General features: G+C 44.2%; 19 protein-coding genes, 10 long non-coding RNA genes, 23 other non-coding genes and 11 pseudogenes across 91 annotated transcripts; 31 read left to right on the forward strand and 32 right to left on the reverse strand.

Moving 5' to 3' along the window:
- The first annotated feature begins 10,498 nt into the window (after positions 1–10,498).
- Positions 10,499–86,865, forward strand: fgfr3 (fibroblast growth factor receptor 3). Of its 4 annotated transcripts, none has more exons than XM_015344380.2 (18): positions 10,499–11,101; positions 18,773–19,053; positions 37,238–37,501; positions 42,764–42,814; positions 53,352–53,524; positions 62,642–62,765; positions 63,487–63,677; positions 66,599–66,749; positions 71,782–71,960; positions 73,161–73,309; positions 74,508–74,629; positions 75,283–75,393; positions 75,955–76,145; positions 77,009–77,131; positions 78,285–78,355; positions 80,610–80,747; positions 81,965–82,070; positions 82,794–86,865. In XM_015344380.2, exons 2-18 carry the CDS (start codon positions 18,885–18,887, stop codon positions 82,956–82,958), a joined length of 2,478 nt encoding a protein of 825 aa, XP_015199866.1. In that variant the 5' UTR covers positions 10,499–11,101; positions 18,773–18,884; the 3' UTR covers positions 82,959–86,865. The 4 variants fall into 4 exon arrangements, with proteins under 4 accessions (XP_015199866.1, XP_015199868.1, XP_015199869.1 ...); XM_015344382.2 differs by having other exon boundaries at positions 73,164–73,309; XM_015344383.2 differs by lacking the exon at positions 66,599–66,749 and adding an exon at positions 68,300–68,444.
- Positions 21,199–27,073, reverse strand: LOC107077042 (uncharacterized). Its single transcript, XR_011189625.1, has 3 exons — positions 27,007–27,073; positions 26,538–26,603; positions 21,199–21,603 (listed from the first exon to the last, which is right to left on the reverse strand). It is a non-coding gene; the product is annotated as an uncharacterized lncRNA (long non-coding RNA).
- A 73,612-nt stretch (positions 86,866–160,477) lies between the features above and the next one.
- Positions 160,478–193,941, reverse strand: letm1 (leucine zipper-EF-hand containing transmembrane protein 1). Of its 5 annotated transcripts, none has more exons than XM_015344386.2 (15): positions 193,631–193,941; positions 186,268–186,325; positions 185,105–185,555; positions 175,413–175,556; positions 174,030–174,167; positions 172,749–172,952; positions 172,510–172,629; positions 172,077–172,208; positions 171,291–171,458; positions 170,787–170,939; positions 169,708–169,740; positions 167,435–167,569; positions 166,501–166,694; positions 164,970–165,126; positions 160,478–164,220 (listed from the first exon to the last, which is right to left on the reverse strand). In XM_015344386.2, exons 1-15 carry the CDS (start codon positions 193,707–193,709, stop codon positions 164,068–164,070), a joined length of 2,319 nt encoding a protein of 772 aa, XP_015199872.2. In that variant the 5' UTR covers positions 193,710–193,941; the 3' UTR covers positions 160,478–164,067. The 5 variants fall into 5 exon arrangements, with proteins under 5 accessions (XP_015199872.2, XP_015199873.2, XP_015199871.2 ...); XM_015344387.2 differs by having other exon boundaries at positions 164,970–165,108; positions 170,787–170,942; positions 193,631–193,940; XM_015344385.2 differs by having other exon boundaries at positions 170,787–170,942; positions 193,631–193,940.
- A 209-nt stretch (positions 193,942–194,150) lies between these two features.
- On the forward strand, positions 194,151–238,825 carry nsd2 (nuclear receptor binding SET domain protein 2). 9 transcript variants are annotated; one of them, XM_015344398.2, is made up of 23 exons: positions 194,151–194,223; positions 208,153–208,838; positions 216,370–216,526; positions 217,196–217,365; positions 217,705–218,115; positions 219,472–219,649; positions 221,885–221,950; positions 222,412–222,533; positions 223,186–223,264; positions 223,872–223,987; positions 224,391–224,513; positions 225,299–225,425; positions 225,942–226,142; positions 227,242–227,421; positions 229,423–229,579; positions 230,498–230,700; positions 231,369–231,472; positions 232,433–232,702; positions 233,648–233,764; positions 235,271–235,412; positions 236,333–236,439; positions 236,902–237,103; positions 237,767–238,825. In XM_015344398.2, the coding sequence occupies exons 2-23, from the start codon at positions 208,182–208,184 to the stop codon at positions 238,018–238,020; spliced, it is 4,143 nt and encodes a 1,380-aa protein (XP_015199884.2). In that variant the 5' UTR covers positions 194,151–194,223; positions 208,153–208,181; the 3' UTR covers positions 238,021–238,825. The 9 variants fall into 9 exon arrangements, with proteins under 9 accessions (XP_015199884.2, XP_015199886.2, XP_015199878.2 ...); XM_015344400.2 differs by lacking the exon at positions 194,151–194,223 and adding an exon at positions 199,373–199,563 and having other exon boundaries at positions 208,153–208,793; XM_015344392.2 differs by lacking the exon at positions 194,151–194,223 and adding an exon at positions 199,374–199,563.
- A 4,109-nt stretch (positions 238,826–242,934) lies between these two features.
- LOC107077044 (furin-like protease 2) lies at positions 242,935–262,744 on the reverse strand. Its single transcript, XM_015344402.2, has 9 exons — positions 262,028–262,744; positions 252,680–252,847; positions 251,934–252,072; positions 250,807–250,895; positions 249,111–249,174; positions 245,735–245,823; positions 245,070–245,182; positions 244,385–244,541; positions 242,935–243,409 (listed from the first exon to the last, which is right to left on the reverse strand). Exons 1-9 carry the CDS (start codon positions 262,140–262,142, stop codon positions 243,252–243,254), a joined length of 1,092 nt encoding a protein of 363 aa, XP_015199888.2. The 5' UTR covers positions 262,143–262,744; the 3' UTR covers positions 242,935–243,251.
- A 1,255-nt stretch (positions 262,745–263,999) lies between these two features.
- On the forward strand, positions 264,000–264,118 carry LOC138241755 (5S ribosomal RNA). Its single transcript, XR_011191024.1, has one exon. It is a non-coding gene; the product is annotated as a 5S ribosomal RNA (ribosomal RNA).
- A 1,345-nt stretch (positions 264,119–265,463) lies between these two features.
- Positions 265,464–279,791, reverse strand: rnf4 (ring finger protein 4). 2 transcript variants are annotated; one of them, XM_015344390.2, is made up of 8 exons: positions 279,555–279,791; positions 276,393–276,544; positions 271,604–271,727; positions 270,928–271,004; positions 270,290–270,302; positions 269,495–269,624; positions 268,549–268,600; positions 265,464–268,464 (listed from the first exon to the last, which is right to left on the reverse strand). In XM_015344390.2, the coding sequence occupies exons 2-8, from the start codon at positions 276,447–276,449 to the stop codon at positions 268,315–268,317; spliced, it is 603 nt and encodes a 200-aa protein (XP_015199876.1). In that variant the 5' UTR covers positions 276,450–276,544; positions 279,555–279,791; the 3' UTR covers positions 265,464–268,314. The 2 variants fall into 2 exon arrangements, with proteins under 2 accessions (XP_015199876.1, XP_015199877.1); XM_015344391.2 differs by lacking the exon at positions 276,393–276,544 and having other exon boundaries at positions 279,555–279,790.
- A 4,226-nt stretch (positions 279,792–284,017) lies between these two features.
- Positions 284,018–346,206, reverse strand: cfap99 (cilia and flagella associated protein 99). Of its 5 annotated transcripts, none has more exons than XM_069190552.1 (17): positions 346,125–346,206; positions 343,781–343,906; positions 340,984–341,128; positions 332,016–332,110; positions 328,952–329,064; positions 327,187–327,364; positions 306,381–306,461; positions 303,687–303,755; positions 302,945–303,031; positions 302,602–302,673; positions 296,088–296,176; positions 295,003–295,207; positions 292,579–292,720; positions 290,774–290,925; positions 289,784–289,989; positions 288,904–289,087; positions 284,018–284,246 (listed from the first exon to the last, which is right to left on the reverse strand). In XM_069190552.1, the coding sequence occupies exons 1-17, from the start codon at positions 346,131–346,133 to the stop codon at positions 284,127–284,129; spliced, it is 2,073 nt and encodes a 690-aa protein (XP_069046653.1). In that variant the 5' UTR covers positions 346,134–346,206; the 3' UTR covers positions 284,018–284,126. The 5 variants fall into 5 exon arrangements, with proteins under 5 accessions (XP_069046653.1, XP_069046705.1, XP_069046692.1 ...); XM_069190604.1 differs by lacking the exon at positions 346,125–346,206 and adding an exon at positions 345,430–345,709; XM_069190591.1 differs by lacking the exon at positions 346,125–346,206 and adding an exon at positions 345,425–345,709.
- Positions 346,207–346,272: 66 nt separating this feature from the next.
- zfyve28 (zinc finger, FYVE domain containing 28) lies at positions 346,273–504,512 on the forward strand. 3 transcript variants are annotated; one of them, XM_015344371.2, is made up of 14 exons: positions 346,273–346,358; positions 450,091–450,231; positions 464,749–464,886; positions 468,549–468,751; positions 472,344–472,433; positions 472,804–472,893; positions 473,580–473,681; positions 476,865–478,286; positions 482,810–482,902; positions 493,809–493,972; positions 496,731–496,847; positions 497,193–497,297; positions 500,284–500,387; positions 501,571–504,512. In XM_015344371.2, the coding sequence occupies exons 1-14, from the start codon at positions 346,320–346,322 to the stop codon at positions 501,700–501,702; spliced, it is 2,940 nt and encodes a 979-aa protein (XP_015199857.1). In that variant the 5' UTR covers positions 346,273–346,319; the 3' UTR covers positions 501,703–504,512. The 3 variants fall into 3 exon arrangements, with proteins under 3 accessions (XP_015199857.1, XP_015199858.1, XP_015199859.1); XM_015344372.2 differs by having other exon boundaries at positions 497,196–497,297; XM_015344373.2 differs by lacking the exon at positions 482,810–482,902.
- A 4,256-nt stretch (positions 504,513–508,768) lies between these two features.
- LOC138241416 (U1 spliceosomal RNA) lies at positions 508,769–508,915 on the reverse strand (annotated as a pseudogene).
- A 7,660-nt stretch (positions 508,916–516,575) lies between these two features.
- On the forward strand, positions 516,576–516,745 carry LOC138241430 (U1 spliceosomal RNA). Its single transcript, XR_011190652.1, has one exon. It is a non-coding gene; the product is annotated as a U1 spliceosomal RNA (small nuclear RNA).
- A 1,390-nt stretch (positions 516,746–518,135) lies between these two features.
- LOC138241756 (5S ribosomal RNA) lies at positions 518,136–518,254 on the reverse strand. The gene has a single exon (XR_011191026.1). It is a non-coding gene; the product is annotated as a 5S ribosomal RNA (ribosomal RNA).
- A 1,481-nt stretch (positions 518,255–519,735) lies between these two features.
- Positions 519,736–519,882, reverse strand: LOC138241417 (U1 spliceosomal RNA; annotated as a pseudogene).
- A 5,852-nt stretch (positions 519,883–525,734) lies between these two features.
- On the forward strand, positions 525,735–525,896 carry LOC138241448 (U1 spliceosomal RNA). The gene has a single exon (XR_011190678.1). It is a non-coding gene; the product is annotated as a U1 spliceosomal RNA (small nuclear RNA).
- A 1,390-nt stretch (positions 525,897–527,286) lies between these two features.
- On the reverse strand, positions 527,287–527,405 carry LOC138241759 (5S ribosomal RNA). Its single transcript, XR_011191029.1, has one exon. It is a non-coding gene; the product is annotated as a 5S ribosomal RNA (ribosomal RNA).
- A 1,481-nt stretch (positions 527,406–528,886) lies between these two features.
- Positions 528,887–529,033, reverse strand: LOC138241419 (U1 spliceosomal RNA; annotated as a pseudogene).
- A 2,130-nt stretch (positions 529,034–531,163) lies between these two features.
- Positions 531,164–535,319, forward strand: LOC138239251 (uncharacterized). 2 transcript variants are annotated; one of them, XR_011189738.1, is made up of 3 exons: positions 531,164–531,811; positions 534,257–534,460; positions 534,958–535,319. It is a non-coding gene; the product is annotated as an uncharacterized lncRNA (long non-coding RNA). The 2 variants fall into 2 exon arrangements; XR_011189739.1 differs by lacking the exon at positions 534,958–535,319 and having other exon boundaries at positions 534,257–534,696.
- On the forward strand, positions 532,177–532,340 carry LOC138241380 (U1 spliceosomal RNA). The gene has a single exon (XR_011190605.1). It is a non-coding gene; the product is annotated as a U1 spliceosomal RNA (small nuclear RNA).
- Positions 533,731–533,849, reverse strand: LOC138241760 (5S ribosomal RNA). The gene has a single exon (XR_011191030.1). It is a non-coding gene; the product is annotated as a 5S ribosomal RNA (ribosomal RNA).
- An 11-nt stretch (positions 535,320–535,330) lies between the features above and the next one.
- On the reverse strand, positions 535,331–535,477 carry LOC138241421 (U1 spliceosomal RNA; annotated as a pseudogene).
- Positions 535,478–538,175: 2,698 nt separating this feature from the next.
- Positions 538,176–541,763, forward strand: LOC138239289 (uncharacterized). Of its 2 annotated transcripts, XR_011189797.1 has the most exons (3): positions 538,176–538,255; positions 540,701–540,904; positions 541,402–541,763. It is a non-coding gene; the product is annotated as an uncharacterized lncRNA (long non-coding RNA). The 2 variants fall into 2 exon arrangements; XR_011189808.1 differs by lacking the exon at positions 541,402–541,763 and having other exon boundaries at positions 540,701–541,140.
- LOC138241404 (U1 spliceosomal RNA) lies at positions 538,621–538,784 on the forward strand. The gene has a single exon (XR_011190633.1). It is a non-coding gene; the product is annotated as a U1 spliceosomal RNA (small nuclear RNA).
- On the reverse strand, positions 540,175–540,293 carry LOC138241761 (5S ribosomal RNA). Its single transcript, XR_011191037.1, has one exon. It is a non-coding gene; the product is annotated as a 5S ribosomal RNA (ribosomal RNA).
- An 11-nt stretch (positions 541,764–541,774) lies between the features above and the next one.
- On the reverse strand, positions 541,775–541,921 carry LOC138241422 (U1 spliceosomal RNA; annotated as a pseudogene).
- A 2,698-nt stretch (positions 541,922–544,619) lies between these two features.
- LOC138239369 (uncharacterized) lies at positions 544,620–548,205 on the forward strand. 2 transcript variants are annotated; one of them, XR_011189833.1, is made up of 3 exons: positions 544,620–544,699; positions 547,143–547,346; positions 547,844–548,205. It is a non-coding gene; the product is annotated as an uncharacterized lncRNA (long non-coding RNA). The 2 variants fall into 2 exon arrangements; XR_011189837.1 differs by lacking the exon at positions 547,844–548,205 and having other exon boundaries at positions 547,143–547,582.
- LOC138241405 (U1 spliceosomal RNA) lies at positions 545,065–545,228 on the forward strand. The gene has a single exon (XR_011190634.1). It is a non-coding gene; the product is annotated as a U1 spliceosomal RNA (small nuclear RNA).
- On the reverse strand, positions 546,617–546,735 carry LOC138241762 (5S ribosomal RNA). Its single transcript, XR_011191038.1, has one exon. It is a non-coding gene; the product is annotated as a 5S ribosomal RNA (ribosomal RNA).
- An 11-nt stretch (positions 548,206–548,216) lies between the features above and the next one.
- Positions 548,217–548,363, reverse strand: LOC138241423 (U1 spliceosomal RNA; annotated as a pseudogene).
- An 8,276-nt stretch (positions 548,364–556,639) lies between these two features.
- LOC138241449 (U1 spliceosomal RNA) lies at positions 556,640–556,801 on the forward strand. The gene has a single exon (XR_011190679.1). It is a non-coding gene; the product is annotated as a U1 spliceosomal RNA (small nuclear RNA).
- Positions 556,802–558,191: 1,390 nt separating this feature from the next.
- Positions 558,192–558,310, reverse strand: LOC138241764 (5S ribosomal RNA). The gene has a single exon (XR_011191041.1). It is a non-coding gene; the product is annotated as a 5S ribosomal RNA (ribosomal RNA).
- Positions 558,311–559,791: 1,481 nt separating this feature from the next.
- On the reverse strand, positions 559,792–559,938 carry LOC138241424 (U1 spliceosomal RNA; annotated as a pseudogene).
- Positions 559,939–562,640: 2,702 nt separating this feature from the next.
- LOC138239392 (uncharacterized) lies at positions 562,641–566,227 on the forward strand. The gene is made up of 3 exons (XR_011189850.1): positions 562,641–562,719; positions 565,165–565,368; positions 565,866–566,227. It is a non-coding gene; the product is annotated as an uncharacterized lncRNA (long non-coding RNA).
- LOC138241406 (U1 spliceosomal RNA) lies at positions 563,085–563,248 on the forward strand. Its single transcript, XR_011190635.1, has one exon. It is a non-coding gene; the product is annotated as a U1 spliceosomal RNA (small nuclear RNA).
- LOC138241766 (5S ribosomal RNA) lies at positions 564,639–564,757 on the reverse strand. Its single transcript, XR_011191042.1, has one exon. It is a non-coding gene; the product is annotated as a 5S ribosomal RNA (ribosomal RNA).
- An 11-nt stretch (positions 566,228–566,238) lies between the features above and the next one.
- LOC138241425 (U1 spliceosomal RNA) lies at positions 566,239–566,385 on the reverse strand (annotated as a pseudogene).
- Positions 566,386–569,083: 2,698 nt separating this feature from the next.
- Positions 569,084–572,669, forward strand: LOC138239390 (uncharacterized). 2 transcript variants are annotated; one of them, XR_011189849.1, is made up of 3 exons: positions 569,084–569,163; positions 571,607–571,810; positions 572,308–572,669. It is a non-coding gene; the product is annotated as an uncharacterized lncRNA (long non-coding RNA). The 2 variants fall into 2 exon arrangements; XR_011189844.1 differs by lacking the exon at positions 572,308–572,669 and having other exon boundaries at positions 571,607–572,046.
- On the forward strand, positions 569,529–569,692 carry LOC138241407 (U1 spliceosomal RNA). The gene has a single exon (XR_011190636.1). It is a non-coding gene; the product is annotated as a U1 spliceosomal RNA (small nuclear RNA).
- Positions 571,081–571,199, reverse strand: LOC138241767 (5S ribosomal RNA). Its single transcript, XR_011191046.1, has one exon. It is a non-coding gene; the product is annotated as a 5S ribosomal RNA (ribosomal RNA).
- Positions 572,670–572,680: 11 nt separating the features above from the next.
- LOC138241426 (U1 spliceosomal RNA) lies at positions 572,681–572,827 on the reverse strand (annotated as a pseudogene).
- A 2,501-nt stretch (positions 572,828–575,328) lies between these two features.
- LOC138239394 (uncharacterized) lies at positions 575,329–578,981 on the forward strand. Of its 2 annotated transcripts, XR_011189854.1 has the most exons (3): positions 575,329–575,473; positions 577,919–578,122; positions 578,620–578,981. It is a non-coding gene; the product is annotated as an uncharacterized lncRNA (long non-coding RNA). The 2 variants fall into 2 exon arrangements; XR_011189852.1 differs by lacking the exon at positions 578,620–578,981 and having other exon boundaries at positions 577,919–578,358.
- LOC138241408 (U1 spliceosomal RNA) lies at positions 575,839–576,002 on the forward strand. The gene has a single exon (XR_011190637.1). It is a non-coding gene; the product is annotated as a U1 spliceosomal RNA (small nuclear RNA).
- LOC138241770 (5S ribosomal RNA) lies at positions 577,393–577,511 on the reverse strand. Its single transcript, XR_011191048.1, has one exon. It is a non-coding gene; the product is annotated as a 5S ribosomal RNA (ribosomal RNA).
- An 11-nt stretch (positions 578,982–578,992) lies between the features above and the next one.
- Positions 578,993–579,139, reverse strand: LOC138241428 (U1 spliceosomal RNA; annotated as a pseudogene).
- Positions 579,140–581,118: 1,979 nt separating this feature from the next.
- On the forward strand, positions 581,119–585,426 carry LOC138239397 (uncharacterized). 2 transcript variants are annotated; one of them, XR_011189861.1, is made up of 3 exons: positions 581,119–581,920; positions 584,364–584,567; positions 585,065–585,426. It is a non-coding gene; the product is annotated as an uncharacterized lncRNA (long non-coding RNA). The 2 variants fall into 2 exon arrangements; XR_011189859.1 differs by lacking the exon at positions 585,065–585,426 and having other exon boundaries at positions 584,364–584,803.
- On the forward strand, positions 582,286–582,449 carry LOC138241410 (U1 spliceosomal RNA). Its single transcript, XR_011190639.1, has one exon. It is a non-coding gene; the product is annotated as a U1 spliceosomal RNA (small nuclear RNA).
- LOC138241772 (5S ribosomal RNA) lies at positions 583,838–583,956 on the reverse strand. Its single transcript, XR_011191049.1, has one exon. It is a non-coding gene; the product is annotated as a 5S ribosomal RNA (ribosomal RNA).
- An 11-nt stretch (positions 585,427–585,437) lies between the features above and the next one.
- On the reverse strand, positions 585,438–585,584 carry LOC138241429 (U1 spliceosomal RNA; annotated as a pseudogene).
- Positions 585,585–593,918: 8,334 nt separating this feature from the next.
- On the forward strand, positions 593,919–594,082 carry LOC138241414 (U1 spliceosomal RNA). The gene has a single exon (XR_011190642.1). It is a non-coding gene; the product is annotated as a U1 spliceosomal RNA (small nuclear RNA).
- Positions 594,083–596,312: 2,230 nt separating this feature from the next.
- LOC138241777 (5S ribosomal RNA) lies at positions 596,313–596,431 on the reverse strand. Its single transcript, XR_011191056.1, has one exon. It is a non-coding gene; the product is annotated as a 5S ribosomal RNA (ribosomal RNA).
- A 4,808-nt stretch (positions 596,432–601,239) lies between these two features.
- On the reverse strand, positions 601,240–619,973 carry nelfa (negative elongation factor complex member A). The gene is made up of 11 exons (XM_006629145.3): positions 619,692–619,973; positions 615,831–616,002; positions 615,007–615,168; positions 613,064–613,153; positions 612,072–612,199; positions 611,126–611,195; positions 609,550–609,638; positions 607,925–608,033; positions 607,064–607,362; positions 606,446–606,545; positions 601,240–604,446 (listed from the first exon to the last, which is right to left on the reverse strand). The coding sequence occupies exons 1-11, from the start codon at positions 619,899–619,901 to the stop codon at positions 604,262–604,264; spliced, it is 1,614 nt and encodes a 537-aa protein (XP_006629208.1). The 5' UTR covers positions 619,902–619,973; the 3' UTR covers positions 601,240–604,261.
- Positions 619,974–622,540: 2,567 nt separating this feature from the next.
- Positions 622,541–630,229, forward strand: nicol1 (NELL2 interacting cell ontogeny regulator 1). Its single transcript, XM_015343891.2, has 4 exons — positions 622,541–622,648; positions 623,059–623,201; positions 626,510–626,598; positions 629,069–630,229. Exons 1-4 carry the CDS (start codon positions 622,635–622,637, stop codon positions 629,138–629,140), a joined length of 318 nt encoding a protein of 105 aa, XP_015199377.1. The 5' UTR covers positions 622,541–622,634; the 3' UTR covers positions 629,141–630,229.
- Positions 630,230–631,362: 1,133 nt separating this feature from the next.
- LOC107076996 (uncharacterized) lies at positions 631,363–634,253 on the forward strand. Its single transcript, XR_001478114.2, has 3 exons — positions 631,363–631,625; positions 632,101–632,199; positions 632,955–634,253. It is a non-coding gene; the product is annotated as an uncharacterized lncRNA (long non-coding RNA).
- A 17,368-nt stretch (positions 634,254–651,621) lies between these two features.
- On the forward strand, positions 651,622–670,165 carry nat8l (N-acetyltransferase 8-like). Its single transcript, XM_006629147.3, has 3 exons — positions 651,622–652,221; positions 653,699–653,863; positions 661,807–670,165. The coding sequence occupies exons 1-3, from the start codon at positions 651,912–651,914 to the stop codon at positions 662,172–662,174; spliced, it is 843 nt and encodes a 280-aa protein (XP_006629210.1). The 5' UTR covers positions 651,622–651,911; the 3' UTR covers positions 662,175–670,165.
- A 2,381-nt stretch (positions 670,166–672,546) lies between these two features.
- On the reverse strand, positions 672,547–819,492 carry poln (polymerase (DNA directed) nu). Its single transcript, XM_069194065.1, has 26 exons — positions 817,483–819,492; positions 816,346–816,454; positions 813,735–813,895; positions 805,768–805,904; positions 801,487–802,026; positions 799,517–799,701; positions 798,422–798,534; positions 797,064–797,203; positions 796,036–796,179; positions 795,731–795,791; positions 793,938–794,002; positions 790,032–790,115; positions 788,871–788,966; positions 787,362–787,418; positions 785,820–785,873; positions 783,415–783,480; positions 732,780–732,837; positions 730,563–730,640; positions 721,535–721,652; positions 708,336–708,418; positions 701,057–701,188; positions 693,486–693,596; positions 691,558–691,636; positions 677,922–677,989; positions 675,640–675,701; positions 672,547–673,814 (listed from the first exon to the last, which is right to left on the reverse strand). The coding sequence occupies exons 1-26, from the start codon at positions 817,595–817,597 to the stop codon at positions 673,725–673,727; spliced, it is 3,006 nt and encodes a 1,001-aa protein (XP_069050166.1). The 5' UTR covers positions 817,598–819,492; the 3' UTR covers positions 672,547–673,724.
- A 95-nt stretch (positions 819,493–819,587) lies between these two features.
- Positions 819,588–829,885, reverse strand: haus3 (HAUS augmin-like complex, subunit 3). Of its 6 annotated transcripts, none has more exons than XM_015343962.2 (5): positions 829,180–829,885; positions 826,649–827,706; positions 825,920–826,362; positions 825,448–825,715; positions 819,588–820,608 (listed from the first exon to the last, which is right to left on the reverse strand). In XM_015343962.2, exons 2-5 carry the CDS (start codon positions 827,579–827,581, stop codon positions 820,375–820,377), a joined length of 1,878 nt encoding a protein of 625 aa, XP_015199448.2. In that variant the 5' UTR covers positions 827,582–827,706; positions 829,180–829,885; the 3' UTR covers positions 819,588–820,374. The 6 variants fall into 6 exon arrangements, with proteins under 6 accessions (XP_015199448.2, XP_015199444.2, XP_015199441.2 ...); XM_015343958.2 differs by lacking the exon at positions 829,180–829,885 and adding an exon at positions 828,956–829,173; XM_015343955.2 differs by lacking the exon at positions 829,180–829,885 and adding an exon at positions 828,956–829,173 and having other exon boundaries at positions 826,649–827,742.
- An 865-nt stretch (positions 829,886–830,750) lies between these two features.
- LOC102695971 (PRELI domain-containing protein 1, mitochondrial-like) lies at positions 830,751–861,832 on the forward strand. The gene is made up of 6 exons (XM_015343964.2): positions 830,751–830,889; positions 836,073–836,187; positions 843,243–843,468; positions 849,811–849,924; positions 850,741–850,819; positions 860,305–861,832. The coding sequence occupies exons 2-6, from the start codon at positions 836,096–836,098 to the stop codon at positions 860,442–860,444; spliced, it is 651 nt and encodes a 216-aa protein (XP_015199450.1). The 5' UTR covers positions 830,751–830,889; positions 836,073–836,095; the 3' UTR covers positions 860,445–861,832.
- Positions 861,833–863,801: 1,969 nt separating this feature from the next.
- mxd4 (MAX dimerization protein 4) lies at positions 863,802–902,153 on the reverse strand. 2 transcript variants are annotated; one of them, XM_006629148.3, is made up of 6 exons: positions 901,926–902,146; positions 901,273–901,372; positions 896,279–896,308; positions 875,910–876,024; positions 872,004–872,163; positions 863,802–870,220 (listed from the first exon to the last, which is right to left on the reverse strand). In XM_006629148.3, exons 1-6 carry the CDS (start codon positions 901,987–901,989, stop codon positions 870,072–870,074), a joined length of 618 nt encoding a protein of 205 aa, XP_006629211.1. In that variant the 5' UTR covers positions 901,990–902,146; the 3' UTR covers positions 863,802–870,071. The 2 variants fall into 2 exon arrangements, with proteins under 2 accessions (XP_006629211.1, XP_069047618.1); XM_069191517.1 differs by lacking the exon at positions 863,802–870,220 and adding an exon at positions 870,231–870,691 and having other exon boundaries at positions 901,926–902,153.
- LOC138239450 (uncharacterized) lies at positions 900,959–920,826 on the forward strand. 2 transcript variants are annotated; one of them, XR_011189940.1, is made up of 4 exons: positions 900,959–901,046; positions 908,637–908,769; positions 914,785–915,069; positions 920,547–920,826. It is a non-coding gene; the product is annotated as an uncharacterized lncRNA (long non-coding RNA). The 2 variants fall into 2 exon arrangements; XR_011189937.1 differs by having other exon boundaries at positions 914,785–914,893.
- A 30,625-nt stretch (positions 920,827–951,451) lies between these two features.
- Positions 951,452–985,716, forward strand: LOC107076989 (WW domain-binding protein 1). 2 transcript variants are annotated; one of them, XM_069191655.1, is made up of 6 exons: positions 951,755–951,800; positions 961,525–961,569; positions 963,479–963,557; positions 967,370–967,517; positions 969,245–969,406; positions 972,854–985,716. In XM_069191655.1, exons 3-6 carry the CDS (start codon positions 963,504–963,506, stop codon positions 973,609–973,611), a joined length of 1,122 nt encoding a protein of 373 aa, XP_069047756.1. In that variant the 5' UTR covers positions 951,755–951,800; positions 961,525–961,569; positions 963,479–963,503; the 3' UTR covers positions 973,612–985,716. The 2 variants fall into 2 exon arrangements, with proteins under 2 accessions (XP_069047730.1, XP_069047756.1); XM_069191629.1 differs by lacking the exon at positions 963,479–963,557 and having other exon boundaries at positions 951,452–951,800.
- A 2,721-nt stretch (positions 985,717–988,437) lies between these two features.
- On the reverse strand, positions 988,438–1,001,020 carry cyp17a2 (cytochrome P450, family 17, subfamily A, polypeptide 2). Its single transcript, XM_006629184.3, has 8 exons — positions 1,000,621–1,001,020; positions 996,502–996,640; positions 995,093–995,322; positions 994,269–994,355; positions 993,416–993,607; positions 992,685–992,854; positions 991,357–991,460; positions 988,438–988,906 (listed from the first exon to the last, which is right to left on the reverse strand). Exons 1-8 carry the CDS (start codon positions 1,001,011–1,001,013, stop codon positions 988,650–988,652), a joined length of 1,572 nt encoding a protein of 523 aa, XP_006629247.2. The 5' UTR covers positions 1,001,014–1,001,020; the 3' UTR covers positions 988,438–988,649.
- A 15,668-nt stretch (positions 1,001,021–1,016,688) lies between these two features.
- pdcd4a (programmed cell death 4a) lies at positions 1,016,689–1,057,472 on the forward strand. 2 transcript variants are annotated; one of them, XM_069191690.1, is made up of 12 exons: positions 1,016,689–1,016,924; positions 1,017,069–1,017,166; positions 1,032,655–1,032,954; positions 1,034,486–1,034,583; positions 1,039,042–1,039,155; positions 1,040,875–1,041,096; positions 1,043,987–1,044,084; positions 1,045,854–1,045,968; positions 1,049,565–1,049,672; positions 1,051,475–1,051,585; positions 1,052,489–1,052,628; positions 1,053,331–1,057,472. In XM_069191690.1, exons 2-12 carry the CDS (start codon positions 1,017,121–1,017,123, stop codon positions 1,053,380–1,053,382), a joined length of 1,404 nt encoding a protein of 467 aa, XP_069047791.1. In that variant the 5' UTR covers positions 1,016,689–1,016,924; positions 1,017,069–1,017,120; the 3' UTR covers positions 1,053,383–1,057,472. The 2 variants fall into 2 exon arrangements, with proteins under 2 accessions (XP_069047791.1, XP_069047794.1); XM_069191693.1 differs by lacking the exons at positions 1,016,689–1,016,924; positions 1,017,069–1,017,166 and adding an exon at positions 1,018,705–1,018,801.
- Positions 1,057,473–1,064,668: 7,196 nt separating this feature from the next.
- On the forward strand, positions 1,064,669–1,076,454 carry mogs (mannosyl-oligosaccharide glucosidase). 3 transcript variants are annotated; one of them, XM_015343989.2, is made up of 5 exons: positions 1,064,669–1,064,838; positions 1,066,751–1,067,150; positions 1,068,266–1,068,489; positions 1,071,420–1,071,613; positions 1,072,240–1,076,454. In XM_015343989.2, the coding sequence occupies exons 2-5, from the start codon at positions 1,066,766–1,066,768 to the stop codon at positions 1,074,020–1,074,022; spliced, it is 2,586 nt and encodes an 861-aa protein (XP_015199475.2). In that variant the 5' UTR covers positions 1,064,669–1,064,838; positions 1,066,751–1,066,765; the 3' UTR covers positions 1,074,023–1,076,454. The 3 variants fall into 3 exon arrangements, with proteins under 3 accessions (XP_015199475.2, XP_015199476.2, XP_006629249.2); XM_015343990.2 differs by having other exon boundaries at positions 1,064,669–1,064,785; XM_006629186.3 differs by having other exon boundaries at positions 1,064,670–1,064,790.
- Positions 1,076,455–1,115,621: 39,167 nt separating this feature from the next.
- Positions 1,115,622–1,119,491, forward strand: LOC102696958 (early growth response protein 4). The gene is made up of 2 exons (XM_006629187.3): positions 1,115,622–1,115,965; positions 1,116,255–1,119,491. The coding sequence occupies exons 1-2, from the start codon at positions 1,115,809–1,115,811 to the stop codon at positions 1,117,592–1,117,594; spliced, it is 1,497 nt and encodes a 498-aa protein (XP_006629250.2). The 5' UTR covers positions 1,115,622–1,115,808; the 3' UTR covers positions 1,117,595–1,119,491.
- Positions 1,119,492–1,153,433: the final 33,942 nt, after the last annotated feature.

Raw genomic sequence — 1,153,433 nt, forward strand, 5'->3', positions numbered from 1 at the left:
TTCTTGCTTACAGCAATGCCTGGAACAAACTGAACAATAGCGATGAGTCTGCCCTTTGCTTCTCAAAGGCTAATAACCATTTGTACTCGACCGCGTTCAGCAAGAGCCCTAACTTTAAAACCTCACCCTGTTTCACCCTGAACAGATGAGTTTGATGTTTCTTCATATCAGTGTGCTTTGTCAGTGTCACCTTATTTAACCTATTGCTTGAAGTGCTGAAAAAAAAAGCAGGGAGCTGATATTTTTTTTCATTTGCAGCTTTGGTTTAGGAGCTTGTTTAGGAGCTTGGAAAATATTCATTTCCAGAGCAAACAGCACATTTCAGCTTCATTTTTATGTTTCCATCGGTGTGACTGGTACACTAACACTGCTTCATAAACGTGTCATAAATGGGCAATTCATCACAGTGATCTCCTTTGTGCTCTACACTGTCGCTGAACAGGTACTCCAGCCCCTCACTTCAAAGTTGGTTTAGTGTGACGAAAAAATTAGAATTCGGTCAGCAGCAAGGACCTTCATTCGGGCAAGACACATGCAGTATCATCTGTAAGCATCCCACCGGACTGCTGCAAACTTCCCGATCAGCATATCAGCGTGAAACGGAGGACTTTCCAGAGTTTTGTGCCATCTCGGCAGCGGTCGATTTCAGAGGCACTTCAAAGTGATCCGCGGGAATTATTGGCCTGCGGCCTTTGTTGTTGTTTTTTCTCAGCTGAGACAATGGCTGCCTGCCTCAGACATCTCGCTCCTCCATTGTTCTGATCTGCTGGCTCGGTTTACCTGCTCCCGGCAGAGTACGACTGAGAAGAAACATGAGGCTTCAGCCCATCTCTTGACATGCAGAATTATCAGTGCAAGTATGCATTCCCCGATAATCAAATTAAAAGAAACAGTCTGGCAGAATGTTTTTGTCTGCTTGTAAATCAGTAGCCAACAAAGCACTGATAAGAAGAGCCATCTGCTTGTAGCTCTGGTTGGGTAATGTAATTGAACCAATTAAATCCTGAGATATGGTGCCACTAAAAGACTTCAAAGGTTGCTAACAGCATGGATCTTTGATACTGCAATGATCCTGCTTAATAAAGGCTCTACCTGGCTTGGTGTTTTTTGGCTCACTCATGTACTCCATCTGAGTACACTGAGGTCAAACTCACAGAGATCTTGCCTTTGTTTATTTCAGCAACACAAGAACAAAGACTAGTTTTTTTATCTCAAGTCCAACATTCCGGACTAAGTCAGGATGTGCAGATCGATATTCTTGAGTTCATGACTGTGTTTATTCAGAGATGAAGGCTGCCCTGGGAGAGGATTTGACAGCCCAATTCCTTTTAAATAACCGATGGTCATTGTTTATAAAAGGAACTCGGTAGAGGGAAGAGGTGAACGAACACTGGTCAAAGTGACTACGTTCAGTTGTACGGGGGACACTCACCATAAATAAAGAGCACAGCCTTGAATGGCATTTCACAGAGAGGGCTGTCAAGGAAAGTGTCATTCTTAATTTGTTTGGGCAGATTTTCATATCCAACAAAACGGCACAACAGCAGATTGCTTCCTGAAGGTTAAGGGTTGTCTTTCGACAGCTTTTCCTCTGAAACTTCAAAAGGAAGGGGGTGTTTGAGTGTGGGCCACCATCCTCTCTAACTCGCCTTAGCGGACGCTAATAACCTCTTTGATTTTTTTCTGTCTGCTTTGACAGCATTACATCACTTCTGCTAGATCTTGTCCGATGAACTTCCATTGACAAGCACGCAGTTTAAGCGAAGCCTTTTTGTTTTTGTCAATGCTGAACAGAGAAGAGGAGAGGTGGGGTGGTTTTCTTATTTTAGTGCATGCATGTGTAAGACTCCCTAATAAAATCCTTAGGATTTATTTTTGTCCACAGATTTTTATCATTATTTTTTTATCGGGATTTTTATTTGTGTTTTGAATCTTATTTATAATTAAGTGCCGTGTTTTGGATTTACATTTGATTTATAATCTCACCTCCATGCCGGTATCCACCCATTTTCCAATCACTTCATCCACTACAGAGCCACAGGGGAGCCGAGCCGGAGCCTATCCCAGCAAGCAACAGTGGCAAGGCAGGACACACCCTGGGCATGATGGCAGGCCCTGGCTGGGCAGCGCCCCCCACATTTCTTCATGTCTGCAAAATGAAAACTTAGAAATCATCACCAATCAGATAACAGTTACACTTAAATACTTCTCAAGACGTGATTATGACTTCTTCTCCAATAGTGTGCCCTGTAAAAGGCTTGGACATATTTTAAACTCATTTCACATGCCCTCGTTGTTATTAATAATAGCAGTAGTAATGTCTTGTAGCTAATGGAATCTCTCAAGTTGTCTTTTGAAAATAGCCAGGGTTTCGTTTTGGATATGGTGTGGTAGCATGTTACAGACTCCCACAACCCTTTGTGTAAAGACATCCCCCCCACCCCCATTTTAAACTCCATCTTAGTCTCCTTTTATACCCTTGCTGTTTAGGGTTTCACTTTTTCGTCAATTGATTCTATAGAAATCCATTGCAGATTTCTGATGAAGCCAATTCATAGATGGGGGTTATTAGGAGGCCATGATTGGTAAAGGCCAGCTGGAAATTTGACCAGGACACCGGGAATAAGACTAGAGCAATTTAATGGATCGCTTACAGTTGTTTGAAATATAATAATAATAATAATAATAATAATAATAATAATAATAATAATAATAGCTTACACTTATATAGCGCTTTTCTGGACACTCCACTCAAAGCACTTTACAGGTAATGGGGACTCCCCTCCACCACCAATGTGCAGCCCCACCTGGATGATGCGACGGCAGCCATAGTGCGCCAGAACGCTCCCCACACACCAGCTATCAGTGGGGAGGAGAGCAGAGTGATGAAGCCAATTCATAGAGGAGGATTAATATGATGGATGAGACGCAGAAACTGGTTAAGCACACAATATTTTTATGTGGCCTGTGTGTCACAGGTTTTTAATAAATGATTTGGTCCTGGCCAAATCCATTGACTTGTTCCTGCTGTCATTATTAATGTCAGTGATGTCAGATGTTTCCTTTAATTTTTCCTTCACCATTTGTCCACCATTTCAGTTTCTATATGACTATATTCTAATTTGTGTTCTCCCTGTGTCACTTAATGGGTTAACATAATCCATCCATCCATTTTCTAACTACTTCACCCAACTCAGGGTGGCGGGGGAGTTGGCGGCTATCCCAGCAAGCGATGGGTGCAAAGCAGGGTGCACCCTGGGTAGGACGCCAGCCCATCACAGGGAACAGCCACACACACAAAAGGGCCAGCTTTCCAAAAAACACACTGGAATCTCCTTGGCCTGTGGGGAGAAACTGGAGCACACAGAGGAAACCCACATGGGCAGCACCCCAGGGTCCAAGACTACAAGGCAGTAATGCTTACCACTGTGCCATCTTGCTGCCGGGGTTAATATAACATCACTTTATTAACCCTTTACAATTTCTTGCATTAGGAATTATCTTTTCGCATACCCCAGCTTGCTCTCCAGGAGACAGACAGGGAGAGAGAAGCTTGGGGTCAGAGCGCAGGGTCTGCCACTGTACAACACCCCTGGGGCAGTTGGGGTGAAGGGCCTTGCTCAGGGGCCCAACACAGTAGTATTCCTCTGCCAGCTGCAGGATTTGAACCGGCAACCTTCCAGCCACAGGCGCAGATCCTGAGCCACAGTGCCACCACTCCGCAAACATCATCCCTAGTCTAATTAAAGACAAAATACTGGTTCCATTTGAATAGGTGGCTCAATTTATACCAAACATTCAAAATAATGATGTTTCTAACAGAACACTGTGAAATCCGAGCACACGTCCAATCCAAGAATATTCCATTTCTATGTGTGCAATATAGCACTGCCAATTCAATGTTTATCCTATGCTATGTCTTTTTATAACAACAATTACAGAACGAGACGGTGAAACCGCCTGGGAGATAAATGGTTTCTGAAATTCTTGTAGTTAAAGATTTAGACAAAGTGGATGTTGTAACAGAAAGAACTTCGCGCAGACAGGCGAATGTGGGGCGCCAGTGGGCATACAGCCTCGACTTCTGACTTAGCAGATGATTAAAACCAACTTGCTCGGACTTTATGGTGCCATAAAACTGCTCTGTCGAAACAAGCTGGAGAAATGACACTCATCGACGCTCTTTACGGCTTATTTTCACTAAATTAGTGGCACGGTCCCACAGTGTTACAACGCTAATTGGTTTGTAAGCTAAATTAGGACATGATAGGTTTTACACAAACAAGTAATTATTAGCCTAAACGAGCTCACCTCTGCCTTCGTTGACCTCAAGATTAACAAAACTAAATCGCCGTTAAAGAATACACATTCAAATTTCCATTCCTCGAATTTCCATTACCTTTATTTTAAAATGTACATTTTATTTTATGTATTAATCGCCAGAATATCGAGCCACATTATCACACTCATTGCAAACGTTTCCCCGGTTCTTGCTTTGAATTGTAATTTACCATTTGTAAACCATACATTATTTCTGTACGCATTGAGCGTTGACGTAAATAGACGTATTTAATGTATTGTGAATGAGATATTTCGAAAGATGAAAGCTAAATGCTTGTATGTTCATATAAACTCCTGCGATATTGATTTCCCGGCTTACACATAACTATTTCATCTGGTCGAGTTAAAAGAGCTTTATTGCCATGACTTATGACTCATTACAGTGTTTAATCTTTAGCTTTATCTTATTTATTTTAAAATGTTGGTAAAATGCGGCCCTTCACGCACAGCCATGTGGCGTCTTAAACTGATTCTTCACTACTACAAAATAATTCCATTGCCATCTGCCCGTGATAAAAAAAAAGATGTTTATCAAAGTAACCTAAAATGATTTTCGAGGTGAACCCTTAGCAGTTCGTCTTTGTGTGCGCCAACTATCTAAAAAGGTGTTTGATGTTTTATCACAACACAATGGGCTGGGATTATGACATTCCCGGGCGTATTCGCTTTGCAAAGCAGTTTTCTTCGGAGTGGGTCAGAAAGGTGTGTCCCGGAGACTTGAATGGCTACTGTTGTCGATGCCCGGGCTCTTTCTGTCCGATGAAAGTTGATATAAAGAAGAGGAGAGGGGGAGGAGGGTAGTGGGAGCTAGTGATCGGTGAAGCGGCAGGAGGTCAGTCGGGTCCCAGGCATGCTAAATGAGCCTCATCAGGGCAGGCATTCTGGCCATTGTACGGCCGGCTGTAAAACTGTCTTTGCTCGGCACTGCGGAGATTGCTTCCCAAGGCCCCGTCCAAGGGTGTCTTTTGCAAAATCCCCCCCTTCCCTCCAATACCGGTATGGGACATTTGTCTCCACCCGGGGGTGGCGGCCTCTTAAAAAAATGCCAAGGTATGAAGAGTTCAGCTGCGCTGTCGGTACATAATTCTCCAAATGTTTTCAATACACAGACGCGCACCGCCGCCTAACACGGTTCCGCAGATGCGGGAGTGCAACCTCTGTGGGTGATATTTAATTCCTAAAGCTGTGGGTATATGTTTATAAATCGATCCCTTTGTCTGTTGGCGAGATTCATTGAAAGGAAATGCGATGTCGGTGCGGTATTATTCGCATCTCTCGCTAGCTCCCCGCGTGCACTCACTGTACACCGCGCGGCTGACAGCTTGCAGTTTGCATTAAAACTTCGCAAAAGTCACCGACCCTTACCTCCCTCCCCCGAGCACTCGTCGAGCTAGGGTTAGTGTCGTGAATCTACTGTATGACGTCAATGGCGAAGCGAGCGCTCGGATCAGACAGCTCGGCTCGCTCGCTGGGGCAGTGGTAAGCGGTGAAGCAGTGTCCAAACTGTTACACCGTAGATTAGAGCAGCAGAGAGCAATACATCTCAATAAAGTCCACACGCAGCCGCTGAGGGTCATACATTGCCTGTACAGAGTACAGCCTGTATGGACAAATCTTAAAGGTATTGGCACAAGAAGAAATTACTCACTGGGTAGTACAGAAACGTTTTTAGAGTGCTTTATTGTTTGACGAACTTAAGCATGCTTTCTGTAATATTTTTTTATCATTAATAATTTCTTAATCATTAATATCTCTAAGAAGATAGCGACACATCAACACAAAACGGCTATTTTACTATACTGAAATGACTTTTTTATTACTTATTACTTAACATAGGTTTAACAAATACACCATCTACAATGCAGTGTGTAGAGCTTGTTACTTCTCTAATCTTCTATATAACATACTGTAAATGTTAACAGCAACATTAAATAATTCTGATGGAGGTAGAGATATAAAATTGAACAGAAAACATGTTTGAACGAGCAATTTGAAATTCCTGAGCCTATATTTTCCCTTAAAGCGTCAATTTATTTAATCTACTTACAGTCAACCTATTTTAATGCTGATCAACTTATGTGCACCTCAAGCTTCTTATTCTTTCTGGGTTTTGATTTATTCAGAATCCACTGAAACATGCTGCTTTCTGAGGACCTGTTGTCCAAGAGCAGAAATGTCCACATCTTGATCGTTTATTCTAATTGGTTTCTACAACCCAAGCCAAATAAGAATATGTCTGGAGGTGTTGTTCTTCTGCAGTCTGATGATATTTCATCAATTGTACTGATGTTATTCATCAACCATCAACAAATCTCTTCCAGTAGTCTCTCATTTGGCCAATGCTGTTTCTAAAGCACCTATTTATACAGCTGGGTATTTTACTGAAACACTTTAGGTGATGTGCCTTACTCAAGGGTACAAGAGCAGTGTCTTACCTGGGATTCGAACACTCAGCCTTCAAGTTCATTCACTTCAAGTAAACCTTCAAGTCCACTGAACTGTGCGTTGAATGGAAAATTGCTTCTGGAGTGCCCATCCAAAATAGGTTGACAAAGCCAAACAAAATAATTATAAACTAACACATGTTGTCTCTATAACGTGTAAGGTTATGGCAATGATAATCCCATGCAATTCAAGCTTCATTGTCACCTGGGGGAAATAACAATAATGTTCAAATTGGGGTGATATCATAAATGGAGTACCACTGGGATCTGTTTAGGGACCACTGCACTTCCTGATTTAAACCAATGATCTAGACTCGGGTATCATTCCAATGCTACTCCAGCTTGACAGATGATACCAAATGATCAAAGAATGTCACTCGCTGTGGAAGCTGCAAATTAAAGAGGGACAGCAGTCCCAATTTCTCAGACCGGTGATTAATCTTGGTATCAAAATGAATGAATTTACGGTGTAGCAAAAATGTACACATCCCAAATTAAGCACAAAATTGTGAACTTTGTGAAAGTCCTGTACTCTGCTATGTTTTTGCAAACCCTTGGTCTTGCCACGGGCGAGAGCAAGGGTCTGCGGAAATTGTGCTTTAAAACGACCCTTCCTGCTCACTAGTCACTGTAATGACTGATGTATTGCGATGTACGGGTGAATAAGTACAGGTTGTGCAGAAGATGTTTCACCGCACAAATGTCCAACTGCATGCAGAGCTAACAAGTAAGTTGTATTTGTTGGCAAAACCATCACAAAGCCGAGAGCAACATTTCTGTTGGATCAAAAGAGATGTGTTCACAAGCCTGCTTCTTCACAATCTTATAGGGCCGTTTCATGTTACTGGACGTTTTGTTAAATCATTCGAAATCTCAGTATATGGTGCTGCACATACCTGGAAATGTAGTCGATTTTGTGATGTAAATTGGATGTTTTACACATTACTTTCATTGTGGTTTGAAATGTACTCATCAAAGCTGATTCATTCTAACCCCAAAATATAAAAACAGCGTTGCGGTTCCTCTTTAGATCCAAAGAGCTTTTCAATACAATTCAGGACATATGACATTTAATGTAGACAAGAACATACTGTACAGTAAGTAGCAAAAATAAGAACGACAAACACAAAATGAAACAGTGATCTTACACAGCTCCTTGTGAAGAAGACATAGGAGTTTATGGGAAGTAAATTAAACACAGAGAGAAACAATATGTAGTTTAAAATACTGAAGTGAAATCAAGGGATGTTATGTTCAATTTGCACAGTGCACTGATGAGGCCTAATTTAGAAGACTGTGGAAAATTTGGGTTTAAAAAGGATATTGCAGCCCTAGAACACCCTACACTGCCAGGCTAAAAGACCTAATCTTGAACAGAGAAGACTAGGAGGGGAACTGACTCACGTATTCAAAAAAGTCAATCATATCCTGGCCTTTCTTCAGAATCAGCAGTTAATAAAGTAGGATTTTAGATTAAGATTTGGTCATACACAGACACACAAAGGGAGAGAGGAACAGGTCATTGCAAAAGAAATACTGCAACCATTAAGCAGCGGAAACGGGTGCCACAGTGACGCAGTGGTCAGCTTTGCAGCCTTGCAGTCCCCAAGGGCTGGGTGTTATTCCTGGGTTACTTTCTGTGTGGAGTTTGCATGTTCTCCACAGGTTTGTGTTGGTTTATTTTTGGTGCTGTGGTTCCCTGCCACAGTCCAAAGACATGCTGCTAGGTTAGTTTGATCAGGAACAACTGGCCCCGGTGTGGCTGTGTGTTCCCTGCGACCTCATGAGTTCAGTGCTTCCTGGAATAGGCTCGGGGCCACCGTGACCCTGAACTGGATAAGAGATTATTGGAAGTGCGCTGGAGATGTGAAATAGGCTGAATTATTGTTGTCGACTGTACATCTCAACCAGCCAGCACACGGCGTTCGCGCTGTTTTAGTCTAATGTCGGTTAATTTAATGAAATTCATTTCTGGATGAAGTCTTTCATCCGGAAAAAAAAAAAACTATTCGGCTGTTGTTATGTTGCTACGGAGCTGTGATTCCCAGAATATAAAGGCAGTAAAATAGAAGAACACAATGATGTAGTTTTCTTTGCCTGGTGACGTTGTGTGTTAGCGGTGGTCGTGCAGTGTTATTTACCAAGAGGAGAATAGGGGCTGATTTGTTTGAAAGGGGCCCGGTTGTGTGAATGTGTATTCTCCGAGTTGCGGGAGCAAACACGATCGGCCAGGGTGCTGCGTGTTTGCCGAGTAGAGACCATCTGCCCCGGGTCTCTGGAAGGGAGGGCTCTCGTTTACAAAATATGCTAATAGGGAAAATCACTGGCTTATTTCTTTGTGTTCAGACTCTGCCCCACTGTGGATTAATTCACATTCCCGATTATTACACATTTCATTACGCCTATTAAAAAAGAATTTAAGCTTAAAAGCCTGAAAAGTTGACGTATTGGTTGGCATGCTAAATAGAAAGGAGTGAAAAAAAGACAATAATTTGTGTTTAAATTGGATGAAATGACAGAAGAGCCACAACCACAATTTTTATAAATCCTGAAGACGTGTAACGGGTATTTCAGTTTCAATTATTCATATTCACGACGCATATCAAATACAGGGGACAGTTTTTAGGACATCTGAGATTTAAAACTGTGTTACGGAGCGCTAAAATGCTACACGACTTAAATCCGTCTTCATTGAACTAAATGATACAACCTAAAAAGGTATACTTAATAGGTTTTCCGCGATCAATTAGAGGCAAAACAGAAAAAAATGTTTGGTCAACAGAAGTCTATGATTGGAATCATATTACGTGATCATAAAAATCCAATTGTATTTCATGTTATTTTAAATAAATTACACAAACCGTTGTATGTTCAACAACGTCGTTTTATTTGACTTGTTTTCTGAGTGCCCGGGCTTTTGAGGTTGAATGAAGTAATGGAGTTTCTGTTTTAGTTCATCGTGCAACAACAAAAGAAAAGTTCATCCACAAATTTGATACAATTAATGTTTTAGCTTAGTGTACGCGTTTTTCTTTTGTGTCAAGAAGTAGCTAGTATAAAAACTTTTAGTTGGAGGGTTAGTAAAGAATACTTCATCTGTGTTTTTTTAAACATTAACCATGAATTAACTGTTAGCAAATGTAACAGAATGCTTAGTATAATTTAAGGACGACTCCTGATATGAATATTAATTCATTTAATTGAGTTATAACCGAGTGTTTTCTATGAGGCAGTTGTCAGCTTCAAAGTAAGCCTATTGACCTGGGATATTGATCGCTGGATAAATTTAGACACCTTCAGCCGTTTCTTTTTTTTAACATATTACTGATAGACCACAGAAAAAGGAACGCTTAACGAATTCGCACGTACAGTGTTTTAAATGTCGGGGGTAGAAAAAGCTCACGGTGAATTGCTTGTGGAGAAATGTCACTAGATATATAATTTATTTCAAAATAAACAACCCTAAATATTGCCAGTATAACTCATAACAAGAGACAATGGTCTGTAAACTATTTAAGCTCTGAAGTTCTAAAGAGAGTTAAGGAACGAGGCACACGGGAGCGAGTTAAATTGTCAAAGCCTAAACATTTATTTAAGGGGTGACTGAATGTTGGAAACGGGGACAGTGGGAGGAACCGCTGCCGTAGCCTCCGCCCCGTTTCTCCCCGAATTTTATCGCGCCTGCTGCCTTTAACTCTCAAGGGGGCTGGGACAAGCACAGCACTCGCAGAGGGTCTAGAGGCTGAAATCTGATCCTTGCTAATTTTTTTTTTTTCTGGTGCCTTCAGCCCCGGGCTGCCAGTGCAGGTCTGCGAGCCAAGCTTTCACACACACTCGTGTCCGCGCCAGTAACAGCGCTCACACTTTTTCAAGCGGAGCAAAGCAGGCGGGCAATGAACAGCCTCCTGTCCGGAGCGCTCTGCCGGTGGAAGCTATCTCCCGTCTCACAGTCGGCGCACGGCTCAGCGGCGCCCCAGACACTAGCCATTCGTTTACAGGAGAAAGAGAAAACGTGGGCATAGAGACAGCGGCGAACGAACTACGTGGTTTTAAGGGATTGTTGAATTTGGAACCTTCTTTGCCACCGCCAGAAGAAGAAACTCTTTCTGGATATTGTGTGTGTGTTTTTTTTTCCCGCTGCTTGTGATTCTCCAGTGGGGGTTTGTGCGAAAGGATTTTTACAGCTACTATTACTATTACTGTATAAGAGCACGTTTGTGACTGACACCGATTTCTTGGTCAGAGTCAGTACAGTTTGACAAGAATTGTGACCATTGGAAACTCATCCAGCGAAGACTTCTGTCAGTCTCCTGCGGGTTAGTAGTACTTTCATTATTATTAAGAATCGTTTTATCTTACCCATACAGACTAGGAATGCCGTGTCGTTTAGGTTGAGACAATTAAAATAATTGCATATTTTCCACTGTAATTTCTCGATTTTCTCACGATTCTTCCGTGTTTCTACTATTCCTCAATTTGAGCTGCTGTTTCTCGTCCAGTCGCACGGTTTGGTATTGTACAGTAAAATGAACGAAACGGGAGGCCACTTTCAGTTGTTAGTCACTTAAAAGGATTGTGTTTTGCTGTACACGGTAGCCGGTTTCTATAGCCGATGTTTGGCACAGATCTCGGTAAACTTTGGCATCTGTCGAAAGGGTCATTACTCGAGATTTTGCGTTTACTACCTTCAGGACAGTAGAAACCTAGTATGAGTTAAATTCATACTGAAGTCTTTTCATGGTATAATTGCGGACCTTTGAAAATGTTCTCCCATTCCAATAAAAGCCCAGACGGTATTTTTATGTGTTCTGTCAGTTAAAGACGCGAACGAGGCACAGAGTAAACTGAGGTCTGTCCTATTGACACTGCCACCACAACTCGGTAGCTACTGGTTCATTGCTCTTGAAATCACAGGAAGAACACAGGTTGTAGCCTCGGGTTTTTATTGATTTTACTGTCTTTGGGTTTGTGTGGTTCATGAACGCAGTGTTTAAACGCAGTCTGCCTTTGCAGGATGACATGGAAAACTGTCGCAGCTCCCAAAGACCGACTGAAAACGACCTATCTCTTCCTTTGCATTCAAATGTAACACTTTAGCAAACTTGTATTACTTCATTGTATTGGTCCCTATGGAAAATGTGCTTTTCAGGCAGGTGAAAGACACACCACGATACGCACTACATTCAACACAACACGAGCCCAGTAGCAATTGCGAGACATGTTTCTATATTCTCACCAACACGCGTGGAAGGTGAGCAGGTCTGGCGATGTTCATTTCGAGTGCTCTCGCTGGGACCCTAGTGTGCGCGCCCTTTCTGCTCGGTCTTGTTTTTATTCCGTGTAGCATAAAAAGCCAAGCTTTATGCAAAACGGCAGGTCTTGGCCGCGCTACAGTAAACTCGGGCAGGGGAAGGGTCAGTACTTACAAGTGGGCGCACAGCTTGTCCTCTTCAACACGCATTACACAGGTCTACTAGGAGTAGAGACCCGACGGGGTTTTTTTTTTTCTGAGCGGATTTCAGAACATATATTTTCACCGCATAAAGGATGTTGGTGAGATGAAGTTATGAAGCCAGGTATTTTAAGAATGCGTATCTCCTAACGTCAGCCATTAAAACAGCAAACCAGCGTTCTCACGGTAGAAAAGAAGAAATAAATGAGAGAAGCAGGCGGCAAGAAATTCTAGGTGGACGCCGCAGGGCCCGAGAGAAGATTTGTAAGGAGTGTCACGAAACAATAGCGCAACTAGAGCGTTGGTTTCGTTCAGTCTTAGAAGTCTGAAGCGCATGAAAGCCTGTGTGTGATACTTTTTGTTTCAAGGCGCAATGATATATTTCTCTCTCTATAGCCTGTATTGTATTTTTCCCTGTGCGCACATATAAGCATATGAATTTAATATACCCGTATTTGAAACGTCGTTATAAAACGTAGTAAAACAGAACACTAATAAAATACATTTTTCTCACACAGCTTTAACAGACTACTCACCTCGTTTTGCAAGTAAACTAAGGTGTCATGACAGATTAGTCATTAAAATTCAAGTTAGTTTGTAATTAAACCTCAGGTATTTACTTCACTAAACGACACTTCTTGCACAACATCCCAGAATTAAGCCTATTTTGAGGATACATTAGACCACAAGTCCTTCTACACGTGTAACGAATTCATGCTCCGCGTTTTGGTCTTTTGAGTGTGGCGTATTTGGCTTTGGGACTGACAAGGTTATTCTAATGCGTGGAGTGGCAGTACCTCTAAAGTCATAGGCGAGCAATTGGTTTCTTCATAGGCAAGTTTACTCTACCATTGAAGGACGTTGGGGGTAGTAGTCAAGGGAAACGCGTTAGCGATAATATATGTACTATATATATATATCAGATCGGCACAAGTCAGATTGAAAAAATGCGGACTGAGAAGACGTCTTCATCAAAAACGCGCTAAGAATCCATTGCCTTTAACATCACAGCAGACGAACTTGGCTTGTAATTTATCATGTAGACTTCGGGAAACCAGATACAGGCAATAGCCTAAGTACTAAGGGTGGTGAGGCGCTGGGCAAGTATTTGGCAAAGAGAAAACGTAAGATAAACAGAACCTAACACTGAAACTGATGTAGGTCGTCTTCTGAAGCTGCCTGCTGTTCTCCCACCCCAATTACAGATGAAGATGGGTTGAAGCATTAGTATGCTCTTACAGATTTGCTCTGCCCACATGATTTTTGCATTTTCAGGTCAGGATTTGTTAACATACTATTTTTTAAAAGGTGCATTTGGATCTAAGAATAGAGAAGTTACTGTGTTGTGGTACATTTAAACATTACCGTTATTTGGGCACTCAGTGAAACTCTGTATCAGCTCACCGCTGTGATTGATGCTTTATGAGAACACCCAGGTTAAATATCTTGTGAGTCATTTATTTTTGGGGATCGCTTTAATTTTTATCTCACCCTCGCCTTTTTGTGCGAAATGGCGAAGATTTATTTTAAATATATCCGAAAATTATCATCTTTAAAAAAATCTGGTATTTTTTGCCTATTAATATGAATCATGTAATGTATATCGTTTTACTTTTCCTATGTTTATATATTAATGGATGTATTATATATTGCAAACATTTCTGGCATACCTATGTGCCAGCAGTAATTAATTGCATTTCAGGTTTGCAACGCATTTCTACATTTTTTAAAAGGTAAATAAGTTCATTTTAATTAAATCCCAGTGGTGGAACAGCCACTTTGTTTTTTAATCCTTCTGAAAAGGTCTTAGTGTGGGTACAATTGAAATAATGATTATTGTGTTGTATTGTTTGTTTAAGCCCTTCAGAATAGTGTGTATCAGAGATGAAAGAAAGTGGAAATGAGAAAAAAAAATCTGTTTCTTCAGCACGGCACTCCAGATACAGTGTTACAAGTCGAAACGGAGGTACATTTAAACTGGCTGTTTTCAATTAAAGTTTCTCTCAGCAGCAGCTACCACGACACAACAGAGTTCCTCCAGAAGAACACAGACTGCTAAAGCTTAACTGGTTTTAATGGGCAGCTTGGCGTTAGTGTTTCAGATCAGAATAACCACCACCAGTTCAGAGCCCTTCAGCTGCCACCCATTAAAATAAACAGGGGCAACACACATTTTCCAGATTGGAATGAAATTGAATAGACGGCAGGGCTAATGTTTAAGCTGTGAACATCTTGAACTCATGAACTGGGAGACGAGACACTTTCATATGTTTAATGATAGCCTGTCTTAGACCACCCTTTATGTGCTTCTCAGAATTTTGTTGCATTTGAGAAATGTTTTTAAAATTATACCGCAAAGCTCAAAGATGAGATCATGGATCTTCGTACTTTATTGATGGCTACTGTGATCTGGCCAACATGCCATCGATCCCTCAAGAGCTGGTTTGTAGTGTCCTGAACTGGAAAATCCTTTTCTAATTCAATTTTGGGTTTTCCCTATCAGATCAAATCTGGTTGGAAGATGATATAAATAAACCAGAGGGATAAGAGCTAAGCAGAAGAAAGTCTGTATTGGCACAAGATATACATCATGCCGTCATTATTGAACTTATTGGAAACATCACCCTACTTGGTAACACTCAAATGTATTACCACTGCCCGTTCTGGCCAAATGCACAGATAAAAAGTTATGAACGAATTGATCAATAAAAATCTGAGGACTGATTTTCTGCAGAATGCTGAATCCATCTCAGAAAGGATCTCTTGTTGTACTCTGCAAGTAAAAACTAATTATCCAGGATGGAATACCTCAGAGCTGTCCAGTCACACTCCCTGTGCTTTCTTTGTGTCTCTGTAGAAATGCAGAGCACATCAGCCAAGTCCAAATGCCTCACTAAAGTGCACTGGAGTTGTGTCTGTATGAATGTCATTCACAAGCATTGTCTTGTTGCCAGTTTTAACACGCAGGTTTACTCAGTTTGCTGGCAGTCAGTAAATGCAGAAATTGGGGAATCGGGGGAATGCACATTTAGCCCATTCTAATCTAAATATTGCCTTTAAAGACATAGACAATAACATGCGCACCTCCTCTTCTGTGTAGGCATTCATTTTCATGACACTGGCCTTAATTGAGACTGAGGTGTACTCCATGTGTTTTTACAAGTCTCTTATCATTATCCTCTTTGTTTTTTACAGAGTAATAATCAAGTCATTTCTAAAAGTGCTTCCTGTTGGAGTCCCAGTTTTACAAGACTTTCCCAGGTGTTGCTTAGTAGTCTTTTTCTGTTTCCCCCCATTTTTATTTCAAAGTACAGGAAGGACTAATAAAAACCCAATATGATCTGGGCTCTCATTCAGTCTTCCTATTGCAAAATGGCAGGTGTTGTAATACACCAGACATCCCTCTTTGAAATTAGTTATTGTAGGGACAAGGCAAAGTGAAAAAATCTATATTTGTTTTAATATAAGGGGAAATGAACACTTTGGAGTCCACATACAGAAGCCTTGTAAGGTAAGGGAGGAACCGAGGCTGTTGTGCCAGTGTTTTACTGTGCTTTTCAAGTCGCTCTGGTGGAAACAAAGCTCTGGGCAGAGAGTCCAGCGCTTGGCAGTGTGTTCTCTCCCTGTGTTGCAGCCTCCTCTGTGAGCTGCTCCCTGAACTCCGGTTAATCTGTAGGGATCTCGCGTTCTCTCTGAAGTGCATCCCTGCAAACAAAAGCCCCTGCAGGTTCTTGACCTGACTGGCTGGAGGCGACCCCACTAGGGGGCTGATGGGAGGACAAAGATCGTCCTCAGTGCCACAGCGCATGGCTCCAGGAAAGACAGATGGTTCTTATCGAGCCCTTCCAGGGAAGACAAATGGTCCTACTGGCTGTGTTTGACACTGGGACTTGGGGTTTCTGTGATTCAAAGCTTGTTACCCATTTTGCAGTATGTGTGGCTAATCTTTGTCCTGTTTTTGTTTTGGAAGGGGGTGGTGATACTGCTAGCAGGACTAGTTGTAATAGGAGGGCCTTTTGAGGTCAGTTACTGAGTGTATATGCAGTGCTTGGGAAAACTTCTTTTACATTGGTGAAAGAAGTAGGTGAACTGCTGAAAAACAAAACAATAAGCATTGCATGTTAAAAACAATATTCAAAGGCCCTTTTAAAATAAGTGCTATGTGATTCTTCCACACTAGTGCTTTAGGAACTCTGTACAGTCAGTGCATTTTCTTTAAAAAAATATGCGAGTTAGTTCTAGACTGGGGATATCTGGCTCTTGGAGAACTGTGTGAGCCATTAAAACAAGCTGAAACATTTACTATAACAAATATGCTGCAAGAAATTAAACGATCATGGAGGACTTCAGAACACAAATATCGAATTGCAGAGTGGAATGAAGAATGATTGATTTTCTTTCCGTAATTTAATTGCTCGTTCTGGTTTGAAATGCCCATTTATTGGCATAAACTGGCCGTCATTTGTTTTGTTTTTATCTTGTGCATCTTGCTCTGTTCACATTAAGATGTTATATCCTAGACATGTTGTAATTTAGAGAGTGGTTTACGACATACCAAGATATGGCTTAGCGGATTCAGACAGATATCTAAACGTGTGTGCTTGGAGAAGAGCGTTATCTTTGTCCTGAGCTTTTGCTTGTTAAAATAAATGTGTTGTCTGTCGAAGAACATTGTCTGTAATTACACTCAGATCAACTAAAGATTATCAGGCAAGTAAAATACTACCCAGATATAACAGGCTGATATCCACATCCATCTACTTTTTTATCCCATTGATCAAATCCGGGGTCGCAGGGCAGCGGGAGCTTTTCCCAGCCAGCCCCGGGTGCAAGGCAGGATAGACCCTGGAGGGGCACACAGGCACACACTCACACCAGGGCCAGTTTTCCAAGAAACTGGCCCTTAAGGCCTGCCCACCTGTCTTTAGCCTATGGAGTGCTGTCTGTGTGGAGTCTGCATGTTCTCCTTTAGCCTTTGAGAATACACCTTTAAAGGCGCTATACAAAATAAAGTTTCTTATTATTTATTATGGGAGGAAACAGGAGCACACAGGGGAAACCCACACAGGCTAGGGGAGAACATGCAGACTCCGCACAGACAGCACCCCAGCAACTGAACCCAAGGCCCCAGTGTGGCGCGAAAGCAATGCTCAGCCCTGCGTCACTGTGCCAGGCTTGCATTGCCACAGCCAGCTGTGAGGGGCAGCAATGCTTGATATACGCATGCTTTATTAAAACTTGATTGTCCTTCTAGTTTTCAAAGAGCCTTTCACCACTTAATCAAAGGTTTCAGCTATTGTCTTCAGCAGTTAAGAGAGCCAACATACAGCGTAAGCAAGTTTTTATAATACAAGAGGACATTATTCCAGAGCAGAATTAGACTCTGTTTCTGTAGTCTGTCTGATATAGCCTTGAGAGAGAATTTCTGGAGTTTTATCTGTTTCAGTGCAGTAGAGCATTTCCAATGCTGATGCCAGCGTTATCAGAAGGTTAGGTGCTCTAAACATGGGCCTTCTTTGAGATTAGATAAGACTGGCCTAAAAAAACGGTATCATCTCGCCAGTTTGAATTAAATTGATTTGCGAGCCCCGGAGAAAAGATTTGCTCAAGGTTTCTCTATCAAATTCACAGACCCTTGAGCTCTTATGCAGTTGAATAAATAAACCTTGTTTTAGAATCTGGGCTTCTTTTCACCCAAAGCAGGAGGCTATGAACCAGCTTTTGTTCTAGTGGCGTTAAAGAACTTTTGTCAACATGATATTAAGGTACCAACCTTAATTTTTTTCTACAGTAATGAAATGAGAAGCACACAGAAGCACATTTAAGAACACAAATTCCTGAGCTTAAAGAAGAGAGAATCTTTGTACCTTTCTTCATGTGTTGATGAAGCTGAAGTTTTTTTCAGGAGCAACGAGGGAACAAATATACCAGAACACTCATGACAGGCATTTTGTCCATGTGTATGTGGAATTGGCTCATTTCATTTGACACCAAAGCTACCCTGAGGCCACACTTTCCCAAATCTGTCTGCTTCAGGGCCACAGAGCTTGGCTTGTTGATTTTACCCATCAGGCCGCGTTCGCTTAGGGTAGATCATACTGTGGAATGTTAAGATGGGTCTGATACTCCTGCACCTCAAGTTGTCATTCTTGTTTTCCAAAAGAATTTGTCCATGTTCAATCCCAGGATGTTGTGCATCTCAATCCTGACGTCCAATCAGCTGCCACTGTTCTGAGTTTTACGTAAGAGGAAACTGGTGCCATGCTATTTTTGCTAGGTTAATTCTGGGATGAATGCTAATCAAGATATTTGGTGCAACACCAATGAAAACATTACATAATATTATTAACCGAGAACGCGATCAAAGCAAAGCCAATGCGTGCCCCCAGGACATGATTTACACACACATTCTTTGCTCATCTCTCAATCTCTCTATACGTACTATTAAGATTCACATTAGCAAGCTGACCCAGGATGTGTTTCGGCCCCAGTGTGCGGAACCATGATCGCTCTTTTCGCCCCCTCTCTTCTCCAGCTCCCTGGCGCTGCCGGCGCCCCATCCCCCCTCCTGCGCCACCGCCGAGCGAGGCCGCCCGGGCACAGGGGCGGGAGGGTGCTGGGCTCCGCGAGGAGCATGCACCCGCGGGATGCGTGAAGTCGGGTGGGGCCGCAGCAGTCGACGTCTCTACGCCCCTTCCAGAGGAATGATTGCCCTGTGGTGCGCCCTCTGCTCCTGCTTCGTCATCGTCCACGGCGTGCCCGCTGCCCGGCTGCCCACCGCCCAGCCTGTGGAGAAGGCGACGGTCAAGCCCACCGGTAAGAGAAAACGACACCCGTGGGGGGGAGCCATGAAAATATCAGAACATGCATCCACGGCACATTAAATGAGCGCAGGGTCAGCCATTGTAAGGCGCCCCAGGAGCAGTTGGGGTTAAGGGCCTTGCTCGGGGGCCCAACGGAGTGGGATTCCTCTGCCTGCTGCAGGATTTGAACCAGCAACCTTCCAGCCACAGGCGGAGATCCTGAGCCACTGAGCCACAGAGCCACCGCTCTGCCCAACTGTGCCCATTTAACGCACAGTATTAGCATGATGGCCTAATAGGACCACTTCCACATTGCAAGCAGGGCTTAAAACAGTTCTGAGGGCATTTTACAGTTTCAGTGTTTGTTTTACTGCAGAGCTGAGGCGCAGCTGTAAAATTATCTTGGGTTTTGCCTCCTAAGCCTTGATGCAGTCGGGTTCTTTTATGACAGGCCCCGGTGAGCAATTGCACCACTGCATCAGCTCAGATTAAAGGGTGGGGAGAGGCTCCCTGTTATCAGATCTTCCCACAAGTTCACACTGCCAGAGCTCTCCAGCAGCTTGTTTAGAAATGACTGAAACACAATACTCGAGGCTCTTGATTAAAAATCAGAAACTGGCTCGATCCTAGCCTGCCTTTCCTCTTGTCCAAAAACCCTTGGTTCATTAGTTGTTCTTTCTGTGTTTGAAACTTCAGTGTAGGCAGTTTTTACAAAAAAATGTTTTGGGCAGTTTTGTAGACTGTTCACTAACAGATATCATTTTAAGCCAGCCAGTCTGTTGGCGGGCTTAGCTTTGCTTTCGTAAGACAGAGCTGTCATCCAATCCATGCTTGGCTCTGCCCCAGAGTTAAACTTTCTGTTTTAAAAACAAGCTTACCTTGTGCGACCACGGCGTTTGAAAAGAATAAAAATGACAATTAACAGAAAAGGCTTTGGAACGATGTCACATATTGTGCCTTTCTCTACTGGGAGATGCTGTGCTGAAAGCAGTGCGAGATTGCTTTAGTGTTTTTCTCTGATCGTTATCTCATGAGATAAGTCAAGCACTGCCAGTTTGGAGGTGTCACTGTAACTCCTTTTATAAGCTATCAACAGAGTATGCAGTACACTGTAGGTGATCTGCATTACCCATAAGCCAGCTCTCTCTTTCCTTAATGTTTCCAATGGGCATCTGATGCACACAGATGGAATATCAGTGGGAATAAAATGCCAATCGTTTATCTGCAGATGGCAAATTTCGTTCCTCTTTCCAGCATCAGGAATTTATCAACGGCCGCATGCAGCTCCCAGCAAATATGCAACATTTTATTCAATTTAAGATTTCAAACTTATTTCAGATGTCTACACTGAAGCAAAGTGTGGGTGAAACAACTTAGGCAATCCACATTTTCCCAAAAGACCCCATTATTCCTTACGTGTGACCGGAAGAGTGTGATGGATAGACCCGAGCCTGCCTTCTCCCCAGAGTGCAGCTGGTTTCTGAAGTTTTCGGTTTTGGCTGTCTTGAGAAAAGCAATATTTGACTTGCTGTTGCTGAAGCAGAACTGTTCTTTCAAAACTCATATCATTTAGTCCACAGTGGTGCTGGGCGCTGTGCACTCCCTGGAAGAACTAACAGTCAAGTGCACAAACTTGACAAACACCAGCTTCCAGTTGTTCCTCTCTGTCTCTCGTGTTGTTTGCCGAGTGGGTGAGAAATATTTCCAAAAACCAATTCTTGCCATATCTAAACAAGCAGACACACACTGTGATCGGATTTGCTCTCTTTTGCAAGCTACTCCAGGAAATGGACAAAATAAAAAAAAAGGGATGATCCTTAATGTATACTGTATTTTGCGAAATTTTACAAAAATAACTCTCTCATTGTACAGCTCGGTGACCGCTTTTAAAACTTTGCTAGGTGACTTCAGAAGAAAGCATGAAATGAGCAAGGCATATATTTTTAATAAAGCCTAGTTTGTATATACTGAGTGGTTAAATTGCACGAAACCCATAGCATATGTTGCATTTTTAATGCTTCTTTGTATATATACATACATTAAGCACAAACACACTTATGTTTTATGTAATGTAATGTTTTATTATGAAAAAATAATTCCCATAATTAAAATGCAAGTCTTTTAAAGTACTGTATTTAATTTGAGTATATCAGTTGCAACAAATGTACCTTCTAAAGCTCTAGGGCTAAACACCCTTAGAGGGTGTGTGTGAGTGTGTGAGTTTGTGTGTGGTTCAAAAGCTAAAGGAATCCCCTTTAACCTGCTTCTTCAATTAACACCATAAATCACACCAGGGGTTGTTTTTGTCATTAAAAGAACGGTAATAAAACACCCTATTCTGAATGTAATTCACTAGGGCTCATTTTTCACAGCTTAAATGAGCTGATTTATGGGCGACACCTCAGCACATCTCACGCCGCCGCCGCTAAAGAGTTTGTGCCGAATTGAAAAGGTGGGCGGGGCTCTGGCTCCTCCGCCCCCTTCCTGCGCCAGCTTCCAGACGCGTCCTACCCGCGCGCAGGACAAGGCACATTTCTGAGCGTCCTCGACTCACAGCCGGTACCTGTATGAAGCAAACAAATCAAAAAGGGAATCATGAAGTGAAAGGCATGTATTGCAATTTTGACTCTGTATTAAAAAGCATTGGTCAGTTAGCTGAAAGTTTGAGGGGTTCAAATTCATCTGTGACAGGCGGGGTTTCATCTAGTCACATTGTTAAGAAATCCAAAGTTATATATAAAGTGCATTTCTTAAGCAGGATAAGCGTTTTTTTTAATATATATTTCACAGACTAAAGTCCATTTCCATGACTGCAGAGGTGAAATTAATTTAATAAAATCAATAACTTCGCCTTATATGTTGGGTCAGTGCCAACATGAAAAATCATTAGGACATATTCGTTGGATACATGCAAAACAGGACAATTAAAAAAAAAATGTATTAATTGCTGTTGTTTTACATTTTCTCCGCTTCTTCTAACTCCTCTCATCCAGTTTTCCAAAAGAGCATTTCAGGAAAAAAACATTGCTTCCGTGTTTTCTGTAGTGAATTGTTTCTTTGTTACATAAAGCACTACTCTATCTTTAAACTTTTACAATTATTTTCAGAAAAATACGGGAGGTGATTAGGATAAAGAACCTTTGAAAATCACCTCGTCAATGTCTGTTTAGCAGTAGACGCACCTTTGATGATTACTGTCAAAGACAGAAGTTAAAGGGATATTTGTATTTGTAAGGAGTGGGGGTCTCATCAATCCCTATCAAGTTCAACTCTTGCATTTTTAACACTTCATCTGACATAACTTTATTAATTATCCAAACCAGCAACCTGCTATTTCTTTTACTCGGATACCAGTATGAGTAAAAGCGTTTGAGTCTCACAATAAAAATAAAACTGTGAACAGTGGAATCAGTAATAGCTGCTGGAAAAACTGTTTGGGTGTCAAATTTTAAAAATAAAATTAATTTAGTAATACAAACCGATGGTATAAATTGACCAAACACTGCTAACTATATCAACTTTTTCTTTAGTAAAAGTAAAAGAACCTTCCAGTTGACATAGTTTGGGGTTTATTGCCCCAAAGCACCTGAAACAAGATATCCTCTAAACTGATAAACCCATTGGAGATTTGTACAGGGCAACTGGCAAATAGGCTCCATAAATATTGTTCCTGTATAATTCCATAGGGAAAGCCGCAGAATGTCTAATTTCCCTGTCTCTCACCAGAACCAGTCTTCAATTACTCTAGCACCGATTATGAAAATTAGGAAGACTGCATAACAATATTATCTACCTCTTGTCATTTGTTTTTTAGAAAACTTGAAATATGTATTTTTTTACATAAACCAATTGAGTGACATCATTTATATAAGAATGTTTCTTTTCGCCTAAAATTGAACGGCTGTATCAGTCGAGATACTGCCTTGTTGTTTGGAATATCTCGTTTCATCTCTCGATTCTGTCAAGCTGAAGCGCACAGAGGATCTGACCATGTATGATGACATATACGCATATCATATATTACTGGACAATGACTGCCGGTAGGGTAGAACCAGGCAAGACTGTGGTCAGTGCCCTGTACTCTTCCACTCTCTAATCAAAGCTCCCATGAAGGAGAAGGCCTGTTGGTGCAGCAGCGTGTGTGGGGACTGCCAGCACGGTCTCCCAGGAGGAGTCTGAGAGCTCTGCAGCTCTCACACAGCCCCACTGGGAGCTGCTCCGCCCCTGGCAGGGTGCAGGCAGATGGCAGCTTGTGAGCTGCAAGCAGTCCAAACAGAAAACAAGGGAGGCATCATCTGTACCAACCCCCACCCCCCCCTCGATCCCCTCCCCCTTCCCTGCGTTTTACTCTGGTCATTTTCAAGCCCTGCTACCAGCAGAACAGTGTAGAGAACTCAAAAGTGAATGACCTCCACGCTGAAATCTTCGCCAGCTGACTGGAGCGGATTGTTCCTGCTGGTGTTGTTGTTTGATGGGTTTCTCCATCCTGTGGTTAGTCCGTTTGGTTCCAGCTGCCCGAGAGCTTGACCCCACCTCCCTAGCGTCCCACTCTTAATTGCTGCTAGTAATGAGCTCAGTCTGTCGGAGTAGGGAGACATGCTATACGCTCTATATACACACTCACCACTGCGTTAGTTATGTTGTCCTCAAAACCACAAACAGCCCGTTATTATTTGGCTGTACAAGGGCAGGATGGTGGCACGGCGGTTAGCACAGTGCTGGGGCCCTGGGTTCAATTTCAGACCTGGGGGTGCTGTCTGTGTGGAGTCTGCATGTCCTCTCCATGTTCATGTGGGTTTCCTCCCACAGTCCAAAGACATACTGGTAGGTGAACTGACGTCTCAGAAAACTGGGCCTGGTGTGAGGGCATGCATGTTTGGTTCACTGTGTACCCCACCTTGTCAGGATGGGCTCCAGCTCCCCTCCCGCCCCAGCTGTTATGAAGCAGACAGAGAATGGATGGGTGTGGGGATACAGATATGCTGCCTTGCACTGGTTTAAAATGGAGAGATTTACATTATCTTTTTTTGGGGGGGTAACTTAATTTTGTTAGATACCATCCTGCACCGCTGGGCCCACTCCCCCCGCTGCCCGGCTATGGGGATCTGTGAACGGGCACCAGGTGGGCCAGGGCCAGGCTGTCTGCAGGAGGAGACTCGGCTCCCCCAGTACCACCGTGAAGGCGACTTTATAAAAGACGCCATTCAGTGTGGAAACGGCGTGGCAGTGCAGAAATGTGTCGACTGCACGGGCTCACGGAGTTGCAAACCTAAATTGACCTGTTCCTGCTGCACTGCTCACTTGTCTGTTCCGTATGCTGTAACATACGTCTGTCACCGAAGTAATGTGAAAACAATCCCGTTTCTGGTATTGGCTTCTAGTGCGGGATGGTGTCAGAGGCCATTGACTGCCAAGGTAGAGTATCTACCTTAAAATGTAGAAAGATTTTCTACTTTTTAACAGCTGACGAAGGCTCCACAGACATATTTTGCTTTCTTTCTTACCACTTTCCACCTAAATACAACACCAGTGTCTTGATGTGGCTACAGTGTTATGTCTCAATGTCTGACATTACTAAACTGCACCCTTTCTGGAGTGCTGTAAAAGCTTTGGTCCAGCATTTTGTCTGGCAGGAGGTACTCGCACGCAGGGTTGCAGCAACATTTAGAGATGTTGCTGCAACATTTTGTGTCAGCTGGTGATTACAGGACAAGGATGCTACAGCCGAATCATGTCTGTTGTGCCCACAGCGAGTCAAGTCTGGAAGACTCCCCCAGTCCATTAGCTAACACCAGAGCTCAAACACACACTCTGGCAGATCTGGCCCTGCTTGAACTCAAGAACACCCATGTATTTAGTTAAGTTACTCTTTAATTTTTCACAATTTTGTTCTTTGTTTTGCAATCAAAGAGTTGTGAAGTATGCTTGCATTCTGGCTTTTTTTTTTTTATAACCCATATGATGGATTTAGACCCAGCATGTGTCTCCTTTCATACAACAGAAAAGGCAAACATGTACAGAAGCTTTAATTCTTTAAATGCCTGCCTTGCAGATTTTTAACTCCAGATCCTGCTGCCCAGCACAGAAGATTAGTAAGAATTAAATTTTGAATTGTTAACCTTCAGTAACCAAACCTCCATATCTGAATGTTTATTTAATTGGAAATTTTCTCCTGCCAAAATAAATCTTCATCACTTTTCACATCAAGTTATTAATTTATACACAGCTCACAGTAAGCATTAAGAGGTAATCCTCACCAATCAATACCCCCCTAGTGACTTACAAGTCTTACACATCTTTGCTTCTTTAGGGTGGTCTTTTACACAGTACAGTATTTATGTTTCACTCCAAGGACTATCTGCTAGCATTTGGATGGGATTATTCCTCTTCAGTTTTCCATTCTGAACTACTGCAAGACGCGTCCATTTTTACTGGCGCGGAAAAGTGTTTTCAGATTAACAAGGAAACAAATGGCAAAGCCTTGTAAGGTGTAGCCCGAAGCATCACTCCCATAACAATGAGACGCAGGTTTCCTGTGCTCCGCAAGACAAAAAAAAAGGAATAGATTTGGCTGCACATGTCATCCAGCTGACAAATCATGTATTACGTTAGTGTAGTAGTATTGGCGCTACCTGATGTTCCTCATTAGTGTTAAGGGGAACAATACGGACCAGGATCAGGAGGGAAAAACAAAAGGGACAGACAGGGAGAGAGTGGGTCCGCAGCACAGAAGACTGGTATCTGAAGGATTTACACAGCCATAGCCAACTGGCACTGGGCAGAACAACATGGAAAAAGTGTGATCAAGCAAGAGACTGGCACCAAAGGAAAGCATGCCCACACACACTGATGACGATGATGAACTGAGCTTTAAAAAAATCATTGCTTTTTTCTGCTGCGTGGGGTCTGCATCTGGGAGTGAACGATGAGGGACTCAAAACAATAATAAAGATTTAAGAGTCACAACGAATTCTAAACAGGGACGGTTTCTGAAACTGCACAGGGAAGCAATGACGCCTGGGCCAACTGTACACAGTTGTTCCTTTACACAGAAGAACCCCTCTCCTGTCCCTGTTGTTTCTGGGCTTAGTTTGTTGGGGTCAAGAGGCTGCGAGGATTTATACATCTTCCTGCTGTTAATTCTTCCGTTAATATATGAAAATACGGTACGTCTCCGGTTGATGTTTCTGTGAAACGCATAGAAGATTGAAGCAGTTTATTACGGAAAAAAAAACTGGACAGTTTTCCCACAGCTGATTAATGGTTATCGGCGTCTTAACTAGAATTGTAGGTTTAATGAATAAGGTTCAGCGGGTAACTCGAGTCGAGCTAGGCTTAGCCAGAACCCCACTGGAGCAATGAACCCAGTGCATGTGAGCTGGCGGTTATTAAAAACACCTGGGAAATAAACTCCCAAAAGCGTAACAAAACGCGATAAATGGTGTGTGTGTGAGGGAAGGTTTGGTCTGGCAGCATAATAAACAATGTTTTACATACCTTTCGGAGAACTTCAGCGCCGCCGCTAGCGTTAGCCATCTTAGAAGACACGCCTCCCTCCTCATGCTAAGAATGGTAAAGAGACAAAAAAAAAATAAGCATCGATCTCACACAGGAAGACATGCAAAATAACCTCCTTAAAGATTGCTTCCCAGCGAAAGTTCCTAAGGTAGTTTGAATTATTCCATTAAATTTAATTAGGAAATATTCGGGGTTTGATATATTCTGGGACTCTAATTAGCAGGTTCTAATTGGTACCTACTGGTGAAAATGTAACACTGAAGAAAAGGGTAATCACTTTCCTGAAATCCCACCAGCGGAAAAAAAGCAGTTTCTATTTCGCCAACGACCCCCTTCAGACCTGTACAGACTGAGTGCGCCGTGCAGCATTCTCGAATTTATCGTGCTTTTCTTTCCTTTCATAGTAGACAAGCTTAATTGCGGCATTCGTGTAAACTTTCAGATTTACCACATTTAACTCGTGCAGTTCTCCAGCTCTTGTTGGACGCACGGCGTTGAGAAAAAACAGTTTTTTCGCTTTTTCAAAAAGTCTCTTTATAAAATGTGTCACTTTTATCTACAGTAAAGTAGTTCGTTGGTTTGATGTACACCAGACCCCGACTCATAATAGGTCAGGGGAATGAGAGACAATTCCTGAAGGATAAGTCTTCTTCAGCTTTTTATTCAATCATGTGATGACAATTAAACAATTTACAATATTTTCTTAGACACATACAGGATGTTTCTTAAGGCCTTCTTCAAATGATAGCTCAAACCACTCGCTTCATTAAAGGCACAGTTACCTATGACTCACCTTGGAGCCAGGTTTGAAAACGTACAATTATGCAGCTAATTAAATAATTACATTAATTAATCATTCAGATTATTTAAGCAGGTAATTAAATAATAAGGTTACTGGGAGTTCAACTGAACTGAAACCAGAGGACACCAGTCACCCTTACTGCAGCTCCAATCTGCACTTGATTTGGGATCAGATGCTTTAAGGTAGAGCTGTAAAATGAGTTGTAGTACCACTGCTGTAGTACTGCAGTGTCACGCAGGTAACCTGCGGGGCCCAGGTTAAAGACAGGTCACGACTGGGCACTGCCTGGGAGGGTTGAGGGCATGATGGGAGGATCTGACATGGAGCTGGTGAAGAGACATGAACCCATATGATGAGGCAGGGCTGCATTCCAGAGTCTCTGGGGCCGTTTATGTCTTCTCCTGTGGTTGTCAAGGCAGACTGAAAGCAAACACAAGCCTACAGATTTTGCATTTGTAGTCTGGGGCTCGGGGAGTAGTGATGTGTGTAGGGGGATTATCACCACAGTTTCAGTACAGCTTCTATCGGAGACACTGTTTCACACTGTGTCACCACTTTCTCTGTTTATCGCGAGCAGACAGGCCTTCCCTCAAGCAAGCGAGCAGCATCTCCAGATCCTTACCGGAGTGTTTAATAAAACCACATTCAGCGGTGTTTCCTTGGAATGAAATGTGTCCTGCGCCAACGTTAGAAAAAAAAAAAAATTCGGTAAATCTAAAGTTTCAAAAGCTGCATTCTTCTGCGCCATTAAGCAAATCAAAACTTTAGCTTGACGTGAAAACAACGCTCACTGAAAAGAGCCTAACTTGGTATCCCAGAGTTCAAAAGATGACGCCAGATGTCAAAACATTTAACGCCAGCAGTGATTCATCACAGGCCCCTTAGGAGGGAAAGTCAATTTTCTTTCTGCGAGCTGATGCACCAAAATGGCGGCGCGTTGTTTGCTTTGTGAATACAGAAACAACCTTGTTTGTAAAAGACTTTGCAAATGTTTTATGATCTAACACATGCATGTTAGAGGAGGCAGCGAGGAGAGTTGACTTTCACTGCTGCAACATAAGGATATCAGTGACTGGAGTGTGTGTGGATCGTATGCTTTTGATATCTCTGTTAGGGAGGCTCAGCAGGGTCCCCTGGCCTCCTGACCTCTGCTGTTCTGTTAAACTGTTCTGGAGTGGCTAGGTCCTGCTCAGGCGGCCTGCGCAGAGCACAGCAGGGTTGAGACCTCTTTAGCCGATTCAGGCAGCTCCACACAGGCTTGAGAAGCACACAGCAGGGATCGCTCCGCGGTCACGAAGGTCACAGGGTCTTTTATTCCTTGGGAGTTCTTTCGGTCAGATTGAGTTCGAGTAGGCCCTTGCTGCCCCACAGCTGAACTGTGGCCTCCTCCTTTCATTGCATGGTCAGAGGTGCTCTTTTGGATGGAAGAGGTACTTTTATTTTTACGAGCATGACAGTCATCTACTCATTTTGCATTATAGCTCTCTGATTTAGGCGTATTGTCCATGCGTTCAGCAGTCTTATTTTGTTTAAATGTCATGCTGCCGCATTATGGATCTGTATCAACTGGTGGCCACTGCAGGCCTGACTCTTTTATCAGACAGTATTTGACTGTCTCCCACTCGCTGACTCACAAACGCACTTGTGGGCTACAATTCAAAGACGCCCCCTGGCACATCCAGCTCACCTTTTTGATTGCTACGCATGTTTCACCCAAACATTCACTCCTGCTCCTAAAATACTGCTCATAAAATTGACGAGCTTGTTCATTTAAGAGGCGTTACTCTACATCAAGGCTCGTACAGGGATGGTTACCCATGAATTCCCAGACAGAACTCCCAGTGTTTCACATTTCAGCAGATTAATGGGGGTGAATCTCTGTCAATGAAACCAAAAAAGGCTGTGAGGAGATTTTGTCCAGATGTCAAGAAAGGACATAGATGGTTAATCTTGATCACTACTTTGGTCCCTGCGCAGAGACTAAGACCACAAGTTACACCCCAGCCAGATCTGGACCGAGAAGATTGGAAACATATTGAAAATCGAACAAAGTAAACACTCCACCTTTCTGATACTGGCTTACACAGTACAGCTTGATAAGACAATTGATAATTGATAAGAGTATTTGAATCACTTAGTGACTATTGGCCCTATAACCACGATTGATCAAATGGCCTCCTAGTGCTCACTGCTCATGTTGCTCTGACTCAGGGGCATCTTTTAAGAACATCCGGCGTGAGGTTCATCCTGCAGGCTACTCTCAACTGTATTAATTGAAAGCAGAACAGCCTCCTCTTCTTCATAATTTGTATATTATATTCTGCTCTTAAGCTAGAGAGACTGGCCTGTCATCCAAGACAAGCTCGTACATACGGTGCGTTTCTTCCATTGAAACTAGGCCAGTCGTCCTTGGAATGACAATTACGGCTGCCTAAATACAGTCCCAGTTGGAGGCCAGGCTGGGGAGGGGCCGGGGGGGGTTGAAAAGACTGAAGACTCTTTGGCTTTAACAAGGCACTTTGGATGTACAGTAGCTTCCGATGTTAATTAGCAGTTCAGAGCAAGGAGGGGGGAAAGGGATGTTTTGAAGCCGCAGTTATCTTTACTTTTGGGCTTTGATAACACGCGGTGCGACACACAAGAGTAAAGAAACAGCCGCAAAGCCCCCTTTCTTGATCTCTCTCACATACACCCCTCTTGCTCCTGCGCCTCCTGGGCAGTGTGAGGTTGTCAGGCTGCCCGAGATTAAAGACATTGTTCTGAGGTATTTACATCCGGCCAAGGCGCATGAAGCAAGAGATTAGGGCGCTCGCCTTAAAAGTGAGTCCAGCCCGAATGGGGATGGTATTTAGAATCTGCATAGCTGTGAAACCGAGAGAAAGAAATTTGCACTTTGTGGCGGACTGCGTTTGGGGGTCACGTGACGGCCGACCCTGCGTCCTGAGTTGGCAGCTCGGCGATGTTTCAAGTGACAGAAGAAAGTGTTTCAGAGAGCAGGGCTGCCACTGGAGCAGCCTGGCATCTGTGAGAGCCTGGCCCGGGACTCTGCTTCCTCGTCTACAGAGAACCTCATGGAGAATCCCAATCACATTTGCTGCCCCAAAGCACTTTTAAGATCTAGGTTGGATTTTGGTCCGAACCTCCCTCTGTGTGGAGTCTGCATGTTCACCTCACGTTTGCAAATGTGGCGAATGTCTATGCCTGTGTCTGCATCAGCTTTTCTACGTGCATGTCGGGAGATAGATGCATTACTCAGACCGGGCTGAAAGAATGACTTAGTACTGTTTTGTCCTTTTTCCTTCCACATACTCAAACAATCTTTATGCGCAGTGATTTTTTTAATAGTTTGGGCTGTTCAAAGAAACTTCAGTTTCGAAAACAGATGGGATGATAGACTAATTACCTGAAACAGCAGCAAAACTATTAGCAGACAAATTGTTTGTAGCTGATTATTTTTACAGAAAGATACCTTTGTGTGCAGATGTTCATATTCTGAATGGAGATTAGCGCACTGTAGCAGAAACTGGCTTGATGAATGTCTGCGTGGGTCCATCTGGAACATTTCACATTTGTAAGTGTTTTACATATAAAGTAGTCGTAAAAGGTGAGTTTATTTAGTGCTTTTTGGAGTGGTATTGGGGAGAAAGCATGAGAAAATGGGGACATCACTCACATGACATAACAGGCAATTATTGTGTGTATGAAATGGTTTTTCTAATTTAATGTGAAGCATGGTAAAGGAAAAGTATTCATAATTTTGACTATCATTTTGGAAATTTATTAACTCCCCAGAATGGGCTATCTTTTTCTGTAAGTTTGTTTCGGTCCAGCCTGGTGCCTCAAAGCTCTGTCAGATCTAAGTTTGATTTTAGCATGTAAATCCCTCTGTGTGGCGTTTGCATGCTCTCCTCATGTCCATGTGGGTTTTGGTCAGGTGCTCTAGATGTGTGGTCAAGGTTGAGCTCCAGATACGTGAGCTTGGTGAATTATTGTCTCTGAAGTCTCCTGTGTGCTCCATGTGTTGAACTTTGGGAATGGCAATGGACTGCTGTATATCTGTCTGATAATGAATGGATGGGTTGCCAGTCCTATAATAATTGAGCACACTTAGATTAATGGATGGGATATTTGCTTTTCTGAGTTCTTCCTTTATGCAAGTGCTCACCATTCCTTATATATTTTATTGCATTTGTGTATATTACTGAGTATGTTTAATAGTATATCTAAAAATATATATTATAGTGTATGTATAATAGAGTTTTGTGTTATCTAATTACATTGTCTAGGTGCAAGCTGCTTTGTGTTGCTTATTGGAATAATTTTGCATGTGGGTTTCTACTGAAATTGGAGAACAGCATGTGAAGAAATGGATTAAGGCTGCATTCTAAAAAAGCAAGACAAAGATGAAACGTACATGGAACTTGTGAGTTAAATACATGCCGTCACTGTCAAGGTATTAGCCCTTGTGCAGGGCCTGAAATGTACGTTCTCTTTTGTGTGGGAAGGTGCTGTCCAGGGCCTGCCCTATTCACACTCTCATGCCAATAAAAGAGGGTATCGTGAATTAATCGTGGGTGACTTTTTAAACTCGCTAAGGGCTGAATGATTAAAAATTCCTTGGATTCGGAATCTTATCCTGAAAGGTGTAATTGCACCCTCCGGTACTTGTGCTGTATCATTGGAGCAGAATCCAGGGTTCCAACAGTGCAGCGTTTATAATGTTGTTTACCCAGACCTGGTTACACCTTCACTTCAGCAACATCACAGTCTCTCCACAAACATTACCCTACTGTAAGGCGTCTCAGGATCCAAGGGCAGGACACTAACCCACTACCCTTTGAACTGGAGTCAGATCTGTTTGCTCAGGATGGAGAAGAATGAAAACAATCCTTTGAAGGTTCCTGAACCTCATCGTCCGCCCCTCATAAATTGGATTTATTTTCAATTAAGTCCTTATTTGGAAAAGCCATACCCAGGATTATTGGGAGCATTAGAACAGAAATGTAAAACATATGGAGCCTTTTGCTTTTTTCATTAAGAGGGGATTGGCCGGCTACTTCTCTTGCTTCCGACAGCAAGCGCCTACAGAGGTCTTCAGCGCCCCTTCAGCAGCGCACTTGAAGAGTGGAGCAGTCAGGCCCTCACATAGAATAGCTTCTTTCATAGAGGAGAGGACATTATGCTCTTATGAAGCTCCCAGCCTGCACCAGAAGGAGTCCCCGCACCGAATAAATGTGCCTCTCTGTAGTCTGCAACCTGGGCATCACACAATCGCTGGAGTCAAGGCATTTCCTGACTTCTTTTCCATTTTCCCTACAGCATACCTTAGTGAAGGGGGGGCAAATCTTTCAAGCTGGGGCGGGGGGGGGGGGTATTTATTATTTCTGAAATGAAGAAGAGATTGCAGGAAGGTACCACCGTGTCTGCGTACAGTGCTCGAAAACGCAATACCTCTCGGCTTCTGAGGATCCCAGACACCTCGCCCTGCAGGTGGGCACATTCGGCAGTGCCATTGAAGTTATAACAGAAATTAGGGGCGGAGGATAGATCGTAATATTGCAGAGTTCTGTTCTGTATATAAGATTCGCACCCGGGTCTTCCCCTCTCGAACCTTCCCTTGCAGCAACCCCCCAGGTTAGTCCACACTGTAGAGAGAGGGAACTTGGGCAGCCTGTCCAGCCGACAGGGAGGAGAAGGGTGCTTTAGGGTTTGACCTGACAACAAGAAACTACAATTTCATTGGAAATGTTGTATTTTTCCCAACGGGTCATAAAATAACAGAGTATGATACGAATATATGAAGCACATTAGAACAGTTACAAACGCAAGAAAGGAAATCAGAAAATCTGTCTTGTTTGCTAGTAAGTAGTTAATTGATGTGAGGGTCTCCTTTTGGAAGAACCCAGGGTATCGGCTTCAGCAACATGGCTGAGTAGCTTGTTCCATGCTCCCACAACTCTCTGGGTTAAAAAAAGTGTCTCCAGTTCTCGGCTTTAAATGCACTTTCATATCGTTTCCACTCCTGTCTTCTTGTTCATGCTTCACTGTTCATTCTGAAGAAGTCCAGTGGGTTGTCAGTACTTTGGAGGATTTTAAATATTTTTCTCAGGTCCCCACTACGTTTTCTCTGTCCAAGACTAAAAAGGCTCAGCTCCTTCAGCCTGTCAGTTTAGGATACTCCCTTGAGCCCAACCACTCTTCCTAGAACTTATGAAGAGCTGGGCTTTCCATTTTCAGCAGGATTTGTACTCGGCAAGAGAAAGACACAGATATGGGATGAATGGTTTAGGCAAGATGGGCAGAACTAGAAATTAGCTGTCTGTGCCCCTGGGGGCTGTAGGCAACCATTAACAATTTTCATAATGAATTTCTGTCAAACCTGATCGATTGTGTGTCTTGTTTCACAGAGAGTATTGAGTATTGGTCCAGGGGTCATGCTCAGCTGCTTTGCTGGTGTTAAGTAGCTGTGTACCTGCATCATTCCCTACACGTTAGAGAGCTTAAGAGAGCTTTCAGTCCTGGAAGATGTAGGGCTCTGCAGGCTTGTTTCTTAGTTTGTCACTTTGACATGGCGTCCGAACAAAGGGGTGAATAGGGATGGGATAAGGATTTTCACAGCATTCATTCATTCATTCCAGAAAGAATGAAGAGACAATGTTATGGGATGGCTGAAGCACGCACCAGGGGATTTGCAGAGAAAGGCTTGTGGGAGTCTGGAACAACCACTGTTGAACAGGATATCCTGGTGTCTTTTTAAGGAATGGCTCAATGAGACCCTCAGATCACTTACCGGCTAACGACCCATTGGGCTCAATGGGCAGAACATGCTCCACCTGTGGAAAAATGAAAGAATGTGAGAATATATGGAAAAAATAAACCAGGCTGGTCGAACGACTGCCTCTCTGTTATTAGTACTTCTTATGCTTTCATTTTCAAAACCAGGCATTTTCCAACTGCTTCATCCAATTCAAGGTTGCGGGGGAGACAGGGCAGGGTACACACACTCACACTCACACTCACACTCACACCAGGACCAGTTCTCCGCCAAGCCAATCAACCTACCGGTCTGTTTTTATTTCGACTGGGAGAAAACCAGAGCTCCTAGAGAAAACCCACACGAGCACAGAGACAACATGCAAACTCCACACAGATCGTGCCCCAGGTCAGGAATCCAACCCAGGGCTCCAGGGCTGTGAGGCAGCAATGTCACATTTCTCAAGCCTGTTTATATAAAAATAACATATCTAACGTGCACTAAATTTCCATGGCAATTTGTCATATTCGAGATATCCCAGCCAATATTTATTTTCAGGTTGTATACTGTAGTTCTATAGCCATTCATTTAAAATATACTTGGCAGCTGCCTATGGAATATATGCAATGTGTATGTGTTCGCGTTTTGTATGTTTTTGCTTGCTCTCCCATTATCACTTACTGTACAGCTACTGTAAGCATTCCTGTACAAAAAAGAGTGCTGTCTCAGAGCCAGACACAGGGTATGAAACAAGAGTTCGTTCTCTGTAGAAAAAAAAAACATTGCCGGTATGTGACACAGTGATTTCTTTCTTCTGCTTTCTTTTTGTGTTTGTTCAGAACTGGCAGAGCTCGTTCTCAAAAGTTTCTTTTAATTTGAAAAGCAAGTAAACACATTTTGCTTTCCACCACAGGCCACCTTGAGCAAACTGAAGTGAGTGCCTGTGTGTGGAAGAGATTGGGGGTTGGTCGAATGTTTGATTGAGTTTTGGCTTACCTATAGACAAACAGGGCATCATTATGGGAGTTCACAGGTAATCTGTGTGGTACGTGACAAACTTCTTAAATTCTCTTTCCTCTTTTTTTCCTTCAGCCCACTGGAATCCCAGTTTTTATAGCTTAATATAAAGTGAGTGCTTAAACACACTTTTCAGGAAAGATTTAAATTTGCAATGACAGTAATGTACTTTTTTGTGCTTCATTCACCCTTGGAATCTCCTCAAATGAGATTTAACTTAATTTTCTTACTGCATTTGTATCAAGAATTAAGGCAGGTTTCCAACATCTTTTTTTTGCTAGAAATCCACATATAAACATTATTTTTTGGTAGTAAGAATGTTTGATTTTCTTTTTCTGATTCTGAAATTGGTACACCTTGGAAAGAGTTACTATCAAATTGCTAGCAATGCATTTCCCAGATATTTGAAGTAAAATATGATACCTCCTATAAATAAACTTCATTTCAGACTGTACAAGTTAAGATTCTACTGCTATTTTATGGATCTTATAACTAAAGTTGTATGAATGGACACACATCGAGAGAAAAGATTTTAATGAGAATTTTACAGAATCTGCTGGTGTCATTGACATTAGATCTCTCATATTCAGACTTCCAGAAAGCCTCTGTTCCTTGTCTATCAAAGCAAGTCTCTCAGTGAAGTTGTTAAACAGTGCTGTAACCTTGATCACTCACCAACACGTATGCTTTTCCCTGCTTTCCCTCACCATTACTTCACAAGAACACCTATTTTGAGGTAATTGAACCTGGGTTACAACAGGAAAAAGTCTAACCTGGATCACTACAGGGAAAAAAGAGAGGGAGAGATGGACATTGAGGCAGAATGTACTCCCCCTTTTCTTTTTTTAATCAGTAAAGCTGACTATATGGTTTTACAGCAGGAGAAGCACTACTCACTATGTTAGGATAGTGAAGGACCACTTCTATAGCTTTTTTCTATAGCTTCTTTGTTTTGTTTTGCCTGAAATTGTAAGTTCCACAAGAACTCAACATTGACCTCTTTGAAGCTGTCAGAGATGAATGACGACAGGAAAAAAAATGCACAGAGTTGGGATTTGAAACCTTATGATACAGCTGCTGCCCAGACAATACTGGCAGCAAATGTGTTCTCCATTACAGTAAACACAAATGTCTTTTTAATGACTGTGGGGGTGCCTTTAAGGACTGTTTCTCTTTTCTTAAGAAAACGTATACTGATACCTTGGTGCTACAGGCCAGTAGCTTTTAGTGCGGAAACAGTGTCTTGTTTGTACACTTTTATCTGGTTCAGGTTCTTTGTCACTTCCAGATCACGACAGCTTTGTAACTTATCTTCATTTAGAGTGTTTTTATGTTAAATGCAGGCATCTCTGATCTTCCACTGTGACTTTTCTGATACATTGCACCAGCTGTCACTTAGTTTGTGAAGCAGGGCATGGAGGGGTGTACACAGACTCACAAAAAGCTTGCTCACAGTCATTCATATGAACAGGTCTAGCGATCCCAGAAACAAAAGTCCCTTTCCGAACAGCTGCTTTGCACACAGATTACTCTGATCATGTAGTCTTGAGTCCTTGCTAGGATGTACAAGGCTTTACAAACTTAAGTATGTTCATTTTGTGGTCACAAGGAAACTTAAAACACATTGTTGCACTGTCTAATTTACACATTCTATAATCGTTTTAGGTAATTATACATGCTATAAAACAATGTTCAATTCACTAGTGCTTCTTTATTACTGTTTCTTAAGTCACTGAAAATCCTGCATAGATCTTGCCCTATTCTGGTGTTTGAAATTGATTTGAGATGAAAGTCATTATAGATTAAAGCTATCCTACATGATATTGGTTATACATGCTCTTTCTTCTCACATGCACTGCTACCAGGAGCTGAATGAAATACAAGGGATAAAGGAATTCAAATACAAGAGATGAGATTGCAAGCGATCCCTAAAAGTTATTTACTCCTTTGCCACATAAAAGATCTGGCTTTGAGGTAAACAATGGCAGAAAGTTCAAGAATATGAGTGTGAAATGTTCCTACTGTATGTTTACAGTCTGAATTTACAACATTACAAAAGATGCTCCTGGGCTGAATCTAATCCTGCTTCCTTGTTGTTTTCCCCAGACTCGTTATCGAGTGAGGCGGCCTTCCTGGAGGATTTCATTCTGGGGATCGGAGACACCCTGGACCTGTCCTGTGGGCCGCAGGGGGTCTCTCAGCAGGTGGCCTGGTTCAAAGATGGCGCGGCGGTGTTGCCGAGCAACAGGACCCGCATCGGGCAGAAGGTGCTGCGCATCATCAACGTGTCGTACGAGGACTCGGGGGTGTACTTGTGCAGGCTGGCTCATGGCGGGGCCCTGGTCAGCAACTACACTGTGAAAGTAGCAGGTAAGCCAGCTGGCCCTCTGGCCACTCACTCGGCGGGCAGCCCGGCTGTCCACACAGCCCCTGTCCAGCTCTTGAAGACACGAGTCTTCCCTCATGCCCATGCAGATGGAAGAAGGGGTCAGGCTGTAGATTAAGGGCTGCAAATTCCACATGCCAGCTCTTTGTGACTTAATCGCTCAGCAGAGTGTGAGAGACCTCGTGTTAGTGACTGCACTATTGATGGTTAATAATGTCTGTGAACAAACCAAATTTGGATTAACTGACAATTAAGTGATGCAATAACACGTTATAATTCTCTGCATTTATATAGTGCTTTTCATCCCACAAGATCTCAATGCGCTTCATGTCTAGGAAGAGGCCCACTTCATCCAGCACCATCCAGCACTGAATCCCAGCTCCCGCATGGGTGACGTGAGGGAGCCATCATGCACATTATTGAGAGGGAACTTTAGGAAGGCCTGACTGAGCAAACCCTGAGTGGAATTTAGCCAGGACACCCCGGTTAATATCCCTTTTCCAAACAGTGCTGTGGGATTTTGAATGACAAAGTAGTCAGGCCCTAACCTACGGCACAGTGTTTCCTGTCGCCAAGATATTAGAGAATTAGTTTGCAAATTCAGGTTCAGAGAGTTTAGCGCCACCACCTTTTTGGTCCACCAACACCCCTTGCAGCAGGAACCTGGTTTTCCTTGGAGGTCTCCCTTCTGACTGGGTTCATGCACTGAGCCAGTCACTGAAGCAACATCACAGCCCCCTGAAATCTAGACAATGTAGAGCTCTGCCTTTGGGGCAGGACCTGGCCTTTCGGGGTGGCAGAGTTATCCCTTGTCTAGGGAGTGGTGTAGTTTGTGCTCAGACCCCATGAGCAACCAGGATCGAACCCTGGTGCGGGCGGCGGACAGCCAGACTTGTCATATCCTGTCCCAGTACTGACCAGGCCCAGCCTCGCTTAGTTTCTGAGAATGTGCTGTGACCTGTAGGCTTTTATACAGGGTCATCTGCAACCTCTAAACTAAAGTGTTACTGCGGACTGAGTGGTTTTCTCTGACTTGCTCTCTGTTTTATGTGAGAGTGTAGCCTTTGGCTATGCCTGTTTATTTTCCACTTCACCCTGCAGTTAGCACGGAGGTGGCCAGGCGCAGACAGTGGGTCAGCCTTCAGACCCACGAGGGGCAGGCTGGGGGCTCATGTCCTCACGCAGGCACTGCTGTTGTGCCCTCGATGAGGTGCTTCACCCTGGTGGCTCCGCTCCAGCCAGCTTTAGAACTGGAAACCAGCATTGCTGTGGGGTCACTCCTGTGGTGGACCAGCATCCCATCCAGGTGGTGGTGGTGGTGGTGGAGGGGGGGGGCACCTGCTTTCTTTTTTTGCAGCATGACCTTGACTTGTATGTAAACCTAAGCCGGTCTGCTGTGGTGCCACTAATAGAAAAGGTGATACTTGAAGAGTATCGCATGGGCTCTTTTGGTTTTCGAATGCTACTATCGTTTAGATTAAAATAGCAAGGTGTGTTGTAGGAATTCGGTTAGGAATTTTGTAAATCATCTTTACGTGATCTAAAGTCAGTGAAATAGAACAGAGAGAGCTATGAGCAATATAGGCTCAGCCTCCAATAACGTCAGCAGCTGTCTATCTGAAATGAACTGAAATATTAAATTCTTATTAGTAATATTAATAATTTAAGAAAGCTCTAGCATGTCCAGCACACGTTCCTGAGTTGTGACGTGCAGTGTTAGTGAACTGCAGGTTTTCTCCTCCCTGCAGTATAGCATTGATTGGGAGTCTGAATCTAGCTGTAGGCATGTAGAGGTTATCTTAAACAGATTAGGACACAGCTGCCTGGAATAGGGGGCTTTCTGGGTTAAATAAGGTTAACACTGGCTAACAAGGGAAATGGATTTTGAAAACCCCTAGTACATGTGGCCAAGCCTCTGGGGAAGTATTAAAATCCAGTGAGACAGAAGATAAGTGATAGAATGTCTCTCTTTTCAGAGCATTAACATCAGCACTGCATAGTAACTCACAAATGCTTCGCATGAACGATAGAAACTATGATTTGTAGTAAAATACAAAGCACTGGAGCATATCTGTTGCAATGATATACAGGACTGCGCCTGCACTGGAATCAAGAGTTCCAGGTGCAAAACAGCATGACCCAGGTTAACAGCAGAGGTTGGCACTGGACAGGATTGACCAAAAAGTATTTTATTTTAGTTTGGAAATGGTTGGTGTTTTGTGCGGATCAGAATTTTTGTTTGTTTCCGTTCTTATACTTTTTTTGCGATTTACCAAATTGAAAGAACGGCCCAGATGAAATCACAGCCAGGTGTGAATAAGAAGAGCGCGACTTGATGTTGAAGAAACTTCCATCAGGTCATGGGCTGTATACTAAACAGAACATATTAAATTGAACAGTAACGGTGGAACATACCCATTTTCACTCTGCTCGCTGGCTAGACTGTGGTGCAAAAGAGCTGAGAGTAGCATTGTGGTCTGAAGTTGTTATTTATATGAACAAAACGTTTCATTCTCACCTTGCTGGAATGCATCTAGAGTAGCCCATAGACAGCTTAGCTGGAGCCTTCTACTGTAAATGTCTTGGAGTTTGCAAATCAAACTTACAATAAATAAATCATAGTAGTGTGGGTGGTGGAAGCCAATGTAATGACTGAGAAGTGATTAAATGCGCAGCTACACGTTTCACCACTGGCCTACACAACGCCTTTTTTGAGTTTGGGTTCTTGGCACTATTGCAGTCTTTCAGTCGTTTCCTGGTATTTTTTTTATTTTAAAATCTCCTGTCAGCACTCCAGGCTGAGGATGTACAGTAGGAACCCTGTCTCTCGTTTTTAACCCCCTGTGTCCATGCAAAGGGTTGACTGTTTTAAGGAATAAGACCAGAACACAGGTAACAAGCAACTAATAGAGCTGCTGCCAAGTCACACTCAGAGATTCTGCTCCGGCTGGGACCTCCCAAGTGTAACAGTTCAGCTTGAGAAATATCGGAGCCTTCCGTCTTTCTGATTTTCACCCACACATTTGACCAAAAAGTGAATAGAATAAAATAAAAAATACACCAGAGTTTTTTTAAGACCATCCATGGCAGTCTTTGCTTATAGAAAACTAAGAGGAGGATAAATGCTCGTTTAATTTGGCTCTCATTTGTCTGCAAATTCAAGGTACCAGCTGAGCCTGTTATTGACAACTAATTACAAAGCAATTAGCCTGAAATGCTTCATTATCGAAAGCAGATGGGTTGGCGAGGAATTTGAAACTTTGCTTTCGCTCGCATGTCGGGAATTTTGCCAGCTTAACTTTTTAAATTAGAGTTTACCGCTATTGATCAAAGACAAGCCGAAATTACTTGGCTTGGATCGAGATGCTGTCAATTTAATTTTTTAAAATATAATTTTACCAACAATATTGCTTTTACCTGTGTTTAAAAGTATACTCTTTTCAAAACATATATAAAATAATTTGTTCTTTTGTAAATAACTTAACATAGGTGTCAGATTATTTGAAAGAGATTTTTCTGGCAAAGGGTCGTATTTGATGGCACAGTTCCTTGGTAGTTTATGGTGAAAATACCAGTTCTGCAAAGTTTTATGATTCTTCAGGATGCCATGTCTTTCATTGTGAAGCTGTTTTTGTTCCGTATATGCATTGACATTTCATTTAGAATAATCCATTTATATTTACAAAATTTATCATCGCTTTTTTAATAATGCTGAGAGATTATATAAATGAATCAACCTGCGTCTTGGTGGAAATCTCCATGTGGCAACATACAGTATACTGGAGCTGTGATAACAGCTGGCTTTCATTAACCTTCATGTGCAATTGCACTAGAAACCTCAAGGTCAGGTAAATAAAATGATTATGGAGTTTCATGGGCCCTTGAAAATTTTTATATTCTCTGCATGTTGGCATTGATAATAAGGAGAAACCTGAGTGTCAAGAGAGACCTGGATTTGAAATATTTCTGAGTAATAAAATCATTAAATGTCTGTTCTGAGGGTAGAGTACATGATTTTGCAGTGTGGAGCAGTGGTTAGGGAGCTGGACTTCTAGCTGGAAGGTTGAGAGTATAAACGCCTGGCTGAGACACTGTTGTTACGCCGCCGAGCACGGTCCTTCAACGGGATCGTTCCTGTAAAATACCACCCGTGTAGCAGGCTGCAAACGCATGTTGCTTTGGATAGAGGTATCAGCCAAATGAATTTGATTAAAATAGTGTAAATATATTTTAAAATGAACATATTTCAATAAATAAATTAAGGATTTAGGGTAATTTAGGATTGGGTAACTATACTTCTATTCTAGCTGATCTAAATAATTTTTATCTAAACAATTCTATACTACAAACAGAGTTAAGTCATTCCATTTGTGTTACCATGCTCTACCTTGGTGTAAGTGTACGAAAGCATATTTATGCTCATGTTACAGGCAAACACAATATAATGCTGCATACTATGGCTTTCAATGGGCTCCTGAATTGATTTTGAAATCTTACGCATGCTACAGTGCGTTGTCCGGTTATAATCCCAACCCCAGTCTTCAGTCCTTTCATGCATGTGTCTTGTGTCTGGGCACATAGACTGTGGAACTCGCTTTCAAATACTATCAGAGGACCTGACTCAAGAGTGGTTTTACGTCTCGCCTCGAAACCCAGCAGGCATTGATTAATACTTTATTTTCCTCTCCAGCTGTGTTTTTTGTCCCCGGTTTGTATGTACGGTGCTTTGGAATGTCGCAATTTAAAATAACATAGAGGTAATTATTATAATGATGACCATGAATATTAATTTTAAGCATTGCTTACGGCATGTATGAGTTCTTTTTACAGAGAAACAACTTCTCATGCAAATTAGTGAGATATAAATATTTAATCTGTAACCAGTAATATTTTTTGCTGGCAATGGGAATAACTACAAACTCTTTGTACAGTAGCTTTCCACTATTTGTTAGATCCCAGTATATTTGTCACAAATTACTCATACAAGAGTTACTCAAAGTTGGCAGCTCATACTATCTGAAAAGTAAGCGATAAGATCAAATTATCTAAGATATTAAATAGCAGGAGTGCCACACACCCTCAGGACTAGCAGGACTATGGCCTTGTAATATCATTTAGCTTTAATCCAGGAAATCTATTCTAAATCTGCATGTTTAGCAACAGGATTGCAGTGCATAAAAAAGTAATTCAGCATTCGGTAATTTATAATAGCTCTCAGCAATGTAACGCTCTTTTTCTGTTTATAGATTCCCTGTCATCCGGTGATGATGAAGATGATGAAGAGTCGGACGATGCAGGTAATGCAGTGTTCTGCTGTCCATCCTCTTCTCTCTGAAATACACAGTGATTTTAATGCTTTGAGGGCACTGGCTCAATGACTCGCCAGTGTGTATTTGCTTCCATTTGGTTTGTGTGGGTGTTTAGATAGAGCAGAGAAGAATCTTCACATGTTTCTTTTTGTGGTGTCATCAGACTTCTTAAATTCACATGTCGCAACAGCTCTAGAGTAGATTTTAGTCATTTGTCTTTTGCAAACTCAGACAGGTATATGCATACATCATTTTGTATGCTGGCTCTACAGGTTGAGTGGAAACATTTTTTCAAGCTAAAGGTGGAGCCTGTGCAGTTGTTGTTTTTTTTAATCCCACATTGTGTTTTCCTCACTCTCAGCTCCACTGCTCCCTAGATAAGATATTGATCTGTTGAAAATGAGGTGCTATAACAACACGTACCTCATTCCTGTCAGGATCTGAGGGTTCCAGTCAGACCTGATCGGTTTAGATCTAAGACTCTATAGCTCTCAAAGCCCTGAGCATAAGTCCTTTGAGTCCAACGGTCTTCCACATTGGTAAGACTCCTTAAGGAATATCACAAGACATAGTAAGGTCCTTGGTCATATTTACCCTATTGGACTGGGAATTTTGAATCCCTGTTTTTTTTTACACGGATATCCAGTCACTTTCACGCTGTGGATCAGTGCAAAGATGGAAAGCAAATAATACTTTTTTTAACAGGAGCACACTCGGGCTAGAACTGTAGCCACTGGTTTAGAAAACAAGAACATAAGAAAGGTTACAGACAAGCTCATTTAACCTCTTTGGTAGTTAGTAGCTAAATGATCCAAGGATCTGTTCCAGCTGCTTCTTGAAAGAACAGAGGGTGTCACTTTCAACAGCATGGCTGGGTGTCTTGTTACACACTCCCACCACCCTCTGGGTAAAGAGATGCCTCCTGGTGTTAGTTTTAAATGCACCTCCACATCCGGTTGTGCATTCTGGTTTGTTAAATGACCACGGTGCTTATTGAACTCAGTGAGGGGTGACGAAGGAACGAAACCGGTCGTTGAGGTGTCCTTTGTTTATTCAGCGTTCACCTTCCACCTCAGTGGTTTTAATTCAGATATCTGGAGTGTTTATGGCCAGAGATACTCTGAGAGAAGGCAGTTCATGTTCTTAAGCCCTTGAATAACAGGCTTGCGTTAGACTGCGCACTTTGGACACTGAATAAATGGGGACTTCAGATAACTGAGCTCTGGTTGAGTCACTTTTACAGGTATTCCCAGTTACTCCCATGCAAATGGTTACCACTGTTTCATTATACATCTAATCCTTAACTCTCCCTCCCCTCAGAATGGCATAGGCCATGTCATCTGTATTTTTACTTTCAGTAGATGTAATTTATTTCAAACCAAAACAAAATCGTGTTTAGTTTTCGGGGATTTTTCTCTGTCTCTCGGAACAGATGTTTTGGGAATAGGGAATGAGAAGCTGAAGTGCTGGGAGGCGGGGGGGCGTATTGCGCTGAGAGTGGGGCGACAATCCCACTGAAAGCATGTGTGTGGGAAGCAGGCCGAAGGCGCTCCGGCTCGCGGGATGCGTAAGAGCAGGGGAGCGCTCAGCTCAGCGCTGACTGAGGCACGGCTTCTGGAGCTCCGGAGGCCCATGTTAAAGCAGTTGGCAGACATCATGCATGGGGGGTAGACAGATATAGAAACTGAGACGGCGTTTCGTGTTTCCAGTGTCCTGTCCTTTGCTCAAGACAGACTACATCGCAGTGTCCCCGTGTGCATTTAGACTGATCTGTGAACACTCCCTACACAGAAAGGCAGCTCGCCGCTCTGACACTGGTCCTGCACGTTTTGCGAAAGACGGTATTAAGGGATGGTCCTCTTACTGTTTCTGTCCCCGCGGATGCCAGACATCAAAACCTACTGATACTGATCTTTACATCTGAAACTGTCGTCAGGGTAGGTCAGATTAAAAGACTGAGAGCTTACAGAGGACTAAGCCATTGGATGGGCCTCATCGCAACAAATTAAATACCACTCACTGATCAATCGCATACTCTCCATATCCAGTGGTGTTTTCCTTCACATTTTGCCATTTCATTGTTGTTATGTTTCTTTTGTCTGAAACAGTACCTTTTAGCCTAGTACAGAGATATAATCCTAAATACAAGCTTGCCTCGTGACATTCATTTGCCCCTGTGTCACAGGGCAGTAGCATTTTAAAGAAGGGATTAGGAAAAACTTAAAACCTTTTGTGTGTAACGTCCACTAATCCACTCCTAATTAGTTTGGAGAAAAAAGGTCCTTTTCTAAGTAGGTTATGGGACATGTGACATTGAAGCCACAAAAAATGTGAGTAAAGTGCCTCCATTTCTCAAACTCTCAAAGGCTTCAGATGCCGTTAAAACGTTCCAATATCAGACAGCTGTTAGAAACCTCCTGTAAATCTGGTCACCTTTTTGATTTTGCTAATTGTAAATCTGTTGCTTTCAGCGAAGGGCAGATTTTAGAATGATAGCAAATCACGTTAGATAACTTGTCTACATTGAAAACTTAAGTTTAAAACTTTTGTCCGTTGCTTTGTGACACATAAGAAGTCATTTTTATTTTACACCTGCAGGGCATATAAATGTACTACTAAGATAAGATCACTTAAATGTTTCTTTGTAGCTGCTTCATGAAAATAAGCAGAGTGTCCATTCTTCTTTCAAAAAATTAAATTCTTTTTCACAATTTCTATCCCCCAAAAATTACAGTAGTTCACATACTTCAAAGTCCCTGATTCGTTTCCATCCTCAAAATATCTGGAATGCTAACGAGTTCTAATCTGTACCGCTCTGTACCTCCGTCGTGCACAGTTCTGTTTTTCCTGGCCGGGCTGCAAAACCCGAACGCAGCAGGTTCATTGACTGCACTGTTTGTACTGCGTCCCTGCAGACTGGACTGCGCTCCTTCAAAGAGCCCATGTAATCTCTAATTAAATCTGGCTGTGTACTCACAGGCGTCTGCTAGGCAAATTACACAATTACTTCTGATCCTGTCTGCTGCAAATCTTCATGGCAAGACCTAATCCCGAGCCAGTGTCCCAGTCCTGTTAATTATTCCTAATAAGAAATGGCTACAATTCCTTAACTGCAGCAGGCCATCTATGGGATGCAAATACCTCGGAATTATACGAAAACCTTCCGATTACAGAAACGCATTTGTTATCTTTCTGAATAACATGCAGTTGTAAGATAAATATATAATGTTCGTTTCGCTTTTCAACCAAATTGGGATTTTACTTGCAATACAGGCTCTTAGCTGACACATAGAAGGCAAGACCTCGTCTGGCCAGAGGGAAGTTTGTTCCCACACGAAGGGGCCAGTCTTTTCCGAGATCTCCTGAGAAAAGCCCCACACCGTGTTTATCCATTTAATCCTTGGCTGAAGACGGCAAGACGGAAAAACATTTTCAAAGCTGCGAAGCCGCCATCATATAAAAATTCCCAAATGCGAGTTAAGTGGCTGGTGACATGTTTCTGAATCTGGTTTCACAGCCTCTTTGGAGTCAACAGGAACCAAAGCAATCCCTTAGCACATGAACCTCCAAATGCTTAGAGTGGACCCTAAAAGCCTGGGGCTGTCTTGTCTCCCTGAGAAACATGGCCAGGAAAGGGTTTTGTGTGAAGACCACCGTAGGAGATCTTTGCGCCAACACGTGCAGTAAATCGTCTCTACCCGTTCTAGCTCTGCTGACATGACTTCAGTGCATGAGGGCGAAGAGGGAGGGCTGTTATTGCAGGAAGTTGTGAAATACCTTCTAGGTTTCGGCGGCAAGTGCGTTAAGCTGTCTGCCTCCGTTCGTTGTCTCTGTTTTCACACTTGGCGCGTTCTTGTTTTCACAGTGTAGTCTTCTAGACAAGAAGCCGATCCATCACGTTTACCTTACATGATGTACTGTAACGGCTTCAGGGTCTGCTGCTCGTCACCAGTCCAGGCACTTCAGGCTGACCGCTGTTTTATTCGAGCGGTGATGCACTGCGAGCAAAACCCCTGAGGTTCACGATTTCCAAAAGTTTCCTTTTACATCCATCCTTTCTGTCTTATTGAGGAAAGCAGACAAACATTATGGTAAAGGGTAAATTATAAGTACCACCACTTAAGGGCAATAAAAGAACTAGCAAGAGGCCATTCACCCATTCTGCTCGACAGAATAACGTTAGTGTTCGAGTGTAGTTAAATGATCCAAGGATCCCATCTTGTTTCAACAACAGGGCTTGCAGTGCAGCTTGTTCCAGACACCCACTATCCTTTGCGTAAAGGAGTGTCTGTCTTAATTGCACTCTTAATTTCCCCTTGTGTCCTCATTGTGAAGTGCGAAGTAGTCCATTGACTTAGTCAGTGCCTTTTGGGATTTTGAATACTTACATCAAGTCTTCTCATAATCTCTTGTGTTCCAGACTTCACAGCAGTGGTGTCTGTTGAAAAAACACTGCAGTGCGAGAAACTGAATAGTATGCAGAAGGCATTAGTGGAGAACAGCTATGGGCAGAGACATGTGTGCACCCAGATGACAATGGAAGTATTTTCTAAGGGAAGGCGCAGTAAACATGAGCAAGACATAATCAACCAGCACATTGCTTTGCTTTATTGCCTTCCATAAAGTTCCAGAAAGAAATGTCTTTCCCAACGAAGAAGGAATTTATGCATCATCCTGGCCTCTTGCTACAGGAGAGAATTGGGGTCAGCAGAGCCAAAGACATGCTCAGGGATGTTGCCTGTACAGTACCATGCCATTCATTACTCTGTGGCAGCTCCAATGAGAAAACACATACCTTGCAAACATACCATATTATTGTGACATGTTCTTCCATCTTTTAATCTCCCTCCTGGAACCCTGATAGGTTTAAACCAAATAGGTTTAAATGTAAGTTGGATTTCAAAGGGGCATTTTGCCCTCCCGATGAAGAGATCGAGAAGGCAAGAGTCAAAGTTATGTTTCCTCGATCCCTTTCACTCTCAGTCCCATCTTCACGTCACATGCAGACAGAAGAAATGGCTGGTGGCTGATTTTCCTTTTATGGTGACGGGCATGTAAATACCCAGCTCAGCCGTTTTCTACTGCCCTGCTGTGGAGTCCCCAGCGCTTTGAAGGCATTAAAGCACACTTCAGCAATTAACTCTGCAGACTGCAATTCTGCATTGCTGTCGTGTGTCTCAAGGAAAACAAATGATTCAAGACCCATAAAGCCCAACTCCCTGCCCCCGGCTTAATTTTCTTAATTATGCATGCAGAGCTAAAAGCCCCCTATATCACAGTACAACATAATAATAATAATAATAATAATAATAATAATAATAATAATAATAATAATAATAATAATAATAGCTTACACTTATATAGCACCTTTCTGGACTCTCCACTCAAAGCACTTTACAGGTAATGGGGACTCCCCTCCACCACCACCAACGTGCAGCATCCACCTGGATCACCTGGATAAGTTTAAACACATTTTGAATTATCCAAATAATCTTAAATGTAGGCAACAGAAGCCTGCTGAAATAGCACTGGTGCAGTTTCTAACACTGACATATATGAAACAATAGTTAGTCCTCACTCATTTCTCAGTCATGTCTGTCCAGTCAAGTTCAGCAAGGATGACATATGGTTCAGTCAGTGCTCATGATGATTGGGCAACCTTTAAACTTTAACCTTTAAGCCATATTCCTAGAGGAATGGAAGACGATCATGAAATAAAAGATAAAAAGAACTGAAAAGTGACAGACAGCGAGAATTGATACTTTATTGATCAATAATTTACTAACTTAATGTTATTTGACAGAAAAGACTACAAGGGGACCTGAAGCAAGTATTCTAAATCCTTAAAGGCACTGACAATGTCGAGCCAATGTACTTCATCCGCGTGCGTAGCAAAACACGGATCACAGGACACTGAGGGAAACTGTATGTATACGTGTGAGAAAAACAATAAATATTGTACAGTTGTACAGTTGAGTGAATGAAACGCAAAAAGAATCAGAATGAAAAAGTGTATGAGGGACACGCCAATCATCACACAACTAGTGTGAATAGATTTAACAGTTGGTAAGAAGCATGTCCAGGCACAGACTCAAATAAATCAGTAGTCCCATCCTAACAGTGAAGGATGAGTGAAGGCTGTCCAGGACTCAGCCGATTCTCTACCAACAGAAAAAGCTAACATTCAATAGTCTTTGCTATAAAAGCTTTAAAAATAAAAGCACACGTGCAATGAATTCCACATTAATTGATAAAAAATATATATTTAAGATGAAAGGTCTAAAATAAACAAATACATGTAAATAATCAATTACAAGTTTTTTAAAAAGCTGAAAAAACCCTGTGCTCTAATAAAAGTTAAACACAAAGGCAAAGAAGCCAAAAGTAAACTTTGGTTCAAAGAAACATGAAATCACATGGTTAACATTTAGAGTGTGTACTTCATACACACAACCGATTGAACACCAGTGGCAAAAAATGCCTGGTTGGTCACAGAAATTAACCCATAGCTGGCTCTCTATCGCTGGCTACAAGTATATAGAAATAAATGATCACCATCACCTCAGGTGAGTCAGGTTTCAGAAAAGCAAGCAGTCAAATGTTAAACCACGTCTGAAATGTTAAGTTAAAAAGCCCACTTGCACTCAGCAAGTAATTATGTGTGTTATGTAACCGATGTACTGTCTTAACAGCAGGAATGTAAATCAAAGTTTTTTCCTCAGGAACTGGAGCATGCTCTGATACCCTCTGTCTGTGCCCTTTCCTGTTCGTCGAGGATACAGAGCAATTAGCAGCTAATGAAATTAACGTCAGGTCCTACCTGTTACCCATGCTAGGTTATTGTAATTTGAGCAGTTACACACAGCTAGATTTTTTTTCCAAGTCCGGTGAGCAGGAAAATGTAACTTAATTAATCTATTTAGTTCCAACTTTCTTAAATAGAAGTTTCTTTTAATTCCGCTGGGCCAGGCTGGTTGCAGTTTGTATTATTATGTTAAATCCATCTTATTCCTCAGAGAAAGACTGGGGTGAGCTAAACAGCTAAACAGGGCCTTAAGCCATAAAGAGGCTGATTTTGACTGGCTCCTGTGTTCTGTGTTTTTCTTTTTTCAAACAAATCACTATTCAGGGCTGAAATCCGGCTTTCGGCCCATGACCACTGAGTCCTAGAGAGTCTTTCCATAAACAATCAACTCTCCCTCCTACCCTTGTATCACTCCCAGAGGGTTTTGCAAACAGCACGCATCAACTGAATGAGAGGCTCAGGGAACCTTTCAGGACACGTTTCTGACTCGAAGAAGGCCGGCATTCTCCGATGCTCGGCATCACGGTGACCTGTTGCAGGTCTGTTTCCTTCTGGCGCTGCCTCGGGGGCTGTGAAAATGAATTAGTTTTACACTTCTGCCCACATGCTGGGTGAGAAAGACATCACATGACAGGCGTGCTATTTATCAAGCCTGGCCACACTGTGTGAGTTCTCCTGTCCAGCTCCGCCCAGAAATAACACAAGACAACTTTATATGGGCTGCTGGTGCCGGCGGCCTGGGGGTGTTAGAAGATGCAGCACTTCACTGAAAGGAGGTTGGACAGAAGGCTTAGGGGAAGAATTCATTAACATAAAATTAAAACAAGGCCCCAGGGGGGACCTGCGTCTGATTGCGCTGACTGTAAAGCAACAAGTGAAGGTTAATTCCAGGCAGAAAAGTAGAAGAAGAAACACAATGCTAGTGGCACACACCTGAAGAAGTCTCAGCAGCCGAAATGTTGGATTTCTTCTGTCTACATCCCAGCGTGGACGTTTTCTATGATGGCGACTTTGCGGCCTTTAAATTTATCTGTAAATCTTTCCATCCCCTTTCTGCCTGCTTTACCCAATTCAGGGTCATGGGGGCGCCAAGGCCTATCCCAGCAAGCACCGGGGCGGAGGCAGGGTACGCCCTGGACGGGATGCCAGTCCATAGCAGGGCACACAAGACACAACACTCACACTCACACCACAGCCATTCTTCCCAGAAGCTATCAGGGGGAAAAAGCCTACCAGTATGGCTTTGGACTCTGAGGAAACCAGAGCACCCCGAGGAAACTCACACGAACATGGAGAAAACCTACAAACTCCACACAGAGAGCACCCCCAGGAATCAAATCCAGGTCTCCAAAGCCGAGAGCTAGTGCTGTCCTGCCTGTAAATTTAAAACAGTACGGCTTCCCGATTTGTGTTTTTGTTCTTCATCCTTTCTTTAGCGACCTGTATTATGTTCAAACAGACTCTGTTTCACCTGGAAGGAAGTCCGTACATATGGATACAGCACAGACACACAGGGTGCCAGCAGCAGAGTAAAAAAAAACATACTAAACCTACACAAACTTCCTGAAGAAACACAAAGCGCAATCCCTCACTTTTCTTGTCCGAAGGCTTGGTGCTCCGTGTTCTGATTGCCGCGGAAACGGGGCTCACGCAGGAGTTGCTAGGGAAATGCAGGATTGGGAAAGGAAGGGATGGGGCTGTCGGTAATCAAGAGAACAGGAAGGTGGGTAGGAATCTACAGCATTGAGTATAAAGGAATTCAGTTCAGGTGCGTGACCAATTTTTCACCAAGCAAGAGCTATCTGCACTGCGCCATTCACTGTGACTGTTTCTGTTTGTGCAGGCTTTGAAAAAGCTCCTCTATTTTTCTGAAGGGATTAATGTTTTTTTTTTGTCCTTTTAAATCCTTTGTTTTTCAGCCAGACTCGGTGTCAGAGCTCGCACGCCGCGTGAAGCCTTTAGCTAAGACGTGAAGTGACTCGGTGTGCTGGAAAGCGCTTGTTCACACAGACTTCTGGGCTTTTTTTTTTTGACCCACCTCTGCTCAGTGAGGTCCAGTGCGCGTTCCGTCCGCAGGCGGCACAGCTGTGGTGTTTCGGTGTTTCATCATGTTTGAAGCAGAAGTTTCCACAGCATCGTCTGGGCCTTTAATTTGTTGATTTCCACCCTTTATTTAACAGTATAAATAAGGGCTTGCCTGTTCCCCCTGAAAATTCATCCCATCCAAACATCAAGCAGAATTAAAAAAAAAACATTTTGCTGGAAGACCTCGGACTTCAGACAAGCCAGTTGTGTTTACCATACCTCTGAATAACAGACTAAACTGACTTATGTCAGTTCAGTGCGTTGTTCTACCAAGTTCCTGCATTTATACTGACTACATTACAAAACACTGAAACGTTGAATGTGCTCCGCCATTTCGCTTATTTGTTGCTTTTTTTCCTCTCAAATGTTGGGGTGTTTTGGATGTCGTCGATAGTTTTGAATGGAGCAGTGGTTAGCACTGCTGCCTCACAGTACTGGGACTGTGGGCTTGATTCTGGACTTGGGGTGTTGTCTGTGTGGTCTCCCCCGTTCATGTGGGTTTCATCCTATAGTCCAAAGTTATGCTAGTAGGCTAATTGGCTTCTGGGAAAATGATCCTGTGTTCCTTTGAATAATTAGGATAATTGAAAATAAGATGAAACTTGCATGGGATACTGGCTCATCACCACTTAAGACCTACAAACATTGCAACCTCCTTTCAAATTGACTTAACTTATTGCTGGTTGAAGTTTTATCGGTTTTGTAATTGCTTTTTTTTACGTGCTGTCAGTAGGGGAAAAAAGTGAAGAATAACATTTTGTCTTGCTTGTTGGAGCCAATCAATCTTCAGTCCATCAGTGAGAGCTCGCTGAAAACTTTTAATCTAACTAATATCCAGCCTCTGCGGACCAGTGAAACGAGCTCGTTCTTTTTTTATATAATTCTGTCTTCGTGTTTTATCTGGGGTCTTTTTTTAGATTTGTCTCAGCTCAACAGAAATTGCTTGCAAACTGCAGTTATCTGATTTGAATCCGATTTGCTGGTTTATTTTTCATAGTAGTTAAAACAAACATGCAGTTTCTGTGTTGGAGAATTCGGGGTACACTACAGTAGAGGAAGTCCACAGCCCAGGAGAAAAACAGACAGTTTTTTTACAGGGGAGGAGACACAGGCACTCAATTAGGTGATCAAATCACTGTTTCCAGCTTTTTTAGGCCTACTGCCATTGCTTAAATGCTGTAAATGCCCCTTTGTAAGCCACACACATTATTTTAAGTAAAGGTACATTAATATTTCATTCAAAATTCAGCAAAGTTGGCTCTCTTACTACTTGAAACCAATTTTAAATAAATAACAAATGATTGTCCTTAAAAGACAGGGACTCAGACCTTCTCTGTTTCGTGTTATGTCTGCATTGATCCAATTTCACCCATCTTCAAAACTGCACACGCAGACGATCGGGTCTCTTTATTTTTTTGTATGTTGTCCCACATTGCCAAATGGATTTCACGGCTCTTGGTGGTTCTTTTTGTCAAAGGCCCTAGGAGGCGGAGTCCTGTGGAAAACTTTGTTCAAATCCAGGTCAGAACCAGAAGCCCCGCGATATGGGGGTCCCCCTCGATGGTCAACATTCCATCTAAAAATCGCCCTCTCCTGCCCTCTGCGGTTTAACCCACCCCTGCTCTCGCTCCCCAGGGGAGGCCCCCTACTGGACGCGGCCCGACCGGATGGAGAAGAAGCTGCTGGCGGTCCCGGCGGCAAATACGGTGAAATTCCGCTGCGCCGCCGCCGGGAACCCCACCCCCACCATCCACTGGCTGAAGAACGGCAAGGAGTTCAGGGGCGAGCAGAGGATGGGGGGCATCAAGGTGAGAGGGCGTCTGCTGTCACTCACCCTGCTCCGTCACCACGGCTGTTTGGTTGTTAACATTTCATTCTCATTCAAAAGACATTCTTCCTCCATAGACTGGTTCCAATTCCATGTACTGCTTCCAGTTCCAGATTCTAGTTGCAGTTCTATATTCTGATTCTAGTTGCATTTGTTCTAGTTCCATGTTCTAGTTTTAGTTCTGCGACCCACACTTAAGTTTCATATGCTGGTTCTAGTTCCATATTCTAGTTGTAGTTCTAGGTTTTAGTTCCATATATGGTATTGGTGCTAGTTCCATATTCTAGTTTTAGATCTATATTCTAGTTTTAGGTCTGTATACTGGTTCTAGCTCCATATGCTGTACTATATGGTAGTTCCAGGCATTGGAGGGAACTGCTTCCTTCAAGAGCTAGTTCTTCCTCTATATTCTGCTGCTTGGTATCAGTCTGATCTCCTGTTTCAGACTGTGAACGATGACCGGGGTTAAACCGGAACTGGTGATTGCTGAAAAGAGGGGCTGAAAGATTAACTGGCAGACCGAGACTAGGAGAGAGGGCCTCCCAACAAATTCAGACCCACAGCACAGCTCCATCTCTCTTTGTACCGACAACACCAGACCATCATAACTCAGGAAAATAAACCTTGTGTAGTTGAGCCAGATTTATTGAGATCACCGACATACCTTAATGCAGCGTGAATGTGGGTGTTTGCCATCAACAGCCTGAAGTCACAGGTCTTCTAAATAGAAGAAACCTCCCAGTTTGAATCACAGCATGTCTTAGTGCAGACTGACAATTTCAAATCCCACATTGACAGCTTTAGAATATCCTTCTATATGAAAATGCAGTTGCCTGTCTTGGTAATATCATCTTGGTAATGTCCCTAAAGACACAATGAAACTCTAGATTGATTTTAGTGCTATTTTATTGTCCTCATACTTCTTTAAAAACATGCAGAAGCTAGGTTGAAAATGTCTTATAACATTGAATAGGAGTCAAAAAGCACACTTTTCAAAACGTGTTTTTCAGCCAAAATAAACGCGTTTTTTCAAACTTTGGAATCTGAATGTAACTGCTGGGCTCAGAAGAGCACACTGAGTCAGCTCTTAACCCCAGTGTGCTTCTTTTTAAAAAAAGGAGTTGTCGATTTCTATTATGTGTGTCACATAACGCTATGCAGTAAAATGTTCAACAGCACTATTGTTGTAACTGTTCACCGCAGTTTCTCTGACATGAATGACTTTTCTAGTGGTTGTATTTTGTGCTTTGGGAAAGCTTGCAGTGGTCAGTCACAGCTTAGCTTTGCTTTCTAGGCTTATTGATGTTTGTTTTTTTCAAACATTTGATAGAAAGATGTTAAAAAATTCTGTCTGTAAGTCTGTAATGTTTTGTCTATTGTTGTGCCTATGCTTGCAGTATATTTCAAAGGACAAGGAACACAAATGAAACCTTAAGGTTTCCTGTGAGTGGTGGAAAGTTAATTGCATGTTTACATGCCCCCCACACAGGCACTGTTTGAAGCCATTAGCATTCCCCGCTTGCCCGATGTTGACCTTGAGAAAGCGATGGCTGACCTTTGCCCCCGTGGCAGTCACGATGACAGACGAGCTAATGTGATTGGTGGACAAGGTCTGTGTCACTTCCAAAGGATTAGGGTCAATGCACAGACTGACAGGCTTGACTATCTTTGGACAAAACCTGTCATTACACACAATCTGCATAGCAGAGCTGAATGCCTGTCAGGGTGATAAGTTTATTTCAGCCTATGGATGGGCCGATGACAAATTCTGATGGCTGGACAATGCCTTTGCAAACTGCTCTCCTATAAAAATAGGCCTTTTAGAAGATACATTTTTCTATTTTAATGCATACAAAGATCTGTCACGGAACAATGTGATAATTACTCTGGTATCCTATATTGTAGTCATGCAACATTTTACAGTACCCTGGTTTTGGACAAGCAGTTGAAGCAAATTTGCGCCTCAAAACATTTCAGTTTTTATGAAGCCCCATTAAATGTTTACCTCATTAAATCCTTTGCACCATTAGATTCTGTATGGTTTATGCGGTTTCTTTAGATGTGGAAGGAAGTTAAAAGGAAGATTTAGGAGTTTTTTTAATAACGAACTAGTCTGAAATTTCAGGGTACTGGAAGTCAAACACAGATTTGCAAACTGTTCCTAACAGGCAGGGCTGGAGATTTTGCAGTGAGCTGTGAGCTGGAAAGTTTTGCTGAATGCTTTCTTGTTTTTAATAACTCATCAATAATTTCCAGGCAGTAATGGTGTCTAATACTTGCAGTAATTTTACTGCCTTTCAGCAGCTTACTGTTGTCTTCAGTATGGATTTCTGAACAGTGATGGGATGTGTCCCATTGCTATGAGGTGTTAGAGTATGTGTACAGTACCTCACTTATTAAGTAATGTTTCTTTTTTCTAATAAAGCAAAGCCAGCAAGGGTCTAATAAGATCTTCTTGTAAACACACTAGAGGCTAAGCTAAGAAGATCAAATTTTCCTTGCTCTTGCTTGGATGCAGAACATGTAGTTATGCGTCACTTGAATGTAGCTAAAAAACACATCTCCTTCGACAATGCTGCTCACCATGACTAGACAACAGGTGTGGAAGGAGCAGAGAGCATGCTCGGGGTTGGATTAAAGGGTGGACAAAAGTAATGCAGTTGCTTTATTGATATCCACGCAGCTGCAAAGCTAATGTTGCATTTAATTCCAGAAAATTCAATACAAGTAGAAATACATTTTTGGAACTATTTTAACAGCTACCATCTTTTTCCTTTTCACTCCCTGAAACTAGGTAGAGTGAATTTTCCAGGATCTTGGTGTGTCTGAAAAACAAATCTCTTGAGTCGTTTCATTTACTTGTTCCAAGTGAGTTTTGGACATTTCCAAAACATTCTTGAAGAATCTTTTTTTAGCTGAAAAATCTATTAATTGGCTCCCAATTAGTTTTAAAAAATACAGCCTGAACTAATGGAAGCTTTAAGATCATATCGATAAGCACCTGCAATGAGTGATATTGACTAAATTCCTTCTGAGAAATATCAAATAGGATGTTTGGATGGTGACACTTGATGTACACCTTTTGTAACTGGCTTTCAGATCCCATTGGCCTGAAACTCTGACTCCTTACAGAGGAGAAGGTTATTCACTGGCCAGACAGATGGAGGAATAGGGGAGTCCCATATGAGAATGGGGACAGGGGCAGGTGATGTGACTGAGCAAGATCAAACCCATCTTTTATAGTCCTCATATTTAGGAAGTCAGATGTCTCCATTTCCCCCCAGACCAAAGCAGCACTAGATGTCTTGCAGATAGGTGCAAGAGCCCTAGAATTCAACATAAGAGAAGTTGAAAGAGAGAAAGAGAGAAAGAGAAAAGAAAAGCTCAGAGTAAAAGATCTGGGCAGTGCAATGCGAGAAGACACTGTCTCCCAGTGTAGACAGCCTGGTTTTCAGCTGAGTGAGAAAGCTTGAATCAGGAGTCCTCAAATTAAGATTTGGACTACAGTTAGACAGTCAATCTTTAAAATGGTGTCTTGTTCTTGAGAAGGAGAACTTGCCACTCAAAACGTGAAGAGTCTGCTCAAAAGTTTCCCAGGGGCCAGTGGAGATTTGTGAGATTAATAAATGGGTCCCAGGTCTGGAACCTAGATTTTGCTAGATAGGAGTTCCTGATGAAACAGGTGAATCTATGCCATTCGCAGCATTCATACTGTCTGATTCATACTAGCAGTCAGTGTATTAACTGTTAAATCCAAATGGATTAAGCATCTTTAAACAGTCTTATGAAAGGGTACAATATACAGGGTGAAAATATTTCCTTCTTGTCTGATTCACTTGTAGTAGTGTGACTGGCAGATCCACAAGCACGGTAAAGAAAAGATACCCTTTTATAGGCAACGTCACTGGATTTCAGCCGAGAACTGGCACACAACCACCTTTTCACAGATTTCTTCATAACACAGATTTGTTTTTTAAGGTTTGTACCAGTCTCTTCTGAAGGAGTTGTATAACGTGTTTTGTTTTTTTAGTTTTTGCCCTGGTGCCTGTCCTGGAGTATATACTTAAATAAAACACACATCCAACCAAAGCATTTCGTGCTCTTTAATTTCTAGGTCTCTTTCACGACAAAATGTCTGTTTTTAATGAAAGAATATCCTGTGTGGTTAATTCAGTGGTAGACAGACCTGGACCCAGCAACAGGAAAACAGGCTTTTCAAAGGATCCACTTTTTGCACAGCAGTTTTAATGACCAAGTTTGACAAACCAAGACCTGATCAATTCCTTCTACTTCCTCTCCGTGAGTGAACTGAAACCTCTTTATTGCACAGGCTGCACACAGATTAATGAAGGGATAAATGGCAGTAGTGGCCCCAGCAATTTTAATAAGTCTGTGTTGTTAAATTAAGATAAAAAACTTGTTCTTTAACCAGCTCACCCTCTCCTTTTTTCCTCAAACCCCCAAAAGACATCTGTTCTCATGCTACTTGTCCCTAAAACCCCAGACTTGATTTTCAATCTGTATGACTTTATACAATAAGCTCATTAATGTTTTAATCCTGTTTGGAATCTGTAATATCGTGTGAAGCCTGTTTACACGTTAGGTAAACCCCGGGTAATTCAGCAAGTGGAATTATCCTTTTCAGATCTTAATACCCAGTGAAGCACGAGGACCTGCTCAACAGTCAGGTCTGGGGAGGGGCTGCAAGAAAAAATGGCAAAAAGGTTTTTGTGGGCCAATGCGCTGTTGCGTTTGGAAAGGACTGATAGAAGCTGAGCTGCAGTGTGAAATTCGCCTGGGTCCTGATCCGTGCGCCTTCTTCTAAGTGAATTGGCTGACATTGAAAGAAATAAAATAATTAATATCTGAGTAAATTCAAGCTTTGCAATATCTTCAGATAACCGAGCTGATGGCTGCATGTGTACTATCACATGTCAAGTGTGTGGAAACTTCACCTGCAGTGTCTTGCTTTGTAGGAATTCAGCTTTATTGCAGTGCATAAACCAGGCATTTTTGTGCAAAGTTTCTCATGTTGTTGAAATGCACAAAGGCACCCAAAAAGGTGCTGATGAGGGACTTTTCACTCACTGAGAGCGAAAGCTGTTATGCCAATAGAGCTTGCATCACATCGACATATATTGTCAAATATGGAGCTCGTGCCTCGCATCGCACCACAATTAGACAAATCTTTATCCCCTTCCAAAATAATTGTAATTAGCTCCATAATTTAGTAGGTTGTTACTGTACTGTGCACTACATTGACTCATTTTCTCATGCATGGTTTAGACCTGCATACTGTAACCATGCAACTGCTAGCAACACAAGACATAATATTTACACAGAGGTATTTCATTTTTCCATTTAGAAAAACTAAAAGGAAGGTGCACTGTGTCTTTCATATCATTGTATGTTCTTATGTCAAGCTATTAATGACTTGTGAATTATTGAACATAGAGTTAAACATTTTGCAACATTGGCAACACATTTAATGCACTGGCCTGTATTTTCATGTTCTGAACCATGTACATCTTTGTATGTTGTTTTCTGTAAGCTAAGAAGCTGAATCGGCTTTATAGTATGCAGTCACATTAGCACATTCATTGTGGCATGTTCATACTTAACTAAACATGCAGTTCATAAGGAGCTGTGCAAAACAGTCTGTACAGGCTTATTGTTTATAGGAAATGGCCATTCAAAACTGGACACCCTACTTTGTCTGCATAGCAGCTACAGTACAATTGCCCAGCGCAGTCCTGCTGCATTTAAGTTTCCCTGTCTTTTTGCTTGTTCTTGATTTGTTTGGCACTGCCAGGTTGACTGACTGTTATCCCAGCGGCCTCTGAGTCTCAGAGTTTGGTTCACTTGCATCTGTTTGTGCGGAGATTGCATGTCGTGTCTGCGTGGGCTTCCACCAGGTGGTCTGGTTTCCTCCCCCAAAGCAAGCTGTCTAGGTGTGATGAAGTGCTACTTTTCTCCTTGGTCCTGTCCTGTCTAGGAGGGAGAGTAGCCATGTGATCTCAGAAAAAGTGTTTTTGCCTCAGTCTACATTGTGGTGTGGCGTGAAAGCAATCACATTGTGTGACACTCTAGGTATCAGCTTCTCCAGGGCATCTTTCAAATATGAATCATTTACCACATAACTGTATCACAGGAGTTGTGCTTATTTGATGGCTGCAAGAGTTATTCAGTTTTTCAGCTCAGTTATTCAGGGTTGTAACCAGCGTTAAATTCTTCGAAAGCCCTCCATAAATGCAAACCATTTGATTATTTTCAAAGCAGCCTGTTGTTTTTCAGCAGTGGCTGAAGACTTTTGAAAGATTAAGAGATCACCCGAAGGAGTTGTTTCAGTGTAAATCAGAAATACAAAACTGAAACCGCCCAGCATTGTCCTATGTGTGCTCTGAGGGAAGCAGTGAAATTTCAGTACTGTGAGCTTTCAAATGTTTATTTTTTGATTCCGGATAGATATCAAAAAGGAAACGCAAATATTTCCTCTATTAAAAAGTCTGCTTGAGTTTCTGATTAAATATAACATCATATTCAAGCCAACCATGCATTATATTTAATTTCTTAGAATAAATTATCTACAGCTTTTAGATAAGATAAGATCACCTTATTAGCCCTACACAATTTCTTGGACTAGGAATTTGTCTTTTTGCATAACCCAGCTTGCTCTCCATGAGAAACACAGACAGGGAGAGAGAAGCTTGGGGTCAGAGCGCAGGGTCAGCCGTTAATACAGCACCCCTGGAGCAGTTGGGATTAAGGGCCTTGCTCAGGGGCCCAAAGAAGTAGGATATCTCTGCTGGCCACAGGATTTGAACCAGCAACCTTCCAGCCACAGCACCCGTCCTGAGCCACAAGGCCACTACACCACCCATGACCAAGAAGACAACCTTGTGCCTGTTGCTTGACAGGATAGGCACAGGCTTCCCAGCAAACCTGTATTAGAGATAGCGGTTAGGAAATGGATGGATTTTCCATAAGTACCACAAAAAAGTTTTCAGCATCTCAATACTCCCATCTATAGCTTTTCATTATCTTGAACCATGGGTGTTTCAGATTGGTAGACACATACCCATTGTAGAAAGTTTGAAAACATGTGGAAAGCTATCGGAATGTAGTGTAGTGTAACTTATCTTTCTTTTTCCTGACGGATGCAGACAAATAAGACGACACAAGTCAAAGTGTTTCCAGTCTCCAGTTTGTTGTTGTTTCTATGTCCCTCCAAAAATCTGCTTTGTCTGAAACAAAACAGCTTAGTTTGTAGTTATCTTATCACACACTGGGAACAGGTCTTATTGAAGAAGGGTTTACATATAGGATCAAGTCCTGGAAAAAATGCTTTCTGCTTTTCACAATTAATAAATGATCAAATAAGTTGTTTTTTTGTGCTGTGGACACACTAAATTGCAGCTGTGTTCATTTGAAAACCATATTTAAAATACCTTTTAATTGTAAATTGACTGAGCAATCAATTGATAGCTTTTTTGTGGCTATAATATATGTACAGAAATTGGACAGACAGTTACCCATACTTGTGTCTGAGATAACCTAGGCTGTCAGCTACCTGTGATCTAGTACAAAATCTCAACAGTTTATCCAAGTAGAACCTGTTCTGTGACCCCGTTCAAAGTGTCTCTCAGAGTGAATGAATTCCTCATGTAAATCCGGGCAAATAAACCCTTCCTCAGACTCCACAGTTTCGATTTGCACAAATCTGCCGTCATGTTTCAGGCAAGCCCTCCTGCAACCGTGAGTTAGCCAGAGCTTATTGGAAAATCTGTGCCAGTCTCATGAGCCATGAGGCCCCACACTGTCCTGCCACAGCCCCACAGAGAGTGGAGAAAGTCGAATGAATAGCCAGGCCTGTGAAGGACCTGTTTTCAGTCATCACACATCTGGTGCCTTGCTGCAAATAGCTTGTTTGCTGCCTTATTTGAAATTCTGTGACACATTCCAGGGAGCTTTAAACGAATCATTGGTAACTTAACATGATTTCATTTGCTGAGACAGACCGAAATCTAAAAGGCTGCGGGAAACCTGTGTGTACAGAACAATTGCTGTATAGTTCAGCTGAATGTTGGTGGAATGGAAACTCCAACCCAAGGAGTAATGAATAAAGTTCTCTCTCATGATTATATTCAAAGTCTGATACACCAGAGTCTTTTCAGCATAGTCTCTTGCTTCTATTAGTATAGACAAACTCTGTCATCTTAATTATTCAAGGTATATTCCCAATGGAAAGATGCTAAATGGGCGACATTTTTTCAAATTAAATTAGTACCCAGATACAACATGTTCAGCACAGCAACATCAGAGAGGGTTTTTTGTCCTGGTTGAAATAAATTCAGAAGGGTGAAGTTTATGATTCCTTACAGAGGGACTGTTACCTCCTCTCGCACTTTGTGTTCCTAGTGCTTGGGGGTTTCTATAGCTGAAAACAGTATTGCCAGGCCTTTTGATTGTCAGGATCTGACCCTGCTGAATTTGTCCCCCCATATGTCAGAGCCAGCGGCTCTTTCTGTTTTGAAGTCGTTTATTTCCTTGGTTTGGGGTTCTGATCCTGTTGGAGTGTCTTGAAGTCAGTTCTTGGTGCTTGGCGGACCATCATTCCATCTGGACTTGAACCATTGGTCTTCATCACCTGGATATATCACACCTTCATCGAAGAGTTTAACGGTGCCGCTACAACCTGGTCAGCTGCAGCTTTTCAGATCAAGCAGTTAATATCTGTCACCTAGGCCTCTGTTATCACTGCTTAGATACAAGGTTAGATAAATAGAAAATTGCTAATCCCATTTGAATCCCATTTCCTGCACTAAAGACGCTCTGTACAAGGCATTATTTAGCCCCTACTTAGCTTATTCAAAGGAAAAAGCATTTGCTTGATCTTGCTTTGCACGTGTTGTTTTTCTTTTCTTTGGAAAGCCACTAGGGTTGTATCTGTGAACCTGTTTTTTGTGCCGAGCTGGGAAGATGGAAAAACGGATCCCCAGCCACTTCGTGTCTGCGCCACCAGCAGAAAGCACCGCCGCCCCCACGGCGCTAAGGTGTTTTATTCTGACGTCCTGTTTTCTGTCCCAATCCCTGGCAGCTGAGGCATCAGCAGTGGAGTCTGGTGATGGAGAGCGCGGTGCCGTCCGACCGAGGGAACTACACCTGCGTGGTGGAAAACAAGTACGGCACCATCACCCACACTTACCAGCTGGACGTCCTAGGTGAGGCGGCGCCACTTGGTGCTGTTTGTCCTGCGTCGGTGCGGTCAGACACTGAGAGGGCCCCGGCAGAGAGCGCAGCAGCACAGCTGCTCGCGGGCTCTGATGCTCTTGCCCTGTCAGGAGTGTGTCAGCCTCCACGCCGAGCCAGGCGGTGTGCCGAGGCGGAACGACTGCTGCACCCCAGTCGCCGTGCTGGTTACTTAAGCACCTCGGTTGCCGGAGTGACTGGCTGGGGGCCACACTACCTAGGAGACTAATCCCGTCGGCCCTCAGAAGCTTGGCAGAGCTTAACCACAGCAGTGCCCGAGATCAAGAAGCCTCTGGCTTGGATAATTCACCCCTGATTGATTCTCTAAAAGCTGAGTCTATACGCTGTCTCCTGTTGTCCATGTCCACTTCATCAAGGCAATGAAGGATTTGTAACGAGTCAGTCTCGTCTGAACCACAGCAGCTGCCCAGCATCCCTATAGCCTCAGCTCTTTGAGAAATACATGCCTTCTTGACACTCCTGCCGAAGCCTCCCAAACGAAATTGGACCGGTAACAAACACTGACAAACCTGCTTATTTCAGCGCTGCAAAGATGATTCAGGTGATCAGCTCATTTCACACTGGCAGCTGTTGGCTCAGGCTGCCTGGGATTGCAATGTGGGCGAACGGGGGATAAACTGACATCGTGCTTTTTCTCTCCCGCTCCCTCTCTCCTGTCGCGCCCACACGCAGAGCGCTCGCCCCACCGGCCGATCCTGCAGGCCGGCTTGCCCGCCAACCAGACTGTCGTGGTGGGCAGCGATGTGGAGTTCCATTGCAAAGTCTACAGTGACGCGCAGCCTCACATTCAGTGGCTCAAACACATTGAGGTCAATGGCAGCAGATACGGCCCTGATGGGGTGCCGTATGTCAGCATACTCAAGGTAAGCGAGAACCGTGGACTGAGTGCCAGGGCAGTGGGGTGGGGCAGTCCGGAGCAATGTGAGGGGGGTTTTAGCTATGGCCACCAGGAACCAAATGACAGAAACTGCCTTGCAGTCGCTGTCCTGATTGTTCCTGAACCTTTTACATTCTCAGAGCCTCTCTCTTTGATCGTGTCTGATCCTGTGGGCTCCTCTGGTCAGAGGAGGCCCACACCTCCTGAGTGCAAAACATGAACAGAAACACTACTCCCCAGGGAGGAGAACCTGATCCCAGCGCAACACTGAATTTGTTGCTTTGTTTGCAGATAACTGTTACTCCAGTTATGTGTACAGGATGTTTGGAGAAAATTAATGTAACTACAGAACTGCCATGGAAGGGGAAATGTTGGACAGGATCAGCTGGTTTGGCAGCCAAAAGGCTCTAATAATCAGAAACACCTGGGTCAATGTTAACGTGTGTCTTGATTTTGTTAAGAAACGGAGCAGGGCTCAAAAACTGTCTCAATTATATTGGAAGTCCATGCGAGAACTCTTGTATAAGGAGCACTTATACAAGGATTGTAAGAGAATGGAACAAGCTACCCAGCCATGTTGTTGATGCCAATACTGTTCTTTAAGAAAAGGGGCTGGATCAGATCCTTGGATCAGTTAGCTACTTTTAAATTATCTTAATGGGCCAAATGTCCGCCTCTTGATTGTAACTTGTCCCTATGTTCTTATATTATTATCCAAGTAAGGCTGCCCAGCGTTTCAATGAATTCTTACTTTCATTCACCATGTCCTCTTATTTTAAAATAGTAAGGCCATGCTAGTTTCTTTTAGTGACCTACCAAAGGTACTAAAAAGGCCTGAGCAAAGCACCAAAAGGCCTGTATGTTCCCAAAGTTTATGCTTGGAAACTAACTTTGAAAATTAATTAAATCCCATGTTTGGACACTCAGCCAAAGAGGACTAAATCAATGCCTGCGGCTGTGGAGATCTGAAAAGCAAATCCAAAGATTTCCCCTTTAAGCTGATAAGGGCAGGCTTTTAACACGGAATCTCAGAAGACAATGGAGATCAGGCGCTAAGGATGTCGACAGGATCCACAGAGGAATGCGCTCGGTGTGCCAGAGGAGGATTTTCCAGAAGCAGGGCTCATTCCAGTGCAAACAGTGATGTCACTGGATTCTAACACTGCCTTCAGAGCAAACCCCCTGCTGAAAACAGAGGAGTGATCCTGCTGTTGCATCATTCCTATTCAGAATGCCAGGATTTCTTTCATTCTTGCTAAATCATTAATTACCATTGCATTGTTACAAACGTACATAATGCCTGTCTACAATTTGTGTGTATTTGCAGTTGTTTATAACAGTGACATGCTACTATTAACGTCTATGTACCCGTGATTGCTTAATCCAAACTCTCATCTGCTTTCACCATGACCCTGCAAATCTTTTATACACACAATCAGAAAGTAACATCCGGAGACTTTAAGTATACAGCTCCTAAAATGTTAATTTATATATTTTCAAACATTAAAACGAGGTAATTTAACTATTCGTATTTTGTACTGCAGGATCCGTACCTTTCATAATAAACTTGTTGCCCGCCGTTTGGGACTGCTCATTTCAGTTGAGTTGGAAAAGGCCGTTGGGAGAAATCACAAGACTTTTCACCATTTACAAACCAGGACAACTGCAGTTAAATTCTTTCGCGTGGGATGGACTTCAACTAAAAATCAGAGATTTCTCTTCTTTTCTCACAGAAAAGCATAAAAAATTGAAGAGAGACGTGCTGTCCCCTCCCCCCCCCTTTACTGTTTGAAGAAACCGGGAGGATTCCTTTTGAACAAAGTCAAGCGGGCCTGTTTTTTTTTTTCCAATAACTAAACGAAAACACTAACATCTGGTTTGAAATATCAGACACGCCTCAGTGGTGGCTTTCAGAAACCCCCATTAGCAGTCTGAAATTCATTTGATTCAGATGCACTGCTTAATTTAGTGGAGGAGAGTCTCCTGAAAAGCCATGGAAAAAATTACAACCAGCCCAGGACGGGCAGAGTCAGCAGAGGAGACAGACCACTGACAGCTCCGATTTTGTCTCCACATTCTATTTTCGACTCCCGGATAATTGAAACAACATTTGCTCTGATTTTTAAAAAAAAAAACTTTTCGACAACTTACAGCATTTCATTTTATGGGAAGCAAACAAAAGGGCAAATGGGAACAAAGCGTGATATAAACATGGGGTTTGGGGATGGGTGGATGTCACCACACCAGAGTGTTAAAAGAAAACATGAATTAGTGGGCCTATTCTTTTCAAATTTAAAGCTTTCCCTTTGCGCCCAGCGGAGTCACAAATATATCCTTCCTCACACACATTTATGTTTTGGAAAGTGGTCCGAAACATTTCAGCTGCAGCAAAATTGTTATATTTTGGACCCAAAACAAAATTAATGCTGAGAAACCAAAAGAAGGAAAAAAAACCACGAGACAGTTCTTGAGTCTTGGGTGGGTCACTTGACTCTTTTCACATGTGTCTGGTTATTTAAGCAGAACCCCAAAAACATTGTTCACCCTGGTGGCCTTAGCTGAGTGTTAAAAACGCATGGAAATGGAGAGGTGTCCCATCTTTCACAAAAATGTGTTGTGTTGTTCCATTGTGTACAAGACAGACATCACTTTTACTGATAAGGGAAACACTTTAAAGTATATTTCTAAAAATAGCTAAGGAAAGCATTTCTGCATATTCTTGTGATGTTAACTTAACCTTTGTTTTTTTATTATTATTATTAATGTCCCAGTTAAAATTACTGAGGTATTGACTGTAGAATTTCCTGACCTTTAAAAAAAGTTAAAAAGGAAATCGTACTCGGTTCACATTGTTATGTGATTCCAGGTGCACAGTGTATTCACTAAAATATCTGTCTGTTTCTGCAGTCCTGGATAAGTAAAAACACAGAAGCCAATGATAAACTCACTCTGTACAATGTGACAAAGAAAGACGAGGGAAAATATTGGTGTCGAGCCTTTAATTTCGTAGGCATGTCCGAAAATCCCTTCTGGCTTTTTATTCACAACCCGAAACCAGGTAAACTCAGAACTCTGTCCCAGGACCTAATGCACACACAGCTTGTAAGCCTGGAAAATATGATGTGGTGTACTTACCTTTCATCATTCATCTTACAGCTTATGCACAATGTCCCTCTCTTTACTGAGCTTTGCAATGAATCTAACTGCATGCACATTAACGATGAAACCAGTTGCCAGAGCCACCCATCTCTACTAATGGTCCAACTCCAAGTACCAGCTCCCCTCTCTCATCTTGTATTGATTTCTCTCAAAAGGCAATCTACAGCAAAACAATGGGAATGCTTATTCAGTGCCCTTGCACTTTTCTGCATTTGACTTTACTGTACTTGAATTTAACACTGCTGCTGTCCAGGCTATGGAAGAACACATCGTCCGAAAGTCGTTGGTCAACTTTCTTTACACAGGGCATCTGAGTTAACTGGTTTAAAAGCAGGCTTCTGCTGGTAAACCTAACCAAGAGAGAGCTCTGCCCTACAATGACACCCCAAAACCCAGTCCTTGAGCACAACTGAGCACAATTTGAACCATGGCCTGTTAAATGGAAAAAGCTCAGCTCAGCTGACACATTCCTCTGCCAGCTTTCATCTATAATAACGATCTTCAAATAAAATGTTGCTCGGTCGTTTTCTCGGCATTTCCTTTTTGTTAATCTTCATTGCAGTAGAAATAAATATACAATATGCATTCACACCATTGGAAACACCAGTCTTTACTACCAAAAAATCTTACTTATAACTACAGTCAATAAAGAAAGATCCTTTTTATTCGTACTGTAAGTGTCTTCTAAGCATCAGCCTGCTTGTTAGCTGATCATCCACAGTTCCACAAAGAGTAATACATCAGACAGTACCAATACAGAGTTCTGGTCTTTGTGAGCCAGATTCTATAAAAAAAGAGACGGAGAGCAGCAAAAACGAAAATCAAATTTGACCTGGGAGCAGACTCTTCCAAGTTTCTCTTTTTCCCCATTTAGGACAATTAAGCATGAGCCTGTAACGCCTTACTACAGTACCTGTGTTTGGCTTAGCTAGTATTTGTTTTTTTTGTCCGAAATGAGTATGCAGCTTAATACAGGTTCATTGAACATAGATTTGTTTTGCTGTAGGTCTTCTAGCATTTCTAAAAAAATTAACCCTTCAGTCTTTTTTCTTAATAAAGGTCGCAGCCTTTTCTTATGCTTCTGTGCCTCACTTTTCAAAGTGCACGTTTGTACTGTGGACGTTTTCCTTTCATCAAAAGCTGTGGGTTTGCATGCTTTGTGACGGGACAGAGTGACGGTAGTATTAAAGCCTGGTGAAGGGGAACTTCTGCTTTGGCCACTAATGTCCAGGGGGCAAAGCTGGCAGGTGGGTCTGACCACTCCATCTTGGGCAAAGGGACCTCACAGGAGGCGATGAGCTGTTAACAAAGCTCTTTCGCCCCTACTTGCCTTTTCTCTTCGGGGGATCTGTGGAGTTGTCCATTTCTCATTCGGGATCCTAGGCGGACTCATTTTTTTCTGTCTCTCCTCTTCTCCCTCTCTCTCCCTGTCTCTTCCTCTATCCCCAGACGGCAGGTATTAACACAACGGATAAGGAGCTAGAAATTCTGTTCTTGGCCAATGTTTCTTTTGAAGATGCAGGGGCGTACACTTGCCTTGCTGGGAATTCTATTGGGTACGCTTACCACTCTGCTTGGTTGACGGTTCTCCCAGGTATTTTCTTTCTCCATTTGGGTCTTTCCTTTTAGAACACTTCTGTATTATGATTTTATTTTATACATGGTGACTGTTTCTATGGATTTGCCTTTTTGTTGCTATGGTAACGCCGCGTTCTCTCGCAGGGAATGTTAGCCAGAGACTTTATTAAGGCTCGGTTGTTATGAATGGAAATTAAAATGAATGTTTACAGCTACAAGAGTTTAATCCTATTCATTTTTAATGTCCTTAAAAGTCTCTGATATTAATTTTACACAGCGAGGCTGGGTTTTTCTTCAGACGCCTTCATTTGATTGACATTTTACTCTATAATGTTTTTCATTTTTACTAACGGTATGTTGTGACTGAAGGGATGGATGGAGGGATGAAGGGTTTGCAAGGAGACCAAATCAGCATCAAGCCTTCTTTATGTTCAGTATCATAACCTGGAATTAGTGTCTTTAGTCACAGGAAAGGAGACTGAAAAGTCCTTTACCGTATATTTGCGAAATATAAAATGCTAGTTTTTCTGGCAAAAGCTATTTGCTATTTTCAGGTAGCTCCCCGAGATTTGCTCTGGACTTCTAAGCTATAAAATGTTGCTGACGGTTGCACAACTAAGCAGTATTTTGGACAAGTGTGTGGATTAGTCCATATTAATGTAATTGTATTACTGTTAAAACACTAATTAAGGGTGTTGAATAACTCTGAATGGATGTGCCCTGCTGTTTGAGTACATCTTAATGAAACTGAAAAGTTCTCATTTCAAAACAGGTTTGACATTTTATTTTAAGGACATGATGACACATTTACCATTTAAATTATATTAATGTCCCCAGGGCTTGTGTTATTGGTCCCTGTGGTTTGTGAAAAAGAATTCCATTATTTCAGCATTTCCAGAGTCCTTTTGCATTTAATAGTAAAAATGTTCTCCCTGGTGCTCCCTGCCAAAACAGATTGTAATATCTGAGACCTAATACAGTTGCTGAGCAGAATGAAAGACTACTCTTAGTGTTTGCACCCTGATTTTTGACAATTTGCAAAGCACTTAATTGAGTCAGGGTCTGATCCTTCTTTGAATTGTACAGATGAGGTTTGTTTAATGAAACCCCCTGAGTTAACAGCAGTTACTCGGAAATTACACTTTGGTCCTGCTATCATTATTCCCTAAGAAAGCACACATTTATAATTACCTTTTCTCATTGGAGGGAGAAATGAAAAGCATAGAGTCTCAGCTTTGATTTGTTTCATTCAATAACAAATACAAACATTTTGAATACAGCAATCTCTTATGTGTTAGGTTGATAAGTTATCTTCACTAATTAAGAAACGGCAAGGCACAGAATCAGAAATTCACATGTGCTCAAAGTCTGTTACTGGGGCAGAGAATGAGGTACTACCTTCATCCCCCAACCCAAGTGATATGGCCTGACAACATTTTTCACCCAGCCTGGGTGTGTAACACAAGCTGTTGCTAGTCAATTGAAAATGCCACCCCATCCAGAAAGGTGTGTATCCCAAGAAATAATTACTCATTAAGGACAGTGTGCCACATGGAGTTCTACCCAGCTGTGAAGAACAAAAGCAGAACAATCCCATTATGTTCAGCTCCTTAATTACTGCTTCTCAGGCTAGCTGATTTGTTTTTTTATTTTTTAAGCATCCCACCAAATGGCATGTTAGCATCAAACTCTTGCAGATACTATGGAAGCAAGATGCTTATTAAGACAATGAATAGTTTAATTACTTCCCCAGAGAGGACTGGCAGGGGCTGCGCAGGAATTGCCTGTATAGTTGTGACCCACAGGAATACAGCAAAATTGGAGTCTCAGTGTTTATTTGTATTTTTCTCGATGTGCACAAATTATGTGTGATTAGCTTTTACGGACAAAGTAATGACAAGGCAGCTTTTCACGGTTTCATATTTTCCTATTAAATTTGTGATGTATATGAATTGACTTCAATAACACCTTTAAACTGAACCTTAAAGCAGGGCTATCCAGTCCAGGTCCCAGAGGGCCAGCGTATCTCTGTGTTTTCATTTCTGCTCAGGACTTAACAAGAAAGTTACCTCTAAATCGGCTGGTTGCAGGAACCAATTTGTCAGCTTGTCCCAGCTCTTCAGGCACTGCTGCTTTACAGAGACTTATTAAACCGGCACACTCCCTCTAGGACCAGGACAGCCATGTCTTAAAATGAATGCACATATTACTATAGAGTACTTTCATCCTATAGGATCTCAAAGCACCTTGCCTATAGTGCAGCCTCCAGCAGCCCCAATACACAGCTGTTCAAGTGGAGGACTGAGAAAGAGCTTCACCAATTGAGTTAAGGGGAAAGGCCAGACTATGCAAGATCAGAATAGAATTTAGCTAGGTCCCTATTCTTGCAAACACAGTCGTGGGATCTTTAACAACCAAGCTGTTGGGACCTCTGTTTACATGCCTCTAACAGACGGGAATTCCAGCATCTTAAGTACAGCATAAGTATTTAAACCTTTTGGAAATGTGGATCCACAAGTAATAGTGCCACCTAACAGTCCACTAATACCACTCACAGCAGCAACTTAATTTTTCTTGTCCTGTCCCAGTACTGAGTAGTACCAGCCCTGCTTCGCTCATGATATCTGAAAAGATTACACTAAGAGGTGCTAAGGTTTTCACTGATATACATTAAAATGTATGTGTACAAAAGCATTTCTGTTTCATACCAGTTATTACTGCTATGAAAATAGTCCGACTTATCAAAAAGTATGTTTTGCTCAAAAACAGTGTTAGTCAGCAGCCAGTCATTTGCAAAGGATTAAACACTTCTGATTTTGATGCCCTTCTTTGTTTGCAAGGGCCCCTTTAGTGTCGGTGTTTTTTTCTTTTGCTTCACTTTCAAAAGCCCATCCGAGGTATAAGTAAACTCATTTTCGTTAGTCATGCAGCTAGGTATAATCTATTTTGTCATATTTCAAAATCCAGCAAATGATATTATACCTTTCAATCCATAAATCATACAGCTCTCAGCTCTCACCAAGAAGCTTATGCTACTGAACAAAAAACAAGGCTGGTGCAACACTGATTAGTAGAGATTGCTTGATGGGGATGTTAAATGAATGATATGACTGTGCTTGGAAACAAAAACCTGCATGTTAAAGAAAAAGAAAAGATTCTATTACATTGAAAAGGCAAAGCCACATTTGACTAAAGTTGTTGTACTAGTAGGCAGAGTATTTGAGGTGTCTTTTGAAGGTACTCCTAGTTTGCTTTCAGTTCAGGAGGTTTGCTCCTAGTTTGCTTTCTAGTTCAGGAGGTCTAAAAGCACGTCAACTCATCCCCTGTTCACCTTTGACCTCTAACCCTCACAGCTATAGAAGAGATAGAGAAGGACGATGACTATGCTGATATCCTCATCTACGTCACTGGCTGCGTACTCTTCATCCTTACCGTGGTTATCATCATCTTGTGCCGCATGAGGATGACCACGAAGAAGACGCTCACCGCTCCTCCTGTTCAAAAGCTCTCTAAATTCCCCCTCAAGAGACAGGTAACAGAAAGTAGATACAAGATTCCTGCAAGCCTCCCTTTTCTTTCTCTCTGTCTCGTCCCCTGGCCCTCTGTCAGTCTTGTCTGTCTTTCTGAGTAAATTCTCTTTCGTTCCAACAGGCTCTTTGTTTCGCTAGCTGCCAGTAAAACTATCTGCCATGCCCCTCTGTCACTCTCCTTAAGGCAACACGCAAAAAAAAAGAACGGTAGTGGAATATTTCAAAAACTATCCAGCTTTGTCAAGTCTTGTTGAGAATTCTTTTATTTCTTCTCCTGGATTTTGCTGACTGAAACATTCCTCCCAAGGTCGTTACAATAGTTTAATATTCAGGGGCGGAAATGCTAGTTTGAGACAGTGTTTTGTTGTTTCTGGTAAAAATCTCCTTTAGGTCGCCCGCAGGCCCTTCGGCCAATTTAGTTTTGGTACTGGTCTGAATTCCCTCTGGCATAAAGAAGTTGAATGATTTGTACTCACAGCACAGGACTGGATGTGTGCAAATTGCTCCAAGAATAAGGATCTCTTATTTCGGGCATGTGGGAACAGCCATGTGTCTGATCTGTGCTGGATCTCAGTAGGGTCAGCTAGGGGTAGGGAGAATATGAATGGAGTTGGGTAGCAGGTGTGTCTCAGCTGGACGGTGGTAAAGTAGGAGGTGGTATGGTAAGTGGCTGCTTTTCATTTGGGAATCCCAAGGGGAATGAAACAGTGAAGCAAATTTGTAGCCTTTCCACCCTCGAGACAAAGTGTGGGTAACACAGAAGGAGCAAATGAACCCCTGGGCACTGAAAGCAAGAACTGTTTGAGTCAATTTCCTGGTCACTTAGAAAGCCTCTCCAAAACTACCACTTACGAGTTTTTTCTCCACATCCTGTCTGTGTGCGCAGACTTTATTACGCCTTTTGCATTTTCTGCATAGATATACTGTATATAACTCATGATTACCTAGCAATTCTGTAATGTACCTCATAACCAGCCTTACAGAATTAAAGGAAACACACAGAGCAGTCTGTTTCGTATCAACATTAGACTTGTAATGCTAGAAAAACTACAATGAAACGGCATTATGCAAACAAATCGGTTTGTATCGTTTTACTAGCAGGCCAGTTTGGAGGTAACAGGATTCTCTGTGGCTCGTTTGATGGAACAGGTAGTGTCACCTTTTTCAGAGTCTATAACAGGTTCTGTTTTTTGCATTTCAAGCAGGTGTCCTTGGAGTCCAACTCGTCCATGAATTCGAACACCCCGCTGGTCAGAATCGCCCGCTTGTCCTCCAGCGATGGGCCGGTGCTGGCCAACGTCTCAGAGCTGGAGCTGCCCGCGGACCCCAAATGGGAGTTTCCCCGGTCGAGGTGAGGGGGACTCCAGGGGAACAGACAGGAAAACGGGGGAGAGCTGGGTTATGTGCGCTGAAGTCCCAAGAGCATGGTTCACTGGCTCAGACTGGCCCAGCTAAGCCCTTTTTAAGGGGGATTCTAACTCAGAGTTTTAGTCATAATTACCCAGATTAAGATTCCTGGTTTCCTTTCCACCTGAGGTCATACTTCCCAAATTGTATCATTATTTGCTTAATCGGGCAGCTTGAAGGCTAGCCCTGTTCTGGAGAAGGTGGAGATTGAAAAAGGCTTATAAAACCTGCTGGTCAGTGGCCCTTGTTAGGCTCCCCTGACCGATAGCAACACTGCGGTTCATCTCGTGCTGAGTAGGTTTCCGACTGCAACACCATGTCACCGCAGAGTAGAACTACCTTTCTCACCGCAGTCGAAACCCAGCTCATGACCCGTGTTGGAGGGTGAAATGTTTATCCCCTGGCGAATTGTTCTTCACAGTGCACGTACCTTCGGCTGTGAGGGGTGACCACGGCTCCATCCACTAGTTTTCTACAAGCTAGGAAAGTGTAGGCTTGCCCTCCATTGCCAAAATGACTGCCTTAGTGAAAAGAAAATGTCTTTCAGTGAAAATCCCAGCGGCATCTATTGGCGACATTGATTGGGTTTATTTCTTAGAAGGAGGATCTAACTCATAGTAGTACAACAGATGGAGATGCATTGATCGATGGATCCCCAGTCACTTCCGTACTTCACAGCTGCAGTATTGAGATGTCATTTCAGTCGAGTCCTCTAAACAGCCATGGAGAAAGGTTAAAATGGAATATAATGCCTTGACTGTTTTTTTGGAGAGCAGTGCACAGTACAGCATTATTCCTCCTCACATACATCCATACTGCAGCCCTTGATCTCTGTGCCTGCTTTCTCCGCCATAGAGGTGAAAGCTTGGGTAAAGGATAACGTTCCTTTTAAGGAGATAAATAACCAGACTGTTGCTCAGTGTGAAAAGTTTCCTATGGACGTCTACAGAAGGCCTTTTGTCTGTCGGAGTAAAGGAGAAAGGGAAAGAGAAGAGCAGGGAGGAGAGTAGTCTACTGCCATATGTACACGTATCTGCTACTACATGTGTGATTTTATAAAATCAATCTAATCAATCTAATTTGCTAATGCAGAGGTACATTTCCATTCCTTCAGAGGTCACAGTCGAACCGTTCTGTTTCAGGTTGACGCTGGGAAAGCCGCTGGGAGAAGGTTGCTTCGGCCAGGTGGTCATGGCTGAGGCTATTGGGATAGACAAGGAAAAGCCGAACAAGCCCCTCACTGTAGCTGTCAAGATGCTGAAAGGTCAGTATAAGAAATAAATAAATAAACAGAAACAATCTAGGTTGAATTATAACCTAACACTGCTCAAAAACCTTTTTTTTTGCTAAAAAGGGACAAAGGCTTTTTAATGACCTCAAACTAGCAAGTTCGTCTTTAGCAGGGTTATTCTTCAGTTCCTGTTAGCTTAGCCTAGCCTACCATCGAGAGTGCACGCGCTGTACGGTAGGTATTGTACACATACAGATACTGTATAAAGTACCTTCAATGTAAACACACAGACAGTAAGGAGGGGGCTGAGGATGAGTTAAAAATGAATGTTTAATTTCTTAGGTTTTATAAATACATTGTAAGGGGTCTAACATGACACCATAAAACATTCTTTATTGTTTGAAATTTGAATTCCTGATTCCCATGATATAGGATGAGTATTGCGATATAAAATAAGGAATATACCCTATCACACTTAACGATTCACTGTCTTTACTTTGCCATAGATATGCTGAACGTAATTAGTGTGTTTTATACTAAAGGAAGAAGATTCTAGGACATGGATTTTCTGTCTCTCATCAGTTTCAACTGAATTGGAACATAAACTCAGATGTTTCTGTGATGCTGTGTAAGACTAGCGCAGCCCTTATCATACTACTCTTCTTGTTTGCCTTCTGTCTTTCCAGATGATGCCAGTGACAAAGATCTTTCTGATCTGGTGTCTGAGATGGAAATGATGAAGATGATCGGAAAACACAAGAACATCATCAACCTCCTGGGAGCTTGCACACAAGATGGTAAGTTTAAGGTCTTGCCACCTATTCACCAAGATGCTTCATGCTTGTTCTTTTCACACAGATCTAAGAATGAAACTGAAGTGAACACTCCGACTGTGCTTAACGGAGTAATTCTGACTGGTGCTAAACATCTTATTTCCCAAGACCATTTTGGAGCATTAATCCCTAAGTAGAATTAAATTCCATAATTGAACTAATTTGCTGGGATGGTATATGCAAATAGACACAGGTCCGTGGGAACACAATTTTCCAAATAACTAATATCAAATTGGCCGCTCATGCGGAATAAAATGTTTTAGGACTACCAAAGGCAAACATTTTGCAATTGACGGCACGTCTGCATTCTGAAGAGGCCGGAACACGTTTCCCAGGTCTTCACTGGCTGATGTTCTTCGCTGGCTGATGTTCTTTGTTGGCTGATGTTCTTCACTGGCTGATGTTCTTTGCTGTCTGATGTTCTTTGTTGGCTGATGTTCTTCGCTGTCTGATGTTCTTCACTGGCTGATGTTCTTTGCTGGCTGATGTTCTTCACTGGCTTACCTCCCGCTCTGCTGTTCCCAGGGCCCCTGTACGTGCTGGTGGAATACGCATCCAAAGGTAACTTGAGGGAGTACCTGAGGGCCCGGCGCCCCCCCGGGATGGACTACTCCTTCGACACTTGCAAGATACCCGACGAGCAGCTGACATTCAAAGACCTGGTGTCCTGCGCCTACCAGGTGGCACGAGGCATGGAGTACCTTGCATCCCAAAAGGTGATCAAGCCCCGAGCTGTCCTCACTCGATGGCACTGACACAGAGCTGAGTAACCCCCTAGTCCAGATGATACTGGCCCTATACTTATTTCTTGTATTAGGAATTTGTCTTTTTGCATACCCCAACTTGCTCTCCATGAGACACACAGACAGGGATAGAAGCTTGGGGTCAGAGCGCAGGGTCAGCCATTTATACGGCGCCTCTGGAGCAGCTAGGGTTAAAGGCCTTGCTCAGGGGCCCAACGGAGTAGGATTCGTCTGCCGGCCGCGGGATACAAACCGGCAACCTTCCAGCCACAGGCACAGATCCAAAGCCACAGAGCCACCCCACTGCCCCCTTCGGTGATGTTTAGAGATGCTTTCACTTAGATATGTGGCAGGGACTGCAGAAGGCAAGATGGACATTTGAAAGGATTTCTAAACGTAACCCTGTGCCTGTCCATTAGAAGGCAAAACTCACTTGCTATGCCTGGTAGAACTGAACCACATCATAAACCATTGTGACATCTTGCACAGATTTCATCAGTATAATTACACGGCTGTTTAGATAAATGCACATTCCGTTTTCAAGAGGTTAGTTAATGAAGGTCTTCGTAGAGCATTAAGGGGCTTTATTTTTATTGATTACAGGCTAAGGTCAGGGTATCCATTTCTTACTCCACATTTTCAGTGAGAAAGTCTGTAAACAATGTCATAATATATCAATCTTAAAGCAACTGACATATATATCTGCAATTTCCCTCGTGGGATTAATAAAGTATCTATCTAATATACACTAATTCAAATTTATACTTGTAAAATATAATTTGAATTCAGTTCAGATTTCTAAAACTGTTTTCATTTTTTAATTTTTCTCCTTCCAGTGTATTCATCGTGACCTGGCTGCCAGAAATGTGTTGGTAACCGAGGACAACGTGATGAAAATAGCAGATTTTGGCCTGGCCAGGGATGTACACAACATTGACTACTACAAAAAAACAACAAATGTGAGTACCGGGGAAAAAAAGTGGGTAGCCAATACAGTCTGACAAAAAATGACACAACATGAAATCTGTGCATTGTGGGTAAAAGAAACAAGACACTAGTTAACATCTACGTCCTGAATATTTATTGGTGATAATTTCCACATTAACCAGTTATTAATTAGGCATCACTGTCTTTCTCCATCACTTCTTACTTTCCCAACTGTTCTCTCATGCTTTTCACATTCTACAGTGGAAGCAAAATTAATGACTGTCCTGGATATGATCAATATTATCTGAAACAGGAGTTACTTATAATTTATAACTCTATGAATGGTAGTCTTGGTGAAATTATGGTTTTATAGTGTTTTGAAACCTAGATTCGGCCTTGCATTTGCTATGGTGTCTGATGAAATCAACATGCTTTTGCTTTCTACACTACACCCAAATACTCTCAGACTGCAATAATAAACATTTTCTAAAAAAGTGCTGTGTTATAGGTGTCAGGGCCTTCTGCAGTTCTGTGTGTTTTCAAAAGTGTTTAAACCGTTTTTAAACGGTCCTTGATTTATTTTTATTAGACCTCACGTTGCTTTGTGAGCTGACTTTGTTTTACTGTGTTTCATCTGGTCTTTTTTTTATTACAAAGCGGCGGCTCTGCGAAAAGGTGTTACATAAAATACACAAGATTATGATTGAAAACATCTGTTAAGGGATAACGCTACTCCCCGGCCACTGCAAAACGTAAATCCGAGTAAGAGAGAAGATACGGTGTCAAATTCACCTCGATAGATTTACTAAGGGTAGGATGCGTTTTGAAAAAGCTTTCTGGGCATGAATGTTAGCGTCCTTGTACACAAACAGCCGCTTTTTCTCACTTGGATGTGCTTGTCAGCGCGAGTCAGAAATCTGGCCGGAGCGCAGCGCGTCTCCTAAAGACGGTTTTTGTTCCGGGCTATTTGCGGACAAGCGCTCCTGCCCGGCCGGGAGTCCGGGGGCGGTATCGCGCTTCCGTGGACTTGAGCGAGGCGGCGGCCCGGCGCAGCTGCCGGAGGGACAGATGTGATCGTCGGGATGCGGTGCGGAAAGAGGATGAGAAAGGAGGGATTCGGCTGGAGCCGCAGAGGCGGACTGGATGAGCCGATAGATCACTTGTTTTGTTCTCTCCTCGTCACAGGGCCGGCTGCCCGTGAAATGGATGGCTCCGGAGGCATTGTTTGACCGGGTCTACACGCACCAGAGCGACGTGTGAGTTTTGATAACTTCCCCCAGCGATGCTTACTTTACCCCTGTTTTTTCATGCGCGCGGAGGAACGCATAAAACATTCATTTCAGTAAAAGGAAAGCATTATTCTTAGGGCACGTTTCTTTGTGGCGAGTTAATATAGTGTGCGTATGTGTTTTGTAAGCATGGGGGGATGACTTCCAGTTTATTCACAGCTGGCACTGCTTATGTTCCAGTGAGCCAGTTGTAGCCTTCTTAATCTGTCTCGAGAAATTGTTTTATTATTATTTTAAATTACACAATATATTTTAATAGCTTTGCTTTTATTAAGACAGTCCCCCGTCTTTTAACTAGATGTAACTGGGGCTTTCCAGTACCGTTTTTTAAAGTTTTTTTTTATTTTCTTTCCTTTGTCCTCCTTCTGAGTTTCAGAAATAAGGGTATCTTTCACTGCAGTCTTGTAATCACAGTCATGCATCAAGGACGGTTGCAGTGTTCAATAACATCAAATGCATGTATAGAAAGACGTATTCAATTTTATATAGGGGGTGGGATTGGGCAGTTGGGAATCAGATATGTGATTCTAGTATGGAGTTGTGAAACTGCGATGTTTACATGCTCTCCCTGTATTTGAATACAGGCTTCCTCCTGCTTTCAGAAATCGTCCTGGCTAGTTTTAATGGTGTGTGTAAACTGTCCTTGTTTGTACACCCAGTGATGGTCTGCTGTCTCTTCCTATGGGGCACAATTCTGGGAATAAGTGGTTTTTTTTCTGATAATGGATGGATTTATTCACTAGTTTGCTCTTAATAGCCCTGTCTAGAATTTGTTCCAATAGATTTGATTCTTTAACCTTCCAGTCTGCTTTTACAACTTGAGCAAGAAAAGTAATGGAGCAGGTAAAAGCCGACTGTCACTGGTCACTTTTTGTCACTGGTCAGCTAGGTGTCAACACTCGTAAACCCCTCCTCTTAAGGAAGCTCCAGACCTTTCTAGTTTTGTAGTCATCTCCAGCACCTGCCTCCAGTTCTTGCCCCCCCGTTCCTGCCAATCTGGCCTCAGCTTTGGAAAATGGACGCCCAGAAGCCTGCCTACCCGCGAGTCCAGGAGCGACTCGACGGCACAGGCTTCACAACGGCGTCCTGACCATCTGGGTCCGGGACTGGAGCGTCTGGTCCTGTTACCCCCTTTTATTCCCACAACCCACTGCCGGATCCCATTACAGCTTTTAATTCTGTTCGTCTTTGTCCTGGATGGACCACCTTTTGGACTGTTTGCCTTGGACACACCCCCCTGAACACCAGCGCACCTAGAACATGCCAACTGTTTTCCTTCCAGCCCTTTGCATGATTTTTCCCCTGTGTTTTCCTCATTCCTCTCCGGATTGTGCTGTCTGCACAGGGTCCTGAAACTAGGTTGTCCGTATCCAAACAAAACATTGAGCAAGTCAGCGCTTATGCTGTGTGCTATTTTAGAAAGCAGCAGAAAAGAACTATTGGATCCTTTACAGGGTTATTTAAGCAAAGCATTTTCAATAGGCTAGGGAAGAGGACCAAATTAGAGATTAAGATGGCTAGAGAGGTAGCTCTATTCTCCCATATATATTTATGTGCACTCAGATTACCTTTATTTCACATCATGCTTATATAAAACACTAAATTCATTTCAGACTTTTGTTTTCAATTTGGCTGACATGAAATATGTGGCTCGAAGTCCGATACATCAGTAGCTTCTTGGCATACCCTTGGAAGTGTCACAACCACCAAAGCAACCCCGACGATGCTCCCTTGTGCACCTCAGATCTTCGGCAGGACAGTGTGCAGGCCTGCACAATTAAGCATTAAGCAATACCAGGGATCACTTTACAGCAATTAGTGCTCCAACCAGCCTGTGGCTGCCGGTTTCTGCTCTGCTGGAGCTGTGCGTGGATAATTCGATTAGCTCCGCTCAGCGGTGCTTCCAGAGGGCGGTGGAGGAGGGGACCGTCTAACAATGGCCCCATGGTTAATAGATGGGCCTGTCACCTATCTGATTAAATGCTCATTTCGAGCTCTGACTTTGCCGTGCCGTTCTCTTGCTTTGACAGCAAAGGGCTCAGCCGGGCACTGTGGGGGAGGGCTTGATGTAGGAGTTAAAAATGACCCCCGAGCTGGACCTACTATGCTTTTACAACACGAGGTGGCACGATGGCAGATGCCTGTGGTCCTTGCTCGGGGGTGACTCCGGCTGCGAAGCAGGAGAACAGAGCTCGACTGTGTCCTCTCCTTGCCCCCTCAGCTGGTCGTACGGAGTGCTGCTGTGGGAAATCTTCACCCTGGGCGGGTCTCCCTACCCTGGGATCCCAGTGGAGGAGCTGTTCAAGCTGCTGAAGGAGGGCCACCGCATGGACAAGCCTGCAAACTGCACTCATGAGCTGTAAGTCCCACGGACTGATGCCCTTAGTGAGGTGTCTACCTCGCTGGGCTGGGGCCTCGGCATCACTTACTCCCCTTCATCACCTTCCGCCAGTCAAGCCCACTTGGTAATTCCGAGCTAACTGACCCATGAATCATCCTTGGACGATCCCAGGCCACCAGCTTCAACAGCTTGGCCTGGCAGCTTGTTTCTGACCCTCGCCACCCACATGATTTGGGTCCCCAGGGCTGCTCCCCGGCCTGAGCAGTCGCCCCGAGGTAGCACCCCTGTTGAGGTTGCCCATCTGTTTCTTTGAGTGGGCTCACAGAGTGCAGCTGGCATCAGGAGACGTCAGCTTTCAGAGACGAGCGTGTGATGAGGACGAGCCTCTGTGTCCTCATCTCATGGCTACTCATGAGGTCTCACAAAGGCTGAACACATGCCCACACACATTTATATACGTACTTAATACTGTTATTTAGACTGCATCTTTGTACTATGTTCTGCAATCACTTTATTTTATCCAGCAGCCTAGTAATTCCTAATTATTTATCGTCCACCATATTGTGTCCGTTTACAGACTCGGACTCTGCCTGGGCCCTTAGTGGGGGTCAGAAGCAGGGTTTAGTGTTTATATCCAAGTGCACACTCACAGAAGTCAGTCTCTATTACACTCGGGTATCTGCATCTCTTATGCTTTATGCTTGCTGGACAGGGTGAGGTATTTACTTAATAAACAATCTCAGTACCATTTTGGAAATTGTTCCTAAGTAAAAGCTTTTGACCTTCATGAGGCTTCTTAGAGTTGCCTCATGTTTTTCAGGGTGTGAGCTCACATGAGGCGCAGTTGCCCCTGTGGTCCCTGATAAAAGCATTAGGATTAGTTGTGTGATTAAGATTAACCTTTTGAGTAGTAGTAGAAGTTCTCACTGGTCAAGCTTCAAAGGTACTTCATTAAAATAGATACCCTCTCCAGAGCGACAAAAAAAATATTTTCTTCTTAAAAAGAAAGAAGACTGAACTGAAATCACTAAAGAAATCACCCAGGTTCCTGAATTTAGTTTCGATCAAGAAGATTAAACCTGTTCACCAGGAATTAATATGTGTGTGTGTTTATGAGAGGGGAGATTTTAGAAATTCTTTTACGTACACATTTGCGAAACCGAATCCGTTGAAAGCTGAAGGCTGTCACCAGCCTGGTAAAGCATTCTGGGCTGACCCCCGGCTTTGTCTTCCAGATACATGATCATGAGGGAATGCTGGCACGCCGTTCCCTCGCAGAGACCCACGTTCCGGCAGCTCGTGGAGGACCATGACCGAGTGCTGTCCATGACCTCCACTGACGTGAGTGCAATCAGCTCTCGCCGGACACAGAGTCGTCCCGTTCTGGGGCTCGCACCCTGCTCCCAGAGATCCCCCGTCCAGCTGTCGTTGCAGGCCACCCTAAACCCCGGTTCTTTAAAGATCAGGAACACGGGTTCGGAAGCATCTGTTGTAAAGAAGGGGACAATGGCGCTTGAGGGCTAAAGGATATTCTGATATATCCCAGTGATCTCAGTTTTACTTTATTGAGCGTACAGCCTGTTTGATCGATCACAGTTCAATTGTTTCAGGCATTTAGAAATTGATGGCCTACAACACCTGCTGGACTAAGGCTTTTCAGGACCCTGGACTGGAGACTCCTGTTCCAGTTGAGCAGTTCAGACTTAGGCAGCCTGTTTGCTAAGCTTTGTCAGGGAGCCTTTTTTCTATATGATTTAGAACAATCTGCTTGGAGGGCCTTTTGCGTGGACCGAACGGTAATTAAAACACACAGAGTGTGTACATGTTCCCACTTAGCGGCCTGGTCTCTCACAAAGACTTCTTCTTTATGCTCAATTCCCATGAGATATTTTCCTTAAAATACGCTTTTCCTTAAGATATTGCTTAAGCCTCCTTGGCTTGAATATCCCCCCACAGGGGTCCTTTGTAATTTACTCATGTCACCTCGTTCAAACGGGCAGGCTGGGAGTTACTAAATGAGCTGCATCCATCAATGTCTTGTGTGTTTTTTTTCCGCTTTGGCAGGAGTACCTGGACCTCTCTGTGCCTTTCGAGCAGTACTCCCCCACCTGCCAGGACTCGAACAGTACCTGCTCCTCGGGCGACGACTCTGTATTTGCTCACGAGCCCCTGCCAGATGAGCCCTGTCTTCCCAAACCACACCAGAGTAATGGTGTCATCAGGACATGAGCCGTCAGGCTGCCTCCTAGACGGTGCGCTAGAATATGGGCCTGGAGCCGCGGCTGAGACCGGAAGGAAACTCAATATTTAGGCTGTACTTAAAAACAAAAACCCGCCAACTCCTTCAGCCTTACATTAAATTCATTTGCTGTTCTTGCTGTTTTCCGAAATGCTGTATACAAAGTCAAAAGGCACTGTTTGACTTGAAGGAGCTGTTCTTCCTTTTTCCCTCTCACCAAGACCCGGACTAATGTATTTCCTATAGAAGCCCGCTTTTTTTTTTTGTTTCAAAGAAAATGATGTTCTTCCGGCGGCTCCACGAGAGCCTACTACACAAGAGCAAGTGTTCCAGGAAAAAAAACAGAAAAAACCATTCCGTGCCTACAAAGCTGACAGACAAAGGACAGAAAGGAAAGAGGGTTCTTACATCAAAACTTTGGCAGAAGATGCTTTTATCTGAGTTGGTGCAATTAACTGCTTCTCAAGAAATGCCGGTCCCCCGAACCCTCTATGAAACTGGAGTCTCTCTCGGTCAGTGTCCAAGTTTATTCTAAATATATCGAGTGGCATGAAGGAGTGTGTTGTGGGATATGCAAAAAACGCCCAGCATGCGCGATGAAGTGAAGTGACGTGTGTCTTCGTGGGGAGAGCCACAAGGATGGAGGCAGAAACTCTTGTCAGAAACTGCGCTTTTCAGAATCTTTTCATAAAGGCTGGAACTTAAGGCCTACCAGAGCCGTCGCGCTCAGAGCTATCGATCACGCCGTCGGTGGGGAGAAAACAAGGGAGAATTTGTAGGTATGAAACACAGCAAGTCACCCCTGTGTTGGCCTTTAGTAATTGGAAGGATTTAAAACAGGAGTGCATTGCGACTTTTGTTTTGTTTTTTTGTTTTTTTAACTTATATCTGAAAGGTTTATATTGTAAATATATAAATACAAATATGTATCATATTGTTAAGAGCGGCAATGTACCTAAAAGAAATATTCATTAAAAAATCTCCTTTTTTTTAATCATAAAAAACATTGCAATCTAGGATATACTGTTGTGGTCATATAAACATTTAATCTTTTGAAGCGTTATAAAAAAAGTTTATTTGAATAATTAACATGTATATTTGTAAAGTTATTTATAGACTTTTAACATATCTGTTCATAGTTTTAAATGATTAGGATAGACATTTTGGTACTGTAAACAACTTATTTTTTTCAGATTTTAATTTTTTTTAACTTATTAACAACAGAAAAGAGACAGGATATTTTCTCAGTTGTCAGCTCGTTTTTCTCCCATTGTATTCGAGTTTTATTTTGTTTACAGTTGAAAGAATGTATAAAATTGTAAAGATGCGTTTAACAGTGTTTCTTCAAAGGGATAAGCAATTTCTTTTACAAGGAGGCAAAAATGTTAGTATTATCCTGGATTGCAGTGAACATTGAAGTGTTAAATCAGGCACTGTAAGAGCAGTGATTAAGTCTCCTCGAGCTCCACCCTGCTTTTTAATTCTTCAGCAGTTAATCAGGTATTACGAGAAACGGCAGGGTGGACGTTTTGAGTAAACTCTACCAATAACGTAGCAGGAAACATCTTGAAATGCACATTCTTGGTTTTGAGATTTAACCACTGCCCTATAGTGTTCCTCTTTGAAATGAAGGCATGCATTGTGGTGTAAACATTCCACAATGCAAACAAAAGACTGACTCTGAGTTATGCTGTCATCTAATTTATGAGTATCTTTAGTTTTTGCAGAATTGCCACCATATCTAGTTATGAAATGCAGATAAAAAAGAGGAAGACAGCTTTTACCTTCCTTCTTCTGTGTGTTCAGTAGGGTGCAACTGTTATCTCTCTCTCTATGCTTATTTTAATCTCAGATATTACTACTGTATGGTCCAAAATATTGGTAGGTGGCAGGGAAACCACACCAGGTGCTTTTTGTAAAAACATATATGTTTAAAAGAACAGGTAAAGGTTTATTCCACACTGCAAGGAAAAGAAAAGAGACAGAAGGTTTCAAATGTGGAGCCTTCTTCGTGTGTTGAAATGCTCCCTTGAGAAAGATTCTTTTCTATTGAGAAAGATTTCAGTTCTATTGAAACACTGGGAATCTGCCTCTTCAGAGTGAACAGACCACCAAGTAAATATACATTGCAAAAGGGAAAGTGAAGATTTTCCATATGGCTTGTATGTTACGGAAAAAAAAATATCCAGTTGCTGCTAGAAACATAACTGCAGTTTTAATCTTGGCGCAGGTATTGCAAATGTACTAGCCCCCCCTCCAGACGCAATTTAACTGGCCCATTTTTTACTCTGCAAAGTGCCTGGGAGTCATTACCATAGGAATGAGGGTCGATGGGGATGGGCTGAGGGGGGCTTGTGCGAATTTAAATGTAATCCTATTTGAATGTAACGTTGGCCAACTGAGGAAGGGAAGGACCTGTCTTAGAAGCTTTGCATTGAAAGAAATGGAATACAGGGCCCTCCTCTGGTATTATTTCAGTCTCCCATACACATACATATATACTGGGAGGCATTAAATATGCAAAAAATGCTATTGGTTCCTATGCTCATTTGTTGCATTTTTAATGTCACTTAGTATATGTACATATTCTTTGAAAGTTGAGTAAAAGCTTTCCCTATGGTGAGAGTATTTTTTATTCCTTTTCTTATTTCTTCAAAGCAGCAGATGCCACCTTCTTCAGAATGAGCACTACAACCTTGTTCTGAGAATTCTCTAGTCTGTTTGAAACCGTCTCTGGAGGAGGTTGTGGTGGTGGTGGGGGCTGGAGGAGGAGGGGGGGGGATCTATTGTTAGTGCCAGAACCCTCTCATCCCTCCCCTGATACACAATCACTGCCGCCTCCCTGCTGCAGGAAGAGCTCTGCTCGGGTGGCAGGCCTCATTCAGGCCGGGGGGCAGGCGGTGGGGCTCAATCTCTTCAGATTGTCGAAAAAGTACCTCATTTCATGTTATACTTCCATATTAAACACTGCAGTACGTGTAAGTGATGACCCTGCCTGCCTATTAATTGAAAACTGTAGAACAATAATTAGAAGAATGTTCCTTTCAAAGAGAGTGTATAATGTCCCTCATAAAAGAGAGTAGTGAGGGCTGGCTTTTATTAAATAGAAGTCAAGGATAATGTCCTACAGGCCTTTCACCCTTCCAGGTATGTTTGCTTTATTGTGAAGGTATCCAAAGTCAAACCTCCTTGTGAAGTGCCAGCGGTCACAGTAATGCAGTGAGAGAATCTGTTCACCCTTGTATGTGTGTATATGTGTGTGTGTGCACTTACATTTGTGTTCTTTTTTTCCCATCTTCAAGTTTATATAATTAGCAATACTGGGATGTCAGACTTTCCTCCATTTAACTCTTTTGTTTTTTGAAAGTATTTTAATAGTGCCATGAAGCTCTTACTACATAGAAAAAAAATAATTTAGTTTGAAGTCACTTAAGTGATTGTTGTACATCGAGTAGATTTTATATAGCTGTGTGATTTGTTTTGTAAAATTATAGAAAAAAAGATTTACAGTATTTTCTTACAAAATCCATCTGAATATGTGCATTCCATGTACCTATTTCCAATGTTTAAAAAATGAAATACATATTGTGCAAATTTTTCAAAGAATTAAACTAGATATCTATATAATTTATTTTTTTGTTTTACTTTTTTTTTACAAAGTTGTTGTAGAACAGCAGACATAATGTTTCATATTCAGTGCTTTTGTAGTTTTCATACCTGTATTTTGCCACATATGAAACATTTGCATAAGGGTCTTTATAAATGCGATGTTTGGTCACATTCCACAGAAGTGAATGACTTCAGGTTGGCAAAAACCTCTATATTTTCATATCAGTCTATGTGCCTGAAAAACTTCTGATGTTGAAAGTTCTTGAATAAACACTAAATGAGTCATGATGTGATGGCCAGTGTTTTTATTTTAAAATTCAATTGCATATTGCTTTTGTTTTTGAAAATATTTAAAACCTCAAAATCTCTAGGACAGCTCTGAAGATCACAAAGTACTGACTCTTGCAACACCATGATATACAGTGTTTTGCAAAATTATTTTAGATGCTTTTTATGGTGTTCCATTATACGGGGTGGAGCGGTGGCTCTGTGGCTAAGGATCTGCACCTGTGACTGGAAGGTTGCTGGTTCAAATCCCATCGCCAACAGAGGAATCCTACTCCATTTGGCCCCTGAGCAAGGCCCTTAACCCCAACTGCTCCAGGTGGCGCCATATAATGGCTGACCCTGCACTCTGACCCCAAGCTTCTCTCCCTGTCTGTGTGTCTGTGCCTCATGGAGAAAAGCTGGGGTATGCAAAAAGATGATTTCCTAATGCAAGAAATTGTATAGGGCTAATAAAGAAACATTATCACATTATATGAAACTACAAAATGAGCCTTACACATTTTTTCAACTTCTACAAACTCAGATAGTAGCTAACTGACTCAAGGATTTCATCCAGCCATTTCTTGTAAGAAACCGGGGTATCAACTTCTACCACACGGATATTTTGCCTCCTATTTTCGGCTTTAAGCGTGTTGTCACGTGTAAACCTCTGTTGTTGCACACCGACAGGAGCCACTGAACTGATTTTGTGACTTGATCAGGTCATTGTGCGTACCGAAAGTAATTCAGGTTGTTAAAACAAAGGGTTTGAACACTTATGCAATCATGATGGTTTCATTTAATCTTTCTTTAATATTAGTTAAGTATTTACTTCATTCTGTTTTTTTTTTTTTGCTTTGAATGTGTGGAGCAGTTTGTGTACATAACAAATGTTAATCACTTCAAAGTGTCATGACTGCAAGCTCTGAGGCAACAAAATGTGAAAACCATGTAAGGGTGGGAGTGCTTTTGCAAAGCACAGTATAAACATATTGACATCTCGGCACACGTTGTAGCACCAGAATGTAGAGATAATCCCATTCCGCCCGGCTTACCTGCCTCCACTGAAGTAGCTCATTGATCCGAAATCCTTATCAAGGCTCCGTCCGCTTGTACCAGTGACAGTCGCGGCTTCATCAAGACCTGTCTTACTAAACACAAAACAAATTACAAGCAGTCATGGAAGGCAGCTCTGATGTGTCTGAAGTTCTTTTCTGATTCAATGCTGTTTGTTAGCAACGGCAATAGTAATACAATACTGTAATACAATCAACAGGGGCCATAGATAATATCCAACCTACAGTATATACACATGTGAACAGAAGTTTCTCCTGTTTTTTTTACCAACCTTTAAATTTGTTTTTATAAACTTATCGGACACTCTTGGGATCATTTCACTCCTGGATTAGATAAATATGAGTTTGCTGTGCATACAGGTGCAGTGCTGTTCTCACATTGTGGTAAAGGAGCAGAGGGCAGGACACCGGTGTGTAGTGAAAGAAAGGTGCCGTCTTCAGGCTGAAGTAATAACTCCTCTTGGGTTGATCAGTACACAGTATATATATTTGAATTATACTTTTCACTGGTTGACTGAGGTCAGCACAGTGGAACCGGGGTTAGCATTGCTGCCTCGCAGTGCTGGGGTTCTGGATTCAATTCCTGTGCTGCTATCTGTGTGGAGTTTGTATGTTCTTGTGAGATTTGGTTTTCTCTCACAGTCCAGAGGCATACTGGTTTATTTCTTTTCAAGGAGAGGTCATGCCCTGCGCAGGAATCGAACTCGGGCTTCCTGAATATGAGACAAAGCTGTTGTGCCAATATGCCACTCTACCAGTGGGTTAAATGGCTGGCTTCTAGGATGTCAGTGTTTGTGGCTGTGTGGGCCCTGTGAAGGATAGGCGTCCTGTCCAGGGTTTATCTGGGGTGTGCCCCTGGCTTTCTGGGATACGCTCCAACTCCCCTGTGTCCCTGCAGTGGATCAGGCTGACTGATTTGCCCCACATTCATTACTGCTATTCAGGGCATTTACCTCCCAGCAGCAGGAATGTGGAGAGAGGGTGCCTGAAAATGGCTCCTGTATTTCAGAAAGCTGGCCCTGTTCCTGTCTGAAGTGTGTCCTGACTTGAATATCCTGTCTCTTGGTGGAACTTCCTAGCTGAGCTGAAGTGGGCCATTCAGTGGGAAGTGTAAGACGGACTTGTTTTCTCATTAAATGAATGTTTTTGTGAGAAGTGTTTGCTTTCATGGTAAGTTTCCATCCCTCACTTTTTCCCCGTGCTCGGATTTGGGGAGCACTAGTGCCGGCTGTTTGATGTGTTCCTGAAGAATGCCTCCTAGCAACTGCTAGCTGCCTTATGTCTCCAGCAGCGTGAGTGTATTTGAATTAACATGTGTTTGAGAGCTTGGTTCATCCTTTCAAAAGATTTTCAACATCCCTCACCCTTGGTATAGGGGTGGAGTGCTTTGTTAGGTCTTATTGGGAACCAAGTATGTTGAAATCTCATTACTTTTAGCACTTGGCTTTTTTCCAGCCCTCTTTTATCTTCTCTTAACTTTACCAGCACAACGGTTAGATAATAAAAGTAGAAGAAACATATTAATATGTGTTTTCTGTCAGTACAGAAAGCAGGATATACTTCTTTTCATAAAGAGTTGCGGGAGTATGCAACAAGCTACCAGGCCCTGTGGATGACTCTTATACATCAGTTTTCTTCAAGAAACGTCTGGATTAGATCCTTCAATGAACCCAAAACTTCATTGTTAACTTTATTCTGTTCAGAAGTGGTCTCCGCAGAAAGGAAAAATAAATGTAAAACAGCTTCTTTTGTCTTGAGATTAATCACTAAACGGGACAATGTTTCAGGTTAAAAAACGAAATACTTCATACTCATACATACAAAGTACTTCATACTCAAATTCATACTTTGACTTCAGATTTGTCGTTTTCTTTTTGTATGCAAATGGCAAGACAGCGATGGTGAACAGCTGTCAGATAATCTGCGCAGTGGGCGAGTCTTGAGTAAATGAAGCCAGCCATTTTTAGGGAGAGCTTTATATAGCTCAGCAAGTCAACAAGCAAAAAACATTTCCTGACTGAAAAGGGCCGGCAGTGAGGAAGAGAGGAGCTGTCAGAAGGGGAAACTGGGAATGCATTTGAAGCTTTGCAAAGATCCCAACTCTGTGACTTCACTCTGGTGTTAAATGGTAATTTTAATAGCTGTGGCTATCACTCTCTTTATATAATGCCAAGCTGAATTTTAATTATTCCTGCTTAGCTCAAACCGCAAAGTCGTGTGGTTTTGTGTATTTACAAACTGTCTCCATATTAGTGTATTCAACAGAATTAATTCTTTCCATCTGTCTGAAAAAGGCGCGGTCTCAATCCTATCATCTAAATTTATTAATCTGAGAATATTTTGTACTTTATTACAAGAATGCACATGAAGACCAGAAACACTTGGCACAGGATCTTGGGGGTGACCAAACTTCGTGTTTACCAACAGTCTGTTGAAGAGAACAGGGATTTTGTGGGGAAGAAAGCCTCTGTGTCTTTTCCAGGAAAATTCAGGGAGATCACAGTCCTGGTTGAAGTTCAGACAGATTTCTTAGGCATACCCAAATTCAATTCAAATTCAGCTGTGAGGCCAGGACTATAGAAATTGAGTGCAACTAAATTCAGGGGCTCAGAACAGGAACCACATCTTTAAAACAACTGTTAGTGCAGGAACTATGAAACCATGTTATTCACAAATAGGCTTGGTGAGAGTTTAGAGTCATCAGCAGCCAGATCCTCAAGTGTCTTTGGATCCTTCTCATTAGCGAACTGTCCCCTTACAACACCATGGCAAAAGACTTCAGACAGCATCCAGGACTAGTGTGCATTTAGCACACATGAAAAAACATCATGTTAGTCAATGAATGGAGCAGGAAATTATAGAAGTGTTGACATGGAAAATATTAGTTTACATAGCACAGGCATAGAAGGAATTGGACATAAAAATGGTGGGTGCATTGCACTCCAGCAATATTGAATTCATTTTTCATCAGCTTTCCTTTTCTTTACTCATCTTCCCTAGACTGCAGGAGCTTACTTACTGTATACTTTCTTTAATGTTGGGAAGCAAACAAAATAGCTAAATGTCTTATGCTAAAGGCATCAATAATAATTAATTAAAGTCAGTATTATTCAAAGTAATACTGCATTCCAGTCATGCCAAAGTGTGAAGTAGTGATTAGGGTGTGAGACTTATATGACTGACTGTACACCTGGAAGGTGGGAGGGACACTGGTGTGTCGATCCATTCCATTTTCTCACAGCTTTATCCATTTCAGGTTTTTGGGGGAGCCAGAGCCTCTCCTGGCAGGCAATGGGCACAAGGCAGGATATGCCCTTGATGGAACGCCAGTCCATCGCCTTACAGACACAAACACAGCCCATCCTGCTCACTCCACACCTGTAGAGACACACCAAAAGCTGGGACTGTCAATCAACGTTATAGACGACAGATGACACTCACTCACACGAACTTTCATAAGAGCATCATTCTGCGCTTTAAGAGCCTGATGAGGTGAACATCTCCAGCCAGACCACGGACTGTGCACTCCTTTCAAGCCAGGAGATGTGTAACGTTTGCCTGCGTTTAAAGCTTATGAAAGTTGCTGTTTTGTGTGATATAACATGATCAGGAAAGCTGATGTCCCTTGAGTCTCTCAGTCCTGGTATACTTTTCTGACCAGTGTCTTAAATCAGCCTACTGATTCTCCCCAAGACTCAGAACTCAGAAGTTGGACCTTCCTTTCCTTTCCTGCTGTACTCATTTATACTTCATATACAAATATAAAAGACACATAATGTTATGTAAAGATTATACACATGCTATATAGAGAGATTTCGTAGGCAGTCAAGAATTCCACTCCCTAATCCATCCGGATGATTCAGACTCTTTGAGATAACCACTTTGACAACAGCTGAAGTAAAAGAGATGTTGCTCCAATTCAGAACATGAGGGAGTCGGAGCCTATCCCAGCAAACAAGCAACAGAAGCAAGGCGGGGTACATCCTGGACGGACAGGACACAAGTCCACAACAAGCCAGACACAGAGATGCAAACACACTCACAAACCAGTGTTGATTTTTCCCAGAAGCTAATTAATTTACCAGTATGTCTTTAGACTGTGGAGACTTTGGAGATCATGCAAACTCAGGGATAGCACCCCTTATTATTATAATTATTATTAACTACACTTTTCACCTTTCATCAGAAAAACATTTTCCTCGTGATGGTATTATTAGGTTGTTTGGAGTAATTCGGGACAGAAAGGCCCCTGATGTCGCCGATAGGTGTCCTGAACTAGTTGTTAGGTTGCAGTTCCTGCAGGTGATCTAGAAGGAAGTGTTTAGAGAATAATTATAACTGAAGCTGATTTCATCTAATTTAATTACACAACAACTGGCAGCCCACTGAAGCTCAGCAGGTGTGAGCCTGGTCAGTACCTGGATGGGAGACCTCTACCAGGGTTGTTGCTGGAAGTGGTGGTAGTTTGGCCAGTAGGGGGTGCTCACCCTGCAGTCTGTGTATAGTGACGGGGACACTATACTGTAAAAAGGCACCGTCCTTCAGACGAGCAGAAAAACCAAGCTTCTGACTCTCTGTGGTCAGTAAAAATCCCAGGATGTTTCTTGAAAAGAGTAGGGGTCTTACCCTGGTGTCCTGGCCAACTTTCCCATTGGCCCTTACCAATCATGGCCTCCTAATACCCTCCCTCTATGAACAGGCTTCATCACCCTGTTCTCCCCTCTGAGAGCTGGTGTGTGGTGAGTGTACTGTGAGCACAGTATTAGCTGCTGTCACATCATCCAGGTGGGGCTGCACATTGGTGGTGGTGGAGGGGAGTTCCCATGACCTGTAAAGCGCTTTGAGTGGAGTGTCCAGAAAAGTGCTATATAAGTGTAAGCAATTATTATTATTAATTTTTTTCTGCAGGATAAACCTCCTTCGGATCCTTTCATTCACATTCCAGAAATCTTTCCATCACCATTGGCTATAACAGCTGCACCTTGCATTGTTTTGCTTACTGCTCAAGTCATTAAATTATGCATCGTTTCTAAACTTTCCAGACCACGGTGGACTGTATGTTTTCTGTATTGCTCTAATTGTTTCAATCGCATGTCATTAAGGAGAGGAGCATCAATGACAATGATGACAGCTAGACGCTGGCAGGAACACCCTGTAGACCAGTTGGTCTGGACAGGTGTCGGAGCTGAAGAAGCCTGGGCCTGGCCAGTACAGAGATGGAAGATCTCCAGGGTCAGACCCGGGTGCTGCTGTACGTGTTGTTGGTGGACCAGTAGGTGGCGCTCCTCACTCTGGAGGAAAAAGGCGTCCCTGCAGGGTGACATGGGGCGCTAAAGAAGGTTCCATTCTTTGGATGAGAATTAGGATTAGGGGCATTTACCATGGTGTCCACATGACCTGTAGTGCAGTGGGGCTGCTGGTATATATTGACTTTCGGATAGTAATTTCCCTCCCGTACACGAAGCTGGTTGAGTTTCTTTCGGGTGAAAGGTGCTATACAAATGCAATTGTTTAGAAAATAACCTAAATAAATGCTATCTGCTGTTTAAATATTTTTTCAAAAGAGAATTTTCAGCTCGGGCCAACATGACAACTCAGCATGAACTAAGGTTAGCGTTGCTACCTCACCCTGCTGGGGCCCTGGGCTCAATTCCTCTGCGTGGAGTTTGCATGTTCTCCCCTTGTTCGCCTGGGTTTCCTCTAAGTTCTCCGGTTTCCATCCGCAGTTCCAAGACAGGCTGGCAGGTTAATTGGTTTCTGAGGAAAGTGGCCCTGGTGTGGGTGTGTGGGTGTGTGTGTCCTGCAATGGGCTGGTGTCCTGTCCAGGGTGTACCCTGCTTTGCATCCACTATATCCACTATATCCATGAATAGACTCCGGCTCCCCCACAACCCTGAACTAGATAAAGCAATGCATTACAATGGACTATCTATGGAATTCTGTCAGGGAATGTGTTTTTACAGCATGTGAAGGTTCTAGAGCTCTCCCTATTGCATTAATGCGGACTTTGAACTTTGGCAAAGCCCTCAAGAGAAAAGTCAGAGAGAAAACAACTTCAGAGTAGATGTTCAAATTTCATGTAATTAGAGAACTCAGTCTAAGATGCCTTTGAAGCAAATGGCCTAAAGTGAGGCCTGCTGCTTCACTCTGTTTTTTATTCATGCCACTAAAAACAAACTTTCCATTTCTCTTTTACTTGTTCCCTTGTTGGCTTTCATTTCAGGCAATTATTAACTCGAGGTATATCACTGCTGTATCTTAAGTTGTACCGAAAAACTTAGAACAACAAGACCATTAGTAATTCCTGTTTAAAAGTTACATGTAAAGTTTTTAAACCGAAAAAAAAGCAAAATATTCAAAAGAACAAAGCATGTCTTCTATCGTTTTGCGTGCACTTACAGGACATATTGAACACCATTACTGATTCTGTTGATTTTTCACAGCAGAAAGATTAGTTTGTAGATTAATTTGGGTAAATATCAAATTGCCTGAGTAGAAACACTTGATTTAATTACTATGAAGTCCATATGGATGGCTTAATTAGAGAAGCCCCAATGGACACAACTGCAATTATTCTTAAGAGGAAGACGTCAATTAAGACAGAATGAACCGAGACACAAGCTTTTGTTTGCTGCTTTTTTCATTCAAATATTGTTGCTACCATTTCTGAGCTTTTTATGACACTGTTCACCCAGGACGCCCTTGATGTCTCAGTCTGTGTGTGTCCGTCGGGACGTGGAGATTATTTTATTTATTCAAGAGATTCCTTTGGTTTCAGTTCAGGTACGTTATGATGGAAGCTATTTCCATTCATCTACTGTCTTCGATTCTGGTGTGTCTTCCTCTAAACTGTGTTATTCCTCTGTACGGAGCAGTTCTGTTCCTACTTCTGAATCTTTAACAAGGAGAGAAAGCCAGTGTCTTTGAGATATGTATAATATTTAAAGCCTTTCAGCTTTGGGGAGAGTCCAACCAATTAGGTTTGAAGTTGCTCTCAATTAACAGTGCAAATTAGGCCTATTGTGCAATTAAAAATGACATTCTGGACCCTGTAGTAACCTGACTTTCATTTTTGAAGATAGAGTGCCATAAAATGAAAAACACAAAACAAACTCACAGCTGATTATAAGAGGTATGTTAGATATTCAGAGTCTTTATAAAGTTTGGTTAATTAATAATTAATTGCATTCACATAGCTCATTTCATCCCAAAGTGCTTTACATATAGAGGGGGGCCCACATTACCCACAATAGGTAATAAGGTTTAGTCACAGATTGATTATTGCTACTTTCCTCTTTATTTTTCTTTATTAGCCTCCTCTCCTCTCCTTCACTAAGAGAATTGATAGGAGCAGTAAAAATAGTCACTGCTTTAGGCAGCAGCCTTTCCTCCTAACCTGATCTTGTCAGATCCCAGAAGCCAAGCAAGGTGGGCCCTGGTCAGTACTGGGATGCAAAACCTCCCAGGAAAACCAGGTTGCTGCTGTAAGTGGTGCTTGTGAACCAGTAGGTGGCGCTGTTTCCTCTGGACCTGAATCATCCAAACTAATGCCCCACAATGGTAACTGGTGGACACTACAATGTGGTAAGTGCTGTCCATTAGATGAGACATTAAACTGACATCTTCACTACTTAATCATTAAAGATCCTATGGCACTGTTTGTAAGAGCAGGTGAGTTAACACAAGAGTCCTGACTCAATTGCACTCTGACTTGTACAATCTGGCTTCACTATCATTTTCTCTTGTTACAATTGGTCAAAGCCAGCACCCGTATCACCCTGCAGCTCTCAGCTGGCTACCTTCTGAAGCTCAGCAGCGTTGAGCCTGGTCAGTACCTGGATGGGAGACCTCCTTGGAAGCTATGGTTGTTGCTGCAAGTGGTGATAGTGGGACCAGTGGAGGGCGCCCACCCTGCAGTCTGTGTGGGTCCTCATGCCCCAGTATAGTGGTTGGGACACTATAACGTAGTGGGTGCCGTCTTTCGGTTGAGACGTTAAACTGAGGTCCTGACTCTTGGTGGTCATTAAAGATCTGTAGGCATTCCTCGATAAGAGTCAGGAGTTACCCCTGTGTCCGGGCCAAATTTCCCCCTCAGCCTTTACCATGGCCTCCAAATTGTCCCCCTGTATGACTGGCTTGCACTTGCCCTGCGATGGACTGGCGCCCCCTCCAGGGTGAACCCTGCCTTGCGCTCGCTGCTTGCTGGGCAGGCCCCCGCTTCCCATGACACTGTGTGGCGTAAAGTGGTTTGGCAAAATGACATGACAATTAGTCAAACAATTTGTCACTTATTTACCAGATCTAATGCGTAATGGGGATGCTACACAACATTGAATGCTGCACAAGTCGGTCCCATACTATCTGTAAAGCACTTTGGTATCATTTGTAATGAAAAGAGCTCTGTGTAATTAGTCATTCTTATCCAATTGTGGTGGCTATTATGCCCCAGCTACTAAATATTTGTGCCTGAATCAACAAGGTTGAGACAAGAGATGGACTGGAGCTTTTTAAAAAGACAAAAAAAGCTTTGTAATGTTGTAACAAGTTTTACATTGATCATGAGAAATAAGAGAAAGTATAGCAGTTATAGAGTATGTTAGTAGTTTATATACTGCATACCAGCCAATGCAGAATATGTGTAACTACAGAAATATTCTTTACATGATATGTATGAGGTGAGAGGATAGAAACAGAAGATGTTAGAATGTAGTCTACACAGGAACAGGTCGAGGTTAATTCTATGCATTAAAGCAAAAATATACAGCATTTCAGCAGTTTAGCTTCTTCAAGTGCGAGTGTGAGAAGCATTTAAAATGCAAGTCCTGTTGGTTAAAACCTGATCAGTTGTATTTTTACTGTCTCAGTGTAAATAATGTCCATTATAAATAGATTCTTTTTATCTGGATCTCAGTATTACTAATCCATTATATTTTGATCATCAGGTAATTTATCTCTCGCATTCCCCCATTGAAAATCCACCAGTTTTACACTGGTTATATCACATTTTTAATAACATAAGAGTTTATAATAGTTTCTGATGATTTACTATAACCCCTATGTTGTACTGAACTGTGCATATTTTAGATTGACTTTTTCATGAGCCTGTTATTTTCTAATTTGAGAATCTAATTTCTTCAATACATTGCAGCATTGGGCTTGCACAATCAGATTATTCTTTATAATACAGGGTGTAATATAGCATTCCCCAATATTAAAGTGGATGTTACAGAAAGACTGTAATTATTACTCTGAGCACACAAATTACAACGCAATGAATTTTTACAAAGTGTGGGGGATGTGGGCAGAAAAGAAAATAATTAAAATAACACACATCTGAGCAGTAAGTCTAAACTGATGCACATGACGTCAAGCAGCAAACAAACTGGTTTCATAGTATGTAACAGTTGTGTTGTGTATCTCACTTACAGTTTCACATTAGACCATAAGAATGGTTACAGCCAGGAGGAGGTCATTTGGCCCGTCTAGCTTGTGTGGTAGCTATTTGAAACCTATGTCTTTGAAGACTGTGTTTGATCTTGCCTCAAAGTGAACTAACACATTCACTGTTTCATTCATTCATTGCTTATCCCTCAAACTCCGGATTGTCTTCCATGAACATGAAAGTGACTGATCTGAAAAGTCTGGTATCCTCACATTCCCCAGCTGGCGGAGCAGATGTTGTCTCAGGAGACACTGGGATGGGTGCTACACAATCCAGTCGAGGCAAGCCCACTTTCCTTCCTCACTTCCTCAATCTGCCGCCTCCCAAAGTGCTGGGCTCCTTCCCAGACATTCTTCATCCATCTTGTCCAGTCAAGGAGCTGAAAGTGATGTCACATTTCTTCGGCCATAGCTTTTACCTATGCAATGATTCTACTGGTCTCCTCCGGTGTGATTGCCTTGGCCTGGAGTCGTACATCCAGATGGCATGACCAACCCAGCAATGGCAGACGATCACATTTTGGTGCTCGCAGTACCTGCTTTTATTGTGCCACACAAGCTTCCGCATATCTTGACAATAGCACAATCTTGGGTCTGATGTGGACTCTCTGGAGCTGGAGGCTGAGAGGAGAATGGTGTCCAAATTATTATCCATCATGGACAATTTCTCCCACCCCCTCCATGACATGCTTGTCAGAATGAAGAGCACATTCAGCAACAGGCTGGTCCTACCACGGTGTGACAGAGAGCATTACAGAAGATCATTCATGCCTTCTGCCATAAGACTTTACAACCCCACTGCGTTATGTCTGGCCAGGGGCAGCACTGACCTGTTGTGACACCATGCCTGCACACCTGAAACCTGATTCCTCTGTAACACCTGCTACTTTTTTTTACTGGTGTTCTGTCTACATCTGGTTTATAGAAGTGTATATTAACGGCCTGTATGATGGTACAAAATAGCAGAAGGCTCCTGATCATCTTAAAACAAAAAACCTCCGATGTGGTTTTTTCCCAAGAATTACATTTTGAGAAGGGGGAAATCCAGTATTTAAAAATAATATGGGTCGCTGAAGCACATGCTGCAACCTATCACACCACTAGTTGAGGTGTGGGAATTCTTATTAATAAAGATGTATCATTTTATAAAACCCTCAACATACAAGTAAGGAGTATCCCAATATTTAATTTTGAATTGTTTGATTTTTAGGAAAAGATCAACTTATTGGATGGAAAGCAGACCAGTGTAGTAGTGATAGGAGGCAATTTTAATTATATATTTGATAAGTAGGAACAGTAAAACATTACACTTGTACATACAAATAATCTATAAAATGTTTGGAGATTATTGTATGGTACTGCTACTATTCCTGCTACTATTCTACATTTTGAGAAGGAATTAAATAACTTTTCATGGAAATGGTAAAGAGCATGTCGACAAAAACTAAAGAAATCAAAATCCAAATTACCAAACTCAATGTCCCAAACTGTAATATCTGTCATTCTTAAGCCAGTCGGGTCAGGGGAGTTACCATCACATTACAGACCCATAAGTATAATAAATTGTGATAATAAAATAATATCAAAATGAGTAAAATGATTTCAAAAGTACTTCCAGATTTGATTAATTGTAATCAACCTGTCTTCATAAGAAAACAGAGAAAATGTACAAACCTGCTTAAGTTTCATTTGTTATGCTAAAAAAACTATTTTGAACTTGCAGTTATGGCTACCGATGCAGAAAAAGAGTTCGATCATTTGGAATTGTCTTATTTATTTAGCACGATGGAGTCTTTTAATTTGCCCTGGGAAATAGTTAAAGTAATTTGAATCCCTTACAAATCTCCAACGTCAGGGGTGTTTACAAATTATACTCTTTCTGATAAATTCATGATTGAAAGCGGAACCAGACAAGTCCAATCTATTTGCTGATGAGCTCCTTCTATATCATTAAAATGTGGACAAATCTATCCAACATCTTCTATTAAGCTTTTTTCTATTAAGCTTCTATTAATCATCCAAGTGGGGCTGTACACTGGTGGTGGAGGGGAGTCCCCATGACCTGTAAAGCACTTTGAGTGGAGTGTCCACAAAAGCACTATATAAGTGTAAGCAATTATTATTATTATTTATGGAATACAGTGAATTCTCTGGTAAACAATATCAATCACATAGGATTAAATACCTGGGATGTCAGATAATCTCTTGTAAAAACTATTATATAATAACAATTCCGTTCCATTATTAAATAACATGAGGCAAGATTTTCAGAGATGGAATAGTCTATCTATAAATATCACATGAGACACAAATTAGTATAACAAAATGATTTAAGTTTTTGTTTGGGTTCTTTGAAATTTGGCTGTGGGATGAGTGTGTTTGTGTCTGTCCATCCTGTGAAGGACTGGTATCCTGTCCAGGATACCCCCTGTCTCACACCCATTGCTTGCTGGGATGGGCTCTGACTCCCCTGCAACCCTGAATTGGAAGAAACAGAAAAAGAATGGATGACACTGACATTTTCAAATACCTTTCAATTAGAAATCTTACATATCATAACATTGATTTAAATCATAATGGCACATTTAGACAAGTAGTTGACATACTTTTTGATTCCCAAACCAAGTGTAAACGTACAGGCAAGATGTATAAAGCTGGTAAAAATCTTATTCTAAAGGTTCTTCTTCCGGAAAAGATATGGATTGAATGGAATGAAGATTTGGGAAGACGATATGCATCAGTGCTTGAGTATGATGGATGATGAACATACTAATAGAAAATCACAGTTAATTCAATACAAAATCTAAATCACGACATGAGTGTATTATCCCAGAGATACATTCATCAATTTGATATTAAAAGACTGGATACATGTATTAAATGTAAATCATAAAATGATTCAGGGCTTTATTTTATTTTGGAACGCTGGAAAGTTTGTGCAGTGTGGGTACAATCAGAGAGCCGGCTGTTCTCCACTCATGCACATGCTAGATTGTTTCAACCCTAAAAGACATCACATGATTCTTGAGTTTGGTTGGATTGTGGGATACTCTTCTATAATAAAAATAATTTTAAAATGTTCTAATATAAATAAACCGTGACTGGTCTTAGCCCGTTCGAGGTAGCAGGCACAGCTCGAGAACTGATTGTTTAAGGCTGGTAACTTGCTCTTGAGCAGAAAAATGAACAAATCCAGTCTATAAATCCAGAAGAAATATATTTGTTTAGTCTACAGGGTTTGTAAAATCTCTAGGCCCAGTCTCCTAATAGTTCTTAGGATGCATTCATGCATTGGTGAAAATCCTTTTACTTTCAAGCTCCAATTACCTGGAACAAATTGCCTTGACTGATTCTGAGTGCACCCAGTCAGGCAATTTTTATAAGATTCAGGCTCCTGTAGCTCCTCACACGTTACATGGCTGTTTTCCCTTTAATTGTATATTTAACCCTTAGGAGTATGCGAAAGATGGTTTGAGAAAGATTACACTGCATCATGTATTGATTTATCCCGCTGTGCAACAGTGCCCAGCCGTTCCTTCCAGTTGTCTAAATGCAAAAGAGTTTCCACAGCCACTTTGGTAATCCAGAAGTCCCAAGTACTTAAACAAACATGGAGAAAAAACCTTTTTTGCTATGTCATTTTACAGTGGAAGTGCTTACCTACAGGCAGTATCTAGAGGAAATGTTTAAGTGTAAAATAGCAACAGAGTAATAACTCTCACATGTTTGACTGCCAGTGCAAGAGGAAAATTCCCTTAAATACACACTGACCTGCACTACTCTGTCCTCCAAAAGTATCGAGACAACAGAGTGAAAACTGTTAATTTTGCAGCCAAGCTGTTGTATTTGTATTTGTGATCATGATACTAATATGAAAAAGTACAAAATAAGATACATTTTATTTTTGTGCAATTTCCTCCACACATTTGAGGTCAAATATTCTAAATGAATTAAGCCTGAACTCAATGGGTTTACCCAGAGGGCTTCTTCATTGCCCAGTAGTGATACATAAGAAGAAGAAACCAGGTGTGTACAGACCGAGAGGCACTGCATTACATACGGGGTTGTGGGAGTATGGAACAGAAATAATTGGACTTGACTGAGATCCTTTGATCAATTAGCTGCTGAAAAAAAAGTGCCGGACATGACAACCAACCTCCTCTTGCTTGTAACCTTCTAAACCTCTTATAGAAAAACTCTTCTCTCTTCGCTCTTAAATTGTATGCCACATTGCACTGCATAGGAACAAGTAAAGGTTTATTCCCTGCTGAAGAGAGAAGAAAAGAAACAATATTTCGGCTGTGGAGCCTTCACATCAACACACATCCGAAGAAGGCTCCACAGCCAAAATGTTGTGTTTCTTTTCTTCTCTTTTCAGCAGGGAAAAAACCTTTACTTGTTCCTTTGGAGCCTCCGCATGCTGACGCAGCTACTTTACCTGCTTGAACGATTGCACTGCGTATGCCTGCAACACATATAAGACAACTGCAAACAAATTCAGTTACAAAGGGAATTCCATGAGGTCTATCATGACACAGTCTGCTCTATGTCTTGTTAAAAACATTTCTAAGACAGCTAATTTGCACTTTGATAGACATACAGAGGCTGTCCGATTAAGTGAACTAAAACAGACTGTAGTATGGGTGAGACTGATCAGCAGGAATAGCTTTACTTACATGTTGTTTCTGTGAACATGCAGACAGTGAAGTACTGTATCTCTGAGCTCTACGTCTACAAAAATGATTTTCACCAAAAGCGCCCTTCAGGAAGATGCCTGATCTTAATTAGATGTGGTTCTGACTGTTGTGTGTGTCCATATCCCCAAGGTCCATGGACTGTATTCTATCACTATTAGCTTAAAAAAGCTGTGATTTTTCTGCCTGCTTTAGGAGACCCACAGGATAGTATAACTCTCTTGCACAGATCCTGAATAAGTCTAAGCTGTTCCAGATGAACTTTAATTTATGGAATTGAAAACAGACCTTTACGTGCTTGTCTTAAAAAAAAATAAAGCATTAAAAAATTGCATACAAGTAGATGAGTGAATGAACTTCTTCCAATTAGAAGTTGCTGTTTTTTTCCTATTAGCAAGGTGCATTATTTTTTATGGTTTGTCTTGGCTGAGATGCAAGTGGAATATTTGTATGCACACTTACAGAATCCATGACACAGTCAACAATTCAGGGCTGGTCCATTGTTTGCCATGCAGGTCCAGGTACTGTACCATTGTCAACCCCCACTTCCAGCCTGTTATCAGTTCATTCTCATCTTCAGTTTGTTTTCATCATGGGGCAGCAGAACCAAGGCCTGGTAAAAGGTTAGCTGTTAAGCTCCATTCCTCATTCTTTGCCAAACTTGCTCTGAAAATGAGGAAGGACTTGGCAGTACCTGTGATGGAGTGATGGACTGGATCACAGCCTGCGGGTCGTTGATTGTAAACAGACAATGTCCAGTTGCACTACAAGGTTCCAAACCCCAGAAGTATAAGTCAAGACTCCCCTTTGTGTGCATTCGGCTGCTTTATCTGTCACATCATTGCTTAACTTGTAGCAGGTTTAACACACATTTCCCTTGTGAACAGAAATACCCAGGAGGGTCCCAGGGGAGAGACCAGGGAATGAATACACTCGACTCAGTCAGCTATCAGATAAAGCCACTGTAATCTGTTAGTATTTTTGCCATGACTTACTGTTCGGTAGACTGCACTACCTCTTTATTCTCCTGGTTCCCACACACACAGAAAAATAAAAAGAATAAATTAATATTTCTCTTCCAAAGTGCAGAAAAGACCTGGAAACTAGACAAATGAATGTTTCAGAGATATTCCCGGGCTCTCTCTCCTGGGTACTAGGGGCTGACCTAAACACCTGCTTTGTATCAGTGCCACAAGTTAGGTAACGTTCATGAGATCTGTTGTAGGATTTTGTGATAAAAAAGATACATTTTTTAGCGTCTTCTTTTGAAGATCTTGCCTCCAGCAAAGACAGAGGGAGAGCAATATGCTGCGGATTTTGTTGCAAATGAATAATTTCCCAGCCGTGACTCACAGTAATTGTCACTGAACAAGAAACTGTGAAACTCTGCTGATGATGCTCGGAGAAATGAAGGATAAGACATCAGAAGAAAGATATTTTATTTTGCCTTATCATACTGTGTTGGATTCCTCTTTAAATGAGGAATTGCACCTTGCAGACTAGACTATTCAATTGCTGGACAGGGGTTACAGAGAAATAACACATAAACACACAAAAAAATGTGTGATTAAAACAATAAAATATCAAATGGAAAAGACATTTGACCTGATTTTCCACTGAGGGCAAACTGCCCATCTGATTTGCTTACTATGAGGTAGGCACATTGCCAACTGTTTACCACACTGGAAAACAAGTAGCAATATCGTAGGCAATTGAAATATTCAAGGGTCAGAAGTCACAGATGGAGACTCCAGAGAGAGGCCTGTACAGCCCAGCTACAACTGTCAAGGTGGAAATCAGAGAGAATGCTCATTAAGAGAATACCTTCATTTCATTTACCTTAACGCGGTTGTTGTTTTGTGAAAGCCGCAAATTTAACTGGGAAATATGTCTTTGCTCCACTCCAGAAAGTGAGTGAGTTCCCAGTTGGTTTAGCTCCTTTTTGCCCATTGATACTGGACGGCACCTCAATCATGTTTATTGGTGTACCTTCTTTTAGGCTTTTACTGTGGTTTTGTAGAAATATAACCTTGTAATTCAACAGCACGAGACCCGTCCACTCACTTCTGGTGCAGACAGAACTGGAATTGACTCCCAGACATTAGACGTTGGCTGTGTGCGTTAGCTGTGACTCCTGCTGGCCTGGGCATCATAGGAAGGGCGCCAGGAAAAATCCTTATTTTTCCTGACATCAAAAAGAGATTGGGAAATGTCCTTCTGCCTGTTCCTGAGAGTAAACCCAAGTGGTTCTCTTGACCACAGTGCTGGAGTACTGCTCTGTGATAGCGCAGTCCAGAGACTGCCCCAGCACACAGAGAATTAGATGCGTTTGGGCTTGTTTGTTGAGACGTTAGTAATAACGGGCTTTGGGCTGGGGTCAGCTCCCTGGTTGCAGGATGAGACCCCCGTGCAGAGAGAGGAGCTGAGGGGTGTGGAAATGGGGTGTATGAGGGATGCAGAAGAACAGATACAGAGATGAGTGGGGCCTAAAGCTATTTATAGCTTTTCAGAAATTGACATTATGGAAGATTACAAATTAGAGTAGCACGGGTAATTAGACCTGAGCTACCATCTTCCCTCCTGAACTTTCATTAAAAAGCTCCATTTAAAGTGTACACGCTTTTGCAAAAGATTGTAATTACTGCCTGTGCAAAATTTCTGGTACAAGCAGAGTAATAGAATTATAAATATTATACATGTTATGCACAGCTCATGTGTAATTCACTGATATCACTTTAAAGTGTTGCAATAAACTATCTGGCTGTTTAATAACCTTCTTAAATACTACACTTTTACTTTCAATCACTTTTGTGGTCTGTTTGCTGTTTTTATTTATGTATTTGTTTTTCTTAGCAATGGTGTCTTTTTTATTGCTATGTGCTGTATGTTGCAATGTTGCTGCTTAAATTGCCTCCTGGTGATTAATTATTTCGAATTGAATTAAATAAGATCTTCATCTTCCTCGTAACTACATTTATTAATGATAACGTTCTCCTCCTACCAGGAGAGCATGGGTATAAACATACTGTACAAACTCCCACAGCTCCCTGACTATCTGTACGTTTTTTGCTTGTTGTGTAACTCTGAAAGGCCACTGTTTCACACTCTCCTGTGCCTCTGCAATAGAATCCTTTCAAATTTCCTGAAAAGGAACATTTGCTCTTTTTCATTTATAACTCATTGCTATGTACAGGTGGTTATGTCTCTGTTACTGTGAACCTTTCTGAGGTGTTTAAGACATCGTTCCCTAAATATTACAAAAACACGAACAATAAGAAAAAATAAGAACTTGAAGAAACCATTTCATACAGTTTGCTTTCTTAGCGTCTTTATTAACCTGAGGATCCTGTTAAGGTGTTTATTGAGCACCTTCGGTTCTTACCTGAATTTGGCTACATTTGTTTTTTCTTGGTGTCAATGTTAAATGTGGCCCAGAACAGACCAGCTGAAGTCATTTTCAGTAATCCTTCCAATTCCCAGTCTGGGCAGTGTCAATTGTTGCAGAAGCTCAGTGATTGTAACCTGTATGTCACCTTTATTTCACTCAAAGGTTTTCTGACTGACGTTTCCCAGGACATCCCAGCGCCCGTCCACGCTGTCTCCTGGGGCCTCTCTTTTTGTGTTCTGTGTGAGAATGACTAGGTCCTGACTAACTGTGCTGGTGACTGGCTGGACTCAGAGAGGAAAGGTGTTCAGTCTTCTGTACAGCATTGCCAGTAGGTAGCATTGAAATCTGTTCGAGGTTTGCTCATTTGCTAGATCCCTCCTGTGCTCACTGGTGCCACAGTCTCCTTTTATTCCAAGAAGAAACGTAGAGGGGGCGATGTCACAGGGTCTGTGCAGCTTTTCAAGGCTTTGAGGTTAAGACAAGTGAAAGAAGACAATCAAAAAACTCTTTGTTGCTAGTGTTTAATGTCTGTGATTAAAGAACACCAAAAACTCTGATTTCTGGACAAGAAGTAACAACAGAAAACTGGTTAATCTAACTTTGTTTTGAAAAAATAATAGTTGATAAACTGGAATAAAATTGATAACAGCATCAAGCTGTCATCTAAAGACCATTACCCTATTTATCTAATTTACCTGTTATGTGACACACGCTTCACCTATTTTTTTCCATGGTCTAAGGCTTAGCCTCTAAGCCACCCAGACCATAGTCCTCAAACTATAACCTATTGACTCTTAAATTATTTCAAAAGAATTTTGATAAAACACCTTAAAAGATAAAATATTCAAATGAATGGCTCAAGATGGTGCAGTTGAAATAAAGGGTTAAAGCATGAGGTTAGATGCTGAAAAAGTTCATTTTGTATGTTTGGCATATTTGTTGTCATCGGCCATCTACCATCGCCTTTACAGAGCTGCCCAGTAGCTGTTTCATTTAGAACAAGGAATGTGGGTAATTGCTCTCGGAGCTGAAAAAACAGAAACAAAATAAAATCACCTTAAACCAGATAAACGCTTCCATAGTTTTGCAATACCAGGAAAGATAAGAAACAGGCAGCCCTCGTTTGAACTTTTATGTGACAAAGAAATTAGTTGAAGGAATGTTACAGAGACCAATCTTAAATGGTGTGTAATTCAAAGACATCATTATTTACTTATTTGCTGTGAAATTATGCGTCATTAGAAGGAAAGTGGTTCCACATGCGTGTCTCATTGCCTTCTCGTCTTGTAAGGTAAACAAGGAGAAGAAGGAGTGTAATTCAGCCAGCCACTTACTGCCACATGCTCACTGCTGCAATTACTGAACAGTTTGCACTTGACACAACTCATAATATGCAAGTCAGAGAGAGTGACAAGAGCTTGCCCTTGTGTAGGTCTGGAAAGAGCGGGGCTTTGACCAACGCAGAGAGCGCTCTCCTGACAGCAGAGGTGTGGTGGCGAAGAGATAACATAACCCATATAAAGGGAGAGCGTCCTGGTCACCTGCAATGCTGGTCACTGTGCTCCACAAAGTTTTGGAAAAGACGGCAAATGAAACAAAATTACACAAGACAGGTTGAAATGTGCTGATGGCAGAGGAGAATGATGGAATAATGTTAACCCTTGCAACTACTTTCCTTTGATTTCCAAAAAGCACTAGCATAAGAAACCAAAAGGTAAGAGAACACAGATCAGTAACTTAAAGACACGCCCTGTGTCAGCTATAATATAACATTTAATTCCATAAAAGAGCTGGCTGATACGTTATACTGGTGAGGCCTGATAATGGTGTCAGCAGCCTGTGACTGCTAACTCCACGTTCTTGTGGAAGTCTGGAACAGTTCTACACAGCCATGCTGTCGAAAGCCGTTTGGTAGTTCGTACTCAACTGACGTGAGGACCTCAACCAGCTGCTTCGTGGAACAGGCCCTCAGTGCTCGTGCACGTGGAAGCTGTTGACTGTTGGCTTGGCATGACTCTATCTCATGGAGAGAACTGTGGATTCAGCTCCACTGAAGAGTGAGTGGAGACTCAAATTTGATCAACAGCAACTCCCTGATAACCTGATAGGAAAAAGCTTACTCTCTTTCCCATTTCGATTAATTACTTCCTGTCTTATCTCCATACTGGGACCTGTTTTAAAGAGTCTTTCCACATGGATCAGTCCATATTATGAATGTAAGATGGGAAACACTAAGCCTGAAGAAGGGGTTTATGAAACCCGGTGTTTCACACGAGTCTGTACCTTCTCACGCTCACCAATGTGGGAAAGCTATAAAAAGGCACATGGAATGTTAAGATATATAGTAAATAGCGTAGGTATAACACAAGGGATGTTAAATTCAATTTGTACAATACACTTGGATGATCTGATTTAGGATATTTTGTACAATCCTGGACATCTTATTACAAAAAAGATATTGTTGTTGTGGAATCCATCCAGTGAAAAGCAATCACGCACAGCACATTCCCAGAATTCTGTTCCGAGAGGCTAAAAGGACTTTTTAGTTTTCAACAGAAAAGAACGCTCCCCACTACAGGGGGACTTGATTGGCGCGTTCGAAATGCTCAAAGGCAATGACAAAGCTAACCCTGAAGATTTATTTTCATTCATGAAACATGGACTAGAGGAAATAAGTAGAATCTACAAGGAAGTGTTTTTAAAACCGCGAATAGGAGATGTGTTTTTATACCAAGGTTTGCGGGATTCTGGGAATAGCTGCCCATTCATGTTGTTGAAGATGCCACTCTGGCTTCTTCAAAAACCAGCTGGAGGAGATTCTTGGAGCCATTAACAACTAAAACCCAAAGGGGCCAGACCGATTATTAAGTCCTTATGAAGTTCTTGCATCTTTGTGCCTACAAAAGAAGCTGGAAGATTGCAAATTGACACTGATAAGCTCAGAAATCCACAGGAACATTACAGACATTATTTTGCTGTTTCAACATGCTGTATAAAAGTTTTTAATAGTGGTCACCTTTCAACAGTGACAGGTGTAAGGGTTATTGAAAGCTAATAAATTAATCTTCTTTAATTCTGTCTGCTGACAGGGTAATACTTAGCTGACATTGCCATCACAGACTTCACATTGCTATGCAGTTGAAAACAATAATAATTACAGGAAGCGATAATGGCACTGTTTTCACACACAGCAGGCTGAAGAGCAAACTAGCTTCCAGGAGTTCCTGAGGTATTGATTTAAAACTCATTGCTCGTTTCATCAGCTTCAAGGGGAAAAAAGTAAATAACACGTCTAAGTAAAACCAGAAAATCACTTATTCTGCATTTATATAATTTGTATTGAAGTAATGAATTACACGTTAGAGATCTCTGAGTCTAAAAATCTGCTCAACAAAGCAGTCAAGCATAAAGACCATTGTCATTACATGTGCTTTGGTATTGTATTTGACTGATTATTGATTACTTTTACACTTCAGGAAGAGCTTTGCTCTTCCAATTTACAATCATCTACTTCAATTTGCTAACCAAGACTTTAAAAGAATAAGAATCATGAGTAACGTGCAGCAGCCTCACTAGGCAGAAGTCATTTTTCTGTATTTGAGATCTGTATTTTACTCTTTACTTAAGTATTTGAATTTCAGGATACTTTGACTTTTACTCAGGTATGTTGGTTAAGAGAAGACGGTACTTTTACTCCACTGCATTTCCCAGAAGTGACTTAGTTCCTTGTTCCACTAGACAGCAGATCAATTAGGGAATTGAGAAATCGCTTTTGAAACAATTGAGGAGTCTAGGCAGGACCAGTTCTCCAAGGAATTTAGTCAGGACACCGGGACCAAACCTAACCCTACTCTTACGAACATGGTGCTTCATAAGGAAAAGTACTCAGGTCCTTATTTAACATCACAACCAAAGAACAGCTCCTCCTACAGCCCAAACACCACACTGAGGTACAGTATTAGAATGAAAACTCACCAGTTACAGCAGAACCCTGCTTTTCTCTTGGTGTCTACCTTCCCCAAAATCACTAAGCCTCTGAGATCTGTTAGAACTAAGCATAGTGTCAGTTCCCTCAGTGCAGTGTTTTTACTGAGCAGTGTCTACCAAGGCACATTAAAAATGGATGGTGCAACCTCTCCAAAGTGAACCGAAGCTTGCAAAGAGACCTGTGGTGAAACAATATGTAGTATATGTTTCAGTGGCTCAGATGAAATGAAACTGTGATACCAGTCAAGACTCACTTGTTTCGCTTGAATATTTCACTGGGAGCAATGAACTGTGAGCAAGACATATCATCTGGAAATAATAAATCTCCCTTGTCTGTATAATAAAAAAAACCCAAACACAACGATGAAAGAAGATTGTGCTGTCATGTTTGCATTTCATTGCAGAAAGAAGAGTTTGTATCAGTTTGTACCAATTGCTGACCGCTGACGGATTACAAAAATTGAAAAGGGGATTTTTAGTAGGTCACCCTGTTTAATTAAAGTGGAGTAGAAGCATACTACTGAATTTCAGACTAGAAGACCCTGAGGTTGAGATATATGATCCCCCCCTGGAAGAGAAATATTCAAAGTTCCCCAACTGGTGCCCAGTCTTGGGGCTCCTCTCACATGTACTGCACCGCAACTATATCAATACACCCCCAAACAGACCTGAGATAAAGGGAACTGCAGCAGGGCAGGAGCTTGGGGGATGTTTTCTCTAAGTGGGGGGTGTAACGAACAGTTCTTTCCGGACCCTATGCGGACGACACAGTCCGACGGACTTGGGAAACACTGGGGAAACGTCATGCAGGAAAACGGGGCTGAAGACAAGGGGGCGTGTCCAAGGTGCGCTGGTGCACGGGGGGAGGTGTGGCCGAGGCGAACAATCCGAGAGTAGTCCTTAGGGAATATCCAAAAACACAAAGGAAAGTCCAAAACCAGGAGATCCATCAAAACAGGGAATTAAAACACGAAGGCCGGGTCGGAACCGGCGGACCGTGACCGGGCACTTCCAGGTCCCCGACTCGCACGATACGGAAACCAGATGCAGAGCCCGGATGAGCGTCAGCGCCTGGCTTTTAAGGTGAGCTGGGAATAGGGAACAGGTGCAGAGGATAAAGTCTTAGTGAAAGGGCTGGAGCACCCTTAAGGAGGGGGGACTATAATCGTGACAGGGGGAGACTGCAAGGGTATCCTGCTGGCCATATAATATAATAATAATAATAATAATAATAATAATAATAATAATAATAATAATAATAATAATAAACTTTATTTTATATAGCGCCTTTAAAGGTGGCTTCTCAAAGCGCTTTACAGGATGACAATAACAATAAATAAGAAGACTACAACAATAAATAAGAAGATTTCACAAGGTAGGACACAATTATAATTACAACAATACAACAATAACAATAGAGGAGACCGTGGAAGGTGGTATTAAGAAGAGCAGAGGGGTGAAGAATGTAGCCAGTTAAGTAAAGGCTTTTCTGAAGAAGGTTTTGAGTCTGGATTTGAAGGAGTTTAGAGAAGGTGACGGGCTTGGGGGACAGTAAGGAGGGCAGAACTTGAAGAGCGGAGGTTGCGAGGTGGGGAGTAGGCCGATAAAAGTTCAGATAGGTACTGAGGTGCCAAGCCATGTAAAGCCTTGTAGGTGAGCATGAGGATTTTAAAGTCTACGCGGAAGCCAGTGCAAGGACTCCAGGATAGGAGTAATGTGAACACTTGCACTAGACCTGGTCAGGATTCTGGCTGCTGAATTTTGTTCCATTCAGGAACGGCTTCCTGAGATCAGGACCTGATGAGGCTCAAGGAGGTGTGGGGGGGGCTACCTCCTTCCTTCCCTTATCTCCCTGCCAGCGCTGTCAGTTCATTCCAAGGCCGTAGATTAAGTTAATGATAGCATAGGGCGTAGTCTTGCGATATTTCTAAGGTGAAAAAAAGATGTTTTGACAGTATGCTGTACACGTGGGTCGAATGTTAAGCCAGAATCGAATATAACCCCAAGGTTTTTCAATTTTGATTATAGGCTGTACCATATAGGCTGTAGCATTCAGTATGTGCTTGTATGCAGAGACGATGCCTGCAAAATTCCTGATGTGAAACTTTCTTATCAACAGAACCTTAAGGTGTCCTGAACTGCAAGTTAAAGACTGATGTATCAAGTTCCCAGCCTGAAAGTGAAATGCATCACATTCTCCAGTTCTAAGTGCCTCCACCACCAAGATAGACTCTGTGACTCTTTACTGACTTACACATCTTATAACCATATTTTAGAGATAAGTACATGACTTTAAGAGTGTGTGCCACTTGATGGCCTGTAATGTCTGTTTTCTTTTACTTTGAGCTGTGATCTCCTTGCCTCATCCTACTAATATTGGAAAGGCCATATGGGATGTACTTTGTCAGAATGAGCTGCAACAGTATATCTTCTTATAGATCACTGGGTTATTATGGATACCTGTTTGCATAATCGTTCACCACTTCATTCAGTACAGACAATGGCAAATTGTGATTTAGTGGTACAGAAGGCCACATACCTTGAAACTAAAGCCTGCTTTGAGTGAGAGGCGTGAAAAGGCACAGACCTGTGGGAAAGATTACCTAATACAGTAATGAAATCTAAGCTAAGATGTGAATGGTCAGTCTTGGAAACCAGCTCTGTGCCAGAAGTTCCACCATCATGTTTTTTACCTTGAGGTTTAGTAAGTAAACAACTGTTTTGTGCCCTTTAAACTGTTACCATTTTTTTCCTCTCATAATACTCTTTGCTAGAAACAAAGAAGCCCCCTTAGTACCTTTGATATTCCTGGACTATGGGAGTGTTTAATTATTAAACAGCTATAATCGTGCGAGGCAAGATGATGACGAAGCTTGGTTTAGTCATACACACATAATATACTTCCTCACACTCCCCAGTTTCCTTCTCCCAGTGACATGCTGGTTCAATAAGATCACTTTATTGGCCAAATAGAATTTCTTGCAGTAGGAATTTGTCTTTGCACATACCCCAGCTTGCTCTCCATGAGACACACAGACAGGGAGAGAGAAGCTTGGGGTCAGAGTGTAAAGGTCAGCCATTTATATGGCACCCCTGGAGCACTTGGGGTTAAGGGCCTTGCTCAGGGGCCCAACGCAGTAGGATTCCCCTGCTGGCCAAGAGATATGAACCAGCAACCTTTCAGCAACAGATCCTTAGCCACCACACCACCCTCATACTGCTCCTGTGTACCTGTGTGAGAGCCTTGTGATGTACTGTTTTCCCAGCCCTGTGCCTCTGAGACAAGCTCTGGGTTGGCGAGAGCATTGTCAGGAGAAAGCAGCTTCCCGATAAGGGACCAGTGCAGTCCTGGTGGAACAATGCTTAGAGGCAAGGCTCAGTCAGGAGTGGTGACAGGAAGAAGGGTTTTTTTAATGCAGGAACATGCATGAAGCACGCTCATATCAAGGGATAATCTTTGCAATTCTCTCTCAAATGTCAGCGTATGAACATTACTTTGGGCTACCAGACAAAGACATGAATGATAACGAGTAAACAAAGGAAATACAATCTGATTTACCTATACTTCAAAAACAATCCATTTCCAAAGAATATATAATGCTTAAAGAAATCACTACAAATGTTTCTTTCTCCTTTTTCGAAATTCCCAAACACGTTTGTTTTAGAGAATGTTAAAATAAACATGAACACATAAACAAATGGTGTGAGCTTTTGCATGAGCTATTTGGTTGTGTTGGTAAAGGCACCTCCTCAGCTGCCCTTCTGAGCCCCTGTGCCATTGTTTCCTGGTTTGGGTTTTATCAGCAAGAAAAAAGAAGTCGTTAGGCACCACTATATCTCGACTTCCAAGTCGTTCTGACTCTCAGAACACGAGTTTGAGGTTGAGCTCTTTCCTGTGTCTATATAGTCTTCATTAAAGAAGCACTTGGGCTCCTGACATTCACAGAAATGTGTGGGTCCAGAAGTCTGGAATTAACTGAAGGGAATTACCTAAATTGCACTCCGGAAGTTGTGCAGAAACTTTAAGTGGATACTCTTATTGGGTCACCATTGTGGGCTTGATTTCCAGACTTCGTTAGGAAACGATTTCACAGATCTCCACGTAACCACGTGACATGTGTTGTATTTTCGGTGGCACGGTACCTACAGATCGATTGCTGCGAGGGTCACAAGCTGTGAGCATAAGAACATTAGAAAAGGTTACAAAGAGAGCAGGCAATTCAGCCGGTTGCTGTGGAAGACATTCTCAAGTAGGTTCCTGTGCCCAGGAGATGTGTCTGGCCATCACACAGGGCAAGGAGAGCTGTTTTTTAGCGAGTGGTGGAAGGCTATGGCACTGAATTTGGTGTTGGTTTGCTTTTAGAGCTGTCTGTCTGCTGCAGTGCTGTGAGTGCCTTGTTCAGGCTTTGCTTACAAAGGAGAGTGTGTTCTCAACGTGCTCTGACCCCTTCTGTCATCAAACCAAAGCCTTGATTTTAAACAAACAAGCAAGAAAATAAACAAATGCAAAAAGCAACTGCCTTATCAACGGGCTGTCTCAACAGCACTGTGTAAGCCAGAAGTCCTTTCTTCTTAGCTGACACCAGGACTGAAAGCACACAAGGCTGAATCTCATGCATGTTTAGGCCTTCCTGAGACTTTACCAGGCTTTCCAAGAGCTTTGAAAGGCTCGTCCTGGCAGATTGCTGTTTGTGAGCTTCTTGTGTCTCTCTCCCGGACAACTGTTGCTGAGTTATAGTGATCCAGCAGGGCCCTGTCAATAGAATCCATTCAGGAACGGCTTCCTGAGATCAGGACCAACTGATGAGGCTCAAGGAGGTGTGGGGGGGGCTACCTCCTTCCTTCCCTTATCTCCCTGCCAGCGCTGTCAGTTCATTCCAAGGCCGTAGATTAAGTTAAACCCCTGTGCTCCCCCACCCACACCTTCCCCCAACTGTGAACAATTACTGCATCTGGCACTCTGCCCCCCCCCGCGGAAAACACACACACTCCAGCTCAGCCGTAGCCCCCTCCCCCTTCACAAACATCCGGCACCTGCTGAGGGGGGATAATCTGGACACTTGACCACATGACCTCATGGCAATGAACTCGCTGCCGCCGCCTCTGAGAACCTTCTGTCAGCCTTCGCCTCTTTCTCTCCCACTCCGCCAGGCTCCCCGGCAGTCTGGAGAAGGAGCTGCTCGCTGCCTTTCGCACCGATAGAGACCAAGCAGCTTGTGCTTGTCACAGGGATTCCCATCGAAACTGACCCAGAAGAAAAGCACGGCGTTTATTTCCTCGAATTACCAGAGGAGACTTTGGACAAGACGGTTTGTTACTTTTTTTTGCCTGGTCTTATAACCCTGAAACCTGTACGGCGTAAGCTCTACAAATAAACCCATTTTGCTTGTCAAAGTATAGCTATATCACGCTGACGAGCCTTAATAAAGGCAGAAGTGCTCTCTTTGGTCGCTTATGACAAACCTCTAAGACACAAACCTGAAACTGAAGTCTCTTCAGAAGGTTCTGTCTTCTAGGATTTCTGAAACAGCCAGGGATAATTAATATTCACAATACCCTTCATTCATTCATTATTAGAGACTTCTGCTTGCTCTTAAAGACATCATGGCCCAAAAAGCACTCTTTCTAAAATCCAGATAACAGTACAAAGCTCACTGTCCTGCATAGAGTGTAGCTGTCATGCTGATGTGTCCTAATAAGGGGGAAACAGCTGCCTGTGGTTGCTGCCCTGCCTGAATGTGTGCAAAGCAGAATTGAAAGTCTGTCTTCAGATGGCTCTGCGTTGGAAACTGTGAAACAGTCAGAGCTACAGTAATTCATATTCCTATATCTCATGCTAGAGTAAAAAAGCCAAGAAACCAAATTCTCTAAAAACCGCCTGACAAGCTTTAACAAAAGCTGAAGGCAAACTGGTTCTGTTGCTAGGTAGCATCTGTTCCTAATGTGTCTATCTTTAGTGCTGTGTGCACATACTTTCTTCTCCCTGCTGAACTAGACATTTTGCAGAGCAAAGGATTTTTCTCGCCTTTTAAGAACAATATATCATTTTTGCCGACAGGGAAAAATAAGAGCACCGTTTAATTAATTGCATTCCAGCCTGTGTACATCACGTTTATTTGTGCGTCTCATTGGCATTTTGTTCTCTCTTAGATAATGGAGAAATAGACATTAAAAGTCAGCAGATGATGATAAAAGACATCGCTGAAAAAAGAGGGACTTTTTCTGACCAATTCCTATTTGGTATTGAAATTTTGGTTGGTGCTCTCCAAGCATGTTGGAAACATTTATTAAAGTTAATGGTGCTGCTAATAGCTGTTCGGATGGACGGTATTTGCAACTCTACTTCTGCTTTCTCTGCAAAGGGCCACATCAGCTGAGATCACCGGCTTTCACACCTTAACCAATGATGTTTTTTTCTGAGCCGCTGGTGCAAAGGAATAAAACGTATTCAAACAAAGAGATGCTTGCCTTACTCTTCGTCTGCCCTTGAGTGCTCAGTAAGGTGCTGAAATGGCTTGCCTGCCGTCTGGCCAGTGTTTTAATCCCCTTCTGTCTGCCCTCTGCCCTCTGCTTCAGTAATTTTCCCAGACAGGTTTCACACCTGTACAAATCTCCATCAAAGGGCTTCCAGATTTTTATTATCCTTCTGATTCTGAACTAGTTCACTAAACTCCCTCCCCAGTGCTGTAACCAGGTTGCTGCGACACATGTCCTCACTCCATTCCCTACTCATTTTCAGCAGCTCCGCAGAGCTTCAGTACTTGAGTTTCAATCTAAACTGAAGAACCTGAAGCATCTGATCCAGGCTTGAGGTCTGACTCACATGTGCAACATTTTGTGAAAACATCATTCTTCCACCTCAGAAATATCACTAGACTATGTCCTGTTTTGTCCCTAACGGTTGCTGAAAAGCTGGTCAACACTTTAAGTTTCTCTCTAATTGATTAGCGTGATGCCCTTTTCACTGTGGTATCTAAAATCCACACTGAACAAGCTCCAGTATGTCCAGAATTCAGCAGCCTCAATGCTGTCCATTTCTTGTGCAAGTGATCACATTACTCCTATCCTGGAGTCCTTGCACTGGCTTCCTGGCAGGTTTCATGTCAACAAAATTCTCATGCTTACCTCTAAGGCTCTGCATGGCTTAACACCTCAGTACCTGTCTGCGTCGCAAAGCTCTGCAATTCTATCCCTAAGGATGTCAGGGAGCCTCCTTCCCTGATCTCTTTCAAATCAAGACTCAAAACCTTCTCCTTTAAAAGAGCTTCTTTTTAACTGATTCTGTGCCTGTGCCTTTGCAATCCTACTGTATTCCCTACGCTTACTGTAATCGTGTAATTCTGCTTTTATGTCTTACTGTAAAGCGCTTTGAGACACCACTTTTAAAGGCACTATATAATATAAAGATAATTAGCTTATTCAGTGAAAATTGTGTTCAGTTAAGCTGCAAACATGTCTGTCGTTAATTTATATAAATCCTCATATTTGCTTATTTCTTACACTTTAATGTGTGCTACGAGATCTTCTATTCTTGTTTCTAATGAAGCAATTAGACATGTTTGCTTAATTTGTCAGTAACAAAGGACCTTTTCAAAATGCCTCTCAATCTTAGTAGGAGGAGAAACCACGGATATGTGTACTAATGCTCCAGGTGTTGCTAGGCCACATCCCCAAGCACTTACTGTTCTCATTTACCTTTGAGATGTTCAGCCGCAGTTCCTCAGATAAAAATCCTAAATACCAGAACCTGCAGCTGCAACAACATATCATCAGCAGGCTAAAACTAACCTGTCTCGCTGTAGTCTAAGAAGTGTATTAGCTTGCTAAACTGAGCACATTTTGAAAGCACTTACTTATGTAAAACAACATGGTAGTCATCTATCACCATTCTTAATTAATGCTTCTTACTACAGGACGCGTGCATTTAAAACAACCAACTTAAGAGTCCATTACAGCACACTGTTTTCCTCTTCCTCTCTTCAGCCTTTTTCTTAAAATCCTAAGGTGATGATTTGTGCAAGAGGTTCTCTGTGACAGCTGTTTAACAAAGATCATAAGTTGGAAGGAAAATGAGAAATCATTTTAGAAGAGATACAAAAACATCAACAAGCATCAGTAAAAGCTTATATCTCTTCTTTTGTCTTTCACGTGATTTGTATTAGACTGTACGTTCCCCCGATATCTGAGGAGTCCCTGGCCCCATGTTTGAGTAACGTTTCCAGCAAAGAGCTTCTTGTAGCTCATGGGAAGACAAGTTTCTTCTTGCTCGGCCTCAGGGCTGCTTCAGCTCAGAACAAAGAGACCAGTGGGTTAGGGAGTGGGTGCTCTGGGCTATACCCCATTAGCTTACATTAACATCCGCAGGCAACGCTACAGATAAAGACTTTACAATCACCAAACAGTAAAAAGGTTTCTTCGAGCCTCTCTGTAGATAAATATCAGCTTTATTAATATAACATCTGCCCGGAGCGAATACGTGTCATGTCCTTCTGCAGAGGGCCTGTTTACATAATCGTGACAGAACAAAGTGAAATATTCATGTAGCCTGAAGTAAGTTGTCAGTCAGTATGTTTAATTAGATTCTAGAGAAAAGCTTCCAACAAAGCGTGAATGCTTTAATACTTACAGTATTTTATATATATGGTAGGTTGAAGCAAAACACCTAGCTCAGTCACCACGTTAGGCAAATAATTTAAATGCTGAAATCAGTTTAGTAAACTTTAGTAAAAGTTTTTACTTCACACAACTTAATATTGCGAGAGTATTATGCTCTATTTCTTCTCAAAATGTGAAAGTCCCAAAGTGTAAATTTAGCAAGAGAATATATAGGTAACGGAAAAGAAGAAACGTTTTAGCATTTTGTCAGAAGAATTTGACAATAAAAAAATTGAACATTTCATCCCAATTAATCCCAAAGCACTTCGCCTGCAGTTGGTGATGGGTGGCAGCTGATGTACATTTCAGCTACAGAAGTGAGAAACAAATTGAATTGAGAGACCAGAGTGGAATTTAGAACAGCAACCAGGTTTGCACCACCATGCATCTGCAATGATGAAGCAGTCATACTCCTCCTACATGACAACATCCACAGTCACCACGATGGGGACATTGGACTTTGCACTGTTTGGAGTTTGGATCTCTTTAGCTTCCCAAAAGCCAGGCTCTGAACATCCTGAGACCAGTACTTTTGTTCTTTTGCTCCAAAGCCCTGGAACTCCAGTGAGACTCCCGGTCTGTATTACCTCTCACAAGTCATTACATTTAAATTCTGCTACGTTGACTGTATTCATTTGTATATGCAAGGGGTCTCTGGTGTTTCGACCTTCACCTTCTCTAGGTGATACATCATTAAAGCCGATATAGAAAATAAACTTAATTATTATTTGCAAATCCTGGTCCAAATGGAAGAGGTCCAAATGTTTCTTGGGGGTCTTCCACCCCAGTCCTGATCAGACCCGGCTGATGGTCAGAATGAGGTGTTCTGAGGCACCAGCCAGCGGAGATGTTGCAATTACCCAGGAAATGGCTCTGCTTGGGACAAACCATGTCTAAAGAGCCTGACCACTAGTGACCAGAACTCTCATCTGCTGCATCTCTGGATCCATTCCTGAACCACAACAGTACAAGAATTCATAATCCTTGAAGATCAATCTAAAAGCTCAGTAATGCTTTGACAAGGTATCAACATAACATCCATTCCTGCAAACACTTTCCACTACCATAAGAGATGACTGCACGGTGCTTGGATCACCACAATTATTTTTTATGGCACAGACATCGTGTCCCATCGGAGTTCAATAGAACATTTATAAGGACAAATCATCAATATGTGAACCTTTGCCATCTTCCTCTCAAGTGGAGCTGTCAAGTGGACATGCAAAGTATGCTTCAGCAGCCAGCCTAGAGGCTCATTGGATTTTTGTATCAATGCTGTGAAGATTGTATGAATGCTTTTGGAGGCTGCAAACTTCCTACCCAACAGCTTGTTGTTTTTATTCCAATGGTTTGTCTTCATTTCTCATAGAAATGGCATGAAATCAGCTTTAAAGTTTTGAAGACATTTATCAAGATTCTTGAACTTGAACTTGAACTTTATTGCCATATGTAGCCGGTACATGTACTGGTACAATGGAATTCTTACTTACAGAAAGTCTCTCGATTGTTAAAACAAGTGCAAAAACACAAAGTGCAGACAGTGCATCAAGACAATATACCAACAAACAGTAGACAATGTACAAGTAAACAAGTAAACAGTTTGAATGTAAACAATGCAGACGTGTAAACAATGACTGGAGATGTGCCATAAATAAGAAATCATAATGTGTAATAATGTTTCTTTATTAGCCCTATACAATTTCTTGCATTAGGAATTTGTCTTCTCACATACCCCAGCTTTTCTCCATGGAGACACAGACACACAGACAGGGAGAGAAGCATGGGGTCAGAGCACAGGGTCTGCCATTGTACGGCGCCCCTGGAGCAGTTGGGGTTAAGGGCCTTGCTCAGGGGCCCAACAGAGTAGGATTCCTCTGCCAGCCGCAGGATTTGAACCGGTAACTTTCCAGTCACAGGCACAGATCCTTAGCCACAGAGCCACCTCTCCGCCCCAAATGGGGTAGATGGTGATGGTGTAGGTGTGGTCCGAGGGACATGGCTAAATGTGTTCACCTATCGCACTGCTGTGGATAGAAGCTATTGAGGAATCTAGTGGTAAGTGTCCGTATGCATTTGTAACTCTTGCCTGAGGGCAGTGGGGTGAAGAGCTCATGCCCGGGGTGGTGACTGTCCTCTGTGATGGCCAGAATTAAACTTTACGAGTAACCATTGTTTTTTCCAACATGAACATTCAAACAGTTATTTTGAATACACCTATTAAAATAAAAATTTTCGTTTTTTGTCAGGCATCACCATAATTGTAGCATATTTGACGTGAGGAAAAATGATTATATATCATATTTTACAATTAAGCAAATAATCTTTGAAGTTTAGTGCCAGTCAGGTCTCCCAAGCCTTTAAATTCAGTGAATTAAGTCCTAGTCTGTTACTCCCCACTTTAAGCTACTCAAGCATCAAAAGGCAGCAAGATGTAAGGGTTTTCCCTTTCTGCTGTTGTTCCTGTAGGACAGGACTTTTTGTGACTGGATGATGACAGTAATGTCACAGAGCTTCTCAGAAAACCATCCTTTGCTGTTCCTTTGCTGATCATGATAGAAAACAGTTAGATTTCAATCTGCTTTCTTAGAGAGATTAGATAGCGACAGTATACAGTATCTCAGGGTGCAGAGGTCTCCTAAGAATGTCCAAATCTCTGTTGCTAGGGAACTTGTATTTTTGTGAAGCGAGTTTTTCACTCGCTTGGGATTCGTGCACTGTGATTCGTGCCTGTTTCAGTGGTGTCAATCCATGTTGTTGTCCTTACACTCAATTTCCAGACCCTCAGCTACAGGACGTTACAGGGCACCAGTTGAACATTAAACTGTTGGTAGCATTCAATTTAAGTGAAGGAAGAAAAAACCTGATCATACATGGTCATACTGTATGAAGTAAGAATGAGTGGAGAAGTTCTGCCTGGTGATTCAGCAAATTCACCCGATCTTTCCTAAAACTGCATAACTCAGACGAGTTGCCATATTCTCACAGGGATGTTTTCGTACAGAAAACTAGAGCTGATTCTTACACACTGGAGAGTGTTGCACATACTGTAAACCTGGCTGTGAACAGTGGGAGCCCAGGGAACGAGACTGTTTAACTTCCAGAATCAACAAATTATTCCCCAGACTGCTTAAAGGTCATCCCCGGCAGCAGGGAAAATAAGCACATTGATTTTCCTTGACCATTCTGTGACACGAGAGAAAGCATGCACACTGAGGGAGCTTTCACAAACCTGTCAAAAACCTCATTATGGGCAGCCATCTCCGGCAGGGATCTACACCATTAAACACTTGAACTTATTCTGCCTCAAAGTGGGCAAGGGAGCTGAAAACAGTGCAGATCAAGAGAACAGGAAAGCAAACTGCCAACAACTACACCTACAATAATGATTCCTCACATCTACATGGGTGCTTTTCAATCCCAAAAGGTTTCGAAATGCTTTGCATACAGACGCGGACCCACCACACCCTCCAGTGATGTGAAACACCCACCTTATCTTACTTCCAGCAGCCCCACTCCACAACAGTAGGTAGGGAAGAGACGAAACAGGCTGCCAAGTGTTTGTCGGCATCAGAGAAAGCCACAATATCAATCAGAAATTAAAGCTGTAAGGGCAGGCGGTCTTGCTGCAGTGCTGTCTGAGCTCTGCTGGACCACAAAGATGTGACAAGGATCTAAAACAGACCAATCTGCCAAAATGCTGTTGCTCTGGGAGCACAATAAACCAAGGGGCTCAGATAGTGGTACTGTAGGTAGAATCTGACGGGCCTCCAGTACATCACCAGCACTCTCCTGTTTGTACTGCGGAGCTAACCGGGAAAAGACATCAGATAAGTGATCCTTGGTTATTCTTATTCGTAATGTTAATGTCACGATTATAGTCCCTCCTCCTTAAGGGTGCTCCAGCCCTTTCAGTGCAGACTTAATTCTGTGCACCTGACCCCTGTTCCCAGCCCACCTTAAAAGCCAGGCGCTGACGCTCATCCTGGCTCTGCATCTGGTTTCCGCACCGTGCGAGTCCGGGACCTGGAAGTGCCTGGTCCCGTTAAGGTTTTAGTCTCTGTTCTTGTTCCCTGTCCACCGGTTCCGACCCGGTTCCTGTTTTAATTCCTTGTTGGATGGATCATCTGACTATGGACTTATTCTTGCGTTTTTGGGTTGTTTTCCTCGGCCACACCTCCACCATGCACCAGCGCACTTTGGACACGCCCTCCTGTTTTCATCCCCATATTCCTGCATGACTTTTTCCTAGTGTTTCCCACTCGGATTGTGTCGTCCACATAGGGTCCAGAAAGAACTGTTCATTACAGTTAATCCTAGCCTATTTTTATTTTAATTTCTGAATACAACTCGTTTACTTTTTTCTTATCGCACACATGAAGAAATCGATGTGATTTTTCTCTACTGATTGTAGAGCAGACTGGACAGTTTTCAGTGTGGAATTCATCTCTACATTTGACTTTTGCCCGCCTTTCCTACCCTCATCACGTGTGAAGGGCTCTACGGCAACCTGTTGTGAAGAGCACTAAAATTGACCAGTTGACTGGCTGATTTCTCAGGACTCACATGCATGTCAAGAGGGAATCAAGACACTAGAAACAAGCATGATTACTAGCTGTGCTCACTACAGGGAGACAGGTTGGGTATATTGAGCCTCTCCCTCATAGGCTTTTAATATGAGTCCCATCAGGTGGCAGCCCTTGTCAGTCAAGCGATTTCCTACCCAGCTTTCCTGACACACCCTGACACAGCCGCTGAGCTCACAGAGCAGAACAAAGCAGATGTCTGGACACTGCCTGGTTGTTCATGTTTGCCGGAAGATGTTGTGCGTGTGAGAGGTGGGGTATCATGAGACAGTGTAACTAATATTAATCGTGCATCCCAAACCGGAGTGTAAACTTTGAAAAGCAGGATTGACTGAGTGGCAGGATAAGTCCTGGTAGCATTTCTAGTTTCTCTCTTGTCGTCACCTTGTCCACTTTCCTCTTTCAGTTTGAACCATTCTTGACCGTGTTTTGTTGCCTATTACATTTTTACCTGATAAAAATGATCCATTTTCTCATTTTTACCATTCCAGAAAACCTTGACGTGCACACACACTGACACCGGCACGCACATGCTTACTTTAACATGCTGAGCCCAGCTGAAGCAATCCCTCAGCTTCTCTCATATGGCTCCCCAGCATAATTTAAACACTGACATTGTACTCCATTCAGTTAGCTGAGCAGTGCCTTTGTATACTTTCTGAGGGGGTGAGGCCACTATCATTTGTAACACACATGGCCTGCTGCCAGTACATACATAATAAGTCAGGCAGTGTTTGCATGAGATTCAAATTGATTCTGCTGCATTATGGCTACAGTTGTTCTTGGCTGAGGGCTTTACTACTTACTGAGAGTATTGTAATGTAACTGACTGAAAGGGATTTAAAAAGCATTAATGTACCCCATTATTTTCATATTTTGTGCTGCCCATTCACTTAACGTGGCTGATAGCAGATGAGGCTTATGTCATGACACTTTTAGTGGCCCGGAACCAAACTCATTAACTTATTGTCATTGGCCAGAAATATGTCAAAGTGACACTGACAGAGTATTGCAAGCCAGTGCTCTATGCATCAGTATAGGCTGCTTTTTTCTTTCTCTTTCATACCCAAACACAAAGGCTTTTCCTGGCCTGCGGAAATGCTCCAAACTGGCATATGAAAATATGCAATGTAACTTCTGTATTTCTTTCCTCTCAGAGTGGCGAATATAATATTAATGTTATACAAGGGTCCTGTATAATATTAAGATCAATACACACAGATAGCACCCCAGAACTGAACCTGTGCCCCCCTACACTGGTGATCTGTTGATGGTTTATTAAAATGCTGCTATACAACATTAATTATTTGTTATTTGACCCATTTGAACGTCTAGTAATTCGTCAGAGTGATCAAAATAAAAGATTGCTGGCATCTGTACACAACTAACAAGTATTGTAACCAAACATCTTCCACAATAACTTATAATGATCAAATTCATTCTAGTTCACGATATGAATGCTATATTGCAATTAAAAGTGACAGAAGAAATAGATGTTATAATGGGATATTTTCATTTGTTATGCCTTTTAAGGACAGTAAAGTATAGGTCTGTCATTGCCTTTAAATCAAAGTAAAAGCAAAGAAAACCCTGACCAGGTAATCCAACCCTTCCATCAAACAGCTGTGCACCAATTCAGCAAACGACGTAACGCATATTTCAGACCTGTGACCCCAGAGCCATTTTCAAACCATTGCAGAATACCCTCGAAGAACACTCAGATGACAAATCTCACTTACGACATTTCAGGTTTTAGCAGCCTGGACAGTTTCAGTGCTTTGCTCTAATAATAAAGAAAAGCTCCCGGGGAAGGAAAACGGGATCTTTTTGAATTTCTCCCAGTTGGATATGTCAAGCACAACCACACCAGCACGTTTTTTGGGTTTCCCTAACCTTAACCATACCCTTTGAAGACTCTTGAGTTGTCAGTGACTACAGTTGACAGACTACGGTTGAAAGATTACTATAGATTTAAATTTCAAATGTTTCACCAATTACTGTTGCTACATTGCTCAAAAGCTCACGCAAGTTCCAATTCTTTACAAATTTAGGAGTTTCATAAGACCAATACAACCTGCTCGTATTGAACAGCCATGCAGTGTGTTTTTATTGGGTCTGTAACTATGTATTTGTGTGTATCATTTTGGGCACAAAGAGCAGATTTTGTTAATTTACAAATTAATCTAGAAAATACCCTCAAAAGCATTTATAATGTCTAACTATGAGAAGGGTACATGGGCAGTTTTCTATTATGCTGAGACATGAATGCAGGAGGTACAGTATTCATTGGTGCAGGACAATACTTCAGTTAGCTTATACTGCAAATATTATAGAAAGACATAAAAAAGGCTCTGAAGTCATGAAGATTCAAGATCTGTTGCCAGGCAACATGTTTGCACCGTGAAACAAGACGGATTTGCTGAGCTCTCAGTCGGGTCTTTAAATAAACCGAGCCCTTGGACTCACTGCCCCACAGCCACTCCACAAATTCACAGCTCTGCTTAATAAGCACAAATGAAACATTATCTGCCAAGCGAGAAATTAAAAAAGAACTGCTGCTAGATATCCCAGCAGGCACATTCATGATCGAGTGTCATTCAATTTGTGACACCTGGACTCCAACTCAGGTCGGGGCTGCAGCGAAAAATGTTTGGTGGTCTGAGTTTAGAATGCAGTGAGTGTTAGTCTGTATCGCATTACAACCAGGCAAGGAGGGAGATGTTAACAGCGGTGACGAGGCTCAAGACTGACTTCTTGTGAGGGCTGTACAGTACAGCGACAAGCACTGCGACTGTCAGGAAGGAGCACATCAACGAGAAGAGCCAAGTCTTGTGGGGGATGAGACAGAGCAGCTCCCCAAGTTTTCCAACAGCACAGAGATCCCCCACACTGACAAGCGGAGATTTCAGTACCGGCGGACTTTCCTGCCCATGTACCACGTAGCTCTTTTCCCAGAATAACCACAGCAAGTGACCGAGTCAAAGAATTTAATGCCGAATGTTTTTTATGAAGCAGGTGGAACACTGTTGTCTACCTTATTGTTTTATCTTCTGCTACCACTACATGATATATAAAGTTTATTTTCAGGAATTAATATTGTGAGTAGCATTCGAAAACCTTTTTATACTTCGGTTATTTTTATTTTCAGCTACCAAAACTTCCCTTTAGTTACATGATTCCATATTAATGTCCAGATTAAATGACGCGATCATTTGACTGGCATCTAACGCACTACAAGAGCCATCTCAAACTTCTTTGGGCAGTGAAGAGCTAAATTCGGTATGTCAAAACACACCGAAGTGTACCGCAGTTTGCTTGTCACTTACGAGAGTTTTGACGTGCATTCTAGATTGGCTGCCTCTGTACCAGCGGACTTTGTCGCCCATGTGCTGCGCAGCCCGGAGTTGTGGGAACTTGAGATATACAGAGCATGACCCAGCCAGAGTCACACATCCACACGCTACTTCTGTTTGTACTTTGGGTTCCTTCATTAAAGGAGAACTGCAGGCCCAATCTCTCAGACAGGTTTTTAAGTCTCGGTCACAAAATAAATTCAATGACGTTGATTGACAAAAAAAATACAAATTCCGGATGAAGCACAAAATCGTGAAGTCGCCATGATGCAAACTCGCATTTGAGTTCCCAAGAATTGCGATGTGAAGCAGTTCTTCCCCCTCACTAGGCCCTGTAAAGACTAATGGAACGTGATGTACCCTACTGGTGAATAAGTACAGGTCGTGCAGCAGACAATGTTCCAATGTGGTCGACACGCAGAGTTCACAAGGAAGTTGTTTCACAAGGAATGAAGAACACCCAAGATGAAAACGTCACGGAGCAAAATCGTGGCTTAACCCACTTGGCTGAGGGCTGGCCTCCCGGCCAGAGGACAAGGAGACCAGGACCCCCATGCAGGGTGACCAAGGGGCAGCTGCAGAGGAGGAGATGGGGAGGAGGTGGAATGCAAGAGACATGCAAGAGAGAGAGATAGGGATCTATCTACCAGAATGGATTGTCAGGAGCGATTGCCAATTACTGACGGCTGAGTCTGATTGAGCTTGGTTGTTGTCATCCCTCCTGAACTTTTGTTATAAACTTCATTACTTGTGACAGCAAAACCGTATCGAAGTCGAGAGCAATTTTTCTGCTGGATTAAAAGAGATTCTGCTTGTTTACAATTTAATAGGGCCCCTTCACCTCACTGGAAGCTGTGTTGCCTCATTCTGAATCACAGAACATGGCGCTGCATGTAGCTGGAAATTTCACCTATTTTGTGATGTCAGTTGGAGTTTTTACAAATTACTGTGTACGTTTTACTTTTATTGTGGTTTGAAATTCACTCATCAGTGCTGATTCTTCCTACCCCAAAATATGAAAATACCGCTGCAGCTGATGCACCAGGGGCTGTTCAAATCATTGTGTCCTGGTTCTTTTCTTGAATCGTTAGAAAACTGGGGAAAAAAAGAAACCAAATGAGCAAAAATTAGACATGTTTTTTAGTTTTAACACGGCTCTCATGACACCTGGCCTTCAGAAATTTCAGGCAACTAGAAGAAACTGTTTTTCTTTTGAGGTCTGTAATTTGCAGATTCCTACGTGCCAAGTGTCCTCGTTCATCAGGCTTAAACCATAAAGCACAGGACACCGCAGCGTGGCAGGGGGCTGTCTAGACTTCTAGTTTAAGACAAAAAAGACAAATAACTGAACACGTCTCTGGTTTCTCTCAAGGCATTGTCTTTGACTCGCCAACAAAGCCTTGCAGTGCCAAGCAGTGAACCACTGACATTCACATTCCAATTTTTAGTTTTTATTATCCTTTGTGTTACAAAAGAGCTTGGGGATCGCCAGCAGGGGGCAACAGGAGGAGCTCAGCCCAGATCCCTGTGGGTTGGGAATCCTGGGGCACACATCTCCACTCACAGCAGGTGATGAAAGCTTATGGGAAAAAAACAAGTACCTTATACGCAGATAGTATAAATTCAGGTGGGTACCTGCGTCAGCATGCGTAGGCTGCAAAGGAACAAGTAATAGGTTTATTCCATGCTGAAAAAAAGAAGAAAGAGAACACAACGTTTCGGCCATGGAAAAGGCTGAAAAGGGCTCCACAGCCGAAACATTGTGTTCTATTTCTTCTTTTTTTCAGCATGGAATAAACCCATTACTTGTTCCTTGGTACTATAAATGCTCACTGAATCTGAATAGTGGCTGAGAGGAGAATGGTGTCCAAACTAGAGGCCATCATGGACAACATCTCCCATCCCCTCTATGACAGGCTTGTAGAAATGAAGAGCACGTTCAGCAATGGACTGATTCACCCACGGTGCGACAGGGAGCGCTACAGGAGGTCATTCTTGCCGTCTGCCATAAGACTGTACAACGCCTCCACCTTGCATCTGGGCAGAGGCAACATTGACAGTGACCTGTTTCTGGACTGAACGCATCTACACATCTCCTGCTACATCTGTTCTCTTTCTTTTCTTTTCCCGTTTACAACCATTTTTTGTGCAATATATGCCAGGGACCCGTGCAATACATTTATATTTATATCTATATCTATACTTACATCTATATTTATTTTCATATGTGTGATACGATTGTTCTGCGTACTGTTTTGTTCTTTGTGTGTCCGGACTGTGAGTAACTCTTTTAGTGCACCCCTCACTGTACTGATTGTATTGTATGTATTGTACTATTATTATTATTGTATCATTCGTTACACTGTGGCTGTGTTGTGTGTGTTAAGCTGCTGTTGCACTGCAATTTCCCTCACAGGATCAATAAAGTATCTATCTATCTGAATCCAAATAGGGGGCAATTTACTTTTACAGGCTACTTATCATTTCAGCAATGCATTTACTTTAATTTGTACATTTTACTGCAACATAACCCGTCACCTAACGAATTCTAACACTTTTGTAGTGATGCAGAACGCACAGTGCTGTCCATAAAGATGAAACATTAGAATGTCTCGTTTGTTTGCTCTTAGCTTATTGATCACAATCTCATCCAGCTGTCACATGTAAAGTCTACGTTCCGACAGCGTGGCTGCACAGTTTTCTCTAAACCCCCACAGCTCTTTATATACTCTCGATGAAGAGGTGCTTCCTGATTTCAATCCTAAATGCATGGCCTCATAGCCCTCTAGGTTGGCACTGTCTTTTGGGATATCAAAAAAATGACAATGTCGGAATACAGCAACCTAGGAATTCACCACAGCAAAACCCTGGACAAACTGGATAGACCAAAGCTGTGTGACTTAGGAATCACATCCTAAAGGGCAAGAGGCGAACAGGAGAATGTATTAGATGAAAGGGGATTTAACAAGGATAAAATCCACAGATTCATAAAACATGTAGATCATGTAGATTCTTTTCAAATGTGAGAAGAGCTCTGAAAGCAATCATAGCTCTATATTGGGGTCTGATTTTAAAAGACACATTTTCTCTCCTCAAGAGACTCCACAAGTGTTAAAGTGACTTTGAGGTAAATAACTTCTAATGTCACAGGGTTCATGTCGGGAAGCGCGAGTTAAAACAACCAGCCCTTACAATGGCACTCTTTGAGTTGCGCCTCTGACATACAAATCCCACTCAGAGTATCAAACAAGCTGACTGCATCCTTAAAAAAGGTTTTTCTTGAACACCGACCAAGGTAAAAATATATTTTAGACATCGTTTACAAGGAGCACTCAGAAAGTCTTTGACTTTAAACATTCTTTTGAATTTAAACATAACTGTAAACACTTCCAAGTCCATCTGATATACTTGGAGCACTGGCATCAGGGAGGCAGTCAGCCTAACACATACCTCGTTCAGGCATATGGAAATACGTCAGATAAAATGTTAATGCAATGCAACAGGGAAACTGACTCATCAGACAGATGCTAGAAAACAAAAGTAATAGAAAAAAGAAGACCTCTATACAAATATACAATACATTCTTTCAAGAGGGAGTTCTTAAAGCACGAGTAGTGTCTCAAAGGGAGGGGATCTAACCTTATTGTACAGTATGTATCCAAACAATGGACGATCGATTGCTGTGACAAAGTGTGTCTGAGGATGGAGGTGAAATCTTGGATTCCTTGTACTTTTTAACAAGTGTGCCCTGAATATTATCCATCTATCCATTTTCTAATACAGGGTTGTGCGGGAGCCGGAGCCTATCCCAGCAAGCAACGGGCACAAGGCAGGGCATACCTTGGACACAGTGCCAGTCCATCGGAGGGCACACACAGTCACAAACACACACACACACACGCACACGCACAACAGGGACAATATCCCCAGAAGCCAGTTAACTAATCATCTTGTCTTTGAACTGTGGGAGGAAACCCACATGAAAGTGACTTATTTTATTCCATTTCGATAGCTACAGTATGTATTGTTACAATTATGTGTTGTATGCATTGGAACAATTTGGGTGAGGTGACTATGTCAAGGGTACAACAGCTTTTTCTCACCTAGGATTTCAACCCCCTACTTTCCAGTTCTGAGCCCTTACGACTGCTCCACACTGATTTCTCACACACTGCTGGAGGCAGACCTACGCCAGATGAGGCAAATTCTGGACCCTAACTCCCTATTGGACCTTTTTCTAAAGCTGTCAGGTTTTCATTTTCTTCTTAGGGCTATTCCACTTTGGGCTAATTTATCTTAGCTTTAGCTTTTACTTTTGCTTTTGTAACATATGGATTAAATGGTTTGGAAATGCACCTCATAAATTGAGTGGGGTTTTTTGTTTAGTTTACATCCTACTTTTGTGTACCTCATACTGTCCCTGAACTATTCCTCATATAAAATGGTGCATCCGTTTATTTGTGGATGGTATATTCACTGAACACTTGTCTTCTCTCACAGTGAAGACTGTGAAACAGGAAACAGTTTTGCTTTTTGGATTCTTTTCTAGAGCTCCCCCTGGAGTGTTCTTTTTTCTTTCCCCAGGAGAGAGCAGGCATGTGAGAGAGGTCCAGCTGTAGGCCCGCACTCCCTGTCCCTCTGGTCCGCTAAAGATCTCCTCACACAACACCCACTTGAGAAGCATTAGGGCCTGGAGAGAGATCCTGTGTGCACTCAGCAGAGCAGCGCGTCTCCAGACTTCCTGTGAACGCCAGATAGCCCGTTCTCGACAAAGGCACAGCTGTCTGAGCAGCTTTTTGAAGAGGGGGACTTTGCTTCTCTGTTGCCCATTATGTAATCTGATATGAACATATTGTAATCGCGATAATCCCAAGAATTCGCATTGATTCATTCACAGAAAATGACGGCTGTTATTCCAACTGGAGCAGCTGTTGTTTGTGATGCTCATTGACGACCGAGGATTTGCCGATGAGTGGAATCCGGACATTGTTGGGCTGCCAAAATGCTACCTCTTCCACAGAGGACTGCTATTTCATATTTTTTCCTTAAAAATGAATGAGACATTCAGGCCGCTCCATAGAAAAGTTCTTTCAAACCTCAGGAGAGAAAATATTTACACTTCCTTTCATTTATCACTCGTTTATAGCTTAAGGCAGGCCTCTGGGGAAGTGAATTTGTATCAGACGATTATTTTTTAAGCTGGTCCTCATATTTTGGTAAACCTACTCCAGTTGTGTGGTATAAATGGGGCTTTCATCTTCTCCGCACAAGACTGCAAGAGAAGTATTTAACGTTCGATTCGTATATTCCTTCAGTGTGCTCGCAAAGCCTTTGATACCTTGGATTCAGCTTTGCAAACGAAAGCTTTGCAATTTTGCAAACTAAAGCTTATAAGCCCACTGAAATATACAATACATTCTTCCAAGAGGGAGTTCTTAAAGCACAAGAAGTGTCTGGAAGGGGTGATTCAGATCTAACCTTATTGTACAGTTTGTATCCAAACAATGGACGATCGATTGCTGTGACAAAGTGTGTCTGCGGATGGAGGTAAAAACAGCTATTTTGGGTAACGCTGCATGGCAGTTGTGACCAACAGCAAAGAAAGGTAGGACTATTTCTAAAGAACTATCTCTGGGAAGTCGACGGCTTCACCCGTCGGCCTGACCTCCTGGGATTCTCACTGTCCAAGCGCAGCTGGTTTTCTGGGGATGGACAATTACACAAGAGTGAGACACGTCTGTTATCATCCACTGCCAGAAACACAATTATCAGCACTTATTGGACAGCTTTCAAATTCAATTGCCGCAGTGACAAAATGCACTCCTCGTTTGCTCTCTCTAAACAGTTTATTTGAAATCCCCAAACTAAATTCAAGCTAATTTTATTTTGGTTCTCCACAAAAGCCATATTGTCTTCAGCTTGATAGGCATCTTCATACTTTCGTAATGGCTTTCAGACAGCCTCGCTTTGGATCAAAAAGCTCTGCAAACTTCCCTATTGGAGTTTTTCTTGCCTGTGTAATAACACTAGCACGTCACAGTTTGTGCTATCATGGGACACAGGAAGCGGGTTCATTTGGGGCTGTAATAAAAAATGAAAAGCCCAGCATTATTTTTATAATTTTATAAAAATAGATTTTTTTAATAAGCTAGAAAATTGTGTGTTCCGTTTAACATGGTAGATACCGTAGAACAGAATGTGAATGTTTTTGACAAAACTGTACTCTCCAGTCACTCTTAAGCACAGAATGTTGCAATGAGATAGCCTTTTCAGGATAAAGGCCTTCTTCACTGCATTCTATATTTCTGTGGACCAGATGTAGGGTCAGACTGATATTAAAGTATTTGGAGCCACATATTAGGTAGTTTTGGCTTTCACAGTGCAACCATGTGAGGATAATTTTAGCATTTTTTTATTTTGAACTGTGAAAATTAAAGACGTGTGTTTTCAAAGGCTTCGCAGCTAGTGAAACACATACAGAGTAGAAAAGCATGCAGATGGACACATTGTCACCCTATGCTTGTGTTTCTTTGGATCTGACATCTCCAAAGAGGATCACCGGAGCATAATACAAGAAATAATTTTAACTGAAAAAAGGAACAATGATAAAAAATAAAATGTTATGGGCCTTAATATTGTAAAACATACAATCTGATACAATTTAAAGGAAAAGACAAGCTTGCAAACCCTGGTTGCCCCACCCAATGACCTTGCATCATCATCTGACCTTGCATCTCAGCTGGGAGGGCAGAGCAGGGCGCTCTGATGGCCAACACACCATGCCAGTTCACACAGAGGTCTAGGTGGGAAGCACTGAGGTTGTGCTGCAGTCCTTTGCAAAGGACAATGCTGCATTTTGTAGACCAAGCAGTATTTTAGACATGCTTATTAAACAGGATAAAGGCCTTCTTCTTAATATTTCATTAAAGAGGGAAAATAAGAAACAGGGGAGCAAAGGACCCAGGTTTTGAACAGACACACTCATAAACATCACATGCAAGAAAGCCTTTAGGAGGGGGGCAGGCAATACTTTCATAGCTTCTGTTCACATTGGGTCAAATGTCTTTCCACATACTCTACAAGCCAGTTACACCTACAGTAACACAGCTACCCAATCTCTCCCCATTTTTCATTTAACAATTATTCTCTTTAAATTCCACTCTTTATTTGAACTCAAGTAGCAGTTATAATAATAGCAATGAGGTTACTTTGTGATTTAAGAGACAGTCGCAATATTTTTCATTAGTTTTCTGTTTGCCCCACAATTCGGAGCCACCACTTGAATGGACTGGTGTGATCTTGGGTGCTGACTCTAGTTTCAGTCCTGGGAAGAATGAGACGTAGCGCGCCCTTGGGACACCCCGCCCTGCAGAGCCAGTTCACATTTCCCAAAGCCTGTCGGGAGAGTTATCTCTGATTGGAGAAGGCACACGCTAACGCCGAGATCCTGCAGGTGACCAGTAGGTCACCCGAGTCTCTGTTGCTCTGACAGCCCAAACTGGACAGTCACAGTCAGAGTCACAGTCACAGTCGGCTAGTGCTGTCATCCAGGCTAGTGTGTTAGCAACACCTGGATCCCAGAGCTCAGCCTGTGTTCCAAGCAAGTCCCTTCGGTTGAGCCACATGGGAGTCTTCTCACCGATCCTGCAGCTTCTTGAAACCGCCCTCCTCCTCCTCACACCCCAGTGGTCCCCATCTTTTTACATTCTGTTAAGGTGATTTATACCATTAGTAACTGAGAGGTGAACAGGGCACACTTTCGGGGGGTCTTTTTTTGCAACAGACGTAGAAAATTAAAATAAATATCTGGTAACAATATTAACAGCTTTAGCACACAAACGTGGGCAATACAACCATGGGAAAAAAAAAAACACTTGCAGGCACTGTAACACTGTATCTGTTCATCTGGATCCTGCATTGCTCCAATGAATTCTTCTGCTGTGTGCAGCACAGTGGGAAACACGGACAGCTGAAGACTGCTCATTTTAATATGGCAGGTCTCCATCTCCTGCAGACTGATCACCTGGTGTAAGGAGTGACTGTAAAGATCCTTCGAGATCATTAAGAACCAAAGCTGGATTACGAAGCCCTGAGGCAGAACCCTTGTCTACGCAGATACCACACTTCCAGTCTAATGAGTTAAGCAATAGACACCCAGAAATGTCCAGGTAGTTCCTTACAATGTGCTGGTGAGTTTGAAGAGATGGGATTTGCAAAGGCAGAGGGAGCACGCAGGCAGATTCCCTGGTGATCACCAAGCCCACAACTTTAAAACACATGATCATTTTCTCTAGGACTTTATCTCTTTTCATGTTGCCCTAATCCCTCAGATAGCGCACTCCAGCCTCCTAATCCGGGCTTTCATTCTCTAGGCACTTGGCTGGGCTCTCTGGTATGATCATGAAGTATGAACGCACCACTTCATCATTAAAAAGCTGAACTGGAGGTTTGAATTCAAAATCCCAATAGCAATAAATTCTGAATACGTAATAGTGTATCTAAATGTATGTGGTAATTACTCTGAAAACATGTTTTTTTATCATTTGAAAAATAAAAGCATATGCATAAAGGAAAAATGATGACAATTTGGAAGAGGAAATATTGCCATAACTGGGGAATTGTTGCTATACAGGATTCATCACAAACTGGGACAGAGACTGGGAGTGGCGGTACCTCCTGAATTCAGTTTCTCAGCCTTTTGCAATGCAAGAGAATCCAGGGAAATCAAACCTGTGGAACGACCCCACTGGCGTGACTCTAATGAGCATGTGTCTGAAGAGGCTGTTTTCCTCAGGCTGACCTAAAGGTAATTACCAAGGTGCTTCAGAGTCAGAAATATTTGATTTTCCCGAATGCTATTTTTTTCTCGGCACGACAACCTTCTGCATTACAGCAACCGGCACGGCAACCCAGAATGAGCGCACGCCTGAGGAAGAGGTCTTCGTGCAGACAGATACGTTCACATTGACACACACACGCAAAAGAGAGATATCAGGAGCACAGCAGGAGTGACTCAAGCAGATGTGTCTTTGCAGGACGCCATCTGCGTTTTTAGGAATGCTCTGCCGGTCTCTGACGCAGGTGGATTTCAGCTCAGTGTTTCATAACTCAGGCCTTCCAGCTCCTCTGGGGAGCCTCTCTCTTCCTCCTTAGAGCTCCCCAAGCCCCTCATAAAACCTGAAGAAGAGGAATGACACACAGTCTCCACTTCCTGCTGCACTGTTTCCTAATGAATCCCCAAAGAGCTCTGGTTCTGGCACCTCCTTAATTCCAGAGAAATATGCACTTGACCTGTTTTTCTTATTATTATTTCCTGTTGCCGAGATGCAGGAATCCAAGAGAGCATTGTCAATTTGTTCACATTTCTTTCATCAAACAAGCCCCCCCCCACCACCCCCTTCGTCAATGAACTGTATAGCTGACACTGGACCACTTGCCCTAGTCCTAGATAGAATATACTGTATGATTAGTAGTGTATGTTACTGGGTTTCATACACACAGTTTCCCACAATGTATCAAGCATTTAAGGGGGCCTAAGCACAAAATCTGTGACATGAATGATGGGCACAATAATTTTGTTATTCAAACTATTTCACAACAACTGCTTTTAATACAACACTGAATAAGAGCATATAAACTCATGAACAGGAAAAGTTATTCCGTCTAGCCCGTTTGGAAATGAGTGGTTCATTGATCCAGGGATCTCATCCAGCTGTTTCTTGAAAATGCCAGGGCAAATTTGTTCCACACTCCCACAACCCTTTGGGTAAAAAAATGCTGTCTGTTCCTGGTGTTGAAAGCAGTTTCCACGGGTGACCTGTGGTTTGTGATTTCCTGGTTTACCTGTAGTTCTCCTGTTAGAGAATTCATTTACGGGTGTGAGTGTAACTGTGTAGCAGTTTCTACAGGCAATGAACTGCAACCAATTTAAACCCTTTTAAATGTAAAAAAAGAAAACTCTGAACTCAGGGATAAATAATCGTACCTCCTGACCTAATCAAATAGAATGAGCTTAAATGAACATATCCTTTTCTATGGAGCACTAAATCTAAAGGAAATTTGGGAAAGTTGAAGAACGTCAATCTTTTACTGTAACGTGATGTTATCAGAACTCAAGAGCTAAGCAGGCCGTATTAGGCTCGGTATTAGATTAGTATTAAGATCTAAGACCTAAGAAAAGCCAGGTTGGTGCTATAAGTGGTGATGGTGAACCAGTAGGTGGTGCTCTTCCTTCTGGACCAGAGTTTCTAAACTTTTCAAATATCTACCCATCGGATGAGATATTAAGCTGAGGTGTGACTACTTGATCATTTAAGGCTGCATGGCATGGCTGAGTAGGAGTGTTGACCTGGTGTCCTGGCTAAAGTCCACTCTGGGTTTGTACAACCTGTTCTTCCTAAAGACCCTCTTAATTCAACTAAAGAAGAAAGTTTCTCACTTGCAGTAGTGTTGTTTGCTCCACGTCACACTGGGAAGAGCTGCACCTCTGCGGTGGATGAACTTGGTTCCTGTTACTACTGGTAAAAAAAATACTGACAATCGGCTCTCTACAGAGATTAGGGACACAGAATGCAACGTGACTCGGACTAGGACAGCGGGATTTATGGAATTATGCGGCAGTGCTCTAAATCTAATGCACTGGGCTCTTTCTATATGTGACTTAATAAAATACTCTCATTTATTAGGGCTTAACACTTCAGACATACTTACAGAAAATCATACTCACTCATTCTTGGTATGTTCTTCTCCCATTTCTTTCTTTTTGATTGCATAGCTTTGGTAAAATTAACAATGATTCAACACACACGAGAGAAAGTATCGCAGACACATTGTAGTCTTGGAAGGCTGTGCTGTTCTACAGCCACCAGGTAACACCCCATATATTCTCACCATCAGTCATATATGAGGTGTTGGCATCTATCACAGAGTACACGTATACCCTGTACTTGATATAAACTCCCCTTCATATGAGTAATGCCATTTACTTTGGTTTCTGTAGCACGTTTTCAGCAGACACAACAGCCTCAGCCTGTTAGATCTGATGAAAGTGTCAGACATTTTCAAGAGCAGCTTGCAATTTAGGGTGTGTTTGGTGATTACTCAACCAGCAAAGGCACTCTCCTGACTTTAGGTTCAGTGGTGTAATCAGGGGTTCGAGCCAGGGTTGTGTCACTAGTTGATTATGACTGGGATTCCCCAAACAGTCGTGCGTTCTTAGCTGAATGGTGGGATTAGTTGTCCACAGCTCCCGGAGAGACAGCAACCACTGAGACGGACACTCCTCTCCTCCAATCACCACTAAGCGGCTCAAAGGTGGGTGGGTCTCTCCCCATGTGCGGTCACAGGGTTCACAGTTCAGAGAGCAGAGAAGTGAAAAAAGCACAACTGGCTATTTCACACCAGATTGTTATGACATAAAAATAATTGGTGCTTCTAATTCATTCTAATTAAAAAAAACATTTAACTATAAACAAATAATTAGAAAGACTTCAAACTGCTGGATGACATGTTACTAACTACTGTTTTAAGAAGGTAATAAAGCCATTTTCTGAAGGATGCTCCAACAACAGAATATTCTTCTATGGACCTTCTGAAGTTTAGGTAGAAGGGATAATATGTTTAAATTCAACAGTAGAGGTTAAAACATTTTGGTAACATTATTAAAACAACCCTGTTTTTGGGGTCCATTTAAAACAAGATGCAGCAGTTGATTGCGTGAATTTAATTTAAACTCTCCGAATAGTCTTTACATTGTTCAGACCTTTTTGAAATATCAAAGTTGCTGAAGTAGATTTTAAAGCATTACCAGTGAGCATTAGGACTTGAAAGGGAAGGAGAGAAGAGCAGGCCATTTTTATTGGGGAGAAAGTTTTTCATCTTTCAAATGGATCTCTACCAACACCACCTCCTCTTAAGGGAGCTCCAGGGCTTTCATATTTCGGTTGATTACATTCACCTGCCCTCTGTTCTGTCTCCTTATTTAAGCCTGGTGCTCCTGCTGTTCCTGGCTCAGCATTGGGAGATGAATGTCCAGAAGCCCGCCTACCAGCGGGTCCAGGGGAAACCCGACGGTAAAAACTTCCTCTTGGTGTCCTGACCGTCTGAGTCCGGGGCTTGGAGCGCCTGGCCTCGTCATCCTGGTTTTATTCCCTGTTCCTGTTCTGGATCCCATTCCGGATTTTAACTGTGTTCATTTCGTGTTGGATAGATCCCCCGGTTTTGGACTCTGGACTGCACCCCGGATTCCCCCTTTTGGACTGTCTGGAACCTGTTTGCCAGCGCCACGCCCCTCGAGCGCCGGATCACCATTGTCACGCCTCCCTGTCTGTCTACCCGTCCTATCCTGCTGTACCTTCCCCGGATGTCCTTCTCCACTTACGTCCGGATTATACCGTCTGCATAGGGTCCTGAACTACGCTTTGCAGGAGCCTGGACAGGCTCCCAGTACACAGTATTAATAAAAAAAATATTTTTTGTAGGTCTCTTCTGACCTTGCAGATCGATAAAAGGTTTATCTTACAAAAAGCACCTTTCAAATGACAGAATTTAAGACCAAATCACTGTCAATTATGGGAATAATTCATTGTATTAGTAATTCATTCTTACCAGTAGTTTCCCAACTCTGAAAGCAGAACTAAAGAAGTCCAAATAGACTCATAGTCTTCTTATAATATTACACTCAAGAGATTCATGCTTGTGTAAGTAACGACAAGTCATCCAGGTCTGGAAGCAGCAAAACAGCCTCAGCCCACCAGACTCCCACCACAGTGTTTGGTGGTCGGGATAATGTTCTCTGTCCTGCTGGAAGGCAGTGTCTGGATTTCGCCACACAAAAAGAAGATTGTAGAAGCAATGTCAGGCCATCCATTTGTTGGCTAATGTGGAGCTGAAAGTGGGTCATGTAGCACGACAATGATCCCTAACTTACATGTAGACCTACAACAGAAGAAGGAGAAGGAATTTCACCTTCTGAATTGGCCAGATCCAAGTCCAGACCAGAACAACCCCATTGATATGCGATGGCAGGACCTAGTGAGCTGGCCATGCAGGAAACCCTCGGATGTCACCGACTTGAAGCAGTTGTGTAAAGAGGAATGGGCCCAAATCCCTAAAGCTGATGCAAGAGAAGGATAAACGATTACAGGACACGTCTAGTTAGTGGTGAGCGGACTGGCGCACTATGGCCGCTGTCACATCATCATCGTGTGGGGCCGCACATAGGTGGTGGTGGAGGGGAGTCCCCATGAGCTATAAAGCACTTTGAGTGGAGGAATTATTATTATTAGTAGTAGTAGTAGTAGTAGTAGTAGTAGTATTTGTTGTTGTCATTGCTGCAGTGACTGAATCTAAGAGTTCACATACAGTACTTCTCCACACAACAATATTCACTGCTAAATATTTACTAATAAATATAATAAAAAAAAATGTTCAAAGTTTATAAAAATTGTTCTTTGGTCTCATCTATAAATAAATGCAGACTAGACCCTGGAGTCCAGAAGCATTTTCTCAGCATCGAACTTATATTGAATTGAATTTAGCTTTCAATCACTACTTCCAAGGAAATAATATATTTTATTAATTAAATGCACTCCTTGAATCCTGAGAAGATGTCATTCCTCTCAGGGTTTCACAACGGAAAATGAGGAAATGAGGACAGAGGGAAGAGTGTCCTGTAAATCTGTCTCCCCTCAGGAACCTAGAGAGGGCCTTATCATGATAAAGCAACAGAAAAACATTCTTCTGCTTTTACAATAAAAAAAAAAAGTTCTTAATTTGTTTTAACTTCACTGAGGCGTCAAGTCACGCTCTCTGCTCCTCTCTGAGTGATATAAATGAGATGTCATGCCGGCTGCCACTAGACAATAGGATCTTTGACAGCGACGGGGACAGGAGCATTTATAAGATGCTTTGCAATTCTCCCTCCTGGAATGAAGAGGGGGGAGACTTTTGATGCTGAGGAGAAGAGGGCTGGAGGCTGGAAACTCACGCTGTCAGGCCACACCCCCCCACCGCCTTCCACACCGCGGGCGCATGTCAGCAGCTGTCAGTCACAGACTGGCAGACAGGGCCCCAGCAGAGCACAGGAACTGCCCCATGTCAGAAAGACTCCCGGGGTAGAAGATTGCGTGATTGGAGACTTCCTGCACTGCGCGTGCTTCGTTCACATGAATCATTTTTTCACGATACACGATTTAATCAGAGCGTGATTTACCCATTCTTCATTTACACGTTCTCGATGATTGATTCGGCTTCACTGTGCTTTCACCCCCGTTTTCTAAGGCACATATACAGCACTAAAGGGGGTCACTGACGAGTGTATTATTCCCAAGAAATTATCTCCTATCACGGAAAATGTGGTGTCCTGCTAATGAATATAAATGGCTGTGCAGTCTGGCCACTGAAGTGCACAACGCCAAGCAATTCATTCCAATTTGGAGCAAATCTGCCAAACGTCTGCCCAGCAACTGGACCACTTCCTCTTTCACAACACTCTGCCTCCCGCCCTGCCGCTGCAGTGCGCGGGTCTGCGGTGTGGGACGCCCCCGAGCTGTGGCACAGGAGGAGGCGTCCTGCCCAGGTACAGAGCCTGCAGCGGTGAGGATGAGCTTCTGGGCCAGTTCTCGTGGCTATCGAACCAAGACAGCACGGAGCGATACAGCTGAGCAGCAGGAAGAGGTTTACTAAGGGTGAGCACAGAGTCTTAAAAACCTTATCACCATATCATATCCGTGTCATAGCCCTATCACCCTGCAGCTCCCAGCTGGCAGCCTACTGAAGCCCAGCAGGTGTGAGCCTGGCCAGTATCTGGATGAGAGACCTCCTGGGAAAAACTAAGGTTGCTGCTGGAAGAGGTGTTAGTGGGGCCAGCAGGGGGTGCTCACCCTGCGATCCATGTGGGTCCTAATGCCCCAGTATAGTGCTGGGGACACTATACTGTAAAAAGCCGCCGTCCTTCAGATGAGACATAAAACCGAGGTCCTGACTCTCTGTGGTCATTAAAAATCCCAGGGCCTTTCTCAAAAAGAGTAGGGATGTAATCCCGGTGTCTTGGCCCTTACCAGTCATGGCCTCCTAATAATCCCCATCACTCTGCTCTCCTCCCCACTAATAGCTGCTGTGTGGTGAGTGTACTGTGAGCGCAGTATGGGCTGCTGTCACATCATCCAGGTGGGACTGCACACCGGTGGTGGAGGGAAGTCTCCATTACCTGTAAAGCACTTTGAGTGGAGTGTCCAGAAAAGAGCTATGTAAGTCTAAGCAATAATTTATATAATTATTATTAATGTCACACATCATCTTCAGGAGTTAGGATTTAGAAAGAAAGTGAGTTCTCAGTTGTATTTGTGGTAAATGTAAGTTGTGAGGATCAGTCTCCTGCAGTAGATCCTTGCTTCACTAACCTCTGCCAGCCGGTTGAGACAGCTCCGGACAGGCTCTGCACAACAGCAGTAGAGGATCTCCTCCTGGCTGTCTTTCGACATGAGCTGGAAAGCAAAGAGGTTGTATAGCCCACACTGAGAAAATCCTCTTCAGAACAGAGCCAGGCACTCCTCTCTCTCTCTCCTACAGTTCCTGGGCCGAACAAGACAGATCTTTTCTTAATTTGCTGCTAGTCGCCTTGGTCCAATGTGTCTTCAGTGCCATCCTTCTGTAGGACGTCACCCTGAGAACTGTTCTCCTGGCCCAAACACACGGAGGTGTTTCCCTAAATAGGCCACATACTTAAAGCAAATATGACTTTTGAAGCGCAAATGCCACGATGTACCTGTCAGTAGCGTTAGAGCCCGTGCTTCCTGAATATTTCCATCAGATCATGAGTGCATGGGACTGTGCTGACTGCGCTTGGCAAGATGAAGTAGATTAATTGTGTCCCACGGTGAGGAGCTGGCAGATGGCAGGGAAGATAAAAAGAAGCCAGGAGCTGACAAACCTAGGAGTACTACTTCCAGTGTCACGGCCCTTTGAGAGGAAATTATACCTGACTCCAGCTACATCGCTGTCATTCTGCAAAGTCAACATGAGAAGCTCATCTCTCCAGGTTTAACCAAATCCTATTAGCTCACATACAGTATCATACAAGGTAGGACTAGAAAATTGCTGTGAAGAAATAATGAACTAGCAAATGCAAGGAAATAGAAATTAAAAGGCACACCATACACATCCCAACTTGCTCTCCAAGAGACACACAGGCAGGGAGAGAAGCTTGGGGTCAGAGCGCAGGGTCTGCCATTTATACAGCGCCCCTGGAGCAGTTGGGGTGATGGGCTTTGCTCAGGGGCCCAATGGAGTAGGATTCCTCTGCCGGCCGCAGGATACAAACCAATCCGGTTATCAAATCAGACTCAAGGAGTCAATGGTGTCACCCAGTGCTGCACTGGAACAAAACCAGCAGGTGTATGTGGCCTTAGCGACCAGGACTGGGAGCCCCTCTCTGAATGAGTTATAAAAAGAAAGGAGTGAAATATATGGTCCGAATTAAGCTTCTTAAGCGGTATTTTCTTCTTTCATACAAATATTCGACCACTGTTGATAGACCTTGGCAGCAATGAGCAGCAATTTCAAAGAAAGTGAAAACCAGTCATTTTCCATGTAAAAAGGCAGAACTTCTCAAAAATAAATCCAAATTAAGGGTTAGACTTAGGGTTAGGGTAGTCATAATAGTAATAAAATGAAATTAAATGCTACTTGGTAACACTTCTGACATTCTGAGATGTTTTAAGGGGAGCCAAGAAACACAGAAGCTGCCCCTCTGTTCCAGGCGGAGGGTTGGTATGGCCTTGGCGCTGTACCCACAAGAGGTCTGTGTGCCCCCAGCAGCCCCAGATTCTGACAGATTTCCGTGGACAGGAAGTGGACCGCTCGGAAAGGCTGCCCTTCAGACGCCTGCCTGCAATAACTGAACGCGCTGCTTTGATTGGAACCAACAGGCGGCGAAGAAAGCCCTATAAACTATGCCAAGCCTCTCCAAAAATAACGCATGCCCCCTTCCGAAGGGGGCAGACCACCTTCTACCAAGGTGAGAGCACATCTCCTTGGCGGTGTTGGGGCGTTTGTTCGTTTGCCAAACACGCCAAGTCCCGTAAAATGCTGCCAGATAATATTTTATCCACTGCACTGCTCTCACTCCAGCAAGAGAGTAATTAAAACCTGTTTAGAACACTGCACAGTTTGGCATTTTTAAATGAGGGTGAATTCTCTTCTTTGGTAGAATTATTTAGACCGGATACAAAACTAAAATCCATCCTTTAAAAAAATTCTGTTTTTCAGCCTTTCCTGCCTAGAAATGAGGTGCAATGGACAAAGCCAGTGCTGAATAGCAGGTGCAAAATGCATGGAAAGAGAAATATATTTCACAATACAAGCCAAAAAGAAGATTAAAAGTTCTGTTGATGTGACTTTTTTCTATGCATATGTATTGTCACTGTATTACACTACAGTTTCTTCACTGGTGCATAGTGCAAAGCTGAATTTAATTTGTAAACATTCTGAACAGAAGTGTGTTGACACTTCTGAGAGCCTGACTTTCTTTGATTTTGCACGTTGACAGTTCCCAACAGTAGGAATCTCCACATCATCCCTCCAAAATGTTTTAATTATAGCAATGTCTCATCGGAAGGAGACCAAAAAGAAAGACGTCAAGCCATCATTCTCTTGATCTTTCGGTTTTCCCAAAAAGTGCCAACGAAGTTACATGGGAGAAGAGGGAGAAAGTTTTAAGTTCAAAAAACACATTTGGCATATTTTCCAGGTTGGACTTTCTTTGACATTTAAACTAGTTTGGCAAGGTTAAAGGACTTTACCAGAATATATTTATAGAAAGATATCTCTACTGTTTTTACTTTGCAACTGCACAAATCCCATCTAGAATCTAGAATTCAAGTTAGAATGGGGTAGGATAGTTGTGGAATCAGTGGAGAATGGATAGCAACAGTTTAAAGAGATTCTGCTTGAGGCACCAAACAAATTATTCCCAAGAAAAGTTAAGCAAAAGCTAAAGAAATATCCCACATGGTTTGACAAATCAATTAGGAGAAAACATAAGAGAAAAGAAAGTGCTTTATAAAATTTGCCTTCTGCAACACTCTTTCTCTGTGATATCTAAATCTACTCTGAGAAAACTTCACTTCTGTACAGTATGTCCAGAATTCAGAACCTGGAATCCCGAACGGTTTGTGTGCAAGTGATCACATTACTCCTGTCCTGGAGTCCTTGCACTGGCTTCCTGTAAGGTTTTTGTGTTGGCATGGCTTCGCACCTCCATACCCATCTTATTTATTTAAGAAGATTTATTAAAGAGCGAAGAAGGCTTCACGGCCGAAACATTGAGTTTCTTTTTTTCTCGTTTCAGCGCGGAATAAACCTGTACTTGTTCCTTTCCAGCCTACGCATGCTGACGCAGCTCCCTATCTTTCTACTCCCCACCTGACAACCTTAGTTCATCTCCTCTTTGTCCCCCAAGCTCATTCACAATCCGATGGTGTAGAATCTTGCGATGCCCTTCTCTTGCTGCTCCTCAACGCTCTGGAATTCTATCCCCAAGGAGATCAGAGTCATCTTCCTGGAGCTCTTTCAAATCCAGACTCAAGGTCTTCGTCAGAAAGGCTTTTATTTAAATGATGTCTGTGTCTGCTGCCCCTTTGCATCTGTTTTACTGTACATTTCTACTAATACAATCCCTTATGTTTCTTTGTTCTGTTTTTGTTATCTCCTGTCTGTGTTATTGTTTTTTGTTGTTTTAACTATTTTTTATATATACAGTACTGTAACATAATGTTTTTATATAGCTTGGTCATTAAAAACCCCAGGGCAGATTCAGGGTATTACCCCAGCCTGCTGACCAATCGTGGCCTCCTAATAACCCCATCTCTGAACTGGCTTCATCACTGTTTCCATCCCCACTGAGAGCTTCGGTGTGGTGAGTGTACTGTGAGCACAGTATGGGCTGCTGTCACATCATCCAAGTGGGGCTGCACACCGGTGGTGGTGGAGGGGATGCCCATGACCTGTAAAGTGCTTTGAGTGGAGTGTCCAGAAATGCATCCATTAAGGGTAAGTGTATTTATTATTATTATTATTATTATTATTATTATTATTGTGGTTGTTGTTGTTCTTTACAAAGAAGATCCAGTTAAAGAAAAGAAATAGAACACAATCAATTGAGACTAAAATATGTCATAAAAAGTTAGTTCAGTCCCACAACAGCACAGGAACCATTAAGAATAAATTAAAATGTATGCATGTGGGACGATACAGGGAAATCTCTGGACTATGGAAGGGAAATGGCTTCTGTACTAAATAATCACTAAGGAACAAATTAACAACAGGCCATTTTGGTTGTTGTTTTGAAGTTTTGCATGGCATCAATAGAGATGTTATCTGTGGTATAGAATCAAAAGGGCAATGATCAGGTGGCTCGGGGTATTTTTCAGCTCTTTCTGCCCTATTTAAAGGATACTGGCAGTAGGCATCGAAACCCATGAAAAACCCATGGCGAGGCATTGAACCCCAGCTTGAGATCACACACGAACAGAGGGAGTCAGTGATGCAAGGAAAGAAGCTCACTGAAGGGAGACGGGCTGTTCTTTAAGTAGGAAGTGCACATTGTGGGCTCATTTCACAGACATGGGTTCACAAATGAGCTCACGAGCTATTTTTTTAAACATTTATATGAATGATGTCGAGCTCCAAAAATCTTTCAGGGTTACCTTCAGCTGTTTTCAGCTCACCAGTGTTTTGGAGGTTTTTAAAGAATTATTATCATTAGTAGAATTATAAATAATTACTGATAGCCATCCACTTCAAGTGGGATCGTCAAACATGCACCACAGAGTGTGTCCATTCTGTGCAATACAAACGTGAAAACGATGATTCTGAGTCATGATAAAATTATTGATTTCATTCCATTTTCTAAACTGTGCGGATCAGTGTCCACGACTGGAACTTAAACCAGGCTTCTCTGGCTCCGCACAACTGACACCTCCCTCCTGCTGTTGTATGGTTGTGTGGAAGAAAGACTTTTGCCAGCATTTGTCCTCAAGGGCAGAGGGGTCACACAGACACACTGCGCGGTGCTCGCCGAAAACTCGCCATGACACAGAACAGATCCAATTGGGTGGCAGGATGGTAGAAAACATTGCAGCAGAGACAAAGTAAGGACACACTGTTCCCCATCTGCTCGAAGAAGCCTGTCTTCCGTGCTATCTCCAGCGAGATTTATGGACAGTGTGCTTAGCAGGAACCATGACCCCAATATGCCAGAGATGGATCATTATTTGCAACATATGGGCTGCTTGGGGAGCATGCAGGGAGGATGAGGAGGGTGGCATGAAAATAAAAGCATGAGCTTTGACTGCCACATAAAAGCCAGTGCTCTGAACACAGCTCTTTTGTTTTTACAATTAGCCTAAGCTGTGCCTGCAGTAGCTGCAAATACAAAGCAGAGCCTTTAAAATAAACAACAAACAGGATAAAATAACGTCTGCGCTCCTGCATGCAAAAACAGCGTGGATGGAAGGCAAGGTAGACAAGCTGACAGGTTGGAGCTGTGGACTGGGAGCCAGGAGACAGGGAGCTGGGCTTCCAGCTGGCCACCGTCGTTCTGGCTACAGGCCAGAGCCTCCCTGAATGCCCCCGTGAGCTGACCACAGAAAAAATTAGCAAAAGACAAGCACTAATTCAGATGCTTCCAGGACGTCTGGGCTTTAACAGCGGACAAGAAACAGGTTATGTTGATCCCGTTCAAGACACTTTTGATTAAATTGCCCCCCATGAAAATGTACTGCTCCTCTTTTCCGGGTTTTTTTTTGCTTGCCCTTTCAAATCGCGAAATCCGTGTGAGCTGAACAACACAGAGTGGTTCACGATGGCGTCTTACTTGTCCAATGTGTAACTTTAAATGCATCAAGACATCGCTGAGGCATATTCTCATTTTCCCCAAGACAGCGATCCCAAGATGTTCCCCGAGGGAATGCCAGGCACACTCTTCTGGATTGCTGGGGTCCCTGTGTTGGGGTCACAGGTGTAACCCAACTTGTTTTCTTCCATCGCTTCCCCTTCCTTCATGTTCGATGAACGCTGGCATGCCTGTGCAAGGCCAGCTCGGCTCACACCACCCTCGGGGGTCTTGATCTGGGGGACCCCACACTGCTGTTTCTGAGTTCACATTCAGCAAGTTCAAAGAGGATCTCCCCAGTCCTGAAATGCGGTGCTAATTCTCTCTGCGTAGCTGTGCAATGCCTGCAAATGGCATTTTCAAAATGTGATCAAGCATTCGTATCCCTACATGCTTTATTTTGCCATTCAGCACTTCCAACTTCAACACAATTAAAAATCTAATTAAATAAATCAAAAACACATCTAGAAACCATAACGCGTCAGAATACAGGTGAGTGTAATCGCTTTCATCATTCAGCAATTAGAGTTGACACGTGAGTTTTTCAAAGGTCAAAACACACACAGAAGCCACTCACCTATCATGTTGGAGAATTCTGGAAAATACAAACACATCAGTAACCAGAAACACATAATCCACAGTCTGGAGAGGCAGAATAGATGCCTTTCCTGTCATCACTCTAGCCTTAAAGCCTTCTAGCCTTATTTTGCTGTGCAAATGATCTTTTTCTGTGGATTTTAAATACATCTAATCATATGTATATAGAGTAGATCTGTATTGTATCAGTTCAGGATTGGTCAAACAGATGTGGAGAATGGTATAGTATGCAGGTTAAGAGCATAGTGTATTTCAAATACAAATACTGCATCTTTGGTGCAAAACTTCTCCATTTCTCCTTCTTACAAATAGACTTCAATTCATGGGAAAGTAGCTTATCACATTTTTTTGCCATTAGCGTAAACTAGTTTTTAGAATTTAATGGCTGACTTAACAAGCAGCAGATTATTTGACTTGCTTTTTTTAAATGGACATTAAACATTTGGAGTAATCTTCCAACAGTTTGTAAATGTGCCCCTTTGTATTCACATTCCTGAAGTTTGTGGGTTTGGACAATGAGCCTTTAAAAAGATTCCAATGGCATCTAAAAGGGTTTTTTCGGTGGCTGTTGAAATATGACTTCGACCATCTGTGTGGCCACTGTTTGAGTGCGCTGCTCTTTCGAAATCACTGGTTTCAGTCAGGGGTGAGTTGAACCTCGTCTCATTGAAGGATTCAAGGGAGTTTTTTAAAGTCTCTGCAGAGACAATTCTAAATTTCAAATTGTGTTTTGAATACACAGTAGATTATACAAATTAAAATGCCTCTTTGTATGACAATTTCACACAAATAAATTCAGTGCAAAACATACCAAGTGGATTTTCACATGGGCAGCCATCAAAACAGAGCACACAATTCTGTTTCTCTTTCCTCTACAGCCTGCTCTTGGAAACAGACCCAAGACACACTTCTATTTGTGTATTTATCACAAGTGTGAAACATGTGGTGAACGTCAATAATTCACCTTTAGTGTAACCTTGAATAACATCAGGGTTACTGCCTACCGCTGTGTATCAACACATTGCTCAAAGATCTTCTTGGCTTTTAAAGCAAGGGGAGTTTCTAAATAGTCTCTAGATATTTGCTCAGCGATAAAGCTATTTAAATCGAATCCGGTTCAGGCGAAACATATATCTGGAGTCGAGTGTAGGGATATAAAATGTATCTTTTATAAAACTTGCTGAACTAACCTATTTAATTGATTTAACAAGAGCGACCGCGCAACTGATTCTGGGAACTTCACAGATTGTGGTGTTCCAATATGGAATTTAGAGGATAAATATTAAAGGGAGAAAAACAGAGGAAGCACAAAAACGGAAATCGGTGGCAAACTTTAAAACTATGCCAAAACAAAAACATGCTTACGAGTGCTGCTTTCCGCTCTTAAAAAAGTGCAGTTTGGGACTGCACCCACACTGACTAAAAGTTTTAGTAAAACAGAAACGTTTTCCGGGCCGCATCCAATCAGTTGAGCAGAAAGCGCAGCGCTGGTCAGCAGCTTCACAGACAGACGCCGAAGTCAGAAAATCGGAGAGCAAGGGTATATAGACAGCCTAGCGGAGCTCTGAGGCTCTGATGATAAATTGCTTTATTTTTATTATTGTCTTGTCTGCTATGAATAATTCTGACTTTTTTTTATTTTGGCGCTGCTAGCGCCAGTTTATTTCATGTCAGAAGAGGGGGAGTCCAGCGATTGAGAAGAAACGCGAGTGGTTACTTTTACCAGAACTATTCCCAGCAGAAATAATAGAAGGGAATCCGGTAAACTGGATATAGAACATGAAATTGCTGTGTGCAAGTGCTGATGCTTTAAATGGCGTTTTCTTTTAAAAAAAACTACCTGGTTTTTGGGACACGCAGCAGGCCAGTCAACCATTAGTGTTCTATTTTTACACGAAGCTTGTAAAGGGAGTGTGTTTTTTTTTTAATTCAAATTGATGCCTAAACTGTCAAAGGTGAACTGCAGTGCTCTTTTTATATGTCGGGGTTAGAAAGGATCAGCATTGATAACTGCATTTCAAACTACGCTAAAGGTAAAATGGACATAGGAACTCGGAAAACCTCCAATTTACAGCACGAAATAGACAGCATTTCCAGGTGTGTGCAGCACCATGTTCTGCGATTCAGAACGAGGAAACAAATCATCCAGTGATGTGAAGTGGCCCTGTGACATTGTAAAGAAGCAGAGCTGTGAACACACCTCTTTTAATCCAACAGAAATATTCCTCTTGCCTTCGAGATGGTTTTGCCGACAAATACTATTTACTTGTTAACTCTGCATGCAGATCACGTGGGAACATTTCTGCAGCGAAATGTCTGCTGCACCACCCCTGCTGCATATTCCTTCAGTCATTGCAGTGACTAGTGAGCAGGAAGGGCCGTGTCATGTCACAATTCTCACAAACTCTCCTTCTCACCCGTGGCAAGACCAGGGATTTATAACAACATGGCGACTTGCAGGACTTTAACAAAGTTCGCGATTATGTGCTTTAATGCGAAATTTGTACATATTTTCTGTACGGTCAATGAATGTATTTTGTGACCGAGATTTAATAACCAGACTGAAAACCTGGGCCTGCGGTCCTCAATATGGGGACAGAATGGTGGAGGCGGTGAGCATGAATTTCTTTCAAGTTCAAGTTTATTGTCATTATACCGAAATGCTATTTAGCTAGCGGTAAGCAGTACAAAAAAAAACAACAACACAATTGTATAAGAAAAGAAAGACAGAGACAACAAGCAATGTGCAAAACAGCAACAGATGTGCAAAATCATACATCAACAGAATGAAATAAAGGATAGAAACTTATGGAGGGTGAGCTGCTTGAAATGCGAGGTACATTTCAATGTGTGTTTGGGTTTTGATAAAGAGAGAAGGCACTGTGAGGGTTCAGATCGTAGGTGAGAGAGGCTGGGAGTTTAATAGTTTGATAGTGCGGGGGTACAAACTGTCTGAGTCTGGTAGTCCGGGCCCGAATGCTCCAGTACTGTTTTCCAGGTGGGAGAGGGCGAAACAGTCTGTAGCTGGGGTGTGTGGGGTCTTTGATGATGCTTAATTAGAGAGCTCGCTGGGCGGCTGCCTCTGTGGGCGCCGCCTCATCTGACATCTTTCACCGAGCACACGCAGAGACAGAGATTTCCGCGGCAAAGTTTCGGGCTGCGTCAAAACAGAGCAGGTGAGTCCGGCGGCTCCTCACTGGAGCTAGGGTGATACCAGAATGTCACCACAGCCCAGCAGAAAGACCCGTAGGGCTGACTGTCCCGGTTTGATGCGGCTGGGCTCAGTGTTTTAGCGAGGCTCTGCCCATGCTCTGACACATTGTGTGGACGCTTCGTCAGCACGCTTAAGAATTGCCAGATCTCCCCCTAATGAAGAGTTAAATAGTTTTTGGCAGGGAGCTGCTGTGAATGAATAATTAATTAAACATCAGGGTTGCTGTTTAACTTACTAATCAACACATCAAAAGCTGGACTTTTTTGCCTTTCTAAACCAATTGAAGGTTGACACAAGAGAACTGATTTTCTTTGTTCAGAGTCAAACTTCAGAATTGTCCTATATAAAAAACTGTAAAAATATAAATGCAAACCAGCTGTCACAGATGATGAAATATGGCAGGCTTTTCATTGTTGAAGTGCTTGCTCAAGATTCGGTGAGAAAACGGATAGCTGATGTACAGTTCACAGGCCCCCATAGAAAGTAGCATCATGAATTATTTTATATTTGAATTGCAAGGGAAGAATCACTGTTGTTTGAAACCAGTAATGGTGAGACTTTTGACCCTTTGGTAGGTGAAATGTCATTGTCTGGGCTGGCAGTGCACAGAGGACCCTGGGTTTGGATTGCCTGGCCCAACTGAGAGAAGCCGAAATTTGAGAGACAATTTCTTAGCATTTAAATACTTTATAATAAGGGTAGAGACCTTAACCAAAATGTCTGTCTTTTTTGTTCACTTTTGCTAGACTCATCTGATCACCTTAGAGGTTCCTCGAGACCCTCCCTGCGGATCAGCTCTACAACGCGCACCACAACCTGGCAGAGAGGTCAGGAAAGCACAGTGCCATTCTGGCTTTGGTAAATCGCTAGTGTGGGGTTTCAAAGAGATCGCTCTCAAGAAAGCAGTGTTCTCTAAAAATATCTAGGGAGGCCACTGTAAGAGATGACTCATTGAAAATGTATACTCAGGATTTACAGCTGTTCTTCCTTGACTGCTACTGTGTGCCCACGGCGAGCGTTGTCTTAATGAGTCTCATCGGGATTTGCGGACGATGAAAAGTCCACTGGTAAGTCTGCAGCCTGCAGAAACCTCACCTGGATAATGCCCCACCGAGAACCTACCACCCAAACAGAATGGGGCAGATTGAACGACATTGTAAGAATTTTAATCAATTTGACTCTAAAAGATAGATCCAAGACAAAGATCTAAAGCAGAAGAAGGGAGGTGGTGAGCAGTAAGCATGTGCGCTGGTAAGATATTTCGAAGACACTGGAGGGCATTTGCCTCTAAATTGTCTTGGATTCAGTCCATTTCCCATCACAACCGTAACAGTCACTGCGACCAGTAAAGCAGGTTATTTAGGTGGAATGTGAAGTGCTGGGAAAAACGTCCTGGAAAACTCTACGTCAGCATAAGAGCAGGCCCTGAAGTGTGTTATTATATTCATGGTCTGGCCAAATAAAGCTTGAATAGTCGCAGTATGTTTGGCAAAGAGGGGACACCAGGAGTGGAGTGAAGCTGGTTCACCCACCCCACAGCAACATCTTCTAAATCCAAACCCACAAAGTAACTAGCCATTAAACAGTCAGGTTAAATATTTATTCTATACTTATAGACAATGAACGGACAGCCCAAATCTTCTTAGAATTTAGAATAGTGTGCATCCTGTTCTTAAAATGGCCAATTCTGTAATCCAACAATGTAATATATGTTCTGGGACCTTGTGCAAAATTAGTGGGCATTCGTTCCCACGTTTTCTATGACCAGGTCTCATTTTGTAGCTGGTGTACGGTATAAGGTTATGATGCTGAGGTAAACCGAACTACACAGAGCAGTTCTGTGAGAATTACTTTTCATTTGGGAGTGCCAGTAAATACCACAGAGCGTCGCTCGACTGCTTGCACAGCAGGAAAAAACTTCCCTCACCTCGTGTCTGAGGAGAAGGCTGGAATATTTAGCGTTTATTTTTCACTCCTTTGGCTTCTGTCTGCATCAGCCCCATGGTGATATCCGACCACAGTCTCTGCCGGAACCTATTCTACACTTCGGCAAAGTCACGTACACTAAGGCTGACAGTATGGCCCTAAAAGTATCACCAGACAACGGCAAAGTCAAAGAAGGAGCAGGCTGTGATATTCCCTCCTGCTCCTGGACAGGTAAGAGCAGTCCTGGAATCGACAGTAAAAAAAAAGGTTACTTAAGCAAGGAGCTAGCTCTGCACGTGAAAATGTCATGAAGAGTCCAGGGTGAAAGGAAATGCAGGAGCCACATGAACCCTCCAGGACCAGAGTGAATATCTCTGGTGCAGGATCTTGCCCGTGGGCTGGTGAGGAAGGCTTCAATGAGGCCTTTGTTTTGATAAAACATATCAAAAATAATTTAAGGAATAACACAGTTGTGTATTCTGAAACAAAGAACGTGCAGAAATATTGTGACATTTACAGTGGGTTCCTGATCCGGCACATAATTGGAGACATGCAGAGTAATAATAGTATACAGAGAACAACCACACTAACATCAACTTTTATTGGTGTACTCTTGGATTCTAGGATTTTTTATTCTTGGGCAGGGGGTTAAAATTCAGCAAAGATTCTTCCAACACCCCCGAGCCATTGACATTTCTTTCAGCTCAGCACAACCAAAAGCTGGCCATACGTGTCCGATAACATCTCTTCGCCGACCACTTGTGCTAGCAAGGCGAGCGTGAGGCCTGCGCTGCGGTCCTAATGAGGGCCCGCGCTGCCAGGGATCCTCCTAATTACAGACATGGAGAGGAGCCCCTGTGCCTAGCCATGGGAGCTGGACAGAAACCAGGAGCCAAGAAATGACGGGTTCGGATCTCAGCGTCTGTGTTTTCTCTGGACACCGCTTCTTGCAGCCTCTGTGCGCATCAGGGGCAAAACCTCCAGCAAATGGTGCGTCTCTCACCTTTCAAGTGCCTCTTGGAAACAGACGGCCGCTTGCGTCACCCATTTCCCCAGTATCCCAGCATGCAACGTGGGGGCGTTAGTTGAGTATCCGCTTTTCAAGGTGCACCAGGTTGGAAATGTCTGGCACTAAGAATATTCACGCTTGATGTAGTTAACCAGTGATGTATGGCATGGCAAATTAAGATGATATCAGTATGTTTCTCTAATCCAGTCTTTTCCCATACTTTTCTACAACCCATCATGTTATGTTCACATCTACCCTGTTATATGTTAAACTTTTAAACACCAGTATGGCCTCATTTATCTGTAAATGTATGATATATGCACTCTATTACTCCATTTATTTAACTCTGTAAAAGTTAACTATTAAAGAATGATATGAACTTGCACAAATTCATATTGTTTATAGTCCAATCATATTCTGTAAAATATTATTAATCCCAAATTATAAAGTAATCTGATGACATGGTCTTGGAAGCACAGTTAAGGCTGATCCGGGACAAAAGACCCAAGTAGGTGCAGTAATGTGACACTGGTGCACCAGTAGGTGGCGCTCTTTGGTCTAGACCAGATTTTCCAAACCCAGTGCCATCCTCCAGAGGAGCTGTTCTAATCAGGTCCCACCTACATGTTTTTATGAGAGTGGTGGTGTTAAGCCTAAAGTCGTGGCTAAATTCCCCTTCTGGCCTCCCTACACTTTTCCCTTGGAGGTGTTCTACCAGTGCCTTGCTTAGCTTTAGAGATCTGCTTAAATCAGGCCACTCTGCTGCCAAATTCCTCCACCGCCTGATCCATAACAGCTGTCATGCATCACCCAGGTGGGTACTGCACTGCAGTGGTGGATCAAGTGTGTGTCCTACTGTACATATGCAGTGTATTGGGTTTCTCTGAGATGATAAACACCATGCAAATTCAATGAATACTTTCAGATGCACTGTGAAGTAGAACAATGCCAGACACTAATATAGCACCTTGGTTCTGTGTCGTTTTAAAACATCAGTCACAGCTGAGGGACTGGCACAGTAGAAGCACGGCCCTCTTTTAAAAAAAAGCATGCAGGCAAACCTCACATTTCCGAAGGCAGTCACAGAATGTGGGAACCACTACAGTGCTACCCAAGAGCCATCTGAGACAAGACCCCCTACTGCAGTGACCAATATTTCTGCCACACTGATCGACGGGCCAGCGTCTTCACACATGGGATGCAGTGGTACACAGAGCTGGCAGGAGGCAGGGCTGAACCAACCTTGGACAGCACTGCATCTAATTTGCACTAAAGCATGTGCCTTTTTCTCTGTGCATTGCGAGATCATAAGTGTCCAGAGTGATACACCGCATTTGGCTACACTTCTCCGAGAAATCTTCCTCACAGCAGTGTCTGAGGTTATAAAAAAAGTCAGCAGCTTAATGAAGCTGGAAAAACTAATTGCATCTGGCATTTGATTCTTCTCTTGGATGCTATTAAAAGAAACAGCATATGGCTGGAAGTGTGCTGGGAGTATCCGAGTCAGCACCGAGGTTCAATCAACATGGTACCATGTGGACAGCTCTATCTCCTCCTTTGGGGTCCACAGATACCTTTTTAACACTGCCAGGGACGGACTGACCTCCAGGCTAATGAGCGGAGCACAGACTCCAAGTCTTCAGCTGTAGACTGATCCCATAGCTACAGCACTGCAGGACTCCATCTCCACGGGGATGCCCTCTCACTTATGCAGCTGGACACATTTAGCTGCCCTGCCCATTCCCCGGGCGTAAACTACTGCCGTTTAGAAGCTGCAGTATGTGCCGCCGAACAGATGACAGAGGATGACCAGGGACACTGGCCTGCACGGTCTGCAAATGCAGGAGATCAAGAAAGAAAAACTAAAGTTGCCAACTTGCTTAATTATACCTTGGAGACGGATCCAACCCCACAGGTCCCAAGATCTTGGAAAACCCTGGGGCTAAGGTGATTGGAAGAAATGCTCGTCTTTTCCCCATGTGATCTGCGTTTTAATTAGTGAACTATATTAAGACCACATCAAGAACCACAGTGGACTCGTTATCTCGGCAGAACCTAGTCTCTTCTTAAATATGCACGACCACACTTTGTAATACCTAAGAGTAAAGCAAAAAGTGTATACAAATTTAACAAGTGGTATTAGTTTTAGAAAATGCTCACTTTAGAAAGATTTTAAAATTTGTAGCTTCCTTTTGAGAAAATTCTACAAGCCCCTGTTGGGGTCGGTTTGGGGTTCCTTTTCATTTGCCAGGACTGCCCGCTAATATTTAGTCAGACTCCGCCATCTGCTGGGAGCTAGAGGAATTGGTTGAAGATTTCCAACTCTTCTGTGATGTCTCTTAAGGAGAACACTTCACTCTTTGCAAAATTTGAACTAAATAACAATGATTGGATACAGTTATACATTCAAGCCATAAGAAAGGTTCCAAACAAACACGTCTGGTAGTTAGTAGTTAACTGATACAAGAATCTTACCCAGTTGTTTCTTGAAAGAAGCCAGGGTATTGGCATCAACGATATGGCTGGAGAGCTTGTTCAAGACTCCCACAACCCTTTGGGTAAAGCAGTACATACTTGGTTTTCAATGCATTTCTACACCTGTCCCACTTCTGGCCTCTGGTTCAATGTTCACTGTTCTTTGGGAAGTAACCCAATGGGTTCATCCGGCCAATGTCATGGTCCAGCATTACAGGCTCTTCAGACTGGTGAGCACGCCACCAGAAAAGACATCTGGGGCCCGACGGGCTCTGTCTTCTGGAGGTGCTGCTTCTGCAATGTGCGAGATTAAATGTAGCTGAGCTTTTCAGTGGCGGACAAGTCAAAGATCTAAGATAGTCGTGAAAAGGGAATATCAGCACATAACCTGCAGAGAAACATCAGTTTTACACCTCTACAGGAAGCTGGACGGAGGATTGAAATCTTATGTTGAAGAGTCTGGTAGTGAAAAAGAAAATGGGACGCCAAATTAAATTCCATTTATTTCCTTTATTGCAGTTTCACACCTCAAAATCAATTAATGGATTAACAGCATTGGTTAAATGTGTCCCTACTTGTGTTTTTTAAGAGCAACACTTTTATTTCGATCGATTTTTTTTTTGCCTGTTTCAATTGCTATTACAAAGTGAGCAGTGTTATATTTTTTTACCACTGTTATTTCTTGAGGGGAAAAAACCTTCAAACTTCACCTCAAGCAGCAGAACAAACAGCAGTGCTAAATATCTGGGGCACCAGCAAGCTTGTCAAGGTCTTGTTTCAACAGACATGGTTTAAAAGTAAAAGACCGTTTGCACTAGTCCTGCCCATCTCAGATTTCAGGCTCTTTAGTAAGAATTAAACAAACTGTCATGTCATTACTGTGCTGTTCGGGAAAACTGGTTTGTTTTTGTTGCTGAAAATGTTTAAAGGCCATTTTAAAATCCTCCTTTTGCAGGAGTCAGTATACAGCCCCGGATGTACCGAAAGCCAAAGCAATAGAGCATAGAAGGAAGGTTAAGTCATCACTCGGTCATGTTAATCAAACTCCCTCATGGTTCTTAAAAAAAAGATTTTGCTATGTTCTCTTAGATTTAAGGTGCCAAATACAATATATTTCCCATTTTGTGCATTTCCAATAAGTAAGACTTATTATCTGATTACATCTAAGCATCATATCGGACCTTTTACAAAAGGGTTTTTCATGTTGTTTACACATTCGTAGTTTGATAAAAAATAAGATATCTCTACGGGGAGATGGAAATTCTGCTCCTTCCATGTCTTTTTTTTTATCATGAAAAACAGCAAAAACATTAAACATAAATGGTACACTTCCCATTTATGAACAAATATAGATAAGAAAACCTGATTATGCCTCCCATATAATGAACTGTAAAATATTTCAATCTCAATCAACTGTTTATAAAATTCTGTAAAATACACATCATTAAAAGCAATTCTTTAATGACTGTATCTCATGAAGATGCATAAGGTAGTATGTAAACCAATTCCGATTTGTTAAAAGAAAGTTGCTCACGTTTGTTTTAATATGTTTTTAAACCAATATTCTTATACTTTGGAATAATAATATTTCTATCCTTTGGACAAGCTCCTTCTTCATAATAATACAGGTATCCACAATATATTTTATACATAATTTAAAGATTAAAGGGTATTCTTCACACATTATTTCCCTCTTAGTCTGTGTAGAAATTCTGTATTCTTAATAGAGGTGTCACCTTGTCACCCTAACCAAATATAGCAGCTATATCACCCTGCAGCTCACAGCCCACTGGTGCTCAGCAGGTGTGGGCCTGGCCAGTACCTGGATGGGAGACTCCTGGGAAAAACTAAGGTTGCTGCTGGAAGAGGTGTTAGTGGGGCCAGCAGGGGGCGCTCACCCTGTGATCTGTGAGGGTCCCAATGCCATAGTTGAGTGAGAGGGACACTGCTGTAAAAAAAGAAGTAGCATCCTAATACCCCCCCCTCTATGAACTGGCTTCATCACCATGTTCTGCTCCCCACTGAGAGCTGCTGTGTGGTGAGTGTACTGTGAGGACAGTATGGGCTGCTTTCACATCGTACAGGTGGGGCTGCACACTGGTGGAGGGGAGTCCCCAGCTCCTGTAAAGCGCTTTGAGTGGAGTGTCCAGAAGAGCGCTATATATCTGTATTATTGTTATTTTAAAGTAAATGAGTATCTCTGAACACCCACAGCAGGCTCCCTCCTGTTAGAATAATCTGCTAATCTGAATAATCTTCAAATAACTGCTTAGATAAAAACCGTAACTACAGGGAATACATATAGTCCCGAGCTATGCAAAGTGCAGTAAGTTAATCAGCAAGACAAAAATTTGTTGGGGGGGTCACGACTTGCACAAAAAATCCCCACAAATTACACACACACAGACCAATGGCCCGCACTGTGAACAGTATGACGTTCTTGGCTGTTGTGCACAGCACCAGTGCTTGATTGCTGTCTGAGTAACAGCACGTCGATTAGTTCACTCACAATGACACATTTGAACAAGCAACACTGATAACAGGAAAGAGACGCCTTAAGTCTCCCTGTGATCAGGTATGTCCACTACCAGGCAAAGAAGCAGAAAATCACTGATATCCCTGCAAAGGACTGCAGTTTCTAGGAAAAAGAGCATTCAGTACCAGGCAGAGAGCATGTATAGTACAGAACTAGTAGAAAAAAAATCTCACAAAATTGAAAAGACATAAAATTATATTTAGAAAGTAAAAGATAACATTCCTTTATGGAAGTTCCTTCATGGAATATGGGCGGAGTGGTGGCACTGTGGCTCAGAACCTGTGCCTGTGGCTGGAAGGTTGCCGGTTCAAATCCCACAGCCGGCAGAGGAATCCTACTCTGTTGGGCCCCTGAGCAAGACCCTTAACCCCAACTGCTCCAGGGGCGCTGTACAATGGCAGACCCTGCGCTCTGACCCCAAGCTGCTCTCTCCCTGTCTGTGTGTCTCAAGGAGAGCAAGTTGGGATATGTGCAAAGACAAATTCCTAATACAGGAAATTGTATACGGCCAATAAAGTGATCTTATCTTTACTCACTGGGCAACAACGTACTTCACAGACATGACTTGTAAGGAATATCCATCCACCCATCCATGTTCTAACCACGGTATCCAGAACAGTACAGTGGGGGAGCTGGAGCCTGTCCCAGCAAGGCAGGGCACACCACATGGCACACAGAAACTCTCCCCAGTTAGCCAGAGAGCCTGTCAGCATGTCTTTGGACTGTGGGAGAAAACCGGAACACCCAGAGGAAAGCCATGTGAATCTGGGGAGAACATACAAACTCCACACAGACAGCACCACAGGTCTGGAACCGAACCCAGGGCCCCAGCACTATACTAACCCCAGCGCGGCCGTTTCATCCTCTTTAAAGGAACATGCAGAAAAAGTTATTTCTGAATTTCCAAGACATTGCCCACCAAGGCAGCAGTTCTTTAAAATGTTTACCTGTGCACTAGCATCTAGAAAAGTCTTTTCAACACTGAAGGGCCTATAACATGCACTATATACACACAGCCAGAAGTGTGTATATAGCCAGTGTGTATATAGTGTAAATGTGGCCCGAAGCCAAATTATCACAGAAAGTTTTCATCACTTTAGTCTCTGCCCAAGCACTGCTAATCGGACAGATCCCCAAAACAAATGCTGTATGCTAGAACCACCCCCGGTCTGAAGCAGTCCAAAACCGTTGCTACCAATGTGCAAGAGACAAGACCCTCATTCCGAGTAAGACACTTCCTATGAGCCTGAAGCTGTATTATGCTTTAAGAAGGCTTTTCATAGTGAAAAATAAATCTGGAGAGTTATGGAACTACGGCTTTTGAAACGTGTCTTGCAGAAAAAAACCTCTCGGAGACCACAGTACAGTGCACCTTCTCCACAATCTGTAGCAGGGTAAAGCTAAAGTATTTCCATTCTGATGCTGTAACTTACATTCTTCATCTTTAATGACTTAAAAAACATACCTACTCCCAGTCCTTGCTATTCCGTAGTGTTATCGGTTTGGACCGTCCAGGTTTAGCTTTACATTGGGCACAGATCACGCCAGGAGAAGGTGGGCATTTCTCCCACGATGCAAATCTTTTCTTTTAACTGTTAGCTCTTTATTTCTTCATTTGCAAATATTTATGATTCTTTGATCTATCACAACAACGATGCAAACCTGCCAGGGACTTCAGCTCCCACCAGCCCCTCCTGCAGCACTGCACAAGGTGGCTGAGAGCCGCCGCGAGCACAGACCGACAACTGCAGTTTCAGAGACGCAGCAAATGCCTGAGGGCCATTAAGTAAAAGCAATATACTCCAGGACAAGGCAAATGGTTTAATAAGTATATGTGGCCAAACATAAGGAACAAAACATGAAACATACGGAACAGATATGAGTTTAGTTATTAGAGAATACACCCGCTTTTTTTACTGGATGCATCTGAACCCTTTATATTGCTTGCTTTAAAACAAAACACTACTACTTTAAATTCAAATGCATTCACCTTTTAGAATTTGCAACCAGATTCAAACCTCAAGCATATTTATGGTCACTACTTATATTTCTCAAGCACTTTATACTAGTACACTTGGACTTACCCAGGGCCAAACGATGTCCAAATGTTCAATATAAACTGCTTTCCTATAACCCTTCCGCCATTTCTGAATTGCAGTGCCTACGGGTCTGCTCTCACCTACTGCAGAAGGATGCTGCTTTTGCCACCACACACAGAAATGCATCTGAAAGGCATCTAGTGTTGCCATCTTCTGAAGTATGCTGATACTTCAAGCAGACTTGAAAAAAAAAACATTTTCCACACACAGGAGCTGGTGAACACTGAGTGATTACATTAAAAGACAAGAAAAACACATTCCAGTTTGATGTTGCAAAACACATCCTTATATAGGTCAGTCTTAAAACCAACTTAACCTCTCAAGGCTTGCTATAACCTATAGCTTTTACATACTTGTGCCCCTTATTTCAGACATACAGTACAAAATTTCATCTTCAGCTTGCATACAGCCACGACATAGTGTTTTCCATTTCAATTCGCACACTGCTGTGTGCCCTCATGACAGCTGCCAACAATATTTCTACCTGAGTAACAAATCAAATCTTAAAAAGCTGAATATAATTTCATAGTGCAATTATGCATAGGCTTTTTAGTGTGTTTAGCTTATATCTAGTAGCACTGAAGATTTCGGCAACAGGGCTGCAAATATTTAAGAAAAGCAGTCAGAATAATCAGAAGAGATATGACACCACAATGCAAGATGTTGCACATAGTTCAGTTCAGACAGGAAGATCATCAGACAAATTTTCTTAGGCAATCGCCAAAGACCGAGAACAAAAACCCATAGAAACAAACCTCTTAAGCAAATCAAAAGCATCAGGTACGTACCACTAGAATGTACTACTCTACGGATTTTACGAATACAGAAGCTCCAAAAATTGACTGTACAGCAGGTGTGCAAATACTAGCTGAAACCACTGTGTATTTTGTAACCACATTTAGACACAAAAAGTGAGTCGGTTCCTTTTGGACTTCCGCAACTCCCAATACAACAGCTAAAAGTATGCATTTGCACACCTGTTACTACTATTACTTCTGAGGGGGTCAGTAGCATTTTTTCACACCTTATCTTTCACCGATTAAGAGTGATATTGTCTCTTATCAGCGAGTGCCTTTTCCCAACAACTGTTCTGTTAGCACTTATACTATTTCTCTCACACATGCAAAGAAAACCAGATCAGATAACACAGAAATGACCTGCAAATCAAGAAAATCAAACTGGACACTTCAGTCTCAAGTCAGCTGATTGTCTGAGATGCGCTGTATCTTCTGAACATTTAATTCAGGCCTTCATTTCCCCCACCCTACTCAAAATGCTGCTCATTTTCCCTTTAATTATTAGCTGGCCACAATCCGCATGCTTCCCTTTCTTGTCAATTCTGTACATGGAATTCTATTCATTCTTTCATAACTGTAAGAGGATAAACCAATTAACCAATAGCTTTTTTTTCTGCCACTACCCGTGCACTTGTGTAAAACAGTTGCATTCTGATATGGAATTGGGAAGTGAGAGTCATTCGCTGAATTCCCTGCTTCCTGTATGCAGTGCCAGTGGTCAGGCTGCAAAGATGGCTGCCCCTGCACAAGAGCAAGAGGGTCAGCAGACACTCGTTCAGCAGCGGTGTCAGGCACGCTCCCCGGCAAACAGGCAGGAAACCTCCGCCAGCAGTAGGAAGAAGGCAGTGATTTTTTTGTCACATGCATGGACCATTTGTTTCTCTGTGCCACCCCAGAAGTAACGGGGTATCTCTGCAATGGAAGCCCCCATCACCACCAGCAGCAGAAAAGCTGTTGTATTCTGGGATCAGGAAGGTGTTCTTATCACCTGGCACAAGAGCAACAGACTCAGCCAGTAACGCACACAGGGCACAGTAAGGCACTCTCCCACTGGGTCACTGGGGTCATCCTGCAACATGACAACGCACCCCCATCCATGGTGAGGCCAAGAGCGCAGCTTAGTTCAGAACCACACAGCAGCGACTCGGGAGCATCCAGGAACTGGCAACAGCGGAAGGGTGTGTGGACAGGCAAAGGGACTGTGCTGAAAGACAGAACGGATCTCCCCTCCCGCAAAGTCCACTTGATGAATAATTGCACTCTTCATACTGACCTACCTTTGTAGTTACACCCCCATGCAAAGGCACATACAGAAATTACATTACAGTATATGCTGAAACAAATGCTCTGTGCACAGCAACAACTGAGTTAAAAGCACTGCTAATGTGTGCCTGACCAGCTAACATGTGGCCTCTTTAAGGAATCTTCACAAAAGATCTTCATGAATTGTTTTGTCCTGGTTTGGGACATGCCATACATCCACAACTATCTCCTCAGTGATATGGGTCTTTTCATAATTCATGGGTTTAATAAGCCATCATCTAAAAAATAAACACTTTTCAACTGTAATAATGTAATAAGCATGAACCCCAAAGAAACAATTCAGATTTCATTGAATCATAATACAGACTAATGCTGTTAAATACACAAGGAAGGAGTTTGTACTCTCCGAGTACAGTATAGAGTGATCATACACAGGCAACAAGCACTATCAGTTTGTTTTGAATTTTTTAAACATTCAGTGCTAACAAGAAAAAACAAAAACATTGCAAATACTGCGTCCTATTATCAGTTTTGATCCCATTACATTTGTTTAATTTTAATTGAATTAATTTTTAAATATTAGCAAGTCTTAATCTTGGAGTACAAGGCAGTGCTATTCAGAAGACCTCCCACATCACAAGAAAACATTCAATATAATAATTTAATTGATTACAAAGCAAATACCTGCTTAATATTAAAAATAAAAATACATTTTGGGAAATAAATCACTACTCCCATGCCTCTGGAATGGTAGCAATGAGAACTATTTATGTGTGCACTGAGATGCACTTTTTATGGATTTCAAAGTGTTTTATAATGACATTTCTTCATTAAAATGAAAGGTAAATTGCATTAACTTAAATAATACTTTCAATTTCATTAATATCTTTTTTTCCTCTTTTTTTGTTCAGGTGTGCGATGAGTACACAGTTCGTCATCAACCATTGCTGCATTTGTTTTTTCAGAAAAGAAAAAAATATATTTCCAACCGTCAACAATCAATTTCAGACTGACCAGAACAGAATAAAATAGCTTTGTTTTACTACTTTTTTCATTTCTGAAAAACCGGGGGCTCTTTTTCTGAAAACTCAAGGAAGGCCTGCTCTCCCCTGTTGAGAATGAAGTCCCCAGCTCTCCTGAAAACACGAAAACATCGGTGGTCATAAAAATGTCGAGGGCGGGTGCTTTGCCAGCCGGCTTCGGCGCTGCGGTGGGCCGTGGGGGCCTGTGGGTCGGGTCAGTTTTGAACTTCAGCTGCCTGCTCCTTCTCGGCCTTCTCCTTGGCCTTCTCCTTCTCCACCAGCCTCTCCTCCTTCTGCAGCATCACCATGATCTCTGCCACCTGGTCGGTCGAGATATCGATGTCCTCCTTGTCAATCAGCTCCACCACCTGCGGCAGACACAGGTCAACAGGGGCTTGGGTAATAGGAAATCTGACAGAGGCAAACTTCGTCCTTCTGGGTAAAGAGTCTAAAATCTGAGGAAGGCCTGACCCTCACTGGGTTTCCACACAAGCAATGAGAAGAAAATCATACACATTTCTGGCAAAGCAGACAAAACGTAAAGGAATCATTTAAAAATGTTTGAAATAAGAGATCCTGTCTTGATTTGAAGAGCAAAGGTCACGCCTTTAATTAAAGGATATTCAAGACCGGTGACACTTTTCAAAGCAAGAAGTAGGTGCTTGGTTACAGGAGCAAAGCATTCAAGAATCAATCTCTAGAATTTTTTTTAAATACCAAAAAAACATTCTTAGATCAAACGCACTACCAATCAATGCGCACACTGAGCCAAAAGGCTCCCGTTCTCTTTTGTTACCATCCTAGAGACCGAGAGGCAAAAATACAGCAATGCTGCCTGAAGTTTGTCCATCCAGCTGCAATGTGGAGAGAACATTATAACACATATGGGTAGCTGTAAACCCAGTTTAAAGAAGTACTAGTATTATGTAAATAGCACATGCTAATATCAGAATAAATTCCCTCTTCAGGAGGGGAGCATTTCAGTGCTCTGTTCGGACGTTGTGAAGGAGCTTACGTTCCCCTCAGGGAAGACAGAGCACCACACCAGCGCTCCTCAGTCTGGGGGAGCCACAGGGGAGCCCCTTCTTTGGGCAAGGCGGCAGGGGGACGGTGTTACCTTGAGGACGTCGTCGATGTCGATCTTGCCGTCTTTGTTCTCGTCCAGCGCAACGGCGATGCTCTGCAGCTTGTGCTCGGGGATATTCTGGATCTGCCGCATCACGCCGATGAGCTCGTGGATGCTGATGAGGTTCTCCCTACAGGCGAAGTAAATGCTGCATACAGGAAACGGTTACTAGGCCTGACAGGAAGCAAGATGGTGGTGGACTGGCTCACAGCGAGGAGCGTGCAAAAGGCTACACGCCAGGGCTCCGTTTCATCCTGCATCCAAGTCTCAAATAACGCGGATTGCTCTATATATTTCAGCCTTGCAAGAACCTCCAGCTGATGAAGGGTTAAGTGTTAAATGATTTGGGGAAAAAAACCCAGAAATTATAAAGGGGAAGCAAAAAAACAACTCAACAAACTGTCTCCACAAAAAAAATTATGAAACTGATAGTACACAAACACCAAAGTCAAAATCAAAACCACGATAAGCATCAGCTGGTTTGAGATCTTAATTGTCGCAGAAATCATTTTATAAAAAAACATCACTGACTCAGCCTTGCACTTAACAGTGAATTTGCATGTAATTCTTCAAATGACAACTACAGATTCCAATTTCATGATAATGAATTGCATTTATATTGCACTTCCTATCACAAAGGATCCCAAAGCCCCTTACACAGAGGGGGGGACCCCCTTCATGCGCCTGTGACGTGCAGCACTGCCAGGATAACAGCGGGTCAGGTAGACGAGTGAGCTCATTCATTTGCCAATCGAGAGGAAGACAGCCGCAACACCAGGGTTAACACATCTACTCCTAGAAACAATGCCAGGAGATCTGCAATGACCAAGCAGGCAGATCTGGGTTGAACATGACATCACATGAATTACAGCACAGAGTCCCTAGTGACTGTTCGACTGTACTGGGGTATTGCATTTTTGTCAATTTTGATTTAGCGGGAAGAGAGGCACCTATTGGTCCATCTATATGACTTGCAGCACAGGGTTGCTAGTATGTGAGATTTGATGAGATCAGACTAGAAGGTGGCAAACCTGCCCTTTAAATATACAGTACTGTAAGTGCAGAGTGTAGGTGAGGTGTCTTCAGGTGTAGCAATAATATTTGAATTTAATGTTAAAAGGAGAATGATGAAGAATGATACACTGTTTTCTTTTTTTTGTCAAAATAAAAAAGGCACCAAACCAAGAGACTGGATGTTGGCAATGCAGAAATTGAAAGAGAACTTTAAAAAAAACAACATACTCTTTGCACTAATTAGATTTGTATTCTTGCTGTTAAGTGCTTCAGTGCATCTCTGAAAACCTAGAAATACTGTACAATTCTAAGCAAGTTTCAAATGTTGAAAGATTGGGAACCCCTATTATTTATAACCTCTGGATCAGCTGGATCAGTTGCTTCCACCACCATTTTACTGTAGACAGCAGAAACACAACACTGCAGGATATTTCACAGCAAGCACCATGGCGACTTAGGCAGAGATGGGCTGGGAGAAATCTGGCTTTGGCCAGAATGAGGCTCTTACCCAATAGGAGGAGTGGTCTCGTTATCCATCTGCCCATCCAGCTCTTTCACATCGGTCTCCAGCTCCGAGATGATTTTGTCGATACGCCCGATCATGCGGTTCACTCTCTTTGAGAGGCGCTTGCTGGCCTTGGACTCCTGTACAACCGTCTCCTGGCCAGTCTTGGACAGTTCCTTCTTAATCTCCTCCAGGTCCTACATGACAGTGGGAAAAGCTAACGGGTAAGAGAAAGTCTCACTCTGTTTACTCAAATCTCTGCCCAAGCACGGAAGACAGTGGTTTGGAATTTAACCTTTGCCTAATAAATGTAGAACAATCAATATTTTCTCTTATAACCAACCGATTAGAAATAGACAAGTGTGTGTTTTTCATGTCTTGGCTTGCGGCTATGAACCCTGTGACCGCACACGGGGGAGATGCCTTTTTAATATGATATGGTCATCTAAATCTCATACTTTGCAGTGGGCTCATTTTCACCACGTGTTAATGCATCTGTCAGTACACACTAGTCAGTATGCATGACTTCATGTCCATCACATATGTGACGGGTTTCACAGAACCAGAGAAATTCCAGTTCTGATATGTTGTCACACACTGGAAAGCCCAGCACTGAGGATATCCACTATTTAAATTCAATAAACTTTGAACTGTATCATGCCTACAAATGTCTCATTTGAACAACACATTTCTGAATAAAGCTGTATTATTAATTTTCTGCATAACACCTCTTAAGGATCATTCAGCTCAGTCAAGCCACTAGCACCACTATAAGCACTCTAACACATAGAAAGACCTGACTTTTCCTCAGTCCAGTCTTGGCCAGACCCGGCCTTGCACACTCTCACACATCTGGCCATCCAGGGTGGGGAACTCTGAACTAGTCTGAGATCAAAGACGGTTTGGGTTTTTTACACTGGCGCTGGTGTGCCATTACCTCATTGTACTCCTGGATATCATCCTTCAGCTCCTCCAGCTCCCCCTTCTCTTTGGTGAGCAGCTTCTTCTGTTCTTTCAGCTTGGTGCAAGCGTCGCTCAGCATGTCAATCTCCTCTTTGGTGATTTCCTCTCCCTGACCACAGAAAAAGCACAAACTGAGCAGTCAGGCACAATCCTCCATAATTACATACAGTACACACTGCTGCAGATAGTGTGCTCGTTCACACTGTACACATTTATATTGACGTGTTTCAAACATATGGGGACACTCTCGTGCTTATGTTACACTTATTAGGAATATTTGCAATATTTAAAATGGTACACTTCAGCAAATATAATTGTGCACCTACAGCTCAGTTTTACATTTGAGACGCACACAAATGTTCTGTTTAATGGAGAAAACCTGGGCAGGACCATGTCAAATCACCACAGGGCATACAGGCACACAACAATGGATATTTCTACAAGCCACATAAATACAGCAGAAGACTCTTTCATTTTTGAAAAACAAACATTGAAAAGCTGCTTCTGTTGCTTGAGTGTGCTGCTCTGACACAACTGGAAAGGCAAAAGCAAACCACTTTTAAGGATGTGCTGTGATTCTTAACAAAGCAGTCTGGTGGAATTTAAAAATGAACAATAGCTGGGAGATTGGGGGAGCTGGGAAAAATAAACCCATCTTCATTAGCTTTCTATTCTACATTCACCCAATCAATAGAGACAATGGTTCTTAAAAACACTTTCTCGAAAAAAAAAAATGTTTCAATTTCTAACCCAGACCATCTGAACAAGTGTGAAATTCATTAAATGGCTGGGTGATCAGGGGTTCCTGTCGGACTCAGAAGGCCACAGCAGAGGACAAGAGGCACTTTGTCATAGGTATCGTATCTTTCCAGGCTTAAGTTAATTGAGGGATTAATCTTCCACGGATTATTTATTCAAATTCAGCTTGCTCCATCAGTAGCCACATTTAATGCTGCTGAAGTACTTCTCAAAGAGCTGTTAATGTGCTTCACACAGAGCTCTACAACATTGGAGCCAGGAGTGAATTCGGCTTTATTATGCTAGCTTTTACTGCACATTAATGTCCTGCAATAGGAAGAACAGCCTCTTTACCGAACTGTTAACAAACAGTACATGTTTAAAGAAGAAACCAAAGTTTAGAAATGGCACGTCTGCAGACCCAAGCAGTGAATGCCACAGTTCTTCGGTCAAGGAAATGAGGACTGAGAAAAAGTTTGTCTTAAGCCCTGAATGTTTATCTTCGGTGCCAATGTATTTGCACATTCTGATAAACAGTAACAAATCTGAGTGACCAACATTAAAAATGTTTCTTTTTTAAACAGATCCTTAAATTTAAAAACACAACATCCTGCCTCAAATATTTTCCTTAGGACAGCAGTCAAAATGAGCTCTATAACAGGCAGGGCATTAACTGAAAGTAGCAGATGTTTGCTTGCATCTATTTTTAACAGGGCAAAATGAAAAAGGAGGAACAAAATTGAATTTAGATACTTGAAAACAGCAGACTGGTATATTTTTTATTGTAGCTATACTCATAAGCAAAAATAATGCAGAACGTAGCTGTCTGTATGTTTCGAGTCATAACAGGAATTGGATTAAAGGTCATACAAAGAGATGTTATCTTTTCGTGTCAGTTTTTTAAGGAGCACATTAAACTCAAAAACACTTTTAACAATAAAATATTACTGTTAACAGTTCTGCTTTGGTGCGCCGTCTATAAAGTCCAGATAACTTCAAAATGAGCAAGCCCACAAAATGAAGCACAGGGGAGAGGTGGGGTGAGAACTCTGTGTGCTGCTCATAGTTACTTTATCAGTTCAGGACATGAGCAACTGTGTTGACTTTACAGTGCGCATGAGGGTGGTAGACACTAGGGCACTGTTGACTCACTTCTCCCTTACACTTATCTCAGCATAAACAGTTGCCTTCAGCAAATACAAGAGACATTTTACAAGCTGGGAGTGACACATACTGCTGCTCTAAGGACTGCAAACACTACATCCAGCATGCCTGCAAAAACAGAAAAGGCAAGTCCGATTCATGATGCCTCAGGATAATGGTTCTTGGGGGACCAGGCTAGAGAGAGGCTGGGCAGGTGCCTGTCAGCCAAAACGCCTCTGGCAACATCCACATGGATTTCGAACCAAAAAGGTAAACGGTTCTCACACACACACGAGGGGTCCCCACGCCCCGGAACAACACACACCAGAAGACCGGGAGGGGTGGAAGGGAAAGCAAGCCTCTAACCTGGATGAGAAGAAACTTCTGCCATTGCTCAAACTGTGCAGCATGGGAAAACACACAGAAAACACACGCCTGGAATGACTGTCTTCGACAAACCGACGAGTGTGTCGCAGAAACAGAAACCCAAACCATCACTTTACTGTGATGAAAATGGGCCATGACACAAACCAAAGGCAAACATTTCAACTGGGATAACTGGAATTAGAGCTGGCTTCTGAGAGCTTTTTAAATAACGCCCACTTTAACCCAAGAAATTCACCTTTAACATTCTCAGAAGACTGTAAAGGCTGGGAACTTTCCATTTTGCAACTGATTACCATTACTACCTTTCTTGGTTACTCGGGAAATCAAGGGTGTCCTTTAAAATAAAATAAAAACAGGTGTGGCACCAACCAAGAGGCTTCAAAATGAAGCGGTTGGGAAAGGTAGCTGTGACGAGTGTTAAATGAGTCCATTCCTGTGGCTCCCTGTGCAAAGAAACTCACGTCCGGAAGGTTAACCAGAAAGAAAGGAAAACAGCCCCTGGTGTTATTCTGTCAGCACTGCTCCCAGATGAATTTAGGGAAAGCAAAGACGACGTCACAGCAGATACACTCACAACTTTCTTTTGGCTGAAATAGCAGAAAGTAACAGATTCAGACTACATTGCACCATACATCAGGACAGAAGACATGGCATCAGTGCTATTCTTTCAGCAGTCGTCTGCATTGTGGTGACTCCAGGTGGTCATTCCAAGGGACCTGGCAGATGTATGACCTAGAAGTAATGCCAGCTAGCTACACTGACAGGAGGCAGGAGGACACCCTTGGCACTCAGTCCTTCAGGACAATTCCGAGACAAAGTCAACTCTTAAAGCTGTTTAGGCCCTTCTTAAGAAAAACGATGTCTGATACAACACATGATTCTACTATAGCTTAGTGTGCTTGTAATGCGACAGCGAGAAGACACTTTCATAGCATGTTTGGCGTGCACAAGGGGAAGTTGAGAACTGATCTCGTCACAGAGAGATCGGCCATGTAAGGAAGTCTGCAGAGTGTAGAGGAAGAGGATGATGCTTTTGGCGCAGGACGTTCGGTTCCTACCTTAATCCCCTCTAGGACGGGGGCCGTGTCCTTCAGGGTCTCCGAGTGAATGGCCAGGTCGATGCTGGCGAGCTCCTGCTCCATGTCCACGCCTGTCTGCCCTTTTTTCACATCGACGGCAGCCGCCTCCATCTCCACCGCCGAGTCCACGTCCTTCTGAGGAGGGGACAGGGCGGCCTCCCGTCAGCACACAGCTCTACACCCCTCGGGGCGCACGGGGACACCCCATCCCTCACACGAGGAGGCGCCCCAGTATTTGACCAAGTGACGCTAGATCACAGGCCTACACATGAATGGAAAATGAAACCCCCTTTTTCCTCCTCACGCATTTTTAATTTACTAGATTGAGCCTCTAAAAGGTAAACAAAAGCATGTTTGAAAAAGGTCTGAGCTTCCCAGGACTCGTGCACAAGTCGGGGATTCATGTGAGAAGTGTGGGGACAGTGATGTCATACGAGCCCCCGCTCCTGCCCCCCCGCCAAGCCCCCCTACGCCCGCGCCCACCTGCAGCTCTTCCTTGGCCTTCTCTGCGGCATCCGCCAGCCGCTCCTGCTCGCGCTCCTGGTTCTCCTTCCTGATGGCGGCCTCTTCTTCCAGCGTGTTCTCCAGCTTGGTCTTGTTGTCCACCTCGTAGCACTCCACCTCTGCCACCTTCACCCGAGCCTCCTTGGCCTGAGAGAGCCGGCAAGAGACCTCCGGTCACCCACCCTCTACACCAGCAGCACTGCTCAACCACTACAATTCACTCTAGAGCTACCTGAGCTGTATCTGCTGTACACGCTGGAGGTGTACAACTGGAAACACAGCCTATAACTGCAGTCTGACATCCAGTGAGCTGTTTCTCATTGCACATGACTCATGTCAAACAGGTCTTGTCAAAGGTCGCAGAATATGCGAAAAATCACACTCAATAAAACGAGTCTAATACCATGACAAACACCTGCAAGGCCAAATCGGGGAGCCACTGTCTTCACAGGATTTACAGTTACATTCAGGACTGCCACGTTATTGCAAAAGAAAACGTTAATGAGATGAACGTCAAACACATACAGGACAGAAGGCACTTCTTTACACCAAGGGCTGTGTGAGAGGGGAACGAGCTACCTAGTCATGTTGTTGAAGTTGATACCCTGGCCTCCGTCAAGAAACAACCAGATGAGAAGCTCTGATCAATTCGCCACTATCACTATCACTATCTGTCTACCGCTGGCGCATACCTGATAACACCCACCACCGACAAACTCAGACAAAGCTCGGCCTTCCGCACGGCTCTGCGCTCAGGACACATACCACAATCTCGGGCAGGGCCTGCAGGGTGGTCTTGAGCTGATCCGCGGGCGACAGCGTGTCCGGCAGGTACATGGCCCTGGTCAGCAGGAGCAGGGAGGTAGGGATCTGCTGGTTCAGGTGCAGCTCCAGCCACTGCCAAGAGCAGAGATTCCCATCAGCATCCTCCGCAGAAAACTCAGGTCCGCCCCCCTGGCTTCACACTCCCACTTACCTGCAGGACAGGTGCTTTTCATTTTCCAGCCATTCCCTTTCAAACACTTACATTCCCCAGTCTGGACTTGAGGAGGGGTACGTGACATAATGCAGGATGGAAAAATCCCTGTGATAAACGCATGAGGACGTCCGGGCAGCCTAACACTGCGGCCCCCTCTGGAGCCTGCAGGAGCGCTGCAAGGTGGGAGAGCCGCGGCGTTCCGACCGGGAGAAGTCCCACCTGCTTGAGCTGCTCCTGGAGCCGCTCCTCCGTCACGCCCAGCGCCCTCATCCCCCGGGAGCGACAGGCCGACTGCAGCTCGGTCACGCTCAGGCTGTCGACCCCCTCCTCTGCGATCAGCTGCAAAGACGAGCACAGGGCGCCGTCAGCCTGGGCCGCGGGCGACTGATCTCCGAGATCTACAGCCCATCAGGCACAGAGGGCGCCAGCGAGAGCCCCGGGGGGGCAGCAGGACTGGCCTTGTCGTCGGCGCGGATGGATCGGAGCTTCATGATGATCTGGAAGCGCAGGAAGTTGTTGGTGCCGATGGACTGCAGCTCCAGCAGCTTGCACAGCGCCACCAGCTGGGGCCGCGTCAGATTGTCCAGGGTCAGCTCGTCCTCAAACAGCTTGGAGAAGCGAATGATCTCCTCGTTGCTGGGCCTCTCCCCAGAGTTTCTGATCTGGGGCAAAAACAAAAAAACAGGAACAGAACCTTCAGTCAGATCTTCTCATTCCAAAATATCAAAACACTGCGGGGGTGGGGGGTGGTAAGGACTTGTTTCACACACGTGGCATTTCCTTTCTCAAGAGGATGGAACAGGCTACCCAGCCACGTCACCCTGGCATCCTTCACAAAACAGCCAGATGACATCCTTGGATAAATGAAGTACATCAGCCAAATGGCCTCTTCTTGTTTGTAACCTTAATCCTGTTCTTATATGCATGGGGCACTCAACTAATTTCCTCATTGAACCCTGAAACCTGAGAGTAGCAGTCTATTGCTAAATTTAGCTTCATATAATTATGCTGCATGACATTTGCTGTTCACAGCTATACATGAGCTACATTTACAGAGAGGTTTGCCGCCCAGTTTGTCTTTTAAATAAAATAGAAAGTTATTTTCTTAAGCCTTAAAAATCTTATATGGTTCCCCTGTTTTTAAGTCTTTGTGTATGTCTGTCTAGACAGTATGAAGTATTACCTATTAAAAGGGGGTCTGGTGGAAGCCGGATGTGAGGCAGCTGAATTCAGACCACCAACTGCTCACGCTGAAAACAACCTCAGCTTTCGTGACAGCAGACTAAAATTCCTGTAAAGCTGCAATTCTCAGCGAGACCACAAGAGGGCACCTGCGGTCTCTTCTAGAGCGAATCTTCATAATGGCAAACGTGCGTTTAGATATAATACCAAAAGATGTTTTTTTTCCTAACTCTCTGACTCTTGACTTGAATTCCAAGCAGGGGCAGGTAAGAAAGGGAGATTTACAAAAGAACTGTCAGCTTTGCAGTTTACTGAGCAGTAGGGCTGAAACTAGCACAGGGTTCCATTTTGCACCGAGAGGTACGTAATGAGTCAAATGTCTCTGGAGCTGGAGTTTTCATCATTTATTAATACTCATAAACGAAATGAGTGAAGATTACTGTGCATTTAGTGTAGTAGATGAGTACTGAACTTTTAGACACACTGGTTACCATTTCTACCCTTTTATGCTGAAACGGAATATAAACGTTCTGAAAAGGGGGCCGTGGTTGCTGTACCTTCTGGAAGAAGGTGGAGAACTCCGCGGTGACGTTTCCTTTGGAGGCCTTGTTCCGCAAGGCGATCTCCTCGATGGTGTCCTGAAGAAACTTGGCCATCTCCAGCTTCAGTCTCAGCTCCTTCTTTAATCTTTCCTCCTGAGACAGGGCAGCAGGTAAAAATCGTTACACAGTCCCTCAGTCACTTACCTGAAGAGCTCCTCTGCCAGGCACACTGTGACTGAAACGTTTTCTTGAACGTCTGAAAATAAAACGATACTGCCCAATTCTTTTTCACATACCATGTTACTCATGCACTCTCATTTACTGGTGCTACCTTTTCAACAACTGAAGAACATTTGCCCTTGTAACAACACCCCCCCACACACACACACTGTCTTGCTTTAAAATCAAATTGGAAAGTCAAGCATGTGGCTGGAAAACCACGTATTAGAGACACTTTTACGAAAAATGTTTGCCGTCTGCTTGACATCCTCTTAAAGCTATTCCTTCGGTCCAGACCATTCCAGTATATAGCCACTGATGAGATCGTGAGAGTCCTTAGGTTTGAGAAAGTCGTATTGCAATTTCTTCATCGACACAGGATTTTTTTTCCCCATCTTTGATGAAAGATGTACACTGCTCACGTTATCTTTTTAAGAAACTCATTTATTTTCGAACATCTTCCACAACTTTAGCTTTGAAACGTACATATATGGTGTCTTCTAAAAGTATTGGGACAACAAAGTCGCATAAGAAATGGAACAAATTTGCAACAAATGCAGTCAATGGTGGGAAACAGCGAGCCAATGAAACAGGATTGTGAGGCTTACTGTGAGGGGCGGCACAGTGGCGGTGCAGCACGTGAGGTGGCCACACACCTCTGGGGTTGGCATCATTCAACTCTGGTATAATTCAACCTTTTGTGTGGGATCTGCATGTTCTCCCCTTAAAGGCACGTACGTCCAGGTTCAGCTGTCAGATTACAGAGGAGCTGTCTGTATCTGTGTCTCACGGTGAGCAAGCTGGGGTATGCGAAAAGACAAATTCCTAATGCAAGAAATCGAATATGGCTAATAAAGTGATCTTATCGTATCTTACTGACCTCCACCCCTACCACTGGCTCATCCTGATGTGTTTTTTTTCCTAAAACGTACGTTATTTAACTTGATGTTGTTCCTGCTGCTGTTCTGTGTTTATGTTTTTGGTGTTTCCTTAATGTCTTTGTATTCTTTGTTTTGGAGCATACATGCAAATAAGCATTTCATTGCACTTGTGCACATGACAATGAACTGGCCTGGCCTGGCCTGGCCTGGCCGTCTGGCTTTTCACACACTGGACAAACACGTGGTATTTAGGCTGACTGGCTCATCACTGGGCCTGGACGGCGCCTTGCTCCCCTACCTTCTTAGACTGCGTCTCAAACGTTGAAGGCAGCATGTTGGGGAAGAGCTTGAGAGCGATGGGCAGCAGGAACTCCATGAAGGGGACGATGATGAAGACCAGGAAAGGAACGAGCCGGAAGACATCGGCGCAGGTCCTGAGGAACTGAGCGGGAGACAGGGGAGTGTCAGGGAGGTGCTCAGCAAGAGAACATCCTCACCGCGCCTCACACCGGCTGCAGCTCAGACCAGAAGGAAACCAGCAAAAGCACTTTGGCTCACGATCAACCCTGTGGATTTTAATCACTGAAGCTCAACTAGGTTTTGCATTTCGAAAGCTGAACTGCCTGGACAAATAAATCACTTTAAGCAGTGGTTCTCAAACTGTGGTACGCCAAATGACCCTGGAAATGTGTTGTGTGCACTGAAAAATTGGGAATTAAAAATTGAATGATTCAAAATTATGCTCATTTTTTCATCTGTAATTTACTTAATCGGTTTCAGAAAGCTTGAGACGGGTTTTCATATTTTCTATTTTAATCGAATTAGTTTGTATGTCAAATACGCAGCCTACGTACTTTGCTACGTGGATACAGCGCACGCTAATGCTTGAGTGCTCGTACTCCATTTGAGCTTTCAGAGACACAGCATAGCACCACATTCGCCAAGAGAACAAGTGATTGAAAATGAATCCCTCGCAAAAATCATGTATTATGTCAGGGCTGAAATAAACAGAGTTTAACAACAGGAAATTGATTCCAGTTGTCAGATCACGTATACGCATACCTTAGCTTTGTGCAACAACCTGAAACCTTCAGGTACAATAAATAATATTATTGCTAAACATATGCCATTCTAATCTGCAAGCGACCAGAATATAGAATACGAATTTTTGTATAAAAATGCATTAAGTCCTGTTCTACACCTGCATGCTTTGGAAGCACTGGCCTACCTGTATACAAAATATACAAAATGCGCCAAGCTCCGATAGATCACGCACACCCGTTGAGAACGGGGAGGACTATACGTCGGCCACCGACACCAGCTCTGCTGAACAGACAGCACTGCTAGTGTAAGCAAGCGACAGAAAACGGCTACAAGGCGGTACGATCCAAATTATTTACTTACACCGGGACGGAGGGAGAGCCGAGAGCCGAGAGCCAAGAGCGTGTCGTGTGCCGTGAGATTCTCAGCAACGAGAGCATGAAGCCAGCACATCTGAGGCGGCACTTTACCAAGCTCTTGAAGGATAAGTGTGCTGATTTTTTCAAAGGAAACAAAGTTCTGAAGCAGCGCAAGTCCACCATAAGGACCAGTGTCACTCCAGTGCTATTGTTATGATATGTGTGTGTGGGTGTGTGTGCGCGTTCACTCATGCTGGCCATTGAGATTTTGCAGGTGGTACTTGGATGCTTTGGTTCGATCAGGGGTGGTACTTGGTCCAAGTGGTTCGAGAACCACTGACTTAAAGCAAAGGAGCTCTTGAGCTCCTGTGTGTTTTATACGGGTAGAATCAAAAATAGTTCTTCACAGAGCCCTAAAGGCACATAATAAATATTCAAAACGCTCATTAGAAGTTGTTGTAAGTGAGAGCAATTCTGTCAAAGCTCTGTATTGCACTAAGCAAACCCAAAGCTGAAGGAAAATGATTAGGATCAAGCAGTACTGTACTTCTCAGTTTCTGGAAGGAAAGCTTGACTTTCACCATGAAGCAAATATTTTATCACTGCTTTCATTGCCAAACCAAGGTGCAGCAGTGGTTAGGGAATTGGAATTGCATTCAGAGGGATGTAGGATCAAATCTCAGTATAGTCATTCCCTGAGGCAAAGGGCTCTTCACTTCAGTAAAATGTCTTAACGGTGTAAATGAGTAAAAATGCTAAGTCACAAAGTGTCTATCAAATACATTAATATCACAAAATAGATAGTCATAAATAGATAGACATAGTAATAATGTCATAACAGGAAACCACATTCTTCTAAAATGCTAAAAATGACTAAAATAAAGAGCAAAAAGGGTTTTAAGGCTTGAAGAATAAACTCTTAAGCATGGCTTACTCTGGAGTTTTATTCCATTAGCAAGAGAGGAAAACCATTGCAGAATGCATTTTCATACCACAACAACCCTTTCGTGACTCATTTTCTTTTCATTTTCAAGCAGCAGTGGTTCAGTGTATTCAGCAACTGAAACTGACCGTGCAGAAGAGAAAAAGGTATATATTACATCTACAACTCCACTGAACTTTCCATTTTAACAGCAGCTCATTATTCTCCCCGCCAGGGGGCAGCATATGCTACCAGAAAAGACCGTCGACGTCTCAGAGGCAACAGAGTAACAGAACAATAGGTTTATTCCATGTCACCCGAAGAAGGCTCCACAGCCGAAATGTTGTGTTTTCTTTCTTCTCTTTTCAGAAGAGAACCACTGCAATATAGTAATATACATGGGCTTGAGGCAATGTTTGTGTTCCAAACAGCTCTTTTACAGAGCTACAAGCTGCTACGTTCAGCTTTTTTTTTTCATGTTTCATCAGGGGCACATATTAAAGACGGGCACTTTAAAAATCTAGTTTGTCAGTTTTAAAATGCATAAAAATCAGGCTTCTGCCTCTGTTCCCATGTGTGAGCATATGCACTTTATCTCTGCAGAGCTCTCTCAAAGGCTGCCTGTAACAGAGCAAGCGCACAACTGGGTCAGCCCAGCCCAGCAAGTGGACTCTCCCTGTGGTGAAAGAACGCTACAGAGCTCAGATAATAACAGGCACAGGAAGGGGAACTTGGGAGGACTGCAAGGCAGAGCCAGGCCTACTGGTTACAGCTCAAGCAGTCAGTTCAGTGAGCTGTAGGCCGGCTCAGGACTTCTGAAGGACAACACGCCATTGTGGACCACACAGAGATAAAAATTTCACACCAGGGCACACATTTTTAAATAACGAGCCTTTTAAAGCATTGATATATTCGCTTCAAACAAAAAAACAAGACAAGTGTGGAAAACGAATTGGTTCTGCTTTCTGTGAAAACCGCCAGTCGCACCAAGATTGTTTCCCTTCGCAGGCCTGAGTGAATGAAAGCTGCCCCTGTAGTTTTTAATTTTAAACATGTCGTCCCTCTATTACATCCACGAATACAAAAAAAAAAGAAGCTATAGGAAGAAAACAAGAAGTTTAAATGCTTCTTGCTTCCATGTTAAAAGAAAATGAAACAGGGCAACTGGATAAGATTGAAATGAACACCAAGCAGGGAAAAACAAAACTTTTACCTATAAAGCAAAATCAAATGGGGTGGTTTACATTCGCCAAAAAAATATCTTCCAGGACAGAAGTGTTTTTGAAGAGCAGCAGTACTTTGTGAATTCACCCAGAGTTCCTCCTCCGTGGCCAGGCGCCCCAGGAGAAAGGAAGGGTGAGGGGAGGTTAAAGGAGATAACCGCGGGGATCCCTGCGCAAATCCCACAGCCGCAGGTGGTCCCTGACGCATCCTGAAAGGACTCAACCCCCCACCCTGGCGGACTGAGAACTCCGGGCCCCGTGACTTTCATTCACTTGCATATTAGCACTGGAAACGCCAGCTAAGGTGAAGGATTTTAACTACAGAACCTGAAAAGAGCATTATCTCCAAGGCATTGAGATGTATATGCTCCCTCGCACTCCTGCTTAAAGGAAAAAATGCGCCGTTTGTGTTTATATTTGAACCAGAGTAAGTACAGGCCTAAGTCCTGTATAGGCCTTCAGCCTGCCTGCTGGAGAGGTCGTGCCCCTTTGAAGCGAATGAAGTATGCCTAAAGAGATTGAAATGCTCCTAATTATAATGACACCAACCATTAAACATTACTGTTTATGCTACCCGTATCATTCTGTTGTGAGCAGAATGAATCCTGAAGTTTACACATCCATTCAGTCTGCTTAAGTTGAAGAAAATGCTCCAATATTTACTAGGTAGTGCTTCACCTCGCAGCAGGACAGTGACCCAAAACAAAAACGGCAGGCAACCAGGGAGCTCACCAGGAGGACAAGGTTAAACATGTTGGACTGGTCATGTCGGTCACCCCTGGGACAGGCGGGAGCTCAAAATGACTACACTGAGTCTGGTGAGCTCACTGGGTCACAAACCTCATGTAGTGACTGACTAAAAGATGGATTACTTACTGACCAAGATACCCTAGAGGATATAGAACCAAATACTGACTCTTTCACCCTGAAATGTATTTAGAACTGAATCTAAACCAACAGTGCTGGTCACTTGAGATCACCGGGTTGAAATTTGGTTGGGTTGTTTTTGCCCCAATATGATCAAATGTATGGAATTAGCCCGAAGATTATACTGTACTTCTCACTGAATTAATCTCATGGACACAGTCAAATGGCTTTACTGTGGAGTAAAAATAACAGTTTTGACTTTCCTTCCCAGTATGTCTGTAGGACACTGTGTATAAATGTCTTGAGTCGCACTGAGGCTGTTCATAAAATCATCTCCAAAGCATCACAGTGTAAATCAGCTCAGACAAACAAGGAGTATTACTCACTTTTAAGACCAGCACTCCAGTGGCACATTGATCTCATTTTTTAAAACACAAATTTTTATTTTAACACATAAATAGGAAAAAATTCTCGTGTACAAAGATGAGCTGGAAGATACACATTTAAACAGTCTAAGTGAACTGCCCTGTTCATAAGCACATCAGCAAAACTCCACCTGGGCCTCCTAATAACCCCCATCTCTGAACTGGCTTCATCACCATGTTCTGCTCCCCACTGATAGCTGGTGTGTGGTGAGCGTTCTGTGAGTGCACTATGGCTGTTGTCGCATCATCCAGGTGGGAATGCACACTGGTGGTGGTTGAGGGGTCCACATTACCTGTAAAGTGCTTTGAGTGGAATGTCCAGAAAAGTGCTGTTTAAGTGTAATAACATTATTATTGCTGCTGCTGCAACTACTACTGCTACTGCTACTACAAGCAGAGCCATCATGGGGATGCTGCTGGGCTCTCTCAGGCAGACGTGGCGAGAGTCCTGGAGCTTCAGCATCAAGATGATAACCCACACCTAACCTGTACCCTAGTTTCAATTTCTGTGTTGAATCTCAGGCCACAGAGCTGGAAGTTGTTTATCCGCGAATGGCTTCCTACAATTTCCTTCCGCAATTTTCCTGTGTGTGAGAATAGTCAGAATGCTCAGACTGAACACTTTTCTGGGTGAAAGAAGGTAAATGTCAGTAAAGACTGCAAAGACAAACTAAAATATGTTGGTTGGAACAGTATTACACCCCTTGAGTCACTGACCCTATAATCTCTATTGTTAATGTGTTTTTTTTCAGATCAGTGTTTGCAGTATTGAAAATAAGAGCACTACTTTCAATAGTCCTGGTCTCCCCCTCACCTCCTGAATCGACTAATCACACCTCCCTGATGGTATCCATTTCAAATCTCGAGCCAGTATGTGCTGTGTACACACCCATCTGCTGGAACAAGCAAAACAGTGCACAGTGTCTGCATTGATACGAACAAACAGCTCTCTTTCTAAATCAGGCTTCAGGGCTACACTTTCACAGACCTGTAATATGACTCACCACATTTCTAATTCAGAAGCAACTGGTTATGCACAGCTCTATAAAAGGTGAACGATTTTCGAGAAATGAATCTACCTTTGCTTTGTTGAAACATGTAAACCACTTTGGCGGGGTACAGCGCAGCAATAATCGTGTGCTTAATGAGGAACAAGGCCAGTCCTGGCTGTGACAGGGAGTCCTCCTACTCCACACTGCTGAAGCAGCTTGCTGCAGAGCCAAGTTCAGGAGCATTAGCACACCTCAGCTGTCCGAGGATAGGCTATCGGCAAACGCGAGTGTAGACGTCCAGACAGCAGAGCCAGTTAGGGAACCTGCGTTAAGACAACACCACCTGCTGCAAGACATAAGACTGCTAAACCTCTGGTGTGGTGACCCCAGGTAAACAGGAGCCCCAGGGACGAAGACAAAAAGTGAATTAAAACACAACAGAGGTGTCAGGGTCATTTAAGTATCCTGATTTTTCCTTGCTGCAAAATCATAACTACACAAAAAGGGGTCACTGAATATTTGGTGCTGTGCAGGATACTACTTCAACTGCATTTACTTCAGGATTTATTAGAACTAACTTTGTGTGACGCGATTAGTGAAAAGATTTCCGAAGAGCACCCGAGAACTCCCAGACCCAGCTGATGGCAGCAGTGGCGCACCCTTCCTTTCTGCAGGCCCACTGACCTCCACAGCCTTAGAATGAGTGAGACAGCAAGAACACCTTCAGCCCTGCAGTCGAGCTTTCTCCCCTCATGGTACTGTCCTTACTTGGAAAGGAACAAGAAAAGGTTTATCCCACGCAGAAAAGAGGAGAAAAGTTTCACCCCCGAAGAAGGCTCCACAGCCGAAACGTTGTTTCATTTTTTCCCTTTTCAGCAAGGGAATAGACCTTTACTGGTTCCTTTGCAGCCTGTGCATGCTGACGCAGATACCTGCTTGAATTACTGTCCTTCTTTGTATTTGAATTCTAGTATCTTCTAATACATCTTCAGCGCGAGCCTGTGTGCGGCCCTGAATAGCCGTGCTGTAGCTGTAAACGCAGGGGAGTCCCTGGCAGGCCTGAGGAGTTCATTTCCTGGAAACGCGGCCTCAGGGACACAACCTCCCGAGGCTCCAGACGGCATCACCACCTTGACTTATTTTTGTAATAAGGACATGGTTAAATGGTTTCCTCCTTTGAAGGGAAAATCAAGCAAAAAAATCAAAAGAATGACAAGAAGAATTTGAGACCCGGAAGTGCGGTTGTCACTGTCCAAGAAGAAAAGCTGAGAACTGTGAACGGGGCAGCTGACGCTCGCCCTGACTGCACATTCCCAGACTCAGCCTGCAGGCACGGTGAGCGTCACGGGGACAGAGGTGTGCTTCATGCTAATAAATGACAAAAACACTCCACACAAGGAGTGTCACAGCAGCTAGAAATGAAAAGCTCACGAAGACCTCATCTTTTCAATGCCCTTGAATGAGCTCTTCAAAAAACGGGGAAGCAGATTTTTTCTCAGGACAACTATTCCCTGTTTCCATACGTATAGAAAGCTCCTGTTTTTCCCTGTCACCTTGTGGACGGAATTTGACACAAACCCAGGGTAACAGAAGACACACCACACTGTTATACTCCCAGTCCCCATCAGGGCAGAGGAACCAGACAGGCGGGACTCCTCCGACAGCCAGCCCTGCCTAACAGCCACAAGACCCAGGACTCCTTCCTGTCGGAACCGGGTGGCACAATACAAAAATATTCATCCCCACCCTTCCCAGAGGATATGAAGCCTCTGTATATTATCTGTTTTCTTACATAAATATTTGTTTTCTCACGCAAATAAATATACAGATTAACTAACTTTGTATTGATGTAAAAAAAATCATTTTCATTCCTGAAATGGAGGAATCAATGCACTTATGATTGATTGATACATCAGAACGTGTGGCGTTTCTAAAAGACATAGACTTTTCCTAATTATGTTTAACCCGCCATGTTGTCCAAAAAGCAACATGTTTAACCAGCCAGTTTTCTTCATATAACTGCCAAATGTTCATCTATGCCAATTAACATTCTGGAGGAAGAAACACACACTTCTGACTGCTCTATTACAGCATGGGCTTGACAGTTGTGTTAATCATTACTCCAGAACACCCTTCACTTAGAACTTGCGACAAAAATATAGGCTGAGGCAGATAGGATGGGCCTGCAAAATATCAAATTCTACATGTAAAACACAGTAGATTATTGATAGAGTATTGTAATTTTTTGTATTCTAATGCTAAGGATTTTGATATTCTGGCAAAATACAAATACAGAATTCTTGATATCCATTAATAAGGACTTGCCAAGCAAACACATTTTAAACGAATAACCTTAAAAAAAAGTTTGTTCACATAGTAGTTAAATGACCATGCTGACACAAGTACTCTAAAACTCTTTGATCTACATTTTTTATTGCCTAAATTACCTTAACAGGCCTTGATGCACTAGCCAGTCCTAATGATAGCCACTGGGGAATAATCATATTGGGTATGAACCTTTGCTCCCCAGCAGGTGATAAGAGATATTGAAGCTGGTAATCCTCTTTCTACTGCTGAGGTTCTCTCATCAGGCAGCGTGAGGGAGAAAGGAAACAGGCCCACACCCATGTGTTACTAACTCACGCTTCAGGAAGTAATGTGTGGTTCTCAAATGAGTAATGAAGCTCAGAACATGACTTGTATAAACGATCTATATAAAGATCTCAGTTCTTCCATCCTCCATGACCTTGATGGGAGTGTTGACAACAGGTGCAAATCTTTCAGTTAAAGGCCAAGAAGCTTTACTTAATACGTCACTTCTACACAAACAAAAGTCAAATTTCTAAACAGTTATAAAGGCTAATCAGATCTATTGAAAAGTGAAAGGCCAGGTTTCGTGCCACATTTCCAAAAAGATCATGGAGTTGTATCGCGCCTGTCTAAGCCATTTCAGAAGCAACCCTCTTAGACAGCTATGATTCACAATGATCAACCAACCCGCACAGTTTTCATCTTTAAATAAAACAGCGGTGTTACAGAAATAATGTAGTATGCCCATTCATGCAAGGGGGAAGATCTAGCCCCTCACAAATTTAATGGTACTGTATGTTGAACCTGGGTCATTTTCCTTCACAGCAACGGGTCCAGTCACATGTAACATCAACTCTGACTAAGCCAAACCATTCTGCTCATGAACACACGAACAGTTGCAAACAAGACCAAATGAACTAGACATGAACTAGAAATGAACTAATCCAAAGAGCTCATCCAGCCAGTTCTTGAAAGAAGCCGCAGAACTAGGGTATCGACTTCAACACACAGGCCTTTGGGTAAAGTAGTGCCCCCTGCTCTCCTGATTCTCCTGATTTTATATTGCCCTTCCAGCCCAGTCACTCATTTCCTTTAAAGGGGAACTGCAGTCCCAGTTTCTCAGACTGGTTATTAGATCTCAGTGCTAAAATAAATTCATTGATGGTATAGGAAAAAAAACGTACAAATTTCAAATTAAGCAAAATATCTTGAACTTTGGAAGGTCCTGTTAACCGCCATGTTGTCACAAACCCCTGTGTCACAAGAGCGAATCTCGATGTGATGCAGCCCGTCCTGCTCTCTAGTCACTGTGAAAGACTAGTGAAATGTGATCTATGAGTGACGAAGTACAGGTGGTGCAGCAGACATCTCACAGAGGAAATGTTCCGACGTGAGCCGCGTGCAGAGTTAACAAGTAAGTAGTATTTGTCAAAACTGTCGAAGTTAAGAGCAATACGTCTACTGGACTGAAAGAGGTGTATTCACAAGCCTGCTTCTTTACAATGTCACAGGATCGCATCACTTCACCAGAAGCTGAGCTGCCTTGTTCTGAATCACAGTATACAGCGCTGCACATACCTGAAAATTGAGTCTACTTTGTGATGCAAATTGGAGGTTTTACACATTACTGTGGGCCTTTTGTGTTTTACTTTGGTTTGAAAAGCAGTCGTCGACGCCCATTTTAACCAGGCCGATACTCTTTCCTTTTTTTGCTTCAGACAACTTCACTGTGGATATAGAAAGCAGGGCAACGAGGCACTACATTCCGATCCTCCCCGGGCGAAGGCAGCGTCTGGCCTCTGAAGCGCCTCGGCGTGACTCTGTAACGCGGGGAGGGCGCAGCAGACAAACCTGTCTCCGCTCCCGGCGCGACAGCACGTGCCCGTTGAGAATCCTCCACAGCATGCGGCCGGCGATGGTGGTGTCAATCCAGAGCAGGCGGAAGCCGTGGTAGTAGTGCTTGACCTCGTCCACCACCTTCTGTCCCAGGGACTTCCTGGCGGGCTCCGTGTCCACGCTGGGGCTGTACACCGGCCCGCCCTCCTCCAGCTTCTTGTTTTTGTCCTTCAGAGACTTCAGGGATTTCTCCACCTTGGAGTCGTCGCGCAGCCGCCCGCTGCAGTGCCACCACCGGACCGGGGCGTGCGGAGGCCCCGCCGGCGTCACAGCGCCGCCCAGGGGCCGGGAGGGGAAGGCGCCCAGCACCCCGCAGTACAGTCTCCGCGAGCGGGCCGGGTCCCCTGGGCACGAGGGTGGGCTGAGCAAGGCGGGAGCGACGCCGCTGCCCCGGAGTGCGACATTCCTGAGGGACACAGGCGCAGTCAGGGGAGAGCGGACGAATCAGAATCTCTTTTCCTGCAAGTCAGCTTTATCAAAGAGGAGTCAGGGCTCTCCAAAATACAGTAAATACAACCCCCTACCCCCACTATCAACTTTAAATTAGCTTCCCATATTGTAAAAACAGACACAGGACGGATGAGCGAAGAAATTCACAGATGATCAGCATTATGATCATCAGAAAGGTTATAAATGGGAAAAGCCCTTCACCACATCTAGCCTGTTTGGTAGTTAGTAGGTAATTGAGCCTGGGATCGCATACAGCCTTTTCCTGAAAAGCTTCAACAATATGGCTGGGCAGCCTGTCCAACACTCCCACAACTCTCGGTGTAAAGAAGTGCCTCCCCCCGCTTGAAGGCAATGTGCTCCCACAGACCGTTCTTCGGCAAAGCCAGGCTGTACTGCGACTCGCTGCACAAATAAGTGTTCAGATTATTAAAGGGAGTGTCCAGATAAAGACCTTTTCGGAAACAGTCTCGCAGTGATCGAACTGGAAGACCTAGCAGTGCCAAACCCTGGGGTCAGATGATGGGATTTAGGGATGATGTCAATGCATGTATCATATGCCATGAAAGAACTGGCTGACAACCCTCACATGGCCATATTAAATAATAACAGACTGACCAGTCCTGTTGTCATTTCTGAACCGTTATTATTTGTCAGTTTTAACACATTACCTTTGGCTTTTCAGTCTCAGAGCTGTGCAGCTGAAACACATCATTTCCTGTAGTTTCCCTGCAAACAGAGAGAGAAATAAGCTGCACTGTAATCAAGGGTACATTACGTTATAATGCTCACTACTTAATATAAAGAAGGTCAGATTATACAACACATATGGGCACAATACTTTAGCAAAGTTTAAAGCCTTTTTTTATTGTACTGTATTTCGTGTTTAAGGGGAAAACTGTTCTCTGGCGCCGAGTTCCAGTCTATTAATATGTAAACAACAGGCCCACGAAGCGAGGAAATTTCAAACATTAGACAAGAGCACATTCAGCTAATTACCTGAACACCTGTTTCTCTGACGTGAGGGGCAGGAGAAAAAAGGGCCCTGTTAAAGGGCTTGAGTGAGGAGCTGCAGAGACTCAGGTGAACTGTACGTCACACACCGAGCTTGGAGCACCTGTCTGGGCACATTATGTGAAAGTATACATTTTCCCTGCGCCAATAGCCTAGCAACTTGATTTTACAGACCCCGTGTAATGCATCAGAGCTCTGTGGTAAACTGTTAAACTGATAATTAACAATTTATTTATACATACTTGCTTTCTTTAGTCATTTTATTGAGAACATGTAGTTATACTACAGTGGGACAGGTGTTTTGAGAGGGTTCTCTTCCATCAACAGGCTTCAAACAAAAAAACTGAGAGTGTTTTTGTGATCATCACACAGGAGATATTTCTTCTGCAAGCACACTAGGAATATTTCACATACAAAAGCGTCTGGACTATATTAATACAGGAACAAGTAAGAGGTTTATTCCATGCTGAAAAAAAAGAAAACAACGTTTCGGCCATGGAGCCTTCTTCAGGTGTGTGCTCCATTGCAGTCTAAGGATGCTGACGCAGCTACCCACCTGAACTATATTAATACAGGCTTTGCAAGGAGAGATTAAATACAAATGATCAGCAAAAACAATATAACATTCCTAAACATGCCTCATCACTTCACCAGAGACAATGACACTGCATATTACTTTTTTGTAACTACTAACTACTATACTAAGCTGTACTGAAAGGCCCACAGCTTCATTTCCTAGACAGAGAGACTAAGACAGACCTTAACCTGAGGCTGCCCTGCTGTGGCAGTTATTTACAAGCAGGCATGACCTAATACATGGGCTCTTAAACTCACTATCTAGCCTTGTGGGGCAGGGCTCCCCTCACTCTGGGGGTGACACACAGGCCGGGGGAGAAACTCCAGCAGGACACGTGGACGTGACCCGCCAGCGCGGAGCTCTTCAACCAGTCCGGGCCCGAGCACGGTGTGGGAGCCCACCACCCAGCACATCACTCACACTGACGACCGTCTCCCCCCAATGTACAAATTCAGCACTTCATGATCTCCTCCTCGTCCACAACTGCAGCACAATCACGATCTACTAGTTACAGCATTTTGAAGGGAATAACAGCCTGCAGGAAACAGCGACTGCCACGTGCACTTCAGAGCCGTCTGTATTGCGACTACACTACGTGTCCACAACACTGCTTTAATACTAGAATTAAAAGTGCAATATACTGTGCAATACATGTATTTTTCATTTTTCTTTCAAAAATAAAAGCATTGCCTATTTCCTATTCAGTAAAAGGCATTGCAAAAAATCCTTTGACTCGCTTTGAATAGGAAGATATGAATTCCTATTAAACTTCTGTTTTTTTGCAACAAAACATTTGAACACACAATGAGTTTTCAATGATTAGTTGGTGGTCAAAATCTTCTCTTAATTAAACGACTGCTGGATTGTTTTGTTTTGTTTTAAGTATCGAGTTACAGGTCACTAGCAGGGATAATAGAATTGGTAAGCAAGGAATACCTTCAATTTCAGACATTGCTTTCAAGATGAACATACACTTTAAATACAGGTCCAATCCAGGTGTGGACTGCTTCAAGGCGCATCTGGCGTGACCCAGCTGTGGGAAACATCTTCAGCTCACGTTTTGATATTCAGCTTTCTTAGCTGAAAACGGCAGAATTACATTTCCAGCAATGAACTGAGAACACCGCTCTGTGGCCTGCAAGATGCAGATGGCCAGCTAGCTGTCTGCCACTACTGGCTCATCCTCACCAGGCTCTGCAGCGTTGCCATTCCGCGATTACAGAAGTGGCCACTGCGGTGAGCCAGAGTACTTGTCAAGTCCGAACCCCACTCTGCCAGGTTCACTATCCCAACCTAAGTTGATACTTCTCTGCTTAGATTCAGTGGGTACCAACTACCTGCAAATTCTTACCATGGATATTTTTCTCTAAGACACTTAATTACTTAACCTTCGCCGTTAGTTATGCAATACCCAAAATGTCGCCCTATGGGGTGGCAAAGTGGTTGGCATTACTGCCCCGCAGTGCTGAGGCCCTGGGTCCAATTCCCAGTGGGGTGCTGTCTGCGCGGAGTCTGTACATTCTCCCTGGGTTTCTTCCAGGTGCTCTGATCTCCTCCCGGAGTCCAGAGCCATGCTGGTGTATTAACTGGCTTCTGGCTGCTGACCGTGGTGCGAGTGTGTCTGTGTGCCCTGTGATGGACTGGCGTCCCGCCCAGTGTGTATCCTGCCTTGCGCTCATCACTTGCTGGGTAAGGCTCCAGCTCCCTGTGCCCCTACACTGAGCAAAGCAGTTAGAAAATGGATGGATGTAGTGCTACGCGTCTAACTCCTCTTTCCATGTAAGACAGACTGTAGCATACTGCAGCAAGATGCATCTTATTATTTTTGATGCAATGCCAGCAAAGCTTAAATGTGTCAAACGTGAAAACACACAGGTTTGTTTGAAGTCTCTACTGATTTTAAGTATACTTCACCACTAAATACTTCTTCACAATTTCGTTTGATAAACCTGTAAACAGAAGGTGAAATGGATCTTGGAATGACCCACAAAACCTGAGCTCTTCTGCTGTGGAAAGTGTACTGGTCAGATGATGACCCCCTGACCCGTGGGAGAGGTTGGAGTGGAAGTTCCAAAATTGTTCTTTACCTTACTAGACACAAACCAAGAGAGCAACAGAATCAATAAAACTAAATGCTGGGTTGACTGACCTCTTATCATTTGTATTGGACTTTCTGAAATTGAGGCCTGGGCAATGTCATTAACCGAGTATGACTAGCAATCGTCAAGAGCAGCAAACAATACCAGCCCCAGTGACTTCAGTCTGCCTCATTTCTTAAGCTGCCTAAGGTGCTGATTTAATTACATACCACTTACCACATCATGACACTTAAGTTGAGCAAGCCAGGACTGAGACGTGATACAGTGTCTTCTTACAGGAAATCACAGACTTAGCCTGAGGGAACCTCCCCAGTTGCTTTCTCTCTATACTCCATTTTTACAGAGGATTTACATTTTATACAGTATAAAGAAAAACACAAATTGTACATCTCCTGCCTGTTTGTTGTTCAGTTTGATTTGACTTTTCTCCACTAAACCGGTTGTTCAGTTTAAATAAAGTGAGAATATTGTACGAATTGAACTTCAAACTAGCTTGACATTTCCGTTCTGTTCCACATTTCCACAACAGTTTATAAACAGGGCCACAGTCTCAATGGGTAACAGCATAACATTATACACAAACAATGATTGCAAGATAATTAATTAAAGGTATGTGGCTAATAAATACAAAACAAACCCCACATTTTAGCGTCATTCAGAAATTGAGCAGCATGCACTGGAAGTGGCTCTCTTCTGTCTAGACAGAACTTTCATATGAGACGTCAGACCGGGGTCCTGCCTACTTGGTCATAATGGATCTCGGTGGTCATTGAGGAGACATGTTCAACAATACTTAGTCCAAAACAGAGTCATGATGAACTGCCCGGGGCCTAACCGGGCACACAAGGGGAGCAGGACACTGGACACACCCTGGATGAAATGCCTGCCCTGTTTTTAGCACACACATATCAGGTACAAGTTGGAGACGCCAACGCAAAAGGACAGCATGTCTTCGGGAAACTGGAACAACAACAGAAAACCCATATGGTCAAGGCAGACCATGCAAACTCCACACATATGGCAGCAGCTTAACCTACTGCACCACTGGGCAGCCAGTTATGGTTTCTATTTTTATTGATATAATACAACTTATTGTTATCCCTTGCACACACAGTACGAATTTGGATTGAGGTATTCTTTAGGGGTGATGGAATGGAGTCAACTTCGAGACCTCTCCTCAGTACCAACTCAGGGGCTTCAAGAAAGAACACCCTGATGAGGAAGACGGGCTAAAAACCTTTTCCATCCAAAGACTGGCATTCACAATGTCTACTCGTAGACAACAGTGCGGATCACAACAGTCTGTCAGACCACTTTCATTCTCTCATGGTGCAAAAACAAATAAGACCTGGAGAGAATTTAAGTGGGCAAACATTTTTTGTTCTCTTTTTCAACTAGGGAAAAATGAGAAACAAAGTGTGCAACTGGTTTAGATAGCACAGCCCTTCTGTACCGCTAAGGGAGAGAAGCTGCTCTGTCACTCAGGGTAAGGCTAATGAGGATTTCAAATATCTGGCCATGGATTTATCAGAGCTGGCCCTGCCGTAAAGGCAATTAATCTGAACCAGTGCATCCGCCACAACACAAAGAGTTTAGTCTGCTCTTTCTGCAGGCCTTGAAACGCTGAAGAAGGAAGGTGGCTCTCCAAATAATTACACTGCATAGAAAATTACACCAGCAACACTGCAGGGGTCAAAAAAAACAGTCTGTGAGAAATAAATTCAAATATGTTAGTCGGTAATGTCTGTAATTTGTCCTGTTTAAGGGTCAAATAAAATTACAGACTGTGATCTCTGTAATTTGTCCTGTTTAGGGGTAAAAAAAAATATTGTGTGATAAATGAGGTCAAATAAATTATTCTGCAGTGTCTGTAATTTGGCCTGTTAATTATTTTATTGACAAAACATTTTTTCATGCAAAATTCACCTCCGACATCAAAAGTGCAGGACGGAACAGAGGTCAGGGGGCAAGTCTCCGACACAGACACCGCTGTGAGACAGTCCTACACAAACTGTCATGGCATCATTCTCGGTCTGCTTTATGCTATGAACACCAAGATTAAATTAGAACATAAGAACCATTACGAACAAGAAGACGCCATCTGGCCCATTTAACCCAAATTATAGTAAATAACTGATCTAAGGTATCTCGTCCAGTAGCTTCCTGAGATACTGGCTTCACCAGCATGGCTGGGCAGCTTGTTCCTGCCTCCTGCTGCACATCCCCTTGAACACAGAACTTGAGGCTGGTATAGCTATTTTGAGTGCACTGGCTTCCCTGCAGCATAACAGCACTACCACTGTGCTCAAAGGTCAGTAACCATTAAAACTGCATTCAGACTGTTTTTAGAGGAGGGTGCTGGAAAGAGAACGACAGTGATCCCTGTACTGTAACTACTGCACACTGACACCGCTGGCAAACTCAGGCACATTCTGTTGCACAGCACAGAACTACAAACTAGAATGTTCCGAAAACGGAAGTGTTATCTGTGGGATAAGTTCAGAATTCGGTATTTATTTATACTAATATTTATTTGTAGAATTCATTACTACCATTATAATTCCATTCATCGATTATCGGAGAGGGTGCTTACTGTCTGACTCATGGGGGGGTACGAAGACGACCCTTCGGACGGGACACCAGTCCATCACAGGGTACGCACACAAACACACCAAGACCCTCCCAAACAGTCCGGACAGACTTGCAGGCTGACCTACATCAGATGCTTTATTTTTTTTTGCAATAATTGTATGTAATTGATCATGTAAACAAGCAATTTGTCTAATTAAGGAAACTCTGCGCATGGAGGGCGGAAGGGGAGTTTTGAATTCTGTTCCAAATGATCTCTAAAATACTTGATTTGATAAATTACCCGTTTAGCTGATGACTGTAACATTCTTTCAGATCATCGGAAATCAAAGAGTTAATGGTGACCTGTAAAATCTGCAGTAGAGGAGCTTTGCTGAAACTATACTGAGATCCCCATTTTAATACACCAACTGACTTGGTGCCAGTATATTTTTGGAAATTGGTAGGAAAACCAGGGTGTACAGAGAAAACATGCAGGATACCCTACATTTTGTATATTTGCTCATAAGTAAATGCGCTCAAAGAGGGTAGCACCTAGAGTTGAAAAACGATTTGACTAATAGAATTTTTCCAATTAATAAACTATCCTACTTTATTAGGATACGTTAAAAAATAGCATAATTTGGCTTATAGGTTGCTTCAATACTTTTCAGATCCATTGAATCTAAAACGCAAACTTCAGAAGGCAGCTGCCCACAGCGGATCACGAGGAAACGTAGATTTAGCCCCAAAACGTAAACTTACAGTAAAACTGCTTACCAAGGTCAGATATTACAGCAGGCAGTATATACTGTGTAGATATTCTAGAAGGGCCGCGCTCTGTCAGGGAAACACGTGTCAGTCACCGTATTGTGCCTGAATAACCATGTGTCCTAAAGAGAACGAAACGCAGAGGCGGTGGTAGGGGTTACCAGACACTGTTTATAGATCTTTCCATGGCGACTGAATGCACCCGGTTCATCTGATGCGATTTCTCTTTACAAATCACAAGAAATTGATACCACGTAAGAATAAATCTAAACACTTCCTTAAGATATGCGGCTAGTGGCTGTACTGTTTGGTTGTTTTTTTTCCACTACTCCATAAAAAGTACTATTCACCATAAGAAAATAACCCATACTTGTGTACATATATACGTTTTTTACAGAAAAGTCCCAGTGCTGTATAGGTAAGTATTGGTTCCTATAGAGAACTGGGATATTTCCGTACAGAATCCTTCAGGTTATTTTCATTAAGGGGACTCAACAATGAAAGCAATGCGATCGGGAAGACTTTCACCTGTCACCTGTGCCCAATGTGTCTGGGAATAATTCGCACTTCATCACACAGAAAGCCAGCAGAATCAGCAGTTTTGATCTTCCCACACCGGCGAGGGTCTACAGTACAAGTGCTTTAGGGAAAATCAGTCGACACTGTCATCATACAGCATATAGTATAGTGATTTATCCCGCTTACAGCGCTCCGCTCGGTTTTCCAACTGACCGCCCAACACTGTGGTCGTAATGACTCAAAAAAACGAGCTTTTTGTTCGTTTAACCCCGGAGGTACTTATAATCACGATCTGTTGTTTCGGCGAAGCAGAGAAACATGATCCGGGAAGGTCAAGGTTTGACACTTTAACAGATCTAAGCCTACGGGCTCATATTCACTGTCAACACACCAAACAGCCACAATGGAATATGACACACACACACAAAAACAACAACAGTTAAGCATCATTTCATCAATGATGAAAATGTACATTTACTATCGTACCTTTTCTGAATTCCCTGCCCAGTGACCCAGAGATTTTCTTCAGTGGAGATCGGGATCTCGTAAACAGGATTAACGCCATTTTGTTTGATTAGGGACTTTAAAATAAATAAAAAATAATAAAAATAAACAAAAAGAGTATATTTATTTGCTGTGACTCAGTCTCTGTAGTTCTGGCCCCATGTCCTTTCTGCGCCTCGGCGATGTGTATGTCGCCTCCTGCTTTCGCTTCCGTCTTCCTCAGAAGACTGCAGTTTCAGCCAACTGGGTGCAACACAGACCGTTACATTTTGACGTGATGCAAAGCGTCGCCATTTTGGCGGCGCTTTCTATTTGCTGACAAAGGGGTGATTCAGAAGGCGATGTGTCGAGCTGCTCTGAGTCTGGCTAGAATGGATGTCAATCAAGTTACGTACCGGAAGAGAGGGCGGGTGCAAGTGCAAGTGCAACAGAGTCCATTGTGGCTCAACGGGTGGATGGGCGCTGTACAGGAAATATTAAGTTTTGAGGTGCCTAAATGGCGAACAAAGAATGTAGTTTCTTTACTTGAGCCTGCCCCATCGTTGAACCCTGGCCTGGACGTCGCACGGCGAGCTGTAAGTTCACGCAGTTCCATTTTGAAACGAAAGCTTAAGGAATGGGACTGTAGTATTTATTGTGGAAGAGAAGACAATGTTTTATAGAAGGGATCAGAAACAGTTCTCGCAGATTATAGAGCCTGGCCAAGGAAAATGAATGTTTGTTGATTTTTTTTAAATGCGTTATTTCCAGATTTGGCCGTTCAAACGTTTTGTCAAGGAAAGGACAGCTAGTTTGGGTACTTTGTAGTACAGTGACGCTACACGTGGATTGAATCTCGTGTGTGGTTTGGGTTGGCATTACCCTGTCGCATTTCACGATGCTGGATGTACAAACATCTCTCTAGTTGTTCACAATTTGTCTAACAGGGAGGGTGTTTTGAGGCTACCTCCACACTTAAGGTGACAGGGCATCTAATATTACTCGGCAGTTATAACTTTGGTTACTGTTCTGCACATGCAATTCCCGCGTCACAGTAGAAATCTGCTTTTCATGAATGGAGGTGTTTTGTCGGTGTCGGGAAATCGTTTGATACGCGAATACTTTGAGCACATGCATTAACTAATGGGCCATTTTGATTTCAGTCGAACACGGCAGTGTTTTAAACGTATTTCATGCTAAAATACTCGGAATTAGTTAACGAATTTATTCATTTGGATTTTTTTTAAATGGCGAGGCAGTTAAAAGTTAATCATCCTAAACTTTTAATTGCTTAACAATGCAGATTTATTATCTCGCAAAGACTGTTTCCTCGGATAATCTGATTAGGGTGTTCTACCAGTGTGGTGAAGAAGTCAGTTTCCACTCGTTAAAATCAGTAATAGTTCGAGTGCTTGTTTTAACACTTCTGTATCCCTTGTTTGTTTGACCATGGTCTACAGCCACAGCCCTTATCTATGGGCTTGGTAGACTGAGAATAATTTAAAAAAAAAGGTTGAATCTGAATTACAAGGTGAGATGTTTATTCTGGATCTCATTCTTAATACATAGAGAAAATGCTTTTATTTGTTTTGTCTGGTGCTTAAAGATTAACATGAGACATACTGATTCAAATAAGAGCTTTTCTCTGAAGTGTTTTGATTGTGGCATCTGATGAATTTAATGTTAATTTACAAAAATTCGGAGTAGCATTTGTACTACTCAGAAATCTTGTCCTGAGGTATCCTGTAATTCCTGCTTCAAAAGAAGATGTGGTGTGATCATTATTTGTGTTAGTTTTTTAATGGTTAAATTAATCTATGCTCCTGCTATTCTGTTATTTTAATGCTAATTCAATTCAACTTTATTGTCATTAAACTTACACAGGTGCATTGTATAATGAAAAGTGTTTCTCATTAGTCACTCAGGTGCAGTATATAAATAGGACAGAAGATAAGACAACAGACAGTTACACAATAGCAATAATAGTAACATGAAATAACATAACATAAATAACATGTAATCAAGTAATCAAAACTGTGCAAAATTCCGCAAACAGAGAAAATTTCACAGGACAAAAACAGTGCAAGGTAATTCTTGGAACAGTGCAAAAAATAAGTGTGGTTAAAAGTAGTATGGTTAATTAATATTTAATATTATTATGCCTGTTACAATTTTACTGGGCTATCGAGGGGACAGTCCAATTTTGGCTTACATGTGTGTGTGGTGTAGGAGTACAGTGGTTGTGGGTACAGGAGGGTGTTAGGAGAGATCATAATAAGGTGGAAGGGAGTGGGGGCATCACCAACTTGACAGCTCAAGTTGAATATAATTATATTCAACATCAAATTTTCATGTGTATTCACAAGCACCCTCCAAGTTATGAATACCAGACCTAGACCGGTTTGAATGGATATACTGCACATGTATATATATTATTTATTTGCTTTTTTCTATTTCATGATTTCTACAGCTGAGTATTCAGGTTTAGAAAATGTATGAAATAAAGGCATATTTACTGATCGTATGTAAATAAATTACATAACCACTCAAGAAAATTTAACAATTGAGCATGAAATTTATTATATTTTTTATCAGGTCATTTTTAGGCACTATGCAACCTAAAGTTGAAGATTGCAGCCCACTCTGGTTTTACTGTCTACTGTGAGGTCAGAAAGGATTCCTTTAGCTGTATCCCGAGCAGCATATAAAAACAGTCACTACATTCATTTCAATAGCACCCACAGGGGGAGAAGATGACCTGCAGTCTTTGGGTAGATGTTAAATGGTGATTTAACTAATTTACCCCTTTATTAGGTTTAACTGGGTCAGTTAGTGCCTTTAATGTTAAAAAAGCACGTGATACCCATTTGAATTGCGTGGTAGGTAATAAAAAAGTTTACTTTTACAAGGAACACCTCTTTATACAACAATGATGTCTGTGACTAGAGCCCATTTAGTTTTTCTCCTCTTGTAAAAAGCAAAAAAAGGTCTAGGAAGTATAGTCCATTTCTAAATGTATTTTTACAACAACAATAACAGTAATAATCTATTTTATATAACAGCTTTAAAGGTGGCTCCTCAAAGGGTTTTACAGAAAAAAAAAGAACAGAATCACACAATTCCCATAAGGGTTTGGAATACAGTAGGAAAGCAAAGGAGCAGAAACTCATGCAAGTTTGGTTACATGCGTGTGAAAATTCCCAGGAGAAAAGCTACAATGGCATTATTCAGCATGTTTTAGCTTGTGAAGATCCATTCATAGGGCTGGGATGTTTTGGGGTCTATCGTGAGTGTGTGTGGGGCGGTTCATTTGAAAATGCAGGATTGTTCGAGGCAGTTTTGTAGCTGTGAGGTATCAGGTCTGCTCCTTTACTTCAGCACTACCCTGTGGTGTGCTAGTGCACAATGACTTTCATGTCCATGTAAATATTAAGTTGTTCTTAATCCGAACGCATTCCTGTGTAATGCAGAGCTAATACAGTCTAATGCCAATGTATGTGGTTGACGCTTTTATCCAAAGCACCTTATATTTACACCCATTTATACAGCTCCTTTTATAGGAGCAATTTCAGTGAAGTACATTGCAGGTTAGACCCACATCCTTTCTGTTACAAGTAGAGAATTGTAAACACAGCACCATGCTGCTGCCCAGATATGATATTAATGTTGTGCATAAAAATGTATATATACATATGAGGATGTGTCAATAAATGAAGAAATGAAAATTTCCTTGGTTGTGCCTTTATTTGGACATAGCTGCTGCAGGTATAACCAGTTAGGTCATGCTGTACATCACTCTCCAGGTCTGTTGGGGCCTGTTTGTCCCAGCTGTAATCTGGAGTACGGTACGACAAACCTCTGCCACAGTTCTAAGCTCAAGACAACAATTAACTGCCTGCTGCACTTTGCTGTTGGTTGCACCTCCTCTGCTGTTGCGACAGGTGCTTTCGGGCACTGAAGAAATGCAAATTCTGGACTGGAAGGCAGTTCAGAGATGTAAGGTGGGTACGACCCTTAATGCAGTGAAGACTCATAGGTGTCTAAGCATCATCGTGCAACCAGATCACACCCAGATACAGCAACCCAGAGAAGAAGGGCTCCCTCTGAAGCACTTCAGCACGGGACAGTAGCACACAGTGTTACATTTGCACAAGGCCAGCCTTCTTTAAACCGTAACGGAGTGGGGGTGGTGCAGGGCCACGGGAGACTTTATTGTTTCCCCTGCAGCTCTGAGGTCCTGCGAAGTATTCTGGGCTAGGGTGCCTTCTGTGTGGAGTTTGCATGTTCTCCCTGGGTTCATGTCCCACCTTCCAGGGACATGTGGGCCGGTTCTGTTTGCCTGCCCCCCAGGCTGGTCTCCCTGGTCCCCGCTCTCCGACTGAGCGTGGAAAGAGACATCATCTCCATGACAGGTGTAGACATGGAGGACAATCCCAGATAGGTGCACACTCGCAGGGGCACGTAAGCTGCAGGGGGCAACTTCCCCCTGGGCCCCGAGAGCCCTCATTACCTGATTAAGGTACATACCCATGTGTGCAAGACCCAAAAGTGACCTGTACACTTACTGTGATCAGCAACAAGCACTACCTTGAATTCAACCCTGATTAACATTAATAAGGCCCTGAAAGACAGGAAACCAAACTATTAATTTAAATAAAGTTTACAACTGTGGGGAGGGTCGCTCAGCCCATCGCGATCTAGCATTAAATTCTGGAAAGAAGACCAGGAATAAAAATCCTGCTTTTCCAACATGTCTGAGTAGATTGTTCCATACACCTCCAAGCTTTTGTGTAAAGTAGTTCCTCATTTTTTCAGTTTCCTAAAAATGCCACACGTTCTATTGTTGTATATGATTGTCTATATAGGCTGTATAGGTTAGTATTTTACTTAAATCTAAGATTATGGAACAAGGTACCCAACTATAAAGTTGAAGCCAGCACATAGTGTACATACTAAACGTCAACATCCTGGCTTCCTGCAAGAAACAGCTGGATGAGACCCAGGAAGATAAACAGGCTGGATGGCTTCTGCTCATTTGTAACCTTCTTCAAATCCAACGTAATTACCAGTCCAGTTTTGTTTCAAACCGGTCCATCTTAAAACATTTTTCCTTTGTCACGCCTTAACTGAAAACGTTAGATAAAATCCCGAGTTTGACATCGGAAATCGGTGTCCATTATTTTTTTTTAAAAAAAAAGAGGACGTTCGCTTGTATGACATTCAAATTCATTCGACTCGAGTGAGTCATCTAATCCCAGCAGCCGAAATGTACGTTGGTATCATGCGGTCATCAGCCTGTGGCGGTGCGTGTTCACTCCAGTGCAATCGTTTAGTTAAGAAGCTCGTTTGGGAACGTGTTGTGAATATAGCGATAGTGGGCATATTCAGTCAGCACACACACACACAAAAACAATACGTTTAGGCATCGCAATTTGTGTCTGAGATATTGATGTTTCTCTAAAGAAGAAGAAAAAAAAAGCGTCCCCGCCACCCTCCAATATTTTTAACTCGTTCACCATGACAACGAATTACACATAACGATGGCAGGGGCTGCACGTGTAGAGAACCGGGGTTCCGGGAGTTTCGGCGTCCTGTTATCGCGGGTCCCCCCCCCCCCCCAACCCAACCCAACCCTACCCAACCCTACCCTACCCGGCTGCTCCGCTGTGCCTGTCGCCTCACCTCGCAGCCGGCCGCAGACAATGTCAGCCCGGGGCTCGGCCCGGCCCGGCCCGGCTCTCCCAGCTCCGCTCGGGCGAGCGCCTTTCCCCGGTGACGTCACGCGAGGAGGATGCCTGCCTCGCTGCTCATTTGCCGACGCGGCCGGTCCGAGGTGCTGCTCTCGGCTTGACCGCTCCCGCTCCCCATCGGCCGCGGGGAAGGAAACCTGTCGACAGGGACGTCGGAGCAGTAGCCAGGAGCCGGGATAGAGACAAGTAAGGCGATCCCGTTCCCGAGAAGCGCCCGGAATGCTTTATGGGGCCCGGTCGGAGCAGGTTTTTTTTTGAAAAGGCCGGTTAAACTCTGCTGCCGCTGCCAACCAATCCGAAGTGAGTATTTTTCGCGCTGACTGGGATTAGAGTTCCTGCAACTCGCATTGATTATCGCTGCAATACTCGGCGCTTGGAAGATGCTGCAAACAGGTTAATATCTCTCTCTTTTTGCCTTCTTTCACCATCGTGTGCACCACCGCGCTCAGCGCGTTTCGCCGTTAGGGTCGCGCCGTGCCGTGCCGCCTGGAAGCGCCTCGCTCGGGTGTTTTTTTTTCCTCCTTCTCTCTCTTTATATCCCTTTAAACTAAAGCGGAGGGGTTAGTGTGTTACTTGCACTGTGCCTGGGACGGGCGAGTGAATTGTATTTCAGCACAGGGAGGCGTGCATTTTTAAAAGCAAAAAAAAAAGAGAGAGAGATAGAATCGGCTGCGAAGTTGTTCGCCGGGTAGCGTTACCGTCCGAGATCAATGTGGTTGTTTCACGATTCTGACCCGGGGAGGGGGGGTAGCCAGCGTTTCTTCGGGCATTTTTTTAAAAAATTCATGCACGGAATGAAAATCGCTCTGTTTCTCGCGGGGCCTACCCGGGCAGCACGGCAATGCCTGCAGTCCCGGCCGGGGTGTTTGTCCGGCCCGGTAGCCGCGGGGCTCGGGGCTCGCTGGTGGCCGCCCGTGATGGCAAGGGGCTGGGGGGGGTTAGATCTGCACAGCCTCCACAGTGCGTCTCGACCCGCGTGTGTCGCCGTGTTATTTTCGCTGGACCCCGCAGAGAGCTGGCTGACCCGCTTGGGGGGCTGTTGATCGTCTGGGGGGGACGGGGGGACAAGCCACCGCTGTTGGTCCTGACGTTTGGTGCCTACCTGGGAGGAGAGATCACGGCAGGAAGGGACTTCGCTCGGGTATGTTTTTGTGGATTGATGCGTGTGGGTGAACGAGCATTTCCACCCGGGGCTCAACCCCCCCCCCCCCCCCCCTCTTCTATCCGCCGAGACCTTGCCCTTCGTGTTTCTCCCGCGACGCCGGCAGTGGGACTCCGCTGCCCGGTACAGGCCGGTCGCCAGGGGCAGCAGGCAGCCGGCTCGTCCCCGCAGGTCTCGCCCCGGTGCGCCGCCTGTGAGCTGCGCCTGCGGGCGAGTCCGTCGTTATAAAACGCGATCAACACTTTTCCTTTTCGGCGGAGCCCTGAAACGCTGTTTAATGCGGAGGTTTTTTTTTTAATTCATTTATTTTGAAGGAGAGGCGGCGGCGGGGGTGGTGGCAAAGCGGCCTCCTCGTTAAGAAAGCGCATTCGGATCCCGGCTCGTCCTGGTGGGGAAACGCTGGGTTTCTCCCAGTGATGGTGGTGGGGTGGGGAGACGGGGAATGCCGTGGCATACTGGAGGAGTTTCGTAGCTCTTTTTTTTTTTGAATGGGGAGGCCATGTTTGAGATGGGCAGTGCTCGCTGCGCTGCGGTTAGGACAGCCCAGCGCTGCCCGCACCGCTCCACGCGTGTCCAATCCGCGGCGCTCACACCGGCTCCGGCTTCGCGGGAGCACACGTTAGGAAAAAAACCTCGGCGACGCCTGGCGATCTCCAGAGCACTTGAGTTTTTTTTTTGTTTTGTTTTTTTTTTGCTTTTCTTTTTTTTGTCTTTCAGTTTGAACAGGTACTATTGAATCTTTCGCCCACTGATGCTCGTCTTGGGCGTCTCACCGGGCGGTTTGTCTTCCCCCCCCCCAAAAAAAAACCCTTGCTTCGTGATTAAATGTCCTCGAAATCTTAATTTTCACCCCCAGCGACCCCCCACCCCCCCGCAGCTCAGTAGCGAACCTCTATCAAAAAATCATATATATAAATGAATGAATACATGGAAAAAAAGAGGATGGGTTGTGCGATTTGAAACCCTGAGTGTTTGTCCGTGATAAAAATTCCGGGAGTTTGTAGCTGGTATAAATTAAAACTTATCTGTGTGCAGGAAAAAAAACCCGAAGAGCATTCCCACCTCCCCAGACTGGCCAATGCCAGCTTCATTTCGCGCTTAGACGATGTGAGTGGGACCGATCTGTGGGTCATCCCGATATTTGGTCTCGGTGATGGGTTCGTGGTTAAGGTTTCCTCTACCAGGCGGCAGTGGGTGGTCCACCCAGCGTGTTTTTTAAAAGGCCTTGAGTGCTATCTCCTCATTTGCAGGCACTGATCTCTTTATAATGGCACCGGGGTCGGTGCTGAGGAAAGTTTCATTGAACGTTTTCCTTACGTTGCAAGCCGTACTGCACTTTTTTTTCCTGTTAGTTTCGACAGTGTGGTTCTTTGTAGAAATTCAAACCTTTGTAATGTGATCTTTCCTAAGTTCGTAGTGAAGGCCGTTTCTGGTTTCTCCCAGCCCCACTACCTGATGTAGGAGGTTGAAAATGGTTGTTTAACAATGGTCAACCTTCCACCTTAAAAAGGTTTTAGTCATTTTTTTTTGTTAATGGGTCTCATTGCCTTGTAAGGTCACCCATCCACAGGGTAGGTTCTGTGTGAGGCCATGTGAAAATCTCACACTAAACTTGTGGAGTGGTGGTCAGTTTTCTGGATGCCTGACAGGAGGGAGGGCCAGGGGTTCAATTCCAGGAGAAGGGGGGGTACTGACACTGTACCCCCGAGTGGGACACCTCCCCCCGGATCTCTCCCAGCAGGCCCAGCTGTAGAAAGGGGCACCTGACATTGTAAAACGAAGCAGGCATCTAAAAAGTTCCAGTCGGGAGCTGCGTCAGCATGTGTAGGCTGCAAAGGGACAAGTAAAGGTTTATTCCGCGCTGAAAAGAGAAAAAAATAAACGTTTTGGCTGTGGAGCCTTCATCGGGTGTCAAAAAAGTTTATCCAAAATGACTGTTTTTTTGGGGGAAGCACAGGGGCGAGAATTCCCAGGCGTGACCTTTGCCCAAGAGAGCCCAGACTATTGCCCAGCGTCCCGGAGACATCCATCTGGGACGTCCTCGGCGATTCCTTTGGCTTTTCTTTTCTCATCCCCATCTGTTCGCTTGGCTTCACTGGGCTCTGTGCGCGCGGAATGGAGTCAGCTTGTTGGAAGTGGCGATGGCGTTCATGGGGAAGGGCCTGTCATTTTGAGCTTCAGGTGAATAGGCCCGAAATATTTTTCTTCTTCTTTTTGTCGTTTCCGATCTGTCACTGTCAGAAACGCGTGTCCCCTTGAATTGGGAGAAAAGAAGTGTCCTTTGGGTAGTTTTGCACCTGAGTTCCAGTTGACCTTGTTGTTTCTTTGTCACTTTTGTCCTGCGTTTGGTCTGTGGCAAAAAACAAACTCGAGCTTGTAGTGAAACTGTTCTGTCCAGTGCTGGTGTGGCCTGCTGTATCTTTGAGAATCTGTGCATTAGCTTAAATTGAAATGTTTTATGCTTATTTTCAGTTTGTGTATAAAAGTACAGTGACACATGGCATCACCTCATTGCCGGTTGCCGTGGAGACCACCGTGTAAAATGGCGCTTTGAAAGTTCACTGTGGCCTCCCCTGTCCGAGACGATTGGATACCCCAAACTGTTTTGTCTTGCCTTTAGAGGATCGTTCTGCAGTTTATTCATAGGGGTCACCGTTTGGGACAATTTATGACTGCTATTTAGGATTACCAATAACTTGGTAATTTTGGAGCCTTGGGTTTTGGGAGGAACTGAATAAATGTCACAAGCCTTAGGCTAATTCCCTGACGGGAGGGAGTCTGTGTTTCTGTCCTGGAAGAGCTTAGCAGAACCTGCTAAGGAAACAAGTGGACTTGTCTGGTCTTGGTTCTCTTACAGGTAAAGAGGGTTTGTGTGTACTGGGCGGTACACACAATGAACAAGTCAAGGTCTCTTCCATGCTGAAAAGAGAAGAAACGCCACATTTTGGCTATGGAGCCTTCTTCAGGCGTCGGGTATTTCTTGCCTTCAGATATAAGAAAATTATTTTCAATTCCTGCAGCTTTCAGTAGCTCCAGGACCTCAGCTCCTGTGTGAGGGGTTTGAAATGTGCACGGCTTGAAACCTCGTAAAAATTAGCTCTTCTGAAAGCGCACTTTTACAGGTTAATCTGCTGTCGAACAATGTGCCTTGGATACAAGAACGCCAATGATCTTATTCACTGTAACATCTGATTCGGATGTTCCGTGTAGCCTTGCTGGGTGTGAGCTTCACAAATGCAGCTTCTGAAAAGAATTGTCGCGTACGGGAGGGGACAAAACTGCGTTTCTGAGTCTCTGGCGAGACTGGAATAAACTAGAACAACCGTAACAACAGCGAACCTCATCCAAGGCACGCGGGCCAGGTCGTTGCATGGCTAGATTCGGAGCTCTCGATCTGTCAACACGGGACTGGAAATACATATTTTTGAAATATTCAGGGTTGGTTGAAGAAAAGCGTTGCCCTTCTGTTCTCAGCGTTGTGTTTTCTCCTCTGAGCCGGTGTGGTAAAGCCCATCAGATTTGTTGCCACTCCTTCTGGATTTGTGTAAATATGGCCTGCGCGAGTAGCGGATAAGATTACAAGTGTTTTCGCAGCCTGCCGCGGGCCTGCGGGCACGTGTGGTTTGGCGTGACGCTGTGTCCGGGGGACGGCCGGGTGTTGAGAAAGGGGGTGAACTGCTCTCTGTGGCATGCGGACACCCCGCTGCCAGTGCTCGTCAGGCCTCTGCCATCACATGCGTGTGCCTCAGACTGGGGCGCCGCTGTAGGGCTCTGCTTGGCACCTCCTGGAAGAGGGGAGCAGGTTCTGCTCCAGTAGAGCCGTGCGTGAATGAAGTATTTTGCTGATTATGCACCACAGTAGCCAGATGAGCATGTTCCCCCCCCCTCCCAGGGGGGGTGAGGTCGCAGCAGGACCTGGGCCCCTTGAGTCTCGGAGTCTCGGCGTTCACTTCTTCTTGGGGGGGGAGACAGCAAGGCCCTCCAAACGCACCGAAGGGCTGAGCCTGCAGTCCAGCGCCTGGCAGGGACGGCCTCCTGTTGAGTTGGCTTTTGAGAGCGAAAGGGGGTTGTGTTTTGGGAGGCCATTTTAGAAAGCGCTGGCTCAGGCTCCTCCAGGGGAAGACTGCTGCTCCTTTGTGGGGGCAGCTGGGAGCAGACACAGCTGAGAGAGCACCTCTCAACACGGGAATCCACTTTCATTGGCGGGGCCCAGCGCCCAGGCTCTCTTCCCCTTTGAATTCTGGGCCAGCTCTCGGCCCGTTCCAGGCGCGGGTTGAAAGGGATGGCGCGCGCAGCGGGAGCAGCCGGGGACAGATGTCTGTGGCGGTGGCGTTCTCCTCCCCGTGCTCCTGCTGGTTAATCTCATCACTGTGGCATTAAGAATGTTTTCACTTCCATCTGGGGAAGAGCGCGGAAACGCCGTGCAGACTGTTGTAGCATGGCTGAGCTTCAGTATGGGGTGGCTTTTGTTTTCAGGATACTGACGGGCTTCGCTGGGCTGTGGCCGGTCGCGGCCGTACTGCATTGTGTGGCAGCTGTGTTTGCTGTGCACGGACACCTTACCGCGGTAGCTCTTTCAGCGTGTTCTTGAGCCCTGACGTTTTTTGTTGCCATGGCGTTTATCCTAAATCTGGAAATTGGACGCACTTTTTTTTTTCTTTTGTATGCAAGTGTTTTTTTTTTTTGCAGGCTTTTGCTGCAGCCCTCTGCCTGTCTGTTTCTGTGCTGTGCTGTGGAGGTCAAGCTGAAAAAAACATTGAAGGGGCTGAGGGGCTTTCGGAGAAGAGATTTGTTGTAGCAGCAACATGTTGGGTCTCTGAGCAAAGGAGGAGGATCAGTGTGATTTTTGTTATATAGGCTAAAATCGCAATTGGGCTTTTCCATCCGAGTTGTTCCTACATAATTCGCATCTTGGAATTGAATCAAGTGTAGACTGGGTGAGTTTGGCCTGGCGGCTCATAGTGCTGTCCTTAACACCTGAAACGGAGTGGAGCACATTGTTTTGGAAGAGCTTTACAAAGAGCGGAGTAAAAAGTTGATCGAAATGTGGAGTTTCATTCTTGGATTCAAAAAGATCACATCACACCAGAAATGTGAGGCCTTGTTTAGAACAGGGTGTCCAGAGTTGGTCACCTCGGTTTATAAAATATTGCTGCTCTGGAATCGGTTGAGAGAAGAGAAACCAGACGCACTGCAGGGTTTAAAGGAGTGTCCTGCATTGACCGGCTGAAGGACTGAACCTTTTTTTGGGTTTGATCAGAAGATTACAAGGCCACCTGGTACAAGTATTGAGAATTCTTAAGGACATTGCCAAAGTCAACCCAGAGGGCGTCTTCTGCGCCCAGAGGGTTGTGGGAGGGGAACACTCTGGCCGGTTGAAGAAATGCCTGGTTCAGGTCCTTGGCCTCAGTGAACTTCTCGCTGCCAAAACAACGTGCTCCGTTTATCAGGGGAGCAATGCTTCTGTACCATCAGTGTCTCTCAATATCTTAAGTAGTTCATGTTGCCATCGCTGCCGGCCTCCCCTGACGTTTCTAGCATGCCTTGTTGCACAAGCCGGCTGTATGGCAGCGCGTGTCTGTGCCGCTGGGTGTGACCCTTGTGCTCAAGTACGGGTGCCGTCCAGGAGGCCCACTGAGCAGCCGAGGGGTGAGCTGGGACAGATGGGCGGGCGCGCGGGCGAGGACGGGGCCAGAGCCGGTGCCGAACAGCAGTCCACAGTGGGAACTTAAAACTTGACTTTCACAGCAGGCCCTGCCTGACCAATGTTAATCCGCGGAATGAATTTACACGTCACGTCCATTCAATAACGAGTAACTGCTACATTTAGAATGGTAATTGTTCTGATAACTTGGTGAATTTTTTAACGCTGTTTTTGATGTAACTGGGGGACCTTCAGTGTTGGATGGGTTGCGCGTAACGTGGAGAGGTTTATCTTATTTCTCTGTGTTCAGTCTAGTTATTTTAAAGTAGTTGTGAATTTCACTACTCAGAAAAAGATGGTGCACTCCAGGTACTCCCCAGAGCTCAGCCTTTACGAACCAACATGAACTTAACCTTTAACCTTTAGAGGTTGAGCTTGCAGTTTATATCACCTTCAGTATCAAATCATGTTGTTCCTGTAAGGCGTTTCCAAGATTGAACTCCACTAAGAGCTGAGGTTGAGACCCCCTGGTCTAAAAAATTGTTTTGATCGATTTCTGTTCTGTGGTGATTTCAGCCTGCAGCACAACTCTGCCCTTTTCCTCAAAGTAGCTGCTTGTGTATTTAAAATAACTTTCTGGAACATGAATCTGTATTTTCTTTATGTATAAAAACAGATTTTAATCCTAATGCCATTACCAGCTTGTGGCCAGATCGTGGAAGCTACGCAGTGCACTGGCTGTGAGAGCACATCGTGTTGCTGGTGTAAGTGGTGGAGCTGCTGTTTGCCTCTAGAACGGACGTCCCAGAGCTGTGCCCCAGTATGAAGACCAGGAGGGTACGCCGTCATGTAGGAGGTGCTTTCCGACGGGTTGTTCAGCCCAGGCCCTGTCCTGTTGCTTGTTTTAAGATCGCTTGTTCAAGAGCAATACTGTATTGCCATAACTACTTGTATGGAATTTGGATCAGTGAGCTCATACAGTACAAATATACAACATGGAGCCAATAACGGAATGTGTCCACCCAGCACATTCACAAACCATCCTAAAAACACACCAGTAATAACAAAGAGCACTGCAATAAGTAATAGTGGGGCCTGATTTTGTAACACTGAGCCGTGCAAAAGCTTTAAAGTGCCCACTTCTTGCAGCACGCAGCCTCTGGGAAGGTGCTGTTATGAAACCTGGTAGCTCTTGTCTTGACGGACCTAACCTGCCTATCAGAAAGGAGAGAGAGAGTTGGGGCAGGGTGGGAGAGGTGGGTGACCATCTTCAGAGATGTGCATTTCAGTTCCTTCTTAACTCAAATAGTCGAGTGAGTTCCCTCCCTGGTCTTGGAGCTCAGTGAGGCTGCTGGTGCAGAATGGCCGCTGCCCGTTCCTCAGGGTGTGAGTACCTCTGTGGCATGTGATGGGACACGTCACCCGGGCAAGACAACTTGGGATCCCTTGTGATAAAAAGCGTGGTACTTAAATACAAGGAATTAATATCCTTTCCTCATGAATCTGAAATCAAGTTTGTTTGTCATATGTACCTTGAAATACTCACTTGCGTGTTTCCTCACATGACAAATGATGTAACGGATGACATAATATTGAGATAGAACAGAACAAAACAAACGACATTGCAATTCTTGGAGACAGTAATGGGGTAGCAGCTATAAATTTAACAAGCATTTAGGTAGAAGCTGAAAAATGCAGAAGTGGCAATATTTTGAGTTCAGAGGGTTGTACGCGAGGGTGGGAGGTCTGGGCCTTGTACTCAGTCCTCTGCCAGGAGGAAGCGGAGAGAAAAGTGCATTCCCTGCGTGGTGGTGATTCTTGATCCTATCGTCCGCTGCTCTGAGGCAGCGCGTGGTGAGGACGGTCTGGATGGATGGGGGGTCTGTACTAGTGAGTGGGGGGGGGGCGTGCCGGCAATCGAAGCTCTATGGCTAAACCTGTCATCTCCCTGTTCTCCTTTCCGCTGCAGTTGAATGAGATTGGAAACAGCTGGACTGAATGGATTTGAATGCCAAGGGCAGCTCTCTGCCGTTGATGCCCGAGCACCTGAGCCCTGTCAGCATGAAGCAGGCCCCCGAGGCGCTGAGCAGCCGCAAGAGCCAGGCGGCCGGCGTGGAGATGAGCGCCGACCCGGCCATCCTCATGGACAAGGCCGCCGCCGCCCAGCTGGTCGCCACCCTGCAGGACACGGTCATCCAGATCAGCGGCGAGCGGCTGAAGGACCTGACCTCCCGCGTGCTGAACGGCGACCAGGACAAGCTGCCCAAGCTGTGCGCCGCGGAGCCGCCGCCCCTCCTGAAGGGCGGGGACCCCCCCACGCCGCACGCCAGCCCCCCGAAGAAGGGCGACTCCCCCGAGATCAAGCTCAAGATCACCAAGACGGTGGCCAACGGCAAGCCCCGGTTCGAGTCCTGCTTCTGCGAGGACGGGGAGGTGCCGGCCGCCGCCACCGCCCCTGCAGCCCAGAAGAGGAAGGAGAGGGAGAACAAGGGGAGGAAGAGGAGGAGAAGGCTCGTCAGGGCTGAGCCGAGGCGGCGCCCCCTCCTGGCGCCGGCGGCGTCATCACCGGCAAGTGTGGCTTCAGGCAGCGGCGCGGGGACAGCGTGCAAGGTTGGGCATTCGAGCTTCTCCACCCCCCCTCTCGCCTCGTCCTCGGTAGGTACTTCCTGACATCCCAGCAGCCCCCGGCAGCTCTTGGTGGTTTGTGTTGTCGTTGGCGTTTTTTAACATTACACTGGATTCCCTTTGCCTAAATCGGAGAAGGGGGTTGGCCAGAGGGCTCTCATAGATGGTAATTCAATCCGGTTTCTTCCTGCTAGCCTAGAATTCAATACGTGTGGCAAAGCGAAGTGGACGTTCTGCTAAGAGCTCCAAAACCTCCTCTGTAGAAGCCCTAAAAAATTGACGAGACATTGATTATGGCTTTTGTTTCTTGAACAGCTGTTGTATCGTGGTTATGGGTAGTGGGTTATTCCAGGGGAAAAGGGTATTATGTGGATAGTTGAGAAAGAAAGTAAAGAGCAGAAGGTTGTAGGGTGTGGGGGACCACCTTCAAACCTTACTGTATAGCTTGTGTGTTAGTTGAAGGGAAGATGTGGTGACGCAGTATTGATTGTGCTTCTGCTTTTTGCTGGGTATGCGTGACTCCATACTGCAGTGGTGTCCAGTCCTGCTCCTGGAGGTCTGTGTGTCTGCAGGCTTCCACAGTCCGCCGCATCTGAAAACCTGGCTTAACTGGATCAGCACGTTGAGCTTAGCTTGTGTACGGCCTGCGCTGGAGTGCAAACCTGCGGGAACACCAGCCTTTCTAGACCAGGATTGGACACGACATCTGCAGAAGAGCGGGACTGAGGTCAAACTTTGGCGACTGCTGCCAGCAGTGATTCGTTTTGGAATGGAATTGCCAGCAGTCTGTCTTCCAGATTTACAATACCGTGATGGATTTCGATTTTATTTGCTGATGTCTCCCAGTCCTGAGCTGGTTCTCGGCGGTACTGCGCAAATGTCTGTGCTGAAGGTGAGGCAGAGCCTTTGTCAGCCTGAAGCAGTGCTCTGTCTGAGGTTGAAAGCGGCCTTTGAGCACACTCTCCCTCCTAGTCCCAGCACCCAGAGTGCACTCCCAGGATGTGCGTCTCTTGGCACACTACACTGTGCGATACCGTTTCTTGTTAAAATGTGTAACCCCACTCGATTTAGAATCCCTAGTTATTTTGTACGCCTCCGTTCGAGGCTACACGCAAGCCATGTTCCCGAGGGGAGAGTGGGGTGGTGCCGGCAGACCTCTCCACCCCTGGAGCCACTGGCCTTGTACCATACCGCAGGCCGGTCAGTGCTGCTGGCAAGAAAGTGCCGTTCCGCGCCGACAGTGCCTCGAACCTGCGAGGACCCGTTTATTTGTCCCATTAGTCCTTGGATCTGAAAACGCCCTGCTTCCAGCATACTGTTTTGGGTGTCCTTGCTCACTTGCCTGAATGACTATTGCTAGGCGGTCGTTTCCTGATGAACCGACACGGAGAGGAATGAGTGTGTCAGAAAGAGATTTTCCATCCGCAGAGGTGCTGTTGCTTGCCTTTCAGCTCACCCGCCTTGCTCAGGGTTCTTCTGAAACCAAGACCTTTCTCGAGCTTGGTCCCAGCTTCGCGGCTGATTCAAAGCGATGGGCCTGTGATTAAGATCTCCACTGAAACAAAACCAGGAAGCTCAAGCTCATCTGGACACGTCTGGGGGAGAGCGGTTATAACAGGGCTCCTTGGCGCAGGTGGATGGGAGTCAGTGATTTTGTTTCTGCTCTGTTCCGTATGTCTGACACGGTTTGGATTTGTAGTATTGAAATATATCGTCTAGTGAGCGATTATCACATGGGTCCATCTGGTCAAAAAAAAACAGGTTTGAGGATTTCCGAGTTGAATTAAATTTGGTTGTACAGGTGGTTCAGAGTGGTTTACAGTGCATCTCTAGACATATAGACCCTCAGCTTTCTCTAGACATGTAGGCCCTCAGCTTTTATGGAACCCCCATGGAACCTTCTAACTTAACCCCAAGTGCCGTGACCCCCTCGCCTGAGCCACGTGTGCAGAGCACTGCAGCCGAGGCACAGATGAGACACCAGAGGTTTCCTGTTGCAGGAGCGCCGATGGGACCTCTGAGGGCTGACCAGCTGTTCCCCTCTCCTGTGGAGTATTTTAAAGTGAAGAATTAGACTGCTTTTTTTTCTCTTCTGCACCCTCAGTGCTTTGTAGCCGATGAGAATGGCGGTGTTCATGAGATTTTTGTATCTCGTGAGCTGCTGCCGGCTGATGGATAAGTTGGTATGGTTTGTCAGTTTGCTTCCAAATGCACAGCTACATATTAATGAGGAAAAGCGTTCAGCACACGGGTCTGGGGCCTGTGAGCAGTGCTGTAATTCACACGAGGCACTGCGGTTCTGGTTGGGTGCGTTTCCGAATCTCTCTTCCCTCCCATGTTCTGGGTCGATACCCGGTTCTGTGGGTGACCCGTGATTCTTGACTCCTCACAGCTCTGTGAACAGTTTTTGCCCTAAGGTCAGTGCCCACTCTACAGCATGCACTTGAGGGACTGTTGGTGTAGGCACTTATATGCCTTTGTTATTCGAAATCAGGGGGTAAAAAATGTATTGCCGGTTCTAAATTTAAAAACCGTTCCGTGGGCAGTCTGCGTGAAGGACAATAACTCTGTGATTCGTTATTAGAGTAACAGCTTCCGAAGAGAGAGTCTTATGGGATTGTAAGTTTTAGGAGCCTTTCAGCTGCGAGAGGTTTAATTTCTGACTCGCTTTTGTAGTGAAAATTTTGAAGTCTAAGTGGAAACGCCCACGTTTGTCCTCACACTTGACAGAATTTTAGAAGTGCTTTGCCTGTAGAAATGTGTTCTGAGTTCTCCTGCCAAAGAGACGAGTAATATATGAACATCCATTTTCTGTAAACGGACCACAGACGTTGAAAAGAAATCTTGTTCTTAAATATATTTTGGAGGCGCTCATCCTAGTCCTGGCCTTTTCTTTCTGGACGTCTGGGTTTTGGCCTTGTTTTATTTTTTAGTGAGTTGCCGTGTGGTGTTGCAGAGTGGAAACTCAACTGTCTTGTCAAACCCAGCTGTCAAACTTCCGTTTAAAGCGCGTCAGCCCGAGGCTTTTACCAGCAGTAACTCCTGTTAAGAAAAAAACTTGTTTTCTGGCCAGGTGATCATTCAGCCTCTTATCAACAGGGAGCAGCTGTGGTTGCTTTCTGCTGCTAGAAAATCAAACATTCACTGAGCCTGGGAGGGAAGAAATCTGTTTTCTCCTTTGCGTTTCTAACTTATTTCCATGTTGAAGTTTTTGCGTCTTATAAACTATGTCGGGGTGAATTGTCTTTTAGTAATATTTTTCCTGCCTGTAAAAACATCTGCATAAGAAGAAATGTCATTCTAGTTCTTGTGGAGTCCTCTGCCTTTCGCAACTGCTGAGCACAGTGGTATCCAGGAAGCTCAGTTACAGCCCTGCTGACTGTGAATTGCAATCGCTTGTGTCGTCTGTGTACGACTGCATGCAAGCTTCTGTCTGCCTCGGGCCTCGAGTATCGGGAGTAGAGGTGTGAAGGCTCAGGCGCTGGAGGGTAACCTGACTCTTCTCGACTGCTTGCCATTATTGGGAATAATTTGACTCCCATTATCACCTCCATTCTCACAGATGCTGGACAGCCCCTTACCGAGCAGCAGTGCGCTATTGGCACCAACTGAGAAACATTTCCACTTTGTCTGCAGTCTCAATGTTACGTTGACCTCCCGTTTAAGACTTCACTAATAGCACTGTTCCTCTGTTAGCTGTTCCCTGGCTGTCGAAGTTGGAGGGGTGGGGGTTGCTGTTTTTGAGCACGTGTGTTCTCCTGAGAGTCTCGCCCTGCCGTGACAGGGGGAGAGGAGCAATCCCGACAACAGCTGAGGCTCTTAAGTGCCCTGCGTTCCCGGGGGTCAGCGTTCTGCAGAAAGCCAGGGTCGCCCCCTGCCAGCTCTCACACGCCCAGCGGGTGATCACGGATCGGTGAGACTTTGTGGAAATCCGCCTGGCCGAGTGCAGCCTTACGGTCCGTCACTCGGAGACCCCACACTGTATCCAGGCCTCTATTCTCCCAAGTGCAAGGACCCACGAGGGCTGCGGAGTGCCGTGCGGCGCTCGGAGCTGACAGCTCCGTCGGACCGCCACCGGGGCTGCGCTTCCGAGGCCGGAAACGAGGAACTGTGAAGAATCTGGGAATCTGATCCCCACGTCTTGCAAGAGAGAACACGGCTGCCCTCGACCCTTTTGTCCTGACCAGCGGAGGACAGATTGGAAATGTGGATTTTTGCCGTTCGATCTCTTTTCTTTCAGCAGTCCAGGAAGGTGTGGCAGCTGTTGCGTACGTTCGGAGCTCTTGTACGTGTTTGCGCTTTTTTTGTGTCTGCGTGTGTGACGCTTGCCTTGCGCGGTTGTGGATGCAGTTGATCTGTTTTCGCCCAGGGCGTCGAACTGGGCGTGATGGCACTGTTCTGCTTCTAGACCTCCCTTGGCCTGGACACGGAGGGGCAGGTGGCACTTCAAGCTGTGTGGGTAATGAAGACATGATATTGAAAATCGTGTTTGTGCTTCAGATGGATGGTAGCCTTTGTTGGCAAAGTACAGCCAAACATGTTTGTAAATTTGACAGATTTCTCGGCCTAAGTGGTGTTTCTTTTATTAAATTTTTGTTTATCAAAACATCAGGAACTCTGCTCCTCTGTGAAAACCCATTTTACCTAGTGTGACGTTGCCACAAATCCACTTGATCTGCTCTTGTCTGCACTTTTACACGTGCAGGTCCTCTGCTGCTTCGTCTGGTGCAGAAATAGCTGCACGCTGTTGGGGTGATCCGAACGTTTTCTTCAGAATGTGCTGGAGTCGTTCGATCTAGGTCATTGAGGTGGCACGGCAGGTCCCTCTTGTTCTCCCTGGCCCAAGTGCAAGTCTTTTACAGTAGAAAACATTGCACTCGAGATGAAAGCCGAGGTGAAAATGCTCATTGATTTCCTGTGAAGCAGTGCTTCTTGCTGGGGAGCCCAGTGAGTTGCAGTCTGTATGGAAACCAGGCTCTGGTGCTCGTGTGGGAAGTGGACGATTGCTGCACCACACTGGCATTCAGGTTCTTAATGGCCCAGATGGCCGAGTCTTTGTCCTTTTCTTATCTGCTCATTAACATAACAAGTGAAGGTGGTAGGGGTTCGGTTGACCCTTGTCTTACAATGAGCACGTTGTATAGGGCACAGTAAATGGTGCATGCCGTACGGCACATTTCTTTATACCCCGAGTCTTTTCTTTTTTCTGTCTTAAGATCCTCTGACAGCAGCAGAGTAATTGTGGGTCTTTGCCCTGTTAAAGGTAGCCTAGTGTTTTGGAGCGAGTTGACGTCTTAGCAGTTAAAAACTTGGGGATCAAGGCTGACCTGTGACATTCCTGTATGTTGTGTGTACCTGCTGTAGATGCCAGACTTCTCAATGGGGAATGGGGAAATCATGTGCGTTTAGTTGTCCGAGCTGTGCTAGATGTAATCGAGCCATGGAGGTAACGGAGCTGTGTGGAGGAGCAGCCAGGCCTCTGGACACCGAGCTGTGGGGTTATGGGTTCAAATCCCAGCTTGGGATGCTGCTGATTTACCCATGAGCAAGGTACCTCACTTCAGTTGCACCAGTAAATGTCCAAGAGACACACAGACAGGGAGAGAAGCTTGGGGTCAGAGCGTAGGGTCGGCCATTTATACAGAGCAACTGGGGTGAAGGGCCTTGCTCAGGGGCCCAACGGAGTAGGATTCCTCTGCCGGCCGTGGGATTTGAGCCGGCAACCTTCCAGCCACAGGCGCAGGTCCTTAGCCTAAGTGCCACCGTTCCTCTGTAATCTGACAGCTTGTGGGAAGAAACAGTCTCCGAACCTGGACGTACGTGCCTTTAAGTGGAGAACATGCAGATCCCTCACAAAAGGTTGAATTATACCAGAGTTTAATGACGCCAACCCCAGAGGTGTGTGGCAACCTCACATGCTGCAGCGCCGCTGTGCCGCCCCTCACAGTAAGTCACCCTGCTGGGGCACTGGACCTTTGGACGTGCTGGCATGGTGGGAAGAGCCCCACCAAGGCTGACCCACATCCTCAGAAAGGGTAGCTGCTGGCAGTGAAGTCTTCTGTCCCCGTGTTGACATCTGAGGTCAGATGTGATAGCGAACTGTGTGGAAAATGAATATGTTGCATCGGGGCCATCTAAATGTTTGTATTTCATCTGAAGCCGAAAGCTTTTGCAGGTAAGAAAGATCGTAGCTGTGACTTCTTGCTACGTCTTATTAAAACCTGTCAGTTGTAGTTGTGCTGGATGGAAGAGGTGGGAATAAAATGATTTGTGCAAACCCATCTTTGGTAGCTGGATCTCATTCAGAACCTTTTGCTCTTAACGGGTCTCCACAGCTCTGGAGTTCGAGCGGGTTCGAGCCAGGCTGGTGCGATGCCAGTCTGGTAGATGGAACCTGGCCCCGTTTCCCATCTTCGGGTTCCTGTGCTCCAGTGACCTCATTCTTCCCTGCCTGTGGTGGAGGAAAACCACCAATCTTATCGTCAAGGAAAGGGTAACCACAGCAACACCCTTCAACCGCTGCCATGGGAGACAGCGGAACACACCGTTTCCCTCCTTGTTTATACTCTCCAGGCCTGGCCCTGATTTCCATTCGTGGTTTTCGTTTGATTTAAAACATGAGTTGCACATGAATTGACTTTAAAACCGTTTGTTTGAGAAGGCCTGATTGCTTGCACCGAAGTTAAAGGAAATGTCGCAGACCATCGAATGCAGTTCCTCGACTGCTGTAGTGGGAATCGTAAAGCGTTTTGTTTAATGACACTGTATATCGTAAATGTACGTGTCGGTGTAAGCTAGTCTGGGGAAAGTAGTTTAAGATGTGATTAATGTCAGCTGTTACAACGTCCGACAAGACACAGAATCAGTCTATTGCATTGCAGCGTATTGCCCATTATAGTTCTGATTCCAGTGAAATTCTTGAAAATGGACTTATATGACATCCCTGCTTTTTAAAAGGGCGTGGACCCAAGTCTTTGCCTGGACCATTGCCGTTTGTGTTTCGGCACAACGAAGTGCTCGAGTAACACGGGGGCGCCCGCTGTAGTCTCGATCTCGGCCGACTGGGGTCGCGTCTGCGGATCGTTCCCTGGCTTGCTTTGTGGTCGAGCTGTGTGCACAGGAGTCGGTAATGTGGTGATTTGGGGAGTCCTACCCCTGCTCCCACCTCTTCCCCGGTACGCTCTGCAGGTGCAGGAGGCCCCGGGGAAAAGGGGGTCTCAAACGGAGTAGTCCGTAACCCCCCGCCTCTTCCTTTGTGATCGGTGCAGCTGTACGCAGGCGCGGGAATTGCGAACAAGCTCCGCGCCCTCTTCCATGAGTGTGGTTCTCCCCGAGCCGTGTTCAGCAAAAAGTGCTTCAGTGTTTTCAGAGCAGAACCAGCGACGAGTTTTAAGCAATCGGTTTCGTTTGCCGGCGTTTGTCGTGTACAGGAGAGAAGCCTTCCAGTGCTGTGGTCCTGCTTCAGATACAGCTCAGGGGCTGGCACCTCTGTGGGCATCTCGCCCGAGGGCACCGGGCAGCCTGCGACAGTACGTGATGCCTGCGCCCCGTCTCTCGGCAGGTGTCTCCAGTGCAGGAGCCCCTGAAAGAGAGCGAGGGGGAGCTGCCGGGGAAGTTCTCCGTGGGCGACGTCGTCTGGACCAAGGTGTCGGGGTACCCCTGGTGGCCCTGCATGGTAACCAAAGACCAAGCTCTCAGCAGCCACATCAAACTGAAAGGTATGTGGGGCACAGCGCAAGGAGAGCAGTGCATGTAGACTGAAGATCCTGTGTTAATACACACCTGTGGCACGGAAGAATGACAGTTTCTCAGTCTTCTCTTTCACACAGTACACGTACATAAATCTGAAACATTTACAGCACTCCGCCCCATTCCCTAATGACACACACTTCAGTGGCCAGAACACATTATCAGGCTTCTAAACACTCATGTCGGTGTTAAATCCGTTTTGCCTTGCATCCTGACAGGAGCAGGTGACAATGAAACATTGTTTTTTCAATTCTGTCAAAGCGGAAAACTCGCGTACAGGCAGTCCCCACATCATGGCTTCCGTCTAGGGTGTATACACTGAACGCGCCGCACGACGCTTCGGTTAATCCGCAAAATGCATAAATATATCTAAACAATTCAGCTTGATTTAACTTTTAAAAATGTCCGTCTTGTGAGAATAATGTCCGAAGGCGTGCCTCTGTTCTGCAGCGCACCAGTGGAGAAATGGTGGTCTGAGCTGCAGAGAGACCTCATCAGGATCTCGTTTGTTCGAATGGTATCGGGGCTTTTTTTTAAGCGGGGGAGTGTTTTAATTCGTGCCTGGCCTGTGTCTTAAGCACGCTCCTGTTTAGGCAGCCTAGCCTTCCGGGCCGGTGACCGCCTCTCTCTCCCCCCAGCAGTGAACAGCCGGACGAGCGTGCAGTACCACGTGCAGTTCTTCGGGAATGCCCCCGAGCACGGCTACATCTTCGAGAAGAGCATCGTGCCCTTCGGCGGGGAGCAGCAGTACAGGGAGCTCTGCCAGGAGAGCGCCAGGCCGTGCGCGGCCCGCAGCGACAAGAAGAAGGTACCCCGCCCCGACTCGCCGCCCGCGGGGGTCCCCCTCTGATTGACCGCGCTGCTGGGGCTGCTTCAGGCAGCCCGGGCTGGGAACCGCCGGGGGATCGATGGCTTGGCATGTGCACAGCCTGTTCTCCAGGGCTCTCCGGTCCTGTTCCCCCTTGCGGGGTCGAGATCTGGAGCTGTTCCAGCGGGAATCGCGGAAGTGAGCCCCTGAGGAGGCTGGGTGTGGACATACGGTATATTAGTGTGGCAGAACAGCACCTCCCCCAGCCAGGAGGAGCGCCAGTAGGCGAGCGCGGTGCAGCGCCCGTCTTCTCAGCGATGTTCCTTTTCTCCTTCGCAGCTGCCCAAGTCGGTGCCGGCCAAGCTGCGGGCCCAGTGGGAAATTGGGATCACGCAGGCGAAGGAGGCGGCTGGCATGGAGACAAGAGAGCGCCTGGCCAAGTTCACCTTCGCCTACGTCAACGGCCGGCCGCAGCTCAGCCCCCGCGTGCTCGGCGAGCTGGGCCTGGAGGAGCGGGACCCCGCCGCGCTGCCCCGGGCCTGCCAGGAGTCCGCCGCCCTGCCCCCAGAGCCCCCTGGCCCCCCCGCCGCCCCGCACAGACGCAGCACCTCATGGACTAAGAGGACGCCCACGATAAAGGCTCCTGGCAGGATCAGGGCGGGCAAGGGGCGCCAGTGGCCGCTGAAGAAAAGGAAAGAGGTCTCGACGGTTTCCAAGCAGAAGGAAGACCAGGGGCAGCCGGACGACCAGGTCCGTGAAACTCCCCGTTTGTGCGCCGGGAGACCGTTGTCGCTGTGAAGTCTCGTTCCTTTCACGGCTCGGGACCAAATCTCTACTCCAGTGTCTATTAAAATGCGGCACTTCGTCTTCCTTTCTTGTAAAGTGGGGAGTACTGAAGATCCAGCAGATCTTCAGTAATCTAGTCTGTATCTTCCACTGGCTAAAGGAACCTTGCGCCTTTCTTTGTAGGGTTGAAGAGTTCAGTCTTGTCGCTATTAATTTTAAACTGATTTGACTTGAGTTGTATTGTCAAAACAGCATCAGATGTATGATGGATTTATCGATTTAAGTTTTTCAAAAACTTTTAATTAGGTTTGGTAGTGCTGGGTTTTGATCTTGGTTCTTCCGGTATTCGGTATGCATGGCTGCAGGAAGATCGTCCTTCCAGAGGTGGCCTGGCATCAGTGTAATTCTTCCTGCTCAAGAAAAACTCCTTCCTTGCTTCTTAAGCCTGGTCTCGAGCTTCAGTCTTGCATAGTGTGTCCTTGTGGGTTGAGACTTGATCGTGTCTCTGGCTCCTCCATTCTGACAAACTCATTACCACTCCAGAATTAAGGGCTCGTCACCATACTTTCCAGTTTCGATGTCTGGGAGGAATGCATGTCAAGTCTTTAAAGTCTCTTTGATTTCATTGCAGTAAAGGCCAGAAGCCAAGGCTTTGTTCTTGTGCAGGCGAGTAGATCCTGAATACAGTCAATTATCAGACAGATCAGCTTTGCGACTTAAACCTTCCAAGAAATATGAGATTTGAACAAAGAGAAAGAACATGCCCAGCATATAGCTATGTTCATCTTCAAGGATACCAAAGTGCTTGTAAGTGTAAGACAATATATTAGCACATAAATGGCTGTAATGAACATTGTGTAATGTGCAGGTAAATGATTTTCATTCTCTTCCCCCTCAACGACAGCCAGTTGGTAGGAAAGTTCAAATATTTTTTCAGTTAAATCTGGCTTCAGGTTAGCCTGTCCCATTGTAGAATGCTCTAGTGTTTGGGGTACATGAAGCATGCCTTTTGAAGAATCTCTAATTTTTTGCTGTGTGGAAAAAATCCCTGATACCAATATATATTTTACCTCTTGTATATGTCGAAATATTTGATGTACTAAAGTTTTGGGGATTTTCTAACCCTGAAAAGCATGAACACCCGAGCGCACAGATAGCGTTTAAAAACTCAAGACTGGGAGTGTCATAGTCAGAAGCACTGAAGAAGTGGTGACCTTAAGACCTTTTGGCTTCAAGAGTTTGCTTTTAAAGCTTTTTTCAGCTTTTCTCTGAAAGCTGAAAAGAGGAGAGCAATTTTCTTGTCTTTTTTTCCATTTCCAGGCTGTGGCAGAACCTCTGGACGTCTCGAAGGAGAATGGGAAAGATCCGCTTGCTCCCAAGCTGAAGGGGAGGAGAGGCCGAAGGAGGCTCCATCCTCGCCCGGCTGTGAAGAAGGCCCAGTTGGAGGACGCCTTTGTGGAGGTCTCCCTGAGCGAGTCCTCGGCTCCGCTGGGCCCAGGTGGGGGGATTTGGCTACCGCGCTGATAAACGACAGGAAAAATTTCCTTTAGAGTGAGGGCCTCTACCTAGGGAAAGAATCGCATTTGTATTGTATTTTGTCCCGGAGAAAATGATAGAGTTGGAGTTTGAAATTTACTGGAATGTGCCAGTAAATTGCATAGGTTTTTTCTCGGTTATTGGGAATCAGTCAACAGAACGAACACTCTGCACATGGACTTAAAATACACAGGAATCATTAAGGCATCGTGTAGATAAAAAATCAAACTAAATACATGAAAGCTTGTCTGGATACAAATGATAGATCATCTGCTTGTGGGCTACCAAGATATAATGGTTTCAAGATTAAGAAGAGATACAAACAAGTTCATGTTAAGTGTTAAGTTCGTTCTCATAAAAATACTCGTAAGTGAGTACGGTCTTTGTCACTGAATCCGTCTGTCAAACGGGATAGCGGTTGAATTCTCAGATCGGGAACGTTGAATGTGAAAGTCCAAGCGGGCTGCTCCAGTGACCCAGTGGGCACACGGTGGCAGCTCGCTGGTTGCGAGGTCTTGCCGCAGGTTAGAATTCCCTTCCGTACGGGCTCTTTTCAAACTTGGCGCTTCAGACCCGAGTTCAAGTCCACAAAGTGACCATCGTCTCTGGGGTGCTGCTGTCAGTCGGCCAGCTGGGCTCAGGGGAGAGAAGCAATTTAGGAAAGATGTGTGCCGCTTTTTAACGGGGGAGAATACGGAATGTGATTGGCCTAGAGGTGATCAGGTGGCATGGGTCTCCATTCCCCACAGGTCGCTGATTGGTTGGTCATCTTATGGATGGTTAACCCCGGCCTGTGACTTGAAGGCTATTGCCCAGGTGTGCCTATGGCTCTCTGCCAGACATCCGGCATGGGGAAGCAGAACTGTCCCGGGTTGTCACTGTCCTGAGAGGTGCTGTTCTCAGAGAAACTCACCTTTGCTGCCTTCCAGCACACAAGGATCAGCAGGCTGTTCTGTGGAACGAGCAACACTTACTTCGGCGGTTTATAAATGAGCTCTGCTGCCCCACGGGTGAGAGCAGGTTTTGGAATCGCGGCTGGAAGCGATGGTGCTGGTTAGAAAAGGCATGTGAAGGGTAGCCATTACAGAGATCGCAGAGGGATCATGCATATCCAGCTGGGAGAGGGGCTTTCTCCAAGGGCAGGCTGGGCTCTGTGATCACGGGTTCGAGCTCTGGTCATTTCACTCGCTGTCTGTGCACCTGATTGGTGGTGGTGGTGGGGGGGGGTGGCAGAGGATGGAAGAGTCGGCCTGGACACACTCAGCTGCCAGCCATTGGTGGCCCCTACAGCCCCCCACCCGCTGTGGCCAGACACCCAGGAGGATGTGAGGCAGGAGCCTGTCCTCCAGGGGGCGTCGTGTCCAGCGCCCTGAGGAGCAGGCGGTCCTCAGAGTCCTGCTCACTCTTCCCCCCGTGGGCTCAGAGCTGTGCTGACCGCAGTTCCACGTTGGGTTGCCGCGTACAGGTGCAGGATCTCGACTCCGGCTCTCCACAGTTTGGGTACAGCTGAATAATGCGACCCTAATCTGTCGGTGTTGTGTTTGTCTGTGGAAGTCACCTCAGACCGCAGATGCACCCCTGGGTTGTTGGAGGAAACTTGTCAAATTACAAGAGTTAAAAAACAATGATAAATTTTGCCAATAAATGTGGGGTAGGCATCTCAACTAGGCATACACAGCATCGAGAAGCACTAGTAACACATTTCAATATTTTTGCCGATACAGGTTTCTTATTCTGTTATTGCTTTTATTTAACGTTTTTATTTTTTAATTAATAGGTTTCCCATAGAATCCAGCCCTGATATTTTGTAATGTCTTGGACAGAAGACCTCTTGTCTTCTGTCTCAGATCTGGACTTGGGTCCTGTGTGCCTTTGGGGAAGTATGAATTATAATTTAGAGGGTTCACAGGAAATTCCCATCACTGCAGAACGGTCTGTACTGTGATGTCTAAAATCACTAGAGGCCCTGTGGATAATCCGTCTCAGAAATTAAAGAGTTGGTCTGCAATATATACGATTTCAGCATCTGTTTCAATGGGAAAATACACTTACATGCTGTTTTTATAGATATTTTGTTAAGTGCAATAATTATTTTAATTTTACAGTCGCTAGACCTAGTCTTTAAACGAGGGAACTGTAATTAATGTAATTGTTCTGGGTCTTTCTTGCGTACATTTTACCTTTTGGTTTTTTATAGGCAGAAGAGTACGGAAAACAAAGCCTTGTGCACATCGGGAATTGAGGAAGAAGTCGGATCTCATAGGTGAGCTTGAGATGGATTTGAGACCGGCCTGTTCGATGGAGATGGAGCAATCTTCGAGTCCCTGCTGTTCCAGAGGGATCCTGGATGTCATGAGTGTCTAAATGAACATTGTAACTGCAGCAGATTGCTAGAAATCATTGCACAGTCAAGTGCATAGATACCCATTAAAGAGCTGGTCTTCGAATTGGGGGGAAAAAAAACAATTATCAGCTTTTGTTTTGCTCAAGATGTTATCTAGTATTTCTCACATTTATAATATATTGTGCATCAAAAATGTTTTCTGTTTATTCATGGTTTTAGAAAAGTAGAATAATCTAGCATGATTTTGTGGGGGGGGGGGGGGCTTTATTTAGTCAGTTATGATAGTGATTCACTTGTTCTTGTGCATCTCAGGGTTGTGTATCCCTTCCGTTTCTGCTTCATTTCATTATTTGCGTATCTTGGTGTTTTTTTTTTTCAAGGAAGCCCAAAATCGACCCATCCAAAAAGGCTGGGAAAGAGACCACTGGACGACACTGAAGTGGACAAAGTGGAACAGCCCAGGAAGAGGGCCAGACTCAACAGCAGTACTCCACAGCGCAAGGTAGCAACTTAAAGAGGGGAAAACTCATGAAGAGGGGTTTTGTGACATGTTTCGGTATCCTCAGAGAAGCTTAGTCTGCCGATTTGGTGCATTTGAAGTCAGGTGCCATCATTGCTGTTGTGGCTGAAACGAACCAGGACTTGAACAATAACAATTAATGTTATTCATCACAAGTGAGTGTCATTTATGGCCTCGCGAGTTGGAAACATGATGGTTCACAGACTTCTTTACTCAACACTGCAGTAACAGATTTATTCTTGCTTGGACCTGGTGAAAAGTTAAACTCGTGGTCTTCAGCTATGGGTTGTGTCGACACATAGGGTGTTTCTGTAGCTCTTTCAACCGGCCCCTAGTGTTTTTTCTCACCCCTACCTGGAACCAGTGACAAAGAAGCGTGGATGTAATATGGAGGTGGTTTTGAGAAACCCCTCGTCTAAGAAGGAACTCTTCCAAGTGAAATTTGAGTTTTTTTATTTTATTTTGCTCCTCTGGGGGGAACTAGACGGAGTCCCGTTAGCTCAATGCTGTCAATTTAATCTGTTGTAATCTGTCATGTTAAAGGTGGCTTGTCGTGTTGGTTTTGTTATTTTGTTGCGCTGTTAACGGGGCTAATTCTTCTCTCTCTCCTTTCTCCCCTCCTGATTCCACAAAGACCCGCAAATCCAAATTGCTAGCGGAGACGACGGAACGGGCCGTGGAGAGCGCACCGGCTCCTCGGACAAGCCGCTGGGGTAGGGTTTGGCCACCCTGTCTGACGGCCTTCGAGAACCTTCTCTAGGTTTAGCTTTGCAGATCGCCTCCTCTCTTTCTCACGCCGGCGCAATCTTTCTGCTTTACTCGAAGACCTATCAGGACCCCACCTGTTAGTGCCGATGGTGGTAATGACCTTATCTTTAACCAGACGAGTCGGTTGTCAGCCGCTTCTTAACGGAAGAGTCCTGCGCCAGTGTTGCGCAGAAGACAAAGAAAAGAAGTTAAGAAAGTACTGGGATGCAGCTGTGTTGACAAGCGCCCAGAGGGAAAGATTCAATCCTCCAGCCGATAACGTCGCATACAAACGTAGTTTCAGGTCTCTCGTTGGGGAAACTCCAGTCATAGGCGGCAGTCTGTTGACGGGACTTGTGACCGCAGTCTAGATCTCGATAAAGAGTGTGATCGTGATGTGTAGGAGGGTATTGAGATCTGCAGGCCAGGTGACTCCGAAGCCGTTGCCCCGGAGACGCGTGTGCTCTTGACTAGGCCGAGCCGGGTGGTGTTGGGAGGCTCCAGGCTCTGTGCCCGGGGTTCCTTCTTCACGGGCCCGAGGAAGGTGCCTCCAACGCTGCCTCTCTCGCGCAGGAAGTAAACCACTGGAGCAGCGCCAGCCGGCGAAGAAGAGGAAGCGCGCCTCGGCCGGCCGGCCCTCCCTTTCCCCGGCGAGCAAGAGGCCCTCGCCCGCGGCGGCCCACACTGAGGTGAGGAGCAGGGGGATCGGAACCCGGGCGGCCGCCTGGACGGGGTGTACTTAAAGAAGGGAGGGGTCCCAAGGGTCCGCCGAAAGACTTCGACTGCCCCTGTTGGCGAACGCCCAGCTTCTGAATTTCTGCTTTAAATCTGAGATTGTTTGGTTATTGTGCTTTCACAGATGAAGAAGACGTTACACTGTTTTACACTTGCAGGTATCGGGCATTAGCAGACTTTGCTGAACATGTAGTGTGAGGTCAGGGCAGGGCCTGCCCTGTTTCAGCCAGTCCACTCGGACCTGAAACCCTCATGACTTGTAAAGTAAGATGTGACTGGACACTAGGGGAAGCAGCGGGACTGCACAGCGCCAACAGCCCCGCGGCGGGTTGCTGACTGGTTTTTGTGCCCTCCCAGAGCTCCGGAGAGGAGCGGCCCGTGTCGCCCTGCGAGAGCACGGATGACGCGCCGCCCGGGACCTCCGCCTCCGTCAAGAGGGCGGAGCGCGGCAGCGCCGCCAAGAAGGACAACGTCTGCCAGGTGAGACACCGCCGCCTCCGCTCGCAGTCGGGAAGCCCGCTGATGGGGCAGCGCTGCTGTCCATTGGGAGTTATACAGCAGCTTCTGCTTGTGGCCCATGTCCTTTGGGCAGAAATGTAATGTCTATTTTCCGTCTCGTGACACCAAGGGGAGGGAGTGCCTTTTATACGTTATTTGTCGGCATGTGTTTGCCCCGTTGGGGGGAAAAAAAAAATATTTTTCTGACATGTGGCCCTATTACATTGTAAAGAAGCAGGCTTGTGAAAACATTTCTTTTAATCCAATATAAAGTACTACTACATTGGAACATTTCTGCATTGAAACTGCGGCACAACCTGTTTATTCTCTCGTACATCCCATCACGGCGACTAGAGAGCAGGAAGGGCCGCGTCGCGTTGCGGTTTACACACGCTCACCTTTGGCAAAGTGGCTGGAGTACTTTCACGAACTTCACGATTTTGTGCATTCAGAATTTGTCACATTTTGTGACCCCGTCAATTAAGTTTTGTCACCGAGATTTAATAACTGGTCTGAGAAATTGGGACTGCAGTTCCTCTTTAAATGCGTCACTGAATTTGAGCATGAATCCTTTAGCTATCCTCAATTGGGTGTGTTAACATGAAACGTGTTCCCCTCCACTCCTACTGCCTGCAGTTTGAGAATTGAAGGTTTACGAGGAACTTTCCTCAGCTGCCTTGTGAGAATGTAAGCGCCCCATGCGGTGCGCTGTGTCCGTCTCGGTTGTCGCCTGTTTAAAGACCCGCGGTCGTGCCGTCTGCCCTCAGGTGTGCGAGCTGCCGGGGGAGGCCCTGCTGCTGTGTGAGGGCCAGTGCTGTGGAGCGTTTCACCCCCGCTGTGTGGGGCTGAAAGAAAAGCCCCCGGGGAAGTTCCTGTGCCAGGAGTGCACCACCGGTAAGACCAGTGGCGGTTCCCTCGCGACCTGGCCCTCCCTCTCCACACCGAACACTAGACACCAGCCGCTGTGCGTGTGCGCGGTGGCGCTCTGCGTGGGCAGATGTCGCCCCAACCCAGTATGAAAAATGCACCGAGAGAGAGGTTCAGGGGGGCCCTGTCACGGTGCGTCAGTAACCTCGCACTTCAGGCGAGTGAGTGTGTTGCTCATTGTCCGAAGGCAAGATGGTGAAGGCTGAGAGAGGCCTTTCTCCCTCTGTTAAAGGAATACAGTGGATTTAAAGGTAAAGAATGGTAGGCAGTCCCATGCCACATGTATCTGCATATGTGCCCTGCAGAAAAACGTAAATTGGGCTGGAGGGGGAAATCGTGAGATCGGCGCGTCGGATGCGGAGGGCACTGCAGGCCGTGTGTCGGGGCCTTTGTGCTGCGGCGTATGTGAAGTACAGCGCCGTGGGTGGTGTCCGTGCAGCGCGGCCCCGCCCCTCAGCCCGTGTGCTTGCCCCCCCCCACCAGGTGTCCGCCCCTGCTTCTCCTGCAAGCAGGCGGCCGGGGAGCTGAAGCGCTGCGCGGTGCCGCAGTGCGGGAGGTTCTACCACGAGGCCTGCGTCCGCCAGAGCGCGCTGACCGTCTTCGAGAACAAGGGCTTCCGCTGCCCCCTGCACGTCTGCCTCAGCTGCCACGTCAGCCACCCCTCCAGGCTCAAGGCCAAGAAAGGTGAGAGCCGGCTGCGGGTTTCTCCATGGTCCACCTTCATCACCCTGTCTGGCAGGATATCCCCGCTGTTCAGTTTTATACCCCCAGGCCTTTAAATGTCCGAGACGTTTTAGACTTCCTGTTGCCACAAGATGGTGCTCTGGTACTTGCACTCCCTTTGTTTCCAAGAGCTCCTTATTAACCATCACCATTTCCAAGTAAGAATGCTCCACAAGAAAACCTGTACCAGCGTATTTAAGGTACGTTTTCGAGAACTTGCCAAGACATCTTCAAAATCGTCAGTACCAAGCATTTCCACACTTGATAATCAATTTGATTTTCTGTACTGCAGTTAAACATTGTAAGCTTCTTTCAGTGTATTAGAGCAATCCACGCCCATAAGAGACAATCATTTGTGTAAAAATGATGAATATGCTAGCTGTTTTTTAAGGGTGGGCTTTAGACATTAGTTCTATGGACCATATTAGTCTGCTTGTTTAGTTTTTACAGTATCAGAATCTGATTTATTGTGACTGACTGATAGATACTTTATTAATCCCATGAGGGAAATTGGCTGCAGTGCAGCAACAGCTTAACACAGTCAACACAGCACAGTGTAATGAAATGATATAATAATACAGCAATACAAACAATACAATCAGGCCGTCAGTGAGAAGGGCACTAAGAGGAGTTGCTCACATTCTAGAATATACACAGAACAAACCAGAACAGAACACAAAAGGTTGTATTGCACATTATAAATATAAATATAGTCCCTGGCATATATAGTACAAAACCTGTTGTAAACGGGAAATGCCAGATGTAGCAGAGTTTACTGTTTAGTCCAAAAACAGGTCACTGTCAATGTTGCCTCTGCCCAGACACACAGTAGATGAGTTGTGCAGTCTTATTGTAGAAGCCAAGTATGACCACCTGTAGCTGATGTGACTGATCTGTTATTGTATTCACACTTTGTATCCTTATGTGAGTGTCGCACGAGCAGTCGTGTGAATTTCTGCTCAGGTCTGTGTGATGTTCGTTGTGCACCGGGATGTGGTAAAAAAAAAAAAGACTTGCAAGAAAAAATGCTACTGTCGACTTCTCCCTGGCTGTGTTGCAGGCAAGATGCTGCGCTGCGTGCGCTGCCCGGTGGCCTATCACGCGGGAGACCAGTGCATCGCGGCCGGCTGCGAGCTGCTCACCTCCAGCAGCATCATCTGCACGAACCACTTCACCGCCAAGAAGGGCTACAGCCACCACACCCACGTCAACGTCAGCTGGTGCTTCGTCTGCTCCAAAGGTCAGGGCGCCCTCTGGTGGGCCGTGGCTGCGACTGCGAGCTGCTTGGCGAATGGGGGAAGGGGTGCTGAAGAGCACTTCTCTCTTATTAGAGACCTCTGAAGAAAAATCTCTGAAACACGGGGGCGGACTGGAATAGTGTGGTAACATGCCGAGTCGTTTGTTAAGAGTGGCAGTTTGCAGGATGTGCCCATGATTGCTTACAATTGCAGTAGGTTTCTGCCTATGACTTGCCTGTGTTAGATAGCCATTGTCCCCTCATGAATCTTATGACTGGTTACAAACCAGAGGAGCCATTCAACTCCTCCAGTTCACTTCATTATAGATCAGGAGAAGCTATTGGTCCCACTGAGCTCCGATAGACTAATTGATCCAAGGATCTCACCCAGCTGTTTTTGATTGTTGCATTGATGGTCGATTTCACACGTACCCATTCCAACTTCTTGTCGGTTTCCAGTGTGTCAGCTTGGACGCTGATTGCTTGGCTTACTCTGGACTCTGCCTCCCTCTGACAGCAGCCCAGCACATCTCCCATCCCAGAGCGCTGTAGTCTGTGAATTGTTAAATTAAACCTATCCTCTGAATGAACAAATTAGGCTGATTACTAATTAGCTTGAGCAAATTAAGGCTTCTCAGCTGTTTGAGATCAGTGGCTCTCAGTCCAGGTGCTGGAATGCATTAGAATGGATTCCCTTTATCGGCTTGGCACTTAATCACCAGTGCTAATTAGTGTCGGAAATGGTTGCTTGTTTAGGCTTTTTCAGTACTCCATCTTGAGTTTCTCTAATACCACAGTACAGGGTTTCTCAGTCCTGGTCCTGAGTGACCCCTGTCTTTTCTGGTGTTTAGTCTGGATGAGTTTAATTGGGGTTAAATAGAAATTAACGCTTGTTTTGAAATATGCTTTCACCCTTAAAACGTCTGGACTAGAACCAAGCACCCGACATGGGCAAACAGGAGCACAGTGCGGGTTTGTCCTGACTGGGAAAGAATACTGTTGTCCTGTCTGCATCCAAGCACTATGTAGAAAATAAACCAAAGGAAAACCACCCAATTACCCAGCTGAAAAGATGACACTGATGTCCTACAGCACTCTGAAGATACAAATGCAAAGCCCTCTTGGAACACGGGACACATGCCTGTTTTTCAGTAATGTGCACCCTCTTTTTAATGTGATGTAGTTGAATACATCTGTTTTTAGACATAGTTCAAGTGCAGCTCCCAGTAATCGAGTATTCTTGAGTAAGACTTAGTCCTAGAAGGGGAGTAGGGTAAAGGCAGAAGAAATCGGTGGTTTGCATGGACATGAGCGTAATGAAACTGCTGTATCATTTCACAAAATCCCAAGGCAAGTCCCCTTTTAGTGTTCTAGGTAAGATAAAGTTGCATGTTTATTCATTGTGAAAATGTTCAACTTTTCATTGTGAAAGTTCAAGGCAAGAAGTGACTGATATGGCTTAGTTTTCTTGGTGCATCTTAAAAAGCTGTCCAACCTTTAAGATATCTCAACAAAATGCAATATTCTGCAATGATTAATGCAAAGTTAATTAAGCTCTGAAAGTTTTACTACCCTTTTCTACAATCTGCTTGTTCATCATTTGACCTAATTTCCTAAGTGTTTGATATTTTTGTGACAATGATGTGCTTAATTTGCTGACAAAGGTAATGAAAAGGAAATTAATTCACAGCTGACTCCCAGATTTAATCTGGTTCCCAGCTAGCAAAGGTTAAGGACCCCAGTTCGGAAATGCTGAAGAAAGCGCTTCATGAAATCATTGATGTTTAGCAGAGTGGTGTGTGGAGAAATTGCTGTCAAGTCTGTACCAAACAAATTTCCCTAACTGGAACGTTTAAACGGCGTTGGCGGAATGAAGGGGAACGATGAAAGAGCTGGCAGCGGTGTCTCCACGGCGAGCTGCCCGAGCTGTCTGCAACCCTGCTGTGCGCGCCTGCTCGCTCTTTCTCATGCCTGTCTCCCGCTGTTCCCATGTGTGTCCTGCAGGGGGCAGTCTGCTGTGCTGCGAGTCCTGCCCAGCAGCCTTCCACCCGGACTGCCTGAACATAGGGATGCCCGATGGCAGCTGGTACTGCAACGACTGCAAGGCTGGGAAGAAGCCCAAGTACAGAGACATCATCTGGGTCAAGCTGGGAAGTTACAGGTGGGGAGCATTTCGCAAAAGCAGCTGAGCTGACAGGGACACCAGTATCTGGTGGCTAAGCATTGTGCCTTGTGGCTCGGAAGACTTCTGTCAAAGCCACACAAGTATTTATGGGTCGGGTAGATTGTGCTATTCTGTGAATCTGTGAGTATTTTAACACAGCAGGGTTGTGGATCTGACATGCGTAGCTAATTGCAGGTGGCCCATATGTAACCAGCAGGATAGGGATGCAGTTCTTTGGCAGCAGATGTTGAATGTGGGATCACTGCCCAGTGCTGTCCTGGTTTCTCCTGCAGGGGTTGTGTTGTTTGTACTGACCATCCAACTATGATCTTACAATTCCTGTATTTGCTTTCGTTTGTAAATAATTTGAAATGTTCTAAATCAGGTTTCGATCTCGATTGCAAAACAGTACATATCCGAAACATTATTTTACTTCTGAAATAAAGGTAATACTGACAGTTTCTCGATCCAGCCTACAATACGGAAAGCTAAAATGTTTTTGTCCCATCCTAGATTTTAATTACAAATTGGTTTTTGAGATTGCAGGTCTCCTTTGATAAAGTAGTCCAGTAGTTGTGTAGTAATGTGTAGGTCTACTTATAGGGTTACACTGCTAGCTTTTTAAAATGCTCAGTTGCACAATTTGTTTTGCCTTTTTTTTTAAGGACAAATATTGTGTTTAGTTTCTTGTTGTTTAGGGGTCCGCTTCAGGACTTTAAGCATATGACTCGAATAATTACCGAGGGATGGTAGTTCTCATCCTTAGGTACTTTTCTGTGCTGTATGAGTTGTGGAGCCCCCCTGAGAGGATGACGCAGGAAATGAGGGGAATGAATTTCCACTCAACAAGCTTTCGCCTTCGAGCCGTTTTCGAGGAGCGCAGTAGCCACGAGCCTCCCTCCTGTCTCTTACCAGATGGTGGCCGGCAGAGATCCGACACCCGCGCGGCATCCCCACCAACATCCAGCACCTGCGGCACGAGCTCGGGGAGTTCCCCGTCTTCTTCTTCGGCTCCAAGGACTACTTCTGGACGCACCAGGCCCGCGTTTTCCCCTACATGGAGGGGGACCGGGGCAGCAAGTACCAGAGGAACGGCATCGGGAAAGTCTTCAAGAACGGTGAGCCGGCGAGAAGCCAGCCTGGCTGCTTGTGTGTCATTGATCCAAGGGAAGAGATGGCTGGGTAGCTCCTGCACTGCTCCCACAGCCATCGGTGGCTGCCTTCTGACCTTCTCTTTAGTTTCCCTTTGTATCCTTTTAGTTTGTGTTTCAGCATTGATCCTCAAGAGCTCCGTGGGTCTGCCCCACGGCTGTCCATGGCTCCGAGTGTTTTAAATCCAGTGCGCATAGTCGTCGGCCTTCCTGGCTCACAACTTCTTTCAGCCTGGTCAGAGTTAAGGTTTTTTTAAACCCCAGTTTGCTTTCAGATGCTCTTCACTGGGTTGGTTTCCAGAGTGCCAGCATGTCTTGCGCAGTGTTATGACCAATATTGTTTGCTGCCAGCTTAATTAGGTCTTAATGCGTTGTGCAATTTCAGTATGATACCTTTCTAATAGCTGTCAGTAGTAGTAAAGAGCTCCTAAGCTGATGAACGCCAGACACCAAATTGCATCTGGAAGGGTTTTGAACTGAAACCTTCCTTAAGGATTTCAGTTTTGCCTGCTTTGGCGATGAATCTGGTGCTGGCCTCCACAGAGGGGATAGGATCAACCCTGCAGCTCCGTGAATTGCCTCTGTTCCCGTCGAAGGTCCTGGCCTCAGGCTTACGGCCCTCTCCCTGTTTTCAGCTCTTCTGGAAGCGGAGATGCGCTTCAAGGAGATCAAGATGGAGCGGGAGGCAAAGGAAGCCCAGGAGAACGATCGGAAACCTCCGCCGTACAAGTACATCAAGGTGTGTCCTCTGCCACTGGAAGAGCAGGCTACTGATGCACAGTAGGACGTGGCTCTGTGGTTAAGGATCTGCGCCTGTGACCGGAAGGTTGCCGGTTCAAATCCCGCGGCCGGCAGAGGAATCCTACTCCGTTGGGCCCCTGAGCAAGGCCCTTAACCCCAACTGCTCCAGGGGCGCTGTACAATGGCAGACCCTGCGCTCTGACCCCAAGCTCCTCTCCCTGTCTGTGTGTCTGTGTCTCCATGGAGAAAAGCTGGGGTATGCGAAAAGACGCATTCCTAATGCAAGAAATTGTGTAGGGCTAATAAAGAAACATTATCACATTATTATTAACATTATTATCACATCTCCCGTCAGTGGGCTCGACTAAAAAAGCTCTTTCTGCACAGTCTGCCTGGGAGGCGAATGAATGTGAATTAATTTCACTGCACAACAGGCACCTTACTTGCTTACTCTGGGCTCCTCATAAATAGACTTTTACTAATCAGGATTTGGAACCTGAGCCTTAATCAGGTTCTGATTGGGTTCTGAGCCTGGCTCTTGGAGGGGTGAAGTTCTTATTTTTGTAGCTCATTGTTTTTAAAGCCGCTTTTTAAATTGTTACGATTTAATAGCCGACATCTTAAACTCAACAAAACCATTTTCTACAATTTTTTTTTTTTAGCATTTTGCCTAACGTCCACTACAGATGTTTCAGATTAGCTTAGGTTATGGTGTTCAGGAATGCAAGGCTGCGGGAAAAAAAGGGCTTTTTCACCGGCTGTAGCTTCCCTCCAGTGTGAAGGAAGACGAGCTATGCCTTCTGGTCTGCATGCCCTTGCTTCCCTTTGAGAAACAAAGAGTGCACCCTGCAGACAAACACGCATCCGTGGGGAGCGATTTCTCACACAGCCAGTTGGGTCTTGAATGAAATGGATGGGAGGGGTTTACTGCGTCTTAAAGTCGCCCTCGACGTTCCAGGTCAACAAGCCCTGCGGAAAGGTGCAGATCCGCACCGCCGACATCTCGGAGATCCCCAAGTGCAACTGCAAGCCCGTGGACGAGAAGCCCTGCGGGTTCGAGTCGGAGTGCCTCAACAGGATGCTGATGTACGAGTGCCACCCCGCGGTGTGCCCGGCGGGCGCCAGCTGCCAGAACCAGGGCTTCACCAAGCGCCAGTACCCCGAGACCAAGATCATCAAGACCGCGGGCAAGGGCTGGGGGCTGGTGGCCAAGAGGGACATCAAGAAGGTGAGGGGTCGCCCAGGCCCGGTTGGCACGGCCCGGGTCCTGCCGGCTTATCCTGGGCTTTGGCACCGGTGCAGAGCGACACTCGCGGGCGACGTGGCAGAGAGGGCAGGGGTCTGGACTCGGAACCAGGGCCGTGGGCTCGAGTCCCCGCTGTCATGCGCCCGAGAAATCGGAACTTCGCCCAGTCGTGAAGCTTCCAGCCAAATAAACAAGTGCAGGTGTAAGCTGCTTTGGGCAAATTAAAAGTAAATATAACTTAGCTGTAAATAGAAATTGTCCTATAGTTCAGATGGTACTTTTTACTTTGTGACTGACATGTTTTGTAGGTATAGTATCTTTTTAAAATTGGGCCCAACTTGGCACAAAATGTCTTATGTACCTGATAGGTAAACAGTCATGTGTCTTTTGACACTGCTGGAAACGGCCTTTACGTGTGCTATTACTGCTGTCCGGTGGACGATTCTGTGGACTGTGTTAGCTGTTCGGATGCCTCGTGGTTAAGGAATTAGATTTGCTGGTCAGTTGAACAGAATCGGTGCCACCCAAAACTTGGACTGCAGGCTCATATTGTGCCTGGGTTTCTCAGGCTAGTCTTGCGCCATCAGCAAGATTTTAGAGGCAATATAAAGAATGAAACTTGGGACTCTGCCCTCTGTTGCGAAGTTGAATTTGATGGATAAGAGCCAAGCAATAATAAGCTTTGTGAGTTCTTTGAAGAAAATAATTTTCTTCTAGATGTTTGCTCCTTATTTAAGCAGGTCATTTGCTCTGTGTAAACAGTATACACACATTTCCTTTCTGAACTGCAGGTTGCCTTTTGTATATTGTGTTTCCTCTCAGTCTTCTGTCCCTCCTTGGGTCCTTTCACCTGTGGCTATAACTAACTCCACTCTTCCTTAGAGCAGAGCTGGTGCCTCACTGTGCTGTTCCCCATCTCTCCTGCAGGGGGAGTTTGTCAACGAGTACGTGGGAGAGCTGATTGACGAGGAGGAGTGCCGAGCCAGGATCAAATATGCGCAGGAGAATGACATCACTCACTTCTACATGCTCACCATCGACAAGGTGAAGAGACAGGCCTGCGTTAAAAAACCTGTTTCGTACAAAGTATCAATTTACTCAAACACTGGGTGTTGAAAAAAGGCTTCTTATTGTTCAATAGGAAAAATAAGACTGAAGTTTGACTCTATGGTTCAGAAGGGCTTTGAGTCTGGTAAACATTTACAGAGTCTGCCAAAGAGAAACAGTTACACAGCAACTGTAAAAACTACATTGCTTTATTTAATGAAAAACATCTACTTTTAAACTATCCTGTTTATGTAGGAGTGAGAAGCACACTGCTGAACAAAGAGTCATCAGTGGAGAGCCACAAAACTGTAGCTCAGCTGCTCTCCTGCTGATCTGTGAGCTCTTATGAGAAAGTCAGGAAATATATTGTGCATATTGTTTTCTTTGCTGTTTTGAAAACCAAGATGAAAGCTTAAAAACGACTGGTTCCAGGGTGTTTACCTGAATTCCCTTTTTTAGCTTAGCTGTGCTCTGCGGATGACAATTGGTGTGGCAGTAATAGATGCAATAAAAGCATGTCACAAATCACAAGGAAAGAATTCAAAGTGTAATGTAGGGATTGTGAACTGTAATGATAGTAAAAAAAGACACACAGGAAACGCAGTGCGAGATTTAGAGGTGATTTGTTCGTGAAGGGTTTCTAGCAGTGTTTTCTCCCGAAAGCCCACACGAGTTGGGTCTGTGTGTGGTTTTTGTCCCCGGAGTTGGCTGACTCCGCAGTACAGCTCCGCGTCGCGCTCACGAGAAACACGGCCCTGTGATGACAGTGGCGGGGCCAGTGAGACCGTGAGCCAGAGGAACAGTATTGCGTTGGGAGCGCCTCACTCGAGGGTTGTGGGGTTGCTATAGAGGACGTACAACAGCCAGGGACCTTCTCTCATTTCTCAGTTGTGTCCTCAAGCTGTTTGACGCACTCAGATAAGCTCCCCAATGTTTGCAGTACTTGGACAAGATATGTCTGTTTGTGCTCCAAAAGAGCCGAGTAAGTGAATCGATCAAGAAATATATTTTGTGGTGATTTTCATTGGAACAGATGTCAGCAGGAGTTCTGCTTCAGACAAATTCAAAACTAAAAGAGAATATTCGTCTTTAGTTTTTTTTGTATTTTGATGCTAAATATGTTTTCCAGTTTGATTTCTACACCCCCATCTCTAATTGTGCAGTTGTCCAAGGCAGTGTGGCTAAATGAATTGTGAAAATACGTATTGGTCCAAGTCTAATAAGAGACACAAGACACAACCCAAGTTATTCCACATCAGCTTTCAAGACAATACAGCGCATTACAGGGCACAGAAAGAGTAACATGGCTTCATGAGTGTTAGATAGGAGTATGCAGGAGCAAGCGGGGCGATCTCGAGCACAGGGATGTCGGCGCAGCGCTGGCGGTGAGTGGTGTGCGCTGAGGTGCCGCGCGGGGAGGGAGGGGGTCAGAGGGGGTCAGAGGGGGTACTGTCCTTCAGCCGGCGTGGACCTTGACGCTGTGCGCCTGCCCCGTCTCCGCAGGACCGCGTCATCGACGCCGGCCTCAAGGGGAACTACTCCCGCTTCATGAACCACAGCTGCCAGCCCAACTGCGAGACACAGAAGTGGACGGTCAACGGGGACACGCGGGTGGGCTTGTTCGCGGTCTGCGACATCCCTGCGGGTGAGAGCTGGGGGAGTCACGTCGCCGAGTGCCGACCCGCTGTATCCCGCCAGGGCCAGATCTAGCTACGGCAAACTGGCTCTGGTGACTGCAGTATATACACAAGTCTTGTAATGGAATAATCTGGTAGTAACATCTCTTCATGCATGACGTCTCGGGAAAGGCACTGCATAAAATCACTTCCTGAGATATACAAGTAACGTTGGTTTCTAAGTGCATTCAATGGATGTAGGACTAGACCTAAGGGTTTTTGTAGTGCATCTTAGTTATTAAGATGACTATTTAAAGCAACGTGCGTTTGTAGCCCTTTACACTTGACTGAAGCAGTGTAAGGGGGATGGCTGTGCTTAAGGGTGCAACGCCAGTGTCCAGTAGTTGTGCTTGCTTTTACCGCTGCAGTATTTCCCATTTTTTCTACCAGTTTGGTATTTTTTAAACCGTTAAGGCCTGCTCACTGATGGTGCGCCCACGTCAGCTGCGGAGAGTCACAGATGGTGCACAGGCTGCCAAGACCGTGTGTTTCTTTCGCACCCTGAGCCCAGGGTGTGCATGGGGCCTCATGTGTGCCCTCCCTCCCCCTCACACCTGTTTGACAAGCAGCCCAGCAGCTGCCGTGGGCATCGGGCATGTGTGTTGTACCCATGCCGAGTGATTCCTGCTGTGTACAGGGCCCCTCTGTGCAGCACAGAGTGTGTTTCTAGCTGCAGGAAAATAGCAAAGCCCCTGCAGCACCAGAAGTCTTTTACAGGGTGCCCTCTAAGGCAAGCGTGAGTAAACTACCTGGACGACCCGGTCTGGTCACCCAGTTGGTCTTAAGGTGTTGATCCTGTAAGTGGGTCAAACAGGCCCCCGTTGGCGCGGTTCTGGCGGCGGCTCGGCATGGCGTGGTGCGCCGCTCACGTTGTCCGCACTGTCCACAGGCACGGAGCTGACCTTCAACTACAACCTGGACTGCCTGGGGAACGAGAAGACCGTCTGCCGCTGTGGTGCCCCCAACTGCAGCGGCTTCCTGGGGGACAGGCCCAAGGTGAGGGGCTCCCAGCCAGTCCTGGACGGGCTCCCATGACTTTGTCATGGCGTGACGGCCGTTATAGTGTCTCGCCGTAGTGAGTGATCCTGGCCCAGGCCTCGCCATGCGGTGGCATGACTGCTCTGTTCCCAGGGTGATTTTACCAGGCACGTTTCCCCCAGGTTCTGGGCTGCGAACAGACCAGAGGTCATCTGTTTCTGGTCTGAAATGTCCAGCCGCAGCAGGTCTTGTTTCCTGCTCCTGAAGACTGGGAGATGAGCGCCAGCTCCCAGCAGTCTTGCGGTCGGGCCCGGGGTGTGTGAATTGAACGTGGGGTGGCGTTATGGGGACAGTCAGGCCTCGGCGTGCTGTTATTTCGGCCCCCAGCAGGTGAAAGCACGAGGGGGCCCAGTGACGGCGTGCTCGTGTCCTGGCGTGCCGGATTACAAGAGCTCTCTCTCTCCCCTCCCGCCTGCGCAGAACGCCCCCAGCGGCGCCTCGGAAGACAAGGGCAAGAAGGCCAAGAAGAAGCTGCGGAGGCGGCGGGCGCGGCACGAGGGGAAGAAGTCGGAGGACGAGTGCTTCCGCTGCGGCGACGGCGGCCAGCTGGTGCTGTGCGACAAGAAGGGCTGCACCAAGGCCTACCACCTGTCCTGCCTGGACCTGACCAAGCGGCCCTTCGGTGAGGCCCTCCGTTTCATGGGCGGCGCCGTACAGTCGGAGCGCAAAGGCACACAGAGCGGGCGGCAGGGTTGCACAGTTACAGGGAGGGGAAGCAAGGGGGCATAGAACCAGTTCAGTCCTGTCCAGGTAAATACAAGCCCCTCTCAAGAAGGAGGTCTTGAGTCTAGATTTGAAGGAGCTGAGGGAAGGTGACCGAGATCCTCAGGGACAGAATTCCAGAGCTCTGGGGCGCAGGGAAGTGGTCAGACAGGTGCTGAGGTGCTCTTCTCGCCCTGTTGGAGGCGCCGCTGGAGGGCGAAGGGGTTCTGGAGCGCCGGCGAGCCCAGTCTGTGCCGCTCTTCCTGCAGCTCTTGGGGTTTGTGTGCTAAATCAGAATAGCGCCACGTGAAAGGCAAGTTAGAGTTCCACACCTTTCAAATGGTTGTGAACCGTTTGTACAGACAAAGCGCCAAAGGAACAGGTTGTAGCTGTGTGTAACTTCACACGCGTTTCCTGAAGCAGGGGTTAATGACGCTGTCGGTCCTCGGTGGTGTATAGGGTGCATACCCTGTACCCCGGTGGGTATTCTGTCTGTGGCTTTAATTCCTTTAGTTGCACTCGGTGAATCTCCCCGCCGGGACGGGCCCCTGACGCCTTGTGTGTCGCTGCTGTTTTCCTGCAGGCCGGTGGGACTGTCCCTGGCACCACTGCGACGTCTGTGGAAAAAACTCTGTGGCGTTCTGCCAGCTCTGCCCAAACTCTTTCTGCAAGGCGCACCAGGAGGGGGCGCTGCGCCCCTGGGGCACCTCTGGACAGCTGTGCTGCCAGGAGCACGAGGACCAGGAGCTGCACCCCAGTCTGGACAGGAAGGAGGCCGAAGCAGAGAGGCCGCCCGCCGACAGGCAGCGGCCTCCCAAGAACTCCAAGAAAGCATAGGCCTCGGGGGGACGGCCTCAGACCAGAGACTCACTGCAGTGCCAAACTGCTAACACTATCCTGTACATAAATACCACACGCCCACGTCTTCACAACCTTCAAGTACTGTACAGCTTACGTTGTTTTCATCAGGGAAGCCCAGATTGTTGTTTTCTTTTGTTTAGTTCCACTGAGCCATCAGAACAGGTTAATTATTTTGACATAGTTTTTTTTTCTAATAATGCATCTGCACTGATCAGCATCTGTGGTAAGCACAATGTTCAAGGCTGCAAAAAAAAACCTCATAACTTTCACAGCATTACAGTTAAACTTGAATATTTTAAAGTACTTTTACTGAAAAAAAATCTAAAACCTAGAGATGTATATTAAAAGACCAAAATAATAAGACTGGAAATATGTTTTAGAGTTACTTTAAGTTTACCAGCTGGTAAAAGTGTTTCTAGAAGAGGTAATATCGTAAAAAAGTAAGAAAAGACACTATTTGTAGCTCTTAACAACTTTTCATGTATTAGTGTAGTTTGCATTTAATAGCTCAGTACCTTTTTTTTTGTAGCCCGTCTTGAATTTGTGAAGAATAGTATCTTTAAATATTTCAGGGTTATCAGAGTCTACCCGTGTCAGAGACAAGTATTAAAAAAAAAAAAGGAGAGAAAAAACGATAATATTCAGATTTAAAGTTTGTTTACTTGATTTTCCTTCTGATCTGTTGGTGAGTGATGAGAAGTCAGTTTGAAGCCTTTTGTTTGTCTTGGTGTTCAGAGTACTTTAAAAAGGGTTGCTAGTAAACACTGTCAAAGGAACATTTCATGTGCCTACTGCTACTTCTTTCTCTTCGTCGTGGGGAATCGCTAAAGCGCTTGTACTATAAGAAGCAGAAGGGGCTGGGTTTCTTAAAACAGGGGAGAGGCTGCAAAAACAAATGCAGACCGATTCCCACAGCACATAGAGGGGAGTCAGAGGTGGGAGGTGAGCTGAGATCAGCCAGAGAGGAGACAGACCTCAAGCCTGGAGGAGCATTCGTTATTGAAAAGACTCTGGGTTACGGTTTGTAATCACTCAACCAGAGAAAACGTGTCTTTTCCACACGGCTTTAAATCCTCTTATCGTAGTCCCCTCTCCTGTACTCTTTGGTTTCAGCCTGCTCTGCTTGTTTGGACCAGCACTGAGGGAAACGGTCATGGACTCCTTTCTCAATGTGTCCTTGCACCGCAAGTTGTCCACCCAAAAAAATAAATAGAAGCTTTGAGTCTGCATCACTGTGATACAGGCATCACTGAAAGGCTATAGCATGATCATTTTAAAATGCCATGTCTTAGGATCATCTTACTAAACGTGCTGGGTTTGTCATAATGCGATATCCCTGATCACATCAGGTGAACGTTTCCAGCCTGCTGTTTATTCTCAGAGGACAACAGACTTCCTGGAGAAACCCAGACTGAACCAAAACAACCGTGGCAGGACCCACAAGGAGCATGCGGGAGGACAGTCTGGGAATCAAGATGGCTGGAAGACGCCCTGTTGTCTCCAGTATCCCCTGGGTCTGTCCATCGCGTCTTGGGTTAAAAAAAAAGCCAGAGCTCTTTTCAAAGCATGATCAGTTTAATAATTGGTTTTCCTTCACGTGCCTGAAGTGAATCGCCCATTTGAAAATGACACGTGCCGAGTAGATGGTGTTACTCCAGTTCTCCAAAATGCTGCTTAGCCTGTAGGGATGGGTGATAACATGGCTTCAACAGAAGTCACAGCACCGATTATCTCCTTTCTCAATTGTTCGACACCCCGAACAGGATTAAAGCAGGAATGCTGTGTGAAGCAGTGGTCACAGGTCTGGCTATGTAATGGAAGGTTGCAGGTTTGATTCCCAGGCGAGACACTGCTGTGCGCCCCTGAGCAAGGTATTTCAGCTGAGCGGATCCATAAAAAAGCCACTGGGAATCTATGACTTCAGGCCTGCAGGAGGCTCTGCAAGTTGAGTCCACTATGGGCTCAGGGACTGTACAGGTTGTATCTAGCCCTTTGTTACACACATGGAGAGAGTTTGTTCCTCCAAGGAAGGGAACTGTGTGGAATGGTAAAGTTTGTGGGGGGATTTTAAGTAAAATGAGCAGAAACGAAATCCAGGAGAAGATGGAGAATTGCTATAGATGGTGTACATCTCATTTATGCTGGACCATGCCTGTTTTGCGTTTGGGGTTTTATTTTACTTATGAAATTCAATAGTTAAGAGGCAACCTACAGCTAAAAGTAGTTTTGAGTAGAAAAACATCCAGGTGGATAGTGCGGGCTGGAGTGGAAACCAGTGCGTGTGTGGACCTCCAGCACCAGGAGGGGAAGCCCTGCCCGTAGAGGTGTCGATGCAGCACAAGAGCAGAGCTTGGTTTTGGCGAGCCTTCGCGCGGATGATGGCAAGACGGCGGTCGTGCAGTGAGCGGACTCGAGCTGTAGGGTGGTCTCGCGCCAGTGTCTCTGCGTGTCCTGGACCTGCCCTGCGGGCAGCGTGATGTTAGCAGTGCCCTGCATCTCAGCTGCAGCAGGGGTGTCTGTTACAGGCGACGCAGATTTCAAGGGCTTGTTGGGCTAATCTCCCTGGAATACCTTGATGATGGGGGTCCAGTTTACATTATACAACTATCATCAGATTAGCGTTATAGGCTATGGACCCTCAGTTCTATGAATCTAAAGGTGCTGGGCCTACTTCTAAATTACATAGTTGAGGAATCAAGTGGATCCTAAGTATAGGGTTTTGCCATTGTCTATAATTTGAGATCATTTTTCCATATAGCAGTCTTCCTTGTTGCAGATGATAAGCCAGCAAGAGGCTGATCAGCATTTCAACATGAGACCACTTTTTTTCTCATTAAAATGTTAAAACGAACTTCCTGCTTTTTAAATTGCATGCGTACTGTTGCCCCTATTGCAGGGCAGAAGTACAGTACTGGGGTACAGACAGGACAACATGATGCCGAGTGGGTAGCAGAAGCCAAGTATAATTACTGTAATACTACTAATATAATGTAATACTAATCAGAAGCAGAAATAACAGCCAGCAAATGTAAATAATTTTTATTTAAAAAAGGTTTTACAATCTGTACCTCTTCAAATACATTTTCATTCACTTCATACAGACTTTAACAGTGTTTGAAAGCTGCTTCTTGCCAATAAGCATCAAACTCCAGCTGTCGAGTTTTAGAATGAGGCTGAAGCTGTGGCCCAGCTGGTACCGAGCCTAGCTCTGGAACCCTGCTCCACTGCTGCCTTGACCAACTACAGCATCACTTTCCTCCACTGTGTTTTATTTGGAAATAATCTTAAATGTTGCTGGGCCCTACCACAGCCAATAAAAAAAAAATCAACTTTTTAAAAATACAAACTGCATATATTTTCTTAAATTAAGATACTGATTTCGAATGATTGTAGACGAAAAGAAGTGAGACTCTCCCTGCTCCAGCACTGGGACACTCCTAGGTCCAATACAGGTCTGGAACACAGGTCCAGTATGGAATTTGCACTTTTTTCTTTTCCCCCACCTGCCTTCCCCCTATGGAGGTGGAGCCAGATCTGTCCCCGTCAGCACCTGCTCCGTTTCCTAAAGGGAGCATTAGAGTGCAGCTGCTGCAATACACACACCAAACTTGTCAAAGACCTGCACTGATGCTTAACAGCGCACGTCTTTGGTAGCGTCGCAGCCCTGGCACAGGACAGTCTCTGCTCCATGCAATCCTTTCATGGCACAGGGAGCGTTCCTGGAAGTAAAAATAATCTAAAAGTAGCGGTTGGGCAAACTCTTATCACACCACTAATTTTTCCGCTCATCACCATGGGTTGAGTAATTATCATTAGTCCTGAGCTTCTTAGTGGTTGATAAAGTCCAAGATGAGCAGAAACATTGTGCAAACCAGCACGTACTTTCACGAGAAAAGAAAAACATTCTTCTACCTACAGCACTTGGGAGGAATAGAATCATTTTTAAAAGATCGTGAGTTTTTTTTTTTGTTTGTTTCAAGTACAACAAAATCTATTTGAAACTGCATGGCCACCAGTTCATAGGAACAAGGAATGTGCAGGAGACTGCCTGTGGCACTTTCTGAGAGAATTTTATCGCACAGCAGGCTTAGGCTTCAGAAACTGGCATTTAACATTCTGGAGATTATATTAAGGCATTTGTAAAGAACTCAAAATGAGCAATAGGGATTAAGTCTCTTTCTAAACAGAGTTTAATATTAATATATTGACTAAAGACTTTTCTATCATGCAGCTCAGATGAATTCAAAATGAAACAGAAAACATTCACTCAGGACCACAGGCAAACAGCAACAAAAATAAAACATTCACTAAAGGAACTTGGCTTAACTACATTTTGTCTTACCCAAACCTCAGAAGTAAACAGTTTAGATTGCTTTCCTCAGCAGACATCTCAGAAAACTCAATAGTAAGGTTTAAAGTGGTATTAAGTGCAGAATCAGTGCTTTAGAATGCAGTCATTGGCAGGATTGGGCCGTGATTCCCAGTACAGACAGAACCTTTTTAAAGGACATGGAGGGGTGTGAAATACGCCCTCGGAAACATGCTGAGGAAGTGTCCTGCAGTATAAACGCTGCCCTTCGACACGAACGACCAGCAAGGAGACCTGCAGAGCCCATCTGCTCCGCTTTGCTTAGTGTTAAGCTGTAGTTTTACTCCGTCGCGTCACGCCGACATGACTGTGCTGTGAATCACTGTACATGACGCGGATGGAGGCCACCCAGGGCTGATGAACCCCTTGAAAGCGGACTGCCACTTGATTCGAGGAGGAAGAGGGAGACTATAACTCAGCACAGACAAACTAAACCCTGACAGAGCCTGCCACAAGGGCCTGGTTTTGTAAGCGTTGTGTGGGGCTGAAATATGCCACAGGAGAGACAGACACGGAGGTCCAGGAGCCCAACATTCAGACGGTAGGAACTTTAGCGCCTGGGGCTCGCGAAGGAAATGCCTCTTGGCCGCTATGTTCTTGCCTGACCTCTACTTCAATCGAAACCAATGGCGGTCAAACCGACGTCTGTTAGTGCTTCTCATCTTCGTGAGGGCTGGACGAAATCCTGTGAGCCGAAGCCGGAATCACTCCGCGCACCCGGGAGACTAAGAAAACAGATAAAAACACCCCCTCCGTCCTTGTGTGCTTCCTTTCAGCTCGGGGGGGCAGGTGTCAACCGGCGTCCGGGAGTGGGGCTCGTGCGGGGTGTGCCCTGGCGTTACCAGCCCGCGTAGACGGGCTCGGCGTCTTGAGCCCCCCCGTACCCGCGGCCCGGCGGCCTCTCCTTGCGCAGGAGGGGCGCCCGCTCCACAGCCAGCTCCCTGTCCCTCTCCCTCTTGCGCCGCAGGACGAGCAGGGCGACGACGAAGAGCGCCACTGGAACACAGGAACAGCGCGCTCAGGGCCTGCCCAACAGGGTCCCCCGCCTGCCCCCGGGGCCCCGGCTCCGCTCGACCGCATGGCCCTCACAGGCCCGGACACCCGCAGGGCCTGCGCCGCCACGCGCCGGCCTGACCGGGCTGTGGAAACAGGGCTCGGCCCCTTCGAGGCGCGAAAAAGACAACAACCGAGCACTGAACCACCACGCCTCAGTGTAGCAAAACATCTCCTTTCCTCAAGCCAGAATGGAGGAAAACACCACTGCCGTGGCCGAATATCTCTTGCCATTTCTATCCGTTTGGCCAGAGCACGGAGACTCGGGTCAGCGGACCTCAGCCCTGCTCTTGGGATGCTCCTGTGTGCCGGCTTCTTGCTCCACCTGGGCCCTAGAGTGCCACTACTCGATCTGCTAGCTGAGGCTTTTTTTCTGTACTCAGGCTTTGGATTCAAAAATATCCCAGCAGAGTGGTTATCAAATCCTGGTCCTAGGTCACCCCTGCGTCTTCTGATTTTTGCTTCCGCGACGCACTCTTTAAAATGAAGGAGATTGGTCTTCGTCACGAACCCGGAGTGATTGAGGCAATTCATCAGTGTGCCTTCAGAAGGAGGAAGAGTGCTGACTCACTGTGGGAGACGTCTGACGCAGCGCCAGTCCCACCTCTGTCTGGCCATCTATTAATAGCTGTCCAGTCAGAAATAAGGGAGCAAATTCTTAAACAGCAAGCCGGGGAAAGACAACACAGTTCTGCGTGCTGGAGTTGTTAAAAATGAGCGTACTTGAACAATTATATTTGAAGCCCAGTGCAGAAAAAAATGTTTCCCCCAGGAGCAGATCTGTTTCCTGCTCCAGTTAGCGCTGGCGATTAAGGGCCCAGTGGAACAAAACCCAGCAGACACAGGACTGAGGTTCGCCGGCTTAGCCTGACGCTAGGAGAAGAGGCTGGTGTGCCGCTCTGCCTCGGGGATACTCACAGCCTCCTGCGATGACCAGCAGGGCGATGGTGACGGGCGCCAGCTCGCAGGTGTCTCCTGCCTTGCGCAGGAAGGTCTCCATGCAGTACCCAGGGGCAGTGCTGCCCTTGGGACAGAAGGCGTCGGCAGGACACTGAATGGGGATCACGTCAGGGCTCTGCAACAGGAAGCAGGGGGGGAACATCAGTCCAAAAGCCAGAGAGCCTCCATCTGCACCTCCTCCGTGATGTCCAGCTCCCAAAAACGGGGAATGAATCGATCGAGCCTGCCACTCGTGCAGAGAGCACACAGATGGGTTCTTGCTACAGACGGCCAGGGAATGATGGGAGTGCTGCTCTTCCTATGGCGCAGGGACGCGTGTGTGGTTCTGGGACGTCCAGTCGCACAGTCAGCAAGCCAGCACATAAGGCTTCTGCAAAGTTTAAAGAATCTACCTGCCGTAGAACATACAGTGACCTTACTCCCCTCACCTTGGCTAAAGCACACACATCTCGGAGATCAGCATCAGCACTATCTCCCTCTGTGTGCTTAGAGCTGCACGGCCCACTCACAGGGGTCAGCATGCTACAGCTGCAGCATGTTTCTTGGTCTTGGTTGTGTGCAGGGTGGTCAGGCTGAACCGGTCGCCACGCTGCACCCGGCTGGGACATGGATCTTTGCAGGAGGGAGGCGGAGAAGGACTCACAGGACAGTAGTGATCCTTGGGGCAGATCTCGCAGCTCTCCTGGCCCCAGTGGATCTGGAAGAAGCCACTGTTACAGATCCTGCAGATGGTCTCGTGGGGCTCCTTGTACATTCCTGAGGGGGACACAGGGATTCGTACAGTTCAGTGGCTCTAATCCAATGGAAACGATACAAAGGTAATAAGTGGAATGAAGTCTAGCAATGTGTCTGGACTGTATGTCAGCAGGGGGATAGTCTAAAACAACCGTGAGGAATTCAGATGCTACAACGTCAGGTGTTGTAAGATTCAGTTGAATTAATCAGCTGTTGATTTGTGGGACGAGGAGAAAATGGCTAATGTCACAGAGCAAGCAAATGCAGGTGTGTTCCCCCCGTCTGTCCTCAAAGAGGAGGAAAAATATGGAACAAGTAAGCAAGCATCTCAGATAACGCCCCTCCACCCACAGGGGTTCAATCAGGTGGTCACACTAACAGAAAACACACTGCACGGGCCGAAGAAACAATATTGCATAAAAGAAACCCATTCAGCACACTGAAATGGATGAAAAATAATTCTTATTTTCAGGAACACTGTTTGTCCTAGCCTCTGTGCGTGCGATGGATGTTGTGCTGTAGTGCCGTGTGGGGCTGACTGAATGGTGCTCCCCGTGGTCGGCCGGTGGGTACCTGGGCGACAGGGCGTGCACTCCCTGGAGGCGGGCTTCAGGGACTCTGCGCCCCCCGGGCAGGGCTGGCACTGGGCACAGCTGGAGGAGCTGGAGAGAGGAGAGAGGGCAGGACTTTCAGGAGCTAGTCTGCACAACCCACCAGGGCAGACAACCCACGCCTCTGTGCACCAGCCTTCACCAGGAACAGTAATTTGTACACCAGTAATATAACCAGACTTGAAGAGATGTTCTCTCTATTTGCATTCGGCCCTGGCAGTCTGTTTCTGGAAAACTCCGCTTCTAACCTCTGTTCCACGCAGGGAAGCATGTGACCGTGTTTATCTGCGGACTGAGGGAGAGCTTGTGCTGGCAGTCATGTGAGACACTGGGACCGGGAGGCGTGTGCAGGCGGAGGCGATTTGCGGACTGCGATGTGTTAACCACGTAGATCTCTCCTCTTTCAGCTCTCACACTGGCCCACCACCAGTTAGTCTTATTTCAATCAGTACAATCGGTGCGTCATAACATTTCAGTTGTGGAGCCTTCTTCAGGTGTAGACATACCTGAAGGACACAACTGAAGAAAGTCTCTTTTCTTTTCAGCATGGAATAAATTGTGAACTATCCTACCACTGGTGCATCGATCAGCCCATTCTGACCAGAACCAGACACAATCTCTTACTGCTGATAAGGCGTCTGTCCTTGGGGGACAGCACATAAGGCGAGACCTGCTCAAGGCAGCTAACACACACACAGGAATCTGCACAGATACAGGCAGGACATTCAAACAACAGTTCAGAATCGAACCCAGGGCCCAGGAGTGGGGAGAACTCTTCACAGACTGCCCAGAAACAACCAACAACCAAGATCTTCCCTAAATCAATGAAGAAACGTATCATTGTGTTAAAACAAAAACATTAGTGTTGAACTTGGTGATTTCAGATGAGTAAGTATTTGGACACTTTCATATTTAAGTAAGTGTCAGGAGTGTAAAGGTCAGTATTTGGCTGCATATCCCATTGAAGCAAAAACTGCAAGAGGTCTGCAACCTGTTGAGCTCTTTGTCTATTCCTGGGGTGTTACAGTATGGCTTCAATTTTGTCTTCAGCGGGTAAAACTGGATTTAAACCCGAAGACTGACTAGGCTGCGCTGACTGGATGTTCTGGGCCCCTGTACTGCTCTGTGGTGAAGCTTTGTCTTCTACATGAGCAGACAAAACGTCTCTAAACTCCAGAATTCATTCTGCTGCTGCCATCTTTAGTCAAGTCACCAACACAGATGAGTGAGCCAGTGCCACAGGCAGCCCCTCATGCCCAGTCCATGCCTCTCCCTCCACCAGGCTTCCCAGAAGCTCTGCTGTTCTTTTCTCCACACTTCAACCCCTCCACCAGTCTGGAAAAGGTTTATCTTAGTCTCTTCAGGCCATAAAACGTTGTTTTCAAACTCTCCTGAAAATTCTCGTCTGGCTTTTCTGTATTTGGTGCCGATGAGGATGTGGCCTTAGTAATTCTGCAGTCTGCCTCTGTCTTCTGTGAGCTCACACCTTTCAGGGCTCCCCCTCTCCTTGTGGAGCAGTTTGCTGCTTTTGCTCCTTCAAAATAAAGATACTCAGCACTATCAATGTGACTAATTGACCCAAGATGGGAGTAGAAAATGGACTTTATTAAAAATAAAATACCGTACTTATCAGTTATGCTATTTTCATGATTGTTCTACTTCCTACAGAAAATCCTAGTTTAGACTTCACTTTCCCAGCACTGCATATATCGGTTTTCAAATGTGTTTTTTAGGTAAGGATCTGAGGTAAGGTCCAGGTGGACCACTATAGAAGAAACAATACAAGAAGCATTTCAAATGTATTTAAAACTGAGAACATGTTACCCAGCCATGCTGCTGGCTCCCCTTCAAACGCCTGGATCAGATCCTTCATCGGGGTCCGAGCACCCAGTCAGCCCGCTGGGCCGAACGCCCTTGTCCCACGTTCTAACGGACCTGGGGGGGGGGAGGCCAGTCGGCCCAGCTAGCTGGTGGCTCAGTAACACTCGTCTTGAAGGATCCTCTAGAATCCGCTTAAACAGCATGGCTCCTACAGACACCCACAACTCTTTGTGTAAAGAAATGCCTCCTGAATTTCCACAGGAATCCTGTAGCCTTTTCTGTCTCCTCCTGAAGTGGCAGGGCCCCGACTAGCTCTGCTGGTAGAGCATGAGACTCAATCTCAGGGTAGTGGCTCGGTGCCCCACGTCGGGCTGGCTCCAGGTCCTCCATGTTGGAGGTTGGGCACAAGGATAACAGCCCTGTCCTGTAAAAAAACTAATGTTGCTGCCCCTACATGCGGGAAGGCATAACAGGCAAACACCCCCCCCCCCAACCTGAGTGCCTTAGATCAAACCCCTGAGCAGGTCTGAAACTGCACAAAGTGCTTGGGTCCACATTCGGTGTCTGATCTATCAGCAAGGCAGCTGTTTACTGGAAACGTCTGCTATCTCACATCTTCTAAGATCATGAGAAACCAATAACAATAAAGAAGTGTAACAAATCCAAAAAACAGACCGTGACCCTGGAATACAGCAGGATACAGTTCTTAACAGTCATCACATCACACATTTATACCAGTGTCTGCAAAGATCCAGTGCCGTTAGTCAAGGATTATACAATATGAAGGCGTATCCAATAGTTCCTGTGACTAATACAGACTCCTTCCCGAGTGTGAAAGCAACAGTTCAAAGACAGATCAGTTGCTCTGGTTTAAAGCAAATTTGCCAGATTCATTTTCACGCTTACAGTACAAAAAACACCATACTCTAGAAAAACAAACCAAATTACACAAATGTCCAGCCACTGAAACACGGTCAGTAACGCAAAGTCCTCGTTTATTCCTCTGCGTCTGCAGCGCAATTTTGAAAGAAACTGAAAAACGACTTTCTCTTCAAATAGATGGTCCTGCGGCACAAAGGAAGCTGGTCTTACTACATATCATTTCCAGTCTCGGGCAACACAGGAAAAGCCTGCACATGAGCCCCATAAGTTCTCTTTACTTTGCCTGATGTGTACCAAGAAAAAACATTTAGCATATTTGTAACAGCCGAAATAAAAAAACTGGGATGTACGTAATAATCCAGATATATTTTGCAAATATAACCGTAAAACCTTTAATTTTCAACATGTACAGTAATAGCAGCTCCTTGGCTGATGACCCATCTCACCTTCGAGAACACCTCTCATGTCTACTGCCATGCCTTGCTTGAACACGAGACGTCTCTGTCTTTTTTAACTCTTACATTGCCATCTGAGCTCCCACCATGTTCCTTACACCCTCCCATCAACCCAAAACCTTCAACTGGCTTCCTGCCATCAAGAAACCAACATCAAGCCCAACGACCAGTGGCTCTTACTTGCAGAAGGTTCCCAGTGGGCAAGGATCACAGGAAGTGGCGTTTTGGCGAGACGTGTAATATCCTGTTCAAGATAAAATGCCCATCAGTAACAGTATAGTTGAATCTAACAATGATTCAGGAATAAGGCATGAAGACAAATTTAGGTTCACACAATAAGAGCATGCAGGAAATTGGGGAAGTTTCGTGTTTTTTAAAATCCAGATGATCTTGTGAATCTGTACATTTTAGGAAAATGCCTTTCCTGTAAAAGAAACAGTGAAACATGGCAAAGACTACTGAACCCGAATGAAAAATCCTGCTGTTTTCACAGCGTATTTGTTCATGAGCAGTGCACAAAGACAATGAGAAATACAATAAAAGTTTCCTTTGTTCATGTCTTTTTTTGCACCAACAAATTTTCAAGGGTTTTGTTCCTATAATTCTCCCCATCTTCATATTAATTCCTATCTAGCAGTTTTTTTAATTGGTGTACAACTTCTTTTTGGCTCTGACACGTGCTGGCAGTGGTGAAGTTTGTCATTGTTTGCTTGTTTAAGTGTTCCCAGGGAGCTGAATAACACGCCCACTGGCCAGTTGTTACGCAACTGTAGTCATATGAGCTGACATTTCCCCAGAAAACTCCTTTGATAGTTTCTCTTTTCCAGTGTTGAAACCCTTATAGGCCAGCTCTCCCATTTTCCACTGCAGCTCACCCAGTTTAGAATAATATTGCTTCAACTACACTTTGCTAAAAATCTTTCTTTATTTCCCTCCGACACGTACGGCTATTCCGTTAGACCACCACAATTATAAGCATGACTGAACTATCTGCACGGACACAAATACAAAGTGTGGTAGTTACTGGCAGTGGACAAAAAGACTAAAACAGCTCAACTAGCCAATGTTTTTAATCAGTAACGGTGTCGGCATGGATCTCTGAGGGAAAGGCATCGGCAGCAAAAGGCACCAGGACTGCGCTGTCTGTGTATTGATTTGAAGCACAGGGCAAAATAGGCCATCAGGTGCAGGTCAATTGACTGCAACATTCAACCTGGGGCAGCAGTTTAGTCAAAAACTCCCCAGAGCGGGGACACCAGGAGTGCACAGACCACTCATCCCAAACGGCAGTGTACACTTTAACATCTATTGGTGCCAAGAGCAGCAGCAATGGACCACTGAGCAGTAATGACAAGATAATAGAATGGTCAAATCAGTGATCCTTCGCCATGTTCTCGACACATGGATCGTTGTTAGTCTCTACTCTTCTCTGTTCAAGGCTAAAGAGATTCATTTCCTTCGGCCTGTGAGTATAGGAGTCACAGCGCTTAAGCCCCGGAATGTGTCTGGTTGATCTTCTCTGGATGAATTCCAGGGCATCATAGTTTTTTTCTGGAATGTGGTCATCATATTTGTACCCAATATTATAAATGAGGCCTTACTAGCTATTACACAATTTTTACATGAAGTCCCTTAATTTGAACTCTACTCTGTTGACGACATATCCTTGCATTTTGTTTGCCCTTTTAACTGCTTCCCTTTACTCCAAAAGCCCAGTCTGAGGCTCATTGTTCCAGAAATGCGGCTCGATCTGTATCTCCACAGCCTGAAGCGGATGTGTGTGCGCATCCTCTGAGCAACACAAAACCGCACGCTCCCGAGACTGGCAAGTGAGACGCAAGTGAGAGAGAGCAGAGGAGCTGTGCAGGTGGCCTACCTGGAGAGCAGGCTGTGCACACCTGCGAGCCAGTGGAGTTGCCGAAGGTGCCTGCTGGACAGGAGAGACACACGGGACTGCCGGTGGAGCTGAGACAAGAGAGGGGAGAGACATCAGACACCACAGAGACCTGACTTTGGTAGTGAAGACTCAGGTTGATGTTTTTAAACAGGGCAGGGCCACCCAAACTCACACCTGATTGTTATCCCATTGATTGACACTCCTGACTCTAATTATCCCCTTAACTGAACTGATAATCCTAGAGGTTCACATACTTTTTCCGACAAAGACATTTAGTGTTGTATCATTTTGATCAATAAAAAAATGAAAAAGTATATCCTTTTGTGTGTTATTTGTTTTATTGGGTTCTCTTTATCTATTTTCATGACTATTTTCACATCAAATCTATGCAGAAATTCAGAAAATTCTAAATGGTTCACAGACTTTCTAGCACCACTGTAAGCGCAGTTCATGCTGCGGTCTAAAAATATTATTTCTAAAGCTATTGAGGTTTTTCCATGTTCCTTTCCAGTGTCTGTTTCCTTCAAGTACAAACGTGTTGTTGGGACAGAAGCGTGTCTAGACACACAGGGACTAAAAACAGCACCGCAGATAAAATAGTGCAAAGGGCAGAAAAGGAAACAATACTGTGGTGAATACAACGTGCACTTCGCTTGCTTATCCTTACTGATTGCGTATTTCTGAGCAAACGTGGAGTCTTGTGAAATGGGGGCCAGAGTTTCTTAAGACGGAATAAAAAGCCTACGGCGCTGTGCTCCAACTCGACAAGGAAACACACAAGCGCACCACAATCGGCAAGCACTGAGTCACGACACTGGCAGGTCACCGTCGCCCAACATGAAGAGACCAGGTCTCCAGCTGGCCAGGTCAGCCCTGCAGCGGTGCGGTGCTTCGGTGACAGAGTCTGAAGAAGTCTGCTTTGAGGAAGGCGGATGCGGACAGACAGAGGAAAAGACGCTAAGCTGCCTTCTAACACACACAGAGGGCAGAGTAGCCAAGAGGGAAGGGGCGCTCCAGATTGCGGACAGATCTAATTCGTGAATTAGCGCAGTCAGAGAAAAGAGCCAGCTCTGTCCTGTGGAGAGGTGGCTGGGAGGGGCACTCACTTGGTGTAGAAGCCCTGGCTGCAAGGCAGGCAGAGGTCCTGAGCGGCCAGAGGTTGGTAGTGCCCCCTGGAACAGGGCAGGCAGTTGCTCTGAGCCACACACAGCCCGCGCTCTGGGCAGCACGAGCACGCCAGCGTACCTGGGAAACAGAGGGAGGAGGTACCACACTACTTCAATTTACTGTTTATACATCAGTCCATGAAACTCATGGAATTAAACTCACTACTACAGTTACAAACAGAGCCCTGTATTATGGGGCTGTATACTGTACATATTTGCAAAGGAACAAGTAAAGGTTTATTCCCTGCTGAAAAGAGAAGAAAGGAAACAACGTTTGCACTGGGGAGCCTTCATCAGGTGCGAGCCTTCTTCCTTACACCCGAAGAAGGCTCCGCACCTGAAACGTTGCGTTTCCTTTCTTGTCTTTTCAGCATGCAATAAACCTTTACTGGTTCCTTTGTAGCCCACACCTGCTGACGCAGCTGCCCACCTGGACTACTGGACATGTAGGCCTATATGGAGAGGCACTGATTGCTTGGCTCTTTATATCAGAACAGGCTACGAGCGCCAGAAGAGAGGTGAGGCTGTCTTTTAGGGCTGACAGAGCTCAGGAGCCTTCACGCCTTTCTGAATCATTTAAAACTGTCCTGCGGGACCACGTACTCAGCACGAGACATTAGTAGCGCGATCCTCACGGACGTTTTGCCATCGAATGCCGGTGGACGTAGGAAACGCCGTTTGCTCACCGTTGTCGTAATAGGAGCCGGGGGCGCAGGCCACACAGCTGGAGGTGTTGACGGCGGAGCAGTCTGGAGCCGCTGTGCTGGGAGGGACCTCCGTGGTCACAGTGGCGTTCCCACTTCCTGTGGCGTTGGTCACCACGGGGGCAAGCGTCGTCTGGCCGACGGCCATTCCTGACAAGCAAACAGCGTGGAAAAAGAGGGCTGCAGTGAAATATGAACGGAAACGGTGACAGAGGTTTTCCCAGAACACCACCCGGTAGGATGCAGGGGCTCAGCTACATTGGGCCCCTTTATATACCTGTCCTTCTCCAGACAGGCCTGTATCTTCTGACCTGCTTAGTTTTCTCCCTTTGGAATTGTGTTGAGTTTTATTAAATTGTGCGGTTACGCATGTTGAAGTGCTTCGAGATGATTGCTTTTAAAGGTGCTGTTAAAAATGCCAATTCATACTGTTTCCTCCTACTGTGATTTCACTGATCACACTGGTGGAATACCAGGCGAAAGAGAAGAACAAACCCTTCTAAGTTGGTTTTCCTAAAGCCCCCCTCTCTTTTCGAAGATCTCCATTTTCACGAAGGGGTAACTGAGGCCACAGCCACACTGAACTCTCCCGGGGAGCAGCTCTGCAGGCCCAAAACAGCAGCACGCTTCTTGGGAAAAACACCTGGCCCCGTGTTTCTCAGTCACACCCATGAAGTGCAGCATTGCAAACATACCAGGGAAAGGAAAAACAGCTACAGCTACAGTTGTCCTTCTTTCACTTATGACTCTGCTGTGAGGCTTGAAATCGAGTTTCAGTAGAGGACAGACAGATGTGCGATGAAACTGGCTCTTTCCCCACTTGTGCCACTACAGAGCTCTTTCGCAGTTAGTGATTTTATGTACACTGAAGGGCAGCCAACCACAAGAAGACAGCTTCTGTCTGACTTCCCCATTTTAAAGTCTCTTACACTTTCAGCAGAGTTTTTTTTTTCAAAAAAGGGTATAGGCTAATTCATGGAGCTTGAACACACAAACCCTTCTCAAAGCAACTTCAAGAGAAGGGAAAAATGTGTATCAGATTTGATCATAAAGATCTCTTAGGAAAATTTAATGGAAAAGACGCAGATTGTGAAGGTTTGTGGATTAGCCGATATAAGCTTGGAAGCACTGATCCTGAGTGCCATCTCCTTCAAAACTATATTCATTTCCAGACCATATGTCACTACATTTTAAGCGAAACTGAAATCCAGTTTTGGACAATGTGGTTCACTGTGAAGTACAGGAGCTTCCACATCAGAGTCTGTAATTACTTAGAGAGTGGCAAATTCACAATAAGCATGATCTGTGACCACGAGCAAACATTAACGCAACCTTCTTTACAGACACCTCCCTCCAGAGCTGTGGTGAGTGTCTGTGCTCACCGCTCATCATCTGTGAATCACAATCTGTTGACATGTTGTCAACAAAACCAGGATCTTTATTTCTGAAACAGGGGTGGGCTTCAGATAACTTGATCACACCCTAACTTCAGTCACTACATGCAGAAGTCTTGTCTGGTGCTTTCTGTTGTGAACTACACTACTTTTTTCATGAGTTACAGCAGTAAACACTGCAATCGTTGTCATTCTTATTATGACCATTTTTGTCACATGCAAGTTTCACTGTTGGTGTTTAGTGACTTGTGTTCCCACCACAGTTTCTGTTCAAAATCTCCGATCTGTAGGCGATGTCTGGCGATGTTGCAAAGCAGGTTTTCACAATGTAACTCTGACTTGCCAAGCTTGTGACACTCCCGATGCCCAGGCAACCACACCCTGCAGGGCCCTGATTCAGTAGAATATCCTACAAAAACCTGCTGGTGTCACATGTTAGCCATCAATAACTCCATCCTACTCCTTGGGGGTATAATCTTCCACATTACTAACAAATGACTAAGGAATCAGGTATTAACCACGTGAAAGACAGAGATTATTCTTTATTGCCACACAACAATAGTTGGTGGAATTTGCCTTCATGACAGCAAAGAACACAGCTGAAACACACATACGACATATACAGTACAGGAGACACACAAACATCTGTAACTGTAACATATGTAAACAACTTGCCATGTAGCAGCATCATTACACAGCGGACTTCGGAGTCCAAGGTGAATTCAGCGCTGGTGTGGCAGTGGGAAAGAGGCTGAGGTTGAAGCGGGCAGGCCTTGAGAGGAAGGGTTTGAAACGTTTTCCAGAAGGGAGAAGCTGAAAGGGATTATGAGCTGGGTGAGAGGGGTCTGAGGCGATTTTCTTGGCACGATAGGAGGGACGGCTTGAGTAGAGAGATGAAATGGAAGAGAGTTCACAGCCAACAATTTGTGCAGCTTTGGTCCCAGTCCTTTCCAGTTTGCCTTTGGAGCAGTTATCCAAGCTCCCACACCAGACTGTAGTGGAGCTTGTCAGAGCACTTTGGATTCTGGCTGTGTAAAAGTGAAGGAAAGCAAAAGAGCCTTGATCCTGAGTGACAGGGCCAACGGTCTCTCTTTGAAGTTATCACTCTTTCTTACAGGTTGTATAACTCACATACAGTGCAATGGATTCTATGGCAATACAGACTCAGCGGTACTTCACAGGACCTTTGATTCCTCGAATTGAAAACAAATATGGGTATTTCACTGGAAAATCCACCTACAGCAAGAAAGTACTACTGGAATTTTTTTCTAAAGGTACTGTACATAATACCCACAAAAATTCCAAAAAGCCTTAAATTCTAAAAGTAGTAGTAGTAACCGGATAGAAATATATCTGGCAGATACTTTTAGCCAAAGCAGCTCACACATGCACTGATTCATAGAGCTGGGTATCTTACTGTAGCAACTTTGCTCAGGGGTACAGCAGCAGTGTCTCACCTGGGATTTGAACCCATAGCCTGCTTGTCACAAGTCGAGAACCTTCATCGCCGCTCCACACTCCTACCCTAGTCCACTCCCACCTCTTCACAAGGGGCAAATGTAAATCAAGGAGACAAAACCTCTACAAACATGTTAGAAGACTATCTCAATCTTCAGCTTTTTGCTTGATTGCAACGTCAAAGAACAGGCACTGTACATGAACAGTTCTCAGCACATCCTGGTGTACTCAAGGGCAGCTGAATGAAGTAACACTTACAAAAAGAGCCCCATGAACCTGTACAGTACTGTGATTGTGTGGAGGTAATCTTATTAGCCTTTGGCCCAAGGGAATTCTTCTGGGAGGGGCACTCAACAGAGTAATGCAGTTACTCAGAGCTGGTCATGAGACGACTGGTGGATTCAACACTATCCCTGAGATTTCAATGGTTCCTCTGATTTTCATTCAGAATCTTTCTTTTTCAATCATTAATTAAATAAAACACATATGTATATAACAGATGAGGCAAACTCTCATATCCTTTTGGAGTGAAATGTAAATGTGAGCTCTGACGTCAGTTCCCACACATACTGCAGATTTTCTCCTGTGCCGTCTGAAACACACTGGGCTCTGAGGTGTGACAGAGAAACGTCAAAAACTGTCCAACTCCAGTCTGGGGAACCCAGGAGGTCCTAAAGGTCTGTTCTACTCCAGCACCCTCAGAACTGGAGCTCTTATCTGATCATCAGAGCCGGGACTCACGTTGCTGGTTCCCTTAACCATCTTAATACAATTAATTTAAACTGTTTGATTGTTTTCAGCTCTTAAACATGTTGTTAAAATTGTAAATGAAACAGACTAATTTTTGAAATATCTGAAAGTTTATTTTTCTGCTCAATCAAGTAACTTCTTAGTTTCGTCCAATTAAGGCTTCGGTCAGATAAACTGGGCTGGAATGACAGCCAGCAGGCCTGGGTCTCCAGGACCAGGAGCAGAGTCTTACCTCCTGCAAGAGGGGGGCCTGCCAACAATTATTCAAGGAGGTGGGGAGTGGGTGGTTTCCAACAGATCACTTCAGCAGGTGACGCAACCAAAATTCCCACTAAACCGTAGGGCACGATAAGGAAAAATGTGCGCACAATGTTTTTTGTTCAAAACCAAGAGAACAAAAAAAGGAAGCACAATCAGGTTTGTTTTAAAGCCATCGGGGAAAAGGGAAACCACCTAGTAGCATCTGAAACTTTGAAATGAGTGTGTGAGTTTACGTAACGCTTGACCGATTTCTTCCGCAATTTGACAGCGCAACGAATCAGACAAGGAACTGAGACACCAGGACAAGGCTACATCCTAGAGAAGACGTCCTGCATTCTGGAACAGGGATTTGGTGAGAGGAACCCAGCTCACCATCACAACATGCGTCTCAAAGAAGAATACATGTAAAAACAAATTCTCAATTCTCACAAGCTGTGGCTGTCTCTTCACATTCAGACTGCTGCAGGCAGAAAGCATGCTTCTGCTCCCGAATGCACTGGAAGTTTAAACCATGGCACAACCTAGACAAGAGAATTTCCTGGTTCTCATCGAAGGTAAGGACAGCACGAGAGAGAAGGACTGTTGAGCTACACAGAGGGGCATCGTGCATGCATATGGCCTCATGCTCTATGAATGGCACTTCAGAGTTTGGCTACACACTGCCCCTGTGGCACACAACACAGCTCAGACCTGAACTGTCACCCAGTCATTTCTTATCAATGTATTTCCTGGATTTTCTTTCAATAGACAAGAACAACAATCATGACAATTGAGATGCCCAATGCCTCTCAACATTTAGTGAGGACAGCAGGGTTAAATAGTTCTAGTTGCCTGGAGCCTCCTGAGTGGCTCGACCAGTGCAGGTTGAGCTCTGTGAACACGGGTCCGAGCCTGGGTAGCATCACAAGCCCAGTGTGACCGGAATATCCAGAGTAGCTGTCGACTGCGGCTCGGACAGAGTGGAATTCGTGGGCCAGGGCTCTCGGATCTCGGTGACACGACGCCCCCCAGTGGCCTCCCGCACAAGTGCAGGCATGTAGTGCTGTCAGTCAGAAACGCGCCTCTTCCGTAATTAATCATATTAATTCCTTACACTTATACGGTGCTTTTCTGCAAACTCCACTCAAAGTGCTTTACAGGTAGTGGGGACCCCTCAACCACCACCAACGTGCAGCCCCACCTAAAGTTGATGCAACGGCAGCCCATACTGTGCTCACAGTACGCTCCCCACACATCAGCTCTCAGTGGGGAGGAGAGCAGAGTAATTTAGATGGGGATTATTAGGAGGCCATGAATGGTACAGGCCAATGGAGAATTTGGCCAGGATGCCAGGGTTACACCCCTACTCTTTGCGAGAAACACCCTGGGATTTTTAATAACCACAGTAACCAGAGTCAGGACCTCGGTTTTACATCCAAAGGACGGTGTCTTTTATAGTACAGTGTCCCCGTCATTATACTGGGGCATTAGGACCCACATGGACCGCAGGGTGAGCGCCCCCTGCTGGCCCCACTAACACCTCTTCCAGCAGCAACCTTAGTTTTTCCCAGGAGGTCTCCCATCCAGGTGCTGACCAGGCTTGCACCTGCTGGGCTTCAGTGGGCTGCCAGCTGGGAGCTGCAGGGTGATATGCAGCATCAAAGAACAGGCATGTATATGACCGGATCTCAGCACATCCTGGTGTACTCAAGGGCAGCTGAATGAAGTAACACTTACAAAAAGAGCCCCATGAACCTGTACAGTACTGTGATTGTGTGGAGGTAATCTTATTAGCCTTTGGCCCAAGGGAATTCTTCTGGGAGGGGCACTCAACAGAGTAATGCAGTTACTCAGAGCTGGTCATGAGACGACTGGTGGATTCAACACTATCCCTGAGTTTTCAATGGTTCCTCTGATTTTCAATCAGAATCTTTCTTTTTCAATCATTTATGAAATAAAACACATATGTATATAACAGATGAGGCAAACTCTCATATCCTTTTGGAGCGAAATGTAAATGTGAGCTCTGGCGTCAGTTCCCACACATACTGCAGATGTTCTCCTGTGTCGTCTGAAACACACTGGGCTCCCAGGTGTGACAGAGAAACGTCAAAGATTGTCCAGCTCCAGTCTGGCAAAGCAGGAACCCAGGAGGTCCTATAGGTCTGTTCTACTCCAGCACCCTCAGAACTGGAGCTCTTATCTCATCATCAGAGCCGGGACTCACGGTGCTGGTCCTGCAAGCCACACACACACACCTGCTGGGCTCCGATCCCAGTTACACAAATAAAGCCCCAATGTTCTTAACAGGATTAATTTAAAATTTTGTCAGATTCTTTTCATCTCGTAAACGTGTTGCATGTGGAGGCTGCCTTTTAACCACTGCAATTCACAAGTACATTAAAATCCCAAGCATCTGAGCAGAAAAATAAACTTGCAGATCCTCCAGATAAGTGCCTGTTATAATTGTCAGCTTCCTCAAGGCCACAAGCCACTTCCTTCTAGCTGGGCTAGAATAACAGCCAGCAGGTCTGTGGGCCTCCAGGACAGAGAGTGGGAGCCCCTGAATGAGTCAGACCGGGGTTGGGGGTGAACCTGGAGCGGTGCACCTCCCCTGCCGACCTGGAACTTTCACTCTTGCTAGCTCGACTGCAAGACGCAGCTCGAGAGAAAGCTGGACAGGAAGAAACTGGTGAACGAGGGAGTGTTTCTGTCTCTGGGGTGCTGTATGTAAATTCTGTCTCTCAGTTTCATCAGGCGATCGGACTACGGCTCTGGCTGGTGCAAAACACAGCAGGCATAACTGAAATGTGCAACTTATCACATCTGCACTGGCTGCCCAGCGCGTTTCACACTGCATTGAAGTCTCTTCCCCCAGTGAGCCTACCTCCATCTGCCATTACACTGATCCAAAGGACAGAAGCGGGATCAAACCAAATGTCCCGACTAGGACACACACTTCAGGTCACCCATCAAAAGAACTTCCAATTTTAAGGCTAGAACAGGATATTTAAAACTGCCATAACACAGCAATAACGTGATGGTTACTTAATAAAGTTAACTGCAACATTCCACCTCTCCTCTTTGTTCCTACCACACCTTATGTCAACTTTTAAAAAATCCTGTGGCGTTTCGTAATGCCACAGTAAGAAATTCTTTCCTCGCGTTCCTTGTACATAACTCAGTAATAAGTCAGTAACTTCTATTTAGTCTTGAACAGAGAAGTCTATGAGGTGAACCGAACCGAGCTTACCAAATCTTCAAAGGCAGTGACCAGATAAAACGATCAGCCCTCTTCCAGAACGTCAGTGGGAAGACAAATCTAAGAACTAAGGGGACATGCGTTTACGAAAAGGAGGAACATCTTGACACCAAGGGTTATGGGAGCGTGCAACAAACCACCCAGCTGTAATCAACACAAATACCTTGATTTCTTTGAGACCAGCTAGCATCCGAGTAAGCTAAACAAACCAAATGTAACTTCTCCGTGCCGCCAGAAGTGAGAGAAACTTCAACACTTTCTGAAAGACGTGCAGGTGCACCATTTCCCTTCAGTGCCTCACAGCAAGCGAGATTCAGAGGGAAGTCTCCCACAGGTGTGCAGCCCATTGACGTTCATCAAATGTGAAACTAAACTGCACAAGTTCCCTTTCCAGCAAGGCATGGCTGATTCATTCCTGAATTCGTCCTCATTTACAATGGAGCTGGAGTTCGGCCGAAAGAAACCGTGAACCAAAGGAAAGTGACAAACAAGGGGAGGTCATTCAGACCACCCAGCTCATGGTGCTGCTGACTGATCCAGCTGTTTCTTGGAAAGAGGCCAGGGAATCAGTTTCCACAACACAGCTGGGTAACTTGTTCCATACTCCCTCAACTCTTTGTGCATCAGGACAGCTTGTCAGAGGCGGTTTGCCGGTGCCGTGAAGCTCCAGGAATCTGCTAGGTTTGCATCAGATTTATCATGTGAAAAAAATAAGTAAACCTTCCCTTCCGAATCGCCCAGCCCCTTCTCCTGTAAAGCTGAACGAACAAACGGGGATACGGGACTGACTGTCACTTGGACAAGACCAGCCTACACTGCTGCTGAAAGAACAGCAACAGCACTCGCAGTGTTGGTGATTAATGTGAAAGGAAAATAAAGTAAAACTCCCTGACACTACATATTTCAAAACAAGGTGAACAGTAAAGCTTTCAGGCTGGGGTAAAACATACATAACACAGCAGTAAGGCATGTATGTTTTTGGTCTCAAGTATCAACAGGACGAGTGAAAGGACAAGATGTCCTCTGAGAAACAGCATGGCTCAACATCTTCAGTTTCTGTAGGAGAGAAAAACTGTTTTCCAGTGGTAGATCACTGGAAGAAAAGCTCAGCAACAAGCATGTTCAGAGTTCAGTGGAAAGTACAAGCAAGTATATTAATCATGTACCTGCACACAGTGTCACAGTAGCAAACTAACACTGGCACTGTCCATCTGTGAGCAGAAAACGACTTATTTCTGCCCTGTCTTCAGACATCAAGAACCCCAGGCAGAATGTCTCTAAGAGGACACAGGAAACCTGAACACTTGGAGAAAGCCGACACACAAGAGAACATACAAACTCCACACAGAAGGTACTCTAGTCCAGAATCAAACCTACAGTAGGAACCCAGAGCTGTGAAGCACCAACCCTACCAGAGACACCACCCTGCTAGCCACTGGCATCAGAGGATCACAAAGAGAAAGTTATAAATCCCAGCAGACTCTCTGTATAGTTTGCTTTAGGGCTGTAAAAAAAATCGCACTATTTTCTTTTTAAAGAAAAGGAAAGGTGTTCTACGAAATATGGGAGGATTAACTCTGTGTAGCAGACTCAAGAGTGGAGAAGGTGTACGGACGAACAGCTTGCGACAGAAATAATACAGACATAGCCGCTTAAAATTCATGATCGCCGGACATGAGGCAGATTCTAGCAACTGAGGATGATCCTTTAATTCCCCAAAATTTCCAACCCTCTCCGACGACGCTGTTTACAAACATGGGCACAGTTTGTCCTGTTTTTAAATACGCCGAGCAGGAATATACAAAGTATGGCATAGGATCGATGAAGGGGATGCTCGTTTATTCCCGACAGGCACAACGAACTCTCGTGAACATGCGAGCCGATTTTCTGCAAACTCTCAGGGTGGTGAACAGAGACCATTTGTTAAACAAAAATGTTAATTTATTATCAAGTAATAAAAAATAATAATAAATAGGGGGTAAGAGATTAATACAACATTAAAAGTAACTAAGCCAAATCGTGGCATTGTTTTCCTTTCTTCAATGAGCGTGAATCTGAAACTTTCTAAAGGTCATAAAAATCCTTTACTTCTCCTACATTGCGCCTTCGTGATATTTTACAATCAGCGTTACAAAGGCTGTAAATCTGCAGTTCAGTCGCGCTGTTTTGTTTATTTTTCCCCCCACAAAATGTGCCCTGAATTAGGGAAGAAAACGCGGCACTCACCCAGCAGGCAAACAGCGCTCACCGCGCACAGCCACGGCGTCAGGCAGCGGGCCATCTCGCTCCAGAAGTGAAGCAAACCAGGGTCGCCGGAGCTATGCGCTCGGCTTGCTTTCATTCATGAGAAGTGGCGCTGGCAGCCCCGGGCACAGCTGGAGCCGCTGGGCTTCCCCTGTCATATGACATCTCGTCATGTGATTATCCTCGGCCGAACTGGGGCTCCATAACGCCGTCATTGTTTTAGATCTGCTGCGGATTTCTCTGAATCATACGTCGGGGGAGCTGCGTCCTTTTGGGCTATTAAAAAATGTTACGCGAACATGCCGCTTCCTTTTAATGTTGTTTCATCTTTGCTTTCTTTCAAAGAAATACGCCGAGTATTTTTTTTTCCCCCTCTAAGATTCAGGTGTCACAACCAAAGCTGCAAGCGAGTTCCAAGTATCACGTTGAATATGACACAGCCACCTCTTGCACATCGTTGTCATTTGACGCTTGATGAGGCGCATAATGTTTCTTAAAACCAACGAAACCCGAACAGGCGCTTTCTGTCTCTGAAGAGCGGCTGGGGGGAGCGGGCGGTGCAGGCTAGCGATGACGGCCGTAGGGAAAAGCTTTGCTTCCTTCAGTCAGTGTGTGGACCACCGTCTTGGACTGATGCATGACAGGGCTTGAGCGTATTCAGCTCATACACGCACTTGGTCTTGCTGTAGACCTTGAGGTAGAGTGCAAAACTTTAACTTGACAAAATATCAAAAGATGTTTAGTAGATTCTGAGTTTGAATGAATTTGAGAAATGTTGTAGAGCGGGTATATCCACCCACATGTGCTGTGTGTTACTGCAGCTTTCTGATCATGGGCCGATCTCTCTCTCTCCCGGAGTATGCGGCAGTCCTGCAGGGTTTGGAGGTATTAAATCGTTCGTTAATACTGGGTACAGTGTTACGCGTCAGTCAATCGCAGAGACGGTTAAAATTAAATACTGTAATTTATTGATCTTTTTGAGCAAAACCTTAGCCTTCGAGTATCAATTTCCCTTAACTGAACACAAGTGATGCATAACCTACCAGAGTTCCCGGTCTGTGAAAGCAGGTGATTTAGGGTGAGCTAATTTTATTGTAACTTGTCTCCCATGAGATTTAAGAGCACTCTTCTCCAGTGATGTCCTTGCCCATGTTGGGATAAGGTCAGTATCAGTATGAGCTCTCAAAGTAACCTGCTCCTGCACTGTGCCTCTCTACCAGATCATCCCTGATTTGTTTCGAAAGCTACATACTTGATTTGCCTTCTCACTACCAGAAATGTGGTTTGAATTATAATTCTTACAGAGGTAAATGCATTTACTCTAAAGTCAAGTGAAAAAACTTTAATTACACACAGAATGAGACCAATACACACATTTTGCGACCTTTCAAACTATTGTTTTGCACATGAACTGATTTAGGGTTGCATTAGCAAAGGGGTTGTAATGTGAACAAGACCTTCATAAATGTAAAAATCCAATTAATTTACATTTGATCATCATTCTAATACATCAATTGTGAATACGTTCAAAAATTTTTTTTTTACGGTACAATACAGTACTTTGAGATTCTTAAACACTCAAGAACAAAAGTATTAGAATTTTATCATTATTCTTTTCTGCATGTATATGTGTATTGTTTGGGTTTGCTGCTGCTGTAAAACACTGTCTCTTAGGGATAATAAAGACTTAAAAATGAAAGTCTATACAGAAAAAAGTAAATCAGAGAAAATGTAAGCAAATGCAAAAATGAATAAAAAGTCAAGGAATATTATAAATGCATCAGATCTGTTGACTACGAGTTATCAGTGGTTACAATATGTGCGGTTAAATATCAACTGTATAATTATGAGTAAAGAAATTATGAGGATCTGAGTGCATAAAAATGTCAGAGCATCACATAGCATCTTTTATAGGGCATTAGCTTCAAGTAGCGAGTCAGGCGCCGTTGCTTTCGCTTACGGCCACACCACCCTGAACACGCCCGATCTCGTCTGATCTCGGAAGCTAAGCAGGGTCGGGCCTGGTTAGTACTTGGATGGGAGACCGCCTGGGAATACCAGGTGCTGTAAGCTTTTGCTCTCCCGGCCAGCAGAGGTCGCTAATTTACAAACCTTTTCTAGGAAATCAGAAATGTATGTGTGCTTACCCTTCGTGCATCGTAAAACATCTAAATCGATTGATTTGCCTTTTTTTGATGTGACAAGTTTATAGTACCTTCAATCAGCAGAAAAACTGATGAACTGGAACGTGAAAGATGTTGAAGTGGAAACGAGTACTGACTGGAGTCTACGTAGTTGGTAACAGTATGAAACTTTATGCCTGACATCTTTATCCACTGCTGTGGTTAATGCACACAACAGACCGAGGGATCTCCAGTTCTTTGTCATTTTTCCTCTCATGTCTCAGAAAGGATGCCTTCCCTTAGTCCAGCAACAAATCCAACCTCAAAGCTTTAAGAATAATAATTTATTTTCTTGACACTCAAAGCACTTTACAGGTAATGGGGACTCTGGGTTTACACCCCTACTCTATTCAAGAAACACCCTGGGATTTTTAATGATCACAGAGAGTCAGGACCTCAGTTTTACATCTCATCTGAAGGATGGTGCTTTTTTACAGTATAGTGTCCCCATCACTACACTGGGGCATTAGGACCCACATAGACCACAGAGTGAGCACCCCCTACTGGCACCTCTTCCAGCAGCAACCTTAGTGTTTCCCAGGAGGTCTCCCATTAATGTACTGGCCAGGCACACACCTGCTGAGCTCCAATGGGTTGTCAGATTTGAGTTTAGGGGTGACATGGTTGCTGGTAGTTTTCTTCATACAATTGCAATAACTGGTTCTTAAGCAGATCCCAAAAGGTGCAATTAAATTCTGGAGTTTTAACCTTGTGCATGCTTTCTAGCATCTAATCACTTTAACACAATTCTCCCTTGCCATAAAACACTGAACTTCATTTTCCACCTTGAGCCAGATACAGGAAGATTTCATTTCAGCAGATCCCTGTGGATGTTTACTTTTGGAGAGAGTGATACTTCTAATCATCTGGATCAGATTCTGGCACTTGAGTCCCATGATGGACGTATCTGGGGCTTTTCACTTTGAACAACAACTTCTTTCATAATTCCAAGACTGATGATGATAAACCTTCTGGAATGAGACCCATATTGCCTTCTAATGTGCTGTTCATGAATGTAATCAATTGTTTACATGTTTTCCAATCCTGGCTCCAATATCTTTTTACATGGCATATTTAATAGGAAACCTTTTTTTTATTGACAACAAATAAGTATTGTTGTACAAAGTACACTTGTTCATTTCAGTGCATTTACACCAATAAAAAAACACTCCCAAAAGAAATTAAAAAGCAGCAATGGAGTCACATGAAAACAAGAAACTGGTGTTTTGTAAGTAAATACTAAACTAACACTTAATGACTTTCACACCTATACACAGATTAGGAATCTACATGCTTAAGTAATCCCTAAAAGGAGATCCCAAGCAATCTGTTATATTACTCACTTGAATTTATTCAACGGATCAGAAGATTATACAAAACAAAGTTATTTATAACCTGTGTAACCATACAGCACACCTTAAGAAAAAAAGTGCATACGAAATTTTGCATGTTGATACAATAAAAGCTATTTCATTGTTTTCAAGTATAATAGGATAATATGGAAGATTTCCTACAATTTTGTCATAACTCCCAAGAGTAACATTCATAAGTTACAAATGAGCATTAAGAATACAATTGATAAAAAACAGAAGCTGGCATTTAATGAAAAATACTTTTAATTCTAAAATTAGTATTACTACTGCACCACCAACACCTAGTATAACAGCTTTGAAAAAGTGAATCCTGTAATTGGCTAGTCTAAATGGTTCTTAAACTATTCAACAATCCAGTAGGCACCAGGCCACTACAGAACAATTTCACACAGCTGGGAATTGTCACAACAAAACCCTTTATCAGTCTTAATACCAATTTACTTAAGAGCAAGAGCTTTATTTTTCTGAAAACTCACAAAAGCAATTGAAAACTAAGAAACTGTTTTGGCAAATAAGGAGTTGAACAGTGTTTGGTTCTAACACTTTAAGGATGAAAGTACACAAAGAATGAACAGCACAATGTTACACAAATTGACTTATTTATTGGACATCCATTTCTAAGTACTGCTTGCTGAGGAAAAAAAATCCAATCCCAAATGTCTGTATCCATCTCATTGAGACCAGACGTTTCAGAAAGGATGCTACGCTATTAAAGCAGACTCCTGGACTTCAACAAACTGAGGTGAGTAGATACCAAGTGAGCTCGATTTCCTACTTAGCCTTTTCCATTTGTGACATGTCAGGCTTGCTCTAGTTTGAGCGCCACAGTTGCTGGCCACACCTCCACCCATCTGTCACTCAGGGCCGACTGCCAAGGAAACCAGTATCACCTGCAGGGACAATCGCACCATGCCCACCACAGGTGATACAGAATACTGGTGGGAGTGAGCCTGGCATAACCATTCTTGTAACCATAAGAATACAACTGTTCAGAAATAAGTGTGAAAACCACAGATTCAAGTAAAACCACAATCTGTCAAACTGCAGGGATTCTATGCCAAAATACTTCAGGAGTAAACAACCCTTTAAAATAAAAAGTGTATTATGCTCTAATTAAGCATTTGATAAGTATGCTGACATTATTTTTACAAGTACATATGCATTTTAACATTCTAAGAGGAACAAATGTGACAAGAAAAGATATTATGGAAGTTAAAACCCTAAGCCTAAAAACCACTGTGCTTTATTTTGTTTTTTGAACTCTCTGCGAAACAGCATACAAGTATGTTTTCAAACATTCAATCTGACCTTCCTCTGCAACACAGCGCATGTTTCACAAGAGACGTGTAAGGTCAATTTTGGGATTGCTGCCTTAGTCTTCAGGGCAGCAGACAAAGTGCAGGAAATTGGTCTAAGGTCCAAATGCCAGCAATAACTCTGAAGTTCAAGGTTTAGTACAGGAACGTCCAGTGTCATTTCAGTGGGAGGCCCCTCATTACCATTAGACAGGTGAAGCTTTGCAAAACAGCTGGTGGAACACTCATACATTCAGTTTGCTTACCGACTTCACCTCATTATTTATATTAATTCAGAATTAGAGCAGAACGCAATTAAATGTCTCTCCTCTGTTAGGGCAAACCTCTAGAGGAAAAAATAACAGTGTGAAAAGAAATTAATGTAATGAGTCAGAGGATAGAAACTGACACCAGAGGTAAGTGTACAGGAACAATCTTGGGAAGTGTACAACTTTAATCACACAACAAAGCTGAAAAAAAAGAGAGCTCAGGCTCACACTACGCCAAAGTGATCTGGTACAAGGGTCACCGTAGGAATGTAGGATTTCCATTACCTTACTGTAAGAGATCGTCACAAACCCTGTCACAACATAGAAGTATGATTCCTGCAAGATCATAATTAGCTCGTTAAAATATTAAGACTGCTAAGGATATATTTCGGTTCATTTTAACTTAACAGACAAAATATATACAATACTATACATATATACATTACAGTGAGAGGTAAGGGTTTTGCAACACAAGGGAAGTTCAACCGATTCACTCACCCACAAGGAAAGGTGCAACTGTGTCACTATGCTGCATCAAACAAGATCACATTTTGTTTTAAGGGTGACCAGAGAGCACCTATTATCTTGCCTGTGGAATGCTAACAGTTCTTTCGAAAGACTACTGACTGTTCTTTTGGAGTTGCAAGGCTCCAGTAGAATTTCCTGAGCATTTAAGAGAGATTTCATTCTTCCTTTACAAACAACTTTCAGCGAGGTACCCTTAACAAAAACTGTATATAACAAGTTTGTTGAACAAGTTGAAGATCTTCCATCACTATAAAAAGAGAACAGAAACATTTTAATTTCCAAACTAGAGCATTTCCCCTGTAGTGTATCCTTTTTCACAGAGAAAGATTATGATCAAACATTACTGTAAGTCCTGAATTCAATCAAGATGGAAGTAAATATCAGATGCTCAAATTCTGCTGTACCTAGAGAGACACTCACTGCTCTGGAGTGGTTAATAGCCAAGTGGAATTGCATAGATCCTCCAAGAAACCGCACCTCTGAAGACCCACAGTGTGAGAAACATGTAAAAGCACGATGGAAATGGAAGTGTCTTAATTCAAAAATAAATTCTAAAGCCTTCCTTCGTCACTGCCCTTTCTTTAACTTGAGCCAATTACAAACACACGGGGCGAGATGCAGTCAGATGTAAATGGGATGGTACTGTTTGTAGTTGAGTTTCTTCCTGCAGGTCGGACACTTGCTTGCTTTGCGGAGACAGTCTCGGATGCACTGGCTGCAGAACAGGTGTCCGCATTTCGTGGAGACAACGAGCCTTCCACTCCCGACTATCTGCGGAAGGAAAGAAGAACACTCGTTCCCGCATTTTGTAAGCGGCATTTTAAGCAGCGCTTAGTTTATCTTTCCCATTCTTACCTCTCCATAGGTGTCTAAGCAGATGGGGCAACTAATCGTTCCTGGGGTAGCTCTGTGAACACAAGAACACAAGAAGAAAACCCGTGAAGGACGTGGTTAGATTCTACCACTTAAGAAAAATGGTTTACCCAGATTAACAGGGACAGACAATATAATATACGTAGCAGAAACATTAAAGAAGAAGTTCTTCTTGCTCAGATACAGAAGCTCCCCTTCTCCTCAGCCACGGTTTCGCTTACTCGCGGTGCCGGGACAAAGCCTGGCCTGAGACCTGTTTTCCAAGCTTCTCTGTCTCAGAGGCTCAATTCAAAATCTGTGCGCCTGTTTTTCTCTGCATTGCCCATCACATCTCCCCTGCTTCATCACTTCCGCTGAAGAGGTTTTGAATTCTGGCAGGAGCGGAGGACAGCTGTACTGGTCACATACGCACGGATACAAACACATAAAACCCAGCAGCTCCAATTCTTTCATTGTGCACATGTATCTTTGGTTAACACAGAATCTGAAAATCTGCTCCTAAGGCTCAGTCCAAGTTCTGGAGGGCAGCTGTGTGTGCAGGCCTTATATTCCAGCTCAGCTGTTCAACACCCAGTTCCATCAATCTTTGGCTTAACTGGACCAGTTTAACAGCCCTTCACAGCTCTTAAGGCATTGGTGATTAAAAGAGACTCATAAAGCCAGCTGAACCTCAGCAATCCTGCACCAGGACTATGTCTTATGGCACCAACTTTAGGAACTCTACATGTCAACTAATCGTCTCACAAAAAACGGTCATCTGTATCGTATCTACTAACGCAGCCAGCATGGCTCCCCCTTCTCTAATCTATTTCCCCCTCTTTCCCTGCTATTGCAACCGTTCACAGCGTCATGCAGGAGATCCAAACAAGTGGAAGTACAGACGCGGCCCGCTCTTCCCTGTCGCCGCGGTGCTGCGCGCTCATCGTACCTGGCCTTGTTGCTGCTCTCCAGGGAGGAGAGGAAGGCCGGTGTTGGCATCATGCCGCTGTCCTCCACCTCCTCCTCGTCGCTGCTGAGGACGTAGCTCTCGCCGCTCGCTTCCCGGTGGCCCTGCAGACCTGGCCACAGCACAGCAGTCCGTGAGGCCGGCAAGCCCAGACCGCCGGAGCAAAACCCTTCCACTAGCACCACGCCCAGAGCCACCCCTCTACCGCACAAACAGAGACCGCGGAGCCCGGCCCACGCAAGACACCCAGAAGCCAAAAGAGAAGATCGGCAAGGAAGAGGGGTCTCATACTTACTGGAAAAGGGGATCACAGGGAAAACAGACAGGACTGGGCAGGGGGACAGAGGAAGTGTTGAGAGCCGGAGCTGCTACAGACTTGTCTTACAGCAATAGGATCAAGTGCTTGACTACTTTTAAGGAGCTTAAAAAGCTGACTGATGAATTCAACTGGTTTAAGCCCAGATATTCCAAAAACATCTCTTAATTCTCACAGGAACAAGTAAAGGTTAATTCCAAGCTAAAAAGAAAAAGAATAAAAACACATCAGCTGTAGAGCTTTCTCTACTGGTGTGCGACATGCATGTTGTTGTTGTTTCTTCTTTCTACTTTTCAGCCTGGAATTAACCTGTATTTGTTCTTACTGCAAAACGCATGAGGACAGCTTCCCACTGGAACCTCTTCGGTCATTCCTTTCAATACGCAAGAAGGAGCAACACAGCTGTATAAGTTTGCGATTTCACTGAATCAAGCCACTACTTAGCAGGAGCAGGAACCTACCTTCATCTACAATCTGGACGATGTGATACAGAGACAAGAAAAAAAAAGAACAAAATCGTTATATTTCAGGACATCTCAATGATTGAGAAATATATACAGGGGAAAAAATAGTTCTCTTCAGTGCTTTTACTAGCAAGCTATAAAATACTGGAACTGGCTATATGATTACAAAATACAGTCAATAAACATGATAGAAATTGTGAAACATAACAGACATTGAATCTGTGGGACAAATAACTGTACAAAACCTGTATAAAAATACTTTCCATGCCATTAAACCATATTTTGAAAGTACAACAGTATGAAAAACTAACTCATGTACCTGCCCATACAATTATAATTTAAAACTCATGCATAATCGACTAGTGTTACTATAATCTTCATTTACAAAAGCCCTGAAAAGATTCCCACCATCTACAGAACCAGCAGCTCTCAAAGGAAACAAAACCAGTTCCCAAGTTACCACTTCAGTGCCAGAATATAAAATGACTAAACTTGATAATAAGCACTCTACTGGACATTAAAACAAGATATCAATTACTTGATTTTTCAAAAGTACAAAATGCTTTTGACAACTAGTTGAAATAGCAGAGACTCTAAGAATCAAGACTGAGCCAAAGAAGAACAGTATGACTTACCACCACTGAGTCATTGCTAGTGAGGTCAACGACAGCGGGCTCAGAGCCTTCGCAGGTCAGATCGACAACATCCTCGCCTGCACACATCACACACCACACACGGTCAGTACACAAAGGGAAAGGCAGCTGCTCACAACTTAGTCGGGGCAACGTCAACAGCGAGCAGAGCTCCAGACACCACAGGGGCTGAACAGAGCAGCACGGCCTCCTCCCAGCCTGATCTCATCAGAGCTAAGCCAGACTGAGCCAGGTCAGTATTACTATTGAAAGGGAGACCTCAAGGGAAATCCAGGCTGCTGCCGCAGGGTGTTAGTGGACCAGTAGGTGGCGCTCTAACCTTCGGAGCAGGATTTTCACACCCAATGCTTATGATGTTAAGGAACACTGTAGGAGGCGCTGTTTTTTGGATGTCAGAGATCGGGACTATCTGGTTAATATACAATTTGATGTTGTTCTTGAAAGAGTGAGAGTGTTATCCCCGGTTCCCTGGCTCAATTCCACATGGATATACAAACTTGCCTTCCTAAAGTTCTCCCTTAATTCAACTGATGTCTCGTTATTCTGCCTCTACTGTGTCACTGTACTTTTGGGGCAAAGTGACTGCTGAGCATCACCCAGATGGATTTTTTTTTCCCCCCAGATGTAGTAAAACATTTGACGTGGCCCGGTCACTTACTGGAGTGCAAATTGTTCTCCAGCACCTCTATGGTCTCGGGCTCCATTGCCGGAGGTGCATTTGTAACTCTGCGTCTCTTGCTTGGTCTTCTGGAAGACCCACCACTGCGACGCTTTATTTGGGCCTGTTATAGGTGGGACAAGAAAGTTTGCTTTGAAAGGGCTGTATTAACAACATTTTATAGTCATTCACAGATTCTAAAGTGCCAAAGGGACATCAACAAAATAACTGGACAATACCTTGCAAGCAATGGGTAATTGCAATTAGTCATTCTCCAGCCATATTTAAATATGCAAGGCTTAACACACTTGCCAAGCACATATCCCAACCCACATATCAGGTCATATTTGCTCACAGGGTTCAAACTAAGATGAGTCCTATTTAACCTACAAAATTAGGCTACCAGAAAGTGAAAACAAGGATGCAATACGTTAAACGTTTAAATAACTAATTTTCACTGAATGCTTAACAATTAACTTTAAGGACCAAGATAGTGTGTAAAAAGTGAAGTGGACTCCTGAGATTCAAGATAACAATATGATAAAAGCAGCACTCAAGTGTTAACTAGGATTACTAAAATCTTCTTTTACAAAAGCCCAGAAAACTTTCCCAACATCTACAGAATCAGCAGCTCTCGGAAAGAGCAAAAACAACACTGCACCACTGTCGCAGGAGAACTGGGAAGGGTGCAGATCTCCAGCATCTGAGCGGAGACGGTGGTCAGATGGACAGTCAGTCAATTTGGAGGTTAGCCACCATGTGCAGCCACTAACAGCGTGCCCCATGGGCCTAGGAAGTCTACCACAGGAGAGACTCAAGCAAATCAGGCCTGGTTAACAGAAGTCCCAGAATGCCTGACTGGGTCCAGATCTAGTGCCTGAAAAGACCATTACATGGGAACCAAGTCCATGTCACTCTCATCCACCAGATTCTGGGACGGTGACAGTGACACTTCTGCCAGCAGGAACATGGCCAGGCTGAACATGGGACGAAGGTGATGACTTTGCACCATTAGGCAGCGATTATGTTTACAGTATATGTAAATATTTTATGATATGTCTTCGTTATAAATGTCTGCAGATTTTTTGTTGTTGCATGTTACTTTGATTTTATTTGCTTAAGCAACACTGACTGTACTCATCGGACATGCCGATAAAGCATCTTGAATTGAATTGATTATCTATTGACCTTGCCTTCTAAGGGTTGAGTGCACCCAACACTGCAGAAGCCCCTGAGCGACTGGAACCAGCAGTCAGGGCTGTAGCCCTTTAAGACAACCCTTTCCAAAAAGACTTCTGATCATTTGCTGCTCAGCCCCACAATCTATGCAGAAAAATACTAATAAAGGCTTAGATTTCAGGCAATCAACCACTGCACTAAGTCTACAACATTCTAATTTATTTTGCTAAGTATTGTGAAATAAATAATACACTTTTCTTTGTGGCCCCTGTTTTTACCTTTGTACTCAGCCATATATTAACTAATACTAGAATAAGGAAACGTAATCTCTCTTTCAATCCAACCATCACTGCATTCAGACTGACATTATTTTCTCTTAATCCATATTTTAATATTGTATATTGTGTATATAGAACTGTATAAGTATTCAAACCGTTGCACAGTTTTTACAAAATGTGAGCTTTAAAGTTCACTGTCATGACATTTTGAAGTAGCAATTACAGCAATATCTGTTATATGCACAACCCACTGCACACATTCAAACCAAAACCAAAGAAATGCATATGTAACCTGAAAGAAAATGGAAAACAAAAAACGGTTACTTAAGTAAATCTTTTCAAAGGAAAACTGAAATTGAGGTGCACAAAATGACTTTAAAAACCACAGTTAGTTGAGCAGGTTCTGTGTACAATCGTGGTCCAGCTGATGTCATGAGAAAAACACCTTGGAGGGGCTCCTTGCAGAATTTCAAATAAAGACTCAGAGCTTTCAAAGCCAGTTAGAGCTAAATTCATTGAAAAGCACAGATCAGGAACAGGGTACAAAAATTCTTTACGTTTCTAAATGATGCCAATGACAACTTTGAAAGAGTCACAGAGTTCAATGGCTGAGATGTGTAGAAAATCCACACTCTCAGTTAGGTTTCAAGATTTCCGCAAGAGTGCACTTCTCACTGTACTGAATTTATTGTATTATTATTATTATTATATCATTCGTCACACTGTTGCTGTGTTGTCTGTGTTAAGCTGCTGTTGCACTGCAATTTCCCTCTTGGGATCAATAAAGTATCTATCTATATCTGTATTTGCCATATACAACAAGTGTATTGGAATGCTTACTCGTTCAGCTGTACCCAGTAACATTAGAGAAAAACATATATAAGCACAAATGAGTTCTGCTTATGAGAAAGGCGCAGTAAGGTTATGATGTATGCATACAGGAATTACTCAGCCACAGGAGCAGCAGGCAATTCAAAGTCCCAGCTGGAACTTTTCTCATTTATATAGACAAGCAGCTACAAAAACAAGCACAAAAAGGAATAGATAACGCATTTGTGCAGTAAAGTGTAAAGCAAAGATATTGCAGGACAACTCCAGACTCTAAAGTTGAGAATTGTTCCTTTTTAAGGTAGATTTGATGCTCTGTGTAATGCACACATTACAGTTGCATTTGAATTTAATCTCTAATATAAATAGATCTTTTCAGCCAATGATAGCACACAGCGTTTTGACTGTTTCCTAGATTTATTCACCAACAAAATGAGTGCTGCAAATTCTCGTGTTCATCTAATCCTCTAATCCAATGGCCTGTGTTATCAGTGAGGGAAAGGATAGAAAAGCAGGCTCTGACCCCTGCCTGTGCAACAGTGAACTGTTGAGCGGAGCGATCCTTAACACTGCGGCTGGAATGTTGCCAGTTCACATCCCACAGCAGGCAGAGGAATCCTACTCTGTTGGGCCCCTGAGCAAGGCCCTTAACCCCAACTGCTCCAGGGGTGCAGTATAAATAGCTCTGACCCCAGGCTTCTCTCCCTGTCTGTGTCTCCTGTCTGTGTCTCATGGAGAGCAAGCTGGGGTCTGTGAAAAGACAAATTCCTAATACAGGAAATTGTAAATGGCTAATAAAGTGATCTTATAAATATGACTAACAGTACACATTCACACATTCTGGTTTTCCTGGGTAGTGTAAATAGCCAACCCTTGTTTAAAAAAAGGCAAAACAGAGAAAGAAACCATTAATGAAGAGCTGCAGAATGGAAACATTCATACAGGGTTTTAATACAATTGTGTTTTCTTTTAATAAACCTGCACCAAACCACAAGGCTGAAATAAAGACTCTGGACATTATGACTCTTTAGTATACGGGTTCAGGAACACTGAAGATATGAGGCCAATGATTAAAAATGAGTCAAGGAAATATCAGACATTACAAATATTTTACTGGCAGTTACCTCAACACGGGATACATATCTGGTAGATCATATAAACCCATTTAAGATTTGGTCCTACCACAAAAAAATGAACTTCTGTGGCATACGAGACCAGCATGTGACAGGTGAGTATCAGAGGTGAATGCACAAAGTGGGGTGATGTTATAAATGGAGTACCTCAGTGGTACTGGTGTCTGTACTAGGATCACTGATAAGTTATAATTCCAAATTCTGGAATAGGAAGTAGATTACTCACGTGACAAGCAGACAAAACCCAAACAGGAGGATTAGCAAACACCATAGAAGCAGTAAATGAAATTCAAGCAATTTAGATAAAATTCAAAACTGAGCAGTCACTTGGCAGATGACACTTAATTTAGACAACTGTCTGTGCAGAGTGCAGCATGCAGGTATATAAACTACAGATACAAAATGCGAAGCTGAGTGTGAAGCAGCTACTGAAAATGTTGGTGTTTGTTAACATTTCTTTTGAAATGATGTGGAGAAGCAGTAAAAAGATCCAAAATGGATCTATAGTTAAAAGTGAATATCTGAAATCAAGGGAAGTCCCATTCTACAATGCAATGTGTTAGACTATATATAATATTCTGTCCCATTTTGGTTAGCACACTACAAAAAAAGATCCTGCTGCACTAATATCAGTCTAAAGGAGATCAGCCAGATTCATTCCCAGGCTCAAGGAAATGCTCCACCCTGACAGGCAAAGCCAATCCATTCAGTGTTGAAAAGACTAGGAAGAGACCTGAGCCAACAGTGGAGCATAAGCACAGGTCACAGGTGGAAATGACACGTTAGTGCATTTAAAGACAAAACCTGAAGGGTGGCTGGTGGGAGTGTGGAACAACCTACCCAGACATGGTTGAAGCCAATCTTCCGGTTTCTCTCAAGAAACAGCTGGAGGACTGAGAACTGCTAACAACCCAACAGGCTAGGAGAACTGAACAGCCTCTTTTCGTAACCTTGTGTTCATATTTCATTAGACTGCTAAGCACTGAACCCAAGGCTAAACAATTTCATTACTCTTCCTATCAAAATGGCACTTATCCTACTAATGATCAGCCCTTCCTTTCGAGAGCTTCCTCGAACAGCGTAGGCACTAACCCTCTTCACGGCATAAACTTTCAGAGTGTTTCTTTCTTGTTTACCTCTGTGCCCGTCACTGTGAAACGCAACAAGGTAACCTCAACGCCCAAAACACATCTGTTTGCACGAAACGTTTCAGACGGAGCTCTGTACATGCAGTAAGAACACTAGAACACGGAGTGTGAAACTCAGTGCGAGCACCGCGTCTGAAAATCAGCAGGAAAATGAACTAACAAGTGGCAAAACCAGCCGGAATTTCACAACACAATGAATGAAAGCATGCGAGAAAATACTTACTGTGCTCATGTTTTCTGAGAAAGATATTAGTGAAAACTGATCTGGTACAAGTATCATTAAAGCTGCGGAGACTGAAAACCAAGGGCCGACTCCCTAATATGTCCCGGAGAACATTGCTCTATGCAGAGTACTGGTAAACACCAGGTTAAAACCTGAAAGAAACAAGAAGTTGCCTTCAATACTACATTCATTCTTTCTATAACAAAACCATTTGGTGCCAGCAGCAGTTTCATCTTGTGGTGGCTAGATGATGATGATGGAGGGGAATGGCTTGATCCAATGGTTTGGAATGGAAAGGCATGCTTTAAGTTAACACTTTTTTGTAAAATGCAGCATCGTTTTATGTGCAAATGGAAAATGAAAACAACTGCAAGCTGGAAAACATTAAAAAGAAGTGGAGGCTGGATTTTAACAGAGTAAGCCAATGTCTGAAAAGGTTCAAGCAGAAGTATCTGTACAAACTGAGGCAGGGTCAGGCATAAGCCAAGCGAGAAACAAAAGGTGAAGAAAACAGCTGGAGGAGATTTACAGCTTGTGTACATGAGAATAACCCTTATAATAATACTGCACACACTGGAACCGGATAAAGGCGTCTGTTATGGAAATATTAATGCCGTTCCATCCTTAGGTATTCCTCTCTCGACACACAAGCTCAACTATAAGCAAGGGTCTGCGAGCCCACAGAGTGCATGAAGACCTCAAAATGCAGCAGGCTCAATCAGTACATGCAGACATCACGCATGTTTTTCTCTGCTCCACTAACTCCACTCTTATAACAATACAGTGCTATGCATTTCTTTAGCAGGTGTTTATTTACAGTATTGAGTACCAATGCCATCTGAAAGAAAAGCTTGGTGAAAAAAGGCAGAGACTGGTCTTACATCTTGTCCATAAATGCGGATTGACCGGACAAATTAACAAGAGCGAAGAGTTGGGCACTAATAATGAATCAATGAGTCGGCTTCAGATACAGATAGCAGATAAATGAAAACACCAAAGTCATCAAGTGAGTGGACAGAGTCTATCAGCCTCTGGAACTCTGCAGGAGAGATGCAGCACCATTCTTCCAGGAGAAAGTAAATCAAATCATGCTTAATTGATGGAGGTGGAAAACACATCAATGAATTAGGCATCCCAAAGCATACTATTTCATTTGGGCAAACTAAGCTACATTTATGGCTTTATTTCTAGGTCTTTTGAAAACCCCATCCTAATATATTGAATATATTGGACAAATTAACTTAGTAAGTATAACGACCGATCATTATTGCAAGCAAAGGGCAAGAAGACAGTTCGGAGTTGAGGTACCAAACCATAACATATCTTCATGGATTTGTGGTTCATGGGGACTTTAAAGAACATAACCCCCAACAACTAGCAAGAATTTATCATTATAATATTACAATCCAGCAATTTGACAAACTAAAACCCCAAAAGGTAAAAGACACCACCTACAGAACTACCAGGCAGTTTCCTCAAATATTTCAGTCGTTCACGGTTTTTACCTCCTATCTTGTGAGACACTGGGGAACACAGTCTGCAGAAGCGGTTAACAGCACAACGTGCTTTACCGAGCTTTAGCAAGTATTTCCTGACTGACTCACCTCATGCAACGATGAGTACAACTAAAGACCAAGATGCCCATAACTGCCTTCCACCAGCACACCCCCTTAACCACCCTTAAACCTGAACGTGTCACAGCTCACAGGTTCCTGAGCAGACACTAGGATGGGAGAATGTTTTTAAAGAAAATCGCGTTGCTGCCGAAGTGGTGGTGATGAACTAGTCCATCATACCAACCTGGAAAAAGCAAAGCAAGGAAGAAACCCTACTACAGTCATGGTGGGTGCTGTGGTTTAAAAAACACCACCTACTGTAAACCAACGGATCCCGATCCTGGAGGTGCGCACGCCTCCTGGTTGTCATTCCAGCGGAGGTTAATCACCTTGCTGACACCTTAACAGGACTAACAAGCCGCTCCACTGGCACAATCTCAGGTTTCTTTTCCTTCTCATAAGTTAGGAATTTTACTTAGGAAATGCAGTAGTTAAAGGGCAGCTGTCAAACTGAAAGCAATGAAACCATTCAAACTACTCCTATTACTATTACTCCCATTGAGAGTTGAATCAGGTGAGCGCCCCCTGCTGGCCCCACTAACACCTCTTCCAGCAGCAACCTCTGCTCTCCTCCTCACTGAGAGCTGATGTGTGGTGAGTGTACTGGTGCACTATGGCATCATCCAGGTGGGGCTGCACATTGGTGGTGGAGGGGATCCCCATGACCTGTAAAGCGCTTTGAGTGGAGTGTCCAGAAAAGCGCTATATAAGTGTAAGGAACTATTATTATTAATTAACCTTAGTTTTTCCCCTGGAGTTCTCTCATCCAGGTACTGGCCAGGCTCACACCTGCTGAGCTTCAGTGGGCTGCCAGCTGGGAGCTGCAGGGTGATATGCTGCTGGCGCTAACAAGAGACGTTCAGCTAACGTGGAAGTTAAGTCGCAATACAAGAGGCATTAACACCTGTGCCAACACCACATTTGAAAACAGACTATGTAATCTGACTAGTCCAAACCGAAAGAATACCGCTTTATTGATATAAAGCTCCTAACTAACGCATATCTCCCTTAAATACAGATCTTGTATCTTTTATTAGACAAAATAGTTAGATTATACACGGGATTCGAAAACAAATATGGCATCTATATGACTAATGCCCACTGAGGCCTTCGATCCGGTTGGCAGCAATTCGCAGAGATTACCAAAGCTCTTCAACTTCTGTTTAACAGCAGCAGCAATCCTCTTTTGTTAAGGACCGATAAAGACACAAATCATAGCTCGAGAAATGATCAAAATGGTCGAGAAAATGAATGGGTGACAACAGCCAAGTGCTTTATACCATCGTGGATTAAATAATTAGATGTTGATGCTTTGTAGAGGAGTTTCTGAAATAGGTGTTGGTACACCAACTCCGCTGTACTGTTACATAACCTCCAACATGAAATGGTGCTCAAAATGCTTTTAACGGCATTATAACAATTATTTTAGCTGTAAATACTATCCATATTACCATATTACCCATATTAGCACTAAAGCCAGGGCTATGGTGTGTGGTAAAATTAACAAAAGCCGATTAAAAAAACTAGCCAAATAACCGAAACCTACCACGAAAATACTCGGACAGCAGCAGTCAGGAAGAAATCAGGGTTATCGACAGCTTTACTGCAACGCTTCTATCTGGCGAAGCGCACCTTAAATATGAAAGAAATGAAACAATAAGAATTACTACGAATGCACTGAGGAAAAATAAACCAAAATCCCCTTCAATTTCTTTTCTCCACTCCGATCATCCAGCTCCTCCTCGAGTCGGAAGTAACCTCGGCAGCAGATCCGTTAACCCAGGCGGCGTTGTGATTGGTCAGACAGAGAGTAACGAGCCAATCGGTAGGCGGGAGCTTTGTTCAAGGGAATATGACGTACATCCGGGCGCACTCTGGTATTTGTAGTTTTCACAACAGGAAATGAGTGACGCGGTGTAGTTCCTTAAGGCTTCTTAATGACGTCCGCTGGAGTAGGTAAATTGGAAAAATAGCAGCGAGGAAAACTTTCACCTGAGTGCGTTTTCGGTTATATGGTTAAAACATCTGTACGGACCGAACACCTGCTTTGAACTCGCAAAAGCTTAGGACACTAACGAGCATGGTACGAGGGAAAGGAAATCAAGGAGGAGTATAACTGGAAAGACTGACTTCGCTTGACTGGGTTACGAGATAATGGTAACGAATAGTAAAAACATCCGTTAGAATGTATAGCCTTTTGTAAAATGACGCAGAAAGGCGTACATAAGCAGCCGCGGCTGTTTTAGATTTTTTTATTATTGTTCGGGTGACGATAGACGTCGCCCCCCTGAAACCCAGATGGTGTAGAACTCTCCCACAGCAGGCAGCTGGGGTTCACCACTGTCATGGGGGGGCGCAGTGTCCCCTTCCAGTAGCCATGGTGGAATCATCGCAGGGCAGAGCTGCACCCAGTTAAGGTAATTGGGGTCTCTGTGCCATGTGTGTCTGCCCTGTGATGGACTGGCACTATGTGCTAGGTGTAGTCCTGTTCCACGTGCTTCCTGAAGGAACTCTGGGATGTCTGGAGTAATAGAGGCAGTGACAATGGGAATAACTCAAGGGGCAGCACAGTGGCGCTGGGGCTCCGTGATCGATTCCTGGAGTGCCATCCGCAAGGCGTTTGCATTGTAACGCTTACGGCCGACAGGTACTGTGTAAGAGCCGGCTTACCAGAGCAGGTGACGTCACCGCCCTTCCCTGTGATAGCAGGACTACAGCTACTGGGCTGGGGAGAGATCTCTCTTTGGCTCACCGGGCTGGGTCCCTGTTGAGTGACGCGGAAGTCCTGGGTTAGAGCCCGCGATGGTGGGGGGCCGACCTAATGCAGCAAGGGCGCCCCCCTGAACCCCTGTAGCGTTACAGCATGTTCTTCTCGTGTTCGTGTGGATTTCCTCTGGAAGCTCTGGTTCCCTCCCCACCGTATGAAGCTGGACTGGTAGGTGAACTGGCTTCTAGAAAAACTGGCCCTGGTGTGAGTGTGTGGGGGCGTTTGCCCTGCGGTGGACTGGCGACCCATTCAGGATGTACCCTGCCTTGTGCCCATTGCTTGCTGGGATAGGCTCCAGCTGCCCCGTGACTCTGGATTGGACAAGGCGGCTAGAAAATGGATGGAATAAATCATACTACAACCGTTCCTGACCTCGCAAACCTACCGGGAGAATAAAATCACCTTCTGGAAGATTAATGCTCCTTTCTCCAAGGTGCAGCTTCTTTGGATCTGAGGAAGCCACTGCCACAGCTGAAGTGTTCACGAGAAGTGTCTGCTTTCAGGGCAGTGGACAGAGGGAAGATTTCTAGTTTTGTTTCCAGTGAAAAGGAATAATGTCTTTGTTCGTGTATGAGGTAGGGTTTTTGTTTTGTTGCTCAGACTGTAGTTGAAATAAAGCCAGGAACCCACCAAGACTGTAACAGAACAGCAGGGTTTGGTGTGGAGTTCATGTGTAAAGATCCTCTCAGCCATGCTACCACAAGCTGAAATCTCCCGATGCAGAAAGATCTTACATGGTGACACGGTGACTCAGGGCATTAAAAAGCACGAGCACAAGCAATTAAATTACAAATGTCCGATTGCTTATTTTAAACCCGCAGATTACACATGCCAGTGGCTGAGAATAAGTAGGAACAGTCCATTGGAAACACCTGCAGAGGCCAGTGCTGCTCCTGCACAGACGAGTGATGGAAAAGCTGTGTGACTGCTGTGCACCCCGGCCCGTTGTGTCATACGCAGCCTGTGTCATACACCTCCCTCTGAGCTCGAGGGTCCCAGGTCCGGTTCTGGGCTGGTTCCATGCGGAGTTCCCCATGTCCTTCAGCACTTTCTCTGGGTGCTCCTTTTCCCCCAGAGTAATTGGCAACTCTGAATAGCCCCCCCATGGGCATGCCCTATAATAGACTGGTGTTCCCTCGAGGGTGTATCCCACGTTACACCCAGTTTCAGCAGGGTTAGACTCCACCTCAAAGCCTAAAGCTGGTACTGGAAATTAACACATGGATGGATTATACGGTGCATTTCTTAGTTTGAATGGGCTATGTAACAAGGTGAATATTGTTTTTGCACCCATTATCCGGTATAAAGCTCTGAATCAGCCTTTAGCTAGGACCCCCTTGTTAGAGGAGGAAGTTGAGATTTAATTAACTCCACACATTCTACACCACACACAAACACGCTACAGCAGGGTTTGTGACTCCTGAACCTGCTGCACAGCTTTCTACTGTCCAGTCCTTATCCTGTTCCATCCCAGAGGGACTTGACTCAGAGTGCGCCAGTCCAATTCTGCAGCTTCATGAGAAAATGTCAACATTTGTTAAGGGTACAGGGCCCATTTCACAGTTTGCTTTGTAACAATATGTTGCTTTGTTATAACAATATATTGCTTTGCTTTGTTTTACACTGTTACCTTTTTATTATTATAGGCCAATGTCTGATGTCTACTGCCTTGCCTGTGTGAGGTTATGGAAACAGCAATTGGAACTAAAGTACAGGATCAGCTATATGGAAATGACATCCTAGGGAATAGTTCACATGGATTAAGAAAAGGTGGATCTTGCTTAACCAACTCGTTAGAGTTCTTTGAAGAAGCGACAATGAACTCTCACAGAGCATACACCATGGGGTATTTCGATTTTCAGAAGGATCCTGATAAGGTTTCTCATAAAATATTTATTGTTGAATTACAGGTAATAGGATTCAGGGAAACATCTGTGATTGGATGGAGAATTTGTTCATATAGAAGAGAGTATAAAGATAAACAGTGAATGCTCAAACTGAGGCGGTGTACCACAGGGACCTGTGCTAGTGTCACTGATCTTCCCCATTTATACCAATGATCCAGATACTGCTGTGTGTAGTGAATTAGTCAGCTTCGCAGAGAGTACCACAAGGGAATGATTAGTAAACACTAATCTGTAAAGACTGGGCAAACACCTGACAGATGATATTTAATGAAGAATTGTGCAGGGTTTTATATGCAAGTAGTCACACCTGAAGAAGGGTCCACGGCTGAAACGTTGTGTTTTCTTATTTCTCTTTTCAGCATAGAATAAACCTATTGTTCCTAGTAAAATCATATACTATTAAAACAAAGCACATACTATTAATAAAAAACTTGAAACACTGAGCTATAAGATGCTACAAAAAAAGATTTAGGTGTTTATGTTGACACATCTTTTACATATAGACCACGTGGTGAAGCAATTTTAAAAAGGCAAACAAAATATAAGGACATATATTAAAAGGGTTGAATTTAAATCAAAGGACATTGTGTTAAGAAAGTTCAAGTAGGTGGAGGCGTTGGCATGTGTAGGCTGCAAAGGAACAAGTAAGAGGTTTATTCCAGCTGAAAAGAGAAGAGAGGAAACACAATGTTTTGGTTTAACCCATGGAGCCTACATACCCGAAGAAGGCTCCCCAGCTGAAACATTGTGTTTCCTTTCTGCTCTTTTCAGCAGGGAATAAACCTTTACTGGTTCCTTATGTGAAAATTGTACATTTCTATCATGTGTAGACTAAAATCACAGACACTATTCTAAATGAGGTCTTACTAGTACAAAGACGTTGCTGCTCTGTAATCCAGAGAAAAGAGGCCAGGTACATTCCAGGGCTTGAGACCTGCACGTTGTTACAAGTATTCAAAATCCTCAAAGGCACTGAAAGGGTCAATCCAGAAGACACCTTCGGAGCGAATAGTGAAACACGAGTGGAATCAATCCTGGAAGTGCATTTAAAAACCAAGAACATGAGGCACTTCTTAACAGAAAGGGTTGTGGGAGTGTGGAGGAGGCTGTCCAGCCACGTTGTTGAAGCCCATAATTACTAACTAGTGAATGGGCTAGATCTGTCGACTGGCCGCCTCTTGTTTCTACAGTACCGATACTTCTGTTGTCGTGTCTATAGCTGCGGGTGATTGATACATGGGTTAAAAGAACATCAAATTTGCAAAAAGCCAGCTAGAATGCTATTACATTGAATTATGAGCATACAATTCCCAATAAACAGCTTTAAGCAATGCATTTTCAGCAGGCGTCTTCTGTTTATTGCTTACAAGGGGCGGTTTGTTTCCTGGCAGCTGTCCCCGTAGTGAGTCTGGGTGCCGTGAGGCTCTCAGTCCTGGCGAGGGCACTAGGTGGCCCCTCTCAGCGAAGGGGGCAGGCGGGGGGCCACGGGGCCCGGCTCTCCCAGCTGCACCTGCCTCTCCAGACTGCGCTCCAGCTCGCGCCAGTGCTGCTCCTCCTGCGACTGCTGCCCTCGGGAGACACAGAGCAGAGGAGCCTGCAGGACACGCCACCCCAAGGCCCAAGCCCGCCCAGCGGCCTGGACACCCACCAGAGGGCGCAAGTGGGAGCTACACGCGCACTTACAAATGGAAGAACATTATTTCATTTGGAACATTTCGGAAGTGCTATCATTTGCTTTTAAGTATTAATATTGTTAAGGTTTTGTTTACAAACTCACAAAACACTGCATTTTAGTGTGTCCAACCTCACTTACTGGCAACTAGGCTATGGTCAAACTTTGGTCTTGATCTCAATCTGGGTTACTGATTTCCTAACAGACAGAACCCAGAGTCAACAATGTTTTATCCAACTAAAAGCATTCCTCTACTTGGTCCTCCCCAGAGATGGGTATTGTCTGCCTTACTCTTTGTCCTATACACTAACGATTGCAAGAGCTATCACCACTCAAGACACATTATCAAATTTGCTGACGAATCTGTCATTGTTAGCCTGCTACAAGCAAACAGTCGAGCCAGGAACCAATCATAGATGAGTTTGCCACCTGGTGTGAACAAAACGTCCTCAAGCTTAATGTGTCCAAGATCAAAGACGTGATAATTGACTTCAGGAAATACACCCACACTCCCACCCTAACCTACAGTACATGGGGGGACATTCAGCACAGCCAGTAGAACAATACAAGTACTTGGGGACTGTTCTGGACTCCAAGCTTAATTCCGAAGCCAATACTGACCTGATCATCAGAAACGTTTATTTGTATAGCGCTTTGTACATTTGGACATTGTCACAAAGCAGCTTTACAGATTTCTGGGAACCCCCGAGAGCAAGCCTGAGGCGACAGTGGCAAGGAAAAACTTCCTAGACTAAAGAAGAAAGAAACCTTGAGAGGAACCAAGGCTCGAAAGGGGGAGCCTACCCCCCCTCATGAACACTTATGAGGGTCGACAGCGGCTGTTTTTTCTTAAGGAAGCTTAAGTATTTTAAGGTCAATTAATTCATTGTTGATTTTGTTTTGGCGGTCCTTCATTGAATCTGTTCTAACTTTTACCCTGATCTGCTGGTTTGGCTGCCTGAATCTGAGAGGCAAGAACAAACTGGGCAGCCTGGTGAAAATATGTCCGAAGGTCACTGGGACTGATCTTCCAGCCCTCTGCTCCATCTGTCATACACGTGTTTTACGGAAAGCAAAATCCATCTGTGACGATCCTTCACACCCCTTGTTTAATAATTTCCAGTTACTCCCATCAGAACGCAGATACTGCCTCCCCAACTCCAAGACCAGCAGCCAGCAGCCAGATCACTCTGCAACTCACAACTGGCAACCCACTAAGCTCAGAAGCTCAGCAGGTGTGAGCCTGGTCAGTACCTGGATGGAGACCTCCTGGGAAAAACAGGTTTCTGCTGGAAGAGGTGTTAGTGGGGCCAGCAGGGGGCGCTCACCCTGTAGTCTGTGTGGGTCCTAATGCCCCAGTACAGTGACGGGGACACTATACTGTAAAAAGGCGCCGTCCTTCGGATGAGACGTAAAACCGAGGTCCTGACTCTCTGTGGTCATTAAAAATCCCAGGGCATCTCTCGAAAAGAGTAGGGGTGTAACCCTGGTGTCCTGGCCAAATTTCCCATTGGCCCTTGCCAATCATGGCCTCCTAATAATCTCCATCTATGAATTGGCTTCATTACTCTGCTCTCCTCCCCACTGAGGGTGAGCGTACTGGCGCACTATGGCTGCCGTCGCATCATCCAGGTGGGACTTCATATTGGTGGTGGTGGAGGGGAGTCCCCATTACCTGTAAAGCGTTTTGAGTGGAGTGTCCAGGTCCAGAAAAGCACTATATAGTGTAAGCTATTATTATTATTAAAACCAACAGATTCAAGTTCTCATTCAAACCTCTAGCCATATCGTTACTAAACACTTGACTTCTATGTAAGTATGTATATTGTTGTTCATGTCTGTTTTTTATCTTCTGTCCGTCTGTACACCAACACTGCTGCTGTAAAACAACTTGCCCCCCCACCCCGGGGATAATAAAGACTTTCTCTCTCTCAAACACTGCGTGTCTTGATGTTCTAGTGTCATCTGTGACCTTTCTTGACACTTACAATTGATCAGGTTAAACCAACATTAGCCACAAGGTGGTAGCATTGTATAGAACATGCATGTTTCCTCAAGCCTGCATTTTACTGTTAACTATTCTGGGTAAGTAATACTGAGGAGCATATAAAACCTTCAAGGAAGTACAAGATGCAAGCCAGCCAGGACTTCATGGCACTGGTCATGTTTTGAGATTTGGTCCATTAGTGAACGAGAGCGAATGTGGAACATCACATTGCAGTTGCACTCTTGAGCAAGGTACTTTACTCATATTGTTGCAGTAAAATCTGCAGCTGTATAAATGGGGCAAAATGTATGTTGCTTTGGATAAAAGTGTCAGCAAAATAAATTGCTAATTAATACAGTAGTGACTTGACATTCGCAAGGGTTCAGTTCAAAGAACCGTTGCCAATAACCAAATTCACAACCAATCCACCCAATATAAGATAAGATAATAACACTTTATTAGCCATATACAATTTCCTGTATTAGGAATTTGTCTTTTCACATACCCCAACTTGCTCTCCATCAAACACACAGACAGAGAGAAAAGCTTGGGGTCAGAGCGCAGGGTCAGCCATTTATACAGCGCCCCTGGAGCAGTTGGGGTGAAGGGCCCTGCTCAGGGGCCCAACGGAGTAGGATTCCTCTGCCTGCTGTGGGATTTGAACCAGCAACCTTCCAGCCACAGGCGCAGATCCTTAGCCACAGAGTCACCGCACCGCCAAAAAAAATATTCTGATGCACTACAAGCATGTACTGCAATATATAGTATGTATATCTAGAGACATAAGTAACCATCTCTTATACATGATAATTTTAATACTAATGCATTGACTTTAAAATAATTAAAATAACTTTTAACAACTAAAACAAAAGACAGTAATCACAAAATTCTAGTACTTAGATAACGTAAACTACATGAATCCCTCCTCTGCATCAAGTGGATGCCTACACTTTAACTCTCTGTAATGAAACAGGAATAGGAGTGTGAGTGAGCCAGTAAAGTCTCCAGCCTGTCATTCTCCACACTGCAGATACAGAATCAGGAGTTTTAGTTACAATCCAACAGCAAGACCATGCTGAGATGTGGATGCTGGGCGGTGGATACTTGGGCTGGGGGCAAGGGGCAGGGGGCAGGGAGAGGATCAATGGCTAGACTCATTTCACAATCTGGTCTGTTGCACGGAGGATTTGAAAGTTGCGTTAAACAACCTTCAACTTGGTTTTATCCTGCTCTGCTCGCCATGAATCGCAAATAAGCAAATGCTAAATTCTTGGATGTTGAGACCCTGCTGTAGTAAAGTCAGTGATGCACATACAAAGTCAGCAGGAATGAAATATAAGTATAGTGCTCATAAGATACACTGGGTTCTTAGACTTTGGGCAAGAGCTGAGACAGTTAACCACTGCTTTTTCTATTTTTTAAAAAAAGTTTCCATCATCATGTATATTAACATTAAAGAGTTCTCCTTCATGTTCAATGTCCAATGCCTGGTGTGTTTGTGTTTTGTGTTTCTAGAGTCTGAGTAGTCAGTTTCTGTGACCTTGCTATGTTTCTGCAGCTGTTCAGTAAGACAACTGCACACAAACGAATGGGTTGGACTTGCATACTAAACACCAATTCTGAAACTGTAGACTGACAGCCTCTAAATGAAAATTGAAAAGTTAAGGGGAGCTAACATTTATAGGTAAAAGTCAACAAATTAATGACTGTAAGTGATAACTAGTGGCTTTAAAGTACTTGCAGGAGTGTTAAGCAAAAGACTGTGGTAGAACAAACATTTGAATCAAATTTGAGCAATTCTATTTGTGATCCATTTAAATTTTTGTTGAGCACTCAAGCTGTTTTGAGGGGAGGGGGTGTGGGGTTGTGGTTTACATCTCCACTGCTAACTGATGACCCATCTGCTTGCTTATTTAGACTTTCATTTAACATTTTCAGTCAGTCCTGACTGTAAAAAATACCCAAGTTAAGGGGGTACTCTTTCCAACAACTTCAGCACACTGAACTCTATGTAGCCTCTTCTCAGATTCTTTACTTCTGCCTAAAAAGCTCTTACTTTTTGATCAAAAGATGAGGAACAGACATATATGAATGAACAGACAAGTATGAATGACCCTGAATCAGACACGCCTCCTGATACTGTGTAGGAGGTCCACAGTATCAGACACTTCCCGATTAGAACAACACTGTATCAGACACGCCCACAGTTAGAGTGTCACTGTATCGGACACGCCCACATTGGGGGTGTCACTGTATCTGACACGCCCACAGTGGGAGGGTCACTATATCAGGTACGCCCACAGTGGGAGTGTCACTGTATCGGACATGCCCACAGTGGGAGTGCCATAGTATCAGACACGCCAACAGTGGGGGTGTTCCTATATTAGACACACTCACCACGGGAGTTACACTGAGTAACTTTAATTTTAATATAATAAATATAATTTTAAGTGCTGCAAGCAAATGTACTAATCAGTCTGAAATAGAAAACCTAAATCAATTGGTTGGTGATTAAGAATTTGGCTGGAGAGTGCAGGCACCAGGGCCTGGTGTGTGGGTTACCTTTTTCACGCTCCAGGCCTTGAGAGAACGCGCTGTGCTCTTCTCCGCCTTCATCTTCAGGCTCTCACTCTGCCTCTGTCGCTGCTGGCGCTTCTCCTCCAGCTTCCGCTGCAGCTCAGACACGCGCTCGTCCTGTATAGCTCGGGCTCTCAGGGCTGGAGCTCTGGCCTTCTTTTCCTCCTGCCTGTCCCACCGAGCGATCAGAGAAGAAAGAGGACCGCACTCACAAAAAACGCTATTTTCAGGGACCTGCAGCGCAGGCCATGAAAGATCCACAAGGGTCAGGAGAAATATTCTCTGGACAGGAAGATTTAATTCAGTAATTGTGTTAAAAAAATAATCAGCCCCATGTAAAAGACAAGCTACCAGTCTTCTAAAGTGAAAACTGGTTGTTTTATCCTTTCCACGCTTAACAAGCAATAGCGAACAGGTACAATACTCCTACAGTTCTAATAAATGTCTTTCCGCTTTCTAAAGATGTGCTCCCTCATATCACATTAAAAGCATTGCAAGACTCCCACAGAACAGGACGGACAACCTCTACATGTTTTTAACAGTGAACCAAAACTTTTTTTCTGTGCCTCTTTATTTGTAAGAGTGGTGTTCAAAAGCTCTCTGTTTCGCTCTGCAATGAGCTTTTTGGTTGTAGTTACAATAACTGTATAAAATGGACATTTATTTTAAAGGTTTTCCTGCTGCACAAGGGGTGGTGTTACGAAGCAACAGCAAGATCAAGGGTGACTCCCTGCATGCAGGAAAGCAGCACCAAACCGATCCGAGAGGCTAGAGGAATAAAGCAGGAGTGGAATGCATTGCCAGTGAGGAAAAGGAAGGGCTGAGGCCTGCTGCGTGGAGCGCTGGGCTGCTCCTGGGACCTCACCTGAGGGCCGCGGCTCTCCCCAGCACGGCTCTGTGCAGGGCGATGTGGTCCAGCTGCTCCAGGAGGAGCTGCTCCCTGACCTGCTTCTCCTCCAGGATCCGGTCCCGGCGCTCCTCCTGCTCCCTGCGCGCGGCCTCCTTCAGCAGGGCCAGCCTCTCGCGCAGCTCCACCACTGACATCTCCCCCAGGAGAGCGTGGCCCCCCGCCTGCTCCCCCCGCGCAAAGACACACATGAGAGACGCGCACGGCACATACAGCATCCTGTCTGGGCTTGGTCCCTGACTCCGTGACGAGAATTCACCCAGCAGTGGGGATTAGGGGAGATTCCCATCAGCTGGCAGGAAAACCACTACTAGCCCATTTTTTTCCAGAAATATTTCAGATTCCCTCTTCTGAGAACAAATAAAACCTGAGGAAAAACAGCGGGAAGGCGGATAATTTAGAGAATACGGGAAGAGATGTCTGCTGTGGATCGGTTCAGCGTGTGTGTCCTCGTTAATTCATTAACAAGCAGTGCATTTCCAGTTACTTGGGCTTTTAGAGTAACTGGAAATGCACTGCTTGTGTAATACTGATATCAATGTTTCAATGACAACATATTTTACCACTTGTTATTTATGAATCAGACCCTTTTTTTCTCTTGGCAGTCAGGGCTCTATTCATTCATAAGTGTCTTCCTCTAATGCAATAGGAGCACTTAAGACCTATTTAATTATTTCTGGATTTAATGCACTCATGAAAGTTTAAAAACTAGTCACAGACAAATCAATTGTACCCTAAAGCTCTGAATTACTCAAGTACTGTCTTTTGTGTTTAAGAAAACTGTTGTGAGGTTATCCAGAAAAGAAGTCATTACTGCTACTGAAAATAATAAAAAAAAAATTTTTCTCAACTCAACTTTAAAACAAATATTGATCCAACCCCCCTGCGAATACAGAAGCCGTGGGTCTGCCGAGACGGCCCTGATGGATCGGAGCAGTTCTGGCTCACCTCAGTCAGGTCCACGAATCTGTGCCGGATCACTGGCACGGACTCCAGGGCGCGGATCTGGCGGATCAGCTCAAACTTCCTGCTGAGCTCGGCCTGGGCCTCCTCCAGGGCCTGGCGCAGCAGCTCCCGACTCTGTTCCGACACCTCCTGCACTGAGACACACGTCCGCAACATGTCACCCCCTCCCTTCCATGACAGCACCCCGGGAGAGGAGAAGAGCGCTGTCCGGGATCACAGCCTTCTTCCGGGGCGCTGTCTCGAGACAGTCTGAAGCAGGGTCAAGAGCCCAAGGAAAATCTAAGCAAGAAATACAAAGCTAGGAAGTGGAGCTGAGGATCAGAGCAAACTCTATGTCAATGTGAGAGCAGATCTTAAGCAGCCTGCACCACCTGAGACAGATGTGGCCGTAAATCGCCCACAGGTTGACAAGCTTCCTGTCTGATCTCATAACCACAGAGAGTCAGGAACTCAGTTTTATGTCTCATCAGAAGGCAGGTCCCCTGTCTACAGTAAAGAGTCCTATTACTACACTGAGACATTTGGAGCCATGGAGACTGCAGGGTGAACTCCCCCTAGTGGTCCCACCAATATCTCTTCCAGCAGCAACCTGTGCTTTCTGAGCTACTGGCCAGACTCACACCAGCTGAGCTTCAGAGTGGGTTGGCAGTTGTGAGTTGTAACCGCATGCTGGAGTTCTGACGTTACTGGCAGTATTACAAGGATCCCTGCATCACTGGACCACACCACAGCAACCATGGGTGAAGCAATATACTCTTCTACCTGACATTGTAAAATAATGTTTGTTGGGACTACTGCTGGTCCGGCAGAAAAAAAACTGCACACCAACATCATAAGATTATAAAAAACGCAGAAATGAAATGACAGTCAGAAACAGATGTCCATTCATTTTTGGCTTTATCTGTAATACATGCACATTCATGTACAGGACACAGGAGTGCTGCCAAGTGAGAATCTGAGAATCTTTGATGTGCTGCCTTCTTTGAAAGAGCTACTGTATTTTGATAGTTTAACGCTGCGAGTTAGACACGCTGTGTCTGGGATACAGACTGACAGGCTGCATTAAAAACCTCCACAGAGCATGTCTGATTTTAAAGGCTTTATTGGTGCTAATGTTAAGTAATCCCATTTCACCTTTTCTGATGCTTCCTGGAAACAAGCTCAAAGCAGAGAGCAAGCCGCCCAGAACTGTTTGCAGCAGAGCTGCCTGGGAGAAATACAAGGACTAATGGAAATGGGCTGGGCCTGTGCCCATCAATCATCCAAGCAAGTCAAGCCATTGTCCTCTGGAACACTGACAGGGATTCATGCAGAGGTGTGCGGCATCCAGTAAATTAATAATAATTTATAATCCTTATACGTATACAGCGCTCTTCTGGACACTCCACTCAAAGCGCTGTACAGGTCATGGGGATTCCCCTCCACCACCACCAGTGTGCAGCCCCACCTGGATGATGTGACGGCAGCCCCATACTGCGCACACAGTACACTCACCACACAGCAGCTAGCAGTGGGAAGAAGAACAGGGTGATGAAGCCAGTTCATAGATGGGAGTTATTAGGAGGTTATTAGGATTGGTAAAGGCCCGGGGGAAATTTGGCCAGGACACCACCCAAATTTGTTCTTTGCTGTTCGGAAGTCCTGTGGTCACTTCAAAATACATGATTGCTTTTTATAAACTGTATAAACACTGTACATACGATTACATAATTTTCTTGAATCAGCCAGCATTCTGCATTAGTTCGTGTATGTTTGATGCTTCTGCAGGTGCAGGGGAGTGCTGTTACCTATGCGCTGTTTGTACTCCTTCAGCTTGGCCTTGGCCTCCTTGCTGTTCTTGTGCCCCTCCGCCACCACCTCCACCAGCTCCTTCATCCCCTTCTCCTCCTCCAGGCGCAGCTCGGCGTAGCGGCGCATCATCTCGGCGGTCTGAGGGAGCAAAGCGAGGCCTGGAGCAGCCAGGATCACTAGCCAGCAGGGGCACCAGAGCTGGGCACGGGCACCTCGCCAGTCAGGGTGAGCCCCGTCTTTGACCCCGCATGTCCACCTTCCCTTGTCTTGAGAAAGACAGGCATTCTCATTGCTATCTGGAGAGTTGATTCAATATAATTTTGTCTTCATCTTGTTTTCTGAAGGATTCACCCTCGTTCCCTACAGCAAGGACTATGGCACTGCCGTGGCACTGCAGACTCAAAGAGGAACGCCCAGAATGTGGGCTTCTCCCCTGCAAGAGTTCCTGGACCCTTTCAGCAATACAGAACAGTCAAAATGACTTGAAGGACAAGCCAGTACCACCTGAACACCCATCTCATCCTCAGCTTCCTGCAACACAGATGTGACTCAACTGGTGACCGGAGCTCCAGTATATCACAAGTAAGATAATATGTTTTGAGAGAACACCGTGTGGATCCTCTGTCAACTTTGCAGTGGGTGATTCTACTGCCGCTCTCTTTGGGACTTTTGAAAGCACAAAACAGAATCTTATTTAAATTACAAACTGGAAACCTTTCTTTGGGCAGAGGTGCGGCTGCTGAAGACAGTATCTCACCTGTGCAGGTGGGAAAGGCTGCAGGGAAAGCTGTGTGGTCTTAAGACTGAACGAGTACAGCCACACAATCGTCCCACATGGCTGCCCACATGACCAGGAGGACAAGGGTGACAAGAGCAAAGGCCAAGCACTGTCTTCACTCACACTCTAGTCAGAGTCTACTTATTTATGGGAGTTTCCAATACGTTTCAAGATATACATTAAAAATCTGTAGTGCAGGGTTTCAACAAAGTTAACACTCTTTTTACATGTAAATATTTCAGATGGTTTTTTTAACAAACTTTGTTGTTATCAAGAATAAAAAAAGTACTTTTATATTTTATTTTTTGTTCCGAAAGAAGAGCATTCAGTCAACAGAAGAGGTTAGGGAGGGTAGAAGAATATTGCAGTTATTGTCAGAGAATTGTAATTCCTGCAATTTACTGCAATTTTGAGACAATGATAGGAGATTCCATTTCAGTCCAAAGAGCTCTGAAAATGGCGAGCTGATGCCTTTTAAAGTAACAAGAGCAGGACTACATCAGAAACTTTAAAAAAGATTCCTCCATGTACAGATTTTTCTTATTGAATTTCCTGAATGAGGGAAAAAAATAACCCTACTTTATATCAGCAGTGTAATTTCTTTTCATTATAGCTCATCTGGCTCCTTTGTAAGAGAGCGTGGGTCTATAAATCCCCGCTAGTTCATCAGTTCTGTAGAAATCCCTCCTATTTACATGTGAGAAATGTTTGCTACCTACTCCTTTTCTGAAATTTTCACTTTTAGCAGAGAAGCAAAATCCGAAACGGTTTAGAGAGCTGGTACTTGTAGACCGCATTCAAATGGACTGCTCAGGTTTTCTGGGTGTGAGTCCTTGAACAATTATAATAATAAACGTTATTTTATATAGCTCCTTTAAAGGTGGCTTCTCAAAGCGCTTTACAGAATGACAACAACAATAAATAAGAAGAACACACCAGATAAAACACAATGACAATATACAGAGGAGACCGTGGATGGTGGTACTAAGAAAAGCGGAGGGGTGAAGAATGGAACCAGTGAAGCAAAGGCTCTTCTAAAGAAGAAGGTTTTGAGTCTGGGTTTGAAGGAGTTTAGAGAAGGTGACTCTCTGATATCCTTGGGCATACGGTTCTGCGTCAGCTTGGCGACGCACTTAAACTCCGCCTCTTGGGCCTTGTCCCAAAAGTCCCCCTGAGCCCTAAGCCCTTCCTCCACGACCGCGATTCTGTGACATACAGCGGGTGTGCAAGGGACACCCTGGAGTGAGCCACCTCTCCTTGGTTAGGAGCCAAGCTCTAAATAAGATCAGCCTGGCAATACCACTCTCTCTGTTTATTCAAAGCTCTGTACTATTAAATACTTCATCTTTCTATGAACAAAATACACTGTAGGTAAATGAATATCGAAATGGGGTAGTCAACACTGCTTACCTAGAATACATGAGTACATCTGAATATAAAGCAGCCTAATGAAATTGTTTTTTTTACGTGAAATTTTGTGAGTTTAAAAACTGAAAAAAGTCCGATTTTACTAACAAGAGGATATTTTCTCCTCCGTGGCGTCGTCGCCACGTCGCGAGGAACCAGGGGCAGCGCCCTCCCGCGGAGTCCGCGCACGAGAAGGGGCGCACGCAGGGCGCGGGCCCGCGGCGCGGCCGCGTACCTCCTCCTTCTTGAGCTGCGCCTTCCGCTGGTTCTCCTGCAGGAGGCGGTGCCGCGCCAGCACGGCCTCCTCGTGGCTGAGCTGGCCCTCCAGGCGCCGCCGCTCCACGTCCGCCAGCTGGCGCTGCAGGTCCCGCTCCCGCATCGCGCGCTGCCACTGCAGGAACCGCGAGGGGTCGCCCGCGCCTCCCGCCAGCCGCTCCACCCTGCGCGCACGGAGGGGAGAGGCACCCAGACCACGTGTCAGCGGCGGCCGAGAAGCCCCACCCGCTCCTGTCCCGAACCCGACCCCGAGACCCGCTCCTGTCCCGAACCCGACCCGGAGACCCGCTCCCGTCCCCGGGCTGGTGTCACAGACGCCATCACTGTCACCCTTGCAGTGACGATTTCTCTGAGCGAGGAGCAGTCTTGGTCTTGGTGTAGTTTCCTTTATTTGTTTTTCATTACCAGCAAATTGATGAGCGTCATGTAAACACCCGATGTTTGACTGGATTATGATCTGACATTTTAAATCCTGTGTCCATTTCAGAGCAGCACCTAATGAACCCTAATAGCTTCAGAACACACAGGACATCTTCTTAACTAGTTCTTCAGGAATATAGGTGATATTTTCATTATCGATGAGGATTATTTGGTTCATTTTAAAGGTAAGTTTTTCCACAGCTGTTGTTAATAATCTGTGGCTAAATATTTCAGAAATTATTTGCTTTTTATTCCGTTTGCTTGTGTGAATGGTGAAGTGACACTGACGGCACATGGGCCAGTTTCCAGTGGATTCATCACAGTACACGAATCTACTCACACATCAGGAAAGGTTTATGCAAAACTGAATGAAATATTGCGAATACTGGTTTATACAGACACCTTGTGCAGATTCACCACTGCTACCTGTGATACCAGCAAGAGTCTGGGGCCAGTTCCAGGTGTTTAATTCTCTCATTCAAACCAGTTGGAAACTGGAATCAGACCCTCGATACTGATTCCCCCTGCAGCCTGTTTTCTTTCTGATCGTGGTTTTGGATAAAGGGGTCTCTGAGTCGTGACTCTGGAAATGACTCTCACAACTCATCCGTCAGGCTGGCCTACCTGCGCAGCTCCTCCTCCACTCTGCGGTTGTACAGGGCACCTTCTCTGAGGATGGCTGTGGTGTTCAGTTTGATGGGCACGCTGTCAGACTGCTCAACAGAAAACAGACACATGCATCACTCACTGCTGGCCACCAGACACTCTCCTCACAGCCCAGCTCTCAGGCCAGTCGGGACTGTAGTCCATCAGAAGCCTGACAGCATGAGACATGGGCAAAAGACTAGGGAGAGATGTCAAGGAAACAGATTAGGTCAATTACAGCAGGAAACAGATTGCTCAGGTGGGATAAAAAACAGATGGCACAATAGCCTTGAAGGACTGGAGTTTAACACCTGTGAGCCAGGAGACAATTTAAACTGCACTCCGTCACACTCTAAAAACCACAACAGCTCACCTAAGTTATACATCTTCATGTCTGAGAAGAAAAACAGACCTACAGCACAGGACCTGTGGCAATACATGGGAGTTGTGAAGCACACTGCTACAACTGCTGGGCACCAGCGCTGTTTATAGAGAAGCTCCAGATTTCTGGCCCATTAATACACTGAAATAGGAAGATACAAAGATTTCCCTAGCCCTGGAAAATATTCAAGCAGAGGAAATGATGCCGAACCTCACACCTACTCCCAGATGAACCCCAACCGTCAGAGAAGCAAGGCTTAGTAATTAAATGTAAAGTACATCTCTGTGTTCAATAGCCCTGAGAGCGTGAGTCATTAAATTCATGCAAAGTGATTTTTTTCCTTTCTCTTAAAGACTTACATACTTGCTAAAGTATTGTAGCACATTTAACACCTCAACAAAGGTAACGGTGCAAAACCTTCAACAATGCCACAGCACATGCAGGTGGAAATTAAATCGAAGATGGCAGAGTAGAGAGCCCCATCCATCTCACAAGGCAAACGAGACCTCCGTCACAGGCATGGCGGGGCTGGCGAGAGGATTTATGGGCACTTCTTACATGCTTACCTTTTACAGAGATCAAACACATCCTGAAAAGCAGTTCATAGCTCTGGTAGAAGAACCGGCTGTCCTTAGAGAAGCCCCACTTCTGCACTTCTATCCCCTTTCAGTGAACTGCTGACCCACGAGAGGTGGGCAGTTGAGGGGGTGACTGTGAATTCAAGGGCAGGTTGACACGCTCGGAATACCCAGCTTTAAAGAAAGGCCAGTGACGCTTTCCTTAGATCCCTGAAAATGTCACCAGCCTGGTTGAGCTCAAATCCCTTTTACTTTCTTGTGATCATGCTGTTCTCCAGTGCCGGGAGTGCCGGGAGTGCAGTGATGAATCCAAATGGGAGATAAAAGGAGAATAGATGAATAATAAAAGGGAGGCATAATAAAATGAGAAACGAAGCGTTTGCTGAGGATCAGGAGGCTCGGTGAGAGGGACAGTCATGATGACAGCGGGCTCCGGGTCACTGGTCATCAGAACACGTCAGTGAAGGGTACAGGAAGGGGAGAGGGGTCAGTGAGTCAGACAGCAGCCCACAGACAGGGAGAAAGGCACTCATACTGTATAAAAGACTCCAAGGCTGACAACTGTCAAATTACAGCTTGAATTAAAGACTTGAAGACAGAAAAGGAACCTGACAGACATCTTTTTTAGCACCATGCAGGTGGCCCAGAGCAGGCCCTCATGAAGTAGACATTAATGAGAAAAAGAGCAAAGCACATGAATGATCTCGACGTGGCCGTTAGAAATGTGGTCTTTTGCTGTGTGCGCAGAAACTGAAACTACACAAGCCACTGAGCATGTCACCCAGCTGACCTCAGGCTTTCCAGCAGGGAAAAGGGATTTAAAGGATCGCCACCAGACGGATATTGATCTTAAAAACAGACAGAAGAAATAGAGTTGGGATTTCAGCTCCTCCGAAACAGCAAGCCATACAAAGATCATTAGGTTTGGGACCCATAGTTAAGGCTGCAAGAGGCTCTGTAATGTGGAGACTGTCCAGGCACATGATTTTAAGATTCTCGTCTGAACCACAACAATGACCAAAGACCATCTCAGGGCAGCCTGAAGCAGAACAGTGAGGGGAGCACCACCCGTATCCCAGAGAGAATCCAGAGTCAGGAAGACATGGGGACGAGGAGGGGAAGGAAGAAGAAAGAGAGGACGTTCCCAGGAGGAGAGCTGCTGGAGTGGGATACACCACCTTGAGCAGCTCCAGATTCCCAGCAGCTGGCAGGAGGATGGCAGTAGTCCTGTCCCAGCAGGGAAGACGGGGACAAGCGGGTGATACAGGGCCCTGCCTTACTGAAATAAGCAACCAGGGCACCTATTTTGCAAGGGGCATGGAAAAACAGCGCTGAAGGCAATCAGGTTCTCCAGTGCAGCTCTGACAGCAGTTATCCAGCATCCATTCATATTGAGTAGACCTGATGAACTTTGAAATTCATTCTTTTCTTTACTGTTTAACTTTGCAGATGTACAACTTTTACTGGAACCAGTGCACCAGTGCCGTACGTGTACTCAACACAGTCAATCAGTGCCTCTTTTAAAGTCCCCTTGATACAGACAAAGTATTCCACTTGAAGTCTATAAAATTGGTCTCAATGTGTTTATGGGGTATATGGAGGATTTAGATAATTAGTGTTTCAGAGAGGAGAGAACAGACAGCATTAACATTTACATCTTTACTATCTCTGTCAAATCTGAGAGCAAGACTACGGTGATTATAACTGAACTTTTCTTCACACTTTTATAGTGTATTGCCTGAATTTGGTGCCTAATGACAATAGCTGTATCTGATATAACACCGTTGTCCTCAACTCAGCTCCGCAGCCTGTTCCATAAAACATCCTTGCTGTACTGCATGGAAACGGCTGGCGAAATCTCAGTCTGGACAGATTTTTTAACATTACCAGCATGTTTTCACATATACCTTCTCAGTGTCAGAACCATACATGACATGGATGACAAAGAAACTATTTTGGGACAAAAGTTTACATGTAAACGTGTTATTATTTAATAATTATCAGTTAATAATAAATAATTAATAATATGCTGTCACAGCGTCTCACTATTTTCAGTTAAATGAAAACGTAGTTGCTGCAGAAGTTTGAAGTGGGTTGACTTTTGGATTACAGAATACTGCACAGGGGTTTTGTACAGATTTTATTGGGGAAGCATTCAAGAGACCTTACCCCACATATTTACCCAGATATTAGTAATTATACTAAAATATACGAATTATACTAAAATATAATTTAGTAAATGTATATTTATGGCACCTAATGGCTCATTGCTACAATTTGTCATTATTATTATTATTATTATTATTATTATTATTATTATTTAGATGATTCCTGTATCGATTCACAACCCAGAATTGCGCAAACAGACTGAGTGCCCTTATGTAATGTAAGGGAATCGGTTAATCCGATAATCCGACAGAATGCAGTTACCAGAGCAAGAACACAAAGCACAGAAATGAGTGCCACGCTGAGATGCATGAGGCTGTAAAGGTACAGGCCGCAGCAAGTGAAGAAAAGCAATCACAGTGACTGAAATGACTGCAATGGAGCGATGGCTCATAGCTAAAGGCTAAAGGCAGAGTCTAAACAGCTGCGTCTGGGGAAGGTGGATGGAAATGGTGAAGGTCTGACACTTCTAGGTTTCTGCATCCACCCCGGGGCGGCCAGGGAGGTGAAGGAGGCAGAATAAGGCACAGGATGAGGAGGACAGAGGACAAGAAGGGACATATGGAGAAAACTGGAGGCTGAAGAGGGCAGAGCGATGAAGAGAAGGGTAGGTTGAAACGTGTACAATGTTAGAATGAAACCAGGGGGTGGTCTTAAATGAGTGGGCGAACAAGTTAACGGCGTGAGTGGCTTGTCTGCAGCAATATCGCTGGTCGTGTGAAATGGACACAAGGGGCAGAAGAAAGAGCCGATGGACGATGTACGTCAGAGCTGTAAGTATGGGAAGAGTTTCTGAGGAGTACTGCTCTGGTGCTTGTTAAACAGATTCATGCTTTTGTAATTTTCTGTGTAAAGGTAATGTAATATTTCAATATTTCTTGGTTGAAGGAACTTTTCAGAAAGAGCAAGCCCTTCTCGTCGTGCTCACTCCCACTGGTGCCTTGGGAACCAGCTGGCGTGGCCATGGAATCAGACAGGAAGCTAGAATCACCTGTGCACTATTGCTATCTGGCCCGCCTCAGTTGAATCAGGCTATTTAAAGGCTTCTGTGACAGTGATCTGAGCTCTGAGTTTCTCCAGTGTCAGGTTCCTATGATTCCTAACTCTCACTTCGCTTGGATTCCTGACCTGACTTGCCTTGACCCCCTTGCCTCGTAGGCTCCTCTGTGTTACTGGGCTTGGACCCTGCTGGGCTTGGACGCTCTGCTCTCGGCTACGGACTCGGCTTGCCTGTCTTAACCTCGGCTGTGAGTTCTCCCTGTCCTGTGCCATCGTGCCTTCCCGGATCTGCCCCTGGCCTCACTGGACCACGGCCCCGGACCGTGGTGTGCCCGCTCCCCTTGTTTGCCTGCCTGTTCCCACGTCTGCGTGTTTACTGCACACACCCCGCTGCTCCCCGCCTGCGCACGGTTTCGCCTTACGACTCTCGGCTGCTGCTCGCTGCACCTCCAACAGCGGACATGTGAGGGAAGGGTCTAGACCTACAGGAGTGAGCTCTCCCCACACTGTTCGTCATATACTGAGAGGGAGAGGCATTCCTGCTCTTTCTCACAGCTCCGCACGCTGCTGCATGCCATTGATCCAGGAAGAGTATAAACTGTTCCCTGCCTGTAGCAGTAGAGTAGAAGAGCAGTTTATTGCCACATGTACATGTACATTGGAATTCTTATTCACACCGATCTCCCAGGACATCGACACAGTACAGCAGACGACACCTCACATTGTAGACCGTACATTACAAACATAATAAATAATAACAACAGCAACAACAGGACAACAGCGGGATAGAACAATAGGAACTACTTTCATACCAGAGACCAGCACAGCGCTGCCAGGTATTTGTCCAGTTCCAGAAATGAATTCAAGCTTTATTATCCCCTAGGGGGAATTTGTTGTGAAGTGTGTATTATCTGATATAACAATATAACAAAAACAAACATCACCAACAAAGAGTTCAGGGCCCACAATATTTCAGGAAATAAAAGCATTGTTTTCCATTATTTGAGAGTGAAACTGCCTTGGCGCACAAAGGGGTCTCTTTACTGGGAGTAGCGCCGATTCCCACTGGAGGTGATCCATCACACACTCCATAATCTTTACAGTTCATTCACATGAACAGCTGGGCAGTTCAGGAACACCAGTGAATCGTATTACCAGCAGCAGCAGCAGCAGTGGCAGTGATTGGACTGCCGTTTGAATGGACCATATTTTTGAACCAAGAGGTTTACCTTATTGACTTTGTTTATTATCTAGATCTGATCGCAGGTCCGGCGAAATGTTTCTTATTAAAGAGAAAGATCGTTTCCTTCCTCTGCCTTGCTGAGAGTGCGTGTTGTTCTGATCTCGCCCGATCTCAACGACAGCCCCACTGGGTGATGGGCTTGAGGAGAAGACACGTGGGAAGGACAAAGAGAAATCCTTCTGCAGGGTAACGCATCTCAAGCAAAGCAGCTCTGCCTCTGCTCTGGAGGTCAACACTAAGTGGGGATTTCTAAGGCTAAGAGAAAGGAACAGCAGTCCAGCCCACGTACAGCAAATGTATAAAGCAAACTCCAATTCATCTGAGCCTGACACAGAAAGAATAACACATTCTTGTCCTCTTCAATGTTATACATTGCCAGAACATTCCGTTCATCCCAGAACTAAGACCTAGCTTTCAGAGTGAAAAATGAAAATGTATATTGCATCACACTCACAACATCCTGACACTTTCCTTCGACTTCGCCATGAATAGATCTCAGACAATGGCCGTGTGAGGCTTTCTCTCTTAGTGCTCTGCCCGGTGTGAGGGGCTGGGAGGGCAGCACAAAGCCTTGTTCTTTATAACCGTGCCGCGCCTGAGTAAGCATGACTAACAGGAAAATAATGCAGTTCGAAAGGGAAGAGGGAGTTGCGCATGTAACAGCAGAGCATAGAGAAGCAGAGAGCAAAGCTGTGCCATTAAGTCCACCAAAGGTACCAGGACAGCACTACAATTTGTATTTGTGGTCATGTGATTAATACATAAAATAAATACAATGTAATAAACATTTTATTGGGGAATTCCTTGCATACATTTGATCACATGAGAAAAAAACATATGCTGTATTCTGCCCAGTGATTTGAATTGAAGTATTGCAGCACCTTCACTTTAAGTAAATTTTATAAAAGGTTTTATAAATATTACAAATATTTTATAAAAATATTGACTTTATAAAAGCCAATATTTGGTTGTATAGCCAAACTCTTTGTCTAATCACTTGAGATGCTTTGCTGCAGCCACTTTTGAGTTCTTGCCTGGTTGGGGTGTAATGACTTCAATTTGTTCTACAGCTGCTCATTTAGATTTAAATCTGTAAATTGACTTGGCCAGTGTAAGAAGTTTCACCTTTTTCTCCTGTCTTGGACTTTGGGTCTTGCAGCATGGTGAAGCACTGTCCGTTAAGTAGGGGAGCATTTTCTTCGACATAAGCAAACAAAATGTTTTTGTAAAGTTCAGAATTAATTCTGCTGATGCCATCATTTCTTATGTCAAGTGAGTCAGTTTCAGATACTGTATAGCTTTGCACGGCTTAATTACCTCCTTGTATTAATCTCATGATCATAATTACAAACTGCTTGACTGTAAGCTTATTTTTCTCTAGTCAGTTTTTGACTTTGCTCTCCCAATATTTTGGGGGGTGTACAGTGCCCCTTATATGTCCTGGAAGGAATAAAAGATAACTTTTTACCTTGTAAAATGCTGGTGTTCCAGAGGAATAGTGTGCATCAAATTTTAGCTTTGCCTCCGTTTCCTTTACAATTTGTGAGATCACTTGCTGCAAGACAAGTACAGTATCATTAGATGAAACAATAGCATGACCAACGAGGATTAGAGTACTTGCACGTTGTAATTAGCATGGAGAGATTTTCTTCTGCATGGCTGTCAGTGACCAAAAATATTATGCATCCTGAGTCCTAACAATAGAAGAATTGTTTGCAAAAATGACTTTTTAAGTACTGTAGTTAAATTCACTGAACTCAGGCTTATAATGTGTTGATGTACCAACATAGCAATGTCTTTTTCCTATTTAGTTTTAATTTTAGTAAAGGCATTGTATAGTTCTTGATAACTTAGATTTTACTATTTTAGGTTTCTAATAATCATGAGATACTGCTTGTATTTTATTACAATGTTTAGTTGACTGCTGACTGCTTAGTTTGACTGCTGTCAAAGACCTACCTTCATAGTATGTCATATGCCCTACTAAAATACTTGAAATGAAACGTGACAAACATAAAACTAACAATGAAGGCATAGCTGTCATTTAATTGCCTTGTAAATGTAAATTAGACCAACAGGAATTCAATGAATTATAACTAGATCTTCTTTCTGCTTAAACGGTAATAGTCATCTCATGTGCATTTTAAATGTGAACATCAATTCTCATCAACTCCAAATGACTTGAAAATAATAAATAATAAGGAACGTACCTTGGAGCGCTCTGACTTCTCTGCATTTGCACATTTGAACTGGCGGCTGTTCGCTTCTAGCAAGGCTGTCTGGAGAGCAATACACAGTGCAGATGTATATATGAATCTCCTTTGTGCATGACTGATAAGCAGCTAGGCTCTAAACCTGCTAATTTAATTTCTAAACCAACATTAATACACTTTACAGGGCAGATGGACTTAAATCTAAACTGTCTCGTACAGCTTTCTTGTACCTTGGGGCACTGTCATAAACACATAACAAACTAGTGGAGGCCACTCAGCCCATCGAAAAAGTTTGGTTGCAAGTGGCTAATTTATTTGAGGCGTGCATGGAACTGTCTGCTCGAAAAAGAAGCACATTGGCAACATGGCTGGGTAGTTTGTTCCAGAAACATGCAGTTGTCAGAATATTTCACTCAGAAGGAATCTTTCTCAGTGTTCCCTCGCCGCTTCACCTAACGTATTTCAACAGACAGCAAGGGCCGTGACGGACGAGGAACCGCCTGTCATTTTCCAGCTGGGAAGTAAATCACAAAGTCAGACGGAGTGTTGGGAAATACAGCTGAAAAAGAAGAATTAAATCCACACGACGTTTTTACAGTGCACCTCCATTAAGATACCGGGTACAATTTTGATCACCACTTTACAAAACCTGAACATCTGTTATATTCAGTTGCAGTTGCTGAATGCACTCTCTTTGCTGCAACTCTTCCTGAAAAATAAATCGTCGCTACTATCAGTTTAAACACGTATGTACTGTCCTGTAGTATGGAGTGGGCTTCTTGCCATGCTGTTGAACTGGGGCTATCAGCACGTATGGTACAGTATGGCATGAATACAGGCTCATTTCCCTAATGCACTGTAATTGTGCATGAGTCACGTCACACTTAAAGCACACGTGCTTGCTCACACTTCCATCATACTCACAATTGATTACTCCTGCATCTTCTGTTTCTCCTCCCCCCCCCATGGCAAGGTTAATGAGTGGCTGCATGAATGATTAATTTGCCCATTGTAACCCTCAAATGTCACCACAGTGAAAGGGCAGCTGCAGAGCAAAAAATCCTGCTGAAGGATCTAGGAGCAGTAGTGGAGGACTGTGAGGTGAGCCACTGCTGGGATTGGTACCCTTAATAAATAATAATAATAATAATAATAATAATAATAATAATAATAATAATAATAATACTTATATAGCACTTTTCTGGACACTCCACTCAAAGCGCTTTACAGGTAATGGGGACTCCCCTCCACCACCACCAGTGTGCAGCATCCACCTGGATGATGCGGCGGCAGCCATAGTGCGCCAGAACGCTCCCCACACACCAGCTATCAGTGGGGATGAAGCCCATTCATAGATGGGGATTATTAGGAGGCCATGATTGGTAGGTTTGCCTGATTTGTCCAGGACTCCGGGGTTACACCCCATTTTTTTTTTAGAAACGCCCTGGGATTTTTAAGGACCACAGATTTTTAGACCTCGGTATTACGTCTCATCCGAAGGATGGCTCCTTTTTACAGTATAGTGTCTCTGTCACTATACTGGGGCATTAGGACCCACAAAGATCGCAGTGTGAGCGTCCCCTACTGGCCCCACTAACACCTCTTCCATCAGAAACCTTAGTTTTTCCTAGGAAGTCTCCCATACAGGTACTGACCAGGGTCACACCTGCTTAGCTTCAGCTTTGTAGAAGATACTGCACCCATATTGCCCCAGTATTTACAAATTGCTCCCAGATGTACAAATGGATACAAATGTAAGATGCTTTGGATACAAGTGATCATTTATCCATCCATTTCCTAACTGCTTTATCCAATTCAGGGACGCAGAGGAGCCCGAGCCTATCCCCGTAAGCAACGGACACAAGGCAGGTTACACCCTGGAAGGGAGGCCAGTCCATCACTATCATTTGAGCAGCAGTAGTTTTTTATTAGTGGTCTAATAAAAATGTCATTTTGGACTGAGGTACACAAAGTGCTGAAAGTGACCAGACAAAAAATTCAGTCCAATCCCCTGCTTCATGCTTAAGACAGAGGCCAGGAAAACTCAGACCACAAATCAAAGTTCAATTTAGGTGGCAAAGAACACAGGGGGCACTTATAAGATTCAGGCATGGAAAAAATCATCAACTCTGACATTATGGAAGCCAATTCACAAAGCTCCTACAATAAACAGCTTAAAGACACTCCAAATTAGCCACTAGTGACCTAACACAACAGAGAGGCCAAATAGCCTCCAATCAGTTTTGCAATCCATTTCACATTCTAATGCCCTGCTCTTTTGAGGGAGTGAGAGTACACAGAACTTATCCAAGAGGAAAGATTCTCATGTTTGTGCCTGTTTCAGCTTCCTGGTTGTTTCTCACCGTCTAATGACTGTTGCCTGCTTTGTGTTTGTTCTGCTGTTAAAATTTGGATCCTGCTCCCTAATTGAAGGCAGGAGCTGGCACCCATGGACTGGAAACGCTGGGGGGAGTAGGTTTCCCCTATGGCCCAACCACTGTCAGACCTTATAACGCAACACGCGGTGAGCAAATTCAGCCCAGGCACTGCAGAGAATCTTTGGGCTGGAAAAACTGAAGTGGATTGGCAGATGGATTTCAAAAATGGCAGAGCAAATAAGGAAAAGATGAAGAAAACACCCACGAACAATTCTGTTGTGATTTTTGCAGCCGCTCCGCCCCACTACCTCACCTCTGCCATCTGTCGGTTTCTTAGTTTCTCTTCCTCCAGGGACTGTATCTCTCTGGGAGGCCTGTAGGTAGTGGAAGGGATCTGGAACAGAAGGCCATGCAGGTCTCATGAGGAGGTAAAACACCCCACACTTGACAACAGAACTCTTGGTAGCTCTTGGTAAGATGCAGTCTTGAGCTGATATTTAACGCCCCTCCAAAACACAGACAGCCTTATAGCTGCACAATATAAAATGAATGCTTTTCGTTGGCAAGGGTTATTTCAATATGATGTCAAGACTGAACACAGATTAAACAAGGCCCCCCTCCCCTCCCCGATCTTCATTTCCTGTTCCTTTTCCCCGAGACCAAAGCAGCACTCTCGCATGCTCTTAAAAAGCGTTACACATTTACCTGTATAAACGATTGCAATTATTTGTTTGAACATGTTGCAGAGTAATAGAGATAATTTGTGTCCAAGACATTATTGATTATTGTTGTTTATTGATTATCAGAAATCCATTATGGTTTCTGTGTAGTGAAAAGCAAATCATGGATATTAAAATCAGATCGCATAAATAAAAATTATAAATGTGTTATAAAATGTATTTTAAAGTGTATTTTGGACAGGTTCTAACTTCTTTATCCAAAGAGCTATTTTTGGATTGAGCAGCATATCCTGTTATGGAAGCAGAAAATATATCTATATTGATCTATTACTATTAAATTGATCATCTAAAAAACTGGCAGATCTGATTCCCTTTAATAAGAAAACAGTAACAAAGAAAGAATCACAATGCATCTGGATCCTTTGCATATTAGTAGCTTATTGACCTGAAGGTCTCAAATCCTGTCATTTCCTGGAGAAATCTATCCTGTTTGATAGTCAGTAGAGAATTGATCCAAAGCCAGTTTATCAATTTCAACAGCTAAACATATTGTTCAACACTCCCACAACTTTTGTGTAATAAGGGTTAAAAAGCACTTCCATGCTAAAGTTGAGCAGCCTACTAGGGCAGTCTGTTTTGAAAGTGCCTCATATCCTTGATTTATTTATGTCCGTGCAGGTTAAAACCTATCAAAACATATTTTTATGGATATTGAATTCAATGTATGTGCTAATTTGTTTTAATTAGTCTAGAAGGTTTTGAAAGGTCAAGTAGTCTGATCACAGACTACTTGACCTTTCTTCAATCTTATGGCCAACTTGGAGGAACAACTACAGTATCAGTCCAATTTAAGGTTAGTTAACCATTCTAATGCTCTTGAGAGGAAAGGGAGAAAATCTCTGCAAATTTGTACAAGGGGCAGAGTGTTGTCATGTGGTCAACAGTTTGATCTGGGTGACCACGGTCACATTCAGCAGAACTCCTAATGTTTAATTAGTGCCTTAAGTGACCGCAGTGACCAGGTCCCATTCAGATCTGATTTAGGACTGGATCGTGTAATCCAGTGACTGTTGTAACTGACCTGCTGTAGAGCAATTAAAATCAGAACCTAGTACGTTTTGCGTGAAGTATTATCTTATTGCTCTGCCATATTACTAGCTTTCTGAGTTGCAATAAGCAGTGCTTTGGCATTTGTGCTGACTGTCCCAGAAGTTTACCTAGAGCTGCAGACATGATGTGCTCAATCCCTGTCACATCAACAACAAGCAGCCAAAATTGTATTTATAGAGCAGTAAGAAGCAAGGTAAAAGGTCTGGGTAATGTTCAAGATGGACAGATTCACTTCACATGATGTGTCATTATAAAAGCTGAAAGACATCTGGCGACAGTCTATTATGGAAGGGAACTAAAAAAAAGCTTTGTTTGAAACTGCAGATGACAGCGCAGTAGGAGATGATTATAGTGGTATGCAAAGTGCACCAGACTTCAGACTTCAGGCTGGCTAGCAGCTAATACGTTTCACCAATGTGTGCTGTACCTAAAACACAGAACCCAGACAGTTCTTATTGGTACTGTGAGGACTTGCTTCTGTCTAAAAAGGGCAGCCCATTGTCATCCTGAAACCTTCATGCCCCCAACACATCCTGATTAGTAGATTTAGAAGGTATTTGAAATAATAAGAAAAAAAGAGCGATAGAGAGAATATAGGAATATAAACTTGCAAAGGAGCAGAGCTCAATTGACCCACCTTTCCCATTTGCTTTTTATTAGCTAACTGATCTGACTGTCTCATCCAACCTCTTCAGTAAAGACAAGATGGTAGCAGCTTCAACAACATGCTTGGTAGCTTGCTCGAGACTCCCACAATCTGAGAGCTACGAGATCAATCACAGCAGATAGTTTGGGATCCAGATTGGTACATCTGCAAGTGAACAGTAAGTTTCCTACTGGAAGCTAAAGTATTTTTCAAGTCTAATATTACACTTGGGAGACCTCTCTACAGTTCACATATAATAAATAGGGATAATAATCCTTTTTTGAATGATATAAAAAATAAAGGGCTCTTATCAGTATTCCAGTGGGAGATTCCTGAGATTCATTAAGGAGTAAACCTGCGAGCCAGGTCCAGGGCGAGCTGCAGAAGGGCACTGGATAAACTCTACTTTCTCCCCATGCTTTAGAGAGACAAATGGGCACTTTATTCGATGAAACCTGGAGAGTCTCGAGCTATAAATTCAATTTAACATAGAAAGTCCTTTGCTGTTGTCAGTGGTCATAAAACACAGCTGACAAGCCTTGGACAGATGCATGCTCATCCTATTGCACAAATAAAGATGCGTACATGTCCAGCAAGCTGCACAGCCCCTTCTGCCCCCGCTGGGATCCAATGACTCGCTGTGATCACACAAGGAGCCGCTCCCTGGACAGCGGGTAACTCCGCCACGCCAACAGAGCAGGTCCTCACCCACGGCACATTTCAGAGGAGGCAAGGTCACTTCTGTGATTGGCTCAGTGCCACATACCCTTTGGACCCTTTACTTATACCAGATTTGAGAAATAAGCCTTAAATATATTTATTAGCTGACACTTTAATTGAGCTAAGTTCAGTTCAGATTTTCACATGATGCGTTTTCATGTTATTTCTTTTAGTGGAGCTAGATTAACTGCTGAACACACATACCTGCCTTAAACAGACTCCATACCGTGTGCAATTGTAACCTCGCCTGGGGACTTTCAACTTCAGCAGATGCAGAACACAGAACAATTGCTTGGCAAGCGAGTGAGCTTAAAAACAACAACAACAACAACTACAATGCATGCTTAATTTACTAGCATTGGCAATGTAATGAAGTAATTTACTCCTGTCTATTTTACAGAGATTTTATTTTTCAAATTAACGTGAGTAAAAACCTCTTGTGGGCATGTTCTAATTCATTCTCTGACAAGTATAAATAAGGGGAAAACTATCACAACATTCTCAAAATGTATGTGTGATCAAGTATGTCTAGTGTTTCAAGGGGAACTAAGCAGGCCTACAATGTGATTGTTGTTTAGGTAGCAAGGTTACAGCACAACAAGTTTAACAAGTAATTACTCATTCATTTACTGGCGTGCTGCTGTGGGGAACCAAAACAAGCTGCTTCCTTCTTTTCCTTGTCATAATGACCTTTTTCAAAGTTTCATCACAGATTCAACCACATGCACACCGCCACGCAGAGACACATGTATCAAAGCTGCTCTTTAGTCTCATAAATCAATTTGCGGTGAGCTCCTAATGACATTTTCCACTAATAAAATCGCACAGCAGTCTGTATTTCACATCTGAAGGAAAGTATAGTGAAGGCAATCTAGTTTGCCCTCTTAAGAAGCTTGGTGGGAGAATAATGCACTGGACTGTGGCTTGTGCTCCAGAGGAACATGGCCAGAGGTTAATGATATACAGATGTGCTCAATCGTACAGATCAAAAGGGCACTACAGCATGGAGATAATATGGCCAACATTAAAAATAAGCAACTGTAAAAATGATATTATATCACATTTTAAAATGGTTTAGGGATGAACACATTTTGAATGATCTATTAAGTTGGGAGAATTGCAGGGCAACCAAAGTTTTCGATCAATATATTGACAGTTTTCAACCAAAAGAAGGAAACAAAATTTTTTTACATGCATTAATAAAAATGTCTTAAGAAGTGTGCACTAATAAATGTACAAAAACAGTAGAAATTCGATTTGAAGGAAAGGAGAGTTACAAAATACTTTGTGTATAACGATAGGTCACAGAGATTCACTTGAACTGAAAAGCTCAGCAAACTACTGAAAGACTTTTCAGAGACAAGTTCAGTAGAAAAAAAGGAGTTTGTAGTCAATTCCAGTGGCCAATGTGACTTACGGCCACATCAGGTGACAGATCTTTCATTCAGGTGCTGAAACATGGGGTCAGGTGACAGTCTCCTTGTACGATTAATCTGTCTGTTTAGATGAAAATCTGGACTGAGCCAAAGAGGTTGTGAAAATCATTAAGGGCTCCAACATTACACAGTGTTCAAAAAGAACACCTTGAACTTGTCATCTCTGTCTAAATGCCAAAAACATGTTATCTGAGTTCCCCAACTGATGCTCCCATGATAAAGGCATCCTACAAATATGGTATAGGGCAAAGGACGTGTTTCGTCGAGGAGACTCAGGAGCACGTGTTCTGGAGCTGCCCCTTCGCCGAAGCGGTGTGGGGCAGAATGGACAACATCATGCGACTCCTGGGAGCAGGAGCGGTGCTCAGTCACCAGCACACAGGAGAGGATCCTGGCGGACCTCAGGAGGAGGATGAAGCGTGACGTCGCCAAATGGGGTTTCCCCACGGCGAGGAGGTGCTGGAGAGGACTGTGGGCCCTGTACAGGGACTAATGGACAAAAGCAAGTGGCTGGGAGGGACTCTTCATGTGTGCAAATCCAGCCCCATCATCCACTTGCACAGATTGATAATGGACAATCACCGCCGTCCGGAAAGTTTTTACCTGAAGTTCATACCTGGTTAGAATGTTTACTAATTTTGTGAGAATGTTTTATTGTGAGATGTTGATTTTGGAAATAAAGTAAATTTTGATAGAAAAAAATAGGGCAAAGAATTGTAGCTATTTCCCCTCTATGAGGGGATGGAAATTGGTGCCATTCTGTTGACTTATCACCTACATAAAGGGTCTGACAATTTCCAATTCTGAAAGGTGACTAACAAGAGCCCTGACTTGGAAACAGCACACCACACTGTAGTAAAGTACAGGGAGATCACAATGGAGGAACGGGAAAGCAACCAAAGCCATCACAGAACAAGGTAAAGTCATGGTTAAGGCATCACAATGCAGAGCCTAATGGTCAATTTCCATACAGTAAATGGGCACAACGGGCTTCTTTGGAAGATAAAAACACAGTTTGAGAGTCAACACAGAAACGTTCCACCACAGTCTCCATTTTCAGCTGAACAACCAGCAGACGGGACGTGAGTAACCAGCCTTTCACAAATCCTTAACTGTGGATTACGTTCCGCTGTATTCCTCACCACTTTGCAAAAAGCCTCTTTTCGAGGCAGTTGCAGGCAGCCCTCGCTGTGAAAATAATAGCGTTTCAATAACATGTTCTTGCTTTCCGGCTTCCTGGATGTGTGCTGTCAGCCAAAGCAAAACATCTAAGAGACTGCGTGCTGAGATCGACAGCCTGGAGGGGCGTTCTCAGAGCTCAGGGCAGCTCTTCCACAACGGCCTTGGACTGTCTCAAAATGACACCAGCTCCCAGGAAAATTATAAGAGCCCCCTTTTTCAATTACTGTCAAGTGGGCTTCATGTCATCTGCTTGAACTTGGATGGCCAGCGTCTGCAACCCAGCAGGAAGGGGTGACATCTCCTACTTGGGGCAAATAAATTCACCTAATTAAATAAGGAAGATTTTATAAAAGCAGAAAATCCACAGAGGAATGGAGTTGTAAGAGTTTATATATATATACATTATGCTAGATTCCGTGTATTTTCTCAGTTCTTGTTGTATTAGCTCTTAATTAGGTTTAAGCAACAGTACAGGAGTGTCAAAGGAAATAATATTTTCTCACCACGTCTGCCTGACAGGACAGAAAGGAGCACTGCTCCAGTCTTTGGAGTCATTAGTGTATTAGAAAAATATATGAATTTACAAGTTTAATGTCATTACCATAGCTATAATTTTTTCAATTAGATAGATTGCAGAACAACATCAGGTTCTTCATTTAGCTTTCTTCATTGAACACAGTGATTTTATTTTTTAAATCAACACAGGAAATGGCAAGCTAACCTGAGAGAAGGAGAATAAAGTCTGAAGAAGTCTGATAAGAGCCCATGGGGGAACTGTTCTGCAGATACTGCAGTTATCTACACCAGCTCAGAGGGGTCGGGAGAGCGGGTTCAAATGTACAATTCCAGAGTGCTGAGGCTGCAGATTGACTTAGGCTGCTGTTTTTTTTAATATCTCCTCTCTCACGTTTTCTGGATGTTCTCCCACAAAGCCGCACTACAGCAAACTTTCCCCACTCTTTTGGCGCTACAATCGATACGCTGAAAAGAATGCATTTTGGAAAGCTGGGTCTTTCACAGCAAGCTGAGGGAACAGCGCAGGGCTGGGACCCCTCTTCATATAACAGAGTCAAGTATTCCGAAGATGCACTTCCTGTCCTGAACATGTTTTAACATGGTGAATGCCTGTCGTTTCTAATGGCTGCAGCTACCCTGGTCTCACGCTGTTCGCAGTCCAGCTCCTGCAGCTGAGAGTCCCAGGGAGTGGTGCCCTGCTCACAGATCGCTCACCTCAAGAATGAGGAGAGGTGCACCTGCAGTGCAAGAGCAAGCACCAGTGGGCTCAGGTGTGCTTGCCTAGCAGCACAGAAGTGATTCTCCTGTTAGCAGGACACGAGCGGGACTAGGGAAAGGCTAAGCAGGCCGCAGCGGGGCTGTGAGAGCTTTACCACACAGCATGGGAGTGCTGCCCACCCCTTGGCTGGGATCTGCCCTTCAGTGTTGAATGAAGCTGGGGTCCTTCTACCCGCGGAGTGCTTTGCGATCCCTTGAAGAGAAAAGCAATGTGCAAGTGCCGTTATTGTCATTTATCGAACACCGAGCCTCTGCTGCTGCCAGCCCGGGGGGCGTGCAGAGAAGATGAGTGATCTCGTGCTGGTGTAGCCGCCAGCCCTCGGCAGGGGCGGGCGAGAGGAACAGGCTGACCTGAAGCAATACCGGCAAACTCCAAACGGAGTGTCGGGAGGTGGAAAAGAAATTGGCTTTCTCGATCCAGGTAGAAACACGTTGCTTTTGCTCTAGTTCTTTCATTTGTCGAGCTTCAGGCCACAAGCACTGTGCAGTCAGTTTTCCACACGGTTAGGCTATCCAAGCAAAGATAGAATTTCACCTTTTCTATTGCTATGAAGCAGAATGGGTAATCAATGCATGCAGGGGGTGCCCGCTGAAATGCTCTGCTCTGTCTGAATAATGCAGAAGTCTTCGCTTGCATCACCATTGTGTGAAGCATCTCAACCATTCTTTTGGTCTTTCCACAGCTTCTGGGAGCAGGGATTTACAGACACGCCTCGAAAGTGTGACAGCATCCTGAGGATGAGGCCAAGAGACAACCTGTCAACATTTGTACAAAGGAACTTCTTCAGGTGTGGCTTCAGAAGGCTCCACGGCCGAAACGCTGTGTTTTCTTTCTTCTCTTTTCAGCATGGAATAAATCTATTACTTCTTCCTTTGCAGCCTACGCATGCTGACGCAGCTACGCACCTGAACTACAACAGTTGTACAATACCAGCTCTACAATCAGCATTATTTTTACCTATTTGCTCAAAACTGAACTCTAGGCCAGATAAATTGTAAAAAACTCCAAAGTCAGAGCTTCACATTTTGATCTTTCAGTTAAAAAAATGTGAGAAGTTGAAATAATATGAAGCAAACAGAGCCAGGGCTTTGAGGAATGATCTGGACAGACAATTAATTCTGCTTTAACTCTGGAACAAAGCCCTGTCAGCAGACAGTTCTCAGAGCCATAAGGAATATGCAGCCCAAGCTGAATAAATACTCCCTGTCAAACTAAAGGACAAAATCTTAGTAGTGGATTGTCCTACATTTTAGCTCAGAAGAGATAAGACAACAAGGAAACCCGATTCAAGTATTCAAAATCCTCAAAGACACTGACAGAGGCAATTCATTGTATTTCTTCATAACCAAGAGTGAACAGACAAAGAGTGTATGCATTGAAAAAGGAGAACCGGAGGCACTTCTTTACACCAAGGGTTGCGGGAGTCTGATGCAAGCTGTCTGATCATGGCGATGAAGCTGATATCCTGTCTTTCCAGAAAAGGCTGGGTGAGACCCTCAATCTGTTAGCTAGTAGAAACCTAATGAGTTAATAGGGTCAAATGGGCTCCTCGTTTGTTTACTGTTTTAAGAGAGTAACAGCAAATCCAGAGCCCAGGACAAGGGATTATTTTAAAGCTCAGTTTAAAATATCTACAAATAAAATAGGCATTAATCAGCTAGTAAACAAAAGGTATGTATTGTATCTTTAAGGAAGTGGTGAATAATTAAGAAGATGGAGCAGGTTGGTGATCATTATCAACAAGGACACAGTGATGCATACGAGCAATGGCTAAGTGCTAATTAGATTGCTTCCCTTTTGCATCTGCTATTTGTTTAATAAAGTGTGAAATCCCATTACTGTGCCTGGCTGATAGGAGAAAGGAATACTGAGGCAAGACTCCAGCTTCCAATCTTTATCACACACATGACACTGGAATGCTAAAAATGCTTCGCTCACTTTACGGGGCATTTATTTCCAGATTAAGAACACTGATGAAACTGGCTGAACTCAGACTATGCGAGTTGCATTTCTATGCTGTGTACGTGTCTCAGCCCCAGCGTGACTGCCGTGTGCTGAAAGACCCTGCTGGTCGTGATCGATAGCCGAGAATGTTGTGGTAGATTTCATCAATAGTGAAAAATAGTCACTGTTGGGTGTCTTTCCACCTTGGACTCAGATTGCTGCATGGACACCTCCCAGAGCTCCCCGAGTCCCAACGACCCTCCTGCCGGTCAGTGGAGCCCAGGATATAAATATCACAGGGAGACCGGGGACCACAAGAGAGAGAATGCAACTCAACACCAGAAGTCCAGCTAATTCAGCAATTAAGTGCTAAAGTCAGGAGGGGTAGGAACAAATGACAAGAAAAAGACGTTACTGCATTGGCAGGCGATTGTGATGTAATTGGAATCAGGGAAACGTGGTCAAGAGGAAGTGATGGTGATGAATATGACATTAATGGATACACAGCGGTCCCAGGAGACATGGGAGATGGAAGAGATAAAGGAGTAGCACTACACATCGAAAAGAGAATTCAGGCACAGGAACCTCATCTGGAGGAATCCAGGGTCTCAGAAAAGAAATTGTCAAATGTTTAAAGAAAACATTCAAAGGGAATAGCGTTCAGAGTATGGACCACTAAATTCATATATCAATTATAATACCAGAATCAGAGAGATTTTAATCATCCTCACATCAATGTCAAAAGCTGAAAATGAAACATTACAGGTAAATGTACAGTAATATGGTTAGCAACTGCTTTCTTGGTTTTCTTTCAACTCAGGTTAACAGAGCACCTGGTACAGGGATGCCTGTATTGATCTAGTATTTTCAAAGTGAAGAAAACAGAGGTTGTAGCTCCATTATGGACCTGTGGTATGAATGTGGCATGTGTTTTAAGCATGGTTTAGAACAATACAGGCAAAGGCCAACTCCTCTGAAGATTCCTGTCTGCATGCTGGAATGGTTTAGGGGACCAACACACATAAGCCTGTCCACCCTGATGGACATTAAAGTCCAAGAAGAGATCTGGAGATGTTTAACATACAAACACAAAATAAAACATACCACTAGCAAGATTACTCAAGAGTTATTGGACCACCTGTCTGGCTTCCTGGGATAGATAACCATGCTTCCCAGTAATCTTTACTACCTCAAATTGGATTCTGCTCCAGTAGGGAGCTGCGTCAGCATGCGCAGGCTGCAAAGGAACAAGTAAAGGTTTATTCCCTGCTGAAAACAGATGGAAAGAAACCCAATGTTGCAGCTGTGGAGCCCTGACACCTGAAGAAGATGTTGTGTTTCTTTTCTTCTCTTTCATATGTGAAAATTCCGAGCAATTAGTGTGCACACGTGCAAATATTTAGAATAAATGGAGCCTCTGAAGCCTTAAGGGCCACTTTGTCAGCCATCACTAGGAGATTCATAGTCATTACATTGCACTCTGGACCAGAAGGTGAGGAATCATCAGTGAGTGGAAGGCAACAGGTTAGATATATTCCACTTGAAGCACAGGGCATATTCATCCCAGGAGTAAGCAAATGCAAGGCTAGAAAACGATGGGCCAAAAGAATTAATAAACCAACTAAGAATGATGCACGGAGGAAGAAAGCACTAAATCCGTTAAAAAAAACACGACCCAGTTAAAGAAAAGGAGTATAATGAACTGCATACCCAAGTGAAAAAGGAAATTAGCAAGGCTGGGAGAGAAAGAAAGCAGTATCACAATGGAAGCTAAAATAAAAAATAATATGTATTTTCTCCCAGTATTGCAAAAGAACAGTAAAGAAGAATGTGTCTGACAGATAAGAACATGATGCAAACATTGCACTCAGGTGTTCACCAAAGAAACACCTGACAACATGCCTCAGGGTGAGGAAAGACAAGCTCCTACATAATCAACTTCTGCACTGAGGGGCCAGAAGTATTCTACATACCCGAACCACCTAAAGTACAGCTCCAGAGCCTTTTGAAATTTTACCAATTGTACATAAAGAAAAAAGAGATGTTATTCATAAAGCATTAAAGAAATAAGAGAAGTTATTCAAAGGACATTGTTACGATCCGTCTTTCAGGACCCTATGCAGACAGCAGAATCCGGAAGGCAGTGAACAGACACGGGGAGGAGACGAGGAACTGGGCTGGTAGATGAACAGGGGGCGTGACGAAGGTGCTCGGGGGGTCCAGGCAAACAGTCAAAGGGGAGTCCGAAGGGAAATCCAGAGCAGGCAAAAGTCCAGAGCCGGGTGATCCAATCCAAGACACACAAGACAAAGTTAAAAACAGGAGCAGGATCCGGCGAAGGGTCGAAGACAGACAAGATAAATTTCAAAACCAGAGTGGGATTTGGCGAAGGGTCGGGGAGATAAATGGGGGAACGGGACCAGGCGCTCCAAGTCCCAGACTCAGCTGGTTTGGGACACCGATAGGAGGCTAATGCCCCCCGAAGCCGGATTTTGGGGGATAGTACGGATTTAGAAAAGTTAGGTTCTTTAACTAACCTGTTAGAGGTTTTTGAACAAGCAACATTAGTAATGGATACATAACATACGATATGGTCACTTTAATTTTCAGAAAGTAAAGGTTGTGTGATAAGCATCCTCATTAAAGACTACTTTTCAAGTTGTAGGCATGGAAGGCAGTTCATGTATTTGGTTCGAGAACTGCTTAATGCATAGAAAGCTGAGAGTACAGTTAAGGGATGAATGTTCCAAAAGGATTAGAGGAGTATCATGGTGATCTTTGACCACTGGACCACTGTTCTTCCTGATTTAAACCAATGATCTACACACTGGTATTGCTAGTGATCTAGTGGTGTTTGCAGCAAAACAAACTACAAACAGCAAAGAAGCGAACAAGCAACGTGCAGTTTTACATGCAGTCAGCAAAAATATAAGTATATAATAGAAAACACTGAGTTTGAAGAAGCCATTTATGAATTTAAGTGCTTTTGTTAACACATCATGTATGTATTCCTGACAATGTGATGAAGCCATAAAAAAGGCGAGAAAAATGTAATAAACGTAGTAGGGTAGAATTTAAATCAAGGGTTGTTGTAATTGAACTGAAGAATGCATTAGTAAGATTTCATTTAGAATACTGTGCACAAAGTTGGTGAGCTTGTTAATAAAGTGAATATTACCACTCTGAAATCAGTCTAGAGAAGAGCAACCAGGTACATTTTTGGCTCAAAGTTCTGCCCTACTCTGACTGGCTAGAAACTAAATCTTTTGAACCTCGAAACGGAGAAGACTACGAGGGGACCTGATTAAAGTGTTCAAAATCCTCAAAGGGAAATTGCTGTGTTCGGACCAATTGTAATCAATCAATCAAAGTTAATTTATCAAATGCACAACAATACAGCGTGCAGCAGTAGTTGCTGGCAATGACATGTCTTTTCTACGAGCTCACCCGGGGGGGAGTGAATATCACACAATTAAGGTTACAAAAGAAGGTTACATAATAATAGATAATAGTACAATAGAAACTGAATAAAATAAACTCAGACAAAACTCAATATGAATAGAGCTGCTATGTGTCCAGGGTGAATGCAATATATTATGTCCAGTTAGTGCAGTATGCTGAATACAGTGACAACTGAACTGAGGTGATTTGCTGAAGGAGCTGCAGCTTGGCTATTTAGCAGTCTTATTGCCCGAATACTTGTGGTCCGATTTACAAAGGGCACTTAACACCGAGAATAGGAGGCAGTACTGTGTGTAAAGTACTGCTTACCAGCTAGTAACCACTTCCAGGCTCCCACAAACATTTCTGTAGTCTGGAACAATCTATCCAATCATATTGTCCAAGACGATACCACTGCTTCGTTCATGAAACGGCTGGATGAGATCCACAGATCAGTTAGCGTTCTGAACACTAACGAGCTGGAAGGGGAGAATCGCTTCCTCTGGTCTGTAAACTTGCTTATGCTTGTATTAACTGCCAATGAGCCAGCAGAAGAGCTCCCAGCTATACTGGAGTTTTATTACAGGGAGCAGGGTGATTTTACGGTTTCTTCTCTCAGTTTATCTATGGATAGCTCTATTCTCCTCCATGCTTTCTTATTCTCATTGCCTCGTTATGAGACATTAAAAGCTACGCATTACAAGGGCTTTTCACCCCATGACTTTCCAGGGACGTGTAGAGCGTGTCGCTATATTCCCGATTTTCATTGCATTGTTTGAATATTTTCTCCTCTGGCTGCTCATATTAATAAGGGATCATCAGTCTTGCTAAGGGAGCTGTATCTGAAGCCCTGTGGTACTCTGAGAGGGTAATCTATGCCAGCTGGTGCTGCAGCGCAGTCACAGAGATAATGCTCAGTTCCTTTGCTTCAGCAGGTTGGAGATGAGAACTGAGCTATTGTTGTGCTCTGATCTGACTAACAGCTGGGCACCATCCATGCTCCAAGCCTGCCAGTTCCCCTGTGGCTGTCTATACAGGCAGGAGGACTGGCACAGCGATCTGTGCCCCTCTCCAACTCGCTAAGCGCAGTGACATGAAAAATTCAACCTCAGGTGCCATCTATGCTGTTCACATTAAAAGGATCTGTGGCAGCCAGCAAAAGACCAGGACCATTAAACACTAATGTGAACATAATCCAGACATCTCATCATTGAGATCTTGCTGGTTAATTCTCAGGGATATTTCAATTTTCTCTTCACTCCCTCTTTGAAACTCCAGAGCATGTGTATCTTTGTGCTTTTTAGCACTGATAATAGGAACAATACTGACGTCTACATACATGTTTCTTACAATGTACAGAAAACACTTTACTTTTGTATATACAGTAGTAACAGAATATGGGCCAATTTTACAGAGAGAGTGTACTGTGGGCCAAGAGTCTTAATAAGCCTCTCCCTTGTGTAACACTGCTTGATAAAGCTTGTGGTCCTCCCATGGATGTGTGCGAGAAACTACAGTTCCCAGGAGGCAATAAAAAGGATATGGTTAAGTAGGTGACACCCTGGATATGAGGTACACCCGTTGTTAAATGAGCCTGTATCTTAGGGTATGAAAGGAGGTCGCAAACACACTCCTGAGTCTTTCGATAAGCTCTGATCTTTTGCTGCAGGTTTGTTTATCAAACAAGAACAAAATGCTTGAAATAGAAACTGGTGAAAAGGACATATAAAGCTCTGAAGTTTTGAAGGGTCTAAAAAATGCTTGTTGGCAGATGTTTAATGGACATTTCCATTACAGAGATTGTGTGTGCCCCTCTTAACTCTACAGGTGCTGGTGCTTTCGAGACCTAGAAATCCTCCACACACACCAGCCTCCAAGAACTATTAACAGAAACTCTTGTCATAAGATACGGATCTGTCAAGGTCACTGATCTGGAATTCGGAATAATGAAAAATTCAAGCCATTGTAAGAGACGTGAAAAAGTTATGAAACAATCCTCATGGTGGAGTTGTGATCAGGGCTGCTGCCTTAGCTCTTGGGTCTTGAGCTTGATTCTGGGAGGGTTCCATGTTCTTCCTGTAGTCATGTGGGTTTTTTCTGGATACTTTGGTTGCCTAACAAAGACACTGTGGCTAATGAGTGACTCTGTATGCTTGTACTGTATGTGTGTGTTACCCTTACAGGAATATGCACCTTTCTGATAATGGATGGGTAGACTTCACAATGTGTCAGTACCATTGACTATAAAAATAAAACTATACTGGGAAAGGTATCAAATTTGTCTTTTCACAAGTTCACACGTAGCTAGGCAGATCTTTTGAAGAAGGGGCAGAATAATATTACTATTGCTGTCTGACTCCATGTAACCATTTAATCCTTGAGAGAACAGGTTTGATTTGGTCTATTTTACTAATAGTAATTTACTATCGGAATTACTGCATTTCTAAGGATGGATCACATGGCACCTTACCTCATTCAGAGTGATATTATAATAATGTATTACAAAGTGATTACATGCATCGATACTATACTTGTATCAACTATCTATGCCACATTTATGACGCATTTCTGTTTCACAGGATTATATTATTTCTTGATTTCTTGATTTTTGTTCTATTACCCCTTTTCATCATAAGCTAAGCTTCTCATCTCACTGCAGTTCTAGTTTTCTGTGGGCTTAAAAACAAGACTCCTCCCACCTTCCTGTTGGTATCTGTTCACTATATAAGCCCACTCTGAGGCACATTACCAAGGAGAACAGAATTCCCACCTGTGCCACTGTGGCCTCTGAGACGCAGAGTAATATATCAGCACCACTGCACAGAGATAGCACAGAGGCCAGTTCAGTACTCCCACTGAGCAGCTCCTTCAGAAGCAGTGCTTTGCTTCTCATACTATGATCTGCTCTGCAGTATATCCACCAGGTAAACACCCTGAGGTACAGACGCCAACCACAACTGTTCTGTCACCATGCTATTAAAATAATGTGCTGGGAACAGACCTCACCTGCTGGGCTCTGAAATATTAATTGGATTACTGTTCCACTAGTGCCCAGTGCCTACTAGCACCACTAATAGTACCCTGTATTTATTTAGCACTTTTCAAGTATTTTACATCCAAGAGTCCAACATCAACCACCACTGGAGTGCAGCATCCCCCTGCCATTATGTAAAAACAGCCCCAGTGTGCCCTCAGGAGATCACATGGAGAAGTGAGAAATTTCTTCAGCAAATTAATTAAACAGGAATTTTATGGAAGCCTAGGGTGCAATTTAGCCAGGCACTGGGGTTAACACTCCTTCTGTTTAATGATGAAGTAGAGGTAAGAGCGCCACCTACTGGTCCTCCAGCACCATTGCAGCAGTAACCTGGTCTTCTCTGGAATCTGCCATCCTAGGACTGACCAGGCACAGCTGTGCTCACCTTGCTGAGATCTGATGTGAGCAAGCTAGAAGGATGTAATGCTGCTGTCAATAAAACTCTTATCTACAAGCTTTGTTCTTTTCCATATTTGTGAAGCGTGACCTATAATTTTCACTTTTGTTTAAAGTCTTGCTCCCTTTATGTTTTCTGTTAATCAAAACAGTAGTTACACTAATACTTAAAGCTTCAGGAATTTACTTGCACGGAATGCTCTAAGTAGTCATTTACTCTGGCCAGTAGGTACAAATGCACCCCCCTGCGCAGAAACACAACCTTATCAAGAGTTAAAGCAGATAACGAAGAATCAAGACCCAGGTAAAACATTGCTCAACTGACATTACTATAAGTCCATTATCTAGTCCAGTGTTTCCCACTTTCATAAACATAAACGCTCCGAGGCACTGCTGGCCTCTTGAAAACACACGCACCGACCAGAGCCCATTATTATTAGTAAACAAAACTCTTTGCAATATTAAATCTGAGTTTTTCTCGTTGGCGCCTTAACCTGGCAGCTGGCTACATCGGAACAGGGAGCTCTCGCTCAGCTGCTCTCTCCCAGTCTGTCTTTACGTCTGATGATTCCCATGTCAACAGTCTTTTATCTCATGCATATACACCGAACATGCCACACGGCACTTTGGTTACTCTCTACCAAACAAATATATAAACTATATTTAATATAGTCATTTTTTATTTCTTGCATATGTGACTGTTCCAAAATTCTGCTGCGCAGACAATGATGTCTGAAGGCACACCGCTGTCCTGGGGCTCACTGGGTGAGAAACAATGATCTAGTCACTACATCGCTGTCGTGGTATTTTAATTACTGTACCACAGTAATCTGTTCTGAGCAGCAGGGTGCCACACTACAGTCAGCCAGACTAAGTGTGGCATTCCTTCCCTCGGAGAATGAATAATTAAGGCTGTGTTTTCATTTGTTCCTGACAAATTTCCTCACGTTTTAATGTCTTTTGAGATTACACAGTCTCTTAAATTAAACTGACAACAATCCCGTTATCCCACAGTTTGTCTGGGCCAACTGAGGGAAATAACAAAAGTCTGTTGTGTTTTCTCTGATCATATTTTACCACATTTTGCACATTTCTCTGAAGAATCCTCGCAGCTATCTCATTATTGATTTGCTGCGGTTTTGTTTTGATCAGTTTGACGAACGCTCCTTCAGAGGGAGCAGTTTGTTGGTGTGTTTTCTACAGTACAAGCGGTGGAGGTACTGTAGCTGTGTCCTCTATACGCAGAGAAGAAAGAGACACACAGTCATGTCCTGAGACTGATACCAACAAATTGTTCAGTCTTCCTGTGTCATTTGTATCTGCACTTTAATTAAGAAACAAAGACTGGCATAATTAAATAAAGTATCGCTGAACTGAAATTACTGAAATAAAGTTGGTCAGTGGATATGATTTAAGAAAGGTTACAAACAAGGCCACTCAGCCCATATGGTAGTCAGTAGTTCATCCATCTGTGGATCTCATCCAACTATTTCTTGAAAGATGCCAGGATATCAATTTCAGCAACATGTTTGGGGAGCTTATTTATTTCATACTCTCATGAGCCAACTATTTTAGTGCCATGAATACATCTATCCATTTTTTAACTGCTTCATCCAATTCAGGGCTCGCGGAGAAGCACGAGCACAAGGCAGAGTGCACCCTGGATGGGATGCTGTGACTCTCCAGCAGGAACTGTGGGTGTCCTATGCCATTCCAGGGAACAGAGACCCTGAGCTCAGTCCCCAGAGGTGCTGCTCATTCAGACAGCTGTCTCAGCAGCAGGGTGTCCAGCCCTGACTCCACCACGCTCGGCTCTCCAGTTCTGACTCATGACTCTAAGCTTCCTTGCTAGGGTGCAAGACGGGCACCAGCAGATGCTCTGCCATTGGCATCTTGAAAAAGCGCAGAGTGAAAGAGCAGAGGTCTGAACGCCTTCCTCGGCGCGGCTGGTGGCCGAGCGTGGTGGAGAGAGGCGCTCAGGCTGCTCAGCGCCAGACGGCGCCCTGGCTGTTCTCTCTGCGCCTTGGCAAAGTGGCGCAGGCCTGGGAGCTGCTGGAAGGAAGATCTCTCAGCAGATGAGGTGTGTGTGTTGTCAAGCTGAAAACACCATATTGTCCAGCAGATTCAAGCCCCTGAAGGCATGTTGCAACAGGGGTGGCTTCAGCAGTGATGAGGAGTAATCTTCAAATACTGTATAATGTTACACTTAAGGTATATAATCAGCCTACTGCTGTCAAACACTGCTTGTGAGCTGCCATACTCTTTCAAGGGCAGGGTCTCAATTAAACTGTTTCTCATAACTGGGTGCCAAACATTTGGTAGAAATGATCCCTCTTACGAGACAAACTCTTTTCTGTCATTTTGACCATTGTAGTTTGTCACTTTGTAATTGTAATTCTGTCGCGAGGGGGCAGACAGTGCGAGGATCTTCGTCGTCTAGAGCAATCCCTGGGTCTCCGGCCTGGGCCTCTGGCCGCACACCCCTCCCCCGTCCGTGCCGGGGAGCAGGGTGACCCCCATGGAACCAGAATCTCCCAGCACCGTTCTGAAGAGTGTGGAATCATTCATCTCTATGGTAGTATGACTCATCTCTTCATAGGTCCCATTATAAAACATCTGAAGTGTGGAAAGATTGCTTTCGATACATAATGAGTAAGTGGTGCTGCATGTTCCTTTTGCCGGCAAATGGCACGGAGTACTGCAGTCACTACCAGCATTTACCAGGCACTGTTCGACATTTCTCTTTGCTTTCATGCACAGATGACAATGTCCGCAGATCATCAAAGCTTTTTCGTCAAAGATTGTGAGTAATCCCTATTGCTGTCATGCCAGATTTGTTTTGTGTTTAATTACGGTACAATAACTGTATCGCAATCATGTTAGGAAAGCATCAAAGTGATTTTATTATTTTAGTATTTACTTTGTATTTTATCTTGCGTTTCATTACTGAACAGTACAAAGCAATAAAATGTACAGTAGAGTCCAGCTTACATAAAGCTCAGGTTATGTAATGTTCTTGCTTAATGGAACTCTTCTGCAGAAATAATTCAGGAACACCTGATAAAGCCTCATACTGGCTGCTCATGAGTTGCTGATCTTGAGCCCTTCTGATAATATTTTTGAAGATTTTGATCAAAATCAGTGTAAATTAAATAAACAACAGCCCCTGATTCCAGACCAAACTAAGCTGTATGAATAACAGCCACAGCTGTGGTAAAAAAAGAAAACACTAGTAGAGGTTTTGAGGAAATTCCTGATACTCATACATTTTAATTAAAAATGTTGTCAAGAATATCTAAGATAGTTATTCATAGAACATATCTTTTACATATATATCTTACAATGATCACCTTTCGGGTTTATGGTACGTTTTAACAGCATCCATTTGCTGGGAATTTTTCAGAATTAATTAGCTTTTGTTGTTTCAAGATGCTTAGAATTGCAGTACCTTCTAAAGAGACTCCCAACTCCAAATATATACTGTATTAATATGCTTTAGTTTGATCCACAGGGTAAAGTGTTGTGATGTAATTTTACAGAATTGTTCATAGGCATACAGAGGCCTTTGACCCAAATCCCATTAATTATACAAACTGCAGAATAGCAAAAAGTGTTTCAGTAGTACAGTGAAAGTGCTATTATCAACCCATTATCTGTTTAAGAAGCTCCCTTTAGCCAATGACAGCCCTGTGACTGGAGACACCACTGGCAAGGTGAAGAGACACACTGGCCAGAGACATTCACAGCTGCCAGGGGGCAAACACAGGCCGGAAACTGCTGAATAATACATCTCCTCTGAGCACGAGTCGGCATCCGCGGCACCGGGAGCGGCCTTCTTCTGAACAGAGGAGGGTAAACTGAGACCGAGAGCTCATTTACAGCAGGAAGACCCGCTGTACGCACACAGGGGAGGGAGTGGCGTGTACCACAGACCCCAGGGCTCTTATGTTAGAGCCATTTCTATTCATCATTGACACTGCTGGTTTATCTGACCTCCTTTTCAAAAAACAGAGCCAGAATGTTTGTCCTAATTCGAGATCAACATTTCAGAGTCTTAATGATCCTTGACTCCAATTACTTTTTTATAAGCGGGACCCTGCTTTTGAACCCTTGAGCAGGGGTTAGGTGAACCATCTAGGTTCACTCAGTAAATAACCATGGGTAGAGATGGGTACTTTCTGGGTCTTCATTGTAAATTTGGTACAGTAAATGAGGGTTGGTTCACAATTGACTTATCTGGTAAAATAAAGGACTTCCAGAAAACACTTTATTAAAGCTTTCCAATATAGCACAAATAAGTGCACAATAGACTTCTTTGTCACAACTTGAATAATGAAGTTAATAAGACCACCTCCAGCCGTTAAAGATGCTCTCACTGGGAAAACATTAACTGCAAAAACATTATTGTCTTTTATTTATTTTCGAATAAACAATTCCAGACCTGGATATTTCTCATTTCCCTTACGCGCACACCTTACACAGGATTATAATCAATATAATATTTGGCTGAATGACCCCTATCAATATCCATGACTGCTGCCTGCTATCACATCCTTAAAGCCTGATATAATAAGAGTACAGTGATCCAGTTATTCCGGGGCATGCATTTGCTTAAAACCTATTTTTCTGATCCAATTTCCAAAGCATGCTACAGTATTCAGGTAACACTTATCCAAATGACTTAAAAGAACAAGAATAGTCTAGGATGGGAACATGCCTTTCAGCATATCAGAACCACTGCTGTCCCTGAAAGCCTGATGAAAACTCACCCATCTACTGTATACAAACAGGTGTACTGCCTGTCATAGCTCTGGGTCAATACTTAAGCTATCTGAACGGTCTGAGCACAAAAAGAATGACCATCTCATCTACGCAATGTATATAGGATTCCTAAAGACAGATACACAGAGGCATCAATAGCTATTTCAATTAACCCAACTTCTATAAGCTGGTGGTAACATTACTCTGCAGCTCTCTGACTTAGGGTCATATTCACAAAACATTTATAGTAGAGGAAATATGCTAAAAAATATCCTAAATACAGCTTGCTATGATCAATTTTAAAACTAAACTAAAACTATTCTTCATGTCCCAAAGCATAGCTGCTGCAGGCATTGGTGCACAGAGTGCTGCAAGCAAACAGTTTTGCACGACTTCGCCACACGCAAAGCTGTGGTAAGCTTGGCAGAGGCGGTTGCAAACAGTTTGTCTGGGAGCTGGCACCGAGGCTCACCGGCTTGTGTCTCTCCTGCTGGGGGATCAGCTCTGGCAGGGGGATGGCGCGGGGCTTGGGTCTCGTCAGACCGAACTCCCTGGGCTCCGTGTGCTTCTTGGCGGCTTTCTTCAGGGGACTCCCACGAGTCACTCTGTCAGACAGCTGGGCCATTAAAGTCTCCATCTTGGGCTGCCACCTGAGGGACATACAGGGACACGGAGCATCACGAAGCATGGATACAGCCTATTCCTATTCCGGAACAAGTAAGAGGTTTATTCCGTGCTGATAAGAGAAGAAAGAAAACACAACGTTTCAGCTGTGGAGCCTTCTTCGGGTGTGAGAAAGATAGGGCAGTCCGCAAAGATACAGTAATACAGCGTGGGAAAACACAAGCCAGGAGAGGGAGGAGACCGCTTCAGAGAACATGTAAGGGCTGCGAAGATGAAAGATTTCTCCAAGCCCATAGTTTCTCATTTCACCTCTGACGGCCATGATCACACTGATCTCTCCGTCTGCGTTCTCAAAGTAGGGCTTCCTAACTCCTATAGCAGAAAGAAATCAGAAACTAAAATTATCCTGAAACTTGGTTCACACCTTCCCCCTTCTCTCAACGACAGACTTGTTTTCTTCTAATTCCCTCTGTCCATTTGTAGGTTTCGTTGCTCCTCACCTCTCTCGACCTCGCACCACTTGATTGGCCACTCTGCCTCTCCCCTGCTCCCACCTCCTCCTCTCTCCTGGCTTGTGTTTTCCCACGCTACATTACTGACTGCTCTATCTTTCTTACACCTGAAGAAGGCTCCACAGCTGAAACGCTGTGTTTTCTTTCTTCTCTTTTCAGCACAGAATAAACCTCTTAGTTGTTCCTTTGCAGCCTGCAGCATTTGCAGTTCCTCTGACACAGCTACCTACCTCAACTATTCCTATTCCTTTAAATTCTGTATCTGAACAATCAATCAATATCTGCTGTAGTAATCTAGCTGGTATCATTGTTCGCTACTTGAGTGCTTTTCCCTTTCAGTTGTCCATGTGAGGCAGGACAATGGTTTGCAACCTCCCGCTGAGCAGACACGTGTTACAACCCTGTCCTCCGAAATCTGTCACTATTTTATGCACCTGGGGTGTTACTCTGCTTCGGGGCACATTCATTTACCTTCTGTAACCAAAAAAGAATTAAAGCCTTCCTTCCAGCCATGCTGAAACCATCTTTCCTAGCCACGGAAAGGCTTACAGACTTGTCTAAAGGCACAAGATTCAATCAGGGATTTCAGGGACTAATCACAAAACCTTTTTATTATAAAACCTGAAGCAGAAAAGTGAAAATAATAGAGGTGTTTCAGCATCATTTAAGAGTGGCTTTCAATACATTAATTATAGACTCTATTTTGCAGCCTGCAGTTCTGATTAAATTTAGACCAGGACACTGCAGTACAGAACTATACTAATATATATCATGCTGTTAAATTAAGTGAGAGGTGACTTCTTTCTCATTCACATTCCCAGTGGCACTTTTCAGAATTATGCTTTATGCAGACAGCTCAGTAAAAGTCTTTTTGAAATGTAAAACAGGTAGGAGGACAGAAATGCAGTGTAGTGTCTCTGACAGGTTGCTTACCAATTTATCCTTACACTGAGCATGGTTAACGTGTGTCTATCACTTTGAAATGTTCTTTAAATAACATAACAAATGACGTGAAAATGTGTGCTGTTTATGGCCTGAGTCTGCTGTGTGTTTTCGTGAAAGAAAACAGAAGAGAACTGCTTGCCGGTTTGTTGACAGTACCTCAGGAGTGGTGTGATCCAGTTATTTTCCACAAACGGAGCATCATAAATGTGACTCCATTCGTCCTTAATCCAGGTGCTCAGGTTCGTGACGTCGAAGAAGAACCCCAGGAACTGTGAAAAAACGCAGAACCCATTTACCTAAGACACCCATTGGTCACCATCTTGCTGCAGTGCCCAGATTAAACTCTTGAAACCTGCTGAAGATCTATACCTATAGTTGTTAAATAACACAATCCAAGTCCAAAGCATTAAATTTGACTAAAGTTGAAATCAATAAGGTGAAACAAAGACCAAATAAACAAAAATCAACTTGTTGATTACACTTATGTATACTGTATGCGCATTATTTACACAGATGGATTGTACTGTACTTGAACTTCAGTCTAAATTGAAAAACTTGGGGGTGATATCTGATTCAGGCTTGACATTTGACCCACTAACACATCGGTATCAGTGGTTCACTGTGGGTTGTCTGCAATAAAGGACCTGATCGTAGCTGGTGGGAACATCTTTCCCTGTCGTGGACAGGCTCATTGTAGTACTAGCAATCTAATCAGTGAAAGTCCTCTATTCCTGCAAAAGCTATGTTTGCTGCTTAGCCACACACAATTTTCCAGAAAACAATCCCTGACTCAAAAAGAAGAAATCTGCCAATCAGAACAACAGGTCGGGCCCGAAGATTGCAGGTTGGAGCCCGAGTCAAGTTACTAGCTGACTCTGCCTGGGATTACCCAAGTGGAGTGGTCAGGTGGTGCTCTCCCATGTCTGAGATTGAGCGCCCCTCTGTGGCCTCACATGTGTTTGCAGGCGTGCAGTGCTTCTATTCCAATCAGCACCGAACATCTAGTAGGTCCAAAGGGGCTTCTTAGACAGCCTTAGCGAAGAGGGAAATGGATCTTGTGGTGGAACCAACAGATGGAATCTGGGAACAGGCTGAAATCAGGAACCGGGAAGTCAATCCAAAGACAAATACAACACAAGAAGCAGGGGCAAGGAAACTAGCAGTAATCAGGAGAAAATAACAAAACATCACCAAGAGGATAAACGGACTGAAATAAAACAGAAACAAGATAAGAAGCAAGAAGCCTACAACTCAAGGAAAAACCATGTAAGTGAAGTCCAGAGCTCTAGCTACGGGTATACAAGGCTAAACACTGAAGAGAATGAGAGCACAGTTTATATAAAGCTGAGGAAGCGAGGTGAGAAGCCCCCAGTATACTGGGCAGCTCATGATTGGCTAGGGCATAATGCAGCTGTCTGCGTGGACTGCGTCTGTGCTGCGCATCTGGGCCAGCAGCCAGTGTTAGAGGCGCCCTCTGGCAGGGAGGAGGTGGAACTGCAGCTGTAGGGGGTTGTGTTGCCTGTCACGTGTTAAAAGACGGAACGCCTCAAAGGTGGGCGTGTCAGTGGTATCTGCCAACACTTCCTCATTCTTCCCAGGCGACACGTAAAAACACACAATTGCCAATTCCAGATCAGGTGTGTTTAACAAGAAATAATAGGCCATTCTAAAAAAAATTGATCTGAATAGTTACTGCGTGCTCTGGAGGTATTTAATTCCCGTTTTACGTAAGCCACTTTCGCATCCTATTGTACCTTTTACCACATTCAACTAAAATTCCGACACAATAATTTAATCTCCCATTTATTAAACCTGCTCCTTCTAGCAAAGCAATTGCAAATTTCTGATATAGACGCCCATTTTATTGTTCAGTTGAATACTGTTTAATTTTGCAAAAGCCAGCCTCTGAATAGCTCAATGTAATGAGCAATTTAATATCCTACATTTTTCTTGCCTTGAGATTACATACTCCCTCTCAGGTCTCACCATCTAGGATGGTGGCAGATGTGAGAGCTCATTTTGCATTTTAATTTCAAATGCATTCTCATACTGGGCCCACTCTGTATGGAAACACAGCTCACATTTAAAAAACAACAAAAATCAATCTGAGACTGGGAATAACTGTATGACCCCTTTGAACAGTCTCAGTTTACACAAACATTTCAGTGAGTTCCTTTTTAGGAACACTAGGTGAATTCTGCATCAAGATGTAAAAATATTTTTTTCCAACTGTGGAGCATTTGTCAGGTGTGTGGGGGGATGAGAGAGGGAGTATATTTTTCCTGGCATCGCCTCTGACTGACTGTAAAAATCTAATTCCGTATAGACAGATGGTAATGAAATATTCCTGAGCATCGACAATAGGAAAGAGATCATTCCTAAAGGAAGGCAGTGATACAGGAGAGAGCAATTGTGTCAACACACGCATGATAACTTAACTGATCGTCTTACTCATGCTGTGAGCTTAAGATCTTCATCAGAGCAGGAAGAGATGAGAGGAGACCATTCAAGCCAGCAGAGCTCACCTGGTTATCTCACTCTCACTGTTCGCCTGCACTGCGGGCCACCCCCTAACACCACCACCAAATATAACAGACCTTCTACATCCCCCTAGAAAGAGGCAATCAATTTTAGAGCAGCCAGGTATGTAAATAAGATGCACTTTTATCATCACCTCCCGCAATCACACACAACCCTCCACCAATTCCAGAAGGCGTAGACTTCAGAATCGATTATCCAATCAGCCCTCCCGATCACAACCACACCTTCCAGCTCCAGACTGTTTCACAGCAGCACACAGCTGCTTCAATGCCCAGTGTTGGGCTTCACGTCTTGCCATCACAGCGATTCTCCTGATCTCTCCATGTGTTTCCGGTTCCCGGACTTCGATTCCCCTCGACAACGATTCCGGATCTCGATTAAATACACCCAGTACATCTAGTAATTAAGAACACCTGTTTTTTAGACCCCTGCTCCTTCTACGCTTCACGCTACCACATAGCGTCCCTCTACTATCAACTCCTCCACGCGTTGGCGCAACACCCTTTTATCAGCAATCCACCGTGAGGCTTGTAGATGATCTTTGTCTGTCCTCTCCGTTCTACATATTTGAACTGAACATAGAAGCTTTACACTCCTTACATATGCAGACAGAAATCTAGATACTGTAGGTGTAGACAATATTTATATTTTTTATAATGTGTGTCTTCCTGGCAGTTACCTTATACATCTTATTGACGTCCTGGGATTTGACAATGTTGCTGAAGTGCTGCAAACCAAGCTCTTCCAGGAGAAATGTGGCCAGGTAACATATGACTGAGGAAACAAAGAGAAACCATGGAATGCCGTACGCACAAGTGATCAAACACAGTGGATCTAGCACGCTAGCACACTGACCAGGACTGTATGGAATAATACAAGCTTTAGTCAAGACAATGAAGTGTCCTCGTGTTCAGAGATGAAGACGTATCTTATCTGCAAAGTCAGATGTTGCACAGGATGAAAAAAAAACAGAATTAGAATTTTTATTGACTTCAAATGGAAAGAATAGCAGGTCGGGGTGTCATACTGGCGAGAAGGTTTTCCTGTGAAAGGCTCTTGTCATATTTTTCAAAGAAGAGGCGTGTTTTCTGTGCAGGCACAGCAGGGCTCTGCGAGGCAGCAATGCTAAGCACTGCGTCACCATGCTGTCCTCTGTTAGACACGTTTCACTGTATTGCGCATCAGTATTAATAATAACAATAATTGCTTACACTGATATAGCGTTTTTCTGGAAACTCCACTCAAAGCGCTTTACAGGTCATGGGGATCCCATCCACCACCACCAATGTGCAGCCCCACCTGGATGATGCGACAGCAGCCATAGTGCACCAGTACGCTCACCACACATCAGCTATCAGTGGGGAGGAGAGCAGAGTAATGTAGCCAATTCATAGATGGGGATTATAAGGAGGCCATGATTGGTAAGGACCAATGGGAAATTACAACCTCACTTCGAGAAACGCCCTGGGATTTTTAATGACCACAAAGACTCAGGACCTCGGTTTTACGTCTCATCCCCGCCACTATACTGGGGCATTAGGACCCACATAGTGTCACGCCCTCTCCAGCCAGAGGGCGCTCCTTCTCTGTCCTTTCCCTAGTTTCCGGTCTGCTGTCCTACCTGTCCCTCTCTCTTCCTTGGGCTATATATTTCCGGGTCTTGCACTCTGTCCTCGCTCAGCATTGACGTTCGGATGTCCTGAGACCCGCCTAGCACCAGGGCGCCCCACGTCCGCTCCCTGAGGGCATAGGTTTCTATACGGCATTCCTGAACTCTTTGCACTAATGAGCCCGGGCCTTTTTCCCATCTCGCCGCTACGCATATGGGTCTTTTTCCGCTCTCCTGCTCCCCACGGTTAGTCCCTTTGGACGTCCGTGACACATAGACCGCAGGGTGAGCGCCAGGTACTGGCCAGGCTCACAAATTCTGGGCTCCAGTGGGCTCCCAAGTGTGAGTTGCAGGGTGATATGGCTGCTGGCCATAGTATAGAGACTTTCATCAGGTACTATGTAGTACTTAAGAAAATAATTTTAGTTCATACACAATATGTGTATATGACTGATGGCAAAACCTATCGCAGGCTTATGTTGCAAATGTTATAATGCTAATGGTTTTTCATAGTCTTATGGTTGTGTCAGTTCCCAGAGAGCAATAAATGTCACAGCTTAGAAAACTAGATTTTTGTACACATTCCCTTCTCTTTACCATTACAGGGCAATTACATCAGCCACAGTTAGATATTAGAACAAGCATGGTACAATTGTCATTTCTTTATCTCTGTAATCTATATTTGTGCCTCATTAATTCTCTGCTCCTGATGTGTTTATCTTTGCAAAGCCCTTTTTCTCGCCCTGACACAGTCTGGTTGTTTTAATTGCCCCTCCATGTACTGCATTTCAAAATGACGGGAGGCACCTCGTCATATGGCTGCATCCGGACCACGTTAAAAAAATAGTTTTCCTCTCACTTCTTAGTACTTTGTTAATAGAGATAAACATTTATTCCCCGACTGCATTGCTGTTATCATTACAGCTATTACTGGTACGAAGAAGAAGTTCATAAAAAAGAGATTAAACTGCAATTCACACTAGTTGAGGGCTGGAGGTGCAGAGGCTGAAGTCAGCTGAGTGCAAGAAAACAGGAGAATTCGCAGAGCAGACTTCATCAAGCGCTCCAGACTGCTGTTCTAATGAGCACTCCAGGCTCACTTAAAAACCCATTGCTCGTTTTGCTGGGCACTCAGCTGTCCTCATCCATATTCAAATACTTGCATGTGCACTTAAATTCTATTCTGTTTTTGCTATTGTTCATCGATGTGGGTGGAATTTGCACTGATTTAATGTTCATGATAGTGTTCCACAATTTTAATTCTGACCTCTTTGTGCGCTTCGAAGCAGGCCTGTGGTCCCTCGTGACATGTTGCATCAGCGATTCACTCGTGAGTAAATCAGTTAACGCTGGCCAGTATACCTGGTGTCAAGCTACTGTAACTAACTTGAGTTACTAGTGAATCTCTAATCGTATGAACACTGTGCAGTAGCAGTTTTATGAAGCAGAGCCTCAAATACACCATTTCATTCTAACTAGAGACAGTTCTATTTACACCTACTATATGTCTTAACATCTTAACAAAGAAGCACAAATGTCAGTTTGTAGGTTTCCTATTGATGATTTTTTTTCAGCTGTGCTTCCTCCTGCATGTGGTCTGGGTGAATCTCTTCTGTTGATTTATCCCAGAGTGCAACATTAAGTAACAATTCTAGCAAACATACGTTCTGAGATAACTCCTTGAAGCTGGAAGGGCGTGGAGCTTGTAAGTAGATCTTTTCTGTACGGCTGAACTTTCTGTACTTTAAATTGAGCATGGGTGGGGGACAGCCCTGGTCTTCAAGAGCCAGTTTGGTTTCTCGTTTACATTCTACCTCATACCTTAATGTCTCAATTGAATCAATTAACTAAAAGAGAAGTCAAATCAGCTTTGTTGTCTGGGTCCTAAAAACATGCTAATCAAAAGGTGCAGTCAGTCTTTAAAGTGTGAAAGAAGCCAATGACTCCGAATTAACAGAAAACCGCAACACCCTTATGCTAACCCCATTGACAGCCTCTACGTAAGTTACTTAAGAAATCCATATCGTCAGAATGAGTAAACTAGCTTGGTAATTAATAGTCCAAATAGGAAATACAAAACAACAGAATATATAGGAACAAGTGATAGGTTTATTCCCTGCTGAGAAGAGAAGAAAGGCAGCACAATGTTTCGGCTGTGGAGCCTTCTTTGGGTGGACACCAGAGCCAAAACATTGTGTTTCCTTTCTGCTCTTTTCAGCAGGGAATAAACCTATCACTTGTTCCTTTGCAGCCTACGCATGCTGACGCAGCTGCCCACCGGAACCACTACAACAGAATATATGTTTAGTACCAGAGGGTAAAAATAATAAAGTCCAGCTTGGAAGCCTATTTACTGTACCTGACCAGCTACTCTGCGACAGGAGAAAGATCAGCATGTGACCAGTAACACAAGGGGAGCCCGCTGAAAAGTCAAGGTAATACACCGAGCCTCCTTCGACAGAATCCTCCTCTCCACAGAGGACAGAGTCTCCTCCGCGGCTGCTGGCCTGCACTGGCTGCGCCTGACATTGCTCTTCCAGGCCAGCACTCCAGGGGGGTGAGGATGGGCGGAGCGGTGGCTCTGTGGCTCAGGATCTGCGCCTGTGGCTGGAAGGTTGCCGGTTCAAATCCCGCGGCCGGCAGAGGAATCCTACTCCGTTGGGCCCCTGAGCAAGGCCCTTAACCCTAACTGCTCCAGGGGCGCCGTACAATGGCAGACCCTGCGCTCTGACCCCAAGCTCCTCTCCCTGTCTGTGTGTGTCTCCATGGAGAAAAGCTGGGGTATGTGAAAAGACGCATTCCTAATGCAAGAAATTGTATAGGGCTAATAAAGAAACATTAACATACATGAGGGGTGATCACGGGGGGGGTCGGCAGACGCCAACGAGCGTGGCCTACGTGAGGCGGTGACCGTGTGGCACTGTGCACAGCCCCTCTTTCCTCCCTGTTCCCCCGATCAGCACCTCCACACAGTCTAATGTGGCTGCTCTGGCTGTGCGGTACCTGACGGGCGTCCGGGCAAACAGTGTACACGCCACAGGGCAGGACAACCAGGACGGCAGAGGGAAACAGGTACAAAAGGGAAAACAAACACCACAGCTGACAAATGCCCATGTCTTTTCAATAATAAATGCTGCTGCCCTACTCCCACATACGGGGTGACATATTCAAACATTTCCTCAGAAACGAAGAGAAAACTGTTTGGCAAGATCTGCGTAGTAAACTCCTAAAATCTGGCTAATGAGGCTACATGAGGCTACTATTTTGAACAAAACAAAAGTACTTTGATTGTGTTACACACCTGCTCGTACCTTTTTAACCAGAAATGTGCTCAAATCATGTATTTGAAAAAAATGAAAACAATAATAAATTTGATCCTTAAAATAAAACTGTATATTTTTGTTAACATGGCTACCTATGGGCTTGATCCAATATAAGCTTGTGGGAAATCATACAGTATGTTTTGAAACTCTGATCTGATCTGATGACAGATTCAACAGAGTGGAAATGTGTCAGAAATACAGTAGGCCTAATAGCATGTGATTAAGGTATTTGATATTCCTAATTAAGAACTGTTAGTTCCCTTGTTAATTTGTTATCAAGTGTAGTGGCTTGGAAATGCGCTGAAAGTATGTTACACTGATGATGCACATTTCGCGGTCCAAAACTCTGGTACCTCTGTTGCCTCTCGTACATTTGCTCTCTCTTGTTCTTATTGAGCTCTGGCACCTCATTATTAACAAACTAAGTACTGGATGTTGAAATCAAGAGCAAACCATGTCAGCCCATGATCTGTAATGATTGTGATTAACAAACATTAACGAAACTCAAGAAACTTATCAGTTTTGTTAAATGAAGATGTCTTGTTTGACAAATGCTTAGGGAACCTGCCCTGCTGTTTTTCTTCAAAGTCTGTTGTTTTGTGATTTTAACTGCTGGCAGAACATTAGATTTTTTTAACATCAATTTATTAGCCCTATACACTTCTTGCATTAGGAATTAGTCTTTTCAAATACCCCAGCTTACTCTCCATTAACACAGACAGGGAGAGAGAAGCTTGGGGTCAGAGCGCAGGGTCAGCCATTGTACAGCACCCCTGGAGCAGTTGGGGTTAAGGGCCTTGCTCAGGGGCCCAACGGAGTAGGATTCCTCTGCCGGCTGCGGGATTTGAACCGGCAACCTTCCAGCCACAGGCGCAGATCCTGAGCCACAGAGCCACCGCTCTCAGTAACTTTAAAGAATGAGGTTTCTCTTATAAAGCCAGACTAACAGTGAAGACACTAACTCAAAGAAAATTGACTTTTTATGTGATTATCCCACACGGTACAAAAACCAAACACTTTTGTAAGATGGGAGAGTTAGACATACAAATATCATAAAACACAGTCCATTCTCATTCTAGAGCCATTGCACTATTATGGTCTAGTGCTGGTAAGTGTTAACTTGTGAATTTATTATTTTATTACAGGCAATCCTACAGTTCGGGATGCGAGAGTTTCGGCACATCATTACTTCAAAATCTAACCTCGTTTTTCACATCTTCACTGTATTTGATCACCCTGTCCCTTCACTTGTACAGTATTTACTGCCAGTTTTAACGCACCACAGTACTGAGACGGCACACCCTCACAGCGCCCCCAGCAGGCTGGAGGAGTGCAGAGAGCAGTGCAGGACACCCAGTGTAAAAGTGAATCACACCGAGTAACCCAAAACAACAACAACAACAAAGCATGTGCATACTTCTCAAAAATCAAGGAAGTCTATAGAAAAGTAATTTGTAAGTTAATATATACAGGACTTTGCTTAATTCTCTTTTAACATTTGCATTATATTACCTTTGATTTAATTGTGTTATTATTTGCTATGATGGTCTTTTATCATCATTTTTGTAAATGGTGCAAACTATTTCCCCAAGAATGAGATCTAATATACAGAAAGATTGTGCTGATACCATCTTTTTAAAATTGATTCATTTGTATTCAGTATAACAGTAATCTAAATATGACCTCCCCCTTGTTTTGCTGTTTTCTTTATTTTCAAAGGTTACACAATACGTTGTGCTCAAAGCTGAAAAAGGAAAGCTTGTTACCATTTGTGCTGAGGGGATATTTACCATATCAGAGAAAAGTGTCTTTAAACATCCGGCTCTGAGCGGGCTGGAAGACACCCAAGAGGTATCTTCCAAAGTCCCTGGCACCATTGTTTGTCTAGCTAAATGAATATACACTTTCATGAAGATAAGCAAGACTCTTATTACAAGTATGTTTGCGTCGAGTCAAAACATAATTTTATAAAAGCGGACGTCAACGTGTTAAAGTCCCCCCCCCATGTGTTATGTTTTAAGGGAGCTATTTCCCTGCTCTCCACAGGACACAGTTTGGAAACGGTGGCTCAATTCTGCAGCACAGATGCTCTGAACCGCGAGAGTCACATGGCAAGTGTCAGTCAGACGTGACTCATTCAGATCACAATGGAAGTCTGCTGTCTGTAAAGGCTGTGGATCAGGGAAGCACGGGACACCTTTTGTGTGTGATTTGCATCTGGCTCTTATAGTCTGCGCCCTGCAATGACGGTACACTTCTTAAATGAGTATCAAACTGTTAATTAAGAACAGTGGGTGTGGCCTCTTGAGGAACCTGCCTGGCCAATAATGTTTGCTCGTTTGACTCCAACATGAGAAAAATATTCACCTACAGGGAGAGTGACTATCAGTCAGCTGTACACAGGTTAGGTAAAATTGTGCCAAGAAAGGAAATAATACCAATAAAAACTCAAATCGACTCACAAGAACATCAGAGTGATTATAAACAGGAGCAAGCCATTCGGCCTGTTTGGTAGTTAGTAACTCGCTAATCCCAGAATCTCATCAGCTGTTTCTTGAAAGAAGCCAGGGCATTTGCTTCAACACCATGGCTGGGTAGCTTGTTCCACACCACCACAATGCTCTGTGTAAAGAAGTGCCTTCTGTTTAAGTGCTCTTTCACATGCTTCCAACATGTTTCCTCTGTTCACTCTGATTCACTGATATACTGGTAGCTAGTGGTTCACCGAACCAACCTGAAGACATTTAATTCCATGACTTTGTTTCAAAATCCAGTATACTGTAATACAGTATTTCAAATCTTTCTGTGACAAATCGTTTGTGCCTCTGCTAAACCAAGATTTATATTAAGTTGCAGAAAGGCAGTGATGGTAGCAGACACATGTTTGGCACACATCTGCCCTTTACTGACCACATTACACAGCTCTGACAAAATGATTGTGAGCTGTCAAGACTCACTAATGCCATAACACAGTATCAAAACATTCTTCTTCTCACCCAAAGAGGCTCCACAGACAAAACGTTGTGTTTCTTTCCTTCTCTTTTCAGCATGCAATAAACCTTTACTTGTTCCTTTGCAGCCTATGCCTGCTTACACAGCTCCCTACTTGAACTATCAAAGCATTACTTCAACACCATCATACTGTAACTACAAACCCTACAACATGTGTCAACATAGCAGTCAACACACTAAGAGCCAAGCCCTTTAGAGAGTCATGAACTGCAATTCTACACCCAAAACATTACACAGCTGGACCAGGAGAGTAGGTTTCAATGCTGGACTATGGAGCAACACTTACCACAGAGAATCTAGATGACATTTAAGGGCCACACATAGGCCTACTGTATTTCCTATACTGGAGTCCAAGGCTATCACATTTCTTTCACTTGAATGCCACTTGAGGTATTTTGTACGATTCCTAGATTACTGGGTCAGTGTCAGTGGAACCTGCAGAAACTCACCCTGCAGGATGAGGAAATGTCATCCTGGGAAACCTCACCGAAACTGGAGGTCAACCCAATACCTTCCCAAATGACATGTACCCAGATGTAAACCCAGATGGTTCTGTGTGGGAGCGGGAGGGGGTTTTATCAACAAGCACAATTTTGCAATGCGCTGACTGATCTATTGTCATACACAGAGACCGAATGAGCACAGACATCACTGTCAGAGGATTTGGAGGTAGATGCCTTTCTTAGCAAATGAACTGGATGGTGTGTATGCTGTACAATACAAACAAATCTATGGCATGGGCACCTATTCAAAGAGATCTTTAATGAAGCAACTTGATGAGGTTTCTGGATCAATAAGGAACGAAGAACCAGGCAAATATCAGAGCTGAAAGATTTTTTACTCTTTCACAACACTGTTTACATTCTACGGCAATGGTTCTTTTCAATGATTAAGGCTCTGCATCTCAAACTGAGGTCTAAACTCAGCATTTGCCAGGATAAAATGATTGATGGCTGGACGAATGAAAATGATTCCCCGACTTCCAGCTGCAGCGTAGCCCCCTCCTGAAAGTGACATGCCCGCCTCTTTACAGCTGGTACTGATTTACAGGGCGCTGTCTCGTGTCAAGTGTTTGCTCACAGATCTTTTATCGGGTTATTATTTTCCTTCAGCAAGACCAGTCAGGTGTGGCTCAAAGCAGAGAAAACTCTCTGTGAACTAAAGCCAGAGTGCAAGACAACGAAATCGGTTGTTCTTCACAGCTGTGACTTAACATGGACAGATCCAGCATGCTGCCGATTTGCTCTGAAAGAGAGCACCAGCTATGTTCAGCTGCAGGTTACCGGGAAGCCTCTGCAAGCCTATGTTACAGACCCCGGGTCCAGTGACAGGGGCTTTGTCACAAAAGAATGATCTCAGACAGTCTCTCATGCCTGTGTTTCTTTCCTGCAACAGTAGCCTGTGCAAGGAATCTTATTCTGTGATTAGATTGTAAAAAGTCTCTTCTCCAGTTACCCCAGGCTTTTTTTGTTAACATAAGCGGGATGAGAGGGACCCCTAAGGTGTCTTTTCATGTTTGAAAGTCTGTGCTAGCCTTTTTACCTGCTTCAAAAACGTATTTAATGACTAGCTGTTGCAATTTAGTGGCAGGAATCTCTCCAGCACAAGTTAGAACAAACAACAGCGCAGTTCAAGGAGCCACGCTTTCAACAAAACATCACGCTCACAAATGACGAATAATGACAAAAAAAAAGTCCACATACCAGCAAATACGTTGCGCTCTGAGTGAAGAAAGCTTTTACCACAACGGGCATAAAATGCATCAACCACTACGTCCAGCAGCTTCTTGTAGTCAATACAGCCGGCCAGGACATCCCATACAAACATCTCTTCAGAAACATCTAAATGCTAAATGGGGAAAATAAAAGAATGAGACTTGGTTATTACAGGTGCAAACTGTCATACTTAAAGCACAGTTTCTTTTTTCAGAGCTGCTCTTGCACTGGTCTGTTGTTCCTGCTCAGCTCTTTTCTCGGGTGTGAAACAGACCTGAAAGAGCATGTCTTGGGCCCAGAGCTAGACATGCTGACAGATGCATGGTGAATGCAGCTAAAAAGGCTCCCATGACTTGTAGACTTTTCTGCCAAGAGCTATCGTGAGCTACAGCTGGGGAAATCACAGTACTGAGTTTTGGGCTTGTAAACATTGTCTGATTTTAAAAATAAATTACAAATGAAACAGGGCAACTGTATTTTCAATTTTAGCGATCAATGTAGTAAATATGCACGGTGCCCTTCTCACCTGCATGGATTCTTGGGGAATTGTGTAATCTACCCAGATTCACAACTAATCCCAATATAATCAGAGAAGTTTATTTACTTTCCACTTGGTAGAAAACGTACTACAAAGAACTAGACAATCTTTTCAGAGCTAACGCAGTGAAAGATTGAGCTCGGAATGTACAATCATCCTCCTATCTTAAATTATTTTGTTTCCTCAGGAGAGATAATAATATTGAGGAATTATAACAGGCTGAAGATGCCTTTCTAAAAGTGATTATATATACTCTTCACGAGGGTACTATTAGTGCTTCAGGAAAATGACTTGCATATTAGAACTGTCAGGGGTCTGAGGGAGGTGAAAACTGCATAATTTGTTTACTCCCAGGAGTCATATGCACAACATTAATTTTTAAACTATCTGAGACCTGTGCGTACATTGAGCACATGAAAAAACAAACCTGATGTTTGGTATGCATGCCTAGACACACGGTAATCTGTAAACTATTACGCACTCTTTTCAAAATTCTGGTTAGCTTTAGTAGTTATGTATAGCTCAATAACACTGACTGCAGAGGATCTACGATAATATAAAAAGGAAAACATAAAGTAAGAAATTCACAGTATAACAGCTATATTAGTTGCAGATTTATTATACATGGAAGATACTGTATTTAGGTTATGAGATTTTTAGCATGGTTATTAGCCCTGCTGGCCCACAGCTCCAGACTTGATTCTGTTTATTTCTTTGAAGTTTAATCCTTTATTTAACTAGATAAGTCAGATGAGATCAAGTGACAAAGTGGTCATTGCAACACAAAAACTAAACAATGAAGAAAAGAACAAGCAATAAAATTAAAATAACAGCACAGGGCATGGCCATATTAAAACATTCACGTATTGGGCAGAAATTATAAAACTCTACAATGGTAAATACCCTCAAGGACAAGGTGGATAGTTCTTATTATTCCAGTCATCAGCAGCAGAAAACTGAAACGGCTTGTTCTTAAAAGGTTCTTAGAGGTTCAATCTGTTATTTCTACTACACCTTAAATTGTAAAATGGCACAGAAAATCTAGTAAGTAATCTAATAATCTAGCATGCCATCTAGTAAAACATTAGTAAAAGGCTTTCCAAATTCAAGATCTGTTAATCGACAAGAGACTCATTAGTCCAATATGCAGAAAAGACAAAATCAAAGAGTAAAAATGATAATGCTGAATCATGAGGGGGAACCAGTGATAAATCTTATGGCAAATGGTATAATATAAGACATCAAGCTCCCACAGAAGAGTTTCAGAGAATGTTATGCATTCTGCAGTCAGCATCACTATGATCCTAAATGGGAAGTACAAATGTCTGGACAAGTTGCTTATATAGATGATCATGTAAAATCAGATGTGTTGTGATGAAGAGAAACATCTGTAGGACTGACTTCAGCCTGTAATTTAGTCATTTGAGTTTTCAAGTCTAAGGGTGGAGCAGTGGCTCTGTGGGTCGGGATCTGTGCCTGTGGCTGGAAGGTTGCCAGTTCAAATCCCACAGCCGGCAGAGGAATCCTACTCCCTTGGGCCCCTGAGCAAGGCCCTTAACCCCAACTGCTCCAAGGGTGCTGTACAATGGCTGACCCTGTGCTCTGACCCAAGCTTCTCTCCCTGTCTGTGTCTCATGGAGAGCAAGCTGGGATATGTGAAAAATATGTGAAAAGACAAATTCCTAATGCAAGAAATTGTATAGGGCCAACAAAGTGATCTTATCTTATCTAAGGCACTGGTGTTAGCAGTCTATCTGTGGTGAATTTGCATGTTTTATGAGATTTCTCCTGGGTTCTCCAGAAACCTGTCATCTCTCAAAGATATTCCGGATAGGGTTGATGTGCAAGTTGTGTTGGTGGACCAGTAGGTGGCGATCTTCCCTTGGCTTGCACTATGTGACCTCACTAAAGAACCTTCTGAATTCAAACAGTGAAGCAATTATTTACTTCTCTATCTGATCAGTTGTGTAGAGGCTCGAGTGCTATATAATTTCAAAAAAATCATAATCATTTTAAACTGCCACCCTTCCTGGCTTTGGTCTTTGGTTCCAATAAGGACTGGTGATGTGCAACCCTCTCATGACTCTGCCTTTGTTCAGAGTGATGGTTCTCTGGCTTACTTTAGGAAATGAGCACAGGTTGCATTAGTATTTATTTTTAAATATATTTATAAATATATACAAATGCAAACTTATAATGGCAGACAAGAAAACAGGTGTCAAACACTTGCAGACAGGCATGCCTTACCTTTAGTGTAGTTGAGGCATCCTCTATGAAGGTTTCAATGCAATGGTTTTCGGGATCAAACTTTCCAAGGAGCTGAACCACCTCCTTGACCAGCCTCCCGTAAGTGGTCATCTTCAGTGTCCAAGCCTGAGAGGAAGCAGGACACAGGACAAGCATCTCATTCTCCTGCCTGAGGGCTGGACTGGCCGGACACAGTGCCAACCAATCTTCCACAGTTGTACAAGTGCCTTGCGTGTTCCAAACAAAAGAATCATGCACGGCTTTCAAATAGTTTCTCGGCTCATTTGCTCTGATTTACAAGGGCTACGTTTGCTTTCTGTCCAAGGGAGAGAAAAAGTGCACTCCCATTCAATCATCTAGTTTTCATAAAGGATATGTTACCTGTGTTAACCACTTTACAGTAAAACATCAACCATCCATCCGTTTTCCAACTGCTTTTTCCAATACAGGATCATGGGAGCAGCTGGAGCTTCTCCTGGCAAGCAACAGGCACGAGGCAAGATACACCCTGGATGGGACGCCAGTCCACTCTCAGGGCAGACACAGACACAAACACACACTCACAACAGGGCCAGTTTTCAAAGATAACCTGTTTATCTACCAGTATGTTTTAGACTTTAGCAGGAAACTTGAGTACCTGGAGAAAAGCCATGCAAGCACAGGGAGAACATACAAACTCCACACAGACAGCACCCAGGAAGTGAACCCAGGGCCTCAGCAGTCATCTGAATCCCTGGGGACTCTTCTTAAATCACCCTGAATCTGATCTTTAATAGGGGGCTAACGACCCAAATTTAACACCACTTTAATGTCCAAAACACCACTGTTTCACTTGAGTAATGTCTCAATCTCATCTTTCTCCATGTCACGAATAGCTGAACAAGGAGGATGCGGTACCCTGACTTGATTTAGTTGAGCCTGGAGTTCATCCACTCCACAGCTTTTAACGAAGGAACCTGGATCACTGACATATGAACACCTGAACCTCCAACTGTAAGAGGCCCCACTGTGAAATATGTGCGACTGAGTCCAACACTGTAAATTAAAAACTTCCAGGAGCTATGGACAGTAGGTGTCTGTTGATCTTTGAAACGGGCTGTCCCTGTCCTATATCATCAGTGGGTTCTGAAGTCTATTTCCTCAGGCTGAAGAAGACGTACTGTAGTACCACGAGTAAGTCAATGGCTGATCTAGCGGACCAAGGCGGCAGCAGCATGAGTCCCGCACAAGGTCTCGGTCTGGATCTCCACGAAGGAAGATGTCACGCGTGTTTGCCTTATCAGTCACGGTCGGGGCTCATAGTGGACAACCATCCCCGACCCCGAGGGTCATCCGATGGATGGATGAATAGACAAGATGACTTGATTAAATTAACCAGTGGAGGAGCACAATTAAAAATCAAATCAAACGGTGCCAACGGGCAACCACTGAAGATCAGACGAGCGATGTTTCCAATTAAGAAAACGGTTAAAGATTACATGCTCTGCTGAGGCGGCAACGAGAAAGAAAAAGAAAATCGAACAACACATGCAAAACTAATACAACCACGCCAGTGCAAGCGCAGTTTATAAACCCATCAGCAGCAGAACTACTGCGTCCGGACAGGGACATATTTAGGAAAGTAGTGAAGTGTTATATTCGTACCTTACCGTCCAAGGGAATGGAGAGGAGGATCTCGGTTGTTAACTGTGTGCGCCCTGCATCTAGTTACAGCAGGGGGGACAAGTGGTGTGGCAATCGACACCCCGAAATCCGACAGAAAACCCCACTTCCACGCCGCACGGCCTCCACGACAAACTGGAACAGTGTTTGAGTGTCGCCTAGCAACCGTGCGTATGGTTACCGGAGAACGCCTCGGGTCGATACGCTGGAAAGGGGAGCCTGTGCGTATGTGATCATAATGACACATTCGTGCTGTGGGTTTGGAAATGTAGGCCTGTGGATTCTGATTTAGACTGATGGCAAGACGCAGACACGCACAAAACAATGCCAAGAACTCCCCCCCACACACACACACACTTCTGGCCGGTCCTCGGTCGTGCCGCGGCCCTCAATCGCAGTCGGCGCTGCGCCGCCCGCCCCACGCCTCTGACTGGCCGTGCGAGGCGCCCGTCTTCCCGGCCGGCTCTGACAGCTGCTTCCTGTCTTTCAGCGCCGTGCAGTGCGCAGGTACGGAGATCGGAAACACGCGAGGTGGGGAAGGGGGGGGGCGGGGATCAGGCTGTGGTGTCAGACAGAGAGAGAGAGATTGACACCCAGCCGGAGACACAGGCGAGCCCTGCGCGAATCGCTCGCTCGCTCGGGCACGGCGGAGGTGTGAGGAGACGCGGCGGCCAGCGCTCACCGCGGGCATGGAGGAATAGCGCCCGCCCGGAGACAGCCCCGGGGAGCCGGATCGGCGTGGACGTGGATCGACCCGGGCGCACGGATATTACTGCATTGTCGGGCTCCGCCGGCTGCGAGGACGTCAGCCCAGAAGTTACAGCCCAGGAGCGGCGGAGACGCGCTCGGCAGAGGGAGGGAGGAAGGAGCCGAGGGAATGATGAACAGATTCAGAAAGTGGCTGTACAAGCCGAAGGTGAGCTTGCCGGGTACTTCTCTTTCTTTGGGTTTTTTTTTTTTAAGCTCGGGCGTGATGGGTGCTGTTTAAAACCCCTGTTCTGCGATGCACACGCACGGCGCTGTTGCGATGGGAGCTGTGTCAAAAAGGAAAGTTCAGGTCGCCCGTCGGGGTGCGAGTGAAAGCGGTGGCGCGTCACGTTTAGGACACACGCCGTCCCGTAGCGGAGTGCCCGCGGTGCTAGTCCTGTTCTCCCGTCCGGTCTTGGACCTGCGGTGCCGTGTCGCCGACCCTCTTCCCGGCTCGGCTCCGGCTCGCAAACTCCTGCTGTCGCCTGTCGCTGTGCTCGGGAGAGCGAGGAAAGAAAACAAACAGCTCCCAACTTCACGGAGAAGAAGGAGAAGAAGAGAAAATTCATCTAGTAGTGAAAGTGTCGTATTGGGGAGGGCAGTTTCATGCTGCGGGGTTACGATCCGCACAGGTTCCGCCAACGTCGGTTTAATCAAGAGTTGTACTTAAGGCGAGTGATGGCTCACACTGGGACTGTGTGCCCTTCGACGTCTGGAGTCAGCTCTGTGGGATGTTTTTAATCCTTTCCTGGACTTGCTAGTCCAGTCCCAGGGCGTTGCTTCCATTCAGAGCCGAGTCCCCGAGTCTCCTCCTAGCCCCCGGTGTGCTGTGGTGCTGGTGCTGGCAGCCCGGTCCGTCTGGGCGCCGGAGTTTGGACCGGCGCGCTGGTCAGCTTTATGATGGCCGAGCAGCCCCGCTGAGGTCCGGCCGACGCGTTTCAGGCACCCAGCCTCCCGTCGCCGAGGGCGGAGAGGTTGGTTTTTTTTTTCTCCCCGATGCCTCCTTGCGTGTGAGTAGTTTCCTCCCAGCTCGCCTCAAGTGGGTCACTCGCTGAAGCAGGCGAGGCGGCTGCCGGTGTGTGTGTGTGGGGCTTTACCGCCTGCCCAGGTGGCCTTGTGTCTGTTGTCTGGGCTGCGGTTCGCTTGTCATTAGCCGGGCGCGTTAATTAAACGGTGCGTCTTCACCGCGCTTGACTTAGCTGCGCCACCAGCATGTCATGCGTATTTTGTTTGGCGAGGAAATATTGTGTTATGGGTCGTCCTAGTAAAGAAAAAAAAATACAGTTGTTTTCCGATTAAGGCTGTATTTATGGATTGCATCGCTGCTTCGCTCGTTTCTGTAGGTGTGATGTCCAAGTCTGAGCCAGAACTACGTTGTGTCCCGTTTCCAGGATGTTTGGACTGGAGTCTTAAAAGCTGCAAAATCCCCAGCCAGACGGGCGATAAAGCCTGCACAGCTGTAGCTGTCATAATGTACGGGCGACTGCCAGAGTTTTGTCAGACTTTTTATCAAACCAGTTGGGAAGCATGAGGTTTCAGGATTGCGGATTTTGTTTTAACGATTTTCGTGGCAATCCGGTTGACAGGCAATAGATTTCACACGCGGCTGAGCCGCAAAGTAAATCACTGCTTCACGATTGAGAAAAGTCCCATAGCAAGAAGAGAAAATCCTATTCTCTACACGAATTCCCGAAAAGTATATTGTATAACAAAGTTCTGAAGGGGATGATTTTAGTTTTGCAGTTCCCTGATCGTACTTTCGTGTTGTTAAACTTCTTTAATCCGGGGAAAGGCTTTTAAATGGCTCTTGTTTAATACTCTGTTAAAGCAGACCTGTTTCTTGATCAGAGGAAGCAAGGACATCTTGCTTTTCACATTGGTATTAACGAACCGCACTGTTCAGCAAGAGCTTGTTTTGGTGGGAAACGTCTGTTTACGACCACACGGTCTACTGCTCCACTGAACTTTGTCTTTTGCCACACAGCGTGTGCCTTCACCTTTGAAACCCTAATATACCCTGCAGTGGCGGTCTGGTAATTAATATACTGTTTATACTGTGATACATTCAATCTGTATGCGCATTTTTGAATATATTTTGTTGTTTTACAGTAACAATACAGTAGTATTGTTTTATCTTACTTATTTTAATTTTAGTCTGTTCTGACGTCTGTCTTGCTTGTCTTGGGCTGTGCTGCTGTAATGCCTCAGTTTCCCCTCGGGATCAATAAAGTCTTATCTATCTAACCCGCTAGGCGCGCACAACGTGTCGGGAGAGTCCGTGTCCACCGCAGGACTGGTACCAAAAACACAGAAGAACCTACTTCTGTGCCGCCTCTGCGTATAAAAAGAAACACTGACGCAAGTAAAAAGAGGATTTCTTGTGTTAGTGCTAAAAATAATTGATGGCTTTATGTGGGGATGCATTTATGCGCCTGCCGGCAGGATTTAGAGGCTGTTTTGTGACAGCAGATTTCCCTAGCACCGCATAGCCTGTCCATGGCAGATCTGCGAAACTCAGGCAGGGCTCTGTCAGTGCAGGGATGTGTAAGCTTCTAGAAAAACCAGGGTGCACCTGTTGTGGACCAGTAGGTGGCGCTCTTCACTGTCAACTAAAGTTTCCCTGAAGAACGCTTCAGTGATGGTGGACACTGTGCTGTGGGTGGAGGCCCTGTGCTTCCGATGAGACGTTGAATTGGGGTCCCAGTTGTTCGGTTATCAGATAACCCAGGAGGATGTTTATAAGTGCAGAGGGTGTTAAAACTGAGGTTCTGGTGAAAACCTGCTCTGGGCTCTTAGAGATTGGCCTCACTAAAGTCTGCTTTCATTCGGCTTGCGAAGTCATTTCTCGACCGTCTGCCTGACCTGCTGTGTTTCGGGACTGCTGGCCCAGTTGTGAAGGATCTCCTCCTAAGTGCACAAAACGCAACAAATGTAAGCAATTAGACTTTAAATTAAAGTAGCCTATTGCAATTTAGTGGAAAACTACAGTAGGCTAGGTATTAGAAATTAATGTCCCCCCCCAAAACAAATTGTGAATACGATTGAATATTTTTAGAAGGTAGCTGACTGTCAAAGGACTCCTTCAGGACACAATGTGAAACAAGTGTGAAAGGGGTTTCCATATGTTTCCATACAGGGTCATTCCTCTTATGTCCTCTGGTTTGTGACTGAATGTGTTTCTTCCATTCTGAAGAAGTCTTCTGGCTTGACACCCTCACAGTCTTTTGAGAATGTTGAATTTCAGTTCAATTTATTTTCATATAGCACCTTTCACAACAAGGTTGCCCCAAGGCGCTTAACAAAGCAAGTGGCCATGCATGTTGTGAATATAGAACAGAAGAGACCAGAAGAGAACAGAGGAGAAGACTATAGCAGGAAACTTGAGTACCTGGAGAAAAGCCATGCAGACACAGGGAGAACATACAAACTCCACACAGACAGCACCCAGGAAGTGAACCCAGGGCCTCAGCAGTCATCTGAATCCCTGGGGACTCTTCTTAAATCACCCTGAATCTGATCTTTAATGGGGGCTAACGACCCAAATTTAACACCACTTTAATGTCCAAAAACACCACTGTTTCACTTGAGTAATGTCTCAATCTCATCTTTCTCCATGTCACGAATAGCTGAACAAGGAGGATGCGGTACCCTGACTTGATTTAGTTGAGCCTGGAGTTCATCCACTCCACAGCTTTTAACGAAGGAACCTGGATCACTGACATACTGTATGAATACCTGAACCCCCAACTGTAAGGAGAGGAACCATAAACTCCTTAGTAAGGAGAAAAAACACCTCTAGAAGTCCAAGCCCAACTGGCTGCCCAACTCCCTTGGACATTTTAACATTATACCATTAAAAAAAGCAATAAATTAATAATTTGTAAGCGTATACACCAGACTTAGGCGATTGGTTTTTCTTTCTGTTTGGAAACTTTTGTTGTTGTTAAATGTGACTTCAAAATAGTCTGCATTGTCACTCCTGACACTTCGGGTCGTACTCCCAAATGAACTTCATCCAGTGGACAGAGCTGCTCTGTCAGAACCCATTGGATTCCATTGGTTTCATGGTCAATCTGAGCTTTTGATTTCTGTGCTAAACTGTTAATTAAAGGAGGAGAATAGTCTTGCTGATCAAGAAGAGCATTATGAAGTTCAGTTTTCTTTTGAAGTACAATATGAGAAAAATGTTTGGTAATTCAGAAAACTGATGACTGTATAATGTCTAGAAAGTATCCTGAAATAGTCAAGAGTTTTCCTATATGATTGCATTGTTTTTTAAGATGATCTTTAGGGCCACATTCAAGTTCTTTGACTCAAGTGGAAAACATATTCCACTTTTTCTATTCAGCGCAAGCTAAAATACCATGTTTTTTTTAAAGAGACAGAAATTCCTGTGCCATCAGTCAGAGGTTATTTTGTTATAGGTAATTTCAAGGAAAGTACACAGATAAATACAGAGGGAAATCGTTAATAATGCATAAAAAATAAAAGCAGATGCTACAATAAAAAACACAATTGCTTCTTGCTAGATTTTGCACCCTGAAAGACTTTCATTAAACTGGAAACATATTTGTCCTGCAAGGTTTGAAAATGACTCTGGAAGCATTTTTCTCATTTTGTTCCCTCTCCATAGTCCTCCAGTCATTTGTGTTAATGTACCTCCATAATAAGCATAAATATGCATATGACTATGCAAAACAGACTTTATTTTGTTTATTTCTGCTAGGTGTAAAATGTTTCATTTAGAGTGCTGAATAGGCTGGGAGATTTGCTCATATAGCAAGGTATTTTGCCATTTTCTTTTTTGCTTAAAAGGGACATGGATTTTTTTCCCCTCTCAGTTGAATCTGGGCTCATTGCCAAAACATTGTCAGGTCAACTGATGGGCTTATTCCGAGTCTGTGGAACTCCTGACCGTGAATGTTCTGCCTTTGAGCCTGACGTTGTGCTGCTAAAGTTAACACTCGTCCTACACCACATGTTTCCATAATGAAAGGCGGGGGATCATTTAGGTTCATTGCGGGACAGGACCGCCTTTTGACGTTCACGGTTGTCATCTGAGCTGCCTGTAAATCAGTAGCTGATCAGATTTCACAATAACTAATCATCATGTTTATGGAGTTTGTATTATCATGCTAATACAAGCTTCATTTGACCAATTGCTGACAAAATGCATTGGCTAAAATGTATTTATTAAATATCAATGTATTTATTACATAAAAACGTTCCGTGTTTAGCTTTTGGGATTGATTTCATGGCCATTTTGCCTGTGTTGTAAAGCATGTTGCGTGTTTATCTCGTGCTCTGTGACACGTGGCTGCAGGTCCTGGTGATACTGACTCATGTGTTTTTTTATCTCCAGAAGGGCTCCGTCATATCTGCGGAAGAATGGAATTAGCGCATTGCTGTCGCACCTTATCAGGTGACACGGGATGTGTTTTGAACGTGAACTTGGCCATGACAAAGAGCGAGCTCTGAGATGGGAGAGCAAAGCTGACTGTTGTCAGTTTTATTTAACACTTGCATGATTCTGGTGTTATTGTATACGGCATGCGTCTCCCATTCATTTTCACCTCACGCTGAAGACCACTCAGTGTTCCTGCTTCCCTGCATTTCTGTAGCTCTAGTATTTGGCGAAGTAAAGCAGATCGTGACCTCGCCTGACCTTGGGGGCTGAAGACATACTGCACATCTGACCTGTCCTGCTGCTGCCCGTCAGCAGACAGGCCGGCTGGCTTGGAGACCTGCTTTCACAGGACAAAGGCGGCCTCTTGTCTGCAGCGCAGATTTAAACGGCCTTTTCTTTTTCAGTTATTAAAAAACGGCGTTTTCTTTTTCAGTTACATACTGCTGGAAAGAGTTGGAAATCATGCTTGATAACAGCAATAATGATGGAGAGTCTTCCTCCATGTGGTCAGCTTGCCAGGGCCAGCCCTGTGAGGCACGCGGGGTGCCGTCTCCTGGCGAAACTGGAGGAGGCCGGGTGTCTCCTGCACACGAGCGGCTGTCTCCACCGGGGCACTAATGATCCCTCTGCAAGCGCCCCGCGAGCTGAAGGCTTGCCTGGATTTCATATGCTTTTATTGTGTGTTAGAACAGATGGAACTGGGGAAAAAAAGAACGTGGTCTGGGGTCAACCGTGAAGTGTGGGTGATTTTATGATCTCATGGGGATTTGACACTGGCATTCTCTCGGGATGTTCAAAATTCCAGCGCTCAGGTTCAGAGAAGAACCCGACCTCTTCGTTACCGTTACTTTGGCTTCTCACCCTGTAGAAAATCTGTTACAGCTAAGCTGTGGCCGACTCGCTTAGCTAACGCCTGGTCTTTTAAGAGCTTGGCCGATGAAGTGCCCTCCCCCAGCACGAACACCAGCTGCGTCTCGACAGAACAGCTTCTTTTTGATGAGTGCTTGTCTATCTGCCAGAAGAATGGACAAGCTTTCTCTGTACCATGTTTTGTACAGGTACTGATCCCTTCACCCCCAGCAAATGGAGCAACACCAGAAAGCTCCTAGACCCATAGTTTTAAGCTGAAGGAAAAACTATGTCACTTTTCATTGTTTCTATGTGAGCTCCTTCTCCCTTGCTGAAATGAAATGTGTTGGAATGGCTGGAGAGACCTACTGATGAATCTTAGTGTTTATTTTTTAACACACTACTGTCAAGTCATTTTTTGATCTGAGATCTTGGCAGGTGACTTAAAGAAAGCACACTTCAGTGTCTGTGTCAGCATGCTTTAGAATAAAACTAAATGCTTTGGTGGTATTGATTCTCAACACGATTGTGTGCCTTCAACTCAATTGATTGGGTATCTGGAGAGAATGTAATGATAATGCAGGGAACGTGCTCCACCCCCTAACATACACTTATCAAAAGCGTTTCGGAATCCACTGATTTGGTCCACTGACTTCAAAGATTACCTTAATTGCAAAGGAACTCATGAAGCTTCTATCCTTCCTGCTTGTTAAGAGTGACAGCAGGGGGGCGTAAAATGAAAAACAACTGGGCATCCTTGGGGAGAAAAATAATTGGGGAAAAAAAAAGGTCAGAGGTACTAATTGAGCAGCAGTGTGGTCAGTGTCCTGGACTTGAACCTGGAAGGTTGTGGTTTTAAATCCCAACTGAAACACCACTGTTGTTACCTTGAGCAAGGAACTGTGCATGAATTGTTTCACTAGAATGTCCAGGTGTTTAAATAGATCCATATATACATTGCCTTGTGGAAGAAAAAAGTGTTAGCCAAATAAGATTCATAGTAATTAGTAATGTATAGAAAAAAAAATGCCGATAACCCCCAACCCCTTTCAATGTGTGACTGGTGTCTCGTCCAGGGGAGGAGTCATGTGCTTTCTGTCTGCTCAACGCCTTGGAAACCAGGATAGGCTCTTGCCCTGTGAGCTTGAATGACCTCAGTACAGATATTATCTACCTCCAAACCTTCGAAACTTTCTTACTGACCTGCGTCTCGTGGTAGAGTACATGCAGTGAACTACTGTACGCAGCTGAACCGGTTAAGCGAAACGACAAAACATTTCAACCGGGGGCCACAGGAACGATGTGGATTACTAGGGTCTCATTGTGCAGAATTAGCATAGACTCCAGGTCTCGGAGCCCGCAGCTGGAATCAAAGCTGAAACTGGAAACCTTTATAAGTCACTTAAATAAAGACTCACGTCATTCATAGTTGGCACACATTAGCTACAGGTAAGCACTTGCTTTTGCTGGTTTAAAATAGGGCGTTAATAGGAGGGGTGGGTTGGGTGAGTGCTGCTGGTCAGTGGAGTCCTACTGCATCAGCGATTGCGCGCCCAGGATAAACAGTTTAGAAAGCCCGCGTGCTGGGGTCCTGTCATGGAAGGTAATGCGCTCAGCAGCAAATCCTATGTGCTTTGCTCTGCTGGGATCATGGTTTTTCACTCTTCCCGTTACACCACGAAATCGGGATGTAAACTGCAAGCTCTGCCCCCGAGGCACAATCCTCCTGCCCTCTAAGGCGCAATCCGAGAAGATCAGAAGACTGTCCGCTCTGATCTGCTGCAGCAGTTTGCACACGCAAGCAGGCCCCTTCCCTGGGAGAAGGTAGGAATCTGGTAGCTTTCGTGCTGAAATACAAGCTGGATGCCTCTCAAGTTCCCCAGCTCTGTGTACGGCGCCGGTTGTGTACAGTTGGCCAGCAGCCCTTCTTTCCTCATTTATCTGTTGTAAGCAAGTCTCTGCTACAGGGACATTGCTGAATTTTTTAATGTATAGAAAACTTAAACACCTGTATTAAACAGGACAGCTAGGTGCACAGATTAGGATGGAAATAATTTATTTGAAAAATTCTGTGTATGGAGGAAATGAACTGATTAAATTTATGTCTTCCCCCTGAAGCTGTCAGGAGCGACTCTGGCAAAAGCAGCTGATAGTTTGACTTTTACGGATCAGACCTGCCACGTTCCGAGCCCCTCGAGCTCATTTTTCAGCAGCTGACAGTCCGTGTGCTGCTCGGCTTTTCCTCCGATATTGAATGTCACACGGCGCGTTGCACAAGCAGGAAGAGTTTGATTTTAACGCTGTGGAGGCCACCTGAGCCTCATTTGCGACATGGGGTGTTCTCCCAGTTTACCTGAGTGGGTAAAACCCGCGGCTGATCCTGATTCAGAGAGAGCGCAGGTCCCACACTGCTCTGACCAGCCGCCTCTGGGCTCGTGGAGGACGATCACCTTCATCTGTGAGGGACAGCTAATGAACAGATGTTCACGGCTTTCCACTTTTCTGAAACAAAAGCGCAATCCTACAAAATCCTGACCTGCCAAGGCAGCACAGCGGCACTGTATTTAGCGCTGGTGCCCTGTGGTGCCGCGACCCTGGGTTCGGTCCCTGGGGTTCTGTCTGCGTGGTTTCCTCTGGGTGCTCTCGTTCTCTCCTACAGTCCGAAGGCATGCTGGTAGGTTAATTGCCTTCTGGGAAAACTGGCCCTGGTGTGAGAGTGTGTGCGTGTCTGTGTCTGTGTGTGCCCGCCTCTGGCTCCCCCGTGACCCTGCCAGCCCTGCGGAGATTGCTCACCCCTCCAGCCCCCTGGCTCTTACTGCGCTTCTCTTTGCCTGCTGTGTTACCTGAGGTGTGTCTGTCCTCTATTTTGCTCTTCCTTGTGTTCAGGTTCTCTCAAAACTGGTCAGTCATGTGATTCTATGTTGTTAGAGAGCGAATGGGATTCTTTTCCCCATCTGGGATTCTTTTATAGATATAATTTCTGTAATTTGAAACGTTTGCACTGGTCATTTCAAAGTTACCAGGATATTTAATGTCTATTTCCACTTCAGGATTATGATCTACAATTTATTCGGTGTAGTAAGATGACTTTCATATAGTCTTTCTTTTTTATGGTTTTCTTGCCTCTGGTTTTTTCCTACTTCTCTATGGGAGCAGTATTGAGTATACTTCAGTAATGAATACCCTTACTAATAAAGCTTTTGATGACCTGAGGTAAAGAGAGTTTTATAACATCTGCGCTGTCCTGTTGCTTAGTTTATTTTTTTGCATTTTATGTGCTTTGAAATGGGCTCTTAGTGTTGCTTGTGATGATCTATTCTGGTAAAAACATACTTTCAGCATGCTGTAAATATCATAGCCAGGAAGTTTAAACGGGAAGCCAGTTTGCACTGCACCTCACTGAAATGTTCATTGTAGAAGCAGTGCAAAGCTTAAATGTTTCCTGTCACTATTCAGCTTTGAATCACCCTCTCGGATACTGGGTTTTACTGGGATATTTGACAAACTACAAGACGATCAGAAGAAAACCAACAAGAGTGTCATATAGACGACTAGAATAATGGTTACATCAGGTGATCTAGTCTATTTCAAAGTACTTCAATCAGTACTTAGTCCCCACCTTTCCTTACTGGAGAGACTGAGCTCAGATAATGAGCCTTTACTTCAATCAGCTATCGAAGAAATCAGTTTGATGAGATGCGGACACTCCATATTTGTTAATTAACGCTGAGCACAAGCGTTTTTCAGAGCATGGGTTTGATTAAAAAGGATAAATGATTCATGTAGGTTTTAATTAAGTTGAGAAGGTGTTAGCCACAGCCGAGCCTAACGTGTTGTTCTTATCGGTTAGGGCTAGGTACTGTACATATGCACTGTTACTCACTGACCGCGTTAATAGTTGTGTTCAAGCTCTCCATTCTGTCCGTGTTAATTCTGCTGGAGGCTCCGTCTTTGCATCCTGTGGCGTTTAGACATTAACAGCAGGCTGTGAGCCTTGAGTCAATTCAGCTCAACTCCTCCAGTTTCCCAGAGAGCTCAGAACGCAGTTTTACACAGTGGATATATGTGGTCCTTATTCTTTCCCACGCCTGTAAATAAATAAGGGGAATTCGACAAGCCATGGCAGATCCCGCATTCACCCACATCCTGCATCTATCCACACGCAGCCCATACCAGCATTTCGAGCATCCCAGGATGCTGTGACACGGTAATCCACAGCAATCCCACCATGGTGTGCTGTACATGGCGTGTCATAGTCCATCCTTATTTGTGCTTCGCTTTTCATCCCAAGGGATCCCAGTGAGCTTTACATGACTTACTTTGACCTACTTTGTCCACCAATGGTGTGCAGGACTACCTGGTAGCTAACGAAGTAGCCATTACTCTGGGGCTGTGGCTCCAACGGCCGGCAGAGGGATCCTGCTGCGTAGGGCCCCTGAGCAAGGCCCTTCACCCCAACTGCTCCAGGGGCGCCGTGTCAATGGCTGACCCTGCGCTCTGACCCCCAGCTTCTCTCCTTGTCTGTGTGGCTCATGGAGAGCAAGCTGGGGTATGCAAATAGACAAATTCCTAATACAGGAAACTCTATATGGCTAATACAGTGATCTTATCTATTAGGGACCAGTTAACCCACTACACAGCAGATGTAGGAAATTGTTTCACCAATTGAATTAAGAGTGCAGTACAGGTAGGCTCCATTGTACAAGTCTAGAGTGAAATGAAGCTAGCCAGGACACCAAGGGATTGGTAATGAACAAGCAGTCGTGACCTGAGTTCAAAAGTCTTAGCAGAGGGATGACAGCTCCTGGAGTACTGTGTCCCCAGTCCCTCATTGGCTTGGAGACTCTGGTTCGAGTGTAGAGTGCCAACCTCCTGGATCTTGCTGAGCTTCTGAAATTTGATGAGATCAGGCCTCAGGGTGATGGCCTTGCTGCAAGCCATCCGGCAGTGAATGGGGCCATTAAAGGCTGGGGATTAGAATGTCTGAGCGTGCGGACAGTTGCTCTGATAGCACAACAGGGAAAGCTCAGGTTTACTGCTGGAAGAGGAGAGGCCAGTAGGGAGTGCTTACCCTAATGCCCCATTACAATGACGGGGACACTATACTGTAAAGAGTGTCCCGTCCTTCAGGTGAGATGTCAAATTGGGATCCTGACTTTCCGTGGTCATTATAAATCCCAGGGCAGGAGTGTTACCTTGGTGTCCTGGTCAAATTTCCAGCTGGTCTTTACCAATCCTAGCCTCCTAATTATCCCCATCTATGAACTGGCTTCATCACTCTGTTCTCCTCCCTACTGATAGCTGCTGTGTGGTGAGTGTACTGTGTGTGCAGTATGGGGCTGCCGTCACATCATCCAGGTGGGGCTGCACACTGGTGGTGGTGGAGGGGAGTCCCCATTACCTGTACAGCGCTTTGAGTGGAGTCTCACGAAATGTGCAGGAGGTGGCATTGTTGATTATGCAGAGGAGGCTATGTAGTACCATTAGGATCTCCTAATAAAAAAGTCCTCTTTACCTTTATTAGTATAAAGAGATCAAGACCTTGACACCATGGGCACAATGAGCATTTTTACTGTAGGTGAGGATTTTTCTTTGCCGACGGGTGACTATGAATAGTCACGCACAGACAGGCCTACTAAATAAAAGGGCATGTGGCTTTATGAGTCTGAAGGTGGTGAATATTATTCCTCACCAGGCAGCACTGGCAAATAATGTGTTCCTCATGGATCATGCAGACAGTTCTCCCAGGGACTGCCGTTCTGTCTGGGAATATTAAGCTGCAGGATGTCAGTGAAAATTCACAGGCAGTTCGCTGAAAATACTACATTTTCGAAAAATCCAAACAGAAAAACTAAAAACTGCAGCCATGTTAGACATGAAGCGTCCCTTGCATTGGTTTGGCAATTCTGGAACCCCTGTGTCTGCTGGTCTTCATTCTAGCCGAACTGTTAATCTCTGACTGATGTCTTTAATTCATATGCTTTCTCATTCAGACTTGTGTTTACCTGTTTTTCCTTTCAGTCACAGGTTTAAAAAATACCCTGCTTCAAGCATGTTGTCACAATGCCCGACCTTGCGTAGATCTGACACAATCAGGCTACAAGGTAGAGATGCTGTCAATGTCTGTGTAGCACCAGTGTCGACATAAAAGCCCACCTGCTCTTGGCAACATCGTTCCTCTAACATTTAAAATAAGGATGCAGTCAGTTCCTTGCCCCTTTTCATCATGGAATGAGCATAATCTCAGGATCATTCACCTGAGATGGAAAATATGAAAATCCAATTTGTTTAGAAAGTATGGCAAATTCTTGCTTACCTTTGAACCAAATTTGCTCTCTTATTGCTTTCTATGACAACAATCTGGGCTGCAGTTTGTGAAAAGAGATTGTTTTTTAGAGCAAGTAAGAAGCTAAATCCAATGATACTGTGTGACCCATAGGTTGCTCTAAGAACATAAAGAAAATAGGTTAATCAGCCTGTCCTTCTTGTTTGATTGCTGGTAGGTTATGGATTTGAGGACCTTCTCCTGCTGTTGGTTAATTTCTACTTTTTGAGCCATTATGTTGCTGTGTTGTAGATATGTTTGAGTGTTTTGGATCATTGTCCTGTTGCATGTCACTCACAGGTTCCTCTAGAATACTGGTATAGTGTGGAATTCGTGGTAGACTCGATGATAATGTTTTGATGCAATTGATTCTAAAATACTTTCTTCCTTCAGAAGGTAACGCTAAGGGTGCACTAAGTTTTTCACACACAGATGTTGAATGCTCGCTGATTAAAAAAAATAATGACTAATTCGTTTTGTTTCTGTGTTATTTGTCAAATGAGGTTAGTTTTATCTACTAATTAGGACTTGGTGAGGTCTAGGTTAAGGTCAAAATTGTTAATACATAAAAAACATAAAATCTGGCATACTTAATTTTCATCACACTGTAGAAAGTGTGCTGAATGTGTGGCTGTTGTTGTTTTATTTTTTACTGTACTTGGTGAAAAAGATAAAGCTGATGTTCCAGATTTCTTCCTAATGTGCTGCGCGGCAGGATTCAGAATGTCGCTGGGCTTGGCAGGGTGATCACAGACTGGATGACAAGAGCGGTATTGTGTCTGCTGAACTTTCAGGGTGCTTGAAGAGCCACTGATGCTGCCCGAGACAAATTATGATCAGGGCCCCAGAATGCTCGGCCACACGCAGTATTGCGCAATAGATAGAAAGGAGAGTGAAAAGGCACACGGGTTGTTGCCTTTTCATCTGGGCTCTGGCTCAGTAGTTCTAGTGGATGTGCCAGGAAGTGTCCGGGGAAGGAAGACAGAATGAAGGACTCTGAAAAGAGGCAGATTTGCAATTAGCTTTCTTTTTTTTTTTAAAGGTTGCTGCTGGAAGAGGTGTAAGTGGGGCCAGCAGGGGGCACTCACCCTGCCGTCCATGTGGGTCCTAATGCCCCAGTAAAGTGATGGGGACACTATACTGTAAACAGGCGCCGTCCTGCGGATGAGACGTAAAACCAAAGTCCTGACTCTCGGTGGTCATTAAAAATCCCAGGGCGTAGGGGTGTAACTCCGGTCCTGGCCAAATTTCTAATCGGCCTTTATCAATCATGGCCTCCTAATAACCCCCCTCTATGAATTGGCTTCATTACTCTGCTCTCCTCCCCACTGACAGCTGGTGTGTGGTGAGCGTACTGGTGCACTATGGCTGCCGTCGCATCATCCAGGTGGGGCTGCACACTGGTTGTGGTGGAGGGGATCCCCATTACCTGTAAAGCGCTTTGAGTGGAGTGTCCAGAAAAGCGCTATATAAGTGTAAGCAATTATTACTGTTATTATTGCCTTCTGGATGTGAGCAGGCCTGACCTGGCAGTAGTCTTTGCCCTGCTGACGTAGCGACAGATAAACAGATAAACAGAGCCCTGAAGAACGGCCTTTTGTCATCGAGCGCTGGAAGCCTGGATACTGTCTTACTGCGTTTGATTCTGTCAGTGGTTAACGCCACTTCTCAGTTTCGGCGTCTCTCTTGGTTGACTTTACTTGCACCTGCGTGCTCTGCAGTTGAAGGGGCTTCCCTCTGTGCTGTGCTGTGCCCCTTCCTCAGCAGGGGTCCGTTAGTATGCAGCTTCCGAGCAGGAAGTCTCCCGGACCTCCGATGGGGTCACCTCTCTTCCCTCATTGTTGGAGACGTGTTATTCTGGGCGACCCCATGCTGCGATCATGTCCTACCCCCCCGCCCTGCAGAATAACAGCCTGCCAGCCTTATAACGATATAAGATTCTCAGGGAATAACAGAGCGCTGTTTGTCACAGGAAAGATGAAGATTACCTGCGTGTCGGTAGGGCTATCTGCTGTGGTGCTGATGGATCTTACCAACATGGGCTCAAAGCAGAGCTCTCAGGACGTCCACGGCGCTGAGCAGGAGTTTCGAGACAGGTGCAGGAGTGTGGGCACATTTTCCTTTTGTTTAACATCACGTTTTGTCTTTTAAAAAACTAATAGCCTCTGTATTTTGTCCATTTAAGACCATTATTGTGAAGTACTGCAATTATTCTTAAGTGGCCTTTCGAAATCTCTGTTTTGCATATTTGTTTAATATGAAGGCAGGGTGCTTACTTCCTGCATTCAGCGCATCAATCAGGCATCAGGTTAAAAGGTTGTTTATTGTAAAGTTTTCTTTTAGGGCTGGGTTTATTTTAGAATCTTGGATGTGCAAGCTTTGTCATAACATAACATAACTTTATTGGCCATATACAATTTCTTGCATTAGGAATTTGTCTTTTCGCATACCCCAGCTTGCTCTCCATGACACACACAGACAGGGAGTGAAGCCTGGGGTCAGAGCGCAGGGTCAGCCATTTTTACAGCGCCAACAGAGTAAGATTCCTCTGCCGGCTGCGGGATTTGAACCGGCAACCTTCCAGCCACAGGCACAGGTCCTGAGCCACAGAGCCACCGCACCACCTTGAGATATTGAAAATGTTATCTTGTTATGCACGTTTCTGTTGCCTATGTATCTGTGCTCTATATTTTTAATATTCTGGCTCAGGTGTAAACAGTATATTAAAAAACCAGAGCCCTGCCATATTAGAATGAGCAGCCTTGTACAAATGGAGTATTTTATGTTCCGTTTTCCCTCACTTCAGGATTGTTGCTCTCTTGTTGTGCTTTGATCCCTGTGAAAAATGTGCAGCTTGCCTCGTGGATTTTTCTCCAGGAATGGCATGGAAAAGCCGCTTCTGATTCCGACTTGCAGCATGTGCTTGACCGTGCGCTGCCTCCTTCCGCACTGTGGAAACCCGGGTTAGACTGAGGGTTTCAGGGGAGCAGTGAGGAGATCGAAAGATCACTCAGAACGACGAGGCTGCAGTTCTCGGCGGATGAAGAGGATTCTGCCCTGCGATCAAATTGTTATAAGGAATATGCAGCATTACAATGAGGCTAACAGAGATCAATGCATAAGATGGGTTGTCTCTGAGGAAATTTACTTGACTTCATGAATAAAGCATTGTGTAGCCAGTAGGACTGCAAAATGTCCCACTACACAGCTGCGTAGCTTGTACTGTCTCGGTCGTTTTAGTGTGGTAAATGAACTTGCTGTAGCATAAAATACAGAGATAAGCAAAAACACACATGTATTAAAACAGCAGCACAGTCTCTTTTCTTTGCTCTGGTCAGAGATAAAGTGGTGGGATTCGGGGCACGGCCTGGCACTGGCACAGTGTGCAGGGCTGGCAGCAGTGAGCAGGGGTGCTCCGGTGACCCACGTTGCCCGTTAAGCACGGGGCTGCCTGTCTTGTCTCCTGGGGGGGAGTCTATCCATGAACACAGGTGGCGTGAACGTGATCAGGCGCACAATGAAGAGGTTTGTAACACTCTGAATTTTCCTCGAGTGCGTTGCGGTAGAAAGCCAAGCTGATCCATTTATCTTGCTAATCCTGCTTCCCGATTGACTTAATTTCTCTGGACACTTATTGCTTTGTCCTGTTAGTATCAACATTAGTGTCCCGTGTCAAACATTAGTCATTAGCACTTTCTGTTTTTATCTCTTGTTTTTTAAATCATACTTTTAACAATTCTATTAAGAATGACCGAATACAAGATGATAGGAGAGGTTTCGAATGAGAGGTTTTCCAAATTCGTCGCTGTCTGACTGCTGATACAGTACGTCGGTTTCTGATGCTCGTGCAGTTATAGCCTCTGTGATGTTTGGTACAGTATGGTAAGAATAAGCTACCGACAGGAGATGAAAACCTTCCTGTCACAGTGCATGCGCCTTTGTCCAGACATGAACACCCTCTTCTGTTCACTACATGTTCCTTGTTCGCTGTGTGTTCAGTCAGTGATGTCTGGCAAGAGTACAGAATCATTCCTTTTTTTAAACTTGCTTCAAAACAGTAATCATAAGTGTCGCTGTGCATGATTCAGTTTGCCTGTCAGGCTTTCTGAGAGTCATAGTCCATTTTCTAGTTCCTCTCATGATAATGGTGCAGTACATTGTAGTCATTTTTGTCCCACAAACCTGGATTTGATTTGAGAGCCCAGTGTGTAACAGAATAGCTCACCCTCAGTTTGCTTTACTAAACACCATTTACTGAGTTAATGAGCAGCTTGGGCTGCTTCCTTTACACATATACTGTCTGGCCAGACTTCTCCTTTCCTTAATCCACAGTAAGTGACGTCTTGATGTTTTTCCACGTCAAGAGCAGAAAATAGTTTTCCTTGTCCTAACCTGGTTAAAGGGAGTAGCAGGAGAAATGTTGGAGTGCCATCTCTTTTTGCACAGACAGCTCCTGTCCACCCACACAAATTTAATGTTTAATTTTTTTAATAAAAACCAAACATATATGGGTAATACAGTATATGCTTATAAGCAATTATTTCTAATGAATCCAATACTTAGCATTTGTTTCTGTGCACTGGCTCTTCTTGCTAAAAGGAATGAAAACTGTGCTCATCCAGAATACAGCGATATGTTGGAAAGGGTTTAGTATTCACATTGTCAGATACTCTCTGTGTTTTAAACTGATGACACCTGAATTCTAAAGGTTTGCAACTTCATATCCCTTCAGCCCCAAAGTCAGGCTGTTGACACTGCGAGAAGCTTGTTTAATTGACAGTCGGTCTTGTGCTCAGTTCTTTCTTTTTCTCCTGTGATGACACAGCAATTCCTGCACATTGACTTTGTCATAATGCCTTCGGCTGCGTGGTGTGGGCCTTCACTCAAAGTTCTCCACTCTTGCAGATGCCTTAAAGAGAGTTATTGCCTTCCATGCTGGACACAAGTAGACGGACAAGGTGCAGCCCTCGCGTCTCGCTCAAATTTATTTTTCAATGTCACCGGGCAAAATGATACGGCTTGGAGTGCTTAGAGCTTCTTTAATGTCAATATCGCTCACCTGTGTAAGACTATAAAGCCCGCTCTTATGTCTGAAATCCATCCTTCCCATTGTTTTGCTGTGAACTGGATATGCCTTTGAAAGCAGCCTTTTGTACAAGGCAGGGCAAATAATGCTGTCCTGCTGTATTTTCCAGTGTGGCCTGCAGGCATTTGGGTGGCAGGTTGCACAGATTGAAGCATGCCCCATTTCTTTAATTCTGAGAGTTGAAAGCTGTCTGGCTTTCAGTACTGACATTTACTTTGCAAAAAATACTTTAGTGGGACTTTGCTGGCTTTTCATTACCCTTTGCAGTCACATTGCAGAGCAGGAGTGAAGTGGATCATCTGGAGGCCCGTATCCTAACGCCACCCACAGCGGACTTTGTTAGCTGGATCAGAAACAGACGTCGTACTTTTGTGTTTTTGTGCAGTAATTTTTGTGTTTTTGTCCTTCTGCATCTTTCGCTAATTTGAGGGGATTTTGGGGGAGCATCACCCATCTCTGCACAACACCCTCACGTATGGCACAGTGGTAAAGGTCCTGCCTTGGTTCAGTGTGGAGATCACACAGTGTTTGTTCAGCACTCCTTAAACGGAGCAGAAAGTAGCTGTTGTTTCACCCAGCCTTGCAGCTCTGAGATGGGCTGTGAAAATGGAACAGAAGCTGCTGAGTCACCTGCAAATATGTATCCAGTACCACTCATATACAGTACAAGGCCATTTCAAATCCACCCAGACAATATCAAGTTGTTCCGAAATTCCTGATTTCTTGACGTTCCTATGTGATCCCATACTGTGTTTCTTTGAAAATGCCCATCCATTTACATGAGCAAGGCATGAAGAAGACTACCTGATGGTTTCTGGAAACATGGCAGAGCAGCATTACAGATCTCTGTAAGCCAGTGTTTCCTCTGAGGAGCTCTGATTGCTGTGCTTGCTGACAGCCTCAGGTCAGCCCTGTCCTCCTCCTGCCCTCACTGTCAGACCTGCTTCGGCTGACTCGGGTCAAGCTTTTGGATTCCTCAACCTGTCAGCAAAGGTCAGCCTTGTCCATCTGCTTGTCGCGTTTTAACAGTGATGCAGCATTTTTCCGGCGTCATATTTTGGTTGCTCTCCACCTGCAAATTCATTTCCATTTCGCTGAACGAATGCCCAGAACAATTTTTTTTACATGAAAAAAGCCCTTTTTTTACTCGAAATGTGGAGCTTTAGAGACATAACGAGCACAGCTTTTTTTGAGGGTGTCAGATGTTTGTCAAGAACAGTGACGTGTCTGCAGGTGACTCTGGCTGTTTGTATTTAATGTTTTGGATAAACGCAGGCGTTCTGATGAGATTCTCCACTCTTGTTTATGTTACTTAGTGGCTGGATTGTGAAGCAGTTAGTCTGATGCTGGGCTAAAGGTGATTTGCTGTAGTTGGGCAGTTGAGTGTCTGTAAGGGGTCAGACACAGGTATGCTTTCAGCAAGTCATTTGATCTGAAAACATTTCTTTAAAATGTCTTTTCTGTCTTATGAAATGCACTAATACAACAGCTAATTTGAACTTTGTTTACTTGGGTGAATGGCTTTGTGTTTTATTAAGTTATTAGTGAAATGACTTAGGGGTGTGGTACAGTATTCTTTTAAGCTGCTTGATGTCAAATTATTGATTGTTCACAGGTTCACAGAAGGTTTACTGGAAAGTTACTAAAACTGGTCCTAATCTTTAATTAGCTTTTTCAAGCAAGTGGAAAATCTGTTCTTTTGGTGTACAGTAGTTTTTGTGGTGCCTTATCCAGTAGTTTTCAAGAAAAAAAAATCCCTGTTCAGATCTGTATTTTTTTTTCAGTGAGTACATCAAGACCTTGAAAACAAAACCCGGTGTGGCGCGTCTCACAATATCGACAGTGACCTTCTTCCTTTCCGACGTCCTTTACAATTGCATTCCGTTGCAGACGCGCACTGCGGAGCACAAACATGTTGGCTGCCTTGTTACGGGTCGGAGTAGAGTGGGAGGAAACCAATCTTCTCTCGCTCCGCCACAGAGCAAACCAGAATCACAGTGCAGATATGTGCAGGGCCAGAGTCCAATAATTGAAACTCTCGCTCTGTCGGTAGTGACTTGATCGGTATTTATGCAGCCGTTTTCTGCTGACACTGTAAACCTCTCGTATACCTGCAGTCAAGCCAGTGGCACTAGGAGAAGAGATGGCTGCATTTTGCAAAGCCTGCTGTAATGCAGGGTGACTGTGCTGCTTACTGAATTCAGGCTGGAACACTTATGTCTGCGGCATGCATTATCTAAAAAAACACTTCAACTGTGGCGACGTAAAAAAAGAGATGAAGGAGATTTGAAATGATCTAGTATTTTATCCTAGAGGCTGATTTCTTTGTCCAATTTGTTTTAAAAGTTGGTATTTCAATGCTTTTTGGTGACCTTAGTGTTCAGCGTTTTCAGCTAAACACCACTGAATAATAAAATTAACAAAAAAAAATAGTGTATTTTATAGCCTGTGTAGAAGAAGCCCCCAACCACTTTGTTTCTGTAGGGTATTGTGCTGAGAAAGACTACCCTGCTGTGTAGGATATTACTGTGTTTCTGTGTAAATGAGAGATCCTACTTGTGGCGCTGACGACCGAGCGGGTGGTGGTTGTGAATTCCTTGCAAACCCTCCTCTGTTTGCCTCAGTTTCAATACTGGGCGAACAGAGCATGAAAGCCCTCAAACAGCACGCATTAGTGGAAGCAGAGGAAATCTTATTATGGGATTCAAGAGACTTCATAACAGAGCCACAGCAGACCGTGGGGCCTGATCTCTTCCTGGTTTCTGTGGCATTAAGTGAACTAGACAGTAGATAAGTCCCGCCCAATCTGGGATGCCTGTCTATCACAGGAAAGACCCCCCCCCACCCCCCCAGAATAAAGCAACTCACTCAAAGTACTACAGCATTGTCTATAACAGGGACGTGAAGCCACAGCCCACCAGTTATTAGACCAGAGAGGCACAGTACCCTCCACGCTACACTGCCCCCACCTGGGAAGAGCGTAAAAAAAATTGACCATTGACGGCCCATGCTTTTATAGCTTGCTTGTTCACTCATCATGTAGACACGTGACTGGCAGATCCTGTGCTCCCTTACTGTTTTCAGCTTGTCAAATCAAAATCGAGTCAAATCAAAGTTTATTTATCTAATGCACAACAGTACAGCGTGCAGCAGTAGTTGCTGGCAATGAAATGTCTTTTCTGCGAGCTCACAAAAATCACATAATTAAGGTTACGAACATAAGGTTACATGATAATAGATAATAATGTAATAGAAATGGAATAAAACTCAATATGAATAGAGCTGCTACAGTATGTGTCCAGGGTGTATGCAATTTATTATGTCCAAGTAGGTCAGTATGCTGAATACAATGAAATCTGTGTGTCCATGTATCCATTATGGGTGATTTGCTAAAGGAGCTACAGGTTGGCTATTTAGCAGTCTTATTGCCTGGAGGTAGAAGCTGTTCTGTAGTCTGTTGGACTTGGAACTAATGCTTTGGTACCGTTTACTGAACGGTAAGAGGGAAAACAGTTTGTGACTGGGATGACTGGGGTCTTTGAGAATAGACCTGGCCTTCTTTAGACATCTAGCTGAGTAGATCTCCTGGATGTTTGGTAGCTCACAGCCGGTGATGAGCTGCGCTGACTTCACCACCCTCTGCAGTAGTTTGCGATCCCAGGCGGAGCAGCTCCCATACCAGGCAGTGATGCAGCCAGTCAGGATGCTCTCAGTAGTGCACCTGTAGAAGCTGGCCTGGATATGTGAGGGCATGCCAAACCTCTTTAGCCTGCGGAGAAAGAATAGGTGCTGCCGTGCTGTTTTGACCACGGTGTCGGTGTGGCGAGACCAGGATAAGTCTGTGATGATAACTCCCTGGAACTTAAAACTGCTGACCCTCTCCACTGCAGTCCCATAGTTCCTCTGTTACTGTGAAGTGGTGTTTTAGTGGCACTGCCGCCTGCATACCGTTTCTCCGCTCCGTCCTGTGCCTGTCGATGAGATTGCAGAGAGCCGAACGGACGCTAAAGCACCTTCCCCGCTTTGCTGAAGTTTGACACTGGGTCAAAGCAGACATATTGTTTTAGATTGAATATTGAAATCTCTCCTGCTTTAGCTGTCAAGGTGAAGTGTAGAATACTGCCGCTCAGCTGTTAAGAGCCTGCATGGGCTAGTGCTCATTCCTTCTGCGGAGTTCCCAAGACAAGTCTCCGAGCCGCCGTGTCTCCTGTCCTGTTCCAAGGCTGCAGAATGACCTCCCAGCCCATGTTTGGTCCAGCAAGCCAGTCCACATGTTCAAGCCTGGTCTCGCAGCTTACTTTTGTGTGTCAGCTTGTAATCGTTTTTAAGTTTTTGTTTTAAAGTTTGTGTATGCAGGTGAGTCTAATGTTTTTGCTTTGATTATATCATATATTGCCTGATGCTATTCTATGAAAGAGACTGTGAAACATAAATATTGCTTTTACATTTTAAAGGTGAGGCCATTTGGATTCTAAACAAAAAGTAATTTACGTTGTGGGGATGTTTTTCACGTTGTGTGTTCATTAGACATTACTAACTTCGTGGGGTCATTTTCTTGCATTTTGTCTGTATTTAATGATGGATAAGCACACACCATGAAGTCTGGGAGAGGACGTAACCCCCAAGACACTCCTTTAATCCAAGACAAAGACAGCTCTCCTGATTGAGAAATTAGGATCCTGTCGGTCAATCCTGCCTTATGGAAAATTCACAACAATTCTAACTGCAGGGAAGACACTAGCTTAAACATATTATCACGAGGAGCAAAGAAGCAATGGAAACAATGATGGGAATGTTTTAAACCTTTTTTATGTAGCTAAACACACGATTAAAAAAACTGTTAATTAAATGTTTGGGTTATTTCATGACAGATCAACACAGCACTGATTAACATTCACCACAGCTATTTTTCCGAATATTTGGTGCTGAGTAAATGCATTTGCTCATCTTGGTTTCTGAGTTTGGCACAATAGCTCTTTGTCAGTTTGAAACAGAGGGGAGCGTGGCACAGCACCATGCCTTGGGGACAGCTGGAAATGGAAGCATAAAGTGGACGTCAAGCCAGGATGAGGAATTCATGAGCATATAGCACAATTCATTAGAATACCCTAGCTGAGAAGTCTGCGTACCTCATAGATCCAGGTAGAATATCATCCCCGTGTGGCTGGCCAGGGAGTGCTTCATACTGGTGTTCACGTATCTTGCTCCGTCAAATGTGCATTTCCAGTGGTTGCAGAGTAACAAGTAAAGGTTACTTCCACACTGAAAAGTACAAAGAAGAAACAGTCAAAACATTTTTATTTCTTTCCAGTATGCAATAAAGAATTTCCACCATCCAGACCTGCTTACAGTATATAGAGTAACAGTATGTAGGCATGCCCCCATGTCAGCCTGCTCTAGAACCTGATGTTTTAACCTCAAGCTAGATGAAGTCAAATGGATCCAGCTCAATAATGGCAAATGTGTGATGGACTCAGTAAATGTTTCCTTAGTCACTGAGGAAGAACTTGGCACTATCCTTCAGACAGTGGAATGAAGTTCTTTATTAAATGGTATTGCATAGAGGATAAAAATGAGTTTTTTTGGGATACTGAAAACACACAAGATGAATACCCTTTATAATCTCCAGGGCCTGATAGTATCCCTCCAGTTGTACTTAAGAAAACAAGAGATGTTATCCATAAGCCAATTAGATTCCAAGAATCTGTGGTAATACCCATAGACTGGAGAATTGTTAATGTAGTGAATGTCCGAAAAAGGATGATTTCAGACAAATACTGTACATTTTATGCCAATTGCATCTAAGGTTATGGAAACAATTATTAACCGAAGTAGACGATCACCCCTGTGCACATAACATTGTACAGTAGGGAAAAGTGAACATGGATTTAGAAAACGTATGTCTTGACTGAACTACTTAGCAAGCAGAATCTTGAAGGATACACACAGAATATATGATATGGTATTTCCAGTTTTCAGAAGGCCATTGAAAAAAAAGTTCCCCATAAAAGATCAATTCTCAAATTGCAGATGCTTTACATTCAAGGAAATGTGTGCATTTGGGTTGAGAATTAGTTTATAAATAGAAAAAAGTACAGAAAAGGGGTGAATGCTCAAACAGGGTTTATGTCATTAGTGGAGAACCACAGGGATCTGTACTGGGACCACTGCTCTTGTTCATTTATATCGGTGATCTTGTTTCTGGTATAGGTTTCATAGATGATACCAAGCTAGAAAGAACAGCAAACAGAGTAGAAGCAGAAAATTAAATTAAAAAATATTAAGATTTAGACAAGATCAGGTGTTTGCATGTACTGTATGAAGTGAAAAAACTTTAAATATAAATACAAAAGGGGAAGTCCTGAGTTTGAAGATACTTTTTTTAAAAAAAGACTGTGATGTTGCAACACCATTCACATCTTCCTGACATTATGGGGAAGTAAGAAAAATGTACCGTAAACTGTTGGATGTGTGTGTGTGTGTGCAGTGGTGTGGTGTGGTGTCCCACTTGGGTGTCCGCTGCCTTATACCTGTAGTGGAAGACGTAGTAAGAAAATGGATGGATCCTACAGTATGTTGAAATCGCGCAGACCTAATTAAGAATTCAGTGTATAAATTTGGCCACCGTGTTATAAAAATGATAGGAGTGCTCTGGAATCAGTCTGGAGAGGAGCAACCTGATACATTCCAGGGCTAGTACAAGGAATGTACTCACAGGGGGCCATCATTTTTAGAATGGTGACCAAACCTGTACACATTGAAAAGGTGGACGGTTAGCTTGTTCCACACTCCCACAACCCTTGATGTAAGGAAGCAATTCTTTTTCTGACTGGAGGATCTCTACCAGCTGGCTCTTTTAAAGATAGCAACTTACGCATCATGGCAGGGTAGCTTTTATACCTTACCCAGCATTTGGTAGATGACAACTTAAGGCTTTTACACTTGAGAAGCCTGGTGCTTTGTGAGTAAGCGCCAAGAACATGAAGTGTGAGTCAGTAATGTGAATTTACCACAATTTGTCAGCCAGTGTGAAAAATGCCCGTGTGTTGACACCTTCCTACTAGACAAGAGATGTGAGGAAGGTCTCTTCAAGGTAAACCGTGGGATTTTAAGGAAGTGATAACAGCCAAGCAGGACCTCCTTAAAGTGGCCAACAGGGGCTGTGCTGTGTTTTCAGCGTGAAATTGGAATCGTGAAAGTGTGCCTGTCGCATAAGAAGGCTGAAAAAAAGTCCAAAAGAAATGATCAGTGTGGGGTGGTGTCCTCCTTGGACTACAGGCTGTGAAATATGTTTGGCACAGTAGTCTTATTGGTAGAACTGTAAAAAGATACTCTGCTTTCATTTGAATGTTGGCTGAGGCTTTTAACTAGCATAAATGCACACTTAATTTCATGCACAGAAGTATCTGAGTCATCAGTAGCACTGAGATACAATACAAAAAGCAGCTTGGAGGTCACTTTGTGACAGGATTTAAGCATACACCGTGAACCCTGAGAACAGGGCATCTTTCCCGGACCTGTCCACAAAAATATAAGCATTCGTTTTCAGATTTGTCTATCTGTGAGAGGTCATTCATTCATCCAGAAGCACCAGGCATTATATTTGTTTTTTCACATTATGGAAATAAGCCAAGAAAAAGTCTGTTAAAGATTTTTCATTATAGTGTTTTGGTTTTTGTTAGCCAATTAAGATTTTCTTCACTTTTGTTAAATGTTCCATTAATCAAATAGTTGAAAGTTACCTTTTTGCAGCTCTACTGAGCATCCTTCAGTGCGATTAATTTTCATGACCTCTTGAGAACAGCTTAGGGCAAACACTGCAGAACCAAACAGCTGATCTAAATTGTTAAATTAACTGAGCTAACAGTGTTTAACCTTGTCTAGTTGATTCAGCAGTGGAGAAATCTTGTAGATAGGCCTTGTTTTCAAACCCGATTGTCTGAAACACTGGCACCAGCCTGCTGTGATTAGAGACCGCCTGTCAGGACACCAGCACACTTCAGCTGGAGGCAGTGGTAAAGCACATGATACTCAGTTTTAACTTCCCGGAAGCTAGGCTCAGACCATGGAATAAGAGTATTGATTGACCTCAAATACAAGTGGCGCTAACGATATGAGTCATCAGAAATTTGAAGTTGATCCTCTCCAAACAGATGTGTGCTCACCACATCTAAATCCTGTCCACTGACTGAATGTGTATGTAATATGTATGCTTCTGGGCTCCTACTCTTGGGCATTTCATTGCCTCCTCTCTGTCAAATAATTATTCTGCAAGTAGCACCCTGACTATACTGCTGTTTCACTAGGTTTTCTTGTTCTCCTGCTTTTCTTACAAGTTTAGCCATTGTTCATTTGTTCATTTTATGGATGATTTAATTGCAGAGTAAAGTAAGAGTAACTCTCTGCGTGCACTAGGCTGTTTTTGTTTCCCTAATTTCAGTGGAAAATGTATTGTTGGGATCTTGAAAGTGACAGCAGCGATAAATTAACCTGGGAGGTGAAGAAATGGAGAACACTCTTTGCTCTCAGTATTTGCTTTGTTTCATTATGATAGTATTGATATATGTTGGTCAGGGTTATCCCATGAATCAAGCACTACCAGACTGCTTTGCCTTGGGTATTTTATGGATTCTTTAACTGTTCGTATTGAAATTTGGATAGTCTTGTTGTCAAGAAAGCTGAATCAGCATGTTCCCCACACATCACGGTCTTTTGCTTCATTATGTAGCACAGCACTGTGAAGCTGTACTGTATCCAAGGCAGTGTTTTGCAAGTGCTCTTCTATATGACTCTCCTCCATTCTAAGAGCCCAGGAGCTTAGTGGGAAGGTGTATTGTTAAAATGGCTAAAGTTTAAATGATGAAACTGCATGATGTGTCAATATTGCACAACATCCAACCCATGTCATTTCTGTACCTGTTTATGGTCGGTGTAGCGGTATTTTCCAAAAGCAACCCCAATCCTATTATTTGAGCCCTCCAAGTCTCCACCGGAACAGGCTGAGTTTGGTGTTGAGCACAGCCTGTGGGCTGAGAGACGGGGGGTTTGTGGAGGCTTGTGCATCACCATTTGTCACGGCTGAGATTTCAGTGTGTAATTTCTGATTTCAGAGTGAAAGCTGCTAGCACTGAGTTCTGGATCCAGTCCAGCACTTGTCAGATTTAAGGAAACAAGAAGGATTTAAATCAATAATACGGAGATGCCTAAGCCCCATAACATTTTTTATGTAAAAATCCTTTGTGAGGCAAGAAGTCAAAATACAGTCTCTTCTCCCAGCTATTAGCTTGTTTTGATTCAGTGGTGGTGACTGATATCTGAGCATGGCAGCTGTGGGAAAAGGAGTTTGTTTTACTGCGAGACCTGCAAGGGTCGTGGGAGTACGAAACAAACCATCCTGCCATGTCCGGTTGTCGAGGCCGATGCCCCGGCGTCTGTCAAGAAATGGCTGGATCAGGTAACTACTGACGGCAGAGCGGGCTGGATGGACTGGTTGGGTACCTCTTGCTTGAAAACAACTGTAGTTTTATGTAAAAAAAAGTCAGTTCTTCAGACCAAGTAGCAGCTAGCAACCAGACAGGCTAGACTGGCCAGAGGGCTTCCTCTCATTGGCGGCCCTTCTCCTCGGTATGTTCTTAGTTGGCAGGATGAAAACAGGTGCCCAGAACTGCAGTCCATCATCGTTCCACCCTGCAAGGGCTGGAAAGCTCAGCAGGAAAGAGTGTGGGGCCAGTAGCTTGAGGGGTGGAGAGAGAGCATTGTCACCGTCTGCCGACAGCACGGAGGGAGCTGGACCCACAGTACGTTCCTCCATGTCATTGTGTAGCTGCCTGGTGAGCTTTGTGTGCACGCGGTAGACTGCCATAGAGACTAGTAGAGGCTGATCCAGTGCACACCAGCTGTTCCATCTGTCTCTGTTCATCACCTGTTCATCGTCTCTAGGCCTGCTCTCTCGGACCCGCCCGCTGGACTGAGGCCCCTCGGCTCGCGGCTGTCTGTCTCTCCAGGCAGAGTGCCAGAGAACTGAAGGTTAGCCTAATTAACCAGTTTGCCCACGAGGCGATTCCTTGTCGTCATGCTCTCCAGTTATGCAGATTCTAAACGTCTTGCCTCCAGTTTAGTTTTCTAGCATATTGTGCTGGGCAAATAAATGGCTTTTAGTCATGTGAGGAAGACAGTTTATTGGCTAACCTGCCCACTGAGCAATCTATGAGTACACTTTATCTGTAAATAATGGAGGAATTGTGTACACCCCATATTGAACTGCTGTGCAGTTTCAGTTTTAAGAGTCTGTATAATGATTTATTTGGTATCTTAACTATATAGGTGCTCAGACATATTGAGTTTTTTTTGTAGCAGGTTAAGAAATTGATCTGCTGATGCCATGCGGTGAAGGAGTTTCTTTCCTTTTTCCCTCGTTTTGCAGTAAAACGCCTCCAGAGGGAATCTTCATATGCCAAACAAGACAACATCCTCATTAAAACAAACACTGAGGAACACACACTGTGGCCTTTTATTAAAAAAACGTTTCGTTAAAAGAGTCCACTTGAAAATTGTCCATGTCTGTGGATATACTGTAGGGAGCAAACGTTGTTTAGTTGCACTGCAAGCTTCTTAATGGTACAGCAAACACTGAAGACAAAAATGAGGTTGGCTAGAAAAAACTTTTTTTTTGGAATCTGAATCTGCTAACTGATGTCTGTTTTGAGCCTGAGCCTGTCTGAATTTCCAGTTGTTTATCTAGCAGTCTCAACACTTCAGCACTGAAAAGCATATGAACCCTTACAAACAAGAGGAAGCCATTCAGGAATCTAGCCCATTTGGTAGTGAGTGGTTAGTGGATCCAAGGCTCTCTCCAAGGCCAACTGTTTCTTGAAAGAGACCAGGGTGAATGTGCTTCTTGATTCCTTAATGTGTCTGTGTGCTTACGTGTGCCCGTTTTGTTAAGAAGCCAGACTATAACTGTAACCCATGCACCTTTTGTACACAGCCGCCCTCCACTTTTGACTTATTTGCACCCAGGGGTTTGATGAGGCAGGATCTTGTGATGTGTAAAACAGTACACCAGTCAGTGAAGACCCTGGCCACGGACAGAGCTGTGTTTGCATTCGGATTGTGGCTGTGTGATCAGGAGCTCATTTGGTCATGTGGCTCACTGATTCATTTTTGTTTTTATCCATTAGTATTTTATTGCAAATCATTGATTTCTTTTTATTTTCACGCTTGGAAGGCTCGACTGGCGTGTTCAAAGTGCAGTAGGCTGTTTAAATCTATTCTTATTTTGCTGCATTGCCTTATGGACTTCATTTCAATACCCAGTCGTTTAAATAAAGTCAGCATTTGCCCGTGAAAAAGGATTTCTCCCAGGAAAGCAACATTTTCAAATGATTAATAAGATGAGCGAGTCAGGTGTTCCATCCATTCCATTGGTGAGTGCAGAGTGTGATCTTGAGTGTCTTTCCATTCCAGTTCCTGTAATTGCTTTTCCTCTGCAGGTCCTAGTGATACTTAACTAGGTACAGCGACAGTGGTACATACTGCTGTCCTCTTACAGATACAGAGCAAACACCCTTTTGTGTTTAATAACCTGATCCTGTCGTTATTTCAGAACAGGTGTTCTGAGGGGAGTTTGGGAGGTTTTTATTTTGCCCGGGGGTACTTTCCTGTACGTTGCAACACTGCACGGTGCTTCATACGCACACAACCATTCACAGCTGGAAGGTTTTGATCTGGTGATCTTATACTTAATAACAAACACGTCCAGTTCAATTAAATCTATTCTTGTTTCCATTATAATAATAATAATAATAATAATTGCTTACACTTATGTAGCGTTTTTCTGGACACTCCACTCAAAGCGCTTTACAGGTAATGGGGACTCCCCTCCACCACCACCAGTGTGCAGCCCCACCTGGATGATGCAACAACAGCCATAGTGCACCAGTACGCTCACCACACATCAGCTCTCAGTGGGGAGGAGAGCAGAGTAATGAAGCCAATTCATAGAGGGGGATTGTTAGGAGGCCATGATTGGTAAGGGCCAATGGAGAATTTGGCCAGGACACCGGGGTTACACCACCTGTCTTACCTTATCTATCTTACCTTACCTGTCCTATCTCCACATGTGCTGCTATTTGCAGTGTAACCACCCACAGTCATGCTAAGTATCGAGTTCTGTGAAGCTGGTCCACCTGGAAACTGGACACACAGTGACTCCCGTTTGCTCTGTTTTCCTTTCTCAGATTTAAGAGATTCTTTTTGGGGGTGGGGGGGGGGTGATATCTGCCCCCTACAGGGACACAGGAAAACCAAACTGCTTGGTTTCTGAGATACAAGCCATTGATTGTTTCAGGCAGGATTAAATGTTGCTCTCTTATTAATTAAACATTCATAATCATTGCACTCAGTAGCTGGCTTTTCAAAGACGTCCAAACTAAAAAACTAGTCCAGAAGAGAACAGTCTAAGTGCACACTTAGCTAAACCTAAAATGATTTTTAATTTAGAAAGACAGCTTTTCACCATATGTTCTTCATTAAATCCAATCAGGTGAGAAATGCTGAGAAAATGGGTATTAAAAAGGCTTAGACAAAATCTTTACTAGCTGATAAATAAATTTACCAGTACTACATAACCTTTCAGATAAATTACATTTCAAATTAATCAATTATAGCCAGTATCTCTTAATACAGTTAATGCACATTAAACACTCACTAAGCAATTAACACACTTCGACTCAATCTAGCATGATGACTCAATTAAAACTTACCGCTCAAATTGGATATCACTTGCTTGTAAAAGGATAATTACAGTCTTATGTTCACAAAGCTGCATCCATTTTCTACTGTAAGTCAACCCCACATTTGCTGACTCAGAATATAAGCAGCCAATGAACATATGAGTTACATAAAAATTATCAATTTAATTGAAGCCACCTGAGAAGAAACTAGAAAAAAATCACCATCTTAACTTCAATATTCTGTTACGTCAGACCTAATAAAATTATAAGATATTAGGTCCAAAAATATTGTAAAATACATCAACACCCACAGCCATCTCAAATACAATAAGAGATTATCGCTTAATCTTAGAAACCCAATTGGAAGCCACAACTGTCTTTTAAATGCTAAATACCTTAACTGTAATGCTAAACGGTATGATTGAGCATCCTTTGGTGTTAGCTTTGGCTCATCTGACTGGACACTCGGAGAAGAAGAGAGCCAGAGCCCACTGCAGGAACATGAATATTTCAGCCCGTTCAGGGCACAGCATGGCCATCAGTAGCTTTCTCATGGGCGGGACAGTTGTGACACGCAACTGCACCATAAGAGCCTTTTATTCATCAAGCACTCAGACTGCACTCTCTGGGACTGATCTTCAGCCCAGCGCAGCCTCATCCAACACTATTTCCCTTGCCTGGTGTTTCCTTGGAACGGGACAAATCCAGATGGGATTTGTTCTTATCCAAAGACAAAGAACCCAGGACTGGGCTAAACACGTGATTACTTAAATGTCCAAGCGTCTGCCTGCCTTTGTTCTAAAGTTATCAAACAAATTGCTAACTCCCATCCATGGTGGGAAAAAACCCCAAACCTTTTCTAGAATGCGGTGCAACCTTGATAAAAGGCACTTTATTAAACCTCAGTTTTGGACAGATCGCCAGTATTATTAGGTGCCCCAAGGTGGAAACGATTTACGTCATTGCGTTATAAGGGGGCAATCAGTCCGTCCAGTCCATCCATCTCATTGATACAGAGTTGTGTAGTTGATGTAACAGGAAAGAGCAGAACTGACATCTCTTAACCACTACATGTGCTGTATCCCGCGGCCGGCAGAGGAATCCTACTCTGTTGGGCCCCTGAGCAAGGCCCTTAACCCCAACTGCTCCAGGGGCGCTGTACAACAGCTGACCCTGCACTCCGACCCCAAGCTTCTCTCCCTGTTTGTGTGTCTCATGGAGAGCAAGTTGGGGAATGTGAAAAGACAAATTCTTAATACAAAAAATTGTATATGGCTAATAAAGTGATCTGATCTCTGATCTGATCTGACATACACCTACTCCCCTTTCTTGTGTATTGAGGGGGTGTTTGTGTTTTGTGTCCACAGGTACATACTGTAATTTCTTCCAGGTACAGAATGTCCTTGCCTTGCTATCAGTGTTTGATTGCGGTGGGTTGCAGTACATTTCTGCTGAAGAAGCACACAAGTGGAGATAGTACAGCCTTAGAGGTAGGGAATGGATACGAGCAGTGCGCATGGATTTGTGTTTTGGACAGGACAGGACTGAGTCTGAATCGTACGCATACCCACTGCATTCAAATATTGAGTTATCTGTTCAGTGTTTTTTTACTGTTCAAATAGACGTTCCATCACCTATCCATATGTGTTATAAAATTACACAGCTGCTCAAGTTGGGTTTTTAATGGTATTCTTTCCTAAAGTAAATTCGTCCTTGAAAGAATCCAGGCAGAGGGGTAGATAATGAGTTTTCATTCTGCTCGCGTGAAAAGGAGTATATTTTAAATCATGCACCTTTCTGGCGAGATAAGGCCATCCTGACTGCTGGAGCTGTTATTGTTTGCTGCGTGTGTTATCTGGTGGCGCACAGCTTCCCCTGTCATTAATTACCTCGTCTCTCCTCCCGAGCACAGAAGAACCCTCTCCCACTCCTGCTGGCGTCTGCGCTTCTTGCTTCACATGCGAGATTATTCAAGACGTCGGCACCAGGCTGCGTCTGTCTGTGGGTGATTGTCACTTCGCTGTTCCTCCCCCGGCAGCACCTCGGGAGGCGGCCGGGACTGTGCAGGGTCTTATTGTTCGGCTGTAATTACTCTCCCAGGGCCCTGGGAGGCCTGAGGCGTTCACGAGTGGATCTTCCAGCTCTGAGGGAGTCCGTAGTAATGAACTCCTCGGGGGGGGGGGCTCTTGCCTGTTTATTTTTAAACTGTAGAAGAAAACCACAGCAGTTCTCGTTTTCATTGTACAATAATCACCGAAGGTGACTGAGACGCACAGAGGCAGTGCTGTGGGTGGCATTGACGCTCAAGATCGGTTGTTTTGCGGACCTGCAAGGAAGCAGCCTGCTGCTAATGGCTGGACAAAGAGAAGCTCATTCTTTGCTTTACTGGTCGCGGTGCACCTGGGGGTGGCGTGCTGTAATGGGGTCTTTAAGATTGGTGGGCGCCAGAAATAATAATTAACATCACTTTATTAACCCTTTACAACTTCTTGCATTCGGAATGATCTTTCCGCGTACCCCAGCCTGCTCTCCATGAGACACACAATACAGACTCAAAGTACAGCTGTATGTAAAACAGCATGCCGCAGAGAACTAAATCTCTCATTCTTGGAGCGTCTAGCTACACTTCTTAAAGTCCATCGGTATCTTAAAGACCCGCGCAGCTAGGCTGCTGACCATCTTCAGATAGTGACTCTTGCGGATCACCTGGTTCAGGGAGGGCTCCTGGCCGCTGTTCTCTCGTGTCATTCAATTCAATTCAAGGTGCTTTATTAGCATGACCGATGGGTACAATCAGTGTTGCCAAAGCAAATAAAAATAATAAAATTAACATGGAACAAGACAAAAAATAGAAGTAAAATAAAATCTACAGACATGTTACAGACATTTACAACAAAGACATATTATAAAATATTGACATATACTGTAGGTGGCTGGAGCATTATTGGGAGACAGACTCACTGTTCCTCAGGCTGGGACAGGAGATCACATACTGGGCTGCCAGATCAACTGAGTTCCCTCCTCCCTCTCCCAGTAGGATTGGGACCTGTTGTGGTTTTGGCAGGTGTGGGAACTCTGGGATTAGATGTCTGAATTTCGGGAAGAATGTTTCTCTAATCCCAGAGTATCTGTCACAGTGCAGTAGGAAGTGCACCTCTGTCTCTATTTCTCCCCGCTGGCTCTCCCACCACTGCCATGACCGCGGTCGACCTGCCCTCTCTCTTCAAACATGGATCTGCCCACTTGTCTCCTTCCGCTTGGTCAGGTGACTGAGGGTGGCAGGTCGTTCCCCACAGCTTCCTGGGTTATGTAGTTCAGACAAGAGCTGCCATCTTACAGTATCTGACCCTGTCAACCTCGCACTTGTATTAAAAATCTAACGAAAGGACACGTCCTGAAAAGGTACAGTATGTGAAACCCGGTGGCATTAGCTGCAACAATAATGAAGTGTTGTTTGTGTTTGCTGGCTGCCAAACTGTGAGCCCCTACTTCTTTTTTTATCTCAATCTCACTTTTGAAAGCTCCTTTTCAACTTTTTTTTTGTTCTTTTATTCTTATGTTTAATGTGATCATGTGATGTTTTATATAATTATGTGCCAAGGAACAGATACTGGAGGGAATGACACTATATTAGACTCCTTATATTGAACTCCTGTAGTGAGTCAGTGTTTTTCCTTGTTTAACTCCAATTGGTTATATTCCAGATAACATAACTGATTAAGGGCAATTGTGAAAACTTACCACTTAGCCCAAACCTACCAATTAGCACAGGGTTCATATCAATTACAAATCTCAATCAGATTGTGAAGAGCAAAAAAAGCACAATTCAAATTGTCTGTATTGCGAAAACTGAAATCAATTAGCTTGTAGTTAAGAACTCAGTTAAAGGAAATACTAAGAAGACATGGTCTTCCTCCAGGACCAAAGTTGGGCACCATTGTTATATCCCATAATTCTAAAAAAAAGCGCTTAAGATTTCAGTCTCCAGGGGGTGGAGAGGCACCTACTGAATGACCACAATATCTCTTTCTACACTAAATCAGATTAGCCCCAAGGAGGCTCAGTCTGGTTGAGCTTTAGAGCCCTGAGCACCTCAAATTCAGAGGCTGTGTGCTTTCATTCTAACACTTGCAGTCCCCTATGCAGTGGCACTCACCAGACACACAACAGTGGCTCCTCTCTGTTACTAGTCTGTCCCCTGCTGGGGTTTTACTCCTGTGGGTTGATTTCCATGATCTTCAGACGTCCACATCTCATGCTGTACTTTCCAAGTTGCTTTACAACTGGGCCGTTCTCCGTCTTCCCCTCCGTCTTCTTGCGTTTCTTTGGTTCCAGTTAAGAGGAGATTTAGAAAGACAATTCTCGGTCCATGTGCTACCCTACTGGTCCTGTCTCCTGCACGTGAAACTGCCCTTAGATTAATGATGCCACTTACTCCTTTGCTAGATTTTCAGACTTGAAGGAGTCAGGTCAGATTGTCGGAGTACAATATTCCCAGTATCCTTTGCAGACATTTGTGGTGAAACGCGTCGAGCTTTCACTCAGTGCTTATGTAAATTGCGACTGGTCTCTGCCATACGTTGCTATGGTGATCGAGATTGTACTGCACACCTTTAGCTTAGTTCTCGGAGGAATGTTTTCCAGCTTCCAAATGCTTCCAGAGTTTCACAAATGCCAGATTTGGCCTTCCAGTTCTTGCTGTGTTTTTTTTTTAAACTGAGTTTAGTACCATCTGGGTTGACATTTCCACGATATGTCTGTTTGTTATCTTTCCTGCCTCCTGTGTCTCCAGCTGCTGTGGGCTTGCACCTCCTTACCGTTAACCTCAGCCCCATCTTCAGCATTATTTCATTGAATTGACTTGCATAGCTTTGGAGACCATTGGTATTGTCATGGCACAGGGCTACATCATCAAAGATGTCTATATCACATAGCCTGCCTTGTGCCAGTTTTAACTTCAGAAGACCACTTGGGTTGTCAGAGCTGCATGCTTTCGTCGCTGTTGGAAATGGTCTGTCATTTTCTACCACCTGTTTCATTCAACGGCACTCAACATTATACATCGCTCTGCGCAGGAAAAAAAATGTTGTCTTGCAAAGAGTCTGTACGCCAATCCCCGTTCCGTCTGCTAACTGTTAGTGACGATTGTGGGGCTCTGTAATGAATCGGTCCAAGTTTGCGTTATTGCTGTTACATTTTACAAGGCAGAAAGTTGTCCTACATCTTTTTGTGCCAGTGCTCTAACTCTTCACAGGCTTTGGTGCAGAGATTTGCTCTTCTTTGCCTGTCACATTAAACATCTTTATTAACATTTGAAACTGGCAGATGTTGATTTGAACCACTGAGTACATTTTCCCAGTTCTCTTTGAACATGTCTCTCCATAACAAACGTGTTCTTCTTTGCTTGAATTTCTTAGTTCAATGATTTTCTTACTTCCCCTTTAGGTTATAGGGAAAGATTGCCTTCCAAAATTTTTAAAGTAACAATTTCTCATGGAAAGAGAGGCAGTTTTGAATGAAATTCTGCATTCGGCATTGTATAAGATCTGCTAGGGACCTAGCTATGGCCAGGCTTGAAATGTTCTTTTCCTTTGTTTAACAATCACTGTCTGTCTGCTTTAGTCCTGACACTCTTGTGTTGTGGTGTGGATATGAGGAAAGTTTGCTTTCTCCATAATGGACTTCAGATGTAATTTCTTGTAGCGTTCCCCTAGACATTGTACAGTAGGTTGCATGTTACTCTTATGATTAAAAACTTATTTACAATCTGGTGTTTATTAGACATTAGACAATCCACAAAATCTCTGAAGTCTTAGCATTTTCCTTACTTTCATAAATTCCTTACATTTGATTCCCCTTTCCCTTCTTTGTTTTGGAGAAATAAAGTAATTCTCGTACTACAAGACCCGTATAGACAGTCTGTCCTCGCTCGAGGATGGGCGATGTCTATATGGACCTAACCTGCTTCTCCATTCTGCAAACCCATGCCTGTGATGTCCCTTAAAACCAGAGGTTGTCTGATCACTGAATGCATGATCTCCAGATCCCCGACAACGTGACGCTCCCATTCCGTTTTAAGGAACACAATACGGGGACTGGTTTCTAGTATTTGTTGTTCTGTTAGAGATTTCATGCAAAGTCATCATCATTACTTGGGATACAGATTTAAATGTTACATAAGGATGTTTACTGGGACAGCAATCTGCTCTTAATCACCAAATGATTCACTCATATTTTGTTTTCAGAGTTTATGTGATCCCTATCACATGACCTGTTCCTAGGCTCTTCTGTACTTTATCTAGTGGGTATTATCGTCATCTTTTGGCCTGTGTATTGGGGGTTTATAGATGTGATAAGGTTTTGGAAAACAGTTTCCTCATTGTCTAATCATCGAAACAATGATATTCTGTGTTCCCCCACTGCTGTATGATCCCTCCATTCCTGTCCAGCAGAAACAGATTTGGTTGGCTGGTCTCGCAGTGGCTGAAAGGATGTTGGCAGGACAGTGGGACTGGCGTCACCTGTCTCGACTGTACTGTATGTGTGGAGCTGTCTGCTCAGGAGAAGCCTGTAGTGGTAAAGAGCCTGTAATTTTTCATCAGGAATGATTGCTTTTCTTTTAAATTGGTTTTGATTAGCATCATGTTGAAAAATGTATGTTTCTACTGCAGTAGAGCGGTGCGGAGCAATGGCACTGTGACAAAGGATCTGTGCCTGTGGCTGGAAGGTTCCCGGTTCGTATCCTGCGGCCGGCAGAGGAATCCTACTCCTTCGGGCCCCTGAGCAAGGCCCTTAACCCAAACTGCTCCAGGGGCGCGGGGTATGCAAAAAGACAAATTCCTAATGCAAAAATTGTATAGGGCTAATAAAGTGATCTTATCTTAGTACTGTAGATGACCTGCATTTCTTGTGGTAGTAAGATGTTAGCTGCGCAGCAGGGTTTCAGTGACTTGTGAGTTCAAGCTCTGATCATCCTGCACATCCACTTTGTTTCCTGCTTATCCCAGTCATTGACTAAAGAGAAAGCAATCTGTGTTGCTGTAATTCTAAAAGGTCTGTCAGTCAGTAGAGAAGCACAGATACCTGTTTCCACTTGCTGCCTGAGTGCTATTTTTAACGTGAGTAATCTCCTTGAACTATATTGCATGTTGCATCAACCTGAATCACTTTTGAAATAATTGTATACTGCCTGTAAAATAGGGTCATTCTGAAGTCAACCTGTTGACAGTAAAAGATTCTGCAGAGACCTGTGAATTAAAGCATTAGCATCAATCAGTAATGTTACTCGTCATGACCATTTGGAACATTTTACTGCAGTAAGAGCATTAAGAACAACAAGAACAATTCAGAACATTTTACTGAAGATCAAAAGCACAGTGCTTTAGTTAGTTTTTTTTTTCTTCTATTAGACAGTCAGTGCCTTTTTAATACCTTTAACTCTGGATCATATTTTCATATTGAAATTATACAGTGTCTATAGAAAGTCGAAAGTCAGAACCCTTTCCAGAGTAACGCATTTTGTCACCTAACACCCTGAATTCTAGACACATTAAATCAGTAAAGATGTAACAGAAAATCACCTGTAATAAGTATAAGCAGTTGTAAGTTACCTCTGTAACTCTAACTCACCTTGATAGTTCAGGCTCTCTTGAACCTTGGTTTCAGTGCCTGTTATTCGTCAGGGGCAGTCGGATTGTTCTGCAGTGAAGTAAAACCTCACAATCTCACTGCTGTATGAGCGATGTGGCTTGTTCCAGGAATCCCAGTGTCCCATGATGTCCTTTAATGATGAGCATGTCCTGTATCCATCCTGATCTGTGTGGGAATACTGTACTGTTACTGTCTGTTCCATGGTGTGGAGTTAAGGTTAGGGTCTCTGAAAATGTTAGGTTGAAGGTTCTAATGGAGACACTGCTATTGTATCTGCCCGTGTGGTACTTTAGTGCCATTTTCGCCAGTCAGTCCAGCCACACAAACTTGTACCAGCCTCTGATGGCCTAGTATCCCATCTCCCAGGGAGGAGCCTTGTATGTCAACTTCACATCATATAATGAAGTTGGAATCTTTCAATCCCAAATATGCTTTCTGTCCATTTACAGCGCATATTTCCAAGGCAGGGATCATACATGCATTTTCTGGGAAAGCCTGCTATCATATGGTTTTGTTCCAACCCATCTAGTCAGCTGGACAACCTGATTTTGTTCTTAGACAAATACAGGATTTTTTGCATTGGGTTGCCCAAAATATTTACCCCAGTAAAGACACTGTTACCTAAAACAAAACGGTGGAGTCTGTCAGAATTATGACGGTTTTGCAGTTAATTATTTCATTAGACTGTGTAAGTAAGAGCTCGGCTGGAAGAACATCCAATACAGGGCTGTGGGGGAGCCAGAGTCTATCCCAGCGAGCAACTGGTGCAAGGCAGGGTACACCCTGGACGGGACGCCAGTCTTTCAGGGCAGACACATACTGTACTCGCAGCAGAGCCACTTTTCTCAGAAGCCAGGTCACCTGCCAGCATGTCTTTTAGACTGTGGGAGGAAACTAAAGCGCCTGGAGGAAACCCTTACAAACACGGGGAGTCCATGCAGACTCACCCCACAAACTGAACCCAGTTTGTTAAACCTGCTGTTGGTTTTTATTTTTCTTTAGTCACTGAAAGCGTAGTTTTCCCTCACCAGCCAGTTAATGTGTGTGGTGCTGCACCAGTTTTTTCCTGCTGACACGTTGAAATATCTACGTCAGGAGGCTGCGTCTGACAGGCTCAGAATCGCTCCAGGCTGTACGTGTTCGTGAAGATATTGGCAGAGGAGGTTGTCTTCCCCACAATGGCTGGGCTGGCTATCTGCCTCGGTCACCACTGCTGTGGTGTCATCATGTCGGACATGGCCAGGGAATACCCAGCCCCGCTATGAATGCAAAATGAAGGAGAATGCTGAAAGGGACAGTTTGGTGGTTTCCTGTTACATCTTTCTGAAACATTAAAAAAAGTGAACACTGAAAAAGTTTTCTACCTTAACAATTTTCTCTATAGTAGAAACTTGCTGTACACTGTCTCTAGCTGTATGCTGTTAGCATGCAGGGTCAGTTATCTATTGAGGAAGAAGTGCCGTGAAGACTATTGTATAAGTCCAATAACTGAGATAGTTCTGTGCAGGAACGGAGAAGCTGCTTTTCACATTCCTTAAGAGTAGTCTCAAGTATTTTTTTTTTCCCGGTTAGACCCTGAAAGCACATCACATCAGACAGGGAACAGTTTTGAAATATAAAAATCTGCTTTAGTTATCATAAAAGTAAGCCTACGTGTAAGCATTTGATAAGGGTGACAACTGTTTTGCATTTTAGGTTAATGATCGGCTGGTAGGGCAGTTCTTAAACCAGGAAAGGAGTGTGACATATTCCTTAAGATTTCTGAAAATTAAAAATACAGAAGTTTTTTTAAACTCAGTTTTGGATGCCATTTGCTAGAAATATGAGGTATTGATGAAAAACATGATCAATTGCATGATCACCTTTACAACAGAAATTTGAAAGGAGAAGAAAAACAAATTCCCAGTTTTCTTCGGAAAAGTGGTCGTTGAATCTGTAGACCTAGACTGCTTCATGGCACGATAAGACATGCTTGCACAGTAATGTCTCCTGGAGGATGGAGTGCAAAGTGTCTTTCTCGTTGTGTCACCTCCGGCGCCGAGTGCTGAACATGGCCTTAATGAAAGGCTGCCAGGTTCAGACAGAAGAAAAGTCTTCCTTTTCTCCTGACCCCCTTGCAGCTGTTGGCGGGAGGGACGGGGGATTGTGGGTAATTGATTGATATAGACCCTGACGCTGCAGTGGCTGTCTGTCTCCCTTCCCTGGGCTACTGGGGGCTTCAATTATAACATGAATCACTGACTGGAGTGCTCAACTTGGGAGGATAAAGCAGTTATTAAAAAAAGGTAAATAGCAGGTTGTGCCATTTAAATATAGGAATCTGCGCCTTGTTGTTCCCACTTTCCTTTTTTATTTTTAGTGTTTTGCTTGAGTAAGGCATAGTGGTTCGATACGTGTGATCTGACCCAAACAAGCAGCATTATCTCCTTTGCTGGTCTTTGACAGTATTTCACCCTGCCCCCCGTCAGCCAGACACAGAGTCATGTCACTGCAAGTCCCTCGCGCCGTCTCGCAGGCCGGCACACCCCGCGCCCCGAGTCGAAACCTGTCCCGTGGCCCGCGATCGCCGGCTGGGCGGCGGTGCCTTCGGTCCGCTGGCGTGCGCGGCTGGGGGAGCCTTGGCTGACGGGCGCTGATCGAAGAGCAGCCTCATCTCGCCTGGTTTCGCTCTGCGGGCAGGCAGGTGCCCATCTTGTTACCCATCTGTACAGAAACTGACCGGCAGAACCGGGGCGCAGTGATCACAGGTCCTCCATCGTCTTTTCCACTTAGGTTTCTTCCAGCTGAAAAAGCTTTCTGGTAAGTTGTTGCTTAATTGAGCCTTCATCCTGTTCATATTTGTTTGTTTGTTTTTCCCCTACAAGTTCAGATCTATTGTGCTCTATTTTATCCATGCAAAAGAATAGATGAATCCAGCATCTCTGAAGAGGCAACTTCAGACACTGACGAAAAATGTGGGAACCGCTGAGGTCAACTGTTCCCCAAATTATGTGTTTAGGAGCAGAGAATTGTGAAACATGTTTCCTGGACTTTCATAAGTGTTCCACACATGTTCTGAGTTGATGTCTGGGCTTCTGGGTGTCTCCTTAGAAGAATACAGTGTTCTGTCTTTCCCAGTTGATCTTTTCAAACGTAGGAAGTGTTCGTTGTCTTGGCAGAGCCATACGGTGTAGTCTTCTTGTAAGGTTCTTGGATTAATTAACTAAACACATATGGAAACATATAGAAACATATATGGGGTGGAGCGGTGACACAGTGGCTAAGGATCTGTGCCAGTGGCTGGAAGGTTGCCGGTTCAAATCCCACGTCCGGCAAAGGAATCCTACTCCCTTGGGCCCCTGAGCAAAGGCCTTAACCCCAACTGCTCCAGGGGTGCTGTATAAATGGCTGACCCTGCACTCTGACCCCAAGATTCTGTGTGTCTCATGGAGAGCAAGCTGGGGTGTGTGCAAAGACAAATTCCTAATGCAAGAAATTGTATATGGCTGCAGGGATCTTATCTTATCCTCAATTTACCTTTGGGATCAATAGTCTCATCTACAGTATCTATCTAAACTTGATAATACAATTTTCTGACTTCAGCAGTGCTTTTTCAATGCATAAACTACTTTTTCTCTGTGGCGATTCTACCTGTCATCATTTTAATAACTCTGTATGACTAATTCTACTTGTGTTATACTGTGCAAGAAACGTTTATTTTTCTTTTGGAATGAATTATTTATCAGCTAGGGCAATTCGTTTCAGGTCTGAGCGAATAAAGGTATGTGGCAATGGATTCATTCATCATTCTATCAACCTTAATCTCAAACGCTCACGATCAAAAACTGATGGATCACGCAGAGGTCCCAGTGCTACAGACTTGACGGATCATGCTTTTTTAACAATTTGAATCCGTTTATTTCATGATAAAAGAGTTGGGTGTCTTTAAAGAAAGTGCAGGTTATTTTGATTTCATGGGAGAGCTTTAGAAAAACCTACCGCATATTACCTCGTGAAAAACAACCTACAGATAGGTGTACTCTTGCCATCGACCTCAGACAATGTTTCTGTGGTGGCAGAGACAGTTAGCACAGGTGCTCTGTTATGCCGGTGTCACACTACTCGACTTTTCCTAGGATTTTCAGCCGTAGCCTTCATTTACATAATCGTGAGAAAATCGCAGTGCGCCCATTGCCGTCAGATGTGTAGTGTGACACCCCCAGTGACTCAGTCATAGCGCTCTCAATAGCCCCTACAACTCTCTGCGACTCGCTACGGCAAAATCCAGCTGGTTAGGTTTTCTCGTGGCCAGTCGCAGAGAGTCGTAGGGGTGGGCTCTTGTGTCTGCGACAGTCAATGAGCGCTCAACCGGAGGTACAATATAACCTGATATAGGAAAGAAGTACAATATAACCTGATATAGGAAAGAAGGAAGGCAAGTGTTTTGGACTGTGCAAATGGGGGAGAGGCTCATCGAACTCTGGAGCCAGCACAGATGTCTGCTCCGTGTTTCATGTTTGTTGTTTGTTTACCTCGGCGTGCGTCGCTTCTCGTGTGATCCACGTTGATTGGCTGCCGAAAGGAGGCGACCCCGCGGTACTTTCGCGGCGCGGTACGAGATTTGGAACCGCGGTGAAAGGTTGTGAGGGAACCGTGTGATTAGTCACCCCCTGCGATTCCTACTCGTATAATTTGACACCCTCTAGGACGGAAAAGGCAGCGAGACTCAGCATCTGCAGTCGTTGAATTTGACGTGCTCTCCGACGAAGTCGTGTCGAGTCCTGTAGTGTGACAAAGGCTTAACTGCACAAGGCAGAAGCAGGACAGTGTCGAGCTGGGGCTCCCTCCTGTCTGTCTCTCCAGCCGACTAGACGTTTTCTGTGAGAATTGTATCGCACACCAAGTTAACAAACACAGAAAGCATACTGTATTTCAGCTCTCATCCTTTAGGAATTCATTACAGGTACTGAGCAAGATGTTTTAAAATGATAATGACCAGCTGAAGAGTATGCTGAATAAACAAATATTATGATCTCATTTCAGGAAAGAGAACAGAGAAAATTAACTTCATTTCTGTCTGAAAAAGAATATTGCTTCTTGAAGGACATTTGCAGTCTACGGATGTTTTAATAAATAAGACATCATCCTAAACCTAGTGACTCTTTCTTTTCATCCTTCGGTGTTGCTTTCTTTGTTATTTCCTTTTGAGAGATTACAGAGAGAGGTCAGCTATTTCTGTAAGCCATAGAATCTGAAGAAGCTGTCAGCAGGACTTGGCACTGTAGTGAATTGCATTCCTTGCATTTCCTTGCAGGTTATCTCTGGTGTATAAGATTCATTAGGAAGTCTTTGACACACACACTGATTAAAACGTGTCTTTCGGGGAAATGCAGGATCATTGTCTTTGATCGGTACTCTCCTGACAAGACTGGTGAACTGAACCCTTCTTTTCCTCCCTGTTTTTTTTCAGGGCTTCTTCTGGAAAAAATCCATACAAAAACGCACTTTTGAATTTTCCCGAGAAACGTTTCGGCCGATCACTTCCCAAGAGTGCCGTTCTAAAGCTTTGAAACTTGCGGTTGTTTTCTGTTTCGTTTAAGATTCTTGCCTGGAGGGACTTAACGTATGAATAAGAAATCTTAATTACTGTGCAGGCTGTCCAGAATGGTTTCTGCGCTGTTGGCACATAATGTGCTGTTCAGCACAGTCCAAAGTCTTGCATATTTAGCAGGATTTTAAGACTTATGCATTTTGCTTACTGCACAAGCGGTACTGATTGATTACATGTCGGCTGCCTCACTAAAGTGTGCGCACCAGTGACCAGTGGTGTAAAGCAGAGTGGGACCACAAGATGAGACTGTAGCAAAAGCATTGCTCGTTTGTGGTGGGGACAGTCTGAGAGAAAACAAGCAGAAGGACGTATTGATTCCCAGGGGCTGGGAGACGGACGCTTGGCGGGCATGCCTTCTTGACCAGGACAAGCCTCCAAGCAGTCGTGCACCTCGGTTACTTGTGCTGAATTATTCAGAGCTCGAGCAGCATAACTCTGATTTCTCTGGAGGGAAGGAGTGGAGTTGAAAAGAAACCAAGGGCCTGGCGCTCAGAGACAGAAGGAACTGGCAGAGGATTAACGGACGGGCCTTTGTGAGTGCCTTTCCTTAACTTGTTTATGTGTGTCTTTCTCCTGCTGCACAATATGAGCAGCTGCTTGACTGAAGTGCACTTCTGAGAGAAAGAACGAAGAGGGATAAAGGAGTTGCAGACTGAGATGGGAGCCTTTCCAGTTGTCAAGGGACCTTGGCCGACAAGTGTACCACACAGCAGCACCTCGTTTTTGCCCAAAGTCTCCAGGCAGCCACCCCAGGAAGGCAGCTCTAATGGGCCCGAGTGCAGGCGAGAGCACTCCCTCAGACCTGCATTCATTACCAGACAGATCACCAGCCTGGAGCAATTAGTCCTAGAGAGAGACTGACCGCTGTGCGTTCTTGCGCTGCGAGCTGGGCTGGGAGATGGAGGGGCTCCAGAAAGCGAAGCACCTTTTAGGCAAGTTGTTGATTTATTCAGTTCGTTGACTCACACCTTCGGGGCTGCAGGCCCACAACTGTAAATGTAGCAACACAAAACTGATCAGTCCTTATCGGAGTTCATTGAGTATGAAATGGGCAGAAATGACAGAGGGAAAGAGTGTTTGTGTGTTATTTGGTAGAAAAGCTGCTACAGTACTGCCAGACAGCCTAGGAGGAGGGTGCCAAGGGGCCATTTGTGGAAACACTATTGGGCATTTAATAAAATATGGATTGGGCAGCAGGGACAGAGCTAGAGTCAGTGTACACTGTGTATTTTAGTTTTTTCTTTACAGGATAATAGAAGATGTAGACAATCAGGCCAGCAGAGCAAACTGCATCTGACCTGCGCAATTATCAGTCACATACTGTGGTTCCTTTTCTCCAACCCTGTAAATCTGTGTGCTCCCTCACAGTGAGAAAGTGCCTATGGATTAAGAGAGGATCACTTTTGCTTTGCCTGGTCAGCTCAGGAGACCTCACTGTAAATCTCCCTTTACTGCTTTTCCTGTGCGAGCCAGTGGGATTCAGTTCAGTATGACAGTTGTAATGTACAGCTGAATGAGATGTGCCATCTGTCCATTGTGAAGCGTGCACTGAGAGTGCCTGTCTTCCTGGCTCATACAGACAGGTACAAGTTAGAAGTAGAAAACGAATTACAGGACACAGTCAGTTATAATCACATCGTATAATGTCAGCCATCCCTCGTCCAGAAAACACTTTCTTACTGAGTAAGAGGAGAAGACAAGCGATGCAGAATTACTGAAGATGAGAGGTGGGCATTCGGGTCTTCAAGCTCATTTGGCTGTGCTTTTCTACAAAAAGCCACAAAAATGCTGTGGGAACATGCGAACTCCACGCATGCTGGCATCCCAAAACCCTCGTCCTTCCGTTTTTAAATGCGTCTGAGTGTCATTTTCCTGAGCTGATTTGAAAAAGGTGGAAGACTAGCAGATTGCATGCACATTATTTAAGGAATGAATCAGGTTATAAGTCACAGAGCGCCTTAACAGTGTATCCTTCTGACCTGTAGGAATATACAGGCAGAGTACCAGGGCAATTTCCTGCAAAATATGCATGAAAAAATAATCTCTGAATACTCCGATATCTCTGCATATGCTGTTTCTGAAAGTTAACAAAAAATTCAGTTTTGATCCTGTGTGGTATTGTAGTTGTATAGTTATTGTTTTATCACTTTTAAATAGTACATCTTAATGACTAGCGATTATCCGTAGAAGTTTCTTGTTCCAGTGAACTTCCAATACCTTGTAAGGAATAAACATTCCTGTGGCTTCAGTGAATTGAATGTTTGAACCTATTTTACCGTATTAACCCCAGGCACTATAGTAGCCTGGCAACAAGCTTGGCCACCGTCTGACTTCAGCAATGAACGTGTTGCTTATTGATTGACTTGGTTTTTCACTAGCTTGTAGCTTTAAGGTGCTCTTGGCATTCCTGTTTGAGACTATACCGTATCACGTATGCCAGTATGTACTGTACATCCTGGCCTTTGTCTTGTCTCTGAATGCAGTGCACCTCTTCCACCTGTCCTAGGCAGGAGGCCCTCACCCCCTCAAGTGGATAGAGACGTCTAGTATACAGTATGTTGCTTTTCCACTCCATAAATTTTACTCAGAAGAGGAGAAGGTATTTGTTGGTTTTATCATAAATAGCTGCAGTGCAGATGGCTCACGCTACAGGGAAGAGAGAGGTTCTGTGGTAGATAAACATGTCACTGCTGAAAAGCGTATCCTCCTGGGCGCAAGATTGTATTCAAACAAATTAGTTTGGGCTTTTACTGCTGTTAAATGCTGTATTGTGCACCTGATTAATGCACAGCCCTTCCTCCCTCAGCAAAGACGTACGCCTGTTTCTCATTAGGACGTAAGAACAGAAGGTGAGAACCAAGAGGAGGTCGCCCGGCCCGTCAAGCCCCATGAGGTCATTAGGAAGAATCTCATCCAGCCTGTTCTTGAAGGCAGACAGGATCCTCGCTTCAACAGCATGGCTTGGCAGCTCTTTCCATGCTCCTACAGCCGCCTGCTCTGGACAGACTTACACGCACCACTTACATGCAGCCATGCTGCAGAAGCCAAGGAACAAGTAAAGGTGTATTCCATGCTGAAAAGAAGAGAGACACAGGCTGTGGAGCCTTTCCTCTCTCTCCTCAAGCTGTATGACATCCTTGGATCAGTGAACTATTCGCTTTAAACAAGCTAAATGGGCCAAATGACTTCCTCTCGTTTGTAAACGTTCTTATATTCTTATATTGTGACCTCTGGTTTGGGTTTCACCGTTCGTCTTCCCCCGTGTTGACTGCCTCAGTACTTCTGAGGATTTTGAATCCTTCTTTCTTGTTTCCTCAGAGTCTAATCTGTTCAAAATTAAAAAGCTCCAGGCTGGTGCCAGAGCAGGAATGTATTTTCTGTAGTGTGGTGGCCAAAACTTTACAGAATATTATTCAGTTTTCACATCACACCCTTGATTTAAATACTTTCCTATGTATTTAAAATACATAAAATACATTATGTTTGCCTTTTCAATTGCTTTAGCAATGTCCAGAGAAATGTAAGCGATGTGTCAATATTTACCATCTTTTTTTATAGATAACCTGGTCTAGTTCAGTGTTTTGTAATTCTAGTTAATATTTTGACTACCTGCATACAAAACACCACAGATGTTTACATAAAACATTATCTGCCAGTTGTTTGGAAAGTCTTCAGTTTTATCTACATCTTTTTGAATTTCACTTGCTGCTTCTACAGTGTTTGCTCATCATCTTGTTTGGGTCTCATCTGAAAACTTAACCATTTTGCAAACTAATTCTAGATCATTGATATAAGTTAGACAGAAATCTAAATTTAAAAATGTATTTATCCAAATTTAATTAGATTAGGGTTATCTAATGAAAGTACAACACAGGCTGGGTGTCTAATATAGTGTTGTTCTCAGCCAACAGGTCCACACTCTAAACACTGAGTCCAAAAACGTATAAAGGGAAAGCAATAACCTAAAAATGTCACATAATGTTCATTATGTTTAGAACTAAATTTTCACACGCTAATCTAATAAAGCAGTTAATTCTGCAATCAGGCATATCAGTACAACAACGTACTGTAAATTAGCACTGCAGAATGTGCCTCAAGTGAGAGAGATCTGTCTGGTGAGTTCATGACCTAAGGGCCTCACAGAAATACCGGCCTCTGTCTCTTATGACATCAATTTCCCTACGGGATTAATAAAGTATTATCCATCTATTATTCCCAACAGGAGTCATTCCTCAAACCACTCTTTGATCCTGCTTGATCCCATTGTTAGAGTTCAGATACATGTATCTTCTTTCATCCCTGGTCTTCCTCTTGTGAGCGTGTGTTACTGGAACTGACGTGCAGAATGAGTTTAAACCGAATCTGATTGTTTCTCTCTGATATAGACCTCACTATGCAGTGAAGGACTGGGGAGATGGTAGACACCACAAGCTGCTGCTTTTCTGCTCGTAGGTGAGGTACTGTCCTGCCTGTAATACAGCAACGGTGTCACGTGCTCTCTCCAGCCTCCTCTGGGCGGTACCTGAGCACTCGTCCTCCATGCTCCCTTTTTACCAGGCTGGAGCACAAGAGCCTCCGGTACGATGGCACCTTTGGTGGGGAAGCTCAGATTCGATTAGAAGAAGACCTTTAATGCCCCAATCTTGTAAAATGCATTTGGCAGTATTGGTTCACAACCTTTACCAATAAAAAGCAAAAGGCACATGCATACAAATACAGAAAATACAATAAATACAACATGAATTCTTACACAAGATACCTCGTACAATACTACACTGATCCAGTCCGTTTTAACAGTTAAGGGACTGTAAATGACATAGTTCGTGTGAGCTGTTTCATTTTGACAGCGCAGGGAATGAAAACGCATCTTTTCAGTTGTTTGGTACAGCTTTTCGTGTGGTGTGTTCGTCTGTGTGTTTGGCTTTATTTTGTTTGGCTTCTTGGACTGTCACCACATTCAGAAGAGTCTAGAAGAGATGAAATAAATACAATCATTGTAACTGAAGGGGTCCTTTTAACTGATATTGTCCCCCAGCAATTATTCAAAAACTTGAATGTTGTGGCTTATTTTGTTTCCTAATGGGCTGATGGATTTCTAAACAGATTCCTCTCCAGGTAAAATATTGTTTTCCAATCTTAAAAGCCCAGCTTCTAACTCATGGCCTTGTGACTGCACACTGGGGAGAAGAAGGAAAATATGGAAATGCAGGCGGACTCCTCCCCACCGCCTACATTCGAGCTGCTCGTATTTGAACGCGTCTCAAGTGCTGGGCGAGATTCAGGGAGAGAGCAGTGGCCATCTGTTCCCACTCCGCTTGAGCACTCCCGGTCCCAGTCAGTCCGTGACATGGACAGTCTCGAACCCAGACTCAACCTGCACCTTTACGGCTGGCTCACTCAGGAAACCTTATAGTGGTGCTTTTAACTGCAGACTCTTAAAGAAGTAAGATTGCAGGTAATGTCTAAAGTGCTGTTTGGTGTCTAAGCCATGTGCTTGCACTGGCCTCATGCCCACTCCACCACACACACTCCTTTCGTGGTTCTGGTGGCTTGTTAATGTTAATGTTTGCTGCAGAAGTACACCATATCACTTGGCATATTTCTTGATGTGGAAAGGCAAAGTACGACACTTAATTCCCATGGTGTTGCGGAAATTCCCCCTCTTCATAAGGCACAATACAGTTTGATGCTGCTAAAAACGGAGCCCGTGTGAGGTTACCGAAAACAAGAACATACACGCAAAAGTGCACAGTGGGGCATCCAGACTGGACTCACCCTGTCCAACGGGGACCAGCCTGGAAGAGCAGGTACCGCAAGAACACAACAGAAAGAGAACTTGTGGGAGATACATGGTGGGACAGGTGAAAAGAAAAAGAAAATGAAACAAAGTTAAAATGACAGCCATTACGCTGTCGTCACAAACCCCTCCGGGACTTTCGGTGGACTGTTCTCCCCTTGCGGGGGTATGCTCCTCCCTCCGGGGGGGGTGGTTCTCGGTGTGTCTTCAAGGATCCCATAGCTTGTCCTTAATCAGCCAGGGCAGCTGCGGTTGTTATGGCAACGTGTTGCCCTTTATCCAGGGCTCCGCCCCCCCCCCCCCCCCCCACCACTGGACACGCCCCCACGTAACGCCACAGCAGGAAGGACATGCTGCCTTTGTCAATCTTCACCTGACTGCTTGCACACAAGGACAAGAACAAGGGTTGTGGGACTGTGGAACAAGCAACCCAGCCATGCTGTAGAAGCCAAGGAACAAGTAAAGGTGTATTCCACGCTGAAAAGAAGAGAGACACAACATCTTGGGTGTGGAGCCTTTCCTTTCTCTCCTCAAGCTGTATGACATCCTTGGATCAGTGAACTATTCGCTTTAAACAAGCTAAATGGGCCAAATGACTTCCTCTCGTTTGTAAACATTCTTGTATTCTGATGTGACACCAGCAGTCATTTTCAGAAATAACAATTGCGTTGGTGTTGTCTGCTGTACTGTCTGTGTCCCGAGAGATCAGGGTGAATAAGAATTCCAGTGCACGTGTACATTTGGCAATCAACTCCGCTATTCGACTACTCTGCTCTAGACGGATGCAGGTGCCAGACTGGAAACTGTGGTTTTGAAAAAGCAGCACTCTCGGTGACAACCTTCAGACTTTCATCAGTGAAGTCCGCAGGTCTAGGATCGCGGTCTGCTACCTGCACACTCTGTCCGGTTTCCAAACAGCCGATGAAAGGGGCTGAATTCCAAGACCCCCTCCTCTGAGCAGCTGCAGTGAAGTGAAACTCAATGCATTACAGGTCCGACATCCAAGAATACATTTTTGCGTACAAGTTTTTCTGATCTTTGACAACACATTTCAGAATTTCAGTCATGATTTGCTTTTTAAAATTGATTTTCAATAAAAATAAAAGCTGTCCAATGGCAGAACGCAGTGTCTTAACATAAACAGGTGAATCACTTGAAACCCAGGCAAGCTCTGTTCCACTTGTTTTTGCTGGTGTGGTATTAGGTTGTGTCTCAGGCTTTGGCATGGAGATATATCACGTTCCCAGAGTGCAGCACTCTGGAAGGTGGGAGACACGCAGGCTATATCTCTTGCTGATGGAATGTTATTTTTCATGTCCGGCTCTAGAAGACCCTGGTAAATGGGAGTAAATTCAATTAACATTGCCTTTTACTTCCTGCCAAGTTCTCAGCACTTGGCTCTTGTTTCTCCAACAGCAGCTTGGTGTTATTGTTGAAACTGAATGAGAATATTTGTGGAATGGGCTTCTTCTTTTCGGTTAAGAAAATCCATCCAGTTTCCAACTGCGTTATCTAACACGGGGCTGTGGGGGAGCCTGTTCGAGCAGGCGGTGGATGGAAGGCAGGATACACCCTGGATGGGACGCCAGCCCTTTGCATGGCACACACAGGCACCAGCACACACTCATACCAGGGCCAGCTAACCGACCAGCATGTCTTTGGACTGCGGGAGGAAACTGGAGCACCTGTAGAAAGCCCACAGAAATGCAGGGAGAACATCCACATTCCATGCACACTCACCCCAGGAATTGAACCTTGGGCCCCAGAGCCACAAGGCTGCAATACCACAATGTCTCTGTGCCACCTGGTTAAGAAAATATGGAAGCTTTATTGTATACGTTTGTTGGAGCTGTCTGGCGATTGAAGTTGAAACCTTTCACAGTGAATCACTGAATATGTCATATAATAACATCATTCATTTCAGGACATTGTTTGAGGAAAAAACATTACACTTTTTTTTAAACACTATTTTCTTACCATCATTTTTAAAAATGCCAATCAGTTGTTATTTTTTACCGTGGTTTCCTCTGAAGAACATTTTATACAGTAGACTCTCAAGGCCTTCTTTAAGATGTAGTTTTTGCTTTTAAAAAGTAAATCATGCATCCTTAGTGGTTTCTCGTGTCTTTATGGTAACGTGTTCTGGTAAAACCTGCCCTGACGTTTGGCCAATCTGGTGTACTCTCACTTTCAGAGGATTTGTCTTTCCATTATTTTCCCTTTTTTAGACAGGGGAACTCATTTCAATTCAGTCCAATTTCACTTTGTTTCAGACACTATTGTGTTTCAGTATGACTGATGACAGTTCTTTGGTGCTGTGGTTCAAGTCATTAATGATTTCTTTATCTCTGTAATTAGTCCTGTTTCATTTATTCATCAATCCTTCATCTGAAAGCTGCTTATTCTTGGTAAGGGCTGTGGCAACCCAGGTGGGACAGGCACCTTGCCCACAGTTCACAGGGACCCACAAAGCTCACTGGGACCATCTGGATGCACAAATCAGCCCAGTCAGCATGTCTTTTTAAACTGGGAGGGGACCAGTGCACCCAGAGAAAACCTATGTGAATGTGAGGAACACAAGTGCAGAGTTCACAGTGTATTTGGACCAAGTGTGTCAATATTTTATAATATAATTATAATATTATTTTATAATAATTTTATTATTATTAATATTATTATTTTTATTATTATATTATAATGTGGTATTTTCAATGTGGTGTTTTGCACATCTTTTATTCTTTTACGGTGTCTTTTAGCAGATTTTGCACATACCTGTTTTGCTAACTTTATTTTATTTTGTATTCTGTATACTTATTTATTTACTCTAATGCTGTAGTTATTTTAATTGTATCTTATTGTGATGTCTGTTCTGCTTTTGCTTAGGCTGGGCTGCTGTAATGCCTCAATTTCCCTTCAGGATCAATAAAGACTTATCTATATCTTATCTTACACTTACTATATAAGGCGCTTTTCCGGACGCTCCCTTCAAAGCGCTTTACAGGTCATCATACTGCGCTCAGTCACTCAACACACGGCGGCTGTCAGTGGGGAGGAGGGCAAGTGAAGGGCTGGAATCTATGACCGTGTAGCTCCCAGTCGCCCCGGTGCTGGGTGCAGCCGGCACGTGGTGTTTGCCAATTAAAAAAGAGATGATTGGTTCTGCTCTCCTGGACCGCCTCTTCTTGTCTGCTCCGTTCAGGGGGCTTGGGGTGTAATCCCCGAATCCCACCGGCGTGCTGGCGGGCTGTGGGAGGGGAAGGCCCGGACAGGGGGCGCGGCTGGGAACCCTCTCCTCCTGCCCTCGCTCACGCTGTGTGGGCACGCGCCTCTTCCTTTCCTCCGTTTGCAGGGCTCTCCTTTCCTTCCTGGCTGTCACAGCATCGAGTGTGGGATCCGGGCGGCCTTTTTTTTGGAGAAGGTGCTCAAACAGAATATAGCACAGAAAGCAAAAAGAAGTTTAAGTGCTGCACCTGCAGACCTCATGCCCGCTCTTGATGAAGCTTTGCTTTAACACACAGTGAGATGCTCTGATCTAGCCGCTACTAATTACCAGAGGGGCTAGATGGGCCAAATGTTTGTTATACCTGTCTGTCCAGTCACGGCTTTGTTTTGGACTCTTTTGCTGTGTTTTTCAGTTTGGTTACCGGAAATGGGCATAATATTTTAAGATCAGATGTTGGGTAAGCTTGCAGCTGCAGCTGAGCTCCCCAAGTCCGAGGTCAGAGCAGTAATCCGTGCTGGTGCAGTGCAGTCTGGCTGGCAGGCCCTTCCTGCCGCTCGTTGTGGCTGTCATATCTGCTCTTAACAGATCAAGTCTTCTCACATCTGTGTTTGTTTTTTTCCTGGAGTGACAGAGGGCCAGAGTTATTCACTCTTTCAGATTGTGGCAGATGCTGGTTGACCTACGTGCTGAGTATCTGAGGATCTGTATTTTTCTACTTAGTGTCCGTCTTGACGTATTGACATGGAACAGACTCTGAGTGTCTTTTAAAGAATTATCAGATCATTTTGATATTCTCCAGCGTGGCCCAACAGCTCACAACGCAGGGTTATTATTTAACAGCGTTTGCGTATTTAATGGCACTCGAGCTCTTGCAATTGATTTCATCCAGATTTATCTGATGATTGTCAGATACTGGATGAAGGTCATGCCTTTGGTAGTTCAGGGTACTTGGTGTAATTCTTGAATTACAAATGTGTGCAAAAGAGATTCCTGTTTATGCCGTATGTTAACCTGTATGTCTGTTCCTGGGTCTGACTTTTGTCCCATTTTGCACAGCTTAATTGTAGTAGTAGGGTGAAGAGAAATGGAATATGATAACTTCATAGTTAACACCTGCCTGCCTACCTCATGCAGCTATCTGAAAAAATAAAAATTGTGTAATGCAATTAGAGGAATGAGATGAGGAATATAGAGTTCTCCACACTCAGCAGTTACTTATATTGTGATATACTCTCAGGTAAGATCAGGGTCTGCTGCAGTGCGAAAGCTCTGCTCTCTGCAAAGGAAGCTCCATCTCCTGGAGGAAAGATGATGAGCGGACCTGCAACACACTTCCTAGGCTCAGGAACTAACAATGGCAGGAGCTGGCTTTTGTTTCGGACTACTGTGATGTGGTAATCCGTGACAAGATGTCTCTTTTCCCCTGGAAGTCTGGGAATGCGGGGCTGTATTCCCTGAGGAACTCTGTGACTTGGTAAAGGGAATTTGTGCGAGAGAGTCTCTCTGCTGCTCAGCTGAGAAATGAATCAGACTGCACTATGTCTAGAACGTAATGGAAATAGAAAAGAGAACATGAGGCATTGTAATCATTTAAATTCACTGGTCCTAGACTTACTTCTCCACTACTGCAGCCAATTCAGAATTACGTACAGTATGTAGCCAAATGCAGAGCTGGTCAGAAAGACGTCCATTTGTGCCCTGGATCTCAACTTTTGCTGCAGAGATTTCAGGCATAAAAATAAAATTCAGGAAAAAAAAATCAGCATGATATATTTCTGTCCCAGGAATAAATGTTCATTATAAACTAGCACAAGTAAGGTTTTTTAGGAGTGCAGTGCATTTCAGTGACTGTAGCTGCCATTAAATTTACTTTTGAAACAGGTGTTCAATGATGTAATGTTCCGATAATTTACAGCACCAGTTATTTAAGTTGTTATAATCACGTATAGGTAATTTACATAGATACAGTAGATTCTAACTGTACTGTGTTTTATTCCAAATGTACAACACCTATGAATTTGCGTTTGAACTTATAGAAGTATTGACAGAAGGTAGTGGACAGGTTTGAAATGCATTAGAGAGACCTGTGGGACACACCAGCGACAGGACACCTTGTCCTGGAGGACTGCAGTACTGAAGGGGTTATTCATTACCTGAAAACCTGTTTAAGTGCTGAAAACAATGGAAATTGTAATCCAATTAAGTGGTTTGCTCAGTTATCATATACCTTGGGAATACAGGACATCAGTAATGATCATCAAGATAATGTAGTCCGTCCCGTCTGGAGGTGTATCAGAATTGTTTACCTTTCAATATAACGGTTTTCAAAATTCCCTTTGTCAAGTTTCAGTTGCATCTGTGCTACACTTTAACTTCTGTAACTGCCATCGTTGCAGGTTTAAAGTGCACCGTTTGTTTTATAATCATGTTCATGTTTGAGTGGGCATTATCATGAAAAAAGGAAAAAAAAAGAATGAATGAATAAATTAGGAATATGTGTTCCGCAGGAATGCAGCAGAGTTCTGGATATTGAATTGTGCAACGCTAGTTCTTTGAGAATTTGTTTCTCTCTCCTTAATTGTGAGGCTTGAAGCTTGCATCCTTTGATCAGGTGCTACAGTTTCCTGATGACTGCTCCTTCTGGGTACGGTGGAGGGAGAGTTTCAACAGCCGCGGTTCGGGATGTCCTGACAGGGAGACATTGCGCTGTCTTTGTGCCTGCTTGCCACGGGACAGATCCCACAGGGCTGAGAGCTGCTGAGCCGAGCCCCGAGTATGACACTGATCACAGCACCTGAAACAATCCTTTGCCTCCTGCCCTGATAAAGCGAAGGAATCACCTTTCCTGATGAGACACAGTGTCCCCGTGTGGCTCCTATCACTTGGTTTTCAGTTTGCGTACTGCATATTTTCACTGCTGTTTCTTTATGTGAATTCATCTCACAAGTTCATCACTTGTGTACAGAGTAATTAAATTTACTGGAATGCACAGTGGTAGGTTTTGTTTTCTCACTCTTTGTTTTGTTGAATAGGTTTGGAGCTTTATTTTTTTTATTGTTATCGGTAGACCCAGTCCATGCCTTGCTCTGTGAGGAGGCCGGTCAGGAGGGATTTCAGAGGAACTGACTCTGTTCAGTTGTGTTCCCGTAACTGTACAAGAGCACACCAGACAGTGCTCCTGCTGTTCCAGTAGAGGAGGTCCCCGATATACACTGCCTCGTTACAGGTTTATGTCCTTTCGTTGATCATTGAGGAAACCGATACACTTTTTCAAGGCACCAAAAATTGGCTACTTAAGCGGTTCATAAATTCTTTTGTTCCAGAACTGAAAAAAAATATGGCCAAGAGCGAAATCTTCTTTAGTTCTGCGACTTACATCATGAATTGTCATGCCCCAATATTAAAGCTTCATTCTTTGCACCGTGACCTACATCACTGATCTAACGAATGGATCAAGGTGTAGAAAAAAATCTGTCCTGAAGCAGTGAATGACTTTGCTGGTTTTGATAAAACCACAATTTCAAAGTAGCTGACGATGCTACAGTATATAAAGGTGTGCCTATTTATTGTTTTTTAGGGGTTACGGCTCCAATAAATGTACAGAACTGTCTGAACTGTATGTTGTAATGTTCTGAGTGCATTTTGTTTCATTTGGCATGAGTTTGAAAGTTTTATTTCCACGAGCCCACTAGTTGTGCTGGATGTTCTGGTGATGTGCGAGGATCTTGACGCTGGACCCATGTAATGTCCTTGATCGTTAACTGAAAAGATAAAGGCTCACGCAGCTGGGAAGAGTGTGCTCAGAAACAGGTGTGATCTTGTGTCCCAGATGGCTGTGAGGAACAACAGGATGTGCTTCCTTCCCAGTTTTATTAACCCACATGGATAGGGTTGGGTTCTCTGACTGGTTCCCAGGGCTCACACCACCGCGAACAGGGATGTCTGCCCTTTCAGTAGTCCAATAATTACTAACAACAGCCCAGCAATTAGACCTGAAATCTGCATCTAATTTGTTTCACAGCCATTCCACAGCCACAACCATAACTGTCCAATTGGCCATTTCACTGACTTCTTTAGCCCTTCCCTCTGTCTTGCCTGGAACTTTGTAAACGTCTCTGAGAGGTTAGAGCTTGAAAACATAATATGCTAGCTCATGGCTTTGCCTTATCTGACTTAAATGGAAATTTCTTCCCACCAGCTATCAAAAGCCATTCACTGTGACCAGCAGGAAACTGCTAATGCTTTGTGTTACTGCGTGTTTTTTTTAAATCTCCTACACTGCTTGCTCTTTTAAGTTTTCTTCCTAATCTTCTGAATTTCAGTTCTGAGACATCGACAGTGTGACATTTTATGCTATCATATTTTAATATTACAATTTCCCACAGCGTCTGGTCTTTAGTTCAGAAGTTTTTTGTCGGACCGAAAGCATTATATTGTTTAATATAAATGTTCATTTTGAAATACAAGCATTTAAGGTTAAAATATTGAAAAACATCCCTCGGATATTTCTTCCTTTTTTGGAATTTAATATTTCTAGTAGACCCTCTCTCATCTCACTTGGTTAAACACAGTCTTGAGCAGGTGTGTCATGGCACTAGAGGTGTTTACATCATCAGCCTTAGTTCAGCTGTGTCCTTTTGACTGCCGCAGTACACATCTGGCTTGCTTCTTGCCAGGTCATCATCTTTCTTGCTTTGTTATCTCACCGGAAGAACAGGGAATGAGCCAGGAAGATGAACGAGGGCCTTCTTTAACTCCCATTTTCAAAACCTGGAATACCACATTGGCTTCACATGTTAATAACTCTCCACCTTCTGACTGGTTAATGACGTCAGAAACAAAAGCAGCTCACTCTGCCCATCTGGCCCCTGTGGTGTTTAGTACCTAATTGATCTGGCAATTGAGCTGTTGCTTGAGAGGTGCCAGGGTATCGGCTTCAGTGGCATGACTGGGTGGCTTGTTCCACACTCTCACAACTCTTTGTATAAAGGTCTGCCTCCAGTTCTCAGTTTTGAATGCAGTTCCACAAGTGCCCTCTGATTTGTGTTTCACTGTGGATCCTGAAGAAATCTGCTTTGTTGACTTTGTCAGTGCCTTTGATAATTCTCAATACTCGTATCAGCGCGTTACACAATTTTAACACAATATCCATCAATTTTCTGACCTTTTTATCCAGTTCAGGGACAGTACAGCAAGCAGCAGGTGCAAGGCAGGATACGTCACTGGACGGGACGCCAGTTCATCGCAGACATGCACACACTCTCCCCTGGGCCAGTTTTTCCAGAATTCCACTAGCCTCCCTGTTTGTCTTCAGACTGTGGGAGGAAACCAGAGCAGCCAGAGGAAACCCACAAGTGCACAGGAAGAATATACAAACTCCACACAGACAGTGTCCCAGGCTGGAATCGATCCCAGGGCTGCAAGGCAGCACTGCTCCACTGTGCCTCCCCAGCATGGCATCCACTGATTTGAGTTACAACTATGACAACATTTTGTTGGCTTTTTGGTTGCTTTCATTGCTTCTGTGTATTGCAAGACTTCACTGTAGTCTGTGACTCCAGCCCCCCAGTGTTATTTAGATCCACCGTCACATAAGCCAGCAGCTATATCACCCTGCAACTCACAACTGGCAGCCCACTGAAGCTCAGCAGGTGTGAGCCTGGTCAGTACCTGGATGGGAGACCTCCTGGGAAAAACTAAGGTTCCTTCTGGAAGAGGTGTTAGTGGGGCCAGCAGGGGGCGCTCACCTTGTGGTCCATGTGGGTCCTAATGCCCAAGTATAGTGATGGGGACACTATACTGTAAAAAGGCGCCGTCCTTCGGATGAGACGTAAAACCGAGGTCCTGACTCTCTGTGGTCATTAAAAATCAGGGTGTTTCTCGAAAAGAGTAGGGGTGTAACCCCAGCGTCCTGGCCAAATTTCCCATTGGCCCTTACCAATCATGGCCTCCTAATAATCCCCATCTATGAATTGGCTTCATTACTCTGCTCTCCTCCCCACTGAGAGCTGATGTGCGGTGAGCGTACTGGCGCACTATGGCTGCTGTCGCATCATCCAGGTGGGGCTGCACACTGGTGGTGGTGGTGGGGAGTCCCCATTACCTGTAAAGCGCTTTGAGTGGAGTGTCCAGAAAAGCGCTATATAAGTGTAAGCAATTTTTATTATTATTACATGCAGGGCACCTGATTGTTTGCTGTAGGCTTCTGAATCCAGGCTGCTTTCTACACCTGTTCTGCACTATTCTCCTCCTTCTGGACTTGAAGTGCAGGGTCCCACTGGTGGACATGGACAATTATCTGGTGTTTCTCTTCCTTGCTTTGGTTGCTATTGGTTACTGGCAGTCTTGGATGCTTTAATTCTGATATCGTTCCACTTCCTCAATGTGTTCCACAGGCCGGGACCCCTCCCTTTTAGTATTAACCCCGTGCCTCTTGTTCGTTTTGATATGCTATCGTAGGCTTTGGCTTCCATGCTGAGAACTTTCATAGACGAAACTGTCACAACACTGAGGTTATTGCTCATAAGCCCTCAACATCAGTTTCAAACAGTTGGTGACTTCAGCGTCACTGTTGATGGTGACAAAAAATTAAGCTTTTAGGAAAGTACGAAACCTCTGTGTTATTAACCCTGTATTGTCATTTGAAGCTCTTGCTGGGAACTTCACAAGCAGGACTTCGCTTGTTATTATTGGGTATAGACGCCAGGTTAATCGGCTTCAGTGGCATGGCCAACTAATGATCTGTTAGTGTGATGTTGATATATGCCTTAATCCACCAATCCCTTAATTATTTGAGTATCTGCTGCTACAGTATATAAGCATCAGTGTGTCCAAGATATTGTAGCTCTTGTACTAAATGTACTCTGTATCGTTAACTAACACTCGTTCTGCGCACTGAACAGGCTGGCCCCAGGTTTTTTAAGGGCATTATTGCCCAAGTACGCTCCAGCTCTTAATTGGCCATCTGCTTATTCAGGCTTCCTTACTCTGCTGAACACAGTTGGTGGAAGATGCTTCTCACCTGCTGCTCCACATCTGTAGAGCTCTCTGCCCAAATCCATTAGCCTCTGCAGCTGTCATTGTGTTTAAAGAGCTTTGTTTCACCACTGCTATTGTATATTTGGGTTTTATTCTCGGTTTTACTGGGTCACTCTGATATTTTCTATTATTGTATATTATGTGTATGCTATTTTACAGTGTTTATACATGATATATCTGAATTTATTGTCATTAACTGAGGTTAGATGGTGCCCTTTAACTGATAGGGCTGGTAAATGTTCAAGAGCTAGTTGTCCTTGTACTTTGTAAGTGCTGATAAGTGAGGAGGTTTCTCAGAAACATTGATATTCGTGAAAACTGGCTTTGTTTCCACGTCAAAATGATGATATTAATAATTCCTTTTACAGTTCATTACAAATATGATAGTTTAAAACAATAAAGATCTGAGATACAGTATTTCTTACAGCATCTTTGACAGGTTGCTAAGTGTTTGGTTAATAATTTCTCAACTCGGCATGGATGTTAATTGGAGTGGGAAACACACAAAACCCGTTTTGCTCTGCCCCTCTACTGCTTGTATCCATTATACAGAATTTATGGAACAATATCTCCCCCTTATCCCGGCTGCAGTTAGGGGGCAGTGAGGCGGCCTGGCTCTGTGGCTGAAGAAAAGCCCTTGTCAAATAGCCAACCCTTCAGGCCATCTTGTTTCATGTCTAGCCCCGAACAGTTTTTACTTTAGTTTGCTTTCCAGTATTTATTTGTTTATTTTGGAAGCCTGTGCACCTGGTGTGAGCCAGAAGACCTTCCTGAGTCGCCGCTTTAAAAACAAGAGCCCTGGCCTTGTCTTCTGTAGTGCGGGAGGAAATCAGTGTGGAGGGGCCTTGAGACAGATAAAGTGCACCCAACAATTATGATCTCAGCACCTGTTAACCGTCCTATTGTGGTCTTTTAATTGGCTTTCGCTTTCACTGTTCTTCTCCGTGTCTAAGTGAATGAACTCAGGCAGTCAAGTGGGAATCAGATCGTCCATGCTACTGAGTACTTAAATAATGAGCCTATAGAGTTCTTCCATCATCCATCCAGTTTCTAGTGGCTTTATTCACTTCATGGTCATGGTGGGGCTGGAGCCTATCCCAGTCAGCAATGGGTGTGAGTGGAGACACGCCCTGGATAGGAGGTCAGGGTCCCGTCACAGGGCACACACGGATACAAACAAACAACACACTGTCATCCGAAAGGACTCTGCGAGGGACTCTGCAGGGCAACAGCTCTGTGCTCTTCCTCCTCCGACACAAACAGAAGGAAAACAGCCAGGGCTTTCCTACCACTGAGAGGTGGGCAGACCAGGGCTGCTGTACTGGAGCACTCCATCAGCAGTTCTTTACTGGTAAGCCATCACAATGAGAGCCTGAATTGCAATGACATTAATCGTATCCTCCTGCAGTCCCAGAAGAGGCAAGGAAAGACGCATCTGGAATAGGGGCTCTGAGTAATCATGAGAGTTAGGCCAGGAATTAATTGAAAACGGATTTCTGCAGTATGCAAGGCTATCCTGGGTAACCATTTGCTTTTTCTGGAAGGCTAGCACAGCATGTGTCACAAGTAAATGAGGTTACATGGTTACAAATGGAAATACCCATGGAGTGGAAAATTGCCAATGTGGTGCACATTCATAAAAACAGTGACAAAACAGATCCAAGTAATTATAGATCAATAAGTATTCTATTATGTTTCAGGTTATGGAAATGATAATTGGAACTGAACTAGAGGATCTTGCAACTTATTAGAATTGTTTCAACAATTAACAACATTAGTGGAAACAGAGCGTGTAATGTGTTATACAGGCATTCCCTGGGTTACAGAACATAGGCTGCAAAGGAAGAAGTAAAGGTTTATTCCATGCTGAAAGGTAAAGAAAAGAACCACAAGGTTTCTCTGTGGAGCCTTCTTCAGGTATGAGGAAGAGAGGGAAAGTACCAGATAAGGCACAGGAGACCCCAAGAGTGGGTAAGAAGGGGTGGGGAGGAGGAGGGAAATGGGCATGAAGCAGGTGAGACTGAGTGTCCAAGCACAGGGAGAACAGGAAGAGAGATGAGGAAAGCTGAGATCTGCAAACGACAAGAGAGGGTTTAGGAGAAAGTGGTCTTACAGGTACACATTTGTAAGGGGGAGCTTCTTGTAGCTGTGTAATGCTTCCTTAAATAATTTTCTGTATATACCCCTTTCTGTTTTATTTTTATTTTCACAGAGGCTATTAAGTCCATGAACGATTCTTTCACAGTGTACAGTGTATTCATTGTATTTCACAACATGTTCATGTGAGCTAAGCAGTGTATAGAAATCATATCCAAGCATAGAATAGGATAGGAATGTACAACCATCAAAGTACAAAATAGTAAATGAGTGCGTGGTTTAAGAGCGAAATCCAGTTCCCATGCAGTTTGACATACTGTACGGAACATTTCCTGGAACTCTGAAGCATGTCCAGGCCTGTCTGTGTTTAGATTTTCCGAAAGCGTTTGATACAGTTCCCAATAAAAGATCATTTCTCGAACTGCGGGCAGTAGGCATTTGAAGTGATGTGTCTTTGGATGGAGACCTGGTTAAAGGAGAGAGAGCAGACTAGAGAAACGTGCGTGCTCATACTGGGGTGATGTGAGGGGGGGAGTGCCGCAGGGCAGTGTGACCACCGCTAGTAGAGCAGTGAGGTTCCTGGGTGTGGAAATAGGGGCATTAGCAAATGCTGTAGAAACAGCAAAGGAAATTCAAAATTCTGTTGACAAATTTCAAGACGGGGCAAGTGTGACCGATGCAGTTCCGCGCGGGCCTGTGCCCTCGCGGCTCCGCCCCGCCGGTTCGTCCCGCTACACCTGGGGCGCGAACCCGGGTCTCCGGCGTAACGCCACAGGGCACCAGCCGGGTGAGCTAAAGGAGAGCTCCCCCAGCCCAGGTGGCTGAGGACCCCGCTACGCGCAGGGAGGGCCCCGACGTCCCCGTATAAGAACTCGCTCCGCTACACAAACACCTGTCAGATGTTGACAAATTCAGAATGTTCTCTGCACATGGAAGCATAAAATGTAAAAACTACAAAAACTACACCCATAAGAAAATGAACCAGTTGTTTAAATTGACACATTTTTATGTTGATATATTTTCTACAATCTACACAATGTTAAGGAGCAAATAAAAGCAAACTGAATGTTTATTTAATAGTGTAAAATGTGAATTTAATGGATGTTAAAGTTATACAGTTCTCTAATAAGACCTCATTTATAATACTTAATACAATATTCAATGTGTTACATATATATTCCTGCTTTTCAGACTCTTCTAGGGAAAAGAAATCAAATACAGTATATTACTTGACTTTAGGAATGCCCTTCACTGACAGTCTAAAAGAAGCTAATCTTTTTCAGTCCATAAGAGAGAAGACTGGGAGGAGACCTCAGAACCCAAAAAGGCATTGACAGACTCAAACCCAGCAGACTTCTAGAGAATGAATAGAGGACACTAATTAAATTCATGGTGAAGTGACTTTTTTGACACGGGTATGGGAGACTAATCAAATGCTACCCAGCCATGTGGTTGAAACAGATATCTGGCCTCTTTCAAGAAAGAGCTGGATGAGATCAACATGCTACAAGCAGTCACATCAGTGAGATGGCCACATGCCTCTTTGTTTGTAACTAACCTTTCTTATGTTCTTATGTTTGCCCTGAGATGTTTATATGAAGTGGTACAGTATACTCATTCCCACCATCCTTGTCTAGGTGGACAGCCAGTGCATTTCTGAAGCGGACTACTGTGCTCATGTTAATTGCTTCTTGGAGAAGCTCAAGTTAATTACTTTTCAACAGCTAACTAACTCTGTGACCTTTAGTGGTGACAGCTACCATGTTACCATGTTGCAGAGAGCATCTGCTGTAAAAACTAGTATGGAGTCAGTTGTGTTTTTCCATTTGCTGGTGTTTCTGATACTTCTTTGTTCCTAGATAGCTTTCCTGACACTGGGACTGCGCTATGTGGTATGTTCAAACTGTCAGTGATGCATGCATCACAACAGTGTCTGTTTTTCCTTTGTTAGTTAGGAGTTGCATTGTTGAATCTGCAAAATTTCACATTAGAAGACTGTCATTGCTCCATGGAAGAGACCCTGATATTGGTCCGATGTTTAGGTGAACAGTCAGACATGATCAGTTACTGCAGTGCATGCAGCTCCAGTTTGTACCTAATTTCTGTTGTGTAAGATCCAGAGACAGTGTGGTTTCTCTGCTAGTTTAAATAATGTCAGGGGGCCTCTGAAGAGTCATATTATGTTCATACTACATAGACAAAGCTCTGGCTATGTTTGAAGCCCCCAATATAATCATTATTTTATTCAAATAAAAGCCACATCGCACACTAGATTAATCCACAGTTTATGAATAAGATCTAAAGGTTTGTGAGTAGGGCTTTCTGTTAATTGCTGAATGACCAGATTCCTGTGCAGTTTGTAGTGGGAGAGTGCTAATTTTTTCCTGGTCTCGAAGCAGCAGTCGGTCGCTACCTTTAAAGGACACGAAGACTTTTGTCACCTTCACGGGTCTTAAAAAGAATGCACCAAAAACTTTGCTGTGACATTTTTAAATGTGCTTAAAATGGAAGCCTTATTGGAGTTTGAACTTGCATTGTTTTTCGACCAAATGCTATGCAAAGTGGCCTTACTGTATGTGTCACCTCTCCAGACTGGGATTAAAAAGGAAAGCCAGTGGGCTTTGTTTGAGTCTGTAGAACTGCAGTTCATGACGAGCAGCAGTTTGGTTTCTGAAACCAGCCTCTGCAGGAATGTTCTCAGTTATCTAATCTTCCCCGAGTGTTTGAGTTGTGCTCTGTGGCTTTACTGAGGCCTCTCTCCTGATCCAAAGAGCTTTGTCCAAACGCTCCACTGGCCTGAGGAAATGACCTGGAGTGTGTGCGAGGATGCTGGAGGAGCTCTCCAATGAAAGCCTCATGAGCACGACAATTTAAAATTACAGATACGTCATTCATTCTCGTTCTGGTATGAGAGGAGATCCAGAAAATGCAGGTTTTTACCACTGTTTAGATTTTTATTCTAATTTGACCACGCCAAGTGTTTTAAGGAATGCATATTTAAAAAAAAAACGGGCATGCCTCCTATTTCTTAAAATGTATGTTTTCAAACTAGCTGCCATTACACGGTATGCCGAGGATGTAAAGTATTTTCAGAAGGATCAAGGCTGTCGTGGGGGTGAAACCAGCCCATCTGGTTGTGTACTCCCCTGAGGATGGCCGTGTCACGAAATGCCAGGCATGCATTGAATTGCTTCGGAGCTATCACAAAAAACTCCTGCGACACAGAGCACACGGCAGCAAGATCGTAATCCATGAGCTACCAGGAGATATAGCTACATGAACAGAAGGGAATATAAAAAACAGGGAATATAAAAACAGACCAGCACCGCAGGTACTGTAACAGCTGGGAGACCCAGTGAAAGTGGCTGAGGATCAGAGTAGCTATGGCCGTGTGCTTCACAAGACTGTGCATTCCCAAATACCCGTGTCAGATGTTTTCCGCATAGTTACTAGCAGCCTTGGGTGCTTCGTGAATCGCTCATTGTCTGGTGCAAGCGTGGCTTCCGTTAATGTCTGTTGCTCAGAACATGCAAGTTTTCCACCACCATATTTAGACATTTTCCATTATCGTCAATTTCCCGTATTGTTTATATGATTGAGGAGGTGATGGGGAACCCTTAGTTTACAGAGTGTGTGGTGCTGTCAACACACTCTGAAAAGATTAAAAATCAGAATAGGTTCATTTGGCACATCTCTGCTGTTTGGTTCTAGGAGCTAATTGATTCAAAGATCTCATTCAGCTGTTTCCTGAAAGCAGTGAGATAACAGCTGTATGGTTCCACATTCCCACAACCCTTTGGTAAAGACCTGCCTCCTGTTCTTCGTGTTAAATGCACTTTCCTGAAATGTCCACGTCTATTCTCTATTTTGTGTTACACTGTTGATTCTAAAGACGTCTATTGTATTGCATCCTATCTACTCAAGACTAAAGAGATCCCCTTCCTTCTGCCTGTCAGTGTAGGGCATTCCCTTAAATCCTTGAATGTGTCTGGTTGATCTTCTCTGGACTGATTGCTTTTCTATGGCATTGTGACCAAAATTGTACCCAATAATCTAAAAAAAGGCCTTACTATTGCAGTGCATTTCATGGCTTCCCTACTTTAAATTATTTAAATGATGTGTCAACATAAACACTTGTGTTTTATTCATAAGTATCCTCTTTAAGCTCAGTTTTTCCCTGTTTTCATGTATCATTTCATTTTGACATCTGCATGTCTTACTCTGGACAAGCCGGCATCGAATTTCATCTGCTCCTGCCAGGTGTTTGTCCCTGTCTTTAATTTAATCTCAGTCATTTTGAATTTGGTGCCTCTATTTTGCTTGCTAATCCTCCTGTTTAAGTGTGACCTCTCAGTGTATGGTACTGGGATTAACTGTACCAGAATCTAAATCATTGATATAAATTAGAAAAGCAGGGGACCTAATATAGAATCCTGTGGGACTCCGCCACCCCAGTTATTCTCCCTTCTCCATTTTGTGTTCATGAATTAGTTTTTAATACAAACACACACAATTTAAAAATTCAGTTTTATGAGAAACTTTATCAAAAGCCTTTTTGTGTTCATCACTACCCTTGCCTGTTCAAAAAACAAGTTAACAAAGCAAGATATACCTTTTCTGAAACCATGACTGTTTCCCTTGGATCTTATTTCCATGTAGATTATTATCTATTTTTGTTCTAATTGTTGCCAAAACATCACATGTAATAGGATTATGACTTATTTATTGTGATTTTTATTAATTTGTTCTGTTATGCCACATTTTTTATGGATAGGCACTATATCAGCAATTCTGTCCGTACTGTAGGTACAATACCTGATTTGAGCGACTGTTGGAAGAGTTCTGTTAACAGTGTATGAATTAGCATCTTTTGTTTTTCTAATATCAATGAATAACGTTTATTATAGATGTTAGTATGATTGAATGGTGACACATTGACAGTTCACTGTTGGCAGCACAGAGTGGGTTGATAGTTTGCCCTGGGCTTCATGCCACCCTTGCTTATTGATCACAGATTTACTGTAGCAGGAACAGATTTTAGACTAGTATGTGTGATCTATGTGATATTTTCCAGGACAAAAATAGATTTCCAGCTGGATCAACCCTGTTAATTCAACACTAATCCTTTTCTGCCTTTCTCTTTGGCATTCATAAGATGAAAGAAATAATTGTGCTTAAATAATGGTACTATAAATACTGGAGCTTGTTCTACACTGGCAGAGGAATCATAAAATTAAACAGATGTAAAATTCTAAACTGATCCAGGATTTACCGCTTGATAAAGGATATGCTCTCTGTAGTGTAATTGCATGATGTTTATACAGGAAGAATAAATCACTGAGTGGAGAGTAACATTAGGCCACATGCAGTTAATGCCTGAATTGAGCTACTGGCCTCAGGAGAAGCTCAGGCCGAGAGCGCCAGAGCGGATCCTATGAAGAGAAGAGGCTGTGTTTCTTGCCGTTCCAGCCCTGTGCTTCCTCTGTCTGCTGTCAGTCCTCAGACAGCCCTCAAATTCCCATATTTTCTGTTGTAACTGAGGCCTCAGTGATCGCGATTTCGGAGGACCAGCAGCAGGAGAGTGCCGATACTTGATTATTTTGCAGAAGATTAAAATTATATACCGTATTAGTTTTTCAGTGCCACCTGGTCCTGTCCCTGATTTTTTATAACTGCGGAATTGTGTTTTTTCCATGCCTGCTACTTCGTGTCCACATGCAGGCGACCTGCAGGATGTCAGATGCTTGGGTAAGGGTAGAGTGTACATACCCCCACCCCCACCCAGTTCAGCAGCAGGGATCAGTCCCCCCAGTCAGTAGAAACTCAGCATCTAAGACAAAAAGAAGAAAGAGAACACAACGTTTCGGCCGTGGAGCCTTCTTCAGGTGTGACACCTGAAGAAGGCTCCACGGCCGAAACGTTATGTTCTCTTTCTTCTTTTTTTCAGCATGGAATAAACTTATTACTTGTTCCTTTGCAGCCTACGCATGCTGACACAGCTACCCACCTGATCTAAGACAAAAGCACCATGAAAAAAAGGGAAATGTCTGTAGGCTCAGGTACCTGGAGTTCCTAAGGGTTTCTGTTCTCTGAAATGTACAGACCTGTTCTTGTGTCTGGTGTATGTATATATGTATATTACATGTATATGTTACATTTTGTGGAACATCATTAAGGCACTGTACAATGAAGCAATCAAACAACACACATGTACACACAAATTAAAACACTAAACAGAACCAAAGTGAGCCTGAAGATGGGATTTGAAAGTGGTGACTGACCTGCGAGATCTAACATGGAACAGTCCAGGGAACAGTTCCAGACCTTAGCGATTCATTGATAACAAGCATGACGGTGAACTGCAGTGCAGTGGGAATAGGATGCAAGGGACATTTCATGGGGTTCATTTCAGTGGCCATTTCAGATAGCTGCTGCGCTGAGACAGCATGAAACAGCATGGGCGCACTAAGCCTGAGAGTACGAAAATAATTCTCGGAAGTACAATCACAAGAAGCAATCTGGATGTAATCAATTTTAGATTGAAAAACCTCAGAAATCAGATTGCCTTAGACTGTAGAATCTGCTTTGAATGGGATTTAAGAGATGGCGAATTGCGGAAAAAAATGGATCTAGGATTACTTTTCCCTTTCTTTAATTAGCCTCTCTTGTGGCAGAAAATGCTGACTTTGTGGCAGTCAGTGCATAACTGTGAGATTGGTGTTGTTGCTTGAAGGCACGCAAATGAACAGACAGGCCTGAATCCCTCCATCTGCACCCATAAGATTTCATGGAGCGACGTGTAAACGATGTTGGTCCAATTTGTTCTGTAGCCAGGCAGTCTAAAATGCCACCGCTAATTGAAACACAATGCCACGCTGATGAGAGCAATGGCCTCCCATCTTTAAAGTCTGTTTACAGACATCTTTTCAAGACCTGGCTTTTTATTACAATGGTTATTAATCTGAGAACAGAGCAGCAATCGCATTTATCAGATACCATATAGGAAGATATATTAAGTGGATCGGCTGATGATACTAAGACAGAGGGGAGAAGCTGGAGCTGTTTTCGAGATGGTGCAGGGTGGAAGCCAGACAACCAAAGTAAAAAAAAAAGTAAAGTTTTCACCATTCAACTTTCAAGAGGCCATGGACACACACTGTAAAATGCTCGATGAAATGAGCCAGAAAATGTGAGCAAAAGTTTCAACAAGTTTCGTTGAACAGAGAGAATGAGCCGACATTGTTCCTCTCTGACTGCCCTCTAGACATCACTCCCAGTGCCCTGGGGAACTGAATTCTCGGTCAAATGAGATTCACGCTGTAGTAATAATAATCTTCAAATCACTTGACTGACCAGGCTGTGTGTCTCTTGTGTAAAGACCTCAGAGTGTACCTGTAGTGCTCTTGTTTTTTTTGGGGGGGTCAGCACTACTGTAGTACAGTACGAAAAGCTTTCCTGGAACACACCTGGCTTTGCGTCACTTCGAACATGAGTAACAAAAACTGCCTTGTTCAGAAAAATGCATTGGAAACCTTTGTATAATCCAGGGCAATGGTGCACTTCTCTTCTGAAAAATGCCCCCCTAAAACACGCAAAGCACCTTCACAGAAATGCAGATATGCATTTCACACTCTGATGTCAAAGAAAGGTGGAAAAACTCTGTGTTAGAGGAGGAACAGTCTTGTCGATCCAGTTGTTGGCTTACAAGGTTTGCCAGCGAAAGAAATATGAAGATGGATGAAGCCATTTATATTTTCTTTAGACAATTATTGTAATACAGGATAACTGACAGCACACAGGCCTCTGTAAATCACTGTGCAATTTCTATAATGAATTGAGACGTGTGTTCTAGGCTAAATTAAGGTGCCATTGCTTGGAGACTAGTCGGAGCCGGTCGACAAAGGGTTCTCTCAGCTTAATTTGTCAGTGTTTGCCAATAATTCGCTTTGTGAATGAAGGGCGAGTGATACATAAAGTTATGTGGCACATTTATTTTTAAGCATCTGAGAATAAATAATTGTAATATTGTGCCGTATACAGTGGGCCAATTTAATTTCTGTGTTAGACTTTGAGCACTCTACTGTAGCTAGTAGAATGGATTTTTGAATAAAATAATTTTAGAGTAGCTGTAAATGGTATTTATCTAATCATGATAAGTATCTAGCTATCCTGAGCTTTTAAGTCTGGAATGGGACGATACAAGTATTTAAAGTTACTCAAGGGCCTTGTTGAAATCCACCAACTTTCATTATTTAATTTCTAAAAATGCTGCTTGATTTTGAATACTAACTGGTTCCAAACGTTCTAAAAAAAATTCATAAAAGATGCGGAAAAAAACTAGCCTAATCGTATGCCTTTGACATTCCTTATCAAATCCTTGACGAGTAATATTCTGTAAATCGCAGCTGGTAGTCAAGATGCCAGCACGGTGATTTGAACGAACAGTGAAACACAAATCAAAGGAAAGAAGTGGAAACCATGTGAAAGTGCATTTATACCTGACAGCAGGAGGCACCTGTTTACACAAGGCGTTGTGGGAGTGTGGAACAAGCTCCCAGACATACTGTTGGATGAGATCCTTGGATCAATTAGATTCTAACTACCAACTACTACTACTGTCTCCTCTCATTTCTAACTATTCTCGTGTTCTTATGGTACAGTATTGTGGCGTATGGACTACTGCCTAGTCCTTTTGTAGGTTTAAAGCTGGAGAAGACAGCATTACAGACCTCTAGTGTGGTGAACCTTGATAGCACTGCACTTTTGGATAAAGTCACAGCTTGTGTTCACTCATCAGTGACAGGGGATGTTAGCCTGCAACTCACTGGGATGTCACAAACCAGCATTTTCATTCACCAAGTTCAGACTCCAGCTGATGTTATTCCGAATGAGTTTCAGAAGTAAAAATAATCAAACAAAGCTCAATTTTTGTGTTTACACATTTGTTTTCAGAATGTAATCTAGCTTTACAATTGTACTGAATGACTTCTCTAAAGAGCAGTTTGCTTTATCAGAGACCCAGACCTCCGTCTCAATGGTGGCACGTGTGTACTACACTCTGATAGAGACCTAAGAGTGAGAAAAGGACTCCCCTGGCAGCTGCTTGCTTTTTCATAGAGAGCAGAAATAAACTGTTGAAATGCTGTATGCATGACAAGGGGTCCATTGCTGAGAGTACCGCTGACAGCAGTAATGAGAAATGTACTCCTGCCTTTCATTTGTCACCAGTCTGGAATGGTTTTTACCCCATTCAAACATTTTACCTGTCAGTACTACTTTGAACTATTTGGAATACTAAACATGGCTCAGTAGCTTGGTCACAGTGTCCAAAAACCTGTTCTTTCCAGTGTTGATGTCTCTGTAATGGTCATAATTGAGCTTTTTTTATTGTGTGTTATCACATACAAGTCACAAAAAATGTTCTGGATAGATGGCTGCTTCATACCACATTTCACAGATTGACAAACATTAGGTTGGTATGCCCACCCGGACTTTACATTACCCATAATAAGAAATTAAATACCAGAAATTGTGGTTGTAATCTTGTCCAGCTCAAGCTCATTGTGTTGGTTGGAAGCTCTTCCAGTGCTTTGCCAAGCAATCTGCTCTGATTACCTAAAACGGGCAAGGAACCTTTAGCATTTTGTACCTCTCTGTACGGGTGGGGGACAAAATAACGGAAACATGTGGATACAAGTGGCCCTGGATACAAGTGGTTTCCGAATAGCAGCCCCGCCATAAATCCCAGCTTTGTGAAGCTCAGGATGTACAGTTTTTGTTGAGACTGGGTCACAGAGGTGCCGATTCAATTCTGTGGTAGTTTTTGATGCTGTATTTTTTGGCATTTAGCAAGTATCCTGTGAAGTGTCCGTCTATCCCTGTCGGTGAGCTTCGACTTGCGGCCACTGTTCCTCTTTGCCGATGCAGTGTGTCTATGTTTGGCATACCTTGTCATTATTTTTGAGACTGTTCCCCTTGACACATGAAATCATTTTGCAGTTTTTGATACTGATGCACCTGCAATTCAGGCAGCGACTATTTGGCCTCTTTGGAACTCTATTAATTGCCTCATGTGGCTTTGAAAACTCACATATCAAAGTGCTAATTGTCAGACCTCTTTTATAACTGACACACACTGCTAATTGGCAATCAACCTAAAATGACTCACCTTTGCAGCTGCATTTGTAATTGTGATTTAGTTACTTCGAAGTTAAATTCCTTTTTCATGTGTGTTTTCAGTTATTGTGTCCACCTTCTGTACTTACAGCTTACTGCTCCTATGGTTGTGCTTCAAAGTTTCAATTTCTCAGGCACGCAGGGTGAGTTAACAGTTCTAGCCAAAAGGGAAGGCGCTTAATCACGCAGTCGATTTCCACTTGCATTGTGTTATCTTGAAAGTCATGGTCGCAGCAGTGCTGATTAATGCCATCAGACACCTGCCTGTCCTTTGTTTACTGTACAGTGTTGTTCTATGCTCCGGGTTACTAACAGACTTACCCTCAGGTACAATTCAGAGCTTCACTGGGGATTTCTGGCTTCTGGCACCCACTTCATGTTGATGGAGGACTCCAGAGAATTGCCTGCAGTAATTCTGTTTGTGGTATTTAAAATCTTGGTGAGGACAGCACTCTAGCCTATAGAATTATTTTTATACCATCTGTCTTTTTTATTTTTTTTTTAAACCAAAAGGGACAAGCTGGGAGAGGGAGGTGGAGGTGGATTTTTTCATTTGAACCTCATGAATGAAATGCACGCAGAAGCTGATCAGCCTGTCGAAATTAACTCTCTCCATTGTGCCTGCAAAATGAATCTAGTTATAGACCCCCCCCCAGGAAAACAGCCCCCCAGCTGTTATTTTGTCCTCTGTACCCTGAGCTCCTTCCCGGATTTCAATAATGTAATTGCTTCCCAGCTGGATTTGCGGCATTGTTTATTCACCTGATTTCCGATACTGAGATCCCGAGCTCTGCGTCAAGGGCGCAAGCTGGCCACATGTACAGCACTTGCAGGGTGCTTTTGTAAGAGAGCAGGGATAAGGGACGGATAAGCCAGTGGGATCAGAGCATGTGGCATCGCCCACATGGCATTGCCCACAGCCCCAGCCAGTGTTGATCAGGGTTATGCAATACATTAGCCCTTTATGTAAGTGGTCCACAGTCCCCAAACTGAAAACCAATCCACGCAGCAGGAGTCTCTCTGTCGTGTTGTTAGAACAGTCTGCCATGTCTTCAAGCACAATTAAGAGTGGCTGTGGTGTTGCTCATTACTGCTCTTAACACGTGGCAGGAACGAAACCCAACTGATAGCTGGTTAGCTCTGTGCACACATCCCAGTCTGCCCCCTGCTGTTCTGGCCTGTGAAATGCACTAAATTCAGCCTTTGTTGCTTTTTTTCTGAAAGCAGAACTTTAAGGGTTAGAATGGATTTTTTTGTACCAGATAACCGTCTTCGCAAGAAAGCCACACCACCACCTCCTACTCCACACCGGAAACAAGGAGTTATGAAAAAGACTGCAGCCTATTTCTAGCCCTGCGCTGTCAGAGGGTGATTATAAGATGCATAATTTATGAGATAACAAGGACGGAACAGACAGAAAAGGTGCCACTCACACTTACACACTTACAATGATGATGGATTCTCAGACACAGACTCTGGTTGTTCACTACTGAACCAAAGCACGCACTCTTGAGAATCAATCAGTTTGTTTCCGCAAGTCTGCATGTCCTTCATAGTACACAAGCCAGGAAAAACACTTCCATGCTCTCATGCTTTAAGACTAGAAGCCACACTTTCAAGGCCTGGAATGTCAGCACTCATCTCACCGCGTCCCTGGGAGAGTGCAGGGGTGTGTGCTGCTCCCCGGAGCCACTATCGCACTTCAGCAGTGTGTTCTTCAGCGTGGCAGCCGGGGGAAGGAGGAGATGAACCCTGCAGTATGTGATGAACCTTGGAGCAGCCTGCATGTTTGTTAGGTGCACATCAGCTGGGGCACTACTCAATCAGAATGGTTTTGTGGTGTTTGGTAAAGTCTTGAATATCAAAAGCCTCAAAACTTCCAGTAATCATTCATACTTGAAGAAAGATAGATTTTCCCGTTTCTTTTGGATCCTAATCAGTCTTTGTGAAAGTAGGTACCTATTTTGGAAATGTAGAACATGCCTTTAAATCAGGCTCTAGTCACACACACAAATTAAGGGACAGTTTTGAAAATCAAGAATCATTTTAGTGATTCTTTCCCTTATTTATCAGGGATCCAAAACGCTGACAGTACAATTCCTTAGAGTCTAGCTGAGCTAAAGGCAGTTCTTTATAATGGTATACAAGCTGCTGTTCCAGGGGGTCTGGAGAGAAAGATTTGACTGGCTGCACTCACAACACATCCATATAAGCACATAAGACAGCTTACAAGCAAGAGGAGGAATGGCTGTGTTGTTTGTTCCAAGATTCACACAACCCTTTGTGTATAAAAGGCCTCCTATTCTCGAAACTAGATGCACTTGCCTGTAGCTTTCAGTTTTGTTTGTGTTTCACTGTTGATTCTGAAGAAGTCCACAGGGTTAACCTGGCCAATGCCTTTCAGTATTTTGAATAATTGGATCACGCCCCCCCATAATTTTCCCAGTTCAAGACTAAAAATTAAAAGTTGAGTGCAGGAACTTAACAGATTACTGTTCACTAGACTGATTGTAGAGAACTTGTGTTGCCCAAATCTGTACACATTAATCTTAATTCGCTTTTTCTAATGCATTGTACATTTTTACTTTAGTTTGATTTAAATTCATCACTTTTTACTGTATGGAGCTGTGGTAGCTCAGACAGCAAGGGTGTTGAGCTCCTGACCGGAGTGGTGCTGTTAATCAGTTGAAGTGCTTCAAATGGCTGTGGCTGTCTTTACCTCTGAGGAAGAAGATCCCCTTCACTGTAAGGTGTAGACTTCACTTCTTTCCTATATGAATATCCACTTATCCTTTGTCTGCTCAGGGGATATTTCAAGACAGATCCCATCCCGATATACTGTCTTCAGAAAGTCCTTCCCTAAGCCCATTGGCAGTGAGTGTGAACTACAGTATATATTCAGGGCAGCAATGTAGAGTAGTGCTTGGTGTTCTGGATTCATACCTGAAGGAAGGTTGTAGGTTCAAATCCCAGGTGAGATACTGCTGTTTTACCCCTGAACAAGGTACAGTATTTCACCTGAATCATTCCAGTAAAATCCCCAGCTATTTTAAGGGGTGCAAATGTGAATTGGTTTAGATATAGGTATCAGCCAAATAATATATCCTGTGTTTCTATAAGATTCTTCTGCTTCATTCCCCAAGTCTCCACTGCAAAAGAGTGTTTTCTCAGTTGGCCTTGCCAGGATTAAAAATTAAAAATAGGGAGAGCAGTATGTTTTGAGGCAGTCTGGTTTATGACTGAAGGAGAGAAACACACCACAGTGGATCTGCCGTTTGGCCTGAGGCAGGGTTGCCCTAACTACAGTTGACCTCATTTTGTTATCAACATGCTGCAATACCTGGGTAAGAACCTGGGAATCTTATCCTTGGTTAACTCATGTTTCCGTGATTTAAGCAGAGGCACTGTAGCTCTGCCTCTGACAGCCTGGGTATGGCAATTACTGTACATTTGTCTTCGGCTGCTGGTGACAATGTTATGCCTTAGACTATCATGCTTTACTGACAGAAACTAAGTTCAGCACCATGCTGTCTTGTTGGAACAGTAAACTGATTCTGCTGCAGAAATAAAACCACAGAGAAAGGTATTTTATCATTGAAATATTATCGGCCTACCTCTCACTATGTAAACTGAATGCAGTCAAGTACTGTAGGTCTACTATGTGTTACAACATGAGATAACCATTCTATCTTCTTCAAGTGCTAATAAATGACTAGAGGATCTCATCCTGCTGTTTCTGTAAGAGGCCAGGTGTCATCTTTGCAAAGATGTCTGGGTAGCTGCCACAACCCTTTGAGTAAGAGCACCTGCTTCATGTTTCCCAGTTGTCAGTGCCCTGGAGGACTCGGTGGGAGCTTGTTAGGTGTCCTCACAGTCTTCTCTGTTCAAGACTCAGAATGTGCAGTTATGGTAGCCTGCCACTGTAGGATATGTTTTTAATCATTTCGAGTCCCATGTCACTCTGTGGACTGATTCCAGAGCAGAAATATATTTTTGTCATGGGATTATCAAGTTTGTACGCAATATTCTATTGTGGTTCTATAAGTACATTATATAATTCTAGCATAGGATGTCATGATTTAGATTCTAAACTTTCAACTGTATGTTCTACCATTTTGTTGGAGAGTTCGAGTGCCTTTAGACTCAAGCGAATTTCAAACTGGAAGATGGGCTTCACAAATGCTTCTTTTCGGCTCTCAAGGATCTATATACAGTCTGTATTTTTTGTGTGTGAGTGTTAAACAGCATGTTAAAAAAATCTCTGAATTTTTCATGCTTGGTTTACAGTCCACTGTTGTGTGACCCATTCTGTTTGAGCATTTTCAAAGCCCTGTCTGAATCATGGCTCTCACAATTAGGATCTTTAAAGCTGTCGTGATAATACCCAGAGACTCATTGTGTCAATACTTTTATCCACTGAATGCAAACCCCAGAGCAACACGCCCATCTTACTCAGCTGTCTGTCCTGGACCTCCTGACTGGTCATGCTGTCCCACAGTGTTGCTCGGTCTCAGAACGCCAGTGTCATGTCCGCCCCGGCTCCAGCACCACAGAGCGGGATGATGGTACCGTGGCGACCAGCCACACCTCCACTCTCCTGCTAACTCTGGTTACCCGGGATGGATAATCAGACAGAGCCTGATCACCTGTGCACCATGATTGGCACTCCAGCTTTATAGATGGCACAGGCTACTCAAGGCCAGGTCTGACTGTTCCTGGGCATTGTGCTCCAGTTCCTGAATCCCTGGTTGCTTCCTCAGTTCCCCTGTTCCTGTGCACCATGCATTCCTGAGTTCCTGTCTCCGCTTCCTGTGTTTCCCGACCTGCGCCTCGTGTGGATTCCCAATCTGCCTTGCTCCTACCTGTTTCCATGTCTGGGGCTTCCTGGCTGTTTCCGTGGTTTTCGTGACGGCGCCTTTCGGATTTCCCCTTGGTGCTTTTGACCGTGTTTCGGTTTGATGTCCCCGGTTTCGACCCCCGACCTGCAGCCATCGCTCTCAGTCCAGGGGGCTCGGCCCCAGACCCCCGCCTTGCTCTACATCTCTTACCTACTGTTCCCCTCCCCTGGCAGAGATCCACCTCTCCCATCCTTTGGAGTAGCGAACATAACAGCCAGATTACAAGCCACCAGGCTGTAGGTTCCAGTCAACAGTTTTTTTGTTGCCTGTATCTTTTGAAGTTGAATTACATTGGGTTTTGATTTGATTCCTTGGATGAGCCTCTAGAGTGTCCCATTTCCGCCAAATTCAATGTTCGATCCCTAAAGGAGGAGATTTATGTGGCTCCATGCTCAAGCCAGCTTTGCTGATTGGATGGCTTTTGCTGGAGCTGGGAGGTTCGAACGATGTCTCTCAGCTGCCCCGCGTCCAAGAAACAGCGAGATGATTGCCCTGACCTCCACAGCACAGGTGAGGACTGAAGCAATGGCCTTCAGATTGCCAGAGTCGAGCTCCTTTCTCACTCTCTAGGCAACAATAAAAAGTTCTTTGTCACCAGCAGAGCTGGGCGATAATTTGATAATGATAATTATTGTGACCTAAGTTTAACAAACGTTCGATAATTGTTCGATATATATGTTTATGCTTTCCGCGAGTGCGCATGCGTGTTGCAGACCGGGCAGCTAACAGATTTGTTTAATGTTTCTGCTGTTTGGCAAGTGATTGTTGTGTTCTTAAAATAAAAAGTTGTTTAATTTACCAATTAACTGTCTGGTTTCTTCAACTTTCACTCAGGAGAAAAAATCTGCCTTTAAACTTGAAAGAAATAATGATTTGACATTTATCGTGATAATTATCGATATCGACTGCTAGGAAATTTTTTATCGTGATAATGTTTTTGGCCATATCGCCCAGCCCTAGTCACCAGCGATGTCCTTTTAACGCTTGAACATATTAACTTCTCTGACATGAAACATATTGCCTGCGTATTAATGTGTAAGTAAATTTCACATTTTTACGGCAGCGGACTACAAGCTGTAAACGCAGTAATAGGCATTTGAAGCTGCTGTTTTGCTAGATAACACCCTCTTATGGCTCCCTGTATTCAGTGTAGACTTTGAGATTATTCCCATACACAAATATATGACTATGCATTGGTGAGAGATTGAATGCTAAATATTTAGCATTAATATCAAACATTGTAACTTTGTTTTTTTTCCGGTGCAGTTTTCCTAAGAAATGGCATCCAGAGTCTGCCCTAGATTCTTCATGCTGTTCTTTTTAGAGGAGCTGTAATGCCTTTGAATAAATGCGGAGGTTTGTTTTCTGGGTCCTGGCACTGTCCTTTAGTCTGTGCTCGCCACGCACAACCCCCGCCACGGACACTGTGCTGGAAGAGCCTTGCTGCAGCCTTCTGACCTTTCTGATGCTGCCTCAATCAAGGAATCTTCAAGAATTCCTTCGCCCTTTTGGGGAACATGGCAGAGCTCTGAGGGTCAAAGGTCTTCCCCGTTTACCTCGAAAGACCACAATCCTTCTGATCTCCCTGTTTGTGTCCTCGCAGTAGGGTTTCAGAACTCCCATTGCAAGAAGACATCCAAAACCAAAATGATCCTGAAACTTGGATCACACCTTTCCCCTTCTCTCAGAAACACTAAACCCCCTCTTCTCGTTTGCAGATCTCAGCTTTCCTCATCTCTCCTCCTGTTCTCCCTGTGCTTGGACACTCAGTCTCACCTGCTTCATGCCCATTTCCCTCCTCCTCCCCACCCCTTCTTACCCACTCTTGGGGTCTCCTGTGCCTTATTTTCTGCTCTTGTGCCTCTCTCCGTCACACCTGAAGAAGGCCGAAACGTGTTTTTTTTCTTTGCCTTTCAGCATGGAATGAGCCTTTACCTGTTCCTTTGCAGCCTACGCATGCTGACGCAGGTCTCTCCTCAAAATCTTCAAGAATGTCTTCCAGACGCCGAGTGGGATGTCCCAATGCTATTTGTTTACTTTGGGGATGTCTGGGATCTGGCATGCCAAATCATATTCAGCGTGGGAATGGGCATTTAAAAATACAGTTTTTGAAGGTAAATGTTGTAGATTCTTTAAGAAGTGCTCTGCACGTCATAGTTAAGTGCGCATGCTGTCTGTGTTTACAGAGTAAGCAGAACAGGTATTAAGGCACAGGAAGCTGTTCTGCATCTTCTCCTCAGTGTTGGGTCACAGTAGAGTGAATGTAATTGTTTAATTAGTTGTTCTGGGCAACCTGGCAATCAGTCCAGCTGTACTGAAGAAGCTGAAGCCCTGTCATTGCACGACGACTCCACTTGTGTTTACCTACCGACTCTCTTCACTCTTCCCCTGGGGCTTCTTGCTCAATTTTCAGATGCATCAGCACCTGAGCTTTGGGTCATTAGGCTGGTAAATCGATTTTTTCCACCCGCTTTATCTGTGTGGATTAAAACCTGCAGAAAAGCATTTTGCCGCGCAGGGTGACCTCGTGTTTGGGGCAAGTACAGCAGCAGGGCCACCCCTGCTTTGCGGTGCCCTTGCTTTGAAGTCAAATCAGCACGATCTGTCTCACATGAGCGCAGAAAGACGCTCGAGGGGGATTAAAAGTCTTCCTAAATTAAAAATGATCGCCTGAGCCGCAACGGGAGGAGCTGTGCTGTCAGAGATCACACTTGTAACGAGAGAAAGTCGATTTTTAACAGGTTGGGAAAACCACCTATTTGTCATTTAAGTTCAGACGAGTCTTTTTCCATACTTCTCTAAAGGGTGACAGCTGGAAACGAACAGAGAATTCAGTCAGGACGGGAAATGAATAGAAAACGCTTCTTGACACAATGAGTTGTGGTTGTCTGTAACTGGATTTCCAGCGAGGTCGCTGGGGCCCAAACTCTGGACTCTTGCAAGAACCAGCTGAATAAAGGTTTAGATTCACTCACCTCCCTGCTAATGTACTGAACAGTCAAGATGGTGGATGGGCCTGCTCTCTTTCGATGGTCTCCTGTTTCTGACAAGGTTTTGCTTTAACCACATTAGCCTGATAAAGGACATGATGACCCAATCCATTGATTGCACTCAACCTGTTTAATTGATAAATGGTTCCAGTGAACGTCTTTAGAGAGCTTATCGAAGTGTCCAGCTGAGTAAATCTCCCAGCTGTGATTTCTGTGTCCCTCTAAAAGTGGAAGAAGTACTGTTTGTCGTTTGTTGCTACAGAAGTAACCTCTGATAACATTCAAGCCTGTCTGAAAGGGAGACCGCTATAACAGAAGCAGCAGAAGCAGAGGAATTTGAGCTTTGCAGTTTACACTGCTGGGGCATTGAGTTCAGTGAGGTAGCCACGGAAGATGTCATTTAGCTTGTGAGGTTTTGGCACAGCCCCTGTGTACAGGCCTCCACTGTTCTATACAAGGCGTGTGGTCCAGGGGAATCCCAGTCCAGCAGATCTTGTAGGTCATCATTAAATAACCTCATTCTATAAAACTGGAGCTATTCAATTGTGATCAGTTACACAGTTGATTTGTTAGGTAATTTAGAGATTATTTCAAAGACTAAAATGTATGCACCCTTCAGTCCTCAAGGACCAGAGGTCTCTTCCTTGAACACATTACTCGCTTGCTTCATCAGTAACTTGCAGGTGTTGCCAGTCTTTAGAAACAGCTGGCCTATAAGACTCTCCAGAACCAGGGCATAGTGAGACAGAGTTTAATAAATGTGGGAGGTATTCTCATTTATACAAACGATTGATGGAAACAGTACTAAAATTATTTTTTTAAAAAGGATAATAATCAGCTCACTGTCGAACGCAAATGGACCTGTGAAAAGTCTACCCTCGGCTGCGAATATATGAACATGTCTAATAGCTGTACAAAATGACACCGTCCTTGGCCAGAAGTGCCATCCTTTTTCCAGACAAGCACAGAGATTCACTGTAGGCCTCAGGCTCCTTTCATTCTGGCTAACTTTCAAGTGCTCTCTCCTGCTTTAATATCCTGCAATAAATAAATACACAAAATATATATCAGACACAGCGATATCATTTGCTGTTTAAGAAAAAGAGAAAGAAAAATCCAGCGGACTGAATTGGCTTTGGCAGGAAAACGGTACTCTGAAGCTGGCATTGAAATCTCTGAAGCTGATGAAGCTGCTCAGGCTGTCATGCCCATGCAGTCCTAAACCTAAACACATTTCCCTAGAAACGGCCATTATGAACACAAACAAAATCAATTTAGTAACCACGGCTGTGTCTTATGAGGAAACAAAAAACGGTGTGCTTTTCAAACAATTCTTCCCATTAAAGCTCTTTGTGGTGGGCGTAGAACAGCGTACATCGGTTTCAGAATGCAGCACACAGGGTTCAATCGCTGTGCATACTGCTGTCGAATGAAGAAAGCCAATTAAGGATGCAGGTGAGTGATTTTAGGCCGAGAATCGATGCCTTTGTTTCCCACGGGGGTTTGTGAACAAACCTCTCACAATTCACGCTAAGTGACCAGTTTGTACTAAGTACTTGTACACCTGGTGCATAGTTGCTCTGCAGATATCCTGAAACAGAATACAAATAATAGAGGAGACAAGGATGGCAAGTTCTAAAACACAAAGTAAGCTCTAACCACATTGAGAAGCACCTCCTATTATCTTCTGACTTCTAACCGAGGTTAATACCATGTGCATACGTGGGACCCTCGTTCCCAAAATTCATTAATCTGCAGGTTTTTGCATAATTAGGCTATTTCTCTCCCTGAACCCATTTAATTATTTTACAAGACTTCAGCTTACCTGTAACCTTACTAAGGAGAAATGCTATACATGGCTGTTACCAGTACATTGTCTTGCGTGTAGTTTATACTCTTTGTGTTTCAATAGTTTACATTATGTGCCAGTGTGTATACTGTGTATTGTTGCTTATTTCAGACAATCCCAGTACAGTTCCCTTCCATTCCCAGTCCAGGGGTTCCGTTTTGAATAGGACTTTGCTTGTGTATTGTATTCCCTCATTGGAAGGCATGGTGTTCGATAACACTCCACTCTCCAGCTCCCCGGCTCAGTCTTCAGGGTTTTGACAGTTCCGATACACGGGCTCTGAAGAATATGGTAGCTGAGCCTTCACTGCCTTTGCACCAGGCTCAGCTCAGTGTTGTTGGAGACGATACCCTGGCTTCTTCCAAGAAACAGCTGGATGAGACCCTAGAAACAACTACTGTGGTTACTAACTACCCAACTGGTTTTATGGAGTCTTTGTTGGACTTATTTTTTTAATTTAATACAGCAATTGGAAGGGTGTAGCAACATATTTGCAGTCTGCCTGCCCTCTTGGCATTTGCTTTTGTTTGGAAGCACGTGGATGCTTTTGTTTTTCCTTGGTAAAATTGACTCCGAGTCAGCAGATTTATGCCACTATGTACAATCTTTGGGAACACAGCATTTACCTCTCTGTTATCCGATCATGGATTAACTCTGGACTTTGCCCTGTGTTTGGTACACAGCAGGTGTTGTGGGAGATGACTCCTTGTGCACAGTGGTCTAAAAGAGAGGAGCGTTCGGTTTAATTGTTTCTTAGACCTGTGCCTGGAAATCAAGGGCAATCTGAATATTAGTGCTCAGGGAGCAAAGACTCTTTTCTGAAGGCGAGATCCTAATGTTAGAAATGTCCTGTTTTGCCTGTAGGCCTTGGCCTTGTTGGATGGGGGACATCTGGGAGTCTGAAAAACTCCAAAAGTACGAGCCCCATAGTCTGGATTTCTTTTGGCGAGCTTGTGTTTGTGCTTTGTCAGTTGCACTTGAAATACTGTGTGAATACCCGAGTAGACAGGTCTTCACCTGCAGAACAACAGGAATGCTAAACTGCGCGGGAGATCCGAGGCGAGCCGCGAGGTGTGTTAGATTCCGGAAAGACACGCGGATGGGCTGCAGCGCCGGTTAGCGCGAGGGGCAGTGGGGACGGCTCGCGCGGTCTCCCCTCCGCTCAGCGGGCGGGCGCGCAACCGGCAGAGCGCGTGCGTCGCGCCCGCTCGGCCCCGTCCCAGCCGCGCGCGGTGCCGCTGGTGGAGTCCGGCGGGCGGGCGGGTGTCGTGAGGGCGCCGCGCACCGGAGCGGTTTCCGGAGCTCGCACTGGGCAGCGGTGTGTGAACATGGGGCCTGAGCGGGGTTTAAGGGAGACTCTGAGGTGGCTGCGGAAGAAACAGCGAAGTGTAACGTGTTACGCACCGCAGTTTGCATGCAGTCTGGGCAGCGTTATTGCCATTAGCGGTTCTAGTAGTGTGACGTCCAACAGTGTTAAAATGAGTGGCCCTGAAAATAGCGCATTACAGTTTTCTACACTGCTTACATAATCATGCACATATCCAACCTTCAGCATAACAGCCTGCCTCAGGCCCTGCATAATATACATGGCCAGTCTACCAGATAAGCTGCAGGATGAGCTGTTCTGGAATGGTAAATGTGCAAATCATGTGTCTCCTGTCTGTAGTGAGTTACTATCTTTCTTCTGAACAATACAGCTGCTGCTCTTGATTCAGTCTGGTTCTTGTTGCTTTTGTGGTGACAATAGCTTTTGCTGGTATCTTTTTATAACTTAAATCCTAAGAGCAAACTTTACAAGCAGCACTCTTGTGCTTTTAAAATTTTAGTAGCGTAATAAATTTCCATTGTAAATTCCTAGAGCTGTAGAACATTGTTGGCACATTAGGTCACATCTTTCATCTCTCAGCCAGTCATTGACATGATGATTCTCCTCACTCTTGAACCCATCACCTAGGCTGCCCTGACAAAGAAGTAGCAACCTTTCTTCATGTGAGCAACAGAGCAGAGCCTAAACAATACAGTAATCACACATGAACAGGAAAGTTGTGACGACTGTTCTTGAGCAGAAATATGAATGGTAGATTAAGTATTACAGAGTATAAAAGCTGTTCTAAACCTAATGTGGGTGTTTGGTGTAGTGGTTTGTGCTGCTGCCCCACAGCTCTTGGGGAGGTAGGATTGACACTGTAGTGGGATCCTTCTGCGTGGAGTTCGCATGTTCACATGGGTCTACTCTCACCTTCCATGGACTTGCTGGCTAGGTTGTCTGGTGTCTCCAAATTGTATTTGCATTTGTGCGCTATGATAGGTTGGTGTCCCACACAGGGCGTAGTTCCACCACCAGAACGTGCTTCATCTTGCCCTGACTCTGACCAGGTATAAGCAGCTGTCTGATATTGGATGGAAAAACACAGCTCAGAAGAGGGAAGTTAGGTCTTCAGTTTCCAGTCGGTCCGCTTTGATTTCAGAGCTTTTTTGGTGGTACAGTATATCCTGTATGTCTTTCATAATGCTGACTCGTCTCCCTTCATTCGCGTTTCTCTCTGGCAGTGAATTCAAGGAGGTGTTCAGTGCTGATATTTCCTGACCGGGGGATCGCAGGGCTGAAGTCTGTGTCCTCACGCATTTGGAAAAGGATGCTCTGACCCACTGCCTTGTCTGGGAGGCTTCTGAAAATCCAGAGCTGCTGATCAATTTATAGAAGTCCTTCTCGTACATGAAATTAGTTCTCCTGAATAAAACTCTACCGCTCAGCAGTGAAGTTTTGTTTTGTCGTTGGTTGTAAAAAATACTGTTAAGCTTACTTTTCTGGAGGCTGGCTAGACAGAACAGTGCCAGTTTTATATTCTTCCAGTCTTTCTTGGTAGTGATCTGCTCTGAACTCACATCACGTCCTAGATTAAGTGTTCAGCGTGGACACTGAACCTCAGTTCAGAAAGTACAAGCTTTTATATTGTCGTTAACTGGCTCCATGCTTGCTGTGTAATGAAATGTTCAGACATGACATGCTGTACATACAACACTGAAGTAACTTTGGTTTGGCCACAGTCAGGAAACAGCTTGTGAAAGGCTGGGGTGGGGTCTTTTAAAGCCATTTGAGCCTTTATGTTAGTCCAGTGCCCGTCAGTGAGGAACTTCCACAACAGTTCAGGTAGGGAGCTGCGTCAGCATGTGTAGGCTGCAAAGGAACAAGTAAAGGTTTATTCCCTGTTGAAAAGAGAAGAAAGGAAACACAATGTTTCACCTGTGGAGCCTTCTTCGGGTGTGGCACCTGAAGAAGACTCCACAGCCAAAACGTTGAATTTCCAGAACTCCAGATCTTTGTTTGGCTTTTTCCCCACGCGGCACAATTAACATACTTTTTCCAGACAGAAATGTTATGTCTGAATGGGTGACGTTGCCAGTCACTCATCACAGCAGCACCACTGAGCATCTGTGAGGTTTACTTATTTTGCTTATAGATCAACTCACGCCTGGGAGTTCTGCCCAAAGACAAAGACATTCAAACCTCAACAGGTCCTCAACAAAAAAGCAGGTTTCTTGGTGCTTTTTGGATCTATGTCTTAAGATACTGTTGACGTAGGCCAGAAAGGTTTCAACTTAATGTGTCTTAATGTGTTTTCTTAATGTGTCATAAAAAAAACTATACTATGTTACTGTCACAACTTGCCTTTTCTCTGTTATCTAGGGAAGAGAATGTCCCTAATTTTGGGGGACATTCAAACAGAATTCGATTCCTTAAAAAAACACTGTTCTGAAGAGTGTTGATCCGAGCTCAAGCTGGTATCGTAATGCTTTCCACCATTTCACCACCTTTGACTGGGTTTCATTTGCTTTACTCATTTGGACTGATAGATGAGTTTCAAACAACACATTTTTTCCAGGTTGCAAAAGTTTCTAAAATTCCTTAGTACAAGATATGTTATCATTATGTTTAAATATTACTTAATCTCTTTTGAATATTATAGAAGGAATGTTTAGAATTCATGATTGCAACATGAATTTCATGGTTTATTTTTACTTGACAAACAGTACATGTATATACTGTATATCGTTTTGGTTATAATTATCCAGTTATCTTATGCATCATTTCCTTTGATAGTCACGTCTTCTCACTGTGACTACCATAGGAAACAGCTCATTTCCTCCTGAACTTTTCACAAAAAGAACAGTTTTTCACAAATACTTCTTTTTCCTTAAAGACGGAGTCACCTGTATGGGATTTTTGAACACGAGGCTCTGTGTAATTGCCAAATCAGGGTCTGAGACAGTGTGGCCTGGATTTTTACAATGTTCCCCCTGCAGAAAACAAAACTGTTTTTAAAATGTAGGCCACAAATTTAAAACAATTCTTTCAGAAATACTGTGTATTTCTTATCATTTCCTACCATTAATGGTGTTGGGTGAGGCTGGTTTCTCAGGTGTAATTTTCTTCTGCCAGATGAAACAGGATAAAACAGTCAGTATTCTCAGTGATAGAATTTTCAAGACTGGGGAACGTCTTTCTATGACAATATATATAGGTGGAAGTAGTTCAGGTGGGGAACTGCGTCGGCATGCGTAGGCTGCAAAGGAACAAGTAAGAGGTTTATTCCGTGCTGAAAAGAGAAGAAAGAAAATGCAACGTTTCGGCCGTGGAGCCTTCTTCAGGTGTAGGAGAAGGCTCCACGTATATACAGTACACCTATATATATATAGGTGTTATTTTTCTCGAGTTTTGACAGATTCCAGGATTAAGATTTTTAATTGCTGGAAGAAATTATTTAACTCTCAATGCTGTATAGTATATTTGTAAATGAGTGGATTAATTTGAAAAAACAGCAGATGTGCTTGGCTTCCTGGGTAGGATGACTTGATTAAAAAGAGCCGGTAGACACCAGCAGTTTGAAACTGGGTTCATGTGAGTGTGCTCTCTCAGCTCTGCCCATTGGCGCTGCGGAGTTGCCGTGCCGACACTGTGGTCTTCTGCGCTGGCGCAGCACCCCCACTGCCCTGACAGCGTGGCGCTCCCCACCAGACACCCCCCCACTCCGGAAATCTGTTGCAACGGGCACTCTCCCAAATAAAATGACCAGCTGACCGACTGATCGATTCATAAATTGATTGATTGTTCTCCTGAGTGGCCAGTAAGTTTTTAAACCAGTAAAAGCCCTTGCGTGAGCACATGTTACGATCATTGACTTTTCTGCCAGAAAGGTGAGACACCTTCGCGTGGGTACGGTGGGCACAGGCCCTGGATCTTTCTCTGTGAAGGCGTGGGGGTATCCCACTGAGTGGTGTGGGGCGATCAGGCCAGAGCATGCTCAGGATCTGCGCAGTAGTGAGTCACGTGTAGCTGTAACAGCGTGGAACTAGAGCATTTTGCCCTCTGTCACGAGAGAATGCTATAGTGAGCTGCAGGAATCTCTGCAGTTCAGTACGCCAGCTGATCTCCCTGTAGTACGTGTACTCTTTACACCCAAACACATGGTCCTTCGCCAGAGCAAGATACTGTATATCCCAGGACTGAGGCCAAACAAAAACGTCCTGTAGAAATGATCTGAAACTGAGAATTTCTCTCTGGGGTGATATAACAGGCCGTTTCTATACTCTAAATACGTGAAGAAGTAGAAAATTACATACACCACTAATCTGAGACATTTAATGCCATTCTTTATTGTCCTACAGCATTCTGAATTACTCATTCTCAAGTTGTACAAAGTTGCACACAAGGATAAGAAATGCTGAGAAAATGTGGGTGGAAGAATCTATTTTATTCACAGTTTTTATAAGATTGTCTTATGGCTAATAACTCTCAGCAGATCACTTGAAAGGTTACAGTCTACATTTACAATTTTCTCTGTTCTTAAACCTGTGTGTGAGGTCAATAAAAAGATGGATTATTTCTAATTAGGCGTTGGTTTGTTTCCCACAACATGAAATGCGCAGCTGCATTTTAAGGTTTCCTTTATTGGGTTTAAAGTATTATGAAAGTATCAACAGAATTAATCTTAATAAGACCCTTGTAGCCTATGTTTGAGCGCTCTGTGTTTACTCAGCAATTTCAACCACTCTATTCAGGCATTAAATCCCCTTAATTGCGACAATTCGTAGTTTATGCAATTAGTGAATTGATCTCTTTTTCCCACCCTGTGCCTTTCCGAAAGCTCATGGGCAGGAGTCATCTGCGTCCTGGATCTCTGGGCTGTTTGACACACGGCAGTTCAGTCAGTATTAGAAGGCTGCACATCTGACCTGTTTCTTTCCAAAAAAACTCAATCTGAAAGAGACGTTAAAGAGCAACTGTAAAACTAACAACCTGAAAAACTGACATGTCGAGAAGTCGCAAAAACAGCACTAGGGTTTCAAGATAATCTAACATGTAGGCTAGAAATAAAATCCGTCAGAGAGGATAAAAATGACCACGTTAATATGCGCTGTTGACACTCACCGCTCGTTGTAGGGAAATTGTTTTAATTAGACGGTAATGAGCTGTGAGGCATGGATCCAATGGTGACAAAGGTGATCTTGTAAGCTGTTTAATAAGGCCGTTATCTGTGGTCAGGCCCCTGCTGTACGATAGAATAGGTAAAGTCACCTTTGTCTAATGTATCCAGATTGTTTTACTAAAACAACCAGCGAGACTCCTGAAGGACGCTGGGATCATTGAGCACGTGTTGCTCTTATGGCAGATTGGACTGGGGGAATGGTGTGTTCACTGGTAATGTTCGGGCCAGGGATGACTTTGGAGACGTGAAGCTGTTACTCTTCGTTTATTTTCTTTTGGCCCATTATTTATTGACTCCCAGAGGTCTATAGTGTCCCAGCAATCTTCCTTTGTGTCTTGAAAAGCAAACCAGGCGATCTGGCAATAGTGAGAGCCATGCTGATTCTGTAGCACATGCATAAAGATGGGTTGTGTTGCACCAAATGGTCTTTGTCATCCTAGAACAGTAGGATACAGAATCTAACAAAGCTGTCATGTCTGGCAAATCAGTGTCCCTAATGCCCACTGGCATTTCTCTATTAACTCATAACCCTGCTCAAGAGAGATGGACTTAGATGTTGGTCTCATGGATGCAGGCCTAGGTAGGGAAGTCTAAGCGGATTGCTGAAAACAGCAGTACAAGAATTCTGACTTTCCTATAGATTTAAGATCATTTATTCATTTGCTCTAAATTTTAAAGACGAAGGGTGTAGGAGCTGTCCGTCTCCAATTTTTTAAAAAAATCTTCAGTATTAGAAACAAATGAAAGCTACCATTTTTCCAAAAGCAAGATATGCAGTACAAAGTATGAATAATCCTCAGAAAGGATTTTTCCATGGTTTATGTTCCATATGGTGAAAAAAAGTTGTTTCAAAGTAGGAAATAGGAAGGATGTTTACTATGTGTTAAAAGTTCATATCTGTTTTTCCACTGTGTATTTCCTAGGTCCTAGATTGTGTTTGCTGTGGAGAATAAATTGAATGTACTGTATAGATGCACCAGGAACGGGACTTTCAGATATCAGGTGGATGGTATTAAACTCAAAGGAGCAATATACTGTATCAGAAGGATCTATGAGCTTACAGTACATAGACCCATCACATTTTTCAACTGGAGAGTGTAGGTAAGCAATAAAAACACATAATGCTTGGGTATCTTAAGAGTGCAGAATTTAAATCAAAGGAACAAGTAAAGGTTTATTCCTCGCTGAAAAGAGAAGTAAAGAAACACAACATTTCATCTGTGGAGCCTACTTAAGGTGTCGGCTCCACTGCCGAAACATTGTGCTTCTTTTCTTCTCTTTTCAGTGCAGTATAAACCTTAACTTGTTCCTTTGCAGCCTAGGCATGCTGACGCAGCTCCCTACTGGAATTTACATCAAGTTAAAATGATACAAAACACCTCACCTGAATTATGGTGTTGTGTTTTTGTCACCAAGCTACAAGAAAGTAATTGCTGGTCTAGAAGCAGTACAAAGTAGAGCCAGACTTTTTCTGGCTGGAAGTCACACTCAGACCAACAAAATCGTTTTGGCCTGGAACTACGAAAATTATGTGCAAATGGGATTTCAGTGTTCAGAATGACCAAGTCACTGATCAAGTCATTGATCCTTAAGGATCAACAGCAATACAAGAACCCAGGGACACTACCTTTATAGACATGTATTGTAAGGCTGAAGACAAGGGACGCTTGATCATTCTGGGGATTGTGGGAGTGCAGCCAACTTCCTTGTTGAAGCTGATTCAGTGGACTGCTTTGCTCTTGCAGTCCACACTCAGCACGGCGGTGTTTCTATGGATCAGAGAATAAAAACATACTTCCTGTCACTGGGAAGCAGTAGTCATTCGAGTCACGGGGTCGGGATTAATAGACTTCGGAGCAGCCTTGCTCTCTCCATCCCAGACACACTGGGCCTTCACGGTGATATCTTGCCAGGAGCGGGTCTTTGATGAGTAATGGGTGCCTTGCAGGGCTGTACACGCCACAGGAATTTCTAAGTGCAAAAGATCCATTTGTTCTCCCCTGTCCTTTCTGGAAATGGGTGCATCACCTTAACAGCATCTTGTCTGCATTAATGGGAGACATGACTCTCACTGTCACTGAGTTTTGATACAATAATGGAGCACACTTCCTGTTGTCATAACTCTGCATCCCTTTGTGGTGGAACTGAGCCATTATCCACAGCAGCCTGGCAGACCGGAACAAAGAGGTTGTTCATCTTGCTCTTCTTCTGTATTTATACCTCGAAAAGCCTGGTCAGCGTGCACTGGGTCTGCAATGATTTGTTAGCCTGAAACTCCCAAGTTGGGGCAGAGTTATAACTTAAAAATACTGACACCTGCCTGGTCTTTTTCAAGGAGTTTTGCACTTCAAATAAAAATGCTGCATTACAATTACAATTTATTTATACATTTTGCTCCAATTTTTAGAAGGAACTACGGTGGTGAGAGAATGTCTCTAAACCTCCTAGATGGGTCTGTATTCTCGTACTGTTTATGTTCAGACCTAAAACATGATGAGAACTTCATGAAAGTCTCAATAAGAGATGAGAATTACCCAATTAAACATATAAAACAAAAACATAAGATGTATTTGGTTAGTTAATTAACGATGTGATCAAATTGTACATATCCTTTTGTGAATAAGGATATGTGCAACTCTAGCTTCAGTAACTGGTGGCACCTCGTTGAGCAGTAATGACTACAACTAGACGTGTCCTGTAACTGTTTATCCTTCTCTTGCATCAGCTTTAGGGATTTGGGCCCATTCCTCTTTACAGAACTGCTTCCAGTTGGTGACGCCTAAAGGTTTCCTGCATGGCCAGCTCACTAGCTCCTGCCATCTCATGTCAGCGGAGCTTTGATCCAGCCAATTCAGAATGTTTGTTTGCTTGTACTTTTGGGAAAGTCGTCTTGCCACATGACCCTCTTTCAGCTCCTTCTCCTTCTGAGAATAATGCGAATACAGCCCCAAATTCATGGTTCTCTCAATGATGGAACACCACCCAGCTCCTGAAACCGCAGAGCCCTCTCACCACGGATACTCCCGCCATCACTCTCGATGGTCGGTGAAGTGTGCCGACGAGCAGAGTAACATCATCAAGGAGCAACGAAGACATGCATTCTGATTAGGAACAAGTAAAGGTTTATTCCATGCTGAAAAGAGAAGAATGAAAACACAACGTTCTGGCTGTGGAGCCTTCTTCGGATGAGGGCTCCACACCCTCAGTATTTTCACCCGAAGGCTTCACAGCCAAAACGTTGTTTTCATTCTTCTCTTTTCAGTATGGAGTAAACCTCTTACTTGTTCCTTTGCAGCCTACGCATGCTGAAGCAGCCACCTGCCTACCTGAACTACTTCAACCTGTGCATTCTTATTTACATGGAGTGCAGTATTTGGTGTGAAGCAGTGTTCTTGCGCTCTGTGGGACGTCATGCTGTTCTCGCCATTTCACGGAGGTTATTACAGTATAGCGCGACCATTCAGTCAGAGGCAAACAGTTATTTTTCCTCTTGGGGTGGCTGATCTTCACCGAATGGCCAAGGCCCCTGCTCAAGGCTGGCTCGAGCTGATAGTGGACCTTTCTGCATCATGAAAAACCGCCTCTCTGGGGCTCCGAAGTTTCAGTCTACTGTATGACAAGACGATGCGGGTCTCCAGTCTTCGATATTGTCAGTAACCCAAAGTGCTGCATTTCATCAAAGGAGGCGATATGGTTCCCATGGTACAGAGTGCTATGGTCTTTCTACGGCAGCACTGCTGGGGAATTTTAACATAACTTGATTATGTTGTTATTATTATCTAATTACTTTTTATTATGGACCGTTAACAGCCTCTCGGCACTTTACATTCCTGTGTATGCGTGTTCAGTTTGTTTGAGGATCGATAGCAGGTCCTAAAATTGTCAAATGAAATTGATTGAAATTCCCCAGCGCTGGATTTATTTTTCTGTTCAATAGAATGTAATGGGCCCTAGAGCCTTGTTATAATGCAGATGCTCCTTCCTGTCTTAGTGGGATTCTTCAGTGTGCTGATGTGAAGTTCATGCTCATGTGCCACGTGCACCAGGGTGTTCTCAGGCCTGGCCTGGATTAAAGCAGAGCTCTGCCCTTGCCTAAGCAGAGGGTGATGAAGAGGAGCTTCTCGGCCTTTCTACAAGCTATGCTTCTGTTTCCCTTTTCTGTTTTCACTCCTTTGTTCCCAGGAACTAAGCGCTCAGGCTGTGCTCAGGTGCTCTCTACCAATCCTTTGGAGAACATAACCAAATGCTCTGTAACTGAGCCACACCGGTTCAGTTTCATGCTGAGGAGGACTCTGCTTAAGGCGCAGTTCAGTTCTTTTCTTTTTTGTTTATTATATTCTGCATCCCATGTGTCTCTGTAATATTAAAAATGCAAAGCCAAGCCCTTCTTTATTAAAACCAGAATGGCCTGAATATGCTGGAAATGCCCATTTTTTGCACATGACTCCTGCACCTACAAGCAGTGGTGGACATCCAGCCCTGCAATAAGAGATAGATCTGTATGTGGACAGTCCATACTGTCACCATTGTGTCATCTGATTTCTTCCAAGACTGCTCATTTTAAAATGACAGGGCCCTCTGCAGGGTGATGCCGGGGTCGATCTCTCTGTGCCCACTTAGTTTCCGGCCTCAGTTAATTTTGCGCGTGATAAACTGTCCCAGAGCCAGTTCACACAGCCCTGGGGAGATGGCTTCACCATGGAGGCTGGGCCACTGTCACACCCAGAGCTTTACTGCTGCACGTCGGAGTGAAGTTCACCCATTGCCTCACACTGCAAATGAGTCTCTTTGGGTCAGATCTTAAGGCGGACTTATGTTTTTACGTTGACTGCACTCTTTAATACTGCACGGTGATTTGGGGAATCCTTGAGGTTGTGGTTTTTGTTTTTTTTTCATTTTTATGTAATTTGTTTTTTTTTTCAGCTGTTCCGTTGACATTAAATTCATCTTTAATCATGCACCCACAGCTGTTCCCGATCACCCCTGGCCTCGATGCACGCAACAGTTAAAAACACAACAACGAAAAAAATGCTAAGCTAGGAATTGATTACGTGCTAGGACGTAGCAGGATGCCTTTCAATTTTCAGCTTCAGTGCTAAGCAGTTTTTTAAAACTCCTTTTTATGCACGTATCTAGAATGTTAACTCCATAGATTACGCTAAAGCTTGGATGCAAGGGTGGGATACAGACCCATCCTGGCTGCTAGAGTGGTATTCAGGGCCAGTGGTTTCAGTGTATAATTCCCTCTGATACAGTACATTGGATTCCTTTGGCCTCACTGCTAACTGTGGAATGCAGTTTGGTGGCAATTCTATGTCTCCTTTTCTGCCTGTGACCTCCTCAATGTCATTCCTTTTGAAGAATGTGTCCCTAACACATGCCCTGGGAAGCCTGGTCACTTCCCGGGTTTTAATGTTTCCTCTGGCCTGTAGGCTGGCAAGTGTCTTGCCCTCTTGTCTTTGCCCACAGTGCAGGCGGGTGTCCCTGGGCTCGGTGAGATCATAGCTCTGCAATGTGTGACCATCAATCATCCCACCGCAGAGGGGCTGGAAGTCAGCAAGGCCATGGGATATACGGAGCTGATCAGGCCCATTTGGCTACATCATACAGAGACATGTTGTTTTCCTTGCTGTGGATTTTGTGTGACTTGGGCACACTGAAGCACTCTTTGTTAAGGCCACTTGTACCCAGATGCAGTGCTACGCACCAGTCTCTGGAAGGTTACTACACAGTGTAGAACAATGACTGAGTGTTTAAACACAGAGCGTACAGTGATGCTGTTTTTTATTCTGCCAACTGCATTGCGGCTCTTCTTACTGCAGGCAAAAAAAGAATAACACAAGATCTTGAGTTCATTTAGCTTTGTCTTTCTGACCATGTTAGGAACTCCGCTAGATACGTTTATAAACTGTCGGCTCTCTGTCTTTGCAGCAGAAGGTGTTTTAGCGAGATCACTGATTTCTGTTTGACTTTGTGGTGCACCCGAAGGGAGGCCAAGAACATAAGAAAGGTTACACATGAGAAGAGGCCATTCAGCCGCCAATCAAGCCAGTTTGCTCGTTAGTAGTTAATTGATCAGAGGATGTAATCCAGACATTCCTTGGGTGAAGCCAGCGTATCAACGTAACTTCCATGGCTGGGTAGCTTGTTCCAGACTCCATATTAACCTAAACACCGAAAAAATTCAATACTGACGAGTTTGGTGGCTGGCAGAGCTATGATAGTTAGAGCAGAACATTATGACTTTGTCCTCCTTAATAAACCAAGTCTCCAAGCTGTATGTTTTAGTTTAGATGGGCCATGTAGTAGCTGCAGGAGATAGACGTGAGAGTGATATTCCCGTGTGAAATTCCAACGGCGCTCCTGTGAAGAGCTCAGCATGTCTCCGGCATCTCTTGGTTTCCCGATCAAGACATCACGACATCATGAGGTCCCAGATTGCTGGATTCAGGTGTGACTTTTGCATGCTGGGAAAGAATGCAGCTCATGGACCCACCTCAGCTGATTGTAGCATGCTGGTCCCGACAGTTTTACCTTTTGGAAACACTCCCTTTGGTTGTCATGGGAGAGTCCAGATAGTTCTGTTGTGGAAGTTGCTTCTTTTTGTGATTAGGAGAGACGGGTGTGTCTTTTTTCCCCCTTTAATAATGCTGATTGGTGGTCCCTAGTTAGGAATGCTGGATACTACAGAATCTAGACCTTGAAATCTGGTCTGTGGCAATACGAATAATTCACAGTAAACATCAGTTAAAGTACAATTTGCTTTGAAATAGGAATAATGAAGTCATATTCAGTTTAACTCTCAGTTTTATTCAGTGGTGCACTTTTATTGTCAGTGATTAAATATCTGCCGGCCTATGTTGTCCACAGTTGCTCCCCACTAGTCTGCATGGAGTGCTCCTGAGCTTTCCCGTAACACTCTGTTGTTGCGGAATACTTCGGCCCCTCGGTTCCGCTGACACAATGAGTTAGCAGCAATGCCCTAGCAACAGGCAGCCTTTTGAGCTGACTGGTTTCTATGTCTTGTGTTTTCTGGTTGATTGGTACAGAACCATATGTGGTATAGGTCTACCTGACTTGCAGTTAAGTATTTCATTCGTTTTATTGCATCTCGTTGTCATCTACTTACTGTTTTTATCCAAAGCAACTTACCTTTGGCTCAGCTGGGTATTTTACTGCAAAAAAAAGTGCTTTGCTCAACTGTCCAATAGCAGTGTCTCATCTGGGAATCTGCAAACTTCCAGTTATGAGTCTAACTCATAACCCTAAACACTGCTCCAAAACCCTTGTCTTCGTGACTCTTTAACAATAACAATAACGATACACAAAGCCACCCTCAGTGCTTTGCTGTACGTACAATAACTGCTCTATGAATGCCGATCACAAAGAAGACGTCTCCAAGTGATTTAGACTTTGTCACTTTAACAATGCCTGGAGAAAACGTCAATAGATGAAGCAGTTGCTACGCAACTGAGCTATGCAACAGTTTTTTCTCTTTCTTTATTGCTTATATATAGATCAGACGCATGCATTTCTTTTCTATACAGAACTCTGCAGAAGAACTTGTGCCTCTGTGTGCATTAATACTGGCTGTCGGATATTGAAGAGTTTTGACTGGTATGTAGAGTACTCTGTGTCTTTCCTGTATTTAAGGCCTGTATGACAGGAAATTAAACTGTAGTAGATTGTTGTCCTTCTTGGCACCATCCTTATAACCACAGAGTGTCTTTTCCTGGAGTGTCTGTAAGCACTGTCCGAAACGCTTTTCCCTGGATATGGGAATTTTCTGGCATTATTAGCAAATGGGTGTGCAGGAATGTGACAGGGTGGTAAAAGGGATAAAGGGGATAAGGTCCTTTTCTTTGTGTTGTCAGAAATACTGCTTCCGTTAGAAGACACCAGGGGTGTGTGATCTCATCTTAGCCACCTCCTCAGTAACACCACGTGCCTTTTATTTTCCTCCGGCATCACGCTGCCCAAGCCCCGCAGCTGAGGCACGTACCGCAGGGGCCTGTTCTGAGAGCTCTGCCCTTCCGAATTCATGTCCGTAGCTGGGATTATTTTGTTGTTAGTGCACTAGTCAAGTTTGCACATTATTCCAAATCCTGAGGATTAGAGAACACTACAGAGGGAGCAAAGGAAATTCAGAAAGATTGAGATAAAATGTAAGATTGGCAGATGACGTTTAATGTAAACACGTGTAGACGTTTGCCTGCTGCTACCTCCCAACTTCCTCCTGTAATCTGTAACCTTTCTTGTGCTCTCATGAAGCTGCCACACATCTGCTTTTTAGATGGAAGGAGTGGTTCAGTTTTAATCTCTAATCTTCCATTACTTATTTTTTTCGTCGCTATCAATGATCAATTAGGAGGAGCCGAAAATGCTTTTGTATCTCTGTGAAGCTCTTCCCAGAGAGTGTAAAGTGTGAATTCTTCCCAGAAACCTCCCCTTCTCCAGCGCTGCCAGTTTCCAGTTTCAGGGCACATTACTCCCACTAATGTGCAGAAGCAGAGAGGAGAAAAGCGTTAAGATGCAAGCAGTTATTAACTGGGACTGCGTGAGGGCATGTTGGAGGAAATGTAAGGCTAAGGAGACTCTTGACTGGAATCTGATTGTCTCAAGTTTCCTATAAATGCTTGCAGCAGCCATATGACCTGCCTGGCTGAATGACAGAATGGTCAAGGGAAAAGCAGCCCTAAACACTGCCATCAGACTTCCTGCAGCAGTGATTGCGAGCCCTGGCTCTCACAGCAGAGAGGACTGTGAGCCAGACTGTACCGGACTATGGAACGAGAGCTGGGCAGGGGACCGATGGAGATGTTTGCTGACTGAATTACTGCATGGCTTGTACTTGTGTTGCCCACAGTTCCTAAACTATAACCGCTGGTAGGTCAACTGACTTCTGGGAAACTTGGCCCTGGTGTGAGTGTGTGAGTGTGTGTGTCTGTGTGTGCCCTGCAGTGCACTGGTGTGCCCCCCCCCCCACAATCAACTTTTTGTGCCCCATTCTTTCCAGGTTAGCCTCGGCTCCCTGCAACCCTGTATTGGATAAAACAGAAAAATCATGGATGGATCCCACTCTCATAACTTACAGGAGGGGCCCCACTTCATGCACCACTCAAATACAGCTCCCACCCGGAGGACACTTTAGTAATCATGTTACTAATCAAGGCCTCATTTTAAGGTCTCACCTGAGCAACAGCATATCCTCCTGCATGGTGCCCCCAGCCGCCACACTGGGGCAGTAATTTAGAAATTCCTTTTCAGATATTCTGGGAAAAGCGCCCACTACCCAAGAGCACTTACAGCCGCAACGCCATCTTCGTCAGTGGTCTCTCAGCCTGGTGCTGAACAGGCCAAACCTTGCTTCCCATCATCGGAGATCTGGGGGCCTCAGGGCTGGTGGCGAAACTCATTTTCACATCCTCAGCGCAGACCCTTGGTTTAGAGTTTCACCCCGATACTTCATCTCGAATGAAGAGGTGAGGGGGAGCGCCGCGTCAGAGCATGAGCAGCGAAGGGCCAGACGGGGCTAATTCCGACCCTGTTCTTGCTGCTCATGGCGGGATCAGCCCCTGCTCCTGATGTGCAGTAAGCCTTTTGGAAGTGAGCAGGTTCGATTTCCACAGATTGCTTGAGCAGTTCTAAGATACATATTACAAAGTGTTGGTGGCAGTGAATTGATTTCCCTGTAGTCACTAAATAATAACAAGGGATTACAGCTTCTGCCCTTAATATCTAATGTCTGCTTCTAAAGCTGTAATTAGCACAACTACATTTAATGCAAGCTAAGTATAATACTTATTGGACGTCACTCTGAGTAAGGCCATCCACTAAACTAATCAGTAATCGTGATTAAGTACATCATTTCTTTGCACAAATTACAGCTATAGATATATGCCTAGGCTTGTCTTCGGTAAAGAAAACTATGCACTGCTTAACTCAGGAAAATGAAAATCACGTGAGAGGTCAAGATCTCTTAAAAGTTTATTTTTTAAACTTCTTAAATAATAGCAATTTAGAAAAGGCTAGGAATAGCTAGAATTATAAATAACTGTTCAAATTGCAGTCCAGTGACTCAGAGCAATAAACGTGTCCCTCAGTGCAATGGAATGAGCTTTATTCCAAGCCAATTTCATGATTAATTGATTTGTTTTGTTGGCACCAGAGATTTTTAAGTGAGTGGTTTTGGTGGAAATAAACATCGAAACCTGCCATCTCTAATCACAGTGATAAGACCATGTTTTCCCAGGAGTGCTGGGTGGTTTCAGGACAGAGAAACAGGCCTCGAGAGAAGGGAAAGGACTGTTCACTGGACGCTCAGTAAGAACAAGGAAAAGGTTTGGGTGATGTCTGTGCATCAGGGCTGTCTGTTGATGAAGGGAAACTGAGAATCTTACCCACAATTTTGGAGATCACCTTCAAGGAAGGGTAACCCCACGGGGACAATATGCCACTCTGAGTTCTTAATACCCCAGGCTCTCTGAACGAAGGTAGAGGTGGGAAGATGTCATTATCCTCCCGGGCAGTTGGTGTGTCTCAGAAACAGCTTTGCTGGTCCTAGCTGAGCTTGAGACTGCACCCGTGAGGATAGGAAACAAGATTCAGATTTAGAATCTTTTTCACCAGCCAGTGGCCCTCAAGTGCTTTGCCACACAGGGACTGAGTGGAACAGGAGTTGTGGAGCTTGTAGTTTCAGGACATGGAATGAGCTGACAGTGGTCTTTTTCTGATAATCCAGTCCAGCACATGCTGCTGTGCCTTGTCTATAGTACAAGTTTGGCTAGTTCAGAGCAAGGGGCTCCTTAATTCCTTTCAGGGAAGACCAGTGGCAAAAGAGGTCAGAGCATCACACTGACTTGTAATTAGCAGGAGCCTGGTGATTCCAGTGACCATCTGCTAGGACCTGCAGCTGCTTTTGAAAAGCGTCTTCTGATGAGTTTCAGGTCCTTCTCAGAATATCAATGAACAGGCAAGGCAGGGGTGAACCATTAGTCAAGCACTGCGCGTTCACTTTCCACAGGGTCGCCTCTTTACAGAAACTGAACAGAGCCTTGGCCTCTCTCTGAGGGGTGTGCTAAGGGATGAGTCCAGGTGTTTATTGGTCCAGGCGCTTATTGTAAGAATGGCAGATGGGAACGTTAAAACCTAGTGGCCTTAGACTGGGATAAAGCCAGTCTACTGTGGAGGACAAGATCCAGCACATCAGGGAGGACATACCCAGTAAGAGCACTATTCCTTGTTCTCCTCCAGTTTTCCACAATGCTGATCACGTTTCTCTCCTGAAGGGAGGATGTCTCTAATCTGAAATCACAAGGTGTTTGCCTGCTCATGCTGAGAGGCAGCTTTTCATGAAATGGCGCAGCACCTCTGTGTGTGCTGTTAGCGCCGAGTGGTTGTCTCCTGAGAGCTTTGCTTTACTGAATATAAAGAGATCTGTGAACAGAGCCTTTTCACACTCTCATCTCATCTCTGAGCTGGAATGAGTAGGTTTTTTAAAAAAAGCTAGGATGCAGGGAATGACAGTTTTTTCTATGCTTTTTTTAGATTGCTCTGCTGTACTAAGACTTCAGGTGACAACTATATTAGTTTATGCTTTATGGACATTAATTGAACACAACTGTGTCTGAAGGTTCAAAAGCAAGTAGCTGGCTAAGCAGTGAGGAGAGCCATCAAGAACAATGATAAAAATAACAAAGAAATGCACGTTTATATTGTTCATAATTGAGTAAGGGCTCACCGTGAAATGGAGATGAATTGATATATCAACCCATTGCTCCTTGTGCAATGAAGCTGTCAGTATCTATTGAGTTCTGTCACCTCTGAGCTGTGGTACAGAGCTCTGCTCGTCTAATTGGGTCCCTCCCTGACTGCTCTGCATTGAGTGATGTGGGACTGAAATGTGCTGTTTTTTGCCAGAGCAGACTGGGTGCTTTCAGCTGTGCTGTGTTTGGTTTAGGCAGTCTTATGTGGGGTTTCTTCAGTGTCATCAGTGCATTGCTTTCAAAGGCAGGCCTTATTTTTTCATTAGGTTAAATATTTTGAGGTTTTTATTTGTGTGATTCCAGTACCAAGTAATTGGATTTAAATGGAATTGCTATGTGTTGATTTTTATAATTGACCTCTGATAACCCCCCATGGAACTGACAGTGTTGAAGTGTTTTGGCCAGCTGACAGAGAGGTGCCTCCAGGCAAAGACTTCTGCCACACATCACATGAGAACATAAGAACTGGGCAAATGAGAAGAGGCCATTCACTTCCGGTGGGTACTTGTGGACTGATCCAAGGATCTCATCCAGCCGCTTCTTGAAAAAAGACATGCTACAGGCTCAAACAACATGGCTGGGTAGATTTCTCATCTAGGTGCCAGCCACCTGTCTTCACTTCGAAGAGCTCCTCCACAGGTTTCCTCTCGTGTCCCCTGTTCGTTCTGAAGAGATCAGCTGGGTGGACTCTGTCAGTGCCTTTGAGGTTTGGGATGTTTGTATCAGGTCCCTCAGCGATCGGCGCTGCTCAAGACTGAAAAGGTTCAGTGCCTTCTGCCTCTTGGTGAAGACATGCCCCTACGCACTAGACTATATCTGGTTGCTCGTCTCTGGACTGATTCCAGAGCAGCAGTATCTTTTCTATAATGTGCTGATCAAAATTGCACACAGTGTTCTAAATGAGGCCACAGTCGTGTGCTTTCAACTATACGTATCTAAATGGTTTATCTGCCTTTTTATTGCTTCCCACCATTGTCTAGAAAATACAAAAGATGTAAACATAAGATGTCAATATGGGTACCTTCAGCACCCCCTTGCCTGCTGCCGCCCCACTCTGCTCCTGGGGTGAGAGTCGTCTCTGAGACCCCCTGCTGCTCCTCGGAAGAAGCGCAGCCTCATTCCTGCCCTCTGGCTGTTCTTTTATTGCTCTCTTCCCGGGTGGAAGGAAACCCTGGTGGATGTGGTGGGGGTTTTCTGCTCACCATAATAATGAAATCAATCAAAGCAACAGGGGCCAGGAGACATACAGCAGCAAGGACTGGAAGCAAACGGATAAGCAGCAGCAATTAAATTAAAAAAAATAAATATTTACCTCATATTAAACCAGCCGAGGTGCACCAGCTTCACAGACACTGTCATTGCAGAACAGCAGTGAGCACAAGGAACACAATCGGCAGCTGGAACTGTAACAAACGCCGGAGAAAAACATGTTTTCATTGTGTAGTTCACACGGTCTTTCAGGAACAATCGGTCAGTTTTTGGGCAGGATGCAGCAGACTGGAAGAATGAAGGAGGCTCAAAGGTCTTTCCCCTCTTCCAGAGGGTTATTTTGTCTCAGGTTCGGGAATTTATAAGGGATTTTAAAGGTGCAGACCCAAGTTGCCATAGGCCTGAAAATAGAGAAGTTAAAGTAACATTTTTCACCCACAGAGGTTTTTGAAAACCTGCAGGTCATACTGGGGGAGAAAGCTTTGAAAGCTGATGTGTGAGGGATATGTACCATTGTATTTATACATGTATGCGATTGCAGTAGCACATTGAGAATAGCTCCAGCTGGAAACAGACTTGTATTGCTGTATGTTATATATAGTCCGAATTGTAAATATCATTTCTTAAGCCTTTTTTCTGAGTTTGTTGGAATGTTAAGCCTGTTCCCCTTGTGGGTGATTTCTGTAGCCTCAGGTAGACACGTTCGCTGCAGCAGAAGGGCAGTATGGGGAGCTGACTGACTGCTGTCCCTTGGCCTGGGCAGCGTCTCCCCAGGCCCTGCCCCTGCCCGGCGGCTACAGAGGGCTCCCGAGCTATTGACGTGCTCAGCTGAGGCAGGATGCCCTGGCCCTGTTCTGTCACGTGTGTGTGTAACATGTGGGGAAACATCACATTCCACATGCAGCTCACGGCCCCCTGACTAGAGGCGAGCTAATGGCGCCCAAAGCCTCCTCAGCCAGACGAAACGCTCTCTGATCGCAGACCTCTACAGGGTGTTCACAGGAGGTGCTAACGATCTCAGGATTGCCTCATTAGGTGTTTTGTCTTTCACTGGCTGAGGGCTGACTTCACCTGGTCCGGTCATCTGCCAGTAAATCCAGTGGAGCTCGTGTCTCTGAAGCGGGGCCCCAGTGCCACGTGCTCTTTAAGTGCCACTCCTCCCAGCAGGCACGATAGCTCGTCTGGCCACGGACTGAAATGCTTTGCACTGAAATGACCAAGAGTGCTGTATTGAAGCTGTGCACATGGGGCCTTACATCTGGGGAATTCAAACAGCAGTTGATTTTGATATTTAATAACAGTAAATTGCATCTACCTGTATACAGCATTCTACAGGGTCCCAAGTCTTGAAAGGTTGCAGGGAGCTTGCAGCAGCCTTTTCTTTTTTTAATATTTTTATTGCAACAGTATAATTTTTATATACTGCAGTATAAAACATTAGACACTTGTATATTTTGATTATACTACGCTATGACAGCCTAGTTCTGGTGGGAATTGGGATCACAGTAATATCTCAAGTTTATAGGTACGGATAAGGTCGTCTCTATCCTGAGATGGAAGAAGCACTTAGAAAATGGATGGACGGTTATATATTGATTATATATTATGTATAATATTTAATACAAATATTAAAGAACAAGTCAGAAGGAAGTGGCTGTTCTACAGGCTACATAAAAAGGGCCCCATATTCTGGGAACAGGAGGCACTTCCTGATGCAAAGGGTTATGGGTGTATAGAACGAGCTGCCCACCCATGACATGATACACTTTCCAGAAAGCTTTTGATAAAGCCCTTATTAAAGGTCTGATTCCCACAGTACTAATAATCCAAAGTAATGTGTGCACATGGCTGGAGAACTGAGAAACAGACAAGAAAAGGGAAACATGTAATCATGTTACATGAAACATGCTACCACACCAGTGGTAGGAACACACACCGTACGGATTACATGGGTGTTTCAGAGCTGCGGGAAGATACGCATAACAGGGAGCTGGGTGTCTGTGTAGATTCTTCAAAGAAGCAATAAAACAGCAAACAGGATTCTGGGGGATGCAAAACGTAAAATTGTGTGTAATTGTTACACGAAGACATCTGGAAATAAAATCTGCAATGGAATTTAAATCCAGGATTGTCCTTCATAAGAGCTCTTTTAAAATATTGTGTTCAGTTTTGAATGTAGATCACAGTGTTGATTGTGTTTGACCCTTAGAAATGGCTCAGGAAGAGCTACAAGAATGAGTCCGGGTCTCAAGGGATTGTGCTATGCAGACAGATTTTTCAGTCTAGAGCAAAGGAGATTGAGAGAAGGATTGATCCTCTCCACAGAGCCCCCATGGAAAGTGGTAGTTTCTCAAAACAGCCACCCTCACAGAGGCATGATGCTTCTTCAATGTGTGCCTCCAAATGCCCTGCACCTGTTGTGCAAGAAATATTATCTACCTGTAAAGCATCTGAGGGGAGAGAACTGAATCCTGTAGTTGTGGGAGCACTGCATGTGCCACGTGGAGAAAGTAGGATAATTGTGACTTATTGTTTGTTTTTTTCTGGAGCAGGACTCAGTGGTTAGACACGGGGAGCATTTGTACAACATGTTGAATCTGCTGAAGTCTGAACCAGTAGATATAACGCAGTCACTTATTCAAGGGAAGTCGGGCATCCATCCTCTTCGGCAGGCGGCGTGTGTTGTGTTGGCGTCAGTCTCACGGCGGCTGTTTCCCCTCTCTCTTTCAGAGGACGGACCCCCAGCTCCTGGCTCAGTTCTACTACGCCGATGAGGAGCTCAACCAGGTGGCCACGGAGCTGGACAGTCTGGACGGCAGGAAGGACCCACAGAGGTGCACCTTGCTCGTCAACCAGTTCCGGTCCTGCCAGGTAAGAGCAGAGACAGGGTACCTGGAACTTGAACTTTATTGCCATATGTAGCCAGTACATGTACTGGTACGATGGAATTCTTACTTACAGAAAGTCTCTCGATTGTTAAAACAAGTGTAAAAACACAAAGTGCAAACAGTGCATCAAGACAATGTACACACAAACAGTAGACAATGTACAAGTAAACAAGTAGACAGTTTGAATGTAAACAATACAGACGTGTAAACAATGACTGGAGACGTACAATAAATAAATTACAATGAGGTAGATGGTGATGGTGTAGGTGTGGTCCGAGGGGGATGGCTAAATGTGTTCGCCAGTCTCACTGCTTGTGGATAGAAGCTATTGAGGAATCTAGTGGTCAGTGTCCGTATGCTCTTATATCTCTTGCCTGAGGGCAGTGGGGTGAAGAGGACTCTTCATTTCCTCTGTGTAAGTCCTGAACTTGGAGGAAGGGAAAGTTCGTTGTGTGACCTGAAAAAAAAGAGCAAGACACTGTCTCAGGGACTGTTCGGAGACCTGTGTTCCTCTGTGCTGTTCGCATCATTCCTGTTTGGTGGTGACTAGGTGCTCTGCCTGTGGAAGGACGCAGTGGCCACTATGTGGAAGAATATTTAAAAGTTTTCTTTACTGGAAGAATTACAAGAAATGTAATAAGCTACCCAGACACCCAGTACCCCCGCTTCTTCCAGGAAATGGCAGGATGAGAAACTTGTTGCCCATTTGATAGTCAGATGGGTCTCCTCTTGTTTGTCACTAGTCTCAGGTTGTAGATGGCTAGCACAGGGGTGTCATGGAGTTCCATGTGGCAGGCTCGTAGTCTTACTGACACTTGTCCTTAAATGTTTTTCACTCCTCATTAGCCATCAGCTGGACTTACCTGGCAAGAGGTCTGGCTTTTTTTTGGCTGAGGGGGGAGGGCTAAAGTATTGTCACTGCTGCCTCTCCAAAGGGTGGGACCATGCAGCTTTTATCTGTCTGATTTTTTCTCATCCAATTTGGAAGTGCCAAGTGTCTGTACCTCACGGCGATGACCCCTGTCCCTGCATGGGAAGGCTGAGGAGGTGCAGAGTGACTGCAGTGACCCCTCCCACCCAGACATGTCCAGGACATCACAGTGAGCCTCGGCCCTGCGACCTCACATGAGAGCCCTGGGTGGCCAGTCCCAGTCCTTCCTCCTGCTGAGCCAGTGGCACTGCACCATCTGAGCCGTCCTGCTCCCAGTCAGTAAATGAGGGAGCCCAGGTTCATACCCACACAGCAGGCACCTTTCCGGTTGAGCCACTCAGGAGCAGCCCCACACCGCATGAAATACGGCACGTCAGTGGTGGCCTGGTTGTGTTTGCTCACGTCACATGGTGTTAGCCTGCAAAACGTAAAATTGTGTGTAATTGTTACACGAAGACGTCTGGAAATAAAACCTGCAATGGTGACCTAGCAAGAGCAATGGCAACCTGCAAGCTCATTAAAAAAACAGTGCTTGTTAGAAAAGACAGCTGCCTCTTATTTGCCTCATTACGGCTAGAGAGCTGGGCGGTTCAGGCAGTGTTCCCCCTGGGTTTAAGGCCCAGACACCTTTGTGTCTGGCAGATTGTCTAGTAAGAGCTGAGCATCCGATTAACAATCCCAAACAAGTGCTGTGAATAGTTTTTTATACTTTTCCGTTCACCCCTTCCAGTTATTCTGTGTCTCATCCTTCCTGGTGAAGCACTCAGACCTTGGAAGGAAAAGGGATTATTTCCGGTACATGACCACCCTTCATCTTTCAGTGGAAGGGAATGTGTTGAAAATGCACTCCTGTGTGCCTGTGTCTGCTCTTCCTTGTTGCTAGGGTCCTCTTCACCATCTTTTGAAATACCGATCAAGCTGACAGAGCGAGAATCTCGGCAGTCCCACCTCTGACAGCACAATTTGGTTCTTTCACAAGGCAGGGATTTCCAACCCCAGAAGCACTGCTTACACATTGGCTTTCAGAACTTCCTCCTGCAGCCCTGGACAAAATGTGAGGTGCATCTTTCAAGACCATCGTTTGATATCTCCTCTCAACCTACCCTCTTGAGGGTTTTTAACACAGTTACTCACTGATTTACAGGAAAATCCCAAACATAATCCAGCCTAAAACAAACATGTGATGTTGAAATATTGATGGAAAAGAAAAGAAAATGCTGTATGAAATGCCTTGGGCTTTCATTAGGTCCATAGTGTAGTAGGGTCCAGTGTTGTGCCATTAAATGATTACAGGTGATTACAGTAACCTTCTGTGAGATACCTGTGAGATATCTCTCAAATGAGTCCTGTCCTTCTTTCACGGCTAGAAGGAATGAATGAACTGCTCTCTTCACTTCTTTTCACAGAATTTGTCTTAAGGCTTTATTTCTTCTCTGAGCCGCATGCATTCTCTTCTCGGGTGGCTGAGGGCTGGGTGCAGCTCACGGCTTGCTCAGGATTACCTGGAGCCTGCCGGTGCCTCTCGATGTGTGCGCCTGAGTTTATCTGTCCTTGCCCGGATTAGCCTTCCAGGTTCCTTCTCCTGCTTTCCCACCCTGCAGCACCCGTCAAGGATGCAGTAGCTGGAGGACACAGCTCACAAACGCACTGAGAGAGAAGCTCACCCTGGGATTCAGGGCGCTGATCCCTTTAAATAAGGCATCCGTTCTCCATTCATCTGGATCACTGCAGGAAACGAACAAAAGCAGGGGGTTTTGACTGTGTTTTAGTTGATTTTATTAAATATGGCCATTGATATCTGTGTTTTCAGTTCAGAAAAGCCAGTTTCTGCTCCTGTTGGATTGAAAAAACAACAATAATAATAATATCCTGTCAAAGCACTTTACAGGTAATGGGGACTCCCCTACACCACCACTAATGTGCAGCACCACCTGGATTATGTGACTCACAGTATACTCGCCATACACCAGCTATCAGTGGGGAGGGAGGAGAGCAGAGTGATGAAGCCAATTCACAGATGGGGATTATTAGGAGGTCAGGATTGGTAAAGGCCAGAAGTTTGACCAGGACACCAGGGTAACACAAGACCTAACATCAAGAATAGCCCTGGGATTTTTAATGACCACAGAGACTCAGGAATTTGGTTTTACTCATCACCTGAAGGACGGCGCTTTTACCATTTAGTGTCCCCTTCATTATACTGAGGCATAAGAAACCCCCAGAGACCCCACAGTGAGGGCCGACTACCAGTCCTACTAACACCTCTTCAGCAGCAACCTTATCTTGCCAGATAAGGAGACTCGGGAGATCTCCCATCCAGGTACTGGCCAGGCTCACACCTGTTTAGTTTCAGTGGGTGGCCAGTGCCTAACACTAACTCTAAGCTTAACTTCCAATATGACTATTTCTTCTTCCATTTGTCCTCCAAATTAGCCGATTGATGGGATCTGTCTTAGAACTCTTTCTGACTGTGGGGTTTAGGGCAGGACTGCAAATGATTCACACAAGCACGGTCTTCTCAAAATGCACAAATCTGCAGTGAGTGTCGCTCCTAATGCAGTGCTTCCTAGGTCTAGCCCTTGGAAAGCACACCCCCTCTTCATGCTTCCGAGCAGTGTTTCGAGGCAGAGACATGCATGTGCAAAGCTGGAAGGATTTCAATGAAAAGACACAAGAGCGCGCGAGAGGCTGAGCACCTGCTGACAGGGTCGTTTTATGTGGGATAGCACAGGGTTCCTGTTCATAGAGATGAAAGAGATACTCCTTCTCGCGGCTAACATGATAACAGCGGCATTGTGGGATTATTTGTGGCGTTAGGAAGGTAATTAAAAGACGGCGGTGTTTGAAGACCTGCCTGGGCCTAGGCAGCTGTCACCAGGAGCCATTTAATAAGGTCAAGTCCTGGCCTCCTGCCTGCTCCTCAAAGACCATCCCTGAGACTGGAAGAGAGAACAAAGCGATTACCCTGCTCCCATCGCTTTCAGTCTTCCTCTTACTCCCTGTCTCCCGTCTCTGTCAGCGCTGCTGTCCTTTCTCTTCTGCCTCGGGAGTATGTATTTCTTCTTAGTTCGTTCTCACTTTAACACACTTTGCTGCAGCCAGCATCAGGCACCTTTCCTGAGCATTTGAGACAATCCGCGGTGTGTACCCACTTGCTAATAGAGAGAATAGATCCACTCGGGTGACACACAGACATCTGAGTCTCTGTTTGTGTTCTCCCAACCTTCCTTCATCTCCTGTCCCATCTCTGCTTGCTAAATTAATCTAGAACCCGTCTTTATCGTCTGCTTGTCCCTTGTGTTTACAATATATTGCATGAAATCTGGAAAAAAAACAATGAAACGGCAATGGAACACAGTTTTACTCTAAAATCATTAATTATGCACTACTAATCAGATTGTAATCAGATAACAAGAAACGAATAATAGGAAAATCCCAGGAGAACAGAAACTTTAAAACCATGTGTTTTTGAGACACAATGTTTGTTCAGAGAAAGCTCTCCATGGTATTCAGATAGGGAACTTTAAGTCAGTTGGGAGCTTAACTATGAGCTCAGCTTTCTGTTTATTGTATTATTCTTCCCATTAATTTTGATAGCTCAATGAACTCCACTAAACTGAGTGTCTCCAGGTGTATCTGTGTGCCAGGCTGTTCTTATATCACTGCCTGTCTGATGTCCATGCCCCCTGCGGCATCACAACTTGTAGAAAATGTCTACTGTGGTGCTGCTTACTGCCAGTTATAGTCATTGTTAATTTCACTTTATAGGCCATCCACTGTCCCCTTGGAACGAATTCCTTAAACTTTTAACATGGTGTTTTTCTGTTCCCGTTATGCTCTACATTCACATACTGACACAGGGCCAGAACTGAAAATACATTGATCTTCATTATCTCTAAGAAGATTTGGAGATAATCTGAAAGGGGAACTATACAGCCTGGCTTGGTGAAGTGAACGTACATCTCTTCTGCAGTGAGTAGCTGTGAGGTGTCTTTTTAGCAGTGACGCTGTTTATCTAGCCCAGTCCTGGGTTGCTTTCGGGACACGTCTGCTCCGATGCCAGGCTGCTGAGACCTTGTCATGTCTGGAATATAGCATTTATCTTTGCTTTTGCACAGTGAAGATTGAACTGGCATTGAGAGCTGCCACTCACATTGATCATGCTGTCTGTACACCTGCAGTGGATTTCCCGGGAGCCTTTGCAATGCCTTGGTACTCTCTGCGGCTCCATTGTGTGGAAAAGCTTTTCCTCTCGATGCCCTTGGAGCTACTGACAAAGAATAAATAATTATTGAAAGTTCCCAGAATGCACATGCCTACAACTCCAGTTACGATTACAGTACTTGAAGGAGCATGTTCTTTGCCCTGTTACAGAGCAGTCAGTTGACAGCACAAATCTCTTCATTTAACCCAGAGTGCCCCTCCCTTGGTCTTAAATGGATTAGGTGTGTAATTTAATTGATCCCGGAAACTCTAAAAAGACGTTGATCTTCATTAGCTCTAAACAGATTTGGAACGGATCTGACTATTCATAATCTAGCCTATTTAAAACAGATTGATTAGCAGGAGAGGTAATTAACAAATAATTACTTGAAGTGTCATCAGCTTAAGCTGCATTCACAGGTACTTGCTGTTGTCCAGGGAATGTGCAGATTGTAACAGTGAAGAACCCATTAGGAGCACTGGTGACAGTCATACGCTAGATATGAAAACTAATGGCTGCCTGGCCTCCAGTCTAGATCAGATCGGAAATATGTTCTAGATACGTGTGCTGTCTAATGCTGGAGAAATGTATGTATTCATTTTAAAAAGTTAATAATTGACTACAAAATGGTACAATAAAATACAATCATTAAATGTATGTCTGTAATTAACATAAAGCTGTTTGCTAAAAATGAATGAGCACAGTTAGCACAGAGCATGTAAAGGAAGACTAAAACAAATCCAGAATATGAGGTCCTGCTATCTTTCTGCTGCTCACAGCAGCTCCCTTCCTCACTAGAAATGAGAAAATTCATATCTCTTTACTAACATGTTTAAGACATAAGGTTTCATCCCGCGGTCCAAAGACATGCTGGTAGGTTATTGTCCCTGGTGTGCACGTGTGTGTGTGTTTGTGACTGTGTGTGCCTTGTGATGGACTGCCGTCCTGTCCAGGGTGTACCCTGCCTTGCACCCGTTGCTTGCTGGGATAGGCTCCGGTTCCCCCATGACCCTGTACTTGAGGAAGAAGTTAGAAAAAAGATGTAAGGAAAATAATTATGATTCCCTGATTTGTTTTGTACATAACAAACCCCTGAGATGCTAAATTCTAAAAAGTGTTGTATAAAGCCTACTTGGAAAATGCCAGGGAAAGAAAGTTGCTTTTTCTTAGTGGAGGTGTGGTCTGTTGCACACTTTCGGGTTTTAGAAATCAGACTGAAAAGGTATTGTCTAAGTTCTGTTTTTCTTGATGCTTTGTAATTGTTCATTCTGATTGAAACCATCATGCTAAAGTATTTCGAGGAAATTTGACAAAGGTATCTCTAAGAGCTGGATGAACTTGTATCTTTTCAATTATACAATGATACTTTTATCTTTGAAAGTAGTAAGCCTGTATATAATATATTTTTCAATCTATAATGTTTGAAGACCTCTTTTTTATGTTCTGCAAAATACAGCAGTCCTTAGTTGCCTGAGGGAAGAAATGACATGGCCTGACTGGAAGAGATCAACCCAGCTGCACATAAAATGCACAGTGTGTGGTTCCTCTGTGTTGTTTTGTAGATCTCCTGCGGTATTTGCGTATTTAGCAACCTAAATAGACAAAATTATAAAGTTTCACTGAATAGAACAGAAGGCACATTCACAGGTTAGAACACTAACCTGTAATATGAAAGAGGTTCTAAACAGGACAGGTCTGAGGTTTTCAGTGACACACAGGTGAATGATGACCTGAGATTAGCCTGCAGTCAGCAAGCAGTGTCTAATCCTGTTGCTGGTTTTATTAAGATCTTTCTATATAGCAGAACATCAGTAGCTCCGGGAGTGATACTGGCTGTACAAGGAATTCTTCAGGATTTTTGAACTATGAGCTTTTTTTTCGAGGTGAGGTTTTCCAGTGTGGTGTAGATACTAATTACCAAGTTTTAAAAAGCTCATCTGTTAATAGTGCAGACATCTAGACTGGAGTGCAGAGCACTGAATGCAAGGTTATATGGACCATTGCTGAAACTGTTGTGAACCCTTTATATTGTTCCTATAGAAATGGTTTTATCATGTGATTCTTAAACTGAAGAGCCTTCTCAGATGAACAAATAAGACAAATAAGTGCATCAGAAACATTGTACAGGAAAGGAGGACTTTCTACTCATCCTGCTAATCTGGCTGATAGTAGCTAATCAGTCCTATAATCTAATCAATATGACTTTGATAAGTGACTGGGCAGTTTGTTACAGACACCAGTGTCCTAGTGTAAAGATCAGCTTTCTGTTTTCAAATCTGAATGTGTCTTCTCTTAATTTTAAGTATCTATTGTTGTGAATTTGTATATTCATTATGTGTTTTGCTGAGTGTGTTAGCATAAAGTCTTTACCCAAAGGGTTGTGGGAGTAGGTAACAAGCTTCCCAGCCATTTAAAACATAAATTGCACTATGTGTACTGTATATCCCATGTACACTCCCTCTGTTTTCTTATTTATTAATATTAGTTTTCTCAGTAGTAATTTGCACTATCTGCACCCTGTCTACAAAAAGAGTAGGGGTGTAACCCCGGCGTCCTGGCCAAATTTCCCATTGGCCCTTACCAATCATGGCCTCCTAATTAATCCTCATCAATGAATTGGCTTCATTACTCTGCTCTCTAATAGCTGATGTGTGGTGAGTGTTCTGGCGCACCATGGCTGCCGTCGCATCATCCAGGTGGGGCTGCACACTGGTGGTGGTGGAGGGGAGAAACCATGACCTGTAAAGCGCTTTGAGTGGGGTGTCCAGAAAAGCGCTATATAAGTGTAAGCAATTATTGTTATTACAATATCTGTGTCCGTGTCCTGTCTGTATTTGCACCGAGGGCCAGGAGGAATTACATTTTGTTCCCCTGTATACTTGTCTATGGCTGGAATGACAAATAAACTTGAACTTAAGCGTTATGTTTTTGAAACTGATGTCCCAACTTCTTTCAAGAAATGGCTGGAGAGATCCCCTGTCTCATTAGCTTCTATCTTCCAAATTATCTAGATGGCTCAAATGGCCTCCTTTTGTTTATAAACTCGTACGTCCAGAGGATGTGTGTCTATGAGGAGGGTTTTGGTCTATCAGGACTGAAGACTAAGATAAAGAATGCCTGTGTCATACAATCTTCAATTTATGGAATAAAATGTTAAAATGTCCGTATTCTTTGACTCTTTAATAATTTGCTGTTTTATCTAGAAGGTGGATAATAATCTTACTAGCCTCCAATGAGCCTGGCTGGAGAACAGTAAGGCTTAAACTAGCTAATTTGGAATATGAATAAAATAATAAGAAACAAAGCACTCTGCATTCTCTGGTGTTTTTGGACACTTTCCATCCACTGAAAAAGTGCCAATGACTAATACAGTTCTGTGTCTTCTGTTCGGTGCTGAAAGGGCATGATATTGGAAAAGTTTAGCAGATGAAGACCCAGTGTTTTGCTCCATGTGTACATTGTGTGTGTATGTGAAAACAAAAGTATTCTTCTGCATCTTTAGGAGCAGAATCATCTTCCAGATTCCACAAGGAGGCGGCAGGGAGCTTAGTCCTCTTGGATCTTTGTGTCTGATTTCATCCCAACAAAATTCCTTCATATAATGAACAACTCACCTGATGCATGCTGTATTCCAGGACACCCCATTTATAGTGGAACCTTTGCTGCTGCTGCTACATTATCTCAGTAGCTGGGATTTTTCTCAGCAGATTTGTTTTTGCACAGGAGAAAAAATCCATTGCTGTTAGTCTGGGCTCTGGTACACTAATCGTGTCTTTATTTTAGGAACCTTGAGAGGCGCTTGCATGCTTGCCCACATTGATTGTGCATAATCTTTTAATGTATTTCTATGTTAATAATTTAAATATGTTACCTTCGCATTAATCTAGTGTTTGCATCACATTTATTAGCCTGGAGTACTGCAATATAGTACTGCTGAGAAAAATCAATCTGAATTTGACCTCTAAGTTAGCTCATGCCTGGCAGATTATATTGTTATATTTGGTGAACCCTTCTATATAAAGACCATCAGCCAGGCTGTACTGCAGCTGTATTGAACTGTATTGAACCACAGATTGACATTGCAGTAATGGTCTGGTGATTAAAAGAATGCTTAAAGTCCTCTTCGCAGTTGTTCATTTTTAATTTCTTCAGCAATCACCCACACCACACCTTGTGTTTAAGAGACCTTTTCATCTGCTAACTCACCTTTGTTTTCAAAAGAGCAAGAGAGAAATGCAGATAAGAGAACTGAAGAGTGAGGACAGATTTCTTGCTGCATATCAAGAGACAGAACATTCGCAGCAAATAAGACAGGGTCGGGTTAGTCGGCCTTGGGCCCTGGGTTCCACGCCTTTACAGGACCTCGAACCTTCCAATAAGTGAAATTGTTGAATTGAGCCTTAATGGCTTGATCGTATAATTTAGCTGTCCTGGTGACTGGCGAAGAATAGAAACCAGATCCAGAGTTTGACTACCCTCCTTTAAGGGAGTATATTCAAATCCTGGGTTATGTGCAGTGATGGGTCCAGCATTGGAAAAGCTTTAACCACCCTGGTCAGAGGGACTTCAGGTCTCCTCCGAGAACAGGAGTCACAAATGTCTGTGTGGGAGTGTGTGATGGGCCGTATTGTGGATTCTGCTTCCCAGGCTTCCTTTAAGAAAATGGATGCAAGATGAGATCAGTTATCTATCGGCAACCAAACAGGCCGGATGGGCTGAATGGGCTCGTCTTGTTTGTGACCCGCCCCTCCCTCCCCTTCAGTGTGAGCTTGTCTGGATTTTGCCCTGCTCTTGTCTCAGCTTTCCCGTGTTATATCAGAACAGAATGTTCATTGTCGTTGAGTGAAATGGTGACACTCGTGCAGCTGGTCTTCCTAGGAGTCTAGATTTATTACTTTAAATGGGCAACATCTCTGAAAAGAGAAAATCTCATTTACAGAGATGTCTTTTCCAATGGGCACACAATCATAACGGGGTCCGTTCTGGCAGGTCCTATACGTTTTGTGGGAAATCAAAGGTTCAGTATCTGACGTGTTTTCGTCTTTGCAGACCATGTCAGTTAATGGGTTTTTCTGTCCCTTTGTATGTGAGCCTGGGCCATGTGGACACGGGGCTGTGTGGTGTCGTGACTTGTTGCTCTGTGTCTCATTGGTGTTGCTCTGTCAGGTGACAGTGACAGCTTTCCTGACAGACCCCTTAATTCTCGGGAACTTTGACCTGTGAATTTTACCTGGCTACCTAAATGCTGAGGAAGGGATTTTAATGGGCTGGAGTCATGTGATCTGCGCTGCTTATCCTGACGGAAAGTGCTGTTTAACTCCCAGAAACTTAGGTCCCATCTGGCACGTTGCTCCACGCTGTAATTGAAAAAGCATGAATTAACACTTAAATCCCTCCTGAATAAATCCTAAACTTGTGAAAATGAACAAGTGAGTAGCTGGCACTGTGATTCTAAGTAGCAATTACTATTGAGCATTCTCTAAGATAGAACACCTTCACATAGCATGAAGACATAGGCTAGGAGATTCTCTGATTTTGTGGTTGAAAGTACTGAGGATGACCAGGCTTCTGGGGAATTCGCCCCGAGAGGAACTTGCAGATTGCTTTTGGTGATGGTGGAAATGATTGACTGTTTTGTCAGAATTTGCAAAGGCTGCACCTTAAATGTAATGGAGAATGCGGCAAAGCCTGGGCTCAGCACAGGTGACAAGAAGTGCCGTGGTGGTCTGGGATTGTGCTAGTGTCAGCTGACTGCTGCCCGCAGATGGCACAGAGAGGGCAGCCCTCTCTCCAAGTCCAACCCTGCCTGTCCAGCACATCCTGGAGCAGCACAGTCGGTCTTTGTGTCCGTGATCTTTAGATCTCAGGGCTCACAGTGCTCCTTGGAGCAGATGCTGCACAGTAACAGCCCCCAGGTATTCTTAAGTTGAACAGCTGTGCCCCTTCTGTCTAACTGTGGCCTAGTCTCCTGGTCCTAACTTGCTGTAACACTGGCTCTGCATGTGACTGATGTACCCGAGTGATGAGCTTCAGTGCAGGGGCTTTAACAATGTTGTTTACTGTATTTACACCACCTCTCATTTTCACTGTGCCTGGACCCTTCACATGCTGTAATCCTGCCCAGCCTTTTACTCAATTAAACAGGCTCCAAAGGAATCCTTCACAACTGGTCTCGGTGAACAATTGCGTGAGAACCCAGTGTTGAGACACAGCAGAGTGGTCTTTTTTTTATCTTGACAGTTTCACAGAGTACAGTGCTGATTCTCGCATTAAAAAGTTCAAAGAAAAAAATGGGTCCAAGATTAATCTAAATGTGCAGGCAAAAACATTTTGGTTTTCAGATTGAACTTGAAAAATAGCATGCCTTTGATTGGCTTTGACTTTCTAGTTATTTGAGCTGTTTCATATCGTGAAAGGCAAGAGCCAGTCAATTACATTAGATTAGTACTTGTGTGGGTGTCACAGCTGTTGGCCCTGACATTGAAAAGCTTAGAATTTAGACATCACAGCTTTCCTTAAAGATATCATCAGCCACTTTTTAAAGCTCAATAACATTACAACAAAGTGCTTGTTCACACATACAGTACAGTAGTTGAAACCCCCTGCAGTATCACTGAACATGGCAAGAAAAATGAAGGACTTTTCCCAGTTTTTTGTGAGTATGGCACACAAAGTCTCAAAGAGGTTGATTTTTGATTACAATTAACAAGTGCGATGAACCCCATCCCCACCTCACCAAATCAAGATGGGGTTGTTCTAAGGTGGTTTTGTCCTGCTCTTTTCTTGTCGTGCATGACCACGGCTGGCTTGTTAGGTCTCTCGAGATGCCCCGCAGGGGAGCACCACAGTGGTCTCTTCACAGCAGGCTGGCACAGGGCTTTTCCACGCCTATTAAGATGGGATCAGCTATAGAGCAACTCTATTTATACCCTCTCTTTAGAGAAGGCGCCACTTACTCCAGACCTGCTGCCCATGAAGTGGAGGTCAGGTGACTGGGAGAGTTCATTCCAGGCAGATTGAGCCACTCAGAGCCTGTCTGGCGTTTACATAACTGACAGACCGCAGAGGATTCATGCCTGTGCCATATAAAAATAGCACAGAAGAAAGGGAAAAAAATCCTGGACGGGCTCCAAGTGACAAGTGATTTGGGCGTGCGTTAACAAAGGGAGGCAGTGGATAAGCAGATTGTCCTACAGGCATGGGAGTGCTTCTAAACTCCACGTTTCGCTTTTATAAGATTATAACGTGGAGAGCTATAGAACCCTTTTGTGAGGCATTGTGGCAGACAAGCCCTGCTCATGGGGCTTCTTTCTGCCTGTTTGTGAGGAGCGGCGCCTGTTGGAATGATGCGGGGGGGGGCGCCGCTGGCCCGACGTCCACATCAGCAGAAGAACAAGGGGGCAGACGCAACGAGCTGCCTGACCTGGCGGCCTTGGCAGTAACAGCGTCCAGGACTTAGCTGCTGCGTCACGCTGTTCACATTATTTCAAATAGTTTATATGCTCTTAAAGGTCATTTTAGAGTACGAGTAAGAAAACGATTGCCTTTCAGTTTCTACAAATTCCAAAGTACATAAAAGTAAAAATTCCACAGTGCAAAAGTACTTGTTTATACTGAATTAATGTCATAATGAGCGTTGTTGTTGTTTAGCACACACTTTCTGGGAAGAAAACGGTGGATTTTGAATGTTTGAAATTCAGACCCTTTGTGCCCTCCGGCAGTGTGTGACCCCTGTGTGAGCGAGCGGCTCCAGCTCTTCCTGAGTGTCCGGCACCTCTTCCAGAGCTGATTCTGGAAAAACTAAGGCTGTGCAGGAGGCAGAGGGTTAAACTGAAACTACAAAGGACTGACCTGCCAGGGAAAGGAGTTCTGGGAGACCCAGATAGCAGAAGCAGGGGCTCCTGGGTGTCACAGTATTGGCCAGAGAAGGTCAGAGGTCAGGTCCCTGAGGCTGAAAGGCTGGATAAGACCGGTCCGACACAGTATGAGCAATATTAAACAAAGACACTCTCTGATAACGACCTCAAAGGCAGAGGAGATGAGAAGCCACTAGAGGAGGGTTGATCTTGTAACCACCAATGTTTTTTTCAAATGACCAGTTTTGTATAAGCAGAGAACCATAAAACATGTACTCAGTTTTAACTCTGCTGACCTGCAAATATTCTGTCGCATTAATGCAAACATTTATGTTGACAAAGCAGTTTGACACTACAGCAACTCAGAATATGGTTGAAGAACAGCATTTATGCCAAGGATAGAGTCCAGGTGAACACCAGAGGAAACCAAGATGGCATTGTACTCACAGGTGTTATACAAACCTGTGACACAAAGAAGATCTGGGTCAGCTAAGAGCTGTACCACATCTGTATAGTTCTCCAAAATATATATAGTGTATGTATAGTTCTCATGTTATATCATGAAAATGCTGTAGGTTTTTACTTTCAGAACTAGTTCAGTCACAATAGAAGGATAAACTAAATAAAATCTGAAACAGTCACCTGTTACTGAAGCAAATGAACTTAACCAAGGTAATAACAGAAAAGGGAGTGGCATGATGGCACTGGGGTTAGCATTGCTGCCTTGTCTTTCTGGAGACCTGGGCTGCTTGCTACATGGATTTTGCATGTTCTTTCTGTGTTCTTGTGTTTTTCCTCTGGGTGCTCTGCTTTACTCCTGTAGTGTGAGTGTGTGTTGGTATCTGTGTGTGCCCTGCAACGGACTGGCGCCCCGTCCAGTCTGGATCCATTGCGTCCTGGAACAGGCTCTGGGCCACCGTCACCCTGTATTGGAAAAACAGTTCTTGAAATTGGTGGTGATAAATAACAAAATAGTCCGCTTTATTGCCAAACCAACCCTTTGGGTCATTAGAAATCTTTGCGTTCTGTTGCATAACAAAGATACAAAAAAAAAGCATCAATAACATACATATGCAAATTTCAATACAATGCTTGGTTACAGATTTACCAAAACACACCTTCATAATAGTGTTGAGTTGAGAGACCGAATAGCCTCAGGATAGGCCCTCTTCCAGAACCACTGTGTTCTAGATTCGATCCCTCTGAGCCTTCTTCCTGGGGGAGGGAGCTCAGGCAGGGGAAGACCTGGGTGGGAGTGGTCACAGCCAGTTATCTTAGAAGCAGTGTGGACCAGCTGTCCAGCGGTTTCTCTTCCTGAGAGACGTTCCCAAACCAGACCGGCACCGAAAAACTTAACACGCTCTCAGCTGTTCTCCTGTAAAAATTGACCATATCTCCCTGAGACACAGGAAACTCGGTATTACACAAGCAGAGCTTAATTACTGTCGTTAATGGTGATGGTTATTTTCTAGTGTGATTTATTTTGTCCCTTTTTTCTCTCACATCCAGGATAGTGTGCTAAACATCATAAACCAAATCATGGATGAATGTATCCCTGCCGACCGGGCGAACCGAGACTTCTGTGTGAAGTTCCCTGAGGAGATCAGACACGAGAACCTGGGGGGACAGCTGTGGTTTGGGGCCGAGGTAAGGCTGTTCTTCTTCAGTGTGGTAATCCATGACCGTCTGGGTCCCGTGAGCTAAGTGGGAGAACGGGACACCTACAGTATGCATTTGCCAGCGACTAGATAAACCATAACCTCAAACATTTAATTGGAGCCACATGAATAAAACCACAAGAAAGTACCTGGAAAAGCTAAGGTTTCTGCTGGAAGAGGTGTTAGTGAGGCCAATAGGGGGCACTTAGTCTGTGGTCTGAGTGGCTACAAATGCCCCAGTACAGTGATGGGAACACTATAGTGTAAAAAAGGTGTCTTCCTTTGGGTGAGACGGAAACCGAGGTCCTGACTCTCTGTGGCCATTAAAAATCCCAGGTTTCTCGAAAAGAGTAGGGGTGTAACCCCGGTATCCTGGCCAAATTTCCAGCTGGCCTTTACCCATCATGGCCTCCTAATAACCCCCCTCTATGAATTGGCTACATTACTCTGCTCTCCTCCCCACTGAGAGCTGATGTGTGGGGAGCGTTCTGGCGCACTATGGCTGCCGTCGCATCATCCAGGTGGGGCTGCACACTGGTGGTGGTGGAGGGGAGATACCATGACCTGTAAAGCTCTTTTAGTGGAGTGTCCTGAAAAGCACTATACTGTATAAATTATTATTAAAAACTGTCGAAATAATAATAATAATTTGCATCAAGTCTCCTCAGAGGAAAAGTCTTCTCTGTTCCAGCCTAAAAAGATTAAGTTCTTTCAGTCTGTCAGTCTGTCTTTTAAGAAGTGGAATGTATCAACACCACTCACCCTGAGCACTGGAACCCCACAAGGCTGCTGTCTGAGTCCAAGGTTGTACTCCCTATTTACTCACGACTGCACAGCAAGACACAGCAATAACCGCATCATCAAGTTTGCCGATGACACCACTATAATAGGACTGATCAGTGATGATGACGAGTCCACTTACAGGGATGAAGTTGTACAGCTGCTTAGGTGGTGTCATAGCAATAACCTGGACTTGAACATAAAGAAAACGAAAGAGCTAATAGTGGACTTTCGGAGACACAGGCCACACACTCACAGCCCACTCAGTATTGATGGAACGGAAGTGGAAACAGTCACCAGCTTTAGGTTTTTGGGAATTCACATCTCTAAAGATCTAACCTGGACTGTGAACACTGACTCTATCATGAAGAAGGCTCAGCAGCGCCTTTATTTCTTGAGGTGCCTCAAGCGATGGGGGATGCCAATACATGTGTTGGTGAACTTCTACCGCTGCACTATCGAGAGCGTCCTCACCAACGGGATCACCGTGTGGTATGGCAACACCTCTTCGCGAGAAAGAAAGGCACTGCAGAGAATGGTCAATATGGCCCAGAAGATCATCGGCTGCGGTCTCACCGAGATTAAACAGCTCTATGAGGACCGCTGCCATGGTAGAATTCTGGCCATCACAGAGGACAGTCACCACCCAGGGCATGAGCTCTTCACCCCACTGCCCTCAGGCAAGAGATATAAGAGCATACGGACACTTACCACTAGATTCTTCAACAGCTTCTATGCACAAGCAGTGAGACTGGCGAACACATTTAGCCATCCCCCTCGGACCACACCCACACCATCACCATGTACCTCATTGTAATTTATTTATTGTACGTCTCCAGTCATTGTTTACACGTCTGTATTGTTTACATTCAAACTGCCTGCATGTTTACTTGCACATTGTCTATTGTTTGTTTGTACATTGTCTTGATGCACTGTTTGCACTTTGTTTTGTTTTTTTACACTTGTTTTACAATCGAGAGACTTTCTGTAAGTAAGAATTCCATTGTACCAGTACATATGGCAATAAAGTTCAAGTTCAAGTTCAAGTTCAAGTATCTAGTTGCTCACTGCCAGACTGATTCCACAGCAGCAATATATTTTTTTAGTAACAAGGTGTCAAAATTTATTCACAAAATTCTTCAGAGTCTATGCATTGATATAAATTAAGAACTGCAGTGGTTCTAACAGAGATGACTGTGGTACTCCACTAATTACTTTATTACCCCAAGTTTAACATTTGCTCCTTAATTAGGATTTAAAGTTAGCACTTATGAATATATTTTCCTCGTATTAACACTGTTGACAAATGGGGAGAAACCTGTACTGCTATTAGGCCACCAGCAGTATTTGACTGTCTCCTCAGCCCCCTGTGACACAGGCAACTCTTCTCATAATGGCCAGTAAAGAGGTGCCATGGAGACCCACTGTACAGAACCTTGTGTAATAATAATAATAATAATAATAATAATAATAATAATAATAATAATAATAAGGCCATCTACTATTTTTATGACATTTCATATCGATTTGAATTCCTGTTCGAATTTCAGTTTTCAAAAAGGCTGTGGGGAGATCCATTTCTGAGCTTTCTTTCTATGTATAGCAAATCCACACTGATGCTGGCATGAGACTGAACAAATTGGGCATCATGTGTCTATCGTGAGCAGTCCAGTCCTGAACCATATCCGTTTAAAACCTGTTATAATCGTTGTCTCCTGTCAGAGAGAGCCCGAGACACACTTCACCATCCTCGCAAGCTCAGAGCAGACACCCACACTTGGGAATCAGAAATCAGCCATACAAATCTGATTATCTCTGATTTGGGGACCCTAAGGTTTCGGCAATTAAGCGATGGTTTGTTAAGGTCAGGTGTGTTTATTAAGATATCTAACAGTGAACAGTTTTCCTCTGTCAGGCAAATTAATTCTTCCAGGAGGTAAAGAAGCAAGTCTTCCATTCGAGGTAGGGAATCCCTCAGAACAAGGCTCACGGGCACAAGATGTATGAGACCCGCTTACTTATCTTGCTGGGAGCTGTGGCTGGGGGTCTGTTTCCAGTCGTGTCTGAACTCCAGTGTAACTGCCACACATCGTGCTGTGCTTCTGTTGTAAAACTTGGAAAGTTCAAGGTAAATAATTCAAAGGAAAATAGGTTTGCTGAGGAAGAACTGGATGTGTGGCAGTCAGTAACCCCCGAGTGACCTGACCCCACTCAAAGACATGTTAAGATTTGAAGTGTTTTGTCTTCTTTTATATTCCTCATTTATACTCGAGTCTTAAAGGCAGATAGGAATAAGCATTCACTCCCGTAACCCTGCTGTATTAAAGTGTCCCCTTCTGCCCAGACAGAATATAAAAGCACAGATACTCTATTTGCCATGTCCCAGACAGCGACTCAGTTCCACACTGCAGCCATAGTCAAACACCGCCGGCACGCACGCGCATTCCAGACAGAGCAGCAGATGCAGCAGTGTGGAAACCTTTCCGTGGCTGGAACTTGACGTGCTTATATTTGCCTGTAGCATCTAGTAGATGAAAGAAGCTGAAACAAATGGCAGCTGGGCTGCAACAGATCAGAAGTGACGGGCTTCTGTCCGGGGGTCCGTTCAGTACACTGGGAGTTGTTAGGTACTGCACATTGGTGTGTCCAGGTTTACCACAAGACATCCTTGGCTGTTCATCAGCCCCTCTGTGATACACAGGCTGATGGTAGCAGATACAGTTGCAGCTGCCTTTTTATTTTTCAGAAAACCTGTTATTTTGTCGATCCGGTGCATATCCACTGCCGCCCTGATTGCTTCCGACCTGTGTTGCTGATCGGCTCGCGTGTCTGTGCTTCCTAACTCCCTCTCTCTCTCTCCGGTCTGGCCAGTGCCTGGCGGCCGGCTCCATCATCATGAACCGGGAGATCGAGAGCATGGCCATGAGGCCCCTGGCCAAGGACCTGACGCGCAGCCTGGAGGAGGTGCGGACCATCACCCGCGACCAGGCCCTGCGAGACCTCAACACCTACACCGACAAGATGAAGGAGGCCCTGCGGCACTTCGACAGCCTGTTCGCCGAGTTTGAGCTCAGGTCAGAGGCAGGGGGAGGGAAAGGGCAGAGAGAGCAGCACTGAGAGCGAGCACAGAGACCAGCAGGCTCCTTATTTAGCCTCTGATCCTCAATTGAAATCTTTTTATTTCTTCATTACGTAAATGAAATCATAGCAGGTGAGAGAGGCCGATATAGCAAGCACCTCGGAGCTGTTAGTCAGCTCCAGGTCTGGGTCTGCTGGCACTGACTCCAGCATGTGTCACTCAGGCTCCGAGCACTTCCTGTGTGAAACAGAAAGGTTTAATCACTTGGCCCCCGCTGAGCCAGACAGATATATATTTTACTGTCATCAGCACTGCTTTGAAGTTTGGGGCATGGAATTATTGTATACTAAGCATCCACAGAAGCTTATCACAACTGCAGCAACTTTGCAAAGTTATTGTTGGGGAAATGTCCAATTTTTTGGCAGCAGACAGACTGACAATGACATGTTTAAATTCATTGTGCTGATTATTGTGTGTCACTGGCGAGCTTGATCAGCAGGGTCGTGACTTTGAATGTCACAGGCTGTCAGCAGTCACCGTGGGAAGTTGTACAGGGTGCACTGCTCTGCTTCAGCTGACAGATTCTGTCTTGTTCGACACTATCCTTTTCCTCTTGCACAGCCTGGACAAGAATGTGCCTGTTCACTGGTCTCTGAGCTCCAGATGTCACATATCATCCCCACTCATCATACAGATGTTGAATGGAGCTTAAGTTTGGCATGAAGTTCATCTCTGTCATAGCTATCAAATTCTCATCCCTCAAACTAGCCGCTGGTGCAGGAGCAGCATGAGGATGTGTGTTGTCCTGCTGGAATGTTGTCACATCAGGATGGGCACGCATGAAGGCCAGCTGGGGAGATCCTGGGGCTTGATCCATGTAGTGTCGTGCAGCCTGGCTGCCTTCAATCCCCACAAGTAAAATTGGTACGACCCCTGGTCTCCCATACCGTGGCATGTCATTGATGGACTGTGTTTGGCTGTAATACCTTGACAGGTTTAATAATCCCCGTCTGTGACGTCTCCATACAGTAAATCACAGCGCGCTGATGTACTGTAGGTTACCCTCCAGCGCAATAACACAGATGTGTTGATCTCTTGATAAGGGTGTATTGGTGCTTTTTATGTTTTCTTTCTTTCTCTTTCCAAGTGACATTCAATAAGTTTAAATCACTTGTGCCCAGTCCACCTTCTGGCAAGGACGTTTAGTATTTATGCAATAGTCAATGTCATCCTCATCAGTCAGGAATGAATGATTAATTCGATTCATGTGAAAAATATTTGATCAGTATTCTAAATTTCCAATAGCTGCATATTTTTTCTTGTTTTTAAAACTGAACCTTGTTTTATTTTTCTGGAAGCAAACATGCATCGAGTGATGCTTCTTCTGATGCCCATTGTATTTAATGATTTACTGATTGCAATAGACAGTTCTTAACGTGGAAGAAAAATATCGGCTTGACTTTTATATGTCTGACTTGTAACGCCATATGACTTATTAGCATTTCTATTCAGACAACATAAAGTGCAGTGCATTCAGTGATTCCTAAGGTGATAATTCTCCCTAGAAACCACTTGTCAAAGTGACCTTTAAAGATTTCTCAATAGTCTTTTCTTGTACTAGGGCTTCGGTGATAAAAAGCTATTTTGGTGTGTAATTTTTGAAAAGCAAAACTGATTTAGCTTTTTCCTAAATAATACTAGTTATTGGAAGATACTGAATTTATTTTTTTGTGATCACGCTTCATGAGTCTTGTCTCCAAAATACACTGTGAGAGAGTGTTTCACAGACGCCCTTTTCCTCCTGGTGTAGCTCTTTAATAAATCACTTCCATAAACAGAGAAGGAAGGCAAATGCGGTCCGTTCCTGTGGAAAAGAGCATTAACCTTCCTATCAGATCCCCTGTCCAGTGAGCGATCTAGTTTTTCTAGCCGCATGCATTAAGCTGTATTTCTGACCTGTACAGGTTCAGTAGTGAAAAGGGATGGCACTCAAGTCACAGGCTCAGGACTAATTCCTCAGTGGTGCCAATTATTCATAACCCTTTTGACTTTCTCTCTTGTTAAACAGGTCAGGTCTCCTATTTTTTCAGACGTAGCCTACTTTAATTCCCCAAAGTAGAGATGTAGTACATTGTAGCCTATTTATTCTTATTTCTTGCATAAAAAGGAAACTTTTTTTAACAAGGTCTCCTTACGGTACGTAGCCAGCCAAGATTTCCCATTTAGTGAAAAGAGATACTGCCCAGCTTAGGGCTGCTGCTCAGGAGGGGACTGTGACAGTTAAAGTGGTACAGGAGATCCAGCTGTTGAAAGTTCCCTTGTACGTGTTGTGCTTTGGCTCAAGTGAATCAGACATAGAGCTGAGCAATGTCAATAACTTCTGAACTGCAGCACTGTGCTCAGGGTCCCGGATTTGTAACTGGAAGGTTGTGGGTTCAAATCCCAGGAGAGATACTGCTGTTGTCCCCTTGATCAAGATATTTTGCCCATATTGTTCCTGTAAAATACCCAGCTGTATAAGTGGGTGCAAAAGTAAATGTTATTGTCTGTTTAAATCACTATGAAAGCACTCTGAGCACTCTCAGACAACTTGTTATGAGGAGCTCTATGTAAAAATAAACTGAATTTAAATGCTCGTTACTTTGGATAAAATGGCAGCTATATTGTAGTGATAATTAGTAATAAATTGAGTTTATTGCGCTTTGGGGCTCGGATGATGATTGCACTCACTGCAATCTAGGAACATTTGCTAAGGTTCTGGCTTTCAGTGAGTGCAAGGTGATGGCTTTCCTGTGTTGCCCATCATCTGCTGGTTTCATGTGAAAGAGAGGTGCCCGTTCTAAATGTTTGCGTAACAGATGGGAAAAGCCACCTGAAATGTTAGCGATAAGTCTCTTCCCTGGCTTTATGAAACATGTGACACACCAGGTCAAGGGCAGACTAGGAGATAAACACAGACAATGACATTAACCAGCTCTCTTTGGAGTCCTCTGCACAGCAGTGTTTTGACCATAGTTACTGTACTTCTGTGCTGGCTACATTAACTCTACATTCCCGACTGAGGAATCATGAGTTGTGAGTTTGTAAAGGTAGGTTGTTCTGTGTTTTAGCCACAGTGGTCTATACGTCGGGAGCTCTTCCTTTTTTCCATTACATGAAAGCTAACAGGAAGCACATGACTACTTCCTGAATAGTACTTTACTCGATCGCAGAGCCACAACCCCAGCAGAGCTGGTCCCCTTTCATACAGCTGGGTGGACTGGAGCAAACAGGGAAACGTGCCTCTCTCAAGGTACAACAGCAGTGTCTGAAACCCTCACCCTGCTAGTTCTGAGCCCAGTGACTTACCCACTGCACCACACCACCCCTATGCACCTGAAGGGCGAAACCAAGTGAAAATAACACCCAGATTGCAGTGAACAGTTGAACAAAGGCTAATTCAGGACCAAGTTTTTTAACTGTGACCTGTTCCATGAATTACCATGACAGCAGAACCTATGACCCAGAGGGGAGGTGAACCCACATATTGGTGTGTTTCGGTCCTGTTTACCATCAGCGCTGATCTCCGGACTTCTCTCCCTCTTTAGTTATGTGTCGGCCATGGTACCTGTAAAGTCACCAAAGGAGTACTACGTACAGCAGGAAGTGATCGTGCTGTTCTGCGAGACGGTGGAGAGGTAAGGGGAGAAGAGACTGGAGAGACCAACCATGGGATTAAAGGGTGAATCACAGATGGCACTGCGGTGGTCACAGAGCTGGCAGCTGTGCTTCTTCTGCCTGTGCTGTCAATATTTGGGAAAGGGGCAGCTGTTTCTGTGCACCAAAGGGTTGTGGGAGTCTGGAACAAGCTGTCCAGCCGTGTTGAAGTCAATACCCTGGCTTCTTTCAACAAACTGCTGGATGAGATTCTTGGATCAATTAACTACTAACTACCAAATGTGCTTGATGGACCGAATGGACTCCTCTTGTTTGGAACCGTATGTTCTTCTTAAAGCTGGTGTCGGCAGGTCCTTTAATAACCCTGTGTTTGTCTGGATGATTTCCTAGGGCCCTGAAGCTTGGTTACCTCACTCAAGACATGATTGACGACTATGAACCTGCACTGATGTTTACAATTCCAAGACTAGCCATCGTATGGTGAGTACTGAAGCATGTACTGACTTTAAAGAAAATATCAAGAGGTGGAGAAGTATCCATTTTAACCGTATTTCACTGGGGATCAGAAAGTAAACACACAAGGGAAAGTGTATATTTGGTAAAACTCACTCTCCTTTGTGCTAGCGTGCGTTTTTGAGTCAGGTTAAACAAGAACTAGTGTTTCTAACAGCATTGTATAAAATCTAATATCATTCTTTAAGAAATTAAAATGTGATAATCTTGAAAGATTCTCTGCTACTCTAAGGACAAACCAGAGCTGCAGCAGAATTGCAGAGTCTTGCATTAGAACATGTCTGAATGCTTGCTGTTCTGAAGAAACTGTGGCAAGCTTTACTTGTCTGTAGGAATTCTATAATTTAGTTACACAGGAGCCAGCGCTGTTGTCTGTGAGAGTGGGCATGTCTGAATATAGATATCAGTGTGCATATGTGGGTGTAGAGTATTGGAATTAAGTAATGCAAAGTGGGCAATGCAAATTCTGCATTGTAAATTATTTTTTTTATTTATAAATGAAATGTTCCCTAATGTAGTATTGAAATACTTGCTTACACAAAATAAGTGTGTTTGGGCATGTGCTGACCTCTCCGTGTTTGCATCTGAGGGTGGGTTTTTACATGCAAACGTTGCAGGACACTCAGAACTTTTCTCCTTTCTCTCTCTCTCAGCGGACTGGTAGTTTACTCAGAAGGGCCCCTTAATCTGGACCGGAAGGCAGAGGACATGTCAGAGCTCTTCAGACCTTTCCGCACTTTACTGAGGAAGATCAGGTGGGCTTGTCCAGACCACACCCCTTCCCTCCCACAGCCCCTACACCAGCCCTGTCCAGTCCGGGTTGTCATTCCAGCTTGGATCTGAGCAAGCTGAGCCAGCTGCTCACTGGTTTAACTGGACCGATTTAACAGCTTCTCCCAGCACGTTTAAAGCCACCTGATTACCTGCATACCGGCCGTCTAGGACCTGGGCTGGACACGCTTCTCCTCACCTTAGGCCTGGTTATTTAGATTTCTCTTCCCTGATGTGAAAGCACCAGGATGCTTAGTTGATCCAGGTTTAGTTTGAGCCCTTGTCAGGTTTGCACAGCTGTCTGTCAGGGGACCAGCAGGACAGTGCTGATGCTGATCAGCTAGGGGAAAGGACCAAGAGTGATAGGAGTGACAGGATGGCCACAGTCTACAGTGGGCAATAGGCACTGGAGCACAATGTGGAGATTTTCACATTTTACTGGCATCAGGTGATGGAATACACTACTGGAGGTCAATGAGAAAGCATCATACAGTAATATTCTACGAAAGAAAGAGAAGAGCGGCAGAATCACACCGTTGCTCAGCGAGACACACAGCCGCCCCCTCAGGCTTGTCTGTCCCTGTTGCTTGTCAGTCGTAAGCCTGTAGGAGCGCGTGGCTCAGTCCAGTCAGGGCTCTAGCTGTCACAGCTGCATGAGCACGCAGGGGCCAATGTCATGGCCCTGCATTACTCCTCAAAACCACGGTTTGCCTGGTTCAGCTTTCATTTTGCCAAGAGGTGCTATTACTTTTCCCTGTGTTTTTGTCCCATGTCGGACAGAAAACTCTTGGATGGGGGTGTTGTGGTTCAAAGCAGGAAACATAAGTGAGAAAACTTACAATTTAATTTTTATTAAAATTGTATTTTTATTTTTGTGGACTCGGATATTTTCAGTCATTATTGTGTATGTGTACTGTAGTTATACAGTAATACATTGAGTATTCATTCATGAGGACATGATCTCTTGTAAATTCTGTATGTTATAATGGTGCTTACAAAGATGTCCAGGCATTACAAATATCAGTTCTGGTACACAGGCAAACTAAAGACATCTGAGTTAAAGTACTTTTCTCCAAAATATACCTGGTAGTACCTACTTCTGTTTCGTTATTTTATATTCTATTGAAAGGTTCTGTGTAAATATTCTAACAGAAAAAATGTATACTGGATGATTCAGTAGTCCTATAATTTGGCTTGTTTGGTGATGGGCTATTTTTCAGATGAGGCTATTTATTTGTCTTTCTTTAACAAGCATACTGCAAGAAACAGAACGCACAAGTGCCCAGCTGTTGCACGACCACTCTCCCTGTTAAAAGGCTCTTTATGTTTCAATTACAGATCGCTATCTTATCATTAGCAGCCCGAGCTTTCTTAGATTAAGGCTATGTAGATTCAAGTCTGTTTGAGAGTCCTGACTCCTGTGAAGAGATCACCGCCTCAGTCTGTTTAGTTTAATTGCTGGTGATACCACTCGCTGCCTCACGTCACATCCAATTAGCCTTCCCTCGTTGTGACAGGTGGCAGAGGCCTGCTGCACTAGTCTTGTGCGTCGGCGGCTTTTCCAGTTGGTTTGGGTCCTCACTTTTTTTCTCCTATTCCGGTGTTAGACCTTTTTTTTTTATTTTATTCTTTGTCAAAGGTGCAGTCTGAAAGGGAATGAGGGAGTAGGGTGTTTTCCACTGTGCCGCCTCACCCACTGACAGGGCAGGAGCTGTTCCCAGAATAACCTGCTCTAGGGCATTGTACATCTGGGCATGGGGAAGGACACTACAGCAGTAAGGTTCAGAGTTCACTACAGATCCCCTTTGATTTAGAGTTGTACAGCAATACAGCTGACTAATCGTGAGTGGAACACAGGGGGCTTCTGTAAAACAGGCTTTTAACTGCAGTATTTCCATCATTTCAGATGAAATATCCCATGCACTTAATTGCAACATAGCAGGTGAATCTGTCATCTTAACCTTTTAATTTCTCACAATCCTGAAAGATGGACGTAACACAGTCACATATGAAAACACCTACAGACGGCAATGAGCTATTCCAGTATTTCTGAGGTACACCCAATTCACTTGTGTTACACCTGGGTGAGCCGGAGCTCACAGCCCCTGGTCTCCATGGCGACTGGCCACATTAGCACACTGAGTCAAACACCGCCCGGTGCCGTGAGAACGCGATCGGGTTGCTGTCTGTGCCACCTGCCCCCACTTAACGGGTAAATACCTCATCAGCGCCGGTTACTGAAGTCCTGCCCAGTCCACAGCCAGACGCTCTGTCATTGAGCTTCCTACTCGTAAATGGAAGGGCTCCTCGCAGTAACCAGCCTGCCGGTTATACACCCACTACTCCGCCTCGATCAGTCTGGCTCCCTGATCCCGGTTCCCGAGACAGAACCTGACAGCCAGCCAGATCCCCGTCTGTCTCCGCGGCGCTACACATCTGCAGGCGGCGTCCTTAGGAACCAACCAGATCTGCTTGGCTGTGCAGCTTCCCTGTTCTGTTCTGCTAGTCAGCCCAGTACATCCCCAGTTCTCGCCTGTCTGCTTGCCTTCACTGGCACCTAGCGAGCAGGTTCCTCATCCTGTCAAACAGACACAGCGCTCTGCAGGTCAGTGTCACGGTGTAACAGCTTACGCACAAATGTCCCCACAGAGGTACCTGTACTACTGCATCACTCCAGTACTGCAGTAAGTATTTCTGCAATTTCATTTCACTCCTGGGAATAATAAGGAGAGGGGGTACAGTCCTTTTTTCATGTCCTACCTTTTTCTATGGCACATAGAACTGTTACCTCTAAACACCTACTTGTACTGCCATCTCACTAAAGAAGCCACTTCTTTTGTTCCATTTTGAAGCTTTCATATAGCACCTTATTAGCCATCTCTGTCCTGATGTTTCTGAATGTTACTGAATCATATGAAATAAACAGAGTTTCTTTACGTGCTCTTATTAATACCCTTCAATCTGAAAAGGCTTTGTGACGACGTAATTCTACAATCAGTTACTCTGTACTGTATATGTCTTCATCTGAAAGATGTGTTCTGGAGTAATGCACTGATGTTTGACTCAGCTTTTCAGAAAAACAAAAGGCTTTTTAAATTTGAATTTAGCACCCCTGTAGCCTATCACACCTGAGGCTCTGTTAACCTTGTGCCCCTGCTTGTCCACAGAGACCTGCTGCAGACGCTGACTGAAGATGAGCTCTTCACACTGGAACGCAGTCTCTGCATCTCCCAGGATGGGGAATTCCCAGCAGTGCCAACCCTTCCAGAGGTGGCGGTGCCCCCGCCAGCTGTGGTAAACCCTGTCCCCACACCTCTCGCCCCTCCTGCTGTGCCCAAGGTGCCGTTGCAGCAGGAGGTGCCTCCCTCCGGTCCCAGCGCCCCAGGGAAGGAGCAGCAGCAGTCCGAGCAGGTGGAAGACGCCGATCCGGAGCTGGCCTGCTCCATGCAGTACGACGAGCAGGAACTCGAGCAGCTCAACATGATGGTGCACCGCGTGGGCGACGAGATGTCCAGCCTGCTCTCCCCACCCAGCCTGTGTCAGTCTCCCGCGCGCCGCGGGGCCTGCAGTGGCAGTTCCAGCACAGAGGCGTCGCCGCGCCGGGGCCCAGCGGGGCGGGCAGGGGTGGACCAGGGAGAGGAGGACCGGGTCTTCTTCATGGAGGATCTGGACGGGGCGGGGGAGGCGCTGGCCGGGATTGAGGACTCCCCGTCTCTTGCCTGGGGGGGAGCCTCCTGCCCGTCAGAGCCGGTACCCCCCGGGCCCGCCCTCCAGCGGAGCCCCGTGCAGAACGGCTGGCCCGGAGGCGGCTCCTCCGTGGTAGAGGCTGCACTCCGCCAGAGCCAGAGCTGCCAGAGCCCCGACAAACCTGGGCTCGCCGGCGCCCCCTGCCCCGGCCCTGAGGCGCCTGAGCCTCCTGCCTGCCTGAACGGCTGGGAGGCCGGCTCCGAGGACGCGGAGACGGCGGAAATGATCGCCCATCGCACGGGCGGCATGAAGCTGTCCGCCACCGTTATCTTCAACCCCAAATCGCCCAGCCTGTCCGACGTGACTGTGGAGGCTGCTGCCGATAAGCTCCTGCTGCTGCCTCAGGAGCCCGAGCCTGCCTCCCCGGGGCCCCAGAAGCTGAGCGGCCTGGTCGCCACCCACTGCTTGCTCAACTCCTGCGTGTGCTGTGGGAGCTGCGAGGACAGCCGGGAGGACGGGCTGGAGGCCTCGGGGGACAAGGGGAAGTGCACCCCGCCCAGCCCCGTCATCCACACCTCCGGCAGCCTGGCACCAAGCAAGGACACCGCCACCGCCGCCGCCACCACTGGTATAGCGGACTCCTCCGGCCCGCTGGACGCCGCAGAGGCTGACAGTCGACTGGAGCAGAGGAGTCTGCGCTGCGTGAGGTGCCTGGACCAGGCCTCGGGGACGCAGGCCGCCCCCGACAGAACCCCGCTGGGCGACGCAGGGGCCTGCAGCCACCAGAGACGAGCAGAGAGACCGAGGCAGGCCGGTGCGGGCCATGACGGGAGGACACAGCCAGCAGGGGGCGAGAGAGAGCTGGAGGACGATGGAAACCTGGACAGCAGGTCCAGATCTAGGTAAGGCCTCGTGGGTTATGCAAGGCGAGTGGGCGTGCATGAGTGAATGCAGATACAGAAAGAGATAGCCAAGATTTCCAGACAGAGGGACGGGGCTGCTGTGGTCAGGGTTCTGGATTTGTTCTAGAATTGAATGGCGGTGGGTTTACCTTCCAGGTGAGACACTGCTTCTGTACTCTTGAGCAAGGTACAATCCTGAGGCTCTTCAAAACTTTCAAATCCTCAAAATCTCTTTCATAAACTCACAGTTTCTTACGTCCATGGTCCACCCTTATTCCTCTGATGAAAAGGCACACAGAAGTTCTGCCTCCTGTCTTCTAGGCTGCAGATATCACCCCAGCTGACTGACCCAGAAAGCCTCCGCTTCCTGCTTTTTAAACAGCCACCTGACCAGCTGTGTTCCTGCAACTGATCAGGTGACTGGGAGCTGCAGCTCGGTCTCCCAGAGGTTTCTGGGAAATGTGGTCCAGTTGCTCTGCTGCAACAACATCAAAGCTCCTGGGAAGATTGCAGGAGACAGGGGGAACAATGTAAACATTAAATTAAATCTGACTGTTCTGCCATTTATCAGTCTTATACCTTCTAGAGGTAAAATGAATGCATCAACTGTAATGTAGCCCAAGGCATGGGAACTCAGTTGCATGCAAACTAGGGACCTAGTTGAAAAGGTGGAAGAGGCAAGGAGCCATATTGATTAGAAAAGGGGGCAAGCTGGAGTGGGACAGATAGGAATTGTCAAACACTGGCCTGCCAGCGCTGAAGATTGCAATTTCATGTGGTTCCTGGTGCTGGAAACATTCAGATATCTTTAGCTTCCAGCTCAAGAGCCAATGATGCCTGTGCAGAATTTCTGCAGAGATCAGGCTGCTCACCTGTGGACGTACCATTGAGTACCCATACAGTACTCTTGGACAGAGCCTGTGTCAGTGGGAGAAGTGGAACTGCTGCAGTCTTATAAAGAGAAACATTGCAGCACACCAGTGCCTTTTGGGCAAAGCAGAAGGAGGCTAGGTGGCATGGGGGTTAGTTCTGTGGCCTCACAGCTCTTGGTTTCTATACTCTAGTATTGGGGTGTCATCTGTGTGGGGTTTGCATGTTCTCCTCCTATTCACATGGGTCTTTTCCAGGTTCTCTGTTTTCCGCTGAAATTCGAATGCCATGCTCACTCAGTTAATTGGTGTCTCTCAATTGTCCCTGAGTGTACTGTATGTGTGCGCTCTACGGAGCTGTCCTGGCTTACGCCCTGTACTACCAGTGTAAGCTCTGGGTTTCCAGGAGTAGCAGGCTTTCTGCTAATGGATGGCGAAACAGGAGGTCTTGCTCTGCATGCCTGGCTGTGTGGGCTACGTTAAGGGTAGCTGCATTGACTGCACATTCTGCAAAGGTGGAATCCAAAAGACGAGTCATGAGTGTGAGCATGAAAACCACACAAGCATTGGTGTAACAGGGCTCAGTCCAACCCAATCTGAAACCTAGACAGCTGGAGCTCTTCCATGGAAGAGGAGCTGTTCTGTTGACGTGGGGGAGTTATCTGCTGTCTAAGGAGTCATGCTGTGTGTGCTCGGAGCCCGCAAGTAACTGGGATAGAATCCCAAGAGCATCTGGGAGAGCTGCCTCCGTCACGTGCATATATTGACTAATTTTTACCTTGTTACTACATGACTTTCAACTGACAGGTGTACCAGTCTAATAAAAAAGAATTTGACAGGGAAATCCTGTGTAAATTCCCAGTGCATTCTTTCCAGAAGCAGGGAGGGCACAGCAATCAAAAACAGAAAGACGTATTCTTGGTTAACCTCGGTAATAATATATAATGTTTTTTTAAGTAATTATTTCTAAAATGTATGTAAATATTTGCTAGCCTGTTTTCACAAATGTGCTCTGTCTGGCACAGAGCCCAGAACAGAAGGGCTTCAGTTCTCAGTGCAGTATGTAATTAAGTCCAGTCTCTTGACAAAATCAATGCAAAACCATCAATTTGGAAAAGAAATCTGCTCTTCTCACCGGCACAGCACAATCAGAAATGGGTAGAATGTACCTCCCAGAAATGTGTCTTCAAAAAAATTTGTAATTGAAAACTGTCTTGTCATTCTCTCTAGACAAATTAAACAAGATATACTTTCTACTGCCTAATTAAATGTAGGGTTCTGTAAAACTGTAACACTTTGACAGCACTTGAAGTTTCTGTTTGCTGGATTTGCCTGTTCAGAGTGTTCTAGAGACCTTGTGATTCATTTTCTGTCATCTTTAAGCTGTCCGTGCCAAAACCAGAGTGCTGCTTTCAGCCTATTGGTGCTCACATAACAGGCTTCCCTTGGGAATCTCTGCAGACAACACTAACTGACAAGGCTAACCAATTACAAAGAGAAATATCTTCACAGTGCATTTATAATTGAACTTAAGATGTGAAAACCCCTAAGAAAAATGTTCTCGCTTGCTCAAATCTTTGAGTACAACTGCTCCTTCAGCTTCTTGTAGTTCTCCACTATAATTATTTAAAAAAGGAAATGGCAGTCTCAGGTAGACCATTTCCTTACATTTACTGAAGAGACTTTAGTCCCATATTCCCACCAAAAACCAAAGAAGTACTGGCTGGTATTCAGTACAGTTCACCAGCTAAGATGCATCAGCACAGTCATGTTCAGAGGCAGGGAAGAACCCAGTACAGTACAGTCAAACTGTGGAGCCTATCCTACATGGCTCACAAACAGCCATTTCCTGATCTTCATTTCCCTTTCTCACAACACAGACCTTTATGCACGGTTAAGTCTTGGAACTGTGAGTACATACCAGACTGCAGCTGCATTAGGACCTGCATTAAAGTCTAAAGTGCATCACAGGTCCTTCTGAACTGACATGCCTTGCGCATTACTGCTCTGTGCCATCAGAGTGGCCCAAGCGCTCAATAAAGTGCCCAAAGCCAGGAATGGTTCGACATTTAATTTGGAAGCTCTGCGTAGCCTTCATGAGTCATTCACGAGTATTTCTCGTTTCGTTTGAAATCACAGATGATATAATGACAGGAAGAGTCAGATTTTTAATTACAGCCCTGTTGGATGGAAGACAGTGTATCCCTATTTTCAAAACACAAAGCCCTTCATCTGTCACAGCCTTAGCATCAAACGATAAAAAAAGCTCATGTGTTCGAAAATGTTCAATTGATGAATTATAGACCCTCCCAAGACAAAAATGTAAGAATGTAAAAAAAGAACCAATAAAACAGGCAGTTGGGTGTAGTCACTCGCGTCTCTAGACAAGTGTTGGAGTCTGAAGCCGTTTTGGCCCCAGGGGTGGTTTTGACAGTTTAAACTGTCTTTCCCATCCCATTCTTGCATAATGAATGTAGTTTAGGAAGTTCAAAAATTTTTAATAAGCCCACTGAGCTGCAGCCTTCCCTGAGATTCCTTTCACGGTGTCTGCCAGTGCAGTGTTGCACGGATATGATGTTCCAAAGAATGAGCTAATTTTCAGGCCCTTCACATTGGTTATGTTCTGCTTGCCTGACTGAGGTGAGGAGTGCCAAACCCAATTATGTGGCAAGACAAATGGAATTTAGAGGAAAATATCTCTCTTCTTGCCCCTAACAAAAGAAAAAAATCTGAAACCTAACAAAGGATCTAGGCTCCGAGAGCACGTTGTGTCCTTTCCTTATAGTCTGTTTGTAAGTATTGTTTGTGCTCCTATGAGAACACGAAGCCTGCAGCATAAGGACAGAAAAAAGAACTGTGTTTAGAGCTCTAATTATATGACAGCACAGAAAGAGATGCATGTAAAATGGTTTATGCTCCTCTGACTACTCAATTAGTGTAGATGAACCACTAAAGGAAAATATATTTTTCAATTTCCAGTAGAATAGCACCATTCCTGGAGTGCTCTGGTTTCTCACAACAAAAACAGTGGCTGCTGGAAGACTGTCTAGCCTACTGTGGCACAGCAGTCTCTCTCCTGAGCCTAGCGAAAGGCCTCTTTCTCTGGGCCTCAGTGCACTGGTGCCCACAGGGGGATCTTCTCCAGCGAGGGGCAGGGTTCGGGAAAAAGCAGATCTAGTGGAGGTCATCTGCAGGTACTGCACTGTCCCTTTGGACACTGCTAGCAGTCCCTCAGTCGTCCATTTTTTAGCAGTTTGCGGCAACATAAGTTTTCATTTTTAAACCCAGTTTTCTATTTTGGCTCAGGAATCAAAGCGGTATATACAACTTGTTGTGAAATTATCTGAATTACAAAGATGTTGGTAAGCTAGGATGTATGTGGGATTCAGAGATTTCTCAAATGACTCACATAAAAGAGCACAATGACTCCCACCCATCAATGCTGTATTCATTCGATTCATTTGTGCATCTCTGTTTATGAATGGGGGTTGTCTGTAATGTTGATTTTATTAACCTGTTTGTGTTTTTGCATGTTCATTTGTTGTTTCTCTGCTAGCTGTTTGCCCACGTTTTGAAGATTGTGGATTATTTTCTGTTTCCCACCTGTTTTAGATTTTTCTTTGTTTTGTTGTTTTTTCTCCCTGTCATCTTCAGTTCTCAGGATTCATCTCTCAGCTCCATCTCCAGAAGTGACTGTGAGAGCGTATCCGTCACCACTTGTAGCCTGTCCAGCACATACACACCCAGGTAACCTCTGTCTGCAAGGCTACAAACACTCACAGAGGCTACATTAGCAAGCACTTTCCCTCTCTTTCCCTCCTTAGTGGGTGTCCTCATGCCCTCTTGACAGTATAACAGGGAAGGACAAGGCACAGGAATGAGAAATAAAAAAAGTTACATTGCTATTTTATGCTTGTTTAAAGGGAATACACATTTGCACAGTATGTTCTTCAATCTTAAGTGGGAATTCTCATTGTCACATAGCCAGATACAGTGTGAATAATACTCAGAAGGAGCCCTGACCAGCACACAGGTTGTGGTCTGCAACCAGGAGTTCAGTCCTGGGTGAAGTCATACGCTAGCTGTGACCAGGATTCTCCAAGCAGAAGCATGTTATTGGCACCACCAAGTGCGATGTGGGATTAGTAGTCTCGACTTTCTGTGACCCCTGTAGCTCAGATGAGAGACATGAAGGTGGGTGGGTCAGAGGAGTCCGCCTGCACTTTCTCACTCTGTGTGCAGTCATGGGGTTCACAGCTTTGAGCTGAGACATGAGAAACATAATCGCTATTCCACATCAGGAGGGTGCCCTCGAGTTCTTGGATGGAAAAAGAATGGTCTGATCTCACCGTGGTGTTACCGTTGGCAGTGCTATGGAGCCACACGGCAACTATCAGTGGGGAGGAGAATAGAGTGATTATTAGGAGGCCATGATTGGTAAGGGCCAATGGGAAGTTTGGTCAGGATGCTGGGGTATCACCCCTGCTCTTTTGGAGAAACGCCCTGGGATTTGTAATGAGCACAGAGAGTCAGAACCTCGGTTTTACGTCTCATCCGAAGGACGGTGCCTTTTTGCACTGTGATGTCCTCCTCACTACCCTGGGGCATTAGGACCCACACAGACCACAAGGTGAGCTGCTGGATAAAATGTATAATTTATAATATAGCTGCTGGAGATAAATCTATTGGTTGGATTTTCATATTTTGGCTCATGCTTTTCTTAGAAAGTATGATGCCATACACCAGCCTGATGCTTTTAGCCTTTCAGTGGCCAAAAATCAATCTACAACATCTTAGAAATTAACTTGAACTTGAACTTGAACTTTATTGCCATATGTAACCAGTACTGGTACAATGGAATTCTTACTTACAGAAAGTCTCTCGATTGTAAAACAAGTGTAAAAAAACAAAACAAAGTGCAAACAGTGCATCAAGACAATGTACAAACAAACAATAGACAATGTGCAAGTAAACATGTAGACAGTTTGAATGTAAACAATACAGACGTGTAAACAATGACTGGAGCCTTACGGATTTGCACACTGCTCAGAGTCTTCTCAGCTTTCTCTGTGTACCAATATCCCACTGTGAACTCCTTCAGAATTTTTTGATGTTCGAATCCAATCTTGACTGCTGCAGTTTTGATTATTGACCAAGCTCAGTCTGTTCTCACGCGGTCAATTACCCATCACGAAGAACATGAACTGCACTTCTTAGCCGCTTTTCTTCTGCAAGCTGCCCTGTTTGATTGGTTGGAGGAGAACGGTCTGGTCTCTGATCTGCAGATGCTGGACGGAGCATCAATGTCTGGGCTCTTGTATGCTTTGGAAGCTTGTGCAATGACCATAATCAAGCAAGACTCAATAAATTTGTCTCAAACCTTGCACAGGTACTGGCTTTTCTGTTAAGAGTTAGAGTTTCATGGAGTCACCTTAATTTTCACAATGCATTGAGCTCTTGGAGGTGATCTCCAGGTTCTCCAGACAATTTACCTCCACATCACATCCGTTGCATTTGCTGCAAGTTCAGAGCAGGGTGAACACAGGGAGATGCTCGTCTCATGATGGATGCATTCATCAGGTGTAAGAAGCCCACAGGTGCGTACACTTCTAAACAGTAAGACAGCCAAGCAGAGTTCCGGTGAGGGTTTGTGGCTCGGTAGTACCTCATTTCTTTCTTGCCTTTTACGCGCCTGAGCACCTGTGCCCACAGCTGTGCTTCATTGTCCATGTGGTTTAAGTGGTCAGCTAGCTGCACATGTGTTGTCTGTGGTAGTTGTGTGGCTTCCAGAACCAGGACACAGCTGGGGGTAACACAAAAGAAAGGCTGACAGGGTGTTCTGTCAACAGCGGTCTCAGACTGAACACATCCCCTAAAGGTTATTGAGTGAAGGACCGTTGTGTTAAAATAACAAAGTGTCTTCTGCACACAATGACATACTGTTCTGTTACAAAGGTTCCACCCAGGGCATTATCTAGCCCACAGTTTTGCTGAAACTGCAGAGCATACGAATCGGATCCCCTGCTACTGTTGTTGCGTGTTTTGCCACATCTGTTTGCCTGCTGATGTTTTGCTGCAGGACATCTTTGTCATGATACGAGTAGGTGATATGAGCAGGCGTCACTGAGAGGAATGGTTTAGATACAGCCACACAGATAGAGATTATCACTTTGAGCATCTGAGCGCAGATAGAAAACCCTCCTATCAGATAGTACTGATGCACGAGGGCATAAGGAAAAAAAATGATTGCTTTTGGGAATTTATGTCAGAGGTGATTAATGTTGCAATGGGTCACGAGCGGGATTCTGAGAGACAGCAGTGCTAATCCAGAATGAGATCACTGAAGGTGTGGTACCAGTACGTGGGCAACATGTGGCTAAGGGGCTCTAACTGGGCATGTCTGAAAATTATGAGCTGTTGTAGTGATGCTTTCGCTGTCTAGGAGCCTAGGGCAGAGATGCAACAGGATTTCTGGAAGGGGGAATTTTAGGTTTATATAAATATCTAAAAAATACCTGACAATCAAACAGTTTGGAAAAAACAGGACAATATACTTTTTGGGCCTACGTCGCCCATTAGGTTGTTCGTATCTAATTGATCAGAGGATCTCACCTTGAAAGAAGCCAGGGAACTGGCTTTAATAACATGGCTGGCTTGCTTGTTCCACACTCCCACAACCCTTTGAGCTCACGAAGGGTCTCCAGTCCTTGGCTGTAGTGCTCTTCCATTTGTCTTCTGATTTGTGTTTCACTGTTCATTCTGAAGAAGTCTGCTGGGATGTTTTTGTTGATGCCTTTGAAAACTTTGAATGTTTGCATCAGATCGCCTCACAGTCTTCTCTGTTCAAGACTAAAAAGGTTCGGTTCCTTGAGCCTGTTAGTGTAAGACAAAAGCCTCAAAATGTATGTTTGCTCTTCTCTGGTCTGATTTCAGACCAGCAATATCTTTTCTACAACATGTTGACCATGTAACTAAATTACCACAATATTCTAAATGAGGTCTTACTAGTGTGTTATACAATTATATTGTAACATGCTTTGTAAATGAACATTTTCAATGCCATATAATAAGATTTTTTAGTAGTTATTGAAAGTGAGAAGTTGTTCTCAAGCTGACTTTGCATGAAGATCATATTAAGTTGAATGAAAAATGAATAAAAAACATACCTGTGCATTCAAGCAGCCCCCTTACCTTGCCTCAGTGTTGTCACTTACAATCTCCAACATTTACCTGTCCTTACAGGTGCAGCTAGCTTAGATCATATCCTTGATTACTCAGGAGGTGAAGTGTCAGTCAAACTTCTTCCCAGCCCAGCTTGGCTGAATCATGCTTTAATTGCACACTAGCTCCATCCTGCCAGGAGTGCTGGCAAGAAAGGGGAGGTTATCTGTGTGTGTACATGAGTTTGGAGCTGACAGCAATCTGACACGCTGTATGGGGCTTTTGAATGTCATTTCTTCATATGGACAATGGCTTCTGGATCGGCCACTAAGAGGAACGCTTCCTTTATGCTCTGCACCCCTTTTGAGAAATCGCATAAGTAACTTCCTTGCAGTGGACGCGATTTGAATTACTCCAGTTACATTTTTAAGTTTTGCTAATTTGGGGAATTTTTCGGTGAGATTAAGTCTTCCCTCTTACGGGAAGCAGACCCCAGGCCCAGCAGAGAACAATGTCAGTGGTCTCTGCCTGCCTGTTCATGTCCTCCATCTACCGAAAGGGTACAACTAGCTCAGTCTTTCAGGACATACAATGGAGTTTGCAAAAAACGCACCTGGCTGGACAAACACAACTTTTTGGTTGTTTGTGTTGAATTGGTGTGATCAAAATGCGCCCAATGTTTAACTGAGAACAGTCAGATGGGAAGTGTAAGGTCCCTGAAAGACACCATTAAGAGCGGGGTAATGGGAATATCACCATTCTCAGCACAGCGCAGTCCTGGTGAAAACACTTGCACGACTGCATCAGTACCAGGTGAAATCTCTTTTTGGTGTACACAGATGATCCTTAATGCAAACAGATAATTCTTCCTAGCTTATGTGTATAGAACTTGCTTTAAAAACTCTTTCACGTTAATCCATAGAAGTCTGTACCTCTTTTTTTCCTGGGGGTAAGCGGAAGTGTTTCGGGCACATTTTAGTGGTAGAAAAGGAAAATGTATCCTTTAAAACAGGATTCCATACTCTCTTTGCCCAAAGAGTTGTGGGAGTCTGGAACAAGCCACCCAGTCAGGTTTTTTAAAGACAATACCTTGGCTTCTTTCAAGAAACAGCTGGAGAGAATCCTTAAATTGGTGAACTAGTATCTATCATATGGGACCTCCTCTCATTTGTCATCTTTGTCATGTATTTTCTGTAGCTTATTCCTCAGTGTACATGTACAGTAGATAGCTTCTGGTGTTTTCCAGCATCCACCGATTTCCCTTTTTGATCCTTTCACAGTAACTGCAGTGAAACTGGAATAAATCACTAAGGATAGCTTCCAGTTACTGAGCAGGGTCATTCTCATAGCCCTCCCATTGCAGCTGTCCTGGAAAATTGAAATACAGCTTAAGTGAATGTTTTAATATAGCATTTTGGTCAAGATGTGTTTTAAATGAGGCTATTGATTAAAGTCCTCTGAGGATCATTACAGGCCTGTGGAAGAGCAGAGCTCAGCAGAAAGTGAAAAAAAAGCATTGGTTTCACACTTAATCTGCTGCTAGTTTAGTGGACGCTTCAAATTAAGTCTTATTATGCACACACTATTATATGTTCAAGAGTATTCAAAAGTACACATTTATATGGCCACTCTAATTCAAATGTTGATAGGAAATTTCATATCTGTATGTGACAGCAGATGGGAGCAGATTTCTACAGAGTAACACATTTTCCATACAGGAAGGTGTGCCAAAATTTGCAGCTCATGAATTTGCATGTAAACAAGAGAGATCAGCAGTCCTTTGTTTTGGGGAAATTTTACACTCCTGATGCCCCTCCGGGGGTGTGATGCCGATGCTCACTGTGTTCCAATCCCATACAGCCCTTCGCAACAGAGATTAAATTCAATCAAGTGTCACAATGTAGAGAAACTGCCTATTAACCCTACTGGTGCTGGTGCTGTTAACTAAGAAAGTTCAGTATCTTCAGCCCGTCGGTATAGGAGATTCCTTTAAGTCCCAGAAAACATCTGGCTGCTTATTTCTGGACTGATTCCAGAGCAGCGTTATCCTTTTAACAATATTCTTTTTGGTAATGACCAAAATTACACACTCTATTTCAAGGGAGGCCTTGTTAGTACATTGTTAGCATCTTACAATTTTAGCATCCCTTATTTTGAATTCAGCACTCTGTATTGTGACAGTCTGTTGGGAGTGTTGTAACAGGATCTTTAAAAGATCCCAAATACACAGCTGTAAGTTTCAAAAATGCCAGTGCTTTGTATTTATAGTGCAGGAAATAAAAATAAAATGAAAGTACACTAAAACAACAGAAGACTGATCTTCTTTTTGAGCTACTAACTTCTGCTTGAAGTTTCTCTCTATCACAGCTGAGCAGCTAAACTGCTTACCAGCCTCAATCAAACAATTCTTACCCCCCCCAAGAATCTTCTTAAAGACTTCCACATGTTTAAACCCAGATTAGTTTCACAATACCTCACAGATCCTTCAGTCGGCCGTGAAGGGGACACAGAGAGACTCTGCCCTTCAGACATCCACTGACTGAAACAGGGAGCTTCTGCTTCCTGCTCATTAAACAGTCACCTGACCAGTTGTCCTCCTATAAGCCATGCAAACACAGGGAGAACATACAAACTCCACACAGACAGCACCCCAGCTCCAGAATCGATTCCAGGGCCCCAGCACTGCAAGGCAGTAATTCGAGCCACTGCGCCACTGTGCCACCCCAGTTTTATACAGTGTTTGCTAATCCTCTTGTTCTGGGGCATTAAGATTGAGGTGAAGCAGATCCTCTCCTGTTTACAAACAGACCATCTTTGCTAAAAGCTCTTGGCCGTACACCAGTTCTTCTAGTACAATCTACTGCCCCTGCTGCTTGGACCCTTGACAGGAATAGGCCTTGAGATCAATTGTATGTTCTTTTTTTTTTTAGCTTATGTCCATGTGTTTTTAAATAATCTTTTACATTTCAGATATATCTTTTGTGCCAACGTGCTCAGCCGCTGTGCTGAAATCGAGTCTATTTGTTTATGTAATATCTTCTCCCAAATCACTGACCCTGGGTCGTATTTAACTACACACTTTGTGCTGAAGCTTTTATAAATGTTGTGGATGGCATTGCCATCTGATAGAACTTAGCTATTGTTACTTAGTGATTTATTATATATAATTAATGCATTGAGCTATTTAATTACTATTTAGCTATTAATAACTAAAGAGTCACCATGTGACCTGAGAGCCCTGTGAGCAGTGGAAGAAGCCATCTGAAGCCAGGGGTCTGGAGTATCCCCGTGTCTACTGGTTTCCAACACATCGCCAGTGCTCATCGCTGCCTCTAATCCACCTGCTTGCTTGTTTAGTCTTCTTTCTGCACTCAGGCCCCGGGATCAGGAATACTCCAGCAGAGCTCAGTCCTGGTCCTGCGTGACCCCTCTGATTTCTGTTTCTCGTTCCAGCCAAGCTCATAGTCAGAGGCTGATTTATTTCAGATTTTTCTGTTCAATGTAACTTTTTAATGTGCTTTCAGCTCCTAAAAAGATGAATGAGATTTGCAATTGGGATTAACTGTTTGCTAATTGGTGGTTCAGGACTGCCTGAAATGCAAGCAACTGGACTTAAGCAGAAGGGAATATATGAAGACTGTTTTGTTAGAAATCAAGGAGCAAATTCTTAATAACCAAGTTGAGGATAGAACATACAGAGTCCTAAAGGGTCACAGGCAAGTTACAGGCACTAAATAGCAGTAGTGCAGACACAGGGCATTCTGGCACCAGGACTGAGTACAAGAGCTCTAGAAAATGAAAGTGTCTTTCTTGTAAGCTCACATTCATAGATTTATTTGTTTGTTTTTTTGCTGTCTGCACTCTGCCCTTCTCTACATCAAATGGCACTTGCCAGACATTTACAGTTTTGAATTGCTTGCAATAGTGATAATGCACCTGCAAAGCAAAGCAGAGGCTCAGAGTGGAAAGGTTGTGGCCGGGGTTTGAAGTGGTGATGTAGTCAGTCAGACTGAATTTTTGTCTTTACCAGGTTACCTCGGGTTCTAATGGAGCTGTTAGTGGGGCAGACAAATCAGGCATCTTTCAGTGCCGTCTCTCAGTTCACTCTCGACAAGACTGCCGTCAGGATCAGCAGTAGTAGTTTAGTTTATTGCGTTATGTACACGTACATCGGAATTCTTAATCACACTGATCTCTCTGGACACACACAGTACAGCAGACAACACCACACAATGTAGACGACAGGAACAATAAATATGTTGTGGAAAAATAAATATGTAGTAGTGAGACCAAAAAAAAAGGGGTAGACTATATAAAAGGTGCAGAGTGCAGATGTTTATTAAGGCCCTGCAGTTAGCTGTTGAGGATGCGCGCTGCAGTGGGATAGAAGCTGTTCTTGAGTCTAGTGGTCCAGCAACCTGATAGCAGCTCCCTGCACAGGCCTCTTTCTCCTGAGTCTCGCAAAAGCAGGGAGCTTTACATCCAGAGCACAAAGGAGTCCCTGGACGGGTGAAACCTTCAGGCGCATCGAATCAGTGCAGACGGAAAATGTGGAAAAGCCATTTATTCCCTGAACTACTGGAGCTGCTGGGAGCAGCAGGTTCACACTTCTTGTTCATAGTGACCTGAGCATCAGCCGTCACAGTGGTTAGGAATGAGTTCGGTGCTTCGGAGCAGCATTTCTTTCCAGTCAGTGCAGTTTCGTCAAGTAACCCCTCTCGGTCTCTCCTCTGACATCGAGCACACAAAAAGCACATTCAAAATCGAGCACACATTTAACTTTGTTTTACTGTCTTTTCTGTGCTTTTTATTATTGTATTAGCTGAAGGATATGGCTTATGGTATATGGCATAAGGGAAACTTCAACTCTATTTTCATATTTCAGGGTTAGAAAGAATCAGCATTGATGAGGGTTTTGCAAACCACAGTAAAAGAAAAATGTACACAGTAACTTGGAAAGCCTCCAATTTACACCACAAAATAGACACAATTTACAGATATGCACAGCATCGTGTTCTGCGATTCAGAATGAGGAAACAAAAGTTCCCGTGACGTGAAGTGGCCCTGTGACATTGTAGACAAGCAGGCTTGTGAATACATCTTTTTTAATCCAATAAAATTATTATTGTTGTTGTTTTTGTTGTTGTTATTATTATTATTATTATTTTTTATAATACTTAGGGGTTGGTGTCAGTGTTGTTCAGCATCCTTTATGACTAATCTGTGTGTGTTTCCCGTATATATACAAGTAGGATTTGTAGAAAGCCTTTATTTTCCTATTGTTCATTGAACAGATTTCTATAATGAGAGAGTGAGAGCTGCATTGTGAATGGTATGAGATGCATACTATTCATGCAAGTGGAATTTTTTTTCTGGGTTGCTGTTTGATGTTAAAATATATTAAGCAATAAACAAAATATTAGATCTCTGCAGGGAAGAGCACCTTTAAAAGTTCTTAGATAATGGTGCTGTTCATTAAAATTTGCTTAATTTAATTAAAATGTTTTTCTTCCAAACGTTATTCAAAGCAAAATTTTGAGTGCAGCCATGCTCTGCCCCTGCCAGTGTTCAACCCCGGTCGCCCACGGGCTTTGAGCGCCAAGCACACACAACAGCACTCCCTGGACGGCTGACAAGCCCTCCTCACGGTTCTCTGCCATAGCAGAATTGTGTGCTGTCTCGATTTTTAAAAGAAGAGTGACTTCTGTAGGTTTCTCAGTGCACGGAGCCCCGTTACGAATAGAGAGAATCCACAGGTTGCAAGCCAGTGCTATTTCCCTTGCTCACAGCTGGATGTTAACAGGAATTTCAGCAGGCCCATGAAAGCCAGGGTGGTTTGTCTCACAGTCACATCACTAGTGAACAGCTGAAGCCTCCCAGGATAGCCTGTACGGCCTCCATCACTGGTCAAGCACTGCAGGACTGCACAGGACCTAGGGCTTTGGTGAAGCAACCATAAGATGAGTACAGAGTTTGGGAAAGGACTTATGAAACTGAAAAATTATTGCTTCCTTCTAAACCGGAGCGATAAAACAAAAATGATCGTGCCTCATACTCTGCACCATGCTTTGTTCTGTTTGTTCCTGAATCCTACTCCCTGTCATTAGAGACTGCATCCATTGTCGATGCATTGAAGCAGTGAGACACAATCTCCTCATCGTGCTTACTGTCGAAGGCATAACAACTCAGGTTGTTGTATGGAGCTCAGCAAAAATGCATGGCCATGGTCACATGGCAACAGGATCAGCAGATATTTCTTTCAGTCCTGTTGCAGTGCAGCATCCCTGTTGCCGATTCTGATTGGTACATCACTCAGAGTCAGTGTTGCTGAGATCGCGTAACAGGGACCTATACTGCATTGTCTCCACCACCTACAGCACGTTCAGCTGCAGTTCAGCAGATTTGATACCTATTTTTTGAAAATGGCTGGGAAAAGACACCATCCAAATTTAAATAATGCACTGCACACAGTTCCTTAAAATGTTTGTTGATTTGCATGTTTTTAATATTACCAGTCGTCATTAAAAGTTGATAATTTTTTCTGGCTTATTCCTTGATTGTCTTAAAGCTCCTGTTTGAAGGAAATCTGAGAATGGCAGAGGGGTTCACTATTGTAGTTCTTCTGTCACTTTCTCTGTTTTCTTCACATTCGGGGTTCCTCCCTTTGTTGTGTTGTTTAGTGTTTGTCCTACACTGTTGGCTACAGCTGAGGGCTGATATCCTGCAATGCCCGTGCAGTGGGAGTCCAGTGCAGCACAATTCCTCAGTGCAAGGGAGACGGAGTATTTAGTCATCTGCATCAGTCTTGTGTGCATTTCAAGGAAACTTACCAGTGCTTTAGTGCAGGTAGTTAGCTAACTCCATTGTCTGTTGAGGAAATGTGTTTGAATGGATTGTGAATTTTGTTGCAAGTGTATTGTTAGGATCATCTGAAATCAATTTAGCTAGAACACTGAAATGAACTCAGTCCTTGAACAAAGTATTTTTAGTGTTTGATGAGGGAGCATTTGAATGTGTGGTTGAAGAAATCAATGCTGGATTACAGTAAATGAGAGGTGAAACAGTGCAGAATTCACAAAGATGTTATCACACAGCAGAAAAGAAATGAATTACAACTTTTTCCGAAGGCTTTAAAAGTGATTTAGAAGTATTTGTGGCAGTTTAAGGTATTCTCTGTAGTGAATTAAACCTATTACTCTTGGCTAGGTCCAGAGAGATTCAGTGAAACATGCAATCTGACCCTGTCTTTTGCATACAGCTATATTTAGGTTTGCGCTAGAATAGCTTTGTTATTGAAATGTTAACTTTGAAAGTTCAAGCAGACATTCTTCCATAACTGTGCCAGCCTTCTGCACCACAGAGCTTCCCTTCTGTCCTGCTGTCCTGGGGAGGAGGGACCCTTCCGAGCCCCCCGAGTTGGGAAGGGGCGGCTGGCGGGCCGAGGGGTGCCGTGCTGCGGTGCTGACCCTGTCCTGTGCTGTGTGTCGAGCAGCCCCGTCAGCAGCCTGACCGCCAGCTCCTGTACCTCTGAGGACCTGGACCACCAGGAGATCCAGCAGGCCCTGCAGGCCGCCAAGATGGCCTCCCGCGACAAGATCCGCTCCCGCTTCCACAGCAGCAGCGACCTCATCCACCGCCTCTTCGTCTGCATCTCGGGTAGGGCGGGGCCCCGGGGGGGGGCAGCCGGGGCAGTAACAGCCTGCGCAGGCCTGGTGCAAGATGTCTGCCGGACAGCGTTCTCCCATCGGCGCTCCAGACGTTGACAGCCTGGCTCTGTTTTGCACGTTTGGGCCTGCGGTGCCTGTTCCCTAAACTTCAGTAACTTGTTTGTGTCCTACATGTTTCACGTCGTGACAGCCTGCCTTTGAGAACATTATCGGGCTTCTGTGTTGAGCACATCCATTGCAATCGAGTTTTGGCAAGATCCAGATTTGGTCACGACGCGGCGAGGTGAAAAAAGAGCAGCGTCTGACTGGGAGCTCACAAGCAGGTCTCAGGCGCCAGCGAGGTGGCGAACACCGCGGCAAGAGGGGAAAGGGCAGCCAACGAGAAAAAGACAGACATAAAAGCAACCCAGCTCTCAGGGCTGCAGAGCGGTAGTTGCAAAGGCCAGAGAAAGCACTGAACATACAGTAAATAAGTAAGCGCAAAACCATAGAGGGGAAAAAAGAAAACTGGTGTAAGGAAGCTCAGAAGCAGCATTCGCACAGTAGCTCAGCTAGAGACAGAGCTCTGAGTGAAGGACCAGAGAGAGTATTTAAAGAAAATTGGAACTAATACTTAGATGAAGTAATTAGCCGCCCGCTGGGAACAGTGCCGTGAGGTGTGCTGTGTGGGACCGATCACCGGCGCTTGCTCGGCATGATGCATTTAACTTGATACAGGGCCTCACTGCTCTTGGGTCTGGGGTTGGACTCTCAGTTGGAGAGCGTTCTGTGTGGAGTTTGCATGTCCTCCCTGCGTTTCTCTGTGTGCTCTGGTTTCCTGCCACCTTCCAAAGGCATGTAGGCTGGCCCAGCCGATGTCACTCTGTGTGTGTCCTGCAATGGGCTGGCATCCAGACCAGGGCGTAGTGCACGTGTGTGCGTTTCACCTTTTAAGAGCTGAAACCAAATGTATAAATATTTTCCACATAAAAACACTGGAAATATTGAGCCTGTGAAGACACAGTCTTCCTCCAGGACCATAGATGGGATTGATTTAGTCCACAAGTTGCCAAACTCAGTCCTGAGGTTACACTTTTATTTTTTTTCTGAGCTTAATTGTCCTCATTACTTACAGAGCTAGGCTTTCCAGTTAGCTTTCTTTCTGTAATTAAACCATCCAGTTTTAATTAAATTAATTAAAGCTCAATTAAGGGTTTAATAAAGTAGCTGAGACCACAGCTAGACTTAAACACAGGATTTAGGCAGCAGTCATATTAACTCAGGATTGTAGAAGACTGTGAGGGGATCCTCAAAGCCACTGACCAAGTCAATGATGTAAAATTCTTTACAATCAGCAGTGAAACACAAACCAGAAGACACAAGTGGAAACTACCTGGCAGCAAATTTTAAAACCAAGAACAGGAGGCCCTTCTTCATCCAGAGGATAGAGGGAATGAGGCTGCCCAGCAGGTGCTGTTGGAGTTGACACCCTGGCTTCTTTCAGGATCCCCGGATCAGTGAACTAACTAGCAAACAGGCTAGATGGCCCGTTGGAGCCTGCTCCCGCTTGTAAGCTCTCTCCGGGCTGTGGGAGTGGCAGCCGGCCGCGCGCGTGCCTTGTCTGGGCAGCTGCAGCGGGGAGTTCTCGGTGGCTTTCTTAATGACTGTCTGGAAGAAAGTAGGTCAGCAGTGCTGTAATGACAGATGAAAGAGTGTTGAAGCTCTGCCTGCTCAGAGTGGAGGACGCTCTCATGCAAAGCCTTTGATTTCTGGGGCTCTGCATGCATCCCGAACACTCACCGTGCATATGAATCAGTCAGATTGCAATCAAAATGGATTTATTGTACGTGTCTCTACTTTTGATTTTAAAACTGAGCTGGTGCTAGTTTTAGATTTGGAGTCCCCAGCCTCGGTTTTGGAGAGCCCCAACCCACTCATTTTTATAGGTCATCCTGAATCGCTCCTTTCTAGAGATTGCAAGCGCTTGTTTGTTACTGCTCAGTTAAGCAGGCTGCATTCTGCGAAGGACACTCTTGTTCTGAAAGGCTGCAGATTTTTTGTTTCAGGGGATCTGTAAATGCCGTTGTTTAATGAAATCACCCACAATTCATCAAAAGTGTATTTTTCCGGTACATTTAAGAAATGGTTGATTTGTCTCTAAAGACCCCGATTGTCACCTGATCTTTTTCAGTGTGTTCATTATTTTCACTTAACACCTCAGAGTTGTTTTTAAGCAGATTATTGGCTACCTTTAGTGTGATCTAGTATTGGGGATATTTTTTCCAATGGTGTACAGATGTCCAATAGTTATCCTTCTGGGATATGGTCAATACATCTTTATCCACCATTCTCAGGAAGAATATCACTTGCTCTCCCTGCTGTAATTATTGAATGGTGAGTCTTCATTAAGTCTACCTGTTGCAGAAAATGGGGTAACTGGTTAGTATTACTATTGCCAAAAAATTATTGCCGTGTGTTGACAGCCATCACTTTCCCTCCCTGGTAACTGATGTGCACTTGCCTTTCATTAAAAAAATATTTAAAACCAAAAACATGAGACACTTCTTTACAGAAAAGGTTGTGGGAGTTTGGAACAGGCTATCCAGTCATGTTGGTTGAAGCCGATACCCAGTTTTCTTTCAAGTCCTCAGATCAATTTGCTACCAACTACCAAACAGATTGGATGTGCCAAAGTGCCCCTGTCATTGGTAATTTTTTAATGTTTTTAACCCTGTGCTTATGGAGTTATCTACCTTTTTATACGCCAGGCGTTGCCGATCAGCTGCAGACGAACTACGCCAGCGACCTCCGCAGTATCTTGAAGACACTGTTTGAAGTCATGGCTACCAAGCCTGAGGCAGACGACAGGGATAAGCAGAGGAAAGGTAGAGTGCTTGTTCTTCCAGGGGGAAGGGGGGGAAAGTGGTTTCATCTGGCAAGACATATTCTGTATTTAACCATTACCTCTGTTTCCTGTCCTCTGAATTTTGGAGCACTAAATCTCTAAGGCTCCAAGGAAAATCATCTGTTCTTCTCATGTTTGGGTGTGTGAAGCCACGGACTCTTGTAAGATCACAGATCCCTGTGTTTGTTAGCTCCTGGAGATCCACTGTTGCACACGTCGTCTGTGCCTGAGCTGTCTGATGTAGCAGCTCCAACAGAAAACGTTTCTGACCCAGAAAGAAGAGCATCGTGTAGTGACTCACCTTCATGTTGCGGTGTGTCTCCAGCAGGGCAGGGCCGGCGCAGTGCGGCGCTGGAGGACTGCGCGCTGTGTCAGGAGACTGTCTCCTCTTCGGAGCTGGCTGCCAAGGCCCGGGACGGCCAGTTTGAAGGTGAGGTGCTTTGATAACAGAGCAAAAGGTGTTTAATCAAGAACCCGCTGCAGCAGTGTTAGACCCTACTAGAACCCACTGCAGCAGTGTTAGACCCTACTAGAACCCACTGCAGCAGTGCTAGACCCTACTAGAACCCACTGCAGCAGTGTTAGACCCTACTAGAACCCACTGCAGCAGTGTTAGACCCTACTAGAACCCACTGCAGCAGTGTTAGACCCTACTAGAACCCACTGCAGCAGTGCTAGACCCTACTGGAACCCACTGCAGCAGTGTTAGACCCTACTAGAACCCACTGCAGTAGAGTTAGACCCTACTAGAACCCACTGCAGCAGTGTTAGACCCTACTGGAACCCACTGCAGCAGTGCTAGACCCTACTAGAACCCACTGCAGCAGTGTTAGACCCTACTAGAACCCACTGCAGCAGTGCTAGACCCTACTAGAACCCACTGCAGCAGAGTTAGACCCTACTAGAACCCACTGCAGCAGTGTTAGACCCTACTAGAACCCACTGCAGCAGTGTTAGACCCTACTAGAACCCACTGCAGCAGAGTTAGACCCTACTAGAACCCACTGCAGCAGTGTTAGACCCTACTAGAACCCACTGCAGCAGAGTTAGACCCTACTAGAACGCACTGCAGCAGAGTTAGACCCTACTAGAACCCACTGCAGCAGTGTTAGACCCTACTAGAACCCACTGCAGCAGAGTTAGACCCTACTAGAACCCACTGCAGCAGAGTTAGACCCTACTAGAACCCACTGCAGCAGTGTTAGACCCTACTGGAACCCACTGCAGCAGTGCTAGACCCTACTAGAACCCACTGCAGCAGTGCTAGACCCTACTAGAACCCACTGCAGCAGTGTTAGACCCTACTAGAACTCACTGCAGCAGTGCTAGACCCTACTAGAACCCACTGCAGCAGAGTTAGACCCTACTAGAACCCACTGCAGCAGTGTTAGACCCTACTAGAACCCACTGCAGCAGTGTTAGACCCTACTAGAACCCACTGCAGCAGAGTTAGACCCTACTAGAACCCACTGCAGCAGTGTTAGACCCTACTAGAACCCACTGCAGCAGAGTTAGACCCTACTAGAACGCACTGCAGCAGAGTTAGACCCTACTAGAACCCACTGCAGCAGTGTTAGACCCTACTAGAACCCACTGCAGCAGAGTTAGACCCTACTAGAACCCACTGCAGCAGAGTTAGACCCTACTAGAACCCACTGCAGCAGTGTTAGACCCTACTAGAACCCACTGCAGCAGAGTTAGACCCTACTAGAACCCACTGCAGCAGAGTTAGACCCTACTAGAACCCACTGCAGCAGTGTTAGACCCTACTGGAACCCACTGCAGCAGTGCTAGACCCTACTAGAACCCACTGCAGCAGTGCTAGACCCTACTGGAACCCACTGCAGCAGTGTTAGACCCTACTGGAACCCACTGCAGCAGTGCTAGACCCTACTAGAACCCACTGCAGCAGTGTTAGACCCTACTAGAACCCACTGCAGCAGAGTTAGACCCTACTGGAACCCACTGCAGCAGAGTTAGACCCTACTAGAACCCACTGCAGCAGAGTTAGACCCTACTAGAACCCACTGCAGCAGAGTTAGACCCTACTAGAACCCACTGCAGCAGTGCTAGACCCTACTAGAACCCACTGCAGCAGTGCTAGACCCTACTAGAACCCACTGCAGCAGTGCTAGACCCTACTAGAACCCACTGCAGCAGTGCTAGACCCTACTGGAACCCACTGCAGCAGTGCTAGACCCTACTGGAACCCACTGCAGCAGTGTTAGACCCTACTAGAACCCACTGCAGCAGTGCTAGACCCTACTGGAACCCACTGCAGCAGTGCTAGACCCTACTGGAACCCACTGCAGCAGTGCTAGACCCTACTGGAACCCACTGCAGCAGTGCTAGACCCTACTGGAACCCACTGCAGCAGTGTTAGACCCTACTAGAACCCACTGCAGCAGTGTTAGACCCTACTAGAACCCACTGCAGCAGTGCTAGACCCTACTGGAACCCACTGCAGCAGTGCTAGACCCTACTGGAACCCACTGCAGCAGTGCTAGACCCTACTAGAACCCACTGCAGCAGAGTTAGACCCTACTAGAACCCACTGCAGCAGTGTTAGACCCTACTAGAACCCACTGCAGCAGTGCTAGACCCTACTAGAACCCACTGCAGCAGTGCTAGACCCTACTGGAACCCACTGCAGCAGAGTTAGACCCTACTAGAACCCACTGCAGCAGTGTTAGACCCTACTAGAACCCACTGCAGCAGTGCTAGACCCTACTAGAACCCACTGCAGCAGTGTTAGACCCTACTAGAACCTACTTCCGAAACTCTTGTATAAAGCCTTGCAGGTGTGAAAGAAAGGCAGAATAATGTTAGTTAATGTAGCTTTCTCCTATTTTCTGTTTCTAAACAAGAAGATAGTAATTACTATGAACTATGACAATATGAACATTAGTTAGCTATGGCCATTTCACAACACTTCAAAGCAGTACCGTTGTTGCTGTATTAGAGGCAACGTCAGCAGCTATGGACAGCTGTTTTGCCCATGTGAGGGCCTATCGGTGGAGTATAGCTATCTTTAGTAAATAAAATATTAATGTTCCCTAATTCGTATACATGTATATATTCTATACAAGTTTGTCGTTGTCTGATTCCTGTGACAAATGCTTCAATGGGATCTCATCTAATTGGCATTAAGAGCACAGGAAAGGTTACAAACGAGAGGAACCTATTCATCCCATCTGGCCATTTGGCAGTTAATAGCTTTTTGACCCCAGGATTTCAACCAGCTGTTTCCTGAACGAAGCCAGAGTGTCCCGTCCAAATGCATGGCTGGGACTCTCACAAGCCTTGTAGAAAAAATAAAGACACGTGTCTTGATGCGCAAGGGCTGCTGCGATCGCTCTCTCGTCTCTGCGGCCGCCCGGTCCCACGTCTGACCCTGTGGCTTCCCTCCCCCTCAGATCCCCCGGACTGGGTTCCCGACGAGGCCTGCAGCTACTGCACGGCCTGCAAGGCTCCCTTCACCGTCATCCGCAGGAAGCACCACTGCCGGAGCTGCGGCAAGGTACACAGCACCACACAGACACGCCCCCGCTTGCCTCCAGCGGCAAGTCCGTTCAGGTGCACGGTTCACGGCATGGCTGGTCACAAGTTTGTGGTATCCATGCAGTGCTGCAGGACTTCCACCTGCCTCTGCTATACCTTTGTCATGAAATGGAGCTGTATTGCGCATGGAAAGACATCCCACACCATCTATGCCTCTTTATCTTGCAACTCTAATCATAGAGGTTTATCAAGGTCAAACATCGCCGCCGGAGGCCGTGTCCATGTGGAAATTAATCTGAATATGCATGAGAATCAGATCATGGTGGTTTCCAGTGGAGAAAGCAGCCCTGTTAATAGTAAATATTTGATGAATGGACTCAAATAAAACAGAAAAGACAAAGATGAATCACCCCAGGGGAGGGTGTTTTCCCAAGGTGTGCTTTCATGTCTGTTATGGACTTAGTTTACCCCAAACAAAGCACATATGCAAGGCTTCCTTTCTCAGATGGTTTAGAGCGAATGTTCCCTCCTATGTTAACAACCACAGATCGGTGGCTGGTTAGGATCAGAGCTGGAATAGAACTGAAAGAGCCAAGCAGTGGCAAGGAGAAAACCAGTACTGGGAAAGTACCATGGGGTTGAGTGGGTGAGACAGAGAGGCCTGCTGCTGGCCCAGCACACAGGAGAGACAGAGAGGCCTGCTGCTGGCCCAGCACACAGGAGAGACAGAGAGGCCTGCTGCTGGCCCAGCACACAGGAGAGACAGAGAGGCCTGCTGCTGGCCCAGCACACAGGAACAACAGAGAGGCCTGCTGCCTGTCCAGCACACAGGAGAGACAGAGAGGCCTGCTGCTGGCCCAGCACACAGGAGAGACAGAGAGGCCTGCTGCTGGCCCAGGACACAGGAGAGACAGAGAGGCCTGCTGCTGGCCCAGCACACAGGAGAGACAGAGAGGCCTGCTGTAGGCCCAGCACACAGGAGAGACAGAGAGGTCTGCTGCCTGTCCAGCAAGCAGGAGTGTGCCAAGCATGAAACACCATTGGCTATATCAGCCTGGTATGAAAAGCACATAGTTTGAGCTCTAGTGTTGTTTTGCAAAAAGTTGCTGGTGGCCTGACACCATGTCCTTAACTTCACTTGTTACAGGCATTGCAAACGTGTGCCGTTGAGTAACAAAGCGTCTCCCTGTGTGTGATTGCAGATCTTCTGCTCCCGCTGCTCGTCGCACTCGGCGCCCCTGCCACGCTATGGGCAGATGAAGCCGGTGAGGGTGTGCACGCACTGCTACATGTTCCACGTCACGCCCTTCTACAGCGACAAGGCCGGGATCTGACGGCCGCCGTGTGCAGACCGACCGGGCCGAGCAGGAAGGGACTACAGCAGTGCCCACACGCCAGTAACAATAATAGAAACTAGAACAGAAATTATAACTATAAGAATAATACAATGCTACAGCTAATAATGCGTATAATAACAATAAAAATGAAGGAATTAAAGGCACGGAGAGGAAACCTGCTTAGATGGTTGGCGAAACAGAGGGCTGATTTGTACAGACGTTTTTTTAGTTTTAGTGACAAGCTGCTATAAAGGAAACCAGCACCCAGGAGAGACTGCAAGTGCAACACAGCTTCTGATTTCTCTCGGGACACGCTGCTCGTGTTCTCTTAGTGCTGACTTTTAGTGCAAGGATTTACAACGCTAACAGGGCTCAAATCATTTAGAAAGAAAGATATAAAATGTTTTTTTTTTTAAAAAGAAGACAAAATCACTTTGCTGCATCACTGATTAATCCAGTACACACATGATGGTTTACATAGTTTTAATGCCTTCAGTGTTCCGCTTCCCATGATGCAGCAGGGTAGAGGTCAATGACGTCCCTGTTTCCGAAGAGCAGCAACAAGCAAGCAAGATGTTAAGACATGGCAGTGAATGTGTGCACAGTTTTGTGTTGCTGTACATCCGACGCCTGACTTCAGTCTGCACTTTTAATTTTGCCTTCGAGATAATCCCAGTGGACCTGGATTTGAACGACAAGGTCTGAGACAGGGGTCTGAACTCTGCTGGTGGACAGAGTTCCTGCTTTAAAATCCATCACGCTGAAGTTCGTATCCTCTTAGAAGTACATATAACCCACATTTAATCAATGGAAGCATTTTAAACAGCCCTCAAAAAGAAGCCAGTTCACAGAAGTGCTGGAGTCGCATTGTTGCAGCACTAGCGCCAGGCCAGCTTGTTGTTTGTCGCACATGTTCTGTTTTCCATCCCGGCCTCTCGGGCCAGAGCCTGCGTTGAGAACGAGTCTTACATCAGCACGCTCGGCCATGCCGATGTCAAAGCGCGCTGTCTCCGCCTTCCACCGCACCCTGGTTCAGAGAACTGAGAGGGACACCAGGGCAGACTGCGCAGACCACTGAGCTCCAGCTGCCCAGGTACAGACGGGGGAAAACAAAACTAGGGAAAAAAATCGAAGCACAGGTCCAGACACAGACAATGAAGCGATGAAGCGAACCATTCGCCTACATCTGTTTGCCCCATGCTCTTCTGTGAGATTCAATAGACGGAAAAGTAATGAAATGAAATTACATTCGTCCATGTTATTATTCAGGAACTCTAACCTAGCATTCGCCGAGATTTCTCGTAGCTCCTTACACAATGGCGCCACCTTGTGGTGTTATAGAATTGTAGCGGCAGCGTGAAGCTGCTGCCTATTCTTTTCCCAGTTGTATAATCCATAAATAATAATAATAATTGCTCAAAGCGCTTTACAGGTAATGGGGACTCCCCTCCACCACCACCAATGTGCAGCCCCACCTGGATGATGCGACGGCAGCCATAGTGCGCCAGAACGCTCATCACACATCAACTATCAGTGAGGAGGAGAGCAGTGAGTAATGTAGCCAATTCAGAGATGGGGATTATTAGGAGGCCATGATTGGTAAGGGCCAATGGGAAATTTGGTCAGGACGCCGGGGTTACACCCCTACTCTTTTCGAGAAACACCCTGGGATTTTTAATGACCACAGAGAGTCATTAAAATGCATTATTGAAGACACTGATTGCAGGACATTAAACACAATGGGTAAGCCCCTTACCCACAATGCTCATCTCCGGGCACCTTCGTTGTTTCCCCCACTGTTTGGTGTTTTATAAGTCGGAAGCCCCCCAGAGCATCTAAATACTGGCAGGTGTCTGAAAGGCACTCTTGTCAGAGTCACTGGGATGGGATGAAGGTTTCTGAAGGTCAAAATCATTTCATAGTGTTAGGTCCTTTATTTCCCCAATCCCTGGCAATATCAACACTTTTGTGGAAAGTTGTTGTTATTTACTGATTTAATCAGTATACACCTTGATAAACTCGAAACAAAAGAAAATTAGTCAAATTAAATTTCTGTAATCTTATAATATAGGTTCAGTTACAACTCGACTTCGGTTCAGATTTCAGTCACAACTGCGTTCTTTTATAACTGGGAGATTTATTGAGAGATAAAAACATTTGTACAGAAATGTTATCAGAAATATGTTTTTTGGGGGTGTGAAGGTAACATGTAGGACTGTCTTGCCATGTGTTCTACTGGCTGGTTTCTGGTCTCTTCGGATTCATCAACATGAAGAGCAGCATGACTGTCTGGACTGAGCGTCTAGGATTGTCTATAGTTAGATATGACAAACTCAGCAAAATCCTCACCGACTTAGGGCCAAACCAAATTGCAGAAGATAAGAAGCACACTTTTTTCATTAGCCATTTCCCATGCTGGCCATTTTGTACCTGGAGAACAGATTAAGGTAAACAGTGTCAGCTCACAGTATAGCAATAGCAGTGCGTTTCTAATGTGACAGACAGGTGTTTCAAAGTACCTGTCAAACCTTCAGGGCTATTGGCCTTTGGGATCCAGGGTTTGCTGGTTTAAAGCCACGCTTTCAAAGTCAGAAAATGGTTCAATGAATTAACTGGACGAGTGACACTGTCATCTGACAGTGATCTCACCAGGTGACACTTCTCCCGAGGCCCATGTTGGTAACCATAACTTGAATGATGTGCACCTTTGAAATCATAAAAGGAAATCTTTAATACTTCTTATTTAGCAAATAAATACAATGATAAAGTCAGTGAGTGATACATTTTAATAAAAGCTTAAGACCCTTGTTGAAAGTGCACACTCGTTTCTTCTGTCAGTGCAGCTAGAAATGAGAAACGTCAGCGCCACCTACTGGAAACTTTTTTTGGCACATAAACTGATCCAAGTACCACTTCTTTCGTAATCCTCCAGCACTGTTGGACAGCTCTGCTTTTTTGCCTCTTCTTCTTCCTAGATCTTAATGAGGATCCTATGAGTTTTTTTAATTAATTGAACAGTTTCTGGCTTTTGACATACACATTGAAGATGTGGTGTATTTGTGTGTGTAGGTGTGTAAGGTTTTGGTGCTTATAAACTAATCTGATGTTGTTCCAAAAGTGCGAGATTTACAAAACCAACTTCTGTGTGGGGTGGAGAGAAACTGAGAACTGGACTCTTGTTGTTAACACTGCAGTTGAGTTACTTTAAAAAAACACTAGTACAGAGTGATACTGAATCGGACTTACTGAGCTGTCTGTGTAGATTAGGTTATTTGGCCCTTCAGCAGAAAAGCAGTGGTTCTGATTGAAGGGATGTGGTTTCATTGAAGCACAAAGCGACTCAAATCAGAAATGAATATTAACCCAGGTGAGAGAGTAGTCAGAATTGTATTATTTGCTTCCAAATCGATTATTTGAACACAAGTGTCTGATTAAAGATCAAATTAGCACTGTAAAAAACCGCAAGTGGATTCTCTCAGTGCACTTCCAGTTTTACAGCTGAAATGTAAACTCGGCACCTGTTCTTGAGGCGAATTATTCAAACTGCCTCGTTCTGCTTTGTGGTCAACCTTCGCCCCAGCCATGGTGGGTACACGTACGGCAACACCTTGCTTGCCTCTTCAGTGGTCTTAAACACCAGAGTTAGGGATGTAGTGCCCTGGTGCACAGTCCCTTCGGGTACGTCTGGTGCCTCAAGCCACAGAACTGTAACATACTGAAGTGTAATATATCCAGATGAAGCAGAAGATGAAGCATTGCTGGCACACGTTCGTCTAGCACAGACTAGTAATTGGCTGAATGAAATTACAGGGAACGTCAGCGGTGTGTATGAGGAGTAGATAGAGGATCTAATGAAAAAGAGACTTTGCTAGACTAATAACTTCAACTGGAAGTATCCGAATAGATCCCCACAGTATTCCACGTCCTTTGTGACAACTCCCCTTTGTGTATCACACCGGATGCTGTTGGTCGCCAAAGCTCTCGCCTGTCTCCACCTTTCTCTGGGACTTCCTGTTGAGCTGAGCTGCATGGGTCTGGCTGGGAAGCGCGTGTACAGGCAAAACTGCCCTCCTGGTAGGCAGCTACCAAGCCCCCTGGCTCTCGGGCGAGGCTTATACATTTCCCAGTGAATCCAGGTGGAACTGCTGGTCCCAGGAAGGCTTCCCGATATTTACTTTAATGTAACTGTGGTGGCCGTCAAAGTAGTTTCCAGTGTGTGCACACCACACCGCTGGAAAAGACAGAGATTCAGTGCGGAAATAAGAGGAAAGGGGCTGGACAAAAGAAATGGCACGAACTTCTTCCAACAGCAAGGACACGAGTGGCAGTGTGGCTTCCTGTGGCGCGGAAAGCTTTATCAAAACAGAGGGAGAACGGAAGCAGATAACCCTAAACAGCTCCCGTCCTCTGCTCTCATGTCACTCAGACCCTTCACAGCCTTGACGCTGTGGACAAACTGCATGACGAGCATGAGAGCACCAGGCCCAGAGCTTCACACTTAGCAGCCATTCCACACTGCTCCAATCCGGTCCACAGATTCCAGTCCTCCGGTGAGCCATGTTTTTGCTGCAAAGCTCTGTTTGCATCACAGTGCGAATGCATCTGGAAGAAATGAATGTATATGAGCAAGTATGCGAGAATAAAGAACTGGAATCAACGGATGTAACATGCTTGATTAACCAGCACTGGAATTTGAAATGAACTCTGAGGCATGATTTCCTAGGTAATGGGTCTGTAATGTAACATGATGTTGCCGAATAGTGATCCTGTTCAGATTTTAACCTTAATCTCAGGCTTCACGTTGCTGTGATTACAATGGTTTATTTTTGATTAAAAAACACTTTCTGAAAAGAACAAAAAAAATCCTTCTTTTATAACAAATAAAATGAAAAGAGAAAATGCACAAATAGAAGATATTGCTACTTCCTCTGTATAAACCGAATCATATTTAAAGGACTGGATATTCTATTTATTCAAAGCTTGTTCTTATTTTGTAAATGCAAGTTCATTTCCATAAAAGCTGTTATGAAACCATTTGGGGATCTCAAATACTGTTATTTAGTTTCCATGTAAATAAAAATTACTTTTCTCTTTGAATGGACTTCTGGTATTTTGCTTGATTTTTCTCAGTTGCACAAGAGACACTGATGCTTAGCACATTTTCCTCAAAGAAAGTGGAGAGTTACGCCTGCATTGTTTGTTCAGAAAAGTCACAGCCATACCCTTTTTGCTGTCCCCCATCCTGGACATTCTGTTCACAGACGGCTGGAGAAGCCCCCGCCGAAGACGGACACGTCATGATGTTTGCGTAGACCCTGATCAGAGACCCTGGTGGGTGATTTCGTTCATTGGTGTAAAAATTCCTTCCTTCAACTTAAGGGCATCAGAAAACACAGACATGGCCGACGATTATAATTCGAGGAAGCAAAACCAACAGTCATTGAGGAGCAAGAAATTGTCAACAGTTACAAATATCTTGGCACTGTTGTTGATTACAAACTAACCTTTGAGGAAAACATGGATGCCACATGTAAGAACAGCCAACAGCGATAGTTCTTCCCGAGAAAACTCTGCTCGTTTAATGTGTGCAGTACAACACTGACCTTATTCTACAGAACCTTTATTGACTGTGTCCTACCATAGGTAGCCTGGTTTGGTAGCCTTAATTCATGCAATAAAAACAGACTGAGCAGGAATGTGAAGGTTGCCAGCAAAATTATTGGTGAACAACATCTACAGCTGACAAACATCTACGTTAGCCAGATAGTGCAAGAGGCCATTATAATCACTGACTGCCATGACCACCCCTTGCACCCTGAATATGAGCTCCTTCAATCAGGGTGTCGATGTTGACTTTTCTTCTAACACTCACACAAGACAATCAGATATACCCATTGCCAGGCACTAATGTGGCATCTTTCATAAAAAGGGTGATCAAACTAAATTAATTGTAAACCAATAAGAAATAAGAGGATTAACTGTATGGTAATGGAATTGTCATCAATATGGAATTAGAACATTGTACATCTTGCTTTACTAACGGAGTTATTTTCAACAACCAACATCTGAAATGTACACACATAAACTAATTATGTGTTACATTTCTCACAAGACACGGATTGCTCTAAGACAGTGTGACAGCGGAGAAAATTTACTTTTCTTCCTGCGTTACCGCTGGTGACCACTAGATGGCCCAAGAAAACAACAATTACAGCCCAGTAGCTTTCGGCCCCGGGAGCCTCTCTCTCCCAATGTGCTGAATGTACCCGGAATTAAAACGGGTGAATAGCACACAGGGTACACGTGAATGCCAAAGCTGAAGTCATATCATTAGAGGACTGTCACATAAAACAGTAATAGACTCACTGCTTTCCCAGACTATTCAAACTATTTTGTTTTAAATAGACCATTAAAACATCTGAATCAATGTGGGTTTGAGTGGGTGAATCATGCCGCCGTCAAAACCACATTAGCAGCACTATGTGAAGCCCATGTTACCTGGTCCGAGGACAGACCCGTTCACGTTCCGCTGTAGCATTCATACCGTGCTTCCAAAGGCATCTAGAAAGGAAAGGAAATCTAGAAACAAAGTGATAGAGAAAGAGACGAAAGGGGCAAATGTTCAGAACATGTCTGCAGGATCATTCATTTCTCCGTCTCAGGGATTCCTTGTGTATTTTTCTTCTAGTACGCTCTGCTGGGTAAGGACTATTCACTACTCTAGAAGCTGCTGGTCTAAAAGAAGACGAATACATTCTTCAAAACCATCCAAGGCCCTTTGTATCCAACAGAGCATAGATTCTCGCACAAAATGAGCAGGGATGGATTCCGAGCGAGCAGACAAAAAGGGAAGAAGCGAGTTAAGAACTCGAGAGCATAGCGTTATGGCTGTAGCGGGCATGAAAAGGAGGACCACGTTGTCAGGCGATGCTCGCGAAAAAGCCCAGGGCGTTTCTGTAGTGACCCCCCATCTCTGAAAGCCGCTTCAGGGGCACCCGGCACAGCTCCCCAGCAGAAGGCAAAGCCGCCCGCACTGTTGCATCTGATTTTGGACCAAGCACTTCAGGGGAGAGCGCGAACGCAGTCCCCCACTACCAGAAATTATGCAGTCGAGATTCCCACATTTGGGGAATTCGCAGGGGTCAGCACAGCCGGAGTGCAATGGCCGAGCCTCGCCCTGGGTTAACCGATTTTGATTTTTAATAAGTTTATTTTCTTTTCACAAAAAATACAAGGAATCACAAAATAGAAAGCTTTCAATTAATATACGTACTTAAAACAGTATATGTGATCACATTTCATTAAGTTTTTACACGGTAACAGTTACATAGCAACAATTTCTCTTGTTCCGCTGTAAATCCCATTCTTTAAATGCACAGAGGGAGGGAGCAGTCCTCTGAGTACAGACAGACATCCCTCACAACAACTTTCACTCTCTCTGAGAAAACGCAATAGTCAATTCTGGAGCTGCAATTCCTCCCTGACCATCTATATCCTGCTGTTGTAGGATATATCCATCTATATGTGTCTGAGAGTTTAAAGTCTTTAACTAAGTTCTGCAGGGCCAGTGAGCTGGAATCCAATTTTATCGGAGAGCTAGACTGCCTGTCTGTGTGCTCTAAGATACAATTAAAATCCCCTCCCACTATCACGTCTGTGCTACATAACAATAGCGGGAGAGTGCCTTGAGTAGCTCCACCCTTCCTCCCACGTCAGTAGGACAATACACATTGATTAGCCGCAGGTTAACGGTTCCCCAGTCAACACACAGTCACCTGCCCTCAATTCAATTCAAGACGTTTTATTGGCATGACCAATGACCAGATCAGTGTTGCCAAATCATATATAATCAATATAAGATCTACAGACCTTTACAGGTATTTACAACATAGAGACATCATAATACATTCACAAACGAATATATGGAGCACTATTGAAAGACAGGCCATCTATCACTCCTAGACTGGGAGAGCACTGATAAATTTTGGAAACTGTGGTTCATACCCCAGCTCTCCTTGCTGTTTTTGTCTGCTGAAGTGCATGTTGTTCATAACGGATGAGTCCTTCGGATGAGATGTAAAACCGAGGTCCTGACTCTCTGTGGTCATTAAAAATCCCAGGGTGTTTCTCGAAAAGAGTAGGGGTGTAACCCCGGCATCCTGGCCAAATTTCCCCATCGGCTGTTATCAATCATGGCCTCCTAACAATCCCCCTCTGTGAATTGGCTCCATTACTCTGCTCTCCTCCTCACTGATAGCTGATGTGTGGTGAGCGTTCTGGCGCACTATGGCTGCCGTCGCATCATCCAGGTGGATGCTGCACATTGGTGGTGGTGGAGGGGAGTCCCCATTACCTGTAAAGCGCTTTGAGTGGAGTGTCCAGAAAAAGCGCTATATAAGTGTAAGCAATTATTATATTATTATTATTATAAAAAGACAATGCAGGAGCTCAAAGCACGCTGCATTCTTACAACTTCCAACACCTTTCATTTCCTAAAGCTCTGGGGAAAAATACTACGGCTTGTTGTCAACAACGATATAGAAAAGACACTTCTCCTTCAGCTATGTGATCATGGTATCGACCCTCTCAGTGCACAATCATTACCTTTGACAATCTGTTTGCAAGGCAAAGTGTTGTCAGGTCCTGATTTTCTTTTTATATACTTACTTCTATTTTATTCATTCATACTCTGTCTTGTAGCATTATCTCAAAGATGAACTAAAACAATGCCTAATGAGTAGACGAGCACACTGAATTTAATAGTGTTGTGATGATGTGATAAAATATTTTTGGGGGGATTTGTACACATGGACCATTGCTGTAAATGAGTGCTGGAAAAGGATACAAATACCTGCAGGATAAAAAAAAACATTATTTTGTAATAAGCATGTACTTTTATGCAGGGTTACGAAGTAGAAGTGAACAGCTAAGTGTTAGTAGGTTAATCACCTGTAGGAGATTTGAAAAGGTAGCTGAGACCAGAAGGGAAGCAGGAAAGTGAACAGTCACCTCTACTGTCTGAATTACAGTCATGGCCTGTTGCCAAATGGTCAGCACCTGATGAATTTGAGTGCGGAGCAAAAAGTTTACAAATTCGAGCTTGTCTTTTGATTTTGATGAAGTGTATCCAGTAGACTTTCTCATGATCTGTCTTTGAGGATTTTGAATACTAGCGTCTGGGCTCCTTGTAGTCTGCCCTGTTCAAGACCAAGTAGGTTCAGGTATTTCAGTCAGTCAGATTCCATTGATCCCTGGAATGCATCTCATTGGTCTTTGTTGACAAGCAAGGCCTGTGTGGTAACAGGGCAATGCAAATTACGTGATATTGTAAATGAGGAACTACTAGTCCACTGTGCAGTTCTTGCTTCTTTAAGCTCACTGTTTCCCAATTTTTATTTGTAATACTTTTTTATTTTACTGTAATACTGTTTTTATAGCTAGGTGTAAAACTCTTTACTGGGCAAACTTGGGTGTTTGTCCAGTCTTGGATATATATATCTGAACCTTTAACTGAGCTTTTTACACATTTTTTTGGTAATCTCCCAGAACTGGTATCATTATTCACAATTCATTATTATTAGTGAATTTGGTATATTAACGCTCAAAGCGCTTTACAGAACCCGAGGAGACAAGTGCCATTCGTAATTCGCCACCGAAACCGGGTGTTTGTCGCTGCAAAAGACAATTTCGAGGCAGCCAGAAGGTAAAGTCGCATTACCTACAAGATTCCGCAAACCAAACTTACCTGGCAGGGGAGATACCTTGATCAGCCTGTAGGTGGAGTAGTTGGATTGTTTTTCTTTTGTTGGAAGCAGTGTTCGATTTGCGGTTTTTGAAATGGCAACCTTTGGATCCCGTAAGAATGCTGTACGTTTTGAGCTCTTGGATGACCTCTTCATGGATCGTATGCAGTTCAGCAGAAAAGTGTTACAGAAGGAACTTGGCTTTGAACCTCGGCACTTGGATTTCATCTTCGCTCTCCCAGGTCAGAAAGCATTTGAGGTTGTATTTGCTACCTATCCTCTGTTTGAACAATGCGTGGATGTGTTTGAGGCAAAAAGAGGCAAAGTTCCTGCACTTGAGAAGATCAACTTGCAGCCTCTGACACAGAGAGAGAGGAAAACGGTGCATGTTGTTATGTTCTCGGAACTGGCAAAGACGGAGGACATTCACACCTGGCTTAACCAGTACTGCACCGTCCACCATGGAACTGAGGTTAGAGATGTTGATGGTATAAAAACAGGAGCAAGGAAATTCGAGGTTCGCTTGCTACCGGACAGCGTAAATGGAGGCTTAAGGCACCTGCCCTCTACAATCCGGCTGGGCGCCTGCAATGGCTATGTGTTTTATGTGGGACAACCAAAGGTGTGTCGGCGCTGTGGTGCTGTGGGACACCTGGCATCGTCCTGCACTGTGAAATGCTGCAAGACCTGTGGCAAACAGGGACATTTAGCCTCTGACTGTTCAATGCTGCCAAAGTGCAATTTATGTGGCTCGGAAGGACAGGTTTTTAAGAACTGCCCTCACGCCTACGCCAATAAACTCAAAATGAGAAAGGATGAGGCAGTGCTTGTTTCAGCCAAACCGGCCCGAAAATCCAAAGCAAACAACAAGTCAAACAAAGAACCCTTGTTGGACAAAGACTCTCAGCCTCCAGCCAGGATCAGTCCTGCTGTGGCTCCGGGGCTGGTGGAAGAGAAATCCACTACGCCCCCACAACCGCAGACTGCACCAGACAAGCACGAGGGTTTGAAAACCCCCGAGAACAGCGAGGACCCCTCCCCCACTCCTGCTCCTCAGAACGAGGGCCAGTGTGGGGCCCCCCGGTGGAGCGGGTCCAGCGAGGATACCCAGGATTCAGCGGAGCTGCTTTTCTCAGACTCTGCAAGTGCTACAGATGCCCTCCTCTCCTCCATCCAGTCCATCACGGAGGATCTGCAGCAGCTGGTGGGTGAGGGGGAAGAGGAGACTGGTGCATCGGCTGCACCCCTTTCCCCTCAGTGCTCCCAGGAGCTGGACTTGAGGAAAAGAAAAAATGACTCTGTTTTCTCCCCGAGCGAGGAGGAAGGAGAGCATGGCGATGGGGACAGCTGGAACCTCTCCACCCCTCCCTCTACCCCCTTCCTTGAAATGGACTCTGTGAACGCTTTTACTGCTGCCACCCTGATGAAGGCTCATTCAGAGGATGGCTGGCAGGAAATTGGTAAGAAGAAAAAGAAAAAGAAAAAGGTAACAGGTGAGACCGAAGAGAAATGTGTTTTGTAAAGACTGGTTCCACTTTCTTATGTAATATGGCTCTTAACATAATTTCTCTTAACACAAGAGGTATCAATGACAGAGTTAAATGCCAGTCTGTCTTTGATTACCTCCAGCAGAGAGAGGGAGATGTGTTGATGTTGCAGGAGTGTGCTTTAGCCTATCAAGAGAGGTATAAAAGTTTTGAAGATAGGTGGGATAAAGGGCCTTCTGTTTGGTCAGGGGACAATAACAACAGAGCCTCTGGCGTGGCCATTCTTTTCAAAGGATGGGCATTCAAATTGAAAAGTATTCAGAGGGTCATAGATGGCAGGTTGCTGTGTGTGGATGTGGAATGGGGGACCGTTAACCTGCGGCTAATCAATGTGTATTGCCCTACTGACGTAGGAGGAAGGGTGGAGCTACTCAAGGCACTCTCCCCCCTATTGTTATGCAGCACAGACGTGATAGTGGGAGGGGATTTTAATTGTATCTTAGAGCACACAGACAGGCAGTCTAGCTCGCCGATAAAATTGGATTCCAGCTCACTGGCCCTGCAAAACTTAGTTCAAGACTTTAAACTCTCAGACACATATAGATGTATACATCCCACAACAGCAGGATATACATGGTCAGGGAGGAATAGCAGCTCCAGAATTGACTATTGCTTTGTCTCAGAGAGAGTGAAAGTTGTTGGGGTCACTCTTCAGCCTGTCTTCTTCTCAGATCATCAGGCTTTAGGGTGTAGAGTGGAACTCCAGGGCGGGACTGTCTTTGGCCCAGGCCTCTGGAAACTCAACACAAAGCTGCTAGAGAACGAGGGGGTAGTATCCCGCTACAAGGAGAAACTATCACAGTGGCTGTCCTTGCAGTGTCTGTACGGGTCAGTAGGAGAGTGGTGGGAGGAGGTGAAGGTGAGGACAAAGGCCTTTTTCATGGCTGAGGGAAGGAAGGCTGCTGCCAGACGGAGAGGAGTGCTAGCCAGGAAACAGAGGCAGCTGCAGCGTCTCTACACGATGCTGCACAGTGGCTTCGATGTGCTCGAGGATATCGCCCTTTTAAAAAAGGACATCCGGAGCATAGCCGAAGAAAGTAGTCGAGGAGTGCTGTTAAGAAGCAGAGTGCAGTTCTTGGAAGAAAATGAGAAGTGTACTCGCTTCTTTTTCAGGAAAGTGGTAGGCTCCAAGACTGTCATGGAAAGTGTAGTTGATGAGGAGGGACGAGAGAGAACAGAGCCGAGTGCTATCCTCTCCTGCACCGAGGCCTTCTACTCAAGACTGTACAGCTCTACAGAGGTAAAGGATGAAGATATTCATTTTTTTACCTCAAAGCTAGAAAACATTTTGAGTGAAGAAGATAGGGAAGTACTTGAGAGGGATTTGACAGTAGAAGAGCTGAGACAGGCTATGGAGAGCTTACAGAAGGGGAAAACTCCGGGTGCTGACGGGCTCCCTAAAGAATTTTATTGCACCTTTTGGGATCTGCTTCAGGATCCGCTACTGCTCCTATTCGAGGAAAGCTACAAGACAGAATTGCTGCCTGACTCCTTAAGAGAAGGCACTATCTCTCTCTTGTTTAAGAAAGGAGCAAAAAATGACATAAAGAACTGGAGACCCCTCAGCCTGTTAGGCGTGGACACTAAGATCCTGTCCAAAGCCCTTTTCCTGCGCCTACAAAATGTAGTGGCCTCACTGGTAGGGAAAGAACAGACTTGTGGGATAGCAGGACGCCTGATGAGCGACAACCTGGCCTTGTTGAGGGATGTCTGTCTGTACTCTGAGGATCGCTCCCTCCCTCTGTGCATTTTAGGTGTAGACCTAGAAAAGGCCTTTGACCGCCTAAACCGGCAGTACTTAACATCGGTACTTGAGCACATGAAGTTTGGCCCCATCATGAGAAAGTGGATTAACCTGCTGTACACAGGTAGCAACAGCAGAGTCATGGTTAATGGCAATAGATCACGCACCTTTGAAGTCTGTTCAGGGGTGAGGCAGGGCTGCCCATTATCCCCCTTGTTATTCGTTTTGGCTATGGAGCCCTTAGCCTGTGCCTTGCGCCAGGATCAGGCCATTAATGGGATACCAGTGCCTGGAAGTGGGGGAGGAGAGGTAAAGACATCTCTATACATGGATGACGTCACCCTGCTCCTCTCTGACAATGCCTCAATTAGCAGAGCTCTGCAGTGCTGTGATCGGTTCTCTTTGGCTTCCTCCGCAAAAATTAACACATCTAAGAGTGAGATTTTTTATCAGAACTGGAGGGAGCCAAAAGAAGGACATGATCTCAGGCTGCAAGAGAAGAGAATTAAGGTCCTGGGGGTGTATTTTGGAGAAGAGATGGGAACAGTAAATTGGCAGAACAAATTGCCAATCTTAAACAAAAAACTGATGCAATGGAAGGACCGAGACCTCACCACGACAGGGAAGGTGCTGGTCATCAAAGCCGAGCTCTTGCCTGTCTTGAATTTTCTGGCTTCTACCTTCCCAATCCCACACCGTGTTGCGGCGGTGCTGAGGAGATTGATGTTTCAATTTCTATGGGGTGGGAAGCAGGAAAGACTCAGAAGGGAAATAATGTACAGGCCGCTACCCTCAGGGGGGAAGTCTGTCCCAGATATTGCTACGAAGCTGCTGTGCATTTTCCTGGCCTCTGTGCTGAGAGGCTTTGCAACAGCACCTGCAGCGCGTACCTGGACTTATTTTTCCAGGCTCTGGGTAGGTAGGGAGGTGTTCAGAGTGTGGGGTGTCAGACCCAAGCTGGACGTCCCACTCTCTGACACATGCCCTGCAATTTATGGGACAGTTAAAAGTTTTCTAAGATCTCACCCAATTGGCCATATTCCCCTCCGAGATGTCAGCGTCCAAAAACTGGAAGATTTCGTAGCACCCCAGAACAATAGGCAGACCCCTGTGGGCATTTTAACATCAGCCCAAACAAGGAAGGTGTGGAAACACACATCCTCTAAATTTCTGTGCAACATTCACAGAGATTTAGCCTGGAGTGTCGTCCACCAGTGCTTACCGGTACGAACTTTCTTGTACCGTAGGGGCCTCACCCCCAGCCCTCGCTGCGTTAGGGTGGGCTGCGGCGAGGAGGAGACTGTGACCCATCTCCTGTGGTCCTGCTTTTTTGCTAAGGCCTTCTGGGCACAGTTTGAAGATTGGTTGCAGGCTCTCTCGCCCCAATTTACCCTGACCGCTGCTTTCATCATATACGGCATCTCTCCTGTCAAACTTCCCCCTGACGTGTTTGACAGGATCTGGGCCGTGGTGAACAGTGGGAAAGACGCCCTGTGGAGAGTGAGGAACATGGGGCTGTTCAAAGGCATCGAGGTCCCAGTCAAGGCAGCAGGTAGCCTGGCCCTGTTCATCACCCGAGAGAACTATTACCTCAGAGATCTGTGGAGAGAAGGGAGGGAGGAAGCAGAAAATCTGTGGGAAATAGAGAGCATTGGACAGTATCTCAAGAAACTGTGAAAAACATTATCATGTTTAAATAAAGAATGTGATTTGCACCAGAAAAAAAGAAAATTGTTGCTATGTAACTGTTACCGTGTCAAAATGTAATGAGATGTGATCATATATACTGTTTTAAGTATGTATATTAATGTAAAGCTTTCTGATTTGTGATTTCCTGTATTTTTTTGTGAAAAGAAAATAAAGTTCTTAAAAATCGAAATCGATTCACCCAGGGCGAGGCTCGGCCATTGCACTCCGGCTGTGCTGACCCCTGCGAATTCCCCAAATGTGGGAATCTCGACTGCATAATTTCTGGTAGTGGGGGACTGCGTTCGCGCTCTCCCCTGATGTGCTTGGTCCAAAATCAGATGCAACAGTGCGGGCGGCTTTGCCTTCTGCTGGGGAGCTGTGCCGGGTGCCCCTGAAGCGGCTTTCAGAGATGGGGGGTCACTGCAGAAACGCCCCGGGGTTTTTCGCGAGCACCGCCTGACAACGTGGTCCTCCTTTTCATGCCCGCTACAGCCATAACGCTATTTGTATAACCACAAAAAACAATCTTGTGCTTATACACGTTAAATGTTCACCTCGTGACAAGGTACTTCAATTGTGATCTTTCAGCTTGTCTGACCCTGGTGGTCTGGCTGACTTTTGCCTCTTCCGCTCTCTGTCCGGGGACAGTAATCCTTTATTGTTTCTCTCACACTCCATCAGTTTGACTTTGTAGTTCAGTCTGTTGCCCGTGTGTGTGTACCAGTTTGTAGTGCCATGTAACCTGACTACCTTACGTCCTGCACTCATAATATAATATATATATAGAGAGAGAGAGAGAGATAAATACTGTATATCTTAAGAACAAAATCCAACACCAAAAGCTCTTCATGAGTCGTTATACCCCAGCATTGAAACCGAGTTCTTACCGGAATGCAACACATTGCTAATCCAACCAGAAGAACAAGGTGTGATGGTCAACTTGAAGTGCATGAAGTAAGAGTAAAACGATGTACCCCGAAGCAGGACCACAATTCGAAAGGAGTGGATGCCACTATTTCTCTTATTTTCTTAGTTATAGGTCCATGGAAGCATTTCAAGCTAATTACACTACTCCTCCTGGACATGAATTCCCTTTTCAAAGCGAGTCTTTTTGCTGTAGTTTGCATGGTTTAGGATGCTGATCGAGGTTAGCCTTGATTTGGTCATGGGGGCCTCGGTACTGTATGCTAATGCTAAAGACAGTTCACCAGTTTTCTGATTGTTGGGTTCTGTATCAGTGCAGGAATGTCAAATAGTGAATGGCTGTACCTCTGTTGTATCCGTGCTCAATGAACGAAATTGGTTAGAAATGAATGTATATTTGTACGCAAAACGAGTTGTTTATTGACTGACCTTCAATTGCAGATTTAGAGGCAGCTTCGATATTCGTTTTACAGCCGTTTTTTTTCATATGAATCACACGCATGCCATTCAAAGGGCCACTTTAGCGATGAGCAGATTGATCCATGTTTCTTGTGCATCTGAAGGGATGTGAGGGAGCTTCTCTTTCTGAACTGGCATGCCTTAAAAATGGACGACCGTCGCGATACCGTTTGCCAGTCAGTGTTGCTGGATGAAACAAAAGTGGGAAGATTGAAATGTTTGGTCTTTTCGTGAGCACCCCGGGAAATAAATGTCCATAGTCGAGGGTTTTTCCTCCCAAAGCCTACGGCACCAACGGCGACCCCTGCTGGCCGAGAGAGCAAAAGCTTACAGCACCTGGTATTCCCAGGCGGTCTCCCATCCAAGTACTAACCAGGCCCGACCCTGCTTAGCTTCCGAGATCAGACGAGATCGGGCGTGTTCAGGGTGGTGTGGCCGTAAGCGAAAGCAACGGCGCCTGACTCGCTACTTGAAGCTGTGTGTGGCGGGGGCTCCGGGCCCCCCGAGCGGGACTCAAGGATCGTTCGTGTGCAACTCTTTGGAAAGGAGCTGCTTTCCAAATCGCATTGCGTGCCTGGATGTTGGCGACTGTGCGACTGTGCTCCCGTGCTCCCTTCAGTTGCCTGGCCCTGCTCTTGCCCCGCACTGCAGCAGGACAAAGAAACTGCACGGAGGAGCACCAGGCAAGTCTTCACCAGACAAAAACCTCCGGTGCACAGCACACTGCAAACATTTCGGGGCTGTCGCGTGTTTATTTCAGCACATCAAGCGCGCGGCGCCTCCGCCCTCTTGTGGCCTTGCGGCGTCAGAGCAAGAGGCTCCTTCTCGCTGCCCTTCCGCTGTGTTGCAGGGCCCCGAGAGGGAACCCGGAGCGCGCACTGATGGGTGACACCGCCGTGACTCTTTCTCGAGAGAGACGCCCTGGGATTTGGAACGGCCAAGGAGGGTCAGGACACCTCGGTTTGACGCCTCCCCCCGAAGGACGGCGCCTGTTTGTGCAGCAGAGTGTCGCCATCAGGAGACTGGGGCATAAGAGGGCCACACAGCCCGCAGGGTGAGCGCTCCCTACTGGTCCCAGTCACACCTCTTGCAGGAGCAGCAGCAACCGGAGCTTTCCCGGGGGCCGGCCAGGCTCACACCTGCTGGGCTGCCGGGGGTGAGCCCAGTCGAGAGTCGCAGGGCGAGACCTAGTCACCGGGGACTATCACATAAAACAGTAATAGACTCACTGCTTTCCCAGACTATTCAAACTATTTTGTTTTAAATAGACCATCAAAACATCTGAATCAATGTGGGTTTGAGTGGGTGAATCATGCCGCCGTCAAAACCACATTAGCAGCACTATGTGAAGCCCATGTTACCTGGTCCGAGGACAGATCCGTTCACGTTCCGCTGTAGCATTCATACCGTGCTTCCAAAGGCATCTAGAAAGGAAAGGAAATCTAGAAACAAAGTGATAGAGAAAGAGACGAAAGGGGCAAATGTTCAGAACATGTCTGTAGGGTCATTCATTTCTCCGTCTTAGGGATTCCTTGTGTATTTTTCTTCTAGTACGCTCTGCTGGGTAAGGACTATTCACTGCTCTCGAAGCTGCTGGTCTAAAAGAAGACGAATACATTCTTCAAAACCATCCAAGGCCCTTTGTATCCAACAGAGCATAGATTCTCGCACAAAATGAGCAGGGATGGATTCCGAGCGAGCAGACAAAAAGGGAAGAAGCGAGTTAAGAACTCGAGAGCATAGCGTTATGGCTGAAGCGGGCATGAAAAGGAGGACCACGTTGTCAGGCGATGCTCGCGAAAAAGCCCAGGGCGTTTCTGTAGTAACCCCCATCGCTGAAGCCGCTTCAGCGGCACCCGGCACAGCTCCCCAGCAGAAGGCAAAGCCGCCCGCACTGTTGCATCTGATTTTGGACCAAGCACATCAGGGGAGAGCGCGAACGCAGTCCCCCACTACCAGAAATTATGCAGTCGAGATTCCCACATTTGGGGAATTCGCAGGGGTCAGCACAGCCGGAGTGCAATGGCCGAGCCTCGCCCTGGGTTAACCGATTTTGATTTTTAATAAGTTTATTTTCTTTTCACAAAAAATACAAGGAATCACAAAATAGAAAGCTTTCAATTAATATACGTACTTAAAACAGTATATGTGATCACATTTCATTAAGTTTTTACACGGTAACAGTTACATAGCAACAATTTCTCTTGTTCCGCTGTAAATCCCATTCTTTAAATGCACAGAGGGAGGGAGCAGTCCTCTGAGTACAGACAGACATCCCTCACAACAACTTTCACTCTCTCTGAGAAAACGCAATAGTCAATTCTGGAGCTGCAATTCCTCCCTGACCATCTATATCCTGCTGTTGTAGGATATATCCATCTATATGTGTCTGAGAGTTTAAAGTCTTTAACTAAGTTCTGCAGGGCCAGTGAGCTGGAATCCAATTTTATCGGAGAGCTAGACTGCCTGTCTGTGTGCTCTAAGATACAATTAAAATCCCCTCCCACTATCACGTCTGTGCTACATAACAATAGCGGGAGAGTGCCTTGAGTAGCTCCACCCTTCCTCCCACGTCAGTAGGACAATACACATTGTCCTACTGTGTACACACACCTGAAGAAGGCTCCACGGCCGAAACGTTGTGTTCTCTTTCTTCTTTTTTTCAGCATGGAATAAACCTATTACTTGTTCCTTTGCAGCCTACGCATGCTGACGCAGCTACCCACCTGGACAATACACATTGATTAGCCGCAGGTTAACGGTTCCCCAGTCAACACACAGTCACCTGCCCTCAATTCAATTCAAGACGTTTTATTGGCATGACCAATGACCAGATCAGTGTTGCCAAATCATATATAATCAATATAAGATCTACAGACCTTTACAGGTATTTACAACATAGAGACATCATAATACATTCACAAACGAATATATGGAGCACTATTGAAAGACAGGCCATCTATCACTCCTAGACTGGGAGAGCACTGATAAATTTTGGAAACTGTGGTTCATACCCCAGCTCTCCTTGCTGTTTTTGTCTGCTGAACTGCATGTTGTTCATAAAAAGACAATGCAGGAGCTCAAAGCACGCTGCATTCTTACAAATTATTTTTATATACTTACTTCTATTTTATTCATTCATACTCTGTCTTGTAGCATTATCTCAAAGATGAACTAAAACAATGCCTAATGAGTAGACGAGCACACTGAATTTAATAGTGTTGTGATGATGTGATAAAATATTTTTGGGGGGATTTGTACACATGGACCATTGCTGTAAATGAGTGCTGGAAAAGGATACAAATACCTGCAGGATAAAAAAAAAACATTATTTTGTAATAAGCATGTACTTTTATGCAGGGTTACGAAGTAGAAGTGAACAGCTAAGTGTTAGTAGGTTAATCACCTGTAGGAGATTTGAAAAGGTAGCTGAGACCAGAAGGGAAGCAGGAAAGTGAACAGTCACCTCTACTGTCTGAATTACAGTCATGGCCTGTTGCCAAATGGTCAGCACCTGATGAATTTGAGTGCGGAGCAAAAAGTTTACAAATTCGAGCTTGTCTTTTGATTTTGATGAAATGTATCCAGTGGACTTTCTCATGATCTGTCTTTGAGGATTTTGAATACTAGCGTCTGGGCTCCTTGTAGTCTGCCCTGTTCAAGACCAAGTAGGTTCAGGTATTTCAGTCAGTCAGATTCCATTGATCCCTGGAATGCATCTCATTGGTCTTTGTTGACAAGCAAGGCCTGTGTGGTAACAGGGCAATGCAAATTACGTGATATTGTAAATGAGGAACTACTAGTCCACTGTGCAGTTCTTGCTTCTTTAAGCTCACTGTTTCCCAATTTTTATTTGTAATACTTTTTTATTTTACTGTAATACTGTTTTTATAGCTAGGTGTAAAACTCTTTACTGGGCAAACTTGGGTGTTTGTCCAGTCTTGGATATATATCTGAACCTTTAACTGAGCTTTTTAAACATTTTTTTGGTAATCTCCCAGAACTGGTATCATTATTCACAATTCATTATTATTATTATTATTATTAGTGAATTTGGTATATTAACGCTCAAAGCGCTTTACAGTACCCGAGGAGACAAGTGTCATTCGTAATTCGCCACCGACACCGGGTGTTTGTCGCTGCAAAAGACAATTTCGAGGCAGCTAGAAGGTAAAGTCGCATTACCTACAAGATTCCGCAAACCATCGGCGACCCCTGCTGGCCGGGAGAGTAAAGGCTTACAGAACCTGGTATTCCCAGGCGGTCTCCCATCCAAGAACTAACCAGGCCCGACCCTGCTTAGCTTCTGAGATCAGACGGGAAGAAACGATACAAGTGAAGGATTGCTCGGCTCTCGGCACTTGAAAAGACCGACAAATGTCTCGTTCCCGCCGGAGCTGATTGTACCCGCATGTGTGGTGTCGTCCTCTCCCCCCGCCCCGCTGTGTTTGCTGTATTGTCTCTGAAGCCGGCCCCCCCGAGACGAGACGGGCTGTTCCTGTGCCCCAATTAACACTTTACAGGTGCCATTCCCCGGCATTGTGGCCATTGTCGGTGCTCACACGCGATAAGATAAGGCGGAGGAGAGCGGGGCATGCCCAGCGCCAGACATTCAAGGAGGGGGCAGTGCGAGGTGAGGTGAGGTGCGACACGACACGCCGGAGCCCCGACGCTGCTAACGCGGAGCACTTGTTGGACTGGCATCGAAAGGACGTGTGCGCACGGAGCGAGCCTTCCCTGCGGCGGAGCGCGGGAACTTTCTCCCCCCCTCCCGCTGCAGGAGTTGTGTGCGCTGCGGCGGTGCCGAGAGAAAAGCACAGAAGGCAGCAGGCTCTGGAGAGCAGGTAAGAGACGGAGCCTTGTGGGCAGGCGAGCAGGCTCGTTTTTTGGGAAATTGCTGAAAAGGTTTGTTCGGTGTGTGGCAGGCGCACGTCGCGAGCTTGCGTGGCGATCTGCCGGCCTGGTGATATGTAAATGAGGCCGAATTGCATCCCGGGACATGCTGCGGATGCGAAATGGCGACTGCAGATGTGTAGGAAACGACGCGCTCGTTTTCTCGCTTTGCCCTCGCTTTTGAGTGTTAGTGTGGCGTGTGAGTGTGCGAAAGAGTGGGCCCAGCAGGAGGCGGTGGCGTGCGGGGCGAGGAGCTGGCCTAGGCTGCGAGTACTGTGCTGTGAGTGCGGGCCGCTTGCAGGGGCCTGTCCAACTCATACTTACCTGGCAGGGGAGATACCTTGATCAAGAAGGAGGTTCACCCAGAACCTAGCCGAAGAAAGTAGTCGAGGAGTGCTGTTAAGAAGCAGAGTGCAGTTCTTGGATACCTTGATACCTTGGATACCTTGATCAAGAAGGAGGTTCACCCAGAACCTAGCCGAAGAAAGTAGTCGAGGAGTGCTGTTAAGAAGCAGAGTGCAGTTCTTGGAAGAAAATGAGAAGTGTACTCGCTTCTTTTTCAGGAAAGTGGTAGGCTCCAAGACTGTCATGGAAAGTGTAGTTGATGAGGAGGGACGAGAGAGAACAGAGCCGAGTGCTATCCTCTCCTGCACCGAGGCCTTCTACTCAAGACTGTACAGCTCTACAGAGGTAAAGGATGAAGATATTCATTTTTTTACCTCAAAGCTAGAAAACATTTTGAGTGAAGAAGATAGGGAAGTACTTGAGAGGGATTTGACAGTAGAAGAGCTGAGACAGGCTATGGAGAGCTTACAGAAGGGGAAAACTCCGGGTGCTGACGGGCTCCCTAAAGAATTTTATTGCACCTTTTGGGATCTGCTTCAGGATCCGCTACTGCTCCTATTCGAGGAAAGCTACAAGACAGAATTGCTGCCTGACTCCTTAAGAGAAGGCACTATCTCTCTCTTGTTTAAGAAAGGAGCAAAAAATGACATAAAGAACTGGAGACCCCTCAGCCTGTTAGGCGTGGACACTAAGATCCTGTCCAAAGCCCTTTTCCTGCGCCTACAAAATGTAGTGGCCTCACTGGTAGGGAAAGAACAGACATGTGGGATAGCAGGACGCCTGATGAGCGACAACCTGGCCTTGTTGAGGGATGTCTGTCTGTACTCTGAGGATCGCTCCCTCCCTCTGTGCATTTTAGGTGTAGACCTAGAAAAGGCCTTTGACCGCCTAAACCGGCAGTACTTAACATCGGTACTTGAGCACATGAAGTTTGGCCCCATCATGAGAAAGTGGATTAACCTGCTGTACACAGGTAGCAACAGCAGAGTCATGGTTAATGGCAATAGATCACGCACCTTTGAAGTCTGTTCAGGGGTGAGGCAGGGCTGCCCATTATCCCCCTTGTTATTCGTTTTGGCTATGGAGCCCTTAGCCTGTGCCTTGCGCCAGGATCAGGCCATTAATGGGATACCAGTGCCTGGAAGTGGGGGAGGAGAGGTAAAGACATCTCTATACATGGATGACGTCACCCTGCTCCTCTCTGACAATGCCTCAATTAGCAGAGCTCTGCAGTGCTGTGATCGGTTCTCTTTGGCTTCCTCCGCAAAAATTAACACATCTAAGAGTGAGATTTTTTATCAGAACTGGAGGGAGCCAAAAGAAGGACATGATCTCAGGCTGCAAGAGAAGAGAATTAAGGTCCTGGGGGTGTATTTTGGAGAAGAGATGGGAACAGTAAATTGGCAGAACAAATTGCCAATCTTAAACAAAAAACTGATGCAATGGAAGGACCGAGACCTCACCATGACAGGGAAGGTGCTGGTCATCAAAGCCGAGCTCTTGCCTGTCTTGAATTTTCTGGCTTCTACCTTCCCAATCCCACACCGTGTTGCGGCGGTGCTGAGGAGATTGATGTTTCAATTTCTATGGGGTGGGAAGCAGGAAAGACTCAGAAGGGAAATAATGTACAGGCCGCTACCCTCAGGGGGGAAGTCTGTCCCAGATATTGCTACGAAGCTGCTGTGCATTTTCCTGGCCTCTGTGCTGAGAGGCTTTGCAACAGCACCTGCAGCGCGTACCTGGACTTATTTTTCCAGGCTCTGGGTAGGTAGGGAGGTGTTCAGAGTGTGGGGTGTCAGACCCAAGCTGGACGTCCCACTCTCTGACACATGCCCTGCAATTTATGGGACAGTTAAAAGTTTTCTAAGATCTCACCCAATTGGCCATATTCCCCTCCGAGATGTCAGCGTCCAAAAACTGGAAGATTTCGTAGCACCCCAGAACAATAGGCAGACCCCTGTGGGCATTTTAACATCAGCCCAAACAAGGAAGGTGTGGAAACACACATCCTCTAAATTTCTGTGCAACATTCACAGAGATTTAGCCTGGAGTGTCGTCCACCAGTGCTTACCGGTACGAACTTTCTTGTACCGTAGGGGCCTCACCCCCAGCCCTCGCTGCGTTAGGGTGGGCTGCGGCGAGGAGGAGACTGTGACCCACCTCCTGTGGTCCTGCTTTTTTGCTAAGGCCTTCTGGGCACAGTTTGAAGATTGGTTGCAGGCTCTCTCGCCCCAATTTACCCTGACCGCTGCTTTCATCATATACGGCATCTCTCCTGTCAAGCTTCCTCCTGACGTGTTTGACAGGATCTGGGCCGTGGTGAACAGTGGGAAAGACGCCCTGTGGAGAGTGAGGAACATGGGGCTGTTCAAAGGCATCGAGGTCCCAGTCAAGGCAGCAGGTAGCCTGGCCCTGTTCATCACCCGAGAGAACTATTACCTCAGAGATCTGTGGAGAGAAGGGAGGGAGGAAGCAGAAAATCTGTGGGAAATAGAGGGCATTGGACAGTATCTCAAGAAACTGTGAAAAACATTATCATGTTTAAATAAAGAATGTGATTTGCACCAGAAAAAAAGAAAATTGTTGCTATGTAACTGGTTCCGTGTCAAAATGTAATGAGATGTGATCATATATACTGTTTTAAGTATGTATATTAATGTAAAGCTTTCTGATTTGTGATTTCCTGTATTTTTTTGTGAAAAGAAAATAAAGTTCTTAAATCGGTTCACCCAGAGCGAGGCTCGGCCATTGCACTCCGGCTGTGCTGACCCCTGCGAATTCCCCAAATGTGGGAATCTCGACTGCATAATTTCTGGTAGTGGGGGACTGCGTTCGCGCTCTCCCCTGATGTGCTTGGTCCAAAATCAGATGCAACAGTGCGGGCGGCTTTGCCTTCTGCTGGGGAGCTGTGCCGGGTGCCCCTGAAGCGGCTTTCAGAGATGGGGGGTCACTGCAGAAACGCCCCGGGGTTTTTCGCGAGCACCGCCTGACAACGTGGTCCTCCTTTTCATGCCCGCTACAGCCATAACGCTATTTGTATAACCACAAAAAACAATCTTGTGCTTATACACGTTAAATGTTCACCTCGTGACAAGGTACTTCAATTGTGATCTTTCAGCTTGTCTGACCCTGGTGGTCTGGCTGACTTTTGCCTCTTCCGCTCTCTGTCCGGGGACAGTAATCCTTTATTGTTTCTCTCACACTCCATCAGTTTGACTTTGTAGTTCAGTCTGTTGCCCGTGTGTGTGTACCAGTTTGTAGTGCCATGTAACCTGACTACCTTACGTCCTGCACTCATAATATAATATATATATAGAGAGAGAGAGAGAGATAAATACTGTATATCTTAAGAACAAAATCCAACACCAAAAGCTCTTCATGAGTCGTTATACCCCAGCATTGAAACCGAGTTCTTACCGGAATGCAACACATTGCTAATCCAACCAGAAGATCAAGGTGTGATGGTCAACTTGAAGTGCATGAAGTAAGAGTAAAACGATGTACCCCGAAGCAGGACCACAATTCGAAAGGAGTGGATGCCACTATTTCTCTTATTTTCTTAGTTATAGGTCCATGGAAGCATTTCAAGCTAATTACACTACTCCTCCTGGACATGAATTCCCTTTTCAAAGCGAGTCTTTTTGCTGTAGTTTGCATGGTTTAGGATGCTGATCGAGGTTAGCCTTGATTTGGTCATGGGGGCCTCGGTACTGTATGCTAATGCTAAAGACAGTTCACCAGTTTTCTGATTGTTGGGTTCTGTATCAGTGCAGGAATGTCAAATAGTGAATGGCTGTACCTCTGTTGTATCCGTGCTCAATGAACGAAATCGGTTATAAATGAATGTATATTTGTACGCAAAACGAGTTGTTTATTGACTGACCTTCAATTGCAGATTTAGAGGCAGCTTCGATATTCGTTTTACAGCCGTTTTTTTTCATATGAATCACACGCATGCCATTCAAAGGGCCACTTTAGCGATGAGCAGATTGATCCATGTTTCTTGTGCATCTGAAGGGATGTGAGGGAGCTTCTCTTTCTGAACTGGCATGCCTTAAAAATGGACGACCGTCGCGATACCGTTTGCCAGTCAGTGTTGCTGGATGAAACAAAAGTGGGAAGATTGAAATGTTTGGTCTTTTCGTGAGCACCCCGGGAAATAAATGTCCATAGTCGAGGGTTTTTCCTCCCAAAGCCTACGGCACCAACGGCGACCCCTGCTGGCCGAGAGAGCAAAAGCTTACAGCACCTGGTATTCCCAGGCGGTCTCCCATCCAAGTACTAACCAGGCCCGACCCTGCTTAGCTTCCGAGATCAGACGAGATCGGGCGTGTTCAGGGTGGTGTGGCCGTAAGCGAAAGCAACGGCGCCTGACTCGCTACTTGAAGCTGTGTGTGGCGGGGGCTCCGGGCCCCCCGAGCGGGACTCAAGGATCGTTCGTGTGCAACTCTTTGGAAAGGAGCTGCTTTCCAAATCGCATTGCGTGCCTGGATGTTGGCGACTGTGCGACTGTGCTCCCGTGCTCCCTTCAGTTGCCTGGCCCTGCTCTTGCCCCGCACTGCAGCAGGACAAAGAAACTGCACGGAGGAGCACCAGGCAAGTCTTCACCAGACAAAAACCTCCGGTGCACAGCACACTGCAAACATTTCGGGGCTGTCGCGTGTTTATTTCAGCACATCAAGCGCGCGGCGCCTCCGCCCTCTTGTGGCCTTGCGGCGTCAGAGCAAGAGGCTCCTTCTCGCTGCCCTTCCGCTGTGTTGCAGGGCCCCGAGAGGGAACCCGGAGCGCGCACTGATGGGTGACACCGCCGTGACTCTTTCTCGAGAGAGACGCCCTGGGATTTGGAACGGCCAAGGAGGGTCAGGACACCTCGGTTTGACGCCTCCCCCCGAAGGACGGCGCCTGTTTGTGCAGCAGAGTGTCGCCATCAGGAGACTGGGGCATAAGAGGGCCACACAGCCCGCAGGGTGAGCGCTCCCTACTGGTCCCAGTCACACCTCTTGCAGGAGCAGCAGCAACCGGAGCTTTCCCGGGGGCCGGCCAGGCTCACACCTGCTGGGCTGCCGGGGGTGAGCCCAGTCGAGAGTCGCAGGGCGAGACCTAGTCACCGGGGACTATCACATAAAACAGTAATAGACTCACTGCTTTCCCAGACTATTCAAACTATTTTGTTTTAAATAGACCATCAAAACATCTGAATCAATGTGGGTTTGAGTGGGTGAATCATGCCGCCGTCAAAACCACATTAGCAGCACTATGTGAAGCCCATGTTACCTGGTCCGAGGACAGATCCGTTCACGTTCCGCTGTAGCATTCATACCGTGCTTCCAAAGGCATCTAGAAAGGAAAGGAAATCTAGAAACAAAGTGATAGAGAAAGAGACGAAAGGGGCAAATGTTCAGAACATGTCTGTAGGGTCATTCATTTCTCCGTCTTAGGGATTCCTTGTGTATTTTTCTTCTAGTACGCTCTGCTGGGTAAGGACTATTCACTGCTCTCGAAGCTGCTGGTCTAAAAGAAGACGAATACATTCTTCAAAACCATCCAAGGCCCTTTGTATCCAACAGAGCATAGATTCTCGCACAAAATGAGCAGGGATGGATTCCGAGCGAGCAGACAAAAAGGGAAGAAGCGAGTTAAGAACTCGAGAGCATAGCGTTATGGCTGAAGCGGGCATGAAAAGGAGGACCACGTTGTCAGGCGATGCTCGCGAAAAAGCCCAGGGCGTTTCTGTAGTAACCCCCATCGCTGAAGCCGCTTCAGCGGCACCCGGCACAGCTCCCCAGCAGAAGGCAAAGCCGCCCGCACTGTTGCATCTGATTTTGGACCAAGCACATCAGGGGAGAGCGCGAACGCAGTCCCCCACTACCAGAAATTATGCAGTCGAGATTCCCACATTTGGGGAATTCGCAGGGGTCAGCACAGCCGGAGTGCAATGGCCGAGCCTCGCCCTGGGTTAACCGATTTTGATTTTTAATAAGTTTATTTTCTTTTCACAAAAAATACAAGGAATCACAAAATAGAAAGCTTTCAATTAATATACGTACTTAAAACAGTATATGTGATCACATTTCATTAAGTTTTTACACGGTAACAGTTACATAGCAACAATTTCTCTTGTTCCGCTGTAAATCCCATTCTTTAAATGCACAGAGGGAGGGAGCAGTCCTCTGAGTACAGACAGACATCCCTCACAACAACTTTCACTCTCTCTGAGAAAACGCAATAGTCAATTCTGGAGCTGCAATTCCTCCCTGACCATCTATATCCTGCTGTTGTAGGATATATCCATCTATATGTGTCTGAGAGTTTAAAGTCTTTAACTAAGTTCTGCAGGGCCAGTGAGCTGGAATCCAATTTTATCGGAGAGCTAGACTGCCTGTCTGTGTGCTCTAAGATACAATTAAAATCCCCTCCCACTATCACGTCTGTGCTACATAACAATAGCGGGAGAGTGCCTTGAGTAGCTCCACCCTTCCTCCCACGTCAGTAGGACAATACACATTGTCCTACTGTGTACACACACCTGAAGAAGGCTCCACGGCCGAAACGTTGTGTTCTCTTTCTTCTTTTTTTCAGCATGGAATAAACCTATTACTTGTTCCTTTGCAGCCTACGCATGCTGACGCAGCTACCCACCTGGACAATACACATTGATTAGCCGCAGGTTAACGGTTCCCCAGTCAACACACAGTCACCTGCCCTCAATTCAATTCAAGACGTTTTATTGGCATGACCAATGACCAGATCAGTGTTGCCAAATCATATATAATCAATATAAGATCTACAGACCTTTACAGGTATTTACAACATAGAGACATCATAATACATTCACAAACGAATATATGGAGCACTATTGAAAGACAGGCCATCTATCACTCCTAGACTGGGAGAGCACTGATAAATTTTGGAAACTGTGGTTCATACCCCAGCTCTCCTTGCTGTTTTTGTCTGCTGAACTGCATGTTGTTCATAAAAAGACAATGCAGGAGCTCAAAGCACGCTGCATTCTTACAAATTCTTTTTATATACTTACTTCTATTTTATTCATTCATACTCTGTCTTGTAGCATTATCTCAAAGATGAACTAAAACAATGCCTAATGAGTAGACGAGCACACTGAATTTAATAGTGTTGTGATGATGTGATAAAATATTTTTGGGGGGATTTGTACACATGGACCATTGCTGTAAATGAGTGCTGGAAAAGGATACAAATACCTGCAGGATAAAAAAAAAACATTATTTTGTAATAAGCATGTACTTTTATGCAGGGTTACGAAGTAGAAGTGAACAGCTAAGTGTTAGTAGGTTAATCACCTGTAGGAGATTTGAAAAGGTAGCTGAGACCAGAAGGGAAGCAGGAAAGTGAACAGTCACCTCTACTGTCTGAATTACAGTCATGGCCTGTTGCCAAATGGTCAGCACCTGATGAATTTGAGTGCGGAGCAAAAAGTTTACAAATTCGAGCTTGTCTTTTGATTTTGATGAAATGTATCCAGTGGACTTTCTCATGATCTGTCTTTGAGGATTTTGAATACTAGCGTCTGGGCTCCTTGTAGTCTGCCCTGTTCAAGACCAAGTAGGTTCAGGTATTTCAGTCAGTCAGATTCCATTGATCCCTGGAATGCATCTCATTGGTCTTTGTTGACAAGCAAGGCCTGTGTGGTAACAGGGCAATGCAAATTACGTGATATTGTAAATGAGGAACTACTAGTCCACTGTGCAGTTCTTGCTTCTTTAAGCTCACTGTTTCCCAATTTTTATTTGTAATACTTTTTTATTTTACTGTAATACTGTTTTTATAGCTAGGTGTAAAACTCTTTACTGGGCAAACTTGGGTGTTTGTCCAGTCTTGGATATATATCTGAACCTTTAACTGAGCTTTTTAAACATTTTTTTGGTAATCTCCCAGAACTGGTATCATTATTCACAATTCATTATTATTATTATTATTATTAGTGAATTTGGTATATTAACGCTCAAAGCGCTTTACAGTACCCGAGGAGACAAGTGTCATTCGTAATTCGCCACCGACACCGGGTGTTTGTCGCTGCAAAAGACAATTTCGAGGCAGCTAGAAGGTAAAGTCGCATTACCTGCAAGATTCCGCAAACCATCGGCGACCCCTGCTGGCCGGGAGAGTAAAGGCTTACAGAACCTGGTATTCCCAGGCGGTCTCCCATCCAAGAACTAACCAGGCCCGACCCTGCTTAGCTTCTGAGATCAGACGGGAAGAAACGATACAAGTGAAGGATTGCTCGGCTCTCGGCACTTGAAAAGACCGACAAATGTCTCGTTCCCGCCGGAGCTGATTGTACCCGCATGTGTGGTGTCGTCCTCTCCCCCCGCCCCGCTGTGTTTGCTGTATTGTCTCTGAAGCCGGCCCCCCCGAGACGAGACGGGCTGTTCCTGTGCCCCAATTAACACTTTACAGGTGCCATTCCCCGGCATTGTGGCCATTGTCGGTGCTCACACGCGATAAGATAAGGCGGAGGAGAGCGGGGCATGCCCAGCGCCAGACATTCAAGGAGGGGGCAGTGCGAGGTGAGGTGAGGTGAGGTGCGACACGACACGCCGGAGCCCCGACGCTGCTAACGCGGAGCACTTGTTGGACTGGCATCGAAAGGACGTGTGCGCACGGAGCGAGCCTTCCCTGCGGCGGAGCGCGGGAACTTTCTCCCCCCCTCCCGCTGCAGGAGTTGTGTGCGCTGCGGCGGTGCCGAGAGAAAAGCACAGAAGGCAGCAGGCTCTGGAGAGCAGGTAAGAGACGGAGCCTTGTGGGCAGGCGAGCAGGCTCGTTTTTTGGGAAATTGCTGAAAAGGTTTGTTCGGTGTGTGGCAGGCGCACTTCGCGAGCTTGCGTGGCGATCTGCCGGCCTGGTGATATGTAAATGAGGCCGAATTGCATCCCGGGACATGCTGCGGATGCGAAATGGCGACTGCAGATGTGTAGGAAACGACGCGCTCGTTTTCTCGCTTTGCCCTCGCTTTTGAGTGTTAGTGTGGCGTGTGAGTGTGCGAAAGAGTGGGCCCAGCAGGAGGCGGTGGCGTGCGGGGCGAGGAGCTGGCCTAGGCTGCGAGTACTGTGCTGTGAGTGCGGGCCGCTTGCAGGGGCCTGTCCAACTCATACTTACCTGGCAGGGGAGATACCTTGATCAAGAAGGAGGTTCACCCAGGGCGAGGCTCGGCCATTGCACTCCGGCTGTGCTGACCCCTGCGAATTCCCCAAATGTGGGAATCTCGACTGCATAATTTCTGGTAGTGGGGGACTGCGTTCGCGCTTTCCCCTGATGTGCTTGGTCCAAAATCAGATGCAACAGTGCGGGCGGCTTTGCCTTCTGCTGGGGAGCTGTGCCGGGTGCCCCTGAAGCGGCTTTCAGAGATGGGGGGTCACTGCAGAAACGCCCCGGGGTTTTTCGCGAGCACCGCCTGACAACGTGGTCCTCCTTTTCATGCCCGCTACAGCCATAACGCTATTTGTATAACCACAAAAAACAATCTTGTGCTTATACACGTTAAATGTTCACCTCGTGACAAGGTACTTCAATTGTGATCTTTCAGCTTGTCTGACCCTGGTGGTCTGGCTGACTTTTGCCTCTTCCGCTCTCTGTCCGGGGACAGTAATCCTTTATTGTTTCTCTCACACTCCATCAGTTTGACTTTGTAGTTCAGTCTGTTGCCCGTGTGTGTGTACCAGTTTGTAGTGCCATGTAACCTGACTACCTTACGTCCTGCACTCATAATATAATATATATATAGAGAGAGAGAGAGAGATAAATACTGTATATCTTAAGAACAAAATCCAACACCAAAAGCTCTTCATGAGTCGTTATACCCCAGCATTGAAACCGAGTTCTTACCGGAATGCAACACATTGCTAATCCAACCAGAAGATCAAGGTGTGATGGTCAACTTGAAGTGCATGAAGTAAGAGTAAAACGATGTACCCCGAAGCAGGACCACAATTCGAAAGGAGTGGATGCCACTATTTCTCTTATTTTCTTAGTTATAGGTCCATGGAAGCATTTCAAGCTAATTACACTACTCCTCCTGGACATGAATTCCCTTTTCAAAGCGAGTCTTTTTGCTGTAGTTTGCATGGTTTAGGATGCTGATCGAGGTTAGCCTTGATTTGGTCATGGGGGCCTCGGTACTGTATGCTAATGCTAAAGACAGTTCACCAGTTTTCTGATTGTTGGGTTCTGTATCAGTGCAGGAATGTCAAATAGTGAATGGCTGTACCTCTGTTGTATCCGTGCTCAATGAACGAAATCGGTTATAAATGAATGTATATTTGTACGCAAAACGAGTTGTTTATTGACTGACCTTCAATTGCAGATTTAGAGGCAGCTTCGATATTCGTTTTACAGCCGTTTTTTTTCATATGAATCACACGCATGCCATTCAAAGGGCCACTTTAGCGATGAGCAGATTGATCCATGTTTCTTGTGCATCTGAAGGGATGTGAGGGAGCTTCTCTTTCTGAACTGGCATGCCTTAAAAATGGACGACCGTCGCGATACCGTTTGCCAGTCAGTGTTGCTGGATGAAACAAAAGTGGGAAGATTGAAATGTTTGGTCTTTTCGTGAGCACCCCGGGAAATAAATGTCCATAGTCGAGGGTTTTTCCTCCCAAAGCCTACGGCACCAACGGCGACCCCTGCTGGCCGAGAGAGCAAAAGCTTACAGCACCTGGTATTCCCAGGCGGTCTCCCATCCAAGTACTAACCAGGCCCGACCCTGCTTAGCTTCCGAGATCAGACGAGATCGGGCGTGTTCAGGGTGGTGTGGCCGTAAGCGAAAGCAACGGCGCCTGACTCGCTACTTGAAGCTGTGTGTGGCGGGGGCTCCGGGCCCCCCGAGCGGGACTCAAGGATCGTTCGTGTGCAACTCTTTGGAAAGGAGCTGCTTTCCAAATCGCATTGCGTGCCTGGATGTTGGCGACTGTGCGACTGTGCTCCCGTGCTCCCTTCAGTTGCCTGGCCCTGCTCTTGCCCCGCACTGCAGCAGGACAAAGAAACTGCACGGAGGAGCACCAGGCAAGTCTTCACCAGACAAAAACCTCCGGTGCACAGCACACTGCAAACATTTCGGGGCTGTCGCGTGTTTATTTCAGCACATCAAGCGCGCGGCGCCTCCGCCCTCTTGTGGCCTTGCGGCGTCAGAGCAAGAGGCTCCTTCTCGCTGCCCTTCCGCTGTGTTGCAGGGCCCCGAGAGGGAACCCGGAGCGCGCACTGATGGGTGACACCGCCGTGACTCTTTCTCGAGAGAGACGCCCTGGGATTTGGAACGGCCAAGGAGGGTCAGGACACCTCGGTTTGACGCCTCCCCCCGAAGGACGGCGCCTGTTTGTGCAGCAGAGTGTCGCCATCAGGAGGCTGGGGCATAAGAGGGCCACACAGCCCGCAGGGTGAGCGCTCCCTACTGGTCCCAGTCACACCTCTTGCAGGAGCAGCAGCAACCGGAGCTTTCCCGGGGGCCGGCCAGGCTCACACCAGCTGGGCTGCCGGGGGTGAGCCCAGTCGAGAGTCGCAGGGCGAGACCTAGTCACCGGGGACTATCACATAAAACAGTAATAGACTCACTGCTTTCCCAGACTATTCAAACTATTTTGTTTTAAATAGACCATTAAAACATCTGAATCAATGTGGGTTTGAGTGGGTGAATCATGCCGCCGTCAAAACCACATTAGCAGCACCATGTGAAGCCCATGTTACCTGGTCCGAGGACAGATCCGTTCACGTTCCGCTGTAGCATTCATACCGTGCTTCCAAAGGCATCTAGAAAGGAAAGGAAATCTAGAAACAAAGTGATAGAGAAAGAGACGAAAGGGGCAAATGTTCAGAACATGTCTGTAGGGTCATTCATTTCTCCGTCTTAGGGATTCCTTGTGTATTTTTCTTCTAGTACGCTCTGCTGGGTAAGGACTATTCACTGCTCTCGAAGCTGCTGGTCTAAAAGAAGACGAATACATTCTTCAAAACCATCCAAGGCCCTTTGTATCCAACAGAGCATAGATTCTCGCACAAAATGAGCAGGGATGGATTCCGAGCGAGCAGACAAAAAGGGAAGAAGCGAGTTAAGAACTCGAGAGCATAGCGTTATGGCTGAAGCGGGCATGAAAAGGAGGACCACGTTGTCAGGCGATGCTCGCGAAAAAGCCCAGGGCGTTTCTGTAGTAACCCCCATCGCTGAAGCCGCTTCAGCGGCACCCGGCACAGCTCCCCAGCAGAAGGCAAAGCCGCCCGCACTGTTGCATCTGATTTTGGACCAAGCACATCAGGGGAGAGCGCGAACGCAGTCCCCCACTACCAGAAATTATGCAGTCGAGATTCCCACATTTGGGGAATTCGCAGGGGTCAGCACAGCCGGAGTGCAATGGCCGAGCCTCGCCCTGGGTTAACCGATTTTGATTTTTAATAAGTTTATTTTCTTTTCACAAAAAATACAAGGAATCACAAAATAGAAAGCTTTCAATTAATATACGTACTTAAAACAGTATATGTGATCACATTTCATTAAGTTTTTACACGGTAACAGTTACATAGCAACAATTTCTCTTGTTCCGCTGTAAATCCCATTCTTTAAATGCACAGAGGGAGGGAGCAGTCCTCTGAGTACAGACAGACATCCCTCACAACAACTTTCACTCTCTCTGAGAAAACGCAATAGTCAATTCTGGAGCTGCAATTCCTCCCTGACCATCTATATCCTGCTGTTGTAGGATATATCCATCTATATGTGTCTGAGAGTTTAAAGTCTTTAACTAAGTTCTGCAGGGCCAGTGAGCTGGAATCCAATTTTATCGGAGAGCTAGACTGCCTGTCTGTGTGCTCTAAGATACAATTAAAATCCCCTCCCACTATCACGTCTGTGCTACATAACAATAGCGGGAGAGTGCCTTGAGTAGCTCCACCCTTCCTCCCACGTCAGTAGGACAATACACATTGTCCTACTGTGTACACACACCTGAAGAAGGCTCCACGGCCGAAACGTTGTGTTCTCTTTCTTCTTTTTTTCAGCATGGAATAAACCTATTACTTGTTCCTTTGCAGCCTACGCATGCTGACGCAGCTACCCACCTGGACAATACACATTGATTAGCCGCAGGTTAACGGTTCCCCAGTCAACACACAGTCACCTGCCCTCAATTCAATTCAAGACGTTTTATTGGCATGACCAATGACCAGATCAGTGTTGCCAAATCATATATAATCAATATAAGATCTACAGACCTTTACAGGTATTTACAACATAGAGACATCATAATACATTCACAAACGAATATATGGAGCACTATTGAAAGACAGGCCATCTATCACTCCTAGACTGGGAGAGCACTGATAAATTTTGGAAACTGTGGTTCATACCCCAGCTCTCCTTGCTGTTTTTGTCTGCTGAACTGCATGTTGTTCATAAAAAGACAATGCAGGAGCTCAAAGCACGCTGCATTCTTACAAATTCTTTTTATATACTTACTTCTATTTTATTCATTCATACTCTGTCTTGTAGCATTATCTCAAAGATGAACTAAAACAATGCCTAATGAGTAGACGAGCACACTGAATTTAATAGTGTTGTGATGATGTGATAAAATATTTTTGGGGGGATTTGTACACATGGACCATTGCTGTAAATGAGTGCTGGAAAAGGATACAAATACCTGCAGGATAAAAAAAAAACATTATTTTGTAATAAGCATGTACTTTTATGCAGGGTTACGAAGTAGAAGTGAACAGCTAAGTGTTAGTAGGTTAATCACCTGTAGGAGATTTGAAAAGGTAGCTGAGACCAGAAGGGAAGCAGGAAAGTGAACAGTCACCTCTACTGTCTGAATTACAGTCATGGCCTGTTGCCAAATGGTCAGCACCTGATGAATTTGAGTGCGGAGCAAAAAGTTTACAAATTCGAGCTTGTCTTTTGATTTTGATGAAATGTATCCAGTGGACTTTCTCATGATCTGTCTTTGAGGATTTTGAATACTAGCGTCTGGGCTCCTTGTAGTCTGCCCTGTTCAAGACCAAGTAGGTTCAGGTATTTCAGTCAGTCAGATTCCATTGATCCCTGGAATGCATCTCATTGGTCTTTGTTGACAAGCAAGGCCTGTGTGGTAACAGGGCAATGCAAATTACGTGATATTGTAAATGAGGAACTACTAGTCCACTGTGCAGTTCTTGCTTCTTTAAGCTCACTGTTTCCCAATTTTTATTTGTAATACTTTTTTATTTTACTGTAATACTGTTTTTATAGCTAGGTGTAAAACTCTTTACTGGGCAAACTTGGGTGTTTGTCCAGTCTTGGATATATATCTGAACCTTTAACTGAGCTTTTTAAACATTTTTTTGGTAATCTCCCAGAACTGGTATCATTATTCACAATTCATTATTATTATTATTATTATTAGTGAATTTGGTATATTAACGCTCAAAGCGCTTTACAGTACCCGAGGAGACAAGTGTCATTCGTAATTCGCCACCGACACCGGGTGTTTGTCGCTGCAAAAGACAATTTCGAGGCAGCTAGAAGGTAAAGTCGCATTACCTACAAGATTCCGCAAACCATCGGCGACCCCTGCTGGCCGGGAGAGTAAAGGCTTACAGAACCTGGTATTCCCAGGCGGTCTCCCATCCAAGAACTAACCAGGCCCGACCCTGCTTGGCTTCTGAGATCAGACGGGAAGAAACGATACAAGTGAAGGATTGCTCGGCTCTCGGCACTTGAAAAGACCGACAAATGTCTCGTTCCCGCCGGAGCTGATTGTACCCGCATGTGTGGTGTCGTCCTCTCCCCCCGCCCCGCTGTGTTTGCTGTATTGTCTCTGAAGCCGGCCCCCCCGAGACGAGACGGGCTGTTCCTGTGCCCCAATTAACACTTTACAGGTGCCATTCCCCGGCATTGTGGCCATTGTCGGTGCTCACACGCGATAAGATAAGGCGGAGGAGAGCGGGGCATGCCCAGCGCCAGACATTCAAGGAGGGGGCAGTGCGAGGTGAGGTGAGGTGAGGTGCGACACGACACGCCGGAGCCCCGACGCTGCTAACGCGGAGCACTTGTTGGACTGGCATCGAAAGGACGTGTGCGCACGGAGCGAGCCTTCCCTGCGGCGGAGCGCGGGAACTTTCTCCCCCCCTCCCGCTGCAGGAGTTGTGTGCGCTGCGGCGGTGCCGAGAGAAAAGCACAGAAGGCAGCAGGCTCTGGAGAGCAGGTAAGAGACGGAGCCTTGTGGGCAGGCGAGCAGGCTCGTTTTTTGGGAAATTGCTGAAAAGGTTTGTTCGGTGTGTGGCAGGCGCACGTCGCGAGCTTGCGTGGCGATCTGCCGGCCTGGTGATATGTAAATGAGGCCGAATTGCATCCCGGGACATGCTGCGGATGCGAAATGGCGACTGCAGATGTGTAGGAAACGACGCGCTCGTTTTCTCGCTTTGCCCTCGCTTTTGAGTGTTAGTGTGGCGTGTGAGTGTGCGAAAGAGTGGGCCCAGCAGGAGGCGGTGGCGTGCGGGGCGAGGAGCTGGCCTAGGCTGCGAGTACTGTGCTGTGAGTGCGGGCCGCTTGCAGGGGCCTGTCCAACTCATACTTACCTGGCAGGGGAGATACCTTGATCAAGAAGGAGGTTCACCCAGGGCGAGGCTCGGCCATTGCACTCCGGCTGTGCTGACCCCTGCGAATTCCCCAAATGTGGGAATCTCGACTGCATAATTTCTGGTAGTGGGGGACTGCGTTCGCGCTCTCCCCTGATGTGCTTGGTCCAAAATCAGATGCAACAGTGCGGGCGGCTTTGCCTTCTGCTGGGGAGCTGTGCCGGGTGCCCCTGAAGCGGCTTTCAGAGATGGGGGGTCACTGCAGAAACGCCCCGGGGTTTTTCGCGAGCACCGCCTGACAACGTGGTCCTCCTTTTCATGCCCGCTACAGCCATAACGCTATTTGTATAACCACAAAAAACAATCTTGTGCTTATACACGTTAAATGTTCACCTCGTGACAAGGTACTTCAATTGTGATCTTTCAGCTTGTCTGACCCTGGTGGTCTGGCTGACTTTTGCCTCTTCCGCTCTCTGTCCGGGGACAGTAATCCTTTATTGTTTCTCTCACACTCCATCAGTTTGACTTTGTAGTTCAGTCTGTTGCCCGTGTGTGTGTACCAGTTTGTAGTGCCATGTAACCTGACTACCTTACGTCCTGCACTCATAATATAATATATATATAGAGAGAGAGAGAGAGATAAATACTGTATATCTTAAGAACAAAATCCAACACCAAAAGCTCTTCATGAGTCGTTATACCCCAGCATTGAAACCGAGTTCTTACCGGAATGCAACACATTGCTAATCCAACCAGAAGATCAAGGTGTGATGGTCAACTTGAAGTGCATGAAGTAAGAGTAAAACGATGTACCCCGAAGCAGGACCACAATTCGAAAGGAGTGGATGCCACTATTTCTCTTATTTTCTTAGTTATAGGTCCATGGAAGCATTTCAAGCTAATTACACTACTCCTCCTGGACATGAATTCCCTTTTCAAAGCGAGTCTTTTTGCTGTAGTTTGCATGGTTTAGGATGCTGATCGAGGTTAGCCTTGATTTGGTCATGGGGGCCTCGGTACTGTATGCTAATGCTAAAGACAGTTCACCAGTTTTCTGATTGTTGGGTTCTGTATCAGTGCAGGAATGTCAAATAGTGAATGGCTGTACCTCTGTTGTATCCGTGCTCAATGAACGAAATCGGTTATAAATGAATGTATATTTGTACGCAAAACGAGTTGTTTATTGACTGACCTTCAATTGCAGATTTAGAGGCAGCTTCGATATTCGTTTTACAGCCGTTTTTTTTCATATGAATCACACGCATGCCATTCAAAGGGCCACTTTAGCGATGAGCAGATTGATCCATGTTTCTTGTGCATCTGAAGGGATGTGAGGGAGCTTCTCTTTCTGAACTGGCATGCCTTAAAAATGGACGACCGTCGCGATACCGTTTGCCAGTCAGTGTTGCTGGATGAAACAAAAGTGGGAAGATTGAAATGTTTGGTCTTTTCGTGAGCACCCCGGGAAATAAATGTCCATAGTCGAGGGTTTTTCCTCCCAAAGCCTACGGCACCAACGGCGACCCCTGCTGGCCGAGAGAGCAAAAGCTTACAGCACCTGGTATTCCCAGGCGGTCTCCCATCCAAGTACTAACCAGGCCCGACCCTGCTTAGCTTCCGAGATCAGACGAGATCGGGCGTGTTCAGGGTGGTGTGGCCGTAAGCGAAAGCAACGGCGCCTGACTCGCTACTTGAAGCTGTGTGTGGCGGGGGCTCCGGGCCCCCCGAGCGGGACTCAAGGATCGTTCGTGTGCAACTCTTTGGAAAGGAGCTGCTTTCCAAATCGCATTGCGTGCCTGGATGTTGGCGACTGTGCGACTGTGCTCCCGTGCTCCCTTCAGTTGCCTGGCCCTGCTCTTGCCCCGCACTGCAGCAGGACAAAGAAACTGCACGGAGGAGCACCAGGCAAGTCTTCACCAGACAAAAACCTCCGGTGCACAGCACACTGCAAACATTTCGGGGCTGTCGCGTGTTTATTTCAGCACATCAAGCGCGCGGCGCCTCCGCCCTCTTGTGGCCTTGCGGCGTCAGAGCAAGAGGCTCCTTCTCGCTGCCCTTCCGCTGTGTTGCAGGGCCCCGAGAGGGAACCCGGAGCGCGCACTGATGGGTGACACCGCCGTGACTCTTTCTCGAGAGAGACGCCCTGGGATTTGGAACGGCCAAGGAGGGTCAGGACACCTCGGTTTGACGCCTCCCCCCGAAGGACGGCGCCTGTTTGTGCAGCAGAGTGTCGCCATCAGGAGGCTGGGGCATAAGAGGGCCACACAGCCCGCAGGGTGAGCGCTCCCTACTGGTCCCAGTCACACCTCTTGCAGGAGCAGCAGCAACCGGAGCTTTCCCGGGGGCCGGCCAGGCTCACACCAGCTGGGCTGCCGGGGGTGAGCCCAGTCGAGAGTCGCAGGGCGAGACCTAGTCACCGGGGACTATCACATAAAACAGTAATAGACTCACTGCTTTCCCAGACTATTCAAACTATTTTGTTTTAAATAGACCATTAAAACATCTGAATCAATGTGGGTTTGAGTGGGTGAATCATGCCGCCGTCAAAACCACATTAGCAGCACCATGTGAAGCCCATGTTACCTGGTCCGAGGACAGATCCGTTCACGTTCCGCTGTAGCATTCATACCGTGCTTCCAAAGGCATCTAGAAAGGAAAGGAAATCTAGAAACAAAGTGATAGAGAAAGAGACGAAAGGGGCAAATGTTCAGAACATGTCTGTAGGGTCATTCATTTCTCCGTCTTAGGGATTCCTTGTGTATTTTTCTTCTAGTACGCTCTGCTGGGTAAGGACTATTCACTGCTCTCGAAGCTGCTGGTCTAAAAGAAGACGAATACATTCTTCAAAACCATCCAAGGCCCTTTGTATCCAACAGAGCATAGATTCTCGCACAAAATGAGCAGGGATGGATTCCGAGCGAGCAGACAAAAAGGGAAGAAGCGAGTTAAGAACTCGAGAGCATAGCGTTATGGCTGAAGCGGGCATGAAAAGGAGGACCACGTTGTCAGGCGATGCTCGCGAAAAAGCCCAGGGCGTTTCTGTAGTAACCCCCATCGCTGAAGCCGCTTCAGCGGCACCCGGCACAGCTCCCCAGCAGAAGGCAAAGCCGCCCGCACTGTTGCATCTGATTTTGGACCAAGCACATCAGGGGAGAGCGCGAACGCAGTCCCCCACTACCAGAAATTATGCAGTCGAGATTCCCACATTTGGGGAATTCGCAGGGGTCAGCACAGCCGGAGTGCAATGGCCGAGCCTCGCCCTGGGTTAACCGATTTTGATTTTTAATAAGTTTATTTTCTTTTCACAAAAAATACAAGGAATCACAAAATAGAAAGCTTTCAATTAATATACGTACTTAAAACAGTATATGTGATCACATTTCATTAAGTTTTTACACGGTAACAGTTACATAGCAACAATTTCTCTTGTTCCGCTGTAAATCCCATTCTTTAAATGCACAGAGGGAGGGAGCAGTCCTCTGAGTACAGACAGACATCCCTCACAACAACTTTCACTCTCTCTGAGAAAACGCAATAGTCAATTCTGGAGCTGCAATTCCTCCCTGACCATCTATATCCTGCTGTTGTAGGATATATCCATCTATATGTGTCTGAGAGTTTAAAGTCTTTAACTAAGTTCTGCAGGGCCAGTGAGCTGGAATCCAATTTTATCGGAGAGCTAGACTGCCTGTCTGTGTGCTCTAAGATACAATTAAAATCCCCTCCCACTATCACGTCTGTGCTACATAACAATAGCGGGAGAGTGCCTTGAGTAGCTCCACCCTTCCTCCCACGTCAGTAGGACAATACACATTGTCCTACTGTGTACACACACCTGAAGAAGGCTCCACGGCCGAAACGTTGTGTTCTCTTTCTTCTTTTTTTCAGCATGGAATAAACCTATTACTTGTTCCTTTGCAGCCTACGCATGCTGACGCAGCTACCCACCTGGACAATACACATTGATTAGCCGCAGGTTAACGGTTCCCCAGTCAACACACAGTCACCTGCCCTCAATTCAATTCAAGACGTTTTATTGGCATGACCAATGACCAGATCAGTGTTGCCAAATCATATATAATCAATATAAGATCTACAGACCTTTACAGGTATTTACAACATAGAGACATCATAATACATTCACAAACGAATATATGGAGCACTATTGAAAGACAGGCCATCTATCACTCCTAGACTGGGAGAGCACTGATAAATTTTGGAAACTGTGGTTCATACCCCAGCTCTCCTTGCTGTTTTTGTCTGCTGAACTGCATGTTGTTCATAAAAAGACAATGCAGGAGCTCAAAGCACGCTGCATTCTTACAAATTCTTTTTATATACTTACTTCTATTTTATTCATTCATACTCTGTCTTGTAGCATTATCTCAAAGATGAACTAAAACAATGCCTAATGAGTAGACGAGCACACTGAATTTAATAGTGTTGTGATGATGTGATAAAATATTTTTGGGGGGATTTGTACACATGGACCATTGCTGTAAATGAGTGCTGGAAAAGGATACAAATACCTGCAGGATAAAAAAAAAACATTATTTTGTAATAAGCATGTACTTTTATGCAGGGTTACGAAGTAGAAGTGAACAGCTAAGTGTTAGTAGGTTAATCACCTGTAGGAGATTTGAAAAGGTAGCTGAGACCAGAAGGGAAGCAGGAAAGTGAACAGTCACCTCTACTGTCTGAATTACAGTCATGGCCTGTTGCCAAATGGTCAGCACCTGATGAATTTGAGTGCGGAGCAAAAAGTTTACAAATTCGAGCTTGTCTTTTGATTTTGATGAAATGTATCCAGTGGACTTTCTCATGATCTGTCTTTGAGGATTTTGAATACTAGCGTCTGGGCTCCTTGTAGTCTGCCCTGTTCAAGACCAAGTAGGTTCAGGTATTTCAGTCAGTCAGATTCCATTGATCCCTGGAATGCATCTCATTGGTCTTTGTTGACAAGCAAGGCCTGTGTGGTAACAGGGCAATGCAAATTACGTGATATTGTAAATGAGGAACTACTAGTCCACTGTGCAGTTCTTGCTTCTTTAAGCTCACTGTTTCCCAATTTTTATTTGTAATACTTTTTTATTTTACTGTAATACTGTTTTTATAGCTAGGTGTAAAACTCTTTACTGGGCAAACTTGGGTGTTTGTCCAGTCTTGGATATATATCTGAACCTTTAACTGAGCTTTTTAAACATTTTTTTGGTAATCTCCCAGAACTGGTATCATTATTCACAATTCATTATTATTATTATTATTATTAGTGAATTTGGTATATTAACGCTCAAAGCGCTTTACAGTACCCGAGGAGACAAGTGTCATTCGTAATTCGCCACCGACACCGGGTGTTTGTCGCTGCAAAAGACAATTTCGAGGCAGCTAGAAGGTAAAGTCGCATTACCTACAAGATTCCGCAAACCATCGGCGACCCCTGCTGGCCGGGAGAGTAAAGGCTTACAGAACCTGGTATTCCCAGGCGGTCTCCCATCCAAGAACTAACCAGGCCCGACCCTGCTTGGCTTCTGAGATCAGACGGGAAGAAACGATACAAGTGAAGGATTGCTCGGCTCTCGGCACTTGAAAAGACCGACAAATGTCTCGTTCCCGCCGGAGCTGATTGTACCCGCATGTGTGGTGTCGTCCTCTCCCCCCGCCCCGCTGTGTTTGCTGTATTGTCTCTGAAGCCGGCCCCCCCGAGACGAGACGGGCTGTTCCTGTGCCCCAATTAACACTTTACAGGTGCCATTCCCCGGCATTGTGGCCATTGTCGGTGCTCACACGCGATAAGATAAGGCGGAGGAGAGCGGGGCATGCCCAGCGCCAGACATTCAAGGAGGGGGCAGTGCGAGGTGAGGTGAGGTGAGGTGCGACACGACACGCCGGAGCCCCGACGCTGCTAACGCGGAGCACTTGTTGGACTGGCATCGAAAGGACGTGTGCGCACGGAGCGAGCCTTCCCTGCGGCGGAGCGCGGGAACTTTCTCCCCCCCTCCCGCTGCAGGAGTTGTGTGCGCTGCGGCGGTGCCGAGAGAAAAGCACAGAAGGCAGCAGGCTCTGGAGAGCAGGTAAGAGACGGAGCCTTGTGGGCAGGCGAGCAGGCTCGTTTTTTGGGAAATTGCTGAAAAGGTTTGTTCGGTGTGTGGCAGGCGCACGTCGCGAGCTTGCGTGGCGATCTGCCGGCCTGGTGATATGTAAATGAGGCCGAATTGCATCCCGGGACATGCTGCGGATGCGAAATGGCGACTGCAGATGTGTAGGAAACGACGCGCTCGTTTTCTCGCTTTGCCCTCGCTTTTGAGTGTTAGTGTGGCGTGTGAGTGTGCGAAAGAGTGGGCCCAGCAGGAGGCGGTGGCGTGCGGGGCGAGGAGCTGGCCTAGGCTGCGAGTACTGTGCTGTGAGTGCGGGCCGCTTGCAGGGGCCTGTCCAACTCATACTTACCTGGCAGGGGAGATACCTTGATCAAGAAGGAGGTTCACCCAGGGCGAGGCTCGGCCATTGCACTCCGGCTGTGCTGACCCCTGCGAATTCCCCAAATGTGGGAATCTCGACTGCATAATTTCTGGTAGTGGGGGACTGCGTTCGCGCTCTCCCCTGATGTGCTTGGTCCAAAATCAGATGCAACAGTGCGGGCGGCTTTGCCTTCTGCTGGGGAGCTGTGCCGGGTGCCCCTGAAGCGGCTTTCAGAGATGGGGGGTCACTGCAGAAACGCCCCGGGGTTTTTCGCGAGCACCGCCTGACAACGTGGTCCTCCTTTTCATGCCCGCTACAGCCATAACGCTATTTGTATAACCACAAAAAACAATCTTGTGCTTATACACGTTAAATGTTCACCTCGTGACAAGGTACTTCAATTGTGATCTTTCAGCTTGTCTGACCCTGGTGGTCTGGCTGACTTTTGCCTCTTCCGCTCTCTGTCCGGGGACAGTAATCCTTTATTGTTTCTCTCACACTCCATCAGTTTGACTTTGTAGTTCAGTCTGTTGCCCGTGTGTGTGTACCAGTTTGTAGTGCCATGTAACCTGACTACCTTACGTCCTGCACTCATAATATAATATATATATAGAGAGAGAGAGAGATAAATACTGTATATCTTAAGAACAAAATCCAACACCAAAAGCTCTTCATGAGTCGTTATACCCCAGCATTGAAACCGAGTTCTTACCGGAATGCAACACATTGCTAATCCAACCAGAAGATCAAGGTGTGATGGTCAACTTGAAGTGCATGAAGTAAGAGTAAAACGATGTACCCCGAAGCAGGACCACAATTCGAAAGGAGTGGATGCCACTATTTCTCTTATTTTCTTAGTTATAGGTCCATGGAAGCATTTCAAGCTAATTACACTACTCCTCCTGGACATGAATTCCCTTTTCAAAGCGAGTCTTTTTGCTGTAGTTTGCATGGTTTAGGATGCTGATCGAGGTTAGCCTTGATTTGGTCATGGGGGCCTCGGTACTGTATGCTAATGCTAAAGACAGTTCACCAGTTTTCTGATTGTTGGGTTCTGTATCAGTGCAGGAATGTCAAATAGTGAATGGCTGTACCTCTGTTGTATCCGTGCTCAATGAACGAAATCGGTTATAAATGAATGTATATTTGTACGCAAAACGAGTTGTTTATTGACTGACCTTCAATTGCAGATTTAGAGGCAGCTTCGATATTCGTTTTACAGCCGTTTTTTTTCATATGAATCACACGCATGCCATTCAAAGGGCCACTTTAGCGATGAGCAGATTGATCCATGTTTCTTGTGCATCTGAAGGGATGTGAGGGAGCTTCTCTTTCTGAACTGGCATGCCTTAAAAATGGACGACCGTCGCGATACCGTTTGCCAGTCAGTGTTGCTGGATGAAACAAAAGTGGGAAGATTGAAATGTTTGGTCTTTTCGTGAGCACCCCGGGAAATAAATGTCCATAGTCGAGGGTTTTTCCTCCCAAAGCCTACGGCACCAACGGCGACCCCTGCTGGCCGAGAGAGCAAAAGCTTACAGCACCTGGTATTCCCAGGCGGTCTCCCATCCAAGTACTAACCAGGCCCGACCCTGCTTAGCTTCCGAGATCAGACGAGATCGGGCGTGTTCAGGGTGGTGTGGCCGTAAGCGAAAGCAACGGCGCCTGACTCGCTACTTGAAGCTGTGTGTGGCGGGGGCTCCGGGCCCCCCGAGCGGGACTCAAGGATCGTTCGTGTGCAACTCTTTGGAAAGGAGCTGCTTTCCAAATCGCATTGCGTGCCTGGATGTTGGCGACTGTGCGACTGTGCTCCCGTGCTCCCTTCAGTTGCCTGGCCCTGCTCTTGCCCCGCACTGCAGCAGGACAAAGAAACTGCACGGAGGAGCACCAGGCAAGTCTTCACCAGACAAAAACCTCCGGTGCACAGCACACTGCAAACATTTCGGGGCTGTCGCGTGTTTATTTCAGCACATCAAGCGCGCGGCGCCTCCGCCCTCTTGTGGCCTTGCGGCGTCAGAGCAAGAGGCTCCTTCTCGCTGCCCTTCCGCTGTGTTGCAGGGCCCCGAGAGGGAACCCGGAGCGCGCACTGATGGGTGACACCGCCGTGACTCTTTCTCGAGAGAGACGCCCTGGGATTTGGAACGGCCAAGGAGGGTCAGGACACCTCGGTTTGACGCCTCCCCCCGAAGGACGGCGCCTGTTTGTGCAGCAGAGTGTCGCCATCAGGAGGCTGGGGCATAAGAGGGCCACACAGCCCGCAGGGTGAGCGCTCCCTACTGGTCCCAGTCACACCTCTTGCAGGAGCAGCAGCAACCGGAGCTTTCCCGGGGGCCGGCCAGGCTCACACCAGCTGGGCTGCCGGGGGTGAGCCCAGTCGAGAGTCGCAGGGCGAGACCTAGTCACCGGGGACTATCACATAAAACAGTAATAGACTCACTGCTTTCCCAGACTATTCAAACTATTTTGTTTTAAATAGACCATTAAAACATCTGAATCAATGTGGGTTTGAGTGGGTGAATCATGCCGCCGTCAAAACCACATTAGCAGCACCATGTGAAGCCCATGTTACCTGGTCCGAGGACAGATCCGTTCACGTTCCGCTGTAGCATTCATACCGTGCTTCCAAAGGCATCTAGAAAGGAAAGGAAATCTAGAAACAAAGTGATAGAGAAAGAGACGAAAGGGGCAAATGTTCAGAACATGTCTGTAGGGTCATTCATTTCTCCGTCTTAGGGATTCCTTGTGTATTTTTCTTCTAGTACGCTCTGCTGGGTAAGGACTATTCACTGCTCTCGAAGCTGCTGGTCTAAAAGAAGACGAATACATTCTTCAAAACCATCCAAGGCCCTTTGTATCCAACAGAGCATAGATTCTCGCACAAAATGAGCAGGGATGGATTCCGAGCGAGCAGACAAAAAGGGAAGAAGCGAGTTAAGAACTCGAGAGCATAGCGTTATGGCTGAAGCGGGCATGAAAAGGAGGACCACGTTGTCAGGCGATGCTCGCGAAAAAGCCCAGGGCGTTTCTGTAGTAACCCCCATCGCTGAAGCCGCTTCAGCGGCACCCGGCACAGCTCCCCAGCAGAAGGCAAAGCCGCCCGCACTGTTGCATCTGATTTTGGACCAAGCACATCAGGGGAGAGCGCGAACGCAGTCCCCCACTACCAGAAATTATGCAGTCGAGATTCCCACATTTGGGGAATTCGCAGGGGTCAGCACAGCCGGAGTGCAATGGCCGAGCCTCGCCCTGGGTTAACCGATTTTGATTTTTAATAAGTTTATTTTCTTTTCACAAAAAATACAAGGAATCACAAAATAGAAAGCTTTCAATTAATATACGTACTTAAAACAGTATATGTGATCACATTTCATTAAGTTTTTACACGGTAACAGTTACATAGCAACAATTTCTCTTGTTCCGCTGTAAATCCCATTCTTTAAATGCACAGAGGGAGGGAGCAGTCCTCTGAGTACAGACAGACATCCCTCACAACAACTTTCACTCTCTCTGAGAAAACGCAATAGTCAATTCTGGAGCTGCAATTCCTCCCTGACCATCTATATCCTGCTGTTGTAGGATATATCCATCTATATGTGTCTGAGAGTTTAAAGTCTTTAACTAAGTTCTGCAGGGCCAGTGAGCTGGAATCCAATTTTATCGGAGAGCTAGACTGCCTGTCTGTGTGCTCTAAGATACAATTAAAATCCCCTCCCACTATCACGTCTGTGCTACATAACAATAGCGGGAGAGTGCCTTGAGTAGCTCCACCCTTCCTCCCACGTCAGTAGGACAATACACATTGTCCTACTGTGTACACACACCTGAAGAAGGCTCCACGGCCGAAACGTTGTGTTCTCTTTCTTCTTTTTTTCAGCATGGAATAAACCTATTACTTGTTCCTTTGCAGCCTACGCATGCTGACGCAGCTACCCACCTGGACAATACACATTGATTAGCCGCAGGTTAACGGTTCCCCAGTCAACACACAGTCACCTGCCCTCAATTCAATTCAAGACGTTTTATTGGCATGACCAATGACCAGATCAGTGTTGCCAAATCATATATAATCAATATAAGATCTACAGACCTTTACAGGTATTTACAACATAGAGACATCATAATACATTCACAAACGAATATATGGAGCACTATTGAAAGACAGGCCATCTATCACTCCTAGACTGGGAGAGCACTGATAAATTTTGGAAACTGTGGTTCATACCCCAGCTCTCCTTGCTGTTTTTGTCTGCTGAACTGCATGTTGTTCATAAAAAGACAATGCAGGAGCTCAAAGCACGCTGCATTCTTACAAATTCTTTTTATATACTTACTTCTATTTTATTCATTCATACTCTGTCTTGTAGCATTATCTCAAAGATGAACTAAAACAATGCCTAATGAGTAGACGAGCACACTGAATTTAATAGTGTTGTGATGATGTGATAAAATATTTTTGGGGGGATTTGTACACATGGACCATTGCTGTAAATGAGTGCTGGAAAAGGATACAAATACCTGCAGGATAAAAAAAAAACATTATTTTGTAATAAGCATGTACTTTTATGCAGGGTTACGAAGTAGAAGTGAACAGCTAAGTGTTAGTAGGTTAATCACCTGTAGGAGATTTGAAAAGGTAGCTGAGACCAGAAGGGAAGCAGGAAAGTGAACAGTCACCTCTACTGTCTGAATTACAGTCATGGCCTGTTGCCAAATGGTCAGCACCTGATGAATTTGAGTGCGGAGCAAAAAGTTTACAAATTCGAGCTTGTCTTTTGATTTTGATGAAATGTATCCAGTGGACTTTCTCATGATCTGTCTTTGAGGATTTTGAATACTAGCGTCTGGGCTCCTTGTAGTCTGCCCTGTTCAAGACCAAGTAGGTTCAGGTATTTCAGTCAGTCAGATTCCATTGATCCCTGGAATGCATCTCATTGGTCTTTGTTGACAAGCAAGGCCTGTGTGGTAACAGGGCAATGCAAATTACGTGATATTGTAAATGAGGAACTACTAGTCCACTGTGCAGTTCTTGCTTCTTTAAGCTCACTGTTTCCCAATTTTTATTTGTAATACTTTTTTATTTTACTGTAATACTGTTTTTATAGCTAGGTGTAAAACTCTTTACTGGGCAAACTTGGGTGTTTGTCCAGTCTTGGATATATATCTGAACCTTTAACTGAGCTTTTTAAACATTTTTTTGGTAATCTCCCAGAACTGGTATCATTATTCACAATTCATTATTATTATTATTATTATTAGTGAATTTGGTATATTAACGCTCAAAGCGCTTTACAGTACCCGAGGAGACAAGTGTCATTCGTAATTCGCCACCGACACCGGGTGTTTGTCGCTGCAAAAGACAATTTCGAGGCAGCTAGAAGGTAAAGTCGCATTACCTACAAGATTCCGCAAACCATCGGCGACCCCTGCTGGCCGGGAGAGTAAAGGCTTACAGAACCTGGTATTCCCAGGCGGTCTCCTATCCAAGAACTAACCAGGCCCGACCCTGCTTGGCTTCTGAGATCAGACGGGAAGAAACGATACAAGTGAAGGATTGCTCGGCTCTCGGCACTTGAAAAGACCGACAAATGTCTCGTTCCCGCCGGAGCTGATTGTACCCGCATGTGTGGTGTCGTCCTCTCCCCCCGCCCCGCTGTGTTTGCTGTATTGTCTCTGAAGCCGGCCCCCCCGAGACGAGACGGGCTGTTCCTGTGCCCCAATTAACACTTTACAGGTGCCATTCCCCGGCATTGTGGCCATTGTCGGTGCTCACACGCGATAAGATAAGGCGGAGGAGAGCGGGGCATGCCCAGCGCCAGACATTCAAGGAGGGGGCAGTGCGAGGTGAGGTGAGGTGAGGTGCGACACGACACGCCGGAGCCCCGACGCTGCTAACGCGGAGCACTTGTTGGACTGGCATCGAAAGGACGTGTGCGCACGGAGCGAGCCTTCCCTGCGGCGGAGCGCGGGAACTTTCTCCCCCCCTCCCGCTGCAGGAGTTGTGTGCGCTGCGGCGGTGCCGAGAGAAAAGCACAGAAGGCAGCAGGCTCTGGAGAGCAGGTAAGAGACGGAGCCTTGTGGGCAGGCGAGCAGGCTCGTTTTTTGGGAAATTGCTGAAAAGGTTTGTTCGGTGTGTGGCAGGCGCACGTCGCGAGCTTGCGTGGCGATCTGCCGGCCTGGTGATATGTAAATGAGGCCGAATTGCATCCCGGGACATGCTGCGGATGCGAAATGGCGACTGCAGATGTGTAGGAAACGACGCGCTCGTTTTCTCGCTTTGCCCTCGCTTTTGAGTGTTAGTGTGGCGTGTGAGTGTGCGAAAGAGTGGGCCCAGCAGGAGGCGGTGGCGTGCGGGGCGAGGAGCTGGCCTAGGCTGCGAGTACTGTGCTGTGAGTGCGGGCCGCTTGCAGGGGCCTGTCCAACTCATACTTACCTGGCAGGGGAGATACCTTGATCAGCCTGTAGGTGGAGTAGTTGGATTGTTTTTCTTTTGTTGGAAACAGTGTTCGATTTGCGGTTTTTGAAATGGCAACCTTTGGATCCCGTAAGAATGCTGTACGTTTTGAGCTCTTGGATGACCTCTTCATGGATCGTATGCAGTTCAGCAGAAAAGTGTTACAGAAGGAACTTGGCTTTGAACCTCGGCACTTGGATTTCATCTTCGCTCTCCCAGGTCAGAAAGCATTTGAGGTTGTATTTGCTACCTATCCTCTGTTTGAACAATGCGTGGATGTGTTTGAGGCAAAAAGAGGCAAAGTTCCTGCACTTGAGAAGATCAACTTGCAGCCTCTGACACAGAGAGAGAGGAAAACGGTGCATGTTGTTATGTTCTCGGAACTGGCAAAGACGGAGGACATTCACACCTGGCTTAACCAGTACTGCACCGTCCACCATGGAACTGAGGTTAGAGATGTTGATGGTATAAAAACAGGAGCAAGGAAATTCGAGGTTCGCTTGCTACCGGACAGCGTAAATGGAGGCTTAAGGCACCTGCCCTCTACAATCCGGCTGGGCGCCTGCAATGGCTATGTGTTTTATGTGGGACAACCAAAGGTGTGTCGGCGCTGTGGTGCTGTGGGACACCTGGCATCGTCCTGCACTGTGAAATGCTGCAAGACCTGTGGCAAACAGGGACATTTAGCCTCTGACTGTTCAATGCTGCCAAAGTGCAATTTATGTGGCTCGGAAGGACACGTTTTTAAGAACTGCCCTCACGCCTACGCCAATAAACTCAAAATGAGAAAGGATGAGGCAGTGCTTGTTTCAGCCAAACCGGCCCGAAAATCCAAAGCAAACAACAAGTCAAACAAAGAACCCTTGTTGGACAAAGACTCTCAGCCTCCAGCCAGGATCAGTCCTGCTGTGGCTCCGGGGCCGGTGGAAGAGAAATCCACTATGCCCCCACAACCGCAGACTGCACCAGACAAGCACGAGGGTTTGAAAACCCCCGAGAACAGCGAGGACCCCTCCCCCACTCCTGCTCCTCAGAACGAGGGCCAGTGTGGGGCCCCCCGGTGGAGCGGGTCCAGCGAGGATACCCAGGATTCAGCGGAGCTGCTTTTCTCAGACTCTGCAAGTGCTACAGATGCCCTCCTCTCCTCCATCCAGTCCATCACAGAGGATCTGCAGCAGCTGGTGGGTGAGGGGGAAGAGGAGACTGGTGCATCGGCTGCACCCCTTTCCCCTCAGTGCTCCCAGGAGCTGGACTTGAGGAAAAGGAAAAATGACTCTGTTTTCTCCCCGAGCGAGGAGGAAGGAGAGCATGGCGATGGGGACAGCTGGAACCTCTCCACCCCTCCCTCTACCCCCTTCCTTGAAATGGACTCTGTGAACGCTTTTACTGCTGCCACCCTGATGAAGGCTCATTCAGAGGATGGCTGGCAGGAAATTGGTAAGAAGAAAAAGAAAAAGAAAAAGGTAACAGGTGAGACCGAAGAGAAATGTGTTTTGTAAAGACTGGTTCCACTTTCTTATGTAATATGGCTCTTAACATAATTTCTCTTAACACAAGAGGTATCAATGACAGAGTTAAATGCCAGTCTGTCTTTGATTACCTCCAGCAGAGAGAGGGAGACGTGTTGATGTTGCAGGAGTGTGCTTTAGCCTATCAAGAGAGGTATAAAAGTTTTGAAGATAGGTGGGATAAAGGGCTTTCTGTTTGGTCAGGGGACAATAACAACAGAGCCTCTGGCGTGGCCATTCTTTTCAAAGGATGGGCATTCAAATTGAAAAGTATTCAGAGGGTCATAGATGGCAGGTTGCTGTGTGTGGATGTGGAATGGGGGACCGTTAACCTGCGGCTAATCAATGTGTATTGCCCTACTGACGTAGGAGGAAGGGTGGAGCTACTCAAGGCACTCTCCCCCCTATTGTTATGCAGCACAGACGTGATAGTGGGAGGGGATTTTAATTGTATCTTAGAGCACACAGACAGGCAGTCTAGCTCGCCGATAAAATTGGATTCCAGCTCACTGGCCCTGCAAAACTTAGTTCAAGACTTTAAACTCTCAGACACATATAGATGTATATATCCCACAACAGCAGGATATACATGGTCAGGGAGGAATAGCAGCTCCAGAATTGACTATTGCTTTGTCTCAGAGAGAGTGAAAGTTGTTGGGGTCACTCTTCAGCCTGTCTTCTTCTCAGATCATCAGGCTTTAGGGTGTAGAGTGGAACTCCAGGGCGGGACTGTCTTTGGCCCAGGCCTCTGGAAACTCAACACAAAGCTGCTAGAGAACGAGGGGGTAGTATCCCGCTACAAGGAGAAACTATCACAGTGGCTGTCCTTGCAGTGTCTGTACGGGTCAGTAGGAGAGTGGTGGGAGGAGGTGAAGGTGAGGACAAAGGCCTTTTTCATGGCTGAGGGAAGGAAGGCTGCTGCCAGACGGAGAGGAGTGCTAGCCAGGAAACAGAGGCAGCTGCAGCGTCTCTACACGATGCTGCACAGTGGCTTCGATGTGCTCGAGGATATCGCCCTTTTAAAAAAGGACATCCGGAGCATAGCCGAAGAAAGTAGTCGAGGAGTGCTGTTAAGAAGCAGAGTGCAGTTCTTGGAAGAAAATGAGAAGTGTACTCGCTTCTTTTTCAGGAAAGTGGTAGGCTCCAAGACTGTCATGGAAAGTGTAGTTGATGAGGAGGGACGAGAGAGAACAGAGCCGAGTGCTATCCTCTCCTGCACCGAGGCCTTCTACTCAAGACTGTACAGCTCTACAGAGGTAAAGGATGAAGATATTCATTTTTTTACCTCAAAGCTAGAAAACATTTTGAGTGAAGAAGATAGGGAAGTACTTGAGAGGGATTTGACAGTAGAAGAGCTGAGACAGGCTATGGAGAGCTTACAGAAGGGGAAAACTCCGGGTGCTGACGGGCTCCCTAAAGAATTTTATTGCACCTTTTGGGATCTGCTTCAGGATCCGCTACTGCTCCTATTCGAGGAAAGCTACAAGACAGAATTGCTGCCTGACTCCTTAAGAGAAGGCACTATCTCTCTCTTGTTTAAGAAAGGAGCAAAAAATGACATAAAGAACTGGAGACCCCTCAGCCTGTTAGGCGTGGACACTAAGATCCTGTCCAAAGCCCTTTTCCTGCGCCTACAAAATGTAGTGGCCTCACTGGTAGGGAAAGAACAGACTTGTGGGATAGCAGGACGCCTGATGAGCGACAACCTGGCCTTGTTGAGGGATGTCTGTCTGTACTCTGAGGATCGCTCCCTCCCTCTGTGCATTTTAGGTGTAGACCTAGAAAAGGCCTTTGACCGCCTAAACCGGCAGTACTTAACATCGGTACTTGAGCACATGAAGTTTGGCCCCATCATGAGAAAGTGGATTAACCTGCTGTACACAGGTAGCAACAGCAGAGTCATGGTTAATGGCAATAGATCACGCACCTTTGAAGTCTGTTCAGGGGTGAGGCAGGGCTGCCCATTATCCCCCTTGTTATTCGTTTTGGCTATGGAGCCCTTAGCCTGTGCCTTGCGCCAGGATCAGGCCATTAATGGGATACCAGTGCCTGGAAGTGGGGGAGGAGAGGTAAAGACATCTCTATACATGGATGACGTCACCCTGCTCCTCTCTGACAATGCCTCAATTAGCAGAGCTCTGCAGTGCTGTGATCGGTTCTCTTTGGCTTCCTCCGCAAAAATTAACACATCTAAGAGTGAGATTTTTTATCAGAACTGGAGGGAGCCAAAAGAAGGACATGATCTCAGGCTGCAAGAGAAGAGAATTAAGGTCCTGGGGGTGTATTTTGGAGAAGAGATGGGAACAGTAAATTGGCAGAACAAATTGCCAATCTTAAACAAAAAACTGATGCAATGGAAGGACCGAGACCTCACCATGACAGGGAAGGTGCTGGTCATCAAAGCCGAGCTCTTGCCTGTCTTGAATTTTCTGGCTTCTACCTTCCCAATCCCACACCGTGTTGCGGCGGTGCTGAGGAGATTGATGTTTCAATTTCTATGGGGTGGGAAGCAGGAAAGACTCAGAAGGGAAATAATGTACAGGCCGCTACCCTCAGGGGGGAAGTCTGTCCCAGATATTGCTACGAAGCTGCTGTGCATTTTCCTGGCCTCTGTGCTGAGAGGCTTTGCAACAGCACCTGCAGCGCGTACCTGGACTTATTTTTCCAGGCTCTGGGTAGGTAGGGAGGTGTTCAGAGTGTGGGGTGTCAGACCCAAGCTGGACGTCCCACTCTCTGACACATGCCCTGCAATTTATGGGACAGTTAAAAGTTTTCTAAGATCTCACCCAATTGGCCATATTCCCCTCCGAGATGTCAGCGTCCAAAAACTGGAAGATTTCGTAGCACCCCAGAACAATAGGCAGACCCCTGTGGGCATTTTAACATCAGCCCAAACAAGGAAGGTGTGGAAACACACATCCTCTAAATTTCTGTGCAACATTCACAGAGATTTAGCCTGGAGTGTCGTCCACCAGTGCTTACCGGTACGAACTTTCTTGTACCGTAGGGGCCTCACCCCCAGCCCTCGCTGCGTTAGGGTGGGCTGCGGCGAGGAGGAGACTGTGACCCATCTCCTGTGGTCCTGCTTTTTTGCTAAGGCCTTCTGGGCCCAGTTTGAAGATTGGTTGCAGGCTCTCTCGCCCCAATTTACCCTGACCGCTGCTTTCGTTAGATACGGCATCTCTCCTGTCAAGCTTCCTCCTGACGTGTTTGACAGGATCTGGGCCGTGGTGAACAGTGGGAAAGACGCCCTGTGGAGAGTGAGGAACATGGGGCTGTTCAAAGGCATCGAGGTCCCAGTCAAGGCAGCAGGTAGCCTGGCCCTGTTCATCACCCGAGAGAACTATTACCTCAGAGATCTGTGGAGAGAAGGGAGGGAGGAAGCAGAAAATCTGTGGGAAATAGAGAGCATAGGTCAACATCTCAAGAAACTGTGAAAAACATTATCATGTTTAAATAAAGAATGTGATTTGCACCAGAAAAAAAGAAAATTGTTGCTATGTAACTGTTACCGTGTCAAAATGTAATGAGATGTGATCATATATACTGTTTTAAGTATGTATATTAATGTAAAGCTTTCTGATTTGTGATTTCCTGTATTTTTTTGTGAAAAGAAAATAAAGTTCTTAAATCGGTTCACCCAGAGCGAGGCTCGGCCATTGCACTCCGGCTGTGCTGACCCCTGCGAATTCCCCAAATGTGGGAATCTCGACTGCATAATTTCTGGTAGTGGGGGACTGCGTTCGCGCTCTCCCCTGATGTGCTTGGTCCAAAATCAGATGCAACAGTGCGGGCGGCTTTGCCTTCTGCTGGGGAGCTGTGCCGGGTGCCCCTGAAGCGGCTTTCAGAGATGGGGGGTCACTGCAGAAACGCCCCGGGGTTTTTCGCGAGCACCGCCTGACAACGTGGTCCTCCTTTTCATGCCCGCTACAGCCATAACGCTATTTGTATAACCACAAAAAACAATCTTGTGCTTATACACGTTAAATGTTCACCTCGTGACAAGGTACTTCAATTGTGATCTTTCAGCTTGTCTGACCCTGGTGGTCTGGCTGACTTTTGCCTCTTCCGCTCTCTGTCCGGGGACAGTAATCCTTTATTGTTTCTCTCACACTCCATCAGTTTGACTTTGTAGTTCAGTCTGTTGCCCGTGTGTGTGTACCAGTTTGTAGTGCCATGTAACCTGACTACCTTACGTCCTGCACTCATAATATAATATATATATAGAGAGAGAGAGAGAGATAAATACTGTATATCTTAAGAACAAAATCCAACACCAAAAGCTCTTCATGAGTCGTTATACCCCAGCATTGAAACCGAGTTCTTACCGGAATGCAACACATTGCTAATCCAACCAGAAGATCAAGGTGTGATGGTCAACTTGAAGTGCATGAAGTAAGAGTAAAACGATGTACCCCGAAGCAGGACCACAATTCGAAAGGAGTGGATGCCACTATTTCTCTTATTTTCTTAGTTATAGGTCCATGGAAGCATTTCAAGCTAATTACACTACTCCTCCTGGACATGAATTCCCTTTTCAAAGCGAGTCTTTTTGCTGTAGTTTGCATGGTTTAGGATGCTGATCGAGGTTAGCCTTGATTTGGTCATGGGGGCCTCGGTACTGTATGCTAATGCTAAAGACAGTTCACCAGTTTTCTGATTGTTGGGTTCTGTATCAGTGCAGGAATGTCAAATAGTGAATGGCTGTACCTCTGTTGTATCCGTGCTCAATGAACGAAATCGGTTATAAATGAATGTATATTTGTACGCAAAACGAGTTGTTTATTGACTGACCTTCAATTGCAGATTTAGAGGCAGCTTCGATATTCGTTTTACAGCCGTTTTTTTTCATATGAATCACACGCATGCCATTCAAAGGGCCACTTTAGCGATGAGCAGATTGATCCATGTTTCTTGTGCATCTGAAGGGATGTGAGGGAGCTTCTCTTTCTGAACTGGCATGCCTTAAAAATGGACGACCGTCGCGATACCGTTTGCCAGTCAGTGTTGCTGGATGAAACAAAAGTGGGAAGATTGAAATGTTTGGTCTTTTCGTGAGCACCCCGGGAAATAAATGTCCATAGTCGAGGGTTTTTCCTCCCAAAGCCTACGGCACCAACGGCGACCCCTGCTGGCCGAGAGAGCAAAAGCTTACAGCACCTGGTATTCCCAGGCGGTCTCCCATCCAAGTACTAACCAGGCCCGACCCTGCTTAGCTTCCGAGATCAGACGAGATCGGGCGTGTTCAGGGTGGTGTGGCCGTAAGCGAAAGCAACGGCGCCTGACTCGCTACTTGAAGCTGTGTGTGGCGGGGGCTCCGGGCCCCCCGAGCGGGACTCAAGGATCGTTCGTGTGCAACTCTTTGGAAAGGAGCTGCTTTCCAAATCGCATTGCGTGCCTGGATGTTGGCGACTGTGCGACTGTGCTCCCGTGCTCCCTTCAGTTGCCTGGCCCTGCTCTTGCCCCGCACTGCAGCAGGACAAAGAAACTGCACGGAGGAGCACCAGGCAAGTCTTCACCAGACAAAAACCTCCGGTGCACAGCACACTGCAAACATTTCGGGGCTGTCGCGTGTTTATTTCAGCACATCAAGCGCGCGGCGCCTCCGCCCTCTTGTGGCCTTGCGGCGTCAGAGCAAGAGGCTCCTTCTCGCTGCCCTTCCGCTGTGTTGCAGGGCCCCGAGAGGGAACCCGGAGCGCGCACTGATGGGTGACACCGCCGTGACTCTTTCTCGAGAGAGACGCCCTGGGATTTGGAACGGCCAAGGAGGGTCAGGACACCTCGGTTTGACGCCTCCCCCCGAAGGACGGCGCCTGTTTGTGCAGCAGAGTGTCGCCATCAGGAGACTGGGGCATAAGAGGGCCACACAGCCCGCAGGGTGAGCGCTCCCTACTGGTCCCAGTCACACCTCTTGCAGGAGCAGCAGCAACCGGAGCTTTCCCGGGGGCCGGCCAGGCTCACACCTGCTGGGCTGCCGGGGGTGAGCCCAGTCGAGAGTCGCAGGGCGAGACCTAGTCACCGGGGACTATCACATAAAACAGTAATAGACTCACTGCTTTCCCAGACTATTCAAACTATTTTGTTTTAAATAGACCATCAAAACATCTGAATCAATGTGGGTTTGAGTGGGTGAATCATGCCGCCGTCAAAACCACATTAGCAGCACTATGTGAAGCCCATGTTACCTGGTCCGAGGACAGATCCGTTCACGTTCCGCTGTAGCATTCATACCGTGCTTCCAAAGGCATCTAGAAAGGAAAGGAAATCTAGAAACAAAGTGATAGAGAAAGAGACGAAAGGGGCAAATGTTCAGAACATGTCTGTAGGGTCATTCATTTCTCCGTCTTAGGGATTCCTTGTGTATTTTTCTTCTAGTACGCTCTGCTGGGTAAGGACTATTCACTGCTCTCGAAGCTGCTGGTCTAAAAGAAGACGAATACATTCTTCAAAACCATCCAAGGCCCTTTGTATCCAACAGAGCATAGATTCTCGCACAAAATGAGCAGGGATGGATTCCGAGCGAGCAGACAAAAAGGGAAGAAGCGAGTTAAGAACTCGAGAGCATAGCGTTATGGCTGAAGCGGGCATGAAAAGGAGGACCACGTTGTCAGGCGATGCTCGCGAAAAAGCCCAGGGCGTTTCTGTAGTAACCCCCATCGCTGAAGCCGCTTCAGCGGCACCCGGCACAGCTCCCCAGCAGAAGGCAAAGCCGCCCGCACTGTTGCATCTGATTTTGGACCAAGCACATCAGGGGAGAGCGCGAACGCAGTCCCCCACTACCAGAAATTATGCAGTCGAGATTCCCACATTTGGGGAATTCGCAGGGGTCAGCACAGCCGGAGTGCAATGGCCGAGCCTCGCCCTGGGTTAACCGATTTTGATTTTTAATAAGTTTATTTTCTTTTCACAAAAAATACAAGGAATCACAAAATAGAAAGCTTTCAATTAATATACGTACTTAAAACAGTATATGTGATCACATTTCATTAAGTTTTTACACGGTAACAGTTACATAGCAACAATTTCTCTTGTTCCGCTGTAAATCCCATTCTTTAAATGCACAGAGGGAGGGAGCAGTCCTCTGAGTACAGACAGACATCCCTCACAACAACTTTCACTCTCTCTGAGAAAACGCAATAGTCAATTCTGGAGCTGCAATTCCTCCCTGACCATCTATATCCTGCTGTTGTAGGATATATCCATCTATATGTGTCTGAGAGTTTAAAGTCTTTAACTAAGTTCTGCAGGGCCAGTGAGCTGGAATCCAATTTTATCGGAGAGCTAGACTGCCTGTCTGTGTGCTCTAAGATACAATTAAAATCCCCTCCCACTATCACGTCTGTGCTACATAACAATAGCGGGAGAGTGCCTTGAGTAGCTCCACCCTTCCTCCCACGTCAGTAGGACAATACACATTGTCCTACTGTGTACACACACCTGAAGAAGGCTCCACGGCCGAAACGTTGTGTTCTCTTTCTTCTTTTTTTCAGCATGGAATAAACCTATTACTTGTTCCTTTGCAGCCTACGCATGCTGACGCAGCTACCCACCTGGACAATACACATTGATTAGCCGCAGGTTAACGGTTCCCCAGTCAACACACAGTCACCTGCCCTCAATTCAATTCAAGACGTTTTATTGGCATGACCAATGACCAGATCAGTGTTGCCAAATCATATATAATCAATATAAGATCTACAGACCTTTACAGGTATTTACAACATAGAGACATCATAATACATTCACAAACGAATATATGGAGCACTATTGAAAGACAGGCCATCTATCACTCCTAGACTGGGAGAGCACTGATAAATTTTGGAAACTGTGGTTCATACCCCAGCTCTCCTTGCTGTTTTTGTCTGCTGAACTGCATGTTGTTCATAAAAAGACAATGCAGGAGCTCAAAGCACGCTGCATTCTTACAAATTCTTTTTATATACTTACTTCTATTTTATTCATTCATACTCTGTCTTGTAGCATTATCTCAAAGATGAACTAAAACAATGCCTAATGAGTAGACGAGCACACTGAATTTAATAGTGTTGTGATGATGTGATAAAATATTTTTGGGGGGATTTGTACACATGGACCATTGCTGTAAATGAGTGCTGGAAAAGGATACAAATACCTGCAGGATAAAAAAAAAACATTATTTTGTAATAAGCATGTACTTTTATGCAGGGTTACGAAGTAGAAGTGAACAGCTAAGTGTTAGTAGGTTAATCACCTGTAGGAGATTTGAAAAGGTAGCTGAGACCAGAAGGGAAGCAGGAAAGTGAACAGTCACCTCTACTGTCTGAATTACAGTCATGGCCTGTTGCCAAATGGTCAGCACCTGATGAATTTGAGTGCGGAGCAAAAAGTTTACAAATTCGAGCTTGTCTTTTGATTTTGATGAAATGTATCCAGTGGACTTTCTCATGATCTGTCTTTGAGGATTTTGAATACTAGCGTCTGGGCTCCTTGTAGTCTGCCCTGTTCAAGACCAAGTAGGTTCAGGTATTTCAGTCAGTCAGATTCCATTGATCCCTGGAATGCATCTCATTGGTCTTTGTTGACAAGCAAGGCCTGTGTGGTAACAGGGCAATGCAAATTACGTGATATTGTAAATGAGGAACTACTAGTCCACTGTGCAGTTCTTGCTTCTTTAAGCTCACTGTTTCCCAATTTTTATTTGTAATACTTTTTTATTTTACTGTAATACTGTTTTTATAGCTAGGTGTAAAACTCTTTACTGGGCAAACTTGGGTGTTTGTCCAGTCTTGGATATATATCTGAACCTTTAACTGAGCTTTTTAAACATTTTTTTGGTAATCTCCCAGAACTGGTATCATTATTCACAATTCATTATTATTATTATTATTATTAGTGAATTTGGTATATTAACGCTCAAAGCGCTTTACAGTACCCGAGGAGACAAGTGTCATTCGTAATTCGCCACCGACACCGGGTGTTTGTCGCTGCAAAAGACAATTTCGAGGCAGCTAGAAGGTAAAGTCGCATTACCTACAAGATTCCGCAAACCATCGGCGACCCCTGCTGGCCGGGAGAGTAAAGGCTTACAGAACCTGGTATTCCCAGGCGGTCTCCCATCCAAGAACTAACCAGGCCCGACCCTGCTTGGCTTCTGAGATCAGACGGGAAGAAACGATACAAGTGAAGGATTGCTCGGCTCTCGGCACTTGAAAAGACCGACAAATGTCTCGTTCCCGCCGGAGCTGATTGTACCCGCATGTGTGGTGTCGTCCTCTCCCCCCGCCCCGCTGTGTTTGCTGTATTGTCTCTGAAGCCGGCCCCCCCGAGACGAGACGGGCTGTTCCTGTGCCCCAATTAACACTTTACAGGTGCCATTCCCCGGCATTGTGGCCATTGTCGGTGCTCACACGCGATAAGATAAGGCGGAGGAGAGCGGGGCATGCCCAGCGCCAGACATTCAAGGAGGGGGCAGTGCGAGGTGAGGTGAGGTGAGGTGCGACACGACACGCCGGAGCCCCGACGCTGCTAACGCGGAGCACTTGTTGGACTGGCATCGAAAGGACGTGTGCGCACGGAGCGAGCCTTCCCTGCGGCGGAGCGCGGGAACTTTCTCCCCCCCCCCTCCCGCTGCAGGAGTTGTGTGCGCTGCGGCGGTGCCGAGAGAAAAGCACAGAAGGCAGCAGGCTCTGGAGAGCAGGTAAGAGACGGAGCCTTGTGGGCAGGCGAGCAGGCTCGTTTTTTGGGAAATTGCTGAAAAGGTTTGTTCGGTGTGTGGCAGGCGCACGTCGCGAGCTTGCGTGGCGATCTGCCGGCCTGGTGATATGTAAATGAGGCCGAATTGCATCCCGGGACATGCTGCGGATGCGAAATGGCGACTGCAGATGTGTAGGAAACGACGCGCTCGTTTTCTCGCTTTGCCCTCGCTTTTGAGTGTTAGTGTGGCGTGTGAGTGTGCGAAAGAGTGGGCCCAGCAGGAGGCGGTGGCGTGCGGGGCGAGGAGCTGGCCTAGGCTGCGAGTACTGTGCTGTGAGTGCGGGCCGCTTGCAGGGGCCTGTCCAACTCATACTTACCTGGCAGGGGAGATACCTTGATCAAGAAGGAGGTTCACCCAGGGCGAGGCTCGGCCATTGCACTCCGGCTGTGCTGACCCCTGCGAATTCCCCAAATGTGGGAATCTCGACTGCATAATTTCTGGTAGTGGGGGACTGCGTTCGCGCTCTCCCCTGATGTGCTTGGTCCAAAATCAGATGCAACAGTGCGGGCGGCTTTGCCTTCTGCTGGGGAGCTGTGCCGGGTGCCCCTGAAGCGGCTTTCAGAGATGGGGGGTCACTGCAGAAACGCCCCGGGGTTTTTCGCGAGCACCGCCTGACAACGTGGTCCTCCTTTTCATGCCCGCTACAGCCATAACGCTATTTGTATAACCACAAAAAACAATCTTGTGCTTATACACGTTAAATGTTCACCTCGTGACAAGGTACTTCAATTGTGATCTTTCAGCTTGTCTGACCCTGGTGGTCTGGCTGACTTTTGCCTCTTCCGCTCTCTGTCCGGGGACAGTAATCCTTTATTGTTTCTCTCACACTCCATCAGTTTGACTTTGTAGTTCAGTCTGTTGCCCGTGTGTGTGTACCAGTTTGTAGTGCCATGTAACCTGACTACCTTACGTCCTGCACTCATAATATAATATATATATAGAGAGAGAGAGAGAGATAAATACTGTATATCTTAAGAACAAAATCCAACACCAAAAGCTCTTCATGAGTCGTTATACCCCAGCATTGAAACCGAGTTCTTACCGGAATGCAACACATTGCTAATCCAACCAGAAGATCAAGGTGTGATGGTCAACTTGAAGTGCATGAAGTAAGAGTAAAACGATGTACCCCGAAGCAGGACCACAATTCGAAAGGAGTGGATGCCACTATTTCTCTTATTTTCTTAGTTATAGGTCCATGGAAGCATTTCAAGCTAATTACACTACTCCTCCTGGACATGAATTCCCTTTTCAAAGCGAGTCTTTTTGCTGTAGTTTGCATGGTTTAGGATGCTGATCGAGGTTAGCCTTGATTTGGTCATGGGGGCCTCGGTACTGTATGCTAATGCTAAAGACAGTTCACCAGTTTTCTGATTGTTGGGTTCTGTATCAGTGCAGGAATGTCAAATAGTGAATGGCTGTACCTCTGTTGTATCCGTGCTCAATGAACGAAATCGGTTATAAATGAATGTATATTTGTACGCAAAACGAGTTGTTTATTGACTGACCTTCAATTGCAGATTTAGAGGCAGCTTCGATATTCGTTTTACAGCCGTTTTTTTTCATATGAATCACACGCATGCCATTCAAAGGGCCACTTTAGCGATGAGCAGATTGATCCATGTTTCTTGTGCATCTGAAGGGATGTGAGGGAGCTTCTCTTTCTGAACTGGCATGCCTTAAAAATGGACGACCGTCGCGATACCGTTTGCCAGTCAGTGTTGCTGGATGAAACAAAAGTGGGAAGATTGAAATGTTTGGTCTTTTCGTGAGCACCCCGGGAAATAAATGTCCATAGTCGAGGGTTTTTCCTCCCAAAGCCTACGGCACCAACGGCGACCCCTGCTGGCCGAGAGAGCAAAAGCTTACAGCACCTGGTATTCCCAGGCGGTCTCCCATCCAAGTACTAACCAGGCCCGACCCTGCTTAGCTTCCGAGATCAGACGAGATCGGGCGTGTTCAGGGTGGTGTGGCCGTAAGCGAAAGCAACGGCGCCTGACTCGTTACTTGAAGCTGTGTGTGGCGGGGGCTCCGGGCCCCCCGAGCGGGACTCAAGGATCGTTCGTGTGCAACTCTTTGGAAAGGAGCTGCTTTCCAAATCGCATTGCGTGCCTGGATGTTGGCGACTGTGCGACTGTGCTCCCGTGCTCCCTTCAGTTGCCTGGCCCTGCTCTTGCCCCGCACTGCAGCAGGACAAAGAAACTGCACGGAGGAGCACCAGGCAAGTCTTCACCAGACAAAAACCTCCGGTGCACAGCACACTGCAAACATTTCGGGGCTGTCGCGTGTTTATTTCAGCACATCAAGCGCGCGGCGCCTCCGCCCTCTTGTGGCCTTGCGGCGTCAGAGCAAGAGGCTCCTTCTCGCTGCCCTTCCGCTGTGTTGCAGGGCCCCGAGAGGGAACCCGGAGCGCGCACTGATGGGTGACACCGCCGTGACTCTTTCTCGAGAGAGACGCCCTGGGATTTGGAACGGCCAAGGAGGGTCAGGACACCTCGGTTTGACGCCTCCCCCCGAAGGACGGCGCCTGTTTGTGCAGCAGAGTGTCGCCATCAGGAGGCTGGGGCATAAGAGGGCCACACAGCCCGCAGGGTGAGCGCTCCCTACTGGTCCCAGTCACACCTCTTGCAGGAGCAGCAGCAACCGGAGCTTTCCCGGGGGCCGGCCAGGCTCACACCAGCTGGGCTGCCGGGGGTGAGCCCAGTCGAGAGTCGCAGGGCGAGACCTAGTCACCGGGGACTATCACATAAAACAGTAATAGACTCACTGCTTTCCCAGACTATTCAAACTATTTTGTTTTAAATAGACCATTAAAACATCTGAATCAATGTGGGTTTGAGTGGGTGAATCATGCCGCCGTCAAAACCACATTAGCAGCACCATGTGAAGCCCATGTTACCTGGTCCGAGGACAGATCCGTTCACGTTCCGCTGTAGCATTCATACCGTGCTTCCAAAGGCATCTAGAAAGGAAAGGAAATCTAGAAACAAAGTGATAGAGAAAGAGACGAAAGGGGCAAATGTTCAGAACATGTCTGTAGGGTCATTCATTTCTCCGTCTTAGGGATTCCTTGTGTATTTTTCTTCTAGTACGCTCTGCTGGGTAAGGACTATTCACTGCTCTCGAAGCTGCTGGTCTAAAAGAAGACGAATACATTCTTCAAAACCATCCAAGGCCCTTTGTATCCAACAGAGCATAGATTCTCGCACAAAATGAGCAGGGATGGATTCCGAGCGAGCAGACAAAAAGGGAAGAAGCGAGTTAAGAACTCGAGAGCATAGCGTTATGGCTGAAGCGGGCATGAAAAGGAGGACCACGTTGTCAGGCGATGCTCGCGAAAAAGCCCAGGGCGTTTCTGTAGTAACCCCCATCGCTGAAGCCGCTTCAGCGGCACCCGGCACAGCTCCCCAGCAGAAGGCAAAGCCGCCCGCACTGTTGCATCTGATTTTGGACCAAGCACATCAGGGGAGAGCGCGAACGCAGTCCCCCACTACCAGAAATTATGCAGTCGAGATTCCCACATTTGGGGAATTCGCAGGGGTCAGCACAGCCGGAGTGCAATGGCCGAGCCTCGCCCTGGGTTAACCGATTTTGATTTTTAATAAGTTTATTTTCTTTTCACAAAAAATACAAGGAATCACAAAATAGAAAGCTTTCAATTAATATACGTACTTAAAACAGTATATGTGATCACATTTCATTAAGTTTTTACACGGTAACAGTTACATAGCAACAATTTCTCTTGTTCCGCTGTAAATCCCATTCTTTAAATGCACAGAGGGAGGGAGCAGTCCTCTGAGTACAGACAGACATCCCTCACAACAACTTTCACTCTCTCTGAGAAAACGCAATAGTCAATTCTGGAGCTGCAATTCCTCCCTGACCATCTATATCCTGCTGTTGTAGGATATATCCATCTATATGTGTCTGAGAGTTTAAAGTCTTTAACTAAGTTCTGCAGGGCCAGTGAGCTGGAATCCAATTTTATCGGAGAGCTAGACTGCCTGTCTGTGTGCTCTAAGATACAATTAAAATCCCCTCCCACTATCACGTCTGTGCTACATAACAATAGCGGGAGAGTGCCTTGAGTAGCTCCACCCTTCCTCCCACGTCAGTAGGACAATACACATTGTCCTACTGTGTACACACACCTGAAGAAGGCTCCACGGCCGAAACGTTGTGTTCTCTTTCTTCTTTTTTTCAGCATGGAATAAACCTATTACTTGTTCCTTTGCAGCCTACGCATGCTGACGCAGCTACCCACCTGGACAATACACATTGATTAGCCGCAGGTTAACGGTTCCCCAGTCAACACACAGTCACCTGCCCTCAATTCAATTCAAGACGTTTTATTGGCATGACCAATGACCAGATCAGTGTTGCCAAATCATATATAATCAATATAAGATCTACAGACCTTTACAGGTATTTACAACATAGAGACATCATAATACATTCACAAACGAATATATGGAGCACTATTGAAAGACAGGCCATCTATCACTCCTAGACTGGGAGAGCACTGATAAATTTTGGAAACTGTGGTTCATACCCCAGCTCTCCTTGCTGTTTTTGTCTGCTGAACTGCATGTTGTTCATAAAAAGACAATGCAGGAGCTCAAAGCACGCTGCATTCTTACAAATTCTTTTTATATACTTACTTCTATTTTATTCATTCATACTCTGTCTTGTAGCATTATCTCAAAGATGAACTAAAACAATGCCTAATGAGTAGACGAGCACACTGAATTTAATAGTGTTGTGATGATGTGATAAAATATTTTTGGGGGGATTTGTACACATGGACCATTGCTGTAAATGAGTGCTGGAAAAGGATACAAATACCTGCAGGATAAAAAAAAAACATTATTTTGTAATAAGCATGTACTTTTATGCAGGGTTACGAAGTAGAAGTGAACAGCTAAGTGTTAGTAGGTTAATCACCTGTAGGAGATTTGAAAAGGTAGCTGAGACCAGAAGGGAAGCAGGAAAGTGAACAGTCACCTCTACTGTCTGAATTACAGTCATGGCCTGTTGCCAAATGGTCAGCACCTGATGAATTTGAGTGCGGAGCAAAAAGTTTACAAATTCGAGCTTGTCTTTTGATTTTGATGAAATGTATCCAGTGGACTTTCTCATGATCTGTCTTTGAGGATTTTGAATACTAGCGTCTGGGCTCCTTGTAGTCTGCCCTGTTCAAGACCAAGTAGGTTCAGGTATTTCAGTCAGTCAGATTCCATTGATCCCTGGAATGCATCTCATTGGTCTTTGTTGACAAGCAAGGCCTGTGTGGTAACAGGGCAATGCAAATTACGTGATATTGTAAATGAGGAACTACTAGTCCACTGTGCAGTTCTTGCTTCTTTAAGCTCACTGTTTCCCAATTTTTATTTGTAATACTTTTTTATTTTACTGTAATACTGTTTTTATAGCTAGGTGTAAAACTCTTTACTGGGCAAACTTGGGTGTTTGTCCAGTCTTGGATATATATCTGAACCTTTAACTGAGCTTTTTAAACATTTTTTTGGTAATCTCCCAGAACTGGTATCATTATTCACAATTCATTATTATTATTATTATTATTAGTGAATTTGGTATATTAACGCTCAAAGCGCTTTACAGTACCCGAGGAGACAAGTGTCATTCGTAATTCGCCACCGACACCGGGTGTTTGTCGCTGCAAAAGACAATTTCGAGGCAGCTAGAAGGTAAAGTCGCATTACCTACAAGATTCCGCAAACCATCGGCGACCCCTGCTGGCCGGGAGAGTAAAGGCTTACAGAACCTGGTATTCCCAGGCGGTCTCCCATCCAAGAACTAACCAGGCCCGACCCTGCTTGGCTTCTGAGATCAGACGGGAAGAAACGATACAAGTGAAGGATTGCTCGGCTCTCGGCACTTGAAAAGACCGACAAATGTCTCGTTCCCGCCGGAGCTGATTGTACCCGCATGTGTGGTGTCGTCCTCTCCCCCCGCCCCGCTGTGTTTGCTGTATTGTCTCTGAAGCCGGCCCCCCCGAGACGAGACGGGCTGTTCCTGTGCCCCAATTAACACTTTACAGGTGCCATTCCCCGGCATTGTGGCCATTGTCGGTGCTCACACGCGATAAGATAAGGCGGAGGAGAGCGGGGCATGCCCAGCGCCAGACATTCAAGGAGGGGGCAGTGCGAGGTGAGGTGAGGTGAGGTGCGACACGACACGCCGGAGCCCCGACGCTGCTAACGCGGAGCACTTGTTGGACTGGCATCGAAAGGACGTGTGCGCACGGAGCGAGCCTTCCCTGCGGCGGAGCGCGGGAACTTTCTCCCCCCCTCCCGCTGCAGGAGTTGTGTGCGCTGCGGCGGTGCCGAGAGAAAAGCACAGAAGGCAGCAGGCTCTGGAGAGCAGGTAAGAGACGGAGCCTTGTGGGCAGGCGAGCAGGCTCGTTTTTTGGGAAATTGCTGAAAAGGTTTGTTCGGTGTGTGGCAGGCGCACGTCGCGAGCTTGCGTGGCGATCTGCCGGCCTGGTGATATGTAAATGAGGCCGAATTGCATCCCGGGACATGCTGCGGATGCGAAATGGCGACTGCAGATGTGTAGGAAACGACGCGCTCGTTTTCTCGCTTTGCCCTCGCTTTTGAGTGTTAGTGTGGCGTGTGAGTGTGCGAAAGAGTGGGCCAAGCAGGAGGCGGTGGCGTGCGGGGCGAGGAGCTGGCCTAGGCTGCGAGTACTGTGCTGTGAGTGCGGGCCGCTTGCAGGGGCCTGTCCAACTCATACTTACCTGGCAGGGGAGATACCTTGATCAAGAAGGAGGTTCACCCAGGGCGAGGCTCGGCCATTGCACTCCGGCTGTGCTGACCCCTGCGAATTCCCCAAATGTGGGAATCTCGACTGCATAATTTCTGGTAGTGGGGGACTGCGTTCGCGCTCTCCCCTGATGTGCTTGGTCCAAAATCAGATGCAACAGTGCGGGCGGCTTTGCCTTCTGCTGGGGAGCTGTGCCGGGTGCCCCTGAAGCGGCTTTCAGAGATGGGGGGTCACTGCAGAAACGCCCCGGGGTTTTTCGCGAGCACCGCCTGACAACGTGGTCCTCCTTTTCATGCCCGCTACAGCCATAACGCTATTTGTATAACCACAAAAAACAATCTTGTGCTTATACACGTTAAATGTTCACCTCGTGACAAGGTACTTCAATTGTGATCTTTCAGCTTGTCTGACCCTGGTGGTCTGGCTGACTTTTGCCTCTTCCGCTCTCTGTCCGGGGACAGTAATCCTTTATTGTTTCTCTCACACTCCATCAGTTTGACTTTGTAGTTCAGTCTGTTGCCCGTGTGTGTGTACCAGTTTGTAGTGCCATGTAACCTGACTACCTTACGTCCTGCACTCATAATATAATATATATATAGAGAGAGAGAGAGATAAATACTGTATATCTTAAGAACAAAATCCAACACCAAAAGCTCTTCATGAGTCGTTATACCCCAGCATTGAAACCGAGTTCTTACCGGAATGCAACACATTGCTAATCCAACCAGAAGATCAAGGTGTGATGGTCAACTTGAAGTGCATGAAGTAAGAGTAAAACGATGTACCCCGAAGCAGGACCACAATTCGAAAGGAGTGGATGCCACTATTTCTCTTATTTTCTTAGTTATAGGTCCATGGAAGCATTTCAAGCTAATTACACTACTCCTCCTGGACATGAATTCCCTTTTCAAAGCGAGTCTTTTTGCTGTAGTTTGCATGGTTTAGGATGCTGATCGAGGTTAGCCTTGATTTGGTCATGGGGGCCTCGGTACTGTATGCTAATGCTAAAGACAGTTCACCAGTTTTCTGATTGTTGGGTTCTGTATCAGTGCAGGAATGTCAAATAGTGAATGGCTGTACCTCTGTTGTATCCGTGCTCAATGAACGAAATCGGTTATAAATGAATGTATATTTGTACGCAAAACGAGTTGTTTATTGACTGACCTTCAATTGCAGATTTAGAGGCAGCTTCGATATTCGTTTTACAGCCGTTTTTTTTCATATGAATCACACGCATGCCATTCAAAGGGCCACTTTAGCGATGAGCAGATTGATCCATGTTTCTTGTGCATCTGAAGGGATGTGAGGGAGCTTCTCTTTCTGAACTGGCATGCCTTAAAAATGGACGACCGTCGCGATACCGTTTGCCAGTCAGTGTTGCTGGATGAAACAAAAGTGGGAAGATTGAAATGTTTGGTCTTTTCGTGAGCACCCCGGGAAATAAATGTCCATAGTCGAGGGTTTTTCCTCCCAAAGCCTACGGCACCAACGGCGACCCCTGCTGGCCGAGAGAGCAAAAGCTTACAGCACCTGGTATTCCCAGGCGGTCTCCCATCCAAGTACTAACCAGGCCCGACCCTGCTTAGCTTCCGAGATCAGACGAGATCGGGCGTGTTCAGGGTGGTGTGGCCGTAAGCGAAAGCAACGGCGCCTGACTCGCTACTTGAAGCTGTGTGTGGCGGGGGCTCCGGGCCCCCCGAGCGGGACTCAAGGATCGTTCGTGTGCAACTCTTTGGAAAGGAGCTGCTTTCCAAATCGCATTGCGTGCCTGGATGTTGGCGACTGTGCGACTGTGCTCCCGTGCTCCCTTCAGTTGCCTGGCCCTGCTCTTGCCCCGCACTGCAGCAGGACAAAGAAACTGCACGGAGGAGCACCAGGCAAGTCTTCACCAGACAAAAACCTCCGGTGCACAGCACACTGCAAACATTTCGGGGCTGTCGCGTGTTTATTTCAGCACATCAAGCGCGCGGCGCCTCCGCCCTCTTGTGGCCTTGCGGCGTCAGAGCAAGAGGCTCCTTCTCGCTGCCCTTCCGCTGTGTTGCAGGGCCCCGAGAGGGAACCCGGAGCGCGCACTGATGGGTGACACCGCCGTGACTCTTTCTCGAGAGAGACGCCCTGGGATTTGGAACGGCCAAGGAGGGTCAGGACACCTCGGTTTGACGCCTCCCCCCGAAGGACGGCGCCTGTTTGTGCAGCAGAGTGTCGCCATCAGGAGGCTGGGGCATAAGAGGGCCACACAGCCCGCAGGGTGAGCGCTCCCTACTGGTCCCAGTCACACCTCTTGCAGGAGCAGCAGCAACCGGAGCTTTCCCGGGGGCCGGCCAGGCTCACACCAGCTGGGCTGCCGGGGGTGAGCCCAGTCGAGAGTCGCAGGGCGAGACCTAGTCACCGGGGACTATCACATAAAACAGTAATAGACTCACTGCTTTCCCAGACTATTCAAACTATTTTGTTTTAAATAGACCATTAAAACATCTGAATCAATGTGGGTTTGAGTGGGTGAATCATGCCGCCGTCAAAACCACATTAGCAGCACTATGTGAAGCCCATGTTACCTGGTCCGAGGACAGATCCGTTCACGTTCCGCTGTAGCATTCATACCGTGCTTCCAAAGGCATCTAGAAAGGAAAGGAAATCTAGAAACAAAGTGATAGAGAAAGAGACGAAAGGGGCAAATGTTCAGAACATGTCTGTAGGGTCATTCATTTCTCCGTCTTAGGGATTCCTTGTGTATTTTTCTTCTAGTACGCTCTGCTGGGTAAGGACTATTCACTGCTCTCGAAGCTGCTGGTCTAAAAGAAGACGAATACATTCTTCAAAACCATCCAAGGCCCTTTGTATCCAACAGAGCATAGATTCTCGCACAAAATGAGCAGGGATGGATTCCGAGCGAGCAGACAAAAAGGGAAGAAGCGAGTTAAGAACTCGAGAGCATAGCGTTATGGCTGAAGCGGGCATGAAAAGGAGGACCACGTTGTCAGGCGATGCTCGCGAAAAAGCCCAGGGCGTTTCTGTAGTAACCCCCATCGCTGAAGCCGCTTCAGCGGCACCCGGCACAGCTCCCCAGCAGAAGGCAAAGCCGCCCGCACTGTTGCATCTGATTTTGGACCAAGCACATCAGGGGAGAGCGCGAACGCAGTCCCCCACTACCAGAAATTATGCAGTCGAGATTCCCACATTTGGGGAATTCGCAGGGGTCAGCACAGCCGGAGTGCAATGGCCGAGCCTCGCCCTGGGTTAACCGATTTTGATTTTTAATAAGTTTATTTTCTTTTCACAAAAAATACAAGGAATCACAAAATAGAAAGCTTTCAATTAATATACGTACTTAAAACAGTATATGTGATCACATTTCATTAAGTTTTTACACGGTAACAGTTACATAGCAACAATTTCTCTTGTTCCGCTGTAAATCCCATTCTTTAAATGCACAGAGGGAGGGAGCAGTCCTCTGAGTACAGACAGACATCCCTCACAACAACTTTCACTCTCTCTGAGAAAACGCAATAGTCAATTCTGGAGCTGCAATTCCTCCCTGACCATCTATATCCTGCTGTTGTAGGATATATCCATCTATATGTGTCTGAGAGTTTAAAGTCTTTAACTAAGTTCTGCAGGGCCAGTGAGCTGGAATCCAATTTTATCGGAGAGCTAGACTGCCTGTCTGTGTGCTCTAAGATACAATTAAAATCCCCTCCCACTATCACGTCTGTGCTACATAACAATAGCGGGAGAGTGCCTTGAGTAGCTCCACCCTTCCTCCCACGTCAGTAGGACAATACACATTGTCCTACTGTGTACACACACCTGAAGAAGGCTCCACGGCCGAAACGTTGTGTTCTCTTTCTTCTTTTTTTCAGCATGGAATAAACCTATTACTTGTTCCTTTGCAGCCTACGCATGCTGACGCAGCTACCCACCTGGACAATACACATTGATTAGCCGCAGGTTAACGGTTCCCCAGTCAACACACAGTCACCTGCCCTCAATTCAATTCAAGACGTTTTATTGGCATGACCAATGACCAGATCAGTGTTGCCAAATCATATATAATCAATATAAGATCTACAGACCTTTACAGGTATTTACAACATAGAGACATCATAATACATTCACAAACGAATATATGGAGCACTATTGAAAGACAGGCCATCTATCACTCCTAGACTGGGAGAGCACTGATAAATTTTGGAAACTGTGGTTCATACCCCAGCTCTCCTTGCTGTTTTTGTCTGCTGAACTGCATGTTGTTCATAAAAAGACAATGCAGGAGCTCAAAGCACGCTGCATTCTTACAAATTCTTTTTATATACTTACTTCTATTTTATTCATTCATACTCTGTCTTGTAGCATTATCTCAAAGATGAACTAAAACAATGCCTAATGAGTAGACGAGCACACTGAATTTAATAGTGTTGTGATGATGTGATAAAATATTTTTGGGGGGATTTGTACACATGGACCATTGCTGTAAATGAGTGCTGGAAAAGGATACAAATACCTGCAGGATAAAAAAAAAACATTATTTTGTAATAAGCATGTACTTTTATGCAGGGTTACGAAGTAGAAGTGAACAGCTAAGTGTTAGTAGGTTAATCACCTGTAGGAGATTTGAAAAGGTAGCTGAGACCAGAAGGGAAGCAGGAAAGTGAACAGTCACCTCTACTGTCTGAATTACAGTCATGGCCTGTTGCCAAATGGTCAGCACCTGATGAATTTGAGTGCGGAGCAAAAAGTTTACAAATTCGAGCTTGTCTTTTGATTTTGATGAAATGTATCCAGTGGACTTTCTCATGATCTGTCTTTGAGGATTTTGAATACTAGCGTCTGGGCTCCTTGTAGTCTGCCCTGTTCAAGACCAAGTAGGGCATCTCATTGGTCTTTGTTGACAAGCAAGGCCTGTGTGGTAACAGGGCAATGCAAATTACGTGATATTGTAAATGAGGAACTACTAGTCCACTGTGCAGTTCTTGCTTCTTTAAGCTCACTGTTTCCCAATTTTTATTTGTAATACTTTTTTATTTTACTGTAATACTGTTTTTATAGCTAGGTGTAAAACTCTTTACTGGGCAAACTTGGGTGTTTGTCCAGTCTTGGATATATATCTGAACCTTTAACTGAGCTTTTTAAACATTTTTTTGGTAATCTCCCAGAACTGGTATCATTATTCACAATTCATTATTATTATTATTATTATTATTAGTGAATTTGGTATATTAACGCTCAAAGCGCTTTACAGTACCCGAGGAGACAAGTGTCATTCGTAATTCGCCACCGACACCGGGTGTTTGTCGCTGCAAAAGACAATTTCGAGGCAGCTAGAAGGTAAAGTCGCATTACCTACAAGATTCCGCAAACCATCGGCGACCCCTGCTGGCCGGGAGAGTAAAGGCTTACAGAACCTGGTATTCCCAGGCGGTCTCCCATCCAAGAACTAACCAGGCCCGACCCTGCTTAGCTTCTGAGATCAGACGGGAAGAAACGATACAAGTCCTCTCCCCCCGCCCCGCTGTGTTTGCTGTATTGTCTCTGAAGCCGGCCCCCCCGAGACGAGACGGGCTGTTCCTGTGCCCCAATTAACACTTTACAGGTGCCATTCCCCGGCATTGTGGCCATTGTCGGTGCTCACACGCGATAAGATAAGGCGGAGGAGAGCGGGGCATGCCCAGCGCCAGACATTCAAGGAGGGGGCAGTGCGAGGTGAGGTGAGGTGGGACTCGACACGCCGGAGCCCCGACGCTGCTAACGCGGAGCACTTGTTGGACCGGCATCGAAAGGACGTGTGCGCACGGAGCGAGCCTTCCCTGCGGCGGAGCGCGGGAACTTTCTCCCCCCCTCCCGCTGCAGGAGTTGTGTGCGCTGCGGCGGTGCCGAGAGAAAAGCACAGAAGGCAGCAGGCTCTGGAGAGCAGGTAAGAGACGGAGCCTTGTGGGCAGGCGAGCAGGCTCGTTTTTTGGGAAATTGCTGAAAAGGTTTGTTCGGTGTGTGGCAGGCGCACGTCGCGAGCTTGCGTGGCGATCTGCCGGCCTGGTGATATGTAAATGAGGCCGAATTGCATCCCGGGACATGCTGCGGATGCGAAATGGCGACTGCAGATGTGTAGGAAACGACGCGCTCGTTTTCTCGCTTTGCCCTCGCTTTTGAGTGTTAGTGTGGCGTGTGAGTGTGCGAAAGAGTGGGCCCAGCAGGAGGCGGTGGCGTGCGGGGCGAGGAGCTGGCCTAGGCTGCGAGTACTGTGCTGTGAGTGCGGGCCGCTTGCAGGGGCCTGTCCAACTCATACTTACCTGGCAGGGGAGATACCTTGATCAAGAAGGAGGTTCACCCAGGGCGAGGCTCGGCCATTGCACTCCGGCTGTGCTGACCCCTGCGAATTCCCCAAATGTGGGAATCTCGACTGCATAATTTCTGGTAGTGGGGGACTGCGTTCGCGCTCTCCCCTGATGTGCTTGGTCCAAAATCAGATGCAACAGTGCGGGCGGCTTTGCCTTCTGCTGGGGAGCTGTGCCGGGTGCCCCTGAAGCGGCTTTCAGAGATGGGGGGTCACTGCAGAAACGCCCCGGGGTTTTTCGCGAGCACCGCCTGACAACGTGGTCCTCCTTTTCATGCCCGCTACAGCCATAACGCTATTTGTATAACCACAAAAAACAATCTTGTGCTTATACACGTTAAATGTTCACCTCGTGACAAGGTACTTCAATTGTGATCTTTCAGCTTGTCTGACCCTGGTGGTCTGGCTGACTTTTGCCTCTTCCGCTCTCTGTCCGGGGACAGTAATCCTTTATTGTTTCTCTCACACTCCATCAGTTTGACTTTGTAGTTCAGTCTGTTGCCCGTGTGTGTGTACCAGTTTGTAGTGCCATGTAACCTGACTACCTTACGTCCTGCACTCATAATATAATATATATATAGAGAGAGAGAGAGAGATAAATACTGTATATCTTAAGAACAAAATCCAACACCAAAAGCTCTTCATGAGTCGTTATACCCCAGCATTGAAACCGAGTTCTTACCGGAATGCAACACATTGCTAATCCAACCAGAAGATCAAGGTGTGATGGTCAACTTGAAGTGCATGAAGTAAGAGTAAAACGATGTACCCCGAAGCAGGACCACAATTCGAAAGGAGTGGATGCCACTATTTCTCTTATTTTCTTAGTTATAGGTCCATGGAAGCATTTCAAGCTAATTACACTACTCCTCCTGGACATGAATTCCCTTTTCAAAGCGAGTCTTTTTGCTGTAGTTTGCATGGTTTAGGATGCTGATCGAGGTTAGCCTTGATTTGGTCATGGGGGCCTCGGTACTGTATGCTAATGCTAAAGACAGTTCACCAGTTTTCTGATTGTTGGGTTCTGTATCAGTGCAGGAATGTCAAATAGTGAATGGCTGTACCTCTGTTGTATCCGTGCTCAATGAACGAAATCGGTTATAAATGAATGTATATTTGTACGCAAAACGAGTTGTTTATTGACTGACCTTCAATTGCAGATTTAGAGGCAGCTTCGATATTCGTTTTACAGCCGTTTTTTTTCATATGAATCACACGCATGCCATTCAAAGGGCCACTTTAGCGATGAGCAGATTGATCCATGTTTCTTGTGCATCTGAAGGGATGTGAGGGAGCTTCTCTTTCTGAACTGGCATGCCTTAAAAATGGACGACCGTCGCGATACCGTTTGCCAGTCAGTGTTGCTGGATGAAACAAAAGTGGGAAGATTGAAATGTTTGGTCTTTTCGTGAGCACCCCGGGAAATAAATGTCCATAGTCGAGGGTTTTTCCTCCCAAAGCCTACGGCACCAACGGCGACCCCTGCTGGCCGAGAGAGCAAAAGCTTACAGCACCTGGTATTCCCAGGCGGTCTCCCATCCAAGTACTAACCAGGCCCGACCCTGCTTAGCTTCCGAGATCAGACGAGATCGGGCGTGTTCAGGGTGGTGTGGCCGTAAGCGAAAGCAACGGCGCCTGACTCGCTACTTGAAGCTGTGTGTGGCGGGGGCTCCGGGCCCCCCGAGCGGGACTCAAGGATCGTTCGTGTGCAACTCTTTGGAAAGGAGCTGCTTTCCAAATCGCATTGCGTGCCTGGATGTTGGCGACTGTGCGACTGTGCTCCCGTGCTCCCTTCAGTTGCCTGGCCCTGCTCTTGCCCCGCACTGCAGCAGGACAAAGAAACTGCACGGAGGAGCACCAGGCAAGTCTTCACCAGACAAAAACCTCCGGTGCACAGCACACTGCAAACATTTCGGGGCTGTCGCGTGTTTATTTCAGCACATCAAGCGCGCGGCGCCTCCGCCCTCTTGTGGCCTTGCGGCGTCAGAGCAAGAGGCTCCTTCTCGCTGCCCTTCCGCTGTGTTGCAGGGCCCCGAGAGGGAACCCGGAGCGCGCACTGATGGGTGACACCGCCGTGACTCTTTCTCGAGAGAGACGCCCTGGGATTTGGAACGGCCAAGGAGGGTCAGGACACCTCGGTTTGACGCCTCCCCCCGAAGGACGGCGCCTGTTTGTGCAGCAGAGTGTCGCCATCAGGAGGCTGGGGCATAAGAGGGCCACACAGCCCGCAGGGTGAGCGCTCCCTACTGGTCCCAGTCACACCTCTTGCAGGAGCAGCAGCAACCGGAGCTTTCCCGGGGGCCGGCCAGGCTCACACCAGCTGGGCTGCCGGGGGTGAGCCCAGTCGAGAGTCGCAGGGCGAGACCTAGTCACCGGGGACTATCACATAAAACAGTAATAGACTCACTGCTTTCCCAGACTATTCAAACTATTTTGTTTTAAATAGACCATTAAAACATCTGAATCAATGTGGGTTTGAGTGGGTGAATCATGCCGCCGTCAAAACCACATTAGCAGCACTATGTGAAGCCCATGTTACCTGGTCCGAGGACAGATCCGTTCACGTTCCGCTGTAGCATTCATACCGTGCTTCCAAAGGCATCTAGAAAGGAAAGGAAATCTAGAAACAAAGTGATAGAGAAAGAGACGAAAGGGGCAAATGTTCAGAACATGTCTGTAGGGTCATTCATTTCTCCGTCTTAGGGATTCCTTGTGTATTTTTCTTCTAGTACGCTCTGCTGGGTAAGGACTATTCACTGCTCTCGAAGCTGCTGGTCTAAAAGAAGACGAATACATTCTTCAAAACCATCCAAGGCCCTTTGTATCCAACAGAGCATAGATTCTCGCACAAAATGAGCAGGGATGGATTCCGAGCGAGCAGACAAAAAGGGAAGAAGCGAGTTAAGAACTCGAGAGCATAGCGTTATGGCTGAAGCGGGCATGAAAAGGAGGACCACGTTGTCAGGCGATGCTCGCGAAAAAGCCCAGGGCGTTTCTGTAGTAACCCCCATCGCTGAAGCCGCTTCAGCGGCACCCGGCACAGCTCCCCAGCAGAAGGCAAAGCCGCCCGCACTGTTGCATCTGATTTTGGACCAAGCACATCAGGGGAGAGCGCGAACGCAGTCCCCCACTACCAGAAATTATGCAGTCGAGATTCCCACATTTGGGGAATTCGCAGGGGTCAGCACAGCCGGAGTGCAATGGCCGAGCCTCGCCCTGGGTTAACCGATTTTGATTTTTAATAAGTTTATTTTCTTTTCACAAAAAATACAAGGAATCACAAAATAGAAAGCTTTCAATTAATATACGTACTTAAAACAGTATATGTGATCACATTTCATTAAGTTTTTACACGGTAACAGTTACATAGCAACAATTTCTCTTGTTCCGCTGTAAATCCCATTCTTTAAATGCACAGAGGGAGGGAGCAGTCCTCTGAGTACAGACAGACATCCCTCACAACAACTTTCACTCTCTCTGAGAAAACGCAATAGTCAATTCTGGAGCTGCAATTCCTCCCTGACCATCTATATCCTGCTGTTGTAGGATATATCCATCTATATGTGTCTGAGAGTTTAAAGTCTTTAACTAAGTTCTGCAGGGCCAGTGAGCTGGAATCCAATTTTATCGGAGAGCTAGACTGCCTGTCTGTGTGCTCTAAGATACAATTAAAATCCCCTCCCACTATCACGTCTGTGCTACATAACAATAGCGGGAGAGTGCCTTGAGTAGCTCCACCCTTCCTCCCACGTCAGTAGGACAATACACATTGTCCTACTGTGTACACACACCTGAAGAAGGCTCCACGGCCGAAACGTTGTGTTCTCTTTCTTCTTTTTTTCAGCATGGAATAAACCTATTACTTGTTCCTTTGCAGCCTACGCATGCTGACGCAGCTACCCACCTGGACAATACACATTGATTAGCCGCAGGTTAACGGTTCCCCAGTCAACACACAGTCACCTGCCCTCAATTCAATTCAAGACGTTTTATTGGCATGACCAATGACCAGATCAGTGTTGCCAAATCATATATAATCAATATAAGATCTACAGACCTTTACAGGTATTTACAACATAGAGACATCATAATACATTCACAAACGAATATATGGAGCACTATTGAAAGACAGGCCATCTATCACTCCTAGACTGGGAGAGCACTGATAAATTTTGGAAACTGTGGTTCATACCCCAGCTCTCCTTGCTGTTTTTGTCTGCTGAACTGCATGTTGTTCATAAAAAGACAATGCAGGAGCTCAAAGCACGCTGCATTCTTACAAATTCTTTTTATATACTTACTTCTATTTTATTCATTCATACTCTGTCTTGTAGCATTATCTCAAAGATGAACTAAAACAATGCCTAATGAGTAGACGAGCACACTGAATTTAATAGTGTTGTGATGATGTGATAAAATATTTTTGGGGGGATTTGTACACATGGACCATTGCTGTAAATGAGTGCTGGAAAAGGATACAAATACCTGCAGGATAAAAAAAAAACATTATTTTGTAATAAGCATGTACTTTTATGCAGGGTTACGAAGTAGAAGTGAACAGCTAAGTGTTAGTAGGTTAATCACCTGTAGGAGATTTGAAAAGGTAGCTGAGACCAGAAGGGAAGCAGGAAAGTGAACAGTCACCTCTACTGTCTGAATTACAGTCATGGCCTGTTGCCAAATGGTCAGCACCTGATGAATTTGAGTGCGGAGCAAAAAGTTTACAAATTCGAGCTTGTCTTTTGATTTTGATGAAATGTATCCAGTGGACTTTCTCATGATCTGTCTTTGAGGATTTTGAATACTAGCGTCTGGGCTCCTTGTAGTCTGCCCTGTTCAAGACCAAGTAGGTTCAGGTATTTCAGTCAGTCAGATTCCATTGATCCCTGGAATGCATCTCATTGGTCTTTGTTGACAAGCAAGGCCTGTGTGGTAACAGGGCAATGCAAATTACGTGATATTGTAAATGAGGAACTACTAGTCCACTGTGCAGTTCTTGCTTCTTTAAGCTCACTGTTTCCCAATTTTTATTTGTAATACTTTTTTATTTTACTGTAATACTGTTTTTATAGCTAGGTGTAAAACTCTTTACTGGGCAAACTTGGGTGTTTGTCCAGTCTTGGATATATATCTGAACCTTTAACTGAGCTTTTTAAACATTTTTTTGGTAATCTCCCAGAACTGGTATCATTATTCACAATTCATTATTATTATTATTATTATTATTAGTGAATTTGGTATATTAACGCTCAAAGCGCTTTACAGTACCCGAGGAGACAAGTGTCATTCGTAATTCGCCACCGACACCGGGTGTTTGTCGCTGCAAAAGACAATTTCGAGGCAGCTAGAAGGTAAAGTCGCATTACCTACAAGATTCCGCAAACCATCGGCGACCCCTGCTGGCCGGGAGAGTAAAGGCTTACAGAACCTGGTATTCCCAGGCGGTCTCCCATCCAAGAACTAACCAGGCCCGACCCTGCTTAGCTTCTGAGATCAGACGGGAAGAAACGATACAAGTGAAGGATTGCTCGGCTCTCGGCACTTGAAAAGACCGACAAATGTCTCGTTCCCGCCGGAGCTGATTGTACCCGCATGTGTGGTGTCGTCCTCTCCCCCCGCCCCGCTGTGTTTGCTGTATTGTCTCTGAAGCCGGCCCCCCCGAGACGAGACGGGCTGTTCCTGTGCCCCAATTAACACTTTACAGGTGCCATTCCCCGGCATTGTGGCCATTGTCGGTGCTCACACGCGATAAGATAAGGCGGAGGAGAGCGGGGCATGCCCAGCGCCAGACATTCAAGGAGGGGGCAGTGCGAGGTGAGGTGAGGTGAGGTGCGACACGACACGCCGGAGCCCCGACGCTGCTAACGCGGAGCACTTGTTGGACCGGCATCGAAAGGACGTGTGCGCACGGAGCGAGCCTTCCCTGCGGCGGAGCGCGGGAACTTTCTCCCCCCCTCCCGCTGCAGGAGTTGTGTGCGCTGCGGCGGTGCCGAGAGAAAAGCACAGAAGGCAGCAGGCTCTGGAGAGCAGGTAAGAGACGGAGCCTTGTGGGCAGGCGAGCAGGCTCGTTTTTTGGGAAATTGCTGAAAAGGTTTGTTCGGTGTGTGGCAGGCGCACGTCGCGAGCTTGCGTGGCGATCTGCCGGCCTGGTGATATGTAAATGAGGCCGAATTGCATCCCGGGACATGCTGCGGATGCGAAATGGCGACTGCAGATGTGTAGGAAACGACGCGCTCGTTTTCTCGCTTTGCCCTCGCTTTTGAGTGTTAGTGTGGCGTGTGAGTGTGCGAAAGAGTGGGCCCAGCAGGAGGCGGTGGCGTGCGGGGCGAGGAGCTGGCCTAGGCTGCGAGTACTGTGCTGTGAGTGCGGGCCGCTTGCAGGGGCCTGTCCAACTCATACTTACCTGGCAGGGGAGATACCTTGATCAAGAAGGAGGTTCACCCAGGGCGAGGCTCGGCCATTGCACTCCGGCTGTGCTGACCCCTGCGAATTCCCCAAATGTGGGAATCTCGACTACATAATTTCTGGTAGTGGGGGACTGCGTTCGCGCTCTCCCCTGATGTGCTTGGTCCAAAATCAGATGCAACAGTGCGGGCGGCTTTGCCTTCTGCTGGGGAGCTGTGCCGGGTGCCCCTGAAGCGGCTTTCAGAGATGGGGGGTCACTGCAGAAACGCCCCGGGGTTTTTCGCGAGCACCGCCTGACAACGTGGTCCTCCTTTTCATGCCCGCTACAGCCATAACGCTATTTGTATAACCACAAAAAACAATCTTGTGCTTATACACGTTAAATGTTCACCTCGTGACAAGGTACTTCAATTGTGATCTTTCAGCTTGTCTGACCCTGGTGGTCTGGCTGACTTTTGCCTCTTCCGCTCTCTGTCCGGGGACAGTAATCCTTTATTGTTTCTCTCACACTCCATCAGTTTGACTTTGTAGTTCAGTCTGTTGCCCGTGTGTGTGTACCAGTTTGTAGTGCCATGTAACCTGACTACCTTACGTCCTGCACTCATAATATAATATATATATATAGAGAGAGAGAGATAAATACTGTATATCTTAAGAACAAAATCCAACACCAAAAGCTCTTCATGAGTCGTTATACCCCAGCATTGAAACCGAGTTCTTACCGGAATGCAACACATTGCTAATCCAACCAGAAGATCAAGGTGTGATGGTCAACTTGAAGTGCATGAAGTAAGAGTAAAACGATGTACCCCGAAGCAGGACCACAATTCGAAAGGAGTGGATGCCACTATTTCTCTTATTTTCTTAGTTATAGGTCCATGGAAGCATTTCAAGCTAATTACACTACTCCTCCTGGACATGAATTCCCTTTTCAAAGCGAGTCTTTTTGCTGTAGTTTGCATGGTTTAGGATGCTGATCGAGGTTAGCCTTGATTTGGTCATGGGGGCCTCGGTACTGTATGCTAATGCTAAAGACAGTTCACCAGTTTTCTGATTGTTGGGTTCTGTATCAGTGCAGGAATGTCAAATAGTGAATGGCTGTACCTCTGTTGTATCCGTGCTCAATGAACGAAATCGGTTATAAATGAATGTATATTTGTACGCAAAACGAGTTGTTTATTGACTGACCTTCAATTGCAGATTTAGAGGCAGCTTCGATATTCGTTTTACAGCCGTTTTTTTTCATATGAATCACACGCATGCCATTCAAAGGGCCACTTTAGCGATGAGCAGATTGATCCATGTTTCTTGTGCATCTGAAGGGATGTGAGGGAGCTTCTCTTTCTGAACTGGCATGCCTTAAAAATGGACGACCGTCGCGATACCGTTTGCCAGTCAGTGTTGCTGGATGAAACAAAAGTGGGAAGATTGAAATGTTTGGTCTTTTCGTGAGCACCCCGGGAAATAAATGTCCATAGTCGAGGGTTTTTCCTCCCAAAGCCTACGGCACCAACGGCGACCCCTGCTGGCCGAGAGAGCAAAAGCTTACAGCACCTGGTATTCCCAGGCGGTCTCCCATCCAAGTACTAACCAGGCCCGACCCTGCTTAGCTTCCGAGATCAGACGAGATCGGGCGTGTTCAGGGTGGTGTGGCCGTAAGCGAAAGCAACGGCGCCTGACTCGCTACTTGAAGCTGTGTGTGGCGGGGGCTCCGGGCCCCCCGAGCGGGACTCAAGGATCGTTCGTGTGCAACTCTTTGGAAAGGAGCTGCTTTCCAAATCGCATTGCGTGCCTGGATGTTGGCGACTGTGCGACTGTGCTCCCGTGCTCCCTTCAGTTGCCTGGCCCTGCTCTTGCCCCGCACTGCAGCAGGACAAAGAAACTGCACGGAGGAGCACCAGGCAAGTCTTCACCAGACAAAAACCTCCGGTGCACAGCACACTGCAAACATTTCGGGGCTGTCGCGTGTTTATTTCAGCACATCAAGCGCGCGGCGCCTCCGCCCTCTTGTGGCCTTGCGGCGTCAGAGCAAGAGGCTCCTTCTCGCTGCCCTTCCGCTGTGTTGCAGGGCCCCGAGAGGGAACCCGGAGCGCGCACTGATGGGTGACACCGCCGTGACTCTTTCTCGAGAGAGACGCCCTGGGATTTGGAACGGCCAAGGAGGGTCAGGACACCTCGGTTTGACGCCTCCCCCCGAAGGACGGCGCCTGTTTGTGCAGCAGAGTGTCGCCATCAGGAGGCTGGGGCATAAGAGGGCCACACAGCCCGCAGGGTGAGCGCTCCCTACTGGTCCCAGTCACACCTCTTGCAGGAGCAGCAGCAACCGGAGCTTTCCCGGGGGCCGGCCAGGCTCACACCAGCTGGGCTGCCGGGGGTGAGCCCAGTCGAGAGTCGCAGGGCGAGACCTAGTCACCGGGGACTATCACATAAAACAGTAATAGACTCACTGCTTTCCCAGACTATTCAAACTATTTTGTTTTAAATAGACCATTAAAACATCTGAATCAATGTGGGTTTGAGTGGGTGAATCATGCCGCCGTCAAAACCACATTAGCAGCACTATGTGAAGCCCATGTTACCTGGTCCGAGGACAGATCCGTTCACGTTCCGCTGTAGCATTCATACCGTGCTTCCAAAGGCATCTAGAAAGGAAAGGAAATCTAGAAACAAAGTGATAGAGAAAGAGACGAAAGGGGCAAATGTTCAGAACATGTCTGTAGGGTCATTCATTTCTCCGTCTTAGGGATTCCTTGTGTATTTTTCTTCTAGTACGCTCTGCTGGGTAAGGACTATTCACTGCTCTCGAAGCTGCTGGTCTAAAAGAAGACGAATACATTCTTCAAAACCATCCAAGGCCCTTTGTATCCAACAGAGCATAGATTCTCGCACAAAATGAGCAGGGATGGATTCCGAGCGAGCAGACAAAAAGGGAAGAAGCGAGTTAAGAACTCGAGAGCATAGCGTTATGGCTGAAGCGGGCATGAAAAGGAGGACCACGTTGTCAGGCGATGCTCGCGAAAAAGCCCAGGGCGTTTCTGTAGTAACCCCCATCGCTGAAGCCGCTTCAGCGGCACCCGGCACAGCTCCCCAGCAGAAGGCAAAGCCGCCCGCACTGTTGCATCTGATTTTGGACCAAGCACATCAGGGGAGAGCGCGAACGCAGTCCCCCACTACCAGAAATTATGCAGTCGAGATTCCCACATTTGGGGAATTCGCAGGGGTCAGCACAGCCGGAGTGCAATGGCCGAGCCTCGCCCTGGGTTAACCGATTTTGATTTTTAATAAGTTTATTTTCTTTTCACAAAAAATACAAGGAATCACAAAATAGAAAGCTTTCAATTAATATACGTACTTAAAACAGTATATGTGATCACATTTCATTAAGTTTTTACACGGTAACAGTTACATAGCAACAATTTCTCTTGTTCCGCTGTAAATCCCATTCTTTAAATGCACAGAGGGAGGGAGCAGTCCTCTGAGTACAGACAGACATCCCTCACAACAACTTTCACTCTCTCTGAGAAAACGCAATAGTCAATTCTGGAGCTGCAATTCCTCCCTGACCATCTATATCCTGCTGTTGTAGGATATATCCATCTATATGTGTCTGAGAGTTTAAAGTCTTTAACTAAGTTCTGCAGGGCCAGTGAGCTGGAATCCAATTTTATCGGAGAGCTAGACTGCCTGTCTGTGTGCTCTAAGATACAATTAAAATCCCCTCCCACTATCACGTCTGTGCTACATAACAATAGCGGGAGAGTGCCTTGAGTAGCTCCACCCTTCCTCCCACGTCAGTAGGACAATACACATTGTCCTACTGTGTACACACACCTGAAGAAGGCTCCACGGCCGAAACGTTGTGTTCTCTTTCTTCTTTTTTTCAGCATGGAATAAACCTATTACTTGTTCCTTTGCAGCCTACGCATGCTGACGCAGCTACCCACCTGGACAATACACATTGATTAGCCGCAGGTTAACGGTTCCCCAGTCAACACACAGTCACCTGCCCTCAATTCAATTCAAGACGTTTTATTGGCATGACCAATGACCAGATCAGTGTTGCCAAATCATATATAATCAATATAAGATCTACAGACCTTTACAGGTATTTACAACATAGAGACATCATAATACATTCACAAACGAATATATGGAGCACTATTGAAAGACAGGCCATCTATCACTCCTAGACTGGGAGAGCACTGATAAATTTTGGAAACTGTGGTTCATACCCCAGCTCTCCTTGCTGTTTTTGTCTGCTGAACTGCATGTTGTTCATAAAAAGACAATGCAGGAGCTCAAAGCACGCTGCATTCTTACAAATTCTTTTTATATACTTACTTCTATTTTATTCATTCATACTCTGTCTTGTAGCATTATCTCAAAGATGAACTAAAACAATGCCTAATGAGTAGACGAGCACACTGAATTTAATAGTGTTGTGATGATGTGATAAAATATTTTTGGGGGGATTTGTACACATGGACCATTGCTGTAAATGAGTGCTGGAAAAGGATACAAATACCTGCAGGATAAAAAAAAAACATTATTTTGTAATAAGCATGTACTTTTATGCAGGGTTACGAAGTAGAAGTGAACAGCTAAGTGTTAGTAGGTTAATCACCTGTAGGAGATTTGAAAAGGTAGCTGAGACCAGAAGGGAAGCAGGAAAGTGAACAGTCACCTCTACTGTCTGAATTACAGTCATGGCCTGTTGCCAAATGGTCAGCACCTGATGAATTTGAGTGCGGAGCAAAAAGTTTACAAATTCGAGCTTGTCTTTTGATTTTGATGAAATGTATCCAGTGGACTTTCTCATGATCTGTCTTTGAGGATTTTGAATACTAGCGTCTGGGCTCCTTGTAGTCTGCCCTGTTCAAGACCAAGTAGGTTCAGGTATTTCAGTCAGTCAGATTCCATTGATCCCTGGAATGCATCTCATTGGTCTTTGTTGACAAGCAAGGCCTGTGTGGTAACAGGGCAATGCAAATTACGTGATATTGTAAATGAGGAACTACTAGTCCACTGTGCAGTTCTTGCTTCTTTAAGCTCACTGTTTCCCAATTTTTATTTGTAATACTTTTTTATTTTACTGTAATACTGTTTTTATAGCTAGGTGTAAAACTCTTTACTGGGCAAACTTGGGTGTTTGTCCAGTCTTGGATATATATCTGAACCTTTAACTGAGCTTTTTAAACATTTTTTTGGTAATCTCCCAGAACTGGTATCATTATTCACAATTCATTATTATTATTATTATTATTATTAGTGAATTTGGTATATTAACGCTCAAAGCGCTTTACAGTACCCGAGGAGACAAGTGTCATTCGTAATTCGCCACCGACACCGGGTGTTTGTCGCTGCAAAAGACAATTTCGAGGCAGCTAGAAGGTAAAGTCGCATTACCTACAAGATTCCGCAAACCATCGGCGACCCCTGCTGGCCGGGAGAGTAAAGGCTTACAGAACCTGGTATTCCCAGGCGGTCTCCCATCCAAGAACTAACCAGGCCCAACCCTGCTTAGCTTCTGAGATCAGACGGGAAGAAACGATACAAGTGAAGGATTGCTCGGCTCTCGGCACTTGAAAAGACCGACAAATGTCTCGTTCCCGCCGGAGCTGATTGTACCCGCATGTGTGGTGTCGTCCTCTCCCCCCGCCCCGCTGTGTTTGCTGTATTGTCTCTGAAGCCGGCCCCCCCGAGACGAGACGGGCTGTTCCTGTGCCCCAATTAACACTTTACAGGTGCCATTCCCCGGCATTGTGGCCATTGTCGGTGCTCACACGCGATAAGATAAGGCGGAGGAGAGCGGGGCATGCCCAGCGCCAGACATTCAAGGAGGGGGCAGTGCGAGGTGAGGTGAGGTGAGGTGCGACACGACACGCCGGAGCCCCGACGCTGCTAACGCGGAGCACTTGTTGGACTGGCATCGAAAGGACGTGTGCGCACGGAGCGAGCCTTCCCTGCGGCGGAGCGCGGGAACTTTCTCCCCCCCTCCCGCTGCAGGAGTTGTGTGCGCTGCGGCGGTGCCGAGAGAAAAGCACAGAAGGCAGCAGGCTCTGGAGAGCAGGTAAGAGACGGAGCCTTGTGGGCAGGCGAGCAGGCTCGTTTTTTGGGAAATTGCTGAAAAGGTTTGTTCGGTGTGTGGCAGGCGCACGTCGCGAGCTTGCGTGGCGATCTGCCGGCCTGGTGATATGTAAATGAGGCCGAATTGCATCCCGGGACATGCTGCGGATGCGAAATGGCGACTGCAGATGTGTAGGAAACGACGCGCTCGTTTTCTCGCTTTGCCCTCGCTTTTGAGTGTTAGTGTGGCGTGTGAGTGTGCGAAAGAGTGGGCCCGGCAGGAGGCGGTGGCGTGCGGGGCGAGGAGCTGGCCTAGGCTGCGAGTACTGTGCTGTGAGTGCGGGCCGCTTGCAGGGGCCTGTCCAACTCATACTTACCTGGCAGGGGAGATACCTTGATCAAGAAGGAGGTTCACCCAGGAGGTTCACTTACCTGGCAGGGGAGATACCTTGATCAGCCTGTAGGTGGAGTAGTTGGATTGTTTTTCTTTTGTTGGAAGCAGTGTTCGATTTGCGGTTTTTGAAATGGCAACCTTTGGATCCCGTAAGAATGCTGTACGTTTTGAGCTCTTGGATGACCTCTTCATGGATCGTATGCAGTTCAGCAGAAAAGTGTTACAGAAGGAACTTGGCTTTGAACCTCGGCACTTGGATTTCATCTTCGCTCTCCCAGGTCAGAAAGCATTTGAGGTTGTATTTGCTACCTATCCTCTGTTTGAACAATGCGTGGATGTGTTTGAGGCAAAAAGAGGGAAAGTTCCTGCACTTGAGAAGATCAACTTGCAGCCTCTGACACAGAGAGAGAGGAAAACGGTGCATGTTGTTATGTTCTCGGAACTGGCAAAGACGGAGGACATTCACACCTGGCTTAACCAGTACTGCACCGTCCACCATGGAACTGAGGTTAGAGATGTTGATGGTATAAAAACAGGAGCAAGGAAATTCGAGGTTCGCTTGCTACCGGACAGCGTAAATGGAGGCTTAAGGCACCTGCCCTCTACAATCCGGCTGGGCGCCTGCAATGGCTATGTGTTTTATGTGGGACAACCAAAGGTGTGTCGGCGCTGTGGTGCTGTGGGACACCTGGCATCGTCCTGCACTGTGAAATGCTGCAAGACCTGTGGCAAACAGGGACATTTAGCCTCTGACTGTTCAATGCTGCCAAAGTGCAATTTATGTGGCTCGGAAGGACACGTTTTTAAGAACTGCCCTCACGCCTACGCCAATAAACTCAAAATGAGAAAGGATGAGGCAGTGCTTGTTTCAGCCAAACCGGCCCGAAAATCCAAAGCAAACAACAAGTCAAACAAAGAACCCTTGTTGGACAAAGACTCTCAGCCTCCAGCCAGGATCAGTCCTGCTGTGGCTCCGGGGCTGGTGGAAGAGAAATCCACTACGCCCCCACAACCGCAGACTGCACCAGACAAGCACGAGGGTTTGAAAACCCCCGAGAACAGCGAGGACCCCTCCCCCACTCCTGCTCCTCAGAACGAGGGCCAGTGTGGGGCCCCCCGGTGGAGCGGGTCCAGCGAGGATACCCAGGATTCAGCGGAGCTGCTTTTCTCAGACTCTGCAAGTGCTACAGATGCCCTCCTCTCCTCCATCCAGTCCATCACGGAGGATCTGCAGCAGCTGGTGGGTGAGGGGGAAGAGGAGACTGGTGCATCGGCTGCACCCCTTTCCCCTCAGTGCTCCCAGGAGCTGGACTTGAGGAAAAGAAAAAATGACTCTGTTTTCTCCCCGAGCGAGGAGGAAGGAGAGCATGGCGATGGGGACAGCTGGAACCTCTCCACCCCTCCCTCTACCCCCTTCCTTGAAATGGACTCTGTGAACGCTTTTACTGCTGCCACCCTGATGAAGGCTCATTCAGAGGATGGCTGGCAGGAAATTGGTAAGAAGAAAAAGAAAAAGAAAAAGGTAACAGGTGAGACCGAAGAGAAATGTGTTTTGTAAAGACTGGTTCCACTTTCTTATGTAATATGGCTCTTAACATAATTTCTCTTAACACAAGAGGTATCAATGACAGAGTTAAATGCCAGTCTGTCTTTGATTACCTCCAGCAGAGAGAGGGAGATGTGTTGATGTTGCAGGAGTGTGCTTTAGCCTATCAAGAGAGGTATAAAAGTTTTGAAGATAGGTGGGATAAAGGGCCTTCTGTTTGGTCAGGGGACAATAACAACAGAGCCTCTGGCGTGGCCATTCTTTTCAAAGGATGGGCATTCAAATTGAAAAGTATTCAGAGGGTCATAGATGGCAGGTTGCTGTGTGTGGATGTGGAATGGGGGACCGTTAACCTGCGGCTAATCAATGTGTATTGCCCTACTGACGTAGGAGGAAGGGTGGAGCTACTCAAGGCACTCTCCCCCCTATTGTTATGCAGCACAGACGTGATAGTGGGAGGGGATTTTAATTGTATCTTAGAGCACACAGACAGGCAGTCTAGCTCGCCGATAAAATTGGATTCCAGCTCACTGGCCCTGCAAAACTTAGTTCAAGACTTTAAACTCTCAGACACATATAGATGTATATATCCCACAACAGCAGGATATACATGGTCAGGGAGGAATAGCAGCTCCAGAATTGACTATTGCTTTGTCTCAGAGAGAGTGAAAGTTGTTGGGGTCACTCTTCAGCCTGTCTTCTTCTCAGATCATCAGGCTTTAGGGTGTAGAGTGGAACTCCAGGGCGGGACTGTCTTTGGCCCAGGCCTCTGGAAACTCAACACAAAGCTGCTAGAGAACGAGGGGGTAGTATCCCGCTACAAGGAGAAACTATCACAGTGGCTGTCCTTGCAGTGTCTGTACGGGTCAGTAGGAGAGTGGTGGGAGGAGGTGAAGGTGAGGACAAAGGCCTTTTTCATGGCTGAGGGAAGGAAGGCTGCTGCCAGACGGAGAGGAGTGCTAGCCAGGAAACAGAGGCAGCTGCAGCGTCTCTACACGATGCTGCACAGTGGCTTCGATGTGCTCGAGGATATCGCCCTTTTAAAAAAGGACATCCGGAGCATAGCCGAAGAAAGTAGTCGAGGAGTGCTGTTAAGAAGCAGAGTGCAGTTCTTGGAAGAAAATGAGAAGTGTACTCGCTTCTTTTTCAGGAAAGTGGTAGGCTCCAAGACTGTCATGGAAAGTGTAGTTGATGAGGAGGGACGAGAGAGAACAGAGCCGAGTGCTATCCTCTCCTGCACCGAGGCCTTCTACTCAAGACTGTACAGCTCTACAGAGGTAAAGGATGAAGATATTCATTTTTTTACCTCAAAGCTAGAAAACATTTTGAGTGAAGAAGATAGGGAAGTACTTGAGAGGGTTTTGACAGTAGAAGAGCTGAGACAGGCTATGGAGAGCTTACAGAAGGGGAAAACTCCGGGTGCTGACGGGCTCCCTAAAGAATTTTATTGCACCTTTTGGGATCTGCTTCAGGATCCGCTACTGCTCCTATTCGAGGAAAGCTACAAGACAGAATTGCTGCCTGACTCCTTAAGAGAAGGCACTATCTCTCTCTTGTTTAAGAAAGGAGCAAAAAATGACATAAAGAACTGGAGACCCCTCAGCCTGTTAGGCGTGGACACTAAGATCCTGTCCAAAGCCCTTTTCCTGCGCCTACAAAATGTAGTGGCCTCACTGGTAGGGAAAGAACAGACTTGTGGGATAGCAGGACGCCTGATGAGCGACAACCTGGCCTTGTTGAGGTATGTCTGTCTGTACTCTGAGGATCGCTCCCTCCCTCTGTGCATTTTAGGTGTAGACCTAGAAAAGGCCTTTGACCGCCTAAACCGGCAGTACTTAACATCGGTACTTGAGCACATGAAGTTTGGCCCCATCATGAGAAAGTGGATTAACCTGCTGTACACAGGTAGCAACAGCAGAGTCATGGTTAATGGCAATAGATCACGCACCTTTGAAGTCTGTTCAGGGGTGAGGCAGGGCTGCCCATTATCCCCCTTGTTATTCGTTTTGGCTATGGAGCCCTTAGCCTGTGCCTTGCGCCAGGATCAGGCCATTAATGGGATACCAGTGCCTGGAAGTGGGGGAGGAGAGGTAAAGACATCTCTATACATGGATGACGTCACCCTGCTCCTCTCTGACAATGCCTCAATTAGCAGAGCTCTGCAGTGCTGTGATCGGTTCTCTTTGGCTTCCTCCGCAAAAATTAACACATCTAAGAGTGAGATTTTTTATCAGAACTGGAGGGAGCCAAAAGAAGGACATGATCTCAGGCTGCAAGAGAAGAGAATTAAGGTCCTGGGGGTGTATTTTGGAGAAGAGATGGGAACAGTAAATTGGCAGAACAAATTGCCAATCTTAAACAAAAAACTGATGCAATGGAAGGACCGAGACCTCACCATGACAGGGAAGGTGCTGGTCATCAAAGCCGAGCTCTTGCCTGTCTTGAATTTTCTGGCTTCTACCTTCCCAATCCCACACCGTGTTGCGGCGGTGCTGAGGAGATTGATGTTTCAATTTCTATGGGGTGGGAAGCAGGAAAGACTCAGAAGGGAAATAATGTACAGGCCGCTACCCTCAGGGGGGAAGTCTGTCCCAGATATTGCTACGAAGCTGCTGTGCATTTTCCTGGCCTCTGTGCTGAGAGGCTTTGCAACAGCACCTGCAGCGCGTACCTGGACTTATTTTTCCAGGCTCTGGGTAGGTAGGGAGGTGTTCAGAGTGTGGGGTGTCAGACCCAAGCTGGACGTCCCACTCTCTGACACATGCCCTGCAATTTATGGGACAGTTAAAAGTTTTCTAAGATCTCACCCAATTGGCCATATTCCCCTCCGAGATGTCAGCGTCCAAAAACTGGAAGATTTCGTAGCACCCCAGAACAATAGGCAGACCCCTGTGGGCATTTTAACATCAGCCCAAACAAGGAAGGTGTGGAAACACACATCCTCTAAATTTCTGTGCAACATTCACAGAGATTTAGCCTGGAGTGTCGTCCACCAGTGCTTACCGGTACGAACTTTCTTGTACCGTAGGGGCCTCACCCCCAGCCCTCGCTGCGTTAGGGTGGGCTGCGGCGAGGAGGAGACTGTGACCCATCTCCTGTGGTCCTGCTTTTTTGCTAAGGCCTTCTGGGCACAGTTTGAAGATTGGTTGCAGGCTCTCTCGCCCCAATTTACCCTGACCGCTGCTTTCATCATATACGGCATCTCTCCTGTCAAACTTCCCCCTGACGTGTTTGACAGGATCTGGGCCGTGGTGAACAGTGGGAAAGACGCCCTGTGGAGAGTGAGGAACATGGGGCTGTTCAAAGGCATCGAGGTCCCAGTCAAGGCAGCAGGTAGCCTGGCCCTGTTCATCACCCGAGAGAACTATTACCTCAGAGATCTGTGGAGAGAAGGGAGGGAGGAAGCAGAAAATCTGTGGGAAATAGAGGGCATTGGACAGTATCTCAAGAAACTGTGAAAAACATTATCATGTTTAAATAAAGAATGTGATTTGCACCAGAAAAAAAGAAAATTGTTGCTATGTAACTGTTACCGTGTCAAAATGTAATGAGATGTGATCATATATACTGTTTTAAGTATGTATATTAATGTAAAGCTTTCTGATTTGTGATTTCCTGTATTTTTTTGTGAAAAGGAAATAAAGTTCTTAAAAATCGGTTCACCCAGGGCGAGGCTCGGCCATTGCACTCCGGCTGTGCTGACCCCTGCGAATTCCCCAAATGTGGGAATCTCGACTGCATAATTTCTGGTAGTGGGGGACTGCGTTCGCGCTCTCCCCTGATGTGCTTGGTCCAAAATCAGATGCAACAGTGCGGGCGGCTTTGCCTTCAGCTGGGGAGCTGTGCCGGGTGCCGCTGAAGCGGCTTTCAAAGATGGGGGGTCACTGCAGAAACGCCCCGGGGTTTTTCGCGAGCACCGCCTGACAACGTGGTCCTCCTTTTCATGCCCGCTATTCTTCCGAGTTCTGAACTCGCTTCTTCCCTTTTTGTCTGCTCGCTCGGAATCCATCCCTGCTCATTTTGTGCGAGAATCTATGCTCTGTTGGATACAAAGGGCCTTGGATGGTTTTGAAGAATGTATTCGTCTTCTTTTAGACCAGCAGCTTCTAGAGTAGTGAATAGTCCTTACCCAGCAGAGCGTACTAGAAGAAAAATACACAAGGAATCCCTGAGACGGAGAAATGAATGATCCTGCAGACATGTTCTGAACATTTGCCCCTTTCGTCTCTTTCTCTATCACTTTGTTTCTAGATTTCCTTTCCTTTCTAGATGCCTTTGGAAGCACGGTATGAATGCTACAGCGGAACGTGAACGGATCTGTCCTCGGACCAGGTAACATGGGCTTCACATAGTGCTGCTAATGTGGTTTTGACGGCGGCATGATTCACCCACTCAAACCCACATTGATTCAGCTGTTTTAATGGTCCTGCAATTTATCCTCTTTTTTAAAAATGTTTCTTTATTAGCCCTATACAATTTCTTGCATTAGGAATTCGTCTTTTCACATACCCCAGCTTTTCTCCATGGAGACACAGACACACAGACAGGGAGAGGAGCTTGGGGTCAGAGCGCAGGGTCTGCCATTGTACGGCGCCCCTGGAGCAGTTAGGGTTCAGGGCCTTGCTCAGGGGCCCAACGGAGTAGGATTCCTCTGCCGGCCGCTGGTCTCGCGATCCCCTCGCACTCAGGTTCTGTTGTGCTGACTGGACCTCTCGGGCCGCAGCATTGTGGAAAGCCTTCAGCTTTTCTGTTTGGCTGTAGCTGTTGTAGAGGCGGTTCAACTGGCTCTCACCCCCCTAAGCCTCCTCAACTTAGTAGTAGAGACTTCTACCCAGCATGAGGGTTTCACAGCTACTGCAGCACAAGCCCTACAAAAAACAATCTTGTGCTTATACACGTTAAATGTTCACCTCGTGACAAGGTACTTCAATTGTGATCTTTCAGCTTGTCTGACCCTGGTGGTCTGGCTGACTTTTGCTTCTTCCGCTCTCTGTCCGGGTACAGTAATCCTTTATTGTTTCTCTCACACTCCATCAGTTTGACTTTGTAGTTCAGTCTGTTGCCCGTGTGTGTGTGTGTGTGTGTACCAGTTTGTAGTGCAATGTAACCTGACTACCTTACGTCCTGCACTCACAATATCATATATATATATAGAGAGAGAGATAAATACTGTATATCTTAAGAACAAAATCCAACACCAAAAGCTCTTCATGAGTCGTTATACCCCAGCATTGAAACCGAGTTCTTACCAGCATGCAACACATTGCTAATCCAACCAGAAGATCAAGGTGTGATGGTCAACTTGAAGTGCATGAAGTAGGAGTAAAACAATGGACCCCGAAGCAGGACCACAATTCGAAAGGAGTGGATGCCACTATTTCTCTTTTTTTCTCAGTTATAGGTCCATGGAAGCATTTCAAGCTAGTTACACTACTCCTCCTGAACATGAATTCCCTTTTCAAAGCGAGTCTTTTTGCCTGGGTACTGTATGCTAATGCTAAAGACAGTTCACCAATTTTCTGATTGTTGGGTTCTGTATCGGTGCAGGAATGTCCAACAGTGAATGGCTGTACCTCTGTTGTATCCGTGCTCGATGAACGAAATCGGTTATAAATGAATATATGTAATTTTTTGTACAAAAAACGAGTTGTTTATGGACTGACCTTCAATTGCAGATTTAGAGGCAGCTTCGATATTCGTTTTACAGCCGGTTTTTTTCATATGAATCACACGCATGCCATTCAAAGAGCCACTTTAGCGATTAGCAGATTGATCCATGTTTCTTGTGCATCTGAAGGGATGTGAGGGAGCTTCTCTTTCTGAACTGGCATGCCTTGGACTACCGTCGCGAACCCGTGTGCCAGTGAGTGTTGCTGAATGAAACAAAAGTGGGAAGATGGAAATGTTTGGTCTTTTCGTGAGCACCCCGGGAAATAAATGTCCATAGTCGAGGGTTTTTCCTCCCAAAGCCTACGGCACCAACGGCGACCCCTGCTGGCCGAGAGAGCAAAAGCTTACAGCACCTGGTATTCCCAGGCGGTCTCCCATCCAAGTACTAACCAGGCCCGACCCTGCATAGCTTCCAAGATCAGACGAGATCGGGCGTGTTCAGGGTGGTGTGGCCGTAAGCGAAAGCAACGGCGCCTGACTCGCTACTTGAAGCTGTGTGTGGCGGGGGCTCCGGGCCCCCCGGGCGGGACTCAAGGATCGTTCGTGTGCAACTCTTTGGAAAGGAGCTGCTTTCCAAATCGCATTGCATGCCTGGATGTTGGCGACTGTGCGACTGTGCTCCCGTGCTCCCTTCAGTTGCCTGGCCCTGCTCTTGCCCCGCACTGGAGCAGGACAAATAAACTGCACGGAGGAGCACCAGGCAAGACTTCACCAGACAAAAACCTCCGGTGCACAGCACACTGCAAACATTTCGGGGCTGTCGCGTGTTTATTTCAGCACATAAAGCACGCGGCGCCTCCGCCCTCTTGTGGCCTTGCGGCGTCAGAGCAAGAGGCTCCTTCTCGCTGCCCTTCCGCTGTGTTGCAGGGCCCCGAGAGGGAACCCGGAGCGCGCACTGATGGGTGACACCGCCGTGACTCTTTCTCGAGAGAGACGCCCTGGGATTTGGAACGGCCAAGGAGGGTCAGGACACCTCGGTTTGACGCCTCCCCCCGAAGGACGGCGCCTGTTTGTGCAGCAGAGTGTCGCCATCAGGAGGCTGGGGCATAAGAGGGCCACACAGCCCGCAGGGTGAGCGCTCCCTACTGGTCCCAGTCACACCTCTTGCAGGAGCAGCAGCAACCGGAGCTTTCCCGGGGGCCGGCCAGGCTCACACCTGCTGGGCTGCCGGGGGTGAGCCCAGTCGAGAGTCGCAGGGCGAGACCTAGTCACCGGGGAGAAACGCTACAAGTGAAGGATTGCTCGGCTCTCGGCACTTGAAAAGACCGACAAATGTCTCGTTCCCGCCGGAGCTGATTGTACCCGCATGTGTGGTGTCGTCCTCTCCCCCCGCCCCGCTGTGTTTGCTGTATTGTCTCTGAAGCCGGCCCCCCGAGACGAGACGGGCTGTTCCTGTGCCCCAATTAACACTTTACAGGTGCCATTCCCCGGCATTGTGGCCATTGTCGGTGCTCACAGGCGATAAGATAAGGCGGAGGAGAGCGGGGCATGCCCAGCGCCAGACATTCAACGAGGGGGCAGTGCGAGGTGAGGTGAGGTGAGGTGAGGTCCGACACGACACGACACGACAGGCCGGAGCCCCGACGCAGCTAACGCGGAGCACTTGTTGGACTGGCATCGAAAGGACGTGTGCGCACGGAGCGAGCCTTCCCTGCGGCGGAGCGCGGGAACTTTCTCCCCCCCGCCCCCGCTGCAGGAGTTGTGTGCGCTGCGGCGGTGCAGAGAGAAAAGCACAGAAGGCAGCAGGCTCTGGAGAGCAGGTAAGAGACGGAGCCTTGTGGGCAGGCGAGCAGGCTCGTTTTTTTGGAAATTGCTGAAAAGGTTTGTTCGGTGTGTGGCAGGCGTTAGGGAAATGGCACGCTCGTTTGCTCATTTTGCCCACACAAGTGTTAGTGTGGCGTGTGAGTGTGGGAGCGAGCCTACCCTGCGGCGTTAAGCGGAAAAAAGCTCTAGTGTTTGTTCGGTGTGTGGGAAGCGCATTTCTTGACTGTCGAGTTTTGTTTAGGCACATGAGACGTCCTGGGATTTTTAAGGAGCCGACCAGGCAGTGCTGGAAAGGACTTTCGGCCTTGTACAGGGACTAAAACTTTCTTTGCGCAAATCCATCCCCATCTCTCACTCACAGTGATTGATAATGGACAATCACCTCATTTGGAAAGTGTTTATTGCATGTTCGTTTCATACCTTGCTAGAATGTATGCCGAGTGCGGCACGTTTTCTGTTGTGAGCCCTTTTTTTTTGGAAATAGTTTATTTTGATAGAAAAAAAAATTACAATGGGAGTGAAAGTTTTTTTTTTCTTAATAAAGTTTATTGTGATAGAAGAATATTCTCAACGGGAGTGCCCTTCACGGAGGATCAGAAGGTCGGGTGAACAGGGGAATGGTCCCAGGTGGGAAGAGAGCCAGCAGGGGCAGGAAAAAGGGGAGCCAGAGGTGAAAGGTCAAGGGAGCACAGGAACAGTCAAGTCAGAGTGCACCACTACAGTACATTTCAAAGTATAGTACATTATATTTCACATTTCAGCATCAGACTATCCCTGTGACTTCTGTGGTGTAACTGGCAAACACAGCCACACTCTGTGTGGAATATTCAGGTTCGAACCCTGGCAGAAGTTCAAGCTGCTTTAAAAAAAAATGGTGCTGGTGCCTTGTCAAAGTATTTGGTTTTAACAAGTTGTTGCTTTAAGGTTTGGAGCCGAGGCGCTTTCAAGTAAAAATTAATTTGAGCGACCTACTCCACACATTCAAATTGACAAACAGCACTCGACAGAAGGAAGAAATAAAGTCGCTTCTGGCCCTATGGAGGCTTATTGCTGCCATCCAGGAAAAAATGTTTGACGTGCATCTTGTAATTACAGAGAAAGATCAACCCAGCCATGAGGTCTCTTCAGCACACAGGCACAAGGAGCTGGAGCAGAGGGTACAGAGAGGACTGGGAGAGCAGGAACTCTACAGGGAGCTGTGGAGGAAGGCTCCAGCTTTGTCTTCCTCCTCCCCCTCTTCCTGACTTTTGACTCAGAAAAATCAAGATGGGAGGGGGCATCAGGCCCCAGAATGGCTTGAACAGCCTGGAGAGTGGAGAAGGTGCCCAACAATCGCCGCAAGACACCAGAAAGGTTCCTGAAACTCTACAGGGAAGGCTTGCTCCGTGCGCACACGTCCCTTCAATTCCAATTCAACAAGTGCTCCGCATTAGCAGCGTCGGGGCTCCGGCGTGTCGCACTGCCCCCTCCTTGAATGTCTGGTGCTGGGCATACCCCGCTCTCCTCCACCCCAGATGCACCTGCATCTATCCAGCAGTCATATCACTCTGCAGCTCACAACTAGCAGCCAACTGAAGCTCAGCAGGTGTGAGCCTGGTCAGTACCTGGATAGGAGACCTCCTGGGCAAAACAAAGGTTCCTTCTGGAAGAGGTGTTAGTGGGGCCAGCAGGGGGCGCTCACCCTGCGGTCTGTGTGGGTCCTAATGCCCCAGTATAGTGACGGGGACACTATACTGTAAACATGCGCCGTTCTTCGGATGAGATGTAAAAGCAAGGTCTTGACTCTTTGTGGTCATTAAAAATCCCAGGGCATCTCTCAAAAAGAGTAGGGATGTTACCCACGGTGTCCTGGCTGAATTTCCCATCGGCCCTTACCAATCATGGCCTCCTTATAATCCCCCTCTATGAATTGGCTACATTACTCTGCTCTCCTCCCCACTGATATCTGATGTGTGGTGAGCGTTCTGGCGCACTATGGCTGCCGTCGCATCATCCAGGTGGGGCTGCACATTGGTGGTGGTTGAGGGGAGTCCCCATTACCTGTAAAGAGCTTAGAGTGGAGTGTCCAGAAAAGCGCTATATGAGTGTAAGCAATTAATATTATTCAATGAAATCTGTGCTAAACCTTTAATAAATGTTAGTTTAAATCACAACTTATGAGGAAACATCTGTAAATGTAGAAGGTTCAATGGTGTCAAAATGACGATTGACTTTCCCTCTGCAAGATGGGTGTTCAATATTGGTCCTAGAGGGGGGACTGTAGGATGTCTAGGTCTCTTTAAATCAGCACCACCTGAAGAGCTGGAATACACTATAAAAGTGGTTTAGGTAATCCAAGAGGATTTGCTTAGAATGAAAACCTGCAGATACACTGGCCCTCCAGGACTGAACACCCATAATCTGTGTGCTGTACAGAGAGGGCGTTTGTATACCCAGGGAACAGAACTGCATGGCATTGCAGAACTCGTTTGTTTTTCATTGAAGGCTGCATTGTGAAGCGTTTCTCCAGTGCTGCCCTCACTCCACCTCCCCAACTGCATCAGCTCAAGCAGACACCTGGCCGTAACGATCAGAAATATACAGCAGTGCTATGACTGTTTTCATAAAACCAAACATCTTCAGAAAACAATTTGCATTATTGTACATTTTACACTGAGTATGGAAGGGTATTTAAAAATGGTAGAAAAATCTGAGCTCTTGTCACAGTGCAGCAACACACTTTAGAGAAAAAAATCCTTTGAACAAAGCCTCCCACACATCTCTCCAGTTTATAGTGATACTAAGTGAACAAGCTTGTTTTCCATACAAACGGAAAGATGATGTTGGCCAAAAGTAGCAAGTTAGGACAGGGGTTCCCCTTCCTGGTTCTGTAGACCCACACACCTGGTTCTTGCAGTGCAATACAGACACACTCCCTGTGGAGTATTCAAAACCCTCAGTCTCAGTTAACACTGAACTTCTTCAGAAATAGCAGTGAACCTGAAGAGGAAACTGTGGATGTGCTTCTAGAACTCAAGATAAGGGGGAACTCAGTTCCTCTCAGTAGTCTGGCTTCTTTCAGGGCACGGCTGGAGAAGACCCCAGATCAATTATCTACTACCTTTCTATTTGTTCTCGTCTATTGAGCTGCAAGTCTTTTTAGAAGCTGCTGATAGAACTCACATGGGAGAAATGATGTGCAACTCATTGCACATGATTTAAATATGGTGAGAAAAAAAGCTCATTTTTAACTTTAAACAGTGTGAGGACACTCACTTTTGGGTCTACCTGTAATCGACCAAAAGTAGATTTTTTTTTCCCCCTGCAGGTTAATTTGTGAATGGGAATAAGTGATTTAAACATTTACTCAGATGTTTTAATGACTCTAGACATTTTAGCTGTGGACAAGATTTGAGAGACACTTTAAAAGGTAAGGGGGCTCTGTAGCATGCTGTATGCTGGAGTCAGGACTGTGTGGGTGTTCAGACATACATCACAAGACCCCTGACAGAAGAGGACATGTGGAAAGGCCCAGATTCAGGTTTTATTCGATCTAATTAAGAGCTCCTTTCGGACAGCCTGGTACATTCAAAAAGTCAAAAAGATCACTGTTAAGCCCAATGAGTTCTTCGGCTTCTATCGTAGCATAAATGAGAACCATGTGGGACACAATAACTGCTATGCTTCTTAAAACCAGCCTTTTTTTAAAAAGCCCTTAAAACACTAAATGTTCATTTTCTTGTGGTCAATCTTGAGATCATGTTGTGGGAACCCAAAAGGTTTACAAGAATGTATTTTATACATGTACTATTCACGTTCACCAAGTTTGAGACAGAAGGGATTTTGCTCCTCCATAAATATAACCATTTGAAGAGCTCTATATTCTGGTGAAGCAGTAGCATTTCATAATGCAAGATTTTTAAATTGTGTAATATCGTACTATACTTACTCAATTACATTCTTTATCCCTTTTGGTCTTAAGTCTATCCTATGCAACATTTCATAAGAACCTGCAGGGAAGTAGCTTAGTGAACTCTTCAGTGAATACCCAAAGTGCATGGTCATCTACATACAAATATAAAATTGACACTTTTCTTTATATGCTCTCGCAGCTTCGAATCATCAATCCTTAACTTGTCTTGCTGCCACAACCCCTGTAATAGATCAGGACAGAGCAGGGGTTGTCCATCCTGCTGGGGACACCCACACCTGCTGGTTTTCACTGGAACTGAGCTCTTTACTTAAATCCTAAATCAAAGCCACAGGTTGCTGGGTTAGAACCTTTTTTCCCCGTTTTTCTCTTCTACTCATAGGTTGGAGATTTGAAACAACTTAAAACAAAAATAGTTAAAAAGCCAACCTTGTATATGGAAAACAATCCAAGAGTTCATACTCAAACTACCATCGGATCCATCCATCCTTTTAAGCTCTTTCTCATGTCATGGGGGAGCCGGAGCCTATCCCAGCAGCAGAAGGCAAGGTACATCCTGGGTGGGACGCCAGTCAAACTCACTCACACCAGGCCTAATCGTCCCAGAAAACAATGAACCTAACAGTATGTTTTTGGACCGTGGGAAGAAACCCCCTCTCTCGGACAGCACATACGACCTCCACACAGACAGCACCCCAGGGCCAAGACCAAACCCCGGGCCCCAGTGCTGTGAAGTAGCAACGCCAATCATCGCGTCGCCATGCCACCCCATTTTTATCCTCATCCTCCTGCGACTAGCTACACCACAATCTGAACCACCGATAAAGAATCAGATCAAGCGGAGGACGTAAAAAAACTCCATGCAGCTATCGGATCTCTCTTAGAGTTCCATTGTGTAACCGAACACACGGGTGCAACGAAAACCAGCAGGTCTGTGGATCCCCGGGACTTGGCCGGGGAACAACCCGCCTTTCGGCCACACTGGCGGCTGTCAGTCCGTTCATCATTCCCTTCCGGGTGCCAGAGGCACTCTGGAAGGAGCACAGCGCTCCCGGCACACGACACGGAAAGCTCAAGGACGCCCCCACTAGAGCCAGGGATCGCTGTGGTGCAGCAGGGCAGGGATTCTCTGGCTTCCTGAAGCCCAATCAATGCACAGGGGCCCTTTGCCAGCTGTGTGCCACTGAATGGGTGATGACAAATGGCGGCTGCTTCAGCCAGAGGTGTGTGCGCTACAGGCGGTGCCCCACCGAGTTACTCAGAAACCCCTGGAAGTCTTCTTCCCCGAAATGCTGCTGTATTACAAAAGACAAACAAAATGCCATCGTTGGAGATCTGTGAACCATACAAGGGGGGGGTCCTGCTTTCAGCACGACATCAGGACGTTTATTATTGTTTTTTATAAAACAGCAGCATTACATGTTGCACACAGCACTTGAAGCAACCTGGATTTTCACAAACGGAAAAATGGACCATCGCGCACGGTAACACAAGAAAAAATACACAAAAAGAAATGCATTGAGAGGTTAACGGTTATTAAAAAAAAATCTTTTTTGTGGTCTTGCTTGGTTGATACAGTATAGCAGTCCCTTTTCATTGGATGGTTCTCATGCTAAACTGTTTTCACCTCTCATCAAGATTGTGAGATCTCACAATGAACCTGTGTCCCAGTCAATAAAAGTGGATTTTCATACAAGGGCGTTTCTCAGGCACCAAACAAAATAACTGTAAAACCTGGTAGTTTTGAGCGGGGGTTTAAAAGAATGGCTCTCACTACTGTGCAGTTGATCTGGGGATAGGTAACGAATCTAGATCAGGAGTCTTGAACCCTGGTCCCAGAAAGACCCCAATCCTGTCATTATTACAGGTCACACTAAATCACCCACTCTTCAAACATTAGAAACACTTGTTTAGCTACTTGATCAATTAAGGAAGTTATGTTTTGATAAAGAGAACATTGGTCCTTTGTTTCATCTCTCAATTACGTAACTGAACACACCACCTATTTAACTGATCAATTTCAGGAGGCCTGGAACAAGGATACTGAGATCGCTTAATTGCTGCCTGTAAGAGGTCCTGGACTGCACTGGGGCGCTGCGGGACCAGGGTCGGAGAACCTGCTCTAGATATTATGGGTCGTTGCTCCTCAGGCACAACTAAAACAAGACCGGCTCCTTGCAGCTTCTGCCAATCAGTACATTAACTGGGGCTCCTAATAGCTGAGCTCTTCCCTTCTTGGCACGGTTCGATCCAAACTTTGTGCCGGACGGCTCCGAAGAGCCCGATGGCATGGCAGAAAGCGGCAGGTGCCAGTTCTAGCCAGCAGGAAAGCTCGGCTCCAGCGGGAGTCTCCAGTCCAACGCTGGGGAAACGACTGGAAGGCACCGCCTCAGCAATCTGAAGGGAGGTCACCGGAGGGCTTTCAAAAACAAAAGCAGAAGAACAAGGAACCCCCTACCCCCACCCCCAAAAAAAAGGCTGGATTCTGAAAAAAAAAAAACCCCGATCCCCAGCGTCTGCCCGCCGTGAACTGGAGAGTTCCTGGAGGACGACTGCCTCCCGCGTCCCTACAGGGCAGGGAATCCCAAACTCCACGCCGGCCCCCCGGCGCCCCCCTCAGGACACGTTGGTGATGGGTTTGTACTTCTTGAGTCTGGTCCACTGGCCTGTGGAATAGTTCATCTCGAACACCGTGTCCACCAGCATGGTGGTGCTGCCTGTGCCGTCCGCCTTTGGCAGCACCTCCGTGTGCTCGCTCAGCTTGATCTGGATGATGTCGCCCTGCTCGGGGCACGGGTTCTCTGGATGGGACGAAGCAGAGGGGGAGGAGGAGGAAGAGGAAGGGGAGGGAATGAAACATGACACTTATCTCCTGGAAACAAAGGGCTCTCTTTTCGTACACCTTGTTTAGCCAATGTGGCAAAACCAGCAATGTATGCAGGATCAGGCCATGCATTGTTACGATGCTCCCAAAAGCATCGATGGGGCGGAGCGTTGGCTCTGTGGCTTAGGATCTGGGCCTGTGGGTGAAAGGTTGCTGGTTCAAATCCCGCAGCCAGCAGAGTAATCCTACTCCGTTGGGCTCCTGAGCAAGACCCTTAACCCCACTACTCCAGGGGCGCTGTACAATGGCAGACCCTGCGCTCTGACCCCGGGCTCTCTCCCTATCTGTGTGTCTCATGGAGAGCAAGCTGGGGTATGCGAAAAGATAATTCCTAATGCAAGAAATTGTAAAGGGTTAATAAAGTAATGTTAAAAAATAAAAATGCCAAAATGTACTGTAATATTACACCAATTATGTAAGCATGACTTTTCGTCATGCGAAATTTCACATTCGAGGAATGAATTTCTTTTGTATAACAAGGGGATGGGTGTCTGGATTATAGACTATCTGACCTGCAGGGCACAGTTTGTACGGCTACAGAGCTGTATGTCCCAACAGGTTGCTAGCAGTACTGAGGCTCCACAGGGGACTGTCCTTGCTCCATTTCTGTTTACTTTTTACACCTCTGACTTCAGGTACAACTCTGAGACATGTCATCTGCAGAAGATCTCGGATGACTCTGCAATTGTGGGGTGTATTAGTGAGGGGAGGCAGGAGGAATATAGGAGCTTGAAAAATCAACATTATGGAGTGGTGTCATCTTAACCATCTCCAGCTAAACACCAGCAAGACTAAAGAAATGGTCATGGACTTTAGAAGGAATAAGTCTCCGCTGAACCCTGTTTCCATCCAGGGTGAGGACATAGAGGGGGTGCAGTCCTACTTGTACTTAGGGGTACACCTGGATGATAAGCTGGAGTGGCCGGTTAACACTGACACCTTGTAAAAGAAAAGTCAGAGCCGACTATTTTCTTAGGAGACTCGGGTCCTTTGTTGTGTGTGGAACACTGCTACACATTTTTTATGAATCAGTGGTGGCAGCGGCCATCTTCCACGCTGTGGTGTGCTGGGGCAGCAGCGTCCTGACAAGAGATGCAAATAGGCTCAATAAACTTATCAAGAAGGCTGGCTCTGTGTTGGGGATGAGCCTTGACCCCCTGGAGGTGGTGGCTGAGAGAAGAATGCTGACCAAGCTCACAGCCATCATGAACAACGCCTCTCATCCGCTTCATGGGACTGTTACTGGGCAGCGGAGCACATTTAGCACCAGACTGCTCCAGCTACAGTGTTCAAGGGAACGTTTCCGCAGGTCTTTCCTCCCGGCAGCTGTCAGGGTGTATAATGCTGCCCTAGGCTAGGACTGTCAGCCCTTCATTTGCTCGTCTATGGACAGCATGTTGCACCATTGTACTTTTTTTGGACACTCAATCTGTACCTATGCATGTTTTGCACATATTTTTTTGTTTTTACAGTGACTATGAGCATATTTTGCACACACATATGTATATATTTTATATTTATTTTGTATTACTGTACGTATTTTAATTTTCCGTCTATTCTGATGTCTGTTTTTACTTGTCTTGTGCTGGGCTGCTGTAACACATCAATTTCCCTTCGGGATCAATAAAGTCTTACCTATCCATCATCAGCTATATTGCCAGAAAAATGAAAAATATAATTTTTCATCCTGCTATTAACACTACATTCTACAGGATCAGTTAGGAAGAAGCCATCCATTTAGTATTAAACATAGGAAATACATTAACCCAAAAGATTGGAAAAGGAAACCACATTAGCCTCTTGATAAAAATAATTTAACATTTGTGCAGACAGCAAATTAAACCCTTACTGTCCGAGTGTGGTGTAAGAGATCAGCCTGGCTTACAGAACACAGGGATAAAAAACAACTCCAATACCTCTGGATCCTGCCATGAACCCCAAAATGAGGGCCTTCTCAGGTCGTGTAACCTTGTTTGCCGTCTTAAACATTTCCTGGGCGGCGTACATCTGTTCTCGCTGTGAAAGGCAGGAGTGGAAGCACATTTATTACATGAAAAGCAAAAAAAGACAATTCAGGAAATCTTATCTGACTGTTTATGTTTAAGAATAAAATGAATCAATATGAATAAGTTACGATTTACGGAAAGACTTCAAAACTTCGAATCATGACCGAAGAAGTTAATCAACAAAGGCAAAATGGCATAAGTACAATTTTAAAAATAGGTTATCACTGTTTTCCAGCTATTGAGTGGAAACGTTTACATTTCTACATTTAGAAAATTATTTTATTTAAAAAAACAAAAACAAAATATATCTTTAGAGCAACAGATGGTTCAGAGAGGAGGCCATTCAGCCCATCTATAGAGATAGGTAATTAGCAGGTAATTGAGACGAGGATCTCATCCAGCCTTTTCTTTGAAATAGATCTTATAATTAGTCACACGGCCACTGCTGGGGAGAAGAGGCGGAGCCGAACTCTGGTTGGCTGAGAGGGAAAGGGGGCGTGGCAGCCCAGTATAAGGGGCCAGACTCACGGTGAGCGAGAGGCTCTTTTTGGGTTGTGGCGGCTGGGGAGTCTGTTGCTGTGCTGTCTGAGCCAGTGGGGGCTGTGTCTGGGGCTCCTGCTGTGTGGCCGTCGAGGCTGCAGGCGGTGTGCTGATTGTCGGGGTGCTGGCGGGGGTGGGCGGAGAGGTCGGGGCCGTGGGGCTGGTGCTGCTGTTGTACATGGGCGTCCTCTGCTTGAACTGGCCGGGCAGCGTCGTGCTGGGCGGGGCCAGCTCATCCGACTGCCGGCTGGCCTGCAGAGTCTCCCGCGCTGAGCCACCTGCGCTGGCTGAAGAGGACACAGGGACAATTAACAGACCGGAAAAAAAAGAACAACAAACTCACAATTCTCTAAATATTTGTAAGACTGCAGACTGTAAGACTTACGAGTTGCTTCAGTTACTTTCTTATCCTTTGGGCAGCTGTAAAATTTTAACTTGACATGATGATACAGAGTGTTGCATTAACCTTGCACTGCGTAGCATACCAAATGTTTTTTTTTTACAAAATACAGACCTTAGATTTGAGAAAGGGTGAGGACAAAAAGAAAACGGCAAACAAATATAAAGATTGCACATTGAAAAAATAATAAGGGGTTATTTTAAATTTGCCTTCTTCTGAAGAGCAGTGCTAGCACACTGACACTACTGAGATTTACAGATTTCTTAATAATAAGATAAGAAAAATAAAATATTTAAGATTTAATTTCCTGTATGCTCAAGTACACTGCTCCAAAGACCTTCAGAAGTCAAAACAGTCCTATATATTGCGTGACAAATCCGTCTCTGGATCCACACGGATTCTCCACATCCTCCAGAGCCATCCCACACACAGTGCGGCGGAATACCCACCCTGTGTTTCGGAGCTGGGAATGTACGAAGATGACGGGACCATACTGGGAGTGGCAGGCAGGTAACTTGTAGAAGGTAATGCGCTCTCATTGCTTAAAGCACCAAGTTTCTGAAACAGACAGAAATAACACAGAAGAGCAGGGATCAGACCACAATACAGGTTTATGTAAAACCGTACGTATCCTTGCTGTGCATCAATTATCCCCATGAGGATTAATGTAAAAGATTGCTTTAGGCCCTTGGTCTCAGACATATAGTCTACACACTGGCATAAGCAGCACTGCGGTACTTATAATTTTTCTTACTTCACTAGCATGGCATGAGCATGAAGGAAAATAGGAAGTACATTCATGCAGTACAAGAATAAAAAATAACAAAGACTCATCTTCTTAGGCTCTGCAGTACTGTACAATAGTGGTGAGGCTTTCTTGGACTTTAGCCTGGCAACTGTCTTTTTATATATTTATTTCATGAACAATCAAAAACTAATTGAAAATTGTTTTTTATTATTTTGGTTTGGGGAGTTTTGCTGATGCACTATAATGCATGAAAGGCTATAAATAACTCCTGGAGAATATGTCTGGCATATTCATGATTAGAGTATGATGATGCACACAGCACACTACACATTCAATTATTAGGATAAAGGTAAGACAGTGTGTTGAAAGTAGTGTCATGACTTTGTGTCATTTTCCACTTGCCACTTTCCATCTTGAGCTCCGAAGCTCCGACAATGTAAAGTGTATCCCGGGGAATCCTGGTAAAAGTAAGCCACCAGCGTGTTTGTGCCGCAGTGCCTTACCGCTGTACCACCTGTCCTTCTACAACACTGTGGACATAACATCTGCAGCTACTTCAACACCAGCTGTTTCAAACACTTTTGCGTCTTCCATTCAAGCAGAACAGTTCTGTAAGTGAGAAGTCTGAAAGGATGGCGGGCACAGTGGGAGAGGTGGGCACAGTGGGAGAGGTGGGCACAGTGGGAGAGGTGGGCACAGGTGGGCACAGTGGGAGAGCTGGGCACAGTGGGAGAGGTGGGCACAGGTGGGCACAGTGGGAGAGCTGGGCACAGGTGGGCACAGTGGGAGAGCTGGGCACAGTGGGTGAGGTGGGCACAGGTGGGCACAGTGGGAGAGGTGGGCACAGTGGGAGAGGCGGGCGCAGGTGGGCACAGTGGGAGAGGCGGGCGCAGTGGGAGAGGCGGGCGCAGGTGGGCACAGTGGGAGAGGCGGGCGCAGTGGGAGAGGTGGGCACAGGTGGGCACAGTGGGAGAGCTGGGCACAGGTGGGCACAGTGGGAGAGCTGGGCACAGTGGGTGAGGTGGGCACAGGTGGGCACAGTGGGAGAGGTGGGCACAGTGGGCACAGTGGGAGACGTAGGCGCAGTGGGAGAGGTGGGCACAGTGGGAGAGGCGGGCGCAGGTGGGCACAGTGGGAGAGGCGGGCGCAGTGGGAGAGGCGGGCGCAGGTGGGCACAGTGGGAGAGGTTGGTGAGGTGGGCACAGTGGGCGCAGGTGGGCACAGTGGGAGAGGTGGGCACAGGTGGAGAGGTGGGCACAGTGGGCGCAGGTGGGCACCAGTTCCAGTGCAGGCTGCACACTTAAGAGAGAAAAGCCGTCTCCATACCTGTGTGGACACCAGGCCCGCCGCGTAGTCCGGCGTCACGTTTTCCACCACTGCTTCTTCCTTGGCAGGCTTCTCCCCAGCCTCCGCTTCTGCTCAACAACAACAAGAACAACAACAACAAAAAAACACCTGTCAATCCAGAGTGAAGGGAAACGGGCCAGAACCCAGCTGCTCCAGGACCGCTGCGCTTTCCTCTCTACCAGAACAGCGATTCACATTCAAATCACGAAGCCATGGCAAACCTGGAAAATGATTCCATAAATGATTCTTAAATTTGGGATTTTTGTTGTTAAACTGCAATTGCAATTTGGAAAAAATAATTTACACAGCAACAGAAAACCTACAAATCTTTCATCTCCTCTCTCCTCCACAATCCAGATGGGATGCAGATCTTTAATATGTTTCTTTGACCATTTTTATGGTCTGGCCACAAGATTATAAGCTCTAGCAAAAAAAGAATTGATTACAATGAACCTTAGTAATACTCTACTTGAATGAGACTAAAGAACAATATCCCAACTTCTTCATAAACACTACTCAACATTGTATGACTTCTCTTTGTTCAGTATCCTGTTCGCTGAAGCCAAAATATGACCAAACGATCGACACTGCATCTTTTTTAGATACCAGCTCAAATTCATTTGTACTTGAGTCATCCCTGCCTGACTGGGGTTCAGTATGAGCGCTCGGCACGCTTCTCTGTGTTTTGAATGAAGAACAAAGGTTGGACAAGCCAGAAGCATGTGACTGGATATGACGTCTGGGTGTTGGAGTTTTTAAGGGGACCGCTCATGAAAGCACACAGTGGGGAAAGTTTTTACCGAACATACCGATACAAGCAAAATAAAGTCGGGGAGAGATTCTTAACGTCGGTTTAGATGAATATTTGATATATCGCCCAGCCCTATATGGAAGAGTTATGACTGTGGGTTTTAGCCTCATTCAAGTAAACTGTAAGCTGAACCCCTTACTGATCTTTCTTAAAAACATTATTGTCGTGTTAACTGAATTGAATTAATGGAATTGTGTCCTTCCTAAAAGAAAAAAGAGCAGTATTTTCCTGAACTGCGCTGCCCTGAGTTTAAAGAGCTCAGCAGTGAGGCTCTGCAGGCTTTAGCCAAAAACTTCCAGGCCCTCTGAGGGGGTCATCATGGATACAGCCCGAACAGACTCGGGTAAGAGTCACTCCTTCTTTTTCTGGCCTCAGGTCAAAGAGGAGTCAATGTTCTGTTTGTGCACAGAGAGCAAGAGCGAACAAGCAGCTTGGGAAACCAGAGCAGCCGTGTTCAAGGCTCGTACCCGGCCTCTTTAAACACCCCTCTGTCACCCGAGAAAAGGAGACAAGGTAAAAAGAAAATACTATGTCAAAGATGGCCGAGAGACAATTTACTAACATGTTACTAACCAATAATCTTATTAATAATTCATTAATTGCTAATTGTCAGAAAAAACAGAAAGCAAATCAAACACTGTAGTGGAGGTCATCCTCCCAAATGTAAAAATTCAGCATCTCTTCTGATTGCAGCTGCTAAGCCAGGAGTATCAGGGACAGGCAATGCTGACTGAGCGCAGTTACCTAACGTCTTTCTTCTCCTCTTGGCTTCTCTTCCAGCACCAACCATATCCAGCTCCGAGATGTCTAGCAGCTGTGTGAAAAGATACATAAAGAACGTGAGAGGCTATTACTTCTTCCAGCGGTCACCCAGGAAATCTGAAAAACGTCTGTGTCCTGTTCGTGGCATTAGGAACAATACAATACCATTTCAGACTTCTAATAAAGAAATCATTTAGAACAGGACAAATCAATCTGCAGCCTCCCCCCAGTCCAGTCCATTAGCTCAATTGTTGCACTAATTAGCCCCTTTATTAAGTTAGCTGATGATCATCAGAATTAATATAGCAATTAAGCTGCAAGTTGTACAAAGGAGAGGACCGGAAGAACCGCAAAGTGAGAAACCCTGTATTAAAGAGAGATGAATGGGAATTTTGAGCTTTAAACTAAGTTTTTACAATGTAAGGACAACATACAAAATCCCAACCCAATCATAAAGCATCTAATATTGAGAAGCAATGATCGGTGACACCAACTGACAAAGAAACATTCTATTGCACTATTTAGCTTTTCCGTTTTTGTAGTTTTCTTTTCCACAGAGACACCCTTCCAATAATAAGAAAATAAAAATGGTTACAAGTGAGAAGATCTGGCCCATTTAACAATTAGTAGCTAATTGATCAGAGGAATGTTATCCATTTCTTGAAAGAAGCCAGGGTATTTTCGTCAACAATATGGCTGAGTTAGCCTGGCCCACAAACCCACAACTCTTTGCGTAAAGAAGCGCCTCCTGTTCTCAGTTTGAAATGCACTTTCCCACAGCTCCCCTCTGGTTTGTTTCTCCCTGTCGGCTGGGATTAGATCTACCGAGCTACCTTTCTCAACACCTTCGAGCATGTTGAAGAAACAAAACCTTCTTCCCAGAACGTGACCCCAGGACGCGAATACACCGACCCCTGGCTCCCCTTACCTTGACACCCCTCTCCTTGCGCATGGGGGTCCTGGGTGGGGGGATGGGCGTTCTGTTGGTGGCTGGGCTGAACATGCTGGGGTTCGTAGGGCTCCTGAAGGGGGCTTTTGGTATTCCTTTGAGGGGGGCTGCAGAGGAGCAACAGAGAAAGTGACAGAGAGGAAGGGTGGTGGCTGCTACACATGACTGATAATAAGCAATAACACTTACAAACTAATTTCATTCCACACAAGCCAGACTGATTATTTCCATCCTTGCAATCTTCCCCACGCCATGACACCAGGAAGTTATGACCTTTTGTATGGTGCATGTCTAACTCTCTTTTGGCATAGGACACTAGATAAGAATCAGACTAGTAGAAAAAAATAACTCCTTAGCTGTAGTGGGATTGTGGCATTCTGGCGTGCTGCACAGAGCAAAGTGTCCAAGATTCTGTAACTAACTGGAAGCCGGGTGCTTTGGATATAGGCATTAAATATTTTCTTTGTGAATATCTGCATCCTCCCCGTTCCCTGGACCAAGCACCTTCCAGTACGTTGACAATGCGCAGGCATAAGATTATATCACGTGCCGCAGACACTGTGGTCCAGGGTTCCCGAAAGAGACACTTGTCATGCATCCCAGTGCTCTCGGCACATAAACAGAGCCTTACACTCTATCAGGGGCCTCATCCAGGAATGAACACGCATCACCTAGGGCTTAAGGCAAACTGTTGAAGAACACTTAATGACTGTATCAGCACAGGTCTTTAGAACATCTGCAGATTACAATTATCTCATTCCAACAAGTCACTTATTTCATTAACAATTAACAATACCTCTGGCAAGTAAGGGCAGGTTATGGCAATCAAGAATAACTTACAGGCATATAACAGGAATTTAATTTCACATCTGCATTTTTTCTCACTTCAAAGTGATATGTTTACAGTAGCTGTCAGGAGATGTGCACGTCTGAGTCTTTGAGATGCGTACCCGGAGTATTTTTTAACTTACTTGTTGTGTCAATTTTCTTGACTAAGCCCCTTCCTTTGGCATGAAAAGGCACTCCAGCACTCTTCTTAAGTTGCTGAGCTGTTTCAGTGGCTGAAAATAGGGGAAAAAGCAAAGAGGATAACACGACTGACTCAAATGATGTTTACTGCATAAGGGTTGCAAACGAGGGGAGGCCAATCAGGCCCTTTAACCTGTTTAGTAGTTAGTCATTAACGGATCAGTGGATCTCATCTAGACTTCTCTTGAAAGAAAACAAGACATTCCCTTGTTTCACACTCCCACAACCCTTGGGGTAAAGAACTACCTCCTGTTCTCGGTTTTAAATGTCCTCTATTTTCTCACCACTGCGTTCTCGATCAATCACGCCTCAAGACCTCCTAGCGCTAGCCGTGCAATGCAATAAAGTTTAGGAATAAAAAGCATCGACCACAACATTCTGGAAATACACGGGGGCTGAAAACCGTGACTGGGGCTTCAGAAGAAGGCTAGAAATGTGAAAGGGGTTAACTGCCTTTGAGTAAGGACAGTGAAACCAAATCTCACACTATCAAAACAAAAAAAAAAACACACTAGTCACAGAAATACAAAAAATAAGGAGAAAGGAGGCATCCCAACAGGCTTTGCTTTTATGAGTTTTGCCTTTGGGCCCATGCTAGTTGTTTCAACAGGCTGCAGAATAGGACCCCCTGCTGCATAAAGACTTTTCATATCTGACCACGCTCTGCTGCTCTGCATGAAACACAAACAGATGGTTTTTTCGTTTTGATGCAGTGTGGCTTCCTGTTCTTGCATGACACCTCAGTTTCCACCAGCACTGTTCTGCTCTTATCAGCACAGTTATAGAGTAACACAGCCCTCTCTACCACCAGCTAACCTGACCGTGATGAGGATAAACAAAACAAATGCTGCAAATTTCTCACATTTCTTAACTCCTTCGCAACACTGAAATGGCAGCTAGAGAAGTGTTTTTCCCACAGGCAATAAAGTCCTACAAAATACCTTTCAGGTACAACGCACGGAGTTTAAAGGGACTCAGTCCAAAGTATTTAGAGTACTCAAAGGTACTGATGATGGCAAGTCAACCAAGTGAATGTCTTCAGAATAAAAAGGAAAACGCAAAACAGAAGACACAATGGAAATTAAGAGGATGTTTGAAAACTGAGTACAGGAGGCACATCTTTACACAAAACGTTGTGGGGGCCTGGAACAAGCACAGGAACACTTAGAAGTGAGAGACCATTTGACCCATCTAGCCTGTTGGCTCTTAGTAGTGCACTGACTCAATGATCTCATCTAACCATTCCTGGTGCCAGGTTATCTGCTTCAACCACATGGCCAGGTAGCCTGTTCCATACTCCCACCACCCTAGTGGTAAAGAAGCGCCTTCTGTTCCGAGTTTTAAATGCACTTTAACATTGTTTCCACTGGTGTCACCTAGTTTGGGTTTTACCATTCACCCTGAAGATCTACTGGGCTGACACTGTCAGCGTCTTTGTGGATTTTTAATACTTGTATCATGTCCCATCATAGACTCCTCTGCTCAAGACTAAAACTAATCAGTTACTTCAGCCAGACAGTGCAAGACACTGCCTTCAAATATATGTTTGCTCTTCCCTAGACTGATGTTTAACAATTAATCTTATTAAATTAGAATAATATAAATTAATATTTTATTATTAAAGTGTTGACCAAAACTACACACTATATTCTAATATGAATATTCTTCAACATATACGCTTTTAACTATAGATCCTAATATTTTATTTGCTTTTTTATTGCCTCCTCACATCGTCCCTACTGTGGCTCTATCGGACCAGGGTTTGACTCCTCTGTTGTGGAGAGACCTACACGACTAACTGGACCGGGTGTCCCCAGAACCGGGGATGAGAGCCCCGTTTTAGACAGTGATGTGGTTTGTTCCACCAACCCCGGGACCCACTTACATTTCTGCAGCAGCTCCGCCCTGAGGGTGGCGCTCTTGGGCTTCCTCTTGAGCTGGAAGTGTTTGACGGGCGGGGTGAGGGGCCCCACCAGGGCGGTCAGGGCGTTCTTGTTCAGGTACTGGCACTCCAAGGGCAGCATGGCAGAGGCTTCACATTCGCTCACTGGGGCAAGGAGAGACGAGAGGGGCCTGAGAGAAGCCTCTCGTACAACAGGACATTCAGAGACTACAGTCACATCTTTTCTTCAGCCATGCCGCACAACGTCAGTGTCTTGACTATTTGCTGAAGAAATATCAGGGGAAAACACTGAATATTTACTGTGCTGAACAAGCTGGCGCAAAGGTCTTTTTTCAGGTCAAATAAGCAATATATCTTTCACGATACAGCACTGCCTGCTCTTAAAACTTGAGACATATGGGTACAAGTTTTGCTGCCGTCCACTTGCTGGAGATTAAGGCAGGAGCCCAGATAAAAAGTTAACATCCATTCGCAAGATCCTTTGCGAGTGCTGCATGAAGTGTGACTGCCACCTCAACGGCCAAGCTACGTTTCAACAAAGCAGCTGTCCTCGAGGCAAAGGCCAAGACAATGCACAAGAGTTCAACCAGCCCTGAGACGATGCAGGCCTTTATGAAGGAGTTGTCAATGTATCACCTTTATCCGAGTCAACTGTAACACGCAGGTGTGGCATTTGCGGAAGAAGAAAATGTGCTACTACTCTGCTTCATCTGCTGAATTGTGACCGCGGCCCAGCTGGAGCTCGGTCTCCCCTCGGGGGGATCCGGCCGGCTGGCTGGCTGGCGGGACTCAGCGTCGGCTCTTGCCTTTCTCCCGGAGCTCTCCCAGGATGTCCTGCACGTTGGGGTTCTGCTCCTCCAGATCCAGGTTCAGCGAGCCCGTCTCTGGGAAGGACTTCAGGATATCGGCCACCATCAGCACCCAGGGCTCTGAGTCCAGGGTGGCCAGCTGGATGATTTCGGAAAGGGCGTCCTTCATCTGCACAGAGACCCCCCCCGTTAATCCCACGTCATCACCCCACGCCGAAAAATAATACTTCCTTACATTTATACAGCGCTTTTCTGGACACTCCACTCAAAGAGGTCATGGGGACTCCCCTCCACCACCACCTGTGTGCAGCCCCACCTGGATGATGCAACAGCAGCCATAGTGCGCTATAACCCATAGTTCCAGGGTTATATAATGGCTGGCTGGCCAGAAAAATGACCACAGCATGTCGGTACTTTTACTGAAAAGTGGGATAGACTTTTGAAAGACACAAGGATACAGACGCAATGCCCAGATGGTGGCATAACGAGCAACAACTTTCATGACGCATTTACAATGACTGCTACTCGTGCAGGCTAGACAGTGAGAAAGAATTTTATGAGAGTAATACAATTCGCACATAGAGTTAAGAAAGAAAATTCTGTCACACAGAACCCCAGGACAACGGAGTACATCTGTGGTGCAACAGGTACAGAAACAATGCTCACAAGTGGAAAAGGCACGACCCCCTTCTCTCTGAACAGAACAACCCAGCAGCTGTGTTTCAGGGAGGACTTCGATACACACACAACACTGCCACCACTGGGGGCTTTTAAGGAACAGATATGTATATACTGTATACGACATTTAGGGTTACAAACAAGACAAACAAACATGGGTCCATCTAGTTCTTTTTGTAGACATCAGCTAATTGATCCAAACCTCTGTTTCTTGAAGGAAACATAGCTGGGTAGTTTGTTCCACACCGCCACAACACTTGGCGTAAGGAAGTGCTTCCTGTTCTGAGTTTCAAAAGCACTTCCACATAGCTCCCTCTTGTGCGCTCTGGTTCATGTTTCACTCTAGTCCACTCGGTGGACTGTCGGTGCCTCTGAGGGTTTGGAACACGTGAACCTTGAGCCTCTGTGGTGCTCTAGGTCATGGCCTGCCCAGCCCTGAGAGCTTCAGGACACCTGTGGTGCTGCACAAGGCTGCTCCCACTGAGCTGAACGGCCCACTGTCATCCCTCTGCAGTGATGGACCTAGATAGGGCTTTCAGTGACAGGAGGACCCGAGATTTGTAGATACAGTGTGGAGCCTGTCAGATATAATTACATCAGTGTCCTGCGGTTTCCACAACTGCCAGGCTCCTTGTGTTACCGTTAAGCCAAGTTCTCAAAACTCAACTCAAGACTCATACCTGATCTTTGATCAACTATGAAGGTGATACATTTAAGCAAAGTTGAGATCACGTTTGACCCAATTCTGAACGCCCTTCAACCCTTAACAATGGGAGTTTCCTTAATTGAAAACAAAAATACTTTTATTAGTTAATAAGCAACTTTCAGGTTTTCCTAAACTTTAGAAAGAAGTAGTATATGAGACTAGCTGGACTGGGCGTCTCCAGGACAAGGCTGGAGACCTCTGGAATACACTAAGAGTAAGATGTATTGCCTAATTGACATGCCATCTACTACCTGCTGGAGTGATGTAAACAGTGGAGTACCGCAGGGATCTGTACTAGGACTACTGCTGTTCTTAACTGATCTCAATTATCTATGTTCTGGAACAGTCAAAAAACTAATCAGGTTTGCAGAAGATACTAAATTAGCAAAAAAAAAACGGATTAGCAAACACTGCAGAAGAAACAAAGGAAATTAAAAAATTTGATCAAATTCATAACTCAGCAAACACCTGGCAGATGCCATTTAATTTTGACAAGTGCAGGATATTGCATGCAGTTAGTAAACTGCAAACTATAAAAATAAATAGACCTGAAGAGGCTACTTTGGTGTTTACGATGACACATCAATTAGATCTTCTGAGCCAATGGGGGTAAGCAATTAAAAAGGCAAACTAAATGTTGGGATAATTTAGGTAAAAGCTTAGAAGTGACGTCAAGGTAATGTTAAGATAAAATTGTATGATGCATTATTAAAGTCTCATTTAAAACACCCGAGTACAATATTGCTCACCGCATTCTAGAAAAGATCATGCTGCTCTCCCAGTCAGTCTAGGGAAGAGCAACTAGATACACTCATGGGCTGTCCTGCACTGACAGGCTGAAAGAACCCACCCTTCACGAACAGAGAAGATGACGAGGAAAACTGATACAGGTATTCCAAATCCCCAAGGGCACTGACTTCTTCAGAGTGAAAAGCGAAACACAAATTTAGAGGACATGGGTGGAAAGGAGGAGGAAGTGCGTTTGAAACCGAGAATAGGAGGCGTTTCATTACCCAAAGGGTGGCGGGAGTCTGGAACAAGCTGAGGCCACCACCCTGGCTTCTTTCAAAAACCAGATGAATGACATCTATGGATGAATTACCTAGAAATGACCACATGGGCTAGATGAGCAGAACTGCTGCTTCTTGTTTGTTACTTATAATTTATCACTACAAAACAGGAAGGATCTGTATATGTAAAACATCTTGCAACCACTTCACATCTGAGCACCTGTGCGTGACTTAAACCAAGGGGAATTTCCCTCTTAACTGTACGCATTCAAAAAATGTATTTCCAAAATACCCCCAAAGCCTACGAATGGAATTGCACATTAACGTTAAAGGGCATTTGTTAACTTATCTGTGCTGCAATATTCCATACAGCATTCTCGTTTATTTTTAAGCGCCATATTTCTTACTCCAATACTGAGGGTAGACAGATTCCTGGTTTCAAACAAACTCCCATCACAAACGATTTTTTTTGTATCGCCAATGAATCATCAAACCTAAATAGGTCCAGAACTACGCATAAGCCAGAACGATACCGTACATAAACTGCAGGGAACCGTACCAAACCGAAAAGGGTCTCGCTTATGCAATTCAGCAACTGCTTTGCAGAATCCTGCATTTAAAAATTCTTTAAAAACAAAACTAACTAAACCGACAGCGCTGGACAAAAGCTGTCAGGAGCTGCGTCGTGCCGACCGCTTCCACGCGTAAACAACCACAAAAACTACAAACAAGAATATAAACAACAAAACATTCTCCACATTTTGTATCATTATGACTTGTATATTGCTAAAAGCTGGCACGAAGCGGGAGTCTGTCAGGCAACACCGGAGTTTCGGTAGCGGTTTTCCGCCTCACCTGCTAAGCTGCTGTATCAAAAAGTCAAGTTAACGTTACTGGCCCAGGTACCGCCGAGACCCCTTCAAAAAATACAAAACGAAATAAGAAAGGGCGCTGGGAGAAGAGATGTGTAACTTTATTAAAAAAAAAACTACAGTTGAGAAACCCCGATCGCACGGGCACTCCAAGTGATGCCCCGGAGTTGCAAACACAAGAGCCGGTTTCGCCGCAAATTCGGTTCATTTAACGCCGCTTGGAGACCTGCTGTGTCTGCGCATGTTGTGCAGGATGATAACGCCGAGACTACGAATCGGTAAGGTGAGGCAAAACCGAGCACGTTTTTTTCCAGTCAGTGTATGAAGTCGCACCCCCCAGTCGTGCACACAAACCGCAGGCGAGCCCCAGCTTGTCATGTGCAGAGTTTTTTTTTAATTTAAAAACGAGTAACGCACGCTTTTAAAACTGCTCACGGGGTGTTATAAACGTGCTTGCATGCTGTGCGGGTTAAAAACCCGCCACTTCCCGCCCAAAACCGAACTGTTAGGTGGCCGAGACGGTTCTGTTTTCCTTTCAGCAGCGAGCAGGGCACTCGCTGCCTCTCCGAGCGGCTCCTGACAAGAGACCCACCTCGTCCACTGTGCGCCTCGGCAGATGCAGCATCCCGAGCAACAGTTTCAGCTTCACGGGAGGCGACAGGCTGGAGAAACATAGTCGGATGTTGTCGATGACAGAAACCGTGAGCAGCGAGGCGATGCTGGAGGGCGCCCACAGCTCGTCCGTCGATCCCAGCTTGTTGTGGAGCCACAGGCCGGTGTCGCTCTCCCTCATCGACGCCATCTTGGAAAAAGGAGCAAATAGTGTTCGGGCATTTTAAGAGGCTACCTAAGAAAACACACAACAACGGGCAGGACCCCCATGAGCCTCTGGTGTGCCGTAACACAAGATGGCCTCTGTCACAGCTGTACTTGGGGACGCGCCATCCCTGATGATGAAAACGGTCCTTATTAATTTTATTTTTCACTTCCAGGGCTCATTTCTGTGAACTAAATAATAACATAACTGCAGAAGAGAAACCCGCCTATATGTAAAATTACCTAATTAGAAAACGAAAGCCAATAGAAAACATCTTTATTAAATTCAGTTTTTAAATCGTAAATTTATCTGTAACACTCCATTTCTATGGATCCTGAAACACTTCATCAACCACTGAAGTACAGCACCTATCGTTGTCCCATTTGTCTCTATAATCCAGGAGCGGGATTTCTAAAATTGCCTAGAAACTAAATTAAAAGTATAATCTGGGCTCTACTTTCTGTTTACTGTGTGAAGCCTGAAAATGTAATAGTCCTGTAGGATTGTAAAAAGGTACTGTATCTGTATATTTGTATCTTAATATTTTTTCTTTCCTGTTTTCATCTCTTGATTGTAGTTATACATTTTTCAAAACCCGTGGCCTGTGTTGATTAAAGCATCAGCCCAAATTAATCTACAATACTGTGTTCATCATTTTGTAAAAGAAACGGTGCGTGATTTATTGAATTATCCGGCTTTGCAAACTAGGGTTGTAGCATGACGGCAATGTAAATGACAGATGTAAAGCCAAGTAGATTAAAATGAAATTGATATTTTAAAAAAAATCTTTAAAGATCGAATTTATTATTGATTTATACTAATGGCCCAAACAGTAATAAAACAGGGCATCCTGGGATGCCTTCCTCAAACAAAACTGTAATAAAAGTATTAAAAAAAGTTCTTGTTACAGAAACTCGTATAACATTTATCATTCACTAATCACTGAAGAACAGCACCCAAATTCCCCTCTGGGCTTGTTCAGTCTGTCTTGAAAGCAGCCAGGGTATCAGCTTCAACAACATGGCTGGGCTGCTTGTTCCACACTCCCACCACCCTCTGTGTAAAGAAATGACTCTCATTCTCACGAGCCCTGCCCTGTAGTTTGCACTTGTGCCCTCATGCCCCTGTGGCAGGAGCATCTATCATATCTACATGTATTTTCTGACATTTTGATCCCAAATCTTTTAGATATGTGCTCAAGGGCACAACAGCAATGTTTCATCTGGGATTTGAACCCACAAACTTCCAGTTAGAAAGAAGTCTGGACCCCTGATAACTGTGCCACACTGCTGCTAATAGCTGCCAGCACCACCACTACAGAGCAGATCTGGAGCAGGCATCAGAAACCGGGACTTGGAGGAGGCCAGAGTGGAACTGAGCCAGGATGCTGGAGTCGTAACAGTCACAAACAAAGCCACAGGATCATAAATGACCAACCAATCAGGACCCTGGTTTAACATCTCATTGGAAGGACAGTACCTTTGCCTGCAGCACAGTATTCTGTGGCTCTGCGCCTGAGGCTCTGTGCCTGTGGCTAGAAGGTTGCCCATTCGTATCCCGCGGCCGGCAGAGGAATCCTACTCCGCTGGGCCCCTGAGCAAGGCCCTTAACCCCAACAGCTCCAGGGGCGCCGTATAAATGGCTGACCCTGCGCTCTGACCCCCAGCTTCTCTCCCTGTCTGTGTGTCTCATAGAGAGCAAGCTGGGGTCTGTGAAAAAGACAAATTGTCTTTGGCTAATAAATTGTATATGGCCAATAAAGTGATCTTATTCCTGCAGGCCACCTTGGTGGGGGGTATTGGGGTGGAAATTCAGGTCCAGATGGAAGAGCGCCACCTACTGGTCCACCAGCACCACTGACAGCGGCAGCAACCTGGATGTCCTTAGTGGCCTCACCCTAAGGACAGACCCAGGACAAGCTGAACAAGCCCAAAAAGGAATTTAGGCAGCAGTCCATGGAAAACATATCTAATACCAAGAAAACAAGACATTTGCAAAACATTTTCAGCAACTGGATTCTTATGTTTCGTGCCCAAATAAACCTCGGAGCAAGGTATTATTACTGATATATCTACCCGTTTTCAGAAAACTTCTCATCTCTGGCAAAGGGCATAAGGAAGGACTACCTCTGGATGGGGCAGCAGCCTTTTGCAGACACACAAACACACAGGGACAATTTAGAGACACATATTAAATAAACAGCATGTCTCTGGAAGGTATGAGGAAACGCAAGTGTGCTTTAACACCGTTTTTGTTAAATGTGGTTAGCTTTTTATTTCTTTCTGAGGAGGGGGAGATGTTATTTCCCCAGCACAGGAATGGTCCAGCAGGATTTAAGTAAATTTAGACACACATAGACGCTATCGTGCCTACGTTCATGTTGTTAAGGAATTAAACAGATGTTCTTTCAGATTTCTTTGTGTCAGGCCTCAGTACATATGTAGAATATATAAATAAATTATTAGAAAGTCGCTTATGCACGGCGGGTATCCTTAACTACCGGAGAAAAATACACTCTACCACCATTCCGTATTTAAACATGGCGGTCATGTGGCAGGGTTATCTCGGTGTACGGTACGCGGCGAGGGACAAACTACTCCACGCCCATCGTTTAGTGACGATCGCAACGGAGCTGATTTGATCAGAGTCACGCCAGTCACAAAAGTGCTACAGACACTGGCCAGAGGCAGGCGGCCACCGCTTGGCGTTCCGTTCTTTATGAAAGACGGCTGGTAACTAAACCTGTTTTAATCATATTCAATATTTTTAAATGCATGGCGAAAATCGAAACAGAATTTAAGTACCGAGTTGGGCATCGGTCTTTTAAACAAAGTCAAGATAATTTCGCGTCGCAGGTTATGTTATCCATTTCAGTGTTTAGCAATATGATCCTGTGATATTTTATTCATGGCAACCCACTCTCACGACAGTGAAAATGTAATTATCCATTTAATTTCGGGATGAATCGCATTCGTGTTGCCAGATTTAGGGTGTTTGATTTTTTTTTATTGTACAATGATAGAGATCTTAATGGTTTGCATTGTTAGCAATATTAGAAATTTAGATTTTTTTATTTATTTTTTTGTTACGGTTGCGGTCTCGTCGTCTTCACTGTCCGTTCCCCCGCTGCCCTGTCTTGCAGTGAGCTGGCGGACTGCGGCATGATGTCTCCGTGCGGGCCCCGGGCGGGCTGCGCTCTCGCCCTGCTGCTGCTGCTCTCGGCGCTGGTCGGCGGGGAGCCCGCAGGCGCTGACCAGGACGCTGGCACCGTCATCCCAGCCGAGAGTGAGTATCCAGCGCGGCCGCACGGCTGACAACGGCCTCCTCTCTCCGTGCTCCCCTCCGTGCCCTCGTCCGTGACCCGGTTTGTCTTGATGGGAACGAGAGCAGAAGGACCTGCCCCGCCGGTTAGCGCTGCAGGTCCACGTCTTTCTGGGACACTGTCAGTGCCCCCGTTAAAAGACCACGTTATTGGCCTTATTACAATTTCCTGTATTAGGAATTTGTCTTTTCACATACCCCAGCTTGCTCTCCATGAGACACACAGACAGGGAGAGAAGCTGGGGGTCAGAGCGCAGGGTCAGCCTGTACAGCGCCCCTGGAGCAGTTGGGGTTAAGGGCCTTGCTCAGGGGCCCAACCGAATATGATTCCTCTGCCGGCTGCGGGATATGAACCGGCAACCTTCCAGCCGCAGGTGCTGTGCCACTGCACCGTCCCTTAAGTTTTACTAAACTGTTTTGCCAATTTAATATTCGTCCATAGAGCAGTTCTAATTGGCATATACTGGTAGAAAAGAAAAACTAAAAGCTGTACATGCAGAGTATATCCCAAAATGTATAATTGTCATTGGTATTGAATATTATGATGTATTCATAACTAATAATAAACGTATTTATAGGCACATGTAAAAAAAAACCCAACAAATCTCTTTACAGTAGTATACATAAAACAGAAGGAAGAAAAATCACACAGCAGGCAACTAAACCTACAAAGAAACTAAATTATATCATCAAGACTTGTAGCAAAAAGTTAGTAGCTCTTTGGCTGAGTGTTACTATAGCTATGTGAGCAGGGAGCTCCACGGTCATGGAGCAGCAGGTGAGAAAGATCTGTCTCCCACTGTGCGCAGCCTGGTCTTCAGCACAGTAAGGAAGCCTGGATCAGCAGGTAGCAGATTAAGAGTTCGACCGAACTCCTGTAGTAACCTAAATAAACCTGAGGTGCCCTGGAGCTAAACTATTCATCACCTTTATATGTGAGCAGAACCTTAAACTCCACTCCACTCCAGATGTCACAACTAGCCAACAAATATTAATGAGGACAAAGTTATAATAATAATAATTGGTTACACTTACATAGCACTTTTCTTGGACACTCCACTCAAAGCTCTTTACAGGTAATGGGGATCCCCTCCACCAGCACCAGTGTGCAGCATCCACCTGGATGATGCGACGGCAGCCATAGTGCGCCAGAACGCTCCCCACACATCAGCTCTCAGTGGGGAGGAGAGCAGAGTAATGAAGCCAATTCATAGAGGAGGATTATTAGGAGGCCGTGATTAATAAGGGCCAATGGGAAATTTGACCAGGACACCTACACCCCTACTCTTTCTGAGAATCGTCCCGGGATTTTTAATGACCGCAGAGAGACGACACCTTTAGGTCCCATCCGAAGGACGTGCCTATTTTACAGTATAGTTTCCCTGTCACTATACTGAGGCATTTGGAGCCACATGGGCCGCAGAGTGAGCGCTTCCTGCTGGCCTCACTAACACCTCTTCCAGCAGCAACCTTAGTTTTTCCCAGGAGGTCTCCCATCCAGGTACCGACCAGGCTTGTACCTGCTGAACGTTACTGTGTTGTCAGCTGTGAGCTGCAGGGTGATATGTCGATGCCCTAGTCAGTGAGGTGTTACGTTAGTGTGACCTTGATGAAGTTAAGGTAGATGTCCATTTTCTTTTAGCATCGGCAAGAGCAAGGACCTCAGTTCTGCAATGTTTACGTAGAGGGGAAAAAATGTCCCCGTGTGACACGTCCAATGTGAGCTTCCAATGGGAACACAGAGTCCAAAACAAAGCCAAGGTTTATATCTGCGGGCGAGGATTTTTAATTTCGACACCATCGACGGTGACACTGAGATCACCAGTCTTGTGTGGCTGTTGCTGGGAGGCAGTGAGTGTAGCCTCAGCCTTACCACAGTTTAGCCAAAGAAAGTTCTGTCGCCCCATACCTTACTCCAGATTACAGAGGGCTGCAGGCCAGACACTACTGCCATCCATTGCAGACCCGTATACACCCAGAGTAGAGAAGCCAGCAGAAAAGACTGGTGATAACTCCTCTCATCCAGCTTCGAAAACCTGCCTCACGGATCCAAACCCCAACTGCCCGGTATCTGAACAGCTGCTTTCCCATGGCTGTCTAGAATTAGAAATCAACTATATATTTCTGCAGAACAATTGGTTATAGTTGGAAAGATATGTAGAGTCTCTCTCGCTGCCACAGGGATGTAAGAAAAAGAAATATGCTGCAGACAATTAGAGTTTGTATAAAAAGAAATTAATATTGTTGTTGTCTGTTTAGTCCCTCAGTTTTTTCACTTCTTCTGTCTTCCTTTTTTGATCCATCTAAATAGGGGATTGTTGTTCTATATCTGAACAAGTGTTGCAGTAAACTATAAAAGCAAGATTGACACCAGGAGGCACTTATTTACACAAAGGGTGGTGGGAGTATGGAACAAGTTGCCCAACCATGTTGTTGAAGCCAGAAGCCTGTAGGGGGATAGGTAGCTCTCCGGACACAGGAGCACCGTTAGTCTTCAACTTTTTCATATTTATTGCATCTGTTGTAGGGGCGACCTCACTGGCTTTCACCCCCAAACTTCACTTGCTACCTCAGGAAACAACCTCTGAGCCTGACAGGTTTGCAAAGCTGTTTTTCTGCGCCTCATATAGATTTCTTGTTTACCCGAACTCCGGCTTACAGCAGGATTTCTTAAGATGGGTGAAGGATACCGAGCACAGGTCTGGTGATCTTCCTGCTTCTCGGTCCTGACCTCTGACCTTCTCTGGCCAGGGTTGTGACCCCCAGGTGCGTCTACTTCTACTGTCTGCCTTGGTCTCACAGAGCTCCTTATAACCCTCTACCTCCGGCACGGCCTCAGAGCTGATACCCTGACATCTTTCATGAGATGGTTGAATGAGATCCTCCAATTAATTGGTTACTATCTACCAAACAGGCCAAATGGCCTCCTGTAACCTCTCATAAGTTCTAGTACTGACAATGGGACCAAATAGCACTGATGTTTCAGTTAGAGGTATTATTATAGACCAGCCTGACCAAGAGACAGGCTCAGCTTGAAAGCAGAATCGGCTTGGGGGATGATGTTTAGGAGCTGTGCCGTTCAGATTACACAGTGCTCTGAAACGAGGAGAAGGAGTGACGGTGAAGCCAGATGTTTTGATGACAGCTTACACCTTACCCACCTTCTGCTTTCCCGATGTGTTACTGCCCGGTTCCTTCAGATAGCCTCTCCTGGGTGAAGAGCATGGGTTGTATCTGTTGCAATTTGAGTGCTCTGCTTCCTTTCTCGGCAGGTCGCCCCTGCGTTGATTGCCATGCCTTTGAGTTCATGCAGAGGGCGCTGCAGGACCTAAAGAAGACAGCCTTCAACCTGGACTCCAGGGTAAATACCAACCGTCCGCTTTCAGACCGATTCTGGGTCATGGGGGAGCCAGAGCCTGTCCTGGCAAGCAATGGGCACGAGGCAGGGTACACTCTGGACAGGACGCCAGTCCATCACAGGGCAGGCACTTACACCGGGGCATGTTTTTCCAGCGGTGGGAGGAAACCCATGTGAACATGGGGAGAGCATACAAACTCCACACAGATAGCACCCCCAGGAATTGAACCCAGGGCCCCAGCACCGTGAGTCAGCAATACTAAGCACTGCTCCGCTCTGCTGTCTTTCCGGGGTAAATGTGCCTGGGGTATGTGTTTGTTTTGTTGTTGTTTTTGCTCGGTAATTAGGATGCTCTTGATAAATACAGTGAGTCCTGTCTTTTGCAGCATTAAAACTACTTGTTCTAGGCATGTTTTTCAGAGAATATGACTTATGATTTTTTTTTCTGTTTTTTGACCACCTAAGGGTGAGATGTTATGTATCCTATGTTATACCTAAATAAGAACACCTTTTAAATACAGTATGTTTTGGGTATTTCTCCTAATTTCTACAATCAGTAAACTGACGGAGAGAATAACTAACAAGTATTTTATTTGTGGCACAGTCTTCCCTTGACAGTAATTTTAAAATTCATTTCCAGTGTGTCCCAACTTAATAAAGAGGAAGAGATCATTTGCAATGAATGCTCTGAGGTCACACTGTGTGTAAAAAAGCAATGCTTTCGAGCCCCGAGTATAAATACTGTAAGTACAGATGAAGGACTACTTGTTTAAAGGAATGCATGATTGCCTGGCCACCATCTCAGATGTGACAAATGTTAGACACAATTACAGACGTCTGACATAAACAGACGTAAAGATCCAGGCATCTGTTTACACACAACATTCCCGTTACCCTCTGTTGATGACTAACCTCACATCTCCGGGCCTTGAGGTACTGTATGTCACTGTATGTAAGAAAACACGTTTATCTTTCCAACAGGCTTTCTCAGCACAGCATATTTAAATACATGACAGGAGGGAAAAGGGGCTTTATGTTATAGGTTTATGTGTGGTTGACATGTTGCATTGGTGGGAAGCTGGATTGAGTGATAGCAGTGTTTTCGCACTGGAAAAATCTAGCTGATTTGCAGAGCCTGTGACCTCATAAATTGAATCATTCATCATCATTCATCTGCTCACTGCAAATGCTGGACTGTGGCAGTATTCTGTCTGCTTTTCAAGCCCCAGAAGAACGATTTACAGCCAAAAAAGAGCGTCTCAGATGTTGCACCATGATTTATTGTCAAATCTTTCTTACAGTACTGTCAGTCCTTTAGAAACAATAGTTCTCTTGTCCTGGCCCGCAGTTTGCTGTACAAAATGAAATTCTCAGGGAATCAAATGTCTTTTTAATAACTAAAAAAAGCCTTGGGGATCCATTGAGTTTGAAATTATGCAGAGATAGCGCAGTTCCAAATAAAATAAGAATCTGAACAGACCTAAACAGTGTTTCAGATCATAACATTAAAATCAGAGCTGAACAGCTTTAACAAAATAAGGTGTTTTTATGAGAAAGCCATACTAGTATATCAATGTTTGGCTTTATTTGGTAACTATTTAATTAAGTACTGCCCCAAAAAACACTTACTCATCTTTAATGGGAATGTTTTCAAAAACAGAACCATCTGTATTGCTGTTTTATCAAAGTGTATAATTGATAAAATAGTACAGGGAAATAAATTAATGCTTTCACGATGGTGCATAATTGAGACTCATCTGCTAGTCATTAAACCCCACAGTGGAGCAGAGAAGTCCTCAGATAGGTCAGGCGATAACATGAGTCCATTTCACCAGGACAATTTGAGAGAGGCTGGGACATTAAAATGAAATTTACATAATTGCTTATTATGAATACATGGCACAAATAGATTTATCTTTGGACTCATCACCAAAGGGAGGGTATTTGTGCTGTTAAGAACATGACAAAAGGATATAAATTAGCAAAACAAAAAAAGTTGGAAAACTATAGGCTAGGGGGAAAAGCATTGTTTGATTGTGTAGGTTAACTACAGTTGCCTAAAAAGAACAGCTGTCATTTCACTGGCTAAAAATGTTTACTGAACCTTCACCTGGTGTAAGAGATCTCCTGTTAACTTCCCTATAATTCAGATCTAGAACATAAGAAAGGTTACAAGTAAGATGAGGTTCATTTAGCTTGTTTATTAGTAGCTAATTGATCTAAATATCTCATCCAGCCGTTCCTTGGAAAGAAGCCAGGGTATCAGCTTCACCAACATGTCTGGGTACAGTAGCTTGTTCCACACCCCTGCAACTCTTTGGGTAAAGAAATTTCTCCAGTTCAGGCGTGAAATGAGCTTTCATGTGATTGTGTCATCTGATTTGTTGCATTGTTCATTCTAAAGACGTTTGCTGGATTGACTTTGTCAGTATATTTGAGGATTATGCTCTGTTATTTTTCATTTTTTTTGCAGACAGAAGCCCTGCTCCTGAGGGCAGAAAAAAGAGCCCTTTGTGACTGCTTGCCTACCAGCACCCTGAGCTGAGCCAGCAACAAGAAGATCCCCATTCTGATGGTTTTTTACAACAACAGTCCTCCAGACACCCCCAATAAACTATATCACAAGCTGTATTATGACGCTTGAAAAAAATCAGATTCATACTGTAACAAAAAACAACAAGTTAAGGATTTTGAAGTAAGAGAAAGGATTTACCATTTTTGTGTTATACTTCAGTTAGTTGTTTGGAGCACTGCAAGCAGTTACTAGGACAGCAGGAGCAGTTGTATAGTGTACAGCTCTGTTCTACAAAACAACGTTTTGTTTTTGTTAAAAGAATTGGTGGAATATTGTTTTGGGGTGGTGATTTTGTAAAGTCTATTTGTAAGCAAATTTAAAAGCTAGGTAGTAAAAAACATAGTACAGTACCTTCCTTTCTCCCAGCGCAGCCCGGAGGAGGAAATGGAGATTGCTTGAAAGTGTTCACCAGTTGGGTTTCTTAGCACCAGAATATTTCCATACTGAAATATTCAACTTTAAAATAACATATTGCAAAAATCTTTCACGATGGTAAAGGGTTCTCAATTTTTGTTATGCAGATTATTGTTACACGAATGTAACATATAAAAGACATATAACAGAAATCTTCATCATCGTAGAAAAACTCTTCTGTCTTGTGTAATCCTGGGACTCGTGCTGTTTTGCTTTTTCATTTCTACATTGTGATTTGACACCTGTGTTGACCTGAACCTTCATTATTGACCTACGGTTGGTTTTTCATCATTAGTTAACAGGGTCTGATTTTCCTAAGCATTATGTTATATTTGGCAACATAAAATTAGTCAAGATTTGGTTTGATAGGTTAAAAATTCAGCAGGATATGCTGGATACTAAGAACAGGGATAACATTTAATCTAAACTTACCAATTGTGTTCAGACTGTCAGACCCTGCAAGAGGTATGCAAGTTTTAGCTAGTTTGTAAAGTAGAAAATGTAAAATGTTGAAGAAATGTCACAGTTTTTCCGTTATTTTTTGTTAATGCCTCTTTTTCTACACTTTGCAAAGTTTAAGGCACTAAAGTTTTCATTACTGTATCTGTTACTTCCCTTGTATTAAAATGCAAACGTGTCACTGTATTTTGTTACAACTGATCATTTTTGATAATTGAATCCGGCTGTTACATTATGCAGAAGACATATCCACTGATAACATCCTTTGAGGGTGGCACAATGGTTAGCGTTGCTGTCTCACAGTGCTGGGGCCTTGGGGTGCTGTCTGTGTGGAGTTTGTATGTTCTTGTGTTCCTGTGTTCCTGTGGGTTTCCTCCAGGTGCTCCGGTTTCCTCCCACAGTCCAATGACAAGCTGGTAGGTTCTTTGGCTTCTGGGAAAATTGGCCCTGGTGTGAGTGTGTAGGTGCCCTGTGCTGGACTGGTGTCCTATCCAGGGTGTACCCCACTTTGTGCCTGTAACTTGCCAGGATAGGATCTGGCTCCCCCATGGTGCTGAATTGGATTAAGTGATTAGAAAATGGATAGATGGAAGTAGCCCTTTGCAGATTCTTGTCAAGCCCAGCATCATGGATGTGTAGAATTCAGGAAAGATCTATTTAATGTTCCAAACATGACATCTTCATCAGTTGGGGTCTTCTCTGTGCAGCACGAAAGCAAGAATAACCCAGCAATTTCTTAAACACTCGTTGTTCATAAACTAGCTGTGGAAACTACTGACTTTTACCCTGATTTTCTGTAAATCCTATAGCAAGTGGTAGTTGTATTCTGCCAGTTGTAACAGTTCTTTGCTTCGGTTTCTAAATCTTTGGCACTAAACCTTAAAAACACACCAGAACTTTAAACTAATGCCCTCACTTTTTAAATTATTCAAGTTTTCTGAACGGCATCCAGTTAATAAGATAAGAACATGTTGTTGGCCATATACAATTTCTCACATTAGGAATTTGTCTTTTCACAAACCCTAGTTTGCTCTACATGAGACACAGAGGCACACAGAAAGAAGCTTGGGGTCAGAGCACAGGGTCAGCCATTTATACAGCACCCCTGGAGCAGCTGGGGTTATGGGCCTTGCTCAAGGGCCTGATAGAGTAGGATTCTTCTGCCAGCTCCAGGACTTGAACCAGCAACTTTCCAACCACAGACATAGCTCCTTAGCCACAGTGTCACTGCTCCATCATGCCGCCCAAAAGCCTCAGTTAACAGACCATATGGAGAAGACAGCTTGATTCGTACATCCAAGTAATGGGAATTTTTAAGGAGGCCACGACAGGACACAAGGATACTATCGTTAACATCCCTACTCTTACGGAGAGTGCCACGGGCTCATTAATGACTAGTGTAGTCTGAATCTCGGTTTGACGTCTCATCTGAAGGACGAGCTGCACAGAGCAGCAGATAAAAAGCTCAGGCAGAGATTCTCCGCTTCGTGTGTGTCCGTGACGTGAGGCTGATCAGATTGCGCGACCCTCAAAATGCACGATATACAGGCGAAGGAGAGGAAACTCAGTCTGGGATCTTGAAGTTAGTAATACAAAAAGTCAAATGTACTCCCAGTGTCTGCCAAATCAGTTTTTTTTTTTGAGCGCGTGCCTTGAGGGGAGAACAATGAATTAAATATATATGAAAAAAATAATGACATGTAAACTTGCCCGGCAGAAGCAAAACTGAGCTTGAATCCAAACATTAACTGAGTACAACGCTAAAATTGATATATTTTTTATAAATAAGGATATTACCTAAAAGAGTAAATTTAATAATTTAACTATTGAATTAATTAATAATAACGAAATAGGCATAGGGTCTGCTATTTGAAATATCTAAAGACTGAGGTAGACGGGCGTATTGAGTATGTCTGAAGATTTTACCAAGGTCTGTATTAAATATTTTTATTACAATGTCCGGCAAAACTTCGATTCTTTTAAAATGCTGCACAAAGGCTTAATTACCCGAAAACTGCGCAAAAATGATTTTTGATATGATAATTTCCTGTCTGCAGTTCTGTAAAGGAAACGCACTCAAGAGGGCAGTCAAACGCCACTGGTAGTTCTTCATCTGTCGCAGTAATGCAGAGATTTCAGGAACATTGTAATGTGAGGTAATGGTCCGCCGCACTTACAGGCTTGAACTAACAGTAATAATAAAACACTGATCTGCTGGCTTCGTGATCTGTACGTACGTATATTAAAACAGGTTCAAAGGCGAAGCGTTTAATTATCCTACTGCACTTTGGAATATAAAATACTGAAAGACGTTATAACCACGTCCTGTAAAAATTAGTCATCTGAAGAATCCCAGCTACAAAGTCAGCACAACTCTTAAAATAATAAACTGTGTTACAGTACTGTGACTTGGCCTAGTCCATTCTTCAGGTAGATAAAAATACTGAAGTGTGACACATACACTTTCCCAAATTGAGCTACGCACAGCTAATAAACCATGTGAAAAAAATGAGTGTTAACCCTTTCCTTATATCTGTGCTACCGTTTCTCTACTCCTGACGACTTCCCAAGTTGACTTATTATGTATTATTAAGTAATGGATGCACTGTGATATTGAAAAAGAAAATGAAAGCGTTCAATGAGGAAAAAAAGGAATTAACTCAGATTTACATTTTCTATCATTCCTTCATTACAGCTAAGAACTCTAGAGTAATATGCGCCCCCGTCTGAGCTGTAATTCGACAGAGCGGAGCTCCCGCCTCTTGCGTGTCTCATAGGACCAGACGCAGCAGTAGCTTAACCATCAGAGCAGCACGAAGCGGGACTGCAACGTGAAACTGTCTCGGAGGATTTGTTGCAGCAGAACAGAGGCCATTAGCCAGCGTTAAATTATGCGCTTGTTCTCTTTTAGGGAAGCACACGAGGCCGGAAGAGCACCCCTTGTGGGCAGAGAGAGTCCCAGTCTCAGTTTACCCAGAAGACTTGACAAATCCCACAGCGCAGGGGTGCAGAATTAATTTACACCAGTGGGAGATGATTGGAACCTTAACAGGAGCACACATATACTCCACATAAGATCTGAGGAAACAGATCTTTCCACAAAGCAGGGGTAAGAATATGTACAGTGAACTCTATTGTACTGGTCCAACAGACCTCTGAAACTTGAGAACATGAGCACTAGGCAGAGATTGAGAAGTTTAATAATGCGTGTGCTGTGTATGGACTGAAACACAGCACAAGAGACAGCTAAATTAGTGAGTCCACCATGAAATATTTCTAAAAGAAGACAGCAACTAATTCAGCTGCACTTTCATTACCGCCTGCAGATTGAAATAAAAAGCAATGTGTCTTTCCACTCCACCCTAGTAGACAACAGTAAAATAGTGTCCAGTCTTTACTCTCTCATACTCTTCCCAAAGAACGTGCTCAGATCTAAGCTGATCCAGCCTGCAATGAGTGAAGCTGCCAGTGAACTGCTACAAGAAATCTCATATTGTTTCACCAAAGGGTTTTGAATGTGAAAACCCAGGTGAGGACTAAGTAGCAACAAGAGTCAATTTGCAGGAAATGACACAATGTGCACAGGAAAGCACTTTCAACAGCAAAAAGAATGATCTGGCTAAAAGACACTTTTATTTTCCGTGCTATATTACAAGCCTGCGCTATGATCTACTGTAGCAAGCCTCTTAAAGTCAGGCTTAGCTTTTGCCCTCTGTATGAATGAAGTTTGAATAAAGATACCACTGACTACAGTATGTTCTGCTTTGTGGAGACTTCTAAAAACTCGTTTTCCATTCTTGTTTCGGCTTTTGCTTGCGGTTTCTCCTAAGATCAGGAAGCCCTGTTGCATAATTAGAAAAGACCAATGTATTTCTCCCATAAATAATTAAAAACAATTCAATTCTCGATGTATTAAACGTTTGCATATTCAGGAATTTTCTCATTTGTAAAGCTAGAAATAGGAACAGACATGTTATATATTAACAGTTGGAGTACAAAACGCAGTCAAAAGATTTGGCCAGTAGGGGAAATGGGGAGGTAGGTAGCTTGTGTGTGGTGATGGCATTATTACACAACAACCTGTGCCAGCAGCTTGGCACAGGCGACATTAATGCGCCCCATTCATTCGACGTCTGAAGCCAGGCTCTGTGTTCATCTGGGAGACGTGCATTTGTGATTGGCATCATGGTCTCTTCCTGAAAATGACTGGGGTCCCGTCCAGAGGCAGAGAAGCTGCGTGTTCACAACCTCTGTTTCCAAAGCGCACCCGAGTCCTGCTGCAAACCTCACCAGGAAAACAGTCTTGTAAACATGAATGCATGAAGCCGGTGCACGCAAATTCCATTACCACTACACATCAGAGCACCCGAGAGCTCCCTCTCTAGCTCAGGTTTCAGGGTCCAAGGAAGAAACGTTGTGAGAGCTCCAGCAGAGGTTTAGCAGGACAGGCTTTGCGGTGTCTGAGACTGTCCCAAGCACTGTTCCTGCACTGCGGTCTGTTAAAATGAGCTGAGAGTCTCACCACACAGTGATCCCACTGCAGAATGGAGCCTGGATGACTGTGCTCAGCTCCAAGAACAAGTTGTTCTCATTGAAGTTTGCGAGAGAGACAGTGCACCTAAAAATAAAATCTCTTTCCTGGTAAAGTGCCTTTCGGCTGTGTATTTCCTGCTTTCCATTTCATCTGCTGTTCTGTGTCTGAAAATCTTCTAAGCGGCAGCTTTTCAATGGCCTCTCTCTGATCTCTTTGTTGAAAATGGAGGTGCCTGTTTACAGAGGAACACCAGTGCAATTTCCATTACCTGTCCATCGATTCTCATTTAACTGCCTGCCCCTTTGATATCTTCTGTGAATCAGAACCATCTGGCTGTATTTGAAGAGCAGCGTGTGGAAAAGCTTTCCCAGCACTGTCTGCATGGCCACTGTGCAGGTCTGGCTCTACAGGCTGTGCCAGAAATGGAAGGTGTCTTGAGGTGAGAAGGCAAGTGCATACTGTCTAAAGAGCAACCTACAGCAGAGCCTTCAGGAAGAACTGTGCTGTCGGGCTTGCTCAGCCACAGACAGAGTGGGCAGAGAGTGAGGCGACAGAGCAGAGTGCTGACATTTCCAATAGGCTGCACAGAAGTCTAGAGCAGAGAGTCATTTAGCTGGAGGCTGCATGTGTCCTCAGTTTCTCTCTTCTGGAGCCATTCCTACACACTGTCCTCACCACTTTCTGATTTGGAAAGCTCTGCGCTAACAGCACACCCAGGTCTTATCCTTAAGAGATCAAATCTGTATGTTTGAGATGAAATAAAAAACTCTTACCACACGGCATTACAACAAATTGGGTTTCGGAGTCTAGAAAACCATTTTCTGTGCAATTTCTGCTTAGCATTTAAAAATAACAGTTCTTGATGTCTGAATTCCCTGTGTTTTGTTTAGAAAATAATTGATTTGGTTTCCACTTTGAAATGTAGCTTTGAAATATATAATGTAACAGGATCCCAGAGCCTCACAGCCTTTAACCTTGTTTATTCCATTTCTAGAGTGTGAGTTTCTGAATTTAAAACAGCTGACATACTCATGTCACCTATTCTGGCACTAAACATAGAGCCTTGTGGGACAGGGCAGAGCCCCTGTGGTGCCAGGCTTTACAGGGCTAGCCCAGCTTTTATCACCATCGAAGATAAAAAAATGGGAACAGGGAACACTTCTATACACAAAGTGTTGTAGGAGCATTGAACAAACCCCCCAGCCAAGGTGGTGAAATTTGATAAAACATCTGGATGAGATTCTCAAACCAATGAGTTACTATTAAACAGGCTGGATGAACCTGAATGGCTGTATCTCATTTGAAACCTTTGTTGTTTCACCGGGATAACAAAACAAAAGGTCTATTAAAACCCATTCTTTAGGAGAATATACAGCACTGTCCTGTAGGGAAAATTGGCTGGGTTTTGATTTGAAAGCGAAGGGGGAGAAAACATTCCCTGGGGCATTCTTTCTGCACTCTTGACTCTTATTAAGATGTCAGCCCTCAAAAGTAGAAGGAAATCAACTGCACCCCACCCCCTTTCAGAAGTCCTAAATTAGGCCTTATTGGTTTCAGGTGATATTTCGGGGAAGGATGTTGCTGGCAGCAGGTTTAACTCTTTCCTAGGTCCACTTCTGCAGCTGGTTTTAAACATCTGGGCAGCATGATCAATTGTTTCCACCTGGGCCATGATTCTCCACCATCTCAATAATGCCCCCCTCCGGTTTGTCAGTGAACTGGCTCACAGTCTTCTTTCCTAGCAGTGCGGAGAGGAAGAGCATTCCCCTGTCCCTGGCAAATAATGTTTCTGCTTATCCCAGACCTCGTTCTACTCAGCACATTACATTAGGCAACAGCCAGCACATGTGTCTGTCTCAGTAACATCCTGCAAAGTGACCTACCTGACCTTTTCCGAAGCTACCAAGGAAGCTTTGGTATATTTTTGCATACCAGAGGAGGAAGCCAGTCAGGAAGTACGCACCCCTTAAAATCAACAGCGTCTGGCCTCATGGGAAGCCCAATCAGTGAGATAGATGAAGGTACCACACTGGGGCGCTTTGTTCTTCAAAACGTCCTCCTTGCCCTGTTAAAAAGCTTGGGCTACAAGCAATGGAATAGCACTTCATGGGGCCGAGATGCCAAAGTTTAGATAGAACAAGCAATGTGATCATGCTTTTGGCTCGTTTTCAGACACACCGTGGTGCTTATTGATTACTCTGTGATCGTGCCACTGAGTGAGCCCATCGAAGCAGAAAAAGCATTTAAAAAATCCTGTCTGGGGACATATTGTTTGTGTGCCAAATGCGGATAATCATTCCACAACTACTTCAGAATGCAATAGAAGATTAAGACAAGAAAATACTTTTTTTCAAAATTCTGCACAGGAAATAGGACACATTACATGACAAAGGGTCTAGAGTTCCGCATTTGATTTCCTATAGGTTATCTCTAGAAGCTGACTACTTCCAGGGAGGACACAATGAGAACTATTCCTTTCCTTCTGCACTCATTGTGAGCCTGACTTCCTAGACAGCAACCACCATCCTGAGTTGGCAGGATCAGCAGTGTCATTGTTTAAACTGCAGACAGTGATCAGGTGGCCCTGATGGCAGTGAGAATTTGAATTGAGAAGTTAGGCATGAAAAGATCTTTTAGGTTTATTTCAGTTACTACAATAACAAAGGAAGTAAAACTGATGTGGTAGACTGCCTGGCCAAAGAGCTCATAGCAGAGAAGAAGGAAGGAGATTGAAATACAATTATTTGCAAAGTGGAGGAATTGGAGGAAAAAACTGAGTCAAGCTACATGGATCTCAGAGATATCACTCCATAAATGCATTAATTAAATTTTGTAATAAATATTATTAAAAATAATAAGGCACCTTGTTTTGATAAACCTGTAACAACACTCTATCAAAGGTCAATGTCTCAATAGTATTATTTGCCAACAAAATGTACTTATCTAGTCTACTGTGACATCTGAGATATCTTTGAACAGTCACCTCTACAAATGTACTTGTCATTGATTAAAATCTCCATGGTCCATTCGTTTCTTATTCTCTTTTATCAGCTCCTCCAGTGATCTTCGCCATAAATGAAGATGTTTGAAACAGCCAATGATCAATGTACATGTGAAAGCTATATGCGAACAGAATGTGAAGTGAGAGATCATCGTTTTGATGCCTTCACTTTTCGAGTCATGAAATTAGTCTCGGAAAAGAAGCTCTGCTGGATTTTCCCAGACTAGGTCTCGCAAGCCCCCTGTAAGTTGGTGACGTGATTTCTATTGCCTTTAAGAGAGTGGGAAGTTCACATATAAGACATATAAGGGGTAGTGAAGAGACTGTCAGAGGATGCTGAGTCGCCTCTACAAGAAATTAAAAACACCAGCTACAAAGGATTAAACTGATCGCATTTTATGCGATTACTGTTTAGTCATATAGTTGAACCTACACTCTATAGCAGCAAGGCACATTATTACAATTAGAGTTAAATACTATTAAAGATTTCTAATATTTTTTCTGTTGCTTTGACAAAGCAGCTTGGGCCTCTGTGTAAAAGCAGAGGAATGCAGCTAAAAGAGATCCCACCTGGATCACAGAACAGGACATTGTACACCTGTGTCCATTCTAAAACACCCTAATGATATATGGTACAATTAGTCTGCTAGTCACTCTCTGTCTAGGACAATGGGTCAGACGTCACTGTCCATTATCCTAAGGATGATCCACTAACGAGGGACCCACAGAGCAGATTACAGGACTATACCTGATAACATCCTAACCAATCATCAGATGAGATTTAGTACCTTTAGCACCCAACTCTTTTTCGTTAGTTAACTCACTAGCTACCTTTCTCTCTACAATTACAGTACTGACAATCTGACTTCAACAGCCCCATGACTGCAAGCAGTCTGAGTCAAGACAACTATTTTCCAAGATGTCAGGTTGGGAGAATGAGTCAGAAAGAACAGAATTCTGCCCAAGACATTCTTCCTGCAACAGAAGAAATCTTATGTTTTGTGAACCAGTTTTTATTTTTACCTTATCAAAGAAATTGAGACAGTTGGGTTGACACTCTAAACATGGCAGCATATCTCTAACAAAAGCTACAGCCGGGATGAACCATGTTTCTCCCACCCATGTAACCTGCGGCCCAAAGAGTGTGCACAGACTGTTTTAAAGACTGAAGATCAGCATGACGCTAACTTCCTTGGTGAGCTATCCTCAGCAATGGTAGGCAAAGCTTCTCTGCCTTCTCTCTGCACTTGGACACTCCCAGAACAGAGGTAGCAGCTGACAAGTCGGACCACACACCATCCCAGTCCAGCTCTGTCTCAGTGGGAGGTTTCAAGTCATCAAGGAAAAGTTTTGAGTATAAAACTTCTTTATTCACATTATAATTCTTGAGAGTTGAACTATTATTCCAAACACTTTGACAGTTTAGTTTATTGTAATAATTGCATATTGATATGTGAGAATTCAAATGTGATTTAAGGCTGATGACGTTATAGTTAATATATTTGTAACTCAGCTGTTAAATCTTGTCCTTGTAATCCCTGACCGTATCACAAGAGATCGATTCACAAATATATGCATTATTTACAGTCTGAGGAAAATAATATATAAAACAGAAAGCAAAATCTAAGCTCCTCTTTGAACTAAAAGCTGGAATTCCATGTCCCTTTTGTAATAATATAGACAGACAACTAAGCAGCTTACAAGCTTCAAAACAAACTCTCAGATTCAAAATTCACTGTTCAATAAAGCCCCAAGTTCCTCTGTCAGCCAGTCAATCAGACAGACACTTCCTTCTCTCCATGTCATACAACTGCATAATATAACTGCTCTTTTCTTTGAACAACAGATGTTGATTAACACTGGAAGCTTCCTGGTTTTTAAATGTCACCCACACAATTATCTTCCTCCAATTGGGCAGATGACAGAGGATGGCAGGTCATTTCCCATTGGCTTCTGGGAAATTTGGTCCATCTAAGAACCGCCATCTTGCTTCCTCTGACCACCCTCTTACAAAGGGGTAGAAGGAGCTCATTAACCCCTTGTGCTTGTTTGATTGTCTTCTTAATCCACACATCCCATCCTGCAATTTCTTATAGATTCCAGGGAATTGGTGTTAACAACACAGTGGGATATTCTTATTATTTATATGCTTACCCAACACCCTTATCCAGAGTGACTTATAAAATACGCAACAACACATGAATTAAATTAAAAAAAGAAAAAATTCCAATGCAACAGAATAAGGTAAAATAACAAATATGGGAAAACTACAGCAAGCCAAGCATATGTCAGAAGTGCAGTGGCTGTGTAACACAGAGCAGAAACCAATCGACCAGCGGGTTGTAAATAATGTGCAAGTGAGGAAATACTGATTACAGCAAAGAACGCTGCTGAGCAGAGTGCAGTGTCCGCTGGTGCAGAATGGTCATGGCAAGATGAGTCTTGAGGAGATGCTGATGGGTGGGAGGACTGAGCTGATATAATAATAATAATATATAATTTATATAGTATATAAATATAGAATAATTTAAAAATTCAAAGCGCTTTTCTGGACACTCTACTCAAGGCGCTGTACTGATAATGGGGACTCCCCTCCACCACCACCAGTGTGCAGCCCCACCTGGATGATGCGAAAGCAGCCCGTACTGTGCTCACAGTACACTCGCCACACAGCAGCGATCAGTGGGGAGGAGGACATGGTGATGAAGCCGGTTCATAGATGGGGGGTTATGAGGGGTTATGAGGAGGCCATGATTGGTAAAGAGCGGGGGATCATTTGGCGAGAACACTGCGTTAAAAACCTTTATCTTCGAGAAAAGCCCTGGGATTTTGAGAAACACCCACCTGACTTCACTGCAGAGCCCTGGGTGTGACGCCCTCTACAGCTAGAGGGCGCTCTTACTCTGTCCTGTCCCTAGTTTCCTGTGCGTTGCTTGTCCTTCTGGTGTGTCTCTGTCTGGGGCTATATATTTCCGGGTCACGGGGATGTACTGAGACCCGTCTAGCACCCAGTCGCCCTATGTCCATGGCCTGAGGGCATCAGTTTCTGTACGGCATTTCCTGAACAGCTGAGCCCGGGCTAACCCCCATCCTGCCGCTACGCATACGGTCTTCATCACTCTCCTGCCAGTCCACGGTTCGTCCCTTCCGACATCTGAGGGAGGGGACACTGAGGGAGGGGACCGGACAGTCTGGTGCTGCTGGAGGAGGAGGAATATACAGGGAAAGATGAGAACGGATCAGTGAAGACAGGGGTGGGCCAGAGGTGTTAGAAAAGGATGCTTGTGGCCACAGGCAACCAGTGGAGAGACGGCAGCTGGCAGAGAGAAGGCTAGTGGTTGTTGTTGAAGAGGGCGAAGAGTATCGACCAACAGGTAAGGAGGATGCTGGAATAGTCTAGACAGAGCTGCCTAAACTGGGAGGAACGTAGACAAGTGAGAGAGGATGATTGCCCGCTCATCAGGAGATCTGGAAGAGGCGAGAGCAGGAGACGATGATGAGAGAATGGAGGAATGAAGGTCCGAGGCATGGTTTCCATTTCTCCTCAGTTTTGAGCAGCCTGGTCCTGACTGAGAGGGGAGTTTAGGAGAGGTGGGGGCAGGCAGGGTGAGGGACGAGCGGACAGAAGGAGTCAGAGATGAGGCGAGCAATTAAAAGAGTCCATGGGGGAAGGCGGGCGAGTGTGGAGGAAGCAGACGTAGAGGGAGACAGAACACGGGAGGAGGACATGGGAGTGAGGGAAAGAAATAGTTGAATAGTTGATGGAATAGTCTGGAGGGGGAAAGACCAGTGGGATTATAAGGGTGTGGCCTTGGACACACCTGCGAGCGTTTCATTAACGGCCTGCAGCAGGTGGTGATGAAGTCAGGCTTCACCTAAGCCAGCTTCACAGCTTCTACGGCAAACTCAAGCAGAGCTAATACAGTCACTGCCTCGCTAATTCCTGATTCGCACTGTATAACAAAGAGAAACTACTAAACCTAACACTGAAAAGAAATTAAGGTTGACACTTCAGTGCGTATATTCAGGAGAGTTCACTAAGATGACTGACCACCAATGATTGCTCCAGACACCTGTTACCCTTTGTGTAAAAGTGACTTCTGTTAGTCTTCAATACACCTCCTTGTAACTTCCAGTTGTGCCTTCACTGCAGAGCATCAGTTAATCCATTTGGTTACTGTTTTGAGGAATTTTGAATACTCGTATTGAGTAGCGACATAGTCAACCCAATAAAGCTGACAGGCTAGTTAGTACACAGAGACACACAGCAAGCTGAGGGGCAAATAAGTTAAGAATCTGAAGGTAGAGGGTAGTCGGACAGCCTGACACCATGCCAGTGGGAGCCCTCAGAGTTTGCCAGAAAGGAAATTTCTGTTCTAACCTGCACATCCCAGATGAGAACTGTCTGCTTATTGACCTTTATCCACTTCAGCAAAGTTCAGCAAAACATATTTGAATACTTTATGATTCATTATAATTATACTATAATAACTAGCTTATCTGTTGCCCATATCCATTATGAATTGCCATGCATTTGAAGTTTAATTTAGGAAAGTACAAGGAAGTGTCATTTAAGCATAACAAGAATATAATAATAAAATGACAATAAGACCAGAATAAGCTGGAAGAAAAATGCAAGTGCCATGATAGGCAAAATAAAATAGCATGAATTAAAACAGTACACAGATGGTGTGCATACAGAAGAGTGCTGAAGACAGCCTGATGGTAAATATGGTCAAATAAACAAACACTGTCGCCCGTCTGAGAATTAACAGCATTAATGCAACATGGAGCGAGAGTTACTGAACACCTTGCAATGCCTCACTCTGGTGACTGGGGACACCGTGCTGTAGGAGAGGCTGTCCTTCAGACAAGGTGTTCAACCAAGGTCCTGGTTACGGCATCAGTAAAATCCTCATGGCACTGTTCTAAGAGGAAGGACCTTAACCCGAATGTCCTGGCTAAATTCCCCTCTGGAGCTGCGCAGTCTGACCCACCAATAGTCTTCCCTTATTTCAACTGGCTAGAAGCAGTTTCTCACCTTCCTACCTGATCTGCTGTATAGTGGGACAGCTGGAGCATTTTGGGTGCTGTGTGTCATCCTGCAGGTGCTGCAGTACAGTGGTGGATAAATAAGCATAACTTGGTTTTGGACCACAGCCACCTGAAATTTGAAATCTGTCGGAAAGTGGAAATGTTGTGTAATTATTAGGATGAGATCTCTGATCATAGGACACAATGAGTGGTGGGAAGTGATGGAAGGCTGGGGCTTTAAGTACATAGACAGGCAGCTGGCCAGCTGTGTCTTTGTCTGAGGGTGCCGACACAGGCTCCTGCCAGTTGGTGTCCTTAGTTGACGGACCTTTTCTCAGGCACAAACTCCATGGTGCTTGTATGTCTGGAGACCAGCGTGAGGAGAACCAAGTGTCTTCGCACCTTGCAAGCTGCTGAGAGAGAACAAATCGGAATTGCCTGTTTTGAAATGGTGGGAGCAAGAAGGGAATAATGTTTTGTGACAATAAAAAAGCCAGATGTACAGAGGATAAGGGAGAAGATCGTTCTCAATGAAAAGCATTACTTCTCCTTACTGTACTTACTCAGAAAAGTGGTCCAGATTTTTCATTTGACTGCTGTGGTTTAATTGTTCTCCCCTGAACTTCAATGGTAAGTTAAGGGCAACACGGAATCTATTTCTACATTCCTTATACCTTGTTGAAAAACTCAGAGAGGTTTTCACATGACATATCCCAAGAATAGGAACGGCACCTGGAAGTACTGTGTGCACAGCTACACATGCTGACGCAGCTACCCACCTGAACTACTACTGTCGTTTTGTTTGGGAGCTGTCCAGGGTTCTGAAAGGTGTCTGGCTTGTTGCAATTGCCCACAGAGTTGCAGAACTGTGCAAAAGAGCTACTTTAATATCGCAATCCATGGGACTGGTAAGACTGTGATAATAAAATCCTGTCTTTCTTTGAACTCAGTACTGCATCAATGACTTGCTATAATAATTGATTATTATTCACGTGCAGTTAACAAGTCATTACTATTACTTCATGTATAGCTCTTGCATTATACTTTTTCCACATTGTACTTAATGACGGGTTTCTGTACTAAACATGGGGTGGATTCATTATTGATTGCTTGATAGATGATGCAGGTCAAGCAGTCTTTTGTAGAAGAGCACATTAGTGCAGAAATGTGTGCAAAACTCTGTCAAGCTCAGCTATGAATACGGTAGTCATGACTGAAGGCAGGTGTTTTGATCATTATCTCGGTTTCATTTCATTGTGAATGTGACACACTTTAATGAAACAGACAGTCCTGACGAGCATCACAATACCAAATTGCTCTGTTGTAGCAGCAGTTACAATGAATCTGTCCTTGATCATTTATTTTTCCATGCTTAAATAAATAAGGGCTTCTCTCATCTGCAAGTCACCGCTTAGAAACAGATCTGATTCTCGAGAAAAAATAATGTATTGTTTGGCACTTTCACACCAGTGGTTATTTTCATCTAAAAAATGTCTCAGCCATTGAACAGTGACTCACAAGGTTTTTGACACAATGATGAAACATTTTCAAAAGATCCTATCTAAGGACTAATCTGTGAGCCCAAATTCTGTTACACACTACCTGTTTCTACACCCGGCATAGTTCAATCAGACCCTCTTACGTTATTTAGCTATGACAGCATCCAAACATTTGTTCTATATGCACTGATGTTAAGGCACCTAACAATAAACTCTGATATGGGTGTCTGTATCTGAAGGATAAGATATCTTCCAGGAGAGATGAAACTCCTCTCACCCCCAACATTTCCAAATTGTAAGACTTTTACTTTTCAATAATATTTAAGCAAATAGCTTGCTCTGACAAATTGAATCTGCTTTAAGGTACACTGGGCTTTACTGTGTTTACAAGTAGCAAAAGACGTTTCATGTGACTCACTCACACTAAGTCTCCTTGATAACCAAGAGAACAGTGATCACAGGCTATTTGTTTCAAAATGCTCTGTGTGCTGAGGGAGACAGGACCCCTTTACTCTAAGCCAGTTCAGACTGGGTCTTCAATCCTCATCATGACTGAGTGGAGTTGTCTGTTTAATTACATTGCTATCCCTGGAATGATGTTTTTGGACTTTAATTCAATAGGGAGAACGATTCAGAATCTTATTGTTTTCAAGATCGAAGGCTATTGTTTAGAGAAGCTAAGACGTTTAAGGATTTCATTTATTTTTCCACCCAACACAAGTGCAATGTTTTTTTAATGATTTTGCTTTCTAAAGTCAGTTCAGAGTTTCCCCACAACGAAACACAATATAGGCAAGAAATGGCAAGAAACCAAACACATATTAAATAATATCCAAACACAGGAAATAAAGGCTCCCTGCAAGGATTATATAGAACAAAGTGGAACGCCACAACTAACACAGAAATTTCACACAATAGGTATAATTTCAGCAATATTAATATTTTCACTTAACCTTAAAGTCTAGCACTTCGCCAAAAAGAACACTGGCTCTAAAAAGCAATTTCATCTTACACAAAGTACTTCTCCAACTCTCTCACAATAGACCCACAACTATGCCGACCCTTAACACAGCACATGAGAGTCCCATTTAAGCAAAATGCTCCTTCCTCTTGTTCAGACAAAGACACAATCAGACACTGGGATTTAAACCTGAACCAAGAGCAAGGCTGTGACACCAACAACACAAAGGTGACATAAGATAAGATCACTGTATTGGCCATATACAATTTCTTGTATTAGGAATTTGTCTTTTCACATACCCCAGCTTGCTCTCCAAGAGACACACAGAGAGGGAGAGAGAAGCTTGGGGTCAGAGCGCAGGGTCAACCATTGTACAGCACCCCTGGGGCAGTTGGGGTTGAGGGCCTTGCTCAGGGGCCCAATGTAGTAGGATTCCTCTGCCGGCCACGGGATACAAACCGGCAACCTTCCAGCCACAGGCACTGCACCACCCTTATCTCTTCTTCTCCACATTGTAGCATACTGATAACAAATCATTTTTTCGTATATTTTTGGTATGCAAAGCAGAATATCTATTTAAGGATGATACTAAAAGAACACATTTTTTTGTCAGAATGCACGCAGTGGAGGGTTATATTTGTACTGGTCCTAATGACATGTCCATTAATGCCGGATTTCCCCCAGCCTCTGAGAAAAGCCTATGAATAATAACCACACCTCCGCTGTGTTGATGAGGGTACTGTCACGATCGTTTACCCCTCCTCTTAAGGGCGCTCCAGCCCTTCCTTGTTTGCCTCATCCCCCGCACCTGCTCCCTGTTCCAGCCCCTTTTCAGTTCCCCCTTAAAAGCCAGACGCTGACGCTAATTGGTTCCCGCATTGGTTCCCGTACCAAGCGAGTCCTGGACCTGGATGCGCCTGGCCCTGTTAAGCTTTTAGTTTCTGTTCCCGTTCCCCCTGCCGGTCCCGACCCGATTCTGGTTTTTAATCGTCTGTCTCAGATGGATCGCCTGGCCTTGGACTTTTGCTCTGTTTTGGATTTCCCTTTTGACTCATCCCTGGATCGTTTGCCTCGGCCTCACCTCCCCCGACCACCAGCACTCCATGGACACGCCCCCCCCCGTTCTCATCCCCGTATCCTGCATGCCTTTTTCCCTGTGTTTCCTCACTCTACCCTGGATTGTGTCGTCTGCATAGGGTCCGGGAAGAACTCCCCCTGACAGGTACGACCTGCTGCTCCCCCGCTGCGCTGTTGAAGACCACGAGGCTGCTGTTCTGAGTGAGGGCCAGGTGAGGAGCCGGTAATTAGAGGATAAGATGAGACTAACGACAGGTTTTGCCACTCAGCCAGCCACACAGAGAGCATTCCTGTAAACCTCAATCACCACACGATCCTGCTCGCAAGATCAAGGTGCTGGGGGGGCTGTGAGTCGAGCTCTGCATGGGCCTGAAATTGAAGCCCGAACCCGGCCTGTGCCCGAGACCTTGAGACCCGACCCGACCGAGCCTGAATGGTACTGCCAAATTTGAAACCCGAAACCGACATCGGTCTATCTCTTTTCCTCTCAGAGCGAGTGGACACACGTGCACGCACGGAGACAGATTCTCACAGACGTGGTTTTATACTGCTTTGCTCGGCTGCTATGCGCTACACACGTATGAGAGAGAGAGAGAGAGCTAGCACAAAATGAGTTACAAATTTTAATTTGAAACATAAATTAATAATAATTAACTTTTCACTTATTAGAAAACAAACCCAAAACCGGCCCCAGCCCAAAGTTGTACGAGACAAACCGACCCCGAACCCCACCCGAAACCCGATACTTTGTCAGGCTCCGTCAGGTTCAGATCGGGTAGCGGACCTCTATCTGTGAGTCACTGATGTAGCACAGCCTTGCATAAAAAAAATCCTGGCTTCTTCTTCATTGGTAGACAGTTACTCTTTGAAAAGTTCAGTCAGTATTTGTACAAATCTGAAACCATTAATGTGCCTGAGCAGCCGGGCGAACTGGCGAATTGACTGAAGCAAAAACAGGTTTTCAAACTGACACATAAAACACTGGGGGCAGAGAGTGTAAAGGAGCCCAAAATTCAATGATGTGGCTCAATTTCTTGTATTAGGAATTTGTCTTTTCGCATACCCCAGCTTGCTCTCCATGAGACACACAGACAGGGAGAGAAGCTTGGGGTCAGAGTGCAGGGTCAGCCATTTATATGGTACCCCTGGAGCAGTTGGGGTGAAGGGCCTTGCTCAGGGGCCCAACAGAGCAGGATACCTCTGCCAGCCACAGGATTTGAACCAGCAACCTTCCAGCCACAGGCACAGATCCTTAGCCACAGTGCCACCCCTCCGCGATATCCTTAGGGGTACGAACAGGGTCACTTCGGAGGTCGACATTAAACTCAGCAGTGCGACAAGGTCACAGCTGGAAATTGAAATGGAATCTCTTTAGGAAGAAGTATGGGGAAAACTGCCTTACACAAAGAATTTTGGGTGTCTGGAATGGACTTCCCAGCCAAGTGATATTCACTTAGCCGCTTAATGACCAAATAAGCCTGACAAATTGAGTAGCCTTCTCCTGTGTGAGCTTATTATTTAAACAGAATAGCACTACGCAGTTCACCAGCACATTAAAAGACTGCCAGGAGCCTAGACCAGAACAGACGCACTCATCAGAATGCAGGGCGAGCTCCAGAGTCCGGACAGCACCAGTCTGGGCTGTGTCATTAGCCGCTCGTGTGTGGGGTCACTGTGCCAGGCAGGGCTGCTAGCCTGGCAGTCGTGCGGGTAAGTGCTGCCTCTCCAGCTGATGCCACCTGTCCTGTGGACACTGTGGGACACTCTGCAGGCAGGCTGGTATAGTGAGACGATAGCCTCACCCCTTCGAGACTTCCTGCACCTGTCTCAGAACTTCACTGTCACTATAACTGCTCACTGCTCTTTTCATCCCAGAGGAACCCAAAGCACTGGACATATAGTCTTGTTTCTCTGGTTACATATACTGTAGGAGGAGACCCGTATGTTACAGCAGTCATTAACCACCAGCAGCCCCACTGCACGGCAGACTGGACGAAAAGGTCAGAGACTTCTTCCCTGGTTGAATTGAGAAGAGAGTTTGCAAAGCCCAGAGAGTGCAGTTCCAGGGCAGAATTAGTACAATCCACACGCATGTCAAGTGTCAGTCAACAGGAAATACAAGCGCTGATCTGACAGCTGGCGCTTAGAGCGAAGCCAGGCAAGTCCCTCCGGGATGCGTACGAAGGTCCCTGCTCGTCCGTGCTACGTTGATTGCATGGTTACGATAATGGCGGACACAAATGACACGCCTGACATGACGGTGCGTCCCGAGACGCGAGAGCCCTGCTTGCAAATGACGTCACACCCCAAAACACTGGAGTATGCGTCTACGTCACTTCACATTCTGCTCTTCTAGAACATGGATTTACGGATCTTAAGTGTCTCGATGCCCATGCGATATTGTTAGCGAATGTCGACAGGTGTAAAACAACGTTTCTCGTTGATTTCACTTAATTATCCCTCACAGTCGCAGCGATAAGGTGACTGCGCTACTAATGGCGTGTTTTAGAGCGATAGTACCTGTCAGACTAGTTCAGCAACGGGTTCGAGGCGACTGCTGGGTGAACCCGTGATTTTGAGCGCTTCCTCGGAGTTTGGCCAACAGTGAACAAGGAATCTGATTAAAAAGCGAGGAAGAAACTCCCTGTCTATCTGTCTCATCTGTAACTTCGTCTGACCTCTTTCGCTTTGTTTCCTCTAAACAGAAAAAAAACGACGTTCCTCGCTTGTGTGACGAATTAACACAAGCAACGTTCTCCGGGCACGGCAGGCTAGACGAGGTTTTGAACAGTATCGGTCTTACTGTTGAAAGGTGCGGATACGCAATGTAGCTACGCTTTATACAGAGAAATATGCAGTACGGCAGAGTTGTGTGATGCAAAGGCGAGTTGCGTTGCGTTTCCGACGCTGAGGGGCACCGTTTCAGCTGCGTGCTGAAGTGCTGGACAGCTCCCGGGGCCACTGAAGCTCACGGACTGATCTCCCGGCTCCCGAGAGCTGACTGGAGCTGCGGTTCGCTTCGTGCGACGTGACCCGAGCCCACTGCGCCCAGAAAAGGCTTCAAAACGACCACATCCCCGGGACAGAAATCAAATTCCTACTGCCGTCTGATGTCACGCTACAGCGAATAGTGTTCGATCTAACGGGAAATCCTATTTTAATTAGAATTCGCTGGGTCTTCTTCTTACAATCTTTTCGAAGTTATTGTATTCCCTTTTGCGAATTCCAGCTTTAATTGTACTATTTAGTTTTTAAAACCGGAAGGAAAATGAGGTCGAAGTGACATTCGGACGTGGCGAATTGTGAGGCCACTAACTGTGGCTGGAGCGCTTCCTTAGGAGAGAGCTGTCCCAGCTCTTTTCTCCCGCTCTCCTTGCGCGCAGTCCCCGGCTTCAGATGCCCCCGCTGCAGGCGTGTTATCGCGAGGTTAATGCAGCCAGGAGCCTGCGCTCGCTTGTGAAGAGCTAGTTTCCACATTCCCGTTTAAACCGCTTGTAACAGGTGACCGAGCCCTTGTGTCTGGACTCCGTGGGGAACGCCACGGCGAGGGTCGCTGAGCCGCTCCTGAAGCCCACTCAGATAAACGGGGGTTAGAGGTGTGAAACAGACAAAACTGGCCCGGGTCCCATTCTGATGACTAACCCCACCTAAGACCTTCAGATCTGGAAAAGCCTTAGCAGTCCATCCGGGATGAATTAGCTAAATAGATTAAGAGCTCAAGTGAAACGCAGACCGGTAAACACGGTCGGGAAGGATAGAGCAGGCAGCCAGCGTCTCTTAAATCGCTGCAGTCCTATTTGGCAAGGTCCGCTTCTCTCTGTCTGCGCTCGTTTGGGGCGGTTTAATGGAGACGTTTGATTTAACCAGCGGTACAAGTCGCGGTGTGTGGACTGTTTTTAAAGCAGCGAGCGATCAGACTAGCCAGATGCTTATGCCTGCATTTCCACCCCCACGTAATTAACCCGCTACACTTAGGAAGTGTATCTTTTGCTCGCATGGCGTTGTGGCTCAGACGACACCACACGGGACGTACGCGTGTGGTTGTATTTTGTTTTAGAAATACATGCATTAAATAGGGAATTGATCCGTCTTTAATTAGCCCGGGTCATACGCCCTCCCCCCTCCCAATTAAGCTTGCAATACCTTTAGCAACCCCCACCCGCGCTTAGTGCAGCTACAGTATGTCCTCTCGCAGGCGGCCCGACCCAGCCGCAGGTGGCTGATGCTGCGAAACAGGAGAGCGGAGACTTCGATTGCGAGCCCCGGTACTGCAATACCCCCCCAGGTGTAGAATAGTGCACAATCCAGGGATTTCAATACCTCCGGATTCACATAACACCCCGCCAACCGGCACTGCGTATATGCAGGCAGCACATCCAGGAACACAGTCAGATCGAGTTCTCTCTCTCTCCCTCCCTCTCCCCGTCTCCCTGCCTCCCTCTCTCTTTCTTGAACCAGTCTGAACTAGTTCTGTACAAAGACAAACCGCCCGCCCGGCTTCAGTACAAAGGACACAACCAGACTCTGACCGTGAACGAGCGGAACAGAGGCTCGTTTTGTTCATCAATCCAGGGCAGCGGTGTGGCGAATTTGTACTTGCGCGTCCTGAAATGTCCATCCGCTTTTTGAGAATGGTTTTATTTCCAGTGCTTAGACCACCCCAGGTTTCCCATTCCTGCTCATATAAAGGAGATCAGGCATGAAGTACCCGCAGATACTAGAAGAAAGTGAGGAGGAAGGATTGCATGAGGAAAGTGCCTCGATAAAGTGCAGTGATTGAGAAAACACACCGGCTATTCTTTAATCTAGAGGTAGACGGTCTCGGCTGGCATCTCACCGCTACTGTTGTAGCAGCCAAGACACCGAAGTGATCCTACATCAGTATAAAAGAAACATTCCCGCACCACGCAATGAAATTAAACGCCATCGAACTAAGACCATGATGCACAGCCACGTCTTACACAACAATTAAAAAAAGGGACAGATTTGAACATACGTATCTGCTTTGTTTAACCCCTAATTTTACAATTCATCCCAATAACGTCAGGGAGAGGTTAATACAACCAAATGAGGAATAATACCGCACTGCAGCACGTATGACACCGACACAATAGCACGGAGGATACGCGACGGATACAAGACTCGTTGTTTTATTCAAGAAACGATTATATCAACAATTATTCATACCGCCGCTCGCCATTCACCAACAGTACTTGAGCTTAGTCATGGTTCAAGCATTTATTACATGTGTACGCGCAGTTTCCTTGACGAAAGTGCAGGAATCCGTGTTTAAAATCACAGGGGGTCATCCCGCTATGGTTCAGTACCACTGAAGGGGATGACGCGTGTTACTGGCACACACACAAAAAAAAAACCCAACAACCTATGTAAAGACCAGGTAGCGTCATTTGACATACATAAAAGTACGAGGAAATACCTTAGTAATTTATCTGAAATGAAAATAAGATTTTAAAAAAAGAAAATGGGTGGTTTCGCTCTTTTCCAGTGCTTTTCTCCTCCTATCGATATCACGTGGTGGTCTAGTGTAGCCAATCTCCAAGATCCTCGGACACGCCGGCCCCAGAATCTGAATGCAGCTCTCATGCCTCTTTATAAATACTGCTTAAAATGCAGCGCTTTCTCTTGGTCGCGTAAAATAGCCCAGGGTTGCAGCACTGTATTGCTTTTTTTTTTGTTTTCCTAATATATCGCCTTCGTTATTTTTTTTTTCCCACTCCGCACGTTTTTTAGACGCCAGTTGCATGCATTGTCTGTCTCCCAAAATGGTTTGCGAGACTAAAATTGTTGCGGACGAACATGACTCCATACCTGGAACCAAGACAGATTCCAGGATCGTTTCCTCCTCGCGAATGTGGACTTCGTCCTCGTCTCCGAATACCCTCGAGGACAGCGTGAAAAAAGATCTCGTGTTTATCCGCGAGTTTGAGAGCTCTGACGAGGGGGAGGTCCGACGCATCTTTTATGAGGGGATAATGGAGAGAATACCCAATACGGCTTTTCGAGGGTTAAAACATCAAACCAAAACGCAAATTCTGTACGCGTTTATAACAAGTAAGTGGCGCGCGTCTGTGGCGGCGGGTGGCTCGCGTTTGACATTGCGGAGTGATAGTGTAACACACAGTTCTAGTGAAATCACTATTTTTTTAATCGAATCGTCAAAACATCGAGGGGATGATATTTCGCTTTTCGCTGGGGGGAAATCGTTGCACGGTGTGTACGCGCTGTTATTTGCATGGCAAAAAAAAACCTCCTCTTGGCCGTCGAAGATGGTTGAAGAGTAGCAGACGCGCCTTTCTTAATATTTGGGATTCTGCTCTTGGCTTTCGTATTGAGAGGGAACGGCGTCCTTAGCGGACACGCACCCGAGGTGCGCGGTGCCCCAGCAGCTGGGATTGTGAGAACGCGGGGCGAGGCGCCCGGAGAAGGGGGTCCCCCCGGCTCGAGCATGTTTGCCTGCGCAGGCTGCACGCGTGTAGCGCGGACGGGGGCCGCCTTGCGGGCAGTGACTGTGTGCGGTGTGTGTACTATGCCGGATGGACGCTTGAATGAATGAACCTCGGGATCTGCCCACGGGGCGCGCGCTCGCTCCGGCAGTACCACTTGCCGTCATCGTCTGGCTGCACGCGCACGACGCTTTTGCTGCAAAGGCAGGGGGGCTCCGCCGGCGCCTGCCTGCGGCTCGTGCGCGATTGCAAAGACTGCTGCAGGTTCCCTCGTGCAGCCGGGCTCTGCCGCGAGCCTGCCTGGTTAGTGCGGGAGGCGCGCACTGCGTTGTACACGAGCGATAACGACGCGGTGCCGCACGGGGAGCAGCACTATTAACGCATATTCACATGCGTGTAACGTGCTGCGAAATGTCATTTTCGTTTTTCCCCGTCAAGTATCACGTGGTAAGTAATCATGACCATGAGATTTACACCCCCCTGAATACACGTATCCCATGTTTTTAGTTTTAGTCTACCCCCCCCCATAAGGTGCATTTTCTAAAAACGCGTCTAGACGCGCAAACTCTCACACGGAGTAAATAGTCTTGACAGCAGACAGCCTACAGCCGCAGCCGCCTAACACTGACACGAGCCCAACACCGCAGTGAGCAGAGCCCCGAATCCCGCGGTGCCGCCTACAGGAGAGCAGCAAACACGCAGCGCCGCGCATTTCCCCTTGTCCACCGCGGGCGCCCCCGTGCGCTGGCGAGGGAGAAGTATACCGAAACCGTCACAGCGCTGACACCCCGCTTTCAGAACGTGAAGTGACCTCTGTTTGTACAACGTGCATGCGTCTGAGTGCTCAATAAGTGTAGCCTTGCTAGGCAGTCTAACACAAGCTGGTGTTCAGCAGCACACTGTTACTGTACAACTTTTGTGTTTTATTGTATTTAAATGATGAACAATTCAGCGTTGGCTATGTTCTTCTTGTAAACCTTTTAATGTTTGCTGTGTGTTTGCTCACTGGGTTTTCTTCCTCCGAAATCAACATGTGATTCTCTTTTCTGACAGGTATCGTTTATTTTTCTCCCTTATCTCCATAGTAATGTGCTTTGTTCTGACCAAGTCCCTGGTGTTGACCTGCTGCGCGCCATTCATTCTAATGGCTGTGCGCTACTACTTCAGTAGGAAAGTTATCCTCAGCTATCTCGATTGCGCTCTGCACACGGACATGTCTGATATCGAGCAGTATTACATGAAACCCACAGGTAAGGAGGCTTGGGTTCCAGCGACGCAATGGTTATCAAAGGTGTCGTGTGTTTGAATGATGTGTGTGTATGTGTGTGTGTGTGAACTGCAGTGCTTTTTCAATATCATGAAACAGAACACTGACATTCTGCAATGGGTATGAAGTCAAGTAAACTATCGTTGTTTTTGAATGTTCGGATGCTGTCGGTTTAAAAATGCAAGACACTCGAAAGGTGACCAGCACTGCCACCAGTCCTGTAGTAGCAAGGGAGCAGAGTGAGAAAGGATACAGAGGCAGAGAGCCCACTGGATAATATTGGCAAGGGCGCTTTGCACAAAAAGCGGATCGTCCGAGTTAGTCTAGAGATCAGCCATCTTTTTTTTAACCGTTCCACAGTCGTTCCAGATCTGATTTGACGCTCTTTGTTTCTCCTCGTTGGTCAGCGTGGGCCGCCCTGTTGCCACACGAATGCCCGCGGGGTTTGTTTTCACGTGGGTGACAGAAGCAGCCCGACCTCGTCAGTCCCTGGTTAGGAGGGGTGTTCAAGTCCGCTGTAGCATCCTGATGTGCAGAGTTGAACATGTTCATTCTTCCCGTGCAAAGCGACATTCGTTTTGATAAAAAAAAACAATCGTGTAAGATCATTATATTTCACATGGGTGATAAAATAATTTTCTAATTATCGCAGTGGTAGGACAGAAATGCACACGTTTCTTTAATACACATTGCCCAGGGTGGTATGTACAGTATGCTAGTGAAGTTATGGTTATTCTCATGCGATACTGTGAAACAAACCAAGTCATCCGTGTCACTGGACTTGTTAGACGAGTGGAAGTCCTACCGCACCGATACGCTTAACCCTTTGTGTACCACAACTGTGTGAAACATGCACGATGGCTCCTTCAGTGAAGCGGAGAGAAATGATATGCGGTCATTAAACATGAAAATGATGAATGGTGGAGAATAAAGAACTGTTAATTAGCCTGAAATAACCGTTGAGGTCCCCTTTATTCCAGTGTAGATCGCAGCTCCTACCTCCTTGATAATCTAACCCATCTGTAAAGCTCTTTATTCCCTGGTAGAAAGAGCCTGTAAAAACCATTTGCCTACAGAAGTATTGGTGGGTGCAGTCTCACAACAGGTAACCTGAAGTAGTCTTTTTTCCCATCATTAGCGACCTCCAGACCAGCTACCAAAAGCAGAAAAGTCCGCTTCTCCGTTTTAGCCATCAATAGGCAAAAGGCTAAAAATGGAAATTTCAGCATCCAGGCCAGTCGCATGAGGATAAATCCATGTTGGTGTCTATTTCGAACCGCTGTCGGTCGATGGAGGGGAGAAAAAGGGACAGCATCAAAGAAAATGTCTGACATGATCTCCGGGCTGGCGGTGTTGGAGTTTCGGTGTCTACGCTGAGCTCCCGGTCCTGTGGGTGCTCTTAAGAGGCAGCTGCTTGTTCGTGCTGTTTGTTTGTTTTATTCAATCGAGCACTGCAGCTCGTATCAGGGCAAGAACCCAAAGCTGTCTGCTGTCCACCTGCGGTCGTACAAGCCCACCACAGAAGGGTTAAGATACAGGAAATCTGTGCTTGGACTTTTACTCGATGAAAGCTGGACTGCTTTCTGAGCGTGCAATTAGCAAGGAATTATTTATTGCAAGAGGGAGAGCTGCACTTAATTAGACTTTTTTTCAGGTGGTAGACTGATATCTGATCAGTCACTGGACCAAAGGCAGCATGGGAGGGGATCTCGGTGGTCAGGAAGCTTGTTTTTACAAATTATCTTTCAAATCAGTAGATCTGGGGGAAGGAGAGAAGAGTGGAAAGTCTGCGCCCGTTTTAGATGAGATTTTTCTTTTTCAGATTGCCTGTTACAAGAACTGTCTCCCTCCAGTCTGCCTCTGGGCAGTGCTATGCTCCTTAAAGCAGAGCACACTGGATCCGCCAAGAATCAGGAGAATACAATAGGGTAATCATTCTTCGGAGTACAGCCCACCCCCCCTCAGGGCTTCAATTCCACCTGAGCAAAATAGGATTTAAATGTTTAAAATCTAAGCTTGATTGATAATCTAATCCATAGAAACATTTTCTTTTTTCACTGTAACTGGTTGGTAGAATATGAAAAAGATCGTGCAGGTAATTCTCCAGGAAAGGCTTGTGCATGATTTTAAACTAAAAATAAAAGGCAGAAAACGGACCCCTGCAGTCAAGGGCAGCTGAGAGTTTGTCTGTAAGAGGGTCTTTGAGAGTAGTGCCCCATGGGACACTAGTTCTCTTAGGCTAGGCCGAGGAAAACCAAGCTTGTTAATCCTTATTACACCCCAGTTTCCCAGGGACTATCAAGTTGAAGATCATGCAGCTGAAAACAGGCCTTCCCAAACTTGTGGAAAAAACAAGAATAAAAAACATAGGAATGATGGCGCATATGTTGTATTTTGATCCTCAAACGCGGTCTTGAGCTCCTACTTAAAGCTATAACTGACGAAGTAATGAGCAAAGATTTACTGCAAAGGAAGAATTTAGCTAGATTAGCTAGCTTTGCATGACCACTTGCTCTTGTAGGTGATTTCCTGACTGAACCTCGCACGTTTGTTTTTAAACTACAAAATAAATCTGTAAATATTTAGTAGACATTCCCAGGGTGCCCACAGTCGCTGTGTGAATCAGGGAGCCTTTCTTTTTAAAGAAATGTATTGATTATTAATGCATGATCATTCCCTCTAAGGCTAATGGATTCTTGACAGCCAGGAGAAGGATTACCAGCATAGCGTTTGGAGTTTATATAATAATGCAGTGTGCCTCCCGGTACGATAATGGCTATTGGCTTTTGAGGAGAGGGAGGCGTGTGTGTGTGTGTGCTGGGGGTGTTGCTATCTGGCAGTGATTAGAGACAGGGTGATGGGAAGTGCTGATACAGTAGAAGTGTCAGAGAGATCTATATCCCTGGCACGCTCCCTGCTCCTCTGGGCCTGTGCTACAGTTACTCCGTCTCTGCAGCAGTTGCCCAGAATTGTGACACCCAGAGACAGACGCAGTATCTAATAAGATGCATGTTTCGTTTTTAAAGAAAAGTCAGGAACTCGGTTTTCCCCTGTAGGCTGTGGGCGAGGACGCTGAGGTGGAGGGTGTGGAACTACTAAATCCTCTGTGGTTTTCTGAACGTTTGCACAGGGGAGGTGGTACTGAGGAAGAGCTCAGCTCTTGTGAGGGCTCCTCCGATAACCCAGATTCTTGCTCACTTGAGTTCTGTGCTATTGGGGGGTAGACTTTTACAGACACCCATTCACCCAAATCTGTTGTGCACCAGCATTTCAGCTGCAGGAATAGCCACATTATTTCGTAGGAAACGGAAAAGAAGACTTGGAACAGACAGATGTTGTCCCCTTAATCGGCTGTTAAAAACTGTTTTTTTGAGAGTTCAAGACTTAAAGTGAAAGCATGAGTTAAAGCACAGGCTTAAATGTGTCACATTGCTGTAGGATTTAGAATTATAATTGTTACAGTAGAGAATCTAATTTCTTTAAAAGCTATCCCTAAAAATACTATAATACTGTCTCAAGAGGTTATTCATTTATGTATTTTATATGTACTTTTTAACCCAGCATTCACAGGCCTAGTATAATTAGTATGCATGTATAGTAAAAAATAGAGATTCAGATTTGCTTATTCCCCTGTAAGATAAGATAAGATCACTTTATTAGCCCTATACAATTTCTTGCATTAGGAATTTGTCTTTTCGCATACCCCTGCTTGCTCTGCATGAGACACACAGACAGGGAGAGAAGCTTGGGGTCAGAGCACAGGGTCAGCCATTGTACAGCACCCCTGGAGCAGCTGGGGTCAAGGGCCTTGCTCAGGATTTGAGCCGGCAACCTGCCAGCCACAGGCGCAGATCCTTAGCCACAGTGCCACCACTCTTCCCTATGGCAGGCCAAGCGATGAGAAAAAAATAAAATAAGGCTTGAATCCTTTAGAAATCAAGTGTTTATGGTGTGGAGCTTTAGGCTGAGCAGGAAGTATAAAACTGCAGTCTGCAGTGCTAGTATTGACCTAATTCAGCACGGGCTGTAAATAACAGGGAGGTGAAATGAGGTGATGTGCTGAGAGCCCCATTCAAGTGAAGGCACCAGCTTGTCTCCAAAGACCCCCTGCTCATACTGTAAATTCAGACAAGGATTTCGGGATACCTCCTTGGCATTTGATTTGAAAGGATGATAAAGGATCTGGGCATGTTATCCTGGCCATGCATGTAGCAGAGCTACTCCTGCTGGCTGCAGCTCATTGTTCCGTGAATTAGCCGGGCTCTGCTGCCTGTCGATTGTCCAGTTCAAGACACCCGAGGTCACGTTTGCACAAGTGGCACTTCTCCCCCGAACACCACTGCCCTGCAGCCATTATGGTTTTGCTTGGCTTCCAGTTGGCGCTTTGTTTGAAGGCTGCAGCAGTGGTTATTCCAGCTTCTTACGTGCGAAGTGGCCTGTGACCATAGCAGCAGCAGCAGGTGTCAGTCTAGCAGACGAGCAGCTCATGGAATAACAAATTGTGCCTTCCCCCTAGAAAACATAAGGAGAAGAATCTGGTCCATCTGTTGGGAACAGAAATTCCCTTCCCTCCAGCCACTGCACTCTGATAGCTGTGTCTGCCTCACTTGTGACAGATTCTTGGCAGGAGGTGGATTCTAGGAGGATGGTCTTAAAATGGATTTTCTATTTTAGTGCTTCCCACACGTCACTGATAGAGCATCTTCAACACTCCAGAACGCACTACTGAGCGAAACCCGATGGAAGAATGTCTAAATCGTCTCCTCTGATCTGAAGAAATGAAATAATACAGCAGGCCTCTGGGCATATCAAACCTGTTTGAATTTATTGCAGATGCCCAGATTTTATTAGTTCTCTAGACATGCCTTGCCTCCATACAGACAGCTGTGCATTAAGGTAAGATGGTTGTAACTGATCCTTACTTAATAAAAATGAAGATAATCAACAGCACTGAATCTAGAAGCAGAAGCTGTCAGGGCATTCCGATTCACAACCCCCCACTCCTTTTTTTTGAGGTTGGAGTCAAGTCACAGCTGCGTCTTTCAGTGAGGAGGGCTGATGATGGATGAGTGTCCTCTGATCTCACCATTTAACCAGATCCTCTATTCTCCTGATGAATCTAATTAGCAGATATTGCCAGGCTGCTGAACCCAGGAGGACGGGGCTCAGCTTGGGCGATCTTCGCCTAGCCTCACGAGGTGCAGTGAAGAGATTTGACATGCCGTTGGGACTAGCAAGCGTGCACTGTGCTGACCTTAGCTCAGCTCAACTGAAGAGGAGGAGTTTGCAATGGGAAATAAAGCCGCATGAACTTAACTTTCTGCTTCTGAGGACCTTTCCGATGGAAACAAGAGGAGGCCATTAGGCCTGTCTTGCTGTGTTATTGGTTTCTCAGTAGCTAGTCGTGCTGAGGTTCACGTCCAGCTGTTTCTTGAAAGAAGCCTGGGTATCTACCGTGACAGCATGGCTAGGAAGCTTGTTCCAGACCCCCACCAACCTTAGTGTAAAGAATTGCCTTTAAACACACAACGGCCCCCCCCCCCCCCACAAATATCCGCAACAACTCAATTAACAGCTCTGTGCAGTGTTAAAGAGAAGGGCCTTCAGGGAAAAAAGGCAACAGAAATGCCTTTTCAGTACCTCAAGGTTAAGCTTTATAAAACATTGCAGCCAGCTTAACTGTAGTTCAGTCATTTTTCACACTCGGTCTAGCCCTTAAGCGAAAGAGCAAAGTGATTTTCATGTGTGACCCTGGAGTCTTGTTTTTTTAGTTGAACAGTCTAAGGAGCCTTATACTGGTTTATAAACATCTAGCCTGCAACACATTGCCTTATTTGACAGTGACAGATTTTTCAGCACAGAGCTGTTGGAGGTGCTGCTGAACTGCACTCAGACTTCTGCTCATAATAATAATTGCTTACACTTACATATAGCGCTCTTTTGGATCCCCTCCACCAACACCAGTGTGCAGCCCCACCTGGATGATGTGACAGCAGCCCATACTGTGCTAACAGTACACTCACCACACAGCAGCTCTCAGTGGGGAGGAGAACATGGTGAGGAAGCCTGTTCATAGATGGGGATTATTAGGAGGCCATGATTGGTAAGGACCAATGGGAACTTTGGCCAGGACACCGGGGTTACACCCCTACTCTTTTCGAGAAACGCCCTGGGATTTTTAATGACCAGAGGGAGTCAGGATCTCAGTTTTACATCTCATCCGAAGGATGGCACCTTTTTATGGTACAGTGTCCCCGTCACTATACTAGGACCCACATAGACCGCAGGAGGTCTCCCATCCAGGTACTGGCCAGGCTCACACCTGCTGAGCTTCGGTGGGCTGTTAGTTGTGAGTTGCAGAGCGATATGGCTAGAGATATAGAAGCTTGAGTGTGAAATTCCTGTTACTTTGAGATTGTACTTCTGTAATTTGGAGTGGGCCCAGGCGTTAAAATTGAGCATCTGTATGGCATTTTTCAGCAACATGGTTTTCTTTTTAAATGGTTTGTCCTTTCATTAAGTCCCTTGTGGCTACTTTTCATTTGTTACCACAAAAAGTGGGTGTTGTAGGCCTGCCTCCTTGTTTTCCATTCTCCTCACTGCTGTATTGCAGTTAGAGACAGGAGCAAGTCCTTGGCAGGCCATGTACATGATGGGCACATGCCCTCGTACCGCGCCAGCACAAGCTGGGGGAGGATGTAGAGACTCTAGTTAGTCTAGGCAGTACGTCTTGGGGAAGGTGGGAGTAAACTGGAATAGCCAAAGAAGACACAGACTGAAGGTTTCTCACTCATGCAGGAGCTGTGAGGCTGCAGTATTAACCCCCTGGCCACAGTCCAGTACAGTGTGAAGAAGCTTGAAAAGGTCAAGATTTAAGTGAAGCTACAGCTGAACTCCACGGGTTACAGAGACAGGGTTAATTTGGCTAATAGATTTGAGGCAGTACTTGGGACAGGTTTAATTCCTCATCCATCATCCAGTAACCAGGATAATACTTGTGAGCACAAAGAGTGTGCTCCCGTCTTCTTGCCATGTGAATGTGCCCGTATTGGCGAGAAACTGCATTCAGGAAGGCATTTATCATTCAGCTTGACATGCGCTGAAATGAAACTGCAGGCATGTTTGAATGAGTGTATTTTTCAAAGCACTGCAGAGGCTTGTTTGAGACGGGACCAAATTTCGCAATGAGCTCACAGACAACGTGCTCCAGCTCCGTTCTCTCTCGGTGACCCGTCTTCATGTCAGCGTGGCAGTGAGTCTCCTGCTTGTAATGTTGTGTGCGTCTCGAGTGGCAAGGGGGCAGAAGGTGAAAGCTCTGTAGCCTTTAGAGTTTAAGTCACAGGAGGTGAGGTTCAGGGAAATGTGGCACAACTCCGCAACAACAACCTGCATGAAACAAAAACTCGACACTCTCAAAACCCTAGTGTTATCGGGGTTTGTAGGTACAGATACAGGACAGTGGCTGGTGGAGTGAATCGGGCTGTATATGCCCCTGTAATAAGGTGACGATAGTTTACTTGACTGTGAGTAACATCTGAAGCATAAGAACAATTACAAGCCAGAGGCTGTTTGGCCCATCTAGCCTATTAGGTAGTTGGTAGCTAATTGATCCAAAGATCGTATCCAAGCTGTTTTTTGAACAAATACGGGGGATGGACTTGAAGCACAGGCCTTGGCTGCTTGTTCCACACTCCCACAACCCTTTGTGCAAAGTGTCTCCTGTTCTCAGATTTAAATGCACTTCCGTTTGGTTTCCACCTGCGACCTCTGGTTCGCGTTGGTCACTTTCATTTGGAGGGCAGTGAACGATGGTGGTTGTAGTAAAGCATTCCTGAGGAAGGGCGGGCGAATTGGGCGGCACGAGCGCGCTCTTGGGCCCCCGCGCCCTGCCGGGTGCCGGCTAACAGCCCCCTCTGTCGTTCGCAGGCTCCTCTTTCTGGGTGGCGGTGCTGGAGGGGAAGGTGGTGGGCATCGTGGCGGCGCAGGGCAGCGAGGAGGACAACACGCTGGAGCTGCGCCGCATGTCTGTGGACTCGCGCTACCGGGGCAAGGGCATCGCCAAGGCGCTGGGCCGCAAGGTGCTGGAGTTCGCCATGCGCAACAACTACTCGGCCATCGTCCTGGGCACCACCGCCGTCAAGGTGGCGGCGCACAAGCTGTACGAGTCGCTGGGCTTCCGGCACGCGGGCGAGAAGGAGGAATACACCCTGCCCGGGATGAGCCGCTCGCTCATGGAGAGGATGTTTTTCCAGATCCGCTACCACCGCTACCGCCTGCAGCTCCGCGAGGAATGAGTCCGCCCCTTTCCCACCTGGGTTGATTTTTGGTTGTCGTTGCGCCTATATATCTTTTTTCCCCCCCCTCATCACCTTCTCCTCGCTCTCCCTTAAAAGACCCCGTCACCATAAACCCGCCCACTCGCCCTCCTCGCACGCCTCTTTCCTGCCCCCTGCTGGCCGGCAGGGTGCCTCGCTCCGGAGGATGAGGCCGCCTGGGTTTTCACCCACCTCCCCCACCCTGCTTCCCCCTGCTATGCTCTTTGCCTCCCAGCCTCTACATCCCATTGCTCCCCCTCATCAGAGCTGCCTGACGGGCTGGCCGGGGGCTGGGGGGAGAGTTGGCTGGGCTGGCCGGCCCCGGTGCGGTCAGTACTGGCCCGGCTTTCAGCAGGACTGGGCGGGCGTGGCTCTCTGATGAGAACCGTCCCTTTGTCCCAGCCCCATGCCTTGATACCTCCAATGAAGCACAGTTAAATTCCACACAGCAGTATTCGTGGGGGCTGGGTTAGGGGGAGAGAGGGAGGGAGATCTATACTGTACAGCGCATTTCCATCTCCTCATGCTAGGCAAGGGACGAAAGACAAAACCCGATTCCTTTTCTAAAATTGCTGTAGACGTGTCGAAAATGCGTGGGGATTGTTGAGCGTGCTCTGATGCATGAATAAGAAAACTCGAGCTAAAGTTTGCTCACACAAACGCCCGGTACTGTCAGCAAGGCACTGTGCTGCCTTCTGGGAAACCGTTAGAAACATACAGTATATACTCTATATATACGTGCACGTGTGTGAATGAAGTTCTCAAAACTGACGAGGAAGGGTGGACTTCCCATTGATGAATAATGGCCGGCCTTGTTTCAGAAATGAGTCTTAAGATATTTTGGTCTGTTAGCAAAAGGACAGACGAGTCTAATCCATAAAGGAAAACCATTTCACTTTTTTTTTACAGCCGCGTTTGCAGCAATAGCCAGAGGTCGCATGTGTACCCGTACTGAATTTGGTCTGTAAATACGAACAGCCTCACGCTGACGAAACTCGTAAAACAGGATGTAACATTTTACAATTACTGTAAAATTTTAAGTTCAAGTTCTATCATTACTACATTGGAGAGACTAAGCTGCTGTGAGCACTTTTTAATACAGGAATACTTAAAGTAGGTTTTTAAAGTAATTGGAATGAAGCATTTTCTGATCTTAGAAGCATCTCCGCCCTTTTCAGCTTAAAGATGTTACTGGCGTGCTTATTGCTGCATTTGTCAAATTATAAAATTTAAAAATAAAGACCAAGGAGCACAAACAAGAACTTCAGTGTCCAAATTGGGCACATTTGACTTAATGTATTTCTACATGCGAACACGCAGACTATATATATTGATATACTGTACAACTCAAAACGATACATGTAGACAAAACCCCCAAAATCTCTCTCCATTTGCTTTCTCCTTATAACAAGCCAGCAAAGGGAGTGACTGTATTAGCCCAGTTTGTTATATACTGTAAAAACCATTCTATTTAAGAACCCAAGAGGATGAGTTTTCTTGCCTTGTCTTTCATGCTTTCTGTTAAAATGACTGCAGCCCTGGGCCAGACCTCTGCATGCGCCTTGGAGTCTCAACTGTGCTGCTGTTTTCTGTTCTCGCTTGTGCCGAGTGATGTCATTGGAGCAGAGAGGCAGCTGCAGGGCGTCGGAGAACAGTTGGGAGTCCTCTCGGAAGCTTTACAGCATGGGATACAGAGGCTACTATTCCGAGTGCTTGTATCCGAACTGTTGGTAGGAAAAGAGGGAAAACAAACAAACAAGTCTCCACAGGACTGTATGAGACGCCCTGCACAGCGCCTTTGCTCAGTGAAGTAGCTGACTGCTTGGATGACATCCCACTTGTGAATCGTAGAATGCAAGACCCATGCAATGCAAAACTGGCATGTGTCTGTACCTGGTGCGTGCGTACAGTGCCTGCCTTTTTAAAGAGCTAAGAAAAAAGCTTCTTTTTTTTAGCGTACGATATAAGTCTGTGTTTGTTCAAAGGAATTTTGCATGAAATGTGTCTTAGAGGGAAATGACGAAGAGGGGGGAGGGTTGGGGGGGGTGGTGGTGAAGAGAATCACTTGACAAGTTCTAACTACAGCACTGGAAATGTTTTTCATTTTGTTTTGGGTGTGATCTAGTCCTGTGAAGGGGGAGGCGAAGGGATGACTTTCAGTGTGCAAAAGAACCCCCTAATTCATTACACTGGGTGTGTAGAAGTTCCCCTTATCCAAAGGTAGGGGGTACTCCTTCTTTTCTGGATCCTGCGGAATGCTAATGTCAGCTGGATTTGGTCATCCCGATACACTCTGTTTGAGATGTTCATCTTGATCGGACACTCTTGAGAAATACCAATTTTCACATGACTGCTCTGCTGCTCTTCCCACAAAGTCATACTAGGTCTCCGCAAACCAGATTTGATTTGAGAGATTTTTTTTTTTACTGGCATACTGCCACCTTCGAGAGTGTGAAATACAGGAGTCCCAGTTCAGCAAAAGGTACTAAATGCACTTTTGGAAAAGCTGTGTCTTTCAGTTTAACAATGATGTAACTAGCCTTTTGGTTTGATTTTCTTACGTGACTTAGGGGGGTCACTGTTCTTTTTCGAGCATGTGGGTGTCCTTGGATGAGCTGCTCCGTTGAAGAGGTCTTTGTTAATGTGTTTCCTTAAGTTTTGGAAGAGCAGAATGTAGATCTGAAATCCAGATTGGTCCCTGCGTTCTATCCAAAACCTGCTTGAATTTCTCACCCGAATAGCACTTTTTTTTTCTTTGGGTTAGTTGTGGTGTTTTGTATGTCCAAATATTGTGATCCTTTCATCTTTCAAAAAGCTGTTAACAAATGTTTTCTGAGCAAGGTATTGTTGACAATTTGTTTTTTTTTATTTATCCAAGTGGGGATCCTTCTTAAATTCACCATAGAGGACATTTTTACAACATTTTGAAAGGAATTCCCTGCTCTTGCTAATGATACATTGGCAATGAAAATAGCTGGAATTAATTTACTGCTGGATGCTTCATCCCTGGTCCTGGAGAGCCCTAGTCCAGTTAGTCTCATACAGTGGATATAAAAGTCTACATCCAGGGTGTTGCAGGTTTTTTTTAATTTCAATTATTTTTCCTAATAATTACCAATTTGTTTTTCTTTTGAATTTTGTTGGTTGCAAGGTCACATTTACGAAGGAAAAATGTCTGACATGATTTATCTTGATTTCTGGCTTTACATCACAAAAACCTGCAAATTAACATTACTTTATTAACCCTTTACAATTTCTTGCATTAGGAATTATCTTTTTGTATACCCCAGCTTGCTCTCCATGAGACACACAGACAGGGAGAGATTGGGGTCAGAGCACAGGGCCAGCCATTGTACAGCACCCCTGGAGCAGTTGGAGTTAAGGGCCTTGCTCAGGGGCCCAACAGAGTAGGATTCCTCTGCTGGCCACAGGATTTGAACCAGCAACCTTCCAGCCACAGGCACAGACCCTTAGCCACAGAGCCACTGCTCCGCCCGATAAGAGTGCATGGACTTTTTATATCCACTGTACGTCATCAATATCTAAAGACTGGCAGCGCCTGGGAATCCTTGATGAGTCGGTCAAATAATGTGCTCATTTAAGACGATTCTATTCCTTTAGGTTTGAAAGGTACACAAGTCCTACATTTTGAAATTGCTTAAGAAGAATTTAAGAAAATCCTGTCAAAAAGCAGTGCTGTCAAGAAGAATGTGCAGTATGCATCTCATTTAGGCTTCTTGGCAGAGCTTTTTCCAGTTGTGAATTCCTGCAAGCATGCAGCTCCTTTAACCACGAAGAGCACTTAACCAAAAAGATCATAGCTATATAAGATGGAAGCTACATACTGTAGAACTGATCTTTTGTTAGCTATGGATGCCAAGCGCAAGATTGCCAGAGCTTTTCTAAATGCATTTAGGTTTAATTTAGTTTCATGCTAATTATTTATTGTGCAGAGTCTGCATGAATGTATCTGTATATCTGGAGCCCTGCCAGTAATGATCCATCATGAATGGTTCAGCATTCTTTTGAAGAGGGGCTGTCAGCACTCCTATTAGAAAGAGAAAGTTCTGCATTTCTTGCGAAACAGTTTCCAAGATGGGTTGTGTGAACACCAGATGGGAACAGCGCTAATACGTTCTGTGTGTTTGCCAGTGCAAAGGCAGCAGAATGTGACGGGTCGCCTAAAGCGAAGAAAATCATGCATATTTCGAAATGTATTAGCCTATTTAACTTCTCTTGGTCTAGGGAGGGCACAGTAGAGGAGGTCTGTCCTCTTAATGCGTAAGGGCCTTCTGCAGGGTAGAGGGAGGGGTCTGAGACTGCTCAAGTCGAGTTCCAGACTCCAGGACTTAGGAATCAAGGTGAACTGGAAGTCGAGGGATGAAATGGTAAATTAGACCTGTTGATAAAAAGAATAGCAAAAAGAGAACATATGTTCTCAAAACCAATAACTTGCACAGTATGCAGTACTGGATTGTAACATAAAGTGCAGTGCTTTTGAAAATATTTATGTAGATTGTTTTCCAAAAACCTAGAGCACCAGGTGACATTCCTCCCTGTTTGTACTGGGGATTTGATGGTGTAGTGTTTCCTGGTTTTCTCCACCTCTGGAGTACAGCGCTTTCAAGGTAAAGTGATCAGAGGGGTGGGGTAACATCCTGAATTGCGACGGCAGTATTTTAGTTTAGTTTAACGGAGAGAGACTTGGCAAACCAGTCTTTCCTCTGCCCCTCAGTGCACCGCGCTGACCCTGAACTACAGACTGCAGTGTGTGGACATGAACGCTTGGGAGAAGACTGTGGACAGTGTAGTCTGACTCGGACAGGGATTTGATGTGAAGTGCTTCTGTGGCCTTTTAAATTTGGGTTGAGCAGAGAGCAGCGAGCCGACTCACATTTGATGTTCACACTTTTTTGTTGTCTCTTTTTCTTTTTTAAACGGAACGGGTAAGTTCCAAGCACCCAAGGCAAAGCCTCGTTCCTGTTACACTTTCCGAATGCCATTTTGCAAACTGAATGTGATTTTCAAGTGTTAAACAATGACGCACAAACGTAAAGCAAGAGTGAGTGAGGTGTGAGCCCTTAAACCACTATCTGAATGCAGTATTAACTATTACATGAATGTCAAAGCATAGAGCTGAGTTTGCTGTTATTGCCAGGTTCTGCTGTTAGTGGCCTCTGCTCTGATGAAGACTGAAGCCCTCTCAGGGAAGGCACACACAGTGCCACTTAAAAGGCCCATCAGACAGGAAGCAGGACCGCCATACTCAACACAGGAAACGGAGAAACCAGCGCACAAGGATGGCCACCAGTAGGGACAGTGAGACAGCGCAGGCTCTGTGAGCTGTGCTATAAGCAGAGATTTCAAGACGTATTGTAATCTATAGCTGATGTCTGAGTTTGGTCCTCTCTCCACCTGTGGCTGCAGCTGGATCCGGTGCAATGTTGCAAAGATAGTACTGTTGACAATGAACTGGATGACGGAGATGCAACCTTGTGTTTCTGAAGGACAGCTGGGCAGCCACTCTGATTGGGCGAAATGGGTCAAATGCACAGTTTCAGCTGTTGGAGCCGTCTCCATGAGTGAGAGGGAGACAGGGGGAGGGGGTTAGGCAGGAAGCACACGGCTGAGCCCAACTGGAGGTGAAAATAAAGGAACAGTGAGACCAGGGGTCGCAGAAGTGCAAACCTGAACTGGACAGGAGCAGAGCAGTCGATCGCCGAGTGCAGATCAGACAGAATGGCATAGAGGCCATTTCCCGTGTTGAATATGGCCGTCCCGCTTGCTGTCTTTTAAGTGGAACTGTCTGTGGGAGCTTTCCCGTCTCCCAGGTCCCCATAAGCACCTGTGGTTTCTCCCTCCCCAGTTAGTGAGGGGGTCAGACCCCCGTTTCCCTGCTCCGTGCGAAGAATAGAATCAAACCCTTGTTTGCGTTGCATTAACGGTGATGGGAGGGCCTTTTGATTGGGCTCCTCGATTTGTGGGAGTTAAGCTGCTATATTTTTCTGTTTGGGTTTTGGTTTTGTGCAGGAACTGGATACATTTGTGCTGCTGTACGTTTTGGATGTTTTGCTGACTTATTTCAGTCCAGTAAAGGGGATAGGATGGGTTGTTGCAATTGTAAATCTTCTCTGCAATTCCTGCCGCTAGCTCAGTACCTGTTTTTCCTATACCCTTCATTCCTAGGCATGAAGAGCATTCTTATCTGAAAAAGTAGAAAAGGCAGCTCTTTTTTCTAGTATCTGTGTCACCGAGCAGCAGAGTTAATTTTCTTGAATGCCGGTTGGAAGTGTAGTGCAGCGAAGGAGTGGATAACAGCTGTGTACTGACCCCAAATCCATGCCTCACCCCTGCTTGGCTGTTGGATGTGTGCAATTCCACTGCAAAATGACAGTTTGGTGGATTACCGAAGGGTTCATACTGCACCGCAAAGACGCCTGCTACAAGAGCACTCAGCTGGGCAAAGGAATGTAAGAGGGGACACTGCACGGGAGTCGCCAGCAGGGGGGCGCCTGTGGTACCGGGGGCAGGACTGATGTTCTCCAACGCTGTGATCCAGCAGAACCCCTTGCCCATGAAGAAACTCCCATTTTGAGCAGAGCCGTGGATGAGGACCATCCGTGTTGAATATTAAAGTGCTTCTAACACGGTGTGTCTGGGTCGCAAAACAGGCCAAAGTATTGGGTAATATTGAAGTAACATTGCCAAAGGTCAATATATTTGCTTTGGACTGTTTGTCATATCTAGTTTGCACATCTGTGTATGCTTTGTGTTTGTGGGGTGGGGGGTGTGTGCGTGTGTAAATATATATGTAAATATATTTATGTATATATAGTCATTCTGTGCATTTCAGGCGCCTTAGCCATCTAATCGAGCAATAAGAATTAATGACATGAGAGGGGTTCTTGGGCTACGTGCCGGTGCTGCAGGAGTCCTGTGTAGAAGCTGCAACAGGTCTGCTGGCTGAAGCAGCAGCAGTCCCAGCGCGTGTGGAACAAAGCTGCGATCTTTAAATGATCTTGAGGAGAGATGCGTCTTTGACTGTGAATTTCTATTCTACATTTTAAACTGTATTACTGCATGGTTTTAAAAAATAACTCAAGTGTTGTAACACTGTCAGCACTGGGTGTCATTTCTAAAAGTTTTTCTGGTCTGTCTTACTTCTGTAAGCAGCTCCTTGTATTTTAACCAGCAGACGAGTTCACTCAGCAGATCACAGCTGTCATTTCGAGATGCGCTGCCACAGATCGTAAGGGTGTGACGCGCGTCTCACTACACACTTGCTGTAAGACCTGCTAACTCGACTTCTTTTGATGTATGAAATGTAAAGTGTAAATTGTAGTCTACTGTACATAGCACCTGGAATATTTTATGATTTTGTTTTTGTAGCAGACAAAAAAAACCCCAAAACCTCTCAAAATGTTTACAAACTTGGATGCTCACAAAACCAGAAAAGGCAAATGTGAATTTATATGCAAAAACCACCCAAAAAAACTTTTAGAAATGACGTCTTTGTCACCAACAGGCATGCGACCGCCACTGATTACAGCTGTATTGGTTTGTGTCTCGTGATATGACAAACCAGAGAAATATCCTGCTTGTTCCTGTGGCTTCAAATTCCATTCTGCTGTAGTGTGTGTACACTGAAGGCTCCTTGTTTTGAATGTGTATAGTGCATATGTTCAGCAGGACGAATCCCATGCAAATTGCAGTAAGTCAGGGATCGTTTCCACTGCAGGAGCCTGCCTGGGGGCCACAACGCCCGTGAGATTTCATTAGACGTACAACGGTTGTGTATGTCTGCAGTGACAGCTTGGTTCTGTGGGATTTATTTTGGGTTGCTTATCTTTTCTGATTCTTTTCTGATTTTTTTTTTTTATAAAAGGGGACATTGTAAAGATGTAAAGTGATTTCTTGCATTATGGAAGCAATGGATGTAAATAATGTATCAATAAAAACAAAAGCTCGTATGCGTTTTGCAAGTGCTTTTCTTTGCTTCAGAAATAAAAATGCGACATGAAAGGGTTACCGATGTGACTGCTAATGTCTGAGAAACGTTTTTTTGTAATTATTCCGGATTGTACACAGCAGTACATCTTCAACATTAGATCCAAAAGGCAGTCAATTCCCCTGGAGAGCTACCTGCGTGTCAATACAAGACACGGGATGAAGGAATAGCAACGTTTGTTTCTCTATCTTCAAAGACTGCTCCCAGAGAGCCCCAGTTCAGTAGGATTTTGTTATTACTTACCCTCAACCCAGTTGAGATAAGCAAGAGTTATCTCAACTGAACTGATTACTGTCTGGATTCATTGAGAGCTAATATGTGTATTCCACTCCTCCGACACAGGTGATCTAGAAGAGTAATGGGACTGCAGCTCTCCAGGGCCGGGGATAGAGATGCCCTGTCTTTGTAATTATTAACCGGTTCTGTTTCGGAGCTCCAGGGTCATGTTTGTTTTGGGTGTTGGTGTGGCTGGAGTTTGCATGTAGGTGGTCCCATTTCCACCCCCCTGCCAAAGAGCCAGGAGCTGGGTCTGAATGGCCTTGTTATCTGGGGCCCTGGCGGGGGGAGCAGGTCTGCGGTCTCGGTCTCTCGTCTTGTGTACTTCCAGGAGGCAAGGAGGTGTCTCTCTGCTCCAATTCTTGTCACCATAAGTAGTTAACTGATGAATGGATGGAATGGAAGAAAAAAAAATCACTTTCCCAAGGCTTGCCAAATCACTGTTGCTGTAGGAGTGAAAGCACGGCTAAAATTTAGCACTGGAAATGTGAACAGGTGATTTTTATTTTGCCGTTTGCTGCCGTTGCTTGTTCCACTGCCGAGATGGCGGACTTTATCAAAGCAATTCTCAGTAACCTGGAGGATTCTCAAATCTGAACCAGAATACCATTTTTTCTGCTTGTGACTGTAAGCTGCCTGGGGCACCTGGAGGCTAACAGCTATTGCCCATCATGAATAGGAGCCCACAGCAAAGCTAAAAACCCATTAAAAGGAAAAACCACGGTTAAGCCTTTGAATGGCCTTGTTATTGAGTGACTTATAAAGCGCTGACTGCAGGCTTGCCATTTCAGGTTCCGCTGTCCATGATGCCTGCTGTGCTGTTATCAGAAACATCAGTCGGACGCCAAGAGAGAGAGAGACTGAGTTTTAGAAGACCTGAGCTTTGCTGTTGACCTCCAGTGTGACTTTCTGCAGGTGAAAATTCTTATGCAGTTGAGCAAACCAGTCTCGTGCTTGACTGAGCCTGCATGCTCCCCGAATCTGTACGTTACACAAGTCCCTCGTGGTTTAGAAGGGGGGGGTGAGTCTGCTTGTGGAGATATTTCCAGCGTAATGCGATTTGTTAGTATCACTTGTCATTAGAGTGCAGTCTTAGACACAAACAAAAAAGAGGGGGAGTGACATAAGTGGACCTGCTTTGCTGTATTACTAGCCGAGACCGCAAAAGGTTGTGAGCGTGTTCCAGTGAATTCACATGAATGCTCCATACGCATGTGTGCGGTCCAGCCATGATGAGGCTTCTTTCAAGAAACGGCTGTCAATCAGCCTCCTCGTGCTAGCGGAGGCATGTTCTGATGTCGCAGGATATAGTTGGTGAGGGGCAAAAGCAGGCTGGTTGCAGCCACAGCTCTCGCAGAAGGTGCTCAGAGCGTCAGGTCCTGAGTGAGGGAGAAGCTCGACACCTGTTGGTCTGGGAAGGCTCAGGCTTTCAGAACACTTAGGTTAAGTTATATCATTTAGAGAGATATACTTATATGTATTATTTATATACTGTAAGTTGTATAAACTTTCTATTAACCATCAACTCAAGTGCTATGAAATAATAATTTACATTCTTAGACACAAGATTAATGGAAAGGGTTGGAGTATGAATCTTCTTACTGCTTACTCTAGTTGAGAGAGCTGTTTGCTCAACAGAAAACTTACTACCCACTAAAAGTTGAGCCTTGCTGTCTCCTAGATTTTAAATTGAGCGGTAGGCAGGAACCAGAGAACATGCCAAGACTACTGTATTGACTTGTTAGACTCCAGCCTACAGGAACCTGCTGGTAAGATGTTCATCCTTGTCTTTTTCCGGTCACAGGTTGATTTGTTTGGCAATGGGAGCGATTATAGCTAGGTGATCATGATTAAGAGACAGACTGCAATACAAACAGTGCCATCTTTTTTTTTTTTGAAAGCCCATCCTTTGCATAACATAAATGCCAGGTAACGCATTGAGTCTATCATGAACGGCTTGTCCAACTGCTCAGCTGTACTTGGGAAGGCACAGCCCCCTCGTCCTGCAAACAATTGTTGGGGCCGTTGTGCATCATACAAAGAGAGGAGCAGTGACTGGTATGAGTTTTGCACAAGGGATCTTTATTGAGGAAAAACGCACTAACAGGTAACCAGAACGAGAACTTCCAGCTTTAACAGGATCCACAACGGGTTTGCATAGTGTAAATGTCAACAATTATTTTGGTGCATGTCCAGAAGAAAGTGCTGATGTCACTGCAGGCAAGGGACAAGGGAACAGCGGCGCTTTTCGCTGCTGGCCCCTCTCTTGACTGTGTGCGGGCTGCAGGTGCGTCACGCTCAGGCTCCTGCAGGAGATTAACAAGTGCGGAGCAGGGAGAAGAGGAGCTCTCTCACCCTGGGATATTAGTCACACCTGGGGATGAGGTCAGCAGCACCCGGGCTTCTGGAGCGGAACGTGTCTCAGGACCCAACCCGCAGGCCAGCGACAAGCACAAGCAACAGCGTGTCACTGGCTCCTGCACATCGCGGCTTCTTGCCTTCTAAAATCATCAAGGCAAATGTGTGAGGACTGAATTTACAACAGCAAATCGTAAAAAAAGCCACCTGTTTTGTTCTCCATTTTGTAGAGAGACCTAGAAGACTAACTGGACTGTGGTTCTGCAGGACCAGGACTGGAGACCCCTCTTTTAGACTGTTAGAACTGCTGTTGCCGTCAAGGGAAAACACATCCGAGAAAGAATACATACAGGAAAAAAAACCCAAAATGCGGTACTACAAGAGTTATATGAATACACATTAAAGCCTCTGGACCTCCTGTCAGATTTCTGGCTTTTTTAGATTCGCCAGCCCTTCTCATCTTCATTCAGGGGTCTAGGGAAACTGGATATCGAAATTCTTGCTAGTTAACAGCACTTCTTTCTGGACGGCGATTTCTTGTATATTGGAACAATGAACCTTCTATAAATAGAACAGAAAACACCTCTGGAAATGTTAGCTGCCTTTTAAAAATCGACGCACGGCCGATAAGTTGCGCTTCAGCCCCGTGCCTGTGCAGCAGGGCTGAGGAGAACGACAGTATAACGCACCCCCCTCCTCCCCTCCCCTCGCAGTTGCCACGGAGAAAGAAAGGAAAAGAGAAACTGGAGAAAACCGGTCTGGTCCTCTCGCCGTTGCCCCGGGCTACAGACAGAGGGAAAGTGAGACCTCTCAGGAATGCGCCGCTGATGGAAGCAGCAGCTGCGCGGTTGCCTGGCGACAGAGAGCCAGAGAGAGGCTGCCGGGGCTCAGAGCCGATGGGGGAGGCTCCTCGGTCTCGCCAGCTCAGCCAGCGAACCCCAGGACTTTCCGCTGGACAGCATGACTCTTAACGGGACCTGTCGGGGACGCAAACGCAAGATGTCGAGAACCTGAGATGTCATAAATGTGTGCTGTAATAAGCCCGTGAAGCTGCTTTTTTACATGGCCCTATACAGTAGCTGTACAGATATGTATTTCTCTCTTTTTACATCATTTAAGGACTTTAAACACATCAGATAAGATAAGACAATTTCAAAGACTATACAACTTCTTGCATTTGAATTGCAAGGAATTTGTCTTTTCGCAAACCCCAACTTGCTCTCCATGAGACACACAGACAGGGAGAGAAGCTTGGGGTCAGAGCACAGGGTCAGCCATTTATATGGCTCCCCTGGAGCAGGTGGGGTCTTGCTCAGGGTCCTAACGGAGTAGAATTCCTCTGCTGGCCATGGGATTTGAACCAGCAACCTTCCAGCCACAGGCACAGATCCTTAGCCACACTCCCCTGTTATGGTGACATTTCTTAAGAGCAGGCAGTTGCTACAGGTCTTAATTAGCATGAAGTTGCGACACCTTAACATTTTACCTAATATCTGCTAATGATTGAATTAGCAAATAATTTGTCTCCCAAGTATTGCGTTACAGTAAAGAGATAATTAATATTCATATCTATAACGTCTGTCTAAATATCTGTCTATGGAGAATTAATTATTAAAATAATTTCCAGTCCACAAATCTACTCCTTGAAGAGCAACTTCTACCCGAGTATTGCTGAAGTTAGCCCTTTTCCCCTAAGAGTAAAATCAAGCAGTGTTTATTTATTATAAGAAGCCTTTAAATCAAGACCCTGTAGTGCTAATAACACACGTGCAGGCAGATTTATAGACTGCTTAATGACCATGCATTGCTCACAGATGGTTTTGTGTTATAAATGTTAAGATTAACCTCTGGAGCTTGGGCATTTGGATTGTTTAGCACTTAAAAATCTCATAATTAACTCATAATGACTCAAATAACTCATAATTAAACAATAAAGAAGCAAATATACTGTATGTTGGAAGAGAAAGCTGCACCCCAGCTGTAAGAATTCACTTTTCTCCTCTCCATGTCTGTTACACAGATATTAGACAAAGTTTTACTGTATTCACTGATGTGACAGTGAAACTGGTTCAGTTTTACGGTGTTTCAAAAGATGTTTATCCTTTGAGGTGAAGTATCGTATCTGCTGATTAGTGTCCACACTTTTTTGGGTAAGATGTGTTTTTTTCCCATGGCCTGTGTCTCAGGCCTCACACCATCTGCCAAATGATATCGAAACAGAACACAAGAATTCAAAATCCTCAAAGGCGCTGACAAAGCCAAACCAGCAGACGTCCTTAGAATGAGAAGTGAAATACAAACCAGAACACACAGGTGGAAAGTGTGCGGAAGAGCATCCAATACTGAGAAGACGTAGCACTTCTAAATACAAAGGGGTGTGGGAGTCTGGAACAAGCTATCTAGCCATGAAACTGGATTCCTTCAAAAAGGTTTCGAAGTTTCAGTTTTAAAGGATGGCAAGTGGGATACATGAGATAATGCTTCAGTTACAAACAATGATTCAAGAGTTCAATTAAAACATTTATTTTTGGTTCTTTCATTCATGTAAATGGAAACTTTGCAGAGTACGCATCTCTGCATTGGATGTGGCAGGGCTTCAAGTTTTTACTGCCACACAATTCCCGACTAACGCCCGAGATGACTGACTCTGTCCCGTCCCCGTCTGGATTCTGCAACCCAGTGTCCTGTGACATGACTTTTACGTCCCAGCAGGCTGAAAACACCCATGATGTAACTGCATGATTGCTAGAGAATTTTGTATATGATCATATAACCAGCAGATCAGTAAACATGATGCCATACCTTCAGATGTACTCCAAAACAATCAATGTGCTGCAAGGACTCCATAGTGGTTTGTACAACTCCTGCAGCAAAGAAAGAAAGACAGGTAACAAACACAGAAACAAGAACATCATAACTTTTGACCTTGTAAACCAGGTGCATCTGCATGTACAACCCTTGTCATGGGATATCCTAACAGCCATTAATCTACAAGTGTTTTCAGAGAAACACCTCTGCCCATGTCAGAAAGCTGCGAGTGTGCAATATCTTCAGGGCATGAGGGACATTCAGAAGGCATAACGTCAAGAGAGACATTAGATCTCTGTTGTGTGGGGGGAAAAAAAAGGTTTCATGCTCTTTTGAGAGGGACCTTGAGAGGTTTGTGTCCAAGGACATTAGGAATCATAAGATCATCTTGGATGATAGTGTCTGTGCTTACACTAGATTTCATTTTTATCTGATTGTAGGTGTTTGGGGGTCACGTGCTGCTCCAGCTCCTGCAGCTGTTGAGCAGTGACCTGCGCGGAATCAGAGCGAGTGAAGGAGGGACTGTTATGAGTGACGTACAGTCTCCCAGCACCCTTCCTCCCCAGAACACAAGGCTCTCCCAGCACCACTTAACGCAGTGCATCCGTAGACCCGATTCTCAATTCTTGGAATTAGGCAGGACAGTTATGGAATAATCCTAATTCATCTGTCATGCCCATAAAGCCCACTGAACTGAAGTGTGTTTTTAATGTATCAGAACAAAGAAACAATCAAGGTATATTTATCAGATTGTTTTGAAATGTGAATAAATGGGGTGCATTGAAGGGTCAAACCTGAGCTAAACATTGGCTGTGGTAGCCACCCCCAGTGGAAATATGGAACAGGGCCCACTGTCCATCAAGCAGACCCAAAATGCTGAAGCCTCAGGGGTGCAGTCAGGTTCGATGTTGCCCTCCATCCACAATAATGTCTAAAAAGACTCTGTGTGCAGGAATGTGAGACACTGGTGGGGATTATCAGTGTGACACAAGGTGCAGGTGATACTGCGGCAGCCGTTTGCTTATAATGAAAGGGGTGAAAAACACGTGAGTAACTCAGAAATAATTAGTACAGAAAGTAAATGCAGCAGCAGTGTGTATTACCATACACAGTATATTAGCATGCACATCAAAAAGTTTCAGGTGGATGAGTACATAAAGAACGCCTGCCTTTCTTACAACGGTCCAGCTTATTTGGTTCTTATTTTCTTTTGAACTGAATTCTCCAGGGTCTGGGTGTTGATGTTTTCATGGCCACTGGCTGTTTTCTTATCAGCTTTTATCCTCTTTGCCTTTTTACCCCAGACTCACAGCTATCCATTTCTCTTCCTTACATGTGCACTTAATTAGCTTTACCCAATGCAAACTGAGGATTTAAATATGACAGCAAGATTAATGGAGGTATTACTGATGTCCCGCCTTTCTCCCCTTGATTGCAGGGATAGGCTCCGTCTCCCCTGAGACCCTGTACTGGATAAAGTGGTTAGAAAATGGATGGATGGATGTTTGCTGGTGAACTGTGGTTCTGTAAAACTGAAATCAGGATTGAGGGAAAAAAAGCTAAAATTACATTAGATTGCTTTTTTTTTTTTAAATGCGTCTGGAATTAATCATGATAGCACTGTGTTTAAATTCAGGTTTTATTTTACAGGTCAAAAGAGTTGAAAAAGATTTCCTGGAAATGATCAAAATTTTTAAAAACAATTGAAACAGATATTAACAATGTGTCTATGGAGGATTGTCTGTTCTAAACTAAGCAAAGAGAGAGTGAGATATTGTTGAGCTGGTTTTAGCAAGAGCACAATTCTTTACTTCTTTTCTTAATCAGATCATTTAGGAAGATCTTCCAGATGCCGCACCACAGAAACCTAGACCTACCAGTCAATCCTACACCAATCATTGAAAAGTGGAACTGTGCTTTTTGTCAGGAAGCTTCGTTAAGAAGGAAATGTAAAAAGAACTAAAGGAAATCAGAGGCGTCAACTCTCAAAGTATCAATAAAAACTGATTACAAAAATAAGCATTTCCCTGCTAGGTTGGAGTTTTAGATGCACCCTGTACCATGTTTTGAGATAAATGCCGGGTGAGCAATTCACATTGTCAAGTCTCAACAGCATGATCCCTGTTTGTACATATATTACATCAACGCAGAAAGAACAATTCGAAAGATTCTAGGGATAACAGCAGTCTTCGGTTCAGGAATAATTACAGGAGAAATCTGCATAGTCACAGCAGATTTCCTTCTGAAAGGAAGCTCCATATACAGTAGCAGCGCACCTGCAAACTCTTCAACTTGAGAGTCTTCCACTTCAAACAGCAGCTCATCGTGTATCTGAGCAATCAGCCTGCAAAAGAGGATCAGACATAAAACATTACTCAGCTCATTCTTCATCCTCTGTCGGTGGGCCAGAGTTTTCCTTGGTATACATGTGCTTTGATTGGTGTGGATTTCAAGAGAACTGTGAAGTTTCACAATTATCTATAGCACTGACTGAACAGAAAGGACTTTGATAGGATATTTCTCTTCCAAATATGCAGCTGCTGAACCTCAGGATGTTATGCTGTGCTGTCATTCAAATGGCGTATAGGTACACCTGCTATGAAAACAGAGCACGAAACTGGTCAATTTCACACACTTACACTGTCAGCGAAAGACATCGCAACATTTTAGCATGATAAACTTTGATGTCGCAAAGGTCAACTGCAGTCAATCAACCAAAATGGTCTTGTTGGCACTTTTTGATGGCAAGCATCATCTCTAAAGCATTTTCAAAAACCCGTGCAATAAAAGCAGCGAAATACAATTGTACAGAAAGCACAATCAGGTCATCAAAGAGCAGGTTCTTCAAGGAAAATGTCTGGCAACTGATTCAGTTTTTCTTTTGGAAGAGAGGAATGACATCAAATCCAATAAAACGCAATGCAAATGCTATTTAAAATAATCAACCACACTTTAAAATGTCTGCAACTATTCTTATTATGTAGGAGATGTATTTCGTTGTCAAGAGTCCTGAATGGACAATTGAAAAAATAAACATAGTATGTAGCCATTCTGACACTCCGGTTCTCCTGGTTGTGTTCATATCCTGTTTCTCCTTAGCACGTTATGATATGCTGGAGATGAGATTTGATCTAATTGTAAATTGTAAACATGTCTCTCTTTTGAAATTAATTTCAAGACTCCCTCAAGCTGAGTGATAAAATGTCAGCCCTGCAGTATCAATCCCACCCTGGCAGCACTAGGAGATTGACAAGACGATGATGTGTTTTTAGTTGGCCATTGAACACCTACAGGAGCAGCTGCACAAAGACAGGACAACGGGAATAGTAAGGATGGGAATCGAATACGATAGTCAAATCCGGGCTTGAACCTCTCCCGTCTGTCCAGGCTTCCATTCTACCAGTACTGTGACTTTGTTTTAAAAAAAAAAAATCCATTACTTTTAAAAAGACAAAAGTGTCAGCTGATACTGACAAAACTCAAGTAATTCACACCTGTCAGCTCTGCTGAGAGCTGCTTACACCCGTCATCACCCTGACTCGGCTTTCATCCGTATATCCTAAAATCAGTTTGCTGCATCAGTCAATCCCCTCACCCTGCACGCCGTGTTTTTTAGAAGTACGAGTCTACCTCGCAAAAAGAAGTCTAAATAGTGAGCTTAATCAGTTAAAGAGTCTTCCTTACACGAGACGCCCTGTGAAGGGCAGTTTGAGAGCTCCCAGCTGTGCCAGAAAGACGTCCATGTGCTGACCTACAGTCCTCCTTGCTGACAGATGTGGCAACTGAAAGCCTTTTAGTAAAATACTGAAAGGATCTACAGTAAGCAGCTGTGCATTTGAGGTTTGGTATCTCAAACGTTGTCTGCTTTCTTTAAGAAAAAACCTTGTCCAGCACTTTTAATGTATCACAGCACATTAGTGCCAGAGAATAATAGTTATAGGTGTTGAGGCATTTTGCCTCTGAAGCACAGTGCGTGATGCTGGATCTCCATTCTGTTTTCCACAATACATCACAGTCTGCACACAGTCCTAACAGACAGGATGATCCACAGGAGCTGACAAGAAGCTGAGAGCTGCTTTTTATATCACAGCTCGACCTTTTCACGGTGAGATCCTTACACAGACTAATTCACAGGTTTAATGTGTGAGAAAAGTCCAACGATTTAACATTGACCTTCTAGGGGGGATTCTGAGTTATAGGCGTTTAATTATAATCCCACAGATGGGAGCCACACAGCACTGGATCCTTAGCCAAGCGCAGACACCCAATGTGTCTGCTGTGGTACCTGCGAAACTCATGCCCAGTAGGATTACTACTGCAGCTTTTTATGTTTTTCAACTTGGGGACTTTTGAATACCTGTGAATTAATTTCTTGACTTAAACAGAATATGCTTACTTCTAGGTCTCACCGCTGATGAAACACACTTTTAAATTATTTTTTTTCTGATGGTTTTTCACAATTTTACACTTTTCTGGGTAATGCATCTTCTCCAAATGCCAGATAGGACATGATGAACAAAGTGCATTGCTAACAGAAAAGGATTGCAATATTGGCTCTGAGGCACAGTCAGCAAGAGCTCCACCTTTAGTCTTGGATCTCAGAGGCTAGATGTTCTGAGAGAGCTAGGGATGGGACAGATCAACAGACTGCTGCAGGAAGCAGTGGTTGACCATGCTTCAGTCAGGAGCCAGGAGGCAGTGTGCTCACCTAGGTCATGTCTTTTGGATGTGCGGCCAAGGACTTAACAAGAATGTGAACATTAAGGATCACTGAGTGTTTTTCACAAATCTGTTGTCATGATCAGTCCAGAAAAGGTATTTCATGACATCATGGCATGGATTAGTCATGACATCCGAAAATCACAAACTCACAGTCTGCTTTATGCTGTTCAAACAGGGATAAGTCCAGGGCCTAATGAGCTTAAATCAAGTACTGGTGTATTATTGCAGTTGTATCAGTCAAAACTTCAGGAGGTCTCTTGTTAGCTGTTTTTCAGCAAGGACTGGGTAATATTCTACACATCTATACTTTAGGAAGAGGACAGTGTCAGGGAGTGACTGACTTTTCCTTCTTGTTGCAATACCTGTTTTCGGCCTTGTTTTGGCCTCCTGTCAAAGTTGCCTGGAAATAGACTCTGCCAGCCTTTGCCATTTGAGTAAAGGTAGTTGGTGCATGGTGGTATCAGAGGACAGTCATTTATATCCATGATTCACAAAAGTGATGCAGTGCAAACAGGCACTTTCTGAATGCAGCTTGCAAACAGGGCATAAAGAGAACCATTCTTAAAGAAAAAAACAAATTGCTATTTGTTATCACAGAGGAGCCTGCTGAGGTCTGTTGGAAACAAGGGGCTTCATTAACTGCTGAAAAAGATAGGAGAGACCCGCACTGGAAAGAAAATCCAAAGCCCATCTCTTTTCTCTGCAGTGCACACTTACACTATCACATCGAATGCTAAACGTACTTAATTTAATAATGTCTAAGTAGAGATCTGAGCTGTGCAGACATCTCCAGCTTAAAGTGGTCTTACTGTAAGATTATTACATTAAAGCTTAATTCAGTCAGCCTCCAGCGAGAGATGGGGCAGTAATTAATAGGGTCGGGGACCACAAAGGGCTGACACAGACAGCAAGCCGACTGCAAGTGGAAAACCACTGCGACTCGCTCTCAGTGCACAATGAAGCGCACACAAAAATATTCTTAACACACACCCTGCTGGATGGTGTGAAAACAGGCCGAAAAAATCAAGCACTTCCTATAATTATTGCATCAGCTTCTGCAAGAGGGAAACTTCAAAAGCAAAGCAAAGACCAGCATTTTCATTTCTTTATAGGCTTGTTCCACCACAAGGAGGACTGTGGTGAGATATATGAAAGGGCTTCCGGAAACCAACAGAGATCCTTCGACAAAAATAACCAAATAAACACAAAACCAGAACATTAGTGGGGTTGCGATTCATCCTGATATGCAGAGGTGGTGCCACGACCATGGGTGCCTCCCTATCCAAAGCCGTCAGAAACTAAAATTAGGCTTTGAAGGGCTCGTTCTCCCGCCCCCCCTGCGCTGTCAGAGCCCCCCGTGAGGAACTGAGTTTCCCAAGAAAGGCTCATGGCGGCCCCCTCTGCTCGCCCTGTGTTTGTGTGCGTTCACGTGCGGGATCTCGCGGAGGCGAGTGGCGGCTCGCCTGGGGCAGTGTGGCAGCATGTGGGTGGGCGTGCCCTGGTGCGCGCTGGCACGTCTGCACTGTCCCGTTGTTTATGTGCAGGGGGACGAGTGTGCCCGCACGAGTCGCCGAGTCTGGCTCTGTGTGCGTGCAGGAGGGCTGTCGGAGGCTCGCTGGCTCATCTTGGTGCTGATTTCTGGTCTCCATGGATACCACGAAGCCCGGAACAATCTGAAACGGATTGAAGCCTGCGCGTCGATCGAAATAAACACCTGAGCTTACAACCTACAGTATTTGCTTTGCTGATCGCATTACTTAAACCTTGCATATATCAAGCACCTTCTTGACATACTTTACTATCATACGTGCAATGATATACAGGATTTAATGTTAATGGAAAATTTATTTTTTGTTGGATTTTCCAACAAAAAATGGATTCTGTAACATTATCTGTCTGTCTTTATCCATTTCATGGTGGATCCAGGGGAGCCGGAGTCTATCCTGGCAAGCAGTGGGTGCGAGGCCAGGATACACACCACAGGGCTGACAGAGACGCAAACACACACACATACACAAGCCAGGCACAATTTTCCCAGAAGGCAATTAACCTAGCGGTATGTCTTTGGACTGAGGGCGGAAAACGGAGGGAATGGTGTCCAACTTTGTCTGGGGTGGGAGGAACGAACACATCACCAGGAACGGGATGAGCCAGGCGGTGGAGAGTGGAGGGGGAGACGTACCCCAATTCTCCTGAAGCTGGACTGCATCTTCTTCCGCAACCTCTGCCAGGCGCTACAGAGCCCGGTCGGACAAAAGTTCCAATACTTTGTCAGGCTGTGGTTCTCAATGCTGATGTGCCACCTGATCCCATTGTCAAACACCGGACCGAAGGCAGAGAAACGACCGGGACCCGACACTCACGCTGTCAGGTGGAGCCAGAAACAACCACAGATCCCCGTACAAGGAAGTGAGGGAGGGACTGGCTGCTGGAGAGACGCTGGGGGATACCAGAGAAATCTGGGAAAGGACACAGCCAATGGAAATGGACAACAAGCTGAAAGACCTCGGTTGGCTGGGAGTCCACAAAAGACTCGTGATGAGAGAGGTCCTGTACAGACACTCTTTAACCAGAAACCCACACGGCCCCCGAGACTCGTGCACAGTGGACAAGACACAGGTGAGCGTTTTCTGGGGGTGAGCTAAGGCGAGCGGGGGGGACCGGATGCCATAGTCCAGCTTCTGGGAGTGCAAACACTGCTGACCTACCAGAGTGTATTTCTGGGGGCGCACTGACCAGAGTGGAGAAAAGGACACAGGATTTCCTTTGGCTTCTGGTTTCTGTTACGAAGAAAGGAATGCAAGTAATTCTCTCATCCTACACAACCTAGAGTGGGGAATCAGCGAGGGAGGTGGGGGGAATCCTTGCAGGATTGAAAGAGAGGATGAAGAGGGACGTTTGAGGAAGGTGGCAGTTCTCCACTGCGAACAAATGGTGGAAGAGGCTGCTAAAAAATAAGTATCCACGAACACCGAGGTTTACAGTGGACATTACATAAGATGAACTTCAACAGGTGGCTGAAAGATTTTATAGAAGATCACGAACAGATGAGTTTGACTGGATGGTAAATGGGGGTAGTGTGTGGGAGATTTACAGATCATAAGAAAGGTTGCAAACAAGAGATGGCCCATTGGATACCTAGTAGTTACAGTCATTGATCCAAGGATCCTGCTAATTCCTTAAAAATGCCAGGCTATTAGGTTTAACAACAAGGCTGGGTAGGTTGTCCCATACTCCCACAACCCTTTGCATAAAGCAGTGCCTCTTGCTCTCAGTTATAAACTATACTCCCATATAGTTCCCACTGGCTTGTTCTCACTGTCAGTTTTTTAACAGTCTTTGAAGATTTTGAAGACTTGTGTCCAGTCCCTTCGTATCCTTCTCTGTTCAAGACTAAAGGAGTTCAGTTCCTCCAGCCTGTAAGTGTTGGACATTCCCATAAGCCCTGGAACAGCTGAAAACCTCCAGCTGCCAAAGATTATATGTTAATACTCCAATTAGTGGAGCGGCAAAAGGAGTTAACAGGGGTTACTCTTTGCTTGAAAGTAGAGATCTCTGGCTGACTAAAAACCAGTTCTGCTCTTGTAGTACTGAACTGCACAGCACAGCTTGAGGAATCCTCAGCACAGTCATCTTAGTGACATGACCCAGGCTTGAACCTGTGCTTTTGCTGCTTGACCTACTCATTAGTCATATGTGGACATTTTAGTGGTTGCTCTGTACCTAGACAGGTGTCTAGGACCATAGTCAGAGACTCCTCAAAACTCAAACAAGCAGCAAACCCACCAGGCACAGGGGATATAAACACTTGGTGAAGTGAGGAGAACTGCTGTTAATTCTTGTTAACGTTATACAAAGAGGTTACACTATGACCAAAACATCAAGCATGATATAACACTTTCTCCCTAAAACTACATTGGAAGTGCCTAGCAACAGACTGGAATGGGTTTCAATATAACGGAAAGCTTCTGAACCATTAACTACTCACTTCAAGAAAGGAGAAAAGTGGGAATCTCTAGTTGGAATGCATGAGGTGAACAGCAAGGGTATTACAAAGGGAAAATGTTTTGAAATCAATAACTGTTATGACAGAAGCATGTCTGATATGCCCTTCAGAATTCCTCCAGGGTGGAGATTAATATGCATATTAGGTAAATATGCATATAATATACAGTGCAAATGGAGGAAATTGCATCCGACTTGCATAATACACGAGATTCCTTAAGACAGACCTGAATGCACAAAGAACTCCCTTTTCATTCTGTCTCTATACTGAACCACCCTCCTGATTCAGGATGAAATCAGATTATCAATGATGGATTTCCCTCAAGACATGAAAACAACTGTAATGCAGTTCCAGGCGGTTCCAAAATCAAATTGAACTTTGTCTCTCTGGCTGGCGTTCTTTTGGTGTGAGCATTTTTCTTAGATGGTGTGTGGCCCACTAATGCCTGAGGCATAGATTGGGAAATTTGTGGGATTCACACTGCAGGGATCAGAAGAGGTGTAAATCACTGCCAGACAAAAAGCCTGAATTACATTACATCACCGAGGTCAACACTCCTCATCTCCAACCCGGACTGTTGAATCGTTTGACTGCAATACGAGTAGATCTAAAGCTTTTTTCTGTGTTTCCTTTCCAATTTGATCCTTTATCCTGGTAAATCTGCAACAATAAAACTGACTTTGCAACAGGTATGATCACCTTTAATTGTTAGTTATGCAATGCTAATACACATACCCAGCATGCTGAAATACAATATTGTAAGGGGTGTGCTCATAGTTACAATGGAACTGGCAGGATAAGACCTTTGTTTAGGTGTTTCGTCAGGTTTGTGGTTATTCCTGCACAGTAAACTAGAAGAGCAGAGAGCAGGTTCAGATCTCGCTAGGCTGCACCGTTATTACAGAACCGGCAGGTTTTTTTTTTCCTGGATTAAAGATCAGCTGTGTGAACCACAGCAGCATGATTACTCCGTATCACCCCTTTACCGATCCTTCTGAAAATGCTGTGTGTGTGTAGAACAGCTGAATCACACCGTACCGGACTGCATTACTGTGATACTGCATTTTGGTTACCCAGGGATTTTCACCCACAGTTCAAAGTTACCCTAACATTATGCCACAAAATTCAGCTTTGGAAACAACACACCATGCTTTGGTGGAAAAAAGCAAACCGGATGTCGGGACTCGCCCTGAGTGCGATGTATCAGAAAGATGTGTCAATTCGTGAGGCAGCAGCTCCCGATCCTGTTCCCAGGAATCATATTCATGCTGTGCCTCACAGGAGATACTGCAGGGGAGAGAGCAGTGAAGCTGATCTTTTATAACATGCATGCATTAACTGAAACTGCTGCAATCTAGCGCATGGGTTTATGCTGTTAGAGACAGAAAGCAAGTCACCACAATTACCTTTTAGAAATGAATACTGAGTTCAATACTCCAAGAGACTGCTTGGTGCATAAAAGGCAGAGCAGCAGTATAACATTTTAAAAGCGATCAATAAGAGGCTTACACAAAACTGCTGTCAAGGAGGGCTTTCCTATCTGGAAAAAGCCACATTGTATGTCTAAGTGAAAAGCACAGGTACTGTATATACCGTACCTCCCTAATTTCTCCAGGCAGGCATTGGAGTAATGTAAGATTCAGGCAATGGTGTGGCGAAATATGTTTTCACATATACTGTACCTTGTCACACATGACACAAAAAGGGAATTTCACTGTAATTACTGCTTTCACTGTGGCCTTGATTTGACCGCATGATAACACTGACGGGACAAATGAATGCACAAGGAAGCAAGTTCACATTAAAACCGTAGTGTTTCAGATGAAACACTGCTGTTAATAAAGTGTACTGCAGCTGCCAATTCACATTCAGAGACCATGAAAGCTACCGGAACAGCATGATTGTAGTTGTCTAGCCTTTCTGTTTACTGTTTCAATCATGCATGCCGGTTTCTGTCTCTGTCAGGAATTGTGTTTGCTCTGTGGTATCGACTTAGTGTGAACATAAGAATTGCTGATTTAGCTTCTAGGTTGAAAGGAGGCTAAAAAAAAGTATATTTTTGGAATTTATATTTCTTTCTAATTCTGTATCTTGAGCATTTTAATGCATGACTCCCACAGTAAACCTGAATGTTTCTTAGATTAATCTTTTGTTTCTTTTTGTCATGTATAGTTCTACAGAACCCTTATCAGGATGTGCATTGCAAGGTGCTAAGTGTGATGTTTCTGCTGTATGGATTTGAAAACATCGCCATTATCCTTGAAGCTGTGCAGCAGCTGTATGTCTTGAAGTACCAGGCTGGCTTACACCCCACTATACTCTCCTCTGACCTTATGAGCTGTTAAATAACAGTCACAAACCCTCACTGTTTTTCCTAGCCTGCAACTATCATTCTCCTTAGTACAATTGATTTTCCTACTTTTTAAATTCTGTTATGAATCCAAATGTATCTAAAATGTTCTTACTTTTGATCATTATGATTATGGTGCTGAGTACCCACATGTGCAGCATACTGTCAAAACATATTTTTTTCACCTTAGAAATATCGCTAGACTACGCCCTATGCTATCATTAACTGTGGCTGAAAAGCTGATCAACACATTTGTGTTCTCTCGAATTGACTACTGTAATGCTCTACTCGCTGGGGTATCTAAATCTACTCTGAACAAACTGCAGTATGTCCAAAATTCAGCAGCCAGAATCCTGACCAGGTCTAGTGCAAGTGTTCACATTACTCCTATTCTGGAGTCCTTGCACTGGCTTCCGGTCAAATTCCATGTGGACTTTAAAATCCTCATGCTCACCTATAAGGGTCTGCATGGCTTGGCACCTCAGTACTTCAGTCTGAACTTTTATCGCCCTACTCCCCACCTCGCAACCTTCGCTCTTCTAATTCTGGTCTCCTTACTGTCCCCTAAACCCGTCTACACTCTGTGGGTGACAGGGCCTTCTCCTGTTATGTCCCCAAGCTCTGGAACTCTCTCCCCAAGGATATCAGAGAGTCACCTTCTCTAAACTCCTTCAAATCCAAACTCAAAACCCTCTTCTTCAGAAAAGCCTTTCCTTAACATGTTCCATTCTTCACCCCTCTGCTTTTTTTAGTACCACCATCCACGCTCTCCTCTATATATTGTAATTGTGTTTTATCTTGTGTATTCTTCTTATTTATTGTTGTTGTCATCTTGTAAAGTGCTTTGAGAAGCCACCTTTAAAGGTGCTTTATAAAATAAAGTTTATTATTATTATTATTATTATTATTATTATTATTATTATTATTATTACCCAGAGTTGGATAGAGTTTCAGTTCTCAAGGGCTCATAGGTAATTTGAGCAAAGTTGGTCGAAACTGACTGCATGTCTGTGCACACTCTCAAATCACGGGCTGAACACAGTCCACAGGGTCCTAATTTAATGGAACTGTCTTTAGGTCAGCTACTACTATACAAATCCCCCCATATGAACAAGGCATCAAACAGTCAAGCTAAGCCAAGGAATCTCAGGGTGCAAAAAATTCCAAACTCCCACATCACTTTGTATAGAAAGGTGCCTCCGGTTATCAGTTAAAACACTCTGCCTGTAGTATTCATGTGTGTCGTAGTGATCACTCTCGAGCTGTCTGCAGGGTTGACTTTATCAATGTCCTTGAAGGGTTTTGAACACTTGTATCAGCTCCCCTGTTCAAGTAATCTTTCCTGTTCAAGACTGAAAACATTCTGTCCCTTCTGCCTGTCAGTGCGGGACATTCCTTTGGGCCCAGTAATGTATGATGCAGCTCTTCTCTGGACTTATTCCAGAGCAGCAGGATCTTTTTTTATGTCATGCAGAGTATGAAGAGGGCGGTTGAGTGGGCAGCGACTCCAGACAAACTGGGGATTCTTGTCTGGATCACAGTCTCCCGAATGCTGTGGGGAAGGAGCTGGGGCTCCTAGTCACCCGAGCAGCTGCTGGAAGACAAGCGGTTAAAAAGCAGGAGGCAGGGCTTCCTGAGCCTGTCATTATCTGCTCTCTGAGAGAGCAAGCTGCACCAGAGGGGGCCTGGCAAGGAATCCACAGACTGACCGAGCAACTGGACAACTGAGGAGCTCCAGAGCTTTGTGAATAATTTAGAAGTTTCGTGAAAAGTTTCAGAGAAAGACGGGGTGGTTTTGAGGCCAGTAAGCAGCTTAGCTACCTGACATGACATTTCAGGAAGTTGAAGAAGTTAGACAGTAATTCAAACAGGGGCTTAGGCTTTTGTTCTGTCAGGTTTGCGGTTATTTAGGTTTCCTGCACAGTAAACTAAAGGAGCACTTCTCTTTACCTCACAGCTACTTTATATGCTTGTTTTACTCCGACCCGCCTATCAGAGTTCCTGTCCTATGACAGCCCGCTCCAGGGTGTGTCACAGAGGTGACCATGTGCAATTTCAACATCCTTTAAGCGAATTCTGTCCATTTAACAATCTGTTTAACATTCAAGGTTTCACAGACTCTAGAAAACAAAAAACTCTGTACAGTGTGTTTTTAATATTGCTCCAGCTTTTTCAAGCTTGGTGTTTCTCACCTCAAAAATAGCTCTATATTTCTACTATCTGGTTGCAACACTTTCCATTTGTCTGCAATAAATGTCATCTGCCAGGTGTTTGCTCACCCTTGAATTTTGTCTAAATCTCTCTGGACATCCACTGCTTCTTGCACAGTGTTTTTGTGCAGGACCTGAGAGAGAGAGAGACTGCCCTTTTGCATATAGTCTCGGAGAGAGATTTATGGATGTGTATAGTCTAAGTTAAGAATGTTTTTGGAAGCCAGTAAGCAGCATATCTGTATGGGTACAGATAGTCAGGAAAAAAGTCTGCTCAAGAGTTCGAAGAAGAGCTGTGTTTTGTTTTATGTTTTGGTTTGCATTTGCCTGCATTATGAAAAAAGCACTAGCTCTGCGCCTTACGGCCATATTTGTGTTTGTCTTCTGGGCCCATCTGTGCTCGGTTGCTGCAGTGATCCCTGGTCTGTGGTCTCACAGCCAGTAAAAGGGAACCGCCTTCTTAGCAGAGGTGTGGCGTGTTTGACTGAGGTGCCGAGTCGCCAACACAGACAGGAAACATCAAGGGTTGTCACATTGGTGCCCAAAATGGATCTCTTCTCTGCCCCGATCCATCCTCATGTGAGAGCTACTGCTCTCTGCATACCAGTACATTACCACAATAAAAGGAGACCCAGCAGGTCCAGTTGTGCAACTCAAGGACACACTTCTACAGAGAAGACTGTAATGGAGACACCTGCTGGCCTGAAATCCTACAATGTGCATACTGAGACTGCTCAGAAAGCTCAGACACATGAAACAGGCACTGCAGCAGCAAAGGGTATCTGACATGGAAGCTACAATTTGAGATAACCTTGTGTTGGAACATACAAGGCAGCCTGACAGCACTTTTGGACTAAGTTGTGGTGTCTCTTGTATTAAGCACCTTGGTTTGTAAGGTTCAATAACACCTATGTATAAACTGGATAAAAAAAAAATGAGAAAGACTATTGATACTTCAAAAACTTAAAGTAAAAAACTTAAAAGTAGAAAAAAATTAAAAACAAAAACAAAAACAAAGACAAAGAAGGGTAAATGCATAGAGAAATGATCTTGTTAGTCAATGTTAGAAGCTATGAGCTAATAAAGTCATATCACCCTGTAACGCACAACTGACAACCCACTGAAGCTAAACAGGTGTGAGCCTGGCCAGTACCTGGATGAGAGACCTGGATGAAAAACTAAGGTTGCTGTTGGAAGTGGTGTTAGTGGGACCAACAGGGGGTGCTCACCCTAGGGTCTGTGTGGGTCCTAATGCCCCAATATAGTGATGGGGACACTATACTGTAAATGGGCACCGTCCTTTGGATGAGATGTAAAACTGAGGTCCTGACTCTCTAGGTCATTAAAAATCCCAGGGAGTTTCTCGGAAAGAGTAGGGGTGTAACCCCAGTGTTCTGCCCAAACTTCCCATTAACCTTCACCTGCTGTCACATCATCCAGGTGGGGCTGCCCATTGGTGGTAGTGGAGGGGAGTCCCCATTACCTGTAAAGCGCTTTGAGTGAAGTGTAAGGAATTATTATTATTAAGGAATTAAAAGCTATGAGCCAATAAACAGTAAGTTACAACAATTCTATTTGGCATCTTAATCAAAAGGCCTAGAAGAGTAACATAAAGTTTTTATAATGTCCTCCTAAATAATTTAAAGTAATCTTTACGTTGTTAAAGTGTTTGACATACCATAAAACTAGACAACAAAGTTTTGAAAAAGCAGAAATGTCAGTTTTTTTAAGGTTGTTTGAAGTTGTTGAGAGTTCTTAAGAGATTTATCACCTCAATTTATACTAATGCTGAAAGCCTTTCGTAAGCATTTCAAAACCTTTGGTCCAGCTGACAGAAACTCAGCTTTTAATACCATCTTCAGATCACTAAGAATAGAGTTCAAGACAGACTTATGTCTCTGTGAAAAATCAATAGCATTGCTTGAGGTTCTAACTAAGCTTGGTCAGGCAAGATGCACAGTCTATGATCTCATAATGTTGTGTCCCTCAAAACTTGATTTTCTTATATTAATCTTGAACTTTTACGTTTAATTGTGGACAGAATCTGTAAAGTGCCTTCCTCTCAGTTGCGTAATCAGATCTTCTTAAAGAAGGGGTAGCCAGTTCAGAATGTGAGTGTGAATATGATGTGGGATAGCTCCCACTCTACGGTACAAGTCGGGATACATATGGAAACATCAGAGCTCAGATGGTACACTAAGAAGTAATGGAGAATTTTTGACAAGCTTGTCTTCAGTTTGTTTCTGAAGAGTTTCCTCAGTAGTGTGATATTACTGTGATTTGGTTATTGCCTCTTTAATGATACATGATCCCACAACAGTATCTGAAAAAAAAACTACCTAAAAACTTTGTTCTGGGATTTTAGATTCCTTGAACATCTTTTCAATAAAAGTTTCCCTTTCCTTTCCTGTAGAATTCTGCTTCATGAAGTCAGTTAGGGGTTTAGTTCACTAATTCTGAATCGGCCATTTGTGTGAATACTTACAGATTCAGAATTCACCACTTGAAGAGGACAGAGGACGGGTTTTTATGAAAATCACCGAACATTTCAGTAGCTCCGCTGAACACTTCAAACAGAGCGATCAGCAATCAGAGGTGCCTCTTTTACTCTTCATCACAGTTACCTTGCAGTGAGAGTGGGGGAGAACGCGATGTGAGAAAAAATCCTGATCATGGCCATTTTACACAGGTCCGCCGCTGAGCCTGCAATAATCACAATGTCAAAGTCAGGGTCAGCTGTTTATCTGTATCAGGAAGAGACGGTCTCTGACATACTGTATATATCCGTACATCTTTTTACGCACATTATTTTTGTTTTAAAAATTTAGAAACGGCGAAGCATGTGAATTGGTACCCTCATATCAAACAATGCAAGCCGCCTTCGAAACCACAAAGAAGCGAGACGAAAAACAACTTTTAGAAACCTCCACCAAATGTAGAGGGTGAAGGGGAAGGTGTTATATGACTCGTTTCATGTCAAGAGTTGACATCACATTTCGCCAAGTAGTATGGGTAATAGTGAGCAAAGGGGCTATGGGGTGGCACGAGAGACGTGTGATACTGTTCACTGCATCTTCCTTCGTGCATTAATCACTATTGGGTGCACTCTTTTCGTAAGAATAGCTGTGGTTTAGACTTTATCACAGACCATAAAGGTGTTAAAAAATGAAAATTGTATGCGTCTGTAATTACACAAAAAGCGAATGAAGTAATTACTGTACAGTACTGTACTTAGGTATGATTAATAATGTCTAACTAGGTGAGCAGTGTTTTTCATGACTAAAAACACAAACCATAGTATGAATGTTAGTTATTATTGAGTCTTTTGTCATTTTTTGGTGAAGAAATCAAAAGCTGGGTTGACATTTTTGGGGTCCAGAATGGATCGTAATTTTTCCCCATTAAGAAATAATGGAAATAGGATTTTTTTTTATTTTCACAATAGTACAAGTTTTTTGGGAACGAATTACTTTTATAAAAAGAGGTACAGGTGTACAAAGAAATGTGCTTCATTGCAGTTAGGCTATAATTGTGTCACAATTTATTTCCTTAACCTGCTGGACAGGTTCTAGATCCTAATGCTCTTTAGTCCCCAGCCTATAACAGAGCAATGTTGCTCTACACTGGTATGACAACCTCACAATGTGGTTCCACAAGATACAGTATTTATCTACAAGTCCCCCAATATTCATCAAGAGCTGACAAAAAAAAAAGTTAAGCCACTGAGGGCCAGCAAAAAGGCAATGTGCACTGGAGGAACGCAGCCATGCACGCAGGTGTACGTAAAAGATCAGGTTCTGCAAACATCCACACGAAGAAGGCAAGCCATGTGCTTGTGAGACAGAAGACAGAGCGCCTGCACAGAGAAGAGAGACACTGCACCACAGCGAGGAGCAGCAGGTGTGCTGGGGTCCCTGCCAATAACGAGAGCGCCAGATTGATTCAGCGAGAGAAATAATGAGGGGGTCAGAGCTGGATGATTTAGTTCGCTTTCCAACTCTCAGACACAGCTACCCTGCGCTTTGAAAAGCAGGATGAGAGCAGGCAAAGCAAGAGGGCTGTGGAACTCCCTCCTCCTGTAAAGGGACAGGTTGTCAGTGCACAGAAACTTCATTTTACAAACTCGCCCAATTCCGAATCAGAAACAACAGAGGTGTTTACAATTGGGTTTGCAAACGCAGCGGTAAAAAGGACTAATTTATAAATCCTTTCCTAAAATAAGATTTATTGTACTTGGAGAGTTTATAATTGTATTTATAAAAAAACACAGCTTTCCTTGGGCCCGATTTAAAAAAAAAACGTAACAGTCTTTTTTTAAAGTACCTCAGAAAGTGTGCGGATTATTTCCATCGTTTGAAAGGGGTGCAGAAGCAATTTATAACTCGGAAACCTTTAGAATCCCCAAAAACCTGATTCTTTTTGAGTCGCTCAGTACTTTAAGCTTCTTAAGCTGAGAGATAGAGGCTTCAGACCTGTATCATAAACGCTGCAGTCAGAGACCAGCCCTATCCTGGAGCATCCTGAGGACAGATAGGAAGGTGCAATGGAGTACCTTGAACCACAAAGTTGACAGCCTGCCTCTCTGCCTGGTTTCGGAGGGTCCAGTCGGGTGACAGGATGTGTGGAAGACGGCGTCGACGCCCCATGATAGATACAACACAGCCTGGATAACAGAAAAAGAGACAGGCTCTGGAGACCAAGATGACCAATTGAAAATACATGTATCATTGGGAACTTCAGTGGCAAAGACTGGTATTCGATGTTGTCCTAGTAGTAAGAATCTGTATAGATTAATTGGAACATATTATGTCAAACATTTAAATCATGACAATACTTGAGTACAAGAAATTTCTGAATTTTAAACCAGTGCAAACCCCCACCTGATCAGAGAGTACCAATAGAGGTTAACTTTTCCCTGAACAATTAGGTGATGCGGAAAGAGACATTTAACAGTTTAAAAGTATCTGTCACATAAACCATAAACACACAAGCCAAAAAACACAACTATCAGAGTGAGTCCAACACAATCCAACCTCCCCCCCTAACATGTTTGTCCACTCTGATGCACTCTGAAGTGGACAAAAATCTTTGGAAGAGAAAATAATTCTACTTTTATTAACTAAATGTTCCTCATCAGCTGAGGCTACCCTCTGAACTGATACTGAAAGGGTTCCTGAATGGTGAAGGCAGATCCCTGGGTGCCCACTCCCTAAAGAGGTTTGGCTTCTCCAGGAGGAATACAGCGGTATAACGGGTGGTAGACACAACTCACTCTCTCTCTTCTGTATTATTACTCTGTCGCTTTACTTTGGATTACTTGAAGCCTCTGTTTAGGCAGACCACATGGTCACTTGAGCTGGTTTCTTGATCTTCAAGAAACCTTCCAGTCTTGTAAGCTGTGGAGTCACTTTGGGTCTCACATGGGGTCTGCTTAATTAGCTAGATAATGTAGCTACTGCTTGCATTTCCTGGCAACAATTAACCTATTTTAGGTAACTTCTTTTATAGGAACATCTTACCCCAGGCACTTACAATGGCCAAAAGGTATATACTTCACTTGAACCCAGACAAAACTAATTCTCTGTTGAATCATCTTAGAAAAACAATATTTAACAGTGACCAGATCATTCTGAATAAGGACAGTAAACTGTCCTTCACGGGGATGGGAAATACAAATGAATTCTCATGGCAGTATATACACTGCAGTACAGTAAACAGGACTGCATCTTCTCCAGATGATTCTTAGAGGAAACAGGAAGAGAAAACTAGAGGAAACGTATCTGGGTCCTGAGAGAGAACTCCTTCAGCAGACCAGTCTGTCTAGATAATCTGGACACTTGAAGAGTATTGTACTGTAGGCTTTAAATAAAGAGATTACTTGTCTTATGCAATTTTGTGGAAATGCTTATTTCCTATTTGTGGAATCCACAGGCTAAAGAAATCTATCTTTGTATGCAGAGGCATTATTTGGAATAGTAAGAGAGATTCACCATTTGTGTAGCTTCTGTTTAAGAGAGTGAATTAGTCCTACATAGGAACCTCGTGTGATAGAATGCAAATTCCCTCTTTGCTCATTTATGGTGGCTTCTGACTCTTACTGAGAGTTACTATTTCTCTGGGAGGCAGGACTCTAATGCTCACAGTATCGTAAATAATATACAGTATCTATGAATAATAGCGAAACTCTGTAATTCTATTATTATTCACCCTCCCAATTACTTCTAAACATATCACTGAGTTTGCTGCTTATGCAATGACATTCAAATTCACAGAGGTTTATTGACAAGACTGACGAATTAGCATCGCCAAAGAAATGGAAATATTTACAAACACTAAGGACAACGATATCATTTTGCTGAGAGTCTCGCTGTCTGTTCCTCAGTCATATACTGAGCTGCCAGCTCTGCTGAGTTTCCTCCTCTCACCCCCAGCAGGCCTGGAAGCTGTTTTGATTCTGGCAGGTATGGGAATTCTGGGATTAAATTTGTTATTTTGGAGAAGAATGTTTATCCATTCTGTCTATCGTGCATTTTTATGTAAGAAATATTGATTATTTCTTACAGCGTAGCAAAAAGTGCATCTCTTACAGCGTAGCAGAATGTGCAACTCCGTCTCCAGGCTTCTGTCTGGCGACAGTGCGATCATAGTCTGTCCTCCCTGGGTAGCCCGTACTTCATCAGGGTCTGTTCCATCTTTTTCTCTCTCCTGCTGGTCAGAAACTCAGCAAGCATGTATTGCATTCCAGTTTGTGTGCTTGATTGTGTGTCCCTGTGTGCGAGGCAGTGTAATTTATTCCGTGCTGCAATTTGGTTGACTTTAACTTGTGGCACCCTAGCTATCCTGCTATGTCCAGGGATATACTCCCAATCAGCAGCCAAAGTGGCCCATCAAAACGAGGGACACGAAATAGCATCATCCTGCACAATCACATGAGGCCTGGTACACAACAACATATATCACAGACCATCAACCAGACCAAAGTCTCACAGTGGCAGAGAATAAAATGTATTTTATGGAGTAATCAAGGAAAACGTCACAGCACATCACCCGCACAATCTAATCAAAAGACTCGTTTCAAACAAAAACTGCAGGGCAAAACCACACACACACACCGGTCTGTCTCAGTCCTCTACAGAGATCAGAGAGACAAACAGAGCATGGAGACGAGGAAGCGCCCACGTTAGTTTCTGTGCCCGAAGGGGACACTCGGACTGACCACCAGGAAGGGGTTACCAGGAGGCGGCCTGCAAAAACAGGAGGAGAAACCGCTGCTGCTGTGCTGCTCTGGCCATCCCTGGCTCGAGCGGCGTTTCTTGCTGGAGACACTTGTTGTGTCGATCTGCATGTTTATTTTAACTTGCTGTACAGTAAAATGGATAGACTTTATTTTTCATAGAAAAACAAAATTGCATGGTAACTTTTACTTTGTGACTATATAGGGGCGGAGCGGTGGCTCTGTGGCTCAGGATCTGCGCCTGTGGCTGGAAGGTTGCCGGTTCAAATCCCGCAGCCAGCAGAGGAATCCTACTCCGTTGGGCCCCTGAGCAAGGCCCTTCACCCCAACTGCTCCAGGGGCGCTGTACAATGGCTGACCTGTGCTCTGACCCCAAGCTTCTCTCCCTGTCTGTGTCTCATGGAGAACAAGCTGGGGTATGTGTCTTTTGGGACGGTCATACACTCTGCAGTGTTGGAAGATGCTCATGCACACTTTGACCATCCGTGGCCATAAAAGCCCTTGGTATCTTCTCTGATGAGTATTCTTCTTGCTTTGTCATCTAGTTTGGAAATGAAGGTCTGATCTAAGCAAAACGTTGGTGGTTCCATATACCTTCCACATCTAAATAATCGTCTCCTGTGTGCTCCGAGAAATATTTAAGGCCATTGAAATCTTTTTATATCCATCTTCAGCTCTGTGCTTTTCCACAACTTCATCCCAGAGGTCTTTCGCCAGCTCCTTGTTGGCCACAGTTGACGCCTTACTTTGAAGCGCATAACCTAGGAGAGGAGACCTATAAGAATAGCTGATTTTATTCTGAAAGCTTCAGAATGACTACCACTAACACGTGTGAAGGCTAGTTAGTGTGTTGATTTGGAAGAGCCGATTGACAACAGCCGTTACGAAGGTCTGTACACGTATCCAACCCATTTTTCTAGATTTTCATTTGTAATCCTTTTTTTGAAAACATCCTTTTCAGGATCCTTTACAAAAACACCCTTTTCAGTACAACATAATGTTTAATATAACCCATTTAAGCTGTCCCAATTACAAATACTATAAAAATGTATTTCACACTGTTGCATAAAGGACCAAATGTGCTGAAGTCAACACATTTAGATCTTCTCACCACTTCCCAGAAGCCACACGGTATTAACCTAAATGAACAAGCACAATGGGATCCATCCATTTCCATGCAGTGCCATTTTAAAGTCAGGAAAGGGAATCTCCAAGGGCAGTACATTCCTGGTTTTCACAATAGGGGGTGACTTTACACCCAAATCCCCATTTAAATGCAGAGTGAGCCAACAAAAGGTACATATAGCTGAAGGTCACTTGGTTACATGTACTGTATGCCTTTCAGGCAAAGCGTATTACATAGGAATTGGGGAATGTCAGCCATCTTTCCCTATGCAGTGTGGCATTCAGGGAATGCTAGCATTTGTTCAGCTGCTGGCCGCTTAGCTTACCAATGTATGGGGACATGCTATTATATGAAGCAGCGCGCTGGAAGTTATTGTTGGAGTTAAATTCACTGCAGTGAGTCTGCTTGTTGCAGGTCACTCCGCACACACCAAAAAACAACCCATCAGCAAAAAGCCAAGTTTTTCTTCCAAGAATCTGGACACCCAGACAGGAGTCTTCATAAATATCTTTTTAACAGTTTGAATATGAAGACGTCAACTCCAGCTGGTCTTCCAATCATCAGGAGTGCTTTGAAGATGCTGTTTTGTATTTATTTAATTGGTAGGTTAATGGCTCAGCCTTTCACTGCTGTGGTATGTGTTCCAATGTGGTATCATGAACAAGGATATATAAGGTCTGCAGTATCAGGCAAAACCACCCTTGGGTACAAAAACCACAAACCCAGACTGGAGCATAAGATCTAATATGTACCCCCAAAACTAAAACTACATGAACAACTTTCACCCTGCTATGGTTTTCTAATTTTTAATATAAGTTAGAGGGCTTTAATTTGGTACATTTCATATGATTATGTTTTTGGGACTCTTTATAGGAGTTTATGATTTAGTCATGAGAGTTCAAAGGTCACTTCCTGGGTCTTTATCTTAGCAGGGCTGAGCTACTGATAATGTCTCCACACTGCTGCCAGGACTGAAGCCTCAGTCTCCAAGCACTTTCAACACCATCCATGAATCCTTAAATACTTGCGATCTTGATATTTCTTCTGCACAGCTCCTAAAAAAAGCTTTGACACTACCTGGGTTGGAGATGCTAAATTATCTCTGGCCCCAAAACTCATGACACAAAGATACCCCCTCAGGCATCTAAATATGTAAGTTTTGAAAGGAGACAGATCCGTCAGCAATATCAGTCTCTGCCATGTACAAAAAAATATTTAAAAATCAACTCCTTCCAGTGAGAGTTTTCAATGATTTACTGTCTTTTAGAGAACCACTTGACTCTGCCAGGCTCATTCAGCTTAAATTAAAAGCACCTAGTAAGCTGCAGTAAATACATCCTTATGTATACCCAGTCTCTGACAGTCTGTAATAAATAGCCTGTTGAATTATGAACCATTGCATTGGTTCCTGTCTACAAATGTACTGTCAGCCATGCCCAAATATTCTGCTCTTCAGACAATCTTCAGGTTTTAGAAGTGTGGAACTTCAGTGCAACTGTGATCAAAGTTGTCTGGGTTCCAGTATTCCTCATTGTGAATGAGTGTATGAGCATCCAATTCCGCCCTATATCTCCTATTTCATCTCCAGCGCCTTATTCATAGGCTGTGCTATTATTCCTGCAATGCCAGTGAAAGCAGGGTTTATCCAGTTGGATCTGGGTTGTCCTAGATGAACACAGAGATCACATTAATAAAAGTGGGATGCATTATGAGCTGTGGGCTGAAAGTCTGCCTTTGCATGCACTGCTGTTGTCAGTTCAAAAAACAAACTTGGATAGTGGTGCCACTGGAATGACTTCCACCCCTTCGTAACTTTTCACATTTCAACACATTTGATCTGTTGCATTTTCTTGTGGCTTAAACAGTGCCATGGTCCTGATCCTCCTGCATCTTCTGGTTGTCGTTACAAATGAGCTTGGTTAGTCTGGCTCCTAAAGCCTTGTTTTTTGTAGTGGAACAAGGTCGTAAATTAGCATGAACACTGAGCCAGATGCTGGGTATTAGTTCTTTCTCAGGCTTATAGCTTTACTTACTTCGTTGAATTTAAGCAGTGGGCCTATGACGCATTCAGACCTCTTATTATTGAACGTTAAACATAGGTGTCATTCTCGCCTGTGTCTGCGTGTCATTTATTAATCAATAATCAGAGTTTTTTATTGAGTGGAAGGGAGGGACAATTCAAAAACAAGTTGAAACAGAGCTCTGCTCTTGGAAATGACACTTCCATTAGATCATTAATTAGATAAACTCAATAATTGCACTTTTGCACATAAGAGCTTGGTTGGAATGAAAGCCAGAAGACACAGGGCATTTCATTTCCCTGGACCAGGATGGGAAAATACTGGGCTACGGGATGCTGATGAACCTCACCCACACCTCTGTCTTCCTCATGGTAGCAAAGAGAAGGAATCTGCAAACTGGATCAATAAATTCTTGCAAAGATGCTGATGATATACTATTCACAACAAAATCCAAGTCCAAATGGCCGCAGCTGAATTCCTGCATGGGTCAGTCTTGGGAGTAAAATAAAACCTCCTGAACCAACCCTTATATTTTCAGTGAAAAAATTCAAACTTTGTTACAGAAAATGACTACTTTTGTTATTACGGTATTCACAATAGTAGCTAAGCAACACAGAATATTAGCTACTGAGAATCAAAAGAGCTCAATGGTTTGAATAACCACCTCTTGTTTGCAAACTTTGTTTTACGATCTCGTTAAGCATTTTGTTCGACCTCCTGCAAACTTTTGGAAGTTAGACAAGTCTACCCAATGAGATATACCAATCCTGACAGGCACCTCAGCGCAACTCTATTACTTTTTCTCTAGCAAACCAAGAGTAATCAGTTAATCTCTAAACGTCAAGCACCGAGAGTGAGAGGTCACCAGGAGCTCTTGTTAAGTTGCATAAGCCTTTTCTCTGTTTGATCTCAGCGGGAGAGACACCTCATGGCTAAAACAAACCCTCCCCACTACCCAAAGCTGTGTGCACAGCAGCAGCTTTGACCTCACTGTTTAAAGAAGCTGTCTTGCGGGGGGGTGAGTTAGGAGTTAAACTGTATGGTTCACAGTCGTGCCTTTGTAAGACAGGTACTATCAAGCCAACCCCTTAATAAATACCAGAGACCCGCTTTGCTTTTGAAAACAAGGACTGCAATTTTCTGATTATCCAAAACACAGTCAGAGTGGAGAGTTTTGCTGCAGTATATTTTATTCCCTGGAAAGAAAACATTCAGAGCAACGTTGTTAGTTTTTCCTTCTTTCATGTTTTCGCAGTATCTCATGCAATCCTCACGTTTTGTGAAAAGGTATAAGAATTGAACACATTGTTAAAATTGCTAAAGATGTTTCTCTTTCGTCTTTTACAGCTACAAAAGCCACTTGCTTCTGAGATTCCTCATTTGTTTTCAAGTCGAGTGATGCCTGTGCTCTCTGTCAGGTTTTAAAGCTCAGTCTTAAATGATTAATATATTACACATGTGTCTGGAGAGGTGCTCTTCAGGCAGTTTTGGTACTAAGAGATAAACTGGCATCATGAGCATCACAACCAGCCTTTGCCCCATTAGGATTTAAGCAAAAAGTCACTTATCCTTTTCGTACTAGACTGTGCAAAATTGAGATACACTATTTTCCACCTGTGCTACCCTTGTGCATAGAAGACCCTCTTGATATATACATTTCATTGTAGTAAGAAAGTGGTAAAATAAAATAAAGAAACATAATATTTTTGCAGCAACACTTACTAGTGTGTAATGAGCATTACCTTGATCTTGGCACTGCTGGATGGTTTTCTGTGTAAATGCCCGAACCTGTTTGTATTTCTGCAGAAAACTGTCCACAAACTGGCCGGCCTGCTCAGCAGTCAGCCCAAGTATCTCAGAAAGGCGCTCTTTACCTGGAAAAAAACACAGAAACACATATGTCTACATTTACCAGACACCCTTCAGTACTGAAACCATCCAAAAGCTCATTTTTTTTATGGTTCTGTTTTTGTAAGAACAGTTTTCCAGAGATGCCTTCGGGGGAAGAACAAACTCTATGTTCTTTCATACATGCTGTTTTTTTTTTAATCTGTAAAAGTCAGAAATGAGGCCTAACATAGGCCTATTCCTGCCTGCAGTGCCTCCGTGGTCATTTCTGTTGTGTCTGGAATAGAGTCGCATCTCCTGTCAACAGATTAGAACCAAAGGAACAAGTAATAGGTTTATTCCATGCTGAGAAGAGAAGAAAGGTGTCACCTGAAGAAGGCTCCACGGCTGAAATGTCGTGTTTTCTTTCGTCTTTTTTTCCAGCATGGAATAAATCTATTACTTGTTCCTTTGCAGCCTATGCATGCTGACGCAGCTCCCCACCTGAACTACTTAATTTAAGTCACTTCAAGCCAGGTTTGTCAAAGATGGTCTGCTCAGAAAACAAAGTCCCTCAAAGCTACAAGGAACAGTCACTGGCAAATACCTAACTTTAGCATCAAAGCTGGGCCATACTACTCTAAGATGCCCATCCAAAATCCTACCATTGCACGATAACCAGGAAACGCGCAGTAATCTATCCTGCTCTCAATCCTTACTTCTCAGTAATGAAGTAACATGATTTGGACATGATCAAGTATCTTTCAGTCATGCATTTATAAACAGCTTTGATATTTCAGAGGTGGGAGCTAGCGTTTTCTTTGACGTGGATTTTAAAATCTCCACCTCTCGGGCAAAGAAGCTAAAAACCATATCTGGTACTGTACATCGGCCCCAAAGCCACTCACCTCCCGATCACACTCATTTGCAACGTGTGTACTCCAAAAGATCAGAAAGGAAAAGGAAATAAAAAAGTGGTTAAAGACAGTGTGCTAGCAATACTGATTCCCGGAGGTCACTTTTCAGCTTGATGGATAAAAGAGATGATTTGTTCCCAACAGCTCAACTGAGCGCTCGCTGGAGCCAAACCTGTTTATGATCTTGTTTCTTTCAGAGGGTAAACAATCAGCATTTTGTGGATTACAGCCTATGCTCAGGGCTTGTATGCTTAAAAAAGATGGATGACCTGTTTCACCTCCGCATATAAATAACTGTAGAATAAGTACATTTTGTCTCAATAGCATTTAACTGTTTTTCTGTGGCATGTACTACCTGACGTGAGGTCTTAATGAGCATGTTTGCCAAACCAGCCAGCCTCACGGTTATGATCCTTAAGGGGATTAGAACAATTCGCCTGCTCCAAACATCAGGAGAACTTGTTTTAGAAGCTGTAGCTTGTCTGACAGCTGTGCCCCTCTAATTGCTTACACAGGAGTCTTTGGCAGCTCCTGAGTCCCAGTCCTTCTCCCTGCCTTCGTGTGACAGGACTGCCTGGAATGCAGCCAGCCTAGACCATGGGCTGTGCATGGGCTCCAGAAGACGTGGAAAAGAGTCCAGCAAGACCAGGCGAAAACAAACTGCAACTGCAAGGGTACGGGGCTCCAGTAATACAAACTGTGCCAAAATCGGATCAGAATAATACTTTCAAATCACATCGCACTGATGTGTCATTATTCAGTTTAAATATAAGACACATATGCTATGTCCCTAAGCACAGATGAGAACTCCACGTAGCTTCTGCAATCTCCACTGTTTCAGTATGTGCTCTGCATGCTGTGACACCCTGTTCACCTAGGTCATGGAAGTATATTCTTTTGATAAACAGAAAAATATACAAACATTTTTTTAAGGTCAAGTCTACGATGTTTTAGACAAAACATAGTTTGTAACAATAACACATGAAGCAGTGGTTAAAGTTCTGGCCTCATAGCTGAGGTTGCAGGTTCAAAACTTAAGATAAGACATTGCTATTGCACGAATGAGCTGGGTACTTGACCCAGACCCGCTGCAGTACAAACACCCAACTGTATAAATGGGTGCAAATTCAAAGTTCTTTGGATAAGAATGCCAGACAAATAAATTAGTAAAAATACTGTCTCTATGCCTCAGTTGTTTCAATTTGCTTTGTGTCTGTAAAAATTAGGATTATGTTCGCAGTGTTTTAGGATCTGAAAATAGACATGCACCCATGTCCATTCTGGAGAAAGAGTTCATGTCTCCCTGAGTTCCCTGAGGATATGATGGAGTTGCAAAGGTGAGCTGTTTGTCTGTACTGCCAAAAGATGTGTTCCAGTCTGAAGGCCGTGCTGCCCTTCTGAGCCTGCCGGTCCCGAAGGGTTCCAGTCTGAAGGCTGTGCTGCCCTTCTGAGCCTGCCGGTTTTGATGGGTTCCAGTCTGAAGGCCGTGCTGCCCTTCTGAGCCTGCCGGTTCTGATGGGTTCCAGTCTGAAGGCCGTGCTGCCCTTTTGAGCCTGCCGGTTTTGATGGGTTCCAGTCTGAAGGCCGTGCTGCCCTTCTGAGCCTGCCGGTTCTGATGGGTTCTAGTCTGAAGGCCGTGCTGCCCTTCTGAGCCTGCCGGTTTTGATGGGTTCCAGTCTGAAGGCCGTGCTGCCCTTCTGAGCCTGCCGGTTCTGATGGGTTCCAGTCTGAAGGCCGTGCTGCCCTTCTGAGCCTGCCGGTTCTGATGGGTTCCAGTCTGAAGGCCGTGCTGCCTTTCTGAACCTGGAAGTCCTAATATTGTCCAGCCTGCTGGCTTCCTTAGCATCTACAGTTTGGCTTGTGCTGTGGAGTGATGTAGTGCCTCAGCCCTCACTGGCAGAAGCTGATGGGAAAATGTCTCTCCGCATTCCTCCAGCCCGAGGTCATTCAAAACACCCACAACGGCCCCGTTTCCCTCTTCCCGTTCATCCTCTTTGGTCCGGTTTTTCTTTTTTTTGGTATTTCTTCCTCTCTCTTTTGTTGCCCCTACACGACAGGGCAGCTTGGTGATCTATTTACTGTCTTTTGACCCACTTGTGTCAGTTGCCATGACGAACGCTACTGCCAGGCCCTCTCCTTTAATTGTCTTCCAGTACCAATTCAGTATTCCGTAACCATAGAAATAGGCTCACTCGCCAGCAGGGATAATTGCCGGGGTTAACAGGATTCTCTCTTGGTCGTACTTTCTCACTGCCTTCAGCACCACTGCTCTCTTACAGGAGCTTTTATCTACGTTCTTCCCACAGAAAGCAAGGCAGCTGAAGGCACATTTAATACAAGAACGGCACATACCGTATCTAAAGGCCTCTGTGACTGTTTTTTTAACATAAGCTTACAGCAGTTAGGTAGAAAATAATGCGTTGCTCCTGTCATTCTTTCAAGGCAATTCTAACGTGATTAAAGAGTTGCAACTTGTTAGATGAAACTTCTAAGGATGTGCTTACAAAGAACATCCTGGCAGGGCAACAACAGAAAATATTTTAAACTATTGTATACATTTGGAAAGCATTTCTAATATGTTTGCTTTCATCTTTCCAGGTCTTTAAACTACAGTATGAATACAAGGCACACATTTAAAAAAAAAAAATCCAGATGTGCCTGTTCCTTTGTGTAAGTGCAAAACATCAATTACGACTTTACTATGGAAATAAATGAAATATGGAAAATGCTTCAGGGGAGATCGCACATACTGCTGTTGCTTCTCTCTTTAGACGAGGCTGAATGTATTGCAATCCTACGTTAGATTAGATGTAAGCAATCAGATGTTCCTAGACGCCCACATCACTAATGGCAAGACCTGAAGCTGCTGATGGGAACCACTTCTGGATAGAAAGTTATAAACAGAAGGTAACATTGAGGTGGCATCATTAAAATAGACCACGCATCTAAGCTGCCATCTGCTTTGCTCACAAAATGTGCTCCTAACTGCCAACATCGCGCGGTGGCAACAGACACCAGCGCCTGACCGTCTCACGGATTCGCAAGACGCGCGGCTGAAGCGTGCTGGAGTCGGCAGTTTCCCCTGTACCTTGCAGGATTTACCGAAGCTAGAAACAGCCGCTTGCTCTCAGGGCTCTTAAAGGAACCGGAGCTCTGCTAAGCCACGGCAGAGACTGATCCATGCTTTGGGAAGAAAGAGCGGCTTGCAGGAACTGCACAGCACAGCAGCTACGCAGTTACCTGGAAAAGCAATCAGCAATCAGCGCTTAATAGCTGCACAGCACCGGGCTAAGCTATCAGCAGATAAGTCTAATTCCATCCCTAAGCAACAGTGCTGTTTAAACTCCACCAGCTTTCCCGACGCACAGCAGTGCTTCCACTCAGACGGGAATGTCAAGTATTTAATTGGTTATTTTTTCAACGTTTTGTCTAAATCATCGAACATGAGCTTATCGTTCTTCTTCTGATTGCTCACCAGGCTGAACAGATACTTTAGAACGACCTTAATTCACTCGAGGGAACTGGCGTTCTCCGTTGTTGATGAGATCCGACGCTGGAGCCCAGCCCGTTCTCTAGGAGCTGGTCCAATTTGCTGGTCCCCCGCGCGGGGAGGACATATGCTGCCCTCCATATGCGGCGGAGATCACGCTGGCTGCCCCCATGAGCCGCATGGGCCACACCCCCGCCTCCCACACGCACAGCGGAAGACGAGGGGCTCTCCGCGTGTTCACAGTGCATTCGCCCAGCTCAGAACTGAGACCCAGTTCCCGCCACACTGTGCGGCCAGTCTCAACTTTAAGGCTGAGGAACTGAAGACAGCAGCGCCTGCTTTTGTTTGTCATCAAAATATCAGAATCTTCTTGAACTTGAACTTTATTGCCATATGTAACCGGTACTGGAACAATGGAATTCTTACTTACAGAAAGTCTCTCGATTGTAAAACAAGTGTAAAAAACAAAACAAAGTGCAAACAGTGCATCAAGACAATGTACAAACAAACAGTAGACAATGTACAAGTAAACATGTAGACAGTTTGAATGTAAACAATACAGACGTGTAAACAATGACTGGAGATGTGCAATAGATAAGAAATCATAATGAGGTAGATGGTGATGGTGTAGGTGTGGTCCGAGGGGGATGGCTAAATGTGTTAATCTAACGCCATGGGGTAAAATAATATGAAGAGCCAATTTAAAAAGGAGCAATAGCGATTGATGAATAAGAAACATTACACTTCAAAGTACCACAGTAGAGAAGATAACTGACGTGCTCAGTCCAGCATTAAAGACTGTAATGCCAGAGACCAATCAAATGCAGCAGAGAGTATGGCAGTTACGGCCTTCATTAACAATCGCACCACTTTAGGAAATGGGAGGGGAAAAAGTCTAACGTACTAATGGCCACTACTGTATTTGAAATGAGCTCAAGGACATCATGTGTTCTCCTTGAGGCTTTTTATACTTGTATTTAAATTGGGCATTGAGGAAAAGAGAGAGAAACTAAGCTGATTAAATACAGCAGTCATTTCTTGCAAATCCTTAAGCTGGCTTGTTGGGAAAAGCCCAGGAGTCAGTGCTGCACTGGCAAGGTGGCAGCTGACTTACTGGCCTGGAAGCTGTGCTCTGGGGGAGGCTGAAGGCCACACTGTAAAGGAGCACAGCCCAGTGACCAGGGCGCTTGTCTGGTCTGACGCTGCTTGACCTGTGCAGATTTCTATCACATACTGTACTGACCCCGGGTGCCCATGCGCAGTGGCAACGTATTGCACAGCCTGTGGAAGCAGCGAGGAAGCTTTAAAACAGTGCCCATGATATGAAACTTCAAACAAATCAAAATAGGTGGTAACATGGGCGCAGCACTGGGGCCCTGGGCTCAATTCCTGGGGTGCTGTCTGCATGGAGTTTGTATGTTCTCCATGTGCTCATGTGGGTTTCCTCCAGGCCCACTGGTTTTATCCCACAGTCCCACAGTGAGAGTAGGGTCCCAGTTGCTTCTCTGCCTCCCGTCCAGTGTTTGATCACTGGATCAATGCCACATCAGCATTGTGAATTACAGCCTGACAAAAAAAGAAATTGGAACTTTTGTCTGACTGGGCTCTGTAGCGCCTGGCAGAGGTTGCGGAAGACGATGCAGTCCAGCTTCAGGAGAAGTGGGGTACGTCTCCCCCTCCACTCTCCACCGCCTGGCTCATCCCGTTCCTGGTGATGTGTTCGTTCCCCCCACCCCAGACAAAGCAGAGAACCATTCCCTCCGTTTTCCGCCCTCAGTCCAAAGACAACCTGGTAGGTTAAATTGCTCTTGTGAAAATTCCTATAGCTAGTCTTTATTATGGCTGTGTATACTATATGAGGACACTACTGGGAGTTCAGGACAGCTCTCAGCTGTCCGACCTGATCAGGAGGTCACAGAGGACACCAGATGCCAGAGCTAGATGAGACAGACAGAGCCATGTCATCTCCCCTGAAGCGTGCAGTCTGGCTTTTGGCTAAAGCACTTATACTTGTTGTGCGCTGTGAAGCTCAGTGGGTGAGAGACAGCAGCTGAAATCCTGGAACGTGCTACACAGGATTTGTCTGTCACAAATATTACATCTGAAATACACATCCTCAGATGGATTCACGCGCATGATTTATAAATCAGGGAAAGCTGGAGTCTCATACTGCGAACACCTGCACAAGCCAGTGACACAGGATATATAAGCAAACAAGAATGCAAGCAATAACATTTAGGCAACCTTTAATAAATAGATGATTTATTCTTTGTGCAATCATGAACACGTACTAATGCTAGATCGGGGAGGTTTGTCATTGTGGCAGGACACCTCACAAATGTCTACTGTGTCAGAATGGCCTGCTACTGGCAAAACCCGAGTCATGTGGCCCAACTCAGAGCGAAACTAAGAAAGAATGAAAACAAGAGGTCTTTCAGTTCAACTAACCCATTTTCTAGTTAGTAGCTAATTGATCCAAAGATCTCAACCAGCTGTTTCTTGGTGGAAACCAGCGTATCAGCTTCAATAGCATAGCTGGGCAGCTTGTGCCACAATCTTGTAATTCTTTAAGTAAAGAAGTGCCTCCTGCTTTCAGTTTTAAATCTACTTCCCTTCAATTTCCACTTGTGAATCCTGGTTTGTGTTTCATTGTTCATTCTGAGGAAGACCGCTGGGATGACTTGGTCAGAGCCCCTTCTAGTCTTCTCTGAGCAGGCCCTTCAGCCCACTTGTGTCCTCTGGTGCGTGTTGCAAGGCTACGGCTCAAAGCCTGGCAGAGGGCCTTACCTGCTCCGTACACCACGGAGTAGACGATCCGCTTGGCCTGCTCCCTGTCCTCCGGCTTCAGCTTGCCTTCAGGAAGCCCCTTCCTGCAATCACAGGGAAACCTCAGCAGTTCACCTTCACAGAGGCAGTCAGGAAGAATGGCTCTCCACGCGACGGACATCAACCGTTCTCCTAAACGATATACCTCGTTTTCAAAACAGGCCTGCTCAGATCCCGATTGTTTCAAAACTCTTTATAAGTTTTTTTCAGAAACACCCTGGGATTTTTAATGACCACAGAGAGTCAGGACCTCGGTTTTATGTCTCATCTGAAGGATGGTGCCATTTTTACAGTATAGTGTCCCCGTCACTATACTTGGGCATTAGGACCCACATGGACCGCAGGGTGAGCGCCCCCTACTGACCCCACTAACACCTCTTCCAGCAGCAACCTTAGTTTTTCCCAGGAGTCTCCCATCCAGGTACTGACCAGGCTCACACCTGCTGAACTTCATGGGGCTGCCGGTTGTGAGCTGCAGGGTGATATGGCTGCTGGCGTGAGGTTATCGGAAAATCACCCACATCCCCCAGCTCTCCCAGAAAAAGGGGGGGACAGGGCAGGCTGCAATGCCTTTTCCAAAGGCTTCCTGTTGACCTTCACCTATCACACCAGTGAGGGCTGAGAGCTGGGCAATCACCATGACTTAGCACTCCCACGGCACGTGACCCTTCTCCGATTTCCATTAAATATTCACATTCTTCTCATCATATTTCTGAGACCCGGAAAGGAAATTATGCATTCTCAAAAAGAGCATGACAGCAAAGCTGAATGTGGGATTTAACATTCCTAGCTGATTCTGATTTTTTGTTTTGGACTCGGAGGGGGGAGGGGGTTGTTAGAAATACCCCCCCTTTATATTCAGAAATATAAAACTACTCCATCGTTTTAAAGATAAACAGAAGAGTATGCTTAATAGCATAGTCCCAGATTCTGAATTTTCCGTGTTTATTCCAGTTTATTCCATGAGCTGCAGCGACTACTAGTTGTTATCACAACCCTTCATGAAATTCTTTAAATGCTCCAACTATTTCCATACTCAGTCAACCAAACTGACAGTTTTCATTAACAGTTAATTAAAAGATCCCAGTAAACCCATAAGGTTGAATTGAAAGTTGTTTGTTCCTTATGTGCAATAATAGCAACATTGAACTAATCTAAAAAGAAACCACAGACTGCCCTGTGGGTTGCTGTTTTGTTGCAGCAAGTGGACACACGTAAAAGTTGCTGTTATCCATTTGTATTGTCACATTTGTATTGATTTTTCACAGGAATGGCAAAACTTCAGAACGCAGTTGTGATCTCACTTGCCATTATGTGCAGCGGGTGTGCAAGAAATTCTCTCTGAGTGCAACAAGATAAAACAGGAATCATTAAATTATCTCAAAGCCCTGTAAACGTTTCTGACAATGAAAATTCTCCACCTTCAAGCCCCTTAAAAAACATGACTGAAATACCTCATTAGTTAAGTTAAAGTACGCAATGTGGATAAGAGCACACCAGCACTGACAGGTGTGTTTTACATTAGTGCAGGTTTTCAGTCCTCCCAGTGCCTCTGGAAGCCCGGTTATGGCCGTTGTAAATGTGAAGGATCCTTCTGCTGCTGCAGTTTTCCCTCTGCACTCCTGGAACAAGTCGTGGGTCCTGCAGCGGCAGGAACAGGCCCCACGCGACCCGGTGGCCGTGCGGGAGCGCGGACAGAGCCTCACCTCCGGCCTCCGCGCAGAGACATCCAGACAGAGGCGCAGTCTGCGCCCGGAGGGGGAGCTGTAGCCTCACATCAGCGTCAGGCCCCCGCCCCCCGCCCGCGCACAGCGCCGGGGGAAGGGCAGGAGAGCTGCCCCGCCGCTGCGCGCACGGGGTGTGGGGGGTGAGCTTAAGGAGAATCGCCCTGCGCCACCCCTGCTGCTCGGGCCAGCCAGGCCTGCCCCACCTGGACTGGGCGCCAGCGCGAGCCGCGTCAGGGGCAAGCGGAGAGAGCACTTCCCCGCTGCGAGTGAGTGACTGGGTTGTCACATTCCTCACATTAACTTACAGAAATGAAAGTGTAATGTTGCTGAAGAGAGGAAGAGTACACATCAATGACCATGCGAGCTTCTAATAAGAAATGTGCTTTGGGTTTATACAGTAATAATAAGAACAACAGAGACTGCATATATTGTTTTGTTCAGGAGTCCCCTGAATGCAAATCTACAAACATTTACTGTAGGATAACGGCTTTGCTGCACTTAACACTACCTGTTAACAAGCACTTGACTTTTCTCCTGTAGGTATATTTCCCACAGAAAGGGAAGTCCGGACAATGTCACTGGGAGACACGGAGGGATGTTCTTACTGGTGAGGCGGTGGCGTTTTAAACACACAAAAATGGATTTCCTAACTTGCTGCTCCCTTTACCACAACCGCCCTAGAAGAACAGGCCTCTCATGAACTGTGGAAGTCTGGAACAAGCAGCCGATTGTGGTGTTGAAGCCCTTACCCTGGCTTCTCGAAAAGGCTGGATGGGAACCTCCAATCGGGACAGGAGGTACTTCTTTACACAAAGGGATGCAGGAGCGTGGAACAGGCTATGCAGCCCACGTTGTTGAAGTCGATACCCTGGCTTCTTTCGAGATCTGGCTGAGATTCCTGATTAGCTACTAATTGGGATGTGGGCTAAATGGATCCACATGGCCGCCTCTTGTACGTCAACCTCCTTATGTGGTGGAGTTCAGTCTCCCAGAAGGTGCCCCACGCGCACATAAACAAATGATCTGTACTCCCAGAGCTGATCTGTCACCTCAGTAATGCCACAGGAGAAGCAGACACTCCTTGAGACAGCTGAGCCCCTTGCTCTGGTGAAGCCAGCTTCTGTTTGCAAAAACTGCAATTAGTTTAAGTTAAAATAGTCATTTAAATTTATTTAAATTTAAAATCAGAACTTTGGAATGCTCATACTTAAATGCCTATATTTAGCTCCAAAATGGGTACAAACAACGCTTTGTTGCTGCTGTGTGTCCTACCTGGATACATAATACCATCTAGCAAAATCAATAAAATTAACTTCTACGTGGGGAAAAATGTGATTTTCAGCTTTTCTTCTGAAACATAACAAAAAGTTTTGAAGTTTGTGCAGGGGAAATTATATAATTGCAATCGTACAGAGGTTCAACAGACTATGGAGGTATACTCCAGCTGGACACATTTTTAAGTACTTAAGCCTTTCTAAATATCCTATTTCGCATCTAACAACTATAAACGCTGAGTTTTGGAGATATAATGTAAGTTCTCTGCATTGATGCTATGATAAAAATAAGTCTGAATAAGGACCGACTTCCTTATTCAAACCTGTATAATTGGAGTTGATCTGGCAGGCTCTAATTTCTTCTTATAATATGTCATCATGCTTTCATTTGTCACATAAGCTAGGTTGAATCAGTAAATGACAATTTGCAAAAAAAATGACACTAATTTAACATCATTCTATAAAAAAAATCTATTTTAAATAGCACTCGGATATAGTAAACACAAGTGAAGTGAAACAAAGCCATCAGTACCTGGATAGCACACCTGACCAAGATGTCTTCTCTAAAGCTGCACATTGTACCAGGAACTGGACATTTACGGAAACAAACAGTTCTTGACTGAAAACTGGAAATTGCTGGATTAGAGAATCCATGACAGGTTTTTTTTGAGAGGAGCGATTGGTTAAGTCCTTTGTGCAATGCAAGATTTAATTAGTATTAAAAATGGTTTTTGAGCTTAGTAATGAATACACTGAGAACAGAAGTGTAAGTAAGACAGATCTGAATGTGCTTTCAAGGACATTATGTCAAGAATATTTTTTCACTTCATCTTCAGGCAAAATCACTATCTGATTTTTGTTTCACACCAAGTTGTGAAACCAAGCAGATCCCCTCCAAAACGCGCCAGTAAAAACTCAAGAGTCCTTTGCAAATGGTTTATATTTAAAAGCTTATTTTTACACGGACAAGGCAGTTCTGAGTGACTCCCTGAGAACCTGTAAAGAGCCTTAGCTTCATTCTGAAAGGCTAGATCAGATAATGCTCTCATCTTATTTCAGAATGTCACTTGAAGGGCTGAAAATGGGTGCAATTACTGTTCTCTTTCATGTGGTTTGAAGTTCTTTATCCCTGAATAACCCAAATCAAACTGTAGGTGCTTTGTACAGCTCATATGGGTAAAATTATTATCTCACAAAAGCCAAACAGGTGACCTAAGCATTCAGTATGTGATCATGCACATCTCTTGGATTTGGAACAGTCAGATAGAATACAAAATGATAAAAATACAAAAATCTGCCAGCCAGAATGAGAAAAATCAAAATTCTGTACATGTATTTCTTTTTACTCATTTCCCTCCATTGAAATTATGACAGTCTTTTAATGTTGCCTAGGATTCAATCATAATTTCGAGAGGTGAAACACATATAGCATGAATTCCAGGATCGATTAACAGTGAAAGTAATTAAATTAAGTTTTCCAGACATACACATCACCTTGCTATTTCCAAGAGAAATAAGGAAGTGTTGAGCTGCCATTTTGTTTGTAAGACAATTCCTCAGCAGTCTTTAGTGCTTATTCAGTGATGAGAGCGCCACTGAGAGATGTCAAGTCATCAGTGAAGATGGACCTATGATTCCCACCCAGAAATCCTATGATGTAACTGAACCTCTATTTATTTTTTCCATGACTATATGAACCTACAGTAAACACAACATGACTATAACCGTTTCCATTTCCAAAAATCAATTTCCTTTTGTAAACATAACAAAAACCACAGATGAGGCAAAACCAATGTCTCATGTTTTAAATAAAAGCAGCTCATCTCCATTTACGTATATATTCAGCTCCCTCTCAATATGCGCAATCCTAAACGTCCTTCAGTCTGCAGAGAGAGAAGAAGAGTGCTGCTCTAGAAAATGCCTCTCTTCCCTCTCTGCCTCGCCTCTGAAGGACCTGTAGTATTGTCAGCCATGTCAGAAGTTTCCTACATCTGGCTAACAAAGCCTGATGAGGACGAGAAAAAAAAAACACAGGCTGCAGACATCCCAGACTGAATTCAATGGCTGTCTTTGCGATTGTCTCTATACCTTTCTGTGCTATAACTGTGATGACAACCACACAAATAAACCTAATTGCAATTAGCTCGCTTTTCACTTTAAAGTCTATTAATGACATGCAGCTAAGCAAGCTCATTAACTCCCTATTCCCAGTGATTGCCCAAAGCATTACATTTAACGGGGTAGCCCTTGTGAACTGACGATTCTGCACCTGTCTCCTACATGTAAAAGCTATGAACCACAATCCCTTTTTCACGCTCATCTGCAGTCTCCAGGTGTTTCAGAAACGCCCTGGATCGCCAGCTGATTTGTGCCAGATGGCACCAATGCTGTAGCTTGCCCAGCCTTTCCCCATCTGGAGAGACAGGCTCAGGTCCAGCATAGGTTATAGAGTAAAGTAAAACATTCACCTCACCGCACACCCCAGAGAGCGGACCTCAACCTGTCTCTCAAGACACACAATTAGCACAATGGGTCAGCAATCCAGCCAATCCCAAGAATGAAGGATAAGCACTAAAAACAGACTGCACAAACAAAAAGGCTCAGAAGGTCCCGCTTCTTACTTCACAGGGATCTTTGCTGCTGTAATTTCTGCAGGGGTGGTGGGAAGATTTAAGAAGATCGGTGAGTTAAAATGTGTCCTCTTATTACCAAAATACATACAGTATGCCAGTGCAAAATTCTTTTTTTTATGTTAGAGTCCTAGATTGTGAATGAATACAGCAATGCATACCTTCACAGATAAAAGAACGTTTCGGGATTTCCTTTGCTTGCAGTGTTAAGACTGACTTGCAATTACTGTGGTGACAATCCAGTCTGTCACATGTATGAACAATTTTTCTAGTTTCTAGATTTTCTAGTCTCTGCTCATGTGAGTAACACTGTGCTGACAGACAATTCCAATCTGCTGCTGACAGAAATGTGCCCTGTTTCTCGCTACCCAGTGTCTTAAACAATAGAAAGATACTTTAACCATTTTTAACTAAAGACAAGTCTTCCCCCATAGTGGGGCACTCTCAGACAAGCATCAAGTGTTTATTGCTGCTGTTCGATTCTATCTTACTGTGACAGTATCCCCATCAAGGAATTATGTTGCAATTTCCATATGAAGTTCTTAAATTGAATTAATGATTTTGCACAACAAGAGCTCATAACATATGTGACAATAATACAATACAGCAACAGTACAATACATGATACAATACAACATTTTGACATCTTTGTCAGTCAAGAATTTGGGAAGACACTTCTTCACACAAAGGGGTGTGGGAGTAGGGAACAAAATTCCTAGCCATGTCGTTGAATCTGATAATCTGGCTTCTTTCAAGAAAAGGCTTCTTCGCTTTGTGCAGGTTATTCTATAATTAATATGACTGCTCTAAATTTCTTAACAGATTTTTACTGTAAATTTATAATGTCATATTATGGCTACACTAAAAAAAGGCACTTTAAGATAGTGATCACTGTGGAAAAACTGAAAACAAAAAGGGACCAACTGATGTATTTTGAGGAATTGCAAAGTCCCGATGAGGCAAATTTTAGCCAGTTACGCTGAAGAGCATACTTTTGGAAGCAGCATGTAAACTTTCTGTGTGTTATAACATTTCTCAATGATTGTGACACCCTGACCATTAAAAAGAAGGAAAATTGAAAGCACTGGTAAGAGTTAAAGACTGTAAGACTCTGCTCCCAGCTTCTATTTAAAAAGACAATGTCAGGTCTGATGATCACACTGAAATATGCAGTGATGCAGGAGATGCCAACTGGGGCACCTATTTCTTTGTGGGTAAATGCCAACCAAAAGAAACACTGGTTAGGTGCCACTTATGATACAATGCTTCACAGCACACAGAATCATACAGCAAACAGTTCCGAACTCCCAGGAGCTACTGGGAATTTTTCAGGTACTCAGATGGAATTCTGAGTCATTTAATAAGCAGGCAAACTCGAGACACACAAAGAGTCTACTTGTGAGAAAAACAGACATGTTTGCATTGAGATACCATTTTTATCTTTGGAAGCAAGAGAAAGGGCAAATAGAATGTTGGAACATACAGTAAAGTTAAAATTGCAGAATTTAAATCGAGATATTGTAAAAGTTTAAAACAATGCACTTAGAAGACACTCCTTTAGAATACTGTGTACAATTTCATTTACCATAGTCTGCTCTGAGATCTGTGCAGAGAAAAGCAAGATATTCCTTATCTTATCTTATCCTAGGTTCAAAGGAATGTCCTACACTGACAGTCTAACAGAACTGAACCTTTCCAGTCTTCAACAGAGAAGACCACAAGGACCTGAGTCATGTATTCAAGATGCTCAATTATATGAACCAGGTTACACAAATGCAAACAATGGGGAACTGTGTATGAAAACAGGAGGTACCTATCTACACAAAGGGTTGTGGGAGTCTGCAGCAAGTCTGATCTCAAGAAATGGCTGGTTAAAATTCCTGTAGCAATTAGTTTCAGAAAAACCAAAACGACCTTGATTAGCTGAAAGGACTGCTCTCTATTGCAACCATTCATACATTATTAAGTAAATATGAAAAAAATGTTCAAGACTTTATAAATAACAAAAAGGAACAAAAATAAATGAGGGAGCTAGCCACACAAGCACAAGTTTATGAATGTATTCATGATTCCAGACTGAAAAAGATGTAATAGTAAAAGACTGGGTTTATGGCAAAAAGAATTGATCCTCGCTGCACCAAATAAATAATGCATTGGATCTCAAGAGACAAGACATTTCTCTGCAGCATGCATGCTGACTCAGCTCATCATGCTAAGCTCTTTAGATTACAAATATATGCTCTTCGTATTCATATATACAGTAATACAAGCATTTAAAGTATTTTGTAACTATAAGACTGTTGGAGGGTTCATATGTATCATGCATCATCATTATAGTGATAAAAGGAAAACAGCCTATGTCAAACCAGTGCAGTACAAATACATGCACTGTAATATGATTTTTGAACATGATGATAGTTTTTTTATTTTTATTTGTTTTGACATCCGAGTCTGAGCTGTGTGCTACATAGTTTCATGGTCATGACACTTTGAGGATCCCCCTGACAAGTGTTAAAAGGAGCAGTCAAAGAGTTCCCTTAACTGGGAATTGAGAGCTCAAAGGACAAATGTGCTGCATGCACTCAAATGAAGAATGATCATATTAAGAAACAAAGCCAAGAAACTACTTATCTGAGTTACAAAACTGCTTAACATAATTCAAATATTACGTACAATGTCTTAGAAACTTCACCTCCTTCCAATGATACACCATTTTGTTAATAATGCATGCAAATTAATTTTAATCAAACCCTGAGTGCTCAAGCTGCCTTTAATGGTTGCAAGAAACTGTGGGTAAAAAAAACTGCATCCATGGTGAAATATTTTTTATAGTTGCAATAACAGCAAAAACAGCAAAGAAAAATCAAAGACTAAAATGTGATGATTGCATAAGTATGCACACCTTTTACTATAGCAAATCTAAATTAGTTCAGGTGCATAAAGTAATTAGTTCAATGGCTTCAGTCTGGGTGTAATAATAGTGGATCGCATGAGCATAATTACCTGCTAATGAGGTAAGGTACAAAGTGAAATGGACAGTCTGAAATGTGCTTTTACTTAAAAATAAATAAATAAAATAAATTAGAATTTCCCACTTATCTTACTTTGCATACACTCCAATCTGAAATATCATGGCTCGCTGTAGTGACCCTTAAACAAGCTTTTGGACATACTGTATAAGATTTCTTCCATAGTCACTGGTTTAAGTCTGGTCTGTGTCTTATGTGGCTCTCTCTGTATTCTAGGTGAGCAACTGTAATGATCAAGTCACTCCAGTTCCTTTTATTTGTGCTTTATTTGGCTATTTTAGCAAAAAAATATGCTCACTTGATGAGCGAAGAAGTGTCTGTAGTGTTAAACACATACTGTACCAGTTTGTAAGAAAGGCAGACTGGTGGCATTGTGGTGAGCACTGCTACCTGAAATCATGAGTCCAGAGTTTGATTCAGCACTGGGGTGTCTTCTGTGTTCTCATTGCATGTTCAAAAGGGCTTTTTATTGGTGTCCTTAGATTTCTTTTCCACCTTCCAAAGGCTGGCCAGGTTGAAGGTGTCTCTAAAGTGTGCATGTCCTGTGATGGAGTTGTGTCCCTAACAGGGCGCCTCACCCTTGTGTGCTAAACTGCTGTGTCAGGCTCCTGGCTGATGCAACCCTGACCAGCAATTATTTGGATTTCAGTCGAAGCTACTCTGTAGGACAAGGCAGTGAAACAAAGACTCATTTAGCACAATATAAAGAGCTACACAAGAGCTAGTGAACTGCAGTGAAAAAGAAATGAAAGTAGTACTGGGAGGGTCAGAATGGGGAAAAGGGCCAGTATGGGCGTGTGTTCCTAGTTCTCAGGCTCAATCCAATGTTGAGTTCACCAGCAAGAGAAAGTGCTTGATTAATTAACAATAAGTCAGGGAGGCACGGTGGTGCAGAGGTTACTGTTGCTGCCTCACAGTGCTGGGGTCCTGGGTTCAAGAGGTGCTCTCTTCTCAGTAGTGTCCCAGATACTGCTTAAAAAGGATCTGCCAGTTTCAAGGTTACTGTTTTATTTACATTTGGCTGCAATTTGTCACCTGAAATCGTGAAAGTTTACAAATTAAAAGGGTAATGTTCAATGTTCAAAATTATCAAGGGTAAATGTTCAATGGAGGTCAGCAATATGAGTGTTTTTCAAGATGGTAACCTTTTCACATCAGGCTGGAAACAGAGTGCTGATTTCTAAGATGCTGGCCTTGGGTTATTGACAGGAAAGGGATTTGAGTGCTCTTGTAGTGGTAACAACAGTTGTCATAGTAACGTGGCTGTGTGCGTGCAGCTGCTAACTGTGTCAATTTCATCCTGAACTGACACCAGAGCCGTTTCTCTGAACCAGTCTGAGCAGGGCAGGCCCTGCAAGAGGAGGCAGAGTTTCTCGTTGTATAGACAGAGGTGGTTTGGCATTAGAAGGCATATTGCTTTTAAGACTTTGTGGCTGCTCCCATCAAACACACACGTACACACTAAGGATCAATGTGAGTGTACAAATTCTATAACCAAAAAAGAGAATAAAAATAATGCCATTGTGGGCTTCCATAATGGCAACTCTAGTCATTTTCTGCTTTTGCATCCGAATCCTCTATTTTCAAACTTTTTTGAATTATATAAAGACTTCCAAAAGAGTAAAGAGTCAAGACTTCCAAAGAGCAGTGGCAAACAATACAATATCAACATGAATAATTCTTCTTAACCATTTTTCCAGAAATCAGGACAGGTCACTTAAATTTTCATAAGGACTCTATACCCCTACCCCTATGTCTTGTCTAATCCTAATCCAAACCTAAGGCTGAGTGTTATAAATATTTATATAGCTGTAAGTATGTCTTTCAGAAAGCTGCAGTGTCAAAAACTAAAACTTTAAACTCTGCTTTAGATCAGGCAATTTTTCCTCTTCCGCATGCTTTTTTCTACACTGATTTGCAAGCTCTCATATGGAATAGCGACTCGCAGATGTCACAAAAAATGAGTTTGTGAAATTATCAGTCTTAACCAGGAACACGATGCAATGCCGACGCTTAACAGCAAAGTTAATGAACAAGCTATTAAAAAAAATTAGACTAGCGACCAATCAGCACAGAGTAAGTGAAAACACGTTTTTTTGTTTACCCTCGTTTAAGAGAAACAAATCCCTGCTTTAACCCTGAGCATTGTGGAACTGATAGCCAAGGGAAGAAACTTTGGTTTTGTAGTGCCGTTCCCTGGTTTATCTCATATTGAAGAACAAGTTTACTGTGCTTTATTCTACTTTACACTCTTTTTACTATAGTGGTTAACAGAGCTTTTATGATGGCTTCCTCATAGAGAGTAGCCAACAACACAGGTCCAGTTCTCCCCCAGTGTCTCTAATATCTGCTTCAGCACCTGGGAATCCCTGCAGGAAAAAAAGGTATTATAACCCCCGGCAATGCTGGTTTCCAGCTGGGGACTGGCGCGACAGAGGCAAAGTACCCGGGTTCAAGGATACAACAGCAGTGTCTGCAGCAGGCATTTTAACCCACAACCTGGCAGTCAGGAGCCCAAAGCCTAACACACTAAGGTCCGCTGCCATGGAAGAGCTCAAATATTAAGTAGACCAGCTTGCTGGCAGTTTTCAATGACCTCTTTTGCATACATCTGCTAGAAACGGCAGTCTCATGATAAACTCATTACACAGTCACAGGATGCCTTCCGAAAGGGAGAATGTGCTGTGCGAAGCACTCCACGCTGAAAAAGCTGTTTTAATTAAATATTAATACCCTTGTTGCCGAATCGTAACTGCCCTGGAGAGCTCCAGTTTCACCAGCCGAGCAAATCGGAAAGATGGGGGGGGGGGGGGACTGCCGACCAACAAAAGCAGAATTTCTCCCGTTTCCGTTACTTGTTGAAACAACATTCGGAGGTGATGAAACCGGACAGGCTGGATGGAGAAAATCATTCCCACAAACACACTAAACAAATCACACAAAAAGAAAAGGGGAGATGAACACTGTGACTTGCAATATTGCACAAAGCCCAACAATACCTTGGTCTCAGGCCGCTGAGGATGCCGACGGCCGACTAAGCGAGCTACAGGTGAGGCACGTGGGCAGCCCTGCAGAAATAAGGGGGCTGGTTCTCACACAGGCGTGCGGAGAGCACCTTCGGAGCAAGATGCTGGCAGGCGTGAGGCTAACCGCAGCTCCAGTCCAAAACCAAGTCCTTGTTTCCAGAGAACTGGACAGAGGACGGTTTGGCAAAGAGTGAGATAACCGAAGAGAACACCCAGCAAGAGAATGAGAGCAAATACGGTACCTAAGACAGAACCATGCTTCGGCACAAGGATCTAAAACGTCGAGTTCCCCCTCTTGTCTTCACAGCGTAAGAATGACTGTTTGTGAGAAGCACATGTCAATACTGACGTACTGCATGCACCGCCATGAGAATTTCAGAAGTTTAACTTTCATACCCTACATGGCATCCTAGAAAAAAACTAAAATGTCAAAGAAAGGAAATGCATCTAAAAAATGGGTCTGTGACCTTGTCTCATTGATGCGATGAAACATTCAACCACCCAGAAGAGGCTATTCTTTGATTATTATTAAACATAACTAAAAACTGAGTACTAGCGGCTTTTATTGTTATAGCCTTGGGACTAAACACTTTGGGATCCATAACATTCACAAAGGAGAGTAGGCTGCAGTGTCCTGTTTACTAACAATCAACCTTTTCTGACTCTGCCTTGGGACTGAAATAGATCTCAGCTTTCATATACTGGAACGCCTTGTAAAAAAACAACTGTCTGGTTCTTTAATTTGACTGCATTTACTTTTTATTTTTGCTTGACAGAGGACAAAAAAATGTTTTTTGGTAATTAAAGTACATTATTGATCAACAGCTCATTAACAACATAATTATGAGAACCTAGAAAGTGTTTAAGGAGCCTAACAGGCAGACAAACACAAAATCTTCCCAAAAGGTGAGATTGTGTGTGTGACTGTTCATGCATGGGTGATGTTCAGCTTTGTGAATCTGCACTTATGATTGATTAGATATTTATCTTATCATGATTTAGAAACAAAATGTTAGACAGGCAGGGTTGATCTTAGTTCTATACAGTGACTGAGCTGTGTGCAGCTCAGGTCAAAAGGCACAATTGAATTATTTCAAGGAGAATCAAATCAATTAAGCAAATTAAACTAATTTACTTGTACAAAACTGTTAAGTGTTATGGTTTCCCAAGGGGAAACATTAAATGAAAACTAAACCAGGGCAAAGTGGGTAAATTGCTCCAGTAAGTGGGTAGAACCTAAGATGTGATTATAAATTAGAGTTTGTTCGCAAATGACCTACCTAACTACATAAAGGATTCAAATAAGGCACAGGTTTGGCCACGATATCCAATACAACCCATACCCTTGTGAGCTTTTTGGACGTATGAACGTTTTGTAACATGTAGTCCCCTGCCCCCAGACCTCCTGGAAGACAGTGTGAAGGATCAAGGGGTCAACCACTGGTCCACACCGTGCACACACAGGGGATCTTACCACTGAGACGCCAGCGAGATGAAGACATCTCCTGCGGCCAGGGGCTCCTGGAAGACTCGGAGCAGCTCGGGGTCGGAGGACAGGTGAGCCAGGAGACGCAGCTCCACCTGGGAGAAATCTAAGCAACAGAAAAATCAAACGTCAGGAAGGCTTGGCTTGGTGGTGTTCAAGCTGTATTCAGGGCACCGTGATGGCATGTCAATTCATCAAGGCCCAGTGGGGAACACCCAAGTTACTCCCCTTAGTAAAGTGTTATCAGTCCTGTTTCTACTCAGTGTCAAAGGATTTCTATTTTGTTAACACTGTTTTCAAACATCAACAATGTCTTTGAAAGCACCCATGCTGTGATGAGCATTCATGCATAATTATTTATGCTTGCAATTCACTTTATGGAATTTAGAATCTGATTGTATTTGAAACATCTGGGATATAGCAAATTGTGTTCACTCAGGCACATCTTTCCTGCGTGTCATGAAATATTGAGGGTGGGCGAGTCTTCCAAAATCTGGATAACTTTTTGTCTTGAGTGACAAAACAGAATCAATGTTGCATATAGAACCCTAGAATTTTTCCACAACTACTGAGATACCTTTTAAAGGTTTTCCTTAGGACAAGTTGTAACTTGATGAATAGGTTAGCGATTATCTCACCTGTATGACACAGGTGCAATTCTTTTATGTCAGGTGACACTGCATTATATAATTGGAATGTGAGCAGAAGTAGACAATGTCTAGAGAAACAGCCTCTCTGAGATCATCAGCAAATGATCATTAATGGTACAAATTACTACAGTGTCACACTTCTTCCTTGCCAGCTGGCTAGGTACAAAAACTCAGCTTTTAGTATTTAAAATCCTCAAAGATATCAATCTCAAACCAGTGAACCTCTTCAAAGTGCACAGAAAAACATGAACCAGAGGACATTAGCAGAAAGTACAAGGAAATGCATTTAAAACTGAGAACAGGAAGCACTTCATTACCCAAAGGGTCATGAGAGCACTGGACAAGCCACCCAGCCATGTGATTGAAGCCAGCCCTGGTTTCTTTCAAGCAATGTCTGGATCCTTGGATCGATTAGCTACTAAGTACCAAACTGGTGAAATGGGCTGAATGGTTCCCTCTCATTTTCATCCTTTCTTATGTTCTAATCTCAAATTAAGACAGAAACTGGATTCATAACGAACTATATGCTTTTGCCCTATATTTTCCCCGAAAGAAAACATTCACTCTTTGCATTATTACAGCAATTACTTTATTCCTAGTCAATAAACAACATTCATTGTTTAAGCATTTTATAATCCCTGTTTTCATGTCCAAACATTATGACAAACATAACACTACTGCAACCACCATCACGGTATTATTCGTGACAAGACTGAGCAACAAATACTTCAATCACCGGAATTTAATTCTTGCTTTTCTGTGATTTCATGACACAATTTCAGAACTCAGGCTGAAAGCTCTGTGAAAACGAAAACATATACAGCCCAGGAGAGTAAAAAACTGTTACTAAAACACACTTATGAAGAAAATAAAACAGTTGTCCAGTTTGTAAGTAATGGAATTACACAGCTTTTCCACGTCTCAGACACAGACGGTCTGGAACATCCGGAACATCAGGACTGCTGACCCGTAACTGGAAGCAACTCCTGAGAGGATCTTGTCTGGAAAGCCTGGCACTGGTTTGGGGAAACGGGGAGCGCTGGAAATCAAAACCAGCTGAAGCACCGCGAGATGATGGAAAAAACACAACGGTCTTTAATTATTATTAAACTGAATTATTTTTGTAGGTTTAAGAACTTATTCTTATGTTGTTCAGTAGCCCTACTACAACATTCTTAGTGATGAATTCACAATTTTAATTTTGGACTTTGCATGGGTGGGAAAAAAAAAACTGACGACAATCTACCTCACCTGCTAATTAGCAGATTGTGAAGCCTCCAGAAAATAGGAATCCCAGGAAAACCAAAGACTATGATTATGATGGAGAGAACCAACGTAATATGACATAGAACTTAAATCAGTTTTATCTGCAAATGTTAAATTAAACAATCTCCAATATAGATTCACTTAATTGAACTATTAAAAGAAACTTTAAAAGGAAATTTAAAAAGAAATTGTTAATGAAAGTATTAATGATTGAGATTTCGTAAAGGAAATGTAATCCAACCAAGCAAGGCAGGAGGGATCCCTTTCGTTTGGAACTTTTCCTACGCTCTTCCGTCCTTAACCCCTTGGAGATGACCGAAACAACTGAAGTCCGAAGAGACAGGCCCCCCCGGATCCTTCTCTTCATGCACTCTGTAACTTCAGCACTTCGTCCATGGAAACTGTGTTGCATTCCCACAGCACTTGATAAAAAAAAGAACCCGGAAGGAAAACCCCAACTGCAGCCCGTGTTGCAAAAATCTGAGCTCGTCTGGTCCCAGCAGGCCGAGAGAGTGACACGCCCCCCCGGAGCACACAGCACAGGGACAGCAGCTGTGGCGGGATTCCATCCATCCATCGGAGCCGCGGAGCCGGAGCCGAACCCAGCAAGCAACGGGCATGAGACAGGGTACATCCTGGACAGGACGCCAGACCATCGCGGGACACAGACAGACACTCACACCAGGGCCGGGTTTCCAAGATGCTAATTAACCGACCAGCATGTCTCTGGACCGTGGGAGGAAACGGAAGCACCCAGAGGAAACCCACACCAACATGGCGAGAACATGCAAACTCCACACAGACAGAACCCTAAGTAATAGGACTGAGCCCAGTGCCCCAGCTCTGCTCATCACTGTGCCACCTGAAGGAAACAATCTTGGGTTCAAATACCGAAGATTTGATCTTCCAATAAAAGTCATTTTCATCAAATTAAGTGGGAAGAAATGTCACTGCTGCCTAAAACAAAACCAGAAAGAAAGATGATCACTTTAAGACGCAAGTCACGCTTGATCAGAGTGTGTGCTGAGGTGGACTGGGGGTCAGTACACTTCTCCACCTCCTCTACTGTTCTTAATGTCACTGCATGGGGCGGCGCTATTGGCTACAATGGTATCTGTGCTGACTAAGAGAGAAAAGAGAATCGGTAGCACTGCAGCATTATAGTGATTTATTACTGCAGCGAGCCACCATTGTGTGGGGGTGTTGGTATCATCCTGAACGTTAGGGGTAATTACGCTTAGAGAAGAGAGTTACAGTGATCTCCTGTCGCCATTGTACCACCCACGGCAACAGCAACACCAATTTTCACAGCTTCCTTTCCTGCACTCCCTTCTTTTTCCTTTCTTTTCCTTCTTAACCTTCTAATTTTCTCCTCCCGATCCTTTCAGACGTTCACAGCTCATGTGGCAATTTTCACCCTTATTTTCAAATCAACAGCAGTAGAATACAGGAAAAAAAAGGCCTTTTGTCAGATGCAATCCAGGATCAGGGCACACTCCCAGTTTCTGTTTGGTCTCTGGCTCTTTGGACGATGGTGCAGTTTAGTGGATCATAAAAACATGAACGATTCCCGATCCTCCTCCTTCCAGGTGCCAAGAACATAGCAACTTGGTTTTTGGAGGAATCTCTTTTTTACAGAGTTAGGCTATAGAGTCTTCTGCATAAAAAACTGTACGTGCAAATTACAGTAGGTACTACATGTTGTGTCAGGCAAGAGACTAAAGCATACAGACTGAGATGCCCGAAAAACAACTTCATTCTTCTCATCCAATATACAAAGCCGTCAACTGTAAATCCTGAAGCCAAGATTTCTGTCTAATTTCCAGACAGAAATAGGATGGAGATGTCTCTCCTTGGCGCACACTCACCCTTTGAGTCTCTCAGCTGCTGAATATTTAACAGCAGTACTGTTCAAAAGCACTCATTACTCTAAAATCAATAGAAACCTTAACAGAATACTAAGAAACTTATAACAAAATATGCTTCTCAGCCAGACTTTAAAATAGGTGAAGGCCCGAGAAGAACTGCAGTTAATGTTTCTTTAAGGGAGAATGAAACAGAGCAATCTCTCTCCAAGCTGAAAAAGCTCCAAGCTCCATTTTTCTGCTGCGCCAGCTCCAAGGCTCTGTCAGCTGGCTTCCGAGCACAGGCGTGAAGCTCACTGTGTTGGCAAAACAAAGCTCATTTACTGAGAGCAGTCGTTAAGGATGGAGAAACCTCCATCGGCAAGTTGTTCTCCACAGTCCATAGTGACAGCCATTGCTTTAAGTTGATGAGAGCCTGCGACACTCTGCTTGACCTCCGTTAGCTAATGAAAATTATGCAAGTGTCCTGAAAAGACTCTAGAGGCTTGTCACAGTGTCTCTCCTGAGACTCATGCTAATGGACAGTTGTCTCTGTTGAAAGCCTCTCGGCAGTATAAACAGGACAACATTCATTCAAGTCATTAAAGTAAAGAAGACAGCTTAAGAGTTATAAATATCTAAATCTGTAATACACAAAAATTACCTTTTTATGAACTCAATAAAAAAAGAGATGTCTGAAGCAATTCGATTTCAGAGTCCAGCCCTATTGCAGGGGATGGGGAAGCTTTCACTTGCCGCTGACTTGTCTCAATTCAACTTGATTAAAGAAGGATGATTGAAGTTCCAAATGCATCAAATACATTAATAATCAATATGTCATCTCTTGGCAGCCAGTTGAGCAGCCTTTCTTGAAAAATGAAGAGCACTTTATCATCAGTCAGTTATAATCAAGATGGTCAGGGGGAGAAAACACACAGTGCCTATAGAAAGTCTACACACCCTTTCCAAAGTAGCACATTCTGTGGCCTAACAGCCTGAAACCAAGACACATAAAACCAGAATTATTTTATTTGCAAAACAACACTGTGGAGATTTTGGAAACCATGCGGAAAAAGAAGAAATCAGGATGAAACTTTCTGATCTGAATGCAAAACGTTATGTTGGGCCAAAACCCCAATACAGCACATCACCCGCAGAACACCATCACTACCGAGGATGGAAAGTGGATGGAGCAAAATACATACTGATTCCTGAAGACAGCCTGAAATTGAGAGGGAAGCATACCTTTCGACATGACCATGAACCTAAAAACACAGCCAGGGCAAGAATGGAGTTGCTGAAGAACAAAAAGGTCAGTATCCTCGAGCGTCCCAGTCAGACCCTCAATCCCACTGACTGTCTGTGGAATGACTGAAGGGCTGCAGTTCCTCAACAGTCCCCTCGCAATCTAACTGAGTGTGAACAGCTCTGTAAGGAGCGATGGGCAAACACTGCACGTGTACTGCAGACTTAACAGAATTATGGCAGTAACCAAAGTACAAGGCGATTCCAGCTGTACTAATCTGAGGGCTGAGGACACTTTTCCAACCCATTTTTCTAAGTTTTCCACTTGTAATTACACTTCAGAGTGATTGAGTATTTGTTTTTCACTTGGAGTTGTACAGTATTAGAATATAATAACACGGGTAAAATAAATTCTGTTTTAAAGTTTCTTGATTTCGGGTCTGTAGGAAGAAGAGTGTGCAGACTTCCTATTGGAGTTGTACTGTATATCGATTACGCTCCCCATGAAAAGAGTAAGTGCCTTCATTAGGTGTTGTAACACTACAGGAAGTGCTGTACAAGCGTTCCTCGTGTGGGAGCTGAGAGCACTTGGCACAATGGAGCAGTGCTCCGGAGTCAGGGGACCGGACACCAGAGCTTCAACAACCATCAGCAGAGCAGGCAACAGTAAGACAAGATCTAATGAATCTCACCATAGAATAAGCAACATTTCACTTCAGCTGGATGCTTTCTCACCTGATTAGATATGAACAACCAGTTCTGTATCTGTTGCAAGAAAGAAGTGCCATTTCAGGCAACACATTCATAAGTGACTGGTAACTGGTAAGTAGCTGGCTAATGCAGACTGCACTGATGCAGTTCACTTTGGCACAGGTCATTCACCAGAACCCGCTATGTTGGCACAAACGCATAGAAGAGTGAGTCGTAAAAATGACAGACATTACGCAAAGTATTTTTCACAGCTGAAGTGCCCAGAAAAAGAAAACCTAGTAGCCCACACTTATTTCCAGCCCAACAAAATGTCAAGCTTTCCCATTTGTGCTATCGATTTTCTCAGGCCTGGACTGTATTTTTGTTGTTTTACACAGCACATGCTTGTTTCAGAAAGGGATGCTAGTGCGTACAGGAATGTGAAGGTCTTCGTCACGCATCATCACAATGGATCCCCAACTCAAGGACATGAGTCACTAAAGGGGACATGAAAAAAATGCTCTAATTTCATGAGAGAACAGACACTGTGCCTACACGTAGGTGAAGAAGGCGGTGTGGAATTGTTGCTTTCCTGCAAAACACCATCGGTAACATCAGCCGTCATCATACCAGACAATGTGCCTTCCGAAGACGAGCTCTTTAGAAAGCATGGCTCAGCTAACGCATGTGCTTAATCCAGAGTGACACATCAGAGGAAACAACAGGCAGATAAAATTAAAACAGCTTTGACACTCTGCCCAAACGCATACAGTTTTCTGAACAACTTTCGGTTCAGGAGAGTGTCGGCTCTTCACTCAGTCCTTGCACAAGGGTCTGACACCAGAACTGCAAAGCGCACCCTGCCTCACCTTTCGCTTTTACTCAAAGGAAAATCTGACACAATGGAAGAATGTAACTTTATTCTGTGAATGGTTATAAACGAAATAAGAGCTACTGTCCCAGTTATTCTTTTTCAATTGGCCTGTTGTGGCTGGAACACAGTCGAGAGTGTGGGCAGATGTACACTGGAGGGATTTTTAGTCTCAAAAAGTTTAGACGCCTGAAGAAACAAAAGAGCCTATTTGTAATATTCCATTTTCCGCTGTTACCAACCTCAAACAAATCTTCAGTCAAGTGTTTTCCCACTCGTTTCATTGTCTTCATTGTGTTTCATTGACGTTGTCTTAGTTTGGACTGAAGCGATGCTCTCTGAGGGTGAGCTTCGCTTTAATCTCTGCAGGCCAGCCACATCCCATTTCAACAGTTATTTTCTGATGCACTCCACAGCGTTTAGAAAAAAAGAATATCGTATTTCGGCACGCAGCGACAAAGTGTGCAAAATATATAAAGCTCGGTGACCTCCGTCGCTTGTGGACTACATCACTTGACCCCTGAGAAGGAAGATAAATCTTGAATGGGGAGAGAACGCCCTGCCAGTGCATTTCTATTCACACAGTGCAGTGGCTGCGGGGATAGGCCATCTCATCAATCATAACCGTGGCACTAAATATTTTCTATTGACAGAGGCTGTATTACAGATCCGAAGACTCTAGGCTCGTTAAAGAACGGCCATCAGGGCAGATGAAGCCTCAGTCATTGCACAGACCATGTGTCACTGCGTGTCCCTGTATTTCACCCACAGGGCTGCGTTTCCAAAGGATTTACGACCATCGTTTCCATTCTCTCCTTGAGGATCTTGGAGCCTAATGAGCCATGAGGAAAACACCTGCAAACACTGTTAGGAAAATAAAAAAAGGACAGTATCTGAATACAAACCAACAAACTTAGCGTTATAGACATCTTTAGAAAAACACTGTGGAAATAGTTGACCAACCCAGTGTAGCGTGCTCTCTGAAGGCACCAGTTCTGTCGGGTTTGGGCATTTACTGGGACAATTATTAATTGTAGCAGTAAATCACAAAATGATTCTTTTGATGGCCTTAGAATCCAACCATGCGATATAACTCAAACAACGCACACACTTAGGTACTAATACACGAGGATACATTTATTAATACATAGAATATGCATATAAACCTAACAGATCTTATCGAGAGGGTTATCAGAAAACAAAAGGTATATATTCAGTCAGTTACGAAGTGTTACACATATCAAGAGGACATACGTTCAGTATATCATTCATTTAGACCGTTTCGTAAATGAACTTGGTTATAACTTCTACATTAGATACTCAAAACAAGTACATAACTCTTAGGAATTAAATTGATATCAACTGGTTGGGATAACAATTGAATTCTCGAGCAGTAATGCAGTGAAATTGAATACTCATCCAATCTCTGGGGATTCAGATCTCCTGCGGGCACAAAGAAACAGTTTCAGGCTGTTGCTGTCCAATCCGCGCTCTCTGGCTCGGTGCCAGGCTGTGCTGTGCGGCTTGGGACGGTGCGCTGCTGATGGGACGGTGCGCTGCTGATGCTCACTGACCGGCTAGCAAAGTTTGCGCACAGGAGAAAAGATGACTGTGGGTCCCAGCAAGTCAGGAAGAGGACCGGTTCGTTCCTGATGAAGAGCTAGTTCTGAATAGTGATTCAGCTGTCCACAGTTCCGACCTGTTCACGAGGCCTGCTGCTGGTGCTAACCTCGGGTGGATCCTCTGGTTACTCTCTGGCAACCTCCGCTCTCGACTCTTAGAACAAAGGAAAGTTCTGGCACTCGGACACACTGGCCGTTCCGTGGTTGTCCGGGCTGAGTCTCAGGATGGTCAGGAGGCGCGCTGCGAGAATGTCCTGCCCTTGGGAGCCTTCTGCTCCTGGGCCGTCCTGCCCTGGAATTCTCCTTTGAATTCCCTTTAGAAAAGTCCACAGAATCCTCCTACAGGCTCTCTGTGTTGCCTGTTTTTACCTGGAGGAACTTCAGCTCGTTGATTGGCTGAAAGTTCCATGGGCATCAGAGTCCCACGTGGGTTACTCGGCCCTACCAGTCCCTGATTGGTTGATCAAGGTGAGATATGAGTCACTTACTCCTGACACTTAGGAATGCAGTCCAGATGTCCATCTGGCACTCCCTAGACAGATAGGCACCAATGGATGACCATTGATCATGATAGCCAGGCTTAGCTAAGTGCATCCCCCTTTGGGAGCTGTCCCTTATCAAAAGAAAACATCTTTAAATCAGCCTGCATGAATAGCTTCTCTGTGGCTGCACCACAGAGATGAACAGAGAGATGAGGCCTCAGTTGGGAAAGCACAGCAACACTTAATTCTGTCTTATTAATATGCCTCGCCGCTACACCAGTAACCATCTTTGACAGGCTACTGTATTTATGCAAAGGCCCTGGTTACACTTAGGCAATGGACCTACCTGCTGCTAAGAAGGTCCATCCTTCTTCTGAGATGAACATACTGCGTGGGTGAATAGTGATAACCTCAGGCTCCTTCCCTGTGAACAGAAAGACAGCGCAGGGTCACATTCATCAGAAATGCAGAGAGCCATGCAGCAAACCTCTTTTTAACCTCCCTGACCTCTTTTACCTCCATCCATGAAAAAAAAAATCATTACATCTGAGAAAAGTAAATTCTATTTCTCTGATTCTGTGTGCAATAAGGATAAGTGTGAATGTCATAAACACTTTAACACAGTACATGCTCCATCCTTGTCAGTGTTTAGAAATCATTAGGTCTCCCCTTCAGATGAAATGAATAGCCAGGATAAGAAGATGCACACACATTGACCTGACGTTGCCAACATTCTGTTTTAATTAACGGGCCTTTCTACAAATCTGACGCATTAAAAGTTAACTCGGGGACATCTGAATCCCAAATATCTCAGTGACAGAAGCACGTTTTTTTTTTCTGAACTGATGATCATGTGTAATTAAGAACAGCCAACTAGCTTTTAATTACCTCAGAGTGAGTTACTGTGGAGGACTGTAGCCTTAGAAATGTTAGTTATACTGTATATCTTTGCATCAGAAAGCAAATCAGAGACAGGGAAATTGTTAATACTCTGGATCATTAATCCCTATCCACTTTCTGCCTCATTTATTATAGAGTGAAATGTTGTAAATCAAGTGCTAATTACAAAATCAGATAGATAAAAATGTGTAGAAAAACATCACAGGGGTAAAACAATTACTCCACAATACTGTGTAGGACTGTGGTTATGTTCAGACAAGATTCTGCAGTTCTTGTCTAAAACCACATTTCTCAGGTGACATTTAGAAACCAGGAAGCAGTGGCTTCCAGGTGCCTGGTGTCCTCTGAGAGACCGGACACTAGCAGTGCCTCTGCTATTTGCAGTACAGGAAGGTGAAGGGAGTAGGAAGGCTAATGACTGAATGTGCCTTTTTTGGCAAGAGATTTTTTTAAAAAATGTATGAAACCTTCTTACATCTGTGTTAAAGTAAGGATAGGGAGCATAGTTTTCCCACAGTTGTTAAGTTATTCGTCAATTTCAAACGGATGCGTGTAAAAAATCCACTATAATCTATATGTAATGAATTATATAGTGCCTTTTATCCAAGGGATCTGATGCATGGCAGCCATTATACTCCAACACAGTAGATAGGATCAAGAAGTGAGAAGTTGCTCCATCAATAGAATTACCAATAATAGTGCTTCTACACCCCCACCTACAGTATATACCCAACTGCACCTGACACTCGGTGATGATCCAGGCCAAGCTACTAGACGCAAGTGTGCCTTCTCTATTCTGATTTGTTGCGATCTTATTGTGTCTCTTCAAACCACATTTAATAAGGTAGGAGGGTAAGAACAGAAGAAAGGTGAGAGAAGAGAGCCATTATGCCCATCTAGCCCATTTAGTTGTTAGTATTTAACTGGTGCAGGTTCCATCGATCTCTTTGTGACGCATTAGAAAGTGATGCATACATTCTGAATAAATCGTGCTACCGAAGGACTATGCTAATTTAGCTCCTCTGTGCTCACTCTGACACACAGCTTTGGACACACAGCTTTTCTGAACCAAAACAAAGTACAACACTAGTGCCCATCTATTGATCTTCTAATTGCTTTGTCCAATTCAGGCAGCTGGGAACCTATCCCAGCAAGCAATGGGCACAAGGCAGGATCCAACCTGGACAGCTTTGCAGGGCACACACACAATTCACACCTGGGCCAGTGTTCCCAGAATCTGCTTGCTGAGAATTCAGAGATCTCTTCAGAAACTACTGAAAAAAACAATTAAAAAAATAATAATAAAGCAGTAACACAAAAAAATAGGGAGAAACAGAAGCAGAAAGCACAACACAGGACACGAAACAAGCGGTAAATTAAGTGGAACCAAAACCACATGTTAAATTGGCACTTAAATGACTCGTCTGCCTGAAATGTTAATTAGGTGACATAAAAAATGTAATCGCAGACTTTGAGTGTGTGGCAGTTTTTCAGTACACACATGATGTAATGGAGAGACGGCCTCCTCACTGGTGCTATATACAACACAAACTATGACTGGTTATTGGCGTCTCCAGGTCATCTCGTGAATTCTCCACCCCCCTCTGGGTGCCACTAAAGGTTATTTAACAGCAGGTGTTAGAACCTGCTCTTTGTAGTTTACCTTGTACGTATTGCTTCTTGATGATCTGAATAGACTGCCTGGGAATGGCTTGAATGTTCTGGAATTGCAAAGAGAACAATAAAATAAATTAAGATATTAATTAAAAATAATTAACCGCACAGAACATGGTTACTCAATCAAAGTAATGAAAGCAGCGAGCTACAGGATAGCATCATTCTCAGCACAACGTGGTGCTTATACACATACAGTAGGACACAATACAATCCGAACTCCAAGAACTAAAAGAAAGACCAGAATCTTTCCTTGAAAGATCTGTGATTTAATTTATATGTTTCACATCTGCTAGCCATGGACATCTACCACTGCAAAAACACGGTGCAGAGTGACGATCTCATACTTGACACGAGAGCGCTTCAGAATTCTGGGGAACGTTGAGATTTTTCCCAGGAGGCCAAGGATGATTTTGATGGCCAATTCAAACAGACAGGAGAGAGCTGACAGCAGAGTGGGCTGCTGGCTACTGGTCTAAACGCCTTGACTCCCACACACGATCCGTGAGGACAGCCTAGCTTTCAGACTGCACCGAGCACTGCCCTGTGGTCCTGTACTCCTCCGGTCTGAATTCAGGCCCAGGGTACCCCAGTATCATTCTTAGAACTACTGTATGATCTATATTTTACTTTCAAGTGACACATTGTTATTTTATTTCTTAAAATGGCAAAGTATTTGCACAACTCACCCCATCATCCAGGCTGACTTAAAATGGGTTACAAGAACACACTACAGGTAAGGGCGATAATAACCCAGCAGTACAGGTCACACACACAAGCACGCAAGAAAGCTTACAAATGAGAGGAAGGCATCGGGCCAGTCTAGCTCATTTATTAGGTAGTAGTTATTTGATCCTAGGATCTCATCCAGCCACTTCTGTTGGAAGAAACCAGGGTACTAGATTAAAAAAACGTGGTTGGGTAGCTTATTCCATACTCTCACCACCCTTTGCATAAATACACACTTCATCATAATACAATGTGTTACTTTGCCTTATCAAAGTAAGCAGAAGGTATTGATATGGCTTTGAGCAAGAATGAGAAAATGTGGAATATTACTGCAAATGCACAGTGGGCAGGTTACAATGCAAACAGAGGCCGGGGACACATCTGCTAACTTTTAAGGGTTCATCACTGGAAAAGGCAAAGCACGCCCTTGGCAGCTGAAAGTTCAAAGAGCTTCATTAAGCTTCAAAGGCTGGCCTGCCCGTCACACCTGACCTCTCTGTACTCCAGGCTCTTGGTTCCCACACATTCCCTTCACACACTTTGCCCAGATCGCTGGGCTCCTGCTCTCTAATCTCTACAGAAATCTAAAAAAACGGGGGCATTTTCAAAGAAGCAAACAGAAGGAACCTGTGCTTTTGTACCTACGGTCAAGGACAGGTTTACCCACTGTGGAGGGAATAACACTGAACTGGCTATAATAAAGGGAAATGCCGAAACAAACAAAAGTCGACTGTTTTAGCGCAGTCGCGTCACACCGCTCCCCGTTCCTGAGAACGAACAAGAGTGTGCACACCTCCAGCCGCCTGTCAACACTCCTGTGTTGGAAAGAAGCGGAGGTGGTTCTGGACAAACAGATCAATTTAACGGAAAGAAATCCCACCTGAGGAGACCTGTGCTTGTTCTCCTGCTTCCTGAGATAAGGGCTCATGCGGCCGAAGACAAATGGTGCTACTATGTCAAAGTCCCGCGTTTGTTGTTTTTTTTTCCGCTTGTTTTTTTCTGAGAGATTGCCTCTGAGCTCCACCAGCAGCTAGGAGGAGATCTGCACTGCAATCTACACTAAACCCTCAGCTATTCCTCAGGGAACAGCGGCTCTTCCTAATAGACCTGATACAAATCATTATTTTTACGTGTAATAAGCAAAGGTTAATGAAAAGAATATCCAGTTTAACAGATTGGTATCTTTATCTGATGTTGCGAAGAAAAACAATCATGTCATTATCTCCTAAAACAACCCTTCCCAACTTCCAAACTTCAGAAAGATAAGAAAACTAAGTTAATCTGCCATTTAAAAATGACATCAAATTTAACTTCCAGGATGCAAATCTTAATCCAGACAACTTCAAGAAACCACTAGCCACAGGTGACATCGCAAACAAACTTTGACAAGTTATCAAATCAAAACTGATCCAAGTCAGTTACAGTACTTCCAGGTTTTAGATCAAATGCACAAGGAAAAACACTGATGGTGGACCCAAAGCTTAACATTGCGCATATGATCAAATGAACACGCAGGCAGATCTTTACTCGCTGGGCACAAGAACACTCACTGGCAAGCCAAGACTCAGGTGCCAGCTGGACACTGCCTTGTCGACAATGATTGTTGCTCACCATGAGTCAACGTGTACGCTACATTTTAAAATCCTAAATCTAGTCTAAATAGCTACCTTTGCACTCAGTTAAAGAACTTCTACTGTATTGTCTAATAACATTTGAAACATTATAGAAAAGGGAGATTTTTACTGAAAGATGGGGAAGCTTTAGGGAGTAAAGATTGTATGTTTGGCTTACTTTATTTTCTCATCTACCAATCAAATATATCCTTAAGTGAATCTGGACTCAAATTCGTATTTTAATAAAGCAGAGCGGAGAAATCCGTCCTCACAGCAGCACTGGACATCAGACACGCATTTCCCAGCACGACACTTACAGAATATGACCTGCGCCATAGCGCGGCACGCGTGCTTCCCTGCCTGGCTCCACACCGCGGTTCAGGCTTCAAGCCCTCCCTGGAGCCTGAGCTGCGCTTCAGAGTGCTGATGCACTGTTATCAGGGACTCTTCATCACATTGCAAATATCTTTGCTACAGGGATTCTGGGCAGCACCCAAAGGACCAGACATGGCTTAAGTCTCCTACGGGCAGAGCTCTGGGATAAAGCCCACTTGGTCAGTTGCGACCAATTTCCATTAACAATGACATTCCATGTCTTGTTCAGTTCATTTACAAACAGGATCTTCATACGGTGGTCTTGATTCTTAAACCAACTCCAGAAACATGGGAAGCAAGGCATTCGTATCACTGTTGCTCTCTTTGCTAGGATAAGGCAAAGTAGTTTGGGGAATTTCTAGCAATGGTCCTTGCCCGGAGTGATACCGTGGAGCTACTGTACAGTAATAATCGTGGTTAAAGGTTAGAGCCGATCATGTTTCCCCTGCCGTCCCAGGGTTGAGCCATTAGCCGAGGTGGTTGTGCATGTCCCTGAATAAACTACACCCAGAGGCCACAGTTAAACAGGCTCTTACTGCCCCTGGTTGAGAGAAGACGCAGACAGCTGCAAAGGTTACATGTCAACACAGAGAAACAAATGGCTTCTGTCAATCCGTATATGTTACCATGGCACATTGTGGGTCTTTTCAGGACGGCAAAGGAATGACGCCTTGGTGGCTAAGAGTTTAGGACAAAAATTTCCGTACAAATAGCAAAAACAGCCGAGTTAGAAACAGCCATATGAACGTACGATAAAGAAATGGGTCACGTTAAAGATAAACTTGGTGGCTCAGACAAACAGAGGCCTAAGTAGGCCTGAATGGTGTCTTGTTTAACTCAGCCACAGTTCCACTGCATCTTTAAAGGACTGAGTAGCAGTTATTAACTTATTGCTTCTGTATGGCATCAGTTTTCTAATGTTGTTGGGTATATAACACTGACATTAAGGGGGCTCATTGAGGGTGCTTGTCTGAGAAGGATCGCTGCTGGCATTGCATTATATGTATTGTGGGAAATATTGTATTGTTTCCTATAGTATGATTTTTTTGCACTTTAACGTAAATAAATTGAACACTTATTTTATTGTCGTTTGCATTCCCCTAATGTTTTTTTTTATCAATTATCCCAAGTATGCCAAGGTTGCAATGGAAATTTATAACAATGATGTTACAGCAAATATTCAAAACAAATCAAGCTTGGTATTTCTAGGTGATACAGGAAGAAAAAAGACAATAGGTTGAGCTTTGGGACAAAGAAGAGGCACTTTCCTCGATGATGTCACTGCAGGCCTGCAGTGCTCAGAAGGTCACAAGGGTCAATGTCCTTTGGGTGGTGAGAGCAACAACGTAAGGAGCAACAGTCGAGTTACCAAGCAGCAGCAGCTTGAATGACATCACAAAAGAGTGTGTTAAAGGGGAATTCAGAGTGTGTTGCATTGTTGGAGCCCATTCATTGTGTTATGGTCAAGGAGCGACTCTCATTTCAATGTGACACTGAAGGAGAAAGATGTGGAAACGTGGTCTGTCTAAGTTCATTTCAGGCACGTTCCAGCATGTGACAGATCAGCATTCCTTTTTAAGCAAGATATTGAGCGGTGCATGAATATCCGGCAATCGATATCTGTTTTTTTAGAAACAGTATTGAATTTTGTTTCCAGGAATATAACATTCCATTCATAGCCTTTTTATAATGAATTGATGTAGGGTTCCACTGAATCGGTATGTATTTAATTTACAGTAGGCTTTGCACATTATCCATCTTGGTAAAAACATGATGGAGCATTGCACTACTGGCCTGTTTAAGCTGTTTTTACATTTTTCCTTCCGCCTGATCATTTTTTGGATCAATAACTACAGTGGCTGGTTTGGGTGGCCTTGAACTGTTCTCTGTGGAGAATATTATACCCTACCAGAAGTCTGCCGTTTAAGGGTAACCTACAGGCAGTGAAGCTTTTTGAATGGTGTTCATTTTATTAACAATTCTGTTCATGTGCTCTGGTGGGTCTCATGATGACTCTCAGTGTACACGAACCAAGATGAAGTTGTTTCCACTTGATCCAGGCTGCTGAAGATCAAAATGCGCAAGAAGGCAAAAATAATATGATTATAAATACAGTGACCAGCCTAGGTAAAAAAAACAGTTTTTGATGTAAATCACAATGAGTACCCCCTGGGACTTCACTGATGTACTGTATAAAACAAATTATCAGCAAGTTGAGCACATTATTTACACTCTGTGACCAACAGCTAGGGTTACTCTTAAGTACCTGGTCAAATTAATGAAAGTGTCTCTCATAAACACAATAGCACTGTTTTCTTAAAAATAAAGAAAAAGTATTCCAAATAACATTTTAGGAACAGTTCCCAGATATGCAAAATTCTCCCACAATTTAGGAAAGGATTTTTTTTTAAAATCAGACAGGGCTGAATAATGCTGTGGCTGGCCAGCGTTCGTGAAGGGAAGCTGTACAGCTGACCTGCCCCAGATGCCTTTAAGGCCTCCATCATCTGTACGTGGGTTCACATGTGGCGGACTGATCATTTCATTAATCAGTGGAGGGATGAGAGCCACATTCTCAAACAGGGATCATCTGGACTGGGGTATAAAGGGACTCATGGAGGCCGTTGCAGCAGGGTTGTTTTAGAGCAAGACCTTTTGGTGTACAAGTAAAATGAGGCTCCCTTTGCACTGTTTCTGCTGTCTGTCATGCATTTCATGTATGCAAGCCAGCTACTTATAGGGAGTCCTGGCACAGATGTCTTTTAAATACAAACATTAGAGGCTGATCATGGTCCCTTCAGCCTGTTGTGTTGCAGAAGCACGTGCTGGCAGAAAAAAAGAAGCAGGCAAAACAAGTGTACTAGAAAAAAAACTTGAATCAGTAAGTAAGAACTGTTCTTTGAAACTCTTATTTTCAAAATCCCCTTGGTCATAAGCCCTTGGGAATGCCCTTTGTAGCAGATCTGCCCACCTTGTTGACAGTTACATGACACAAGGACGCATATCAATCTGACTGTAAGAAGCTCCCATGAGTACATCATTCACCTGCAAGTGATTAAACTGGGACGGACAGCTAGAGGGAGGGGATGCTTTACCTAAAAGATATTATAGCTGGTCTAATATAAAGATGGGGCTGAGCGCCTATGAGCTTCTGCATGGGAAAATAGTTTCAGGAGAATAAAAAAGATTTGGTAAGGTTTTAAAAAAAAAAAGGGAAAAAAGTGAAACTCATGCCAGAGCAGCATAAGGTCTTGCTCCACCCAGGGCTCCTCTTCCAAGCCCTCCACCTCCACAGCATATGTGAGCCCGGCAGCTCGTGCCGAAGGCTGCTCCCATCTTGCAGCTGTGCGGTCGTCTGCCGGACGAAAACCTTGACTCGGTTTCGGGAGGAAGGGCGACCCGTGTCGCTACAAACGCAGCACGTGTCTCACACGACTTCCAAATAAAAGGACAGGAGCAAAGAAAAAAACTCAAATTCGCCTCACGGCTGCTCCCTTCAAATACAGGAGCACCACGGCGCCTTGCAAAAGTAATCACTTCCAACGATGTGCATTTCTGTTGAATGATGTTTACATTTTTAGGTGAATATTTTTAATCAGAACCTGAATGCTCCTGAGTCTGACATTTGATTTTCCCCAGGAAAAAAAGTTCAGTCTGAGTATTCACGTCAATGTCTTTTTTAAAAATAAAAATCCAGATTCTTCACCTCAGTTCATTTCCTTGGTCCAGTGCCACAGTCATGCATAGCTAATGGAGCATAAATGAAGAAGCGTGCCCTGCTGAACACACGCATAGCTAATGGTCTGTCGCTCAAAAGGCTTTCCAAACTGATTGCTGGAACTGATCAAGGGGGAAGGCTGGATGAATAGGCTAAAACACACCAATGATCACTGCATTTGCTTATTTTTCTAGCAGTATGTTGAAGAAAAGTAAGAATTCAGTTGCCCTGCACAAGGAATACATTCATATCTGAATACTGAAGATGACTCCCACCCTAGTGTGTGCTCAGTTGACAGTGGAGCCTGGGAATAATAATTGCATACACTTCTATAGCGCTTTTCTGGACATTCCACTCAAAGCGCTTTACAGGTAATGGGGACTCCCCTCCACCACCACCGATGTGCAGCCCCATCTGGATGATGCGACGGCAGCCATAGTGCACCAGTACGCTCACCACACATCAGCTATCAGCTATCAGAGGAGAGCAGAGTGATGAAGCCAGTTCATACAGGGGGATTATAAGAAGGCCATGATTGGTAAGGGACAACAGGAAATTTGGCCAAGACGCTGGGGTTACACCCCTACTCTTTTCGAGAAATTCCCTGGGATTTTTAATGACCACAGAGAGTAAGGACCTCGGTTTTACGTCTCATCCGAAGGACGGTGCCTTTTTACAGTATAGTGTCCCCATCACTAAACTGGGGCATTAGGGTGAGCGTCCCCTGCTGGTCCCACTAACACCTCTTCCAGCAGCAACCTTAGTTTTTCCCAGGAGGTCTCCATCCAGGTACTGACCAGGCTCACACCTGCTGAACTTCATGGGGCTGCCAGTTGTGAGTTGCAGAAGGTATAGCTGCTGGCCAGTACAGCTCAACAGAGGCACACCTGCAGTAGCATCCTGTCATAACAATCCTACACATTTCGCAACAGAACGTTCCCAAATCCTGGGTACAGTAAAGAAGAGCACAAAAAGAAAGGTGAGCACTCACGTTCAACATGTAAAGCTAAGAGGGCGAGAGGTTAAGGCGATGGACTTGAAATCCATTGGGGGTTTCTCTGCGCAGGTTCAAATCCTGTTGCCTCCATAGAGCAATACCTCCAAATGGTACTCTTCTGCAGTTTCCCTCACGGGATCAATAAAGCAGGGGAGACTTTGACATTTGCTATAAAACCAAATTCATAAATGAATGCATCAATGTTAGCAGCTGAAATACATTCTTTGACACTGGCATTATAATCAAATCAAAACCTAATGGACCCTAAATTAATGAAGCCCTAATCGCTGTTGCATTTCTGCAAATACTGCATGGCTATTTGTGAGCCATTAAGGAATAGTGACTTACGAAGGCACTAATCCCCAAACTCAGAAGGTAACTTTCTTTAAACTGTTTAAAAAGGCTAGAACCATAATTACATTTGAAACAAAAATTTTAACAAATGTGACTCTCATCTTATTTTAAATTGATTCTAAGAACTTATTCTGAATGACAAGACAAGTAGACAGAATTATGAATTTTCAGGTTTTGCAATGAGTATTAAAGTATTTGTCCATGTCTATACCACCTGTTCCACAATTCACATAAGTGCCAGAATCAAATACAACCAGTAGCAAATAACAGATATGCAAAACTAGTTTACATCCTGACCTTTAAGACGGATCATGTACAGTTTGTCTGAATTAAATTATTTCTGCTAAAAATGGAGTCTACATGGAAACGTTCAGCTCTGTCCATACTTTTTCAAGTTGCTCGACCCTTAACTTGTCGCAACTTTTCTTAGCACAATACAGCTTCGTATTGAACAGTACTGGCATATTCGGAACAGATAAAAATACAACACAGAGAGAACGTTGTCCTACAAAAAGTACCATTTCCAACCAAGTCAAACGAGTGACTCTTCCGCATGTTGGTCACCGAGGCTGTGCATCAGCAAGCATGGCCATTCATGTAGCAAAACACCTGGGAGTCTGAGGAACTAGGCCAAGTCTTTAACAATAACTGGGTCGCTCTCACGCCCAGCCTGAAATCTGTTCATGACCCATATACCGTATGCAGGAACATGCAATGTTTATAACCCTGCATGACAAACTGTGAACAGGGAGTCATTGTGAAGGTTACTAGGGATTTTGACCTGTGGCACTGTATTCACACAGAACTCCCCGGGAAAGGCAGCTCCCATGACCAACAGGCTGCTAGAATGTGCGTGCCTTTTCAAGTCCATAAGCTCAGGCTCATTCCTCCTGATTCTGAAACACCGGGAAACGAGGCAGGAAGAGCTTTTCAAGCAACCGGCCAACCGTGCCGATAATCTTTTCCAATAGGGCCGAATCACAAACCTCAAGATCACAGAGGAACGAGGCCTGACTGGTCAGATCGGCCCGAGGGGCTTTAACATATTTACTTGAATAGCAGGAGGGGGCCTTCTCCTGCTATGCCCCCAAGCTCTGGAACTCCTTGCCCAAGGATATTAGAGAGTCACCTTCTCTAAACTCCTTCAAATCCAGACTCAAAACCCTCCTTTTCAGAAAAGCCTTTACTTAACTGCTTCCATTCTTCACCCCTCTGCTCTTCTTAATACCATCTTCCACGGTCTCCTCTATTGTTATTGTTGTATTGTTGTAATTATAATTGTGTCCTGTCTTGTGAAATTTTCTTATTTATTGTTGTAGTCTTCTTATTTATTGTTATTGTCATCCTGTAAAGCGCTTTGAGAAGCCACCTTTAAAGGCGCTATATAAAATAAAGTTTATTATTATTATTATTGAATGTGCTTTAGAAGTAAGTGTAGCACAAGCCACGGGGATTGCAGAATGAAACAAGCCATTGATTCATCGGAATTGTAAGGACCTGGAACCTCCTGAGCAGCTCTCCAGGCAGGGGTACTCAACCTGACCACGGGGGTTCGAACCGCTAGCCGACTGTGACTGGGATTCCCCAAGAAGCAGGCACACCTGGCTGAGGGCCACTCTGGCGATTTGTCTGCTGGGGCACTCTCGGCTCGCTGAAACAGCGCCCCCTGTGGCCTGCCGGGTGCTTGCAGGTAGCTAGTGCCGTCGGCGAGCAGCACACCTTTCATCCAGTCGGCACTGAAATCACCACACTTTCTACACCTCACCCTCCCCCGGCTGGTTCAAGGGCTCGGACTGTCCGGCCACAAAGAAGCGTTGATGAAACAAAAGCAATGGCGGCTCTAAATCAATTGAAATAACATTCTGAAGACTGTAGCAGCTAAATGAACGCCGACACTGTCCTACCACTAACTTTCAGTGTGCTGTCTTTGCTGAATACAATGATAGTTTACATCCTGAGGTGCAGGCACTGGGGCTCTTGTCCCTCTTTGGCTGCAGTCCTAGATCACAACCAATACAGGACATAAGCGTGAGTGAATCAATGCAGAATTAACCAGCTCTGTGACCATTACAATGCTTTTTTGTAATTTACAGAACCTTGGTAAATTTGTACAAAGTAACTTCAAACACAGCTGTGAGTTGTAACCTTCAGCATCTCTTGCATGATATATGCTGGTAAAGTTCAAGATACAGATGTTTGGGAGTGCTCCACATTCTACTCGTTGCTATATCCTATAATAAGTATTGTGATTTAAAAACCTACTTTTAATAAAGAAGTACTGAAAGTGTGTTTAAATAAGGAGAGGTAGTTTTGATTTGCTACTCATTCAAAATCAGACCACTGATTTTCTAACTGGAAGTCTTGAAAAGCTGCCAAAAACAGGCACATTATTGAGTCTCTAATTTATATATATATAGATTTATATTTAGTAAAGATACTCTGATTGAATCTCTAACAAAACCTGTGCCACACAAGCAATTAGATAGAAAAGATACAAAGGTAAAATTATCCTTTGCATTTTCTGCCATTCCATCTGGGAAGGAACTAACTGAACAATTTCACACGCCAAGAAGATATTGTCTCCAAATGCACTGAATAAAAATAAACAGAACTATGATCTGAGTTTCAAATAAGTTATGTGTATGATCCGTGTCCAAAACACGGACTAGAGTACTTCTGAACCATGTAGCACGTACAAAGTTCAGCAATGACGGATGGTGTTGTGTTAAAAGTGAAACCCTGGGCTTAAATGAGATCCTCCTGCTGAATAGTCAGACACAGGCTCATTTATCTCATTGCCTCTCAGCAGGACGTCCTGCAAGCCCTATCAGCAGTTCAGTGCTGGTGGGTGGTGTTTGGATATGCCAGTATTCATCTTAACAGAGTGTATTCTAATAGCATCACTGGATACAGACAGTGCACCAACACGCCCACTCATGGAGCTCTGTCTAATAAGGCAGAAGCTGTAACCACAGAGCTGTGGACTGCATTTCAGCAAAGTCACTTCTTTCTGCAGCGCACACGGATACTCCAGTGCTTGATCAGATCGTAAAGCCGCAGAGCTACAGTACTATTGGACAGATGCAGAGACGCGTTCCTGGGGCACAAAAAACAATCACCCTTTTCACAGATGCATGTACAGGCAACGCACATACTTGCGTCAGATTTCTGCTCACCTTACTTAGAATTACACACCCCGTACAGTATATCACCAAACAAATCAATAAAACCTGTCTAACTGTAGAGGGAAGCACCTCTTACCGACTCATTAGGCTAGAGATTTGCTAACTGAAAATCCTGGTTATTAACATTACTCTAAGAAATATTTAGTCAAAATATGAGCATAATAAGGAAACTTCAGCTTCCTGAGCCCAGGAGCTCACCTTTTTCAAAACAGGTTTTTGAGTACTCCAGTGATTGAATGGGCATTGCACACTTAGAAAGGCTTTTCCAAAGTAATGTCACTGAAGTGAACACCTTAATGTTCACCACCACCCCAAAAAAATATCATGAAAATCTTTACTGAAATGCTCAAGATATAGCTAATAATAATAATAATAATAATAATAATAATAATAATAATAATAATAATAATAATAATAATAATAATAATAATAGCTTACACTCATATAGCGTTTTTCTGGCCACTCCACTCAAAGCGCTTTACAGGTAATGGGGTCTCCCCTCCACCACCACCAATGTGCAGCCCCACCTGGATGATGCGGCAGCAGCCACAGTGCTCCAGTACACTCACCACACAAGCAGCTATTAGTGGGGAGGAGAACATGATGATGAAGCCAATTCAAAGATGGGTGTTATTAGTTCTAAAAAAGCTCCAGTTTCATGGCTTCAGCTCTTTGCAGATAGGGTCGTTTGTGCTCCACATCAATACTGGTAATAAACCTGTGCATCCGTTGTGCGACATTTCCTTGAATTAGTTAATAAAACAAACTGCTGTGATAGGCGATTCTCCTACTGGTGCAGTTGACAGGGATCCTAATGAATCCCTGAGGCAAACCGTTTACCAGAGAGGCCAATTAAACTTGTCCATCACGCTTTTTCAAAGGGTCCGGGGCATCAGTTTGAAAATAAACACTACAGAAAATGCCGGACTTCTACATCAAAGCTTGCTCCACGCTCCCGGCTCTTGGTGCTCAGCGAGAGTTCCTGGAGAAGAGCGGGCTGCAGCAATCTCACTCTGTCCATCGAAAAGAACCAGCAAACCCCTTACATATATCAGACATGCTGTGAAACGTTCAAATGCAGTTCATAGAATCTGATATTTAGAGTATCCTACATTATGTCAATAGATCCACACTCAAAAACCTATATTTGCCTACTCACAGTACACTGGGCAGAAAACAACCTCTGATGACACAGGAGGTGAAAGTGCAATGGTTTTTTTATTATGGGCATGACAGAAAATACATCCAGTAACGTACTGGTTAAGCAGCTGAATGCAACTTTGATTAAGTGCAGTAATCAACAGGCAGTTAAAAAAGCTATCAGCAGCAGTGTTACCGGCCTTCAACACTAATAGTTATGCCTCTAATTGGCATGGCACCCCTGGGGTTCAGTAAAACAAATGAACTGAGTCACATATTTGCCCCCTTGCGTGTATTCCAAAGCTGAAGAGGGGAAAAAAAAAAGAGACTGGACTGATGGACTTGTGTGCAGGATTCTCTGGGTCAGGGGCAAGAGAGGCTGAAACGCCACCAGTCGTTTCGTTTAAAACTGTCAAAACCCACATATTAGGCACTTGATATAATCTGGCAATGCCAGACAATCTTAAGGCTTTCCATTAAATCTAAGCACAAAGCTGCAAATGCCAGGGTGATTGTCATACCAACATTAACAGCTTGCCCAAGGAAGTTCATTCAGAGTACTTCATCATCATTGTGATTATTACTGCTAATTTGTTTTCTTATTAATTAATATACCTACTTAATAAGATGTCCTTTTCCAGGGTAAATTGCTTCCTAGAAAATTCACATTAAGTATACAGTAAGCACAAGGAACAGCTCTGGGGCACTGTTCAGAGCCTAATGTCAATTCAGATCACAGGAGGCAAGTAAGAACTGCAAGATTTTCAGGAGAATCCATTCTCCAAGCAGCTGTGTTTTTGTAAAGGGCAGGAGGGGTAATCTGATTAATAGGGAAGTGCAGAGAGGAGCAGCCGATACTGTAAGGAGAAATGATTAAACAACACTTAACAAACACTTTTACTACATAGTTTTTCTGCCCCTTATTGAAGCTGCAGAACTGCTCATTGAGTTTCTTCTCATTACCGAACCAAGTTCAGCTTACAATTTAGAATGTCAGATAGCTCATTTAAAGAACTACCTGGGAGCACAGCGTTTTCCAGCTCGCTAATGATGTTCCCAATTAATGCGGCTTATTGAAATGTTAGCTTACAATACGTACTGAACATGGAAGAGCTTTCGGAGCTGAGAGAATCCTGGCAATGCGGAATAAGTTAATGTAATTAAGTGGGGAAAAAAACATGCTTAATCAACAACATTTGTCATCAACAGGGATGTCCTTAGGATCCCTGCTCTTCTGCAAATGACTGCTGTTTCGGCCAGAGCACCTACATACAAAACACCTTATATCCAGAAGAAGTCCTTGATGCTGACACTTAAGTTACATATTTATCTCTGACTGAACAGCAAAGTGACTACTGTATATGGACATGTTGTAATGGCTGTTGCTTTAGCTACAGTATCCAAAAGACACCACCTTCTGAGCAACGTGTAATTTTGTAACTTTTCTGGGCCACGATGTAATAGACAGATTATAATTTCCAAACATATGCACATTTCCTTCCAGAGCAAAAGGAATAGTTAATGATTGCAGTACAAAAGCTTGCTCTGATGCACAAACACTGTAACTACTACTAGAGTGTGCACAGCACATTGAATACAATAGTTCTGGATCAACGTTGTCCTTAGAGTGCCATCTGCTGGTCGCTATTCAACAATTAATGTCATTTTTTATTTCTATATACTAAGGCTGGACAATCACTCAGAGGAAATACACAAACTAACCCTATTTTGAATTTCACCCAAAAAGGACAGAAAATGTAAAAAAATGTAAACCATATGTTAGCATATATAATTGTTTGAAGTCTTCTAGGTACAAGATAACCTGAACTGATCGCTAAAGTAAAACTTTTTAAAAAACAATCTGAATCTTTTTAAAAGGTCAACAAGACACATATATATTTACAGAGGCTAAGGATGAAGCTGCAGATGAAACTTAATGTTAAAAACAGAGAAAATTAAATAAGATGGGTACAGCATACAGCCCTAAAAGCTGACATGCAAGTATGCAGTGTACAGAACTGTCCCAGCCTGTGATGCCTTTATAATCGGGCTCAAAGGCTCAGCTGGACTGTCTGTGCTCAAGGTTAAACAGGACTGGACTTCCAGCAGAGCCTCAGTACCACTCCACCATTCCCAGGGCAAACAAGGAGAGGAATGGGTATGGGGCAAAGATCTAATAATAATAATAATAATAATAATAATAATAATAATTGCTTACACTTCTATAGCGCTTTTCTGGACACTCCACTCAAAGCGTTTTACAGGTAATGGGGTCTCCCCTCCACCACCATCAGTGTACATCCCCACCTGGATGATGAGACGGCAGCCATAGTGCACCAGAACGCTCCCCACACATCAGCTCTCAGTGGGGAGGAGAGCAGAGTGATGTAGCCAATTCATAGATGGGGATTATTAGGAGGCCATGATTGGTAAAGGCCAATTTGGCCAGAACGCCAGGGTTACACCCCTACTCTTCTCAAAAAACGCCCTGGGATTTTTAATGACCACAGAGAGTCAGGACCTTGGTTTTTACGTCTCATCCGAAGGACGGCGGCTGTTTACGGTATAGTGTCCCCATCACTATACTGGGGCATTAGGACCCACATGGACCACAGGGTGAGCGCCCCCTGCTGACCCCACTAACACCTCGTCCAGCAGCAACCTTAGTTTTTCCCAGGAGGTCTCTCATCCAGGTACTAACCAGGCTCACACCCGCTGAGCTTCAGTGGGCTGCCAGCTGGGAGCTGCAGGGTGATATGGCTGCTGGCCATCTAGATTGGGCAGCTCCACAGCACCGCTGAGTGCTACAAACCGCAAGATCGGCATCACACTCACACCTGCGCTGTAATTCACTGGGGTCCGTGATCCTATGGGGATATGGCCCATGTGGGAGGAGCATGTCAGGACAAGGATAGTGCTGCAATCTCTCGGAAAACACGTTTTAGTAAGTGGCATGGAGAGGCGAGGTCTCCTTCAGAGGAAATGATGACAAAGCCTGAGTGACTGCAGATATCGCACTGACTCAGAGCACAGTTATAGGGCACAGGAGCTGAGCTCCTTCAGAACTTGGACAGCTACAGATTATCGACAATTCCAGGCCTTACTGGGATATTCTACTGATACAGGCTGAAGGAACTGAAGCCCTTGAGTCCTGAAAACAGAGGGGACCTGACACAGATATTCAAAATACTCAAAGGCTGGGACATAGTCAACCCAGCTGAGTTCTTCAGAATTGACAGTAAAACACAAACCAGACTCCACAAGTAGAAAACGACGCGGAAGTGCACTTTAAACCGAGGCATTTCTATAAGCAAAAGGGTTGGGGGAACATGGAATAAGCTGCCCAGCCATGTTTTTGAAGCCGATGCCCCCGTCACTTTTCAAGAAACACTTAGTTAAGATTCAATTATCTACTAGCCACCAAACTGGCTACTGTAGCTGAACAGACTCCTCTTCTTTGCAAGCTTTCTTGTATTCTTATGCCAACAATAAGTCAGCACAAATTGTGGAATAAAAGATTTAACGGTGGGGATCAGACAATCTTAAGTTGATCTTCTTTTTCAGGACACAAAATACACAGTACAGTATATTCACAAACGAATCCTGTGCCACTACTTTGCATTTAGATGAGGTAGAGTCAAGCTCACTGCGAGCAGAGGGATTATTGCTCAGCTACCCTAAGGCACTCGCATGCTGCAAGTAAACACTCGCACATATTTCCCCCTCTGGACAGAATATCAAGAAGGGATTAAGAGATGGTGACTGGAAACAGCACTGCTGTCCTTCTTGCTTTATTAAACATGCTTCTTGGCGCCAGCAGCCCAGCTAGCATGGATGAATTTTGTTCTGTGCAGTGTTTAGAGACCCTAAAGGGCCGCAAGCTGAACTAATTTAGAGCCTATAACAAACTTCAGGCTTGATCTTATTTGTCTTTTAATGAACCAAAAAGTATTGAATTGGTACTCACACTCAATGCCTTCTCATTCAATAACCTTTTTTACCAGCAGGGTAGTGGAGTTGCCATGGACACCAGAATGGGACCCAGCTATGCCAATATTTTTGTTGGCTTGGTAGAAGAACGCTTCTTCACTTCCTACACTGGCTTTGTCCCTGACTTCTACAAGCGATACATCAATGACCGCTTCGGTGCTGCCGCGTGCTCTAATCACCAGCTAGAGCACTTCCTGCACCACTTCACCAACTTCCACCTGTCCCTCAAATATACAGTTAACATATCTTCCACTACTCTTCCATTTCTAGACATAAAGCTATCCATTAACCATCCCCGACTCTGTACTTCAGTCTATTACAAACCCACGGATTCAAACAGCTGTCTCCTGTACAGCTCATTTCACCTCAAATACTAAAAACTCTCCTTTTTTCACAGTTTCTTCGGCTACGATGACGCTGCAGTGATGACGGATTTCCAGAACCAAGCACTCAAAATGCACTCCTTTTTCATCAACAGAGGATACCCCACCCGTGTTACTGACAGGGGCCTCATCCGAGCCTAAACCAGCCCCCGGACATCAACTTGATCAGGAACCCTAACACTTTCGACCCCCAGGACCATTAACGACAACTTTTCCATCCTTCAGGCTGATCCCTCCACTGGCTCCCTCTTTTCTGACTGCCCCATCATCTCATATCGCTGACCCCCTAATCTGCGTGACCTTTTTGTTCACAGCTCCCTTGACTGCCCTCATCATCCACACCAGGCACTTTCCCCTGCAACAGAGCTCGCTGTATCACCTGTAAGTACATATTGTATCTAACACCACACTCATTCAAGGCCCCTCAGGACAATTCCGGATCACCCAGGCAACCTCTTGTACCTCCAGCAACCTCATTTACGGTATCTCTTGCAGGAAATGCCCAGCTATCTACATTGGAGAAACAGGAAGGAGACTAGGAGACCGCTCCAGAGAACATGTTAGGACTGTGAAGATGAAAGATTTCTCCAAGCCCATAGTTTCTCATTTCACCTCAGACAGCCATGATTGCAATGATCTCTCTGTCTGCGTTCTCAAAGAAGGGTTTCTTAACTCCCAAAGCAGAAAGACACCAGAAACAAAACATATCCTGAAACTTGGTTCAAACCTTCCCCCTTCTCTCAACGACAGAATTGTTTTCGTGTGATCTTCTCTATTCACATGCAGGTTTCGACCTCACACCTCCCTTCACCTCTTTCCACTCTGCTCCACCTGAGTGGCCTCTCTGCCTCTCCCCTGCTCCCGCCTCCTCCACTCTCCCAGCTGTTCTCCTATGCTGTTCAATGTTTGCTGTCTGCCCTGTCTCTCACACCCGAAGAAGGCTCCACAGCCGAAACATTTTCCTTCTTCTCTTTTCAGCATGGAATAAACCTCTTACCTGTTCCTATGCGTGTCTGTATTGTATCCTTGTCATGCTCTTTCCACAGAAAAAAGGCGTGAGGAAAGAACACTGGTAAACAAATTAGTATGATCTGAAAGGAATGAATCATGTATGACCTGGAGACTTCTGTGCAACTTCTAATTGTTTCTCAACCAGCTTTATAATATGACTCATACAAGAACGATTAAACTACTTCATTTATTCCTCCTTGACAGTATTATCTGCAATACTTAAAGGATACATTGTGAGAACCAATGATACCAATGATAAAAGGAGTAACGTGACCAGTTACAATGCAGTTCAACTGCAATAGTGTTTGACTGGTTTCTGTTCGCAGCTAAGCTTGTATTTTTCGGAATGCTTATTATTTTCATGTTGCATAAGCTCATGCCTATTTTCACTCCTACAAAATGTGACTTCTAAGCATACTGATACAGGTACTTGGAAGCTGTATCGAAGATATCTGTGAAATATTAAGCTGGGACCTGACCTTCTTATAGCCACTAATAAAAAAATAAAACAGTCCTGGAATTCTAAACACTTAAACACTATCATTTAAACTGCTATACCGTACCAACAGAGACTAACAATGTGATCTGATTAGAAAGAACTGACGAACCTGATACACTATACGGAACAAAGTTGAGTTTTTCCATTATGGTAATTATTCTGTTTAGGTTCAATCAAAAGTATCTGAATCTTTGGCAACTTAGATGCAACACCTATTTTTTTGTAGGACAGATTTGTTAACCTCGACCCATTCTCAAGTGAAAAATACCTTGCTGGTTAAAGAATTCATTAAGCAAGTTAGACCTGTTAGTGCTGTTCACATTCATGCAATTTACACTGATAGGTTTTGTTTGATGAAATGAGCGTGCATTTAAATGATTTTCCTCACATCGATATAAAACAATAGTGACACTTCAATGACCTCCTACTTTAAGACACTGAAAATAAATGGAACATTGCATTTTGTAAAGTCTATGAGAGCCACAACAACAGTCGTTCTCTTTCCTTATTGCTTTAATTCTCAATTGTGTCCTTATATGAATTACTTCCTAAAAGATTGAATCACTGTCATGTCAGATACAAGGTGGTTCAAGTCTCAGGGTCATGTGAGACACAAGCTACAAGTTCTCTCTACATCTGGATAAAGAGATAGATCAGCCAAAGGTTACTTGTCCCATTGAGCACAATAAAATTCATGATTTCACTGTTCCCCTTGAAATTTCATGCCTGGAATTTAGATTGGGCAGTCCCAATATATCACATTACACAAGAATATGAAACTGAAATTGAACCTTTTGGTCTTAGTGCAAAGCACCGAGTCCAGTTCAAACCCAATACAGCACATGACCCATTCCGTGCCCTCCCAGCTGCCCAGCACAGTGGTGGCAGCTTCACGTGTGGGCATGTTTCTTATCAGCAGGGACTTGGACGTTTGCACATGGATGGCGCAAAGCACAAGCAAGCCCTACAGGAAAAAGTTAATCACACAAAAACACAAAACTGGGATTGGAAATCCACATTTCTGCAGGACAGGACCAGCGAGGCCAAAGCCACACTGACAAGAGAACCCAGAAGAAAATTTACGGTGAGGCATGACAAGGGCCTATCCACTATCCCCAAAGAACCTGTTAATACTGGAGCAATTTCACCCAATGATTCAATCAGTCAAGTATTGTAGAAACCAAGAGATTCGAGCCTGAAGTGTCCGTTCATCAAGCCAAGCTTTATTGTATGCATACAAGGAACCACAATAAGAACCATAGTAGTTATAGTATTTATAGTAGCTCAAAGGGGATATGGCTCTACACAGCTTATATATATTTTTCTCTATGCCTGTCTTTGAGGTAGCTTTCTCAAGAAACCCCAGGACTCAGAAAGCACTTAAAACATTCCTTTCTTTTCAGTAGTATAAACACTCTGTCCCCATCAGGAGTTTAGTACAGAAGATGGGGGTTCAGTACAGGGAGGGAGAAGCATCTGTGCTAAAGCAAGCATGAAGGTTAGAGTTTAGCATGTGAAGGAGTTCACAGCTCCTACCACTATTTGGGTACAGAGTAACATACAGATTTTGCTACAGACTCCATCAATAGGAAAACCTCAAAGAATGCCTCTGATATTTTAAGGGACGGTTATCACAGCACAAAACCAGAACATGCACAAAAGGTACCTGATTTCTTTAAATAACCACATAATATGATTCTGATTACTGCAGAACTTAGAATACTAGCTCCTGATAGGCATCCTACAGATCACCTCACAAAAGCTCGTTTAGTGCATTAGTAGATATGGTCACTGCTGAAATAGGTAAGGCATAACAAAGATGGGAGTAAAATTCAGAAAAATGTGAAAAACTGAGAGCAACATACTGTAGTACTGTGATTGGCACCTTGCAGATTTAAAGAATATTTGATGAGTATGTTCAGATAAGGGGAATGACTGGTAATCTTGCCATAAAATTTGGCACAAAAAAGCTCAGAAGAAGCTGGCGTCCCGTGCTACTGAAACGGCACTAGTTAGTAAATTATTTAGGTGTTGTAATGAGTTATCATAAAGGTATTTAGGAGTTCGAGCACAAAAGAAAAAAACTCTAGGGTGTATGCTGCATTTTTTAGCACAGTTTACCATTTAAAAAAAGTTCAAGTTACATTATACTGTATCTCAAATGTTGTATTTACTTCATTTCTGGACAGCGCGTCACAGAAAGGACACAGCTGTCTTCGGGGAGGTTAGAGAAGGACATCCCGACTGATTCCTCTGGTGAAATTCAAGAAATAAGATGACAGACTGAAAGAGCTAAATCGCCTTCAGCTTCAGCAGGCGACAGCTGAGGGGCGACACGAGTGAGTTCTCATGGTCTTAAAAGGAAAATAAAAAGTGTTTTTGGAGCAGGCTTTAGACTTTGATCTTGTGGCTGTATGAGACAATCAGAAGCACCGCCTGTGAAGTAACAGGAATAATTCTCGGTATTGCTTTTGCAGGTGACCAAGGTATGCATTCAAATCCATCTCTGTGCACTTTAAATATTTAATCAAACAGATTTTGCAGGCAACAGATGCATGGGCCCCGAAACACCCCCAGTTAAGATATTAAACTGAAAAGGCAAAAGTATAAGGATCCTTAATACAGCATATTCACATGCTTCGAAATCCTCTCTGGTATTTGCAAAAATGTATATTTCACTCCACTTCAGCGTCTCAGGAGGGCTCCGTTTGTGTTTTTTGAAAGCCAAATGTAAACCGCAGGCAGTCCATCAATATATTATAACTACTAGGGAGGAGTCTACTGAGACCACCAGAGACACTTCTCATTATGAGTGCGGTTTCTTCAGGTTTTCCTGTATATCTTTTCTCTGGAGGATGGTGTCATCCATCTGTCTTACTTACAGGTCCCCTCATGAATCCTCTTCTGCTCCCAGTGATTAGAGCTCATAATTTCCACAGTGCCACGCTCTTGTTTGATTAAATACTGAGGTGCCCAGAGCCACAGTGCGGATTAATGGCCAGAGCAGGGGAGTGGCAATCAAGCACAAGTACCTCGTGCTCCAGCTGCCTCAAGGAAAAGAAAGCAGGGAAACGTCTCGGCACAAACGGCCCCTTCAGTGATTTTCCAATGCAGCCAACAAAGACTTCAAGGTGCTGATCACAATAACGCTCAGCACACCGTGGACTGTTGTGCACCACACTGCTGAACTGGGACTGCTTGGATTTGAGAAGCATTTCAATGCAGGCTTATATTGGCAAAGGAACTGTATAATCAGGAGGACAGACAGTTCAATGGGGATAAAGGGCAAAAGGAGAACTGGGTCTATGGATATTAATTTTCAAGGAGCAACAAGGATGGTAAATACAATGCAAAGATTCTGAAACAAACATTAAATGACCTGTAGGCGCAATTGAGCACAACACAATCCCTGTCTGGTTGGAATTGGGTGAGGTACAGGGAATCAGCTGCTGTTGACTTTACCATCTGATGTTCCGCGAATGCCATTTTAAAATTGGCAGACTACCCCACAAACCTGCTTTAGGACCACTGCTCTAACTTATGCCCATCAATGATTTGAATTCTGGGATAAGTAGATTAGATAAGATGGATTAGAGAAACTTATTTGGAAGACTGTGAACAATTCTCGTCACCAGGTTCTTGCCGATCTAAAAGCAGGCCAGAGAGAGCAAGCAGATAAATTCCTGGGCTCATAGGAATGCCCTGCCCTGACAGGCTGAAAGAAATGAATCTTTTTAGTCTTGAACAGAGAAGACTACTGGGGGAACGGATTCAGACATTCAAAATCCTCAAAGGCGCTGACAAACTCAATGGCTATGACTTCGGATTTAACAATCAACAATGAAACATAAGAACAAGTAGAAACGACTGGGAAACGCATTTAAAACAAACTGAGAACTCCTTGGTTTCTTTGAGGTAATATGAAGACAAGCTGGGATCCACAGGTCAACCAGCTACTAAAAATCGGAATCCCAGTTTAGTCCCAAGGGGTGTCTGGAAACCCAAAGCAGTTCATAGCATCACACGTTGTGGTGTGCCAGTGATTGTCATTCATAATGATGTGCAAACCACATTAAAGTCACGTTAAAGAATGCATAGAAAACATCTGAACTTCCTATTAAAATTCATATGTCTCAGAGACAGACAAAAGGAAAATAAATACACACCTGAAGAAGGCTCCACGGCCGAAACGTTGTGTTCTCTTTCTTCTTTTTTTCAGCATGGAATAAACCTATTACTTGTTCCTCAAAAGGAAAATAAATGCTAGCATACTTTATCTTAAACACTTGAAAGATCTGAACACCCAATATTACACTGAAAAGAACAACAGATTCTAATTAGCAAAAACTGTTATCAGTGAGGCAGCAAGCTTCACCAGTATGATGTAGGCTACCGTTTACAAAAGCTACAGTAGGTATAATTTTGTCTTCTGCATGTTCCTGCCTCTTATGAACATATGGTTTAATTTCACATGCTGCATTCTTTATGCAAATGATCAATTGTTTTGAAGTGTATCAGTTCTTGTACTACATCATGAGAATATAGTACCCAACTTTACTCAGTAATAGTACTGTATACCCTTTTATTTCTGTATTCCGTGACCAACATTCATGTTTTGTATTGTACACCATCCAGCTTGTCTTGATCATTTCCACCGTAACAAAGCTTCATAGGCTGATCGAAAAGACTGTTCTTCTGTTTCTCAGGAGCTGTGAGGAGCTACTGTAAGCTTTCACAAAGTTAATACATACACCTTATATAATTCCCCACTCCATTCCTCCCAAACCCCAGAGCTAAAGAAAGGACATTTCAAAAGAACAACCCATGACGTCTGCAGAAACAGAAGATTTCAACATGGCAATACCTAAGAGAGCAGCACACGATGCTGAAGACAGAAGAGGGAAGTCTGCTGAATGATAACCAAGCTGTTAATATTCTCAGGATGTGCAAGCGCAGCCTGGGGAGACTGGGATCTGTTTCCCACCCCCAGCTGGACTGAAGACACTTCAGGAAGAGTGTGCAGCCAGCGGCCTCCCTTTAGAACATACACTGCAACTGGGGCCTGGGCTCCAGACAGCCGTTGTAAGGAAACCAGCTGCAGAACGATTCCCAGAAACTGACACTGCACAGGCCTCACTTCAGAAACAAAACCCCTCCCAACAGGATTAGCAGCAAACCTTTCTAATGGTTCTAAAACCATTAGAACAAACTGGTCAGCGACAGACAGCAGCAGCTGAAATACCTTGACCTTGAAATCGAGAAGCATGCTGGTTTCATGTCTTGAATTTCCCTGTGGGCAACCCTTTACACTAGAACTCAGAGCTACAGTACAGGAGCCACCCTTTGTCTTACCACTGCTGTGAAATGCTTCATCCAGCTATATTCGTTTTATTCCAATTCCATTGAAATGTACAGACAGCATATTATTTGATTGACTTGGATCCCCCCCCAATTCATTTATGATTTTAAAAATTCATGAATTAACATTTTGTAACGTATCGATTTGTCTTCAGTTAATACTGTAGAATTTCACAGATACTGAACAACAAGGCAAGGGCAAGGGCTTGAGGGCTGGAGACCCCTGCATAACTCATCGGAGATACTTCAAACCCCACAACTTCTTGCAGGTTACCGAGCAGTGACGGTACCATTGGTGCATCTCTCACTGGGAGCACTGCGAGATCACAGGAACCAGGCTAGCCACACAGGTACACGCTGCAACCCGAGAACAGCCTGGCCCACTCTTGGCAGCACAAGGTCTGGGGAGTCTGTCACAGACAGTGAATGATAGCACAGAACAGCACACATCTACAGCATAAGGCTCAGCCTGTGTGCTGAGCGTGCAATCTGTCCCTGGTTTTAAAAGGGAGATTGAGTCCTACTGTGGGACCCCCCGCTGCACACAGGGGGGCCTGGGGAGACCGTCCAGGACTGCAGCCCAACTGCTACGAGGACATGCAGTGAGCCGTGTGCATCGCAGGCAAATAAGAGGGAAGCATATTGTGGCTGCCATTCCAGCTCGGAGTGAGGGCAGACGACAGCAAGCTGGAAAAAACCCCCAACATGCTGCAAGACAAGGGGCGAGACCACAAGGAGATGAAAGAGGCCGCTGTGCTGACTCACTCAAATATGCTCAGGATGCCGAGATGCTCGGCTCTGAGATTAACCCTGGGGATCTGGAGAAAAGAAGAGCATAAGACAGAGATGAAATGTTTGTTTTAATTAGCATTGCATTTTCTTCCCAGTCTTCCAAACTTTTAAATACAGTTTCACTGCCAAAAGAACTCTTTCAAATGGTCCCACATATTTGTGCCTTTTTAAAATATATATATATACTGCATGAAGTAAAAACACCATATCATACTGAATTATTAAAATTATTAAAAAAAAATTGCTTTTCCTGTACAATAAATTCTCTGATCTTTGCAGAATAAAAAAATGCAAATCATTGTTACTTTTCAGGCATCTTAAAAGCTGTAGATTAAGGTCAAGTGAATACTCTTGTATTCCGGCATTCACTCATCAAAGATAAATGATGGAAGTATCATCCAAGAATAATCAATCAATTTCACTAATTTATTCAATGGGCCCACTGCTCATTCCAGAATGTGGAGGGTAACACCAGACCAACATTTTGTTTTTGCTTTATACTGACTATGCAGTTCAGCAGAAGGAAGGATTTATTGCATTTTATCAGGTTTCCCAAGAACACAAAGTTACACTCAAGAAACAGTCATTTTGTTTGGGAACATTAACATTTTAAGAACCCACATCTTCTTCTAAACTGTTCTTGAATATCCAAAACAGAATGGGATATCCTAGTCACTTATTAGACTTATTTTCTGCTACTGTACTGTATGTAGACAATTTAGCCTCTTTTTTCCCGTAAGAAGCAAACTGGCTGAGACACACCACTTTCGAATGTACATTATGTTTATTCACACCCTTCCGAACGCACACATCTAGACACACAAACACCCATCCACAAACATACTGTACATTCATGCACAGACACCCTCACACACATATAAGTTTAAACACACAAACTCCCTTAAACATAAAAACTTCTTTAACACATCACACGTGTGTTACGTAGTGGAGCTTCTCTACGTAGTGGAGTTTTGCTTAAATTTAAATCATCTTTCCACTAAAACCTTATGTCCATAGTGATACTCCCTGGAGATACCACAGGTGCGCTTATCACAATTCTAATAAGTGGCTTATGAATAACTTCTCTCATTTCTTTCACAACAGGTGGGTAAATACCATCTGGTCCACTTGACTTGTTTGAAGTTCTCCTACTTGAATACCTCATTCTCTGATTTTGTGAAATCATTTAGAACTGAGTGCGGCTGCTTTTTACATTTGGCATATTAATCATTTCCTGCTTTGTGAAGGGCTGTGTACAGTAACCATTCAAAACACCTGCGAGCCCTTGTATGAGCTGCTCTAATAGACCCATTTGTATCCCTAAGACACTTAGCTTCTTCCATTACTGAACTTTCACTATTATAATACAGAAAAACGCTCTTGGCAGCAGTTCGGGCTCCCACGGATATATTTCCTTCTCTCTTTTCTCCTGTGATCACTCTTGTATCATTTTTGTCGTTTTTGCAGCCTTCTGTGCTCTTCGTGGGTCGCTCCAGGCTCTACAAAACATTTTCTTGCTCTTTATTTTCCCCTTAAGCAACCTATTAAACAATTCAATTCTAGACGGTGAACGGTGGAACCTCTCGTGTAGCTCTTTCTCGTGCCTCTGACGCCACATTTCAGAAGTGCAGGCATGCATATTCTTCACATTTGCTGTCTCATTTACTCCCAATCTATATTTCTCTTTGCCTGCGTCTCGGTCTCTCAGCGAATCCCGCCTGTCGAAAATTCTAAACCATTCCTTTGGTCATGGCTCGTCTGGTATTGAAATACTATAATGTTGTGTTCAGCATTTTCCCCAACTTCTCTTGGATCTCTGGTTTCATATTTGACCAATTCGGAATTATGAGGTGTTTGTAGATTTTCGGGGCTTATTATAAGTAAAGACGATTTAAGTATTATTATAAAACATTTATGGCATTATTTGCATAAAAATGCAAAATGCTTAACCTCAGTCATTGCTGGAGGTCACTGTGGTCAGGTTATTCATGGACCTGATCTTAATCCAAGCAGTTTACCAGAAGACGGGGGCTTACAATTTAATCACAGCAACGTGGGTCCAAAGCAAACTTTCCTCTAATTACTTCAAGCCTTCTCCTTGAAACAAAAGTACACAATGTACAAACTTTTTTGCTGTCTGTTACAGTATGTAATTCATTTCCCCCCCCCAATATACTGTAGCGTAGCTCAATGTCTAATTTTGAATTAGTACCTACATATTAACTACAGGAATCAACAGCTTTGTTTCCTCTGTTTTTTTTAACATACTTTTGTTTCCACCTCTACTGATATATTTGTAGCAAATATAAAAAGAATTTTATACAAAAAAATATTCATGGTACTACCACGTATTTTAGCAAATTCTAACATTTACATTATAGAACATATTATTGAAAGTTAAATTATAAATGTGGTGACATTCTTAGCTTGTCAAAATGAAAATTAAAGATAGAATATTAACTAATACTTCTAATATAAAAGTATATTAAGCATACTCATTTTTTTAAGTTTTTTTTTTTAAGTCAAATACACCAAACTAGAAAGTGAATACATAATGTATGCAAATGGACTCACACAGCTATTAAAACCCAGCTTGTTTGTAAAGGGGTTGTACGGTTTTGTACACTGCATTATACGAAAGCTGCTGAATGTGTGATGAGTCATCAATTATTCAGCTCGTTCCAGCACATTTCACCCAGCTTCCACCTGGGAGGACCTGCGTTTTGTCACCACGGGATTTCAGGCCAAGAGTGGAAACTCCTTCTGCAGTCAATAGCCGGATAGCAGCAGTGCCCCATCAGGGCAGGCGAAGTATTCAGGAAACAGCAGAAAACGGGCCCCGTTGCTGGTCTATTCATACATATGATGTACCGTATAACTGGGAAAAAAGATGACTATAAAAAGTATTGATATTTCAAAAGAAAACATGTAAACAGCACTTTAAACACACACACACACACACACACATTGGGACAGGAACAAGTAAAAATGTGTTCCGTGCTGAAAAGAAAAGACACAACGTGTCAGCTGTGGAGCCTTCTTCAGGTGTCTTCCACAGCCGAAACACTGCGTCTCTTTTCTTGTTTTCAGCATGGAATAAACCCCTACTTGTTCCTTTGTAGCCTACACATGCTGACACAGCTACCTACTTGAGCTTCGTCTGGGATATCTTTTCTTGCCACACAGCAGCTCTTTCAGCTTCTACTGCTTTGCAACGAATGTTGGCACAGCTAGAAGAATCAAAAGGCTTCAAGTCACCCCCTGCGGCACGTCTCTGCGAGCAACCCTGCTGTGGTGCAAGACCCATCGTCCACGAACGATGCAATGGCTTCACGGCTACAGTTTCTCACATCATCAGAGCATGCCCCAGGTGGAGAGGAGAAGGCTCCAAACTCTCAGCTCTGCCTGTACTAACTTGCCACAAGGGGCACGGCCTGCGTGAAAAAGAGTCTTGCGACTTCATAGTAAGGGATGGAAAGGAAGAGGAAAACACGCCTGCAGGAGACATTGCAGGTTTCCCCCATCCTGATGACTTCATGTCTTTCTCGGTCCTGAATGGACAGTCATGATTATCTCTCATGCCTGTGAACCTTCATGTGGTGCAGTGAAGCTCAGGATCAGTCCTTTACATTGTCCTACAGCATCAAACTAAAGACTGTGATTTTTTAGCTAAATCTGTTTAGAAGGATTCCTGGGCTAAATCTGGGATACCTACTTGCAAGTGAATATAACAATGTGGTTCTGGGAGCCGGTTTGAGTCGATATCCCCATGATATAGACAGAAACACCAACGCAAGATCAGCTTGGGAGGCGAAGGTGCATCTCTGAAGTGCTCTAGAGACAGTGAGTAAAAAATAATTGAACTGTAAGAGTTCAGAAGGAGAAGGAAGAAATAAACAATGGGCTACGTATGCATGGGGGAAAAGAATGCTCTTTGTAGATCAAAGAAAGGTGCCTGGGCTGGAGCCTTGTAGCTGTGTATGGAATTCTTATAGCTGAATGGAAATTCTGACTCAGCGGTGGGCTGACAGCGGAGCTTTTTAAAGAAATGAAAAAGTTACACTCCGCTGTGCCAAGCAGTCGAAAAAGCTTCCATAAAAGATACGATGCTCCTGAGACAACCACCACTTAAGAACTCTGCCCCTCACGGCATCACAACATTCACCTGTATTTCACACTTATTAACAACTATTTGAAATGTTTTTGTTGCTATTCCGCTCACACAATTTTCCATTTGATCCCAAGGCAAAGTGGAAGGAAGGACTGAAGATGTACAAGGTGTACAATCTCATTGTCTTACACAGGCTCTCCAATGAGCAGTTCCCAAGGCAAAGTGGAAGGAAGGACTGAAGATGTACAAGGTGTACAATCTCATTGTCTTACACAGGCTCTCCAATGAGCAGTTCCCAAGGCAAAGTGGAAGGAAGGACTGAAGATGTACAAGGTGTACAATCTCATTGTCTTACACAGGCTCTCCAATGAGCAGTTCCCAGCCCAAGACATATGCTGGACCCGAGCCCAGTTTAGTCAGGCTGCCTGGTTTTAACAGGCTTCTCATTGTGGTGAAAACATCCGGGTCAAGAGAGAGTTTCGTAGTTAGATGGACCACACAGGCTAGCATGGGTCTCCTTCTTGGTCCCCACAGCAACACATCCTATCACACCTAACAAAACCGCTTCCCAGACATCAGGTACACAACATGAAAGGCCCAGGCTCAACCTGGCAAAAAGGTTACAATGTATTTCTATGGCGACAATGATTACCACATTAGTTTAGCACCAGCCTGTTTGAAAACCACTAGAGTAATAAGTGTTCTCAGTAATGCTGGCAAACTTTGGACATCCAATGCGCTTAGGCAGCAAAAATGAAAACAAATCCTGACAACTCCAGAACCACACACTGGTTTGCTCAAAAACCGATAAACAAGGAGCTTAAAAGGAATTGTCAACAGTTACTGCCTGGCTATTAGGATCGAAGTTCTCTCTTCAATGCAAATACAACCGATTCTTCAAGCTCTATGCAGTGTGTAAATAAAACAATGGCTTGTTATACTGCTACAGATATGGAGCTCATGTGTAAACATGACTCACACCTATGACAGTGTAGAGACCCACACCTCCATCAGTCCACGGGTATTTAGAAGCTTTCAGAGAGAGAGTGGCAAAGGTCTGTGTGTTTGTATAGCAGCCCATACTGCTCAAACCTAAGAAACTCAACACTAAGTTACTAACACATCCCAGGATCTGATTCAGCCAGGGTATCAGCTTCAACAACATGACTGGGCAGCTTTTTCCTGACTCCCACAACACTTTGGGTTTATAAAAAGGGCCTTCAGTTTTCCGTTATAAATGCCCTTCCACATAGCTTCCACTTGTCTCCTCTGGTTTGTGTTTCAGTGTGCATTCTGAAGATCTCCACTGGTCATTTTTTTGAATACCTCAATCAGATCTCCTCTTACGTCTTTTCTGTTCAAGACCAAAAATATTCAGTTCTTTTAGTCTTGCAGTTAGGACATTCCTTGAGGCTGAGAATGTACTGTAACTGTTCTTCGCTAGACTCACAGCAGGAATATATTTTCTGAAACATAGTGACCAAAACTGTAAACTATTTTAAATGAGGTCTTACTAGTAGGTTGTAAAATCTTAACATTCTTCAGTTTAAATTTTACTCTTTAACGTTATAACCTAAATTGTCTTTTGCATTGGTTCTCCACATTGCCTGCAAAGGATGTAAACTGTTGTCTTAAGTAGCCCCTTCTAGCTCTACATTTTGTATTTATAGATTACATTTTTAATACCCCCATACGACACATTGCAATCCACTACATTAAACATCTACAAGGAGTTTTCCCAGTTTCGAATTTGATCTAAATCTCTTCGAACTTCATTTGCCACCAACATTTAATGTCCTGGACAGTTTCGATATTTACTTCAAAGCACGGCACAGACGATCGGAGGTCTCTACGGCTCCTCTCTCCCCTTTGTCCCACTCCTGCTCGTTTGATAAAACAAGCAGCACGAGCACTTTCCCCTCCAGATGCTCCGACATCTGTAAAAGAAAGCAATCACTGACCGCGCCTGCCATTTCTGCTCCTGCTGTCGTTCCTGTAGGTCTCTACCAGTCTATGTAGGGAAAGTTAATGCCTGTTTTGTATTTAAATTCAGGTTCGAGGCCGAAACCCCATTGAAAGGCAGGAGCCCGAAATGAGCTGTTCACAGAAAGCAACCCTCAGATGTCACTAACCTGAGTGAGCCAAGGAAAAAGGGGACAATACATCATTATAGTTACAGTATGTATTAGATAGTTCACAAAAATGAGTGATGAGAAATATGTGGAATCTTCATTGCTTCTCAAGGAGGTGCCACCAGTTATGGAATTTAAAGGTTCACATACTTATTCACATAAAGATACATACCCTTGGATAGTTTTAAAAGCATTATAAGTTCAATCAGGTTATTCTTAATTAAGTGGCATGAAGAACTCTTCTAACGACCTGTTATGTCCAACATGTACTAGAATACAGACCACAAACCGTTTCTCAGTACTGTAGGTGTATCAACCACAAAGACCTCAACTAAACTTTAAATTTGTACAAATTAAAACGCTGCAGCCAATTTCTCCTGACATGCAATGCGTCTCACACTTGGTTTGTTTAATCAATACTGCAGCTGCTATTTTCTACAGGAGTATTCGCTGGGTAGGCTTGGAAAGTAATGAAGTGTTTATTGACATCAATTAAAAACACCATCTCTAATTTCAGAGGCAAGGGTCAACCATAGTTTGGTATTGATTTTGCAGGCACATCGAGAAACTTAAAATTAAATGAAATCACAAGAGGATTCAGTGCGAGTATAAGACAGATGTTAGGGAGTCACGTCTCCACTTGTTTGACATGTGCTACGTTGAGCACATTGTCAGCCCCGCAGAGCCAGAGTGGGTGAAGTTAGGTGTTATTCAGAGAACAGTGACACGGGGTTGCCGTTGAAACAGGTTAAGTTTGTCGCTGGAAGAAGTTTTACCAAGACCGATGTGGAACACTCACCCTGCGGTCTGAGGGAGTTTCTTATGCCAGTCAGTACACCGGGGGACACTACGCCGTAAACCAGGCACTGTCCTTTGCATGAGATGAAAAACCGAGGTCCTGACACTCTGTGGTCATTAAAAATCCCTGGGTGTTTCTCAGAAAGAGTCACTGGGGTGTTACCCTGGTGTCCTGGTCATATTTCTCCCTTTCCTTTACCCATCATGGCCTCTTAATAACCCCCATCTATGAACTGGCTTCATCACTCTGTTCTCCTCCCCACTGAGAGCTGATGAGTGGTGAGTGTACTGGCGCTTCATCAGGTGGGGCTGTACACTGGTGGTGGGGGATGGGGATCCCCATTACCTGTAAAGTGCTTTGAGTGGAGTGTCCAGAAAAGGCACATATTTACAGTGCCTTGCGAAAGTATTCGGCCCCCTTGAACTTTTCAACCTTTTGCCACATTTCAGGCTTCAAACATAAAGATATAAATTTTTTATTTTATGTGAAGAATCACCAACAAGTGGGACACAATTGTGAAGTGGAACGAAATCTATTGGATTTTTGAAACTTTTTTAACTAATAAAAAAATGAAAAGTGGGGCGTGCAAAATTACTTTCAGTGCAGCAAACTCACTCCAGAAGTTCAGCGAGGATCTCTGAATGATCCAATGTTGTCTTAAATGACTGATGGTGATAAATAGAATCCACCTGTGTGTAATCAAGTCTCTGTATAAATGCACCTGCTCTGTGATAGTCTCAAGGTTCTGTTGAAAGCGCAGAGAGCATCATGAAGACCAAGGAACACACCAGGCAGGTCCGTAATACTGTTGTGGAGAAGTTTAAAGCCGGATTTGGATTCACAAAACAGGTACTGTAAGTGTAAGGAATTACGATTTATACATTTATGTGAGGTCAGAAGCATACAATGAGATGACTGCTGGTCAGCAGCCTAGACATCAAGAGGAAGGAGCTGCATTAAAAAGACACGGGGGTAGGATGAAAATAAAATTAGAAAAATTGTTTGCTATACTAAAGATTATCCTCATCAGTTGAACTTATTTTTCAGGAGAACGTGTTTTGAAGCAGAAATTGCAAACACGAAGTAAACATGAGAAAGTGCAATGTGAGCCAGCATGTATTGAAACAAAACTTTTAATTTACATGTACTGTTATTTTTTTTTCCTCCTTGGCCAAGGATATATAACAAAACATTTCTACTTTCTCTGAACTGTCACTTCAGAAATGTAATAATATCGACAAAGGCCGGTCACTTACAGTACCTGTTTTGTGATTTACTGTAGTTGCTATAAAAAAATTAAACCTCCAATCTTGCCAATCCAGAGTGAGCTTCAGCCTAATCAGATCCCAGACTGCAGCTCCTTTCATTACAGGGTGCAATGATGATGAGTGTTGTTTGAAAAGCTAACATGCCTTCTCTTTGCCATTTGTTTAACCACAGCATTTGTAAATGTGAAAACAATCAGATCTGATTTCATTTTAATTGTCAGTGGCATTCACCAGCTGGAAGATTCACTAAATAATGAAAACCGCAATTACACAGCTCGGTTACAAGGACTTTCTCACAGAAGACAATTCATGTTATCTCAAGTAATAACGCTTCATGCATAATTAATATCCAAGCATGCCACACAGGCCTCCGCCGGGTGTGGATTAAATTAGAAAAGAAACACTGAAAATAGAACCCAGCCTGCTTCTGCACTAGATCTAACAATATTCATAATCAACAGTCATATTTAGAAAAACCCACCACCACAGTAAGATTACATTATTACCTAGAGAGAAAATAAATTAATGAAGTGAAACAGTACGAGTCAGACAGATTAAGCGCAGGAGATCCCAGAGCACTGACAACAAAGGACAGGGGTTCAAGTCCTGTGCTGTCCAATCCCGGATCAAGGTCTTCTACACAGGCTGCTCCAGTTAGTCCAGCTGTATGCTGTAAGTGGGTGCCATCATTGCTCCCACTCAGGGTAAGTCTTGTACAGTATGGCATACTGTATGATGCTACCATGTTAATTTGACTATACCCGTGAAAAGGTATAGTGAATAAAGTGAATGGATTTTAATGATTTAAGCAATAATCAATTTCAAAATTGTATATCCACTATTATGTCCACCAGGTGAGGATTTAGATCAATACAACTACAGTAAGCACTCTGCATGCACTCTGAAGATTTACAGAGACATGATGGATATTATTTCATTCACTTACAAACTGCATGAACACTGTACGGTATGCTTGCACCCCTAGCTGTTTGAAACTCATTTGATATCACCTTCCCATGGAGATCACGTGGCAGAAGGGACCAGGCACAATTACTGTGAACTTTGTTCACCAAAAAACGAGAAGCAACAGCGCAAGTTCTGGGTAACACATCAGAAAAAGGACATAGATGCCAAAGGAGACATACTGTACAAAAAAGTATACAGTATATGGACATAGCAGTGCAGGTATGAACTGGGAGTGATTAAACAATTACATCTTTCATCTTGAGAAAATAGTATACGATGTCTGATTTGACTGAATTCTTAGCAAAAATTGTGGAATTTAAATACAAGGGAATTATGCCTGAGATATTGCATTAATAAGGGGACACTGAATACTGTAATCAGTATTGGTAATCATATCGCAGAAAGGTTATGACTGCCTAAGAAAAGAGTTCAAAGAAGATCAACAAGAATGATTTCTGGTCTCTGCATACCAAGTAGAAAAATTGGTAAAAAAAAACAGAATAAGAGAACTGAATCTCTTGAGTCCAGAATGAAGAAGATTGAAAAGAGACTTGATATATAAATGGTTGAACCAGGAGCCTATTTAATATACAGCAGCAAATAAAGAGCATGAGGTCACAAACGGGAAGAAAGCATTACAGAAATGAAGCATGACAAATGGAAACAATGCATGAAAGAGAATAGGAAACACTTCTTTACGCAAATAGCTACAGTATGAGTACCTAGAACCTGTTTCACAGTCAGGTAGTCGAAGCCCAAACTCTGGGCACCTGAAAGTAGATGCTGGATGAAATATTAGTATCATATAGCTGCAAAACTAGGAAAAGGGGCAAAGACTCTTGTTTGCAACTGATTGAGCACGTGGTAACTTGAATTTAAAAGATTTTTCAATTAATATTAGTCTGGCCAATGCTTTGGAAGCTTCCACTGTAACAACCTTGAACTAGCAGGTCTTGCTTTGATCATGCATCATTAGCAGATGTCTCAGAGGAGAGCAAGTGTGGAAACGAGTGTGGAAAATGAAGATCATTTGCTTCATCTTTTGTGTTGCGGATTTAGTGATACAAGGAGGAGAGGATTTACAAACCTGGGTTTATAAATCCTGAAAAGAGTATCCAACGTCTGAACAGTTTTCTTTTAACTCCGTGCTCCTACTATTGATACACAATTGACCCAGGATCTGCCAGACTCCTGATCTGCCGGGTTTTTTTCATTGCAGTAAGGAAACTTCAGAAGCAATGGACAGACATTAATATCCTAAGTTCTGTCACACTAGAGTTTGAACAATACGTTTTTGTATGCCTTCTTTCTAGGCTCCTAGAGAGAACCAACAAAAAGCCAGTGCTGGGTGTATTCAGTTTAGCACTGTTCACAGATTGGACCCAGTGGTGCTGAGGACCACAAGTTATGAGAAATATTCTTTGAAAAGATTAGCTCCAATCTTTCGGTAACTTCCAGCTCGTGAAGAGTTTCAAGGACACCATATCTGTCACCCGCTGTTAAAAGGTTTTGAAACTGCCTGAAAAAAACAAAGACACATTGTAAGGGAGCAGGGGGATCTGGGGATCTCACATCAGTAAGCTGGGGAGCAGCCCATAAAGACTCAAATTAGACAAATTAGGGCACATTCCGATAGAGGTTATTAAAGAAATTGAAATCGCCTATAGGAGGTGTTCTATAAGAGAACTGCAAACAACAGAGGTTGTCTAAGCCTTTGGGGCAGCTGGGCATGGCCTCAGGTGAGACACGTTTAGCGGTCACTCAGGAAGAATGCAAGTCGATACACTTATGACTAGGGAGACAATTACTGACGGTAGCTGTGTTGTGGTCATGTGAAATCACGGGTTGTATAAGTGGTGCTTGCCCAGACAGGACCTACTGGTACTGTACTGTATATCTATAAAGGTTTCTAGACTGGAAAAGTAAATGGCTAAACTAAGATGGTTAAGTTTGAAAAAACAGGGCTGGTCATCCTCCAGTTATTTGGTACTTTTTTTTCCATTTACTCTATAAAGTGAGGGGTAATACTGTATATGTGGGTCCAGACTACCCTGAGTGGAGAAAAAGTTATGATATTAACTTGATTGACTAGGTACCTGTACTGCACTGGATTGCACAGTCATACAGACTTGCATAGCGGAGGGGCTACACCAATAATCATGTTTATCGTTCAGATCAACAGCCACTGAGGGGATAAGGGGACCAGTCAAAGACATTGAGCCCTCAAGAAGTTAAGTTAACCCGCTATAGCAGTTTAATTCAATCTGCAGCTATTCCCTATCGCCTTGACTGCAGAACATTGCTGCTGCCAGTCTCTTGAATTGATAATCAGCCAGATCAATATAACAGGCAAGGTGCTGGCATATTAAAGCACTGCAGAGGAGTATATTTATTATACTCAATGGTGGGGGAGAGTTACTTTTCAAAATCAATTCAATGACATCACAAATTACTTGTATAAGGAATTACTTGTGGAAATTTGAACCAACTTCTTAATTTAAAACTGTAATCCCTTACACAAGTAACTTGTAACTAATGTATTCCTTTCCAATGTAATCTAACATTAATTACACTGCACGTTTTTAGAACAGCAGGTCATTACCCACCAGAGCCTTAGAACAGCACTTCCAGTCCACCTTCACCCTTACACCTTCAGCAGAGCTACAGTATAAGACTTTGTTTTATTCATGCAATCTTCGTAAGAAGAAATACCGTTACCACTCAAGAAAGGTGCAAATACTGTTTTTCCCTTTAATTTGGAAGTAAAAAGAGGGGAGTTTGACACTTTAAAAACAACTGACTGTTTATTTTCTTTCATCTCTTTTTCACCTCGAGTCACCTCCTTGTCTTGCTCATGTTGGGAATATTTTGATGGAAGTTCTTCAAACTAATCAGGCATTGCATGCACATACAGATTAAAATATCAAGATTAAAGGTTTCCTCTTCAAGAGCAATTTGCAGAAATTGAACAGCATCACAGATGCGTATGCGCTGCTATAAACATCTGAAGAACACATTTCAGATTTCAAAATATTTATTTTCTGATGGGGATTACAAGAACTCACATAGAGATAAACAGCCAGACTTTAAATATTTACAAACTGGTGTTCACTTTGCCATCAGACTACTAAAACAACACTGTATCCATCAAATTAAAAACAACTGTAGCCACATAACTAAGATCTAACCATCGATTCCTGCCCTTTGATGCTCAGTATGTAAATCTAAATAGAAAATGTATTTGATTTTTTATTCTTTAAGACAATAGATTAACATGAAAACTTTCTTGTATGTTCACCAGATAGTGGTAAAAACTAGAATTCTACCCGGACTGCCCAAAAAGATTAACATGTATGCATATTCAAGTTCCATCAAGAAATATAATCATTCTGGGAAAAAAAAGCAAACTTAGAGAACAATTTTACAATAACTACACATAATGTTCTAGTTCTTGCCCTTTGTGCGCCCATATTCCCTTGCGAAGAAGCTAGCTGAGTCTTCAAACAGCTGGTACGCAGTGAAATTATGGAATTACACTCATAGAAATCTACCGTACATTGCACCAGAGCTGCCTGAAATCTCTTTTCAAAAGATTATCCTTTAAACTACAGCAAAACATTCTCCAAAACAAGCATTGCCAAGCTATCCTCTTCTAAGCCCCAAATGCAATCATGATGCTTTTTAATGTCAGGCAGAGGAATTAAGGAGGCTTTACCCATAGTAATGAGCACTGCCTATGCAGTCACTAAGGTCACCAGTGTGAAGCGAGGATCCCTCCTCAGACTTAACTTGAGCCCACCAAAAGCAGCGGCACAGCCTGGATTTGAACAGGTAACCTCCGGTTATTCAACACTCTGCAAAGGATAAGCCACTTGGGATCACTCTGAGCTGCAGTATTTGTCATGGAAATTGCTGGAGGGGCTGCAGAGAACACAATGAAATGTAGTTTAAAGTCACTTTAGGATTCAGTAAGGCTGGGGAAAGTAACCCACCTTGGCTGTACTGCCTGAGGGCTTTCAGAACTTCTTTCCCAAGCTGTCTCTCTCCGGAAAACATCACATAACATGTCTACGACTTTCCTTGCTAGAGCTTCAGGGCGTGTACCGCTTCCGATGCACAGAACAGTTTGGGAAAGGCTGCCACTGACAAACTCTTCGTGAATTCTGTTTCTAAAAAAGGGGCATTACCTGACGTGTCAGTAAATATACCGTCACACTGCAGGCACTTTTACCTACTGTACAGTACTTCAGGGAAGGGCCAGCCGGCTGAAAAACAAATCAGTAACACAGCAGCCTATCTTTTAACAGATCCAGCGCCTTAATATATTAGTCACTGAAAAATTACTCAGGGCTTTCGGATCTCTTCTTAATGATAAACAATACAGCAATACAATGTCAAAAAGATTAATCCTGACAGGTGCTATTAAAAACATTTAACAAAACGTTTGTTCTCATTGTAACTCATCGCTTCGGTTTGACTGTCAAGGGCATTTCCCTTTGCATACAGATTATTTCTTCCATGTACAGTAATGCCTGGCAATGTTTTGACAGTCTGCACACATTTTTAGCCGAGATAAGGCAAGAATAATCGACTCCCTTTGGTCTATGAATCCCTGGAAGTCTTTATTTTTGGTCTCAGAGAAGGCTTTGACAATTACAGATTTAGGGCAGCATTCACCTAAGCTGAACTCTAATAAAAATATCACCCAGCAGCAGAGAAGCTTGTCTGGCAGTGCAGAGGGGCAGACAGGAGCCTGTCAGCAGATTATTAGACCCTTTCTGTTGAAAAGAGAATGCAGTCTCGAAGGATAACAAGGCATGCCTGAGTATTTAAAGTGACCAAGTCTCTTTTCATCGCAGTGACGTCCGGTGTTCTAAGTTTCAGACTTTAAATGCATCTGATCAAGAAATAGTTTTAGAGTGTTTTGCACTCCCTGCAGGGCCTCGCTGTATTTTGCGAGGAGCACAGCAGCTCGCAGTCCAACTTAAACAAAAACAGAACCACAAACTGAGTTGACCCGCTGTCATGCCGCAGATTAACGGAGACCTGTCCGCTCAGCGAAAGCAGATGTCCAGGCTAGCTGAAAAGGAAGGTGGGGTGACTCGGAGTTAAGCGATGCATTAAAAACAGATGGAGTAATCGGCACTGGAACGAACGTGATGCCGAAATTTTGAGTTGATGCAGTATGCCTGAAAGGTTCAGGTGTGTAGCTGCGTCAGCATGAGTAGGCTGCATTCCATGCTGAAAAAAAGAAGAGAGAATACACAACGTTTCGGCCGTGGAGCCTTCTTCAGGTGTGAGGCTCCACGGCCGAAATGTTGTGTTTTCTCTCTTCTTTTTTTAACTATTTTCAACTATTTTGCGGCATAAGATTAGAACATAATGCAGAGCACAGTGCAAAAAATACTTTTAAACTTGCTTGTTAGTTTCAAAACCATGTACGATGATGATTCGTCTTTTTTTCAGTATGGAATAAACCTATTACTTGTTCCTTTGCATGCCTGAAAGGTGCCAAGGGTATACTGCAGAATACAACCCCTCTCACATGTAAGCACTTCCCCATCAGGCAGTAGATGTTAAGCCTGCGCCTAAAAATCTAGCACTTTGAATGACAAGGCGAAGGAGAAAACTGATGTATGTTTGAGCAATTCCCTGTTGCAGTTTTGTGCTCAAGAAAATAACAGGGCTGTTCTTCTGTTGTCTTTGAGGAGCAACAGGAACCTTTTTCTAACCACAGTATGCTAGAACAAAACTGCAAACCACAATCTTTGTACAAAACGACCTAGCTGGCTATTGTAAGAGAACAGGCTATAACTATTTTACAACATGGCTAGGTAGATATTATTCCACACTCCTGTAACTTGGCGTAAGGAAGTGCTTCCTGTTCTGAGTTTCAAAAGCACTTCTACATAGCTCCCTCTTGTGCGCTATGGTTCATGTTTCACTGTAGTCCACTCGGTGGACTGTCGGTGCCTCTGAGGGTTTGGAACACGTGAACCTTGAGCCTCTGTGGTGCTCTAGGTCATAGCCTGCCCAGCCCTGAGAGCTTCAGGACGCCTGTGGTGCTGCACAAGGCTGCTCCCACTGAGCTGAACGGCCCACTGTCATCCCTCTGCAGTGATGGACCTAGATAGGGCTTTCAGTGACAGGAGGACCCGAGATTTGTAGATACAGTGTGGAGCCTGTCAGCAGACTTGTAGACCACATTCACTAAATTTATTTAATGATATTTTCTGTACTCCTTCATTAACAGCTACTGTATGGTAGAGATATTTAAAGCAGTACACATGAGGCAGAATAACATAATGTAGTGACATATTCTAAACTGTTTAATACAATATTTCTTTGAAGCAAAGCAACAATGTACAGTAGAAAAAAGTGTTTTTGGTTTAATAAAGGGCTTTATTTCCTTAGCTTCCCAACCCTCCTAACTCACTGGACCCTAAAAACAATTTACAACAGCAAGATGAGATATTGATTTCCTTAGGACACAGCTATTATATTTTTCAGACATCAGCAAAAAAAAAAGGAGACTCTGCACTACAACTCAATGTCCTGAAGTGCTTCTCTTTTTTACTTAACTGGACTTTATAGGGCTAAATCAGTACTTCTGACTGAAATGCAAACTTAAACACATTTAAAGACGTCACATTTCCTTAGTTGTTTACCGAAAAAGCGTATTTTCATATTGTGTATTGCACAACAGCAGATTTTTTCTGTGCTATATAGAAATTCTCTCTCTGCATACAGTATATATAGTACATACACACGTCTTGACATCTTTATTAAATCTAGGTCTTTACTTATGACTGCAGCACAATAAGTATAACAGAATACTGTATTTTGGCATGCTGTATCGAAACCCGAATTCTTCAGTCCTTGGTCACTGAGCAAAGCATTGTCTCTTCACAAGATCAGTAAGACTGTTCTTAGAAAAATAAATGAAGGAGCTCTGAAGCACAGATGTATTCCCCTGTTGATCGCAAAACTTATGGCTACAGTATGTTAATCTGAGATGTGTCAAGCATAAATCCTTCCACCACTGTGAGCACGAAAGATCGTATGGCTACCTTTCACTAAAACATCGCAGGCTCAAAAGTTGATTTCATGGTTAGATGCACGGCAAGTTATTAAAAATCTTGCTCGGCTGAGTAACCCGTCAGCTCATCTTTTGAACTAGCCATTGCGAGGCATGCTGGCGCAATACAGCTCAACTGCTCTACACCAGAAGGACTGCAGTCTGAGACTCCACTGTTATTTCCACTGGGTGTGCAGGGGTAAAGCACATCCATCTGGAGATCCTAATCAAAAGACCAAAAATAATTAAAATAATTAAGGACCAAGGGGTTTCAGAATACCAAGTGCAATTAATGACTTTCCTTCTCATCAAGATTCCCAACTTGATAAAGATATTAGAACAGACCTCTGACAGACAGCTCTGGTCTGGCCACTACATACATTAGACTTTGATCATTTAGAATCACTTTAGGACTTTGATCATTTAGGTTTAGCATCATAAACCAGTAGCCAGTGTGCCTCCAAGCAATAATTGAGTCACATGCTTCATTGGCTCAAAAAAGCACACAGCTGACAGGATAAAGTAGTTTTTGGGCTAAAACAGGAGAGCCGTTCCTGGCCCTGGAAGGCTGGTGTGTCTGCAGGTTTTCTAAGGCTCTTCAAAGCACAGCTACAGTACAGTACCCCATCTCAGTCAGGTGGGCTCTGCACACCAACAGTGTAGGAAGCGAGACCTTCTATGCACGTTAACCACCTTCTGATCCTCTGGGATGAAGCCATGTAAATGCACAAAATCATCCAGACAACGTCGAGCATCAACATAAAATACTTTCTCCCCCCATAAGTAGCTTCTTCAGGCTCAAAAGTGTACTAGCAGATACTTGTGTTTCGAATGCATAGAGTCCACAAGTATTGGGACAGCAAAGGCAAACTTGTGGTTCTGCTGCAAAGCCACCTGTGGTCATGAGATTAATAGCAATAAGTATAACATACATTTTATTTTGAGGTAATTCCTTTCATATCTCTAATCAGAAAAAATATAGGTAAGAATTCCATTGTACCAGTACCGGTTACATATGGCAATAAAGTTCAGTTCAAGTTCAAGGTTAAACCCAGTGATTTTTAAGTGATCGTAACCATTGGGACACATTCCTGCAAAGTAAATTTCAGAGTGTAAAAGTCAATATCTGGATGCATATCCCTTTGGGGAAATAACGGTATGAAGTCTGCGACCCACTGAGCTCGCCAGATGTTTTTGTGTCATCATCTCATATGTCCGTCAGGCCTTTGCCCATCCTTGAAGTGTTCTGCTGAATTGGATTTAAATCTGGAGATTGACTAATGCATTCTAGACAACCAGTCTAAGAAATTCCACTTTTTCTCTTCCGATAAACCCTGAAGTTTTTTTATAATATTTTATATAACACCATGCTCATATATAAATCAGTGTAATCAAAACACTTGTATTCTGATGCCTGCACTTTCTGTATAACCTAGCAGGGATTCAAAGCACCACTAGTCTCGCATCTGTAAAAAGTTCTGTGTTAAAGACACTGTAAGACACTGGATAAGGTGTTCTGCGAGAATAGTCACTTCTGTTATCTGGCTGTAAAGAGCTCAACCAGGAGAAACTGACAGAAAGAAAAAGAAATCATTTCTTCCTCTTACTCTCTACTGCCTTAGTTAAAACATAATGAAACATCAGTTCCAGAAGTGGCCATGCATACATCTAAAACGTGCTACTACTTATGAAATCACTACAGTAACCTGGTTTTGTTTTGTCACCGTTTACATGGATAGGTGTTAGACTAGCATTTTTCCAGTTAATGGCTATTACCCCTGTCTTAAGTGACTGCTGAAGAGTTTTGTAATTGCCCTATGAAAAAATCTTGTTTCCTTAAATACAAATACTTTAGTAGAATAGAATACCATCAGTGACTGGAGATTTGAGAGCTCCTGGTATCAGTAGCACATCTGCCTCTTTTGTACTAATACTACTGCAATAAATCTAGACCTATCTTTCTTCAGCGTGAGACACTTAATTTCCTCCTTGGTAAACAGGAGAGTGAAATATTCTTTTAGTACACCAGCCAGCTCCTTTCACCAATGAAAAGCTTTCCAAATTCAGCAGACATAAGCATCGCTGAGACAGACACCGTACTGGACCACATGATCAATGAACAATTACCTCTCTTTTTGTGAGCTAGCAGGAATAATTGGCTCATTGTCCTATTAAGGCCTGAGTGCCAGTTGATGTTCTACTCTGACAAGCACCCCAAAAATCCCACAGCTCTGTGACTCGCATATTTGCTTTTTGATTGATACCAGAAGGTTTTGTGGAGTTGACAGGGCTGTGCACAAACTCGCATCTTACAGGATGTACTGCACCCTTGCTATTAATATGAAATATGTGTCTTAGAATGATTCACCTCGCCTGAGGAATGACTACATCACTGATGCATCCTCTTTAGATCTCAGGCTAAGATGGATGAATGTGACTTTGGGGTTTGCTCTGACATTATGCCATTTTATTTTTAATCTTTAAACCCTTTATGCGATTTACATGTTATATGTGATTTCCATTTAAGAAATGAAGATATAGCTTCTATTTAGGCCTATTTTAATTCCTCAGGCACAATCCGCTTCTTTACTTTGATCAAACTAAGGAAGTGATGGACATGTGCTTCACAAAGTACAGTTAGACACCCTTTAACACTGGAGACAAGTTTCTTTTCACAAAACTTTCAGATCAATAGCCTGAAAACAACAGAAAACGTTTTGAAAAGCAACAGTTTAAAAATATTTAATGCAATTAAAGCTGTTTCAACATTCACTCTATCACAGCAAATACTTATCACTAATGATGGCCACACCTGAAGAAACACAGAGGCTAGTCGAGAGAGATAAGTGTATAATTCGTATTTGAACTTTAAACATTTTATGCATTGCCTGATTCTCAGGTTTTTAAAAACACTGAAATGCATGTCTAAATGTGTTTTATTGAAAGTGATCATCAAAAAATAATCTTGTCCTTATCTTTTGCAGAATGTACAATTTAGCCGCTTGCAGAATTTGCAACATTCACTAAACATCCTTCTTTTTTTAGTAACAATGCTAATCTGATTCTTCGGTCATGCTTCTCACTACTGCTGTGAAAGACTAATTGAAGTGACATGTGATGGGACTGAACAAAGTCAGCAAAAACAAAACTGCTAATGCTTTAGTAAAAGCAGTGCTACTTAAAATACTGCAGCTCAAAACATTTACAGCAATATGTACAGTATAGTAAAATGAAAACACTAAGACACTGCACACTTTATGAGTTGCATGGATTTTATGATCCAATGTGCAAAGATATTCACATTTCTCACCCTTAGGGTTTTTTTGTTTTGTTTTAAGGTTTCTGTTTATACAACTGTGGACTAATTACTGAGGAATGCAAAAATTTACAGTGATATTTGAACATTCAGAAAACCCACCTGACTTCACTGCAAGAAAATAATGATATAACCCAAAGAAAGAGACCGGCACTTGACAGACCCACTGCTCTCCTTTATCGAGCCTTGGTCCAATCAGTGTATATTCCTCAGGGTCTATTTATTCTGTTACGTAATGGTACTGAAAATTGCTTAGATACATAAAGACATCATGGGATGCAAAAGAGGACAAGTTTCCAATTAAGGATTTAATGTAATCTGAGTCGTAGCAGCTCAGCTACAAATCAAGCAACCCCACAGTCACACCCAGCTATGAACAAGTCTAGGTTCGTGGGCAAGACATGAGCAATTTGGGCACAATATTCATGCTAGTCTTGAGCAAAACATTTTGGGATGATCATTTGTCAGTATTTTATACTTATATTATTGTACCTTGTATTGACCCATTTTGGGTTGCTTGATTTCAAGTTCAAGTTTGTTGTCATTATACTCATATAAAGGTATATGGTATAAAAAAATGCTATTTAGCTTGCTCTCAGACAGTAAGAAGTACAAAAAAACCAACAACAATATAATTGTATAAGAAAAGAAAGACAGAGACAGGAAAGTCAACAGGCAATGTGCAAAACATCAGATGTGCAAAACCGTACATCAACAGAATGAAATAAAGGATAGAAAATTATGGTGAGTGAGCTTCTTGACATGTGAAGTAGAGGTAGATTTCAATGTGTGTTTGAGTTTTGGTAAGAGAGAAGGCACTGAGAGGTTCAGATCGTAGGTGAGAGAGGCTGGGAGTTTAATAGTTTGATAGTGTGGGGGTAAAAACTGTCTCTGAGTCTGGTAGTCCGGGCCCGAATGCTCCGATGGTAGAGGGTCAAACAGTCTGTAGCTGGGGTGTGTGGGGTCTTTGATGATGCTTAGAGCTTTCCTCAAGCACCGTCTGTAGGGCTTTGCAGTCAGCAAAACTGCAGTTGTCATACCACACTGTGATGCAACCTGTCAGTGTGCTTTCTGTAGTGCGTCTGTAAAAGTTAGTGAGGATCTGGGGGCATACTGTATCTTAGCCTTCTTCAACCGTCTTAGGAAGTACAGGCGCTGTTGCACTTTCTTGATCAGACAGGTGGTGTTGAGAGACCATGTGTGGTCCTCGGTGATATGGACACCAAGGAATTTAAAGTTACTGACCCTTTCCTATTCAGTCCCGTTGATGTGGATGGGGCATGTCTGTTTTGCAGTTTTCTGAAATCGACGATCAGCTCCTTGGTTTTGCTGACGTTGAGGGTGAGGTTGTTGTCTTCACACCACATTGTAAGGAGACTGACCTCCTCCCTGTAGGTCCTCTCATCATTGTCCATGATCAGACCTACAGTTGTGGGGTCATCGGCAAACTTGATGATGGAGTTGGTGTTGTGTTTGGCCTTACAGTCGTGGGTGTAGAGAGAATAGAGCAATGGACTAAGCACACACCCCTGGGGGACCCCAGCGTTCAGAGTTAGTGAGGTACAGTATGGTTTCCAAGCCTGACAGCCTGAGGTCTGCCTGTCAGAAAGTCCTGAATCCAGTTGCAGAGGGTGGTGTCGAGAACCAATGCACTGAGTTTCTTGACTAGTTTCTCTGGAATGATTAAAAGCTGAGCTGAAGTCGATGAATAGTAGTCTTGCGTATGTGTTCTTTTGATCCAGATGGGATAGAGCAGTGTGTATGGCAATGGAGATTGCGTCATCTGTGGATCTGTTGGGCCGGTAGGCAAATTGGTATCGGTCCAGTGTGTCTGGAATGGTGTCCTTAATGTGCCTCATGACCAGCCTCTCGAAGAGGTGTTAGTGCCACCAGTCGGTAGTCATTAAGGCATGTCACTGTGGTTTTCTTCGGTTCTGGGATGATGGTGGTTGTTTTGAAGCAGGTGGGGACTATGGCTTGGGCCAGAGACATATTAACAGGATACTAGTGGTAAAATATCTGTGTCCCAATACCACAATCCTCCATTAAGGAAAGACTCGTATAGCAGAGCCCTTGTCAAATCTGGTTACACTATTCCATCAGGGCCAGCTAGACTTGTCCTTAACACCAGTAATCCAGCTTTAAATCACAAGCTTCTACACACTTGGATCACTCATTTTGATCACTTTAGCAGATTTTCTCAGCAAAGCCCTTTAGAGATTACCCGAAATGAGAACCCCTGCCAGTGTCAAGGGAGAACAGTTACTGTAGATGTTCTTGACAAAAATAAACGACGATAAGTTCTCTCACTTCCTCATTTATAACATGATGCGTTTTCTGGTATAGTTCATAAACAAGCCAAAAAAGGAGGAGCAGCAAAAAGAAGCTGAAGGGGATTTTCTAAAATAAGATTGTATTCTAAAAATGAGCAAATACCTGCTAGGTTAATGTAAAGGTTCAAAGGGGGTGTGGGTTTGCATGTGAAGCATGCAATCACAAGGCTGTCTACACTCTGTGGGTGACAGGGCCTTCTCCTGTTATGCCCCAAAGCTCTGGAACGCTCTCCCCAAGGATATCAGAGTGTCACCTTCAAATCCAGACTCAAAACCTTCTTCTTTAGAAGAGCCTTTACTTCACTGGTTCTGTTCTTTACCCCCCTGCTCCTACTGTATTGAGTACCACCATCTACTGTCTCCGCTGTGTATTCTCATTGTGTTTATCTTGTGTATTGTTTTACTTTTATTGTTGTCATTCTGTAAAGCACTTTGAGGGGCCACCTTTAAAGGCGCTATATAAAATAAAGTTTATTATTGAATGTAACGGGGTATTTTTGTTATTGCGCTGAACAAACACAGAATTAGATTTAAGTTCAACGGCTTAATGTAGCTTTATCCTCCGTTTCCATTAATTTTATTATGAACAAAAGGAAAGCAACTGGAAACTACAGACACACTGCAGTAATGCAGGGAAAATGAAATCACAGCCAATCGTCTCTGTGCCAGTTATAAGGAAACATAACACCTCAAAGGGAAATGGCAAACAAAACATTTGCAGAGAATCTGCAAAATCATAAACCAGACTAAGAATCAAATTGAAAATGCTGCTAATTACAAAAAAATTTCTTCTGTAGCAAAATTCCAGTGGGACTCTCTGAACTGAACACTGAAAGGTCCCGCTAGCTGAAATACTTACACGGTGTATAATGAGGCACATTGTGATGTGATACATTGGCTGGCTTACAATACGCTTCAGCTCCATAGAAGGACTGTGTAAGAGTTCCTCTGCATGTCCAGCTTCAATCCTCACAAGCACAAGTGCAGTTTTCACCACAGGGGGGATTCTAGACCTGCAGCCCAACTGTAGACAGACAGCTCGCTGTGATGACCGTTAATTCCCCTCGCCACTCCACCTCACGGACACCAGGCTGCTGCTGTGGACTCCCCAAGAGTGACCGTGTGGACCGGAACCCGCAAAAACCAAGCTGGAGCACCCTGGCATGCACAGAGGGGGCTAGCGCTGGGACTGCCCTGTGCCTTCTCTCTTCATCAACCTAAACAGCACTTTGAAATCTACCTCTACCACACGTCAGGATGTTTACTTTCCATCATTTTTTATCCTTTATTTCAATCTGTTGACTTCTGATTTTACACAACTGTTGTTTTGCACATTGCCTGTTGTCTCGGTCTTTCTTTTGTTACACAATTACATTTAAGCGCCTTGGGGCAACCTTGTTGTGAAAGGCGCTATATAAAAAAATAAACTGAATTGAATTGACAGTTGTATGGTCATTTGTTTGCACTACTGACCGTCTAAGAATCTCGCTAAACAGCATTTCGTTATACCATATACCTGTGTATGAGTATAATGACAAACGTGAACTGAAAAAGGAGAGACTGTTAAAGAGCAAGCCATGACACATGAATCCAGAGCAGCTAGAGGGAGTTGTGAAGGAACAGTCCCTGACAATCCACAGTAAATCCGCCTTCACAGCCTCGTCCTTGCCTAGGCCAAGCGTCTTTCGAGGAAACAAAACGAGATTAACCAGAATTAACGGACAGTCACAGGAGGTGCTTGCAGGGGAAAGTTAAAAACAACAACATACTACAAGAACCCGTTAAGGCATTATTAAAACCTGCTCTGGCCATGGCAGCAGTCACGGGCGTTTTGAAAACGGCTCACAGCAGATTCAACAAACACATGCCTGAGTTCACAAGCAACGGCAAGCAAAGTGCAAAAGCACTCTGTGGGATTTCAAAACGTACAAAACCCATTTTATGTTTTCACATCGCATAATGGCAACACCAGGAACTGGTCTTATCAAATAAAACGGCTTAAGAGTGAAAGCTTTTTACTCCTGACTTCCTAAGCCTTCCCACTTTACAATGTAATGTGAAGAAATGGCAAAAAAGCATCCCAAAGAACACAAGCAAAGAAACTAATACTGATACTAGACTGCTAAAACAATTCTTGACACTAACCTGAAACTGAGACTGATAGGATATTTTCAGCGTCATTCTCTTCACATGAAGTCATGTACACTTTTCCTCACGAGAAAGTTAACAACTCTAGGCATGTACCAGTATACTACGAGCAAAACTATACAGATTCTGGATACTGACTGAGGGCTTTTACCAAGCGTTTACCAAATCACCTTGTTAGTAAGACCTGACTTTTGAAGGTTCAAGGAGATCTTACTGAAGTTTATACTAATGTTATAAACCAGAAAGACCCATGACTCCTCTGTAGCACACCGGTCACACAGGTAAACTGTCTAACATCAACAATTCATTGTCCCTAAACTATTTCTTAATTTTATTACAAAAGTGTTGCCTAGCTACTAAATCTATCATTTAACAGCAATAACTGCTGTAGATGTGTTTGAAAGGGATATTCATGGCTTTTTGCTACTGAGTGGGGTATAGTTCAAGCATCACAGGAGATTTAAAGAAAATGTTTATGTCATTCTTTTCGTTCCAACATTTGGAAAATAGGCTTGACTTTATTTGGAGTCACTAAAGAAAGACATTTTGAATCCTGGAAATAGCACAGACACAGTTCGTTTCAGACCGAGCTAATTTCAGACACAAAGACACCCTGGATTCCCTTGTGGTCCCTGACCTCCGGGACGTTCTCATGCCTGACGCACAGGTGACCTCTGGACCCACTCTGCGTGTTCCGAGTTTCAGACTCCTGTGGCTTACAGGACCACGCAGTTTCATTCGGTGGGCAGTTTCTCATTTTAATTCCCTATAAATATTTCAAAGCAGCCATTGTCTTGACTCCTCCAGTCAAAACTCACAGACCGTGACTAAAGGCTTCAGCTCTCTTATTTGCTCACCATCATTTCTCGGCGGCACTCTCTCTCTCTCTCTCCTACAGAGAGAGAGAGAGAGAGAGAGAGAGAGAGAGAGAGAGAGAGAGAGAGAGAGAGAGAGAGAGAGAGAGAGAGAGAGAGAGAGAGAGAGAGAGAGAGAGAGAGAGAGAGAGAGAGAGAGAGGGAGAGCACCGTGTGCCTAGCCTTGCCGTCTGCTCACCACTCCGCCATTCTGCACTGACATCTTACATATCCCCAAATCCTCTTTTCCACCCTGCAAACCACAGCTCTGCTGGCAGTGCTGAGAACGTCAGGTGAACAGGAGAGGTGGAACCCACGAGAACCTACATGGTCTGCTTGTGGGATTAAGAAAAAAAAGGAACATATGAATGAGGATAGAGTGACCTTCCAGTTCCCAGTTTAAGATGGGTGGGAGGAGTAAAATCACCTGCTTGTTTCACAATCATGGCACAGAATGCAGGATAAACACGTCTTCGCTCGCACACACGAGGAGTTTGTCCAAACCACCTGAAAGGATGGGCCGTGGGGAGAAACGTCTGCTTGGCACAAGGGTTATGATGATAGCCAAATGCAAAAACAACACTTCTCAATCTATAGAGCTTGGCAACAATCCGAGTACCTTAATAGCTTAAAGCACAGAAACAAATACACCTAATAGTAGCACGGCTAGTGCTTTATGAAACAATTCTTATGCACAGTGTCATACTGTGCGTCACAATACCATGCGATTCAAAGAACTGGACATTCACATGAACTACGCTCAAAACCAAGAAGTAATATATGAGGATATCAAAAATGATTCATTTGCATTTAGCTCATCTTGGTTCGGGCCTGAATAACAGAAGCCATCTAGCGTACAGTATATGCAATTTCTAATCTAAAACGAAAACATATCAGTAATTAGACCTTTTAATTTCAAAGTCTTATGTTTTTCTTCTTTTGGAGAGAGATGATGCTGGTAAAAAGCATACAGTAGCTGTTCCCAGGAAGAGAAAGTTGTGAGCTCTGTGGAAGGACAGCCGATTAGAGCCTGCATGCTCCCATTCAAGCAGTCACCTTACTTTTCTTACCCTTAACTCCGTTCAAGGTCTAAGAAATATACCAGCTTTGAACAACTCAGTTCAGAATTCAGCACTTATTTTTAACTGTCAGCTTAAAAGTAAAAGCCTTGAGCACTAAATCCAAATTCAGGCAAAAACAGCTTCTTTATTCACCGAAGAAAACATTAGTCCTCATGTTGGATGACACAGCAAAAAAAAATTCTATGGATTTATGATAAACTCCCTAAATTTAAATGATAAAAACATTGCAAATGAGCTGTTCTGCTGCCTACATTAGACTGGCAAGAAACCGAAGCTGAAGTAGCAAGCAGCAACACAATATTCCCCCTGAGGTGTTACTACGAATGAGCAAACCAGCGAGGACACAGTAACAAGGAGGACCTAGAAGCCACAACAGGGTAAACAGCTACTTACAGGGTGTTTGGCTGAAAGCCTGCCACTCACTGTACCGGTCTGGTTCCAGGTAGAAGAGACAGAGGTCTGAGGGAATGAAACAGACTCCATTAGAACAGGCTGCCATGCAGACACACTGAGACCGGCTCTTCTGCAGAGTGGTGGGGAAAAAATAAAACCAAATTCTTTAAAAAGAAGTTTACAATTCATGCCTTACCTACAGTATAAAGACACCTCTCCTGTGCACCTTAGGGATGCTCTGACTTGCGGTAGAGGATAAACAGACAGGGTGGCAAAATATACAGTATAAACTGCTGTGTGCAGCATGCCATGGAAAATACAACTAGTTAATGACAAACTATCTCTTAATGCTCCTGGTGCCACAAACCTATATATATAGTAAATAGGAGATCGCCTAGACCTAATTATCTACAAACAAATTCATGGGTAGCTTGTTTAAATCAGGCTCCAACTTTTTAAACTGTTTAAAGCAACCCACCATTAACACCTAGTGGCCACTGTTTTTATTCCATGTTGCTGCTTGTGGGAGAACTGATGAGGCTTCCTGCTGCCATCTAGTGTTCGCCACTAGATGATCATTCTTCTGTTCCTCCCTCACAGTTTCTAATGTCATGGGGAACCTGTCTACTGTAAGTATTGAACCCCAGTAAAAACACACTGCTTGTGTGGGTTAATCTTGCCACGGAGGGGGTCTCAGGGGAGGGGTCTGTAAGCAGATGACGCAAGTGCAGAATGAACTGAGCAACTGGCCACGTGTCCCAAAGCCCGCAGTGGTGATGGTGCATCCAGCAGGGGCAGCAGGGCTGGCTGAGTCATGTCACATAGGGACTCACTGCCTTTCTGGATAACAGCAGCTCACAAGAACCGTCGTTACAGTGAAATAGGAAAACACGCCGTAGCTAAAACGTTTACCCAATTCTAAGTGGGTGCTGTCCCTGTACTGCTATTCACCCCTAAATGCAAAAAAATATTAAGTCTGAATATTTGAGGAGAGAGCTTAAAGGAATTTCAGCCAAACATTAATGCTCTTTAACCTGCAATAGGGGATGACTTCAATGAGTCAGAGTGCGTAAGACAGCACAGTACTCAGCTCATTTTCAACACTGATGGGATATCCCTTAACATGATCTGGGCACAGTCTAGCAATTTAGAGTCTATCCTTCATGTTTGCAATAATATAAGGTTTTATGTTTCCTATAAAAGTAACAATAATATTAAAAAAGGATTTTTAAAAAGTATTTCTATATAACAACATGGCTTGATTAGCAGAAGCACCAAACCTCTTCCCATAGGCTAAAAATGAACCTGACTTGTCTCGGACTCTGATATCTTGGCGTTTATAGCTTTTCTCCTTCCAATGAAGGAGAGTGGGTTTGGTCTGGTGTGATTTTACAGCAAAGGAGGCTTTTGGAGGAATGAAGCTGACAAAGTAGATGCTTTCTGCAGTCAATAACAGCCTTTTTCTTCAACTGAGGCTGGGGTTATATTAAAATGTCTGGTATGCTGCCAATTATGTTGATGAAGCATTGGAATTACACCTGAATCTACTATTTACACCCCGTTCTGTCCATTTTCTAACCACTTCTTCAACTCAGGGTCAAAGAGGAGCTGCAGCCTATCCCAGCAATCATCGGACACAGGTCCAGGTCAGGACACTACTCAATCGCAGGGCACACACAGGCAGGCACTACCACCAGGGCGAACCTTCCCAGGAGCCAGTGTGTTTCTGGATTGCGGGAGGGAAACTGGAACACATGAAGAAGCGGAGAATACACAAACTCCCCGCAGACAGCACCCCAGGTCTGGAACTGAACCCTGGGCCCAGCGCTGTGAGAGAGCAATGCTAATCCTCACGTCACCCTGCTACACCCCATTGTATTACTTCAAAACTTGCATTTAACAGATCCCCTGCCCCTTTCAGACCCACAAGTCAAAATTACAGGGCAGAAAAAAGTTTTACGTTCCTTATTATACAGAACGTGGCACCTGGGTGCTCGGCTCTCACAATTCCATTGCTTACATTTACAAGAAATTTAGTAACTAAAGACCACAAGAATACAGACAGTATGCTCCAGAGATGACAAAAACAATTGAAAAAGAAGGAACAAGAGCAACGTCAACAGGAAGTATACATGGTACCAGATAATTCCAGCTCACTTACTTAAAACCATCACTTGCCCCCCAAGCACTGAGAACACCAGGACTATATCAGAGCCCAGATGAAGAGGTAAAGCTCCAAAATCCAACAGAAAAAAGTACATTTTCCATAAGTAAAGCTGGTAAACTTCACAAAATGTCAGTGACGTACAGATATTTAAAATATTAAGTCCCCATAAATCACATATTGACATATTTTGAAGCCTTTAATGAAATGCAAGTGAGGTTACATCACATATCTAACTTACCTTACTCATGCATGAAAGAATTCCATCCACATAAGCAGATTTGATCTTATGGACCTGTGGGGAAAAAAATGTAGAGGTCAGCTGGTACTACTAAATAGTGTACAGTAGCTTCGAAATGTGTTCATGACCTTGGAAAAAACTTTAACGGCTGACTTAATGTGAACATCGGGACCACATGTAACAGACAAATAAAAAATTAAAGACCAGTATGGCTGTCAAAGCAATAAATTCAACACCTCCCAAAATCAGCTACAGTACATTTCCACAATTCGACTGGGCGGCAGCACAGGGGGAGTGCCTGGATGAGGAACAAGTAAGGGTTAATTCCAGGCGTGAACCTGAGAAAGGCTCAACGCCGTTAATGTGGCACGTCTTCTTTCCACTTTTCAGTTTCAACACGAACTTCACCTTTACATTTCTAAACGTCTGATCAAGTTTCATGCATGGCCTGGCGGCACCCTTTCTGCGCACCCTGCCCTGGCAGGACAGATTCGAGCGTACGCTACGTGGAGCCTTTTTAATAGGCTTTCAAACTCCAGCTGAGGAACAACCAACCGCAACCCTGCTGCAGGACCTCCCCAGCTGGGTGGTGCGACCTGTGCTTGAGATCCGCTTTCTTCAATTAATGTCATCATCTACTAGATACAGTGAGGGCCCAGAAAACCTTTTTCATGCTCTCTAAACCAAGGGGTCACTGTGCTTATGTTGGCTTTGTATTGTTGTCAAAGAACCTCCTGCACAACTTGTTACCTGCAACACCAGATGATCCAGAGTAACCGTCCTTGTTTTCACTCTGTCCCAGCTTTTCAGTGTCAATCGCCGACACTGGGCAAGCATCTTCTTACCACCTGATTTTGTGCAAACATGTCTATGCTTACTTTATTTGCGGGAGGTTTGCAGGTATGAGTTACCATCTCTAACGGGGTCAGGTGACACCCAACAGTAAGTGCTAGTCATGTTTATCATATTACAAACTTGAATGTTTTATCCAAAGCAACCCACATTTCTACCTGATTGTACAGTACAGCTGAGGCAAACTGAATGCAATATCTAGTCTTATGGTTCACCAGCAGTATCCTACCTAGGATTTGAACCCACAGCCTTCCAGTTCTACGTCTAAAAATGCCAACTTTAAAAAGTCAACTCATTGCCCTCTGCAAGGATGATATTGCACCAGGGTTATTGCCTGAAAAGTAAAAGACCTCACTGCAACTTCATGCTCATGTGCTTAAAGGAAACAACAGTGTCAGAGATACTGTAGTGCCTCAACAAGCTGAAAGTCTGCAAACATCGTCTTGGCCGTAACATGTTCTTCACCTGGTTCCTTTTCTGTGTTGAGGCTGGATTAGCAGAGCTACCCAGAACAAGCCAGAGCAATGAGGAGGCAGGGGCTCAAACCCACCTATTGTGCCTTTGGTAGCTGGGAGGAACCTACCATGAACACAGCCAGAACACACGAACGCCACAGGGGATGAATCAAGCCCAGAATTCACCACTGTGTCATAACGTACAGCATGCGGGAAAAAAAAACTCTTACCGTACCTGCCTGTACTCCAAGATGATCTTGGGCAGAGGATGGAGGTCTTGCAGCTGCATTAACTAAGAAATACAAAAAAAGTGAAATGAAAAGAAAGCAAAAAAGGTCAATCATGCTTGACTTCAGAGCTTCTGAAGACAGACATGGACCGATTTCTTCTTGGGAGACCAACTTTTGAATTAGCCCCTCCTTACTGCTTCACTGCGATATTTATGTGAAATGGTACTTGACAGGAAAGGAGGAAAATGTTTTCTCATGATTTTTTTCCAGACTGTCTACTTGTCTATGAAGGGGACTGGCGGTATAGACTTTACTGGGGAAATTTATACAGTACCTGCCTTCAACTCCAGTGCTCATTTCTCTTCTCCGCTCTGTTTAGGGAATAATGACGCTAAATGTATTTTTTTTTTACCTTTCATTAAGTAATGCAATGAGATTCCACTCTCAGTGGATTGTCTTTTCTTAAAGGCATTCACGACACTGAACATTTGTAAAACCCATTGGCATGTACATATTTACTGCTGACATGAGGGTCAGTTAAGCAGCACAGCACACTTGTATTTTCAACTGACTGACATTGCAGGCTTAAGTACCACTCTGAAATTTAACACATTAGGGTTGTACTAGTACAGTGAAGACTACTATGAAAACCTTTTCTATTCAAGTTTTCTCTGCAAATACTCGAGATTAAGAGCTACAAAATAACACTACTGGAACAGCTTTTATTCTGGGGTTATCTTTGTAAATATCTTTGGAGATATCCGAGTTCTAAATATGGGCTCTTAAATATACTTTAGAATTTCTTTAGGAAAAGAACCGTAGGATTTGTCACTTCAGGAATAAGAACTGTTTGAATGACATCCTGGGAAACAAAGGATATATATTTCTGGAAGGTCAGGCCCAGGAGCAGATATGACTCCATTAATGACAGGCCTGATGACAGCAGGTGGAGGTAGCAGAGAGTTCGCAGTGAGAGAGATCACAGTGGTGGGAGCTCACTTCAGCACCAAGGACAGCTCATCAGACAGGTACTGTACACATGACGCATCCTATCACTGGTTCGTTTTAAAAGCTGCCTGGTGTCCCGAGTGGCTCAACCATCAGCACGATTTTTGTGACCGGTGAAAAGATGAGCACTTCCGAGGTGGGCAGGTCAGTGAGGGCTGCTTATACTTCCCCATTCTCCCCAGTGGGCGGCTAATGGGTTCATAGCTGAGAGCCAAGATGTGAAAAATGCAACTGGAGATTCCACAGGAGGTGAGGGCAACATACATAATTGGAGAATCTACATAACAGAAAGAGCTGCATGTTGATATGGAAGTAGAGTGAAGCTCACAGGCCTCCAACCCTGTCTGCCTTCTAGATGCTTCAAAGCATTACAGTAGGTCAAAATACCAGACCATTAAAGCACCTTTGGGCATGTGGTCTGTAGGAATGCTAATAAAGTTTCTATTTGGAGCAAAGCTGAGCTAAAACCGAAAAACAAAGGAAAACCGAAGTGGTGACGGACTCACAGTGGCCTCAGAGGTGGACTGCTGCTGCCTGAGGACGGTCTTGGGCAATTTCTTGTTCTCGCAGCGTTCATGAAGGCGCAGCTTCTCAAACAGGACCTACAGCACGATGCCACAGGACAGCCGTCAGAAATACGAAATCTCCCCCTCACTATTCTCAGTTCTGTAATCCCCTTTCTTCCTGCACTCCTGGATACATACCATACAGTATACACAACACACCCCCACCTCTGCAACCATCTTGGAGAACAGACAACGGTTGAATTTGTTTTATAGTGGAAGCATTCCTAAGAAACCTCCTTTGATCTAACTTGCAGATAGAGGTACATCTGAATCCCTGGTAGCAGGCTATTGAGCTCACAAAGGACAAACATGAGACAATCGATTGTCCTAGGCACCTTAGCATAGGCCAGGGGTCCTGGAGAGCCCCAGTCCGGTTATTCTAATAGGTCACCCCAAATCACTTTTTTGAGGGTAAGGACTACTTCTTCAGTAACTGGTCAATTAAGCAAGTAATGTTTAAAGATGAGAATGGTGGTACTCGAGTGCTGAAAAATGTTCTGATTTCTGTTAAATATGATCTGTGAGTTGGAAGGCACTGTCGCACAGTGGTTGAATTGCTGCCTCGCAGCGCTGGGGCCCTGGGCTCAATTACTGACTGAAGGCCCGTGGAGGTTGTGTGTCCTCTCTGTGTTCGGGTGGGTTTTTGCCAGGCACTCAGGTTTCCAGGTCAAAGACACACAGGTAAGTTAATGGGCTTCTGAGAAAATTGGTCCAGGTAAGAGTACGCGCGTGTCTGCCCTGAAATGGACTGGTATCTTGTCCAGGGCGCACCTTGCCTTGCAGCTGTTGTTTGCTGGGATAGGATCCGGCTCCTCCAGCACCCCGAATTGAAAGAAGTGGTTAGAAAATGGTTGGATGATCCCTAAATCGCAAAATTGAACATTCCACCTGTTTGATCCTTATTAAATTGTTCCAGACCTTTAGAAATTTAATAGCTATAGGCTATAAAATCTGCTGGACTGGAGCTCTGCAAGACCAGCGCTGGAGACCCACAACTGAGGCGTTGAGCTCTGGTGAGATCAGGCCTCAACATGCCAAGGCTGCAGCCGGTGCGTAGTCACTGCCCCACCTAGAAGTGGAGAAAAGATAAGAGATCCTGACCACGCGGAGCTGACTGCTGCTGGAAACCAGGAACTGCTGCCCTGCTGCCTGATGAGCCTCCTGCTCCAGCTGCTTCAGTTTCATCTGCACATGGAGAGAGAAAGCAAAAATGAGCCAAGTGTTCTGCTTACTCCCATGTGGCATTGACACGTGATGCATGTAATCCTGAGCACAAGGTCCTGAAATTCTCATTAGAAAAATGCTAATGAACTACTCCAGTCATGTAACACCACCAGCTGAAATTAAGATTGATAACACAAATTCTTCACAATCTGAAACACTACATACAGGAAAAACATTTTGGAAAGGCGGATTGCATTATTTATTCTGAATCCAACAGTTGAATGGAGATTTAAGACTTTCACCATATCTCATGGCAGCAGTGTGGAGCAGTGGCTTGGATTCTGGACTCTCAACTGTAACTAGTCAAATGTGACTAGTAATTGTCCCCTAGAGATTTGGTACAGAGCAGCACAATGTCCCTTTGTATTTCTTAATACCAGTAATGTGCTGTAGCAGTACAGACCATAGTGATCATTGTAGCCTTCATGTTTACAACACTGTCTAAAAGCAACTATATTACTCAGATCAGTGACCTAATGATAAGACTGAATGATTTAGCAATTTGTTGATGTCATACAAGAATTCAGCAACTGTTACTAGGCGATCAAAAGTCAGACTGCCCTGCTGGTCCCATAGTAGGAAATAAACTGCACTGCACAGCTGAGCTTCCAGTTTATAATGGAGACGAGCTGCAAAAATGACTTCTGATCCTCAGGGAAGCCCCAATCAATTACATCCCCTAATGCACAACTCCAGTCCTGGAAAGCCAGAAGGTTTCTGGCTCCCCTTCCACATGACACTTTCATTACCGAACTGATGTTTCCACACACGGGACCCCTCAGCAGAATCTAACCTAGAACCCTAACGTTGTGAGATAACTAGGAGCCTAGAACTAAGAATGCCACCATTCTCCTAAGAAATTACGTACAGATTTTTAAACCTACATGTGTTTTCAAGAAGGCTATCCTGTGCAGTTAATTTGTCATACACACAAGTGCAATGAAATGCCAAGGATAGGTGCAATACAAAGACAAAGGAATCACCAAAAACAAAACAAAACAGAACAGCAGCAGCAACAACGTTAAATAACATACAACTTTAAAAAAAAGTGTGAGGAAAAAAACCCCATCAGCCAGCTTGAGTCTGGGCTGCGCAAATAGTCAACTAGGAACTAAGGGCTTGCCAGGCTGTGGCTTACAGTGGGTCAAGAGCTGCGCCAAATGAAGTCTGGACAGCAGTCAAACAAGGATGTTAACACCCCCCCTTTTATCACTGAGGAATAAAAAGTTCTTTTCATTATCCCTGAACGCCTGCTCTTCTTGAAACAAGCCCTCAGCTATGAGGGGCTTCAAGCTAGATTTAACATTGGTGGTCTATCCAATGTCAACTCTGCTGAGGGAGCTATAAGGCTTGCAGTCTGAAAAAAGGAGGGCACCTTTTCGAGGAAAGCAATCAACAGCGCTCATCACCATGCTGCCCGCCTAGCCTGCCTGGCTGCTAAAAATGTATCCAAGGGATCGTATTCAGCCTTTTCTCCTCAATGCTAGTATTACAGACAGCCATAACATCGAGGTGAACTGAATGGCTACTGGCGACTCATATTTGGGGGGTACAAAAGGAACGGGCATATCTGTCTACACCAATTTTATGGTAATCAGAGGGCTGAACTGCCATACTGTAGACAAGCTGCAAAAAGAAGGCTGTTTGCCGATGGCACCCTCAGCCGAAATAAAACCACCCTCTACAGCTCTGGGAAGAGTACAGGAATAGCAGCCAAGAAAACTGAAATTGAGGTCTTTATCACAGAGCAGTGAGCAACGCATGTCTCCTTTCATTCCTGGTCCCTGTCTTTCACCCTGCCCCAGTGTCAACCCAATCCGAAGCTTCATCGGCAGTGAGCTCGGGGGAGCGCATACGGCAACGCGCTTCCTTTTCAGGGAAAAACTATCTTAAAACAAGATGATTTTCTCCTACGCCACAGAATCAAGCCGAACTCCAGATAACCTCTTTAAGAACTTCCAGGAGCCAGGCAATCAGGACAGATTCGGTTTAGCAGCAGAAAAAGAGTTCACGCAGCACAGGAGGCTTGGAACGTGAATATAACGGCTTCAGTCCATTTGCACTAGTCAGGATGATTACAGCCTGCTAGAGAGATAGTAAGCTGTTTAGACACCAGCTGAAGCAAGAGAGCAGACGGACATCTGCAATGCAGGACCAACTGTAGGGAGACGTCCAGTTTGCAGAGGCAGCAGAGATAGAGTGGTGCGACATCATTTTGCTATGAGTGTTCTATTTATAACTGTGAAAGTGTGCATCAATGTTCTCAAAGAAAATGCTGTGTTAGTTTAACCTCTTAACACATCACTCAGAGCTGTCAAGCTACTTAACGTGGTGAAAATGTGATTTATCCAGTTCTCACAAATTCAGTACGCTCTCAATTTTAATCTCCAAATTCACATGAACTCTGAAAATGTCCTATAGAAATGAGCAACAAATGTTTGATAAGTCAAAGGTATATTTCTTATTTTTTTGAGGAAACCAAATCTATTTACAGGGACAGTGCAAAAAGTACAGTTCTTTCTACTGCTTTCCCCACAGCTTCACATGTTTTAATGAAGCTGGAGAAGCTGTGCAAAATGAAGGCTGGACAGTAGTAAAACAAGGATGATGTTATCACCCCCACTTTTATCACTGCCTGCTCTACTTGAAAGAAGCTCTCAGCTGTAGCAAATCTGACTTGCTGAATGGATATGAAATTTAATCTTCAATAACTTAAGTCCAAACCTAAACACCATCCCCGACCTCATTCTTAGAATTTCAGTACGACGAGGCGAAAGTCTACACTTTGACAGAAATGGATCTCCAGACAATTGTCATCTTATTTTCAGAGGCATGAGAAAAGGGGACTTACCCCTTATATTCAGAAGACCAAAATAATCTTTAGAAGCTTACCCACAGCAATGATACAGATTCCCGATGAATGACTTAAGAACGCACAGCACTATCCATGCCTTGGGAGTTACCTTTCACAGAAGGCAGACATTAAAGAAGCCCAACAGCCCCAGAAAGCCGGTGTACCCCATTCCATTTGAGCAAGCTGGTGGAGGATCACCTCATTAAAAATGAAGCCAAACAGTTGATATGCCTTACAGTCATTATTTCAACACCTTTTTGCAAACAAACTAAGTATCAGGAGCAAGGACAGATGCACCAGGATTACTGTTCTCTCCCAAGAAGGCACCACAGGCACTGAGGTACCGTCTGGGTTGGTTGTGTTGCTGGATGAGGTCTTTCAGCAGGTTCACCAAGGCAATCACACCAGAGAACAGAAGTGTTTTAAAGATATAGCAAAAACAGACATGGAGAAACAACATCCAAAGAGATTATGGCCCTTGACTCCATCAGGCGGATGAAGAAAAATGAGAAGCAGTTCTGAACCTTGAGACCGAAAATGGGAACACAGAAACAAAGAGAACTGCACAGGGCACACACAATGACAGAACAGCGCAGCACAAGACCCGATACCACCCGGGTCAACACCTGATCCTGACGTTAAAGTGGGAAGATCCCGTACTGATCTTATCGGTTACTTTCAAGGTAGGTTTAAGCTAGGCAATCATTACCCATAAAGTATAGAAAATAGGCTGGACAAAGATTAACCAAACAGACCACGTTATTCAGTACAACATTCTTGTATCAGGAAATGCATCAAAAGCACAGCATGTGTTCAGCATGTGTTCATGTGTTTCCATGAATGCAGACTGACTTTGTTAGACCAATGCAGGTCATAGAGTTCCATATTGCACCCCATGAATAAGCTGGCTTGCCAGCGTCATACTGTACCCCCAGGATCTTAGACGTTTTCTCCAGTGCATCCTTGTCTACATGTATCCGATGGATTTCCATGACTGCAATGTGAAACAAGAACAGCTTGGTTATATGTTTAAATGTTCAGGTTTACATTGTTCATTGATAATAGTGGAATAAATAAGAAACCCTGTCTCCTTTGTTTAATAAATGAATGCTGTAACGATAGAAAACAAATCAGTGCCAAACTACATGATGAACTCTGATACCACCATGAACAAAAGTGCAGTCGCTTGGCACACACATGACTAGAATTCATTTTTAAATTAAAATGTATTTTATTCATGTCCACACGTTTAAAGGACCACACCGTTTTTAAAGTCTGTGGTCTTATTCAAGCCAACATTGTTTACCAGGTTACTGCATTCCCAGTCTATCCAGGGGACAGGCAACTATGGTGTGAAATGTAGGACCTTATATAAGAAAATGGATAAATGTTCAGCTTCAAAAGCAAGCACAGTTGTGAATCACTCTTTGATGTAATAGTGGGAGAAGCCCTTGCACTGACTTGATTTCTTGTTACATTAACACAAAAAGGAGATGATTATGAAACTAAACACTCATATTGAACTTCATTTATACAGTATTTTACATGGATTTCGAAATACTCAAGGAGTATTTTAGTTTTTAGCAGATGAAAAGCACTAAAGCTATTCACAAGAAATTGTTCAGTGCTCAAATACAGTATATTGAACTGCTAAAGTCTGAAAAAAGCGATTTAACAGAAACCCTCTGCATTACAAGGGAGAAAGCCTACACCCTGCAACAGTGTTGAGTATCTACAGTACCTACTACTAAGAACTCTTACAGCCTAAAAACCTGTAATGTCTGCATCTTCTAATTTAAACAACACTAAGATGTTGACTAACAATACCCTGAAACAGAAAGCTTTTTATTTGACCACCAGTATCAAAGAAAGCAAAACACCCATTCACTCAGGAAAAACAGTGGTACCGAGTACTTGCTTTCACAAAGAAATTTAAGAAAAACAACGCCTCTGCTCAATGTGGTTTTGAGCAACTGTTCTGGAGAACAAAAAAATCAAGCTTCTACCCTAATGCAGTGACCTCGGAAGGTGACAGTCCATTACATCATCTTGCATTTGTTCATAAGTAAAACACAAGTGAGAAGAATCAAGAAGAGAATTAAATAAGACCCCCATCTACCTTGTGCCACAGTCCTGGTAGTAGTTTAACTTACCTCGGATGTGGCCTCTGTCCCTGGCTGCTGGCATTCTGTGGCTTTGGGGCACATTTTCAGTCTTGGTTATTGTCTAAGTGCTGCCCTCCACCGCTACCTGAGATTCATTCCTATCATGACCAGTAAGGGCTAATAATAGACCTGCACTGGGGGCAAGTGCTCAATTAAATACAAAGGCTGAGAAATACCAGTGGCTGTTAGGTCTGTAGTGCATTCAATCACAGAATCCTCCTGTATCTGAAACTCTTTGTGACCGGATAATTAAAATGGTATGTGGGGGAAAAAGATGCTAAATCAAATGAATATTTTGGAGTCTGGCACATTGTATACCTGGGAAGTGGAGGCCCCTAATTTCTAACACAGAACCTGAGACAATATAACTGAGATACACCTATATAACACGGTGTATTTACAGAAGACAGATTCCTAATACAAGAAATCGTATAAGGCCAATAAAGCGATCTCTCTTACATCCTTTTGTATAACAAAATCAAAGGGCATAGATTCTAGTCTGTGCCATAAAAAACAAAGCCCACAGGCAAGGGGGCTAAGAGGAAACCCGCTCTCACCTGCCAGTACTGTGGTGAGTCGGAGCTCCACACTACAGAACAGCTTCCACAGGCCTTGCTCCTGGAAAGGAACAGAAGTCCATGAATGAGGACTAGTACTGCATGTCAGCTTCTGAACTCCTCAGTGCACGAAACAGGAAGGAGATAACTTTGTCAAAGGTGGTCATATTTCTTAGGGACAGAAAGCAGACTGGTGTCGAGCCATCAGTCATCCGCTGTAAGGGTGACATGTTTGCCGCAGCCATTCATCACACTATCACCAGCCACAGTGCTGCCCACTGCTCAGGTTACTCTGAATGGAAAGCCTTAATAATGTTCCAATGGGGAGCACCTCCGTGCTCTGATGTCCTCAAGTGTAGACCGTCAAACGGATTGAGACTCGCCTGCAAACTGGCACGGAGATCCATCATGAGCCGATAGAGCACCAGGAGGCTGCCGCTCACATTCGGCTGCGTATGGGAAGAAACGGAGAGAGAGGGCTCACACTCAAGGGGACAGTGACCGACATGCCAACAGTCTGAAAGCAGTACCGCTGCAAAAGCTGCGATGGCTCCAGCAAGTGTCAGTGGGGCTGTGGACACAAATGCCTATTGAACCAGGGGCTGGTAGGATGAGACCCTTCTTTAGTCTGCCCTGGAATGTCAAAAGCAGAGTAACGATTAAGGCTTTGCATCCAGAAGAGACTTGACTATTTTTAATTTGAAAGGTTTAAAATAATTATTTGCTTGTTACACTAGGGTAAGACCTCTTCTGAGAGACAAGCCATCAAAAACTGGTTGAAATACTAGAATAAAAGTGATTATAAAAATGTCTAAATTTCAAGTAAGGGTAAATCAACTTAAACATTTGTAGTATACTCCAAGAAAGGACCACATTCAAACTATTTCTATGCAAATAAAGCATCTAATTAAATCAGATTTTATTTTCCTGGCACAAAGACTTTAGACTTTTCTATTAGTGCATAATGGAAGGGGGCAACATTAACTGCTCATACAAGTGTAACTTCAACAGCTGTGCTGCTACGAACCCTTTCATTAAGGAAAACTACTCAAGCAAAGGTTACTCTAACTGCTCAAACCGAAATTCTATATGGCCAATAAAGTGATCTAAATGTACATGTTAGCAACCATATCGTTTTAATCTCTAGGGATCCGGAAGCACTTAATTTATACAAGAGAGGACCCACATCATCCAGCACCTGGGGGACACATGGAAGCCAATACATGTCTCGCAAATGTTCAAGGACTGTTCCAGTTTATTGTGTATGAAACCCCAGAGGCACGGCTGCCACTGTCATCCTGCACACTGCAGGACGGCCCCGGTCTTCTCTCACCTCCCTGGCTCCAGCACAAGGCTTGACTGCAGCTCGGGTTTTGCAGCGTTTGGCCACAAGGTCCCAGAAGCAGGAAGCAGTGTCGGCAGGATCCAACAGCCAGGCTGCGATCTGAGGGTCCAGAATTCTGCAGAGGGCGACTGCAAGACCATTTCAAACAGGGCAAGTGTCTTCTCAGCCTTTTTTCTCAGTCTTTTTGTTTGCACACAAATTTCACATGGATAATAAGGTTTTTAGCATTTGACTAAAAGTCACATACTTACAATATACAAGTCCTACGAATCTTTAATGACATCTTAACTTACTTTATATACCACTGTGGCCAGCAACAGTAAGAATCAAGCCCTTAAACATTCATAATCTCCCATGGAGACAAATAATTTGGAAGCTAAATTCCCTTCACAGCATAAGGACAGACAAAACTGATATACTTTAGAAATACAATGTGTATGTTTGCCATTTTGCAAATAAACCAGTTTGATTAGGATATTGTGAGGCACAAATATATGCCTGAAGATAAGAACAGAGCTCCTGATCCTTTTTTCATGCTCCCCATTATCTGCTGAACGTGAAGGGAAAAAATGTGCCAACCCATGCATTAAAGAACTGGGCTCATTTGCAAATGTGAAGCAGACACATAAGCTACACAAGTGCATTGCTTTTAATACAAAAGAGTGCCATTGATTCAGCAGAAGACAGATCCAACACGCTCTGGAAATGTTATTGGCAGGAACCTTAGAGGGGTGTTCTGAACACCATGTTAAAGGACCAACTGAGCAACATTATCAGCAAAGCAATGAACAGAGCTAGCAACTCAAGTGGACATCATGTGAAAACGATGTGCATGAGAGCAGATACCAGGTTCTAGCATAAACAATGATATGATCATAATGTACGAATTGTTATGCGTGTATCAAAGGGGGACAATAAACTCCTGCCAAACAGAAAAAAATTGTTTTGTGATGATCCTCTGTTCTGTTTCTTTTGGTAGTGCTAAATGAAGCCACCCAGCCATGCTGATGGAACTGTACCACTGCTTGTCTCAAGAAATGGAATGAAGAGACTCTTGGGAAAGCTCTAAACTCTTCACTAGCTACTTTCTTATGTAATAACTTTATCCATTTGATTCTTAACATAAACACTGTGGCTATCTTTCAAAAGAAAAATGAAAACAACCAGACGATGTGTATAGAAGGAGAAGCACATGTTTCTTGGCATTCCTTGGGAATAAACACATTTCACCCTCCAGTTCCTCTGCAATGACAACACGATGATAAAAACATCTGGCACTCGCTCACTGTCGCCATTAAGAAGCCCCAGACTCGGGGAATAATGGCTTGTTGATTCGAGACCCTTGCCTTGTTTCCAGCTGATCTCCTTCCCGAAATACTGAAGAGCGGTGCACAGCAGATCTTTAGCTTTAAAGCAGATGACATCCTGGGCACTTCCCAGAATGCAAAGAAGCATCTCTCTACAGTGGAGCAGAGGAAGAAAAAAAGATCGTAACGAAAACAAAGAACTAAGACGAGTTCCAACTCTCCTACTCGAGAAAATGGGATTGAGGCTTTTATTGCAGGTTTACAACAATTTTGGATCTAATTTATGAGTGCCTGTGCCAAAGTGCAACCCACAGCACTTTAGAAGAATGAGAAAATCTTGATCCATAACATACCATGTGAAAAAGTGACTGTGGGTTCAGAGAATGCTTTTTGTTCTTCGTTTTAGTTGACCAAAATCACTACGAGTGAGTGATTGAAAGTAAAAGAGCAGAAAGTCACTTCTTACACCATCCATCCTCATTGTATGCAATAACAATAAGGCCTATCAAAAATACAGCATGAATTAATCTTTTGACATGAGAGTATTTAACAGCACAGACAGAAAAGTTACTTGATTTACAGTATAATATGAATAGGAATTATTTTCCAATTACTATATTTCATACAGTATATTTCATCCAATTACTATATTTCATACAGTACCACTAAGAAACTCGCAAAGGGAACACGCTCAGCTTTTAAACTTACCCACCAGGTCCTGTTAACTCTTTATATTCATCCTGGAATGCACAGACTTATACAGTACCTCGGGGACAATTGTTGACTATCTTTGTTAAGCACAATGACCAGAGCTTCATTTGAAGACAATTGGTTTAAGCACATGGGTGGCACAATGTTAACAATAAATATTGTCTCACAGCACTGGGGCCCTGGGTTCAGTTCCAAGGATGCTATCTACATGGAGACTGAATGTTCTCCCCATGAACTTGTGGGGTTCCACATCGATAACGTCTTCTCCTTCCTGCCACCCCCGTTGGTCAGCTACCTAGAAACCTGAGGAGTGACCAAGACTCCCCAAGACTCACCTGCTCAGACAGTAGCGATTGAACCCAGATTCAGTCAGTAAGACTGAAGCAGACAGCGGCTACTAGCATTTTCATATACAGATCTCACTTGGAGAAGCGGTCCTGTCTGTATCCTTGCTGTGCCCATGCAGGCCTCTGCTCCAGCTTCAGGAAGATAACCTTACAGCCTGAGCCCTCTGAGCCAGGAAGGCCTGCACTACACCCTTCAGACTCCATCGCATCCAGCTCACTCTTCAACAACACAAGGACCCCACTGACTGGGGGACAGGACTTCTGCACATAAAAAGTCACACACACAAAAAAGATTTAACATTAAAAAGCAATTAAACCATTAAATATATCTTGCTTAGTGAACTACTATTTTTTAAAGCTGCCTTAATTGACATGACTTTTAAATTGCATTATATTTGTAAATGACGCTACTCCGAGCATCCATCCAAATGAACTATCCATAACTAAATATTTCATTATGTAGCAGAATTTCAGGAGCTGCAGGTAGACAATTTGTAGGACTTTAAGTTTATAAATGGATACTGGGTACTAATGTGATCCACCTTTCTCACCACAAGTTACACCATCTGCCCATCAGGACATTGTACTAGATTTTCACACTTCCTGTAAAACCACCCTGAACCTTGCCTCCATTCAAATGATCAAAAATCAAGCACTGTATACTCCAGAATTTGACAGACATATTACAATCATCAGAGATCAGCAAATGAGCTATTAACATACATTTTATTAGCCAGCACCAAGGTTCAGTTTTTCCTTTACTGTAATGTAAATAAAGCAAATTTATCCCAAATACTACACCAATATTCTTACATTTTAAAAAACAAGTTGAAAACTGTAAATAGCATAACAGTATTTGTCTCTTTATGAAACACTACAGCGTGTATACCAAACTGTATACTGTGGATGCATTACTGCAGAATTCTCGACAGAGCAGATTAGCCTCTGAAAAACACAACTAAACCACCAAATAAAATACAGCAAGGATAATAAGAGGCATCAAACAGCTATCCAAACAGCCGAAGAAGTCCACTTTTCCCTTTCTTAATTAAAATTCTTGTATCATAAGTTAATTTTCCTTAGTGGTCGAAACAAAAAAATAAGCAGGGACACTGCCTATGATATGAAGATCCACTCAGTCCAACTCCTCTTCCAGAAAACGTTGCTCTGAACACTGACAGTTCAGACAGGGTTATCGCTGATCTTAGCCAGCAGCATAAAGATTAAAGGCCTCATATCTTATTCTGTCTGAAACGGGCTTGCAGAGAAAGCCATGGAGAGTTGCTCGCTGCTTTGATTTTTCTTAAGACTTCATACATTTCCTGGTACATCCAATAGTCGATGCATGTGTTCATGGTTTATCTCCTAAGACTCTCTCATCTATTACCAGCTCAGCACTGCTAGACAGTCCTGCTCCCTGGTTTTGAGTTGCTTACCCAAAGTGAACATTGCAGATTGCTGTATATTTTATTATTTTTCCCCCATTTCCCACAAACAGCTTTGCACGGATTACCTATCGGTGCTACTGAGAGCACTGAGGACAGTGGAGCAGAAAGGCAATAAATGTTTCAGATTAAACACGCAGAGCATCATGAATTTAAATGGAAGCTACTTCACAAATGCACAGGTTTCAGGTGGAAGAAACTGTGCAAGCAACATGATCACACACGAAAGCACTGTCAGTCTTGGCTGAGTTTAGTGCAGCCTCTAACCATAAATAAGTACATTTGCATTGGAATGGACTTTCAATGTTGCTTGGCAATGCTGTTAGGTCCCTGTTAAGATGCTGTTGGTTCAGAATATCTTATGATAGACAAACTGGAAAAAAAAACTGGAAGATGCCAAATTTTGTCCATCTAAAACAAATACCTTCAAGATTCAAGACCAGATACTTCAAACTGATTAAGAGGTTTTTGCACAGATTAATCAGGGGCCCAACTGCAACTAAATTTCACGAACAACTGCACCCCCACCAGAAATAAAAAAAATGGTATTATTCACTGAGTGGTGCTTCTATAGCTCTGGTTTTGCTTACTGGGTTGATACCTGTTCAGCGTTGAGCTGGGCAGTGCCGTCCTGGTAGACCATGGTCAGAACGATCACCGACGCCTGTGCGGTTTCCCTCAGGACGAGGGCCCTCTCCTCCTGGCTCAGTCTGCTGGCATCGCACACACCAGCTTCAGAGGTCACAGCTACAGGGGACTTAAGACCTGCAGAAGCTGTGCCGACCTTTTCCTTCCCAGTTTCAGGCTTCTCTGAACTGCCCCGATCTAGAGATGGCTCCCACTTGCCCGGCTTCTTAGCGTTGTCGGACAGGGTCGTACGCTTCCTCTTCAGCGAAATCCCTGAACTGACTGGTTTGCCACATGGAAGTGGGATCTCGGTACTCTGTGATCTCTCAAACTGGTTTTCCATTTTATGGCCCTCCAGAGACACGGGAGCAGAGCTCTTCCGTTCCACTGCTAAGCGTCTAGATTCCAGATCAGGCTGCTGTAAAGAATGTCTTTGATCACCAGAAGGAGAGAAGGTATCTTCAGTCCCCAGACTCGCCCTGTACCGCATCCTGTCTGGTTTCAAATCACTTATCTGCAGTGTGAAGAGATGGACATTTATTTTTAATCACGCACTCAATTCTACTCTTCATTCATTTCTATTTTACTTTAGGTGCAAGTTTGACATGATTCAATTTCTTTTTGATGGGAAAACGTTTTTACAGAGTCTTTTTCGCAAATCCCAGAAAGTGTGTACAATTCACTTCAAATTTCTCTTCAGCAATTTTATGAAGTCTTTACACCTTGCAAAGAAATAACAGCATCAACAGAATTTATCCGTACTGACAGATTTGTCTTTATGTCAGCCTACACTTCCTACCTTGCGCTAGAATATTTTGAGGTGAAAGTGTTAGATTCAATAGTTTAAACACCGCCCCCACACTCTCATAGCACCTAATTATTGAAGGGTGACATCTCTACATGTTCTTTGCTGTATCATCACCTACAGTGTGGTGAAAAAGTACACCCCTTAAAATGCTATGGTTGAACATAATTGTCCTTAACCCAGTCCTAACGATAGATAAAACAAACTTCATGAAACAAAAAATCCTATGCTGTCACTACTTATAATAAAATCTTTGATATCTTTGTGTAAAAAAGTACTTGGATTCTTAGTTCTATCCTCTCAAGTGTAATTTAACGTGATTTCAGATTACTAGAGGTCTGACATTTTCAAGGAGAAAACATTTCTTAATCCTTTAAACATTTAAAGGAAGATAAGGGCATGAGGAAATTTAAAGGAAACAAAAGAAGTATAAAAAAAGCTATCTGTACAACATTGAAAAAGCTACTGCTAAAACAAATTGAATGAGTTCGCCCAAGGCACTGAAAAGGATAAATTGGTTTTGAGTTTCCTCAAAACAGTCATTCCAACCCAATCAAAGAGAACTTGATTTATATACCTTATTGCTCATTTTATTTACGATTTTCAATTTGAGCTAACAAATTCAAGGGAAATCTCTCTCCTACTCCTAAAATGTTTTCTAGTAATAAACAGTAATAAAATAAACTCCACCATCTAATACAAATTCATACCTAGAAGAGACAATGCTCCATTAGTCACAGAGCTCATGCCCTTATCTGCAGCAATGCAGGAAAAAGTTAAACTCCTAAAGCAGACTCCTCTTGCAGTAATGCAGACCAAATCTAAAACAGAAAAATATCAGGAAAGAGGCAGTAATGTCTGGTAGAGAAACTTACATTAGTCATTATTATGATGCTTGGAACAAATAACTAATCGACTGAAAGGTGCTGTGGTCTACAGCTAATTAGCACATCCTATTGCAGTTTATCATAGAAGGTGTCAGTAAAAAAAGCCACACTGGCAAATTGATGCTGCTGTATGAATGCTAAATGGTATACTGTAGATATCAACTCTCCTATGGGTGTCAAAAAACTGATGACTTGATTTCATGCTGCAAAACTATTTTAGTCCAATAGACTAATTTTAGTCCACCACATAAATAATGCTGAACAAATCCCCTTATTCAATCCTGTATTACTAGTGTTTGCCAAAAGTCACAGAGCAAAAAGACAGTCATGAACAATTAACTATATCTATAACGCTATGTAATTGGTTTCCTCAAAGACTGTAGATTTGATTAATCAGATTCACGCACTGCTGGAGTCTGGAAAGATTTGCAGTGAAGACTGTGGTCAACATTTGTCATACACTCTCCAAGAGCTGAATTCTTTGAGAAAATCGTCCTTCAAAATTCAGACCTGCAATAAGCACTGCATTCTGACGTAACATTCAGATTGCAGCTTTTGTTTCACATGGCATGACTGTAGAATCGACAATCAGCAGACCAGGAGTGAAAGTACTCAGGTTTGTCCCTCCAGGACATCACATCACATGATCTTGTAACTTCATCCTGAGGGGAGACCTGCTCTATAACCTGTACACACACACAAAGTGCAGTCTCAGAACAACACATGATTTTTTTAAAATCCACCACCCTTCTGCTGTACGTGTTCTCTTCTGTTGAGAAATTACTGAAACGTAAAACGTTAGCTGATGAGAAAGAAATCTTAGGGTATGGAAATTCTTAGCCTCTAGAAACAAATCTAGGAAATGTAATATTCAATTCAACACTTCTGCTACAACTGTACCTCTACAAAACATTCAGCATATAACAATCATCTAGTGGGCCAGACAAACAGCATGCAGTTTTTATGCTGTATAAAGCTGGTGTGCTTCATTTCCGACAGATTGAAAAGTTGCCTAAATTAGCTGGGGCAGTGTGGTCAGTCTCCAAGCTTTATGTTTTTTTCGTTAGGGCGGATCGGTGGCTCTGTGGCTCAGGATCTGCGCCTGCGGCTGGAAGGTTGCCGGTTCAAATCCTGCAGCTGGCAGAGGAATCCTACTCCGTTGGGCCCCTGAGCAAGACCCTTCACCCCAACTGCTCCAGGGGCGCCGTACAATGGCTGACCCTGCACTCTCCCTGTCTGTGTGTCTGTGTCTCCATGGAGAAAAGCTGGGGTATGTGAAAAGACGAATTCCTAATGCAAGAAATTGTATAGGGCTAATAAAGTGATGTTATGTTATGTATAGTACCATCCATGCAACAGGAGCCTTTGCCTATCTATACCAGGAGATAGTGGCATCAGTAATGGGACTGGCATGCAGCTTACGCCAGCTGGGTGAACAACAATATGGTAGTAAGATAAATCGTGAAGGCCTGTGGGAGCTCTAACAGTGATGATACAAGATATATAATTGCCAGGGGCTTAAATAATGGGGTTATACCAGTTGAATGGAAAATCACTAATGCACCACCCCTCCATAACAAGGATGACAAAACCAATCCATGGACACTACAGAATGAAGCACTAACTGTCCTACACGATGAGAGAGACGTCTCGGGAAGAACCATCACTGTTGGCTGTTCTGAAAGGACCTTGAACCACACGGCTCACCATGTCCACTGACATGGCGTTCTACATGCACATGGCTGGCCTCTTCAGTCTCCGACACATCACAGCCAACAGCCATCACACCAGCCAACACGGTGAACCAGACCTTTCTCAATCAGCCCCACCAATCTCCAAGCTGCAGAATGCATCCTCTACTGCAGGCCGAGGAATTTAGTAGATAAGCTACAAAGTATTCCAATTCAACAGAAAAACTTGCTATCCTGGAGACGGATTCCATCCCCGAGAGCTCTTCTGTGTACATTTTCTTGGCCTGTCTTATTCTTGCACAGCACTTCAGCTGTTCTGGAATGTTTATTCTCTGTTTACAACAGCAAACCCAGCGGCACTGCAGGCTTGCGCATGTGGAACAGCCTGTGAAATTAGCCCCCTCTGTGAATATGCTGTATCGTGCACAAATTAGCAGCACAGCGAGACGGCACGCGCTGAAGCTCTCGGAAACAATATACTGTACAGAGCATCTCCCATGTGACCGCAGTCACTTGGGAGCCTGCATTCTCAGGGGTATAATGATAAATTTGTGTTTAGAAAAAGCAGAATTAAAACACAAACTGCATTTAGAAAGAATAAGGAACCCTTTAAATGAGAAAATACACATTCAAATATATATGCTTTACACAAACTCATTATATACTGTAAATATATACATAATATGTGCGCATTACATTACATACAATTGATTTAGACAAAATAGAGAAAGTTTAGTTGCCCTTTATTAATGAGTATGCACACAGAACATGGTTAAGTATTTCATAAACTGCACATCTCCCAGGTAACGTGCAAAATTCGACCCTGGCTTCTTGTCTTTTAAAATGGTTTTGAGATGAAGTCATTGCAATACCTGGGATGCATTAGTACCGCTGGGCTCCACAGATTCCAGGGAATCTGTCTGACAGCACCCACTTCCCCAGTTGCTCTCCTGTTCAAACCTCTTCATGCGGAGCACGTCTGCCTGGAGCGGCCGGACAGCTTCGGCTCCTGAAGATGAATGAATCTGATGAGCTGCAAAACGGCATGACCTTAAAAACACGCACAAGTCCCGCTTGCAAAAGCGGAAGCTGCCTGCCCCACTTTGAGCCCCGAGCTGAATGGTTCAGTCTTTGCTAGACTGACATTTTAAATCTACCCCCTCACACACAAAAAAAGGACTTCAACTAAGCACGACTGTAGGAGGTTCTGACACCAGGAGACCGGTTTATGAAGACCCAGGTGTTGTTTTTTCAAATTCATATTGCTGTATAGAAGACAATGATATACTGTACAAGATCATAAAAATAAGTAAAGATTTGAGCACATACAGTGGGATCCTGGAGTCTCTCATTTTATATCTACTACTTCTAACACACCACAATAAAGTTGACATTCACAGGCACACTCCATTAAATGCCATCTGCGCTTACCCAGTCTTGAATTTCGTCAGTGTTTTACCAGTGAACCAAGTACGCCAGATTTAGGTATAAATAATGACAGGCAGTGGTTCTAATACACATGACAAGAGCACTCCACCCAAATTTACCCTGTATTCTCTGAACCCGTTTCCATTACAAGGACTTGCATCATCTTAAATGCTCACCTGCAATTTGAAAATATAAAAAAATATAAATAAATCCGTGTCGATTAATCCCTAGAATCTTAATGCAAAACAGATGACCATTTCATTCCGAGTACCACCTCTATAGCTATACAAGTCACAGAAGATTGATATGCCCACAATTATGTGACTCAGTCACTATTTCTATGAACGGGGGATACATTAATAATTTTCCAGTCCATAGATATTATTCCTGACCTGAGAAACTGCTTGAATTTTTTGATGACCTACAAATAACACCCTGTTTCCTTAAGTACAATTGGAAAAATAGCTTCAGGCCCTAGAGATTTATCTTAAGCCTCCAATACCTTCAGCAATTCTGCCTCTGCTACACAAACTATAATTCATAATACTTTTTCTTTCCAGAAGCCAGCTCTCCTAACAAGCAATAGCCTTATAGCCCAGTATACTCATTTTGTAACTTTAGGCCAAAATGTCCACACGGCATGCTGAAAAGACAGCCCGTTTCAAGCAGTTTGGAGATTTTGACAGTTGTCAACATCTCCATAGAAAGCTCTTTAAAAGTGCTTTACTCATCATGAAGGCTTCACAGGAGAAAAGAGGGATCATGGCATTCTGATTACTACAAGTGTTGTATGCCAGAAACCACTTACTGCACATTAATACAGCGGAGAAGTATAGCATGCAGCAGTATTTTTATTTTTAATAGCAAATGCATTCAGATCACGCACACTTCATGCCCAGGAGTCCTGAATAAGACTAATTTAGTGATGCTGTTAAGCAGAACAGTAGCAGACAGTCCTCGTGACGGGTGCAGCAGACAGTCAGGCAGGGGAAAAGGAGTCATTCTGGTGGTGGCGCTTGTGCACAAACAAGGCGAGGGGCAGCTTGGTGTTCCGCAGCTTGCGGCGATGCCCATCATCAGTCAGCCTTCAGGGCTCTTGTTCCAACAGCACAATGGCAAAGAATTTTGCCAAAAATGCCAAACAATTCCCCCATGGGCTCCTGACTTCCCAAGAGAGGAAGTCATACCAGCTCATGACACCTCACAAACCTACTACACATTAAAAAAAAGGTTCGTAACCACCTTTTTCAGCACATCGGTACGTCATGAATTACATTTTTCCCCCATTTACAACTTAACTCCACTAACCAGCCTCAACTATTTTTATTATTTCTGAACAGCCTCCTGGACGGAAAGAAGATGTGATCTAGAGGTAGGGAGGGGCCATTCTGCCCTCATGATAAAGCACTCGCAAGCTCTTCATGTGTTCAGCTCCTCTTCATCGTGTGGCTGCACAGGACACTGACATTGTACAACAGGTGAAGAAAACGCAACCAGTATTGATTAAATGTACATCTGTATGCTTTAAATTGCATGCAACAGAGCCCTGCAAAAGAGTGTCACTGATGATAATGCACGCCTGCCGTCACTTGCTATTAGTACAATGACCAACAGGCTACACTTGCTGCAGTCAGAGGTCGCACTCGGCACGACTACAGAGCAGCTTTAAGAATAATCGCACTTTGTTACTGTTGAACTCATACCACAGGAGTCCCGTCACATTGTTAATGATGGCACAACATGTGCCAACAGTGCAATTTCAGCCTTCTGTTGAAGTCACAAATAGAGGGCTCCTTGGCCTCTCTCTGCACACTTCAACAGGCTCTCTCTGGGACACCCTTCTTCCATTCATCAGTTAAAGAGCTCTTACCAACTGCAAGCAGCTGAGATGGTGAGCTCGTGCAGTGCTTGTAAGTAGGATTGGGTAATGTTTCTTTATTAGCCCTATACAATTTCTTCCATTAGGAATTCATCTTTTCACATACCCCAGCTTGCTCTCCATGAGACACAGACAGGGAGAGAAGCTGGGGGTCAGAGTGCAGGGTCGGCCATTATACGGCGCCCCTGGAGCAGTTGGGGGTTAAGGGTCTTGCTCAGGGGCCAAACGGAGTAGGATTCTTCTGCCGGCCGCAGGATTTGAACCGGCAACCTTCCAGTCACAGGCGCAGATCCTGAGCCACACAGCCACCGCTCCGCCGCGGGTACCGCCTCCGGAAAACGTACCGCTGTACACGTGCATGTACCGTATTACATACCGCGGTATGTAAAAGAACTAGAAATAACACTGAACAGTGTAACAGAACAATTTAACAACATTAAGATTTTTGTCAATCATTAAACGGTCAAATCTTTTTTCCACAAACTTCAACTAATCCTCAATGCTTTCTTAAAACATTGCTGTTCTACATTGACTTAAACAGTTTAAGACAATCTTACTTCCAAAAAAGGAAAAAAATCAAAGCATGTCTAATGGTAACGGAATTAAAGACATGATCAAGACTAGACTTCCTTCCCGACTAGAGTTACAGTAGAATCAGAAAAACTAGAAAAAAACAGCACAAACATGTTCAATGGGTCATTGGGAATGCACGTATCGATGAGTCAAGGTCGTTCTGGACCAATCAGATGCGATCATTTCCGCAATTTCTGAAACACGTCATATTTCTACACTTACTAGCCAATGATATGAGGGAAATACCTTTAGTATGACCCTTTTTACTCAGCCTTATACAGTAAACGAAATTTTTATCGCAGTCGTTTTTTCTTTGAGTCGAATTAGATTTTATGAATGTAAACAGTAGAATGTCTTAGTTCAAATCGGGAAAAAATAGCACAGCTGACGGAAATTACAGGAAATTACCGAGCGTACCGGTACGGTCTAAAACGTACCGCGTGACTAAAGAACCGCGCACCTCTACTTTTAAGCACTGTTGTGTGCAAAAGTCCTTTTTTCCTTATTGATGCATTCTTTATAATTACATTTCTCTTGCTAAGACAACTGTGTAACAATCATACAACAGGATGCTTCTCAATTCAGCAATGCACTGAAACATGGGCCAGGGCACGCACAGACAGGATTTGGGTGATCTCCTTAGAATAAGGTATCAAATTGTCTGGATTGCAAGATCGTCACACACAGCCTCTCTCAAAACGATCTGGCGCACTGGGACTCTAATTACACCGCTACATAATGTCAAATTGCAGAAGTGGTTGTTTTTATGAAGTTGAAATGATCAAGAATCCATATCAGAATTTTTTTATTCTACTTTAGCATCCCCGTGTGGCTGTTTTCAGTAAAGCAGCATTCATGAACAGCATGTTTAAATGTATACATCTCAGTAAAATGCAACATGTGCAGGAATGTTTTTGCTCTACCGATTTGTGTTTTTTTGAAGCAATGATGGTCATGTCTAATGGGGCACAGCAGCCTGTACTGGGAACAAACTTTCAGAGTTTGGATATGCAATAAAGATGGCAAGTAAAAAAACTGTTTATTACAAAAATGCTATGTTTAGATCAATGTTGGCTACAAACATCTAGTTATAGTAAGAATTACATGATGGCAGAAAACTTAAATATTGTGCGACACAAAACGGATTGAGATTAAAACAGATGAGAAACATGGTACAATGAAAGGCGTGAGGAATCACGGGTGATATTTCTGTGATCTCACTAAAACGCATTAATCCGATCCCTTGTTGTTGGTAAGTGGGGAAATTGTTTTCAAGGTTTTAAAATAGCCAGGACAAACCATCATAGGAAATTCTTTACAGATTTGCAGAACTGTCACTACAGAGCCCTTTACTTTACGTTTAACTCATCATTGCTTGGAAAATTAAAGTTCTGATATTGTTATACTAACACGCCTTGCTGTCTGTCAATGTCACCACATCAACCACAAAAGGCTTGAGAGGAAATTAACAAAATGACACAGGATATAAAGTGACGATTACCCGTTTGCCAACAGCTCATCACCGAGAAGCCATGCTGATGTTGCTAAAGGCGTGATATTCGCAGTGCCCACTTCAGATCTCTCTATTTGCTACTGCTGACTGAGGCGGTTACAGAAATAACCCGCTTCTGAAAACATCAGCCTCAGATGCCACGATGATCTGGTTAGATAAAATCACACCCAGACACAGAAATTGGCTATCGTGGTAATGAAGCCTCCTGTAAATACAACACTTGGGTTTTGTACCTCTGAGTCATGGAGAAGCAGACAACATTCAGTGCAGTGCAAACTGAGAATAAACCTGCTGTCTCAGCATATGGTAGATGTGCAAGCTATAAGAACGGTCTCCTTGCACTACGCTGTCAATACAATCATGTCGTCGAAGGTCTGATTCTATGCTTTAGGTCCCTTTTTGACCATGGACGCAGAGCATTCGCACTGCATCGCGTGCAGCAGATAAAGTACGCAAAGAGAACATGAATCGTGATGAGCATTGAGCCATCACGTCCAAGCAAGGCATAATCTCAAGATCGTTCAGGTGGGTAGCTGCGTCAGCATGCGTAGGCTGCAAAGGAACAAGTAAGAGGTTTATTCCACGCTGAAAGGAGAAAAAAGAAAATAACGTTTTGGCTGTGGAGCTTTTTTCGGGTGTGAGAAAGACAGGGTAGACAGCAAAGACCTTCACTCTCCCAGCATTTGTTCTTTGCTGTCTACCCTGTCTTTCTCACACCCGAAGAAGGCTCCACAGCCGAATTCTGTTTGTGTCTCCTTTCAGCATGGAATAACCCTCTTACTTCTTCCTTCACAATCTCCCCAATCTGTTTCAGATCTCCACTTAGCTGATGTACTGGGACAGACCACAGGATTCAGTCTCACTTCTGGAAGGACCTTCTCAAGCAGTGCCACAGCCCTTCCAGGAAGTATTTTTATTCACTTAAACGGATTAACAGAGGAAAACAAACTGGGGAAAAATCACAGGAATTTGGCTTAAGCAGTCATTTCATTTACAGTACACTGGGCTGTTTTGTACAGTACACTGCCTTGGAACCCTCCCCCCCTTGCCATGAAGTTTCATTTAAAGGAATGAACCGTGAAGGGCACACTTTCTAAAAGCAAATAGTTTTAAAACTTGAGCACTCATGCTGAACACTTTTATGGGCGAACAGTTAAATGGCCTCACAAACTGCAAAGAAAACTGAAAACAAATGTGGATATACAGTATTTTATTTCAAGTGCTTTCTGTATGTAATATAAGCATATAACCTGTTTTATTTTCTTTATATTATTTGGGTTGGCTTAGACGTTCAATAGAGATATGTTCATTTAATTTAAAACATGCAGAAGAGAGCCTTCCCTTAGGCACAAAACCACAAAGCATTATGGAGTTCAGGTGGGGAGCTGCATCAGCATGCGTAGGCTGCAAAGGAACAAGTAAGAGGTTTATTCCATGCTGAAAAAAAGAAGAAAGAAAACAAGTTTCGGCCGTGGAGCCTTCTTCAGCCGTGACACCTGAAGAAGGCTTCACGGCCGAAACGTTGCGTTTTCTTTCTTCTTTTTTTCAGCATGGAATAAACCTATTACTTGTTCTACAAAGCATTATGTTCATTTAGTTGTGATCTCATGTACAACAGTCTGAAGGAATTTCCCTTCCCTTTCAGTCCCACAACTTCCTGTTGCTCTGTGACTAAAATAATGCATGATGTTCACCAGCAGTGTAACACTGCTCTATATCAGGTCATATGAAGTACGAGGGGCTGAGTGGAAAGCACATGACTCAGGGAGACTTGGAGCCTGTGATCAGAGACTAGATCACAGACTCAGCCGCAGGCCGTAACTCACTCTGGTTTCAAACAGTAAATTGATAGACAAGTGTGCTGCACCAGCACCCAGGAGGAGAGGTGGTCAGCTCGGCAAAGTTATGGCTTATCCCCAGCTCGGATTGGCTGCGCAAGTCTTACTTGGTCCCACAAAGATCACAGCACGTTCTCTCCTAAGCTCTGGGAACATGGCAAGGTCACAACAGCTTTCTGAACAAGGCGAAACCCTTGACAAACAGAACAGTGCAAAAAGCCATTTGAAGATTAACATCATAACATAAATACACTAGACAAGAAGAAAATACGAACAGCTTGTTCTTAGCAAGAACAATGTCAACACAACAATGTCAGTGAACTGAACAGTTTGCTATGCTTAAAATGAACATATCGGTTTTGTGGAGCATGCAGTACCAGTCATTTGCTCCTTATTTTAAGCTGCTGTCTTGTGTGGGACACACACTAGTAGACTTGCAAGCTGCCCCAAGACTTACCAGACACTGGAACAGGAGGCTTTTTATCCCTTCAGTGAACACAGGCTTCTTTACTTTTTATACTCCCATTTTTAAAGTTAAGAGGAGATCTCCAATACAACTGTGGCAGAAAATCTGAGCTTTAGGCTCGCAGAGAGTATGGTTGCAACAATGTTATCAGGGGACTGCCTTGCAAACCTGGCCTTCTTTGCTGCTGTGCTACTGAGGGACAAAGGGAAATGAACACTTTAAAGAAAAGGAACAAGTAATAGGTTTATTTGTTACAAGTAATAGGTTTATACTTTTTCCTTTGCAGCCTACGCATGCTGACGCAGCTACCCACCTGAACTTTAAAGAACGTGCATTTTGAAACTCCAAGTACAATGCACAACAGTATTTCTCAGCTTAAGGAAACCAAGCAAAAAAGGATACATTGTCCAAACTGATCAATTGCAATACATAACTGTACTTTTTTCCCCACATGAAGTCAGATGCGCACAGATCAGAGTAAAAAAAATAAACTTTTATTGTTACACTCGATAATAGACAAGTTATCAAAATGATTGTTTCAGGAGAAAAGACTGCATAAACACTCACACGGGGGGAGAGAGCTAATAAAAAGAGCTTCTGCAATTTCCGTCACGGGATCAATAAAGTATCTATCTATCTAGTAGCCTATTGGAGGAGCATGGCTCATCGTGCATTTTATGTCCCTTTTACTACATGAGTTTTTCATCATTTTCTGTTGTCCTAACATGGAGCATTTTTCCCTTCTAATTCACAACGCCGCCAGAAACAACTTCTAAAAAGACTTCAAAGCAGAGCTGGGGGGGAAATCGGCACACAGCACCTTTCTGACTCTGCGGCTGTGCATTAACCAGGACACCGGCTTAAATGACAAATTAAAAATGAAAGAGTCGACATAATGGCATCAGACCACCCTCATTTTTGGTGTGGAGGGCATGAAGCACAGACCATTGTAACAGAAAGCAATCCCGTGATTAAACGCAGACTCTTGGTCGACAGCTGTGCAGCGCGGCAGGTCTTGAGAGAGGCAGGGAAGCGGTGTGCTCCAGACCGCCGCTCGGCTCCCCAGCTGAGTGCCACTCCGACAGTCAGAATGAGCCCTTTCAGCTCCACGACTCCCTCCAGACAGCACGTACAGTACTCACCCCTGCTCTCAGCATGCCTGGCGCCCAGCTGTGCTGTCTGAGCACGGCCCGGCAGTCCAGTCTGTGCCCTGTTTTCCTGGGCCCTCTCCTTGTAGCAGGCAGCTGGCTTTCCCTGATTAACCCCGCTCGGAAAATGGGCAGCCAACAATGACTCCTTTCCCCTACAGGAAAGTGAGGATGCTTGAAATTTCTGAGAATTCACTGACGATTCTTTAATGTCAATAGGTTTTATGTTGTTCTTACAAAGTTATCTTAAGTTGTCTAAAAAAAAAATCAATAAACCTCAATAACCTCAGATTATGCGACTCATTCATTTTCTAACCGCTTCATCCCATTCTAAATAACTGCTTTATACAGAACTTCTCAAGGCCAAATATCTCGCAAAAAACAAACCTCAGCTTTAGTACAGTGATGTACAAAAGAAAGCCATAAAAAATACCCATCATTCTATTTTGTCTCTGCTTTACAAAATACAGGGCTGTAGGAGTGGAAGCAACAGGTGTACGTACAGTACACTAACAGACACACTCACACCAGGGCCAGTTATCCCAGAAGCCAATAAACCTACCAACGTGTCTTTGGACTGCGGGAGGAAACCCACGAGAACACGAGGAGAACATATGAACTCCACACAGACAGCACTGCAGGAAGTGAACCCAGGGCCCCAGTGCTGGGAGGCAGCAATGCCAACAGCCGCGTCACCGTGACGACAGCCATAAAACACGCTTAAAACACGGTTTCAACACGGCGCACGTCTGAAACCAGGGAGGTATAACCAGCTGGCTTCACTAATGCATGCCCTGCATTAAGAAGTATTTACACCGTCGAATGTAAGCGATAAGAGTTTCATATTCCGTTCTAAATTTCACAGTGGAGCTCGGGCTAAAACTGGTGAAACCATGCCAGCTTTGGATCTCGCTAAAATACTGTACGAACACCACTATCCTAAACACTTTGCCCTCCTATAACACCTCTAGGAGCTTCAGGGAAGAGAGAGCCCATCGATTGTGGTCTTTAACAACCTATATCTTATTGTGTTAAATATATCAGATAGAGTGAAATCCGTATTAACCCTGATGATCAAGCTCTGCTGCAGACAGCCCACTACTTGCCTGCTCCCGTCGAGTCCGTAGGCCCTAGTGTAGAGCCGGCAAGAAATGCTTTTGTTAATGTTGTTCCTGGTGTGCCAGGATCCTCAAAGGCAGCCAGTAAAAATACATCTACATGGGCTAGGCCACAAACGGGAAGGGTTTGGCACCCTGTGCCAGAAACGCTCACTAGTTGAGCAGAACGTTCTTTTTCCCTTTTATGCATTCGATATGAACAAATAAGCTGACAATGAATTTAGCTTAAAAAAAAGGAGCAGAGATTCAGGGGGGAATCTAGCTGCATGTGGTGCTATTCCTCTTACAAATCAAAGCACATCTGATTCAATTTCAACTGCACAAACTGTTAGGCAATGGAGCATGAAGCAAGAGTGCTGTGCAAGATGATGCCACACACATTTCAGGACGAGAGAGGTAATAGCCTCGTTCTGCGTGCCTGGCATATCGCTGCTCCTGGGCGCGGGGTCGAAAGCCAAGAGGACATGAGGAACAGCCCAGAGAACCCAATCTGTGAGCAGCAGCTTGCTAGCAGTCTTTTTTGGCATGGCTCAATTTCCACCATACTTTCTACTGAAGTCACTTACCCTAACACTGATGGAGCTTATGGCTTCGGCACTTAACAGTGAAAACTTCCCCCTTCACCTTATCAGTTGATCTTTGAGCTGAAGTAAACCCCCCCCCATGTGCTGAAGATAATAAAGCAGTTGCATCAAGCTACGTGTTTAATTTTTAAGTTTTCTTCTGCTACTTGCATGTGAAACACAGCACTTGTCCGAGTTAAACATTACATGGCAGTTGTTCCCCCACTACTGAGATCTATTTAAAAGTGTATAACTAGCGATGTACGCAGGTGATAATATAGAAGATCAGCAGGGTCTCTCTCATGCAAATCAGAAAGAGAAGAATAATCTGGTTCTTCACAACTATCCCAACTGGGGAACTTGCATCTCCACTGGAGTCCATTTTCTATCAATTAACTGGTGTGTCTAATGTCTCTTCCAGTTGGTTCTACAGCCAAGTTCCTTTCAAAAGCTCATTTTAAAACAATAAGAGCCTATCTTAGGATTTTTATTTTGTCCTTATAAGGTCAAATGGGATCTGTACAGTAATTTCTAACACTGTACCAAATTTGTACTTTTTTGTACTTTCAGAAAACTACTCATTCGGGTGCATTTCCAAAATGTTGTCATCTAAGACGTAGCCATTCACAAGTATTAATCATAAACTGAGCATCTATTAAGAGTTGATTAGTCAGAAATGATGGCATGAAGTAGGCTATTTTTTTGCCACATTTACTGTTTTGTTTTTCCAATCTGTTAAATAAAGCAAATAAATAGTAACTGTGCCTTAAAATTTGCAGAAAGATATCAAGTTCACGTTTGTTTGCTGTAGAGGTTGCGTTAACGTCTTTTCACTTAGAAAATCAACAAAACATGTAATTTGCCAGGGGTGCCCCCCAAAAAACTTTTGCATACAACTGTATCACTTCCTGAATGATGTCTCACCTGATTGCTCCGCCCCAGCAACCCGACACAGGGACTGTCTGCTCCCAGAATCCACTCCTGCTCTCTCTTCTCAGAGATCCTTGACTTCTCTCGCTGCCTCTCTCCGCTACTTAAAGCAATCATTACAAAATCAAAAATATCTCGCCCCGTTCACAGACTTCAGGAACTTTAATAGTCCCAAGAAGTTCACTGAATAAGAAGCAATACGAATTGCAGTTCTATAACCACTTATGACCAAATGGTCTCTCTTTCCAGGGCTGCAGAGACTACAGCCGTATTTTCCAACCCTCTCAATCACACTAGAAATTGCATAATCCTCAGTTGTTGGTTGACTTTTCTTTAAATCAGTAAATCCCAACAGAGGTCCTGCGTCTGCTGGATTTTATACCAACTGGTAGCTGAGCTGGTCAGCACAGATGCAAAATGATGCCTTTAAGTGACAGATTTGCATGTTCAGACTTTTGTTGACCTGTTCATCTTTCAATCCTTGCTTTTAAAACCTCAACTTCAAGTATATTTTTCCAACCACCATTAGAAAACTTTATGCTATCTCTCCTCAATTCATGATGAGCTTGCTCCCTTATTTCTAAGCGCACAGCCCATACTAGTTGATCAGTTCACAATGAAGAGACAGGTGGGAATGACAATGTATCAGACACTCCCACGGTGAATCCTGGTCAATTTAAGAGCTGAAAGCAATTTTAAAATCTTGACTTAGACAAACTGAAATTAGCTTGTATTAAAGAACTCAGCTGGAACAACCAGAATATGGGTTGGAAAACTAATGGTATTTAGTAAGAAGGAAACTGTTTCTTACAAGAAACTATTTCAATTAAATACATTTTAATACTAGCCTGCAGAAAGGAATCAAATGAGAAAGCAGTAGAGGTTTACATGTAACCAGATATAATGGGAAGAGAAAGCTGATTGTCCAACCTATATAGGAAGACAGCTAACGAATGATAAGAGCATAAATAAGTGGTCCCTCAATTCCAAACTGAGGTGGCCTAATATTTTGTACCCTGATGATACAGCATATAAATGCCCTTTATAAAATATCAACAGAATTCAACCACACACTTTCTCTCTCAACTGGGTTCTTAACGTTGGCTCGTATTATTCAAGATGGAAACTCACTCTGCCTACTCTGTCTGGCCTTTGCAGTTCTGTCAGTGTACTGTTCTCGAATGGCTGCCAGTATCTTCTGCGCAGACACTGACAACGACCCCTCGGGCAGGGTTCTGAGCTCCATCTCGACACAGCTCCTTCTCAAGGTCTGCACAAGTGGGATGAGATTCACTGGATTAGCACCAAGACTCGGGGAAGGGCTTCAAAACAGAGCATTGGCATCATATCCCTCTGGCTAAGTGTACAGAGCAGAAGTGCTTGAAATGCCATAAGCCCTCCAGAAAAGCTGCTGCACAATCTAAAGAAGAATGGGGTAGAAACATTGTGAGCTTATATTTTTCTTTAAGCAAACACAAAACATAGGAGAGCTCATCTTATAAAAGTCAACTATGGCTACATAAGCAGATAACTCAACAAAAACACCACACAACTCGGTTTCATTAAGCTATCATTTACCCAGTAATATAGAGAATTACTTTAAGGGGAAAACTGTTTAGAGCCATCACCTCCCCAGAACAACAACAGTGCACAAATGAGAGCACAAAAAGTGAACAGATATGACATCTGGGTGACCAAAAGGTAGAGGCAGCAGGTGGGAAAACTCAGATACTGACCTCTCATTTGAGAGGAACCAGTGAAACCACAGCACGACTTATAAGGCCTGTGACTCACAAGAACACAAACCAAGCCAATGCAGTATGCAGCTATGTCACCCTGCAACTCACAATTGGAAACCCACTAAAGATAAGCAGGTGTGAGCCTGGCCAGTACCTTGATGGGAGACCTCCTGGGAAAGCTAAAGTTGCTGCTGGGAGAGGCATGGGATCAGTAAGGAGAGCTCACTCTGAAGCCTGTGTGGGTCCTAATGGTCCAGTATAGTGACGGGGACACTATACCATTAAAAAAAAAGAAGTCGTCCTTTGGATGAGATGTAAAACCAAGGTCCTGAATCTACGTGGTCATTCAAAATCCCAGGGTGTTTCTCAAAAACAGTAGGGGTCTTTACCAATCATGGCCCCCTAATACTCCTTATCTATGAATTGGCTTCATCACTCGATTCTCCTCGCCACTTATAGCTGTACATTTTGGCTGCCATCACATCATCCAGGTGGGGGCTACAGATTCATGGTGGTGCAGGGGAGTCCCTTTAAAGCACTTTAAGTGGAATGCCCAGAAAAGTGCTATACAAGTGTAAGGATTATTTATTAAACAGAATTATTTTAAAATGTATGAATGGAGTGGAGTGTCCAGAAAAGTTCTACATAAGTAGAAGGAATCATTCCTCTGCATAACCTGTTCAACACAGGGCGGACATGGGTCCCTTTAAAGAGGTCATTTTCCTTTTATATTCCATTTTGCTCCAGGATGAACCAAACCAAATTTATGTAATGGAGCTAGCAGCACATGGCCTGTCCTCGCTTCAGGTTTTTACCAGCCTGAATAACAGCTCGCTATTTAAATGAATTAACAACCATTAGTGTTTTGCTAAACCCCCGTTTTGACAATAACCATCTATTAACAGCTCACAGTTACAACACAATGACCATGCAGGCTTTCAGAGTGAAACATGCTGGGCAAAACCACCTTTCCACACTTTCAGTAACAGTACCTGGCACGTTTTTAGCGGAGGAGTGATGGGACTCTCTTCGCCAACACACGTTCGCGTCTGTGAGCAACAGTAGCAAAGCCTAAAGGTCACCGTGAGAGCATCTAGTGGACTAGAGCTCAACTTGCACACTGCATGACTGCCACTGGCAGCTGAGACACCGGGGAACCGAAACATGTTTTACCTTAGTACTCCTATTTCAGTATGCCAAGTATGGCTTCTTATCAGGTGGTGTTTCACCATCGTGCAGCAGCTGATATTTTGATACTTAGTTCAAATCATTCTTTGAATCAATCTTTAGATCCGTTTTATTCTCGATACCTCCGATCGAACACCAAGAATGTTTTTAAATTTGAATCCAATACACGAATTGTGTAGGACTATTTACTGATGGGGGGGAAAAAATTTCAAAATACATCGATACAGCTTCTTAACAACAAAGCATTTTGTCTCCTTGAACAAGAAACCAGACATTTAATGGAAAAAAACCCAAGTCTCTACAGAACCCTAAAAGTTAAATAGACAATCTTTATGAAATCCATCAGAGTATTTCATACAATTTTTGTCTGTGCGAACAAAGGTGAATGTCTTAAATCAAACTAAGTTTGAAAGAATGAAAAACTGCAATGGTTTAAACTGCAAGTATTCTTCATAAACCAGGATGCACCTAACAGAAGGTGGCTGCAGATGATCCTCATCTATTCTGAGCGCTAATGCTGAGCAACCATAAGCACAGATGTCCATACTATATTACATAAAGGACAAAGTCATGGCCAATCCATTGCTGACTGTACTTTCATCTTTTTGGAGCACCTAAATCTTGAAGACAATTCCCCTGATGCCCTCAAAGTGCTCTGAAAGCATTTGTTAGATTTCCTCCCGATTCTCCCAGGCCTGGCTGACAGGACTGGGCAGCTCTCTCATCTCTGGATGCGCAGCCAGACCTGGCCGGTATCATGTGCACTGGTACATATTCATATTCTTCACCCAGGCCCTGCAAAGGCTCATGGTGTCAACAGGAATAAAAGGCAGTGAGCCCATGTCCCTGATCTGGCGCATCCTTGGGCCGAGTTGTTCACAAACGGAACCGATCCAAGCAGCTGATCGAGTATGCCTCTGCCCGGAAACGTTACGAAGAGCACCACATGTGAGAACCATGACCAACTCAGGCTTAAAACCAGGCCCATGGAGGGGGGAGGTCATGTCATCAGGTCTGCTGCACTGTCTCCTGTATAAAGACTTCCTTCTGGGCTCAAACACACCCTCAGGAGGGTGGGTGCTGCCACACTGTTGTTTCAGTCTCCTTGGGCACCAGCCACGGCCTTGACCTTATTCTCCAGCTCTTTGACGATGCTCTTCAGCAGATCCTCGTCCTGAAAGAAGTAAACGTAGAGGTCCCTTTCCAAACGCTGCAGCTTCCTGCGCTCCAGGAGGGTCTTCTTGGCCTTCACATCGCTACTGATCTCCTGCATGAGCTGATTGAGCGTGTTCAGCTGCGACTCCAGCTGCAGAAGAGATTCGCCCAGCTCCTGCAGAGAAGAAGGGGCACACAGGAAACCATAAGCACTCTGAAGATGGATACAGCCAGACAAAAGGTTTGAAACCCCTTTGCTGTCAACGCAACGTTTATAACCTTTGTAACAAATGTTTTTCCATTCAGATAAAAACATCAATAATGGCACAGCATACTGAAAACCTGCAGATTTTAAAAACCATGTATAAATGGCACTTAGTGCATGTTAAATGGAGTCACAACATGAACCACAGAGAAGAGCTCATCAGATTAACGTGATGAACAACAGTACAGTACTTGTAAAACTCCACTCCTAAAGCACTGGTAAGATGACCATAACTGGCAGGGTTTTTTCCCCCACATTCAAAATAAAGGAATTAGTCATTCTCTAGAAAAAAATTAAAACCTCTTTTTAATAAGGATATCTTTATTAGGAACCTTATTAACATTTATTAATTGCGTATCTTTATTAAGATATTTCTCTTTATACAGGACTTGTTCAATTCCTGTAAACACAAATGTTATGTTAAGGTTATACTCTGGCAATCACTGAAATAAAAAAATGAAGGACCAAGATAAGTAAGAAAATGTCTAAAACAAAGCATGCTGGACTTGTCATTAATGGTAAATTCTCTACCAATTCTCCTGAGCTGCACAGCACTAAAAAGCAGAGGTTAGATTCTCACAAACCTTTTTCTGAATTCAAAACATTCAAAGGAACATATAGCAATGACAAAACTACAGAAAGCAAAAATCGCACCCTAAATGACAAGTCTAAAACTTCCTGCAGCAATGTGCAAGAGGAAAGGCAAACTCTAAAACTCCTTCTTCTGAGAAAACTACCTAGTGACTGGTTCTCTCCACGTGGGTTAAAGAAAAATACAAACAGCCAATAAAACCAGATCAGATTGGAGAATTTATATTTTTGGCACATCTTTGAAAACTTACTTTCTTCAACAGCTTAGTAAACAAATTCAGATCAAAAGAACTGTTCACAATTGTACGGAGGTTACATTCTAAGCACATGTATACAAGTGCAGTAGGTTCAGCAAGCAGTGTAACATTAAGAAAGTGGCACTTTTTCTAAGCGAAGGCGTGAAAAAGAAAAATCCAACATTTATAGCAGATTTTTCCCAGGATAGAATTAGAATTTTTAATTACAGTAAATGTACTGAATTATTTAACTTTCAGATGTAATAACTTCAGAACTTCAAAGATTGCTCACACAAAGGTTTTAAACTAGAAACAATACCAACAATATACTAAAGGCAAAAACAACACTAAAAATCATTATAACTGCATGTCAGGGGACTTGGTTTTACCCAGAAAAATTAAATGGTACAAAATGTTATAAGCTGGAAGGATTGTGAAAAAATAGATAGAACAAGCAAAAACATATCCATTTCTTAAACTAGTCCACAGCTCCGAAATCCAGACCAAAATAAACTCCGAACAATCTACCCACCCAATCACACAATTACACCTAATGGCACTGCTGGAATTTGTAATTAGCAAACAGGATTACGTTTTCATTTAATTCAGGTCCTATAATCTAAAACCTAAATGCTGACAGTTGAACATGTCCTCTCACAAATCAATGTTAAACAGCTCAGTACACTCATTCATCCTCAAAGATCCCATTTCGGGGTACATAATGAACACTGTTTCAAACTTGAGTTAGAAATGAGATGTCAATGACCTTGCAAAAGAATTTACCCTGACTTCAAAGTCTGTATTTTGTCTCATGAGCAAGCAGTCATGATACCAAAAAAAGTATACTTCATATTTAGAACCTACACATTCTCCTCCAAAATACTGATGGTTTGCAAATAAGCTTGATCTGCAGAGAAACATTTTCAAATATTCAATGAAGATCCTTAATTGTGTTAGTGTTCAAACCTTTTGCTACACGAACTATAAACCAGGTCAAGTTCAGAAGAAAAGTTTGAAAGATCACAAAAATAGAGAAATGATCTCATCTCTGTGAAATCAAAAGGACTTAACCTTATATAAGTGAATGTATTTCTCTGCAGACATTGAGGAACACTTATGAGGAACTAACAGTTCTTCAGTTAGACTCTGAGCCTCAAGCTACAGCTTAGAGTGAAAGCACATAAGCACATTCAACAAATAAAGGGGTAAAACATTACAGATCAGAAAAAGGCTGCTTATACCTGTGGGTAGAGTGAGGTCTATAATTAAAAAGTAGAATAGGTTTCATACTTCTTAGATCAAGCCAACCTTTCAGACTGAGCAGTCAGTTAAACAGGAGACTGGTCAGGAAAGCCACTGTGAAGCCAACAGTGTTTGAAAGATCTGTAAAGTTCTGAAATATTTTGTGAACAAACCAGACATTTGTTTTACATTTCAGGTATACATCGCTAAGGAGCTATATTGTGCCTGCATCAGACACAACACTTTACAGTCAGCTCAATCGGAGCTTTCAAGCATGATTACAGTAGCATCAAATTACAGGGATCCCACTCATGAAAATGAATGGTCCAATGCACAGGCAAATCCTAGAGAGAAAACTGCATTGAGAGGATCAATACTCTCAAACTGGACAGAACACTCACATTGCAGTAGGACAATGACCTGATTAACAAGGCCAAAGCCACACTGAAGCGGTCTAACATGACTCTCTAATGTTTTCCCTTGAGTGACGCAAGTCCTGACTTCAATCCAACAGAAAGGCATGACAACTGCAGCACATGCACTGCCCCAAGAAGCTGCTAGGAACCGTCGCCAAGGGAGAAAGGACAAAAACAATCCCGTCACTCCGCTCAAAGCTGGCTAAACATCCTACAGATAGAGTTCAGTTTGACCATTAGAGTTTGGAATCGAGTTCAATTGTGATACAACCAGCAATTTTATAATCTTGCAACTCAAAACCGGCAACCAACTGAAGCTCAGCAGGTGTGAGCCTGGCCAGCACCTGGATGGGAGACTTCCTGGGAAAGATAAGGTTGCTGCTGGGACCTGCTGGAGGTGCTAGTGATGGGGACACTATACCGTACAAAAGACGCCGTTCTTTGGACAAGATGTAAAACTGGGCTCCTGACTCCCCATGGTCATTAAAGATCCCGAGGCAGGGATGTTACCCTAGCGTCCTGTCTAAATATCCCCCTGGCCATTACCAATCGCGGACTCCTAATAATCTCTGGTCTCCTCCCCCCCCCCGATAGCTGACGTGTGGCGAGTGCACTGGTGCACAATGGCTACCGTGGCATCATCCAGGTGGAGCTGCACACGGGTGGTGGTGGAGGGGAGTCCCCATGACCTGTAAAGCTCTTTGAGTGGAGTGTCCAGAAAAGTGGTAAATAACTGTAAGGAATTAATTGAAAATTACGGTATACATTACTTTTAATCCATCTAAATATGATATGATTGATAAGAAAACTTTTGCAAGTGTAAACAAGGCAAAATAATTATGAGGTTTACTCTTGAACTCATGCCTTTCTAATTCATATACAATTATTTTATCTGTAGGCATCTTTACAGTAAGTAAATGTAATTTTAGGATAAAAAAGTGCAAAAATCAACAGAGGAGCTAACTTTAGGATACATAATCTCAGCTATCGGCAATCATTTAAGCAAGGAAAAACCTATAGGAAAGACAGGAAAGTGCTCTGTAATTAAGACCCAGGTCCTTTGAAGCAGCCAACACTCAAGCTGGTTATATAACTCAAGCTTCAGTGATACCAAGGATATTGTGACAAAAAGAAAACTTCTGGGAGTAAATTGAATAAATTCCTGGAATAAATCTAGGCCATTTTAATCTTATTTAGCCTTCACACAGCAACTGCGTAAAAGATTCCTCTTCTGCTGTTTAGATTGCTACCTCATGTTAAACATCTCATCAAAACAGGAAACATGAAATGAAGAATCTGATGAGTTGCACAATGCTAATTGTAAAGAGTTCTGCACGTTGGTGCAGGGAGGACATATATACTCTCACTGACACAATGGAAAATGTTTTCAGAAGGTGTCAAAACTGTTAGTCAAATTGGTACACACAAGCTTACAAACATTTCCCAAGAAAGCAATGAAGTAATGAGACTTCTTATAAACATTACTGTTTGCAGAAAACAGAATGTTCAATGATTCAATGCTGCTCATACAGAACAAGATGAATGCAATGGCTGAAAAGACAGTATACCAAAATGAAGTCTTAAGCTTGGCTAAAGAAAAACCTAAAAAAATAATTCAACTTTCAGAATCGCCAGAATTCTATGTAATGAGTGTTTTCCAATTCACTATCACAGCCTGATCCCTCCCCCAAAACGATTCAAAGTTATTGTAGCAAAGGGATTTGCAACCAAATACAGTACTTGTACATTCTGAAATCTACTAAGGAAATGTGTCCAAATACTCATGGTCACTTGAAGTCCAACACAAAGTATTTACAATTAAACTTTCTGCATGGAATTACACAAAATAAAACAGGTTATATTGTACATACAGCCATTAATCTCACGAGCATGAAAACACTGTTCATCTGCAAAGCAATAATAAGTAGCAAGATATTTTTAATCGTTTTGGAGGGCACAGTATATTGCAGCTCCTACCATAAAGCTAGAAGAGGTGCGTGTTGATAGGTGCCGACAGCTCTCATCAGATTCATTTGATTCAGGTAACCTGCTCAGAGCCGTTATCACTACAGACCTCAGGTTTTCACGGCTCTGACAGGTTACCTGAATGCAAGCACATGCAAGTGAAAAAACATGCAGGCTAAACGTGTGGCGCAATACATGTGGCACTGAAATGTGTCCCCGCATCCCCAGACCGTGGTTAATAAACAATGCCTGACAATACCTCAGCCTTGTTATTTGAGAAGCGTCAGAAGCCCACGTACCTGTGAACGGGTGAAGTGATCCTGTGGTGCAGCACGTACCTGTGGAGTAAGCACCAGCTGCTTTAGCCCACAGTAGTTTGTGCTGCGGAGCAGCTCGCAGTCGGCCTCCGCGCCGGCCAGGCAGCGCCGCTGCTCCTCCGCGGCTCCCTCGACGGCCTCCCTGGCGGCGCGCAGCTCCTGCCGCAGGGCCTGGGCCGCCTGCTCCAGGCCCCCGTACGTCCTGATCGGCTGCTCCTGCCCCGCCGCCCCCTCCAGGACCTGGTACAACCTGCCGGCACGCAACACGGTCACTCGGCGCGGGAGCACCTGTACTTGTTCCGTTGCTGGCTACACACGCCGACGCAGCCGACGAGAACAGTGAGGTGTTCAATAAGGTGGATTACTGATCCTGCCTTTTAGGGTCGGAATCCAAACCCCCCGGAGGCAGCTGAAGCGCAGCGCAGCAGAGGGGAGACGAAGGAGTGAGCCTCACCTGGAGCACGCCGTGTCCCTGGAGTCGATGACGTTGCGGGGCCTGGCGCCGGCGGACAGGGCGGGCTGGGAGAAGACCTCCAGGCGCCGCCCCAGCTCCTGCCCGCTGCCCTGCAGCCGCTGGGTCAGGTCGCCCAGCTGCCGGTCGAGCTGCCTGCCCCTCCGCAGCTCCAGCTCGCAGGCCAGCTGCAGCAGCTCGAAGGAGGCCTTCTGGCGCAGCAGGTGGCGGCACACCTCGTCCTGCCTGGAGGTGTAGTAGTCCTGCCGGGCGATCTGCAGGTCCAAGTCCCCCCTGACCACCGGCATGTAGAGGAGCTGGGCGCTGGCGCGCAGGGCCGCGGGAATCCGCTCGTGCAGCAGGGCCCTCGCCTGGGCCCGCACGCCCTCCAGCTCCTGCCAGAGCCCGGCCGCACGCACCTGCAGAACCGAGGCCGAGCCGCTCGGCTGGGCAGAGACGGAGAGAGGGCGCGTCACCGAGGTGTGGGAAAACTCACCTGCCCTCTGCAACCCATACTTCTTCTCGTTCTGCTATTTTAGTGGCGTGTTTTATACTGTAACACTTGTCTATCTTTGGTACTTTTGGTACATCACATGAGAACAAAGTGTTGAAAACTACAAGTTTCCTAACAACTGCTATCTAATACAGACTAATAAAATAGTGCTCTGCACAGTTTATACAATGATATTCATGCAGCAATGAGCAGTCAACATGCTGAAGAAGGCCACTAACCTTTGCTTTGGAGGTAGAGTGCAGGTTGTCTCTGATCCACTGCAGTCCAGCCCTGGTGCTCTCCTCTTTGGCCCTCGCTTGGATCAGCCGATGTTGGGCCATGATATGAGTGCACTGCAACTTGGCCATCTCCTTCCTGCGCCCCTGCTGGACCTGGTTATCCTCCCCTCTCTCCGAGCTCCCGCTCAGGTCCAGCAGCTGGAAGTTCTCCTCGTTGGAGCTCTCCACCAGGTCCGAGATGCCCCGGAAGAACTGCTTCTGCGTGTACAGGGCCAGAGCCTTGGTGTTGAGCTCCTCCTGGTGCAGGTAAGGCCCGAGGGCCAGCTGGGAGAGGAAGACGGGCGGCCAGCTCGGAGGCGTGCCCGCCTCCCGTTCGGGCCCGGCGGAGAAGAAGGCCGTCAGCTGCCTCGCCTCTTCCACGAGCAGCTGCAGCTCGCGGTTCATCTTGGCGTTCTCCGCCCCCAGGGACTCGAGGGTCTCCTTCAGCGCCGCGGACGCCTCCTCCCGCTGGGCGCCGAGCCGGTAAGCGGCCCCCGCCGCGCCGGCCGCCATGACTTGCAGCTGGCCGCGCCGCTGCAGCTTCAGCCTCTTCTCCTGGCGCAGCGCCTGCAGCTCGTCCTCCAGCTGGGCCGGGTCCAGGTCCCGCAGCGAGGCCGGGCCCCTCTCGGGCTCGGCGCCCCGGCACGTCTTCAGCACCTTCGCCAGCGCCGCCTCGTCCAGGATGGCCTGGCCCGACGCCTCGAGGGCCGCGAAGGCCCCCACCTCCTCCGCGCTCAGGACGTTGCGTTTGCGCGCGTGAGCACAGAACCAGCGCAGGAACTGCTTGTGCTCGGGGGTCTCAAAGAGCCAGTCAAAATCCTCCCCCTTCAGCCTGGACACCTTGGGGTAATTTAGTTTCTTCAGGTTCTCCACAAACTGGCTCCCACCGTTCATCCTGCCGCTGTCCTGCGCTGGCGAGCGCCCGGCGAGTTCAGGTTTCACAGTGGGATTCCCAAGAGCACGCTGAGGGCTAGCGCTTTCTCCCCCCGCCCAGTAACAGCCCCACAAGCGTATCAACTCTAAGACGGGAGAACATAAACACGTCACAAGTGAACCTGTGTAACAAAATAATTAAAAAGGTTATGCCTAGAAATCCTCTCCTGCAAACTTTTGAATAAGATGAGGGGGGTGTAAAGGCGGAAGAGCAAAAACGTGGTGGGGAAAGGGCAGCAGCAGGCGCGACACTAAACTGGCGAGATGAAAGAGCACTGGGACGGTCTAACACATTGGACGCATCCAGCCGACTGGACCTGTTCGAGTGGGGAGCCCTGTCGGCACGCGGGCTGCAAAGGAAGACGGGTCGATTCCATGCTGAGCAGGAACAAAAGTACAATGTTTTGGTTGTAGAGCTCTCCTCTCAGAAGGAGGGAGAGAAAGGGGGCAGGTGTATGAAGCGTCTTCCTATTTTTCCTCAATATTTTCTTTATTTTTGGAATGAATTTCTACTGGGTACTCACAATCACACATCACAGCTTCGAGAACTGTAGCAAGGAATGCACCACATAAGCTACCTACTTCTGTGTCCTTCCGTGAATCTCATCTCGGACAATGACATTATTGTTCTTCATACTGCGGCGAATTCCAGTGATTTCATTGTTCACAAGCAGCTATAGCCTAAGATGTCACCCACCCACTGAGCAATCACAGCCAACATAGAGGAAAATGACATATAAGATAACCCGAAACCCACATTAAAGGGTAGAAAAAGACATTTTAAGGTCGTTACAAAAACTCCCTTTAAATCCCTTTAAAAACGTACGATTAAAGCAAACGTTGTTCCCGCGAAAAAGAAGGTTACAAATTAGGAGGGGCAAAAAATCAACTCTGATCCATTTCGGCGGTTAATATCAGAGCTAGCTACACTGCTGAGGGAGAGCTCAGGAAAAGCGATTTCGGCGCTGCCCTGGCAGAAGGCTTTTCGCAGCTCATCCCTCTGGCTCGGATTCCCGCCTGCATTGGCGGCGCGGAAAAACAAACTTCCCGGCTCAGAGCCAAGAGACCAGCCCGGTGCCTCAGTACTCCTAACCCGCACCCACCGCTAGCATTTCCTGTGTTCATTTACGACACGAAAATAACTTTATGCTGCCGATAAGAACTGAGTCTCCCTGAAAAATAAGTAACATATTAGTGATAACACAAGACAGACAGATAACCTAGGCCAGCGGATTAAACCTACATACCCGTTACTGGAAACAGTTTGTCAGTCAGCAAAATGAATTTGCCCTACTCGGTCTCAGACACACAGAGATGTTATATCGAGCTTCTCACCTTTAAAAAAAAAAACGTTGGTAAACTGCTGTCTTCTTGAGTCGAGAACTATAACTGCCTAGCCGGTTTCAAACTGACCGCGACATCTTGCGTGTCCAAGGTTTCAAACCTCGGAGATCACCATCGACATCTCGGAAGACTATATCCAGGTGGTTCTGGTTCTTACACAGCGCCACCAGCCGGGGCGGAGGCTACATGCGCCGCTTCGTGGATCTGTTTCTTACCTGTTCTTCCGACTGCGCCTCATTTTCACATATCCACAACGTAGCCCGGAAAACAACGCTTTACTAACTACAAATCCATGAAAAGCTGCCACCAGCGCTATCTTCAATTACTGTGATATTTTGCAGTAGCAGGCGGTGGTGGCGACCAGGGTAACCGGGTCTGAAAACATGTTGGATGGGCTAATGTATACAATGTGGAATATTGCTCACCCGAACCCAACCAGCGCTCATAATGGGAAAAAAAACACACCCACCCAACTAAAAATAAGGCGTATCACAATAAACATGAGCCCATCTCTTATGCCAGCACGGGTTGCAGGTCCAAAAGCCGGGAGCACAGCGAATATATTTGCTCAATCTGCCGGAGCAATGTATGTGAAGGCCCGCCTGTCACCATTGTCTCCCCCAGTTTTTCTGCCTCTCTTCGCCGTTCATTGTGACAGTTAAATCTCCTTTAAATCCCTCCGTCTGGTAAGGAGTCATTTCTCTGAGAAAAAAAAATCACTATCGAGCCTTCTCGTACTGCAGCTTCTCGTCAATGGGTCTGTCCATCCCTGTAATGTCATTTTGTAGCCTCCGACTCATTTTTCACGACTCAGTAATGTGAGGTGAGTGTACTGTGAGCGCAGTATGGGCTGCCGTCGCATCATCCAGCTGGGACTATACCTGTGAAGTACTTGGAGTGGATTTCCAGAAAAGCGCTATATAAGTGTAAGGCATTATTATTATTATTATTATTATTAACAATAATAATAATAATAATAATTATTATTATTATTAATAATAATAATAATGAAGAATTTGCTATGTACTGTCGCTGAAAATCAATAACATTAAGTTTCTACCCTAGTAACAGTATGGGTGAAGTTATCGTGCCATATCAGCGTTTGATTGTGTGCCTTCTGTGTGGAGTTTGTGTGTTCTCCGCAGGTTCGTGTGTTTTTTTTCTCCAGCCAGGTGTTCGCACAGTTCAAAGACAGGTTGTTTAGGAGAACCGGAGTCTCTCCCCTCCCGTGTAAGCGTGCGTGAATGTGGACGCGCCCTGAAGCTGTTTTGCCCGGCAGCCGGAGCGCTCCGCTCAGCATGTAGTCTCTCCTGGTTGTACCTGCTCTGTCCCTGCCTGGTTAGGCTCAGGCTAAACCACGAAGGATGGGAGGGAGGATAGGAGCTGCAGTACCTACAGAAGAAGAACGTAAATTAGGATATTTCCATGATTTAAACGTCACCAGTATACTGTTGTTGTTGTTGTTGTTGTTTTTTTTTTTTGGGAGGGGGGAGACAAACGATCAAGATCAAGTTATTGCAGTGGTTGTACTGTGTAGTCCAGGGGTTACAGAGAGCACAACCGGAAATGTTTTTTTTTTATTCTTATTATTATTATGTGAATAATCCAGACGTTATCTGACCCCCGTCTAACTGCTTCCGACGTTTGGTCTACGCGCAGAGCCGCCCACGCCAGCAGGGACACGAAGTGCGCTCCAGGCCATGCCGGCGCTCGCAGCTCGGCCTCACCAGCGCCCCGCTGTCACATGGCCCTTCCTCGTCACGTGGGCGGGAGTTCCGCGTCGCTTTGCGGTGCGTCGGGAAACACCAGCCTGAAAGAAGATGGGGCTCGGAAGCAGAGTTAGTCGGCTAAATCTGGATTAAGCTCCAGCCAACGCTTGTAGCTGAAGGAGAAATCGGACACGACCCGTTGGCATGATACGTTAGGTGAGTTACAGCCTTGTTGACCGTCTTTTTTTTTGTGTGTGCGTTATTAGCTGTGCCCGGGCGCAGGGGGACCCGAGCCGTGAGCGAGCGTGCCCCCCACATGTTATGTCAAGACCTCTCCACCTGCCTGAGCCCTCACCTGCTCGGTTTTCGAAGCCCGTGTACCCCGAAACGCGCGGAAGGTCTGTTTTGTCACTGGCCGGCTGCTCTTGCCTGTGCCCGATCTGGTCACGCGTGGAGCAGGACAGCGATCCCAGGATGCTGCGACGCCACCCCCCCCCAAAGTAACAGTTTTCTGCTCACATGCTGAACCCGTGTCAACTTATCGATCGTCGTTCCTGTCATCCGATACGATCCGACTAATCTCATGTGTCTTCCAAAAGGCACAATGCCAACAGTGGTTGGGTCAAAGGGTCAGATCACAAATGAAAGACATAATTCTGGTAAACACGTAAGCTAGCAAAGAAAGTCACGCATTTTCGACGGTAGACCATTGTGAATGGAATGGCTTGTGAAGCTCACCGTTCTTCTGAGTGTCTTGTCATTGTGATCGGCTTTCTTCTTCGATGTCCCCGTTAATGAGAAAACGAAGTTATCTTTAAACTGTTTTAAACGTCATCTCTTCATCCGATCTATGCACTAACGCTCTGACGTTATTGTTATTCATTTAGCAGAATAAGTAAATAGTAGTTTAATAGTGACATAACAAATCTACCATACTCGTTCTGTAAAATTGCTTTAGGTCCACAGTGGTTTTAGTATACCCTACTTTGCAGTATTGGTTGTTTTTTGCTTTTAAAAGTCAGTTTTAAGTACTGAACAGAGAAGGTTAGAAATCCCCATTACACCTGTACCAGAAGATGGTTTTCAGGATTTCTGTCATTTAATTTGTTTCAAGATGGCACCTAAAACAGTGGGTCTGTCCATCCCTGTAATGTCATTTTGTAGCATCCGCACCTGTGTCACTGTGTCACAAACAATTAGTTGTTTAAAAGGGTACGAGAAAGCAACAGTCGTCAGCCCAAATTGAAATGCAGATTTTTTGCCAATCTGTGAGAAGATAATGGTCACAAAAGAAATTCATTTTGGAAGCTGAACTTTGTGATAAGTACTGTATGGTCGCCATGTTGTCGCAAGCCCCTGGCCTCTTGGGAAGCATGAATTGGGACTTAAACTGGCCCTTCCTGATCACTAGTCACTGTACTGACTAATATAATGTGATGTACCAGTGAACAAGTATAGGTTGTGCAGCAGACAATTCACTGCAACATGACATCACGGCGGCCGTACAGTACTTTCACAAAGTTCACGATTTTGTGCTGAATTGGAAATTTGTAAAATCTTGTGTTGTAAAAGTTCCCTTTTAAAAGCAGAGTGTTTCTCTCTCGCGGAGTATGGGAGAGCAGCCTCATGGCACAGTGAAGATGTGGGGGCAGGGGCAGGGGGGGCGCCAACCAGCTGGTCTTGTTCAGATGTTTTACAGGGCTACGGGCTGGAACTTTCCGGCGGCTCTCGAAGCGTCCTTCAGGCATGGACCGAGTCTAGAGCCTCGAACCTTTTTTTTTCCCCGTCTGCTTTAACCTTTATTCTGAGGCGTCACAGCTGGGGCTGCGCTCATCACCAGAAAAGATGCAGACTTTCGTCACTTTCACGCAGCAGAGAGAGACAGGAGCGAGGAACCGTGAAAAATAATGCGCTGCTGTAGAACGTGGGCAAGTTCACGGCTGACAGGAGTCCATTCGTCTCGTGTAGCTCGTTTGGTTTTTAGTAGTTAATTGAACTGAGAATCTCGCCCAGCTGTTCCTTGAAAGGAGCAACTGTATCAGCCAGGACTGCACTGTCCGGATACTTCCGGTCTCTCACAGCTCTCTTATTTTAGAAGCTTCTCTTTACCTGCCAGTAGAAATTTAAAGTTGCAGGCAATTTGCAAAGGAATCGAATCTTTACTGAGCTGCTGTGTTTATTTCTTATTCATTATGGCAGCACCAGACAAAGCCGTTGAACAGCTGTTGAAATCTATAAGGCCTGTGAATTAGAGTTGAAGTTTGGTGTAGGACTTGAACCGATTCAGGGTCGCGGGGGAGCCAGAGCAAGGGCAGTATTTGCAGTAGTGGTGCAACAGGTGCAAGGCAGGGATGTTGGTCTGTTAATTTTATCATCCTGAAAGAAAGACGTACTCTTACACTGATCAGATGCAGGGCGCATTTAGCAGTGTGACCTTAAATGTCTGTTCTTTTGTGCTTTGTCTCTGGGTCTCAGTCTCAGTGATGAAATATTAAAGAGCATAAATTATGCATTTCTTTATTAGAGGATGTTTATTTTACAGAGAGGCTGGATTCAAGTCACGTGAGAAAGCCCACAGTTAAAACAACTACATGAATTGTTCCTCTTTGCTGGCAAAGTGAACTTATCAGTACTCGTTGTTGAAGCATGAGCAACAGTTACATTAAGCAACATTTACTTAAATTTTTAAGTTTCATTCCGAAACATGTAGAAACAAAAGCTTTTTTGAAACCCTTCCTCAGACCCGGTTGTCATAAGTTTGACAAATGTGCAGCTCTGTAGGCTTCCTTTGGGGAGAAGGAGAGTGCTCTCTCAGGCTCATCACTCAGTGTGGCTGTGCAGTTAGGAAGAGCTTTGCCTCTTGGCTATGGGTTTCCTCTTAATAGGTAACGAACCAAGCCTGAGCTTCTCCCTTCTCTCATTTGTCTTGCTGTCACAGTACCAGAGCAGGACTCTGCTACCTCGTGCATTCCTGTCAAAGGCTAATCGTTCCCTCTTGCCCCCTTGTGCAGTGTTGACAGTAAAGAATGCCTGTTTTCTCCTGCTGGCAGCGACACCGAGATGGATATTCATCTTCCAGAAGGGGTTGTAGCCTGCCTGCCTCCAGTGGGGAGATAGGAATTCTGTAACCACGTGGTTGGAACTCTGACATAAGAGAACTCGGGATCACGTCAGAGACTCATTCCAGCTGTGGTATCCAGACACGCAATTCCTTGTACCAGGAAGGGTTCTGATAAAGAGTGCTTTCATATTTATGTATGTGTATCAGGCTGTGACATTCCAGTGAGAATTAAGAAGAGCTTGAGAACATTACAGACAAGAAGAGCCCATCTTGCCCGTTTGTTAGTTAGCGAATAATAATTGATGCGAGGATTTCACCCAGACAGGTCTCTTCCTTGAGAGAAGGAGTGGCTAAATGAGATCCTTAGTTTAAAGCATCCCCCTCCCTTCCTCAAATGTAAATGCACTTCCATGAAGTTTACACTGCTGACTTCTTCTCCTTTGTGTTTCTGAGCAGTCTCTGCAAGCTGTAAGCTGATCTTGTAAGCTTTACGTTAACATATGTTAATGGTACGCTTCTGTAGTGTTTAGGTGCTTAGATTTTCACGTTTTGTAATTGCTAGTGTTAATGTTCTTGGGGTCTCCACCCTTACCGCACCTGCCCTGCCAGTTCGTCCCTCAGTGCCTGGGGATGAACCCGGGTCTCCGGCGTCATGCAGCAGGGAACTTGCCAGCTGAGCTAAAGGAGACCTCCTCCAGCCCGGCCGGCTGAGGTCCCTGCTATACGCAGGGGTGTATTCGTTACACTAGCTATACATGCACTTAGATGTACAAGTAAAGCAGAAAAGCACATAACCATAACAAGCATTAAAAGAAACTTAACACTCAGTTTATTACAGAGTGATACATTTCTAAATATTAATTTCGAATGTTTTTGGGCATCAGTTTGATCATGACTGACCTTGATGCACCCGGGCGACTTTGTTGCATAAGCCCCAGATCGTCTCTCGTTGGCGAGAGAATTGATTGGGATCAAGTGATGAAGTGACTGTCGGCTCTAGTGGATTCTCCACTCTCCAAGAGCTCTTTGGAGATCAATCAAGGCTTTGTTCAGGGCAGCCTGATTGTGACTGATTGTTGCACACAGCAGGTAATTGGGGACATCCAGGGGTGATGGTCTGTGCAGGAGTGTCTGATTGCTACACAGTTTGACTTGTGGGGATTGATGGCAGCCCGACTTCCCTGACGCTACATGGATCAGGACAATCCTGACATGACAGATTTGCAGCAGGATAGCAGGCATCCTCATGTCACTCGTGTAACAACTGCTGTCTACCAGGATTAGAATGTGACAGTGATGCTGTGAATGTGTTGCTCGCTGAACCCGGGCACCATTCAATATTTTATGTATTGTGTTGACATGTGGCATCTGGAGGTCAGAAACCAATGAAGGGGCACATACTTGACCAGGCTGCACAAGAGGAATGGGACAGAATCCCAGAAGATGGCATCTGCAAGCCGGTGCAGTGCGGGAGTCACAGATGTCCGGCTTGTACAACGTCCCACAGTGGAAACACGTGCTGCCAGCCCGTGACTTTCACAGCCACCCGCCTGTTTGACAAATGTGAATCAGCATAATTAATTTATCAGCCTGTTGAATAAAATGTCAGTGCTCCTGCTACAAAAATCCTAACTGGGGTATTTGATGAAGTTGCAGGTTAACCTGAAACTTAGAAAATGTTAATTGCCTAATTGAAGTAATTCAGGCGGGTAGCTGCGTCAGCATGCGTAGGCTGCAAAGGAATAAGTAAGAGGTTTATTCCATGCTGAAAAAAAGAAGAAAGAGAAAACATGTTTCGGCCGTGGAGCCTTCTTCAGGTGTGGCACCTTCTTGACACCACGGCCGAAATGTTGTGTTTTCTTTCTTCTTTTTTTCAGCATGGAATAAACCTATTACTTGTTTAATTGAAGTAATTATTTGCTTTGTTAGACAACCCAGTTCTTTGTTCGAACCCAGCTAGACTGTGGCCAGAGACTGCTTGCACCATAAGCACAGAGATGAAATTGTTCTCCAGGTGTTGGCTTGCCAGTTCTCCGCTGGCTACAGAGGAGTATAAATGGCAGGTGGACTCTGTACACCATTTCTGCCAAAACCAACCTGACATCCTGGCACAATACCAGAAATTACTTCCGTCTCCCTCTGCCATCCTGGTTCCCCAACAGACTTGCCAGGGGAGAGGGAATTTTAGTCAGAAAATGGCATAGCTTGGGTTTGACCCTGAATTCTGCACAATGTAGGGTTGACCTCGCTCTGCAGATGGAGATGGTTACTGGAGCTCTTGCACGACTGATTCTGCACAACACAAGCAGACGAACTCTTGGCTGTTTTCTCTCCGCAGGCTGTCGGGCACAGAAGGGAACAATGGTGAAGTACTTCTTCAGCGAGCTGGACATCAAAAGCACGTGGGACCAAGTCTTCTCTGCGTTCTGGCAGAGATATCCCAACCCTTTTAGGTAAAAGCGTCTGTGTGTCCTTTTTTGACATGCTTTGGTGTTTTCATCGGCTGGTCTCATAAAAACATTAGAAGGGTTACAAATGAGAGGAAGCCATTCAGCCCATCTAGCCCATGTTGTAGCTAGTAGTGAATTGATCCCAGGATCTTATCCAGCCTTTTCTTGAAAGCAGATCAGGGTATTGGCTTCAACAACATGACTGGAAAGTTCAGGAAAAGAAGTGCCTCCTGGTCCCATTTGTGAATGCAGCTCCAGTTTTGACAGCATGGGTCTTTTTTTTAGTTTCTGCATCTCCTTCTTCAGTCAATGTACTTTTTTCCAGAATAAACTAGATTTTGTAGCAATTTCCACAATGTAGTCTGGCTGTTGGGAGTGTTCCAAGATGTGAGCGTGTGGCAGTTTGGAGACATGAGGAAGTTGTTTGGTTGTGTCTGCTGATTGAAGCTGGGATATCGGTAGACACCATGGCTGGATGGCCTGATCTGGACTCCCACACCTCTTTGTGTAATAGAGGTCCTCATGTTGTCTTAAAACCACTTGCCCTTTGTCTCCATTTGTCTTGCCTGGTTTGTATTTCACTGATTTTGAAGAACTCCGTAGTGTTTTATGATTGTCGGTCCCTTTGAGGATTTTGAATACTGGAATGGGGTCCCCTCATAGTCTTCTCTGCTCCGAACCCATTTTGTAGGATCGTATCCTGAAGGTCTCTCTCTTATGTGAGGACATTTTTGGGGGAGAATGTCCAGCTCATCTAGAGATGCTGCTCCTTTACTTTTGACTGTTAAATTATCAAGCAAATGTGCATGTGGAGTGGAAATACTGGTTCCATGGAACTCTTTCCCTGTGTATAAAGCTATGTGTTTACCTCACTTGGTAAGCTTTTTTATTGCATCTATACATCTGGAGCTCTACTGGTGTCCTATTAGCTGTGTGGTAGCGTTGAGAATTTGTTTGGGTGCATATTTTCTCTGAAGCTGCCGTATATTAATTCAGAACCAACAGTCTTCTCAAAACCTTTTCTGGAGCTCTTCAAGGTCATAATACATTCAGACACAATATGGGGAAGCTATCGCTTAAGGGTGACATGCGTGTCACTGCCTGATGGGGAATCGTTTTTTCCAGAGTTTTCACATTTACATAATCGCCTCCCAGGGTAGAATTCGATGGCGGCCCCCTCATCAGGGTGACCAGGACACGAGCTGTGCTTTAATGCCTTCTCACGTTCACGGTGTCCAAGCTTGTTCACACACACTCCCTGAGAGTCCCGTACTCCGGACCCACCACCCCCGGCGTCGTCATCACCTTGCGCTTATTTCCTCGCGCAGCCCTCGGCCCTTCCGTGACCCGTTCTGAGGTCGTGGTGAGCGTTCGCTCGCGTTGCCAAGCTGAGCCCCGAGCTCGCGGACCCCCGGGCTCGGTGAACCCCACACCTCTGGTTCTTCTCTACGCGTCAGTCGCTCTCGGACAGCAGCGGCGGAAGACCCTCGATTTGGTCGTCCCCATTCGGCCTGAGCCGCTCCCCCTCCTCCTTCACCTTGCTGGCTGCCCGGCGTGGCTGCAGTCGAGGCAGCTGCTGTGCAGGATCCTCCCTCTGCACCTGAGTCGTTCCCCGTCTCTTCAGGAGCCTCCCTTTCTTGTAGACACCACACATGGGGTCCGGTCCCGATCGTCTGAGACTCCTCTCCTGAAGCCTCCCGCACCTTGATGTAACACTCATCCAGAGCCTGCTCCCGCTCCTCGGTGGCTCACTCATATCGGGTTTCTTACACTCAGTACATCACATGATCTTAACTCCTCAGCCTCGTGCCTCAGACTTCTCGGTCTCTTTCACTTCACATACAGCTTCTGGTGCACCTTCCCCTGTGCCCAGTCGTCGCTGTCTCCTGTTACACTCGTTGGTGGCTCTCTCACTCTTCCATCACCGCCATGTGCCTCCAACACAGGAGCTGTAATTCCCTCTCACGCCCTCCATAAGGCAGCGCTGCACCCTTAGAGTCCGACCAGACCCTTCCCATCACTCTGTCCTCTGCGTGTAAAGTCAGGGCCCCTCTATTACATTCTTGCTCTTTGGTCTTTACATGCTAACACATATTTAACTCGCGTTAAACTCATTCATTCAGCACTCTAGAACAGATTGCCTTTTTAAATAAAAAAATTCCTTCTAGGGACACTTGCTGTTACTCTCTCCCCTTATCAGTGAGATCTTCCACATTCTCGCAAACCAGTTCCCCTGTGGCCTTCTTGTTCTTGAACCATTTCCCTTTCAGGGGTTACAACACAAACATTACATTCGACTAGAAACTACCACAAACACTACAGAACAAATACCATATCCCGTCCAGGATGGTTGCAGTAAATCGACTCCCACTGCCGTGCAGCAGCACGATTCAGGCTAACACGAAGAATCACAGTCACGCGCACCAGCACTCTGTACTGCAGTGCATGTGATTCAGGAGACATGCGGCCTTCTGCCTTCTCAGCACTGTAGTTAGACCAGGACTGGTATAAGCCTGTCTTGTTCTGCTCTCAGGGGAGTACACAGTCCGTACTTATAGGACCGCCCACTGCTGTGGCTCATTAGGTCGCATACTTCCTGTAGTTGTGGTCACTTGGCAACGTGCGGATTTTCAGGCATTTCCATGCCTCTCCTTGGCATTCCCACTCCTTATGGCACTACAATCCCTTCTCTTGGGAAGCAATGTAGTATAGACCAGTAATACCCCTTAGTAATGACGTCCACAGCTGTACCTCATTCAGACACTAATCCCTTCCAGCTGTATTCCTCAGCATTCCTGCCTTGACAGGCGTTACAGATGTGGATGTCATTACTCAGTGTCGTATCTGTCTATACTACACTGCTTCTGAGGGGAAGGGAATGTTGTGCCATGAGGAGTGGGAATGCTGAGGAGGGGAGCTTCTCTACGGACTACCTTGGGTGAGAGCCATTGTCTAGTGAGAAGATTACACCCGAGGTCTCACACAACACATGCACGTACACACAGTCTGCTACCTGTGATAGTTTGTGCTTCAGTATAATTCCACTCCGAGGTTACCCGCAGACACCAACAAACTACTGGGGGTTGTAACACTTTCATCTGCCCTGCATAGAGTGGTGTTACGTTCCTGCACACAATACACACAATACTTCTGGGAGAAGTAATTTTCTCTCATACCCTCCCTCTGGCCCTATTCTCTTTCGCCTAACACACTGACGGTGTTCTCCCACTGTCTTTCACGTCTCACAAATATTTAACACCAAACACAAATGACTGTCTTTCCTCAGCAACAGTTTTATATCGGTTCTTGCTCTACCCCAGTCGTACTCTTTCACTTAACTCACAGCTCTTGCCGAGTCTCCCTGGTGTCTTGAAATTCTCGGGCAAATCTCGCTCAAACAGGTCTCACCGTCCCACCAAGGTCTCTTTAAACTGTTACACCTAACAGCTCTCTCTGTTCTTATAATGTCTTCCGCAAATCGACAGTTCTCAAGGTCTCGCATAATCTAAATGACACCAGCAGCCATATCACCCTGCAACTCACAACAGGCAGCCCCACTGAAGCTCAGCAGGTGTGAGCCTGGTCAGTACCTGGATGGGAGACCTCCTGGGAAAAACTAAGGTTGCTGCTGGAAGAGGTGTTAGTGGGGCCAGCGGGGGGCGCTCACCCTGCGGTCCATGTGGGTCCTAATGCCCCAGTATAGTAACGGGGACACTATACTGTAAACAGGCGCCGTCCTTCGGATGAGATGTAAAACCGAGGTCCTGACTCTGTGGTCATTAAAAATCCCAGGGCGTTTCTCGAAAAGAGTAGGGGTGTAACCCTGGTGTCCTGGCCCAATTTCCCATTGGCCCTTACCAATCATGGCCTCCTAATAACCCCAATCTATGAAATGGCTTCATTACCCTGCTCTCCTCCCCACTAATAGCTGATGTGTGGTGAGTGTTCTGGCGCACTATGGCTGCCGTCTCATCATCCAGGTGGGGCTGCACATGGGTGGTGGTGGAGGGGAGTCCCCATTACCTGTAAAGCGCTTTGAGTGGAGTGGAGTGCTTTGAGTGGAGTGTCCAGAAAAGCGATATATAAGTGTAAGCAGTTATTATTATTAATAATAATAATAATATTAAATGAGCGTCTCTTTATTCAAAACAATTTCTACCTGGCACTGCCCGTGACGTGTCCTCCATCATGCGGCTGTGGTCGCTTAGCAATGCACTCTTCTCCAGAGAGAAGACCCAGCCCTTGAGATTTCTGTGCCTCGTGCCAGTACAGTGTGGCATGGTGCAGAAAGAGGATGGTGTTTCATCACTCTTCATTTGAGCTCCAGCATCTGCCCCCCATGAGCTTCACAAACGGCTCTCTCTTTGGGTTGGATTGATACTTATTCTGTACCACTGAGGAACAAAACCTTTTAGGGGGGATTGTGACCTAGAGACATTCAGTCATAACGTCCCCTCAGAGAACAGCTTCTCTCCCTTAACTCCTCTTCCAAGCATAGACACCCAACATCTGAACCTCAGCCTCCCCCTGTACTGAGCAGAATAACTATTGCAACGCAGCATCAGCAGGATAAAACTAACCTGTCTCTCGCCGGTGTAAACCCCTATTACAAAGTTAATTGTCCACCACCTGGGGAATTCTTCTGGGAGAGCTAACATATCTCCTAGTCACTTGAAATGTGCAGCTTATTTGATCTCTGTGGAATTTGTTTTAAAAATAAAAGTGCTGTGTCACCTTTAAACATTGTGTTTCTCTGGCTCTCTGCCTGCTTAGTTTCTGAATTTAACCATTTTTTGTTCTACATGTCTTAGCGGGAATACTGTATTCATGGAATGCACTATGGCAGTGGTTCTCAAACTTTTTGGACCAAGTAATCCAACCAAAGCATCCAAGTACCACCTACAAGTCACCATTTCATAGGAACCCCAGAAATTATCAATGACCAACATGAGCGCGCGTGCACACACACTCACACATACATAATAAATATTATAATAATAAACTTTGTTTGATATATTAAAATGTGGCTTCTCAAAGTGTTTTACAGGAAAAAAAAACAACACATTAAAATAAAAAAGCACCATTTCAGTGAGAGGGGTGAGCCTGTTTAGTCGAGCAAAGCAGATGTGAATTAATTTTTCGAGCCTTGATACAATTCACAACAGTCTAACAGATTTTAAATCGTCAGGCATTTTCTTGACGGCAAAGGTCTCGCGGTGGATGTTGCAATGAAACCATTAATTTCTGGAGCAACCTCTCTAATTCGTGCAACTACACCCCTGTGTCGGCTTGTCATTGCTCTAGCACCGTCTGTACAAACTCCGACACATTTTATCCAGTCGTTCTCGCACTTCGTATCCAGTGCCATTCTCTCCGATAAATTCATTCAGAAGCTGAAATACGTGCTCTCCTGTAGTTCCTGTTGGTAGCGGCTTACAGAACAGAAGTCCTCACGGGACGTACTCTCAAACTCGTATCTAACGTAAACGAGCAAATTGGCCAAATCGACTACAGACTCATCTAATTGCAGTGAAAAACATCTGCTCATCTTAACGCGCGCTGTCAGCGTACTTTTGATATAATCCTTCATTTCAATAATTCTATGAATGACTGTGTCTTTCGGGGGGGGCAGCAGGTCGAGCTGTTCAGCAGCTTTTTCTCCACACATAATATTGTGGGGCTTACCTGCTTTAGCAATCCGCAATTATTTCAGTGTTTATTTTAAGTATTTATTTCATGCGCATGGGAGAGAAACACAGAGACGCTCGGTGTATTTTTCTCATATTAACTTAGAACAGTTCTTAAATATTTTTCTGTTATTTTTCACGCTTTCCTGTGCTCACAAGATTACCAGCGTTCGTAGCACGCATTTCTATGCATTCCTGTGTTTGCAACGTTGGCATTGTTCCAAAATCACGCATATTCTCCTTTCTCGCTATTTGCTGGAGATACAGTACTTTTTTTAAATACAATTGGTCACTTGCGTCCGTAGCACGCATTCCTATAGAGTGGTATAGAATTACAGAGTATCTCTTGTGTCCACTGAAGTATTAGCGCGCACTGTATCGTAGTACGTAGGCTGCGTATTCGACACGTATAAAAATACAAAATATGAAAACCCGTCCCGATTTTTTCAGCGCACACAACACAGTTCCAGGGTCATTTGGCGTACCACCTGGCGGCACGCCACGTACCACAGTTTGAGAACCACTGCACTATGGGATCAGTTTTTCAATGCAGAAGTGTTTGTGAGATACAGCCTTCTTGCACTATTAGGAACTTTTTGGGAATAGATCAGTCTGGAGACATGAGCTATGAAAAGATTTCGCTCTAAGGTGAAAAAGGAGCTTGTTTTTTATGTTGTGTTTTTTTTTTCTTCCAATAACTGTAGAACTCATGACCTCAGTGCTGCTTTGGTGTTTCTCTCACAGTCTGAGTGGAGGTGTGCTTTTATCTCCCAGAGAAGAAAGCAGAGTCTAGTCTTACAGCCACGTTCAAAGGAGAGTAAACAGAGCAGACAATGAAACCTCAGAGACATTCAGAAAGGGGACATTCACACCAGTCATGAAACTCTCTCTGGGTTTCCTCTTTGTGAGCTTTATTGTCTCACATTTAAAGAACTGAGCCTTGTATTTAAGGAAGCAGAATCTATCTAGGCCAAGGGTTTTTTTTTTCTCATTTTTAACGAAGAGTAGTTTGTTTGTTTGTACTAATTTAACAGCTGTCAGTGGATATGTCTCTGGGCTCATAGCTGGAATGTTGCGGATTCGAATCCCATGTGGGGCCATGCTGTTGTTCCTGACCGCAATGTGCAGCACTCGGGCTGCTCTGTGTAAACGCAGTGTACAAGTGGGTACAAATGTGCTTTGCTTTGGGGAAAAAAGCATCAACCAAATAAAAAATCCCTGGCTGTTGCTTGTTCTATGTCCTGGTTGGTGCTGATGTTTTTTCTCTGCTTGTCGGACATCACGGTAATGATCTCTTGTGTGACCAAACTATCCAAAGCTGCCAGCTTGTCTGATTGTAACTCTTCTCCCTGTTCCTCCCGTGCCTCCCAGCAAGCATGTCCTCACTGAGGACGTGGTTTACCGCGAGGTGACGCAGGACGACAGGCTGCTGACCAGGCGGCTGCTGACGAAGACCAATCGCCTCCCGCGCTGGGCGGAGAGGGTCTTTCCCTCCAACCTTGGTCGCTCCGTCTACATCGTGGAGGACTCCATTGTGGACCCCAAGAACTGCACCCTGACCACCTTCACCTGGAACGTCAATCATGCCACACTGATGGTGAGCCCTGGCCGCATTCATGGACCTGCTGCCCTGAGTCCACACACAAGCCAGCAACTGCTGCCCTGGCATCACATCGATCCCTGGCAGTGATCACAGATCTGCTGCCCCAGGTCTACACAAAAGCCAGATACTGCTACATCAGCATCACATCAATCCCTGTCAGTGATCACTGATCTGCTGCCCCAAGTCTACACACAAACTAGCACCTGCAGCTCCAGCATCACATCAATCCCTGTCAGTGATCACTGATCTGCTGCCCCAAGTCTAAGCACAAACTAGCACCTGCAGCTCCAGCATCACATCAATCCCTGGCAGTGATCACTGATCTGCTGCCCCAAGTCTACACACAAACTAGCACCTGCAGCTCCAGCATCACATCAATCCCTGGCAGTGATCACTGATCTGCTGCCCCAAGTCTACACACAAACTAGCACCTGTAGCTCCAGCATCACATCAATCCCTGTCTGAATTCACAGATCTGCTGCCCCAGGTCTACACACAAGCCAGCTCCTGCTGCATTGGCATCACATCAATCCCTGTCTGAATCCATGGAACTGCTGCCTTGAGTCCATACAAGCCAGCTCCTGCTACACCAGCATCATATCAGTGCCTGTCCGCGATCACAGACCTGCTGCCCCAGGTCTACACACAAGCCAGCACCTGCTGCTCCACCATCACATCAATCCCTGTCTGAATTCACAGACCTGCTGCCTTGAGTCCATACAAGTCCATACAAGCCAGCTCCTGCTGCACCAGCATTACATCAGTCTGTTGGAACCCTGATTGAAGCAAGCTGGTATACAATTGAACTTTTTGGGGGTGGAGAGCTGGGGGAGGGTTTGTTGTTTTGTTTCCCTTTTCAAACACCAAACCAGGTTTAACATGCCATCAAATGCTTTACATGAATTACATGAATGTGTTTTGTGGCACACCCCTTATTTAGAAGTAATTCACAATGTTGTTTCTGTGTTGGCTGCTTTCTGTGTTAACTATTACAGCACAGGCTGTGGGTTGATGATCACTGGATGGTTTCTGGCAGCAGATCCACATGCTGCCTCCCACGCCAGTTTCCCATTGATCAAACATTGAGGATCATTGCTTTCACCAGTGCCAGCTGCCCAGTCTCGCCTCTGCTCTGCAGCGGTCTTGAAAACTTAAAAATCTGAACCCCAACAGAGGGTCATGCACCCCAAAGGTGAACGATACAGACAGGCAAGAGATGTCTGTGTCATCCTTGATTATACTTTTTAATGATGGTGTTATGGACGGGCAGGTTTGTTGAGTGGTTATTAGAATGACAGAGTAGAAAGTGCTTTATAATTCAATTCAATTCGAGATTTATTTTCCCGTAGGGTGAAATCATTAGACAGCACACTCCCAGCATAAACAGCAACAATGACAGACAAAATTTTACCAACCAAGAAGTCAGTGCAACAGCGTTGCAGCAAGACAAAGGAGAAAAAAGTTACGATAGTTTGACAGAGATATTGCAGTGTGGATAAAAGATTTCCTGTGTCTATTAGTATCACACTTGGGGACACAAAGGCGTCTCCCGGACAGGAGATAAGGGAACGCACAGTGGAGGAGGTGAGAGACACAATCCATAAAACACTTTTCTTTCTTTGCTACCCTCTGTTTGTAGAGGATATTTAAGGCAATTTGATTTGCCCCAATTAATCTTTTATTATACTGATCAATGCTGCTGATGTTATTATGGACTATTTGTCCAGTAACGACATTGAAAGACCACAGACATTGGGCAAAACACACTGACACAGCAGTAGCATTGTGCTCTTGGTCCCGAAGAAGGCTCCACAGCCGAAACATTGTGTTTTCTTTCTTCTCTTTTCAGCAGGGAATAAACCTTTACTTGTTCCTTTGCAGCCTACGCATGCTGACGCAGCTCCCCGCCTGAACTATTTCATGACTATTACAGATGCATCTGTGTGAGAGCGGAATGTGTCCGTGACACACGCACAAGCCAAGGGGGCGCCCAGAGCACCCTCGGCGCAGGCTGTAGTTGGGTGTCCTGCTACCGTTAAAGCTCAAGGCAAGAAGCAGAGAACGCTGTGCAAGCTCTCAGCCATTGGGAGCCTGGCGTGATGCACGCGTTCAGGGCCAGCGCCATGCGTAATCTCTCTCCGGCTCCCCTGTGTGTGCAGAGCTCCACCCGTTTCGCTTGTGAATGTTCCTGTGAGCCGCAGCCTGGCACTTACTGGCAGAGTCAGCTCCTCCCATCACTCTGCCGAGCTGAGCGAGTGAAGGCAGAGAGTGATTCATCTACGCTGTCTCCGACCGAGCTGCTGCAGGGACAGATATTGCTTCTGTGACCACCCAGTAATGCACTGTAAAAATAAAACTCTGTTCTGTATGAGGCAGACTTTTAAATTGGGTTCAGGACAGTACCAGAACCTAAACAAAGCCCTCATACATCATTCATATTTAAGTTCAATCGTTCAATCATGGCCTCCTAATAATCCCCCTCTATGAATTGGCTCATTACTCTGCTCTCCTCCCCACTGAGAGCTGATGTGTGGAGAGCGTTCTGGCGCACTATGGCTGCCGTCGCATCATCCAGTAGGTGGTGGTGGAGGGCATCCCCATTACCTGTAAAGCACTTTGAGTGGAGTGTCCAGAAAAGCGCTATATAAGTGTAAGCAATTATTATTATTATTTTATTCTTCTTATTATTATTATTAAGAAATGGCGCATCTGGGAACTCATCCCCTGTGAATCCAGGCTATCAGAGCCTCAATTAGTGCTGATTCTGGCAGTACTGCTTTATCTGGTACCCAGCCCCGCCACTAATTGAGGTATTGCGGTAGACAGCAATGTGTCCTGGGATGTTAAGAGCTCAGAATGAGCTGCTGCAGGCTTAATAGAGGAACAGAAGACCATTGTATCTAAGCAAACAAAGTAGCTTGTTTTGCTAAACCCCCCCCAGAAAAGTGGGAAACGTCTTGGTTTATCGCAGTGTGGAGAATTGTGTTGCATGAGTGGGCATTCCCCTGTTGTGCTGCAATTAACAGTTTGTTGCGCAGTAATCGGATTTCAGAGAACCTGCCTCATGCGCTGGCTGTGAGCAGCAGAAGTAGCATTGTGTTCGAGCTGGCTGACATCACGGGGCTTTTGTTTTCATCATTGTCTGTTTGTTCCCAGAGATTCGGTTCCAGACCTCATTCCCTGTCTGGGTTCCTGGAAATCAAGCATATTTGCAGGGTTTTTTTAAAGTCTCCTCCCTCTGCAACTTGAAATCACGTGCATTGTCATTCCAACTACAAATCTGTTTCTCTTAGCCTGACTGTGAGAAGTCAAGCAACCACCCAGAGCTGTGACAGAGTTCCTTTTACATATTTATTTCCATGTTAATTTGCCTGATGGGTCTATAGAGAGAATTGCAAACTTAAGAAAATCGAAAACCCAAGACCACAAACACTACTAATTACTTTAGGTACATTAGTATTTAAAAGAGACATTGAGACTGGAATTATTATACCCTCCAAACAAGATTTAGCCATTGAAGTAAAGACTGCAGTTTTTCTCTTGACCTTTTCCTCCCCTCTGACTAGCTCTGTATGTTCCAATAGCGCAGGTTTTGAAATTAACCTCTTCCTGCACGACTTCTGTTTTTTGGCGTGTGAACAGGAAGCCTCCTGTCACCGAGTCAGAGCCGAGCTGCGCGCTTCATCGTCGAGCCCCTAGAGAGAGCTGCCGCTCTGCAGGGGAAACGCAGGTCTTCCTGCGCCACAGCCCAGCCACTGTGTCACCCCTGCTGGTGTAGTTGACTGCTTCAGCCTCCTCTGTAGGAGTCAGAGAAGACTGAGCTAGTCTTTCATATATACATTATAGTTTATACTGTATATTATATGTGATATATTATATATTGAATAGTATTATATGTTTGTATTACATATTGCATTTCATATTATACAGTGTAAAATATATTATATATTGTGCATTTGCTTTCTGTAGGCTTCGCACAGCCAAATGTTCTTACAAAAGTCCTGGTGAATTCGTTGCTTGAGAATAGCTTCTTCAGTTCTGGCTTCATAAGCTGAAACTGGCTGACTTGGCTTTAAAGGGGAACTGCAACGCTATTTTTATATTTCTGGGTTAGAATGAATCAGCATGGATGAGGATTTCAAACGACAATAAAAGTAAAATGTACACAGGAACTTGTAAAACCTCCAATTTACATCACAAAATAGACACAATTTCCAGATATGCCCAGCACCATATTGTGTTATTCAGAAGGAGGCAACCAAACTTCCAGTGTGGTGAAGCAGCCCTGTTACATTGTAAACAAGCAGGCTTGTGAACACATCTCATTAAACCAGTAGCGGTATTGCTCCCGACTTTTTTGATGGTTTTGCAGACAAATACAACTTGCATTACCTCTGCATGCAGATTGTGTTGGAACATTTCTGCACTGAAATGTCTGCTGTACAACCTGCACTCAGTCGCTCGCACATCGCATGACATCAGTTGTTAAAGTTACTGGCGTTTCCTTGTGGTTTCTGTTGTTTCATTTAAACCAACAGAGATGGTCTCGTCACTTTGAAGCCCAGAACTACCTCACTTTGAACTCATCAGTCTGATGCACAGACGGCTCAGGGGTTCATCTTTTCCTTTTGTGGTCTGGTTACACCCATATGCACAGCAGGGTATAAAGTAAAAGGACTGCTGCTCGATCACATGAAACCCACAATGTGCAAGACGTAGAACAGTTTGTGCTGGCATAGACGCATCATGCAGGAACAGAACACAGACCCCCTGTTGGATACATGGTGGAATATTTCACAAAAGACACTCAGTACGATACTTAAAAGGAGTAATAAAAACAAAATTGGAGGGAGAGCAACGATTCTCAGAGCTCTTAGAATTCTGCTTTTTACTTTGCGAGTTTTTTTTGCTGTTTTCAGCTGTGATTTGTGGGGTAGGGTGGGCTTCTGAAAGTAATAATAATAATAATAATAATAATAATAATAAACTTTATTGTGTATAGTGCCTTTAAAGGTGTCTTCTCAAAGAGCTTTACAGAACAAGTAAAGCAAGTAAAAGTAAACAAAAAATGCTCCACCAGTGCCCTCCTTCGCTTTGATAATTTAGGCCTCTTGGGAAGGAGACCTGCAGCTGAACTGCAGTCAGCCAGCAGCCATATCACCCTGCAACTCACAGCTGACAGCCCACTGAAGCTCAGCAGGTGTGAGCCTGATCACTACCTGGATGGGAGACCTCCTGGGAAAAACTAAGGCTGCTGCTGGAAGCGGTGTTAGTGAGGCCAGCAGGGGGTGCTCACCCTACTGTCTATGTGGGTCATAAATTCAAGTCAAGTTCAAGTTTACGTTTATTTGTCATTCCAGCCATATACAACCATACAGTGGAACAAAATATCATTCCTCCTGGTCCACAGTGCAAATACAGACAGGACACTGACACAGATATTGTAGACAGGGTGCAGATAGTGCAAATTACAAGGCAAATACATAATACAACATACACAACACACTGGGGGGATTTTAACCCTGTTTCTGGAATTGGGGTGGGTGCAAGTAGATTCCAGGGTGTTGCGGATGCCCCAGTATAGTGACAGGGACACTATACTGTAAAAAGGCGCCGTCCTTCAGATGAGACATAAAACTGAGGTCTTGACTCTCCATGCTCATTAAAAAATCCTAGGGGGGTATTTCTCGAAAAGAAATGGTTTAACCCCGGCGTCCTGGCCAAATTTCTAGCTGGCCTTTACTAATCATGACCTCCTAATAACTCCCATCTATGAACAGGCTTCATCACCCTGTTCTGCTCCCCACTGATAGCTGCTGTGTGGTGAGTGTACTATGAGCGCAGTATGGGCTGCTGTCACATCATCCAGGTGGGGCTGCACACTGGTGGTGGTGGAGGGGAGTCCCCATGACCCTTTAAAGCACTTTGAGTGGGGTGTCAAGACAAGCACTAATATAAGTGTAAGCAATTATTTTTATTATTATTATTATTATGAACTGTAGTGCCTGACAAGGATCTACAGTAAGCCTCGCTGTTTCTTTAGTTTCTGATGGTTCTGTTTCTTAACCACACAGAGCAGCCAGGATCACTATATGACACTCTGTAAGCGTGCCAAGGTGGTTTTGAAAGAAAAAAGACTAGCCAAGCCTTCTAGCCAGTTTATGGTTATTAATCTCCCAAAAAGGTCACGTGGTGAAATCCGAACGCAGGGCAGGGACTCGTGAGGTTTGACGTGCTCCTGCCATGCCACTGCACTGCGCTTTCCGAGCTCTGTAGGCGCAGAATGTTTGCGTGTTGGCGAGTGTTGACGGGCTCCTGTTTGTGTGCGCTGTGCAGGTGGTGGAGGAGCGCTGCGTGTACAGGATGAACTGCGAGAGGCCGGCCTGCACGCAGCTCAGACGCGAGGCCTGGATCAGCTCGGCGGTGTTTGGTTTCTCCAGGGCCATCCAGGTACCTTCCACCACCACCAGCACGCTGGCTTTCTGGCCACTGTTCAGGAGCTTCATTCTGAATGTTCAAAAGCATTACGTTCCCATTAATGCTGAATATATGTGGGAGTCTCTTTACACAAAGGGTGGTGGGGGTGTGGAACAAGCTACGCCGCCACATTGTTGAAACTACTTTCAAAGAACAGCTGGATGAGATCCCTGGATCAGTTAACTACTAAATGGGCTAGATGGGTCTCTTCTCATTTGTTACCATTTCCCACTTACTAAGTCATATACACTATGCATTTTTCAGTTTTTGTGTTTATTGGCTTATTTCTTCCTGATTGGTTATCTTTCATTTATAGACATATTGCAGTGTTTTCTCCTCAGTGTCCTTAGGACTTAGAGGGGAGGGCTTGCAGTGCTATTCACAATGAAGATATATGTTCACTGCCTATTCTGATGATTTTCTTTATCCAGCCAAAGTGTAGATTCTTATGTGTGGTATTCATTACATTTGTGAATTCTGATTGAGCGAAATTTGCCAATAACAATAATTTGGGAGGGGAAGGCAGAGAAAAAAGGGGAACTTTAAAAGCTACTGAATTATATGCATTATATTAATATCTTAAAAATGGGAATTTGGGTGAAATGTTTATTCTTTTGCATTGTGAAAAATTAGAACTCGTGTAGATTGCTTTACAACATAAACGTAGGGTTTTTATCCTTGGCTGAGTCTCCTGTGTGACTGTTGGTGTGCCCGGGAGAGTGATTGTGCAGATGTATTTGGTGAGCTTTTCACACGGCCCTTGATCACCCTTCCTGTCTGCATTCCCAGGAGTTCGGTCTGGCCAGATTCAAGAGCAACCAGGTGAAAACCATGAAGGGTCTGGAATACGCACTGTCCAACTTGCACGGTATGTACACTTGGCCACCCCTACAGAGACTGAAGAGAGGCCTGCTTGCGTCATATTTTCCATCTCGCTAATTGTCTCCGTTTCTCTGAGCACATGGTAGTGGTGTAGCAAAGTCAAATCTGATCTTTTTCCCTTCACAGTACATTTTGTACAGTATTTGCGATAATGAAATTTAAAACAAATGGTTAGCACAGCATAGTATATTGCATCCATTTCATCATAACAGAACAAAAAATGGATTCAGCCTGGAGATTTCAACAGACCATAGGTATCGGGAACGTAAATTACAGAGCGTAAGTTTTTTGTGTTTTTATCTCTGTGAAAATAACTGCACTAAGTCTGTGCCTCATTAAGCTCACTGAGCTCCTTGTGTCATCATCTGAGATGCTTTGCCAAGTCACTGCCAAAGCCCCTTCGTGTTCTTGCCTGTTCCGGCTTTAATTTTTCCCAGCATGAGAAATCTGTCCTGTAAATTGACCCGGCCAGTCCAAGACGATTCACCTCTTCCTCCTGATGAGCCCCTCGGTGGCCTTGGCCTTGTGCTTTAGGGCCCTGTCTTGCTGCATGGTGAAGTGCAACACGATGAGTATGGAAGCAGTTCATTTTACACAAGCAGATGAAATGTTCCTGTAAACGTCAGAATTCATTCTGCTGCTGCCAGCGTTAGTCACTTCATTGCTACACACGAGTGAGGCAGTTCCACAGTTCCACAGTTCCAGTGACAGGCATGCATGCCCCGGCCATGACACCACCTCCACCAGGCTACAGAGGAACAAAGGTGGGCCAGGAGAGTTTCGGAACAAAGATTTGTGGCCAAATAACACCAAGGTTAACCCTTACGAAAGAGATGGAGAGGTGAAAGTGCTGAGAAAGAAGGGAGCTGTGCTAGCCCCAAAGAACAGCAGCTCATCTGTGAAGCCTGGCCTAGCCTGGTCATGACCACCTGTAGACCTGGCTCACTCGTCAGTCCTGACTTTCAAACTCTGAAAGTTAATGCGTCCCGATGTAATTTGTAATGTGGTTGATGGTATGTTTGACATTACCCAAAAAGAAAATGTCCATCATGTTGCTTTTATCATTGCTGTTAATCTCACAATCACAAATGTCAATTGTGTTTGAATGTAAAGCAAAAGAACAGTTTTGACCGTGCTGTGCCAAAACTTTTGGATGGCTCTGCCTGTATTGCAGCTGTACACATACAGTACCAGTCAAAAGTTTGAGTGCACCTGCTTGAAACCACGTTTTTCGTGATTATCTCTGCTTTCAACTGTATAAACTTGTCTATAAACACTTAATATTTAATTACATGATATGTGTACTTATAATCTTAAGTGGACTGAATTGAAGCTGTTGATTTTTCATTTTCAATAAAATGAACATTTCAGTCTGAAGCCCAGGTTAGTTAAAAGTCAGAAATGTGTATAACATGCTGTTAGAACACTAAACAAAGTTTAAAATGGTCTTTGTTAGATATTCTCACAGTTAACTAGCATGTTACCCCATTTACCTTCTGTCACCAATTATTGGTAAACAGGTGAGGGTCTACTATTACTATAAACATAGGGGGCATGGGCAAAAGTCTGTAATTCCTCAATGAACATGGCAAAATTTGCTCAGCAAGCAAGAAAAAAAGACAGTCTATAATTACTTTAAGTACAAATTTGTACTAGAAGTACAGATGTTTCAACATCAACTGTTCAGAGGAGGTTGCGTGAAGCTGGCCTCAAAGGTCCTGTTTCTGTGTTTTTGGCCCTGGCAGGTCTCTTTCTCTTATTCTGCACTCCTAACAATGGGTTCTTTGCAGCAATTCTTCCTGGTAGGCCAGCTTCACGCTTCCTCCTCTGAACAGTTGATGTTGAAACATCTGTACTTCTAGTTGCACTGAGCTCAGCTTGTATTTCAGGTGCAGTTAGTCGCCGGTTTCTCAGACTTGTGACTCTAATGAACCTATTCTCACCTTTGGCCTGCCTGGCCTTTTTCGGTCCTCATGAGCGCCAGTTTCTTCGCATCGTTTGATAGTCTTGGCCACAACAAGGAAGAACCTGGTTTCACGCAGGTGCGCTCAAACCTTTAACTGGTACTGTACATGACCGACCAGAGCTGTTCCCAGTTTCAGGATTTTTAAAAAAGTGTAAGCCAGCACGCGTACACTTTGCTTCTTGAGTTTGTCACATGAATAAGGCAGACCCAGCGAAACGTACGTCACAAGTGCTTCTGCACTGTTTAAAATGAAAGCATGTTATGTTTGCATTTGCCTGCCATATATTTTTATGAAGATATATTGTCATGTCTCCGCCTCTCACATGCTGTTTTTGCTCAGCCATCTCTATGGTATTTGTACAGTAGGTGGGGGGAGGCTTCCCTTGTACATGTACAAACCCTGGCTCTGCTTCACAGCCTGTCAGGCACAGGGATGGGTAGAGTTGCTGCCAAGTGGGAAACTCATTAATTCCCCTTCCTTCCTGCTGAGTCTAGCAGTGCTTCTGATTTCAGGGGTCATGTGATTGCACTGTGAGTGTAGCACACTGCACATCTTGCTCTTTAATGCTTAATTAAGCTCTTGCATAACTAATTAGGCTAAGAGTGAAGCTTAGCAGATGACCTGTGTTATTCTCAGCGATTCCTTCCTCACAGCACATACTGTATGTTCCTGCCTCTCTCTGTGTGTTGAAAGCTGAGCTCTACAAACCAGGGACAGGGTGGATCGAACCAAGCTGTAGTAGGGCTGTTTTTCCTTCAACATGGTCATTCATTCACTTTTATAGAAAAGGTACAAAGTCTCTTGGCATTCCTGAGCTCTGTACATGTGGTTTTAACATTACCATCGTCATAAAGTGCTTTGAGAAGCCACTTTTGAAGGTGCTATATAAAATAAAGTTTATTATTATTAATAATATTAATTGCCGGCTCTCCTTATTTTGAACTTGAACTTGAACTTTATTGCCATATGTTACCGGTACTGGTACAATGGAATTCTTACTTACAGAAAGTCTCTCGATTGTAAAACAAGTGTAAAAAACAAAACAAAGTGCAAACAGTGCATCAAGACAATATACACACAAACAATAGACAATGTACAAGTAAACATGTAAACAGTTTGGATGTAAACAATACAGACGTGTAAACAATGACTGGAGATGTGCCATAAATCATAAGAAATCATAATGAGGTAGATGGTGATGGTGTAGGTGTGGTCCGAGGGGGATGGCTAAATGTGTTCGCCAGTCTCACTGCTAGAAGCTATTGAGGAATCTGGTGGTAAGTGTCCGTATGCTCTTATATCTCTTGCCTGAGGGTGGTGACTGTCCTCTGTGATGGCCAGAATTCTACCACGGCAGCGGTCCTCATAGAGCTGTTTAATCTCGGTGAGACCGCAGCCGATGATCTTCTGGGCCATATTGACCATTCTCTGCAGTGCCTTTCTTTCTCGCGAAGAGGTGTTGCCATACCACACGGTGATCCCGTTGGTGAGGATGCTCTCGATGGTGCAGCGGTAGAAGTTCACCAATACATGTATTACAGACGTGCAAACAATGACTGGAAATGTGCAGTAAATAAGAAATCATAATGAGGTAGATGGTGATGGCTTGTGTCTCATGGAGAGCAAGCTGGGGTAGGCAAAAAGACAACTTCCTAATACAAGAAATTGTATAGGGCCAATAAAGTGATCTTATCTACGATCTTATCTTACTGGCAAAGTCGAGCCAGAAGTAACACAGGCATTTCAGAAAGCTTCAGCTGACGATAAGAGTCTGGCCGTGTTTTGACTATGCTGAGTTACATGGATACACTGAAATTGAGTTTTTGTTTTGTATTCAAGCCTTCTGGATGCCTTTCGTGGTGCATCTGCATGGTCACATGCTTGCCAGATACCCCCACGTTTATATAGAAGCTGCCGATGGTGGTTATACTGGTAGTTATCCAGCAGAGTTATCCAGCTGGGCTTTCTAATCCCTCCTTGTGCATGTTGCGCTGTGTGACTCAAAGCAGTTTTTATTTCCACTTAAAAATTTTAAATAAGGAAGTTTGTTCAGGTGATAGTTGCTTTTCTAGGGGAGTCTGAAGGCATGATAAGAAATCAAATGTTTTCTAATGACCTGAGTAGTTGGGTTACTTGATGTAAACTTGATGTGTACTTGGTGGAATAGAGAAAAGTCTAGTGTTTTATGCCATTTGTGTTGCAGACTCTAAAAGGCATTTAGTGTGGTGTGGTAGCTTTGAATGTCTGTTATCTAGCAGTATGAACAGCACTGGGGTCCAGAAGGAGGGTCCCCCTTTTGCTCAGCAGTAGTGTGAGCAAAGGACATTGCTGCTTCATGCAGTTTGCATCAAACATGGCACCTGTAGTAAGAATTCCTCAGATTTATATAGCGGCTTTCATCCTAAAGATCTGTGAGCTCTTTATGTAGAGGAGAGGAGCTACTTCATCTTCCACTGATGAACAGCAGATCAGGGGACTAGAAGAGAAATGCTTCTTTCCCAGTTGAATTAAGGGAGTATGTTAGGAAGGCCAGGACACTGGGTTAATGCTTTTACTTTTGTGAAAAGTGCCATGAGATCTTTTAATGTATTTCTCGAGTCACTAAAGGTGCTGGGCCACTGTGTTGTGATTTGCGATCCTTAAAGTTGTATGCAGAGAATTTAGTGTAATATTCCAAATACGTTCTGACCGGGTTCTTTAGCTTAGTGCTGTTGTTGTTCCCACTCTGTTTGTTGGGGTTTAAAAGGAGACTCGTTCTCGCGCTCTCTACTGCACTGATTCCCAGGCTGGGTCCATGGGGAACGTAGTCTGTTCTTTCCAGCTGAGCTCTAGATCTCCAGTGCTAACAGATGCCTGAATTGACCTGCTGGTTTGTTTAGAATGTGACGTCATTCATTTCTTCGGTCAGTCCTGAGTGTCAAAAAATAACAACCTTGGCACGATGAACCCTCCCTCTCCCTGACTCTCGCCAGATGACTGATTTAGGATGAACAGACACAGGGAGGAGTGACACGGTTTCAATGTGTCAAAACTCAGTGAGCACTGTTTTCCTCCTGCAGATCAGTTGGTTCCACTTCAGGCAGCACACCAGAAAGAGGACAGCTCTGAAATTCAGAAGCTGGTACATGGTGTAATATCACTGCCCGTACTTGGATGAGAAGGGTGTCCAAGACAGTCCAGAGAACCCAAGTGCAGACGAAGCTGGCAGGGGGTCCAAAGACAGTTTGAAGGAAAAACCAGAAGCGTAGTGCAAGTGCTAGCTACGTTTGGAGCCAGGTAAACATGGAAAGAAAACACCAGGGAAATCCACAAGCAAAGTTAAAGCGAGCTAAGCCAAGCCAAGTGTCCGATCAAAGCGAAGCATAGTCAGAAAGCAAGAAGCAGAGTTGATTAGAGGAGGTTATGGCTGTACAGTATGGACACATACCTACACAGTACGGCACACAACGCCACACAATGTGGACAGTATACTACAAACCGGAACACAATAAAAAGTGATTATTGTCACTGTCATTAAAAGCCAGAACAGTAAACAGGTGATAGAGAACAATAGTCGTCTGTGCTTTCTGACCAAATTCAAATGGGAACTAATCAAGCCAAGACCTGAGAACAAACTCTAAGCTTGATCGCCTGAGCGACATGACGTGACACAGGGCAGATGTAAATCACAAATCCCATCTGCCCTTTTAAAGAGCCGGAAGCACATTTACAAATGTGCCCCAAGCGGAGAAGTGAATCAGCCTGTGATTAAGAACTCGGCTGGCACAGAAAACCGAAGAGAGAGTAGTCTTCCACAACCAGGGCTGGTCGCCCCTGCCCTACAGAACATGTTTCTGTACAAACTCAGTGAAATATTAAAGCTGGATCTTAAACTGAGAGCTGTGATTTGCATTGGAATGTTTGTCTTTTTGTTCCTAGTTCTGTTTCCCCTTTACTTCATTCAGTATGGAGACCGTTGTCCGCCAGACATGCAAAATGACTTTTGAAGTTCCTTATTTGTTTTGGTCTTTAATCAGAAATAATGTTGCGGACGGGTTATGGAGATGCCTTGGTGCTGATCAGGCGTGGAGAAACGTCGCCCCCCTCCTGTTGCTGGAGCTCGCCGCGCTGCCGGACGGAGCTCAGGCCGGGTCTGGGAGGTGCTTGGGAAAGGAATGGCGCCTCTCAGGGGTGTGTCAGCAGCTCACAGGAGCTGGCGGGGAGAAGCAGAGATAATACACAACAACCTCTCCCATGGACGTCCGGAAAACAGCTGGGGCTGTCCCAAAATAGTTCAGATTGGTGCTCCGGTGTATTTTTAAAAGTTCTTATCTTTTTTGTAACCTAGTTAGCCATGATGGTATAAAATAAAAGCAAAATTCCTTGATATAGTTCAGCTTGCTTTAAAAGGTGCTGATATAAATTCCTGGGGGGTGGTTTCCAGATACTTAACATTTTGGCGTAAAACACTTTATTCCAGAAGATCCTCGGCCTATAATGTTAACATTCAGTAGGCTTGCGCAGTCTTAAACTACATGGACCTGTAGTAGGCTCTTTATGGCCTTGGGTTTGCAGTACCTACACGGTACCAGACCTGCTCTAGTGCTGCCAGGGACTTTGTAGGCAGAATCAGCTTAGCTTCCTGTGACCAAAAACAGGGCTTGGTTATCCCGGCTTGTGCAGCACCAGTCCAGCCTGAAGGTCGTTGGAGAAGGCCTAAATTAAGATTCCACTCGATATATCTCCACCTGAAACCAGCATGGCATATAGACTGAAAAAACCCTGCAGTTCAGGCACTTAAGAAAATAAAACTTTGGCCCATCTAGTATTTGGTTGTTATAAGCTAATTGATTCAGGGATTTCATTCAGCCATTTCTTGATGGAGTCCAGCGTATTGGCTTCAACAACACGGGCTCCATACTTCCACAACCGATTGCAGAAAGAAGTGCCTCTTTTTCTCAGTTTTCAATGCACTTCAAAACTGTTTCTACTTTGGGCCTCTGGTAATTGTGTGACTGTTAATACTCAAGTAGGTTAGTGGGTTGACTTAATCTTTTATTGTTGTTTTCTTCATGGTATTTGAAAAGCTTGCTCTTCTGCTTCTTAATACCTAAGAGATTTCTTTAGAGAATGTGTATCTGACCTCAGTGTTTGGCTGCTTTTCAATCCCATGTTCTCCCCCATGAGGGCTGGCTTACTGACGGTTTGTATTGGTCATGCACACCAGGGCTTCAAGCAGTGTTGTGCTGTTTTCAGCTGTGGTCCAGGAACAATGTGTTTCTTATGAAAAGCACTGGGGCACGGCAGCATGCTTCACCAACAGTGACAGCACAGCACTGCAGTGCTTTGGGAACATCAGCCCCAGCAGCAACATGTATGCTCCAATACAAAGATGTTAACCCTGTGGTCCATGTGGGTCCTAATGCCCCAGTATAGTCACGGGGACACTTTACTGTAAACAGGCGCCGTCCTTCGGATGAGACGTAAAACCGAGGTCCTGACTCTCTGTGGTCATTCAAAAATCCCAGGGCATTTCTGGAAAAGAGTAGGGGTGTAACCCCGGCGTCCTGGCCAAATTTCCCATTGGCCCTTACCAATCATGGTCTCCTAATAATCCCCATCTATGAATTGGCTTCATTACTCTGCTCTCCTCCCCACTGATAGCTGGTGTGTGGGGAGCGTTCTGGCGCACTATGGCTGCCGTCGCATCATCCAGGTGGGGCTGCACATTGGTGGTGGTGGAGGGGATCCCCATTACCTGTAAAGCGCTTTGAGTGGGGTGTCCAGAAAAGCGCTATATAAGTGTAAGCAATTATTATTATTATAATTATTATTAAAGGGATCGCCAAAAACATGTTTGTCCCTGCTAGTGCGCAGACTGGTGCCTGGGTGCTTAAAAGCACCAACAGTTTTGTCTATAAAGTAAGACAGAGAAGCAGAAATGCAAACAAATCCACTTGAGTCAAAATTGAGTCAAAAGCAGAATTAGATAAATGACCAAATCTGCCTTTTCAGTAAATAGCAGGTGAATCCCTGTTGCACTGCAGGCCTCTCACCATGGTTTCCTCTCAACTGCACGAGCAATTTGAATTCCATTCCTGTCATAGAGTATCGTCAGGTGGGGAGCTGCGTCAGCATGCCTAGTCTGCAAAGGAACAAGTAATAGGTTTATTCCATGCTGAAAAGAGAAGAGAAAAAACACAAAGTTTTGGCTGTGAAGCCTTATTCAGGTGAAGAAGGCTTCACAGCCGAAACGTTGTTTTCTCTCTTCTCTCTCTCTTTTCTCTCTTCTCTTTTCAGCATGGAATAAACCTATTACTTGTTCCTATACAGTATCGTCTCCACTCAGTTCTCACATAGTTCCATAAAGGTTGTTGCATTGCCCAGCGTTCACAGAGAATTCCTATTCTGAAAGTCTTGTTAGTATATTGTATTTTCTCTTAAAAGAGTTTTCTTTCTCCTGCTTGAGTGCACAGGGCCTTGCATTCCACAGCTGAGCCCTGGCTCCTGCCTCTCTGGAAATTGAGAAACGAAGGGGGGACGCTGTGTGCTGGGAACTGGGACATATTGCCTCCCCACAGGACGTAGAACAGACATTTCCCCCCCAAAAATCAAAAATAAACTCTCAATTTCAGGAGTTGGCAGGAAGTGTGCTGCCTCCTTCCCTTCACCAGTCTGTGTTCAGTCAGCTGAAGACCTTCAGCATTCTTATCTGACTGGAGAGATTTCAGTCAGGTCGCGGTGCAGTTGTTGAACAAGGAAGAAGACTGCATGTCTGACGCCTCAGGGCACCATTTTTTTTCCCCAAGTTTGCAAATACAGATTGAGGAAACTGACTTTGCGGTTTTTACATTTTACATGTGGCTATTTGCTCAGCCCTCGTATTTGAATTGGACGACTTGTCCCGATTTTGCTTCGAGCTCCGTCGGCATAGACGTAGCACACAACTGATTCAGCCCCCTGCAGGACTGGCGCCTTCACTTCACGAGGAAACGACCCCGATTGTGGCAGTCCCTCGCTGGTTCTCACCCCCTCGCGGTGCCGCCCGGGCGATCGGGGCACTTGTGTCTTCAGCAGGAATCGGAAACGTCCGCACAGCCTCCTGTTGCGATTAAACAACAGGACAACGGCTCCTTTTAAGACTGTGAAAGTATGACGGACTAGGCAGACTAGAACATCTATCTTTCGAGCTCATTTGAAAAAAGGAAGGAAAGGTTTAATTAATCCCAGAACTCCTGTGTTTGACTGTCAGTGTGTACCAGAGACCATTTTCCATGGTCTTTCCCAAAGAGACAGTGTAGCTGGGGACCAGCTTGGGACCCTGTGATGTTGTGAGAGCTGGCTTTGTGAGAAAGCCACCATCTTGGCTCAAATCCCAGGCCCAGTGGTGTTGGGTTGAGCCAAGATGGTGGCTTCCTCCCAGCAACCCCTCCCTCTACCTCTATGAATACCTATTCACCAGTGTGGGTCACGTCACTGTAATCCAAGGCCGGGCTTTCATCCGAGCTTTCATTTCTCCGTACAGGAGAGGGACCGGCGAGGAGCCGGAAGGACACCCCGAAAGACGCCGGTGAAAAAGCGAAAGAGACGGCCTTCAACGCCACAGAGAAGGCCAAGAATCTGGCCAGTGCAGCCACTCCCCAGAAATCGAACCAGTTCGTCTGAGATCGGGCCGGAGCGCGTCTCTGCTCGGGAGGGACACACTGGAGCCCTTTGCACCTATAGGGACAAAGAAGAGTGGTCATGTGGCTGAGCTGGGGTTCCTGAGGGCCTCTCACGTAGCCTCCTGTGGGCTGTTACCATGTACTGTCAGGTCAGAAAACTGGGCCTGGATACTCTGCCTAGCTGTCTGCTGAAGACCATAATGAATGCTCTTCAGGCCTCTTGCTCTGTGACTGTCCTGACCAAGCCCTGGGCCTGCGCTCAGGGCAGTCCAAATTCTCTGCCCCTGTCTTACCTTTTAATCTGTCAGCTTCAGTGCTGCCTTGAAGTCTCAGGTAATGTACAATTATATGTAGATGTGTACATCTGAACATGTACAAATGCATATCGAGTGTTTTTAAGAGTATGTATAAATTGTGTCGTGTTTGGTTTAAAAAACCATCTATGATCATGGCCTCCAGAGCAGCAGGTTCTGGAGTGAAGAGAATGAAATAAGAAAAGAGATGTCCCAGTTACGTAGTTTTTTATGTTGACTTTGTCCATTAGGTGTTTTTAGAGTTTGATCATGAATATGCAGTGTACCACTTTTTTTTTCCCCAGGTCTCATTTCATTTTTTCGTTTCGTCATACTCTGTCACTAAGAGTTTTATTTTTTGAATTGTCAAACTTGTACGTGATTCAAAGACGTAACCTACTCTATTTATTTCACATGGTCCTAACCTCGTGGCATTCCTTTCTGCTTCGTAACCTTTCTTCAGAAAGCTGGTTTCATGTTAAGGAGGTGGTGTCCGGACCCCAGTGGACCTGCGGCATGCCACGTTCTGGATGGGGGGGGTGGACGAGTCAGCTTCGCTTAATTGGCTCTGGTGTTGCTGGAGGCAGTTGGGCTGGAAGGCTGACGTGCCCTAGGGAAGGTACTGCTTGCAGGCCTGCTCGTTGCTCGCTGTTCGCGGCTTCAGCCCAGCTAGGCTGCGCGCAGCAGGGCCGTCTCTGCAGTCTCCACTGCCTCGCACCCGGGCTCTCCCCTCTTCTGCTTCACAGCTGGCACTTCTGCCCTGACCTGGGCTCTGACGCCACTTTTGTCTGGTCACGCAGCAGGTTAAATTATTTTCTAAAGTATGTGTATGTATATAAATATATATTTTTCATTAAATTAAACTAATTGTGGCCAGGCCTGACACTGCTACACGAATTCCTTAACGAGCTGACAACCATTTGAGTAGATGGGCTGGGCAGCAAACTAGCTTCAGGAAAAATGAGGGGGGGTGGGGGAGTATTTAAGCAGATTTACTGTGTCGTACCTCTGTCTCAAGATGTTTTATACTGCAGTTAGTCTAACTCTTTTAAAATCCGTTTTACTTAATAAAGTGTGTCGGTACTGTTGCAGTGTTGGAGTGTCTCCTGGGTGATTCTTTGTGAAATACAGAGGCACAGGCCTGTTAGGTGTTGATAAGTGTCCAGGGGACAGAAGCAGCTGTAAAAACCTCTTGAACACATTGTAAGAGCTCGGTTCCCTGTCTGCTTTAATACCCAAATACCTCTTTACACCTGGGCTTTCAGTCATTTCATGCTGTGGTTTGGAACATGGGCCGGCTACCTGGCGAAAGGTGTAGCTCAGTAATAGCCACTGTCTGGGTCAGATAGACAGTGAGCAGGATCCTGTATCAGGAGGCGAGTGAAGTGCAGTAAGAATATGTTTGTGACACTAGGAGTTCAGTGGCCCTAAGAGAGAGTCTGAAACTGCAGGCCGCAGGGCAAAGTCTGTTTGTGTCATGTTCAGTATCAGCCAGCAGGGGTCTCCAGTACAGAAAATGGAAGGGAGACCGAAGTAAGTCTCACTTTGGATTGCACAATGTTAGAAAAGCGTTACTTTAGGATGTCAAAATACTGCCAGTTTTCTCGTAAACCATAAAACGAGATTACACATCTCACTTACCATAAGCTCCTGCAGAAAGTGCCCTGCTGGTATGCCAGGGAAGCAAGAAGACAGGAAGACTGTTTCACGAAGAGGTCAAAATTCTCCTTTTACCTCTGGTGACCCTGAACGCCTGACCCATCTGTCTGTGTCCCTTCACTTGTCCTCTAGACCAGGGGGTCCCAGGTCCCTGCTGACCCACACACCTGCTGGGCTTCATCCCAGCTGATCTGGGTTATCGAACCGATGCCTGACTTGAAATTAATAAGCTGCCTGATGGTAACATTTGCAAGAATTTTTTTCCCCCAACTCAAGAGTTTGGAATTTGACTTTAATTAGCAAATGCAATAGCTCTACCTCCTGTAGGTTTAAAATCTGAGAACAGCTTGTTCCACACTCGACCACCCTAAATCCCATTGTTTCCTATGACTGAATGAAAATATTGTACATTTCTCGATGAAGTAAAAACAGACCCTTTCTCATATTTCAGCGCTGATAAATGCCTCGCTGATTAAAGCTGGGATCCTTGATGCTGGCTGGACAGGTCATACCCACCCAATCCCAACCCCAGGCATGACATTGAAAGAATCTCAGTGGCTGAAGTGGTTGTTTTCCAGATCTGTACAGTGGAATTTATGTCTAAGCTTCCGTCACCCACATCAGGGTCAAACCTGATAGTGATCTCCAGGCTGTAGTGTCACATGCCTGACATGTCGCCAAGATCTCTTCCGTGGTTTGTACCTGGAAGATGATGCCTACGACAGTGTGTGTATTTTTACAATGCCAGACTCTGGTGTGGATCATCCGGTTTAAACAGTGCAACTCCTCCTGTTGTGTTTTGTTTCCTGTTCCAAGTGCTGTCTCTGACAAGCTGGACACTTCCAAAACCTGGACAAATACGTTCCCAAGAGTTCCAAAGATAGCTGGGCACATTGGCGTGTAATTAATTGCACTTGGGAACTGATCTGAGAGGTTGTGATCTGCTTTTCAGCCTCACGCCTAGTTCATTAAACAGGATGGTACTTGCTGGTGGATATTTCCGCCTTCCCCCTCAGAGATCTGAGGCTGCTCAAAGCCGAATTAAAAAAGCCAAGTCTGTCCTCATCTCATTCTTCGCTGTGAGGAAACGCAGAATAATGGATTTGGGACCTGATGGTCTGGTGCATCTTGTGAGCTTGACCTGAACACATGTGCTGTCAGCTCATGTTAAAACAACAGAACTGACGGCATGGGCAGGACAGCACCAGAATGATAACATTGAGGTTATCTGTCTGTTCAGACCTAGAAAACCAGTCTTACCAATAACCTAGAGAGGCCCCTGTGATACACGTTTATCAAAGCTCTGTGACAGGTCATTTGGTAGAAAACGAAATGCCTTTTATTAGGTGACTAAATAATGCAATAGAAAATCTGGAGACTGAAAAGAATGGAAGCCAGTGACAAGCTGTTGTATAAAAGTTTTTTTTTATTATATTACAATGAAAGAATGATACAGCACTATACCGCTCAGTGTGGTACAGGCTGTAGCCAGCACCTGGTACATGTGCACAAATGAACTTATACAATATTATACATCTTAGGATCCACAAAGGACTCTTCTGCTATAAAGATACATATTCACAGGTCTCTGGCACAGAACTCACCCACTCAGTGTCCCTTGGGCGTCACGCCAAACTCCCCCCCCGCCACTGCCCTAACTTCCTCATCACGCCTCCCCATACAAGGCTCCAAGAACCCCCAAAACAGGCACCCAAGGCAACAGCACAGGAACGTGGCTCAGCCAGCTGCCACCTCCCTCCCATCGCACTGCCGGGGTGCGATTCACAAGAGCCGACCAGCCTTCGCAGTGGGACGGGGCCCAGGGGGGCGACACGCAGGACGGACAGGGCCAGAATATGGCGGCCCGGAGGCCGGGAGCCAAGGCGAGAGCACGGATCAGAAGGAGGACAGAGTTCTTCCAATTCTGCCTGCGGGAACGCTCGCTTCCCGTCTTTCACGAAACTGCTCACGTCCCGTTTCCTGGGCCGGGCGGCAGAGGAATTCAAGCCACCCTCTATCTGAAACGGGACTTCGCCCACGAAGCAAAGACTGGCAAGCAGCGTAATTGTTTCAGCGAGAAGGCAGAGAGTAATAAAATGACCGAGAACACTGAAGAACGTGGGAGAGGGAAAGATATTGGGGTTTTTTTTTTCTTAACTGCTGCCGTTTTTCCCTGGGTGTTACAAACTCCCACCTCAGCATTGTGCCTGTAATGGAGAAAACTGGAGGACCCGACTCCTCACCCACTGAAGATGGCAGACCAGCTGAATCTTCAGTTTTCGTCTCCCAGCTACTTCCTGGCTCTTCCCAGAACTCTACAGTCCCCCTTCCTCAGTCACTGGCAGTGGCCCACACTCAAGCCAGCACTATCCCCCTAGTGGAAATCACGCTCATCTTCCATTGTGCTTTGTTTTATTTCTATGTTCGCAGAGCAAATACTTTTAAAGCAGAGTAATACTGCTGCCTCTGCCAGTAGTACTTTTCACCATCATTATTTGTCCTCTTATTAAAATGGCAACAACTAGCACCAATAACTGGTTTCCTGTTCTACGTTAAGAGCGACAGCTTTAGTCAGTCCAGTTGCTCGATTTGTGTTCAGCCACCCTAAAATCTGAACATTTTCACACCAGACCTCAACGAAAATTCAGAAACAGGGCAGTTGGATGGAGGTATTGAAGAGTAACAACATCCTGAGTGGCATTAAAGACACAATGAATGAGTACAGGAAGCAACAGCATTTGTTCTGTCGTTAATGCCTCTCAGTATTCTTATGTGCAATTATGTGTCTTAATTACCTCCACATAGGAAGTGTTAATCATATTTGCCTCGTTAATTATTTGTCGTCCGTAAATTCACACGGCCAGCACGCAGCAGGAAGTTGGCTTCAGGAACCCACAGGCCAGGTATGCCATTGAAACAAAGCTACGCTTGCTCTAATGGCTTTCTGAGGCCTTTCAGTACACGTGTTCAGGTTCCTTAAACCAATACAAATAACTTGAGTCTGTATGCACATGACCTATAAGCAACCCATCATCTACCTGCCCTGTTAATTTTAGCCACACATCTATAATGGGAGTGGTTCTGTGCAAGAGGTTTTTTTGTTATATAGATTTTAATTTTCATATCACCCAAGTGTTCATTTGACCAATGAACCGGAGAAATAGGAAATTCAGCATTCTGCTGTTATTAACAGTCATGTTGTGTTACGTGACATGAGACTAAACTCTTCAGGATTTTGCCTTTTCCTCTGAGCTCAGGAAAAAGAAGAGAGAAGTCAGCTACACAACGTACCACAAAGAGTTTATTACTGCCTCCTGACATTACATCGTCATATTGCTGCGTCGTGCCTCAAAGAAATGAGGATTTTAATGAATGTGTAGTATACATTAACACAATCCTGGAACCTGCTTCGTTGAAAAGGAAGGAAACTAATTTATCAGCTGCCATTTTTTTTTGTGTTACTCCCACTGTACCTTCCTCTTCATTTAATAATAAGCTTCTAGAAGGAGCTGGAGGGTTGTTGATTTAGAAGGACTGTTGGCAAGGTCCGAGTATCAGACAAAGTGAGAACGAGTACATTTAAGCTGCCATGAGATCACCAATATGGTCAGTGTTACGTAGCCACAAGTGGGACGTGGAGCTCCACCCCTGCCTCTGTCACCCAGGCTTCCATGTGTACAGCTCCTGGGGAAGGCTGGGAAGAGGCCGCCTGAGCCGAGCCCTCCCCAGCGCCCCGTTTTCAGTAGCGCCGCCCCCTTTGCTTCCTTGGTGGGGGGCAGGGGGGGAAGAGGCGCGCTCGCAAAACGGGGCCCGGCGGCGGCAGCCAGTTCTTATCGACCGGCTTCAGCTTGTCTGCGTTCGGTTTTTTTGTCTCCCAAGTGGGAGCGGGCACTTGAAGCCGGGCCCAGGAGGCGCTGTGTCACGCCAAGGGAGTTGTGGGAGTCTGGAACGGGGCTGCCCGGCCTGCTGGCTGAAGCCTCACGTCGGCGCGGGCCCGAGTGGCCTCCTGCCGTCGGTGTCCTCTCCCGGGTTTCATTTCCGAAACGGGGAACGGCCAGAGCAGGGAAAGAGCAGACCTGCCGGCTTTCCTCGGGGTAGGGGGGGTGTCTGGGGGGCTCCGGGCAGGAGTGGGGCTCCCTCAGGGCAGGGGGGAGGGCTAACCTGAACAGTCACCAAGGCACAATACGACAGTGGGAGAGACCCTGAGAGCAGGCTCTGGGCTGGACCGTCCCACACCCTTCCTGTCACTCGCACGCCTGGCATCTCCTCTCCGGCTGACTCCAGAGACGACTCCGTTTTTTTTTTTTCTTTTTTCTTTTTTTAAAGAGAACATTTAGGAAAATATAATACAAAATTTCATACAGGAAATATAGACTACACTTGCTAAAATCACTTACCTAAAAGTGTCTCGTAGCATTAGGTTTTTTTGTATTTTGTTTTTGAATATATACATATACACGCGTATATGCATATATACAGACATATATACACTTTTTTTGTTTTTTTGAGACCTTTCTCAAAGGACTGGTCCATTTTTACACGTTAAAATGTCTTCACAGGCCATGCTCTAATGACGTAACCAAGCAGAGGTTGCACACCGATGCAAACAGCTCTAGCAGTAAGAGTAGTAGTTGTAATAGTAGCGCTATTGCTGCAGTCTAAAAAAAGAGGAAATTGCTCCTCCACAAACGCTGAGCGTGGAGCACTGCATTACACACGTGCTTCGAGCCCTGATGAACGAAACACAGGCCTTGCAAGATACGTATGCCATATGCTGTATGCACGCCTAATCAGTAATGCCCAGATGCTGCTGAATTTGAAGGTTTTTTTTAAAAAAAAAAACTGTTTCTGAAGCAAAGCTTCTGCTTTTAAAAACTGCCATCGCATGGTTACAAAAAAAGAAAGCGGATGAATCATAAAATGAAAGGGACAGCCTTTCTCGGCTCCCAGCGGGCCTGAAGAGAGCTCCACTCCCCGGCACGCTCTCAGCCACAGTAAACGAACTGAGTCAAAACAGCAGAATCGGGGGGGTAAAACACAAACCCATTCTGCAGGTACAACAGTCCTCCAGGTAAGGCTAATCATTAGAGCTGGCAACTTCCATACAGGATTGACTTGGAAGCTTGAACCACGACACGCACACACACACACGCGCACACACACACGAGTACTGACTTGCGTCTACAAGAAAATTCATTGCAACTTAATCTACAGTCATTAAGGTCTAGCGAGTTAGGAACATTGCGTTTTGTGGACGGGAGGGGGATAACCTCTCCCCCCCAAAAACAAGTCTGCCGGCCCCTGTGGGAGAGGAGCTGCAGTGATGTGCAGGGGGCTGGTGGGTCCGACCTTTTTAATCAACAAGAGCGAAACTTTAAGGCCTCTGCATCCAGAGCGCAGCCTTCCCCTCGGCTCACAGCTGCCCACTCCCACTGCAAGTCCGCTGGGCCTTGGACCCCAGAGGTTTTCTCTTCACGAGGGGTGTCTGCTTTTTCTCTCCTCTGTGCCTCATTTGTCCACTGTTACCTGATGGCACACTAAACTGCTTTCCATCCAGGTACAGTAACTTACTGCACTTTATAACTATTTTCTAAGCATACTGTGAAAAGCAGCTGTGAAAAGCACTATATAAAGAAAAGACTGAATTGAATTCAATGACGACAGGTCAGGACGCTCCCTTAGAGACAGAGTTGTGCTTTCCATTAAGAAGGACGGAGAGGAGAGGCCACACAAACTGTGCTTCCGCATTGTTTTCAAGACGTTACAAAAAAAAAGAATACACAGCATCTGCAAAGCATTTTTTGAAAAACAGAGATTAATTTTAAAGCAGTTCTGCAGGTTTGGGGACTGCTTTGCTCCTCCACAAAGCTCTGAAGGCACGACATCACTACTTACAGTTCTCCCTCTTCACTCAAAAAGGGTGCAAGAATTTAATGCTCTGAAAGCAGCATTTTTCAAGTTCAAAAATGGTCACAAATGCTACAATTTGCTACACTGATAATATGTAATGCTCTGAGCAGGGAAGTTGGCACCAATGTAAAGCTCCTGCTGGCTAAATAAAACATTCATGTAATTAAACCTACTGAAATAGCTAAAGGCTCTTGGTAGGGGCCTACATTTATTATCTGAGGTGAGTATATCTACACGCTATGTTTACTGAAGGCAGAAACGATCGATCCCAGACAGACTCTCCACATATTAGTGTTCGTGTTCAGAACACCGGGTTCCTCATTATAAAATAATGCAGAAGTGCAAGCAAAGCTTTGATCAGAAATAATTATGATTCATTTTTTAAAAAGACTGGTGATGACCCATTGTGGTTCCAACCTGTGAGGCTGCAATCCAGAAACTAGTCTGGGTGCGATGCAACCCACCAGGTTTCAAGCTGATGGTTCTGAACCTGTGGATCCAAAGCCAGCAGGAGTTTGACTTTTGCGAACAGGAAACAAAGGCAGCCATCTTGGTCCAGGATGAGAGCTCATTTTCTCACTTTCATTCTGTCGGTCTCAGGAATCTATCGAATTGGGAGATTTCTGTGAAAGAGATGTCTTGGAAAGGGGTACGTTTCTCAACCTGCTGCAGAAACTGAAAAACTGAATGCTTTGGTCACTGAAGAATTGTACCAACTTTCAATTAATTTATTTCAGAGGTACAATAAGGTTTTCCATATGTCAGAGGCGTGGCTATTTGGGTTTGACCCGGGCCCTGTTCTGTGTGTCAGATTTAACGGTTTGTCTGTGGGTGTGAAGTTGCTCAACTGCCTGGACTTTCAAATATGAACAGTTTTCAAAAGTTGGGGGAAAATCCCCTATGATCACTAAGGAAAACCTCCTATAGACAGTAGGAGAATGAAAAATAACAGCTTTGCTTTCCTAGCCTTGTCAGAGAGCCTTGCCCTACAGGACTGGATAAATGCAGGCTCCTTTATGATCTCTCGCTGTTCTTTGTCCTTTTCGACTACCTTCTCCAGAGCCCGTCTTCACTAACCCCGCCTGAGAGAGCAGCCGAAAAGCTGCTTCCCTCAACAGGAGTCGCGCACTCAGAATGCGTGTGATAAGGAACTCAGTCGGTGCCACGCGTGCAGAAAGTCCGTCCATGGGGTGGAACAAAAGTGATTCTGTTTCCATTTTTTAAACTGAAAAGGATCAAATTAAAAATGGCCTCCATTCCAGAACTGCAGGCAGTGCTTCAGAGAACAGACAGTTTGCCTCCCGGAGGACAGCAAAGGATCCTCAAGGACGTATCAAATTCTCTGCTAACTTTTTCAACATTTGACTTTAGAGAAACAAGTGCTTGTTTTTTGGTTTTGGTTCTCCTCTCTTAGAACCCAGCGAGTGCCGGTACTACTACCTTTGAGTTATTTTCAGGCTATTTACAAAAGGTGCCGATGAGTTTTTTCTCCTACTGTATATGTCTTCAGAGCAACAGGGCAAGTTTTATTAATCAACATTCGCGTAGAGCGCACACACACGCGCGCGCATGCATGCACACACACACACATGGGGTTCCGGTTACCAAGTCAAGACTGTACGGCCACACCACCGTTCTCTCCGCCAAACCCCGGCAGGGCTCTGCTATCTGCTGCTGTGGTGAGAGTGCGGAGGACGAGGAAGCGATCAGAAGTGTGTCTGTGGTTGCGCTGGCGGAAGAGTGGGCCTGGGGCTGGCGTGGCGGCACTACGACAGGCAGGGCTGCAGTCTGTGGGAAGGTGTGTAGCTGCCGTCGCTGCTGCTGCCCTGCAGGCTGTAGGGGTCCTCGGCATCGCTGACGCTGCCCAGGCTGTCCATCTCCCCCGGGGTGAACTCCATCCCCTCGATGTCCACCTCTGGCGTGGGCACAGACAGACAGACACCATTTACTCACGGCCCCCATGCCCCAAATACACCCCCCACAACAGGCAGTCGCTGTTCACCGGGCTACATCCCGCGGGTGAAGAGAACAGCAGCAGCTGTTGCCGACACGAACGCGGAGAACAGAGAGGTCTCTCTTGTTTAATTCGAACATAGGAAGAAAATGGTGCCCCGGCTTTTTCACAACAGTACGACGAACCGGCTTAGATCACCTTACAGAGCCAACAGCACATTACAATTCAAACCGACTATCATGACGGCATAATAAGATTTACAGTAATGCACATAACCTTGCAAACCCCCAGTGAATACAGGGTGCACATCAGAAAACACCACGGAAAAGTCACATTATACAATTGACATTTTTCTGCATGCTTTTATTACGAGGCTGCTGTCGATTACGATTGCTGTGTAGGGACGTTCCAGGTGAACGGAGCAGGGACTGTCTGCAAAGTCAAGAGAAGGGTTCTGCTCAGTGATACATCCAGGAAGAGACCAGTAGTTTCCTGCAAGACCCCTTTCCTGGCCAAAACAATATCCGTGAAGAATGGAAATCTGGCAGTGCACCCTGTTTCAAGAGCTGATCAACGAGATGACGATGGAGAGGGTTCGTTTCTACAGGACAGGCGCTCTGGAGTGATCAGTCTGTCACAGAATTCAGCTCTGTTCTTATCTTAACAGGAAAACTGCAAGAATGCATAAGCAAGTTGTAGCTATTTGTTCTCTGGCTGTTGTTTTTTTTTAATGTTTCCTAGTTATTGTTAGTCTGGTTAAAATTTTCAAAACTCCTTAAATTTCTTGTTAAAGTGTTATATCCCTAGCAGAATCACACAAAGGCAAACGATGTTTAAAGGCACTACAGCCACAAAATCCGAACTAGCACCAGGAGAGGAAGAGAAAGCACTAATAACCCCGGTCTCTCTTCACACGAGTACAGACTGCTTACCCTCCCAAACACAATCAGCTCGCTGCAGACGACCTGTGTGTCGAATGAGCCGGCTGTATTACAAGCCGGAGCAGGATTACAGCCTTGCTCCCAGGAGCTCTATTATGGCAGCGTGGTAATGGACACCGCACAGTAACCTTAATCCTGCACGCACTTCAGAAAAGAAGAGAGCACCTCACCACCCACACTTTGAGCTCGAGGAATTCAAATGCATAGTTAACACTTTCAAAACCGGCAAAAATATGAACTGATGACCTTTCCTTTCAAAGAAAAAAACAGTAATTTGAACATAAGCCCCAGGCTTTCATGACAGAAACGTATTTTGGTTATTAGGCTGCAATGTTCTAGTTATTAGCACTACATGTACAGCTTTATCTGGACTCCTGATCTATTCCTCCTGATCTATTAGTGGTTAACAGCTGACTATGTGCTCCCTGGGAATAAGAACTCAGGTTGCTCTCATGTTATTAGGGGTTCTGGCAATCCAGAATCCCTGTGGGAATTCCAGGAATCCGGACAGGCAGTGCAGGTTTTATTACACATTACACCAGGGCTAGTCCAGCTTTAGTATGGCTTTGTGATTCCCTGGAGTTTTGGCTCCACCGAAACAGGATTCATACATTAACACAGAGCTGGACAGGGAGGGCAAGGCCCGGGAGAGACTGGGCGGGACAAGTCAGCACAGGGCGGGGTTTGGGCAGGGCGGGGGCGGAGCTCAGCGTAGGCGGAGTCAGGGCTGGATCTGAACAGGGCAGGAGCAGGACAGGGGCGGGGCCAGGCGGAACAGGGGCGGGGCCAGGCGGGGGCCGTACCTTGCTCAGAGTCGGTGGACATGGTGGAGCCCATGCTGTCAGTGCGGACCCTCTCCAGGCCGTGCACGGAGAGCTGCTCCAGGCGGCGCTTGAGGTAGCGGTGCTCTCGCTGCAGCTGCTCCTTCACGTTGACGGCCTTGCGGTCCTGCTCCTCCAGTTTCTGCAGCACAAACAGACGTTTTTCTTTAGGGAGGGCCGAAGGGTCGTGAACAAACCGTTCCTCACCCTTTTTCTTCTGTCAGGCCAGAAGATCCAACTTTAACATCAGGATCCGCTGATGCGTCAGGAAGAACTAGGGTGCACAACACACCGCCAGTCACTCCAAGCTCAGGGCAGCTACAACAACGACAACTTTAAAGAGCAGCTTTACATTCGTCAACATCAAAGTAAAACACAGCCGAGTGTTGTTTCCAAGCTGTGCTCACTCCTAATCAGATTTAGTCAATTACATATCTTTTCCTTCCCTTAAACATCAGAAGCCGTTGAAAAAACAAAATCAGAGGCTAGACGGGATATCTGAAATGACCAAAGCAGAATCAAGCCACAGTGAGAGATGTGAGGTTAAAATATTTTTATATTCTAGTCGGCAGAAGTCAGCTTACTCCGAATCATATATTAAAAAAACCCAAAAAGATGAACATTTTCCTCTCGTGTGAGATTTAGTTTAGAGACCCGGCGAGTCAAGCTAGACCACGGCCAGCCCTGAGGACGAGTTTGGCCCAGGTGTACGATGTTGCGCACACAACACATCCAGGCCTGGAGTGGAACGTGCTGCAATGTGCTCTTCAGCAGCTGTGTTCCAGTTTTGAACTATTCCAGTCAAAGAGTGAGTGAGAAATGACAAAACATCTCACTGGTCCCATATCGCGGCCTTGGTTTTAATCCGAAGCACATCTTGACTCTGCGGTACGTGACTGCAGTGTGGACTCTTTAAACAGGCCACTGACCGGACCCGTACAAAGACTAGACCAGAGAAATTGAAATAACAATTGAATTAACTGTACTTTTCTCTGAAACATTTACATTTACAAGGTCAGTCAAGATTTTATTGCATTTCTTTTACTGATGGTTAAATGCAAATTATGATTCAGGCATTTCAAGAATGAAAGTTTTATGGGAATAATCACATGAGTGTTCCACTTAAACAGAGAAACATTTTCCAGTTTATTACACCGAATGTGCAGTACAGCGTGTTCCTGGTCCTTTTAAATGGAATGAGAGCACTGAATCAACACTTTGCAGATGACTAGCTGAATATGCGGGAACACACCTCAACACATGTGGCCATTCAGCTTTGTACGTCTTTATTTTGAATGGAACTGCTCTTTTTCAAGCATTCAGAAGCCAGGGGATTATGTAATACACTTACAACCACTCCCCTCGACACGTGACTGATGCTCTATAACACATTCACCTTCTTCCTGGCACAAATCGGCAATCGCAGACTTTGCTGATACACTAGCCCCTCCGCCAGCAGAAGACAAATCACACCCTGACGGCACAGACCCAGTTCTGCTTTAGCTCCTGGTAGCTCTGTTCTTATTTCAAGTTTCAGGAGCACAGTGTCAAAAACAAAGTTTTGCAGGCGCTGAGGCATCAACTGGGTCACGCAATCTCAGGGGCTGTGGCGGATCCCCGATCTTTCAGCATGACAAGCGGGGAGTGTTTCGGGCTGGTTAGGTTGTCCCAGAAAGCGTACAAGACGTCCTGTGACCGTTTAAAACCTGTCTCCGCCAGGGTTCAGCGGCTGGGAGAGCAATTTGTGCGTCCCGCTAATGAGCGTCTGAATTAATGGGCCGTGCAGGAACCACAGGAAATCAAAACCTCCACTGGCTCACAATCCCAAAACAAAAACACAGATTGCAAATCCCCAGTTCCTCTGAAAACAAGCACACGGGGAATACATCACACGAACTTGCACTGCATCACAAACAAGCCCTAGGACAGATGCGCTAACAACTCCCTTCTTTATCACCTGGTATCAGACTGACACAGGTACACCCAGGCTTTGCTAAAGTGCAACCATATAAATGTCTAGACATTGCAGTACATATTTCAAAAAGGCAAGCTTGCTCGCTTGGAATCTACCTCAATATGTGTACAAAGACTGACATTAACAAAACATTACAATTCAGCTACCTGTCATGTTTGGACTGCTGATAATTCTTTTTTTTTTATTTTATGCTTGTTACATATTCCAGATCAGTCTCTGTTTCGCCATTTTATTTTTAAACTTTAAAGCTTCTCAGTATGGAGATAGTTCTGTACAGCGTGAAACTAAAAGTCTGACGATTCTGTTAAAGGAATGGGGAAAACAGGGGTTAAGACTCTGGGTTTGGAGCTGGAATGCTGAGAGCTGAAGTCCCAGGTGAGAGTATCTTGGAACAACGTACTGCAGTCAGATTCCTTCACTCAAATATGCACTTCAAATAGAAGTCTCTGTGGATAGGTGCCAGAATCTCAGAAGCTCAGCAGGTCTAGTCACCTCTTTGGCTTGGCTGAAATGAAACTACCATATTAATTTTGTCCAGGTAATTCAGGTTTAAATGTAAATTAAGCGCAAGGATGCTGGCTAATGTACGCCAAATCAGGTTTTGTTATTTAGCTAGAAGGTGCTCTAACAAACTAGTACACATAAGCACCATGTTACTAACTGGAGATTATGAACCCTGTATTCAAAACACTTAGGAGCTTAAGTCCCTAATACCTCCCATGGAGATTTAAGCGCCTAAGTGTTATAAATATATGGCCCATGTGTTCATGTTTGTCTATCGCACTGCACTGTGGCAGGACCCGGGTCTGTCAACTGTACCAAGTCAACAACATTTAACCGTTCAAAGCATTAAACAGACCCAGCCTCAGGCAGCATACACAGACCCGACCCTCGCTAGCAGCACGCAATCTCCAGGCCCCTGCTCAGGGCTGCTAACGCAAGCTTTGAAAAATAAAGACTTTATTACATTTAGTAAATAAATGTTTACTTTATTAGTTGGTTTACGGTGCGACTTGTCTTCCCTTCTGTTGCTCCCTGAACCTGCATTGAGTACACATTTATCAAAAAATGGAAATAAAACACAGCATTAGGAGATACAGTATATGTTTGGAATGACAGGAATTTATGTTCAGTTTTAAGTTGGTTTTACTACAAATATTCCTAACCGTGTGAAGCACTGTATTAAACCAGCAGTCAGCCACATAGAGGAGTGCTCACGGCCATTTTAAAACAGTCCTGGAATATACCGGTTCACAAGGACTGAAAATACTTCTGGGCAAAAAGGGGAGCTTTCAGAAAACCTCTTCGGGACAATATGAGATGAGCCTGGATCTGCTTGGCATAAACAGGTTTCTTGTTAAAATCCGGCTCAGAAGAGAGGCGCAGAAAATGAAACACCGAAATCATTTTCTAAAAAATGTTTTTTTCATGACATACCGCATTTGAGAGGTCAGGGATGCTTAAGCACAAGCTCCTATCCTTTGTTCGTGCTCTGTAATGGGGCTGACAACCACAAGCTTTTCCCAAGAGCTCAATCACCACAACACCAAAAGAGTGAGACGTACAGGAAGCCAAAGTGATGGACTGCGTCGAAGAGGCTGCATGGTCAGTGTGACACTAGACTGAGGCAAAGACAACCTTAAGTTTCACCAGCCCTGCTGTAGGTTTTGTAGGAGCAGAATACCCAAGATAAGCACGAAAACACAGGCTTCGAGCTGATCGACTCCACTGAGCAACCAGCCGGATCAGAGCGGTTCGGCTCAGCAGTTGAGGGCCACTGCCTTTGCAGGTATCGTGATAACCCAAGGGGTAAAACACACGACTCTTCCCACAGTCCAGTCTCCGGGGCTGCAGTCCTGCTCTGACAGCGCCCCCTGCAGGCTGGGAGGACAGGGCCACGCATGCTGCCTTACCTTGATGTGCATCTTGGCTCTCTTGAGGAGGCTCAGTGTGGTGTGTCGAGTGCTGTCGGGCCCCAGGGGCACCAGCTGCTTCAGCTGCTCCAGGTAGAGCCGCAGTTTGGCACGTCTGGAAGAGACGGAAAGGCAGGCGTTGGGCACAGCTCTCGGACGCCACACACACAGCTACGCTCTCAAGAGAAACCCCAAGAAGTTCTCCATTTTTCCAGTCAGAGGTCCCAAAGGGTGACCTGTACTGGGCCAAGGAATTCCTGGCATGATCTGGGAGCTGAAGTAAATAACATCCCCTCCCCTCATTGATGAATCAATCAGAGTTTTGATTGGGACTCGTTACTGTGTCGGTCTAAGCTCCTTATTGACGTGAAGGTGGGGGGATTTCAAGAGAGAGGGAAAATAAAAAGCAAGATACGGCGAGATCTTTTCAAAAACCGAGAAATGCGCACCGCAAAAAAAGTTCAGGAGTTTGGCTTTAATTTTAAGCGGTAACAAAATCGGCAAGGCACCTGGTTACAGTGAGACCCCAGATAAACCCCAAGTCGATGACTGGGATTCCCAGAGATACAGAGATCCCTGGTGCAGACAGATCTGAATGCATCCAGAGGGTTTTCGCATTTGTGGAAACGTGTTAATGAGTGCTGTGTGTCCAGCACACTAAAGGGACAATTTCAACATGTCAATCATCCACGTTAATGCAATCTAAGAAATTCCTCGGGACTGCCTTCGAAGGGTTTTCCAACAACAGTCCCCAGTAAAGGCCCTTGCAGAGGCGAGCTCTGTCATGGGCTAATGCGCACCGAGGACTCGACCACTCTTGGCTTGTGTAATCACCGTGATGAGAAACATTTCATTTCCAGTTAGAACCACTTCTTGGGAGTTACAAACTGCGATACATTTCAAAAGAAACTTTTCACCCCTCTGAAGTCATCACACGACGCGCAACGAAACCGCACCGAGCCAGCTGAGAAAGAGCTGGGACCACCTACAGGGGTCCACGAGGTGGAAGCACAGCTGCTACATGCAAGGACCCCTGATTGCCCATGTGGTCAACAGGAGACCGTGTCTTGCGTGTCGGAGCCTCAATCTCTCCCCCCACCCCCCGCCTGTGCACCCATCCAGCTGTGCACATCTGTACAGCGTTCCCACACTCCCCGAGCCACGGAAGAACTTCGCACCCGAGCTCTGCTCCTCCAACTCTCCTGGCATCCCGAGCTCCGCCTGCGACAGGCTCCTCCATTTCCGCGCCTTGGACTCGTCACAGACGCCCCTCTTTGTTTTTAAATATGCAGTTGAGCCACCTACAGTTTACCAACAAGTTCCGAGTATAGAGCCGGCAAATTATTCAAAAGACAAACCAAGGTGGTGCTTTTAGATCAGAATAGATGTGCTCTTGAGTATTTATTACACTTTTTAAGCCAAAGAAATACAACTTTAATCCCCAGATCCCACTTCTTTTTATTTTGATGGCAATCCTGTGGAAGTTCCACCTGCACTGGACATTCACAGGCTTGCATCTCGGGATACTGTTTCCAGAAACACGCACACACAAACCGCCACACGCTGGCGGCGTCGCAGCTCTCAGGCCGCACATCTGTGCGGAGGGCCGCGCAGCAAGCTCTGTGTTGCTGTGTTTGTTTTTTACTGGATTAACGAGCCGTATGAACAGAAATTCACGCTGTCTGACGGGGCAGAGCGCGAGCAGGGCACAATGGGCTTTGTCCTGTATTATATAACTGGAACAGAAGGGTAATGCCCATGTCAGGACAGCAACGGCGAGCCCTGCCAAATGGAAGCTCTGGGCGAATTCGGTTGACGTCAGATCGCTTGCTGCAGTGCACACATTGCGTACTAGGCTAGCTCCAGTACAGCTGTCGCTTAGCTCGACTGGACACAAGAGCAGGGCTGAAATATCAAATTCAAGAAAGGAGGAATAAAGGAGGGGTTTTAATAATCCAGAGTACATCTTTACAGTCCATATTTGTAAATTCTAGACACCCTCGTGTTATTCTCCATCGTAACCTCTTCCACCGCTGTGACTATCCTCAACTACAGCCGTCTGCTATCCTCGCCAGGGCCAAACCACCCGAGGAGCTGAGCAACTTCCCAGCGGCCTTTCTGCCCCTGAGCAACCCGCCACTGACAAGAGCCTCCAGGAACTGGACCGGCTGCAGTCTGTGTCAATGACTGATATTGACACTGAGTTACTAATATTCTTTGTTAATACTTACAGAGAAGTGTTAATAGAGAAAGGCTTACAGTACAGACGTACTGCAGCTTATGTGTTTCTTTTATATAGATGTAAGGCTGGTATTGGGTTTTAAACGGACTGCCAAGCTCAAACTAGCTCAGATAAGATCTTCTTCAAAACACAGTGCTTGTTTCTGAACCGGGCCTCTGTCTCGATCTCTTGCCAGCCACCTGAATTTATTCCTGCTCTGCTCTTCTTCCGCTGTTGTATCCAGACCACTGCATTACCAGAGAAAAGATGCGCCCATGGGGCCAAAAAAAATTGGAAAACCTTTTACAGTCACATAGCGTAAGACGGCTTTGGTTTTACCAGCTAACTGATCCGAGGATCTCATGGCTGGGTAGCCTGTTCCATACTCCCACAACCCTTAGTGTAAAGAAGTGCAAAGATGTGCCCCCTACTCGCAGTATTCTTCCCTGCATTTACCACAGGATGTGTACTATAATCAGAGTCTCCAATTATTTGCTTGCGAAGTGTAGATGAGTGGGATTACTCTGAGTGGACCATGTATATACAGTACATCTCATTTAGGAGCCTATACAGAATTATAAGAACTCATATGTGGGAATTCGCTAGTGTTCACAAAGAATACACTGCAAATCCTTGTTCTCCTTTTGCAGGGACTATTTTTCCACTTCAGAGCAAAAGCCTGGCGTAGAAGTGTTCAACTGCTGAGATCTCACAACTGAAGGACTCTCATAGCACGACTACAGCACTGCGTAGAGCTGCAGTCATTAATACACAACAACTAGCCTTTAGACATTACAAACAATAGTACTCCTTGTGGACCATCTAGCGGTTAGTAGCTAATTTATCCAATCATCTCATCCAGCTTCTTCTTAAGAACAGTCAGGAAATGAGTTTCAATAAGATGGTTGGGTAGTTTGTTCCATGCACCCACAACCCTTTGTGTAAAGAAGGGCCACCTGTTCTTAATTTGAAACGTGCTTACTTTCCACTTGTGTCCTCAGTTTTTTTGTTTGGCTGTTTATTCTGAAGATATGTACTAAAAAGTGCAGACCACAGATTCCAAGCCTACACAGAACACAAAGTTACAGTTTCAAACTTGAAATCATCATAATGTGGCCTCTCTGCCTCTCCCCTGCTCCCGCCTCCTCCTCTCTCCTGGCTTGTGTTTTCCCACGCTACATTACCTTTGCTGACTGCCCTGTCTTTCTCACACCCAAAGAAGGCTCCACAGCCGAAACGTGGTGTTTTCTTTCTTCTCTTTTCAGCGTGGAATAAACCTTTACTTGTTCCATCATCATAATGGTAATCACAAAAACAATTTGTGAATTGGAAAACATCAAGAACGCTCTCCAGCCAAAATGTTGTTTTTCTCCTTTATATTTTCCAGCTTGGAATGAACCTTTATTGTTCATTGCATCAAAATATAATGTTTCCTCATTTGATAAACCATAAACTTTTAGCTGAGCTCTAACATAAGTAATAAGTCGTATACCTCACAAGGGATGACAGTTCCCTGCAGATTACATGTTTTATATGGATTTGTTTTTATTTGCATGCATGTAATGTTGCGAACTGCGGACGCTGCACTTTGTGTCTTCCCATCTCCAAAATTTACACATCAAGATTGTCCAACAAGCCCCTGAACCCACAGAACCCGTGCCCCCCTGCTGGATAAGATGAACAAAAAAGGAAAAGAAAACAAAATATTTTCCCAGCCCACTCAGCCCTGACACACAATACGAAGTTCTCTTCAAAGACGCACAGCCACCTACAGGGACTTTAGTGACGTCCATGCAGGGCCCGAGAGGTGTTACCTCATGGACCGAGTACCTCCAGGAGGCTTTTCCGCCTTTCGGGCCTGCTGCCTGCAGGGCCAGGCCGTATTTTCTCAGGGGCCCCCAGAGGCAGGCCTGGTTGCTATAGTGACAGCAGTGCGCGCGGCTCCTACAGGAAGCCGCGTCGTTGTCGGCTCTGTAGGGCACTGGGTCCTGCCCCGCGGGCTTCTCGCCGTCTCCGAGGACCGTGAGGCGCGGGGCCCCGCCCTGCCCACTCCGGTCCAGAGCAGAACGGCCCGTAATAGTCCAGCCGTCCTCCTCCTCTGCTGAGGGGACGTGCCGTCGAACTGGACCGTATATACAGTAAGCCCTCGGTTTAACAGCTCAAGGCTTCTTGAAGGGGAATTTTGTCTGTAAAATCAGAAATACCAGACTCCTCCCCCATTACAGGACAAAGTATAGGGCAACTGGTACAGGGCTAGGCCACTTGTTTACAATGGGTGTTGTCTGCGTTGCGTAGGCTTAAGCGGATTTTTTAAAAAACTGTCTTTTTAAAAAATACACTGAACTGCTTACAATGTGCAGAAAAAGCTCTGTTAAATGCCCAAATAATAAAACTAGGTAAAAAGAAATCCTACGTAGGCTTAAAATTCAGGAATATCAATGGAACCCTGTAGGGGTAGGTCATTTACTGACGATGGGTGTTTGTATTCCGTACCCTTTAGCGAATTTTATACAGGATATTTACAACACATGAACTGAAGAGCTTGTGTATTTACGATACCAAAAGGCACAGGAACGATTTTATTGACTGTGTTGATAGGTTATAAAATCCAGAGGGCATAAACAGATATAGCATATTTAGATACAATATATACATGCTGTATATATTGTATACATATATGGTACTGTATGTATATATTATATATATCATATAAAACATATAGAGATACAATGAAGCTTGTATTGAATTGTATACACAGTATTTATTTCTCATATATTAGTCTGTTTAACTGAGTTTTGACTGTATTAGCTTCAGTGTGGCACCCGAAGCCACAACCTTTAAGTTCCTTCACGCCACCTCCGCCCACGAGACCCCACCAGGCTGCAACATGAGCCCAGCATCCAAGAAAGCCGACAATAATAAACATCTGGCACAACACCTTCTGACGCCTGGGCCTGAAACTCAGGGAAGTGTGAGAAATCACACCCTGCTGCCCAACTTCCCTGGGACCTGTCCACCTGCATTCTCTTCATACCACACAATGAGGGCATGGAGAAAACAACAGGCACCAGACTCAACAACACATTTCTTACATGTACAAAAGTCAAAAGGGACACACACTTTTTTGTCACCAGAGAATTCAGAGTTTTCCAGGCAGTCAGGTTGGGTGGCTGTCGCAGCTGAGACTCTGCCCCCAATCCAGCTCGTTCCAGCTGAACACAAAGACAGTACTCGCACAGAAGCTCCGCTGATGGAAAATCTGACTTTTGTCTTCATTAACAAGGTGCTCCTCTGAAGACTTAGAATGATTTTAAAGTATCTTAGTGTTTAGAAGCACTGGACAGATGGTAACTGGAGTGCTTCTTGATCTAAGAGCAAAGGAGAAAGTATGGAGGAAAAATAAGGAGGACTCTACTGCTGCCTGACAGTTCCTGGACTGTGCTGAGCTTGTACAGTCTAATGTGCATGTCGATTCATGGTGGGAGCTATGGTTTCTTCCCAGCTTCTCAAGACACGTGGGATAACTGGCATCTCTAGATTGTTTGTGTGTGTGTACTGACAGTGGACTGTCCCCTGTCCAGAGTGCAGTGTGTGTGTGTACTGACAGTGGACTGTCCTCTGTCCACAGTGCAGTGTGTGTGTGAACTGACAGTGGACTGAGCTCTGTCCACAGTGCAGTGTGTGTGTGTCTGTACTGATGGTGGACTGACCTCTGTCCACAGTACAGTGTGTGTGTGTACTGATGGTGGACTGACCTCTGTCCACAGTGCAGTGTGTGTGTGTGTGTGTGTTTGTACCGACAGTGGACTGACCTCTGTCCACAGTGCAGTGTGTGTGTGTGTGTGTACCGACGGTGGACTGACCTCTGTCCACAGTGCAGTGTGTGTGTGTGTGTGTGTACCGACGGTGGACTGATCTCTGTCCACAGTGCAGCGAGTGTGTGAACTGACAGTGGACTGTCCTCTGTCCACAGTGCAGTGTGTGTGTGTACTGACAGTGGACTGACCTCTGTCCACAGTGCAGTGTGTTTGTGTGTGTGTACCGACGGTGGACTGTCCTCTGTCCACAGTGCAGCGTGTGTGTGAACTGACAGTGGACTGACCTCTGTCCACAGTGCAGTGTGTGTGTGTGTGTGTGTACTGACAGTGGACTGTCCTCTGTCCACAGTGCAGCGTGTGTGTGGACTGACAGTGGACTGTCCTCTGTCCACAGTGCAGCGTGTGTGTGGACTGACAGTCGACTGTCCTTTGTCCACAGTGCAGCGTGTGTGTGGACTGACCTCTGTCCACAGTGCAGTGTGTTTCTGTCCAGTCCCGATGACAGTGTGCAGTGTTACTCTATTAAAGAATGACCCTGAAATACTGCAGGTTTCTGTGAATAGCAAGTGTGGCCCCACGAGGAGCCACATGAACAGCTGGACCCCCACCACGGGAAGCAAGGAGGAGAAAAAAAAACAGAACTCGGGTCAAAATATTTCTCTTTTCCAGAAAAATAAGGAGCTATTCAGAGAGAGTCAGGAGTGCTGTGTACTCAGCTGCAGCAGCCAGCCTCTCAAAGGGCCCGAGAGAAACCTGAGCTGCTGGGCGTTCCCCGCAGCGCGCCAGGACTCCCCTTCCCCCTCTCTGCTACTATCTCCACCTGCACTCCTGACACGCCAGAAACGCTGGCTCGCAACAGAGCGCCGCCGAATGTTTTCACTCCTGCCGAGGCTGAATGGAAAATACTGATGTGACAGCAGTCCTGAAACGAGAGCGAGGGAGAGAGAGCGAGCGAGCGGGCGAGCAGGAATTAAAAATAACCCAGGAAGTTTGGAAAGCAGCCTTGGCTCTTTGAACTTCAGAGACGAGACAAAGCACTTCTTAACTCCTTCACTGCGTGGTGTGAGGGAACAGGCGTTTCTGGCCCTTCCAGTGTAGCGGCCCGCGTGCCGCTGTGCACAGGGCGTCAGCGTTATCTCGCTCAACCTGACTGAACCACGGGCCGAGGTGTGACGTAAGCGTATCTGAAAGTGACCGGAGATCCCAGACACCTCAGAGCTCGGCCATTCGGGACAGTGTCTCCCCGCAACGTGACGCACTATAGGAACACAGGAACCCTACCCCCCCGGGGAAACATCAGCCTCGCAAGGGGCTCATCACAGTTTTCCATGGGATAGGGGCAGGGGATTCGGGGCAAGGACTCCACTTCCAGAGAGCTGGTGGTTCCAGATATGACTGAACCAGCTGAGAACCAGGCAAGACCAGCTGACCAGGCAATTAACACCCACCGCAGAGGAATCTGCCATAGTATAGCTGGCACAAAACTCGCTCTTATTTCAGAGTAACTACCAATTTGCCCATTAAAATGGACCAATTTGCCAACTTCCCCCCCACCCGCTCTGCCAGTACTAGAGAACCCACAGACCCGGGCTCTCCGGAACAGCGGGTGGACGGGCCTGGGTCAGGGCCAGGAAAAGAACAGCACCAGAGCCACAGCGAATCAAAGAGAGGGAAGAGCGATCGAGAATCTGGGATCAAAGGATGGTCAGCGTTGCAACCAGACAACGTAATACTAGAGAAGTAGAACTTCAATTTAAACGATGATATGTGAAGTAGCACAGGCAGAAAGAGCCCACAAATTCCCTTCTAACAAGGAACTTAACATTGAGATCTTTTGTGCTTAGCACTTGACGAATAAATATCCAGTCAAACATCTGCATGGTTACATTTTGGTACAATGAGAAGATCAGGAAGGTTAGCTGTTCAAGAGGAGGCCGTTCAGCCCATTTGGTAATTAGCAGCTGATTGATCTGAGAATCTGTTGCAGCAGCTGATTCCTGAAAGAAGCCAGGGAATCGGAAACTTGTGCCATACTCCCGCAGCACGTATGACAACCGCATGTCATTTCAGGTCAGCTAAAGGCGGCTCTGTGGTGCCGAAGCCGCAGAATTGCCGCAGGCACGACTCTGCGACACCCGTTCCACACTCCCGCAACTCTCCGTGTAAGACTTAAATATTTAAAATGCTCCTCCACGTAAGATCAGTTTCCGCATGCCTCCTCTGCTCCGAGTTTTCACTGTTCACTGTGTTTGCTTTGTCGATGGGTTTGAGGAGCTTGATTTCAAAGTACATTTAAAAAGGTACACCCTTGCCCCACTCTTCAGAGAGAAATAATCTAGTTAATAACCTAGCCTTAAACCGATCCAGACCACTGGGCTAACAAGACAATGAATGAACGTGTAGCTGGATGACAAGAGCTCCAGGCCTATAAGGCAGCCTAGCCTGGTGTGAAGTCTTTGAAGGGCAGGGCTCAAAAGCTAGAGAAACAGGTTTGAACCTAAAGCCTGAAATCACTGTAAAGACATTCGAGTTCTTGTCCGAGATTGTGTGGTCACACTAATATCAGTGTAAACGGTATCAGAAATGAAAACTCGTGCCGCGGTTCCTTAACCACACTGATCTACGAGAAGCCCCAGAAGGCTGGCCACCACAAGAAGCCAAAACCTTCCGATTTCCTCGTAGGTTTAAAAAATGATCTCAAAAAGGGTCAAGGAAAACTGCCCCGCTCTTGGTTTTAAAGGCACGGTGACGCAGCTCTACACCGGTCGAGTTTGAAGACACTTCGCGGGCTGGCTCTCAGTGCCGTCGAGAATTTGTCAGGCGTGAAGAGGCCGTTCAAACCCCGCGCACACACGCCCTCCCACCCGGCAGGCAGGGATCAGAGCAGCCGGCCCCTGCAGGCCGACAGACAAACGGAGCTGTGGACGCTGGCGGTCTCGAAATCCCCTTTCCACGTCTTCGGCCAAACACGAACTCATGACACAAGACTGCACTTGCATTGCGGATCTCAGCCGTCTTCCTCGAAACCATCGGCACTGTCCAGACCAACACGCTCAAAGATACAGGTGCAGCTCGCCCAACAGAACCCGGCTCCGGCTGTGGGAGAAGATGGCGGGAATACAGTCCTTCCTCTCACGTTCAGCTCGATTTGTGTCTCAGTGCCAGGAAACACTTTCTGGACATTGGAAGTTATGATGACAGTCAAACACGAAAGAAGTAATTTCACACGACAGAACACATAAACCGCTGTAATTTAAATAACACCGATCACTCAAAACTGCTGAGGCCTATTATTATTCAGATTAAAAAAAAGATTTGACCAATTGATCATTGTCGATCCAGTTTATTTCCAAAAAAGTTTATTTCTAAACGTGTTTTTGCCTCGGTCTAATTCTTGTTCTCATCAAGAGATGAGATTAAACACACACGTTTGCACACACACAGGGCACACACAGGCACACACACTGACACACCCAGGACAGGACGCCAGTCCATCACAGGGCACACACAGGCACACACAGACACACACAGGACAGGACGCCAGTCCATCACAGGACACACACAGACACACACACTGACACACCCAGGACAGGACGCCAGTCCATCACAGGACACACACAGACACACACACTGACACACCCAGGACGGGACGCCAGTCCATCACAGGCCACACACAGACACACACACTGACACACCCAGGACAGGACGCCAGTCCATCACAGGCCACACACAGACACACACACTGACACACCCAGGACAGGACGCCAGTCCATCACAGGCCACACACAGACACACACACTGACACACCCAGGACAGGACGCCAGTCCATCACAGGCCACACACAGACACACACACTGACACACCCAGGACAGGACGCCAGTCCATCACAGGCCACACACAGACACACACACTGACACACCCAGGACAGGACGCCAGTCCATCACAGGACACACACAGACACACACACTGACACACCCAGGACAGGACGCCAGTCCATCACAGGGCACACACAGACACACACACTGACGCACACACTCATAGCAGGGCTAATTTTCCCAGAAGCCAACTCGCCTACCAGTATGTCTTTGTGCTACGGGAATAAACCAGATCTCCTGGAGGAGACCCACACGAACATGGGGAGAAAGTACAAACTCCAAACAGGTAGCACCCCAAGAACTGAACCCAGGGCCCCAGCGCTTCGAGGGAGGAAAGCTAAACTCTGCGCCACCCTGCCGCCCAGTTGTTTATTTCGATAAGAGTGAAATGACGCGCACTCCGTGCTGACTTCATCATCGATGTTTTGCAAAACAAAGCGATGAGTGAGAGAGAAACCAGAAACAGAGAGAGCCCCAGGTGAAACCCAGACAAGGGCATGAAACCACCAGCGTGGCTACACAGAGGCGCCGAGGGCAGGCCGCTTTCGAGAGATTAGAAATGTCAGGAGTCTGGGGGCGGATGTGCTGCTGCTCGAGGTGCAGACCCCGCAGGAGGCTGTGATGGCGCGGGGCTCTGAGTGGTGAACCTCTACAGCCGGCGAGAACATCACACCCTGCCCGCTCACCATGGCTTCTGAAGCGGCTTCTCTCACCGACTCCACAGCCAAGGGGGGAAGACGGAGGAGCGGTACAAAGCAGGGGCTTCTTAACCCAGAGATCCCCCTGAGAGACGTGTGAAGATGCTGCTCTTGCAAAGGAATTTCCCGTAATAGAATAATTGCAGCAGCTACATCACCCTGCAGCTCACGACTGGCAGCCCACTGAAGCTCAGCAGGTGCGAGTCTGGCCAGTAGCTCGGAAAGCTCAGGTTGCTGCTGGAGGAGGTGTTAGTGGGACCAGTAGGGGGCACTCACCCTGCGGTCTGTGTGGGTCCTAATACCCCAGTGTAGCAATGGGACTCTATACTGTAGACAAGACGCCGCCCTTCGGATGAGATGTAAAACCGAGGTCCTGACTCTCTGTGCCCATTAAAAGTTTCTCGGAAAGAGTAGGGGTGTAACCCTGGTGTCCTTGTCAAATTTCCCCCTGGTCTTTACAAATAATGGCCTCCTAATAACCCCCCTCAATGAACAGGCTTCCTCACCCTGTTTTCCTCCCCACTGAGAGCTGGTGTGTGGTGAGTGTACTGTGTGCGCAGTATGGGCTGTTGTCACATCATCCAGGTGGGGCTGCACACTGGTGGTGGAGGAGGGGAGTCCCCATGACCTGTAAAGCGCTTTGAGTGGAGTGTCCAGAAAAGCGCTATATAAGTGTAAGCAATTATTATTATTTTCTAAATAATAATATTCTCACTCTGGAACAAAGAAAAACATTTTTTATAAACATACATAATCTGCATATGTTTAGTTTCTTAATAAAAATTTAAGAACGTTCAGGACTGGACACGCTGATAAATCCCTCAGCTTTAAAAGTGACCACAGGGAACAGTCTGCAGGGCCAAGTGACCAGTCATCATTCTCTCCCTCAAGCTCAGGGACAGGCGACAGCGTCAGTGGAAAACTGATGTTCGGCAAACTGAACTGAAGGAGACACTGGTTCGGCTCGTGGTTCAAATTCTTGTTTGCAGCACAAAAAGGCACTTCGGGAGAGCATAACTACTCGATATAGAGGGTCTTTTAAAAGGAGTTTTCAGCTGGTCAGTCAACAGGAAAAACGTCCAAGGAAGAGAATAGGACTTAAATGAGTTAAGACCTACGTGAATCCAGGAAAGCAATACTCGCCCCTGCAGCTGACAGTTTAGTATCTCTTCGCATCACACTTCCATGCAGACACTAATCACCGTGTTCCCGAAATGAAGCCAAGCAGACACGCGTGTTATGTTGAGCTCCATTCTTTATGTGGGGGGGGGCTGACAATTTTCTATTTCGTTTTTCCCTCCCCATCCTTGGCAGTGCTGGCAGGCTGGCAGCCTCCGAGAAACAGGCAGTGGAACGAGGGTCCCCGAGGACAAACGCCCCGGGTTCTCAGTGCGAGGGCAGCTGTCGAGTTCAAGTTCGAGGCCCTGGTGGGGGGTCAGGCAGCGGTTCAACAAGGCCCACGGCGGAGGTGGAGGAAGAGGCCACTCAGCCCACTAGCCTGGTGGGCAGTCAGCAGGTAATCGATCTGAGGATCGTGAACACCAGGGCTGTCAGGGCAGGGCAGGTTATCCGCGCTCTCGGAATCCGTGTCACACATTCGCCTGCCTTCTGAACATCCATTCACAGAAGCCAAGAGAGGCAGGAGCCACAGACCCGTCCCTCTCGTGCTCCTCTCACACGCCGCTCGCTCCGGCCGAGACAAACCGCAGGGAAAACGCACTTCGCCCTCGGCCGCCTCCTCCCACGAGTTCATCGCCTTTCCGGCCAGACCAGCCCCGCGGGGCTCCCAGTCGCCAATCGAGCCGTTACAGGTGACTAGAAGCTCCCTCCTTCTCTGCATTGTGGAAGCTTGTAAGAAAAAAACGCCCAACTTCGCAGGACAAACTGTCCCCCTGGCCCGAGCCGCGGAGTGTCTTATTTCCCCCTCGGTCACGTGGCATTCCAGTGTTGTCAGGAACGCTGGTGGGGCCGGGCTCTAGCGTCTCAGCGCCTGAATGCTCCTGCGCGAGAGTCTGACCTCTGCTGAGCTTTCACGGGCCCAGTCCTGCAGGCCTGACCTCCCAGGCGTACCCCGAGCGCAAGAGCCCAGAGCTGCTGAGACAGGAGCGCAACGAGCTCACTGCAGCGTGCTGGCAGGGCACGGGGTCGGCCGGGCAGGGAGGCAGGGACTGGGAGGACACAGGGGACAAACACGAGGCAGAAGAAGCTGGATTGTCTGTTCTAGGAAGAACATGGGTCCACATCCATTCAGCTGTCCATCCGCGTGGGACAGACTTCGTCACACTGAAGCTGTCACTGATCCTCCTGCCTTGCACCTGGTCTGTGCATTTCTACACGTTCTGCAGTTTACAGAGCTGGGTGTCTTATCCGCACAGCAAGTGTTTCATAGTCATAGTCATGCAAATTTAGGATGCTTCCACAGAACCACTGCGCTGCATGCTGGGGTTGAGGCAAAGGTTCCAGATCACAGGTCCCCAGATCTAACCAGAAAACATGCTTCTGCCTGCACTCCAGGGGGCCAGCTGGAGAGCTATGCAGTCTGACCCTCAGGCAGAGTGTCCTGCTGGGTTCAGGTAAACAGGAATGGCCCAGTAGGGGGCGTCACTGTGCGGCACGGGTCATGGGTGCCAGACAGCTGCCATCAGAGCTGAAAGCAGACAAGCCGATGCCACCAAGAGCACAACAGTGCTAGCAGCAACCAATACGTTTCACTTGATCCTTTCTAATTCCGAAATGCCAGCGACAGTCCAATTGTGTTTTCTAATATATTATTTTTTGCTGTGGTTGAAAGTCATTAAGAGGCTTATTGTGAATCCTGATCTCTCCCTTATTGCAAGGCTTAATGGTGTTTGATCAGTTATTTTACAAACACAAGAGATTATTCACAGGCCATTCACAACGCTCCTTCAAGAGTCACTCATTCACAGCTATCTTCTAAAAGTCACTCATTCACAGCTATCTTCTAAAAGTCACTCATTCAAAATGTTCTTCCTACACTCACTCACTCACAGCCCTGCTCCAACACTCAAACACACAGCTACGTTTTCACAGATACTTTAGAAAATCATGACCCTGCATTTTCCTATGCTTTGTGACCATGCTCCTAGCCAGAAAGATAAGTATAAAAAGCAGATTACTGTGAACTGTTGACTGCTGGTACAAACAAAATATCAGCTGAATCACAGAGCTGAGTAAACAGCAACTTGGCTGTGAGTCAAAAGGTGAATGTGCATCAGCAAGCTATAAAAACAGCTTTAGTGCCCAAACTTTACCAAAAAACAAATCTGAAAATGCAATTATTGTTCATGTGCATTAAAACGGTGCTACTGTACTTTTATTACTCCTTGAGCTCAGCAGTTTACATGGATACATGTAAACTGTACTATTGCAATCGTATTGCACTGACCTATGGTTTAAATTACACTGCTCAATTATTAATAAAAAACTTTTTTCAACTCATGTGAGACATAAGCAAATAAACAAGAAGAGATAAAACGAAATAATGTGGTTTCCAACTGAATTATGTATGATTAGATTACTTTTAACTGTTATTTATTTCACAGTTTTTTTTATTATAAGCATTTTGAAAAACCTCCCTTCAAGTGCAACGCAGTGTTTTACTGTCATCTCCACATGCCTCTGTTAAGCTATGAAGACCTACACGTTGAAGCCCCTCAGAAACACACACCGATAATCTTGACACCGTCAAGCCCGTTTCCCCGGCGCAGCGCGTCCGAGAGAGCCGAGGGCTCGGAAGAGACGCGCGCCCTTCACTTCCGGCGCTCTTGCCGAGTCAGCGGAAAAGCTGCCCGCCGGCGAGAGGGGCGCTCTCGGACAGGGCGCGACCTCCAGCAGGGGGCGCCAGAGAAAACGCCAGCCAGCGAAGAGGAAAACAGCGCGATAACGTCTCTCTGTCGAACCGCACCGCGCATATGTTCTCGCCGCAGTTGCGATATTTCTCTGCCAGTTTCAGTTTGAATTGGATATGCAGCAGTCTGAATAAAGTGTTTCGCTTTACTATATTCTTTAAGCCAGGCAATAGGAAGGCATGGAGACGCTTTTGCATCATATCTTAACATAATCTTCCACCCAGTATCGGAAAACCTCTTATCCTGTACAGGGGATATCTAAACTTCCTGGATGGGATGAACGGTAAAACTAATCCAACCGACACAGCAAGACTCGAGTCGGTGGGAGAAAAGCGGAGCTTCCGATAAAAAAATGAAGAGATAGACAAAGGAAAATATACCAACTGAGTGCAAATAAACACGCTAGGCAGCAGTCAAATCTTCTGAGAGTCTGGATCAACCCAAAACAATTTGTATCAAGCCCATAACTTGGATTCTTTCAACGAGATCCTCCAATCAGGACAGGAGGCGCTGCTTTACGCAAAGGGTGGTGGGAGTGGGGAACAAGCTACCCAGCCATATGGTCTAAGCCAAGTCCAAGACTGGATTTACAAATCAGGTCACTCTCAACTCTACCTAACAAAGAATAAATACGAAGTTTAAAAGAAAGAGGGTCTGAATAAGGTGGCACACTGTTGCAGTGGTTAGCATTGCTGCCTCACAGCGCTGGGGCCCTGGGCTCAATTCTAGACCCAGGGTGCTGTCTGTGTGGAGTCTGTATGTTCTCCTCGAGTTTATGTGGGTTTCCTCCGGGTGCTCCGGTTTCCTCCCAGAGTCCGGAGACATACCGCTAGGTTGACTGGCGTCTGGGAAAACTGGCCCTGAGGCAAGTGTGCGTGTTTGTCTCTGTCTGCCCTGCAATGGACACACAATGGCGTCCTGCCCAGGGTGTAGCCTGCCTTGTGCCTGTTGCTTGCTGGGATAGACTCCAGCTCCCCTGTGACCCTTAAATGAATAGAGAATGATTATATGGGAGGATTGATGTGATGGATATTTAGTAAGGATGAGTTGCTCACTGCACTGAAGGGGTAAAAAAGTCCGATTTCCACCGCCTTACCCTGTAAGCACTCCCAATATCAACAAGATTGCAGGAAAAGAAGGAGAACGAGAAATCTGATTGTGTTAAATTCTTAAGCTCTTTGGAGTGAACCCCCAATAGTGACCTGTTACTTTAAAAGAATGTAAAACGTTTTACAATAAGTTAACATTGACATCAGGACCATGACTCAAGAGTTCAGTGCAAGTTTCTATTTTTCTTTCTGGTGGGTTAGTGAAACCCAAACAAAGCCACAAGCTCAGACAGAATGGATGTTTTTTTGAATGGCAAGTGCAATTAAAAATCACTTAAACACCTAAAATTATAATTCTCAAATGTAAATGTAACGCCCTTACATTGCAAACACCTAAAATTATAATTCTCAAATGTAAATTTAACGCCCTTACATTGCAAAAAAATCATTTTAATAATATTGTTCCTCCAGTTTAAACTGCAATATCTGTGTACAAGCCAGTAGTAATTTGACACAGCCCACCTGAGACAGGTACACCAACAGAGCTCAGGGCCAGCCCACCTCAGACAGGTACATCAACAGCGCTCAGTGCCAGCCCACCTCAGACAGGTACACCAACAGCGCTCAGTGCCATCCCACCTCAGACAGGTACACCAACAGCGCTCAGGGCCAGCCTACCTGAGACAGGCAGGCCAACAGCGCTCAGGGAACCAATACCCAAGTATAATTCATGTCAAAACAATTGACGGATCTTCAATATGCTTATGAACTGGTCAGACCCAAACCCCAAATGTTTTGCAGTCAGAGACACTGAAATCCGTATGATATTCCATCTCTGGTGACCAAAGAGCACTGCATAATTTTCTCCGTGTTACTTCTGACTTCAGATGAATTTCTGCTACTGCACACACTTTGGATTTCAGTAGAAAGAAGCAAATGGAATATTCCTTTTAGAAATGTGTTTGCATGACATTTCACTTGCACAGATAACTAGAGCGGAGGCCTGCAGAAAGAAAAGGTACCACAAACACTTTTGTTTTGCTTCATTAAAAAGCACTGTGAGAAAAAAAGAAGGAGGCTTTTTTTTTTTTTTGCAGGACTATTTCTCTCATTTCCTGTTTGTCAAGGACTCCTTAGCAGCGTGCGACCAACTGGGAGGGGAGGTTGGAGGGGTCGTCCAGTTCTGAAAAATCCGTGAGACACATCTTCACGTTGAAGACGGGTCAGAAAAGGCACCAAAGCGGGGGCGGCCAGGTTTCGCTGCAGCACGGTTTTACAGATCTCGATGTGGACCCGCAGCAGAAAATAGCCAAAGGAGAGGGAGAGGCAAAAGGAAGAAGCTTCGCCCCAAAAAAAAAACAACAAAAAACCACCAGTGCCACAGTCGTCCACGTCTTGACGTCACAGTCGCACTTGGCAGCTCTCCGCGGCGCTCAGCTCGAGTGGCGGGCGTGCACGCGGCCGGGGATGAGTAATGCTCTGCAGAAATGACACGCCATTCCAGCTCGCTGCAGGGCAGCGACGGCCCTGCCAGCGATAAGCTGCAACGGGGGCCAACTGCAGCAGCAGCCGAGGGACGCAGGAAGAACAACCAGGATTTGATCAGAGCAGAGTCCAGCAACCCTGGCGACGCTTTTATGAGGTCGCGTTTTCTGTCGAGTCAAAAGGTAAAAAATGAAATACATATCTAAAGGTCAGAGTTGGGTCAAAAGAGACAGCGGCGCTTTGCAATTTACCGATCTCCACCCCAGATCTCTGCTGACCCCCAGGAGTGTGGGGGCACTGCTCGCCGTTCTCAAGTGAGCCGCCGCCGCGCAGGATAGAAACACAAAACAAAACGCAACTGCTTATGGAAAGAAAGCGTTTGAATGTCCCCCTGTTGCACTGGCTTTCCTTTATTTTTGTTTTTGATTAATCACATCCACAGGAAGGCAACAGGCCGTTTCCTGAGCTTTTTCTGCCCCCCCTCCCAGTGCAAAGCCTGTAATCATTAACTTTTCTGACGGCTTTAAGAATTAATTACTCCCCCGATTAAGGACTAAAGAGCGACCTGTCGTCGGGGTCTTGACAAAAATATCCTGTGTGCAAAACATAAGTGAAAGGCTTGTTTAGCAGACTCATAAGAGGGCTTCCACTATTCTGAGGCTCTGTAACATTAATACACCTCTCTCTCTATAGCGCCTCATTATGCACACAACTAGGCCTCAGAATCCGATTACATCTGCCTGGTTCTTCTGTCCCTGAATATGGGATACTTTTAAACTGGTAACGGATTCCAGCAGGCAAACTCCATACAGGAAAATCTTTTTGTGTTGAGCAGTTCTGTGAGTGAATTACCAAAGGCAATGAAAGTCAAGATCACACTATAAAAAGGCAAGATTTCCAACATAACAACATTTAAGACATCAATTCTTGTCTTAAATTAAAATTAACCAGGCTATTTATTCAGCATCTCTCCACACAGTGTGACACATTGCGGTATCATCAGTTTTCACACTAAAGCACAGCACCAACAAGCAAACAATTTTGACAATGATGGTGCCTGATAATAACAATAACCTGCACTTTTTGAAATTCACTGTGTCATTCAAGAAAAAGGTTTATGCAAGACAACTTACACTGGGAATCAAAGTGTTTCAACAGAAATACCTTGAACATAAATCTTGCAACACAGCCTTACAAAGAAATGAGTCTTGCTTCACTGGAAATACAGCGTCATGTTCAGGCATTAACATTTTAAGATTAAACATTTTAACACAAAACATTACTAGAATACATCAGCAGCAGAAAAATGCACCCAGTAAAGACACAGTTTATGACATGCATTGAGCTATGATTATCAGTTAAAAAGAAAACAGTTCAGGGCTTTTAAGGCACAACAAACAAAGATATGATTACTTTAACAGAAAAAATGGTTCTACTACAGGTTTAAGTGCAACACAAACATGTTACAACTTATAAGACTTCATTACTTATCAAGGAACTCTCAATTCAAGATACTGTATCATACAGAACTTTGAGAAATGGATGTAATGTTGTAAACATTCCTACAGTCAGTGAGCAATAATTTGCCAGTGCTTCTAAATGACCACAGTGATAAACATTTCAGGAACACCAATCGAAAATTCAACGACTTATTATTATAATGTATATCCTATTTTTATGGTGTAGCATAAGAGATGCAAGAGACATAAAATCTGCAAAATATAAAATCTGATTAATTCAGATTCAAGCCACCAGAACACCTTTCAGAATGAGGGAGGGGACGATTTGTGAAAATATATACAGTACTAAACCAAGCTATACAAAATCACCTACAAACGCAGCTGGGGGCTGAAACAAAACGTTTTTTCCCCCCTTTTCTCTTATCGCCAATAATCAGCAAAAAAACTGGTGATTCAGGGAACGTCTTGCAGAGCAAAATAAAATTGTTTTCAAAGACACAGTTTCTCGGTTTCTTTACATTTACAACCACCCACTGCCCCCAAAAAAGGAAGTGAACTCAATTCTCCAGTGTTACAGTGCAGTCAGGCTGTGAGGATATATGCCCATACATGTTTTGCTCATTTCAGCAGTTACTCACCACCATGTGACCAACACACCAAGAGATCACAACTCGCAACATATCACCTTGCTAAAGCTATCTCAGTACAGGACTAGCTGTAGTGCAAAATGCAGGCTAATTTAAACAGCCTGTATAACCAGAACATCAGACTCACTCAATTATTTCTGTATATTCTGTATCCATGTATTCACATGTAAGAAAAAAAAAACTTAAATTAGGTTTACATTTCATCCTCTTTTAATCCCCTCTACAAGAGACAAGATCCACATCCTTAGGCGTTCTGGTATCTAGAGGAAGCACCGCTAAAACTGTAGAGCCGATAAAAAAAAGAAATCACCACTACATTCAGCATTTATCCCACAGGACACGAGAAGAGATCCTTTCGCTGATTTCTCGTACGGCACAAGAATAAAATGTCCTGGATGTTAAAAAGACACGCACTGCCCGTCAAAGTCTAAGTGACACCGCTTTCTCCAGGAGCTGATCTCACTGTTGAAGGTTTGCTGTGCTGATCCTCTCTCGGTGACAGTCTCTGGTGCCGATCAAGTCTATACAGAACCTGAAGCACAGGTCTCCACTTCCTCAAACTGACCTGACTGACCTTTTCATTAACTCCAAACTCCAGGCCAAGAGCTCTACAAGTTGTGTCCCTTTGAGCACGTCACAGACAGCAGCCTGAAACAGGGTCTGCATGAAACACACTTTCCCTTGCTGGAGCAACAGGCATTTTGCACAGAGGTGTGCAGTGCACACAGGAGGGACAGATCATTTGACCAAACTCTGACGTGCTCATCCTTGAAACATACGATTTGCAGCTGAAGTGGACTGACAGGTCGGCTGAATGTATTTGCTTTCCACACTAAAGGCCAGAGCCGTTTTAAATTATCAGAACTCAGGGTTTGGTGTTCAATACACATATGTACAGTAAAAGGTAATCTGCTGTACAAGGAACAAATTGGAACTGCATTTAAAAACCGAGAGCAGGAGGCACTTCTTTACGCCAAGGGTGGTGGGAGTGTGGAACAAGCTAAGCATCACAGAGCACTAAGCCCTGACCACAGGCTGAAATGGATCTGAGCAAGAAATGTCTGCCACAGGAGCATAGAAAAAGTGCAAATCCGACAAGACAGCTCTTGTGATTAGAAGAAGTAGCTGAATTTCTTAAAATACATGCACACACAAACACATACAAAAAGTCCACCCCAGTTATTCCTCAATACTGGAATAGCGGAAAAGGGCCAGTGGAATAGGAAGTGGTCTCTCCAGTCACTTACCTATGCTTTTCAAGCTCGTTGTGTGATGACCTGCAAGAAGGGGGAAAAAAAAACAACAAAAGGCTGTTACTGGTGGCGTACTAAAAAAAGCACAGATTAAGAAGAGAAAATAGTAACAGATCTCATGGAAAAAAATGTGCAGCTGAAAAGGCCGCATTTTTTATCAAAATAAAGGCCCCCAAAACAAATCTGCCACACATGATTTATCAAAAAACAGATAGGCAAATGTTTTTTTTTTTAACATCAAGACAAACTGATCTTAATGACTTGGAAATTTAGAAACAAAAACTACCCAACAAGGCAAGTACTGAAAGAGAGCTGCAGCCTGGTGAAATGTCCTTGTAAAAGCAGGAGGAGGACTGAGGAGGCACCACAGTCGATCTGTCCTTTTAAATTCTGACCATCCTACACTCCACGGGCAGAAACGTTCGGTGCGGCCCATAGAGACTGGGCTTGTCTGCACCAACACAGGACAAACACTGGCTGCCATTGCAGGACATTGAAGAGGTAAGGAAACCCAGAAAAGCAAAGTTAAGCAGAGCTTCAGCGTGGTTAAATGGAGCAAGTTAATAAAGGAGAGCTCTACAGCAAATGAGGGTGGAACGATGTCGAGCCGACAGTGTGGGCTCTGTGGAAAGGCAGAGCAAATTGAAGATTTCATGATTTGGGGGGGAATCTGGGAGCTGGATTAAAACCAGTCAACCTTAACAACCATGTCCACCTTGGCCCAGAACCCGGTGCTCTTTGGTATATTAATAGTGCAGAGATCCAGGGGCTTAGGTTCCTAAGCCTCACTGACTGCACAGTCACAGAGGAACTGGCCAGATGTAGCCTGAGCAGCTTGGTTCTCATGCAATGAGCCAGAAGACTGGTTCTAAAGTGGACTCTTGTACAACACCGTGCACGTTATATAAATCCTGACACACACACACAATTACAGCCACGAATTTACATAACCTATGGTTTTGCGAAACCCCGCTGGGCGATGCGGAGCTGAAGTCCGTTCTATTTTTTTTTTAAAAGCTTTGCACATCGTACGGCAGAAGTACTGCGGTTCTTGTCTGCGTTCAGCTGTGAAAAATTGAAAAAACAAAAAAGGGTATTTTCAGTCTGGAGAGGAGCAGCGTCTGAAAAACAATGGCGAGAAACAGGCCAGGGAAGGGCACGTAGGAATATGCCGGATAAAGGCAGGGAAACCGATGTTCGATTTGTGCAAGAAAACAGCCGGCCTGAGAAGCTGGACTGTAGTGCACCGATAGCACATGAAATGTGCACGTCAGCTAATGAGGCAAGGCACCTGCCTGTAAAAACGACACCTCATAAAACTCAAATCAAGTGCAAGGAGTAACGGCCCGGCCCTTTTCCTTTTTGCGATCAAGGTGTGAACCCATATTTTGGTATTCTGCGTGCGGTAGAGCTCATTATCAAAAAGGTGGGGGGGAGTCGGGGGTGGGGGAGGCTATCAGGAACCGATTTCGAGGTGACAGAAATGATTTTCACCTATGAGGAGGAATAACGGGATGGACGACCGCTCCTTGAAGACGCCGCTCTGTTGGGGAGCCCGGCTGGCTGTGGGTCAGACCCCGGACTCCAGAGGGCAGCCAAGGCTCGGCTGAAGAAGGGGCCCGGAGCGCATGCCGACATTCAGGAGGGGAAAGGGAATGAGCGGCCTCGTGCTCCCCTCCCGGCAGTAAGAGTCGGATTTTCGAAAGGGGGAGCGGGACACACAAGGCAGCAGGGAAAATGAAAAGCCGGCCTGGACTGCATCCACTCGTCTCAATTCTACCCGTTTTATCCAAAGGGGGGTCACAGGGGGAGCCAGAGCCTATCCCAGCAAGCAGAGGGGGTGCAAGGCGGGGTACCCCCCAGACCCACACACGCTCACACCAGGGCCTGTTTTCCCGATCCTCAATAAACTTGCCAGTATGTCTTCGGGCTGTGGGAGGACAGTGGGAAACCGAGTGAGAACGTGCAGACTCCACACAGACAGCACCCCCGGTCCGGAACTGCACACAGGGAAAGGGCACTGCTAACGACTGCGCCACTGCGAAAACCTGAAGGTTTCAATTAACAGTTCAATGTCACACAACCTCTACGGGACACGATTATGTCGAGTCAGAAGCGGACGCAAAGAATAAAATGTCCCCTGATTTTTTTTTAAGACTTTCTTAATTGTAATCTTTTCAATTCGTTAAAACACTGGCCCCCAGCAGTGCAGAAAATAATAGGTAATGCACACTAAAAAAAAAAGGCTGCTGACAAATTCAATGTTATCTGAGATCTGCTAATGTATTTACTATTGCATTTTAGCACAAATAAATTGATTGAACAGCTACTGGGCAACACTGACGTTCAATATAAATCAGACATTGTAAAGAATAGAATCTCTTCATGATGTGCCAATACTGTGCACTTCTGAAGAGGTGAGCCATCAGTGCACAGCTTTCTTTCATTGCTGTGAATTCAGACGCTCAAAAATGTTACCCCGACACAATAACAAATCCCTGTATTTCCCCCATCCTTTCTGCCCTTGGCCTGTTATTCTCTTTTAAGGCTCTTACTGACCCTGAAATGTTTAAAATTCGATATCTTGTGTTCCCAGAAGAAGAAAATAAAGAGAGGAGCGCTTTTAAAAGCTGAGCAAATTAAACGCATTTTATCTCTGGTGCAAAAATAGTCCAGAGAAGAAGCCTCGAGTTTATCTTTCCCTCACATGCGCAGAGCAACAAGCGCAGAGCTGCAAGATACAAGAACTACGCTTTTTTTACACCCTTCCTTGTGTATATACACATTCCTCGTGTAAACAAAAACACCAAAACTCACACCTGGAATGTTATGGGCCCTCTCTCGTCACGCATTACTTCTGTACAGGTGTAACTTCTGTAGACAGGTAATTTCTACAAGCTGTGGAGAGGGTGTGGGCACATCGGGCCACGGCAAGACAATTTCCTTTCATTTCGGCTTTTGCACACCAACCCAGCGCATAACACGGCTTTCTGACTCCAAGGGATAACACTCGGGGCCCCGAGAGACGCCCCTTTTTCTAGACTATACAGAAGTGGCAATTAGGCAGGGCTGTTTAACCCCCCTCTTGTCCTGGCGCTGGGGTCGCCACTTAGCTACAGCAGAGGAGTTGGGAGAGTTTTAACACATCGGCAGTCCTGCGCCGCGCTGTCACTTTAAGAAAGGCGGCGTGCGGCGCACAGCTGGTCGGTCTTCAAGAGCTGAACAAAGCGGGAGGGGTCCGTCCTGCTGGCTCGGCTCGGCTCGGCTCGGCAGCGGCGGCAGCAGCAGCAGAGAGGTGAAGGCTGCCCGCGGCTGGTCCAATTAATTAATTACCCTGGCGCGCGCACACGTGATCGCCCCATCCCAGGCGGCCGGCCGGCGCGGCTGTCAGGAGCACACATGGACAGGAATTTACACTGGGGCTGGCATTTCCTGGCAGCAGGAAAGCACATCACCACTCCCTGAGGCGAATGATGAAATGTATCGACCACACATCTCCGCAATTTGACTTGTCATGAATGTTAACACCGTGGAGCACGCAACTCTTGTTTTCCTGCCCTGCCTTAAAAACACTACACAGTGTAAATATTTTTTTTTTTAATTCGCACGCTGATAGACGTCACGCTTTCGTTTCAGCGCTGAAACTAAGAAAACCTGTTCGGCGCATTAAAAAAAAAAAAAAAAGATCAACGTTTGAGGCTGTCGTGGGTGCCTCTCAAAATAAAAGTTCCGACTTTTAACTTAATTCCGGGCTTGCTCCGCGTTAACGGACGACGAGTAGCTATCCTTCATTTCTTACTTCTTAACCCCCGCTATTTCTCCACGACCGTACGAAACACTAAACTGAAAGTGTCGCGGCGCTACCCCCAAAATGTTAAAAGCCACAAACTCGGAGAACGCGGTGCTGACAAACACGAGAGTTACTATTGTTACACGCCACGACTGTGCGGAGAGCACGGAGCTCGGGGCTCACGCCGGCCAACCCAAGCCGGCCCCTGCACAGGAAAAATAAAAATGGTATCATCATGACCGACAGGTACAGTCCAGTCCTCGGACGACAGCCGCGCGTTATTGCAATGCCCCCGTGTCGAAATAGCTCCTGCGTTTTGCGTCGCACGCCTGTGCCACTTCGTCGGGATCAGCTGGAGAAAAAGAGTTGTTGTTGTTGTTGTTGTTGTTGTTTTAAAAAAGGGTGAAATATTGCTTTAAGAGACGACGCACGTAGACAGCCTGCTCGGGGCATCGCCTGGTCAGCCACATGGACAGCCGAGGAGTGCGCCCGTCCCGGGAGCCGGCCGGAAATCTCGGGGACGCTTGAAGAAATCAAAAAACTGAATCCCAAAAGGACCCCCCCCCCCAAAAAAAAAAACCTGCCAGGAAGTCGCTTCTTCCCCCGGACCGTCCCGTGAACTCGCACGACCCGGTCCCGATGCGGGATGCCAGCGGGGGTCCCAAACGCTGACGGATTTGTTTTTTTTTTTTTTTGACATATCGTGACAAATACACCAGAAGTCAAGGAGGAGTGTACACAATGCTTACTCGACTATACCAAAAAAATATATTTTTTTTTAAAAAAATCCACATCTTTCCGACCGATTAAAGGAATCAAGTGTAATTACTGGCAGAGGAGGGAGGTGTGTGTGTGTGTGTGCGGGGGGGTGGGGGAGATGATCAAGTGGGGTGTGGGGGGGGTGCTCCAGCCCTCCCCAGCAGCAGAAGAAGGAAAATAATCTCAGGTAGCAGTGCGGGGCTTTATATTGTGGTAAGAGATTAAAAGCACAAGCGGGCTGAGAGAAAGTGGAGTTGTGAAGTTGATGTACGCGTGGCAGTGTTTATATCAAAACAGACAGAGCCAAGCCCTACAGGGAAAATGGCGATTTTGACATGAGAGGCAGAGGTGAATTAACAAAGCCGAATAACGATGAACAGCAGAGTATCTGGTTGTTGCTTTTTTTTTTTACTGTACCGACAAAAGAACCAATATTTACCTATTGTTCTGAGTTTTTCTTGAAATTGGCGAAGCTTTCGTTTTCTTTCTGGAAAAGTCGCTATTGTACGGTAAAACTGATGCATAACCATGTTCTGCTTCTAATAACAAAGTAAACAAAATCATCGTTAATGGCTTTTGCAACATCTGCTGGACCTTAACAGAGGACTTCATTTCAGACAAATGCACACAATCATCGCCGATGAGACTGCAGACACGAATGTCCTTAGATCGTTCAAATAATAACATGACTGACAGGAATGTCATTCACTGTATTATTATGATACTGTGATCACAATATGCTAAATACTGTATCTGCAAACGACCTGAAGAGACGTATCGTAAGAACCAAAAGACTACATAAAGACCAGAGCTTGTTGGAGTCATGCATTATTATTGTTTTTTTTATAAAAGACAGCATAAATACTTCGCTCCACATTTTATTGACTACAGCGAATCCCCTAAGTAGCTACACGTAGCAGGTTAGCAGTGTGCATGTTTAGTTTCAAATTCCAGCTAAACTGGGTGCAAAATACGACTTTAAAAAAAGTATAGCATCTAGTCCTGGGCAAAACTATTTCCCAGCAGTGTCTGCAATATATGTGCACGATTTTCTTTCCCTGCAAAACGAAGAAGGCAGTTTTAATAAAATACCTCTGTCTCTTCTCTCCAAGTATTCTGCAGCCTCCAGGAGAATTAGAAGAGAGTTCAGTTCCATCTCGCTGTCTTATTAAAAAATAAAAATTTATATACACAAAATCTTTTGTAAAAATATATATATTAAAACGAAATCAGAGAGGTCAATTGGAATTGGTCTGTTCGGAATCTGGGGGACTTCCAACCAAGTCCATATCAAACTGCTCCTCAACTAACAGCGACTCACGGATTGACAAACCCACCGCCCAATCACATTGCACGGTGTGGCAAGGGGGCGTCGTCTATAGGCCGGCTCTGGCCAATGGCAAGCCTCTGCCGCTGGGGTTACAGTAAAATGTTGATAGAACGCTCATGCACTGAGAATTGGGTCTTGATTGGCTAGACCTCGATAGTAACAATTTAGAAGCTGAACCCTAGCAACAGCACGTGTGACCCAGCCTCCTAAGCGCCCATTGGTCGGATAGCACAGCTTGCTAGCTCCTGATTGGCGAAGAGCGGGGGAATGGGCGTGTATTTGACTTGTCCAGTGAAACATGAACTTGACGTTGCTGCGGGGAAGCAGGAGGAAAGGCTAACTTGAGCTAGGGGAGGTCTGTAAAGATTAAGGCCTGTGTGAAAAACGTGCTACTCCAATAATTTGTCATTTAAAAGGAAGATACACGTGCGCCACTCGTCAAAGTAAAGCCACTTGCTTTTTGAGACAACGTGTCGTACGCGGCCTGTTTCTAATAAATGGCAAAACGAAAACAGATTTTATAAAAAAGCCGCTTTTCTTCATGTCATTGTTGATAGTCCCTTACCAGGTATTGCCCGAGTCTATTTGTAACATAAAGGCTGGGAAATTAAAGCTGTTGCGTGACCCGCATTATCTCCAAGGAAGTTGCTTGTTTTAAAGTGCTGTGTTTTCATAGCAATCCGTAAACATCTACAGAAGGAAATGGAAAATAGGCTCCGTGGAGCAGAGTCCTGTAGCTTTGCTACAGCATCTTCTCTGGGGGTTAAATCCGTGCTTGAAAAATTCTAAAAGCTAATTGTTTCAACTGTCGTTGCGCGAACGATGGGCAATACTTTTATTATTTTTAAAAACTTCCAAACGAGATGCACGAATGTTTAGCAAAAGCAGTAAAAACGCCAAGCAAAACGAAACCGTGTCCCGTATTCTCTAAGCACTTAAAGGGGGTTATTCAGCACCAACCCGCGTTAGTATCCTGTGTTGTTGTGGTTGTTGTTGTTGTTGTTGTTGTTTTTTTTTTGCTATTGCATTGTGATGAGGCATCCGCGAAAGAATGGCGAAGATGTCGCTAGGAAGGAGAAAAAAAATAATAAGGTTTTGAGACGTGCAAAACGTGCCGGCCTGTCCACGAAACAAGCGTGGGAATTTATGGCAGTGAAACTGCGCTTGAGGTACTGAAGTCCTTGCGTACGTGCTACCTCCTGCGTTGGCAGGTAGTAACGCATGTTCGTGTTCATCAGCAGGGATGGCTCACCGTGGCGGGTCTGCGATTGCAATGGCGGTGTCGTGGCCCGTCCCTTGCAGTGGTCGCTTCCTATCATGAGCCCAGGTGGATGCCGCCGTGTCTGCGACTTCACTTTCGGGGAGGAAACGTTCACTGTAGGGTTCCCCCGTTTTTAGACAGTTTGGAGGGCCTGTGTCTCTGCAGGTTTCCATTGCCGGCTGAACAAAGTTCACAGCCTTTCCCGGCTCCTCGGCCGCGGGTGTTGTGGAGAGACCTGGGCAACCTTCAGGACCCGGGCTGGCGAGCTGAGTCAGGACCAGTGATCTCAAAAGCCAGTGAACCACGCAGTAACAGGGAATAATGAGGAGTGATACCAGGTAGCCTCGATGATGGGCAGAGTTAAGCCTGACCCTGAAGTATTACTTCTTTTCACAATTTCTGTGTCATTGTCTTAACAGCCCCGGGTGTGGAATCACACTAAAACGCAGTGCTGTGGAGGTTCATTCATTTCAAAAGTCTCAGGGCCTTCCTCTCCAAAAATATCCGCATCGTTATTACACGGATCCAAATTGAACTTTTTACGTACAGTATCTCGTTTTCTGAGTAGCGCCTGCGTTTTGGTGGGTGTCGTTTTAGGTTCCCGCTTTATGCAATTGGGTGACTCGCCGAACATTTCCTAAGCAACTTGCAAGTAAATCATTGCAGAAGTCATTTCCGCGGACTCATGTTATATACAATTGTCTGTTGTATGCAGCAGGTTCTGAGACAATGTCACAGCTTATCATTTTAATTTATATCAGTTGTTACGTACAGTATGGGAAAGCTCCCTGAAAATTGTAGGAGGAAGACTGTAATCAATCAGAATGGACATGCAGTTTCACAAATCTAGGAGAATAGGCACAGATGTCCCTTAACTTCACCTGGTCTAGTGCGCTGGTTATTGGTGCAGTATGAGATTCAGCCTAATTATGTTTAACCCAGGCTCTCACAGATATCTGACTCTCTTTACACTAGCCTCCATATTTGATTCTATTTATTGTTAGTGATAGAGTTCTTTTGGGAAAAAAAAAAACGTGAAAATGAGGATTCCTCCTGCTGGGAGTTTGTGGGGAATAATCCCCAAGATGGTTTCTTGTCTCAGACCTGCTGACTGGGGGATATCTCTCTTCCATGCTCATTTTGTCTGCGAAGTCAGGCATGAAAGTGACAAGTCTGGTGATGTGGTCAGGGGGACATATTGAGGAAGGCTTCACTACCTAAAGACGCAAACCTTTCACTTTACTGTGTACTACAAACAAACAACATTGATGACACATATCACAATCACATATGATTTATACCATCTGTCAAAGAAAGCTATAATAAGAAATTAGTCTTTGAGCATTTTGAAATGCAATAAAAACAAAACTGAAATCTTAGTAGTAAAAGTATACAGACAAGGTTCCTCAATTCATCAGTCTTGCACATTTTTAACCTGCAAGTCTCATGTTAACAGCCATTGTGCAGAATTGATGTTGTTGTGAATAATGAGTCAGATATTGGTGGGAAAATACCTCCTTCCTGCTGGTTGAGCTTCATCAGTCGATCTCACGATTCAACAGTGATCACAGCGCTCTGATGAGAAGCCTGCGGTTCTGTTATTGTGGCTGTGGCTCCCCGGCAAGTTTGTGTGACATTTCTACGAGATGTTACGGTATGCATGAGAAAAGGAAAAAGCAGAGGTTAAATATATGCTGATGAATAAAAGAAAGAAGAAGAAACAGGTTTGGCTGTGGTGCCTTCTTCACTTTTTCAGCACAGGGTTAAACTCTCATTTATTAAAATTGTTTTACCATATTGTCACACTTGTTGGTTTGGCAATATCAGTTAACTGTAATACTGTAGGTTTTGAAAATTAGTGAAGATCGATCTATTTTCTAACCACTTTATTCAATACAGGGTTGCAGGGAAACTGAAGTCTATCCCAGCAAGCAGTGGGCACAGGGCAGGGTACCCTATCCCAGCAAGCAGTAGGCACAGGGTAGGGTACCCTATCCCAGCAAGCAGTGGGCACAGGGCAGGGTGCACCCTGGAAAGGGATACCAAACTATTGCAAACACAGGCACAAAGTGTGCTTGCAGTCACACACTCACACACACACCAGTTTTCTCAGAAGCCTGATAAGTTAGCAGCCTGATAACTTACCAGTGTCTTTGGACTGGAGGGAAACACCTAGAGAACAGGCGAACTCCACACAGACAGCACCTCGGGAATTGAACTCAAGGCCCCAGTGCTGTGAGGCAGCGCCATTGCCTCTCACCTTTAGGCAGCAAAATCTTTAGTCAGCAAAATCACTGGGCCAGATCAAATAAACTTAAATCCCCTCTACAAACAGAGGGTTATAAAAAAGGCTAAGAGCAGTATGGAGTGTGTGACTCACGCCCTGAATTTACACTACTCCCACCTGGGAGACTCCTCTGTGTCCTCAGTTTAACAGTCATTGACTCAGGAATTTTTATTTGTCTCCTGTGAACTCCCACTCTCAAACAATGTCAAAATAACTCTCTTATCTTCTGAAACACGGCTGTACTGTATTCTTTCTTGGTGATGTCTGCCTGTTTTTATTGTGTTGGACTTTATTTGGACAGGTTTCCCAAGGGGAAGAGTGCAGTTTGAACTGAAACTGAATTGAATCGTTTCTTTCCCATTCCCATGCTGAGAAGATGTCCATGATTCTGTTCTAGGATGTGGCAGTGTGAGGAGTCTGGTCCAGTTGCCGTGTTGAACCAGCAGATGTGTAAGCTTTGTGTGTTCAGCCTGAGCTCAGGGTGGAGTCTCCTCCCCTGTTGTAGTGGAAGGAGTTCTGGTGCTGTAAGATTTGTTATGGATAGAGGTAACTCCTCACCAAAACAGTCATTAACTGAGTCTGTGTATCTATGTGATTACGCTGGAGTAAAAAGGAAGTCGACGTTGGTACTGGTTTATGTTTAGTCAGAAATCACACGGCCATGTACAATCTGAATGGAAATCAATCGAAATTAAAGAAATAACTTCCACATGTACAAGGCTGACATGTTAACACTGCATTTAGTTTTGTATTTTCAATATTTTTGTGTTTTTGAAAATTAAGAATTCAAATTTTTAGGAGAAATCAATGTATTAATTTACCTTCCTTCAGTCCTGCACATCTGCAGAAAATGACTTTTTAAATTATATAATGTAATGATCATATATATGATATATAATGTAATACATAATATACTGTATGTTTTATATATTATATTACTATATATACTACTACTTAACATCAACAATAATAATGTATAGCATATGATGTGCATTATTATATAATACAATGTAATATTATATATATGATCTAATGAGGAACAAGTAATAGGTTTGTGTCTACTTTTCCAGCCATACAAAACCACACACAGGAACAAGTTATAGGTTTATTCCATGCTGAAAAAAAGAAGAAAGAGAACACAACGTTTCGGCTCCACGGCCGAAACGTAGCAGCTCTATTACTTGTTCCTTTGCAGCCTACGCATGCTGACGCAGCTACCCACCTGAACTATATGATCGAATGATCATCTTAATGGTCTAACTTTGTGTGGTTTTGTATGGCTGGAAAAGTAGACACAAGTGCCATTTTTAAATACCAAGGATTTATTTTTATATCTCAGTACAGTGTGATTTTTCAAAGTGGCTTACATTAAACATCAACTTGGAACTGGATCAACATAAAACCCGGAGTTCTGGGGTTCGGCTGTCCCATAGCTGTTTCCTACTACTATTTAAACAATTACAACTCAACTACGATCAATCACATGTGGCAATTTCAATTAAGTAATATAGAAATCATTTGGAACCAAGTTAGAATATTCTTTGGCCCTGTAGCATCATGCTTAACTGACCAGTTGCAGGAGTTCTGCGGGCCCGGAGACCCGTGATTTACTGTGATCAGGAAGTGATGGTGTCGTTCAGTGGTTCTCTGTCCTGGGCCTGTTAGCCCACACACCTGTTGTTTAAAGATAGGGAACATTTCTTCCAGCATTTGGTCAATTAACACTGATGCTGGAGCGCTAAATAATATCTGTCTGGTTGGACTGAATAGAAGTCAACAAGCTGCTTGATTGTAATATTTGCAAGACCTTTTTTTTCTACTAGGCAGGTTGGGATTTTACTCTGTTCACGAAACGCAGTAGTTAAAAGGCAACCTCGGACTTGTTCAAGAGCAGGGAATAATCAGCTGAAAATAACAATTCAGAGGAGTCCTGTTATTAAGCCAATTAAGGACTTAATTGTGTAACTGAGAGCTCAGAATTTGGTCATGTACAGCATGAAGGCTCTTGTAAAACAATAATGATAATCCTATACCCATAATGTCTTAACAGAATTAAAAGAAAATGAGAATGACAACATGTTATAATACCTCTGCTTTAATTATAAGATGGAGAACATGCCTTGCCTTACTGTCAGGTTTCAGGTCCCAGAAACTATATGATGAGTAGCAGCTCTATAAATAGTAATTATGTCCCTCTTATGTAACCCTTTTGTCTTATCACTCTCCGCACACACTGTGCACAGATAGCCAGGGCTCCAGTGTACAACGTCACTCACAGTATGGTCCTATTGAACTCTGCCCGGCTGCTTCACTTCTCAGACTGGTTATCTTCGGTCTGGGACTTTCCTTTCTGATGGCATAGATTACAAAGTGACATAGGCCAAGGACAAAAACAAACCTCACTCCGGTCTTCACACTCTGCTCTTAACCCTGGCCGTGGATGCAGTAAAATATTGACTTCTCTTTCCTGGCATGAATCCCACAGTGTCTTCCAACACATAGTTGAATTAATTGCATTTAATCAGTTGTCATTCTGGGTGCCGATAGTTGTGAATGAACGGAAACTGCCAGCTGTGCTGGGCTCACAGGGAGTGTCTTACTGTCTGAGCAGCCCCACAGAGAAGACCAGCAAGACTGCAGCTGAATGTAAGACTCGGGTCAGTTCTGTGAGCTGTTCTGAATGAAAATGGATTTAAATGAATATGATATCTGCTTGGGTGGCACATTGGCACAGCGGGTAGCCTTTCTGCCTCGCAGTGCTGGTGCCCTGGGTTCAATTCGTTTCTGGGGTCCTGCCTTTGTAGAGATTGTATGTTGTCCCCCATGTTTATCTGGGTTTCCTCCCACAGTCCAAAGACATACCAGTCGGTTAGCTGGTCTCTGGGAAAATCGGCCCTGTTGTGTGTGTGTCTGTGTCTTTTCCAGTGTCTGCCCTGCGATGGACTGGTGTCCCTTGCAGTATCTGCCCTGCCTTGCACCCATTGCTTGCCGATGCCTCTGCCACCCTGTATTGAGTAAAGCAGTTAGAAAATGGATGAAAGGCGATAGCTGCTTCAAGGTAAACGTTACACCTTGTCTAGTTAACTTACACCAATATGTTTGGGCAGCGATACTAGAGTTCTCATCACAAAGGTCCACAAGCCTGTTAAGTCTTCTGTGAAAAACTGACATGAGAGGTTACAGTTTCCCTGCTAACAGGGCTAAGCTGAGAATAAACGTCCACATTGGTGCACTTTGACAAGATAGTGTACAACATTGCAGAAGAAGGGAACCCCTCCACCGATCAACTGCACTAAAACAGACATTTCCTACATTCATTTATCCAATAGTTTTTAGGTATCGGTATTAGAATAATAAACATAGTAAAAGTCCAGAAGATTTTTGATACTTGTGTCGTCTTTGAAAGGTGATTATTTTGTTTTGAGACATTCAAACAATAAGACATAATGTCAAATGAATGTATATATAATCCATTAAATTAAAAAAATAAAATAAAAGTCTTCAGATGGTTCATGTACAGTACACTGTACATTAAAACAGAGGTCTTAAGCTCTTTTATGTTTTTCGTTCATAGTCTAATTATTTAATTAGTTCAGGTGGGTATCTGCGTCAGCATGCGTAGGCTGCAAAGGAACAAGTAAGAGGTTTATTCCATGCTGAAAATAGAGGAAAGAAAACACAATGTTTCAGCTTTTTTAGCCTTCTTTGACTGTGGATTTATTTAATTAGCTACATAAATACTTCACATCAGTAGGTAAGAAGTCTTATAGGTAAATTCACCTTTAATGAAATGAATGTCTTGTGTAATGAACTGTAGACAACCTTAAGAAAAATTCATTATATGTTCATATATGTAGAAGATAATTAGGTTATTTATTTCATTAACTACTCAACTTGGGACAAAAACCAGAAAACACTTGCCCCTCCAGGAACTGGGTTTGAGAACCCTGCATTAAAGTCTGCACTTTGTTTGCTGATTTTGCTGAAACCAGTCCTACCTTTGAATGGTTTTTCTAAAGCATTCTGACAGTCATGCCTTTGACTGGCTTTGCTGCAGCGTTTCAACGTATAGTCATACGGTACCCGACCACAGCAGACCACAAGCCAGTGTTTTCCATAACTAAGAGCAGTGCTTTGAATCTGTAAAAGAAGCGCACACTTCTTCTTGTTACCATTAGGTGTTAGTTGAGTGTCAGCAATTTCAAAACCTGGTGGTTTGATAATAATTAAACATTTGCTTGGCGCAATGAGCAGCACGTTGTTGGCTCACTATTACAGCACTGCTTCACAGAGGTGGAAAAGTATGTGTCCAGATAAACATCACACTGTGACTGTCTTTCTTTTGGATGGAGGCTTTCTGACTCCATCTAATGGAAATGTGCTACTAATTGCTGGGTTTAGAATTTGCAGATGATGGGGTGGAATAAAATTCGGATCTAATCTGGGCCCATTGTTTCACTGTCTAGGGCAGGGGGTCCTGGTCCTGGGTGCCCCCATATCTGTTGGTTTTCATCGCAGCTGAGCCCTCAGTGGAACCCATTAGTGCATTTTTATCTTGTCAAGATTTTATCTTGTTTTCAAAGCCGGGAGGTTTTAAATTAAGAAACATAATAGTTAATGATCAACCTCCTACACGTTTAGGAACTGAAAACAATTAAGATTTTTTTAAAAAAAATCAATATTAGGTGTATTAAAGGGAAGTGCAATGCTATTTTTAGAATTCTTGGTTAGAAAGAATCAGCATTGATGAGTGCATTTCAAGCCACAAAGAAATTAAAATGTACACAGTAACTTGTAAAACCTGCAATTTACATCACAAAATACACTACATTTCCAGTTATGTTGAGCGCCATGTTTCAGGAGTTTACATTGTAAACAAGCAGGCTTCTGAAGACACCTCTTTAATCCAATAGGAATATTGCTCTCGAAAGATTTACCGATGAATGAAACTTCCCTGTTAACTCTGCATGCAGATCACATTGGAACATTTCTGCAGCGAAATGTCTGCTGCACAACCTGCACTTATTTGCTCATACATCACAGTACATTAGCCCTTACAGTGACTAGTGAGCAGGAAGGGCTGCTTCACGTCACAGGTCTTGTGAATTCTTGCTCTCGCCCATGGCAAGACTAGGGGTTGGCGACAACATGGCAACTTGCAGTACTCTCACAAAGCTCACGATTTGGTGCTTCATTCGAAATTTGTCACCTTTTTCTATAAAAACGAATAAACTTTTTTTTTTGTTTAATAGCCGGTCTGAGAAATTGAGACTGCAGTTCCCCTCTAAAGGTAAAATGCTCAGGAGAAACAATAACCAACAGGTGTGTCGGCCCCCAGAACCAGGATTGGAAGCCTCTGACCTAGGGGACATTTTACCACTCTGGGTGATGTTTCTTTTCTCTGTCCATGTCCAATAATTCTCTTCCAAATTACAGTGGAAGGGTCTTGAGTACAGTGATCCCTGTGCATGTTCACAGTGACTGGGCCAAACTGCCCTTCTGGAACAGAGGAGTAAGAACAAGCTTTACAGGCAAAAATAATATATTCCAAGATCTTTTTTTTAAAAAATAAACGTGCATGCCACAATGATGAAACGTGCGTGATGTACTTCAAAAGGAGCGCTTTCCAAAATAAAGCTCAAAGCATTTAACGCTCAACAGCCTGCAGTCTCGCTGTAAACGCAGAGCTTTAGGAAGCTCATCAGAGTCTGAGGAAGCTGTTCAGAGTCACAGTGACTTAATGGAAGCTCACCACATCCCCCTCAGCCCAAACTCAGACAGCCACGACATCCACCTTAACCACATCATACGTCAATGACACACTCACTGTATGTGCAAAACCCTGTTTACCGATTCCCTCAAGAAGAGCTCTGAAATACAGCCGAGCCTTCTCCTGCTGCAGATCTCTCTCAGTTCTCAGTATCAAATGGTGGCAAACCTGTTTCTCTGGGCCCCATTTTGCCCTGAGATAAAACCGCTAGCGCACACGGCCCTTCAACAAAAGATAAATGCAGAAATAGGAGTCTTGAAAATACACCATGCGGGAGCTGTGGTTGAGGTTTTGGCCTCATAAATACAAGGTTGTGGGTTCGAATCCAGGCTGCTGGTGTGTTGTCGAAGCAGGGTTCTTCACCTGAACTGTTGCAATAAAATGCCTGGTTAAAGAAACGCTGTGCACGTAAAGGTGTCAGACGAATAGAAAATAGTGATTATGTAGCAAAAAATCAAAATTTGATTTTAGTTCTGCAATAAATAATTTGTGAAGGACGCATACAGACTTGAGATGTACAGTTTATGTCTACCTAAAATTGAAATCCCCTCAGTAAAGTGTAAATAATATGTCTAAGTTAGTTTCTCATATGTGGTGCATCTCAAATGGACATTAGCAGGATGAAGGAACTGAACCTTTTAAGTCCAGTTCCGAGAAGACCGAGAGGGGGCCTTAACAATGCATTCGCAATCCCCGGTGGCACGGAGTAAGTCAATCCAGACTTCAGAGTGAGCAGGGAAACAGCCCCACAGAAAATTACATGGAAGTGCATTGAAAACTGAGGGCAGGAGGGACGTCTTCACCTAAAGGGTTGGGGGACTGTGGAACAAGCTGCCCAGCCATGTGCTTGAAACTGATCTCCTGGTTTCCTGCAAGTGGCTGGATGAGATCCTAGAATCAATTAGCTATTAATTAACAAAGGGGTTGGATGGGCCAAACGGTCTCCTCTTGTTTGTAACCTTTCTTATGTTCTAAATGTAATTAAGTGGAACAGAAGCCCCTGTTCATAGTAGACATTGAAGATTCCCACAAGGCCATCGTTAATTAAGAATGCCCTGGATTATTATTTTATATTATACATTAATTAAAAAAATGCTATCTGTGTCAATAAATTGCACTGCTTATTCTCATATCTGGCCAAATTTTATTTTTAGTTTTTTCACATTACAACAGGCCAAAATATGTTTACAGTCCAAAAACAACCAAATAAACACAACACTAACAAGAGCAGCAGTGTGATTCTTGAAGACAGAGTCTCTCTGAAGGCTGGCCGAAGAACAGCAGGGCTCTGACGCAGGGGTCAAGCAACAAAACCCCAACTCCCCAAGACTGATGTCAACTTCCTCAGAGGAAAGTCTTTACACGGTAGATATCGATCCAGCAGAGATCCACCACAAGCACGGGAGTTCATCGTTCTTTCCCAGCCTGGAAGAGAAGTCCTGAGCTGAAAGGCTTTTTAGTCTTCCTTCAGAATCAACAGTGAAACACGAACCAGAGCGTACACGTGGAAGCTCTGGAAAGTGCAGTTAAAACTGAGAACTGGAGGCACTGTTTTTACACAGTGGCTGTCGGGAACACGTTACCTATCCGTTAAAGTTTGCAAATGAGAGAAGACAATCTGACTCATCTTCCTTGTGTTGCTTTTTACTAACTCATCAATCAAAAAAGTTTATTGAAATTGAAAATCACTATCACCATCATCATCATCATCATTTTCTGACTGCTTGCTCCTGGTGAGGGTTACTGTGGTAACAGGCTAAGCAGGGCAGACCAGACTTCCCTCTCTCCGGCAACAGTCTCCAGGTCCTCCTGGGGGATTCCTAGGTGCTCCAGGCTAGTCATGAGATAGAACCCCTCCAGCGTGTCCTGGGTCTGCCCCAGTGTCTCTCCCCAGCGGGCCGTGCCCTGTACACCTCCAGCAGGAAGGGCCTGAGGGGCTTGAGCCCCCTCAACTGGCTCCTCTCGATCCAGAAGAGCAACATCTCTGCTCCAAGGTCCTCCCAGACTGCCAAGCCCCTCACCCTGTCACAGAGAGTAGAAACCTCCTTTTCACTGCTCGTACATGCAGTCTCAGCCTTCCCGTCACTAGTGGCCATAGGTGAGAATGGTGACGTAGATCGACCAGAAAGCCAAGAGGGTCGTGGGAGTCTGGAACGAGTAACCCAACAAGTCTTTATCTCGCAGCTCGAAGCATATGAATGGTGAAAAAAAACTTGCGTGGTTAACTGTTCCAGACTCCCACAACTCTCAGTGTAAAGAAGGGCCTAGGTTTATTCTTGCTTTTGAATGCACTCAAAGCTGATCGGTGCCCTGGGTTCTTTCAATGAATAGCTGGATGAGATCGTCTGACCACTAATCTCCTCGCACAACAGAACACAATCTTTGGGCAAAATGGGCTCCCTTGTTTGTAAGCTCTATATTCAATTACACACATATGCACACATATATCATTTTGTGCTAAATATGTATCTTGCTGTTCTTGAAGAAATGCTATTTTTACACTGTGGGACTTCACATCTCTTGTGGATATTTGGGGTTTTCTTTCTCAACCGCTCCTATTGCCCAGAGTATGAGTCTCACAAAAGCCCCTTCGAGACACATCCGGTACAGCTCTGGGTGAAATGTAAAGTCGGGCTGCTCTCTGTTGATAGGAGCTTTATTATCTAAGACATTGATTTCTTGTCAAATGTGATCTCCCCCAGAAGCCAACGTGTTCACGTATTTCAGTTTGTACAATGGTACGCATCACTCCCTGTACTTATCAAGGCCCTGATGTAGTGGCTCTCCAATGGTTTACCAGACTGCTAATGACATTGTGTGTTGCAATAGGCAGCATGTTGTTTCTACACCAGAGCTGTTGATTGTAACTTGCATTACAGTACATATTCAGTTTTTCCTGTGTTTCTGTAATTGTTACAGGTACTGTATGTACAGTGATATAAATACAAAGCTTTTCTTTCACACATTTAGGTTTATACATTGTAGATTTAAGCGGTACAAAATTAGGCATTTATAATAAAGCGAAGTTTCGCGGTGACACCTTTCACATTGTCCAATGCCTTTTTATGTATTTCTGCAAAGATGTGAAATTTAGAAATATGCATGTGTTTCTGTTTATATGTTTAGTGCATGCTGTATTTATATAGTTTCAATATAGTGACAAGCCAGCGAGAAATATAATTCACACCCAATACTCCAAGAGTGTAAAAGAGCTTCACACCCATTCGCCAAAGATTAAATTCCTTACCAGTTGTACGTTAGTTTCACCATTTTCCATATTCTAATCCGCTTTATCCCGTTCAGGGTCGCAGGGGAGCCAGAACCTATCCCAGCAAGCAACAGGCACAAGGCAGGATACACCCTGGATGGGACACCAGTCCCTCACCGGGCACACACAGAAGCCAATTAACCCGTAAGTGTGTTTTGGGGAATGTGGGAGCAGAAAACAGAGCACCAGGAGGAAACTCGCTCAAACATGGGGAGAACATACCAAGTCCATGCAGACAGCACTCCAGCTCCAAGAATTGAACCCAGGGCCCTAGCGTATGAGGCAGCGCTGTGAACCACTGTACCACCTTGCTACCCACTGTAAGGGTAAACCATTGCAATTTGTTTTAGGTTCTAATTATATGGTAATCATCTGCGTACCAGCTGACACAACTGTTCAGTTTCCTAGCTCTGGGGTCTGGCAAACAGCTGGACTTTTCATTTCCTTTGTTTTTGTTTTTGGCCTTTTTAATATTTTTTTTTTTCCTGGTCATTCTATCTTGATTTTAATCAGCAAAACACTGTAGTGTATCAGACACAGGGAAGCACCACCTGGCCACTGCCGGGAGACAGTTAGGTTGTGGTGGGGGGAGGGCGAATTAGTGTTATGCAGAGCTCTCAGGCCATCAGAAAATACATCCACTGTAGCCAGAGTAACTCGCTCCCCATGTTTGAGCGAGTTTCCTCCTGTCTTTAGTTTCTCATGTTATTACTTCAGGCACGTTTTGTGGCAATAGACTTTCACCATGACAAATCATCTTGAAAGCCGATTAAAAAAAAAACACACAGACGATTATGAAAAAAACAAGCACGACGGAAATAACAGCAGAACATGGTTTACATGCATGAAATGTCAATGTGAATCATGCCAGTAGGGACCAGGTAGGAGCAGCGAAGGCCGGATGACAGAAAGAAACAGATATTTTTAATATCTAGCCAGCTCTTAGCAAAACTAAAGGAGGGCTAAAATAATGTGATGTGCTGCACATAACAGTTTCATGTTAAATGTCGAGCACATAAAAACCAGTTTTGCATTATCATAATTATCCCACTGAATCAGACCTCCATGCAGCTTCCACAACTGCATTCTCATGATCGTGCCAGGTCATTTACTAACCCTGAGCAGCGAGAGAGAACTTCACAAATTTCTCCTAGAATTGAAAACAGCACAAGAATCTGATACCTTAAACCCTGATGGTGGGTGTCCGCGTTAGCCACAGAAACTTCAGTAACCTTTTCAGGGTGAGGGATTAGGAAATAAACAAAAGTTTACAAACACTGGAAAATTTTCAGTTTCAACGGCTTTGCAGTCTTGTTCGTCAGCTATAAAACCCTTTGCAGAGTACAATGTTTTCAGAAATCCTGGAGCCAGCTTAATAACAGTCTTGTAACCTTGCCAAAGTGAATTAAGGCTTAAAATCTGTTTTTCTAATGGGAGATTTAATATCATCTAGCTTGTGACCAGCAGCAGTAATCGGGTTCCAAAGCAGTGTTTGAAAAGTTGAAACTGGGAGAGTTGCTGTTTTTTTCTGGTTTGTTTTTCAGTTTGTGTGTGTGTGTGTGTGTGGGGGGGGGGTGGTTATGTGCTGTGCAAGAGAAGTGTTGTCTTTTCTTACACTCTGGGGAACTTTGAACCTCGACTGAACTCCTCTAGACCCTCCTCCTATCCCAGAATCTTCTGCTACCTCAGCAGAATTTCGGATTCCAGCGCAAAAATGAAAGAACAAAAAAAGACGAAAAAGAAAACACCACATCGGGGCTTCGACTTCACATGAAAACAAACTGTCGGGGTCTCTTCTCTGAGACGCGGAGAGGCCTGTCTTAGCACCACAGCCAGTTCACGAGGAACAGCAACACCCGAGAAGAACTCGGGCAAAGGAATGTGTATTGAGCAGCTGGGTGTAAGAAACTGAACCTTAATCCGGCGTGCTGGGGGTCAAGCACTTGGCTGCAGCACAGGGAGGTGCGAGGAGTGACCAAGGGGCAGCTGCGCAGGTGGACAAGGGGGAGAGGAGGAATGCAGAAAGTTGAGAGAGGCTCACTATGGGATTAATAGTTTTTCAGGAAGTGACATCGAGGAGGACTGTGAGTTAGAGTAGAACCTGGCTCCTCTCGGGCCTCTCCAGTTTTTGTAAGAAACTCCATCAAGACATGGTTACCATGTGACGCCTTTCTGTACATATTAACATCAGTACAGTTCAGCTCCTTTACCTCTGTGACCTCTATAATAGTGGAAAATGAAGGCTTACAGTTTCACTTACTCTACCAGGCGATCATTAATGGATTTTACAGCTAAATGCTTGCTGGTAATACAAGAAAGTTTTGTTTCCTTTTTAAAAAAAAAATTCAGTATTGAATGCATAGTTATTGAATTAGCTGGGCTCATTTTTCCTCTGCGTGCTGGCTAAGATCCCTGGTTCTGTGCTTATTGGCAGAAACGAAATCTGAGCACAAACTGGCTCATATTCTGCCAAGACGAACAGCCTGTGGCCTTGCTCTGAGTCACACACAGGTCTGTCAGTGCACTGTCGTCTCCTCCAGTTACCCTGGTAATGAGGACCAGACCCACGTTAGGTACCCTAGTCCTCCAACAACTCCTACATGTCCATGAAGATCCTGATAGCGCGCAAGTAAAAATAATAATAAAAATAATAATAATAATAATAATAATAATTATTATAATAATAATAATAATAATAATAATAATAATAATAATAATAATAATAATAATAATAATAACAATAATAATAATAATATATTAATAGTAATAGTAATAGTAATAGTATTAGATATTAATAGTAAGAGAGTCCAGGCTTGACCTACACAACTGCAGGGCACAGGGATTGTAAGGCAAACGGTAGAGAATTGTGATCAGCACAGAAAATCATCAGTCATGGTCTTTTTATTATCCGAAAGGAAGACGTTGAACCTTTTTTGAACAGAACTGCGGCCTGTTGACTATCAGTAATCACCGTGGACTGAAATCCACCCGGTATTGGGGCACAGTATTAAACAATCGCTCTGATTCCCCTTTCTGGCAATGTGTTTCTCTACTGTGGGCAACCACACGTGGGACCACCCGTGGCTGTGTTCTGTCAGGAGGTGACATTAAAAGTACACGCCAGCACACATCACTATCTCAGGTGGTTGCACACAGCTCAAGCAGATCAACTCGTTTAGCCCAAAGTGCAGATGGCCTGACTTGTGGGGAGTCTGTTCTTGAGTGTGCGCCAGTCTGACACTATTATAGCTAAAAACGTAAAGGCTCATTACACTGCGACAAGAAGAAGGTCTCTTTCAGGCTCTCACAACCTACAGCTGAATTCTGTTTAATGTGTTACAGCCCCTCCCCCCACAAGACACATCTCTTCTTCTGCTATTTACCATGCCACCCTTTCATACAAGAGCAGAAAGCACGGGGGAGGAAAACGAAGACACGAGAGCACCTGTCTTTGCCCACAGAATCACGCTTTCCCCGTGATCAGAAACTGTTCTCTCTCTCTTCAGCACAACGACGGAACTGAGCTGAAGACCTTTGATGCTTTTTTGCTGTTAGATTTCAAACCACAATCTGCAGGCTTTTCTTCTTTTGGTGCAGAAATACTCTACCAGATAAGAAAAGGCACCAGGACTGTCCACCCACATACCTTCCTTGTACAGCTTCAAGCGAAACACTCTTGTCTCCACAAAGAGTAGCTGCAGAATCCGGCATTAAGCACGCAGTACAGAGATCTGGGACACAGAAACCAAAAAATCACACCTCCAGCTGTTCTCGGCTCCTAAGAGGTCACATCAGATGGACCAACAGGCTGGCCTACCTTATGCAGTTTGTTCAGGGTTTGTGTTAAGTTGATAAGAATATTCCAATGACAATAAAACACCATCAATCTCAGATGTTAGAAGAAATCATCTATGGTGGAGCAAAAGGACCTACAAGCTACATTAGGCCCCTGTTTCTTAATGAAACAGCACAGGGCCACTGCTAAATGTGGGGGCCGTTTGGGAGCACATTTCCCATTTTACACGCCTTTGCTTGGTATTTAGCCCGTTTCACTGCTGTACCCCAAGAATGGCCTGTTTTAGCTGCAGCTAAGTGCTCGGCTGTAACTGCACAGTCAGGATCTTGATGAGCCTCACTCTCTGAGAGTCTCCTGTGGTGTACCACGGTAAAAACACAGTTTCTTTGGGCTGAAGCACAGGAAAGTCCAGTAATCATATCCATAGTAAAGAACCAAGAAAAACCACAGCATATCCAAGTAAATGCATGGTAAAAATACAGTAAAAGCATGGTAAAAACACAGACGTGCTACAGTCATGTGGGCACACTGAAAGTTCCTTGCTCAGTTCTGCCAGTACAACCCAGCCCCCCTGCTAAACACTCTGGATCGCCAGATGTCACAGACTGGATCAGAGCCAGCTGTGTCCCAGCTGTAGACAGAACAGAACATCTTGCCCTGATGCCAGTCCTCGCTCTGTGGCTGTGCTTTACGGCTGGTTTGTTTTCCACAAGTCTGGCATAAAGGTGACGCACTTTAGAGCCACTAATTATTTTCAAGCTGGTACGGTGTAGTATTGTCCTGTGTTCATCTTTATATCTTGTGCATGACACCTACACAAAGCACACAAGGAGTACCCGATGTACAGCATGCCCTGTTTTAGTTACAGCAGCTCGTCATGAGCTCCCCAGGCTGAGACAATTCAGGCAGGGGTGGGGGAGTGGGGCAGTGGAGTGACAACGTTTTGCACACGTGCAACCAGAGCTCCCTGATACAGGGCCGGATTTTGGTGTTCGTAGGCCCTAGGCACTTTCACTCCGAAATGTGCAAAAAGAGGGGTAAACGCCAACTGAATGACGTTGATTGACATGATGCGCTTTTAACTATTCTAATGACCATCACTTCGACACTTCCAGTTTCTAGAACAGCCGTTAGATAGCGTATGATTATTGATTTGTAGCACCTAGAGTCGATCGCAAGCATATTGCTTCAGCTCGTTTTTCGTTAGTCACCAGTGTTTCCCTCCTTTGTAGGCCCTAGGCACTGTGACTACAGTGCCTAATGGGAAAGCTGGCACTGCCTTGATATTGTTGTGCATTAAGAGTGATGTCACATTATAACAGAAACGACACCCGTGGAATTTTACTGCTGGGGTGCAGCTCTGCCGCGGGGGTGCCACCATGACTATTCTTGAAAATCGAGGGAAAACAATTGCATGACGATGCAATCGTATGGCAAAATCCCAGCGCATGCCCTGTTTATCTTTATTAGCCACTGCATGACACTGATCAGAACTTGAGAAGTGACGTTGACATTGGCTTGGAGAACCTCAGCTAGGTATTGGTGGACATGCGCCCCTGTTTTTCTATGTGGCTCACAGATCCTGCTGGAGCTGCCACCTCCTGATGCAGGAGGGTATTTGCAAAAGCACAGGAACGCAAATCAAATGGCCAATTCACTACTTTGCTATTGTGTAGAAGGATATTCTTAGAAACATTTTCAAGCTCATGACCCCGCGATGCCTCTTTTTGAGAAACTGTGTGTCAAAGAGTCTGTTCTCTCTCATCTGACCACAACTCAGTCTGCTCCCTCTGTCTCTTGCTGCTCTTTGCTTGTAATTTCCCCCTAAAATGTCAGCTGTCTTTTGACAATCGTCATGCCTCAGGGTTATACTTCTTCCTGTCTATTGGAATGCCTCAAGACTCTGGTCAGCAAGTAAGTGCAGAGCTAGCAGGACTTCGCATGTTATAAAACAGAATCCGGTCAGAATTTGTTTTCAGATGTTGTTGTCTTTTTCCACAGGATTGAAAAAAAGGAATCAGAACATCCACAGGCAGCTCAGACGCTGGGTTATGGCCCCAGGCTTCTGCCAGTCTTCAGTGCTGACCAACAGGAAGTGCTTTGTTAACATTTGCATCTCACCGCAACCTCACCAATGCCACATAAATGCAGCTTTGATGGCTGATTTGTTTGTGTTGGAACTGGATAATGTATTAACCTGAAGGATTTTGAAGACAAAATGTTTTTACTAAAGCTGCACATAGGCTTCATCCAGCGATGCACCTTAACTGTGAATTTTGTCTCTGTCGAAGGACATAATAAAGTTTAAATACAAGATTTAGCCCATTTATTTGGTCTGGTAGTTAGCAGCTCACTGATCTGAGAATATCATCCATCTGTTCCTTGAATGAAGTCAGGGTCACAGCTTGTACTGCAGCTAGTAGCTGCAAGCATCCCTGTTCTCAGTTTTAAATGCTTTTCCATGTAGTTTCCACTGGTGTCCTCTAGTTCCACTTTCAATGTTCATTTCTGAAGAAGCCTGCCGGCCTGAATTTGTCAGCGTCTTTGAGAATTCTGATCAATCAGACCCTCCCCCAAAAAAACTATTGGAGGGAAGGAATGTCCTTAATTGACAGGTTGAAGGAATGGAAACTTTTTAGTCTTGAACAGAGAAGACATTTGGTCCTGCTTTTAAATAAGATCACTTTCTTATCCATATACAATTTCTTGTATTAGGAATTTTCACAAACCCCAACTTGCTCTCCATGAGACACACAGACAGGGAGAGAAACTGGAGGTCAGAGCACAGGATCAGCCATTTATACAACGCCCCTGGAGCAGTTGGGGTAAAGGGCCTCGCTCAGGGGCCCGATGGAGCAGGATTCCCTCTGCCGGCTGCAGGATATGAACCAGTAACCTTCCAGCCACAGGTGCAGATCCTTAGCCACAGAGCCACTGCACCACCCTTAAAAGTTGAGTTTGTCACTCACTCTAGACACAGACTTACTGTATATGTGCTTTTCCCAGACTGAAATCAACATCAGCAAAACCAAAGAGCTGATCGTTGACTTCAGGAGACAAGGAAAAGTCCACTCCCCCATCTACATCAAAGGGACTGCGGTGGAGATGCTGAACAACTTCAAATTCCTACGTAGGTATTCACATCACTGAGGACCTTACATGGACACTCAACACCTCCAGTCTCATCAAGAAGGCACAACAACAGCTGTACTTTCTGAGAAGGCTGAAGAAAATACACCTGCATCCACGGATCCTCACCAACTTCTACAGTGCATCCAGCTGCATCACAGTCTGGTACAGCAACTGCACCTCATCCGACCGCAAGGCCCTGCAATTGGTGGTCAAAACTGCCTTCCCACCCATCCAGGAAATCTACAACACCAGGTGTGTGAAAAAAGCCACCAAAATTATGACTGACCCCACTCACCCCAGTCACAACTTGTTCGTCCCCCTACCATCTGGTAGAGGGTTCCGGACGCTCCAGTCGGACACAACAAGCCTCCAAAATAGCTTCTTCCCCAGAGTCGTCAAGCTGGTGACCTGGTGACCCCTCCACTCCCACCCACACAACGACTGTACTCCCACACCACTACATAGACCATACCTCCGACAATTGAATAATCACTGTACTATTTTGCACTGTTTGTTCTGTTTGTGTACTTTTGCACAGTTTTTAACCGAAATGGGTACTGTCACACTGGTACCATTGTTTACACTGTTATTGTGATTGTATTTACTGTCTATTGTCCTGTCTTCTGTTCTATATATATATACCGCCCCTCAGAGACCAATGAGAAACACTTTTCATTATACTATGCACCTGTGTAAGTATAATGACAAATGAAGTTGAATTGAAATGATCAGAATGGTAGCATTCTATCTTCTTCATGTAAAAAAAAACACATAAATAGGTATTGTTTCGTATGCAGTCCTGCCAGTCACTCGTTTTCAACTCTGCCACATGTGTCTAGATGGAAACGATGCCTTATTGTAGTGGAGGAAGTTCCTCTTCATAATGCAAATCATTGCATTAGTATTCAGCTGCTGAAGGTGCCGAAAACTATCCAGGCTGCAGAATTCCACTTTCAGCCTGTGCAGATCTTGTAATAACCCTGGCCCCCGTACACACAGATTACAGGATTTCAGGTTGTAATGCAACCCACAGCTGAATGCATTTGCACGAGGAGGCTTTTAGCACATCTTTAGGGACACTTAAAAACAAGCCCGGTGCGGAAATGTTAGTTTAAGGGCAGCAGCCACAAAAAAAAAAATGTTTCCTCAAAGCATCACTGAATGTCATCTGAACCTTCCTCTTGTCCGCTGCACGTGTTTTCCCTTTCATTCTCTCCTTTTATTTCCGCCTGAAGAAGAGTTTTGTCATTCTTACCAACTATTGCAGCAGATGCTTTGTAAAAAACATTTCCGAAACCTGTCAGGAAGCATAAGGGAGAGGCAGTTCGCCGCCCTGCCAAGATGGAGAGACAATTGAAGATAATGAACGTCTGTAGCAAGTGCAGCACTCATATTCGTCCCTGTGCTGCTCTCTTCTTCAGGGTCTGTGTGACGTGAACTGGCCTTTTCCCATACTGTGTTGCAAGATACTTATTTTTTATCACAGGAATTTATAATAGCTTAATTCCAACATGGGAATCATTAAAGGTTAATTCCACCTTGAAAAGTAAAAAGAAGGAAGAAAGAACAACATTTTGTCTTTGGGGTCTCTTTCGGTGAACAGGGGACTGAGGGGAGAAGGGGAATTTGGAGGGCAGGAGAAGGAAAGTTCATGTGAGAATGGGTAGGAGGAAGAGAGAGAGGCTCCAACGAAATGGAGATCTGGGAGATGAATTTTAAGGGAAGTGTGGAAGGCAGGAATCGGTAAATGAACGGAGAGATTTAGAAAGTAATTAGCCAGAGCTGGAGAAAGGCGTAAACCTTGTTTAAAGACCATGCGGGTGTTTGCAGTCTTTGACTCCCCGTGAAAGGACACAGACAGGAAAGCCTGTCAGGGTGGAGAAATCCTTACCCTTCACTGCTCTGATCCTGCTTGGATTGTTTCCCCTTAGATCATCAGCTAATCTCCTTCCTTTTCTCCCCAAAGTAAATGGCCTGGCACCTTCTGCAAGAGTTGCCATAAACGAGATTTCTGGGCAAATATGATGCCTCTGGGAAATGGGTACAGTGTGTAACAGGCCCAGGGACGGGCTCTCAAAGGCTGAGCCAGTGGGCAGGCCCTGTTGTGTGACAGTCAGACGGGAGGTTGGAGTGGCTGCCGATGTGTGCTTTTGTGCCCCTTTACACAAACGGCACCCAACAATGATGGCGGCTCGTGTACATCACAACACCACCAATCACATCTGCAGGAATAGACTGCTGTTCGCAGGCCGTGGGTGAATGTGGCCGAACAGCGCCGCAGGAGAGCTGGTGCTTATTGCACGGGCCGATGTTTAGGCTCAGTAACCCCTGCAGCTGCTGCCCTTGCCTGACGGAAGGAAAAACTCTGCAGGCTATAGAAAAGCTCACAGAAATTGTAATAAAGCACTGGGGAGGTGTGCTGAAGCATGGCAAAGGAAAGGAAACAATTGGCATAAGCAGGTTAAAACTATGAGAAAGCCCTGAAAATACCACTCAGATTTACCATGTTTAATTGTCATATGGCAAACTACCGTTCTCTCTCCCTGTGCTGGCTGAGCAATATTTGGAGACACACTGCTCTGCGTACAATATCTATAGAATATTTAAACAGCTTTCCTGTGATTCTGTGTCTTCCTTGATACACTTCCTGTTATGGATCCCCAGCGATCCTTTCATGTTCCTTTGTTGCAGAGTTTTTCTCTGCTGCGCGCTTTACTGTTGTATCAGACGCAGCCTCACAATAAAGCAGAACAGGAAGGGACATGGGGAGACACATCAACCGAGCACGATTCTCCACCAGACGCCGGTGTCACAATCACTCTCTTGCCCTGGTGTGATACCCCTGTGAAAGGTTCCTTCAGAAATGTGTCAAGCAGCTTTCAAATCACAAATATAAACATGTTTCTGTTCTAAAATTAGGCCAGAGAAGAGCATCCAGATGCATTCTGGGTATTAAGAGAATTCTTTTGCTGACAGGCTAAGGAACTGAACTCCTTTAGTTACGATCAGAGTAGACTACGAGAGGACCTGATACAAATCTTCAAAATCCTCAAAGACACTAACGGTCAACTCAGTAGACTTATTTAACAGTGAAAGCTGACCCAGAGGGCACAAACAGAAATGACACACAAGTGTATTTTAAACCAAGAACAGGAGATACTTCTTTACCCAAAGGGTTGGAGAAGGCTAGAGCAAGCTGTCCAGCCATGCTGTTGAAGCCGAAACCCTTGCTTCTTTCAAGAAACGGCTGTTTCCTGTTTCAATTAACTATGAACTACCAAACAGCCTATATGGGCCAAATAGCCTCCTCTCGTTGGTAACCTTTCCTATGTTCTTAATCTGGGAAGACAAAAACAACAACAAAAGAGATTTAAACTAAAGTAGGGAATTAAATACCAGCACATTTCAGGAAATGTAAACTGGTCACAACAAATCACTCTTCATATCAAAGATTAAGGATGAATGCAAACTTTCTTTCTTCTACCTCTGTCCTGTCACCATTGTTGGTGGAGGTGCTCTCCCGTGAAAGAACAGACTGTAAGCTGGACTCGACAGTGGAATGTGATGTATTTGTATGTCACACGCATGTTTCCTGAGGGTTTGGAAAGAGAGAAGCGTTATTCCTGCTCTGTCCCTACTGGGATGCAGTCATGGTTGCTCCCAGACTCAGGTCCTACCGCTTCTCCATAGGCTGCTGTGTTCACTCCACCGCAGTAAAACACGGGAGAATTAGACCTTTTCAAGGATCCAGGAGAGCGACATCACTTCCTTTACATGTTAAGTACCACAGAGCTGGAGCCACATAAACACAAGACAGCCCTCTGGACACTTATTGCCTTGCTCTCATTGTGAAATCTCCTGGCTTCCTTGTTCATCTTTGAAAGATCAAGAAGGCATCACAAAAATGCCAATGAACTACAACCCTATAATTACTGGAGGGCCCTGAGGTGAATTGTGTGTTTTATCTGTCTGCTGTGTGCTTGTGTTTGTCTAGTCTGCAGTACACAGCTGTCTGATGCTGGGCTGCTGTGCCCAGACACCCTCAGTCCCAGAGGGCACATGGTAACCAGAGTGGAGCAGGTTTCTTTCACTGCATTTCAGAATGACTTTCCTCTGGTCCTCCGACAAAGCACTGCAGCACGCACAATGTCAGCACAAACAGTAATGTCAACACAAACACAGAATCAGGACCATATGTGCTTGGACTCTTCCGTGAATTAGAAATGGGGCTCCTTTATTGGAGTGTTTCCCATATATAATGTCAGAAAAAGGCTCAAATGTTTTGTCTCCTGAGGCTGGGAGCCTAAACGGAAAGAGCAGATAAAAGCCAGGTCTAGTGACCCGAGGGAGCAAGAGGACACCAACTAGTCGTGCTTTACATCCCATTACAGGATGAGATGAGGAAGTGAAGATCCGACTTGCAAAACAACATTCCTTAATAAAAGGGTTCTCCAACACCCACTAAACAAAAATACAATTAAATTCAGATTATACCTAAAACAATAGCATGTTTGCAATAACTGACCATTATTCTGTAATGTATTATTTCTAGTTTAGTTCCTTCTGTTTCCATTTTTTATTAAAAAAAACACAACAATCGCAGGTTCCACCTATCTGAGGACAGCAGGAGCTGGGTTGTAGCGATGGTTAAAAAGATTAATTGGCGTGGTGTCACTCCATGTCCGTTTTTCACCTATCGAGCATTTCTGTCTGGCCCACTCTGTGGAGGAAAGCCCAAATCTTCGTCAGACTTGCTCTGATCGTCCTCTGTAGGCAGCCGATCGCTGTGGGAGATGGTGCTATTGATGAAGGAGATAACAAAGATTTCAGGGTCCTATAAACGAAAACACTGCAGGGCAAAGAGCGCAGGCCAGCAACGTCTGCCGAAGGCATTGCCACACGATTCAGATTAGCAACGTGCAACTCTGTGAGTTCCCACTTCCTTCTGCCAGGCCAATCAAGACTTTGAATACCGTACGACCAGATCTGAAATGTACAAATTATCCCTTTGCAGGATGGAAATGGTCTAAATCGGTATGTGTTTTATGTTTCCACTGGCTTCTTTTAACTGAAGTGACTGAAGCAGAAGGAAGTTGTGCTCTGTGTGAAACTCTTTTCTGCACATTTCTCCCAGAAGCGCTGCAGGTTTATCTGAGCACATGATCACAGTCCTGTGGCTGTGGCCAAGCCTGGGCAGCTGTTTCTAATTGGTAACTCGGCACTGACTGAATGTTGACCTAAATTCAGCAGCTTAACTTTGAACTCACATTGCCGTTAGACACTGTATCCAACAACTTGCAGGAAGAAAAAAAAAACTTTTCCATGGCTTTCTAGTTGCGTGCCTTCCATATTGTTAGGCCATACCAGCAGCTGTGCAGCATTTTTTCTTCAAAATTGCCCGTTTTTTCCCCTCCCTTCTTTGGAAACCGAGCACTGCTCACCACGTTAGAACAACAACAAAAAAAACAACATATTTTTGCTCAGGAACTGGTCCATGGCAGAGCAGCCTGATACGTTGTCAGACTCAAAGCGTCGTCCAGCACTGACAGGCCGAGTGAAGTGAAACCTTTCAGTCTCGAAGAGAGGAGGCAGCGACGGGGACCTGATACAAGTACTCAAAATCCTCAAAGGCAGGGACCCCGTCGCCCGGTGGGCTTCTTCAGGACCCGCTGTGAAACACAAACTGGATGACACAAGTGGAAAAGAAGGGTCACAGAAAAGGGAGAACGGCAGGTACTTCTTCATGCACAGGAGCATGGGAGTACGGACCGGACGACCCACTCGGGTGGCTGCAGCCGATACCTTGGCTTTCAGGAAACAGCTGGATGGGGGACCCGCATCAAGGAGCTGCTAACTACTAAATGGGCTGGATGGGCTGAATGGCCTCCTAAACTGTTTTTAAGCTTTTGTTGACAAAATAAGTGAAACTGGTCTCACTGACCCACTTAAAGAGGCATGATGGGCTAATAGAAGCAGCGGTGTGATTCAGTCCACTAAATGTGAGGTGATGCAAAAACAGGGGCAGTAGAGGAACACGATGTTCAACCTTTCCAGCGCTTTAGCAAGACCTCATTTAGAACAGTGGGCTCATATTTGGTGGCCATATGGCAAAAGGGATGCTAAGAGCCTTTGGCAAAGTCCAGACAAGGGCAACTACACTAATTCTTGGTTTCAGGGGATTGTGATGTACATAAAGATTAAAGGTACTAAATCTCTTCAGTTCAGACACAAAGGAGATTGACTAGTCCAAGTATAGCTAATTCTGACGTGTCCAGTCTGGGGGCTACATCAGGCTCACGGGGTGACGACTGGAAACTGAGAGGGAATTTGGGAGCAAGAGTTGTGGGTGCCTGGAATGGGCTATGGTCTTTTAGGAATTTGACTGGAAGGAGATTTAGGTTCGCTTAGCGACTGAATGAACAAGATGATCCTGCGTGGTTTGTAACCGTCCTGCCCCCCTCTCCTGTCCTGCTCACCTGAAACCTCTTTCTTGGGCTCTCAGGCGGGAGGCGCAGGTGCCACAGACTCAAGGACGGGCAGCGCGTGCCAGCGATCGCAAACGCCTCTGGCGATCTTCGTCTTCAGACAGCCGGGAGTGACATATTCCCTGCCAGAGTGCTCTTCTACTCTACGGCCTGCCTCTTGATCATGTGTCGGCCGTACCTCCCCAGTTCGTAGTACAGACCCATTAAACACCTCTGCAACCCTCTGCCAGTTATAATGGAGCATTAGCCGTTGTGTGTAGATAAATATTTCATTTATATTTATATATAAATCACCCAGAACTGCACATCAATCTGTTATCAGCACTCATCAGTGCCAGGACAGGGGTACCTGGACAGAAGTCTTGTTGCAGGAAAGGATAATGAACAGCTTCACTAATAATAAAGTATCGGCTTTCAGACTTGAACAGGCATGCTGGTTTTCAGTAGAATTCGACGAAGGGCCAGGACGACCTCCAAGCACCATTTCGAGGGAATGTCTTCTGCTCTTCTGTCTCATCTGTCTCTCGCTCCTCACAAGCTGCCTCACACCTCTCGTCATCAATAATTCTGAAGTAAACACAGCCCACACGCTTCCGGTCTGTCAGGCGTCGTGCTGCTGCCCTCCTCGCTGGCTGTGTGTCCTCCCAGCTTCGTGCTGCTGTCTGTTTGTGGAAAAAGAAAGACCTGTGTCAGCACTGCGGCCTGAGGTGAAATTAGTCCTGGGGGGAGGTAACAATTCCCTTCCAGTCCCCCACCTCTAATCTGAATTCAGATTGTTCTCACAGCACCAGCCTGGGCTGCTGTCCAGCCAGGAATTCCTGACCTGAAACATGTTGAAGCATTACATTAGGATGCCAGGCCGCCTCTGCGTAATTCACAAACTCTTATTTAGGCACATTTATCACATTATTAGTTGAAGTTTTATTGGTCTGGGAGTCCACTGAAGATGAGACACGGAAATAATTCTTTGCATGGCTTTTTTTCCCTTACTTTTTCTCCCAGGAGCAGTTCAGAGGTAAGGTCGGGGGGGGGGTGAGGAATTGTTTAAATATGTCATCAGGAAACTAACGAAGCTGGCTCCAACTGAAAGGAGGACGTCACAGGACGCGCAGTGGTGGTGCCCTGCAAATTAGCCGCTGCTGTCGAAATGCGAACCGCCTGCTCTGGAATGCAGTAGTTTGAAGGTGTTGCAGCCTGAGAGTAAATCTCCCAGAGGGTGAGTAAATCCCTTCAGTGTTTACAAATGGCTTTTAGCTGGGGTGTGACACTGCTTAGTTAATTGATGCGCTGACTAATTTGCTTTCGAGTTTCGGCGTTGGAACGCACCGACACGCCAGAGGAGCTCTCCGACGAGGAATGCTCCCGTGAGGACAGGCATGTGTGTACAGAAAGGGTTTGTAATATTTGGGGAAGTGTGGGCAATCGGCGTGCAGGTGTGACAAATGTGAGAAGCAAGATGCAAACCTGGACACAAGGTGGGCACGCCATTTACAGACAGCAGGCTGTGAAGGGATTCGTCCTTTTTAAAAAGACAGACATGAGAAATGTGTCCATAATCATTACCTTACACACTTTGCCTTCTGTTTTTTGTAGCCTTAATGTGCATTGTTTGTTTTCCCATCCTTCTTTCTCACAATCAGCTTAGAAAAGACCTTGTCATCTGTTTATTGGAGTTATCTGCAGTTACTAAGATTGGGCATCAGATTAATCATTTGGGCTCATGTTGGGGCAGAATAAATCAACCCACAAGACAGAAGACCTTAAGGAAAATAAAAAAAAACACACTCACGCGTTGAAAATCAGTTTGATTCTTTATCCTTGCTACACATTCAAACAAAAAAATAATATTATTATTTTGTACTTATGATGTTTGAAAACAGTAAAACCAAAACACCTGAACATACAAAATCAAATCAAATTCTTAATACTGACTGCAGTGACTCTTTGGTATCTGTGAGTTGTAATATTTCACTATTTTGTAGGGAAAAGCAGGGGTGATATGGGACACAGGGTAACTATTGTCTGAATGTGGCCCTGACAGCGTGGAGGATGGAGGATTTGTGCTGTGGAAGAGGCGGTGTCTCTGTGAGAACTGGCCAGTTGCTGTAATGTGAAACGCCAAGTGGGGGCTACAGACTCAAAAGACCCCCAGGAAAGGAAGAGGTATAGGTTAAACAGGCCAACTGCACCCTCAACTATCTAGAGAAAGGACCAACTAATCAACCATCTGTGTGTTTTTTCTCCCTGCCCGTCTGCAGAGGCCTGTGGTTGTGTGAGAGTGTCAGGGGAAAGGGTCCAGTCCAGCCCCAAGCTGAAGCCAGGTTTCTGCACCTTGTTCCCTGGTTCAGAGCTCGGTGTGCTTGAGAGGGCCGGCGGATATTTGACTTCTCCATCTCTCGTTGGCGTCTGTCTCCTTTAAGAGGTGCGGAAGGCCTGTGGTGGTGGTGGCTTCAGGAATCTCTTTCTCCTGTTTTCATGTGACAAGAGAGAGGACGACAAACCCAAGCAATAATAATAATTGCTTTCACTTATACAGTACTGTTTTGGACACTCCACTCAAAGCGCTTTACAGGCCATGGGGACTCCCCTTCACCACCACCAGTGTGCAGCCCCACCTGGATGACGCGACCGCAGCCCATACGCTCACAGTACACTCACCACACAGCAGTTATCAGTGGGGAGGAGAACAGAGTGATGAAGCCTGTTCATAGATGGGGGTTATTAGGAGGCCATGATTGGTAAAGGCCACCCCTACTCTTCTCGAGAAAGGCCCTGGGATTTTTAATGACCACAGGGAGTCAGGATCTCAGTTTTAGGTCTCATCCAAAAGATGGTGCCTATTTTACAGTATTGTGTCCCTGTCACTATACTGGGGCCCCCTGCTGGCCCCACTAACACCTCTCCCAGCAGCAACCATAGTTTTTCCCGGGAGTCTCCCATCCGGGTACTGGCCAGGCTCACCCCTACTGAGCTTTAGTGGGCTGCCAGCTGGGAGCTGTGAGCCGTGAGCTGCGGAGTGATATAGCTGATATGGCTGACCGCAGCAAATTTCAATCTCGAGAGAATGGGAACTATTTAATTTTCTCTTCCTTCTTGTACCTCTGTCACCAGCAACATCCACAGAGCAGAGGGCTGTGCCAACACACTGTACTTGTGAAGACATGTGAAATAAGTTATAAAAACGTTTGAATATTCCATTTCTGTGCATTTGCTCCTCACTTTTGAAATGGAGGAAACAGAGCTGAATAGTCTCGTTCACTGCATAACCCTATGTCCCAAATTTGATTGCGGTGGTGGCAAAACTTCTGTGAACAGCTGTGAACAAAATGCTGCAGTATGTGCATGTATAGTGCATATAACAAAGAACAATAAAACATTAGGGTTATTTTGTATAAAAGGCCTGAATCCTGACACGGGTACCTTGGTTCACTTGTGACACCAGCACGACCTTTAATAAAGATTTGCATCACCTGCTTCTTCCTGTTGTTTCATTTGGGTCTTGTGGTGTTTCCTGTTACAAGTGTTTGGCCTGGTTCTCTCTAGTATAGCTTCTGGACAGATAGTTTGTAAGACTGGATGGGCCTTTTCAGGACAGAATCAGAGTGGACACCTTAAAGATGTGCATGTGTCCATATGGGGCCCCCGATCGTGATGAGACACGAATCGACTTATTTTCAGCTTCCCAGTCAACCTGTCTTTGCGACTGGCCTGTTTCTCTTCCCAGTCCAAGGTGAAGCTGGACTGCAGGGAAAATAACCAGAAAGACCAAAGGAGAATCAAGTGCCACGTTACTCAAACATAGACAACAAGAAACAAAACAAAACAAAACAAAACAAAAAAAACAACATACAAGTTGAAAGCAAAAATGCGACATATGTTTAAATGACATCTTTAAGATCAGCTGCTTCTCCGGCTGCATTCCACAGACACATCTGCATAAAGCTGACTTCCGACGGGTCTCTTACAACACAAGCGCCGAGAAACATGCAACGCTCAGACGTCAGAGGTATTCCTGTCATGGTGCAACTGCATTTTCATCAGACGCATTTCCATCCGTCCACATCCATCAAGTGTTCCACGGCTTCAGCCTGTTTAGTATTTTTAACGGGAAAAAAATAAGGTTTGGATACACACACAAAAACATTAAGTGCCACCCTTATAGCACTCTTTTTAAAAACAAATTGGAACAGAAAGGAGAGTCACAGATGTGGGATTTTACCATCTTGTTAAAAAAAATGTCACGGAGAAATATGGAACAGTATGAGTAATCCCCCTACAGGATCAAATCAGAACTGCAAGATCGTGAAGAGGCTGGAAATGTTTTAATTGGTGCCATGTCGTGTTTCCGTGAAATACACCCAACTTCTCTGTGGTGTTTGTCCCCGCATTGTAATAATAGGACTTGTACGGGAAATTGCAGTGATAGATTGCCTCACCAGGCAATTTGAAACTGCAATGCGAAGAACACGGCGGCGCGTAATGAAAATAATTTTCAGTTTGCCTGGGATATGTGACAGCAGCAAAAAAGATTAATTGCCATCCTGAAAGACAGTCTCTGCCCAGCCCCGGCAGCGCTCTCCTGAGAGACACACGAAAGCCTCATCTCTTCTGGAAAGATGCTGTCAAGGCGACGCGTCCTCTAATTGTATTTATTTTTAGAGACATTATGAATATAACTCAGCTAATATTTAGTAACAGGCATGGTCTAATCGCCCCCCCCTTTTTGCAACACAATGCGCCAGTTAAAAGCTAAATTACCATTTCTACACCACTGGTAGACAATGGGAAACGCGTCGGATTGTACTGAGGTAAAGTAAAAAATAACGAGAAATTACAGCTTTCGATAAGCAAGCTCACCAGCAAATACTAGTCTTTTGACTTGGGCCAGGGGATTTGGAAGCTTTTTTTCAACAAATGACTTGTTTTTATCTTGTTTTTGACCATATGCACTCAAACGTATCACTTAAAGAGCAATAATTCACAAGTATTGCGTTACGTTTAACAGCATTATTGTGGTGAAGTTCGTCTATCCATCACCTAGCTTTCATTATATACAGCAACGCCTTAATTTTTAGTGCTACCACGGAAACAAAATTTGAATTCGTGAACATTAGTGTACTAGAACAGCTTCAGCTGGTTGGCTTTACATGTTCACGGTACACCCTGGGCTTCATAGTCAATCCTATCTCATTTTATGCCGCTGGAGACCGTATGCGGTGCAACTTCAAAATATCTGGAGGCAAATATTGCACATGAAACACTCCTTCTGCTCCTGATGTCTCTGTGGCATTCCGTTTAATGCGTTTGAAATAGGTACTTTGACTCGCTTTTCAACAGCACCAACATTATTTTACTCTATCTTTTGTGCATACAGGTCTGAAGAAGCAAGACTCCGTTTATGCCACCTTTTTTCAGTATGTGCTGTGAATTGTCTTATTGCTTGTTTTGCCCACGCTGCACTGCACGACCAAGTTTAAATTCCGCGGCTGTACAGTCATTGACGTGCACAGGCTCACCATCTGTTGATTTGACTGGCAACCAGCTCACGGTACCAATGCAGGACGGTCAGGCAGGCTCAGGGAAAAGTATTGAAATAAAATAAATTGACAACAATATTCACGTAAGATCTATTCTGACACTCCTCCTGCTTAGATAAATAGGAATCAAGACGCACTATAATAAGCTTCTAGACTCATGCATTGAGTTTTACTGTATTAAATATTACCCCTTTGGCTCGGCTCCGTCCATTTACGTGTAAACTAGGTCGACTTGGCCTAATTCAGCGGCCAAACCTATGAGGATCGGCTCGGCGTAACTCCTTAAAACTGGGGCTTGGAGCATTTAGTGCGCTCCGCTGACCCGCGACTCCCTCCCTGAGATTCGCTTTCAAAATCCTTGACCCTCCGCCCTCACGCGTGTCTGTGTGCCCCGGTGCGTGCCCCTCCTTAATCCCTGCGTGTGCGTGTGTCAAAGGTGCTCCAGAGATCAGCAGCTCTTGCATAACCACCCGTCCCCAAAACGGCGTGTTTTGCGCTCGACGGCGAGCAGACCGACCTGACAGTGAATGTGAGAAACTGGGGTTTTAAATGGAGCATGTTTATTTGCCTGATGTGCTTGGGATAACCGAGGCGTGCGTGTGGAGTTCGTCAGACTTTTTGTCCCCACCTTGTGATATTACAAGGCTAGGAAAGACAGCCAGCAATAAAGGTGTGACGACAAACTCTGCAAGATTTAAACAGATCGTGGATAGGAGTTGAAATAATCTTAAAACAGCCGACACGTTGAAACAAACCAATCTACCAGCCAATTACAGATCGTTATTTCTAGTTCATGTTCTGTTACTTTTACAAACACTCGGATGTTTCACGCTCACATGAGGCAGAGCGACGAAACGGTCTTAATCTCTTGGCGTTATGAAATCGTGACTCGGGTCAGCGGACGCACGGTAAAGTGCAGGTCGGACTGAGAGTCATTTTCCGTCGTAAAGTGGTCGATGCTAAAGGGGTTTTAATAAAATATGATGTTTAGGAAAGCAGCCTCATCCTGTCGAAATAAAAGGTCTGCTTCATATTTGTAATGTCTACAGTTTTTAACCTCTTTATTCACTTGGGTCTACAGCACACTCTAGCGGTAAGTACGTACTACTGTTTTTACTGCCCATAACATGTTTTACAGAAAATGTCCCCGATCAACCGCACAAGGACGAATATCCTTTTCGATGAGCACACCTCTATGAGCATTTTATCATTTCCGAGAAAAGATCAGTGCGGATCTTTTAAAGATGTGTTTAGCCATTCGGCCATTTTGTCCCTTGGTATTCGTCCCACACAACCGGAGGAGATGCTCGGATTGTCCAGCTGCTACCCAACAGGCTGGGTGGCTGAATGGTCTCTCGTTTGTAAATGCTCTTATGTTGTTATGCAAATAAAATAAAAATGTATAGAACTACAGTTGCAAAAGTCCACACTGCACCATTCTAAGAGATAAATATCGTATCTTTAAGGTCTTCTTGACATCCTCCTCAGTTATGAACATTGGTTCAAATGTCAACACTCAACATTCACAGTTCTACTCTACGGTAGTGCGCGTCATTAACAATCCACTGCGCAATTCCTCACGATTCGCGTCACCTCCGCACTCCGCACGTATTCTTACTGCCACGTTTTGTTTGTATTTATTGCTCTGTTGGTTTATTGTCTTTACATCCTGTCATTATTTACTATTACTGTTTTGTAACGCACGGTCTACGTCGTGTGGTGTTGTCTGTTGTACTGACTTGTCTGCTGTGCTGTGCAGAGTAAGAATCCCAGTATACATGTACATATAACGAATAAACTCCTCCACCTCTCTCTGTCTCCTTGGGGGCTGTGTTTAATCCGAATGTTTAACAGGCATGCTATACAAGAAGACTTCCCATGTCTTCAGAGCCCTTCTTTAGTTTTGCGGCAGGAGGATTTTAGTGTTACACTACGTGAAACTTTTCTCTTTTCGTTCAGCAAGAAATACCCATTTGTAAAATCAGTGCCATCTGCCAGCAGTGTGATGAGGTTTACTGTATATCAACAGTTTTTAATTTTATCTGCTGCTCCTGCAGTGTTTGCTTATCCTGTTGTAGCGCTCTCGGGTTAACGTGGGCGTATGTCCTCACTGCTGCTGTTTCAGGTCAGCCCCCCACCCCTGGGGACTCGAACCTGGGCCTCTGGAGTCAATCAACAGGGACCCAGCCAGCTAAGCTAAAGGTAGTTCTCCCGTCAGCCTGGTGGCTGAGATCCCTGCTATTCACAGGGAAGGGCGGTGACGTCACCGCGCCGGCAAGCCAGCTCGCACAACCTGCAATGTCGGCCGTATGCATTACACTATTAATTTGGTATCATCTGCAAACTTGATCGGTTTGCCAAGTATTCCTGAATCTAGATCAATCACAGGAACAGGTTGATTCCGTGCTGAAAGGAAAAGACAAGAGACAGAACGTTTTGATTGTGGAGCCTTCTTCAAGTGTGAGGGAGAGATGGGAAGCAGCAGTTCATCTTCCCCTCTCTCCCTCTCACTAGAAGAAGGCTCCACAGTTGAAACGGTTTGTTTCTTTTTTCTTCTCAGCATGGAAAAAACCTTTACTTGTTCCTTTGCAGCCTGTGCATGCTGACACAGCCACCTACTTGAACTAGATCAATTCTATGTACTAAGAAGAGCAGTGGTCCCAGTACAGACACCTGTGGTACTCCACTAATTACATCACCCCTTATTTAAGTATATAGTCCTTATGCACTCTCTGTTTTCTATTTATTAACTTAGTCTAAACATGCATATAACCCTGAATACCAGCCACCTGCAATTAGATAATTAATCTTTTCTTTGTCAAAATCCTTCTGAAAATCTATATACTGTACACCACATCCTATGCCTTGTGTGTGTTCACTACTGTTGTTGCTTGTTCACAAATCAAGCTGGTTACGCAAGACTTAGGTTTTCTAAATCCATGCTGACCGTTTCCTAGGATATTATTTCCATATAGGCAATCCTCAAGTTTAGTTTTTATAATCACTTCCACTACCTTACGTGTAATAGAAGTCAGACTTGGATCAGCTCTCCCACTCCTTTTATGAATGGATGCAACATAAGCAGTTCTAATGTAATTGAGGGACTTTCAGTAGAGCTGTGTTAATGGGTTCTGAATGACAACTCTCTCCATTTCTCTTGAGTACAACTGGTAAGAAACCTCCGGGCTCTGGAGAGTAATTCATCTCGAGTCCTTCTGTGCTGATACTGTCCAACACACAGGAGGATGTCAACTATGACCTTGTGCTTCCTGAGGGCTGTTATTGACTTCTTCCTCAGTGAGCACCTGAGAGAGATGTTCATTTCGTCCATCAGCCATTTCCTTTCCATTGACACATTTCCCAGTTTTACCCTGGATATAGTTCACTTTATCCCTAACAGTTTTTTTTCTCTTGTACTACTGAAATCACTTCTTATGTGTTTTAGCCTCCTTTTTCAAAATTCATTTCAGTTTCTCTATTGGCCCTTCTGATATCCAGGCAATGCATTATACTCTTTTTCTTTTACTGGGTCCTGTTGTTTTTTTTTTTTTAAATATAAAGCGCTCTCCTTTTTCTTATATTTTTCTCAACTGATTTGTTGAACCATTCAGGATACTGTTTTTCAGATTTGGATTTACTCAATTTTTCAGACGAAGTGTGTTCTATGTCTCAAACAGAATCTGTTTATTAACTTTGAGTTCTCTAGGCTACATCTTTGCAACTGAATATTCATTTTAATGTACAATACATCTCCCCCCTGTCTCTACAGGACACCAAGTATCCAGTCATGTTGCACTCAACATCAGTGCTCTGTCACAATGGTCTGACTGTCATTCCAGAGCTTGGGGCTCTTCCCACCAGTCTGGTCACTGTGCAGACAGTCTGTCTCATGAGTCACGATGTTTGGTCTGCTGTTAACACATCCTGGCGTCAGCACTTAACAAACTCTGACACGCCTTTTCTTCGGCATCTTTCTGTGTAAAACATTCCTGTTTTGGCTAAAACTATTTCCCTGATGCTTCCTCATTTTCACTGTTTATTACCTAGTCTTGCAGACTTTGCAGGGCACTGCTGTACACAAAGGGCTGTGGGAGTGTGGAGCAAGCTCACCAGCCATGTTGTTGAAACTGATACCCTGGCAGGTACAGTAAATAAGCTGTTAGTTGATTAGTTGCTAATAATCGATTAAACCAGATGAGCCTCTTGTATGTAACTGTTCTTAGTAAGTTCACTTAAGAACATCTTATTTTTATTAAGGACACCTTGCTCATTGAGGGTAATGAATTATTGAAGAGATCTGCAATGATGAGTACAAAACTGTCAGTACAAGCACAGCCTAGATACACAAAAAATGAGTCAAAGGGTGATAAAAAAACTAGACACACCCGGGCTGCACACAAACCTGTTTGTATCCCTCAGGCTAGTGTATCTGATGTATTTAATGTTTTGATGCAATGTTTTCCTATGGTAATTTCAAAACATGTTTATGTCAATAAAGCATAGTCCACTGACAGACTTAAACATTACAAACAAATGAGTAAGTGACATAGTGTATACTTTCAAATATGAATAATAGAACTGTAAATTCTATACTTCAGATGGTGTTATCATAACACAAGCCTTTGTTTTCTTTTAATGAATATTCCATCTGCTGTTTCCTAGGGGATCTAGAATAAATAATCAAGATTCTTTCTCTTAAACTGGCATCTAATAAAGTCTTGTGTTTAACGTATGCTTTGCCTTCTACTGTATTGCATTTCTTGAGCTATATAATTACTGTTTCAGTCAAAATCCAGGAAGTAAAACTATGACCTACAAGGTGTGATGTCTACTTAGTATTGTCTGCAGTTAAATGTACCAGATCAGAAATGTGTCTAAAGTCATGGGGGACAATTTAAGCAGCAAGCAGGGCAAAATACAACATATACACGAATCAAACAGCAGACAGACAAGAAAATTATCAAGAGAGTAAGTGTGCAAAGTAAGGTCTTTGTCCTATGCTACAAAATAAATAATAATGAGATCATTAGGTATTTAAGAAAGTGTTCGTGTACATGTGCATTTGTAGAGGGGGACTCTGTCCAATAGAGATCATTATGATAAAACTTCTTTATACATTTGTGAGTCCAGTGGCCTCTGGAACAAAAGTACATTTTCTTCTATTTGTCTTTCACTGTGGACAGTGATAGTTCCTGAGGGCATACGTTCTAAAGACGGGTGAAGGATGTGAGATAGGTCTTCAGTGATGGCACATGCCTTCCTCAGGATCTTCTGGACCTAAATCTGTGCCAGGGGTCTCAAAGCCTCACCAATGATTGTAGAGCTGGGTCTACGACATTCTGACGGCGGTCTTTTTGACTGAGTGATGTGAAGCAACAGATAAAGGAAAAAGTTAAAATCCCTTGGTTAAAAGAGCTATAAAGTGTTGATAATGTTGATATAATTTTTTTTAGGACTCCAAAGGAGCTCAGTTTTCTAAAACCATATAAGCGCTGCCTTTATTTCTTCACCATGACATCAATGTTCACTGTGAACTTACGTTGATCATCAAACACAGTGCCTACAGTAGATATCTGTAACTCTGAACTTTACCAACAGGCTCACCATGGATTGCTGTGGGAATGATATTGCTTTGAAGTTTTCAAATCAACAATCATTTATTTTTGACACGTTCCTCTCGAGGTAAGAAGGATCACCCCAGCTGACAAATGCATCCAGAATGGGTCCAGCTGTTTGTCCAGGCTCCGAGAAAAGAGAGACTAACACACAGTCATCAGCAAACTTGATGATATAATAATTTTCAGAGTTGCTCCGACAGTTGTCAGTATACATCATGCAAAGGGAGAGAAAGAACGCAGCCTTGTGGCGAACCAGTAGAAGCAGAAACAGGTCAGATACCAAACCATTAATAAGAATATGTTGTGTTCTATTAGTCACAAAACCAATAACCCACATGATAAGTTGATCTAATTTGAAGCGTGATAAGTTCTTCAACCTAAATGTGAGGCTGAATTGAATTAAAGGTTTATGAAAAACCTGCAAAGAGAAGCCTAACCGACGATTTTTTCCAGCTCTACATGGTTATAAAGAGCATCTAGTAATTTTAACGTCATCACCTCCCTTTCTAGGGCATCGTGAAAACTGGAAGGGTTCAAGACCCGACTCTATTGCTGCCACAATATTTGACTTGACTATTTTTTCCAATAGTTTTCGTTACCCTACATATGCCATGATCTTCGTTTCGTATATATTTCCATTCTGAGATCAGCAAAATAATAACAGGCTATCTGGCCTCAGAGATCAGTGGTTTGCTTGAATTATTTACACTTCTTCTCATTTACCACTTTGAAAACATCGGTTTTGCTGAGCCCTGTTTGGGGAAGGCAAACTGAACAGGACAGCGAACTGCACCAGTCCTCGACTACAGTCAGCACACAGTCTCTCTCTTGAACGATCGTCTCTCTCTCTTAATCCCGAGAACCATTTCTCCATCGAAAAACCTTTGGGGAAACTGAATTGGGGAAAACTCCAGGATATTTTTGAAAATTTCTCCCGGATGGAGATTTCTGGACAAAAATGGTGCATGTGTCCTGGAAAGACATACATACTCTAACCATCCATCCATTTTCCACACCACTTTATCCAGCTCAGGGGATGCGGAGCGCCAGGCAGGATTACACCCTGGATAAGTCAGCAGTCCTTCGCAGGGCACACACAGACACAGAAACACACACGCTCACGCCAGGGCCAGTTTTCCCACAAGCATAATGTGATAGATAGATACTTTATTGATCCCATGCGGGAAATTGCAGTGCAACAGCAGCTTAACACAGACAACACAGCCACAGTGTAACGAATGATACAATAATAATACAATACACACAATACAATCAGTACAGTGAGAAGTGCACTAAGAAGAGTTACTCACAGTCCAGTACACACAAAGAACAAACCAGAACAGAACAGTACACAAAAAAGTCATATTGCACAATATGACTATAAATAAATATATATATATATGTGTATTGCACAGGTCCCTGGCATATATTGCACAAAAACGGTTTTAAACGGGAAAAGAAAAAGAACAGATGTATCAGTTTACTGTTCGGTCCAGAAACAGGTCACTGTCAATGTTGCCTCTTCCCAGACGCAACATTGTGTCTGGTAATAACCTACCAGGATCCATCTGGACTCTGGGAGGAAACCGGAGCACCCAGAGGAAACCCATGCAAACAAAGGGAGAACATACAGACTCCATACGGATAGCACCCCATATTTAGAACTCAATACAGGGTCCCAGCGCTGCAAGGTAGCAATGCTTAGCACTGTGCCACTATGCTTTCCAGTACACTAGAATAAAATAAAGTGTGAGAGACATATTCAAGCTTCTCTGTACAGTATGTTCTTTTGCGCAAATGATAATTTTACTGGCTCCCCACAAGATGTCACCCCTGAACAAAAGTAAACTATTCTGATGTACCTGCAGTTCTACACAGAAAAATAAGTTTTCTGCTCCACAGCAGTTTGATTCATTTATGATTCTAATAATTAGGGCACTAATAAGGCAAAACCAAATATTAATGAATATTCCAAACTTGTTATCTATTTTGAGAAAATTTGCTTTGATAGACATGTAACCAAAAACATTATACAGTGCCTTGCGAAAGTATTCGGCCCCCTTGAACTTTTCAACCTTTTGCCACATTTCAGGCTTCAAACATAAAGATATAAATTTTTTATTTTATGTGAAGAATCACCAACAAGTGGGACACAATTGTGAAGTGGAACGAAATCTATTGGATTTTTGAAACTTTAACTAATAAAAAAAATGAAAAGTGGGGCGTGCAAAATTATTCAGCCCCCTTGCGTTAATACTTTGTAGAGCCACCTTTTGCTGCGATTACAGCTGCAAGTCGCTTGGGGTATGTCTCTATCAGTTTTGCACATCGAGAGACTGAAATTCTTGCCCATTCTTCCTTGCAAAACAGCTCGAGCTCAGTGAGGTTGGATGGAGAGCGTTTGTGAACAGCAGTTTTCAGCTCTTTCCACAGATTCTCGATTGGATTCAGGTCTGGACTTTGACTTGGCCATTCAAACACCTGGATACGTTTATTTGTGAACCATTCCTTTGTAGATTTTGCTGTATGTTTGGGATCATTGTCTTGTTGGAAGATAAATCTCCGTCCCAGTTTCAGGTCTTTTGCAGACTCCAACAGGTTTTCATCCAGAATGGTCCTGTATTTGGCTGCATCCATCTTCCCCTCAATTTTAACCATCTTCCCTGTCCCTGCTGAAGAAAAGCAGGCCCAAACCATGATGCTGCCACCACCATGTTTGACAGTGGGGATGGTGTGTTGAGGGTGATGAGCTGTGTTGCTTTTACGCCAAACATATCGTTTTGCATTGTGGCCAAAAAGTTCGATTTTGGTTTCATCTGACCAGAGCACCTTCTTCCACATGTTTGGGGTGTCTCCCAGGTGGCTTGTGGCAAACTTTAGACGAGACTTTTTATGGATATCTTTGAGAAATGGCTTTCTTCTTGCCACTCTTCCATAAAGGCCAGATTTGTGCAGTGTAAGACTGATTGTTGTCCTATGGACAGACTCTCCCACCTCAGCTGTAGTTCTCTGCAGTTCATCCAGAGTGATCATGGGCCTCTTGGCTGCATCTCTGATCAGTCTTCTCCTTGTCTGAGCTGAAAGTTTAGAGGGACGGCCAGGTCTTGGTAGATTTGCAGTGGTCTGATACTCCTTCCATTTCAAGATGATCGCTTGCACAGTGCTCCTTGGGATGTTTGAAGCTTGGGAAATCTTTTTGTATCCAAATCCGGCTTTAAACTTCTCCACAACAGTATTACGGACCTGCCTGGTGTGTTCCTTGGTCTTCATGATGCTCTCTGCGCTTTCAACAGAACCTTGAGACTATCACAGAGCAGGTGCATTTATACAGAGACTTGATTACACACAGGTGGATTCTATTTATCACCATCAGTCATTTAGGACAACATTGGATCATTCAGAGATCCTCGCTGAACTTCTGGAGTGAGTTTGCTGCACTGAAAGTAATTTTGCACGCCCCACTTTTCATTTTTTTATTAGTTAAAAAAGTTTCAAAAATCCAATAGATTTCGTTCCACTTCACAATTGTGTCCCACTTGTTGGTGATTCTTCACATAAAATAAAAAAATTATATCTTTATGTTTGAAGCCTGAAATGTGGCAAAAGGTTGAAAAGTTCAAGGGGGCCGAATACTTTCGCAAGGCACTGTATATATTGCTTTTTTATTGCTTCATCACTAACATTTGTACAGGGTCCTGGAGCTCATAAAAAGTGTATTTTTTATTCCTGTAATTTACTGGGTAGGTCAAGTACCTTGCTCAAGAGTACAGATCTTGCACCTTGAATCTGAACCCACAGCCCTCTAGTTGAATTCAGGAGCCAAACTACTGCTCCCTAAATACATTGAAAAGGTTGTGTAATAGGCCTATTTGTTTCTGATAGTGAATGGATCACTCCTCAGATTATTATCAGAATCTGGGGAGAACACGAATTACTTTGGTGAGGTGTTCCTGGGACTTCTATTAAGGAAGTCCGCAGGTGACTTTGTTTTAAATTGTGATAGAAATGTTTACTACACAAAAGAAAACTTCACAAAACGGTGAGAAGCATTTGCTTCCAGCCTTAATTTGCTAAATGACATAGATGGGCTTAAACACGTTGGACAGACCAGGTAGGTGCACTGGCTCAGAACTGCTGTGCTCTTTCACCCCTCAGAGCTCCTGCCTCTGACCTGAAACTGGTGAGGTGCCTACTGCCTTACACAGAGCACTACAGACCCAGACACACTGCACTGAGGAAGGGGTGAGAATTATGGACTGGCTGTTTGGCAGCAGCTCCCTCTCTCAAGATACTGTACAGTATGTGCTTTGGTATCACTTAGCAAAGTGTTACGAAATGATTAAAATGTTTTATGAACAGACATGCATTTTATTTTTTTTAATTCAAATAAGAATGAAGGTTTTGAAAATTCCATCCAAAAACACTTTAAGGCAAATTATTGTTAGACTTCATTCTTTAAGCTAGCTGACAAAAATTCTGAACCACCAAAACAGAACAATTGCTGCTGTGTGTAAGGTCTGTCATAAAATGTGAACTGTATTTAACACCCTGGTGTCACCCTCTGGACACAAGTAGAAGCACTATTTAAGAGAATGTCTGTGAGTTTTCTAAAAAGAAATGTTCTGGCTTTATGGACTAGACACTGTCTTCTATTTTAAAGGAGGATTTGTGTGGTGTAATTGTGCCAGTGGAGTAAATGGAATCATAATAAAAAAAACAGTTTATAAAAAAGATATTTTCGAGAATTATGTTTCAAGATTGTTTTTAAATACTGGCTTTGGCCTTCAAGCAGCTGGAAAGATGGGATATTATATTGGATTATCACTTTTCTCTTCTGGACAGTATTGTGAAGCTGGAATGTATTGGACCATCTACCCCCCTTGATAGTTAGCAGCTAATGGGTCTCATCCAGTCCTTTCTTCATAGAAACCAGGATATCAGCTTCAGCAACATGGCTGAATAGGTTGTTCCACACTCCCACAACCTTTGCGTAAAGCTTGGTTATACAAATCAGAGTAGAGAGTTAAATATACAATGTGCTACATTTTGCTCATTTGTGTTCCACCTGCTGCAGGACATTTCTGCATTGGACTTTGCTCTTACTACAAAGCTGAGCCACCGAAATAATTATTGGTCTGAAGTTAAATGGCATTATTAGGTAAAGCAAACAAACCAAAAAACCTGTTAGTGCGTAATGGAAAAGATTGCATAGGTGCTTGACTCAAACATTCAAAATCCCAAAAGGTATTACGACAAAATCGTAACAGAAGGCATTTGAAGATCACCAACAGTGCAAGGAACCAGGGACGCATATGGGCATTAAATGTAGTGGCAAAAGTTTAACAGCTAACAAGCATCTTAAGAAATAGCTCAATCTAGTTCTTGGATCACAAACCCACTGCAGCAACAAAAAAAGCGAATGGCCTCTTTTCATTTGTAACCTTTCCTGTTACAACACTCTTTAGATGTTTATGATTTTCAGAAAACCTTGCAGTGACAATGCACTATTGATGCTGTTCCTAATAGCTCTGCTTTGCAAATGGTTCATGCAGTGCAAATGCAGCAATGCAATTGAAATAATGCTGCTGCAGTGGTAAAAACACAGAAAAACAGTGTGCCTACAAAGTTACCATGCACACTGAACATTGGAAACTTCTACAACGGTATGTGCCGTCTGTAATTTTTTAACTTTGGTACTAATGACAGTCAGTGAGCTCAGTTCACCTGACCTTACTCACTGCCCTGCTATTTAAACCACAACTAATACACAGCCCACACAGTGCTTTTCAAATGTCTAATCAATGACTAAGATGTCTCTTACAAGACTTTCAAGATTTTTTTTTGGCAGTCAAGTTTAAAGCCCTGTTTAAAGACGCAAACCAAGAAGCCTTGATTAATACAACCCTCTCTCTGCTCTTCAATGCAGCTTTACACACATGTATTATGGGACCACAGCAACTAAAAGTAAAGCTGAAAAAGGATAAATAAAAATGTTTAAGCACAATAAGTGCCCTAAAGCTGACAATAAGAGGTACACCATGACACAAGGGTTATAAGAATAGGATTAAAGACTACATAAAAATTCCTCAGCAAGAGATGTAAGAATGGCCCAGCAGACATTGCACATTCAAAGGCAAATCCATCAACACCAATCTACTCACTGCTTCCTCAGTTACCAACACCAGGCAGCACCTGCTTGAATAAGAGAGATCACTTTATTGGCCATATACAATTTCTTGCATTAGGAATTTGTCATTTCGTATACCCCAACTTGTTCTCCATGAGACACACAGACAGGGAGAGAAGCTTGAGGTCAGAGCGCAGGGTCGGCCATTTACACAGCACCCCTGGAGCAGTTGGGGTGAAGGGCCTTGCCTAGGGGCCCAAGGGAGTAGGATTCCTCTGCCAGCCACGGGATACGAACTGGCAGCCTTCCAGCCACAGAGCCACTGCACCACACTTACAAGTAAGAAGTGTGGAAATAAGAAGTAAGAAGATAAGAAAAGGTTGGAAATGGGAGCAGGCTGTTTGACCCATCTAGCATGTTTGGTAGAATAGTTGAATAGCCCTTTCTTACATCTCGGGACCAGGACATCTGCGCACTTTACTGAGAAGAGACACCAACTAAACAAAATTACCTTCTGTGCTCTTCTCACAACTCACTCATGACAAGTCAAAAACAGGAGACCTTCAGCCCATCCAGCCTGTTTGGTAGTTACTAGTTAATTAATGCAAAAGTATCCCATTCAGTTGTTTATTGAAAGATGCCAGGGCATCAGCTTCAACAACATGTGGGGGGTATCTTGTTCCACACCCCCACAACCCTTTGTGTAAAGGTCTTTTAGAGTAGGTGGAGGGGGGGGGGGGGGGTCTAATCCAGACATTTCCTGGGTGAAGCCAGGAGTGTGGCTTCAGTATTATCGCTAGGGAGCTTGTTCCACACTCCCACCACCCTTTGGGTCAAGAAGTGCTTCCTGTTCTTGGTTATAAATGCACTTCCACATAGGTTCCTCTTGTGACCCCTGGTCCATGTTTCACTGTATATTCTGAAGACGCCCGTTGGGTTGACTTAGTCAGCGTTAACAAATGTTAGCACAGATGTCACCACTCTGACCGGGAGAACTTACTACGCAGACACAGAATGAGCTTGTTTCAACAGGGACAGTCGACAAAATTGCTGTACTAAAGAGACAGGAAACTCTCAATAAAAGCTCCATTAAAGAGGCAGGTGGTAAAGTCCACACCAGAGCAACAGCACCTCATTGGGCCTCAGCTGGTTCTGGTTTCCATAGCGATAAGAGGACTTGAGAGTGTGTGACTCCCTCTCTGGATGTGATGCCACATTAAAGAGGACTCATATAAAAATAAAAACTGACCTTCAGTGAAAAGCCAGTTGAATACTCATTGAGATTTCATTATAACAGCACAGTGAGCACCACTGCCCTTGGAGTGAGTACTGGACCAAGCTCCTACAGGTCATCTGTGTGTAACCCATGTACTGTAGCACAGAGCAACAGGCTGGAGTGGGCTTGACTCTTATTTAACACTCTCACCTGAAATCTAATCTCAGCACGACTTGCACCTGGCTTCCTGGGCCATTTAAAAACTTGTTTGAAACGCAGTTAATTTCTCTTTGTCACTTTGTACAAATTCTGAAATCAGATTCTTTCATTCTATTCATCTCTATCAAGCCCTTCAAAAAGCACACATAAACCAGGAATCAGGCATTTGCACTGTCCAATAAATCAAGGCTAGCGGGAGTTCGCCTGTATTTAACCTTGCGGTCAGTCTCTGCCCGATCAGCCAGTCGTGCAAAAAGTACGCATTCATTTTTTTTTTGTGACGCCTTCTGAACGCTTGTTTCCATGATCTTGTTTTTTTTTCCAAACTACATTCCAAATATGGAGATCGATCTCACGGCTTTAAAGGAGCCTGAGCACCAGCTTGGACTGTGGGAGGTGTGCGTCCAAACCTCCTGAAGCACGAGTGAGCAAAAGGAAGAATAGCTCGACATTTAACGAATTAACCCAAAACGAGGGGAATGTCAATGAAGCAGATCAGAATACGGAAAGACTGTAATATCGGATCGTCTCCCACTAGAGGTCACCAAAGGGCCTTCAGCGCCTGTTCAAGGTATCGCTGTAGGGTAACTGAGTGATGAATTACCCTGCATGGGTGATGGTTAGTTTACACATGGGGCGAATTAGTAGTATGCCCTTCGCTTCAAGGCAGAATGGTCATTGTCATTGTGAGGGTTTATATGCGCAGCTCTCGGGTGCCATATTCCTGAAGGTTAGTGGCCTGTTCCAGCTTGCTTTCACCTGTAACATCGAATATGTTCCTTTTTCAAAGCCTTCTATGTTGTCAATGTCTTGTTTCATATTTGGATTCTGAGGACACGTTTCCTCAGTTGAGCACGTTTTAGAATTGTATCCCCTTGAGGGAAATACAGCAGAGTGCAGACGTGTGCTAGAGAGGCTGGGATCTACAGATCTCCAGAGCCATCTTTTACAACTACGCTCTAAACGTCTCAGCACATTTGGGAACTGGAGCCACTCGCTTCTTTCCAAGAAGATTTGATTTCATCAGTCCATACCTTTGTATTGCATGCGCACCTGGTTTGTGTTTGTAACCATTGACCCATAAGGAGTCGGACAAGCACTTGTTCATGGTATGAAAGCGGGTGTTCTGCATATTTTTTTTAAAAAGACAAAGTTCGGACTGAAGAGTGGCCAGATGATCGCTGTCACCCTGATAAGCTGGGCAGAAATTCTTATTTTATCCTGGAACAAAATCCCAAATGGATTTGATCAACTCAACCAATTTTTAGCTACAGTAAATAATGATAAAATGGATCCCAGAAACTAGCAAAAACTGAAGTCGTTGACGTCTTTTTTGTCCTAAAATTAGAAGTACATTATTTACTCATGTCTGTTGGTGTCTGAAACAGCCCTCATACTCCTCGAAAAGCAGGACCGTTAGGTTCCGTGCGCCTGTATAACGTTTATATCCAAACGCACTTTACATGTTAGAGTGGACGACCTCATCCGTTACTTATAATATAAAGGTTGCAAAAGAGAGGCAATACGTCCCATTTATCCTGTATGGTATTTGGTACTGTAGAAAACTGATTTACGACTCTCATCCAGCTGTGCTTGGAGAACAGTGGTTGAGAGAGAAGGCCCGGGCTGGGTTTTTCTTTGAAAAGGGCCCGAACTCGGGTATGGATATCGGGAAGTGAATTTCTGTCAGGAGCGCGTTCGCTCAGGTTAGGAGAGAAGCGGAGCGCCGCTTTCCCGGACGTGGAAAAGGTTTACAGCGGAACCCGGACCCAGTCAGTGTGGGAGCCTTTTTACGCCGCGATTAGTTCAGCCTCATCCTCGGACTCGCAATTCTCCGCTGTTTCATGCCACAAGCTGATTAGATCTTGGACGCTGTTCTTAATCGTAGTCTGACGCCTACCCACGGGCGTTTTAATGTTAGCACTCGGGCTCAGATTACTTCTAGTGTGCGGAGACTGGTTTTAGGATTAAAGGTAGAGCAAGGTTAAGGTGAAGCGATTTTAAAGAGAAGCGACTCTTTGTATGTGGAAAACCGAGCTCTTGCTTTGCGCACTGGTGCTGCTCGCTCCCTAGTGCGCGTTTTGTGTGGTGGGAGGGGAACAGTGGGCCTCCTGTTTGCAGCTTGAGTCATGCGGGCCTGCATCATCGCACACACGTCTGTGACATTGTTTGGGAAGGCTGCAGTCTCTGTTGCATTGTAGAAAGTTGTGTTGTCGAATAATTTGTGCGTGGAAACGTCTGTCTCAGAAGAATTCAGTGTGTATGGTAATTCAATACAGCCTGCAGCGCTGATGACTTTTACAGAGAAGACCTTCCAGTGGCTTCAGTGACTCTTTGAGGAGATACACTCTGCTCCTGAAGGACACTAGTGCATTGCATCGCCGTTTGATGAAAACAAGTCAAATATGGCGGTGATGTGGCTCACATTGTTGTCTCTTGGGGTTCTGGGTTTAATTCCCTGGGTGCTATCCATGTGGACTTTGCATGGTTTTCCCAAGTGCCCGGTTTCCTCTAGGTGCTCCTCTCCCAGTACAAAGACATAGTGGCTTCTGGGGAAACTGGCCGTCCTGTCTGTGTGTGCCCTGTGGTGACTGGCCTCCCGTCCAGGCTGTGTCCTGCATTGCGCCCCCTGCTTGCCAGGATAAAATCAAATTGAATCGGATAAAGAGGTTAGAAAATGGGTGGCAGTTAGAGCACGGCTCTAGCGTAGCGCTTTCTAAAACTGAGTGCGAAAAGATTTCCCAGCTGACCGACAACTTTTTAGCCAACGGTCTGTACTTTCCCATTAGAATTTCGCGGAGAGCTGGAGCGCACCCCTGCAGCTGACCAGTCTGTCGCCGGCGTGCTGGAAACACACTCGAGCGATTAGCCTGGACAGATGTCCGGTATTCGTGGAAGAAAACCGGAGCGCTCAGAGAAAATACAAGAACATGCACATGGCGTGCAGGACGCATCCCGGGACGGGACTCGACTGCCCGGAGCCTAAGACCTGTGCGTTAACGCTAAGTCTATCCCGCTGGACCTCTCCAGGTTCAACGGGGAAACACAACAGAGGACGTCAATCCAAACTACGGAAAAGTGCCATTAAAACAGAGATGTTTGAATGTTTTTTTTAACACAGGATGCCATTGCTGTTGTTGAAGCTGATGGCGTGTTTTCGCTCAAGAAACAACTAGGAGAGATGTTCGAATTTCTGCTGCTAAGTGCCAAACGCGCTAGACGGGCCGACTAGCTCCTCTCGTTTGGAACCGTTCTTAAGGCTTTGTAAAAGAGAGATTTTCCGGATTGAAACGCAGGCAAGAGAATGAAAATAGAGCAAACTGCTTGTTTTGCTAGTTTAGCTGCAGTTGATGCATTTAAAAAGTACGTTTTTAAACCTTGCAGGTTTCTATGTATTTTGGAGCCTTATGCACATGTCCGACGCCTTTGTATCGGGCCTCATTTGACACTGCCTGTCAGGGAAGGTGACGTCTCCGCAGGGGAGAGACCCAGTATCCGAGACCCCGGGACTGGCGCTGTCTGGCGCTGAGCAGCGCGTCAAGACCAGAGCATACCTGCGTTCGTCACAATTTGTAGTTGAGAAAAATTAGGATTAGACAAGGCCTTGGAAAAGGACTAGGGGTCGGGTCACCCCTAAACTGTGAAACTCTCTTGTGTAATTCATTTATAATGGCTGCAGTGGTCAGATTGTCCTGCTGCAGGATTATAAGGACTTCTGCATGTAAACGACGACACTTTAGTCTGTTCTGCAAATACTGTAGTAGAATAGACCAATGCCAACGGTATTAGCAAAAATAAACAAATGAGTGTACAACAGCATATTTTAAGTTAACGAACGTAGGTGTTGTAGGCAAACTTGGATCACGTGGGAAGATTAACACGTTCCACTTCATGATCTGTTAAAGAGGGTGGCAGTTTGTAAATGTACAGTAACACGAAAGTTGCGTGAAAATGCGCTGTAAATGTGTTTTCACAGACTGAAACAGATGTGTACCCTTAAGACATAAGTTAGATTCACATCAGTCATTTGAGGTTCCCAGTTTACAATCGGACTGCTCTATCAATCTCACGACGCTTTTGAAAAAATGAGTGTGGCTGTTCTGAATTCCTTGTTTTGCTGAAAAGTGTTGTAAAATAGCTTTCTATTCCGGTATCATCCCGCTCAGCGTCTCTTTAGCTGGAGCCGTCTCTGTGACCTTGTCGGCAACACTTTGTGGTCTAAGTCGCTGTGCAATGCACATTTGGGTCTGTTTTTTTGTCAGGATGCAGGAAAGCCAAAAAAAAAAACATCGATGAAACATTTTTTTTGCATGGGGGTATATCGCTAAATTGCGCTAGATTTTTTTTAATCACTTGAAAAAAAACAGGATCCCTTCCTGTTCGAACGCACCCCAGGAAAAATAAAAAAACCTTTAAAATAGATGAAAAAAATCAAACGATTTTATCATCTACCCGCAAAACATCGCCGTCTCTCTGCCCAGCATCAGTTTCTGCGGCTGAATGCTAGGACGAGTCGCATCCAATCACCTGCTGCATCCCGATTTCTGCTCCCAGTGGGAGGGCAGGCGCCCTGTGACGTCGCCTCGCATCCCCCACTGATTGGATTCCCGTTTTAATTCGCTTCTACCTTGAGGCGGGTAGAAAGGATGGGAATGGTTTCGTGCCTGATCAATAACGCTGGTACCGGTGTGGGATTGGCCGTGGTGGCTCCGGTTTGGGTTGATATGGCGGGGGGAGGCGCGTCCTGCCCGGACGAGAATGGCGGACGGGTTGGATCTGGAGAGAGGGAGAGATGGGGGGGGATTTCCGCGGACTCGCAGCCAAGCCTTCTGAATTTTTCACTGTGCTAACTTGCTGATTTGTTTTCGTCATGGAGTCGGAGAAAAACCTGACGTTTTGTTCCGGGCTGGATGTGGTAGAGGTAGGTCTCCGTTATTGTCCTTATTAATTGGACTAATTAATTGCAGTGATTAATGATGACAAGATAAGCAAATACAACGTTTTACTGCAGCGACTCGTGCAGCCGCTAGGGCTGTATTCTTATTTATAATTCGGCATCTGATCCGGTACCCAATTAAACTCTTACTTGCTGTTTAAGACAGTCTCATCCCTTCAAAAACCCAGGCGGTTATTCGAATGGGCATATTATTAATACACTAGATGTGCTGGTTTTGATACTGATTGTTAATTGAATCGGTACTAATATTCTTCTGTTCATGTAGCAATTGAATCCCCTGCATTGCACAAGTTTTTAAAAGTGCATATATTTCTAACCAAAACAGATCTTTTTTCCTTTCCATTTCTCAGTGCAGATCACCGTAGAACAAATTGTACTGTTATACCAGAAAGGGTTTTATCGTGTAAGTTAGAGTCGCGTCGCATAACACTAAATACTATATATGTGAAGTTGTTGCTTTCTAAAAAACTGTTCCTGTAGCAAACCCGTTTAGCTGGGCACCAATGCACCATTCCGAAGTTTGATTAGAGATCTGCTTTTGGCGTGCTCAGAATCGCAGTGAAGACGAAAGACGTCGTGTGGTCTGAAGTCTATCTTAATAGTGACGTGTTGGGACCACTGATGTTTGTGAACCGTAATCGGTTAAATGAAACTTAATCTCCTGGCTACCCTGATAGATACTGGCTATCTACATTTGTAACTTGAAATGCACTACACGTACAGTATTTTTCTTGTCACCATACGGAGCGTGGGGCTCGCAACTACACAGTGTGGCGATCAGACTTGGCTTTGTTAGACGCGATAGTGGGTTTTAAATTTTGTTCATGTTTTCCTATCGCCGCGCTTCTGCGTGTTGTAGCAATCCTCAGGCCTCTGACCTATATTAAACCATCCATTTGAAAATCTGTGGGGTTTTTTTACGTTTCATTGGCAGGTTAGGCTACCCGCCTTGCAAAGCACTGTTGCATACTTACTGTAGCTCGAAAAGTAGTGACCACAGGGAAGTTAATGAACCCTGTAAGTCAAAGAAAATGTTTCCGTTTTGTATTATTCGGGTTTGCCCTTGTCACGTTAATTCCCTGTCTTGTGAATTTGGATGCCCGTGACGCTTTTAGAAATTCCTGTTGCTGAACAGTTTTCTAAGGGGGTAACAAGGATATTGGTTTTTGAACACCCCTGAGTACGTAATTATTCGCATCTGGATCGCATTTGGTTTTGCTTAGCTAATTGGCTTTCTCAGTCAGCTGTGAACATTCTTATTAGGAAATGTTTTTCCTGGAACAGTTATTCATATTTGTACGGATGGGATTTTTTTTTCCCGAGACCACGTGAGAGTGACAAATTAATTGGCTGCATGATTTTTGTTCTCCAGACGTGTGCCAGTTTATATTTTGCTCCAGATCCTTCTTCTGCATTTATGTTAGTGATGTAACACATGCTTTCAGCTATTGCTTACTAATCCTGCTTCTGCTTTTACAGTCCATAACGACTATGGTCGTTCCTTTTTTTTCTAGTTCAAGTTTTGTTCCTAGAGAGTATGCCAACCCATCCATTTATAATGTATAGAGCTCCTACCAGATCCTGTTGCTGTCATAACATGAGCACCATTAACGGCAGATGGAAAGTTTTCACAGAACTGCAAGTAGTCTGCATGATGAAGGAGATATTAGCAAGCTCTGCTAAAACTAAAGTTTAAGAAACTGAGTTTTGTCACCTTTCCATTTGTACCTCAGTCTGCAACATGTGCTGCTGTTTTTTATATAATGCCAGGGTAGTCATGGTTCCCCATTGCGAATGATGTTAGGAAGTAAGCCTGTGTTATGAGCACAACTGTGTCTCGCAACAGAGCCCTCATTCCAACATCGCAACTTGCTTGGGTGCAGTAATGGAGGTCATAAAGGTTTGATTCCTGAAGAAGTCATTCTTGAGAAATTCCTGTCCTGGGAAACTACTGAGTTCAGGGACAGGCCTCAGGGAAGGTTTTCAAAACAATCACTGTTTGGTTCTTAAATAGTGTTCCGTCCTATCACAACTAAATCTACGCTGACGAAAACTTTGTTTTGGCCTGTATCTTCCATGTTGGTTTTTGGCGTTGTCCTATAAAGTTGTTTTACACATTCAGGAGTAATATTAGGCTGTAGGACACAGCAAAACGGTGAGGTAATATGCATGGTAATCGCAGTAACCATAGGAGAGACCCCCCTCTGATCACATCATCATCCAAGAGAAAGGTGTACATGGCAGCAAATGTTAACATTTTGGTTGATTTCCAATAATTTCGAGCATGGGGCCTAGAGGTTTTTTTTAAGTGTCTGAGATATACTGTACATGTTTTTGGTTTGTGTTTAGGCCTGGGAGATGGCGGGTTTTGATTGAAGTCGTTTGGTGGGAGAGGTTAATCCCAGGAACCACAGTTATATAAGGAACGCTCTTCGCTGATAGACTAAAAGAATGAAACTTTTTTCACGTCTCAAGTAAAGACGACTAAAAGGGGACCTGATTCCCCCCCCCAATTCGTTCAACTCGTGGTGCACTTTCTGGGTTCTCTACTTGCTCGGCTGGAACAAAAACCACCAGGTCCAGGATCGGGGTCAGTAGGGGAAACCATCTCTTGTGAGTTTAATTAACTTAGCTATTTAAATGCAAGCCTTTGGGTTTACTTTATGTCAAAAGGTGGTTGTTAACTAAGTGTGGGGTTAGTTTAGGCACTATTAGCGCACTGGCCCAAACAGGCCAGAAGGTCAGATAAGCTCCTTTCATTGTAATTTTTCTAATGTATTATTTGTGCCATGGTACGATGAGCACTAGCTGGATTTAACAGCAAAAAAAAAAAGGCAGTTAGAAATATGGCTCATGTAAAAATATCTCAAAATATCAAAATAGCATTTTGTGAAAGAGGCACAAAAGCTATTTCATGACATTTTCCAACATTTTGACCCAAAGCTTACAGTGTGTTAATGAAGTATATCCCCTTAAGATTTTATGGTTTCACATATTGAGACATATAATGCTCAGCAAGTCCTAATAGTAGATAAACCCAGCCTCACCTGACAAAGGACACACACTTCTACTTTGTCATTATTAAAAAAAAAAGTTTTCCAGTCTGCAATATCTGTGTGTGTGGAGAATTAAGAGCATTTCTTGATTCAGTCACTGGTGGCACCTCCTTGATCAGCAACATGACCAACTTGAATGAAATATTTACAGTACAAGTTGATCAGCCTCTCACATGATGAACTCGGACACCATAGCAGGAGAGGCCTGTAGGTCCCTGGAAGTAACCCTGGGGTTATCCAAGACTTCTAGAAGCATCATACTGTCAGATCCTGGAGAGATTTTGAAGGACAATCAGTCCTGGGGAGGTTGGCAACAGTCTTGATTTTTCTGCGTTTGTAGATTCTTTCCTACTGTTGGATGTTACTGTTGGGAGATGTCTTTGTAATAAATAGTAACTTTTTCTAAGAGTGTCACAGATTTCATTTGATCTGGATATAGTGTTACCACAAACCTGGGTGCTTAAGACCAAATTGACAAAGGTTCAAATTGTAATACAGGTCAATTTCTCTAAAGAAATGGTGATATTGTTTTTTTTATATTATGCTTTCTGTTTGTTGGTGCTGATGGTAAAAGAGTATAATATACATGTTAAACATCTATTAAACTGCAAAAGCTTGTTCTGTGTTTCAGTGGGGAAAAATACCAAACATTAAACAACTTGGCCTGACCCTGACATCTGCAGCTAAGAAAAAAAAGGTTATTTGGAAGAAGTTCAGTTCTTTTAGTCTGAACAGCACGTTCAGTCAGTGATTCAGGCCCCCTACTGAGGATGACTCTGAAGGACAGGGGGGTGGTCAGATTTCATAGTGTAAGATCTGCTAAATTATTCTGAAGAGTACATTTTCTCTGAATTTGTCATAGCGAAGTGGCTACTTATCTGCTTTTAGGTTGAAAACACGACAAATTCAAAACTGAGTTGACGTTCTGGTATTTTACATTCCTAATTTGTCGGAGATGCCTGTTGCACAAGTGTGCTCAGCACTGCCGCCTGCAGGCCGCTTTCTGTACTGCTGTTGCCAATCAGAAGCTGCACTGCTGCATGGAGCAGCAGCACAACTCCTTGTGAGCTGTAGTCACCGCTAGGTCCTGTCTGAGCAGTGAAAGGTGACCGTTCTGCAGCAAGTGGAGTCCTTCCAGCTGATTCAACCCCAGGCCACCTCAGGAGCGCTCAGACAGTTTTGTGCCCTCAGAAGCACTCCTGGACACTGATGCCAAGTGACTGTTGGACTCATCCTTTTTTGTTCTGCCAAACTGACCAAGTCCTCTTGAAAGTGGATGTCATTTTTTTTAAATGGGACATTAAAACAAATGCATTGTTCTCTGGTATATGGGTTATTTAGTTATAAAATTAGCTGAATTTTGGCCCTGGACAGTCAGTTCTGCCTGTGGATACCTGTGTTTACAGCGTAGGTTTCTCCCTGATTGAGTTTGGCTCTCTAAATCTGCTTCTCCCTGTTTTTCCAGGCCAGAGAATTCTGCCCCTGAATCGATAATTGGCTGTATTAACAGATGCCTGCCCTGGTCTACTGCAGTGATGAGGAGTTGCAGAGCTGTGTTGCAGCCAATAATGTGTCTTGTGACAAAAGAGCAGATCTGCGTCTTATAGATTTATCATAGGGAAGGATGCAATTCTAAATCCCCCAACAGAAGCTCCCTTCTTTACTAATTGAACTTTTATTACTTAATTTTAATTTGGCCAGAACACCTTGAGCATTAAAGTCAATCTGAATAATTTGCTAATTCAGATAATTGAGTATTACTATTGGTCATATTATTGATGTGTTTTGGTACTGTTTACTCTACCATGTTTGACATGGTTGCGACCTGTGTAATGTATACTTATTTTTCTTTTGTTCTGCCTTAAAGTTTTAAGATGTTGTTTTTAACTCTAGAAATAAAAAAAACTGTATACTGTATATCCATGTATTGTTAGTGCTCTGATCAGTAGAATTGCTGTGATTTGTAAAAGCATTGCTGCAGGTTTTGATATCAAGGTCATATGGCATCACCCATAGACCAGAACCATTTCTCAAAATAGTCTCTATCACCTAGTGATTTTTTTTTGTTATTGGTTGTAGTAAACATTCAAGACCTTGTATGTGCTTTTAAGAAGACGTGAAACACGAAGTTATAAATGTCGTTCTAAGAATGATGGAAAAAGACATCAGATCTTACTCCTGTTACTCAGGATCACTTGATTTTATTTTAATGAAAAATTGGTGAGGGGGAATTCTATAGGGACTGTGCAAAGAAGCTTTCACAATGAGTTTGAAGTGCATACTGCAGTGAGCCCTTATCCTAATGGAACGATGTAGCTTGGAATCCTTTTGAATCTGTTCCTTCATATTGACGGCTGGGTTACTTAGTGTGCCAGATCGGGATTTTTCTCCTATGAGAAGACCTCAAAGCTGTGGACAGCTGAGCTAACTTGTACAATATATTTGATTGCAGTAGCTGCGCAAGAGTTTTCTTCCCATTTTCACTTGACAGCTTCAAAGTGCGCTGAAGAATTTCACTAGAGCTGTGTGTGATTCAACATGGAAGGAGGTATATTGAATATGATTCTGAATGGAGGATGAATTTCCAGTGTTTAAGGCTAACTTCCATATCACTTACCGTGGTAAAGTCCAGAATTCGGCAGCCAGAATCCTGACCAGGTCTACTGCAAGTGATCACATCACTCCTATCCTGGAGTCCCAGCACTGGCTTCCTGTCAGGTGTTGTAGATCTCAAAATCCTCAGGCTCACCTGTAAGGCTCTGCATGGCTCCCCACCTCGCAACCTTGTCTAATTCTGGTCTCCCATCTGTTCCCCAAGCTCGTCTACAGACTGTACAATAGATGACGGGGCCTTCTCCTGCTACGCCCCAGAGCTCTCGAACTCTATCCCTAAGGATAACAGAGACACACTTTCCCTGAGCTCTTTCAAATCTAGACTCAAGCCTTTCTTCTTTATAAGGGCCTGTATTTAACTGGGTCTGTGTGCCCCTTGGCTTTCCTACTGTATTCCATACTGTACCTCCATCAACTATCTCTTCTCAATGTGTTTCAATTTTTTTTCTTCTTTGAAGCATTTTGAGAAGCCACCTTTAGGATGCCATATAAAATAGTTTTATTATTATAGTAATAGTATTATTACTGTAATTTGGTGGCTGGCTTAGACTATTTTAACTGTGTATAATGGTCCAGTTAAAAACAGCATTTATATTATTCTCCTTGCTTAAGAGAATCCTTTTCTTTTGGTACAGTCGCCCATCTTAGCTTTAGAAAGGATCATTTTAGCTTCTGAAGAGCACCTAATTCACTTATTAAAAATGTGTTTTTCTTGGTTTCAGCCTTAATAACATACAGTACAAGTGATGCACTAATTAAAATTGAGGATATGTACATATTGAGCATCATATGAAACATGAAACATTCATATGCACACATATATGAAAAATAAACTTCAGATTTAGAATATTGATTAATTGTACAATATTTTGATATTTTAGAGGTGGTTGTGTGAAAACATTTGTCAGCATTTGTTTTTTTTTTTTTTTAACGTTTGAGGTCACTCTTCTGTGAGCATCCTTGAAATCCGAACAAAAACATCCTCCACAGAATCAAGGCTAGTTAACGGAACTTCTGAAAGACACTATTGTCAAGTGGAAAATGTTTTATTGCAGGAAACAAACAGGAGTCAAGAATTTAGCAGAATGTCTGTGTTGAAAACTACCGAAAAAGAAAGAGGGTACATTTACCATAAAGTAGGGTATGACTGTATGGTACAGTCCAGTCTCTCTCACTAGCACTGCAGTGAGTGTTGCACTGAGCTCATTTCTGCTCAAAGACCAGTTCACAACAGAAACATACCATCCCCATGGTGCTGTGCAATGTGTCGTTGCTTTGCCCTCAACCTCATTAAAACATAACGCCTTGTTACTGTCTCGCAGATGACGATGTGCCTGCGGACCCCCGTACTGTAGCAGCTAATGTGGTGTGGAAGATGACGTTCTTTCAGTTTTCCATGATGAGCTTGTCCATCCGAGCTCAAACACCCAGTCATGGGTTCTCACAAGCTGTGGGGACCACAAACGTCTGAGGAAAAAGAAATTTCACTCTCAATTGCTTAGTTGAAAGAGATGAGGAGGTGATAAGCACTAGCACATGTCCTTTGAAGCTTTCAGTCTTGTACAGAGCTAGTGATGGGATAGCTTTAGGACTTTTTTTTTTTTACAATGAAAGGAGTTGTTCTGTTCCTTTTGTCCTTGTGAAAAGTCATGGGCCCTGACTCCTTTTTCCCCCACCTTGTGTGGTGGTTGTTGTGTGTCTTCGTAGTTTGGCGGGTGTAAATAAAGATCGAGATGAGAGGAAAATATTTGATTCATCCTACTTCTTTTGCTATTAGAGGATTATTAATCTGAGAAAGTCAAGTCATCCCGATGATTCTTCTTTTGAAGAGTCCTACTTAGTTTAATACTCTTGATACTCTGTATAAAGACTAACCTCTTGGTCTTTTCAGTCCTAAATATGCTTCATCTTCATTCCTCTTCTGACCACAGGTGTCTGTTCCACTGTTAAATCAAGTGAAAGTAATTGATTGGTTTGAGTTGCCACTACCATTCAGGATTTTGAGTCTCATCTGTCCATGTTTTTCTTGTTTAGTTGGTTTTAATGTGTTTAGGATTTTATATGTGACATAACTAAAGGACCAAGTATTTTTAGTATTACTTTCATCTCTGTCTTGTACATTCTATAACATGGTGGCCGAATACAGGCATAAAATTCAAACGATGTCTTCCAAATTGTATTATGCAATTGTAACAATTTCTCTTGATTTATGTTTCATTAAATATGATAGTATTTTGTTATTGTTTTAGAGCATTTTCTTAGATTCAAGATTACTCCAGATGTAGAACAAGATGAATGTAATTATATAAAGTATCACATCTTCAAGATGGGCTAATGTTTAACATGCTAACAATGTAGTTCTGTGCACCCGTCAAGTATTAAAAGTTTGTGTCCACGTTTCTGACCTGTCCTGAATGCTACTGTACATCCTTCTGCATTGTCTTTGCTGCTTCTAGTTTTGGGGCACCTCACTCTTACTGTATGTTGTCCAATTGTAACCCAGCTTGCTAATTACACCTGCCTACCATTTATTGTTATCAATTCCTTTGTGTTCCAGAGTGCTGGACAGTTGTTTGCAGTGCACGATCCACATCTACTGTATTTTTGCAGCCTGTTAATATTTCCAGCTTTATGTACTGCAACATACCTGCAGTCTGTACGTTACTACACATAATGAGACCCAATGTCAAGAGGAAAGCCACCCGTGTCTTCCAAAAGAGCCTGAAGAAACTAGTCTGGTTGAAACTGTCCTGCAACCCTGTCTGTGTTGGGGCGTATCTGCAAGAGCTTCTGTTAGACATGATAGACATTATAGAGCAGATTTAACAAAAAGTAAAACATAATTTTCTGTCTTTAAATCCTTGGTATTTTTTAGATCCTGGAATACTTGCATGAGGACAGTAATACTGCTTTACTGGTCTTTCACTTCAGTTCCTGTCTCTCCATCCTGTGATGAACTTGGGTGGATGGTGTGGGGGGGTAGTGCGTTTTAAAATCAGGATTCTGACACCAGTTGATACAAAAGAAAATAATGAACATCATGATATCTGATTTTAGGGGATGAAAGTAATAGAGTGTTACACCACACATGAGTTCTTTGCTTCTCTTGCACAGCTTGGAGTAATTGTCAAGCATAAACGTGAAATATTTACAATACGCAGCGTGATTATGCAATAGACACAAGAGAGTCCTAGTTCCTGAAGACCTAAAAACCCTTGGTACCTGAGAGAACCTGCATCCTAATAAAAATAGATCATACCCAGGACTAAATCCATCCATTTTCTAACCCTTAATCCAAGTCATGGTTGAGAGGGAGCTAGAACCTAACCTGGCAAACAACGAGTGAAAGGTGGGACACAAACTAGACGGGACATCAGTCCGTCGCAGACACAGAAATACACACACTCACCCCGGGGCACATTTTTCCCAGAAGCTGATTGTGGGAGGAAACCCGAGGAAACCCACATGATCACGGGGAAAATTCCAGAGATGAACCCCAGGCACCAGCTCTGCGAGGAAGTAGGGCTAACGACTGCTTTACTGTGCTGCTCCAGGACGAAGTCTCCCTTCCTATTCTTATAATGTGTTGCTTCCATAGGGGAGAACGTTTTTAGCCTCAGGATTCCACAATATGGGAAATAAGAATTTCCTAAAATAATTGGGATGGCAAGCACTCTTACATTATCTGCACAAAATATGGTTCCTGCTCTGGTTAGTAAAAGGAGCTATCTCAATGTTAACCTTCCCGCTTTTATCCTTCTTATGCTCTCCTTTTTATTCTTTCTCCTTCCTGTTTTAATCTTTTCTTTTTCTGTAATTATGCTGTGGTGCATTCCAGATTGTGCTACCCTCCAATTATTATTGCAAGACAGATGATTAAAATCACAAAAATGCAACTTACTGTAAATGATCTAATTGTGGTTTCTCCGTGAAAATGCAGTCTTATCAATTGAATTCTACAGTTCGTCGCTATTGACCTGTACAACATTTTAAACAGCTTTTTGTTTTGTTTTTTACAGATGACGGTATCACTGCAAGATCCCAATATTGCAACCATCAGCAAGGTAAGGAGCTTATATTCTTTATAAATGTATTCAGTTAACATTCAACAGTATATTCAACTATCTTTTGATATTGTTTATTCAACACCATGATCCATGGCTTGTGGTTTTCAATCCATATTTCTGTATATTAGGGATGGAGGACCAGAGACAAACATTCCACTAGAAATTAGCCTTTAACTCTATCTGTAGAGAATCTTTGCTATTAATTGTTGCTGTGCTGTAAATGATGCCTAAAAAACAATACCCTCCACAGCTCTGGGTTCAATTCCTGAGATACTATCTCAATACGAGCTTGTATATTCTCTCCAATTATGCGTGAGTTTCCTCTCAAAGTCCAAAACATTCTGGTAGGGTTAATTGGGTTAATTGGAAAACTGGCCCTGATGTGAGTGTGTGTCTGTGTCTCTGTGCCCTGTGATGGATTGGTGACCCCTCCAGGGTGTACCCTGCCTTGTGCCTGTTGCTCACCAAGATAGACTCTGGCTCCCCTGTCACCCCGAATTGCCAAAGCAGTTAAATGGGTGGATGGATTAAGCCACTTGCATTCCACATGCGTAATGTTTACTATCTAGACCCTGAGGGAGAAGCAAACTGATAGAGAAATAACATTTTCTTAGAAGTGACCTAAGAAGCCCAATAATCTTTGCTGATGTGCTGTTGGATTTAAAAAATCCCTCCTCACCTCTCACTTCTGCACGGCTGGACTATAAGAGCCAGGTTATTGGAGCCTGTCCTACATTTCTGAACTTGTTCTTATTCGTCTCAGCTGTTCTGCTCAGAACCTTTATTTTTATGTAGCGACAAATTCCAGTGCAAAAAAAGAACAGTAAGAGAAAGTTGAACTACTGGGGATAATTAAAAAAAGAAAAACTTCTCTGCTGCTTCCTCTTTCATATTGTGCTCTTTCCCGGCTGAAACTGCTACACTGCTTTGAACTCCTTTGCCCTACTAACACAACACGTTAGATGTCTGAGTACTGGAGGAATGAATGTAACCTGAATATAACTTCCTGCATAAGCAGGGTGCTTTATTGGCCATGGAAGCAGATACAGTACTTGATGGCAGGATTAAAGCTCAGTCTTTTTTTCCCCAAGGTTGTCAAACATGTACAGTATGCCCTTTGGGGATCTTGTCAAGATAGCCAGGGTGGTGCTGTCCAGAACCATGCATGTCCTTCCTAGGTCTGTGTATGGCTGTGTTCTAGGCCTTTTTCACAGTATCTGACTGATGCTGAAATCTGAACTTTGCTTTGTGCTGTAGTAGCATATATATATATAGGTACTGTATAGCCAGTAGACAACCATCAGCCATATCACCCTGCGACTCACTCCTAACAACCCACTGAAGCTCAGCAGGTGTGAGTCTGAGCAGTAGCTCTGAAAGCTCAGGTTGCTGCTGGAAGGACCAGTAGGGGGCGCTCACCCTGTGGTCTGTGTGGCTCCAAATGCCTCAGTGTAGCAATGGGACTCTATACTGTAGACAAGAAGCCTGTCTTCAGATGAGAGGTCAAACCGAGGTCCTGTTTCTCTGTGCTCATTAAAAATCCCAGGGCATTACTTGAAAAGAGTAGGGGTGTAACTCCTGTATTATTGGACTGCTAGCCAATAATAATCCTAATAACCCTCATCTATGAACTGGGTTCATTACTCCGTTCTCCTCCCTACCATGTGGTGAGTGAACTGTGAGCGCAGTATGGGCTGCTGTCACATCATCCAGGTGGGGCTGCACACTGGTGGTGGTGGAGGAGAGTCCCCGTGACCTGTAAAGCGCTTTGAGAGGAGTGTCCAGTAAAGCACTATATATGTGTAAGGAATTATTATTATTAGTATTAGTAATAAGCTTGGACTCCTGAAATGTGTTTATCTGTGTAGCGGTGTGAATATTTCCCTTTTCGTTCCATATTGTGGAGTGGACGGTTACGTAAGGAGACAAGCATGCCGACTCCCCGGTGTGTTATCGGGGTAACTTCCTGCCGTGGTGCTGATACTGTGAGTAATGGCAGCTGGATCCTAATGAAGTAACCTTATGGGTTACTGATACACAGGGTGCTTCTGATCTCCCAGATTGCTGCATCAGCATTTTTTCTATGGGCATTAGCTGTGTAAAAGCAGTGTCTATAATTTAACTTTTTAGTTGCAAAATGTCCTGTAATGTCACTTATTGGGAATTGTGACTTTACTAGTTGAAGGTCAAATAGATTAGTCACTCACTCTTCCTCTTTAAAACCTTACTACTGTTAGGTAAGACTTATACAAGTTTAAAGAATGAGGAAAAAGAAAAAGTTTGAATTCTATTTATTTTTAAATGCTAACATACATTTTTTTTTATTAACCAAACAATCTTCCAAACTTGCTTGTACCAAAAGATAAAAAGCAGTGTCCTTGGAGACCCTTTGAGATAAGTGGGAAGACACTTGCCATCAACCTGTTCCTTGTGTGGGTTTTAAAAGCTCTTGAAACCACATCTTCTAATGATCTGATCATGCAGGCACTACTGCACTTATTGCAAGCATTTCTCTCATGAGAAAATATTTTATGTGAATACTAGAGATGCAAGACTATATAAAAATTTGCTTTAAAACTGGGCAAACCTGACAACAGCAATGCAGGAAGAATGTCTGCTGATTCAGACCTGGAGTCTTCTGAATACTGTTTTGATACCCTTAGTTAAGTATGATATATCCTTTACAGTTTGTTCACTATTTACAGAAAGTCATGGTTTTGTACTTTAAATGAAGATGCTGTCATACAACTTAGTGTTTAATTTGTTTCACATTGTTCACTCCCTCAGAAGTTTAATTTGTTTCCAGTTCAGTACTTTCAAGGTGAACTGCAAAACCTTTTAATTTCGGGTTTCGAAAGAATCGGCATGGATGTACAGTATGCGTTCCAAACAGCAATAAAGGTAAAATGTACACAGTAACATCACAAAAGACACGAAATGTCCAGGTATACAAAGTGCCATATTCTGCGATTCAGAACAAAGCAAAAATGTCTGGTGACGTGTGTGGCTGTATGACATTGCAAACAAGCAGGCTTGTGAAGCGTTTGTTTTAATCCAATAGACGTATTGCTCTTGACTTCGAGACGTTTTAGCAGACAGATACTACGTACTTGTTAACTCTGCATGCAGATCACCTTGGAACATTTCTGCAGCGAAATGTCTGCTGCACAACCTGTACAGTAATTATTAGCTTGTACATCACAGTACATTAGTCGCTATGGTGACTAGTGACCAGGAAGGGCCACATCATGTCACATTTTGTTTGCGACAACATGGCGACTTAAAAAGTACTTCCACAAAGTTCACAATTTTGTGCTTATTTGAAAATTCATACAATTTTTCTAGAACGTCAGTTAATTTATTTTGTTACCGAGATTTGATAACTGGTCTGGGAAATTGGGACTACAGTTCCCCTTTAACCTTTACAATGTCAGTTTGTGTTCTTGATGCAGAGGCCAGTTCTGGCAGTTGCTCTGTCCTGACGTCACTTCTAGATAAACCGCTTTCTTTCTTGGCTGGTTTGGATGCAGATATTTCCCAGACAGGTCCAAGTGGCATCGTAAACTGCAGTCTTGAGGACACATTGCAGCCTCACAAGTGCAGGCTAACATCTTGAAATGCACTGTACTGGTTTAAAAAAAAATGTAGAACTTGTCAGTGTGAGGGTAATGAAGGAACACGTAAAGGCTTATTCCATGCTGAAAAGAAAAGAGACAATGTTTTGGTTGTGGGGCCTTCTTCAGGTGTTCATGTGAGGGTAATGAAAACTAAGGTAAAAGCAGATGTGGAAATGTGGGACCATTTGTGTTGATCAGTAATAAATTGTTTTTTCCAAAACTGTGATATTTACTCTTTAACTTTGTGGCAGTATAATATTGTGCTTCAATGTTCAATTTGTTTGGTTTTTTTTGCAGCAAAAACATTTTCAGAAAAGATAAACAGTGGAATCATGTGCTCTGTAGTCCATTTATCCTGGTTTCCATATCATGAGCTCTGGACAATGAGCCTCTTTTGTCTGGACTTTACTTTCTCTCTTTACTGGGAGAGCAGGGGGCATCTTTATTTAGAATAGTGAATAGCCATGGAATCTGGTTTCCAAATGGACTCCCATTCTTATGGCTCCATCGAGGTGGGAGAAAATTCCTTTGGGTTCTGAATTTGTGTTGTCCCGGGTGCTGTGTAACATTGTATAAAGATGATAGAAGAAAATTGCAGGGGAAGTGGGTCTCTTTGTTCTGCTCCTGAAGTGCAGCAGATTATTATTGATTGGGTGCACAGACAACATCGCCCCCTAGGGACACAGTGTGGAATAGATAAGAAAGAGATAGAGGCGCCAGGTGCTACAGCCGGCATTAAGACGGCAAATCCTGAAGCGAGTTTCTCCTGGAAGCCAACTTCTAGAACACGAGCCCTTCGATCACTCCAGTTTGAAGCAGAGCAAAGGGCGAGTTATTTCCCCAGCAGGCACCGTTAAGTCCTTTTGGAATTTAAACATAAATTGTGGTGAAAGAAAAAAAAAATGCAGTTCAGCTGTAGGCAACGTAAGAAAAACGTCAGTAATTCTACCACTTTAATAGCTGTGGTATTTAACCCATTCCAACAGTTTTATTTTTTAGATAAAGTTCTAGAAAAGAGGAGCTGAGGTGTCGAAAACACTGAAGCATGATAAGCATCATGGATTATTCTCCAATTCGGTTGAGCATTTTTAATGTCATTATTTACAAACGCATCAAACACCAGACTTGGTCTAACTGCTTACGTTTTTTGTTGTTTATTTTTATAGATGGTTCTATTTACTCAGTGTCTTAAAGAGATCCCGAGTAATGTGGAAAATGAATGTGCCAGCTGTCGGGAAACACAGAGGTTACAAACAACAGGCCTGTCTGGCTATTTCAATCCAAAAGCTACCATCTCATCCACCTCTTGAAGGAACCCAGTGTATTGCCTCCCACCACACAGTTGGGCAGCTTGTTTGAGTACAGAAGTGCCTCCTCTTCTCCATTTTAAATGCACTTCCAGATGGTCTCCTCTTGTGCCTTCTGGTTGGCATTTTTAGTGCAGGAGTTACTGAACAAAGTAAAAAAAACAAACAAACAAACGGCCTACACCAGCAGGTGATTGTGCTGGAAAGTAAACCAAGACCTGAATGTTAAGTTGGCATCGGTACTCCTTTGTCACACTAGAAAATGATGAGGTAGCCTATGATTGTGGGCGGAGCGGTGGCTCTGTGGCTGGAAGGTTGCCGGTTTCGTATCCTGCGGCCGGCAGAGGAATCCTACTCCCTTGGGCCCCTGAGCAAGGCCCTTCACCCCAACTGCCCCAGGGGCGCTGTATAAATGGTTGACCCTGCACTCTGACCCCAGGCTTCTCTCCCTGTCTGTATGTCTCATGGAGAGCAAGCTGGGGTATGTGAAAATACAAATTCCTAATACAAGAAATTGTATATGGCCAATAAAGTGATCTTATCAGCAATTTCCACTATATTGCAACTCAAATATTAGGGACTTATTTACAGTATGTTTGTTTTGAAGCAGTCTGCAGTGATCTATACTAACTGTGTAATAAATAAGTATACTATCGCAGTCAAAAAATTCAGAAAAGGTGGTTCCCTAATAGACTTATCACTGTGACTGTGGGTTCAAAAGAAAATGCACACTTCTATTATTTCATATATCAGTTCATTCCTGAAAGAGACTGGTTCAACGTCAGCCTGGGCCCTTTATAAATTTCCCTGCACTTTTTTTCCAGGCAACGGCGTGTAGCGTTTCACTTTTCTCCTGCTTCTGTGCTCTTGAAGGATGTGGAGAAGCCCGGAGGTGGCAGCCAGCCTGTCCTCTCCAGCCCCAGGTACTGCCCAGGGATCAACAACCACGCCGGGTACCTGTGCGAGACGGGACACTGCTGTGGGGAGACCGGCTGCTGCACATACTACTACGAGCTCTGGTGTGAGTATCGCTGACCGGCTGTCCTGTCGTAGGTGTTGCGCGGACTGAAATCGGCTGCTGAAACCTCAAAGGCAGCATCCGCATGAATGGCGTTTTCCAGCAGGCATTAAAAACCCTTTAGGTTCTGGACCGATCCTGGAGCAGTGTGCAGCGCAGTACTAAGTCAGGCCGTAAAAAAGTTTGGAATTCAGGATCAGGGTGTATAAAATAAGATCCACAGTTCAGCTGGCGATTCCTGTATAAAAACAAATAAGGTGGGCAGCTGCGTCAGCATGCATAGGCTGCAAAGGAACAAGTAAGAGGTTTATTCCATACTGAAAAGAGAAGAAAGAAAACGCAACGTTTCGGCCGTGGAGCCTTCTACAGGTGTGAGCAGTACTCTTTTGACACACTAGAAAATTATGAGGTAGCCTGTGATTGTGGGTGGGGCGGTGGCTCTGTGGCTCAGGATCTGCGCCTGTGGCTGGAAGGTTGCCGGTTCAAATCCCGCATCCGGCAGAGGTATCCTACTCCGTTGGGCCCCTGAGCAAGGCCCTGAACCCCAACTGCCCCAGGGGTGCTGTGTAAATGGCCGACCCTGCACTCTGACTCCAAGCTTCTCTCCCTGTCTGTGTGTCTCATGGAGAGCAAGTTGGGGTATACGAAAAGACAAATTCCTAATACAAGAAATTGTATATGGCCAATAAAGTGATCTCACCAGCAATTTCCACTATATTGCAACTCAAATATTAGGGACCTATTTACAGTATGTTTGTTTTGAAGCAGTCTGCAGTGATCTATACTTACTGTATAATAAATAAGTATACTATAGCAGTCAAAAAATGTAGGTGCTCACACCAGAAGAAGGTTCCATGGCCGGAATATTGTGTTTTCTTTCTTTTTTTTTCAGCATGGAATAAACCTATTACTTGTTCCTAAAAACAAATAAGGCAGTGTGAAGTCACTCAGCTTCTGATCCCGTAGATCCTTGATGTCTCTAAATGAAGTGTGCTGAGATGTGGATTGGCTGAAGTAGTTTTCATAGCAGAGGGGTTCACACCTACCTAGGAACAAGAGCTTTTCACTTGTTTTCAGCAGGTCAAGCATTTTGTGACCTCAAGTAATGAAAGTCAATAGATTGAGAACTAGAGTTTAAAGATCATCTAGGTCCAGGGTTGATAAAGTCTGTGTAGGGAAAAAAAAATGTTGCTCCCGGGCAAGCTGTGCCATCTCCTAATACCCCTCGACCAGGGTACAGTGTGAGCACTTCTTTCCAGAGGTTGCTAGTTCAAATCCAGGCTGTGCTTCTCCCGGCTGTGCTGAGCACTTCCTGTTGGGATGGTCCAGGATCTGCTGGGCCGCAGTGCAGAACTGATGGGCATTGCGTTTGATAAAGATTCACTTTTCGCGTTATGTTCTGTAAGCCCTCTAACAAAAATGCAGACGTAATTCAAAGCGTTTAAAGACATCGCATGTTACTGGCATTTGAAATGTGTTATCTTTGGAGTCGCTTGCCTTTAAATAGAAGATTAAATAAGATATTCCATTCAGCATTGAATAAACCTATTACTTGTTCCTTTGCAGCCTATGCATGCTGACGCAGCTACCCACCTGACCTTTAAATAGAAGATGTCAGAAAGGTTATAACTGGGACAGTGGTGCTGTCCAGTACTGAGAGAGGGAGAGTTCCGGGGGGGCGTCCACAGGGGAAGTGGGGGTTTCTCTATCTTGACGTCTGTGTCCTCCAGGGTTCTGGCTCCTCTGGACCGTCCTGATCCTGTTCAGCTGCTGCTGCGCGTATCGCCACCGCCGGGCCAAGCTGCGGATCCAGCAGCAGCAGAGACAGAGAGAGATTAATCTCATCGCCTACCACGGAGCCTGCAACTACCCAGCCTCCATGCTGGACCTCAGTAAGGCACCCTGCTGCTTCTCTCGGCTTTCTGCCCGCTCACTGTGGGCTAAAAGGTCTAAGGCAGCAAGCAGTAAGACCTCCGGGACACAACTGTTTTTCTTAAAGTCCACAAAGAGGTTAAAAGCCAGTGTTTTGGTGCAGATGCCACCTTTATCAGGACACAACTATAACGGGTATAAAGAGACCTACAGTATATATGATGCAATACGGCTGGGTTATTGACAGCTTTCTAACCATCGATGCACTGCTGTCTGAACGCTACGATTAATCGATGAATCAATCAATGCTTAAAACAAAAGGGCCTATGGATACAACTCAATTATATCATGAACTCTTAATCTTAACATTCCTCTAAGATGGCAGTATTGTATTCCTCACTCTGTATTAACTATATATACTGTATATCTTGCTCTCATCTTGATAAAAGCACAATAGCTTGTTGGGTCAGTTGTCTGGTTCCATACTAAGTTCTCCACAGAAGCCAGTGGGGTACCTTCTAGAAACGTTTCCAACCATCTGGTGGGAATTTTTCTTATTATTTTTCAGAATTTGATTTTTGAGGATGTTTCCAGAATCTCAGTAGCATTTGTTCCTTCAAACTATTTTTTTTTTTCCTTTGTCAAAGTTTTATTTTGACATTAGTTGATGGTTGGATCATTCTACTCTACATAAAGTACAGCACTCCACACATTAAGAAAGTCTCACATATGTACTATAGTACATTGTAGTGTACTAGTGTGGTATCTACTGTACATCCCTAAAAGTAGAAATATTTTTCTGAACAGCACAAACATGTACTGTAATTGGTTTTGATAGAGTTTTTACTTCCATGCTGTGAACTGTGAGGTCCTGTACGGTTTCTCTTACATAATACATGTCACATGGGCTTTATATAAGGTTTACGAAGGGATAAGTAATCATACAAGAAACTGCAAATCATTTTGTCTTCTAAATTTACATTGTGCACAGGATTCACAACAATAGTTACAGTAAGCCTCCTGATCAAGGTATTTTTGAACATGTTAAAACTTGGCTTTTACTAAGTCATTTAAGTGCCACATTATTAATTACTGTGTTACGAACATGTAGTAGGACATGAAATATTAGAATCTGTCCTATTTTTATGCCAACAATTTATATATTACAGCATGTTCATCGCATGTTGTAAAAGGTCTGTTTTCTATTTCTTCTTTGTCTTTTTTTCTTGTGATGAGGAATTAGATTAAAACATTTTCCTGTATGTTCATTTCACTGTGTATTTCTTTGTTCTAATTATTCGATTCTAAAATTGGAGGCCGTTTGTATACTTTTGTATGTGAGATGCATGCTGAGAAGGTAATTATTGTTTAAAGGTCTCTGTGCATGATATGTATGTCCTCACAAGGGTATGTCTGCACCAAACATTGGCTTTTAACCTATTCTTATAGGGTTCAGGATAAAAACAAAATGTTGAGAGGGTTTAGTCTTTGCTCATTTTTATTATATTTTTCTCTTTCCGACACGCTTTTGTTAGCTTTATGTGGAACTTGGATATGGCATGTTTTGCATGACCGCATGTACAACATGAGGTGTATGTACACACCTGAAGAAATCTCCACGGCCGAAATGTCTCTGTTCTTCTTATTTCTTTTCAGCACGGAATGAACCTTTATGTATGTGTACGTAAGCACGTGTTTTGTGGGGAGCTTCCACACTCTGGGTCCTCTGGATCGAAAGCTGAACCTCCTGTGTGAAGTGCAGAGACGGGATTGTGATGGTGTGCATGCTAATGAGTTACTCTAATGACATTGCTGAAGCGGCCTACAGCTCCACATCCCATTTCAGTGAAAATAGCTTGCCGCCTTCTCCTCCGAGTCTTACCAGTGGGGCTTAAAATAGGTCACTGGCCTCCAGGAGAAAGCCGAGGGTGGCAACACTGTATCTGGCTCTTTTATAAATAATGTAGAAATGGCCTAATTGCACTGAAAGTGGATACCAGTTGCACAGCTGCATTCTCTGCATGACCTTGACCAAGTCGCCTGACCCCTCCCTCCTTCAGTCCCGCTCTCTCAGCAGAAGCCTAATCTAACAGATGATGCTTCGGCTTTAATATCGCCTCTGATTTCATCTTTGTTAAAGCCATCTGCAGGTTCACCCTGTGAAATGTGGGAGGACGAGCACACATGCGCTCTGCGAATTTCTCCGCCAGCTGATGTGGACTGGGGATTTGTGGTTTTTGCATGGATATTTTTAGTTGGGTGCTTTTGAATATGCCATCCATACTGAAGAGAATGCCGGGTTAAATAAGATTCAGATGGTTTTTTTTTTTTTTAGCAGATGGAGAGATTCGTAAGCTTTTCAGAAATACTTGACCCCTGGTGATTAGGTCATTTGTTTTATAGAACCGTAATAAGAGGAATTGTTTGCACAATGCAGTAAATGAAAGTTAGAGAATATCTGTACTGGGGTTAAAGCATCTGCTTTAAGTTTTGATTTAAGTTCCGTTACGTTTTCTTTGCTGCTATTTACTACAGTGTATTCCAGTAGTTTTGCTTCATTGAGAGCTACTTCTAGCCTGCAACTTCACCATTTTCTGCGGTTTCATATAGTCGCAGTGTCTCTGAAATGGTGACACCTCAACTACATGACCACACAATTTGGTTAAGCCCTGTCTTTTATTAAGGCACCCTGATCTGGTCTGGGATACAGGAGATGTTCCTGCTGAACTCATTAGGAGAGCGGCTGGAGCAGACTGAACGAGCAAGGGGAGCAGTGAGGTCGCTTCAGGACAGGAGTTGGTGTGTGTGTGTGGCCGGCAGGCTCGCATTCTTCTTAAATGACAAGAATTTAAAAAAAAAAACTTAGAACTGTGAAAAATGGTTCTGGACTGCTGCGGGGTTTCAGCGTTATGTATGATACATCATTACAATTTGATAATTAGAATCTAAATTTAGATTTGTCTGTGCATAATGTGGGCTGAGGTGATCTGGATCTGATTCCACCCAATTTCTTCCATTGCCTTTTATGAAACATTTATCAATTTGTGGTTTTTCATTTCTCGGTCACTGTCTCTTTCCCGGGGGTGCGCGAACGCGACTGCCGAATCTTGGTGTGTGGTTTCACCTAGGCGGTACGCGACAGGGAAGAGGCAGTAAGACGGTCTGTGGGCGGAGCGGTGGCTCTGTGGCTCAGGATCTGTGCCTGTGGCTGGGAGGTTGCCTGTTCAAATCCCGCAGCCGGCAGAGGAATCCTACTCCGTTGGGCCCCTGAGCAAGGCCCTTCACCCCAGCTGCTCCAGGGATGCTGTACAATGGCTGACCCTGTGCTCTGACCCCCAGCTTCTCTCTCTGTCTGTGTGTCTCATGGAGAGCAAGCTGGGGTATGCGAAAAGACAAATTCCTAATACAAGAAATTGTATAGGGCCAATAAAGTGATGTTATGTGTTTGTCGATCCCGATCCCTGCAGGTTTCTTGGCCTCCTTCAAGCTGCCGTCCTACGAAGAGGTTGCGGCCCGGCCCAACACACCCCCGCCTCCCTACAGCACGGTTTTTGCCCTGCAGGGGGGCCAGTACGCCCAGGCGGGGCCCAGCGGCATGACGTCGTCCCAGAGCTCCGACAACTACACCAGCTGCTCCTGCGAGTCCTGCTCCGCCTCCTCCCCCAGCAGCACCTCCTTCTCCGTCCAGGTCACCGACGAGACCGACACCAGCCACGCCAGCACGCCCAGCGAGGCGGCAGACTCCCGGCCGCCCAGCACCGACTCCCCCGGGGCCGGGGCAGAGCCGGCCTGCCCCGGGGCGAGCCAGTCTCCTCCCAAGCACGCCCTCTTCTCCTCCAACGTGGACGTCTTCGAGCCGGCGGGGGGCGCCTCGGACGCGGAGGACGAGGACGAGGCAGAGGCTGACGAGGGCCACTACCGTCACCGCCGGCTCACCGGGGACTCGGGCATCGAGGTGTGCCGCTGCCAGGTGGAGAGCGAGGACGAGGAGGAGGAGGAGGAAGAGGAGGGGGAGCAGGAGGGGAGGGGAGAGGCGGGGGCCAAGGACGCCGCAAGCTTCCTTCACGACAGCGTGGACTGCACCAACAGAACCCAGGCCCCCCAGGCGCCGCAGCACTGCCAGGCCGGCGACCCGGTCCCCGAGGAGCGTGCCAGCTTGTGTGCCAGTGCCGCCGCTGCCCTGCAGCTCAGCCGGGAGTCCGTCATCACTGTGGAGTCCGTGTGAAGCCAGAGCGGACAGGGCAAGAGGAAAACAAGCAAACGGGGGGGGAAGAAAAAACAGAAGAAGAGGAACACAAAGTATTCCGAGGTGGGAAAAACGAGTTGGAATCCCGATATCGCCCTTTGAGGGGGTGGGAGGGGGGGGGGGGATGTGACACTGACGGCAATATTTTCTCACTCGCCCATCTGAGCTTCGAAAACCCAAGCGCTGGGGACGTCCCGTGGGTGTGACCGAACCTGTGTGGACGGCGAGCGCGAAGACGAGTTGAGGCGAGAGCGACAGGACGGGGAAAGACGAGTGCGCCCGTTTCCCTCTCGCCTGGAAGAACACAAGTCGCGCAACAAAAGAGTCGTTTCTCTTTCGACAACAAAGCAGCGGTAAAAACCGCTCCTTGGTTTGGCCTTGGCGATCCGAAGTCGTGCATAAAGCATAGCACCCAGCTGCTGGTGCGACCATGAAGTCAGCATACATTTTATACCTCCCCTTCTTGTTGACTGAGCGGCTCACACATCTGCCGTTTTGTACGCCTCTGTTTTGAAAAGACGTGCACTCACACCCCCCTTAATTATCCTCACGGGCTTGACAGGCTTCTGCATCTCATCAGCAGCGGATGGGTGGGAAGTCGCTGCTGCTCGCTAACCAGCCTGATGTAACAAGAACCCGCTTAACGACTTGGATTCGTTGTTGCGCCGTTGATTTCTGATGCTGCTTGAACCGTGTGTCAATTCAAAGGCAATAATACATTTGTCTCTGTCCCGTTATGCTGTCAAGCTGGTACTGGGGTCCCTTTTAGAAGACACTCGAAACGAATCGCGTGAAATGCTAGTCCACCCACTCCGTCGTGGTGATCTTCTTTCTTCTGGCCTCTTGACCTTAAAGAGGAGACTGTGAAAGAGGGTTGTCTTTATAACGTAGTGTGTAAAGATGTATGTGATCGAATCCCTCGGGCAGAAGCGCGAGTTCAGCGCCCAACTGATTCTGGGCGTTTTCTCTTAAAAACCCTCCCCCCACCGTGAAGGGGGTCCGCCAGCTTCACAAGAGCCGTGCCCAGACTTCACCCTCCAACGAGTTGGGGGTGTTGTGAAAGCCCACCCGAAGGTCCCCTCCCTCACCAGAGATGTTGAATGTAAACCTTCATTGCATCGGACTTGCGGGCGTTATTTACTCTTCATCAAATAAGTTAGCATCTCTACGAACACCTCTACGAAGTGTTTCCTCGCACACAGACTTCCGGCCGAACCCGAGTCGGCAGTATGAGCTGTTTAAACAAGCAATGAAAGTCCTGCACTGAAAGGAGGCATTTTCTCACACTTCGGGAGTATGGTACTGTATTTGAGCCAGGAGCAGATCGTAGGTTTTTTCCTAGAGATCATGGACTGAATGCCATTGCTGAGAAAGACGCCAGATCATATGTGAGCTAAAGAATTCTTCTTTTGAAGATATACTCAGTACAAAAAAGAGCATGTGGCTTAAAGTATCTGTATTACATATAACAAAAAGACACTAATTAAAATTGGGGATTATTTTCTTCCCTACATTGCATGTTTTATGTCAGATACCCCATAAACAGTTAAGATTTGCATATATAACTTCACTTTCTTGAGTTGATTGTTTTTGGTCAGTTTTGAATAATTTGAATGACTATTTTCACATAGCCTAGGATAAAAAGAGCACTGTCAACAGTGTTATGAACACCCATAAACCAGAATACAAGTCCTGTGCTATATACAGATATATAAACTATCTACAAAAGTATAAAAAAGTGTTGCGAGACTGTTGTTTTCTCAGGGTATGTTAAGGAGCGAGACGTTCCGATTTGTTTTTGGGGACTCATAAGAGCAGACGCCAAACCCATCTCAAAACGAATGCAATTCTAAAAGGGTGTATTTTTTTTCTGTTAGACTACTGTTTTATCCCGCTTTCTTTCAGAGACCTCACATGCCAGGAAATAATTGCTCCCTGACGGCCCGATAACGAAGAGTCATTTTGCCGTTTAAAGGGAAAGCTGTCCCTGCAGCTCTCTTGTGTGCTGCGACGCTTCGCAGTGCTGCCTGCGTCTAATTTCTGTGAGGTGACCCTTGCCTCTTGTATGAAATAGAAAATATTTGACGCATATGTGGCCTATTGCTAAAACCCTGTGCTAAAAAAGTGCTGTGCTCGACATGTACACCTGGACGTAAACTACTGACGTTAACCGCTGACGGGCTGTACTTGCTGCTGGCCTCCGGTCATACGTAAAGGACTAACCTGTCTCACCTGCTTTCCGGAGGTGGTCTCCTTACCCGTTACGCACTGCTGTGTGTGGCAGCGTCTTAGATAACGGGCTGGGTGCGTCAAGCCTTGATGAATGTCTGAGCGTGCAAATCAGTCAAATAAAAACAAAATGTAATTCTGTTCAGCAGATTGTGGAAATGTGTCGCATTTTGAAACTTGCTGTGTTTAAGCACTGTCGAATGCTTGTGTGCTGTACTGTACTTGGCTGAAGCAAGCTGAAACGAAACAAACGGCCTGGAACATTATTCGTTGCGTAGTGCATAGTAATACATCTGACCCAGAAGGAAATGTCTAAAAAAACTTGCCATGGCCTGAAACAGTTCTTTTTAAGGTAATGAACTCTATTAAGTGCAAATTTGTTGCTGAGGTGGGATGTCCAGAAGGAAAATTTAATTCTAAGCAATTTGATTTCTTATTTCAGATCTGTTACTGTTACATAGCTTGTAAGATCTAGAGGCCATGCAAAAATAAAGAGTCACAGAATGGATATTAACCGTGCCAAGAGTTGTAAACATGCCATCTTGTGTTCCAAGTTCAGCTCCGTCAATGTGCATGGTTGTTAGGTCAAGGGAGTCTTTGTTTTAGTCTGTGTGTGAAATCCCTGTTTAAACATTTAAATCGGTATCGCGCAGCCTCATTTGCACATCATAAAAGGAGTGTGTTCCAGAACAGAGCTGCCTATTGACAATGGGAATAGAATGGTGTAGCCTCGAGACTGTCACAGGGTACCAGTGATCTCGGGCGCTGGAGGGAGGGGGAGAGAGGTCCCGTGACACTGACTTCACTGGGTTTTTTCCACGGCTCCTGCAGGTGTCAGTTTGAGTAAAATGCAACTTTTCAGCACACACACACACACAAAAGAAACTTTACAAATGAGAGCAGGCCGTTTGGGAATTAAGTAGGTTATTGATCCCAGGATCTCAACCGGTCGTTTCTTGAAACAAACCAGGGTATTGGCTTCAGCAACTGGGTAGCTTGTTCCAGACTCCCACAAATTTTTGGGTAAAGAAGTGCCTTGTGTGCTCCGTTTTCAATCCACTTCCATGGTGTTTCCATACACCTGTGTCCTCTAAAAGCCTATGCTGTGCTCCAAGTGCGTGTCAGCCTAAAGTTGCTGGAGAGTCATTGACAAATGTAACTTCACGCCCTCCATGCAGGTGTTTTTGCTTAAATGTTATTAGTGGCCAAGATGCAGGTATTGCAAAAAAGCTTTCGAAAGAAAAGGCATTTTTTCAGTGTTTGCTGAAGCAGTATATATTTTGTAGTATTCTTTCCACTAGTATGTTGCCACTTGGAGTATTTCAGAATTAAGAATAAACTAATCTAATTTCATTACATGTAAAGTTTCAGTTGCAGGTTTCCAGGTTGTAATGTTTGTTTTTAAACCACTCATTCCCTGTGTTTTTTTAAATGTTTACCATCCAAAATCTCCAAAGCTTACTGAGCCACTTTTGTCCTCCCACCCCTTGATTTGAAAAGAACAGCCAAACACCTTGTGCAGCCACAGGCGAAAATAACTGCACAGCCACACGAAGGTATAGCAGTGGGGTTAGTAATCGGTGTTGCTTGTGAACACCCCTTGAGTGATAGATAAGGCAGAGTAGCCAGAGACTGTTGGATGATCATATTGATAATTTGTTACACTTATATAGCGCTTTCTGGACACTCCTCTCAAAGAGCTTTACAGGTAATGGGGTAATGGGGACTCCCCTCTACCACCAGCAGTGTGAGGCCCCACCTGGATAGCCTTCACGTTTCTTTAACTGGGAAACTGAATCGGCAAAAGTCTAGAGAGGTCATGTGGCGAAAAATAAACTCTGGAATGGCGGCACATTGGACACGCGCAAGAAGCGTTCAGGTCCAGGTGCAGTTTTCCAGATTTCGTTTGCTACAGATATTTTTTTGCTTTGATCAGCCTCCTTCCAAGTGTACCGCACCACAGCTTCTGTGTACCGTGTGTGTTACTGGTTTGGTAATGACCATATCTGAGATCTGAGAGATGATGGTAACTCCAGCAGGGTACCGCAGAGGTTAGCAGTGCTGGAGCCCTGGGTTCAATTCTTGAGGGGTATCTTGGTGGAGTCTGCATGTTCTCTCTGGGCTCACATGGGATTCCTCCAGGTGCTCCAGTTTCCTCCCACAGCCCAAAAACATGCTGGTAGTTTAATTGGCTTCTGGGAACATTGGCCCGGGTGTGTGTGTACACCTGCAGTGGACTGGTGTCTCATCCAAGGTGTATCCAGCCTTGTGCTTATTGCTTGCTCTGGCTCCCCTGTGACACTGAACTGGATCAAAAAATGGATGGAAGGGGAGTGACTCCAGAGAAATACAGCTTGAGTGCTGATGAGGTGATCCTCTTACAGCAAAACCATTTCTCTTACCAACCAGATCCCATCTTCTTAAAAATATAAATGTGCCTGAAGTATTTGTTTTGGGTCTTCCTTTTATATCATCAGTTTTCATTTTAGTGGAACATAGTTCACAGTCGATGTGAACGAGGCTAGAATTACAAATGTGTGCATAAATATCTTGACATTTTTTATGTCTGCTTTAAAGCCAGGACTGTGACAAGATACGTGTCCAGATATTAGTAGAAGAAAGACCATTAGTCCCTTTGTCCTTATTTTTATTTGTGCTTTCATTTAGGCTTATAGTTCTAGCAAATCATGCATCCAGAAATCATACAGTAGGTGTGTTTCAGTGAACAGAGATGTGCTGGCTGTATAATTTGCTCTTGGGCATTAAAAAATATCTGAAGACTATATCTTCTTGTATGATCTTTTTCTAAGCTTTTGTAATGTATGGGGAAAACCCCTTACCTAGCCTGTTTAAGTTGTTTGTTTATTATGGTACATACATTATTAAAAAACAAAATACATTTACAATTCATTTAGCAAAACTATTTATCTACTGTATGAGGACCTACAAACTAGGAAATGTAGATGAGGAGTAAGTAAAAGGAAGAATTGTTCAGAGGCAATATGGTAAAAAGAAATTGCCACCATGACAATTAGGTTAACCCCAAAATCTACTGGGGATGAAAAGGATTAAATCTCCCAATTAAGACCAGAGATTAAAACCTGGTCCCATTTCAGGGTATCCTGGAGTTACTCTAGATGGGATAGTGATCTTCTGGCAACTGAAGAAAATGGCACTGTTAGACTCCACTAAGAAAACCATAAATGGTTCTGTAGATTCAAATCACGATTTCTTTATTGCAACAGGTTAAGCTGGTCTCTCACTCACTTTTTTCAAACAGAACAACAGGCTTTTATTCTTGAAGATGAGCAAAATTTCCATACGAAAACAAACATTTTTATGAAAGGTCAGGTGTAAACAAGGCGAGAGATTGGGGCAGTCAACTCAGGTCAGCCTTGACAATAAACCAAGACCTCCGTTCCCTTTATGTCAATAAATCTGAGCGGAGGACACATGAATTACATCTTTTTTTCTAGAAACCTTGGCTGGCCAGGAATGTGCAAAACAATAACCCAATTCTTAAAATTCAAGTTCACGTTTATAGTGATATGTACCTGAGTACAATGAAAAGCTTACTTGCGTGTTTTTCTCATATGAAAAATGACGCAACAGATGACATAGGATTGACATAGAAAATGACATAAATGATGTCGCAATTCCTGAAGACGGGAACAGAGTACCAGCATGTATTTTAATGAGCATTTAGATAGCAGCTGTGTGCAAAATTCAGCAGGGGCAGTATTTTGAGCTCGGTGCAAAACAGAGGCTTGTACAGTAGGTGCGATTTTGTCTTATGGATGTGGGGTAAGAGCTTTCTTTGAACCCATCTAGAGATTCAAAGAAAGCTTCTTAGCTCATAGGTTCCTTCAGCATGAAGGTTTAAACTAGCTAAGCTTGCTGGGTCAGTGTGTGGTTATGGTCCCACTCCAGACCAGACATCGGCACCGTCCCTGTCATATTGCGTAGCTGCGTACTGTACACCTGTAGACCATTGGAGCCGCCCTCCCTTCCATTTCTGTCACCCATCATAAACGCTGCTTACACAGGGCCTCCTGTATAGAAGATGACCCCTCCCACCCCTCCCATAAACTCTTTGCCCTCCTACCATCTGGGAAAAGATATCGCAGTGTACGGGCCAGCTCCACCAGACTCTGGAACAGCTTCTTCCCGCAGGCTGTCAGGCTCCTCAACACCCTGGAATCTACTGGCACCCACCCCAATTCCAGAAACAGGGTTTAAATCCCCTCTGTGTGTTGTGTATGTTGTATAATGTATTTGCCTTGTAATTTGCACCATGTGTATCCCGTCTACAATGTCTGTGTCAGTGTCTTGTCGGTATTTGCACCGTGGACGAGTAGGAACGATATTTCGTTCCAGTGTATGCTTGTACTGTATATGGCTGCCATAACAAATAAACGTGAACTTGAACTTTACCTGTCTGGCCAAGATCGTCATGTGCAGGGTTCCCGGACTTTCTCAGGTGGTTTTTGCCAACAGTAGAGCAAAGTCCTCTTTAGCGATGAATCATGGTTTTGTAAGGAACTCATAAGAAAGGTTATAAACAAGAGGAAGCTGTTTGGCCCACCTAGCCAGTTTGGAAGCTGGTGGTTAACTGTTACAGTATGTGGCTGTCATCCAGCTGTTTCTTGAATGAAAGTTCAGGGTATTGGCTTCAGCAATGTGGCTGGGTAGATTTTCTCAGACTCCAATACTTCTGCGGGTAAAGATGTAACTCCTTTTCTTGGGGTTTAATTGCACTTCCACCTAGTTTGCACTTGTGTCCTGTGGTTTGTTTCACTGTGTATTCTGAAGATGTCCCGTGGGTTGACTTTGTTAATGCCTTTGGGAATTTTGAATACGTGTGTCGGGTCCCCTCCTAGTTTTCTTGCTCTAAGGCTACAAAGGTTCAGTTCCTTCACCCTTCCAGTGTAGGACTTTCCCTTAAGCTCCTAAATGTACCTGTTTGCTCTTCTTTGGACTGATCTTTTCTATAATGTGGTGACCAAAGTTATACACAATACTAAAGTGTGGCCTTACCAGAGCATTGTACAGTTTAAACATAACATCCTCATATTCCTGCTTTTTCGATTATATAAAGTATTAGGTTGTCTTATTAGTTGCTTCCCCACATTATCTAAAATATGTACTGTACATAATATGTCAACATAAACACCCAAGTCTTATAAATAAGTAGCTTCTATCTCAGTGGTTTGTCATTTTGTATTTTTGCCTCCTACGTGGAAAACTCTGCACTCGTTTACATGAAAAGCCTTTTGCCAGGTGTTTGCTCATTCGTGAAGTTTGTCTTTTTGAATTCAATTTGCTTGCTTCTATTGTGTTGTCGAATCCTCCTAATTTGGTAACTTGAAGAGGTTGCTAACTGTAGCAGAATCTAGATGATTGATATAGATTAGGAAGAATAGTGGTCCCAGTACAGATCCCTGTTGTACTCCACTGCTCACATCATCCCACTGAGTATTCAGTACTTATCTGTGCTGTTTTCCATTATTTACCTATTGTCAATGCATATACCTGTTTCCCTGAATGCTTTCCACCTGCTGTATGACAGTTGATCTTTAATGATAAATTTGACCAAAAGCCTTCTGAAAATCTTAATGCACCATGTCGTGCTCTTTGTGTATCCTTTACATTTGTTTGTTCAAAGAATTTCAACCAGTTGATTAGGCAAGATGTACATTTTCTAAATCCATGCTGACTGATCCCTAGGATGTTATTTCCATATAGATGATCCTCTAGTTTAGTTCATATAATTGTTTCCATCCTTTTACATGTAATATTAGTCAGATGTATTGGTCTATAATTGTTTTGTTTTTTTTCACTCTTTTTACGGATGGTTGCTAGCAATTCTTAAGGTGATGTCCATCTCCCTGATGGATGTTAGCATGGCTGGTGCAGACATGCAGAATGATACATGAATAATTGTTATTAATTTCCCATTTCCCTATTCAATAGGGACAATTATTGTGTCCTGCCCTGTGATGGGCAGGGGAGGAGTGTCGCGTCTCTGCAGAGCTCTGCTTGTCATGATGGATGACGATATAAATTGACCAGCCCTTCCTGCTGTCTCATCCTGATGCAATAATATTACAGTAAGGACAACACAGATCCACACGCTCCTACTGTAACAAAACCTTCTTGTTAGATGAGAGAGTAACAGTCATTCCCTAATGGCCAGATTCGAGTCCAGTTTAATGGCTGTGAGATAATCGGGGATGAAGTACAGTATCTAGAACTACCGACTAGAAAACAGGCCCATGCTTGTCCCATGAGTGTAATGAGACAGAATTGCACAACACAGCATCCGCAAGCTGGCGCCAACCAGAGTTGCAGTTTCCAATGGTGAACATACACACTACTAGGCTGTGACTTGCACAGTAGACTCTTGTTGATGACAAAAGTTGATCTGCATGATGCAATTACCTGTGTTGTGCCTGTCAAATATGACAGTGCCCCACCTACACACAAAATGTAATTACCATGAAAACTTTATCATTTTGGGGGGGATTTGTCGTAAGGGATGTTTTTTTATGCTCAGTATGTAATAATAATAATAATTGCTTACACTTAACAGCGCTTTTCTGGACACTCCACTCAAAGCGCTTTACAGGTAATGGGGACTCCCCTCCACCACCACCAATGTGCAGCATCCACCTGTAGTAAATTAAATTTTAAAATCAAAATAGAAAAATTTATTGTGCTGAAAAGGCTGTCTTGAGGATACACCTTGAGTGTAAAAGTAACACATCCTTTAAATGAGACATGTTTTGCTTGTATGTTGCAGTAGCTCTCCGAGTCTAGTGTACTCTGGTACAGTACATGAAGGATTGTGTGCTTTATAGGAGAATATGAGGACTATGAAAGGGAGAAAATGAGGCATTCAAATAAATCAGAATGTTGGAGGGGGGTTGTTGTCTTTTAATTAAGGAAAATAAACAAAGCTGGGTGGCATTTCTACACAGACACCCTGCAGTTCTATTTTACTGCATTCTTTCCTGTCCTGCCTGTAGATGTTTTGTATACTTTGATAACCCTGTGCCAACTGGCAAGTCTAGAAATCGGCGGCCTTCCCTTCTTTTGAAAAGTTGTTACTTTTCCCTGTTAAACCAGCGCTGTGTTTGTTCACTTGAAAATGAATTTTACTGACTCAAATATAATTTCAAAAGTGTGTTGGCTGGTATTCTCACAGGCTAATATGTTAAAAAATAAAAGGCGTATTTTCATACATGTCGTTTGTCAGGGATTTGATTAAACCTAGCTGTGAGACAGGTATAAGGATTTTCTAGGCCCCTCTGGAAAAATGTCAATCTACAACACATTGTGGCACAGAGTGCTTTTTGTTGACGGCCTCAAGATCAAGACCCATAATGACTGGAGAATGATAGTACAGGAGAAAAAGAAAGAACAAAAAAACGGAAACACCTTATTTAACGAGGGACACCAAATATATGGAATGCAGTGGTTTCCACACAGATGTGGTTCATGTGTTCATTGAGGACATGACATCCCAGCATGCTAAGGGTCATGTATGAACATGCCGTACAGGCCTGGTTGTCTGTTTCTCTGGCTAGCATGACCGCAAGAGGAGACCTCAGTGACTTTGAAAATGGGGCGATTGTTGGAGTGCATTTGGGAGGAACTTCAGCGACCAAGGCAGCTCAACTAGCCGATGTTTCACAAGTAGTGGTGTCTGAGGTGATGTGGGCATGAAAACTCTGAAGGAAAGACATCAATAGTGGGTGGCAGCTCATCCTATCAGGATTGTGATATCTGGGCAGTAATTAAAAGTGCAAAAAAAAGAGGTGAGGAACTTCACATCAATTGACTGCAGAATTCACCCTGGGGTGCAGCCAGTTTAATCAAAAACTGTGTGCCGAGAGCATCACAGAATGTGAAACCACAGCCAGATTGCAGTGCGCAAATTGTTCATCAGACCTGTCAGCGCTCATTTATGAGTTCTGTGATGCGATGGACTACAGATCAGCAGAAAAATGCAAGATGGACCGATGAATCATCCTTCACCATGTGCTCACCAATTGGATAAGGGCACCTGTCGAGCCAACCTAAAAAAACACTACAGCCCAGAGTGCTTGTTTCCCACAGTGAAGGGCTGTACAATGTTGTGGGGCTCGTTTTCCTGGTATGGTTTGGGTGCATTCATTCCTTTAGAAGAGAAGATCAGTGTTAAGAGTTACTTATTGGCACTAATGAGCATCTTCACTCCAAGCTGCAGCATTTCTTTCCTGATGGGAGGGATGTCTTCCAGGATGACAATGTCCCCATCCACAGAGCTCAGTGGTTTGATGAGCATGACACTGTTATCCATATGTAATGGCCATCTCAGTCACCAATTCTGAACTGAATCATGCAATTACAGGACATTACGGAATGACACTTAAGACCGTGTTTTCCCACCTCCATTAGCCAGGTATGAGCTGACTGACTTTCTGATGGAAGAATGGTGCTGCATCCCTCCTGCAGAATTGCAGACCCTGGTAGTCTCTCTGCTGTGGCTCATACAGACCATACTGGCCCATGTGGTGGCCCAGCGCCCTATTAAGTGACTTTACATGGGTGTTTCCATTTTTTTGTCCGCTACCTGTAGCTGGAAATAGCAGTTCAAACTTTCTACCTCCTTACCATAAACATGGTTTTGCAAATTTTACACCCTTGTAGCAAAGGGCTGTAGTTCTTTGAAGATGCTTTATCCTTTGCATTTGAAACCAGGTACACACGATGCAGCTCTCTTGTCTTCTATCCCTAATCCCACATTTACCTGGCAAGCTTTTAGACTGTTAGCAAACCCTTCCTCATCCTGTAGTCTATACTTCTGTACAGTGCATCAGCATATATGCTTCATGTCTTAATGTACATCTGTACAGTTTTAAGACCTTTATCATTTGTGTGACCAAAAAACAAAGACTGATTTAGCATATTCCTTTCAAATCCATTCCAGAGAGCAAATTGTATAATGCTATCTGTAACTATTTGTTTCTTATTTTCTCCAGGGCAGCTTAGAAATAATTTTCTCTCTCATCCCGTTTTGTGTCAGTGTGTTGTTTGCACCTACAGTATGTTTGTGAGACTCTAAGCAATTGTATAAATGTGCTGTGTTGCTCATTCAGTTCTCTGTCTGAATCGTGTTGCTGCTGGGTGTTCCATGGGTTTTCATTTTTGCCATACACGTAGCTGTATTTTCAGTACTGTGATTTAAGAGCATGTGAAAGATTTAATAACGAGGCCATGTAGCCTGTCATGCTGTTTCTGTTCTGACTGGCTTCTTGAACCAGCTGTTGATCGTACTATTAAATCATCTTGCTGATGGGCACAGTGTGTGTCAGAAGTTCACATGGCCATCCATAGCCAGTTACTTGACATTTGTGAGCAGTTTAGCCAGATGCTGGTTTGATACATATTTGGATCTCTAAAGAAAGAGGCAGTTTCAACGTGAGACTTTTGAGGCAGCCATACCTTTTTTTATGTGTTTTAACTTTGAACATCCTGCCACGTGACATTTTGTATGTATTGTACTATCGAGGACGAAAAGTTATTTGATGTTATCTATAATCCAATGTAATAAGGCTCCTTCGTATTACTCACTGAACCAGGTTGAATTATTATTTTGTATAACCTCATGATCTAATTTTTCCAGCAGTACATTTTTACAGGTTTGCCAAGTCTTAAACTGAACAGCTGTCTTCTTGTCCGCCTCTCTCCATTTGTCAAAGGTCGTACCATGTGTTTTTTTTAATACTCTGCTTGATTGCACTTGGCAGTAGATGTTGCTCATGAGCAGCCTGTGAAGCTGTGTGAAAATAAATGTTCCAAACTGCTCCACATGACTCGTTCTCCAGTTTTTGTGTTAGCAGTTGAAAATGCTGAATTGGTAACTGTACCAGGTTTGAAAAAGTGAACTCTGAAGACTTCACTTCTTGATTTCTTGAATTCCCACTGAGAGGTCAATGCCTATCCTACTTGTATGTCTTTTAAAGTTGTGTTTGGGGTCAGAAGGCGGATCAGAACCACAAGGCTCAGCCCAACAGAATGCAGTAATGGTACTGCATTAGGAATGGGTCATTGAAACTACTTACGGCCTACTTTCACTAACCAGCCTGAGACACCTCTGTCGCTGTGTGCTCATTTGATACTTCCTTACCCTTGGAGCTATACACCACATGTAGCAAGCTCTAGAACCTCACTGTTTTTGTTTTTGATTCATTTAAGCTTTTTGATACTGATTCAACTATTAGGGTGCTCAGTTGTGGAACACAAACTTAATAATGCTTAATATGCTCATACAGCTGCTGCTGCTAAAATTTAGCATTACTTTTCTTTGTCATTTCACATATTGACTGATTTGGGTGATGCCTTTAGTCAATGCAACTTTTGTAAATAAAATAATTGCTGTATAAAATGGAAAAAGCATTTAAAAGCAGAGAGGTTAAATCCATGTGTATAAAGCAGCACAGGAAGCTTGTTGGCATAGGACAGGAAATGGTGAGCAAAGACAGTAAGTGAAGTGTGGGAGACGAACCGTGTGAAATAAAAAAGTGACTTTGGAAAGCGGATGGGGTTCAGGAGATGGTATAGAGGAGAATTAACAGCTACAGCACACCTGAGGTGAGGCTGATCAATTTGGCGACTCTTAGCTCACAATGTGCACTCGCCAATATTAACTTTAAACAAGGTGCCAGACAAAATCATGAAATAAAGCCTTTGCCATTTTTTCTAAATCCAATACTACATACAAGTGCAACTTACTAATAGCAGAATCGGGTGTAGTTTGTAAAGACAAACTCTCTGATGTAGTTTCCCCGTTATTGTTTCTGATGAAATCTATTAAATAGAACACAGGTACAGTAAAGTGATACACTACTTGTCTCAAAAATATTTCTTATTCCAATCATGTCCACCAGGTGGCGCAGGTACCGACAGGCGTTGGTGAGATCGAGTCCCTTTTTAAAAACGGGAAGCTGATGTGCTAGGAATGCAAAGGATGTTGTACTGCTTTTAAAGTGCAGTATAAGTCTTTAATGGCTTAAAACGAATTTGTTTGTTCAGTTTTTAATGGATGCCATCCACGATCCCTATTGCTAAGGCGGTTTGATGCTGTATCCCTACACATTTATTGTGAAAGTCTTTTCACACAGTAACTATATCGGTAACTCACTCATCTCTGGGATATTCCAGAGTCTGGACATAAGAAAGGTTGGGGAGGAGGCCATTCTACCACTATAACACATGAGGTGGTTAAAAGCTAGATGATCCTCGGATCTAGTCCAGCTGGCTCGGGGAAAGAATCCGGAGCATCGAGAACAACAACAGGGCTGGGCTGCACGTTGGGTTGATGCTGTTATCCGAAGCAACTTACTGCTGTCACGATTTACGCAACCAGGACTTGCTTCGGATACACAGGCGCTTTAACTGCACAATATCTACATCTGAAAGGACACAAAAGGGGGAGCAGACCACCTATTGAACTTATTTGGTTCTGTTCCTCTGTAATCTGGAAGCTAGCTCTGGCCGTACTCGGAATCCCCCCCTCCGCCACCACCAGCATAATATTCATTTCCATTGAACCCCTCCGTCCCCACCGGCGTACGTCCTGGAGAGCCACGGGGGGTCTTTTAAACCATCTCATTGCTTAATTTCTTCTGTGATCATGAAGAAACTACTATAACTATACTATAACTACTATAGCTTTTTAGCCTTAAAAAGCTCACAAGGAGGCAGTGCTTCTGATTCCCGGATTAGACAAGACCTACTGGTTTCAGAATGACATCTGGATTAGATGACATCTCCTGCCAGAGGTGTCACAGGCAGATTTTAAAACTGGAAAACGTGAATTGTAACTTTACCGCTTGTTGTTTACCCAGCAGGTCCTGGATATATTGTAACAGATTTCTTGATGTCTGCTTTCGTATCAGCTTTTTAGATTTTAGTTCAGTTTCTCTGAAATCAAGATCATTGCAGTTTCAGCAAAGGTCACCCTTCTCAAAGAGCTGCTTGCCTTCGGTTACAGGTCTTCTGAACAGGAAGATGAGAAGCAGACAAATGGCTACTCTGCTTTGTGTGCACCTGAGCTTCACTAGGTGATAAATCCTGGCTGTCGTACAGGACCTGTCTGTGGCTCTCAATAGCTTTCACATGAAATAAAAATAATATGCTGAAAAGAGAAGAAAAGAGACACAGTATTTCGTCTGTGGAGCCTTCTTCAGCTGTATGATAAAATGAAACGAAACATTGTGTCTCTTTTCTTCTCTTTTCAGCACGGAATAAACCTTTACTTGTTCCTTAGCAGCCTACGCATGCTGACGCAGCTACCCAATTAAAAAACATATGTTTAGCAGTATGGAAGAAAAATACATACAGCTTTTCTCTAAAAGGATCCTAATATAAAAATATTGGCATTTACTAGAAATGTTACCACTGATATCCTAAAAGAGAACACCAAAGGAACTATTCTGACTATTTTAAATTAATCTTAAATCACATTCCCGGCATTATCTTGAAAATTGGTTGTTAATACTAGTTAATTTCTGGGCAGATAAAATAGAACTTAGCCTTTTATTAAAAATGGGTATTCTCATTTTTTATTGCTGTTCATCTGGCAGGAATATTGGAAGTAACAGACTGACGTGGAGGCTGTACTGCAGTGCTCTTCCTGCACATTTGCGTGAAGCTTTGTAGTGCCTGAGCCCAACATACAGTAGGAAAATGGGATTGTCGCGTGTCAGTCCCATCGGCACTGTGGGGAGGCAAGTCTTCCATCACTTGGCACGTCCCTGCCTTGGCGTGATCACCACGGAGTAGGGCTGGGGCTGCAGGACCACGCCGTATCGGCCCCCGAGGTCGGGCAGCCCGGCTCCTGGGGGGCCGCTGACGGAGAAGCGCTGCAGCAGCCAGCTGGAGAACAGGAAGAGCTCCATCTTGGCCAGGGACTCGCCCACGCACACGCGCGGCCCGGCGCCGAAGGGGATGAAGCTGGCGGGAGAGGACCGCTGGCCCTGGCTGTCCAGGAAGCGCTCTGCGGGAGAGAGCACAGGACAACAGAAGGGAGGCCATTCGCCCCATCTAGCCCGCTTGGAAGTCAGAAAGGAAGGAAAAGCAGACGGAGGACCGGCATTGAAGGCACTCAAAATCGGAAGGAATTAAAATTTGGAACTTTTTTTTCCATCAAGAGTTATTTTTGTCTTTTGAATTCAGTGAGAATGAGACACTGTGATAATACAACATGGTGCTTGGCCACATTATATTCTGTATATATACCATACGAAGCAGTTGTGTTTTCCTACATTGAAGACTTACTATTGAACCCAGAGCCCATAATAATAAAGTACTTTTTTACTTTAGTTTTGTTGTTTTTTTCCTTGAAAAATAACATAGAATTAACACAACCTTATAACAATATAAAGAATTGCAGTCGTTCTCAAGTTCGGAGGCCTTTCTGAGAACAAAAGAGAAAATGGAGTTATCCTTTTTATTTGAAGAACGGTTAAGTCGACTTCTGTCATTTTGGCAACTCAAATTGGCAGCCACCATTGAAATCTCTTCTTTTTGATGGAGAATTGGTGCGCGATATGTAATTAACTATGAATAGATTCGGTGCATGGAAGAGAACGTACTTCCTAGCACTAAGCGATAAGGGCAAACAGTACGTACAGTACTGCCAAGACAAGCAGAGTAGGCTGATTCAGTGATATCTGTCGAGAAAACTGGGAAAAGATATGGCATGAGTAAGCTCTGAATAACAGAATAAACATGTTTCTTTTATGTGTAACCTTTCTTGCCTTCTCTTTTTTTGGAGATGATCATGAATGGGATGGATAGGTTGCCCTGAGAGACTGCTCTGTTCCTTTTTCTGTACTAATCTTATCTGAGTGGTGTGGGGGGTACATTTAAACAGATTGATGAGATGTGGTGTGGAGCCTGTGTTGCAAAATGAAGCTAGTAAGTGCACTATTAAAGGACAAGGAAGAAATGGTCAGTTAGCCATTTCTTCATCTGTTTTTCATGCTCCATATTGGTGTGTATCGAGAACAGAAATGTCAGCGAACAGGTGACTCCATTACATTTACATGTTTCCATTTCAGCACTTCTGTCAATTTCTAATTGCAACAAAACGTGACTGCGACTATAAAGGGACAGTTCACCATAGCTTGCAGTAAATGAGAAGTAGACATGGTTCAGGCATGATCTTTGTTTGATAGTATAGATTCAGGTGTGCAGTGTTTGGGAGGAACACTAATGGAGAATGAAGTGAATGAGACACATGTACAGTATGTTATAAGTTGTGGAATGCAAGTCAGTGAATGAGTGGCGTTACGGTCACCAAAGTTTAGGTTTCATGAGTTTAAAACTGTGGTGTACAGGTGAAGGCACTCTGGCAACCTGGAAAGAGTAGCCTGAGGTGGATTGTCCTGAAGCAAGAGTGGGATAGTGAATTATGCCTTGCTGAAGCTTTGAGTGGAACCAGCCTCCAGAAAAGAAGAGATAACTATATGTTTGCTGATGGAAGCTTGAGGGGGGAAAAGAGTTGAGGACCAACCTGCACCTGTTGGACACCAAAAGAGATGGGGGGGTAAAGTGGGAATCCATTGATATAGCAGCCAGGGCCATGACTATAGTATGGGCACCAGGGATTGTGAGGACTGTCAATGGAGAGACTCTGACCCAGTGCAGGCTGACACTAGGACTGGGAAGGCTGCTACAGGGAAGCGTACGGGAAAGGGGAGAGATGAGTAGTAGAGCCATATGAGTAGTGGGATAGACACTAAACCAGAAACAGAAAGAAAAAGGGGGAGAGGGAGATAGTGGAAGGAGTAGGATAAGAGATAAGATAAGATCACTTTATTGGCCTTATACAATTTCTCTTATCAGAAATTTTTGTTTTTGCAAACCCCAACTTGGTCTCCATGAGACACACAGAGGAGGAGAGAAGCTTGGGGTCAGAGCGCAGGGTGTCAGTCATTTATACGGCGCCCCTGGAGCAGCTGGGGTGAAGGGCCTTGCTCAGGGGCCCAACGGAATAGGATTCCTCTGCCGGCCACGGAATACAAACCAGCAACCTTCCAGCCACAGGCGCAGATCCTGAGCCACAGAGTCACCGCATCACCCTTATACCACCGATTATAAGACAGAAGGAGGATGGAGTGGAGATAAAGTGGTCATGGTTGTTTAGAGTTCAAGGAAGGCTGACAATCAGAATTTCTAAGCTTATCTAACACAACATGGGGGACTTACAATTGCATCTGATTCAAAGGGTTCATATAACAGTGGCATAAAACAACAATCAAACCACATAAAACCAGTAGGCGCAGTGTTACTTAAGGCAAGGATGTTGCACAGTGCTCAGGAGTTTCAATGCTGCTTGACAGACAGAAAGTAAAGAAAGCACAAACCAGCCCATTGTTTTTGTTTCTCAGGTGGACTAGCTGAACTTGTTCTGAGGATGATTCTATGATGTGATCAGCTCACCTGGCCGGAATCTTTCAGGCTCGTCCCATTGCCTGGGGTCATGGTGAATGGACCACATGTTCACGACCACACGGGTGTCTTTAGGGATGAAGTGCTCTCCAATGCTGAAGGAACCAGAGGGAAGAATCTTAGGGAATGATTCCACAGTGGTCTAACACATCTGAATTTGATCAGTTCTAAAAGCAGATTAGGTTGATCCGGTGCCGTTACCCATGTTTAAACATGACTAACGCTCAGACATAAAATATGTACAGTGTGGGTAAAAGTCGCATGTGTCTCTGTATTGCAGGATGAGAACAATACTTTACACTAATTAGAAGTAAGGCTGCTGCTCTCACCTAAGTTCAGGTCAGAACAAAATCAAAAGAAAAGGTTGAAATAAAGCAAGACAAATTACAACATGCTGATAACGTATCCATCTGACTATGATGTGTACTACTTGAAAAATTCTGTTTCCAAGCAGCTTGCATAATAGTAAGATGGACATGTGTGCCACAGGTCATGCCTGTGGTATATAATGAGTTATAATTATTGAGTTAATGAGTTAGAATTCTGGACTTGATGCTGTGATAGAATCAGCATTCAAGAAAATGAAGAGCACCAATGGTAGGAACAGCCTGCTCTTGTCAGTGACTTTTGTTATTTTCTCAGTATTATTCAAGCCTCTGAGCATTCAGGGATGTTCGGCATGGCTGCATATATCAGCTGCTCAGGAGTATGTCTGTGATGGCTGTTCAGATCTGGCATTAACCAGTGTCTACCAGTGCTACCATGACGCCACAACCTAGGTTAAGGTTGGTCGCTCAAGCTGCGGTAGAGTCACAGGACTCAAAATGTGTGACTAAACTGGTGAAGCAGCCTTTTCTCCCCTAGATTCTCAAGAACATACAAATAACCAGTATCAGGGGACTGTCTCTTTGAACTAAGGATTTTACCATTTATCTTGGCTGTGCAGTTTGCTTGCTTGTAGGTGTTTCTCTAGTGGCAGCCTGGATCCAGGTTCTTACCACACAAATGAATCTTCTGCTCACTTAGCTAAACTAAATCACTTAACTTTTGCGAATTCCACTTATGTCTTTGCACTTACGTTCCAATAGCAGTTCATTTTTCATGACAGAGACGCATCTTCTAATGTGGTGGAACAGAACTGTGTAAGATCAGTGTGAGTGGTAGGCCAAATTGAATCAGTGTTAAGGTTACATCTCATATAAGGTCTTAAATAATTCAGAGGTTGGTAAAAATTCCATATTACTTTTATTTGAATAGCCTGTGACACAGCTGTCTTCTTGATCAGTGACAGTGCTGGGGGGCCACATTCTAGTCTTTACCTAGTGTCCTGCAGGGCCACATGAGGAATTAGCAAGGGAGCAACGGGCCTGATTCGGAGAACTTCAGAGAGGGTGCTCTCCAGGTACGGAAGCTGCCCACGGTCAGAGAGATTGGGTGTACGGTCGTGCCCAATTTTCTCATCAATCTCCTGATGGATCTTTTTCTGAACCTAGGAGGACAAATGAGGTCTTATGTAGGGTGCACAAACAGACACACCAAAGGATGGCGAACATCTAGAGAAGTACCCACAAAATCTTTCTATATATTACTCCATTCTTTATGAATATTACTCTAATCTGTTGTAATATTGGCTCTACAATATCTGCACTTTTTAGGCAGAGTTGATCAGAATACTAGGTTTCTAACATCATCATCATCATCCCTTTGGCCTTCTCAGCACTCCCTTCCCTTACTCCTACAACTGGATGCCATCCTGTTAAAACTCTCTCAGGAACTCCCTACCAGTTTCTGTTGTGAAAGCTCCTGTTCGCTCCTTGAATCGGAAACAATCTTTAGACTATCTATTGTGATGTTTGTGCTCATACTTCATATTTCATTCCTTAGTCAGCTTCAGGTTCACATACACTGCGAACAAAACACTTTTTTTTTTGCATGGTAAACTCTAGAAAGCCAGTGAAAATGCAAGAAACAAAAACCAGAGTGGCCTTTATCTCTTAAACTCATTGTAAATTTTTGGTACAAATCTAGATTGAGCTAGACCTCAGCTCACCTCCGGGTAGTGTATGAGGAAAGCAAGAGCCCAGAGCAGGGTGGTAGATGTTGTTTCCACTCCAGCCCCAAAAGCCTCTGCAGCGGTCATGAGAACGTGGTCATCGGTGATGCCAGACTCTGCTCCCGGTCCATTCCGGCCTTTCAGCAGAACATCCATCAGGTCTCTAGTGTCGTCAGGGCTGTAGCTCTTCTGCAGCCATCAAACACATACTGAGGCTCCACTTCAACATCCTTGTACAAATGCAGGTCAGAGTCTTAGAGTATTTGTTATACGCAACAGACACTGACTTGCAATAGGCTGTCAGACGTGTCATTTTTGACATTTTAGATATCATTCCAGTGTTCTCTCCTTTGTCATTTATACAAGAATAAGGACATTCCCTTACTATTGACACAGTTCTGTAAATATTTTGGTTTTCCAACCAATATCTCTCGAGCGTGGAAAGAGTTTTAGACTTCTAAAAGCCGTAATTTCAAAAGCAGCCATGACATCAGCCTTGACAGTCAAAATTGATAAATTAAGATGTAGTTCCTGGTGCTTTTTTGTCAGGAAGTTTATAAGTTCTTATAGACAGAAAGCTATTGTTTGGCAAGGGCACACATGGTTCATGTAGAACATCACCAGGGCTAGGCTCTGCTGCTAGAGCACAGTCATCCAAGGCTCAATAAGATAAATTGTTCTGGCGCTGAATCCTGTGTCAGTGTTTGTTTCTGAAAAGACAGAAGCTATTTGACTTCAACACTATACATTTTCGTGCATGTCGTGTTGAATGTGATCGTACTGAAGTTTTGGAGGGTCACATCCAACCAGTCATCGACAAACCAAGCAAAATGTGGTCTTTGGACATTACCTTGTGCTCCTCCAGCTTGTTTGTCAAAAGCTTATCTCTCACTTGAATGCATTCCTTCAGCTGCTTGAGATCCCTGTTTGGAAAAATCTAACAAGACAAGGTAAAAATGTTAACTTGTGTCTGAAGTACTGTAGCTGAGAAAACATTTTTTTTTCTTCCTGCTTCATTTCACTGGCTTTTTCTTGGAAGTTAATAAAAGTTATTTTTCTCTTTTTCTGCAGGTTAATGTGGAGAGTTCAGGATATACTAGACATTGTTTATCCAGTGGTTCCACTTGAAGTATGGAGTTGTGAGTTTACATATGAACAGCTTCCCGTCCTCCGGATGAGACATAAAACCGAGGTCCTGACTTTCTGTGCTCATTAAAAATCTTAGGGCATTTCTCGAAAAGAGTAGGGGTGTAACCCCATTGGCCCTTACCAATCATGGCCTCTTAATAATCCCCATCCATCATGAACTGGCTTCATTACTCTGCTCTCCTCCCCACTGAGAGCTGATGTGTGGTGAGAGTACTGGTGCACTATGGTCGCCGTTGCATCATGGTGATAATCATATTATTAATAATTATATAGATTTATTTTCGTTTCTACCACAGATGCAGTGAGGAGAATATTGCAAAGGTGTGTCAAATTTTGCAGCCAACAAGTGAGGCACCTAGCTAGTTCACTGACTGCTCCTCACACATGCATTTAGGGAGAGATCACTTACTTAGTTATTGCATAAAAAATAGGAAACAATTTACCAGATAGCCTCACCTAGTTCTTCACCTAGTGTGGCTTTAGTCATGGGGATCTGAGGACAAGAGGAGCAGGCAGGAAGGGTACCTTTAGCCAGGGAAATATGTCCACTAGGTTTCCTCGTGCAATGGTGTGCACTATGCCGTTGTTGTACTCCATCACCGTGTTGAACTCTGCGTCTTCAGGATGGTACTTGGAGCTGAAGACAAGGGTGCACACCACATTGGTGACAGCTCTGGTCAGCACTGGCCCGGGGTCCAGGGGCTCCCCTGCTTTTGCTGATAGGATGGAGCACAGGATGGAGGCCTCCTCACACACTGCAGAGGGACATGGGACACATGGCCTCATTCAGACAGCCTAGACGGCACCAGCCACCGGGTGGTGTGTTGTGTTATTTAGACAGGCGTGCCAAGACCACCTTGCCCTAGTGTCCAAACAGGCACTTTGTGTTAGGGAGGAAAGAAGGTTTGATGGCCCACAATTCTACCAGCGATGATTTGCTTTGCACTTAGCACGCAGACAGCCGTCTCAGAGCTTCAGCTGGAGCCATGGAAAGATTCAAAAAGAGGCTCATCACAGCCAAGATATTAAAACGAGGGCCAAGGCCAAGCCATGAGGCAAACGCTTCTTGGCATTAGAGACCAGTATTCCAGGAAAGGCTCTCAGTAATGGGACACACATAGAAGGAGGGAGGACAGGGAATGTTTAAACCACAGTGCCGAAACACGGGGACGATGACAGCGAAGGAAAGTGATCCTGTACAAATAAACATGACAAGACCGCCACCGCAATTCTCAAATGTTTAGCATGAGAGATGCTTTAAAATAAAACATAGCAAAGGCAAGCTGTGGCACTGTTCTCTACTATGATTACAGTGCAATTTTAGAAGCTTGTTTAACCCAAAAGATTGGAATGAATGCTGTGTGCTCTAGAGAGCGTTGCTGATAAAATTGTGGTCATAACTTTTTTTAGTGGCTTATAACTAATTATTCACAGATGCAATCTGTAGGCAAGCCTTGCCTTTGTAAGAATTATCAGCAATATTTGTATGCGTAAGGCAGCATGGTGGTGCAGTGCTGCCTCGCATGGCTGGGAATCTGGGGTGCTGTCTGCATGGAGTTCATATGTTTTCCCCCTGTTTGCACAGATGTCCTCCGGATGCTCGAGTTTCTTCACACAATCTCAGACATACAGGTAGGTTAATTGGCCTCAGGGAAAACTGCTGTGAGTGAGTATGTGCTTGTGTCTGTGTGTGCCCCGTGAAGGAGTGACGTCCTGCCCAGGGTGTATCCCGCCCTGCTCCTGTTACTTGTCGGGACAGGCTTTTTTTGGATAAGGTGGTTAGAAAACAAATGGATGAATTTACATGCATGAAGAATTTAGCAAACCAAGATTATTCAGATCGGATATTGGTATGTCTTAAATGAGAGATTTGACATTCAACTTTGTTGTGTTGCTTTCCTGAGGGAAGAAGACAGGTTCAAAGAGAGCTTCACCTATGCCTTGCAGTTTGCTGCTGCCTTCTCCAGATGCCACAAAGGAGGAGTGTACGAGCCTGCGGTGGGCCTTCCAGAGAGGGCTGTAATCAGCGAAGGCAATGTCCTTCCCCCCTCGGCTGAGCAGGTCTGTCGTCATCTGGGCAGCAGACGAGAAAAAGGACAGTGCTAGTTTGGAACCAAGTCAAAGAAGAGCCACCGTTCTTGATTCTTGGCCTTATAGAAATCTCCCACAAAGATGTGTGGGTCCAAATGCCCCAGTTTAGTGATGGGGATTCTCTACTGTTAAAAGGCGCCGTCCTTTGGATGAGACATACTGTAATATTGAGGTACTGACTCTCTGTGGTCATTAAAAATCCCAGGGCATTTCTGAAAAGAGTTGGGGTGTAACCCTGGTGTCCTGGGCAAATTTCACACTGGCCCTTACCAATCATGGCCTCCTAATAATCCCCGTCTATGAACTGGCTTCATCTCCATGTTTTGCTCCCCACTGAGAGCTGACGTGCGGTGAGTGAACAGGTGCACCATGGCTGCTGTCGCATCATCCAGGTGGGGAGTTCCCATTACTTGTAAAGTGCTTTGAGTGGAGAGTCCAGGCGTCCCCCCAGTAGACTCTGTTAGACTGTGTGGTGGCAACAACAGTTTTTCTTCACCAGGGGAAATGTCATTTCAGTGAGAAGAAGAGGGAGCTAGGCTCTGACCCTGAATGTTTCACAATGTCGGACTGAGCTTGTTCTGCAGATGGAGATTGAGAGATGCATTATCTTAAAACTGTTTCATCCAGGTGTTAGACAATACTGGGGACTCATTTCACAATGCTTTGGTATGTCTATTCGACACAACATCAGTGCTATCGATACAAAAATATTGTTGTTCTTATGATAATGTTTTGAGGTTGTTCCAGTTATAAGCAACTTTTAACTTTCTGTTGAAGCTCAGAGAATTATCTGAGAATCATTTTTTCTGTGTGGCTTGTTTAAGGAAAATATTTTCCCCTTTTCCCCCCGATATCTTACTGTATTTATAATTTTCCAGATAATAACCTCATTTTTAATTGCAGTTAGAATTGAAGAATTGCTTTTTAAAATTTAATATGCAGTAACTGAGGTTTTAAATTCTAAACAGAAATCTGTAAACAGAATATGTCTGGTCAATGACATTCTAGCGTGGCTGCAACAAAAAAAGATTTTCTACCTTTTCTGAACTTTCTGAATTCATTGCAATTGTCAGTCATAAGTTTCCTTCGATGCTCAGCAATTGCAACACTTGATATTAGTTTAAAAAAACAAGTAGCATAATTACACTGATTTGTGCACTAACAAATCTACCTGTACCTGATGAAATGCAATTTAAAAACAAAAAATAATAGGGTTAGGTTTAGCACAGTATATCAGCAGGGATTCAGCCTGTTGCTCTCCTGATGATGAGTCAATTCTAGCCAGCTTCGTCCATGGATGAGCTCCTGAAAAGAGACGCTTAGGAGCAGATGACGTCTCACAGAAGAGATCCTCTTACAAATATAATTTGTGAGACATACAAGACACTTCTAATTCAGGCCTCCAATTTTAAAACTCGCAAAACAAGAGATATGAAACCAAAAGGGAGAAATGGAGTCAAATATGAAAGTAACCTTTTTGTTATGAAAATGCCATAAGAGCCTTGAGTATGGTTGGAATTGGGTACTAACTGAAAGGGCTCAGTCAAACCACAGGTGTCTGGCAGCTGCAGTGAGCAAATAAGTCAGACTGATCAAGTCCAGGCCGAAGAGCGCTGTGTCTCCGGGGCTAGATTTCAGATCATGTTACCGAAATGTCCTAGAATCCGTCTAGAAAAAGGCTGGATGAGATCCTTGGATCTATGAACTACTAACATGTCTGTGACCTTTCTAAGTTCTTATTCAAGCTCAAGATCAACACACCCACTCTTTCCCAGGCCATTTTGTAAATGTAGCCCCCAGCCTTGGAAAGTATAGTAGTGATCTACAGAGCCTGTGTTTTAGACTTACAATTATTAAGTTCTAGTGCTCATCACGTATTGTGGAAAGAGGTATTTAAAGGATGAGTCACTCTAGAAAACCTAGCATTAAAAAACTAAAATATCCGAAATAACAAAAATATCAACTTCAGTCAAAGGTTTCAGGGAAGCACTTAGGCAGAGAGAGAAAGAAACATATTGGAGAATACAATAAGAGCTTTAGCCAAATGCATAAATCCTGCAGCATTTTTCCCTCATTTCTTGTTTTTCCCTTCAGCTTGAATTAAAAATGAGCTCCTGTGAGCAGTCGGTCATTGCACAGATCAATAACAAATCACCAAGGTCATGTATTCAAACAGAGGCAGAATAATAATTTGCCCTAAACAGAACCCCTCAATAATGCACAGCTGTGAAAGGGAACTTTTGAAAATCAATATAAATCATAGGTTTCAAATGGATGGTTATCTCATACCTTTTATTCAATTAAGATAAGATAGTAGCTGTTTAGTAAATTCAGAGTTACTGTTCTTGCACTGGGTCTATTCTTTCTCTTTGGAAATGACCTTTGTGGTTCAAATGCAGGAGAAACAGACGTCTGCAAGCTTCATAGAGTGTGTGATCCTTGTGTCTGAACACCAGATTATGTCTATTGAAAATGACATTCCCCCTTCACATTCCTGAGCCCAAAAGCTTGGTCAGCAAATTAGGAATGGTTACAACTACAGTAAACTATAGAATACAATCTATACCTTCTTGTTCATTGCTAGGCATGCTCTTTCAATTTGCCCTGGACCAACTGAAGCAATGAACAGTAGACTTGCTGACAAACACAGGTTGCGGTGCTGAACTGGGATCCCGGTGAGTTCTCACCTGAGCTTGGCTTGGATTTTTCAGTTCAAGTGATACACATACTGTACTGAACCAGCCTATGTTTCGGTCACCATTCTGTAAATCATGGGAAGGCTGATATTAATAAGTTCTCACCGTTTCACAACACTAAGGCATCATAGAGATCATAGAGTAAGTCAGCTGATAGAAAAGGAACGAGCTGGACGTGTTGAATGACTTCCTCCCGTTGACAACTTTTCTCATATCCGTAGGCACTTACGAACTCCTTAATTCGGAGGAACTGCTTGCTCGTTACTTCCACCATATCCCTGAAAAGTGTTCCTCGCAAAACCCATACGGCATCTATCCAATCTATCCACCTGCAGTCAAGGCAACTTACTGTTAGGCCACGCCCCCAGAGGACTCGCCATTCCACCTCGCATTCCAGCGCGGTTCCCAATTAGCCCATTTACCCCAGCCTATTCAATACTGCTTCACGCTCTCCCCTGTGCTCAGTATTAGGTTTTTCCTGGCTAGAGCTCCCTCAACTTTTCGCAATTAATTACTACTTGGTTTTTGACTTCCTGACCCTGGTTTGTTCTCCGTCTACATCTCCTGGTTTTGCTTTGCTACCTTGGTTCTTGCTCCGGTTTTGACTCTCGGCTTCCTCGCGGCTTACAGCTCCGCTTCTGGTTTTGTACTTTCGCACTGGTTTGTTTACCTTCGGCTTTCGGCCCTCGGACTGTTTAATCGACAGCGCCTCTGGAGTTCGTCCTGGTTTTTCTGCGTAGGGTCCTCATTAATATTCCCTAACACTTACAAAACACACAATAATGTGTTCTCCTGCTATGGCCCCAAGCTCTGGAACTCTTTGCCCAAGAATATTAGAGAGTCACCTTCTCTAAACTCCTTCAAATCCAGACTCAAAACCTTCTACTTCAGAAAAGCCTTTACTTAACTGGCTCCATTCTTCACCCCTCTGCTCTTCTTAGTACCACCATCCACGGTCTCCTCTATTGTTATTGTTGTATTGTTGTAATTATAATTGTGTCCTATCTTGTGAAATCTTCTTATTTATTGTTGTAGTCTTCTTATTTATTGTTATTGTCATCCTGTAAAGCGCTTTGAGAAGCCACCTTTAAAGGCACTATATAAAATAAAGTTTATTATTATTATTATTATTATTATTATTATTATTATTATGTCTGCACTTTCTGCCTGCCTAAATAAGTGTTGGCACTTATTATACATGCAAATGTTTAGAATTAGAATTGCTTAGAATTAGCAACAACAGGGCCTCATTCAAGGCAGACTTACCATATGGGGTCTCCCTGCGAATGCCTTGCCATTGTGCAGCAGGACCTCCTTGGCGAGCGTGAAGCTGTTGATGACCACGGTGTAGTGCGGCCCCACGTACAGGGCGAACAGCTCTCCGTACTTCTCCCTCAGAGAGGTGAACTGCAGATGGAGGGGGAGGCTGGTCTTCAGGCTCAGCAGGCTGCCCACGATGGGCAGGGATGGCAGGCAGGGCAGGGTGGCTGGGTAAGGCTGAGCCGTGCTCTTCAGCAGCAAGAGGACCATACAGGCAGCCAGCGCAGAAACCAGCAGCCACTCCAGCATGGAAATCGCCATCCTTGCTGTGTTCCCTTGTCTGAGGCAGAGGCCGAGGACACAGCGTGCTGCGGGGAAGCCAATGACTAGGAAGTGCATCTCACGCCTTGTACTTAACAGGCTCTGTCTGTGACATCACACAGCCTTGACAGAGTTTAGGGGGTCATGGGTTGAACGCCTGCACTCAGACGAAACACGTTCATGCTACTGCCTACGTCAACACTGAGATTAAATGAATAGTCCTGCCATCTCAAGGTGCCACAGAGTGTCTCTTCTGGAAAAGAAAGCAAGCAACCTTGGAGGCTTCCGGCAGAGCTCCTATTGTTTGTTGTTAGAAAGCCTTTTACAAGTGAATGGAAAGGATGGCTTTAATAATTTTTTTGTCCAGAAAGGAACACATACTGCTGGATAAGGCACTTCATCAAGTTATGTTTTTAATAGTGGAAGTTACATCTTCAGGAAAATGAAGACAATTTAATAAAACTTTTAAGAAGCCAAATTTTGCCCACCATTTTGTGAAAGTTGTTTACCCATGTGGGCAATGGTGGCACGGGACCATATCTTTGTTGTTTCGAGTTTTCAGACTTCTTTTGTGGACAAGATTTTATCCAAAACAGAACAATCCAGAAAAACTGGAACTTGAGCAACGATGTCATCTTCCTCCAACACACACCTCCATTGGTGGTACCCTTGTCCAATTCACCAGCCGACTTGTCCCCAAACTACATTCACACAGCTGACTGTATCAGCACATACAGATACTGTATCGGCTTCCCCAAGTGGAGACACCACTTCCCTCCCGGTATTGAAGTGCTGTGAAGATGAGAGCCCAGACTTCAAACAGATACCAAAACACAGTTCACTAGGAATGGCAACAGCCAAGAATAAGGTGTATTGAAAGGTTTATTAAGTATTTTAAGTATTAAGTATTTTATTTTACAATTATTTGGTTTAACCCACCTGGCTGAGGTCTAACCTCCTGCCCAGAGGACGAGGAGACTGGGACCCCCTGCAGAGTGAGGGGTGACCAAGATGCAGCAGTGGAGGAGGAGATGGGGTGGAGGAGGAATGCAAAAAGAGATATATGAGGGCGATAAAGGGACAGTATTTCTGATCTTTTAGGTGAGGAATTGATGTCAGGATTGATTATGAATCGCTAACAGCTGAGGCTGACTGAACTTGGCTGTTGTCATCCTTCCCGAACTTTCATTGTAAACTCAATGAGCACCTAACCATATGGACAATGCCCACAATCCACAGGGGAGGTCTGGCACAGCCGCCCCTCCACCACACTTTCAAGCTGTGGAATAGAGAATTAAACAGGCAGTCACTTTCTTTACCACATGAATTTCAAAACTGTAGACTGCAAGCTGTTCAAATACTCTGAGCAGGGAGAAAGAGGAATCCTAAAAATAAAAACTATGAAGCGGTGAAGCATATTCATTTTAATTATGTAGACCCGTGGAGCTTGAAGGGAATTACTGTAGGCGTTTTCACGTTAATGTCCACCTGTTTAAAAATGTTATTCATGTTGCTTTGCTGTCGTGGCACGGAAAGAAGAGCAAATCTCATAAAACCGAATTATCAGCTGTGTCGGTATCAGAGGTGCCTGACCACTGGCGCAGTCAGAGGAAAGCTGACGTTCTCCAGTGCTGTAATGTTGTTTGGACCAATTCATTTTCTATCCTGATAGACCGCCACAATAAGAAAAAAATCACAACACAAGCTCACCTGACCATGTTTCCAGGATAGTGGCCCAACAGTGAGGTTTCTAGCTTCCCAATTTTCTAACTGTCGCCTGCGACTTTTCGGGGTGAGCTTTTCATTTCCAGAGTGTTCTGTGATCTGGAGCTCCTGGAAAAAACGGAACTCTCCCGAACCCAGTGAAATGGCAAATCTGCCGCAGGTGTCCTCCGGATCCACAGCTTGTGTGAGCAGAGATGGCAGTGATGGCCGCAGATCGCCGCAGCATCAGAGACACTGAACATCTACATGAGTAACAACGTCCACTTTTGTGAGAATGCCTGACATTTCTTAGGAATCTCTCTACTGCTGCTGCTTGATTCCTCTCCTCCCCTTGATTGGGGATCTCTGAGCAAAATCTGAGGTTACAGTTAAACATTAGGAAATAAGAACTTATTGATTTTACACATTCTCATTTGTTTTGCTCTTTTTATTCTTCTTTAACTTTCTCATATCAGTCCATATCTCGTATGTTTTATTTTACTAATATTTATGATTATTTAGCTTTTTAGGGTGTCGCAGTATATCGATGTTGTTTGTCTGGGTTGTAGGGTTAAGGGAAGAAGTGTTTTGATTGAAGGTTATAGAATAGTGTCAATATTACTGATTTAAACACAGGAAAGATTTGGGAATTGGGAAGGGCATCTAATGAGCATTGCATCTCCTCCCATGGCGTTTTCTGCTTGTCGGGAGGTGGGGATCTTGTTTTGGTAGTTGTTTGGGATGGGGGATGTGGTGTGTGATGATTTGAGATAAGATAAGATCACTTTATTAGCCATATACAATTTCTTGCATTAGGAATTCATCTTTTTGCATACCCCAGCTTGCTCTCCATGAGACACAGACACACAGACTCCCTTGGGGTCAGAATGCAGGGTCAGCCATTGTACAGCACCCCTGGTGCAGTTGGGGTTAAGGGCCTTGCTCAGGGGCCCAATGGAGTAGGATTCCTCTGCTGGCTGCAGAATACAAACTGGCAACCTTCCAGCCACAGGAGCAGATCCTCAGCCACAGAGCCACTGCACCACCCCAAAATATTCTAGCGAGTTTGGGTTCTCATGCCCTCACCGCATGGGCTCAAACCCAGCTCACCGGTGTTGCTCAACAAGGGTATTGCCGGCTGAGCTGAAGAAGACCTTCCTTAATAACTATTAGCGGTAAGTTAACATCTAATGAAAGAACGTTTTTGTTGCTGTTTTCAAAGCAAGCCTATTCATTTTTACAGATTAATTTCTTAAATCTGAGAAAAATATAAAAATGACCTGTGGCTGCAAAGAGAGACTTGTTTACAGGATGTTTTTCTTCATGTTCCACAGGTGTCAGAAATCTATTCTGAGGAAAGAATGAGTGACATTACCCTCCTCTCTAATTTGCAGTGGCAGTCTGCAGTGCTGTATGTTGTTCAGTATCTCTGTGTTCTGCCCCTGACACTGACCAGAGCTGCATATAAATACAGCAAGGCCTCTCTCAGCCTTGGGAGTCCAGATACTAGAAGACAGTAAATCATCGCTTTTGTAAGAAGAATTTGTTTTGCATCGTTCTTTAATGACCTTCCAGTGTAAGCACATTGTAGATAAATGGGCTTTTAAACCTTCCTGCAGAATCCATTTAAATAATGGGCTTAGCTTACATTCATAAAGTTTTGTAACTCATGTTCCTAAGGATCACACTTGACTTGTAAGGTTCACATTCTTTATTCCATGGTATATATATATATTTGAAATATATACATCATTTTATGTTGGTATCACAATATGATCCTTTAGGATGATCATTTAGTTCTTTCCAGAGTCATTGAATAGTAGGATTATAAAAGGCAGAAGAATAGGTATTCAGATCTTTGTACAAGTAAGATATGGAAATATCTCGTTACATGAGCTGAACTCAAAAACTGTTTGGAAGGTGAAAACTTGTGTAATAGATACGAAGTTACCAGTACAGTCCTTCCCATGTTGTAGACTCTGATTGGATCCAGAACTCAAAAATGTTCCCTCAAACACCCATACTTCACCTTAATGTAGCACAGAACAATACCTCAGTATAAAAACAATAACATTCCTGGCTAATTATTAGAGTTACATGCTTAAAATCATTAGCTTATGCAGAAACAATAGATAGGAGATCAGTTACACTCCTGCAAGGGGTTTAACGAGGGATTACTATAGTTTGAGATGCAAATTAAGGGACATGGGAAAGCTATATTAGCAAACGCTGTGACACGATGGACCTTTAAAAATGGCGGAGGAGAGCAATGACAGATGGTCAAATCAAGGGTGCAGATTTTTCAAAATTCTTAAAGTTTTTTTGAAGGGTAATTAAGCAATTTATCCATGAACATCCTGGCATGTCAAAATTTACCAAGCAGGCTCTTGCAAAAAGATGAAAAAGAGCTTATCATAGGGGCTAGAAAGTCTGATGCTCTCCCCTCATTTGAAAACTTTCTTAAGGTTCTACTGGATGAGTTTGCAAAACCTTAGCTGGGAAGATCACCACCAGAGACTTATATCCATTAAAGAGCTGCAGGAGCTTTTCAATAAAAAAAATAAAATAATAATAATAATAATAATTAACTTTATTTATAGATTACCTTTTATACAAATAGCAGCTCAAAGTGCTTTACAAACCAAGGGTAAAAATAAAATCTTAAAATTAAGAGATATCCTTTCAGTGCTAAAGGAAAACACGGTAATACAGTAAAGCAACATAAATGTCAATTTTAGGCTTGAAAAAGAAATAAATAGAAATGAGGAAAGTCGTAATAAAATAAGAACAATAAAAGATAAATAAAAAAAGAAAGAGAAAGAACAAAGAACCATTTTAACTAAAAGCTAAATTAAAAAGATATGTTTTCAAATGTTTTTTAAAACAACGTACCGAGTTTGACTGCCTCATAAAAAAGTGATAGTGAGTTCCATCATTTAGAGCATAAAAACAAAAAGCAGCCTCTCCACTCTTTCTGTATTTCACATGTGGGATCTGCAGAAGGCCAGTATTTGCAGATCTCAGGTCACGTATAGGTGCATATAAAGACAGACATTCAGTAAGGTACACAGGTGCTAGGCTGATTAGAGCTTTAAAAACAAGTAAAAGAACTTTAAAATCTATCCTAGATAATACAGGTAACCAGTGAAGTTCTTTCAAAACAGGAGTGATATGTGTTCTCTTTCTTGTTTTTGTTAGGATCCGTGCTGCTGCATTCTGAACAAGTTGCTGGGGATTTATTGTTTTCTTGGGAAGCCCACTAAACGGAGCATTACAATAATGGATTCTACTGGACCAGTGGAGGCTGTATCTCATTTGGTTACTGACGGTGAGACAAGGGCTCGGCGCTGAGACCCTGAGATCACACCTGAATCAAAGCAGCTGAAGCAGCCGGGATGAATTCCTCCCTTAAGGGTGTTCCGCATCATGGCCTCAGCTGGCAGTCAGAAAGGTTACTTCTAATTGATTACATGCCACACAGACACACAATCACTGTCATCAGCAATATTATGCTGAGTCGCTGCTGTGTCAGCCTATCTGTGAAAATCAGTAGGAGGGGGGGTTGACACCTGATGTTCCCCCTCTACATGACAATTTGTCATTTCACAAGGCCAGTGTAACACAGACTGCTTCTCACCGTGGGGGGGGGTTTCAAATAGCTGAATGACTATTATTTATTACCACAATATCTATACTGCTTGGCATACATACACACATAAGACAAAGGCGAACAACCGGATATGTTAATGGTCACAGGTTCAAATGCAGAGTGGGATTCTGCTGGTGTGACCTTGAGCACGGTGCTTCATTTGATATTGCTCCAGTGAACGCCCTGCTGTATAAATGGGTCTCTACATCCTCACTGCAAAAGAGAATGTTTTTGGAACTGTCTTATTTGACAGAGTTCTAGGAAAAAATCGAGTAAAACAGAGGAACAGAAAAAATGAGAGAGGCCACAGTATCGGCGGAGCAGTGGCTCTGTGGCTCAGGATCTGCGCCTGTGGCTGGAAAGTTACCGGTTTCTATCCCGCAGCCGGCAGAGGAATCCTACTGTGCCGGGCTCCTGAGCAAGGCCCTTCACCCCAACTGCTCCAGGGGTGCTGTACAATGGCTGACCCTGCGCTCTGACCCCAAGCTTCTCTCCCTGTCTGTGTGTCTCATGGAGAGCAAGCTGGGGTATGTGAAAAGACAAATTCCTAATACAAGAAATTGTTTAGGGCCAATAAAGTGATCTTATCTTATCTGTGCAGGTGCAGTTCCGTGAATGACATGGACACTGTTTAGCTTGGGGCATAGATCTACAGAGCAATTCAAAAACAGTAGAGTCCAAAGAAAAGCTGCAGGGCAGGAGTTAAAAACAGAAATGAGAAGAAGACCAGATCTAGATTCTGGCACAGGATAGTGAACTAATCATATTGGTACAGTAAATGACACCAGTATAGCATGATTAGTAAGCCGTTTCAGCAGAAGCTGAAAAATACAAATTCAAAGGCCTTTGACATTATTAATGGGAAAACACCTGGCATTTATTATTTATCCAGACAAGTGCAGTGTGTTACAGGTAGGAAAAACACAAACTACAGGCAAACAGGCAAACTCTGAGCAGTATCTGAAGCACATGAAACACATGTTCTGACCAGACCTCTCTGCAGCACCTCAGTAAAGCACTGAGGACAAGAAAGGTGATTTTACTACTAAATACAGCTCTTTTACCAACATGTCAGAGGGTAAAAGACAAATGCTCATGCAAATGCTGTGAATTAAACACCTCAACAATTTATAGCATGGGGCACATATATGCACATATCTGGAGGTTTTTTTAAGAAAAGGGGACAGATGCTTTTCGGTTACTGCAAAGACCATTGCAGTGAAGCATTGCATATATTGGAGTGTTCTTTACAGCACTTTCTAGCTTGTGCAGTGACGTTGTGATTATCAGAGTCTTTTGTCTTTTGCTAGAGTGAAATCCACCCTTCTGTGATAGCTTTGAAAGTAAGAAATGGTCAGGTATTGTGTGTATTTGTTTGGCTGGGTTTGGTTGGTCTTTAAATATATATCTACAGTAGATAACTGGTAGCATTTTTTGTTCAGTCCATAATCAATAGCCAAACATTAAGATAACTGGTGAAACAGTAGTACTGTTGCTCATTTCCTTAAAAAAAATAACTCCAAACATTTGACTCCAGAACAAATATTTGCTATGCTAACACAAAGAGAAGTATATACTGTAATAAGCAAAGCCACAAAGCAGGGTTGTTTTTTTTACTCCCAGTACACAGCATGGTTGGACTGGGAAAGGCATTAAATTATAGGCCTGTATTTCTGCACTTCAGTTAATGCATGTGGTATTGGTTCAACTTTGTCCTGGGTGACATTGCACAGATGCATGAGAGCATAACCTAATCTAAAATATGTACAGGTCAAAGGATGCCCTCTAATGGTCAAAAGCTGTAAGTATTTTTTTTCTGTTCCTTACCAGCACTGCACAGACTATTCATTTTTTAAATGTAAATCTGTCCTTGGCAGTCCTCTCTCCACAGAGTTATTGATCCGCCAGGGAAAACACCTGTGTGCAACTTGTAAGGCTATACTGAAAAATATGTTCCCCAGTTTCTTTCTACACACTAACAATACATAGAATGCTCTAGAAGAAAAACAAAATTCTAAGTCTCACAATCCAAAATGTCTTTAATTCCTGTAGTTTAGTTCCACACTGAAAAATAGAGAGAAGAAACACAATTATTTATATTTTTCAGTGAGGAATTAACCTTTATGTGTTTGTTTGCAGCTACTGCACACAGCTCTCCAATCAAACATTCTTAACCAAACACACCATTTGATTCAAGACAGCAATTAAAGCAATCTGATGCCAGGGAATAAACTGTGGATTCAGTTCACAGGGTGGAATATAACTTCACCCTTTGTTGATACTTCATTAATTGACAATCAAGATGTAATACGGGCCAATGGTTTCTTAAATGAACTGAGGGCGGACAAAGCACAGTTCTGTTTGAGAAACTTCCTAGAAACAGGTCGCCAAAGACACAACAGAAATATGTTTTAAAAAGTGTTCAGTAATTGCAGGCTAATTGCATGCTCTAACTTTAAATAAATTGGATAATAATTCTAAATAAAAGGCAGAGCACATACCACCTGTTTAGTTTACCTTGTGATGAGCAATAATAAACTTAATGTTGAATTACTCTTTTCATCAAACACCAACTCAAGCTTAAAAATAACAAAGCAAAGCCAAAACATTAACAGTGGCACTGGATTTGGACACAGGTTTCTTTAATACAAAGGCCCCAAAATTAAGAACTTAGATGTAGCAAAGCCCAGAAGACACAGAGGCCTTTGGGTTTTCTCAAAGGCCTAAAACAAAGGCCAAAGCAACTCTGTTCGATATGCCCTGCTGCTCCTCGGTAGTGTGGATGTGGTTTTGTTCCTGCAGAGTGAATATTTGCTGGTTTGGCACTTCAGAGTGTATTTCAACAAAACTCAATTCAGAAAAGTTTTAAACCCCAAGTCTCCACAGAAAAGAAAATGTATTCAGTAAAGTCCTTTATTGTGACCAAACATAACAAGATAGGCAAATCAGCTTGATTATAAAAAATCGACACATGAAATATGAAGTGCTATATGCTACATGACACTGACCGTCTGAGATGTATTTGGAGTAGTATTGATAAGGTTTCAGGAGGTCTGAGCCTTCAGAATGCGTTTGTTTTGTTTCTGGAAAAATCTCTTTAATTTCTCTCTAGTACAGTGATTTCCAGCCCTGGTCCTGAAGATCCCCAGTTCAGTAGGTTTTGTAGGTCAACATTAAATTTCACAAAATGGAACTATTCAATTGTGAGCAATTAAACAGGTGATTTAAAGGGATAAATTAAGTATTTTAGAGCTCATCCATTCGCATTCTTACTACTTCTTCCAATTCAGGGTCACTGGGAGCCAAATACTTTCAGCAAGCAATGGGGGCAAAGCAGGGTACACCCTGGACAGGATGCCAGTCCGTCACAGGGCAGACACAGACACAGACATGCACACTCACACCAGGGTTAATTTTCCCAGATGCCAATTGACCTACCAACATGTTTTTAGACTGTAGGAGGACACCCACACAAACAGAGGGAGAACATACAAACTCCAAGCAGATTGCACACTAACAATTGAACTCAGAGGGCCCCAGCACTGTGAGGTAGCAATGCTAATCACTGCGTCACCATGCCGACCATTTTAGAGATCACTGAGTACCAAAATCTAAGCACTCTTCAATCTTTGGGGACCAGAATCCTCTCAATTGAACAGATTACTTGCTTGATTCATCAGAACCAAGATATAAAAGATCTCTTTTTGATTGGCTTGGAGGTTTCTTTTTCGATTCTAGATGACGGTCTAAAAATAATTACCAACATCCAATGCTGCCTTTCACTTTCACAATTAACACTCAACACATCCAGCATTTACCTAGCACGGTGGTTAATCACAAATTGTTTACCTCATGCAAGAAAACAACTTACTGTATGGTAAGAAGAACAGATGATAGAACCAGCAACTGTGATCATAATATGATATAGTCTGAAGCAACGGTTTTCATTTCAGGAAAACAGACAATGAAGAAAGAATGTTTATTATAAAAATTAATAAAATCTATGCCCTTCTACCAAGATCTTGCCTCATTATTACTTTGCCACAGTTTAATAGCTTTTTGCAGTTTCTATTGTGCTGTAGTATAATACTTTCATGTGCTTCCAGATTAACTCCGCTGGATTTTGTAATATCTCTACCAAGGCCGATTTTGTGAGTGAGCCTGTTGCAGTGATGTAACACCCCCGGAAACCCAATAGTATTGAATTCTCCGAGACACAACAGCACTTGCACTTTCTGTGGTGCTTAAAGCAATGCGGTTTGGGGAAGCAGCTCCTCATGAACTTTTACTGCAGCACCATAGAAAGTGTCCTCACTAGTGGCATCACTGTGTGGTACAGCAGTACTACCATGCATGACAAACACACACTACAAAGAGTATGCAACGGCACAGAGGATTGTAGGATGTGATTTACCATCAATCTTTGAAATTCACTGTCGCAATAAAGCCCGATCCATCATACAGGATCTAAACTATCCCGGCCACAAACTGTTCTCCCCTCTACCCTCTGGCAAGCGGTACCGCACTGTTAAAGCCCGGACCACTAGACTCAGAACAGCTTCTATCCCACTGCAGCGCGCATCCTCAACAGTTAACTGCAGTGCCTAAATAAACATCTACACTACGCACTTTTTGCATGGTCTACCAAGTTTTTTTTCTCACTATTACATATTTATTGTCCCACTACATATCTATTGTTCATGTTGTCTACATTGTGTGGTGTTGGCTGTTGTACTGTGTATGTCTCGAGAGATTGGCGCATATGGCAATAAACTACTTTACTCTACTCTCTACAAAAGACCACCCCTTTGGTATAGGGGAATTCACCACCATTGCAGATGATGCATGGCTCTGGCCTATGAGAGGGCTGTCAAATCCCACCTGGGCATAACAGGATGCAGTTTCATACCTGAGTATGAGAAAATCATAGGAAAACTGGGATCTCAGCACTTGGCTGACACATATACATATTCAAATGCTGGTAGTTTGCTAGAGATAAAAAAAAGCTTTTGAGTAAATCTACCTTTCTAATTATGCAATAATCTCTATTTCTAACTTGTGTTGATAAAGTATATTTAAGATTCTTTTTTAGGTCCTGGCTGAATATACAGTTTATGTTTAACTTTGACGCCTGTTCTCATTCCTAAAACCCCTACCAACTTTGGGAAATTAGATCCAGTGCAGTTAGTGAGGACATAACTGTTTCTTCATTCTGATATAGACCCACTAAAAACCATGATATCAGCTGACACCGGACAAAAACGTGTCGCAGTAGTTAGCATTGCTGCCTCGCAGTACTGGGCCCCTGGGTTCAATTCCTGGGGTGCTGTCTGAAAGGAGTTTGTATGTTCCCTCTGTATTTGCGTGGGTTTTCTCTGGGGGCTGTGACACAAACCACAATCCAAAGACCTACTGGTAGGTTAACTAGCTTCTGGAAAAACTGGCCATGGAGTGAGTGTGTGTTTATGCCCTGTGCCCCATGGTGAACTGGTGTCTTGTCCAAAGTGTATCCTGCCTTGTGCCCATAGCTTGCCAGGATAGGCTCCTGTTCACCCCCATCCAGTACTGGATGAATCAGTTAGGAAATGGATCGATGGATGCCTGAAAAATTGATAAGTAATAATTAATAATTGCTTCCACTTATATAGTGCTCTTCTGGACACGCCACTCAAAGCACTTTACAGGTAATGGGGACTCTCGTCCACCACCAATGTGCAGCCCCACCTGGATGATGCGACAGCAGCCAAAGTGCACCAGTACGCTCACCACACACCGGCTATCAGTGGGGAGGAGAACAGAGTGATAATGGAGATTATTAGGAGGCCATGATTAGTAAGGGCCAATGGGAACAATTTGGTCAGGACGCTGGGGTTACACCCTCTACTCTTTCTGAGAAACACCCTGGGATTTTTTAATGACCACAGAGAGTCAGGACCTCAGTTTTATGTCTCATTCGAAAGACAGCACCTTTTTACTGTATAGTGTCCCCGTCACTATACTGGGGCATTAGGATACACACAGACTGCAGGGTGAGCTCCCTCCTGCTGGCCCCACTAACACCTCTTCCAGCACCAATCTTAGTTTTTCCCAGGAGTCTCTCCTCCTGGTACTGACCAGGCTCACACCTGCTGAGCTTCAGTGGGGGCTGCCAGTTGTGAGTTGCTGCTGGGTGATATGGCTGCTGGCAAAGTGTTAGCCCAACACTTTGGGCTAACCCAACACCAAGTCCCAGAACTGGATTCCTCTTACTTGTAAACAGCCGGGAAACATGGAGTTGCATTAAATTCCAAAAGCCAGGAGTCTCTCGCTGTGCTTTGCTTTTCCAGCTGGGTCAAGGACAATTATTCTCCTGAAACCCGGTCACGCCAGACATTGAAAAAACAAGGGGAAGTGTGAAGGTAGGGAAGACAGAAATAGAGGAAGACACTCATAGGTAAATATTCAACACTTTGTACATTCTTAACACATACTGTCACAGTCCTTCCATTGCAAACTCACTCATGTTACTGCTCTGCTAGTTGAACCTCTAATTCTTTCCCGACTTCTTGGAAATAATGGGTGACCATGGGAGAACAGCCCAGTGAAAATTAACTGCAGGACTAGAAGTGAAGATAATAAGAGCTACGGATTTTTTCTTCATATTTTGTGTACCATAGCCCTGTTTGCATGCGAGACAGATGTAATGATCAGCCCACTGTGAAATTAAACAAATAAGAATGGAATTTCACCACCGTGCAGCTTCTTGAAATCTGACAATCTTGGAAAATGATTTTTTAGAAATTAACATTTGAATCCCTCCCTCCCCCCCAAATCAAATATATTAAAAAGATAACACCAACACCTCTAGAGATTTCGCAAGAAAGTTCCATGCATGAAGTTTGTCAATAGACACAAGAGATTGTTTCTGTAGTGTAATTGTTTTTTAGAAATTGTGATTTTGATTTAGTATGGTTCAGCAGAGAAATGTTCCATTTCCCTAATCTATGTACACAGTTCAGTAAACAAAAAGACATTAGAGATTATCTGGTCTCAGGAAATTTACAACGGATTAAAGGCCAGTTTTTATCAAGCAGATAGCGTCTTACCCTGCCTTTGGCATATACTATCTGTTCAGGCGCTGTCTTTTAAGTTGATTCTGTTTGCACAAGAAAATTAAATAGTACATTTTCATAGAACAGTTTATCCTTATGCGAGTTCCTCAAAGTTTACCTTGTGAGTTAAGTCTATACTGTAAACAGGCGCCGTCCTTCGAATGAGACGTAAAACCGAGGTCCTGACTCTCTGTGGTCATTAAAAATCCCAGGGCGTTTCTCGAAAAGAGTAGGGGTGTAACCCCGGCGTCCTGGCCCAATTTCCCATTGGCCCTTACCAATCATGGCCTCCTAATAATCCCCCTCTATGAACTGGCTACATTACTCTGCTCTCCTCCCCACTGATAGCTGGTGTGTGGGGAGCGTTCTGGTGCACTATGGCTGCCGTCGCATCATCCAGGTGGGGCTGCACACTGGTGGTGGTGGAGGGGAGTCCCCATTACCTGTAAAGCGCTTTGAGTGGAGTGTCCAGAAAAGCGCTATATAAGTGTAAGCAATTATTATTATTATTATTATTATACCAAATGAATGCACTCTTAACGGCACGATTGGATTCGCTGTTCGGTATGCCATAGTCAAGAGATACCTTCATTCAACGGCATGCAGTTTTAGTGCAATCCCACCGCTGTTTTTGTCTGTAACCTTTCTTACGTTCTAATGTCCATACGTGATGCACAGCCTTTATGCACCAGCAACCATATCACATAGCAGAGCAGCTAGAAAACTGAGAAAGGACTTCACCAGTTGAATTAATGGTGAAATAGAAGTACCCCATGGTGGTGAGTGGTTAACAATGCTCCATCACAGTGCTAGGACCCTGGGCTCAATTCCTGGGATCGTGTCTGCATGGAGAGTGTATGTTCTCCTTGTGTTTGAATGGGCTTCCTCCTGATTCTCATTTTTTCAGACCTTTTATTTTCTTTTCACAAATAAATACACAAAAATCACAAAAGGGAACCTTTACAGTATTATATATACCTAAAACAGTATATATGCACTAGATAAGATCTAGTTAAGATTAGATAAGACACTAGACAAGATTAAAAAAACAACAGAATCGTATTTGTTCAGGTGCATTAGAATATCAACATGAAGGGTTCTTGAGATACTGTCCAATGCCCTCTATTTCCCACAGATTTTCTGCTTCCTCCCTCCCTTCTCTCCACAGATCTCTGAGGTAATAGTTCTCTCGGGTGATGAACAGGGCCAGGCTACCTGCTGCCTTGACTGGGACCTCGATGCCTTTGAACAGCCCCATGTTCCTCACTCTCCACAGGGCGTCTTTCCCACTGTTCGCCACGGCCCAGATCCTGACAAACACGTCAGGAGGAAGTTTGACAGGAGAGATGCCGTATCTAACGAAAGCAGCGGTCAGGGAAAATTGGGGCGAGAGAGCTTGCAACCAGTCTTCAAACTGGGCCCAGAAGGCCTTAGCAAAATGGCAGGACCACAGGAGATGGGCCAAAAACATACTGGTTGGTTAACTGGCTTTTGGGAAAAATGGCTGGGATGTGATATGATGTAAGGAGCACCCTGCCTTGCGCCCGTTGCTTGTCGTGATAGGCTCCATCTGCCCCCCGAATTGGATAAAGCACTTAGAAAATGGACAGATTTAGATCGGCAAAAACCAGCGATCGCACCCCTTCTGTGACAAACGAGTCCCATGGCATCTTTAATGACTACATAGCCAAGTCAAACACTGGTACAGCAACACAGCACACAGGAGAAACCTGGTTTTCCTGTGATAGGGGTCCGGTACTGACCAGGCCCAGCCTGGCTTATCCCCAGAGAGCTGACCACACGATTAGGGTGCGGTATGTAACTCCGCTGTCACAAGCAGGACAGGTCTGGCACGGCGGTCCTCAGAAGTATCTGCACACCTCACTTTAGGTTCCTTTGTGAGATGATACTGTAAGTAATTGTGTATTTTGTTGTGACCTGACTTCAACAGGGCTCAGGTGTTACCACCTTCAAGTGAGACCGCAGGAACTTCACTGGTGTCAAATATTGCTCTACTGGCTTTCTTAATTGCCACAAATAGCAGGGCAGAACTAAATATGCCTACGGCTATCATTGTTCCAGTGAGGAACAGAGCTTTCATGTGATGATGTGCAGACAGCCACTGATAAAATGGCTACAGTACTTTGCATCTGCTATAAACACATAAACAGAACGTCAGAAATACAATGCATTACAGAATGCAGTTACATGGACTGTATTTGCCTCTACGTATTGTTTCACTGTACCACAGAAACTTACTCCGAATACAATTTATAACAACCATCTGGTCAATTGAACCATAAAACAAATGTCTGCCTAAATGATGTAGAGGGACTGGGAGTTCTTCCAGGCAGGACATACTGTACAGTACCTTAAAAAGGTATAATGTATGAGTGAGCAAAGGTACTGGACCTGCAACTAGGATACCTGAGACATGGTGTTACTATTATGCAGATAACTGGGCAGTATACAGTATAGTGGCAGTCAGTCGAATTGAAGACGTTTTAACTAGTCCAATTAACGACTTAAGTGTACGGGAGTGGCCGTGTTTTCAATGTCATTAAAGCAGAACCTAGCACAACCGGTATACAGGTACGTCCCCGTTAAAACAAAGCCGAGCATAATATGCTCACAGTTTAAGACGGTATTTTTTTTTATTTAGTAAATGTTTCTTGCTCGCAAAACAGGCTCTCTATCAACATAACGCTTATGTTACTGTAGCTCTGCAGTCAAAAGATCCTTCGGGCCACCCAAGCAACCAGGTTGCGAGAATAAGCAATTCCACCAGGATGCATTGAAATGAGTCGCAAAGCAATGTTTCCCGTGAGCACAGTTTAAAACAGGAATGTAGGAAAAAAAAACCAAACAAACAGATTATTGGGTCCTCAAAGGGTACGCGGCAAGATCTCTAGGAGACTTGAGAAAAACTGGAAAACTGCACGGACGCGAGTGACAACAATGTCCAGTTTTCGCCAAGTCTCGCCTGCCTGCAGCCAGCGTTGCGTAAAACTAAAAGACAAGAGACGGTCTCTCAGGCTTCAGGTAAGCCATCGTCTCAGAGACCTGCCACATTGCACAGATCCTTCACACACATCCCATAACCCCAAAACCCCAGTGTGCGTCTCCCTCCAGCTCCGATCTGTCAGCCCAGATCAGTTTTAAAAAACATGGTTGATTCGGAGTTGCACGCCAGCCTCTCGTCTCTCTTTCTCATCCTTCGTGCGACCCGATTGGCTCCCGCTGTCATGTTCCAGCCCCACGCCCAGCCACTCCACGCGTGCCTTTCCCCCACGTGACTCCCCGAGCGTTCCAAAGTTAAAAACAGAATCTGTTTATGTGTTTAAAGGTGCATCGGGTTGTGTAGCGTGCATGCGAAACAAAAGATTTTCACTTGTTTTCGGGGGAAAACAAGTACGCCCATTTGCTCTTTTAGAATAGTGCGATCTTTTTTATCGTTTTCTTAAAAGGGAAACCTATTTTTTTAAGTGAGTCTGAGGGTCCCGTAATTTTTTCTTTTATTTTGTTGTGAAGACGGAAAGAGGAAGGTGAGGTGTCTCTTTAAATGCATCAAAAAATAATCGGCGCATGTAGGGTGCGCACAATTTTCCAAGAAAAAGGCATATTTTTAAAACAAGTGCAAGAACTGCGCTGCTGAGGTGCTCATGCATTTGCGTTTTGTTTTCTGCCAGACCCACAGCCGTGAAAGGGGGCGAGAATTAAAGATTTAAAGCAGACGGAGAAATGGCGACTGACGTGGAAGCATGGACCTCCGTTCCACAGCAGGACGGTGAGTTTTTTATTCGGATTTTTCTCTGAAATTAAGTTGAATTCGCCGTCTGTTAGCCAGTCTTGTGCATTTAAAGCTGCGGAAACCTTCCCGTTTGCACCTTTGTGCACTTTTCACGTATCAGTTCGGCGTTGCAGATAGCCGTGTAGTTGAAATAAACTGCAGCTTCTCGTGTTTGTATCAAGCGCTCACACGAATAAGTGATCTTGCAGGGCTGTTGCATGTCATTTGGCTTGGTTTCTGTGATGATCAGACGTGTTTTGCCTTCGTCACACACAGGCGCTGAGAAATTCCTCTGACACCTTCACGTGGCTGTTTTGCTACACCTCACCATGCAGCCTTTCAGCAGTTCGTTGTATATTCTCTGTTGCATCTCAGAAGAAAGAAAAAAACTATTTTTTTTTGGGGGGGGGGGCGGTGTTAATTTAGCTACCGTGCTCATTCCCTCAATGGGGCTGCGTGCAGCTCTTCAGCAATGAATTGTGAAGTCGGCGTGCGTGTTGTCTTCGTTTTTGTGGGGCCTGTTACTTCCCAAATGACGTTATCTGTTGTGGGGAGTCACTCGCTCGCCGAGGACAGCTTCTGTTACGGTTTTACCGCACTTTTCCTTTATAACTGAGCGGGGGTCACGGAAACAAAACAGAGCAGGCACCACAAAGTTCCTTCGTTGTACAGTATATTATATTTACACATTGCGCTAATGTGTACATTTATAAAATCTTAAAATACACACTCACCGTTGACAATCTATTAAAATAAACACTGTCCTACGTTACTCGCCCATTTGTCAGAGGTGGTCGACGGAGTTACAAGGGTCTTTGTCTGGAGACTTTAATGTGAGAAAGCCTTTTCGCCTTGTAGCGAGTGGCCACGCCCCCTCTCTGGCTGGTCTGCGGCGCTGCGTGTTCCGCTGTTTTTGTTGTCTTATCTCTCTGCAAAGGCAGCTCAAGGAAAAAAAAATGCATTCGTATGCAATCAAGTCCAGGGAGGCGACTTGGCGCCTGTTTTACGTGATTGGATTTTATTTTTTCTTTCGTGTATTGCATATGAATCTAGTCCCTGCAGATCCTCTCCCCCGTTTGTTATGTAATGATTTGCCTGGTAGATGTCAGTAGTTCTTTGTCAAAACTTCGAGCGTTAATCCCTGTTCGGGAATGGCCTTCGTTGGCGTGGTAATATTTCAGTTTTTCCGCACAAACGTGAGTTTTTCTAGCAGGGATCACTAGTTCTAAGCAGTTGGTTCACTCTACTGCTGCACGGTAATATCGATCTCCCCACGTCTACGTTTTTGTCCCTGTGGGTTTCTGCTCCAGCGAGAACAGTAACGTTATGTTCTCCCCCGTTTATTTTTGAATACAGTTCACCGCAGTATCTCTGAACGTACGATTTCGTACGGCCTTTACGGTACAGTAATTGATGATGTAAATGAGGTATCTTTGTTTAGAGCGGTGTCCGATCTGCCAAGCCCTATCGCGTTATTTTTTTTTTTGTGTGTGTGTGTGTCGAAGATGACATACAGCTAGAAGAGTAGATATTTTTCCTAATGTTTCCGATGTGGAAGGCCACGACCTTCAACATTCGTGAGCAAATAACTTCATCCGTGAGATTGACACTCAAGGTCCCTGCAGGTTGTAGGTGAGTGGTGACACCAAGTCAGATCACCTGAGTAAATTATTCTTCTTCCCACAGTGGGCCAAGTCGTGTGGTATCAGCGGCATGCACGACGCTGATGTACACTACATCTACTCTGTTTTCTGGGCTGTTCCGAAGGCTAGGGGCGGGCTGTATGCTTGATTTGGGAATGACATGCCCGATTAAACAGTACCCTGCAATGGAGGCCCTTTTGCAGTCAAAGAGCCAGTGCGTGGGTTGTAAAACATTCTTCAGACTCCTCGTGCGTTTTGTGGCAGAGTGCAAACTACTGTACACTGGCAAAATAACATAAGCAACTGCTCTGGTAACCCTTTAGCAAAAATATTCCACTTTTATTTTCGCAGAGCCTGATATAAGCACGGATTTTGCCATTTTCACACCCCAGTATTATTATTTTTATCAGCATTTTGATTGCTTTCTGTATAGTATTATTCATTTTCATTTTTCCTAACTAGCAAACTCGAGGCCAGGAGTGGTATGCCAAAAAATACTGAATCCGTTGACGGATTTGAAGACCCCCCCAAAAAAAAGAAAGAGACTTAAAAATAAAAGACCACCGTTAAGGAGGGGATCAGCTCTTAACTGTCACTTTAATTCCTGTTATCTGCTCACCTGATTCTCCACAGCCCCTGTTGAACAGGACTGAAGTCTCTTATCAGACAACGCTGTACTTCAGTTAATGTTATCAGTAGTACCACTGAAAGTTACTCGTCTAACGTTAACTCTTCAGTTGTCGGTATCAGAAATAAGGTTTTGTTTTTGACTGTTTCTGTTTATCAGTCAGGAGAGTGGCCTTTAAGAGACTAGCACAAGTCCCTGCTGAAGTACTGCGTCGGTCTTCTGTGGAGTAGAGGTTGGCTTGGGTAAAACAGTAAGGCACTACATAGTTTATTCCCCCAAGTACAGCTGTGTGGGTTTACAGTCTGTTAAGCCCGGTTCTCCCAGTAAACGTTTCGATTGTCTTCCTGGATATTAAGGACATGAGGATCACGGTGTTGCAGCGGTTAGCCGTGGGTTCAGGTCCAGAACTGGGGTGCTGTCTGTGTGGAGTTTGTATGTTCTGTCCAGGTTTTTGTGGGTGTCCTCCCTGGTGCTCCGGTTTCCTCCCACACTCCAAAAAACTTTACTGGTAGGTTAATCGGGTTCTGACAAAATTGGCCCTGGTGTGTGTGTGTGTGTCCTGTTATGGACTGACATCCCACCCAGGGTGTGCCCTGCCTTGTGCCTGTGGCTTACTGGGATAGACTTCAGCTCCCCTGTTACCACATGGATAGTTGGAAATAAAGAATAATAATAATAATAATAATAATAATAATTCCTTACACTTATATAGCGCTTTTCTGGACACTCCACTCAAAGCGCTTTTACAGGTAATGGGGATCCCCTCCACCACCACCAACGTGCAGCATCCACCTGGATGATGCGACGGCAGCCATAGTGCACCAGAACGCTCCCCACACACCAGCTATCAGTGGGGAGGAGAGCAGGGTAATGAAGCCAATTCATAGATGGGGATTAATTAGGAGGCCATGATCGGTAAGGGCCAATGGGAAATTTGGCCAGGACGCCGGGGTTACACCCCTACTCTTTTCGAGAAACGCCCTGGGATTTTTAATGACCACAGAGAGTCAGGACCTCGGTTTTACATCTCATCCGAAGAACGGCGCCTGTTTACAGTATAGTGTCCCCGTCACTATACTGGGGCATTAGGACCCACATGGACCGCAGGGTGAGCGCCCCCTGCTGGCCCCACTAACACCTCTCAATACAATACAAGTGAGAGGAGGCCATTTTGGCTTATCTTGCATGCTTGTTTGCGAGTATCTAACTGATTGTAAGATCTCATTCAGCTAATTTTGTGAAGAAGCCAAGGTATTGGCTTCAACAGTATGGCTGGGTAGATTGTTCCATACTCCCACAAACCTTTGTGTAAAGAAGTGCCTCACGGTCTGATTGGAGGAACTCGTCCAGCTCTTTCTTGAAAGAAGCCAGGGTAAAGGCTTTAGCAACATGGCCTTTAAAATTTGTTCCTACTGTACAAGCAAATAGGAACTCAGTCCAAATAAGGACAAGTACAGAGTCCCTAATAATTAGTTTTTACAGGGAAGAATTTTAAGATTCATTTCTGGTTTTCAACTTGTAATTGAATTCTGTAATTACTACAGATTAATAACTTTTCATATTGCGTTAACCCCACTGTTTTAGAGGAGAAGTTATGTCTTAGGCCAGTCTGGGATATTTGTCACTTTGAATAAAATGTGGTTTCGCTCTTGTGAAGCTATGTCTTTGGCAACACAAACTGTTGCGGCAACCTGTCTGCCCCCGAAACGGTCGAAACCGCTTGCTGGCGTGTGGCGTTGACTGAAGAGCCCGAGTCTCCGAGAGCAGGGCTGGCAGGCAGGTTTCGTTTGCCGAAAGGAGGAAGCTCAGCCCCTGTTGTTGGCAGTGCAGGGCAGCGTGCGTTTGTTGAAGAGGAACCTGCTGAAGGGGTGCTCGACATGGCCCTGCGCTCCTGTGGTTAAATCAGAGAGCGAAGTGCTTCCTTCCTGATCTACCATTGTGCGCGCTGGGGAGAACAAAAAGTGCAGATTGTTTCTGGGATTTGTTTCCACGCGTCTTTTTAAAAGTTGCCTTTTCTTCTTTTTTTCTCTGCTTGTGCAGGGTGGAAGGATATTTGATGTCATTGTTGGGGAGCCTGGTTCTGAAAGCTGAGTGGGTTTTCAGTGGTTTTGTAGTGTAGGTGAGGACTTTGAGGACAGGGTTTTTGAGAAAATATGACATCTTCCCAAAAAATAGAGGCTTTCAAGTGCTTACTTTTGTGTTGTTTCTGAAAATTATTTTTACAACGGAGATATAGCCATAACAATGAAATGTGTGTGAAAATATTTGTCTTTTCAGGATGTGCTTTTATGCCTCAGACCTATATGTTGCTAGGATGTTGGCGCGAAATGGCTTCATTTGATGAACATTTGAGAATTCGGGTCACAGTATTACAAAAAGAAGGAGCTGGGAGAAAGTACTATTAAATTCTTGTTTTCCTTACAAGGCTTGAGATGGACGTGTCTCAGATCTGCAACGTTTCCTGTCAGTTCAGCCATTTCTTTCACCTGAATATTTGTGGCGGTGGGTTAGTTCTGCTTTTAATGGATTTTAAAAAAAGTACTAGCATGAGAGACTTAACACCTGGTTGACACAGAAAATGTTGTGGGGGCTTGGCAGAGGTTTTTAACGGAGAAGCTTATCTGACCCATTGCACCCTGGTCCCAGGATTAATGTGAAGGCAGGGGAGTAACTATGACTGAGGAGGTCTTTACAGACTTGTAATGTACAGACTAATGTCTTGCACTGGTTGTGACAGAGTGGTGATTGATTGAATGTTGATTGATTGCTGCCCTGCTGTGTGTGTTTGAGCACTCCCCTGACCGCATGGTTGTCCTAATTTGGACACTGCCATATGGACTGATTCCTTTCCTGGATTGTATGGAGCGAGACAGAAGTTACAAGAGGAATGTCTCTTTTCCCTGCTTAGGTCGGAGCTGCGTGGTGATTAATTTGATATGAGCTGCTTTTCAGATAATTTATGTGTGACGCTGTAGTGTGTTTTTCTTTTTTTGCCATGTGTAGATTGTGTAATCAATGAGTCTGTAAATAGTCAGTGAAGTCAGAGCGACTCTGTGGAATCTGTTGAGACAGCAAGACAGTGTTCATCCTGCAGTGCTGAATGGCAATAATATAGTATTTAATAGTAGCGTGAGCAGTTAGGAGCTTGTGTGTTCTAAAACTGCTTTTTAAAGTGGTAAGGCTTTCGATTGGAATAATTAAGTGTATGTCCCAAGCAGGGAACTCAGACCAGCATTACACTGGTGAAATGAAAACTGTGTATTCTGAGTGACCAGTATTGACCACGACTAGGACACAATCAGTGACCATACCTTTAAGATGCTTGGAGACCCGGGTTATTTCTTGGTCCTAAAAGAATGTCATAACACACCTAAACTGAATATCTTATTTGAAGAAAGGAGGGGATGTTGGGGACTTGTTCATAGAAATTAAGTACTTTGGTTTTACTAGCAAAAACATTAAAAAGGACCCTTGGACACAAAAGGATGTGCTTTCAGGACTGACAACAGAAATCCCCTTACACAAAGAGTTGTGGGTGTCAGGAAAAAGTTATCAGCCATGTGCTTACAGGAGATTACATTGGATTCAATGAGGAATGGCAGAGGCCCTTGGATCAGTAGGCTGCTAGTAACGAAGGGAGCAAAATGGACCACGACACATCCTTTTCACTGGTAACATCTCCTGCTGTATGTTCTTATGATTCTGTGTATTTCTCTTAATGAGAGGATCTATTCAGAATACTCAAAGGCATTGAAAAGCCCTGTAGCGCTTGTTGGAGTTAACAGTGAGAGATTATTTCAAGGACACGTTGAAGTTATGGGGACGTGCAATTAAAGCAGTGAAGAGTATGCACTTCTTTACAAAGGTATTCTCTCTCTGTATGTTACTCGTAGGCATTTTTGGCCTGTCAGATACACAAAGGTGGGAAACATTTGCAAAATATAAGTAACTTTGTTATTAGTTTGATGAAGTAGAAGATAAAGGAAAAGGTACTTTGAATTCTTGATAATTGCTCTCCTGGCCAAGAGAGGTGATCAGTAGTGAGCTCCTCTGTTAGCGCATTGGCCAGCAAGTTAATGTTTAATCAGCATGTCAGGCATGAAAATCTGAAATATCTTCGGCACTGGGAGGCAACTATCAACAGAGCCTAACAGAAGCATTATATAATCGTCTTTTGTGTTACTTGCTCACGGCAGTTGTGTGTGCTGATTAGCCAACAAATGGAATGGGTAAGAGCCCACTCCTTCCTGGTAGATAGAGCACAGTGTGTCTTCTGCAGTTTCACATGCATCTGGCTGTTCAGATATGGTGGACACATTAATCTAAGTGGATTTTGCTTTTATGCACTGAAGCACGTGATGTGGTCATCTTTCAGAAGAGCAGAAATTGGGAGTTCTGTAGGCGGTGCTGTGCTTTGGATGAGATTTTAAACCTGATAAGGTTCTGACTTTGGATCCTATGAAAGTTTTTATAATGGTTTTCCCACTGGGTTTGCACAGTTTGGCCTACCTAGGTTTTCCCCTTGACTAGTTCAGGAGTTTTAGGCTCCGGCTTAATCTTTCAATTCAGTGGTGGAAAGTGCTTCCTATATGTGCAGCACTTTGAGATCTGTTGAGAAATGGCAGCTCTGTCCGGCGGAAAGGAATTAATATTATTATTGCTCCTGATGCTCACCACTCTGTACTCCTTTATAAAGCAGGTGAGATTATTCATGTATTAACACAAATAAAGTCCCATGAAGGGATTGCTGGATAGTTCATCCAGGTACAATTGTCTTTTGGAAAATATTGCTTTTTTGGAAAAGCAAAATATGCTTGCTGTGTGTTATCAAATTGCTGTTAATTCTCCGTTTCACAGAATTCATGTCGAACTTTGAAGGTGCCTAACAAAGCGAATTGTAAATGGCAAAGACTGGCATGAACCTTTAGGCATGGTCACTTACTAGCAGGAGACTGAGCCAGTGTTGATGCTTTCCATTTATGATGGTTTATAAAGGATTCATACCTGCAGCTACTGTACGGGCGTGTTAAGGAATTATCTAAATATTATGATAATGAAATGGAGAAGAACAAAATGTTCCTTAATGTTTATATTATGTAAATGCAAGTCAGTGTTTCCCAAACAAAACATGTCTTTTAATGAAATTTCTTTTGTGATTATTTCACTGGTCGATGCTCTAACAAGCACCTGCTGTCTTGTAGTGAGACGTTCATCAGATTTGACAAGTTTCTGTGATTGGTGGCCCGGTAACCACAATATGAAGTTCACCATCTAGATAAAAATTCAGAAGCTCAACTCAACTTCCTCAGTATTCTAAATCACTTGTGTACTGCAGTTTTGTTTTACCAATATTGCACCTATCTACCTGTGCGAACTGTGTTAAGGTCACTATTGTGAAAGAACCGAAGAATGCTACTCTGTTCGCACTGCACGGCCGCCTTGAGTAACAGTAACAAAGTAAACTTTTCTCACCTCTTTCTGTTCTTTGGGTGTGTTTTGGTAATTCGCAAATTCGGAGTATTTCAGTCTCATCACAGTGTTGAAGTAATTGGTTTTCCTTTGTTAAATTAATTTGTGTTTGGATATGAAATCCACCGATTGTAGAAGCAATTTCTAGTGGAAATATGCACAGTGCTTCGTGGGAATGGTTACAGAGAGGGAAACGAGACGCAGACAAGCCGCCAAGGAGCAGTAACTCAGAGCCATGAGGTCGGTGTTTGTGTTGGGGACGCTCGATTCAACAGCTGGTGTGAAGGCGGAGGGCCGGAACTGTCAGTGTAGGCGGACGGCGCAGTGAGTCACCGCGTCCCTGTTTCCAGGGGCAGGGTGGAGGAGACAAAGGGCCGCGGCGTCCAGCCGAAAAACCACATCGGTCGGGCAAGGCCGCGCCGCGAGCCCTGAGCCGGGCCCCCACCCCCAGAGAGTGCGCCGACAGTTCACAGTCCTCGGGAAAGGGTGCCCGTTCCTGCGAGAGAGGCGTCCTCTCTCACGTCGGTGGGAGGAGCGAGGTCGCTGGATTGGGTTGTCACGTCCAATTCGAGGAGAGGCTCGTTGCGGACCGTGTTGGCGCACCGCGAACGCAAGGTTATCTGTGTGTAGACATATTTTAAGCTCAAAAGGCTTGTTTGTTTTTTTTATAAATATCGCACTTGTTAAAAAATAGCCCAGGATCCCTGATATAGTTGGTTGGACCCGGGCGGTAACAGGGGCATCCTGAGCTCTCAGTAGAGGAAGAATAAACTCGTCATGGTTTATTAATTGGCTTGCGTATTAGTGTCTTAAATCATGTGATTGCAGTTAAGAGTGTGCTTTAGGTTCTGTGAGATCTACTCCATTATGGGGCATGTGAGAAAGGGCACTGACGACCTGGCCTCCTCTGGCAGTCAGGCAGGAGTGTTTTAACGGAGGGCCTTGATTACATTGAAAGACCACTGCAGTTCAGCCACCTTAATATCCACACATTCTGTGCCTCTTGCAGTAACCTCCTTGCGAGGAAGACTCAGTCGGAGCTGTTGCCTGACGCTTCTTAAACTACCGTGGTCTATTTCTGCTGCCGAGTACTGACGACGGGGAAAGTCCTAAACAAAACGGGGGTTTTTAATGCTTCTTAGGAAGCTTGTTCTTCTGCTTGCTGGTCGATAGGATAGGCTGAATTGAGACACCCGCTCTTGTGTTTTTACATGTGAAAAAGCATTTAGGTGAAGTGCAGTGCTGAAATGGAAGTCATGTAGGCCGAACAGGTTCTCTTGGACTCTTTATTATATGGACTCATTTTGTCACCAAGCAACTAACTTATTTTGAATTAAAAGTTGTCTGATCCTCAAGGCATAAATGATTCTCAGTCAGCATTTGGGCCCAAATGATCTCTAAATTACTCAATGTAGCACCCCCCCCCCGCTACATTGATGTCATGTAGACCAGGCAGATTATCTTGGACTGTTAATTATATTACTGTTTGTCACTGTGGAGGATTTGTCCAGCGCTGGTGCCAAACCTCTCTGCAGGGCAGGATGGTAATGCGTCTCCATCTATCAAATTCTGCCTTTTTTTCAGCCTGCCTCGGTGCCAAGCCTGGTGAAATCAAGAAAGACAGAAAGGTGCCGGAGGCTGGACTGTTTGCACACTGTCACTCTCTGTCTAGGGTGTTCAAAGCTAGTGATTGTTACCTGACAAGGTGCTGCAGTCTGTGTTAGCCCACATTCTGGAAGACCATCTGACTAAGCGCAATGGGGAAATCGAGAGTCTGGCCAGAAGGGTCTGGTTGCTACAGAATCCCACACACATGCCTAAAATCATTTAAACCCATCCAGCAGTGTCCACCTTTGTGAAATTACAAAGCCTTACGAAGCCTTTGAATTCTTCTTCTGGTCTGTACCTTTATACAACTTTATTTTTGCAGACCCTTGGTCTTCATAGTTGAAACTCCGTTTGACTGTTAGTTCACAGAGGTATTTATACCGAAACCACGTAAAATACTATTATTGCACAAAACGCGCTCAAGTAGACGTGTGGTTCGTTAAGGTAATTTTGTGCACCTAAATTCGTGTAGTTTTCCCACAGTAAAAGGTTTCAATGGTTAAAATGTAAAATTGAAAATCACAGTCTTATGACTTTTCTTTCTTATTATCTATTTACATAACTGGCCCTAGTGTGAGTGTGTTTGTCCTGTCCTGGGTGTGTGTGTCTGTGTGTGCCCTGTGATGGACTGGCGTCCTGTCCTGGGTGTGTCAGTGTGTGTGTCTGTGTGTGCCCTGTGATGGACTGGTGTCCTGTCCTGGGTGTGTCAGTGTGTGTGTCTGTGTGTGTCCTGTGATGGACTGGTGTCCTGTCCTGTGTGTGTCTGTGTGTGTCCTGTGATGGACTGGTGTCCTGTCCTGGGTGTGTCAGTGTGTGTGTCTGTGTGTGTCCTGTGATGGACTGGTGTCCTGTCCTGGGTGTGTCAGTGTGTGTGTGCCCTGTGATGGACTGGTGTCCTGTCCTGGGTGTGTCAGTGTGTGTGTGCCCTGTGATGGACTGGTGTCCTGTCCTGGGTGTGTCAGTGTGTGTGTGCCCTGTGATGGACTGGTGTCCTGTCCTGGGTGTGTCAGTGTGTGTGTCTGTTTGTGCCCTGTGATGGACTGGCGTCCTGTCCTGGGTGTGTCAGTGTGTGTGTCTGTGTGTGCCCTGTGATGGACTGGTGTCCTGTCCTGGGTGTGTCAGTGTGTGTGTCTGTGTGTGTCCTGTGATGGACTGGTGTCCTGTCCTGGGTGTGTCTGTGTGTGTCCTGTGATGGACTGGTGTCCTGTCCTGGGTGTGTCAGTGTGTGTGTGCCCTGTGATGGACTGGTGTCCTGTCCTGGGTGTGTCAGTGTGTGTGTGCCCTGTGATGGACTGGTGTCCTGTCCTGGGTGTGTCAGTGTGTGTGTGCCCTGTGATGGACTGGTGTCCTGTCCTGGGTGTGTCAGTGTGTGTGTGCCCTGTGATGGACTGGTGTCCTGTCCTGGGTGTGTCAGTGTGTGTGTGCCCTGTGATGGACTGGTGTCCTGTCCTGGGTGTGTCAGTGTGTGTGTGCCCTGTGATGGACTGGTGTCCTGTCCTGGGTGTGTCAGTGTGTGTGTCTGTTTGTGTCCTGTGATGGACTGGTGTCCTGTCCTGGGTGTGTCAGTGTGTGTGTCTGTTTGTGCCCTGTGATGGACTGGTGTCCTGTCCTGGGTGTGTCAGTGTGTGTGTCTGTTTGTGCCCTGTGATGGACTGGTGTCCTGTCCTGGGTGTGTCAGTGTGTGTGTCTGTGTGTGTCCTGTGATGGACTGGTGTCCTGTCCTGTGTGTGTCTGTGTGTGTCCTGTGATGGACTGGTGTCCTGTCCTGGGTGTGTCAGTGTGTGTGTGCCCTGTGATGGACTGGTGTCCTGTCCTGGGTGTGTCAGTGTGTGTGTGCCCTGTGATGGACTGGTGTCCTGTCCTGGGTGTGTCAGTGTGTGTGTGCCCTGTGATGGACTGGTGTCCTGTCCTGGGTGTGTCAGTGTGTGTGTGCCCTGTGATGGACTGGTGTCCTGTCCTGGGTGTGTCAGTGTGTGTGTGCCCTGTGATGGACTGGTGTCCTGTCCTGGGTGTGTCAGTGTGTGTGTGCCCTGTGATGGACTGGTGTCCTGTCCTGGGTGTGTCAGTGTGTGTGTGCCCTGTGATGGACTGGTGTCCTGTCCTGGGTGTGTCAGTGTGTGTGTCTGTTTGTGTCCTGTGATGGACTGGTGTCCTGTCCTGGGTGTGTCAGTGTGTGTGTCTGTTTGTGTCCTGTGATGGACTGGTGTCCTGTCCTGGGTGTGTCAGTGTGTGTGTGCCCTGTGATGGACTGGTGTCCTGTCCTGGGTGTGTCAGTGTGTGTGTGCCCTGTGATGGACTGGTGTCCTGTCCTGGGTGTGTCAGTGTGTGTGTGCCCTGTGATGGACTGGTGTCCTGTCCTGGGTGTGTCAGTGTGTGTGTGTCCTGTGATGGACTGGTGTCCTGTCCTGGGTGTGTCAGTGTGTGTGTGTCCTGTGATGGACTGGTGTCCTGTCCTGGGTGTGTCAGTGTGTGTGTGTCCTGTGATGGACTGGTGTCCTGTCCTGGGTGTGTCAGTGTGTGTGTCTGTGTGTGTCCTGTGATGGACTGGTGTCCTGTCCTGGGTGTGTCAGTGTGTGTGTCTGTGTGTGTCCTGTGATGGACTGGTGTCCTGTCCTGGGTGTGTCAGTGTGTGTGTGTCCTGTGATGGACTGGTGTCCTGTCCTGGGTGTGTCAGTGTGTGTGTCTGTGTGTGTCCTGTGATGGACTGGTGTCCTGTCCTGGGTGTGTCAGTGTGTGTGTCTGTGTGTGTCCTGTGATGGACTGGTGTCCTGTCCTGGGTGTACCCTGCTTTGTGCCCGTTGCTTGTGGGAATAGGCTCTAAGCTCTCCTATACTGGATAACGTGGTTTAGAAAATCAGTAGATTGATGATGATAATAATAATAATAATAATAATAATAATAATTCCTTATACTTATACAGTGCTGCTCTTGACACTCCACTCAAAGCGCATTACAGGTAATATAACAACATAACAACAACAACATAACCAATTTATTAGCCCTGTACAATTTCTTGCATTAGGAATTTGTCTTTTCACATACCCCAGCTTGCTCTCCATGAGACACACAGACAGGGAGAGAAGCTGGGGGTCAGACATTGTACAGTGCCCCTGGAGCAGTTGGGGTTAAGGGCCTTGCTCAGGGGCCCAGAGGAGTAGGATTCCTCTTCCAGCCGCGGGATTTGAACCGGTAACCTTCCAGCCACAGGCGCAGCTCCTCAGCCACAGAGCCACCGCTCCACCCCCATAGGGACCCCCCTCCACCACCACTAATGTGCAGCCCCCACCTGGATGATGGGACAGCAGCAAAAGTGTGGTCACAGTAAGCTCACCACACATCAGCTATCAGTGGGGAGGAGAACATGAGTGATGAAGCCAAGTCATAGAGGGGGGTTATTAGGAGGCCATGATTGGTAAAGGCCAGCTGGAAATTTGTCCAGGAAGCTGGGGCAACATCCCTATTCTTTTCGAGAAATGCCCCTGGGAGAATTAGGACCTCGGTTTTACGTCTCATCCGAAGGACAGCGCCTTTTTACAGTATAGTGTCCCCGTTACTATACTGGTGCAATAGGACTCACACAGGCTGCAGGGCGAGCGCCCCCTGCTGGCCCCACTAACATTTCCTCCAGCAGCAACCTTAGTTTTTCCCAGGAGGTCTCCCATCCAGGTACTGACCAGGCTTGTACCTGCTGAGCTTCAGTGGGTTGTCAGTTGTGAGTGAGTGGTGGCTCTGTGGCTCAGGATCTGCGCCTGTGGCTGGAAGGTTGCCGGTTCAAATCCCGCAGCCGAAAGAGGAATCCTACTCTGTTGGGCCCCTGAGCAAGGCCCTTAACCCCAACTGCTCCAGGGGCGCTGTATAAATGGCTGCCCCTGCGCTCTGACCCCAAGTTTCTCTCCCTGTCTGTGTGTCTCATGGAGAGCAAGTTGGGGTATGCAAAAAGACAAATTCCTAATACAAGAAATTGTATATGCCAATAGAGTGAATAAAGTGATAAAAGTGTTTTTGTTTTGAATGTATGTTGTATAAGTAAATCTTAATTGCTACTTCAAAGTATCATTACAGACAGTTTTAAAGTAACAGTGTGAAAACTGTGTATAGTGATTGATAGACCAGTCCTGGGACCTTCCCTTCCTGTGGGATTATCCTGACCCGATATCACGCCAGCAGGACAAAGACCGCCCTCCTGAGTGAGTGAGTGTGGTGAGATAAGCCACAGTCTGGCAAATATCCAACCCACGCCTGCCAGACTGACTAGGCACCCTACCAGGGCCGATCCTGCTCAGTAAGGTCAAGCCCCAGAGTTCCAGTAGCTTGCAAAAGTGGTTCCAGTACATGTGAGGCAGTTGAACTGAAGGTAGCCTTGTCCTGAAGTGGAAGCGAGGACATTCATCAATCTTCCAGTCTCTTTGTTTGGCATTTCAGACTGCTGGACAAAAATATTGTTGGACAATTGGACAAGGAGCCCTGTGTGTTGCACAGTTGTATTGCAGCACATATGATTACAGCTTTGCCTTAAATGAGAATCTAATCTCAGGTTGCTGTGAGTTGCAAAACCTAGAGGTAGATAAAGAAGAAATACCTTTCTCATTATGCATTCTTGCCCAATTTTCTGTTCCTGTTTCTTTCCACTGTCTGTTTCCAGCGGGGGAAGACGGTACAGTCGTCACTTTTTATTTCTGTATCTGCAGCGCTCTGGAAGTATGGGAGACCAGTTTAAGGTCATGCGGTGCCCAGCCAGTTCCAGGTTCATTGTGAGGCAGCCGGAATGTTTTTTTTTTTCAATGGTGTTTGCCAGAAAGCCAGTTTCTTCTTTTTTTTGTTAGTGTTGAGGCGATACGCATTCACCCTTGAAAAATAAAGGAAGGACTCACATACTAGCAAGTTGCGAATCTTGGAAAGGCTCCTGGAAAGTCCTTGTGTCAGTTGTTCCAAGTCATTGTTTCATGAAAAAAATCAAGCGGTTGTGGCAAAGGTTCTTTCCGTTTGGGTTTGTTTTTCTAGGGGAGTCTAGCTGTTCTTGGCCAAGAAACACAAAAGCAACAGTGATTCCTTTGTTGCAGTGCCTTGCATTGGCTGACCTTATGGCATACAACAGAATAAACAGGAAAATTTCCATTTCGACCAGATAGACTGGTACAGGTGAGGTTTCACGGTGCCCAGTTTGAGTTAGGCCTTAACTAATGGAAGTATATTAACTGTGTGGGTTTTGTGTAGGACTTGTTTTTTTTTTTGAAGACCACAGTTTAATCTGCTGTGGCATTCCCCCCAAAAAAACAAACTAAAAATAAATCACAAAATGTGAGGTCATTGCTCAGCAAGGGGAAACCTTTGGTAATGGCAACACTGCATGTGAGGGGTTTGGGAAATTAGTTCCTATTCACCTGCAACCAAGGGAAGAAGTGTTGAAGATTAACTGAGGTCTTGTCAGTGGTAAAACACAAAGAATAGCCATGGTAAGTGGCCGATATTGAGGACATTGGTTTGTTGGCTCTAAGCCAGACCCCTCCCTTTTTGCTGATTTTCTAAAGGATTTGAACATTTAGAAATGTTAGTGCTAAACTGAAAATTATGATCATTTCAGTGCTAAACTGAATGTTGTGATCAATTTAATTGCTAAATTAGATAATTTAGGTCCAAAAGCTACATGTCCTTGAGGATCATTTATGCCTTGAGGATCAGAGAGTTAATTCAAATAAATTACTTGCTTAAATGATCATTAACTCACAGGTGATCCCAGTCTCTAGAAACAGGTGACCTGTAAGACTAACTGGACTGAGTCTCTCCAGGACCAGGGTTGGAGTCTCCTGTTGGAGAGAGACCTGTAAGACTAACTGGACTGAGTCTCTCCAGGACCAGGGTTGGAGTCTCCTGTTGGAGAGAGACCTGTAAGACCAACTGGACTGAGTCTCTCCAGGACCAGGGTTGGAGTCTCCTGTTGGAGAGAGACCTGTAAGACCAACTGGACTGAGTCTCTCCAGGACCAGGGTTGGAGTCTCCTGTTGGAGAGAGTCCTGTAAGACCAACTGGACTGAGTCTCTCCAGGACCAGGGTTGGAGCCTCGTGTTGTAAGCGGTCCAGGGAGCTAGGCGGAGAGTCATTGCATTGCCATGTGTTCTCAGTCTGCTCTGCCTTCACAGGGATGTTCCCGAGGCCCGACTCCGAGAACCTGGGGGACCAGTATGACGACGACGACGACGTGCTGAACGAGGTGGAGGTGAACGGGAACTGGACCCCGCAGGAGAAGGCCCTGCACGAGGCCCGGCTGAAAGCCAAGGCCAAGCGCCGCCTGCGCCGGACCTCATCCCGCGACTCCACCCGCGAGTCTCTCTCCGAGGCCGGGGGGGAGCCGGGAACTGACCCCACCAGCCCCAAGGGCAAGGTCAACGCCAATGACCGCAAGTCCCGGATGGGCAAGGGCAGAGGCCTGCCTAAAAAAGGTCAGCGAGGCCTCTCTTGTTGTGGAATTTAGAAAATCCCACAAAACGAGCTTTCACACACAAGTGTTCTGTCTCTTTTTTTTTCTTCCAAGTCACGGCCATTGCTGTCGGTAGTACTGTATTGCCGAAGGGGAAGATGAGAGGCACAGCTCATCTGTTCCTAGAGTGGGGCCTGTGGGGACAAATTGGGGGCCACTTCTGCTGTTTTGTTGTGCTTCTTGAACAAAACGCATCAGCCAGCCGTGTGCGAGAGCCAGACAGTAGCTGGAGGATTGAGCATCCTCATCCTCCGGGACGGAGTAGCTACAGGGAGCTGCAGTTTAGGTCAAGCTCTCATCTGCTGATCTTCCACTCTATGTCACTGTGAGCTGTGTATGCCCAGACTGTACGGTATTAATACTGTGAATGGCAAGGTTTTGCATCACATTTAATTTGTAGGCAATGCAAAACATTTGTTTCCGTGCTTTGTTTTGAAATGCTGGGTCATGAACACGGCCTTCATTTGCAAGCACAGGTGAAAACCTGTCTAGCAGTGGCAAGGTGGAACAGTAGACTTGCCTTGTTCATGCTGCCCAGCAGGAGAAAGGGTGGTTTGTTCAAGAAGCACCGCACCAGAACAAGACCGATACTGTTATTGATTGGTGCCTGTTTCCTGGGTTCTACACATGTGGTGACTCTTTCCTAGTCGATGGAGCCCTGTCACTGACAAACTGGAAAGAAGGCCAGGGTGTTGGCACAGCTGCAGGAGCCCTGTTCACACTGGAGAACTGTGACCGTGCTGCTGAGCCCTTAGCCTTGCTCCTGGGTGTAGCCACACCTCACTTCCTCACAGCTGCCTGGGCTGTTTTAACTGATCAGCTGAGTTTGTTGGTTCACGTTTCAATGAGTCCTAACTCACCGAAAATATTTTGGTGTTATTTTGCCCCTATTTATTTATTTATTTTTCTTTTTTTTTTAGAGCAAATTTGATGTTTATACTGACAGCAGTTCTTGAGCTAGTGAATATTGTAGCTGTAACTATGCACCCCTAGGCGAGAGGAGCAGTGCTTTGGTTTGATAAGCAAGTAGAGTAGAGCTATGCTTCCACACCCTATAAGCATAACAAGCTTTTGTGCATTCATTTATCTGAATTACTTTACCCATTACACTACCAATATTAAAATTACTTTAAAAAAATAAAATACAGGTTTTTAACTTGTGTATTTAAACATGGAACGTTTTTGTAATTCTATTTTATGTGTAGTGTATATGAGATGTTTAACAGAGGTCCTGACTGCTTAAAGATCCCATGACATTGCTCATAAAAGCAAGGATACTAACCATGGGTTTCTGGGTATATTTCACTCTGGGTCTGTATTATCTGGCCTGGCTAAAATTCCCTCATAATTCATCTGGAGAAGTGTCTCACTTTACAGATTGATCAAGTGGGGTTGAAGGCACACAATGGCTGTCAAGCTCGAAAAAAATGACTATGAATCCAGAGAAATATGGCTTCACTTTAAAGATGAGTTGTACTTCTTGTGACCTGCAGGGGGCGCCGGTGGGAAGGGTGTGTGGGGTGCAGCAGGAATGGTGTATGAGATGGAGGAGCCGGACGCAAGGGATCCCAACTATGACGAATCATCTCAGGTGAGTGGGAAGAGGTTTGGGGCAAGTCCTGTTGGAGACGGAAGGTGACCAACTTTCTGTTTTGAAGTGAGCCTTCTATGAAACCAGTTCAAAGGTTAGGTTATTTACAGGTATACGAAACCGTTTCTCCTTAAAACATCAAGAGCAGGGCCTGTCGTCCTGTTTTTTGCTTAGCATTGTAACTGTCGGTGTGCCTTCAGTCTGGTGATGGTGCATGTGCTTCAGTCTCTTTCCTTGCTAGACTATCGTAGAAATGACAAGAGTTCAAAACTGATCACTATTTTTGTGAAATGACATCCTTTTTTTTATTGGGCCTTTCAGATAATCCTCAGGTTTTACAGCAGGACACACCTTGCAGAATGCTGTTATTCATTGAAGCGTGATATGTTGTCACGCCCTAAACTTCAATTTCTAGGAGGTTATTAATAGTACAGACATAGCTAAGGAAGTGAAACAACAATTGCAAAAGAGCGTCACGAGCCTTTTTTGTGTTATGTTCTGAAGGGATCTTTAGACAGACCAGCTTGTTGTGGGGAAAACATCACAAAGCCCCAGACCATGCATTAAAAAACTAGGGCTGAACATGTGTTGTGCATTCCGAGATTAAAACCAAGACGCTTAATCGAACATTTGCAAGGATCAAATGTTCTGCTTTCCCCAAAATCCAACATTTATTTTTCCATCAGATTTTTGTAACGAGGGTCTCAGTCTATTCACTGCCATTCAGACGGAAGGGTCTTTCTTTGAGTTTGCCTGAATGTCAGTGTAGTGAAATTTCAAACACCTGCAGTATAAATCGCAGCTGTGGAATGATCATGTCAAAGCCATTTGTGGAAGTCCTGTCATTTCACAGTAGCGGATTGGAAGATAAGATCATCATTCTCACCTGAGCTTGAAAGAAAGTTGTTTATAATAGCATAGTAGTATTTTGTGTTCTGTAGCTTCTTACAAGATAAGGCATCTTACAAGTCAGAGCCATGCTTAAAACTAAGCTATGCTCACCAGTTTGAAAATGTTCTGTAATAATACAAAACTTCACCTTTACAGTATTGAAGTGAACTGTACAGAACAACTACACACAGGAGGCAATGCAAACAAGACGCTGCATGTGCGTTTTCACATGAAGAGGGATTTACAGAAATCGGGGATTACCTGGATAGTACTGCATTGTGTTAAAAAGGAGGGATAAATTATGTCTCAGAATTATTTGTTTGAAATCTGTTTGAAGCCATACAAACTAGCATATTGGGATAGGAAAAGACCAAACGCTTTTCAGATGAGGTTGTAAACTTATTTTAAGTTTTTTTCTTTGGGTTGTTTTTGGTATGTTCAGTATTCCTTGGTTTACCTTGACGATTTCTTTTCAGCTTTTTGATGGTTTGCGGCCTTGTTTGATGTTTGACCACATCCTGTTTTTCCACAGTTTTCCCATATCTGCTTGTCCAGTAAGCAGCACTGGCAATGGATTGCCACTGTCTTGTTCCGACATTTTGTTTTCTTTGTGGACTTTTTCTACTTTTTCCTTCACAGTTGCAGACTTGCTTTCAGATGGCTGGTAACCCAAACAGCTGCCAGAGTTGTTGGTCAGAGACCAGAGGGTGTATTCATTAAGTGCACAGGGTTTGAACTGCAAGCCTAAAATCAGCTGGACTGGACTGCAGCCCTATCGCCCTACAACTCACAACTGACAACCCACTGAAGCTAAGCAGGTGTGAGCCTGGCCAGTACCTGGCTAAACTGAGGTTGCTGCTGGAGGTGATGTTAGTGGGGCCAGTAGGGGGCGCTCACCCTGTGGTCTGTGTGGGTCCTAATGCCCCAGTATAGTTCGACAATACTGTCGAAAGGTGCTTCCCTCTGGATGAGACGTAAAACCAAGGTCCTTACTCTCTGTGGTCATTAAAAATCCCAGGGCGTTTCTCAGAAACGGTAGGGGTGTAACCCTGGTATTCTGGCCAAATTTCCAGCTAATCCTTGTAATCATGGCCTCCTAATAACCCCCATCTATGAATTGACTTCTCCACCCTGTTCTCCTCCCCACTGATGTGTGATGAGTGTACTGTGAGCGCAGTATGGGCTGCCGTCATCATCCAGCTGGGGCTGCACATTGGTGGTGGTGGAGGGGAGTCTCCATTGCCTGTAAAGAGCTTTGAATGGAGTGTCCAGAAAAAGCACTATATAAGTGGAAGGAATTATTATTATTACTGGATCGGCCGTAGAATTTTTCTAAAGCGATGAATTCTCATTATTTGCAAGGAGGATAAAAAGCTGTGCCAAGATAAGACGTTTTGTCTGGCTGCTGCTTTTGTGTGTGGTTGGTTCTCGTGTTGGGGGCTAGGATAGCTCTTCATGTAGGGCTTCTGTCTCTGAACGGGCCTGAGAACAGTGGCACAGGATTTCCCCAGGCATGTATAATCTTCCAAAAGAAAGTCCACTGGAGTCTCTGTGTTCAAAACTGATGCGTTTTGGAATTTCACAGAAAATTAAAGGCGTGTTGAGTTGAGTCATAGTCTTCTCTTTACTGTGGAAAGAGACTTCCTTTTTTTGCTGCTAATGTGAATACAGCCACCAGTCACCAGTGTCTGTAGATTCAGGGTAATACTCGCATTGCAATCAGTAAGGACACTTAAACTTTCCTGTATGTTCAGGGAGGTACCGTATACTGAACATTTATATCAACGTGCTTTGATATTTGGAATCTAATTTAAAAGAATTACAATTAACATTGCTATTTGTCTGTCATCTAGTAATCTGGCTTGGCATAAATTCTGTTTAACTGAAATTTCCTACAGCCATATTCAAACACACACATTAGACACCTCTTCATAATGCAGTCTCAGCTCGTGTTCCTTAAATGAGAATGTAACACCGTACATGGATTTTAAATGTATTGTTTGGGGTTTGAGTTCGATGGGTTAGTAGTTCACGTTCAGCCTTTAGGGCTCTCTTCATGCCGAGGCTCCTTGTGTGTGGAACTTGCATGTTCTCTGGTGTCAGCATGGGCTTTCTCTGGGTGCTCTGGCTTCCACCCAAAGACATGAGCACTCGGTTTGTTACAGGCTCTATACGTTGTCCCTGAGTGTATGTGTGTATCCCGTGGTAGGCTGGCATCCTGTCCAAGCTGCAGTGCCCGCTCAGGCGCAGTTCCACATTGTGTTGTGTGTTTTCGGGATAGACTCCAGATTCCTTTGAGTTACCAAGGGGTAAATAATTGGAGCCACTGTCTCCTGTGACCTTTCATGATTTTATGAATCAAAGTCTGTTCATTTCACCGGCACGGTAACAATGCCTTCTCCTTTAACAGTTTCCTTCAGGAGGAAGACGAAATTCTTTTTTCCTGATTTTTTAGTGCTTTCAGCCAACATTTACATGGTCCTTCAGTTGTTTTCCTTTAGCTTTTTTGGCTCATGGATACTTGCTCTGTTCAGGATCCAGAGCCTGTGAATCACAGAACAAACACTGGTCTCTTTTCCAGTAAGCTCAACATTAAATGTGCACATTTTAATATTTATTTTTTTTGCAGCTAAAATTAGTACAGACAAGAAACCTAAGATCTGGCAGCAGTGTGGACCAGTGGTTTGGGTCCTGGACTTGTAACTGGAAGGTTGTGGGTTTGAATCCCAGATGAGTCACTGCTGTTGTGCCCCTGAACAAGTTACTTCAACCAAATTCCTCTAGTGAAATACCCAGCTGTATAAAAGGGTGCAAACTAACCTGTTATGGATTAAAGCATCAACTGATTGAATTTGTAAAACCAGTCAAATATATTTACAAAGGGCCTTGTTGAATCTGGGCTCCTTTGGAAAGCCACAAGAATCCATGTACTTTAACTTTTGATGTGATGTTTGATGACAGTATGATAATAGTATCTGTAGCCGTGGTAACTCAGACGGCAAGGACATCTAGCTCCTGACCGGAAGGTCCCCGGTTCAGTCCCAGGTAGGGGCAGGTGATGGAGCTGCTCTAAATCCTTCCAGACGGCTCCCAGGTCCACTCAGCCTGCTTTCCAAGTGAGTAGTGGGGGTTAATCCTTCTGGGGGTAACAGGCCGACCGGAGTGTGATGCTGACCACATCACCTCCACCTCCAGTGTCAGATGGTCAAGTAAAAATGGTGCCCTTGTCCCCCATTCCCCATGGGCCTTTCTGGCCTGAAAAGGGGACCTTACCTACCTATGATAATAGTATCACTTCAGGTAAGAAACATGATGAAATGTATAAAAAAGAGATGTTTAGCCATGAATCTCTTTTCTTTTATAAAAACATTTACGGATGAATAAAGCAGCCATCTTAGTCAAATGCTTATGTTTTATTTCAATAGTTGTTCATCTGGCACAGTGCTAATCGCAGCTCTGCTCTTGGGAATCCCTCACCTCACAGCTGCGCAGCTCAAAGCCTGTTCTGAGCAGCACAAGAGAGCAGTGGCCTAATGGGACACTTGTCTGCTTTTGTTCCTGGTGAAGGGAGACACGGTCTACGCCACAGTGGTGCCGGAGCTGGATGAGGGCGAGCTGGAGAAGACGGTGAATCCCATTGTTCAGGAATACTTTGAGCACGGAGACACGAGGGAAGTTCAGGTAGGTGCGGTTTCTGTAGCTCACGGGGCTTCGGAACCGAGCGAAGCGTCGTCTGTTTTAATGCCGTCGTTATCGTTTTTTTTCTCCGAGAGCTGCGACCCTTTTTGTGCTAATATTTAAACTCCACACACCACACTGCCGTGTTGCAGCGATGTTTTAAAAGAGATTTTTTTTTACTGCTTTGTTCCTTTCTTTTCCCTTAAACGTAACTGTTTTGACTTGTGTCTCTGTGTTCCGCTGCAACCATAGCTACCTTACCATAATTTCCGTATGTTTTCCTGTTGCTGTAAGGTAAAAAAAAAAACAACAGTTTTTATTTTTAGAATCGGTTTTAATTTAACTAAGCTTAGAGGTCTTATAAATGCACGCTGCTTCCGGACTAATTATTTTAAACAGCCTTTGGAATAGCTTTGCACATGAGATTCTTTAAGAGGGAGTGGAAAATCGAAGCACCTTTCTACAGCTTTTCACAGGTGGAACCACAGAGGTGGAAAATGACTTGTGTGACACAGTTCAGGTGGAGCTGTTGTTGTTGTTGTTCACATTACTCTTGGAAATCGCCAGTTTGGTGTCTGCAGTTGTTAATCAGTTTGGCTTGTACCAGTGTAGGTGGGGTGAGAACCGCACTTGCTTTCTTTCCTGAACGTGCTCCTGCCCAGAGCCAAGTAGTGTGTTTTTTTTTCAGTTCGTGCCCGCAAGGCTGAGCAGCACCGTTATTTTAGTGCTGGCTTCAAATTATCCTAGCCTTCCTGTTTTTAATTCAATTTTGAGTATTTTATAATCCCGTACACTGGGCCTAAAGGTGCATCATGAATATTTTGTGATATTTTTACTTGGCAACTTTTGTCACAATTTCAACTAGTCTCTCAAACCTGCACTGTCTGGCGGGTAGGTATGGAGCTGTTAAAGGGGGACTGCAGTCCCAGCTTCTCAGACAGGTCATTATGTCTCGGTAACAAAATACATTTGTTTAGTGAATAATTACAAATTTTGAATTAAGCACGAAACCATGAACTTTGTGAAAGTACTGTAAGTCGCCATGTTGTTCCAAGCTCAATTTGCAGCCCTTCTCGCTCGCTAGTCCCTGTAATAGACTAGTGTACTGTGATGTACGAGCAAATGAGTACTGGCTGTGCAGCAGACATTTCACTGCAGAAATGTTCCAATGTTTAGAATTGGTATTTGTCGGCAAAACCGTCTCAAAGTCGAGAGCAATATTTCTCTTGGATTAAAAGGGGTGTATTCACAAGCCTGCTTGTTTTCAAGGTAATAGGGCCGCAACATGTCACTGCAAGTTTTGTTTCCTCGTTCTGAGTGACAGAACATGGTGCTGCACAAACTGTACCTGAAAATTTACAAGTTACTTGTGTACATTTGACTTTTATTACGGTTTGAAATGCACTTGTCAATGCTGATTTTCTAATCCTGAAATATGAAAATAGCATTGCAGTTCCCTTTAAATATTCCTGCAAGTCTTTTCAATCGTTATCTACTAATTAATCTGACTTCTAGTATTGTCTAACTGCTCTTCACTTTAGCAGGAATGTCGTCTGAAGCAGGACAGTCCTTCACTTCTCTGGGGTGTCTCAAAGAAACAGCTCCTGCTGTATTTGGTTTTACAGCCATTTCAAGTATGAGATGATGCACATGTCTGTGTTTCCCAGAATGCACTGGTGGTGAAGACATGGAGCAACACTGTCCTGTTTTCTGTTGTTGCAGGCTCTGTTAAAGGAGTTGAACCTGGGACCTAACAAATACGAGTTCTCGTCGCTGGCAGTGGTGCTAGCCCTGGAGGGCAAGGCCAGCCACCGGGAGCTGATGTCACGCCTGCTGTCTGACCTCGTGGGCAGAGTCCTGTCAGAAGACGACATGGCGCGGGCGTTCGACAAGATGTTGACAGACCTTCCAGACCTCATCCTGGACACACCTGAGGCCCCTCAGGTAAACAAGACACTCTTCCTGGCCTAGAAACACTTTTTGTTTTAGGTGGCACTTTATTCTTCATTTGCATCTCTCGGTTTAGGAACATGATTAGTTCCTGGAAAAAGCGTCGTCAATGGAAACCAAAACTTCCATTGCTTTCCATGTAAAATTTTCCACTTGGTTCCCGAGCTCTAGAGCATCAGTTAATATTTACTTTTTTACCCTAAGAAGACCCTGGATTTTCACAGTTAGAACACCGTAGGTCATTTGTAATAATTGGCGTTATTTACTTCAGTGCAGTAGTTATCAAGATAAATAAAATGCGGAGAACGCAGTGAGAACTGGGGGTCACGCTGTGAAAGGTGGCGTCTTCTGTTTGCTTACCATGGAGGCTCCTTTTTTGTTTTTTCATGTCGGCGAACAACGGGTGAGAAAATACATTCTCCATGACAGCGAACAGTCTTTAACCAGGTGTTTGTAAGTCCAGGCATGGGGGGATTTTTCTTTGTGCACTAATGAAAATGGCCTGTGGTAACAGACCTGCACCCTCACCTAGTTTCAGAAGCTGAAGTGGGTAGGCTTTGCTCTAGCAAGTCCCGCTTCTGGAGTTGAAGAACTTCGTTTCCCCAGCAGAGTTTCGATAACCCACCTCTAATTGTGGCTAGACTACTGTTTGTCCGGTATCCATAGTGTTTTTTTTCTGCGTGGCCCTATGCAGTGTAGGTTTTCAATCTGTCTCCTGGCAGTGCTGCTCCATATTTGTTTTTATGAATATCTCCCTCAGGAGTTCAGTATCCAGGTTTCCAGACTTGCTGTGTTGGATAAGCATGGTGCCAGTGGGCTGGTTGTAGGATCCAAACTGCGCTTGTTGAAATACTCATACGTGGCCCTTAGTGGAATTGGGAAATACTGGAGCTGAACTGTGAGCAGGTTTATCCTCAGTAAAGAAACAGGCATTCTGCCACACACTTGTCCAAGTACTGGTGTCCTCCTTGTCTTCATTTTTTATTAAAGAATATGTTTTTAAGGTGTTGAAAATCTTATGCTTAAGTGAACAAAAGTAAGTTTTCATGGTTTGTGCACAATATGGATACCCTAACAACAACTGTTTGTTGAAATGGGACAGTGCCTCTTCCATCATGTCAGTTCCTTCCATTCCTCTTGGAAGATGTTAAATGCTGGAGAAATGAATCACTGGAGCTCTGCAATGTCAAAAAGAAATGAAGTTAAACGCAGCAGAATTCATTGTCTGTTCATGATAATAATTCCTTGCATTTTGTAGCATTTCTTATCTCAACTGATCCCAAAGAGCTTTACATACAGGAAAGAAAACTCATGTTACTCACTCCTGAAGTGCAGGCCCAGCTGGTGACATGGTGCTCCAGCTGTCCCACTGCAAGTTAGACAGGGGGAGAGGAGAGAAATTACTTCACAAGTTGAGTGGAACAAAGGAGGAGCTAAAAGGCCAGATCGTGCAACTTCACGATATAGTCTGGATTTTGGTCCCTACTCTTGTGAGTAGTGCCATTAGTGCCATTGGATCTTTAATAGCCAAGTAGTCAGGACTTACTATCATAAGAGATTTAATCTGAAGGATGGCACAGCCAGCAGCTATATCACCCTGCAACTCACGACTGGCAGCCCACTGAAGCTCAGCAGGTGTGAGCCTGGCCAGTAGCTCGGAAAGCTTGGGTTGCTCCTGGAAGAGGTGTTAGTGGGGCCAGTAGGGGGCACTCACCCTGTGGTCTGTGTGGGTCCTAATACCCCAGTCTAGCAATTGGACACTATACTGTCAAAAGGCGCTGTCCTTCGGGATGTAAAACCGAGGTCCTGAATCTCTGTGGTCATTAACAATCCCAGGACGGTTCTGCAAGAGTAGGGGTGTGATCCTGGTGTCCTGGTCAAATTTCCAGCTGGCCTTTACCAGTCATGGCCTCCTAATAACCCCCATCAATGAACTGGCTTCATTACTCCGTTCTCCTCCCCACTAATAGCTGGTATGTGGTGAGAGTACTGTGAGTATAGTATGGCTGCTGTCGTATCATCCAGGTGGGGCTGCACACTGGTGGTGATGGAGGGGAGTCCCCGTTGCCTGTAAAGCTCTATATAAGTGGAAGGACTATCATTCTGAGAAGAATCCTAAAAAAATCCTAAAAAATCATTTTTATTATTACGTCAGTTTTCGTTTTGTTTTGGTATTTTACCCCCATAGTTTATTCCTTGTCCCCTGTCTCTTCCCCCATTGTGTGTCGTGTTACAGACCCTGACCTGCCTCTGGCTTAAGGCCTACCTGTCAACCAGAGATCGGGGTATTTAATCTAACACTCATGATGTAGTGCTCAGTCTTGTCTTATTATTTTGTGGTCGTTGATGTACTCTTTTGGAAATATTTCGTCTTGCACAAGAGCTTGTCACGTAAATGGACACCCTTTTCACTTTTGTTCTTTGGGGACTGTAGTCTTACGGCTTCTGTGACCACCCCATGACATAACACCATGCGGTTTGATCACACTGCCATTGTTTTAATCAGAGACGTGCTCTTTGAGTTCTGTCACGCAGTGGTGGCCACCTGGTTTTGAATGGTAACCCGTGCTGTTGATGGGCTTTTTAAAACCTCCAGGTATTTCATGGTTCTGGTTTATAGAATGCTGGCATTGTAGGAAGAAATAAGCCAGCTCTATACTCAGTGCCAGAGATGCAAATATATGCTACTGTACATGATGTATTTTGCCTTCTTTGAAATGTGCCAACACAAAGTTGTACAGGATGTGATGAATGGATAATGAACATGCTTGGTGTTTGCTTGAGGAGAGGAAACTCAGTCCTGAATGGGCACATTGCAGTGCGGCAACCCAGTGTTTTCCCGATATTCTCCAATTGCTTTCTGTTTTTTCCCCCTCCCCCGCAGATGCTGGGTCAGTTTATCGCCAGGGCGATTGCAGACCACGCGCTGCCGATGAATTTCCTGGACCGCTACAAGGGCAAAGTGGACTGCGACCATGCCAGGTGTGTGAAACTTGACTGAGGTCATGGAACACGGGGGGAGGGGGGTACCTGTCAGATCATTACCTTGTGAATGACCTGCATGCACTTGAACACGTCCTGTTGCCGGTGCTGTTCAGTACTGTGGGTACAACATAAATTGTTGGTGAGGGAGCCACATGTCCAGTACCAGACAAGTACGTACTGGATCACCTGAATCTCTCTCTTGGTGCAGAATGTCGTTTCACGTGTTTTTGTCCCCAGGTACGTTTTGGGGTGTTTTCTTTGGCTCTTTGGCTCAAGATCAAGACTGATCTGGAAGCAGCCTAAAGCCTCAGCTTTCAGAGTAGTCGGGAGACCTTCAAAACACTTTGCACTGCTTTGTGGTGAAGAAGGCCTTTCCCTTTCACGCGACCGTCTTCGTTTCCATTTGTGAATAAGAACTGTCCGCAGTGCTACCATGTTCATCTGCTGTACTCACACCTGACAGAGGCCAGTTGCTGTTGTAAGTGGTCCTGGCGGTCCAGGGGTCATCCCTTGGGACCAGGGCATGGTGTCTGTTCAAGTTCAGGTTCACGTTTATTTGTCATTCCAGCCATATCCAAGTATACAGTGGAACGGAATAGGGTTCCTCCTGGTGCACAGTGCAAATACAGACAGGACACTGACACAGACATTGTAGACAGGATACACATAGTGCAAATTACAAGGCAAATACATTATACAACATACACAACACACGGGGGGATTTAAGCCCTGTTTCTGGAATTGGGGTGGGTGCCAGTAGATTCCAGGGTGTTGAGGAGCCTGACAGCCTGCGGGAAGAAGCTGTTCCAGAGTCTGGTGGAGCTGGCCCGTACACTGCGATATCTTTTCTCAGATGGTAGGAGGGCAAAGAGTTTATGGGAGGGGTGGGAGGGGTCATCTTCTATACTGGAGGCCCTGTGTAAGCAGCGTTTATGATGGGTGACAGAAATGGAAGGGAGGGCAGCTCCAATGATCTTTCCAGCTGTTTCCACAATTGTTTGCAGGGTCTTGCGGTCTGAAGTGTTGCGATTTCCAAACCAATCAGTGACACAGCTGGTCAAGGTGCTCTCAATGGTGCTTCTGTAGAGAGTGGTAAGAATGGGCGGGGGAAGGTTTGCCCTCCTCAGTCGCCGCAGGAAACGGAGACGCTGCTGTGCTTTCCTGCCTAGGGCGGTGGTCTGTTCCAGAAAGTCCTTACTTTAGGGTTAACATGCCAGCCAGAGCCCTACAGACTCGGCTGCGCTTTTACCAGACCAGTTAACTCGGGTTATAGTGGCCCAGTGCACGGCCGTTTTAAAACCTCACCCAAGTACATGTGCACCCACATCATACAGAGTTCAGATAGTCGTTCTTCATGATCGCCTGTCTTTCCAGATGTCTTCACAGTGGGGGTGTTGCAGTGGATAGAGGTGGAGAACAGCTATTTCATTTTATCGCTGAGTCAGCAGTCAGGTCATTGCCGGTGGTATGCAGCTAGTGTGTTCATAGAATTGAACACACCTGACCGACCAGTTTGCAGTCTCTCCCGTCCCATTCAGCAGATTTATCTAATTCAAGAAATTGGTTAGGGGGGCCTTTTCCTTCAAGCGTATGACAAGAGCAGAGGAGAACAGTCTGTGATGGGAGATCACATTGGTCACAAATAAGCGACGATGATGAGCACCATGAAGAGAGAAGAGGTGAATCGTGTGTAGAAGGTGTGAAAACAGCGGCGTGTGAGAAAGTGTTCTCTTGATTATTTGCTGCCTGTTTGTGGTTGGCTCCAGGGCTGCTCTGGACCGGGCTGCTGTACTGCTGTCCATGAAGAGAGAAATTGTGCGACTAGACAATGTGTGGGGTGTGGGCGGAGGACAGAGGCCGGTCAGGCACCTCATCAAAGAGGTAGGAAAAAAAAAGTGCTTTTTGTTCAATGTCGTGGCTGTGGACAGATGCTATGTTCGAAACGGGTGCCCAAACTTGACGCTCTGTGTATAGTCGGCTTTCAGCCCATGTCCTTAATCTTAAAGATCTATTTCAACAACCTTCAAAACAAGACAACAGAAGTGAGAAGGCAGGCAGGTTCGTCTTGGTTCATGTTTTCATCACAGTAGTTTGAGAAACAAAATATTCCAAGTATTTGAACACTACCAAGCTGTGTGTAGGTGGTCAATGAAGACTCCAGATTTATAAAACTGGAAGATAAGAATAAGCACAAGGATTATTTAGTATTATTTACACTTATATGACACTTTTCTGGACACTTCACTCAAAGGGCGTTACAGGTCATGGGGATCCCCTCCTCCACCACCAGTGTGCAGCCCCACCTGGATGATGTGACAGCAGCCCGTACTGCGCTCACAGTACACTCACCACACCGCAGCTCTCAGTGAGGAGGAGAACAGGGTGATTAAGCCAATTCATAGATGGGGGGGGGGTTATTAGGAGGCCACGATTGCTAAAGGCCAGTGGGAAATTTGACCAGGACACCAGGGTTACACCCCTACCCTTTCCGGGAGATGCCCTAGGATTTGTAATGAGCAGAGTCGGGACCTCGGTTTTACATCTCGCCTAAAGGACTGGGCCTTTTTCGCCGTCACTATACTGGGACATTTTTTTTTAGTCCCTTGCCATCTTGGCCGGGTTGCAAACTAGGTCTCCAGCGATGGAGAAGCTGCCCGTCTGTAACCTGTGGCGCAGTGAGGGAGACGTGCGCTGATGTGCTCTGTCATGACCGGTCTGCTAGTGGACTAGACAGTGCTCGCCTGACTGCCCAGGTCAGTGGGAAGCTCTTTGGACATGTGTAAGTGCCAGGAGCACAGGAGATCCCTTATGTAATATCTTCTTTCTGTAGTAGATTCCCCACTAGTGTTATTTCCTGCTGGTTCTTGCAGCATTTTATTACACGTTTGTTTTATATACAGATTTTAATATCCTTTTAATACAGCAGGTTTGTTTGAATTGCTTTGGGGCATTCCAAGTAAAGTACCTTGCTCGGGGGCACAGCGCTAAGTTCCCACCTGGGATTTAAACTTGCAGTACCTGTGATACAGAGCCCAGTTTAACCTTCCACACTGCTACTGTTATTAGGCTGGTACGTACACCCCTCTTTGTACAACATGCATGGGTTCATTATAACCCAGATGCCTGGGACAAGTCCATGTTAAAATTCTAAAAAACATTCAAGCGTAATCTAATCAGTCAAACATTTCCTGATTAGATAAAAGTGCACACTTGTTAGCTGCTCTCTGGTTCACTTCCCTCTCCTTGAATAAATGTGTAAAAAGGTGGATCAGTTTTGCTTTGTGTTCAAAGAAATGAAGAAATGTGAAAAAAGAGCAAAACGCGTAGTGTGCCGAAAACGTGGAACATTTGTATGAAAGTTCTGAGGGAGTTCTTGGGTCTTAGTACACAGCATTTATTCAGGAGGGACTTGCCCTTAAATCAGGTCTGGATCTTTCAGAGCTGAAAGACAGCAACTGGGAGTGTATCTCAGCATTAAGGGAGATCATCAACAGTATTGTTGTCTGCTGTGAAGAAGCTCTGTGTGACTGTAAGAAAGACATTGTATGAAAGTTCACAATCTGTACATTCTTCATGAAACCCTCTTCCAAGGAGCCCAAGCCAGGAACCTGGACAGATTTAAATTCTAATAAATATGATGCATTTCTGCTATTTAACAATGATATAAATAATTGATTAAGCTAATGTTCTGATTGAGTCCTCACCTATTTTAGTACTTAAGTAATTTGCATGTTTATTTTGTGCTCATGCAATCTATCCCTGTTCAGCCTGTTCATGACTCCATTTAGCTTGTATTTAATTTAGAGCAAATTGTTCTGGAACCTATCTCTGGTCAAAATGAGTTATAAATAGGCGCAAAATAATATAATCTTTCTTGTCTTGGTCAGAGACCCATTCAGAGTTCCTGGTGAGGTGACGGATGAGTCACTGTCGAGAGTGATTTCAGATTTCCCTTGTTTTTGCTGGTGCTGATCTGATTTTTGTGCTGATGTTTCATCTCCTTGGCTTTATGGAGATGCCTGGGTCCCCTGGTTTAACGAGTAAACACTGTCTTCTGAAGACAGATTAACGGCACGGCCCGGGTGAAGACGACTGGTTTAGGATAATTAGGATAAGGATAAACAGTCTCTAGCCAAATCCCTGATGGATAAAACTGTACTTCAGACTGTGAGCTTTATCTTAGTCTACCAAGAACTACAGGATTGGGCTCGTAAACACTGCCTTGCTTGGGCTGTTCTGTGCACTGTATCAGGTCCTAGCTGCCCAGACTTCTGAAGAGTTGGGTTTTAAAACCTGTCCTTGAAATTCCATTGAAAATCTCTCTTCTCTTAGTGACAGATCCTCACTTAAACTTCAGGTTGACTGTTTGAACTTCAGAATTTCAGTTTTGTTTAATACACCAGGAAGGGAAATAGTGGGTCCTTCAAGATGAAGGCAATTCCAGGACAGCCTTTTGGCACGAAATGCATTGTAACTGTCAGACTGAGAGTGATGAAGACAAATGTCTTTTGCAGTCTAAGTAACGGGTGATTTAGAAGGCAGTGCAGGCTGGTGTCAAGTGTCATGGGGTGGTGGTAGGCTGCTGTCTGAATATGAAATGATGTGCACTGCTGTAAACTGAGACGTGTGCTCACAAGGTGGCAAAATGGTGAACGAGACATTTACACAAAGTAATGAGTGTGATAGTTTAGGGAAACGACCTTATGGAGTTCTGTAATGGTCAAAAATTAGAAATGTCTTATGCAGTGAGGGGTGGGCCGTCTGCTTTTTGTCATTATGCCAGTAGATTATTGTTCCAAATTGCCGGGCTCACAAAAAGGTTTCTTGATCGTGTAGCAGGGCATGAAAATGTAAGAATAGCTACAGAGGATAAAGGTCGCTCGGCTCATCAAGCATGTTTGGTATCTGGCAACTTACGAATCCCAGGATCCCATCCAGCCAGCTCTTGAAATAAGACGGTGTGTGGGCTTCCCCTTTACCATGTCCATTTGTGTCCACTATTTTTATTTGTCTCCGCTGGTTTTGAAGCGAGTCCAGTAGGTAGTAATTTGGGTTGTTGAATCCTTCAGTTGAGTCACTATTGAGGACTAACAGGACTCTGTTCCTTCAGCCGGTTGCTGTAGGACACTCCCACAGTCTTTAATTCCCCGTGCCCTGCTTGCTGGCCCATTTGTGCCTTGCACGCTGGTCTCCCCGGTGAATGTGAAACAGAAGTTCAGGATTGCTTTGTCACACTGTTCCGCGATTGTGAGTACCTCTCAGGCAGGTCCTGTGGAAGTGATCCCTCTACCAAGACTGGGAAGGTTCTTTTCTGCTTTCCTGTAGTGACGCACCTCTCCCTTCAGCCCACTAATTGTTCTGCTCTCCCCTCGACTAGTGTGTTGTCCTCGTCGTGGACGTCGGTTTCCTGTCCTGTGTGCTGGTGAGAGTGGGCTCCTGACCGAGCTGTTTTGTTTTTGTTTTTGTTTTTGCCTCAGATGAACCTGCTGCTGAAGGAGTACCTGGTGTCAGGGGAGGTGTCGGAGGCGGAGCACTGCCTGCGGGACCTCGAAGTGCCTCACTTTCACCACGAGCTCGTCTACGAGGTAACGCATCATCAACCCGAGACGCTGTGGGCCGCCGGCCTGCCCCCCTCCGTGTGGTCTAAGGAACTAAGGAACGATAGAGCCGATGCCTTGCTGCCTGTTCGGCAGTGTAGCAGTGTTGTTTAGGGAGACAGGAACTGGAAACACCCAGACTTCGAAACAATACACAGTAAAATGCTAATGTATAGAGGACTGTTGTCATATCACGGCAACATTTTTTTCAAGCACACATTTATCAGTCAGATCAAGCCGATGGATGAGGACGTTAAAAAGAGATATTGTAAAAATTCAAGAAAGGACTTGAAGTGCCTTTTTTTTTCGCAGCCTTTGGAGAACAAACCTGAGTTCCCACCGTTCAGTTGTGAAGGCTTGTGGTTCCCATTACTAATACACATTGCCACCTAGTGGCTGACTAGAGTAAGTCCTCCACCCTAGACCAAGAAATATTCGTGTAATTAATGTTCTGTTTAACAGTGATTATGCTACAATATAGGTTACATCCTGTACGCAACTGCCTGTTACCACTCATATTAACATCAGATTAGTTTGCTGTGGTCTTTAGCAGTTTTCTGTGTATTTATAATAATGGATACATGTGATCATGTTGAAACATTGAAGAATTCGGTCTGCTTTCCTGGCTACAATCCTTTATTAAGCTTTCAACTGATAAATGAGAGTGTTTTTTGTGTAATTCATTTTTTGTAGGGCAGCTGTAATAAACATCTGCTGCACTCGCTAGGCACTGTACATTAGTCATTCTAGTCTCTTGTCTGTACTGTGGCTGTATTATTATATATCCAGCCTTTATTAAATTAAATTATATGGCCAACCAGCGCAAAGGGTTATAGCTTAGTGTGTCTTCCCTTGTGTAAGGCTCTTTCCATAAAATAAAGACTCGAGCTGTAAATTATTTTAGATCTGGGGACATGGCCTAACCATCTCCTGTGGTCAGTCCCACTTTAATATTAAACATTTCTAATTTCATGTTTACAGTGACTGTGACAATCTAGGATCTTCACACCTCTCTTGGTTTGTTTAACTGTGGTGTCATATCTAAATCCAAGTAGTATTTTCTTCTAAAATTATGTTAATTATACACATAGTTCCTTATATAGCACAGTTTGAGCTAGATACATGGTCAGATACCACCAGTTAGTGAAATGTAGCAGGCCTCAAGATGATGATCTGAACCAGAATGCATAATCGCATTGTGTTAGTATAACCAATAAGGTTAGAGGATGCTCTTTGGTGCAAGAGCATTAGACTAAAGTGGAAAACAATACTGACCTCTGGTGGTGAGATAATGTACCATGTTCCATCTGCTCCTCTTCAGCCAGACAGGATTTTGTGTTTTGTCCCTTCACAATGTGAGGGTACACATGCACCCATTTACTTTTCCTGTAGGAACTGACATCCTTCGGGATCATCCTGAGGATTTGTACACCCATGGGACAGAAAATAATCGCATTTTAATAATCATCAATTTCCCTACGGGATTAATAAAGTATTATCTATCTATCTAATCAAGGAAACATCAATCTTCTAGTCAACCTGTTTCTTTATCAATTTTGGTGAAGTACTCAGGGAAGGGTCCAGATAACACCCACTGCAGCACAGAATCATGTTCCTTGTCTTCCTCCCTTCGTTTAGTTTAGCAGTTAGAAGGCTTTGTTTTTGTGCTCCTTTTTAAGTGCAAAATAAGTGCAATTAATCAGATATTACTGCCATTTCTGGAGGGGTCTCTTGCGCCTGTTGCTGCCTCAGAAAGCTGACCTTTCAAGCTCTTGTCTTCTCACATCCAGGCTGTAGTCATGGTGCTGGAGTCCAAAGGGGAGACCGCAGTCCAGATGATGGTGAAGCTGCTGAAGGTATTCTGGGAAACTGGGCTCATAACCCTGGACCAGATGAACCGAGTGAGTGTTCAGTCACAGTGACTTGCGAGACGCGAGTTTGTTCATACATGGGGGGGAGATTGAGCCCTGTCTTCATCGGCCCACATGGATGAAAACCTGATGGCGTGAGATGTAGGCGGGGTAACGGATCAGAACTGCTTTAAAACTGTGAACGAGAGGCCCTTCTTGACACAAAGGGTTGTGGGGGCCAATGAGGTTGAAGCCGATTCCCCGTGCTTTCTTTCGAGAAGTGGCTGGATGTGATCCTTGGATCGTTAGCTGACCGAACGAGCTCGGTGGCCCTGAAGGCCTCTTCTCGTTGGGAGCCTGACGTCCGTTTTAGAAAAAGCAAGCCGCACAGTGTCAGGCGAGGACGAGAATGTCTCGCCTCTTACTGGAAGAGCTGCAGGGCAGCAGGTGTGACATAGTGACGGAATCTATCCAAAGTCCGAACAATAGTGCTGACCGTGAGGTCAGAAGTACAGCCCAGGGAGCAGCGATGGCCATTTTAATACAAAGGGCATCCATTTCCCTTGGAAGCTCTGTCTGTTAAAGGTTACGAAGTGTGTGGAAGCACAAGGGAGAGATGGTGAACCATAAAGTCTCCACCCCATGACGCATGTTTGGGAATGTGCTTGCAAACCATCCACACTTGGAACACCGTCCAGCAAGAGGACCAATGATTGGTTTTAAAGCCCCTAACCACGCCTCTACTACCTGCACTCACTAAGCTATTACAAAATGTCTAAGGGGACATCATTCCCAGTGGAAATTGCCTCTAGAGGCCTGAGACAGAGGGGAGCCCGAAAAAATTAATGACACATGAACACATATTTGGACGTTTAATGTGTGTAATAAGGAAGTTTTACCAGTGGCTACGCAGTGCCGTGGCGGTAGGCCTGATGGGCGGATCTTGTGTTGTAGGGGTTCCAGCGCGTGTACAACGAGCTGCCTGATATTAACCTGGATGTGCCTCATGCCCACACTATCATGGAGACCTTTGTGGACCTGTGCTTCCAAGAGTCTGTCATCACCAAACAGCTAAGAGACGCTTGTCCTTCCAGGTGAGCCTCGTCAGCCCCTTGCTTAATTCGCTTTCTGTAGCACGGCCTCCTTCTTTAGGGAAGTTTTTGTTCCATCATTAAGTTAGGTATGAAACGGGAGGAGAAAATATTACAAGTAGAACTTAGGAATGGTTGGAGAAAGCGTGGAAGGTCTTCTGTTAAGGTTCCCAATTGACAGATGTAATCTGAAGTGACAATTTACAAGGATTCAAGATGGAAGGGGCAGGATTGAGAACTAGGTAATTAAAGGAAAACCCCTACCCCGACAGTAAGAGTAGGGGGCATGAACTGGGTCAAGGACTTTTACACAAGTGTAAATCAAGAGGTAGTGGTATTAATGATTAGAAATTCACACAAAGGACTTCAGGGATCTGGAATAAGGTAACCAGATTCAACGTTGAAGAAGATTCCTGAGGAAGATGAGTTGAGGACGATGATCTGATTCAGCCTTTCCAGCTAAAGAAAAAGCTGAATCAGATCAATGAGCTGCTAGCAACCAGTGGGCTTCTCTCAGATTGTAGCCTTTCTTATTTTCTTACATTCCTGCAATTGCGTTGTGCATCCGTGTGAAGAAGCATCCATCGGTTCAGCTCTCGTGTTGAACTGAGCATGAGAAAACGCACGCACGTCTGTAAGTGTAAAAGTGCTCAGAAGTGTTCAAACCAGCCTGACCCGTCTTTTCCCTGTCGTTCTGGCCACCAGGGGGCGCAAGCGGTTTGTGAGCGAGGGGGACGGAGGCCGCATCAAGCAGTAGAGCGGAGCGAGAGAGTGTGGGCGCCTCCCCCCTGCCCGGGGCCCGGGGCCCGCGGCAGGGAGAGCCCCGAGTGGCCCCGGCGCTCGGCCCCACGTCAACGCCAGCGGAATGTGGAAAGGGGGGAGGGAAGGGGGGGGGGGGAGGTGTGGGCTGTGGGCTGTGGAAGCTTATTTCTCTTTTTTTTTGGTCTTTCTCCCGAGTTCGTGTTTTTTTTTTGGCGTGCTCTTGAACGGAGGGAGGGAGACTGGAGGGAGCTGGTGGGGGGGTTGGTTATGGCGGTTCCTGCACCGGTGACTGTCCGTTGTATTTTGCATTGCATGTCAGGCCATGATTCAGATATGGGTCCTAGTGACGAAGAAAGGAAGCAGCGGGGATTCCGAACTTCTCTTAATAGGGCTCTGGGGTGAGGGTGAGCGTGTCTTGTGTCTCTTTTGTATTTTACTTCTTGACCGCGTTATACTTGCACAGTAATGTCTTGCTTTCCTGCGGCTCTTGGCGGTTTTCTGGTGGGGAAGCCTCTCCACTCCCTGCAGTCTTGGTGCTAGCAGCCTAGCTGTATCTCAGTTCGGTGCCGCTTAGGAAAGACGCTACACCTTGACCAGGCCCTCTCCCGCCTGCTGTCTTTGCTATTCCTGTTGCCAGTTTGTTGGGAGGTCTGCCTTCCCGGGATCCTGACTTCAGAGTGCAGGCAGCCACGGGGTGGTGCTGTCCGGGAGGTTATGCCTTATCCCTCTACACAGACGGTCAGCACAGTCGTTGCAGGTTCACCGGTGGAGATGAAGGCAGGCGCAGGCAGGTGTGTGGCAGTGAGTAACATGTCCTGAGCAAGGTCTGAAAAGGTCTAGAACTTACCAAAAAAATCTTATTGGGGGTGTAGCTAGGATAGACCGTTTGTAAAGATGGCTTTTCAGCCAGTCATCAGATACTGTACAGAATTCCAGGAATATTGTAGAAGATCCATAGCAAAACTGCCAATGAGCAGTGAAGGAGCTGGAAGGATGAGGGAGTCACAAAATATTTTTTTTTTCAAGTGTAACAGCAGAGATGTCAAGCGCTCGACATCTTTGTTTTTTTTGAGGTAGAACCAAAGAGCGTGGGGTTCTAATGTCACAGTATTCATGTTTTTGCGCTTTTAATGTTGATTCCATTTCATGCTTCTGAAAGAAAACAGTTTTTTTTTTTGCCAGAGTCAAACCCAGCTGTAAAAATATGGTGTGTGGAGTACGTCTTTGAAAATGAGATTTCGCAAAGATTTCTAAATCCGGGGAAAACGCAGAACTTAGTTTGCGTAGGAGACAGAAGACGGTTCTCACACACCTGAACTCTTCTTGTTTGCATGAGCTTTAGAACTATTCTTCTGGAGTTTAGCTACTTGCCCTCCTAGCTGTTGCAGTTTTTATTTGTATGCATCCAAAGATTTGTGCTTAAGCTGTGAACCTGAACTGTGTAAAAGGGGACACATTAGCTCTGTTATACTGGCCTATAACCTGAGATTTTCCAGTAAAAGTGACCAAACGACATTCAAAATCACGACTCTGAAGGGGAAAATTGAAACCGATGGAACAGCTAGGGAAAAAATTTATTCCATGTTATGCCAGGAACGAAAAAAAAAAAAACACATATTACTTCAGCCTTTTCTGGTCGGTTAAAATGGGCCAGAATATTAGAAACAGGTATTGTGTTTTTCAGTGGATTTGAAACATGTATAATAACCTTGATGACAGCTGTTATAAAAAAAAAGTGCACAGAAAAGTACAAGTGCTACCATTACTTTCATTTTTTTTTTGTTAGGAATGGATCTTATTTCCCATGAGCCTTTTTATAGCTTGGGCAAAATCTCATCTTTTCATTTTGTTTCTCCTAGTCTGTATGCTGTCCTATTCAATTCTCTCCTTCTGAACCAAAACGGATCTTCAGAGCAGGGTTGCTTCTCTCTGGCACTTTTCGTATTCTGAATTATGAAACCCTTACCTAGCTTGTAAGAGAGCAGTTTTTTTAATGCTAAGTTCTTCTTCACAACATTTTGACCACAAGTCTCTTTAAATCTGATGTCTTTGTATATAATGTACTGTCAGCTTTTTTTTGCTTTTAAAGCTGAAACCAGAACTCCTACACAATGTGACAAAAATGAGTACAAACTCTGATAGTTTCCTGACTCCTTTCTTTCTATAAGAAATAATATGTAGTCACTGATGAAATATTTCTAGAGGCACACCTACTTTGAAAACATTTTTCAGGTTTCACAAATTTACAAATGTAGAGGCCTTCCAAAGGGTGCAGTTTACAGAACAATGCACCTATTAGATGAATGAGATGCTAAATTGCTATTGGTTTATGGTGAAGAGTGAGACGGGTTTATTTGCAATCAGTTCCACCATTCGTTGACTATTGTTGGCTCGGCATATTTGAAGACAAAATATTTAGAAATAATTAGAAATGAATGCAGCCCCGATTGTCTGAAAGTGCTGTTCGGGCAGCTAGGATGCATTATAACCTTGTTAGTTTATTTCCTTTGAAAGAAATCTCTACAAGCTGAACAGACAGCACAGATTGTGAAAACGGAATTACTTTTTTCAAAGGGCTTAAAAGCAGCCTCACCAGCTGCAATGGAGACACAGCATCTACTAGCTTCCTGAGTGGCCGCCTTCCAGTCAATTAATGGTCTGTCTCACTTTGGGCTGTGTAGGATTTTAAAATATTGTTCAAATGTGAATTGCAGCAAAGAAAAGCCTTTGAATTCCATCACCACCCAGCACCAATACATCTTGAAACTGCTGCTTGAAATGATCAAGTGCAAGTATTTCCTTACATCTGGTTTCATGAAGTGTCTTTTTATTTCCCAGTTCTCTTTATAATATTTCCTCTCAAATATAATGCAAAATTAAGTGGGCGTACAGACTTATTATCAAGGTCCTGATACACCTAATGATAACATCTGAGGTGGTTTCGAAACCTAAAAGAAAGGATTACATCAGCTGCTGGTTTACAACTGTCCAGTTTTATTTTGGCAGAGTTTGATCAAATTCAGATGACATTGCGTTTTTAATCAAATAAGTGTTAAATGATTGTGTATAAGAAAACTTAAGAAATGGAGAGAGAGAAAGCCCTGCTTTGGAACACAGTGACTGAATCGCTTTGTAAATTCAGAACCTCTTAACGGTGCAGGAAGTAAGCACAACAAATGTTGACTTTTTGTGTGCATTTGTACTTCAGTTGTTTTTATTTTTGTCCCCAGTAAGGACAGTTTAACCAAAAGGACCTGGAATGTTAATCTCTCAAGGTGCACTGATAGAGCCTTAGGCACATCTCAGTGTGATGTTCTCTGCTCAGCTCATAGTCGCCCCCATGGCTGGTGGTTTGGCCATCATCAATGGGGAAAATCCCATTCCTTTTCTTTGGTTCTACTCCCTGCATTATTTTTTTCCCCGTTGTGGCTGGGGAGTCCTTAGCGGGTGTGCAGATGTGCAGTTAACACGGTTACTTCTGTATGTCGGTGCGCATGATAATCCACACACTTGTGATAATACCGTATTGTTAAAAGCCACCAGCCTTTTTCAAAAAAAAATCAGTCAAGCAATCAAATGCTGGTAAACCCAACAAGGATGAATGGCATCAACTTTTCATCACAGCTTCACGTGGTCAAAAGGGTTAATAAAAATACAGAGTAAAAATCCGTCATTCGGGTTCGATGGTGTAGGGTTATCATCAGCAGCTTCCTTATTTCTCGGGGTATGTGTGTGGAGGGGTAAAGAGTTAATTTTTGGTGTAAATACCTAATTTCAGGTTATCACTGGGTTTTTGTAACATTTTAAAGTCATTTTTTACAAGTGTGAACGTTACTGTCTGAACAGTTGTTTTCTTTCAGGTAATTTGTTGAAAATGATGACAGTGCTTTAGCTCCTATCACAAATGGTAACCAAAAAACCAGTATTGCTGTTTTTTTTCCAGTCTTTTTGTACCCTCCTCTGAACCTGTAATGCAACACATTGTGAATCACTTGTTAAAAAGCTTTACTTCTCTTTGTTCTGTTACTTCCAGCATTGCAAATACATTTGGGACAGTGTCATTATTTCAATAAAAGTTGACCTAATCCTAGCCTCTTTGTGTCATGGTGTAAAAGTGTATTAATCTGAACTTTTGCTAATAACATTCAGAGAAAGAGCAGTGCCATGCTGATGAGTTGGGTTGCCTTCTTGATCTTTGCTGGTCGCCCTGAATGTTTCACAGGTTAAGAATGACATTCATGTCAGAATGTTCTTAAGGGCAGATTTCCTTGGCTGTTGCTCTTCTGATCAGGTTTTGTTAAAGTATTCACGTTTCCTTGGGCTAAAGCAAAATACAAATAATCCTTTATTTATCCAGATAAGTCACTTCGAGAAACTCGTGTTTACAATGACAACCTGGAAAACGCTCACGCGAATGGGCGTTTACTGCTGCAGACTGAAGCACCGTGCTCAAGGGAGAGTAACCAAAGCATCCGCCCTGGGATTGCCGGAGCTCTCAAATCAGACAGCCCACTATGCTGCTGCAGCACACCCAATAATGCCGCCCCAATTCAAGCAATGCATCTGGCAGACCTGACTTGTTTGCACAGGACAAAGCTTTCATGTAACATTGCCAGGTTAAGGAAAAGGTGTGCAAGGTGTTTGTTAGTAAACAGGGAGCTTGCATTGATTAGTAGAGCTACATTACGTGCTTGTGGAAGGCACAAGGTGAAATTTGGCTATGACTCAGAGGTTCGTGAGAACAAGATTAAAGAGGCCTAAAGTGCAACGGTACGTACCGTACAGTATCTCGCAGTATAACAATTAGTCATTTTTACACACGTATTTGTTCCAAGCGAGCCGTTCGCTTGATGAACTATGCGTCAGCACCTGGAGCTCCCAGAGGGTTACAGTAGGATGCTGATTCTGACCTGAAGAACTCAAGGTTAAAACCCAGCAGGCTGATTACAGAATCTTTCCATCGCAAATTCTGGTCTTTTGTCTCGAACAAATCCACCATCCAGTGAAGAGGAAAAGGGCCAGTATCCCTTTACCCCAGTCTAAAAAAGGTTGGTACAGTACTTGATGAAATTTTATTAGTTTAACACCTGGTGAATCTAATGTAACTGGGGAATTCTGACTTTGTTGACAGTAAATATGGAAATTTACCTCCCTTAGTCATGGATTTATTACGAATTGAGGAAGAACTAAACTCCAGCACTCAGTCAGAAAAGGGCACAAAATTTGTGATGGGAATGCCAAAATATCTAGACGAGAAACAAGCTCAGGAATTTATCATCTCAACTCAAGGTACAATATTAAAAAACACACCAAAAAACAGGATTTATTCAGGAATTTAGTTCCCTGAACCATTAAAAAGTGCTGGGACTCAAAAAGGCCTAAAGTACCCAACAAGACTGACCCAATCAAGCACTGCATCTAAAAATCTGAAGTGTTTGTAAAGGATAACGCCTTCATTTCACATTGGTTTTCATTTTTTTTCCATTTTAAGTAATTTTGAATGTGCCTAAAAAAAATATAAGATTTGAATGTAGCTTCAAAAGGACGTTAATGGATTACTCTACAAATCTTGGCTTAAAGAAATGGTATGGGGATTGTTTCTGATTAATTTGTCAGCTGTCAGCCAGAAACGTGTAGTAGTGGTTTGCGTTTTGCACTTGTAACTGGATTTCTGTGGGTTCATGTCCCAGATGACATACTGCTGCCATGCCCTTGAAAAAGGTACTTCGCCCAGCTAGTTCCAATAAAAAAGCATTGGCCAAGTACATGAATTGATTAATCCTGACTGACCGTGATACACTTTGGTGATTGTGAATGTTGTATAAGCACTGTTGCTCAGATCTAGCCTGTTGAAAATGAAGAACAAGAACACAGCAAGGAACCAGTACCCCCTATCATTCCTTTGAGTCATTGGTATGTTGTAGGTGGAACTAGGTCACGTCAGGACGGACACAGCAGCAGTGAAGCCAGGTCCTCTTGAGCAATGAATGGAGGTTATGTATTGACCATCCTGGTGTTGTAAGCAGGTGTGGCACAGACAATAGCGCTTATTTACTAGAGATCAATCAATGGAGTCATCCCAAGCTTGGTGGTAGGATCTACACTCAGAACTACTCTAGGCATGACCGGTGGTTGCCTGCCTGTACAGCCTTCCAGTGGACCGAGGCTTGGTGACCTTGGTGTGATAGTATTTCAGCTGAAATGAAGCCTTAATCAACAGGGATGAGCTATGACATTTTGCATCATCCAGGTTTCAGAGTAGCGTATACAAGCACATGCTCTTCTAGGGCACTTCCAAGAGGAATGGGACAGAGTTCTTCAACACAGCATCTGCACAGCAAAGTGTGTGCTTCAGACGTACAGCTCATATTGCTTCCAACAAGGGTCACAAATATTTACAGGTAAACATGATGGCAACTAAGTACTTTTTGAAGCGCAAGAAGGAGAGAAGCGGTAATGTGCAGACAAATTCATGATACCCACGAAAGGGAGAAACTCGGGCAGTCTGAAACACAGAAGACAGAGAGAAACTGGGATCTATACTTAAAAGGATTTCACCTGATTATAGTATTAGCTGTATTTTTTCTTAAAGATATAAACATCCCTGTTCATATACTAACAAATGAAAAATGCTGCTTTAAAAACACTGTAGCATATTGCAATTTAACTTTATTTTGTATCTTAATAAAGGAATTGGTTACAGCACATGTGTTACACAACCTGATTTCCCAAGATTTGTTTTCCATACGCTATCTTTAGTTAAAATGGGTTACATTACAAGTCTCAGAAAAACACAAGGCATTTTGATATGGCTTTTGAATCTTTCTTTGGTTTCCTTGGAGATTAGCCTGCATGATTTTCATTTGTAACCCATTTTAGAGACAAGGCAGAGCTAAAACTGATTATTTAATATCACAGACAACTCCCTTTCATAAACTCTGCTAAATACCACAGTTTTAATTTGAGTTTTGAGCATTTTGGGCAAACACAAAAATACAGATGAATAAGAAAATGTTTATAAAGCAACTTTAATTGTCAAAAAATGATCATCTTATTGAAGAGTACAGTACGTATTCTATTAAATTTTTACTTACATTGGTATGCAGTTTCTTCTTCTTGTAAATGGAAGAGTAATTGAAAGGTTATTTTAAAGTTTTCTCTGTACTTGGCAGTTCCTTTGTTTCCTACACACTTACTGTGAAGATTTTCTCTGAAGCATTCTTAGGTTTTTCTATGAGAAGTGCAATTTTTTTAGTCACATCTATACTGTCTTCAGTGCTGAAAAGAAGATTGCTCATAGAAAACTGTATACAATTTTGGTCACCACATTACAAAACAAAATGCTTTGAACTGAGTCCCAAGAAGAGTGACCAGATGTGTTCCTGTACTTAAAGAGATACCAGGGAACATGACACACGTATTCAAAATCCTCAAACGTCAATCTATTGCAGTGGTTCTCAAACTTTTTGGACCAAGTACCACCCCTGATCAAGCCAAAAATCCAAGTACCACCTACAAGTCATCTTCTCATAGGAACCCCAGAAAATCTCAATGACCAACATGAGCGCACGTGTACACACTCACACACACATATAATAAAAATAGCACTGAGCACTTAATTTGGATCGTACTGCGCTGTATCAACGTAGTACGTAGGCTGCGTATTTGACACAAACTCATTTTATGAAAACAGAAAATATGAAAACCCGTCTCAAGTTTTCTGAAACCGATTTAGTCAATTACAGATGAAAAATGTATTTTTAATTATTTTAATTACTCAAATTTTAATTCCCAATTTTTCAGTGCACACAACAAATTTCCAGGGCCATATGGTGTACCACCTGGGGGGCACTCCAGTACACATACCACAGTTTGAGAACCACTGATCTAGTGGACTTCTTCAAAATGAACAATGAATAACAAACCAGAGGACAGATGTGCCAACTACTGGACGTGAAAGTGCATTTGAAACTCAGGGACATCCTTACCGAAAGGGTTGGAAGAGTATGGAATAAGCTATCCAATGGGGTTGAAGCTGAAACTTCCAAATTATTATTATTATTATAATAATTGCTTACACTTATATAGCGCTTTTCTGGACACTCCACTCAAAGCGCTTTACAGGTAATGGGGACTCCCCTCCACCACCACCAGTGTGCAGCCCCACCTGGATGATACGACGGCAGCCATAGTGCGCCAGAATGCTCCCCACATGTCAGCTATCAGCGGGAGGCAAATGGCCTCCCCTCCATCGTAAGCTTTCATATATTCTTATGGGCTTTCAGAAGCAGTTGTACTGCCCTAACTGGGTACTGACCCAGTTTACTACCGTATTTAATTCTGACTCCCCGAGTCTCTAGGGTGTTGAAATAAAAGGCCAGATGAGATCCTCGGCTCAACATACCACCTTTAAAGTGCAACTGGCTGCCAACCACTGGTCTCACTACAAGCGAGAGCGAGAGTTCCCACGGATTGTGACTTGAAGCGGCCCTTCCTGCTCGCTAGTCACTGTGTTGCACGAGCGAATAAGTGCAGGTTTTGGAGCGGACATTTCACCGCAGGAATGTTCCAACATGATGGGCATGTAGAGTAACAAGTAAATAGTATTTGTCGACAAAACTGCCTGAAACCCAAGAGCAATATTTCTGTTGGATCAAAAGAGATGTATTCACTGCTTGTTCACGATGTAATAGTATCCGCTTCACCTCACCGGACGTTTGGTTGCCTTGTTCTGAATTGCAGCCAATGAATACAATATGGAGCTGCGCGTGTCTGGAAATTTAATCTATTTTGTGATGTAAATAGGAGGTTTTACACATTACTGTATACATTTTACTTTCACTGTAGTTTGAAATAAGATAAAATCACTTGCATTTGCAATGCAATTTCTTGCATTAGGAATTTGTCTTTTCGCAGACCCCAACTTGCTCTCCATGAGAGACACAGACAGGGAGAGAAGCTTGGGGTCAGAGCGCAGGGTCAGCCATTGTACAGCGCCCCTGGAGCAGTTGGGGTGAAGGGCCTTGCTGGGGCCCAGCAGAGTAGGATTCCTCTGCCGGCTGCAGGATTTGAACCAGCAACCTTCCAGCCACAGTGCCACCACTCCACCCCTATATCTTTAAATTTGATATTCAAGAATGTTAATAATTTTGAATATTTGTCAGAATTCACAGATTTTTCACTAACCTGGAGCAGTTATAATAATAATAATAATAATTGCTTACACTTATATAGCGCTTTTCTGGACACTCCACTCAAAGCGCTTTACAGGTAATGGGGACTCCCCTCCACCACCACCAGTGTGCAGCCCCACCTGGATGATACGACGGCAGCCATAGTGCGCCAGAATGCTCCCCACATGTCAGCTATCAGTGGGGAGGAGAGCAGAGTAATGTAGCCAATTCATAGAGGGGGATTATTAGGAGGCCATGATTGGTAAGGGCCAATTGGAAATTTGGCCAGGACACCGGGGTTACACCCCTACTCTTTTCGAGAAGCGCCCTGGGATTTTTAATGACCACAGAGAGTCAGGACCTCGGTTTTACGTCTCATCCGAAGGACGGCGCCTGTTTACAGTATAGTGTCCCCGTCACTATACTGGGGCATTAGGACCCACATAGACCGCAGGGTGAGCGCCCCCTGCTGGCCCCACTAACACCTCGTCCAGCAGCAACCTTAGTTTTTCCCAGGAGGTCTCCCATCCAGGTACAGACCAGGCTCACACCTGCTGAGCTTCAGTGGGTTGCCAGTTGTGAGTTGCAGGTTGTGAGGTTAAGGGCCTTGCTCAGGGGCCCAACGGAGTAGGATTCCTCTGCCGGCCGCGGGATTTGAACTGGCAACCTTCCAGCCACAGGCGAGGATCCTTAACCACAGTGAAACTGCTCCGAAATGGACTCATCAATGCCAGCTCTTTCTTACCTCAACGTATAAAACTAGCATTGCAGTTCCCTTTTAACCGAGGGAGCAATATAAATGCAGTGATGTCTCTTTTGGAATCTTACGAAGAAACATTGTCCATCCACCTATTTTCTAACCACTTGATCCAGTTCAGAGTCCCAGGAGAGCTGGGATCTATCCCAGCAAGCAACTGGTGCAGGGGGCAGTATATTCTGGATCAATTACCAGTCCATCACAGGGCACACACAGACACAAACCCAACAAACACGCACCAGAGCCAATTGTCCCAGAAGCCAATTCAAAATATAATAACATTTGCAAACGTGGAGATAATTTGACCCATCTTGGTCAAAGGAAACTAGGACATCAATGTAATTGTTTCAGCGGTACTGTATGTGACTTGGTAAGTTTTTCTATAATTTTTTTTGATTTATCGAACACAGCTGAATGATTCTGAAATAAAATAATATTAAAAATAATATTAAAAAAATCACACGATGAGGCGAAAGAGTCGATATGAAATCCATAGTTTACTACGTTTTAGCTACCACGAGGTGGAGACAAAGAGACTAAATGTAAAGAATACAGAATACAGAGCCAATCACTAACATTATTATTTAGTATAGAAGGCCATTTACTTAAATTATTATTATTTTTTACAATATGTGACCACCACACATGGTCCATCTGTTCTGACACGTCACGAAACCTGAATGAAATCGTCTGAAAAGAGATCCGAAAAAGTTAGGTCTCGTCATTTTATGACAATAGTCGTTTTTCTTCCTGTATTAATAAAAACACCCTTAACACAAAGTTCTTTCAAACTTCAACATTCAAGGTGCAATTGAATTCTACTCACCTTGCCTTACTGACAATAACTGTACAAAATAAATCAGATTGTATGTTCAAATTGACCATGTAATCGTCTTTAATCGTTGCTTATCACTTTAAAAGTATAATCCTGCACCAAACCGCAGCTACTGAAATGTAGCATATTAAAAACAATGTGCGCACTTTAAGGGGGTCTTTCATCACGCGAAATACTAAACTTTTAAGTCTTCAGTCTAATTTTAACCATGTTAATACACAAAATGATATTTCCAACTGTATCTTGTGTCTTCAGTTTTCCTTACCAATAGCGAAATCATTGATCACGTGGCTATGAGTCTGACGTCAATTAAAATAGACCGCAAGGCGTTTGAATGGTTTGGACATATTTTGAATGCCTTTTTTAAATATTTTTACTCTAATGTTTCCCATTTTATAGAGATATTGAGGATGGGATGTTGTGCAATAGATTATATTTTACTCCGTTTAATGGTTTACGTTTTACCTCGAAATACTTTTTTTTGTAATAAAGGAATGCTCACCCACTTTGTGCAAGTGACGTGTTTCTCTTGCGCGGGATGTAGTCGCTACACGTCTGCCTGTGAGTGTGAAGGAATCGAGGCGAGCAGGAAGTGGCTGGATTGATGATGTGCACCTGGAGTGTGACACAGCTGTAAGGTAGTACACGTACCAGAAACGGACTTAATGAGGAATCACTTGTAAAGTGTGAGCAGACGCTGTCGTTTAAGGGCGGAATTGCGTGCAATGTATCGCGTTTGGTTGTGGTTTTATGTCCATCAGTAGCAGCTGTATTGAAAGAAGTAGTCCACTTCCCAAAGAAAGCGCCCTGCGAACAGCTTCCTTGTTTATTTGAATCGGTCGAGGCATTTTGCCGTTAGAAAGTACGCCGATATATTATTGAGGGAGTTGTACTAGAATCCTGCATGCATACACGATTAAATTACGTTTCTTGTCACCAGTGGGTGATTGTTTTAATATAGATTCTTTACATGGCCTTTCCAGATCTCGAGCAAATTTAGCAGCTGAGTTTTTTTTATACAAAATTGTATTAAACAACAATGTAAAGTGGGTATCATAGGCCGTAGGATTTTAGCTTGAAATATATCCGCTTTTCTTTATAGCATTGAGTTAGTAAGTAAATTCCCACACGTGTAAACACTTTCTTCTGTATGGTTATCCATGCGTTCTTCTCTTTTCCAAAGCAACACGAATCTCCAGCAGTCTCTTGCTTTGTTGACCACATTCATTGCTTAAATGTGACATAAACTGACCGACAGAGCTGTAGCGCTTTGGAAAGGCCGTCTAGTTGTGTGTTGGTACAGAGAAGGTGGCATAGTAAACGCAGAGGAAGACAGCAAACGGAGCAGCTTTGTTAACAAAAGATTAAAGTCGGTCCTTAGTTATGATCGTACTGTAGAACAGAGTTGTGCCCTTCAGAGTGCCACAGCCTTGTAGGGTGTTAGCCTTTGATCTGGAAGAGAGCATCCGTTTGAGACTTGGAAAAAGTCTAGTGTCATCTAACTAATCAGGAGATCAGCTGGAACGAATGAAGCCTCTTTTTATTATGTTCGGCTCGATAATGCTACGTTTATAGTACATTTGTAATTGAATAGTTTGTTGCAGCTTATACGACAGCTCCCTGTATTTGTACTGCAATGTTTCCACCATCTAACTGGGAAGAGCAGATGTGCTTCTGACTACACAATAGTAAAGCTGGACATTTTTTAATAAAAAAGAAAAGATTTCACCTTGTCTCATTTAAAGAGTGACTTTATGAGCCAGTTATCTTTCCATTGTCTTAACAGTTGTAAAAGAAACTGGAGTATGTTTAATTTCAGATGTGTTCTTAAAAAGTTAGGTTGTGGCAATGGGATTTTGTATACACACACTGGTGGGATTATTTTTTATGTTTTGAATACAGTAATAAAGTGTACATGGTCTCAGTGCAGTGGTCTTACTTAAGATAAGATCTTATTTAATTGCATAAAGATGTGCCCCAGGTTCTATGAATGTAACACAAACAAAACAGTCAATATGAGCAGTTTTCTTTGTTCAAAATTTGGATTGGGGGTATTGAATTTCCCTTCGGGATCAATAAAGTCTTATCTTGAAGCACTATTGCACAAGGTATTTCTATCAAAGAAGACAAATCCTTCTTATTTTATCCTAGTAAAATTGACTTAGGTTGTGATCTTGCCACCTGCCGCCATGCAGAGAGTTATATTCAGCAATCGAGAAAGTTACTTTTAAAAGTAAGCCATCGTTACAGTTACAAGCCATCTGTGTAAAGGGTTACTTTTTAAAGTAGCCCATTACGGTTACAAGTTAGTTGTGTAAAGTTTTACTTTTAAAAAGCCATTCATTGCAGTTATAGTTTCTAGTTAATTGTGTAGTAGGGGGTTACCTTTTGAAACGTAACTTTCCCCAGCACTGATTATATTTATCTGATGGCAGATTTCGGCAGCACGTACCGGAGATGGGAAAAAATAGATCAGTGTAAAGGTTCACTAAAAATGTGAATATTGTAAGCGAAGGCTGATCTATCCAAGGCTTTTTATGCATCCTTGGAGTTCTTCAGTGGGTCGGAGTGCGTCATCTTCCGTCTCCTCCCGTCCAGGTTGTCGAGGGAAGGATGGGCAGGCAAAGGCATGGAAAGAGGGTGCTGACTAACAGCAGCAAAGATGGGGGCGATGCCGTCTCCGGCCGGAAGGAGGAGAAGAAGAAGGACATCCCCAACTCCATCCTGCATCGCAAGGAGAAGAAGAAAAAGATGGATCTGGCCAAGCTCTTCATCAACATTTCCATCGGCCTCTGCATCTTCAGCTTGATCTGGTTCTTCTACGCCCTGTACATGCGCTCCTATCTGGCCAGGAGGATCATCACTCCTCACCCCTCGATGAGAATCCTGGATGCCAACAGCACCAGCGCGGCTGTGGCCCCTGACAGGTTCTGGGGCTCCTACAGGCCCCAGGTGTATTTCGGAATGAAGACAAGGAGTCCCAGATCGATCGTGACAGGTATTTTATCTTTTGCTGTTGGGGAAGAGTCTATCTTCGTTCTTCAATACAGCTTGTTTTTGTTAGGTGCACATTTAACCACGTCTGTGACGCTTTTATCATTATTTTCTTGCATTACCTTATATAGCACTTTCATCCCCAAAGATTCCAAAGAGCTCTACATTAAGGAGAGGACCTGTTTCATGCACCACTGAAGTGCAGCACCATCCTGGCTGCCATCATGCCCTAGCAGCCTCACCACACAGCTGATCGGGTGAACACCGAAAACTTGCTGCACCAATGGAATTGAAGTGGTGGTTGATGCTGTTGGATGTAGGCCCGGGGTTGAATGGAACCACAGCTGTGGCCATTCCCTTCCCAGTCAACCAAGCCACTCCCCTGCAGTTTGTCTAATTCTCTTTCATCTTTGGATTTCTTGGATTTTTTTTATCCTTTTCCATGAGGACTGAGAATGTGACACCTTAGGAAACCACTTAGGGATTTTTTTGTAAGGTTTTAATGTTTCTTTTATTTTGCCACGATCCGTTCACACACACCAGTCATCTCATAACAGGTCGACACACAACAGGCATCTTTAGCGTTCTTGAGGGAAACGGAGTAAAGAAGGCATAACCCATAATGCACTGCTACATGAACATGTTCACTCTGTTAGCATCTGTTTGGCTCTGTGGCTCAGGATCTGCGCCTGTGGCTGGAAGGTTGCCGGTTCGTATCCGCGGTTGGCAGAGGAATCCTACTCCGTTGGGCCCTCTGAGCAAGGCCCTTCACCCCAACTGCTCCAGGGGCGCTGTACAATGGCTGACCCTGCGCTCTGACCCCAAGCTTCTCTCTCTGTCTGTGTGTCTCATAGAGAGCAAGCTGGGGATGTGAAAAGACAAATTCCCAATACAAGAAATTGTACTGTATATGGCCAATAAAGTGATCTTATCTTAACCAAGCTTTACTATAGACACCGATGCAGATCCACAAGATGAAAATGATGCACCAGTGGCCACATTTCCACTCCAGAATGTTTTGCGAATGCAGAGAAAGTGGTTGCTAATAATTTGGCGCAGACAGGTGACCTCGCGAATGGCGGTTTCACTGTCTTGGCGGCGGTCTGGCCTCTCGCTCAGGGCTGATGTGGATGCGGCAGTTCGGCGGGGCGGACGTGAGCCTGCGGCACACCTGCGAGCAGGGCGACCGGCTGCAGAGCTACGGCTGGACGATGCACGACGGCGTCCACTTCGGCATCCAGGAGGTCCGGGACTCGGACTTCACGCTGACCACCGAGTTCGTGAAGAGGGCGGGAGGGGAGCACGGGGGAGACTGGACCTGGAGGGTGACGGCCAAGCAGCAGGTCAGCGCAAACGCCTCACTCTCTGCCCACTGTCCCCCCGCCCCGGCATCATTCATTGTCTGCTCCTGTTGTTTGCTTTCTACTTTTTCCCCTTCTGCTTGTTACTTGTGTGACAATACGGTGATGCACGCCTGCCTCAATACATCAGCAGTGTAATAACAGCAGCACAGAGCTGTGATGAGATCATTTCATCTGCTTGTGATGGTGATGGCAGAAGAAATCCATTAAATCCAACACTGTTGAAGGAGTTTCTGGGAACCACCTGCTTTTTCTTTACGTGCAAGGGTCTATAATGTTCTGCAGCCTTACTGCTAATAAGGGGGACTGCAATGGGTTTTCATCAGAAGAGCACATCATTCTAAAATCTCCTCAGTGCATTTCAAGGCTGCAGAATTATTACTTTGTATCCGGATCTCATCAGACCTCAGCAGCTAAACAAGGCTGGGCCTGGGCAGTACTGGAATTGGAGACCTCTCGGGAAAACCAGGTTGCTGCTTTATATGTGGTTTTGCCAGACCAGTAGGTGGCGGTCTTCTCTGTAGAGCAGAATTTTCAAACCAGTGTACTGTAGAAATATTTGTAGGATATGCTTAGGATGAGACATTAAGCCATGGTCCTGATTGCTTTACCATTAAAGATCCCTTGTTGCTGTTCATGAGTGTGGTGCCTTTAACACCAGTAGTTTGGCTAGATTTGGCTTTGGGCCTGCACGATCAAGCCCTCCCAAAGCTCCTCCTAATCCAGATGGTGAAGCACTTTCTCACTTGTCCACCCGGTTTGTTGTGTAGTGGGGCTGCTGGTGCAGTATGGCTGCCTTGCAACTGGGTGCTACATTTCAGTGATGGATATTGTAGTTTGCCCGCTATTTCTAAAGCGCTTTACGATCCTTTGGAATTAAAAACACTAGATGCATCCATCCATTTTCTAACCACTTTATCCAATAAACGGTCATAGGAGAGCTGGAGCCAATCCTGGCCATGTGTACAAGGTGGGATACACCCTTGACAGGACTTCAGTCCATCGCAGGGCAGGCACCAGAGCAAGTTTACTCAGAAGCCAGGATGCAAACAGAGAATTGTTTTCTCATTAGACAGTTGTATGGATTTTGTATTTTTCCACCAGGCTGCTTACGGTACGTTTTCTTTGCATTGTTGCTGATAGAATTGCTTCCTGCTTCAGTTCCTGCTTGTCTGCTCAGAATAAAAACGCCTGGTGTCTTGTGAAAAGGATAGGTGCACTAGCATGCCTTTGTAAATGCTTTGTCTAAAATTAGCTGATCAAGTCAATGTGCTATCCCTTGCTGGAACAGGTTATTATATTCTGCATTTGTTAATCTTCATTGTTTTGTTTTAAATCATTATTTGTTTTGTGGGGAAAAAAGGAAAGCAAATAACTTTCTTTGTCTCTGTGTTCTGTTCCATTTAAAGATATCAAGCTGTGACCTGGTATTATCTATCTCCCCTTTTACTCCCATTCTGACTACGTCTGAAAGTCTAAACCCCTTTAAAACCCAGTGTCGGTCATCTCCTCACCCTGCTTTCTGTATGGACAAGAGGACCTCACTTTTGTGAAATTGTGTCTTACTAACATTTCTACCTTATGCGTTGTCAAAGATGCTGGACAAAACAACTTGGAAATTTTGAAGTATTTTGATTTCCAAACTACTTGGTTTCTAAGGTTCTACAAAGAATGCCACAGTTTCTAATTAATTGCTAGTTAACAGAATGCTTTGATTGTCAATAATAAGGCCTATGGTACCCAAAGAGCTCACCTGTCCAAACTTGTCATTATCTACTTACTGCATGATCCTATTACAGATATCAGCTCCCTTGCTTTACATTCTTTGATGCTTTAACTTCAAATAATACATTGCTAATATTTCTACTCATTAGTGAAGTCATTATTGATTATGAAAAACGAAGCCCCATGAGTCAGATCTATTTATCATCCATGCACTCTGTGTTTGTGGCAGGAGTGGCTACCTTATGCTTTTAGTGATGTTCACCTGTTTATTTATGTGCATCACTGATGTAAGCATCACTGTTCAGTGACAGCTCGCATTGTCACACCCCTGTTTCTACAGTAAGCAGTGGGCAGAAATAGTCCAATGGGACATAATTAGATGAATCACAAACACATTTATTTATTTAAAAATAAGTTAGCAGTTGTCAGTAAAACAAACACATGCTCTTCCCCTGGACTACCAAGGAAAGACTTTATCATCTTGAACTGATTGCTTTGTGTTTTTGTTATGAGTTATAAGTCCTTGTGTGTCCTAGATGACAACTAAGTTCTCTCCTTATCCACAGTATCTTTCCAATGTTATTGCTTCTTTAGAGCATGTGTACTTTACTCCTGTTTGACCTTGTATTCCTGTACTGGAAAGACCATTACGAGAGGAATGTTTTTCACACCTTGCCCATATATCACTGGCCACCCATTCTGAAAGTTCCTCTAAAGCAGTTATGTTCATTCCTGTTCCTGGAGGGCCACGGGTTTTCAAGTCGGTCTCTGCCAGTTACTTAAGAACATAAGAAAGATTGCAAACAAAAAGGAGGCCTTTCAGCTGATCTAGTCCATGTGGTAGTTGATTGGCTCAAGAATCTTATCCAGCCATTTCATTACAAAAAAACAGGATATTGGCTTCAACAATCCCAGCTTGCTACCAGGCTTAACAGGACCAATTTAACAGCTTAACTTAGCTATGCAGGTGTTGCAGCTTTGAAGAAACCTTCAACACCCGAAGACACGCTGGCCCTCCAGCACCACGTTCATATGCCTCTGCCCTGTCGGTATCTGGATTTGCCAGTGCCTGTGGTGGTTCTGTGAGGAGGGCTGTGTGTGAGCCAGGTAGGGCCAGGAGGGCTGGTATGAAATCGGCAAAGGATTCCTCCACTCAGCTCTGTTCCTGTTGGTTGGCTCATCCTCAGAGCTCGGCTGCCCACGCGCCTGTGATCTCCCTGCTGTTCTACGTGGCTGCAGACAGTCAGGGTTCCCTGCAGGCCCATGTTGAGGAGAAGAACCGCCTGGGTTCTGTCACAGGATTTTCTGAGGAGCTGGGACACTTCAAGCTCACCTTCCGCAAGCCTGCCGCTGGTGAGGCTACCAGTGCCAAGTTCGCCAGGTATGACCGCAGACTTTACGCGTTTAGTGCCTTCAGGTTTTCTGGACCTAAGGATTCAGTTCTGCTGAAGTATAATAAACTTGGGGGTCCATTGGATCTGTCTTAAAGATTGTTCTCGCATAAGTCACTAGTGGATTCCAACCGATTGCTGGTAAACATTTTACCATAGAACTGAATGCCAGTGTCACAGCAGGGAGTGTGGTGTCCTTACCTTTTAAGATAAGTTGCAAGAGATAGAAATCTCAGCTAATTGATAAGTTTTGACCTTGGATTTTGGCCCTAGATTTCTGCACGCTTAAGAATGTAACGATTACAAACAAGAGGAGGCCCTTCGCCCATCGCTCCCTCTTGTTTGCTAGTAGCGGATGGATCCAAGGATCTCAGATCTGTTTCTTGAAAGAAGTCGGGGTATCAGCTTCAAGTGTTTGGCTGGGTGGCTTGTTCTATACTCCTCCACTGTTTGTGTAATGAAGGGCCCCCTTTCCTGATTTGAGGATTTCATCCAGCCATTTCTTGAAAGAAGCCAGGGTATCAGCTTCACCGATGTGGCTGGGTTCAGCATACCTTAAGATGTGTCAGATGTGCTGTGTGTACACCTGCTTTTTTTGTTCTGTTTCGTTTTCTAGCTACAATTACCTGAAGACGGTCAGCCCCGGCTTAGAGAAGCTGACAGACATTGTGAAAAGCAGCCTGAGTGGGAAGTTTATATATAGTCCCCCATCTGGTGAGAAGCGCCACTACATAGCGGTGGATACCTACAGGCCCCCTCCACCCTCCCATCAGCAGCAGCAGCAGCGCGGGGAGACCCGGAAGGAGAGCGATTTCGTGGTGCACCAGGTGACCGTCCAGACGCCCTTCCAGATGGAGGTCCTGTTTGAGTCGGGCAGCTTCCGGGACCGTCCCAATCAGCTGGTGGGGGAGGTGATGACGGAGGAGCTGGAGAGAAGGAAGGGGGCTTTTGACGCCAAGTTTGAGGAAACCTTCGAGCTCCAGAGGAAAGGGTACACCCCATCTCAGATTAAGTTTGCCAAAGCAGCACTGAGCAACATGCTGGGTGGTTTGGGCTACTTCCACGGTCAGTCGGCCGTTCAGTCCATATACAACGAGTACCCGCTGGTTTACCCTGAGGGCCCCTTGTTTACCGCTGTCCCATCCCGCTCCTTCTTCCCCAGAGGTTTCCTCTGGGATGAGGGTTTCCATCAGCTCCTCATCAGTAAGTGGGACTCTCAGATCACCGGGGAAGCCATTGCCCACTGGCTGGACCTGATGAATGTGGAGGGCTGGATTCCCCGGGAGCAGATTTTAGATGACGAGGCTCGCAGCAAAGTGCCGGCCGAGTTCATCATCCAGCGGAATGAAAACGCCAACCCGCCCACGCTTTTCCTGGCACTGCAGAAGCTCGTGGAGCGGTTCGCCGCCGCGGCAGAGGCGAATGAATCAGCACTGCAGGGCACCAAAGCCTTTCTGAGAAGGCTGTTCCCCAGGCTGCAGACCTGGTTCGAGTGGTACAACACAACTCAGGCTGGGCCCCTGCCCAACTCCTACCGCTGGAGGGGCAGGGACAAGGACACCAACCTCTTCCTCAACCCCAAGACCCTGACGTCCGGCCTGGATGACTATCCCAGAGCCTCTCACCCTTCCCAGGACGAGAGGCATGTGGACCTGTACTGCTGGATGGCCCTGGCCTCTGGGATCATGGCTGACATTGCCAAGCTTATCGGGGAGCCCCACCAGGAGTATGAGAGGACTCAGCTGATCCTGGGTGACAACATGCTGCTGAGTGAGCTGCACTGGTCCGAGCAGCTCAAGGCTTTCTCCGACTATGGGAACCACACTCAGGCGGTGTCCCTCCAGAGGGAGAAGGTGTACGTGCCACCCGGGCAGCCCCGTCACCAGTTTCCGCCAGCCCGGCTTGTGCGCGCGATCCGCAAGGCCCCCAAGCTGCAGTACGTCAACGCCTTGGGCTACGTCAGCCTCTTCCCCTTCCTGCTGCAGCTCCTGACGCCCGACTCCCCCAAGCTGGAGCACATTCTCAAGGACATGAGGGACGAGCAGAAGCTGTGGACGCCCTACGGCCTGCGCTCCCTCTCCAAGTCCGACCCCCTCTACATGAAGCGCAACACGGAGCACGATGCCCCCTACTGGCGCGGCCCCATCTGGATCAACATTAATTACCTGGCCGTCAGAGCGCTGCATTACTACGGCCGCACTGACGGACCATACAGAGAAAAGGCAGCCGCTCTCTACCAAGAGCTGAGGACTAATATTATAGAGAACGTGTACAGACAGTACATGGAAACTGGCTATATCTGGGAACAGTACAATGACAGCACAGGCAGAGGTCAAGGAAGCCACCCCTTCACAGGCTGGTCTGCTCTGTGTGTGTTAATGATGGCAGAGCAGTACTGAGACAGCACGGGAGTGAGCTCTACAGCTGTGTGAACAGCACTCTACCGTCTCTAGTATGTGCCATTGTTTTTGTCTGAAGTCTCAGTTTTTCATCCAGACTTGATCTGCCATTGTCGAAAGGAAGCGGACGAGAAATGAGAGGTTTTCTGTCTTTAATTTCTCGGGGAATCTTTCTTAACTTGTTTTCTGTAGAATCTAGAAGTTTTTATGGAGCCATATGAGTCCAGATCTGTTCATTTTGCTCAAGGACCTTTGTAGGGGTTGAACAAAAAGGAAAGTAATTATTTTGTCCGTATAGAGTTAACTCAGTCTGGTGTCTTATGTTACTAAGTGTATGTGTATTTCTGATTTACTTGGTGGAACAAAGTGCTGACCCATAATTTTAAACTTGTTTTTCCTCTTTTATGTTCCCAGGTTGATGGTTTAAGGTAATTTAACTGCACAAAAGTGCAAGAATAAAATGACTGGTTTATGTTTAATAACTTGCTACTGATGCAAGTAAACCTCTTTACTCATCCTGCTGATTGAAATAATTTCTCACAGGACTTCTGCCTTGTAATTGGGCAAAGGCCTTTAATAAGAAGGCAGTGGTCTTATTCACTGTCCGGTTCCCCCTGACCCACAGCAAAGGGGATGATTCAGGTTCTACAGGCCTCTGAATGTGATCCTAGATCAAAGAGTTTATAGGAATGACCCTCATAAGACAGGCATGACATATTACCAATGAGAGAGTTCAATATGTCTTTGCTTTTGTTATTTAACCAATTAACAAGATATTATTCACACCCAGTTAGTCCTGAAATTCTTGGGAGGCCTTGCGTGAATGTCTGGATGTCCCAATCTGATTTACCAAGAATGTATTCAGACGTATTGTGGTCTAGTATTATAGGCTTTATTTTTGCAATATGTTAAACAAGGACGAAATACTGCATTCAAACAAACGTGTTCTTAGTTACACAGTACTGCCTCTTCAAAGTGAGCAGCTTTTGACCGAGAGCTGCAACAGCAGATGATCACAAACCGAGCAGATGCTAACACATCTGTATTTTGACTCAGGCAGATGTCTGGAAGAATACTGTTAGTCCCACAGCCACACAAGAGCTGTTGGGGAAATCTGAAGTCTGCTTTTTTAGGGGGTGATCATTTAATTACGCTGGATCTGTAATGCAACTGTAAAAAAAGGTCAGTGGTCCTTCAGTTTATCAGTAGCAGCAACCATTTCAAGACTAAGATCAATATAGAACAGAGATTACAATTTGTTCACCAAAATGTGGACATATGGGAATGAGTGATTAGAATGTGTATATATATTTTAAAATGCTAAATATGACATGAATTGAAATTGTATACATTTATATAAATTTTAGTGCTTTTTAGTAATTGAAAAAAAACCGAAAACTGGCACTGTGAGACTGTTGTACTGTTTAAAATACGAGACTCTGCTGCAAATCCAATTATCAGTGGAGTTCTGTGGCACCTGTCATTTTCACGGCTTGTCATCTAGTCCCTGGTCATGAAGCTAGTTGTAGGAGATCAGAGCTCCAGTCTCATTACCATGTGGAATTTGTGGTGTTTGTAGAAAAGTAGTTTGTTTCAAAAGCCTTCTGTTGGTGTCCTTTCCCTTTCTGGTTTCTTTTTTAGATCTTCTTTTGAGCCCAGTTCATCACAGAGCAACAGCACTGAGGGGAAGTGAAAGGCATGCCTTCTCTGCTGGTTGGAAGGCACCGCTTTCATTTATTATTAAGTCAAGAAAAGATGTCAAGCTACAGCTTTGGTGATGGGTCACCTGGTTCTCCCGGGGCAGCTTAAAGTTGTTTTTCTTCTAGAAAAGAGTGATCTTGGAAGTACATATGCTGTCTGTTAATGATCTCAAAGGAATGAGATGTTGAATAAAGAAGCTCCCAGGGCCATCAGAATATATCATGACATCATGGTGTGGGCACTATGTAGTGATGTATACAGTGATACCTTCTCTCCCCTTTATTATAATACAGGCTGCATATTTTACCACTGTACAGTTCCAGTTCAAAGCCCCTTGAGGTAAAACTCTTGAGAAATCGCAGCTCCCCCAGCTATGACATTACGGTTAACATCGTCTACATTCATAAAGCATTTGTTCACTAGAGTAAACGGCCTAACGGAACTCTCAAAAGCTCAGGTTATTTGCTCCTGAATGGAAATCTTCATTTCTGGAGGGAGGTGTGGTGGGTTTGGGGGGCAGTGAGGGACATGTCTCCATGTGGTGTTTGCTTACTCTGCTTTGTTTAACGCGGTTGTCGGTCAGTGGAGTGACGTGCTGTTCTGTGCTGAAGGGGGGCGGGGGGTGTTATTGAGGGGAGCAATGTTCTCCAAGGCTGATGCAGGGTGCTCCTGCTTTTGTAAAACCTGTAAGACATTGTTTGTTACCTTGTGGAAATAAAGGTAGTACAGGACACACGTGGTCTTTATTTTCACATTAGCACACTGTTTAACTGGTACTTTGAAATTTGCCATCCAAAGCCTGCAAAGGTCATCTGTTTTCTCCTCCCTGTGGGCTTGCACTTGCTAAAACCTTGTGTCATTTTCTCAGTGAGATCAATTTAACCTGCTGAGTCCTAAAGAGCATTAGGATTTATAGGCAGCCATTAAATTTAAGAACTTTGTACTTGTGCTGCTTACGTGATTGTAAGCTCCTACATGCTATTATTGTAAGGCCACTTTAATCATTTGAATTTTCTTTTTTCTTGGTTTGGCTTCCTCATCAAGAATGTATTCTTAAATACAATATACAGGTGCTGCATCACTGCCATTTGGTAGGTTTATTCTTACTTGTCTGACATTATTATCCAAAGCAACTTACATTTCCACCAATTTATATAGCTGGGTATTGTGCTGAAGCAGTCTGAGTGAAACATCTTACTTGGGGTACAACAGCAGAGTCTTCCTTTGGATCTGAACCTACAGTCTTCCAGTTACAAGCCCAGATACAGTACCTGACACAATACAATGATTGACTAGATTTAAAAATAATTTTGTGGTTCTCAGGTAAACATGACTAGTTCTCCTCCTCGAGTCTGTTTTTTATTTTACCTTATCCTCTGTATTTTAAAGCTCATTGTATACATAGCAGGCATTTTCCTTAACCAATGTACCAATTATTAACATAATGAGCTAACCTTTTGCTATAGTGTGGAATGCACATAGGAAGACAATAGGAAATACACTGTTACAGAAACACTCCCAAATGAGCCATCAGTATTGCAGTGGATGAAGTCAGGAATGTTTAGTGAGTTTTTGCACCGAAATAAAGCACACCTCTGATAGGGTGTCCCAGCCCATTAAAATCAGGTACTCAGACATACCTACCTAGTGCCCTAGTGTGTCTATCTTTACCTCAAAGGTGTGCAAATGTCTTAGCATTGCCTGAAACGGATTATGTCTCCAATACAAATCCAATCTTGAGAGCATACTTTCCTGTATGTGTTGTAACACTTCTTGAAGAATTACACACAAGAGGTGGTAAAATGGTGTACAATGGTTCCTATAGGTAACTCCCAACCATTCATTGTAGTCCAAAAACATGATTTGCTCGTGTCTCATAAGTGAGTACAAATGCATACTAGATTTCCCAGGTGTTGTGGTACATTCAGGTTTTATTTTGGGAAGGACTGCACTTTTTAAAAAAAGATAAAATGCCATTGTAAGAGTAACACTATATCTGAACTGACTGTCGAGAGCTGACTCAAGATTGAGTTACCCGATACTGTTTTCTTGCAATCTTGTGGAACTGTCCAATTACCAGTGGGTGTCCTGTAGAAGGTAGAAGGTGCCCTGAAAAAAAAAAGCTTTACAGCCATTGTAGGAAAATGTTTTGGAATTCTGTCTGAAAGGCAGCTGAATTTGCAAGATATTTCCAGGTGAGAGTTCTGGAGAGGGGAAAGGTGCCCTTTTGTGCTCTTCACAGTGTTTATAATAAACTTTGGGGAGGGATGACAACTTCAACCAATCAAATTCAATCACCCTTAGTAGTCAGTAATCAACTCTGACTTCATTTCCTCACCTAAATATTATAAATACTGGACGTGATCCCCTTCTCTCCCTCACAAACATCTTCTGCGTCCCCCCTCCACCCCATCTCCACCTGCTGCTGCCCCTTGGTCACCCCTCAATCTGCAAGGGGGTCCCAGTCTCCTCATCCTCTGGGCAGGAGGTTGACTAAAATACTTCATAAGCCTTTCAATGTGCTTAACTCTTCTCCCTAATTAAAAAATAAATTGTTTGCTAAAGACTGTCGAGTTTTCTCCATAGGTAGTGATTTGAATCATAAAAAATAATAAATCATTACGCTTATATAGCACTTTTCTGGACACTCAACTCAAAGCTCTTTACAGGTAATGGGGACTCCCTTCCTCCACCACCAGTGTGCAGCCCCACCTGGATGATGTGACAGCAGCCCATACTATACTCACAGTACACTCACCACACAGCAGCTATCAGTGGGGAGGAGAACATGGTGAGGAAGCCTGTTCATGGATGGGGGTTATTAGGAGGCCAGGATTGGTAAAGGCCAGCTGGAAATTTGGCCAGAACACCAGGGTGACGCCCCTTCCCTTTCCTACCCTTTCCGAACTACACCCTGGGATTTTTAATGAGCACAGAGAGTCAGGACCTTAGTTTTATGTCTCATCCAAAGGACTACACCCTTTTGCAGTATAGTGTCCCCATCACTATACTGGGGCATTAGGACCCCCACAGACCACAGGGTGAGCACCTCCTTCTTGCCCCTCTAGCACCTCTTCCAGCAGCAACCTTAGTTTTTCCCAGCAGGTCTCCCATCACGGTACTGGCCAGGCTCACACCTGCTGAGCTTCACTGGGCTGCCTGTTGTGAGCTGCAGGGTGATATGGCTGCTGGTGTTTTTAACTGAACCTTAAGCTGTTCCTTTTCAGAGTTTTTCATGCTACTCCTCAATTCTGTTCTCATCTGATACCATTAGCTCCGCAGTTGACATTGGCCTGTTCTGTGTCCCATCAGAAAAGTCAGACCTTGTCTGCTGTTGTGTAAATAACGACTGCGAGACCCGGATCAGGAGAGCAAAACGTGGTTTGTTCTGAATGACAAGAGCGCAATCCAAGGCTTTGTGGTTTCATCCATTCACACATGAAGGCTGCCTGACGTCATGCTGGAACAGGTAATTGTTTCTTTTCAGCTGTGTTGCCATGGCAAAGCTGCTGTGTTAGGCCCTGCCGCTAAAGTGGATGGCACGATGAGATGATTTTGTACCAATGTTCGTGAATGATCATTTCATGCAAATAAAACGGAATTTCACATTTTGGGTAAAATGACGTCAGTATTTAATTTCTATGTAAGGTAGAAGAATTTAAAATAGTGTTTTCAAAGTATATCAGGTCCAAAGGGCACATCACAAACTATTGTTTGACAGCTAAAAATAAGATAATAAACGCAAGACTTTGGCCAATCTGTTTTACGTTTTATTTGACCTGTTTAGCGCCAATAAAGCACATAAAACTTAATTAGTAACATGATGTGAATGCAGAATTCTATTACAAAATAATTCACAAAGGGAAGCAAAAGAAACTAGAAAAACAGGGGAAGTACTGTATGGTCATTTCTCATTTCTGAAATTCGCTCTGTGCTGGCAAAATTTGGTTACTTAAATTTCCAATTAGTTCAATTGGTGAAGCGATTTTCCTCCACCTGATCTTCTCCTCGGTAGTGGGGCTGCTGGTGAATAATAAATAACAAGTCTCCAGGACCTGATTTTATGAGATCCCACAGAACAGCTATCTGTGAGCCGTTAGAGAATCTCTTCCAATGAGACAGGATTAATACCAATTGACTAGAATATTGCTCATATACAGTGGCGCCTGTCCATAAAAAAGAGTGACAAAACAAAAGCAAGGAATTACAGTACAGAACAATAGGTTTTGTATCTGTTCTAAAGTTATGGATGTGATATTTAGAAAGAAAGTATACAATGATCTACAGTGCCCTCCTAAAGTATGGGTACAGCAAAGTCTACACTGTTATTTTTGCTTTAAAAGTCAAGAAATGTGCATTTGTGATCACATAACATAACATCACTTTATTAGCCCTGTACAATTTCTTGCATTAGGAATTCGTCTTTTTGCATACCCCAGCTTGCTCTCCATGAGACACAGACAGGGAGAGAAGCTTGGGGTCAGAGTGCAGGGTCAGCCATTGTACAGCGCCCCTGGAGCAGTTGGGGTTAAGGGCCTTGCTCAGGGGCCCAATGGAGTAGGATACCTCTGCCAGCTGATGGATTTGAACTGGCAACCTTCCAGTCACAGACACAGATTTGATCATATTTAAAACAAACATATTTGCGTTAAACCTTTTGACTTTAAGTATTAGGACACAATCATTTGAAGTAAAGTTTGGCATGCAAAAGTCAGGATTTGGTTGCATATCCCTTTGAGGCAATAACTGCATGAAGTTTGGGACCCATTGAGCTTGCGACACTCTTTGTGCCACCATCCGAGATGATGATACATCTTGATTGCAAATCTGCTGCTGCAGCCACATTTTTCTCCTGATAATTTCCCTGGTTTCATTGACCATATGTTTTAGGTCACTGAGACTCAAGTTGGGAAGCATTTTGTTCAACATAAGGTCACAAAATGTTTCTGTAAACTCCAGAATTCATTCCGCTGCTGCCAGCATTAGTCAAATCACCAACACAGACGAGTGAGCCAGTTCCAGAGGCAGCCCCTCATGCCCAGTCCATGCCTCTACCTCCACCAGGCTTCCCAGAAGCTCGGCTGTTCTTGGGAGCACCTGCAGTTTCTTTCTCCACACTGTAACCTCTCTCTTTGGTAAAGGTTTATTTTGCTCTTACCTGTCAACAGGACTGCACAGAAACTCTCCTGGTTCATCTTTGTATTCCAGCAAATTCTGTCTTTCCTGTTGTTGGTGTTGCTGATAAGAGGTACACATTTTGTGGTGTAGCCTCTCTGGGGGTTGTTGGTGATTTCAATGACAGTTGTTTTCTGATTTTCCTTAATAGCTTGTCAATTGTTGATGTTTTTCCTTGGCAGACCTGGTTTTAGCCAATTTCTTAATTATATTTGTGATTTGTTTCTTCTTTGGTATATTCGAAATGGTTGATTTTCGTATGCCCCACGTCTGTGCTGTGATTCTGATTTTCTTTTATTTATTTTATTTCTGTTATGCCCAGGCTAGGAGCAGCCTTTAGTTTCCCATTGCAACAGGAAACAGGAAACGGCAACATTCGCAAGAGCGTTCAGCCTCCGTCAGGCCTTTGCAAACACGGTCGGGCCGCTTGTCCATCTGACCGGCTGCCTTTCAATCAGGCAGCCAATCATCCAATCAATCAGCCATGTAATCTGTCCATTTAAGGTTTTTGTGTCCACTAGATCAGCGCTCTGCCGTTGAAGTCCTTAGAACCATCAGGTATTCTGTGTTCACGCTCAGATCGCTACTACCTGACTAGCTTCCAAGTGTCAATCCAGCGGAAAATCCCAACCTTTGTTTTCCTTGGCAATTCTCAGACAGTGGAAACCACAGACCTCGCTGCCCAGTGTTCGACAGTCAAACATCAAACCCTGAAATCTTGCCTCCTCGGCTCTCTGGAATCTCCCGGAGACGCACAAAGCTCTGCACTTGAATTTCGGTCTCTTAACCTGACACAGCGGTGCTTACACAGTACCTACATTGTCACAGTTTCAGCGTCAAAATCGCTAGCTGTTCTTTGACAGAAGATCCATTTGTTTTTCATTAAGACTTTCAATTGTGGATTCCAAACTCTGAGCTCAAAGTGAGACAGGTTGATACGATGTTCATAGCTCTTTCCAGAGTGCCAAATGATTCATCGCCAAACTCCTGACAAATAAAAGACATCTGTCAGCCAATCGTCCTTTAATATAAGAAGATTAAGCACTCTCCATCCATCCATTTTCTTACCACTTTATCCGATTCAATGTTGTGGGGGGGAGTCAAAGCCTATTTTAGCAGGCAATGGGCATAAGACAGAATACACCCAGGACATGAAGCCCGTCCATCAAAGGGCACATGAGGCCTACTCACACTGAGGCCAATTTTCTCAGAAGTCAATCAACCTACAGTATGTCTTTTAACAGTGGGAGCATTCTGCGCAAAAAACAGGGAGAACATACAACACAATATCTCCACAGACAGCACCCCAAGAACTGAACACAGGACCCCAGTGCTGCAAGACAGCAATGCTAACCACAGCGCCACCATGCCCCCGTTAACCCAAGAGAGCAGAAGTGAATAGTCTTTAATGAAAATAAAATATTTAGGAGTTTCATTTATCATTTTTTTTAATGTCTTTATAAGACTTCTGTAAAATAAACAACAAAAGGAAGGTAGACACGTTCAGCATATAGTGGGCTTTGATTAGGCTCTAATTCCATGCGATTGACATTCAAGAGACTGTATTGCATGTGCTTGTGAATGCTCAAATTGGGCTAGACATTTATTGTTAGTGCAACCTCCTCCTTTCAATTGGCCATAATGCACACAGCCAGTTCACTGATGTCTGGCCTAGACAACCATTATAAAGGTACAGATAATCATACCAACAGTACTCCTAAAAGCACAGCTGTGAACCACTACATTTGCCTAGAAGGACAATGAGTTACAATGCTGGTTCAGTAATAACATTTTTCCTTTACTAAAATAAAAACAGTTCTTCTTTACTGTAGGTAAGTAGTTATTAGTTGTCAGCACCAATATAAAGTTTTGTCCTAGCAATCAAGCACTGCTATGGAGGTAAGGGAAAACGTGTAAAAGGGCACTAATTTCCTTTTCACTTCAGAGCCAAAGTGGCACGGCTATAGACTTCAGACGTAATAAACCATAAAGATAAATAGTAAATCCAAATAAAAAAAACAGAAATGATATTCATGTTTTTGTTCACCATGCACCTTTCTATATTCAATGTTTTTATCTATGCCTGCTTGAATGTATATGTATGATTCTAATTTAAAATCTGAGAATGACAGAATAGAACAGATACTGTACCAGTAGCAAATACGAACCAAGGCGATAGAATAGACCATCGAATATGTTGCTGTTCCATTAGTATAAAAAACCCGTGGAACAGTTTTATAAGCCATGAAGTATATAAAATTGCTGCAAAATTACTTCAAAGGTCTGAGTATGAAGGTACACAACTGTATTTCCTAAAGGAAAATTGAAAATTGTAAGAAATGAAGTTTGAAACTTGTTGTAACTCTTACATACACAGTAATGAGAAAAAGTCTGTGAACCCTCAATCTAATTATCTGAAATACTTGTATGTGGCCCCAGGTTCCATCCCTGGCATCTGGACTCAGTCTTTGGGGCAGTGCGGTGGCTCTGTGGCTAAGGATCTGTGGCTGGAAGGTTGCTGGTTCGTATTCTGTGGCCTGCAGAAAAATCCTCCTCCACTGGGCCCAGGGGTGCTGTATTAAATGGCTGACCCTGTGCTCTGACCCCAAGCTTCAATCCCTGTATGTGTGTCTCATGGAGAGCAAGTTGGGGTATGTGAAAAGACACATTTTTAATACAAGAAATTGTATAAGGCCTATAAAGTGATTTTATCTGACTATTTCTTACCTTATTTATTTAGCAAATACAAAGTCCCTGAGGAAAGCAATAGCTTCTGCTCCAGCTGTGTGGAGGGTGTGTTGTCCCCCACTGAGGGCTGTGTTCTGGGCAGTCCAACAAAGAGGGCTGCACTGATTCTCCACCTATCGAGGCTTGACCAGTCCCAGTGCAGTTCAGAGTGGACAGTTCTGTCCCTGGGTGAAAGCCGGGAGGTTGTTAGGCAGGGCAGGTGCTTGTTGGTTAGGTATAGTGATTCCCATTCTGGAGCCCAGCTGCCTTGAAGTCTTGCTGGGGAGGGTTTTTCCTGAATGGTGTTCTTGAAGAAAGCCAATCTGGCCCTCCCCAGCAGATGTGTCTTTGAGGAATTACTTATGTTTTGTGTAGTAGCAGGCGAGGGTGAGAAGAGTTTTCGACCTTTGTGAGCATTTCATGGGTTATTGTGAGTCGTAAGATGTGTGGAGGAGTGTTTGCTAGGACAAGGAGCCAGGGGAGTGGGGTAATAATAATAATAATAATAATAATAATAATAATAATAATAATAATAATAATAATAATAATTTCTCACACTTATATAGCACTTTTCTGGACATTCCACTCAAAGCACTTTACATGTAATGGGGACGCTTCTCCACCACCACCTGTGTACAACCCCCAGCTGGATGATGCAATGGCAGCCAATATTGCGCTCACCTCACAGAAGCTCTCAGTGGGGAGGAGAACAGGGTGAAGAAGCCAGTTCATAGATTGGTGGCCATGATTGGTAAAGGCCAAATGGAAATTTGGCCAAAAAAACAGGGATTTTGTTCAAGAAACAACCTGGGATTGTTAATGACTATGGGGGCTGAGAACCTCAGTTTTCTCATTTCATTCAAAAGACGGTGCCTTTTTTACAGTATAGTGTCCCCATCACTATACTGGGGTATTAGGACTCACACAGAGCACTCCCTACACGTCCCACTAATATCTCTTCCAGCAGCAACCTTAGCTTTTTCCCAGGAGGTCTCCCATCGAGGTACTGGCCAGGCTCCCACCTGCTTAGTTTTAGTGGGTTGCCAGTTTTGAGGTGCAGAGTGATATGGCTGCTGCTGTAAAATGCGTTGGAGAATGAGACGCTAAAGGATTTTGTAGGGGACTGACAGGAGGGAAATTGGGTGGTAGTTGTCTGAAATCTGGGGTCTTTTTAAGGTTTAGATATACCAATACCCAGTCTTAGAGACATAACTCCGTTCTGCAGTGATTTGGATGTGCAGTTCAAATAACACAACTAGAGATACAGTAGTGTGGTTTTGTGAAAACACAGCCATCTCTGCTCAAAACTTACACCTGGAGGTATAGCCTTGAACTAAGATGGCCACGTTAATTAAAAAAGTCCACCAAATGAGGCACAGGTTGTCTGAATGGGTAATGGACGTTCAGAGGGAGTGAAATTTCACGCGAGGGAAAGGACTTGTGGATTTAGCCATTCCTCTGGACAAATGGAGTGGCTTTTAGGTCCATCTAGGTGGAAAAAGTCTGTATCTAGGCTCCGGACTGGAAGGAGGGAGAGTGAGAGCTACAGAGAAGAGTTCTCATCGGCAATGGATTAGGCTGTTTTACAGGCCAGTGGGATTTGGTGAGCTATGGATGCTCGAGAAAATATATCTCAGGCAGCGCTAAAGGACATTGCAGGTGGGCTGAACCAGGGCTGACTGGAGGCATCAGTACCTGGATGAGCGGAGCATCACTTGGCAAGATAGCAGCATACCTTTTCTCCAGAGCTGTAGACAGAGGCATCCCGATGGTATAGATTGAGGACTGTGTACTCCCTGGACCTTAACATCAGCAGACAGATGGACAGACTTGGAGTGGGAGAGAAGTGAAGGAGAGATGGTGGCTGCTGCGTTACAGGGGCAAGTGTTGGGTCCTCAGATGCCCCCGGCTCAACCGGAACAGCTGGGGCCGGAAGCGATCGGGTTCAGATTAAGGGGTTGTTCATGAAGATCGGGTGAAGGCGAGCCAAGAAGGAAGGAGGACGTGCAGTCTTTGCGAGAAGAGGACCTTGGAGAGGTTCCAAAGAAGGTAATTACCTTAAAACTAGTGTCTGTCTTGGAATATAACATCACTTTATTAACCCTTTATAATTTCTTGCATTAGGAATCTGTCTTTTCGCATACCCTAGCTTGCTCTCCATGAGACACACAGACAGGGAGAAAGCCTGGGGTCAGAGCACAGGGTCTGCCATCGTACGGTGCCCCCGGAGCAGCTGGGGTTAAGGGCCTTGCTCAGGAGCCTAATGGAGTAGGACTCCTCTGGCAGCTGCAGGACCTGAGCCAGCAACCTTCTAGCCACAGGCGCAGATCCCGAGCCACAGAGCCACCGCTCCGCCCTGAGATAAGGGAATAAGGGTAGCGTGTGTCAGTGGTTGTCATGGCATCTTTAAAAGCCTTTGATCTTGGGTGTGCAGTTGTCTCTGGTGGAACCGATGCCTTTGGTGGAATGATCAAATCTGTACCTCGGGCCGTCAGATCTTGTGTTTTCCCCCCCTTCTCTTTTGATGGAGTCCTTACCCCTCAGAGGTCCGTGGATAAAAATGCAGTCTAGCAGTGAAGCGAATCCACGCTTTATATATAATCTCACAGAATGATTCTCACCGCCCACGCAGGCTGAGTCACCTAACCTTGAAAAGCAAAACAGTCTGCGCTCTCCTGGGCTGTTCAGAATCCTGCGGAACACAGAGGAAGGGACTAACAGACCTAGGGGCCGCCAGAATGAATGAATGCAAGACAGCGTCTTCTGATTGTTACTTTTAGTCTCTTTACAATCCGTCTTCAATTCAGACACAGATTTATCCACACGTTGCCGTTTTTAGACATTTCCATTTTTTCGGACTTGAGCACATTTCAGTATTAATAATTTTTCCTCCCCTGTCTCCAAATCCCAACAGATTGTTGCTTTAGCTGTGAAAGAATACAAGAATATTGAATATTGTTTTTTTTGGAGTAGGTGTGGAAAATCTGTATTCCTAAAACATGGTCATTGTGAATGATTGCTACTGGATATTCTATTTACACTTCAGCATCCTCATTTACACTGGCAGGTCCTTCATTATTTATATGCATTCCAAACCCTCAATCCAGAGGGTTATATCTACTATAGTAGAAAGATAACGTAGTGCTATTAAACATGTCAAGGAGTCCACCTTCAAGAATAAAACTTTGGCAGGTACTAATCTGATTTAATAGTATTTATATCTACATGGAGGATTAATACAGTATTGTTTGGGGAACCATCTTGTGAAAATTAGTCTCTTTTAAGTTATTCACATTTTGTGGGATCTCCAGTAGCTTTAACTTCAGTCTTCTGAAGTCACTGACTCTGAGTTTTGCCTAGAAGATATTATACCCAGTATTAATGGACAACATTTGCATGTGTGCAGATTTTAATACAAAGATCACTAATATCTTTATTATAATATTAATTTGGGAGGAGGAGTGGTTATCATTGCTGCCTTGCAGAGCTGGGGTCCAGGGCTCAATTCCTGGGATACTATCTGAACAGAGTTTGTATCCAGATTTCCATAATAATAGACTGGTTTCAAACAACAAGATCTTTAATAGTAGCACTAACAGTGTACAGGATCCAGATCTTGGTCTGAAATTAGAGCAGGTCCCTGCAAAGAATAGGGACACCCAGTTTAAAGGGCAAAATAAAACCATACAACAACCTTAAGTTTTAGAGAAGTACTGTACTGCTGTTAAGCAAAAATATTCACTATGTTTCAGCACTTAATTTCAGCACATATCAATTTAAAAAGACTGTTCAGCAGGGACTGGTAGAAAAAGGATCCATTGTACCTCAAGATACAGTCATCAACATTGCTTTTGAGATCCCGAAGGGGTTACTTGAATAAGCATGCCTTGAAAGAGTCTATCTGTATAGTCCCAAAAAACAAACCTTTGCATGAAAAATATAGAGTATTTAAGTATGTTGTAACGTTTTGTGATTCCCATATTGCATGTACTGCAACCAAACATAACTTTCACATATAAATATACAGTACATAAGCTTAAAACTATATGTGCAAAGCGTAGGGGCAATTTAGTCACTGGAGCACAAGTGTCAGTGTTTGAGAAGAGATGTTCTACATCGATAAATTCATAACGAGAACATCTCAATGCCATATGCAGTGATCTCACAATTAAGGAGTATAATTAAACACTGGATTTGCTTATGTCCCAGAAACAGTGCAATTAGTGCCATTCATAACATCACTGAAAAGATGCATTCTGGACATCAACTTGTAATAACACTGGCGCCAGTGTTAACCCGGGCTCAGGAGGACAGATGATGTCGGATAGAAACCTATGCCCTCAGGCCGCGGAGGAGACGACCAGGTGCTAGGCGGGTCTCAAGACATCCAAACCCTCAATGCTGAGCGAGGAGCAGAGCAGACACAGGAAGTAAATAGGCTCAACGACAAGACATGAGTTATCACAGGGAACTAGGAAGAGGACAGAAATAGAGTGCCCTCTAGGTATAAGGGTGTGACAACACTGGCAGCCCACTGAAGCTAAGCTGGGAAAGCTAAGGTTGCTGCTGGAAGAGCTGTTAGTGGGATGTGTAGGGAGCGCTCACCCTGCAGTCTGTGTAGATCCTAATGCCTCAGTATAGTGATGGGGACACTATACTGTAAAAAAGGCGCTGTCCTTTGGATGAGATGGAAAACTGAGGTTTTCAGTCCCCATAGTCATTAAAAATCCCAGGGTGTTTCTTGAAAAGAGAATCCCGGGTATCCTGGCCAAATTTTCCCCTAGTCTTTACCAATCATGGCCTCCTTATAATTCCTCTGGTCAGGAATTGCAACCACACAAAGAGCCGGTGAGCATTGAAGTCAACCTCACAGCAAGACACAGCAGGGAGAGCATTCTCACCTCAGTCACTGTCATCTTCGTGTTACCTCCAGGCACGTTCATGGCCTGGAGTGTGAGCTGCAGCAGATTAATGTCCTCCCCACCCCATGTGCTGCCTGACTTTACAACAGCAACAGAAACCTCTTCTTCTATGGCCAGTAAATTTGTCTCAGAATATTCAAGGATGGTATGGGCTGCTGTCTTTAAACTGCTTAGAGAACTTTTTTGGGGGGAATTCTGACTTTGAGGCGTTCAGTCATAATCCCACAGATGGGAGCTTCGTACCATTGGCTCTTCAGCCAAGCACAGACACCCAGTGTTTGAACCTGCGGTTCCTCTCGTACTGATTAGACCTACTACTGCAGCAACACGTCATCAGTAGGATCAAACTATGCTGTCTCTCTCGAGTCTGAACCCAGCTCACATTCTGTTATGGAGGTCGGGTCGCTCTCCCGTGGAGGGGGGTGTTTAGACCCTATGCAAGGCAGCGAATCCGGAAACAGGACCACAGACAGAGTTCAGGGAAGACACACAGGGTTTATTGTGAAGGTAGTGAGGGGTTACAGCTCCTGATCCGGTGTGCAGGGGTAAGCAGCCTTAGGCATCCAAGTCTAGACAGGTCCAGGCGGGTAGTCAAGGGGGTAGTCCAAGATCCGAATGGACAGGTAATCCGTCCAGGACAAACACAGGATAAAATCCCTGGAAGTGGGGAAGCAGCACACAGACACATTGACATGGGGACGCCGAGTCCCGGACTCAGTGGTCAGGGAAGCCTATGCCATCGGGCCACTCCTGGACCTGCTGGTAGGCGGGCTTCCGGGCGTCCATCTTCCAAATGCTGAACCACGAAACACCCGAGGCTCAGCGTATAAATAACAGCATGAAAACAAGACACACCAGATAATAATAAAGTCTTAAGGCTACCTGATTAGAGCGCCCACTAGGGGAGGGAGGCCGACCATGACACATTCCCTATTAGTGAGTGAACTATCCAGCGCTTGGTGAATTCTGCTTTACAGTACTCCCAGACAAGAACATGGTGTATCCGTACCTACAGGATAGAAGCTGTCACATGCAGATACTTTACAGTCATTGATTCTACCTGAAGAAGGCTCCTCAAACATTTCTTTTTGTTACCTTTCACAATGGATTGAACTTTTACCCGTTCCTTTTCTGTGAAGAACACATATGAAAAACGTGACAGAGATAAAACTAAATAATAATAATTGCTTACACTTACAGTATATAACGCACTTCTGGACACTCCAATCAAAATGCTTTACAGGTCATGGGGACCCCCCTCCACCAGCTATGTGCAGCCTCACCTGGATGATGCAACAGCAGCCATAGTGCACACAGTTCACTCACCACACGTCTCAGCAGGGCAGAGAACAGTGAGGAAGTCAATTCATAGATGAATAGAGGCCATGATCGGAAATTTGGCCAGGATACCAGGGTTACACCCCTACTCCTTTCAAGAAACACCCTGGGATTTTTAATGACTACAGAGAGTCAGGACCCCAGTTTTACATCTCATATAAAGGACAGCCCATTTTTACAGTATAGTGACCCTGTCACTATACTGGTGCATTAGGACCCACACAGACCACATGGGGAGCACCCCCTACTGGTCCCACTAACACCTCTTCCAGCAGCAACCATAGTTTTTCCCAGGCGGTCTCCCATCCAGGTACTGACCAGGCTCACACCTGCTGAGCTTCACTGGGCTGTCAGTTGTGAGCTGCAGGGTGATATGGCTGCTATCTGTAGAAATGCTAAAATCCTTAGATATTTAATTTGAATTTTCCGTCCTGTCTTTTCACATGCGTTTGCCTTCACAGAAAAAGAACTAGGTCTGTGATGAAAAAGCAATAAATGTAAACTGTATTGCATTTACATTCAGCATTGTCAAACAATGTGTTAATTTCTTTGAAAAGCAATTTTGACATTTCTGACTAAGGTACTCACAGTGTAATCTACCGTAATATGAAAGAGCTCTTCTTCCCAGTGATGGCATGTTTTAACCAAACAGCATTAACAGGAAAACATCAGCAAATAAACAGATGAGTCAGCTGACATTAACATGCAGATTTATGAAGGGTCTCAGGTGTCTGTTTTGACCTTCTGTCGAAATGTGGGATAAATATGAATCATGGGATGTAACTCACCTTTATCCCAAAGCAGAAAAAGGACTGTATTTGCTCTCTTAGCTATTATTCTTCAAACAGTAATTTAATTCCTTGTATGTATGTACCCCTTTTCATCCCAAAGCAGCCCAGAGCAATTTACATTCAGGAGAACTACTTCATCCACCCCTGACGTGCTGTATCCATGAGGATGACACACAGCCGCAGTGATGTTCCACTGAACCAGCAGCCCCAGCACACAGTAAAGCTGGTAAAGATGTAAGAAATTGCTTCACCAGTTGAATTAAGGGAGAACTTTACCTCAAGGCTAGAATGGAATACAGCTACTACTTTTACAAACAATTTTGTGGAATTTAATGTGGGATTTTCCTTCTATTCCAGCTCTGAGTAGGCCCAGAAGTGTTTTAATCGGAACTATATAGATCCCAAATGAAAATATGAAGTATTAGAAAAAAGCTACTTCCATATTTTAATGTTCCTGACTGTATAAAGTTTGTGTGTAACAACTATTTCCACTGAATTATCAGCGGCCTTATGTAACAAACAGAATAGCACATAGAAATTGTCCAACTAACACAACTAGGTATGGCTCCAATTTAAAAAAAATTATATATCAGATCATCCACCCATTGTCAGATGGCCAGGTATTCCAGATAAGGTTCATTTAGCCTCTCTCAAATCCATGGATCACAGGTTGAGACACTCTGGATGGGATTCCTGTCTATTGCAGACCAGACACATGCAGACAATTGAGAGATATCCATTAATCAGACAATATGTAGGCTCACCCACAAGTTACCCCACTCCAGAATCAGTGCTATTCCGATGTGCTACCTTGCATCAGGGCAGTTCTGTGAATTACCCCCTTTGTGTGGAGAAAGTTCATGCTAACATTTGTTTAGCTAGACATATTTAGAGTCACAGTCAACTTTACTGTCAAACCAGTTCTTTGGGTGGTTAGGACTTTCTTATGGTGTGCTTGAAAGAAAAAAATATCCATACAAAAAAATCTGTACAAAAAACATTTGGTTAACTTTAAAAAGAAGATCCACTGCATTACATTTTCTGTGACTGGATTATCAAAAGACTAAATATTTCTCTGCAGGACAATATGATCTTGCTATAGAATTAATATTGTGAAATATTCTAATATTTTCTTAACATTTCTAGGATTCTAGGATACTTATAAAATTTTATATATTGAATTAGGAAATTCTGCAGCTCATCTAGCTCTTGTTCATCACTTTGCCTCAACTAACATTTCCTAAATTTACCTAATTAAACCTAATTAAGCAATCTTAACAGTGTCTATCATTTCCTGCCCTTCTATTAAGCTGTTCATTAGATGCAGGAACTATAATAATAATAATAATAATAATTTTAAATTCGCTATTCACTATCGGACTATGTAACAATAACTTTGTTTTTTTTTCTCGACAGACCTTGTATTAGGTCTTTTAAATGTTAATTTCTCTATCACGCTGAGCCGTGTAATAGCATTAAGGAGTTGTGTTCTAAATGATGTCCATCACAACTGAGCTGCAGCAACCTGTCACGGACAGACCTGTAATGTCTCAATTTTGCAGATAGAGGGAGCTCTTTTACAAATTTCCACAACATTGTGTTAAAAATCTGCAGTTTTAAGAATGCAAAATAATATGTTTGATTCAGGCGATGTAAAGTATTCAGGCATAGGCAATAACCCATTAAGGGGAAAAAAGGAATTGCTTTTTTTGTGGCTGTGTAATAGTTTTGAATTGCAGAAGACATCAGTATTCATATTCAATGAAATTGAGTGTTTTATGGGAGCTAAGTGTGTAAAATTGTTCAAAGCATCCAGGGATTCAATGGGTAGATGGAAACTGTGAAACACATTTATAAAGGCATTTTTCTCTGTCATTCTCTTTTAACCATAAGATTAAGAGATCCATTAAATTCATTTTTTTATCAAGTTTACAGTTCCCCAGGTCTATAGTGGCTGATAAGAACATAAGAAAGGTTACAAACAAAAGGAGGCGATTTGAACCAGTTCCAAGAACCAACTGGGATGATTTGGCTCAATTATGTTCATGTTAAAAAAATATATGTGTTGCAAGTATAAGAATGAAATGACTTACCAGTTAAAATCTTATGACTTATTATTATGACTTCCTCACAACACACATTATTTTATATACAGTTTTTTTAATATAAAAAGGGGAATACTTTGCCAGTGAACAAGGAAAAACTGACTAGTTTGGTGGGTTTTTGAGAGGCTATCCAACAATGCTGTACAGCTCTGTTGTGATTTGTATTTCTTTCCATAAGAACGATTTCAGAAAATCTGGGATTTTGAATTCTAGAATATCTGGGTCTCAGGGACTGTGTTCATGTCCCTTGTAGGTCTCCCGTGGAGAGGATGTCACGGATGTCTGAAGGGACAAACCGTGGAATGGCAGGAGAGCGATAAAGACCCTGTGCGTAGCTGCGAGACGATGGTTAGCCCGGGCTCAACTGTTCAGGAAATGCCGTATAGAAACCTATGCCCTCAGGCCTCGGACAGGAGCGACCTGGTGCTAGGCGGGTCTCGGGACATCCGAACCTCAATGCTGAGCGAGGAGCAGAGCAGAAGCAGGAAGTAAATAGGCTACACAACAAGACACACCAGAAAGACATGAATTATCACAGGGAACTAGGAACAGGACAGAAATAGAGCACCCTCTAGGTGTACTGGGCGTGACAGAGGACTGGGCATAGATTTGAACTGAACTACTGAGATGACCTACAGGAGAGTACTGTGACACCTCTCATCTCAATGGAATAGAAATGCGAAAAGGTTTGTATTATACCAGCCAATTCCTGATATATTATAGTGCTCTTTAAAGGTAATGGGACAGTAAAGTACAAAATAATATTTTTTCATGAATAAAAAACAATGCTGATACGTACAACTCCAAAGTTTCTAAACTCTTGAGTCAACTAAACAAGTTGATAGTGCTGAATCTCTTTATACCGGAGGAGCAAAATTATTGGCACAAATGGCTGACACTTGTCTCTTATTGTTCATGTGTTTGTTATTAGGTAATTGAGCACTGAATAAAGAGCTGTGAACATCCTGTCAAACGGCCTTGCTTTGACTTCAGTGTTCGGATTCTGTAGGTGGAAAGTCAAACTGCTAACCAAAGAATGGCTAAAGAGAAACAGGTGATTTTAAAGCAGAAAAAAAGAAAGTTGCTCAGTGCTTTGGAATACACTGACAAAATAAATAACCACAGGTTTAATTAGCAATCAGCCACAACTAGGTCAACTGAGAAAGACCTCTGCTGCTGATGGCAAGGCAGACCCCTGGCAGAGGTCAAGGTATCAACATTCTCTGATGGGCCAAACGGCCTCTGATTTATTTCCTTTCTTAAAGTATGAGAGCTGACTGCTCAGCATGGGAAAGTTATACTGTAAATGCCTTTTAACTCCTCCATTGTGTTTTCTCATGAATGAAGCCTGATTCACTGTTACTAATACACTGAAAATAGCAGGGTCATGGAACAGCAAGCCTTGTGAAATCACTTACTGTACAAACAGAACTTTTGTTCCGAGCCGGGGCTTTTGATGTCTTGAACATGCCAAATTGTTTGGAGCTAATAGGACAACAGTGACTACTGCAGCTACCTCATACTATAGCTCTGGGGTCCTAGGATCTATTCTGGACCAGAGCACTCTCTGTGTAGACTTTACATCTTCTCTCTGCGCCAGTGTGGGGGTTTTGCTCGGTGCTCTGGTTTCCTTCCAAAGACACATTGGTTAAGTAGAGCAATGTCTCTGAATTGTGCAGGTTGCAGGGACGCCATGCCCATGTATCCTGCTCTTCTGGGACTTGGGGTCTCTAAGACCCTTATCAGGAAGATACAGTATATCACAGGACTATAGCACTAATCTGTTTTGCATCAGTAGCAAAAGCAATACGTGAATCTGTTTTTTTTTCTCCTCAGGACCCCAACCCTGAAGGAACTTGGCAGTTGCAAAACAGTTCAGGTTTCAAACAGTTTTGTATGTGTGCACTGCATTTCGGGACCCTATCTGTCACGGATGTCTGAAGGGACAAACCGTTGAATGGCAGGAGAGCGATAAAGACCCTGTGCGTAGCTGCGAGACGATGGTTAGCCCGGGCTCAACTGTTCAGGAAATGCCGTATAGAAACCTATGCCCTCAGGCCACGGACAGGAGCGACCTGGTCCTAGGCGGGTCTAGGGACATCCGAACCTCAATGCTGAGCGAGGAGCAGAGCAGAAGCAGGAAGTAAATAGGCTACACAACAAGACACACCAGAAAGACATGAATAATCACAGGGAACTAAGAACAGGACAGAAGTAGAGCATCCTCTAGTTGTACTGGGCGTGACACCATCTACATACACAGTGTGCATGTACAGAGCAAGGAATAACAGCTCACATGCATTGCACTCAATCAGAGCTCTCAAGCACTATGCAATAACCTCGCTTTTTGACCAAGTGAACATGCATGAAAATATGTCTGTGCTTGAATAGCTGCATGTGCTTTTGAAACTGGCAGGCTCATTTGGCAGACAGCCAACTGTATAAATGGATATAAATGTAAGTTGTGTTGGATAAAACTATGATAGCACAACAATTTGGATGAAGTGCTTTGGTCAAAGGAATAACAGCAGTGTCTCAATCTGGGATATAAACCCACAACTTTCCAGCTGCAGGTCTCAAACCCCAACTACTTTTCCATAATGTTGCCCTTAGCAGGGTGTTTGCTTGCTTACACATCTTTATAATGCTGTTCTTATGGTGGAGGAACCCAAGCGCTCCCAGTGTGACCCCTTGACAGCCACAAGCCTCAGGAATCACTGATGAAAAAGGTTACTGATATTATGAAGGGATGGATAGCCTCAGGTCCACCTGTTTTTTTGACACAGTAATTACTGTACCTTTGATAAATACCTCCAAAGGTAAGGCTGTCGCAGGACTTTGCACTGTTTTAATAATCTACTGACACGACACCTCCCCATTGACGTCACACTGTTCCTGCAAACTGCTCGTCCCCCCCGATGGGCCAGTAGTAAATAAGACCCAATGGAGTGTCACCTTACAGCGTGATTATTCATTAGTTAGTGAAAAACATGCAAGTTAAGTGAATCCCACCCACAGCCTGTCTCCCTGAAAAAACATTTTCATTCCCTTCGGGTCCTCCCAGTGACTCAGCACATAAATATTCCCAATCGCCCTCTGTCTCACTGGAGTCTGTCAACAGACACAACAGACACAAACGAGTTTCTCTCATTAGGAGTAGCGGAGAGAACTCTGGGTCATCACCGTTTTCTCCTGGGGTATCATTTTCTGTGAAAGACAGGAACATTGTCTAATCTCGCCCAGTCTCCGAAGTTATGCAAGGCTGCCTAGCACAGGTATGGGAGACCACTATGGGAGACCAAATCAGGTTGCTTTTGTAAGTGATATTGGTAGACCTGTAGGTGGCGCTCTTCAAACCAGATCGGAATTTCAAAAGCCAGTGCCCAGTTATGGTCACAAGAGTGCTGTAGGAAAGGCTGTCCTTCAGATGAAGTGTGAAAACAACTGAGGGTCTGGCCATGAAATATCCCGTGGCAGTGGTTTCAGGCGTAGGGGGTGTTCATCCTGTTAGTCTGGATAAATTCCACTCTGGGGTTTCCCAATCTCACCTATTCCTCCCCTGGGAGGGAATGTGTCGCTTCTCAATTCTCAACCTCATCTGCAGTGTAGTGGGGCTGCTGGTGCAGAACAGCAGCCACACATGACCCAGGTGAGCTCTTCAGGGCTGGAGGAAGCCGGTCCCCTGCTATCTGCAAAACACTCTGGTGGCCTTCGGGATGAAATATATTATATTAGTGCAATTAATTGGTAAGTTCTCATTCTGACACACTGACAATCCAGAGCTGCAGTGCATTCTGTGAATTATATAACCACCAAACTATAAATAGGCCTGCTCAGAATCTTTTGTCTTACCTGCTCAGTGTTATTTTAGCAGTTTTAATTCTGGAGTGCCATAGTACAGTAGCTCTGCTGTGCAGTGAACTGTTGCCATAGTTACTAGTTTAAGCAGAAGGCACTGGATTCTAGGTCTCTTTATTTTTCGCTGAAAACAAGAGGTTACATAAATAATTATTATCATTATTTCAGCTCAATTAATAAGCAGGAACATGATTTGAGTTTGATTTCACACCCGGCATTCATAAATGTCTAATTCTTATGCACTTGTTACTTTAGAAAGTTATTTATTGCACACCCAATCTATAGGGACAACAGTGTCACAACTGTTGTTTTTGTTTCTAGTCAAGCAATTTGTATTTGTGACCCTGAGATTAATATGAATGAAATGTATAAAATATATTAGAATAAAACCATTTTTGTGTACACCCAGTGAAGTCACTATAGGTGCCGGGACACACTCAATTGAAGTAAATTGAAGTATATAAATGATTTTATTTGCTTGCATATTCCTATAAAGCAAAAAAAATGCACAAAGTTTGTGATCCATGGAGCTCATCAAACTATGTAATTATTAGAGATGCTTGCAGCAGCCACTTTGAGTTCTTGCTTGTTCTCATGGTTGCATCATTATGAACGACCATTGAGCCAGTTTCAGAGATGACCATGCATGTCCAGGCCATGACATAGTCTCCACCATGTTTCAGAATGTGCTTGGAAGTGCAAAGATGAGACCAGAGAGTTTTCGAACAAAGTATTATGGCCAGATGAAACCAAGGTCTACCAAAACCAAAGTGTTGGAAATTTTAAACTGTGAAGACAGAAACTGTTGTAAGACATTCATGGCAATATCTGCCAATCTCAAGAAACAAAGAGGAAATTTGAATGAACTTCAATGCTGCAACAGCACAGAATGAAACATTTAACAGTATTTGGGAAAGCTGTATATTTCCATATGTATATATGTAATCTGTGTTATTTGGATAAGTCTGTTTTAGTCTATCATCTTGTCCGCATTGAACGAGAAAAAATGTGTATTTTAATTGTGTTTAAGCTATTCAATTTATATTACAGTATATGCTTGTCAAAGAAGTACTTATTTAGTTGCCAGCCTGATTTTTTATTTATCATTATTGTTGTGGAATGGCTTGGATATGGATGTACTGTACTGAGTGGTTATTTTTATTGCTCCTAATCATGGAAAGCAGTTCTGGCTGCTGAGAAGAATATGTGTTATAGTGCATTTGGACAAGTAAAGCATTTCATTAGATAAGCAGCCTGCAAATACAGATATTTCACTCGATAGCAGCGCCTGCTGAGTAGAGACCAGATAGCTGGACAGCTTATGATGCCGGATTTTAACATCCGAGAGCAGATAGGATTGCAAGAGAGGAGAAATGACAAGACAGGAGACAGTGAGTCACAGTTTCACAGCTGATCTCCACCACTGTATTCCTTCTTGATTAATTAAACCTATCAGGTATTGGGCAGTGAAGGAATTTTGAATACTTTTGGGGTGAGGAGCTGTATTTTTATGTGAACTCTTGATTATGTTTGTTAGGGACCAAAGGCCGCCTCCTTTTGAGTAACAGTTCAGATCAGTCAGGTTCTACCGGTGATAATTACTTTAACTTTCACTTACAGTATGTCCTCTTCTGGGTGAAGTTGGGTGCTTATACAGTAGTTAATGATTTAGTAGAGAAGGCTGAATGTGATGTGTTGCGCTTTAGAATAAATTTTTGTGTTCAGACTTCTGAAATAAATACACTACTTGATTTGTAAAATGTTCTCCACTACAAAAACCGGTCAAGGAAGATTAAAAACACCGCCTGACCTTGGTCAGCATTCCCAGACCAGCATGGAGTGTGTTACTCTTGAATTTTGGTAACAAATGATTGTACTCATGCTGCTGAGAGGACTGACCGAATGTAATTGTGCTTACTAATTTACCACCAAGACTCTAACTGCTTAGATATTTTTAACTTGATTGTTTCTTCAGAGCCTGCATTCAGACTAGGTTCTTGGGTACAGAAAGGAAGATGAACATCCTACAGGTAGGGCTCTGCTGAGGGGGAGTAGAGATTGGAAAGAGGGGAGATGCTGTCGGAGTCACGAAATTTAATAGAAATCCTTGTAATCCTTACATTCAAGAGCTGAGGTTTGGGCGGTTGTGGCGAGTAGGCAGGGTGTTATTTTGGGAACACAAGGGATGCCTGTTATTAACAACAGCTTGGTAGCGGGTTTTCCTAACTCACACCTACTCACTGAAGATTTGAGCTGCAGTACATCTGCAGATGCTTCTTCTTAAAGAAGCCATTTCCGTTCTGCAAGCAAATGCTAAACTATAACATGGTGCAGGAAAAGCTGGCACTGGGATCTATGTGCTGTATTTATAGCAAGCTGTGTTTCCGGCAAAGGTTTCCAAAGTTAGTGCTCTCACTACTGGGAGTTTGTTTGAAGTATTTTTTGTTTGTACCCAGAGAAATGCCTTTCGTGGTGCCTTGAGGCTTTTATGTGGGAAAGGTGGTTTGAAATTGTGAAGTGGGTGTCCAGTTCTGATTTTATATTTATTGTTCCTACCCGGATTACTTTTATAGATCCAAACCCTCTCATCTTAAAGCATTTTCCATGGATGATACGACAGTGCTCGTGTTGAACAAACTTAATTAGGAACCCAAACTTGAGTGTGTGCTTCCTAAAGTATATGACAAGTTCTACCTGACTTCCAACTGAGAGGCATACCTTGGAGTAAGAGAGAAACACAAAGGAAGGTGTTAACTTACATCAAGTAGTGAACAGTTTTTTATTAACCATTAGATACAACATATATCTGCACATTTTTGAAAGAGGCTATTTCTACTTCACAAATAATACTTAAATCATGCTGAAGAGCAGCTGTGTTCCCAGTCATCCTTTATCTCTGCTTAGATTTTGTATTTACCATGCTTAATATTCTAGCAGGCACATTTCCTCAGATATCTTCTCAAAGCGTTGAGAGCACCTCTTTATGTAATTGCAATCATTAGTGTGGTATGTACACTCACGAAGTGCATTTTACAATTATATAAGGGAAACAGGTTTCATGGTAGTGCTCTGTATTTCATGAGTCACCAATTTATAAGCCCTGCAAGCCTTAGTACAATCTTACATAAAAAATACTTGACCATTGGAACTGACCAAGCAACAATTCCCTTCCGGTGAATCTTCCTGCCCCTGTTCTTTTGCAAGCTGGGAGCCCTAATGAAAGTGGATCATGGTAAATTGGCACATTACTTTGGCGACTATTCTATGTTGGGTTTTTTTGCATGTTGCTAAATGATCTGACAGCTCTCAGATGTTTGTAATGCTACAGTCTGACTCTACTGCACTTTTCTGCTCTCAGAGCAAGATAGGCCACCATAAAGCTTAATAAAAGAGCACAAACAACCTTTTACAAGGGCTTTGTAAATGTGGTTAATTATAGTACACAAGTTTAACTTCACTGTCTTGCATTTAAACTCTATTCACAGTATATCTTTTGTCCTGCTATAGATTGTCATCCCATTTGGAGTGCATTCTTTCTTGCGCCTGTTGCTTGTTGGAATAGGCTCTGACTTCCCCTAGACCCTGTGTTGAATAAAGTGGGTAGAAAATGGACGGATGGAAACACAGTACATACTGTACAGTACAGCATATCCAAGCAATTCTGTTAGCCTGCACTCGACTTTCCCTGCACTGGAAAAGAACTAAAATGAATCACCGAAATCCTTTTGGTGGATTGCCTCTTCAAGATCTGCACCTCCACTGTGATATTTATGATTCACATCCTTGTAACTTATTAAATATAATGCCTTATATATTTGTTGACTCTGAATTTCATTTGTCATGTGTTCTCTGTCTGGATAATTTTGCTTTGCTGCTGTTGTGTTTGTCACCCCACCTCGCTTTGTCTGATCTGCGAACTGAATGAGTTTACTACGCTACACTTCAGTCAGGTGAACTGTGAACGTCGGTATAGTAGATGTTTAAGCATTAAAGCATTTAAGCATTTTTAAAGGGCAGCATTCTGACACAGTGGTTAGCATTGCTACCTTAAAGAGTGGGGACCCTGGGTTCAATTGCAGACTTGGGGTGCTATCTGCATGGAGTTTGTATGTTCTCTCCATGTGTGTGTGGGGAGTTTCTTCCCACAGTTCAAAGACCTACTGTTGGGTTAATTCCCTTCTGGGAAAATTGACCAAATTTCTAATTGCCAGAGTCTACCCTGGCAATCAGCAGGCACAGGCCAGGATACACCCTGGAAGAGATGCTTTTGAATATTGTGTTTAAAACTGAACACAATAAAATAAGATCCTACTAGTTTTATTTACATTTTATGTAAATGTTATGTGTTTAATGTTACATTCAATTTGTTTTGTTGGCCCATACCACTGACTTTAGTACCGCAGTAAAAGTCAATTATCATGCAATGAGCCAACCAATACAAAGGGACAGAGTTATACTTTAGTTTATTAACTCACCTGGCTGAGGACAAGAGAGTCCTGGCTGAAAGTCAGATCTGATAAATTCCCCAAAAGCATCCTCAAGACACTGATGCATATTTCTTCCAATGGGGGGGCTTTTGGAATGAATCAGTATGGTTGCAGATTTGCAGGAACTGATTGGAGAATATGCACCGTAACTTAGAGTGAATGAAAAGCGTGCAACATACATGTGATAGCTTTGTTTAATTGCATAGATTCAGATATGCAGTGTTTGGAAGGAATACTGAGGGAAAACAAAGTAAGTGATAAACATATATGATTCAGGGAATAGAATGCAGTATAGCCACTAGAAACTAACACTGCTTGAGATAACCAGTGTCCAAAGACATGGTGGACAGCAGAGGAGATTATGTCAACCCAGAAAGAGTAAGCTGAGGTGAAGTGTACTGTTCTAGAAATAGCAGAGAAAGGGTAAACGGCTCACTGCTTGCACAAAATTTGCTGGAACTGAATGGTCGATGACAGATTCCTCATGGAACCTGCAGAAGAAAAATATTAGCATCATTCACATGTGGATGCCTGGGGAGGATAAAGAGTCGAGGGCCATCACTGCACCGGCTGGACGCCAATGGAAAGGGGTATGATCAAACCCAGTACACCTAGAGGGCGCTCTACTTCTCTCCTGTTCCTAGTTCCCTGTGATTATTCATGTCTTTCTGGTGTGTCTTGTTTTGTAGCCTATTTACTGTACTTCCTGCTTTTGCTCTGCTCCTCGCTCAACATTGAGGTTCAGATGTCCTGAAACCCGCCTACGCCAGGACAACCCATGTCCGCTACCTGAGGGCTTAGGTTTCTATACGGCATTTCCTGAACAGCTGAGCCCGAGCTAACCCCCGTCTCGCCGCTACGCATAGTGTCTTTTTCCGCTCTCCTGCCATTCCACGGTTCGTCCCTTCCGACATCTGTGACAGGTATGCGCAAGTAGGCTGAGTGTGAGCACCTGGGAGGGAGCACCAGGGACAGGATCATAAGGGTGCATGACAAGACACACATATATTCTAAACTGCCTGTACCCCCTTGCTTCAGTTCTCTCGCTTGCAGCTTATTTTGTGCAGGACCCAGCAGAACATCCCCCTGTCTATAGCAAACATCTGATTGACAGTAATGATTATGTTCAAGGCAGCCCTCTTTTCAATAACGGAAGCCCAGTGTGTTATTTTTTATTCACCACTTCCTTTCCATTCATGTATTCACTGAGAAGTAACAGAAATATGACAGAGAAATGGGACATGAGGGATAAAATGTTCTTGTCTGTTGCAGATACAATAAAATGGGCACTAAAAGCACCTAAATTATGTTACTGAAGTGTCACAGCACATAAGAACAGATGCACATGAGAGGGAGTCATGTGGCTTCTCTAGCTGTTGATGTATTTGATGTATTTGTGCTTGACACTGCTTTTGACTCTTGCATGTGATTCTGTCCATCAGTGTCATGAATGTTTGCATGTTCTAACCGTGTTTGTGTGCCTCCTATTCTCAGTTTTAAAGGCACTTCCATGTAGTTTCCAGTTTGACACAGTGGTTCGTTTTTCATTTTTCATTCTAAAGAGATCCACCGCAACTGGCTTTGTAAAATCCCCTGAGGCTTTTAAATACTCGTACTGTAGTCGCTGGGGTGATCTGCTGCAGGATTGTGCAGACAGAATCTGAAGTATCGGGTTTAATAAAATTCTGATTGCACCCAAAGTAAATTATCCCATGCTTGTTTATCATGGAAATCTATCAACCACACGCAATACCTTAAAATGTTTTTGCCTCCTTAATTTTGACTTAGGAAACCAAACGTTTCCTCTATCTGTAGGTTTGGTCATATTAGAGGTCAGTCCAACTGAATTCTGACAACATTCTCTGCAGAAATGAAAAAGAACCAAGTCCAACAGCAATCGTCTACAAATCAATAGGTAGGCAGGTAATAAATGTAATTCTTTTTTCACAAAACCAGAAATGGTGTTACATTTCCTTTAAAAAATTTAGTGAGAAGAGAATTCTCGTAATCAAAGTTTAGACACAATGCTGAACAACAATATCAGTGTGTCTCTTTTCCACTTTTATGAGAAAGTAAACTTTCCTGTATTTGGCTGGACTGTATTCTCTTTTAACAGGGCACTGACTGGACCATCACCAGTCAAGGTTGAGAAAACTGTAATCATATCCATTCCTGTCATAATCTTCACTGGTGATGACTAAGTGCAGCACAGTACTCTTCAATATTTACAGTAAGCTTTAAAATATGGGATTCCAGAAGCAATCTGCCTCCCATGCTTGCTCATTGAAAGAAAAACACAAGCAGCCATCTCTTCAATGTCCAGCATTTGTCTTTTTACGATACATATCTTATTTGCTTGATAGAAATTTCAATGTAGACGTTCTGACAGTAAGGGGTATGCAGAAACCTACATTTGTAACATGCTTTGCTGTGACTAATCATGCATGGGCACTTAAAAACTAACAGCATTAGATGTTCCTTAGTGTTCCCCTTCAGAATAGCTCATCTTTTTTTCCACATGAGATAATTAAAACAGGATGTTCTCTACTATTGTCTACTTGTGTTTCAAGAAGAAATCGATTTGATTTCCTACACAACTCACTTTGGTAGCCATGTTATTACTCACGTCTTGTTTGTATTAACCTAAATAAAATAAAACTTGGGAAAATACTGTTTTGATGTTTTCATATTGGACAATTGTGCTGTATTGTGTGATTGATCAAGAACTGAAAAACACTCTTGTTGACCCAGTTTCTATGGAGCGTTGCTAATACACAAAGAGACAGTGAATGCGAACATTGGGATAAAAAGATCCCGAAGGTGTTTGTGATTCTAGTGTGAGTTTTAAGGGTATAACACGTAAATCATGAAAACACCACTGTCAGAAGAAAATGTTCCAAACATATGGTAACCACAAAAACTGAATAGTCATCTTTTGAAGGGGGTCACAGTTCAAGAGAATAATAGGGGGATTTGTTCCCAGTACTGGGCACTATTGGCTATTATGGACAACAGAGAAAATAAACTAAATGAAAAAGTGGTCCCAGATGGCTTTCTGACATTTGTAGACTGTCTGAAGTTCTGATTTAACCAAACAAAATAACGTGCTAACATGGTTCAATTCCTTCATGGTGTTTGACACAGGAGACAATAACTGTAGTTAGGTGGTATAAACAGATGTATGCATTGTATGTATTCTGACTTATGTATTCCCTGGCCTTGACAATGTCATCAAATATCCTGTGTAATCTGGCTGATTCAAATCAGCTCTTAAATATGTATTGTTAACTCTGAAATCAAGCACTGGTATCTTTGGAAAGATGTGGCTTGTTCTCTCTATCTGACAGGCATCTCTAATCTCTTTTGTGCTCTGCATTAATACAGTGCTTCTTCTGCGACAACTGAAATCAATAAGTAGTTACAAGATGTTTAAATCCCAACCATGTGTTGGATCATTATGGATCATGGATGAACAGATATATTTGGGGGGAAAAGATGCATACAGCATGTCTTATGAAACACTTTTTGAGTTGCAATAATAGGGAAGAACACACATGTGATTTTATTTTGGGCTGACAGAAAATAACTCATGCATAAGCAGGGTCTGGAAAAGAAGCTGCAGTAATTTTTATACGTCAGCATCTAGTTTTAGCTTGCTTTTGCCCTTTTCATGCTTCTTGTTAGTCACTAGCTTTTACAGTATAATTTTTATACTCATTATTTATTTTCATGATCTGGTTATTATGGCAAATGAATAAAGCATACTGTATACAGTAAGTATTAAGCAGGCTATATGATAATACTGTACACACTGGGGTTAACTGTATATTTTCTACCATCAATTAGCTGACTTTGTATTATACATTTTGGAGGTATAGTGATGGCTGTCACCATTTCAAATATGAAGAACTCAGTGCGATATTTTCTACTTGCTTCATTTTAATAGGACATTTATCTGTGTGGCAAATGAGCATGAAGAAAGTAAAACAGAATTATTCTTTCCTGTTTAGTCTGCTTAATTGGTAGAATGTAGTTTGAATGACCAATCTGTAATATACTGTATAAGCACAGAAAATATCATTTATGAACCCAGAATGATACGGTTCTTAACATAGGCCCTTATGTTGCTTCTATTGAGATTAAAGGAGAATAGCGTTTTCCTCTTTTGAAAGGAAGAATTTAATTTCAAAAGATATATACAGTACTGCTTTTGCACTTATTCTTGCCACTTGGAGCTGGAAAATACCGTGCTCAAGTATAAAATCATATAGAGTCATAGAATGTTTTAGAGAAACCATGCTTCAATGCATTATGCTTTTTCAGATGTGTCAAAGTGCTATGAAAATGATCTAAAGATTTATGTGGAGGTTTTTCTTGTGTACAAAAGACTTTTCTAAACAGTGGGGAGAAAGCAACAGAAAGAATGAGCACCAGTGAATAAAGGTTTGATGTACACGGACAAAAGCCAGGTGCAGTTTAAAGCAGCCTTTTATTGGCAGCACAACAGTGCACACACTTACACACAGAATGTCAAGTGGAGCCTTAAACGGCAACTGAAATATATTCCTCCATCTACACGGAGGCACCGATCGCTACATACATTCTGAGATGATCAGCATACAAATTGTGATTATATACACAATGAGTGACTAACAGTCATTTGAAGAAAAATAATCACTAAGGTGTAGGATTTGTTATGAGGAACTGATCAGCATCTAGCCCTCTCAGTTCAATAAGAAAAAAATCTCTCATTTCAGGATACATGGCAGGGTATGTATCCTACAGACTAGGGAAGCATGCTCTAATATTATGAAGTTAAATGTAAAAAAAAAAGCCAGAAAAAATGCAGAGATATTACCTGTAGCTACAGTATTATGCGACTCTTTGGCAGCTTTACTGCATGGGATGGTAATCTTCTATTTGACTGCAATTTTCAATGACTGCAAGCCACTTCCACCTGGAGTTTCTGGAACAATTTGTGTCCTGTTGAATTTCAGAGATTTAAACTTGCTGAAACGTATCAAGCTGACATCAAAATTCCAAAGTCTATGAATCATCACAAATTACCAGGGTAAAATAATTTATCCTTGGGAACGTGGGATGTGTACCAGACAAATTGAAAACATGATATAGCTACAGTATAAGGATTTCAAAGGCATGTCCAGTTCCAGTGTCCAGTCCAAGATGTCTTAATACACTAACTAGGCTATGTAAACATAGAATTTATTATTCTAAAGGAGAATAAAGTTACATAAACTGGCATAAGAATGAGAATATAAGCGGAAGAGATAAGAATACATTTTAATCCATCTTGACATTTAATTTTCATTCATGTTAAAACCTACAGTATTATTTCATTAAAAAATTTTCTGAGGCATGATTTGCTATGAGAGTCCAAAGATATGAACTTCAGTTTGAATCTGTGTCTGGTCTTGTATTTGTATGTTTTAGTTGAAAACTTCCTTTTGATTAACGTATGAAAACATTAAAGGAATCTAAAGGGTTTTGCACAAATCCAACTTGTCAGAACATGTATTAGCATTGTATATACAATACAGTACTGTATATCTAAAATTTTAACACAAAACAAAATGTCTGCATAGAACCATTGTTTATCTATTGTCTTTTTGTGGAAAGTGTTCACACTTTTAATCAAAAACTAACATTACAAACATCCGAGGTTTGATTGTGTAATATCAGTTAAAGCATATTGTAGGGTTTCTGTTTTCCAGTGTATATTTCAAAGTGTTTTCCAGGTTTTTGCAGAAACTTTGGTTGTTTTTCTGTATACTTTTGAATGTTGCAAAAAGCATTAAATCCTAAAGAAAAATCTAATCTAGTTAGCACGCATATAATACATATATGTTTTCAGCACACATTATGCTGTTCATCTATTTTGTCCCCCTTGACATCAATCAAAGGTGTTTTCTATTGTCATATTATTATAAACCCTCTCCTATACCAGTGTTCTCCTCTATTAATTATTCCACTTTAAATTGTATCAGGTGTATGTAAGGTGTATCAATCTTTTGATGTTCTAACTCTCAAATACCTTGAACAAAGGTAACCTAATACCAAAATGTTACATTTAAACATAATTGTACACGCTTCAGTCAGAGATCTTGAAGCCTAATATACTGTACGTATCACAAGAGACGGTGCGCACAGCGAAGATCTTTTCATGCTGCCTCAAAGATCTTTTTGTTATTTTTCTTTTTGTTCAGCAGCTACGAACTTTAAAATATTCAGACTGATATTCCGGTCATCAGCATGCTGTTTTTGTGCAGCTCTTCTATGTAACCCGGCTTCTCCAAGGGTCTCTGAATACATGGTCTCTGAATTGATTGTAACATCTCAGGGGTTAGAAAAAAATTACAAGACAATATACTGGAGGTTAGCGAGTACCCTTTCTATCTTTTCCGTTATTAGAGCAGGAAAAGAAACTGAGATAGTGGAGATCCAACCAGCATCTGGGTAAGAAGCCACATACCAACTCTGGTTAAAAGGACACCATAGGTACCCCATTTTGGGATAGCTGGTAATAATATAAAGAGCACCAAGATTATTTGGAAACATGTAATTGTGATATAGACACTACACTGGGGACAACTTGCTTAATGGCTAGTGTGAATTAGCAGGCTTTGTAGTTATTTTATGGTTATCCTAAAAAAATAGCATCCCAAATGGTTTAACAAATCAATTCTGAAAAAAAAAGAAAAGCAACATATTATTAAACAGAAGCATAAACAAAGGAGGCTCGGAAGTAAAAAGTTAAAGGATATCGTAATGATCAAAGAGACAGCCAGATAGGAAAATTGCAATGGATGGTATAGTAAAGGTTACTTTCAGTATGACAACAACAAGAGAGATGTAAAAGTGAAGTAATATGTCTGAAACACAATAATGAAAGGGAAATGACTGGTGTAGCAAAGGAGCGTTTCACTCAGGTGTGCGGCGAGGAAGACAACAGTACAGGTAATGGAAGCACCAAGCTCTGCACCAAATAGTATTTGTGTAGCAGAGGCAGATGTGTTTCAGGCACTTAAGATGAATTACACTCAGGCATTCATGGTATCTTACCAATTATGCTTAAGAAAGCACATGGTATAATTCATAGACACATCTCTCCCAACAATTGTTCAAGAGTAGCTAATGAAGTTAATCTGCCATTCCCAAAAGAGTGACAAAACTAGGCCATGTAATTAGAGACTAATCTTCTACTACATGTGAGGCTATGAAAATAATAACTAGAGTGGATGTGAGTGGAACACAATCATATAGTGTTTACAGAAATAAAATCCTAGGGTAGAGTCAGCATGCATTTAGAAATAATAATAATGTTTTTTTCTTTATTAGCCCTATACAATTTCTTGCATTAGGAATTTGTCTTTTCACATACCCCAGCTTTTCTCCATGGAGACACACACAGGGAGAGGAGCTTGGGGTCAGAGCACAGGGTCTGCCATTGTACGGCACCCCGGAGCAGTTAAGGATAAGGGCCTTGCTCAGGGACCCAACGGAGTAGGATTCCTCTGCCAGCCACAGGATTGGAACCAGCAACCTTCCAGTCACAGGCACAGATCCTTAGCCACAGCACCACCACTCCGCCCTTAAATGGTAGGTCTTGCTCAATTTCTTTAAACACGGGACATCCATTCAACACGGTAATGGGCAGGTAATGGACAGAGGGGTGTGATTAGTATTTTCAGACATGTTTTGATAAATTTCTGCACAAAAGAAAACTTCTCAAATTAGATGGGAAGATTTTTTGCAAGGGGGGTGCAGTGGCTCTGTGGCTGAGGATCTGCTCCTGTGGCTGGAAGGTTGCCAGTTCATATCCCGCGGCCGGCAGAGGAATCCTACTACATTGGGCCCCTGAGCAAGGCCCTTAACCCCAACTGCTCCAGGGGTGCTGTATAAATGGCTGACCCTGCGCTCTGACCCCCAGCTTCTCTCCCTGTCTATATCTCATGGAGAACAAGCTGGGGTATGTGAAAAGCCAAATTCCTAATGCAAGAAATTGTATAGGGCTGATAATGTGATCTTTCTACCGTTGTATTAAGAGCTGGTTAATATATTGAAACAGGGTACAGAATGTTCAGAAAAGGGGTGAATGCTCAGATTGGGATGAAAAAAGTAGAGAAGTACCACAGTGATCTGTACCAGGACATCTGCAGTTATTAATTTATATTAGTATACTGAATATGTATACTGTACCTATAGTGTCTCATTGCGTTAAATGGTGTAGAGATCGTCCAAGTATTTCAAAACAAATACTGTACATCAACACTTATTTGCTCTCAGAGACCACAGTTGGTCATTCATGACTTTATTGATCTAATTATCTTATATTCATCAAAACTCAATTATGTTCCAAGTCTTGTGTTCCTGCTGGTATTGAGGCTCTCCTGGAGCAGGGTTAGTTACTTCTGCAGTTGAATATTAAGGGACTACTAATTTTAAGAAACAGAAAAAAAACATTTCAGGAACTTCACACCTTTAAAAGAAGAAAAACAAGCAAAAAGATTGCAAATTCCAGATTATGATATTTGATTTGATATTGGATATTCAGATTTTCACATTAGTTATAGATGAAAATGAAAACAAATAGGCTACTTTAATAGTACAGGTTTGTTCAGTGGCCTCTGGGAAAATTGGCCCCGGCGTGTGAGCGTGTGTGTGTGTGAGTGAGTGGGTCAGTCAGTGTCTCTGTGTGTGTGTCTGTGTGTCTGTCTGTGTCTGCCCTGTGATGGACTGGTGTCCCATCCAGGGTGTGCCCTGCCTTGCTCCTGTCCTTTGTGAGAACAGGCTCCAGCTTCATCGTGACCCTGAATTGGATACAGCAGTTAGAAAATGGCTGGAAGAATAGGAATGCAATAGAATAGGTTAAAACAGAAAATCTCTACATGCACAAAGGCTTTACACTGCATCTAGTTACATTTTCAGATGTAATCTGCTGTACATTTCACTATGAAAAAAGCGCCAAGATAAAACACCATCCAGATACGAGTGGAAACCGACTTCAAGTGTACATCAGTTATTACCCACGGAGAAATGTGCACGACTAATCAAAAGGGCAGTTTAGGGATGTGTTCAGGTGCAGACAGCAATTCAGGAAATGTAATTAACAATCTGAAAGCAGTGGAGCGCCGTTGTTCAGTTGTTTTCTGATTTAACCTCTTAGACAAATTGAAAAGTTCAATGCCATTGATAAGGGTGTCATTCCAGTATCGCCCTACAGATGGCAGACTTCCGATGTTCTTCATTCACTTTTTCTTCAGTTTGTTGCGTAAAGAAATACAGTCCGATAACGCACATTTTAATACGAGTCATGCAGGTTTCCCCATGTTTCTGTTAAGCGGTTCCATGGATTGGGAAAATATTTAAACTGACCATTTGCTTGTTTTTTAGTTGTTCGTAAGAATCGAGTACCATGCAGTAGTGCTTACAGTAGGTGTACAGACTCAGGAGAACTATGTACCAAAATACTGGGTTGAACATTATTGCTATAATCCTGATACGTTACTCTCCACTAAGTGAAATCTGAAAATGCTATTTCTGTGGCTTATATGAGATTTAATATTTTAGACAAACATCCTTTCTGTGCGGAATAGAAAATCAGCTCGATGCTGTAATTTTCTCTTATTCTCTGAATGTGAAGACGGGTTTTGGGGCTAAATGTCGTGTATATAAACCTTAAAACACTTGAATATTGACATGACAAACCCCCCTAAAGGTGTATATTGTATAGATTTAGGACTAGGTTATCGGGTAAATGAAACTAATAGCCTTTTTTTTTCTCTACAAGAATGTTTAAAAGATATATTTAATAATACATCTGCATTAAATATTATATAATATACTGAATAATTTATTTCGTATGAAACAGTAAAGTAGTAAATGATTTTAACGGCACGTTGTACCCACATCGTTATACTGTAAATGAAATCGCTTTGTAATGTGGTTAAACAGACAAAAAAGGGGACATTACGAGCAAATGTAAACGATGAAATAAACATAACCTACAGTATGTGCATGAGATCTCAGTAAATCAGTATTCAATGTATAAACATTTTAAATCTCTAACGTGCTTCGTGGTTTATATACTGTATGCAGTACATAACATTTTGTAAGCATGTTGCACCCTCATTTACCTTTGAGATAAAATGAGCAACCGTTTTACACAACCCAAAGAAAACAATGCACGGTCCAGTATATCGCGTGGTACCTAATAATGAGTTAACATGTTTTTGTCGCCGGAGAGCTGGACGCTCTTCACTGAAAGTTATGAGAAGAGAACTCTCCGTGGTGCTGATCGATTCAAGCCTCAAGAGACCGTGGATCGCGAACAGACTAACAGAGACGTCTCACGGGCGATATAATGGCGATGGAAGCTCTTATAACATGTATATAAAAACGGGCATTTTAAATAATATATATTTTACATTTTCCTAACCATAATAGGTTCTTAAGAAACAAATACGGAAATTTTCATATAGCAGATTGTTGTTAATCGTCTGATATAATATAGTAACCTCAGTTTCTCTGTCTTGTGATGGATGTGTAAAATGTAAATTTACACGAGCTATAATTTACAAACATGGCATTCTACTATACAATACAATACATGACTACATCGTGTTATGACTATTAGATTTACACGTTTTCATAAATGGCATATTTCCATGACCTACCTGTAGTTCAGTCAATTGTAACAAATGCAAAAATAAAGGTGCGCATTTGTCCTCATTCTGTACATAACATACAAAATAATTAAATACAATCTGTTTTTCCAGTTGCATGAATATAGAGCATTGCATATGGAATGCTTATTTTATCTGCCTTCAGCGATAGTGAAGCAGAGCTCTTCATTTTTTTTAACTGTTCAAGGCTGTCTTGTTTTCTGTTTTAATTTCTGCACAGGATTAATAAAATGAATTTATGGGTATGTTTAACTTTATGAAAGAAGTCTAACTCAAATAGGAAGGCCTCTTCTTCTTCTTTCTGAAATGTCAGATTATAAATAGCTGGACCCTACTACTGAACACATCAGGGGGTCTTATTGACCTTTCCAAAGTCCAGAGGGCTATAGACAAGGTTCTGAAGGTGTTTTAAAGTTAGGGCTAAACTAATTTGAATGTCATTATTCTGTTACTATTTATGATCACTTGTAGAAAGGTGTTTTGAAGACATTTTACTGAGTCTACACTTTACTCTCACTTAGCAACACATAATCCACGTTTACTTTGGAGCCTTGCGTAACATGGAAAGCACAAATGGACTTGCTGGCTTGTGGTAGTGTGTAGGCTCTTCTCCTGCCTACACAAAATGAGCACACTTAGTCTGTGAGGTTCTGGAGAACCCTTTTCTTCAGGCACAATTAAGCCACCTGTTATTGTCTTTCACTGGTTCTTTGGGGTCCTTGAAGAAGCAGCTAAGTATTACTTTTATCTGCTATTTTGGATTAGAGTTTGTGATAATTATAAAGGCCTTTAGAACCTCTGTTTTTAAAGCCAAATGCACAAAGGAGTTCTGGAAAACACCTGTGCAGGGCCTTTTTCAAGGGAAAGGGTGCCCCACTTGAGGTCAGCAGCTCAGTTTTGGGCTTGGTGACCAGCCAGCCCTTCGCAGAGTTGAGACATCTTAATTTCCCATGGTGCCTTTGGTAGTGGGGTACATTTTATCGAGCACTATACTAACAAGCCACCAGCAGTGACCACATGTCTGGAACTGTGAGGAGGTTTTCCAAAAAAAGACTTCAATCTACCTGAGCTTGAGTTCATAGCATCTATTAAGTGGAAGATGAGAAGTAAATCAGGACACTACTATGGGACCACCATGGTCTCTAACCTGGCATGATCCAAACTGGGAAATCCCTTATTTCCTAGGGACAAGTGACTGCTTTGTTAGCTCGATATTTATTAATACATAATGAAGTTGAACAAATGTGCTCTTTCCGTATTCATTCATAGTCATGAGACATGATATCGATTAAATTACACAACCCATAATACAGTAGGACCATGGTGGAAAAAAGTGATATTGCTCTGCTGAGTGGAAAGAGCAAAATATTCTACTTCTGAAGCTTTCCTACACGACTCAGAGATCAGGGTGAAACTCTACGACTACCCAAAGAATGTAGATTTATCAAGGTGAATGCATTGTGCATGAAGTGGACATGATGGCATATTTTAAGATTGTGTAAGTACTAGACTCATTATGCACATTGGAATGAGTAAAGTTAAGTATTAAGACTTACTGTACAGTATCTGTAGCGAAAAATGTATTGATTTTACATTAAGTACAGGACTGGATACCAGAAAATAAATCATTCAAATGTCATGATATAGTACTACACATCAACTTTCAGAATATAATATACAGTATATGTAGTTTTCGAAGTGGTTTGAGTGTTGACAAATTAATGTGATCTGAGGTTTGTGACCAAACTCCCTGTACCTTCACTAACCAATAGGACTGAGCTTTAAAGCAGTCCTTTTCAGGGGAAATTCAACTCATGGTCAGAAGAGCTGAGATCCTCACTCCAATTCTGCACTTCTGCAACTCAGTCCAGTAGTGAGTGAGATTTCTATAGCAATAGTATTCGTTGTAGCTGTGATTTAGGTACTGCAGTACAGTATTGTCACAGAGCCTGATCTTCAAGTGATGACATTAAAAACATTAAGACTTAAAATGACAGAAAAAGACCTTAGAAGAGAGACAGAGATCTTTCTTATTGAAAGGCAAACACGCAAGATTTGTACCATTTAAAGCTTCATTTTTTCTTTTTAACCAGCTGAAAAAAATATTTTATCGATAATGCCCTGAACCAAATAAAAAAACATTGGGTACTCAATGTTAAATTCATACAAAATCCCTTTGAAGTTTTCCTTTGGACTCAGAGAGCCACATTTTTCCATGATACTCCAGTACATTCTTGGCATAGACTAATTGTGAAACCATGGAGCCTGAAGGTTTGTATCAGACTTAAACTGACCTTGTTCTTCACCATTTGCCACTGCATAAACTAGATTCCGTGACATAAAACACCATTATTATTTAATTAAATTATTCTATGTGTTTTTTTTAAATGTTGTTATAGTGAAAGAAAATATAATAAATAGTTTTGTAGAATGATTATAATATTTTGTGTAGAAGGTCAAACAGACAAAAAAGCTTAACTTTAAAAAAAAGAAAGTTTAGGTTTTAATCCAGAGCCCTAAAAATGACCATTGTGATCTGTGAAGTGCTCAGCCAACCCTCACGGTGAGATATTACAAAGCCTCTGAATTGTTTAATCCAGAAGACACTTGAAACCATCTAATCTTCACCTAATGGGATTTCTGTGAGACCCTGGCTTTCACTCAATATTCTGGCTGAGAAGATTCGTTAGAAATGAATTACATTGCCTTATATCGACATGTTCTTGAATGACAACTCTTGAATGGTCGCTACTAAACAATATCAAGTTCATTTCGACTCGCCTTTTAAAACTAACTTGACAGAAATGTGCTCTGTTGCTCTATAAGTAGAATTTCCAGATAGGCTGAGAAGAAACCGCACGACAGAAAACGCGAACGTGAAACTTTCTGGAGACCATAACTTCTGTGTATGATGTTACCAACAGCTTCGGCTGAGATAGTTATAGTTAATGCTCGGCTGTTTGAAAGGTTTAAACAAAAGATTCATTCTAAATCGAACGATCATTTGATTAAATTAAACACTTCATGTCCAACCTTACTACTTTTTTTTTCCATTAAAATGCAGCAGACCTTTGCAACAGGAAGCAATTTGTGAACTACTTGAGGGTAAACGCGTGTATTTATTCAATTATATTAAGATTAATGCAAAGCTAACCGCGACATACACCAACATTATCCTTCGACAAGACAGAATTCCGATGAAACAGCATAGATACAGTACCACAAGACTGCATTCCCTGCCGTTATATAATCAAGAAAATGCGCAACAGAGGGAACCTTTGTGTCCAGGACTAAATCGATCAGAACCTCAAACGACTATTCGTCCATCCTTAGGATGTTTAGAATTATAATTGGTAGACTAGCAAGAAGCAACCACGACACACGATCACCACAGATATCAGCAAACAAACGAATTATTAAAGAAAGATGCTCACAGATAAAAAGGCACACGTTTTTGGAAATAAACACAGTACTCCAACAGTAAATAACTTAAAAGCTGCCAAGACATACAATAGATGTAGACAGAATCATAGACACAGCAAAAAGCATACCCTGACTTTCGCATAAAGATCTTGAAGAGTGTTGCTGTTATCTACGTCACAAACGTAGGTCTCCTTTTTTGGGTATCCCCGTCACATCCTCTGTCCAAATATGGGCAATAAGTTGACTAGCGAATACGCAGCGGGGAATCCTCTCACTGGAGATGATGAATGGGGAGGTGGGACCAGAGACCCGCAAAGTGTATAAAAGGAGAGGAGGGCTAAAACGCTGATGTGAATTCACAGCAACAGATATCAGATGAGCCACCGACCTGGAATTGTGGATACGCTTTTGAGAACAGGGAATCCCGCTTTATTTACTGAAGCGTTTTTCTGCAGCTGAGCGATTTTGGACGTAACTCACTATCTTGCTCCACAGCAGAAGCCGGGGTGCATCCCTTCCACACTCAACTCGTTTTCGCAACATCCACGGCGCCAACATGCTCAACAACATGGATTTAAGCTCCCAGGATTCGTTTTATTCTCAGTACGACAACTGTTGCGGCTCCTCCCCTGCGATTGAAACAGTTGGACCCGAAACGAGCCAGGACACCAGCACCGAGGCGCAGATGGGATCACCTGTTCAGTTCAGCGAAGGTGAGTGCGTCGCGAAAATCGGCACGTGTTTGCGGCTTTAAAACTGTGGTCCTGAGGTCAAAATCACGGCGTAACCCGAAATACACAACAGTACAGCCACGTACTGCGCGGATTGCTTGAAACTAGCGGAATGTAAGGTTGTTAAAAAGAAGGCACCGCGGTGCATAATAACTGTTGGATCCCCTGCTTACATAACAAATGCAGAATTAGCATTCATCCAGTGTCCGTGTTCGGCTTCAGGTGATCGGTTGTCGTGTAATAACGCTGTTTTTCATTTTCTTATCGAAAGGTGCTGCCATTGAACCCCCGACTGAGGCGTCGAATTTCTTTTTTGACCCCAGCGAGGGAACAAGCCCCACTTTCCCCTCTTCTCTTTCCTACTCCGGCAGCTTTTATGTGGAAACCACCCAGGGGGGCGCTTTCACCACCGAGACGTTGCTCAACATGATCACAGAAATCGTGGGGATTTCTACGTTGCCCATTTCGGAGATGCACCAGAGTCACCCGGAGAGCGCGAACCCGTCGCCTTCTCAGATGGACGATGGCCGAGGCTTCTCTGGCCCCGGGTTCCAGTCCACACCCCCAGCCTGCTCGACGGCCGCCACGTCTCCAGCGCTGTACTCGCAAACGCAGATGTGCTCGGGCTACCCCAACCTGCAGACGGGCATGCCAGCGCAGGAGTCTTCCCTGGCACAAGCTGACTTCGGCGCCGCGTCTCCAGATTTAACCCAGAAGCCACCCGAGCCACACACGGAGGCAGCCGCCTTCCCCGTAACAGTGAAAAGCGAATTCGAGAGCAGCTGCTACGAGTGGAACTCATTCGGTAAAAATCACGCCTATATCTCAACAAATTACGGTTCGGAAATGTTCCCCATGGCGGGAGACGGCTCCTCTGATCAACAAGTGGATTCGAAAGATTTCCTAGATTCCTTTTCTCCCGTCTGCACTACCTCAGAACTAATGAGCAAATTGGACACTGCAATCAAACAGGAACAGAGCTTCCTGGACGAGGGCCCACAGAATTTCCAGAGCCACCTGTTCGGCAGCTACCAAGCGCAGAACATGTGTGCTTCCAACAACGTGACCAGTGCGCTGAAACCCAATTTATTTCCTAACATGGGGATTCAGACTTTAACAAGCCAGTGTGATCTAGCTTACACCTCAACTACACTCTCCAGTGCCATCGATTCACTCCTGTATCCGTCCCTGGTGCCAGACGCCTACCTGAGGAGCGGCATGCAGGTAGAAAAATCACCCCGTGCCAGGAAAAGCCCAGCCAACCCGGGCGCACCGGCCAAGGAAAAGCCTTTCTCCTGCCCGATGGAAAACTGCGAGAGGCGCTTTTCGAGGTCCGACGAGTTAAACCGCCACCTCCGCATTCACACCGGCCACAAACCTTTCCAGTGCCGCATCTGCCTGCGAAGCTTCAGCCGGAGCGACCACCTGACTACCCACACCCGGACCCACACGGGAGAGAAACCGTTTTCCTGTGATGTGTGCGGCCGCAGGTTCGCCCGCAGCGACGAGCGGAAAAGGCACGGGCGTGTGCACTTGAAACAGAAGGAGAAGATGGAGCTGAAGCCTCAGATACTGACTGCTTGCTCGTTTTCTTTACCCGAAGGAATCTGAACGCGCACATGCTAGATATAAATGGCCTATTCGTGCATGATATCAAATCTTTCCGTCTTGGAAGATTTAAAGTGCTTTGTAACACAGCTGAGTACTGTTTACAAATGTCAGAGCAATGTTTGCGGTGTACAAAATCTGCCCACTTGAGTTGTCAGATCAGATTCTGGTGTAACTGTCAACGCCGACGGTAGAGAGAGAAGAAAGGAACCGAGTGAAAAGGGCTGGCATTATGGTTTGGAGCGACCGAGCTGGAAAGTGAATAATATTATTTGACTGCGATCCGTGTGCTGCTCATTCCAAGGTCTAAAGTTTGTGGTTCGAAGCAAGCGAAGAAAATTGATTGCTTACAATACATGATTGACAGTATTACTAAAACATTTCGCGACGGTCCAGTGCTAAGACCTCAACACCCACAAAGACAAAATGAGTTGTTTTGCTGCTACACTCAGTGTCCTTATACAATTATTCGTTGTAAGGAGAGAGAGAGAAAGAAAAAAAAAAGAGCTAAGAACTTAAATTCATCAACAGCCAGACTTGGAGACTTCAGCACTCGGAATCTGAACAGCTCCCACCTCAGTGCACATCGGATTGTACGAGAAGGGAAATAAGCATTGCACTTATAAATGACTTGCCGATTGAGTGTCATGTATGATTTGCTTTTTACGCTTTTAATCTAAAAAAAAAGTTATGAAACTGTTTAATAAAATTTGCATGTTTATATTTTATAGGGAGCTAAATATTATATGTTTTGAAAAACCAAGGCATTGTGTCCCTGCTGTGAAAACATGTTTGAAACGCAGGGAAAGAACGAGAGACATTAAATTGTATATCTTGAATGTAAAATACCTCTTTGCCTCTAGTAAGAGGAGGTCATCTTTGTGCCAAGGTTTTAGAGAATCTGCTTTGCTGAATCAGTATATTGTTGAATGATAATTGTGCTGCATTTATATACATGCATATATAAATGATTTGTGGAATGCTACAGAATCAGTGGCAAATAAATATATTTGTAACAATCCTCTTAAATTGTATTTTTCTAATTGATTATGTATATTTCCAGAAACAATGTGTTTTTTGGGGAATTTTTTTAATAGCAATGATATGTATCTTTAAATTTACTCTCCATGTTCAGTATGTGCTGTTGAAAAGATACAGGGGTTTTGAGAGAATGAGGATGTTCACCATCAATGACATTATTGTCTTTATTGGTATATAGTTCATAGGTTCTAAAGACAAGTTTTGGAATCAATTCAGGTGGTTAAAATATTTTTGGAAACTAAACAGTAGTAACTTTCAATGTGGAACAAATAAATATATGTAAATTAACTATAACATTATAAGAAAATAAAACAGAAGCACATAAATATACAGTAATAAGTGGTACAGAATCTGAACCAACAGTTGCACAAGAGTGAAAAGATTCCTTAAATGTTCTAAAGGTTCAATTTATGATTGGAAAGTAGACTGTAGACATTTGTTTGGAGGGTTCCATGTTGATAGATCTTTACAGAGTCTGAAGCACAGAGCTAAACATTGTACTTGAGTAAATCAGTAGCACATATTGCTGCAACACAGTACTATAATGTATGGCAGTTGTTAATATATAATATTCTTGGTGTAGGACTGCTTGTTTCACTGTATATATTTGTACAAAAGTGATGCTTATCTTTTTAAGATGAAAAAAATGTATTGACTCAAGGTTACAATGCAGCTTCACCAAAAATTAGAGTACTGTCATTAGAGAATGTAAAAATGAAATGTAACTTGGATTGCCTTAAGTTATATTAACTGTTAAACCATATATTTGTATATAAGTATCATTTTTTTTGTACAGAGCAAATTTGAATGTTGTTATTTTTATTACAAATGTTTATGAATAAAACATTTGTTTTTATCACATGGTGTAAGTGATTTTCTCCCATAGCAACTACAAATGACTAAAAAACATCAGCAAAAGGTGTGCAGTTCTGAAACTGAGGCTTTCTGTCATTGCTTGAACATGCCTATCATATTTTATGGAAATGCTGAAAAGGCAGGAAAATGGTATAGACCATACAGGCAGCTGTACTGTACTTCAGCAGCTTGTTGGAACCTGTGCTGCATCATACGCACATTTTGTAATCCTAAAGCATGATGACTTTTTATTTTGATGAGTCAGGTGTTAGTGACAGTGTTCACAGAAGTTAAATTAGATTTAGAAAGACTAACAACATGCCTAAACAAAGAATATAGGGCAGCAAACTCCACATAACATCAACTTCAGTGGATACAGTAAATGCACATATTTGTATCTGGCTTCAAGATAAAGACATTTGATACAGTTACTGTGGCTGTAAGGATTATTCACAGAAGATTACATATCACCTCTTTGGTTAAAGAAGCACCCAGTGTAGCCTGATATATGATGCTTCCTTTATTTTTTTAACGAAAGAAGGAAAACTGTATAAGAAATTTGGAAAAGTCTACTGATTTTATTTCAGCAGAATCAATAGGTATTCTTTTTCTGCTGTGAAAATAGCAGTATCAGCACTCTGGAGTACAATTCTTATTGAATTCGTGCAATATGCCAAGATTGAAGCTTATTACAAACGTACTAACAGAGCCACCAATCATTTGGCAATGTTCCAATTTAAAATAATTGACTACAGTTCAAATATACTACTGTTTGTATGTTCAGGTGCAGCACACTTCAGTCCATTGATTTTTATACTGTACCTACAGTATGATTTAGAATTGTATTAGCGTGATTGTTTTAAAACATTGCCAATGATGACAGACATTGTTTTATGAAAATATAAGATTTGTTCTTCATGTCTATGAGTGTCTAAGCTTGTTTTGTTCAGAGCCTAGCATGCCTCACTTTTCATTAGCCTTCACTCACTGTTGCAGAAATATATGTTATTCACTGATTTCAAGTGTGATAGTTTAGAAGCTATTTGGGACACTTCACAGTTGCTTTCAGAATAAGAACTGATTTAAAATGGGCTTTTTGTGTTTCTTTAATCATGTAGAAATTTGGTCAATACTACTTAAGAATGCACGTTTATCTGAGCAAAGTGTTTTTAACAGCCCCGTGGAAAGAACAGCAAAAAGACTAACCTTGTTTTTTGCAGTTTTCTCAGAGTATTCTTTCAGCGGTCGTGTTTTCAGGAGCATTTGTACCACTGTCAGACAGTTTGTAGTCGTGTTCTCTTGGATGCACTGATTCAGGAATGATTCCATGCAAAAAATAGATTAGCAGACACTGCTTTGACGGTGAGTTGGTTTGGTTAAAGACTGCTGGCACTTGGTGGGTTGGAGTTGAGCCTACGATTGTTAATTTTTTGGCTATCCTCATATGACCTCTTACCCCATTAATGGACCGTGTTTAATTAAAGGACAAGTAGGCCAATCACTTTATTCTATCGACCGTATATAAGGATTGGTGTTTTTAGGAACAAATCATTTTACAGGGATTCAGGAAAAAACACAACCCTCACCAGGACATGTGGAATGAAAATGGATAGAGATGAGAAATGTCAGATATAAAAATGAAATGAATTTACTGTAGGGCCAAAGGCTTTGAGAGGTTTATTATCATCATAACCTCACACTCATATTTGGGAGTGTGGAACAAGCTGCACTAGCACGCTTTTTATCCTGAAATTCTGGATTTATTGACAGAATGACTGGAAGAAAACATTTCGTTTCCACAATCCAATTAAAATAGATTTGCTGAATTGTCTCCTTTTGTCTGAAAATTTTCTTCTATTCTGCTTTCCATATTAAATTTCTTATGTTCTAATGAACATGATGGTTGGTATTGGCATGAAACCTTTGCCCACAGCATTAAGTACAGTAAATGGTATTCCAATCAGCAAGGCCAACGTTTGCCCAGTACTTGCTTATTATTCGGAAGATATCATCTAATTCATTCAGTCATTCATTCACTCACTCATTCAATGTAATCCAGTAACAGCTCTGTAACCAGGGAGTCTTCAAAATTCACTCTTCACTTTTTGCCTTTGGATTTGACAGATCCTTGAGTAACAGTGATGAGACATAGGAAAAATATATTTGTCTCCCCTCCCCTCCAGTCAGTGACACACAGGACACGGGAGAAAGCAGTGGCCCCACGATGAATGGACAAAGACCCAGCTAGCTGGAAGTGGTTGCAGCCACCACTGCTAACCCCTGCTGCCCCAGCTGCGTGTAAGATGCCATGCAAGAAGAGCAGCTGTTGGGCACTGTAGACGAACCAGTAAAGATTCATGCTGAAAAGAGAAGAAAAGCAACACATCGTTTCGCCCTTTACTTGTTCCTTCGCAGCCTACGCAGGCTTGACACAGCTACCTACTGTACGTGACACACTGTAGACGTCTAGCCAGGACAGGACTTGTCAGCACAGGAGTGTGCAGAGTCTCAGATTAACTGACCGCCTCATAAACATCTGCCCCATCCACAAACCTCGGGGGCAGCTGGAACTGGGTCTCAAAGCCCCTGGCCAAGGAATGGATCACGCCTGCTGAACACACCAGCCAGACTGCTCAGAAACCCAAACGTACTGTAAGGAGAAGGTTCAAAGGGCCATGGGTGAATTCGTTCTCCGTACCTCTGTTAAAGCCTGTGGCACCTCTGAATGTACCTTCAGTCCATCTTACTTTCAGAAATCACTCAGGGGAACTTGTTGTTATTTTTATTTTTGGATTCAGTTAACTGTACATCTGAGCTGCGCGCTGTCTACTTCTTCCCATGAGCTTCATTATAGCTCATTTAATGGTTGCATCTGGGAATGAAAATGTATTTTTCTTTTATGTGTTATCAAGGACTAGCTCCATGGTTGTTCTTTTTATTCCCCATTGGTCGTGCATAAAATGTCATGTATTGGCAGTAATCTGTGTAGGCCTCATTTCACATTCACTGAATATAATTACCTAAACACCTTTCATTCACTTGAATATTAATGATAAAAAATACTCTGATGGCCTAAGAGCGCATCATTTTCACTTCTTTTGCTCAAGTCTGAAAGGTGATGTTGTTTGTTAATACATTAATCATATGTCCACAGTGTTGCTCGTGAGCGTGGATCCAGATATACACTTATTATTCAAGAGGTGGTGGATGGGGCATTTTATTGTGTGTGATGTTGGTGGGACGATCGGATCTCCTTGTAAATCTGGACTATAGCGCAACCCTCAGCTTTAATGTCCTGTAACAGATATAGTCCAAATTTAACACAGGCAATAAAGGGGGAATAGATACATGCACTCCACCTTAACCACCTTAATCCTGATATGCTGTCTGAGCAGTTTGTTGAAGATTGCCTGTGTATTAGATGAAGACCACCGACAGCTGACACAGGACACCTTTCCTGAAGAATTCCATTTGGACACCCCCAGCTACAAGGCTGGCTATTCTGGTCTGGACTCCCATTACTGGTCTGTACTCCCTCGTGCAAAGAAGGATTATCGATCCTATCAGTCCTGTTACATGTGATGTTCATTTCATCCCTTGATCCTATTGGCCAATTGTTGAGATGTTCTGAGTTCTCTTGATGATATGTTTGACTGTGTAATACAGCCCTGGGATGTAAATCTTTCACCTCATTCCTACGCCTCAATCGAGCCGGGTGTTTTATTGCAAGAATAATCGTGGCTTTTAGAAAGCAAAGCTTTCTGTTGGCCATCAGGTTAGATTCAGGAACTATTAAATGAACTGCGCCAGGTTTTCCCAATCTGCAGTTCAAACAGATGAAGCATGTACGAGACAGAAGGACACGCCACTAGTCTTGTGGAAAGGATTTGGATTCTATTACTGGACATCTCGCTGGATTGCGTTCTGCTGCAATCTGTTGTTCGTGGCAGCAAACGACATTTGCGGTGTGTAGGAAGCACGTATGTGATGCAACACATTGGCAGTACATTCTTAATGCCCACACACATGCGTAAAGAGAGCCTGCGTCTTTTTCTGACAAAGCGCCGATTGACTGCGCGCAGCTGCATATACAGTACCATGCAGTAGCATTTCAGTCCCTTCTGTGACCCACAGTCCCTGTGACAAAACAGAACGTAACCCTTCCCCTTCCACTGACATGATGCTGGGCAAGCAGTGTGCATTACTTGGAAATCTCTCGCTCTAAGTTAATGTGTTTTGTCCACTGTTGCATAGGTCTAGCAACCAAACACCAAGGCCTTCCTCTACTTGTCTAAAATGATATGCAGCCGGGTGCTCTTTGTCTAACATTTGATTATGGATTTTGAAATGAAGAATTGCAGAACTGTGACAGTGCTGTCCAAACCATTTCCAAATGGATGCACGGTAACCACGTCTGTCAATTTATAAAACGACTAGTGCCTATGTAGTAAATCTAAATATTCCCATAAATTCCACCGTAGTATCAAAAGTCTCATTTCTGTACTTCAAATTCTAGGGGATCTCCACCTCTAGATAGAGTAAATGACCGCCACTGAACATCAATAAGCAAGAGTGCAATGCTGAAATCAGAACTTTGCTGGAAGTTAAAAACTTTGGAGTACCTTGTGACCCTGTGTTGTTATGTGTAGCACATGTTAGGAATATTATTAGGGTACCTTTCTCCCACCTGCTTAACATTGCTCTCTCATGCCTCTTGCTCTGCCTATCTGATACATCCTAGCTCTCTTGTCATAACTAAATGAGCTCTGCATCAGCACATACAGTAACTCCCATCATCCACAAAAGGCACTGTATTGCAACTGTATTCATTATTATTATTATAATTATAACAATAATAGTAATAATAATAACAATAACAATGATAATATAATAATAATAATAATAATAAGTATTATTATTATTATTATTATTATTATTATTATTATTATTAACTTTGTAGATTTATGCAAGAAGCTCAACCGACAAAAGGTTGGTTTATGGATGGTTTATTTATTGATATACAGAAGCACTTGGAACAGCTTTGAGTTTGACTGTCCACCTCACCCAGCACTGTTCTAGTGCAAAAGTGGAAACATGATAAATATCTGTTCTGTAGGTCTGAAAGTCATTTATGCAGGAATTCAATTTAAAGAGTTTTGCCAAATCTCAGCTAATTCTAAACCTCTGATTCTGCCTATAATATAACAAGGTCTTGATTGGCTTGGTTTACCTGAATAATTAATAAATAATCATTTAAAGCTTAATAACAACATTTGTAAACAGTCTGCAATATCTGTTTCTTCACAGTCTTCCATGTTCCTATCTTTAGACTGAGAAGAAATACTTGGCAGAAGGAGCATGTGTGATCATCAGCTTACAGGAGGTGTAGTTATTAACACCATGGAAATTAAAGAATACCACTGAACACGCTCATTAAACAATGAACATCCAGGGAAATGTTGTATTGAACCAATGTTCTGCTTCAGAACTTTGAGTTGTTTATTAAAAACAACTCCTACAATGCGTGCAAAGATGCACTCTTTCCACATAAAACACTTAAATACCAAACGGTCTCGTTCATAACCTTTCTTATGTTCTCAAAGTTCTCTCGAATTCTAACAAATACACAATGCCTTGGTAAACTCTCATGAAGAATGTGTACAATTTAGTCACCAAATGTTAAACAACATATTGCTTGTCTCTTATGCAATATCTCGGACAGCAGTGGAGAGGGTCAGCAGTTTTAAGTTCCTGGGAGTTATCATCACAGAGGCTATAGAGGTTTGGCATGCCCTCACATATCCAGGCCAGCTTCTACAGGTGCACTACTGAGAGCATCCTGACTGGCTGCACCACTGCCTGGTATGGGAGCTGCTCCGCCTGGGATCGCAGAGCACTGCAGAGGGTGGTGAAGTCAGCGCAGCTCATCACCGGCTGTGAGCTACCGAACATCCAGGAGATCTACTCAGCTAGATGTCTGAAGAAGGCCAGGTCTATTCTCAAGGATCCCAGTCATCCCAGTCACAAACTGCTTTCCCTCCTACCATCTGGTAAAATCGAAGAATTCAGTCAAAGACCCACAGATTATGGAACAGCTTCTACCTCCAGGCAATAAGACTGCTAAACAGCCAACTTGCAGTCACCTTCTGCAACCACCCTAATGGTCTCTGTTAAATGGTCAGGTTACATTCATTGTATTTGGCATTCTGCATATTGCATTGTTTGGACATAATGTATTGCTTACACCCTGGAAATGTAGCATTTTTATTTATATTTAGTTTTTTTAATTACATTTTGATTGCACTATTATTATGTAACTTTATTCTGTAACTTTTAATTGTGTGATTTTATTTTTATTTCCCCCTGGTGAGCTCTCAGAAAAGACATTTCATTGCCAGCAATTAGTGCTGCACGCTGTATTGTTGTGCATTTGATAAACTTTGATTGACTGAATCGGTTAAGAAAATGAGCTATCAGACACGTTCCCTGGCTTAAATGAACGTCCCACTCTTACAGTCAAAAAGAACTGAATCTTTTTAGTCTTGGGCAAAGAAAACTGTATTAAAATTCCTCAAAGGCGTTGACGCTGACAGTTTGACAATCAAACAATGAACCTCAGCTGAATCAACAGCAAAATGCGAACGATAAGTGGAAACTACGTGGAAGTGCTTTTAAAATCGCGAACAATAGACACTTTTTTTACCCAAAGGCTTATGAGAGAATGCAACACACTAATACAAATGCTCTTGCTGCTGAAGACGAAACCCAGACTTCCATCAAAAAACATCTGGATCAGCCAGCTACTAGCAACGAAACGTTAGATGACCAGAAGTGCCCCCTCTCGTTTGCAACAATTCAGATGTTCTCACGTTGAACTGCATTCTTGTTTATCTGGGTAACAGTAAATAGAAGTACAGTAGCTGTTCCTCTACCGTCCTCATGCTTCGTTCGGCTGACTTCTTTACGTTGTCTGTGGCTTTACGCGGCGGCGTCTTGTTTCAGCTGTCAGTGTGCTGGAGCGATTGCTGGTGTTGCTGCCGGCTGTTTCCTGCTGAGACGCTCAAAACGGCGGTGAGGACAGGAGCTTTTGCACAACAAGGCGTTTCAGTGTCTTTGTAGCCAACGGTATCTGAAATTACACGTACTGTACTAGCACAAAAACGCTCTTGGTGTCCGATGGAGATAAACCCAGTGAAGTGGGTCTATACTGCTAATTTAAAAAATAACTCACTTTCAGTCTCATTTTAAAGGGAACCCATACAATAATAGTACCTATTCCAGTATTAATGATTTAATAATAATTATTTTTTTCCTGCAAACACATTGCAGTTTTTGCCCATAATTTACATGAAGACAATCAAACTATGCCTTCAGACGAAGCCATCCTGTTATCCAACGCCGGTAACTTGTTTTTGTGTTTATTTTTAATTCAAAGTTGTACAGTCGGTTTTTTTTTTTTTACCTCGGTCGTTTGTGAAAATTCGATTATTTGGCTATCCCGTTATATAAGTATAATAATCCAATATCACAGTATAATACACAGTATTTTAAAACTAGATTGTATAGTGCTTAAAGCTTTTACTAGTTTAGTACTACGGCATATTGCGCAAATTAAGCAATAATACAGATAGTGGGTTGTTTGTAAGGCACACATCTTACGTGAGAGCCAGCTAGTTTCAGGCGGATATTAAAATTACTATCTACCGAAGTGTTCTTTATTTGGTTACTACCCATTTCTGGAGCATTTTCGTATGACTGTACAACAAAGCTCTTAAAGGCAGGATTAGTTTCTGTTATAACTGCAAACATATTAACATATTCCAGTAGAGTCGTGGTCAGAAATTTAATTGAAGTCAAGATCTGGTTCTGGATTATAACTGCAACACTGAAGTTCGAAATAACGCTTTATGGATCACACATTAAAAAACAATATTTGAAACTATGACTTTTAATAGTAATGCTTATTTTTGCATAACAGATACCCTAAAGTGATTCTCCAAAGAATACAATAAGATAAAACAAATAAAAACTGGACAAAATACAAGCCACGCAAATTCCAAAGAAATTAGTTTTGCAAGTGTTAACAAGTGTGACAATTAAGGAAAGGTCCTATACTGACAGGCTGAAGGATCAGAAAAACAGCAGACCTGATACAAGCATTCAAAATCCCCCAAAGCTTTGACGCAATCAGCCCAGAAGACTTCCGCCTAATGAACAGTGAAACACAAAACAGAAGGGCACAAGTTGAAACTACTGAATATGTAGAATACAGTATGTATGTAGAAGTGCATTTGAATACGAGCACACGTGACACACTTCTTTACCCAAAAGGTGGTGGGAGTGTGGAACATGCTACCTAGCCACATTGCTGATGCCCTGGTGCCTTTCAAGAAATGGCTGGCGATTGTGATCTTTCTTGTGCTCTCAACATCCCTTGTACAAGGCTTTCCACCAGTCTGGAGGTGTTTGCAAGGGGTCAGGGGGTCACGCAGCAGGAGTATTTACAAAGCCGGCAGCGTGACGTTGTCACCTCTCATTCATATTCATAAAAACACAACAAAGGCAGCAAACAAGACGAGGTCATCCAGCTCCCCCGGCTGTCTAGTAGTTCGGAGTTAATTTATGTGGGGATCTCCTCCAGCTGTTTGTTGATGGAAACCGGGTTAGCAGCTTCAACCACATGACCTGGTAGCTTGTTCTAGACTCTCACAGCCCATTAATATTCATCCCGATGCATCCACACTGCTGAATATCCTAATCACTTCCCGGTACTTCTACAGCTCTGTGTTGGACTTTGTGACTAATGCTAGTTTCGGGTGCAAACCGGGTGTGGCAGGTAGGCTGATTAAAAATAGAGTGGGTCGGATTTATTCATTAGGTCAGAGAGCAAAGTACTATTAGGAAGGGAGAGGATGGAGTGCGCATAATGAACTGTGTAGCTACAGTACATTATGTTGAAGTATTTGTTTCAATTTAATGTACATTGAATATTACGTTCTGGTAATGATACTGGTGAAGTAAATTTAATTGAATCACATGTGCTTTTCTTGTCGAAATGAAACGGTATGTAAGTGACATGTGCCCCTCTAGGTTAAGAATGTTTTTTTTTTCAAGGCTGTTGGCTTTTGCGTAAGCCTTGATTAATAGTATGCCCCCGGATTGCATGAACAGGAACAGCAGACGGAACTTCTGTTAGATGAGAAGCCTCAGCTGGGTTTTCTAATCAAGGTGCATAATTAGACAGCTACAATAACAATCAAGCCCCAATAGATTAAGTCTTTGAATCATGCATTGGCCAACAGACTAATGTCTGATCTTGAAGAACGGTGTAGGTGGTTTAGAGAATGCAGCTGATTATACACCGAAAAAAAAATTGAACAGCCTTGCAAGTAAAAAAAAAAGGAATCTTATGCAGAAATTAATGGATCCCTCTCCCTCTGTTATTCTGAGGGTAATAGATTTGTTCCCTGTGTTTTACAGGCACAGAAACTGTGAACTGAACTATAGGGTGAGACTGAGCAACAGAAAGAATGGAAGAGATTGCATCACAAATTCCCTTATAGACAGTCCTTGCAGTAACTATGAGAACCATCCATCCATCCTTTATTCAATACAGTGTTGCAGGGGAGCCAGAGCCTACCTAGGCAAGCAACAGGTGCAAAGCAGGATACACCCTGGACAGGACACCAGTCCATGGCAGGACACACACAGATGCCAACATGCACACACTCACACCAGTGCCGATTTTCCCAGAAACCATTTAATCTCGCAATATGTGTTTGGACTCTGGGAGGAAACTGGAGCACCTGGTGGAAACCCAGGGAGAACATACAAACTTCACACACATAGGACCCCAAGAATTAAACCCAGGACCCCAGCACTGCGGGGCTATAATGCTCACCACAGCTCCACTCTGCCACTCAAATTAGGGAACTACTGTACTGTACGTGCAATAACAAATTGCACTAATTCGTCTAATTGTCCATCGGCATAGAATAAAATACACCCTAGAGAACACACCTGCCGAAAGTCCCAAAGTGAGAGTGTGAGAAAACTCACTGAACAGCCGACTTCCTTCCTGCAACTCTCCACCGCACAGGAGATGTGAACAGCACAGAATTACGGGGTCTCACTCACCATAGGAGCGAGTTTTAGGTGGTCACAGCAGGTAAAGAGAAACTTTGACTCATAAACTGATTTACCAATACATTCAGGCACAGAGCAATGTACTGATGCCTCCTGGTACTAGTTAGAATTCTTGCTGATGCTGCAAGCATCTGTTGATACTATTTGATTGGTGCCCAGTAAATACAGCACTGCAGTATTCAAGATGGGAAGTCAGGAGGACAGTGCATTAAATGGTCAACAGAGAAACAGGGCTGCTCCTTTAGAATGTTTTAAGTGGTGGTAAAGGCAATTTTTGAGGTAACTGAGTTGTGTGTACCCAAAGTGAGCCTCCTGTCCAAGAGACTTCGCTCATTTCTCATTGTAGAATATACAGCGGCTACATTCAATAATTTCCAAAACAGTACATGCCCTCATTTAATGTGCATGCTGAGCCCCGCTGTATATACAGACCCTGCCAATCTGAGTCTGAACTATGTACAACTAGGCTCATTTGATCCCGTTAAAGCACCATAATCCAGTAAGAACCCAGACAATACTGAATGTTCCCGTGGCAGAGGAGCAGGTGTTTTACAGAGATTTGCAATATTCTCTTGCTGTTTTCGGGAGGTGAGGCTATATTGCTATGTGAGGTTAAAATGTTCCCAAGGACCTTGATCATAACCAGACAAGGGCAGAACTGCACACATGACATACTGTACATGTATGTCAGTGTCCAACTGTGAAGGATTGTCCTGTCCCAGCGTCCATTGGCTGGGGTATCCAGTGAAGCCCGCTGGGCATCTGAAGCTTTGCAGTATTGTTAACGATCTGACACTCACCCTGCTGTGGGCCCTGAAGGGAAGCATCCCTTTGCATTCATTTCACATATTTTAAATGCAGATTGTGCATAAAGTATTCATTTCCTCGCAGTGACAAAAATAAAATGGCCCACTGTTGGCCAGACCAGACAAAAATAGATCTGAAGGGCCTCTTACGGAAACATGCATTTAGTGGTAGCATTTCCTAGTCCAGTACATCTGTTATTGAGTCAAGCTTTTTCTTTTAACAACGTCGCTAAAATAAAAGGTGCTTCCCCTTAGGATTAGTATCACAGTGGTGAAGTGAAGAGTCGTGAAACAGCGCAACGCAATGTACCTTGTTCAGTGCACTCCAACGCCAGCAATGCAGGTTGGTTTGTGAGCTGTCAAAAGGTCATGTGCGTGATTTCATGCAGAAAAAAGCGAAACAGAAATCCGCTGGCTTATGGAGCACTGCTCATAGTTTGTTGAATAATGAGTGGAAGAGAAAGGATTTTGGAAAAATCAAATCTCTAGGTACAGTGTGTCCTACTACAGATCGTTCCCTCTGACGCAGCTGAGCAGGGGGGCATCACAGTACTTTACAGAATAGATTTCTGACAGAAACCACTGTAGGCGTCTGTCCTGAAAAGGCAGTAGACATTTCACAGATCTACTGAAGTCCTAAAGGTTTCCTTTAGTTCTGCAACACATATTGTTGAGCATCAATTAGTTAAGGAGAATTAGGTAAGCAGATGTAAATGGTTTTTTTTTGGACCACAGTTGTTTGAACTGTAGTCGAAAAAAAACATTTGTCAAGAATGCATGGTTACAGAAACAAGGAGTGGGCATTTAAGTTTAAGGAAAAAAGACTTTATATGTTTGTTTATATGTTGATATTTTAGATCATACTTATTATTAAAAGAAAAGATGACATTATAGAATGACGTAACATAAAATGCAAAGTTTAATCACCTGAAACTTTTTGCAAACAGGAAAATGTTTTGTAATCAGCTGAAATGACATCAGTATTAACTAAACCTTAAGCAAAATTAAGATTTCCTTTGTGTTTTTACCTAATAAAAATGTCCCAATTGAACAAACATTCAATCCCTGCGTAAATGTTCCTGTGCCAAATGTTTTTGACATAAACAGCATTACTGCTCATCCAATATTTTTTCATACACTTTAAAAACATCTTAGAACTTTCATAATTTATGTGTCACTATTGAGACAGTTAGACCATTGTTATTCCTCATTCTGGTTGCTAAAACAGACGCTCAAAGAGGCAAATTCTCTAATTTATTGTCCCGCAGAAGAAGTTGATGTGCTGTACTTTCAGACAGCCCTGGAGCTACCTGACTATCAATTACCCGACCCGGAGACAAAATCATTGTGTGGATGAATATGGGGAATACGGTGTCACTGCCCATTAAAACAAAATGAATAGTAGAATCCCAAACACTGACTTAACCAGTTGACAACAACCATATCCCGGGTAATGGTCTGGCTGAGATGGATGCATTGTAATTTGAGGATTGATCATAGGATGTTGGGTTAACCATTAATTCAGCCATTGGCACACTGTACATGCCAGCAGGACAGCGGTAGGTACATGGTTTGTTAAAAGTGATGGATTACAGGACACCCTGTGATACCAGGTTGTCTAGACCCTCCTACTATAGTATTGCAGAGTTGATTCCTATGGCAGCATTAGTCCCTTTAACTGACTTTCACAAATGCCAAATCCCACCTGAACATCAGTTTTATTACACTCTTGACTACAATTTTAGTCTCGTTACCACGCTTCAGGTTATTTCCAATCGGCCTGAATCAGAATGAATTTACAATGATATTTTGCACAACCATGTACATTCTTCCACTTTTCTATCAAAACAAAAGAATTGTTCAGTGCCTATGTTTTTCGCCAATGTATATTCCTGATGAAAGAATAATAAAAATCTTCCTGTTTAAGAGTACAGTACAGTATGTGTTCTTTTTTGTATCAGAGAGGTGCACCAAATTCCTTTTTTTCTTGGATTCTTCCATGCCACAATGTCATGCTATCTTACGTAAATCATCGTGGCCTTCCGAACCTCTTCCTTCTGGCAAACGTTTTAGGGTTCCCAAATGTAAGTCAAACAGATACAAACATTCCTTTGTTCCACTATCCATTAAAGCTGTCAACACAAATGTCAAGGATAAACACAATTTTGACTCTTACAACCCACTTGAGTGCAATATGTTTTTGTGATGTGTTATAAATGTTACCTGTAGTTACAGTATGTGTTATACTGTGCAATAGAGGGATGTGCAATGTTTTTCTTATTTTTTGTAATAAAATAATGTGAAATGTTTTTTCTTTTCTTCATTTTTTTTGTTTGCATTCTATTTAAATGTACAGGAGTGCTGTGTGTCCATAACAAAATTTCCCTCGGGGGACAATAAAATCTTATCTTATCTCTCATTTATAATCTTTCTTTTAGAAAACCTCACATCATTGCTTTTCCTTCAGTTTTGCAGTCTTTCCAGCAAAAGATATTGCTGGAAAGATGTTGTAACAATGGAGAATGAAGCAGCACACAATAAACCAGAGCTGAAACAAATACAATAAGAAATAAGATAAACACAAAAGCAGACAACACAAACACCCTTTAGGTTTAAAGATTAATTCAATTGAAGAAACAGTGCACACTATTGTAAGTGATTAAACAGGATTAAATTCACAAGATCTGAATATGTTATTAGCTGGAATATGTTTGCATCTTTAGGTTTTAGAAATACTGAGTATTGAATATTTAATTGTTGCTCTTTTCCCCAGTGCTGGTTAGCTCTTGGGAATAAACAGGAACACTTTATTATTTTAAATGAGCATAAATGAAACAGATATGTAACATTTTTTGTATATTTTATTTTGGTGATGATAAATGATGTAAAAAACATTTGAGTCTTCATCAATAATTGTTGAGGGAGCATAGGGTTGGTTTTTCAATTGGCTGTTTGCTGTTCGAAAGCATCGAAACAGAGAGTAAAACAGGTACTGTAGCTTTATTTCCATTCAACTGTTTTTTTTTTCATGTCATGGAAGAAATTAAATAACACTTTGGGCTGCTTTATTCCCTCCGCTGTACAATAGCTAATAATTGTCCATAGGTTTAATACCATATATTCCTCCTCCTAAGACACCGATTTCTACACTTAGAGTATGTAGGGTAAAGAATTAGAGTATTCATGATTGCACTGATGCCATTTTTCCTGAACCACAGCTTGCTGCCCTACACAGAAAACATACTAAAATATATCTGGGCATCCTACATATATCCGTGTGCATTTTAATACTATCCAAAAAGAAAATATGGATTAGATTACATTAGATTTGCAACTAATATGTACTGTTTTATTCAACCCAACTGGCACCAATGCAGCCCTTTTTGATATACTTATATTGTATAGGAGATATACAGGAGATATAAGTAAAAGCTCTGGCAGGGAACTTGAACCCAGTACCAGAATCTGTGCCAATCTGTGGTATTACAGTAAATCTAATTTGTCTAGTGAGTGTCATTCCACAGCTTATTTTTACCACTCAAAATAACCTGACTTCATCCAAGGGATGACTAAGAGTATGGGACCAGTTCCTCCACATCAATAATATGAAATCAGATAATGGCATCAGAATAGACTAAAATAAGTGGGCTGGGTGTATCATGTCCTCTGTTCGACTGGCCAAAGACATCCATGAGCTACTGGGACAGGGCCTCTGCTGCTTTGCTCATTATCCTCTTTCATGAATTTATCTATTAATAATGCCCTTGAGTTAGTAAATTCACTAGCCAACAAATAACTAAAGACATAAGATGATAAATACATACTATCTGGTGAAGCAATCACCCTCCACTCTGACACACACATACTGTAAATATACAGTTCTGATGGTGAATTACTGCACATGATAAAGATATTTTAGAAAAAAAAACTGTGATTGAGTTATTGTTAGGTGTTAACAATGAATATTCAAGAGAGATAAATTATTAACTGACTTATTAATTTATGGTACACTCAACAGGTAAAACTAATGGTTTTGATAACATTACTGTCTCGATTGTAGAATCGAAGCTCACACATCCTAACCTTCTGGAGACTATTTTCTCATATAATTATAGGATACATATTGGTGTTTAATATGTATTTACTCATAAGACACAAGAAATGCAGTCAAGAACAGGTGATAGGGATCTCCTTTGCTTGTGTGGATGGAGAATATACTGTACAGGTTAAGAACATTAAAAGGTTACAAATGACAGGTGGTCATTCAATCCATCAGTTATTGTCCAGCTTCAAAACATAGCTGGGCAGCTTGTTTCCTACTCCCACCACCTTTTGGGTAAAGCACTACCTCATGTTTTGGTTCTTCTCTTCTAGGTCAGCCATATCATCCTAAAAATGATACAATTAATAGAACAAGTAATAGGTTTATTCCATTCTGAAAAGCCGAAACGTTGTGTTTCCTTTCTACTCTTTTCAGCATGGAATAAACCTATGACTTGTACCTTTGCACCCTACACATGCTGACGCAGCTGCCCACCTGAACTACTTTACATAGACATCCCATGCTGTATTCATTTTTGAAAACTATCCCCGTTTTCGAGATGAGAAGATTAGACAAATAATACACCGTAAATCAACATTTATCACTCCCTTAATTTTTCAGCTTTATATTTTGTACTTCATTATAACCGTCTCTTAGCTGTTTGTTTTCTCTGCTGTCTAATGCTAAGACAAAGTTACTTTGTTTCTTTCATTCAATGTCATCACTTTTCACGTTACAAATGTTGATCCCCGATTGTCAAATAGTGTGGGTTGAGTTTCTTCCACGTAGAGTTGACCTACAGTATACGTTTCAGAACATTTCTAAATTTTAAGGTGATGGCGAAAGCTATACTGTACTTCACTTCTACAGGCACAGATGAAGATCTTTCAGTGAAATCTGCCAGCATCATGCAGCAAGTCTCCTATCCAGGTGAATGCCAGCAGTGGTGGCTGAACGATCTCCGGTTATTCGGGTCTGTTTTCTTAACATAGTGTTGAGTTTCTTTATTTGAGTGGTTCACTCAGTGGCTTATACTGTACATAAAGGGGGGCAGCTTAATCTCAGTTAGAAGGTGTGTTTCTACTTCTGCTGTTAACTTAATCCATGTGTTGTTTTGCTTTTGATTTTCGGTCCAATATTGCTGGATGCAAAAAAGCTTCGAAAAAAAGCTTGAGTGATACAGTACCTATACTGTAGTTGTTCCTTCCACAATATACTGTAACAAACGATAGGTCCGCACTGTTAAAAACACAGCTCCATGACTTAAACCACAGACAAAAAGCCATACATTACAAGGAGAATGGACCACTTGCTGTTAAAGCTGAAAGGAGCCCTGGAGAGAGAGAGAGAAGAAACATTTAAAAACTCATTTAATTTGCAAGAATCCAATCCCCATGGCCAGACTGAGCTCAGATCTTTTAAGAAACTCTACTTACAAAGAATCTTTTCTGGTTGCCAAAATAAAATAATTGAAGGACAATGACAACAGTCTCAAACTAGTAGTTTTTGTACTTTTCTAAAATTAAAGATTTCAATTCCCATGGCCAGACTGAGCTCAACTCCACTAAGAAACTCTTCTTACAAAGAATCTTCTCTGTTTGCCAAAAAAAAGTTGAAGGACCGCTACAATACTCTCCACCTAGTCATTTTGTACTTTTCTAAAATGATTTCAATAAAAAATTGTGTTTCAGAATACATTCTAACACGCTGAAATCTCCCTGAAAACCGATGTTTTTCTCTCCCCTGGAACTAGGAACAACAAAATAAAACTTGATTGAAAAACCCTTTCCAACCACCCCTGTTGAATTGTTCCCTAACTGTGAAGGAAGATCACACACAGATGTTCTATAGGCATTTCTGCACACGGTTTTGAAACACATTAGAGAAAATCTTTTTTTCTCTCTTTACACACTGACTGACGTTATAATGCCACAGCTAGGTTTTTTCTTGGCAAACTGAAAAAGATGAGGCTGTATGAAAGGGTTTAACGCTTTGTTCAAATGGCATTTCTGGGGCATTGCAGTGTGGTGTTTCTATGAGGCCTGAAGCAAACCATGGAAACAGAACATAGGAAAACGCATTACATTCTGTACTGTATATCTTCCCTTTGGAGCTCAGTGCAGATGTATTTGAGTATTTTATACTCTGTGGCTTAACTGTATTTAAGAAGAATTATCAGTAGATGTGAGTACTTTCCCCAGTTTAACGCCAGGTCATTAACATAATCTGTAAACATATGTTTTAAATGACTCCAAACTGATTTCTGAAGCGTTTAAGCTTTGCAAACTTGCCATAATAAGATTTCCAAATCAACTATTTAATGTTTAATGCCGAAATTGTAAGAGCAGAATCTGCGCTGATTTCTTTTAATAGATTCTCTGTTTGACGGGTGTTTTAATGCCAACTGTGATATTTGTAGTCGGTCTGCATACAGTATGATTGTAAAAAACATTGAATGGTATGAAATAAGTGGTACAGTATCCTGTTGGAGGTCATTTCTTTACAGAAATAACAACTGATAGGATTGCTACATGAAGAGAATGTTATAAGTGACATTGGTTTAGTGAATCTACTCTACCGCAACTGTGTTTGACTGTAAAATTATGTTAAATACATAAACCATTCAAAGTTTGTAGGTTAAAGGACTTAGTGAAATTTTAGGTTTCAAGTGACTCTTTGAGTTAATCAAGCACATTTTGAATAATAATATACATTTATTTATAGTAACAATTTAAAATATTACAGGTATTTATTTTGCTTTTAATTTGGGTTTTGGGGTTGCCATCATATACGTTTCATGAGAACAGATCAAAGGATTTGCTTCCTAAATGTAATTGAATTTGGCAAGTATGCATGTGACCGTGAGTGTAAAACAAGATGGAAGTAAAACTGAGTGGTAGCACAAAATGTATTGCTTAAATCAAACACAAACAAGTCCATTTTCTTTGATATTTTCAATCCATTGTGAACTTGTTACATACAGTACTAATTACAGAGTAGTGGAAAAGTTGACTGCATTTTCCTTACAAAATTTGTAATACCAAGCAAGTAGGTTCTCTAAAATAAACAGTTTGATGCAACAAGTTAAAAAAACACCAGATTTACTCCTGATCTTCCCATTACAGTCAAATAGGATTATACTTTCTAAAAAATTATCATATCTTCCACAGATCCTCTTACTACACCACACTGGGAATTGCCAAACCTCCGAGACACAGTCCTCTCTAAATATTCAGCTCCTAAAGGTCCCGATCTCGCGAACGTGGGGCTTCAGGACCTTGTCAATCAGAGCGATTGACTACCTTGCTAGCATGCGGAATTGAGATGACATGACTTCTCCTGTCCTTGTCGCCCTGTGTCTGTAGCCCAGGAGAAAGAGATTGATAAGCTGGTTGCCACTTTAACCATTAACAAGCTGCTCGTGTGCTACTCTGATAGGAAGTCACTTCCCCATACTTACAGTGAGTCTCGGATGGCTGTATTGTAGCTGGAGGATTGATGAAGGGATGCTCTCTTAACCATTAACCTGGTACAGTAGATGAGGGAAACTCAGTGACATGCATGGCACTAGGATGTCTCCTGAGTGACAAATGGCAGAACCTGGCTAAACATTTACCACATCTCATCTACAGTTCTGTTCAGACTACCTCTAGACTGACTAACCTCTGTGGCTAGGCATTTCTTTTCCCTGGATTGATGTATAGAGGAATCTTTTAATTATTAACCTCCTTTGTCCCTTTCTCATTTCCTCTGCTCAACATCGGTATTATCCCCCTGCTTCTGCCTCACTGGTGTCTGTGTCCCTCCTAGAGATGAATTCCCACATCACTATGGATGCTAACGCTGCCTTTAACAGGCACCATACTGTATATAGCAAAATAAAAATAAAAATAAAATTATTTAGTATTCTTGTTCTTGAGGGAAGGGCCAACATGCAAAAAAGGAGAATTAATTAGCTACACACCTAATTAATTAGGTATAATCCTAAAACCCACAAGTCGAAGAACTGAAATCGAAAAACTGCTTGGACAGAAGAAGAGGAAGTTATGAGGGGAAGTCAGAAGGTTACACACAGATGATGTTTTTTTTTGTTATTTTTAATGTCACTGTGAGGCCTCTGCATCTGCAGCTTTTAAGGATTTTGAAGTCTTAATTCTACTGGGCCTTGACATTCTTGTAATGAAAGGTGATAAAAATGTGTTTTTTTTTCATGCAGCGCTGTCTCATTGATTTCCATATTTTGAAAAGATTGAATTTTAAGAGGCCTGGAAATACAGTCATTTATGAGTTGTTAGTGTCTCAATAGTGACTGTGAACCTCTATAGTCTGATCCCATTCCATTATTTCTGGCCTTGATTGAAAAGATTGAAGTGCTTTCATGTTCTGGGTTGCCCAAGGCAGCCTCGTCTCATTACAGACTAACGTTGCACTGCTTTAATTACAGCATCCAAGAAGAAGCTGTTATAGCAACCCAATGCAGTGTTTTGAGTTCAGCTAATTGTATAGCGTTTCAAATCAATGACGAATCACTCAAAGGGAAAAAATCTAAAACAAATTCATTACCTTATCCTCCTGCCTCCTAATCCATAACCACGTCGGTCGTGTCTCTCAGCAGCAAAACCAGAGCTGCTTAAATTCAGTCATCAGTGAGGAAGCCAGGCACAGTTCTTCACATATACAAGCTACCTGGCCACTTTGTTAGGACCTGCCCATGTGTTGGAGTTTAGGATCAGCCCCAGGCAGAGATATTAACAGGCCGGTCAAGTAACATGACTTGCATGTCTTTAATGCCGAGAAGTTATGGGACAGACCTTAATGAGATAGGGCCTGGCCCTGCTTGGACAATGCACCACAATGGAAGAACGTCCAGTAGGGTGCTGAAGTAACACAGACGGTTGAGGCAGTAGGCTTCACCATCCCTCACCAGAGGGTGTCATCCATGGCCAGTTCCCTTGCCAAAAGAGACAGCTGGGGCTACAATCACGTACTGAAGGACAGAGGGACAGGATAGCAGGGACGTCTTCTGATTTCATAATCCTTCAACCCCCCTCCCACAGCTCAAATGACGTTCTGTGTAGGCTACAGTGAATTCACATCCCTCCCCATTGGCGTGAACCTATTTCAGAAGCCCAGCAGATTCACTGTTACGCAGTTAATCTGACGTAGCTCTTTTCACTCTTTCAGAAATGCCTAATGAGCAGCTGTGTCCTACTGTAGATCTGAAAGGCTTGGAATCGATTCTTAATTTTATCCACATAAGAACCACAGAAAAAAAAAGTTCTGGTACAAAGTCTGCCTTCTTTCTTGGAAAAAATAGTATAAAACATAACATGTTTCGTGTTCATCTGTTTCAAGAGAACACAGATGTACCTGCGGAATATGAGGGGACATTTTCTTTTTTTACACCATCTCAGTATTCAGTTGTCTTTGCTTTAGTCTGTTGCATAGCGCAGACACTTTTATAGATGGATTTTCTAATACTTAAAGTTCTTAAATGTGCTGAGCATTTCTCATCTTTTCAACAAAGAATATTGTGAGGTGAGTATTCAGAGGCACTGAAAAAGTCTAATGAACTTCTTCAGTATCAGCAGTGAAATGTGAACCAAATTCTACAACGAGAATCTACATGGAACATACATGGGTATGGGAGTATGGAACAAGCTACACTTTCATATTGTGGAATCCAAAACATTTGCTTCATTTCATAAACAGATGCATGAGCTCCTCAGATTAAATTAGCCATTCGCTACCAAACAGAATAGATAAGCTGAATGGTCTGCTCATCCTTGTAATCCTTCTCGTGTTCTTTCTTATGTCAGATATGGGCTATGCAATCTTGGAGAACTTCTGTTCAGCTTAAATTTAAAGTTAGGATTTGTGTAATGAGTGTGGCCCATTGGGAAGAAAGGCACTGTAGTCAGTCAATGCTGGGAAATCAAACCCTCAGTACTGACACAGCCTGACCATGCACCTCCACATTCGCCCATGCAAGAACAGAGCCTTGTGGGACACTAGGTGTGACCATGTTTTTGAGGAAGAACAATGCCTGATGAACAATTTATTCTCTATTAGACAAGATAAACCACAACAAAACAGCACCAGTAATACCAATAATCCTCTCAGAACTATTCAACATGGCCTAATCAACAGTATCAACATTGTCACTCTGAGATCCAGCGGGATGAGAATGGTAAAAACACAGAGCCAGCAGTCCTCAGCAGGTGATTGGTAACCTTAACAAGAGCTTTTACTGTACTATGATTCAGTCAGAAGCAAGATTAAAATGGTTCTTACAGCTTATTTAGATAAGCTTGCTTGTAACCAAATACCAATAGCATGATCTAAAACCTTTGCAAGAAATGATCAATTGGATAGTGGTTTATAATTACTTAGCAAGCTGGAGTCTTTGTGCTCCTTTTATAACAGAGAGAGATAATTAATGCACGCTTCAGGACTGAGGGAACAATTCCAGATCTCAGTAATTCACTGATGATAGGCTTCACGATGGAACAGAGACTTGCAAAATCTGAACACAAGAACACAATAGGAACAGGATCAAAGGTACTCATGATGGGTTGTATTTTAGTGATCATTTCAGATAGCAACTAAATTGAGACAGCACAAAACTCTGCAAGGTGAGATGCACTCAGCCAGAGAGTGCATACATTATTCTCTTAAGAGGAGTCACAAGATAGAATCCAGCACAGATCAATTGTGGAGTGAAAAAATGCAGAAAAATGATTGCATTGCATTCTTCTCTTTGTAAGTGACAAATTAAAAGGATTGAAGACCCCTTTGTTTCTGTTTTGTGTTAAAGCCATGACCTTCATGTCACAGGCTAAACAATTTCAATTTCAATTAATTTATTTAATTTAATTTTTGCTTGGTATAAGCTCTGTTCTAATTAGTGAGTTTCAGAACTGCTCTCATTGAGGTGTGTTAGACTAAATGTGACCAATTGGACTTAAATGGAAGGAAAACACTCACTCACTGTGGGAGTGTCTAATCCATTTCTATTTCCATCTCTGCCTGTTCATTATAAACTGGTCACTTGATAAGAGCTCTTTTAGTCAGAAGTGAGTGAGGAATAATAGCAGAAAGTTCTGAGCTAGATGAAGTTGTGGGAAACAATGCACATTAGCTAGCGTTTAGTGCATACAGAGGTCTAAACAAGCAAGCAGATCAGTTACAGGTAAACAAAAACACTAATTATTAAGAGCCCAGGTGGAATGAAAACCAGCAAACACAATAGCCCCTCAGCAATAACAATGAGAACCTCTGTTTAAGACACTATGAGCTGAGGGTAAAAGGGTCCCAGAATTACTTTTCCCAAAATCAAGCAGGTGCCCAACAAAATATTAACTTCGATGCAAAGGTTTAAGATTGTTAGAGTTGCATGAGGGTCAGTAAATGAACAATGTCCCTCCATCTGTTCAGGTTTATGCCCACGAGATTTCATGGAGCGTAAGTGGGTGTTGTACTAAGAGGAATAACCTGTGACATGTAATTGAAATTTCCCTAGTATTCTGCCTAGCTAAACAATCTATCAGGGGTGGAACTGTAAAGCCTAATGGAGTCAACGTCTAGTTGACTGAGAACCACTGACAGAAGAAACCAATTGTAAACACAGATCTGATTCTGGAGCAGCTAGGGTTAAGGGCCTTGCTCAGGGGCCCATCGGAGCAGGATCCCTTTGCCAGCCACAGGATTTGAACCAGCAACCTTCCAGCCACAGGCACAGATCCTTAGCCACAGAGCCACTGCTCCACCCCCTGCATGTACATATAAGTCTGTGTATGCAGACTTATATATTATTTGTCGGTATAATAAATGATACAGATATTTTAATTTTAGTGATATAATGATTAATGTACTGTAAATAAATATATGTTATTGAAAATATTGAAATATATTGAAAACTGTGGCTTCTCCAATGGCTAGACTGGTAGTGGTAAGTGTCACTGATTCTTTGTTGGCTAAACATGCAGTGAAGGAAATACGGTACGAAGGCCTGCAGAAGCTAAACCCATCTAAGTGCTTCCATCAGCAGAAATGTTATCATTTAAGCATTTTATTACAACCTGAGGCCCGGTGTCAACAAGGGACGAATCAGGATCATGGAATTTTACATTGAGTACTTGATTCCTTTTTAAAATGCTGTGCCATTATGTTCCTGAGCTTTGGCTGGTAGCTTTGGTTTTCAGGTTTTTGCCACAGAAGCAGTTTTGAACTGCAGTGGATTAACATAATTAACATCTTCAGTTCAGCAGTGATAACAGTAACGTCCCAGCAGCAGTGAATTCTTTAGCTTTTTAAATTTTTTGACTACACAACAGGCAAACTATAGTGTGGGGAAACTGCAAAAAGAAACTTCCCAGTCAAGCTCTTAAAATGTCCTGTGGAAAACGTACAGTACTACTGACACACTTCAATGTTGACTAATTACAAGGTGCCCAGATGGCAGACGGACTGGGGCTTTTTTTTCACTCTGATGTCTGTGCAATAAATATCCTGTCATCTGCTTGCTTGATGTGAAGCCTGAAGATTTGGAATATTGCAGCAGAATGAATGAATTACTACAACTATTCACCGACAATGGGAAGATACAGTACAGGGCTGTGATAACAACATACATTGATCAGGCAGCTTTGAGGAAGAACTACCGTGCCAAGTGAAGATGATTTCATGTTTTGGTAAGAATTTGCTGGACAGCAGTTATTGTAGCCATGAATTAACCTTTGTCTCCGAAGATCAATATTGAAATTGTATATTAAGGGTTTTAATACTGTAGGGGAGGTGTGTGTACAAGACAGTTTGACTGTTAGTGACTAGTTTACAGGTCAAAGTGGCACAGGAGAAGCTGAAAATGTGATCACTGAAGGCAGAAAGGCTGATTGTATTTAAGCAGCTGTAGAAAATGGTGTGGGTTGTTTCATGTTGCTAAAAAAACACTTTGACACATAAGGATCACAACAGTAGACATGCATCATTTAATTTTCAAAACTGTTTTTATACGGGTGATCTGCAGCTTGCATGAAATATGGAGCATCCTGGAAGAAATGCAACAGTTGGACTACATCTACAGTAAATCCAGATCCAGCTAAAAAAGGTTAATGCACCAGAGAAGTAACTACCAAAACTCAAAGGGCTCCAAGAGACTGAAGGACTGACAATAACCTACATTCTACATTCAGGGAGGTGCACATCCTGGGCTGTCTGACACACAAAGTGCAACCGACTGAGCAGAGCTGTAATTTCAACAGCTCCATCAGAATAATTTCAGCTCTCCAAAGAGATTTACTCCTCTTCGGGACCTAGAATCAGACAGCCAGGATGTGGAAGCTGAAGTCAGCAGCTCCCAGGACACCTACATCTCTGACCTAAAATTTCAGTCACTGTTCGCAACTACACGTTCTGCTAGTACTACCAAAAATGCAAAAAGAGAAGTAGGGGTTGTTAAAGACTGTTAAAGAATGACACCAAGACATGCATCAGAGACCTCAAGTGGACATTATGCCATCTCCCTGGACCTGAATTGGCTTATATGGTCCAGAGAATCAACAGGCTCCTAGCTCAAACAGATGACAACCTAGATGTTGTGATCTAGGTAGGCACAAATGACTCAGTATCAACATTACCATTTCCATTCATAACAAGTTCAAACACCTAGGAAACAAACTGAAGTACAGGTCTAATTCTTCTCAGAAAGACCTTGCAAGCACTGGGCAAAATAAAGCCAGCTGCTATATCACAGCTAGCAACCCACTGAAGCTCAGCAGGTGTGAGCCTGGTCAGTACCTGGATGGGAGAGCTCCTGGGAAATACTAAGGTTGCTGCTGGAAGAGCTGTTAGAGGGGCAAGTAGGAGGTGCTCACCCTGTGGTCTTTGTGGGTCATAATGCCCCAGTATAGCAACGGGGACACAATACTGCAAAAAAGGTACTGTCATTCAGAAAAGATGTAAAACCGAGGTCCTGACTCGCTGTACTCATTACAAATCCCAGGGAGTTTCTTGAAAACAGTAGGGACGTTACTCAGGTGTCCTGGTCAGATTTCTCCCTGGCCTTTTTAGCAAATGTGGCCTCCTAATAATCCCCATCTATGAACCGGCTTCATCACTCTGTTCTCCTCCCCACTGATAGCTGCTGTGTGGTGAGAGTACTGTGAGCGCAGTATGGGCTGCTGTCATCATCCAAGTGGGGGCTGCACACTGGTGGTGGTGGAGGGGAGTCCCTATTACTTGTAAAGTGCTTTGACAGAAAAGCGCTATATGAGTGCGAAGGAAATTAATATTATGAGATGTTTTCTGTAACCCATTGACATTCAGTAGCTCTTCCAGCAGTCACTCAGGAATAGCTAATGTAGTTAATGCCGATATACTGTTGTGCCTGCCCATAAAAAGAATAACAAAATCACACATCCCATCAAATAATTACTTTCATTACATGGAAGGTTGTGGAAACAATTATTAGACCTAAACTAGAGAATCATCTATATCTAAATAATATCACATGTAATATTCAAAATGACTTTAGAAAAGATAGATCTTTCAGACAATACAAAAATAAGATTAGCAAACACTGAAATTCAAAAATATTTAGTTCAAGACCAGGCAAACCCTTGATAGATGGCATTAAATATAGACATGTACAAATGATTACATGCAGCTAGAAATAACCTAATATACTGTATATATACAAAACTGAAAGGAACAAAGACTTTGGCATTTGTGTTGACAATTTATATCTTCTAGACCATGTGGCAAATCAATAACAAGGACAAAGAAAATATTCAAATGTATAGTTAGAAGTGTAAAACCTTACAGGATGTTATATTAAAATTGTGCATCTGAAACTTTTTAGATGCACATGCACAAAAGGAAAGATTACAAGGGCACCCGATACAAATATTTCTCAGAGACCCTAACAAAGTTCACCCAGCATGTGGAAGTGCATCTGAAACTGAGAACGGGGGCGCTATTTCATACAAAGGCTCGTGGGAGTGTGACAGGCTAGCCTAGCCATGTTGAAGCACTGTTTTCAAGAATGCAGACCAGACATGATCCTTAGATCTACAGAAACCTTAGACCTTAGCTACTACCAAAAACAGAAGATGGGCCTGTGGTCATTTGTAACCTTACTTACGTTTTTATTCTAACTTGAACTTTATATATACACATTTATATCTTCTTAATAAAGAAGATGGAAGGTGAAGGTCAGTTCTGTCCCCTGTAGTATTATGATGGTTAAAGATAATTAATATGTATTCCCAAAATTTGTTGCAACTGCTACTATTATCCTACTATTACTACCCTAATCCGTAATTAGTGATGATTTTTTTTATTTATATGAATGATTGTGTTTTTTAAGTCTAGTTTAGTTCTAATTTAATTCTTATTCTTATTACAGTAGGTTTATTCCTGACAGCTCCTGGAGCTATTTTTAAGTTAAACCTCAAATACAACACAAAAGCGTCCTTTTCTTTTTAAGTTGTACATTCGTACACGGCAGATCGACCTGTTGTGAAAACTGTCTGATATTGTATTTAGAATCTACAGTTGTGTCTGGAGAAAGAATAGCCCAATATTTATCCTGGTGAAATACTGAAGAGATTAAAAGGATTGGAAAATGCTACTGTCCTTTTTGAGCGTTGCAAACTGATTTAAAAAAATAATATAAACACCTTCAAGCACACTGTCACACTTCTTCTGGAAACTGATTAAAGGTTTCTCTGGTAACCATTAACGGCGATGATTAATTTGCAAGACCCATGCTTTCACTGTGTGTTCGAAACTCCTCAAGTGACAGACTCCAGCGCACAGAGAGAACATTTTGCACAACAGGCATGGCTGCTAACGTAAAAATATAACATTTGAACGTCTTTGCTTCACTGCAGTCGAGTCATCAAACAGGAAACTTCCAATCTGTCGCGTCTGTCATTCAGGTCAATGAAAAAAGTACAGATCAAATCAAATGCTTACTGTATTTTTGTACTTGCCATATATATTTTTTTAATTCAGGAAAACAGCATAAGGTTCATATGCTTTCTATATTACATCTGATCTAAGTACTGTACAGCTAGAGCAACACATGCAGTAAATATACCAAGATGCATTAATGCACATCAGATGGTATTTGTTGCTTTTTGAATGCCTTTCAGTAAAATTAATACTTCTGGAATAAGATACCCTGCCTGATAATATGGACCTTTTCAGGAAACAGCTGGATGAGCTCTTCAGATGAATTAGGTTCTAGCAACCAAATGGGCTACAGGGGCTGAGGGGCTTTCTTGTGTTGTTGTGTGTCTCATCTACCTTCTGTACCAATGTTTCAGATAATGAAGCAAAGAGCCAGTGGTCGCCAGGAATTCCACAGCAGAGATGCGTACCTTTGATGAAGGTAATGGATCCCTTGTTTGCTTCAATCTACATTACAAATGGGCCCTTGAAGCAGACTGTATTAATTTCTAAAGGGCTAATCTGTAATCAATGGACAATGCGTGTCAGTAGAAAGAGGCTCTCTTGTCACCGTGGAGATTGTATCAGTTCATCAGTTCGTCATTGAGAAAGGGCTCTGAAGGAGCACTGTGAAAGTACTTGTGTGGCCTGTATAAAATGTTAAAAAAGCAGTTTTGTTATTTGAAATTAAAATGGAAATGTCCGCATACCTTGCCCATTTGGTTTATAGTTTTAATTGATCCTGTACACCCATTTTTTAAAGAATCCCAGGTAATCCGCTGAAACAACAGTACTGGATACCAAAAACAATTTATGTAAAGAATTGCCTTTTTTTTTTACTTCTGACTTCTGACTTTTTTACCTCTGACTTTTTACGACTGAATTGAGTCTCAGGCTCTTCTTTCCCTGTTGGTCTTTAAGAATAACATGCAGGATCTCAAACATTTATCAAGTACCCTCAATTCATTTCGTCGTTTTATATATTGTTTTCATTCTTTTCTGGGTTAATTAAAAAATAGAGCTGTTTAACTTACATTGTGAACATTTATATATCTGTATACCACTGTAACGTTTTTGGTATCCAAACTTCCACATGCTATAAACAATGCGTGTTAAAGCCCAGAGTGACCTGACATAAGACAGAATGTTAGAGGAAGGAGAGAATACTACTGTATACAGTATTCCTTGTGTATGATAGATCAGCACACTGCTTCAGAAATTGATGACAGAAAAGTGCTTATATGTTTAAAGGGGCTGGCACAGTAGTGCACTGGTTAGCATTGCTGCCTTGCACCTCCTTTTTCTAGTGTGTGTCTCCTTTTCTAGTCTGTCTCCTTTTCTAGTGTGCACCTCCTTTTTCTAGTGTGTGCCTCCTTTTCCTAGTGTGCGCCTCCTTTTCTAGTGTGTGCCTCCTTTTTCTAGTGTGCACCTCCTTTTTCTATCGTGTGCTCCTTTATCTGGTGTGCCTCCTTTTCTAGTGTGCACCTCTTTTTTCTAGTGTGTGCCTCCTTTTCTAGTGTGTGCCTCCTTTTTGTAGTGTGTGCTGCCCTTCAAGGCCTCCGTAGAAATCTGCTTGTTTCCTTCCGGCAGTGTTTCTTAAGGTATGAAGAAGAGTGTGTTGCCACCATCTGGACGACATATAAAACTGTTCACTAACAAAACTGTGGAGGAATTATTATATAATAACTGTTAGAACTTGCAGGTGTTATCGCTCTGAGCTTAATCTTCCTTATTTCCCAGAGTCGCACTTGTCTGTTTTCACACGCTTCTTCAGTAATGCGTTAGTGGTAAAAGAAGCACCTATTCTCAAACCACAACAGCATCTGTCTTCATTGAGCTGCTAGGAGGGAGTCTGAAAACGATGCGCCAAAGCTGTGAACCAGACCCAGCAACATGAGCACCGCCATCAGATCATCGCCATGGAATTCACAGGCGGGGCTTCTGAGTTGTGTGTCCTAAACACAGTAAGAGGGCAAACAAAATAAGGTAAGACAGCCTGGGAAAACAGAAAGCTGCAACTGGTAAGCCAGAATCACATGGCCGTGCCTACTGTACATACAGTATACAGAGTACTACAGTATGCAGCATACCACTGCCTCTTGCTCAAAAACTACTGAACAGCAGAGCTTTCTGTAGTTCCATTACACATCTCTTTAATGTTACCATGAACACATACTCATAAAAAGGAAATAGTATCTGGGAATATGTCCACTTCAGATTTACACTATATATTATACAGTATATTTAATGTACTGTAGTGTTTTAATTTGCAAATAATGACAACCCAATTGGGAAAATAAAAACCTTTAACATACAGTATAGACGTTATGGACTGTACTGTTCCCGTGAAATTCACTTCGTATGTGGCAGAAAGCACAGATCTTCTGACATTCCCTTGCTACAAAGTAGAGTGTGGTATATTTCACACAGACCGACATAATTAACACCAATCATACAGACAGCTCATACAGGAGTCTTCGGGTGTTTAAAATTATAAACACGTACAGAACCCTCTCGAATTACAAGCAGCAGCTTTGACCCAGAAGAAATGGTTATGTGACTCGACACCGACCGAAGTAGAGCAAACGCAAGTTTTGTGTAGCAGCTTGTGCTTCTGCAAAATAGAAAGTCTGAGGAGAAAAGTCCTGTCGAAGGCTGATATCTGGACCCAGGACAAGTAGGACAAACAGGGCCATAAAGGTGCTAGAAAGGAACATTTCAATACGGCAATGCTCTGTCACGTTAGTGTGTAAACACGGGTTTGAAAGCCTCGTGTCACGTCTTGCGGTGCGCAGACACGGAATCGGCAATGTCAACGCAGCAGCGCCACCCAGCCTAAGGCACGCTCTGTTGCCATGGCAACAAACGCTATCAGCACTGGCTGGTGCAGAAGGGCCGCGCACACAAGCCAACGTAACACCTCTGCCATCACTACGGTGGACAAGGTCATTTGCAAGCTGTAACAGAACAGGATTATTATGCGTTATGAAAATGAAACAGAGTTTCAGAATTTAAATGACACGCCATCTGGATATTTGTACTTTAATTCATAATACGTAATGTGTTGCTACTGTACGTTTTTTTTTTTAGTTTCAGATGTTTCTCCTGTATTTCACAGTGGTAAACTATGGTAAAACAGCCCAATCCACTGCAAATAAATTAAATGGGAAACTTCAACCTTTGGCCAGAGGTGAGGTCGGGTACTGTAGGTACTTTGCTAAGACAGAAACATTACTATCCTATATTATCCATTATATTGGTTTTTTTCTTAATGTTGGATTCTTTGAATTCTCAGAAATAAGTACATTTATACACATATGCTTTGCTTCATGCTTTATTTACAGTTGTTTCCTTTTCTATTTTCCAAAACAAGAATAAAGTAACGAAAACTAAAAGGTAACCAAAACAGGACCCAGCTGTTCAAATGAATATGTATTTATTGCAGTCATCTCAAATAATATAAATCAGCCCGAAGCTTGCATTTTTCATAACCCCTCCCCCCCCCCCCTCCCAAATTGACAAAACTCAAATCTTGATTAACTGGTGCTTTTTTAATTGCATCTCAGACCAAATATGAGGGCTTTTAAGAAAAATGCAAACCAGGCCTGTACAGTACACACTCCCTGTCCACTCTACGCTAGGCACGAGCTTGTCTTGCTAAGGGAGATTTCAGAAAGATCAAAAGCACAAAGAAACTCTTGAGAACACTGTCTGGAGCACAACCTCTGGCTCTGTGACTCAGGATCTGGACCTGTAGCTGGAAGGTTACCGGATCATATCCCGCAGCCGGCAGAGGAATCCTACTCTGTTGGGCCCCTGAGCAAGGCCCTTAACCCCAACTGCTCCAGGGGTGCTGTATTAATGGCTGACCCTGCGCTCTGACCCCAAGTTTCTCTCCCTCTCTGTGTGTCTCATGGAGAGCAAGCTGGGGTATGCGAAAAGACAAATTCCTAATGCAAGAAATTGTATAGGGCTAATAAAGTGATGTTATGTTAGCTCCACGTTGTGGTATGTGAAAAAAGACAAGTTCCCAATACAAGAAATTGTATAGGGCCAATAAAGTGATCTTATCTTTGTGCTGCCCTCTCCACATTACTCTCACTGCCCCCTCCCTGCCTCATTCTTCCAACTGTCTGCATCATCCTGGGAAATCCTTGTGCACAAGCGTCTCTGTACAAATGTAAGTTACAGGGCACACGTGCGTCAAGATTTAAGCCCTAAAGTTTTTTGTAAAGGTGCTGACTCACTATAATACCTGCCTACCTTGTAACTTTTCAGGGGAAACGCATTCTAAACTCAGCTCGTTTCCATGGTGTTACAGTACCATAGAACCTCTGCCTGCTTGGCTCCTGAAATGTGAATAGTTAACGTCTTTGGCTGGGTCTGTGCTATTTTTCTGGATAGTGTTATCCTGGAGGTTGTATTTTTCCACTTACAACGCAGAGTTTTCAAAGATGTAACCCTGGCTTTCTTCCACTGTCTGGATCTGATTCTTGAATCAATTAACTACTAGCTACTAAATGAACTAGATGTGTCAAATGGCCTCTTGTTGTCTGTAATCTCTCTTTAGATCTTATGTAACGATATACACCATCTGGTGGCTGTTCACTCTATTTTAAAACACAGACCAACAAATGGATATGAGGTAGTATTGTTGCACATTTGGAAATTAATAATCAATGCTTTTTGGTGTCAGATCATTCATCCATTTAATCAGTATTTTATTTTCTCCATTTGTTGTGGTAAAAAGAGTGTCATTTTGCAGGTCTGGAAATGCAAATGCGGCCTCCTTCTTTGTCACTTTTTTTTTAGAGTCATACTGAATTTGAGCAGCATGCTATTATGCATAATAACTGAAATAAAAAGACTACAGTATTGCAGTGAACCATTTTCTTGCTGACACTGCCCTCTGTTGGTCGGTTATGAGCCTGAAATTCCCTTGTCAACATACAAGTTCAGATTGTTGTTCAAATCTACCGATATGCTGTACTTGCAAGGCACACTTAATGATACTAAATTATGGAGCTCCCATGTGAAATAAATGGCAAGGTCTGATTTTTAGAGCCCTAGATAACTGAAATACAGACCAAATCAGATGAATTGCAAAATATTTTCACACATATTGCAAATTTTTTAATTTTCCATAACAACTTTTTTAATTCAGATTGTTAGTTTAGTAGATTAAATGGGAAATATATCAAATTTACTGACCACAGGCTGAAAAAGGAAGCTTCATCACACTTTTTGTTACTAAGTGAGTGATGGATAATAATATGCAGATTTTGGCTGTGTGTGAAAGAATGAGCTCTTATCTACTGTACAACCAATCAGAAGCAAGAACATTTTCTGGGAAGTCATTACTGTTTGTACTACAGTATGTATGTGACAGCAACTATAATTAGAACTTAACATTTTCTTATTTAAAATTGCAAAATACATCACTCCTAACCCCTGAACCTTGCAGTGATAGACAGATTAAAGCTTTACAAAACTCACAGTTGTGCATCCTCCAGGAATTTCAAATAAATCAACTCCTGTTCTTTCAGAAGCATTCCATCATATTTAACACATCTAGAAACGGATGTGTGGGTTTTTGGGACTATGCTACTCTTAAATGAGTAGTTTCTATCTTCTACATTTTTCGAGTCTTTAATTTCCAACTTCCTGCATGTTCCTATGGTCTCCAATGGATATAATCTATGTGTTTCTTTGCATAGTATTCATCACCACCACTATCTTCATTTCATAAAGCAGTTTTCATGAATCCATCCCAAACCTCTGTACATAAAACTAGAAACAGAAAACAAACCAAAAAAAAACTAAAAAAACTAAAAATTCATAAAAGTCTTTTGGAACTTTTAAAACCATGCAATGAGTATGATTCTTGGATAATGTGAAAGTGTGTTCCATATTATGGGTACAGTATATACAGTAGATACTGAAGGTCTTGTCACTCATATTCCACAGTCTGGTTTAGGGGAAGGACAGAAGCCATTCATGAAAGGATTGAGGGTTGTGGCTGGGGAAATAGACTAATAATTCAGTGATGTTTGGAGAATAAACTATTTGAATCCTTGAAAGACATAAGCAGGATCTTAAAGAAAAATCCTACAAAGGTGATAAGGACACCAGATTTTGACTTTAGCTGTTATTCTAGCTCAAATTCAATAAACATATGACTTTTGGTTTAGTATAGTCTTAGAAGACACAGCAAGAGGGCACTTCAGGTTTTGACAATGAAGGACATACAGTAAACAGAGAAGATCTCTACGATGCAACATGGAAATCTGAATGGTGTTCCAGATATGAGCTTCAAAGTGAGACTACAGTCAAACACAACCCTAAGACTTTAAACTTTTGAGTAAAATGTGCGTAGTGAATGTATAGTTATGCAACCTCAGTCAAAATTGAACTGCACAAGGTTTTGTTGAGTTTGCTGTCAGGGTAAAGTTGGTTAGAATTGTGACATATACAGTATATCAATATCAGGTTATATTATATTATTCTTATAGGAAGTGTGTCAAATGAAAAAAAAGGCTCTATAAAACAAATAGCAAGAAAATGTCTAAACAGTTAAAGTGCATTAATTTGATTTCTGACAACATATGTTCACAACTTAAGCAATGTGGCCTGTCTAGTCTATTTACCAGTAGCTAGTAAACTCAAGGATCTCGTCCAGCCTTTTCTGAAAAAAAGCCAAGGTATTGGCTTTAATACTATGGCTGGGCGGCATGTTCCATACTCCCACAACCTTTTGTGTAAAGAAGTACCTCCTGATCTCTGTTTACAATTCATGTATGGCGTGTGTTTAAATTCCATTCAGCCTGGTCCATACACACATTGCTGATTGATTGGATGGTTGGTTGATTGGTTGTCTATGCTTGGTATGTGGGAAGTGTCCTATTGTCCGAGGGTTGCTGGTTGGAATCCAGAACATGCCACTTGTTACTCTGAGCTATCTGCAGAGCACTGCCAGGGTTAGCTGGGTTGGCATTAA

Source organism: Lepisosteus oculatus, chromosome 1, assembly GCF_040954835.1.
Source record: "Lepisosteus oculatus isolate fLepOcu1 chromosome 1, fLepOcu1.hap2, whole genome shotgun sequence".
NCBI classification, from domain to species: Eukaryota; Metazoa; Chordata; class Actinopteri; order Semionotiformes; family Lepisosteidae; genus Lepisosteus; species Lepisosteus oculatus.

Excerpts from the sequence above, each read along its gene's own strand:
- fgfr3 (XM_015344380.2), top strand. The coding sequence starts at position 18,885 with ATGCGTGAAGTCGGGTGGGGCCGCAGCAGTCGACGTCTCTACGCCCCT. Across the intron at positions 19,054-37,237 it reads GGCGACGGTCAAGCCCACCG|ACTCGTTATCGAGTGAGGCG; the intron begins GTAAGAGAAAAC and ends TGTTTTCCCCAG. Across the intron at positions 73,310-74,507 it reads TGGGAGTTTCCCCGGTCGAG|GTTGACGCTGGGAAAGCCGC; the intron begins GTGAGGGGGACT and ends GTTCTGTTTCAG.
- letm1 (XM_015344385.2), bottom strand. The coding sequence starts at position 193,709 with ATGGCGTTAATCCTGTTTACGAGATCCCGATCTCCACTGAAGAAAATC. Across the intron at positions 172,953-174,029 it reads TCTCCACCTTCTTCCAGAAG|ATCAGAAACTCTGGGGAGAG; the intron begins GTACAGCAACCA and ends TTTTTGCCCCAG. Across the intron at positions 164,221-164,969 it reads ACATCGACGACGTCCTCAAG|GTGGTGGAGCTGATTGACAA; the intron begins GTAACACCGTCC and ends TGTCTGCCGCAG.
- nsd2 (XM_015344398.2), top strand. The coding sequence starts at position 208,182 with ATGGATTTGAATGCCAAGGGCAGCTCTCTGCCGTTGATGCCCGAGCAC. Across the intron at positions 221,951-222,411 it reads GAAGAAGTCGGATCTCATAG|GAAGCCCAAAATCGACCCAT; the intron begins GTGAGCTTGAGA and ends TTTTTTTTCAAG. Across the intron at positions 229,580-230,497 it reads GTCAAGCTGGGAAGTTACAG|ATGGTGGCCGGCAGAGATCC; the intron begins GTGGGGAGCATT and ends GTCTCTTACCAG.
- LOC107077044 (XM_015344402.2), bottom strand. The coding sequence starts at position 262,142 with ATGAAAGCAAGCCGAGCGCATAGCTCCGGCGACCCTGGTTTGCTTCAC. Across the intron at positions 249,175-250,806 it reads GTGCACAGCCTGCTCTCCAG|GATATTACACGTCTCGCCAA; the intron begins GTAGGCCACCTG and ends TATCTTGAACAG. Across the intron at positions 245,824-249,110 it reads CCACTGGGAACCTTCTGCAA|CTCCTCCAGCTGTGCCCAGT; the intron begins GTAAGAGCCACT and ends TCCTCTCTCCAG.
- rnf4 (XM_015344390.2), bottom strand. The coding sequence starts at position 276,449 with ATGATACTTGTACCAGATCAGTTTTCACTAATATCTTTCTCAGAAAAC. Across the intron at positions 271,005-271,603 it reads GGAGAACAATTTGCACTCCA|GCGAGGATGTTGTCGATCTG; the intron begins GTAAGTGACCGG and ends TGATGTGTGCAG. Across the intron at positions 268,601-269,494 it reads GAGAGCAGCAACAAGGCCAG|AGCTACCCCAGGAACGATTA; the intron begins GTACGATGAGCG and ends TTGTGTTCACAG.
- cfap99 (XM_069190552.1), bottom strand. Across the intron at positions 327,365-328,951 it reads TGGATCACACCACTCCTGAG|GTGGCAGCCCAAGATGGAGA; the intron begins GTACTGTCAACA and ends TATGTCCCTCAG. Across the intron at positions 289,990-290,773 it reads GATTCGTGGACCTGACTGAG|GCGGGGGGCCACGCTCTCCT; the intron begins GTGAGCCAGAAC and ends CGGGGGGAGCAG.
- zfyve28 (XM_015344371.2), top strand. The coding sequence starts at position 346,320 with ATGATGAACAGATTCAGAAAGTGGCTGTACAAGCCGAAG. Across the intron at positions 450,232-464,748 it reads ACCAGTTCCGGTCCTGCCAG|GATAGTGTGCTAAACATCAT; the intron begins GTAAGAGCAGAG and ends TCTCACATCCAG. Across the intron at positions 468,752-472,343 it reads TTCGCCGAGTTTGAGCTCAG|TTATGTGTCGGCCATGGTAC; the intron begins GTCAGAGGCAGG and ends CTCCCTCTTTAG.
- nelfa (XM_006629145.3), bottom strand. The coding sequence starts at position 619,901 with ATGGCGTCGATGAGGGAGAGCGACACCGGCCTGTGGCTCCACAACAAG. Across the intron at positions 613,154-615,006 it reads GGCGGAGCTGCTGCAGAAAT|CCACTGAAACAGCTCAGCAA; the intron begins GTAAGTGGGTCC and ends CCCTATTTTCAG. Across the intron at positions 608,034-609,549 it reads CGGGCCTGGTGTCCACACAG|AAACTTGGTGCTTTAAGCAA; the intron begins GTATGGAGACGG and ends TGTCTGTTTCAG.
- nicol1 (XM_015343891.2), top strand. Across the intron at positions 623,202-626,509 it reads CACCGTCATCCCAGCCGAGA|GTCGCCCCTGCGTTGATTGC; the intron begins GTGAGTATCCAG and ends CTTTCTCGGCAG. Across the intron at positions 626,599-629,068 it reads CCTTCAACCTGGACTCCAGG|ACAGAAGCCCTGCTCCTGAG; the intron begins GTAAATACCAAC and ends TTTTTTTTGCAG.
- nat8l (XM_006629147.3), top strand. The coding sequence starts at position 651,912 with ATGCATTGTCTGTCTCCCAAAATGGTTTGCGAGACTAAAATTGTTGCG. Across the intron at positions 652,222-653,698 it reads TCTGTACGCGTTTATAACAA|TAATGTGCTTTGTTCTGACC; the intron begins GTAAGTGGCGCG and ends TTATCTCCATAG. Across the intron at positions 653,864-661,806 it reads GTATTACATGAAACCCACAG|GCTCCTCTTTCTGGGTGGCG; the intron begins GTAAGGAGGCTT and ends TGTCGTTCGCAG.
- poln (XM_069194065.1), bottom strand. The coding sequence starts at position 817,597 with ATGGAGCTCAGAACCCTGCCCGAGGGGTCGTTGTCAGTGTCTGCGCAG. Across the intron at positions 813,896-816,345 it reads TGCTGGGGCGGAGCAATCAG|GGGAAAGGAGTCATTGTTGG; the intron begins GTGAGACATCAT and ends ACTTTCCTGTAG. Across the intron at positions 799,702-801,486 it reads CCCAGCTCAACGCTGAACAG|AAGTCCTGTCCCCCAGTCAG; the intron begins GTATCAACCCAG and ends TTTTATGTGCAG.
- haus3 (XM_015343962.2), bottom strand. The coding sequence starts at position 827,581 with ATGAACGGTGGGAGCCAGTTTGTGGAGAACCTGAAGAAACTAAATTAC. Across the intron at positions 826,363-826,648 it reads ACTCTACCTCCAAAGCAAAG|CCGAGCGGCTCGGCCTCGGT; the intron begins GTTAGTGGCCTT and ends GTCTCTGCCCAG. Across the intron at positions 820,609-825,447 it reads ATCACTTCACCCGTTCACAG|GAGCTGGGCGAATCTCTTCT; the intron begins GTACGTGGGCTT and ends TCTTCTCTGCAG.
- LOC102695971 (XM_015343964.2), top strand. The coding sequence starts at position 836,096 with ATGGTGAAGTACTTCTTCAGCGAGCTGGACATCAAAAGCACGTGGGAC. Across the intron at positions 843,469-849,810 it reads TCAATCATGCCACACTGATG|GTGGTGGAGGAGCGCTGCGT; the intron begins GTGAGCCCTGGC and ends TGCGCTGTGCAG. Across the intron at positions 849,925-850,740 it reads GTTTCTCCAGGGCCATCCAG|GAGTTCGGTCTGGCCAGATT; the intron begins GTACCTTCCACC and ends CTGCATTCCCAG.
- mxd4 (XM_006629148.3), bottom strand. The coding sequence starts at position 901,989 with ATGGAACTGAACTCTCTTCTAATTCTCCTGGAGGCTGCAGAATACTTG. Across the intron at positions 901,373-901,925 it reads CTTGGAGAGAAGAGACAGAG|AAGCAGAACATGGTTATGCA; the intron begins GTATTTTATTAA and ends CTTTGTTATTAG. Across the intron at positions 872,164-875,909 it reads GAGCCAAGATGCACATCAAG|AAACTGGAGGAGCAGGACCG; the intron begins GTAAGGCAGCAT and ends TTTGTGCTGCAG.
- LOC107076989 (XM_069191629.1), top strand. The coding sequence starts at position 951,750 with ATGGAGTCGGAGAAAAACCTGACGTTTTGTTCCGGGCTGGATGTGGTA. Across the intron at positions 967,518-969,244 it reads ATACTACTACGAGCTCTGGT|GGTTCTGGCTCCTCTGGACC; the intron begins GTGAGTATCGCT and ends TGTGTCCTCCAG. Across the intron at positions 969,407-972,853 it reads AGCCTCCATGCTGGACCTCA|GTTTCTTGGCCTCCTTCAAG; the intron begins GTAAGGCACCCT and ends CGATCCCTGCAG.
- cyp17a2 (XM_006629184.3), bottom strand. The coding sequence starts at position 1,001,013 with ATGCACTTCCTAGTCATTGGCTTCCCCGCAGCACGCTGTGTCCTCGGC. Across the intron at positions 991,461-992,684 it reads GTGGCCCTGCAGGACACTAG|CATTGGAGAGCACTTCATCC; the intron begins GTAAAGACTAGA and ends TGGTTCCTTCAG. Across the intron at positions 988,907-991,356 it reads GCCTGAAAGATTCCGGCCAG|AGCGCTTCCTGGACAGCCAG; the intron begins GTGAGCTGATCA and ends TCTCTCCCGCAG.
- pdcd4a (XM_069191690.1), top strand. The coding sequence starts at position 1,017,121 with ATGGCGACTGACGTGGAAGCATGGACCTCCGTTCCACAGCAGGACG. Across the intron at positions 1,039,156-1,040,874 it reads GAGACACGAGGGAAGTTCAG|GCTCTGTTAAAGGAGTTGAA; the intron begins GTAGGTGCGGTT and ends CTGTTGTTGCAG. Across the intron at positions 1,051,586-1,052,488 it reads CCCTGGACCAGATGAACCGA|GGGTTCCAGCGCGTGTACAA; the intron begins GTGAGTGTTCAG and ends CTTGTGTTGTAG.
- mogs (XM_015343989.2), top strand. The coding sequence starts at position 1,066,766 with ATGGGCAGGCAAAGGCATGGAAAGAGGGTGCTGACTAACAGCAGCAAA. Across the intron at positions 1,067,151-1,068,265 it reads TCCCAGATCGATCGTGACAG|GGCTGATGTGGATGCGGCAG; the intron begins GTATTTTATCTT and ends CCTCTCGCTCAG. Across the intron at positions 1,071,614-1,072,239 it reads ACCAGTGCCAAGTTCGCCAG|CTACAATTACCTGAAGACGG; the intron begins GTATGACCGCAG and ends TTCGTTTTCTAG.
- LOC102696958 (XM_006629187.3), top strand. The coding sequence starts at position 1,115,809 with ATGCTCAACAACATGGATTTAAGCTCCCAGGATTCGTTTTATTCTCAG. Across the intron at positions 1,115,966-1,116,254 it reads ACCTGTTCAGTTCAGCGAAG|GTGCTGCCATTGAACCCCCG; the intron begins GTGAGTGCGTCG and ends TCTTATCGAAAG.